The sequence below is a fragment of the Lissotriton vulgaris genome, chromosome 6 (genome assembly GCF_964263255.1).
Source record: "Lissotriton vulgaris chromosome 6, aLisVul1.2, whole genome shotgun sequence".
Classification (NCBI taxonomy): domain Eukaryota; kingdom Metazoa; phylum Chordata; class Amphibia; order Caudata; family Salamandridae; genus Lissotriton; species Lissotriton vulgaris.
In genome coordinates this window covers 143,608,540-144,761,972 of record NC_141694.1, presented here as the reverse complement: position 1 = coordinate 144,761,972, position 1,153,433 = coordinate 143,608,540, and the positions used below count along the sequence as shown (strand labels likewise).

Here is a 1,153,433-nt window from a genome sequence, read left to right as displayed (position 1 = left end):
AAACAACCCTGATAGAACACACAATATCCACACCTCCCGGGAAAGTAGTCACATTAAGGCCCTATTGCATACCGGCCACCCGAAGAGAAGCCATAAAAAGAGAGGTAGATAACATGCTAGACATGGGAGTGATAAAACACTCCCGAAGTGAATGGTCTTTCCCGCATAGTCCTAGTACCAAAACAGGACTGGTCCGTCCGGTTTTGCATTGACTTTTGGGCCATTAACTCCATCTCTAAATTTGACTTCTATCTCCTACCACGAGTCGATGAGCTAATAGAGAAGCTCGGTGATGCACAGTATATCACCACTTTAGTGTCAAGGACCCAATGATTCCACGGGAGCGATGATGAAAGTCCCCACACACTTCGAGAAAACAATACTTGGAGGACAGGAGAAAACGTGCTCACAAGTGATTGTTTCACTAAAAATGTGGGGGAATAAATCATAGAGTGACCACCACTCTCCCCAGCTGATGTTGTGGAGTCAAACTGCACCGGACTGGTCGCAGAAGTCTGATACTGTGGGGGACAAAAAGAAACACCACAACATATATCATAAGCTCTAACTAGAGACACTCTAACGCCTTGATATATACCTTTAACAGCGCCTCACTCACCCCAAAGTCTTTGCGATGACACTCAAATGATACACCTCCTCTGGGCCAGCTGGAGAAATGGAGGCTTCAGCGAGTGAATGACAGGAGGCAAAGATAGCGAAGGACTACTCACTCACATCAAGAACTGCTGGAAAAGGACAGGCGTACCGTGAGGGATAAAGAAAAGGAAGGACTGGACTGGCCCGAACGCTGCCACCAAAGAATGCGCGACAAACTTTCAAATATCAGGAAAGTACAGAGAGTTGTCCTGCAGCAAAAAATGGGAAGCAGGAAGTATGACCGTCCGACTTCCAGGGACAAGAAAGCGGAACAGTACACTACTCCTGCAAAATATAAGGAACCCCGTTGTCCGGCCAAAGGGAGGAGGCGGAACAACCACGCGTTTAGAACTAAAACAATGGGAACGTTCGTGAGACACGTTGTCCGGCTCCAAGAGGGAATAGGAGCGGAACAACGACGCTCTCACGGAAGTGTTCCCTGATGGAGACCCGCCTAGGGGAAGACAGCTTCTGTGGCCCAAAACAAAGATCGCCACTCACGGTCTTTCATCAAAAATAATGCCAGGTAGGAGGCTTATACGATCATGTGGTCGGGTCAGGAACCAGTAAACCAAGCAATACGTCATTACTAAGGTGGGTCTTTCGTAGTCTCAGGGAGCGTCCTCAAAGGACTGCACTGGCTGACTAAGTATACAAGAGTGTTCATTAGGAAGTGTCTGCATGACTTTGAAAGGGGAGTGGAAACGCTATGCCGGCCAATCAAGGTTAGTCTTTGTGCCGCTTAACCCGATTCCTAATATTTAGATCTCACCAATGGGTATTGGCAGGTGCCTCTCAGAGCCCAAGACCAGGAGAAACCCACGTTTTCCACTCCGAAGGGTCTCTATGAGTTCCCGGTCTTACCTTTCGGCCTCCATGGGGCAAATGAGACCTTCCAACGGCTCATGAACAAGGTGCTCTCAGACCATCAGGGGTATTCGTCCACTTATTTGGATGACATTGTCATCTACAGTCCCACATGGGACCTACACTTACAGTACTGTCAACAGGTATTACAATCGCTACAACAGGCAGGCCTTCACATAAATGCAAAAAAATCCCGGGTTGGGTTCCATAAACTCAGGTACCTGGGCTATCTACTTGGGAATGGGATTATTAAACCCAACAAGAAAAGGTTAAAGAAATCCTAAACACCCCCTTTCCATCCACCAAGAAAGAAGTCAGGGCCTTTCTTGGGTTTCTAGGTTACTATAGAACAGGGGGCTCCAAACCGGTCCTGGGGGCCGGATCCATGCCAGATTTTTGGGATATCCCCATTGAGATACATGTAGTTATTTTAAAAATCTGGCAGGACCGGTTTGGAGACCCCTGCTATAGAAGGTTCATTCCCAACTACTCAGAAATAGCAAGCAGCCCAATTTTGAAAACCCCAGACATCTACAAGCCGTTTATTCTCCAGACTGACACCTCCGAGAATGGCTTAGAAGCCGTATTGTCCCAAATCTCAGACAGTGGTGTGGAACACCCTATACTGTTCATCAGCCGAAAGCTGTTTTCCCGAGAACAACGATATCCAGTGATAGAGAAAGAGTGTCTTGCTATAAAATGGGCGGTGGACAAGCTCCATTACTATCTGGAAGACTCCCATTTTGTCTTGTACATTGACCATGCTCCCTTGCTTTGGTTAGGCCGCAATAGGGTAACAACCAGGGGCGTAACTAACGCCCCCCGCAGGCCCCGCGGTGCGGGGGGCCTCCTCACCTCAGTTAATGAAGGGGGCCCCCGGCCCCCATCAGCTCTTCTGATAGCTGTGAGAGGCTTGCACTGAAGCAAGCCTCTTTCCCTCTGAAGCAGGTGCAGGCTGTCTGCAGCCTGCTCTGAGCCCCTCTCCCTCCCTCTGACTGAAGTGAAACAAAGTATCAACATTGTTTCTCTTCAGTCAGAGCCGCCTGGGACAAGGGTAGGGGCCCCAGAGACAGCAGTCTCCACTGCTCCTCTGAGGCAGCACAGAGCAGGGACACTGACAAAGAGGGGTGGTTGGGGGCCCAAGAGAGCAGGAGGCAGCACAGAGCAGGGACCCTGACAAGGAGAGGGGGAGGGGTGGAGGGGGGGCTGGGGGGCCCAGAGAGCAGGAGGCAGCACAGAGCAGGGTCCCTGACATGGAGAGAGAGGTGGGGGATGGGGGCCCCAGAGAGCAGGAGGCATCACAGATCAGGGACCCTGACAAGGAGAGAGAGGGGGGCTGGGGGCCCCAGAGAGCAGGAGGCAACACAGAGCCGGGACCATGAGAAGGAGAGGGAGGGGTGGGGGGCCCAGAGAGCAGGAGGCAGCACAGAGCAGGGACCATGAGAAGGAGAGGGAGGGGGCTGGGGTTCCCAGAGAGCAGGAGGCAGCATAGAGCACTGCTGGGGACCCTGACAAGGACGGGGGCTGGGGTCCCCAGAGAGAGAGGAGGCAGCACAGAGCACTGCTCGGGACCCTGACAAGGACGGGGGGCTGGGGGCCCCCAGAGAGAGCATTCTCCAGGGCAAAGCTCATATGAGAAGGGATGAGGCAGCAAAATGGTGCCCTCAGGTAAGCACTCTTGTTAGAAGCACCATGAGGGCGTCCGCGGGGGTGGGGAAGGGGGGCCGAGAAGGGTGCAGATGGGAGAAGGGTGCAAGGTAGAGAGGAGAAGGGTGCAAGGTAGAGAGGAGATGGGTGCAAGGCGGAGAGGAGATGGGTGCACGGCAGAGGGGAGAAGGGTGGAAGGCGGAGGGGAGAAGGGTGCAAGGCAGAGGGGAGAAGGGTGCAAGGCAGAGGGGAGAAGGGTGCAAGGCAGAGAGGAGCAGGGTGCAAGGCAGAGAGGAGAAGGGTGCAAGGCAGAGGGGAAAAGGGTGCAAGGCAGAGAGGAGAAGGGTGCAAGGCAGAGAGGAGAAGGGTGCAAGGCAGAGAGGAGAAGGGTGCAAGACAGAGGGGAGAAGGGTACAAAGCAGAGGGGAGAAGGGTGCAAGGTAGAGAGAAGGGTGAAAGGTAGAGAGAAGGGTGCAAGGCGGAGAGGGGATGGGTGCAAGGCAGAAAGGAGATGGATGCAAGGGGGAGGGGAGAAGGGTGCAAGGCAGAGGGCAGCAGGGTGCATGGCAGAAGGGAGAAGGGTGCAAGGCAGAGGGGAGAAGGGTGCAAGGCAGAGGGGAGAAGGGTGCAAGGAAGAGGGGAGAAGGGTACAAGGTAGAAAAGGGTGCAAGGCGGAAGGGGAGAAGGGTGGAAGGGGGAGTGGGAGAAGGGTGCAAGGGAGAGGGCGAGAAGGGTGCAAGGCAGAGGGGAGAAGAGTGCAAGGGGGATGGTGATGAAGTAAAAAATGTGCCCCCACCCTGGAAACATTTCTGCGGACGCCCATGGCAACGCACACTACTTTGTGAGAGAGTGGAGTGAGAGTGGAGTGAGAGAGAGTGCATCAAGAGAGAGAGTGGAGCAAGAGAGAGAGTGGAGAGAGAGACAGTGGAGAGACAGTGGAGAGAGAGTGGAGAACAAGAGTGGAGAACAAGAGTGGAGAGCGAGAGGGGAGAGCGAGAGTGGAGAGCGAGAGTGGAGAGAGACAGTGGAAAGAGACAGTGGAGAGAGACAGTGGAGAGAGAGAGCGAGAGAGTGGAGAATGAGAGTGGACAGAGAGTAGAGAGTAGAGAGAGACAGTGGAGAGAGACTGTGAAGAGAGGGAGAGTGGAGAGAGAGTGGAGAGAGAGTGGAGGAAGAGTGTAGAGAGAGTAGAGAGAGTAAAGAGAGTTGAGAGAGAGAGTTGAGACAGAGTGGAGAGAGCCAGTGGAGAGAGACAGTGGAGAGAGAGAGAGAGAGTGGAGAGAGAGTGGAGAGAGGGAGTGGAGAGAGAGTGGAGAAGGAGAGAATGGAGAGAGAGAGAGAGAGAATGGAGCGAGAGAGAGTGGAGAGAGAATGGACAGAGTGGAGAGAGAGTGGAGAGAGAGTGGAGAGAGAGTGGAGAGAATGGAGAGAGAGATTGGAGAGAGAGAGTGGAGAGAGAGAGTGAGAGTGGAGAGAGAGTGAGAGTGGAGAGAGAGAGTGGGGAGAGAGTAGAGACAGTGGAGAGAGAGACAGTGGAGACAGAGTGGAGAGTGGAGATAGAGTGCGCAGAGAGTGGAGAGAGAGAGAGGTCCATTCATTACAGGGTCCCTGCCATCGGTACGCCGGGGAAATTTGCCCAATTCTAGGTGGGTTTCCTGATGCAGACTACTGTCATGATATACAACATCGGGCCCACTCATCGTTCAGTTTTGACAAAAGAGCATCCACTGCTCCTTCTCGTTTCCATTTTAAAACATTAGACAATGTGACAATGCAGTATTTCAAAAACAGATGTAATTACAAAGAGCACATTTTGATAATACATTTTTATTAGTAGACAATAGCAATTTTAAGAGGCATTATATAGCTTCATGCTCACTTTGACCCCAATTCCATCACAGTCTCTCTCTCTCTCTCTCTCTCTCTCTGTCAATGAGTCAGTCTCTCTCTCTCAGTCTCTCTCTGTCAGTCATTCTCTCTCTCGGTCATTCAGTCTCTCTCAGTCAGTCAGTCTGTCAGTCTCTCTCTCTCTCTCTGTCAGTCAGTCAGTCATTCGGTCTCTCTCTCTCTCTGTCAGTCTCTCTATCTCCTCTCTCTGTCAGTTTCTCAGCTAGTCTGTCTCTCCGTCAGTCAGTATTCAGAATCTGAGTCAGCCAGTCTCCACCCTCTCTCCACTCTCTCTGCTCTCTCTACTGTCTCGACTCTCTCTCTCTCGCCACTCTCTTTCCACTCTCTCTCTCTCTCCACTCTCTCTCTCTCCTCTCTCTCCACTCTCTCTCTCTATCTCCACTCACTCTCTCCACTCACTCTCCATTCTCTCTCTCTCTCCACTCTCTCCCCACTTTCTCTCTACTCTCTCTCTCCACTCTCTCTCCACTCTCTCTCTCCACTCTCTCTCCACTGTCTCTTTCTCCACTGTCTCTCACTCTCTCTAATCTCTCTCCACTCTCTCTCCACTGTCTCCCTCCACTCTCCACTCTCCCTCCACTCCCTCTCCACTCTTTCTCTCCCTTCTCTCTCTCTACTCTCCCTTCTCTCTCTCTACATTCACTAAACTCTCTCTACTCTCTCCACTCTCTCTACTCTCTCCACTCTCTCTCCACTCTCTCTACTCTCTCTCTACTCTCTCTCTCCACTCTCTCTATCCACTCTCTCTCTCTCCACTCTCTCTCTCTCCCCCCACTCTCTCCCCACTGTCTCTCTCCACTGTCTCTCTCAACTGTCTCTCTCAACTGTCTCTCTCCACTGTCTCTACTCTCTCCCCTCTCTCTCTCTCTCTCCACTCTCTCTCCACTCTCTCTCCCCCTCTATCTCTCTCCACTCTCTCTCCACTGTCTCTCTTTCCACTGTCTCTCTCTCTCTACTGTCTCTCCACTGTCTCTACTCTCTCCCCACTCTCTCTCTCTCTCCACTCTCTCTCCACTCTCTCTCTCCGCTCTCTCTCTCCTAAGCCCAACCTTTAACTCCACCATCCAGTGTTACTTATAACGCCTGTATTGGTGACAGTGGCGTAACAATCGCCCCACATCCCCTGCAGTATGGTGGGTCGCTGGCGTGAGAGATTTAGACTGGCACGGAGGATGGGAGGGGGGCCCCCTCCATGTAGTTTGTATGGGGGCCCCCTCAAGTTTCGTTACGCCACTGGTAACAACCCCTGCGTCCTGCGGTGGTTCCTCTCGTTGCAATCCTTTTCTTTCGAGGTTCGGCATCGCAGGGGTACTCATAATGGGAGCGCAGACTTTCTTTCTCGTGTTCCCTTGTTCCCCAAGCGGGAACAATCTGGGGTGGGGGTATGTCAGGAAGATCCTACCTGTGACAGTTGGAGAGGCAAGGATGCAGAGCAATTTCCCTCTCAAATCTCCCCTTTACTCAGTTTCTAGTCAGCCTCTAATTACGCGTCGCTGCCGAAAGAACAATACCACTCAAATCTCCCCTCTACTCTGTTTCCAGTCAGCCTCTGGTTACGCATCACTGCAGAAGGAACAATGACCCTTTAAGACCGGTGACACCTGGGATCGCTCTCCGACCCATGTGAGATGGTCACATACACCACTCAGAGGCAGGTATACTGCCGAGAAGGAAGTGAAAAGAAGCCCGGTTGAAACACAAGACGCCAAAGAGCTCTGCAACAGGATCGAGACTGAGTCGGAGTGGTTTAATCCTCCACCGTCAGAAACGCCGAAAGAAGACGTCTTGCCACGACGAGGAGAGCTCCAAGAGACTCCCCCAGGTGGCCACGCCACCAAGGAAGGGGAGCCTGACCCCAGTCAGCATTGCGATCCAACCCGCCACGTTCCTGGGAGAACGTGGCTTCAAGAGGTACGTTCTTGTGTTCGTACCCTTTTGCAAAGGAGGACTCCCGTCAGGGATATCCTCCAGAAGTAAGCACGCCATAAGCAGTAAACAGAGCGATACTAGGGACGTGTGCGCTGTATAAACAACACTGGTGGAGGAAAAGTGGTCTATGTCCACCCACTCCCTTTCCTAAACGTTTAAATGCTTGTTTTTTGGGACCCTTCCTTATTTGTTTCTTTCTTTGTGTTTATTTTTTTATTCCTGAGTAAGTGATACTGTTCCGGGAACGTCGAGGATCCCAGAGGAGGTCCCGCCTGTCTATCCACAATCTACACGAATCATTGACTGAAATAGGACCACCAATATACTTATTATAATCCCTTATATGTGATTTCCCATATAATAAAAGAGAGAAGGAAGAAAACTCTAATTTTGTGTCCTTTGCGTATTGCCCCTTGTAACATAAACGTTACACTGTTGCATGTAATTTGTTGCATTCTTCAGTAAATACGTCCACCAGTATCATTGCTGTAGTATTGACACAGTAGAACTATTGCCAGCCTGAGCCAAACATAACCCTTAGTGAGCTACCCTGATAAAAACTAAACTAGCTCACTCTTTAGGTATGTGCCTTCACCCAGTCACAGGTATACAAACTATAGGAACATTTTCATTGGTGAGGCTGTAAGAGTATTTGGAAGAGAAACAATTAGGAGGCTTTTCATCTTTTAATGTTGTATTGCCACCATAAATCGATCATTGTCTTAGACTGACTGACAGCAGCCACATTAAAGGTTTGCACCACTGTATTTGCTGCTAAATCAGACCACAGTTGCCTCAGCTTTATGAGTCATGGTATATTGTACATGGAACAGAGATTTTTTATACCCATATTGGGTTAGAAGAGTCCCTATGCTGCCCATCCTATGTAGATGGTTTAATTTATCATCTGTGATGTAGATGTCGTTCAATGTATAATAACACCTCCAAATCTTTCTGTAAATATATTCATAATTTTTGTTGCAAAAAGCCCAGGGTTATTCTTATGCCCCCAAGGCAATCTCGTATAGCCGTACTGGAATCCACCAAATGAGAAAACAGATACTGTGATTCAAGTACTATATTTTGAATAAAAAAAGTTTGAGATATCCAAAATTGTTTTGTATTTTTTCCTGTAGTTTGTCATGAATCCAAAACTGTGACCAGAAAACCATGTAGTGCAAGATACATAAAGGCAGTATCTTCCTGATTTCTGTACAAAAGATACAGAAGCAATATATGGGTGGGAACTGATATGAAAAGTAAAGGAGTCAAAACAACTAATCTTGCCAGACATTAGGCTCTGGGGGGCCTATATATGAAAGTCATGCAGTGCAGTACAGGAAGCCACCTTACTGCGTTTCACTGCAGGGCAGGGAAAGGGCAAGAATGTGTCACATTAAGGGCAAAACAGTGAATTCCTGACTTTTCCTCTGTGCTGGCATCCTTATGGCAGTATAGCTCTAACGTAGGAACAATGCAAACCAGCTCATAAATAGGCCACTGGGTCTGCTAAACCGTTATAGGGCTATCCCTCATCTGACCTGGAAGTCCAATCCTGACTCTGAGAATACCTCTCTCCAAAATCCCACTTTTTCTCTTTCTCTTGGCCTTGTTTTGTTAGGAAACTTTTTGGGAATTCTCTTACAAATATCGGGGCACAGAAAAAAAGCCAGCTGGCTCCCAGGAATGATCAGATATGGCATAACTCTTCCAATGTACCAGGTACTATAGCTTCCCTCTATATATCTTAAGTGTTAGATCTCCTCCACTTTGTATTCTGATGTTTCATCAACTAACAAAGGGAGGGGTGACTTAAGTATAGGAGGAAGCCTTTTTGTCACTTGAAACATGAAATACAGAACAAGGCAATCTAATTTCTAATGTGGATTGCCCTACCAGTCTTTTTATGGGAAATAGTCCCTCATATTTTGAAGTGAACTTGGGATGTGACCCCACAATGGACAAATAATCGACTGATAACCAGACTTTGTCTCCCATCTTGAACGGTGACCCTGCACTGTGCCTCCTATTTGCAAATTTCTTTGCCTTCACTAGGTGGCCAAATGTGTTGTTGAAAACTCAGAGGAACAGAAGAAATGCATATACACCAAGTGAGGTGTTGTCGCAACTGAGATCAATTGCACCCACTGTTCATATTGAGTCTTCAAAAAACCATTTCAAATATTACTCAAGTGTCTGATTTTAGCTTTGCTTGGCCATCCATCTGAGGGTGGTAACTAGTTGGATAAAAATGTTTTTCGCCAAGCTATTTTAGTAAGTGTTCAGAAATTCTGCTATAAATTGGGACTCTTCATCTGTAATGATGACATCTAACAATTTCTTGAGGAAAACAAAGGTCAATGTAGGAGCATTTGAAATATTTTCTAAGGGTATAAAATGAGCAGTCTTCGTGAGGTAACCAATGACTACTAGTAGCACAATCTTTCCTTCTGTAGGTGGCAAATCATTTATAAAATATAATTACATTTGTGACAAGGGTTTGTAGTGGAATAGACAAAGGCTGCAAATATTCAACAGGTTTTTTTCAGGGAACTTTAGGTTGTGCACAGATGAAACATGATTGAAAACATTGTCCAATCTCTTCTCATTCAAGGCCCCCAAAACATAAAAAATAATTGCAACATTGTGACAGTGATTCATAAATTCTTTGCACTGAATAATGGAATCATTATTTAACCAACCCCTCACTTCTAGCACTTAACTAAGCTGTCATTCAACCACAAGTGCAGGTCCGAGTTTCTTGAGGAGGCCTCTAGTCCACATAACTTAGATGAACAACAAGCCTGTTGTAATGTTCATCGCAATGGTTGCTCACTGTCTTAGTTTTGGCGTTTTAAAGCTGAAATGGTCATAATGTCATCTCAGACCTTCTTTGACACCCGCTCCAGTGCTGACGGCTCCGGCACTGGCAAGGCCCTACTGTGGCACCATCCCCATCCTCATGCCTTACTCCAACACAGACCTGGATGGTTGTCACCTTTTTTTTTGACAGAGGCAAGATGGCGTTGGTGTGAGCAGTCGCTGAGCATCGCTCCGTGGGTCCCGACCTGTGTGCCAGACATATGCCTTGCATAGGCCTTCCCTACCCCGCTGGACATGAGAGGCTGAATTAAACAGAGGATCGGAGGATCAAGTAACCGGCATTCGGTGAATCAGTGATCAGCAGTCGGGAGGGCAGCGGCAGAGGAGAGAGGGTGAGATGCACGGTCAAGCGTGTGCTACAAGCTTAAAATCTTTCCAGAAACTGTCATAAAACCCTGCTGTGTCTAACACTAATTCTATCCAAGACTGTTACAAGACCATTTAGAATATTTAAGACTAATAAACTGCCTGCCCTGCCCTAATGTTATACAATAATCAAGAAGCGGATTAAGGTGGATTAAGGCTGGACAAAGACTGAAGAAGGTAGCGGGTGCGGTCGCGGTATAGTCACTCCTGTGAAAAGGCCGGGAGCTAATGTTGATACCGATACCAGCTCATCTATTCATACGTCCTTTCTAGCCATCTAATCATTTAATCAACAATTATTATCAATCTATACGAAACTTGTGCCGGGAATGTGTTATAGATCGTTACAGACTACAGACTACCACGCTTAGATCATATTTACTCTGTCATCTCCCTCGTCCTTTCCCTTTTCGTCTCCGACTGGGGCTGGCTGGCAGGGGGGGGGGGAGGGGGGGCAGTCACGAAGCAAAGCTAACAAGCAGATCCGGAATCTACGGGGCTCGGCGGTCGGCAATCTACAGTTAACATAGCCTGTCTCACTGTTGTGCACACACACACTGCCGTAACATCTTGCCAGGTAAATCCAAACCAGTAGCGGTCAACAGTTGCCAAAGGGGGTGAAACACGGAGCTGTTCTCCACATCGGCATCAGCACCCCATAGCTGCCCCGTAGCTGCCCTCTCTCACTAACCTGCTAACTCGCCTGCATCTGCATCTGCTGCGATCGTTTATATCTCTGCTAACGATCTTTCAAACTATTCCTCAGCCGCTCCGTCGTCCTCCACAACCACTGCAGCTCCGATCACACGATTCACGCTGTCGTCAAGGCAACCTAGAGATCTAGAGACCAGAGATCAGAACAGAAGCAGAATAGAGGCTGCAGGTGTGCACGCGGGGGGGAGCAGTTAGAGGCTGGAAGCTGGAAGTTGGAAGTTGGAAGCTGGGGGCACTGGTAAGGAGCCTGGCAATGAGCCTGTCAGGAGCAGCAGTAAAAGCAGCAGTGAAAACAGCAGTGAAAGTTCACGTGTGTCTCCAGGCTTCGATAGCCTGGGGAAGTGTTAATAAACAGCGCAATAAATACAGATTGAAATTATTTGTGTATAGTCTTCAGGGATACCGGGGGTCTCAAGATCAGGGGGAAGAATCCCTAAAACCTGTAACCCCAACATCAGTGGGTCCAGACCAACACGTGACAATAGGCCGTATGATGGAATCAGGGTTGGCGGAGTCATGTGAACAGAACTCCCAATAACCACCACAACCCCCACAAGAAGCATCACAAGAGGCGCCTGAATTTTTATGTTCATAGCCCATGATCATGTTGGACCCCTTCCACCCAGCCCCCACACTGGCTTTCCCCCAGAACCAAGGACACACGCCCATAGACACATATGGACGCAACACTTGCTTCCTTCACCTTTGCAGTTTCTTAGATTTTTTTCTTCCTTTTGCTGTTTCCTTTCTCCTCTTAGTTTTCATGGCCTTCCTGTCTTCCTTTCTTTTTGTTCTTTAATTTTACCCCCCCCCCCCCCCCCTCCTACCCCTTGTTGGCCAAGTTTCGGTGTCATGGCAGTTTTTGTACTTGACACGCGTGTTAAGATGTTTTGAATAGAGTATCGTAAACACATTGCCTTTTGACCCACAGCACCTATTTACGGGCCCACCTTAGATGACACACCTCATACTTGCTGTTAGACGAGGGCTAAGGGAATCACGCACATACAAGGTAAGGTCATATCATGTCACATCCATGGACCCCAGGTTACATTCATACCTGAACTACACGGCTGTACACTCTCTAGAGCCTTTCTACCATATATATTGCTCATACATGTTCAAGCAACGCCTCGGGGATCACTATGTTCTCCCATTGCTTGACATATTCTCCCTTCCCAATACAGATGTATTGCTTTATAGGGAGGAGGAGAATGTTGATTTACTTCTCTCTTTCCTCCCTTTGCCTTACAGGACGCGATGTATGACCAATGTCCCAAAGAACATTATTATTGCTTATGATCATCTTTGTAAATTTATGGGATGGTTTGTTGCATTTCCTGATTATTACCTTGGCATGTACTGTGACTTTGCTCTGAAAAACTAATAAAATATATTAAAAAAAAACAAGAGGCGCCTCAATTACAAGACGCACAAGAAATACAGAACACTACGAGCACAGGGAGCTCTCAAAAAACCAGGGGTGCTCATAGAAGACCTGAAACTAGGGGGGCCACAGCAAAGGAAAGTAAAGACCAAGACAAAGAAAGGGAAAAAGGAAAGGATAAAATAGACAAAGAAAAAGATAAAAACAAAGATAAGAAAGACAAAAAGAATGAGAAAACCAATGAAAAGGAGCAAGCGAAACAAGGGAAGCAAGGGAAAGAAAAGGGGAAAGGGAAGGATACAGAAGATAATGACAACGACAATCTGGAACTGATGGCTAAAAAGGCAAAACGACTACAAGCAATTAAGAACTTGAAAGCATCCGCCAAAATCACTGGGCAATCAGTTCAGTTTCAGTTCAGTTCAAAAGCTTTTATTCGATTTGTAAAACAAACCATACAAGCAGAACAAATTTACATATGTAATATAAATTCCTAAAATTTCATCAAAGTTGCTAGATCTAAAAACTATTTAAAAACCATCGTAAACATAATATGTAATATTCTAAAAACATTATTTGACCAGTAGAGTTAGGATTTGGACAATACACGGTCTGTTACCTGATACAAACTAAATTAATTTATAATACATACAGATATACAAACAAACCTACAGACAGGAAGCCAAAGTTAAAACAAAACACGATCAGATGAATCAAATGACTATGGCTTTCCTGGCAGCTGTACATTTTAGTTTATATGACACTACGAAAAAACAGATATCCAGATCCTTTAAAGAGCATAATAGCTGTAAAGCATTCTTCGTAGAACGAACATTATTTTTTTAAAAGATGGGTTTTAAATATAGTACCCTAAAATAATGATAACATTTGCAAAACAATAAAAAGTGGCAACAGCTCTGACGTGAAATGTTATCGCAAGGGCATACGGTATCAGATCTGGCTTTCATCACAGGGAATGCAACAAGATGGTGTACGATTCCCAACCTTAAGCGTGTTAAAACAAACCGGTGAGAATTACGAGTGACACCAGAAAGGTAAGGTTGGAAACCGGTATTTAAATTGCAATCCCGGTAGAACATCACGGATTGTAACGTTCCGTTACTGGGCAATCATTAGAGTCTCAACCAAGGATCACTAATATCTTTAGCCCTCCACCTAAGGAAGGGATAAGCCCTCTACCTAAGGAAGGGATAAGTGGTTCCCTCAAAGCTGAAAACAAAAGGTCTATACCAGACGACCAAGGCGTTCGAATTTGTGAGACCACAGGGTCGAATTGGGCAGACCTTGTAGTGACTGGGGCTGCATCTGGAGCCGAAAAGAACAGGGCAACAAGACCGGCGCCCGATCCAGGAATCCTACCACCAGACCCCGCTCAGGGAAAAGAAATGGCGAGCAAAACAAAAATTCTACCCGAGATAGGGGAGCACATGCCTAAGCACATGCCTAAGCCTCCAATCACAAAGCTAATATCCAATCACCCTTCACCCCCAACAAAAACTACAATACCACATTCTGAAACCCAAGCTATTACCGAAGAATCAGACTCAGATATTTATTAAACCGGCATCTCTACGTCTAGTGAAGCAAGTGACTCAAGTGATGAGCAAAGACTTGATCCATCAACTCCAGAGCTCTCAGAAGTATCAGATTCCCCTGATCCAAACATAAGGAAAGCGAACGAATCAAGACAACACCCCAAGTAAAAAGGAAAAAAAAAGAGAAATAGGCAAAAAAGACACAATAAAATAATATATGAAGAAACTACAGATTAAGGGAGCAACACAGAGTAAACCAACTACACAAGAAAAACACTTAACTCCTAAAACCACAACAGAATCAGACCAGCAGCAAACCACCTTGAATGGGACCAAAGGGAGGGGCCAAAAACTGTACGAACGTACAAGTCTCACTGGAAAACATGCAAACCCTCTCTGAGCGAAGTACAAAATTCAATCAAAAGCTTCCACGAAGATGTTAAAATTGACAACAGGAGGAATCACGCCGCCAAAAGCTACAAGGAGCAATCAAAAAAGTGGGTCAAACATGCTCAGAAATTTCAGATAGAATGGCCTCCGTAGAATCACGTACCGAAAATCTGGAAAAAGATGTTGTTAATCTCCAAAGACAAGAAAAAGAACAAGACAGAATTATAAAAGATCTGATGCTAAAGGTCGAAGACCAAGTAAACAGAGCCTGACGAAACAACCTGCGCCTCCTCGGAATCCCGGAAGGAGTAGAAGGAAAAGACCCAAGGGGCTTCATGATCACCCTCCTTAAAACAGCCTTCCCTGAACTACAGTCATGGGAAATGGAGAGGGAGGTACAGCGTGCCCATCGCTTCTCCCTAACTCTCCCGAAGCGAACTCACAATCCACCACAATATCCAAGAGCAGTACTGGTTCACTTCGGGAACTTTCTTCTATGTGAAGCTATATACGATCTCGCTCGGCCTAACAGCAAGAGGGAACACAAGGGGTTCATGTTTTTTGCTCGACCAGACTATGCTCATGCCACAGTGGAACGGAGGTGGAGGTTGAGGCAACTAATTACACCATTCGAGCAAATAGGCGCAACTGTCTTTCTGCAAAACCCAGCTCGACTAAAAATCATTATTAATGAACAACACGAAGCTTCCCAAGTGAAATTCGTGCTCAGGCTTCTCTTAAAGAAATTTCAGACTCAAGGAACCCTAAAACAGAGAGACAACAAAAAGCAGCAGGTAGACAAGATGGAGAAAGCAGGTAAAGGATTGGGCTCAATTCTTCTGAAGAAAAGGGGGAGTGAAAAGAAAAGACTGATAATCAAAAATATGATGTAATACATGGTTATCCACTAAGACATTGAGAAATTTTATTTAGATCACACTCCTAACCGTATTATATGTCTGGCACACGGGGTGCGGGAATTGGGGCAGGTTGGGGCACACTGATTAGACTGACGCCCACACCTGGATTCCCCAGGATTCAGGATGCCTCAAGGGGTGGTAAGGGGGGAGGGAAAGGCTGGGGGTGGGGGGGAAGAGAACACGAGCAAAACACAACACTGGTAATCATAGTCAGATCAGGATTTAAACTAAAAAAGAAAATGACACAATCATGCTATAAATTTACAAACAGAAATGAAAAACATAAGACAAAATTTGGTGTAAGGATGAACCAGCAAAAAATGGATAAGTTAAGGATTTTAACGATCAATATCTGTGGCCTTAATGACGTGCAAAAAAAGACAAAGGGTGGCAATCGGCCTCAAGGCAATGGGTCCTAATATTATATGCATGCAGGAGACCCACATGGAAGGGTCACAGCAACAACTGCTAAAAAACATGGGAGACAGACTGATCATATCAACAACGCAGGCGGCAAAGACAAGGAGGTTAGCCATCCTGGCAATCGGAGGGGGGCTTCAGTTCATCAGGTCTACAGCCGATAAATTAGGGCACTGGGCAATAACAGAATGCCAATATGGCCACGGAAAGAAAGCAACAATATGTTCCATATATGGGACACTAACAGATGACCCAGACTTATTGAAATTGGTCTTAAACGAACTAGCTCACTGGTCACCCCCAATTATCATGTGTGGTGATTTTAACTTGAATCTACCCTCGGACTGGCAATCAAGGCTAGACTTCACATATAAAGGAAGGAAACCCAGAGTATTTGGCATACTCCAAGATCTATGCACCACACATGGCCTAGGGGACTGCTGGCAAGCAAAACACCCTAGCGATCCAGGTTATACATTTTATTCCCACCCACATACTAAACTGGCCAGGTTAGATTATATATTTATCTCCCATACAATCTTATCAAAATGCATAATAGAGAAACTTCCCCGAGTGTTATCTGACCACAATCCACTGATGCTCACCATGGATGTCAAAAGGCCAGACCATAGGGAGAATTTATGGACCTTCAAGAGGCCTTACTTCTAAATGAAAAGTACTGTCAATGCTTAAAACAATGGATCCCAGAGTTCCTAGAGGATAACATGGGGAGCGCACCAATCAAAATAGTCTGGGATACTTTAAAAGCAGGAATTAGGGGAGAGACCTTAAGATTCTCCCTTAATCGTGCGGCAAAACAGGAAATGAAAACATTACAGGGAAGATTAGTAATTGCAGAGGAAGACCTTATGAGGGCAGTACAAGAGGGGCACAACATCGAAGAAACACTGGGCACTGTGTCCATCGCAAGAAACAATGTGGCAGATATATTTACTAAAAAGGCAGTCGATAAAGCTATAGTGAATAAAGAAAGAATATATGAACTTAGCGAACAAGTAGGGCATCACTTGGCGGCACGAACAAGACAAGAAAATATGGCCAATACAATAAAAGAAATTAACGACCCCAAAGATGGTCTTATACAAAACCCAATAGGGATAAGAAGGGCGTTTCAAGATTACTATCAATATCTATACAAGGAAACTGATAAAAATCAAAGAAAAATAGAAGAGTATATAGAGCAGTCTATTATACCCCGACTATTGAAGGAAGATCAGGAAAGTTTGGCGATAATTTCAGAATGGGGCGAAATTTTGCTATCAATTAATAGTCTAGCTCCCGGGAAAGCAGCCGGGCTGGACGGGATCCCAGTGGAATTTTATGCTAAATTTCATAAACCGTTGAAGGGGATTATAACAACATTAATGACACATATTTTCTTGGGGGGACAGCCACCAGGCTCATGGGCTAGGGCACAAATTGTAGTATTCCTGAAAATAAACAAAGATCCTACACAACTGGGATCTTATCGCCATATCACATCAATTAACTGTGATTCTAAAATCTATTCGAAATTACTGGCAACCAGATTGGCACAACATATACATAAAATGACTTCGCCACGCCAGCATGGTTTCATTCCAGGTCGTTCCCCACTGTCCATGTCCAAAGGGTCATCACACTTTTCGATATATCAGAAGTGGCAGGAGACCCTATGGCCTTGATACTTCTAGACGACGAGAAGGCCTTTGATAGGGTCTCCTGGCAGTATCTTTGGACAGCAATGTCGAAGAGTGGTATTGGTGACCGATTCATTAAAGCTACACGGATGTTATATACGAATCCAGAAGCGGTGGTCATGTTAAACGGGGAGATGTCAGGAAATATTTGAGTAACCAGAGGGACGAGACAGGGGTGTCCGTGCTCTCCTCTATTATTCACATTCTTTATTAACCCTTTTATTCTTAGACCAGAATCAAATCTGACAATACCACCAATAAAAACCATCAACGGTAATACTAAGAACCTAGCCTATGCGGACGACATAGCAATAGTCACAGGAGATCCCAGGGAAGCAGTGAAAGCGATGGAAGAAGAAGCCAGACAATTTGAGGAGGTCTCAGGATACAAGCTTAACCAGGGCAAAACCCAGATAGTTGTTCATAGCAAGATCACATATCAGGAAGACCGGGTAGTTACCAACGCCAGGTACCTAGGAGTGAACATAACATCAGACCTAGATAATCTGGTCAAAATTAATTTGGAACCTCTTATAAAACAAACAGGAAAAAACCTCTGGATGGTTGTCACCCGATACTGGATCAGGTGCCGACAGGGACTATGTTTTCCGGAGCGAAGCCAGTGCCTTTTTACTCTTGATAAGCCTGGAGATGGAGAAGAATGGGAGGGGTCTGAGAGCATCCCTTTAGATGAGGAGAACAACTGGTATGAGGAACTGGCAGAGGCCAGTAGGCTAGACACTTTGCCACACTGGCTTGGTCTCTCCTTCTATAGTGGGTACAGAGGAGGTAGCCTCTTTTGCTATGGTGGTGCATGGGGTGATTGAGTTCTTCAACCTTAACTGCCCTCAGTGATGGTCTTGACAGATGTGCTTCAGCCAGGAGTCACTCCTCCAAACCTTTACTCTCATTTAATAAAGCCCTTACTGATGTCCTACTTGGGGCCTGGTCCAAGCCCTGCATAGGGGCTCCTATGTAAAGGACAATTCCCCACCACCATCGCCCCACTCCTGGGGACCCATTTTCCTTACCCAGCCCCTCACTCCAGAGAACTTGGTGGTCCAAGCCTCCACTTCTAGGATGTTCCCTGCCACTTCATTGGATAAGGAATCCAAAATGCAGGATACCTTTGGGAAGAGGATGCTCTCTTCCACCAGTCTAACAATGCGGTTGGCATAAAAAGACAAGAAGTGCAGAGCTCACTGCGAACGCTCAGGTTGGTGGCAGCGCCTGGGGTTTGTTGGTGGGATTCAGTGACAGTGTGAGCGGATTTTCCATCTTTGAGCTCGCCATTTACAGCAACAAGCTTGTCAGGCGAATCAGTGTGCGCACGCATGATTTAGATGCGGGCGCCTAATTCATTTTAAAAAAACGTCACTTACCATGTTTGAGCACTATTTTTAAATCTCGTATTTCTCACTGCATTTGTTGCACATCTCAGTTCCCCCTGTGGCCTCCCTCGCCCCGGTCCACCGCAGCTGACTGTGCTGTTTGAGTGGAGGGCGAGGCGCCATTTTGGGCGGAGTGGTCCCTAAAGCCTGACCAGAGTTAGCGGTCTAGCGCTTTTCAGGAGGCAGGGCATAAAAAGCAAATGTGCTTCCGGGAGCGCAGCGGACAGGCGCAGCGGGCGCGACGATGGCGCACCAAAGGTAAGCCCGTCTGTGCCCGTCCGTGCCCCGGCAGTGCACAGGGCCAGAGGCACTGCTCGGTTAGGGCACTGCCAGGGACAATCCTCCATCAAATATAGTAGAGATCGACTTATATCCCTCAATAAAAACCTGTGCCGATATCACAGATCAAGGGAAGCTCACTATTACTTTGAGGGGTCATGCCCTGCATGTCATTTTCAATTAGGTACATCCATCTCCATCCCGATCCCGCCGGATAAAGGTGACAATGACTCTAGAATTCATGCTGCCCTCATTAATGCACGCTCCCTCGTTAAGCATACAGAGGAGGTCCGCGAGTTGATAATTGACAACTCGCTCGACCTCTTATTTGTCACAGAGACGTGGCTTTGCACCTTCTGTGCACCTACGATAGAGCTGGCGATACCTAGGGGCTATAAGATAAGTAGGCTAGATCGCAGCTCGGGCAAAGGTGGACGACTAGCGGTGATTTATAGGGATAAATGGTCACTGATCATGGAACATTCAGATGCTATAGAGGATGGAGAAGCATTCGAATTCTCGATTGCTCTGTCGGCACAGTTCACCTTGGGCGGCCTGCTGATCTATCGACCGCCGGGCCCCCTAGGCTCCTTCATTAAAACTCTGGAGGAGCTGGTAGTCCAGAGAGCGTTGAGATTCCCCAGGTTCTTGCTCTTAGGGGACTTTAATATCCATATGGATGTGGCCACAGCCCCGGGGACTAGAGACCTGGGTGAACTATGCGCTTTAGCGCATCTTAAAACACAGGATCGGGTCGCAACTCATAATGGAGGACATTGTCTTGATCTTGTCTACACTATTTTTAGTATTACATTTGACACCCCCGTCCAGTTATATGGTCAGACCATTATTTGGTAGGGTTCCCCTGGAAGATTGATAAAACTTGTACCTTAGCAAAAAAACAACAGGTCCCTTTTCCCCAGAAAATCAGCATCCCAGCATTAGCCGTATCCTTGACTCACACTCTTCCGGACAAGGCAAGTAATTTAGAAGAAGCAGTAGAGAATTTCTCCACTTGGATCAGGTCCTCGGTTAGCCTGCTTCCACAGCCAAAAGGGCCAATACGGCCGAGAACCGCTCCTGCCGCCCCTAGGTATACGGAAAATCTCAAATTTTTAAAAATAGGTTGTAAGGGGCAGGAACGAGTATGGAGGCAAGAGTATTGCCCACTTGCTAAGGCGAGACTCCGAGAGCTGCAAAGAGACTACTATGCTGCAATTAAGAAAGGGAAACTACTACGCAGACAGGATTCAAAAGGCCAAAAATAACAGTAGAGAAATTTTCTCGATTGTAAAAAGTTTTACATCTCCAGTGGCAGAAACTCAGATGGCCTCTTTATCTGAAGGTTGGTGTGAGAAACTGTCCACCTTTTTTATAGAAAAAATTGAGAAAATTCAAGAGAGCCTGAGGCCTACCGACTCTGGCTGCCCCATATTAAATCAGGGGACTTGAGTTCAGGATGACCCTCTTCAACTTTCTGCTTCACCAATTGGTAAAAAGCAGAAAGACACTTTGAACTCTTTTAAAATAGTCGAGGAGAAGGATATCCTGATCATCCTTAAAGCGCTGAAATCGGGGTCGCCTGCGGATCCCTGTCCCGCTAGAGTTTTGAGTGGGGTGGCGGAGGCCATTGCTTCCACAGTAACCGATTTGGTTAACAAGTCTTTACAGACTAGTATTGTACCGTCCCAGTGGAAGCAAGCTAAACTCCTCCCTCTGATCAAAAAACCTTTAGCAGACCCTCAGATTACCTCTAATTATAGGCCCATCTCCCTACCCCTGGCCCTAGCCAAGGTCTGTGAAAAGGCTGCTTTCCGTCAGTTGGATGAATTTGTGGAATCCACGGGGGCCTTACACCCTGCTCAGTCTGGATTCCGCTCCTCATTCAGCACGGAAACCGTGCTCGTGGAGGTCACCGAGGCCATAAGGGAGTGTCTGGACGGGGGCGGCAGAGCGGCTCTAATTTTATTGGACCTCTCTGCCGCGTTTGACACGGTTTCCCACGTCCAGCTCCTTTCTAGGCTAGAAGACATAGGCATCACGGGTGCGGCTCTTGACTGGCTCAAGTCCTTTCTCACAGGCAGGTCCCAGCAAATCTGGCTCCCCCCTTACTGCTCCTCGAACAGAAGGGTTGACACAGGAGTCCCACAAGGGTCGACTTTGAGCCCCTTACTTTTTAATGTTTATCTGACCCCCCTCGTCTACCTTGCAGAGAACTTGGGTGCTAAAACAATGGCTTATGGTAACGACACCCAACTTCTCTTCACTTGGGACAAGAACAACTCTAGTACAGAAGGAGTCCAACAGTGTCTGACTTCAGTGTTTGCCTGGTTGGCCAGGGCCTGTCTTAAGTGCAACGAGGATAAGACAGAGATCCTTTTGTACGGGCATTTTCCAGCATCCTTTAAGGAATCTATCTGGCCCAAGGGATTACCCTGCCCTTCGGAGAATAGTGGGGTTGCAAAGAACTTAGGGGTCTGGTTTGGAGCCGACCTTTGCTTTCGAGATAATATTTCTCGACTGGCCGTAACATGCTACGGGACCCTTACCACCCTCCGAAAGTTCTTCCCTCTTCTCCCCCAGGAGGCTAAAGAAACAGTGGCCAGGGCACTTATCCTGTCGCGGCTGGATTACGCCAATGCTCAGCAGAGGTCAGCAGCGAGTAAGCAGTGAGTGGCGAGCACTCACAGAGCAGAGCAGAGCAGCAGTGAGGAGAGAGCAGAGAAGTGCCTACGAGCCGCGAAAAGACGCCAGGTGAGCGCAGCCCTGCGGTGACGACAGAGAGCTTGGGCCCGGGTGAGGGAAGCGGGAAGCAGGAGCTCGGCTCCAGGCACCCGCGGCTTCCCTTCTGCACCTGAGCTCCATACTGCTAAAAAGAAAGCAGCCTTTCTGCGTTCACTGGAAGTCGACTGGAACTGCCTAGGAACTGCCTAGGATTGCCCGGACTCCGGCCCTTGTCCTGCCGTTCTCGTTCAGCCGGTGTGTGGGGGGGTCTGAGCTGGCAAAGTCTCCCCCTGGGCCGTAGTGAGCGGTGAGTCACGAGGCAAGACACACGGACACACAGTGGTTGGCGGGCAGACTGCTCACCTTGCACCTATCACTTGGAGATTGCAGAAAGGAGCTGAGAACCGGGAGGAGCACGGCATGGCAGTGCGGGATTTAAGGAACCAGAAGCACCAGGCGCCTTGAGGTGTTGGGAGTTGGGATTTGGGAGCTGCTGGGGACGAATAGGAGCCCAGAGCCCTTCAAAAATCGGACCATTAGAACTCCAGATCCACAGAAGACCCCTGCAGGAGAGAGGGACCTTAGGTGACAAGGTCCTTACAAAAATATTGGTACAGAGCTGTGGGGACACAGATGAACTGAAAGTCACTAAACAGCAATCACAGACTTCGACCACGTAACCTGGACCACGAAAAGAGGCAGTGAGCAGCGAGTGGAGCGGTGGGAGGAGCTGAGGAAACCTGAACCCTGAGCCTGCAGCCTGCACAGGAGTCCCGAGCCCCGAGCCTGAGCGAGGGGGCACCTGAACCTGAACCTGAGCCTGAGTGAGGTGAGGAGCAGCAAGTAACAAGGGAACAAGGGCACAAGTAACAAGGGAGCAGAGGCGGGCAGCAATAGCGGGGAGCCCGAGGACTTAGCCAGTCAGTGTCTGTGGCTCACCTGCCACACAGCCCCACCGGCAACGCTGCGGCCCCGCGAGAATATTAAAGGAGGCATTGTGTGGAGAGCTGTGCGAACGGTGTGAGACTTGCGATCTGTGGGCCTTGCGGACATTTCAGCTCCAGCTCTCCTCCCAGCGTTCTCCTGGTCTTCTCCTGATTACTGATTACCATCCCAGTGCAGTCTGGGACTTGTAGTTTTGTACTTGAATGTTCCCACAGTTGGAAGGGAGAGAGGAGAGTGAAGAGATAAAAGAGGCCGGCGAACAACAAAGCGAACAACAACGCGGGGTAGACGCTGACAGGGGCATAAGAGGGCATAAGAGGACCACTATGAGGTCAGGGAAAGTAAGAAAACCTCCAACAAGGCAACCAGTAAAACGGAAAAGGAACAACGCATCAATGAGCTTAGAGACAGTGGGAGAAAACAAGCGACCAGCTAGCAGCCACAAGGGCTCTAGCAACCCCTTGAGCACCTCCAACTCACTGGATAACAACCAAAAAGACAGCAATTGTGGCACAGAAGAGGGGATACTAACGAACTCAGCCCACATTCCCACTCCAATCTCAATTTCAACTTCAACATCAACTTCACCTCTAGATCAATCCACAAGTAATAAAAATAACAAAAGGAAACACTCTAAAGATCTAATCAACCTAGCAGATCAGCCAGCGAAAATGCAATACAATTACCAACCGAAAATTTATACAAAATTTGCCTTTCTAAAAAATCCAGGAAACGTGATCTACTCGTCAAATGGCTTGGTTACAGGCCTTCAAACCCCCTTGCCACCAGTTGATGCAAACAACCACTCGCCTACAACCTCAAATCTCACTGTAGCTGAAATACACACGCCATCAAACCCAAAAGAGACAACGGCAAACATCAAAAGCATAGCAGGGACAGGGGCAGGAGAACAATGGAGACAAGATTACATCCATCTCACGACGATACAAGAAAGCGCAGCCAGTTTCACCTAAAAAATAGAGGAATATAATCAGGCTACAAGCCAATCCAGTCCTCTGCTGGAGAAAGAAAAACTGAGCACTTCCACCCTAGAGTTAGTAGAGTTACAGGGACACCCCATTAACCACGAAGAAAGTGGTATGCCACCTTCAACACTCTCTCTTTCATCCATCCGGCCGCAAGGGGAAGAAGTAACACATGATCAAGAAACAGCATTGGTTCGAGGTAAAAAAAGCAGTCATCAAGCCGAACCAAAACTTCAAGATAAAATCATTGCCCATGGAACCCAAATAGAACCCGCAAACTCCTCCCCAATCAGGACCGACGAGACTTCACCCTCCCTAGAAAGGGACATGACCTTCTTGGAACATCAAGAATGGATCGAACTTGAGGCAGCATACAACACAAAGGACCCCGCAAACAACATCAGCAAAGAGAGTCTAACTTATCCTAATGCGGGGGCAAGGGACACCACTGACACCTTTTGGGCAACCTTACTCAACACGATCCAACTGTCCTCAACAGCACTCCAGTATCAATCTGACAAATTAGATCTACAATTAATTGTGCTGCAAAGGCTGGCAGAGGCCACAATGGGGATCGATAGAAAACTCGCAGATCTCAATGGCCTTATAAAAAGAGGACAAGAGTCAGTGAAACTATCCCAGATCGTAAGAACGGACTGTGTCTGCTCACCTATTGTCGACAAATTATCATCATTACCCACTATGTTGGGTAATCTTCTGGAGGACATAAAATTAAACACCACAAAGTTCCTCACAACAAAGGAAAAGTCTGCCACACCATTTCATAACAAAAGCCCACAAGGGACCGACAACAACCCAAACAAAGCCGGAATGCAATGGTGCCAACAACCAAAATCCAACACTTCAATAGAAGAGTCCCCCCATAATACCCCAACAAGTAAACACATCGAGCAAGCGGGCAGCTCAATGAATGCGCGCACTCGACGCAAACAAAAAAGAAAGGGCAGGAACAAGAAGCAAGTTGATGCTGCCTGTACAGTAGAGAATCGTCAGCTAATTACACTGGGAGGCCCTGATTCGCCAAAATCAAATCAGCACCACAGTACTGAAGAGAACCGCCAGCCAAGCACGCCGGGGGGGTGTGCACCGCTAGAAGCAAACAAGCGCCACTCCAGCGCTTCAACTCAACTTAAAAAATCCACTGACGCACAGACACAAGCCGGAGAGGGCATGCGAACCCCCTCCTCCCCAAAAGAGAAAATTCACAAACAGACAGAGGAACTCCCCTCTGGCCAAACAAAAAACTCAACACCCAACGACTCATCAGAACTGACACGCAAAGGCCAAAGTGACCGCCCAACAGTAACAAAGCAATGCACCTGGGCGGTTGGAAAACAGGCCCATGATGAGCCTGTTAAAGCTACAACAAAAGTCACAACCACCGACCCCCTACCCACCACTACTCACAAAAACATTAAGACCATCAGCAGTGAGACAAAGCTGGACCCCGAGATATCAAACATCACTAAAACAGAAAGCGGCCAGCCCAAAGACCAACTCTGGTGGGTAAACTTCAATCAAAACCTTACAATACCCACTAGTCAACATTCAAAAGGGCCAAGCGAACTGGCGAGACAGTCACAGCACACACTACAGCCCATAGAGGAACCCGACATAATTCTCTTCATTCCCGAATTTAAATCCAGAGGAAGAGTGGACACTTTAAACAGGGGTAACATACTGAAGCTGATCAACTCAATCGACAACCTAAAAAATATACAGACCACAGACCTGCTTGAACTCGAATTTCTTCCAGCTTCTCACACATGTGGTAATGAAACAACAAAGACCAGATGGGCAACACAAGAACTTGCAAATTCAATTATGGAGGAAACACTTAGATTCTCCCAGTGGGGAATTAAGTTAGAGGTGGAAATCAGGCCTGCTTACCCGACTTTGCTTCTTGAAGAAATTAAACAAGAACGCCCTAAAATGACTAAATCAATTCTGAAAGGTGCACGGAGCTACTCACCGGGGCCGGCTACACATCAGACACCCCTTCAACACCCAAGCATCTCCCAGCTAGAACCACATAGAGCACAACTATTTACACGTACCATACTCGGTGTAGACTCTAATTGACGAAAAACATCAGTCTTAACCGTCAACTCTACAGTCAGTCCCAAAATAAAAATATGTAACTGGAACATCAATGGCCTCCTAGACAAACTGGAGGACCTTGAGATCTCAAATTACTTAAGATCCTTCGATCTAATCCTCCTTCAGGAAACATGGGAAATAAATGACATTTCACTACAAGGTTTCACAACTCTAACGCACCCGGCAATCAGAAGCTCTCAATATGGTCACAGTTCAGGAGGCTTAGCAATCTTTGCCTCAACATCAACAATCGGGGCAACGGAAACGATAAAAGTAAGCCTCACTCCTCCAAACATGATACAGGCGCTATCAGTAACAATTACAAATAACCAGGCAACCGAACAGCTGTACATTATCAATGTATACATACACCCAAAGCATAGACATTTGGGCACCAGAGAACTTACCAAAGAACTGACAAGAATCATGGCAGACAGGGAAATGGAGAACACACTAGTGGCAGGAGATTTTAACCTTCACCTGTTTGAAATTAAACCAGTAGACGAAATGACCAAGGAAATGGATACCGTTTGGGCCATCCCAAGCCAAACAACCCCATTTCCCAACAAACACATAAAAACCTCAATCGAACTACTGAAAGACCTTGAGCAGCTAAACCTTAGAGTTCTTAATGGACGATTTAAAGACGACATCCCACCAGCACCAACACACTTCTCCACGAGTACGACTTCTCACCTCGACTACATGCTGATGACACTCCCGCTGTATGGAAAAATCACTTCGTTTAAGATCGGGGAAAGTGCTTCAAGCGATCACCAGCCTTTAGAAGCCACATTAGGCGTGTCTAGCGAGAATAAAATCATGGTAAACTGTAATATTGGTACAGAATACACTGCCAATTACAAACGAATAAGGTGTAAGACCACAGAGGTCGAGGAACTATCAAATAGTGCAAAAACAATCATGCAACAGGCATCTTGCTCAAACTTAAACCCGCTAGACGCCTGGGAAGGCTTTACAACAGAACTGGGAACCAAACACGCTACCGAGCTGAAAACCTACAAAGGGACCACCATTAGGTCTTCACATGGAAAAAGTACAACACCAGAGATAAAAAGCACAAAACGCGAAATAAAAAAGACATTGAAACAGCTCCGAAATGAGCCCAACAACGAATGCACTCAAAAGGAGCTTCGAACTCTTAAAAAACGACTAAAAAAGATGATCTGGGAATTAAAAAGACAACAAAGTGAAGATCAATGGATAAAAATCGTCCATAGCTCAAAACAGAAGAATAGCTCCAGCTTTTGGAAAATAATCCACTCCCTTCAACAGCCAGGCCATAAGGGCATTGACTCTAACATATCTGAATCTGAATGGGCCAATTATCTATTTGCACACTTTAACACAGCTGACTCAAAAACAAATAGCCCCAGAGGGGGAGACTGGTCAGATGACGCTGACCAGAACCTCAAATATCTCGGATTACCTGGAAAGGACGAGGCCTCAGCCTATAAAAGAAAATCTTCTCCGCCCTACAACTCAAGCACGTGCATAGACTCAAAATCAACCACTAACTTAACAGCAGACATAGAGTTTAACCCACACCTAGAAATAGCAGTTAGGATCAAGAAAAAAATCCTAAAAGGCAAACTCGAGGGGGCTCCTGGCCCAAATGGGATCCCGCCAATACTGTACAAAAATGATGCTGGCTTCTGGAGCAGCACCTTGGCACCGGTCTTTCTCAAAATAAGGGAAATATCAACGACACCAACATCCTGGAGAGGCTCGATAATAAGTCCGATTTATAAAAAGGGCCCCAAGAACGACCCAAGCAGCTATCGCCTCATTGCTTTGATGGACACAGAGGCAAAGTACTATGCGGGCCTCATCCTAGAAGATCTGACAGCTTGGGCAACCGCAAAGAACATCATCCCAGCAACCCAAACTGGATTTCGCAGTGGTCAGGGCACTACGACGAACATCATGGCGCTAACCCTCTTGGCAGATGCGGCAAAAGCCTGCAAGACTTCTCTGTGTCTGTGTTTCATCGATTATAGCGCTGCATTCGATCACGTAAACCGTAACAAACTCTGGCAGAAATTGAGCGTTTGGGGTATCCCAGGCCCACTCCTACAGCAGTTAATACTGCTATATAGTAACACCTGGGTCAGGATAAAACTGGGACCTGGGACGCACCTTTCAAGAGAAATTGGGACCAGCAAAGGACTGAAACAAGGCTGCGTTCTAGCCCCAATGTTGTTCAACCTATTCCTTGCAGATCTACCCGGGGAGCTAGATGCAGTTAAATCTCACGGTCCACGGCTGGGCAACATCACATTGTCAAATCTTCTTTATGCAGACGACTTAGTTCTCATTAGCCGGTCCCCTATAGGCCTTCAACACCTGCTGGACAAAACTAATACGTTTTCTAAAAATAACTCACTAACAATTAACCTAAACAAAACAAAAATAATGAGAATTAACCACCATAGAAAACGGAACTTTACATGGCAATTGAACGGACAGAAGTTAGAGCAGGTAACCTCTTACAAATACTTAGGCGTCATACTAGATAGCAATGGCTCATTTAAACAACAACTAGAGGCTATCCGGCGGAAGGGCACGACATTCCATCTGTCGATAAAGCCGTTGCAGAAAGCTCTTCCTGACCGGACACTGGGTCCCCTCTTACAGGTAATTAGAGCTCGCCTACAGCCAATGCTCACCTACGGCAGCGAATCCATGCGTGGTAAAGACGCAACGATACTAGATAACACCATCAGTCGAGCCTACAGAGCAATATTCCATCTGCCCACTTACACCTCACCTGCCCAAATCCGCCTTGAATTTGGGCTGCAGAAACAAACGGTGGAGAGAAGAGGCGCATACATCAAAAGCTGGCGGAAAATCAGAGACGCGGAGTATGGATCCCTAAACACCCACCTGTGGACTGAACTATCCATTAGAGAAAACTCACCAGCAAGAATATATCTAATGGAATCATTGGAGACCCTAGGACTAACAAACTTATGGGAGTCAGCAACTGATCCCAAGACTTTTAAAAAAATGGTATTGAAGGTTACCAAGATGGTCTCATCAATCGAGGACAAAGCAACTCTTGCTAAGAGAGCACATGGATGGGTGGTACTGGATGGCTACACAGCTCTCAAGCCACAGCAGTATTTAACAATGGGTCTTACACAGAAAACAAAAAATAAGTTTCTCAATATGCGTCTTGGCAACATACCGATAATGCCTCATTTAGCACCCTGGAAAAGAGAAAACGCAGCAACCTGCTGCAGACTCTGCTCTACTGGAAAAGAGGATTTGACGCACATAATCTGCATCTGCACAAAACTTCTGGACATAAGACGCTACCTGCTTCGGCCCCTATGGATTCAGAGGGGAATAACTAGCTGCAGGCAGGCTGTGATGCTTTGCTTTAACCCTGGTGAAACCCAGTTAAATTGTAGAACAACAAAATTCTTTGACATTGTGGCTAACAGACTAAAAGAATTAGCTGCTGGGCCAACTGGAATCACTGCCTAATACAAAAAACTGTTAGCATCCAGTCGCCACAATGGATAACAGCATACCAAAACGTGTTTTTAACTATCAAGGAGAACTCAGCTGTTATTTTAATTACAAACATTTTGGTTAGAGATTGTCTTACAAATTTGCTTGTTTCAATAATTGTGAGTTTTTATTAACTGTGCAATAAATCTTTATCTTATCTTATCTTATCTATATGTTGGCGCACCTGACTTTTTGCTTCATAAACTGCAGGTGGTCCAGAACGCGACAGTGCGCCTCCTGTTTAATATTCCCAAGAGTCTCAGTGTCCGCAAGCAACTCTCAGAGCTACATTGGCTTCCGGTGGCCCTTAGAGTTCGCTTTAAGATCCTGACACTGGCCTTTAAAGCCCTACATGGCCCCAGTCCATCCTACTTAAGAGACAGATTTGCGTTCTATTGCCCTGCCCGCCAATTAAGATCGGCCACTCTGCGACATTTAGTTACCCCCAGATTTAAGCGAACTCGCCTAGGAGGTAATTCCCTGGTGGTGAGGGTTGCCCAGCTGTGGAATAATCTTCCCGACCCCCTTAGACACACAACCAACCTTACATACTTCAAAAAAAATCTGAAAACTTACCTGTTCAGACAAACCTGGTAGACCATATGCTTCTATTCTCAGCTGTAATTCAGAATCCTTTCCCGCGCCAGGACAGTCTCGACTAGCAGTGCACGTTATAAATATTCTTATAACATAACATAACATAACCACCGCGTGTGTTTTGGGCTGATACTCCCATACAATCTAAGATTCGGTTGCACAAGTGCTGCCCATGGTCTCGGAGGAAGCCCAAGCCATACTTTCCCAAGCTAAATTGGGCCATTCTATGGCCCACGTCATCCCCAGTCGGCATTCATCCCCTTTTGTGGCCATGGAAGCAGACTCCAACTGCGTCCATACCCTCCCAGCAACCACGGCCAACAGGCTTCCTAGCCTTTTCTTAGTCTAGCACACAGGCCCTATAAACCATGTGGGCCAGGCAGCCAGAGGTCGGGCCAGTCCACCCCCGGCAGCCACAGCCTCCAAACCCCTTTAGTTTCCCTTTCGACCATCATGGGTATCCAGTGAGAGGCAGAATATGCATTAACTTGCACCACTGGCGGTCAGTAACATCGGACCTTTGAGTTTTACATATAGCCCAAACAGGCTACTCCCTCCCCTTAGTGACTACCCCTTCTCCCATGCCACCCACTTTATTTATTTATTTATTTTAGCGATTTCTAAAGCGCCTGGTGACCCAAGGGCATCCCCGCGCTATGTAACTTGAATCCTATTGAGAGGGAAGGTAGCCGAGGGGTATTATTTGGGGAACAGATGGGTACACTTATGACTGTGCTGTCTCTTTTGGCCAAGGGGGCCATCAAGAGAGTGCTGGCATCATAAGTAGGCCATGGTTGCTATTCCCGATACCCTCTGGTGCGCAAGAAGGATGGAGGCCTTCATCCTATCCAAGGCCTGCACCATCTCAATTTCTTCCTGAAAAAGAAGAAATTCAAGATCCTCACTCTTGCGCAAGTTCTGTCTTCCTGGGACTCTGGATAGTAGCATTGGATTTGCAGGGCACCTCTTTCCACATCCCCGTCCTGCCTGCCCAGAGACGTTGCTGAGATTCACGGTGGGCCAAGAGCACTTTCAATAGGCTGTGATCCCTTTTAGCCTTAACAGCGCCCCTCTGGTGCTCTCAAAAGTGATGGCTGTGGTTGCAGCTCATGTATGTGTGTATAGAGGTTGGGGGTTCTAGTCTTTCACTACCTCGATGATTAGCTGTTGAAGGTGGGCTCGCCCCAGGAAGTCATTTTCTACCTTCAGATTGCGGTTAACCTACTTCACTCGCTGGTTCACTATTAAAATGCCGAAGTCACACCTGACTTCCTCTCAGAAGCTTCCTTTCATCTGAGATGTTCTGAACACAGTGCAGTTTTGGGCTTATTCTCCCAAGTGGGACAGCAAGGATATTCAGGTTATGATACCAAGGTTTCAGCTTCTAGCCTGGATTTTGGTGAGAAACATTCTGATGTTATCTCAAGGCCTCCTGCATTCTGCTTGTGACTCATGCCAGTTGGCATATGCATCCATGAGGTGGGGAGCGCCATTAGGCCCCAGTCGCACAGCGATGTCCAAAATACTCCATTTTAATAATGTCGTCCATTTTTAAGCATTTTAATTACAATTTCATCCAATGTCATTTTTATTTTTTTTCTCCATCCACATGTAAGGTTTCATGCTTTTCCAATGCTTCTAATGCTATGGTTATGCCCATCCAGACCTTTTTCTACAGCATGCCTGGTAATGCATTATTCATCCTAGGCAGTATTTTTCATTACAACCCAATGCACTTCGGGTTCAGTAGCCCTTCTTCAGGGGTAACTGCAAATTTAAAAAACACCATTACTGCTTTTTTCTGCATTAGTCATGTAACATAGTTTATACTTTGATCATTTCATTATATTAAACCTCTATACCATACATTAAAGAACAGATCCCTTCACCTACCAGTGTTCTGATATTCTGAACCGACACCCATTTGACTTCTCACAATAAACCCAAAGTGTATCCGCTACTTGCCTTGCTATTCTATGTGCACCTGTCACTCCCTGACTAATTATCCCTCATCTGTGACCACACCGACAAACGAATGCAAATATTTAAATGTGCCTGAAAAAATCGATGTATCTCCACTAAGCTTTAAACCAACATCATCTAATAAATTTCAAAACCTTCACTCTACCCTCTGCTGCGTAACAACCCCATTTCGGACTCCCCAGATGTAACCACTCCCTCCTCCATACCTTCCAATCTCCCCGGGTAACCCCACTATGTACACTTTAATTCAACAAGCTCACATCCTGCTCCAAGTACCGCAACAAACACAGATTTTCCATAGTACCAGCAAAACCTTCATCCCACGCTCGACAACAAGCTCAGCAAGTTTCCAAGCCACCTCCGTGAAAATGTTTAACTACCTTCTCCCACGTGATATCCCCCAATTTAAACAACGAACCTAACCACTCCCTGCTGTGTGCATGCTCATTATCTACTTGACTCTGCCTGCCCTTCCCAAAGCTGCACGTGCTACACAAAATACAAATTCCATAACCCACTGCTTTTCTCCCCTACATGTGCTACTGCATAAAACTGACTCATTATTTACACAAACCTATTTACACAATTTCACGATTGTTGTTTTACAAATCATTAATCACATGCTAATAGAAGATGTTACCAATAAAAACACGAGATCTTAAAAACACAATGATGATTCTCGTTGAACTACATCCACTCCCTCTCATGAACATGATGTTCCACCTTACATGTGACATCACATTTTCTTTATCAATTTGAGTCTATGTTTTCGTGGGTGCAAACAATCAAAGGGGGCAATTATTACATTGACTATACCAAAGTGAGTGATAGAATGCACTCCTTTAAGCTTTTGTATCCCAGTTACTGTCCTTGTGAATGTTTAACTCACGCGTGTATACTCTGCACATGCCTTGCCCCAATGGCACGTTTATATAAATCCATGAGGTGGGGAGCGCCATTATGCCCCAGTCCCAGTAGTAAAGCAATGTCCAAAAGTACACAAAAATACTAAATTTTCCATGTCGTCCGTTTTTAAGCATTTTAATTACAATTTCGTCCAGTTGGCATATGCAGGCACTGCAGTGGGACCTGAAGTTCCAGTGGGTGCAGCATCATGGGAATATCTCTGACATTGTCCAGAACTCGGAGGGAAGTGCGAAAGATCTGCAGTGGTGGCAAACAAACCATGATTGGGTCAGTGACAGACCCCTCTCCCTCTCCCTTCCCCAACCAGAGCCGACGTTGGTGACAGATGCATCACTTCTCGGATGGGGAATCCATCTGGGAGAGATGGAGATCAGAGGTCCCTGCTCTCTGACTGAGTCCGGGCTTCACATCTACCTGTTGAAGCTTCAGGCAATCCATTTGGCATTGAAAGCCTTTCTTCCTTTGATCAAGGTTAGGCTGGTGCAGGTATTCACGGACAACACCACCACCATGTAGTACTGCAACTAACAGGGCGAGGTAGGGTTGTGGTGGACCCTTTGTCAAGAGGCTCTGCGTCTCTGGACATGGCTGGAATACCATGACATTTCCCTGGTGGTTCAAGACCTGCCACACTCTCTGAACACCAAACTCAGCCGAAGATGTCAAGCGGATCACAAAGAGCATCTCCATCCAGAGGTGGTGCAAGGACTCTTTCAGCAGTGAGGAAAGTCTTGGTTAGATCTGTTTGCCACCACCTTGTACACATTTGAGCAGTTTTGCACATGGAAGTTTCCATGGCGACTCTCACTCTGAGACTCTTTTCGTTCAGAGTGGCGCTCCGACCTCTTGTATGCCTTTCCTCCAACACCACTCCTGCCCAGAGTTCTCAAGAAGATCAGGAACAACCTGACCCAAGTTATTTGTGTGGCTCCTGATTGGGCACAGAGTGTTTGGTGTCCCAAGCTGTTGAGCATGCCAATCGGTCCTCTGATCAGGCTGCCCCTTCGAGAGGATCTTCTGTTGCAGCAGCAGCAGGAGTGGGTTCAGCACTCAGACCTGGCCCCTTTTACCTTCATGGATGGCGATTGAGCAGTGACAGTTGACAACTTTCAACTTTCCTCCCTAAGTATGTGACGTTATGTAATCTCTTATCTGCTGCTTCTCTCTGCTCTGGTTGGGGTTTGTGATGTCAGAGTGGCTCGCTGAACTCATAGATGGGTGGGTGGGAGGTCGGGGGCTGTCGCAGAAGTGATTCTTCATCTCCCCTGAACATTACCAAAAAAGTGCTTGCATTGGAGAATCTTTTTCAGCCCTGCCCATTGTCAGCCAATGGCCGGCATATGCACCAGGGAGCATGTGCGGGTCTTGGCCATTGGCCAACACCCACACAAAAAGGGTTAAGTCACCTGTTGTGGCTAGGTTTCCTTAAAGGCTTGCAGCACATTCATTATGCCCCAGTGGGATCTGGCTCCCACAGTCTTGATGTGTGCACCGTTTGAGCCTCTGCATAAATGCACTCTTAGGCTCTTTACAGTCAAAAATGTCCCTCTAGTAGCCATAACATCGAATAGGAGGGTCAGTGAATTACAAGCTCTTTCAGCACACCCTCCATACACTACCTTCTACCTGGACTAGTTGGTGTTACGGACACGTGCCTCTTTCCTTCTAAAAGTTGTGACTCCCTTCCTTGCAGGCCAAAACATCACTCTGTCTACCTTCTTTACTCCACCTCATCCCTCTAAAGAAGAGGAGAGACTCCACCGTTTAGATCCCAAAAGAGCTTTGTCGTTCTATCTAGACCGTACAAAATGATCCAGGTGGACAATCAACTCTTTGTGGGGTACGCAGGCACTAAGAAGGGGAAGACTGTGCAGAAATGGACCATCTCTACATGAATAGTGCTCTGCCTCAATATCTGCTATGTAAATGTAATGCATGTATGCATTGGCCAAGAAGCAACCCCCTGATGGTTTGCGTGCTCATGCCACTAGAGCTGAGGCTGCGACCACTGCATTAGCCTGCAGAGTTCCTGTTATAGATAAATTGTCAGGTTGTAACGTGGGCATCCTTGCACACGTTTATCAGAAACTACTGCTTGGACATACAGGTCTGTCGTGATGGGCAGTTCGTCCATTTGGTCCTACAGGATTGTTATATTCCCAAGTTAAGCCCATGTAGTGAAGCAGCTCAATTCTTACATTGTTCTCACAAATAAAATTTGCAGCTGTGACCTTTGGCACACTTTGCACGCACAACAATGTTGGATTTGTTTCTCCAAAACGAAACTTGTTTTTACATTTAGCTTCGCACAACATTATGACAACACTCTGAACATCATGTACAATGTCTCATTTCACACTAGGTACAAATGTCATCAGTATCTTCATCCACGGGTGAAATTGCTATGTATATGTCTATAACATCATTAATATATGCTGCATCGCAAGGCTGCTTCCGATTATAAAAGATAGGCATACTGATAGATTCGCAGAGGAGGTACTTCCGCTGACACTGAGGGTCCTTGCATATTGAGAAATCACCACGCAGCAACCTGACATCTCATGAGGGATGTCCAGTTCGTGACCCAGACGAGGTTCTTCACTCTATCCCATCAGGTAATGGAGTTGGATCATCCCTTGGGTGGATTCTTGCCTCAACACCTATACACAGTCTGGCTTGTCATGTTCACTGGCTTCCAGAAATCATTTGCTCCCTAGTAGATTATGGGGGCTTACGGTGGCACTGTGAGCGAGATGGTCTATAGGCCAACATATCCTGTGGGGTGTCCGGAATAAGTCTTGACACCAAGCCCTCAGTTTATGTTGTCTGACAAATGTGCAGGTCCTACAGACTGGTAGGACCTACATGACATGGTGCTGCCAACATTGGATAGGCATTTATTTAATGGTCAAATGTGAGTAGTTCAGTCATGCTTTCTCGGAGACCCCTACTCACATTTTAACCGGAGACGTCCGTAGTGGGAAGGGAAACAAATCTGCCTGTCGGTTAAAATCAAGCATGGAGGCTTAGTAGATCCCCATAGTGCATACCATATCGCTAATAGCCAAAATACAACTGCTTTAACAATGACCAAACATCTAGCTGATGACATTGAAGAACAGATAGTTGGCCTAAATATTTCAGAAAAGTGCAGACAGGTAGTTACCATGAAATTGTTACAACGTGGCCTCTCAGCAATGGGGGGAGATGTTACCTTCATGATTGACCAAGAAACAATGAAAGGGTTTGGCTAGAGCGCAGTAAGGCTGTGCCATGTATCATTTTCAACAAAACGAAATGCCAGTACTGCTATATGAGTTAATACGTTTTAAATGCGCAATGACTTTAAACAATTGTCGCATACACACAAACCAGAATGTGTCTGTCTTAATCTTTTTTAATTTTTTTGAAATTCACAAATATTTTTTATCATTTTGAACACGATCACCAAATTGATCAGGGCAAGGGGAGAGGAAAATACATTAACATTTATTCTCAAAATGGTGGTGTGTAAAAATCAGAGGACAAACCATAAACACCAGGAAGAGATTATATCAACAGAAAGAAATGGACCTCAATCGTACAACTCATTTGTCGTCCATCATTCATTCCGTGAAATTGTCATGCGCGAACTTCTTGCACTCAAGATCAGACAGACAAAAAAGAAATTAGAAACACAAAGAAAAAATGAAGAATTATGTGGGAAAAAAAGCGTGAGTAACCTCACCTAGATTCAACAGAACCTATCATTATTATGAGTGGTGGGGTACTAATATGATTATTTGAAAACATTTTTTATATTAAGAACAAATCCATCTTTTATCAGGCCATCAGAATTTTTTTAACCATCTAGATGTTTCACAAATAACATTATCATACGATTGGCCTTGTAATCAAAAAGGGTCGACGCGTTTCCAAGCCCCTTAGTATCGGGGATTCTCCTCAGGACCTTGGGGGGTTCAGTCCTTATCTTCTTAACATTCATTAAGGGCTCCTGTTTCCAAAGTTAAACATATTGAAGATCACAATTTCCTCTGGACTATGGCACCGGTCGTGTGCTTTTTGAGGGAATGTTTAATGCCAGTTTCGGCTCGCTGGTTTCCTTAGAACTCGGTTCCTTGTTTAAGAAACGGGTCTCCTACCATAGCGCGGCGTCTTTCAGTCTGCCGTCGCAGACTGAAAGACGCCGCTCTATGGAGAGGAGACCCGTTTCTTAAACAAGGAACCGGTTTCTAAGGAAACCAGCGAGCCGAAACTGGCATTAAACGTTGCCTCAAAAAGCACACGACCGGTGCCATAGTCCACAGGAAATTGTGATCTTCGATACGTTTAACCTTGGAAACAGGAGCCCTTAATGAATGTTAAGAAGATAAGGACTGAACCCCACAAGGTCCTGAGGAGAATCCCCACTACTAAGGGGCTTCGAAACGCGTCGACCCTTTTTGATTACGTGGCCAATCGTATGATAATGTTATTTGTGAAACATCTAGATTGTTAAAAAGATTCAGATGGCCTGATAAAAGATGGATTTGTTGTTAATATAATTTTTTTTTAAAATAATCATATTAGTACCCCACCACTCATAATAATAACAGGTTCTGTTGAATCTAGGTGAGGTTACTCACGCTTTTTTTCCCACATAATTCTTCATTTTTTCTTTGTGTTTCTAATTTCTTTTTTGTATGTCTGATCTTGAGTGCAAGAAGTTCACGCATGACAATTTCACGGAATGAATGATGGACGACAAATGAGTTGTACGATTGAGGTCCATTTCTTTCTGTTGATATAATCTCTTCCTGGTGTTTATGGTTTGTCCTCTGATTTTTACACACCACCATTTCAAGAATACATTTTAATGTATTTTCCTCACCCCTTGCCCTGATCAATTTGGTGATCGTGTTCAAAATGATAAAAAATATTTGTGAATTTCAAAAAAATGTCAAAAGATTAAGATAGACACATTCTGGTTTGTGTGTATGCGACAATTGTTTAAAGTCATTGCGCATTTAAAACGTATTAACTTATATAGCAAACCTTCATGATTGAGGCACACAAAGCATTCAGAATATAGGAATTCTATTCTTGGGTTTAATTCCTGCCGACGGATGCACACTAACGGTTATTTCATGAATATATTGAAGATGACCCTCCTGAGTATTTCCCATACGTGGACTTAGAAGTCTTGTTAACTTACCAAAAGCATGTTAATTGGTTTAAAGGTGCCTTACCCCATGCCACATAACTTGTGAGACTCGGTCTGCTCAGCAGAGGAGCAACTTGGCTGGATCTTATCTTCATATACACCGCATCCAGACGTTGCTGCCCTAACAACAGCAGGAATGCGCAAAATTTACAGAGATTTTGTAAAAAAAAATTGTAATGAGAACATTGACAGTCCAACCTGCAGGGGCTGCTCAGGCTACACAACCCCACATGGCTACCACAGGTAGTAGCCCACAAACGCTAAATGCCATCATGAAAAAGCTTCCCACCAGCCAGGAGCAAATCTTATTCTGGATAGCACAAAAACAGCACAACCTGAAGCAGTTTATCTCCATACAGGCCCACAGTAAAAACACAGAATACTGACAATTTGCTTGCCAATGGGGATGGCCCCCCAGTTAGAAGATTGTGCCACGTGGGGTACAATCTTCACTGCTGTATAAACCAGAACGCATGGTACACCTTCAATAGCAGTCATACCAGATGTACTGAAACAAATAGCTAACAAGTACCGGGCAGAGCCTGCCTTAGATCTAGGGATAAAACTGATGGGCAATTTTCCCCGGGTATCAGCCATTATGCTGAGTAGCACAAAAGGAGAGGCAGCATCGGTAGCTATATGCCAACACCTGAGGGAATACAATCCCGCACAGAAGGAGCATGAATTGCCTAAGATTATCGAAGAAACATATGCCTCTCGAGGCAGAAATAATCTCGGACCAAACCTGGGAAACCAATAGTTAAGAGTAGTTCTGAAAGAGATAACTCTAAGCAAGCATCCAATTCTTCAAAGAAGAAATTGGCTAATGAGAAAAAAAATAAACAAAACACAGTCACGGGGTGGGCCTCCTCAACCGGAACACACCGACCGAAAATACAATTTGTGAAACCATGAAAATATTAGAGAGCCTGACAAGTATCAAGATACTGATACATGTTCATCTAATTTCTTTCAAGAGAAACCTGAAAAACGTTTGGAGAGAGACGGAGGGTCAGAATACAGATTGGAAGAGCAAGTCAAGCCGAAAAGGGAGACACATCACACTTCGGACTACATCATTAAACAGGAAGACAAGCAAAGTCCTTCAAAGCTCAATTTAAAAAGGAGAAGGTAGCTAGAATTAAAATTAGAAATACCCAGGCTACTGAGTACTCTACTTCTGAATGGTGAATGGGCAGTGATGATGCTGGACAGCTCGGCAGAAGTTGCCATAGCTCGCAAGAACCTGATGGACTTTCTGGGAGTAGTAGCACTGAGTGAACAAATCAAGATGGAAACACCTGATACAATGGTAAGTGTCCCACATCGTTTATACGAAATAACACTCCAAATGGAGGAGGACTGTTGAGAACCTGCCCTATCGTTACGACATTCTTTTTGTAATGGATTGCCCAATGGGGAAGAAGTTATTTTACCTGCTTTCTTCGATCTCGTACCACAATCAGTTAAAAATTCATATGCGCAGGAGTGGGTGTTAGCGCCTGCACTTTACCACAATCATGTTGGGTGGGATGATGAGTCACCTAATCACAAAATCCCATTAAAATCAATTCCTTTACCACAGAGACAATACAAGATTAAATTAGGCAAATAAACAGGTCAGGGAGATCCTAGATCAATTTATATACCAAGGAGTGATAGAGAATTGCACCTCACCAATGAATAATTCCTTATTTCCACCCAATAATTCATATTGTCTAGGTTATAGACATTTAAAAGCATCCACAAGCACATATGCAGTGCAGAATGCACACAGTACCACACTAATGAATAACATTGTGCGGAAAAATTACAAAACAACACTGGACAGATATTTGACAGCATTCTCAGCGCTAGGCTCTTAGCACCAATTTTGTTGATTACCCCAGGGGTATAAGAATAGCCCTGGGTTGTTTTTAGCCAGGGCAACAGAGTAACCTCGACATTTTGATAAGTAGGCATTGTCCTATGTAGATGACATCTATCTGACCGACGATGAATTAATGTAACACTTGTCTAGGGTGTACCACATAATTCTTGGGTTCGCCCACTTGGGACAAATTTAATTTAAAAAAATCAAAAAGTGCCCACCTCAGTCTCCAATTTTTAGGATACAAATTGTCAAGTGAATGCAAGAGCCTAGCAGCACAATTTTTAGAAAAATTTGCATTTCTCCTATCTCCACCAACTCTGAACAGACTACAATCCATTTTAGGATTTTTTAATTTTGGCAGGACATACATTTTGGATTGCACAGAAAGAGTGAAACCTTTCTACGACTTAATTAGACCTGATTTTTCAGTGCATCATTGGATACAGGAACATACTGATATCCTACGTTCCGCACAAGCTGACATGATAGCTTCCAGACATTTACACACACGTGTCAGCGCAACTAATCTAGTGATCTGCATGGTACCTGGACCAACCGGGTGTACCTACATCACTATTAAAGGAAGGTGAAACAGTACCTGTTGCTTACAAATCACATTTGTACACAAACGCTGAAATGCATTTAGCACCAACAGAAAAAATACTCACAGCAGTACTGACTTCTGTAGTGGGAGAGAGAGAGAGAGAGAGAGAGAGAGAGAGAGAGAGAGAGAGAGAGAGAGAGAGAGCACAAGGGAACCCATAATTGCTGTGACCCCGGTACAGACCCTAGAGGCTGTTAAAAAGGCAAGGATCCCGAATGCTAAAACACTGCATCCACGATGGATTCAATAGGCTAACTCTCTCACTGCAACAGATGTAGAATACAGATTTGATTCCACATTACAAACAAAAGGTTTCCTGCAGTACGAATAAGAATATTCTCTGCCAAATAAAATAATGCTTCTAGATCGATATGAATGGATCATTTATATTAATGGCTTTGCCCAGCCAGCCGTAGGAACGAAAAAGCTATATTACGCAATATGCGCTATTGTAAAATGGACCATTCAGGATAGAAAATTTCTTCCTGGAAAAACACACACACAGTCTCTAGGAGACTTTGTGGCACAGCTGGATGAACTAAAAGCCCTTATACTGGCACTACAAAATACGGATCATGAATTCCAACACTCATAGTGTGTGATTCATTTTACTGTGTTCAGTCCTATAACGAATATTTACATTATTGGGGCCAGAATGGAGTTAGCGATTCCAAAGGTTGCATGGTAAAGCACAAAGTGCTCTTTGAACAAGTGGAAAAGCTGAAAGAAGGCTTGCCACTGGCTCATATTATTCATACACTGAGTCATCAACATATTGGCGTTCATGTCAAAGGGAAGTCAATGGCAGATGAAGTTGCCAAGGCAACAGTGCGTACTGCTGCAGTTGATGCAAAATCTCGCTTGACCACAAGGATAGGCAAAGCAGCTACGATAGCTGTAAGTGCCATACGCAACAGCTCAGCCCTCCCAAAAGGCTTTCCACTCAAGTACTTCTAAAAGTTAGATGCTCAAATTTCATTAGTAGGGGATAGGGTAATACCAAAAACTGATCGCAGATTGGGATTAATAGTAGCTCCACATGAAGGTTTTGGTTCAGCTTGGGCAGGGATTACTGCTACAGTTTTACTAGTAAAGCAGCGCTATTGGTGGGCAGGTCTTATGAAGCAGACCAAGGACTTTGTCCTCAAATGCGACATCGGCCAGCAGATGAAGGGCTCCACCGTAGCACGTCCACTGCAAACACCATTATTGATCTCAGACAAACCTCTTGCGTGTGACTATTTGGATTACTGCGGCCCCTTACACTCAGACAGGGCTTACAAGTACATCTTGGTGGCAATAGATTCCCGTGGGTTTTGCCCCAGCTTTCGACTGACACTCAAACTGTTATAAAGGATTTACGAGTCTTTATCGGCAAATACACAATTGGCACACTACATTCTAACCAGGGCCCGGCGTTTAGCCCTTGGGCTCAAAAAGAAGCCATGGGAAGTTTGGATGTGGCCTTGTGGTACTTCTCTCCCTATCACTCTAAGGGAAATTCGGAAGTCGAGAGGAAAAACCATGACTTAAAGCAATCCTTAACAGCAAGGGTATTAGGCTTTGGCAGCAGTTGTGTCAATCACCTATATGGGGTCCAGAAGGCACTTAACAACATGCCAATAAAATCCCTGGAGGGTTGTACACCTTATGAGCTTCTGTTTGGGGTACAAATGTGTAAACCTGGCCTCGATAGTGTCAGCATAGTGGCGGCTGAAACTTGATTTGACCTCAATGATCGTTTGGATATTTTACAGGACCCTAAAGAATACTGAGCTTTGCAAGCAACGGCCAAGTAAAACACACCGCCACTGCGGAAGTGAAAATGGTAATAGCAAGACCTGCCTGGTCCCGAAGATTGGGGACCTGCTCAGCTAGAAAATTGTGGACAAGAAAGAATATGGGCCATCTTACAGAACACCTATACCTGTCCTAGCTGTTGAAGGAATGAGAACTGTCCTTCTTCCGCCCCTAGCCAGCCGCAGAGACAAACGGTTTATCTTAATTGATCTGATCAAACCGCACTATGTAGCAGATTCTCAACGGTAGGCCACATGGGCTCCTGGGCAGCCGTCCCACTCCTCTCGCTACCGTACAGGAAGTTCAGATCAAAGCTTTAATAATGACTAAATACTCCACTTTCGAAAGAGAAGCTGTGACCGGCAATGAGATTAAGCGTCTCCCAGTTAAAACAACTACATCTGTACAGTTAATACGTACAGAAATTTCAATTCGAAAAATTGAAGATGTCTATGTTAACATGCCACAGATCAAGTCTTGTAGCAGTTCTACAATACCTGCTGAGCTGCTAAAAATAGACCAGATAGCGTCTGGCTACTTTGTGCATTATGACGATTTCTCATCAGATCCAAGTGACCCGGAGATGCCGACACCGCCTCTCCCTTGGAAGCTTCAAGTTTATAATTTCTATCTGTGGCTGAAAATTACTTATATCATTGTTCCCTGGATACATATATGCATTAAATTGGATTACTTTTCCAGTGCCATGAATTGGCATAGTAACTGTCTTTTTCCTACTTCTGAATGGACGCCTTCTCCCAGAAGGCTCTGTAGTACAACTTGTGAACTATGCGCTAGATGTATCAAGGCTTTCACCGGTCACAAACAGGCCAATTCACAGAATCGGCCTGTTTGAGAACTGTAAAAAGCCTTTTGGGATGTATCATACCAAAAGGTGTTCGCAAAATAGGTAATCGCTATTTTTGTGATTGCCTATTTGTGAATGCAATTAGGGAATCACAATTTCCCTAAATGTAATGCAAGAAGCATTCTCAGAATGCAACTTTGCATTAAGGAATCACAAATTACCACCAACTTCAAGTTGGTGGTAATTTTCAAATCCTTAGAAAAATACACAAATTAGCATTTTTCCAAGAGCCATGTGCCATGTGGCGCACACACATGCCCTTAGGGCAGAGGTCTTCAAACTTTTGTAGGTTGAGCTCCCCCAGCTGATTTTTTTTTAGATGTCGGGGGGCCCCCCCCCACCACCACCTGACATAAATTTATGGAATCTGGTACACTACATAATCAACAGCCACCCGTACATCCTAGGCCATATCCTGCAAATGATTTTCAATACAATAAGAGTGTTTTAGTAAACTGCAGGTTTGTGAGTGGGTGTAGTTAAATGACAGGCTTAATACACAGGTCAAAACTCAATTTTCTATCCCTGAGAGACTTCCAGTGATTTTTTTATTAGTTTAGCAACACTTGGACGTTCATATTCAGTCTCCTCAAGAGCATCTACTAAACATGGAAACTGCTCAAACAGGCCCTCTTCAACTAGTCTTCTCCATAATTCGAGCTTCTTCTTGAATGCAGTTATTCTTTTATTCATGGTAAAAGAAGTGATCTCAGCTCTTTGTAGGAACAAATTCCAGGAATTTAATTTTTCAAAAGTGTCATCAGGGTATGCTAAAAGCATAAGCCAGCAATGATTGCATAGTTCTTTTTGTGACGTTGTGGTGGTGATAGGGGCTTGTACATATTCCCCTCACTCCTTTGATCTGCATGGTACATGGTCTTTGTAGAAGGTCCATTAACTGTCTGCACTGTGTGGGTGGCAGGACCGCCCACCTGAGTGCACGATGAGTGATGCAACAGTGTGAGAGTAGGGTAAGAGGAGTGACTGCAGTGTGAGTGAGTTGACCATATGAATTTGAGTGCAGATGTAAGTGCAGAGTGGGACGAATGAATGTATGGTTAGTAATGGGTTTATTTGAGTGAGATTGCAAATTAAGCAGTGAGGGGGGACAGGTGAGTTAAGTGTCACATGAGTGTAGGATGAGTAGTGTTCCTGTGAGACTGCAGGCTGAGGTACAGGGTGAACAGTGCAAGTGCATTGTAAGTGCAGAGTGATCACTGTGCGGGTGAATGGTATGAGTGCATGGGGATCAGTGTGAGGGTATTGTGATTGCAGTAAATGCAGGGTGAGCATGAAAGTGAAGGGCGAGAATGAGGAGCGAGTTGTCTGAATAATTCATGCTCTCCGGGCACCTCACATACCTCGCTGGCTTGCCGTGTCAGTGTGTGCAGGCCTGCTCCTGTGAGCGGTTTCTTGTTTGCTGTTGCCATGGCGGCCGAGAGTGTGTGGCATGCAGCAGCCCTGGTGTCAGGTGGGTGAGGAGTGAGTTCTCACCCGTAACGTAATCATGATTAACGTGGAAACTTCCCACCAAGACTTCCATTGGCAAACGCCTACGTAGCACTTCATCAGTCACCTCATCATCAGTTCCGATGCACACGTGGTTTTATGTGAAGCTGTGGGGCGTATATGTATCGGTATGCCTGTGCCATGCGAGGGAAAAATAACAGCATTTCAGCTGTAGCAATTAACCAATTAACCCCTATTAGCTCTTGCAATGACAAAAAAAGCATGGGCACGTCGTGCCCCATCGATTCCCCTCCCTTCCCCCTCCAATCCTCTATTACCGCTGAACCCCCGCCAAATGCCTCCCCAATCCCTCCTCTCTCCCCACGCCTACCCCGCCCGGACTTTGAAAACTGGGCAGCACTACCTCTTGATGCAGAGTTCCACAAACTCCTTCACAGTGAGGCGACAGTAAACCGGGAAGGAAAGGCAGCACAGACTAGACTGCAGGATCTCTATGCATGCAAATTTCGCAGCACTTCCTGACATCTCTGCTTCTGTCCCCCTCATTGGTGGAACGTAGGTGGTGACGTTCCTACGTGTCCCAGACTTCTCCAATCATACATCCCCATTTAAAATGGGTGAAGATATGGGACAGTGAAAGACAAAGGAATGTAAGATTTTATGGTGCAGTGGCGCCCCCCCTGAGATGGTGTCGCGCCCCGGGGGGGCTCGCCCCACAGTTTGAAGAACTCTGACTTAGGGCATGTGTGCGCGCCACATGTGCACACATGTATTTTCTGGGGTGCATCAGGGTGGCCTTATGGCCCCCTATCCCACTTGAAATTGCTTTTGCAATTTGCGATTACCAATTTGGTAATCGCAAATTGCGAATGCCTTCCCATTAATTCCAATGGGCCTTTAGGCCCATATGAATGAATAGGAGAGCATGTCATAATAGTGAATTGCAATTTGCGATTCGCTATTAAGGAATATGTAGGAATCGTTATTTCATTTGCGAAACCTACATACATTGCATTTTGCGATTCTATAATAGCGAATCAGTAAAATTCGCTATTATAGAATCGCAAAATGCAATGTTGATACATCTGGCCCTTGTTTCTTAAACCACATGCATCATCACACCATGAAATAAGAGACTTGTCCCTGGTCAACATTTACAGCGGTTGCAGTTCCTGAAGGGATTGTATTGAGCAGTGTACCGTATGATGTATATGGTCCTACTGAACGTTTGAAAATTCCTTATTTGTTCAAAGTATCTTTAAATTACATCATCACCTCTATTACTTTCTCTGATGATTGGGACATTGAAACTGTCCAGAATTTACTTTTCAGTTTTAGAGCAATCAGCTACATTTTTAATGATGAATTTTATGATGGTACACGTAATTTTGGGGACATGTTCTGTTACTAGCATTATGGTCAACATTTTTAGGTCAAGCCTAGGCAGCGCTCATGCAAGACCTGGAGTAATCTCTACACGGAGTGTAATCCCGCCACCAGCTTGCCATTGGTTCATTCGTCCATTGCTGTTCTTTAGTGGATCTTTTTACGTTGGTGCGTCTGATACATCATTTCCGTTTTCACCGAGCAGCACCGACCAACTACAGTTTGCCTACACTGTAAATGTTTTTGTGGTCCTTTAGGGACTACTTTTTTTATTTCCTGCTGGCCATGGTGTGCGTTAGATGGGCCGCCATGCGCAGAACTTTAGCATGCACGGGCGACGCGCTTGAAGTTTTACCACAGCACCCATTTTCATGATTCTTGGAACGGGGGACGATGTGCATACGTTATACATGCTGTGCTTACATATAAAATGCAGAGCCAGCTTTCATCTGTGCAACATGGGGGCCGCTGCATTCGGCGAGTAGTTTCATTTGTGAAGCGAGCAATGCAGGTAGTCACACATTAATAACAGTATGGCTTAGCTGCTGTGTCAATGGCAGCGCACTGTAGCTCACACCGCGGGTGGTTTTCTATCCCTTGTCGTGACCCGCCCAACCCGTTACCGACCAGCTGAGCTCACTGAACCCCTAACCGTGTTGTCTGCCAGCCGCCGGAGCGGTTCCTCACCCAGCTGCAGCAGCCCAGAGGACACCCACGTCCTACACTACACTGCAGCTTAGCTGAGCCAAGCCCTCATCCTCAATAATAGCAGCTTTGCCGCCATGGGAGAATCAGAGTCCTTGCTTTAAGGCTGCCGGTACCAAATTGCCCCTCACAAAGTGAGTGCCTAGTGGAGCAGTGCTTACAATAGCGAGCAGTTGCAACACAAAAGGTCTCGCACTTCGAAGAGTTTCAGCCATTGCAAATGACAATGCCTTTTATTTAAGTATTTTAAAAACCTACAGGTGTTCAAAACGCATACATAAAAGTCACTATCATTTGCAATTCCAATAGCTCAAAGTCTCGGAAAGGCAAGATTTTTTGATTTGCAGATGCTTGTTTCTTTTTACTGCAACTAGGGAGATAACTTCCGATTTAATTTCTTCCAGAGCAAATGTTTCGTTTTCCAGCTTCCGGTCAGTCACTATAGACGAGCTTTCCCTACCGTCGGTGTTTAAAGTTGCTCAGCCCGCGAAGCGAGGAGAATCGCCCTCACTGAGCTTGTAAAGATCTTTAACTGTGAGACTAGGTAAGTGTCGCAAAATGTTACTGGGTCTGAAAGCTGCATGTGTTTTGTTGTGTAATACATGAGTAAGTGACACTCAATCACGCTCGTTTAAACACTGGTGAATTCACTTTATGTTAAAATAGTTAAGCGAAATGACAACCAAGTCAATTTGACTCGGATGACAAGCTCGGATTCTGAGAACCTGGGCATTACAAAATTTTGAGGGGTGTGCAATTATAAAATGGCATTACCAAACAGATCTGCATCGGGGGGTGATCCAGGAAAAATGGAAATAGCCTTTTTAGTTTTAAGTGTATTTGTAAGAAAAAAAACGGTGTAGTGAGCTAGTGTTTCATCCTTTCGGTATTGCATATACTCGGTGTGGTAATCACATATCCTATTTAGTGTTAATTACTCTCACACTTTTTTAACAAATGTATTCAACTAGGAATTGTAGGTGCATAGTTCATTATACATTGTATTGACTACTTGAAAAAAATGTGCAAGTCTGTTTGGGTTCGTGGTCATACCCGTCAGATTCAATTATATTGGGCCGACTTGGCATTGCCTATCATTGGTTTTGTCGCTGGCAGTGTAGCAGCATTTTGTAGGTGTAAGACATTTTGCAGACATGAGTCCGTTAGCATTACTGGAATACTTATCTGGGAGGCTTATTACTGTCAATAATGATGCATTACTAATGTGTGCAGAAATGAATCATTGTTTCGACTGCAGTTTTATCTTGTCTCTGCACAATTTTTTTTGTCTCCCTTCAAATAAGTATTCTTGCCATGAAATTAGAGCTTTGAAATAAAACGTCTGGCTTTTTTTGATGCAAAAGAAAGACACCTTTTTGCTGCGGAACAGATGTGGTTTTGGTAAGGTAGGTTTTCTAATTAGAGGGTACTTTTAAGTTGTTTAGGTAACTGCTGTGCAGAGAAGAGACAGTGATGTTCAGTGTGTGTGGAATTTTAGAACAACGGTTCTGCTGGTCTATTTTTTTTCCAGGACTTCTTTAGGTTTCTGCTTCCTTTCCTCCCTGCTCTTTGCCCCGACCCCTCTCTGGCACCAGTGGCAATTTGGGGCCCGGCGCATATTTTCCTCATCCTCAGAGTTTGACTCTCAGCAACAGAGAGACCAATCATTTGCAATGCAATAGGTCTCGCATTTATGCGAGTTTGAGCTATTGACCATGCAAAAGACTATGCCTTTTATTTATGTTTTAAAAACAAAAACAAAAATGAAAGACATTGTCATTTGCAATGTCAATAGCTCGAACTTGTGTAAATAAGAGACCTATTGCATTGCAAATGTTTGTTTACATAAAGCTAGTATCCCATGCACTGTTTATAATTCCACACAATGGGAACACTGCCCAACATCACCGAAAGGTAGTTCAAAGACTTTGGCACAAAAGTTTGCTTATTTTCAGGTTTTGAAACATCAGACCCAACCTCCTATTGCTATAGACTTGCACTTACACCGACAAAGAAAAATATGCTAACAAACACAAAGCTTCCTTTATTCTCCAACTGGCACTATAAGGTTTCGACTTTTGGAAAGACACAATAGACACAAAATCTATCTAAAGATTGGCAGGTTCAGGGCACGGAAGCCTTCTTTAGAGCATGCTTCATACCATATCTAATTATTTTCCTGAACAAGACAGTGCAACAAACTTCATGTCTGGGTATAGCGAAAACAAAAGATTTGAACACACCAGGTATTCCCACATTCTCACGTTTTGAGAAATGGCAGCACTTTACACACTTTAGTGAGGATACTCTGGACACCATGATACGTAATGGCTCTTTAAAATCATCAGACCCCAGTTAGAAGGGTTGGTTTGGCCTGTGGACACAAATGGGTGTCAGTCTAGATTCCTTGGTAACAAAGAAGGGTTTAGGATCAATACGCTTGATCAAGGATATGTACAACAGAATACTTAGGGGTAGTGACATATAGTGTTGGGAAGTTATGCCTAGATTGACTAAAAACCTCAACACTCTCACAGGTGAAACAAGACTTGTCCCTTCTTTCTGATGACATGGATCTCAGAGATTTTTTACTAGGTCCCCAGAACCCATGTCAAAAGCACTTTTTGAAGGGAATATACAATGAGCTGTGGAAGATTTATTAACAGGAAGCTCCTGAGAGATTGCACAAGAGTGATAGGGTTAATCTAGAGAAGGCTTTGGCTGTGGTTGACAATAGTATGCCCACTTTATCATCTAAAATGTATTCACTGAGCAACACAGTGTCTTCCGCATTTGACATAATACAACAAGACATGTCTATATTACAACATGGACAGTCACAATTTCGGTCAATAGTAATACTAAGCTGAAAGTTACAAACGTTGCATTCTGGCCACGTGACAAAGAATTAAATCAACAGTACAAATCTGTTTTCAGCATGCGATCTAACTGAAAGACAGATGACAATGGCATGTAGAGATGCAAAATATACCATGTTGCACATGGCTGGTGCCTCAGCCATGGTGTCTCACCATGGCTGAGACACCATCCACTGACTGGATAATCCATGGTTACATCACCCTACCGGTCACAACCTTTCAATTTCAATACTGTCTCAAATACCACAGGTAGGCATGTCATGTTCTTCAGGATAGCCCTATCATGTACATACTGATTACATACATTGTGTCCCATCCACACAACATAACGGTGCTAAACACAGGTGCAGTGGAGACCGGAGCTGCAGCGGAGACTCCCGGGGCTCCTACCACGGATCGGCGAGATCGCGCCCATCGCTGCTGAGGTGCAGACCGGCTCGGCTGCCCCCCACACCGGAGCGCCCAGCAGGCTGGGGCAAGGCACCCCCCTGCTCTACATGATGGGCCCCTTAGGCACAAATAAAATTACTGAATGGAGATGGGATCTGCCAGAATGACGATGCCTGGCCCTAAGATGGCCGCCGCCTAGGACCTTGAGTGATCGAGTTAAGATCACACTAGGCTGTTCCTGCTCAAGCGGCGGCGCGGCTCACCCTCCCTTGCCCCCCATATTAAGTACCTTGATCTACCCGAAAAGAGGATTTACAAAGAGCTGAAATCCCTCGCAGGATCGGCTAAAATGGCCGCCGCTTGGGACCTGAATGATCACCAGAGGCCACTTGAAGTTATCCTTGCCCCCTTATGATTCAGTGACTAAACCGTAGTTGAAAGCTGATGAAAGCTCCCCCCCGTGATCTGCCCAATAGAAAGCACAAAAATGAGCCTGTCCATGCTCCAGACTGGCATGGCCCGATGCCTGGACTGAAAATGGCCGACGCCAATCCACCTCGGCTATCAGAGAGTGGGATTTAATTCACCGCCAAGGTTTAAGACTTTACCCAGGACGGTAAGCTAAATGCCCATGCAATTTAAGGGCATACCCAGGACGCTAAGCCAAGCTCATCTGTCTTGAGGAGGAATCAGGCCAGCCTCCCGAAGCCTAGAGATTGCCAGACCCTCCGATGGCGACCAATAAGGTCTACCCTCCCCCTGCTCTAACGACGCTAGCGACTCTTGGCCCACTCTAAGGTACCAGACATGTAACATGTCGCTTGCACCCCCCTGCAGTAACCACTCCTACACCTCAGCCTACTCTTTACCTCCCACTTCCTGCTTCATGAAGCTGTCTCCCACCTCCAGCAACCACTCGTATACCTAAGTCTACTCTGCGCCCCCTCAATCACGGCTCTCATAGTAGGGTTGACCCCTTAGTCCCCACCAAACATTCGGCGTGTGTACTCGCCCACAGCCAATACTACCAGACCAAAGGAGGTCCGTCCCCCTATCAACAGCTCGTCCTGTCCCTCCTTCATAATTCGCAATAATGTCACCAGGCACGCCACTGTCCGTCGAACCTCCCATATCGATCCACATGAAACCACATTGCGCGAATGACTTCGCTATTAGCTTCCCCCTAACCTCTCTCCAAAAGCGAGAAGAAACCACAAACATAATTTAATCAGACAACACCCAGAAACGCTATTTGTAGACACGTACCACTGCTCCTCGAAAGGATAGGTTAAGATGGATCTCATCTTCCACACAGATAGACCTGAAAGCTGGAACACCACATTGAGAATGCAACTTCACATATCTAACACAACGACCACCTCACACAGCTGTAAACCTCCCTCCCCAACCAAGCAACTAGAAAAGGGAACACATCAGTGAACATTTACTCAAACGGCATAGTTTTGACACAGGCCAATAACGAGAACTTAGAGGCCTTTGAATCCCTGTTCCCTACTTTTTGCTCCGCACATCTTCACTCTCTTCGTCCCGCTCCACCCGAGCCCCCTTCGCTATCAACCGGCCCATCAGGAGATGCAAATATCCACTTCGTCTACCGGGATGAGATCCCCCAGCCTCCCCCTCAGAAACTCCTCCCACTCCTCCGTCCCGATGAACCGTAACCTTCAATCCTCCAAGGACGATCAGTCCCCTCAGCCCCCTCAATCCTATCCTCTCCAACATCATTCCATCATCCCAGGGTCTCAGTCCACTGACCCCGTCAATCTTTCGAAGAAGATGAATCCCCACCGCCCCCTCAATCTTATTGGCTTCAACAACATAACACCATCCCCAGGGCTTGGTCAATTGACCCCCTCATCACTCCAGCAGAATCACGGAGGAAGAGCCCACGACTAAATCCCCTACCGAGGGCTGCTAACAGAGACAGCCAGGCTGACCAACTCAGCATTAAACCTCACAATGCAACCTCACATGATGTCCCTACCCAAAACTGCGCGCCACCCGCCTGAAAAATATGGCGCACTGGCTGGCCTTACTAGAAAGTCAGTTACAAATTATATTCAGTGTCCTGGATGAAATCCTTTCTAACCTAGACAAGGCTCGAAAGCCCCAATATTGCTCAATTCAGGGCTTCCTATCCGACTAACTCTACTCCTCTTAAACCCCAATCCGGGACCTCACCCGCCCTCGAGAACTCGCTGCTAAGGCCCCCTAGAACCGAAGCGGTGATCCCACTTCAATCTCCCACAAGAATCAAAGCCCCCGCGTCTGGAGCTCAGACCCACACCAGTAAAGATGTGGAGATCCAAACACAAAGACCTTCAAGATCTATAGCAGCAATGTCCGATGAAGAAGCTATGGACCTAGCCTCTACCTATGTCTCCCCTCTTCCAGCTGCCACCAACTCCAAGATTCAACTGATCACAGGCTTCGGAAGAGACTTCCCTCCCGTGAAAACCACTAGACCCCCGCCCTCCCTCACCTCCATACTGAGGGCCCCTTCAGGAAAGCAGCCGAACACAAATAATCTATCTACTAACTGCATGCTCATTAACTGTAGATCAGCCCCCAAGCAAGCAACGGAATTAGCTGAAGCCATCCTCTCTCAGGAGTTAGACATTGCGTTCATCACGGAGACATGGCTAAATGAGATCTCCCCACCTTGTTTACACATGTTGGTACCCCCAGGTTTCAACATCATCAATAAACGCGGGGGAGGTGTAGCCATCATCCCTAAAGATGACATTGACATCACTGTAATGGACCCATGCGAATATAGCTCCTTTGAATGCCTATCTGTCACCATGAAGATTAAGGACAACAGCACTTTAGTTGGTCACCTTCTCTATCTCTATCAGTGTCTCCCCTTCCAATAAGTTGTTATAAAAGTTAAGCAAAAGGGCGTTGTCCTTGTTATTAAAAGAGAGGCTGAGGAGCTGATAGATTACGTCCAGCTCTAAAACTGTTGTTTTCAGACCCCCTAATGTGTTAGCAATAAAAATGGTCAAACATCCTTTAGCCCTACCCGATGGAACAGCTAGTGCGGGAGGAAAAATATGTTTTAAATCCTGCCAAATGGATTTCAGACATGGACCAAGTCTCTTGAAGACAAATCACATTGTGTTTATCAAGAAAATTCAAGGCACTCCCATCCCCCACCTGGGAGCGAAGGCCAGCTATGTTCCAGAAAAGGAATTTAATCGATGATAGATCGTTATCAATGTGACTGTCTAATACAGAGGTGGGAGGGACTACCTGCCCGGGGTAGGCCTTAGTAGATTCCACCTTGTTGTTGCTACTAATGAAAGGGGGGACGTACCCTGATAGCAATTGGTCATTATTAAGGAAAACCCTACTGTCTCTCCCAGTTCCTAAATCATAGGGCTCGGGCACTGGAAGATCGCTACCCGATAGAGTGGGTGGTATACATATCTTGGTCGATATTGGCGGTTCAATGATTATTGGCAAAGCGTCAGTGGGTGCATCCCCAGTTGCCTCTTCTTCAAGTCAGTTGACTCCTTCCAGGCCAGAAAGCATTGAGAAGTGGTTAAAAGTGGGGATAGTAAATCCGAAACCTTCTATAGTAGGCCTATGAGAAGCCATATGACTTTGATGATGTCTTGGCAGGTGAGGAAAACAGCGACTGGGAGTAGAAGTAACTTAAATTATGGGTGGAGATACCTTCACTACCTCCGGAGTTAAACCAATCGCCAATATGTCTCACGGCTCTAGGGTCCTTGAAGTTAATGATTATAACGTCTCCCACTCTATCCTTGGGCCGATTCCCCACCCAACCCAGCCGCCTTACCTTAAGGATTACTCCATTGATGTGTGCAGGCAAAGGTCTATTATTAGCCAACCAATATATTACTTTATTTTTCAATGCTCGGTGGTCCTCAGTATTTCTGAAATATCTGTAGGCGCAAAAATGACGTATTGCTGAAGTGTGTCACGAAAGTGACGCAACTCCATCAATGGGTCATTTCACATGGGCAAGTCCTATTTCAAATATGCCTGTGTCAGTCTTACGCCTGCTGTGAGGCAGGCATAACATATTGACGCTTTTGTGTCCTAGAAGTGACGCACTGAAATCACATCGATTTCACTGCGTCACTTCTAAGAGGCTGTAATGACCGACTTTTTCAGCCCTCTTTGGAGGGAGAATGATGGAAGATGACTCCAGCCTATTACCATTTTAGTACAGGGATTAGAACTATAAACAGCACCTATTCATAAGGCACAGCAGTGCATTTTTGTACCCTTTTCCTTAGATCAGGGTTTATAAACTTAAGTTAGGGGATAGATTCATTAGTATTAGTGATGACCCGTCCTCTTGCAAGAGTGTTAGTATACCTTCTATGGAGTTATGCTTATTTCGGGCCTTGTAGGCCTCAAACGGGAGAAACTCCATCTTGCTTTCTGCCCGGCAGCTTGAGAGGCTTTCTAGGTCAAGTGTAATGTTTTAGTTTCGCAGTGTTGTTCGCCTGGAGAGAACCGGCTCAGGCTGGCCCTTATCGAAAGGCTGTATTTTTCTCCACTCCGAAGACACAACTTCAGGCCGGCCGGCTGGGAACGTGTCCTTGGTACGGGGAGGTACAAGAATTTGGTGGGCGGCAGGTTACTGGCCGTAACTTTCCATGAAAGGACAAGCTTCCATATTAGCGAAAGTGTTAGGCAGTGAGTCAGTCAGTCCGTAGGCGGCAGCTAGCCGTTAGCATCTATGCCATTAATTATTTCTGGGCAGACAGTCGCCATTTTGAAGTCCAAGAAAGATCCTGAAACTGAGACTCTCTGAGAAAGACTGAAGGAGAAGGAGAAGTAGTGCAGATCGATCAGAGACAGAGAGAGACAGCAGCTAATAACGAGGGAGGTTCCAGTGACTTGGAAGGAAGCAGAGGAGATCGAGCATAGCGGTGCAGACGTGTACCCGTGACTGCTAAGGTGTGATTCCGAGACGAGCCAAGACACAGACGAGAAGGGAACCTAGATGACTGCCGAACCCCGACTTCACGTTAACCAGGTGACCTCCGCCCTTTCCCTTACTAAGTGCACATTCTAACCTTTTACTTTTCTTTGCAGAATATATGCTACCATATAGTATTGTGTTTATAATTGTTGTAATAAAAATACCCCAGTTCTTAGTGAACCGACCTGTGCCTTGTATTCTTGTTCAATCAGGGTAACCTGTTCTTTTAGTCAGACATTGTTTGCATGAACGGATGCGAATCCCGATCAGGTAAGAAGTGACTGAGTAAGGAGGGAGAGAGGGAACGTTTGATGCCAAGAGCAGAAGGTACATATCTTAATTTGGAAAGCCATACTAAATTCTATTATCGTAGTTTTATCCTGAGTAGACAATGAGAGATCTCCTCCATAGGTGTTCATAGGAAAGTGATCGTCGTTGGTACGCGGCGTTAATGAGAGCACCGGGAGGACACGGTGTGTAGATCCGCCGGATTGAGGATCGTATTGGAAGTAAATGAGAGCACCGGGAGGACACGGTGTGTAGATCCGCCGGATTGCGGATCGGATGAGAGAGAGAGCACTGGGACTGCAGGCCCGTGTGTAGACACGCCGGATTGCGTGTCGAGTGAGCACTGAGAGCGATCAGTGTGTAATGGTACATAATCAGACCTGCCCTAGGGTATATTAGTCTGGGCCTAAGTGGCCGCGAGACTAGTTGGTATGAATAGGATATTGTAGAAAAACCTATGCATGTTTATTGCTATTTTCCCCATCCTTAGGTACGAAATGTACATACATATATATATATACCCATGGTAAATACGTTCTAAGGAGGGAGGTGAGTACGTTCCGACCGGGTTAGAGGGGCTCCTAGGAGCTGATTCCATCTGGTCCGAAAATCTGGTCGTTACATCTGGCGTCACAAACTGTTTACGAAGCCTGTGTGCTCTGTATTGTTTTGATCTTGTTGGTTTGCGCTCGGCTCGTACGTATTTTCTTTGTTTATAATTGTGTATATATTTTTTGTGTATCAAAATGTTTTCGAAAAAAATCGAAATCTACTTTCAAATTGCCTGTTGAAATTCCCGGCTGGGAATCAACGCCTTACGAGGCCTTGGCTCGTGAGTGGGCCGATTCTACTGGTTTGAGTGAGAATTGGACTTCTTGTTTGGAGCAGGCGGAGCCTGCTGATGTGGTTTCTTGCTTGCAAAAAGCTCCAGTAGTGAAGGGTGATGAGCTTCCTATTTTAGGACGCAGAGGTTGGATTGTGCTAACTGCTTACAAAATGCTTCATGAGAAGTTTCTTAAATTGCAGAAGCGGTTTGTGGATATGGAAGAAAAATTTGTTGAAGTGCAGAATGCGCATACTCTTTTGCGATGTCAGAATAAATTGCTTGCCGACAAACTTGAGACTTATCAAAATTTAGCCGAAAGGGCTGCAGTGCGCATTGCGAAATATAAATACAGACACCGACGTGGTCGTGTGTCTACGCGGAAAGTGCGTCTGGTCGTTGCGAAAGCCGGACTGGATTGGAACCCCGACGAGTGGGATGGTAATATCTGGGATTCGAATGATTCTGGCTCCTCGGCTGAGGAGGGTGACAAGCGCGAGTCTTCTCGCTCCGGACGTGATTGTAAATCTGCTTCTTGTGACAAAGACGATATTTCTAGCGACCGTGGTCGCTCTTCCCGTTCTGATGACGTGTCTTGCCCCGATTGTTTTTCTAAATCTAAGGACCGGGCTTCTTCGGAGGCTCTTCCGGAGGTTTCTGCTCACCCTGTGTTTCGACGCAAATTACAACAGGCTCTTGGTATGCCGAATGGTATTCATTTGGATAGTATTGAAGATATTACTCAACAGGAGGTTAGTGACATTTTACAACGATTTCGACAACGGCCCGGTGAGACTTTGCTTACATGGATGGTGTGCCTTTATGAACTGGGTGCTGCTGGTATCATGCTTGATGCTGGTGATTGTTTGCGATTTTGCTCCTTGAGTTCCGATTCTACTGTACAAGATCATTTTCGGAATTATAATGGTGCTGGCCAAATTAGTTTGCTCCAGCTTGCGAATGATGGCTGTAATCATAAATACCCTACTGAATCTGATTGGCCTGTCAATGACAAGCCGTGGTACACTTTGCGCGATGCGTCGCAACGTTTGAAAGAGGAAGTGATGAAGACTGCGATTTTTCTCAGTACTTCTGACAGATTGTTGGATGGTCTTTTAACATCTTCTGTGTGCAATCGCATTATCCGTTCTTCCCCTGTTGCTTATAAGCAGGTTATGATGACTTTGTTGATTAATCAGACTGGCAATCCTTTATCTATGGTGCTTGAATCTGTTCGTCAGCTTGGTGAGTTAGGTGAATGGTTTAAACCTGAGAGACAGTCCAGACCCGAAGCTCGTACTCCTGGTGAATTCAAATTCTCTAGACGTGATATGTTTCTTGCACTTTTGGCTGATGGTGTGAAAAGGGAGGAAATTGACGGCGAACCTAATAATCGCTTATGGGAGATATTTCGTAAGCGTGGTTTGGATCGGAAGGAGGGTGCCCGGCGTGTGCGAAAGAATGATTGTGATCGTGGTTCTGATGACAGTGGTGATGAGAGGCGTCGTGTGGATGCTGACCGCCGTGATGACCGGCGTTATGACCATGATGTTTCCCCTCGTCGTGAGTACATAAGTGTGAGAGAGGGAGACAGAGATAGGGGGAGAGATGATCGTGTTTCCAACAGACACAGAGATGAAAGAGGTTATTCCCCTGAGTTGAGGAGAAGGGAGGATCGTCACAAGCTTTCTGATCGTAATTCACAATTGTTTGCAAATGACAAAAATCCGTTTCGTAATAGAGATGGATACGAGCAGAATATTCTGATTCCCAAGAAACCTGAGAGCATTTATCCTGATTTGTCTTGGTTGACAGACCACGGTAAAAATGACTAGGAAATAGGTCAAGCTCCGGTACGCAGGTGGGCTCACAGAGACAACAGACCCTATGTAGATATTGAAATTTTTTGGAAACATCGTAATATCCAAAGGGCCCGAGCATTGGTAGATACTGGAGCGGAGGCCACTTTAATTCATGGTAAATCAAAGAAATTCAAAGGCCAATTTTTCACAATTACTGGTTTAGGTGGAAAAGAGACCCCCACAGTGCAAACTACACTTGAGATGAAAATAGGCAGAATTCCCTGTAAATAATATTCTGTGTTGGTTGTACCGCTTTTGGAGTATATTATTGGAATTGACATTTTAAAAGGAATGACTTTGCATTTGGATGATGGTTGTTATCAATTTGGAACCCAGCATTACATTTCGTCCAGACCCGTACGGGTTGGCCGTTTGCGGATGCCCCCCATTCAAATTCCCCAAGCTACGAAAGTGGTTTCTCGGAAACAATACCGTATTCCAGGTGGTCATGAAGAGATTAGTGCCACAATTCAGGATTTGATTGACGCAGGTGTTATAACTCCGGTTACTTCTGCTTGGAATAATCCCGTTTGACCTGTGCGCAAGAGTGATAATTCTTGGCGCATGACAGTTGATTATCGAGAGCTGAACAAACACACGCCTCGTTTGGCTGTTGCAGTACCAGACATTGTTACCTTAATTCAGAGAATTCAAAAACATCCAGGTACATGGTATGCGTCCATTGATATTGCTAATGCTTTCTTTTCGATTCCGATTGCCCCCGAGTGTCAGGAACAATTCAGTTTTACCTGGAATGGACGTCAAATGACGTTTAGAAGTCTTCCTCAAGGTTATGTACATAGTCCTACGATCTGTCACCGGCTCGTGGCGGAGCATTTGTCTGAAGTGGCTGTACATCCACAAATTCAGGTGTGTCATTACATTGATGATATTTTGATTCAAGGTGAGACGCAAGATCAGGTCCAGTCCCATTTAGATCAGATCCTTGACTGTTTACGTGCTAAAGGTTGGGAAATTAATCCTGATAAGTTACAAGGTCCATCCCAAAATGTTAAATTTTTAGGCATTAATTGGCATGAAGGTCACAGAGAAGTGATCCCTCAAGTGAAACGGAAAATTTTAGACTTTGCGATTCCAAGGAATAGAAAAGAGGCTCAGAGTTTCATTGGCTTGTTTGGTTTTTGGCGTCAGCATATTCCCCATTTGAGTCAGATTTTGGCTCCCTTATATCGAGTCACTCGTAAAAAGAATGCGTTTGAATGGGGTGAACCACAACAGAATGCTTTTAATTTGGCAAAAGAAGCGATTCAGTACGCCTTGGATCTGTGGCCTGTGGGCGAGGGTGATGTGGATTTGAATGTGTCTGTGGATGGTCTGTATGCCAATTGGAGTTTATGGCAAAAGCAGGGCAGACAAAAAGTACCATTAGGTTTTTGGACTAAAAAGTTACCTGAAGCTGGTGAGCGTTATACACCTTTTGAGAAACAGTTGCTTGCATCTTATTGGGCTCTGGTGGATACCGAGCAATTGACCTTAGGTCATGCTGTGATTTTGAGACCTGAAATTCCTATCATGCAGTGGGTTTTGAGTTCGCCGTCATCCCATCGAATTGGACATGCTCAAGAGGCGAGCGTGATTAAATGGAAATGGTACATTCAGGACAGGACACGTGTGGGTCCGAAAGGTGTGGCAGTGTTGCATGAGCGAGTGGCGCAGGCGCCATCGATTGAGACTGAAAGTGATTGTTCTGTGCCTGTAGTGCAAGAATCTCCTGTCAAGTGGGGTAAGCCTTTTGATGATTTGTCCGCGGAGGACAGACAACATGTGTGGTTTACGGATGGTTCAGCGAGGTTCATTGGTGGGAAACGACATTGGAAGGCGGTGTCCTATTACCCTATCACGCAGAAATTACTGAGTACAACTGGTGACGGTAAAAGTAGTCAATATGCTGAATTGTACGCAGTTTACCAAGTTTTGAAACAGGAACTACCTGGCACATGTCATATTTTCACTGATTCCTGGTCCACTGCTAGTGGACTAGCGGTATGGTTACCAACTTGGCATTCTCATAATTGGGAATTGCATTCAAAAGAACTGTGGGGTAAAGAACTATGGCAAGAAATTTGGGAAATGCTCCCACAGAGTACTGTAACAATCTTTCATGTGGATGCTCACACCCCAATAGATTCCCTTGACAAATTCTTTCATAACATTGCAGATGAACAGTCTAAAATTGCTGAGGCAGTGGTGGACATGCAGGATTCTGATTTGGCGGGATTGGCGAAATGGGCCCACCAGAAGGCAGGACATTTTGGAGAGAGAGCCACTAGCAGGTGGGCTGCCGATCGAGGAATTCATATTCCTTTAAATTGCATTAAGGATGTCATTCTGCATTGTCCCATCTGTCAGCATTCTAGAAAGAGAAAAGTGCCTCATATTGTTAAAGGCCATTTACATCGAGGAAAATTGCCCGCTCAAATTTGGCAAATTGATTATATCGGCCCACTCCCTATGAGTAAAAATTGTCAGTATATTTGTACCGCTGTTGATACCTATAGTGGCCTTTTGGTTGCTTTTCCTTGTAAACAAGCTACCCAAATCAATACCAATAAAACATTGGAATTACACATTCTATATTATGGTGTTCCATTTCAAATTCAATCTGATAATGCATCCCATTTTCGTGGAAGATTGGTGCAGGAATTCTGTGTGGAAAATAACATTGAATGGGTGTTTCACATTCCATATTATCCGCAGGCCTCAGGTCTCATTGAGAGAATGAATGGTTTGCTGAAAGAACAACTACGAAAGTTAACTGACGAACATTACAAAAACTGGAGGGACTTTTTACTCCAGGCATTGCTGATTTTGAATAATCGTCCCTTGTTGCATGCTGAATCTCCTTTAATGCGTTTGTTTCCTCCAAATGTTGATGCAAAGCCCAACACCATTGGTAATACTGTGATGTATTGGGAAATTACACCCGGAGCTTTGGCCCCATGCAGAGCAACCCCAGGTTCCGCAGGCTTGGACCTGCATGCTATGAATGATGCTGTTCTAAAGGGCAGGGACCAAATTATTGTTGAATCAGGCGTTGGTGTCTGTATACCAGCTGGAAGTTTTGGACTGATTGCCCCTAGATCAGGCCTTGCCCTAAAAGGTGCTCAAGTTCTCGGAGGAGTGATTGACAGTGATTATCAGGGAGAGATTAAGGTTCTCCTGCTGAATAGCAGTGAGTGTGATTTATCAATTACTAAATCTGACCGTGTTGCTCAGTTGCTAATTATGCCTGTTTTCAGTGGTGAGATTAAGAAAGGCGTTGCTCCAACTTTGCTAACTGTACGATGCCAAAAAGGCTTCGGTTCCACGGACAATCCGGGAGCGAAAATATGGGTGCAATCGCCTAAACATCCCCCTGAACAGGCTGAAGTCATTGCGACCGGTCATGATAATACCATTTTGGTGATGAGACCAGGGAAAGATAGCTGGGAAGCTGTCCCGGCTGACAAATGTTATTTACGAGAATGAATAATGCCTGTATTTGATTTTCTTTCAGATCATTCTTTGGACTGCTGCTGCAGGATGTGCCAGCGTTGGACTCCTTTTGGTCTGCTACGCCGGGAGAGGAGAGGACCCACAGACTTCGGTTGCTTGGAGAACCCGAGTTCCGCGTTCCTTCGCTGCGTGGGATTCCTCGTCTAACTTTTGGATCACTCTTGCTAAAAGGGTTACTAACTCACCGCATTTTTGCCTCACTCCTATGAGGTCTGTGACTGACATTTTGGCGACCTGTTTGGTTGCCGTCCCTGCCTCTACTGAAACATTACGACACATTTTCAATATATCGAGTGCCCGAACCAATATTATTCTGGGCGATTTTGCGGCCCACGAATTCTGCCCTTTGTGTACTGCCCCCAAGCTTTGGAACTCTTTCCCCCTCCCTCTCAAAACCTCGAACTCTTTAACCCCCTTTCGTAAGTCTCTAAAAACCTGGCTCTTCCCCCAACCTGCCTAGTCTCTCTGCCCTCTGTACTCCCAACCAGCGCCAGGAAACCCATGGTGTCAGTGCGCTTTATAAGCTCCCCTTACGATACGATACGATACGATACTGTTCTTTCGGACCCCATTCCCCCGATTCATTCCCAAATTACTACCTACAATATCACGCAGGGTGATGTGTGCTTTATTTTGACCTGTGATCCCAAAGCAATTACTGAATGTGTTAAACTGAAGTTGAATGCTGCCACTTCCTTTTCAGCTCATCAACGTTTGCTATGCTTACAAAGACGCCCGTCTTCATGTATTTCTGTTAAAAATAATATGACATGCAAACGTATCTTAGTTGCTCCTAGCCATTACCGTATAATGTTGTTACCGTCTGGATGGTTGTTCTCATGTGGGAATTCTTCCTGGCCCTATATTCCTGCAAATATTTCAGGTGGTCCGTGTGCCATCACCAGACTGAGTTCATTAATGTTTTCTTCACATCCCAGTTCCCATTGACGTGTGATCCGTAATTCTATGATGTTACATGAGGACTGTGATTCTTCCCTTCATCTTTATTCTAAATCTGAATATCTTAGTTTAGCTATCTCCATTATTGGTGTCCCGGCGTTGGCAGTTTACAACGCCAAGTCCATTGGTAAAATGGCCTGTTGGATGGTTAAGTCGATTAACCAAACCTCTACCATTCTATCTGACATGTTATTTGATGCCCAGGGTGAACGCAGAGCGATTCTGCAGAACCGCGCAGCCATCGACTTTCTCTTGTTAAAACATGGACATGATTGTTCTGACTTTGAGGGTCTTTGTGGAGAAGTGTGGCTCACTGGTTAGAGCAGGCAGACCCTGAAGCAGAGGTCAGACCCGAGACCAGGGTTCAATTCCCGACGTGGCAGGGCCTTGAGCTCAAATGTCCATGGACTCGATAATTCTCGCTTCGGTGCCTGACCTAATCATGGGTTCACACTCTGTAACTCTGGGCATTAAGCTTGCTTAATCTCCACATCGGCCCCCCGCGGCGGGATGGCTGGCTTTCACCTTGGGGATGCCCTGTAGGGGCTATCTCACAGGGAAAAGCCAGGACGGGTTCCCAAGGCAAGCGCAGAGATACCCCTTCGGGGGTCGATTCTGGCGCTATATAAGAAACATAATAATTTGTTGTTTTAATCTGTCAGACCACTCCAAATCGATCCAAGCCCATATTGACAAACTTCACGACTTGACTGCAGAAATTAGACGACATATTGATCAGGGCTGGTTTGACTGGCTCTTTACTTGGTTACCTGACTTACATTCTCTACGACAGATTTTAGGAGGTATTATAATTTTTATCTGTATTTTAGTAGCAGTTTGCTGCTTTATTCAGTGTATTCCTTCTCTGCTCCATTTTTGTAGATTTGGCAAGAGAAATAGATCAGTTAATTTCGTTTCTTATTATTCTTCCACAGATGTTAGTTCCATATAGAACATGGTTAATAGACTGGAGTCAAGGGTGAAGTGTAATGACCGAATTTTTCAGCCCTCTTTGGAGGGAGAATGATGGAAGATGACTCCAGCCTATTACCCTTTTAGTACAGGGATTAGAACTATAAACAGGACCTATTCATAAGGCACAGCAGTGCATTTTCGTACCCTTTTCCTTAGATCAGGGTTTATAAACTTAAGTTAGGGGATAGATTCATTAGTATTAGTCATGACCCGTCCTCTTGCAAGAGTGTTAGTATACCTTCTATGGAGTTATGCTTATTTCGGGCCTTGTAGGCCTCAAACGGGAGAAACTCCATCTTGCTTTCTGCCCGGCAGCTTGAGAGGCTTTCTAGGTCAAGTGTAATGTTTTAGTTTCGAAGTGTTGTTCGCCTGGAGAGAACCGGCTCAGGCTGGCCCTTATCGAAAGACTGTATTTTTCTCCACTCCGAAGACACAACTTCAGGCCGGCCGGCTGGGAACGTGTCCTTGGTACGGGGAGGTACAAGAATTTGGTGGGCGGCAGATTACTGGCCGTAACTTTCCATGAAAGGACAAGCTTCCATATTAGCGAAAGTGTTAGGCAGTGAGTCAGTCAGTCCGTAGGCGGCAGCTAGCCGTTAGCATCTATGCCAATAATTATTTCCGGGCAGACAGTCGCCATTTTGAAGTCCAAGAAAGATCCTGAAACTGAGACTCTCTGAGAAAGACTGAAGGAGAAGGAGAAGTAGTGCAGATCGATCAGAGACAGAGAGAGACAGCAGCTAATAACGAGGGAGGTTCCAGTGACTTGGAGGGAAGCAGAGGAGATCGAGCATAGCGGTGCAGACGTGTACCCGTGACTGCTAAGGTGTGATTCCGAGACGAGCCAAGACACAGATGAGAAGGGAACCTAGATGACTGCCGAACCCCGACTTCACGTTAACCAGGTGACCTCCGCCCTTTCCCTTACTAAGTGCACATTCTAACCTTTTACTTTTCTTTGCAGAATATATGCTACCATATAGTATTGTGTTTATAATTGTTGTAATAAAAATACCCAGTTCTTAGTGAACCGACCTGTGCCTTGTATTCTTGTTCAATCAGGGTAACCTGTTCTTTTAGTCAGACATTGTTTGCATGAACGGATGCGAATCCCGATCAGGTAAGAAGTGACTGAGTAAGGAGGGAGAGAGGGAACGTTTGATGCCAAGAGCAGAAGGTACATATCATAATTTGGAAAGCCATACTAAATTCTATTATCGTAGTTTTATCCTGAGTAGACAATGAGAGATCTCCTCCATAGGTGTTCATAGGAAAGTGATCGTCGTTGGTACGCGGCGTTAATGAGAGCACCGGGAGGACACGGTGTGTAGATCCGCCGGATTGCGGATCGTATTGGAAGTAAATGAGAGCACCGGGAGGACACGGTGTGTAGATCCGCCGGATTGCGGATCGGATGAGAGAGAGAGCACTGGGACTGCAGGCCCGTGTGTAGACACGCCGGATTGCGTGTCGAGTGAGCACTGAGAGCGATCAGTGTGTAATGGTACATAATCAGACCTGCCCTAGGGTATATTAGTCTGGGCCTAAGTGGCCGCGAGACTAGTTGGTATGAATAGGATATTGTAGAAAAACCTATGCATGTTTATTGCTATTTTCCCCATCCTTAGGTACGAAATGTACATACATATATATATATACCCATGGTAAATACGTTCTAAGGAGGGAGGTGAGTACGTTCCGACCGGGTTAGAGGGGCTCCTAGGAGCTGATTCCATCTGGTCCGAAAATCTGGTCGTTACAGAGGCTTACTTGCATCAGAACGCCCTCCTTGCATGCATTATACCTGGCGCAGGTATACTGTGGCGCAGGGGTTTACAAAGTGATGCATCTACCTAGATGCATCATTTTGTAAATATGACGCAAAATGGCAAATTTGTTACCCTGCTGGTGTGTCACAAAAAGTGATGCACCGGTGGCGAAAAAGTGACGCAGAGGCTCATTAATAAGCCCCGAAAGGTGTGTGGTGTGACTTACATGAAGAGTAATCCTCGTGCAGGACATCAGAAGTGCAGCACGAGCAGAGAGGACAGATGCAGCCGCCTGGCATTGGTGAAAACGTTATTCCCCCTTTGCAGGGAATTCTTATATAGGTTAAGGCCCAAATTTACAAGTAACTTGTGTAGAGTTTGTGTTACTTATTTAACGCAGTCCTGACACAAAGTCTAGGTTGATATTTACAAAATAACACAAATCATGATTTTCGTTGGTTTGTAACCAAACAATGGAACACACTGCAATGTGCTGTGTTGTGTTACTTTGAGTCAAGGGGTTGTTCCATGGGTGGTGCACACGCTTTCCCATGCGACCACCCATGGGTTTTAACGCAAATCCCTATATACAAGGAGTTGTAGACAGGGTTTTGTACTAAAATCCTTCACTTACCTGAGGCAGGCATAACGAGGAGAAATACTATTTTTTTCTCTCAACAGAATTCAGCACACATGCAAAGAGGAAACCGTGTTAAAACTATGTTGACCACAACACAGACACCCTTACACTATAGCGCAAAAGTCTGTGCATTGGCGCATGGCCGCCAAAAGAGCACGAGTGCAGGAAGAGAGTAGAACTGCGCAACTTCTAGTAGATATGGCACAGTTCTGCTCTCACCTGTTCCCTTAACACAGTGGAGCAACCTTAGTTGCTGTCCTGCATGGCGTGAACTCTATGTAAATCTCGGCATAAAAGCTTAATAATACATTTGACTGCCACTGAGAACACAAAATCACAGGACGGACTAGAATGCAACTGTCCCATTCAGCAGTAACAAATGGTTAAGGTACAGATGTGTAATTGCAGCATAGAAGAACAGATATAACACACTTCCCAGGAGCCTTAAAGCAGGAGCCTCATTCTTTAATTTGTAAACAGAAACCCTTGATGATGGTGGCAGTTAGTTCCGGCGAGTCTCCGCTCCAACAGACCAGGTACTAACAAATCGTCCCTAACGTAAAGAATGCAAACCACCAGCAATGACAAGAACACTGCTGAAGAAATCTAGCGCAAGCTGAAGTCAAAGGACAGTAAGTGATAATACAATAAAATGATAAAGAAACAGAACAGACACCATACACCTCCCCTTAATGAATAAAACAGAGGGACCGATTCACAAAAGTAATCTGAGACAAAATCCTAACTTTACGACTTTCGGTATTCACAAAAGGTATTTAGTAGTAGTAAAGCTACGATTCCTAACAACTTGATTGTTCCGGGCAAGTGATTGCAGTGCCGCCTTTTCCGTTTTACTTATGTTGTACCTGGTGTATGATTTGTCACATAAAAGTTGTTGCACATCTCTCCAGACCACCGCCTCATAAGCTAAGATTTTGTGTGACATTGTGCTGGCATGTGGGACAAAAGTGGAAGGCATTCTCAAACCTGTTAGCGATGGATTAGGTTGAGGTCCCGAATTACGAAAAAAATATCTGAGCTGGATTTTCCGGAAGAATTTGAAGAGTTCGGTTAGAACAGTAAAATTATCCGGTTTGTTGGTTGGAACGTAAGATAACCCTTTGCTCAATACTTTGAGTTCATCGTTGCTCAGATTTTGTTGAGATATATTGACAACGGGACTGAGGGCCTCTGTTGTATCTACCACCCGTAGGTTTTGTTGCGGGTTACCCTCTCGCCATGCTGTCGTTCACAGACACCGCGAAGTGATCCTTTGTGCTAACTACAATCTCAGACCTTGTGCTATTCTACCTGCCAACTAAGGTAAACTGTGAAAAATGACAGCTACGCAAGTCATTTTAATTCCCTATTGGTTGATTGTAATAGGATCATTATCTTCTTTTAGATTCTGCCATAGTCACCGCCCCCGGGCCAGCTTACAGCTCCAACCGCTCTATATAACTACTCTAGTGCATGTGGATTATTTTTTCTGGTACTAGGACGCTTTTGTTAATTGAACAACACACTGGTTGGTTCGCCTTCTACGGGACCCACAGTCCCTACCAATCTCAGACATTTCTCTTTCCTCATATATGAATTACCATATGGAGACGTTAGTCCAGTCAAGTATTTGTAACACGAGCAATAACCTTAACGGTATACTTGCGTCTGTAGTTCTGTGTGCTCTAATTGTGCTTGACTAAACAATATGAGGCATATCCCATTATCAATTAATACAAATCACCTTTATTTTATATATATCAATCAGGTTGCCTGCCCCGCACTTTGTCCTGATGAAGACCCCACAGCAAGGGCACCACTAAATCCCTGCAAACTTTTGAGGGTCGAAACGTCGACAATAACCTGTTTGGTCGTCAACTTTCTCGCCAATATTTTTACATTTATTGTATTCTGTGAAGTATGATATGTTTTGATTTATGCATCGAACCAACGGTCTTATGTTTTGTATATAAGAATTAACTCGTCAATACAGTTTTGTCAATTGGCTGATTTTACTGTCACTAATTCCCTTCCATCACACCATCCTCACCAGATCACCTCCTCCTCCCCCCAGGGGCACTGTACAACCGATTATGATATTGATTAACTGTTGAGTATATTCAGTATACCTAGTCCCATGGGGGTAATTAGCAGCATGAAACTTTTGTTTTACCCCATAACCCTTCATTAGGTACTCTATTATCTGGCCAGTAAAGTGGGGGCCATTGTCACTCCATAGGACTCTACAAACCCCAAAACGGGGAAAGAACTCCTTTAACAGAATTTTAGCTGTTGTCAAGGCTGTGTTGTCTTTGGTTGGATAAGCTTCTACCCACTTACTAAAGAAACAAACCACTACTAATACATACTTCAAATTATTACAGCGCTCTAACTGAATATAATCAATTTGAAGTGCTTCGAAGGGACCCTGGATATAGTATACCTATATCTATATATACATATAGACCTATAAGTCACTCCTATGGCAGGCCTTAACAATCCAGGAGGCAGGGGAGGAGCTACGTCATAAACTAAGATGGCCGCTTAGGCGCCCGGCTCCGCCGACCTCCGTTTCCAGCCGGATGATCCTGCAACTTATCCTGAAATCATGCCCAACCTCCAGGGAGATGAAACCTTGCTGAATCGTTTGGTTCAATCCCCAGACCTTTGTCGCCAGAATTGACAAAGTTATGTCGTCTTCTGGATCCTGGCCTAACGCAGCTTGTAAGCCGGGTCCTCGAGTTTGAGCCCAGCCGGGACGTAGTTGAACAACATCGGCTGTGTGACTACGACAGGGTCCGGTCTCAGCAGTGGAAGTCTCCAGATCTGCTTTTGATGGCGATTGATGTAGTCTCCTTGATGTCGTCGGACAATTGACCTGAGCGTCTGTGGAGGTTCTGGGACTCCTGGCTCGGAGACCCGGTTAGACATCGCCGGGGCCCGCCGGAGTGGGGCCCTCGCCTGCTGCCCAGGGCCACTTTGTCTACAGGGCGCTCTCAGTTGTGACCCCGTCCGCTCTGTCATGGCCCCCCCAGGAGGACCGGGCTCCTCGGGCCTGCCACTATGTTTGTGATCGGAAGAGCTGAGGCGGATCTGACGAAGAAAGAGCCGACATTGGGGACCAGTTGGCCGCCGTCATGGAGCTACAAGCGCATATTGAATCTCGACTCAATAAAATGCTCGCCGATGGGCCTGACGTGGACTGTTTGGGACCGGGCTCTGATCTTCCACTACCTCTACCAATATCGACGCTTCCCGTGAGGTCTGGGAGGGCCAATGATGACCGCCCAGGGCAAAATGATCTGGTGCAGCCCTTGAGTTGTGTACCGACTAAGAGTAGCGAACTTGGTTCCCGGAGAGTTGGTCACACCCGCCATTGTTGTCTCCTGGGGTGGTTCCGCTAGGCCTCTTTATCCTGGAGTTTCCGGTCGGAGCCGACTGGATTGCCACAACATCTCTGCCTTCCCCGTCTGCTTTGCCGCTTCTGCGGAGGGAACATCACTTGAACTGGGTGCCGATGATAGAGGGCCAATTGATGATTGAGGCTGGTAATGACTTTGTTTTTCGGGCTCTCTGTGGATTATCCTCTTTGGTACTCCGCTTGTATCCTGGACCTACAATGACTGCGGTGCTGCTGCCGGATGGTGTTTGCTTGCAAGATCGGAAGGGCCAAGGATGAGACTGCTTCGATGGGTTTGACTTTGGGGCCTTGGCGGACATGGGACTTGGATTTGGTATTAGAGTGAGGTCGGGCGGGGTTTAGCGATTCCCCGGTATTTTCACTGTCATATCTCCTGGTATTATCTGTATCTAGATTCAGTAGACTTGTATTGTTTTTGGGCATTGGTACAGTAATGGTTCTGAGCATTCCTCAAGGATGTCCTCTCAGTTAAATGCTTCTTTTCCCATATTTATTATATTTTGCTGCTTGTGACCATGCGTATTACAATCATCTATAAATGTTGCCCCATGGTATGCTGTCATTCAATCCGTTCTGATCGGTGCCAAGTCTGTGTACCCAAGGTTGCTCTTTTTCAAAGAGAATCCTTTCTGCATTGTGATCTTTATTTTGCAATTTTTCCAAAACTATCCACTTTAGATCATTAACGGTAGTGGTTGGACATCTTGGTTGTCATCTTCTTGCACTTGACGTTGCTTCGATGTTCACACAGACGTTGCTTGATCTTTCTGCATGTCATCCCTATGTACATTTTCTTACATGGGCATGAGATCATATAGATCACATGGCTCGTGTTACAATTCGTGTGGTTAAGAAGTCTGCATTTGAAATCAGGCAGTAGTTGTATCTCTTTTGTAGCTTTTGTTAGAGGACATACCGAACATGACCCACATGGGTAATGGCCAGTAACCGGACTGGTGTCCCACAGTGAATTTGTGATCGCTAGTGGTTTTCTAGGAGGGGGTCTTGTGTGGACCAATATATCTTTAAGGGTGCAAGTTCTTTTATTTGCATACCTTGGTTTGGGCCATTGGATTTTGGCTGAAGTTAGGATCCTCCAGTTTTTGCTTACAATCTTCTTCAGTTTGTTACTTGCTGGGCCATACGTTGTTACACAGGTTGTTACATCCGGTTCTGGTTCCCTTAGTGTGGATTGAAGGAGACCATCCCTATGTTGATTGCGAGCTCTTTTTTTGCATTTGTCGATGATTCTTTTGGGGTAATACCTTTCTTCAAGTTTTCCACTCAGGTCGTTGGCTCGTTGTTTATATTCAGTTAGTTAGGCTGTAGCCAACTGCAGGGGTGCAGGGTGGGGGACTGGAGGGGGGGGGTTGTTTTGCCTTTATTTTGTTTCTATGGCCCTTTTTTTTCCTTTCTTTTTCTTCCTTTTATTAGTATAGTTGGCGAAACGTTCTGATTGGTATCGTGTATCCGTATCGGGTGCTCTTGCTTCTTTCATTATCCTGATCTTTGGGTGGGCGGGCTCTGAGGACTGGCGCTTGATGTAGACTGTGTATTGTATGGTTTTATATCCTGGATAGTATGCTTTAACGCCAGTGACTCAATTATAGCTGTTCCTGATCTGCATATCCTGTTGCTCTGCCTAGCCACCGTATTAGTATTTTCGATTGTGTGGCACCCGATACGTTTAATTAGTTACTCTATCTCATTCTGTGACTTAATTCTGCGTTCAATACGAACTTTATCCTGAATCGCTGCCGAACCTCAGGGATGTCGGCTGAAGAGCTGTGGCATACCGTTATATACTTGCTCCTATTTTTGATTAGCGGCCGGCCCCTGTGGTTGTAGGCCCATGCCTGTAAAGTTATTGAAATAAACAATAAAGGTTTTAAAAAAAAAAAAAATCCAGGAGTCAGAGTGCTTGGTTTTATGTGAGAGGGTGCCCTAGCATGAGCTGAGCCCCTCTGCAGCTTGCTAACTTTGGTTTGGCTTTATCAAAACATGTTGTGTAAGGTGTCAAACACTTTGGAATACTACTCCCCCCGCCAGTCCTGGTGGCGGGGGTAGCATTCCACCCTTCTAGAGGGAGAAGACATGTAAGTACTGGTTTACCCGGTTAAAGTTAAACAGCGCCTCGGCATCAGAAAATGGATGCTGCTTCCATAGACACGAGTCTGACCTCCTGTTGCTGGACGAAACTACGGCAGGGGAGGCCTGGACAATAGGTTTCCTGTCCAGGCAGGTGCCAGCACCTCCCCAGACAGGCTTTTGTGTATTGGGGCAGGGAGGGCTGCATTCAGTGAATGCTTTCCAGACACTGCCTGGGGCACACAAGGTGCTCCATGCATTTCCCAGTTCAAATCGGTTGCTGGGGCACTCTGGACAAAGGGAAAGGGGGGGAAAGGGGTGTCACCACCCCCTTCCCAGGTTCACCTGTAGGAGGGACCTTAAGGGTAGTCCAGCCCCTAAACTTAGTATAAGTATAGGAACCCAGTCCCTAGGACTTTAGATTACCCTGGACGAATCTTTGCAAGACATATCCTGGTCCTTCGACATTCCATTTCGACTGGAAGATATCTACCTTGTGGTCAAGGAGTGACCACCCTGTTCAAACAGGCACCAACAGCAACTTTGCTGGTCTGCATTTTCGAGGTTCCCGCCGGATCCCGAAGAATCTGCAACACAGGACACAGACTTCCAGACATCTCTGACCCCGACCCACACCCACAGCAAAGCTGAGACACGTGGCAGACACGAGAGACGTGGGACCGGAACTCCTGGACATCCTGCATTTTGCAAGCTGCACTCCTTCTACGAGGTATCTCAGAGTTGTGCATTGGGGTGCTTGAAGCCCCAGCCCCGAGCACCATTTGCAACAAAGCCCAGGCCCCCACACTCCGCGAGTGTCCTGTGGGCCCCGCTTTTGCTTTTGAGCTCGACGCGTCTACCCGGTTACTTGCCCATTGGCTAGTGAGCCCCCTGAAGACTTTTCTTTACACCAAACTTGCTTTCCTGGTTGCTCCAGGCTCACTTCAACTTTCCTGCAAAGTAGAAGCGCCACAGACCTTGCTGGTCTGCAACAGAATGTAAATAAACCAAAAGGGGGAGGGTAGAGGTAGTATGATAGAATCAACCTCCAATCTACATGTTCTACAATCAATGAGATTCTATCAAATTTTTTTTATTGTTATTTTTATTTTAAATATATATTGAGATGTAAATACAGTGACATAATACTTAGCTACCGAGTGAAGCAGGGATTAACATAGATCCTGATGAGTAAAGCAGGAGGGACTGCTTAACGAAACATGTCGACCAAGTAGTGCATAGCAAATAACCCTACCACAACCCCTTTTTAACATTTCCAGCTAGAGGAGTGAATACATGTTTTTTTTCTACTAGCCAGGGAATTTTTAACATCTCACTTTTATCTTTCCCATAATCCTTTCACCCCCTACCACTCACATTGTTTTCGAACCACACATAGCCTATCTTCATAACAACAAGTGCTCCCGCATAGTTTGTAGGTAGTAGCACGCCCCGCCCCGTAGAGGGACGGGAAGACCCCTATGATGAAGCATGACACTATGGGAATCATAGTGTGTGAGGGGTATTTTAAAAACACATAGTGATTTTCCTTGTCATCCACAAGGATCAGCCACACTCACTGTATTTACATCTCACTATATTTAAAATAAAAATAACAATAAAAAACAATTTGGTCTGCAACAGAGCCAAACTCGACATCCTGCGTGGGTTGTGGTTGCCAAGGCTTGTTGGGTCCAACCCGGATACCGACACAGCAGTCAACTAGATCCATGGTGGGACAGCTCAAATCCAGCTCCTGGTCATCGTCGATGCCTCCTGGACCTCGTGACTGAAGAGACAAACTGGACATCTTCACCTGAAATCAAACGACATCGCCTGGTTCCTTCCTGGTACCTTCCTGGTCACTGGCTAGTGACCTAGACTCTGTCCCTTCTGCTTTCAGGTTCTTCAGATCTTCGATCCACCCTTGGATCCACCCGGACACTTATCCTCTGGTCGCCTGCAGCACTTCTTTGCAGCTCTCCATTGAAAACGACGACGAAACTCGACACGAAAAGACATCTATGCACCTGGCTTTCCTGGGTGAGGTAACACGAGTACTCCGGTGCTCCCGTGGGTCTTGATTCTCGAAGTGTCCTATTTTAAAAGGGTTCCATCCTAGTCCATCCGGATGTGTCCTTAAATTGTATATTTGTAACTTTTACGTTTCCCATAGATGGTCAATGGTAACCCGCGCCTCTGTTTAGACACTGCATGCGTCTCCTGTGGGCCTCCTACTTCCTAACCTTTGGTTGTTTAGAGTAGCCCCAGCGATTCCACAGGCCCCAGGCCTGCTTTCTAATTCTCTTGTTGTTCTTATACCACAATTTTAGTATATGGTTTGTGAGGCCCCTAGGGCATAACATATACTGTGCAACTTATCGTATATTAACTCAGTGACTTGTATTGTATTTTTACCTCTGACCTCATAAAGAGTGTAGAGGGGTTGTGTTTAGAATAAATACATATATATTTGATATATACCTTGTGTGGTGTCCTTTCATTTGGTACTCAAGGGATTATAATTGGTAAAACAACTTGCTTAATATGATCTCTGAAGTCTTAGCCTGATGACTGCTGGTGCATGCTACCACTAGGATAACTTTCTATAAGGTTGACTTTACAACCACCATCAATAAGGGTCGATTAGACTGGTGCAAGGTGCCTACTAGAACTAGTGGACATCATATGCCAGGTGTGACGGGGAGAGTCGCCCGTCCGAGGGACAGAATCATATACCCGACTGATGGTCAGTCGTCCCCCTTTCACCTGCTTCTGTCCCCTCTCTACAGCACCCTGCACCATACTCCCAGGAGGATTGGCACGTAAAGGACACCGATCCCCTGTGGAATTGCGAGGAGTTTAAGAAGTATGGTCCCTTTAACTGGGAATATCGAGCCGATGAGACCCTTCCCAAGTTGAACGTCACCGCGCCGGCCCCGTCAAAAAGGGGAGGAACCCAGGAAGCGACGGACGACGTTTCCCAGGAGGACGAAGAACGAGAAGTTCAAAGAAAGTGGACGAGACCAAAGAGCGAGGAGGAAGAGGACAAGACGGACCCGACTCAGAAGACCAGAGGGGACCCTGAGAAGCCAGGAAGCCACAGTCTTCACGAGTCGCCCCGCCACGCTCCCGCGGGAGGAGCGTGGCTCCAACAGGTACAGGGCAAAGTAGCGGGTTGGGTGGGACGGCGAGTCCAACCTACGGACGACTAACCTGCGTGTAAATACTTGTAAAGCCCCTGTAAAGTCTCCAGAAACCCTCCCCTCCTCACGAGCACTTTTGAAGCACTCCTATCGTTTCTGTAAATATCACGTGACCACTTGGTTTCCCTCACTCCCGGTTCCTGTCTCCCCAGAGCCCAAACGATTATCTAACCCCCCTTCCTCTGTCTTTCATTTCTCTTTTGGCTGCCGAACAGGACAGAGGACCTACCTACCACCCCTGGCCCACCCTGGATCCTCTCAAAAAACCAGCCACGGACCCTGCAGCTTTTGCCCGAGAGAGGATAACAAGTCGGAGAAGGAGGTCTTACACAAAAATAAAGCCATCTCTTTAATCGCTATTCAAAGTCTCTGACTCAGTCACTACCTCCCCTTCCACCCTGTTACACCAGGCTAACTTCGCACATCGCACTGCGTGTTGCATCTGTATCCACTAAAAATCTCTGAGTCTGCCCTAGTATGGTGGCTGTTATATAGGGTCCTGACTGGTCTACGGGTATCTCAACTGGCCCTACTTGTCCTACGCTGTCCTAGGCAAAGTGCTTTCCCACAGTTTCTTCCTATTCCCAGTCCTCCATTGAATATTGATTATTTTGATGATCAAAATAATTTTTTGACCTATTTTTCCCTGGAGCTTGAGCTTGTTGTAGCTGCTGTTGGGGAACTGGAGTCCCCGACTACCATTCACGTGTCCCCTTCCCCTCCCACCAGCAGCTAAAACGGGAAACTCGGAATGTCAATGTCCTTTCTCCCTACAATAAGCACATTGATCCGGCCCTAGTGGAGGTTCTCTACGCGGTGGCCCTACTGGAGGTGCTTGTCTGAAATTCTGACCATAGGTTTGACTAGGACCTCAACCTTGGAGTCCATAGGCCTGGGAAATCCAAAAAATGTCCCACAGATTTTACCACTAGGTGGGTAAGAAATGGAATAGTAATACCTTATAATTTTTATATATAAGTTTTACGATGTTTAGCAATACCAATCACACACTTCTATAGAGTACCAAGGGTTAAATTACGGAACATAGGCCAGATATTGTACTCATTAGACCACCAAGAGTTGTAAATTTATAACAATAAAGCACACAATTCATCAAATGTAAAGAACAAATCAGAAAATAGTTTTTTGGAAAAATATATATATATATTTTTTGTCTATTTATTCAAATGAAAAAACATTATTGACACAGTTATAACAGATCATTAAAAAACATACATTTGGTATGTTAAACATTTCATAAAAAGCATTTAAAATCACATAAAGTAAACATCAGTAAAAAGGTTCAAAGGAACATGGGTCTACGCGGCGTTTCGGTTACAGGTAAACAATAGACAACCTTCTTCAGGACCAAGTTCTAAAAGGAAACACAAAATTACTTTTTTTGCAATCCCAATTTTTCATGCAAAGCCTTTTTCTAAAACAACATTATTACTAAGCTATATTATTTGGTGGTTGGTGCTGTTTTACAAAAAGGAGAGGTGGTTGGCACTATTGGTATTGCTAAAGTGCATCACGTATTATTACTAGTACCATTTAGTGGGTCACAGTATTGTCTATATTAGAAAGGATTCACTTATGTGGGTATATTTATTCGTTTTATCTCCACTATAAGGTTACCTAACGTTATTGGTATTGCTAAAAGTGCATCGCATATTATTACTTGCACCACTTAGCGAGTCCCAGTTTGTATATATGGGAAAGGTTTCACTTATGTGGGTATGTTTGTTCTTCTTGTATCCACTTTAAAATTACCTGTATTGTTTTAATGGCCTCCAGATAAATCCAGGAAAGCCCAGGGCCGGTTCTATAATCCGGTCACGAACTGTTATAAGTTCTCACTGTTGTCACATGTGCTGCAGTAGTATCTATAAGTGATGATAAGGTTTTAATTCAGTGATGTTTATGCTCTATTCATACTAAGCCGTGATATAATCATATATCAAAATAGCAAGTTACTACCTTGAGATTGTTTAAGAATGGAACTCGCTCTGGTAGTAGGAGCCACCGATATTACTCTTCTGTCTTGCTGTGAATAAATACACCTATTAGCATATTGTGAACAAAGGAGTGATTGCCAACTGTCTGATCAGTTTTTAATTAATTGTACTCACCCAGATTTGAATGACTGGCAGCTATGTATTATGCACGAGCTTTTCAATAGGCTTGTATATCAGCTTTTAGCGTTCATTTCATGGTGGGGGTTATCCTGCCACTGTGTCTTTGGGAGTTAAACAATAAAGAATATTTTATTAGGATCCCAGTTTCTCCTACAGCATGCTTAAGATTTATGTTAAACGGCCCTGTCATATAAGTCTTAATTATTGGGCTTGAAGTTTCTGCGAAGCAGATAATATAGCTGACTTTGTCAATATTGTCCCGCTTGTTTTTATACCCTTCAGTTCACTTTCTTTGTCTGAGGACGTGGACTACTCAGTGCGAGCATTAGCATCAATAACGTGCTTACACGATTAAGTTTGTGTGTCAAGGTAATTATGTCAATTGCGCTTGTGGACATTAAATAATATGCAAGCGCCGTGGAGATCCCTCTATTGTCTCCATTACATTTATGATTAAATTATTGTTAGGCATTTCTACTGCTCAATTAGGAGACCTATCGGTCTGGTTAGGTGAAGCTTTGCCTAGAGCGCAAATAAACCCCACGCAAAACATGCATTCTACCGGGCAGGTACAGTTTAGCACATGGACCGAAATACCGGTAATTTACCGGTGGTAGGTTCGAGCGTGATCTCCTTACCTGAGGCTTTCAATTCGGCCTCCCTGCTCCTACTACGATGACGGCGTGTCCTCCGGTATCATCAGGGTGAAGATATCAAAACAAGCATGGTTCTGCCTCTATTTGTAGTACGAGGCCGCTGATTGGGCGGTTAACCTCGTGCTTCCCAATTGGTTATCCTAATGTCACGTGATGTTGCCTGTTTGTTTATCAACATTCACAACTAGCGTGTGTAGTGCTGCGGTTATACTGCTTTTACTAAATAGTTGAAACTGAGCTATTTACTTTAAATGTACCAGCAGAGGATGCGCGTAGCTAATTATTAACTCGCCGGTATTCTTTATCCAGTATAAGGCGATGTTCATTACGCGGGACCGCTTCCTGAATTGGTTAACCTAATGTCACGTGATGTTGCCTGTATGTTTATCAACATTCACAAATAGCGTGTGTAGTACTGCGGTTAACTTGCTTTTACTAAAAAGTTGGAACTGAACTATTTATTTTAAATGTACCAGCAGAGGATGCGTATAACTAATTATTAACTCGCCGATATTATTTATCCAGAGAAAGGCGATGTTCATTACACCAGACCGGCAGCAAGAATGCCTATTAGCGGTTGGTTAACACATTGTCATTTGTCCTATTGTGCTAGTGTACGGACATATAACCCTAGTGTTTTGTCTAATTGGATGTTTGCATGTGATCAGATGAATGTAAAAAAATGTAAAAAAAAAATTTCCGAGTTTGTAAATAAATTTTATAAATAAATTTTAATACGGTTTACTTGGAAATCTGAGGGGTTTACATCTACTGACAAGATGGAACATTCGTGCAAGATGAATTATCTCCGAATTTACAACAGAGATTGCATGAACACTCAGTATTTCAACATGTTTGGTTTGAGCTGTTTTTTTATAAATTTTAAAACCCCCATCTTGCCGAAACCTTATATTTACACACATATGTGTAATACTTATTTGTAATAGGAAGAAAGCTATGGAATATAACATTTTAGCTCATGGAATATAAAATTATAACTCAGCGTGATACCTAAGGATAAGAGGGAATTTTGGGTGGTACAGCCTGGCTGTGTCTACGGGGGTTGATGAGTTTAATGTTATACTGGTCACTGGTCACTGGTCACATGGCATTGCTTGTTGCTAGATTATCCTTTCCCAGTCTTCTCTGCTGTTCAGACCAGCACGGACACTATTGCATCTAGACATAAAGAACTGCTCTCGTCTTTCTGCTCTCGAAGTTCACTTCTCACATAGACAATGACAGCTGTGAATTTCTCGATCTGATTATTAAGAACACCAATGGAACACTTAACGTAGAACTATTCACCAAACCCACTGATAGAAATACCATGCTCCACCATAAAAGTAATCATCCACCGAGTCAAGTTAACAACATACCGTTTGGGCAATTCTTGAGACTCAAGAGAAACTGTACAACACCCCAAGATTTTGAGAAACATGCTAGCATCCTTAAAACTAAATTTCTGGAACGTGGTTACCCTAAGCGCCTCATTAGACACTCATATAAACGTGCCAAATATTATAATCGGGAGAACTTATTCCAACCAAAAGAAAAGAGTGAGCAAACCAATCAGCCTATTATTTTTGTAACCAATTACAACTCCATTAGTAATAAACTCAAAAACATTATAAATAGGAATTGGCATCTAGTCACTGACAAACAACATAACAGATTGCCCAAACCTATGTTCTTCTACAGAAGGAACAGAACCATCAGAAACAGCTTGGTTCACACATATAGGGAACCCAACAGAGCAATTCAACCCTGCATTGAGAATGCACCGATGCCGACAGGCACTTTTCCCTGTTCGGGCTGCATTAATTGTAAAAATATCATCCGTGGAAACACTATCACCATCAAAGACACTGTACTAAAACCCACGAGCTTCATGAACTGTAGAACGAGCAGTGTTATTTACCTTATCAGTTGCCCCTGTAATTTAATCTATATAGGGGAAACTTCAAGAGAAGTACGGACTAGATTGAACGAACATAGATCCGCTCTCCGTACAAGTAAGATCGGTGCCCCTCTAACCGAACACTGGAAAACAGCGAAGCATGAGATTAAAGATCTCCGCTGGTGCTGTCTTGAACATGTCACTCTTGGCACCAGAGGGGGTAACCTGACTCAAAAGAGAAAAAGACGAGAGCAGTTCTTTATGTCTAGATGCAATAGTGTCCGTGCTGGTCTGAACAGCAGAGAAGACTGGGAAAGGATAATCTAGCAACAAGCAATGCCATGTGACCAGTATAACATTAAACTCATCAACCCCCGTAGACACAGCCAGGCTGTACCACCCAAAATTCCCTCTTATCCTTAGGTATCACGCTGAGTTATAATTTTATATTCCATGAGCTAAAATTTTATATTCCATAGCTTTCTTCCTATTACAAATAAGTATTACACATATGTGTGTAAATATAAGGTTTCGGCAAGATGGGGGTTTTAAAATTTATAAAAAAACAGCTCAAACCAAACATATCGAAATACTGAGTGTTCATGCAATCTCTGTTGTAAATTCGGAGATAATTCATCTTGCACGAATGTTCCATCTTGTCAGTAGATGTAAACCCCTCAGATTTCCAAGTAAACCGTATTAAAATGTATTTATAAAATTTATTTACAAACTCAGAAAAATATTTTTTTTACATTTTTTTACATTCATCTGATCACATGCAAGCATCCAATTAGACAAAACACTAGGGTTATATGTCCGTACACTAGCACAATAGGACAAATGACAATGTGTTAACCAACCGCTAATAGGCATTCTTGCTGCCGGTCTGGTGTAATGAACATCGCCTTTCTCTGGATAAATAATATCGGCGAGTTAATAATTAGTTATACGCATCCTCTGCTGGTACATTTAAAATAAATAGTTCAGTTCCAACTTTTTAGTAAAAGCAAGTTAACCGCAGTACTACACACGCTATTTGTGAATGTTGATAAACATACAGGCAACATCACGTGACATTAGGTTAACCAATTCAGGAAGCGGTCCCGCGTCATGAACATCGCCTTATACTGGATAAAGAATACCGGCGAGTTAATAATTAGCTACGCGCATCCTCTGCTGGTACATTTGAAGTAAATAGCTCAGTTTCAACTATTTAGTAAAAGCAGTATAACCGCAGCACTACACACGCTAGTTGTGAATGTTGATAAACAAACAGGCAACATCACGTGACATTAGGATAACCAATTGGGAAGCACGAGGTTAACCGCCCAATCAGCGGCCTCGTACTACAAATAGAGGCAGAACCATGCTTGTTTTGATATCTTCACCCTGATGATACCGGAGGACACGCCGTCGTCGTAGTAGGAGCAGGGAGGCCGAATTGAAAGCCTCAGGTAAGGAGATCACGCTCGAACCTACCACCGGTAAATTACCGGTATTTCGGTCCATGTGCTAAACTGTACCTGCCCGGTAGAATGCATGTTTTGCGTGGGGTTTATTTGCGCTCTAGGCAAAGCTTCACCTAACCAGACCGATAGGTCTCCTAATTGAGCAGTAGAAATGCCTAACAATAATTTAATCATAAATGTAATGGAGACAATAGAGGGATCTCCACGGCGCTTGCATATTATTTAATGTCCACAAGCGCAATTGACATAATTACCTTGACACACAAACTTAATCGTGTAAGCACGTTATTGATGCTAATGCTCGCACTGAGTAGTCCACGTCCTCAGACAAAGAAAGTGAACTGAAGGGTATAAAAACAAGCGGGACAATATTGACAAAGTCAGCTATATTATCTGCTTCGCAGAAACTTCAAGCCCAATAATTAAGACTTATATGACAGGGCCGTTTAACATAAATCTTAAGCATGCTGTAGGAGAAACTGGGATCCTAATAAAATATTCTTTATTGTTTAACTCCCAAAGACACAGTGGCAGGATAACCCCCACCATGAAATGAACGCTAAAAGCTGATATACAAGCCTATTGAAAAGCTCGTGCATAATACATAGCTGCCAGTCATTCAAATCTGGGTGAGTACAATTAATTAAAAACTGATCAGACAGTTGGCAATCACTCCTTTGTTCACAATATGCTAATAGGTGTATTTATTCACAGCAAGACAGAAGAGTAATATCGGTGGCTCCTACTACCAGAGCGAGTTCCATTCTTAAACAATCTCAAGGTAGTAACTTGCTATTTTGATATATGATTATATCACGGCTTAGTATGAATAGAGCATAAACATCACTGAATTAAAACCTTATCATCACTTATAGATACTACTGCAGCACATGTGACAACAGTGAGAACTTATAACAGTTCGTGACCGGATTATAGAACCGGCCCTGGGCTTTCCTGGATTTATCTGGAGGCCATTAAAACAATACAGGTAATTTTAAAGTGGATACAAGAAGAACAAACATACCCACATAAGTGAAACCTTTCCCATATATACAAACTGGGACTCGCTAAGTGGTGCAAGTAATAATATGCGATGCACTTTTAGCAATACCAATAACGTTAGGTAACCTTATAGTGGAGATAAGACGAATAAATATACCCACATAAGTGAATCCTTTCTAATATAGACAATACTGTGACCCACTAAATGGTACTAGTAATAATACGTGACGCACTTTAGCAATACCAATAGTGCCAACCACCTCTCCTTTTTGTAAAACAGCACCAACCACCAAATAATATAGCTTAGTAATAATGTTGTTTTGGAAAAATGCTTTGCATGAAAAATTGGGATTGCAAAAAAAGTAATTTTGTGTTTCCTTTTAGAACTTGGTCCTGAAGAAGGTTGTCTATTGTTTACCTGTAACCGAAACGCCGCGTCGACCCATGTTCCTTTGAACCTTTTTACTGATGTTTACTTTATGTGATTTTAAATGCTTTTTATGAAATGTTTAACATACCAAATGTATGTTTTTTAATGATCTGTTATAACTGTGTCAATAATGTTTTTTCATTTGAATAAATAGACAAAAAATATATATATTTTTTTTTCCAGAAAACTATTTTCTGATTTGTTCTTTACATTTGATGAATTGTGTGCTTTATTGTTATAAACTTACAACTCTTGGTGGTCTAATGAGTACAATATCTGGCCTATGTTCCGTAATTTAACCCTTGGTACTCTATAGAAGTGTGTGATTGGTATTGCTAAACATCGTAAAACTTATATATAAAAATTATAAGGTATTACTATTCCATTTCTTACCCACCTAGTGGTAAAATCTGTGGGACATTGTTTGGATTTCTAAGTTATCTCCCCTGTCCCAAAGTTGACAGGTAAGGGGGCCTCCTTTTTACTTTCTTTGATTTCTACCCAGCTAGTTAGCTGAGGAGGTACTGTTTCATGACATACACACCTACACATACCACCGTCTAGTAGCACTTGCACTTTTTTCTACACCATTCTCCTATATACATCCCGACACAGGTGCCCATGGAAGGCATTAAAGTACTTAGTTACACAGAGGATCACTTCAATAAAATTCTCAATGGCCCCTCGGTAAAAAATGTCTCTACAGTCCGGTTGGACAAATCGGGCGAAGAGCAGTGGCGTGCTCTTTGGAATTTAAAAAAGAAGGTAGTCAGGGCCGAACTGCACGCAGAATTCCTAGTAGAGTATTGTAAAAAAGGAGTGATTCCCAAGGGTCTACAGGTAGTTAATGAACCTGGGATTTTCATCAACAACAGAAAATTCATCGAGATTTGGACATTGATAGCAAATCGCTGCAGTCGCGATTGGATCATCCTCATTATAGAGACTGCCCAGGAAGTACTAATAGTGGAACGCAAAGAAATAGAGGAAATGGAAACGAAATTAAATACCACAGCACTTCAAGAAGCCAAACAGAAACTAGACGAAATAGAGAAAGACGTGTCCAGCTATAGTGACTATCTATCTAACAAAAAAAGTAATAAACTACGTAAAGACATCTCTAACTATAATCCAGAGTATGTATATCCGTATTTACAGAAAGATTTTTACGAGAGAAGTAGGGAAAATCAGCCACAACGAAGACCGTGGCAGAATCAACCTCGCAACTTCCAGAAAAAAGTAAGGTTTTTTGACACTTCATATACGAGCTCAGACTCGGAAGGCGAACAACAAAATGACAATGGCAATACAAAAGAGAGAGAAGCACCCAACACAGCTAGCACCAGCAGCCTTCCTTTTTTGGAACAGCGCCAACAGAACTTCGGTCCACCGAAAGGAAGGGGCCGAGGGCGAGGGAACTACAGTGCGAAACCCCAGTTCCAACGACGTCCCAACGCGCGGAGTCAGAAACATTGGGACTAACTAGTCACAATAAAGCACCTATAATAAATCTCTCCAAATACACACTCACTAACCAACAAATCACCTTATTAGAGAAGGGATTAGGATACGCAGTTACATCAAACATAGATAGGTATTCATTAGAGAGAGACCTCCAAAGTTTCTTTAGAAAAATTAGGCTAGCAATGTACTTTGAAGGAAAAGAGAAGCACCCCAGCAACAATAAATCAGGTCTTAAGAACAAATCAGTATGGACCCCCAGTATCACCATGATCCCGAAAGATATTGAAGCCTTCGAGCGTAGTATTGATAAGAGTGTGGATGACTTACTTAAACAGAAACACTGGATCCGCCATAATCTCAGTAAGGATGAGACTTTGGCACTACATGAATTACAAAACAACATTGATCTGACCATCAAACCGGCAGACAAGGGGGGTGGCATTGTTGTAATGGACACCCCCGACTATAACACCAGAATGTTGAACTTACTGGCTAACACAGAGCATTATAAACTAGCGCACATGGACGAATGGACATCTCTAAAGCTATCCATTTCCAACTTACTGAAACATGCAAGAGATGACAACGTTATTTGTGAAGAGGAATTTTCCTTCCTCCTTAACCAAGATCCTATTATCCCAGCCCTTTACGGACTCCCGAAAGTCCACAAGGACATTCAGAATCCCCCAATGAGGCCGATCGTCTCCAGTATCGGGTCCTTGACTGAACCACTCAGTAAGTACGCAGATGTCTTCTTACAACCTCTAGTCACATCTCAAAAAGCGTACACAAAGGATACCACAGACATTATTCAAAAAATAGAGGGCCTCGCCTTTGACCCCCATTCTCAATTTCTAGTCACACTAGATATTGAATCATTATATACCAATATTCCCCAAAATGCCACAATAGAAGTTGTCACGGCTATGCTCAATCAAGAAGATAGGGACCTCACTACCCATGAACAGTTCATCATCGATTGTATTTCTGTGGTACTAAAGAATAACCTTTTTTTATTTAATAAACAATTGTTCAGACAGACTAAGGGGACCAGCATGGGGGCCACTTGTGCCCCCAGTCTGGCATGTCTGTACGTCTCAAACTTTGAGGAACAACACATTTTCAATATAGTATCACCATTCTACGAAAATGTCTCAATGTGGTCCCGCTAAATAGACGATGTCTTTTTCATCTGGACGGGGCCCATTGAGACACTCAGAGAGTTCATTACATGGCTCAACCTGGGAGACAACAACCTGAAGTTCACTTCTCACATAGACAATGACAGCTGTGAATTTCTCGATCTGATTATTAAGAACACCAATGGAACACTTAACGTAGAACTATTCACCAAACCCACTGATAGAAATACCATGCTCCACCATAAAAGTAATCATCCACCGAGTCAAGTTAACAACATACCGTTTGGGCAATTCTTGAGACTCAAGAGAAACTGTACAACACCCCAAGATTTTGAGAAACATGCTAGCATCCTTAAAACTAAATTTCTGGAACGTGGTTACCCTAAGCGCCTCATTAGACACTCATATAAACGTGCCAAATATTATAATCGGGAGAACTTATTCCAACCAAAAGAAAAGAGTGAGCAAACCAATCAGCCTATTATTTTTGTAACCAATTACAACTCCATTAGTAATAAACTCAAAAACATTATAAATAGGAATTGGCATCGAGTCACTGACAAACAACATAACAGATTGCCCAAACCTATGTTCTCCTACAGAAGGAACAGAACCATCAGAAACAGCTTGGTTCACACATATAGGGAACCCAACAGAGCAATTCAACCCTGCATTGACAATGCACCGATGCCGACAGGCACTTTTCCCTGTTCGGGCTGCATTAATTGTAAAAATATCATCCGTGGAAACACTATCACCATCAAAGACACTGTACTAAAACCCACGAGCTTCATGAACTGTAGAACGAGCAGTGTTATTTACCTTATCAGTTGCCCCTGTAATTTAATCTATATAGGGGAAACTTCAAGAGAAGTACAGACTAGATTGAACGAACATAGATCCGCTCTCTGTACAAGTAAGATCGGTGCCCCTCTAACCGAACACTGGAAAACAGCGAAGCATGAGATTAAAGATCTCCGCTGGTGCTGTCTTGAACATGTCACTCTTGGCACCAGAGGGGGTAACCTGACTCAAAAGAGAAAAAGACGAGAGCAGTTCTTTATGTCTAGATGCAATAGTGTCCGTGCTGGTCTGAACAGCAGAGAAGACTGGGAAAGGATAATCTAGCAACAAGCAATGCCATGTGACCAGTATAACATTAAACTCATCAACCCCCGTAGACACAGCCAGGCTGTACCACCCAAAATTCCCTCTTATCCTTAGGTATCACGCTGAGTTATAATTTTATATTCCATGAGCTAAAATTTTATATTCCATAGCTTTCTTCCTATTACAAATAAGTATTACACATATGTGTGTAAATATAAGGTTTCGGCAAGATGGGGGTTTTAAAATTTATTAAAAAAACAGCTCAAACCAAACATGTCGAAATACTGAGTGTTCATGCAATCTCTGTTGTAAATTCGGAGATAATTCATCTTGCACGAATGTTCCATCTTGTCAGTAGATGTAAACCCCTCAGATTTCCAAGTAAACCGTATTAAAATGTATTTATAAAATTTATTTACAAACTCGGAAATTTTTTTTTTACATTTTTTTACATTCATCTGATCACATGCAAACATCCAATTAGACAAAACACTAGGGTTATATGTCCGTACACTAGCACAATAGGACAAATGACAATGTGTTAACCAACCGCTAATAGGCATTCTTGCTGCCGGTCTGGTGTAATGAACATCGCCTTTCTCTGGATAAATAATATCGGCGAGTTAATAATTAGTTATACGCATCCTCTGCTGGTACATTTAAAATAAATAGTTCAGTTCCAACTTTTTAGTAAAAGCAAGTTAACCGCAGTACTACACACGCTATTTGTGAATGTTGATAAACATACAGGCAACATCACGTGACATTAGGTTAACCAATTCAGGAAGCGGTCCCGCGTCATGAACATCGCCTTATACTGGATAAAGAATACCGGCGAGTTAATAATTAGCTACGCGCATCCTCTGCTGGTACATTTAAAGTAAATAGCTCAGTTTCAACTATTTAGTAAAAGCAGTATAACCGCAGCACTACACACGCTAGTTGTGAATGTTGATAAACAAACAGGCAACATCACGTGACATTAGGATAACCAATTGGGAAGCACGAGGTTAACCGCCCAATCAGCGGCCTCGTACTACAAATAGAGGCAGAACCATGCTTGTTTTGATATCTTCACCCTGATGATACCGGAGGACACGCCGTCGTCGTAGTAGGAGCAGGGAGGCCGAATTGAAAGCCTCAGGTAAGGAGATCACGCTCGAACCTACCACCGGTAAATTACCGGTATTTCGGTCCATATGCTAAACTGTACCTGCCCGGTAGAATGCATGTTTTGCGTGGGGTTTATTTGCGCTCTAGGCAAAGCTTCACCTAACCAGACCGATAGGTCTCCTAATTGAGCAGTAGAAATGCCTAACAATAATTTAATCATAAATGTAATGGAGACAATAGAGGGATCTCCACGGCGCTTGCATATTATTTAATGTCCACAAGCGCAATTGACATAATTACCTTGACACACAAACTTAATCGTGTAAGCACGTTATTGATGCTAATGCTCGCACTGAGTAGTCCACGTCCTCAGACAAAGAAAGTGAACTGAAGGGTATAAAAACAAGCGGGACAATATTGACAAAGTCAGCTATATTATCTGCTTCGCAGAAACTTCAAGCCCAATAATTAAGACTTATATGACAGGGCCGTTTAACATAAATCTTAAGCATGCTGTAGGAGAAACTGGGATCCTAATAAAATATTCTTTATTGTTTAACTCCCAAAGACACAGTGGCAGGATAACCCCCACCATGAAATGAACGCTAAAAGCTGATATACAAGCCTATTGAAAAGCTCGTGCATAATACATAGCTGCCAGTCATTCAAATCTGGGTGAGTACAATTAATTAAAAACTGATCAGACAGTTGGCAATCACTCCTTTGTTCACAATATGCTAATAGGTGTATTTATTCACAGCAAGACAGAAGAGTAATATCGGTGGCTCCTACTACCAGAGCGAGTTCCATTCTTAAACAATCTCAAGGTAGTAACTTGCTATTTTGATATATGATTATATCACGGCTTAGTATGAATAGAGCATAAACATCACTGAATTAAAACCTTATCATCACTTATAGATACTACTGCAGCACATGTGACAACAGTGAGAACTTATAACAGTTCGTGACCGGATTATAGAACCGGCCCTGGGCTTTCCTGGATTTATCTGGAGGCCATTAAAACAATACAGGTAATTTTAAAGTGGATACAAGAAGAACAAACATACCCACATAAGTGAAACCTTTCCCATATATACAAACTGGGACTCGCTAAGTGGTGCAAGTAATAATATGCGATGCACTTTTAGCAATACCAATAACGTTAGGTAACCTTATAGTGGAGATAAAACGAATAAATATACCCACATAAGTGAATCCTTTCTAATATAGACAATACTGTGACCCACTAAATGGTACTAGTAATAATACGTGATGCACTTTAGCAATACCAATAGTGCCAACCACCTCTCCTTTTTGTAAAACAGCACCAACCACCAAATAATATAGCTTAGTAATAATGTTGTTTTGGAAAAATGCTTTGCATGAAAAATTGGGATTGCAAAAAAAGTAATTTTGTGTTTCCTTTTAGAACTTGGTCCTGAAGAAGGTTGTCTATTGTTTACCTGTAACCGAAACGCCGCGTCGACCCATGTTCCTTTGAACCTTTTTACTGATGTTTACTTTATGTGATTTTAAATGCTTTTTATGAAATGTTTAACATACCAAATGTATGTTTTTTAATGATCTGTTATAACTGTGTCAATAATGTTTTTTCATTTGAATAAATAGACAAAAAATATATATATATATTTTTCCAAAAAACTATTTTCTGATTTGTTCTTTACATTTGATGAATTGTGTGCTTTATTGTTATAAACTTACAACTCTTGGTGGTCTAATGAGTACAATATCTGGCCTATGTTCCGTAATTTAACCCTTGGTACTCTATAGAAGTGTGTGATTGGTATTGCTAAACATCGTAAAACTTATATATAAAAATTATAAGGTATTACTATTCCATTTCTTACCCACCTAGTGGTAAAATCTGTGGGACATTTTTTGGATTTCTAAGTTATCTCCCCTGTCCCAAAGTTGACAGATAAGGGGGCCTCCTTTTTACTTTCTTTGGTCCATAGGCCTGGACCATCATTACTTTAGTTTTCAATTCTTTTAGTTTGCCTTCTTTCCGTTCTTGCTCAGTAGTCACCTGTTTCTGATAATACTAAGCCATATCTAATATAGCTTTCGGGGTTACCGAAGCCCATGTACTCTCAGATATCTCTGGAAGTAAATTTCCCACAAATCAATCTACAGATAAATGCACGCTCGTAGGTGTAGAAGTATCTTGCCCACTAAAATCGTGGAACACTTCTTCAAAGCAAGTAAAGAAATCAGGGACGGCCTCTCCCTGTTTATGTTTACAAGCAGTGAGAAGTGCCCAATCTATTTTCCTTGCCGGAACCATCGTTTATAAGTAAGTATGTTACCAGGAAGATCCAGTATGAGCTAACTAGGTTTCTGACCAGGTTTCTTATACCTGTCGGCACTTATGATGGCAGTCCAGTCTCCGCCTAAATCATCAGCATGATCCTGTTTCCGAGTAAGTTTCCGAGTAAGTCGCAGGATCATACCAAAAAACATATCAATATCAGCTAAGTCCATCATGACACAAGAATCAATTAACTGTCCCGATGCACTATATGCTTTAGATATTAGCTCTCCGGAGTTGCAGGGGTTAGTCCTTGCACTACACGCCTGGGAGGGAGGTGAGGGTGGGGGGAGGGAGGGGATTAGTTGAAGTTGGGGGCAGGGTTAGTTAAGAATACTCAGTGGAATAATGCCCACACATGAACTGCGTCATGACCGAAGGTTGGGAAATGTACAGAACAGAGGGCAGGACTTACTTACACAGGCAATCCTGCATAGTTGTTAATGTCAACGGGGAATGTGCCACGTGACTTTGACTGTTTGGCCCGTTACAGGGCGATGTATTTGAATATGACGTAAAACAATAAAAAATGTTTTAAAAAAATAAAAATCACGACACAGGAATCAATGGCTGCCTGTACATCATCATAAAATCCTCTAGGGTTTTTCCATATGTCTGGTAAGGAGGCTTTTAAAGAGAGTACATCTGTCCTTTTCCAGGGCGTATATATCCAATTGTACAAAAAATGAGCTCTAGCATCGGGACTATTAGCGTCATCATTATCTGCATTCCCTCTTCCAGGAATGAACTGTGGCGCGGCTTCCCTCATGGGTCTTATTCGAGGAGAGGAAGAAAGTTCATTACGATATCCAATTATTGTTGCTATGGCAGTTTTAACTCTACTTATAGGGAAGGCTCCTATTTAACACTGTTGATTCATAGCTCTAACTTCATCTGGACCATTCTGTCCTGTAGTCATCTCCCATTGGACTATAAGTTGATGAGAAAGCTTATTTACCAGACAAAGAAGCTTGCCCTCTGAAAAATCCTGTATCTGATCTACCATTTCTCCTACCTCCATGTCTAACTCACTTAGCCATTTTAATACTATCAACCTTGTTGAATCCTGACGCAGCTGAGGTACAGTAGAACGAAGAATTTGAGGGGTCGAGACAGATACAGAAAGTACAGGATCATCAGTCATTTCAGGTGCAGTGGCCTGGGATGGGGGCGCAGTGGCCAGGGATGTAGGGGCTAAGGGATGTACCCGTACTGGTTGGAAAGTAAGGAGTTGGACAACCGCGGGTAAAGGTGGTGGAACCGGAGGTATAGGGGAAACGACTTTTGGTGGTCTGAGGGCAGAGGTGTTAAAGGTACATATGGGGGGGATCGTTCAATCAATATTCCATCAATATCTGAATCCACATCTTCTTGGTGGATTTGTGCTGTTACTGTTGGTCTGACTATGAATCCCTTAGATACTAGTAATCTATGCTCTCGATCTAAACATTCCTTTTTCTCCTGAACTTCTTTATCCTTCAATTCCCTATACTTCTGATACTTTGTCTTCCTTTCTTGTTTCCTTTGTACCTTCTCTGCCTTGAGCTGCCACTCCTTTACTTCTTTCCTCCACATACGCAAACTGTCAAACATAGCTGGCCTGACTTTCTTTAAAAACAATTGTTTCTCTTAATACTCGAGTTTGTGAGGGTCCATTGTCCCCTCTAATGGCCATTGCAACTGGGGATCCCCTTTTGTATATTTGTTCCACAATGCATTATAAATGATGGGACAAATACCATATTTAATGTACATCTTAAATTTCGACGTACCTTCTGGTGGCTTGCTTCCAAAATGCTCTGCTTATCACAGCAGCAGCAACACAATTTCCAAAGTGTGGTAAATACAGGCATGTTATATAAGATATAAAAACTTATAAACAGAGAGAAATGAAGAAATATTCTCACACTACCTGTAAGAAAAAATGTTAATCAATATCAAATAGCAAGTTCCAAAGAAGGTTCAAAACAATTCCAAACAGATTCCAAACAAGTTCCAGACAAATTCTGTATAACCAAAAGAACCGGTTCAATACAAATCTACCTTATTTGTAGTCTTCAACTCCCACCTGTCGATCCTCCCTGATCCACACGAATGATCATCCGAGGGCTTCAGTCAAGGTTAGCGGCAGCCAGGAAGATCAGAGAGCTGAAAAATCACCTTGGACACGAGAACTAGTCTCTTCAGGTGGTGCGCTCCTCAGTGAAGTTCGCCTTACCGACAGAATCTCCTTCTCCGGTCCAACTACACTACATGTCTACACAGCTTACAGTGCTCCTATCTAGATTCTTTTACTTATGTTTATACAGCTGTGGTGTCAATGATAGAGCTGGGCTGGAAGTAGGGCAGGGGTGAATAATGGATGAGGCATAGCTTAATCAAAAAATGAGAGAATCGGTTTTTACATTTTAACAGGCCGGAACACGGCTTGGTCCACTCAAAGGCAACAACGCGGAGCAAAACCCATACCAGGCTTGATGGGGGCCGTGGGTGGTGAAATATCGCTGCAGTGCTGATGAAGTCCCCCCTAAGGTGGGGGTTGTTGGAGTGGGAGGTGTGGCCTACTCCCAACAAGTCGGTTGAAGACCGGTGCAGCGCTGTCATACAGGAGGTGTAGCGTCTGTCATATTCCTTCTACTAGAGGCTTGTCAGCTATCTCCTATGGTGACACTGCGCTCTACCTGAGGAATGCATGCAGGGTCATGATTTCCATGTCACGTGCCGGACCCGCTTGACTGTGCAGGGGTAGCAAGCAGTTAAACTTTGTATACCCCAGCCATGGTGCTGAGGGAGGTGAGAGTGAATGCCCCGCCCCAAGGCGGGGCCACCGTGGCCCGCAAGAAGACTGTTGGTCCTTATACAGTGGCTGGGGGAGGGAATTGCTCCCGCTCTGGCCTGGTCTGGTGCCTGGGTCTCTCTGCCTTCCTTCCTCTCACTCCTCCGCCCCCATGGGGGAACTAGCCCTTGGACCCTGCTCCAACTAGTTATTGTCGGCCATAGCAGTCCCTACCATACCTCAGGGACGTTGTTTCGGATCCTATACTACCTCGGAGAGGCCCTACTGTTTCGAGGTGCACCAGGTGGAATACCTGTGCTGGGGAGATGGCCAAGGATTAGGAACCCAAGCCCCCACACCAGGGGAGAATGGACTGTTACGGGAAAGTGGTAACACCTCTGCTGCAGGTTGCTCTGCAGCCTATGCCTGAGGTATCCCTTCTGCACCCAGGATCTCCGAAATGTGGGAGAAAGGGTCACCTCAGCAGTAACCAAGTTTTCCAAACTGGAAGATACGGTCCAGGGAATCCGCAAGGAGGTGACGGAGGCTTGGGCCACCACCAAGGATGTGGTGTGGAGACTGCAAGATGCTGAAACCCACACAAAGCAGGAAAACCTACGGTTTGAGGGGTTTCCTGAAGGGGTTGAGGTACTCGATATGGGGCCGTTTCTGGACAAATGGTTGCGGCGCACCCTGCCTCAGGGCCCCCCCCCCCAAGACCAGTGATAGCACACTCTTCTTAAATTTCCAAGATCAAGACATGATCCTCACTAAATTGTGCAAAATGGCGGAGGTGCACCAGGGAAATTCCAAAATCCTAATTTTAACAGACTACACTCAGGAGGTTCAATGGCAGTGACGTACCTTTGATTAGGTTAAAGCCAGAGTGAGGGAACTCCAACAGCAGTATATGCTTTTATTCCCAGCCTAGTTGAAGGTCTTTCTTCTTTCAGACACAGGAGAATGCTTAGACTTGGCAGGAGGAGTATCCCAGGCTATCAGCGCAAGGGGGCAGCAGACTGGCTCATGCCCGTACAATGGGAGGGTGCCCAGCTGAAGGACAGACAGTGGCTTAGTAGGAGAGGCCAGTGCCTGCAAAGGGGGGGGGAGTTGGACAGCATGGTGTGGAACACCACCCGAGGGTCTCCAAGATGTCTCCTCGGATTCGGAGGGTGAGCGGACAGTGGAAACCAAAAAGAGCAGGAAAAATGTGCTGGAGGGGGAATCGACCCATGAATACACAGGAGATGGCCAAAAGATTGGTTCGGAAACCCCTCACCCTCTGGCAGTTGTCATCTATGATGTAGAACATGAACCGGCGGTCGCACCATAGGACGCCACAGCTTTAGGACTGACTGCTGCAACATGGTGATTGGACTGGTGATGGTGTCTGGGGCCAGAGAGCGGTGAAATCAGTGCTTCCATGCCCCAACATGTACGTCTCGGAGGGTCCGAACAGAACGTTTTCCTCGTACACATAAACAGCCACTGTGTAGAGGGTCGGTGGGCCCAGCTGGTGTTTACAGACTTTGCAGGGCTAAATTAGTGGGTCGGGTGGTGGGCAACAGGTACCCTGGGCGTAGGACTATGCTACGCTCGCAGAGCGTGCATAGTTTGGCCTACTACGCACTACACAAATTGCATGTAGCACAGTGCTGAAATGCTTAGCGGCCATTGTTTGCTTGCTCGTGGTCCTCAATGTCAATTTGGACTGGTGATGGTATCTGGGGCCAGAGAGAGGTGAAACAGTTTTTCCATGTCCCAACATGGAAGACTCGGAGGGTCCGAACAGAAAGTTTTCCTAATACAAATAAAGAGCCAGCGTGTAGAGGGTCAGTGACCCCAGCTGGTGTTTACAGACTTTGCAGGGCTAAGTTAGTGGGTCAGGTGGTGGGCTACAGGTAACCCTGGGCTGGCTGGGCAATACTCTAAGCTCATGGAGCGTGCGCAGTTTGCGCTACTACGCTCTACGCAAATTGCATGTATCACAGTGCAAAAATGCATAGCGGGCATTTTTTGCTTGCTCGCGTTCCTCAATGTCAAGTGGGCGCCGCGAGCGTGCAGAATCTACATCCCGGCGAGACTTTTTCCTCGTTCGCGATCAGCAACATCAAGTTCGAGTACAAATCTACTCGAATGGCAGAAAACGACTGCTTGCACTGTGCAAGATGTGGTTGTCAATGATTGCACAGTGTGGACAAGCATCCAACACTGTGCAATCAGTGCAAACAGCATTTTCCCTACCGCACTACGCAGTTTATGTAGCTACGCGTAGCTTGGTTAGTGCAAAGTGCACTTTGCGTAGCTACGAGTAGTGCTACTAGGCAAACTACGCCCAGGGTTAGCTACAGGCCTCTCAGTCTACCCTGTTGAGTACTTCTAGTTGAGTTATAGGCTCCCACACTTGCAGGAGTTCTTGAGGGGTGAGGTGGGGAGAGGGGTGGAGTTCAGGGTTTCTTAGTTCTGGGGGAAAGGTACAGACACACCAGACGCTTAGTAGTCTTGTCAAGGATCACACGCATCAAATTACCCTGTTGTTAAGAGTCATGGCTGATAACCATTCCCTAATACACCACGCACCCACCTGCAGGGCAAAAGGCAGGTACTCAACCCTTACACACCAGGACTCTTACAGTCCTAGCCTGGAACGTTAATGGACTGGGTGACAAAGTTAAGAGGGGATTGGTGTCCCACTACATAAGGAGATTGCAGCCAGATGTGGTACCCTTCAAGAAACCCCATCTCCAGGTGACACAGTGCAAATTTCTGGGAAGAGGCGCCTACATCACACTGGCCCATGTGGTATATACATCGATCCAGAGGTATGGGTAAGAAAGAACCAGATCCCGCCCCCTTCTGAGTAGTGAAACAGTGAATAGATACTTCTGGCAGGGACGCGCTTGCAGGAGGGAACCCTGCTCTTACCTGCCGTGAGGGGAACGGCGCGAGTGCTTCTCTCTTCTTCCCCAGCCCGGACATTGCCGTGAGGGAAACGGCCAGCGATCCATCAATCCCGACGCCGTGAGGGGAATGGCCGGCAAGAGTTTAGGAACTACATCTGCCAGCATTCCCGGGCAGCGTGGAGAGGTGACGACAGCGCTTGCCCGGGATTTCCTACAATAGCTCACCTGCCCCACGCCACGGGGGGACGCGCTTGCAGGAGGGAACCATGCTCTTACCTGCCGTGAGGGGAACGGCGCAAGTGCTTCTCTCTTCTTTCCCAGCCCGGACATTGCCGTGAGGGAAACAGCCAGCGTTCCATCAATCCCGGTGCCGTGAGGGGAACGGCCAGCAAGAGGGCAGGAACTACATCTACCAGCATTCCCGGGCAGCACGGAGAGGTGACAACAGCGCTTGCCCGGGATTTCCTACAATAGCCCACCTGCCCCACGCCACGCGGGACGCGCGCGGGAGGCGACGGGCTAAGCCCGGGCAAAGGGCGGGCCCTCTGTGGCCCTTGGAGGCCGGAGGAGGCTGGGCCGGGCCACCCCTCTTACATCTGCGGTGGAAGCCAACGAAGACTAGGCAATCAACCTAAGGTACTGTTAATCAAGATATAAAGTACCCTGGCCCCATACGTTTTGAAACATCGGTCTAGATTCAAGTTTGAAGGAGTAAATACTGACCTGGTGGGGACTCTTCTCATATCCACTACTGAATTAGCAATCATCTGTAAAGAATGAGTAATGCGGGTAAAAGGTCAAAAATCGCTGCACCATGTCCAAATACCAAGTTGCAAGCGGCCACGCCACAGCCTTTACCTAGCTTAACAGCTATAGACAAGATGTTACAAAAAACAATAGGGGTTGTAGCAACGGCAATGGAAAACACTGAGAGAAGGCTATCACTCACTCCCACTATATGTATCCAAGACCTAGGAGGGGATTGCTCAGCTATTGTAACAGATGTCCCTGACTTAAGCTCCTATTTGACATCATCTTATGCAAAGCTTCCCTGTGCACAGGCACCCACAGAGACCCCCACAATGGTTGAGGATACCCCTATAGATCTGAATTCTCCCACCAGTCCGGAAATCCCCACAATAAGTAAATCATGCCCCAGAAGGAAAAAAGAAAGCTTACCAAAAAGGAAAATGGGCAAAAAAAATATAGCCAACCATAACCTGGTGACACCAACAATCAACATGCCGCAATTGATACCAGGTATACCCTGTTGGGTCACTAACATGGTGGGTGACCTACAGGCATGTCTGGAACAGAGTATAGTCACCCACATCAAACCCCTGGTGTCCAAGATCGACAGACTAGTCTCTATCTAAAATACTGGGGGGGCCGGGACTGCAAAGCCCGTAAATCCTTTAGGAAATCCAGCTCCGTCTGAGCAGGGTGGAATACCAAAAAACACATATAGGGATAAGGTAGCATCCTCAGCAAACCCCCTACACCGAATATAAATGTAGGAACACCTTTAACTACCACCAAGACTACCAGAGTTCCCCCACCCCCTCGCCCTACTACCACTACTCATGGCCAAATCCATCAGGGAGTTGGAAACTCTAACCCCAAAAATGATAAAAATTGGTCCCAAACCCAAGGAGGGCAAAAATGAAATTAAAAATAGTTTGCCTAAAATCAGATACGTACCAGTTAAAGCTGGTCCAGCCCGACTGCCGACCATTAACCTCCCCCCGGAAGCTCTGCCCTACGTTGTAGCACTTACAGGAGTCCCGCCCCTAGATGAAGGGAGAAATGAAAACTACTTTGATCTGTATGCAATGGCTAAATGTAAATAGACCATTACCCTCAAATATCTCAGGGGAAATACTTGCTGTCAGAAGAGTGGAGTGGATTGGAATGGGACCAAAAACTGTGGCAGGAGATATCATAGTAATAAACTTTAGGGACACCTTTGTCGTGGATCATAACTGTAATGCCCCTCTGGCTAGACCAAACACCCAAATATATCCTCTACACCTGTCATATTTTTATCCTACCCCACCCCAGAGACCAGTCTACCCTAACAGGGCTTTCCGCAGTAGGGGCCATTATGGCCCATCAAATAGAATGCAATATTGGCGAGCACCTGGGCAGGGCACATTCTGACTCGATTTTACAAACCCACTGCAAGCCCACTGAAATAGGTTCAGCGTACTGGAGGAGGTGGACTGACTCCCACTGGATGGAAATTCTCCACCTCAACCTGTAAAGGGAAAACTTATAAAAGAGCCCACACTGAAGGGAAATACACTATCCACTACCCCTGGAGAAAGCATGAGAGAGGAAATCAGCGAGAAGGGTGAATTAGAGCAACAATGGGGGACCCAGTTTATAGATTATGAGGCACCGAGGAGGAGCTCAGAGAAAATGGAGGGGACAAACTTAGATAATGTATTTGTCTCAAATGGTATAACGATAGCTGAGGGAGACAGGACAACCTACCCACTCAGGGTTGGGGAAAACATGCTAGATGGGTAGGATGGACTCAAAATCGTATCCTGGAATATAGCAGGATTTGCTGCCAAATATGAGGTCCAGGAATGGAGACAATATATCACCAGGTTTCACGTTATATGTTTACAGGAGACCTGGATGATTGATTCGAATAATTTCTCCATGGAGAGGTTTAAGTGCTTGCCAGTCCCTGCCCAAAGGTGTTCCTCAGGGAGAGCGGGGGGAGGGCTAATAATATATGTAGATCCCCGCATAGAAGGGGTATGGTCCAACTATAACTGGAAACCGCAGAATATGCAGGCAATAGGTCTTCGCTCTAAAGGAATAAACATCACACTGGTAAACTGGTATATTGCTGTAGGTGCAAATAGCAGGTGAAATGTAATAAAAGAATTAGACTCCCGCTTAAATGCCCAGCTGTCGGTGGCAAAGGCAGCAGCTGCCCCTCGTGTTGTCCTTGTAGGGGACTTCAACTGCCACCTCTGTTGGAATCTAAGACCACTAAACAAGGACTGGTCACGGTGCACAGTGGAGAAAGGGCCACACTTTCTACATTCTCCAGAAGGGTGGGAAATAGACAAGGTGATGAAAAGACATAATCTGGTCTATACGATGGACATGGTTGAGATGGGTAGCGGTGGGGAATTTAGCCCAACCTTTAAGGGTGGAGGATGTCACTCGTATATAGATTTCATTATGGTTTCCCCTACACTTAAAATATGGGTCAGTAGGGCGGCAATTGAAAACAGTATATTTAGCGACCATAATCCACTAATGGTGGAGCTAAAATGTTAAAAAGTTAAGAATGCACCACCTAGAGTAGATACAATAGAAAGGATAGCTGACCAAGGGAGGAGGCTCAGATGGTCCAAAATAGACGGGGATACGTTTTATAAAAGCTTAATAACCACAGGGTCAGATGCAATAAGTGTATGCCTCGACCTAAATAACGAGGGAGTGGCGGTAGTGACTGCATTCGGAGAGATGGCACATCTCATTGACGGACTTCTAAAGACCACCAAAACTAGGGCACTAGCCACCACACCCCGATGGTTTGACGAAGAATGCTCAAAGGCACATAAAGATCTTAAACACAGCCTAAAACAGCGTCCCAGGGATAATACTCGAATAGCCCAATGCAGATTGATATACAAAAAGACCCTAAAAACTCGCAAAGCTAGCCTTCAAAGACAAGATTTAAGGGAGGCGGCAGAAAGAAGAGATCTGTCTGAGTTTTGGAAAATCATAAATAAACCGTGTTTCCAGGACTCAAACACCCCACAAATCCTGAATACCATTCTACCAGAGCAATGGCAGGCCCATTTTCAGAACTTGTATAATCATACAGGCGAAACAAACCATGATGAAGGCCAGAGGCTAAAATTGACCACAAGGCTAGAGATTTCCTTGGTAGAAGTGGAAGGTGCAATTTTGGGGCTAACCAAAAATAAAGCGCCTGGCCCAGATGGCATACCCCCCGACCTTTACCGTAGCAAAGTGGAACTGTGGGCTCCCATCCTCACGAGGGTCTTGAATGCGGCAGTAGAGGCAGGCCTGCCGCGCTCTTGGTCCTCGGCAACGATCGTTCCAATATTTAAAAAAGGGAACCGGGATGACCCCCAATGCTACCGCCCAATATCCCTGATCGATGTCACAGCGAAGGTGTTTGGTTGTGTCATTCTAAAACGCCTGTCAGAATGGGTCGATAGTAACTAGCTAATAACAGACATCCAATATGGGTTTAGGGAGGGAAGGTCAACCACGGATCAGTGCCTGAACCTCTACCTTTTTGATCGCCAAGTACACCATAGCCAGCAAGGGGGCGGTCTATCTAGGGTTCATGGACCTCTCCTCGGCTTTTGATCACGTGAACAGGGAGCAATTATGGGCCTTAATGATAGGCCTGGGGTGGAACAAGATCTAGTTGACATCCTTAAGGCCCTACACTGGAATACATCTGCGTCTGTCCACTATAATCAAGATGTAAGTAAGACCTTACCATTCCCATGCACGAGTGGAGTGCGGCAGGGCTGTATGTTAGCTCCATTTTTGTTCTCACTGTACATCAACAACTTGGACAGGGAACTATGTAAACTCAGAGTGGATTCCCCCCAAATAGGTTCCCGCCCAATCCCCGTCCTGCTTTATGCAGACGACGCGATGCTGTTAGCCCGAACACCGCGGGGGCTGCAGAGGCTGATTGACGGATTCGTAAGTTTTATGGCCACACTTGATCTGTCAGCAAATCTGGACAAGTCATATGTCATGTTAGCGGGGGCAAGACCAAACAAGAAATTTGCTTACAAGATAGGCTCCCACAAAATAGGTCTGGTCCAGTCCTTTTCTTACCTAGGTGTACTATTCGACGGGCTTCTAAAGTTTAAATTCCTGGCGGACAAACACGCCGCAAAACTGGTGGCCTCGTCAGGGGCTATAATGGGCTATGGGAGAAGATTGGGCAGATGGTCCCCGGAGCAAGTGATGAATTTGTACAGATCAATATGATGCGCTAAAGCAGCCTATGGGTCGGAAGGTTGGGGTTTTGTAAACACATACCAGGTCCAGGCAGAAGAAAATAAGTTTTTTAGAAGGATCTTGAAAGTACCGCAAAGCACCCCATCCTACATCATACACAAGGAATTGGGAGAACCTTATATTGAAGATCAAATCAAGATCAGGCCGCTCTTGGCCTGGGTCAAAGTCTGGTCTAACCCCGAGGCTCGTTTGAGCAGACAAATTATCAAAGACTGCTTGAATCGTGAAAAAGGGAGCTCCATCCCCTGGATAAAATATGTAAAAGACACTTTAGAGGCTATTGGTTGCAAGAACTTCTATACCGTGCCCGAAGCCCTTATCGCCCAGAACAAAACAATGGTCAAGAAACTGTTTGGTGAATGGACAACTATGAGCAGGGCGACCATAGAAGAGCGTAAATCCACGGTTGTGTCTTATAGACCACTGAAAACGGAAAGTGGAAGGGAACCCTATTTATCAGTGACTCACAATGTACAAGACAGATTTTATATGATCCGTTTTAGGTTCAACATGTTGCACGATCTATTGTCTGTTTCCTCTGGTTTTACTTTAATGGTGGAGCAGAAGGGTACCTGCGGCTGCGACAATAGGTCTCCGCAGGATACTCTTCACTTCGTATTGTTATGCTCATTTTATTCATCTCCCAGGCGTAAGTTCCTTGTGGGAATCTTGAAACGAGCTAAATTCAAACACGCCAAGGTAGTGAGAGAGCGCAATTTGAATACAAAGTATATAGTAACCATATCTAGACGTATATGTTATAAACGTAGGAATGAAACGCATATTGTAATGTAAAGTTGGCGATTATAGCATAAAGGCCAATGAATGTGATAACATGGTATAGGAAATGTAAATGTATTCACACGTTAAAATGCATTAGATTTAGAAGACCCGTATACATGATGGATATATATAGAAATGTGTAGGAATGCTTAGGAAATATCGAACGTGCACAGTAGAATTCGTGTACGTGTGTAACTTTAAACGGAGAAACGTGGATAAATGTATAAGAGAACTCACATAAAGATGTAACCAAGGAAAATGCATAAGTTATATTCTATGCAGTCGTATTCTATGTATTTCATATATTTGATGTAGAATGTATTTAAGTATAACTAGGGCTTTTGCTGAAGTTCGAATATATAAATGTATGCCAAAGGTTATACTGTGTAGAAGGTTTCTGTAGGAATCCTGGAAGAGTTTAGGTCATTTGTGTTTGTAACCTAACTGGTCAAGAGTTCGAAGGAGCATAGTCAAATGTATGTAATTTAGAGGGCTTGTGAAGGTCGTAAATAGCTTGATGTGGACGTGAGAGCCGAGAAGTCTAGCACTTGTTAGATTTAAGGTGACAATGCCGGACGGAGCTTATTGCTCGAACGTGAGGAGAGACACTTTGAATTTAGACTATGTTTTGACAAGACCATTCACAGGACCTAGCAGGGTCAAGTTAAGAGACATAGAGTTAAGGCCTTGTCTAAATTCATATGTTACACGATCTGAAAGAATCAATAAAAGTCGACGATGAGATGATGGAGATGACATCTGAAGAAGAAGGGTCAACTTAACGAACGACGCAAGGAGTGGACCAATGGAAGAAGCAGGAAGTTGACATCATCGGGGAAAGTCCGTGGTGGGCGTCAAGGGGCGTTCCACCCACACTGTGATTGTGTATTTTAGGGACAGCACCCCGGGGAGGAGATAGCAATGAGCAATTGGCAATCAGGAGAGGGCAATCAGAGAAGGGCGAATTGCTCAGAGCAAAGGCAAGGGTAGATGCCTTGAGCAGATGCGCTGAGACATCAGAGCGCAAGGGAGCAGTAGGCCGAGGACCCTTAGAGAGCGGATGGGTAGGCAGATAGGGTACTGCTTCTGAAACTTAAGATTTCCTTTAGAGGCTAAAGAGAGTTTGAACTTCTTTGGAAGTCAAACTGCTGACACCTTTTTAGGGAAGAAACTTGCGAAGTAGGATTGTCACATAGCATAGAGTAGGGACAGATTAACTTGATGATATTTTATCTTACTGCAGATGACGCAGAAGGAACCACTTCACACCGAAGCTTAAGCGGCTGATATTGTAATTGATTTTGTATATTGTATTCTTTTGAGATTTTATCCTGAGTGGATTGTATCGCATTCAAATTCACTTGATATAAACTCTTAAAACTTTATCAGTTGTAAGTGGTTCTTCAGAGTGGCGTCAGTTAATGGGGTTTGTCTAACCAATGCGGGGGTGGTCCTTTCCTCAATGACAGATACAAGCGGTCCAAAACAGATGAATGGGATTCTTTATTAAATTTATCATAATCATAAATTGATATCAAAATCTCATTCCCCGCAGTTGGTAGCAGAGGATGGTTATCTTCTTGAGGAAGACGACCTAGGCCAGGTTAGTTTACCCCAAGGTCCCTAGTCATCGTCGACCAGAAGAAGAATTGCAGCCGAAGACGGTGCTGATGGTGCGTCGAGAGAAAAGCAGCAGAGTCGGTCGAGAGTGAGTATAAGGGTCATGCGTTGTAAGATTGCGGTGTTTTATGTTGTTCCTGTGTTGTAATGTCAAGCGGAGTTGAATGCCTGTAGTGTGATTGGGGGAAGGTTGTGAGCGCGCGCAACCGGATGAAATCTTATGTCCAGAGGACTTAAGTGGTTCAGGTGTATCGAACACCTAGAGTAATTTGTCTACCATTGAAAGGGGGTCATGAGGTACCATTGATTTCCCGACAGACCGATGATAGGGGGAGCGTATGTGTGAGTGAATGAGTAGCGGACGCTGGTCGTACGTTTACTGTGTGTAAGTAACCTATCAGTTAAGGCAAGTGTCCGACCGTAAGAGGAAAGACGCTGTGCCAGTTGAGGTAGCAATTACAGTTAGACTGTGGCCGTACAGTCAGAGAAAAGTGATCGCTTGGACGGAAGTAGTCATTTTTTTTCAGTGTATGAATGAAAACGCATATGAGATCGTGAGACGAGTTGAGAAACGAGAGAAGCTGCTGAAGAAGGGAGAAGTGACGTCAGCGTAGAGCCGCGCTGAGATTGGTCAGTCAGCATAGAACCGTGCTGGGATAGGCTGATTAGCGAGAGTCGTACAGGGATTGGTGGTTGTTATCAAGACGCAAATAAGTAAGAAATATCGTACGTTATCAAAATGAAGTGCTTTAAGGGTTTAGGAAAAATCTTTAAAAAGAAAAGGAGAAATTTATATGCCGGAGAAGAAGCTCCACCAGAAGGCACACCTGCATATCATATGGCAGTAAATGTAGGCCTACACTCGATATTATGGATTTCCGAGTGGCACAGGCTAACTGAAGGGCAAAAAGAACTAGCGTTTCCAAGATTTGGAACGTTTAAATTAGAAGTGTTGAACCAACTGAAGGCGACGATGCTTTCAATGAGACCTCTACCGAGGCCAACACAATTCGAAGCTCTTGGTGTGTGGTTTAGAACAGCACACGAAAGGGGCGTAAAGAGGCGCCAAGAAAGAGTGAGAAGATCGGTAAAAGCAGTGCAGGATGCTAAATGGGACGAGGAAGCTAAGAAATGGAGGGTACAAAAGATAGAAGCGGACAAACTGTTCACCATGATAGAGGCTACGGGAGAAAGGAAACCTCTAGAACAGGAAGATGAAGAAAGCGAGTCGGAGGAGGATCTAATAGAAAGGTTGTTAACAGATAGACCACCTCCATACAGCGGTGAACTTGCGAGTCCCATATTACCGCAAACGGACGGAGCTAGGTGGGGGGAGTATAAGTCGATCCCAGTAACAGAGTGGGACGCTAATAAGACTGAGGAAATACCCCAAACTAGTTCTGAACAGAGAGTAGTGGGAAGATTTGTGGTCCAGAAGGTGCCGGAGACGCAATGTGCCAGGTCATACCAAATGCCGGACGCCTTGCAGGTCCCGGTCACCATAGGCCCTATTGTGTCAATCTATAACCCAGAAGGGGTCCAGCAGGAGGAACAGGCACGATGGGACAATGAAAGAGCAGAAGAGGGGAATAGGAATGCCACAATGAATTCCCACAGGCAAATACGAGCACCAATAAGTCGGAGTACCCCATTAGATTCCGCAACGGGTCCCAGGGTAGAACAGGGAGGTCGAAGAGGACCGATGGATTTGAGGGGTCCTAAACCAAAAACCCATAAGGAATTAAGGGAATACCTGAGAGAATGGGACGCTGCCGAAGAGGCTCGGAATAAAAGTTTAGAAACGGGATCCGAGTGGAGAGAGCAGGATAACAGGATTCTCTCTCATTGTGGAGCTGGCGAAAGCAGTCCCGAGTGGGAGAGAGGAAGCCAAGAGAGCAGAAGAGATACTTATCCTACTGATAACAGCAATAGGCTAATGTGCGAAGACAGAAGTGCAGGGTGTGGCGAAGTGCCTCGCGTCACCTTCAGTGAAGGGGAACGTAGGACACAGGAGTACCAGAATACCTTTAGGTGCACACACCATGCCCCAGGTGAGAATGTGAGACATTGGAGTCACGGAAACATGGAGAGTCGCGAAGCGTCTCGACATGCATCCGGAGATAGTGGAAGGAGTCATGAGAATTTAGGGAGTCGCGAAACGTCTCGCCATGCATCCGGTGATCACGAAAGAGATCACGGGAACACGGAAGACCGGCGAGGGCCTTTCATTTTATTAAGTGACACCAGACAACAAGTAAGTTATAATGGGTTAGAACCGAACGGTGGATCCTATCTCACATCTGGAGAAACCGAGCCTAAAAATCGGAACACAGGGTTGGGGGACGGAGCATTATTCCACCATACCCCACGTGGAGATGGAAAGGCTTGGGATCTAGAAGGGTGGGAACGAAGAGATGGAAGGAAGACTCCTCATAACTCACCTGTGCTCAGGCGTAGGGCGCATAGTGGAGGTGAGAGGGATATGAGAGAAGAACATAGAACTGAAATGCTGAAAGCTGAAATAAAAGCAAAACGGCTTGACGTGATGAGTTTGAAGGCAGATCTGGATGAATTGGTTGATGGCACAGTGGCACTAGAGAGATTAGACTTGTATACACCAGATGAGATACTGTTCCTATCCAAAGATATTACTCGAAGAGCGAGGTCAGCTCATGAGAACTTATCTAATTTAGCAAACAGGTACATGGTAGACCTGTCACGAACTAAGGCTTTACAGAGTAACCATAGGCTAACTTGCACGGATCAGGATTTGGATGATCGCAGAACGATCGCGCTGAAAGTACACATAAGGGAATTGATCGTAAGTATCAGAATATGGAGAGATCTAGATAGATGGGAGGAAAGATGGTCCAGAAAGGGCTCTGTTAGACGGAGTGTACTTGAGGGCTCCCAGGACACGGGCTTGATGCGAATGGAAGCCTTCCCTTTGCGAGAAATCGCGAATGGAAGCTACGTTCATGTGCCCTGGAGTAGGGGGGATTTGGCGGCATTCACCAATTCCTTCCCCAAGCTTAGGGATAATCCTGTCGAGTGGTATAAGCAGGTAGAAAGATTTGTGAAGATCTCAAAGGTACTGTGGATCGATTTGAACACACTGTTCGATATCGTAGTACCCGGAGACTTGTGGACGGCGTGCAAGCTTAGTGTTGAATGGCCCACTTGTGAGCCATCAAGAGACGCCAGGACGAATGGTCCATCTGATAGAGTCATGGAAAAATACGAGAGAGTAATAACGTGGCTAAAAGAGAAAGTGCCGGTGCAAGACATAGACTGGGTAAAGATAGATCGAACTACTCAGGAGCCAAAAGAGACAGTGCATGAGTTTTACGAGAGATTGCTGAAAGCATTCAAGCAATACAGCGGGTTAGATGTGATGGATCCCAAGGACATAGGACAGTTTGTTTCAAAGTTTGTCTTAGGATTGAGACCAGAAATATGCCTAATGATCCAACAGCATCTGATCTGTTGGCAGAACAAACCTTTAGATGAAATTCTGAGGTATGCAAGGTACTGTAGTGACGAGATAGACTCTAAGGCAAAGAAGCTTAAAGAAAAGTTAATGCTAGTGCAAATGCAAGCTGCTGGAAAGGATAAACCGCGGCAGCAGGGAACAGGAACGCAGGCAAAGAAACAGAATAATCAGAGCAGAGACGAGGAAGAAAGACCGAGACCGAGAATGGATATCGCGACACTGAAAAAGACGACGAGATGCCATCAGTGTAATGAGGTGGGACACTGGCGACGCGAGTGTCCTTACAATGTTGAGTCAGGGGAATTAGAGCAGGAGGAGGAAGAGGTTCAGAACAACGTGGTTAAGGGAGCCACAGTCCCGAAGGGCAGGTTTGTCAAAGGGGGGACTCAGACTCCTCGAGCCCCGTTTCCTCAACCACCTCGCATCTCAAACGGAGGGAAAACCTACAGACAGATGCCATTGTTTGTAGGAGGAGAGGAATGCTACTACGTTGATCCTCTTACAGGGCAGCGGGCGAATAGGGAGGAAGATTGTACTCTAGGAGCCGCCTTGGAAGTAGATCAGAGAGGACCATACGTAGAGGCTGAAATAGCGGGATGTCCTACAACCTTTTTGGTGGATACAGGGGCCACTCGATCCACGTTAAGATCGGCGGTAGTCCCGGGTCTGCCAATATCAGGAGAAACGGTTCAGGTGGTAGGAGTCGCGAACAAAAGGATGACAAATCCCTTGACCGAACCAGTGTCAGTAAGGATAGGGAATTACAGTGACGAACATCAGTTTGTGATCTGCGATTCTAGTCCTGTGTGCTTATTAGGGAGAGATTTGCTGTGCAAACTGAATTGCACGATACATTGCACACCAGAAGGAGTAGAAGTGCAGACCAATGATGAGGACGCTGATTTTAAGGTTGTAAACTCAAGGGAATGTGTGGAACTTTATCCTACCTTAACAGTGGAGGAGCTTCCGCAAGACTTGAGAGAGAAAGTCTCAGCTGAGGTATGGGATTTTACTGGGGAAGAAATAGGATTGATCAAAGGAGTAGAACCGGTAAAAATCTTGGTAAGACCCCGTGCTGAGTATCCAAGAACACCACAGTATAAGCTAACGCCAGAGACGATTGCAGGGATCAAGCCTGTGATCGAATCCATGATTAAGCAGGGAATACTGAAGGAGATCGTGGGCAGTCCATGTAACTCCCCGATCATGGGTTTGCAGAAACCTAGTGGAAAATACAGAATAGTGCAGGATCTTCGAAAGATTAATAACATTGTTGTCTCATGTTGTCCAGTGGTACCGAATCCATCAGTGATATTGTTTCAGATACCGTTCCAAGCTGAATGGTTTACCGTGATAGATTTGTGCCAGGCTTTCTTTTCGATACCGTTAGACGAAGAGAGCCAGTATCTTTTCGCTTTCAAGCTGGAAGATCGCGTCTTAACATGGTGTCGTATCCCTCAGGGGTATACAGAAAGCCCATCGATCTTTAACCAGCTATTGAAGAAAAATCTTGAGAGTCTAGTACTGCCCAAGAGTTCAGTTCTGGTCCAGTACATAGACGACCTCCTAGTTGCGTCAGAAACTGAGGAAGCTTGCAAAGAAGACACCATCACTTTGTTAAATCACTTGGCCGAGAACGGACACAAGGTGTCTCCAAGTAAATTGCAATATTGTAAGACTGAAGTGCAATACTTGGGCCACAGGATTGAAAAGGGAAAGCGGAAGGTGTCTCCAGACAGAATAGAGGCGATTATGAAAATGAACGCGCCTACGACACAAAGAGAAGTCAGGATGTTTCTAGGCATGGTCGGGTATTGTCGACAGTGGATAGCAAACTTCTCACTGAAGGCAAAACCGCTATTACAACTGACGCACAAAGGAGTAAGTGATCCGGTACCATGGGACAATGATTGTTTGATGGCGTTCTTGCAGCTGAGGGAGGACTTATGTCGTGCCCCGGCTTTAGGAATGCCAGATTACACTAAACCTTTTTTGCTTTACTGCTGCGAGAGAGAGGGATGCGCGTTAGCGGTACTAGCACAGGTCCATGGAGATGCGCGCAGGCCAGTGGCGTACTTTTCGGCTACATTAGATCCAGTAGCCGCAGCGTTGCCCGGATGTCTCAAATCCGTAGCTGCAACGGGTGTCAGCATTGAACGATCTGAAAGCGTAGTTATGGGTCATCAGTTAGAAGTGTATGTACCACATTCTGTAGAACTGTTAATGACCAGGACTAAGACTCAGCATCTGACGAATAGCAGGCTCACACGCTACGAGCAGGTCATACTGGCTGCCGAGAATGTGACCCTAAAGAGATGCTCTGTCTTGAATCCTGCAACCTTGATGCCACTTCCGAATGAAGTGGAGGACGAAAATTGTACAGAACATGACTGCCTCGATGTGACTGAACTATGTACCAAACCGAGACCTGATATCGTAGATGAGCCATTGACAGACCCAGACGAAATTTTCTTCGTTGATGGTTCATGCGTAAGAAACGATGTCGGTCAGCTGAGAGCAGCTTATGCAGTATGCACGATTACCAGAGTTATAGAAGCCGCTTGCCTGGAAGGAGTACACTCCGCACAGGTAGCTGAAATCGTGGCTTTGACTCGTGCTTGCCTAGCAGGCGACAGACTTCGAGTCACCATATACACCGATAGCCAGTATGGTTTCGGCGTAGTTCATGATTACGGGCAGTTATGGTCTCAAAGAGGTTATATGACCTCCTCGGGTTCTCCTATTAGGAATGGAGAATTCGTGAAACTACTGTTAGAGGCTTTGCAAAAACCTATGGCCATAGCTGTGGTCAAATGTGTAGCACATACAAAAAATACGGACTTTGTATCACTAGGAAACAAATATGCAGATGAGGTAGCGCGTTACTGCGCAGAGCAGGGATATTCTCACACTGATGCAAAAGTGGGGGGAATCCAGGAAAGAACTGAATTGACCATGTTGTTAGACACGGTGGATACGTGGGATGAATTGAGGGCTGTACAGGAAAATGCACCCGATGATGAGAAAAAGAGCTGGGAAACAGCAGGGTGTGAAAAAAGTGAGATGCATTTCTGGGTTTCTGCCGATGGAAGGGCAGTATTACCAAATGAGCTTGTTAGTCCAATGGCAAGGAAATTGCATGGATCAGCACACATAGGAAGAGATGCTATGGTGAGAGTATTCAGACAAACGTGGTTTAATCCTAAATTTAGAGTAGCGGCAGAAGCAGTGTGTCAGCGATGTATGATCTGTCAGCAACTAAATGTGGGAAAGAGAACACCAGTTACCTTGAGTCACATAGGAAGGTCTGGGGGGCCTTTCAATAGGATGCAGATTGACTTCATAGAAATGCCTCCATGCAACAGACTCAGATACGTGCTAGTGATTGTTTGCATATTTTCTAGATGGGTTGAGGCTTACCCTACACGTAGGTGCGATACACTTACAGTAGCAAAATTGTTACTTAGAGAGTTGATACCGAGATTTGGGGTGCCATCCTCTTTGGAATCAGACAGAGGAACTCATTTTAATAGCGAAGTGGTGAAGATGCTATGTTCAGCTTTGAATATCGATCAGAAGTTACACTGCAGCTATCGACCAGAAGCTTCAGGGATCGTAGAGCAAATTAACAGTACTATCAAGTCCAGACTGGCTAAAGTTTGTTCATCGACATCCCTGAGTTGGCCAGACGCACTTCCAGTAGTTCTTATGAGCATACGTAGCACACCTGATAGAAGAACAGGCCTCTCTCCACATGAAGTGCTAATGGGGAGAGCTATGAGATTGCCATCGGTTCCGACTGCAGCGCTAGTGAACATCACAGACGATTTGATCTTGGACTACTGCAAGGGACTATCTGATGCCGTTAATTCTGTGTCCCTCCAGGTCCAGGCTGCAGAGGTTCCATCAGTACAAGATTTGTGCCACGACCTGAGTCCAGGAGACTGGGTCCTGGTGAAGAAACATGTCAGGAAGAACTGCTTAGACGTGCGTTGGAGAGGACCGTTTCAAGTCATACTTGTAACGAATACCGCAGTGAAGTGTGGAGGTCTGCCAAACTGGATACATGCCTCACACACCCGAAGAGTGCCAACACCTCCAGAAGACACAGCTCCTCTCTCGGATGAGAATCCGGCGGGAAGCGGAGAAGCCATAGAGGGGGAAAGCCAAGCTGTGGGGGTGATCGAAGAAGCTGAAACTGTGTTGGAACAGGACGACGAAGGTCAGGACACTAGTGGGACCGAAGTCGCCTCAGGAGAAGAAAGTAATTGGGAATCTGACACGGATATCGAGCAAACTGAGAGTGACCAAGAGACAGGTCCTGGAACAAGGAGCGGAAAGACAAAGAGTGAAGAAGTCAGTTGGCCGGAGAGAAGGAAAAGGCCAAGTTCGGAAAGGAAAAAGGAAAGAACTCTTGCCCCGATCGCTGAAGAATCGGATCAGGAGGAAGAGACGACAGATTCAGGAACTGAGAGTCCACGAAGATCAAGAAGGGTACGTGTGCCCTGCAGAAGGTACGCCACCCCAGAGTGGACTTATCTAGCAGATGTATTGGGGACAGAAATCTGGGAGAGTGAAGAGTGTGAAAGTAATCAATCTCGATCCATTTGTGGCAGTGGAGATATGGATGTTGGCGCCTGGACTCGAGACTGAGGGGTTACTGACTTTCACACTTCCCATACCCCCGCGTTTGAGTAAAATTCAAGATCTAGTGCTAAAAAGATTACAGTTTCCAACGGCTGGTCAGCAAATGACAGAAGAAGAAGAAAAAGTTATTCGCTTTGAACTGTTAATTATTGTTGTGAAAGCTGCAGGTCCGAAAATAATTGTTGATGCATAAAAGACTTTCGTACGTATGTTATAGAGAAGAAGATAACCTAGCGCCGAGTGGAAAGAAGAATAAAATTAGGGATTACATTTAGAGGACGGAGAAGGGCTAGGGTTGTCTGCTGCTAAGAAGAGAAAAAGACATTGTGGTGAAAAAATACCTGTTGATAAAAAGCACTTTAAAGACTGTGAAAGCAAACAAGCAACCAAAGACTGGAAAGAGAACTTTCGCTAGAGAACGAGGTACGCTGTTTTGATGACATGGAGAACGGCAACCCAAACCGAAAAGCTAGATGTATAGTAGGTACACTCATAGCAATAGTGATATTTCTCATAATCATAGTAGTAACGATATCTTACATGACAGGACATGAGAATGATAAAAGAATAGCAAATGTAAAAATTGTAACGACTTTGAAACCTGCTCTTGTAGGAAGGAAGGAAGAGAGCACTGTTACACGTGAAAAGGCGTTACTTACAGATGAAGCTCGTAGATTACACATAGATGAGTCTCAGGGAAACTTTAGGTCAAATGCATATGCCAAATTATTGTATGAATATATCGATGCCATGGAGGCCAAAGATTGCTACGTTTGTATGCAATTGCCGGCTTCTGTAGATGAGGGCATTAGATATCACCATCTCCCATTGACTTATGGGATAACATGTAGTTTACTGCTTAGTATATTCTATGGTAGAGAAGGATTTGAGTACTACTTTTCAAATTATGATTCGGTACTGCCCGAAGTTCCGAATTATAAGCAAATGAATAAGTGGGACTACTACAAAAAGGAAGATAGACTGGCTAAATTCTTTCTTCCTTGGGATACATTAGATACATCATATGCACGTAGAAATAATCTGACTTGCAAAGTATCAGAGGTAGAGAAAAGGTTTATAGCACAAGTAGATGACCGATGCAGACGGCAGAAGATTCTAAAAATGTCAGGACAATGGAACACAGATTGGACAGAAGAAGAGAAGGCACATAAAAAGAAAGGTAGTAATGGTCCAATAGCATTGGATAGAACGCAGAAAGGAAAGTTATGTTTAACTCGAAGCAAAACGTATTATGAGAGTGAATTTGTAGGTGAAGTTAGTTGCGAGCACTCTTTTAGACTAGAGTATTACACGAAAGATTTTATGAAAGGGATGCAAGCTATTCCGAATGTATATTTTGTATGTGGGAGAAATGCCTATGTAAAACTTCCAGACAATTGGTATGGTTCGTGTTACTTGGCAATTGTCTTCCCCAAAATATATCATGCAAAGGATTTAGCAATCATAGAAGGAAAGGCTTCGAGGAGAACGAAAAGGGAAGTAGGAGATGCAGAAGTAGTAGGAGATGTATTTGGAGCGATGTTTCCATTGTTAGGTTTGATTCTTAACGATGTTAAGATTAGAAGGTTAGCGACAGTCGTGGATAGATTGTCTGCCAGCACTGCAAGATCATTAATGTTAGTAGAGGGTGAGATGCAGTCGCTTAGAGCGATGGTTTTACAGAACAGACTTGCTTTAGATGTAATATTAGCAAAAGAAGGCGGAGTTTGTAAGGCTTTGAAAGTTCAGGAATGTTGTACTTATATTCCTGATAATTCAAAACCTCTTGAAAAAGTCATACAGAACATTACACAGATTCATCAAGAAATTGAAGATTTATCAAAAATAAATGTTTGGGAAAAAGTAGGAAATGGAGTGGGAAAGGTCGGAAGTTGGTTTGCTAATCTAGGCCAAAATATAGTTTGGTATATTTAAAGCCTGTATTAATAGTAGTAATTTGTATAATTACATTATTAGGATTAGTAAAATTGTATAAATGGTATAGGTCGAACCAGTTACAAAGATCGATGAGAGACCAAGAAAGGAGACTAGCTGTTCTACAAGATCAACAGTATAAAAGTCTGAGAACACTTGAATCGATAAAAAGAGGAACTGATGTAACTAGTTCGGTATAAGAGATGTATTCAAATTGCTTTTAGTGATGACTCCTAAAAGTCATCAAAGGGGGGAACTGAGAGAGCGCAATTTGAATACAAAGTATATAGTAACCATATCTAGACGTATATGTTATAAACGTAGGAATGAAACGCATATTGTAATGTAAAGTTGGCGATTATAGCATAAAGGCCAATGAATGTGATAACATGGTATAGGAAATGTAAATGTATTCACACGTTAAAATGCATTAGATTTAGAAGACCCGTATACATGATGGATATATATAGAAATGTGTAGGAATGCTTAGGAAATATCGAACGTGCACAGTAGAATTCGTGTACGTGTGTAACTTTAAACGGAGAAACGTGGATAAATGTATAAGAGAACTCACATAAAGATGTAACCAAGGAAAATGCATAAGTTATATTCTATGCAGTCGTATTCTATGTATTTCATATATTTGATGTAGAATGTATTTAAGTATAACTAGGGCTTTTGCTGAAGTTCGAATATATAAATGTATGCCAAAGGTTATACTGTGTAGAAGGTTTCTGTAGGAATCCTGGAAGAGTTTAGGTCATTTGTGTTTGTAACCTAACTGGTCAAGAGTTCGAAGGAGCATAGTCAAATGTATGTAATTTAGAGGGCTTGTGAAGGTCGTAAATAGCTTGATGTGGACGTGAGAGCCGAGAAGTCTAGCACTTGTTAGATTTAAGGTGACAATGCCGGACGGAGCTTATTGCTCGAACGTGAGGAGAGACACTTTGAATGTAGACTATGTTTTGACAAGACCATTCACAGGACCTAGCAGGGTCAAGTTAAGAGACATAGAGTTAAGGCCTTGTCTAAATTCATATGTTACACGATCTGAAAGAATCAATAAAAGTCGACGATGAGATGATGGAGATGACATCTGAAGAAGAAGGGTCAACTTAACGAACGACGCAAGGAGTGGACCAATGGAAGAAGCAGGAAGTTGACATCATCGGGGAAAGTCCGTGGTGGGCGTCAAGGGGCGTTCCACCCACACTGTGATTGTGTATTTTAGGGACAGCACCCCGGGGAGGAGATAGCAATGAGCAATTGGCAATCAGGAGAGGGCAATCAGAGAAGGGCGAATTGCTCAGAGCAAAGGCAAGGGTAGATGCCTTGAGCAGATGCGCTGAGACATCAGAGCGCAAGGGAGCAGTAGGCCGAGGACCCTTAGAGAGCGGATGGGTAGGCAGATAGGGTACTGCTTCTGAAACTTAAGATTTCCTTTAGAGGCTAAAGAGAGTTTGAACTTCTTTGGAAGTCAAACTGCTGACACCTTTTTAGGGAAGAAACTTGCGAAGTAGGATTGTCACATAGCATAGAGTAGGGACAGATTAACTTGATGATATTTTATCTTACTGCAGATGACGCAGAAGGAACCACTTCACACCGAAGCTTAAGCGGCTGATATTGTAATTGATTTTGTATATTGTATTCTTTTGAGATTTTATCCTGAGTGGATTGTATCGCATTCAAATTAACTTGATATAAACTCTTAAAACTTTATCAGTTGTAAGTGGTTCTTCAGAGTGGCGTCAGTTAATGGGGTTTGTCTAACCAATGCGGGGGTGGTCCTTTCCTCAATGACAGATACAAGCGGTCCAAAACAGATGAATGGGATTCTTTATTAAATTTATCATAATCATAAATTGATATCAAAATCTCATTCCCCGCAGTAGCCCTATTGTTTTTGCAAAAGACCACGGATGCTTACACACTGTCCTATATAACGAGTTTTATTAAGGTGGCAATGAGACTAAGGAACACGAGAGAAACTAGTGATTGTAATGCCCTGTAAATAGAGACAGGATAATAGGAAACCTTTGATATGAATGTAATGATTTTTTATCTTTTTAACATGGCTTTTAAATGTTTTTATGTACTTTTATGGTATCTTTTGAAGTGCCGAATAATGATATTTGAACTGAACTGAACTGCTTCTGGCAGGTATGTGGGGGTGAAAGGGCTCTGGGGATGAACCAATGTTACTTTAATTAGCGTATATGCATCTCCTAGGTTACAGGCCACCACAGTGGTGAAACTCTCTGAAATTGAACTGGAGGTAACCTCACTGTGCCACATTTTGGGAGGAAATTTTAACAATGGCAGTAGAGCTAGATAGTTAGAAAGAAAGAGGAGTTCTCCCAATTAATTGTAGGCCTAGAGGGGGGAGACAAGAGTGAACTAGGCATAAAGAGTACCTCTTAAAAGACCTATATTGCTTTTGTCAAAGGAATATATCCAGAAAACATTTACATATAAAAGGATGCTATAGATAGAAGCCAAGACTTGTAGATATTACAAAAACATTATTTTCTTTTCTTTTTCTTTTGTCTTTTTTGAATTTTACTTTTTTAGAGATTTATACATGTGTACATTTTATCACATAACAATACATACAGAAATTTATAAATATTCATTATACATTTTATAGGTTTCAAACAGTGCGGTTGAATAAAGTGCAATTGGAGAAAGTTGTGCCCCTAATAATGTTGTGTCTTACTCACATACACACTCTCACACATACCGGTCATACATCTACATTCATTATTCTTTATAAAAATACATAGAAACATGAAAACAAAGCTTAACAGAATGAAACGATAACCCAAAGGTGCATATGGTGGTTCACTAGGAAAACTCCTTTTTAAAACTCACCACTCCGAGGGCACTCACGAGCAGAACACCAGGCACGGGGAGCGGAACCTAACGCTACCGCGCTGCCTGACATTGTTCACTCCCCCTCGACGAGCACCGCGAGGACGCAGGCCACGCCCCCTTTTTAGGCCACGCCCCCTACTACCAGGATATATACACTGAATACAAGCGCCTGGCAGACACTCGACCATACTCCTGAGGCGGAAGCCGGGAGAGCACTCTGTTTTTAAAACTGTCTAAATTGTTTATTTTGCGCACTTGTACTAGGAAAACTCCTTTTTAAAACTCACCACTCCGAGGGCACTCACGAGCAGAACACCAGGCACTGGGAGCGGAGCCTAATGCTACCGCGCTGCCTGACATTGTTCACTCCCCCTCGACGAGCACCGCAAGGACGCAGGCCACGCAAACCGGGCCGAAGACGGCTGTAATGCCAGAAACCGGTCCCCGGGAGCTTGTTTCCTTCCCAGTGTAAGAATTGGCTTTTGTAGTTTGGTTTGCCCTGTTCCCATCATGCACTGGGACAGGAACAGACTAATTTGCATACAGCCAGGTTCTGAAACTGGGATGGTGCAGTGAGCTAAAAAACGGTGTTGGATCTAGCCCTGATCTCTTGACTGGGTGAGAGCTTTCTGCTTAATTCAGAGACTCTGTCCCTCACCAGCCCTTGTTGTAAACACGCCCCCTTTTTAGGCCACGCCCCTCACAGTTGCCACCAGCAAGCGCCTATAAAATGTGCCTTGGACGGAAGCGCAGCGGACGAGCGCAGCGGGAGCGCCTAAGGCAAGCCCGTCTGCGCCCGTCCGCGCCAGACCGCGCCCAGAGCCCAGAACCCCTGCTTCCCCCACTCAAACTATCATCAAATATTCTAACGACACCCTGCATAGATTAAGAAGCCTTCCAGCTCCCCTATGCAATGGCTTGATTTCCCCAGAGGAGGGACACTCCCGCTGCCCCAACTGCCCTTACAGGTTTTGTCCTCAGCCCCCCTTAAAACCAATTTGCCTCAACATGGGCCTGCTAAACTGCAGATCCCTCCCGAGGCATCAAATTGAAATTAATCTACTCCTAAAGGACTCGGACATAGAAGTACTCTTCCTTACGGAAACCTTGCTCACAGCCGGCTCAGAACCAGACATTATCCAATCTCTCCCACCGGAATACCTCATAAAATTCCACAACAGACCCGTAGGTATTGGTGGAGGAATAGCGGTCTTATATCGAGATTACCTCTCCTGCCAATTCAAAGAAAGCCCTATTTTAGACTGCGAAAATGTTTTTTTTCTCCGTCCACCGGCCACCCTCGACCACCCTCTCAGGGTTGCTAGTGTACCGCCCACCGGGACCGGTACGACGCTTTAATGATTCTCTTATTGACTCTATCTCCTCCCTCGCTTGACTTTCCTCGAATTTTACGCTCCTGGGAGATTTAAATCTCCACTTCGATGACTCCTCCAGCAAGCCAGCTGCGGACCTTAAAGCAGACTTGGGCACCCTTAGTCTCGAATTATTAAACAACCTACCCACTCATATCAAAGGACATCTGTTGGACCCCGTATTTTCCAACCTCCCGAGACTAACAACTCAATCCCCCATCCCCCTTCCCTCCTGGTCAGACAACTTCTTGGTCCCTTTCAAATTACATCTCTCGACTAAGGCCCCTGACAGACATCCGCCCCAACCCCCCTCTCGCCCATGGAATAAACTGGACATAAACTCCTGGGCCCAAGCCCTATCCTCCTCTATACCTGTACTCGACCAAGATCCTTCTAAAGCAGACGCCCAACTACAGGAGTGGATCAACCAATCCCTAGAAACAACCCTGCCACTCAAACACCTCCCCAGCATCAAGAAAACGGCTAAATCACCATGGTTCACTCAGGAACTACGAAACCAAAAAAAGATATGCAAAAAACTTGAACGCATATGGCGAAAAACTTGGACGACGGAATGCAAAAATGAGTACAGAGCCGCCATCAAGCTCTACAAGAATTCTATAAAAATAACACAGACTACCTTCTTTTAAGGAAAGATAGCAGCAGCAGCAAATTCTGCGAAGGAAACCTATCGCATTGTACGTCTCCTTACTAAAATCCAAGACCCCCTACCCCCTCTGGACCCAGAGGGCGTCAGATGCAATCAGATTGCCGAATTTTTCTCTGCGAAAATCGAGAAAATCCTGACCTCACTCCCGATCCCCACTTCCCCTCACTCTGCTATTTTACCACCCCTCCATCCAGAGGCTCCACACCTAAGAGCCTTTACTCAGATCACCACAGAGACTTTCTTAGCTACCCTGCAAACTGTGAAAAGTGGCTCTCCATCTGACCCAGCTCCCATCAGTAAGTTAAAACTGGTAGCCCCCACTGTAGCCCCACCCATCACCAACCTCATCAATGCCTCCTTTAAAGAGGGCATTGTTCCAGCCAACTGGAAGAAGGCTACCGTCAAAGCTCTCCTGAAAAAACCCCACCTAGATCCCACGGACCCCTCCAACTTCAGACCCATCTCGCTCCTCCCCGGGATCAGCAAAGTGGCCGAACGGATAGCAAACCAGCAACTTTCCAATTTTCTGGAGACAAATCATCTATTACGTGACTCTCAGACCGGTTTCAGACCGGGGCAAGGTACCGACACTGCCCTACTGGCAGTGGTCGAAGAGGCGAGAAGCATCATAGACGCAGGAGGATCAGTGGCAGTGATCCTCCTCGACCTGAGCGCTGCCTTCGACATGGTGGACCACGCTATCCTTGTCCACCGGTTAAGTCTAGTTGGAATCACAGACTCTGCCCTTGCCTGGATTAAATCCTTCCTGGAGGAAAGCTCCTTCCAGGTGTCAGATGGCACCTCCACGTCCAAGGCCCTGCCCATGCAGTGTGGGGTTCCTCAGGGCTCCTCCCTGAGCCCCACACTTTTTAACGTTTATATGTCCCCCCTTGAGGACATTATCACCCCCTTCAGCATCAAAACAGTAATGTACGTAGACGACACACAGCTGGTGGTTTCCATCAACCAATCAAACACCAGCCTAGAAAACCTTGCCAGGTGTCTAGAAAGAGTCTCCCAATGGATGTGTGACTCTCAACTTAAACTAAATGGAGACAAATCGGAAATCCCTCTCCTGGGTAATCGTAATAAACTCCCAACAAACCTCTCCTGGCCACCCTGCATGGGAACTCACCCAACCCCAAAAACCGAAGTCAAAAGTCTAGGCCTATGGCTCGACCAGGACCTTAATTTTAAAACCCAGGCCAGAAAAACCTCAGGGACCTGCTTTGGCCTTATCCGCATGTCCCGAAAGATCTTCCACCTGATCCCCTTCCATTCTAGGAAGCTTCTGATGCAGGGGCTGGTTAACTCCAGGTTAGACTATGGTAAAGTCTTGTACCTGGGAGCCCCGGCATCAGTCGTTCAGAGACTGCAGGTGGCTCAGAACGCGGCAGCCAGAATCCTAACGGGAACCAAAGCAAGATGCTCGGCGAAACCAGCTCTCAAAAGCCTTCACTGGCTTCCAGTGAAGGAGCGAATTACCTTCAAAACTCTGTGCATCTCCCACAAGATAATGCACGACAAAGGCCCCCCAATCCTCAGACCCCTGATGAAACCCCACCAGTCCATCAAAAACCTAAGATCTGACTCTCTCGCCCTTGCCAGCATCCCAAGAATAAAAAAGTTAAGATCCGGCGGCCGCTTGTTTGCCTACAACGCACCAAAACTATGGAACACCCTCCCAGTGGCCATGAGGAGAGAACACAACCTCCTCTCCTTTCGGAAACAATTAAAAACCTGGCTTTTCCCTTAAACCCCGTCTTCCTTACCGCCTCCCCTCCCCTCTGGAATACTAGGTTGTGTTAGCGCTGGGATGCCCGAGGGTAGCTTTGCGCTCTACAAATCCCTACTCAAACTCAAACTCAAACTGTTGGTACATGAAATTGAGAATTCCACCAGTTAGTCATTGATCTGTGTATTATTGACCAATCTTTGATGCATTGTCCAGATCTTATTGGGGTGTGCGGCCTACGTATGTTTCCGTGATAGTGTATGGTTGGATCACCTTCCTCAGGGCCGTAGCAGGGGGGTCCGAAGCGTGTCCTGCTACAGCGATTTTTACAACATTGAAGGTGGAGAGGACAAACCCCTCAATCAAATTCTGGCATCTGCACGTACAGAGCTATATGTCAAGAACCATATGAAGATATAATAAAAATGTACATCGTTTAACTCACGAATATACAGTGTCACCCAGTCTACAATCAACCCCTGGAACATTTAATAATATCGACCTATTTTGCTCAGCAGACTTTACTCCACCTGTAGCAGTAAGTCACTGTACATCTGTGACTTGAAATAGAAAGGAAAAAAAACGTACTGCCCCTTCTTTTTAACCTTTGTATATTGGTCCATTGTATAAGTCTTTTGTGTTTAATCATCCTGGCCCTGAGGAAGGGGATCCAACCATACACTATCACAGAAACGTACGTAGGCCGTACACCCCAATAAGATCTGGACAATGCATCAAGGATTGGTCAATAATACACAGATCAATGACTAACTGGTGGAATTCTCAATTTCATGTACCAACAGTGAACCACCATATGCACCTTTGGGTTATCGTTTCATTCTGTTAAGCTTTGTTTTCATGTTTCTATGTATTTTTATAAAGAATAATGAATGTAGATGTATGACCGGTATGTGTGAGAGTATGTATGTGAGTAAGACACAACATTATTAGGGGCACAACTTTCTCCAATTGCACTTTATTCAACCGCACTGTTTGAAACCTATAAAATGTATAATGAATATTTATAAATTTCTGTATGTATTGTTATGTGATAAAATGTACACATATATAAATCTCTAAAAAAGTAAAATTCAAAAAAGACAAAAGAAAAATAAAATAAAATAAAATAATGTTTTTGTAATATCTACAAGTCTTGCCTTCTATCTATAGCATCCTTTTATATGTAAATGTTTTCTGGAAATATTCCTTTGACAAAAGCAATATAGGTCTTTTAAGAGGTACCCTTTATGCCTAGTAGAGCTAGATAGGACTGGGACACCAGGCATGCCGACACCAAGTACCCCACTTTCACGCTTCATTAATACATTTGGACTCTTGGATCTGTGGCGACAGGTGCAACCCACTGATAGATGATGCTCATACTTCTCAGGGGACCACAGGGCGTTAGTTCGCTTGGAATATATCTTTACCACAGCTGGGAGGTGGCTACAATACAGCAGCCAGAGACTTGGCCCAGGGAATTTCTCACCACTGCCCCCTTAATGGTGAAATTTGGTAGACCGGGTCATGGAATAGAATAATAGAATACATTTATTGTACAGTTAATAAAAACTCACAATTTTTTTGTTAAAATACACAGCTTAAAAATAAGTATATATCAAAGATAAAAGTGATTTATCAAAGATTAAAATTTGTCGATCGCCATATTTTCGATAGTATACAAAGTTCATGTTTCCAATTTACTTTTTAATGTTGTTTGTATGAGTTGCAGTCCCAGAATTATGCTCTAATGCTCTGTCTGTCTGTTAGTCTGCTTCCTCATTTTGCTTTTTCTTGAGTCTTTCCGTCGCTGCACCAAAGAATTGTGAGAGACAGCAGGTTAATTGGGTCTCCTGCGGGTTAAAACATAATTTAACTGCCTGTCTGCAGGTTCTGGTACCCTTCTGAGTCCATATTGCACGTAGTAAAGATCTCCTTTTATCCAATAATCCTGAGCAAATACCTATTATATGGGTTAGATCTTCAGATCCAACTCCACAAAGACGGCAAGTCTGATCATCTTGGTTCCTGTTCCATGGTGCCAGATGAGGGAGGATTGGTAATATACCGAGCCGCAGCTTTAGACATTTTTCTTTTGTCTTCTGTTTGAATCCATGATCCAAAAAAACTTGAGGCTTAAGTGTTTTGTAGTCGTTTAGGACTGTCCATCCATGTGCCCTCTTTGCTAGAGCTTCCTTATCTTCTGTTAGCGATATTATTTGTGTTACTTTGGTTACTACCTTTTTGAAGCTCTTATGGTCTATTGGTGAGTCCCAGAGTTTGGTCAAGTCGAGTCTTTCCAATGATTCCATCAAATACTCTCTGGCAAGTGATTGTTCTCGTTGTTGCAGATCAATCCAAAGATGGGCATTTAGGGTACCTTGCTCTGCGTTTTTGATCTTATGTCAGCATTTTATGTAACTGCCCCACTGGCTTAACGAAAAGTGAGGGGGCCTCCCTGCACGGTACTTAGGGGGGCCCCCTCCAGGCTCAACCAGGAGCTCTTCCGGCCAGAGTTCAGTGCTGAAGGGGCCCCTTGGAGCTAGGGGCCCCCCCGCACCGCATGGGCTGCGGGGACCTGTGTTACGCCCCTGAACTGCCCCTTCTTTCCACTGTTTGCTTTTGAAGGCCGAATTCGAGGCGTATATGGGCTGGAGATACGTAGCTGGGTAGCTGAAAAATGGATCTGTAGGTTTTACTGATCACTTTATCGAGGATCGGCGCATCTTTTCCAAGAGTTGATTCACTCCCATATGTCAGCGTAGGTTGAAGACGAGCTCTTAATACTTGTAGAAGCGGATCGAGTGTACAATCAGGCAGTACTTTCTTCAGGGGCTTCATTGCAAGATAACTCATTGTGCCTTTCCGGTGCAGCGTCTCTAATTGAGGTTTAAACGAGCCTCTGCTATCTAATAGGACCCCAAGATACTTGTAGCTTGTTGCATGGTCCAGTTTCTGCCCATCCAAATACCAGCTGTTCTTCCTAGCCTTCTTGTAATTCACAGTCATAGTTCTTGTTTTTGTTAGATTGATAATTAGTCCATTGCGCTGTGAGAATGAGCTAGTAGTATTTAGAAGGTGCTGGAGACCAATTGGAGTCTGACTTATTAGGACCAGATCGTCAGCGTATAGGAGATTGGACAGCGTGATTTCGCCCAATCGAGGAGCATGCGATTTAATGCTGTCCAATTCCCCTGGTAAGTCTGCTACGAAAAGATTAAACAATGTAGGTGCTAGGACGCACCCTTATTTCAGGCCTTTAAAGGTGTTGATGCGCCTAGAGTGGTGCGTCCCATCTCCCAACTTAATCTTCACCCAGGTATTGGTGTGGAGTGAGATCAGCTGCTTCAGAAGGGGCTGTGGTATCCCCCATTTTTCCAACGTTTGCCATAGTTTGCCCCGGTCAACGTGGTCAAAAGCAGAGCTGTAGTCTCTGAAACATAGAAACAGCGAGTTCTTTCCTGCTTTGGCAGCGTCTGCCAGCAGAGTTAATGCCATGACATTGGTGGTGGTTCCCTGTCCTCTACAGAAACCTGTTTGGTTTACCGGGATTATTTGCTTTGATGCTGCCCAGGATGTCAATTCCTCCAGTAGAATGCCAGCATAGTACTTTGCCTCTATGTGTATTAGGGCAATCAACCGGTAGTTGCAAGGATTGCTCCTGTCACCTGGCTTGTAAATTGGGCTTATGATCGATCCTTTCCAGGATTCCGGGCTAGTTTCTAGCTCTTGTATGCCCGTGAAGAGTGGGACTAATGTGTTGCTCCAGAATTCCTTATCGTGTTTGAAAATTATTGGTGGTATCCCATTTGGGCCTGGCGCTCCTTCAGATTTACCCTTCTTTATTTGTGGTTTTATCCGAGCCGCTGTTATGTTAATTTTATTTTCATTGCTGCTTGATATTGTGCTAATGTTGCTTGATCCATTTTCCTTCTTTTGATTGTGTTTTCCCACTTTGCTTTTGGTGGCATTTCTGGACCCTTTTTTGATCTTTCCTGTGTCATTGTCCTTCTGATTGCTCTCTGTTGTCTGTAATTTCACTTCAATGAAGTTGCCCTCTTTGGTTACATTAAAGTGATTATGCAGATGATCTGCCCAAACTGCCTCTGATATATATGAGCTTATTCCATGATGCCTTGGCCGCTGCAGCCTGTGAATTGTTTGCCAAAATTTGGCGCTGTTTTTTAGTTTCGAGTCGTGCTTTATTTTTGCCCAGAATTCATTGTTCGCCTGTCTTTTTGTTACCCAGATTGCCTTTTTTAAGCTTGTTTTTAAGCCGCGTCAGGTTTCTTGCAGTGACTCTTTTTGAGGCTGTACGCGCAGTTGTTTCAGAGCTTGTTTTATTTTCCGTTTGAGTCTTTTTATCTCCAGTGTGCTTGTCTTTCCTGGTGTGGGCTTCTGAGATTTACCTTTAAGCGTCTTTGGTTTTGTTGCGTATTTGATCCCAAGGGCCTTCGTATACTCTTCCCAGGCATCTATTGGGTTCGTGACCAGCTTGCCCTGGTGAATTAGATCCTTCGAGTTTGTAGATAGTTCTTCAATCTTGTCTGGTTTGTATCTTATTCGTTTGAAATCTGATGTGTATTCGGACCCGACGCTTACCCTGGCTTCCATAGGACTCTCTCTGGTTATGCTTAGGACAATTTCTTGTGGCAGATGGTCACTTTAATCACTAGCACCCAGTTTAAATGTTTTGATGATATCAAATAGAGGGAGAGTTGCAAGTGCATAATCTAGGTGGGAGGAGATTTTTGTGGAGTGATAAGTTGACGCTGGAGGGATATCCTCTTTGAACCGGTCATTCAACCCCCTTAGATTTAATTGCTCTAATTCCTTTAGTAATTGATTTGAGCACTTGGATTGTTTAATTGGAAGTGCTTGTGCTTGGGTTGGAATACCCCAGGCTCTGTTAAGCTCCTGTGCTAGTTCGTCGTTCAATGTGGTTCCAAAGAGAAATAAATTGAAGTCTCCTGCCAGGATCAAGTTCTCAGCTTCCCCCTCTTCTATGATTCTTGCTGTTTCCTTGACCAGCTCTCTTGCGCCTTTCCATCTGTGCTTCAAATGTATATAAGAGTTCATTATAACGAGAGGGTGGTCCGACTTTCTGAATTTAATTGTTATAGCAATAGCCTGTAGAGCGTTTGGGGCTATGGTCTTAATCTTCATCTCCTTCATTGCTCCTATTGTGAGAATTGAGGCAAAAATCATCAGTCCGCCTGAGCTATGACCAAAGGTTGCGGTCCTAGTAGCTGGGACAATTTGCGTCATGTATCCTTCCTGGACTATCTCACGTTCTTCCCAGGTTTCTTGTAATATTATCAGGTCAAATGACCTTAAATATTTTAATGTTTCCTGATCATCCAGTTTATCAGTCAAGCCATTGATGTTCCAGATACATTCTCTGGGATTGTTCCGTGTAGTGTGTGATAAAGGCTGGGCAGGAATCCCTTGTCATTGTCCGGCCCTATTTGTTATTGTTCGCTGTAATTTGTCCAGATTAAGGGTTGGTGGTTTTGTTGTTACCGTTTTAGTGTATAAGAGCCTCCCTTGGGGGCCTGGTGACTGGCTAAAAGCTCCTTTTAACATTGATGTTGCTTTATGAAGGTGTTCTTTTTTCCTCTCCTCTAAAAATTGTGTTGGGTAGGCTGATCTCCTTCCTAGTTCCAGCTTTATTCCCCACTGAGAGAATTTATTAATTTCTCCTAGGATCCGATCAACCAGATCGTTAGATGTTCATGTTGTCTTTGTTGTTTCTGGTTTATACGGTTCACGTGTGGATTGGAATTCGATTTGAAGTAGGTCAGTTGAGGGGATGTCTTCCAGTCCCCTAATTGAGATGACTAATTTTATTATGTTTCCTCTATTTAGGGTGTCCATTCTGCCTCTAGATTTATACTCTGGGATAAATAGTAATATTTCTGTCTCATTAGATGGTATGGCTCTTGTTTCTTGGGCTGAGGTTGGTTTGTGGTGTGTGACCCAGTTGGGGAGATGGTCATTGTTATTTTTAAATATGGCAGGAGTTTCCCTTATTTTGGGATGTTCCAATTCCTCCTCTAGGACCGGCTGTTCATCATTTTGTGGCCTATCCCTCAGCTGGCTGGCCGTATTACTCCTTACTGAACTACGTGGGTCAATCTCTTGCTCAGGTCTTTCCCATTGTTTTAAGCGTTGTGCCTTTCTGTCCTCCTTTTGCTCAGGCTGTTCGATTACCATCTCTAATAATTCTTTTGACATTAGAGTTTTCAGTTTGTTAGGGATACTTGTAGTTTCCAGTTTCTTACCCAGGGAGAGAGTCTGCTCAACCTGGGGAGAAAGTACCGCTGTCTCTTCTTGTTCAGCTTGGTCCTGGGATTCCACAGACTGCCCCTCCTCTTTATGAACGACAGCTATCATTTTCCTGTTCCTGCCCTTCCTTTTTGTTTCCGTCGGATTCGTGAGTTTGTGGGTACCTCTGTACTAACTTTTTCGTGAGGTGAGGGGTTTAAGATGGAGTTTTCTTGGGATTGTCTGGAGTTGGGGGAACAGTTCTTCTCATTTTGAAGCAACTTATTTTCTGCTTCTTTTGTGATTCCGTTTGTTTGGGAGTCCCTAGTGGCATTTCCCTCGTTGACTATGTCTATCAGGTCAGATGCTGCTTTTGGTTTCAGATTCTCCAGAAGGTTCTCTAGCATTGTTGGTAGCGTTGATAGCTTATTTATTATTGGGGAACAATCGCATTCTGTTCTTGCTAACGCAGAGAGTTCTGCTGCTTCCTGTCCCCTTTTTATGAGGCCATTTAAGTCTCCTAGTTTCCTCTCAATCCCTGAAGTAAACTCAGCTAATGTTTGCAATACTGTTAGCTGCATGTCTAGTTTGTCAGATTGGTATTGTAAAGCTGTTGCTGATAGTTGTATTGTGTTTAATAAGTTTGTCCAGAAAGTAGTAAACGAGCGTTGGCTCTCTAGTCTGCACGAACTAGGGGAATTTTTCCATCTTGGGGGTTATGGTAGGTTTTAGGTTGTATGCGGCCACTAGGTCTTGCCACTCCTGTGCTGCAAGGAAGGTCATATCGCTGTCTATAGTGTATGAGTTTTCCAGTTGCTTGTTTTGAGGTAAATTCGGTCAGGGCATTTCTCTCTGCTCTTTAGAGGCCATTTGGGAGCCATCTTGTGTACTCTTTAGCAACGGTGAGAGACTACTGTTTGATTGAAGTCCTTCCATCTAATACACTCTGAGTTTTTTGCCGAGGGAATGGGGTTGATTGATCGCCCTAATCTTGTGGGTCCTGATGGTCTAAAACGATGGAAGCATCTAATGCTCGGTCTGATCTTAAGCCACTGTGAGATGTTTCCTTGCCTTGGGAGCTTTCCGTTTTGGTCTTCCTGGGAGGTGTCTTCTTGCCTTGAGGGCTTTTCTGTTGGATGTCAAGTGGGCTACTGATCTCCACTGGCCTTTCTATTGTTGTACATACTACTCCATCTTCTTCAGTTTTGGTGTTTTGCCTGCTTTCGGTTGACACCATGCGGTTATTGATGGCATGAATATCCGCTACTGTAACCTTTAAAGTTTTTTCAGTTTCCTGAGTTTTTTGTATTTGTGGTGGGGGGTATTCTATCTTCCCGGGCTCCAGTGGGGTTGGTAAACCTTCTGGATTCCCGTTTCTTGTGAAAATTGCCGTTCCAGGATCTTTTAAAAATGCAAATTTCGTGTAGATTTTTGGTTGATAGGAATTTGAAATTTTCCTAGCCGGCTCTCCTTCTATAGTTATCAGGTCTTCGATTCTACCTCTTTTCTCTCCTTTTAGTGTATTGTTTGGTTGTTTTTTGGTGTCTGGATCCTTTGTGGAGAGCTCAAGAGAACGACGACCCACCACCACCAGAAACAGGCCGCCCGCAGAAGCTGGAACAAGATCACAGCAGACCAGCTCGCCACCTCCCTGAGCCAGCACCCTCCTGCCAGCTCAGCGAACCCCAGCCAGGCCGCAGACAACCTCACGAAGTGGATCAACAACTGCGCGGACGAACTCGCCCCACTGAGGACCCCGCCTAGCAGACCCGGCAGCAAGAAGGCCCCATGGTTCACCGACGAACTCAAGAGCTCCAAGAAGAACTGCCGAGCCCTCGAGAAAGTCTGGAAAAGGGAACCGACACCGGACAACAGGACCTCCTTCAAACTTGCCACCCGGAAACACCACCAGCTGATCCGCGCCGCCAAGAAAACAGCTTTCAAGGACCGGTTGGACAACAACGCACACAACTGCAAGGAACTCTTCAACATCGTGAAAGAGCTTTCCAACCCCAGCGCAGGAAACAACGACATCACCCCATCGCAAGACCTCTGCAACTCCCTCGCTTCATACTTCCACAACAAGATCGCGGACATACACAACAGCTTCAACAACCAACCAACGCACACCATGACCGAACAACCACCCCCCACCACCACCCTCCACGCCTGGACCCCGATCAGCACCGAAGACACCATCCGCACGATGAACTCCATCCACTCCGGATCACCGACCGACCCCTGCCCTCACCACGTCTTCAACAAGGCCGACGCTGTCATCGCACCCCACCTGCGAGACATCATCAACACATCCTTCGACACCGCCACCTTCCCCGAGAGCTGGAAGCACGCCGAACTCAGCGCTCTTCTCAAAAAACCCACAGCGGACCCCACCGAACTCAAGAATTACCGCCCCATCTCGCTCCTCCCGTTTCCAGCCAAAGTCATCGAGAAGACCGTCAACAAGCAGATGGCCGCATTCCTCGAGACGAACGGATCCCTCGACCCCTCACAGTCCGGCTTCCGAGCCAACCACAGCACCGAGACCGCCCTCATCGCCGCCACCGATGACATCCGAGCCCTGATGGACAATGGAGAAACAGCGGCCCTCATCCTCCTAGACCTCTCCGCGGCATTCGACACGGTCTGCCACCGCACCCTAGTACGGCGCCTCAGCAACATCGGCATCCAGGACAAGGCGCTGGAATGGATCGTCTCCTTCCTCGACGGAAGAACACAGAGAGTCCGCCTACCACCGTACAAGTCAGAGGCCTCCAAAGTCATCTGCGGCGTCCCCCAAGGATCATCTCTGAGCCCCACCCTCTTCAACATCTACATGAGCCCCCTCGCGGCCATCGTACGCAAACACAACCTCAGCATAATCTCCTACGCCGACGACACCCAGCTGATCCTCTCCCTGACCAACGACCCCGCCGCCGCCAGAGCCAACCTGCACGAAGGGATGAAAGAGGTAGCCGAGTGGATGACGACCAGCCGCCTGAAACTGAACTCGGACAAGACGGAGGTCCTCATCCTGGGCTCCTCACCCTCCGCCTGGGACGACTCCTGGTGGCCTCCCGCCCTGGGCACCGCACCCAAACCGACAGACCATGCACGAAACCTGGGCGTCATCCTGGACTCCTCCCTCTCCATGACCAGGCAGGTCAACAACGTCTCCTCGGCGTGCTTCAACATCCTACGCATGCTAAGGAAGATCTTCTGGTGGATCCCCACCGAGACCAGAAAGACCGTCACCCAGGCCCTCGTCACCAGCCGACTGGACTACGGCAACGCCCTCTACGCCGGTACCACCGCCAAGCTCCAGAAGAGACTCCAGCGGATCCAGAACGCCTCAGCCAGACTCATCCTCGACATCCCACGAACCAGTCACATCTCCGAACATCTGAGAGACCTTCACTGGCTCCCCGTCAACAAAAGAATCACCTTCCGCCTCCTCACCCACGCACACAAAGCCCTACACGACCAAGGCCCGAGCTACCTCAACAGTCGAGTCAACTTCTACGCTCCCAAACGCCACCTCCGATCAGCCAACCACGCCCTCGCCGCCGTCCCCCGCATCCGAAGAGCGACTACAGGAGGAAGGTCCTTCTCCTACCTGGCCGCCAAGACCTGGAACTCCCTCCCGACCGACCTGCGCCTGACCCAAGACCACCTCTCCTTCAGGAAGAAGCTGAAGACCTGGCTGTTCGAGCAGTAGCGGCACCCCCCCCCCCCCCCCCCCCCCAGCACCTTGAGACCCTACGGGTATGTAGCGCGCTTTATAAGTGTCAATGATTGATTGATTGATTGATTGTGGTTACTAAATTGATGTCTTTAATGGCATCCGTGCCAATGCACCAAAGGGAGCCCATGTCTTTGCTGATTTTTTTGTCAATATTGGTGTCTTTAAAGTTGTCCATTTCCTTAATGATTAATATTTTGCTGCGGTCTTTATCTGAAGGTGATGTAGAAGCTCCGACATCTTTTATAGCCCCCTTTTTGCGTTTTGATATTGGTTTTGAAATAGACCTTCTCCCTCTTCCTGACCTCATGGCTTGCCAAGTAAAAGTGTTAGACTGATAGACTGGTAGCTAATAGTTGGTTATTGATTCTTGATAGACCACCTGGCGGTGCAAATAGGGTGAAAACTCCTGCGATAAGTTGGTATTGTTAAATGTTTTGGACGTCTGGTTTGTGCAAACTTTATCCAGGGGATTTTCCTAGTTTGATGGGAAGGCGGGTAGGGGCTGCCCTGATGCAGTGCACAAATCAATTAGGCCCCCACTAATCAGCCAGCAGCTCTCGGCACTCTGCCCTTCTTATGGACTGCTCTTGGCGCTCAGCTCCCTTTTACCCCTTCTGCTCTCCGTGCCTGTTTCACTGGGTTGCCCTCGGGTCCTCGGCTCCTTGTCTCCCCCCTCCAAGGCTCCTCAGCAGGGGCGGAGCAGGGCGAGGGAGGTCGGGGGGTCAGTAGGCACAACTCAGAGGCCCGCAGGACTTCACGGCGGGGGGCGGCGGGGGTCGGCAGAAACCGAGAGCCAACACCGAGCTGAGGCGGAGAGGGAGCCTCGCCTAGGCGCCTGAACAACAGTCTCTCCACTCCACTCCACTCACCTCTCCCCTCTCTCCCTTCAGTCCCTCTGTTTGCTTCTCACCGGGATAGCTCTGGGACAGCTCCGGTCAGCCGCAGACACAGATGCCGCAAATGCTCCGGTCTCCCAACTTTACCAAAGCTGCTGCGAGCTACTGGAGCCACTGGAGCCCGCGTCTCCTTGATCCTTGCTCTCTCGTCTGAGTGATCTGGTTCGCTCGCTCGTCGTCCGGCAGCCTGCAAGTCATGGACTCGACCGGGTCATGGGGGAGGTGAAGGCTGGATACTCAAAGCATGGAAATTGTGGGAATGGGACGTGGCCATTGGGTTACAGGTTGACTGTGAAAAAATGAAGGCTCAGTCACGTCCAAGGTGGTGCTATGAGAAGCATATAAGATGGTCCTCCAGGATAGTGCCCAGAACCTAATTGCCCAGAAAAAGAAGAAAGTGGTAGGGGCCCTAAAGCAGCATGAGAGCAACTTTTGGAGCAACTTTTGGAGCTTGAAGAATACCCAGGTCCAGAGCTAGACTCCCACAGGGTTGGGCAATTGGAACTTCTGAGAGCTGAATACCGAGATCTAGCACAAGAAGGGGCAAATAAACAAATGCTTGCTACACTCCATAGGTTGTATAACACTGACGATAAGGCCAGAAAACTCCTGGCATGGTTAGGTGTCAGGACTCCTACAGATCAAAGCCTCTCTGCCTGTGTAACAAGTCCACAACAGGCAATTCCATATATACCCAGGGTAAAGGCCATTACCTGGAAGGAAGCTTGGAGATTAAACAACTCCAAGATGGCCGCCAATACATGAAATGAACAGGTCTAGTCTTCTGCTGCATAATGAACTCTCCTTGGAGCGCTCGCAATGGAACGCTGATGCACTTCACCTGAGTTCTTAACGGAAGCGCACACACCCTTGTATCTCTCTTAGGTTTAGTCAGTTAGTTAGGGTAGCGTCGAGTTCGTCGGTTAGATTACCGTTGTGTTACGATAATTCCGAGTACGACTCTAAGTCTAGATTCGGTTCTGGGCACCACTTCGTCGAAGCGGTGTTTCTTCAGAACACATGCGCAGTTCATTCCTCGAAGGAATACAGCCTCCCGAGACCTGCGCAACAACCTGAATGTAGCACCTTCGTCAAGGGGATAGCGTTCGAGGCTTCGAGAGCGTGCGCTCGAAGCCTCGAATTCTATGTCAGGACAGGAGGCTCCGATTATGCTTTCTCATTTCTTTATTGAAATGCTCAGCAGCCAATAAAAAACAACCAAAAACTACATTTCCCATGAACACTAGGGAATGACCATAGAGACTATCATATAAAAGGTCCAAACATTAGTCCTTCTTCCTCTTTCTTTGCTGCTCCGCAGCCAGTTAAGTCTATTTATCTTACTTCTTATGCTCTTTGCTGAATTGTGCTTTGTTGTACTTTAATTGAGCTTGCCTTGCCTTTCGCCGCTTTGCTTTGCTAGCGCGCCATGTTTGTGTCTGTTTCGGGCACTTCGGCTCCGATATTGTTGCCGGTTGTTTTTCGCGTCCGTTCTGCGGCGTGTCCCGTGGGAGCATGTGTTCGCCTCCCTGCGCCTGGCCGCTGGTGCCCGGTTGCCTTTGTGGAGCGGGAGTAAGGGTTGCCGGCTCGCGACGGGAGCGCGAGCGCTCTCGAGCCGGAGTTTGCAGGCGGCGGTGTCGCGCATGCGCACTGCGTTTCTCCGGCTTTGGCTTTGTTTTCCTCACGCCGGTTGAGAGAAGGAGGGTTCCTTTGAGCACTCACGCCCACAGTCTGCGAACTTTCGACCCCGCTCGACGCCGGAGCACAGGAAAGTGATTTGGTTGTATTATCTATGCATAGGCTCTGCCTAGAGTGATTATTTGGTCGGCAGGCTTATCTCCCTCCACGCTTGATTTATTTTTTATTGAGTTTGGTTCATTCAACCACTATTTAGCCTGCTCTGGGGTGGTCACTCTCCCTTAATTGTATCTTTGATACTAAATATCTGTGCAAGTCATCTTGTGGGCTTTGAATAACTGCACTCCAGTGCCATGGTGGAATATTATGACGCAGATGATGACTGTTTCTATGAGGATGAGGATAATGATTCTCTTGAGTATAATCTGGTAGAGGAACTGGATAAAGGTGTACAGCTATCGGTCAATAAGGCGCTTGTTCGTGCTATAAACCCACTGAAGCGCCATTTGCACCAATATGCGAAGCAGCAAGGTTGGTTGCCTGCCTCACATAAGTCCACCAAGTCGCCCCTTAATCCTCATAAATCTGACTTCCAGAAGCTGGCAAAGACTTTGGCGACTGAGGCTTCAAAATCTTCTGCGTCACACTTTATGGAATAGTCAGATAATGCTCACACCTCTTCTGGTCAGGATTCTCCCCCTCCCAAGAAGCGTCTCCGCAAGGAGCATTTTGTTGACGCCCCTGAGCGTCCGTCCCTGCTGAATTTTGAGCCAGCGGATATTGTCCACCCGAACTCGTCTTCATGGTTACCCTCTCCGGCTGTGGCAGCTTATATCCAAGCGCACATTCGCCAGCCATTTGAGGCTTCAGTTCGGGCCAGGCTCCGTTCGGAGTGCCCAAGACCTGATCTTGCTGATCACCTGGCCGAAACTCCAGAGGTGGATCCGATGATGGTCACCTACTTAAAGAAGTATTCAAAGGTCCCTAAGAAGGGCCTGGACCATTCCTAGAGGTCGTGCCAGGATAAGTTGCTGGACATGCTTGGTCCCCTTTCCAAGATTCTTGATCTTGGCTTTCGGGCTAAAGAAGCTTCGGCTCTTGTGGACCCTGACGAGCTCATTGAGTGGGCGCAGAGGGCTATCTGCCAGTTGGGAAATGTTAATTGCGCCGTTTCTGCGGAAAGGCGTAGGTCCATCTTGCTCAAATTAGATTCGAAACTAGCGGAATTGGCAACTTCGGAGTCGGGTCCAGAGGCGCAGGGCCTATTGTTTGGTCAACCGTTTTTAAAAGAACTTACAAAGTTTCTATCCACCTTTAGTGGCATTGACAAAGCACAGGCGTCCTTACGCCGGGCCATGCGTCCGGTTTTTGCCAAGGCCGGACGACAACGGGGACGCTCGTTTGGCCGTGGGTCGCAGCAGCAGTCCCAGAGAGGAACATCACAGCAGCGTGGTGGAGGCTATGACTCTGGATACTCCACTCGAGCAAATTTCTATCCTTCCCGCAAAGGAAAGGGACAGTATGGCAAAGGTCGGTCAGGTGGACAGCAAGGCCATTAACAGGATTCCAGCGTTGCAGGTGAGCCTGATTCATGCTTGCGATGTGATGTTGGGGGGCAGAGTGCAATTTTTCCTAGAAAATTGGCGTATGATCTCCAGCGATGCATGGGTGCTAGAAACCGTTCAGGGTTTCAAGATAGAGTTCTATCACCCTCTGCATCAGACCCGTCCTCCCCCTCCTTTGCTTTTTTCCCTTCACGCACAAGCTTGTCTTTCAGAGGAAATCGAAGTTCTACTACAGAAGGGAGCGATTGTTCCCACCGCCCGTCATCCGAAGGGCTTTGTCAGCTCAGTCTTTCTGGTCGAGAAGGAAGGAGGCGGGTCTCGCCTAGTTCTCAACCTAAAAGACTTCAACGGCGGGGTTGTATACAGACACTTTAAGATGGAGGGCATCCATCTCTTGCGGGATCTCCTTCGGGAAGGAGACTGGATGGTCCGTCTGGACCTGAAGGACGCATATCTGTCGATCCTGATCTACAAGCCCCCTCGTCGGTTTCTCCAATTTCAGTGGCAGGGGCGTTGGTACGAGTATCAGGTCCTCCCGTTCGGCCTTTCGTCAGCACCATGGTGCTTCACGAAACTTCTGAGACCAGTTGTAGAACATCTACGGTCACGGGGGTCAGATTGATCATTTATCTGGACGACATTCTCCTTCTGGCGGATTGTCCTCTCAGGCTTCTGCAACATCTGGAGTGGTCCATAGAACTCTTGCAGTCTCTAGGTTTTCTGGTCAACATTCCGAAATCGGTTTTGGTCCCCACTCAATCTATAGATTTTCTGGGCTTTCAGATAGACTCGGTGGCTTGCCAGCTTCTCTTACCCGGCCAGAAGCTGCGTTACATCAAGAGGGAATTGACGTCTGTTATTTCCAGACAGACTGTGTCATTGAGGTCGTTGGCATGTGTAGTAGGTCTGTTGGCGTCTTCCATTCAGGCCATCTTTCCGGGCCCTCTACATTACAGGGCGATGCAACGTCTGAAAATTCAGCATCTCCGGAAAGGCCTCCGCTATTCGGATCAGATTCCTCTTTCAGAGGAAGTGAGGTGGGAGATGCAGTGGTGGCTGGACCACATGGAGGCCTGGAACGGTCGAGCCCTGTTCGGTGCGTTCCCGGAACTGGTGGTCGAATCCGATGCCAGTCGGTGGGGTTGGGAAGCCCGTTGCGGGACTGTCTCGACGGGGGGCCATTGGTCCCCTCAGGAGTTGTCTCTCCACATAAATTGTCTAGAACTCCTAGCGGGTTCGTTTGCGATCAAGTGTTTCGCTCCCCTTCAGACGAGTTGTTGCATTCTTCTCCGGATGGACAACGTGTCCGCAGTCCGCTATGTCAACAAGTTGGGCGGGACTCGGTCCAAGGTGTTGGCGGAGATAGCCAAGGATTTTTGGCATTTTTGTCTGCAACGGAAGATCACGGTTATTGCAGAATATCTTCCGGGTCGCAACAATCAAGTTGCGGATTGGCACTCCAGACATCTTCGGGATTTCAGCGACTGGAGGCTTCATCCTCGAGTATTCCGTGCCATTCTTCAGCAGTGGGGCCAGTGTCACTTGAATCTGTTTGCCTCTCGCCTCAACGCGCAACTTCCCCGGTTTTACAGTTGGAGACCGGATCCCTTGGCTCTGGCCACGGATGCTTTTCTTCAACAGTGGCCATCAACTCTCTGCTATGCGTTTCCCCCATTCATGATGCTCCCCAGAGTGCTGGCTTACACCAAGCGGTTTCGAGCGGAGCTGATTCTGATTGCTCCTCTGTGGAGGGCTCATGCGTGGTTCCCGGTTCTCCTAGAGATGTGTTGCGAATCGCCGCTCCTTCTTCCCCTGAAGTGGAATCTGTTACTGGATCCTCTCGGAGATCCACATCCCCTCATTCTGTCCGGCTCTCTCCAGTTGCTGGCGTGGCGAATCTCGGGGATCGTTGGACGATCCCGGGCATTTCTAGCGACGCTGCCAAATTCATTAGTGACGCCTGGTCTCCCAATACTCACAAATGATACAAAGGTGCTTGGAAGCGTTGGTGTGATTGGTGTGCTCAACGGGAAGTTGATCCCGTTTCAGCGGATGTCAGTTTAATCATTAACTTTTTGACATCCCTGGCCACCTCAGGTCTGGCCTATCGGACAGTCAATAGTTTTCGTTCCGCTATTTCAGCTGGTTACATCCAGATTGATTGCAAACCTTCTGGTGAGCACCCCTTCATTTCCAAATTGCTAAAGGGGATTCGTCTTGCGAAACCTCCCACTCCTAAGTATGTCTCTTTATGGGATGTTTCTATTGTTCTGCGGTTTTTGGAGGCTTGGCCTTCTAATCTCTTATTATCCCGTAAGCAGTTGTCTGCTAAATTGACCATGCTGTTGTGCCTGGTATCTTGCAAACGTGTTTCAGATGTCCGCGCTTTGGATCTTGCGGGCCGCAGTTTCACTCCTGAGGGTGTTACGTTAATTCTTTCTAGGAGGACTAAGTCTAATACTACTTCCATTACGTATCCCTCTTTTCCTGATCATCCCAATCTTTGTGTTGTCCAGTGTCTTAAGGATTATGAGGTGAGTACTGCTTCTTTGCGTACAGACATGCAAGGTCAATTGATGATTGCCTTACAAAAACCATTTCGCCCTGTCGCCCCAGCTACTCTGGCTCGCTGGGTGCGTTGGCTAATGTCCGAGGCGGGCATTGATGTGTCTGTGTTTGGTGCACATTCTGCGAGGGGGGCAATGGCCTCTAAGGCTTTTTCCATGGGTGTCACTCTATTTGATATTATGAAGGCCGCAGATTGGTCCTCAGACTCTGTTTTCAAGACGTTTTATTATAAACCTATAGTTAGTGTTGCTTCTGTTGTGGTGGATCAGCTTTAAAAAAGCATAATCGGAGCCTCCTGTCCTGACATAGAATTCAAAATTTGCAAACATTGGTGACAAGAATTTTCAATTCTATTAAGGACTAGGAGGCTAGAATTACCCCACCCTTTTATGATTCATTTGCATTGTTATGTACTGTATACTGTTTACCTACTGATGCAGGTCTATTTATCCTTGTTCTTTCCCCCCCTAGATTGCTTTGACTTTCTTCCATTATTTGGATGTTACGACTATGTATTGTAGGAGAGTAGGGTCTGCAATCCCATGATCACCCAGATTTTTTGCTTTTGTTTCACTGGTTTACGACTTTCTCTGGCTGTGGGCCTGCTAATCAGACCCACAGCCTGGCTGTTCTCTTTCTAAATTACGATATGTACCCTAGGTGCATTTACCAATTGGTACTGGGCCACCTTATCAGACCCCGTAACGCAGGGCATAGGTGTACCCAGGGCCGCCAGGGGCTGAAGCATGTATTATGCCACCCCTGGCTGGCCTCCTAAATTTGACACAACTGGCTGCACGACAGCTGGGGCGAAGCCGTGTAACCACCCTTCGCTTTAGGTATAGTAGCTCTATATCTAACCATACAATGGACACCCGAGTTCCTATCAGTCACTCCTATGGGAGGCCTTAACAATCCTGAAGGCAGAGTGCGTGGGCTCGTGTGAGCTAGGTTCAGGCCCGAGCCGAGCCCGGTTGCAGTTTGCGGAATCAAGACCCAATGGCTGTTCCATGATAACGCGTACCATAACGGTAACTCCGGTGTCGCGTTATCCAGGCATGTCGAGTAAGGTGTCATACGAATCGGGGTGCTGCCCTCTCACCAATTCTGGCGATGAGGTTAGCATCCCACCCCTCTAGAGGGACACGACATGCACGTAACTGTGAACCCCGGTTAAAGTTAACTGAAGCCTCAGCTCCACAAAATGGATGCTGCCACCACAGACACGAGTCTGACCTCCTGCTGCTGGGAGTCCTTCCAGCGAGGAGCACTTGGACAAAGGGTTTCCTGTCGAGGGCGCTGTTCGCACCGTCCCAGACAGGGTTTGTGTATTCTGGGTAGGTAGGGCTTTGGCGAGAAGGTGACTGCGAAGTGGCACCCCGGTGCTCACTACGCATCTGCCGGTTAGAACCAGTTCCAGGGGCGACAGCCCTGGCCTGGGGAAAGTCCGGCAGGGGAGAGGGGTGTAACTGCCCCCTTCCTGGTCCCACCCTTAGGGCAGGACCTAGTCATGTACCCACCCCTTTCTTTAGAATAAAGACCGGAGCGGGGACCCTTCCAAATTAGATCATCTTTGATTCAAGAACTACTTTCTACGAAAGGACATTCAAGACTCTTCTCAAGATTTCTCCCTTGTGACTAAGGAGTAGTCACCCTGCATCAGCGGGCACCAACTAAGAACTCTGCGGTTTGCTGTAAGTCCTTCCTCAAGGAATCCGACGGCCCAGCTCGACGAGAACCGGCTTCCCTGGCACCTCTGACCTCTACCCACGTCATCAGCTCAGCTGCGATCTGTGGGTGCGACGAGACCTCGAGGGACCGGCCATCATCAGAACCTGCACGCTCTTAAAAACCAGCACGACCATCGAGGTAACTCTCTGGTGAGTGCTCTGGGGTCCGAGAAGCCCCGACCCTGAGCCGCTCCAGCACCGAAGTGCAGTCTCCCAGCATCTCCACGATCTGCGTGGGGCCCTTCTGCTCGCTGCTCAGCACGTTGTCTGGTCACTAGCCGCTGGCTTGTGTCCTTCTGTGACGACATCCGAGAATCATCACTGCTGGTCTGGTTGCTCCAGACTGGCCCTTGCTTCCATCTTTGCGAGAAGCACCCCAGACCCTCCTGGTCCACTCAAGACGCCCTCTTAGGCCCACCACGTGGCCCTGAGAACTGCCAAGGCTTGTTGCCCCATCCTGGGCCCAGCGAAGCCGACAGCATCATACTTCGTGGGACAGCTCGCACCTCCGCCGTGGTCGCCGACAACGCCTCCTGGTCCGTGAGACTGCAGAGCCTAGCGTCGCCCACTCACCTGGTCGAGGTGACGGCCAACCGGTACCTTCCTGGTACCCTCTGACTACTGGCTAGTAGTACGAACTTGGTCCCCTCTGCTTTCAGGTTTCTTCAATCTCCGATCCAGGCTTGGATCTCTACGAACTATTCAGCACTGGTCGCCGGTCAGCAACTCCTTTCTTCCGGCTCCTGGCTCGTCAGCGAAGACCCCGACGCCTGTAAGACTTGTGCAGCCGCAGCCCTCGTGGCTAGGTAACTCGGCATTTCGGTGCCTGCATAGCCTCCTTACTCTAGGGTCCCGAGTCCCTCGCTTCCGACTTGCCTTATCGGGTCCGCCCGAGACCTTAATCTTTCCGTGTCCTCGGACACTTGTTTCTAATTGTCCACTTGAAGTATTTGCTAAAGAGATTTGGTTTGTGCTTAGTACCCTGTCCTCATAAAGAGTACAGGGCTGTTGTGATTCTTAATAAATATACTGTTTATTTTCATAACACTTGTGTGGTGTCCTTTCACTGGGTGTTCAAGGGGTACATGTGTGGTAAACAGCTGGCTTAACACGCCCTCTCGAGTCTTTAGCCTTAGACTGCTCGTATCCACGCTACTAGGATAGCTGGTCTATAGGTTGACTTACAACCAAACACAATAAGGGTCGTTGGAACGATACATAGCGGTCGCTAGAATAGCGAACGTTGCATATCGGGCCAACTTCTCACATTGGTGAGCAGCGGTTGGGATTTGAGCTTGCTGTTGTTTTACCACACGTATCCTAAGAATATCTTGTTGAAAGATCGCACAAAGTACTGTTAGTACATATAACTAAAAGCTTAGAATACTCTGAGTTCTACTGAACCAGCTGTTGTAGCTCCTCAAGGCTTAGCACACCTTGGCTACAACTCCTAGCAAGGGTACAGTAGGTAAACACGTAGTGTAGGTAGGTGCATCACTTACACCACACTAGAACCAGTATGTCGGACAAAGGAGGAAACTCTGGGTCTCCCCTTGTGTCAGTTGACCCTCCACAGGTCATCCCTTCAGGATATACTGTGCTGAGCTTCAAGGAGTTAAGACGACTGTGTCACTCCAGGAAGATTCAGCAGGGGTCTAACCCCACAACGTCCTTTCTGATTGGTCTCTTGGAGACTTATGATGCCAGGAGAGCTGAGAAACTTCGTAGCTCTTCTAATCCAGAAGGAGACATGCCTCCCCTCGAGGGAACCCGAGACGATCCTGACCTCATTCACCTCGCAACTGAGAACGAGGATGTGGAGGAGGATGAGGATGAGGATCTCTCTGGGGATGAGGCAGATAAGGGACAGGTAGAAGTCGTCAGACTAAGCAGGTCCAACTTAAGCAAACATGATAGCGGTACTGGGGGACCCCTGGGGCCACTATCAGGTCAGCTTAACATTGGGAATGGACGAGCCCGATCTCTGTCAAGAGACTCTGGCGGATCCCTTCGAACCAATGGCTCTCACAACTCTTCTCAGAGAGGGATGACGTCCCCTCATAGTAGAGTGTACGAAGCTAAGGAAAGGGCAGCTAATCTGAGGATCGAAAGGGAAGAACTTGCCCTGGCCAAAGAAAGGCTTGCCTTTGCTAGAGAGCAACAGTTAAGTGGGGTAGTCCCCACTGGTGGCAGCAATGTACCTAGTAATAGGGAAAAGAGTTTCGATACGAAACACCTTGGTAAGATAGTGCCCCCCTTTAAACAAGGGGACGACATCCACAAATGGATTACTGCTTTGGAGAGGGCCTGCACTGTGCAGGGTGTTCCCCAGAGTCAGTGGGCAGCTATCTTGTGGCTCTCCTTTGAAGGAAAAGGAAGAGACAAGCTCCTCACCACAAGGGTGGAGGATGCTAACAATTACCAAATCTTGAAAAATACACTCGTTGACGGGTTCGGCCTAACCACTGAGCAGTAAAGGGTGCTGTTCAGGGATACCCAGAAAACGCAGTCTCAAGATTGGTCTGATTTCGTCGATTGTGCCACTAAGGCTTTTGAGGGCTGGTTGCTGGGCAGTAAGGTTACTGATTATCAAGGATTGTATAATTTGATGATGAGAGAACAAATTTTAAACAATTGTCAGAACCAGTTGTTGCATCAGCATCTTGTCGACTCGGATCTGACCTCTCCCCAAGAATTGGAAAAGAAGGCAGACAGATGGGTTCGTACAAGAGTTAAGCAGAACCAGGGCCAGAATCAAGGTGGTCAGAAGAAAGCAGACCAGAAGGGTAAAGATTCTAAAGGGGAACAAAATGACCAGAAGTCTTCGACAGGTCCCCAACAACCCAAAGAGGGTGGGGGTCAGGCTCCCCAAAAGAAGAAAGAGGGCCAATCCAAAAGATGGTGCCAGTACTGTAAAAGTAAGTCTCACTGGTTTAGTGAGTGCACCAAGAAAGGAGGAGGGCAGACTCCTGCCACTGCAGCCCCTAAGGCACCTGTGCCCCCTAGTACAGTCAGCAGTGGTAGTGCACCTCCCAAGGGTTTAGTAGGGTTAACCCTGGGTTCTGAGGGGCGTGACAACTTAGTTGGCACACTCACTCAGGCTGTCCTTGTCAGTACAGGGGACGCAGACGTATCCCCTGACGTAAGCCCCAATACTTTGGGCAAATACCGACAGACGCCTTTCATAAATGGAAAGATGGCTCAGGCCTATAGGGACACTTGTGCCAGCGTCACCATGGTGACGCCTAACTTTGTGGACCCTGGACAGATCATGCCAGGTACAGAATTCCTGGTGACCAATGCAAGCAATGTCACTACCAATCACAGTATGGCAATTGTAGCTTTCTCCTGGGGAGGGGTAACTGGCCACAAGAAGGTTGTAGTTAGTCCAGACCTCCCAGTGGATTGTTTGTTGGGCAATGATTTGGAGTCGTCACAATGGTCAGAAGTGGAGCACCGGACTCACATGGAAATGTTAGGTTTGCCAGCACATGTGTTCGCTGTGACTAGGTCACAGGTCAGGAAATGCCCCACTGAACAGGTGCTGGATCCTGGAACAACGGACCAGACACCTCCCAAGAAAAAGAGCAGTAGGGTTAAGGCTGCGCCTTCCCCCTTGCCCCAGGTCGAGGATCAAGTCTCAGAGGAGGCTGACCTACAGGAATTGAGGGAAACTGAGCCTAGGGAATTCGAACTTGATCAAGTTGAATTCTTGGGTTCAGGGGGACCCTCAAGGGAAGACCTGGGGAAGGACCAGTTAGACTGCCCTTCTCTTGAACCCCTCCGACAGCAGGCTGCTGCTGAGGCTGCTGGGAACGCCACAGGTACCCACAAGGTATACTGGGAAGATGGACTCCTGTACACTGAGTCAAGAGACCCCAAGCCTGGCATGACCAGGAGGCTGGCTGTACCCTTGTCTCAGCGTGGTTTCCTACTTACCTTGGCCCACGAGATTCCCTTAGCAGGTCACTTAGGCCAGACAAAAACGTGGGACAGGCTTGTCTCACACTTTCACTGGCCTCACATGAACGAGGATACCAAGGAGTTTTGCCGCTCCTGTGTCACTTGCCAAGCCAGTGGTAAGTCAGGTGGCACGACAAAGGCCCCCCTTATACCAATGCCTGTGGTGGGGGTGCCCTTTGAACGGGTGGGGATCGACATCGTCGGTCCCATGGAACCACCTACAGCATCAGGGCACAAGTTTATACTGGTGGTAGTGGATCATGCCACCAGGTATCCTGAAGCTATTCCCCTTAGGACCACTACAGCACCTGTTGTGGCAAGAGCCCTAGTTGGAGTATTCTCCAGAGTGGGCTTCCCTAAGGAGGTCGTCTCCGACAGAGGTGCAAACTTCATGTCGAGCTACTTAACTGCTATGTGGAAGGAATGTGGTGTTAACTACAAGTTCACTACACCCTATCATCCACAATGCAATGGGCTTGTTGAGAGATTCAACAGGACCCTAAAAGGGATGATTCATGGACTACCGGAAAAGCTTCGGCGTAGATGGGACGTCCTGATCCCCTGCCTCTTGTTCGCCTACAGAGAAGTCCCACAGAAGGGGGTTGGCTACAGCCCTTTTGAACTTCTGTACGGGCATCCTGTAAGGGGACCCCTGTGTTTGGTGAAGGAAGGATGGGAGAGACCTCTCAAAAAGCCTGCAGCCAACATAGTGGACTATGTGCTTGGCCTCCGCTCGCGGATGGCTGAGTACATGGAAAAGGCATCTGAAAACCTTAAGGCCAGCCAAGAACTCCAAAAAGCTTGGCATGACCAAAAGGCTGTCTTGACTGTTTACCAGCCCGGACAGAAGGTGTGGGTGTTGGAGCCAGTGGCCCCAGCAGCACTCAAGGACAAATGGTCCGGGCCCTACACCATCCTGGAGAAAAAGGGAGAGGTCACCTACCTGGTCGACTTGGGAACTCCCCGGAGCCCCCACAGGGTGCTTCATGTCAACAGGCTAAAAGCATATGTCGACAGGAAGGACATGAGTTTGCTCATGGCCCTAGATGAGGGACAGGAAGAGGAGAGTGACCCTCTCCCCGACCTGCTCACTCAGAATCCTGACGATGGCTCGGTAGATGGTGTTGTCTTTTGTGGCAGCCTCTCCGAACATCAACAGAGCGACTGTAAACAGGTTCTTCAGTCGTTCAGGCATATGTTTTCTCTAACACCCAGTCAGACCGATTGGTGCACCCATGAGGTTGACACTGGTGACAGCTTGCCCGTCAAGAGTAAAATCTACAGGCAGCCTGATCACGTTAGAGACTGCATCAAGAGTGAAGTGCAGAAAATGTTGGAGCTGGGAGTCATTGAACCCTCGGATAGCCCTTGGGCTAGTCCCGTAGTTCTAGTGCCGAAACCTCACACCCAGGGTGGTAAGAGAGAGATGAGGTTTTGCGTAGACTACAGGGGTCTCAATGCAGTCACTAAGACTGACGCCCACCCAATACCAAGGGCAGACGAGCTTATCGATAGATTGGCTTCGGCCAACTACTTAAGTACGTTTGACCTGACAGCTGGGTATTGGCAAATCAGGTTAGCTGAGGACGCCAAGCCTAAAACTGCATTTTCAACCCCTGGTGGGCATTATCAGTTCGTGGTGATGCCCTTTGGTCTGAAAAATGCACCTGCCACCTTCCAACGGTTGGTGAATCAAGTCCTTACTGGGCTGGATGACTTCTGTGCGGCGTATCTTGACGATATTGCTGTCTTTAGCTCCACCTGGGAGGATCACCTGGTCCACCTGCGGAAGACGTTAGAGGCACTGCAAGCAGCAGGTCTCACTATCAAGGCCACCAAGTGCCAGATAGGGCAGACACAGGTTGTATACCTGGGCCACCTTGTAGGTGGAGGTCAGGTTCAGCCACTGGAGAGCAAGATACAGTCGATCAGGGACTGGGCTCCTCCAACCACCCAGACTCAGGTTCGAGCTTTCTTGGGCCTGACTGGTTACTATAGGAAGTTTGTCAGGAACTATGGTTCCATTGTGACACCATTAAACGAACTGACAAGTAAGAAAATGCCAAAAAAGGTTCAGTGGACAGCGAGCTGTCAAAAAGCATTCGATGACCTAAAGCAGGCCATGTGCACGGCGCCTATCCTCAAGAGTCCGGACTACTCCAAACCGTTCATTGTCCAAACAGATGCTTCTGAGTTGGGTGTGGGAGCTGTTCTTTCTCAACTGAATTTTGATGGTCAAGACCAGCCCATTGCTTTTATAAGCAGAAGGCTGACCCCTAGAGAGAAGAATTGGTCAGCTATTGAGAGGGAGGCCTTTGCTGTGGTTTGGGCCCTGAAGAAGCTGAGGCCATACTTGTTTGGTACTCACTTCAAGATTCAGACCGACCATAAGCCCCTCTTATGGCTAAATCAGATGAAGGGTGAAAACCCCAAACTGCTTAGGTGGTCCATTTCCCTACAGGGGATGGACTTTACAGTGGAACATAGACCTGGTACTGCTCATGGCAATGCCGATGGGCTCTCCAGATATTTCCACTTAGAACAAGAAGACTCACCTGGTCAAGGTTAGCTTATTGTTCCGACGTTTGGGGGGGGGTCATGTAGGAGAGTAGGGTCTGCAATCCCATGATCACCCAGATTTTTTGCTTTTGTTTCACTGGTTTACGACTTTCTCTGGCTGTGGGCCTGCTAATCAGACCCACAGCCTGGCTGTTCTCTTTCTAAATTACGATATGTACCCTAGGTGCATTTACCAATTGGTACTGGGCCACCTTATCAGACCCCGTAACGCAGGGCATAGGTGTACCCAGGGCCGCCAGGGGCTGAAGCATGTATTATGCCACCCCTGGCTGGCCTCCTAAATTTGACACAACTGGCTGCACGACAGCTGGGGCGAAGCCGTGTAACCACCCTTCGCTTTAGGTATAGTAGCTCTATATCTAACCATACAATGGACACCCGAGTTCCTATCAGTCACTCCTATGGCAGGCCTTAACAATCCTGAAGGCAGAGTGCGTGGGCTCGTGTGAGCTAGGTTCAGGCCCGAGCCGAGCCCGGTTGCAGTTTGCGGAATCAAGACCCAATGGCTGTTCCATGATAACGCGTACCATAACGGTAACTCCGGTGTCGGGTTATCCAGGCATGTCGAGTAAGGTGTCATACGAATCGGGGTGCTGCCCTCTCACCAATTCTGGCGATGAGGTTAGCATCCCACCCCTCTAGAGGGACACGACATGCACGTAACTGTGAACCCCGGTTAAAGTTAACTGAAGCCTCAGCTCCACAAAATGGATGCTGCCACCACAGACACGAGTCTGACCTCCTGCTGCTGGGAGTCCTTCCAGCGAGGAGCACTTGGACAAAGGGTTTCCTGTCGAGGGCGCTGTTCGCACCGTCCCAGACAGGGTTTGTGTATTCTGGGTAGGTAGGGCTTTGGCGAGAAGGTGACTGCGAAGTGGCACCCCGGTGCTCACTACGCATCTGCCGGTTAGAACCAGTTCCAGGGGCGACAGCCCTGGCCTGGGGAAAGTCCGGCAGGGGAGAGGGGTGTAACTGCCCCCTTCCTGGTCCCACCCTTAGGGCAGGACCTAGTCATGTACCCACCCCTTTCTTTAGAATAAAGACCGGAGCGGGGACCCTTCCAAATTAGATCATCTTTGATTCAAGAACTACTTTCTACGAAAGGACATTCAAGACTCTTCTCAAGATTTCTCCCTTGTGACTAAGGAGTAGTCACCCTGCATCAGCGGTCACCAACTAAGAACTCTGCGGTTTGCTGTAAGTCCTTCCTCAAGGAATCCGACGGCCCAGCTCGACGAGAACCGGCTTCCCTGGCACCTCTGACCTCTACCCACGTCATCAGCTCAGCTGTGATCTGTGGGTGCGACGAGACCTCGAGGGACCGGCCATCATCAGAACCTGCACGCTCTTAAAAACCAGCACGACCATCGAGGTAACTCTCTGGTGAGTGCTCTGGGGTCCGAGAAGCCCCGACCCTGAGCCGCTCCAGCACCGAAGTGCAGTCTCCCAGCATCTCCACGATCTGCGTGGGGCCCTTCTGCTCGCTGCTCAGCACGTTGTCTGGTCACTAGCCGCTGGCTTGTGTCCTTCTGTGACGACATCCGAGAATCATCACTGCTGGTCTGGTTGCTCCAGACTGGCCCTTGCTTCCATCTTTGCGAGAAGCACCCCGGACCCTCCTGGTCCACTCAAGACGCCCTCTTAGGCCCACCACGTGGCCCTGAGAACTGCCAAGGCTTGTTGCCCCATCCTGGGCCCAGCGAAGCCGACAGCATCATCCTTCGTGGGACAGCTTGCACCTCCGCCGTGGTCGCCGACAACGCCTCCTGGTCCGTGAGACTGCAGAGCCTAGCGTCGCCCACTCACCTGGTCGAGGTGACGGCCAACCGGTGCCTTCCTGGTACCCTCTGACTACTGGCTAGTAGTACGAACTTGGTCCCCTCTGCTTTCAGGTTTCTTCAATCTCCGATCCAGGCTTGGATCTCTACGAACTATTCAGCACTGGTCGCCGGCCAGCAACTCCTTTCTTCCGGCTCCTGGCTCGTCAGCGAAGACCCCGACGCCTGTAAGACTTGTGCAGCCGCAGCCCTCGTGGCTAGGTAACTCGGCATTTCGGTGCCTGCATAGCCTCCTTACTCTAGGGTCCCGAGTCCCTCGCTTCCGACTTGCCTTATCGGGTCCGCCCGAGACCTTAATCTTTCCGTGTCCTCGGACACTTGTTTCTAATTGTGCGCTTGAAGTATTTGCTAAAGAGATTTGGTTTGTGCTTAGTACCCTGTCCTCATAAAGAGTACAGGGCTGTTGTGATTCTTAATAAATATACTGTTTATTTTCATAACACTTGTGTGGTGTCCTTTCACTGGGTGTTCAAGGGGTACATGTGTGGTAAACAGCTGGCTTAACACGCCCTCTCGAGTCTTTAGCCTTAGACTGCTCGTATCCACGCTACTAGGATAGCTGGTCTATAGGTTGACTTACAACCAAACACAATAAGGGTCGTTGGAACGATACATAGCGGTCGCTAGAATAGCGAACGTTGCATATCGGGCCAACTTCTCACATGTATCTTTTTCAGGTTCAGACCCGAAATGATGTTGGCCATCTTCTTCAGGAGTTTCCTTCATCTCCTTGTTCACGGACCCAGTGTTCTTCGGTCCTCTGCTTCAAGATCCTTTGGATTTCTGCAGCGTGTTTGGAACTGTTTTTGTTGATTTACTTGGGATTGTTTTTTGATCTGGAACTGTTTCCACAAAGAAAGAGGAAGAAGGACTAATTTTTGGACCTTTTATATGATAGTCTCTATGGTCATTCCCTAGTGTTCATGGGAAATGTAGTTTTTGGTTGTTTTTTATTGGCTGCTGAGCATTTCAATAAAGAAATGAGAAAGCATAATCCTCGCCTCCTAGTCCTTAATAGAATTGAAAATTCTTGTCACGAATGTTTGCAAATTTTGAATTTTCAGTCAAGCAGTGTAAGAACACTGCTTAAATGAAAAAAAAGCGCATTAAGTCGAGTGAGTAGTGTTTGAACTCCGTGTGAAGAGACAGCTCTACGAAATCACAACAAGTCTACAGCGAAAGGACTGTATTGAGCTAAGTACTAGAGTAATGTATATAAGTTGCAATGCATATTGTTATCATCAATAAATGAAGCATTGAAGAAATATATATAGAAGAAGTTTAATACTTACCCTAACAATACCAAATGCCGTGCTGTTAACCTCTGAAAACAAACGAATAGAAAATCTATTAGAATAGAAAAATAGGTATGTATAAATTAGTTGAAGAAATAGCAATAGAGTAGGAGATGAGCAAGATCAATAAGTAAATGTTCCATTGATTTAATTGTAGTAATTCTTCGCGCAAGAAAGAACGAGTTAAGCTTGTAATTGCAGGAAGAATTGAAGGCAATCGAAGAGACGCAAAGGTCTGAGGTTACACTGGTATGTGAGTCAGAGAGAGAGAGCTAAATTAAGAATCAACGTAGACACATGTAATAAGTATTGTTGTCTTCAGTTTCCAGGGTCTACTGCCAGGAGCACAGCATAGTGTGGAGGCGAGACAAGAAGTTGGTAGCAGATAACAGCAGACAGTCTCTTTGTCTTCTTTATTATTTTATCCACTCCCCTTTGCCCCCTTGGGAGATTCTCCTTGGTGTTACTCAGTTGTACCAGAAGGTCTCCTGGGCGGGGAATTGGGAAAAGGCATCTCTGCTCCTACGCAAGTATTGGAAGCACGATCTGACATTAGGCAGGAAAGAGGTGGAGGCCAGATGGGTGCACCAGATCGTGGGACCAGGAGAAGACTGTTTTGCAATGGATGAAACTATCGATGGGGCCTTTGCCCACTATTAAAAGGAGTTCTACAGAGTTAGGGCACTACACGACGCACCACACATTGTCTAATGCCTGCTGATGGTAACCACTCCTGTGTTAGACGTGGAAGAGCAAGAGACCCTGGAATCTGAAATCACGTTGAGGGAGGTCCAAGCTCCCATGGCAAAGTTAAAATTCAAAAAGACGTCGGCCCCAACTGGATTCCTGCGTAATTTTTTACTTTACGCAATATGTAGGATTGCTTGGACCCCATATACTGAACATGGTTTTAGAGGCCTGCCAGCATTGCACTCTTCCATCAGACCTCAGGCGAGCTGGTATAGTACTGATATATGAGGACAGGAAGCCAAAAGAGCACTGTGACTCATACCACACGATTTCCCTACTTAATATCGAGGTCAAGATTTTGGCCGTAAAATTGACCTAGACAGGTTATCACATCCCTGATCCACAGGGATCAGTCAGGCTTTATGCCTGGCAGGTCAAGAAGGTATACCTTAAGGCAGGCGCATAACTAGATGAATGAAGTACACGCCCAGCCAGCGGGGCATCTCTTTCTTGTGCTGGACCCGGAGGAGGCGTTTGATGCTGTGCATTGGCCTTTCTTGAACAAACTCTGGTGAAGTCCGAGTTTGGTCCCCAATACAGGAAGTGGGTGAAATGACTTTATCAGGCCCAGGCAGCAGCTGTCAGAGTTCATGGAACGTTGTTCTCTGACTTCCCTATTTGTAGGGATACGAGGCAGGGTTGCCCCTTGTCACCCCTCCTGTTCGCTCTTACAATAGAATTACAGGCCTGTATAGTGCAAGATCCCCCAGGGTCCGCGGTTTCCACATCACGGGAGCGGATGATGACAAGGAGAATATTTTGCTTTACAATACGGAGCCACCCATGACCCCGCCTTTAATCTTTCACCTGTTTGAGGAGTATGAGAGTTACTCCGGCTATCGAATTAACTGGGAAAAGTCAATATTCTACCTTCAAAGGGGCGGGATAGATACCTCACCACTCCCCTGTCGCTTGACACGTGCGGATGATGGCTTTAAATATCTAGGTATTTTCATGACACTGGGGAGAGACCTCTGTTACGATCGGAACCTGGGGAGGGTGGCGAGAGATTGCCAGGGAGAAGTGGAGAGAGCTGCCCCTCCCTCTACTGAGGCGAGCAGCCATGTGTCAAATTATCTTGCTCCTAAAACTGCTGCATGTTTTACAAACACGTTCTATATGATTCCTCTCTGCAGTCCACCCTAGGCTGGCGGGTGACATGTGAACCTTGCTGTGGGACAGGAAACACTCCAGAATTGCCCTGAAAACTTTATAACTTACCCCATATAATGGGGGGTTTGCTCTACCCGACTTGGAAGCATGATACTTCTGATCAACTTCAACGGCTGGCTGTTTGTCTCACTTTCTGGCTTCAACTGGTGCAATGAGTGCAAAAGTCCTGCTTACACTACTTTTAAGGAGACAAAGGGGTGCAGCTTCTTCTCCTGGTCATCCAAGTAGCCTTGGCCGCCTGGGGAAAACCCATGAAGTGCCTGGGTCTACGGTAGCAGCCCAGGCACTTGGGGATGCAGAATTTGCAAGGCTTCGAGGTCTGGGATATTATTGGGATCACCAAGGTAGGGGATCTGCTAGAAAGAGGTGACATAATACAATTTTCCTCACTACAAAGTGAGTCTGGGATAAACGCCAATCAAATTCCGAAATATGCGCAAGTACGGCATGCCCCCGGGGAGGGCATCCCACAATTCGCCCCATTGGAAGGGCAGCGGCTAATAGAGAAACTAGAAAATGGTGCAATCTCCCTAACCTACAAAACCCTCAACAATAACATGCTCAACACTCTACTTAGGTTGCAAGCGAAATGGGTGGAGGATGTAGGAGACCTGGAGGATACAGCAGGAGGTGGCCCTGATGCACCCGAGAATGGTAGGAATAAAATCGAGGCTGTGTTTAATCACATTTAAAATCTTTCATAGGTTGTATTACAAAAGGCAGAGACTGCACGCCCTGGGGAGGGCACAAGATCCGCACAGTTATAGTGTCACGAATGGAACGGTTCCCTTTCGTACACTATTTGGGGATGCACATTAATGAAGTACTACTAGGTGGTAGTTATCAAGAAACTCTGTACAGTCCTTACAGAATCGATCCGACTGGATCCTAAATGTATCCTCCTTGGGATCCCCAACGACACTGACCAGCCAAGGGCCAAGCTGTTGCTCTGTGGCCTAGGACTTGTAGTGGCAAAGCGAGATCTTTTTTTTCTCAGTCTTATATAGCGCAAACTCGACCCAAAGGTATTGGAGTGCTTTACATGAGCTCCAGTTAGATTACACAAGAGCACATTCTTTTTTGGTAGGTATGGGTAGTTTAAGTGATTTGCCAGAATCATAAGATGTTGAGTGGACCCGAGGCTCAAAGTCGGTTCCCCAGCTCCAAAGTTGGCAGCTCTAGACATTAGGCCACATCCTCTCCCCTATAGGCCGGTACTGAGGGTCAGTGAGAGCCCAACATTGCAGGAGAGGAGGCGGGGCATGGATTTGCAAATGGGCAGAAAAAGTCTTATACGCCAGCAGGGGTTGCCCTCAAAAGTTTCGTAAGTTGTGGAGCAGATGGATGCAATATTAGTCCCTGGAGTTACTGGGAGAGGGTGGGAACAGGGCCAAGACCTGCCATAATGGGTGTAGATGCTATATGGCCCTGTGAAATGATGCAATTGACTGTATGTGCATTCCGGGTTCCCCACCTGCCCCCACAGCACTTGTAAATTCAAGGTATAACGCTCAGATGGCATGCAAGCACGGAAAGGTGATTCTTTGCCACAAATAATGAAACTAACACAGCTTCACAAATTTTAACCACAAATATGTTAGCAAAATGCTTTCCTTTACCTACAATTTTTACAAATCTTGTGAAAAGCAGGACAAGAGTCGCAGGCTGTGAATTTGCATTAGAACAGCATGTTTTACAATCTACACGCCCCTGACATTTAGCTTTAACACAACTACACAAACTCGTTTTCCTTTTTCAGCCACTTGTTCACTGTTCATCTTTTTATGGGTCTTTCTCCCCATTTCACTATTCAATCGGGTTATTTTTCTACCAGAGAAGGATGTTTACAGCACAGTAGTTTCTCGTTCATTTTTTTTGTGTGGCAATCCATTACAAGTGAATCCTATGTGTATTTGTCTGTAAGACCTTCTAATTCACAACTGGAGGATGAAATTCTCAGGGTGACTAAGGGGCAGATGTATCAACATCCTAATTTGCGAATCTAAAATAGCGATTTTTTCGAAATCTCTATTTGAGATTTTCAAATAGGGAAGTATGTAGAAAATCGCAATTTTTTTGGCGATTTCTTAAAATTCCTTAATTGCGATTAGCAAAATGCGAATCGCAATTAAGGAATAATTTCCCATTCATTTCTATGGGCCAGGAGGCCCATAGGAATGAATGGGAAGTTATTCTCAATTTGCGATTCGCAATTTGAGAATCGCAATTTGAGAATCATTTCAAGGGTGCAAGGGTGTCATAAGGACACCCTGATGCACCCCTGAAATGAACATGTCTGAGCATATGGCACACATAAATGCCCTAGGGGCATGTATATGCGCCATATGGCACCTTCACAAATGCCAAAAGGTTCAATCTCAGGGAGGTGACGGAAAATGTTCTGATTGGGTGTGGCTTGCCTAATACCAAGATCACTCTGAGAGAGAGCTTTGATGAATCAGGGTACATTTTGAATAATATCATGGCCAAAACAGACAAGTGCTGGGGTGAGTGAATCGAAATATGCCCGATTATCTCACTATACCTGTTTTTGTTTTTTCACAGATTTCACACCTCCTTACTGAAGCTTACCAACCAGCAGCGACTGGGACCCTGCCATGACCACTTTCGGCAGACGATGTGAAGTTCCCACAGAGGGACGAAGCAGGGCAACAGAAACACCAGAGAGGATTCACCATGCAAATTGCTACACTGTTCAGAAATCTTCACCTCACCATGGCGATGCTGGTGACTCGCTCCCAGAGACTTAGATCGGTTGTGTTACACGAACCATAGGGCCCCTCTGCCTGCTGCTCTGCAGTGCAGTCATTTTTTATGCCCCTCTATATAAACTCTTATGGCCCATCCACAGCAGGCCATGACAGCATCTTAACAAGCATTTGCAATGCAATAGGTATCGCATTATGAAAGTTTGAGCTATTGGTATTGTGCATTACCATTTTTTTATTTATGTGTTGGTTTTGAAAATAGTGTAATTAATAGCTTTGTCATTTACAATGCCAATAGTTATAACTTTTGCAAATGTGACACCTATAGCATTTGTAATGCAATATGTATTGTATTTACATGACTTAGATGTATTGATATTACAAATAACAATGGCTTGAAACTTTTTAAATAATTAATACGTAAAAAAGGTTATTGTAAATTATAATGGCAATAGCTTAAGCTTTTGTAAATAACTGTTGTGAAATTATGTTCCTTGTATTTTATTATGATGAAAATGCAAGGACAGAAGTGAAATATTAACATCTTTTTATGACATTTGTAATAAAGCTTGAAACATTGGGAGAACATATATGAACCAGTTGTTGTTGAATGGTTGCACAGATTGATGCTGTGGTGGCGCTGAGTGATGTTGTGGTGGCGACGAGTGATGTTGTGGCATTCAGTGATGGTGTGGTAGCGCATGGTGATGTTGTGGTGTCCCTGAGTGATGCTGTGGCGGTGCGATAGAAAGATAGAGTGAGTGCGATAGATATATAGAGGGATGGCGATAGATAGAGTGAGGGCGATACATAGATAGATAGAGTGAGGGCGATATATAGATAGATAGAGTGAGGGCGATAGATAGATAGAGTGAGGCCGATAGACAGGGTGAGGCCGATAGAGAGATAGAGTGAGGCCGATAGATAGAGTTAGGGCGATAGATAGATAGATAGATAGATAGATAGATAGATAGATAGATAGATAGATAGATAGATAGATAGATAGATAGATAGAGTGGTATTGTGTGGAGTGTATGTTGCTTTGAGTGCAGTGTAATTATGTTGCATATAACTATGTGTCACTGAGTGGTATTTGGAGTGTATGTTGCATTGAGTGCTGTGTAATTATGTGGCGTGTAATTATGTGGCACTGAGTGGGATTTGGAGTGTATGTTGCATTGAGTGCAGTGTAATTATGTGGTGTGTAATTATGTGGCACTGTGTGGTATTTCGAGTGTATGATGCATTGAGTGCAGTGTAATTATGTGGCGTGTAATTATGTGGCACTGTTGGTATTTGGAGTGTATGTTGCATCGAGTGCAGTGTAATTATGTGACACTGAGCGGTATTTGGAGTGTATGTTTCATTGAGTGCAGTGTAATTATGTGGCGTGTAATTATGTGGCACTGAGTGGTATTTGGAGTGTATGTTGCATCGAGTGCTGTGTAATTATGTGGTGTGTAATTAAGTGGCACTGAGTGGGTTTTGGAGTGTATGTTGCATCGAGTGCAGTGTAATTATGTGGCGCGTAACTATGTGGCACTGTGTGGTATTTGGAGTGTATGTTGCATTGAGTGCAGTGTAATTATGTGACACTTTGTTGTATTTGGAGTGTATGTTGCATTGAGTGCAGTGTAATTATGTGGCAGAGAGTGGTATTTGGAGTGTATGTTGCATCGAGTGTAGTGTAATTATGTGGCGTGTAATTATGTGGCACTGTGTGGTATTTGGAGTGTATGTTGCATTGAGTGCAGTGTAATTATGTGGCACTGAGTGGTATTTGGAGTGTATGTTCCATTGAGTGCAGTGTAATTATGTGGCGTGTAATTATGTGGCACTGTGTGGTATTTGGAGTGTATGTTGCATTGAGTGCAGTGTAATTATGTGGCACTGAGTGGTATTTGGAGTGTATGTTCCATTGAGTGCTGTGTAATTATGTGGCTTGTAATTATTTGGCACTGAGTGGGATTTGGAGTGTACATGTAGATTTTATTTTCATCATTACCATATGCACTCAAGAGTATTAAAACACTGTATCAACCTTGTCAGTAGGGATGGGTGCACAAATCATTGCAGCTGTTGTAGTTAGCCACTCAACACACTTATTTTCTTCAGCTCTTTCTTGCTGCTCTGACCAACAATGAGTTATGTTATACAGGGGCCGACAATGTCGCAGACCATCGCAATGAAACAATAACAATGAAAATAAATATTGCCAAAAAATACTCTATATGTGCTTTTATCCGAATTGCATCAGAGATAGGTTTCATGTGCACATGGAACAGAGAGGTTGGATCAAGAAATGCATGTGCATGTGGCTTAATGGCGAGAGCGGTCGACTTTGAAGCTGGCTCACTGGGTTCGAGTCTGGTGGGAGGCTCAAGCATCCTCTAATACTGGGCAAATCTCTCCAAGCATAAAAATGAATATGTACGTTTGTAAGGTAACTGGTACTCAAGTAAAGCGCTCTGATACCTTCGGGTCGAGTTAGCCCTATATAAAACTGAAAAGAATACATCAAATATCAAAAGGTTTAAAATAACAAGAGACACGGAAGTAGGACTACAAAATGGCAGCATTACCATAGCACATGGAAGTATTAGCACAGCGCTACAGTAATAACACTCACCAACGTAGGACAGAGGTAACAGCCACTCAACACACTTAATTTCTTCAGCTCTTTCTTGCTGCTCTGACCAACAATGAGTTATGTTATACAGGGGCCGACAATGTCGCAGACCATCGCGATGAAACAATAACAATGAAAATAAATATTGCCAAAAAATAAGCTATATATGCTTTTACCCGAATTGCATCAGAGATAGGTTTCATGTGCACATGGAACAGAGAGGTTGGATCAAGAAATGCACGTGCATGTGGCTTAATGGCGAGAGCGGTCGACTTTGAAGCTGGCTCATCGGGTTCGAGTCTGGTGGGAGGCTCAAGCATCCTCTAATACTGGGCAAATCTCTCCAAGCATAAAAATGAATATGTCCGTTTGTAACGTAACTGGTGCTCAAGTAAAGCGCTCTGATACCTTCGGGTCGAGTTAGCGCTATATAAAACTGAAAAGAATAAATCGAATATTAAAAGGTTTAAAATAACAAGAGACATGGAAGTAGGACTACAAAATGGCAGCATTACCATAGCGCATGGAAGTATTAGCACAGCGCTACAGTAATAACACTCACCAGGGTAGGACAGATGTAACAGCCACTGAACACACTTATTTTCTTCAGCTCTTTCTTGCTGCTCTGACCAACACTGAGTTATGTTATACAGGGGCCGACAATGTCGCAGACCATTGGGATGAAGCAATACCAATGAAAATAAATATTGCCAAAAAATACTCTATATGTGCTTTTATCCGAATTGCATCGGAGATAGGTTTCATGTGCACATGAAACAGAGAGGTTGGATCAAGAAATGCATGTGCATGTGGCTTAATGGCGAGAGCGGTCAACTTTGAAGCTGGCTCATCGGGTTCGAGTCTGGTGGGAGGCTCAAGCATCCTCTAATACTGGGCAATTCTCCCCGTGCATAAAAATGAATATGTCCGTTTGTAACGTAACTGGTGCTCAAGTAAGCGCTCTGATACCTTCGGGTCGAGTTAGCACTATATAAAACTGAAAAGAATAAATCGAATATCAAAAGGTTTAAAATAACAAGAGACTCGGAAGTAGGACTACAAAATGGCAGTATTACCATAGCGCATGGAAGTATTAGCACAGCATTACAGTAATAACACTCACCAACGTAGGACAGATGTAACACGCAGCTCCAGAGACATCGCTGTGTTCAATTAAATCTAAAAGCCAACAGATCCACCTGAAAAGTAATAAGCATTGAGCATTGTCCATGAAAGAGACACGGCCTCGCGGCCGTGAAAGTGAAAGCATGGCTGTGGGCAGCAACGGCAGGGGTGAATTAGGGGGGGGCGGGGAGCAGGGGAGCGGCGTTCCTGTGAAGTCGGTGGGAGGGAAGCGCCGGTGAAGCGTTGTGCTTCAAGAGCCAGTGGGGGGGTGCAGGGGAGCCAGCGAGTGGGAGGGAGGAAAGGAGAATATGGGGATGGGTGTGAGTGAGGGGGAGCACAAGCCTTTGATGGTGGTGTGCGAGGCCAAGCGCGCGCCTGGGGAAGCTTCATGCTCCAGTAAACAACATGCATTGTAGGAAATCTGGCTGGTTCAAGAGACTTTGGTTCAGATGTAATAGGTTTCGAGTAATTAAAATTACTCGACCTAAAAAGCAGTAGCATCACATGAAGGACGAATCTAAGAGCAGCTTCACAGTCCACACTACACTGCTCGGATTCATATGCCCTGCCAGCAGCTGCTGCCCACTGACACCATCGGACAGAGTGAAGAGAACACATGCTACAACACATTCCTCACTACACATGAGAAAAATAAGCAGAACTGTCATGAATCGCTTTCTTCTTTAACACGTTGGTCCTAGATTCTCTCATTAAGCATGGTTCTTCATGCCTCGAAAAACCTACTAGCCCACCCGTTATGGCCAGTCAGATTTTATCAGGGCAAGCTATATTTAGGAACTACTCACCCGTTCTAGTGAGGTGACTAAGAACTAGTGTTCTTTTCAGTCAGAGGGTGAAGGAGCAATAAATATGCCATTAAATCTTGTTTTAACTTGTCACATTTGCTCAGTATTCAGAGTCAGAGGTCAAGAGTCAGTTTACAATGACTTTTCCTTCTTTGACTGCAGAGTTCCAGGATTTTGTACAGTTATCTGTCTGACCTGCTGTAGGAAGTGTGAAAAGAAAGGCTGTAGGGTATCATGATTTTTTTTCTAACACACATTTAAATAGCTAATAAGTCAACTGTGCAAACATTTCAAAATATATTTCAGAAGTTGTGAAATCCCATTTTCTGTACTTCTGTGTGATGAAATAATATTTTAATAGGATGAAAAACAAATCAGAAGACTTTACCTGGTGATGAGGAAATGATAAATATGTTTTCTGAAACCCAATTTTCATAGATCATTGTTAATGCACTATAAAGTATTATCAGTAAAACTGCAAGATAGTGGGAACATTTTTGGCCATTTCCTGGAAATTTACTGTTTGTAAATGACAGTGCACAACCACATCATGCTTTAGCAATATATTTATTAAAAGTGAGTGTTCAAACATGAACTGAGAAACAATTATGCCCCTGCCCTGATGGCAATGCAATTAGTAAACTGAGAGACAAGCCAGAGATAATGTGTACCCAATATGTGGACTCGATTGTTATTACACATGGAGCAAACGTTTAGTTTATTTAATTAAACAAAAGAGGTTTATTTTGTATAGCAGAAATGATGAACATACATATTTGAAGGTGCATTTATATCTTAGAATGAAGAAAAGGCACTCTGTTAAATAAAATATTCAGCAATGATCACACAAATTGAGACCAGTGTACAGGTCAAGTACATTACAGTTAGGTTGAGTAGATTATTCAAGTTACCCAACCTGCAGGTATAGTAAAAATGTTATGATTTTTCGAGGCTTGCTCTGCTTTATTGAACTTGAACTACATTCGCTGACACCTTGCGGACAGGCAAACAGAGCACTCACATCTGTTCTTCACTCCTACACTAGACACCATCTTTAAATCAAGCAATGATTTGGGTTCCTCTTCTAAAACGGATGGCATGGATCCTTCCTCTGTCCCCCTCTCCTCTGAGGTCCTGCAACCCACGCCTGCCTCTTGCTCCTACCTTCTCATTTTTGAAGTTGAGTGGGTAGGTCTAGAGAAACAAGGTCTGCCTCCTCATACTACTGAAGTAGTACAGGAGATCTTCTACTATCTTTGATTATTCTAAGCTCAGGAAAACATTTGATTCTTGGTGTTCTGCACAAGGTCTTTTACTGTGGGCTGTTCTGTTTCTTTTATCCTCCAATTAGTCCTGAATGTCTTTTAGAAAGAACTATCTCTCTCAACTTTGAGCTCTCAGTGGTATGCCACTGAGGCATTCTGTGTCAACAGTGGTGTGTTTGAAGAAACAGTGTCTAAAACGCTTCAGAGTTTTTCTATTTCTAGACCCAGTGTTCATTATTCTGATCCTTATTGGGTTTTACGCCTGATTTTAAAAGCCTTGCAGGATCACCTCATTGAACCCTTATGCATTGTGAATCTCAAGTTCCTGTCTTTCAAGGTTCTATTCTTGGTTATTATTACTTCTGCTAGACAGTAAGAGCAACTTTCTGCTTTACTCTGTGATCTTCCTTTCTTGACGTTTCTGGATGATGCGGTGGTACTTAGACCTGATCCTTCCCTTCTCCCTAAAGTTAACTCTAAGGTCCACTCTTCTCAAGAGCTGATTCTTCTGCTTTCTATCCTTCCCCTTCCTCTGAAGAAGAGCAGAAACTGCATTTTAAGTGTGCTCTATCAATTTATCCTGATAGATCCAGTGCATTAAGGAAGTCTGATTCTTTGTTACTTTACACCTGGCGGGGAAGGGTATGAAGATGTCCAATACCACAGTAAATTGATAGATTAAGGACACTATTGGTCTTGCCTATTACAGTTCTGATCTCCCTCCACCTCAGGGATTAAAAAGTCGATCCTCGAGATGAGTGGCGACCTCTTGGGCGGAGTTGAAAGGTGTTGCTCTGGATCAAATTTGCAGAGCAGGAACTTGGGATTCAGGGAAATCCTATTTAAGACATTACAGATTGATTGCATGGGTTACTGAACGATCAAAAGAATTTTGGTTCAGGAGTACTGCAATCAGTATTTTCATGATTATTTTGGGTATTATGGAACAGGATGTTAACAAATAAGGCACTTTGGTCTCACATTACATATTGATCTTTGCTGTACTTTTTTTTCTTATCAAAGGCTATTCTCATATCTTTGGTATACCTCTTGAGTTAATAACTGGCTTGAGGACGAGGGATGTAGAGTTAATACCCTCATTACTTACTGGTAATCTTCATTACTGTTAGTCCTACTCATCCTCGATTCAGTCAGTTGATTCCGCCTGCCCTCCCTGGTATCTTTTCCAAGCCTTTGATAAGAGGCTTGGAAATACAGGAAGTGCTGGGGAGAATGCTACTCTATTGCAGTGACTAGCTGACGGTGGTAGGGTCAGCTAGCATTTCCTGTTTTATTTTTGTCCTGCGACTGGGTGACATTCCTCGTGAGCAGATGACTAGGTCGAGTTTAAGTATGACTAAGACTAATAAAGATTACCTGTAAGTAATCAAAACATTCCGCCACATGGACCGTTTCTCAGAAATCAACGGGTTGCTATGAACATCCCCTTGTATGGAAAATTCAAATACCCTGTAGTTTTAGATATACACACACACTCACAATTGTTCACTTTGGTGTTATGAGCTCAGTTTGTTGGAAACACAAGTGTCTGTACATAGTCTGATACACGGGAAATGATGTCATACATTTGCAATGCGCTCTGACCTATTGCTTGACAAAAGGATATAAAAATATTTGAAAAAGTTTAAAAATACCTTTGCAATTTATCTTTAAACCCTTCGATGCTCATGATGGAACCCAGCCGTCATGAGCCACGGATGACCTGTGCGCATGACGGCTGGGTTCCGTCACGACCACGCCCGCAATTGGAATGTCCAGCACTGGGCTGGAATTCCTGCAGCAGGCAAGGTGTTAAGAGATGGCTCAGTGACGTGTACCGTTTTTCACAGAAATATTTTATTGATAGTGGTAAGGGCATCTGTTCTTGTTACTAAGTGAGCTTATATCATGAAATAAGAGATGTGGGTGTGACACATTGGTCACCGGTTCTAATCAAAATGAGGTAGATAAGTGGGCTAATGTGTCGAGATGCACACCAGTTTCTCGTAGCCTTATTAAAAGATCGCTAACGGCTCTGACCAGGAGCAGTTTAGTACATATACAAACTTTGGTGCTCCCTGAATGAACCAGTCTCTATTTCTTGTGATCTCCAATCAATAACAAGAACAGTGACATTCTCTGTAAGAATGACAGAGATGGGTCAAAATTTTAGAGAGTTTATATTTATAAATAATTACTAAGCAAAATACATGACCATATATCATCAGTATAGTTGGCAGTATAGAATACAGATCATACGTACAAAGAACTTAGTAAAGTTCAATGGTAAATCCAGCATAGATGTGTCTTATAAGAGTGGGGAATGGTGGTCCTTATTACAGAGGAAACATGTCATTTTATAGGACTTTGGACAAAGGATTTCATACATTACTACACAGGTACATGATTCTCAGCATATGCACCAATGAGGAACAAACAAGAAGAAAATACATTTGAGGAGTCTCTCATAATACTATTGCATTGAATTCAGTTGCTCTCATAGTTTATTCATGCACTATGAATGATATGTAGTATAAATAATAGTCTGAGACAGTTGGGATGTTCTTGGTTAGGTACAACGTGTAAGAAGCCTTTGGAAAGCTCACCGTCTACTTGTAAAAAGTTTACAATTCTTTATTTAGAGCTTGGAAGCAACAACAACAATGATCACGTGGTATGCTGCGACATCAATTCATGATGGAGGAAAACATAAGCTCAGTTCATGTTAGCTCACGTGCAGTTTCTAATAGATTTAGCTAAAAGAGAAACAGATCTCACAGCAAAGGCCTACTATACGTCCGTTACAGGTTGCAATCCTCATAAAATAGCTCCCTCCTGCCAATGCCCTGACTGTGTGGTTCATTTTCTGACCTGACAAATTAAGATAACAGATTTTTCACATTCTGCGAATCTATTTCAATGTAAACAACTTAGAAATCAAACCAAACAGGTTTGTTATGTTTACAGCTCAGACCAAACATTTAAATGTAGTTATTAAAGGTGAAAGACAAACAAAATAGTTACAAACACTGACCCCACCCTGCATTGTTCCTGATAATCACAGTTATAATGTTATTAGTCTTCGTCCACAGCTCTCTGCTGCATATATTTTATGCTGCTTACATTTAAACCTTTCACATAAGCCACCTACTTCTTTACCACACCTCTTTCCTTCCTGTTAGGTTTTTACTTAATTTTCTATCCCATTATTACTTCCCTCAAAATTTATTTAGGCTAGAGGTTGTAGTGGACCGGATCGGAGGGGCACAATGTGTCCATATTTTTTTTATTTAGGAAAAAACGTTCCCCTAGTTTTTCTGAAAGACAACGGTTGCGGGACAGTTAATTCTGATAGGTTAAATGCTTCAGCTAAAGCTTCATTCAGGGAGACTCCCAAGCTGTAAAACTGAAAGCAGGCAGACAGCTAAACAAGCCATCTTGCCAGGGTTCCATGTTGCCTGAAGGAAATGCAAATGTGCGTATCTGGTTAATTTGAAAATGTAAAGGATGCTTGAAAGCTGGTACTGGTTTAATCAATGAAACTATTTGAGGCTTTGTGATGACAAAGATTTACTCTGTTTGAGTGGTAGTCCATGGGGAGTTACCAGCTGAGCTGTGAAGTGCTTACTTTTAAGGGACAGGTATATAAAACAATGTGTAATATGTACAGTCTGGGTATTACTACAATCTATATTTTGGAAGCACCATTTTATCTTAAACATTTTTGTGCATTTTGTAGCTATCTATCGTGTACTGTGTGTAATCAAGGCAGCTTTTGGCTCCCCCCATGACCTCCTTCTCGGATTCCTGCACTACCACATGGCAAAAGTGCCCCTCATCTCTTGATAGCCCTTCTCACATACATTTAATTTGTTTTAAGACACTGGTTAAGACTGGCTTTACTAATCCCCATAGCTATCAACATAAAATACAGATCTGTTCTTTGTAGCAGGCATATTCACCCTTTGCGCTAATTTATGGTAAATCAAAAATGCCACTAAACAAATCTCTGATCTGCCTCTCTAGCAGAAACATTAATCACAAGAGTTATCTTGATATTTTTATAGCTGCGTGTAAGCTCGTTGCACAAGGAACTCTGCTTCAGGTGGTTTTCAATTGTAAGTTATTGCTAAACACAGTGCCCCCACTGAGATCAGTGCCCCCCTCCAGGTCAAAACCTGTTGCGGCCACACCAGTAGCACAGCCCTGTGTTTAAAATAGGGAACTGAATATTCAAGAGTGCCCTCTGTCACAGCTTGGGACCTCGCAGAACAAGAAAAAAATACAAGTCACTGTTCTCCACTGCACCAATCAAGATTTAATTCTGTGGCTCTCTGATTACATCGAAACTTCGGTAGTGCGTTAACTAATAGAGGTTTCATAATATACTACAATAGATTTCCCACTGAGTAACATCATTTTTTTAATGAATAACTCATTTAAGCTGCATTTTATTTTATATGCAGCTTTTTAAGGCACATCTTTGATCCCACCCCCACTGACCCCGCTCCCATTGCATGCAATATCACAGTTACCATACTTTTTTAGGTTGAGTCTGAGTCAGCGCCCATGCGCTGCTCTGCGAGGCGGCTGTAGTAGGGTATGGAAGAGAAGCCCCGCCCACTCTCCACCCATATTTTTTATTGGCTTGTGTCTTTGTCCTTCGTGAATGCTGGCTTCTGATTCCTTATTAGGCTTGTTAGTCCCTCCTTAGTACCGCCTTGTCTTCATTTGTAACCTCCCATCACTACTGGCCCCTTTACTTCGGTTGCTACATGGTACGTGCTATTTAGTGTTGTAAGCACTATTTTCTTTATTGAGTTTCTCCAACTTCAGGCACGACGAAGTGCTTTGCTTACATTCAGCGTGCTGTACACGCTTTCACTTTCCAAGCAGTCAGCACAATTGCGACTGCTTGTTTGCAATGTCATAGGTCGCACATTTAAATGTGAGATCTATTGCATTGCAAATATTTTTTTGGTTTACTTTAATTTGTAATACTTATGTTTAATCTCCTTGTGACCTCTCTCCCCACCCACTCATTCCGCTCACAACAGTACGAGCACGCCCCCAACACCCCAACAAGATTGCAGCGATTCCTGCTTTTTTGTTTTCAATTATATTTCTAAACTTACATTAGCTGCAATCATTGCTTTTTTTGTATTATATTTGCGCATTTATATAGCACAGGCAGAGCGGACAATATGTATATTTTTTTATAATTCTTTTTTATTAAAGAAGCATCAGCAAATCACATTACAGAGGGTCTGTCATATCCGCTGAGCAAGCATCAGGGGTCAGAAGATAAATGTGAGTCACAATTACGGAGGAACTTCACGGGGAGGGGGGATCCTCAATAGCCACATTTAGGGGTGGAGTACAAATTACTCATCTGTATCTATTCCAGGGCCCCCACATCAACGACCACTTGCGAGGGCGTCCCCTCGCGAGATATACAGTCTTCTCTCTAAACATACACCAGTCTATATTATTTTCCCACACTTCCAGAGTGGGATGCTGTGGCGCTCCCCATCTTTGGGCTATGTTCCGTTTGGCAATCATAAATTCCAGGGTAGCCCATTGTATCTGTGAGGTGTTTAGGTGAGAAGCTTCCCAGATATTAAGGAAGCACCTTCTTGTCTCCGGCAGTAGGGAGATCCCCAGTACCCCATGCATAACATCATGTATACTGCGCCAATATGGAATGATGTACTCACACTCCAAGATAATATGGATAAAAATACCAACATGGCCACACTGACGTTTGCATAACCCCTTGTCTGAGAGCCCCATATGAACTAGTCGGGGTCCCATAACGTAAATCCTATGTAGTATTTTAAGCTTAACTAATCTCAGACGAGCAGGAATTGCCACTACTTTTGGGGAGGACAGTGCTACCTGCCAATCCTCCTCATCCAGCTCTATCCCATCTTGCATCCATTTGTCCATTAACGCCTCGAGTGGATCTGGACTGTGGTTATTCCGTTTTTTTATAAATTAGGGAGATAGTTTTATCAGGAATTCTATCTTCGAGAGGTGAGACCTCTGGATGCTCTGTTTCTACGGGTAGTGCTGAGAGAAGGGAGTGACCTACCTGCCCATAACAAAAGTATTCAGAATTTGCTAGTTTATATTCTGCTTGCATTTCCTCAAGCAATTTAATTTTCTATTTCCCCCAGATATCTTTAATCGAGGAAATTCAGGTCCCATTTATCAAAACCTTTTGTCACCCATAGTTTGCAGAGCTTCTCGGAGTCCCACAGTGGGGTGGCCATGGTCAGTTTATTCTTCCAGCCCAGTGAAGTTGTGGCATCGTACCAGATCTGAACAGAATGCTTGGTTGGCCCAGTTAACGCCAATCTATTTGGCCGAGAATACAAGGCTCTACTATATCTACCCCCTGGAAGAAGCCATTTATCCATCGCATATCCAGGGTCATCAGCTCGGCAATATGTGCCGTGGTTAATAGCCGCCAGCTGGGAGGCCCAATAGTATTTTTGATATCTGGGAGAGCAATACCTCCGTCATAGCAAGACAAAGTTAATTTGAGTAAAGCGATGCGGGCCTGCCCTCCCACAACAGGCTCCGCTGCATGCCTTCAATCTCACGGAAGTATTACTGTGGCACCACATCCAAGGTAATTTGCAGAGCGTAAAGGAAATGAGGAAGTGCCATCATTTTAAAAAGGGCTGCTCTACCTAACAAGGAAAGAGGCACTTTTAAGCCTCTGCAAAGGGGAGAGGAGATTCCGGGAATATCTGACTGAGGGATCTAAAGAAACAAAGATTCCCAAGTATTTGAAACCATCTGTGTTGAATTGTATAGGACAGTGTCTCGGAGGAACTGGAGGGTCTCCCTGCAATACAAACAAAACAGATTTCTTCCAGTTAATTGATAGTCCTGAATTTCTCTTGAAGGAGGCCAGGACATCGAAGATAACAGTGAGGGACTTACGGGGAGAGGTCAAATAGAGCAGTATGTCATCCGCATATAAGGATATGCGGTCCTCCCACTCAGGGGACCATTGTATACCTTTAAGCGATGGCTCCCAACGTATCCAAGCAGCGAGGGGCTCCAAAGCCAATGCGAAAAGAAAGGGGGACAGCTGGCAACCCTGACGGGTGCCCTGCCCCAACAAAAAGGGAGCAGATACTATGTTGTTTATGACTACTTGTGCAAGTGGTTCTGAGTACAGCAGTCGTATCCATCCGATGTACTCGGGGCCAAACCCAAACTCAGCCAGGACTGCCCATAGATAAGACCATTTGATCGTGTCAAAGGCAATTGTTGCGTCCAGTGATGCAATTATGGCTGGCTCCCGCAAAATATGAGCTCTGGCCAGTACCCCATGCAATCTACACAGATTTAAAGCCGTGTTTCTATGACGCATAAAGCCTGATTGGTCAGGGTGGACTAGTTCACTGATGACTTTTATCAGTCTGTTTGCCAGAAGCCTAGCCAGAATTTTCGGCTCTGCATTTAAAAGAGAGATAGGCCTGTACGAAGAACAGGTCGTTTTGATCATGCCCTCCTTATGAATCATCACTATCGTAGCAATCCTTTGATTTCTAGGGAGAACTCCCCTGTCTCGGATGTATGTCATTACTACGCATGCTTTTACAACGCATGCCTTTACCATGCAACTTTTACAACGCAAGTCGTTACAACGACTTGCGTTGGAGGGCGCTGGATAGTGAATAGTTTAATTTACTATCCCAACTCCAGTCCCAGTGGATAGTAGGGAAGGTTTTGGATAGTAAATTAAACCATTCCCTATCCTGCAGTGCCCCCCAGAGCAAGTCGTTGTAACGACTTGCGTTGTAAATGTTGCGTGGTAAAGGTAGTGCGTGGTAAAAGTTGCATTGTAAACGCTGTTCCCCCCTGTCTCTAGACTCCACATACATTTCCTTCAAATAAGTCGCTATCTTATCTGGTTTGAGTTTATAGAGTTCAATGGGGAGTCCGTTGGGAGCTAGCGCTTTTCCAGAGTTTAACGAACGGATGACCAAAGCAATTTAGTCAGATGTCCGTGATCTATCCATTAACTCTCGATCCTCGGGGGAAAGACATGGGAGTTGTATGTCGCGGAGTAGCAAGTGGGAGTCCGCTTCCGCATGAGGAGAGACCAATGCAAAGACTGCCCGGAAGTGGTTGGCGAATGTATCTACTATTTCTTGGGGTTCGGAGAGTTGTGTACCATCCTCCGTTAAGAGTTCCGGGACAAGACGAGAAGCCCAGTCCCTCCTATCAAGCCATGCGATAAGCTTCCCTGCCGTGTCCCCCAGGTCATAGAGCATGCCCTGCTGTTCCCTACCGAGAGCTTTAGCTCTCTCAGTGACCAATGCTTTATAATCATATTGTTTCAGGTTCAGATGATGAAGTCTAGCTTGATTTACCCCCGATTCCAATTCCCTTTCTAACCTACAAATGTCATCCTCCATCTCTACCACTTCTCTCTGCCTCTCCTTTTTTGAGCCTGCTATCAGAGATAGAGCCTGCCCACTGATAACTGTTTTGAAGGCTTCCCATAGGGATCCGGAAGAGGATACTGACCCCACATTGTTAGCAAAATAGTCCTCGAGCGCCCCGCTGTACCCCTCGTTACAACTATGTGGATCCACAATGGAGAATGGTCTGAAATGCCCCTTGCCAAGTGTAGTACCTCTGTGATGTAGGATGCCTGTGCAGCAGGGACCAGACAGTAATCCAGACGCTAGAGACTATTATGTGCCCCAGAGTGGAACGTGCACTGCTTTTGATCTGGGTGGAGCAACCTCTAAGTATCAACTAGGCCCATTGCGTCGATAAAGTCTGGCAGCCACCGCATTGCTCGTCCTGTTTTATGCGGGGGATGCCTGTCAATCATACCAGAGACTAATGCATTAAAGTCGTCCCCTAAGAGTAAAAGCCCATCAGGGAGTGAAAGTAGAACCGTCCCCAAATCCGCTAAAGTAGTGCCCTGTAATCCTAGGGGAACGTAGATGGAGAGGAAGGTTATATGTTGACCCTCCCATGTGCCCGTGATTCCAATATATCTGCCGCTCCCATCCTCCCATGTGGGAGTGATCGCCAATGGGAAAGTCTTACGCATCAGAATTCCTACCCCTCTAGAGCCCGAAGTGAACCCTGAATGTGCAATCAAAGTGTATCCCATTCTGTGTAGTGCTTTGTATGAGTTTCCAACAAGGTGTGTCTCTTGTATCAGGACCCCGTCTAGCGCCTGTCTTTCGAGAAACTGGAGAACTACACTCCGTTTAATTTTGTCCCCCAGCCCGTTGACGTTCCAACTTAGCACCTTTACCTCTCTACCCCCCATTGTCTACCCGGTAGAGCTGACAAACCTCGGCATTTCAACCATTGAGCCAGAATATTATGCTGATGCTACCAACAAACCACACAACAAAGCAACCAAACATTTCCCCCCCAACATCCCCCCACCCCGCTGCCCTGTCTACCGGGCTCAAAACTGACCACTGAAAAAACAGAGTGCCTGTCGCCCCAAAAAGTTCAAAAAAGAAAAAAAGGGGGAGAAAGTTCGGCCTCATCTCCCCCACCCCCGACCCAATAGAAACTACTAAATCCCTCCCGAGCACTTCAACCCACCACACAGCAAACCCTAGAAGAGTCCTGCGGCAGTTCGATGGCCTCACCACCATCACCAGCTGGCAAAACCAGGTCAAACCAGGGGGCCAAAAAATACTCTTACTCCTGCTCCTCTGTCGCCTGTTCCTCCGATCTGTCCAGCGTTCCTGGGCCCTCCTGAGGAAGAGTGTCTATCCAATCCATCACAGTATCTGGGTTGTCAAAGAACCAGGCTCGACCGTTGACTTCCACCCTCAAACGTGCTGGGAACATCATGGCATACTTCAGCCCCCTATCTCTCAGTTTCTTCTTGACGGCCAAAAAATTGTGACACTGCTTCTGGACCGCTCGTGTAAAATCCGGGAAAAAGGAGAGGGCAGCATTTTCATACTGGATGGGGCCCCCGGACCTCGCTGCTTGCAGAATTGTGTCTCTGTCCCTAAAATTCAGGACTCTGGCGATCATAGGGCGCGACGGAGCCCTCGGTTTCGGTCTCCTTCCCGTGACTCTCTGGGCCCGTTCAATAGTGAAAAAGTTACTCAGGCCTTTAGGTTGGAGATGCTTGAGGTGTCAGGAATTAGCCAGCCGCGCCTGTCTGGCCTCATAAAAACTACATTTGCCATGAGGCCATGGCGGGAGGTATTCTATGTATAGAGGGCGGGACTGAGCTGACGTTGTGCGTGATTCTGTTCGTGGTCCGTGTTCAGGACGGTGGCTGATTTCCCGTTCTTCCCTGGAGTTCGTAAGACATTTGGCGCCATTCATGATTGAGGTACTGTTGTTCCCTAGCGCTCCTTTCCCTTGTGGGCATTCTTGATTTTCAGACTGCAGACCCGCTGTTTGTTGCTGTGCGGACTGTAGCGCACGAGACACTTTGATGCGGTGAGTGGGGGCATAAGGTGGAGAGGCTTCTCCATTTTTGTATGTGGCGCCCGAGTTGCAAGGTACAGATTACATGGCAGAGCTGTATGGTCGTTGATACAGAGATAGAGCGGAATGCAGTGGATGTACCACGCATTACCGTTACGAAGAGAGGAAGAGTATTGTGTGGACCCCCCTGAGGATTATAAGTGCCAAAGCGGAAAGTGGTAGTGGCTTTAACTACACTTTGCCGTGTTTGGGGGACTGATCTGGAAATAGTTATAGAGCCCTGTAAATTACTTGCCAAAGCGGAAGACTGTGGGGCTTTCAACTACGTCTTGCCTTATTTGGACCTTACAACTTTGTGTACTCATTATCGGAACCCCTGTGGGTCAGTGTGGTAACGGAACCCCATCGATTCGAATAACTTTGTTTTGAGGTACTGGGAAGGATGTGTTCTAATTTGTTCTCCTTGTATACCAGATGAGATGTGATGCAGTACTCAGTCCTTGGTTGGAACTCTGCCTTACTCCGATGACAAGCCTCTAGTCAAGGAGAGTTCCCAGTTGTATTTTGGTTTACTAAAACAGAGAGTATGTGCATAGGCTGAGGGTATACACACATGATATATGAGGCTGGTGATATTAGCCAAGATCGTTAATGTATGTCTTATGTTGTTTAGGGAAGGAAGACTCTATGAGTTCAATGAAACCTCTGCAGAAGCAGGAATCATAGAGAGCATGATCCAGGTGAATAGCAAACTCTACTAGTGAGAATTTAATGTGTAGGTTGCTTATGTGAATGTAATAATCTGGTGTGCTTTCTTTTGCAGCATTTCTTTCCCTGCTGTTCCCTTCCTTCCCTTCCCTCGCCCGATCAATCGAACACCCTGTATAATTATTTATCTCAGTGTGTTGGTGAGGTCGGGAGGTGGAATATACTTGTTGCATCTGGATCCTGTGTAGTGTATCCAGACATGAGGACCAGGTTCTCCACCAATAGGTCCAAGGCGGGCCCTCCGACCTCTCGGGCACCCCCAAAATACGAACGTTATTTCTCCGGGCCCTACCTTCGTATTCGTCCAGCTAGCGCTCCGACAGTACATGCGAGGATTTAAGAACATGCATATCTTTTTGCAGCTGGGACACGTCGTCTATCAGATTGGCCGTCTTGGTGTCAAGTGACTTGACCTTCTCATTAACCCTGGTAAGGTCCGCTCTTATTAGATTTACTTCGATAGACACTGAGTCCAACTTGGAATTCAAAGCCACCATTTGCTGTCCCAGGGAGGACTTGGTGCCGTCTATGGCCTAAATGACGTCCTGCAGTGTGATTACCCCCCTGGAGAGACATCCGAGGACACCGAGCAAATGGTGAGCCCTTTGGCAAAGTATACTGATCCAACTTATTAGTGGAGTGGAGTGGTGTGGCTCACTGGTTAGAGGCGGCAGACCGGGAGCAGAACTCGGCCCGGGACCAGGGTTCAATTCCCAACGCGGCAGGGTCGTGGACCAGGGTCAGCGGACTCGATAATTCTCGCCTCGGTGCCTACTCTAACCAGGGGTCTCACTCGGCAACTCTGGGCATTAGCTTGCCTAATCTACACAATGGCCCCGTCAACGCCGGGGATGCCTGGCTCCACCTTGGGGATTCCCAGTAGGGACCATTCCACAGGGAAAGCCAGGACGGGTTCCCCAGCGGTATACAGCGCCAGGACGCCGACAGGCAACAGTGCGCTTTACAAGTAAAACATTATATTACATTACATTAGTCTGCACTGGCTTTGAGGTCCTTGGTCCCCCGGAAGAATGCCGCTCTCCATCTTGCTTGGACGCCATATTCCGTGGTGATCGCTTCACACTCCAGTTACAGGCCGACCACTCAGCTTCGGTAATTCCAACAACCCAAGTGTTCAGTCACATCCTTCGCCCCATCAGGGTTTCCAATCACGCCGCCAAACTAGTGGTGGACCCCTGCGCCATCACCATTCAGGCTGGTTGAGCATCACTGGCTATCTGATACCCCAACTGCCATCATTCCCCCTCCGGGCCACCGTAGTTTTTAATGCCGGGTGCAGCGTAGGACCTTTTGCCACTCCTCAGGGGGGCAGAGGCCGCCCCTCAGTCACTCGGCAGTATTAGTTCTGACCCCACTCAAGGACACGAAAGCAGATGTCCTAGTATGCACTGAGGCAGTCCCGCAAAGCAGCCAGGTCCCAGGCACGAGCAGTTCGGTGTCCGTGCACTGGAGAAGAGTCTAGAGGGGGGGGCACTATGAGACCCTGGCTCACACTCACCCCCCGCAACGGTCGAGGTGCACAGAGACTGCCCCCGCCGAGATTCTGAGTCCCGCCGATTCCCGGGCCCCCACCAGGGCCACAATTCAACATCTGGAGGGGGAGCGGGGGTCCCGCAGCACTGCTGGTGATGTCCGAGGCCACCGCCTTCTCGCGGGGACCCGACCGACGACTTCGGGTTTGGGTCCCCGTTGTTGTTCACCTAGGGAGCGGGCAACGAGCTCACTCCAGCTCCAGTGTCTGTACCAGGCCCTGAAGTAGGATGGAGTTTACTCCGGTTCTGGGGCAGCTCGGATCCCCGGGGTTGGCTCCAAGTGTTCCGCTTGGCCTCCAATCTCGGCTCCGAGGCTCGGGGGTCAGGATAGGAAACAGGATGGTAGGGCCGGCGGGCGGACTCAGCAGAGCCGAGAGCTCACGCGGCCATTTCCTTCAGGCTCGTAGCTCCTCCCCCAGCGGACAATAATTAATTTTAAAAATGTACAAATATTTACAAAATATTGAGCCGACACTGAGGCTCGAAAACCATCTACGGCTCCCGAGTCTGAAGCTTGCAGGGAGGTTACTGTGGCAAAGAGCTCACTGATTGGCTGTGCCCTCTCACCCCACCCCTTATCCCTCCCACAACCCACAAGGGTTGCTATGGAAACGCCCACGACAGCCACGCAGACTTCAGCACTGGGATGCCATTATCTACTGGCCCGGGCATGGTGACCAAGCCGGGTAGGCCAGGCCCGGGCTGTGGCACCACTTCTCGGCTTAATGTGTAACTGCTTCGGAGTCAGGCGTCGGCCACAGATTGGGAGCCGGCGACCCAGAACAAAGGTGACTTTTTTTTCTTTGCAGCAAAAATGTTAATTGTTGTCTGGTTTTCTGACTGCTGATGAAAACTTAATGCTGAACACATGGCCAGGGGAGCAGAGGCAGACTTTTATGTAAGGAAATATCTAGATTCTGTAACAGGGTGCCTCTGATGTGCTAGCAGGAATGGTTCTGAGTCAGTGACACGTTTTATGGGAGAGTGGCCGGCAGAGTAATCTAGTCATTTTGTGACATGGTTCCTCAGACAGGTTGGCATGGCAGGGTCAGTCACACAGTTAATGGGGGAATGGCCTGCAGGGTAATTAGTCATTATGTGGCATGTTGCCTCTGACAGGTTGGTATGGCTGGAGCAGGGTCAGTCACACGTTGGTAGACTAGTCTGGAGCGAAAGGTGGAGAATTTGCAAAAGGTTGATACAGAAGAAATGCTGGTTGGGCTGGGCTCGAGTCAGCCACCCAGCAGGGAGAGCTGTAGGCATGCAACTCTGAAAGGCTGACAGGCCTGAGTTAGAGCTGCTCCAGCCTTACAACCCTTCCGAGGTCTGGAGCGGGTCGCATAATCTCCAGATTTCCCTCCGGATCAGTCTGCCTTTGCTGTGGAGGGTCTGATAGCAGTTACAAGAGTCCAGAGAGAATGTTGCCTTTCTTGTTCAGGCAAAAGTCTATACCAGATATTTCTATTAAGATCCGTGGTCTTTGAAGTGTCGAAGCTCACTGTGAAACTGTGAAAATAAAAGATAAATGACAACACTGAAATAAACAATTCGCTCTCAGCACACAGATTTGCAAGGTTTATTGGGAGCCCAATCAGAATGCAAAATATACGTGCACACGGAGACCTCAGCAAAGCTTACTGAGTGCCCAATTGGTATGACAGTGCAGAGACATTTTATAGGTACAAGCCCTACAGGATGGGCATCATAGCATACGTAACCTAGATCAGACTATGTCCTGCTGGACCAATCAATGAAGGGCAATTGTGGTGTGATACCCTTTTAAGGCTCGAAATATGTCTATACCCTGGCGTTGCTGCCCACGTGCTATCTACAAGAGCAGATTTGGGCTTTCCCCTAAAGGTGAAATCTGTGCCTCTGGTATACGTGGACTTGGCACGGACGTGACCGGCCAGGTCATGTCGACATGATTACTGAAATGTGAGGTTTTGCAATAGCTAGCTGGAAGCTGGCGTGTTTGTTCTCGGAAAGCCTTGCGATGCTTTGCGCGTTGCAGCTGACTGACACACAAAATGGAGCGTGCGACCATTTTGTGAATTCCTACTGGTGTCAATTCTTTAGTAGCACAAAGAAGACTATAGACCCGGAACAAATTTATTTGGTATCATAGAAATATCCGCTTCATCATCCCCAAATCTGATACTAAATCATATGTTAGTCAGAAATCATCTATCCTCATCATCTCTTGTCCCTCATCCTCATCCTTATGGGTGTGGTGTGGCGAGCCGCCATTCCTGGATAGGCAGCGGGCACAGGAGCTGGAAATTACTGTACAACAAGCTGGGCATATTTTGATCAGGAGGCATAGCGTCAAAAAGGCTGCTACCACTATTATAATTGCCTTTAGTATCCAAGAACCCCAGTCTGTGAACCAGTTTATCATGTCTTCCCATAGGCCTCCTGTGTGTATACCGTGGGCCTCATCTCTAATGCCTTTGATCTTTCTTATTGCCTTATTTATATTCCCACTGTTATCAGGTATGAATACACAGCACTGGCCCTGGGCCAGGGAAGATACTTGATGAAGGATGGAACAGACTCCACCTTCCTTGGCCAGAATGATATCGAGAGCAATCCTGTTCTGGACCACGACCGCTCTCATGGAGGTGAGTTCTTCTGTTATATTCCCTAAGGCATCAGTGGTAGAGTCCGCTAAATCCTCAGTCATCCTGGATAACTGATGTATCCTAGCTGAGGAATAGACATTGCCTACTACTGGGATCATTGCCCCAAAACCTGTTAATATGTTGTCTACCCATTCGGGTGTTCTCTTGGCCCTAACTAGTGTCAACTCTTTCTTTTCTGCTGGCACTAATTTTGTGAAGTGGGTCATCTGTGGGATGATGGATGCTAGGTAGCAACTTCCATACCATCCTGGGGGCAGGTAGAAGTATGCCCATGGACCACAGACAAAGAAAAGGCCCTTGTAACCTACCAGACCCGGTGACGGCTCGTCACGACTCCTAACTCAAGTTAGTCTGGTGGTATGGTTACAGCTACTGGTCCCCATGTATATCTGGGGAACTGTCTTGGTGGGTAGTATGCCTTTTATCCTGTTTATCCTGTCTTAACAGTCAAACAAACCCTGCTCTCCTTGAGCAACTTCTTTGAAGGTGCATCCAAATGAAATGCATTCTTTCCAGTTGTCTCTGGACAGCAGTTCTGAAAAACTGCATGTTCTGGCAACTCCTTTTGGCAAAACCGGTATTTTTTTTGTGTTATTGTTGGACCCGGCCCTTTGGGCAGGTTCACCCCTAGACTTTTTGCTTTTTCCTAGCCTGTTTCTGGAACCTGGTGTTGGTGATTCTAGGCCTCTGCGCACTTTTTTCACTGTGGTACAGTGTAAAGTGCTTGAGCTCTCTGTATGAAGAGTGAGTGACCTGCCCTCCCATAGGAATGAATGGGGAATATGTATGCCCATGGTAGTTCCTGTTGTGTGGGGAGTGCAGGGGTCGAGTTTGATATGTGTGAACTCGTGAGAATGAATGCTGCAAAATGATGTATGCAGCATGACTGTGTCTAGTCTAGAAGTACCACTTTTGGAAGTTGGCATAATTGTGTAAGTTGGTGCTAGCGTGTGATTGGCTGGTGAGTCTGCCCAGGAGTGCCTGGACCTGCTGGTGGATGGACTGTCCAGTTTGAGTAGGACAGGGTCTGCAGGGTCTGCAAGGCCCCAGAGGAGGGGGTCTGAGTCAGCCGTGGATGAAAGGCCCCTCTGCTGTCAGGGATGGGAGGAAAGAGCGTCTGGTGGTGCCGGGCCGTGCCTGTCGCCCACCCTGCTAGCTCTCCTTCCTGACGGCCCACTGTCACCTCTGGCCCTGAAGCTGTCAGGAAGACGAAAACCAGAAACATTCCAGCACTCAGGGTCCCTTGCACGAAGTACTTCAAAGGCATTCCTGGGTATAAGAAGGAGCTGTGTCTCCCTCCAACTTGTTCTTGTTCTAGCTCTTGTGGCTGACTTGGATCTACCAGGGGTGGGCGCTGCCCAGCCCCTGGGTGCCTGGATTCCTGGACTCCTGGGGGACCCTTCTGCCCTGCCTGGGCTGAAGGGGGGACTTGGCTTTGCCCCTGGGGAAGCTCTGGGACCTTGGCAGCATGGAGAAGCTGCCTTTTTCTGGGGAGAGCGCTGGAGTTGATTTCTAGCGCCTGGAGGCGCTGTGCTTCCCCCTGAGCGCCTGGGAGCGCTCTGCCTGCTGTCTAGAGCTCTGGGGCGCTTCATTTCCCCCAAGCGCTTGAGAGCGCCTTATCTGGACTTTGTAGCGCTGAGGAGCGTTTTCCCTGCTCGTTTATAGCGCTGGACGCGCTGAAGATTCCTGCCTGCATGGATTTAATCAATTACGAGTGCCCACCTCGATCTGCCTTGTAGAAAAACAAACTACGAAGGGGCCGCGACGGGATTGGCCCGTGCGGCGCAGCGTCATCCGCATGGTGGGCCGTGATTGGCCGAAGTAGCGGAGCGTCATCGCCTGACTGTCCCGGGAGCCGCTCTGTCATTGGCTGACTCCCGGGTACTGAAGGGGCTCGACCGGAGGGCCGCGACGCGATTGGCTGGTCCGCCCCCGAGTCCGGGGCACGAGGAAGAAGGCACCGAGACGCATGGCGGCCGGGAAAGGGCTGTGCCCGCTTCCCCCTGCCTGGGGGAAGCTCTAGGTCGTCGTTGCCGGTCTCCCGTGTGCGGAGGGAGACCGGAGCTGCCCCGCCGCCAGCAGAAGTCCCGCCCCCGCAGCCCGGGTGCCGATAGAGGATCACCGCCGGGCCCGGGGCGAAGAGGAGGAGGAGCGCGAGGGTGGCCTGCCGAGAAGAGCCCCCGCCGAGAACAGCCCGGTGAGTCCAGAGGGCTGGGGGGGCTCTGTGAAGTTGCTGCTCCGCGAGGGAGCAGATGAGTTCTCGTGGTGCCGGTCGAGGCACCAAGGAAGGGCGGCCCCGAATGGCAGTGGGTCGCCCCACCGTGAGCGCAGAGCCCGCGAGCGGCTCTCGAGGGTCCGCATTTCTTCGTGTTGGTGCCGATTTAGAGGCACTGCTGCAGGGCGGCCCCGGATGGCAGCGGGCCGCCCCAACGGTGTGTAGAGCCCGTTTGGCTCCGGAGAAGGCCATAGTCGAGAGGGGGGGCTTCGGGGCATATTGTCGGTGCTCGTCCCTTCCTGTCCCCGAGCGCGAGGGCTAGAGTCCGGTGAGGCTCATGGGGGCACCATTGCTTTAAGAGCCTGTGTGGCTCCAACGGTTGGCATCATTGCTTTAGAGCCTCTGAGGCTCCAACGTCTGGGGCATGTGCTATGCCCAGAGCCTGTGTGGCTCCAGCAGTGGCGCAGTTGGCGCCTAAGGGCCAGTGAGGGCCCTGGCGCAGTTTTATTGTTCTCCAGGTGCCCAGCACTTAGTGGGCACCTGCTACGTTTAGGCTTTTTGGTATTTTGAGACTGGCGCTGCATGGCAGCGCACCCTGACACTGAGACTCAGGGCGTCTGAGCCCCAACAAGGCCGTTGGCCTAGGGACTGCCACAGGTGGTGGCTTATGTGAGTTTGTGCGCAATGGTATGGTTATTGCACCTCTGAATGTGATCTCTTGCATCATGTGTTATTCCTGCACCTCTGAAGGTTTTTAGGCCTCATGTGATATTTGCGCCGTGGTATTACTCTTGACACCTCTGGATGTTTTATGCATTATGTGTCTTTCTTTTCATGCGCTGCACCTCTGAATGTTTTAGTCATCATGTGTCTTCTTGCGCTGCACCCCTGAATGTATTTTGATTGCATCATGTGCTCTGTCCTTAACACCGCTGAATGTGTAGGTCTATACATCATGTGTTTTCTTTCTTTACTACTCCTCTGAATGTATATTCATGCATCATGGGTAATGTGTTCTGATTTATACCCCTAAGTGGATTTTATCCTTAGGTGGTTGTTCTTTCTAGTACAGGTGGTCCTAGTGAGGTCCTGGTTACCTGCGTGACATGCTCCTAAGGTGTTTAGGGTTGCGTAGGGTGTACTTACCTGTTCCCAGTAGTTACTGGATGTGATTCATAACTGTTACTTTGTTCTACAGTGATTTTATATTCTTTTATCCTAATTTCTGACAAGTATTTCTATTTCGGAAAGTGTTGATTATGACAGTGGCCTAGGTGGCCCTGTCTTGTAAATAATCCCTTATGAATGTTGCCGTGCCAATGGGCACAAGGTACATGTGTGATGTTTATCTGATATGTGTTTTTACAATACAAAAGTTATTTTTATAATAACCTTGTGTGGAGTCTCTTTTGTGGTGTACCTAGTATGTTGCTATTGTGCGCTGACGCAAATGCTTTACACATTGCCTCCGAGTTTAGCCTAGACTGCTCGTGCCAAGCTACCAAGGGGGTGAGCAGGGGTTATCTTGGCGTGTGACTTCCTTGCCCTGACTAGATTGGTGGTTTCTGCCTGGCTTTGGCGTCAGCCTTAGCCCACCAGAAATAGCCAGTTCTAACATTGGTGGGACAGCGGTGCGGATTTGGAACTTGTGTTTGCGCAGTGCCATAGCGATAACTGGCTACATTACAAAACTCTGCAATTTTTTTCAGATAGTCACATGTTTGGGATTATTGTTTTTGATTTTTTTTCCTCAAGAGTGTCATTTTCAAATGTGTTTCTGCGCTTTATGTTTAGCGGCAGATGAGAGAAAGTGACAGGGCAGGATGCCAGTAGAGGGGGAGGTTCCCATAGATTAGGAATCCCTTGCTGGGTCCCTTGTCCAATCCCAAATCCTGTACCTGTGTGGGTAGATGGAAGAGAGGGAGTGTGAGGAGAAATGACTAAGCTCAGGAGGGTGGTTGTTCCCTGAGTGTAGTGTGTGTGTCTGGATTCCCCAGTGTGGTAGGATCCAGTGGTGGCAGCTTTAATTTGTCCAGTGCGTGTGAAATCCCATTCCCCGCTCCCAGAGTTTGGTACCTGTGTCACGTGTGGTCAGGTTGAGTGATCAGGAGTGGTAAAAACTGCCTTACCAGTCCGAGGGGGGGGGAGTGTGCGCATGAGTTATGTGCTGAACTGGAGGAGTTGGTGTGAGTTTTCTTTTTGTTAAAGAGCTTGCATGAGAGGTGTACCTCTGGTGGTGTGCAGGAGGTCCTGCAGAGGAACTGGACAAGAAGGTGTATGTCTGGCGGTGTGCTAGATGTCTTGCAAAGGCATTAGGGAGTGATTCTAGAAGCAGTGGCTTGTGTATCTGATGATCCTGTGTAGGTGAAGAGGTTCATGTGTAGCCCAGCTAGATCCCATTAGGATGGTAGGGGTGTAGGGGCTCACGTCCTGTCTCAGTGGAGGCGGAGTGAGTGTGGGACGGTGTGTCCCACATTGGCCTGAAACCTTATCTCAGGGCCCGGAGGGTTCCCTAAGGGAGCGCCAGGTCAGGGGCCTAGGCTGTACATACAGGTCATTTGAGGAGGATCTTCCTGTGTCTAGAGGACGGGGAGTGTCTGTAACCAGAACTCCGGCGGTCCTAGTGTTGGGCAGTACCGCTCCTAAGTGGAGGGTGCAGAAGTCCTGGCTCGCTGAGCATTTGACCGGCTAGAGTGCTTGACCATTAGTGGGGCCTCTGGAGGTCGTTTCCCCGAGGAGGGGGGAAAGCCGGGTTGGGGTTGTGGCCTGACCTGGGAGGAGTACTGGAGGAAAGTGTGTCACTGATACGCCGCTGGCGTGTGCTCTGTCTAGCCTTGGACATACTGAGAATGACCCTGTGATAGGGAGTACTAAAGGAGTGTGTCACTGATACGCCGCTGGCGTGTGCTCTGTCTAGCCTGGGACATACTGAGAATCACCCTGTGATAGGGAGTACTGGAGGAGAGTGTGTCGCTGATACGCCGCTGGCGTGTGCTCTGTCTAGCCTGAGACATACTGGGCCTGTAGTCATGGAACTGGAAGGGGGTGCAGAGGGATGGTGTCCTTACTTCTGACCCCGGTGCAACCTGAGGGTTTAGATCTTAGGTTGGGAGATTAGGAAACTTCTAGGTCAAGAGGAATCTCTGCCCAAGTGGATCAGCTGAAGAGACTGAGGGGGCTGCCCTTGCTGTGTGTTCTGGGACTCACCTGCAGTTTGTTGTTTCCACTAAGGTAGAGGAAAGGGGACTTTGCTGTGGACTGTGTCCCCCCACCTGCTTGGAGAGGAACTGTGCTATGTGCTTTGTACCTCAGAAGTGAAATAGTTTCCAGGTGGTAGACCAGTGATGGAGTGAGGTCCTGATCTGGTAGGAGAATTGTGTTCTGGTGAGTGCTTCTCTGTGAGGGTGCGGAAACCCAGAAGTAGAGGTAGGGTGGGGCATTCTTACCCGAGACCTCTGGTCGGCTTGGGGGTGTGGACCCTAGGTTGTTGGATCAGTGGTAGTTGTAGCTACACTGAGAGAGGGAGTGGAGAATGGCTATTGTGTGCCAGGGGTTATTGCCCCCCGCTCTGTGGATTGGTTAGGACCTGTGATTTGGATGGTCTTGGCTGTGGATGACTAGTGAGTACCAGTGGGGCATCCTAGTTGTGTCAGAGAGTTATTGTTTAGAGGTAACCAGGTAGGTTCAGAGTGGCAAAAAAACGGAGGGTGTCCCTGCCGTGCAGGTCCGTGTCCGTGGTTTTTGTCGCCCAAAGCAGTGAAGCCCATCAGTGGAGTGATTGGTCTACCCTGCGTTTTGGCTGGAAGGGGGCTGTGTTGGACCCGGCCCTTTGGGCAGGTTTACCCCTAGACTTTTTGCTTTTTCCTAGCCTGTTTCTGGAACCTGGTGTTGGTGATTCTAGGCCTCTGCGCACTTTTTTCACTGTGGTACAGTGTAAAGTGCTTGAGCTCTCTGTATGAAGAGTGAGTGACCTGCCCTCCCATAGGAATGAATGGGGAATATGTATGCCCATGGTAGTTCCTGTTGTGTGGGGAGTGCAGGGGTCGAGTTTGATATGTGTGAACTCGTGAGAATGAATGCTGCAAAATGATGTATGCAGCATGACTGTGTCTAGTCTAGAAGTACCACTTTTGGAAGTTGGCATAATTGTGTAAGTTGGTGCTAGCGTGTGATTGGCTGGTGAGTCTGCGCAGGAGTGCCTGGACCTGCTGGTGGATGGACTGTCCGGTTTGAGTAAAACAGGGTCTGCAAGGCCCCAGAGGAGGGGGTCTGAGTCAGCCGTGGATGAAAGGCCCCTCTGCTGTCAGGGATGGGAGGAAAGAGCGTCTGGTGGTGCCGGGCCGTGCCTGTCGCCCACCCTGCTAGCTCTCCTTCCTGACGGCCCACTGTCACCTCTGGCCCTGAAGCTGTCAGGAAGACGAAAACCAGAAACATTCCAGCACTCAGGGTCCCTTGCACGAAGTACTTCAAAGGCATTCCTGGGTATAAGAAGGAGCTGTGTCTCCCTCCAACTTGTTCTTGTTCTAGCTCTTGTGGCTGACTTGGATCTACCAGGGGTGGGCGCTGCCCAGCCCCTGGGTGCCTGGATTCCTGGACTCCTGGGGGACCCTTCTGCCCTGCCTGGGCTGAAGGGGGGACTTGGCTTTGCCCCTGGGGAAGCTCTGGGACCTTGGCAGCATGGAGAAGCTGCCTTTTTCTGGGGAGAGCGCTGGAGTTGATTTCTAGCGCCTGGAGGCGCTGTGCTTCCCCCTGAGCGCCTGGGAGCGCTCTGCCTGCTGTCTAGAGCTCTGGGGCGCTTCATTTCCCCCAAGCGCTTGAGAGCGCCTTATCTGGACTTTGTAGCGCTGAGGAGCGTTTTCCCTGCTCGTTTATAGCGCTGGACGCGCTGAAGATTCCTGCCTGCATGGATTTAATCAATTACGAGTGCCCACCTCGATCTGCCTTGTAGAAAAACAAACTATGAAGGGGCTGCGACGGGATTGGCCCGTGCGGCGCAGCGTCATCCGCATGGTGGGCCGTGATTGGCCGAAGTAGCGGAGCGTCATCGCCTGACTGTCCCGGGAGCCGCTCTGTCATTGGCTGACTCCCGGGTACTGAAGGGGCTCGACCGGAGGGCCGCGACGCGATTGGCTGGTCCGCCCCCGAGTCCGGGGCACGAGGAAGAAGGCGCCGAGACGCATGGTGGCCGGGAAAGGGCTGTGCCCGCTTCCCCCTGCCTGGGGGAAGCTCTAGGTCGTCGTTGCCGGTCTCCCGTGTGCGGAGGGAGACCGGAGCTGCCCCGCCGCCAGCAGAAGTCCCGCCCCCGCAGCCCGGGTGCCGATAGAGGATCACCGCCGGGCCCGGGGCGAAGAGGAGGAGGAGCGCGAGGGCGGCCTGCCGAGAAGAGCCCCCGCCGAGAACAGCCCGGTGAGTCCAGAGGGCTGGGGGGGCTCTGTGAAGTTGCTGCTCCGCGAGGGAGCAGATGAGTTCTCGTGGTGCCGGTCGAGGCACCAAGGAAGGGCGGCCCCGAATGGCAGTGGGTCGCCCCACCGTGAGCGCAGAGCCCGCGAGGGGCTCTCGAGGGTCCGCATTTCTTCGTGTTGGTGCCGATTTAGAGGCACTGCTGCAGGGCGGCCCCGGATGGCAGCGGGCCGCCCCAACGGTGTGTAGAGCCCGTTTGGCTCCGGAGAAGGCCATAGTCGAGAGGGGGGGCTTCGGGGCATATTGTCGGTGCTCGTCCCTTCCTGTCCCCGAGCGCGAGGGCTAGAGTCCGGTGAGGCTCATGGGGGCACCATTGCTTTAAGAGCCTGTGTGGCTCCAACGGTTGGCATCATTGCTTTAGAGCCTCTGAGGCTCCAACGTCTGGGGCATGTGCTATGCCCAGAGCCTGTGTGGCTCCAGCAGTGGCGCAGTTGGCGCCTAAGGGCCAGTGAGGGCCCTGGCGCAGTTTTATTGTTCTCCAGGTGCCCAGCACTTAGTGGGCACCTGCTACGTTTAGGCTTTTTGGTATTTTGAGACTGGCGCTGCATGGCAGCGCACCCTGACACTGAGACTCAGGGCGTCTGAGCCCCAACAAGGCCGTTGGCCTAGGGACTGCCACAGGTGGTGGCTTATGTGAGTTTGTGCGCAATGGTATGGTTATTGCACCTCTGAATGTGATCTCTTGCATCATGTGTTATTCCTGCACCTCTGAAGGTTTTTAGGCCTCATGTGATATTTGCGCCGTGGTATTACTCTTGACACCTCTGGATGTTTTATGCATTATGTGTCTTTCTTTTCATGCGCTGCACCTCTGAATGTTTTAGTCATCATGTGTCTTCTTGCGCTGCACCCCTGAATGTATTTTGATTGAATCATGTGCTCTGTCCTTAACACCGCTGAATGTGTAGGTCTATACATCATGTGTTTTCTTTCTTTACTACTCCTCTGAATGTATATTCATGCATCATGGGTAATGTGTTCTGATTTATACCCCTAAGTGGATTTTATCCTTAGGTGGTTGTTCTTTCTAGTACAGGTGGTCCTAGTGAGGTCCTGGTTACCTGCGTGACATGCTCCTAAGGTGTTTAGGGTTGCGTAGGGTGTACTTACCTGTTCCCAGTAGTTACTGGATGTGATTCATAACTGTTACTTTGTGCTACAGTGATTTTATATTCTTTTATCCTAATTTCTGACAAGTATTTCTATTTCGGAAAGTGTTGATTATGACAGTGGCCTAGGTGGCCCTGTCTTGTAAATAATCCCTTATGAATGTTGCCGTGCCAATGGGCACAAGGTACATGTGTGATGTTTATCTGATATGTGTTTTTACAATACAAAAGTTATTTTTATAATAACCTTGTGTGGAGTCTCTTTTGTGGTGTACCTAGTATGTTGTTGCTATTGTGCGCTGACGCAAATGCTTTACACATTGCCTCCGAGTTTAGCCTAGACTGCTCGTGCCAAGCTACCAAGGGGGTGAGCAGGGGTTATCTTGGCGTGTGACTTCCTTGCCCTGACTAGATTGGTGGTTTCTGCCTGGCTTTGGCGTCAGCCTTAGCCCACCAGAAATAGCCAGTTCTAACAGTTATCTTTTCATCCCTAATGATACAGGAAGGGGCTGAAACTTCCCCTACTCTGAACCTTGGCACTTTCATGTTGCCTGTCTGCCTTGCACCTATGTCATCCCAGCTTGCCCGGCCTCTCCAATCCTCATTCCTAGAAGCCCTGTCAAATCCCTTTAACATCTCTAGGTCTGCCTTAGTTGGCTGTGCATTCATGCAAGGGACTTTCTTGGGTCTGAGAGGAGGGGCTGTTGGCTTTCTGCTATAGCTATAGCCAGTGCTAACGCTGGAATCAGCAGCCAGTACTTCAGATGAAGTTACACCTTTTGATACCGACACAGACATGCTGTGTTCACTTAGTAACATGTCACGCATCAGAACACAACCTACATATTTAGATACCGGCAGCACATTGTACTTCAAACTATGTGTGGCATCTGTGGGCAGGTGTGTGCAAACATAGCAGTCTGATATATTCAAAATTGTCACATATAGTTTCAGCATTTCTATATATTGGTTTCCTTCGTATGTATCCCACAATCTTCCTTGGTCTCCTTTATTCACATCCACCCCCATTTCAGTAATATTCATGGTCATATTCTGTTCATAGTCTTTTGGGGATTTTGTTGGCTCAGCTCCATCACTCCCATCCCCCACTCTTCCATTAAGATGCGGTATTTCAAGGTCTGCAGAATATACTATTATCATCGTTGTTACTAGTATTGCTGGTGCCGGTAACAATATTGCAAGGACCACTGCTTTCCAGTTACATATGTGTCTTTCAGTGGACTGCATGAATCTGAACAAACCTGACCCTTCCCTATGCTATGCAATCTTCTTGTGAATAGACCCTAAGTTTATTCTTGGTCCAATCGGGCTTGTGAATAGGCCCTAATTTTACTCTTCTTCCTCTTGCCGCTATGCTAACTGACCCTTAGAGCCAAGTATTTAACCACTGTTTTTCTCTTCTATTTAATGTCTCGAATAAGTCTAGGACCAGTGACCTCTGTTGCAAAAACGGCACAATGGAGAATGTTCAAGGTTTTGAATAATGCTAGAACCAGTACTTTCTATCGCAAAAATGGCACCATTGAGAATGTCAAAACGTAGATCTGTTAATTCTTGCTCAGGGACTTGCTCTGGGCCGGTGGGAAAGGCAATCTCATTAAAAAATAATCTTATTAACTCACTGAGCATTAGTGGCCTTGGGATAAATAATGTTAAAGTTGCACTTATGTCTCTCCCTGGGCACAAAATGGTTAATTGTATCCTGGACTGTTGTCCGCAGGCTTGTATTGACACAGATCAAAGTCTATCAGTCTTGAGCCCTTGCATTTAGGCAGCAGTCCATTAATTATTAATCGACCTCTTCAGCTTTCTGTTTGTTGGAGCGAAGGTTATATTCTCGGCGAAGCCCTGCTGTTGGTATCAGCGTTGGTGGGATCCGTTCCTCGTTCTCGGGGGTCGCTTTTTTCGTGTGTGTCGCGTGAATCCACGAAGTTAGACCATTACACTTCACTGCTGTAGCCGTTGTGAGAATGACCTGCTTGGGCCCCCTCCATCTGGGCTGCAAGCAATTCCTCCGTGTGTGGGCCTTTACCCAAATCCAATCCCCTGGTAGTAGATCGTGGGCTGGTGGAGTTGCGGCCTCTGGAAGGGACTTCAGCACCTGACAATGGAGGTAACGTAAAATGTCCGTTAACTTCTTACAGAAACACAATAATAAGTTGTCAGTTACTGACAGTGGGGCTGTGGACATGTGTCCTGGAATGTGCATGGGTCTGCCAAATACAATGTTGTGTGGACTCAGCTTCGTTACTCTGTCTGGTGTACATCTCATTGCTAGTAATGCTAAGGGCAGCGCATCTACCCAGGAGAGATCTGTTGACGCACAAATTTTAGCTATCTTGTTTTTCAACACCCCATTTTTCCTCTCTAAAGCGCTTGCTGCTGGTGGATGATAAGCACAATGCAATTTCTGTGTTATTGCAAGCCACTTACATAGTCCCTTTATGACATTGGAAATGAATGCAGGCCCATTGTCGGACGACACGAGGGAGGGTACCCCAAACCTTGGCAGTAGTTCCTTCAGTAGGCATTTGGCAACGCTCTGTGCATCACAATGTTTGGTGGGGTAGGCCTCTCTCCATTTGCTAAACATACAGACAACGACCAAAACATAGCGGTATGTCTGAGTGGGGGGCATGTCTATAAAATCAAGCTGAAGGCTTTCAAATGGCCCGTGAGGAGGTGGGAAGTGGCCAGGCGCAGTTGGTGTACCTTTTCCTGTGTTGTATTGGGCACAGACAGAACATTGCTTGCAAAGCCTTTCTGCTGTCTGGCGAAATTTTGAGTTATACCAACACTGGGAAAACAATCTGATCATACCATCACGTCCCACATGTGAGGGCCCATGGAACAGTATGCTCATTGAAGAGAGCATGGTGGAAGGCAGGCATATCCTGCCATTAGGCCCTACCCATAGCCCCTCCTTTGTTTGTGTGCAACCCTGTTGCGCCCACTCTTCCTTTCCCTGGTTGGCCGCACTCATCTGAATATGTATTGGGTCAAAATGCAATGAACCACTTTCCCCTCTGGTTTCTGTTCTGCTGCCTACTAATTGTACCATTGTTCGCTGGCAGCCTGTAAGTGCTATTCTCTTCGCTTCTTGGTCAATGAAAGCATTGCCTCTGGAAATGGGGTCTTTTGATGAGGTGTGGGCAGCACATTTTATGATAGCCACTTTGAAAGGTAGTAGCAGAGCTTGGAGAAGGTCACAAATCAATTGTGCATGCTGTATCTGCTGGCCTGCTGATGTAAGTAACCCCCTCATTGCCCATAGCTGGCCAAAGTCATGGACCACCCCAAAGGCATACTGGCTGTCCGTGTATATATTCACTTTCTTCCCTTCAGCCCACGCACATGCCCTTTTAAGTGCCACGAGGTCGGCTGCCTGTGCACTCTTTGCTGCTGTCAGCCTTCCCCCTTCCAATAATCTAGTAGATGTGCCAACCGCATAAGATGCTTGTAATACTCCTGTGTCATCCCTTAGGCATGACCCATCTACAAAAAAATCTCCTTGAACATCTGGGAGTGGTGTATCTTTAAGGTCTGGGCGTATCTTAGTATGCCTATCCATGGCCAAGGCACAATCATGAAAGGAATCATCTGAATCAAAATCCTCCAGCTCATGTTCAGTTGGTAGTAAGCATGCGGGGTTCAGAGTGGTACATCTCTTGATGATAATGTGTGGTGTCAAGAGTACCAACTCATACCTGGTGAGACGTGCATTGGTGAGGTGCTGTGTCTTAGTGGATGTGAGAAGTGTGTCCACTGTATATGGAACGTGTAGGACTAGTGTGTGTCCTAACACTAAGTTGTCTGACTGTTCCACGGTAAGTGCTGCAGCTGCCACTGCTTTCAGACACGGTGGGAGCCCTGAGGCCACTGAGTCTAGCGTGGCAGAGTAATATGCTACTGGGTGGTAGAAAGCTCCATGTTTCTGAGCCAAGACCCCCATTGAGCACCCTCCCTTCTCGTGGCAAAACATGTGAAAATCTTTGCTATAGTCAGGTATGCCTAGTGCTGGTGCTTCCCTCAATCCTCTTTTCAGCTCATTGAAGGCTGTCTCACATTCTTGTGACCAGGGTACAGTGTCAGGTATGTCTTTGTGTGTGAGTGCCTGTAAGGGTTTTGCAATGAGAGAGAAATTCGGTATCCAGTGACGACAGTACCCTGCAACCCCTAAGAATGCCCTAACCTCCTTCTGAGTGCGGGGTCTGGGAAAATGGGTGATTGTCGAAATTCTGTCTGGCAGCGGTTTTCTTGTTCCTTCTGTTACCTCATGGCCCAGGTACTTCACAGAGGTGAGGCAAAACTGTAACTTATTTGGGGAGACTGTGTATCCCTTTAGTGCTAAGTGGCACAGGACAGCGATGGTGTCCTTTACGCAAGCTTCCCTCGAAGGTGAGGCTAATAGTAAATCGTCAATATACTGGATAAGCGTGGATCCCTTCTTTAGTACCAGGGAGTCTAAATCTGTTTTTAAGGCATGTGTGAAAATGGAAGGTGACTCTTTATAGCCCTGCACGAGCCTTGTCCAACGAAATCTCTTCTGTCTAAAGCTAAAGGAGAAAAAATGTTGGCTGTCCGGTTGCAAGGGGATGGTAAAGAAGGCGGAGCTAAGATCCATCACTGTGAAGGTGGTGGCTGTCACTGGTATGTTAGATAATATTGTTGCTGGGTTTGGGACCACTGGGAAAGATGGCAACACTATTTTGTTCAATTCTCTCAGGTCTTGTGTGAATCTGTAGACAAGGGCCCCGTTCGGGCCCTTGGTGGCCTTCTTCACCGGGAGTATCGGTGTGTTACATTGGCTGTATTGAATTTCTCTTAAAATTCCTTGCTTCAGGAGGTCCTGTATGACTGGTGCGATGCCTTCCTCCCCCTCTTTGGAGATTTTGTATTGTGGCACTCTTGGGAGAATTGCCCCTGGCTTTAGTTTTATCTGTATCGGTGAGTAGTTCAATACCCGCCCTACATCATTTGCACTTGTTGCCCAGACTTCAGGCGGCACACAATGGCGTAGTTCTGGTGGTATTGTGGGGTCTGTGCATGTCATGAAGGCTTGTACCATTAGGCCATTTGCCTTGCTCTCTAGAAAGACGCCTGTTGGTGAGCAGTGTATGGTGCATTGCAATTTGCATAACAAATCTCTCCCCAGCAAATTCACGGGGCAAAATCTGCTAAGAATAAACTGGTGGTGCACTGTTATTGTGCCTACTACGAACTGTAGTGGCTCAGTATGGTATTCTGTAATAGGTTGGCCAGTCATGCCTACTGCGGTTACCGTAGTTCTGGAAAGTGGATCCTCGGGCATTGTTAGTGCCTTCAGCATTGATCTTTGAGTCCCTGTGTAAATTAGAAATGGAACAACCCTGCCCAATATCTCTCCCTCTACATATGGTCCGGATTGATCTACTGCTATTGCTGGTGCTATTACGCAGTTTCCCACTTTCAGGCATCCCTAGAATGATGTTGGGGGCGGTGGTGGAGGCCAGTCATTTGTTACTGGTGTCCAACCTTCCCCCCCTGTCCATTGCTGCTGGGACTCATTTTCCTGTTGCGGATTGTCTCGGTACTCTGTGTGACGAGTGTAGTTGGTGTGCTGGTGTCTGCCCTCTTGCCCACTGTTCTGTTTGTACCTACTGTCCTCATTTCTTTTCTTTAATATTGGGTAACCTGCATTCCAATGATTGGGGTACTTTCAATAGAAGCACGCTGTTCCTTGTGGTGGCAGGGAGGCTGATCTGCGGGGTAAGGAAGGTGTCCTACCGGTCTGTTGTTTTCCTGCGCCACGTGCCCCTCCTCTGCTCCTTTCCCTTCCCCTTCTATTACTGTAAAACCGTTCTTGTGCCACCATTAGCCTCACTTTTTCTTTCTTTAATTTTTGTGTCTCCATCGCCTGCGCACTAGACTGGAAATCTGAGCAGTATTTGGCCGCTGACAGCACTTTTTCTATAGGCTTCTGCTGCCAGCAGACAAAAGAAGTTTGCAAGTGTGTTCTGATAGGTGGTGTGAGACCTTGTACAAATGTAGTTACCTGGGCGGGCATTGCATCCCCCATGGGATTTTTCAATCCACTGTTCTGCCTATACACTTGGAGGAGGCGGTCAAAGTATGTGTTCACACTTTCATCCTTCTCCTGTTTAGTACTCGTAATTTTGCTCCAATCAACCCTATCTTCAGGTACCTTCTCCTTTAAGTGTTCTACCACCTTCTTGTATAACTCATCTACTTCTGGACCTGGCATTTCTCCCTTGGCCCTCTTTGGCACCACATCTGGCCACCCGACCTTCCCTTTACAATCTACCCAAAGGTCCTTTGGGATAATGATATTGAACAACGTGTCAAGGTCTCTCCATAGTAACCCTCCTAACGATGCCATTCTATTAAGCTCTTCATACCATTTTCGTGGTTCGTCTCTTAGTCTGGGGAAGTCTTTAGAAAAATAATTAATGTCCTGCCTGGACCATGGTACATAAACATATGCTAAATCATTTGGCGCACTGCCAGGTGGTGGCGGTATCTCCCGTAGGGGCATGATAAGAGATGGGACTTCTGTTGTGGAGGAGCCTGTTGTGTTGGCTGTGGTGATGGAGTTGGCAAGAGAGTGGACTACGTCAATTACTGCACATGTGTGTATTATCTGCTTCCATTGTTGTAATTTGTCTATAGCATAGCTAAGCGTATCCTGCAACTTAGACTCCTCCCATGTTATGAAATCTGAGTCTGTGAATCCGAACTTCCCTACTTCCCAATCATATTGTGCTGGTAGTTGGGCATGACTACCTGTGGTTGTCCGGGTGTCGGCTTGTTTAGCATATGCCAAATGGGCCTGGGGTCCTTTGTTCATTAACTCTGCTCGTGCTAGGGACAGTGTTTTCTCTAAGTACCTCCTACTCTGTGATTGTATAAAGGAGTCCATTGTTAGTGAGCCCTCTACGAGCCGCTGTAGTAGTGCTTGACAATTTAAAGAATCACTCTTTAGCATCAATTTTGGTGAGTTTGGATTGGACGCAGAAGCTCCTCCCACCATTCCCCCCAAGCTGCCTCGACTTTTGCTCTCTGGAGTCGACTCTGTTTCTGCCAAACATTGTCCTAAGATCGAAATGTTGTGTTCTGTGTGGTGGACGTACGTAAATTCATCCCATATTAGCGAATGCCATTGTGACTGTCTAAATGAATCATCCTGTGATTGATCCTCAAATAATTGCTGCCACGGTCTGTCTATTAATTTAGGAATTTTAACCTGTTTTTTAACACATTCTTTGAGAATGCTATGTTTCTTATCGTTGTAGTCTGAAGCGGCTTGGACCGCTGTTTCTCTCATTAGTTTCAGAGTACCCAGGTCTTGGACAGCGTCCAATTCCGGTCTCGCAAACTAATCTTTCAATGCTCTGCGTACAAAGGTTATGCCTGCCTCTCATTCCCCGGGAGTTAGTTCAGTGTGTTCTGGCTCAGGTGCATGCAGCGGTGAATCACCACCCAGGCATCCCAAGAGAATATCTTCTAGGAGTTGGTCCTCCACCCCTGCCCCACCTTCTACCTTCTCTTCTTCTTTAACTTGGACGCATGGGAATGCGCCTACTACGTCTAGCTGATGTTTTCTCCATCTGCCCTCCAGTTTTGCCTGTAATACTTTCTTTTTAATTTCCATAAGTTCACTGTGGACCTTTGATTTGACTGCGCTGGTTGAACGCATCTCACTTAACTCACAGTCTCAACTATGGTAAGCCTCCCATTCCAGACTTCTAACCTTCTTTCCCTTTAAATTCAACATCTGGCGCAAATATGATAGTTTTGCCATGTCATATGTGCCATTACATGGGAACTGTAGATCCGGGTTTTTAGATGTGAGATCGTGCCACTTGCGTGTGTACATAATTGAGCTTAAGCCTCTTTTTATATCCACTATATATGCAGGTGAGTTCTTGGGTGGGGCTGGCTGAGCCATAACTAAATTCTTTTCAATATTACTGTTTCCCATGGTTGAGTTGTGTTTAGCAGATAGTCCTAAACGCCTTACAAATAACTGTTCAAGTATACCAGACAGATGGGTTGCAGGGTGGACTTCAACACAGTAACACGTGACACAATACTTCATATATATTTCAGCCACACAGTTTTTGCAAGAGGGCAACAAGAAAGCCATACATCAATCACCCCAACAGGTCATGTAGTGCCAATTCACCAAAGCTGTTTCACAAGGAAGAAAGAAGCCAGATGCCAGTTGTTTTGTTGAGCCTTGATGGCCTGTGAAAATAAATGATAGGAAAGAGACCCTGTCTGTGGTTGTTCCACAGGGTCCCAACCCGCAAATAGTAGAGCAAGAGTGGTGAATTGCTTCGTGCAGTTCAGACAATCACATAAAACATCTAGGACAAATTCTGGGGATCCTACGCGGCAGAGCTGTAGAAAAAACCCTCTGTGCAGAGAATGTGTGTGGGTCTGCTGTACTTAACCCCCAAAGGAGTGAGGGGAATAACAGAAATTCTTTTAAGTTTTGGAAATTTAGAGAGGTCCACATTAATCAGTCTTTCCAGCCAGTCCCTTCCCGAGGCCAGAGAGTATTATAGACGGGAGTACCTATTTGGCAACGTTGGTAAATGGGTGTGTGAGGTGAAGGTCTTTTATCAGATCTCTGTCAAGTAACGTTCTAATACCCAGATTGAATGAATAAGCTGGCAAAGGAAACCTAGAGCCTAGCACCAAGCGAAAACATTCCATATGCCTAGCAGTATTTGGCCACTAAATAAGCCAAGCACATCACAAGGACACAATAAAAGAATGCAATGAAACCTTTAATGATTGAGAAAAGAAACACTGGTGTACCAAGCGTCACACCCCCCTCTTCGTGCCGAGGAGAATCCCGAGGCACAAACCTAGAACCACTCTGGCGCCTAGATGGACGTCTCCAGGTCGAGGGTGGAGGCGGAACCCAAGCAGGGCGACGGGCGTCAGCCAAAGAGCCAGGAGTGCCCGGGGTGTTCCTCATAAATGTCCAAATATTAGGCCAGCGGCGTGTGGGCGATAGTGCTGGACCCAGATCAGAGCTCATGAGAACAACCAAAAGTACAATTGACAAACAGACAGCAGACAATAAAACCTGACCGCTAATCCGGCCACCCGTATCACGATACCTAACAGGCACACACACTAGGTGCCAATCTGGGGAGCAAAACTGCCACGTCCTAAACAGCGTGCTACCTGATACCACCCACAGGGGACCAGAAACTGCCACAGCTCAACAACGAGGGGCCAACTGCAACAACCCAATGCCGGAGGATGAAAATACCCCCCCCCCAAGTGTACTCACCGGGCTCCGTCCAGTCTGTTAGAGCATACCGACGTCCGCTGCAACCAATGGGAATGGTCTGGTGAGGGTATCCCGCAGTCCCAGTGGCAGGTGACTCTCTGCGGCGGGGGAGGAGTGCAGAACTTCGCCCTCAATGGCAGGCCAAGGGCCTTCTGAAACCGAAATCACCAAAGAGTTACTGCCAGCCAGGAATCCTGCAGAAGTTTGCCGTCACCAGCCAGGGAATGCAGGAGACCAAGGCCAGACCCTATAGGACAAAAAAATGTACGTGAGAAAAGGCAGCGGACTTCAGGTAGCAATGACAGAGGCGAACACACGCCTGTGGCACGGAAACGAAGAAAGGTAAATAGCGCAGAGAGCGAAAAAGAGAGGGCTAGACAGGAGTTACCTCCTGGGTAGCGTGATGACAAAAACAAAAATAAACCATCAGAGCCAATAACAGCAGAATGAAGAAAGCGATCAGAAAAGGGATCACGAAAGACATGGAGTCTGGACAGGCAGTGTAAATATCCCCAGGACACAAGCACACTGGTCCAGACATAGAGAGCCAAGAACAAGAAGAGTCAGAAGAGGCAGAAACAACACAAGCGTGCTGAGAGTGAAAAGAGCAGTATTACACCAAAGACAACAGAGAGGCAACTAACAGACCATCCACCGGATCCGACCCTTCCAGCAACCAGAGACTGGGGAGAGATAAACAAACAGAACGTTATCACCTCAAATCCCCGCCCTCAGAAGGGTGCCAAAGGGTCCGATCACCAGTGTCCGCTCCGTCAATGTAGCCAGTCAGTTGTAATGGGCCCGCATTCTCCACCAAATGTCGAAGCTCACTGTGAAACTGTGAAAATAAAAGATAAATGACAACACTGAAATAAACAATTCGCTCTCAGCACACAGGTTTGCAAGGTTTATTGGGAACCCAATCAGAATGCAAAATATACGTGCACACGGAGACCTCAGCAAAGCTTACTCAGTGCCCAAATGGTATGACAGTGCAGAGACATTTTATAGGTACAAGCCCTACAGGATGGGCATCATAGCATACGTAACCTAGATCAGACTATGTCTTGCTGGACCTTTCAATGAAGGGAAATTGTGGTGTGATACCCTTTTAAGGCTCGAAATATGTCTATACCCGGGCGTTGCTGCCTACGTGCTATCTACAAGAGCAGATTTGGGCTTTCCCCTAAAGGTGAAATCTGTGCCTCTGGTATACGTGGACTTGGCAAGGAAGTAACCGGCCAGGTCATGTCGACATCATTACTGAAATGTGAGGTTTTGCAATAGCTAGCTGGAAGCTGGCGTGTTTGTTCTCGGAAAGCCTTGCGTTGCTTTGCACGTTGCAGCTGACTGACACACAAAATGGAGCGTGCGACCATTTTGTGAATTCCTACTGGTGTCAATTCTTTAGTAGCTCAAAGAAGACTATAGGCCTGGAAACAAATGTATTTGGTATCATAGAAATATCCGCTTCATCAGAAGTTTATTAGCAAATTTAGGAACTGACTGATAACGTTTTGGACCCACTGCAGAAATTGTATTCTGATCTGTATCATGATGTCAGAAATACCCATAGTATTAGAAGCGTGCAAAACGCCCAGCAGTTCTTTACCTGGTTTTATTTTTTATTTCACTTTTTTATTAAAAGTAAACTTAGCCATTTTATTATTAGAAATGATGAGCGATATATATGTTGAGCATTCTCAGACACATGTGCAGCTGAGGCCTGCATTATAAACAAGCATTTGCAATGCAACAGGTCTCGCATTAGGAAAGTTTGAGCTATTGGTATTGTAAATGACAATTTTTTTATTTATGTGTTCGTTTTGAAATTAGCGAAATTAATAGCTTTGTCATTTACAATGCCAATAGTTATAACTTTCGCAAATGTGACACCTATAGCATTTGTAATGCAATATGTGTTGTATTTACGTGACTTAGATGTATTGATATTACAAATAACAATGGCTTTAATTTTTTTAAATAATTAATACTTAAATAAGAGTTATTGTAATTTATAATGTCAATAGCTTAACCTTTTGTAAATAACTTTTGTGAATATTATGTTCAGTGTATTTTATTGTGACGAAAATCCAAGAACAGAAGTGAAATATTAACATCTTTTTGTGACATTTGTAATAAAGCTTGAAACATTGATAGAACATATTTGAACCAGTTGCACAGATTGAGGCTGTGGTAGCGCATAGTGATGCTGTGGTACCCCTGAGTGATGCTGTGGTGGTGCTGAGGGATGCTGTGGTGATGCAATAGAAAGAGTGAGTGAGATAAATAGAGTGAGAGCATAGATAGATAGAGGGCGGGCGATAGATAGAGGGAGGGCGATAGAGTGAGGGCGGGCGAAAGATAGAGGGAGGGCGATAGATAGAGTGAGGGCGATAGATAGATAGATATAGTGAGGGCAATAGATAGAGTGAGGACGATAGATAGATAGTCAGATAGATAGAGTGAGGGCGATCGATAGATAGAGTGAGGGCGATAGATAGATAGATAGAGGGCGATAGATAGAGTGAGGGCGATAGAGTGAGTGCGATAGATAGACAGAGTGAGGGCGATAGATAGAGTGAGGGCGATAGATAGATAGAGGGCGATAGATAGAGTGAGGGCGATAGAGTGAGGGGGATAGATAGATTAATAGAGTGAGGGGCGATATATAGATTGATAGAGTGAGGGTATAGATAGAGAGAGGGCGATAGATAGAGTGAGGGCGATAGATAGAGTGAGGGCAATAGATAGATAGATAGATGGATAGAATAATTATGTGGCGTGTAATTATGTGGCACTGAGTGGTATTTGGAGTGTATGTTGCGTTGAGCACAGTGTAAATATGTAGCATATAATTATGTGCCACTGAGTGGTATTTGGAGTGTATGTTGCATTGAGTGCAGTGTAATTATGTGGCATGTAATTATGTGGCACTGAGTGGTATTTGGCGTGTATGTTGCATTGAGCGCAGTGTAATTATGTATCATATAATTATGTGGCACTGAGGGGTAATATGAGGAGTGTATGTTGTATTCTGTAGAGTGTAATTATGTGGTGTGTAATTATGTGGCACAGAGTGGTATTTGGAGTGTATGTTGCATCGTAATTATGAAGCATATAATTATGTGGCACTGAGTGGTATTGTGTGGAGTGTGTGTTGCATTCAGTAGAGTGTAAGTATGTGGTGTGTAATTTTGTGGCCCTGAGTGGTATTTGGAGTGTATGTTGCGTTGAGCGCAGTGTAATTATGTAGCATATAATTATGTGGCACTGAGTGGTATTGTGTGCAGTGTGTGTTGCATTCAGTAGAGTGTAATTATGTGGCGTGTAATTATGTGGTACTGAGTGGTATTTGGAGTGTATATTGCATTGAGTGCAGTGTAATTATGTGGCATGTAACTATGTGGCACTGAGTGGTATTTGGAGTGTATGTTGCATTGAGTGCAGTGTAATTATGTGGCGTGTAATTATGTGGCACTGGGTGTTATTTGGAGTGTATGTTGCATTGAGGGTGCAGAGTGTGTGAGGGTGCAGAGTGTGTGAGGGTGCAATGTGTGTGGCCTAAAGTAGTGTTTGGGCGCAGTGTGTGTGGCCTAAAGTAGTGTGTGTGTGCAGTGTACATGGCCTAAAGTAGTGGGTGGGCGCAGTGTGCCTGGCCTAAAGTAGTGTGTGGGTGCAGTGTGCGTGGCCTAAAGTAGTGTGTGGGTGCAGTGTGTGGGCTCAGTGTGTGTGGCCTAAAGTAGTGTGTGGGCGCAGTGTGTGTGGCCTAGTAGTGTGTGGGCGCAGTGTGTGTGACCTAAAGTAGTGTGTGGACGCAGTGTACTAAAGTAGTGTGTCGCCTCATTTGTCAGCAGCGAGCGCAGATGCTCTTCGAGGGTGGCGGCGGAGACTTAAAATAAAATAGGGAAAGCGTCTCCATGGACATCGATGTTTTACTTACAGATTGTATTCCCAGCCTAACATCATTTTTTTTAAACATCGTTATGTCACTTCCATACACGAGTGCAAAAAGCGAGCCCCAGCGCCTTGACAACTGTAGGTGGAATGGGCGCTACACAAACATCTGATAACATAGTAGCCAGGTCGTAGCCTGAGGTTGAGCTACAAACAGCAGAAAAGAGAGGATGATGGAGAGATGAAAGAGAGCTAGAGACTGCCCGAACAGAGAGTCTGCAGGGGAGAGGCTTGGAGGAGAGAGGGAGAATAAGAAAGGGGGAAAGAAGAGTAAAGAATCATTGAGAAAGCAAGGGGTTAAGGCACGGAGAAGGACTTATAAGAGGACAGAGATTTAGGAATGACGGGACAATAGACTAGAGAGGCGGGGGGAATCCCCACTCCCCAGAGAGCTGGCAGGACAGTCGGGCGATAACGGGTTGGGTGCAAAGCGGAGAGCTAGAGAGACAACAGCGAGATAAAGAGAGGAAGAGAAACTGGGACCGATAGAGGTCGAGATTCGGGGCTTCTGCAGAGCAATAGCAATGAGTGACTGGAGCAGAGAGTGACAGACAGACGCGGACAGAGCAAACCAGGGAGGGACAGTGCAGAGAGATAACAATGGACTGCGCGGATTTTCAATGAGGCCGGGGGAGCGAGAGGGCAAAAACAGACATCAAGAGAGAGGCGAAAAGAAATGAGAGAGATGGGTCTTGGCAGTCAGAACACAATGCAAGAGAGACAGCTAGAGAGGGAGAGAGAGGAGGACAGCTGGAGCGATGGAGAGAAAAGAGCGGCAAAGAAGGGCAACAGCGAGAGAGAGGCGGTAAAAGAGACCGAACAAGGCACAAATACATCTTTACACTAACGCACCAAATAAATGGCAGACATACACGTGCAGTCTGAAGGTCGAAGGTTCAAACCCGAGTGCGCCTCCCAGCCTCTCATCCTTGTGAGGTCGGTAAACTTTGCACCATTCAGCTGAGTGATAAAACTCCAAGCTCGCTTTTGAATAGCAATAAATACTATTAAGTGAAACAAGCAGTGGCAGAAAGTAGCAATGGCAAAGAAGCTGAAGAAATGCTTCTTTAAGAGCACATGCTCAGAATAGTAAAGAGGATCAAAAAAATAAAAGTACACTGGGAGGGGGGAGGACGTTGAAAGAGACACGGCCTGGCTGCCGTGAAAGTGAAATTACGGCCGTGGGCAGCAACAGCAGGGGTGAATAATTAGGGGGAGGAGAAATGTCTGATGCCGAGCACACGCTGGGGGAAGCTTCAGATGCCTGTGGGAGAGAGGCTGATGGCTTTGATGTGGACGCGCTTTCCGCACGAGTGCACCACACGAACTGTATGAAATCTGCGATGGGTTAAGACCTTGGTTTGCCCACTATACTCTTGTCTATTATCCCTAGTGGGATTAATAGGCGAGACCTAAAAAAGGGTACTGTTCCTCCCTGAATGTGACTTCATAACTGCTGTTAGAGCCTCTTGCTTCCATAGCAGGATGTCCTTCTGCACAGCCTCTCAGACGCCATAGGGCATCATACAAGCAGAAGCACACCTCTTCAAGGACCTGAAGAATTATGGCCATATCAATCCCAATCTGATGGAACTCCTCTGGCTCCCCCTGCTGCCCGCACCATCTTGCATCTTCAAAACCAGCAGCATCATCAACAAAGCCATCACACTGGCACATCTGCCAATTTAGCTGACAAACTCGGCACCTCTGGTGGTTTTAGGCACAACGACAACCATGTCGCCATCAGAGTGGAGTTGAAGAAGTGCACAACGGAAAAAATAAGGCAGCCATCTCTATTTACACACCCAGAATCTGGAACAACAGCCTTTTAGCAGAACTTCTCCAACCTGACTCCACTGTAGGAAAGAGTTGAAGATGTACTTTGTTAAAAACGCTACATCAACTCGAAGTAATAATGACTTCTTGACTGCACCTGTGATTCTGTCCAGATCTCTGCTTCTTTATCATTAGGCTTGTACAATATAAATATCACATAAAACATATGCAGAGTGTCAAAATCTGAAGCCAATTCAAAAAACCCATGCTGAATGAGACTGTATCTCCCTTCCCACCTACCTACGACGGACCCAGGACCATCTCTCCTTCAGGAAACAGCTCAAGACATGGCTCTTCGAGCAGTAGGGACATTCCCCTCCCAGCGCCTTGGGACCCTACGGATGAGTAGCGCGCTTTACACATTTCCAGATAGATAGATAGATATTGGCTTCTAACTGTGTGCAGAGGGTTTCCCTGTCCCTAGTGAGGGAACTGATCTTATTTGTCCTCTATTTCTCATCTTGCCCGCTAGCTTTGGTGGGTCCCATAGCAAAACTTGAATGCCTTCCACTTCTGTCTTATGCATCAATCATTTATTTGAATTTAAATGAGCACTTTTATCCAACGGGCTGATGTAAAAATAGTAAACAAATGTGAGAACAAATGAGAAAACTATGAACGTGGCAAAAGAAGGAAACTCAAAATCAGGCAAGGATCAGAACTGGGCAAAAGATGTGTCCTGCAGACAATGTTCCTCTGGCAGGTTGATAGATGTGGAAGAAGCCATTGAGATATGAAGGAGCAAGATCCCATGTATTATTAAAAACAATACATTACTAATAAAAATGAAAGTGAAAGAGCCAACCAACGCTGACTTGTCAGATCATGAAAATGCATCAGACCAAGTAATGTGCAAACAAAAGAGAGTAATACAGACCGAAATGGAAGGAGAGAATACTATGGAAGGAGAGGATGCAGTGAGTCAGCACTCTGACCCCCACCTTAATCAAAGCACTTGATAAGGAAGAACAGCCATTCTAAAAAAAACAATCAGAAGGGCACACCCTTCATGATAAGTCCTATGCTTAGCAGGAAGTTGCAGGTTCTGGGAGCTCGAACAGGCTGAAGCCAGGTGGCAGTATGCTTCAAATACGGTACATGTCGGTCAGTTGGTGGCAGAGTGAAAAGCTTCTGGACTCTAGCGACTCTGGAGGACAGGACTGACATACATTTCCATGTCAAGCCCAAAAGGCTCAGTGCGCACTAGAAGAGGCCAGTCTTCAACTCTGGGGAAGTGAGATGCCAACCTAGGCTTAGACTCTCCCTTGTCATCCAGCACCCACATGCTCCTGCTGACGTCTTCACACAATGTGCAATACTAACCCTGATACTGGTACCCAGGCAGTAAAACAAGACTTAAGTTACTGACAGTCTGGGCAGGTGTGTGCCATCCCCAAAATATTTACTGTAGAGAAAAATATTAATCCATCAGATACCTTTCATAATTTAAGTTCAGGGCACCCAACCATCAAAAGAGAACAGTACCAAGATACCCTAATGTCAAGCCATAGATGTCATAAGCGTGCATGCGAGGTCATAGATGCCATGTGCCTGCATATGAAGCCATCAATGTCATGTGCCTGCATATCAATCCATAGATGTCATGTGCCTGCATATCAAACCATGAATGTCATGTGCCTGTATATCAAGTCATGGATGCCATGTGTCTGCATATCAAGTCATAGATGTAGTGTGCATGCATGTTAGACCATAGATGTCATGTACCTACATATCAAACCATGAATGTCATGTGCCTGTATATCAAGCCATGGATGCCATGTGTCTGCATATCAAGTCATAGATGTCATGTGCATGCATGTTAGACCACAAATGGCATATGCATACATGTAAGGCCATAGAAGGTGGATGTGTACAAGCCACCGATATCATAAGCCTGCCTGTAAGCCAAAGATGCTGGGTGTCTGTATGTCAGCCATAGATGTCATGTGAATGCATGTCATGCCCTGGGTGCAGTGCCCCTCTGAGTCTGTCCATAGACTGTGTGTACCTAGACAATAGGTCATGGCTCTTGCCTGAAATCTACACAGATCTTTAGCCCAATGGATAGCGGTACCCAGCTCTTAAATTTGTGTAATGTTAACAGGAAGTGGACTCTGTACTACGACCCCCTGCGGCTGCCGCCCCACCCCGGTCTGCAGGTATCTCGCAGTGAACTCTGCTTTGAATTGATATTTTAATAGCTCTTGGATATCGTGCCAACCCAGCCCCAAAGGGCATCAAAGCCCTGTACACGAGAATTGGCAAGTCGACGTATAATTTACATATACCCGGAAATGATATACGAAAAGTCTATGAGTTCTGCAGGGCCAGGAGTAAAATAAGCACAGATACCTGAGAGGATGAAAGGTTAGAGATTTCCGCACGCAGTTAGCACCAAACAGGAGCGTGTGTTTCCTTTTCCTAACAGAAAGATCCATGCCTATAATGTGTTCGCCTGACAGTCTCTGAACCCGAGACTAACACCCCGGAGTAAGACATGGGGCATCCTGGCTAACCACGGAAGCAGCAGCACCAGGGCCATGGGCCTGTGAGGAGACAACAGTACCAAACACCGGTACTGCCTAGGCGTCACATCCGGCCAAGGACCAGAGAAAGGGACCAACAGCATAGTGAATGTGATGTGAACGTGCACAATAAACCTTTTCCTAAAAATCGGTGTCTTGTGAACTGGCGCATCTTTACCTTGTGGTCCCGAGAGAACACGGAGTGTGTGATGAGGGTGCACGCAGGGTGCAAACTAGGTTATGTTGCAGGAGGGAGTGGGGTGGGAGGGTCGGGTAGGCGCAGTGAACGGGCAATACAGCAAGAGACGAGGAACTCCAGAGAATGTGTTAACAATGAGACAAAACCACCTCTACTAGCAGTGGTTTAAAGCCCAGTAGGATAGAAATTATAAAGCTAATGTAAGGTGCGGAGGAGGGATTCCTGGCCGTTAAGGGAGCCATCGATGGCGCAGCGAAATACAAATACAGTATACAAAATACGTGGTTTCATGACAAATCCAGCAACTACTTGGAAAGTAAGTGAGGGCGTAATTCAGGAGCAAGGGCGCGAGAAGGCATGAACTCCTCTCACAGTGAAGGTTGGTGGAGGATGGTCGGTGAGGCTGGTTCTCGCCGGGACAGTATTTACTTCACACTGATTTACAAATAAAGTGAACGGGGACAGGGCAGAGAGGAGTCTGAGGGAAGGGTCATTAGAAGGGGTAGGCAAAGGCTACCCATGGCAGGGGCGCACCCGGAGGGGGGTACTTATACCAAACAAGTCTAACACTGGGAGGGGGGAGGATGTTGAAAGAGACACGGCCTGGCGGCCGTGAAAGTGAAAGTACGGCCGTGGGCAGCAACAGCAGGGGTGAATAATTAGGGGGGAGGAGAAATGCCTGAGGCCGAGCGCACGCTAGGGGAAGCTTCAGATGCCTGTGGGCGGGAGGCTGATGACTTTGATGTGGACGCGCTTTCCGCACGAGTGCACCACACGAACTGTCCGAAATCCACGATGGTTTCAGACCTTGGTTTGCCCTCTATACTCTCGTCTATTATCCCTTGCGGGATTAATAGGCAAGACCTAAAAAGCCTAAACTTTGATTTCCATTCTAAATTCAAATACTAATCCAGCTGCAATAATGATAGATGTGTCTTCCCAAGCCTTTATCGTGCATTGGAAAACCTGTGGTGGCACTGTTAGATGTCATTGGGTGTTCTAATTACTACTACTGCGTTATTTTGCATCTTGCCATGTTGAAAATGGGGTTGTCAAATAAATGAAACATGACTTGTATTCTTTGTGTTGCTGCAGTAGCTTTATGTGATGTTTGCTTCATAAAATGTATAATTGTTTTTGAGCTTTGATGCCACAATCATAGTGACCATGGAACTTGAGTATATAACAATAAATAAAACAAATTAGGTTACATTTAAAATAATTTGGCATTTTTTTCCTTCTAAAATATTGGAAACATGCGTCTCCTTTGGAGAGATCCTTAAAGACACTGCCACCACTACACCAAAGTTGTTATAAGCAATGGTTAATTTGTAAAAATAAGTGCCAGGGCTCTCGGCAGGAAGCAGCTCGACCAGCCCATTTCTCCACAGAACCATCAAACCCTAAAAGTAGGGAGAGAATGTTGCATAATGGCCTGAGCTGGTGCCCTCGGCGCTAGCGAACCGAGTTCGAGTCTTGGCGTCAGCCCAACATACTGTGATTCTGGGTGAATCACTTAATCGACCCCTGCCCAGCCAAAACACATGTCCCCATAACTGGTACTTAAGCGCCGGTGTTAATGATTAAGTGCCAGTGCTCAACATCGGAAACCACAGGCTAAAATTAAGCACGGCTTATAAGGTTCAACAGGCGAGACCGATTGCAAATGCTTGTTTAATGCACTTCGACCGCTGATTTAGACGAGGCTTAATTTCTCTCATTCATTTCATTTCCTTTCCTTCACTTTTCCAGGTGCAGAAGCTCGAGCGCCTCAGAATACCCACGAGCCATACCTTCTGCGCAGGCGTGAATTAGGTAAATGGAAAGCACGCGCTTGAGCTTTTCAGTGATATAACACTCGAGAGAAACATTAGTAGTGCAGGTGGAGCTCACCAAAGCACATGCGCAGTTTAGGCGGTAGCCAGGTCTAACGGGGGACCTAAACGTACTCAATTGGGTACAGGCATGCCAAGGGCTTCTATTTCCGGCTCTGAAGCCTCTACCTTTCCAAGATGGCGATGCTGGCAGAGCGTGAGTGCCTTTAAATTAGGGGGATTCTCGGACTTGTATTATCAAGCAGCAGTTCATTGTACAGTTATTAAGGGGCGCCTACCACTGAGGGAGCTATGAACTATTAGCAGTGTGTCTACTGTGCGAATCACATAGATGCGGAGCCGGTAATGCTAGGAAGGAACGCACAAACCCAGTTTCTAGTTGGTGGATGCCCACATACATTGGCGCATTCCACGATGCGGGTACAAAATTGTATATTGTGATTAAATTATACAGCTGTATAATATGAGTTATGAGCACATACCTGGTCGTGTCTTACATTAATTTCCTTTGCTAGGTCAAAATTTGCGGATAAAAGTTGCTCAAGTTACCTGCGAAATGTGCTTCTCATATGTATAAGTTCGTGAAAATTCAGTCTATTTCGCCAAAAATATTGTCCATTTAGTGCCCAATGCACTGCTGTATCCCTCTTACCAGCCTTCACTCACACGCACGCACTCGATCTCTCTCTCTCGTGGTTTAAACCATTATTTTTGCTTCAGAACACTAATCTCCTGACTTTGCCTGTCTAATACTGAGAAAGCAGGTACTGAAACAAACTATGTTTTCATTGCGCCTCCTAGGGCATCTGTGTTTGTGTTAAACATATGTATCTTATTTTGGCAAAAAAAGGTTTGTTTTGGTAATCACCGAGGGCAGCATTTTTATTAAAGTAAATCGCCACCCAATTTCAGGATATAGGATGGCGTATGCTATAAGAAAAAAAGTAATTCTATGAATTAGTTTTTGCCAAATGATAAATGCCATTCATCTTGAAAAGTTTATGACTTTGTCCAGAGGAGGGAGGGAATCATATTGGGCAGATTCACAAAGCTACCTTCCATAAGTAGTTGGGACATTTCCCTGGAAATTCAGGAGTCCTCCAGAGTAGGTGGCACCCACTTTGAAAAAAATGTGTGTGAATGGGATCCATGGTGAGGAGGGTACGTAACCTCCCAGGACTGCGAGAAACATATGCCCATCCTCCGTTCTTTTAAGAGATAGGGATCCAGTAAACCTTTAGAGGTCAGTGTTGCAAACTAAATTTGTAGGCTACTTATTGTTTGGATGACACTCTACTGCTATGTATTTGATAATGTCTTGTGCTTTGTCTGTGTATATCCCTTCGCTCAACTCTGGTAATTTGTTGTCAACTTGGGTCTGTGTGCTCGGAATGCATGTCCCATCGCACTTCCTGGCTTGGTTTAGGGTGTACACTAAGTGTGTCATTTCATTTTGACTCTAGCTGTAATCTGTTTTTAGGCTGAACATGTGTTGCAACACACTTCCCATTTCTAATTTTTCTCTTGTTTCAAAAAAATGTGTGCTTACCCCATTTGTAATGTGGCAGAGTATGGAAACATTTTGCCCAGTTGTCCTCAGCAAGTCGATATAACAGTTGCAAACAAACTAGCAACAGCTACAGGGGGATAATATCAGCATCACAGGCTTTGCAATTGTAACTTTCTAATAAGGTGTTGAAGACTAGTGTGTTAAATGTTCTCAATAGAAATTTCCTCAGGGCTGTACATTTTGGTTTGCACCTGTGTCCATTTGAAGGAGAGTTGGCAAACGGGAAACCCTTAGGTTTCACTTTGTTTATTTCGAGTTGAGCCATCTTGCCAAACTGTTCAACCATTACAATGTTAGGGCTGGCCACTAGCAAACAAGTCTTTCCAAGTCGTCCGTATAGCGTGCTAGTTGATGCAGTCCCAAAATGCCTGAACTAGCAAATGGTAGTAGTTTGAAAGTTCAAACTCAGCCCAGGTGCTCTGTAAGACCACCTTTTTTTTTTCCTGAAAATGAAATGGTTTAAAAAACAAGCATGTACACCACTTGGAGTCGCCATGTCTTGTTAAAGTTCTAAGGAACTATCCTGCCCAAACTCATACATAAGGCGGAATATCTCACCTTTATCTGGGATAATCATTCCCCATATGTGACCCAACTATTAATGTGAACCCCAGACACAGATCATATATATATATATATATATATATATATATATATATATATATATATATATTCTCCAACACAAGTTCCAGAAATGATGGCACTCCACTCGGGGAATATTTCAAAGGGGTTTATTTAACAACTGTGATCGCCTACGCGTTTCGAACGTAGCGTTCTTGATCACGGCAAATTATCAGACAATGAGTCCCTTTTCCCTTTTGCATTTCTGGAACTTGTGTTGGATATATATATATATATATATATATATATATATGATTCACAGTCCTGCTCCGCTACATCTGCACATGTAAAGAACTCCAATCTGCATAGACGAAACCCACAGGTACAGACCACTCCACAGCGCGAAGAGTATATTCACAGAGGTTTATTTACACGCAATCGCCCGCATGACGCGTTTCGGTCACTACACGGTGACCTTGATCACATGCCAAACAAAACCAATGAAATTGCTTATAAAGGGTGACCAATTAACACAAAAAGCGGGGCAAACAGATTAATGGAAACTGAAGAAATACTGAATTGTAGTTCATCCAAAGTGCAAGAAAACTGATCGATATTTACAACGGTTTAAAAATTAAGTATATACAATTAGAAATGGGTCTAAATGTACACATACCGAAATATCTGAATATATACATAATATCAATGTTTTTTACAAATATTTATACAATATTTACAAATGGCAAATCTGTTATTCTCACAGTCGTTCAGATATATGTATGCATGATGTTGATTCAAATTTTCGAATCTTTAGTTCACAGGATGATAGTGTAAAAAATTCATTGTTCGCCACTGTAAGTTGCCCGCTAAAGTGCTAGTGTTAAAAAAGATATTCCCACATTAGCAAAACCCTAGTGCAAAAAAAAAAAATATAAAGTGCCCAAGTGCAGATAAAGCCAACTTAGGAGTCAGGTCCCTGACCCCTAATACCTCATAAACGGCTGGCCAAAATATTGAGAAGTGAATAAGGAAATTGGTAAAAAGAAACTCAAGTTGGACCATGTTACACCCTATTAAGAGGTTTACATGTTTATCACCACTTATTAAAGACTACCCAGGAACCCCATCTGAACACCGTGGCTGCCATGAACAGGAGCCTAGTGTCTTTCAATTATAATGTATATTTCACATAACGTGGGAAACTCATATTAGGACATAGTGCCTTAGCAATACCCCACAAAGATACTATGTGTTTACAGGAGGTAACGGCTCAGAATGGATCAAACTAGTTCTCTTAGATAGAGATATTAATATCATAATCCACAGTCAAAACGTTGTTATTCTTATGAGGGGGGGAGAGAAAAGTGAAACATAGACAGTGAACACAAGTATTCCCAACTGCCCATCTAGTGGGCTGGACCATTCAGATGGCAGATCAAATTCACTTACTCGATGTTACAAAAAACAGTGAAGGTCCTCCCCCGTGTTTAATCCATTAGGGATCCTTGAATCTAAAAGCAGAATGTACTTGCTCTCTAACTGTCTGAGGCATTTCTCTCGGTTGCCCCCTCTGATGTTTTTAGGGACTCCGTCAATTATGAAATAGCTTAGATGGTTTACATTTTTCTGATGGACCAAGCTGAAATGCCGGGCTACCGGGTATTTTTCATCAGAGTTGACTATCGCTCTGAGGTGCTGGAGTATGCGGTTAAAGGCTTGCAGCTTGGTGCTCCCAACGTACTTGAGCCCGCAAGTACACTGGAGCACATAAACTACAAAGTCAGATCGACAAGTGAAATGCCCTTTAATCGCAATAGGAGATAGGTCAAATGCAGATTTGTATTCCCTGGTGGAAACCCCAAATTTGCAGGCCCTGCACGAGACACACTTGAAAAAACCTGACTTCTCAAATAACCCCTCTTTTTTGGGCATGACCTCTGGACTAGATCTTACCAGGGCATCTCGCATCGAGGGAGCCCTTCTGAAAGTTATCGTGGGTTCCTCTGGAAGTAACGGGGCTACACTGATATCAGTTTTTAATAAGGGCCAGTGTTTTCTCAAAATGCCTCTAACTTTTCTTTCCTCGCTGTTATAGGTCGTGATCATATTCAATCTCTCAGGGACCTCAGAAAGTGATTCCTGTCTAGTTCTGATGGCTGTGGTAGAGTTTAAATATTCATCCCGGTTCAGCTCATTAGCTTTCTTGAGGGCCTCTTTGAGAGCAGCGGCTTCATAGCCCCTAGCAATGAATCTCTTGAATGCCTCAGTTTGACATTTCACCAGGTCAACCTCCGAGCTGCAAATCCTGCGGATACGCAAGAATTCCCCGTAGGGGATGCTTTTCACGAGGTGACCGGGGTGCGCACTCCCAGCGTGTAATATAGAATTGCCCGCTGTGGGCTTTCTATGGAGTCTAGTCTCGAGTTTCCCATTCTGGACATAGATCTCAACGTCCAAGAATTGGATCATTTCTTTACTGATCTGTGACGTGAACTTAAGATTTAAAAGATTATCATTGATGGCATTCACAAACTCAGTAGCTGATTCCACAGACCCTCTCCACACCAAACAGATATCATCTATAAATCGCCAGAAGTGAGAGATTTTGTTGGGAAACTTGCTTGCGAGTGACCCCATGAGGACATGCTCCTCCCACCACCCCACATGGAGACATGCGTAGGTGGGGGAAAAACATGCCCCCATGGCCACTCCTCTTAGCTGCTGGTAAACTTCCTTATTGTAGAGGAAATAATTGTTATTTAAACAAAGATCCAACATTTTTAAAAGCATATTGCTATGTTGACTGTAGGCAATATCACGCTTACTCAAAAAGTATTTGACCGCATTCAGTCCATCCTTATGGGCTATGCTAGTATAAAGAGAATCTATATCTAGCGCTATCAGAATCGACTCATTGTCCCAAACAACATCATTGATTTTGGAAAGAAAATGTCCCGTATCCTTAATATATGAGGGTAATGATTCAACAAACTCATGCAGGAAATGATCCACATACCGTGAAACAGATTCTAGCAAACTGCCCTGGGCCGAAATGATAGGTCGGCCGGGCACTGGAGAGATTTGTTTATGAATCTTAGGAATTAGATAAAAGAAAGGGGTGATGGGAAAGTCATTCTTTAGGAATGCAAGCTCTTGTTTGCTCAAAAGGCCCTCACGTCTCCAAGCCTGAAGATCCTTGTGCACTTTTTCTTTGAGGCGTAAGATGTCAATAAAACTGCCCTTCCTGTAGCAAGATTCATTGCTCAAATGTCTTTCCGCTTCTGCCATATATTGGTCCCGAGGCCAGATGACCGTGTTGCCTCCTTTGTCCGCTTTATTGATTATCAGGTTCGAATCACTTCTCAACTTTTTCATGAGCTTGTTATATTGTTTTTCCATAAATCTCATGCGTTTCTGTTTGCGAGAGGTGTTATGTTGCAGTTTCTTGAGTTCTTCCACCACCATATCTCCGAAGGCGTCAATGTTGTCCTTTGGCATTATCGGATAAAATGTTGACAGTGGTTTAAACTTTGTAGTGCAAGGAAGGTTGGTGGCTATGCCAGCGCTGTTCAAATTCTCTTGAGTCATCCCAGAGACAAATTCCTCTTCCAATGCCAATTCTTGTGCGACTAACAAAGCTTTTGTGTCAGCAATAGAGAACACTCTGGATGGTTGGGTCTCATTGACAATAACAGAGGCTTTAGATTGCGCATTAGTTAATTTGAAGTGCTTCTTGAGTTTTAGCTTTCTTATAAATTTGAACACACCCACCCGGGTTTGTACATAATTAAATGAGTTTTTTGGACAATATGACAACCCCAGGGATAAGAGTTGCAGTTCAGCTTTATCTAGCACTACATCAGACAAGTTGATAACAGTGTTGCACTCAAGATTTTCCGTTGTCTGTTCTTCGCTGTTTGGATTGCACAATCTCTCATTATTCAAGTTAGTTGTGGGTAATAGGTTAACTGCAGAGGAGAGAGGGTCTACCATTTCTTTCCTTTTCCTCTCCCTCTCTTTGGCTTCCCTTTGGCGCCTACATTTTCTCCTTGCGCTGCGTTTTTTGTTTGCTGCTGCTCGTTTAACTTCCTTTGCTGCCGGGTTTGAGGTCGCAATGTTTTGAATCTGTCCTCGACCATAAAACCCAATTCTTCTGAAGGAGTGTATTTAGTGGGCACTGGGCCCTGATTAGGCCCCCCTGCTGCAATTTCCTCTGTGTCACTTCCACTAGTGACAGAGCTCATCTCAGGTTCAGATAAATCCACAAACTGATTAGTGCTTGAGGTTTGTGCATTAGTTTTGGGCGCCATTGTCTGTCTTTTAACATTGTCAAATTTTCGCGCAAATGTAAAAATTCTGCCAGTCTCATAGTCATGTTTGTCACGTGCAAACTTGTATTGTTTCCTCGTGCTGATGGTTTCCTGGTGTTTAGCGAGTCTGACATCAATTTCTTCTCTCGTTTTTTTAATGAGCTCCTGATCTTTTTCCAATTCCAGTTCTTTATTGAGTGTCTCTAGTTCCTGCAAGATTTCATTGCGGTCAATTTCAGCATACTTGATTAGCAAGCTGACCATATTCATTGAAGCATCCAAGTTGCCGGTTGCCCATTCTTTTAACATTAGGGGGTTGGGATTCTCAAATGATGGTGCAATCAGGATCCTTAACCCCCTCGGGACACGACCCACTTCCTGATATTTTTGTAAGGACCGTTTTTCCCACCATTTAGTGGTTTCCGTTCTGAGCAACTTCTCCAGTTTTTTTTAATTTACTTTTTAGATCCGTGCTGTCGTTTTTCACTGCCACTGGTTCATTAGGTTTATGAGGGGTGGGTAGATTTTCGAACATGGCATCAACTAGAGCCTCCCGGTTTCGTAAGGCTTCTGCCGGCGTAGTCATTGTGCGTGTTAATAAACCAATACTGTAGAACTCCGGCTAAAGAAAATATGACTCCTGCCAGAAAACGTTCTGAAATGCGCGTATCCTTTCCCCCGTTTATCGGCGAACTGCTGTTAGAATCAGCAAGTAAACGCCAGTCCGCTGGCTATATATATATATATATAAAATGTGTGTGTTAATCAAAAAATACATGAATAATTATATATAGTTGTTTTTCAACACAACAATCAATGGTCAAAGAAAAGAAAAAAATAGAATAAATATATATCTCACAAACAGTCAAAAAGATCCTCATTAAAATCTCTACAGTCAGTCCACTCCTACACATACCTCTATCAGACAACATACCAAAATTAATATACACAAGGACTATAGCAACAAGAAACAAAAGGTAGCTCCTAGAATTTAAGCATCTAATAGTTCAAATACCAGAGTACGCATATTCTGTAATCAGAAAAGCAAGTTTTTCTCATATATGTATAAAATAGGTCACCTCGCATTCAATGCAATAGATAGTGTAAAGCTACTAAATATCTGTCAACATATCTTGCTTTCCACCATTATATATCTTAAGAGGATTAAAAAAAAAAGATAATCTAATCATAATCTCCTAGTGTTCCTGTTGTAGTCAGCGTTGACGCTTGTTTCGGTTACACCTTCAGGGCGCTAAAATCTGATATTCTCCACTTCAACAGGGCTTGCAATGGGGGAGGGGAAGGAAAATAGCACACTGATCGCGCATCTCTGTCCGAAAGGGTTAAACATCAAATGGGAATTCAGGGAGGCACCTGCTCAAGCAAAGGCCAATAAATCCTCAAAATATAATCACACTAGGTCCAATGTATAGAGACTTCTCGGCACTCACTAGGGTTCGAAATCCAGCCAGTGTCTTGTGTCACAGTTTAAATGGCATAGTGTTGTTAAATGAGTCCACTTGAGTTCCAACGTATATGTAACACTCCATAAAGACGTAACATATTTCATCAAGGTCAAAGATGTTTAACTCCACTGTTCTAATGAGCCGTTCAGTTGGTTTGCACTCACTGTGTCTCACAAGCTGGACTAGTGTCTGTCCGAGGGCTCTTGTGTAGCCTCTAGTATTCTGTGCCGGATATTTAACCCTCCTGAAAGTTGCATGCTCCAGAATTCTCAATGTGTCCTCGTCTTTCTAGGATGGATGTCTGTTTTCTGAATAATATTTTTTTCTGGTGTCATAAATGTGGTTTGTGTCAATCCAACTTATAACATTTTCTCTTACCATGGATACATGTTTGCTTTAGCACACACCATAAATGTTACCCTTTCTATCTTTACCTTACACTGAAGTTTCATTGTCCTCAAAGAATTCCCTGAGTCCAGTACAATTCATCTAGAGATGGTTCTCCGTTTTGTGACTATTTGTAACTGTAGTTGTGCAGTCAATATGACCATATTAAATATGTCTGACTTAAAAAGTAAGTTTAGTGTAGCTATCTCCATCTGGTCCGTGCAGTAAGATGACACTATAGCCTTATAAGAATCTTAGTTCAGGTAGCGCTTGTTCTAGCACTATTTTGTGCTGTAGGCACCACCAGGACAGTGCTAGCGAATGCACATTGGACTGAATAAATAGATGTTGCTTCTTGCCTAGATGAAGGCATCTTCAAACACTTGTCGGTCTACAAAAGCCCTTGCATTCTTTCATGCCTGTTGTTGACTGTGATGACTTTAATGCTAGTATTTGACTTTGAGAACAGTATTTATATCTTACTAGCCAATCCAAACATTGACCACCATGTCATTACGTTTTAAATGTGTTAATAAAAAAGTGAGTGGCTGCATTGGGGTTGTTTTCTGAAAAGCTAGAGATCCATGTACTTACGTTATTTCCCTGTGATCAAAAGATGGATTCATGTTTATTATGTTGTATGTTTTAGAGAATTAAGAGTTATGTACAGCCAATGGCTTTGTCTTGTCCCGCGTTAATGTTTTTACCCAAATCAGATATATACTTAAACTTTCCTTTGCTTATTGATGTTACTCAAATCATAACTTCTTGGGATAGATGTTTGTTTCCTCTGTCTGGTTGTAGTGTTTCTTCAGACAGTTTTTAGTGCAACCAAATCAATAAAATGTGCCTTCGGTGCCGTAACCATATTCAGCTTGGCTTTACAAAGCATTACATATTTTATCTGCTCGGCTTGCATTGCTGGCTTACCTTGTTGAAACACCTTTGATGCCGTCTGTGCAGCCTGGGTGACATATGGGTGTGCTGTCACCCTAACATTCATCTACAACATCCAAACCAAGCAAGATGGGCCCATGAGTTAAGTACTTCCTGCTAACATCTGTATGTGAGCTGCTGGTCAGCACTTTGGCTTCCTATGGCTAATTGAACCTTTGATGCTTTTGAAGGTAAATACATTGAGTATCTTTGCATTGGAGGTTAATTCCAACCATTACAGTATCTAGAGACTGCGCATCTGCTGGAATTAAGCACTATAAAATGACACATTATCTTAATGCAGCCTTTCGCGCTTACTGGATTGAATCGAAGTTAAAAAGCTTAAAGGACTCAAGATTTTTGCAGTTTTCTCATCAATTTAAATGCATTGATATTCTCAATGATGTCATGGAAGATGTCATGAGTGATGTAATCTGTGGGGTAATAAGCCGTGTATGGCAAAGGCAAAAGTTATAGTTCCAATAGGGCACGAGTTATAGTTACTTGAGCTGATTTTGTTAATTTGAAACATTAACATTGTCACTGAAACTGTCACCTAACTATAACATAGCTTTAACATTTGGGTTTTTTTCTATTGAATTTCAAAGTTTTTTTTTAAATGCAATGTAAGATATAATTATCATACTTAACTATAGCACCACTTTAACTGTCACCTCTCTATGGCATAATGGGTGTGCATAGCAGGGTATTGAGAGAGACTGACCTCTCTGTTGACAGCTATCCTCAGGGTGATAGGTGTACGTAGTATGGTATTTAGAAGGAAGTACCTCTCCGCTTAGACTGCTCTCTTGGATAACTGGTGTGCATAGTAGGATGTAGAAAGGGGCTGGCCTCTCTGCTGAGACCACTCTCTTGGATGATGGGTGTGCTTAGAAGAGTATGGGGAGCGTTTGGCCTCTCCACTGAGACTTCTGCCTTGGATAACACGTGTGTGTAGTATGGTGTGGAAAGAAACTAGCCTCTCCGCTAAGACCGCTTCCTCTTGTATTTTGTGTTCTTATTAGTGTGGAGGGCACTGACCTCTCTATTGACAGCTAGTAGTAGGGTGTAATGATGAACTACTCTGTAGTGAGGCTCCTCCCTAGGGCTACGGATGTCCATTGTATAGTCTACCCCTTACTACTTTTTACGATCCTGCAACTCTGCGGGATCACAACTTTAAAGGGAAAAAAAGAAATTTACACTTTCTTACATAACAATACTTATGCCTTACAGGCCTATTCTCAATTACTATGGGGACATGATGCATTGATCCCACCCCCTATACACCCTTTATTCTTCATTCTTACAACACCAGCAATTCTTCATAATAAGTAGTAATGTTGGGCATTTCATTTCGAAACCTCCAAGCCAATAAGACCAGCAGGGAGATACCTTATGGGAAAAACAGTCCTCTAAACCAATCACTGGTGCCATTTTTGAATTCGAGCCCTAGCAGGGCTCTTTCGAATCCAACAGTCCAGATATACAAATATTTTTTAACCTTAATTTCCCAAAAACTACTGAATGGATTTACACAATATCACACAAAGCACAATCTAAAGACCTAGTTCCTGCCAAATTTGGTGTAATTCTGTTCAGAAGTATTTGCGGTAGTGCTTTTTAAAGAAGTCTATGGATAATGCATGGGGATTTTGTGTTTTGGGACCCCCACTTTTTTCTCAGTCCCCTCTTGATGTATCACCCCAAAACTTTCGATGCACAAACTAGGCAAAAAGAGACACTTTATGGAAAGTTTTGTGGAGATTTGTCAAACGCCACCAAAGTTAATGGCAAACCAAAAAAGGCAATTTTTTATGGAAAGGATGCCTTAATTATAACTACCCAGTGGCGACCACCACTGGGTGATATATTTATGTGGACTTTGAGCTGCTTGTGGTAAATTTATCTCCAAATTCTCAAGAATAATGACACACTGTGGGATGATAATCATTTCATTGTCATCTAAAGGAAGTAAGGCTCAGCAGCATTGTCAAAAATTACACCTATCAACTGTAGTTGGCAGCATTGAGTTGTGTCACAAAAACATTTAGGCAGATCTACTGTAACAACCGGATTCTCAGGACAGGCAGCTCACCAACCGTGGCTAACCCAGTCGTCACGTAACGACACTCTTCTCAGGCCACTATTTACAAGATATCTAAAATACTCACCTGAGCAAGTGAAAAGAAGCTATTTACAAGCCTGTACAATCAAAGATACCACTAACATCTAATGGATTCCATATCTTATCCTATAGTTACCTCACTTTACGCTATATTTATAGTCCCGTAAGACTTTATCTTTATGGTCACCCGACTTTTATCTTTATAGTCACCCGACTTTTATATCTTTAACGTCACCCGACAATATCTTTATAGTCTCACGACTGTCTATGCTATGTGGGGTAGCTCTATCAACAATTTGGGTATTCCTGCTTAGGAGCCGATTTCCCTTCACCAGGGAGAAATCGCCCATCTCTCTGTCAGCAAAAAGGGGCCCGACCTTCCTCCACAGAAGCTAAGGGCCAATTATATGTTCTGTCTTGCAACCATCCTTGATCCTGAGTAGTGTACCTAGTTATCAACAGTTACCCGCAAGTGGGGTTGTCTCCCAGCCCTCTATACATCAGCATCTGGTTAAAAAGGAACCCTTTACTCTCCCTGAGACAATAAACAAACGGAATTTGACTGGGGCTCTTTATTACAATGACAAGGATCTAAATGACTAATGCTCTATATAGCGCAATGATTGAATTCAATCATCAACACATACATTTATATAAAGAACTGAAAAGTAAAGATGGTTAATCATGGCATACAAATAGATAGCTGAAAGAAAAGTGATTAATTGTGAACAGATATAATAAAAACATTTTAAGAACACCTCACCCTATTAAGAATGGTCCAACTCTCTGTCCCTCTCTGGTGGAATTAGGACTCTCTCCATCATCATGGCACCACCACCAACGGACCAACTTCTGCTGTCTGTTCCTCTCTCTCTGGTGGAATCAGTACTCTCTCTCTCTCCTGCACCATCACCAACATGCTAACTTCACTCCACTGGTTCAACTGCTCCAAAAGCTCCAACTGGCAGCTCCAACTCTTCCATCTGACTGGCAACTGCTTCTTCATTGACTGACAGCTTCACCTACTCAAATCCATCTAACCTCTCTCTTCAGTTCCATCTGATCTCTCCACTGCTGTAAACCATCTGACCACTCTCTTAAGATCCAAACCCCATCTGACCACTCTGCTCTTCTGCTCTCTGATAATATGGGAGGCTCTCTGTTCATGGAAATTTCCAGCAAGCACCCGGCCTCCCACCGAATTCCTGTGCCAAGCCCCGCGCCCCCTGCGCTCCCACAGTGGTCGGCTGTGGTTGCGTCTAGAGCCCGGGAAAATAAGCACATTCCTTCGATAAGGGCCGGTCCTCGCCGGTTTCTAACTAGTGATAAACAACTTAACTCTAAACATCACCTTTACCCTGCAAGCGCCTCAGTCAGCAGAGGCAAGACAAAGATGGCTGCTCTCTAGTTTAGGCCTCTAGGCCCGAAAAGAGGCAAAGAAGGCACAGAATCATGCCAAAGCCAATAGGCTTTGCCTACAAATAGGCTAAAATAAAGGATTCATAGCAATATATTGAGATGGCATGCCAAAGCCAATAGGCAAACCCTACAAATGGGCTGAAATAAAGGACTCATAGCAATATACTGAGATGGCAGTGGACTACTAGTCATCACTAATCCAAATAGGGCAAATTATCCTGTCGCTACATTCCTCCCTGACTAATAGTCCAATAACATCGAAGGATATAAGGAAATTATACCAAATAAACAAAAACAATTCTGGGACAAAACATATCCAAAATATCTAGCTTACAAAGAAAACAACAACATAACTAAAAGATATACCACCCGAGATAAATCAAAGCATCAGGTAACCACCCTAGGAACTAATCCCACTGACCTCTATCAAGAGTACATTGATCAAAACAAAAATTGAATAATAGGAAAACAAAAACAACCCCATTTCTACAAAATAGCGGGTGTAGCACTATGCATATCAAGCAAGAAAATCAAAGAAAGTTATCTAAACGTGGTGCATATATGCTTCTACAAGATAAGCCAGACATAAATCGTCTGTCCAGAAATCCCTATAGCTAAAATAGCTAAATCAATAGATTCGGACTTGGAAAACAAAGTAATAGTAGACCACGCCAAAGGCAGTAGGCCGAGGTCATGATTCATCTAACTCAAGAAACAGTTTGCACCTAATCCCTCAGTATCTATCTATGGAGCACATATGTGCACCATCATTCACAACACTGCCTTCTATTCTTTGGCAAAACTGTTATACAGAAAACAGCAAAACTATAAAATAGGTGAGAGATAGATAAGTGCAATATCAATCATAGAATAGCGTAGCATACTAAAATCAAAACATCATGATGGCAATTGATGTATGTCACAGGGCATCAGATTCCAAAAGCAGCTCACTAATTATACTGCACCCCATGACTCTCAAACATTAATACAAAAATTGGTGAACCAAAGGCTCAACCATCAAAAAGGCACTGCATCTTCTAATGTGCAACTGGAATCATAATGAAATAACAGGGCAGGAAAAAGAAAACTATCATTGGGGCCCTGTATCTGTTGACTGCAAGAATCAAAATATAATAATCATCATCTGAATAGAGTCCAAATGTCCATTGAACATTCACTGAAAGGCAAAATTATGGGAAAAATTGGGCACAAGATTGCAGGCCATACTGAAAACCATATTAATAAGGGAAGATTCATTCCACAGACTACTTATGTGATGAAATGCAAAACATAGTAAATATGAACACCATTAAATGACGGTTCATTTCAGGGCTTCACTACATGAATGGGGAAAATTATCATTATGAAACAAATCAAATATGTATTACCAAAAAGAGTTAGGAAATCTTGATATCTATATCATAGAATCTCTAATCATGAACTCGCAAATTTAACTGCCAAGGCAGCCAACTGTAGATTAAAGTTCAGTCTGTAACCTAAAAAGTATTTTATTCTAAATGTAAGAAAAGTGTCTCTATATATAAAAAAAAATATCTCCTCCATCTTCACTTTTAGGCAAGCAGTTCTCCTGTGTGAAAAACGCACGGCTCAGTAGCTCACTTTGTTTGAATCCATCTTCATCTGTATTCCTTTGCCAAGGAAGAATCCCATCCGATCTCGTCATTCATGGAACATCAGCACCCGTCTGCCATCAGCCGTCTGCTCTGGCTCCAGGCTTGGGGGGCGGGGGGGGTTCCATTCTTCAAAAATAACAAAATAAAAATAAAAAAGACAAACAAACAGGGCGGGCAGGGAAAGGCATCCTCGCACCCCCAACAGCAAATCCCAGCAACCTGAAACGATAGACACGCATCACTCATCTTACAAAAGAAAAACTTCAATTCAAAAACACTTTTTTTTATGTCCCTCTAAGAACCCTATGGTTTATAAAATCCTACTCTAAGTTTGGGAAAAGTTTAATAAAACTATTTGCATTATATTCTCTAAATTTGTTTGGGCAAAAACAAATTTTTTCTTACACAGCCAGAAGGGCTGGGCAGCTAACTTCACTACTTTCTCACTCCTTGCTAGCATACCCCTCCCTTCAGAGATGTCCGCGTCCCAGGGCTAGCTTAGTTTCAACCATAACAAGCAGGAGACGGGCTGCTCTCTGCGATCTAAAATTTAGTTGCTGCCAATGCTGATCTCATTGCAGAAGCGAAGCTCCTGCCAATTATTCTGTTTACATTACTGAAAGGAAAACTATTCATCTGCAAGCGTCCCATATCTCTAATCAGGGAAGCTTTCTGGGCAGACTGTATTTATCCTACTCCAAGGGCCAAGCCTCTGCCAATTTTTCTATTTACATTACTGAGAGGAAAACTATTCATCTGCAAGCGTCCCATATCTCTAGTCAGGGAAGCTTTCTGGGCTGACTGTGAGGAAGAGCGATTTGACCCCTCCCTCATATCAACATTTCTCCACAGAAAGAATTGAGTCATAGCCAATAATAACAAACTGAGGTGTTTTTGCTCTCATAAGCCACCCCTCCCTCAGAAAAATCCGCGGAGAAGAGAGAAGGCTTTGTGGAATGCATGCTTATCTCCTCAAGGTCAAAACCTAGCTGTTCACAGCCTGTGAAGCTTCTCGTTCCTAAATAAAACCTCATACTGTCATCTTTAGACAAGAAACGGACCTAACCTCTTTTGATCTTCAGCCAAACCCTGCACTTCATGTTTAAACACTCCACAGTTATTTCTAACTAATTTAAGTAAGTTGTGAACTATCATTTGTCTACAGCCTTATGAAAAAAGAACTTAACAGGCTAAGCACTCTAACCTTCTTAACAGCTAAAGGGCAAAACATTTAGTAACAAACTAAATACTCTAATCATTGTTAGCGCTGAAAAGCAAAATGTTTAGCAACATTGAAAATCCCATAGCAGCAAAAGGAACATCATTTTCACATTGGCGCAAGCATTTTATTTTTGTGATTAAAGGTACAACATTTATTTCTGTTCAATTCTACTCTTTGCAGACAGCTTTCCCTGTCTGAATGGGAACATTTTATCACATTTTTCTCTCCCACGCTGTTCTGCCTCATATCAGCGCAAAAATACAGAATCATTTGCATTTGAACTTTAAACAAAAGGGGCAGCTTGCTTCTAGGGGAAGAATCACAGTTATAGTTTTGAATCTAGAAACCAATCATGCACAACCCACTTACTGTGCACTCTCAAAATGACATGGTTGCATTTTCATTTTTGAAGCGCATGTTACCTTGCGCTGTTGGGTCTGATTTATTTCCACACGTTAATTCTCAAACACTGGTTTGCTTATCTTTCAGAATACTTATTTAAAACCACCCGTGTATACCTCGCAGTCTGACTGGTTGATTTATAACACTTTGACCTCTGAATCAGACACATTTAATCCTGTCACTACACTAAGATGGTAGTGTATCATAGTCACCACTAGTCAAAATAGAACAATTTATCCTGTCACTAATGTCCACCCTTGACTATGAGCACTAACATCAAAATGAAAGAAAAGGGAGAACTTAAACAAGACGTACTAATGGCTAGGAAAAAACTCCACCTAACACTCGGCATAGGAAATAGAAATCTGGCAACTAATTAAAAAGCCAATCAAACCACCCTTAATCCAAACATTCACTGACTTTTAGTGTCAGCTCTTGTAACCATGCATATTAAACAGCATATTGAAATAAACACTGCCATCCCAATTCAAGATATTAACCTTTAGGCAGCTCAAACACAATTATTCCCCGATGGGGAATCCAAGAACTTATCTCTCACGTTTTCACATAACACTTGAGCTCAATTTTTTTTAAAGACATGTCTCTGAACAGTTGGAAAGGATCCAGCCCTTCCTTGCTCAATGGAACAAGACATTCACAAGCCATATTTACAAGGCGCTATTCACAAGGAACTCAACAAGTCATATTACGCTGAATACATTTCACACTAAATAATGCATAAGCCAAGCAGCAAGCTATGTACAAGCCTTTTCATACAGAATACATTTTATAATACAAATAATCCTTTCCCATGCAGGACTTTCACAGACATCTCTCTCTAGAATACAGTCCACCTTTCCAGCCTTACAACTGTCACATTGCCAAGATGTATACCATTTTTCTGTGCACTTTTCCTAGTCATGATGACTCCCCCTGCACTGTATTCGAAACGGTTTGTGACGCCATATGTAAATGGTGATTAGGGCACTCCCCTGCAACTTATTCGAACTGTTCTGTGACGCCATATGTAACTGGCGATTAGGGCACTCCCCTGCAACTTATTCGAACTGTTCTGTGACGCCATATGTAACTGGCGATTAGGGCACTCCCCTGCAACTTATTCGAACTGTTCTGTGACGCCATATGTAACTGGCGATTAGGGCACTCCCCTGCAACTTATTCGAACTGTTCTGTGACGCCATATGTAACTGGCGATTAGGGCACTCCCCTGCAACTTATTCGAACTGTTCTGTGACGCCATATGTAACGACCGGATTCTCAAGACAGGCAGCTCACCAACCTTGGCTAACCCAGTCGTCACGTAATGACACTATTCTCAGGCCACTATTTACAAGATTTCTAAAATACTCACCTGAGAAAGTGAAAGGAAGCTATTTACAAGCCTGTACAATCAAAGATACCACTAACATCTAATGAATTCCATATCTTATCCTATAGTTACCTCACTTTACGCTATATTTATAGTCCCGTAAGACTTTATCTTTATAGTCACCCGACTTTTATATCTTTAGCGTCACCCGACAATATCTTTATAGTCTCACGACTGTCTATGCTATGTGGGGTAGCTCTATCAACAATTTGGGTATTCCTGCTTAGGAGCCGATTTCCCTTCACCAGGGAGGAATCGCCCATCTCTCTGTCAGCAAAAAGGGGCCCGACCTTCCTCCACAGAAACTAAGGGCCAATTATATGTTCTGTCTTGCAACCATCCTTGATCCTGAGTAGTGTACCTAGTTATCAACAGTTACCCGCAAGTGGGGTTGTCTCCCAGCCCTCTATACATCAGCATCTGATTAAAAAGGAACCCGTTACTCTCTCTGAGACAATAAACAAACAGAATTTGACTGGGGTCTCTTTATTACAATGACAAGGATCTAAATGACTAATGCTCTATATAGCGCAATGATTGAATTCAATCATCAACACATACATTTATATAAAGAACTGAAAAGTAAAGATGGTTAATCATGGCATACAAATAGATAGCTGAAAGAAAAGTGATTAATTGTGAACAGATATAATAAAAACATTTTAAGAACACCTCACCCTATTAAGAAGGGTCCAACTCTCTGTCCCTCTCTGGTGGAATTAGGACTCTCTCCATCATCATGGCACCACCACCAACGGACCAACTTCTGCTGTCTGTTCCTCTCTCTCTGGTGGAATCAGTACTCTCTCTCTCTCCTGCACCATCACCAACATGCTAACTTCACTCCACTGGTTCAACTGCTCCAAAAGCTCCAACTGGCAGCTCCAACTCTTCCATCTGACTGGCAACTGCTTCTTCATTGACTGACAGCTTCACCTACTCAAATCCATCTAACCTCTCTCTTCTGTTCCATCTGATCTCTCCACTGCTGTAAACCATCTGACCATTCTCTTAAGATCCAAACCCCATCTGACCACTCTGCTCTTCTGCTCTCTGATAATATGGGAGGCTCTCTGTTCATGGAAATTTCCAGCAAGCACCCGGCCTCCCACCGAATTCCTGTGCCAAGCCCCGCGCCCCCTGCGCTCCCACAGTGGCCGGCTGTGGTTGCGTCTAGAGCCCGGGAAAATAAGCACATTCCTTCGATAAGGGCCGGTCCTCGCCGGTTTCTAACTAGTGATAAACAACTTAACTCTAAACATCACCTTTACCCTGCAAGCGCCTCAGTCAGCAGAGGCAAGACAAAGATGGCTGCTCTCTAGTTTAGGCCTCTAGGCCCGAAAAGAGGCAAAGAAGGCACAGAATCATGCCAAAGCCAATAGGCTTTGCCTACAAATAGGCTAAAATAAAGGATTCATAGCAATATATTGAGATGGCATGCCAAAGCCAATAGGCAAACCCTACAAATGGGCTGAAATAAAGGACTCATAGCAATATACTGAGATGGCAGTGGACTACTAGTCGTCACTAATCCAAATAGGGCAAATTATCCTGTCGCTACATCTCCGCTTACAGAGTAGTTTAATGTTTTTTTTTTAATTTAGAAAACTCTGCCTCACAGGAATTGAAGCAACTCACTGAAGTATCATTTTCTTTTTAAAACAAATTTTTATTGATTTTCCATTAAACAGTCGAGTTGGCTAGCCATGTAATAGGAATCAGTCACATTAGGCAGTGTTACATACCATGGTGTTCAGCATTAAAATGCATTTTACATTGCATTATAGTATATCAGTACTAATATCTTTGTCATGAATCAGCCAAGAATTGTATGTTTCTTAATTAACCTTATAGTAGAAAAACAAAATGAGGAACATGGTTATTTGCTAACTTATCCATCCCCCACCCCCTCCTGATCTTGTTACTGCTTTACCATCATTTATATGCATATTACTGTGACCTACTCTATGGTTGTGTGCTCTATAACTTTATAGTGTGCATCCATTAACTGAATCTGTCTGTCACTGGATCTCACACTTCTTGCAAATATGCTGCGGGTTGTTACAAGTTTGGGGTGCTATCTCCAGGTTTTAAATCCGTTCCTTTAAGGACGACCAGCTTAGCATCCCATTCTATAGTTATCAGATTTTTCCACAGACCCGTAGCTTCCTCCCGCCGTATCGCGGCGCTCTCAGCTCCATCACAGCGGAGCATTTTTTATTATGCCAAATGTGCACGGTAGGGGGGTTAAATGGACTACGATCGCATAGTGATAGCCCTTTGTAGGTCTCGTCTGAGCCAGCGCATGCGCTGCTCGGAGAGACATTTAGTATACGGGTTTCCAAAGTGCTACCAGACCTCGCTTGCGTAACGCGTTCACGGGAGCGTGCACACGCACAGCCGTCATCTGCCTCCCTTTCAGCGCGATCACTGCTGCACGCACACCACTCGCTTGCTTACCACACAGCGCGTCCCGTCATCGCGATTACTTTCGCTTTGATCGCCATCACTTTCGCTTTCACTGCCGAGCGGCCAATGCCTGTTTCCTCCTGTCCCTGCTGTGTAGTATGAAAAGCAGTCTATGTGCCCTCCTGGTCGTCAGCCCACAATCAACTTCTCTTTCTAGGAGGCCCATATAACTCCACCCACTTCATTAACCTTCTTTTTTACTCCAATCTACAGTCTAGGAAACAAAAATCTGCGCTAGTACTCCATTCAGACTGTCTCTCAAAGAAGCACTTGTAGAGCAGTTCCTCAGTTGTTACTGAACTGCCTGATGTGCCGCGCTGTACTACATGGCACACAGCGCAAAGTCATTTTGTTTTGATGGGGTTGGAAGGCGTGACAAATACTCCACATATATGTGGCACTGGAGCACTGTACACCGAGCACCAGTTACAGGCGAGGAGGGATTGACTTGCCCAGAATCACATGACGTTGAGCTCACAGCGGAAATCAAACCTGCTTTCCAGTTCCCTGTTGACAGCTCTGGCTGTAATTCCACATCTCTCTCAGATTAACAGCCTTCAATCATGGAAATGCACATCAAAGGCAAACTGATAACTTGGCACCCTAAATTCGCTGAATACGATTTCTATGGAAAAAAATAAAATACTGTGAATGAGGGGCAGGTTCTCAATCAGACTGACTGTTGACACTTAAAATGACGTTGCACTCTCTTTGTTTATACTTGTCGTTCTCAACATTCTCAATGAACCATACAGCATGGCTGCCCTCGGCGGCACATGTACTTCCGATGCTCTATGGCCACTTATTATGTTAACTGGAATCCCGAGGCAAAACATGGTCGCCGAGTGTGCAATCCGTACAACATGTCAGCCGCCTGCGAGGCTCCGGTCATAAAGCGCTGCTGTTTCTCTAGCTTTACGGTTTGTTGGCGCAGTTGTCGTAAGCTGGTGAGTCTGACTGTACTCCCGGGCCGCCTCTGTTGCGCAGGTGATCGGTCTCTTGGTCTTTTAGTTGTAATCTGTCAGAGGTCACATGTCAGGAAGATTCCTGTCACCATGGACCCGAACCGGATCATCCAGGCTCTTAAGGGTACCATAGACCCCAAGTTACAGATAACCGCAGCGAATTAACTTAACCAGGTAGCGAACTGAGCGGAGAAAGCGGCAAACGCACAGGAACTAGCTTGGGGAAGAGAGGTCTGGGATTGTGTGTTGCTATCCGTCTCATAGCCCATCACCATTTTAGCTCCTGCGCACACCCTCATTCCCCATCTCGTATAATGGCCCATTCTCTTGATTTTACGCTGAGACAACCCCCCATTCCCTCCCTTTTGTCCTCCAATCCTCGCTTCATGTCCTATTGTCGCTCATCCATCCATGTGTATCATTGATCATTTTAAAGCACAGGATATACTTTATCAACTGCAACCAGGTTAACAGTTCTCGGCATACGAAAGTGCCCTTGGTAGCATATTGGCACTGCATAACTCACTGGTACCATTAATGAGTCGCCTCTTACTATTGTTCCTCCCCTCTTCCCCTGATAGCGAGCTCCCTGTTGTGGAGCGATTATAGCACTTGCAATGCAAATAGTAGAACGTGAAGTGTCAGTGTAAATTGTAACAGCAGGCTCTGAGTGTCATGTCTGGAATATGATGAAGCTTAGGTCATTGAGGGTCAATACCACGTCTTGGCTGGTCGAAACATCAGTGCTTACACATCCACTTTTTAATTTTCATTTTAACTTACAGTTTGGGAATGTAAAGCATCCGCATTTATTTTTAATTTCTCTAGTTCTGCGGCGGACCATAGGACCAGACTTTGGAACAATGACAAGTGTAATAAGACAGAACCTTTTAAATTAAAATGCTAGGGACCCGTAAAAAAGTGCAAGGCTGTATGGTCATAAGAGATGTCCTCATATCCCTCTTCCGCAGTTATTTCTCACTCTGGCACTCTGAGTTACTTTGAGAGGATAGCGGGCAGTGGTTGCTCATATTGGTGAGGGGGTGTAGTTTAAAGTAATAGTTAAACATTATTTAATTTACAAATAGCAGTAAAATGAGTTTGTGTACACTTACGGGCCTCATGGAACACAGGCAATGTCTGCTGAGTAAGGACCCTTACCTTTCTGATTATGAATAGTTTTGCCAGTGATCCACTGAAAATAGGCGGTGACCCTCAACTGCCACCTCCCTGACACCCTCGACCCTCCTGGTACTCAAACTTCCCATCCCTGGCACTCACCCTTCACCTCCATGGCACTAGCCCTTCATCACCCTGGCCTGGCAGCTACCCTTCGCCTCTTGCACTCACCCATCCCCTCCCTGGCATTCACCCGTGACCCTCCTGACTCTTACGTCTCACCTCCCTGGCACTCACCCTTCATCCCCCTGACCTGGCACTCAACCTTCACCTCCCTGGAACTAGCCCATAACCCCCCTGGCCTGGCAGCTACCCCTCACCCCTGGCACTCATACTACCCCCTTCTCGGTACTCACCCTTCCCCTCCCTGGCACTCACCCTTGACCCTCCTGACTCTTACGTCTCATCTCCCTGACACACACTCCTCACCTCTCTGACACTCACCCTTCACCCCCCCCCCCCTGGCCTGACAGTCACCCATGTCCCAACTGGCATTCACTCATCACCTCCTGGGACTCGCCCTTGACCCTCCTGGCACTAGCCCTGTTTCCCCCAAGAACAAAAAATAACAAGCATTGGCATAGCCAATAGGTTTCGCCCTTGGGACCTTATACGTTTTTAGCCACGCAACAGTTGATGTTGTTACACCAAGGGTATTGTGCTGCATAACTAAATACTTAGAAGGTCCCAAAAGCGAGACCTATTGGCTATGCCAATGCTTGTTGTTGTTAGGGCGAGGTCCATGAATATAAGCTGCACCTTTTGTTTGGTCGAGCGCATATTTAGGCCTAGGATACATTGCTCAACTGTGTTGCCCACATTTCGCTGTGTGACTGTGATTATGTGAAGTCTGACTCCCAGAAACTTCGTAAGCGAGGGCATGCCCATATCATGTCAACTAATTCGGCCTCATCCAGATGACCTTGAGGACATTGGTGTTGTGTTTGTGGGAACATCCGTAGTAGCCTACGCGGTGTAAGGTAAGCTGTATGGAGTAGCATAGTTTGTATACATTTAAACGTAGCATTTCTGGACACTCATTTGGGGTATTCTAAAAGACCACCCCATTCCTTGTATGAGAGCTCCCGCCCTATATCCTCCACCAATTTATCACGTAGTTCTGTGAGCTCTATCACGGCGTGTGCCCGTATACCCACATATAGCCATTTTATAAGATGTCTCCCTCTTCCCATGTAATATAGGGTCTTAACCAATTTGTGGGTTGTGGGTTGGGGGTTCTTGTCTCTGAGGGGCCCAATGTTTTCTGATGTATTGCAGAAGTGCAGCATGTATTAGGTATAAATGATCTGGTTTCTCTCACAAAGTTCTCGTGGTCCATCAGTATCCCATTATTGAATCAGTCATCCACTCTGCTTACTCCTTCATCCAACCAGGCTCCAATCCTGCGCTTTGTGCTCACTGAAGTATCACTACAGTATCATAATGTGAGAAAAAAAAACTATAGTTTTGAGTTGAGCTAATCCCTGTGGTGCTTAGATTAGCTCAGTTAAAGAGCATATTAATAGGGCGATCATAAGTTGCTGTTATGTCTGGAAGACCCTCTGTAGTGCAAAAGAGTACCTGACAATGTTTTCACATCTTTCAATCTTATTACGAATTGTATATTCATATGATTTTTTAGGTCTCGCAGAGAGACCTATTGTGGCTAAACCAGCGGATTTCCGACAGTTCACGACGCGAGTCCACATCAAAGCTATTAGCCTCCCTCCCACAGGCAACAAGAGGCTAGTTCACGATGCGCGTCCACATCACAGCCATCAGCCTCCTTCCCACGGGCAGCTTGGCCTCAGACATTCACCCCAGCGCAACTTTTCCTCCCCCCTAATTACATCCCTGCTGTTTACTTCTTTCACGGCCGCGAGGCGTGCTTCAAAGGGATCCGCCGCCTGTTTTAATTACATTAGCTTAGTTTTGGTGATTTTGGTTAATATTGGGTCTAAAGTTACTTTTTTTTATTGCTGCGCTTCGCCAATGCTTCTTTTTTTAAGTTTCTCTCGGATTCTTTTCTCGAGTCTGGCCTTTACTTGTCTTGGCATACGATCCACTGCCCTCATCATTATCACTTCCTCTGGCGTCCTGTCCTTTTGATTCGACTTACCGCATCTCTTTTCGTAGCCCCCTTCATTTCTAATTCTGTCTCATCCGTTTACGTAGTCTATTTCCTGGTCTCACCTGTCATATCATATGACTTCTTTCTTTTCTCTGGACCTTCCCCCAAGTCTTGTACTTTTCCAGACACATTTTAAACTTTTTATCCCGACTTAAGCCTTTCTCTCTGACCTATTATCTCTTCTCACCCTCCTTCCCTTTGCATACCTCTTGACCACCCACCATACCATGCTGCTCTCAGCTTCCCCCGTTCCTGTACACCCCTTGTTTGAGCCACCGTCATTTTGTGTATTGAATCATGCCATTCCCAGCTAGCTCTGCCCTGCATCCTCTTACAGCTCATCGTTTGCACTCGTAGGAGGCGTTTACTGCGGGGTCTCCTTTCCTTCATTCTTTCATCATCGCTTTCATGGTACAATGTGAGATTTCCTGCTTGCACCCAAGAGCGAGAATGTCAGCGAATGCAAATATGTGCAGAGTAGAAAGACTCCTCTGCTGGAAACAGCTGCTGGCTCAGCTGGTCGCCTCACTTTGGTGACTCCTCGGTGCCAAGGAGAAGGGTTAGCGGGTCGGTGCTGCTGTATGTATTTATTTATTTTATTTATTTAGTGCATTTTTATATAGCGCGGACTTTACCCAAAGGTGTCAGAGCGCTTCACAACAGAACCAAGAATGTTACATGAGGAGAATAGTCTATATTTTACACGTTACAGAAACATGTACTGTTACGTTCAGGAGCCTTGTCCTTGCAACAGCTATTAATAGGCTGAGGTTTGGACTCAGCACTTCGGAGGCTTCTAGAGCACAAAGTATGCCAAATAAATGTAGCTGCTCGCTCACCGCTCAGGTCGTCGCCTTTCAGTGATAATCGCCCTCAGTGGAGTCTCAGTGACGCCATCCTCCTTTGCTCAAGCACCACAGTGCTGGCAAGTGGCCCCGTGTCATGTTTATTCAGCCGTCCCTGCCGCTTTAGCCAGCATCACTTTTAGAGCCCGTGGCTTTGACTTGGATTACCGCTCTATTAGCAGAAATATGTACGTTCTTTTATAGAACGTAATCTCATCATAAAGTACTTATCAACTATATACAGAAAGACATAGTATTTACAAAAATATTGCAAAGCACAGGCACGCGCTTGGCCTCGCACACCACCATCATTTGTCTTCAAAGGCTTGAAAGCTTGAAGGCTATCTGCTTCCCCGCCCCTTCCCTGGTGTTTATGGCTTATCTCGCTCGCTAATGCGTTTTTCCCCTCCAACCCTTCCTTTGATGTCCCGTGGCATCTGCCTGTCCTTCACAGCCCCTCTCTGTCATGGAATCTCAAATTTGGGAACTACATCTTCAAAACAAGCCTGTTCATGTTGTCACTTGCAATTAGAATCCTTTCTTTCTTTCCTTTCATTCTTTTCTTTACTTCCTTTCCTTCCTTCCTTTCCATCCTTTCTTGCCTTCCTTTTCTTTCTTCCTTTCCTTTCTTTCTTTCCTCCCTTCTTCTTTCTTTCTTTCTTTCGTTCTTTCTTCCCTTCCCTTCCACAGCACCACTCAGCACCACCACAGCATCACTCAGCGCCACCCCAGCATCACTCAGCGCCACTCCGGCATCACTCAGCACCACCACATCATCACTCAGCGCTACCCCAGCATCACTCAGCACCACCAATGCACCACTCATCACCACCCCATTATCACTCAGCACCACCACATTATCACTCAGCACCACCACATTATCACTCAGCACCACCACATTATCACTCAGCATCACCACAGCACCACTCCGCACCACCACAGCACCACTCAGCACCACCACATCATCACTTAGCACCACCACATCATCACTCAGCACCACCACATCATCACTCAACACCACCACATCATCACTCAGCACCACCACATCATCACTCAGCACCACCACAGCATCACTCGGCATCACCACAGCATCACTCGGCACCACTACAGCATCACTCTGCACCACCACAGCATCACTCTGCACCACCACAGCATCACTCGGCACCACCGCAGCATCACTCAGCATCACTTAGCACCACCACAGCACCACTCAGCACCACTCAGCACCACCACATCATCACTCAGCACCACCACATCATCACTCAGCACCACTCAGCATCACCACAGCATCACCACATCATCACTCAGCATCACCACAGCACCACTCAGCACCACTCAGCATCACCACAGCATCACCACAGCATCACTCAGCACGACCACAGCACCACTCAGTGCCGCCACAGCACCACTCAGCGCCGTCACAGCACCACTCAGCGCTACCACAGCACCACTCAGCGCCACCACAGCACCACTCAGCGCCACCACAGCACCACTCTGCGCCACCACAGCACCACTCTGCGCCACCACAGCACCACTCTGCGCCACCACAGCACCACTCTGCGCCACCACAGCACCACTCTGCGCCACCACAGCATCACTCTGCGCCACCACAGCATCACTCTGCGCCACCACAGCATCACTCAGCACCACTTAGCAGCACCACTCGGCACCACCACATTATCACTCGGCACCACCAGCACCACTCGGTACCACCACAGCACCACTCGGCAGCACCACTCGGCAACACCAAAGCACCACTCGGCAACACCATAGCACCACTCGGCACCACCACAGCATCACTCGGCACCACCACACCACCACCACAGCAGCACTTGGCACCACCACAGCACCACCACAGCACCACCACAGCATCACTCGGCACCACCACAGCATCACTCGGCACCACCACAGCGGCACTCGGCACCACCACAGCGGCACTCGGCACCACCACAGCATCACTCGGCACCACCACAGCATCACTCGGCACCACCACAGCATCACTCGGCACCACCACAGCATCACTCGGCACCACCACAGCATCACTCGGCACCACCACAGCATCACTCGGCACCACCACAGCATCACTCAGCACCACCACAGCATCACTCAGCACCACCACAGCATCACTCAGCAGCAACACAGCATCACTCAGCGCAACCCCAGGTTATAGGTGTCACATTTGCGAAAGTTATAGCTATTGGCATTGTAAATGACAAAGATATTAATTTAGCTATTTTCAAAACCAACACATAAATAAAAAAATTGTTATTTACAAGACCAATAGCTGAAACTTTCCTAATGCGAGACCTATTGCATTGCAAATGCTTGTTTTCTTTCCTGTTAGGTATGAGCAGGTGATCTATGCTGCTCACTAATGCCCAGGTGAATGTTTAACCCCTTGCATGCTGATGACGGAGCGGTTCCGTCATCAGCTACGGGTGAGCTGTGCTGATGACGGAACCGTTCCGTCATGACTCCGCCCGCGCAAGGCGGAGTCAGCATGGGCGGGGAATTCCCGCCGCACGCAAGGGGTTAACATAATAAATAACAAATGAACCAATGTTGCCCCAGGGTACATACTTGATTGAAATGCACAGCTTACATCTGTAGATGTCCGATAAGCTACCGAGATAATTATTCCATAAAATTACACCATTTGCCTGATTTACCCGGATCAGGCGGGATTTATGCCACAGCGGGCCACCCGCCATAACATTAGACGGGCTCAGGTTGCGGTATCGGCTTGGAGAGGATTGGGGGAGCCGGCCGCGTTGTTCCTGGCGGATATGGGCAGGGCATTTGATTCCCTCAGCTGGACATACCTCTTTGCCCTGCTGAGCCGCCTGATTCTCGGCCCACGCTTACTGGCGTATGTCCAATTGCTATATACTGGTCTTAACGCATCGGTGCGTGTCGGAGGCGCGATATCTCGCTCGTTGCCGGTCCGGAGGGGGGCGCGGCAGGGCTTTCCCCTCTCCCCGTATTTATTCGCACTCGCCATGGAGCCCCTCGCGGCGTGGGTGCGCATTGATGCTCAACTCAGGGAATTCCGATGGGCGACTCGCCTTTCCGACCGAATAGGGTTATACGCTGACGACGTCCTGTTCTTTCTCATTGCCCTGGACCGTTCCGGGCCGCGGTTGTTGCGCATTCTGCATATCTTTGGTGAGACCTCGGGCCTATACATGAATCCAGGCAAATCCACGTTGTGGCTGCTGGGTGACCAGCGGACAGTGGGAGACTGGGCATCGGGCCTCCGGGTGGTGACAGACGGGGTGAAATAGCTGGGAGTCTTCTTATCTGAAGACGCGGCTGTATCCCGGGAACGCAACATCACTCCGGTGTGGGACCGGGTGCGCGAGGACATGAAGGTTTGGGCGCGGATGCCGTTATCTATTCACGGCCGGTCTGCACTTTTCAAAATGGTAGCGCTCCCACGCCTAGTGTATCAACTACAGAATCATCCATTTGTAATTCCCCCCGCTGGTTTCGGCAGCTCAACTCGGCACTGAGCGGTTTTCTGTGGGAGGGAGGAGTGGCTTGGGTGGCCCTACGGACGTGCTTTCTTTCAACTTATCGGATGTGCTATCATACTACCAAGCGGCGCACCTCCTGGTACTGAATGACTGGTGGTTTGGCGACCGGGGGGACCCGGCCTACGCCATCGAGAGACACTTAATGGGCTCGGCGTCCTTGCACACGCTGTTGTATGCGGCCCCCCTTCGGAGGTCCCTCCCATCAGTCACACAGGTGGTCTTTCTGGTGTGGAGGCAGGCACTGAGGCGGACTGGTTGGTGGAAAAGTGGAGAAGTGTGGCTCACTGGTTAGAGCAGGTAGACCCTGAAGCAGAGGTCAGACCCGGGACCAGGGTTCAATTCCCGACGCGGCAGGGTCTTGAGCTCAAATGTCCATGGACTCGATAATTCTCGCTTCGGTGCCTGACCTAATCATGGGTTCACACTCTGCAACTCTGGGCATTAAGCTTGCTTAATCTCCACAACGGCCCCCTGCGGCGGGATGCCTGGCTTTCACCTTGGGGATGCCCTGTAGGGGCTATCTCACAGGGAAAAGCCAGGACGGGTTTCCAAGGCAAGCGCGGAGATACCCCTTCGGGGGTCGATTCTGGCGCTATATAAGAAACATAATAATGTCCTTACGTAGGAGACCCCCCTCTGGCGCAATGAAAGGCTCCCGCTATTAGATGCCTTGACGGGCTTCAGGGGCTGGGACGCCATAGGCATCTCGACCCTGGGCGACGTTCTGTCTGGAGATACCCTTAAATCCTTCATGGACCTGCAGGAGGACTTCGGGATGCCCCGCACCCAGTTCTATCAATACCTCCAATTTCGCTATGCCCTGGCACCCTCCCTAGTCGGTCTGGAACAAATCCCCGAATTCAGTCCCATTGAAGCAAAAATGTTCATGGGAGAGCTGCCAGACAAGAAGCTATCACGTATTTATCAGATGCTGGTGCGACATTGCTCCTCGGACTTGAGTGGCCTTAAAGCCCACTGGGAGCGGGAGCTGGATGACGAAGACTGGGTTGAGGCCCTCGAGAGTCCCAGGGCGGCAGCCATATCCACGCGCCTGCGACTAATTCAGTTCCGCTGCTTGCATCGCACCTACTACACCAGACAGCGGCTGTGGAAGGCAGGACTAGTAGCGTCCCCCGACTGCCTCCGTTGCGGGATGGAGGTGGGCACACTGATACACACGGTTTGGGACTGTGCATCGCTGCGAAGGTTTTGGGATGGGGTTCATCGTTACCTGGCTGAGGTTTTGGCCTGGGAGGTACGGAGGGACCCTAAACTTGCGTTGCGTTATGGCTGGGGTTGGAGGAAACGGGTATAAGCGCCATTTAATGCTGTTAGGATTTACTCTGGCGAAACGAGATATAGCGAAAGCATGGAAAGCCCCCCAGGCCCCGTCACTCGCGGCGTGGAAGAATGGCATGGACTTTTGTATGGGCATAGAACGATCTGTGTTTCTAGCAAGGGGCTGTCACCGGAAGCATTTCAAAATTTGGAAACGATGGGCGGACTACCGGGGCCTGGACCTAGACCCGCCACCAGAGGAGGTTACCCTCCCGACGATATGAGGACACGATCTATGAACAATGGCAGCTGGTTTGAAATGTACGTGGCGTAGTACTACACTTTTATCTTATGTTAATGTTAATATTAATTTATTAAGCGCTCGTACGCCCTGGGGCTTCATGGCGCTATAGGAAGGAACACAGCGCACCGGTTAAAAGCAGAGATGAAGCAACTCAGCAGTAAGCCTGGGAGAATAGCCAGGTTTTGAGGGGGTGTCTAAAACTCAAAATGTTACCGCTCAGTTTCAATTGAAGAGGAAGGGAGTTCCAGAAGGTGGCTGCAAGGTGATCAAAGCAGCAACCGCCTAGACGCTTCCTCTTATAAGAGGGGACGTTCAAGAGGGATTTGTGAGCGGACCGGAGATTGCGGGAAGGATCGTATCTGATGAACAGATCTCTGATGAACTTGGGGCCAGAATCATGTAGGGATTTAAATAAAATGCACCCCGTTTTGAAAGCAACTCGCTGCTCAACAGGCAGCCAATGTAACTGTTTCAACCCTGATCTGACAGACTGCCTTTTAGAGAGGTTCAGAATAAGTCTGGCAGCCTGGTTTTGAACCAGCTGGAGGCGTTTTAACTCTCCAATTTGGAGCCCGAGGTAAAGGCTGTTGGAGAAGTCTAGTCGTGACAGGACCAAGGCAATAACAATCTGGGTAAGGGCAGCCGGAGAAAAGAAGCAAGCAATTTTCTTGATTTTCTTCAGTTGAAAGAAGCTGGATGACACCACTGCGCCTACCTGTCTTTTCAGGGACAGATCCTCACTGATAAGTACTCCCAGACTTTTAACTGAAGATGACTTGGAGGGAGGAGCCCCCATGCTTGATGACCAAAAGCTTGGGTTCCAGCTTAGTACACTCTGCCCAGGCAAGACCAGTTCGGTCTTGCCTGGGTTGAGCTTCAAATGATTGCAGCTCATCCAACTCTGGATGTGAGACATGGTATTTTGAAATTCCTCCACTGAGTCCTTGGTGTTCAAAGGAAAGATGAGCTGCAAATCATCAGCATAATTGAAGATGGTAACTTTCGCTTTGCTTAGAGAGTACAATAGGGGGCGTAGGTATAGATTAAAGAGTAAAGGTGACAATGATGAGCCCTGAGGTACTCCACAGGTGGTGGATATAGTGGGAGCTGTGAAAGAGCCCAATCTTACAGATTGAGTGCGGCCGGTGATAAATGAACGGATCCAACTCAGCGCAGGGCCCCTGAGACCTGCTTGTTCGACACGGTTGACCAGGATGGTATAGTCAACCGTGTCGAACGCAGCCGAGAGGTCCAGTAGCACCAGGGCCTGGTGGATCCCGTTATCCGCGTTCCGCCTCAGGGTATTTTGTACCGACAGGATATCTGCCTCAGTCGAATGACATGGGCGGAAACCAGCTTGGTTAGGTGCGAGGTATTCTGTTTCTTCAACAAATTTGGACATGTTGTCACAGACATGAGCCTCCAAGAGTTTGGCACAGTATGGCAACAGTGATATAGGCCTGTAATTGAGCGGGTCTAGCGGGTTAGCTCCGACCTTCTTTAACAGGGGAATGAGTAGGGCTTTTTTGAGGTTGTTGGGGACTTTACCCTGTGAAAGAGATCCGTTCAGCATAGAAAGCATGCCCTCAGGGATAGCAGTTCCCACCTCTCTCAAGATGTGCGGAGGGCAGATGTCATCAGGTGAGCCTGATTTGACCCTGGCGAAAAGCTTAGATAGAGTAACGCCATCAATGAGGGGAAATGATTCCAGAGTTGAAGAATTATAATACGTATCAACCAAAGGGGAGGAGAACAGAGTAGTGGAGATGGTTTGTTTTATAGTGCAGATTTTATCAAAGAAAAAAGAATTCAGTGAATTACAAAGGTCCTGAGTGGGGGCCACAGGTTGAGAAGTTCTATCACTGCCACTAAGACTTTCAACGATATTGAACAATTCTTTTGATTTGTTACGGGAATTGAGGATTTTTTCCGAGAAGTAATCAGTTTTGTGTTTCTGGACAAGTTTCTGATAGTCCTTTCGAGCCCTGCAGTAGTTGGCTTTATCTAGTGCTGAGTACGCTATTCGCCACTTCCGCTCTTTTTGACGAACTTATGCGTTAGGTGGGGAGCAGGCACGCAGGGAGGGCACGGGAGGGGGGAGTGGGGAGGGAAGAAGGTTTACATATTGACTACATTCTGTGTTCGACATTTTTCCTGGAAGGGATTCAATTGTTTCTTATGTTTTAAATGTACTTGAAGATCTTTGCCGATACAATGATGGTGGCATTAGCCTCTGGGTGACGGAGCCATGCATATGTGACTTCAATAAAATCTGTTTAAAAATAAAAAATTACACCATTTGCCTCAATTCTGGAAAAAAAAAGTTTTTACTTGTTTGAGATGAAGAGAAAAACTTGCATTAGGAGCTATTTATATTAACTCCAATGATTTGTATATTAGTCGTTCGCCTGTTTTATTTGTAAAAGATTTGACTCTATTTTGTTGGGCCTCGGGCATTATAAATTGTAGTTGCCACATGTACGCCGATGACACCCAACTTTATCTCAAATTACAATCACCCAAAGACATAATGCTCCTGAATTCAACGATCAGAAGCACCCAATCATGGCTGGCCGCTAATCATCTCAAACTCAATGCTCTTAAAACAGAGTTCCTCTTGATCTCACCTCCCGCGAAGATCACTACCGCTCAAATTTGGCTTAAACACCTAACGGCACTCAATGTTCATCCCACCATCGTGGACTCAGCAAAATCTTTAGGCATAACACTTGACACCAATCTCAACATGCAGGAACACATCAACAAAGCAACTAAGGGTGCGAACTACCAGATCAATACCTTAAGGAAACTCAAACCCTTCCTTCCAGCCAAAGATTCCAATTGTTATTTACTCACATGTCGTACCCTTCGTCTGTAAAGCGCTCTGATATCTGCAAAGATCTTGTTCGCGCTATATAAAACTTTCAAAATAAATAAATAAATAAATAGCAATAATTCCTTGCACTCTTCAAAATGCTGCGAAAATGCCCATTTCATGCAACGAAAAATTGGAAGGAGTGTATTGCTCTTAATTAACAGTAGCCTCTTACAAGTTAAGGAGCTCTGTTGTTCAGTGTCAGAGCTTTGCAATTGCACTTAAATTTGTTGATGATAGCAAGAAAGGTTAAGAAGGGTGTCTGGTGGCTGAACCGGTTTCCCAATAAGAGAGATGTGAAAATATAGCTATAATGAATGCTGCATTACTCTGACTCAGTAAACTGAAAGACAGCAGTTGAGCCATAATTCTCTTCTTGTGTTCGTTTCTGTGAAGTGAGGTCTGGGAAAAAATGTAGCCTTCATTTATGTCCTGCTTTCATTTCTATATGAAATAGAAACAAAAGCAGGACTTCAATAAAGGTTAAATTGCCTTGCAGATACAAATGATAAAATAAATAATTGGACCATGAGGCACCGCAAAAAATACGTCAGAGTGAAATAAATTACCAAGCCCTGGTAGTGTAAAATCTGACAGGAATCTTAAAATTATCTAAGCCCCATGAGTAGCAAAGAGAGGCTACTAGGACCTGAAAAAAATTACCATGTTAGGTTGCTATGGAATGACCATCCTGGGGTCAGACAATCACAATGTGTAAAGAAAATACATTAGGATGCCATGCTAGTTTCAGGCTCACACTTGAGCCTGTCAAATACATTACATTAATGAAACAAAGGCCTTCAGCAGTAAAAAAAAAAATACAGAGAGAATTATTTTTTATATAGAATGAATTGATGAGATTACGTATTGAATGTGACAAAAAGTGATGATTGATGGAACTATTAAGATGCATGATAAGTCACTCTGTCTAGTGTTCAAAGCTTTGCATGGGTCTGGACCTGTTTCTATGCGGAGAAAGTTTGAATGATATGTTCCAGCAAGAAGCCTCCGCTCTTCATCGGTGAGACTGGTGAAAATACAGAGAGTCAGGAGAGCAACATCAGGTGGCAGAACTTTTGGCGTAGCAGCTGCCAGACTTTGGAATGAACTTCCACTGGAATTGAGACAAGTCGGCGATCTCCTTTCTTTTAGAAAGAGTCTAAAAACCTGGTTGTTCCCCAAAGTTTAACTTGGTTGTCAGCCGTTGGGCACACTTACAAACTGTAATCTGAGAATGCTAGCGCCTGGATGCCTGCTTAGTGACAGAGCGCTTTATAAATAAAATAAATAAATTATAAATAAAGAAATGATAGTACCTCATGTATTGCAATGGAAGCACTCCATTGGCGGCGGATTGTTATACCGATCAACCAATAAGACAGGTGGAGAGAATGAGATGCCTACTTTATAATCAAGCATAATTCAAGCCCAATGTCATTTCATGTATTACTGAAAGTAAATAGACCCAAGATTGCAAAATCTGCGGGGCGTTTTTCATGGTAAATACAAAGATTAAGTTAAGTTAATTTAGAAAGGTGTACATGGAAATATTAGAATTTTGAAATAGTATTTATTATGCTTCTTTTGAATTTGATTACATGGTTTCATTATCAGCCGTAAGCTTATTCTCTTAGCTTCTTTTTAGGGTTCTTTTGACAAGCAGTTACCCTTGTTTGTATATTCTTACCTAGAAGCACTAACTACAAGTGTTTCAATAAGACTCTATAAATGGCTGAACTGCGACCTTATGGAAATATTTCTGTTTGCCGTATAGCACAGTGCAGTTGAAGCATAATGAATCCCTTACAAATGAGTGATGATGTGTTATTAATATACTTCTTTAAAAAAAATGGAACCTGGTGAAAACCATGGAAAAGACATGCACTAATTCATACATTCTATTAATAAACAGTAAAGCTTACAAAATCAGGTGGGGTATGTGTGCAACCTCATAGTCTTTTAAAAAACTCTGCTCTTCTCTCACTCAGATCCGATGTCTTTCAAGAGTAAATGAAGACTAATATAATAGTTCCTCATGTTATTTTTTGCAGCCCGAAGAAAACAGAAGTGGTCTGTGGATCCCCGTAACACTGCCTGGAGTAAAGATGAATCGAAATTTGGACAGAAGATGTTGGAAAAAATGGGGTGGTCTAAGGGAAAGGTAATTATATTGGACAGGATGTTTTTAATAGTTCTAGACAAATCAGTCCCAGTATCCAATATTGTCTCTCTTGCATCCAGTCTGTACAGGAATTATTTGATATTTTTCACTGAAACCTTATCGCCTCCTTAATAAGCTTTTTCCTAAGCTCTATTTGCAGGGTGTGTGAATGGACCTGTCAATGCCATGCCAATTCACTTCTCACCCTAACTTTTGTATATTTTTAGGTCGAGGGACCGTCGCACTGCGAAGCAGTGGGCGGAGTCCCAAAGATTTTATGTTTTGGAGTTAGGGGGGCTTGAACCCGCCAGTGATCCAGCGTCACTATAGAAATTCTGTCTCTCTATAAACACCAATCTCTACCTGATACTCACCATACTAATCAAACTAAGGCCCATTGAACAGAGACAGAAAAGTGAATAACTGAATCATATGGCCTAATTAATCACACTATCAAAACTATATGTACATTATATACAACTGCAGTATAACATTTTATTTATAGAAAATCAAAGAAATCATTTAATTAGACCACTTTGGTCAATGAATCAGCTAATGGTAACGACTAAAATAATCAAGACCAGCTTGACGTTTTAAGTCTTTTATTTTTAAAGTTTCAAAGTTTCGGTTTCAAAATCTTTATTAGCTCATTTATTAATTTCAAACATTTTTATTAAATCAGTATTATCCATTAGTTTATTGGCACAAAGGTCTGGCACTTCAAAATTGCACAAAATTTATGAATTAAAATCAACATCAACCCTAATTCCCTATGTTAAGCTTTCTGACCTGAAAGGAAAAACATTTAATATGCAATCAGTATCTTAAGTGTCCAAGGGAAAATCGGACAGCACTTCGCCCTCAGGAACACTCAGCCCCGCTCCCCTCAATGGGCTAAGTTTTTATACTTTTTCTAACTCACTAATCTAACTAAACAATATATTTTTATTTGTTTTCAGCACCCTGATTGGTTGCTGACTGTCAGACCACCAAAAGGCCACCGCTTCCAAGTTTCAAAAACGTCACGGTTATTGTCAATTGACATGAAGCGACACCGGCTTCCGAAAGAATGATACAGTATCCAAAGTCTTTTACTGTTTCCTCCATAGCTCAGCCAAACCATCCCTTGTCACTTCCTTGGCCTTGGAGAAATAACGTCCAGAGCACACTTCGCACAAGTCTCTTTGTTTAGGCTTCAGTTTATTTCCAAAGAATAGTTTTTGTGAAAAAGCTTCAACATAGCTTTGCTTGGCTCTGTTCTCAGTCAGGCTAACCATCATTTTCAAAACTAGGCCTCAAGCCTTTCTCTCGGGCTAGTATGCAAACAAACACAAAAGAATAATTAATACAAGAAAAGAAAGTCGTTATGTTATCCAATCTCTATTACTAATATCATCCCATTAGTACAAATCACCTAGCAGAAGCACATTTAAAAGCAGCACATTTATAATTTACCTTTCTTCATAATCCAGCATAAATCTGAAACGATAAAAAGAAATACAAACACAACATAGATAACAAGTCAACATAGACAATAGCACATAAAAATTAAGCACATGCCATCAATAAATCAGCCGCATTAATGTTGACAAAGACAATAGGTCAAACAAAACAACATTAGTAATGTATTATTTATCGCACCAGCAAATGCAACAAGAGCGCATTTATCATTAAACCCACGTGTAATGCAATGATGATCTTTTAATCTAATTTGATTAAATACAACAAACATGCAGTAATTAATTAATATATTAGTTCATGTTACAAGGGATTAACTTCACGAGCCAGAATAAAATTATTTCTGAAACTCGCTCCATCAACTCCCTCACCTGATGATTTCAAAATCACCAAACACCCAAAATTTAGAAAAATTTGAACCCAATTTAGAGACGTCACATTTTGATTTCTTTCAGTAGTAGTCTCCCTAAACCCCTGGTTCTGCTGTTTGCTCAACACTTTCAAACTGAGCCCTTCGCATCTCCTCGAACTCATATTCCTTCTCTTGTTACTTTCTGAGTTTGTAAATCCTCCTCTTTTCTTTCTGGTGCTTATTTCTCTTGTGGATCATGCAACTAATGTTTAGCAGCAATATCACCATAATGATGACAATTACTGGATAGAGCACTTTGCCGATGATTGAGCCACCAATTTCTGAAAACCATTCTTTTATTGCCTCAATCCTTTTGCCTATTCGTTCAGTGAAGTTTTCTTCCTCCAGGGGTTCTATCTCCTCATGAAACTCTGTTATATTTTTAATAAGCGACTCTATATTCCGACTCTTGTCAGGAATATATGTACAACAATGCTGGACATGTAAAACCCCACAGACTCCTCCCTCTTTTGCAAGCAGAATGTCTAATGCAAGACGATTCTGCATAACCATGCTCCTGGTAGCAAAAAGTTCTGTGTTGACCAATTGAAAACCACTTGCTGTATCTGTAGACAATCTGTCTACAATTGTTGAAACTTTTCTTATTTTTATTGAATTCATGGTGATTCCTACCATAGGAATGACAGCACCAAAGATGTCTCCCAAGACTTCTGTAAAACTTTCTCTTTTGTACCTATTCAGGTGTTCACCAAATTCAAAGGTACCTTTTTCATTTCTGTCAACATGAAAATTTTTTGGAAAAACTAATCCAAGATAGCACGTCCCATACCAATGGTCTGGGAGGCTAAAATATGCCTTATTACCACAAATAAAATAAATTCCAGGAAAAATTGGATCCTTACCACCTTTAAATCCCCATCTCCCTATGATACGATAAGTATCTTCACATTGACTAGCACCAACAAAAAAAGTTATCATATAATGTGTTATCTCTTCTAATGCAAAATTTACCACTAACTGGTTCATCTATATGAATCGCTGCATTTGTGTTAACACCATTAAGCTTAGCATCCTCCATTTGCCAGTACTTAGACTTGGCATGTTTAAGCATCTATTTTCTTTTGTAAACAGCCCTTCTCTCCTCAACCATATCCAGGAAAGTCTTTTCTTCTGCTCTCATTTTGCATGTTAAATTATTTCTATAAGCATACTCATAATTAAGTTCATTAGTTACTAAAAAGAATTTCCTCATCTGTTTCGCAGGCTTAACTTTATTTAAGCTATTTACAACTTTGAGATTTGCAAAAACCTCATCAAAGTCTGAGTAATAATACTCCAGACGACCAGTTTGATAAAACAGACTAGCAATTACACTGCAAGTGATGCCATAGGTGAGAGGTAACATATTATAAGTAACCCCCTCTGAGACAGAAGCAGGCAGCTTCACACAGACCTAGCAATCCTTTACATTCATTACTTTAACATATTCAGACAGAAGCCTAGAAAATGAATTGCTAGAAAAATCTCCAACAGATCTATCTTGATGGATCTCTGGATTATGCTCAATAACTCTGCTAGACTTGCCAGCATGTTTTTCTTGTTTAGTCTCTGCCTTACTTGTTATATTAGTCTTTAGTTTCTGTTTATCAACACCAAATGGGTATACTACAGCTAAAATTAACCAAACCAGAATTAAAAGAACCACACAAATTGAAGACATTTTGCAACATCTTTTCAAAATAGAGCACCTTGAAGTATCAGAGCTAGGCATTTTAAAATTAATAAACAAAACAAAAATTTTAAAATAAGTAATAAACTATAAAACTAAAAACGAAATATCCCCCTTTTTAATTTTTTTTTTAAGAACCCTAAAACAGCTTTTCTTCGACCTTGCGTCACATGAACATGTGTTTTTCAGCTAAACACAATTTCTTCGACCTAAAGTCACCTAACACATTTTCTTCAGCCTTATGCCAGGAATCAAAACCCTTATCCAAAACTAAACAGCTTCAATCATTGTCACTAGCTTCTTCCAAATCTTCTTGACTACTGCTTCCTACCTCAACAATTGGCGGAATAATGATGTACGTCCACTCTGGGGACTTATACTTTTGATTTGGCTTTAGCACTCTTTTTGTCTTACGAGTGATTACTTCAATTTTCTTATTCTTTTCGTCTTTCTTATCAGAGTCACCTCCCTGACTAGAAATTTGGTTAATCTGCTCTTTTGATCTCTTCACCAGTTTAAATTTCAGGTTATCTTCTGGCCAAATATCTCCTTTTCTCAAGATTTTCTTTTTTGGCACGTTTTTGTTACTTTCAGCTTTCCAAGCTCTTTTTCTGAATTTTCTTATTTCAGACTCTTCATCACTCCCATCTGTGTCTGTTTCTGAGACTTCAAATCTGTATTTAGGAACTTCTTTACTCGGCAGCTTCACTCCATTAGGAACATCATCCTTACAGCTGGTACTTGGTAATTCTTCTTCTTCTTCAGGAATCACCTTCAACTTCCCAATTTCAGAATTCTTGCTCCTGCACACAGAGCTACTCTTTTGCCTTTCAATACTCTCCTTATTCAGATTGTTATCCTGCTCAGTCTTTTTCTTCTGAATCTTCTTTTTCTTTTTGAGATTCTCTTTCTTTCAAATTTTCTTCAACATCTTGATCTCCAGTCACAATATCCAGATCTTTTTCACTCAAGGCCTGATCTGCGTCTAGATTCTCCAGATGTTGATCTTCCTGCTGATCATCAGATTCTTGATCTTCAGGGTCTCCTTCTGAATCTGAATCAGTTGTTGTCTCACTTTCGTCATCAAGATTATCAGGAGGTGGTACACAAATGGTATGGCTTGCATGCACCCACCTTTTCAAACCTCTACACTTAATGGCATTTGTTGTGACAAGAATTACTTGTCTAGCCTTTTGCCATCTAGGTACTAAGCAGTTTCTCCTTCGATGCGCTTTGGTCCTCACCCAATCTCCAGGCAACAGATCATGAGCTTGTTCTTTCTCCTTAGTTATTACATCTGTTCCCACCTGATGAAATACAGAAATAACTACATCAGAAAGGTTCTGACAGTATTCAATGATTGCACTATCATTAATACTCAAGAGTTTGCCAACTGGAACAAATACATGCCTCATTACTCTGCCCATTAAAATATCATGGGGACTAAGGCCTGTCTTTTTCTCTGGAGTACTTCTAAAAGACATTAGAACAAGTGGAAGAGCATCTGTCCACTTTACTCCTGTGGCTAGACACATTTTTTAAATCCTGTTTTTAATTGTTCCATTGATCTGCTCTACAACACCTGATGCTTCTGGTCTGTAAGCACAATGCAGCTTTTGTTCAATGTTTAAAGCTTCACAAATCAGTTTTAGCAATCTGTTTTCAAAATGCGTTCCGCGATCACTTTCAATAGTTACCGGAAAGCCATATCTAGGTATGATCTCCCTCAAAAGCAATTTTGCCACAGTGACTGAGTCATTATGACGTGTTGGGAAAGCTTCCACCCATCTTGAAAACAGACAAACAAATACAAGCACATATTTCAGCTTGTTGTGCTTTGGCATATCAATGAAATCCATCTGTAATCTGGTAAAAGGACCACCCACCCGTCCTATGGTTCCCAAACTTACAACAGTTTTTCTGTTTGGATTCATTTGTTGACAGGTCAAACATCTTTGGCAAAGTGACTCTGCTATGATTCTGAATTTTGGACTGAACCATGTTTCTCTGAATAGTCTGATCATTGAATCTCTTCCTAAATGCCCTGGACCATGGTACATCCGTGCCATGTCGGCAATCATGCAATTTGGCATTACAGGCCTTCCATCTTTGTAGACCTAAACTCCATCTTCCTCTCGCTGTCTGCACTCTGCTTATAACCACATGTTTTTCTCTTCTTCATCTGCCTCATCTTGTAATTCTTTTGCTCCCTGCTATGTTTCAACTACAGATATTAGCATGAGAGAGTTCAACATGTGACTTTTGTCTTTCTCCCGATTGATTGAAAAATGATTCTTTGCGCAGTACCTTGCGATTTCATCTGCGAACGCGTTACCTTTAGTAATGTAATCCTCACCTTTTTTATGAGCTGCACATTTTACAACAGCAATTTGTTCTGGTAATTGAATGCCATCAATCAATCTTTTGATCAATTTTGCATTTCTGATTGGTGTTCCTGCAGAGGTCAAATAACCCCTTTGAGACCAAAGCTGACCGTAGTCATGAACTACGCCATACCCATACTGACTATCAGTCACAATGGTCACCTTTTTACCAGCTGCTCTTTCACAAGCTCGAATTAAACCAATTAACTCTGCAATTTGGGCAGAACGAATTCCATCAAGAGGTGAACCCTCTACAACTGTACATACTGAGTATGCTGCTCTCAGAATCCCTTCGTCTGATCTTAGACAGGAACCATCAACAAAATAAACCAGATCTGATTCAGGTAAAGGAACATCTTTTATGTCCTGACGAGGTTTGGTGCAGTAATCTACAACATCCAGACACTCATGATCCATGTCATTCTCATTGTTAACTTCAGTAACAACACCATCTTGCAATAATGTGGAAGGATTTAAATTCACACATCTTGCAATAGAAACATTATCTGATCCCAGAATTGTTTTCTCATATTTTGTCAATCTGTTACTGGTTAGATGCTGAGTTTTGCTTCTGATAAGAAGAATTTCAACTGAATGAGGTACATATACTTTTACAGGAAATCCCATAATGATACCCTCACTTTGTTCAAGACTTACACTTGTTGCAGCCACTGCTTTTAAGCAACCTGGCAAAGCTTTTGCAACAGGATCCAAAACAGCTGAGAAATAAGCAATTGGTTTTCTCAGTTTTCCATGTCTCTGGATCAGGACTGACAATACACAACCTTCCCTTTCACTGCAGTACAATTCAAATTCATTTTCATAGTCTGGCATTCCCAAAGCTGGAGCTTCACATAAGCTTCTTTTTAATTGTTCAAAAGCTTCCAGTTCAATTTTTGACAGTTTAATTGGATCTTGTATGTCTGCTTTTGTCAGTCTTTGTAGTGGCTTTGCAATTACCGAAAATCCACTAATCCATTGTCGACAGTATCCAACCATTCCCAGAAACATTCTGACTTGTCTTTGTGTTGTCGTAGGCTGTATTGCTCGATTCACTTTAATTCTTTCAATAGTCACTTGTCTGGTTCCTTTTGCAATTCTGTGACCAAGATATTTTATTTCATGTTTACAAAACTGCAATTTCGCAGGTGACACTATGTCCCTCATCTGCCAATCGATTTAAAAGTGTAATGGTGTCAGTTACACAATTCTCTCGCGTCTTTGCTGCCACTAGTAAGTCATCAATATACTGAACCAATGTAGAATTTCCAGGCAATATCAGATCTTCCAGGGACTTCTTTAATAACTGATTAAAGATAGATGGACTCTCAGTATATCCCTGTGGGATACGACACCATGCTAAAATGCGATTCTGGAACCTAAATGCAAAAATTTGCTGGCTCTCTGGATGCAGTGGAACTGTAAAGAAGGCATTACACAGGTCAATGACCGTGTACCATTCTGCGTCATGCGGAATCTTATAAAGAATTACCGCAGGGTTTGGAACAATCGGGAAACATGGAACAACAATCTGGTTAATTTTTCTTAAATCCTGAACAATTCTATATGTTCCATTTGGCTTTTTAATACCCATAATCGGTGAATTACATGGGCTACTCTCAATCTCTTTTAGTACACCTTTACTTATAAACTTCTCAATCACTGGAATGACACCTTCAATTGTCTCAGCTTTCATTTTGTATTGTGGAACATTCGGAAAATCTATTCCCTGTTTTACAGTAATTTTTACTGGATCTATCATTTCCAGTTAGGTCCCAAATTTCTGGTTTGACTCGCTTTTTGAGCTCTTCTGGCAAATCATTTTTGTCAAAGACGGGAAATAATAATTTCTTTTCTTCTTCAACCATCAACATTGTCAATTTGTAAAGACCATCTACTTCTGATGTTTGTAACTCAATGCCATCTGGTGAGCAATATATCTTGCAATTCATTTTGCACAATATATCACGACCCAACAGATTTACTGGACTACTGTCACAAACCAGAAACCTGTGTTTCTTTGTAATTTCCAATCTCAACCTTTACAGGCTCTGTCAGACTTGTTTTAATTTGCTGATTTGCTACACCTACAACTTGGATGGACTCACCAGAGAGAGGAAGGTTTTCTATTTCTGTTGATCTAACAGTAGGACGGGTAGCACCTGTGTCCACAAGAAAAGTGATATCTACATCATTCACTTTACCATTAACAAATGGACCAGACTGATCTACCTCAAGAGTGGGTCCAAGCACACACTCTTCTTCCTCTCTCAGGCACCGTCATGACTAATCTTCTGATGATTCACTCTCTTCCTTATTTTTCAGCCAAAACTGTTGGGAAGCATTTGACATATTCACTCTTAGCACATTATTTACCTGATTACCTCCACAGAAACCTGTTTCAGGTGGAAACCTGTGAGCATTTACACAGTTAGGAAATGGTGCTTGTGGAATTTGGCTCTGCTGAATTTGGCTCTGCTGTATCTGGTTCTGCTGAATCTGGCTCTGCTGATTCGCTACCAGTCGCTGTAGCTGTCGCTGCTGACTTAACTCGTTTAACTGCTGCTGTAGCTGTTGCTGTTGCTGCTGATTTAACTCACTCTGCATCTGTGGATTCAATGAATTATTTTAAAAATTTCTGGGCGGATTTTTACACTCGCGCTTCCAGTGTCCAATTTCGCCGCAATTAAAACATGGGAGCTTCTGTTTCAGCTCTTCAACATTCACATTAAATTTAGGCTTATTATTAAAATTATTCTTAAATTTGCCTTGATTCTGTTGCACATTTTTATTATCTAAAGCCATTTGCTGTTGCTCAGCTACTTTCATTTGTGCCCACATTGCTTTTTCCTTAAGGTTCTTTTGTTTGGCGTCTATTTCGTCACTGCAATATTTTGCCTTTCTCAGGATGTCATCAACTGAAAGTGATCGCCAGCACACAATTCCATTTTTAATCATCTCACCAATTTCAGGTCTCAGGCCATAGACAAATCTATAAATAAAGTGTCTCATGTCTTTTTCACTTAATTTTTCATAGCCACTGTATTGTTTAAATACTAACAGCAATCTTTCATAAAAAGAATGTACTGATTCTTTTGGCTCTTGATTTGTTCTGTCAATTTTAACCCAATCGACTTCTTTTGAGAGAATTTTCCCTTTCAGCCAATAAATTACTTTATTATACATATCCATAACATCTTTTGATGGGGCACCTGTAATTGTGTCTCGAGCAGGTTCTTCTTTTGGCCAATCCACAGAAATTTTTTGCATTCTGTCCAAAGATCTGATGGGACAACTATGTCAAAGAAACCATCTAGATCAATCCACAGAACTTTTGACACTTTAATAAATCTGTCTACCTGTCGATACCATTCAACGGGTTTTTCTCTCAGCCGTGGGAAATCGTTGGTAAACAACAGAATATCCTGTCTGGACCAAGGGACATGAACATACCCTCCTCCTGCTATTTCCCTCATTGGAAATTCTGAGACTACTTCACTTCTGACCCTTTTGTCCTGTTCTTTATTCTTTGACCATTTTATTCTCCATTTGCCTATCTCGCCTAATTTTCTGAGAAAAGCTATTAATTCTTTTATATGGGTCATCCTTCCAGCAATATTGAGATTATCAATATCCTTTTCAGAAAAATCCACTCTGTAGTGTTTCTGCAAATGTTTGTTTGCTCAAATCAATTTCTAATTCAGCAGCCATTTCTTCCAGTTGTTCATACCTGTTTTTCGTTTTCCACTGTATACTTTTACAAATGAAAAGCAATTCATCATCCTGATACAACTTTAAACTATCAGTACCAATTGTGCCAATAATTAATTCCTCTAGATCAGCCTTTAATTTTGCAACATCAAGCTTTTTAAATTCAGGTGCTTCTGGTGACAATGCATTTTGTGTTAAATCTATTCTGTTTAAGCTTCTTTCTGAAGGACCTGGATCTGATTCTGCAATTGATGGAGTTTCAGAACCTGTTAAACTTCGATTTAAAGTTACATTTGGCATCATAGATTTTTCTCTGTGAATCTCTGAAAGTTCCGAATAAAATTTCTCAGCCACTTTTTGAATTTCTGCATTCAGTGGAACTGTCAAGGCAGAATGTCTATTTTCTCCCTGATCAAAAACTGGTACAACAGGACCAATTGTTACTGGTACTGTCACTGCTTCCATGCTTTTTGTTAATTGTTGAATTGAATCTTCCTTTGCTCTATTATAACTGGAAATTTCTGGCATATCTGCAAGAACTCTTTCTTGATTTCTTGGAAAATTATCTCTCTGATCCAAAATTCTAATTTCTCTAGGTGTACAAGTATTATTTATTGACCCTACTCTTTCAGGTAATTTTAAAAATCTGGGCGAACCTTCATCCGCTTCCCTAGGAGGTGCACTAGGAGAAGTTCCTGTAGAAACTCTCGGGGTAGATTGTGAATCTACTTGATAAGGTGGCGGTTTGCGTTTAGTAGAGTAAATATCCTCTAAAATTGCATCATCTAATTCCTCATCAAGTCTATTTGTCTTTCAAATTTTCTTTTTACCTGGCTCTTCAGTAATCATTATTCTCACAGGATACAGACCATCATACATGTCTGCTTTTCTCCAGCGTCTCACTTTGTCCTCATGTGTTTCTCTGTTTAGAATCTGCTTTGAATTTCTAGGTATTAAACATTTACTTTCACGTTCAAGCTCCATCATCTCAACCTCCCATTCAACTAAAGCCTCAAATTGTGTAGGTCTAGGCTTTGGCACAAGATCCATCGATTTTTCTCTCAGGTTTCTCAAAACTTTCATATTAAATGACCCATCCTCCGGCCATGCTAATACGCCATCACCTTTTGTGTAATGCATCCAATTATCAAACCAAATCACCGTATGATAACCATATTCACCTTCCATATAGGCTGCGGGTGTTTTATACTTATGAAGTAATTTACCACCACGCGTTTCAATCTTCTTGTCAGATTTAAATACATTTTTCACTTTCTGAAACCATTAAGTCTTTTTCTCACTATCGTTCCAATGACATGTTTTAAAATCAAAATCGCTTATTCCGAAAGCTTCGAAATGTTCTCTTGGTGTTCCGCTATTCTAGCCAATCCGTGCGCGAAAGACACCAACAAGCCAATCAGGTTAAGCTACGTCACTACTTTGCTCAACCAATAGAAATACAGTATTCAGAACTGACCAATCTAGTCTCAGCTCGTCACTGTCACGTGAACCAATCAGTGCGCTTGCTGTGACGTATGTTAGCCAATCACAGCGCGAACCAAAATGACGTACACTGCCGCTGCAGCTTCACTGTGTTACTCCGTAAACTCACCCCTCCTTTACAAAAATTTTTCACAGCGCCATTTTAAACAATACTTTTCCAATGAATTTCAATTAGTAACCACAAATAAACAAACCACTTGTCTGTTTCGCTAACAAAGTGGTAGTTTTACAAACATTCAGAATTCTTTTTGCAGAAAATAGACGACGCTATTATCACGAAATCGCTCACACATTCAAACGGAAAACCCTAATCACGCGCACACGAAAACTTTGGCAGGACTTTAACCAACCACAGAGATCGTCAAACGTTTATAAGAATAGACGACGCTATCTTACCCTTCACTCAAGCTTGGATAAATCCTATTACTCTTTTCACAAAGTTTTAAAACAGGCTCACCAGGTCCCTATGCTTAATGCTACGATTTTATAGACAATCCTCACTATTACATTCAACCAGTGACATCTAAGGTCCCTAAACTTGTGCTGTATGTCCACAACACTTTGCGATATATTCTATACCACAATTTTGAAACAGAACAAATGCACTGTGTAACTCTTCTAGCCACACTACTCTTTTGCCGGCAAACAACCAGGAATTTTTTTTCACACTGCTGTAAAAAATCTTTTCGACTACATACAACAAATGAACAAACCTAACAACATATTTTAAACATGTATCCTATGTAATTACCATGTAACATGTATGTTACCATAGCAACCGAACTCTGCTACCAAATGATTTGATCCAGCGTCACTATAGAAATTCTGTCTCTCTATAAACACCAATCTCTACCTGATACTCACCATACTAATCAAACTAAGGCCCATTGAACAGAGACAGAAAAGTGAATAACTGAATCATATGGCCTAATTAATCACACTATCAAAACTATATGTACATTATATACAACTGCAGTATAACATTTTATTTATAGAAAATCAAAGAAATCATTTAATTAGACCACTTTGGTCAATGAATCAGCTAATGTTAACGATTAAAATAATCAAGACCAGCTTGACGTTTTAAGTCTTTTATTTTTAAAGTTTCGGTTTCAAAATCTTTATTAGCTCATTTATTCATTTCAAACATTTTTATTAAATCAGTATTATCCATTAGTTTATTGGCACAAAGGTCTGGCACTTCAAAATTGCACAAAATTAATGAATTAAAATCAACATCAACCCTAATTCCCTATGTTAAGCTTTCTGACCTGAAAGGAAAAACATTTAATATGCAATCAGTATCTTACGTGTCCAAGGGAAAATCGGACAGCACTTCGCCCTCAGGAACAGTCAGCCCCGCTCCCCTCAATGGGCTAAGTTTTTATACTTTTTCTAACTCACTAATCTAACTAAACAATATATTTTTATTTGTTTTCAGCACCCTGATTGGTTGCTGACTGTCAGACCACCAAAAGGCCACCGCTTCCAAGTTTCAAAAACGTCATGGTTATTGTCCATTGACATGAAGCGACACCTGCTTCCGAAAGAATGATACAGTATCCAAAGTCTTTTACTGTTTCCTCCATAGCTCGGCCAAACCATCCCTTGTCACTTCCTTGGCCTTGGAGAAATAACGTCCAGAGCACACTTCGCACAAGTCTCTTTGTTTAGGCGTCAGTTTATTTACAAAGAATAGTTTTTGTGAAAAAGCTTCAACATAGCTGTGCTTGGCTCTGTTCTCAGTCAGGCTAACCATCATTTTCAAAACTAGGCCTCAAGCCTTTCTCTCGGGCTAGTATGCAAAAACACAAAAGAATAATTAATACAAGAAAAGAAAGTCGTTATGTTATCCAACCTCTATTACTAATATCATCCCATTAGTACAAATTACCTAGCAGAAGCACATTTAAAAGCAGCACATTTATAATTTACCTTTCTTCATAATCCAGCATAAATCTGAAACGATAAAAAGAAATACAAACACAACATAGATAACAAGTCAACGTAGACAATAGCACATAAAAATTAAGCGCATGCCATCAATAAATCAGCCGCATTAATGTTGACAAAGACAATAGGTCAAACAAAACAACATTAGTAATGTATTATTAAACGCACCAGCAAATGCAACAAGAGCACATTTATCATTAAACCCACGTGTAATGCAATGATGATCTTTTAATCTAAATTGATTAAATACAACAAACATGCAGTAATTCATTAATATATTAGTTCATGTTACAAGGGATTAACTTCACGAGCCAGAATAAAATTATTTCTGAAACTCGTTCCATCACCAGCCATTGGATGAGAGGGGCATCACTCAGTTCAAGCCCCGTCTCTTTTGGATTCGGGCGTGTTTTTTTGCGTTCTTTCGACTGTGACGTCATCCGTCACTCAGAACGCCAAAACACGCCCCCTAATCCGAAAATGGCCGTGTGTTTCTCCGAGGCATTTCTTCTTCGCCTCGGAGAAAGATGGTTGGCCCGGCTGGTGCTGCTGCCTCCTTAAGTGCTGCGGTGTGGGGCGCTTGTTCTTTTTTTTTTTTTTATAGCAAATGGAGACTACGAAGCAGAATCGGTCGAAAGAGAACTGTGGAGGCTCTGACACCTACGCCATTATACATGTATGGATTGACTTAGTAGAGCCGGAGGTGAAACCTCACGAAGTGGTTTTTTTTCTGAAGTAAGAAGCTTTCGCTGGGTGTTTCGCTGTTCTGCGCGTTAGTTTGTGTGATTTAGACAAAAAGAACATGTTCTTACGCCTGAGCAGAGTTCTGTGGTGGTTCTGTTGTTTGCGCCTAGCGCAGAGCGCAGACCCAGCAAGTACAGGCGCTAGTGTGAGGCGAGAAGAAGATGGACACACAGAGTAGGACTTACCCGAGCTCAGCGGCATCTGCGGGGGCGCCTCCTCTGCCCATTGTCGGCTGTTCCGGAGGCTCCTCTTCTAGGCGCTATTTGGTGGCAGGTGAAGAGCCAGGCCTCCAGAGGCGGGGAAGGAAGGAGAGGTTTCAGGGGATGGCAGGGAAAGACCTGCAAGCCCCCTCGGACAGTGAGTGTGCCGTGAGGGAGCCCCCTCTTCTCCAGGGACCTTCGGAGCCTCAGCCAGGTGCACCGCTGCTGGAGTGCATGTGATCAGAGGAGCCCCTGCTCCGCTCTCACCCCTCTGCAGCCTCTTACTAGAGAATGATGACGTCTTGGGGCAAGAAGGCTCTGATCCAGCGGCCCATCTGTTAAAACAGGGGGACTCTAGCTCCCTGAAGCAGGCGGCTGGGGTCTCTGGGACCGCTTCTGTCGCCTCTGGTCCTGGCCCCTACAGATGTTGTAAAAAGGTACCAAATATAACATTATCAGGGAGAAAACGACAATTATAAAGCACAACAATCAATTAAAAAATACAAAATTTTGTTTATTAGTAAGTATATATACTCAGGATAAAAACATAAAAGTGGCGGACAGTTGTAGTCCTCTTCTCAGAGAAGAGGACTTCAACTGTCCGCCACTGCTTTATGAATTAATAATTAATGGTGTCATTTATGTATTATATTGATTGTTTGTAGAATAGGTCATATGTCTCATTTTATTATGTGTCAGAAATTTTATGTTTTTATCCTGAGTGTATATATACTTACTAATAAACAAAATTTTGTATTTTTTAATTGATTGTTGTGCTTTATAATTGTCGTTTTCTCCCTGATAATGTTATATTTGGTACCTCTTTTTACATTGTTTAGCTTTCCCTGTCAGACATTTCTAGTTGCTTAAACAGGGGGTCCTTGTTATTCACACCAACCCTACAGATGTTGTGTCACTCTGCACGCTTCCCTATCGGGGGACGACCTTGCGGCCTGCCGCCCCTAGGAGGCGCGTTTTCAAGCGTCTGTCTCTATAGCGCCTTGAGGCCAACGGAATGCACGGTGGCCCTGCCTCCGCCCCCACCGAGCCTCGTGCGCACTGGTTTCATGATGGAAAGGTCCCCCCCCCCCCCCCCTGCGCCCACCCGTCACGCCCCTCCCCTCACGGCCATGGGTCCCTCCTCCCTGGAAGAGAGGATGCTCGTGTGTAAAGCTATGATTCAGAAGGGGGGTCCCTCACCACCCCTTGTTGTAAATATTTTTGTCCACCCTAAGCGTGGAAGGGTATTCTCAGATGTGAGACCCTTGCTCATTGCACCATCAGGATTCAAGCAAACCGGGCCGAAGACGGCTGTAATGCCAGAAACCGGTCCCCGGGAGCTTGTTTCCTTCCCAGTGTAAGAATTGGCTTTTGTAGTTTGGTTTGCCCTGTTCCCATCATGCACTGGGACAGGAACAGACTAATTTGCATACAGCCAGGTTCTGAAACTGGGATGGTGCAGTGAGCTAAAAAACGGTGTTGGATCTAGCCCTGATCTCTTGACTGGGTGAGAGCTTTCTGCTTAATTCAGAGACTCTGTCCCTCACCACCCCTTGTTGTAAATATATACGTGTGTAAAGCTGGCCAGGGCTGATAAGCACGGACTGACTCCTTGCCTGGGCCGATAAGGACGCGCCCGCCGTTCGAGCCAGGAGGGCAGAGACCTGGAAAAGACAAAAGGAAGCGGTGTCGCAAATGCAATCATAAGAGGCGCGTGCGCGGAGCAGCACTATGCAGCAGCGTGCGCGGCCTGCCAGGGGACGAACGAGGGGACTCACTGCACGGGGATAGGAGCAGGGGCGGCATACACAACTCTCCTACTCGCTTCCCTACCACAGATAGCGCCAAAAAGGACCACTCCCAGCTCCCCTTACTGACTACAACCAGAGCACCAGCACCATCAGCATCACTGCAAGCTTCCCTGACACACTGCAGGAACACCATCAGCATCACTGCAGGCTTCCTGACACACTGCAGGAACACCATCAGCATCACTCACTGCAGGAACACCATCAGAATCACTGCAAGCTTCCCTCACACACTGCAGGTGAAGTAAAAGCAGCATAACCACAAGCTTCTCTCACTCACGCACTACTGTAGCAGCACAAGCAGCATCACCGCAAGCTTCACTCACAAACTTCTGGAACAGACGAGCAGCATCATTGCAAACTTAACCTACACACTAATCGAACAGCTCGAGCAGCATCACCACAAGCTTCTCTCACACACTACTGGAACAGCACAAGCAGCATCACCGCAAGCTTCACTCACAAACTACTGGAACAGCACAAGCAGCATCACTGCAATCTTCACTCACACACTGCTGTAAATAACAATGCCTTTTATTTATCTGTTTTGATAATTAACACATAAATAAAACGCATTGTCATTTACAATGCTAGTAGCTCAGGCTCTTGTAAATGCGAGGCCGATTTAATTTCAAGGAAGCGGCTGCCATTGTCCCAGGCTGCTTGGAAAGTGAAAGCGCGCAAGATGTGCTGAATGTTGCAGGAAAGCACGTCGTGCCTGCAGTAGTAGAAACTCACTAAAGAAAATTGTGCTTACAGAATAAATAATACACGCTGTGTAACAACAGAAGTAAAAGGGCCAGTCCTCATTAGAGTTTACAATTGAAGACAAGGCGGTACTAAGTAGGGACTAAGGAGGGACTAACAAGCCTATTAACGAATCAAACGCCAGCATTTCCAAAGGACAATGACACAAGCCAATGAAAAATATGGGTGGAGAGTAAGCGGAGCTTCAAGTCCATACTCGAAACAGCATGCCTCGCAGAGCAGCCCATGCGCTGCCCAGTCCCAACCTAAAAATATATGCTAGGACCTACATAGAAAGTGGGGCCCAAGTTTTGCTCCCCCATTAGTAGTCTTTATACAAAGAAGATAATATGAAGAAGAAAGTCTGCCAGACTATCAAATATTCCTGAGGACTTGTATTTTATATTCTTACTATATGAAACACATAAACCTAGTGTTTTTGTCACGGCTAGGCAGAAGACATCAATATACATACAAAACATGCAGGATTTCAGAGTGTAGTATAGTGTTGTAAACAATGTACCACATTACATCTAGTGTATAACATAATTTTATTTATCTTTATTTATTAAGTTTTATAGAGCGCGAACAAGACCAATTCTGGTATCAAAGTGCTGTACAGTGGGAAAATACCAGAGAATGTACACAAACGGAATACATTGTATCACAGAGTGAAATCATCAAGATCAGTTTGGGTAACTAAGCGTTATAATGCAATATACATGTAGCTGGTTATGAGAGCGACAGGGAAAAATAGTAAAAACCACAACAAAGAAGGAGTGTGAGAAATTACAACTTAAATGTAACTGTTTTCTATTTCTTATTGTCATTAAACAGGCAGTTCACAACAATTCCAAAAAGTAGTCTTTCAAGCGAGAGCGTTGAAGTTCGTTTTCTTTATTCTAAAGCATATGTTGACGTCAGTCAGCTTCCAGAAGAAACATCATCATTTCCTATACAATAGTTAACAGCCAACAGCCAAGTAAGGAAAAACATATAACATCACCATGAAATCATATCACATTTGATTCAATTTTTTTTCTATAACTGACAACATTCATCAAGTTAACATATTATTTTCAAAATAAAAATGTTCAAAAATGTGCATAGCACAGATACCACCCTGCCTATTGAACAATCTAGAAATCCTATTATGGTCAAAACTTATATTCCTTAAGAATTGTCATCCTGACTCTGACATGGAGGCCATCAATGTTTTAATCAGAAAATATTCAAGTCATGGCATATCGAATGCTATTTGAATTGTAACATAAGAAAAAAACAAAGTAATAATTTATAATGACCCTATCATCAACATGATCCTATGAACTTCTAGCACCTTATGTAAACATGAAGAGTATTTGAACCCACGGTTATGTAGTTAGACTACGCCTGATTCCTAAGCTCACCTTCATAAATATTGATGTCACCATAATCAAAATTAATTCTCATGTACATCCAGCACGGATTTAGTTTTTTCGGGACCTTCAATGATTTCTGTTCCATCCACTTCAATCACAATTTGAAACTGTAAAAAACATATTGTGCATGTTTTTAAACGATCCACCTACCAGCCTTATCCTAGTGTCTGTCCCCAATTCCCCACATAATAGAATTTACAATTATCTTACCAATGACAATCCTGAATCCACACGTATTCATCACCAATTCCTTGGAAGTATCCTTTCAAAACTACCAACACAGCAATATTACTTAATACGAAGTCCAAATATTCCTAATTCTATGTGGCATCACCCTGTAACCTTGCAAAATATAAACCAGAAAAAAGGGGGGGGAGTGGAGGAATGTTTAAAAGTTCTTGCTCTGGTCCTCCAAACTTAATCACAAGTCACCCCTCACTACGCTCGTTGAACTTACCGATTCCGTACATCAAAAAACCTCAACACGCTCCTGGCCCGATAAATCCGGAATGCAAAGGTCTATCCTATGACCCTTCTATTTAAACAATACACTCACCAATCCTGTTACTGGTTTACATAAAACCACTCATGCAATTTAAATAACTCTATATGCTTCCCATCCCGTCCGCCAATCTGCTCTCTTCAGGTTGGTATACGTAACTTCCTAAATATAAAATTCAAGCGGCGGTGATCACATTAACAATAACGACTTTCCATTGGTCTATAGCACTCAACCAATCACCTAGGCAAATCCTCCGTTGCCAGTCAAGTCAGCTGTCCGTAATCCTATCCAGTCCGTCTATAAGGATTCACGTACATTAAAAACACGACCGCAGTTCCCTCTCTGGTCCGCATCTCGTATTTCCTGTAATCCCATCTGGCATCTTGCTGTATACCTATTCGTGTACAATAACCTAGCCAACTCCTATTCTTCATTCCTAGTACAGCACCACACCACTCAAATATCTATACGTTTCATTGAGATGAAATTATTTCTCGCCAAGTTGGATTCACTCGTAAACTGCACCTAAAACATAAACATCTAAACGAGTGACATAGATCCGATTGGCTCTAATTCCACCAATCTTCATTCGCCAGTCCCTCCGGCCAAAACATAAGCAAAACCGATCCATTTATTCTTTAGGTTTTATGTGCATACTGCCTGAATTTGCTAAAAAAAAAACAGTTCCAACCACATTATTATATCAGATCATTACAGAATTGAAACAAGATGTCTCTCAATAATCCAACCAAATTTCCACAGATAGGACCAAATTCAGTCAGGAATTATTTATGACTACCAAATTACTTAATCCTAAGTCTAGGTGCGTGCTCAAATATCCAGTCTTCTCAAAATATATTACCTACATCAATGTGCGTCTTATCTCCATAACCACTGCCAATTTAAGCCAACTAGCTGAAAAACATTTGTCTATTAACGGCTAATATGATTCTACTCAAATACTATGCCCACGAACGTGATCCTTACAACCAACTCACATCAATATACATCAGTGAGTGTATTGCATGGCTTTTCTAAAACTATAAAAAGGTAACCCCATGTCAAGACACCTCATTCTGTCACTACTGCCAACCGCAGAAATGGGACAGTCTTACCACAACCACTTCACCTCTTAAGTCCAAGCAATATCCAAGCAATATCCAAATAAACGATCACCCCATGAAATATTACATATTTCTTGACTGGAGTATCTCATCCATGACATTATACTAAGAAATAATGCAATTCTGAATCTGTATTAAGACCTCATTCTGTCACTACTGCCAACCGCAAAAAAGGGACATTCTTCCCACGACCACATCACCTCTTAAGTCCAAGCAATATCCAAATAATTTATCACCCCTTGAAATATGACATATTTCTTAACTGGAGCGTCTCATCCATAACATTATACTAAGAAATAATGCAAGAAGTCAGAACAAGAACAGGAATTAGATCAGGAACCAGTGTTAAGATGAGAATTAGAGGTTATCAATCTCTCTAATAGAACTCTCAATGCATATGAACTTTCTGTGTTGAAGAAGGGTCTATCATTTTGTCCAACTAATGTGTGTGATTATACTGGTTTGGAAATTGATCTGTTTAAATGTTCCAGAAATCTTAAACTGAAGAGGTTTTTTTTCCATGATGGATACAAATGTACATAAAAAACTACAGAATAAAAGTTCAGAAATTACGATTGCTGACTTGCATAATGTTCATTTATTACTATCATTGCCTGAAGGATCTGAGTTGGATATTGAAGTTGCAGATCTATGGAATGTAACCACTGATTATACATGTACTAGTGGATCGAGGAATAAATCAAAATGTATTTCACAAGGAACTCAATTTGCAGCAATAGATATATTTGTTAAAAAAACGATGGAAGAATTCCACCGTCTAGAGGACAAAGGTTCAAAGAATCTACATTGTAAGGATAATTTGTCACGGGGTGAACGGTTAGCTTTACGTGATTTGAGAAATATTAGCACAATAGTAATTCGTGAAGCAGACAAGGGGGTAACATTGTGGTTATGGATATTGGGCCCGTACCTCCTCATTCTTTTTAATTCCATCGCGGGAGGTATGGAGATCCCCTGTACTTGGCTGGGGGCGGAGATAGTGCCAATTTTCAAAAAGGGTTCTCCTCTTCTCCCAGCCAATTACAGGCCGATCAGCCTCATAGATGTCCCTCAAAAACTATTTTCTCGCCTTCTCTTGGATCACCTTCTAGACTGGATGGAGGAAAATGAAATTCTGAGTCCCCTCCAGGCTGGCTTCAGGAAAAACACGTCCACCATGGATCAGATTTTCCGCCTTGTTCTCCTTTATTGGAAAACTGTGAGGATCGAGGGGGGGGAGGCTGTACATGGTGTTCGTGGACCTGAGGTCAGCCTTTGACCTGGTCCCCCGCAAGAAATTGTGGGAGGTACTAAATGAGCTGGGTGTTCCTATCCATCTATTACATGCCTTAGTCAGGCTCCACGCCAACAATTTTGCACAGGTTAGGTGTGGGAGGGATGGAGCGTTGTCATCTAGGTTCCCAGTTCTCAGAGGGGTAAGACAGGGTTGTGTCTTGGCGCCAACTCTGTTTTGCCTCTTTGTTAACAGTGTCATATCCCATCTCGACAATGTTAGGGACAATGACGCTCCTCTTTTGGCAGGCAGGAGGGTACCGGCTATCATGTTCGCCGATGATGCCCTCCTGCTTTCCAAATCCCCGATGGGGATCCAACGGATTCTAGACGAATTTGGCCTTTTCTGTAGACAACACGGTCTAGAGAATATAAAGGGGGTGGGAGAGCCGCGAACATGTCCTTGCCGGATTACCCCATTGCCTCATGGTCATTGTAGTTCAGTTTTCATCATTTTAGTTCAAGGTTCTCAAAAATGTAAAAATGTTCAAAAAGTTCATGGCCAGTGCCCGTATATTCTCAAATCATATCCCTAGACACGTGTTTCTGGTTAAATACCTTCATCAGTAGGGAAAAATATATTCAGAGGTTGCTTGAAATGCCACCGTCGTCTTCTCAGGACTATTACCACTCCCGGTGTGCACGGACGTTCTCCCAGAGCTAGTCAGCTCGTGGCTCACGGGAGTGGTATTAGTCCTGAGAAGACGACGGTGGCTTGTCAAGCAACCTCTGAATATATTTTTCCCTACTGATGAAGGTATTTAACCAGAAACACGTGTCTAGGGATATGATTTGAGAATATACAGGCACTGGCACTGGCCATGAACTTTTTGAACATTTTTACATTTTTGAGAACCTTGAACTAAAACGATGACAACTGAACTACAATGACCATGAGGCAATGGGGTAATCCGGCAAGGACATGTTTGCGGCTCTCCCACCCCCTTTGTATTATGTAAAATGGCTCCTGTGAGCCACCAGCTGACGAGCTCTGGGAGAACGTCCGTGCACACCGGGAGTGGTAATGGTCCTGAGAAGACGACGGTGGCATGTCAAGCAACCTCTGAATATATTTTTCCCTACTGATGAAGGTATTTACCCAGAAACACGTGTCTAGGGATATGATTTGAGAATATACGGGCACTGGCCATGAACTTTTTGAACATTTTTACATTTTTGAGAACCTTGAACTAAAATGATGGAAACTGAACTACAATGACCATGAGGCAATGGGGTAATCCGGCAAGGACATGTTTGCGGCTCTCCCACCCCCTTTGTAACACGGTCTAGAGATCAATTTATTTATTTTATTTATTTAAGCTTATATCGCGCACAGCTACCCACAATGGGTTTCCCGGCGCCAGGGATAGACTATAGAAGAAAGGCGGGTGTATCACCTGACTTGAGGCCACAGCTGACTATTGGCCACGCTTAGTAAAAAGCAGAGTCTTCAGAGCCTTACGGAAGCGGAGTAGGTTGGTCTCTGATTTTAGTGCCAGTGGGAGGGAGTTCCAATATTTAGGGCCCAAAGTAGAAAAAGAGCGGCCTCCCATTTTTGTCAACTTCCATCTTGTCACTGTGAAGTTACCAGTGTCCGATGACCTTAGTGAGCGCAGGGGTCTGTAGGGTTTTACCAGCCCTTGAATATAGGCTGGGGCGCTGCCCTGCTTGGCCTTGAACATGTAACAGAGTGCCTTGAATTTAACACGTTCAGGGATGCTCAGCCAGTGAAGGTTACGCAAGGCGGCAGTGGCTGAAGTGCGTCTAGGGACGTTCTTCAGCAGGCGCGCAGCCGCATTTTGCACAACCTGCAGCACATGTGTGGTGGCTTTATCTGCGCCCAAGTAGAGAATGTTGCCATAGTCCAGGCGTGATGTTACAAGTGCCTGGACTACGGTTCTGCGGGAGGAGAGGGGGAGCATCCAATCAATACAGAAAAGACCAAATTCATGATATTCAACCCCTCCCCTAAAACTAGACCCAACCCATCATTGGGTTCAGCAAGACTGGAAAGGGTTAAAACTTTCCAGTATTTGGGTGTAACCCTACATGAGAACTTATCTTGGGAACCCCAAATAGCAAGATCCAGGCTAAAGCTGTCCCAACTGTCGGGGGCAATTTTGAAGGTCGCAAACACTTCTACTTTTAAACCCATTAGCCCGGCTATAGAAATGTATAAAACCCAAGCTAAAGCGGCTGCTTCTTATGGTTGTGAGGTATGGGGGTATAAAGAATGGTCAGAACTTGTTAGTATAGAAAATAATTTCCTCAGACGCCTCCTAGCCCTCCCCCGTGGCACACCACTGCTCCCTCTGAGACTAGATGTAGGTCTCCCCTCCATAGCTGAGGATCTGGATTTAAAGCCACTAAGATTCTGGCACAGGCTCTGGACCACAAGCGAGCTCGCACACTATAGGCAAGACCTCATTCATGTAATGAACTTGAACCAGCGTGACCGAATCCCCAGGTTGGCCTTTATAAAGAAAGAACTGTATCGCTTGAGAATCCCCGAGTTATGGGAGGTTCCTGAACAAGGCTGCCAAAGGGTCTCCCGTAAAAGACTTGTGGAAATATACAAGGAGAAAAGTTGAATTACTCTGGTATCTGCACCCAATAATGGCATTTTAACCGACCGATTCTTGGATTCCAAAAATTCCTATCAATTTGAAGGTTTTATGGACATTATTTTTCCCGTTTTAGCACGAAAATTGTTTATCCAATGGAGGTTAGATACCCTGCCTATTAAAACCTTTACCTGTAGATGGACAAAGAGGGATGATAAAATCTGTCCAGGGTGCAGTAATCATGACGAGGAGGAAATTCATGTTCTGTTCTTCTGCCCAGCTTACAATAGACCAAGGAAATATTGGCTTGCGCCACTATGTAGGAGCTTGGGCATAAGGAGCCACCAGTACTCGTACAGAATATTGAAAACAAGTACTCTGCCCCACATAGTCTTTGCAGTTTCCAAATTCATAATGGCCATGTGGCAGATAAGGAATAAACTATTAAAAGACTGAACATTCATATGAACTGTAATGTTACTCCCACTCATGAATAGACTCTTAAGAAAATGAATCTTTATGAAATGTTTTTATACAAGTGAATGTCTTTTAATGTTGTATGTTTTAATTGCATCTTTTATGGTCTAAATGACTGAAATAAAGAATTTTTGGATTAGATTGGTTATGGATAAGTCTAAATATGTTCAAGAAATTCAAAGATAGTTGAATGACTCCAATTTCTATGTGAAAAAATTGGGGAATCCCAAAAAGGAAGTAACTAGACTGATTACTGAGAGGCTTTATAGCTGGAAAGAGGAGGGTTTGATTGATGAATCTGAGTACAAATATTTGAATGTGATCTGTCAGACCTCCCCTTTTATATACACATTACCCAAAATACAGAAGTCGAAATCAGACCCCCCTGGAAGACCTATTATTTCAAGTATTGGTAGTCCTACAGAACATCTGTCGGAATTCGTGGACCGTTTTTTGAAACCACTAGTGGTGAATCTTCCGTCTTATATTCGCGATACAATGGATGTCCTGAATAAACTTCAGGACTTCAAATGGGAAGATAGGATGGTAATGGTGACGTTAATGTGATTGGATTATATACTTGCATCAATAATAACAGGGGTGAAGAGGCATTGAGACATTTTTTTAAGCAGCCGTAGTGCTAGTTTGAGAGAGAGCACTCGAACTTGTTAGTGGAAATGAGCAATTTGATTTTGACCAATAATTATTTTTTATTTGAGGATGAATGGTACCACCAGTTGAGGGGCACAGCGATGGGCTCCAGGTTTGCTCCCTCTTACGCCAACCTCTTTATGGGGTGGTTCGAGAGGGAGCATGCCTGGAGCCGGGGGGCCTCAAATTGGACGGATTTGGTCCTCTTTTGGGCGAGATTTATCTATACTACTATAATAAAGGAAGAACTTTCAGCCTTTGAGGCGGGTAAACTCGGGAACCACTGCTTCAATCCACACACCTGATACACCGTTGGAATCGTCAGGGTGTGTAGATGGTTATAGGCTATATAAAAAAAAACGTTATTTAAAAAATTACAGTAAAAAAAAAAGTAGTCCCTCCGAAGTAGCGCTGGCCGCGACGTGCGTGCTCACGTCAGGAGCGCGGGGAGGAGCGGCATCCAGGAGCGCGACTAGAAGCAGCGGACATGGCGCGGGGGAGGAGCGGTGACGTGATGAGCAGCGGACAGGCCACGGCGGTGCAAGCAGCGGACAGGCTGGAGGAGCGGCGGCTGAGGTAAGGGAGCGGCGGACATGGCGCGGGGGAGGAGCGGTGACGTGAGGAGCAGCGGACAGGCCAGCGGCGGGGCGAGCAGCGGACAGGCGGGAGGAGCGGCGGCTGAGGTAAGGGGACCCATGTCGGGGCAGGCGGGGGATGGGCCCGGGCTGGGGCCCGGGCTGCTGGACAATGTCGGGGCGGGCGGGGGGCGGGGAAGCCTGTTGCTCCCATACAAGGTCGGGACGGGCTGCTAGTTGATGATATTTTAATGATTTGCAGAGGTTCTGTGGGAGAACTACAGGATTACTTTAACTATTTGAACGTAAATGATTGTAATGTAAAATTCCCTTTGAATTACAGTGTTGAACAAATTAAATATTTGGATATAGTGTTAATGGCTGAGGGTGATAGGATCTCCAGTAAATTATTCAGGAAGACCACGGCCACCAATTCTATATTACGGGCTGACAGTTTTCACCACTTGTCTGTGATTTCAGGAATCCCATACGGGTAGATGGTACGGGTGCGGAGAAACTGCAGCCTTGATCGTGATTTCAGGAATGAATTGGATAATTTACAGGATAGATTGAACAGGAGGGGGTACGAGACCAAAAGTTTGGTGAAAGCTAAGGATAGGGTTTTGAAAATTGAAAGAGAAGCGACTTTAGTTCAGAGGACTAGATCAGAAACAGGAAGAAGACTGACATTTGTAACTACTTATTGTGCCCAGAAGGATCGGATTATTAGGGCACTAGGCAAAAACAGGAATTTACTGAAGGGAGTACCAGGCTTATTGGAGCTAGTGGGCGACAAACCGGTGATGACTTACAAAAGGGGGACCACTATTAAAGATAAAGTGTCTAGGAATTATGTTCACCCATACAGATTGGCAACTTTGAATTGGTTACCACCACCACCCCCTCAAGGCTTCTATATTTGTGGATCCTGCAACATGTGTAGTATAGGAATGAACAGGACACAACATTTCAAATATAATATCAGCAAACGGTATTGGATTAAGGAATTTATCAATTGCAATAGCACAGGAGTTATTTATGCCATTGTTTGTGGATGTGGTAAAGTGTATATTGGCAGTACTAAAAGGAATTTGAAAACCAGAATTCAGGAACATAAACAAGCAGTAAATAATCAGGATATCAGGTCACCACTATATGTTCACATGGAGACACAACATAGTGGGAACAAGGAGTTTAGATTCCACGGTATACAGAAGGTGGATCAAGGCATCGGAGGTGGGTACTGGGATCTTAAGGTCAGACAAACAGAAGCAAGGTGGATCAGCAAAATGCAGGACCGTAACTAAGGGTCTTAATACAGATTCAGAATTACATTATTTCTTAGTATAATGTCATGGATGAGATACTCCAGTTAAGAAATATGTAATATTTCATGGGGTGATAGATTTTTTGGATATTGCTTGGACATAAGAGGTGAAGTGGTCGTGGGAAGACTGTCCCTTTTTTGCGGTTGGCAGTAGTGACAGAATGAGGTGTCTTGACATGTGGTTACCTTTTTATAGTTTTAGAAAAGCCATGCAATACACTCACTGAGGATGACTATTCAATGTATATTGATGTGAGTTGGTTACAAGGATCACGTTCGTGGGCATAGTATTTGAGTAGAATCATATTAGCCGTTAATAGACATAAAATGTTTTTCAGCTAGTTGGCTCAAATTGGCAGTGGTTATCGAGATAAGACGCACATTGATGTAGGTATTATATTTTGAGAAGACTGGATATTTGAGCACGCACCTAGATTTAGGATTAAGTAATTTGGTAGTCCTGGCTGAATTTGGTCCTATCTGTGGAAATTTGGTTGGATTAATGAGACATCTTGTTTCAATTCTGTAATGATCTGATATCGGAAACTATATAATAATGTGGTTGGAAGTGTTTTTTTTTGGTGCAAATGTAGGCAGTATGCACATAAAACCTAAAGATTAATGGATCGGTTTTGCTTATGTTTTGGCTGGAGGGACTGGCGAGTGATATTGGTGGAATTGGAGCCAATCGGATCTATGTCACTCGTTTAGACGTGTATGTTTTAGGTGCCGTTTCCGAGTTAATCCAACTTGGCGAGAAATAATTTCATCTCAATGAAACGTGTAGATATTTGAGTGGTGCAGTGCTATACTAGGAATGAAGAATAGGAGTTGGCTAGGTTATTGTACACAAATAGGTATACAGCAAGATGCCAGATGGGTAACAGGAAATACGAGATGTGGACCAGAGAGGGAACCGCCGTCGTGTTTTTAATATACGTGAATCCTTATAGCCGGACCGGATGTGATTACGGACGGCTGATTTCACTGGCAAGAGAGGATTTGCCTCGGTGATTGGTTGAGTTATATAGACCAATGGAAAAGCGTTATTGTTAATTTAACCGCCGCCGCCTGAATTTTAAATTTAGGAAGTTACGTATACCAACCGGAAGAGAGCAGATTGGCGGACGGGATGAGAAGCATATAGTGTTATTTAAATTGCATGAGTGGTTTTATGTTTCCAGTAACAGGATTGGTGAGTGTGTTGTTTAAATAGAAGGGTCATAGGATAGACCTTTGCATTTCGGATTTATCGGGCCGGGAGCCAGGAGCGTGTCGAGGTTTTTTGATGTTCGGAATCGGTAAGTTGAACGAGCGTAGTGAGGGGTGACTTGTGATTAAGTTTGGAGGACCAGAGCAAGAACTTTTAAATATTCCCCCCCTCCCCCCCTTTTTTTCTGGTTTATATTTTGCAAAGTTACAGGGTGATGCCATATAGAATTAGGAGTATTTGGACTTCGTATGAAGTAATATTGCTGTGTTGGCAGTTTTGAAAGGATACTTCCAAGGAATTGGTGATGAGTACGTGTGGATTCAGGACTGTGATTGGTAAGATAATTCTAAATTCTATTATGTGGGGAATTGGGGACCGACACTAGGTTAAGGCTGGTAGGTGGATCATTTAAGCACATGCACAATATGTTTTTTACAGTTTCAAATTTGGATTGAAGTGGATGGAACAGAAATCATTGAAGATCCCGAAAAAAACTAAATCCGTGCTGGATGTACATGAGAATTAATTTTGATTATGGTGACATCAATATTTATGAAGGTGAGCTTAGGAATTAGGCGTAGTCTAACTACATAACCGTGGGTTCAAATACTCTTCATGTTTACATAAGGTGCTAGAAGTTCATAGGATCATGTTGATGATAGGGTCATTATAAATTATGACTTTGTTTTTTAGGTCTCGCCTGTCGATGCGCATGCGCATCGAGCAAGCGAGACTATTGCGACTTATCCACTCTTTATCTACACTGCAAGGAATCGTGGCGATTCCTTGCAGTGCCCGTGACTTTTAAGGTCAATGCGCATGCGCATTGAGCTTATGCGCATGCGCATTAACCTTAAAAGCGCGTGCGCGTGCACGTCCGTCTTTGTTTACCCGCTCCGCCCCCTCCCGCCGTGTCGCATTTCTCCTCCCCCTCCCCTCTCTTCCTTCCGCGTAACACCGCCGCAACGGTCACATCCTGCCGTGTCGCACCTCTCCCCTCTCCGCCCCCTCCCCTGCCCGCCCCCTCCCCTGCCCGCCGTGTTACGGTGAAAGGCTTGTTTTTGGTTTGTATATTTTAACCCGCTCCTCCCCCCTCCCCTCTCTTCCGTCCGTCCGTCTTGTTTTCTTTCTCTCCTGCCTCTCCTCGCCAATGTCTTTCTACTTGTAACCCCATTCCATCACTCGCCTCACTCTTCCCTTGTCACCCCACTCTCTCCCTTGTTATCCTGTTTGTGCGAGTACATTTGTGGAATTCCTCGGTCAGGCACGTAGTTTGGCATTGCCTGCTTGGGCTGTGGGTGGAACACTCAAAGCTGCTCTGTTTTCGACTGTCAATTTATGTAGACTTTGAATATTGGTTTTAAATTTAAAATGCTGCCGTTGACCATGTTGTGGCCATTCTGTGTATGACCGTTGGGAAGTCTTCTTGTAACTCTTTAGGTTCACCAGAGAGAATTTCCGTTACAAGAAATCCTTATTTAAAACCCCTATTGTCAGCCACAACTTGAATCCATCTTGCTTATTTCGCTGTATACTATAAAGCAATTAATTGTATGAACTGGGCGGTCCTTATGAAACAATACTTTTTGGTTAGGGGCTCCCTTTGATAATGCCGTGCTTTCCGCCGTCAGCACCACGCGCGGTAGTGGTTTTATTCTGTAAAATCCACTGGAATCTGCTCCCTTCTTCTGAAGTCTGGCAGTCTGCACTTCTGTCATGCTCTTTTGTGTTTCCTCCATGAAACTTGCATCTGTGTTGACTTTGAGGGCCAGATGTGTGAACTTGCGGTTTTACAATGCGATAAGAGGCTTCGAACACGTTACCACCCAGCTGACTGCCCCCATGAGCCCCTTGCACACACATTCTGTGTCTCCAGTTGTCATGGGCGCGGCTCCACGAAGCTGGTGTCGAACATGTGTGGGTCTCGGGAAGCCGTGTGTGCTGGCAAGTTCATTAATGCCAGGGTGGACTGCAGCTTGTTCGGGAAGCCCGCTGCTGCTTTTCATTCGGTGGAATTTTTTGTGGACGTTTTTTTCCGAAGGTGAAATGAGGGCTTTGTCGCAAGGTCGCCACTGTTTGGAAAAAAAGCCTTTAGAGAATGCGTGTCACATTCCTTTACAGAACCAGTTGCAGAAGTCGTTTTGTCGCCTGCAACCTCTTCCTGCTCTGAGAATCTAACCAGGGAAACTCAGTTCCTTAAATTGCGATCATATTTTTCCTTATAAGGAAGTCTCTGCCTGTTCGTAAGATTTTGAAACCCTGCTTGTTGACTGTCAAGCGGGCTGTATAGGCTCTCTGAAAGAGTCAAGTGGCTGGAGGTCATCGGTATAGACATGCTGGATTAGCCCCTAGTCCTTGCTCAAATTAGTGTTTTCAGAATACAGCGGGGAACACTAAACCTTTATGACCATACATGATGGCTTGGGTTCTAAATATTAGCAGTGATGGAATTTGATTGCGATCAGGAGGCTGCCTGTAGATACTCGGTAGCGCTCTCCTTTATGTACTGTTCACAATCACAAGCAGGCTCTGTTCTGCAAGATGCCGGGGGACCTTCCTGCAGCCCACGCGTTTCTAAAATGTCAGTTCCGTAGGTGTTTCCGACAGCCCTCCCCGCGGCTCACAGCACGTAACTTTCCTTAAGGGATGTTGTTTATCTCGTGTTTTTGTTTTCTTTTTATAGGGATATGTTTTTATGCATTTATGACAAGGTCTCGTGGCGGTGTCACCTCGCATCCCAAAATACCTACCCCCTCACCCTCAACCCCTCACCCTCACTCACCCTCACCCTCACTCACCCTCAACCCCTCACTCACCCTCAACCCCTCACCCTCACCCTCACTCACCCTCACCCTCACCCACACTCACCCTCACCCACACTCACCCTCACCCACACTCACCCTCACTCACCCTCACCCTCACTCACCCTCAACCCCTCACTCACCCTCACTCACCCTCAACCCCTCACCTACCCTCACCCTCACTCACCCTCAACCCCTCATCCTCACCCTCACTCACCCTCACACTCACTCACCCTCAACACCTCACTCACCCTCAACCCCTCACCCTCACTCACCCTCAACCCCTCACCCTCAACCCCTCACTCACCCTCACTCTCACTCATCCTCATCCTCACTCACCCTCAACCCCTCACCCTCACTCACCCTCACTCACCCTCAACCCCTCACCCTCACTCACCCTCACCCTCACCTTCACTCACCCTCAACCCCTCACCCTCACTCACCCTCAACGCCTCACCCTCAATCACCCTCAACCCCTCACCCTCACCCACCTTCACTCACCCTCACCCTCACTCACCCTCACTCACCCTCACTCACCCTCACTCACACTCACCCTCACCCACCCTCAACCCCTCACCCACCCTCAACCCCTCACCCTCAACCCCTCACCCTCAACCCCTCACCCTCAACCCCTCACCCTCAATCCCTCACCCACACTCACCCACACTCACCCACACTCACCCACACTCACCCACACTCACCCACACTCACCCACACTCACCCACACTCACCCTCACTCACCCTCACTCACCTTCACCCTCACTCACCTTCAACCCCTCACCCTCACTCACCCCCACTCACCCTCAACCCCTCACCCTCCCTCACCCTCATTCACCCTCAACCCCTCACCCTCACTCACCCTCAACCCCTCACCCTCACTCACCCTCAACCCCTCACCCTCAACCCCTCACCCTCAACCCCTCACCCTCAATCCCTCACCCTCAATCCCTCACCCACACTCACCCACACTCACCCACACTCACACTCACCCCCACTCACCCTCACTCACACTCACACTTACCCACCCTCACTCACCCTCACCCTCACTCACCCTCACTCACCCTCACGCTAAAGATTTACAAAAAAACCCATTAACAATTCTAAAAGCACTAACTCTAATGCTGCGAGACCTATTGCATTTCTAATGCTTGTTTCTTATGTTACAATTCAAATAGCATTCGATATGCCATGACCTGAATATTTTCTGATTAAAACATTGATGGCCTCCATGTCAGTCAGGATGACAATTCTTAAGGAATATAGGTTGTTGGCCATATTAGGATTTCTAGATTGTTCAATAGGCAGGGTGGTATCTGTGCTATGCACATTTTTGAAAATTATTATTTTAAAAAAATATATGTTAACTTGATGAATGTTCTCTGTTATAACATTCGTTTTAAATCCAATGTGATATGATTTCATGGTGAGGTTATATGTTTTTCCTTACTTACAGCCCTGATGATGTCCCGGATGGGGACGAAACACGTTGGCTGTTAGCTGTTAACTATTGTATAGGAAATAATGAGGTTTCTTCTGGAAGCTGACTGACATCAACATATGCTTCAGAATAAAGAAAACAAACTTCAACACTCTCGCTTGAAAGACTACTTTTTGGAATGGTTGTGAACTGCTTGTTTAATGACATTAAGAAATAGAAAACAGTTTACCACATGGATGCTGCCCCGATTTCCCACCCGTGCTGGACATACTTTAACTGGGTGTGGTTGTGACGGAACCATTCCGTCATCAGCACAGCTCAACCGTGACTGATGGCGGAATCGTTCCGTCACAAGCATCGAAGGGGTTAAATTGAAGTTGTAATTTCTCACGCTTCTCTTTGTTGTTGTTTTTACTAAGTTTACCATGGGGTTTTGAGGGTGTGCCCCTTGAGAGGTTGAGCATGTCCCCAAATATTTAATTTATGAGTATGTTATTTTGATAGAATAGCCTTTTGGTGCACACAGCATTAGACCCTACATCGTCTAGGTTGAGAGTAATTGACAGGGTAAAATAGTTGACTTTAGAAGACTTTATTTCAGCTTTTTGTCGGTTTATTGAAAGGGGTGTGGAGGAGATTAAAGAGTTCCAAAATGTGGGTTCACAAATCTAGAATGATTGTTTGTGTACTTTTTGTTGAATGTGCGGATCTTGAGGAGTTATGTTAGGCTCATTTATTATGCGCAGTGCAAGAGTGTTGTTGAAGCTGTGCAATTTCCCAAGATCCCCCCCCCTGAATTCTTCAGGTTGATGTGATTGCAGTGGCCACTCCCATAATGAGTTGGGTTGAATCATGGAGGTTCTTCTTTATCATGTGAATTTTAGGATTACCTGGAAGAATAACATTTCACGTTCAACTCGATTACCCCCCTCTTCACCAATCCCTCTCAATTCTATGTTAGGACCATGAGGTGAGGATTATGCTATTCTCAGCAACAAAATCACCACCATTTACAATAACTTTAGACCGCAACTGGACCCGACTGACCTTATTCAAAGAACCAATACTAACCATATGACTTGTCATTGCCCCACCACTGCCACCATGAAGTTCATCCACTCTGGAGCCCCATCAGACTCCGGCTGCCAAAACGCCTTCTCCAGAGAACTGGAACCCATCAGCGCCATACTCGCACCTAATCTGAATGTCCCCACCTTTTCTGCAACCTCCTAGAAGCTTGAAAACATGCGGCTGTCCCTTTGCTGAATTCCCTCTGCTGTCTCTTTAACGTTCACTAACTGCAGACATCGTAATCCAAGGACATGCTTTTCAATGGATCTGCTCCTTCTTGAATGGGAGGAACGAGTCAGCCTGGCACAGTACACCTTGAACACCCATGATCTCATTTGTGGAGTTCCGCATTCATGATCCATATAGCAAGCATTATCGACTATCACAACATCAAAGTCCTCTCCTACGGGGACAATAAACCGTTCATACACACCTAATGGACAGGTTCAATGCATGCATGACTAAAATCGCCCACTGGATGAAGATCAGCTGTCTGAAGCTGAACGCCGACTTGACAGAAATCATGATCTTCATGAAAAACCCTTCACTGTGCAACTCCACCTGTTGGGCAACAGTGCTAGGATTAACACCCACCCCCACCACCCATGCCAAGAACCTCAGGATTCACATAGATATCAACCACAACATGACCACCCAAGTCCATGCCGTCACTGCCTTGTGCTTCCACACCTTGAACATGTTGAGAAAGATTTTCAAAAGACTTCAAGTCAGCACCCAGAAAACCGTTACGCCTGCCCTCATCACAATCAAGATGATCTACGGGAACACCCTCTATATCAAGATCAACAGAAAATTTACCGAATGGAGCAGACCATTCAAACCTCGGCAGCTAAATTTACGCTCAACCTATTAAACTGCACTTTCATCAAACCACATCTGATGGAGCTCCAATGACTCCCCATACACAAATGAGCGCAATTCATATTCCACCCACAAATTCAAGGCACTACATAACACTGGTCTGGCGCACCTCAACAATCGCATCTGCTTTCACAAACCTTCCAGACATCTCCACTAATCCAGACTCCTACTTGCACCCACATCCTACGCATACGGAAAACCTGATCTGGCAGGTGAGCCGTTTGCTACATCGCTCCTAAAGTGTGAAACAACTTGCTGCTACACATAAGAGACTCCTCCTTACTTTTTCAATACCTCAAGAAGCAGAAGACCTGGCGTTTCTAGTAGTCCCACGAGACCAGAGGTTTTCGCTAGACCCACACCTGCTCCACCTCATGATTCGCTGCGGGTGATTGTATACTCTACAAATCTGTATAAGACAACACATCTCCAATATGATCCTTTTTAAGGCCATGTGCATGACATTCAATGCTTACCACTCTCTGGGCCCTGTCTATTTAAGGCATAGATTTATTCATTATTCTCCTCCTCAGCAGCTCCTGCCTTTTAGCTGTCATTATGGCTGGAGGAGCGCGCTTTCTCAGTTGTATCCACTCAAAATTGGAATCAACTCTCTCAATATAAGAGCTTCTGATCAGTTTGTTCTTCCCAAGCTAGTGGCCAACTATAGTCTTTTACCTCTCTGTAGTATTCAGTTGTGTTTAGTGCCCGGACACTTTTTAAGTATTTGCCTGCTTCATAAAAGTTTAAATCTAATTAGAAGAAAATATTATGGGAGGACATCATGAAACCAAATTGAGTGTCCTCAGCAAATTCGTGATGTGATGAATCAAAGCCTGAAATTGTTTTCCTTTGAATCGAGATTCAGGTGGGCTCAGTAGACCTTTGGGGCAATGCCTGGGGATATAGGCCTAGATTATAGAGAATGCGCCACCTACCGGGATTTGTTGTAGAATTCAATAGTATAGAAAGTACACGGGTCATCATCGATGATTTGGAAGAAGGCTATTCTGTGCTATGTCCTACTCTGAAATCGGATTAGAAATCGCCCAATTGATTATTTTCATTGACAAACTGTTTCAGGTAATTTGAATTTAAAAATTTGAATTTAAAAACACTTATAAAGCACGCTTTTACCTAGCGGTTTCTTGGCGCAATGGTGTAATAGTTTCTACAATGCTAAAGGACTTTAGCTGAGAAGTGGAGGCCAGAGATTGGAATGAATTAATAGAGCTCATCTGGGTGAGTAGAATTATTAATATTATTTTTTTATTTAAGTAGGGGGACTTGTCCCACTTTTAGCCATTTAACTCCAGAGTATAGACTAACAGCTGTGCTTTCATTCATACGCATTACCCAAAACCCTTAATTAGTGGCATCCTAGGAATCTATTCAGTCTGAGTATGGAGATGTCTCGCATCAGTAATAAACCCATAACCATTTCCTCTAAAATCCCCTTCATGGGGCTTCTCCTGAACACCTGTGTTAGAACTGGGGTCACCAATTCCACCACGGTAGCTTGGCGTGAGGCAGGTAGGCACCCGAAGGCTAGGTGTGAAGCAGAAGTGCAGCACACACTCACACTGAGGCAGGGTGGCACACACAATTGAAGACACCACACCAGATAGTTGTTTAAAACAAGACTCTTTTATCTAGACTTCAATGCAGGTAAGTAACTTTTCCTATCTACTAGGCATCAATTCAGGTACTCAACAGTTGTCATTCATCAGGCAAATGGGGGCAACATCTTCAAAGACTACTTCAAGCAAACCTCATTTCTCATAAGCAGATTCATTAAATGCAACATCTCATAGGTCGGGCTTCAACATTAAAACACTTCTTGTGCATGGGGATCATTGGAATGATTACACATCTGCATAAATGGCACATCAGAAACATGAACCAGGTTTCCTGCACCTGGGCATGCTGAAAAGAACACTCCCCTAGCCAGGGGTTAACTTAGGCACAGTATATTAATAATTATGGGAGTCTGGTACCCAGTTCTGTAGGCCTTTACTCAATTTTCTCCTCACTCTAGGCCTCTATGGAGTTAATCCGGGCCAACGGGGCCCAACTACAGTCTCAGGAGGGGAAGGGCGAATGCGGGGCTGCCTCACTAATTCCACAGGCTTCTCTGCAGCCCCGCCACCTCCACAGCCTCTCACCCTCCCCCGGGGGCTGTTATCTTAGTTTACGTCCATTCGAGGGGCTGATTTCAATATGGCCATGTCTGAACTGGGGTGGTGTGGAGTCCAAAAAAACAATGGATTTAGGCCCAGATCTCTGTACTGGGGTGAATGTATGACATTGTTCTTCATTCTGTCCATCAACTGTTGTTTTTGCATTTGTCACCCCGAGTGGGACGGATATGCTCAGACGCGAGTCCCGTGCTCTCCACACCACTGGAGTCAAGCTATCCTGGCTGATGACGGCTGATAGCCAGAAACCGGTCCTAGGATGCTTGATTCCGGTCCAGGGAAGACCTGGCTTGGCAGTTCTGGCTGGACTGTTCCCATGAGGCACAGGGTCAAGGCTGATTTGCTCATGGCCATGTCTGAACTGGGGTGGTGTGGAGTGCAAAAAACGATGGACTTAGGCCCAGATCTCTGTACTGGGGTGAATGTATGACATTGTTCTGCATTCTGTCCATCATCTGTTGTTAGGTCTCGCCTGCCGATGCGCGTGCGCATTCGAGCTGGCGAGAGATATAGGGGCTTATCCAGAGTTTAACCAAAGTGGCGGTTTGATGCACGCATCAAAGCCATCTGCTTCCGTCCCACAGCTTCCCCCAGCGTGCGCTCTGCCCTCAGGCATTTCTCCTTCCCTAATTATTCACGGCGGCCGGCCGTACTTTCACTTTCACGGCCGCCAGGCCGTGTCTCGCGTTTCTCCCCCCCCCCCCTCCCAGTGTACTTTTATTTTTTTTAACTTGTCATTCTAGGAGCATATCAGAGCTCATCCTTTCTTCATTTGACAACGCAGTACGGTAATACTTTCTTATAAATCAATGTGTTTCTCAAGTTTAAATAATGGTCTGGAGACACAGGCTAAATGCGCGCCAGCATTTTTGCTTGATCACGCTGTTACGCGTTCGACTCACTGGCACTTTTTCACCCGATGCTAAATGCGCACCAGTTTTCCCTTTAAACCACATGCTTTAAGCAGTGCTCTGCACTGGTTAAGTGGACTGGTTCTTTTAATGGATGTTAATTGGCAGTGAGAATCCGTGTTAAATGCGCGCCAGAATTTCTTCTTGAACACGCTGTTACTCGTTTCTATCCGGCGTGTTGCTAGACTCACTGGCACCTTTCACCCCATGTAAAATGCGCGCCAGGGTTCTCTTTCAACCACACGCTTTAAGCAGCGATCTGCACTGGTTAAGCAGGTTTGTGGGTACTACCACTACTGTTAGGCTCACCAGCTTTCTCGTAATCCTTGGATGCCTGGCATACCTCATGAGCTTAACATGTTTATTGCTTAGTTTAACAAGTGAAGCCTCACTGCATTCGGTGTTGGCATGCACATTAGACACAGGTACTCTATCCAGGGGTCTAAGTGCCGTTCTCCAGATGCTGTTAATATCTTTTTAAAGAAGCCGAACAAAGATTAATCGCAGCGTTAAAGAAGTGAAGAGTTTTTAGAGGAAGGATGTTTTTCCCGTGCATGATCTCCCCCCGATGAAACTCTCTTTACCTGTGATGTTTGTGTGTTGTTCTAACTCTGTTCTCTTGTTGTATTGAAAGGTGGAATCGCGCCAAATGTTGTTGCCTCTCTATTTAACTGCCGGAGTGAGTTACTATCTTCGATGCAACATTAAATATTACATTTATTGCATCTCTATTCAAGCATTTTCTGGTACTTGTAGAAAGAAGGCATGCACATATATATTTTAGTAATGGGACAATCAATTTACTTGACGTTCACCAGCAATCCTGTGAGATTCTCTGTTTGAGGGTGCTTCATTAGAAAGTAAATGAGCCGCTGGCTATCACACCCCCTCACCCTCACATCCCCACACCCTCCCACCCCCTCACCCTCACACCCCCTCACCCTCACACCCCCTTCACCCTCACACCCCCTTCACACCCCCTCACCCCCTCACCATCACCCTCACACCCCCTCACATCCCTTCACCCTCACATCCCTTCACCCTCACATCCCTTCACCCTCACACCCCTTCACCCTCACACCCCTTCACTCTCACACCCCTCACACCCCTTCACCCTCACACCCCCTCACCCCCTCACCCTCACACCCCCTCATCCTCACACACCCTCACTCACCCTCACACACCCTCACCCTCACACGCTCTCACCCTCTCACCCCCTCACACCCCCTCACCCCCTCACACCCCCTCACACACCTTCACACACCTTCACACACCCACACACACCCTCACTCACCCTCACACCCCCTCACAACCCTCCTACCCACCCTAACTCTCACACCCCAACTCTCACACACCCCAACTCTCACACACCCCAACTCTCACACACCCCAACTCTCACACACCCCAACTCTCACACACCCTCACTCTCACACACCCTCACACACCCTCACACACCCTCACTCTCACACACCCTCACCCTCACTCACCCTCTCTCACTCACTCACCCTCACTCACCCTCTCTCACTCACCCTCACCCTCCCTCTCACTCACCCTCCCTCTCACTCACCCTCACTCTCACTTACCCTCACTCTCACTCTCTCACCCTCACTCACCCTCACCCTCCCTCACCCTCACCCTCCCTCTCACTCACCCTCCCTCTCACTCACCCTCCCTCTCACTCACCCTCACCCTCCCTCTCACTCACCCTCACTCTCACTCTCTCTCACTCACCCTCACTCATCCTCACCCTCACTCACCCTCACTCTCACTTACCCTCACTCTCACTTACCCTCACTCCCACTCACCCTCACTCACCCTCACACACCCTCACCAGCATAGCATAACAAAACAAAGCATAGATTAACAATACACAGCATAGCAACAAAAAAAGCATAGGATAGCAAAACATAGTATAACAAAACAAAGCATAGGATAGCAAAACAAAACCTAGCATAACAAAACACAACATAGCATAGCAAAACACAACATAGCATAGCAAAACACAACATAGCATAGCAAAACACAACACAACATAGCATAGCATAACAAAACACAACAAAACATAGCATAACGTAACAAAACATAGCATAACAAAACATAGCATAACATAACAAAACATAGCATAGCATAACATAACAAAACATAGCATAACAAAACATAGCATAACAAAACATAACAAAACATAGCATAACAAAACATAGCATAACATAACAAAACATAGCATAACATAACAAAACATAGCATAGCATAGCATAACATAACAAAACATAGCATAGCATAACATAACAAAACATAGCATAGCATAGCATAACATAACATAACAAAACATAGCCTAGCATAACAAAACAAAACATAGCCTAGCATAACAAAACAAAACATAGCCTAGCATAACAAAACAAAACATAGCCTAGCATAACATAACAAAACATAGCATAGCATAACATAACAAAACATAGCATAACAAAGCATAGCATAACATAACAAAACATAGCATAACATAACAAAACATAGCATAACATAACAAAACATAGCATAACATAACAAAACATAGCATAGCATAACATAACAAAACATAGCATAACAAAACAAAACATAGCAAGGCATAACATAACAAAACATAGCATAACATAACAAAGCATAGCATAACATAACAAAACATAGCATAGCATAACATAGCATAACAAAACATAGCATAACAAAACATAGCATAACAAAACATAGCATAACAAAACATAGCATAACAAAACATAGCATAACAAAACAAAACATAGCAAGGCATAACATAACAAAGCATAACATAGCATAGCATAACAAAACATAGCATAGCATAACATAACAAAACATAGCATAGCATAACATAACATAGCATAGTATAACAAAACATAGCATAGCTTAACAAAACATAGCATAACAAAACACAACAAAGCATAGCATAGCATAACACAACAAAACATAGCGTAGCATAACAAATCAAAGCATAGGATAGCAAAACTTAACATAGCCTAGCATAACAAAACATGGCATAGCATAACAAAACATAGCATAACAAAACACAACACAGCATAACAAAACATAGCAAAATACAACACAACAAAACATAGCATAGCAAAACCTATAATAGCAAAGCATAGCATACCAAACACAACAAAGCATAGCATAGCATAGCAAAGCATAGAATAGCATAACACAGCATAGCATAACAAATCAAAAGCATAGGATAGCAAAACATAGTATAGCATAACAAAACAAAACATAGGAAAGCGAAACAAAACATAGCATAGCATACAGCATCACTCAGCACCACCACAGCATCACTCAGGGGCACCACAACATCACTATGGGCTACCACAGCATCACTGAACGCCACAGCATCACTCGTTCGCCATCACAACATCACTCAGCGCCACCACAGCATCAATCTGTGCAACCATTCAACAACAACTGGTTCAAATATGTTCTCTCAATGTTTCAAGCTTTACTACAAATGTAACAAAAAGATGTTACTATTTCACTTCTGTTCTTGGATTTTCCTCACAATAAAATACACTGAACATAATCTTCACAAAAGTTATTTACAAAAGTTTAAGCTATTGCCATTAGAAATTACAATAACTTTTATAGTATTAATTATTTAAAAAAATTAAAAGCCATTGTTATTTGTAATATCAATACATGTACGTCACGTAAATACAACACATATTGCATTACAAATGCTATCAGTGTCACATTTGCGAAAGATATAACTATTGGCATTGTAAATGACAAAGCTATTAATTTAGCTATTTTCAAAACCAACACAAATAAAAAAATTGCCATTTACAAGACAATTTACTCAAACTTTCCTAATGCGAGACCTATTGCATTTCCAATGCTTGTTTTGCATTATTCACAGGATATGGGCACAGTTCTGGTGGCACAGTTCTGGGCAGGGCAGCGCTTGGAGATCACAGCGCTTGGGGGCAGAGCCAGGTCTAGGCTTGAGGCACTCAGCAGCAGCCTTCAACTGTTCAGAGCTGTAAGAGCACAGCACAGGGGGATTGCAGCAACTGCAGCACAGTTTTGTCAGGGAAGCGCTTAGATGGGGCAGCGCTGTTACCTGGTTGATCCCCCAGCAGTCCTCACAGCCGGTAGGTGCCTCCTGTTAGCGCTGAGTGGTCACAGCGCCTTTCCTGGGGTGATGGATGGTAGATACTTGTGTCGGTTCTTGGCGGGGGGGAGAAGGGGGGGTTAGTTGGTGGCTTCAGAGGCAGGATGGTTCCCCTTGGCACTCTGGGCTGTTGGCAGGATGGTTCCCAAACGCTGGGCTAGATCAGCAGGCTGGCAGAGTCCCTCATCTAACTTGGGAAAGCAGTGCCTAGGCCCAGTCAGTCCCAGTAGTGTAGGTTCCTCCCCTAGGCCCAACCGCCTAAACTCCTGCAGTTGTTCCCCCAGGTCCAGTGGTGCCCCAACTGACAGGCAGGTTTCCCTCCTTGACTCTTATACCCCTAGGCCCGGTGACCCTCCTCTAAAGGCGGCAAAGCATAACCCCTCCCCAGGTCTGGAAGGTTCCAGGAGCTTCTACATTCTAGGCTATGGAACACAAAGGCGGGATGGTAGAGATACTGTATCATGATGGCCCAGCCTGCTCCTGACTACTAGTGCCTGTCTACAAAGGCCACACAGTAGCAGGGGCCTGTGGCAACCAAGTTGGGAGAGAGCACCTGCACCTCAGCACTGTTTGGCAGTGTAAGGCGCCCAGAGACCTAGGTTAAACAAAAAGATGGTAGAATAAACAAGGCGAAAGGGCAAACAAAACTGGGTAAGACCACCCTAGGGCTGACGGGTCTAACAACCTGCAACCTCTGATTGAATAAATTAAGAATCTTTTACATACTTGAATGTGAAAGGGCTCATGTAAGTCTCCTTTTAACATTGCATATGAGTTTTAAAGAACTTAAGTGTGCTTCAGAAGAAAGGACCACTCTAACTATGCCACCATAGTCTCTCCCGCAAGCCAACCAAAACCTTCTACTGCTGACTAGTTGTGAAAGTGTCAACAGGAGAGAGTGAATCAGCTGCACAGTAGTACTCAGTGGTCTGTGCCTTGTGAGAAGAACTACCGCCTGTCCGTACAGGACAGTAGTATATGGAGAGTTTGAGCTGGCACTTTGAAGGAGATGGAAGTTGGGGAGCAGATCTTTTAAACAGTCCCCATTGGGAGAGATTGCAGCAATAAAGAGAAGTTTTAAACTATTCATCCATGAATGAAAAATCAGCTTGCTGTGCTGCTCAGTCTACTAATGGTGGAGGCTGAAGTATTTGAGACTCATCCACCTGTGTTTTCTGTGAGTTTAGTATTAGGTGCAGGAACAGCTTCTTTAGGTTTTTTTCTTGATAGTAGCATAAATGGTCTCACATGGGAGCTGGAATGTGTTGGTGAAGTTAACTTACCTATAGAATTCCATACACTAAAGAATGCATACCATCTATTTGGTGCCTGCTCAGAGTTCATGGCGCCTCCTTTAGGGGTTTTAGGATTGTCCCTTTGCTTGGTGCAAAGTACATAGGATTTATCAAGCTGCATTGTGCTTTGCTATGTGGAATCACTGCATCCATAGCAAGCTTTGGAACTTGCCCTGTACCTGTGAAGAGTAAGGTTGCCGCTGAACCTTAGTTGAATTGAAATTTCGTATGGTCTCACCTGGCGTTGGAGCGGAGGTCTCTGGACAGTTAGTTGATGGAAGTTCAGGCGGTGCTTGATGTATGCTGGCCCTAGGTCATGGTGGGCTTTTTAGGCGAGTGCCAATATCTTGAATTGGCATATTTTGTGAACGGGCAGCCAGTGGAGATTTCTAAGGTGTATGGTGATGTGGGTCTGTTGGGCAGGTTGAGGATGTGTCTGGCCACTGAGTTCTGTATTGTCTGTAATCTCTTCATTTTTTTTTTTAAATATCTTTTATTGAATTCACAGGAGAAAAGAAAACGTGAATGTTACATCATACATATTTCCACATCTCAGAGATGTCTGCCATGTTCGCGGGGCGTATCGCACAATACAGTAGTTCACCGCTTCATACATCATGACAATGATTCATCACAAATGTTCCAACCGTGTTGGCGCAACGAAGGAGATGACATTACAAGATAAACAATGAAGGAAAAAAAGGAAAAGGAAAAGGGGGTTATGGTCATCTAATTTGGAAATGTGGTGTGTGTGTCGAGTTGAGGGTGTATCGATGCATTGAGGGCTCATGGGTGCTATTGAATAGTGACTATGGGCGTGAGTCCTGCGTTGGGGAGGGCAATGGGTCGGCGGCGGTAGGTGCTTGGCGTGTGGAGAGCGTTGGGTGGGGTATCACCATGGCGGTCAGTGTGGGATGCCGTCAATAGGCGCACCGATGGCATTGTCCGGGTGGTCGTGTATTTCCCTGTCGGTGGTACTAGGGTTTTGGCTTATATCCTCTGCTCCGTTCAGTGCCTCCTGGTCTCTCCTAGAGGTGGAATCATTTGAGGGGTTCCTTACTATTTGGCATTCTTTATGAAAGGAGCTTAGCGTCTCATCCCATAATGTCGCGATTGGGAACTGTCTCAGTCCTGCCGTTTCCTCATTACAGAGGGTGGTGCTTTCTGCTCTCGCCCATTTGTCTAGGGAGGTGCGCCAGTGTTCCGTCAGGGGTGGGGTAGCTCGCTTCCAGTGTTTTGTGATCAGCCTTTTGGCCGTGAGGAGGCCAAGGTCCCAGAAACGAGAGGGTACTTTATTATGTTTGGTCCGCTTGTATAAGCCTAGTAGGCATGCCTCCCATGTGTGTGGTATCGGCATGGCCGTGCATCGTTCTAGTATCGGTAGCACAGTCCGCCAGTATGTCTGAATTTGTGGGCATTGCCACAACATATGTAGCAAGTCTGCTCCCTCCAGTACACATCTCGGGCAGCTAGCTGCGGTGCCCGAGAAGTACTGGTTAATTTTGTCAGGTGAGAGGTACGCCCGATGCAGTATATTGAACTGGATCAGTTTGAAGCGTGCGTTGCGGGGGAATGTTCTTGGGGCCCGTTAGTACCATTGTCCACTCCTTATCCGTCCAGTCCCTTCCCCTGTCAATTGCCCATTTGTCACGTAGTGGTTGTAAAGTGTGTTGCGTGTGCGACAATAGTGCCTGAGTCAGCCAATGCACCACATGTGTACCGTTCCCCATGACATGTAGGCTCTGTATCAATTGATGTGTAGGTAGTTCCTCAGTGATGTTACCCCACCGTTGTGTGTATGCCATAACTATGGAGGCGTGTTGTAAGAACTGTCCCGCTGGGAGACCCGTGTCATTAGCCAGTGCCACGAAAGGTATCAGGGTACCATCGGCGTACAAGTCCGCCATGGTGTCCACTCCTGTGCGTGTCCAGTGTTCCAGTGCCGCTTCCGTGACAACGGATGTGGTCTTGGGGGTGCCTACGAGCGGGAGTGCTGGGGCATATGGTTTGGTGTGTTTTGTGAGTCTTAAGCTCCTGGCGTAGCATCTTACCGCCACATCGACATGTAGTTGTGATGTTTTCCTCGGGTGTGCCAGGGGGTGGAATAAAGCATGTATCTGTGTGGAGGACAGCACATCTGTTGCCGTGTCCTCCAGGTTTTTTCCAGCGAGCCAGGCAGCTACCCACTGTAGTTGCGCAGCTAGATAGTAAAGTTCTAGGTTCGGCACTGCGAGGCCACCATCACTGACTGGCGTATACAGTTTTTGCAGAGCCACTCTGGGTCTCCCAGTGTTCCATATCAGGTCTCTGATCATGGTTGCTAAGTCTTTGAAGGTGCGGACCTGTACGTATACCGGGATGTTAGCAAAGTAGTATAGGAGTCTGGGTAGAACAATCATTTTCGTTAACGTCACTCTGCTCGGAACATTGAGTGGTAGAGTCTTCCAAAAGGCAATTTGGGACCTTATGGACGTTGTGGCGCGTGTTATGTTGCCGTCCAGGATATCCGGGGGTGTTCTGTAAATATATATTCCCAGATACTTGAACGTGGTATGATGCCACGGCAATTGTTCGCCATTAATCCTAATTTCAGGATCTGGGATGTCGGGATTGAATAAATACGCCCCTGATTTGGCCCAGTTTACTTTAAGGCCTGACATGGTCTCGAAGGACCGGAAGATTTCTGAGAGTTCCGGTGGTAATTGGGTGAGGTCCCTGACATACAAGAGTAGGTCGTCCGCATATAGCGAGACTATGTGTACGCCGTCTGCCAGTGGGATGCCCCAGTGCGTGCCCTTGTTGCGCAATACCTCAGCGAGGGGTTCTATTGCCAGCAAAAAGAGCAGTGGGGACAGTGGACAGCCTTGTCTGGTGCCGCGTCGCACCCTAATGGCGTCGGACATCAGCTTACCCGTGCGGACTCGCACCACGGGGTGTCTGTACAGCAATCCGACCAGTTCAATATAGTCATCCCCTAGCTCGAACTTGCGCAACACTGACAGCAGGTAGGGCCATTCGACCGAATCTAATGCCTTCTCTAGGTCCAGAACTAGGCAACCTGATCATGGCCAATCCTGTACTGCGTATGTCTGCACTCGGAACAGCCTCCGTATGTTTTGGGAGGTGCATCTAGTGGGCACAAATCCATTCTGGTCACTGTGTATCAAGGTGGGTACCAGGGTTGCCAGGCGTCTGGCTAGGGTCGACGCCAGTATCTTATAATCTGTGTTCAGCAGCGCTAGCGGTCTATACGAACCTAGGAGTGTGCCATCTCGACCCGGTTAAAGAAGAGACACCAGTGTCGCCTCATTCATCGACTGGGGCAAAGCCGAGTCTTCCAGTGCAGCTGCGTACACCTTGAGGAGCTCCGGGATCAGGATATCGGAGAAGGCTTTATAATATTCCGCTGGCAGCCCATCTGGGCCGGGGGCTTTGCCATTCGAGAGGGCAAAGATGGCTTCACGTAGCTCGTCTGCTACCAACGGCGACCCTAGGTCGTCCCGTTGGTCATCCGTTAGGGCAGGCAGCGCAAAGTCGTCTAGATACGCATTTATGGTGGGTTGTGTTGTTAGTAGAAGGGACACATATAGCGCACTATAGTGCGCCACAAAGGCCTCGTGGATTTTCGCCTGGGTGTACACCATTGGGCCAGCAACTGGATTTATCGCTGTTACGGGCGTTGTGCGCTCCTCACGTTGTATCAGCCAAACCAACAGCTTACCAGGTTTGTCCCCAGTGTGATGTGTGTGGGCTGAGTGGGCCGTGTAATTAACATGTTTCAACCTGTCAATCAGCCTGTCATGTTCCGCCCGCGCCTCTAATAAGTCAGTGTTCGCCCCTGTAGCTGCTGCCTGTTCCGCTTGCAGCAAGTCCGACTCTAAGCGTCTGAGATCTGCTTCTAATTGTCGTCGGGAATGGGCCTGGGTGCCTAGACATTGTCCCCTGAGGACCACTTTAAAAGCGTCCCATTCAATCTGCGGTGTCGATGCCGTGCCAGAGTTGTCCTCGAAATATTGTGCCGTTTGTGTGCATATGGAGCCTCGAAATGGGCCGTCTAGTAGTAGGTCAGGCTGTAACCTCCATGTGGGTATCGGGGGCCGTGGTTGCTCCCATGTCAGATCCAATAGATGTGGGTTGTGATCAGAGTGTGTGCGGCCCATGTAGCAGGTGTCCGTGACATGTGGTAGGATCTCACTGGTTACCATGTACCTATCAAGGCGTACAATAATATGAGTAGACTCTGGAGTGTGGGTTACGATTGCGCCACGCATCATGTAGATCCCATTGTGTGGACCATGCCTGAAGTGTGTTCGCGGTATTTTGTGCCTGTGAGTTGGGTGGTGGAGGGTGGGAGTGGTCCAGGGCTAGATCTAATGAGCTGTTGTAGTCCCCGCCCAGCACCCAGGGGATACCATGCCAGGGGGCCAACGTGTGCGACAATTGGGCAAGGAAATCCGCCAGCCCTGCGTTGGGCGCGTACACTGAGGCCAGTACCAGTGGGTTCCCATCCAGCCTGCCGTGGACTACTACGTACCTACCTCTGGGATCTATGTGTACGTCCAATGTGGTCCACGGAGTGCCCGGCCTGACCCACACCAGTGTCCCCTTAGCATAAGACGAGAAACCCGTAGCATATAATTGTCCACGCCATCTGCGACGTAGTGTGGGAGTTTCCGTGGCGCTAAGGTGTGTTTCTTGTAGGAGGGCGATTTGTATGTGGTGGCGTTTGAGGTACGAGTAGATTTGGTAACGCCGGGACGGTGTATGTATACCCCTCACATTCCACATACATATCTTAATGGCTGACATTACATCTTTTTAATAATGTCCCCCTCCCAGACCGCCCACCACTTCCCCGTGCATCCCACGCCCGCCATCGAGCAAACGTTCCCTGCAATCGAGAAGACACTTAAGTTGGCATACCACTTCACTGAGACCAGAGGAGGGGAAAGAAACATGGCTAACGGAGCAATGAGCCAATGAACATTATGAACATTCAAAATACCAAAAGGTCGGATGCGAAACGTGCTCCCGTCCATACTCTCTAGGAGAGCAACAAAGTTTAAGTCTAAGGGGGTGGTTGTGCTATGCGCACTTGATCAGTGGTTTCGAGTCAGTAAAGTCGTTACATGAAGGCCCACTGCCTTCCAGAGAGGAATGTGCCAGTCTAAACCGCCCTTGCATACAGGGAACCCCATTTGTACATGCATTAAACACTATACTTTACGTGTCCCAATCGATCTGCTGCCAGGCGAAGCGTCTCTGTATCTGCACCCCGGCCAAGTACGGGCACCCAGTGTCGATTCTTGGTCTTTTGCCCACTGAGGAGGCTCCTGGTGTGTGTTTGCCTCATGCTTGACTCTCAGGGTCGAGGGTGCAGTTCGCTGCTGTGTGTGTTCCCTGCCGCCGCAGCGTCGCGGTCTTGTTGGTGTGTTTCGTCAGATCCGCTGCGGTAGTTTTTGGCAAATGTCTCTAAAGATTGCTGAACTCGCTGTGCAGTTAGCTGATGTAGTCCGCCGTTTGGGGAGTGACATCCGGTCGTTCTTCTGATGCTTGGGAGTCCGGTACACCATAAATGGCTTCGTCGTCGCTGGGGAATTCCTGCGCGCTGCCGCCCGCCACATCGCTCTGCGCAGGGGATCTGCTGAGTTCCATCACTAGGCGGAGGGCATCTTGTTTCTCCTGCCTCGCGGCGTCCGCTGGGGGGGGAAGTTCTTGTCGCTTTTTGTGCCCCGGTCTGTGACCTCTGGTGGGGTCTACCCCTTCTTCTGTTGCCTCCGGATTGTCGCCGGGGCGCAGGTCCTGCAGTCGTTCTGGGGTCCGTATCTACACCGCTGTCCAGCCATGATTCCACATCTGTGGGGTCTGTGAAGAAATGAGTTCGCTCCCCGGCCACTACTCTCAATTTCGCAGGAAACAGCAGAGAGTATTGCAGGCCCAACTGCCTCAGGCGTTTTTTCACCGCCATGAAGGAATGTCTTTGCCGCTGTACCTGTACGGTGTAGTCCGGAAAGAACATTACTGACGCATTTTCAATCCCGATCTATTGGAGTTTGTGTGTTTCGCGCAGTATGGAGTCTCTGTCTCTGTAGTTCATTATGCGGAGCAGCATGGGCCTCGGGTTCGAGCCTGTTGTTAGAGGTTTGGTGGGGACTCTGTGAGCACGTTCTATTATGAAGTGCGGGGACAGCGATCCCTCCGGTAGTATGTCCTTCAGCCACTGTTCCATGTGCTCCTCTGGGGTCCTCCCTTCCCATTTCTCCGGGACCCCGACCAATCGCACGTTGTTCCTGCGTGTCCTACCTTCCGCATCCTCGGCTCTGTCCTCCAGGAATTCCACCCTGTTCAATAAATCCTGTATTTGCTTGTGCGACTGGTCGGCTTGAGGTTGAAGCACCTGTACATTGCTTTCCAGAGTCATGGTGCGTTCCGCCAGTTTTTTATGGTCCGCCCTCAGGTGTGTCAGGTCTATGACCACGCTATCAATTTTGGTGGCCAGGGAGGTGCGGGTCAGTTGTATGGATTCTTCTAGCCTCTCCATTGCTGCCAGTATGGTGTCTAGCTTCGCTGCTGTTTGTTCTGGATCGTTGCTCTTCCAGGGCTTGTCCATCTTGCCCTTTGAGTTCGCGCCGCCGGTCCCGGTTTGTGTTCTAGCTCCGTTAGACATCTGTACCGCGGTGCTGCTCCCGCTTCAGCAGCGTGATCCACCCCCAGAGGGCCAGCCTGTGCGTGTGTTTGTCGTGTGGCGGGGTAATGGACTATCTCCCAGTGCTCGCGGCCTGTACGTGGGCAGGCGCCTGTGTCCGTGTCCTCGTGTCGGCGGCTCACGGCGCCCGGCGTCAGCTAGGCCGCCGCGTCCTTGCTTGCATATGGGGTGGAGCCGGCGTGTGTTTCCCTGTGGTTAGTCGGGTATGGCGGTTGGTCGTGCGGGCCACTGCGCCGCTCACGTGGTGCAGGTAGTGGTGTAGGCGCCGTGTTCCCCCAGCCGCGGGCGCCCGTGCGTTCCCACCGCTCTTTGCCGATGTGCGGGTGGCCTGCCTCCCGGTGGACGCACCTCAGGTTGCTTAGCAGTTGCGCCGTCGGGTCCGGCCGTTTCCGCCGTCTAGTCCCGCGCTACTCACCACTCGTGGCCGTGCAGCACCATTTCTGCAAGTCGTCTGGTGGAGGGGCAAGGTCTCGGGCCCTACCAGCGGGCAGTGGCAGGCCTCCGCAACCGGTGGATCAGCTCCCCCGTTCCTACCTCCGGCTCGTGGCGGTCAGGTCGGCTCCACCCAGCTACACATAGCCACCCATCCGGCCAGGTGTCGAGGCAGTCAGCACTCAGCGTGCGGGACCCCCGGTTAGGTCAGGCCGGGTCCCGGGCGTCGTCTCTGCACCACAGCTCCGTGCGTCCGCCTTGTGTGCAGGCCGCAATTTCGGGCGCGCCCGCCGAAGCCTCGGTCTGTCCTGAGCGCCCTCCGAGGTCGGGGGCGACGTGTGCGGTCTCAGCGCCGCGGAATCCTCGGTGCGTCTTGGGTGCACCGATCTCCTTCAAAGTTGGCGGGGTGCTTAAGGACTGTGTCCCTCAGCAGCACCTGCGGTTTTCGGCCGGCTGAAATCAGTGTTTCCCCGGATAAATGCGCCGGGAAGGGGAGCTCAGAGCGGAGCTCTAGCCCAAGGCGGCCATTCCCGTTGCGCGCTTAGCCACGCCCCCGTCTGTAATCACTTCATGAGTTCAGTGATGGTTTCTGTGTACATTGTGTTGCCACTGGCCAGCCAGCTGGTGACAAAAGCTTGAGTGATGGTTTTCCTTGTGTTGATGGGGAGGGATTTGAAGATTCATCGGAGCATGCAGAGGGCGCAGAAGCAGGTGGAGGAGACTGGATTGATCTGTTGCTTCATGGTGAGCTTGCTGCCCAGGATGATGCCGTGGTTACAGGCATGGCCTTTCGGTGTGGTAGTGGGTCAGAGTTTTGGCGGGCCACCAGGTGTCGTTCTAAGGGGAGGCGTTGTTACCAAAGATAAGCATTTCTGCCTTGTCAGTGCCAGTTGGGCTTCATCCAGTTGGCGACGTTCTGCATGCAGTTGTGGAAGTTGGTCTTCGTGGTGGTGGGGTCTGCTGAGAGGATGAGCTAGGTATTGTCAGCGTAGGATATGATCAAGTTATGGGTTATGGGTTCTGACGATGTCAGCTAGAGGTGTCATGTAGGTGTTAAAGAGGGTGTGGACCGGAAACAAGCATCCACTGGATTCAAGCAAGCCTGGCTGAAGACGGCTGGAATGCCAGAAACCGGTCCTAGGAAGCTTGTTTCCGGTCCAGGGAAGGCATGGCTTGGCAGTTCGGGCTGAACTGTTCCCATGAGGCACAGGGTCAGACTGATTTGCATATGGCCATGTCTGAACTGGGGTGGCAGAGTGGGCTAAAGAATGGTGATTGATTAAACCCAGATTTGTTGACTGGGTGTCGGTGTTTGATTGGTTCAGAAACTCCGTCCATCACCACCCCCTTTTGTACCGCAAAGTTATAAGCATGTCAAAAAGGCTTTTCCTATGGAAACTGGCTCCTAACTAAAACTACCTACTGGTGGAGGTAGGCAGGCAGGCAGCTCTAGTTGGCTGTGGTTTGCACCCTGTCCAAGTGGGGGAGTCAAAAAGCTAAGTTAACCCTTGCTCACCTCCTTGGTAGGTTGGCATGATAGTCAGGCTTATCTCAGAAGCAATGTGTAAAGCATTTGTACACACACACTCACACACCCACTCACACTCACACACACTCCAGTTTTGAAAAATAGCCAATATATATCTGAATAAAACGAGACCAAAATGACAAAAATCCTACATACACAAGAAATTTTGCAGACCTTACAAAACCACACAAATAAATTCCTTGTGAGATACCTGGCGGGGTATCGATGAAGTAGATAGAGAAACCCAACTAGGGTTGGTTATATGCTATCAGGTACTACACATAGTATGTGTTAGGTTGGTTAAAAAGAGTAGATCACACCATACAACCACCCAAGTGTAGATAGATTTGATTTTATCAGGTCCTGACGAATCTCCACCAGATTGTTTAACTACCAGGCGAGAAACATGTTGACCGCACAATAGAGCGCCCTACCTGAGACATAATGTCAGACATGCACCTTTGTATCTTTTAATCAGGGTGGGAGACCCGTTGATTAAAATAGTCTTTGCTAGTCTCCCATACCTATTTTAAAACATTTTTCAGGTTATACACCTCCATACTTTTATCTACAGTAATTAGGCCCCACACCCCCACGGCACCAAACAGCATTTGGAATAAAAGATCTCCGCTAAAGAGCCCCTCATAGGGAGCCGTCCGGTATTACAGCATCAATCTGACGAGGAGCAGCCCATATGATGAAGCATGACACCTTGCCTTGTCTCGATATTAGGATCAGCATACCTTGTGTATCTTTATTATTGTTAGGACATGTATACGGGACCTGTCTAAAAAGCCCTAAGTCCCTCCTTTGTGATTAGTGAAACACTCCTCCCACCACTCTAGCTCAAGAAGGTCCATCAGCCTGGTGATGGGCCATCAGGATATGCAAGGCACACCTCAACTTCCTTTGTGTGCCAGTCTAGAGTGAATGCGCAAGAGCCTAAATGTCAGCCAGCCCAGACATGGATTCTACAGACAGGCAGAGGCCCAGAATGGATCAGCAAGAAAATATCCACTAAAAGAGGCATTGTCAAACACGCAATTTAAGAACTAACATCATCAAAAGATAATTTTTAAATTGTAAGTTGAAAGACTCCAAATCTCTATCTGCTCCCAATGGGAAATTACACTTAAAAGATATTTCAAGGCATTCCCTATGTTACCCTATGGGAGAGATAGTCCTTGCAATAGAGAAACACGAAATTAGCAATATTTCGCTATTAGAACATGTAAAACACCACAGGACCTGTTCTAACTTTTAAATACACTGCACCCTGTCCATGGGGCTTCTTGGGGACTACCTTAGGGGTGACTTGCATGTTGTAAAAGGGAAGGTTTGGGCCGGGCAAGTGGGTTCGCTTTCCAGGTCAAAATGGCATTTTAAAACTGCAACCGCAGACACTGCAATGGTAAGTCTGAAACATGTTTGCAGGACTGCTTATGTGGGTGGTACTATCAGTGCTGCAGCCAAGTAGTAGCATTTGATTTACAGTCCCTGTGCACACTTGGTGCACTTTACTAGGAACTTGCAAGTAAATCAAATATGCCAATCATGGATAACCCAATCGCCAATACAATTTACACAGGGAGCACTTCTACTTTAGCACTGGTCAGCAGTGGTAAAGTGCCAAGAGTCCTAAAACCAGCAAAATGGAGTTGGAAAAATACTAGAGGAAGGCAAAAGGTTTTGAGATAAATCTGCACAAAGGGCAAGGTCCAACATGTAGAAATAGATATTAAAAACATTTGTATTGGTGCTGTGGGTATGTGGTGAGAACTGTGCTGGGTGCTGTCCTGCAAATGATACATACGTGTGACAATGCTTGTGTATTAAACAAGAACAGCACTGACCATTTGTTTCTTCTTATATATACAATCACTTTTTTTCCTATTTATATATACAGTCATATTGGGTCCGTAAAGGTAGTCAACAGCGTTTCAGTTCTCTAGACAGATGAAATAAAAGGAAATGAAATGAATGAAATGAAAAGTGAATTTATAGAGCGCGATTGCTGCTCAGGGGCGTCCAGCTGCTAGAGTAGGCTAGTAGTAACAGAACACTTAAAAGGAATCAGCCGAAAGAATTAACAGGGGGTGGTGAACAGGAAGGTTTTTAATTGTTTCCGGAATGACAGCAGATTGGGATTGGACCGAAGTTGAAGAGGGAGAGAGTGCCACAACTTGGCAGCGTTTAGTGCAAACATCCTGCCACCAGCTCTTGCTCTTTTTACTTTGAGTATTGAGGCTAGAAAGGCTTGGGTGGAGCGGAGATTTCTGGTCGGGTGATAGTGAGCTATTAGATTGCGGCTAATTGCTGGTCCCGTTTGCCAGAAAGCCTGATGAGAGATGCACATTGCCTTGAAGGCAACTCTCTGTCGAACCGGTAGCCAATGCAGCTTGCTAAGTCCAGGTTTGACTGATTGTCTGCGAGGCAGCTGCAGCAGGGTGCGAGCTGCGCAGTTCTGGACCACCTGGAGCTTTCGCAGTGTGAATTCCGGGGCACCAAGGTAGAGGACATTACTAAAGTCCAACCGGGACTGGATCAAACCCTGGACTGCAACCTGCTTGGCCTACATCGGTTGAAGCGGGAGAACTTTCCTCAACATTCTGAGGAGGCCATAACAGGTCGTAGACAGTTTGATGGCCTGGGTGTTGAAAGAAAGGGTCTTATCAAGCCATACCCCTAAGCTCTTTGTTATCTTTAGGTGTTGGCGGAGTGCCCAGGCATGGGGGCCAGAGGGAACTGAATGGTACTGGAGATGTTGGTCCTAGGAGCATCAGCTCTGTTTTATCCCCATTGAGCTTTAGGGAGGACGTTGTCATCCATTCCTTAATTTCCTCCAGGCATTTCATGAGACCTGATGAAGGAGGTCTGTTGCCTTCCTGCGCCAAGGAAACCACTAGCTGAGTGTCGTCAGCGTATGATAGGAGGATCATCATCGACTCTTAACAATAAATAAGCCAGCGAAAAACAAAGGACTTGAAAGAGAACCCAGAAAATCTGAAGATAGAATACAAAGTGGTCAAAATGTGAGTTTCCATCTTGTGAATTTAAAAATACTCAATGGGCACTGATCAAGCTTTGCTGAAGGAACAAGTGGGCTTGAGAGCTACACCTAAAAACTGACAGTGCACAAATCGGCAGGCTTATTGGCGGGAACATCAGTGGAAAGGATTGCAGAAACATTCTGGATGAAAAATATTAAGATTCCCTGTAAAGGAAAAGAACGTTCAAATAAAACAAGCATTTGCAATGCAATAGGTCTCGCATTAATTAAGTTTGAGCTATTGGCATTGCTAAATATTGCAACACCAATTATAACAAGTCTATAAATTGTAGGCCAAAAAAAGTGTATTTATTTTTGTAGCAATGGTGGCATGCTGCGCTTTAGATGAATGTGTTTAAAAGTAAAGTACGCCATACTGCGATTGCTACAATAGTTAATTGTGTATGCGTTAACAATTGATGTGTGCACTGATGGCAGGTGGTGTGTGTGTGCCTGGTGAAAGCATGCACTGACAGCTGGTGGTGTGTGCCTGGTGAAAGCGTGCACTGACGGCTGGTGGTGTGTGTGTGTGTGCCTGGTGAAAGCATGCACTGACGGCTGGTGGTGTGTGTGTGCCTGGTGAAAGCGTGCTGTGACGGCTGGTGGTGTGTGTGTGCCTGGTGAAAGCATGCAGTGACGGCTGGTGGTGTGTGTGTGCCTGGTGAAAGCGTGCACTGATGTCTGGTGGTGTGTGTCTGGTGGAAGTGTGCACAGACGGCTGGTGGTGTTTGTGTCCGGTGAAAGCGTGCACTGGTGGCTGATGGTGTTTGTGCCCAGCGAAAGCATGCACTGACAACTGATGGTGTCTGTGCCTGTTGAAAATGTGCGCTGGCTGTGTGTGTGTGGCTGTGTGTGTGTGTGGTTGTGTGTGTGTGTGTGGTTGTGGTTTGGATGTGTGGGTGTGTGTGTGTGTGTGTGTGTGTGGTTGGTTGTGTGTGTGGTTGGTTGTGTGTGTGGTTGGTTGTGTGTTTGTGGTTGTATGTGTGTGGTTGTGTGTGTGATTGTGTGTGTGCTGGTGGTTGTGCTGGTCGTTGTGTGTGTGGTTGTGTGTGTGGTTTCTGTGTGTGGCTGTGTGTGGTTGTATGTGTGTGTGGCTGTGTGTGTGCTGGTGGTTGTGTGTTGTGGTTGTGTGTGTTGCGGTTTTGTGTGTGTGTATGTGGTAGTGTGTTAGTGGTTGATGTTAGCACCGATTGGCTGAGCGTGCTGTGCAACAGAAATCGGTTTGTTTGACAAAATTACAAGGAAAAAACAGCGGCGCCCGGTTAAATGTGAGGAATTAAATTACTTTGGCACTGAACTTGACCAGACACACACTCGCAACAACACGAGTGATCAAATTCAGAAACAAACTGAATCAGAAGTTATATGCCAAGCGTGTATGATCACAGAATCAAGTCAAGGACTAATGACTTGTGAAAGAGATCGCAAAAGGATAAACACTGCTCAACATAGGAGGAATGTGACGGCATGAGCCAACCGTCACCGGGTGAAGAAAACAAGGCAGCGGCGTCTGAGGACAACGTTGAAATCCGTGAATATGGGTAAAACCTCACTTTGAAAAGGCATCGGCAAGCCAGTGCGAAGGGTAATTAAAGTAATTGACAGTTACGTTCTGAAATCAGCGGTGCGTAGCTCTGAATGTGAACTATTCTATTTCGGGGCTTACAGTCTAAGTCGCCAGTACTTAAGGAGGAAAAATAAATAAAACTCAACCAGTGCCTTGGGAATAGTTTGAATTTCGCCTGTTACACGCAAGCGTAGATACAAATTGACATGACTAATGGTCAACTCTGAGCATAATAAATGCTTAGCCCAAAATGATCGTATTTAAGGTTGAAAAAAAAGGTAAAACAAAGTGTTCGCATAAGTGGTAAAAGTGAATAAAAGTGAATAGAGTTATTAAAGTAATTTGAGAATGGCATGTAAGCACTATATACACTACTAGCAGCTCGTCCCGACGTTGTCTGGGTATGAATTGCTGCAGGCCAGTAGTATATTGTTTTGTAGGATTTCGTTTTGATAACATTTCTTATCTGTGACAGGCCTGTGAAACGCTCTGATTCACAGTGCACTGCTGATGCCCTTAAGAGTGCGCGTTCAGTAGTGTGTGAACTCGAGTTTCCCTACTTTATTTTTCCTTGCAATATTATATAGCACAAACTCGACAACATGGCATGAGCACAATTTACATTACAGAAGAACACATTCATTTGTGGTAGGCACGGGGAGACAAAGCGATTTGGCTGGAATCACAGGATGTTGAGCTGATGCCGAGATTCGAACGTAGCTCCCCAGCTCTAAAGTTCGCTATTCCAGAACTTGTGGCGGGAGGTGTGTCTAAAAGTGTATGTCGGTGCTGGCCATCAATGAGAGTGACCTGTGCATTTTTCAAATAGGTGGTGAAAAAATATGAGTATGTTGCTGGAGATGTTAGCTGCCGTGTCACCAATGGGTAAAAACCCATTATTCCGCAACTTTCTTTCCGCATACCATCACTCCGAATACTTTCATTACGAAAGTACCATGACTCCGCAATGCCATTATAACGCATGGCATTACATTTTATATGCTTTTACCACGCATACATTTACAACGAAATTCGTTGTAGATGCATGAATGGTAAAAGCATGTTTTTTTTAATACGTAAGTATGGGTATAGGGGTATATGTTTTGGGGTACTGAGGTATATGTTTTGGGGTGTTTGGGTATTTTAAGGGTTCAGATATAGTTTTGGGTTATGGGGTACAGGGGTAGTTTTAGGGATAGGTATGAGTTTTGGGGTACAGGGGTATTTTTAGGGTTCAGGGCTAGGTGTGGGTTTTGGGATATAGGTGTATTTTTAGGGTTCAGGGCTATGTTTGGGTTTTGGGGTACAGGGGTATTTTTAGAGTTGAGGGCTAGGTTTGGGTTTTTGGGTTACAGGGGTAGTTTAGGGTTCACGGGTAGGCTTGGGTTTTGGGGTACATTTTTTATCTTTAGGGTTCAGGGGTAGATTTGGGTTTTGGGGTACAGGAGGTATTTTTAGGGTTATGGGGTAGGTTTGGGTTTTGGGGTACAGTGGTATTTTAAGGGTTCAGGGGTAGGTTTGGGTTTTGGGGTACAGGGGTAGGTTTGGGTTTTGGGGTACAGTGGTATTTTTAGGGTTCAGGGCTAGGTTTGGGTTTTAGGGTACAGGGGTATTTTTAGGGTTCAGGTGTAGGTTTGGGTTTTGAGGTACCGGGGTATTTATAGGGTTCAGGGCTAGGTTTGAGTTTTGGGGTACAGGGGTATTTTTAGGGTTTAGGGATAGGTTTGGATTTTGGGGTACAGGGTATATTTATAGGGTTAAGATGGGTAAGTGTTTAAGGGTGTTGGGGTATTTTAAGGAGTACGGGTGGGTTATGATTATGAGGTGCAGGTGTATTTAAAGGAAGCAGGGTGGGATTCGTTTTTAGGGAGTAAAGGGTAATAAAATAATAAATAAAAATAATATAAATAATGCAATTTAAAAGAATAAATGTTTTAATTAAATTAAAAAATGTGTGTGTATATCTATATATATATATATATATATATATATATATATATATATATATATATATATATATATATATATATATATATATATATATATATATATATATATATATATATACATATACATATACATATACATATACATATACATATACATATACATATACATATACATATACACACACAAATTGCAACTCCGGTCTCCCAGGAACAGAAAGCCAGCACGAATCCAAATATAAGGCAAGATGTTATTTATTCAGGTAAAAAGCAGCAAACGAAACTGACGCGTTTCGGGCAGTTGCCCTTGTTCACAGTTTTTTATATATATATCATATATTTGATGGTTTTTTTTCTGTAATCCCGCGCAACGCCCACGTCCCCAGCACACGCCCAAAGCACACGATATGAGACATGGCATGAAGAGCGGAACGTACCACACGCCCCCAGCGTTTGCCACGCCCCCAGCACAGCCCACAGCACAACGCAGACACGCCCACAAGGGACTACTATGCTGGCACGGTTCTTTTACCTTTTAAATGTATATGGTGGGTGTCTGCATAGCCTATGTCCTGCGGCAACTGCCCTTTCCAACGCTGTATTGGGTGTTGTGATTGGTGCTGTGGTTCCTGAGATTACCCACCTCAAAGGTTTGGGCTCTCTCTTTTTAGGTCTCGCCTGTCGATGCGCATGCGCATCGAGCAAGCGAGACTATTGCGAGTTATCCACTCTTTATCCACACTGCAAGGAATCGTGGCGATTCCTTGCAGTGCCCGTGACTTTTAAGGTCAATGCGCATGCGCATTGAGCTTATGCGCATGCGCATTGACCTTAAAAGCGCGTGCGCGTGCACGTCCGTCTCCTAACAACACACACACACCCTCTCCCCCGCTCCGCCCCCTCCCCGCCATGTCTGCCCCCTTCCCGCCGTCTCGCATTTCTCCTCCCCCCCTCCCCTCTCTTCCCTCCGTCTTCCTGCCGTGTCGCACCTCTCCCCTCTCCGCCCCCTCCCCTGCCCGCCGTGTCAAAGCAGGAATAAGGCATTTGTCCCGATGCTCAGTCTTAGTAAGTAGCTCAATGCTCACCTCTTCACACAATTCCTAGAAGAAACCTATAAATGATTACTGGTCCGTACAGCAAATGTGCATTTGTTATGTAATGCTGCAAAATTGTTCAATTTTCGTCCAATCTCGATGTAGTTCTATAATCAGCATTATTTTAGTTGCAAAATGGCAATCCCGGGCCATAATTTCAGACTGATTTGTTTGTAAACTCACCAACAATGCATAGTTCATGTTGGATGGGGTGTGTTTTCGTCTTTCTCTCCTCTCTAAGCCTTTTTGGGTTTCAATATCACCAGGATGTTTTGGCAGGGAGCCATCTGGTGCCAGGACGTTTTTTTTCTGCTTTTGCAGTAGCAGACTCATCCGGATTCAACACACACACACCCTCTCCCCCGCTCCGCCCCCTCCCCGCCATGTCTGCCCCCTTCCCGCCGTCTCGCATTTCTCCTCCCCCCTCCCCTCTCTTCCCTCCGTCTTCCTGCCGTTTCGCACCTCTCCCCTCTCCGCCCCCTCCCCTGCCCGCCCCCTCCCCTGCCCGCCGTGTCAAAGCAGGAATAAGGCATTTGTCCCGATGCTCAGTCTTAGTAAGTAGCTCAATGCTCACCTCTTCACACAATTCCTAGAAGAAACCTATAAATGATTACTGGTCCGTACAGCAAATGTGCATTTGTTATGTAATGCTGCAAAATTGTTCAATTTTCGTCCAATCTCGATGTAGTTCTATAATCAGCATTATTTTAGTTGCAAAATGGCAATCCCGGGCCATAATTTCAGACTGATTTGTTTGTAAACTCACCAACAATGCATAGTTCATGTTGGATGGGGTGTGTTTTCGTCTTTCTCTCCTCTCTAAGCCTTTTTGGGTTTCAATATCACCAGGATGTTTTGGCAGGGAGCCATCTGGTGCCAGGACGTTTTTTTTCTGCTTTTGCAGTAGCAGACTCATCCGGATTCAACACACACACACCCTCTCCCCCGCTCCGCCCCCTCCCCGCCATGTCTGCCCCCTTCCCGCCGTCTCGCATTTCTCCTCCCCCCTCCCCTCTCTTCCCTCCGTCTTCCTGCCGTGTCGCACCTCTCCCCTCTCCGCCCCCTCCCCTGCCCGCCGTGTCAAAGCAGGAATAAAAATGGTTATAATTTGAGATAACCGTCGTTTGAAATTTCAAAAGCATGCTTCTCTGGTGCAGCCAATGCAGCCTGAAACTCTTTACCTCCTAATATGAGGCATTTGTCCCGATGCTCAGTCTTAGTAAGTAGCTCAATGCTCACCTCTTCACACAATTCCTAGAAGAAACCTATAAATGATTACTGGTCCGTACAGCAAATGTGCATTTGTTATGTAATGCTGCAAAATTGTTCAATTTTCGTCCAATCTCGATGTAGTTCTATAATCAGCATTATTTTAGTTGCATCGATCTGCACAGATTTGCCTCAACCCTCAACCCCTCACCCTCAACCCCTCACCCTCAACCCCTCACCCTCAACCCCTCACCCTCAACACCTCACCCTCAACCCCTCACTCACCCTCACTCTCCCTCACTCACCCTCACTCACCCTCACTCACCCTCACTCACCCTCACCCCCTCACTCACCCTCACTCATCCTCACTCATCCTCACTCACCCTCAACACCTCACCCTCACCCACCCTCAACCCCTCACGCTAACTCACATTCACCCTCACTCACCCTCACCCTCACTCACCCTCACTCTCACTCACCCTCAACCCCTCACTCACCCTCAACCCCTCACTCACCCTCAACCCCTCACCCTCACCCTCCCTCAACACCTCACCCTCACTCACCCTCAACACCTCACCCTCACTCACCCTCAACACCTCACCCTCACTCACCCTCAACCCCTCACCCTCACTCACCCTCAACCCCTCACCCTCAACCCCTCACTCACCCTCACCCTCACTCACCCTCAACCCCTCACCCACCCTCACTCACCCTCAACCCCTCACCCTCACTCACCCTCAACCCCTCACCCTCACTCACCCTCAACGCCTCACCCTCAATCACCCTCAACCCCTCACCCTCACCCACCTTCACTCACCCTCACCCTCACTCACCCTCACCCTCACTCACCCTCACTCACACTCACCCTCACTCACCCTCACCCACCCTCAACCCCTCATCCTCACTCACCCTCAACCCCTCATCCTCACTCACCCTCAACCCCTCACCCTCACTCACCCTCAACCCCTCACCCTCACTCACCCCCACTCACCCTCAACCCCTCACCCTCAACCCCTCACCCTCACTCACCCTCAACCCCTCACCCACCCTCAACCCCTCACCCTCACTCACCCTCAACCCCTCACCCTCAACCCCTCACTCACCCTCACCCTCAACCCCTCAGCCTCACCCTCTACCCCTCACCCTCACTCACCCTCAACCTCATGCTAAAGATTTACAAAAAAACCCATAAACAATTCTAAAAGCACTAGCTCTAATGCTGCGAGACCTATTGCATTTCTAATGCTTGTTTATATTAGTATAGATATAGATTTAAAAAAAAGTGAAGAGAACAAACAGTGTCCGATGGATCCCTAAATTCCCCGGGAAAAGGAGTTAACATGCAAAGAATACCTGTACATCACAGGAACATGTTGGAAAGATTTTGAGCGTGAATCTGGGCAAAAACGCGCTTTGAGAAGGTGTCAGCAAGTCAGAGCAAAGGGTAATTAAAGTAATTGACAGCAACTTACAGACAACAGCGGCGATAAGCTGTGGAAGTGAACTATTCTATTTCAGGGCTCACAGCTTAAGTCGCAAGTATGTGAGGAGGAAATGTAAACAAATGGAAGCTGTCCACTGTTTTGGAAATAAATCGAATTTCAAATGTTACAAGAAAGTACAAATTTAAATTGTCAGAAACGCATGGTCAACTCAGCACAAGAAATGCTTAGCCCAAAACGATCGCACAAGTTTAAGAAAACGGAATAAAGAAACCGTTTGCAAAATTAGGGAGAGTGAACAGAAGTGAATAGGAGTGAGGAAAGCAATTTAAAGAACGCCATGAAAGAATTACAAACACTCTCCGACAAACAAAGACAAGCAGGAAGTGGGATAAGGGAGGGGGTGGCAAATGGTGAGCACTTTCGCGGCCACTTTTGATGTTCTCCGTGTCCGCGCGGCTCACTGAGAACATCAAAGTGGCCGCGAAAGTCCTCCCAAAAGCTGCAGGCGGACAAATGGTGCCCGTGCCCGGCGCACATGCACTGTGCCCTATCTGCCTACAGACTTTGGGAGCATTTTTAAGAGCCCCTACTTCACTCTTGCAGAGCAATGCATGCAGATTGGCTCAGCGAGACCCAAAAATGACTGGTAGTGCTGAGGCAGACAAGTTCATGAAATGATCTAGGGAATTAAGAGACACTAATGTAACATGTCGGATAAATTGAATATGGAGTAGAGGGATTACCACAACTATTACACATACCAGGCAATGTGAGGCAAGAACTGGGAATGTCTTGCTTTTGTCCAGTTCTCCATAGGAGTATTGTGAATATCCCTTATGTCAGCAGAAACTGCAGCTGGGAGAACGAAGGGAGAACGGTGGGCGCTTTGGATAGCATATTGTGGGCTTGCATCGAGCAACGAAACTAAAAAAGGGAAACGTGTGTAGAGCATTGCCCAGGATGCAATGGCTTCTCTGGAGTAATCGGAATATAGAAAGGTCTCCCTAGAGATCTAGGAGATGGCAGCTGCCATCTTAACTGATGAATGAGGTTTGAAGGATGATGGAGGCAGATAAGGAAAGTGCAGATAAATATAGTGTTGAAATGAGTAAATCAAGTGAAGAGTAAATCAACTAGGACAAAATAGATTGCGATATATAGTACACACATACAAATATATAATGAACATTCACAAAAAGAGGCAAAAGCAGGCTAATTATAACATGTCTTGCATTAGAGTTTTCTCTGGACTGCCTTTTTGAAGAGACAATTGTATGCAGTCATAGAAAAAAGTCACTAGTCTGAAAAGTGCTCGGTAAACAAGAGTCTCTGTACTGAACAGCATGTTCTCTTTGTATCCATCTTTAGAATCCATTTAAGCTTTTGGTTTTAAAGCAGTTGATCTATATTACCTCCACTTGCTGATAATCTGAGGACCCTAACCCTAAGAAATCCCTTCAGGAATGAGGGTGGAAACTGGAATACTCCAATAAGGTGTTTTTCTCTGATGAGTTGTAATACAGCATCAAATATAGTGTGTTGTTTTCCACTTTAACAATTGAAGCTAGGAAAGGGATTTAGTTTTTATCACTTATCATAGTTCGGGTTAAAACATTAAAATGTTGGTGTAACCCTTTCTGGAATAGTGTCAGACTCTTACGGGGACCTTGTGAGAGCAAAGCATATCATCAATTCACCCGATTGCGCAGTACGATATGGTGCCTGAAGGGGTTGGAAGTACTGAGTAGAACTGTGGACTCCAAACTGTCCATAGATGGAATAGCAAAATCTGGAGCAAAAAAAAACATCCCCCATTGACGTGCCTTTTATTTGAATGAGGAAATTGTCCAATTTGGAGAAAGAAATATGTTAGTGCGAAGGTGAGTGGGGAGTAGGTCTGTTATAAAAACAGCTGGGACCTGATGTGGCCTATGGTCTGAGTCTACAATTGAGTTGGTCATGAATGACCCTGCTTCCTTCCGACTGAGGTATGTCTGTGCACAAGGACTCCATGTTTATCGTGGCAAATAGGCATTCAGTTTGAAAGAATTACTTATCCTCAATGAGATTTATTAGAGTCCATGGTGTCACGTATGTAACATGTCAATGGGGTAAAGGGTTTAGTGAAGAAATCTACATACTTCCCTATGGGTTCCAATACGGACCCACATCCTGACACTGTGGGCCTCCCGGAGGATTGGATATGTTCGTAATGCACTTTAGGCAATGTGTAAATCATTGCAGGACGGGGAATTTTTTATATTCAAATAGAGTAATTCATTTTGGCTAGGGATCCCTTCTTCTCTAGCTGCTGTAGTCCATTTTAAGATCTCTTTTTGTATATTGCTTGTGGGGTCCTTTTAGTTTTATGTACTATTTTGTATTTGCTAGTTGGGGATATCCCTCTGGTCTGTAGTTACCTTTGCCTGGCAACACCATGCACCTCTCCTTATCTGTCGGCCTTATCAGCTGGTTTACCATCTTTCCTCCACCATGTGATCCCAAAACTTCTGTTGTGTGGAGCGCTCTAGTTTTCATCATGATGCGTGGGTTTATTCTTCTTTTTTTGTCCTTGTGTGCTCCAGCTACTTTTACCCATCACATTATTAATGCTTTGTGTCCTCCTTAACCGTGTTCTGCTGCTAGTTTAACCGTGTCCTCCTCCATACAATTCAAAAACTTTGCCTGTGTTTCTTTTTCATTTTTACTGCACTCTGTGATAATTAAATATCAGTCTTCCTCACGTGGTTTCCTATGTTTTCTGTTTAATCTTTAACTTTATGAATAGTAGCTTAATGAATATATTAATAACATTATACAGAATTGTGTACACATATAAAAACTGCTTTTGCTCATTACCTTCGATACTTTACAAAAGCCGCATCTGTTTTTAAAAGAAATATCAAATATTTACATTGCTAATAAATTGTTGCTTTGTACATAAAACCTATTATTTTCTTTTTAAAATATGAATTACTAAGTTTGTTTACTCACATCTACAATATAAAAAGGTTTACACTTAACATATTGGCAAATATTATTTCAATTACAATGAACTTCAGTACTTACAAAAGAATTGTATATGAACCTTTAAAATGCGCATATGCATTTAGTTACCCATTCTTTCCATACATCCTAAGAATACACATAATATTTAAATTTTAAATCATCTAACATTTAATCACATTAATAGATTACACATAAAATAAACCTGAGCATATTTAATGTGACTATCTATTGCCTTTGTCAATGCATTTTAACAATGCCTTACTAGCCAGCGTTGACAAAGCAAGTAGCTTAGCACACTCATTATAAAAGTGAGAGCTACTGGCTTTGTCAACGCTTGTTCCCTCGAGGAACCTTCTTCAGGTTACTGACTCCCCCTGCCCCCCCCCCCCCCACACCCTCCCATTGCAATATGTGTTCTCTGTAGACAAGGTTAATGTTTGTGCATATGCTCCTTTCTGTAATATGTATCTTGTCCAGTATTTTGATTGTGCACCATCTCAGGGAAAGCGTTATAAGATTCAATCTTAAATGCTCGCTGGTATGTGTAGTTGTGTATATTTAAGGTTAGAGCTTTTAAACTGCAGAATTTATAAGATGTTGCATGAAATATGAATGTACAGGTCTCTGTTGTCTTCTATTGGAATCTGTTCTAATCTTACATGCTCACTGTTCGACAGGGCCTTGGGGCAAAGGAACAAGGATCCACGGAAAATATAAAAGTCCAGCTCAAAAACAACACCCTTGGTCTCGGTGCAGCAGTAAATCATGAGGTGAGAAATCCTACTCCGTCTGTCTCACTCTTTTATGTCTCCATTTTGTCACCCACTTTTGCTTACCATCAGCTAAAGGAATGGTGGGAGTAGTTTAGCATTCAGGCAGGCGAGGATCATGTTTCCGTTTTTCCAGTCTTTTTCTAAGAAGTGGGGTCATTGTTTCTCCTGCATCCAGTGCAGCGTGTCCACTACGAAGATCACACTTCAATTAGTTCTGTCTGTTTCAAAGAAATTTTGGCTCTAAAAATAAAAATAAAAATTTAAAACAAGAGTTAAAGCTTCTCTGAGGCTAGTGAAGGATCAGAATATAAACTTGGTACAAATAAGTTTATCAAACCAATACTAGGAAAATTAGGAGCTACACTACTCTTTGAGGAATGGACAGAGCACAGGCCTAGATGAGTGATGTTTGCATGAAGGATAGTCTTGATCCAGCGCTCCTATAGAAAAACTGACTTGCACCATCTATCACCTCAGTACTCCCCATATATTTCTAAACACATAAATACAGGCCCATAACACCAATGAGACAATTTAGAGTGACTTATTCAGGTGGTTTGATTTAAAGATCTATTCACAAATATTTACATACTGCAGTTTAAATCAAGCCACATAAGATGGATGGATCAACTAATAGTAACTAGACCATGAATAAACAAGACCAGCTTGTCACTTCAAATCTAATTTTTATTAACTTTATTTTCAAAGGAAAGACATTTGGAATGATTTAAATTTTTATTTCATAAGTAAAAAGGAAAGCAGCATTAGAACTGACATTCAGAAAAAAGCTCAGAAATATGAATTATTAATAAAAGATCGTTTCCATTTCCTTCAATCTATTTCCCTGTCTAACTCAAACTTCACCTAAAAGGGAAGAATAATCAGTCTGCGGTCCTTACGTGCGCCAAAAGTCCAACAGCATGTCAGCGTCTCCGGAATCGGAAAGCAAGAGTTTTTTCCACAAACGCAACGTCAGACTTTATACCTTTTTTACTAACTTATCTTTCTATATTTTGTATTTCTTTTCGAAATGCTCAATCCTCATTGGCTGATTCAGGTCAGTCCCCATTAGCTCATACGGCTCATGACCACGTTCAAGCTTTTACATAAGCGCCATTGTCTTTTCCTTCAATGGCATTCGGCTTCCTTCAAAATGTTACTTTAATACGAGCACTGTTCTTTTCGCTTCCTAACCTTGGCAGACATACACAGATCCTGTCCTTGGGGACTTGTTTCCGTGATCACATTTCATTCAGGCAAAGTCTTTTTATTCAGCAAATATTTCCATTACACAACGCAAGGCTCCTTTCTGGGCATGGTTTCTTTCACGTCTGCATCTCGGTAGGCCATATTTTTCAAAAGTCAACTTAGGCCTCACTTCGAAAACTGTTTATTAAACAAACACAAGACATCAATTAATTAAAGAATTGAGACCCATTCTGTTACCCTCCCCCTTTGCTAATTAACATGGTTAATTATGTTACCTAGCTTGGCACACAAAGCAGCATCATATTTAGGGCTCCCGGTTTTCCGTTTTTACGGATATTTACATATAAATACAGACGGAAATCTATATTTCCTTTGTCTGTATTTATATTTAGAAACGGCAAAACACTGGCAAATGTTGCCACGCTGCCGCTGAATGCTGTTTCCTTTGCACGCCACTGGGAATTCATTTTAATCCCTTCCAATCACTGTCTATGAGCGCCCTCATGTGGACCTATTGGTACAGGGATGGCCGTTCCCCTGACCCAATCCTCGTCGGAATCCAGCTGTGTGTGTGAGCGTGCCAACACATCCAGCCTCGCCCTCATAACTTTTTACCTTTACTTGGGGGCTCACCTGGCTGAATTTCTTCTTTCCCTGCCCGGTTTGAAGACGCCTTCCTGCCACCATCAGCTTGTGTACATGCACCGGCCCTTCTCTTTACGTTCGGCATCTCGGGGCCACTCAAGCTCTGCACCAGCCCGCCGTCGTTTCTCCTGGCAACATAAGAGGATTACCCCTCACCCTCCCTCCCCCATGCCCCGACAGCAGCAGAGGATCGTATTCCCCTTTGTTAAGTGGGTGAGGGGGGAGGTGGGGGTTGTTGTCCTTGATTTTCTTAATTGCCGTGTGTGTCGAATGCCACAGGCCCTAGTAAGCCATCTCAGACGGTTGAACACCTATAGCAGCAGTTTTGCTGAGGCCATGTTACATAGTATATTTATCTCCACTGCAAATCAGCATAGTACCATGAGCTATGTGTTTTCTCTCTGGCAGCTGAGAGCTAAACGCTGGAACACATTGATGTTGCCTCTAAATTAATCATCGCATTTCTTTAGTTGAAAAGTTCAGCAAAACTCACCGCCATTCTTAGGACATGGGTTCATCTGAACTGTAAGGGGCAAAATATATTTGAAAAGAAATCAGACCTATTTTACTAACCCCGCCATATCGCCCTTAAATTTGAACCCGCGACCTACAAATTACACTGAAAAGTTCGCGGCAGGCTCTAAACTCTTGTCTGGAGGAGATCAATACAGACATGCTTGATCACGGTCCCAAGAGTGTACCTCATGCACTGAAACAGTGGCTCTGAGTGTCTCACCACGCTGATGCCCCAGCTTCATATGGGTGTCTTGTCAAAGTCAGTCTAAAACTCTAAAGCAGACACTCCCAGGGAGCATACTCATCTTTCTGGCAGGAACAGGTATCTTACGCACTGAGCTATCTCTCAGAGGTTGAAACCAGCGACCTGAATGTCAAAGGCAGATCGCTGCTACAGGCGCATTATCCAGCTGTGCTTTGCTGTCGTACTGGTTTACTCCTCCACTAGCTGGCCATGAATACTTCTCTTTCCTACGAAGTTTGGCCGCAGCGCCCTGTTCTATGCCCCCCTTGTGCCCTCTCCGATGCTGCATAAGATGAATACCTGCGAAAACAAAACAGAACAGAAAAGCTTATAGCGGGGGTGGAGGGAAAGGGCCTGCCGTTGCGCGATTACATGATAGATTGCCTACTTAGCATGAGGTTAACAACTGGGGGGGGAGCGTGATAGGGGTCACACTAAGTTTAAGTGCTCCCAGGTTGAATGCTAAGGCTATGAATTCTGCTACAATCCGGTGCTTGTCACTTCCGCCCGAAAACCTTTCTGACCCCCTCCCTACCGCACCCTCTTTATTTTAAGGGGCATCACACGTTCCTTTAGTGAGAGATCGGAGCATTGTAGGACGAAAATACCCAGCTACAAGTAGCGCCCAAAAGCTCCATGGTGAGTCTTTGAAACCAGGAAGACCCTTAGCCCCGCACCTCCCTCCCCCAACTCATTTTCACCCCGATATCTGCAAGCACAGACTCAGTTTACAGGCCTGATGGAATCGCACCCATGACCCGCAGATCACTGCATGCATTCAACTCACTGTGCCATCCTGAGATATTGCATTCAGTGAATGTAATGGGAACTCATTTACATAGTCAGCGGCTGTCCTGGACACATCTGATCCGGGTCCGGCTCTCCTGGGCCTGCGTTGGGCATCCTTCTTGCACCGCCAGATATAAAAGATCCGACGTCCCACTGCACTGCTCTCACCAGCACGTAACATGGAAGGGTTAAACGGTTTCCATAAATGCACTCTACTCTACTTGCAAATTAACAAGTGCCCCCCCCCCCCCCCCCAACACACACACACACGACAGCTCTCCAAGGCTGACAAAGTCTCTACAGATCTGAAGGCCCAAGAATGTGTCCTACTCATACTAAAGAACCCGAAGACTGGGGTGCCAAGTGAGCGCTAGCGCGGCCAGCGGACCTTCCAGACATCATACCTACGTTTTATTAAAAAAAATTAATTGTGTCAGCAAACGCCGAGACTCGGAGAGACTCTGCTCTGTGGGGGCAGGGGGGGGTGGGGGGGGGGGGCTGGTTGTCAGAGTAGAGATGCAGGGGCGCTAAGAGGTGAAATGTGAAATTCCAACAAAGCTTAATTAACGTGTAAATGTAAATGGTCTTTTAAGACCTGTGAAGTGCTCGGGTGCTTGGGAAGCTGTCTCAGCCCGCCCCAGACCCTATGCATCAGTATCGTATCAGGGTAGGGATTATTGCTCAGGTCGGGTTTCCTTTGCCACTGCTGCTCGGTCCATCTCCCCAGTATTCCCGTTGTGCATATTGTTAATATGGCCTCAGCCCTAGGCTGTGCTAGTCTTATTTGCGCCATTACATCTCATTCCAGATCTCTAAATAACACACACGGTGTGGCTCACATGTGCACATACATTCTTAAGCTGACGCCCTACCCATTTCAAGTATTGAAATTGTTTTTTTTTATCTTACACCTCAAGAAGTGGTGTAGTTACCGTATTTTATTTTTTAGGAGTCATTAGCTAAGATATTTATGGAGTTAGGCACGAGGGAGATTTCCTGACTGGAGAGTAGCTCAAGTGTCTCATCACCTCTCTTAGGATAAATGCAGGCACAGGGTGAGGCACTGCACAGGGTGGGGTCCATACGCCCAAACTCCTCTAGATACCCCTCTGTTCTGCACATCTCTTCCCAACACTGGCTCTTAGGAGAGTGCCTTGGTTCTAGATCAGCCACACATCGCCAAAGCAAATGTGACCAGGCCACAGAAGAACCCCAATTGCCATCTATATGTGCAAGTTACCAGAAAAAAACGGAAGGTCTCCGAAATGGTTACGTATCGAATTTTCCAAGTTGCCCTCACAGGATGTTAACTGAAAGGCAGCATATCCTTGATCACTTGCACAAGCTTTCACAGGCCAGTCTTCATGTAAAAGGGCCACTGGTGGTGTATCATGCTTTTTTTCACACAGGGTGTTCAGTTCGTGGCAGCAGGCATCCACTGGCACACCACACCTTTAACATGGTTTTAACAAAGTATGAATGGACAAGGACAGATGCATCCTCCTGGAACAAGCAATGCCCAGTACAGACAGGGAGGCAGACAGAGAGAGGGAGAAACAAGAATGACCAACACTGTGTAATCTTTCTTTGAATCTCTTGGCAATTCCAGTCTCATCAGCAAAAATTGAACGGGTTTTCAGTGGTCTTCATTTCATTAACAAACCTGAAAGAGCCTCAATGTCTGCAAAGTCTCTTGAAATGCACATATGCTTGTACTACAATGGCAAAGTTTTCAGGTGAATGTATTGTGTTGTCCAATAACAAGCAGGCGCTGGTGTGCATTGTCAATTTAAATAAATGCGGATAAATACTAGCTGTATCGGCATCTATTGCTTGTGGCAAAAATAAATGCGGATAAATACAGAAAAAATGCCCAAAAAATAAATATGGATAAATACAGACGGAAATGGCAAAAAAATAAATACCATAAAACCGGGAGCCCTAATCATATTTACGTATCCTAACGATTCTGGAACTCTTTGAGCATTTTATCACAAAAGACAAAAACATAAGCAACATGAAATAAGCACATGCTGTTATCATAAAAATGCTGCATTTAATACTGACAAAGACAATGGACAAAATTAGTTTTATTATTTCTCTTTTGCAGTGGCAACACAAAGCATGTTATTCCCACGTGTAAACCCATGATGAATGCATCTTGAACTAAGTTGGTTAATGATCACACCACAAACTTATTAATAATATTACGTTTATTAAGAGAGGTTAACTTTGCTAGTCAGAACAACATTTTGTTCTTCATCTTGCTCCATCAACTCCCTCATCTGGTGATTTAAAAATCCCCAAACTATACCCAAAAATGTATGATTCTATAAATTTTCAATCAAAGAACATGTTTTGCACTTTCTTAGTATTAGTATTTCTAAATTTTAGATTCAGCTGTTTTTCTGCAACTATCATATTGGGCACTACGAAACTCTTCTAATTCTATTTCTTTTTCTCTTTCCTCCCTTAACTTGTAAATTCTCTTATTTTCTGTGACATGCTTTCTTCTTCTGTGTAACATACAACTGATTTTTAACTAAAGTATCACTAAAGCTATACTTATCAAAGGAAAAGCTATTTTACCTATAATTGAACTACCTATCTCTTGAAAGCAGTGCTTAATTGCTGTAAATATTTTGCCAAGACGTTCTGAAAAACTCATCTTCTAGAGGTTCTACCTCTTGGTGCAACTCAGTGATGTTTCTTATATACATTTCTATATTCTTACTTTTGTCAGGGATGTACGTACAGCAGTGTTGGACATGTAAAATTCCACAAACTCCTCCTTCTTTAGCTAGCAGGATGTCAAGTGCAAGACGACCTTGCATTACCGTAGTCCTCATGGCTATAAGTTCAGTATTCACTAATTGAAATCCACTTGCAGTGTCAATTGACAGTCTGTCTACAATTGTTGAAATTTTTCTGATTCTAATTGCATTCAGGGTTATTCCCACCATAGGTATTATTGCACCAAATATGTCTCCCAGAGTTTCTGGAAAACGTTCTCTTTTGTATCTTTTTACATGCTTGCTAATTTCAAATGAACTTTCAGCATTTCTATACACATGAACATTTTTGGGTAAAACTAAACCAACATAACAGATTCCGTACCAGTGGTCCGGAAGGCTGTAATATGCTTTATCCCCACAAACAAAATAAATTCCAGGAAAAATTGGATCTTTGCCTCCTTTAAATCCCCATCCCCCTACAATTTGATAAGTATCTTCACATTGACCTGCTCCTACAAAATAATTGTCGTACAGGGTATTATCTCTTCCAATACAAAATTTCCCACTAACAGGTTTATCTATATGGATTGCAATATTTACATTTCTACCATTGAGCTTCTCATCCTCGATTTGCCAAAACTTTGATTTAGCAGTTTTATCTATATGGATTGCAATATTTACATTTCTACCATTAGGCTTCTCATCCTCGATTTGCCAAAACTTTGATTTAGCAGTTTTCATTGACTCATTTCGTTTGTAAATTGCCCTTCTCTCTTCCACCACACTCAAGAAAGTTTTCTCCTCTGCTCTTAATTTGCATGTTAAATTATTTCTATAAGCGTATTCATAGGTGAGTTCATTAATTACTAAGAAAAATTCCCTCATCTGTTTAGCAGGTCTTACTTTATTCAGATAATTTTCAACCTTTAAATTTGCAAAAATCTCATCAAAGTCAGAATAATAAAATTCTAAACGACCAGCTTTATAAAATAAACTAGCTATTACACTACACGTCACACCATATGTAAGAGGGAGTATTCCCTCAGAAACAGAAGCAGGTAGTTTTACACAAACATAACAATCTTTAGCATCCATTACTTTAACATATTCAGATAAAAGTCTAGAAAAGGTATTACTAGAAAAATCTCCAACAGATCTATCTTGATGTATCTCTGGTTTATGATCTATACTTTTATCAACACTATCAGACTTAACTTCAGCTTTACTTGTCATGTTAGCTTTGTACATTTCTTTATCAACACCTAACGGAAAAAATGGCTGCTAAAATTAACCAGACTAGAATAATTAGTACCACACATATTGAAGACATTTTGCAACACCTCTTGAGAATAAAGCATCTCAAATTTTTACTAGTATATGAGTAAGCCATTTCTTCTAAAATAAAAAATTGAAAAATAAAAATTGAAAATTCTATATGCACCCTCCTTATTTTTTTTTATTTTTTTTTTAATTCAAATCAGATAAATCTATTTCCTAACGGCTTTTCATTGACCTTATGTCATACAACAAATGTATTTTTCAGCTAACACAATTTCTTCGACCGTGTGTCTCCTAACATAGTTTCTTCAACCTTGTGTCAATTAATCAAGTTTTATTCTCTCAATCATTGTCACTGTCATCTGCTAAATCCTCTTTGCTACTGCTATCAACCTCTGCAATTGGTGGTATTATAATATAAGCCCACTCTGGTGACTTATATTTTTGATTATGTCTGATTATTCTCTTTGCTCTGGTACTTATAACTTCTATTTTCTTCTCTGCTTGTTTTTTCTTATCTAAATTTTCTTCTTTTTGACTTGAGATTTCATTCACCTGTTCTTTAGCTCTGTTTACTAATTTGAATTTTATGCCTTCAATTTCTTTTGGCCAATTATCTCCTTTTCTTGTCAGCTTCTTTTTCCATTCTCTCAAATTGTATTCCAGTCTCCAAGCTCTTTTTCTTGTTTTCTTCAAATTTGATTCATCTTCACTGTCATCTGTTTCAGTTGCTGATTCATCAATAATCAATTTTTCTGAGTCAGATTCTTCATCAGATTCAGGTATTACTTCTTTACTCTGCAGCTTCACTTTGTTAGGAACAGCATCCTTGTAGCTGGTACTTGGAATTACTTCTTCTTCTTCAATTACTTCCAATCCGCCAGTTTCAGAATCTTCGTTCCTTCTTCCAAAGTTTCCAGACTGCTTTTCAATACTCTCCTGATCTTGATCTTGAATCACCTCTTGATCAGTTTCTTTTTCTGCTTTTTTATTCAACTGATCTTCGGCATTTTCTTCTTCAGAGATTTGTATCACAATTCCATCATTTTCTTCATTCAATGCTTCATTCGCATTTGAATCTTCCAGATGTCGACTATCTTGTCGATCTTGAGGATCTGGATTTTCTTCAGACTCTTCTTCTGAATCTGAATCAGCTGTTGCATCACCTTCTTTGTCAGGATTTTCAGGTGGTGGTACTCTTATTGTATGTCAAGTCAAGTAAATAAATTTATATAGTGCGCTACATACCCAGAGGGTCTCAAGGCGCTTGAAGAAGGGTGGGGAATTACTTGTCAAATATCCACGTTTTAAGTTGCTTTCTGAATGCTAGGTGGTTCTGAGTAAGGCGAAGGTGAGTGAGAAGTGAGTTCCAGGTTTTCGCTGCCAGGTAGGAGAAGGATCTGCCTCCCATGGTGGTTTTGTTGATGCGAGGTACAGTGGCAAGGGCTTGGTTGGAGGATCGTAGCTGGCGGGAGGGGGTGTAGAAGCACAGTCGTGTGTTGAGGCATTCGGGTCCGATTTCGTAGAGTGCTTTGTGTGCGTGGGTTAGGAGCCGGAAAGTAATCCTCTTATTGACGGGGAGCCAGTGGAGGTTTTTCAGGTGACCAGAGATGTGTTCTTTACGCGGGATGTCTAATATGAGCCTGGCTGAAGCGTTCTGGATGCGTTGGAGTTTTTTCTGGAGTTTTGCGGTGGTACCGGCGTAGAGGGTGTTTCCGTAGTCCAGTCGGCTCGTGACCAGAGCGTGGGTGACCGTTTTCCTAGTTTCGGTGGGGATCCAGCGAAATGTTTTTTTGAGCATGTGAAGAATGTTGAAGCAAGATGAAGAAACGGCGTTGACTTGTCTGTTCATCGAGAGTGAGGAATCCAGGATGATGCCCAGGTTCCGTGCGTGGTCCGTCGGGATGGGTGCTTTTCCAAGGGCCTCTGGCCACCAAGAGTCATCCCAGGCGGTGGGGGAGGTGCCTAGGATGAGGACTTCTGTTTTGTCTGAGTTCAGTTTCAGGCGGCTGTGTTTCATATGGTCGGCTACTTCTTTCATTCCTTCATGCAGGTTGGTTTTGGCAGTGTTCGGGTCTCTGGTGAGAGATAGGATCAGTTGAGTGTCATCGGCGTAGGAGATGATGTTGAGGTTGTGTTGGCGTGCGATGACCGCGAGGGGGCTCATGTATACGTTGAAGAGGGTGGGGCTGAGTGAAGATCCTTGTGGTACGCCGCAAATGACTTCAGTGGCCTCTGACTTGAATGGTGGAAGGCGGACTCTCTGGGTTCTTCCGGTGAGGAACGAGGTGATCCATTCCAGTGCTTTTCCTTGGATTCCTACGTTTCTGAGGCGCTGTAGAAGGGTGCTATGGCAGACTGTGTCGAAGGCAGCGGAGAGGTCGAGGAGGATGAGGGCGACGGTGTCTCCATTGTCCAGTAGAGTTCGAATGTCGTCTGTTGCTGCGATGAGGGCGGTTTCAGTGCTGTGCTTGGCTCGGAAGCCGGATTGTGAGGAGTCGAGTGATTTGTTGGTTTCGAGGAAGGCGAAGAGCTGGTTGTTGAGCGCTTTCTCGATGACTTTGGCCGGGAATGGAAGGAGTGAGATGGGGCGGTAGTTTTTGAGTTCGGTGGGGTCAGCTGTGGGTTTCTTCAGGAGGGCGCTGAGTTCGGCATGTTTCCAGCTTTCCGGGAAGGTTGCGGAGTTGAGGGAGCAGTTGATGACGTCTCGGAGATGCGGTGCTATAATGGAGTTTGCTTTGTTAAAGATGTGGTGAGGGCATGGGTCTGTGGGGGATCCTGAGTGGATAGAGTTCATCAGACGGATGGTGTCCTCAGTGGAGATTGGCTTCCAGTCATTGAGGGTGTTCAAGGGGGGTGGGGGTCCTGCAGGGGGTTGGGTGGGTTGGTCTTCGGGTCGGTTGTCGAAGCTGTTGTGGATGTCTGCAATTTTGTTGTGGAAGAATGAGGCTAGGGAGTCACAGAGGGCTTGAGAGGGGGTGATGTCGTTGGAGTTGGCTGAGGGGTTGGTAAATTCCTTGACGATGTTGAATAATTCCTTGCTGTTGTGGGCGTTGTTATCTAGTCGGTCCTTGAAAGCGGCTTTCTTGGCATTCCGGATCAGTTGGTGGTGTATGCGGGTGGCGTTTTTGAAGGCGTCCTTGGTGCTGGTGGTTGGGTCTTTTTTCCAGGCCTTCTCAAAGGAGCGACAGAGTTTCTTGGATTTCTTAAGATCATCGTTGAACCAGGAGGCCTTCTTGCTGCCTAGTTTGATTTGTCGTTTTTTCAGTGGTGCTAGGATGTCGGCGCTGTTGGATATCCATTGGGTGAGGTTGGTGGCGGCTTGGTCGGAGTTTGAGGAGTGGGCTGGGGGGTTTAGAAGAAGCGATGAGGAGATCTGGTCGATTGTGATTTTGTTCCAGTTTCTTTGCAGAGTTGGTTGGGGGTGGTTGTTGGATGTGGACTTGTTGTAGGTAAAGTGAACGCAGCTGTGGTCAGTCCAAAGGAGAGCTGTGGTGTGGCTGAAGGAGATATGTTTGCTGGAGGTGAAGATAGGGTCGAGTGTGTGACCTGCGATGTGGGTGGGGATAGTGACAAGTTGTTTAAGTCCGAGGTTGGCGAGGTTGTCCAAAAGGGTGGTGGTGTTGCGGTCGTTGTTCTTTTCAAGGTGAAAGTTGAGGTCTCCCAAAAGGATGTAATCTTCGGAGGGGAGCGCATGTGGAGTGATGAAGTCCGTGATGTCTTCACTGAATTGTGCGCGGGGTCCTGGAGGCCTGTAAAGTATAAGTATAAGTATAAATCATTTTGTAACGCGCTCTGTTACTGGGGAGTATCCTGGCGCGGGGAGGGAAACAGAAAGGCAGGAAGCAAAACATTGAGGGACCCTCCTAGACTGCACTCTTGAATAAGTGAGTTTTCAGATGTTTTTTGAAAGCAGCCACTGTCGGCGTGGAGCGCAGATGGAGAGGGAGTGCATTCCAGGCCCGAGCCACCACCACAGATAGCGACTGACCACCAAGTCTGGCCCGTTTAAAACGGGGAAGGGACAGTTTACACAAAGTGGCAGATCTCAGGGTACGTGCCGGGGTGTACTTTGTGAATCTCTTTCTCAGGTACAAGGGGCCTTGGTCATGAATTGCACGAAACGCCAACACCAAAGATTTAAACAAAATGCGTTGTGCTACAGGAAGCCAGTGAAGCGAGCGCAGCTCAACGCGAACGCTCTTCCATCTGGGGATGTTAAATAGTAGACGTACTGCCGCATTCTGAATAATTTGGAGGGGTTTGACCAGGTATGCCGGGATGCCAATGAACAGAGCATTCGCGTAGTCGAGGCGAGCCAATATGAGCGCCCTGGCAACCGACTCCCTGGCCTCCCTAGGGAGCAAGGGGAAGAATTTACGGAGCATTTTCAGAGTGGCAAAACAAGTGCCTGTAAAGGAGGGTGCCTCTGAGTGTGGTCTTGGGGTCGATGTGGATCTGGAAGTGAAGGTGTTCAGTGTTTGCGAGATTGACGTCTGAGCTGGTTAAGATGCGGATGGATTTCTTATGGACGATAGCGATGCCTCCTCCTGTATGTCCGGTACGGTCCTTGCGAATGATCTTATAGCTTTCCGGGATGGCAATGGTGATGTCTGGGGCTGACGTGGCGTTCATCCAAGTTTCTGTTAGGAAGGCGACGTCAGGAGAGATGATGTCTAGTAGATTCCAGAGGTCGATGGCGTGCCTGTGGACAGAGCGGGTGTTGAGCAGGATGCATTGTAGGTGGTTGGGGTCGGATATGTGTTGTGTGTTCGTAGATGAGGAGTTGTTCTTGGTGCCGTCGAACTTGCAGGAGTTGCAGGAGAAGGGTCCATGGGTGTGTCCAGGAGCGGCTTGGGCGCAGTAGGGGGAGCGGCCGGGGTTAAAGGCTAGGAGGGTGGTGGTACCGTAAGAAATGCGGGAGGGGTGGGCATTACGAGGGCCAGGGGGTCTGGCGCTGGGCGCGGTCCAGGCGCCGACGGGCGTAGACGGGCTTACCTTTGGCGCGGATTGAGCGCGGTCGCTGCGCGCAAATGCATCTGACATATGTGGATGGTGGAAGGGGAGGGGCGAGGGAGGGTCTGCAGGGAGGCGGGGTGGAGATCAGGGGAAGGAGTCAACAACAAACAAAATGGCAGCAGCAAGCAGGCAATCTCAAAACAACACAGGGGCACAATGGAGGCGAGCGCGATGCAAATCACAGCACAAATGCAGGTAATAATGTATTTTCAGGAAGCACGTTACTGACTAGTCGCTTCTCTTAAAAATGCTATTTGTCTAAGTAAATGCTCGGCGGTCTAGCGCTACTAATGCTACTTGTCTAAGTAAATGCTCGGCGGTCTAGCGCTATTAATGTTACTTATCTAAATGAATGCTCGGCGGTCTAGCGCTAATCCCAGACTAGGCGCTTCTTTTCAAGAATATAGGCTCAGGCAAGGAGTGAGACCGGGTCTCCAGGAGGCAAGGAGCAGTGAGTGGAGCGGCCGCTTCTGCTGAAAGCATGCATGACTTGCATGTATCCACCTTTTCAGACCCTTACACTTAACTGCATTTGTAGTGACTAAAATTACCTGTCTTGCTTTTTGCCACCTTGATACTAGACAATTTCTTCTTCGATGAACTTTTGTCCTGACCCAATCTCTAGGTAACAGATAATGAGCTTGTTATTTCCCTTTTCAGAGAACTTCAGTTCCTACATGATGGAACACAGAAGTCACCACGTCAGAAAGATTCTTGCAATAGTCCATAATGATACTATCATTAATGGTTAGTAGCTTTTCAACTGGAACAAATGCTTGCCTCATGACCCTGCCCATTAATATCTCATGAGGGCTCAAACCTGTTTTTCTAACTGGAATGCTTCTTAAAGTCATCAAAATAAGTGGGAGTGCATCTGTCCACTTCATTCCAGTTGCTAAACACATTTTACTTACCGTATTTTCCGGCGTATAAGACGACCCGGCGTATAAGACGACCCCCTACTTTTCATAAAAAAGTTAGGTTTTGTGCTATATTCGCCGTATAAGACTACCCGTGATTTTAGCCCTCCTCCGTGACATGAAGTGTAAAGACTGTCCATCCGATCCTAAAAAGAACGCAGTGTCTTGGTGATTTAACAGGAATGTACTGTTAGTAACTGCAGCAAAACATGACGTTGCTGTATTGCCGGCGGGAAAATATCAGTCCCCTTTCTATGGCCATTAACTGACGCTCCTCTGCTTCCGATGACCGCGAGATTTCTGGCCACATCGGAAGGAGAGAGACGCCAGATCAGGACATGCTGCTGCATCCCCCCACCCTCCCACGAGCAGGGCGCCCGAATTCCTCCCCACTGGAGCTGCTGCGCTGCCATCACTACGTAAATGCACCGACGCGGAGGCTCGAGGCATGCTCACAGGCTCGGTGCCCTGTATATCTTCTGTATTCCGTATTTTCCGGCGACCTGGGTCGTGAAGGCGGAGCGGCACGACTACAATAGCCGGTAAGGACTACAGCAGGCAGGCATAGGCAAGGTTGGTGGAGCGGTAAAATTTGGTTACCGGCGTATAAGACGACCCCCGACTTTCGAGCACATTTTAAAGGGTTAAAAAGTCGTCTTATACGCCGGAAAATACGGTATTCTATTTTTTATTGTGCCATTTACCTGCTCAACAACACCTGATGCCTCTGGTCTGTATGTTATAAAAAATAGGGTTGACCCATATAGTCAGTGGGACCTGGGTGAACAGTCGGTATAGGTATACAGGGGTCCCAGACCAAAAATATAATTATTGGTTCATAATCACACACTTTATATTGAATTAATCCAAAAACAATTGAAGGTGCAAAGTGTTTTTATTCTCACTGCACCATTAGCCATTCAATGATGGAAGAATCAGTTATAATATATACAAAATTAAATGCGCCCACAGGGAAAAGGGGAAAAGTGCAAGGGAAAAACACACTTCTGATAGTTACATATCACTTTTCAGATTCCATATGCATAAATCCACAGGTCAAATCATAGTTATCATTGATCCACATACACGAGGTCAAATACAATATGCACATATCAACAAAAATTTATAGTGAAAAGAAACTCCTAGGTTGCTGAAAAAATCAAGCTAATATCAGGAGTTCTTGGTTTATTTTTATTTATTTTATTTTTAGAGTTTTCTATAGCGCGAACTTGAACCGATTAGGTTATCAGAGCGCTTTACATAGCACCAGTTCCGTTACATGTTATCACAGCAGTTTACATAGAATCAGTTACGTTGCACATTTCAGGATCTTGAACTGATTAGGTTATCAGAGCGCTTTACATAAGACAGGTTGTAGATAGATGTCTACGTTTCGACCCAAAGAGTGTAGGACAGTATTCCCTTACTGCGCGGGTCTTCGTCAGGACGTGAGGGGAAAGGGGGGGGGGGGGGTTGGGCTGATTCCTAAACATAGTGAGAGAAAAAGAACTAATTACTTAAACTGGTCTAAAAAGTCCCAGAGCAATCAATAAACGGAAAAGTCCGTCACATAAAGGATTAAGAGATTAGATAAAGTTAAAGGTCGAGCGTTATACTGAGGCATATCGGGCATAGTCCAAGTTACCTGTTTAGGAAGACACAAGTTGACCTGACAAAGCGTGGTCCATGATAAGGCTGAAGTTTTTTAATTGCTGGGGTCTCTGTTCATATCTAAAGAACATTAAATTAAGCGCCCATTACTCATTTGCTCCGGACATCGTTGGGGCCGTATACAGTTTATATAGAGTGATAAAACCTACCTCACCGCCGTGGGATGATAGAATCAAGGTATGGGTAAGTGTCGCTCCTTTCCCGAAAAGTGGATGATAATCAGAAAGTCCGTAAAGTGAAATCCCTCTGTGAATCTGCAGGGGCAAGGGGGCAGGGTAAATACACTTAGAGGGGCCCGTTATGGAGGCCGATTCCAAAGACGGCAGATATCGCCAGTAGAAAAAAACTCACCCGAAAGGGATTTCTCAGTTCGCGGAGCGTGCGAGCCAAGTTCAAGGAAGGGTTGCCGAGGTTACTTAACTAGCCTCGGTGCAGACAGTCCGTAAAGTGAAAATCCTTCGGTAAATCTGCAAGTACAAGGGGTCGGGATAAGTAAACTTAGAGATGCCCCGTAACGAAAGCCGATTACAGAGACGGCAGATGTCGCCAGGAGGGTAAAAAACTCACCCGAAGCGATTGCTCTCTTCACGAAGCGTGCGAGCCAGCGTCTCGCCGCGTTATGCTGCAACCAGGAAGTGTTGCCAAGGTTACTAGGTAACTTAACTAGCCTCGGTGAAGACAGACTCCCGTTGTTATGGTAACCGGGAGGGCTGAAAAAAGCTGCATTCCATGTCACTTGTTAAATGAAAAAAGACTCCTTAGGTAGCATAGAATAATTGGAAGGGGCGGAATTGGACCTGCCAAGGGTGAAAGCTTCTATCATGGATCGGGCAGACCTGCCGTGTTCGTAACAGTGAATATGCACTGTGGGACCTACACAATCAAAAATGCATCAGATAAAACAGATAAAACATGATGAGGGATCAGTCTGACGGCGCGGACCTACCAAAAAAGGTGGTCGGGCGTAGTTGGTAAAATTCAAAGGTGCATCAAAATAATCACATGATGAAAGATCATTCTAACGGCGCGGACCTACCAAGCATGGTGGTCAGGCGCAGTTAGTGTGTAATAAAATACATGAATTGAAATAAGAACGTCAGAAACCAGAATTTCATCAAAACACACAATACATTGCAATATATATTTCAGAGGCGTGAACCTGCCAGATGTGGTGGTCAGGCGCTAGTCATATCCGAAAGATTCAATGTGACATGTTAGAAGGAATACATGCTATGGCATTTTTATAATAAAAAGGCACGGACCTGCCGAGTATGGTGGCCAGGTGCCCGTCATCATCAGGAAACATGGTCTGTATGCACAATGAAATTTTTGTTTAATGCCTAATGCTTCACAAATTAGTTTCAGAAAAGGGGGTGGTGATGAACAGAGTGTCTGAATTAAGCAGACCACATGGTGCAGTGAGCTAAAAAACGGTGATGGATCAAGCCCTGATCTTTGGACTGGGTAAGAGTGGTCTGCTTAATTCAGACAACTCTGTTCATCACCACCCCCTTTTCTGAATCATTTTTGTCCACCATAAGCGTGGAAGGGTATACTCAGATGTGAGTCCCTAGCTCATTGCACCATCAGGATTCAAGCAAGCCGGGCCGAAGACGGCTGAAATGCCAGAAACCGGTCCCCGGTAGCTTGTTTCCTTCCCAGTATAAGAATTGGCTTGGTAGTTTGGTCTGCCCTGTTCCCATGATGCACTGGGCCAGGGTCAGACTAATTTGCATATAGCCAAGTTCTGAGCTAGGATGGTGCAGTGAGCTAAAAAACGGTGAGGGATCAAGCCCTGATCTTTGGACTGGGTAAGAGTGGTCTGCTTAATTCAGACACTCTGTTCATCACCACCCCCTTTTCTGAATCACAAATTAGTTTCAGCAGTCTGTTTTCAAAATGCGTGCCACGATCTGTTTCCACAGTTACTGGAAAACCGTATCTTGGTATAAACTCTCTTAATAGCAATTTTGCCACAGTGATTGAATCATTGTGACGAGTTTGAAATGCTTCCACCCATCTCGAAAACAGACAGACAATGACCAAAACATATCTCAGTCCATTGTGACGTGGCATGTCAATGAAATCAATCTGAATTCTGGTAAAAGGTCCACCCTCCCGTCCTATGGTTCCCACGCTTACATAGGTTTTTCTGTTTGGACTGATCTGTTGACAGATCAAACATCTCTGACAAAATGATTCTGAATTTTGGGTTGTATCATGTTTGTCTAAACAACCTAATCATGGAATCTCTGCCTATGTGTCCTGGACAATGATACATTCTTGCCATGTTTGAAATCATGCTGTCTGGCATCACTATTCTGTCATCTTTGTAAACCCAGATTTCATCCTCTTCTCTCTGTCTGCATCCTGCTTTTAACCAAGTGTCTTTTTCCTCTTCACTTGCCTCATCTTGTAACTGTTTTACTCCCTGCCAAGTTTCAACTACAGATATTTGCATAAGTGAGTTCAAAACATGTTCATTTTCTTTTCCCCGATTAACTGCTGCATTGTGCTTTGCACAAAACTTTGCTATTTCATCAGCATATGAATTTCCTTTTGTTACACAATCATTTCCCTTTTTGTGAGCTGTGCACTTTACCTCAGCAATTTGTTCTGGTAATTGGATGCCATCAATCAGTCTTTTGATTAGTTTAGCATTCCTGATTGGTGATCCCGCAGAAGTTAAATAACCTCTTTGAGATCAAAGCTGGCCATAGTCATGAACTACGCCATAGCCATACTGACTATCAGTCACTATGTTAATCTTTTTTCCTTTACCCCATTCACATGCTCTAATCAGAGCAATCAATTCCGCTACTTGAGCTGAACAAATTCCTCTGAGACTAGAAGCTTCAGTCACATTTGACACTGTACAAAAAGAATATGCTGCACACAGAAAACCCTCGTCTGTTCTCAGGCATGATCCATCAACAAACAAAACATAGTCTGACACAGGTAATGGAACATCCTTAATGTCCTGCCTTGGTTTTGTACAGTACTCTAATACATCCAGGCATTCATGATCAATAATTTCATCCCTGATTTCTGTTTCAGGAGTATCAGGTAACAATGTAGAAGGATTTAAATTTACACATCTTGCTATAGAAACGTTATCTGATCCAAGAATAATTTTCTCATATTTGGTCAACCTATTACTTGTCAAATGTTGAGTCTTGCTTCTGGTAAGCAGAATTTCAACTGAATGGGGCACGTATACCTTTACTGGAAATCCCATTATTATTCCTTCACTTTGTTCCAAACTTACACTGGTTGCAGCGACTGCTTTTAAGCAACCTGGGAATGCTTTTGCAACAGGGTCAAGAACTGCTGAGAAATAAGCAATTGGTTTTCTCATTCTTCCATGCCTTTGAATCAAAACTAACAATGCACAACCTTCTCTTTCACTGCAATACAGTTCAAATTCCTTCTCATAGTCAGGCATACCCAATGCTGGAGCTTCACACAAACTTCTTTTTAATTGCTCAAAAGCTTCAAATTCAGTTTTTGTCAATACAATTGGGTCTTTTATATCTGCTTTTGTTAGTCTCTGCAATGGTTTTGCAATTACTGAAAAACCACTAATCCATTGGCGACAATAACCAACCATTCCTAGAAACATTCTAACCTGTTTGTGTTTTTGGGGGTTGAATTGCTTGGATCATTTTTATTCTTTCTGTTGTTACTTGTCTTGATCCTTTTGCAATTCTGTGACCAAGATATTTTACTTCTTGTTTGCAAAACTGCAATTTTGCAGGAGAAACTTTGTGACCCTCATCTGCCAAGTGATTTAAAAGAGTAATGGTATCTGTTACACAATTATCTCTCGTTTTTGCAGCAACACGGAGATCGTCAATATATTGCACTAATGTTGATTTTCCAGGCAAATCTAGATTCTCTAAAGATTTCTTTAACAACTGATTAAAAATAGATGGACTTTCGGTGTACCCTTGAGGGATTCTACACCATGGTAGAATACGGTCTTGGAATCTGAACGCATACATTTGTTGGCTTTCTGGATGCAATGGAACGGTAAAGAATGCATTGCACAAATCAATAACTGTATACCATTCTGCATCATGCGGATTCGGTTATAAAGTTACCGCTGGGTTTGGAACAACTGGGCAACATGGGACAACAATTTTGTTAACTTTTCTCAGGTCCTGAACTATTCTGTAAGTTCCATTTGGCTTTTTAATTCCCATAATCTGTGAATTACACGGGCTACTCTCAATTTCTTTTAGAATACCTTGCCTAATAAACTTTTCAATTAAAGGAATAACTCCTAAAATCACATCCGCTTTCATTTTATACTGTGGAATGTTTGGGTATTCTGCTCCTTGTTTTACTGTAATTTGTACTGGATCTACATTTTTCATCAAACCCATTTCATCACCAGTGAAATCCCAAATTTTAATATTAAATTTCTCTTTTAATTCTTCAGGCAAGTTATTTTTATCAAACACAGGAAACAATCGTTTTTCTTCTGCCGCAACCATTGACATTGTTAATTTGTAAAGACCATCTTCTTCTGGAGTTTGCAGCTCAATGCCATCCAGTAAGCAATATATTGCACAATTCATTTTGCACAATATATCCCTACCTAATAGATTTACTGGACTGCTATCACAAACTACAAATCTATGCATGTCTTTAAATTTGCCAATTTCAACTTCAACTGGTTCAGTTAAATCTGTTCTGATATGCTGATTAGCTACACCTACTACTTGGATAGTGTCCCCAGAGAGAGGAAGATTTTCTATTTCCACTGATCTAACAGTAGAACGGGTAGCACCTGTGTCCACTAGGAAAGTGATTTCTACATCATTCACTTTACCATTTACAAATGGACCAGACTGATCTACCTCAAGAGTGGCTCCAATAACACACTCTTCTTCCTCTCTCAGGCACCGTCATAAGTAATCATCAGATTCACTTCCATCATTCAGGCAGAATTGTTGAGAAACATTCGACACATTCACTCTTTGTGATCTGTTTACTTGCTCACCTCCGCTGAATCCTGATTCTGTATTGTATCTCTGCAAATTTACACAGTTTGGAATTGGCGGCTATGGTATCTGTTGTGGTAACTGACTTTGCTGAATCACAACCTGTCGCTGTAGCTGTTGCTGCTGATTTATCTCATTTAACTGTCGCTGCCAATTTATCTCATTCTGCATCTGTGGATTTAATGATTGATTTTTAACAAAATTTCTTGGCGGATTCTTACATTCACGCTTCCAGTGTCCAATTTGGCCGCAATTAAAACATGGGAGTTTCTGTTTTAACTCTTCTATATTTCCTGTCAACTTTGGCTTATTATAATTACCTTTAAATTTCCCTTGATTCTGATCAACATTTTTATTTCCCAAAGTTGCTATCTGCTGCTCAGCCACTTTCACTTGAGCCCACATTGCTTTTTGTCTTTTAATTTTTTTTGTTTAGCTTCTATCTCATCACTACAGTATTTTGCCTTTCTCAGGATATCATCAACTGTATTTGATCGCCAACCAACTATTCCAGTTCTTATCATTTCACTAATTTCAGGTCTCAAGCCATATACAAATCTGTATATAAAATGGCTCATATCTTTCTCACTCAGATGCTCATAACCACTGTATTGTTTAAATACCAGCAGTAACCTTTCATAAAATGAATGTACTGACTCTTTTGTCTCTTGGATTGTTCTGTCAATTTTAACCCAATCTACTTCTTTTGGGGGAATCTTGTTTTTCAGGCATGCATTTTCATTATATCTGGTGAAGGAGCACCTGTTACCTTGTCTCTTTGAGGCGCCTCTCTAGGCCAATCTATAGAGATTTTACATTTTGTCCAAAGATCTGATGGAACAATTATGTCAAATAATCCATCTAAATCTATCCACAGAACTTTTGAGACGTTCACAAATCTCTCTACCTGTCTATACCATTCTACAGGTTTCTCTCTCAACCGAGGAAAATCATTTGTAAACAAGAGAATATCCTGTCTTGTCCAAGGAACATGCACAAAACCTCCACCTGCTATTTCCCTCATTCGAAATTCATTTGTTGCCTTTTCTTTTTCTTTTACCAAATAATTTAAGCTTACACTGTCTTCATCGCTTTTCTTTGTCCATTTTGCTCTCCATTTACTTAGATCACCCCATTTTCTTAAAACTGCAATTAAATCTTTTATGTGCGTAATTCTTCCTGATTTATTCAAATTTTCAATGTCTTTATCAGAGAAATCCACCCTGTAATGTTTCCGCTAATTATTTTGTATATTTAAATCTACATCAAGTTCAAGAGCAATTTCTTCTAACTTTTCATATCTGGTTTTTGTTTTCCAAGTTATGCTTTTACAAATAAATAACAATTCATCATCCTGATATGCCCCCAGACTGTCAGTTCCAATTGTACCAATTATTAATTCCTCCAGGTCGGTTTTTTATTTACTAACATCAAGTATTTTACAATCTGGAGAACTCTTTTCTGGAGTTCCAGGATCAGATTCTGCACCAACTGGAGTTTTACATGCCAGGCTTTGATTAAAAGTTAAGTCAGGCATCATTTTTAGGTCTCGCCTGTCAATGCGCATGCGCATTGAGCTTGCGAGACTATGGGGGCTTAAACAGACTTTAACCAACTTGCAAGGAATCGTGGCGATTCCTTGCAGTGCCCGTGAAATTCAAGCTCAATGCGCATGCGCATTGACATTAAAAGCGCGTGCACATGAAAGCGACAAGGCTCCCTCCCACGGCAATCCCCAACCCCATCCGCAGCACCTCCCATCTCTCTCGCACCCACCCCCAGCCGCCAGCACCTCCCCTCTCTCTCCCCGCACACAGACAGGGTCGCATTCCTCCACAGACAGGCTGCCATTTCTCATCCCCCTCCCCAGCCACCAGCTCCTCTGTCTCGTCTCCCTTAACCATGCACAACTCACACACTGAAACACACTATTTTTCAAACAAAATTCGCCAGCCTTCGACATCTGTTCCCCAGCCCCCAGCCGCCAGAACCTCCCCTCTCTCTCCCTGGACACAGCCAGGATCGCAATTCTCCTCCCCCTCCCCCTCTCTCTACCCGGACACCGCCAGGCTCGCAATTCTCCTCCCCCTCAAGGCTCCCTCCCACGGCAATCTCCAACCCCATCCGCCAGCACCTCCCCTCTCTCTCGCACCCACCCCCAGCCGCCAGCACCTCCTCTCTCTCTCCCCGCACACAGACAGGGTTGCATTCCTCCACAGACAGGCTGCCATTTCTCATCCCCCTCCCCAGCCACCAGCTCCTCTGTCTCGTCTCCCTTAACCATGCACAACTCACACACTGAAACACACTATTTTTAAAACAAAATTCGCCAGCCTTCGACATCTGTTCCCCAGCCGCCAGAACCTCCCCTCTCTCTCCCCGGACACAGCCAGGCTCGCAATTCTCCTCCCCCCCCCCCCCCCCCTCTCTCTCCCCGGACACAGCCACGCTCGCAATTCTTCCCCCCCTTACCAGACGCCAGCACCTCCCCTCTCTCTCCCTGGACACAGCCAGCCTCGCATTCTCCTCCCCCTCCCCATCCGCCAGCACCTCCCCTCTCTCTCCCTGCAGTATCACGAACGTGTCTCGTTTTAAACACGCATTTCACAGCTTCGCATTGAGTACTAAAACATGTACATGTGTGGGAGTGAACGGCAGCGTTCAAATGCTGGTTGCAAGTTGCAGCCCGTTCCTTTCTGCTGATACTTACTTTTTATCGAGTGCCGAGCCTTCATACTTAAAACCAGGGCTTCAAACTGAGCCAGCAAAGGGAAGCCGCATTGAAAGCCCCCTCAGCCACCCACCCCATCAACCCACACGAAACAGATAGAGGGCTGCCATTGTTTTTGATTTGGGTGGGCTCAACAGCATTTGAACGCTGGCTATTGGCATTGTAATTTATTGTTCATTATCAGACTCGCTAGAAATGGTGCTCGTTTAGCAACGGATCCTTTCGTACAACACACACTCCGTTCACACCACTTCGCCACACCACAACAAAATTTTCATACACACATACCCGTATCAAGGGGACTTTCACACACACCCTCTATTACGTCTCCTTGGGTTACATTTATACGCACACACAACACACAACACATACTACATTACATGCACAATTTATGGATTGCTAACACAGCTTATGCTTACTTAACACTACCAACCTGCTAGACAGTGGCCACAGCTTCTAATTACACTTGGGACACAAATCTGGCACACAATCTCTGATTCATATGCATAGTAACAGACATCCCTATATACCAGGCGTACCTCCTCACCCACTCGGCATCTATCACCCACTCTGCATCTATCACCTCTGCAGCTTTCACGCACTCTGAAGCTTGCACCCACTCTTCAGCTTGCACCCACTCTTCAGCTTGCACCCACTCTGCAGCTTGCACCCACTCTGCAGCTTGCACCCACTCTGCAGCTTGCACCCACTCTGCAGCTTGCACCCACTCTGCAGCTTGCACCCACTCTGCAGCTTGCACCCACTCTGCAGCTTGCACCCACTCTGCAGCTTGCACCCACTCTGCAGCTTGCACCCACTCTGCAGCTTGCACCCACTCTGCAGCTTGCACCCACTCTGCAGCTTGCACCCACTCTGCAGCTTGCACCCACTCTGCAGCTTGCACCCACTCTGCAGCTTGCACCCACTCTGCAGCTTGCACCCACTCTGCAGCTTGCACCCACTCTGCAGCTTGCACCCACTCTGCAGCTTGCACCCACTCTGCAGCTTGCACCCACTCTGCAGCTTGCACCCACTCTGCAGCTTGCACCCACTCTGCAGCTTGCACCCACTCTGCAGCTTGCACCCACTCTGCAGCTTGCACCCACTCTGCAGCTTGCACCCACTCTGCAGCTTGCACCCACTCTGCAGCTTGCACCCACTCTGCAGCTTGCACCCACTCTGCAGCTTGCACCCACTCTGCAGCTTGCACCCACTCTGCAGCTTGCACCCACTCTGCAGCTTGCACCCACTCTGCAGCTTGCACCCACTCTGCAGCTTGCACCCACTCTGCAGCTTGCACCCACTCTGCAGCTTGCACCCACTCTGCAGCTTGCACCCACTCTGCAGCTTGCACCCACTCTGCAGCTTGCACCCACTCTGCAGCTTGCACCCACTCTGCAGCTTGCACCCACTCTGCAGCTTGCACCCACTCTGCAGCTTGCACCCACTCTGCAGCTTGCACCCACTCTGCAGCTTGCACCCACTCTGCAGCTTGCACCCACTCTGCAGCTTGCACCCACTCTGCAGCTTGCACCCACTCTGCAGCTTGCACCCACTCTGCAGCTTGCACCCACTCTGCAGCTTGCACCCACTCTGCAGCTTGCACCCACTCTGCAGCTTGCACCCACTCTGCAGCTTCCAACCACTGTGCAGCTTGCACCCACTCTGCAGCTTGCAACCACTCTGAAGCTTACGCACAGGAAATCACAACTCACAGACAATACTTTACTGCTAATCACTATACATCCAGACTCGCTACTAATGTTGCTCGTTTACCAACGGATCCTTTATTACAACACACACTCCGTTCAGACCACTTCGCCACACCACAACAAAGTTTTCATACACACATTCCCAAGTTCCAGCCCGTTCCTTTCTGCTGATACTTAGTTTGTATCTAGTGCCGAGCCTGCATACTTAAGACCATGCCTTCAAACTGAGCTGCAAAGGGAAGCCGCATTGAAAGCACCCTCAGCCACCCACCCCATCAAGCCACACGAAACACATACAGGGCTGCCATTGTTTTTTTTTTATTTGGGTGGGCTCACCAGCATTTGAACGCAGGCTATTGGCATTGTAATTTATTGTTCATTATCAGACTCGCTAGAAATGTTGCTAGTTTAGCAACGGATCCTTTCGTACAACACACACTCCGTTCAGACCACTTCGCCACACCACAAGCTACAAAACACGTTTGGGGAAGAAAATAGACTGCATACAGTACTACAAATTTACACATACTGTGGCAAACTCCAAAAGGCTCACATGCACTCACCCTCACACCGTCAAAGTCCAGCCTCCAACTACACCCTATAACTACAATACAACTCTACAACTCTACACTCCAATTACAACTCCAGCCTCCAACTGTACACATAAATATCGTTAAGCAACTATTTGAATTATACGTAAAAAAAGGATTACACACTTGCAGCTAGTCCAAAATGCAAACTTAAAGCAACGCAAGGAGGGTGCAGCTATTAATACACAAATATGCAAACAGGGATTGGAAAATAAAACAATTCTTTCACAAAACGTATAAAATACACACATTACATCACTGTACATCCTCTTAATACATTGCTAGGGAAAATAAATTCAGCAAATACACAAAGTTTCCTTTAATACATCGAGTACCTCAATAACATATAATCCGGCTACTTCAGCATCACAGGAAAAAAACAATGCAAACACAACATACATAAATATATTATAAACTAAATAGCACTTCAAAGTTCAAATAACAGCTCTTGTACGTCAAATAACAAACACCAGCAAAAAATACATTGCATTACAGTTTTAGAAAACATATGCATTACATATCGACAATTGAAAACAAGACTTTAATTTATATTACATTACAAACATTTACAACACTCAGCCTCACTCACGCTCAAACTATCACCTTCACTCACCCACACCTATCATCACACACTATCACATCCCATTACCCTCACACACCCTCACACCATCACCCTCACACCCACACTCATACTCACACCGTCACCCTCACTCACCCTCACACAACATCACACACCCCCTAAAAATCACATCCAATCACCCTCACACCGTCCAAGTCCACCCTCACAACCCTCAAACCCTCACTCATACTCACATCGTCACCCTCACTCACCCTCACTCACCCTCACACACCCTCACACACACTCACACCCATTGACCCTCACATCCACTCACCCTCACACTCACACCGTCAAAGACAACACTCCAACTACACCATAAAAGTACAATACCACACTACAACTCTACACTCCAACTACAACTCCACCTTCAAACTCCACACAAAAATAACATTAGTCAACATTTACACTCACCCCCTCATCCTCACACACACACTCACAACACTCACACCCTCACTCGTACTAAAACAGTCACCCTCAATCACTCTCACACACCATCACGCACCCTCAAACACCCAAAGACTCGCATCCACTCACCCTCACACTCACACAGTCCAAGTCCACCCTCCAACTACACCCTATACCTACAATACCACCCTACAACTCTACTCTCCAAATCCACACATAAATAACGTAAGGCAACATTTATTTTAATACGTAAAATTCGGATTACACACTTGTAGCTATTAAAACATTAAAACTTAATGCAACGCAAGGACAGTGCAGCAATTGATACACAAAAATAAATAAAGGGATTGTAAAATAAAACAGTTCTTTCACAAAGATCATAAATGCACACAAAATAGACAAACATATGAATACACAGCAAAAAATACAACAATTTTTAAGTGGACAAAGTGAGCTAAAGGAAAAAAATTCACAACAGAAAGCACTTACTAAAGTAAGGGAAAATAAACAAGTAAACAATGCCAGAAATAATCAAAAACACAAACAAAATGCGTCATCACAAAAGCACAAGACTCTGGTGTTGCTCCGACTGATGCTGCTGTTGCACGAAGTGTTTTGGTGGTGCTAAGTGCACAACCACAGGAACACCGTACACCAAAACAGCATCAAACAACATCAAAAGAGCACTACTCAACAACACAACAGCCAACGCCCCTTGCCCACGCAGCTGTTCACAAAAAATTAGGGAAGTACAGAAAATACAAAAACATCCTAAGACGTCTATCCTTATGCCCATAAATTAAAAGCAACACCCTTATTCTCACTGTTGCATACATCAAAGATAGTTCACATACACATTCAGATCTAACACATACTAAGCTACAAAACACGTTTGGGGAAGAAAATAGACTGCATACAGTACTACAAATTTACACATACTGTGGCAAACTCCAAAAAGCTCACATGCACTCACCCTCACACTCACACCGTCAAAGTCCAGCCTCCAACTACACCCTATAACTACAATACAACTCTACACTCCAAATACAACTCCAGCCTCCAACTGTACACATAAATATCGTTAAGCAACTATTTGAATTCTACGTAAAAAGAGGATTACACACTTGCAGCTAGTCCAAAATGCAAACTTAAAGCAACGCAAGGAGGGTGCAGCTATTAATACACAAATATGCAAACAGGGATTGGAAAATAAAACAATTCTTTCACAAAACGCATAAAATACACACATTACATCACTGTACATCCTCTTAATACATTGCTAGGGAAAATAAATTCAGCAAATACACAAAGTTTCCTTTAATACATCGAGTACCTCAATAACATATAATCCGGCTACTTCAGCATCACAGGAAAAAAACAATGCAAACACAACATACATAAATATATTATAAACTAAATAGCACTTCAATGTTCAAATAACAGCTCTTGTACGTCAAATCACAAACACCAGCAAAAAATACATTACATTACAGTTTTAGAAAACATATGCATTACATATCGACAATTGAAAACAAGACTTTAATTTACATTACAAACATTTACAAATATTACGATCGGAAACAAAATTTGTCAACAGTTATAAAAACACACTCCTATTCAGTCGTTAACTTAAAGATAGTATAGATACTACATTACATTACATAAAAAAACACTTTGGAATACATTCTTACCTGTCAAACGACGCAGCAACAGCACAGGAACAAGAACACGCCTTCCGCGCACCAACATTCTCGATCTTCTGGGGAATTCCACCGTTGACGTAAGCAAATCGGAACGCAACGTCAAAAACGTCGCGCTCCGATTGGCTAGAAATAAACGTCAAGGAAACGTAAACACTCACAACACAAAAATAAACTAGAACGCTAACGTAGGGAACGTCAAGGTGACGCATTGCGTCGGCCATTTTTAAAATAATAAATTAATAAAATTTTTCATTTAATACGGGACTCCACAGACACCTAAAACACACATAACACCACACAGTAATTAAAAAACATACACAGTTCTATTACATACAAAAATACACATAAGGCAGGACAATTACAAAGGGAAGATCCATCACGTTTTTTTTTACACGACACATATTAAATAATTAATATTAACATACACACACTCATAACATTACCCTCACACACCAAAACTCTCACACTCCTTCACACACCCTCAATCACCCTGACACAACATCACCCTCACATACCATCACACACCTTCAGCCTCACACCCACTCACTCACACTCACCCTCACACACACTCACACCCCCTCACACTCACACACACTCACACACCCTCACTCCCCTCAAAAAATAACACCCCTCACAACAAGCTCACACTCACTACACCGGACAGCCGCACCCACTCACACCCCTCACACTCTCTCACCATCAACACCCCTCAGCCTCACACAGCCTTACCCTCATCCCCTCACCCTCACACACCCTCAATCACCCTCACACCATCACCCTCACACACCCTAAATCTCACCCTCAACAACTCACACACACTCACACTCCCTCGCTCACCCTCACCCTCACACACACACCCCCTCACCCTCAAACACCTTACACTCACACACACACGCTCCCCTAAAACCCATCACAACACTCTCACACTTACTACACCTCACACACTCTCAGCCACAAACAACCTCACTCATCCTCACCCTCACACACACTCACACCCCCTCACCCTCACACCCCATCACACTCACACACGCTCACTCCCCTCACCCTCACAACACCACCCTCACACCCCCTCACTCACACTCACTCACACTCACTCACAATGACTCACACTCACCCTCAATGACTCACACTCACCCTCACACACCCTCGCCCTCACACACCGTCACACACCCTCTGCGTAACAACACCTCTCACACCCTCACTCACCCTCACACTCACGCACCGTCACACACCCGAAGCTTCGCACCCCCTCACTCACCCTCACTTTCACACACACAACCCCTCACCCTCAAACACATGACATTCACACACACACACCCTCCCCTGACACCCGTCACAACACTCTCACACTCACTACACCTCGCACACTCACAATCAAACACCCTCCCACACACTCACCCACGCTCAGCCTTGCAACTTGTCACAATAAACACGCCTCACACTCACACACCCTTACCATCATCCCCTCAGCCTCATTCACATTCAATCAACATCACAACACCTAACTCTCAGACTCACCCACTCACACAATCACACTCCCTAACTCACCCTCACACACCCCCAGCCTCACACCGTCACACACCCTCACTAAACATCAAACACCCTCACTCACCCTCACACACCCTCACCAACACACACCGTCACATACACTCAGCCTCACAAACACTCACTCAACTTCACCATCACACACACTCACACCCCCTCACACTCACACTCCCAACACTCATGCTCACACCCCTCACACTCACATTCCTCACTCTCACACCCCTCACCCTCACACCACTCAAGCCACAGATGGGTGTGCGATGGGAGGACGCTCAGCTTGCAGGGCTGTGCTTCTATCCCCTGCTGCACTCTCCTGCTCTCTAGAAATGTGGCATAACAACATAAGCTGCCATCAATGTCACGTCAATACAAATCATGTGCCATTCCAAATGCTATAGGTGTCACATTCAAAGAAATTAAAACTATTGGCATTGTAAATGACTAATCTATCAATGTAGCTATTTGGAAAAACTACACACAAAAAAAAAAATTTACAATACCTATAGCTCCCACTTTTCTAATGCGAGACCTATTGCATTTCCAATGCTTGTTTCGCGATGCAACTCTGTTCAATCTGAATAACATTTTCAGTCACTCTCTGTATTTCAGTATTCAATGGGACTGTTAAAACTGAATGTCTAATTTCTTTTTGATCAAAAACTGGAAGGACGGGTCCAATAGTTACTGGCACTGTAACTGCTTTCATACTTTTAGTTAACTGTTGTATTAATTTATTTGCAGAACAGATATATTCAAAGCATTTGTTAACTGCAAATCCTCACCCCTTTCTGTTCTGAATCCATTTATCAGGATTTCGTTTCTTCAAAGAGGAGTTTCAGAAAAATTACTATTTACTGGAAATACACTTGAGTTTTGTTCTATTTCAACTCTTTCAGGAGATTTGCTTCTTTCAGGAGTTTTAACTTGATTTATTTCAGGTGATTCAATTATTTCTCTGGGTGGGGCACTTGGAGAAGTTGGGATCGTTGGAGAAATCGGGGCAATTGGAGATATCGGGGCTGTTGGAGAAGTCGGAACAGTTTGGGCAGTTGGGGTAGTCCATGTACAAGCTGGACGATAAGGTGATGGTTTCTTAGTATAAATATCTTCTAAAAGCACATCTTCTGAATCGCTTTCTTCTCTAGTATTATTTTTCTTTTGGGAATGCTTTTTTCCAGAAGCCTCTTCAATTTGTCTCATTGGGTACAAGCCATTACATATATCTGCATTTCGCCAACTACGCATTCTATCGTGATGTGTTTCTAAATTTATTCTTTTCGGAATTCCCCTATTCTCTCGTTCTAATTCATGCATCTCATCTTCCCACTCAACCAAAGCTTCAAATTGAGTTGGTCTAGGATTTGGTACTAGATCCATCATTCTTTCTCTCAAGTTTTTCAAAACTGCCGTATTAAATGAACCATCTTCTGGCCATGCTAATACACCATCATCTTTTGTATATTCCATCCAATTTTCCATCCAAAGACAAGTATGATAGCCATATTCACCTAACATATAGGCTGCAGGTGTTTTGTACTTATGAATCAATTTTCCGCGACGCGGTTCAATTTTCTTGTCAGATTTAAATTTATTTTTCAGTTTCTGAAACCATGTAGGCTTCTCTTCCTTTCTCATATAATAATATTCCATGTTTCTAAACATTTTCTTTTACTTCCGAAAAGATCGTAACAAGGAAGTTGTATTTCCGCAACACCAACCAATCCGTGCGCGAAACTCACCAACAAGCCAATCAGGTTAAGCTACGTCAGTGCTTTGCTCAACCAATAGAATTTATTGTTTTTCTTGAAGAGCCTATCCGCTACGAGCTTGTTTAATCACGTGAGCCAATTACAGCGCGGCACTGATGACGTATGCTACCGCTGCAGACTTCTCTGCTCCGTCTCTCACTCCTTACTCTGACCCCTCCTTTACAAAAACATTTCATAACTCCATATTTACAAAACTTTCGATGTAATTCGATTAATAACTTCACAAATAACAAACCATTTGTCTGTTTCGCTAAAATACAGTGATAGTTTTTACAAACACACAGATTTTCTTGTGAAATAGATGACGCTATTCTTCACAGAATATTTTTATTCACCGATAAATTAAGTAACTTACCCTACCCTTCTAACAGGTAATATCGAATTTGTTTCCTTCCAAATGCACATACAGAGATTTTTACACCTCCTCAGAGACAACTTAGAGTTTCACTCGATCGAGTATTACAAACTCATTTACGCACTTTCATACAGAATCCCTAACCATGCATACATAAATCTTTTAGCAGGACTCTAACCTACCAGAAGAAATCCTTATTCGCCAGTAAGATAGACAACATTTCCTTACCCTTCACTCAAGCTTGGATGAAATTCTACTACTCACTCACAGTGAGTTTTAGAACAGAACAAAAGTAGTTCCTATACTCGAAAGCTACAATTTCATAGACCACCCTCACTACACATTCTACCTTTCACACCTAAATTTCCTAAACTTGTGCTGTATGACCAGAACACTAGTGATATACAAGAATATCACTATTTTGAAACAGAACAAATGCACTGTGTAACTTCACCCTGTCACACTATTCTCATGCCGGCACAACTAGGAGTTTTCACACTGCTGGAAAAAACCTTTCGACTACATATAACAACAAAACTAACTTAACATGTTTTAGACATGTGATTCTATGCAACTACCATGTAGCATGTCAGTTACCATAGAAACCGTAACTCTGCTACCAAGGAATTGATCCAGCGCTCCTATAGAAAAACTCGCACTTGCACCATCTATCACCTCAGTACTCACCATATATTTCTAAACACATAAATCCAGGCCCATAACACCAATGAGACAATTTAGAGCGACTAAATCAGGTGGTTTGATTTAAAGATCTATTCACAAATATTTACATTAATATTTACATACTGCAGTTTAAATCAAGCCACATAAGGTGGATGGATCAACTAATAGTAACTAGACCATGAATAAACAAGACCAGCTTGTCACTTCAAATCTAATTTTTATTAACTTTATTTTCAAAGGAAAGACATTTGGAATGATTTAAATTCATAAGGAAAAAGGAAAGCAGCATTAGAACTGACATTCAGAAAAAAGCTCAGAAATATGAATTATTAATAAAAGATCGTTTCCATTTCCTTCAATCTATTTCCCTGTCTAACTCAAACTTCACCTAAAAGGGAAGAATAATCAGTCTGCGGTCCTTACGTGCGCCAAAAGTCCAACAGCATGTCTGCGTCTCAGGAATCGGAAAGCAAGAGTTTTTTCCACAAACACAACGTCAGACTTTATACCTTTTTTACTAACTTATCTTTCTATATTTTGTATTTCTTTTCGAAATGCTCAACCCTCATTGGCTGATCCAGGTCAGTCCCCATTAGCTCATACGGCTCATGACCACGTTCAAGCTTTTACATAAGCTCCATTGTCTTTTCCTTCAATGACATTCGGCTTCCTTCAAAATGTTACTTTAGTACGAGCACTGTTCTTTTCGCTTCCTAACCTTGGCAGACATACACAGATCCTGTCCTTGGGGCCTTGTTTCCGGCACATTTCATTCAGGCAAAGTCTTTTTATTCAGCAAATATTTCCATTACACAACGCAAGGCTCCTTTCTGGGCATGGTTTCTTTCACATCTGCATCTCGGTCGGCCATATTTTTCAAAAGTCAACTTAGGCCTCACTTCGAAAACTGTTTATTAAACAAACACAAGACATCAATTAATTAAAGAATTGAGACCCATTCTGTTACCCTCCCCCTTTGCTAATTAACATGGTTAATTATGTTACCTAGCTCAGCACACAAAGCAGCATCATATTTACGTATCCTAACGATTCTGGAACTCTTTGAGCATTTTATCACAAAAGACAAGAACATAAGCAACATGAAATAAGCACATGCTGTTATCATAAAAATGCCGCATTTAATGCTGACCAAGACAATGGACAAAATTAGTTTTATTATTTCTCTTTTGCAGTGGCAACACAAAGCATGTTATTCCCACGTGTAAACCCACGATGAATGCATCTTAAACTAAGTTGGTTAATGATCACACCACAAACTTATTAATAATATTAAGTTTATTAAGAGAGGTTAACTTTGCAAGTCAGAACAAAATGTTGTTCTTCATCTTGCTCCATCAGTCTCAAACAGAAGAGCCGCAAGGATTTGCAGCCCATCTTACATGGACTGAACCCAAAGCAAGATTATGCACTTCACGATAGGGCGAAATTGTGCAAAGCAGCAAAGGAACTGCACTTGCTGGTCAGTCTGTACTGCTCCCTTGACTTGATGACCCTTAGAGCATTTTAACCAGCTCTTGAGCGTGTGACCCAATTGTGGGCAGGAAGTATGACCTTTTGAGGCCATTGCATCCCCAGCTGCTTTTGTGAGGTATCCGCATTCTGTTGCCAGAACACTAGTGGAGTGCTAGCTTCCCTTTTACACTTGAAACCATGGGGTGCCTGATACTCGTTGTGTTGCACTGTAAACCATTGGAACCAGCTATCTCTTGGTGACTTGCAATTCTTGAGTTATTGTGGGTGCGTGTGTAAAAGTTTAACGCTGAACTATTCAAACCTACTACCAGTGCTTGCCTCTGATGCAGCTAATCTTGGCACCGAATATCCATCAACCTGAATTGGGCCATTTAAGTTCCTTGCAGCCATGGGTGTAACTCCTTTGGACCATTTCATCTTCTGGTACCTCTGCATACTGGCCTTGTATTGGAATCAGTCTTTACTGGTTTTCTAACTTGTCTGGTAAAGGCATCTCTCTTACCCAGTCTCCAGATAATGGGAAATTATAGACTAGCCTGATGCTTGTGCATCATGGAGTAGACTTGGTTCACTTTCTTGTGCCAACCTATAACCCTTAACCTCCTTCCTTGGTGATTAGATTCCAATTAAACTTTTGTGTGGCCTGATTTTATCATGGGTGCTACAGTTTTGAATATGAAGAAATTGGTACAAAACAAACATGCATCTCAGCATAAACATTCATTGGAGCAGCATGTCTGGCACTCTAACGTAAATGAAAATAGGTTAGTAAAGGAAATCTGTAGTACAATGAAAGAGATGTTGAGGAATCTGACCCATCTTGTCTACACCCCTTCCATCCCCATTAGGATAATGTTATCCATTGTGAGACCTGACAGCCTTAGGGTGATCTTTCCTCAAACCTTTTGCCTTCTGCCCTCCTGTTTTGTGTGAAATCTTTTTTGTTGTCTTTAGAACTCTGTGCCTTTTACCACTTCTAACCAGCGCTAAAGTGCTTGTGCTCACTCCTTTAACATGGTAAAATGTATATACGCCCAATTGGCACAATTAATATACTTATAAGTCCCAAGTAAAGTCATTTTACATGTATCCAGGGCACTTTAATTAGCCCTTTTAAAACCTCTCAGGCCAGCTATTGCAGCTATTGTGCAGGTTTAAACTGCCATATCAACCTGGAAAAATAAATATTTTGCCAGGCCTAAGCATTCCTTTTTAGGGCTTGCGTAGCGAGAGAGCCCTTTTGTAGGGGGTTTCAAAATGTACCTAGAAATTGCACATGCAAGTGCATGTGCTTTTTCTTTTGTGTTGTGTTTTGTGCGTGTGTGTATTTCATAAACAGAGCACGCAATAGGCCAAAGGCGGGCCATTGCTCCGCCCATGGCCTTTTGATGTCTGTTACGAGCACCCGCCATCATGTGATTTCAATTGTCGTGATCAGACACTGGTGAGATAATTGAAGCCACATGTCTCGCTGTGGAGCGCTCGTGCGCACCACTCCAGGGCTGCTTCTTTTTCGGATCCATTTCAAGGGGAAGCAAGTAAATGAAAGAACCACTGACATCTTGGTAAACTTCCTGGTTTTTCTTTATTTTTAGTTTTTTGTGCCAAGTGGGCGCTGGTAGAATAGCATTAAAACGTGGATCCTTCACATCTTATTTAAAATACAACTTTTCTCAAAATACGTAGCCGCCCGTATTGCGCACATCGCTGGGCCCCCCTAGCCAATCACTGTTGCGCCTCTGTCTGCGAACAGGCGTGGGGGGCGGAGAATTATAGAATAAATCCCCAAAATAGGGCAATCCCATCTGACTGTTTAACATGAATTCCTGTGGCTGGGTTTTAAGGCGTGCTTGCCGAGCTCAACTTTGAATGATAAATATCCAGGCAGCGGATACCAACTTCTATACTGGAAGCAACTCTTAACGACCCTCTTGCTAACTGCCAGCCTGAGCCATATGTCTCTACTTTATTTTAAATAAATGAAAAGTGCCACTCAATGCGGGATCTTGATTGTTATCGTCCGAGTTCATTAATAACCTGTAGTGTACAGAAGCATTTCTTAACCCTCTCTCACAGGTTACATGAACTCGTGGCTCCTGCAAGCGGCGTGACCAACCAGAAAGTGGTCTGTGGAGGGAGTGAATCCTGAAGTGCTCAAGGAATGCCAGTCAGCCTTCATCTCAACGTTGGGCCTGCGTAGCTGGTATTCTAGCTGAATAGGGCAATGCACCGACTGTGGCAGTCTTTGTGAAAGTAGCCTGGAAGCTGCTGTGCCCAGTGACGCGATGTAACTTAATGTGCTACGGAATTCACATGACGTGTACCATTCCTTTAAGGCTGGGAATGGCAACAGCTTTTAATACCGCAGAGAGGCCCCTTCTGTTTATAGCGGTTATTATGTGGTTTATATGTTGTTGTGACTTTATTTAGTGCATTTGTTCACAGAACCCAGGGCAAGAATACCTTATTAGAATGTCTTCCTATGTGCACTTTCCTAGTCACTCACTAGAAGCTCATGTCAGAAGAGATCCATGAAGTACTTGTGATATCACATTACAAATCTCAATGACTGGTGTTGCCTCTAGTAATAGCATGAGACCAGGGCAGGAAGATGGGAAATGTTTTGGGGAAAGGTTGGGGCTTGAATGAATGAATGAACAAAGAAGTAAAAGAAAGGGGCGAACCATGCCTTTGTTTAGTACAGCACTCTGAAACACCCCAACATTTCTGTGTTGAACACAAAACCCAGAGCACTCTGTTGAAGTGTCTTTTTTTCTCGACTTTTATATTATTCCCCCTAAAAATTCTCCTTTTACAACGTCGTTTCCCTCTGGTTTATGGATCGCTGAGAGCACCCGAATGCCACTGTCTTAATTGTCCCCACCCCAATCAAGATAAGACTGCCTGATCGGCGATCCCTGAATACCTTCCTCCTTTCCTCTCCAGGAAGTAATTTAAACGGTAAACTATGCAAGGCGGACTATCTGTTGGCAGTTTGAATATTAATCCTCATACAGCAATTCTTTTTGTTTCGAAGCTTACCAGACAGATACTAAAGATGTCCTGGGGACATTTAGAAAGCTAACCTAGGAATGCACTCCGCCTGTTGCTTACCATTGGCTATGTGGTTTGTAACTCACATTTTCTGGTTTTCTATTTACAGGTATTTTAACTTTAGTATATCTAGCTTGTGCTCATGGCCCCCCACCTACAGTGCCTCAACTTTGTTTACTGTATTCTTCCACAAACTTCTTTCTGTAAACAGGCCTTTAAATCTTCTTCTTATATGGTCACATTTGCTGCTCTTTCAAAGTCTAATGTCCAGCTCTCTCTTTCGAGGGAGCTTGGTATTTACTTTTCTTTCTCTGATTTCAAAGTGGGAGAATTTATGTGACAATCCTGCTGGGTATATATATATATGTGGAAGAAGAGAGGCTGTAGGATATTGTTTTTCTATCAGACAAAACAAAAGAACTGGGATGATATTTCAGAATATGTCAGAATTAGTACAAAAGAATCCCGTTTTTTTGTAATTCTGATGTGTGGTGGAAACATTTTTGAATATGATCAAAACACATCTATATACTTGGTGATGAAAGTTGCACACATTATCATTTGTGTGCAGTGAAATAATTATTTTGGTGCAAAATGTAATGGTAATTTCAATTGAAAATGTGGTGTCTGTAATGGCAGTGCGTCACCACACCATGTATACTCCACACTACGCAACTCCACTCAATGTCACTCCACTCCATTGTACGACTTGCCAATCCACTCTACGCCCCTCCACTCTACTCCAGTCTATACCACTCATGCCACATCAAACCACTCCCATTTACTCCACACCAGTTACCCCAATTCACTTTACCCCATTCCAGCCTATTCCACTCACAACTATCCTTCTCCACTGTATCCCATTCTACCCCACTACACTTCGCTACAATCTACCCCAATCTGCTCCACTCTAATCTACCCCACTACAATCCACCCCACTCCAATCTACCCCACTACACTACAATCCACTCCACTATAATATGCTCCATTCCACCTCACTTCACTTTACCCCACTCAATCTAACCCACTCAACCCTACCCCACTCTACTCCACACCAATCTACCGCACTCCACTCAAATCTACCCCACTTTGTTCCAATCCACCCCACTCCAATGTACCCAAATCCAATATACCTGAATCCACTTGTCTACCCTGCTCCACTCAAATCCACTTCACTTAATTATACCCTAGTCTAATTTATCCCACTCCATTCCAATTTCCCCACTTCACTCAAAACTCCACTGCAATCTATCCAACTCCTCTCCACTCTAATCTATCCCACTCCGTTCTAGCCAACTCTAATCTATCCCACTCCAGTCTATCACACTCCACTGAAATATACCGCACTCCAGTCTTACCCACTGCACCCACGCCACTCCAATCTACCCCACCCACCGCATTCTACCCTAATCCAATCTAACCCTCCCAATCTACCCCTATCTACTCTAGTCTGTTCTACCCCAATCTACCCCACCCCACTTCATTCCACCCCAACCTATTCCCCCAACCCTTTCTCCCCACCCAACTCTACCTCATACCAGTCAAGCCCATTACAATATAATGTACCCCACTCCATTCCAGTCTACCCTTCCCCAATCTACCCCACTCCAACCAAGTCCACCCGACTGCAATCATCTATTCTCTAGTCTATCCCACTTCACTCCAGTCTATCTCACTCCAGCCCACTCCACTCCAGTCTAGCCCACTCCACTCCAGCCTAGCCCACTCCAATCTACTCAACTCCAGTCTCCCCACCTCCAATCTACCCCACTCCATTCCAGTGTACCCTACTCTAATCTACCCCACTCCACTCTACCCCACATCACTCTACCCCCACTTAATTCTCGACTCCAATCTATCCCACTCCACTCTACTCCAGTCCATCTAATCTACTCCACTCTACCCCAATCTACCACACTCCATTCCACTCTACCTAATCTATCCCACTCCACTTCACTCAAGTCTACTGCATGCCACTCAGATCTATCCACTCCAGTCCAAAGTAACCCACGCCACCCCAGTCCACTCCACTCCACTCCAATCGACCCGATACCACTGCACCCCAAACTACCCTATTCTAATCTACCCCACTCCATCCCAATCCACCCCACACCACTCTACCCCACACCACTCTACCTCACTCCAAAATATCTTACTCCTATCCATCTCACTCCAGTCTACCCCTGTCCACTTCAGTCTACCCCACTTCACTCCATTCTCCACAACCATAATCCACCCAATCTATCCCACTCCAATATACCCCAATCCACTTTACTTCAATCTGTACTGCACTCCATTCTCCCCCAATTTACCCCACTCCACCGCAATCCACTCCACCCCAATCCAACCCAGTTCAATCTACCCTAACATTCTACACTCCAGTCTATCATACTCAACCCAATCTACCCCCACTCATTCCATTCTACCATACTGTAATATACTCGATCTACCCCACTCTGTTCTGCCCTACCCAAAACCAATCTACCCGTCTCCAGTCCAGTCTACTCCACTCCACCCCAATATATCCCAGTCCACTCTACCTGAATCTACCCCACTCTAATCTACCCAGTCTACCCCACTGTTGGGGATCCCCTAATAGAGGGCCAACGTTCCACAGAAGCGAAGATGAAAATCCCCCACACGTCCTAAAAGCAGTGACAGGAGTGGGGTAATATACACACTCTAAGCCAACTGCTTCCAAAAAGTGTGGGGGGAATAATCCAAGGAGTGTGCCACCACTCTTCCCCCAGCTGGATGAAGCTGCTGCAGACTCGGAGACAAGGGTAAGGCTGCAAAAAATACACTGTGCTTCTAAGGTACCATAAAACAAAACAAAGAGACTATATACATGTGTTCAACATGGAGTTCCACTTACCCCACAATTGTGAGAGTCAGACCTTGAAGTAGTACCAGGAAACTCCAATTGGGAGAAACGCCAAGGAGGATAGATACCCCGACAGCAGAAAAGGATTAACAAAGACAAGAGGTAACAAAAAAAAGACGCAGGTAGGATAGGAGTTTCACCCAGCCTCAAACAGAACTGAAGCGGAGCAAACACTCACTATCAGTGGTATTCCTCCCGGCTCATAACCTTAAGACAGAGCGGGAAAGAAACACACTACACACAGGATGAGAAAACCTCGTCCGGCTCATAAGCTAAAGACAGAGCGGAACGAGCTTCCAACTAACACAAAAAATAAAGGCAATCCCCGTCCAAATCTAAACTAAAGACGAAGTGGAATGGGTTCACAAGAGACAGAGGGTTACGGACTCACACAATACAGAATGTGAAATGAAAGCGCTGTCCAGCTCTTAACCAGAAGACGGAGCGGAACAAGCGCCTCCAACAAAACAAACACACGATGGGACAACTCTCACACAACTCCATGAAATACCGGGTGAAGTTAGGATGAGGCGTCACCCGGAAGAGTAAGGTAGCGGTCCAGGCACGGAAAACCGTCACCCCTCGCAAGAGGGAGGGCACGAGAAACGAAGAAACAATCCAGGCAGAAGAGAGGGTGGGATCAGGGAAATGCGAGAAATCGGGAATAGGAAATAGGGCAGGAAGTTCTCTGTAGTACGACTAACAGGAATCAGGAACTGGAGCAGGAAAGAAATTCGGGATGCAAGGCTCCCGTTGCTTCACGAGCCACGAAGAGCAAACACTAGGTAAAGGGGGGCGTGGTCACGTCAAAGTCAGTAAGCCAAGCGTGGGTTCACGTAAGAGACGTCCTTTTCAATGTATGTCAGGGATCATCTCAAAAGTGCTCGTCAGGGAGCGTCTCAAAAGTGCACGTCAGGGCTAAAGAGGAACACAATGCTGAATACACGCTACAGAGGGTTTATGCAATTTTATATTTATTTATGCAATTTTATATAGCGCAAACTTTACCCGAAGGTGTCAGAGCGCTTTACATAGGATCCAGTTGAAAACATAAGGACTGACGGTTACATGCGTGAAATGATTGCAAATTTTTGCATTACATAAGGACCAGTTGAAAGCATACAGACTTAGGATTACATGTGTTACAAAAAAGGTACAAACAAAAAAAATTGCAAATGTACAAGAGATAGAATCACACAAGGAGGAGATACAAATGGATATACTCTAGGCCTATACTAGTAATATCTCTATCAACAAAGGGAGGGGATACACATGGATATACTCTAAAAGTCACCTAGGAGACCAGTTGTTAGAGTTATCTCTATATACATAGGGAAGGGATACACATGGATATACTCTAAGAGTCACATAGGAATGGTGGAGAGCACAACGGTCTACAGCATATACTAGTGATTAGAGCTATCTCTATATACATAGGGAAGGTAAAGGACTGGATATACTCTAAAGGTCACAGAGAAGGCAGGCACGTGAGATAACGAACTTTACCCGAAGGTGTCAGAGCGCTTTACATAGGATCCAGTTGAAAACATAGTGACTGACGGTTACATGCGTAAAATGATTGCAAATTTTTGCATTAAATAGAGCCAGTTGAAAGCATACGGACTAAGGATTACAAGCATTACAAAAAGGTATACAAATGGATATACTCTGGCCTATACTAGTAATATCTCTATCAACATAGGGAGGGGATACACATGGATATACTCTAACAATCACATAGGAGACTAGTCGCTAGAGTTATCTCTATATACATAGGGAAGGGATATGACTGGATATACTCTAAGAGTAGACAAACACACACAAAATGAGTATTTTACTCTAAGACCAGCATGCCGTCATTCCGGCGGGAAAGGTAAAGTTATAGAATTTTCAAAACCAATTTCTAAAAGCGTGTTCCACCTCGGGATGCGGGTTCTGTGTCTTAGTAATCCTGTATATCTACAAATACCAAGTCTTTAGTGATTCTTTGCTTTTTAATTCGTTTTTATAAAATGTATAATCATGTTTTTTAAAAATTTGCATATCTTATTATGATCAATTTTGTTTTGAAATGCAATAAATGTATTACAGAGGTTTACGAAACTTGTGGTGTGGATAACATCTCTTGAAATTGTTTTTAAATTGTGTTAAAGTGTTTTACTGGTGTCTTTTCGGTCTTATCTAGTTCATTGCTTAATTGGGAATTAAAATAGGCCTTTCACTAAAGACTTGGTATTTGTAGATATACAGGATTACTAAGACACAGAACCCGCATCCCCAGGTGGAACACGCTTTTAGAAATTGGTTTTAAAAATTCTGTAACTTTACCTTTCCCGCCGGAATGACGGCATGCTGGTCTTAGAGTAAAATACTCATTTTGTGTGTGTTTGTGTATGTGGGGACGCCCTTGTCCTTTTTTAGATCTAGTATCCCCCCAGTCCCCCATTAGCCTGTGCGGGGTCCTCCTTTAATTTCATAACTATACTCTAAGAGTCACATAGGAATGGTGGAGAGCACTACGGCCTATAGCATATACTAGGGATTAGAGCAATCTCTATATACATAGGGAAGGGAAAGGACTGGATATACTCTAGGAGTCACAGAGAAGGCAGGCACGTGAGATAACCGAGAGAGGGAAGAAGATAGTGGTGAATAAGACAGTGAGGAGTGTGTCAGAGGCAACAAGAGAGACAATAGGAAAGTCAAAAGGAATGTGAGAGATCACTAAAATGGCGCAAGAAAAAGTTAGAAAAAGAGGCAAGTCATACAGAGAAAATGGGGAGGAGCACGAAGGTCCAAGTCCGAAAATTCAGAAAGAGGGCTGGCATAGCCAGCAGGTCCAGGGGGAGAAAGGCAGTCCGCAGCAAAGTCGCAGCCTCATCGTTCAAGAGGAGCTGGGGCAGAGGAGATCAACCAGGAGACCAGAGGAGGGTAAGGGGAGAAAGACCACAGGCGCCCAGGCAGAGATGGAAGGCAGCAAAGTTTGAAGCAAAGGTTTGTAGGAAAGGAGGGGCCTCTCACCAGAGCCCAATTAAGCACAATGTGGGTAGTGGCGTTGAACGTGTGGGGGGGAAGACCGTGTTCAATCAATCAATCAATGACACTTATAGAGCGCGCTACATACCCGTAGGGTCTCAAGGCGCTAGAGGGGGGGGGGGGGGGTGCCGCTACTGCTTGAACAGCCAGGTCTTCAGCTTCTTCCTGAAGGAGAGGTGGTCTTGGGTCAGGCGCAGGTCGGACGGGAGGGAGTTCCAGGTCTTGGCGGCCAAGTAGGAGAAGGACCTTCCTCCTGAAGTCGCTCTTCGGATGCGGGGGAGGGCGTGGTTGGCTGATCGGAGGTGGCGTTTGGGAGCGTAGAAGTTGATCCGGCTGTTGAGGTAGCTCGGGCCTTGGTCGTGTAGAGCTTTGTGTGCGTGGGTGAGGAGGCGGAAGGTGTTGACGCTATGGATGCGGTTGCGCTGGTTCCCTGAGAGTTGCGAGTGGGTTCCTCCGCCCTGGCATGCGTTCGTGTCCCTGGAGCCTGTGTCCGCCGGTCGTAGGAAGCGTGTCCCCAAGGGCGCCATCTTGTAGTCAGGCACCGTTGGCGCGAAGCAGCGCGGTCAGCAAGGGGGGGGGGCACATCTCTGCCCTCGGGCCCAGGCCCGTCTGTTGCGGAGAACGGAGTATGGCCCCCGGAGCAGGTAAGTGAGGATGGTCTCGAGGCGGCGCCGTCGTCAGCAGAGGGCGCCGCCGTCAATCACCGGCCCTTTTCTGGTGTGCCCCTGGAATGACCGCAGAGTCTCGGCGGGTGGCAGCGGGGGACGCGGTAAGAGCCCTACATACCGCTCGGGTGACCAGCGCCTGTCAGACTCGCCCCCGGCAGGACGCCATAGGCTCCGCTCCTCGTCTTTGTTGTTGAGCCCGGGCTGGTAACGGGCGGCCGCCATGTTGGGTCCAAGGCAGGGATCGGGAGCAATCAACCAACGCCGCTCCGCAGGCACCAGCCGCGATCGGGGCAGCCCTGCAGGTGCCCCACACCTTCCGCTTCAGTTAGGAAGCGTGCGCATCGCGGAGGACTTCCTAAGGACGCTGGGCTCCAGGCCGGAGCAGCGCGTGGACCGGGAGCCGAGACGGTCCACGTTCGTCCGTCATTAATTCTGTAATTCCGACCACCCCTAACACCCCAAACACCCACTTCACCCCAATTCAATCTACCCCTCTCTAATCTACCTCTAACCAACTCCCCCGCCCCTCTCGACTCCCGCACCGCAGGCGACCAGGTAGCATATTCTGTTGGTAACAGTTTACCCATCAGGCCATTGGTTTGGCTAAGAACCTTAAAGCTGCAAAAGTGGAAATCCGTTATTCAAGCCACAAACTTTATAGAGGACGGGAGGCGTTTGCATATTTTTGCTTTTGGGGTTGGGCTGCTGCCCTCATTATGATGTGCGTTGGTACTGCTCAGCGCATGGCAATTTGATATGGTCATCTGTTAGATAATTCTGTTCAGTAGGTTAGTCACGCACACATACAGAACACAAAATATACATCTGCAGCTAAGCGAATAAGATGTAGGCATCCGAGTCCATGACCGTAGTACATTATTCGCTAAATTAGACTAGAATGTGTAAATGTAACCCCGGAATTCTTTTTAAAAGTATCTGGGCTCTATAAAGTGCATACCAATGGCAAAACGTGCTGTACATAACATCGATTTGATAACATAAGTGAGTATGGTAAACGAAGTGGGACCAGATTTCTCGCTCTCCTCTGCCTACCCAGAGGTCAAAGCAGCTGGTAAGGTGTTTTCATTGCCTGGATTTTGTAAAGGTTACTTTCACAGTAGTTTCTTCAGTTTTATGGTGTGACTATTCTTTCCACTTCAAGGAATGACCTTTGTTAATGTACATTGTTTCACTTGCCTGCCTTTTCAAATTTAGGATCAATTTGGTGCAAAGAGTAGTTTGGGGCAGTTCTTTGACACAAGCTCCTGCAAAGTCAGTGGGTTTTGGTTTAATGTGCTAACACTTTTAGAGTTGAATACTTCACAGAGCTGAGCCAAGAAGGGATTGACAAAGTCTCAAGCCAATAGTAAAAGAGGCATGTTGGTTTTGTTTACATTTTCCCTCCCTTTTGGTGTAAGTCACCCTCTGCTTGATTTCTGGTTGGGTGTAAGTCACCCGTTGCTTACTTATGATTGCTTTCTGTTTGGGTGTTAGTCACCCCGTGCTTACTTTCTGGTTGGGGGTATTTCACCCTTTGCTATCTTTCTGGTTGGGGGTATTCTCATCCTGTTGGGTGTAATTCACCCCTTGCTTGCTTTCTGTTGGGTGCTAGTCACCCGCTGCGAAATTTTGGTTGGTTGTAGTCTTTGTCCTCTCTACTTTTTAGGTCTTGTGCCTAGCGTTGCAGTGCGCAGCACTGCTCGTGCAGCGCGAGACCTCTTGTAAGGGGGTTTTGAAAGCTGACCACACGCTTGTGCGTGTGAACAGGCTTTCGCCACCACCATTGGTTTTGATTCGCGCGTACCACTGGTTTCGATTCTCGCGTTTGGCTCCTCTGTCGTGCACGCGCACCACCGGTTTCTATTCCGTGTTTGTTAATACTGCAATATTTACATTTGAATTGTGTTCAGTTTTTAATTATGTGCCTTTTCAAGAGTTCCACAAACGCAGATTTGAAGAAAGATCCCCCCTTTTATTGCTATGTCCATGAAAGGAAAGAAAACGTGAAATGCATGCAGCGTCTCCTGCCCGTAAGGCAGTGGAGAGTGCTTGGTGCAGCTTTCACTCTCTGTCCTCCTGTGCTTGGCCGGCACTGCTCTGCTCGGGCTGCTGTTTGTGTTAGATTTAGAAATGGCACCAGTGCTGATCAGGGGGGAGAACTTGTCTTTCTTTCCACACAGCTTCATTGAAAGCTTCAGCTGGAAGGCGAGGTGCCAGAGGAGGTGAGAAGTGCGCTTTGCTTTCAATTAATGTTTCTTGAATACATATTTGGGTGGGTTCCCAAACACTTTGCGCCATTCATAACTAGCATCTTGTGTGGCTGCCAGCAGTCATGTTTGCCATCAGTGGGTGTAAGCTCGGCAGCCCTTCCAGGGGGAAGGTTCCTCGCTCGCTGGGCTGTCCTTAGTGTGCCTGGAGACTGACAGCCACACACGGGCCTCAGTGCGCAGAACGGATCCGATTGTGCTCGCTGGCCCCACGCTCACCTCTCTGATAGGCCCTCAGGAAGCCTGTCCCAAGACCCGGTTCCTGGATGACTTGGAACTAGAGCAGCCTTGGCATGGAACAGGAACTCAATGAATTGCTTTTGTGAAACGATTTGTTCCTTGATCTAAGAAGGGAATCATTTTGATGAAACCGATCTGGGCCTATGCAGTTAAAATTGTTTTTTACTTCAGGATGCCAAAATAAAAGACATTATTGCATGATTATTTTTCCTTGTAGCTTGTGACATCCTTTTACAGGTCAACATCAGTCAATAGCATCAGGACTAAAACACCAAATAGCCAGTTCTACTGGGGTCATTCAGAAATCTGTGTGTTGAATATTATTACCCGTTAGACCAACCCACCTCAGGTTTTCAGCACTTTGGCCCAGTGTTTTGATTGCACGAGCATTCAGTTAGCATATCAAGCCTCTTTCGCAGCACCCTGTCTAGCTAGCTGCTTGTAACATAATGCTCTCAATTTTAGCATGCATATACTATTCAGGCAGTTCTTCCATATGTGCTCGTCCGATGTTCTCCTGTAGTGTTATAATTGCATATATCTCAAACTATCACTCCAGTGCAAACAAGAAATATCATTTAAAAAGTGTCATTTACAGTGCCAAAAGCTCAAACTTTTCATAATGCGAGACGTATTGCATTGCAAATGCTTGTTTAGAATACATATAGGTCACCCTTTGTGCAGGCCTTAAGCAGCAATAGGGCAAGGTGCAGTGTAATTAAAAAGTAGAAAGTTAGTTTTTCCCTATTGGAAGGCATTGGGTTACTGTATTGCATTTAATAAGTGATAGCTTTTTTGATTGGAGGCAGATAGAAAAGTCATGCTTACATTCAAATTAATTACAAATGTTATCACCCTTTTTAATCATAAAGTTGGATTTGAAGTCATATTTCCAAAACAATGTCACAAAGGGGGATTGGATTTTGGCAGGATAGGCCACCTTGACATGATGGGTGGGGGGAGCTGTCACCTCCTACACTTGTACTACAATAAGGGCTGCCTCTTGTGCTCACATAGAACTTTGCATTAGCATTTTGTCAGCTCAGACATGCTGGGGCCAGGGGGGAAATTCTAGAGGAGGGCGACCACCCCACACCCACTCCAGTACAATCCGGGATCAGTGGACTCTACAGAAGAACGACTGGCCTGTTGCTTTGGGCATGTCCTCATCTCTGAGAAGCTAGACTAGAACTGCTTCCTACATCCCAACCTACCCGAGTGACTCCAAGGGTCAGCTAACTGCCCTGTTCTGAGCTGCCAGGACACAATCTTGAAGAGGTGTCTCCCCAGGTCCTAAAACCTTGGCTGGAATTAGAGCAACTCCTCCTGACCTGACTGAAGGTCCCATCAAATCCTGTGCAAAGCAACGCGAAGCTCTGCAAAACTTCACCGCACAACTTCATTGGGACCAAACTGAGCGATACCAAGTCCAGCAAACCCCCGCCACACAGCTGCACGTTTCATTGAAATAGACGCTGAGCTCTGTAAAGCTCTGCAAAGCATCTCCACACAGCTTCATTGGAAACGCACTTGGAAAAGCAAAGCCTCACAAAGCAACGCGGAGCAGACCGCACACCAATAACATAAGTTATAATCCTCAGCGACCCAAACCTGGTTCTGTGCCTGGCCTGCAGCTCCACTGTGGTTGGCCTAAACTTGTGACTTTGTCACAGCCCAGCACAACCAGATACCCTCAATTGGCGCTTTGCCATTTTTGGGCTACTTTTATCTAAACCTTTACAATTCTATATCTCCAGTTCTACTGATTAGATTTTTTACATTTTGGTCTCAGATTATTTATTAAATAACAATCTATTTTTCAAAACTGGTTTGGGATTTTATTTGCGTTCTATTTTCTCTTTATTACGGCTTCTGTCTTTCGTAAATAATTTACACTTTGCCTCTAAACTAAGCATGCTTTTATACCAAACCACCAGGGGATTAACCACACGTTGATTCAGAGTCTTGTATGGTTCACCTTGATGATGATTGTGGTTGTTGCTTGAGAAGTGTTTCACTTCACTCAAATAATAACCTAATTTGTCACTCTTATTATTTAATAAAGAACTGAATATAGCATGTAAAGTAATGTCTAATGTTATAGCTGACCCACTACAGGCAGTAGGTGTGCCTGATTTAATTGTAAGTGTCCTACGTTAAGTGCCATATGCTTTCCTATGGTATAAACTAAAGCATCTGCTAGTAATGAGGAATGTAATGCTTGATAGACTTGTAGAGTGCACTAATCGCCCATGAGGGTAGCCAGGCGCTTGAGCAGGTGAGTGGGCGTATGATCCCAGTAGAGATATTTGAAGAGCAAGGTCTTCATCTTCTTTCTTGCAGAACTCAGGAAGTGAGTAAGAGGCCCTAATGTGCTAGGGGAGGTTGTTCCATGTTCTGGGTGCGATGTTGGTGAAAGTTTGAGGTTAAGGTATGTTGGTCCGATGTTGTGTAGGGCTTTGTAAGCGTGAGTGAGTAGCTTTATTTGGTTGCATTTGTCAATGGGGAGCAATCGGAGTTCCTTGAAGTCTTGTGCGATGTAGTTGCAGGATGGGAGCTCTCGTATGATTCATTCAGCGGTGTTCTCGATGATCTGGAGTCTTCGTAGAAGTTGCTTGGAGATTCCAGCATTGAGTGCATTGCCGTAGTCTAGCATGCTTTTAGTGAGTGCTTGGGTTATGGTCCTTCTGGTGTTCTGTAGCATCCATTTGTAGATCTTATGCGGCAAGCGTAGGATGTGGAAGCAGAAGGTGCTGCAATGGCCACCAGGAGTCCCAGGGGGAGGTCTTATTACCGAAGATTAGAACTTCCGTCTTATCGTAATTAAGCTTCAGGCAGCTTGCTCTCATCCAGTCTGCTTCCATTGTCATGCAGTTTGTGAAGTTTGTTCAGGATGTTATGGTCTAGTTCGTCAGGGAGAGGATGAGTTTAGTGTCGTCTGCATATGAGATAATGGAGATGCCATGAGATAAGATGATGTTGGCTAGCGAGGTCATGTAAATGTAGAACACGGTGGGGCTGAGGGAACATTCCTGGGGGACTCCGCAGATCAGTTTCTTGGCTTCTGATCCAGCGGACTGTGGGTCATTGGATTCCTATGTTGTGGAGTATTCTGATCAGAGTGTAGTGGGAGATGGTGTTGAAGGCTGCCAAAAGGTTGAGTCAAATGAGGGTTGCTGTTTCTCCGTTGTCCAAAATGGTCATCATGTTGGTGGCTGCAATGAGTGCTGTTTCACTTCTGTGGTACTTTCTGAAGCCAGATAGGATGTTGTCCGCTAGGTAGTGGCTTGAGAGCCGTTTATTGGTGACCTTCTCCATCACTTTGGCTGGGGACAGAAGCAGGGATATAGGACGGAAGTTGGAATGTAGCGATTTAGAGTAAGCCTATGTTACTATGTTTTAGGAAGAAAGCACATACGCTGAAGCACTGGTGAGTAGTGGTAACGTGTGCAGAGTCCTTAGGCAAGCAAAACAATAAGATTCAAGGCAAAAAGTTGCGGGGAAACCACACCAATGGTGGTAGGTCCAACAGTGACAGAATTAAAACATATTGAATATGAATTTGAAATGGATTCATCTGTGCAACTCCGCGTTACACTAGAATTATCTACATGAGCAGAGACTTCCTTATTATATTTGAAGAGTTGCTTGCAGGTGTTGGAAGATAATGTAGCCAACTTTTGAGAGGCAAAAGAAAAAGACTACAATAAAGAAACATAGACTAGTATTGGGTCCACCCACACCAGGGACAAGGTGGAGGAATTTGAGGCGTTTTACTCCTCCCTATACTGTAGAGCGTACCACTCATCCTCTAGATAACAAAGATGCATTTAGAGGGCCAACCTCCCAAGAGCCATGACTCACCAGAAGTAAGAACTGGAGGTAGTCTTTATACAAGAACAAGTGAAGGCTGCTGTGAAAGCAGTAAAGAGCAATAAGGCCCCAGGACCTGAGGGCTTAATTGGGATTTTTTCCTGAATTTAGGCTTCAAAATGACCATCAATTGCCATCTAATTGGCAACCCTTTTCAATTATTCTGCCTATATAGGAAAGGGCTCACTAATATGGGCGAAGCTACAACTGCGGTCCTCCCTAAACCAGGCAGAGATGGGAAACTATGTGCCTCATATAGGCCAGTGTTTTGGCTCAAGATAGATGCAAAATTCTATTGTAAAATTCTGCCCGTACCACTGAGAAAAATCGAACCGGGAATAGCGCAAGCTAAAAAAAAAAAAGTAGATTTGTGGCAGGCAGATATCTACATGAAAAAATACCTGGTTAAACAGGTTTACAAGAAACGTGCACTAGTGGTGCTGAACTGATTAGATTCAATCAGTATATGAGAAGGGTCTGCACACACGTCTGTGGCCTCTTCTGGAACACCACAGTGCCACCAAAAGCAGACACCCATTTTACCCCCATAGTGCTCGAGGATTTGTTGCAAAGAAGGACCAAATTTATGCTCCGCAACTTCTTCAATCCTCGAATGACCGCCAACAGCATCAAAGATGACATTGGACCGAAAACCTTGGTGTAGGTCATGTCAGACTGACTCGTGGGTGGGAGGGGCATGGAGAATACTCTAACTAAATTCTGTCCAAAATGAAACCATAAGTTTCCGCAGTCAGACCAACATAGTGTCTGTAACCTTTGTCTACCAAGGGACCACAAGGAATCAAACGGCTCAACCTGTCCGATCGTAAAGTGTAAAAGGACAGGCAATAAGAGTAGGTGGGGGGTGCATTAGAGAATGCAGCGCCATGGTTCTCCTTTGTCATCCACCGCACCCTTGCGTTGAAGACCTAGGAAAACCCATTCCGGTGCTGCAGTTGATGGGAGCAGAGTCCTGGTAATGTATCCTCAGATTATTCTGACTTCGGTGAATAATTGTCTCTAGCGGCTTCAAAGTAACCCATGCCTAGGCAACAACTGTATCATGCTTTGAGGAACATCCTCTGGGGTACGACATCGAAAGGAACTTCAGCTCCACAGCAGGCAATTACCTCGTGAGAGAGCCTTGCCTTCAATCCAGAATAGCACACCACCAGTAAATAATTACCGATAGATCATTTATGGAAGACCTTAAGAGTAATCTCTTTCTACTGCACTACCAGTCCTTTTGTGGGACCCTAATATTCTTCTTAGTTCAAGGGGCCTTTATTTGAGTGGTTAAACACTCTGGAATGTGACTTTTCTTATTGCAGTCACTTCCTTTGTAGAGTCAGTGCAAGCTTTGACACTCGAGTATCCACTTATTCAGGTGCACAAAGACAGACACGTCCTTACAAGATACCCTTCTTTTTATTTGCTAAGATTGTCTCCCTGTTCCATGTTAATCGAAACACACAAGCATAGACCTATCAATTGTTGTCCTTCAACGGTTTCTCAAAAGGCTTTGAACAAACTTGACATGAACGAGCCCTCATGTATTACATTGATAGAACCAATGCTTTTAGAAACAGCAATTTTTTTATAGCTGTCATTAAGCCTCACTTAGGCAACCCAATTTTCTAGTCCGGCATTCCTAGATGGATAGTTAGGTGTGTCCATTTGCTATCCAAAGCAAAAGGTACTGTGCCCTGGGTACTTTCCTCTCACAAAAAGAGAGGCACTACGGATTTCCCTAACAGCATTCCGATTGCTGACATTTGTCCAGAAATGGTCCAACGTTCACACTTTACCAAGCACTGTTGTGCAGACATTTATTCCGGCCAAGAAACACAAGTCGAACAAACTGTTCTGAAATCTTTATTTCAAACGTCTTTCACAATAGCTCGCAAGCCACCACTTTTAGAAAGGCACTGTTTTTCAGTCTGTGCAAAGCATGTAATCTACAGCCCCACACTCTACACACTGAATACGTTACTTAACTGTAAAAATCAGTTTTCAGCTTGTAGTGCTGTAGATTCACAAGCTCCTTTCCAGGTGATAGTTCACAATATGACAATTTAAACATTATACAGATACTGTAGTGTACATAGACTGTTCTGCTTTGCATCACTACACTTACAATCATCCATATGGGAAAACACAATCTAAAGCGGAGTCTATGTCCTGGTGTATTGTGGGTTTCAGGGGTTTATACAGCGCACGGTTACTCGGAAGTGTCCCGGCGCTTGCTTCAGTAAAAGAAAAATGCACACAAATCGGAGACTAAAAAAGCAGTGTTTTTAGTTGTTTCTTAAACAATAGTGGATCCTGGGTACCCCGAAGAGCCAAGGGCAGCATGTTCCAGGCCAGACCGGTTTTGCGCACAAAGGAATTCCCACCAAGTCTTTGGCGCTTGAAACTAGGGGTCTGAATCAACAGCTGAGCAGACGAGCGCAGCTGTCTCCCTGGTATGTAGAAGGCAAACCTCTTCTGTAAATAAATAGGGCCAAGGCCGTAAAGGCCCCGATGTGCGATAGACAGCATTTTGAATTTCAGACGAGATTCAACTGGGAGCCAATGCAAGGAGCGCAGGTGGGTGTGAACACTAAGCCTTGATGACAGACCCAAAAATAGTCTTGCCGCCGAGTTTTGAACAAGTTGCAATTTCTTGGCAAGAAAACCCGGGCAACCAACCAGGAGGGCGTTGGCGTAGTCCAGGCGGGACAAAATCAGGGCACGGACCACAGTTTCTTTGGCACTACCTGTCAGAAGGGGAAGAAACTTCCTCAGGGTTTTCATTAGTGCCAAAGCAGGTACCGGCCAACTTCTTCACTTGTGTCGAAAAATTCAGATTTTCATCAAACCAGACGCCAAGGTGTTTTGCGGTGCCTTTGCCCGCAGTTGGTCATGGAAAACCGGGAGGCCAGAGCCTTTTTCTGAAATCCGTTGTGGAAGAGCAATACAGAAGCACTTTGCATTTCAGCTGTGCATTAGTCAGCCAATGAAAAACCGAAGATAAACAATGTTGCGCCGCCACAACAGAGTCATCCTCCTTGCTCCAGGAAAACAAGAGCTGGGTATCGTCCACATAAGCCATCACTTTAGCCCCCAATGACTCCGCAAGATAAACCAATGGATTCACATAGATGTTAAAGAGCAGGGGGCTAAGTGATGACCCCTGCGGCACACCAGTAGTCACCTGCATAGGCACGGAGGCACACGGAGGAAGCCAGACCTGCTGCGACCGCCCTTCCAAGAAAGACCTGATCCACCGTAGAGCCGAGCCAGAAATACCTATTTCTGATAGACGGGCAAGGAGCAGGGAGTGGGGCACAGTGTTGAATGCCGCCGCAAGATCCAGCATAACCGAAACTGCTCTCCCCCCGGCATCCAAACACTCCCAGATCGCCTCTGTCCCCTCAAGCAGTGCTGTTCCAAGTAAACTTTAAGTTGTTTAAAATGTAGTCAGTAATCCTAGAAACTGACATGACTCTATACTTTTCACTATTTCTGCAACAATATTTAGGAGAAATTTATTTTTATTACCGCTCTCCCAGTCCAACTGCTAAAGTATTCTTTAATTCACCATTGTTTGCAATAGTTGACTCTTCCCTTCTTCTGTTTGTATGTTACAGGACAGTTGGCTTGCTCATCAAGATGACTTCAACCAGATTTTGGCCCAGCTGAATAATTGCCATGGACAGAATGAAGCTGGTACGGTACTCAATCTCTCGGTCTACATATGTATAACTTTAAAAGAAAAACCTCATTCAGTTTAGTACTATCAGTAGTTTGTTATTCAGCTGATCGTTGGGCTTCTTCATTCTAATTTCACTGATTTGGACCCTCCTGTGCTGGATGGTAGAGGAATAGTGCTGAAGTCTCCATTGGCAGTGGTGATATTTGCATTGGTGGTGGATAAAAGGAACGTGAAGAATTTGGACATCAGATATTTTATATAGCCAGGTGCTCTATGGCGGTGGTGAGGGTTCGATGGAGGAGGTTGAGAGTATTGCACAGAATTGACCATTCGTTTGTAATTGCACTTCAAAAGTGGGTCACAGAGCTGAATGCTGCCTTTTTGGGGCTGAGTCATGGGCCAAAAACAAGAGTTATGCATCGAGGAAGGCTATCAGAGAAGGTTACCAAGTGGAAACTGGCCAGTGGAGTGATGTTATTTATGAAGTCCTGTGTATCTTGTTTCTCTCGTAGGTGGGGAACCCTTGGGTGTTGAAAATGGTCACAGGGATCAGGATGTTGTTTCTGTTGTGTTTGAAGCTTTCTTGCCCTGCCATACGTCAGACATTTGGCCCATGTCAGCCAGAGGACCAATCAGAAGAATTAATAGAAAATGAGCAGCCACATTTTATGTAATTTGCAATTGGGAAATGCACTGCTATGGAAGTCTAACACATGCTTCAGTCCAGTAATCCAGGCAAACAAAGCCTATAACTACACTCTGCACCCCAGATAGTTGAGGACAATTTCAATATTTGCAGTAACTGCTCCATTTACAAACTGGCTAGGATAGTCTTTCTTCCCCACTATAAACAAAACTGTGCAGCTCCTTTCTACTGTAGGAACCACCAAGCTTTACAAAGAAGTTTAAATAAAATGTGTGACACACTGGTAGACACGTTCCAGCACATGATTGGAGGCAGAGTACTGTACTCCAGTACATTGTGTTTGGCCTGGCTAATTGTGTAGGTATCCCTGAGTCCAGGTATGGTTCAAGGACTACTGGGGATGTTGTTCCTCTCTTAACTCTGGTTCCTTTTGAAGCCTGTACCGAGGCATCCCTTTTGCTTTCTTCCTCTCTAGTTTCATTTCTAACTTCTCGATCCAAAAATGAAACTTCCTTTTCTCGAGCGAAAAGGCATTTTACATTGAAACTGCTCAATCGTGCACCCATGGAAGCTTTAAAGACACAGTATTTAAGATCCTCACCGATCATTGACTTCTTTGAATGAGGGGAGTCCGAGCTCGAGAGTTTGTGCTGTCTGAAATGACAATTTTGGCTATGTATCATACTTTTAATAAACTATGTTGAAACCTGTGTGTGTGTAAATAACAATCCTAAGATAAAGCATCACAATTGATTGTGTCGAGACACTTCCTAGATTGAATGAATGTTCAGGCGTATCAGAGTTCAATCAATCAATCAGAGTACTTGTAAAGCGCGCTACTGACCCGTGAGGGACTCAAGGCACTGAGGGGAAGGGGTGTCGGTACCGCTCGAAGAGCCAGGTCTTGAGGAGTCTTCTGAAGGCGAGTAGGTCTTGGGTCTGCCGTAGGTGGATAGGGAGGGTGTTCCAGGTCTTGATGGTGAGGTAGGAGAAGGATCTGCTGCCGGAGGTTGTTCGTTGGATGCGGGGGACAGCGGCGAGGGCGAGGCTGGCGGAGGGCAGCTGGCGGGTGGGGGTGTAGAAGCGGAGTCTGCTGTTCAGGTAGGCTGGTCCGGCGATGTGGAGTGCTTTGTGTGCGTGGATGAGGAGCTTGAAGGTGATCCTCTTGTCGACGGGGAGCCAGTGTAGGTCTCTCAGGTGGAGGGTGATGTGGCTGCGCCGGGGGAGGTTGACGACCAGTCGGGCGGAGGCGTTTTGGATGCGTTGTAGTAGTTGTAGGTATTTGGCTCGGATTCTTGCATAGAGTGCGTTGCCTTAGTCCAGTCTGCTGCTTACGAGGGCCTGTGTCACCGTTCTTCTTGTTTCGGTCGGGATCCACTTGTAGATCTTGCGGAGCATGCAGAGGGTATTGTTAAGGAGGAGGAGACTGCGTTGACCTGTTTAGACATGGAGAGGGAGGAGTCTAGGATGAATCCTAGTTTAAGTGGATGGTCGGTGCGTGTCGGTGCTGTTGCCAGTATGGTCAGCCATCAGGAGTCGTTCCAGGCTGAGTGGGTGGGTCCGAGGATGAGTACCTCCGTCTGGTCCGAGTTCAGCTTCAGACGGCTGTTCTTCATCCAGTCGGCGACGGCCTTCATTCCCTCGTGGAGGTTGGTTTTGGCAGTGTGCGGGTCCTTGGTGAGGGAGAGGATGAGCTGGGTGTCGTCGGCGTAGGAGATGATGTTTAGGTCGTGTTGGCGGGCCACTTGTGCGAGGGGGGGCATGTTGACGTTGAACAGCTTCGGGCTGAGCCCTGGGGGACGCCGCAGATGATGTCGGTGGCCTCGGATCGGAAGGGCGGGAGGCGGACGCTCTGGGTTCTGCCGGAGAGGAAGGTCGTGGTCCAGTCAAGGGCCTTCTCTTGTATTCCGGCTCTAGGAGACGTGTGTTTAGAGTGCGATGGCAGACCGTGTCGAAGGCGGCTGACAGGTCCAGGAGGATGAGGGCTGATGTTTCGCCGTTGTCTACTTGGCGCCTGATGTCGTCTGTGACGGCGATGAGGGCTATCTCGGTGCTGTGGTTTCGTCTGAACCCGGACTGGGACGGGTCCAAGATGTTGTTGTCTTCCAGGTGGTGGGCCGGTTGCATGTTGACGATTATCTCGATGACCTTCGCCGGGAACGGGAGCAGGGAGATGGGCCCGAAGTTCTTGAGGTCCCTGGGGGCCGCCTTGGGTTTCTTGAGGAGGGCGTTGATTTCGGAGTGTTTCCAGCTTTCCGGGAATGTTGCTGTTTTGAAGGAGATGTTGATGACCTTCCGTAGTTGGGGTGCGATGGCAGTGTCTGCTTTGTTAAATACGTGGTGTGGGCACAGGTCTGACGGAGATCCTGAGTGGATGGAGTTCATGACCTTGCGTGTCTCATCGCCGTTGACGTTGGACCAGGAGGTTAGGCGGTTGGCGCTGGTGGTGTTCACAGGGGAGGTGGGGTTTGGCGTAGTCGGGGCGGTCATGGTGTTGAAGCTGCCATGGATGTCAGCTATCTTGCGGTGGAAGAAGATGGCTTGTGAGGGCGGTATGTCATTGGCGTTGGCGCTGGGGTTAGAGAGTTCCTTTACGATGCTGAAGAGCTCTTTGCTGTCTTGTGCGTTGTTATCCAGGCGGTCTTTGAAGGAGGATCTCTTGGCTATTCTGATGAGGTGGTGATGTCTGCGAGTGGCGTCCTTGTGGGCTGCGTGGTTGTCCGGAGTGCGTTCGTGGAGCAATATCTTCTCCATTTTCCGGCAGATGCGTTTGGAGGTCTGCAGCTCGTCATTGAACCAGGTGGCTCTCTTGCTGGTGTGGTTGATGGAGGGTTTCTTAGAGTGGGGCGAGGGTGTTGGCGTAGTCGTCGATCCACTGTCTGAGGTTGCGGGCTGTGGCATCTGGGTTGGTGGGGTCGGTGGGTGGGTTCTGGGCGAGGGTGGTGATCAGCTGGTCTTCGGTGACTTTGCTCCAGCAGTGGCGAAGCAGCTGTTGGGTGCGGTGGTGCGTGGTTAGTTTGTTGAAGGTGAAATGGATGCAGCGGTGGTCGTCCAGTGGAGTTCGGTGGTGTGGTCGAAGGCGATGTGGGTGCCTGTGGAGAAGATAGGGTCCAGTGTGTGGCCAGCGGCGTGGGTGGGTGCGGTGGCGAGTTGTCTGGGGCGGAGGTTGGCGAGGTTGTCGGTCAGGGTGGCGGAGTTGGCGTAGTTGTTGTTCTCGAGGTGGAAGTTCAGGTCCCCAAGGAGGATGTAGTCCGTGGAGGCGAGTGCGTGGGTGCTGGCGAGGTCGGTGATGGAGTCGCTGAATTGAGCTCAGGGTCCGGGTGGTCTGTAGATGAGTGTTCCTCTTAGGGTGGTGTTGGGGTCGGTGTGGATCCGGAAGTGCAGGTGTTCGGTGGTGTTGAGGGTATCGTCTGCATGGGTGGCGACCTTGAGCGTGGACTTGTGGACGATGGCTATTCCGTTGGCGAGATCCCTGCGGGTGATCTTGTAGCCGTCCGGGATGGCTATGGCGATGTCGGGCGCCAAGGAGTCGTTCCACCAGGTCTCGGTCAGGAAGGCCACGTCTGGGGCGGAGGTGTCGAGCAGATCCCAGAGCTCGACTGCGTGTTTGCGTGCGGAGCGGGTGTTGAGGAGTATTCAGCGGAGGTGGTTGGGTCCAGTCCTTGGGGTTTGGTGGTTCTGTCGCAGGTGAAGCTCCAGGTGTGGCAGGAGAAAGGTCCGTGAGTCCGTTTCGGGGCGGCTTGGAAGCAGGTGTAGTTTTGGCCGGCGTTGAAGTGTGGAGAGTGTGCTGGCATCGTAGCGGAGTCTGGTGATGTGGCGTTTGCAGGGTCCAGGGGTTCTGGCACTCGGCGGGGTCCAGGCACGGACGGGCACAGACTGGCTTGCCTTTGGCACGCCAGCAGCGCAGCCTCCCTAAGAGGGGAGGGGAGGGAGGGAGGGAGGAGCAGCTGGGTAGCCAATGGGGATCAGGGGGGCGGGCCGCAGGGACGCAGCGGCGGGAAGGACGGAGTGGGAGACGGCGGCAGGCAGCAGGAGGAAACGAGGCAGCTGGCGGCTGTGTGGTGGCGTAGGGAGTGACCTGCCTGCGATCAATACCTATCTTTAGTGCCAGCACCTAAGCTGCAGTCCTTTTGTGTTGGGCGTTGGGAAATGAATGCTTTAAAAGTTTTAACCATTTCTTTAAAAATGTTTTGTTATTTTTTTTACTTGGAGAAAATGGTTTAAAAAGCTGATCTTCCGACGCATCTTTGTGTGTGGAACTACATAATCATTTACCCACCCACATCCTGAGTTTGTAGTAGTCCTTTCTGCATTCACAGTCAGAGAGCATCTGAGAAAAGGTTTAATCTGCAGCAACAAATAAAAAACTGGATTATGGTTTCTAACCTTTATCATTTGTGTTCCTGGTTTCAAGATCTACCAGCCACAGAGGAGAAAAAAAGTTTCAGCCTTGAAGAGAAATCCAAGACCTCAAAAAAAAGAGTGCATTATATGAAGTTTGCTAAAGGTAAGAAGCCATCTGTTAATCTTGTTTATCAGCAGTACTTGGTGTGGAAACTTGCTAGCTGCATGGAAAGCAGGGTGTGCCATATATCTTTATAATTGTAGCCCTGATGAAGTCTGCTGCTGTCTAATCTGCCAATATAGAAAACAATTGTCCTAGACTATCCCTATCTATACTCAATTCTATGTCAGTAATAATACTTCTGTAGACAATTCATAGAGGCTATAGGCACATGTATAAAGACAAAGAAATCATCAAATCATAAATTGCAGGCCACTTCCAATTAGTTAGCTTGCATCTCTGAATTTAATTGCAAATTCAGAGACGCCAACGAATGCGGCACGTCTCGGCTAATGACAGGATTTAGGACTCTAAGAATTGAACTCCCAAACTAATATAAGCCCGGAAGGTCTCTTGCCGCTCCTATACAGTGGCACTGTGAGATTGTTCTCCGTCCCTGATGAATCAACAGGATTTGAACAAAGTCAACCATGAAGTAGTCACTTGGCGACTCCGGGTAAAATTATGGAATAATATAATGTTGGGGATGTGATGTGTCCTAGGTGCAGTACAGTGGGAGCAGATTTAAAACATATGTTGTGGGGGTGCCCAAATTTAGGGAGCTATTGGGGGGAAGTGGGGGACCTACTAAACCTAGTTACGGAGCGTCAGTTGACCTTTGATATGGCTACATGCATATTACACTGGTTCCCTCACACCTCCAGGACGAAGGTAACAAGTTTATAGACATGGGCCTAGTACTGGTGAAAAGGGAAATTACGATGCGCTGGAAGGCGAAGGAAGGTCCCAGCAGTAAAAGGTGGAGAGCTGAGTGGCTTAAGTGGACTAGTGAGGAGGGGGCCATTCGTTTCCAACAAGCGTGACGCCTGAATAATGAAAAGGCGCTAGACACGGCAAGGGCATGGGAAGAACTGGTTCAGACGCTGATAAACCAATCGACTGAGGACAACAGGGACTAGTGAGTTGTGGCGAGGTGGGGTGATGGAAAGCCTATTACAATAACGTGCATCCTGACGGTCTGTCACCACAAGCTCTATATACTGAATTGTTGCGAATAGTTGGAACACACCGGTGGGAGGGAGGGGGGCTAGGGAGTTAGGGGGGGGATTCTTAGGGGTTTGTTTAATAAGATGTAATGGGCTATAAATGACGGTTGTTTGCCATATACGTTGGTAAAGGTAATGACAGGATTCCTAATTGAAACATGGGGAGCATAAGGTATGAAAATGATTTGACAATAGTGTGGGGATATACCCGAGTCTGCAGATACCAATTTGATGGGGGAGAGGGATGTTTGATTATTGTGATGGTGAATATCTGATTGCTGCAATGAAAAATCAATAACATATGTTTACAAAAAAAAAATGAAGTAGTCTCTTGGTTTCTCACCGCGATTTTCGCCTTGGTTCCCCCTCCTCTGTCCTGAGGAAGACCAGCAGCAGAGGAATCCACTTAACCACATGGCTGCTGGGCGTTTCCCCCCCCCAGTGCTGGAAAATGCCATTTTAGTGGCACTATGACGAGCTCAGCTCGTCATCAGCACACGACACCCGTGGGTGATGACGAGCTGAGCTCGTCATCAGCATCGAAAGGGTTAACCTTTTGCATTAGGGTCGAAACTTCGACATCTCCTGAATGGGCCTACACCCAACATTTATCCCCCTCATACCCCAACCACAGATGAAGTTGCACTGTGACAAGAATTTTTGAACAATTTACTGAAATTGAAATTGTGTGTAGGGGTAGACCCTATACTGAAGGGATACCGGTTCTGTCAGGATTTCTTGCTGGATTCCGTTTGCTTTAAACATATTTAAATTGTCTTCCGATGCCTCTTGATCATTTTCATCTCCATTTTCTATTCTTCACTTGAGCACTTACTTTCACACTCTCCCTTCTCCCCTTGACAATAACCGTGTGAATATCATATGTTGCATATTTTGCCTCTGCATATATGATTCATTGGTAATTTAATCAACTGGGAGGGATGAGGAATTTACAGTGTCCGTTTCTTTCCCCAAAAATATTCAGTTTATAATCAACAAAATTGGACACTTGTTACACTGTTAGACTGTTGGTTCAGTGTAAGTAAGGAAACCCTCATAGAAGTCAGTGTATATGTAAGGTAAGCGGTATATTGGCTTCATCCGCCCCACACTGACATTCATGCAGTTATCATCGGGTTTTTCCTCTTGGTGTGTACTGCTTGCCTCATCCAGAGGCACCTCCAGTCTCAAGTGCAGTGTCCAGAGACAAAAAGGATTTTCCAAAAGGATCAAATAAAAATGAAAAGGATTACCCTAAAATTTTTTAATGTTGGGTAAACTTCCCATTATTAAAAATTGTGAATACTCTTGCAAAGTCAAGTTACGGGACTATGTGGTATTACTGAGGTGGTATCGTCGACATGTTTCAGCTCTATTGGGCCAGGCGGTCTGTAGAGCTTTCGTCAGGACTAACAGGGGGTTGGTACAAAACAAACAAATAAAAGCTACTCACACGAATTGTGCGGTAATCCCACTACTCAGTACATTGAATAGAGTAATGTTATCTTCAGGATCTATGGAAGAATGTATACAAAAAGCTATGTTAAGCTGTGAGCAGTGATTCTTTGGGGAGTGCAGTAACATGAATAGTGATAAATAGTGGCACTAGTGTAATTCATGAAATATTTCTCATGGAGGCGAGCGTATTTAAAAAATTTTGTGAAATGAGTTTTATCCACTGAAAATCGCTCGTGAACTCAAGGAACGGAAAAGTGGTTGTCGCTACTGATGCATACAAGTTTGTAAGTACAGGTGTTGTGACTCAAACAGAGATTCATAATTAAAAGGTGTTTTCTCACATTAAATATCAAGGTGTCGATCATTCACATGTAGCAGGGTTGCCCTTTTATACAGTTGTGGTCTATGTATAAAACGAAACAAGAGTTGTTATTAAAAGCTCTTGCTAAAGAACAAGGCTCTCGCTAAAGGAAAACTACACCAAGGCTAGTATATACGAGAGAACCCAAACCGGCGGATGCGGTATACTGAAAGGTCTTACCTGTCGTGATCACGACTTCTACTTCCTACAGGGGTGCCTTTAAACGCCACAGAGCTGAAGCGGAGACAGGGACCACTGTCAGGACAAATTAGCTGTATATGCTTACCCACAAGAAGAAAACCGAAGACTCGTTACTTCGCCATTACCCGCATGGAGTCCTTCCTCCTGCCTTGTGCTGACTCTGCCCCCGGAGTGATGGGAGCCGGATTGTAGTTTCTTTTTAAAGGAAATAGGCCCTACCTCTTGCCTTGTGATGACGGAGAGGCAGAACTTGGATTGTAGTTTAGTTTTTACAGGAAATAGGCACTTCAAAGGTATTCCTTGGATAAACGCTACTAATGCGCTTCAGGAGAATTGTAGTTTTTTGCGCATTTAGTGGACTGGAGAACACAATCATCACAGGATGTGATTCCATAATTTCAGGGCGGTCATAGATGCTAGGATGTAATTCATTATTTTACTTAGCAAAATGGTGCCAGGCCACATTATCATTCAGCCCAGAGTCATAGGTACGTAGGCGGTCCACCCACCTTTGCTCCTTCTCATAAAGGATCTTTTCAGCATTGCCTGCTCTGTTGGTCAGCATTTCTATTACTGTCCATTGCATTTCTTCATGTGTGTGGTTACTTTCAGTGAAGTGGGCACATAGCTTAGTGGTGTTCTTTTTTTAACTTGATGTTACTCCTGTGTTCCCCTATCCTGAGTTTCACCTTACGACATGTCATCCCGATGTATCTCTTTTTACATGGGCACTGGATCATATATATGACATGTGATGAGTTACAGTTTGTAAACTGTTTCTGTGTCCATACAAAGTTCTCTCCCAGTTGTAGGCTTTTTGTAGCTGTTGTCGTTTTGCAGGCTGTGCATGTCCCACATGGGAAGTGTCCTGAGATTGGTGTCATGTTTACACTGTTAGTTACAGATGTTATAGCCCCCGACTTGGGGCGTGTATGCACAAGGGTGTCTCTCAGATTTTTCGTCCTTCTGTTAGCGAATCTTGGTCTTGGCCAGTCGAACTTGCCCGTGTTTACTATGTGCCAGTTCTTCTTAATCAGTTTTTGAACAGCATGTGTTGCTGGATTATAAGTGGTCACACACGTTGTAAGGTCTTTCACTGGTTCTTTAGGATAGGTTTGTAGGAGACAATCACGGGGTTGATTATCGGCCCTTTTCTTGCATTTTTTGATAACTTTTTCAGTGTAATCTCTCATTTGCAATTTTTTACTTAATTCCAAAGCCTGTGATTTGATAGTCGCTATTTTTACTGCAATTCCGTTTCAAGCGAAGGAATTGGCTAAAAGGCAAATTGTCTCTTAAGGGTTTGGGATGGTGGCTCTTGTGGGACAACAGGCTATTTTTCGCAGTTGGTTTTGTGAAGGTTTTAGTTTGTAACATGTTGTTCTCATTGAAGATTGTTAGGTCCAAAAAATCAAGATGGCTATTGCTAGAGGTGTATGTGAATTTTAACCAGGGATCCAGTGAGTTGAGCCATGTCATGAATTCTGGTAGGTCTTGGTTGATATTCCATATTAGGAAAATGTCATCAATATATCTCTTCCAGTATATAATACTGGAAGAGAAATTGTTGGTGTCATTGAAAACCAACTCAGTTTCAAAATGGCTGACGTAAAGTCCTGCCACCGACGGCGCGAAGGCACTGCCCATGGATGTCCCGTGGCATTGGAGGTACAGTTGGTCGTTGTACCTAAAGAAATTTTCTTTAAGTGCCAATTTGCAGCACTCCAGAATGAAATGCCTGAGTGTGTTGTAATGCCACGTTGTTGAGTATAGAACATCCTCTAGCATCTGGAGAGTGGTATCTTGGGGCAGGCTGGTAAAAAGGGACTCCACGTCCAAGCCTACTAGAAGCATTGTGTCTGAGTTGAAGGGCATGTTTGCAATTTGTACCAATAGATCCTTGGTGTCTTTAAGGTATGAGCTTGTTTTCTGGACAAGGGGTTTCAGGAATTCATCTGCGAATTTTGACAGGGGCTCTAACACGGACCCAATACCGGACACTATTGGGCGTCCCGGGGGCGGTGTTCTGTTCTTGTGGGTTTTTGGGAGCGAGTAGAAGTAGGGGGTGACTGGTTCCCTAACCGTTAGAAATTCTGCTTCTTTTTTAGAGACCCATCCTTTGGTTTCGGCCTCGTATACCATGATAGATATGGTGTTCTGCAGTCTCTCAGTTGGATCTATTAAGATTCGCTGGTAGAATCTAGTGTCTGAGAGGAGGGCAAGGCATTGTTGGTGGTATCCAGTTTTTGTGAGGATTACTATTCCTCCCCCCTTATCCGCTGGTTTTATCACCAGATCTTCATTTTTGCCGAGATTTTCCATTGCTAGGCGTTCTGTCTTAGTCAGGTTTTGGAAGGTTTTGATGCCTGTTTTGTCCAAATTGTCTATGCCTTTGAGGAGTGCTTGCTCAAAAGCTAGTAGTTCCGGCGGTACGCAGGAAGCGGGGGGATTGAAAGTTGATTTCCTGCGAAGAGTTGTATCTCCCTCTAGTTGTTTTGTGGTGGAGTTGGAGAAAAAAGCCTTAAGTTTCAAAGTTCTACAAAATTCAGCCAGCTCACTTTTGATTCTGAAAGTGTCCATTTTTGGAGTAGGGACGAATCCCAGTCCCTTGTTCAAGACTGATATCTGGTCATTGGTAAGTTCTACCTCCGATAGGTTCACTATTAGTGAATGTTCTTGCTGGTTGATGGTTGCGCAGCTGCCATGCTCCTGGTTTGCACGTTCCTTTGCTTGTCTTGCCAGGTCAGGGACTTTCTTTTTCCTCGGGGCTGTGGGCGGCCTCTGGATAAAAAAGGCTGTTGTTCCTGTGCTTGTTGATTGTGCTGACCCGACATTTGTTGGTTCATCAATTGGGGCATTTGTTGCATCCCTTGCATTCCTTGATGGAAGGGATCCATCCACCCTCCGTAGTGTGGAACAAAAGGTTGGTAATACGGTATATTGTAGGATGGATGGTAGGGACGTTGCCACCTGTTCCCTCTTCTCGGCCGTTGATACCGGAAGTTATTACGACCCCTGTTCGGGTTTTGGTCCTCTGAACTGCTGAAGGAATTGTTCGATGAATTTTTCCCAGTCGATTCATTATCAGAATTTGTATCCATGAAGACAAAGTCCTCTTTAATATAGGGGTGCATTTTTTCTTGGCTGAATTTTTTGATGTCCTTTGTGAGTTTCTGTAGCTTATTCTGCATCAGGAACTGTTGGGTTTCCTCCATCTCTTTTGTTATTTCATCAAGTCTTTTCTTGTAGACTTGCGGGTTGATACCCTTTTTCAGCTCGCTTTCACATGCTTCTATTTCTTTTAATAATGCATCCGATAGGCATTTCGCAGTCTTGATGATTAAGACTAAGTAATCCAAAGTACACTTCCGTGAGATGGAAGACCAGTCCTTTCGGAAGGCCAAATCATGGAGGAAAATGCGTGGAGCATTCCCGACCCAGAGGCCTCTGGGTGCTATTTTAGATCTTAGGTACTCGGTCATAATGATCCCGTGGATCGCAGTTCTAATTTGATTCCTCTTTTTCTCGGTTAAGATGTCCCAGTCATCGGTCTGGCTTAGGGCTTCGGTTAGGTCTGTGTTGCTGATCAGTGGTTGCCCTGCTAGTAGTTCATCTATGTCGTTTGCATCAAAGCTCAGTCCCACAATTCCTTCCATACTTGAGATTTAAATATAAAGCTTTTTTGACAAGCTTCTTTGTTATCCCGCAGCTGTCCGCTGCTTATATAGGTAATTTAATCAACTGGGAGGGATGAGGAATTTACAGTGTCCGTTTCTTTCCCCAAAAATATTCAGTTTATAATCAACAAAATTGGACACTTGTTACACTGTTAGACTGTTGGTTCAGTGTAAGTAAGGAAACCCTCATAGAAGTCAGTGTATATGTAAGGTAAGCGGTATATTGGCTTCATCCGCCCCACACTGACATTCATGCAGTTATCATCGGGTTTTTCCTCTTGGTGTGTACTGCTTGCCTCATCCAGAGGCACCTCCAGTCTCAAGTGCAGTGTCCAGAGACAAAAAGGATTTTCCAAAAGGATCAAATAAAAATGAAAAGGATTACCCTAAAAATTTTTAATGTTGGGTAAACTTCCCATTATTAAAAATTGTGAATACTCTTGCAAAGTCAAGTTACGGGACTATGTGGTATTACTGAGGTGGTATCGTCGACATGTTTCAGCTCTATTGGGCCAGGCGGTCTGTAGAGCTTTCGTCAGGACTAACAGGGGGTTGGTACAAAACAAACAAATAAAAGCTACTCACACGAATTGTGCGGTAATCCCACTACTCAGTACATTGAATAGAGTAATGTTATCTTCAGGATCTATGGAAGAATGTATACAAAAAGCTATGTTAAGCTGTGAGCAGTGATTCTTTGGGGAGTGCAGTAACATGAATAGTGATAAATAGTGGCACTAGTGTAATTCATGAAATATTTCTCATGGAGGCGAGCGTATTTAAAAAATTTCGTGAAATGAGTTTTATCCACTGAAAATCGCTCGTGAACTCAAGGAACGGAAAAGTGGTTGTCGCTACTGATGCATACAAGTTTGTAAGTACAGGTACTTTGCAAGAGTATTCACAATTTTTAATAATGGGAAGTTTACCCAACATTAAAAATTTTTAGGGTAATCCTTTTCATTTTTATTTGATCCTTTTGGAAAATCCTTTTTGTCTCTGGACACTGCACTTGAGACTGGAGGTGCCTCTGGATGAGGCAAGCAGTACACACCAAGAGGAAAAACCCGATGATAACTGCATGAATGTCAGTGTGGGGCGGATGAAGCCAATATACCGCTTACCTTACATATACACTGACTTCTATGAGGGTTTCCTTACTTACACTGAACCAACAGTCTAACAGTGTAACAAGTGTCCAATTTTGTTGATTATAAACTGAATATTTTTGGGGAAAGAAACGGACACTGTAAATTCCTCATCCCTCCCAGTTGATTAAATTACCTATATAAGCAGCGGACAGCTGCGGGATAACAAAGAAGCTTGTCAAAAAAGCTTTATATTTAAATCTCAAGTATGGAAGGAATTGTGGGACTGAGCTTTGATGCAAACGACATAGATGAACTACTAGCAGGGCAACCACTGATCAGCAACACAGACCTAACCGAAGCCCTAAGCCAGACCGATGACTGGGACATCTTAACCGAGAAAAAGAGGAATCAAATTAGAACTGCGATCCACGGGATCATTATGACCGAGTACCTAAGATCTAAAATAGCACCCAGAGGCCTCTGGGTCGGGAATGCTCCACGCATTTTCCTCCATGATTTGGCCTTCCGAAAGGACTGGTCTTCCATCTCATGGAAGTGTACTTTGGATTACTTAGTCTTAATCATCAAGACTGCGAAACGCCTATCGGATGCATTATTAAAAGAAATAGAAGCATGTGAAAGCGAGCTGAAAAAGGGTATCAACCCGCAAGTCTACAAGAAAAGACTTGATGAAATAACAAAAGAGATGGAGGAAACCCAACAGTTCCTGATGCAGAATAAGCTACATAAACTCACAAAGGACATCAAAAAATTCAGCCAAGAAAAAATGCACCCCTATATTAAAGAGGACTTTGTCTTCATGGATACAAATTCTGATAATGAATCGACTGGGAAAAATTCATCGAACAATTCCTTCAGCAGTTCAGAGGACCAAAACCCGAACAGGGGTCGTAATAACTTCCGGTATCAACGGCCGAGAAGAGGGAACAGGTGGCAACGTCCCTACCATCCATCCTACAATATACCGTATTACCAACCTTTTGTTCCACACTACGGAGGGTGGATGGATCCCTTCCATCAAGGAATGCAAGGGATGCAACAAATGCCCCAATTGATGAACCAACAAATGTCGGGTCAGCACAATCAACAAGCACAGGAACAACAGCCTTTTTTATCCAGAGGCCGCCCACAGCCCCGAGGAAAAAGAAAGTCCCTGACCTGGCAAGACCAGCAAAGGAACGTGCAAACCAGGAGCATGGCAGCTGCGCAACCATCAACCAGCAAGAACATTCACTAATAGTGAACCTATCGGAGGTAGAACTTACCAATGACCAGATATCAGTCTTGAACAAGGGACTGGGATTCGTCCCTACTCCAAAAATGGACACTTTCAGAATCAAAAGTGAGCTGGCTGAATTTTGTAGAACTTTGAAACTTAAGGCTTTTTTCTCCAACTCCACCACAACCCAACTAGAGGGAGATACAACTCTTCGCAGGAAATCAACTTTCAATCCCCCCGCTTCCTGCGTACCGCCGGAACTACTAGCTTTTGAGCAAGCACTCCTCAAAGGCATAGACAATTTGGACAAAACAGGCATCAAAACCTTCCAAAACCTGACTAAGACAGAACGCCTAGCAATGGAAAATCTCGGCAAAAATGAAGATCTGGTGATAAAACCAGCGGATAAGGGGGGAGGAATAGTAATCCTCACAAAAACTGGATACCACCAACAATGCCTTGCCCTCCTCTCCGACACTAGATTCTACCAGCGAATCTTAATAGATCCAACTGAGAGACTGCAGAACACCATATCTATCATGGTATACGAGGCCGAAACCAAAGGATGGGTCTCTAAAAAAGAAGCGGAATTTCTAACGGTTAGGGAACCAGTCACCCCCTACTTCTACTCGCTCCCAAAAACCCACAAGAACAGAACACCGCCCCCGGGACGCCCAATAGTGTCCGGTATTGGGTCCGTGTTAGAGCCCCTGTCAAAATTCGCAGATGAATTCCTGAAACCCCTTGTCCAGAAAACAAGCTCATACCTTAAAGACACCAAGGATCTATTGGTACAAATTGCAAACATGCCCTTCAACTCAGACACAATGCTTCTAGTAGGCTTGGACGTGGAGTCCCTTTTTACCAGCCTGCCCCAAGATACCACTCTCCAGATGCTAGAGGATGTTCTATACTCAACAACGTGGCATTACAACACACCCAGGCATTTCATTCTGGAGTGCTGCAAATTGGCACTTAAAGAATTTTTTTTTAGGTACAACGACCAACTGTACCTCCAATGCCACGGGACATCCATGGGCAGTGCCTTCGCGCCGTCGGTGGCAGGACTTTACGTCAGCCATTTTGAAACTGAGTTGGTTTTCAATGACACCAACAATTTCTCTTCCAGTATTATATACTGGAAGAGATATATTGATGACATTTTCCTAATATGGAATATCAACCAAGACCTACCAGAATTCATGACATGGCTTAACTCACTGGATCCCTGGTTAAAATTCACATACACCTCTAGCAATAGCCATCTTGATTTTTTGGACCTAACAATCTTCAATGAGAACAACATGTTACAAACTAAAACCTTCACAAAACCAACTGCGAAAAATAGCCTGTTGTCCCACAAGAGCCACCATCCCAAACCCTTAAGAGACAATTTGCCTTTTAGCCAATTCCTTCGCTTGAAACGGAATTGCAGTAAAAATAGCGACTATCAATCACAGGCTTTGGAATTAAGTAAAAAATTGCAAATGAGAGATTACACTGAAAAAGTTATCAAAAAATGCAAGAAAAGGGCCGATAATCAACCCCGTGATTGTCTCCTACAAACCTATCCTAAAGAACCAGTGAAAGACCTTACAACGTGTGTGACCACTTATAATCCAGCAACACATGCTGTTCAAAAACTGATTAAGAAGAACTGGCACATAGTAAACACGGGCAAGTTCGACTGGCCAAGACCAAGATTCGCTAACAGAAGGACGAAAAATCTGAGAGACACCCTTGTGCATACACGCCCCAAGTCGGGGGCTATAACATCTGTAACTAACAGTGTAAACATGACACCAATCTCAGGACACTTTCCATGTGGGACATGCACAGCCTGCAAAACGACAACAGCTACAAAAAGCCTACAACTGGGAGAGAACTTTGTATGGACACAGAAACAGTTTACAAACTGTAACTCATCACATGTCATATATATGATCCAGTGCCCATGTAAAAAGAGATACATCGGGATGACATGTCGTAAGGTGAAACTCAGGATAGGGGAACACAGGAGTAACATCAAGTTAAAAAAGAACACCACTAAGCTATGTGCCCACTTCACTGAAAGTAACCACACACATGAAGAAATGCAATGGACAGTAATAGAAATGCTGACCAACAGAGCAGGCAATGCTGAAAAGATCCTTTATGAGAAGGAGCAAAGGTGGGTGGACCGCCTACGTACCTATGACTCTGGGCTGAATGATAATGTGGCCTGGCACCATTTTGCTAAGTAAAATAATGAATTACATCCTAGCATCTATGACCGCCCTGAAATTATGGAATCACATCCTGTGATGATTGTGTTCTCCAGTCCACTAAATGCGCAAAAAACTACAATTCTCCTGAAGCGCATTAGTAGCGTTTATCCAAGGAATACCTTTGAAGTGCCTATTTCCTGTAAAAACTAAACTACAATCCAAGTTCTGCCTCTCCGTCATCACAAGGCAAGAGGTAGGGCCTATTTCCTTTAAAAAGAAACTACAATCCGGCTCCCATCACTCCGGGGGCAGAGTCAGCACAAGGCAGGAGGAAGGACTCCATGCGGGTAATGGCGAAGTAACGAGTCTTCGGTTTTCTTCTTGTGGGTAAGCATATACAGCTAATTTGTCCTGACAGTGGTCCCTGTCTCCGCTTCAGCTCTGTGGCGTTTAAAGGCACCCCTGTAGGAAGTAGAAGTCGTGATCACGACAGGTAAGACCTTTCAGTATACCGCATCCGCCGGTTTGGGTTCTCTCGTATATACTAGCCTTGGTGTAGTTTTCCTTTAGCGAGAGCCTTGTTCTTTAGCAAGAGCTTTTAATAACAACTCTTGTTTCGTTTTATACATAGACCACAACTGTATAAAAGGGCAACCCTGCTACATGTGAATGATCGACACCTTGCTATTTAATGTGAGAAAACACCTTTTAATTATGAATCTCTGTTTGAGTCACAACACCTGTACTTACAAACTTGTATGCATCAGTAGCGACAACCACTTTTCCGTTCCTTGAGTTCACGAGCGATTTTCAGTGGATAAAACTCATTTCACAAAATTTTTTAAATACGCTCGCCTCCATGAGAAATATTTCATGAATTACACTAGTGCCACTATTTATCACTATTCATGTTACTGCACTCCCCAAAGAATCACTGCTCACAGCTTAACATAGCTTTTTGTATACATTCTTCCATAGATCCTGAAGATAACATTACTCTATTCAATGTACTGAGTAGTGGGATTACCGCACAATTCGTGTGAGTAGCTTTTATTTGTTTGTTTTGTACCAACCCCCTGTTAGTCCTGACGAAAGCTCTACAGACCGCCTGGCCCAATAGAGCTGAAACATGTCGACGATACCACCTCAGTAATACCACATAGTCCCGTAACTTGACTTTGCAAGAGTATTCACAATTTTTAATAATGGGAAGTTTACCCAACATTAAAAATTTTTAGGGTAATCCTTTTCATTTTTATTTGATCCTTTTGGAAAATCCTTTTTGTCTCTGGACACTGCACTTGAGACTGGAGGTGCCTCTGGATGAGGCAAGCAGTACACACCAAGAGGAAAAACCCGATGATAACTGCATGAATATCAGTGTGGGGCGGATGAAGCCAATATACCGCTTACCTTACATATACACTGACTTCTATGAGGGTTTCCTTACTTACACTGAACCAACAGTCTAACAGTGTAACAAGTGTCCAATTTTGTTGATTATAAACTGTATGATTCATTGTTCATGAATACTCAGCGCAAATGAATAAATTGAAGTTTGCCAAGTTAACTAATTGGAAGTGGCCTGCAATTTATGATTTAATGATTTCTTTGTCTTTATGCATGTGCCTATAGCCTCTATGAATTGTCTACAGAAGTATACTCTATTACTGACATAGAATTGAGTATAGATAGGGATAGTATAGGACCACTGTTTTCTATATTGATCGATACCCAGGTCCTTCGACTTAACTGGGTTACCCCATTTGTTAAAATGGGCTGTCAAATCTGCAGCAAAGATAAAACACGTATTGGCAGAGAATCGAAAGACGCTTTTGAGAGGAATAAAGGCTGTTGGTGAAAACACTACGGAATTCAACGTGGATTTATTTTGAGTGCTTGGACTTTTTTCTTTTATGACTTGGCCTTGATCCAACAGAAGAATAAATGGTGGCTCTCCTCCTTTCTTGAGTACCTATCACTGGATGTTGTGTAGATTGGGACATTTGGAACTGTGTCGATATTTAAGTGTGTGCGTTCTTCCTCCCAAGCCACCTATCTCGGTTTTGAGCAGGGTAATTGGGATGTTTTTTTGTACATACCTTGTTTGTTGAATCCTGTTATTACAAATGCTCCACTTGCTTTTGGCCAGCCTCCCTTGTGTACTGTATCTAACTAATTTACGGAGTGTAGTCCACAGAGCCTGGAAAAATGTGTCTTTATAGTGGCAAATATTTACCTGCAATCTCTTCGCCTTAAAATGCGAATCACGTGAAGGATTCAAGTGGGTAATCCCGTTAAGGTGAATTGAAAATTGTTCACACTAGTAGTGTGTAGAGTTATGTCAAGGCCAAAATCCTATTGGGCTGTGTCAAGAACGATTGTATGATGACATCAGTTATGTAATTTAACATGCCATGAGTGGTGTAAACTTTAAGGTCATAAGGGGTGCAAGTGTAGCTGGTGAATTTCAAGTTTTGTTTTTTTTAAACAATAGTTTCTATATTATTACAAGGCCTAAGTATAATGTTACTTTTAGCCTTTTAGTTTTTCCATGATTTTCTAGGGATTTCCCTCTGGGAGGCCACCATAAGTCCCAAGAGGTCAGGCTACCCCTACCCAGCCCCCTTGCGGCTTGGTGGTTGTGTTCAGTGGCACCTGCGAAGCCATATTCTTTGGCATTATTATGGCCCTCTTCTGCAGTGTATTGGTGGCCATGTTCTGCTATACAAATGGCAACGTTATTCCACAGCACAGTGACTAATTTGTCACAGCTTGTTCTGTGGCACAAATTCTTCATTGTTCTGCATCACATTGATGCCTCCATTTGCAGAACTAAATTATACAAAAAAGTGACGGATGGAATGCTTGAATTAATCTTAGCCACTAATAATTACTCTGGGCCACATCCCAGTCCATTGTTATTTTGCACACCATACCACCTCAGTTTGGAGCCAGCTCAGTCTTTGCTTGGCTCCAACTGGAACAGTCCACTCCACACCACTCTACTCTGTAACTCTGCACTCTACGCCAATGCACTCTACTCTGTACAATTCCACGGCAGTGCACTCTACACCAATCCACTCCGTGCTCCTCTAATCTACTCTGCACTTAATGCCACTCTACTCTACTGCACTCTAGCTTGCATCTCTCCACTCTGTCGTACACCACTTCACTCTATGCCACTTCACTCTACTCTACTCTGAAACACTCCACTCTGCACCACTTCACAGCACTTCTCTCCACTCTACACCACTAAAATCTATGCTGCACCACTCCACTGTGTGCCACTCTACCACTCTATTGTACGCTACTGCACTGTCCTGTAACAATGGCACACGATGCCAATGGACTCTACACCACTTAACTCAAAACCAATGCACTCTAAGCCACTGCGCTCTAACCCAATCTGCTCTGCTCCGATCCACTGTACTCTACACCACTGCACTGTACAACAGTGTACTCCCCAACACTGCACTCTCTGCTACGTAACTCTACAGGACTCTACGCCACTGTACTCTACACCACTCCGCCACTCTATGCAACTACAATCTATGCAACTACAGTCTACGCCGCTCCACTCTGCACCACTCCACACCTCTCTACTCTGCAACACTGCACTCTGCCACTGAACTCTACTTTGCACCACTCTTCTCTGACATTCTACTCCAAAGCACTGTACGCCACTACACTGTACTCTACTGTAATTTGCATCGCTCCACTCTGTGCTACTGTTCTCTACACCAATGCATTCTATGCCACTCTACTCTACACCACTTAACTGTACGACTCTCTACTCTGCAACACTGCACTCTCCACCACTGAACAGTATGCCACTCTATTCTGCGCCACTCTACTCTGCAACACTGCACTCTATGGCACTGCACCAATCGATTCTACGTCTCTCTACACTGCACTCTACGGCACTCTAATCTACTGTGTTCTACTCCACTCTGACACGGCACTCTACGCTATTTAACTTTAAACCTCTCTACTCTGCACCACTCCATGCCAATGCACTCTACTCATCTCTTTGCCACTGCACTCTACACCACTCCAGTCTAGGGCCTCTCAACTCTACACTAGTGCACACAATGCCACTACTCTATGCCACTCTACTCTTCACCACTCCACTCTTCACCACTCCACTCTACTCCACTTCACTCTACTCTGAAACAGTCTACTCTATGCCACTGCACGCTAGGTCATACCTCTCTATGCCACACCACTCAAACACTGCACGCTATGCCAATGTACTCTACACCACTTTACTCAAAAGTAATGCAGTCCACACCACTGCACGCTATGCTACACCATTGCACTCTACGTCGGTATGCAACCGTTACCACGCAACTTTTACCACGCATACTGTTACAACGCACACCATTACAACGCAGGATCCTTTACAACGCATACCTTTACAACGCATGCTATTACATCGCAGATACTATTACAACGCATGCCATTACAACGTAAGTATAGGTAAGTATATCATTTTATTTAACCTTTTTTAAATTACCAAAATATAAAAAATAAATTAAATTAATTAATTAAAGTAATTTTATATATAGTTTGGGTTTTGGGCTACAGGGGTATTTTTAGGATTCAGGGCTGGGTTTTGGGGTACAGGGGTATTTTTAGGGTTCAGGGCTGGGTTTGGGTTTTGGGGTACAGGGGTATTTTTAGGGTTCAGGGTTGGGTTTGGGTTTTGGGGTACAGGGGTATTTTTAGGGTTCAGGGCTGGGTTTGGGTTTTGGGGTACAGGGGTATTTTTAGGGTTCAGGGTTGGGTTTGGGTTTTGGGGTACAGGGGTATTTTTAGGGTTGGGTTTGGGTTTTGGGGTACAGGGGTATTTTTAGTGTTTAGGGTTCAGGGCTGGGTTTGGGTTTTGGGGTACAGGGGTATTTTTAGGGTTCAGGGCTGGGTTTGGGTTTTGGGGTACAGGGGTATTTTTAGGGTTCAGGGTTGGGTTTGGGTTTTGGGGTAATGGGGTATTTTTAGGGTTCAGGGCTGGTTTTGGGGTACAGTGGTATTTTTAGGGTTCAGGGTTGGGTTTGGGTTTTGGGGTACAGGGGTATTTTTAGGGTTCAGGGTTGGGTTTGGGTTTTGGGGTACAGGGGTATTTTTAGGATTCAGGCTGAGTTTGGGTTTTGGGGTTCAGGGGTATTTTTAGGGTTCAGGGCTGGGTTTGATTTTTGGGGTACAGGGGTATTTTTAGGGTTCAGGGCTGGGTTTGGGTTTTGGGGTACAGGGGTATTTTAAGGGTTCAGTTTTATAAAAATACTTAAATTAAATAAATGTATTTAAGTAATTTTAATATTTATTAAAAAAGTGTGTGTGTATATATATATATATATATATATATATATATATATATATATATATATATATAATTTAAAAAATACAATGACATTAATTTAAAATGTATTTAAGAAATAAAATAAATTAAATAATTATAAATTAAATTTTTAATAATAATAATATAATAAAATAATATACTTACCTATACTTACGTTGTAATGGCATGCGTTGTAATAGTATCTGCAATGTAATGTCATGCGTTGTAAAGGTATTCGTTGTAAAAGATCCTGCGTTGTAAATATTGCATTGTAATGGTATGCGTGCTAAAAGTATGCGTTTTAACGTCATACATCCCTCTACGTCACTACACTCTGCGCCACTTTATTCTACTCTGAACCACTGTACTTCACTGATCTCTACTTTGCAACACACTACTTTGCAACACACTAAAACACTGCTCTGCAAGAGTGCACTCTCTGCTACTGAACTCCATGCTACTCTACTCTGCATCACCCCACCTTCTACACTCTAATCTGCTCTGTACCACTAAACTCCAAACCACTCTACACCACTGCCCTCTACTCTGCACCACTCAGCGGCTCCACTCAACTGCACTCTATGCCAATGTACTTTATGCCACTCTAATCTACTCTGCACCACCTCCATGCCACTGAATCCCACGCCAATACACTCTATGCCTTTTCACTCTATTCTGCACCACTCCACTCTACACCACTTCACTCTGAACAATCTACGCTGCTGCACTCTACGCCACTCTACTCCATTACACCATGTGCCACTTCACTGCACGCCATTGCACTCTACGCTGCACCACTCCACTCTGCACCAATCTACGTTATTGCGCTCTAGGCCAATGCATTACTCCAAACAAATGCCACCTTGCCACTGCACGCTTCCGGACTACTCTGCGCCACTGTACTTTACACCACTTCACTCTAGGCTACTCTGATACTCCACTCTGTGAAGATGTACTCCATTAAACTCTACTCCAATCTGGCAATCTACTCCACTCCACAACATTCTACTCCACTCTATGCCTCTCTGACACTACATCACTCAACAACGCTCAATGCAGCTCCCTCTACTCCATGGCACTTTACTCGCTCTATTCTATGACACACTAATCCACTTTACTCCACTCCATTAATCCATTCTATGCCACTGTACACCACTCTATGCCACACTCCATGTCACTCTGTGCCACTCCACTCTGCGCCACTCCACAACACTCTACTCTGCTATTCCACTCTACTACACTACTCCACTTTATGCCACTCCGCTCTTCTACAATCTGCTCCACTGTAGTCAACTCTACTTTTCAACACTCCACTCTATGCAACACCATCTTCGCCACTCCGCACCATTCCACAACACTCTGTCACTCCACTCTGACACGTTACACCACTCAACTCTGTCACTCTACGATACTCTAATCCCTCCACAACAATGTACGGCATTCCATAACACTCCAGATCACTCCACTCAACTCTCCTCTACACCACTCCACGACTCTCTACGCTGTTCTATAACACTCTGCTCTACTACACAACACTCAACTTTATGACACTCCAAGCCACTCTCCTATACACCACTAACTTTTAGTCGTGCTGAACAGCAGCCACGCTGGTGTGCAACATGGCTTAAACATATTGGCAAAGCCAATAGCTCTTGCATAGATGACACTGATTAGTTTTGCAAGTGCTTGTCTTCTCTTCAGGATGGTTCCTTCTTTCCTGCCCAAGTATCTGATTCCTTGTCATACTGATTCAGATTAGCTGCTACCTCCTCCTCCATCGAAATGTTCATATTCTCCACCATCGTACCAGCATCAATGACAGTTAATGTTGTCCTCTCTATGCTAGTGAGTTGCAGCGTTCTTGTAGGAAAGTGCCCATTTTTTTTACATGATTCCCCCCACTTTTTGCACGGTATTTGATGTGATTTCGCTGGGAAGTGCACTGGGTCACTGCTAACCAGGTCCCCGGTGCCAGATATCTTACCCAAAACTGTACAATTGTTCCCCGAATTGGCAATACATTTAGCCTTCTCTGTAAATCCCTAGAAAAAGATATCCCTGGTGCCTAGGGCCTGAAGTACTAAAGAGGGTCCCTAAGGGCTGCATCTCGAATTGTGCCACCCTAAGGGTCCCCTCACTAAACACATGCAAGACTTCCATTGTAGGCTGCATGTTTTGGTGCAGACAAACGTAAAAACACGACATGACACACATCCCTGTGCCATGTCCCCTAACACTGCATGTAGTATTTGTAAGTCACCTCTAAGTCGCCTTTTTGCCCTAAGGCAGGGTGCTTGATATTCCCCAGTGCTGGTCATTTCCATTACTGCTAGTGCAAGTGAACAGGGAAGCCATTTTAAAACGTGTGCTATACACTGGTGAAAATGAGTTCCCCAGCTACATGATGGCTTCACTGAAGGCAGGGATGTTTGGTATTAAGCATCCCGTATTTATAAAGCCACACTGATTTCAGTGTTGGATTTATTAATACATGCACCCAGAGGGCACCTTAGAGGTCCCCCCCCCGAAAACCTACCAGCACCTGAGTGTGTTGGTGGACTGAGTTTTGCCAGCCTGCCACCAGAGACGAGTGTCTGGCCCCGAAGAGTGGGAGCCTTTGCTCTCTGGAGGTTAGAAACAAAGCCTGCACAAGAAGAGAGTGATAGCAACCCCTCTCACTGGATGACCTGCTGATTAGCTTTCCAAAAGGAAAAACAAGGAGACCCTACTCGCAACGGAACCAGGGTGTTTGAGTATTTTAACGAAGAACAATGGTTCCTGTGTAAAAGATACTTGATAGTGATTTATAGCAAGACGTAAGATACGTATATTTGAAACAGGAGTTAGGTGAGATGTCAAAGAGAGAGAACTTCCAATACACCAAAATAAGCTTTCAATCAGTTGTATTGAAAAACATTTTGAATTATATTGAATACTTTCATACATAAAGCAAAATTATTTACAGTTATGTAATGTGTCCCAAGTGAAAAATATGAACCAAAGCATTAGAGTAACATAAGTGAAAAAAATACATGTGCAAGGTTTCAAGTTTCTTCTTTTACAAAAGCGACTACTGTCTTTCATACAATTACATAACATCTATACAGTCATAGAATTCTATTTCTCAAAAGGTTCGCTTTTCTCAATAGTTGACGGCGTTTCGACCCTAATATGGTTGTAGGGTCTCTTCAGGACCTACGATGTGGGACCTCTGTCTTTCAGGAGCGCTAGATTAATGGTGGTGTGTGTGCAAACCGTGTAAGGGTGAAATAAAAGTACTCACTGGGCAACCCAGCCAGGTTCCCCTTGTGAGGATGTGTGTCTAGCGGTTCCGATTGGACGCACAATGGCTTTCCTCTCTCTTACAGAAGCTGTATTCCGATGTGCTTCTTATGGCAGATAGTGATTTGGTTTGGGGGTGCTCGTGGGCAGTGACCGCGTTTCAGGATGATTCTTTTCCGATGATGGCAGGAGCAGGACTGCTTCCGTCAGTCCTTGCGACGGTACAGTGACTTTCCAAGGCAGAGGAGCTTCAAAGAAGCTACAGCCTTTGAAAGACGAGTCTGGCTCCCCTAACAGGAGAGGAAGTTGACTGCCTTTGTCCAGAACCCTCTGGCACATGGACAGGTGGGAAAATTAGCTAGTCAGGTAGGCATGCCACCCCTAGCTAGTACCACCCCTAGGCTAGTACCACCCCTAAGGTGGCCTAATCTTAGGTGGGCACAACTTTTCAGAAGTGGCCAGCTTTATGATGGCAAACGTAGGAACTCTGGGACAGGGTTATTCCCGCTGCCCACAGGAAGTGATCCCCTAGTGCTGAGTAGTGACTCCAAAGGTCAGTAGCTGTAGGAAGTTGGCTCTGTATATACCACACCAAAATGAGGTATAGTGTGCACAGAGTACAGTGGAACCCCAAAGGTAGGCAGAGGCAAAAGTAGATAGCACCTTACTCTCTCTTCGTGGTATTGTGGGCTATCAGTAAGGCTTTATCAGAGGATAGTCTTAAGCATTTGTTGTACACACTCACTCTGCAAATGATGTCTCACACTCAAAGACTGACCTCAGACCAATTTGATTTTTACAAAAATATTATTTAGTTATATTTATTTTCTAGAACCAAGCAAGCCTGGTGCAGGTTAGTGTAACTGGTACTTTTCAAGGCAGGTTAAACTACAAACAAGCTGAATGAAAATTCCTTTGTTACTGGTTTGTAAATCCTTTCTATACAGTGGAAATTACTGTCAGATTACTGTTGATTACTTTACAGATTACTTTATGGATTACTTTTTCTACTCAGTGTGACATGCCTAGATATCACACTGGAACATTTCCTAGAGAAATGGTAAGTAAAGCAGTTTGTAGGTATTTGCAGTTTTTCAAGCTCTCATACAAAACCAACTCCACACATAAAACAACTTTAGAGGAAAAACAGTCAATGTATTACTGTGAAGAAAATGTGATTATCGGTTGACAGGTAAGTACTTGGTTATCGGAGTTGGTATTCTGGGTTTAGAACCAGGGTTCCCCCAGGATCAAGGATGCACTCTCAAACCACCCTCAACAGCAATAGGTCTTCCGGGTGCAGATTGCTGAGGCCCAATGTTATCCAATAGGAAATAGGGGGCCTCCGGTTGGTGGCTGCTCACGAGCAGGACACAAAGTTGTGGGAGCAAAGCTCCTGGTGTTAGGCTCAGGGCAATGGGGTATCCGGGTTAGCACCCAAAGTACACCCGCAGCGGCGGTTCGGTGCAGGGTGCTGTTTTGGCATTGGGTGCCCTGTTTTCAATGGGGATTTTTGTTTTTGTTTTTTAGCTGCAGGCTCGGTCCAGGAAATCTTCCTGGAGGAACCAACAGCTGGGCGGGTAAGTTGGAGGGCTCAGGGATGTAGGTGCACCTCAGGTTATTTTCTCCAGGGCACAGGGCGGCTGGATGCAGGGGTATCTTTTGAGGTCGGATTTCACCTTACGGGCTCCTTGCGGTTGGGGGAGGGGTCTCTGTGCAGAGGCTGCAGGCGATGTCTGGGAGTCCTGGAGGGGTCAACCCACTGTGAGCTCAGACTCTAGAGTGCTGAGAGACCTCGCTGGGACTGGTGGGTCACCCAGATTCGGCTGTAGGCGTCTGATTCAGTGGTGGTTCCAGGTGTCTGGTTTCTTTGTCCTCTACAGGCTCTGAGCCTTTCTGCGCTATTTCTTATGAACAGAACTACTGTTCACAGGAGATCCGGTCTTTGTTGAAGATAGTCAGTACTCCAAAGGGCTCGGGAACTACTCTTCACAAGAGATTCGGTCTTTCTTGAAGACAGTCAGTTCTCCAAAGGGTTCGGGAGGTCCCTGACTGCAGGACAAGATGACGTTTGCTGCAGGACCTCTGGAAACTGCAGACGGGCTGGTCGGGCTAGGGCCAAGTCAGTTCTTCTCTGCAGTCTACTCTGTTGGGTGTCTTCTTTTGTCCTTCTTCTTAGGCTGCGGGAATCTGTCTTCTTGGTTCAGGGCGGCCCCCTAAATACTATATTAAGGGGTTGTTTTAGGGGTCTCAAGGTCAGTGGCCGATGGGCTGCTGACTTTAGGGTGACTACACCCTTGGTGTCCTCACCACACGTGGGGGAGTGGTCGCAATCCCTAATCCTTATTGGAGAGTGGCAGCCATGTGCAAGATGCCCTCTGAGTGCATTTTTCATTAAGTCCCACACTGGCATCAGTGTGGGTTTAATTTCCTGAGATGTTTGATGCCAAACTTCCCAGTTTTCAGTAAAAACATTATGGTGCTGTAGAGTTCGTAATGACTCCCAGCACCCTATACTCTTAATGGTATTACTGCACTTAAAATGTCTAAGAATTGGTCTAGACACTGTAGGGTTACAGGGCTCATGCACCTGTACCCTCGCCACTGGTAAAGTGCACCCAGCTAGAAGGGTGGCTGACCTATGCCAGGGCAGTGGGTTGTAGGAATGGCACACAGGGATGTGTGCTATGTCAATTCTTCACTTTGTTCTGCACCAAATCATGCAGCCTGCAATGGCAGTGTGTGTGTGTTTTGTGTGTGAAAAAAGGTACAGGGCCTCTAAGGGTGACACAATAGGTGCTGCAGCCGTTAGAAGCCTTACCTGGCCACAGTGGCTTTGGTACTCATGGTACCTTTTACAAGGGACCTACATGTGGCCAGAGAGGTGCCAATTGGGGGTATGAGGTACAGTTTTGGGAAAGAACACAGGCCCTGGGAACTTCATTTGCAGGGACACAGGGCACATCAAGTCAAGGTGTGTCCGTAGTCAGGCAAAAAGTAGGGGGGAGGGGTGTTACTGCAACAGAAACCCAGCTTCCTACAGTAGCCCATTGACTACTACCCTACACTCCCCTAACACCCTTAAATTCAGTATTTAGGGGAGCCCCTGCCAACCTGAAAGAAGACTGACGTAAAGAGTTGCAACAAGAAGACCCAGCAATTGACTTTACCCCAACCCTGCCGGCCTGCCTGCTGACTTCGACAATTGCACCAAAAGATGATTTGTCCTGCAGCTGCTGTGTCCCCAAAGTCTGGGAGACCTGCCACCACTTCACCCAGAAACCAAGACTCCTGTGAAGTAGCAGATCTGCATCCTGCAGGCACCCCAAGACACCTTAGAGGACTTTGTGACCTCAAAAACCCAATTCCTAAGGACACCGCTGGACCCGTCACTCCAAGCCCGAGTTGAGGTAGGCCAACAGTGCCATAATGGTCCCCCAGCCCTCCAGAGACTGAGTCCTCTGTGGTTTCCCCCTGGTGAACTCCCAGATGTCATCTGCTGCCTCTGCATGCAGGCCTCCTCTACCGCGACTGCTCCGGGTAAGAATTACTCGATGCTAAGGACACCTCTGCACCCGTCGCCCCTGGGCCGTGGAGAAGAGCACCAAGGGTGTCCCTACGTCCCCAAGCTTCATGAGGCCTGAGCCTCCCTGTTGGTTCAGCTCGACTGGCCCCCCAGTCCAAGCCTTCAGCCTCTTTACACAGCGATCGATCCCCATAGAGTAACATTGGGCAGCCGGCGCTGTTTTGCACCCTTGCACCCGGCCGCTCTAGTGCCTCTGGTGGTGTTCTGCGGGTGCTGCCTTGGACCTTGCCCACCCCTCGCCTTAACTCCTGGAGACTGGTCCCATAAGTCGCTGCACTGTACCCGAATGCCACACTTGCTTTCCCTCCCATAGATTAAAATTGCAGTTTCTGAATATTGCAGTGTCTACTTTTTAAATAAAAAAGTATTTCTTTTCAAAAACCTACTTATCTGAATGAATTGCTTCTGGTGCCTAGATATATATAAAGATGCTTATTATTTTTATAAATTGGTGTGGATCTCCTTATTGAGTTGTGTGTCTCACTTATTGACTTGTGTGCATTTGTGACTGTCTAACACTCCCCTCTGAAAAGCCGAAGGCTGCTCGACCACACTACCCTCTAAAGAGCCCCTTGGGATTGGGAGAGTAAGCCCCTATCCATTAATTATAAGGGAACCCCTGGACTCTTTGCACGAAATATCTTTTTTTGATGCATCATATAAAGAGCCAGTTTGCCACAGTTCTTGTAAGTACCGTTATTGGCAGAAACTGGTGTCCAACCACTAGTACCTGTTCTTGTGGCAGTCTTGTCCTTTTCGGTGTGAAACTCCAAGCACTGTGTTTGTCGTTCAAGTTTTGAACTTTGTAAAAGTTACTTATCTTGAATCCCTAAAAGCTTGTAGGCCGTAAATAGCAAATATTGTTATCATCTATTTCAAGGCACGACTCCAGTCTGTGACTCAGGCTATGCCTCAGCAGTCATGAGACACCATTCTGTGGGTCTGTTATGAGTCCTCTACTCGTGCTTGCTTGAAACAGATGGGAAGCATGTTTGTTTTTGTACATGAGGCGGTCTTTAATTGGCTAGCAGTTTGTTTTCACTATTCAGCTGAGAAAGCGTGACTTGAAAGATATAGAATGAGAACATATGTGTTGCTTCAGCTGCCGCTCATGTAGCATTCAAACACAAGTGAGCCTTTGGGGGGTCATTGTTGATGTATAGTGGCTATAGATTGGTATACGGTCCCCAAAATAATAGTTCTAAATAACATGTCTGGGTAGTTGTGGACTAGTCTTCAGCGTTCCAAAAGACACATTTTTCTATATAAACTCTAACCATAGAAAGAGTTACTGTGTCATTCGTATAATTCCTGTGAACATAATTTACCTAATGCCACCATCTGCCAGCACATTTGTCATTAATTAGGTCATAACAACTTTAGAAATGCAACTTTAAGCTAGGCATTTAAATATAATTGGTTTTCTGTGAACAAGTCTGCGGTCAGCAGTACCCATCCATCGCCAGGAGACCAACCTATACAGTAATTTGAGATCAAATTGTTGGCAGCAGTTTTGTGTAAATGCTTTCTAAACACAGTTTAGCATGCTGGATTTACCTCTCACAATAAGAGTGAAGACATTTAGCCAATTAGATATTGAGACTCATGCTCTTACTGTACACTGTGTATACCTGTTTGAACAAGAATTCTCAGAATTTATTCACAATGAATAATTTGTTCTGCTTAATATGTTAATGAAATTTTTGAGCGCGCGAATACCCGGGGGTGTCGTGGCGCTATGAACGCAGTAAGCCCAGCCAGGTGTCTAATTCTATATGAAAAACATTTTCTGGGTACTTGTCCATTCAGTGGTTACAGGCCAGTATGTGTGATAGTGTTGTGTACCAGGTATGTCCCAAAACATTAAGTAATTACTGCACTTGAGTACAATTAAATAAGGTCACTTTATACACCTGACTTTCAGCATAATGTGAATGAGTTGTCATAGCTTACTCTTGCAGGTTGGAACATGCAGCATAAGCACATTAAAGAAAACGAAAGTAGGTCTCTATTTATCACTGTAATGTGAGGTGGATTTTTAGAACTCTGCTTATCACCCGTCAGGGTATCCAGGCGCTGAGTAGGTGAATGTAAGCATGTGGTGAGGCGGGGTCGGAGCCAGCTCACCGCCAAGATGGCTGCTTGAGCCAAGAGCTCCCCCATCTTCGTAAAAATCCATTCAATATCCTGCGTGCCACTGCGCTCTTGGTGAACTTGACCGATCTATCTGTGACCTGGGATCGGCTCGGACTGCGGACGGAGTGTACCCGATCCCTAGCCCCCCTGCTGCATTGGAGACGATCTGTGCGGCCCTGTCTGGCTGGACGTGACTGTGAGGGGGTGCTCCCCGGGTAGGAAGGAGGCGCGTACCAGGCTGCTGTTTCAGCGGCCTCGTCGTGTTTGGAATTGCCCCGGAGGTCGCTGGGGAGATCAATTCGCTCTAGCTGTCTCGCGCGGGGCTGCGGCCCTACGGTGGAGCGACTGGAGAGGAACCGGGCGTGACTGAGGCCTCGCGCGAGACGGAGACCCCGGACTGGAGGGAGCGCTGTTGCGGCCCACAGTAAGGCCTGAAATGAAGTCCCCACAGTGGCCGTGGTGCCGGGCGATACTTTGAGGGGAGGACCTTCGCTGAGAGCATTGCGGGGGTGGCGTGTTGGCCTTTGCCGCTTCCACTCCCCCCCCCACACCTCCCCCTCCCTGCTGCTGCTGGAGGCTACGAGGCGGACCTTGGGGGGTGCTTCCCTGCAGCTCTGAGAGGATCTTCTTGTCGCGGCTGGGCCCGGGGGCCCTAAACACGCTGTTGCGGCGGCTGAGGCAGAGAGCGTGACTCCTCCGGTGTGTGCTGAAGCCTGCGTACGGTAAGTTGGAGTGCAAAGGGAGGCTGCCTGGGAGTGAAGGTATGGCGGAAGAGGCCTTGTTCTGGCGACGTTGGGACGGTGGCAGCAAGGGGCTGCCCCCTCTGTGCCTGGCTGGGCCTACTACCGCCCTACAAATGACTTTGTGGGACTGTGAATAGGAGGCTCTCTGGGTGGAGAGTCTGGTTGTCTGGCCCTGTGCTGGCTGGGACGCCTGGGGACCCTGTACTCCTGCATACTGGTGGCATCGGCAACGGGGTTGAATTGAGGCGCTGGACTGGGGGCTGCATAGGGGATACTGTGTGCTGGACATTTGCCTGAGCAGACAACTTGCCTGGTGTCCCCTGAGGAGACGGGTCGCGCCTGAGCCCTTTTTGCAGGGAACGGGCCTGGCCCTCATGGGTGCCTCTGCCGGGAGTGGGGAGCTGAGTCGTTGACTACGGTGGCACACTGTGTCCCTGCCCATACCCACGGCGGCTGAGGGATATATAGCCACTTGCCAGTACGATGGGGCGTACGGATAGGAATCCGCCTGAGATATCCTTTGACCCCAAGAAGCCTAAACCTGGTGGCCCCCCGTTGGGGGATGAACAAGTGGAGACAGAGCCCACAGAGGAACCAACGCCGCAGGATATCCGTAGCCTTCTCCTTGCCATGGAAAAGGACCTCCAGGGGGGGATTGCTTCTCTGGGATCCAAGATGGACGCACTCACCTACAGGATGGACCGCATGGCGGAGAGGCTAGACAAACAGGCGGAACAGATAGACATGTCCGAACGCCGTCTCATGGAGGTGGAGGAGGCTCAAACTTCCCTGTATTCGGAGCATAAGCAGTTGGGTAGAGTGATGCAGATACTGCAAGATAAGACGGAGGACTTAGAGGCCCGTTCTCGGAGATGCAACCTCCGTATTACTGGTCTCCCTGAAAACACTCAGACCGGGAATATGGAGATGTTTGTGGAAAATTTTCTAAAGAAACTCCTCGGGACACTGCTTTTTCTGGAAGGTTTGTGGTTGAGAGAGCTCATCGATTTTTGGGCCCGAGACCGAAACCAGTGGCGCCCCCAAGACCCATAATCGCTAAACTGCTTAATTACAGGGACCGCGACACGGCGTTGAAGTTAACCAGAGAGAAACAGCCATTACACGACGAAGGGTTGGTGCTCTCATTATTCCCAGATTGTACTGCGAAAGTGCAGGAAGCGCGGAGACTGTTTGTGCCAATGAAACGTCAACTTCGAGAAATGGGCACCGACTACGCGATGCTGTACCCCGCGAAGCTCCGGTTCAACAGACCAGGAAAGTCTATGATCTTCACTAACCCTAGGGCACTTCAGAAGGCTCTCAAAGAATGGCGCAGGGAAACACGGTCCTCACCGGACAGAACGCAACGCACCGAGGCGATGGAGGGCTCCCTGGACGATCAGGATTAACTGCTCCGCTTGATACGGAGACGCTCAGCATGAGTTACGACAATGGAGAGGATTGAGCAGAAGGCCTTTGGAAATGGGAGATATGATGTATCCTTTGGTGGCCTTATGGGGCGGGGGGGGTTTGCAGATATTGTGCTGGGCGAGTTCTGGGTTGCGTGGCGTGGGCGGGGGGACTCAATGGGAGTGATCTCTGACACATGATACCAGCTGGGATGCGATCCGGTAGTCCCTGTTACCATGATTGAGACTTCTTGCTCAGCTGCACACTGAGACTTATGTTGTGGCTAATACTGCTCTCTATGTGATCACCTGGAGGTCTGTTTAACGACACCAGGACAGAAGGTTTACTGAATGCGAGTTGTGGTTACACGCATGATTTCTTTGCACGAGGATGGGGGGGGTGGCTATATAACATTGTTTGACATACCGTTTTTTTTGCTGGTTACCTACGGCCCAGCGTGCATTCCACTTCCCTAAAGAAGGGTTTTGTTTTGTTGCTTCAGGTTTTGGGGGACGGGGATGGAAGTTATCGGGGCTCTGCAGGGGTGGGGGGGGAGATCGCGGCCTAGTTGGGGTTGGGCAGGCCTGGGAGGGTGATGAGTGGGGGGGGTGGGGGCGATACCGCGTTACGCTGCTTGGGCTTTGGGGGTATAGGTTACAGTTTTTAGGCGGGGTTAGTGGGTTTTTTTGCACAGAGGAGACAAGGCATGATGGGATGATTAACGCGCAGGCCACAATGTTTAGTTCTATGCTCCACCTACTGAATACCAGATGACACTGCCTGGGGACCCTTCAGACTCATTGACACTGTTGACCTGGAATGTCCGGGGTCTTAAGGACCACCGAAAGGTGAGAAAAGTCCTTCAATACCTCACTAGACACCGAGTCGACATAGCGCTATTACAAGAGACGCACCTTCGCCCAGATAGGCATACTTTATGGTATAGGGGATTTTGGGTAATGTACTCGCTGCGGGATTTACATTGCATGCTTGGCGGGTTCTCACGTGGGTCATCCCTAAGACACAGCTGAAGTTCTCCCCCATAGAGACGGACAGGGAGGGACGATACACGATCACAAAATGCTGTGCGAAGGGCATGGAGTTTTGTATAGTTAATACTTATGGACCTAACTACAACCACCCTGCCTTTTATCCAGAACTAGCGGTCAAGGTTCTGGAGCACTCTGAGAGTTATGTCCTCTGGGGAGGAGATCTTAATCTGACGAGACACCCTAACATAGACAGGTCAGACGGTCCTGACCGTCACCCTTCTGCCTCTGGCAGAGCGTTTGGCACAGTAATGACTCGCCTGGACTTGCAGGACGTATGGAGACACCGACACCCGACTCAGGTGGGCTATACGCACTGTTCGGCACCACATAACATACACACGAGGATTGACTACAAGGCTGACCACTTCTCATCTCCTTCACAAAGTACAGGCCTGCTCGGTACTCCTGCGCACATATTCGGACCATTAACCTTGCTACTAACTGTCACTGCGCCTGCGAAGCGCATTGCGTCATTTGCTTGGCGTTTCCCCCCATATTCCCTACTGGACGACTCCTTTAAGGAGGAACTGGCTGCATCTATTGAGATGTTTATCGACACTAATGTAGGGACGGTTGAATCGTTTCAGACTGCCTGGGAGGCCTTTAAGGCGTATATTAGGGGAGTCACCATTTCTAAGCATGCGGGGGTGCTCAAATCTATCCGAGGTAGGCTGGCGACCCTGGAGACCAAACTCAAGGATCTGGAGGCTCTCTGCCTCTGAGACGATAGTGAGGCCCTCAAGCGGGAACTTGCTCAAACACTGCGGGAATACCACGAGGAGGCCGACTCCGAAGTGAAGCACTTGGGAAAGTATGCCACTGCTAGATCCTATGGGGAGGGAGAGCGCCCTGGATCAGTCCTGGCACAGTTGGCTAAACAACGAAGGTGCAGAGTCTCATTACCCGATATGAGGTCTACCCAGTCGGACGACCCGCTACCTGAGGAGCAGGTTGCTGACCGATTTCGTGAGTATTACACATCCCTCTACTCCTCCCGCGGCCCTGTCCCATAGGAACGCATACTAGGCTATCTTACCCACATTAAACTACCCTAGCTATCTGCTTTACAGCACGAATTCCTGGCGCGGCCGTTTGAGCGGGAGGAAATTGTCTGGGCTTTATCTGCTATGAGAGCCGGGAGCGCGCCGGGTAGTGACGGTCTCACTGTGGCCTTTTGTAAGGCATTTGCTGATCTCTTGATACCACGGCTCCTTACGCTCTTTGAGGACATGGCTGAAACCGGCACAATGCCGCCCACTATGCGTGAGGTGCTCTTGATTGCGATTTTTAAACCGGGGAAACCCCCGGGGGACTGTCCCTCGTTGACGCGAAGATATTCGCTAAAATGATTGCAAATCGCCTCAGTTCCATGGTTGCCCCGGAGCAGGGGGGATTCGTGCCCAGTTGTAATCTCACAATCTACGAACGGTTTTTGCAGTGTTTCAACATACTCGCCCGGAGGTTTCTGCTGTTGAGGTCTTTCTGGACATGGAAAAGGCCTTAAACTCTGTCAAGTGGCCTTTTCTGAGACATGTTCTGAGTTGTATGGGTGCGCTGTTTATTCAGCTGCTGGCTACACTGTATTCTTCTCCCATGGCCCGCATTCATATTGGCTCGCTAACCACGGACCCTATACATATAAGCAGAGGTACGAGGCAGGGATGCCCCCTGTCCCCTATTCTTTATGCACTTGTGGCCGAGCCTCTTGCATGCGCTCTACTCGAATACCATGGACACAGGGGTATACGTTTCCCCACATAACAATTGATTGTGTCTACATACGCGGATGACACCCTCTTATATGTCTGGGACCCGGAGGTGCACCTGCCGGCAGTAGTACGCAAGATGATCCTGTTTAGTTCCCTTTCGGGCATTCACATGAATTGGGACAAATCGCTTATGTTTTCACTCACGCCGGCCATGAGGAGGTTTAACCCGGAATACCCGATTCAATGGACCACCGATGCGGTGCAATATTTGGGGTTACGTCTGCATACTGACTCGGACGTACTTCTTTGTGAGAACTATGGCGTAGCTGTCTACAAACTGGAGGATGACATTGCTAGGTGGATTGGACTTCCTCTGTCACTGATGGGATGAATCTCCCTTATGAAAATGATTGCCCTACCTCGCTTTCTCTTTCTGTTCAGTAATATCCCTATGGTACTATCGAACGCATTCTTCCAGCAATTACACTCGCTAATGATTCGTTTAGCGCTGGCCGGAAAACAGCCCAGGGTGGCGTGGAAAATTCTTACTCGACCGTATGCAGAGGGTGACCTGAACGCCCCGGAATTAGAACTTTATTATTGGGCGGCGCAAAGCGCGCATGCCTACCACTGGATACATGGCCCAGTGGACATCCCCCCACATTCGCATCGGGATCGCAGGACGGGTATCCTAGATTCGCTGAATACTGTCACACATGCCTGGCACCACATGATGAATGCACAGGCCTGCAACCTGCTGTATGCCCCGAAGGCCCCTCTGGCCTGGTGTTCATGGCTAACTCCCTGTTGAGACAGAGGGATGCTGGCGGCGCTAAGTGCATTGAATATACGCCATATGGGAGACCTGTTTTTAAACGGCGCTGCACGCATCTGGGATGAGATAAAGACGACGGAAGTCTCTTATTCCCTCCTTTCGCGCTTTCAATTTCACAGGGTGAGGCACGCGCTTAAAGATTTACTAGGGGATGACATGGCGGAACCCCTGGTACCTCTGCTTTTTGGTGCGAAGTATATGAAGAGGTGAATAGGATAGCGGAACTAACACTACTTCCGAATCCCTTATTAGCTATTTTGGGCTACTCTAAGCCACTAAAGAATAAACATAGAAGTCCAGTAGATATTGCTTTTCTAATAGCCAAGAGATGTGTAGCGCTCTCTTGGATGCGTGGCCCAGTGCCGACACTCTTCCAATGGACTAATGAGATGATTTATTGCAGTGCACAAACGGAATTATATAATGACTTATTGCCCCCACATAACAGACCGAAGAACTTTTAGGCCAGGTTTTTAGAGAAGAGGCCCACACAAGATACTTCAGATGAGGAAGATATAGGACCACATTCATGGGCGGAGGGCTTGGATGGGGACACTTGGGGTAATTGACTGTGTAGCCGTCCCCGACACGTCCCGCATGATAGACGGACGGTAGATTAACATACAGAGCCAACTGCATAAACCCTGGACTGGGATTGATATCTGGGATGTGAAGCTTCTGGCGGATCTTCTGTGACCCTGCGATGCGTGCCTGTATTTTCACTGTGTACATTTATAAATTACTATTGTAGATTTACTGTCTTTATCACAGACTGATGTATGTACATCCCAATGTCGTGAACTACTGCCTTTGTCCTTTGTGCCTGTTTCTTTCTGAAATGCCAATTAACATATTTTTTTTAAAAAGCGTGTGGTGAGGCTGGGCCTGAGTACAGGCGATCTCGATGATCTGGCAAGAAGACTAATTGAAAAGCCAGGCCTTCAACTTTGTGCCAAATTCAAGAAGTGAAGAGGAGGCCATAATGTATTGGGGGAGGTTGTGCCAGGCTTTGGCTGCTTGGTAGGAGATTGATCATCCTCCCTTTCTGGATGCAGGGGTGTGTGCAAGTGAGTGATGCTGAGCAAAGTTGTCTGGTGGGTTTGTGGAAGTGATGCCGGTGATTGAAGTATACAGGACCAGTGTTGTGTAGTAACTTGAATGCGTGTGTGAGTAGTTTGAACTGGCAGTGCTTCTGTTTCACAAAGTCTCTGCATCTGTGAGCAGATGCAGCCGACATATCACCGAAAATCCTGAAGTTATTCACCCCGTCTGCATTAAAAGTTCTTTTAGAAAATGCGGTATTTAGGATTTTTTCTTTTACCCTAAAATCTGCAAAGTTGAGGAGGATTGTACGGGGGAATTTTGAATTAATGGGTTTATGTGCAGGGACTCTGTGCGCCCTTGTTATAGTCAAGTCACCTTGTAGCTCGGGGATAGCTTTTTTAAATAATGAATCTGACCAGCTAACTACATCCTTGTCTTCAAGGCCCTCTGGTATTCCTACTAATCGTAGATTCGATCTCCTATTGTAATTCTCAAGGTCCTGGAGTTTTTCCTCTAGATGGGTTTTCTCTCTGTTGGCCTCCGTAAGATTTTTCTGAATTGTAGTCAATGAGTCCTCTAGAGATGATATTCGCACTTCGGCTTCAGAGACCCTCAGAGGAATGTTCCCAAGGCACTCTTCCATCTTCGTAAGCCTGCTGTGCAAAAGTGAGATTTCCTGAGCCTGAGATAATTTGAAATCTCTTAGTTCCTGGAGAATCGTAACTAAGATATCTTCCATCCTATTTGCTTTTGTAGCACTCGGGAGAATGAGCAAGGCGTCATCCAGGGAGGTCAAGGCATTCTCGGAACTTAAGGCTTGATTCGGAGCTGTCGTAGTTTTCTTACTGCCTGGGGCTGGACTTGAGTTTGCACTTATAGTCGGCGACGACAGAGGGTGCAAGAGAGGGGCCGCGTCTGAGGCGGAAACCGTTGGTGTGGGCAACGCTGCTGCTCCTTCCAGCCTTGCTACCCCTGCGACGTTTGGCACCGGAGTCTTCTGTGGCGACTTTTGCGTTGTGGGGTTGCCTACTTTCCCTACCGTGTTGGAGGGCACCCGATCTGAAGTGACACTTGTGCTCCCTTTTTCTCTTTCCCCTCGTGAAGGAGTGCTTGAAAGTTGACCCTGCTGCAATAGGGGTTTTGAGAAGAGAGGGTATTGTTTCGGGGTAGATCGACTCTCAGGACACAAGGAAGGGGACGGGGACGTATTAGTGGCCTTAACCGGTTGGTCCACGTTGACAACATTTCCCCCCCCCCTGGTCCGTTTTTGTACCCTTAACTCTCCCATCCTCCTCCCCCTTGTTCCCCTTAGCGTGTAAGCTCAGTTCCGCTGACAGCTCAGACAGAGTCAGGCTCTCTGCCTCTTCATCCTCTTCGCCCTCTTCTCGTTCATTGTCCTCGTTGATACCATTATCTTCCTCCATCTGTTTCCTTAGTACATTATACTTATTTTTTCTATTTTGATCATTAAGTTCCATTACTTTCTGTTTTAGAGCTTCTTTTTGTTGCTTTTTCCTTCTGTTTTTTCTCTCCCCCCTTATATATGATGGAGAGCTGATCGGAGTAGGGAGTTTCACTTCCTTTCCCAGCTCTGGCTTGAGCTGTTTGCCCCTCGCTCTTGCCGCCATCAGGATTCGTAGTTCGGAACGTGTGGTTTATTTATTTATTTATTTATTTATTTATTTTTTTTTTAAGGCGCACCTGACTTTTGCTCTGGGAAATTTGAAATTTTGAACAAGAGGATTTTTCTTAGCAATGAGTCAGTGATCAGCTCCCCTCAAAGCAGATTTAAAGGTGTAACAAAATCACAGTGGTACAGAAGCCAGCTCCTTTACTGTCCTTTACACCATCAAAAATATCAAAAACAGCAGCGCGCAGGTTGATGACAGATTGCAGGGGGGGGGCGCGGTACAAGCAGAGCGAGTGCGAGCTGGGAAGAGCCCTGCCCAGCGCGCCTTACCTCGCAGAACAGATCAGACCAGCAATCTCCCCCGACTCCCGGTACCTCGCCGCTCACTTTGCAGGACCCCAGCGTTGTTTTACGGCTGCTCTGGCTCACTTCCAATTGCCTCCAAAATGCTGAGCAAGTTATTTTGGGCCAGGTCACTGGGCGGCATTCTTTCCTGCCATAGCGCCTAGAAGCTCTTGCTGCAACTACTGCACCCCTCTCCTCAGGGGCTCAGGGGCCGGGGGTGGTACCTCGACCTGTGTACTCCGCCCTCCGTGATTTCCGAGTCTAATTAGCAGCTGCGGTAGGGGAAGCAGGGGAAGCCCGTGCACCGCTCTGTGCGGAGCCCAAGATGATGACAAGATCAGCGCTGTTGTTGCTGCACGCGCTGAAACAGCCCGGTGTGCCTCGCACTGAAACAACCCGATGCGCCTCGCGGGAAACGTGTAACAGTTAGCTAGCAAGGCAGCTAGCTAGCGAGGACATCGGGAGCATCGGGAGCTTCAGGAGAGGTAGAGGCAGCGGCAGCGTTTTGCGGCGGGCATGGGCGTGTCCAATCGAACAGGAAACAGGAAGCACAGCGGCGGCGCGGTGGGTCCGCGTCAGCCGTTCATCCTGGATGGGGAGCCAGTGGAGCGAAGGAGTGGTGTGGGTTCGGCGTGGGAGGTTGAGGACGTGCCTGGCAGCTGCGTTTTGGATGGTTTGAAGTCTGTGAAGAAGATAGGTTGCGATACTGGTTAGATTGCGTTGCCATAGTCCAATCTTCTTGTGATTAGTGCCTGCGTGATGGTACATCTGGTGTCCAGCGGGAGCCACTTGAAGACTTACTTGACATGCGGAGGAAACTTGGAAGCATGAGAAGGTGATTACATTGACCTGGGACTGCATGTTGAGGTTGGTGTCCAGGGTGAGGCTTAGGTTCCTAGTTTGGTCGACTGAGGTGGATCTGGGTCCAAGTTTGGCAGGCCACCAGGTGGAGTCTCAAGGTAAGCTCTTTGTCCCGAAGATCAGCACTTCAGTTTTGTCGGTGTTGAGATTGAGGCAGTCTTTATTTCATTCAGTTGGCTACGCTTGTCATGCATTGATTGAAGTTTGTCTTAGTGAGGACAGTGTTGTCTGAGAGGGAAACATTGAGCTGGGTTTTGTTACCTTAGATGATGTTGATTCCGTGGGATCTGATGTTAGCCAGGGGAGTCATGTACATGTGAAAATTGTGGGGCTGAGTGATATTACCTGTTGGACTCCACAGATGAGATCCTTGGGTTCTAATGTGAGTTTGTTGAGTTCTTCCCGAGAGGAAGGAGGCTGCGTTTTAGAGCTGCTTCTTGTATTCCCACTGTGTGAAGTCTGGCTGTGAGTGTGTGGTGGGAGACAGTAGCGAAGGCAGGGAAGAGGTAGAGGCGTATGAGGGCAGTGGTCTGTCCACGTTCGAGGATGGTGTGTAGGTCATCTATGGTAGTGATGAGGGCTGTTTCGGTGTTGTGGTTGTTCGGATTCCTGTTTGGGAGTCGTGCAGGAGTTTGTGGTGTTATAGGTGGTCAGAGAAAGCATTCCTGGTTTACTGTCTATGTAAAATAAGGGTCCGATTGCAAGGAAGATATTGTTAGTCCTTTGGTGTGTGTGTAAGCCATTTGCTATTCTTAGAGAGCCAAGAGTTGTTAGGTGAAAAAGAATTCTTGTAAAATTGCTGTGACTCTTTTGTAATATGACAGTAATAGTAATCATCACTCTGTAGTTATGTTTGTTTCAAAAGGGGAAAATTACAGGATTTCATTGCACTTCCCACCTAATAACAAGCATTGGCATAGCCAATAGGTCTCGCCTTAGGGGCCTTATAAGTATTTAGTTATGCAGCATAATATCCTTCCTGCAACAACATCAACTGCTGCATGGCTAAACACTTATAAGGTCCCAAAGGCGAGACCTATTGGCTATGCCAATGCTTGTTATTACTTGACCAAATAACATTAAACCCACACAGGGAAGACAAGGGAGTAACAACGTCTGGTGTTAATCAACCCTAAAAGAACAAAAGCTACAGTTATTTCTTGCACCTACCGTCATAACCTCAGCTTGAGCTGCAAATCATGTCTTTGAATAAGCAGTTTCCTGTTTCCATTTCTGGGTGGAGGCATTGCTCGAGTGCGAGAGCAGCGCCTGGAGCAGGACAAATCGAGCCGGTAATTCAAAGAATATCCGTAGTCCTATGAGGGGCTTCTGCGTGGACATCAGCTAAGAGTGGCCGGCTGGCCCTGGAGCATTTGGCAGGTGGAGATGCTTGAGGCCATCAGCGGCGACTCTCCATTGACCCGACTGTGTGCAGCCAGAGGTCAGCAGTCACAGGGTGTGCCCCGGGGGTTCCAGCGGAAGCGGCCTGGGTTGGCCAGGTGCAGCTTGCAGACAACCCGGCGCGTCATGCTAACACCAGCACCCTGCAGGAGCAGCGTGCATTAGCAGCTTGAATCTGCCATGGAAGCAGACCATCAGCCCTCAGTGCGCTGGCTTACCTGCCCAACCCTCAGCGTCTCAAGTGCCCCCAAGTCTTTCTAACGCTCCCCAAGCATACATCCACATCAGTGAGAGGGCAAAGGTGGGGGCTCTATGCTGCGACCAGCAAGACTTCGCAGAAGAAGGCGCTGCACGTCAGGTCCATGACAGGTAGGCCTTTAGTGCAATCATTTACATCACCGCATACTGTGGAACCGTAGGACTGGAATTGATGTACCTTGATCTAGTAGACAATAATTGTTCCAACCTCGATATCATAACATTTATTGGAATCTCAGATCGCCAACGCTTCCATTATCGACTACAACCCAGCAGATCTGGTACAGCGGTATCGGCCGTTTTCAGCTTTTCCTACGTAATACCTCCTTTTTGTTACTAGCGTGCGCCGGTCCATCCCCTTAAGCTGTAAGCACCGGCGATACCAGAGGGATGAACAGTCGTAAAGGACCCAGCATCACTGCAGTGGTCTGACCATAAACCCAAGTGGCAACACAAAAGAAGTCAGCTGAGGGTTGCGCCGCGGTCCCCTCTATGTGTAGGCGGAAGTAGGCGGCGTCAGATGGACGCGGCTTGCCTCAATGGTGAAGTCCCTTCCATAGGAAACAAGCACAAGCTCGCGCGGCAGCAGGGGTAGGGGAGTGAGGAGGGGGCCTGCGCGATTCCCTTGCGGGAGCGAGCAGCAAGGCACGATAATTTATAACATATGGCGCCAGCTGCTTGCTCCCGCAAGGGAATCGCCAAACGTGCATGTGTTGCCATTGAAGGCAATGGAACGTTTGCACTTTTTTGGGCGAAAAAAGGAACCGATGGCTAAAGGTTCTTTCTTATCCAGCGTGTGCGCTTTGCGTTGGCGAGACCTAAAAATGGCTAGTTGCAGCTGGAAGAGCATGGGGGACACATAAGGGAAAGATGCAAGAGTGAGCAGAAGGAACAAGAGTGGATGACAGGCAAAAGAAAACAAGATTCATGGGAATGAGAGAGGCATAAAGGAGAGATGTAGGCATTAGGAACAACGCACCCACAGCAGAGAGGATGGGGCAGAATTAAAGAATGAGAGAGAGTGGCATGCAGGAGGAATAACAAGCAATGCACAATGAAAGAGTGAGGGGTGTGGGAGCCAGCAAGAACAGACTCAAGTGGTGAAAGTGAAAAATTAGGAACTAGTACAGAGGAGCCGCTATGGAGGAATGTTATTATTAAATAGCCCCTGAAGCCAAGCACTCCATTGGAGACAGCCTGTAGTAGCATGCAATCTAAATCATATGTATTTGTTTAGATCGAGCCTAAGCTGCGCATGCGCTGTCTGGAAGACATGTTGTAATCACCATAGGACTGCAATCTCGCCTAATGCTTGCCATTGTTTCACTCCTGCGTCTCTCTTCTTTTCTGCCTCCCCATTGGCTGCTGCTCCTGATACATCACTTCCGTTTGACTCTCCGCAACACAGACCAACTACAGTGTTTGTGTTCCTTTGGGAACTTCTTATTTTGTTTGCCTTGGCTCGTGTTTATTGCCGACAGCTTTTCACATATGGGAAAACATTGTTATGAGTAGCTAAGTGCGTACATGCTGCCTGGCGTCTACAGCTAGAGGGAGCAGCGGGATCAGTGCCGGGCGGGAGTCGCATTCACCCTGAGCGAAGTGTCTGCTACAGAGCCTAAGTAAGAACATTTGGGGCCCCATCATGTGTGTTGTCATGTCAACAAGGAGGGATAGGGACGACCTGCAGGCTTGCTGCTTGTTTGGGCAGCATAGGGACGCCATGGCGTGCGTAGAACACCATTTCATCCTGCCTGCATTCTCCAAACCAGACTGTTGACCCACAGCAAACCACGCAACATACGTGGGAGCGAGGTACAACAGGGGCTGCAGGAATTTTCCAAAAGGGTATTGTAGGTTTCCTCCTGTAGGCTGTGCATAGGTTTGAAAAAATTTGCCTGTGCTTACAATTGGCTGCTACTAAGCGTAAATCTCCCCATAGTCTGGCATGATGTGGCAGAGCCACCTTCTTCTGAAGTGAAGTGTTCACTTTGGGTGTGTCCTCTGCTGGTGAAGGCCTCAGTGCCTTTAAATGCCTTTCAGGTAGTATGGGAGAACAAGAGTGCCCTGATATGTGAACCTGGGGTTGGCATGTGTTTAGGAAAAACAGTGGTTCAATGTTGGCCACAGTGGGTCCGGAGCAAAAAGTGTGATCCCCACGAGGGACACCGGAATTCAAGTTTAAACAGGGCGATTAATCATACTGGGAACACAAAACGTAGGGGAACATGTTGTGTAAAATAGACAATTTATTTTACACAAGTTTTTCTTAGTACTCTAAATAGTATCCAGGTGCTCACACTAAGTGAAAGTGGGTGTGATGTGATAAGGTGATAGTGGATTAAAAACATAACATCGCATTGACAACAAGTATTGGAACTCCACGTGAGTGTATACAATGGAGGGAGTTCCTGTTGTAAGGTCGATGGCGTTTCGATCTAAGAAATTAAGATCATCTTCAGGACTTGTAGTGAGCAGACTGAAACTAAAGGGGAAAACAATGTATTGTTACGATATGAACCCTACGATTGGACTATTAGTTGTGAAATGGTGCTCCCAGTGTTGGTAACAATTTATTCAATTAAAGTAAAAACCTCCTAGACTGCGCGAGGTTCGAAGAAAACAATCAATGTGAACGACCATTGTGGGGCGGGGCGGTGCGCCAAGTAGTTGTAAGGGAGGTCACAATAACGGGCGAAATCAGAGTCATGCGCAAAGACTCGTACTAGCAGACTTACTCTCAAAGTGTTGTGAGTACGGCACTGGTCAAGAAGGGGTCGCAATTTTGGTCTCAGCAGGAATTAAGGAGATGCTGCTTGCGAGGATGAGGCAGTACCAATCTGAAAAGAGCCAGAAGGTCAGAGGAGGCCAGTGCGGAAAGGTGGCCAGTAATTGGTACGCGGAGTGACTACTCCCTGACGGAGCCTGAGTCAGGGCGCAGATAGAGGACTACTTCTGGCGGGAAGTAGTGCACGGGTGTGTCAGTCCAGGCTTAATCTGGGATTTAAGCAGAGACGCTTGCGGGGTCGGGGCTGTAAGAATGAGGGAGAGTCAAGAAGGTCAGAGGGGGCAAGCGCAGAATGGAGGCCAGTGGGAGTGAGGGGAATAACCGCTTACTTGAGGGGGACATAATTAGGACGTGGAAGGGCGACTGTAGGAGCACAGTTCTGATGGGACGGGCTCGGGTCCACATGTGGCTATGTCCGTTGGATGGCTATTCTGTCGGAGGCCAAACAACAATACGCGCATTTCGAAAATACTGGAAGATGGGAAGGTTAATTAACCTCGCCAAGGTACTTTCGCATTATAACTTAATCCATAGCGGGGAAGTATTGAGCCAGAAGTGTAATTATGTGCAGCCTATGGGAAAGGAAAATGTATCAATTAGAGAGGTGCTGCTGGCAGAGATTAAACACTGGGCTAGTCTGATACTCCCATTGTAAAGAAGGGGGTAATCTGCTGTGTCTGAATTCTAAAAGGAACCAAAGCAGGCAATAAGTGACGGGATCTACTTGTCTCATGGCGGGTGGGGGGAGCGAAGGCATCGCAACTTACTAATTCAAGGTCCCGGGGAGGAATGAAGCACCTTCCTGCTGGACGCGCACCAAATGACTGGACTGGAGCCACTGAACTTGGCTTGGCTTTAGTAACAGGCCCTGGGTGATGACGTCACCTAATCAGCTGGGCAGGGAGCGCGCATGTGCTGTCAATAAGCCCTGGAGCGAACCAAGGGGGTCAGAGGACATGATGATTGCAGCAAATGAGCAGTTCCAATCAGCGCGAGCGCGTCTAAGTGGCAAGAGGTGCCTGACCCACAAGGAATGGGTGACAGGTGTACATTTCTGTCATGGAGGATTAAATTGAACCTAACCGAGTGGTCTCTTTAAATGCCTTTCAGCAATCATGTAGACCTCCACTGGTCTCGGATTGTTGTGTCCAACATATGACAGGTCAGGAAGAGTTGACCAGGGAGAGGTGTGTTAGAAATGGGGTTTCTAGTTTGCTAGAATGTGCACCGTAGCCAGGCAGAACCCACCACTCTAGTCTGGGCAAGTCAGTTACCCACCAAAGATAACCTGTGCTGACCCTCTGGTAGCTTGGTGCAGAGCAGGCAGGTTTATAATCAGGGGCAATGTGTAAAGCGTTTGTGCAACACACACTAACCGTAATACAATGAATACACCACAAAAAGAGACTCCACAAAGAGGTATATAAAAATAGGTTTGTGTATTGTACATAACACAAGACAAAAAACGACTTAATTCATAAATAATTCAATTATTCAGATGGATCACAACTGGGCCAAATACAACATATATCATAAATACTTCGCTGGTAATGCTGACTTGTTCAGAGATAAACACATAAAGCAGGACATATAACCATAAAAACATAGGGCACAGCACACCTGCGCTTATATTAAGCTGGTTCTGGTAAGGTCTATGAGCTTTGCTAAAAATAGTGCATTCATGAACCAAAATGTAGGGCAAAGGGGCTCCTGCATACCTGCTACACGTAATATTGTATAATGCTCGAGTCCTCAAAAGGTTCTGCCTCAGAATACAGCCCTGCGCCGTTCTCGGGGTCCTCTCTCCAGAGGTTTCCCTAAATCCTGAGAATAGAAAAAATGCACCCCCCACGCTGCATCCCCAAAGGGGAAGGGAGAGGCACAAACTGCATAACCATGCAGGAAGACCTTGTTTTGCAGCGTGAATCTTTCTGGATTCACTATGCTGTGCATATTCCGCAATCTGGTGGTTGGGTCCGGAATCGGTCTTTTTTTTTTCTCAATTTTTTTTTTTTTTTCGTAGCCCAGGTGGGCATCGACGTCCCACCTTTTGGTGTACCTTCAGTGACGTCGGCATGCTTCCGGCGGAAGCTACCAACCTTGGGCGCCATCTTCAGATTCTTTTTTCCGACGTTGGGTCTGGATCGTCTCGTGAGCTCCAGAAGTTTTGGAGGAAAAAAGGAGGAAATACAACTACTATTCGACGGTAAAGACCGGAAAAGATTGGGAGAAGAAGACCATCAGAGAGGAGACGACGAAGAAAGAGAAGAACATCGAGATCTTCGCCGTCCTTGGAGGAATGCGCACACAGGGGGCCCCCTGAGCGTAGGGATGTACAAGACTCCATTTAAATTCTACAAAAACTGCCACCACAAGTTCGCGCAGAAGGACCAGCACCCGGTCTGCAACCTCTGCCTGCCTATCGACCACGAGAGCGGAGACTGCAACGCCTGCTCCTTCTTCAAGCCGAAGACACTCCTAGTTCGAGAGAAGCAGAGGATAGCTCACCACACGATGCAGGGCAAGTGCCAGGCCCCGACGCTTTACGAACTGGGCCTCTCCACTGACGACGAGGACAACATCGCCGAAGGTCCTGATGACTTCACGGTCGCAGAGACCGATAAGAAAACGCCTGACAAGGTAGGAGAGTCTACGACCCTGAAAACTCCCAGAGGGCCTCAAAAGCCAGAGGCAGACTCTCGAAAGGCAGAGTCCAAAGCCTCGAAAGGAGCACCGGTGCCGAAAAGTTCGACGGCCGAAGCTGCATCCTCCGAATAAGAACCCAGCGGATCCTTCGAGAAGGACTCCCGGAGGCCGAAGACCGGCGAAAAGCAAAGGTCGTCGAAGCAAGCCTCCGAAAAAGGGTCTTCGACTTCGAAGGAAAAGGAGCTGAAGAAAGCTTCGACGTCGACGACGCCGCCGAAGAGAGCAGCCGAAACGCTCGACGACGACCAGGCCGCGGAGATGCTGAGAAAGAAAAGAAGGCTCGTGGCCGAAATGGAGAACATCCTCCAGAGAAAGAAAGACTTCAACGAAAGAATGAGAAGTTACAAGATCCCCTCGAGGGCGGCAACGTCCATCGCTGAGGTGCAAGAGCATGAGGAGTTCGACATCGAAGAGCCGCCGAAAACTCCGGAACTCTCGGAGCACGAAGAAGAGGACCTCTATTATACAGAAGGTGATTACCGGGATCAGCAGTCAAGCTACGGCTCAGGTTCCTCGACGGCCCAAGACCTGGTTTGGCAGAACATCGAGGCCGAAAACCCAGAGGAGGCTGTGGAGACATACCCTTCGAGGCCTTCGCCACCGGATGACATCGGGGCATACAACGAGGTCATCAGGAAGGCAGCAGCAGCTTATGGGGTTAAGCTAGAGGAGGAGAAGCCAAAAGCAGATATCCTGCTGGAAACATTGCTCCCCACACAGACAAGAAGCCAATTCCTGCCCATGCTGAAAAGTATCACAGACCTGGGGAAGGAAGCCTTCAAGGACCCGGCTACATGCAGATCAGTAACGCCGAGGACGGAAAAGAAATACAAATTCTCCTCCCAGGACCCGGCTTACATCAAGGGGTCTGTCACAGCAGATTCAATAATCGCTGCGACGGCCAGAAGAAGGGCCAACGTCCCAACAACATCTGGGCCTCCACCTGACAAGGAAAGCAGGAGGATGGACCTAATGGGCAGGAAAATAGAGAGAAACGCCACAACGCACTGGCGGATGGCGAACTCAAACGCCCTCCTGAACAGACATCAATACCAACATTGGGATGAGATGGAGCAATTGCTCAAGCACCTCCTGGAACAATACCGTGAGAGGGCATCACACCTTGTGGAAGAAGGGAAAAGCATTGCTAACTCGTGCCTGAAGACAGCCTTGGATGCGGCTGAAACATCCTGCAGACTGATGGCTATAGGCATCACAGAGAGAAGGCAAGCCTGGCTCAGGATCTGAGGCTTCAAAGCTGAGGTTCAGAACAACATCCTGAACACACCCTTCAATGGTGAAACACTGTTCGGAGCCGCAGTTGATGAGAAGCTCACACAACTGAAGAAGGACAACGAGACGGCAAAGTCCATGGGGGCCCTGCAATTCAGGGGGATGAGAAGGGGCACTCCTACGCGGAGGCCGAACGGCAGAGGTGGAAACCAGCGAGGAGAATCACACCAGGCGTTCCACCAGGGACAACAGAGTGACAACCAAGGTCACCAGGGCCAGCAGAGGCAAAACTGGAACTACCAGAACAGGGGACAGTCCTTTCGATCAAGAGGAAACGGACGAGGACAGAGAAGGAGAGGCGGTGAACAACCCCCCTGTAAGTGACTGCACACGAGAAAAGGTGCTCACCCACTCGAGCCCTCCGGGGGTAGAGCACGGAAAAACAAGGAGGTGAGGGCTACACGGACAAGACACAAAAGAACATGTAACACCAGTAGGAGGCAGGCTAAGATTTTTTCTCCAGGAGTGGAGAAAAATCACCACAGACAAGTGGATACTGAACATCATGCAGTTCGGATACTGCATAGAGCTGATAAAGAATCCACCAAACAGAAAGCCAAAGAGAAGAGAGCACTCGGGAACAGAGCTGCGATTGCTCCAAAAGGAAGCTCAAGAACTACTCCTCAAAGAGGCCATCGAAACGGTCCCATTCAAAGAACGGAACAGGGGAGTGTACTCAAACTACTTCCTGGTACCAAAAGTGGACGAAAGCCTAAGACCCATCATGGACCTACGGTTCCTAAACAAATATGTAAAGACCCAAAAATTCAAGATGACGTCCCTACAAGAGGTCATCCCACAGATAAAGGCCGGGGACTTCTTGTCCACCATAGACCTCAAGGATGCGTACCTGCACATCCCCATGAGCAGGCAGCACAAGCACATGCTAAGATTCACAGTGAACAACGATCACTACCAATTCACAACCCTGGCTTTCGGTCTAAAATCCGCACCAAGGGTGCTCACTAAATGCCTTGCGGCAGTGGCCGCGCATCTGCGAAGGGAGGAAATACACGTGTACCCCTACCTCGATGACTGGCTCGTAAAGGCAAGCTCTTGCAGGACATGCAAAGATCGCGCACAGCAGGTCACGAGAACGCTAACAGGCCTGGGATTCTCCATACACTGGGGAAAATGCTCAATGGAACCGGAGCAGGTGAAGATCTTCTTGGGTGCTCATATCGACACCGTCCAATGCAGGGTGTCACCCAGCGAAAAGAGAACACTCAGCCTACTGAGGGAGAAACGTCACTACCAGAAGGGGCGAGCTCTGACAGTGAGGACAGTGAGCAAGATCTTGGGGATGATGATGCTTTCATCATACACCTGGTCCCCAATGTACGCCTACAGATGAGACCGCTCCAAGAGTGGCTACAACAGCAATGGTCACAAGCTACAGGAAGTTGGGAGGATCTACTGGTTGTAATGCACAGGGTGCAGGAAGAAATAAGGTGGTGGACCAAGGAAAGGATAACAGTAGGGAAACCTTTAACACCACCGGACCCAACAGTGACCATCACCACAGACGCATCCCAGAAGGGATGGGGCGCACACATGAACAAGCTCAGAGTGAGGGGCCTGTGGAGCCCTACAGATGCGGTCAGACACATCAATTACCTGGAGCTGAAAACAGTGTTGCTAGCACTCAAGGCCTTCCAGAAACACCTGTACAGCCAGAAGGTGCTGATACAAACAGACAACACCACAACGATGTTTTACATAAACAAACAAGGGGGAACTCAATCATTCCCTCTGTCAAGCTTGGCACAGGAAATCTGGAGATGGGCAACACCACTCAAAATAGACGTGCTAGCCATACACCTGCCAGGGAAGGACAATGTAGAAGCGGATTGGCTCAGCAGGCCGACTTCAGCATCCCACGAGTGGGAACTCAATATGCAGGAGACAGAGAAACTATTCAGGAGGTGGGGCACTCCGACAATGGACCTATTTGCAACACGCCGGAATGCAAAATGCCAATACTTTGCATCCAGGCAACCAGAGGCACTATCACAGGGGAATGCCCTATGGATAAACCAGTCAAAAACATTTGCCTACGCTTTTCCCCCGATACCACTGATCCCCAGGGTTCTCAAGAAATGCATGACGCTGATCCTGGTGGCACCACAATGGGCCAGGCAGACCTTGTACTCTCAGATAATGGAGATGGCGCAGGTGCCCCCCCACAAGTTCTCAAAAAGAAGAGACCTACTCTCCATGGAAAACTGAGAAGTTCTACACCCAGAGCCGGAGAGCCTCAACCTCTCAGCCTGGCTCCTGAGGACTTAAGAGTTCGCACATCTAAAACTACCAGAGAGCACCCTGCGGGTGCTGCGAGGGGCAAGAAGGCCCAGCACACACAAATGCCATGGGGAAAAATGGAAAAGATTCACTCAGTGGTGTTGCAAGAAAAAACTACACAGAAAACTGACCAGGGAATCTACGGTGCTAAGGTACCTCACGCACCTAATAAAGGCCAAACTAAGCTCATCCTCGCTAAGGGTACACCTGGCAGCGATTGTGGCATACACAAGAGGAGAAACAGGGAGAAGCTTCTTCACATCTCAAGTCGTAAAAAAAGTTCTTGGAAGGGGCTAAAAGAATAGCGCCACCAAAAAGAATGCCGCCGCCGGCTTGGAACCTGAATGTAGTACTGACAGAGCTCAAGAAAGCACCTTTCGAACCTATCCACAAAGCATCACTGCACATGCTGACTATGAAAACGGCTTTTCTGGTAGCAATCACATCGCTACGGAGAGTGAGCGAACTGCAGGCTCTAACACTACAGGAACCCTACATCCAGATACATAGTGACAGGGTCGTAATGAGAACGGACCCGCACTTCATGCCGAAGGTGGTGTCAAGGTTCCACATGAATCAAAGTATTCAGATCCCTAGCTTCTTCCAAAACCCCACTACAAGCGCTGAGAGAGCACTCCACACTCTAGACGCAAGAAGGGCAGTGATGCACCACATTGAAAGGACGAAAGGACACAGGAAGACAAAACAGTTCTTCGTATCCTTCGCAAACAGTTACATGGGTAAACCAGTGACAAACACCATAGCTCGATGGATCACACAGATAATACAATTCTGCCACAAGCAAGCGGGCCAGGAGCTAACAGGAGGGGCACAGGCCCACTCGACCAGGAAGAAAGGAGCGCCAATTGCCTTTCTGGCCAACACACCAATTCAGGACATATGCCTGGCGGCAACATGGGCTTCAGTGCACACGTTCACTAAGCACTATTGCGTGGATGTACAAATGAACAAGGAAGCACAAGTAGGACAAAAGGTGCTTCAACACATTTTCAACAACCAACGCTCATCTTCCACCCAACCGCCACAAAAGTAACAAAAGCCGCTACAAAATCTATGCACAGCATAGTGAATCCAGAAAGATTCACACTGCAAAACGAATCGTTTCTTACCTGTCGGTGTAGTTTTGCAGCTTGTAGATCTTTCTGGATTTACTAGCGAACCCACCCGCCTCCGCCAGAAAGATGAAGCTGGAAAAGAAGGTGGAAACGCATAGAAAAGGAAAGAAAGTTGAAACTTACAAGATACGTAAAAAAAAATTTGTTTAAAAAAAGATTAAAAAACATAGCCATGGATTCACTACAAACCCAAAAGAGAAAAAGAGACAGAAAAAAGAATCCGAAGATAGCGCCCAAGGTTGGTAGCTTCAGCCGGAAGCATGCAGACGTCACCGAAGGTACACCAAAAGGTGGGACGTCGACTCCCACCTGGGCTACGAAAAAAAAAAAAAGAGAAAAAAAGACTACGATTCCGGACCCAACCACCAGATTGCGGAATATGCACAGCATAGTGAATCCAGAAAGATCTTCAAGCTGCAAAACTACACCGACAGGTAAGAAACTATTCGTTCAGTCCCCCGCAGTCAAAATACCAAATGCAGCTGCTCACAAGCGTGCGGTGCAGCTGCCAAAACAAAGCACATCTCCTGTGCACCTGTGAGGTTGCTTCTGACCCGGGTGTCGGCCTTTAAAGGGGGCTTCTCGGTCAGGCAACTCCTCTGAAAAAGAATTTGCCTCTACCACTTGACCCAACACGAACCAAAATGTAGGTATTTAATGACAATGGAACTTACTGTGGTTACAAATGAGAGGCTAATGTTTAAGTTCAGAGTTTTAATTCACTGTTCTATATTACCTATCACAGAACCAACCAAGTCACACTCCTGAGGAGAACCCCTTTTATTGCAGAGGGTTTGAAACGCTTAGGCCTGGCCTCTGGGGGAAGAATATTCGCAACAAACTAACATTGTTTGGGAGATATTGGCAGAATGCCTATTCCTCTAGTATAAACATTGAGTTAGCAACCCCCGGTAGCCTACACCGGCAGGACTCATTGTGTCAAAAGCATAAATTGATAATTCCACCAGGTGTTATGTCTAAATGAAGGACTGGTCTAAGAAAGGTCAATTTCACTATTTTTTTTTCCAATGTAATGAAAAAAACGTTATTGTGATATGTTTTTGTTTGTTTTTGTATCGCTGTACTGTCAAATGTGTTTGAAATGTATATTTGAATCCTTTTTCTGGAAAAAACGTTTGCCCTTCAAAAAGACAAGTGAAAAGATGTACGAAAATTTCGGAGTGAATATAGAAGAAAAGTAAAATAAATCTCAAGGGCTAATGAAAATCAGATTGTTGGTCCTTTGTGTTTGAGTCAGTGCAACAAAATGTGCCATCCAGTTACTTTTTGTTTACACAGGTCCACCAGTACCATTAAATTTACAGGCCCTTGGTATATGGTATACAACTTTACAAGGAACTCGCAAGTAAATTAAATATGCCAAACGGGTGTAAATCAATCCTACTGTGTTTAGGGGGAGAGCACATGCACTTTAGCAGTGGTAAAGTTAGTGCCTAGAGTCTTAATGCCAACAAAAAGGTCAGAAAATGAGAGAAGGAAGGCAAAAGCTTTGGGTATAACCTTGTAGAAAGGGCCATGTCCAACATTGTGGCAAAGCTTTTGTTGCCATGCAAGGATTTTCACCACCACTTAATCAGAAATATTACAATTGGAAAAAAGGTTGACGGTGCTACCAGTCACATTGGGCAGTTGAATATATAGCAGGTTGTGTTTTGGGGATTTAACACTATCAAAATAATCCTGTCCAACACTCCAGTGGAAAAGTAGAAGTCACTTCAGTACCGCCAGGTATTGATTCGGCCTTCAGTGCTCCCATCTCTGTGATGATTACTCTGGGATTATTCTTCACCCTGTGGGTATTTCTAGGAGGTGTAAAATGGGCTGCTTCTGAGAACGCATAATCTGAAGCTGAATGACGGGGGACTTTGTTTGACATGCGCATGCGCCGGTAGGATCAGCGAAGGCTCCCTGTCCTGTGAATATCTATGGGACTGCAGTGAGACAAAGGGGGCACTATACCCAGTAAATAATTTCCCCTGCCATTAACATTTAACAGCCTTACCAGTAAACCGTGAAGATAGAGTTCATAAAACTTCTTCACGTTGGAAGGCAGTGCTCTGCTCTGAACCAGGCCAGGTGGTTGGCACACTTGTCCTTTCTTCTCTATCCTCAGGCTCTCCCAGTTCAGCAATGCATTATTGACATTATATGCTGGTGTGCAAGTGTAGCCAAAGCTTTCTAAGTTCAGTCCCACAAGTGCATCTTTGGGTTTCTGATGGTGTCAGAGGTGGGCTTGCTTGTTTGCCAGATTCATACTTAATGAGACTATTGTTGTATGAAGGTCCCAGTCTTTGCGCCCTTGAGGTTGTCATTGCCTCGAGGACACCACAGGCGTCATTGCCCTACAGGAGTACTGGTTTGATAATCCCATCCTGTAGTTTAATCCCGAGTTTTAGGAGGTTATTCTTTGGGGCTTAGCTGTACATGGTGTAGAACTCTTGTCACACTTTCTCTTGTGGCATCCCATTGTTTGTATGAAGTTTCCAGATCTACTAAATGCTATTCTTGTTAAACTTAGTTGGTTGACGGTTGTTCCCTGGGCTCCCTTCTTTATCAAAAACTAGTGTTACTAAAATATCATGGCTGAGTTTTGTGTCTATTTAAGGCACCAGGTAGTAGTACTTTTACAACCCTCTGAGGCTTTCTTTCAGTTTAGGCCTAGTTCTGTAGTGAACAGTGGGGTGGTGGGCAGATCACTTGTATAAAACCGACAGTTTATATATATATATATATATTTGTATCTTCTAATAGTAATTTTGGCATTGGTGATGATGAATCTTGGGTTCATATAAGTGTTGAACTGTGCTATGGTAGGAGGCCTATCTCATCCCTTGTTCTTCTTTCAAACTATCTGACTTTGAGTTGCAACTTGCATTATATTTGAGTGTATGGCTTAATTATATTGTAGAACTTTCTACCGGCATTTTGGCTGAGTGAAATGCATTTTGGAAACTACACAGCGTGAGAAAAAATCTTCTTTCTGATGATGGGGGTGGGTGTTAGTTTATTAGGGCATGTTAAGAGTGTGCTTTTCCTGTGATTGGTTAGGAAACACATTTGGCTCCTGTGTATGCCCCTCCCCCACCTGCCTCTTACCCCATGCTCCTCTTCAGCCAGTGTACCAATCCCCACCCCTCCAAACCACTTTGCCCACACGAAGTTGGTGTCGCCTTAGGGGTGCACGATATAGTTAGACAAATGTGGTTTCAAGCAGGAAATCTGTGGCTCCGCATTTTTTGTTTGCCCCGTGGGCACAGCAAACCTTTAGGGCATGTGCTACCTACCATGACTGCTGTGTGGATTTAAGTATGTGTATACTTTATTGCATTTGTGCACTAGGTGGTGCCATAATACTACTCTGTATAAAATGTGTAAAAAGGTTGATCTAGTTTGCTGGATTGACCTCTAGAAGTATTGCTGTGTTTTCAGCATACTTCTCCATACGTCGGTGATTTGCTGATCTGAAGGAGTGAGATTGAGGGAGAAGGAAAGGGAAGGATTAGAAGTGTCTAGAAGTATGTGCGTTCACAAATGAAAGCTATGATTGCCAAAGCCTGGGGAAACCGCTGCAGAGCTTAGATCTCCTCTTGGTTCATGACTGGGGTAAGGGGCTGAATTGAATACATGAATAGCAGGTTGGGGAAGCAGCTTCGATAATTAGTAGTTCTTGTTATGGATACTTCTAACCGCAGATTCCGAACATTGTGAATAAATAGTACAGCCGACCTTCCAAGGTCGTGTGTCTGTGGAATGGCTCAGACCAAAAACTTCTAATGGATCGAATGGGTGAAGAGTCCCTCCCGACGGAGCTTGGTATCAAAGAAGTAGTGCTTTGTGAATGCATGAACTGATGCCCACGGTGCAGCCTGACGGATGTCGAAGATTAACACTGGATGTGACAACGTAGAGGCAGCAGCCTTGGTTGAATGAACGCCAAGCCCCTCAGGGCTGCTTCTTAGCAATGCGTAGCAGATTCTGGTGCAGAGGACGATCCACCTTGAAAGGGTTCTTTTCTGCACTGATTTAACCTTTTGCTCCTGCAAGCCCCACATAAACCTCATCCTCCGGGAGTTGAAGCAACACTTACTTATCTTCGGTAACGGTGTTTCTGGTGTATACTCTACGTGCAGACAGTGGTCAAAGTGGGGACAAAAAAGTAGGGGAACTGTGGGCGGAGACTCAGGGGGCGGGAATAAGCAGAGGATTGGATTAGTGGGCGGAGTCGGAGGTGTGGCTAAAGATAGCAAAACATACCAATTTTGAGTGCCTTTGGCATTTCACTGACCAGTTACAGCTTATAACGTTATTTAATTCAAACAATCGATAAACATGTTCATTTGAGGTTTAATATACAAGTTGTTTATATTTAATTCATTTGCAATGTGGGACATGTTTCCAATCACAGAATATTTCAAATACGCTTATAAGTGGAATCATAAGCCATTTGTCTCCGAGCCATGCAGTTTCTTTCTTTGGCACTTCCTGCATTACAAATCCCTGGTGAGTTTGCAATGCAAAATGGAGGCACCAATGGGTGAGGTGGACTGGCTTCAAGGGTCCTGTGTATCATCCCCAGATTGAGCCTCCCCTTCCCACCGTCAATCTGGCATCGATCAATACCCTGCTTTATACATACCCATGTTCTGTCCTCTCTTTGCCACCATTACTTCCTGGCATCGCTCATTTCCGTACTTCTGGCGGGTTGAGCCCCCCTCTTACCAACCTACATCTTGGCCTCACTCTTAACCCTGATTCCAGCAAACCCAGATCTAGCCTTCCCCAATTTTAATTCCTGCCATCGCTCATTACTCTGCTTCTAACATACCCAGATCCAGCTTTGCTTTCGCCCACTCCCTGGCATTGAACAAAATCCTGCTTCTGGCATAGCCAGGTTCAGCCCTACCCTTGCACCCTTAGCCCCTGGCATAGTCGTTAGTATGCTTCTACCATACTTCGATCCAACCCTCATCTCGTCACCCTTAGGTTCTGGCTTCGCTAACTACCCAACTCCTTGCATACAGGGTATATCCTTCCTGTCACCTTACTTCCTGGCATTGTCCTTTACCCTACTTCTAGCACCCCAGGATCAAACCGTTCTGTTGCCACCCCTATTTAAGGCAACACTAATTACTTTACCTTTAGGATGTCAGGAGCCAGCTCTCCTCTCACCATCCTCACTTTCTAGCACTGCTCATTACCATGCATCTAGCATACCCAAATACAGCCCTCCCATTACCACCCTTACTTCCTGGCACTCATTACCTTTCTTCTAGCATACCCAGCTTCACCTCTTCCCTTACCGCCTTTACTTCATGTTATAGTTTATTGCCATGCTTCTACCAAACTTAGATCTAGCCTTCATGTCGTCCTGCTTAGTTTCTAAAGTCACTCACTACAAAACTTGGAGGATACCCAGGTACAGCCTTCCTCTGACCACCCTTACTTCCTGGCATTGCTCTTTACCTTAGTTCTAGGAGTGATTCAGCCCTTCCGGTGCCATCGCTACTTCCTGGCATTGCTAGTTACCTTGCTTATAGCATTACTAGAGTTAAACGCTATTTGCTAACCTTACTTCAAGGTATCTCAAATTACCTTACTTCTAGCATACCCAGATCCAACCATCCCATCGCTACCCTTACTTTTTAGACATCATTACCCTGCTTCTAGCATAGACAGGTTCAGCCCTTCTCTCGTCCTCTACCTCCTTGCACCGCTTATTATTGCCCTACTCTAGAATACCCAGGTCCCACCCTCCTCTCGCCACCCTTACTGCCCGGAATCGGTTATTACCCTAAGTCTAGGCATAGTTGGATCTCGCCCTCCCTTCGGAAGCCCAACTTTCTAGAATCATTCATTCCCCCAGCTTCTAGCTTACATGGTTCATTTCTGCTCTTTCCACCCTTACTTCCTAGCACCACTCATTTCCATGCTTCTTCATACCCAGATTCAGCTCTTTCTTCACCCCTCTGTATCCTGGCATCCCTCATTACCCAACTTCTAGCATACCCAGATCCTGCAATCCCCCTCATCCTTACCTCCCTCACATCGCTCATTACCCTGCTTCTAGCGTCCCCACATCAAACCCTTCCTCACCACCCATGCTCTCTGGAATTACCCTGCTTCTAGCATACCTACACCCAGCACTCCCCTCGCTACCCCTCACTTCCTAGCATATCATTACCCTGCTTCTGGCATACCCAGACCCAGCCCTTCCTCACTTCCTGGCAATGCTCATTACCCTGTTTCTAGCATACCCACATCCTGGCCTCCCCTCGCTCCCCCTCACTTCCTGGCAACACTCATTAAACTTGTTCTAACATATCCACATCCCGGCCTTCCATCGCTCCCCCTCACTTCCTGGTATCACCCATTACCTTGCTTCTAGCATACCCACTTGTTCACCCTTACTTCTTCGCATCGCTTATTACCCTGCTTCTAGCATACCCACTTTGAACCCTCCCTCGCCACCAATGCTCTTTGGAATTATCCTGCTTCTAGCATACCTACATCAAGCACTCCCCTCGCTCCCCCTCACTTCCTGGCATATCATTACCCTGCTTCTAGTATACTCGGGCCCAGCCCTCCCTCGCCACCTTAATTTCCTAGCAACGCTCATTTCCCTGTTTCTAGCATACCCACATCCTGGCCTCCCCTCTCTCCCCCTCACTTCCTGGCATCACTCATTACCCTGCTTCTAACATACCCACATCCTTGCCTCCCCTCGCTCCCCCTCACTTCCTGGCATCACTCATTACCCTGCTTCTAGCATACCCACATCCTGCCCTCCCCTAGCTCCCCCTCACTTCCTGGTATTTATCATTACCCTGCTTCTAGCATACCCAGACCCAGCCCTCCCTCGCCACCCTCACTTCCTGGCAACGCTCATTACCCTGCTTCTAGCATACCCACATCCTGGCCTCCCCTAGCTCCCCCTCACTTCCTGGTATTTCTCATTACCCTGCTTCTAGCATACCCAGACCAAGCCCTCCCTTGCCACCCTCACTTCGTGGCAACGCTCATTACCCTATTTCTAGCATACCCACATCCTGGCTTCCCCTCGCTCCCCCTCACTTCCTGGCAACACTCATTAAACTTGTTCTAACATATCCACATCCTGGCCTTCCCTCGCTCCCCCTCACTTCCTGGCATCACTCACTACCCTACTTCTAGTATACCTGGATCCAGCCCTCCCTCTCCACCCAAACTTCCTGTTATCACCCATTATCTTGCTTCTAGCATACCCACTTGTTCACCCTTACTTCCTCGCATCGCTTATTACCCTGCTTCTTGCTTACTCACATCAAACCCTCCCTCGCCACCCATGCTCTCTGGAATTATCCTGCTTCTAGCATACCTACATCCAGCACTCCCCTCGCTCCCCCTCACTTCCTGGCATATCATTAGCCTGCTTCTAGTATACTCGGGCCCAGCCCTCCCTCGCCACCCTCATTTCCTGGCAACGCTCATTACCCTGTTTCTAGCATACCCACATCCTGGCCTCCCCTCGCTCCCCCTCACTTACTGGCATCACTCATTACCCTGCTTCTAGCATACCCACATCCTGGCCTCCCCTCGCTCCCCCTCACTTCCTGGCATCACTCATTACCCTGCTTCTAGCATACCCACATCCTGGCCTCCACTCGCTCCCCCTCACTTCCTGGCATCACTCATTACCCTGCTTCTAGCATACCCACATCCTGGCCTCCCCTCGCTCCCCCTCACTTCCTGGCATCACTCATTACCTTGCTTCTTGCATACCCACATCCTGGCCTCCACTCGCTCCCCCTCACTTCCTGGCATCACTCATTACCTTGCTTCTTGCATACCCACATCCTGGCCTCCCGTCGCTCCCCCTCATTTCCTGGCATCACTCATTACCCTGCTTCTAGCATACCCACATCCTGCCCTCCCCTAGCTCTCCCTCACTTCCTGGTATTTCTCATTACCCTGCTTCTAGTATACCCAGATCCAGCCCTCCCTCACCACCCTCACTTCCTGGCATTTCATCCATAGACTGCAAACTGCCCAGGGGGCACATAGGGCGAGGGCATAAAAAACACTTGAAGGGCATCAGCAGAGCCTCGGTACTGTAATTGCAGGTTAAGCTGCACGTCTGGATTGAGATAGGCAGGGACAGCAGTGTCGGGCCCCTACCAGCAGCACAGAGAGCAGTGGCAGATCGGGATAGATGCCCTTCGGTGGAGCAAAATGCCAACATTTTAGAAGAGTAAAGAGGGAGATTTGTTTAAAATAAACGGAAGAATGAATTTTCCCCATTGACTTCTGCAAAAGCAGAGGCCGCAATCTGCAGAAATAAAGCTGGTTTTGGCTTTAAAGGTTGGGCGTTTCCTGCCCAAATCAGGCCTTTTGACATGAATGAATTTTAAATGCCCGCAGTGAGCCTGGCATGGGTGGTGCCGCCAACTGCACTGAATTCTGTGCAGGGCACTATACATTGAAGAAAAATTACATAAAAAACCAGCAGATAAGAAAATTTACATTTTCTGTTTATTAAACAAAATGCAGGAGGTATTTTATTCCCCCCACACTTGATGTTTGTGGAGTTCAGCTTCAGAGGCAGTCCAGGCTCCTCGTGCAGGCCCCAGTTCAGAGAAAAGGGCAGAGCTGTAAAGGAGGGGTGGGGACCTCTGGGCAGGCACGGAGAGGAGTTTCCAGGAGAGGCTGGTGGGGCTGGGTCATCTTTTCAGTGAATGGCTGGAGAGCAGATTAATTTATAGCAAGGCACAAAGTCCCCCAGGTGGCGTCCATCAGTCTAGTTGACACCAAAGAATCCTGATGTGACCATTGTCACAGGTCACAGTGGGGGCGGGCAGGCAGCGTCCTCGCAAATGAGGTGTGAATCACGGGCTCACGGCAGCCAGGGCCATCAGAGGTAGCCGCTTTCGCGCTATGCAACACTGATGGCACTTTCAGTCTCACTTTGCAGGCCCCTAGACAGAGCAGGGAAGGGGAGGAGGTCGGGCGTCCTGCAGAGGTCTTCGTCAATATTCACGTAGAGTGAAAAAAAAAGTGTAATTTTAAAGTATGCCTATTCCTACAGTCCGGGTACGCTCTTTCAAAAACAAGAAGTAGGGGAACGGACTAGCACAATTTTTAGAAGTAGGGGCACGCCGTGCCCTTCCGTCCCCGCACACTTCTAACACTGCGTGCAGATCCATCACCGACCTTTGCACCTCCTTGTCCTGTGGAATGGACTCTTTTCTCCAAATTTAGATAGTCCCAATTTAGAGATCTGCACACTGTCCAATCTGATCATCCAATGGCTGTGTCCGACTGCGAGGCCGCGTCCAGGAAGAAACTGACATCAGCGACCATGGTCGATAATATATGGCTCTGACATCACTACTGGGCGGGATGGAGTTGACACAATTTACTAGGGAATTGCTGAAAAATTGTCGGTCCAGTGTGGCTTCTAGGGGTGTTGACTGGTGTCAGAAGTATGCACATGAAAAGTGTGTTGTGTAAGGTAAGTAACTTTGTCTTAAATGCATGTTTTTCTCCAGTGGATTATTTTTGCTCTCCCCACGTATTACTAGTAATATATTGTATTACGTTCTGATCGGGTGTCCAGAAGCAATTTGTTTTATGGTGTGTGCCTTTATAGATAGATGTGCTTTCAACGAAGAATGGTACGACTTTTAAGTTTTGTTTGCTGGGAAGTCTCGTCTTTGCCGCGATACTACATAAGAGTTGAGCTCCGATGTTTTTCTTACTTTGTACAGTAGGTGGTGCTCTAATACTACACACTATAAAATACGTTTAAAAGGTTGAGCTTGTTTGTCGGATTGACCTTTCAAGCCGCGTGTGGTTTCTCAGCATAGTTTCCGTGTGTCGGTGAACAGGTGCGGTGCAGGAGGGAAGGATTAGAAGCGTCTAGAAGGCCGGGCGTTGCGTAGGCGGAAGTAAACAGGTGTGGGCTGAGACGGCCTCCTGGTTCATGGCAGGGTTAAGGGCAGGCCCATGATGGAGCACATACATGTATACAGTCTGGAGCGGAGCGGCAGGGTCCTGAATTAGTGTTGATTCATGTCTTGCTGAAAAATGTGTCCGAAGGCAGTCCGGCGTCCATGGCGTAGGGAGTAATCTCTTTTAAAGTGAGAAATAATTAAATATCTTGACAACCTCGCCTTACATCCGCGCGATCCAAGAGGCAACTGGAGGCATATGAAAAGATTACATGCGACGCGCGGGATCTGCGTCTTTCTAATTATTTATATATTTAAGGCGTTTATAGCCACAAAGTCAGCATAGCGCACTACTTTCATTAACAGTGACGTCACATAGGAAGCAGAGGGAAATCTGCACATAACGTGTACAAAGCTCGTGGGACGTGTACAAAGGGTCTGTTTCTTGCTCGAAACCACAGCAGCTAGCACCGGACAGTAGATTCCGTGGACTTGGGGCCTGTCAGGAGTCGGCTCAGTTCACAGGCTGGCTTTTATCTGTATTTTTTTAACCGACATGTTTCTTTCTCTTCCTGTATTTTGGAGTTTGTTTTTAGGTAGATGGGAGGGGCCGCCTTTAAAAATATAATTCTGCATTCTAAGGGAGCCAGCGAAGTTCTGTTAGTTTGTTGTCTTGACACCCGCACTGCTTTTACTAGGTGTCCATGCTGTGTGCGCAGCATTGTCAGATGCTTCAGTTGCTGCGTCAGTAATCATAGAAGCCGAACCAGTGCGTGCAGAGACAGGCCGCAGCGTATGGCATGGTTTGAAGGGACTGGGGCAGAATTGGGAAAGTGCGCAAGTGTCTCGTCGCCAGTGTGTATATGTGATGACGAGGCTGCGGGCAGGGTGGGATTTTCAGGCTAGTCCATTGTGAGAAAGCCTTACTTTGTGGTACCCAACTCGCTCATATGGGCTGGCGCTCTATAGTGTTCGGGTGCATCGTTATTTTGAAGAAAGTCGTGCCTCTTCACCTGATACATCTGTCATAGAGTCGATCTGTAACCAATTCAGTTTATTACATTGTTTTTTGAAGTTGATTTGTTTAAGTAGATGACTTACCAACCCAAAATAAAACCTACATTCGATAAGAACCGTAAAAAAACATCTAAAATCACCCCTCCAAATTCCTTATCTACAAAGCGATAGATTTTAATACAATTTGAAGAGTCCTTTATTGGCCTAGTGCTTGTGGCCTGGCTGTCATTTTAATGTATACTGTTGCGCCTCCATTCGCGGATAGACGCCGCCCCCGTGAGCTTTGGTGGTGGTGTTTGTTTTACTCGTGGATGAAGTGATAGCGCGTAACTCAGCGCTGCCGCTGGTGACCTGGCGTCGCTGCTTCCCCAACAGTGCCCACTTGCCTACTTCTTGCCGAATCGGATGTTTGTGCGCAAAGCTCTCCAGTTATCCCATCTGTGTGCACTAGGTGGGGCTTTCGTCACGTTAACAGAAGGTCTCTTTTTACTGCAGCTTCTCTTGAGTCCAGTTGCCGGGAAGTGGACTGTGCAGGCCTCAGGTTAGAAGGTGTTCCGACTCCGATATAGATTGTTTCACTCTCTGTTCATTGCACGATTCCTGAAGTCCTCTTCCCGTTGCAAACCCCGCCATTAAATACAGATAACAAGCAAGCATTGGCAAAGCCACTAGGTCTAGTTTTAATTTCTTATGCATGCAAACACAGCATCGGCACATTAAAGAAAGGCAAATTAACAATAAAGCCAGACCTTCATCTATGCACCCACTCTAATCTATACGTGCAGCAGGAGACCAAAACAAGCACCGGTGATGGCGGGACGTGTTTGGTCACCTGGGCAAAAAAAGATGTGCTGCTGAGGGAACCTCTAAGAGAAATGAGGGGGTGGGAGGGCATGAAATCAATCAATCAATCAATCAATCAATCAATCAAAGTACTTGTAAAGCGCGCTACTTACCCGTGCGGATCCCAAGGCGCTGAGGGGAGGGGGTGCTGCTACTGCTCGAAGAACCAGGTCTTGAGGATTCTTCTGAAGGCGAGCAGGTCCTGGGTCTGCCGTAGGTGGGTAGGGAGGGTGTTCCAGGTCTTGGCGGCGAGGTAGGAGAAGGATCTGCCGCCGGACGTTGTTCGTTGGATGCGGGGGTCAGCGGCGAGGGCGAGGCTGGCGGAATGGAGTTGGCGGGTGGGGGTGTAGAAGCTGAGTCTGCTGTTAAGGTAGGCTGGTCCGGCGTTGTGGAGATCTTTGTGTGCGTGGGTGAGGAGCTTGAAGGTGATCCTCTTGTCGACGGGGAGCCAGTGTAGGTCTCTCAGGTGGGGGGTGATGTGGCTGCGGCGGGGGACGCTGACGATCAGTCGGGCGGAGGCGTTTTGGATGCGTTGTAGTCGTTGTAGGTGTTTGGCTGGGATTCCTGTGTAGAGTGCGTTGCCGTAGTCCAGACTGCTGCTGACAAGGGCCTGTGTCACCGTTCTTGTTTCGGTCAGGATCCACTAGTAGATCCTGCAGAGCATTCGGGGAGGGTGTTGTAGCAGGAGGAGGAGACGGCGCCGACCTGTTTAGACATGGAGAGGGAGGAGTCGAGGATGAATCCCAGGTTGCGTGCATGGTAGGTGGGTGTCAGTGCTGTTCCCAGTGTGGTCGGCCACCAGTAGTCGTCCCAGGCTGGGGTGGGTCCGAGGATGAGTACCTCCGTCTTGTCCGAGTTCAGCTTCAGGCGGCTGTTCCTCATCCAGTCAGCGACGTCCTTCATTCCCTCGTGGAGGTTGGTTTTGGCGGTGCGGGTCCTTGGTGAGGGAGAGGATGAACTGGGTGTCGTCGGCGTAGGAGATGATGTTGAGGTTGTGCTGTTGGGCCACCTGTGCGAGGGGGGCCATGTAGACGTTGAACAGTGTCGGGCTGAGGGATGAGCCCTGGGGGACACCCAGATGATGTCGGTGGCCTCGGATCAGAAGGGCGGGAGGCGGACGCTCTGTGTTCTGTCGGAGAGGAAGGACGTGGTCCAGTCAAGGGCCTTCTTTTGGATTCCGGCTTCTCGGAAGCGTGTCTTTAGAGTGCGATGGCAGACCGTGACGCAGGCAGCTGACAGGTCCAGGAGGATGAGGGCTGATGTTTTGCCATTATCTAGATGGCACCTGATGTCGTCTGTGGCGGCGATGAGGGCTGTCTCGGTGCTGTGGTTGCGTCTGAATTCGGGCTGGGACAGGTCTAAGATGTTGTCTTCCAGGTGGTGGGCCAGTTGCATGTTGACGTTTTTCTCGATCACCTTCACCGGAAACGGGAGCAGGGAGATGGGCCGTGAAGTTCTCGAGGTCCTTGGGGTCCGCCTTGGGCTTCTTGAGGAGGGCGTTGATTTCGGCGTGTTTCCAGCTTTCCTGGAATGCCGCTGTTTCGAAGGAGATGTTGATGACCTTCCGTAGTTTGGGTGTGATGGCAGCGTCTGCTTTGTTGAATATGTGGTGTTGGCATGGGTCTGACGGAGATCCTGAGTGGATGGAGTTCATGACCTTGCGTGTCATGTCGTCGTTGATGTTTGACCAGGAGGTCAGGCGGTTGGTGCTGGTGGTGTTCACAGGGGAGGTGGGGTCTGGCGTAGTCGGGACGGCCATGGTGTTGAAGCTGTCATGGATGTCAGCGATACTGCGGTGGAAGAAGATGGCTAGTGAGTCGCACAGATCTTGTGAGGGCGGTATGTCGTTGGCGTTGGCGCTGGGGTTGGAGAGTTCCTTTACGATGCTGAAGAGCTCTTTGCTGTCATGTGCGTTGTTGTCCAAGCGGTCTTTGAAGGAGGATCTCTTGGCTAATCTGATGAGGTGGTGATGTCTGCAGATGGCGTCCTTGTGGGCTGCGTGGTTGTCCGGAGTGCGTTCGTGGAGCCATATCTTCTCCAGTTTCCAGCATGCACATTTGGAGGCATGCAGCACGTCGGTAAACCAGGTGGCTCTCTTGCTGGCGTGGTTGTTGGAGGGTTTCTTGAGTGGGGCGAGGGTGTTGGCGCAGTTGTCGATCCACTGTCTGAGGTTGCGGGCCGCGATGTCTGGGTTGGTAGGGTCGGTGGGTGGGTTTTGGGCGAGGGTGGTGATCAGCTGGTCTTTGGTGACATTGCTCCAGCAGCGGCGAAGTAGCTGTTGGGTGCGGTGGTGCGTTGTTGGTTTGTTGAAGGTGAAATGGATGCAGTGGTGGTCGGTCCAGTGGAGTTCGGTGGTGTGGTCGAAGGTGACGTGGGAGCCTGTGGAGAAGATGGGGTCCAGTGTGTGGCCGGCAGCGTGGGTGGGTGCGGTGACTAGTAGTCTGAGGCCGAGGTTGGCGATCAGGGTGGTGGAGTTGGCGTCATTTTTATTCTCGAGGTGGAAATTCAGGTCCCCAAAGAGGATGTAGTCTGTGGAGGCGAGTGCATGGGTGCTGGCGAGGTCGGCGATGGAGTCGCTGAATTGAGCTCGGGGTTCGGGTGGTCTGTAGATGGAGTGTTCCTCTGAGGGTGGTGTTGGGGTCGGTGTGGATCCGGAAGTGCAGGTGTTCGGCTGTGTTGAGGGGGTCGTCTGCGTGGGTGGCGACCTTGAGGGTGGACTTGTGGACAATGGCTATTCCTCCTCCGATTCCGTTGGCGCGATCCCTGCGGGTGATCTTGTAGCCGTCCGGGATGGCTACGGCGATGTCGGGCGCCGAGGAGTTGTTCCACCAGGTCTCGGTCAGGAATGCCACGTCGTGGGCGGATGTGTCGAGCAGATCCCAGAGCTCAACGCCGTGTTTGCGTGCGGAGCGGGTGTTGAGGAGTATGCAGTGGAGGTGGTTGGGTCCAGTCTTTGGGGGTTTGGTGGTTCTGTCGTAGGTGAAGCTGCAGGTGAGGCAGGAGAAAGGTCAGTGAGTCCATTTCGGGGAGGCTTGGAAGCAGGTGTAGTTTTGGCCGGCGTTGAGTACGTATAGGGTGCTGGCGTCGTAGCGGAGTCTGGTGTTCTGGCGTTTGCGGGGTCCAGGGGTTCTGGCGTTGGGCGCGGACGGGCGCAGACGGGCTTTCCTTTGGCGCGCCTGCGGCGCGGCCGCTGCGTGGCCTCCATAAGAGGGGGGATAGGGAGGGAGGAGCAGCTGGGAGGCGGGAGCGGGGTGGCCAAGGGGAAACAGGGGGGCGGGGCCTCAGGGACGCAGCGGCGGGAAAGGATCGGAAAACGGCGGGATCCAGCGGACGGCAGGAAGCTGGCATCCGTGTCGTGGGGAGCGACCTGCCTGCGAGCAGGGTCAAAGAAGCATCTGTGTGACTTGGTGAGTTGGGGAAGGCTGAAAAAACACAAGGTACATAGGGGACAACAGCCAGGGGCAAGATGAAGGGATAAGACTGCTGAAATACCTATTGTGCTGTCTTCGGTAGAGTGTTGTGGCTGTGTCGCATCACAGAATCCTTTTGCGTAAGGATAGAATCCGTGAGCTAGAGGTCATTTGTAGGTAGTGAGTGGATTTGGTGTCTTATGTGGCAAGGTTGAGCACATGACTCCTGTATATGACATTTTTTCATTATTAACGCCTTAACTGCGGCGGCAATTCCGCCGCGATGCGGGGCATTCCATTGTGTGGGCGGGGCCGCGTCGGCCAACGGACTTGTACAGCACTACAGAGGTAGTGTTCGCGACGGCTGTTGGCCGATGGGTGCTAGGAAATGGTTAAAGACGACAACACTGTCCTTACCTCGTGCTTTGATTTAATACCCTAAGGGGTCAAGAGTATGCCCAGACGTCCTCTGCTTGGGCTGCTGGTGTTCCAGTTCAGGCTAGACTGTTCCTAATTGGAGCTGGCGCGAGCCTGATTTGCATATGGTTGATTCAAACTGAGGTGGCGTGGCAGGCAAAAGAACAATGAGGTGGAATGCCACCCCAAGTGATTTTCAGTGGCTAGACTTATTACTTCAAGCATTCCTCCCATTGCTTTTTATGTGTTTGAGAAGATGTAATTGTAAACACAGAGCAGATCCTGCTGCAGAAAATCCCTGTTCGTGTCCATAAGTGCAACCGCCACCTCGGAATGGGCATTGTTAGATGCACAGGGTGCAGGGTATATTGTCTACGGTCTTTGAATGTTCCAGTGTAAATATAAATGCGCTTGTAGTAGCCGCTGAATCTGTGTGATAATGGAAATCTGTCCTATTTCAAAATAGCTGTCATCTTTGTTGAGACTGTTGTGAAACCTCCCATGCCCAGCATATACCCAGCAGTTAAAAGAAAATGAACACTTCCAATGAAAGACATTGTGTAACTCTTCTATCAGAAAATGTTAGGCAAAGGGAAAAGAGAGAGGGGTGGTAGGCAGAGGTACAAGAGAGGGTGGCAGGGGGGGAAGGGGATAGGTTTGAGTGTCGGTGGCACTCTGAGAGGAAAGGAGGAACAGTTGTAAGAGAAAGAGGGAATTGAATGAGGAACAACGTGGACGTTGCAATGTAGCCCCTCATAAATTGTTAGTAAAAGATCTGTTTGGCTGTTGCCCTGCCAAAACCGAGACCTATACAGGAAAAAAATGAACCTATGTGTTAGGCACCCTCTTTTGAGAGATGTCTTCATCTCTGTATAGGACAATCTTCTGCTATTTCACACAGAAGCTATTTTCTGATCTTTTGTTGAACCGTTGATTCATTCGGGAATGTGTTACCAAAGAGAAGGGCAATATTTTATTAATATCAACGAGGGCCTTTACCACGAATGCCTTTACAACAACCGCAACTTTACAACGAAAGTACAATGACTTTATTTTACAACAAGTATGCCTTTACCACAAAAATGTAAGTATTTTACAGAGAAGTGCAAACTCTGTTTTCACATGTGTTTGTAATGGGTTTATGCTTACTTATAAGATACTTACATTTCCGTTGTAAAAGCATGCATGGTAAAGGCGTATGCAATTTAGTTTTTTTATTAACACCATTAAATGTCATGCTATTACCACCCAAAACACATTCCCACCCTAAAAAACTAACCTTAACACTCAAAAACCCATACCCACCTTAAGATCACCCATGCCACCCACAAACGCACACCTACCCTAAAATATACCCCTCCCACCCAATACTCCACACTCACCCTAAATCCTAAAATTACCCTTTCCACCTAAAAAACCATACCCACCCTAAGTATGCCTTTGCCACCCCAAAACACATAACCACCATAAACCCTAAAATAACGCTTACTACCCAAATACCCCCACCTACCCTAAACCCTTAAATTACCCTTGCCCTCCCAAAGCCTATATCAACCCTAAAATTACCCTTGCCACCCATAAACCTATATCCACCCATATCCAACCTAAACCCTAAAATTACCCTTGTCACCCAAAAACCCATACCCACCATAAAACCTAAAATTACCCTTGCCCTCCCAAAAAACGATACCCACCCTAAAATGACCCTTACCACCAAAAACCCACACCTACACAAACCCTTAAAATACCCTTACCACCCAAAACACTATACCGACCCCATAACCCAAAAACAAACCCTACCATCGAAAAACCCACACCTACCCTAAAATTACCCTTGCCATCCCAAAACCTTTATCCACCCTAAACCCTAAAAATACCCTTGCTACCCAAAAACTCATACCCACCCTAAAAGTACCTTTCCACCAAACATCCATACCCAACCTAAACCATAAAATTACCCTTGCCATCCCAAAAACCCATACCCACCATAAACCCTAAAATTACCTTTGCTACCCAAAAACCTATACCCATCCTCAATCCTAACATTCTCCTTCCCACTAAAAACCCACACCTACTCTAAAAATACCCTTGCCATCACAAAATCAATACCCCCTAAACATTAAAAGTACCCTTTTCACTCTAAAACGCATATCCACTGTAAACCCTAAAATTACCCTTTCTACCCAAAAACCATACCTTCCCTAAAATACCCTTGCACCCAAGTTCCTAAAAATACCCTTGCCACCCTAAAAGCCATACCCACTATAAACCCTAAAATTTCCCTTACCATCCAAAAACCCACACCTACCCCAAACCCTAAAATTACCATTGCCATTCAAAAACCTATGTCCACCCTAAGCCCTAAAAATACCCTCGTTACCCAAACCCATGCCCACCCTAAAACCTAAAGGAAACATTTTCACCAAAAATACATACCCACCCTAAACCCTTAAATTACCCTTGCCACCCAAAAATCCAAATCTTCCATAAAAATACCCTTGCCACCGAGGACCATAAAAATATCATTACTACCCGAAACCCATACCCAACCTATACCCTCTACCCCTGGGCGTAGTTTGCGTAGTGAAATGAAATGAAATGGGGTTTTGTAAAGCGCGTTTCTACCAGGAGGCCTCGTAGCGGTAGTGGCGCTACGCGATGCTGATTGAATGAATGCCTGTTGATGTGGAGTATAATGCGACAGAAGCATAGATCTTTAAAGTTGGATCTTTTGGCTGAAGAGTAGGGAGGAAGAACAATAGTTACTTACCTGTAATCTGTGGTTCTCCAGTATTGGTGTCTTTCATAGATTCACATGCCTGAATCATTCTCCGTCGTCGGAGTGGGAGTCCCACGGTACATAAAATAGCAATAATATGCCATAATTATACAGTAAATACCATTAGAATAAACCAGGAAGTAAAGTAGCCAAGCTACAGTAGGAAAAAAACTTCCACATCTATGACTATCATAGTCATTTTGTATAGTCCAAACTACAGCCAATCAGGCGCCAGCACCCACCAGAATGTTCTCCCCAGAGGCTTAGGCTCTCAGATTTTCTCGCAAGGAGTGAAGGTAATCCAAAATAGCCTAAAAGAGCCTCTGAGGGGAGGTGGGCGGGTTGCATGTGAATCTATGAAAGACACCAATACTGGAGAACCACAGATTACAGGTAAGTAACTATTGTTCTTCTCCAGTATTAGGGGTGTCTTTCATAGATTCACATGCCTGAATCAGAGTAGTTAGCAGTACATCCTTGTCAGGCAGATGAGCATGTTTGTCCAGCTTGCCAGTGAATAGTACATAAAACAGTATAACTGAATATACACATATTGTTTACGTATAGTAGAATATAGTTCTGCAAGCAAATGTAACAAACATAGCATAAACAGGGCCTGACAGTAAAAAAGGAGGTGGGAAACAGAGGCTCACCTTATTTGAAAAGGTTCCGCAGGACTGCTCGACCCACAGACGTATCTGCTTCGCTGGCTGTCTCCAGACAGTAATGCTTGGTAAATGTATGGCGACTAGCCCAAGTAGCCGCTCCGCAAATTTGCTGAATTGGAACTCCAGCAAACAAAGCCGTTGATGAAGATATTGCCCTTGTGGAATGAGCTCTAGGAGCTGTTTGCAGCGGTCGTCCCGCTTGCGTATGACAAAAGGCAATGGCAGACGAAATCCATCTTGCAATTGTCTGTTTAGAGACTGCCTGCCCCTTACGAATAGTCCCGTAAGTGATGAACAGCTGATTGGAAGAGCGCAAGGCGGATGTTCTCTGCAGATAGAATTTAAGACATCTCTTGACATCCAAGGTATGCAATGCTTTTTCCGCTTGTGATTGCGGATTAGGAAAGTATGTTTTCAGAATTATAGGTTCATTGAGGTGGAATTCCAAGGGTACCTTGGGAATGTACTTTGGATTAGTGCGGAGCACTACAGAGTCGCTTGTAAATTGCAGAAAAGGCTGTTGAATTGTAAAGGCCTGGAGGTCACTGACTCTTCTGGCGGATGTCAATGCCAGTAACAATGCCACTTTCCGCGAGAGATATTTGAGGTCAGCCTTGTGAATGGGTTCGAAAGGATGACGCATAAGTTGTGCCAAGACCACATTGAGATGCCACATCGGTGGAGGTCGACGTATTGGAGGGAACATCCTAAAGAGTCCCTTGAAGAATTGTTGTACAATCCTAGCCGAGTACAAGGAAGTAGTACCGTCTTGCCGATATCTGGATATCGCTGCCAGGAACACCTTTAAAGTTGCGTGAGAGAGACCTAATTTTGCCAAATGTAGGAAGAACGGTAGAATCTCTTCCGGTGTTGCTGAAAACGGATGAATTCCGTTTGCCTGACACCAAATGCAGAAACGTCTCCATTTTAGACTGTAAGTCCTTATTGTGGACGGTGCCCTCGCCTTGGCCAGTACCTCTTTGCATTCTTCTGGGATGTTCAAGTGGGCGAACTCACGGTATTCAGGCGCCAGGCTGCTAATTTCAGAGATGCTGGGTCTGGGTGACAGACCTGACTGTCCTGCATACTGAGTAGGTTCGGGACTGGATCTAATTGAATTGGTTTGCACTCTGATAGTAGGAGGAGTTCCGTGAACCAATATTGACGCGGCCATCTGGGTGCAATCAGGATTAGTCTGCACGGTTCCTTCTTCACTTTCCGCAGGACTCTGGGTACAAGAGGGATTGGTGGAAATGCGTACGCATAACTTAGGGACCAGTCCAGAGAAAACGCATTCCCCTGAGAGTCCTTTTGGGGATGCCAGCTTGCAAAGAGCTTGCATTTGCTGTTGGTCTTTGTAGCAAACAGATCTATGTCTGGGCGACCCCATAGTCGAAAGATGCGCTCCACCGTCTGTTGATGAAGCTCCCACTCGTGAGTGGAGACCTTCGTCCTGCTGAGTGTGTCTGCCAAGACATTCTCTATACCTGGAACGTGCACCGCTTGAAGATGTACATCGTGTTCCAAAGCCCACGTCCACAACTCCTGGGCTTCCTGGGAGAGGAGGAGAGATCGAGTTCCCCCTTGTTTGTTGACGTAGTGCATGCTTGTTGTGTTGTCCGTCTTTATCAACACATTTGAACCTTGAATGACTGCATGAAACGCCTTGAGCGCCAGGAAAATGGCTCTCAGCTCCAAGCGGTTTATGTGCCAACGCTGTTGCAGGGCAGTCCACTTGCCACTGATAGTGAGGCCTTGAAGGTGCGCTCCCCAGCCCTCGAGAGACGCATCTGTCGTGATGGTGAGGCTTGGTGGCTCTTGGAGAAACGCACACCCCTTTTGAAGATGTCGTTTTTGCATCCACCATCTTAAAGAGTTTTGCATTGTCGGTGTGATCCTGATCATATCCTCGAACGTTCCTGAGACCTGTAGCCACTGCTGGGTCAGTTCTTCCTGTAGGGGCCTCATTCTGAGGCGACAGTTCGGTAGCAATGGGATGCAAGAAGAGACCATCCCCAGAAAGGATTTGAATATCCGAACAGAAACTGACTTTTTTGACAACAGTTTCTGTGCCATGTCCTTTATCCTGAGTTGCCTTTCCTCCGAGACAAAGGCCCGAAGTCTCTGAGTGTCCAAAGTTGCTCCCAAGAAAGCTTGTCTTTGTGACGGTTCCAGTTTGGATTTTTCGTGGTTGATGGAGAGGCCCAGGGATTTGAACAGGTGTAGACACTGTTGCAGATGCGAATGAACGACTGCTCGAGAACTGGCCTTTATAAGGCAGTCGTCTAAGTATGGGAATATTTGGATTCCCTGTAGCCGGAGATGCGCCGCTACCGGAGCCAGAACCTTGGTGAAAACTCTCGGCGCCGATCGTAGTCCAAAAGGAAGAACCTTGAATTGGTAATCCCTGCCAGCCACCCTGAAGCGCAGGAACTTTCTGTGACGAGGTAGAATTGGAATATGGAAATACGCATCTTGGAGATCTAATGTGACCATGTGATCCCCTGCTGCCAAAAGATGCAATATTTCCTGGAGCGATAACATTCTGAATGTCAATTTTCTCAAGTACTTGTTCAGAGCGCGAAGATCTAGAATCGGGCGCCACTCTCCATTCTTTTTCTTTATTAGAAAGAATCTGGAGTAAAACCCCATTCCTCTCATCTTTTGAGGCACGCTCTCGATCGCTCCCTTCTGCATCATTATTCTGATTTGAGCAAATAATTCCTTCAGGTGAGCTGGGGGGGGTCCTTTTGGAGAAACGTTTGGAGGAAATTTCTCGAATTCTAGGGCATGACCCCTGGACACTATGTCTAGGACCCATTTGTCTGATGTTATTGACTGCCAACTTGAGTAAAATTTGGATATTCGCCCTCCAATTCTTTCTTTTGAATAGGGCAGCGGTGGCGGCAGGTGAAAAATGTCATTGTCTTTTATCCTTTCCACGGTAATTTGCTCTACCTTTGTTTTGGGGATAGGAAGGCTTTCTTTGGTTGTAAGACTGATAGCGTTGAGTCTGGTATCTTTGATTATTTTGCCTGTAAGAGGTTTGCTGGCTATATCCACCTCTGGTAGAGGACATTCCCCGTCCTCTCGCTCCTCGAAAGAGCGGCTTTCGAAATTGAAGAGACACTAAGGATTTCGCAGTTTCAGAATCCTTCTTTATAGTTTGTAAGGCTTCCTCTACCTGAGGTCCAAACAGAAATTCACCATCATATGGTAAATCCAGCACTTTATGTTGGACTTCTTGCCTAAAAGAAGTAGATCGCAGCCAACCCTGCCGGCGAAGAACCGCAGCTCCTGCCAGCTGCCGAAAACCTGTTGAGGCCACATCCACAGCTGAATCAATAATCTCCTCCGAGATTCTTTGGCCTTCATGAAGTATCTTGAGCGCCTCAGTCTTTGAAGGTTCAGGTAGAAGATCAAGATATGGTGCGATATCAGACCACATTTGCCGGTCATATCTTCCTAATATGGCCAATGAATTTGCAGCTCGAACTGTCGTAGCCGCCATTGTAGATACGCGTTTTCCTATAGAATCCAAGCGTTTGCCATCCCTGTCAGGAGGGGCCGTCAGCTGGGACGAGGGATTTCTAGCCCTCTTCTGTGCCGCTTGAATTATTACAGAGTCCAGTTTAGGCTGTCCTATAAGGCATGCTGGAGATTTGTCTGGTGCCCTGTACTTCTTTTCCAAACGTGGTAGGACTGGAGGAATGGATGCTGGTGTTGCCATGACCTTAATCCCCTCCTGCCAGATGAAATCAATAATGGGAATTGACTTAATCTGTCTCTTTGGTTGGTCTTTAAAGTCATAAAGAAAAAATCTTGCTCCTTATGCTCCATATCTATATGAAAACGTTTAGTGGCGCGTTCCATCAAGAGATGGAAGCCAACCACGTCCACCGGCGGAGAAATCGAAACTGCTTGGCGCGAAGGGGAAGGTGTTTGCTCCTGATATTCATCCCACTCCGACTCATCTTGAACCTCACCTTCCTCCCTTTGTTCCTCCTCCTCAGAAGACAAAGGGTCGGCTCCTTCCGCCTGTACCTGTGAAGCAGGCGATGTAGGAAGTACTGGCTGCAAATTTGGTGTCGGAACCTCAGTATTAGGAGTAGTTGGCTCTGAGCACGCTGGTTCTGAAGGTGGAAACCTCCTGTAGTAATCGTCCAACATGTATTGGAGATTGGACAGTAAAGCCATAGGCACTTGTGTGAGTGGCAAGGAATCCACCTGGGACGGCATCTGCACCGATGGATGATCCTCCTCCTGTTCATCCTCCTTTAACTGGATATTCAATTCAGAAGGACTTGTAGCCGCTCCAAACATCTGATCTGTTTCTTCCTCACTATCCGAGTCCAAAAGACGGTCAGGAACTTGCATCGTCGGTTTTGGTGTAAAGAAAACCGTAGACGGAGACCATACTTGCAACGCGGTACAGGATGAAAATTGCGGCGTCGAAGGCGCGTTTTCCGATGTGTCAGTGGCCGATATTATAGATTCCTTTGAAACTGTCGTCGATAGGATGGATTTCGTCGACGGTAAGTCCTTCGACGACGGTACGCCCTTCGTGGACGGTACGTCTTTCGTCGACGGTACACCCTTCGTCGACGGTACGTCCATCGTCGACGGTACACCCTTCGTCGACGGTACGTCCATCGTCGACGGTACACCCTTCGTCGACGGTGCGCCCTTCGTCGACGGGACGCCCTTCGTCGACGGTACGCCCTTCGTCGACGGTTTCGTCTCCGTCGACGGCACGCTCCTCGTCGACGGTATGCTCTTCGTCGACGGTATGCTCTTCGTCGACGGTATGTTCTTCGTCGACGGTATGATCGTCGACGACTGGATGGCCGTCGTCGACGGATTGGTCTTCGTCAACGGGATTTTAATCGTCGACGTGGAGGTCTTCGTCGACGGGACGCTAGTCGTCGCCGGAATGACCTTCGTCGGTGGCAGCGCCGTCGACGATATTGTCGCTGCCGATCTTCTCGATGACGGCAAGGCTTTCAGACTCGATGTCGACGAGGAATCGCCGACGGCCGTCGTCGACGAGATAGGCCTTACCGTAACATAGACCATAGTTGGGGAAGACGCCGCCGTCGTCATAATCATTGACGATTTAGGAGATGAGAAGGTCATCGTCGACGTGGATGAAGCATCGGCGGAGGTCTTCGTCGACGAGCTGACAGTGGAAGGCGTCTTAAAAGACGAGTCCTGAGAAGAACTCTGAACAGTTTTCTGAGGCAAATTCTTGGCGGGCTTTTTATGAGAAGAACTCTCCAAGCCTTTGCCTGAAGAGGCAGCCTTTGAACATGAAGGTTTGTCAGAACCCTTTGTAGGTTGATTTTTCTTAGCAACCTTAGCCTCAGAAGATGGTTGATTTTCAGACGCAGGCCTCTTTCTAGACACTGAAGTGGAACCCGAGGCAATACTGCCAACTTCAGACACAGCCTTATCAGAATCCTTTAGCCTTTGTAGCCACAAAAGCAATCAACCCTCTCTGTCTCTGAGGGTCTTTTGAGGAAATTTCCTGCAGATCTTACAGTCTTTGACTAGATGATCTGGGTAGAGACAATATATACATTTCTCATGAGGATCCTCTTTAAAAAGCCGGAGCTTACCACAGGATTCGCAGGCTCTGAACAGAGACTTCCTTGAAGACATTTTAAACCAGAAAGTAGAGATATTCCAAAAGAAACTGAGCAGAGCTCAGGGAGACTCCCTTCACACGACGTGCGGTAGAAAATCTGAGAGCCTAAGCCTCTGGGGAGAACATTCTGGTGGGTGCTGGCGCCTGATTGGCTGTAGTTTGGACTATACAAAATGACTATGATAGTCATAGATGTGGAAGTTTTTTTCCTACTGTAGCTTGGCTACTTTACTTCCTGGTTTATTCTAATGGTATTTACTGTATAATTATGGCATATTATTGCTATTTTATGTACCGTGGGACTCCCACTCCGACGACGGGGAATGATTCAGGCATGTGAATCTATGAAAGACACCCCTAATACTGGAGAAGCCAAAGAAACAGCTTCACTGAAGTCTTTCGTATCAGTGGTAAACTAAATACAAATAATTACATTAATCCAGTCTAGATTTTATGCTAGATTGGACAATTGTTTTTATAAAAGAGTCGAAAGGAAGTAGTAGGATGTGTTTGCAAAGCATCTTTAGATGGTATTAAGAAGAAGAGAAGACTGTGTTGACTTGTGTCTCGAAAGATAACTGGTGTTTCTAGACCACATTATGATTTTAGAAGCTGGAGAGGGTACAGCAGTAGTCCCTGGTTCGGAAAACCACCAACCATCTGACGAGATTGAGGAGGGATGTCCGTCATAAGAGTGTGTGGAGCACTTTGAGAAAAATTATTAGCTGTAACACAGATGTGGAAATGATCAGTACAGGCTACTGCAAAGGAAGTGGCGACCATAAGGGATTCGGAGAAAAAAGGATCAAAAATAGAATCCACTATATGCGTGGAATGAGAACATTTTGAGAGAGGCCTTAAATGGACAGCGAGGTGACCACTGCATTAGTATTTGATCTGTTGGGATCGTCTATCCATATGTTGTTATCCTAGATCCTCGAAGGTGGCAAATATTAGAACAAAATGGATGATGAATTCAGCCAGAACAATAGCAAAGGAGCTCGACGGGATAGACGAGCATGGATCAGACTGTTGAAGCCTCTGGGGTGTTCTCATCCTGCCGATGAACCTCTTTTGGACTGCAATAAGGCCCACTTTAGTGTTGAAATCACACTTTTTTTTCTCCATTACTAACAATTGAATGGTATTCCTGTGCATTTTTTCCTATCGTAAGAGCTCTTATGCTGTTGCTTCTGGGGCTACAGTTGGTGTGAGTGGGTGTGTTTTGTTGTTCCCTAGAGCAGGGGCTACACTTAAGAGTGGACACTGCGAGATATATTTCTTACTCGCCCTCCATCATCCTGGGGAGAGCCGGCTTCTCCTCACTGCCATTGAAGCCCTTCAACCATCTGTTGAGAGTTTGGTTCATTGCCAGCTATGTGTGTTGCTTCCATCACCTCTGCACTTCACACCTCCACTCCACCACTGGTCCAAGTTACACTATGCCCGACCACATGTCATCTACCTGCTCTTTTCCCTTGACATTTCTTATAACCTGCTGTGGGGTGGAAGTGCCTTCTTGTAACATGCCACAGGTTTTGATTTTGCGACAGCATGGCAATGACAAAGGAAGGTGACGTGACCGCACAGCTGGGCCAGTCTTGTCTAAGCCCAGCCCCCTACTGCTTATTGCACCTCCCTCACTACCTTTACTTTCTAGCTCACACACCTAACTTAACAAACCTCCTGGACCGTGCCTCTTTCTCCAGAGCAAAGCCATTTTAGGGAGTCCACATCCCTCCCCATTGCCATTCATTTGATGCCTCTGAAGTTCTTAATTTATAGAATATGTACGAGCATAGAACAGACAGATTGAAGTAACCATAACAAAATATTTTTCTGAGTAGTTTTCTATCCCCTGAATTTTCCGAGAAACTCTTATTGTCATGAATGGAGAGATGTCCAAAACAGAATGTCTCCACAAGTCAGTTTCTTTCTGAATCTGTGTAAGCTTAGCCATTTTTTCTTAAAGTTGGTAAAGTCAGAGAGGCCATTGAGACAAAAAAAGTTTCTCCACAGAATGGCCCATTACATTTCCCTGAGTCTTTCTCTTGGTATCCCTCTAACGAATTGACTACTCTCGAAGTTTGATTTTCAGATCTTTTGCCTTCCGCAAGATGTTTGCCATCTGACGATCTATACCCTCTAAATATTATGGCCAATGCCATTGGCCTTGTTTTCAAGCTTATAGTACACTCTTTGCTAGCTAGTGGTATCATTCTGTATTAGAGGAAACTTCGATGTAATCCCCGTGTTGAAGATGTCCACCCAAGTCCTCCTAACTCTCAAGTTTCTGCCTATCTTCTGTTTTCCTCTAAAAGAGTAAACCCATTAAACATGCAGTTACAGCGCAACTCCAACATTATTCTAAACAGCATTACATTTTAACACCTTGGCTGCTTTGAGTTTTCCCCTCCTATGCTGAGCTTTGAGTTTCCCCATTGTTCATGACGAGCTCAGCTCGTCATAAGCACTGCTCAACCGTGCCTCATGACGAGCTGCGAAGGGGTTAAACACATTCAAGTTGCCTTTCAGCAAGGCAGGAGTGCAGAGAGCAACAGGTGGTGGGGATACAGGGTGCAGCAGGGAATGGATGGACTCCTTTCTTGCAAAGTACCAGCAGTTTCATTAAAATCCTTGTCTAGACCTGCCAAGGAAGGTGTGCCCGTCTCCGAGTCTGCCATCTCGCCCCTCTCTGCCAACTTTTGGTTACAGCCTGTAGTCCCCGTGTGCTCCAAATCTTGACGAGCGTTAAAAATAAGATTTGTATGTAATACCCAGAACTTTGGTGAAGGTTGACCTTTTTCCATCTTATTCTCAACAGTGTGTGTCTTCTCTACCTCGTCACGAGACGTCCCTGATATACTCTTCCCTAAAAAAGGAATTAAAGACCTGATCGTTAGAAAATAGATCATTAACTCCACATATTGCGCACTATTGTTTTAACGTAAGGATTACACATGCTTTAAGCTTTACCATCAGAAATACTGTTCTCAAATCACGATTTGTTGCATGAACTAGTTCATCCCAATATCACTAGTTCCCTTTGACTTGGAATTGGTGGCTGCTTTCTCAAATAATTCTACACAGACTGATGTTTTAGTGCAGAATAGATTTAGTTTCTCTTGCAGAGGGTGAGTAAAAGTGTTGGGCCTATGGAAGCCTCGGCAAAACTGTATTTTTGTCGGCTATCTGCCCGGCTATCTGCTATCTGACTCTTTACACCCCACTATGGTGTGAATCCATGGACATATATTTGGGATTATTTCTTTTCTGCACACTTCCTTTTCAGCCCTTTTACATATTTTAATACACAATACAAATAATAAATTATATTTTACAAGATCTCTAAGATTGGGTTTGTCTCATATGTTCGCAGCATTGAACTGTTAAATGTTTAACCCTTTCGGGCTCATGACGAGTCCAGCTCGTCATGCTGCAAGGTGGTTGTGTGCTCATGACGAGCTGAACTAGTCATGCTGCCGCGGCACCTCCCACGCGAGCCGAATTCCCTGCCTGTGCGGGCGTTCTAAAGGAGTCGGCGGAGTCATGACTAATCCATCTTGTCATGAGCACAGCTCCACAGTGCAGCATGATGAGCTGGACTTGTCATGACTACCGTGGCGTCGCGCGCCGCTCCCCCCCACCCCTCCCCGCAATTCGCCCCGCGTGTAAGGGGTAAAGAATGGAGGTGGGGGAGCAGCAGTAGCTATGGGGTTGGCTATTTCTTTTCTTTAAAAATATATTTTTATTGATAACCAAAACAGTAGGGTTCACAAATCCTTCTGCAGTGATATAATGAAGTTAAAGCGCATGTATATGCGCCTTGGAGTCACCCACCCCCTATATTAGATAGTCCCGACTTACGGTATAGGTGCTTTTATGGCCATTCAATTTATATAGTACACCTTGTTTTCTTTTACCATACGAGTAGCCGTTTGTAGGTTGGCTATTTCTGGGTCTCTTAAGTAATCTTTACAAACATTCATTTGCAGACTTATTTGATCACACATATGTTGAATCTCTGGTGTATACCTGCTCGCCAAGCCATAACTTGATGTGGTATGTTGAGGAGGGGTTCAGAAAGCACTGTCTGTTTGTTATACATGGTCTGGTTGTACTTAAAGAAATGCCAATAAAAAGATTGATTTGGGGAAAGAAAAGAAAAGTGCTTCAACAATCTCTCCATATACTCGCCAAAGGTGTGCACCTTGTACAGCTTTTGAGACTCTGAAAACAGCAGAACAGGGAAATATTTAGATTGATATTTTCCAATGGATAGCGAATGGTTGCCAGGTATGTATATTTAACATGAGGCTAAAGCTTATTTTTAATTTAGATCCCTTACGTTGTAGGTTAGAAATTACTTTCTAAAGCAGAAAATTCAACTCTTTTTAGATTTTTGGGGACGTATTATCAACAGCTTCCTTAGGGCGCAATTGGTGTGTGTTTGCCCACTTTTTTGTGTCCCTGGGGCACTTAGGGTTTACAGAAATAGCCTAAAATATTTGTGCAGATTTTTTGCAACACAGATTGGGCCACAATACTACGTTGTGAATTCCCTCATTTGCGTGGGGGCATGCCCACATACATGAGCATACATTTCCCTTCTGTAAAGGCATAGATATTGGCATGGAGGCCATAGAGCCATCTGGGTGTACTGACTGTGCGACACATAGAGTTGGCACACAATCCGGGTGACCTTTGAGAGGGTGTGAAAGGGATCCTATAGACCCTGCCCTCTGACTCCCTCTTTGAGGCAGGTGCAGTCACTCACTACACCCACCTGCAGGGGGATTACCCCCAACCCCCTGGAATTGCAATACAGGTTGCTGCCTGCAATTTGAAAGACAGACTGCTTCAAACGGCCGATCTGCCTGTCACTAATGCACTGCCCGCGGGGCTAGCACATGTTCATGGCTGTGCTGCGAAGAGCCCAATAACTGTAATAGGGGGCTTTGCCGCAGTCTGCCCCATACAACGGTGCACACTGTTTGTAATATGGGCCCCAGTAACAAACTGGTCAAACGAAAAGCTGCACAACTGGTAAGCATGCCCATTAAAGAAATATTTCATCATCTGCAGACTGCTAATCCTGTTAGCAATAAATCTCTCTGTCGTAGAAAAGTGGTTCCAGGTATAAATGAATCCAGCGTTAGCTTACTCATCACTGAAGAAGCATTATTTGAAGACTCTACCTGTAAAACTGCTGCCTGTTCTCTACTGAACCGTTTCTGAGAAAACGTAAGGGCATCGGGTTGCCCATCTTTTTAAAAGACGGAAGATTGATCCAGTGTGATAGAATAAACCTACCAAGGTGGAGGAAGGAGTGATTTAGAAACCTTAGGAGAAGGACTTGGTGTGGATATATGATTGCCGACACTAAATACCATACTTTCAAGGCCTCCACACGATACATTTCGATACCATTAATGTAACTAGTACTCATTTACATGGTCAGTGGTCATTCTGAAAGTCTGCCACATGATGGCCTCCAGGCCCATATTGTCCACCCATGCTATAAGGGGGGATACATGAGTTTGTGAATGTATTCCACCTCAATCTTCCTTAGTGAGCAGTACCTGTTTACCTGAAGTAAGCGGTGGTCTATTATGTTTTGAAAAACAACTGCTGACCTCCTGGTCCTAGCCAACTTGCATTCTGTTTTACACCTTCGGTATCCCAAAGAAGTATGATGAATGGAACTGATCTTACAACTTGAAGACTACGTTGAACATCTCAAAAGCTCATGGCACTATGACTAGGCTGGGTGTAGGCAGGCTCATGGTGCAGCACCACTCCAGGCAGCATGGTGTTTCTGCTGCCTGATAGACGGCATCCTAGCCCTGCCTACCAGCTCTGATGTCACATACTAATTGGTCATCATACCCAGAAGGCTTTGTGCTGGGGCCATTAAGATCGCTTGTGTGCATTACTGTTTGGGGTGCGCACCCTACCTGAGCACCAGCTGTGCACCCCAACTGTAGACCCAAGTGGTAGGAGAGCCCAGTGGTGCAGCACAACTCTGGGCAGTGTGCTATTACTGCCACTCCTAACTATGTCTAACATCAGTGATTGGTGCTGATTGGTCAGCACACCCAGAAGATTTTGTGAGTTTTTATTACCATTGTGTACTTCAAGGCATATTTTTACTCGCTGAGCAAAGGATAGGTCAACTGCTAGATGTGCTTACCGATCTCCGGCCATTTGGCACGCCAGTGAGCGTTCTGCTCTGCCACCACGATTGGGGCAATTCCCCCCCATACTTGGTCATTTTTTTCCTGAATGTATACTATATACCAATGTGAGTACAGAGTACAGAGTACAGTACTAATCACATAAACTTGCTTCCGACCTTCTCACCAGTAGTTTAGGTCACTGATCTTGATGAAATGCCATGATCATTCTGACAGTAATGGGGCATAAAACATGTTGATCTTCTTTTAAACATCGCTTTGCGCTCGATTGGATCATCATATCCATTTCTAGCCAGTTCACATGTTTTTAACCATGACAAAATAACCCAGTTATTAAAGAGTACTTTGGGTTCGCTTAGTTATTTTTACTTCACATTTTTGACCAATCTATTCACTTTTCACATGCCACCACACCTTTCTCTTCATGTCGGCTAAAACAAAAGAACTCCGGTAAAGAGCCCCACTGCAGGGCCCGTTGAACATTGCAGCGCGGGCCCACGAGGAGCTACCAGATGATGAAGCATGACACTCTTACGTGTGTGTGTGAGGGCACTTGCTCCTAAGGGACCAGATCCCCTGATCTGCCTCCTTGGCAGCCTTGGACCTTCCTCCACCGATAGGAATAACATACCTTCCCTACACAGTCATTTCGGTGAGCGTATATGCTAGACCTTTATCTGCCCTGGTCCCTCTTCTTCTTTGCTATTCATCAAAGGGTGCCATCAAAGGAAGAAATCATTATTTGATTTTGTATGAGTTTGTTTGAGCTGACTTGAGCCACCCCCTTGTTATTTTGTGTTACTTTCTTATTGAAATTGTCTGTAGAAAGGAAGTTCTTCCTTAGACCAAGATAGAGATAGCAATGAAGGCATTTTTAAACACTGAACCGGCAGTCAAAAATTCAATGCACTTAGCACATTTATTAGGTGACACCAATGGTCAATCAACGGCAGTAACATCATCTGATTGCTGAGGATTATTAGGTAGTTTAAATGATGTACTACTTGCTTCATATCAGGCCATTTGTAGCAATCGTCAGGGTGAGAAGGAAGCAAAATAGCTACTTAGTAATCAGACCGCTTTCAGTGCAGTCAACTGAAGCATGATACCTGCCTTATTAGTCTAAACCCAGACCGGGGTAGTAGTTTTTAGGTAAAGTGTATCGTACACCGCAAGAAAATGCGGAATATTTTTATGAATTTTAAAACGTTTGCTCTTATGGGAGACTAGAAAATTGATAGGCAAAGCCCTTTAGCTAAAAACATTTGTCTATTATCCTAAACAACATTACATTCTAAACACATTCAAGTTGCCTTTTAAAAAGACAAGAGTACAGAGAGCAACAGAGGTAAGGATCCAGAGTGAAGTAGATGGACTCCTTTCTTGCGAAGTACCAGCAGTGGGAGGCTCTAGTTTCATTAACCCGTTTGCCGCAGCAGCGATTTCGCGGCAATGCGGCACTTCCGCAAAACGGGCGGGCCGCGTCGGCCGTTGGACTTGCGCAGCACTACCAAAGTAGTGCTCGCGATGTCCTACGGCCGACGGCAGCACTTAAGGGGTTAAAATCCATGCCTAGACCCGTCAAGAAAGGCTACTCTGGGTTTGCCTAACATACTGAGTGCCCTACCCTTGACTCATGACTTCCAAGCGTGCATTTAGAGATACTACTAGAGTCTAGAGTAACATAACTATTCTTAACCTTTAGTGGATTGCATTGTTATTTCTGGTTTACTGCTTTCCTATTTTCAGTTTCTCTGTTAGTTGTATTTCAGTGCATCGTAAGAGTATTTTGTTTCTAAACACTTAGTAACCGAAATGAATAGATGTATTTTCTCTTGTTCAATATTGAGTGGCTGTCCGACCTGACACGCTTTTGGTAGTGTTTCCCTAAACTTTTTTGTTTTTTTCTCATGGGTTTTGCTAATTCTCTTTTAGTGGCCTTAGGGCTCTGGACACTTGCACACTGTAAATACAGTGTGAAAGTGCGTACACACGTTCGGAAGCGGTGCTTACCTGATGTTTTGAAATATTTCTGAAGCCTGCCATTGCAGACCTGTGGTTGTGCCCTTGCACTTATGCTCAGGTTCGCCTTTCTAAACCACTGGCTAATCCTGAGGGGACCTTTCACTACCACTTGGGCTCCCCTGGGGTAAGTATTAAGGGGTGAAGCAAGTGGTAGGTGAAAGGCAGGGCAGGTACACGTGTGTTCCCTGCCCAGGTAATAAAGAATACCCATGTGTGTTTTTATTACCTATGAGGTTTGCTCTTCCCATAGATTAACATGGGGGAATGGTTCAAATTATTTTAAGCTGCAATAGTGGCTTAGAGTGGAGCAGCCTCATAATGTTTCCTATCATTGGATTCACAATGACAAACACTCTCCTGTGGAAAAGAGGGTTTTGTCATTAATAGCTTAGAAATGCCACTTCTAGAAAGTGCAAACAAAACAGGTGATGGATTTGGGCCCAGATCTTTGGACTGGGGTGAGTGTGTGACATTGATCCACATTCGGTCCATCACCTGTTGTGTTTGCATATTCCGCCCTAAGTGCACTGGGGATGCCCAGACGTGGGTCCCAGGCACTCCACACCACTGGAGTCAAGCTAGCCGGGCTGATGAGAGGTGTTACCTCGAAACCGGTCCGGTCCTCGGATGCTTGATTCCGTTCTGGGAAGGACATGGCTTTTGTAGTTCGGACTGGACTGTTTCCATGGGGCACAGGGTCAGAGCAGATTTGCATATCGCCATTGTCTAACCCAGGGTGATGTGGAGTGCAAAAAAACGATGGATTTGGGCCCAGATCTTTGGACTGGGGTGAGTGTGTGACATTGATCCACATTCGGTCCATCACCTGTTGTGTTTGCATATTCCGCCCTAAGTGCGCTGGGGATGCCCAGACGTGGGTCCCAGGCACTCCACACCACTGGAGTCAAGCTAGCCGGGCTGATGAGAGGTGTTACCTCGAATCCGGTCCTCGGATGCTTGATTCCGTTCTGGGAAGGACATGGCTTTTGTAGTTCGGACTGGACTGTTCCCATGGGGCACAGGGTCAGAGCTGATTTGCATATCGCCATTGTCTAACCCAGGGTGGTGTGGAGTGCAAAAAAACGATGGATTTGGGCCCAGATCTTTGGACTGGGGTGAGTGTGTGACATTGATCCACATTCGGTCCATCACCTGTTGTGTTTGCATATTCCGCCCTAAGTGCGCTGGGGATGCCCAGACGTGGGTCCCAGGCACTCCACACCACTGGAGTCAAGCTAGCCGGGCTGATGAGAGGTGTTACCTCGAAACCGGTCCGGTCCTCGGATGCTTGATTCCGTTCTGGGAAGGACATGGCTTTTGTAGTTCGGACTGGACTGTTCCCATGGGGCACAGGGTCAGAGCTGATTTGCATATCGCCATTGTCTAACCCAGGGTGGTGTGGAGTGCAAAAAAACGATGGATTTGGGCCCAGATCTTTGGACTGGGGTGAGTGTGTGACATTGATCCACATTCGGTCCATCACCTGTTGTGTTTGCACTTCTAGAAAGTGGGCATGGGCATTTCTCTGCTCCTAAACTCTTTGTGCGCCTTTTAGTTTGACTCTAGTCCGCACTGGAGGCTGGGGGAGTACATCTGTGCATTCCCCAAAGACAGCTATAAACACTGGACAGGCAATTGGAACAACAGACCTCTGCCGTTTGAGAGACTGGCTGGATAGATTGGAGGCAGAGGTTTTGACACTTTGCCTCTTTAGGTCTGGAGGCCAGATCATGGTCCGCTAAAGACTAAGATCTGAATTCCACGCCCCCATGACAGACAGGACTGAAATTTAGGGGAGACATATGTGGTTTAAAGGAAACCCTTTCAACCACCCCCAACTACAGAGGCGCACTACAGTATACCTAATGGTGCTATTTCTCAGCACTTTAGAGATACACTTGTTGGGATGTGTGACCGGAGATCCTGGAACTGCGTTGTGCACACTGCCAGAGGAATCAGTTGTGCACAAGGAGGATTACTGCCACTGGAAGGGACCGTGCACCCTTCCTGAATTGTGGCTGACCTAACTATCTCCTGCTGTGTGGCACCCTGAAGTGTGCTCTCCAAGGGCTTGTTGGCTTCCCCCTGTTCTCTTGTGGCGGTCTCAGGGCCATCAAAGACCTCCTGCAAGGGACCCACATCGTCTGCTCGTGACACCTGGAGAGCGGTGCCCTCTTAAGTGCCCGCACGTCGTCTGCTGGATCCCAACTGGTAGTGTGATGTGAGTGTGGAACTAAGTATATTGCCCCTGCATCATAGGCCCTTAACATGAGTGAAACGTCCTGTTGGTGGTGAGTGGATTCACTGGTCGTGGGACCGTGCCTGGTCCACTTCCATCTTGCAAAAACCACAGTTGATGGACAGAATGTAGAGCAATGTCTTCCATTCACCCCTGTACAAAGATCTGGGCCTAAATCCATCATTTTTTGCACCCCACACCACCCTAGGTCAGACAATGGCCATATGCAAATCAGCCTAGACCCTGTGCCTCATGGGAACAGTCCAGCCCGAGCTACCAAGCCATGTCTTTCCCAGACCGGAATCAAGCATCCAAGGACCGGTTTCTGGCTATCAGCCTTCTTCAGCCTGGATAGCTTGACTCCAGTGATGTGGAGAGCCTGGGACTCACGTCTGAGCATACCCAGCCCACTCGGGGTGAAAATTGCAAAAACCACAGTTGATGGACAGAATGTAGAACAATGTCTTACATTCACCCCAGTACAAAGATCTGGGCCTAAATCCATCATTTCTTTGCACTCCACACCACCCTAGGTCAGACAATGGCCATATGCAAATCAGCCTAGACCCTGTGCCTCATGGGAACAGTCCAGCCCGAACTACCAAACCATGTCTTTACCAGACCAGAATCAAGCATCCAAGGGCCGGTTTCTGGCTATCAGCCTTCTTCAGCCTGGATAGCTTGATTCCAGTGATGTGGAGAACCTGGGACTCACGTCTGAGCATACCCAGCCCACTCGGGGTGAATGTATGACATTGTTCTACATTCTGTCCAACTGTGTTTTTTGCAATTTCCATTTCCATCTTGCTGCATCTGTCTCTTGCAACACACCGACTGCATGCTCATTACAATTTGTGTATGGTTTTACAGGTTGCGACCCTTGGAGGTGAGAGTTTACCCGTAGTAGTGTCTCATTCTAACTCGTGGCACTGCTGGTCTTGCGCCTATGTGTGACCGGAATTGTCTGGTGTGGCCTGTGTCATTGCGCACAAGACATTGTGCCTCATTTCCAGGAAGGTTCTGAGTCTGCGACTCTTCATTGGGTGAGACTCAGATCAACGCACACCAGACGTTGTGCCTCATTTCCAGGAGAGGTGCAGAGGAGCAGATTCGTGTTCCAGGGTGCCCAGATTGCCTGGGTGCTATTTTTATCAATGTGTTTTACGGGTTGCCTCCGTCTTCTGAGAGGCTCCCCTGTTTCATCCCCCCTTCTTTGACTGTTCATTTTGTGCCCTCAGTATGGCTGAACAACTGCCCTCTCCTTACTTCGTGTTGCCAGGTTGTATTGCCTGGACCTGGCCAAGGTGGTGAAATTATTTGACTGGGCTATGGACCGCTACTTAGAGTGATCGGAAGCGGGTCAAGAGACTGCGTGACCTACCCACGTGCTTCGCAGAACTGGGCTGGTGCCGGAAGGGACAGTGTGGAATCCTTTGAGTCAACGACTATCGCCCTCAGCCCGCTTCTACTCTGCATATCATGGGTGAACTTCTTGAGTATTGGACAAACCGCCATTTGTCAACTGCTGCCTAATTGTCCCTGTTACCACCCCAGCCTTCTTCCCTGGGCCGCTGACTAAGTATGACTCCAGCCGCGATCGGCCTAGAATCAGGGGGGGGGAGGTTTTTTTTTATCTCCATCCCATGGGTGTAGGGTAGTCGGGGTGAGCTGAAAGGTGGAGGGGGGCTTGGGCCACGGCATCTGCATAGGCTTTATCAACTGACCTGCTGGATATCAGTTGCACAACATTACGGTGCTGTGTATGCGCAAGTGCGCTCCATATGTACCTGCCTGATATCCGTGGCACAGCGTATCAGTGCCAAGTGAGTGTTTGGGAGTGACTGCCTGTGATTAATTGCACCACATGGTGGTGTTGAGTTACACATTGATTCCTTGCCAAAAGAATACTACGTGTGACATTGGTTTTTACACATGCGGCCTTGTGATCCAGGGTGCACCCTATAACTGTGTGGTATTGAATGACAATAATTGCAAGGATGGGCCTCGTTCTGGCAACGTTTCGCACCCCATAAGGGTGAGGGGGGTAAAATAAGATCTTTCCCATGTGTGCATATTACTGATGTAATTTTAACACGGTTAGGCCAAGGACTGCTAGTGATCTCCAAATGTGATTTATGCCCAGAAATGCATGATGTTCTTATTGTGTTAGTTAATGTGTGTGTTGAATACAAACTTTATTTACATACACCACGTGCATAGTCTTTTTTGTGGTTCTCAGTGTATGTGTTGTGTGAGAGTGCTGTACCAATGCTTTACACATTGCCTCTGTGATAAGGCTGACTGCTCAGTGCCAAGCTACCCCAGGGTGAGGCAGGTTATACAGTGAGGGTAATCACCCGCCCCTGACAGGAGTGATAGGTTCGGCCTGGCTAGGATCTTACCTCAGCCAACCAAAACGTGCCTGTTCCAACGGGGCCATGTGATTCTGTTTACTTCCCCATTGACCAGGTCAATTCATTGCCCTGCCATTCAGCATATATGGGTAAGATGGTAAGTGAATGCATGGATGGCAACCATCATGGTGGCAGGAGGCTGTTCTTCTCCCCCTCAGGCTCTGATCTGTCATCCATGCACTTACCCATTCATTCAAAAGGGGATGATGGACGGAGCGTTTGAGCAAATCAAACACTCACCCCCAGTCAACTGATCTGGGTTCAATCCATCACCATTCATTAGCTCACTCCGCCACCCCAGTTCAGACATGGCCATATGCAAATCAGTCTGACCCTGTGCCTCATGAGAACAGTCCAGCCCGAACTGCCAAGCCATATCTTCCCTGGACCGGAAACAAGCATCCTGGGACCGGTTTCTGATTCATAATCCTCATCAGCCAGGCTAACTTGAATCCAGTGGCAAAGTGAGCAAGGGATTCACGTCTGAGCATACCCTGCCACACTGAGGGCGACCCGAAGGTATCGGAGCGCTTTACATACACAAGGACACGTTAATTTTTGTTTGGCACGGGGTGATTAAGTGATTTGCCCAGAATCACAGGATGTTGATTGTCACTGCAGAGACTTGAACCGGGTTCTCCGGCTTCAAGGTCAGCCACTCTAGCCATTAAGTCACATCCTATCCCCAGTTAAGTGTCAATTATGCTTTGTTATCGTTACACTGCTTTAAAAAAAAAAAGGCCTATACTCACATTTGCGGTAAACCATAGGTCTATTTCAATATCTTAAAGTTTTAGCAAAAAGAACCGAAATGGTTGTGAGAAAGCAGCTGGGAAATTACATTTGACGACCAAGTTTCTGGCTCCAGCTAGTTACTGAGTCTGGTACTGTAGACTTTCGGGAACAGATGCTTATGTTACGTGATAAGGGTCACTCTGCAGCATTGATCCTCCTAAATCTCTCTGCAACATTTGACACTGCAGGCTCTGTATTGTTGTTTCGGAGATTAGAGTCTGAGGTGTGAGTAGAGGCAGAGTTCTTGTTTGGATTTGTTCATTTTTAATCATTGGGGTGCAGCGTGTCCAGTTTGTACAGTTTAGATCTGTGGCTTGTGCTTTGACCTGCAACTTTTCCCCGGGCTTCGCTCTCTCTCCCCTCTTCTTAATATCTACATGATCCAGCTCATGGTCTGCTGTTTCGGCTAAACACGGATGTCATGTGAATGTTCTGGGATCCAGATGCAGACCTAGACACTAGTACACATGTGGCTGTGTTTCTGCAGTATATCGGAGAGTGGGGATCCATTAACTTTCCTCGTCTTAATGCCATAAAAACAAGGTTCGGTTATCAGGGAAACTTCATTCAAATCCCAGCCAAATGTGAGCCACCTGTACAGTAGTAAGGAATCTTTGAGTTCTGTTGGACGCACCATTATAATTTGAGCCGTAGATTGCAGTGGTCAACATTGCACTTGGTCTTAAAGACATCTCATCTTGTAAACATTTGGGCAATGGTCTTCTCAACACTGCTCTACTGCTCTGCTGTATGTCTGAACATGACCCAATTAGTTACAAGCAAGTTAAAATCGTGCAGTTAGGACTGTGGTAGGGTCAAGAAAATTTGTCCAGTATGTCAAATTCTTGAAAATCTGTTGTTTGGCTTCCCATTAAGCCAGAGAGACAATTTAAAGTTTTGAATTTGACCTGTAAGGCATTCGTGTAATCAGTCCCATTCTATATGAAAGCTTGGTTTCAACCTAAGAAATGTACACCGGATTTTTCCTTCGTTAGTGACTTACAATTAATTGCCCCAAGATGGAAGTGCTTTAGATATGGTGGCAAATTGCTATGCATTACTTGCAGCAGGTTTTCCTCTGCCTACAAACTTGTGCCTCATTTTTTTAGGGCTCGCGTGCGAATGCAGCGAGCCCTAAAAAAGTTTGGGAGCTCTATTGCTGCCGCTTTGGTGCGCGAAGTGAGACAGGAGTTGGCACACGCGGATAGGCGATGTGCACGTGTACGGAGTGCACATCTCCTGTCCGCGCGTGACACCTCCTCCCTTCACGCACCGATGCCACAGCACATCTCCTGTCAGCGCGCATTCACTTTCCCTTCCCCGCCCGTCTGTTCCAGTACATCTCTCAAATACCCCCCCCCTCCCAGAGGAGCAAACGCACAAGGAAAGTGAAAGTCACAAAATGCGTTCGGGAACATGGATTTCCCATCTGAATTCCTTTTTTTAATTAAATAAAAAATGGTGTTGGCGACCTTCGTGAATGAAGCCTTGAAGATTCTCAAACATCCCATCTCTGATCAGGATGATAAGGATTTGCCAGATGACTCGAGTGACTCACGACTCTTATCTGTCTGTGATTAGCACGCACAGAAAAAGCACGTTAGGGGAAAAACACAACTCATGTGCAGAGGAGGCGGAAGAAACTGAAGCTGGCTGAAAATTCCCCGATAATTACATGCATACTTTGTGATTTATCACACAGATTGTAAATTAGTTTGGATATCATTTAGCCATAGAGGCGCTCTTACTATTAGAAGAGACTCAAGCTTTTGTTGAAGTATTTATTTCTGAGCTGTCTGCCTGCTTGCGGGAGAAGAATTGGGTACCGGGGTTTACTTGGGGAAAGGTGCGTCTTGTGTCTTTGCCGTTATAAAATGCTGGCTTCTGATTCGTTAATAGGCTTGTTAGTCCCTCCTTAGTGCCGCCTTGTTTTCATTTGTAGCCTCCCATGAGGACTGTCTGGCCCTTTTATGTATGAAGTTACATGGTATGTCTTATTTAATCAGTAAACACTATTTTCTTTAAAGAGTTTCTCCTATGTGCTTTCCTGCAACATTTAGCACGCCAAGCGCACTTTCACTTTCCAAGCAGCCCAGGACAATGGCGGCCACTTCTTTGAAATGAAATAAGTCTTGCGTTTGCGAAAGTTTGCGCTATTGGTATTGTAGATTACAAGGCCTTTTATTTGTGTGTTAATTATCAAAACAGATAAATAAAGGGCATTGTCATTTACGGTGCCAATGGCATAGACTCTCGCAAATGCGAGACCTGTTGCGTTGCAAATGCTTGTTTAGATTTAGGCTGAAAGAAAACCTTTGGCATGTGGTACACTGATTTGTATTGAATAGCTTTTCAATTGGAGTTTTTGCTGTAATATTATCTTTATTCATCTTCATATCATAGTGTTCGTTTGTGTTCACCTTGAATCTCAATTTGCAGGGCATAATGTGCATGTTTTAAATTAATATGTATAAAATATACCATGAATCAGGACCTCACGCAGCACACCCACCTAGCTTTTTCCACATAGGATATAAAGCCATGCGACCTTGCAACCAAACATAAAAGTTCATCTACATTGCATCTAAACCATTTGAGCGCTGTAATGTCAGATGCGGTCTAACAGTCGGGTAACTGTAGACTCGTGTCAGTTGTGTGTGCTTCAAATACCCAGTAACATAGCTATTACCTTCATGGCTGCCATTTAGGCTTCAGGCCTGTGGGAGGAACCAAAACTGCACCAGCATCAGAGAGGTCATGCAGGGGTGGTGGCACTAGACCAGTCTGCATCTTACAGAGTGGTACACAGTGCAATCCTCCTTAAATGACAGCCAGGATGGTTGAACCACTCGTATATTCCCTCAGCTTTCTTAACAAGCCACAGGCAATTGATCACAGTTGTGTCATGCAACCACTATAGGCTAAGATTAAGGAGTGACATTTCCTTTGGCTGTTTATGTTGAGCATTTGTACACCCCAACGACCAGCTGCTTGGTAAGACCCTACCATTGCTACAAAGATACTACCAACAGAGCTGAAAAGATCCCCTGGTCTTGGAGGCCTTGGCTTCTCCACTGTAATTCTATACCAGCCTACCTATACAACTGGTAGGCGGGCTGCAACACGTATGAACTCAGAGGGCGAGATTGGCATGACTAGTAACAGGCCACCAAATGTACCTTAAAAGAACTCTTGGCTCCCTCTGAACTCTAGCTTTAAATTCAGAGTCCTCCGTCACTGGGTGCTGGATACTTGCAGTGATTTCCATTCACTATTATGCACCGTCCAAGATCCGCAAATTGAATACGACAAGGTCATCTGCTAATTGGTATTTAAGAGTTAGAGGCACAGAGGGATGTCCTTCTGATATAGCAACAATGCTTTAAATCCTTTCTTTTGAGCACAAACAAACTAAACATCTTTGGAGGTTTGTTCCAACAATATGACAGCCTGTGGCCTTTGCGTATGGGCGGATTGGAATTCCAATTCTATTTTCAAACTTTATTCAGCAAAAATGCCATAAAAGTCCAGTAACATTTAAAAACATCTTAAAATTTCATTTTTTTTTTAAATGATACAAAGAAATGTATACACATGTAAACTGATTTGTTCAAACAATACGACAGCCTCTGGCATTTGAGTATGGCCAGAATGGAATTCCATTGTTATGACTTCATAGTTGGACCTCAAAGGACCTTGCTCACTCTTCCCACCCCCCACACACCTGCTACCTTTCTAATATATATTCTCAAAGTCAATGTAAATGTATTAGTCCAATTAAGTACAGCAAAGTGGCAGTATGGTGGCACGTTTCAATTTATAGGAAGTCATTGCAATAAATGTTTGGCAGCCAGCTGCGATCTGTGCAGTGATTTATTACAATGTTAAAACATAAGTAAACTGTAATTGAAATGGTAAATTTTAAAAATAAGGTGTGTATGAAACTCACATCTGTCAAGGTTTTCATGTGATGTCTTCGAAGGATTGATTTATTTCTCCACCTCTGAACATTTTTCTTTAGAAAATCAGACCTGTTTATGGACTGCCACCTCTGAATATTTGCATTGCATGTTTATTTATGGGTGACTGCAGCTGTTACTTTTTACAGGGATAGCTAGCCAATAATAGTAATACCAGTTTCTGAGCACACACACTGATTTATGACAAGTGAAATAACCTGTAAAATCCCATCCCTTTTTTCAGTCCCTGCTTAGCCTCTTTCAAATCCTTTCTCTCAATCTGTACAATTTCCTCGGGAAACAATACGTTTTAATAAATGCGATTTGACTACATTTTGAGATAAACTTTACTTCCATTGTCACCCAAGGACAACTCACCAGTTACCAGCATGAAAAACTGTTGCATTAAGTGTCGACTAGATGGCTCCAAGTCGCCGTAACACCTTGTCTCCTGGCCTGGGCTTTAAGATACAAATCATTGCTGCCTGAAAGGCGTAAGATTGGTTAGTTTCCATTAGATTCACTGGATCACTGCTACTGGTGACGTTGTGTGGAATGAAGCGGCACGCGGAAGAGTGGTGGCTCAGTGACTTGGAACTGTTGCATTAAGTGTCGACTAGATGGCTCCAAGTCGCCGTAACACCTTGTCTCCTGGCCTGGGCTTTAAGATACAAATCATTGCTGCCTGAAAGGCGTAAGATTGGTTAGTTTCCATTAGATTCACTGGATCACTGCTACTGGTGACGTTGTGTGGAATGAAGCGGCACGCGGAAGAGTGGTGGCTCAGTGACTTGGAACTGTTGCATTAAGTGTCGACTAGATGGCTCCAAGTCGCCGTAACACCTTGTCTCCTGGCCTGGGCTTTAAGATACAAATCATTGCTGCCTGAAAGGCGTAAGATTGGTTAATTTCCATTAGATTCACTGGATCACTGCTACTGGTGACGTTGTGTGGAACGAAGCGGCACGCGGAAGAGTGGTGGCTCAGTGACTTGGAACCCTCTGGTGACTTGCACAGTTCATCTTTTGAGAGGCATCAAGCTTGCACTGATACTTATGGTGACGCTTATTTTATTTATCTCACGTGCAAAAAACTTGGGCGCTAAAAATGTGAGTAGAGTTTACTCTCCGTGGCACGATGGCTACAAAAAGGAACATTGGTGGTGGGTTTGGATGTCCCAGAAGCACATCCCTCTCTTCGGCGGCCATCTCGAGTGTTGTCCTTTCAGATGCAGGCTTCATCCAGTGTGATCCACAGATGCCTCAAAGCAATGCCACTTGACAGGACGTAGTTTATTTCAGAAATTGATTATGTGTGGCGGGTGGACAATTCGTACGGGTGACACAGAACAGCATTCCTTAAAAACACCTTTTTCTTATTCATGTTATTAGAAAAAGCAACTTTATGCATGTTGCACTATATGGAAATTCAATGTGAGTGTCACAGTCCGTGGTGGTTAAGTGAGCCTTGCAACCACGAGTCCTTCCACTGTTGCCACCGTTGCTGTAATGTAGTGCACATGGTCTGTTCCTCAGATGGTGTGAATGTCCTGGGTACCACATTCGACTCTTGTTGCATAGGGTGGTTCAAAGTCATTACTCAGACTGCAGGCACAGTTTACGGTCTGTGTAATATCAGCTGAGGCAATGGTGCTAAATTAAAATTGCTGTAAAAGCAGGATTACTGTGTGTATTTTTTTTTTCTCAAAGAGCCGCCCCTCATCCCCACCTCACCCCTTGATTGTGGCACAGACTTTAGCGCCTGAATTGGAAATGGAAGTCTGGTATTAATTGCACACCATGAGGGGTGCTTTTACCTGGTGCAAATCATGCGGCTACCCTTGTTGAAATCCAAGTTTGCACAACTCGCAGCAAGAGGAAATATGCTCATTTAGCAGATTATCCCTACTTTCAGGGTGAGAATGGTGTGCATCTTGCTCACCACGTAAACACCATCCCCTCCTCGTGTGCATTATTTACATCTGCATTTGCTCGGTCCTCAGAATTGTGGGTCTCGGTCCCTATTAGTACATTGTGGATCCCAAGGCAGCCATGTCAAGTTGTACTCATTCCCTCTGTCAGGAGCAGTGCAGAATCGAGAGTGTGGTGTTACAGGCCTTGCTCTGTGTGAAGGAACTCAGCCTGGTGGAGTCTAGCTGGAGCGCGATGAAGCCGGGCCACCCTAGGTGCTCCATTTCACAGGTGTGAACTTCTGACCTGACAGGAAGAAGAACAGCGAGCACCTGTAATGACTTCATTTGAACAACTTGTTCCCACCCGCTTACATTTAGTTGGGCAATCGTAGAGGGCGTGGGGCTCAGGGAGGAAGCCACAGCCTACCTGCCAGGCGAAGGCATGAGCACAGCCAAGTGCTTCAATTACACCTCTTGTCTTTCACATAATTATCCTACTGTCTCCACTTAACTTAACAGTTCTTGGTATTGTTTTATTTTCTTCTCCAATTGATCCATTTAACTGGAGGTATAGTGAGTGTTCATGGGCAAAGTGTCACCCCCTCTGTTCGTTTTTGTGTAAAACAAGAATAAATTAAAATCTAATGTAAGCACGACAAGCCCCAATTACTCGTTTATGTTTGTTTTTTGGCAATCTTTTTTTCGTGTGGGCAATGGAAGCATTAAGTTACTTCCTAGCCCAAATAGCTCCAATGAGGCTGAGTCTCTTCCTGGTTGAAAACTCTTTAAGGTTTCAGAGCCAAAGGTACCCTCCTCTAATGCCCATCCCTGGTTGGTTTGAGGCAAGGGGCTGGGGTAAGGTTTGCCTGTGTCGATAAGGATTGTTCTTCCACCTCCTCTGGCCATGCACTCTCCATTGCCAGAAGACCACTGGTGATGCTGCTAGCGGCAGTGTGCAGAAATGCTCCAGTGGTTGGGTGATAAACCTCTGCATCTCTTTAGGCCTCCTGTGTTTGTGTGTTCATCTGCTTCTTGTAACCACTAGAGCCGCCAGGTACACCAGAGTTGTGCCTTGCCCAGAAAGGACAGTTTAATTAAAAGCAAGTAAATTGTTGGGTTCACTTGTCAGATTTGCCTTTTGCAGTGTCTGTAAGGTTCCACACACCACAAAATCTAAATAAAACTATTCAATAGAAAGCTGTTTAAAAGTAAAAGCTATCTTTTAATCTAACCTCTTTCGCGAAGTGTCTGATTGCCTGCAGTCCTAGGCAGAAGCGGTCACAGTCGCCTTCTTCCTAAATTGTAATGTGCATCACTGTTGCACAAGTTGTAGCTAGTACCTCCTGGTGCTTGAGAGAAAATCTATGGATGTATGTCAGTACAACGCGATCTAAAAGATCGCGGTACTTGACAACGCGGGCATTACAACGCAAGTCGTTACAGCAGCTTGCGTTGGAGGGCGCGGATTTGGGAATATTATTATGTTATATTCCAACACAAGTCCACGTAACAGTAGGGAAGGTGTTGGAATATAAAATTACAAAATTCCTTGCCCAACAGCGCCATCCAGCGCAAGTCGTAGTAACAGGATTGTTGTAAAGGCACTGCGGTGTAAACACCGTGTTGTAAACGATGTTTACCAAATCTATAAGTCAGTCTAGTAGAGGGAGAGAATATTACTGTGTAGAAGGCAGTGCTTCTCTAGAAAAAAGTACATTTATTTTATGTTAGTATCTCTGGTTATTCCAGCAACCAGATCATTCGTAAAAATAAATAGGAGTAATCTCTTTGATTGACTTTTTATTTTTGGGTAACTTTCTATAAATCTATTATTTATTTGTTTTGCCAAATTCACAATAAACTAGTTTATGTGAGTAAACATGTAGTCTTGTCAATGCATTCACATATTTTTGCCTGCTTAGGTTCTAATTAGACACAGAACAATACGTATATTTCCTAGATTGCACCTCCTGATCGTCAGAATCCGTAGTGTGGTTTTCAAATGTGCCTTTCTCTCATCATCTTACTCTTCGTGTCTTTGGCTTCCAGCTTTAAGGGACAATTTCTTCCTCCCCTCGCTAGTATAATACCTCAGTCTTTGTTCATTGTTTGCCTCAGTGTCTTTGCTGTCACTCTGCCCCTGTCTCAGTATGAGCCTTCATATGCCTTATATCTCCCATGTGTTTATTGATTTTGTTCTCCTGAGTATTACAGCAAAAATATACTTAATAGAGAAATGGTGCTAATGTAGGGCGAATCAGTGCACAATAGTATTTGGTTGAAGTTACTAAGAGTACATTTGCTCACTCATGAGGATCACAGAGTTCTCCAGGTAACATCTGTCCTAGGTCTTTCCTTAATAAAGAAACATTTCACATCATATTCTCAGTATAGCATAAATCTGCTCAGAGGGAGGATGCTTCTCAGAGACGACAACATTTGATTACGAGCTGTAATTATATAGTACGAGGCAGTGACACAACCTGGGTCGAATCCGCATGGTGACAGGTGAGAAAATTCCGGAAGCAAATAATAGCTGGATGACAATGAATTCTTGCTTCAACCTGCTCATTACCAGCAGTGTGAGCCTCTAGTTCACATGGCATTTGTAAAGTTCACCTGCAGTTCAGATGCTTTCTGGAACCTGATTTCTACAGGCCCATCGTTGTGTCATTCTGAATCCTCTCTCAGTGAAGACTACACAATTTGTAGTTATTAAAAGATCTTCCATGATTAAGGAGGAAAAAGGTAAGAGACTTTCATTCCTGGAAGTGCCTTTGAAAGAGGTGGCTTCTTCCTGGACTCCAAATTTTCAAGCCGATCTCTACTCAATAGTGAAGTGGTGCCTAGATAAGTACCCTGGTGCCTGAAGAGTCTGAAAGGTCTTTGAAACACTAGGAGACCATATTTATTTTATTTATTTTATTTATTTATTTTATTTTAACATTTAGTATAGCGCGAACGAATGCCCGGAGGCGTCTCGGCGCTGTAAACTGCAGGCTCTCCCAACTTTGGCTTCTGGACTCTAGAGGTTAAACAGCCATGTTTTCAGCTGCTTCCTGAATATAAACAAATTAGGGTTGGATCTTATAGTTTGCGGGAGTGTGTTCCACAATTTCGGGGCAGCCACCAAGAAGCGTCTGTCTCCCCAGTTAACCAATCTAGTGCGTGGTACTACCAGATCGTTCATCTTTGCGGACCGAAGTGGCCGAGAAGGCTGATATGGGATAAGATGATCTCTCAGAAATTGTGGGGGCTTTTGGTGTAGTGTTTTATATACAATGCACAAGGTTTTAAATTTTATTCGATTTTTTACAGGCAGCCAGTGAAGATCTCTCAGGGTGTTCGTTATTGGCTTAAATCTGGGAACACCTGAGAGTAACCTGGCCGCCGCATTCTGTACAAGTTGCATTTTTTTAATAACTCTAATTTGAGCGTTGGCAAACAAGCCATTACAATAGTCTAGTGCCGACAATACAAGGGCACTTATCAGGGTTCTACCCACAGTGTCAGGGAGAAATGGTAGGATCTTTCTTACCAGGCGTAGTTTATAAAAAGCTGCAGAGGTCGTCTGGTTGGCATGGGTCATAAAATTCAAGTTATCGTCGAAGGTGACACCTAGGTTTCTCACTTTCGCAGTTGGTTTAGGCACGGCTCCAAAAGATGGTGGCCACCATGCCGGGGACCAGCTAGGACTAAGTCGACCAAACACAACCACCTCTGTTTTTTCAGAGTTCAGCTTTAGGCGGCTTCCGGACATCCATCGTCCGATAGCCAGCAGTCCTGCCTTAAAGCTTTCTGCCACTGCTTCCCCATCATCCCTGACCGTCAGGATCAACTGGGTGTCGTCAGCATATGAGGTAAGGTTCATCCCATGCGCTTTGATGATGTTTGCGAGGTCCGACACATAGATATTGAAGAGTGTCGGACTCAGGGATGAACCTTGGGGTACCCCACATGGGAGGGACAACTCCGTTGACTCGTATTTATTAGCCATATCTTTAAACTGATCCCATGCTTCTTTGGGTGGTAAAGTAAGCTCATAAACAACGCAGTTGTGTTCTCTTATAGAGACATAGTAATGTTTTTACTTGTATTCTCTCTACGTTTTCCGGGTATAAATGGAGAAATTCTCGAATTATTTTTTCAAGGGTAAGGGCAAAATTATAAACCATAGTTATTTTCAATTAGATTTATTGTACACAATTAGGAGCTCCCACAGGAACAGGGCAGTTAAAAACACCAGTAGATACAACAGCGACCAATTGTGGGGTTCTTGATTCAAATTAAGAGCCAACAAGAGTGAGAAATAATAGCAAAAGAACATTTCAAATGATCTCTAAGGGAGGAAGTACCAAGGTCTAAAAGTAAAATCCTCATTGATGCCCTCTGAGGGCATTGCCCACTTCGGGACAAATCATATGATAGCAGATGGTGGTCAACCAGGGCATGATCTTTTATGACCCTACATTTCCAAGACTGCCAGTAGAATCTGGAACTCACTACTGTTAGCCAGCCACACCACTACCTCTTTTGTAAAGTTTAATAAGAAGTTGACATTTCTCATTTTCAAAAGATGCTTCGAATATGGTCCCAATTAATCTTGTATTTTCTTATCTAGCGCAGTCCCAGTCCCCTATGCCTAGCTGTGATGCAAGGTGTCTGATGATCTCTTCTCGCACCCTGGCTGCGCTACTGTGCCTTTACTACCCTCTCATTTTTAGGTCTCACCTCTCAATGCACATGCGCATTGAGCGGAGCGAGACTATACGAGCTTAAACAGACCTTACCTAGACTTGCAATTTGATGCTGTGCCCGTGCGCTTTTAGGTCAATGCGCAAGCGCATTGACCTAAAATGCGCATGCACATCATCAAATCGCCAGCCATCTGTTGCTCAGCTTGGTGCCGCTCCACCCCCTGCAGCATCAAAGGCTTTCTCAGCCGGCCGTGCTTTCAGTTTCACGGCCGGCCGGCCGTGTCTCCTTATTTAACTTGTGCCGCCAGCTAGTCAGCCTCTCTGCCCCTGTTGTGCCGCCCGATTTTTCTTCTTCCTTGTCTGTATCTTGTATTCAATGCCTCGATGCTAAAGGCACTGTCAGTAAAGATAGTAACATGGCAATCAGTTTGCTTTTCTCATGGGAAGTACGGCCAGTCCGCTTCGATGTAAGATTAATACTATACAGGCCGCCACCCAAAAATTCGCTCTTATAATCGCACTTCATCTGTGCCGTAAACGGGGATTTTCTTTGAATTTAAAAACTATGCAACGTAATGATGAGATTGTTCTTCGTAAAATCACAAATTTTAACGAAACATTTATTTTTTAATTTGACACAGGGGTAATATATTATTTCCCTTTCTTGCCTTGAAACATTTTGCTCCCAAGCATTCCTTCTTTGCAACCTGTCGTTCCGGTCCAGCAGCAAACCATTTTAGGGCTTTCATCAGCAAATCTGCCTCCTGCACGTGATTGCTCAACTGTCCGCGCAAGCTGTTTCTACTGTGTCGATCAATCACACAGTATAAATAGTCCCTCTTTGCCTCCCATGGAGGCCATCTCAGAAAATGAATATACACATACTTTGAGAAATATTTTTAAAAAGCGAAGATTTAATGGCAAACCAGAAGAAAAAAGAAAATCTTCTAAAAGTGCAAGAAGCCCATTAAAAGCAGCCAGTATTGCCAAACAATTGTGGTGGTTTCACAATTTTTTGTAAGGGAATGTGGCCTAGGCCTCCGTCTTCTGCTCCTGGGTAAAGTAATATGATGTGAGGTTTCCTGTTATTTTATTCACATTATGGCACCTTTTACATCTAAGTCACGTAAATAAAAAACATGTTGCATTACAAATGCTATAGGTGTCACATTTGCGAAAGTTATAACTATTTGCATTGTAAATGACAAAGCTATTAATTTAGCTATTTTAACAAACACATAAATAAAAAAAATGTCATTTATAAGACCAACAGCTCAAACTTTCCTAATGTGAGACCTATTGCATTTCCAATGCTTGTTCTTAAAGACTTTATGCGCCTTCAATGACCAATAGACTCGCTCCACTTTCGTTTCTTCACTACTTCCCATCTTTCCACTCCCCTTTACACATGCCTTCCCCTTGAACGCTGCCTTTATTCCCTTTTTTGTCAACATTGTGATTTATTTTCCCCACGTCTGACATTTTTGCCTCGAAGTAGATCACTTTATTTGTTGAGACAAATGCATGTTTAATGTTTATTTCACTTTGTGTGGCAGATTTACATCTAAGTCAAGGGTCAGTCCCCTTTATAGAGGGATCTGGATCTCCTTAGGGGAAGAGTAGTAATCCAGACCACCAAGAACCTCATTAAACGCAACTTCAGGGAGAGGTTTTAAAACAAAAAAAAGCAGAGCAGGGTAGAGGGTGGAAGGCAGAGAGAGGAAAAAGTGCAGAGTAGGGGTAGGTTGGAGTGATTTATGCAGTGGGAGAGGATGGAAGTCAGAAGAAGGAATTATAAGTCCATATTCTAAACAGGTTGGTTTTAATATTTTGCAGAATGTATGACGCCCTCTGTTTGGCTGAGGTCTTCATGTAGAGAGTTCGAAATAGATGGTGGGGCTAAACCGGAGAGTGATTAGGTGGCAGCTACGTATGGTGTGTTATCCTGCGGACTATATTGTCTGCCACTGACCTGTATATTCCCATCTGTGGGTGGATAACTGTTTACTTGCTCATTTGGCTTGTTCTGTGATTTCTTTTGCTGACACACTCTATTCAACCATGGACAACTGGCCATAGCGGGCATTGGGCATTTCCTCGGGAGGCTGGAAAGGTGGGGGCTAATTTTGTAGCAGTGGGGGCTGGTTTTTTAGTAGTGCTGCTACATCGGCCCCCAGTAACGAAAGCAGCAAGGGGGCTGGTCTGTCAAAATTGCCAGGGCCAGTTTGTGTTCTCAGTCTGGCCCTGTATGAAATCATGTGTCTTGTATGTTCCACTGTAAAGCACTCTAACTCTCTGGTTAGGTTCTATTTAAAACCACATAAATAAAAAACACTTAAGTACATCTAAGAGAGAAGAGGCAGACTTGCCCCGTTTCCTACCAGTGTTTGCAGAATTACTGACGAGGAAAGTCACACTCATCACTCAAATCATTCTTCTTAATAAAAGCACATAGGTGTGTACAGCAAATGAAGCCTCAATCGACATAACGCATGGGGAGCTTGTCTGATGGGTCTCCTTAGAGTCTCTAGCCAATCTGTGGGAGTCTTCACTATTTTCTCAAGTTGCGGCATCCGGGAAAAGTCAACTTACCGCTGGAGATTAATAAAACGCAGCAGATATTAAGGGGAGTGCTTCATTACATTTCTAAATATAATTTGTGTCTGTGACTTTCCACCACATAAATTGACGAGGTGAAAGATCTCACATATAACGAATTTAATAGGTAACTCATAGGTTTATGATCCCATTTACTACAGGAAATATGATTCTGCAAACATTGGAGGCCACAATGTGCTGTACTCTGTAAGGTAAAAGGTGTGCATGACATTCCATGAATCCACAACTCCAATTACAGCACATGACTGTCATCAGGCTTGCAATGGGTAAGATTCTGCATATGTAGGAATTTGTTCTCTGATCTGCAGCATTCTACACATGGGGCCATTGTCAGTTTGTTGAAATTAGGCTAAAGGTTTCATACTCTGGAGAGGATGTCTGTTGCTCAGTCCACTGATAATGTAAGTATGAAACTCCAATCGAAGCACAGGAATAACGTAACCATGGATATTTTAGTTTATTTTGATGTACCCGGGCTTTCAGATCAGCTAGTTATGCCTTGTACGGAGTCCTTTTATTGTCTCATCTGGGGATATGTTTTGCTAGGACCTGTAAGAAGCATTTTTATAGCTAACCTAGTATTTTGTTAGTGGGGTTTAAGAGTTCTGAATGGAATGTCTGTCGCAACCACTATTTCTGTTAAAGATCTCTCCAACTAAGTGACCCTTTTCCAGAGCAGGATTTGTTATCAAAGTTCCTGCCGACACCTCCCTATGTGGGATAAATAAAATGTCCTCAGAGACACATTCCAGAAGGTTGAAAATCAACCTCGGCAGAAAATTGTGTGAAAATCAGCTCTCTTGAAACCCCTACAAAATTGGTGTCTTTTCACTCTCACCTTCTCTGCGCCCTATGGTACTGGCCTTTGTGGTGGTATCTTCAGCTTCAAGGCCATTATTGACGCTATACCAAGAATGCCTGTCGTCCCACCATCTGCGAGCCTGATGATGGTGAACCTCCCTTCACGGTCATTGGCCAAACCAGCAATGGCATCAACACCATCAGTTCCAGGCACCTTCCAAATCAGGGTAATGCCTCAAATGTTTCATAGAGTTACATGAAATTTGATATACGTGATGTGACTGAGTTTCAGGATGAACATTTTGTGGAAGAGGGAGTCTATGTAGAGTTTGAAAACCAGCCAACTGCAAATTATTCACCATCTTAAATTCCTTGACTATTGGTAGTTTGGTCAGCCCTGTTCCCATGATGCACTGGGCCAGGGACAGACTAATTTGCATATAGCCAGGTTCTGAGCTGGGATGGTGCAGTGAGCTAAAAAACGGTGATGGATCAAGCCCTGATCTGTTGACTGGGTATGAGTGTTCTGTTTAATTCAGATACTCTGTCCATCACCACCCCCTTTTCTGAATCGTTTTGTCCACCATAAGCGTGGAAGGGTATACTCAGATGTGAGCCCCTTGCTCATTGCACCATCAGGATTCAAGCAAGCCGGGCCGAAGACGGCTGTAATGCCAGAAACCGGTCCCCGGAAGCTTGTTTCCTTCCCAGTATAAGAATTGGCTTGGTAGTTTGTTCTGCCCTGTTCCCATGATGCACTGGGCCAGGGACAGACTAATCTACATATAGCCAGTTTCTGAGCTGGGAAGGTGCAGTGAGCTAAAAAACGGTGATGGATCAAGCCCTGATCTGTTGACTGGGTAGGAGTGTTCTGTTTAATTCAGATACTCTGTCCATCACCACCCCCTTTTCTGAATCGTTTTGTCCACCATAAGCGTGGAAGGGTATACTCAGATGTGAGTCCCTTGCTCATTGCACCATCAGGATTCAAGCAAGCCGGGCCGAAGACGGCTGTAATGCCAGAAACCGGTCCCCGGAAGCTTGTTTCCTTCCCAGTATAAGAATTGGCTTGGTAGTTTGGTCTGCCCTGTTCCCATGATGCACTGGGCCAGGGACAGACTAATTTGCATATAGCCAGGTTCTGAGCTGGGATGGTGCAGTGAGCTAAAAAATGGTGATGGATCAAGCCCTGATCTGTTGACTGGGTATGAGTGTTCTGTTTAATTCAGATACTCTGTCCATCACCACCCCCTTTTCTGAATCGTTTTGTTCCTCTAGAAGGCAACTTCTACAGTGATAGTCTAAAATAGGCCTGTAAATATGCTTTTCCTTGCATCCGTTCTTGAATCCAGTCTAATACCATTGATGAAGTCAAACAGTCTTCCTGTGTCCCTATAACAGGAGGGAGTGTCTTACTTCTGGTACTTGGTATGAATACCGTGAGAAATAACTTTTTTATTAAAAAAAAAAATATATATATATATATATATATATATTCACTGAAAAAACCATAGGTTTCACACCAGTTATAGTTAGCTGTTATAGTTAGCTGGAACTTTTACTGACATAAAACCATTGAAATTCCCACGTTATAGTTAGTTAGACTCACTATAACTTGCATGCCTGCAATGCACATATTACATCACTCATGACCTGGTCAGTGACATCACTCATGACACCATCCTTGTGACAGAGTGACAGACCTCCTTTCAGTGTAATGTAACCCTTGAAACACATATTCAAAAATAGATGGCGTACCGGGGCGCGCTTATAGATCTATCTTTTTTTAACCTAAATTACTCAAAATCGACTGGAGCACATATCTTGAGACATAGCAAAGGCACATCGGGCTACCAGTCCCTACAATTTTGCCAAGTTTGGTGGAAATCCATTCAGCCGTTCGGGCTAAAAGTGAGTCCAACCGCCCTATGGAAATTAACATGGGGAAAACACGTTTTGGGACCCCCCTTTTATCTCGGCCGCTGCTTGTCGAATCCCCTCCAAACTTTCAGGGAAGGAGCGGAGCGCAGCGAGGCAAATGTAAGGAAAATTACAGGCAGATCCGTAAATCGGCGCCAAAGTTATTCCCAATAGAATGTTGCGGATTTCGTATGGAAAACAATCCTAACTATATATATATATATATATATATATATATAACCTACTGGCGGTCGCCAGTAGGTATATATAGTTAGGATTTTTTCTCTATGGGATTTTTGAAAATTCTATGTCTAATAACTTTGGCGTTTGTGGACAGAATTGGCTGAAATTTTCAGGAAAATGGAACATTTTGTTTCTGAGCAGCCCCTGACAATTTGGGGGGGTTTCATCAAGGGGGGGCCGAGAAAAAAGGGGGGTCCCAAAACGCATTTTTCCCATGTTAATTTCCATAGGGCGGTTGGCCTCACTTTTAGCTCGAACGGCTGAATGGATTTGCACGAAACTTGGCAAAATTGTAGGGACTGTTAGCCCGATGTGCCTTTGCTAGGTCTCAATATATGTGCTCCAGTGGATTTTGAGTAATTTAGGTTCAAAAAAAGATATATATCTGGGCGGAGCCTAACCACACATCTGATCTGATTGGCTGTCAGCACTTCATCCAAGAAGTGTTGGCAGCCATCTTGGGACCAATATACATGATAGCACCTCATTAAAAAGCATTGTAGTTAATAAAGGGTTTTAGGACTTTAGTTAATTATAAATCATTTGTTGATGGTACCATACTCGTTTTAGGAATTGTGGTGGGTTCTAAGGTGATTTTACCATGTGAAAAAACCTTCTGCTGTGATATCATGAATATTGTTTGAAAGAAAACTAATATCTCATGATTTTCCCACAGTGGTTTGGAAGGGGATCTATAAGCTAAACTGAAAGCATATTTTCTGTAAATTCACATTATCTTTCTCAGTCATGTGAAAATGAAGTCTGACATTCTCAGTAAAACATGTACATCCAACAAGGACAGAGACTGTCAGTTGATTCCTTTGTGTTCTACTGCAGCCTCCTAGAGTGTTCTAAAGAACAACTAGAGCGCTAACAGTCCTACTTATTACAAAGGTATGGCACACCTGAAGCCATCTTGATTGGAATAAAGTTGTAACTCTTAAAACATTTAATTTAAAAAGAAACAACATGAGGGGGTATATTTTGCCATAGAAAGTATGATTAGTGCTGCAGAATGAAAAATTAGGGCACATTTTGAGTGACTTCTCAAATCCTTTTCTATTTCATTAAAACATTCTGACATGCAGTCTCCCAAAATGGCCACCAGAGACAAAAGAGCCCAAATGTAGCCCAAATATCACCCAGATGTAGCCCAAGTATAGCCCAATGACAGAATGTCCCAGAGTGTTCTAAAGAACAACTAGAGCGCTAACAGTCCTACTTATTACAAAGGTATGGCACACCTGAAGCCATCTTGATTGGAATAAAGTGGTAACTCTTAAAACATTTAATTTAAAAAGAAACAACATGAGGGGGTATATTTTGCCATAGAAAGTATGATTAGTGCTGCAGAATGAAAAATTAGGGCACATTTTGAGTGACTTCTCAAATCCTTTTCTATTTCATTAAAACATTCTGACATGCAGTCTCCCAAAATGGCCACCAGAGACAAAAGAGCCCAAATGTAGCCCAAATATCACCCAGATGTAGCCCAAGTATAGCCCAATGACAGAATGTCCCAGAGTGTTCTAAAGAACAACTAGAGCGCTAACAGTCCTACTTATTACAAAGGTATAGCACACCTGGAGCCATCGTGATGGGAATAAAGTGGTAACTCTTAAAACATTTATTTTAAAAAGGAACAAAATGAGGGGGTATATTATGCAATGGAAGGTATTATTAGTGCTTCAGAAAGAAAAATTAGGGATCATTTTGAGTGACTTCTCAAATCCTCTTCTATTTCATTAAAAAAATTCTGACATGCAGACTGAAACATGCACTTTGAATACCAGCAGCAGACGTCCCTGGTGAGCAGTAGCTTTACTACAGTGATCTAATGTGCAACTAGAGTGCTAACATTCAGAATTTATGGCAAATGTGTGACACATCTGAATGCCTTCTTGATGGAACCAAAGTAAACAAACATTGAAAATGCAATAGATCTCGCCCTCGTTTAAGTTAAAGCCATTCTGTTTGTAATGAGGTGGCTTTTTAGCTTTGCTTTTATTAGTGTTTTTTCAACTTTCATGTAAATAACATGCATCTGTATGCATATAAGTATATGTATGCATGCATTTATGTTTGTATTTATATAGATATACAGATGATATATGTTTATATATGTATGTATATATATATATATTCACTGAAAAAACCATAGGCTATAGACCATATATAGTTAGGAATTAGCATTTACAAAACCTTGAAAATTCACTGAAAAAAACATAGGTTATAGACCATATATAGTTAGGAATTAGCATTTACAAAACCTTGAAAATTCACTGAAAAAACCGGAGGTTATAGACCATATATAGTTAGGAATTCGCATTTACAAAACCTTATTTTACTCACACAAAACCATTGAAATTCCATATATAGTTAGTTGCACTAACTATATATCGTGCACCTGCAATCCACTGCTGATGATGTCACATATTACATCATTCATGACATGGTCAGTGACATCACTGATGACATCACTGATGACATCTCAAATGACATCACTGATGACATCACTGATGACAACATCCAGTGACTGTATGTTTCTGTAAAGTTAAAATATGTCTTAAATATTGAAGAATGAGTGGATGTATAAGTGTCTGGATGAAGGATTTAGTAGGTGCATGACTGACTGTATGAGTGAGTGATTAAATGTGTCTCACTGAGTGCATGGGTTAGTGACTAAACTGTCTTAATTTGTGCATCATTATGTCTGTTGTTCTGTAAACTGTTGCATGTGTTGATAAGTAGCTATATGAGTAATTATATGGGTTATTGATTGGTTGCCCAAGTATTTGTATGGGAGACTGAGTGTGTGTGTGGGTGGCTGGGAGGTGTATGACTCTGTGCATAGATGTGTGAGCAGTTGATTCACTAGATGTATGGTTTCAAAAGTGCATGTGGAAACAGCTGTATGGGCGGTTGACTGTGTGCATGAGTGTATTGGTGAATGAATGGATATCTCAGTGCTACATGTCAAAGTAAGTACATATGTAAAACACAGTACATGTGAGAGTTGACATATATAAATAACTGTGCATAAGAGCCAGTGAATGTGTGAGTGGCTGTATGGATCATTGTGAACTTGTATCAGGGATTGTATAAGAGAGTAAATATGTGTTAGTATATGTTTGAATAAGTAAAGTTTGTATAACTGTATAGTTGAGGAAATGGAGGTGTGATTGATTCTTTGCATGACTGACTAGGTGTGTGAGTAACTCCATGGATGAGTGACAGTCTGTGAGTGTCTGTTTACACTGATTGTATCTAAGGTTATATTAGAGTCTGAAGAGGTTCATCGTATTATCACATGAATGATATCATCAGTGATGTGATCAGTAATGTCAAATGAGATGTCATTAGTGATGTCATCAGTGATGTCATTTGAGATATATATATATATATATTATTTGTGCCGAAAACATTAAGGAAACCTCCGGGCAGGCCCATTGTAGCAAGCTGTGGCTCAGTATATGAGAATCTTTCAATCTACGTGGACTACTTTCTGGCACCTATTGTCCCTACACTAACATCATACATAAAGGACACAGGAGACTTCTTACGGAATTTGATGAACATCGCATGGGTTGACAGATACAAACTTGCCACCATCGATGTAGTGTCTCTATACACTTCTATAACACATAAAATGGGCCTTACAGCTGTGGATTTCTTCCTGAAACAAAAACCTTTGGAAGAACTACAACACTGGCGGATGATCAAGGAAATGACAGAGCTATGCCTAAACAATAACCTCTTTCTTTTCAATAAAACATACTATGCCCAACGATGCGGAACCGCTATGGGAGTTGCATTTTCACCGAGCTACGCCAACCTAGCAATGGGTTGGTGGGAAAGAACAATAGCCTGGAGGGAAGAGAATGACCACCATATCTCAAAAATCATACTTTGGCTCCGCTTCATCGATGACTTGTTCCTTATTTGGAACGGAACAGACATCGAATTCACCCAGTATCTAAATGAACTGAACAACAACAAAATAGGGCTGAGATTTACATCAGCAACAAGGAAATAGTCTTTTTAGATACCAAGGTATATGTGGAAAATGGACAACTAGAAACTACAGTCCACCGGAAGAGCACTGCCACTAACCGTATTCTACATGGAGACAGTTTCCATCCCACAAACCTGAAGAAAAGTATTCCTTATGGGGAATTCATTTGTATGAAAAGAAACTGCTCCAACACAAAAGAGATGAACCGGTAGTACAAAGGTACTACCAACAGATTCCTCAAAAGAGGATACAAATACAATGATGTAAAAAAAGCTGAACTCAAGGCAAGAGAATTAAGTAGAACACAAACCTTGATCAACAAAAAGGAAGTAAATGAGACACAAATACAACCTGAACCAATCAGGATGATTATAACATATGGCAAAGAAAGCCAAAATGTGAGAAGAATTCTCAATAAATATTGGAACATCATCAAAAAGGATCCCGATATCGGAGGACAATTAGGCGAACACCCTCTTGTGACATTCAGTAAACCACCCTCACTACAAGACAAATTAGTGAGGAGCCACTTTAAGCTGAAAAAGAAAAATGATTGGCTTACATCAAGGCAGAAAGGCTTTAATAAATGCCACCAATGTAAGGCCTGTACCATAGGGGAATCCCTTAAATCTTTGAAAGACCCCCAAGGAAAGACCTTCAATATAGAAGAAACCATCACATGCAAAACCACGCATGTGGTATACATTTTAACATGCGCATGTGGTAAGAACTATATTGGTATGACCACCTGCCCATTACACAAAAGGATTCTGGAACACATCAGAGCCATTCAAAATGGGGACATGTCCTATGCCATAGCAAAACACATGTCACAGCATAAAGGAAAGACATGGAAGGATGTACGCTATAGTGGAATAGCAACCGTGCTTCCGAATGAGAGAGGTGGAAATAGAAAATTGCAATTAAGAAGACTGGAGTCACGCCTAATTATAAGATTTCAAACGAAGATACCGAGAGGATTGAATATGGACGAAGAAATGTACGTCCACCTGTGAACTTATTATGTAAGGGAATTGATATGAACTAATATTGATTGCTTGAAAACCATGGATGCTAAGACATTGCACAGATCACATCTATAGACCTTATGGGCACTTAGCCCTGCAACATAGACAATTACAAACCGGTCAGTTCACTAACGAAGTCACTAAGGCACTGAGCCTATACTTAACAAACATTAATATCGACAGCATACACGTCTCAACTATAAGATGGTCTGCTTGTTCATTGTTTGTCGGTCTAAACCTGTACTAAGGTTCGATAGGAAGTTCCTATCGATTTAACCGACTCATATGGACTTCAAAGGACACTGTCCAAACCGTTTGTCAGTCTCGAATTGGACTTTGTGTGATCCATAGAATTGTAAAATGTTTCAAAATTATTGTTTTACAAACCATTCAGTTTCCAATTGTTATTAAAAACTACCTCTCCCAGAATGCACCATTACATGCTGATGGGCGGTAAGATATATAAATTAAAAATAGAGAATGGACTAGTGGCAACACTGTGAACAAGACCTGCGGTCAAAACGCGTAGGTGAAGGGGGCTGTATGTGAGTCTCTGGTTTAATAAACCCAAACTAACGTACTGAGCAAGTGCTTACATTATTTTAATTCCGGGCACTCATCCTCTGTTCCAATTAACGTAACAGGAGGCCTGGACTCTAACAATATACATGCCGGTAAATCCTTGGACCTTCGGAAAGACAACAACACTCACCGCCGTGACGGGAACGGCTTGTCCAGCGCCCAGCTCCCTTCCCCGCTCCAGCACGCCGTGAGGTAAACGGCCAGCGAAGACCACAACTCCCAGGTGCCCCAGTGGCAGAGGCGCACCTGGGACGTCATACACAGCGCCCGGAGGCGCCAACAAAGTGCTGAGCGCTGAGCGCTCTGTGGGGGCAACAACAACACTCACCGCCGTGACAGGAACGGCTTGTCCAGCGCCCAGCTCCCTTCCCCGCTCCAGCACGCCATGAGGTAAACGGCCAGCGAAGACCACAACTCCCAGGTGCCCCAGTGGCAGAGGCGCACCTGGGACGTCATACACAGCGCCCGGAGGCGCCAACAAAGAGCGGAGCGCCGAGCGCTCTGTGGGGGCAACAACAACACTCACCGCCGTGACGGCAACGGCTTGTCCAGCGCCCAGCTCCCTTCCCCGCTCCAGCACGCCGTGAGGTAAACGGCCAGCGAAGACCACAACTCCCAGGTGCCCCAGTGGCAGAGGCGCACCTGGGACGTCATACACAGCGCCCGGAGGCGCCAACAAAGAGCGGAACGCCTCCCGTTCCGCGGGACGCGCGCGGGCGGCGCCGGGCTGTGGCCGTCCGAGGGAGGAGGCAGGGCAGGGCAGGGCCACGCCACTTACATCATCACCATCATCCCCCCATTATCTAAGGTACTCTGCTTTTACGATCATTCATAATGGGGAAGAGGAAATCAATGGAGGGTGTCATAGATGTGCCAAGCTCCCGGGTAAAAAGGAGAAAGTCTAAGAAAGCTACTAAAGTCCCAAAAGCACCTAAACATGCGGGAGAGAACTGTGTAATGACACGCGTCGAAGAGTTGATTGAAGATTGTAGTCTCTTTCTCACAGCCAAGCCACCATCAGAGAACATCTTAATAGATATGGAAGGGGATGATGTAATTGACTCAACGCAGAAGAAAGGCAAACGGGGTGTGACTGTTGTTCCTGGGATGTTTTTGAAGAAAAAATCTAATCCTGATATTGATGAGCACAGAGGGGACACCCCAAATGATGGCCCAACCATAATAGACACTGAGGTTGAAAATTGTTCCCATAGCTCGCTTAATCCACTTGTATTGTGCTCAAACAGGTACTTACCTCTTACAGACATTGACTGTTCTGATAAAGAGAATGGTGTTCCTTTGACCCAACAAACACCATCAGATGCCTACCATGGCCAGAGATTGGAAGTTAACCAGCATAACCAGCTTATATCCACTCTAGAAACTGGGAATGATATTTCTGAACTCTATAGCCTAGTGAACCGTTTATGTAGCTTTATACATTGCATGCAAGATAAAGTTGACATTTTAACTTCTAAAGTTCACAAGGTAATCTCTAATGCGAACACTTGCCCCACTTGTAATTCTGTTATAAAACAGTTGAGCACTGGTACTGTTGAGAAGCAAAAGGCAACACCCCAGTGTCCAGTATCAAAGCAGTATAGGGATAGTACCCAGACTAAAGCACATATCTTGCCTACTAAACAAGGTAAAGCCACAGAGGTGTTAGCAAAGCCCCCACCAGTTAAAACATCTAAACCTAAATCCCCTGAAAGAGCTAAAAATAATGGGCACGCTAAGCTCACTGATAGGCCTTCTAATACCCCCATTACTAATAGAAATGCCCCAAAAATTACTCCTGGGAGATGTCCTTCCCTGTTCCGACCTATATCTCCTGACTTATCCAAAGTATATATGGTGAACGTCCCAAAGCTAAGTGTAGGCAAGAACCTGGAAACCAAAGTTTCACTGACAAACAAGGCTATCCACTGGATTAGGCATACCAGAGGATGCCGATCAGTGATAAAGGAAGACATCACCAGGGCTTCCAGGCTCTCGCATCCAGGACATGGGACTGATTGTATAGAACTCACATTTAAAAATGCAAATATTGCACAAAATCTAATAACGCTGGAGTTCTGGTCTTGCTCCCCCGATCATTCAACCATCCAAATTAGATCTTCACCCCCCCAACAGTGGCTGAAAGAAATGGGAACTCAATCACAGGGGGCAGGAGTGGGTGGGTCATCCTTGGATTTAAATGACTGACTAACCCCTGATGACATTAATGTTAAACATTATGACGATCTATCTCTATCCACCCTAACTGCACCACAGAGATCCCACATAGGAGCACTTTGTGCTTTTCAAGAAATAGTAGAGCATAATAGGGAAGACATTCCATCAAACTCGAATTCCGATGTATCTGTATTCCAGGACTTCCACCCGAGAAATCCTTGTCACTTATTAGATACAGGGCTCTACAAAGGGGGAGCTAGTATATCAAACCCGAACCCTGATGCAAGTCGATTTGGTTCAATTTTGTTATGGAATATTGCAGGGTTGAGTACCAAGGTGCAAAGCCCTGAATGGGCCTTGTTTGTCAGCCAGTTCACCATCTGTATATTCCAAGAAACGTGGCTCCTTGACCCATTATATCTCCCAGGGTTTTTGAACTTTAGTATTGCCGCTGTAAAAGGAGACAAGGGACGACCCTCGGGGGGACTAACTATTTGGGTGAAACAAGATTCGGGGATCACCGTAAAGGAGCTCACCTCTAATCATAAGGATATACAGATTCTCTCCCTTACGCTTAATCGAGCTAAACCTTTATGCATTTATAATGTGTACGCTAGGAGCACAGGGGGGTGGAAGTCAGACACTTTTGTTGTCCTCGAAGGCCTTATTGAAAAATGTTCCCAAAACTCACGGTTGATTATTGCTGGAGATTTTAATGTAAACTTTGAACCATTATCGGGTGGCGATTCTCACTTTGTAGATGACCAAGATAGCCAGTGGGGGGTTCCCAAACTAGAACAGGATCCAGTGAAAAGATGGACCGATCTGGTGATCCAAATTAATTCAATGTGTCTGAACCAAGGATTAAGGGCAGTCAATGGAAGGACCCCGAAAGACCGTAAGGGTGCTGTCACTTTCAAGAGCGGCAGCCGAGAAAGTAGAATTGATTACATACTAGTCCACCTTGAGGTATGGCACCATCTGGTAGATATGATGGTTGTTGACCGCCTAGAGAGTGACCACAACCCCCTATGCATGATCTTCTCTTACTGGGAAGCTCCAGTGACACCAGAGGAGACCAGTAACGGAAGCTCTCAACCCGTTGTATTGGCAAATGATATGCACCACCTGAAGTGGGCCAAAGTTGCCCAAAATCAGTCAAACATTGACTTTGTGTATACTGACTTGACTGCGTCGGTGAGGGTGGCTGGAGCGGTATCTGCCCCCTTTCCTATAGGACGTGGCACCAGACAGGGCTGCCCCCTATCGCCCTACTTATTTGCCCTGGCCATGGAGCCGTTGGCAGCATGGGTGAGAATTGACGCTCAGATGCGGGGTGTCGAGTGGCAGGCAGGTCCCACCGATAGAATTGCTCTATATACGGACGATGTCCTCTTCTTCCTTACGGACCTGAACAGATCGGGGCCGCGAGTCCTAGACATAATGCGGATATTTGGTGAGGTGTCGGGCCTCCATTTGAACCAACGGAAATCTGTGTTGTGGGTGTTGGGGGAGCGCGGTGGTCTAGGACCCTGGGCAAAGACACTACAGGCAGCGGCGGGTGGCCTTCGGTATCTGGGTGTGTTTCTGACTGATCTGGGCGGTGTCTCCTGGTCGCGTAATGTTGTGCCCGTGTGGGAACGTGTACGCTCGGACATGCTCACCTGGTCCCGCATGCCTCTTAATGTATATGGCCGCTCAGCCATATTCAAGATGGTGGCCCTCCCGCGCCTGTTATACCAGCTACAAAACCACCCATATCCCGTTTCCCCGCAGTGGTTCAGACAGGTCAACTCGACGCTTAGTCAGTTTCTATGGTCCGGGGGAGTGGCGAGAGTGGCGCTGCGCACATGTTTTCTCTCCACATACTGTGGCGGTCTGGCGACGTCGGATATCCAGTCCTACTACCAAGCCTCCCACCTACTGATCTTAAATGAGTGGTGGTATGGGGACCGGAGCGATCCGGCCTATGCCTTGGAGAGGCATCTGATGGACCCAGACACGTTACATACCATACTCTACTCAGCGCCTCGGCGACGAAACCTCCCAATGGTCACACAGACGGTATATCGTATTTGGCGTGACGCCCTTCGCCGTATGGGGTGGTGGAACAAACTCACAAGGGAGACTCCTCTTTGGCGAAATGGGCTCTTGCCCTCATTGGCATCCCTCCCGGGGTTTAGGGATTGGGATGCAATTGGAATATCGGCCCTGGGGCACGTCGTCAGAGGCACTGCCCTGAAGTCATTCCAGGAACTGCGTGAAGAATATAATATGCCCCAGACCCAGTTTTTTAGATATCTGCAACCTAGGCACGCCATCACACCCACCCTGAGAGGCTTGTACTCCTTGCCGGAGTTCAGCCTCCTGGAGGCCAAGGTATTCATGGGGGAGCTAGACAGTAAAAAAAATATCCACTATATATCAGACACTGGTGACGCATTGCTCGACCTCCCTCGATAGCTTACGTGATAAATGGGAAAGGGATGTTGGTCCTCTGGAGGAGGAAGACTGGAGGGAAGCACTGGAGGCCCCGAGAGGAGCAGCCATAGCGGTACGATTGCGGTTCATTCAGTTTAAGTACCTCCACAGGGCTTACTACACGAGGGAAAGATTGTGGAAGGCGGGCCTGATCGGATCCCCGGATTGCTTGAGATGTGGCAATGAAGTAGGCACCTTCCTTCATACTGTATGGGCGTGTGCTGGATTGCAGAGGTTTTGGTCTGGTGTGTGGGACTGCCTGTCTGAGGTTCTAGGTTGGGAGCTCCCCCGCTCGTCCCCACTGGGTCTTCTTCATGTTATGGAACAGATAGGGGGAAACATTTATAAAAGGCATCTGCTATTACTGGGTCTTATTGTGGCCAAGAGAGACATTGCCCGTGCCTGGAAGGACCCTAGGGCCCCTCTGGTAGGAGTGTGGAAAAGGGGGCTAGACTTCTACATGGGCCTGGAACGCCCGATCTTCGCAGCTAGGGGCTGTCCCAGGAAACATTATAAAATCTGGAAGCGATGGGCGGATTATTGTGGACTGTGGCTGGAGCCGCCGCCGCCGCCTGATCGGCCTGTGGAGGAACTCTTGGATGCTGGGCCCGGGCCATATGGCACACACACTAAACGCTTCTTCTTGCCATTGTACATGAATGTTGTTTCGACGCTGTGCCAGGGGAGGGGGGTTGGGTTCTGGGCTGGGGTCGTGGGAGGGCGGAGGACGGGGGGGGAGTTGGTTGCATTTCTTTATGTTGAACTGTTGACCGTATTGCTTTCCTGTGATTGCCATTATGATGCTCACAGCTCCTCCGATATCCGGGGTGCTGTGCTTGTTATGCAATTTGTCAACACCAAAATAAAAATCTGTTCTGAAAAAAAAAACATTGACTTTGTTTTAAAAATTTAGAGAAAGCTATTATGGAATTGAGCGCCTGTTCCAACGCCGAACTTTTTACCCCTGAGAGAGAAAGCGCAAGTAAGGTCCACAAAACCCTCTTTTTACAAATAAAAGGTTTATTTGTTAAACCAAATAATCCGAACAAAAATAGGACCGATAAATCTCCAAGATGGTACAATAAAGAATGTAGGAAAGCGCGGCTGGAACTAGGTCAAGCCATTAAAAATGGGTTCAGTGCTAATGTTCGCACTGCCAGGAGCGCGTATAAAATTATTATTCATAAATCCAAGCGCGCCTGGGATGAAAAAAGATGGGAGGAGCTTAAGGAGGCAAGTTCCCACAAAAATTGTAAACAATTCTGGGACCTTTTGAAATGGGGCTGTGAAGGAAGCCCCGAAAAACCCCAAAATTGGGTAGCCCAGGATGATTGGGTAACTCATTTTAGGCCTCAATATGCTAAAGGGCCGGAACTACCGGTAGAATTGAGAGAAGGGATCGTATGTACCCCCTGTATGGAAGATGCATTTACTATCATGGACATCCAACGTGCACTAGATTCTATCACTCCTGGAAGGTCGCCAGGTATAGATGGTGTCCCAGCTGACATCTTCCTCAATAATAGAGAACCCTGGGGGAAGTACATACTATTACTGGCTAACATGGTAGCCAGTGGATCCCCAATACCCGAATCCTGGAACGGGGCGGAAATAATCCCCGTCTTCAACAAGGGCGATAAATCGCTCCCAGGCAATTATCGCCCGATCAGTCTAATTGATACCATCCAGAAGATCTTTGGCAGACTGGTATTAAATAAGGTCCAAGAGTGGGAGCGGGAGATGGACGTCTTAACCCACCTCCAAGTAGGATTTAGAACCTCCATAAGCACAGTCGATCAAGTCTTAAATTTTGCAATGCTCTATTGGAAGGTCGTTAAAATTGGGGGAGGAAGCCTATATGCTGCCTTCATAGATTTGAAGGCAGCTTTTGACCTTGTACCACGATCCAACCTTTGGCTTGTCTTGAATGCTATGGGCATGCCCCCCACCCTTCTTTCTATGATTATAAAATTACACTAGCATAATTACGCCCAGATAAGATGGGGTTCCCCAGGAGATGTTACTAATCAGTTCCCGGTAGAGAGAGGAGCGCGCCAAGGCTGCCTGCTGGTGCCTACCCTCTTCTCCCTCTACATTAATAATGTCGCAAAGACCCTGTTGGAGGCAAATGTTGACGCACCAATTCTAGCAGGCGCTAAGATACCAATCTTAATGTTTGCCGACGACTGTCTCATTATTTCTAAGACCCCAAGTGGACTGCAAAAAGCACTTGGGATCTTTGAAACCTATTGTACTGAACATGGCCTGGAAATTAACGTCTCAAAATCCAAATTTGTCTTTTAATCAACACAAGTCATTCAGAGGAAAAGTCTTGATGAATAACCTACCCCTAGAGCAAGTAAAATCGTTTTCATATCTAGGTGTTACCATCCAACATGACCTACGATGGAATGAACAGATTGACCTGGCCACCCTCTAGCACAGACAAATCACAGGGGCATTGACCCGCGAACACGCAAAATCCCTGACAAAACCGATGGCACCTGCAGTTAAAGTTTATAATGCAAAGGCCGTGAGTGCAGCACTTTATGGGGTTGAGATGTTGGGACATGGGATCCTAAGTAAGCTAACGGCCTCCGAAAATAGGTTCCTACGAAATCTTGTTATGCTCCCACACAGTACCCCCATGGGCCCGGTTTTACAGGATTTAGGCATAAAACCAATTGAGATCATTGCAAATCTCCGTCCTGTATTGTACTGGCGACGAATATGGGTAACCCCGTAGTTGAAAATATTTGCCATGGGAATCCTGGACATCATTAAATGTGATGTCTTCCACCAGATAAAATGGCTCTCTGGAATTAGAGCGGTTCTCAGAGAGCTGGGTCTGGTGGAAACATGGGAAGACCCAATCAATGCTGTATTTCCATCAAAAAAGGTCATCAAGGGCTTGTACTGGGAGATATCTTCGAAACTTTTTAGGAACGTTCCCCCACTTTCACTAACAGGGGTGTTTATGGAGTTCAAGGATGAAACTCGTTTCGAGACATTCTGGGACGAAATAACGAAGCCATTGGATAGAAAACTTTATTTTCAACTGAGAATTGGTAGTATACCTATCAGATCTTTCACATCCGGATGGTCAAACAGTGGAAGTAGCCCTTGTCCATTTCGCCCAGATCTCAAAGAAACAGTTAGCCACTTACTTATTGTGTGCCCGGCCTACTCTGCCGTGCGCAGAGTCTGGCTGCGACCTATGGTTAAACTATTGGGCACTCAGAGCGGAACTAGAATTATCTGTACAAACCCAAGCCCTGTAATATATATAGCTGTGGCGAAATATCTAGGATGGGCCTGGATTATCAGAAGCAAAAAATGTAAAGGGGTCGGTTTTTGAAAATGCACTTTATACATGAATACTTGATGTATCTTAAATTGGTCAATTTTATTATAATGAATTATATGTTTTAAACTCTGTATACATTTTAATTCCATTTTTATATAAATGTTTGTATGTAATGCTTTTATGACTATGTTGAATAAAGCTTGTTTGACTGACTGACTAATTTCTTTTGATGATCAATTAAATAGTAGGGGGGCGTTCATCCCTACTGTCCGGCACCAACCGTGCAAAGTGTGCACGTCCCGGTGAACGAATTGGTGGATAAAAATATATATATATTCACTTGCCTCGCCACTGTTTACTTGTACACCTTTGAGCACCAAGTGCATATCTGGTTGTCAGATGATTTGTCTAATACAGTGCTGCTTTAACTGTATGAGTTTGACCCTGTTTAACAAATTCTTCTCAAATATAATATGAATATCAACACAAGACCAATTGAATAACAGTCTCCTTTATTTTCGTTCTTGTAATGCTTTCAGCATACATACGTAATTGTCTACCAAGTATTACCTGTTGGGATATTCTTCTTTATTTTACCTTCCGACCCTGATCCCGACTAGGTTTATAGGTCACACTCCTGTACCTCTTTACAAGCATATATGTGGGCTTGCTTCTGATTACAGCTGGAGCAACGTGTTATAAAATCAAACACGAGACAGGTTTTCGTTCAGCGCACATTGTGAACAATTTGAAGGTCCTCATATGTGACAATGCAATGTAAACGTAGATGGTTTTTAATTGGTAGCGGCTAGACTGTTGCTAGTGCTCTGTTGTGACTTTCTCATGTAGTCATCTACGTTACGGGGTTCCCCAGGGCTCTTGCAGCCTACCATGCCAAAATGGTTCACACACATTTTATCAAAACCGCTGTAATGATTATTCACAGGAAACACACTGGCTGAGGCAGTGTGAGAGACTTGCTAGCACGTTGTGCACCTATGATATCTGCATTATCGGTTCTAGACAGGGAAACCGCATTAGTGCAGCAGCTAGAGTGGCACAGTGTACCTGGTGCGTTGGTGTGTAAACAGCCCTCTGCCCAGAAGCATGACAATCTTTCATTTGCAAACCATATGATGTGATTCATTTTCCTGCTTGCATTGGGGCCCATGGATTGGCCTCTGGTTTGACCTCCTTGCAGGTGGATTAACTAAAACAATGTTTTTTTTTAGCTTTATTTAAATTTTAAATCAACTGTACAGCGAATGATGACTTGGAATTCACTGGCATGACATACAGCAAGCAAATACAATGAGTGTAGATTTACGACAGCCTAAAAGTCAGGGCTACAAGAATGCGAACAAGGAATACTAGAGCATCAACTGCACATGCATTCTCCAATTACATTGTCCGTTGTGATATTACTCCCCAAAGGTGAGTAGGGACACTGTTTCCGACCCCAGCAGAATACTGCAACAGACAAGGTCACACATATTGAGCACTACATGAGATCACACGGGTCATAAAGCACTCACTCGCTGAGCAAGTATAACAGTCTTCCCTGCCTGCCAAGAATCTACTCATAAAGTAGCATTATCTTCCTCTTCCATTCCATTGTTTCACCCCTTCTAAGCGCCCCTCCAGCTCCACTCTGCCTATTCCTTAAAGATTCAGCCCCCCCCCCCAAAATGTTTCCTTCGCCCCTCTTCCCAACCCCCCTACCCCTCGAAATGTGGCTCTAGTTGCGCCTCTGCTCCCTAATGACCCCTCATAAACCTTTTCCCTGCATTCCTTCAGTTCAATTACATGGGTACTTTTGTAAAAATCGCGGACTTTTTCAAAAGTGCCTATTTCGCAGGCACTTTTGTAAAAATCGCTCCATTTTTTACAAAAGTGCAGATTTCGCGGTTTGCCGTGAAATCCTGGAGGGTCTGATTATATGTAAAAGTTTCTCCTTCAATGATCATATCAAATGATTTACACGAGGAACATTTCATAGTTCCCTTGATAGGCACATTGGCGTCAATTGACTTCTAAATAAAAACTGAGTTACCTGGCTTATTCTCAAACCGAGAATGAACAATGCGATCTTTAATGTTTCTATTCCGCCGATGGGCGAATAGAGGTTTTGGTAATTTCTGTCCTTGTGTGGGATTACTATTTAAAATGTCCCAATTTGCATTAATGACCTGTTTTATTTTGGCATCTAGGGTAGAGTGTTTGGTGATACATACAAGTTGTGTGTTCTCTTTCACAGTTTTAGATTTTAAAAGATGGTCCCGATCAAAAAACCTCGCTCTTTTATAGTAGTCCCTCACCAGCCGGTGGGGATATCCTCTATCCAGAAATTTCTTTCTCATTGTTGTTGCTTGTCTGTCCAAAATCTTTTAAGTTTGTACAATTCCTTCTTACTCTCAAAAATTGAGAGAAGGGAATACTCAGTTTCTGGTTGCGAGGATGGAAACTTTGGAAATGCAACAAGGTATTCCTCGCTGTTGGTTTAATAAAAAGGTCTACTTCTTACTGCCTTGATCCTTGATCATGTCTAATCACAATGTCAAGAATTTCCACTTTATCTATACTTTTATGGGCTGTAAATCTAAGATTTTGATCCGTCAAATTAAGCCAACTTGAAAATTCAGATAGGGTACATACACCAATTCCACCGCCGCAAAGGGACTAATTGCAATTTGAGAGATTCTGCCAGATCATGGTCCTCCCATTTGAGTTGACATAGAAATCCAGGGTCTTCACCAAAGTGATGGCAGCACTTCTGCACAGGTTGAGGTTCTTCTTATTCCTATAACACAAGGTTTGGCTGCTCAAGGAAGGCTCATCGGACCCTCTGAGCTCCACAGCATCTTTCTTGTTTGACTTGGGGTTTTCCATCAGCCTTCAAAATACGCATCTGTAGCCCGCAGAGGGCCTTCTGTTCATAGAAGCAGTCCTGGACACATCTCTCAGAGCCTTTCCACACTCCCAGAGGATCCTGTACATTCAATATACAATTCTAATGTTTTGGGAGGGGACATGGATTCCAGTCCTGATTTTCCTCCGCGTGATGGCACTACTGCCGCTTGTGCATAAGCTGGCATACAAGGGTTTGCCACTGGCGCCTCTGTCAACAGTTGTTCCAGCATGGGGGTGACCTAACTGCCATCATCAGAGCTCCCTGGACACCACAGTAGCTCTTCGGTGGTGGTCGGCATAAGAGAAATGGAATGCAGAAAGTAAATTTTCCTACCACCAGGAGTAGTCAAGGTGGTGATGGATGGCTCAATTTTAGTGAGGGGAATGGGGTTCCCATCTGGTGGAACAGGAAGGCCTCTGGTGTTTATACGAGCTAGGGCTGCACATCAACTTTTTTGAACTGGCTGCGACGTTCCTGGCTTTCAAAGCCTTCCTGCCCTCACTTTGCAGTCAATATGTCCGGATCCTGACAGACAACATGACCGCACTGTTATATGAGAACAAGCACGAAAACTTGGGGTCTCATCTCCTCTGCTAGGTAGTAGGTAGCTATGAGACTGTGAATCTGAGATCAGGCGCACATTATCTTGCTGGTCACCTACCCTCTGGCAGGCTACCTAATACTAGAACTGACAGCCTGACTTTACACCATCTTGCTGACCACAAGAGGTGTCTACACCTGAAGTCCAAGCCTCTGACCAACTTGGAGAAGTGTGAGGAAGGTCTGTTGGACACCTTGTTTGGACAGACTCCTTTTGAGATGTAATCATAGTGTAGAGGGCCCACAGATCACTGGCACCTAAATCCAGACCTGGTCTAACTAACAGACCAATAATAGCATGCTTGCTCAATTATAGGGACAGACTCCATTTTAGGCTTAAGTAAGACAAACCCTCATCTTCAGTATAACTGCCCCCACGACCCCCCCCCCTCCCATTGCATTCTATCTCAACTTAATTCCACTGGTGCGTTCGACAAGGTGCTTGATTCTGGAAATTAAAACACTATTGCAGAAGGAGTCCATTAGATTATTAGTGATGTAGCTGGCAAAATTCTGAATTGAGCCTAATGGAAATGTGCATTTCTTCACTTAGCCGGGCGCAGTGCAGAAATTCATAGACTTGTATCTGAAGCTCAAGGGACAGTCGAGGTCCAGCGTCCTGGGCTCCAACCAGAGGGAATGAAGAGAAACCCATACTGATCTGTATGATAATGCTGAAGGAGTAGCATTAATGGATGATGCATAGTCTTCCCTGTTGCGATTAGTCAAATGCATAATACTTGCAGCTAGATATAAGTGGTCTACAGTTTAAAATTATGAGAGGAAGATGCTTGGACATGGTTGTTTGTGAACGGAAATGATTATTCTAATTGTTGGCCTGCATGTACCAAATGCTTCGATACATATACTTAAGTTAATCTGTCAAGCAAAAGTATGAGTGGGATCATTTGCACTAGAGTATTGGGCGAATCTGATCGCCATGGGCCGAGGCGTGCCCTTGGACACCTCCATAGTTAGAGAACAACTGCAGTGATGATGTTTGTCGCTGCAATCGTTAACTTTCTTTGTGTAGTTTTGGGAGGTATGTTCGCTGACTACTATTGTTGGTATGAGGGGAGGGCGGGAGCTGGGAGGTGGCGGGCAGGGGTGTCTTCTATCTCGCTTGAGTTCATAGTTGAAAGGCACCAGGAGTACAGACAGATGCACGTACTTACATTACCTTACTGTTCTCATTTAGGCACACTGCTATGTGGAGCCTTTCTGTTTTTGATCATCAAGTTGAGGGTGATTAGCTTGAATACACATGGGATTAATAACCCTTACAAAACCTTTCACCTTTTGGTCTATCTTAATCATCATAAAATAGATGTAGCTATGCTTCAGTAGATTCGCATATCGCCATATGTACAGTCTACATTTGCCTCTACATGGGGCTGACACAGTTTTTTTTTTCTCCTTATTCTCAAAGTTGGTAACCCTCATTTAGTTCATTCAGTTTTGGCACAAGGAGAACATTAGGCTATTCGACGTAAGAAAAGAGAACTAGCAACAGTATATTCATGTACTGGTATTGAGTAAATAGAGCAGTGGCTTGTGGGAATTAGGAAAGGAGGATGTTCTGTTAAGCTACAGGAGTGTTCTAGGGACTCACAGGGTGGGTGGTGTTAGTGATGTCACATCTTGGCTCGATGCCAATCGTACTGGTGAATTTATATGGTCATAATGTAGATACACCGGAATGTTTTGACGTTATGCGTAAATGCCGTAAGCATGTTGATGAACCGATGGAGACAATGTGGTACTTGCTCCGCAGCAAGCTCAAACCTCTAAAGCTCAGAGGCAGTCTTTGAGAGGGAGAGTGGTGCGGTGGCTCATGTTCTGCAATTGTAAGATCATTTAGTGTCCTGCATCCTAGCAATGTGTGTTGTTCCCGTTGGTTTATGATGATATGAGCTCTCCCATCACCCTGGGGTTGGCATTGCCGTCTCTGGAACATGGGCATTCACAGTAGAACACTGTTGGGTCATTGCCCTGTGATGTGGACTCTGGATTGTCCCCCCCTACTCCAACACTTATATGCTGGAGATGAAAGGTAACTAGGCTATTGGATGCTGTGTCTCTTATCTGAGGAGAGGGCTGGCATTACGGAATATATAGGACCAGTGTCTTATCTGAGGAGAGTGCTGGTATTCTGGAATATATAGGATGCTGTGTCTTATCTGAGGTAAGGGATGGGACTATGGAATATATAAAACGCTGTGTCTCTTATGTCTGGTAAAGGCTGGGATTATGGAATATATAGGACGCTGTAGCTCTTATCTGAGGGAAGGACTGGGATTATGGAATATATAGGACGCTGCGTCTCTTATCTAAGGAGAGGGCTGGGATTACAGAATATATAGGACTCCGTGTCTCTTATCTGAGGCTCGCTTTATGGAACATATAGGATAGCTGTGTCTCTTATCTGAGGAGAGGGCTGGGTAATGGAATATATAGGATGCTGTATTTTTTATGTTATCACAGGGCTGGCATAATGGAATATATTGGACGTTGTTTATTTTATCTGAGGAAAGGGCTGGGATTATGGAATACATAGGACTCTGTCTCTTATCTGAGGCTGGCATTATGGAATATATAGAACACTGTGTCTCTTATCTGAGGAGAGGGCTAGCATTATGAAATATATAGGAAGCGGTGTCTATCTGAGGTAAGGGCTGGCATTAGGGAATATATAGGACGACGCGCCTCTTATCTGAGGAAAAGGCTGGGATTAGTTCAGGAAAAACAGTTTTTAGTTTATTTGATTTGCGAACGTTATATAGCGCTAACTAGACCCTGGGGGTATCAGAGCACATAACCAGGGGAACGTTGCATTAGAAGGTACATCAAAAGGATTATAGAGTGCTGGCTAGACCCGTAGGTATCAGAGCGCTATAACAGAGGAACATTGCGTTACAAATTACATCAGTTACAATAGTGTAGTAAGGTACAGTAAACAAACAACGAGGTTGAGAGAATTTATAGGAAAGGAGGGGAGGAAGGAGCCATAGCAGGGAGACAAGGAAGAACTGTGTCCACCGTGAGCAGTGCAGCACTACCCAGTATCTTGTGCTACATATTTTGAAAAAAGGCAGGATCATCTGTGTTAGGCCCATATGCGTTTGCTATGACCACCGGCTGATTGTAGAGCAATAACATCAAGTATTAGGTACCGACCTTCTGTGTCACTTACTGTTGTGTGTGTCTGCCAGGGCACGCCCTTCCTGATCAGTATAGCCACCCCGCGGGAGTAGCTTGAGTAGCTAGAGGTATGCATTTCTCCACCGCATCTGTTATTAGACAGTCTCTTCGTAACGTTATTTCTCAGGAGGGTCTCTTGTAGGAGACGTTTGTCTGATTTAAGCCTGGAGAGATAAGTCTGCGCCAACCTCACCTTGCGTTGGTCGTTAAGACTGCGAACGTTCCAGGTAACGCAGTTTAGTTTGGACAGTTAGTGTCAGCGCACCTCAGTGCCATGCTTAGCTCAGGACCCCACTTATTGGGTATCCACGCGCTAGATCTCGCTCTTTTCCTGGAATGTGATGTTTTCTTGTGAAATGCCTCATTTTGTTTCCACAGTCGCATCATGCCACTCACCTCAACTATTTTAAACAACAGCGCACAAAAAGGAGGTAGGTAGTAGTGTTCCCTAACAGGGAAATGTCTGCACATTTGGTAACAAATTGTAGTGATAATACAGTAGAAGCGTGCAATATAAGTATCCTACTCAGAATATTGGGTACGGGTGCTAAGTTAGCCCTAAACACCTACTGTCTAACGGTGTTGTCAGCACACCTGGATGTGCATCAATACAAGAGAACATATCGGGCTTTAACAGCTCACCAAATATCAGGTACTAGGTCATACACATGTGTGTCACGTCCATGGGTATAGATAACCCCATTAATTCAACTATAGGGACATTTTCAACAATATTATTCCAAAATAGAAAATCCAGGACAGGTAGTTATCCTGCTGTTAGTTAGACTTTATTCCAAAATCAGTTTCTCCATAAAAAACTCCCAGCACCCAACTTGCCGACATGGGTTTCGTTATACAAAAATACTTTTTCAATGCATAAGAATAGTACGTATAAGGCACCAGAGAATGCGTCCAAAGCTAGCAGAGATGCAGCTGTGCTACAGCACTACACTATACTACACCATAGCGCTCACGCTATTCCAGCGTGACCGCTATACCTGGAGCGCTGCTTTTGGCAGTTCCTTGTTTTTAATACCCGTTTTTTGTCTTTTATTTATCTTGTTTCTAATCACTTACCCCCTGTTCTTAATTAGCCTGGCCTCGCATACCCCCACCTCTGTCACCATACTTGCACTATAATAGTGGAAATCACCGCTCTTTGTGGGTCCTCTGCCCCTGACTCGTGGCGGCCATCTTAGGTGAGTGGGTCCTAGCGCGTGTTGAAGTCCTCTCTCCACCTGGCTAGGAGAGTACTTAGGTAGCCATGTTGACGCGCAGCAGCCACGCCGGAGTGACGCCGGAGTAATGCCAGAGTTCAGCCCGTCTGTGCCCGTCCGGGCCCAGACGGGCTCAGGGCTGGTCCCCCTGCCTGTCTCACAGGAGCCACCCCCTACATGTATCAGGTATAGGAGGGATGAACTTTTGTCTTGGCGGTCCCCTATCGTATCTACTTGTAGCTATGCTCACGCGGACGGATACCCATTCCTCCCCTGTGGGGCCTGCTATCTGGATCTGGATAACTCTGTGTTATCACTAGCTTTGTTGAACTGTCGCTCTCTACCCAACCACGCGACTGAAATTAACTCTCTCATTCTTGACCATAAATTGGATGTCTTGTTCCTAACGGAAACCTGGATTTCCTCATGCTCCGGCCCGGACATGGTTAGAGCACTTCCACCAGGCTTTCCCATATCTCATCTAGACAGACCTGTGGGGCGGGGTGGAGGAATTGCCATCCTTTACAGGTATACGTTAGTGTGTAAGGTGCAAGATGGAGGGTTGAGCGACTGCGAGAGCTGTCAGTTCTCCCTACTTCTGTCGCCTACGGGGTCCCTGGCTGGCCCCCCTGGGACTATGGGCAATTTTATCAACTCCTTTCTCGAAACGGTCGCGCTCCTTGCCTCCTCTACTGCAAACTTTGTGGCATTGGGTGATTTCAACATTCACTTTGACGACCCCTCTTGCTCTCTGGGTGCAGATCTTCAGTTCGATCTCAAGGCGTTTGAGATCAGCCTGGCCAACTCGGGTGCAAAGCATGTGAAGGGACACCTGCTTGATCCTATATTCTCAAACTCGGATCGCCTCAAAGCATTGCCCGCGCTGGCTCTGCCCTGGACAGACCATTTTATGGTCCCGGCCCGATGGCAGCTTGATGTCTCAGTGGCATCAACCCCCAGGGTATTTACGGTTGAAAGAGCCTGGTCTAGGCTTCCAGTGGACATCTGGGCAACACACTTGGAGTCGTCCTGGCCCCTCTTCGGGTCTGATCCGCTGGTAGCCGATGTGAACCTTAGCACCTGGCTGACCAATTCGCTTGATGCCATTCTCCCGAAGAAAAGATAACTTACCAGGGGTAGAAGAGTGGGATCAGCCCCCTGGTATACACCAGAGCTGAGAACACTCAGGAAGGGCTGCAAGAGGATGGAGCGGATTTGGAGGAAGGACTGGAGTGAAAACAGCCGGACAGAATATCGGGTGGCTCTCGGTACCTATAAATCTGCCATCAAGGCAGCGAAAGCTGTGTTTTTCGAGGAGAGAATAGGTCTCTCTTCTAACTCCTCGAAGGAATCCTTCAGGGTTATCAGAGAACTCCTGCAAACTCCTGAACCCCCGGTTACTCACGACAACCCACGTGAGAAATGTTCCGAACTTGCTTCTTTTTACAAGACCAAAGTCGAAAACATCTTGGCATCTCTTCCTCGGCTAGCCCAGGAGACACATTCGGGTGGCAGCCCAGGGCCTCGACCCGGGCTGTGGTCAGTGGAGCTGGATTCCTTAGGTCTAGTCACTGTGGAGGAAGCTCTCGGGGTTCTGGCGACTGTGAAGAGTGGGTCCCTGAGAGACCCTGTACCGATGAAATACCTGAAGCAGGTCGCCTCTACCATCGGCGGCCCTGTGACTGACCTTATAAATCTTTCTTTTTCCAAAGGAGTGGTGCCCCCCAGCTGCAAGGGAGCGGTTATCAAGGCCCTCTTGAAGAAGCCTAGCCTGGACCCCGCCGACCTTGCTAATTTTAGGCCCATCTCTCTGCTCCCCGGCATTAGCAAGGTGGCGGAGAAACTCGTGAACAGGCGCCTATCGGGTTTTTTGGAATCCAATTCCCTCCTGGGTGACTCCCAAACGGGTTTTCGCCCTGGTCAGGGGACGGATACTGCCCTGCTCGCAGTCGTGGAGAATGCCAGGAGCATTTTGGATTCAGGGGGATAATTCCGACCTGTGGCTGAACGGGAGGGGGACCAGCAGACTCCCGGGGCACTCTCACACCCTCTGGAGCACACACCCCACCGAGCGCCGTGAGGGATCGGCAACCAAGACCAAGACCCAGACTACAATTCCCAGGAGCCCCGGTGGCAGAGGCGCACCTGGGACGTGACTGCCTGCGCCAGGAGGCGCCTACAAACAGCGGAACACCTCCTGTCCCCGCGGGACGCGCGCGGGACTGCCGGGCTAAGCCCGGGCAAAGGGCGGGCCCTCTGTGGCCCTCAGAGGACCTGAGGAGGACAGGGCGGGCCACCCCACTCGGTCCTAACATAAGAGGTACAGAGACATTATACCTTATACATATCCATGTTCTATTGTCCAGTGTCGTAATCTGGCCCTACGTAGTCCTCCCATGATGTCTATTTGGGAAGAGCTTAATGCTGTGTGCGGCACAAACTATGTCCCTGATATATTAACCCCCCCCCAGAGTGGGGAAAGACACTGATCTCATAAACTGTACCACCCAGGCTGTACCTGTATCCCCTGATTTAATCCTGTTTAACAACGAGGAAACTCCATTAAATGTTGATCTAATGTGTTGTAGCTCCTCATCCTTCCCTGCCAATCCAATTGTATTAACGCCATATAAAGCAGGGACTACATTAAATAATCCTGTTCCCCCCCCTTCAATCGACCCTATTGGCCCAATTTGAGCGATTGTTGAATGCTGCTCTGTTACCCCTGGTCACTAAAATTAAGGAGTTGGGAGACAGGTTGACCAGTGTTGAACAAATAGTAAAAAGGAGTTACCCACCTACTGTAAATTCTGCTGTTTCCCCACGTTCCACGCTCTCTACAAACCCTGACAAGCCTATTTCCACTGAACACAGGAAAGCACGAACAATTGACTCTGCCCTGCGCATATCCTTCCCAAGGGGCCGTAATAACACTCCTAAGCCTACTAGTGCCCCTTTTAAAGCCTCTAGATATCCTCAGGTAAGAAGGCATCGAATTAACTTACCCCCTGAAGTTGCCCCCTACGTGTCTGTTCTTTCCGGGGTGCCTGAACTTGGTCAGGGCAATCACGAAACAAGCGAGGATCTGCTAAATAAGACCATCTTTTGGCTTAACAACAACAGACCGCTGCCGCCCGCCTTAGATGGCGGAATTATGAGCGTCAGGAGGGTGGGGTGGTTAGGCAGATTGCCTAAAAACATTTCAGGAGACCTGATATTAATTAGATTTAAACACAGGAACATTGTCCCCTATTTAAGACTTTCTCAACCAAAACCTGGAGATGGCCCTATTTCTACTTGGGACTTGTTTGATTTTTACCCGGGCCCCAGAGTAATGAACAATAACACTTGATGCAAATTTAGGAAATCCCTAGAAGGATATGGGTGATAACAACTGTCGTTTTTAAATGCTGCTTTTAAATGCTGTTTTTAATTGCTTCCTTAAACAGTGTGTTTTTACCAATTCCTAAGTAATTGATGAATTTTAAATTGAAATTCTATGTTTTTTTTTTTCTTTTTATCATCTTGTTTTTAAAATACCGTATAATAATGTACGCTTATATGATATTTCTTTGCTGAATATCGAATAAAGCTTATTTTGAACCTTTGATTCAGGGGGATCAGTGGCAGTGATCCTCCTGGACCTTAGTGCGGCATTTGACACCGTAGACCACCAGGTGTTACTCCAACGGCTGGCGGGGGTCTCCGGGATGGCCCTGAAATGGTTCGCGTCATTTCTGGAAGGCCGGACGTTTGAGGTTTGGGAAGGCCAGGAGAAATCAACATCTGTCCCTCTCCAGTGTGGTGTGCCACAGGGCTCATCGTTGAGCCCTACATTGTTCAACATTTATATGGCCCCACTGGAGAGTGTGGTGCTGCCACTGGGTATCAAGATCATCAGCTATGCTGATGATACCCAGCTGGTGGTAGGGCTCCCCCAGTCGGCAAACCAACCCGACCGGCTGCACACCTGTTTATCTCAGATCTTTACGTGGATGTGCAGCTCAGCACTCAAACTTAACGGTTCGAAAACCAAATTGATGATGCTGGGGAACTCCCCTCCCTTCCTCTCACCTAGCAGCTGGCCCAGCTGCCTGGGAGTGGCACCCACCCCCAAACAAGAGATTAAGAGCTTGGGGGTGTGGCTGGAGCAGGACCTTTCTTTTAGGACACACGCTAAAAAGACAGCAGGCGTGTGCTTTGGTCTGCTCCGGTCTGCCCGAAAGATCTTACCTCTTCTCCCGATGGCTTCGAGGAGGCTGCTAATCCAGGGACTCATCATCTCACGGCTGGATTTCAGCAACGCGCTGTTTCTGGGGGCCCCAGAAACAACCCTAAACAAACTGCAGCAAGTACAAAATGCTGCTGCTAGGCTCTTGACTGATCTTCCCAGGCGTCAATCTGCCCGCTTGGCGCTTAAGGCGCTTCACTGGCTTCCTATCAGAGAGAGGGTGAATTTTAAAGCTCTCTGCATGGCCCACAAAATCCTGCAGGGGAAAGGGCCACCTATCCTACGGGAGATGGTTCAACCCTATAAGGCCCCTCGTACCTTGCGCTCGGTTCACCAACATCTGCTGCAAGTTGCGAGAGTAAGGAAGGCCAGGACTGGCGGCAGAAGATTTTCCATAAACGTTGCAACTTTGTGGAACTCCCTTCCGTTATTCCTACGCTCTGAAACGAGTACTTTACGTTTCCGTAAACTTTTAAAGACCCACCTGTTCCCTGCCTAATGTCTCTGTCTTTTGTTATGGTGCCTCTCTCTGGAAGAGCGCGGGGATGCCCAAGGGTAACCAGGCGCGATATAAAACTCAGTAATAATAATAATAATAATAACTACACACTGCGTGGCAGTACATCTGCGTGAAAATGCTCCGGCCAGGGCATAACCCTAGTGCCCACTGTTTGCCAATAATATCCCTTAAAATCAGCGCAGTGGGTGTCTTTTGTGGCCATTTAACCAGCTTTTCTCAGCCCCCCAAAATGAACCTATCCAAGGCAGATTCAGGCATTTAAAGGATGCACTGGTTTGTAGTCCGATGTGCCTTGTACAACAAGACCTGGAAATTTAAAATCACAACTATTTTAATGATATGCGGCTTGATTAAATGTACTCCGATAACCATTGCGTCCCGTAAAAATGCGTCTTCGGCGGATACAGCAGTTATCGTCTATTCTGACATTTGGGAGGATTTGATGCGGATTCGGTGCTTACCATACCAAATTCCTCGTGTTCAGGTTAATAGCGGGCTTTTCCTACTTTTTCCATCTTTGATAGGGTTGACCTGCTGGAAATGAAGGCAGGGTGCGATCTTTGTCGCCCCTGGTAATTACCGGCTGCAATAAACGTTGCCTCACTTGTTACTTGCGTCAACCTGCGTGCGCATGGATCGCAGCTTAACAGGCTACTTGTAATAAGGCCCTTGCTTTTACCCAGTAAGTCCAATGAAAGGCTTGTCCACTTTTAAGATGTGAGCACGTTCTTTCAGTAATGAACAGGAGTTATTCTCTGATGCAAGCGCTAGTTTAGATTTCAGGTTAATGTCTAGTTTCACAACTCCGAGCTTCAGAATAGAGTTACTGCAAATCACATGCTTGCTTAGGGTTCTCATCTGGGTTCAGTCAACTTCCAGACCGTTTCCCATGCTCGGTTGATAATCAGTTTCACCGGTGGATTTGATGCAAATACGGGGATATCATTCACAAAAGTTGATGCGTTAAATCCACGTCCGCTGCCCTATTTGGAGCCAAATCCGAGTCCATTTCAACCTTTGCATAAATGGTTCAGAGGTCATAATGGGTACCTCGGACACCCCTAGGGAGTCCCCCTCATTTAGAAAAGCTTTTAGACATTTTTATTGGCACGGAGAAATGTTCAATGCTTTCATAACCCATCTTGCTCTGTCAGAAGCCAGGGACTGGGTGGTAGGGGAGGGTTCATAATAATGTGCCCTTTCCTGCAGTGCTCTTGTGACATTAGTTTGGGTAGATATTTCTCGAGCCTGAATAATGACGTGGCGCTGTCACTCACTGGCACATTGCTGGCTTACCTGAATCATTTCCTTTTCTAAAATAAATGTCAGGATATAGACTTCACGTGGTCCCTGGTTTGACCTCAGACCAGGGATCAAGCAAAGTCTATATGGTTTCACACGATCCCTGGTTTGATCCATTCCTGTCGCAGGCTCTAGGCCCATCCACACAGCTGGGGTACTGTTTTTATCGGGAGAGGTGCTGGAATGCTCAGTGGTAGGAATGTTATGAATCTCTGTTGATTCTGCAACTTTTCCTCACAGAAATGTGAGTTAAGTGTGTGATTTTTAGCCAAAGTTTGAGGTTTGAGGGCCAATTTAGGTTATAAAACGTGGTGGGATCCTGGCAGGTCACACCACCCTGAACTCCCCTGGGTGTCTGGTATTCAGAAATGGTTCGGTATAGTAGGTTTCCCAGGGTGGCGACTGAGCCCAGGCCAGAAGTTCACAGCGCCAAAATGGAATGTTTTTCATGGCAAAAACTTGATGTCTCAAGATCAAATTTTGGGGCCTTTCATTTTGTGGGTGATAGCCCCCCCCCCGCTTCCCTCCCCTTTCCCCACACACAAGCGGGGTACCATTTATATTGGGACAAGGGTGGGAATACAGAACAGTTGAACATTTGTTATACTAATTGGATTATCCTCCAATTCTGGATTTCTAATGAAAGCTAGAGTACCACTTTAAGAAAGTGCGGTTTCAAACTTTATCGGGAATTTACGCTGCTTGGAGCCAGATTCGTAAACATTTAGGGCTAGGCCGATTTTCGTATTGCACAACTTTTATAACTAATCAAAATCTCCCAGAGATTTTCTCGGATTCATGTATGACACGGTGGATTAGACTTGGTATAGTACAAGTCGGCTGTCTTTATGAGCCAGCTGGCTTTGTCATTTGAATCTCTAAAAAATAAATATGGCCTGGAACACAGGGACTTTTTTAAATATCTACAGGTGAGGGATTTTATCATGAAAAAGGGGGGAGGAGGTATGGCTATGCTTGAGAATGATTTAATAGAAATAGTTGTACAATGTAGTAATGTTAAAATTGGGGTACTATATAATAATCTAATGACTGGCGTTCTAGATGATATGGATAAAAATATACTAAAATGGCAGGGTAAACTTGGGCTATCAAGTTTAGCTATACAGAATTCATTTCAAATGTCCCAATCGCTATTAATGTCCTCAAAGTTATATGCCCAATTTTATAAAACCTTTTTTTCATTATATCATACTCCTTATCAACTAGCTAAATGGAGCACCGGTAAAGGGACCTTCTGCCCCAGATGTTTGATGCCAGACGTAGACTTAATCCATATGTTTGCCACTTGTGGGGCATTATGCGCTATTAGAAGAGAGATGTTTATCTTTCTCTCTGAAGTAATGGAGACTAAAATAGAAATTACAACTGCAGAAATAATTCTGGGGCTAGATAACGAGAACCATCCGGATAACATAAAGGGTTTTTTGTTTGTTTCTATGGCCGTGTTTCGAATTTGCCTAACATGTGGGTGGTTAGATGAGGTTCCACCATCCTTTCAACAGTGGCGGGCTCGACTACTCTAGACTTATAGTCTGGAGAAAGCAATTTATGGCAGGAAAGGTTTTTTTAAAAAAAAAGAGGGGTTTAAAAATGTGGTACCCATTAACTCATTGGATGGATGGTCTATGATAGACGGCTTAAATTGTTTATCTAATGTATTACTGTGATTATTAATTGTCTTGTTTATCTGGTCCCAAATAATTACTCGCTATGTTCAGTTTAAGAAGGGAAGGGAAAGAAAAAAGGGGGAAATTTATATATATATATATATATATATATATATATATATATATATATATATATATATATATATATATATGTTACATGTTCAAAATATGCGTATATCGGACTGTGCATATATTTATAAAACTATTTGCCTGTATTGGAGGGTGGGGGGGGGGGGGGCGGTGGGGGGATAAAATGTTAAAATCTCAATAAAGAACTGTTTAAAAAAAAAAAGAAAGCTAGAGTACCATCTGAATTACATGATCGTATTGGCAACTCCAAATTCAGAGCTGTAAAAATACCCACTATGCTCAGTATCTAATGCACATTAAAAACACACACAATAAATCACATATGTTTTCTTCATATGCTGCACTGTCGGTATAAAATGAAAAATCATTACAAGCTGCAGCTTAGACTCTGGGTAGTGTATTTTTTTGTTCAAGCAACAAATCCTATATATCCCTGCAACCAGAAGAGTCTAATGGCCATTACAGAATGTTACTTTTGTAAATCGGCCATCATGGCAAAAAAAATTGAGATTTAAGTGCCACCAAGAGCTAATTTTATTTCATTTTAAAGATTAGTTTCTTTGGGAAATGAGTGATCCACACGAATTACCCCTTGCTGAATTCAGAATTTTGTCTAATTTTCAGAAATGTTCATCTGTCAGGGTTAACCCATAGGGTTCACACTTCTGTCCACCACAAGCTCCTGCAAGTTATGGTTTAAATCACAAAAATAGGAAACATGGACTATCAGGTACACAAATGTAGAAACTGTGGTGAATGTTTTTCTTTTACAACTTTGATTGTTCCTGAAAACTGGGAAGATGGTGATTGCAGTACTACAGCCTTTTGTTGAAGCCATCTTTTTCTTGTGTGGCAGTTTATCCCTATTTTTCAATAAAAAACAAAATGTTACTATGTTTTGGATATTTTCTCCCTTCCTCCAGAGGAATCCACTATCTATGTATTCCTTTAAAATCGCGAAGATGTAGGGTAAAATGACACAACTTTGGTCTGGATACCTTTTTGGGAAAAATGTGTAGAAGGCCTAAGCATGACCGTTTGCCTTTGAAGAAGCCGGCATTTTCCCGCACGACGGACTGGACCCGCATATCCTTGGCCCTTTAATTCAGATCCATTATCTGCCGCTCTTGAAGGACCCTGGACTCTGTCAATTATTAGTGCTTACCGGCGGTTGGCTATATTATTCCCAGAAACTCACTCTTTGGCTCTGAGTGGACTCAGCCTTAGACTGACACCGCTAATTCTCGAGGATATTTGTTGAAATAACATCTCATGTTGCAAGGGGTTTACTGCAGCATATAAATTGATTCCACCTGGGAGGTTCCAGTTTCCCTCATTGGCTGGGGTCTGTCCGGCCCCTGGATTAGTGCCCCCCCCCCCCCCCCCCCCCCCACCGGACCTGTTGTTTGGATTTATTGTCCCATACTCCGTTGTACATCATCGCCCTGATGAAGGTGTAGCCCCGGCTGGGACCTTACACTGAAACGCGCATCGGCGCTGTTCGTGTGGGCAGCAGGATTTTCTTCCATCTTCAATTCATATTCCCCTCTCTGCCCTCACCCCTCTGCTTGATGGTTTATTTCTATCTGATCATCGTTCCATCTTGTGGCGCATATGTACTATTGTGATTATCTGTATATTTGTGAGTTTGAAGTATGATATTTGGCTAAGGATGCAGTGTATGTTGGTATGATTGAGAGATTTGAACGGTGTATGTGGGACTTTATTTGTTGAAAATTGTTTTTGTTTTAATGTAAATAAGTATATCATGGCTTTATATCAATTTTGTATGTCCATGAATTAAATTCTGAATTTTGAAAAAATAATAAAAACAATAAATGTATAGATTGGTCTGATTGTTCGACTCCCTTGATGGTGGCTCCCATGCTTGTATCTTAGGATCCTTTTATAGGACCTTATTTAAATATTTCTGGCAGGTTTCTCCTCTGTACTTAGTGATTGCTTGTTTTCCCCTGTTGACCTGCCCATATATCCGTTCAGGGGACCCCCTTCTGTTTAGTAAGGCCTAAGCATGAAGTGCCTCAAACATAAAAAAAGGGCTTCGCACTGGGGGTGGAGATCCTCAGCAGGAAGATGCGACGAAAATACTGACCCTTTGTCAAAATTGACTGTGCAATATTTTGCAGTGTATGCCTTTTCCTGTTCAGCTCTTAAAATGCAAACTTAATCTTTTTGACTCCCTTTCATAACACTGTTATTAAAGGGTACAGCTTTAACTAAAGATTCACAAAAGAGGTGCTACTCCTAGCCTCCTGTTGTTGATACCCAAAATAATGCTGCATTATGGGATTGTCTTTATAGGACAGGCGACCGCAACCCAAAGAACGTTGCCCAAGTATTACCAAACACCTCACTAACAAAATAAAAAAATCTATTAACTTTTCCAGTGCTTGTTTATTGAGTAAAATCCTCCTTTACCTACAGCTTTCATTTGTTATCCTCTCTTAAAACCTTCAAGCAGTGAGTCAAAATATACATTTTAATATATTTGCGGTGAGACACCTCTCTCTACAGACATTAAATAAAATGTACAGATGTTAAACTCCACGCGGTGCGTGGAGTTTAACATCTGTACTACACGTTACACACGTTAATGACAGAAACATCCTTATTTCGCCGTGCTTTTTTTCTTTCTGCTCTTCAGTATTGCGGGCGGTAACTCGGGTTATTGGGTTCACAATTAATTAACTCTAATTACATCCCAAGAAAATCATAGGTGAGATAATTTCATAATGTTCAGTGTTTCTGAATATGCTGATGGGAAATAACATGTGTGAACCTGATGAACCCTGAGGTCAACCTGGTCGCGTACCAGGAAAGTGCCTACATCGGAGCTCGCGATTGAGTCATGTTTGTGTAACATGACTGCTGCATGCTTTACTAGAGTTTTAATAATGGGAACTTGTTTTCTAAATACAGACCTAAGCCCGTGTGTGCCTTTCCCTTCCGCTTTGCTGTTAAATTTGTCCTACATTTAATGTTCGTAGCTACTGCTTGCTTGAGATACTTTGGTCGGCTGCAACTGTGCATACTCAAGTCATACCTCCCTATAGCAAGGTCTACCTTCAACATGAAGGTTTGAAATCCAATGGAAGATAAGATTCCGTCTTCTGGTGAGGCATCACGGTTCCTTTCTCCTGATATTTTGGGTCGCAGTGTTGAGAGGCGCAGTGGGAAGTAGTAGTTACAGTGTCTTGGCAGGTGCTTTTTGGAGTCTGCCAGCCCTTCCCTGAGAAGCCACCATGACCAATAAGAACTCCTGGAAAAGTGCACACTACTGTAGTATTTTGTGGAGATGCAGGTCACAGGAGCGGCTCGTGTAAGAAGCACAGCGTTCACGTGGAGTGCTCGCCCAAGCAGTGAAAATGAGGGTGCTTACATCACAAAAACCTGAGGTGGCAAAGCTTTCATTGCCATAGAACTTGGATAATTAGTAGCTTGAGCTGTAGGATATGAAGTGGTCAGAGTAGCCCACGAATAAAACCAACAGCAGGAAATAAAAACTAGTAGAAATTACATTAAGAAGTAGTGACTCTGGTCAAAACATGCGTTCATGGAGATGGGTGAAAAAAAACGTTCTTGAAGGGCTTTAGAGTGAAACTACAGGAGGGTAGTTGACAGAGGCAGCTGCTAAACTCAGTGCCCAAGTCAAAGATGCTACAGAGGGGCAAAGGGGCCAAGTCCAGAGCTGCAAGAGTGCAAAAAAGTAAGAATAGGGCAGTGACAAAGACTAAAAGGGATGGGAAATATTAAATCTGGAACATGAGACAAACGTATCCTCTTTCCTGAAACCTAGTGCATGAGGATATCAAACTACTTAGAGACCAGGACCCACTCAGATCAAATGGAGATAAACAAACCTGTTCTATTCCTTCACAACTTGGTATTCTTAATTAAACTGTAAGCTCTTCCTAAACAGTGTTCTGTGAGATGTCTGAGTGAAATGTTCTAGATGTCCTGAATCATCTTTGGGGACTGCTTTATCCTTTTCATGTAGAAACACTGTAACACATTATTTCCTCTATCCTTTTTTTTGTGTAGTTCTTGTATGGGAAACCGTTTATTTGTATTAACACCTTGGCTGCTGTGGGTATTTTTCCCCTGTGCTGAAAAATTCAGGATGTCATATATTCATGACGAGCTCAGCTCGTCATCAGCACACGACCACCGTGGCTGATGACGAGCTGAGCTCGTCATCAGCATCGAAGGGGTTAACAAGAATTATCAAGAAAGGCATGCCCTTGTCATCATAGGAGCTAAAAAGTCTCCTTTAGAAGTATGAAAGGGAGTTTCTAAATGTATTCCTGTCAACATTTAGGGTTTTGTATATGGTTGATATGTCTTTATGTATGATTTATGTCAATTTGATATCTCTGTTGAAAAGATAATCTATAGCACAGGAATTACAGAATAAGTTGCACAGGGCTAGATCTGTGCTAGGTTTCCAGGATATTGTCAGAATGTTAATTTACACATATGTTTAATTTAGGTTGAAGTTCAAATATGGCATGGATACAACCATACTGGGCCTATGTTGGATGATTGTTCTTTTCCAAAAAAAAACAGTTGAAACATTATATGATGCTTGTTCTTCCGTTCCATAAAAACAGTTGAAGTATTGCATTTTCCCTCTAAATTAGTATAACACAACTGTTGATTCTGTTATTACAAGCCTGCAACCACTGATGACCTAACTCTGGAATAAAATAGGCTAATTCTAATCTAAGTAGAATCTTTTCAACTGAACCTCTAAATGGTCTTGAATAAGAAAAAGAAGCCAACTTTGGCTGCAAAGTGGCTATAATGATGGCAATGAAAATACAGCCACACATACACATGGATAACTATAAGATCGCTTTAAAAAAATGTAATATACCTAAGTTAAAAGAAATTAATTACACTTTTTAAAAATTGAAAATAGTCACGTTTTCAAATTAATCAAATGTATAGATTTTAACAAAGTTTACTAATTATTAAATAAAATGTTGGAGAAGTTTAATATGTTTTTACATTAATGTTTAAAATTAATATGCCCTAATTAAATATTTTAAAAATAATTTAACATGTAATACACATTTAATTAAATTAAGTAGTGTACTGTAAAATATTATTATGACCAGGTCAACAAATGTAATTATTTAAAATGTATATTATTTATTTTCAAGTGATGCTCTGTCTTTCAGTATTGAACACATTTAGTGTTGTATTTTATTACTGTGCTTTGGCCCTCTTTTGTGGGGTGTAGTGGTAAGCTGCCCAGGTGGGCTCCGCTCTCCATACTGCAAATATGAGATGTAGAGAGTTGCCTTTTACGGTCCAGGATTATATCTCAAGTTGACTTGGATGGAGGAGTTGACGCACAGGTGGCCTGCAAAACGCAACTTTAGAAATCCATTCACATCTTTAGAGAAAAAGGAGGAATGTGAACACTAGCAATGGAGTGGCCCTGAAGCAGCCAGGAACCAGCCCCAAATCCTTCATAAGCCAATGGACCTGTTTAAAATGGGAAGAAATCTAATTCTGCATACTCTGGAATATGAAAAAAGAGGGAGTTACCATACATCAGACAGTAGTTGATCCGCAAATGTTCAACTGGTTTTCTAATTTACAGGGAAGAGGAAGGGTTTTTCTCAGTGTGTGTAACAAACCGAAACAAGAGCCTGAGAGTAGGCCAATGTGTTTAGAGAAGGAGCAGTAATTGTCAAACCAGATGTCCATTTTTTGTACTGCTGGGGATCCTAGGTCATGAGGCCACGAAGCATGAGATCAAAAGATATCACTTTAATAAAAATAAAGGAACTCCTTCTTTTCATGTTAAGTTTAAGGCCAGGACCGTGCATCCAGAGGGCAGTACTTGCATACGTGACCAGAAATTGGCCTGACTAGAGCTGTAGTTTTTGGAAAAGGAGGTGATGATTTATGTGTCATCAGCATAAGAGAGCGTGTCAAAACCAAAAGAGTGGATCAAGGCAGCAAGATGGTAAACATAGATGTTCAAAAGTGTAGGACTAAGCGGAGACCCCTGAAGAGCACAAAAGTTTCTAGAGGTAGCAGTTGATTGAAAAGGAGGAAAGGTGATTGTTTGAATGTAGCCAAGGAGAATAGAGCCTATCCAGTGGAGAGCCTGTTTACAAACACGAACAATAAGTAAGTTTAAAGGTGTATGGAATGGGAGACAATGTTGAATGCGAATGACAGATCCAGTAAGGAACATGGCCACATTTTGATCTCTGTCCAAAAGCATCCTGATTGTATTGATGACAGCCAGTACAGTTGATTCAGAGTTGATGAGGGCTCAAGTGGCGAACTTGGATGGATCAAGAAGGTCATTAAATTTCAGGAATGGGACAGTTGGAGATTTATGGCCTTTTCCAAGATTTTAGTTGGAAAAGGCAATAGAGATATCGAACAGTAGAGATATCGGACATCCCTTACAAAAAGTGTAAAGGATGGCTGAAGGTTATTTTAACACAGGAGCTTCTAAAGTATGTTTCCAAGTGTCTGGTACTGTGGCTGACCAGATAGAGGTGTTGCAGAGGTGGGTCAGGACCAAATAATAGCGATAGGGGGGCAAGGTTTATGATCTGGAAAGGGCTGGGGTCACCAGAAGAGCCTAATTTAAGTCCAGATAAGAGTCTATGCCGAGATCCATGAAATGACAATGATATCCAGTCAAAACGTTTTGCGACTTTGTAATTTAATTTGAATTAATACAAAATGTTTTGCGTGTTGTGTAATCTCTTTAATTACCCATTTGTCTGCAAACTGTACTTAACAATTTGTTTCTGTTATAAGGATATTTGTAAGCTTTTTTTATTGATATATACTATACTTCATCCACCCATTTACTGTAAATAATGACAATTTCAAATGATCCCGACCTCCTACTCCCTGTTCTCTTGGTTGGAGGGGATGCATTTACATTTTTAGATCCTTTAAATGCGATTAGGTGTGACAGGCAGTATGATTGGAATGAGCATACATGCATACTTAGCGGTTTGAGGCTAATTCCGTAATCTAAAAGCACTGGTGAACATATAATTCCACATGGACAAAACACTAAGGGCAAGATGTACGACCTGACAAATGGCGCCTTGCAAATTGCCTTGCATTTGCTAGGTGCTACTTGCCATGTACATCAGTGTGGTTAACACTGTTTTAACGCAGTGGCCCCTTCAACTAACCCACTGTGATGAGATACATTAGGTGTTATTTCATTCAATAAATAAGGGATCGTTTTATTTTAATGGTTATCTATTTTTGTTGATTCTGTGAAGCAGCAAAACTGTGGTTCAAAATTTGAATAATGTGTGAAATATTTCTCCGCCTCTTGAGCTAAGGGTGTGCTCACCAAGAATTATGATGTCAAGGCGCATGTGATTAAGCACTGCAAAACAATGGAACTTAAACATGTCAGAAACCCCGTTAATTACAGGAATGATAAATATTGAATCTTGTTATAGGCATACCGGAAAAATATCCACCGTTAACAGGTTAAGAGAACAATGGCAAGAAATTGGGAAACCGAGGAGCCGGCATCAATCTAAAGATTGTCGTAAAGAGGGTAGAGGGTGCTGTCTGGGGTTAACTAACCCATCGCAGTCTCGGAGAGTGCCCTTCACTGCTTTAGAAATGGGACTGGTTTCTGCATTCAGCAAGTGCTCTATGTCTTGGTTTTAAAAGCTAGAAAGAATGCCGTGTGAAACGAATGAAAAAAGCGGTTTCTATTTTAAAAAAGCATGAGTGAAAGATTGCTGCTATCTTTAATACTCACGTAAGATCCCGTTGTATTTACAATTACCCAAGTTATATAGTCCTACAAGCTAGCATCTAAAAATGTGTCCTATTCCAATGGATGTCCCTGCGTTTAGCAGGGGTTCTATTTTGTGTAAACCCATTTTAAACAATCATGCGAACTAAGTGCTTTATTTGCTATATCTGCTCATTACCTTATGAAGAACAAATACACGTAAATGCCACACCTGTAAGTGCTTGCTAATAAAAAAGCTCTTCTATGAACAGTAAATTAATTCTATAATTTCAGGAAAGGATTTGTCGTGTCGCAGCGACACCGATATGGCTTGTATATTTGGAAAACGGCCGAACAGTAGAAAGCCGACTGAGGTGAGTCTTCTGTTTTTATTTATTTTTTTATTTATATGTAGATCAGTTAAAAGTAGTTTGTAGTCCTCCACACGTAACAAACTGTAAGAGGCTGAAGGAAGCTTTGTAACATTTCAGTGTAACTTTGTCATAATTGTGAAAAGTGCTTATTATCAGTAGCAAAATCTAATATTCTACAACTGTATAATGAGTGCGTGGATAGATACCCTTTGAAGCAGCATAGGCACATCTGTCATCACTATGAACTACTAGCATTATTCAGCTGGATGGGACTCCGCATGTGGGGTGGCCGCATCTCACATATGACAGCAGCTGTATTCCTGTGCCCTAAGGAGGTACTGCTAGGGAATGTCACTTCTTTTGTTTGCATTGTGTTGTGTTGAGCTTTGTTTTTGTTTCTTCGACGACTTCGTTATTTGTGTCGTTTTTTTAAATCTCATTTTGGCGTTTTAATGTGAATTTTTTGTTTGTTTCACTCCTTCTTTCTAATCCCTCAATGAGCCCCTGCGGTGCAGGAGGGAGAATGGGGGGGTGGGCGGGGGGGGGAGTTCAGAGGGCCTCCAGTGAACCCAAGGCTAATGAATATCCGTGAGATAGGAGACTCGGGCCTCTCATCACATTCTGCATGAGCCCCATCGCAGAAGAGACAAAGAATTAATATGCAGTCTTGGGGAAAAGAGGTACTCGCAAAAGACTGTATCTTAGAGGCTCAAAAATGAACAAAGTGGTATCCTTTTACAAATACATTTGGCAGTTTGACCTACAGTGTCAATACCCAATAAATCATCATGTGCTAAAAACTGCTGTGGGAACCAGAATGCAGAGACAACATAAGTGGTAAACTTTTGTATTTCCCCTTTTAATAAGAATATTCCTTACTATGGGTTTTAACTTCTACCCTGTAGCAAAACCCTTTTTATTTTGTAAGTCATTTCCAGACTGCACAAATGCAGTGTTGCCCAAACTGTTGCAGCAGTTCATGGCTTAACCTGTTTCACACTTTGGGTGGAATTGTGCCTTTTGCTTACATTTTTTTGACTCTTCTGGGAAAGGATTGGATCTCCTGTCAGATCTTGGATTGCCTTCTATGTTATCATCCAACTGATTTCTCGCTGCTGCTTTCCACAACAGACTTCTCGCTGTTCCCAAGCTCGCCATTCATGAGGTATTATTTGTGCTTTGTGAAATTTCTGCTCCTCGAGCAGTTTCCAGAGCCGTGTTTTAAGGAAAGGACCATAATATGAATATATAGCACTAGAAGTGTCTCTGTTTCTGCTTTCTTTGTCTTCAGCTTGTTTTCTGTTCTAAAGACTTTATAATGGATGGATGAGGCTGTTATGTCTCCTCTAAGCCTCTTTTTATTAAATATCTACACTAATGTCCCTAATGACAAGTGTGACGGCCTGTTTGTCGATTGATCTCTGGTTGTCTTTGAGAGTTTGCCTCACATTCTTTATTCTTACTCCTCTCATAGCTAAGAGTAAAAGGAATGAGGAGTATGCTTTCCAGAACAGCCTGTCTATGATGTCCTCAACCAGAGCAGTCTGTCCTTAGCAGACATCTTCCGTGTTTGATAATCATTCATTTAGTCCATCATCTGTCCCATATTCCTTTGAAGCCATTGATTCTTTTTTGACCCTGACAGTTTGAATGGAGCTGCGTTACTCCGAGAGTTGCATGCAGAATACAACCAGCGAACAACATGAACGAGCGAGTCCCATAAAACAGGAGCATTTAGCAAATCCATGTTCCTTTTCAATGTCAAGAAACATTAAGCCCTGTGACCCCCAGTAACTTTAATCGATATTTATTCAATCAGTAGACCTTGCCCAGAACTTCCAACTCACACCATGCAGGATTTGCAGACTGAATGAACTGCATTCAGTCTATCTACATTCTTTTAGAGATTTTAAGGTTATTTGTATTTTATTTGTGTAGTACAGCATGTTGCCTTCTGGCAGACTGTCTGATGGATCTAGGGATTGATTTGTCTGACTGTTTGTGTGGGACTGTATTTTAGGACTGGGGGTTGAACTGTGTATGTCTGGGGGATGTGTGCTACATGGACTGGATTAAGTTAGCTGATCTGTTCTAGATAAATTTAGATGTTGTTGTGTGATGGGGTCTTGTTTGGTGGGGTCTAGAATTTTAGACTGGTTGATGTATCTTATGATATGGTTTCTGCCTAGGAGGATTATATTGGCTTCCCTCCAAAATGATTAGTATGGTATGGTGTGATGTGCTATGGTTTAATGGCATTTCTTACTTCATGGGTGGTGTTTTATCTTCAGATATGAGAAGTATATGAGAAAAAGAACGAGGAGCATAGTTTAATGGTTAGAGATGTGCCTTATGGTCTATTGTTATGAAATATGGGGTCTTGTATAAGAAAGTAGTGGTGACTAGGTCATTAATGTCTCTTTCCCCCACGTCATCTGATGATGCAGGCATGAAAAGTTGTGCTGCGGTCTGTTGTATAGTGTGGTGTATTTTGCTAGTGGTAAACTGTCCGCTAGGGTGAGGAGTAGTGGGCTCTAGCATTGAAGGTGGGTAAAACCAGCCAGTAAATTAAAAGTGCTGAACTCTAATACAAGGTGGGAATGTGTAGTGATGTCCGCTCTATGACTCTGGTTTAGAGTGATTTTCTGTCATAGGTTCATTGAAGAATGGATATTGTTAGTTTTTATATTATGTTGTGGAGAATGTTCTGGGTTGAGGGGTGGCTCAGCAGGTGTGAGTGCATCTGTGAAGAGGGGAGAGTAATAGGAATGGGATGACATGGAGAGCAGACCTGGGTTGGAAGGGAAGGAGGAGAGAAGCAATAATAGTACTGGTACCCACGATGAGGGGGGTTGGAAGAGAAGAGCTATGAGATAAAAGGTGTTAGGCAGAGGAGGTAAGGGAAGGTTAGAGGCTACCTCGAAGGTTAGGGCAACAGTGAAAAGCCTACAAAAGGAGGTGTTGAAAATCGGAATTCTGGTGGTAAAAGATGGTTTTGAGAAAGAATAGAGGAGTGAGAAGAAGGTCAGGATGTGTAAGGTGCATGATGAGGTGGAGTAGGACATGTAAGGTGAGGATCAACTTGAAGAGAGAATTGAAAGTAAAGGTAAAGTTAGAAGTTAAGGTGGAATGTGGCTGAAGAGAAGGAGGAAACAAAATCTAAGGTACAAGTTGAATGAGATGGTGGAGAGGTGGGTTGGTATGTGACGTTGAGATGGTGAGGTTCACAGCAGGTGAGCATGTGAGTGATGACAAAGGACCCAAGTGTGCATCATTGTGGGATTTAATGTTGTGAGCTTGGTGATGGGCATCTATATGGCATATTAGTCATTGTAGGTCGGATGTTCTGCCTAATGAGTTCTCATGGTGATAGTCCACCACATGGCACATCTATGCTGTGGTAGATTCATCCAAGTTGTTCCATTTAATACCAGGAGGGTGGAATCCTAAAATATAGCTGCTTTCTAAGGAACAAGATGGTTCAACAAATGTATTAGTCAGATAAAAGGATATAAACGTGTTCCATTTAGTGCTATGCCGTGAGGTGGCAAATTATGGCTACATGCTCATTAAATCAGAGCTTCTTTGATATTGCTCATATTAATCAGGATCGTAGTAATTCAAAGTTTGGTTTCTGATTAGGCTTTGGTTATACCACCTTTCTAATTGAGCAGGATTCAGAACACGGCAGCACTCTATTTGTATATTTTGAATATTCTCATGGTCTGCATATGTGGAGGCTCTGTCTATGAATGCATTTATTTAGGCCAGCTGTCTGATCACAGTAGGTCTGTAAATATTCCAGCACTTACATTATGCTTACATTCTGATTATAACGCAGGTCAGCATACATCATTTTCTAACTATACCATTGTTGCTTTTTTCTTTCGTTTCTGATGGATACTTCTAAACGCAGATTCCTCACCTTAAAATAGTCCCAGGCACCAGACTGGAACCAGATAACTTTCCTCTAGCAATTCTCCTAAGTGACATTGTGTGGCTCTACGTTGAATCTGTGTCGTCCTGGAAATGACAGAGTGGAGCAGCATATCAGCGCCACCTCTCTGTGCTGACATTCGTTACTTTCTGTGCTGACATTCGTTACTTTCTGCGCCTACCCATCCGGGGCCAGAGCTCTGCTCCCAATTTTGTGAACCTTCTGACAACTCCTGAAAAGCAAGCGCAATCCGGTATGCTACGGCACGAGCTCTCATCCTAAGGCTGCATGTTTTAAACCACTCTTCAACTGCCTGCAGAAAACGGATGTTGGTCACAGACCAGCACAAGGTGTTTCTCTTGTGCTTGGGCTCAGGACACATCTCAGCCATGCAACAAGTGTGCTCTCATGTACCCAAAGGTGATCCAGGACCAAGAGGTGAGCTACACGTTGCTGAACACAAGAAATAGGTGCAGGCCTCTTATTTGTTCCTCTCCGACTCCAAGTCTTGGTTGCAGACTTGCGCCAGCTCTCATGGCTACTCCTGTGAAACGTCTGCTTCGCAGTTGAAGTCCTTTAGTAACCAAGCAAAAGAAAGCACATCTGGACTTGGCCCTACATTGCCATTCTTTATTAAAAGAAAAGACACAAGGGCGTCGCAGTGTTCATTGGTTTTTCTCCTGATCTCTGGTCACAGAGCTAATTCTACAATTGATTCCTCTGCACCCAAAATTTCCCAGGCCATCAGAGACCGCGCAGCAAATAGACACCTTTAGGTAGGTCATGCTAGAGATACTTGCTGTTCTTCTGGCTCCCTGTGGCGCACCTCTGGGCCCAATGATCCCCGGGGGCCTCCAGTTTGATTACTGCCAGCGAAATTGTCCTTAAAGGGCTTTTGGTCAAAGCGCTACATTTGCCCACTGGTGATACCACAGTCTGGCAGATGCTGATACTAATTTTCTCATTCTCACTAAACATCCTACTCCAGAGAGTCTGGTTGGTCAGGAGTTGCCCAGGAAGGTGTACCACAATTCATTCTCACGCCACATCCGTATAGGGAGTCCAAGGGGACTGAGGTGTTTGGAAAACAAATGTTCTCCTAGGCTAGCCTAGCATTGAAATCAATCAAAACAGGCTGTTTATTGGCCCGATAAACGCATGCCTCTGGGACTTGACCAACACGATATTGCCTGTGATTCCGGGAGATGTTAGAGCCTCACTTGCTCAAACAATGGTCAGATGCGGCCAAATATGTGATTTGTTCTCCCTTGATGCTACTGATTTTCTGAGAACAGTGGTTGGCACCAGTGTGGTGCTCCACTGCTATGCATGGATGTGCTTAACAGGATTTTCTCTACGCCTTTCTTATGGATATGCCTTTTCGATGGTTCGTGCCTCTTCGGTGAGAAAGCCGATTTGGCCTTGAGCATTTCAAAGAAAGTAGAAGCACAGTATGCTGTCTGGTATGTTGACCACTGCTAAACCGTTCCATCACTAGCTAATGAAATTATGGGACTACTCTAGGGGTTGCATATAGAAAGCGTCGGTCTCCCCAGCCCCTGCTGCATTCATCCCAATCCTTTGAAGGCTGATGACATGGATCTGCAAGGCAACATGCAGGCCAACAAGGGCACAAGTCCTCCCAGTCTCCTCCATCTTGGTAAACCACCAAGCTGCTTTAGCTTCCCATAGGTTGTGGAACCCACCACATGGGAGGCAGGATGCAACATTTTCGCCCAGTATGGCAATCCATAGCATCTGACAAACTGTTTTCAAATAATTCCGCATGGCTATGCCCTATCCTTTTTTTCTGCTCTGCTAAATCTCCCCTCTCATCAGAGTGTATCTCAAAGGAACACCTGCCCATTCTATTGCAAGAGGTGCACGTATTAGTTTTCAAAGGAACTATCGAGAGAGTCCAGGCCTTGTAAATAGGGATGAGTTTGCTTACACTCTTGTCTCATGCCAAAGAAAAATGGGGCCTGGGGCAGGTTCTCCCGACCAACACCAGTGCCATGTTTTATTGTAACAAACTGGCCCTGGGCCCTGAACTAGGAGACTTTGCACTACCGAATGTGGTTGGAGAGTTAGGGTATCTTCCTGATTGTGAACCACCTGGCAGGGTCCTGAAATGCCTAAGTAGACAAGTTCAACAGACTGCGTTTGGCAGACCATGAATGTAGACTACATCCCGATGTGGCGCAAGGCATCTGCAGCAGTGGGGAAAACGCTGGGTAGATCTTCGTGCCAACATCAAGAATGCACAGTGTCAAAAGTTGGGCTTGTTCTATTGAAAATTCACTGGGAGATGCGCTCCTGCTAGAATGAAACTTGGGACTCGTGTAAGCCTTCCTACCTCTGCTTATCTTGCAGAGTTCTGAAACAAGTCAAGAACGACTGGACACAAATCTTTGTAGTGGCTCAGGATTGGGCCAGGAGAGTGCAATACCCAGAGCTTCTGGTCATGAGCACCTGTTCTCTGATCAGTCTTCTGCTTCAGGAAGATCTTCTGTCTCATTAACAGAGCAGGTTCCTCCACCCAAATCTACCCAATCTACTCTTCCATGTATGTAGATTCAGCAGTGGCAGTTGATTACGTTTGATCTGCCACCTGAAGTGGAGGGTGTCCTACTCTCTGCTACACAACCTTCAGTGAAGGTCTTTTATGCCAGGCGATGGGACAGTTTTGTGGCTTGGGTTGGTAACCACAACATTGACCCTTTACAATCTAAGCTTTTGGATGTTCTTTTGTTAATCTTGTCTTTGGCCCAAGGCCTTGCAATGGGCTCTATTAAAGGTTATTTGCTGTCCCTTTTATGTTGCTGAACCAGCTGTCCTTGTTTAAATCACCTGTTGTAATAGGGTTTATAAAAGGTTTACCACATTTCCTCCTAAACCTTTTATGGTGCCACCATAGGACCTTAATGTGGTGTAAACATTTCTCATGTGCACGCCCTTTGAGCCTATTCATAGCTGCGTGCTGCGTCTCTTCACTTGGAAGACAACCTTCTTCATTGTGCTTACTTCAGCTCGTCGCATGAGTGAGTTCCAGCCACTGTCATTGCCCTACACCTTTTTTTTCAAGACAAACTGGTGTTGAGTACTCAGGGGGCCTTCTTGCCTAAAATTGTAACTTCTTTCCTCGTTGGGCATTTTTTGCCCCTCTTCACCCCTTGAAACAGAAGAGGCTTCAACTGATGGACCTCAAAAGGGCTGTATGACTTTATATTGATTGTACCTAGGAACACCGAATAGATGATCTGATTTTTGTGGCGTTCCCTGGGCCAAAGAAAGGGAACCCCATGCCGAAGATTACCCTGTTGAAGAGGATAGTACTATGCTTTAAGATCTGCTTTGCAATGGTCAAGAGGCAGCCACTGGAAGGTCTGAAAGCCCATTCCTCCAGGGCTAAGGCTGTGACTACTGCGTTGGGGCACTGCCAGTTCTTAACAATTGCCAGGCTGCAACTTGGGTGCCAGTACAAAAGTTCACAAAGCACTACTGCCTTGACAGCCAGGTCCTCACCACAGTCCTGCCACTTGGGAAAATACTTTTTTGCTATTTATTCTGAGTGGAGGAATTTGCTGTTAGAAGTATCCCTCAGAAGAACAAGTTACTTGCCTTCAGTAATTCTCTTTCTGGTGGATCTTTTTTTCAGTTTTAATGAATGTTTTTATTGCCATTTTAACATTAGATAGCTGAATTCATGGACTCAGTTGTACTAAGTCATTGTGCTATACAGAGCTCTGTCATCCGCTACAGTAAGAAATCCTATAATTCATTGCATAAGTTACTCCTTACCTTCATGTTACATGTCCAATACATTATGAGATCCATTAACATATAACTAATTCCGGGCCCAAAGGAAGTGATAGAGCTCAACACAGGATGTTATTGACATATACCTTATTTACTGTTAATGAACACAGTGTTACAACACTCTTCTCAATGTCACGGACAAGTGAAAGGACCAAGGCGTAGGTCAGGGCACATTCCCCTCACTCCCTCCCCGTTCTTCGTATGTAGACATCAACTGAGCCACACACAAGGCCTCTGTATATGCAGATAAGTCACTTACTACCTATGGGGTTATATCATCAGTTTGACTTGCAGTACCAGCAGAACAGTGTTTTACCCCATAACACCTGTTCCAATAAAGCTCCTACCATTTATTGATTTATTTATTTGAAAGTTTTATATAGCGCGAACATGACCCGTCAGGATATCAGAGCGATGTATAGAGAAGCAAAGTAAAGGTTTAAATAGTGAACATTGTGCATATAAGAGGATAAAAATACAAAAATGTGTTAAAGTACTGCTGGCAGCATGGTGTTATAAAGTAACCAAAATGAAAATTCGAATGGGAGACCCGGATAGTAAACAACATCACTGCAATTTCAGCCCTAGTCCTTTTCTGGTCATCTAGCAGCAACAATTTCACAGTAGGTGCCTGTCTTGCCTTCCACACCATGACTATATGGAGTTTGGCAAGTACCAGTGCTAAACGTAAAAATCTAAGTATGCATTTGGCGTGCTTTGGTCTCGGTAGTATCTCAGATATGCAGTATGTTAAGTCTCAGGAGACCTGTCTAGCCAGCAGTTCGGTTAGGGTTGCCAATATCTTAGCTCAGAAATGCCCACAATCCAACTATGCTCAACTATACCACCCCTCCAGTGCACTGGGTGCGCAACCATACCACCCCTCAATGCACTGTGTGCTCCACCCTACCACCCCTCCAGTGCAGTGTGCTCCACGATGCCACCCCTCCAGTGCAATGTGTACTCAGCCATACCACCCCTCCAGTGCACTGTGTGCTCCACCCTACCACCCCTCCAGTGCAGTGTGCTCCACCATGCCACCCCTCCAGTGAACTGTGTGCTCCACCCTACCACCCCTCCAGTACACCGAGTGCTTCACCATACCACCCCTCCAGTGCACTTTGTGCTCTGCAGTGCCACCCCTCCAGTGCATTGTGTGCTCCACCATACCATCCCTCCAATGCACTGTGTGCTCCACAGTACCACCCCTCCAGTTCACTGTGTGCTCAGCCCTGTCACCCCTCCAGTGGATTTTGTGTTCAACCATACCACCTCTCCAGTGCACTGTGTTCTCAGCCATACCACCCCTCCAGTGCACGGTGTGCTCAGCCATACCACCCCTCCAGTGCACGGTGTGCTCAGCCATATCACCCCTCCAGTGCACGGTGTGCTCAGCCATGCCACCCCTCCAGTGCACGGTGTGCTCAGCCATGCCACCCCTCCAGTGCACGGTGTGCTCAGCCATGCCACCCCTCCAGTGCACGGTGTGCTCAGCCATGCCACCCCTCCAGTGCACTGTTTTTGCTCAGCCATGCCACCCCTTCAGTGCACTGTGTGCTCAGCCGTGCCACCCCTCCAGTACATTGTGTGCTCCACCATACCATCCCTCCAATGCACTGTGTGCTCCACCGTACCACCCCTCCAGTGCACTGTGTACTTCACCGTACCACCCCTCCAGTGCACTGTGTGCTCCACCATACCATCCCTCCAATGCACTGTGTGCTCAGCCGTGCCACCCCTCCAGTGCACTGTGTGCTCAGCCGTGCCACCCCTCCAGTGCACTGTGTGCTCAGCCGTGCCACCCCTCCAGTGCACTGTCTGCTCAGCCGTGCCACCCCTCCAGTGCACTGTGTGCTCAGCCGTACCACCCTTCCAGTGCAGTGTGTGCTCAACCATACCACCCCTCCAGTGCACTGTGCTCAGCCGAACCACCCCTCCAGTGCACTGTGTGCTCAGCCGTGCCACCCCTCCAGTGCACTGTGTGCTCAGCCGTGCCACCCCTCCAGTGCACTGTGTGCTCAGCCGTGCCACCCCTCCAGTGCACTGTGTGCTCAGCTGTGCCACCCCTCCAGTACATTGTGTGCTCCACGTACCACCCCTCCAGTGCACTGTGTGCTCAGCAGTGCCACTCCTCCAGTGCATTGTGTGTTCAACCATACCACCCCTCCAGTGCATTGTGTGTGCTCAGCCGTGCCACCCCTCCAGTGCACGGTGTGCTCAGCCATGCCACCCCTCCAGTGCACTGTGTGCTCAGCAGTGCCACTCCTCCAGTGCATTGTGTGCTCCACCATACCACCCCTCCAGTGCACTGTGTGCTCAGCCGTGCCACCCCTCCAGTGGATTTTGTGCTCAACCATGCCACCCCTCCAGTGCACTATGTGCTTAGCCGTGCCACCCCTCCAGTGCACTGTGTGCTCAGCCATGCCACCCCTCCAGTGCACTGTGTGCTCAGCTGTGCCACTCCTCCAGTACATTGTGTGCTCCACCGTACCACCCCTCCAGTGCACTGTGTGCTCAGCAGTGCCACTCCTCCAGTGCATTGTGTGCTCAACCATACCACCCCTCCAGTGCATTGTGTGCTCCACCATACCACCCCTCCAGTGCACTGTGTGCTTAGCCGTGCCACCCCTCCAGTGCACTGTGTGCTCAGCCATGCCACCCCTCCAGTGCACTGTGTGCTCAGCCATGCCACCCTTCCAGTGCACTGTGTGCTCAGCCATGCCACCCTTCCAGTGCACTGTGTGCTCAGCCATGCCACCCTTCCAGTGCACTGTGTGCTCAGCCATGCCACCCTTCCAGTGCACTGTGTGCTCAGCCGTGCCACTCTTCCAGTGCACAGTGTGCTCAGCCATGCCACCCTTCCATGGCACTGTATGCTCAGCCATGCCACCTTCCAGTGGACTGTGTGCTCCACCATTCTTCCCCTCCAGTGCACTGTGTGCTCAGCCATGCCACCATGCCACCCCTCCAGTGCACTGTGTGCTTAGCCGTGCCGCCCCTCCAGTGTACTGTGTGCTCAGCCGTGCCGCCGCTCCAGTGTACTGTGTGCTTAGCCGTGCCGCCCCAACAGTGTACTTTGTGCTCAGCTGTGCCACCCCTCCAGTGCACTGTGTGCTCTGCCATGCCACCCCTCTAGTGCACCGTGTGCTCAGCCGTGCCTCCCCTCCAGTGTGCTGTTTGCTCAGCCGTGCCGACCTACAGTGTACTGTGTGCTCAGCCGTGCCACCCCTCCAGTGTACTGCATGCTCCGCCACGCCACCTCTCCAGTGTACTGTGTGCTCAGCCGTGCCAACCCTCTAGTGCACTGTGTGTTCACCCGTGCCACCCCTCCAGTGCACTGTGCTCAGCCATACCACTCCTCCAGTTCACTGTGTCCTCAGCCATGCCACCCCTCCAATGCACTGTGTGCTCAGCCGTGCCACCCCTCCAGTGCACTGTGCTCAGCCATGCCACCCCTCCAGTGCACTCTGTGCTCAGCCGTGCCGCCCCTCCAGTGTACTGTGTGCTCAGCCATACCACCCCTCCAGTGCACTGCGTGCTCAGCCGTGCCACCCCTCCAGTGCACTGTGTGCTCAGCCGTGCCACCTTACCAGTGCACTATGTGCTCAGCCGTGCCACCCCTCCAGTGCACTGTTTGCTCAGCCATACCACTCCTCCAGTGCACTGTGTGCTCCACCATACCACCCCTCCAGTGCACTGTGTGCTCAGCCATACCACTCCTCCAGTGCACTGCGTGCTCAGCCGTGCCACCCCTCCAGTGCACTGTGTGCTCAGCCATGCCACCCCTCCAGTGCACTGTGTGCTCAGCCATGCCACCCCTCCAGTGCACTGTGTGCTCAGCCATGCCACCCCTCCAGTGCACTGTGCTCAGCCATGCCACCCCTCCAGTGCACTGCCTGCTTCGCCGTGCCGCCCCTCCAGTGCACTGCGTGGTCCGCCGTGCCACCCCTCCAATGCACTGTGTGCTCAGCTGTGCCACCCCTCCAGTGCACTGTGTGCTCAGCCATACCACTCCTCCAGTGCACTGTGTGCTCAGCCGTGCCACCCCTCCAATGCACTGTGTGCTCAGCCGTGCCACCCCTCCAGTGCACTTTGTGCTCAGCTGTGCCACCCCTCCAGTGCACTGTGTGCTCAGCTGTGCCACCCCTCCAGTGCACTGTGTGCTCAGCTGTGCCACCCCTCCAGTGCACTGTGTGCTCAGCCATACCACTCCTCCAGTGCACTGCGTGCTCAGCCGTGCCACCCCTCCAGTGCACTGCGTGCTCAGCCGTGCCACCCCTCCAGTGTACTGCGTGCTCAGCCTTGCCACCGCTCCAGTGTACCGCGTGCTCAGCCATGCCACCCCTCCAGTGTACCGCGTACTCAGCCGTGCCACCCCTCCAGTGTTACAAACTCCTTAGCACACGTTTGATAACTCAAGTAGTATACATGTGTTTCCACCATACAGCAATCCTACATTCATAAATGATTAAATCCTTTTTAGTCAAGGTTGTCTTTGGTGTTGTTTAATTTCTGGAGACGTCACAGCCAACACGTGTTTCGTCGTTAGGGGAATGTAACCCACGACTTTCTCAAGGCTATTCTTCTTTTTGTTGTTCTTTAGTTGTTTTGGCGATAATTCCAACCCTCAAGGGGTTCTGTTTGGGGACCTTGTTCGTGGCTTGTGTTTCTTTGAGCTGTAACCAGTGTGTTGGTTTTCTGATGGGCAGGTTTCGCTGTCGTTCTCGTTCTTTAGTCTCCGTCCCCTCTGCTTCACACATACAGTCGTGGGTTACACTCCCCTAACGACGAAACACGTGTTGGCTGTGACGTCTCCAGAAATTAAACAACACCAAAGACATCCTTGACTAAAAAGGATTTAATCATTTATGAATGTATGATTGCTGTATGGTGGAAACACATGTATACTACTTGAATTATCAAACGTGTGCTAAGGAGTTTGTAGCTTTGTGTGCCTCTAGCTTAATCTAGAATAGGGAGTGTGGTTCTCTTCTCCTTGTAGCACCGTCTTAAGAAATATCCATTTAGAATAACGTAGGTGGATTTTCCTCTGTGGCGCCTAAACCTAGAATAAATACCACCAACCGAGACCAAGAAACACCCCTCCAGTGCACTGTGTGCTCAGCTGTGCCACCCCTCCAGTGCACTGTGTGCTCAGCCATACCACTCCTCCAGTGCACTGTGCTCAGCCGTGCCACCCCTCCAGTGCACTGTGTGCTCAGCCGTGCCACCCCTCCAGTGCACTGCGTGCTCAGCCGTGCCACCCCTCCAGTGCACTGTGTGCTCAGCTGTGCCACCCCTCCAGTGCACTGCTTGCTCAGCCGTGCCACCCATCCAGTGCACTGCGTGCTCAGCCGTGCCACCCCTCCAGTGCACTGCTTGCTCAGCCGTGCCACCCCTCCAGTGCACTGTGTGCTCGGCTGTGCCACCCCTCCAGTGCACTGTGTGCTCAGCCATACCACTCCTCCAGTGCACTGTGCTCAGCCGTGCCACCCCTCCAGTGCACTGCGTGCTCAGCCGTGCCACCCCTCCAGTGCACTGCTTGCTCAGCCGTGCCACCCATCCAGTGCACTGTGTGCTCAGCCGTGCCACCCCTCCAGTGCACTGCGTGCTCAGCCGTGCCACCCCTCCAGTGCACTGTGTGCTCAGCCGTGCCACCCCTCCAGTGCACTGCTTGCTCAGCCGTGCCACCCATCCAGTGCACTGCGTGCTCAGCCGTGCCACCCCTCCAGTGCACTGCTTGCTCAGCCGTGCCACCCCTCCAGTGCACTGTGTGCTCAGCCGTGCCACCCCTCCAGTGCACTGTGTGCTCAGCCGTGCCACCCCTCCAGTGCACAGACCTGTGCAGCTCATTCCCTTGTACCATATCCAGCCAGCATGTGCTCGTCAGCCGCCTCTCACTGTATTTTATGTCTCACATTCTGTTCGGAGCCCTGACAACCGTTCCTAAAATGAGGTGAAACATGTCTGCATGCTCCTTATAAATGCCAGTCCTCCTTAGACGAATTACTACCCACAAACAAAGCAAACGTCTGCTTATTCTTACGCATACACCTTCATGCACTCTTCCCCCTCACTCTGCACCCCCGCCCCCGTGTTTAGTTTGCGAACAATGGCTGGAGGGCACCTAAATTGGAAACCTCTGCAGATTTTCATGGAAACAATGAAGCGATCAAGAATATTGAATTAAATCTGACGCCACTCTCCCGGGGGCTCCCGCATGGGGACCCACTGCGGCCAAAGCAGGACAGTATTTTGTCCTATATTCTAGCTTGCTTTTTTCCTTGACTGCATGCTAGAGGGAGAGAAAAACACATTCCACTAGTTCCTATCTGCTTGAACTTCCTGGAACGCCCCCTCAGTTTTTTCCTTTTTTTTTGCCCCTTCCTCGGAATTTCCTTCCTCCATCCAGCTGTGTTTCCTGAAGCAGCCTTATCACTGGAGAAAATGCCCGTCACCAGACTGAGGGCTCGGGGAGAAGCTGGCTGACTGGCAGGCCTGCCTGCTGAGGCACAGCCTCTGGCACCATGAATGCCACGCAAAGACCCCCACCGTGGCCTGCCCACCCTTCTGCAGCTGTGAAGAGGCCTGGAATTCCAGTGGCACAACTAGTAGGCGCCAGGGCACTGTGTGCGGCTGTCTAGAGCATGAGTACTCACAAACATTTACCCAGAGCCGGCCACAAAGTATGGTCTGTGGTGTGCCCGAGGGCCGCACTGATGCCAGCAGGGTGGCGGTAGGAGGTCTGGATTATTCAGGGACTGTGTAAGGAGGTTTAAAGTTACGTTGTGCAGGACACCCCCGTAGTTCCTTCATACCTTCATTTAACCTTGCCCGTTTATTTAACATGTTTTTCTGAATATTAATGCTCAGCAAGTAAACAGCAGCTTGTGCTGCTGTTCCCCAGCGGGCCGCTTGTAAAGGTCAAGAGGGCAGCAAGCGGCCCGGCGTACTCTGAGTATCACTGGTCTAGAGCAAGGTGTGTCCAAATGTGTAAGTGAAGATTGTCAGTTGTTTCCACTTACTGCAGTGCTTTAAATGGAAATACAGAAGTGCAGGTACTCAGTCTTTAGAGTAACTGTTTGCTCCTGAGAAGTGCTGGTTCTCTCCAACTAAATGTTGCTGCGGTGCTGAGAAGTGCAGGCACTCTCTCTTTCAAATTAAAGAAGTGCAGGTACTCAGTACTGGACAGCACCAGCCCATTTAAAGCACTGCTGCTAAGTAACCTTGGCCTGTGCACTGTGCACATGTGGAAATAGAAGTGGGAGGGTCCTGAAGTGGAGCACAGCTCCCGTGGCAGCACATAGTCTGCTAGTCTGCTAATTCACCTGAATAGGTGTGTGTTGTTCAGAAAAAGGCATACGGAACTGCAAATCTGAAACTGCAACTCTGAAACGTCTAATCCTTTAGCTGGCATAACCTTGTTGGAAGTTCTTGGGTTTGCTTCAGGGCCGGACTGGCCATAGCGGGCACCGGGCCATCCCCCGGTGCGCCGCATGGGTGGGGGCCGCTTTTGGGCCCCTGGGGGCTGTTTTTGTTACAGAACCGTTTTTGCATCAAAATCGGCCCTAAAACGGCCTCTGCATAGAGCTCGACGGCATGAAAAAAGTGCATGCATCAGAGAATCTCACTTTTCCTTCTCTGACTTGATAATACTAGTTTGTGCCTCACATCAAAGGTTAATTCTTTGACTTTCATTCCTGGTGTATAAGGTTAGTGTGCGGGGCACGGGCAGAAGCCACGTTTGTTGGCAGTTCTCATTATGCAAACCTGGTCACAAGAGCATATTACAACAGACCCAGGCAATGTTTTTTCGGCCTACAGAGATGAAGTGATTCAAATTGTTTTATAGCCGAGGCTGGGATTTGAAAGTGGTTCCCCATTTGCCATGGTCGGCAGCGATTGCCTCTAGACTACACTTCCTCCTGAGCAAGCTTGGCTCGTTTTGGGTTCAAGGTTCCAAGAGCACCTCGAGCCGAGCCAGAGCCAGGCATCTCGCGCTAACTACAGTTGGCTCGTCCACCTTTGCCAATAGAGCGCACAGTGTATTAGCTGCTCCGTTTAACCAAGTAAGCCTGCTTTCTAAGCCCTGCACTTCCACTAAGCACTCTAATGTTGTTCATTTACAATGAGCAAGTTAGCCTACAATAAGGCCCGTTGTGTATGGGTCTGCTGGCTTAGTGGACTACTGCATCCGCTGCAGGGCCCTGTGTTCGACATCATGGTCACAGGTTCAAATCCCGGCGGGTCCACTCAGCTTTTCATCCATCTGAGGTTGATAAAATGAATGCCATTGAGTTGGGTAACAACCGACATCTGTTATCCAGCGCCTTGAGACACATGGGTGATAAGTGCGCTTTACATATACATGTTACGTTATCTTGTGTAGGTAACATTAACGCATTTCCATAGAACAGTTGCTACACTCTTTTATGCGTTCTATGGACCCTCCTGCCCTTCATGTTCTTCCGTCGTCTTTGCCTGCCTTCCATTTTGGGTTTATCCATATGAACTTGTAATTGCAAATTCCTTTCCATTCCAATTTCCCCTCCTCTCGCCTCCATTTTCCTTCTGCTCTGTCACTCTACCCCGTTGTGCTCTTTAGTGCGCCTGCACCTTGCGCTAGTTACATCTAGCCCAGTACCCTGCTCTGTTTCAAAAGACCACTATTAAAGAAATAGTAAACAGACTATTTGAGCATGGATGCTTCTAAAAATGCCAACTGTCATTGATTTCTTACGTTTCCTTTTTTCTTTCATTTTAAAATGTTCATTTACATTCATCTCCGTCATTTAAGAAACTATAATTACTTTTAAAAAGTAATCTATATCCTGGATTTGATATGATACAATTTGTTTTCTGTTCGTTTATCAACATTTTTGTTAGGTTGGTATTTTGGCTATCTGCATATGTGAGTTTATCCTAGTCTGTTTCATAGAGTTATCATAACTACTCCTTGAACACCGTTTCTGTTTCGGCCCTTAGTGTGCAGTTTGGGGTACACACTGCTTTGTGTGAAGGCTGCAGGTGAACTAGACAACAAATTAACGGAGAGTGCCGGGCCAGAGCCGAACCAGGGGTATCTCGCTTGGTTAATTTGTGTAAAAGAAAAAAAAGTGCTGGGGTTCTTGTCAGGAGTATGTTTGCACCATCCCATTTGTCCTGCTAGTGCCACCTAAAACAGAACCAGTTGCTAGCACGAAATGTGGGATAGGATGTGGCGTAATGGCCAGAGCTGCCGACTTCAGTGCTTGGGAACCAGCTTAGAGTCTCGGCGTCGGCTCAACATCCTGTGATTTTGGACAAATCACTTAATCCCCCCTTAGGCAAAAGTGTCTTTAACTGGAGCTCTTGTAAAGGGCGTGTGTTGATGATTAAGTGCCTGTGTTGAGAACTAGAAACCACAAGCTCAAATTAAGCTCTGATTAGAGCCCGTGCATGAGCAGTGCCCTGAAAGTGTGTTATGTAAATCATACAACAAGTCATGTAAAATTTGATTGTCTCTTCAAAGTTTAAAAAAGTGTATTTCTTTAAAATGTGGGAGCTTTGACATTATTAGGGTACATTATCGAACTACAGTGAGATGTACTTATTAAAAGTGATCGTTCTGTACAACTGATAGTCTGAACTCACGTATTCGAAAGTGGTTTCATACGCGATAATGAAGAAAAATAGTTTTGGTGGAATAGAATATTTGCCTAAGATCACACTATTTAAGCAGGGAAGCTGGGACATATTCAGATTTTCTGGTTTGACTCTGTACAATCTATAAAAGTGTGTATCCGTTTTTTAGGTCGACCTCTGCCAATGCGCTTGCGCACTGCAGATGTCTATCTATAGTAGCTGAAACAAATTCTTAAAACCAAGCGCGGATTACATGCAGTTCATGTGCCTGTGCACACGCTTCAGACCCGCCACAGTAATGCCGAGAGAGCTTCACACATCAAAGGTTCCCTCCCACCCTTCCTTTGATGTCCGCCGCGCGTGGCCTCTGCCTGTTGCCTCTCCGTCCTTATTTATTTATTTATTTTAAAAATTTATAAAGCGCAGCGTATACCCGTGGGTGTCTTGGCGCTATTTAAGCAGGGAAGCTGGGACATATTCAGATTTTCTGGTTTGACTCTGTACAATCTATAAAAGTGTGTATCCATTTTTTAGGTCGACCTCTGCCAATGCGCTTGCGCATTGCAGATGTCTATCTATAGTAGCTGAAACAAATTCTTAAAACCAAGCGCGGATTACATGCAGTTCATGTGCCTGTGCACACGCTTCAGACCCGCCACAGTAATGCCGAGAGAGCTTCACACATCAAAGGTTCCCTCCCACCCTTCCTTTGATGTCTGCCGCGCGTGGCCTCTGCCTGTTGCCTCTCCGTCCTTCACAGCCCCTCTCTGTCGTGAATCTTAGGTAAGTAAAGAGGTCTCTGGGTCCTAGCACGCTCATCTCGTCTGTCCCCACACCCCTGTCCGCTACGTATTTTCATTTGTGTAAACAGGCATTTGCCTCCACCAGTGCATCCCTAGAGTCCACCCCCCTACCAGTCATTTGCATCAAACCATTCCTCCGTAGCTGCGAAGGCCGCACTAGACCTTTCCCCACTTGCTGCTGAGGAGGCCGCACTAGACCTTTCCCCACTTGCTGCTGAGGAGGCCGCACTAGACTTTCCCCGGGTTGTCGCTTCTGTCCATCACTGTCTTCCAACCAGCATCACTGGTCCCTGCAATATCTTTTCAAGGTTGACGAGCCTCACTGGACTCTCCCGAGTCCACATCCTCTGTTCTGTCCTGGGTTGAAAGGCCTGAATGCCTGCCGGGAAGTGCTAAACTCCCAGACGAAACTTCTTTGTCCGTTGGCACGCATATCCACCTCCTACTAGCTCCCTCCAAAACACCCCAGTGTCCGAATTACCGGTAGCCACTGCCCTGCTCCTGCACTGCTGTGGTGCACTCCCCATTATCTTCCTGTTGAATACCTTCGTAGGCTTCTTCTCTCGACTCATACCTGCAGTGACCTCTCCCCCCATACTGCGTCCTGACATATTCTCCTTCTGATCTTCCCTCCATTGGCCCTGCTATAACGTTCACATGCCCTTTCCCGTGATGGGAGCCTTAAGCCCCACCCCTGCATCACTAATGCATCGATTGCCGTGGCCCTGCTGACCTGCAAAGCTGCTGGGCACCCCGCCTCCTCAGCGCCTCTCTCGTGCACCACAGTAGCACTCATCGCACGCTTCCCATGCCACACGCATCCCTCCTGACTTAAATGTACCGCTGCTGCCATGACAGCCTGCAGATGCTGGCGATCACCCATGGCACCAGGTAAGGAAACTGATCCACTCAGCACCACCACAGCATCACTCAGCGCCACCCCAGCATCACTTAGCACCACCACAGCACCACTCAACACCACCACAGCATCACTCAGCACCACTCAGCGTCACCAAATTATCACTCAGCACCACTCAGCGTCACCCCAGCATCACTCCGCGCCACCCCAGCATCACTCCGCGCCACCCCAGCATCACTCCGCGCCACCTCAGCATCACTCCGCGCCACCCCAGCATCCCTCAGCAACTCTCAGCATCACCCCAGCATCACTCAGCGCTACCCCAGCATCACTCAGCACATCTCAGCACCACCACATTATCACTCCGCACCACCACATTATCACTCCGCACCACTCAGCAGCACCCCAGCATCACTCTGCGCCACCCCAGCATCACTCTGCGCCACCCCAGCATCACTCTGCGCCACCCCAGCATCACTCTGCGCCACCCCAGCATCACTCTGCGCCACCCCATCATCACTCTGCGCCACCCCATCATCACTCTGCGCCACCCCAGCATCACTCTGCGCCACTCCAGCATCACTCTGCGCCACCCCATCATCACTCAGCACCACCCCAGCATCACTCAGCACCACCACAGCATCACTCAGCACCACCACAGCACCACTCAGCACCACCACAACACCACTCTGGAACACTACAACACCACTCTGGAACACTACAACATCACTCTGGAACACCACAGCATCACTATGCGCTACCACAGCATTATTATGCGCCACCACAGCATCAGCCAGGGCCTCCACAGCATCAGCCAGGGCCTCCACATCATCAGTCAGGGCCTCCACATCATCAGTCAGGGCCTCCACATCATCAGTCAGGGCCTCCACATCATCAGTCAGGGCCTCCACATCATCAGTCAGGGCCTCCACATCATCAGTCGGGTCCTCCACAGCATCAGTCGGGGCCTCCACAGCATCAGTCGGGGCCTCCACAGCATCAGTCGGGGCCTCCACAGCATCAGTCGGGGCCTCCACAGCATCAGTCGGGGCCTCCACAGCATCAGTCGGGGCCTCCACAGCATCAGTCGGGGCCTCCACAGCATCAGTCAGGGCCTCCACAGCATCAGTCAGGGCCTCCACAGCATCAGTCAGGGCCTCCACAGCATCAGTCAGGGCCTCCACAGCATCCGTCAGGGCCTCCACAGCATCCGTCAGGGCCTCCACAGCATCCGTCAGGGCCTCCTCAGCATCAGTCAGGGCCTCCTCAGCATCAGTCAGGGCCTCCACAGCATCAGTCAGGGCCTCCACAGCATCAGTCAGGGCCTCCACAGCATCAGTCAGGGCCTCCACAGCATCAGTCAGGGCCTCCACAGCATCAGTCAGGGCCTCCACAGCATCAGTCAGGGCCTCCACAGCATCAGTCAGGGCCTCCACAGCATCAGTCAGGGCCTCCACAGCATCAGTCAGGGCCTCCACAGCATCCGTCAGGGCCTCCACAGCATCCCTCAGGGCCTCCACAGCATCCCTCAGGGTCTCCACAGCATCCCTCAGGGCCACCACAGCATCCCTCAGGGCCACCACAGCATCCCTCAGGGCCACCACAGCATCCCTCAGGGCCACCACAGCGTCCCTCAGGGCCACCACAGCGTCCCTCAGGGCCACCACAGCGTCCCTCAGGGCCACCACAGCGTCCCTCAGGGCCACCACAGCGTCCCTCAGGGCCACCACAGCGTCCCTCAGGGCCACCACAGCGTCCCTCAGGGCCACCACAGCGTCCCTCAGGGCCACCACAGCGTCCCTCAGGGCCACCACAGCGTCCCTCAGGGCCACCACAGCGTCCCTCAGGGCCACCACAGCGTCCCTCAGGGCCACCACAGCGTCCCTCAGGGCCACCACAGCGTCCCTCAGGGCCACCAAGCGTCCCTCAGGGCCACCACAGCGTCCCTCAGGGCCACCACAGCGTCCCTCAGGGCCACCACAGCGTCCCTCAGGGCCACCACAGCGTCCCTCAGGGCCACCACAGCGTCACTATGCGCTACCACATTGTCACTCAGCACTATCACAGCACCACTATGCGCTACCACAGCATCACTGAACGCCACAGCATCACTCGTCGCCAACACAACATTACTCGTCGCCAAGACAACATTACTCGTCGCCAAGACAACATTACTCGTCGCCAAGACAACATTACTCGTCGCCAAGACAACATCACTTGTCGCCATCACAGCATCGATCTGTGCAACCATTCAACAACTGGTTCAAATATGTTCTCTCAATGTTTCAAGCGTTATTACAAATGTCACAAAAAGATGTTAATATTTCACTTCTGTTCTTGCATTTTTGTCACAATAAAATACACTGAACATAATCTTCACAAAAGTTATTTACAAAAGTTTAAGCTATTGCCATTATAAATTACAATAACTTTTATTTAAGTATTAATTATTTTAAAAATTAAAAGCCATTGTTATTTGTAATATCAATACATCTAAGTCACGTCAATACAAAACATGTTGCATTACAAATGCTATAGGTGTCACATTTGCAAAAGTTATAACTATTGGCATTGTAAATGACAAAGCTATTAATTTAGCTATTTTCAAAACCAGCACATCAATAAAAAAATTGTCATTTACAAGACCAATAGCTCAAACTTTCATAATGCGAGACCTATTGCATTGCAAATGCTTGTCTTCCCTTATGTTAAAGCTTTGTTTTCACCTTGCAGTGCATTCTTCTGTAGTTTTAAAAATATGCCGCAATCTCGACCCAAAGGGATTGTAACGCTTTACATGAGCATCATTAAATTAGACAAGGTCACATGCATTGTTTAAAGGCATGAGGAGATCATGTGATTTGCCCAGAATCACATGATGTTGAGGCAACACTGAGACTCGAACCTGGTTCCCGAGTTCCATAGTCGGCAGCTCTGGCCGTAACTCCACATTCCCGGCAGAAGCCGCGTGAAAGCAGGGCTTATTGTGGATTCAAGTTCCAACAGGACCTCGCGCTGATCTAGAGCCAGAATTCAGGCTCGAGCCTGGCTCGAGCTTTCAGTGGCCCGCCCACCTCTGGTGATGTCATCAATAAAGTGTTCAGGGTCAAGAATGCAACTCAACACTTGTTTCATGGCGTCGGTTATTTAAGGTGAGAACTTTGAGATTATTGGAGTTTAGCTTTTTGTGCATCTATACATTGCATCCCACTCTAGAACGCGTTCGAGAAAACAGCCAAACGCAGATGAAGTTTTGTTGCAATGAAACAAATTGCCATCAGTTTTTTCTGTGTAGCCTTGTGCCACTGCGGGGCTGTTGATGAAGGAAAGTAGTAGTAAATATCGACTCTTTGTTACCAGTCCCACAGCGCCCTGGTCATCAAGCGAGTAGAACTATCTTCTCGGTGCGAGGAAGTTTGGGCCTCCTGCCCTTCCGTCGCCTGCCTGTAGCTGTTTGCTCCTTGGGGCTTTGTTAGGCCTGGAGTGGAGCCGAGGGCAGCGCTGTTGATTTATCTCTGCTCCTTTCCCTCTGGTCACTTCAGCGGACCAAAAGAGCCGACTTGGCTTTAATGTGCCGCCATCGGAGACCGAGCATTAGCAGGAATAAACCCCGCTGCCTGCCGGTGAAAAATGTCCTCTGATTGGTTAATTAATCAGTCAAAGGGGAATGACATGGCCTCGGCTTCTGGGACTCGGCCGCGCTGGTAAACACCGGCCTTGATGAATGGTTGTCCAAGGAATTCATATATCACGAAAACATACTCATTTTTTAACTCCTCGCGCCTGAAAGCTTTGCAGCCTTTCTGGATCTTGAAAATGGTTTTAGCTTCTCCTTCTCGAATGTTTTCATTTAATCTAGGGATATCTTGTCTGTCTGCTTACTGTGATACGCAGTAGTGTTCTGTATTCTAATTATTCAATCCGACCTTTAAAACGTGCATTCATTTTACTTCGAATTGTAATGTAAAAGTATGGTAGACATGTTTGAATAATCCTAGAAGAATAGCACCCCCGGCAGCAAGTCAGGGTTAAGTATGTAAATAAAATAAAACAAAAAACATGCAGAATAGCTTGTTCACACAAATGGTTGCTTTGTGTGACTGGACTATTTTTGTCACTAAGTATCCAAGGGAATGGTCACCTGCTTCCATACTGGATGTCGGATGGAAATGCGACACTGTTTATTTATTTACCAAATTTTCAGGTCGAGCCTACCAGACAGCACAGCCACCTTGTTGAGAAAGACATATTGTAGGTTTACCAAGAACATACAGGGGCTTAAAGCATGTCCATTGCTTACTGTTGGTTAGCTTTACTGTCACTCTCATTTGCATCCTTTCTATTCGATGGCTTTCCTTATCCCAGCTTGTCCATCTTGTGTTTGACCCTCCCCTGGAGCATGGACTCTTTACCAGCTCACTGATTGGCTGGTATGCTTCCTCTGCATGCTTCTAGGAAACTATTCTTTTTTAAATCTCCAAACACTCCATGAGAGTGCAACTGTGTTGCAGCATCTTCCTCATGCTTTTCTGCCTCGTGTTCCCCACTCTTACTCATGTGGCAAACCTCACGCTCCACATTCCTTTTGCATCTGTGTGCCTCCATTCCCACCTGCGTGTTCTATCTCTTGCCTCTCCTGATTTGCAACTTCATCCTAAACCCTGCCCAAACCACGCCAGCAACCTGTTCATCAATTTTTTTTGTCACAAAATGGTCCTTTTGTTACTTTTTACAATTTACCAGTCCATCTCTGATAAATAAAAAATAAGAAAAGCCAATATCCCGATGAGGTGCATGCACGTGTGTTTAAACATGCCCTTGCCTACAAAAATGTCTCTGCATCATCTCTCCTTTTTTACATTTGTATTTGTGAGCCATGCTGCACAGCATCTGCAATGTTCTACAGCAAAACCCAATAGGACTTTGCTAATGCTAGTTTGTACGTACGTTTTGTCAAAATTGTCTTCAAACTTCCAGACTTTTGTTCACCTTATCAGCTATACCTTGTGACTGAGTCCTTTCCTCAGTGCCACATTACAAGTGGAATGCTCGTGACTCTCAAGGCAAAGCAAGGGTTGAATTGTAGTAGGTTAGGAACTGCGACACAGGATGGGTCATCACATGCAATAAACTCAATGCCCCGTGAGAGCTACATATTTAAAAAGTACTGCTTTATTGCCGTAATTCATATGTAGAATAATTAAAGTGATAAACAACTAAGCAAGCCAAAAAACACTAGCAGCCTTTTGGGCCGAAACAAAAAAAATCTAACTTTCGTATAACTCACACAATAAATCTCACAACATTTGGTCCTAGACATTGTTAACATACTAGGAAAGGATTGTGAGCTTTTGGTGGTAGTCCGAAATACATCGGTTCCCACCCTATATTTTGATTTTCTTTGCAGTCCCCTGTTAAAAGAACTAAGTGTCCAACCGAGGCTTAGAGGGTATTAAGTAAGCCATGATCTACCTGTGCTCGTAGTTTATCAGTTGCTCTTAGTGCAAGGGAACACCATTTCTTGGATTTGCACCTTTGCATCCCCGAATCAGCCAAAAAGTTACAAATTACAACAAGCATTGAAAATGCAATAGGTCTCACCCTCGTTTAAGTTAAAGCAATTCTCTTTGTAATTGGTGGCTTTTTAGCTTTGCTTTTATTAGTGTTTTTCAAACTTTCATGTACATAACATGCCTATGTATGCATAAGTATGCATATATGTATATGTATGCATACATTTATATTTGTATTTATATAGATATGCAGATGTGTATATATATATATTTATATATGTGTATATATACATATACATATATGCACATACATATATAAATGCATATATATATCCATATGTGTGCGCGTAGAGAGTAGTAGAATGAGTAGTAGAGAGTATTAGAGAGTGAGGAGTAGAGTAGTAGTGAGTAGTAGAGAGTGAGTAGTAGTGAGTAGGAGAGTGAGTAGTAGAGAGTGAGTAGTAGAGTAGAGAATTGAGTGAGTAGTAGAGTAGAGAGAGTAGTAAAGGAGTAGAGTGAGGAGTAGAGAGTGAGTAGACGAGAGTGAGTAGTAGAGTAGAGAGTGAGTAGTAGAGAGTGAGTAGTAGAGAGTGAGTAGTAGAGAGTGAGTAGTAGAGAGTGAGTAGTAGAGAGTGAGTAGTAGAGAGTGAGTAGTAGAGAGTGAGTAGTAGAGAGTGAGTAGTAGAGAGTGAGTAGTAGAGAGTGAGTAGTCGAAAGTAGTAGAGAGAGAGTAGTAGAGAGAGAGTAGTAGAAGAGTAGAGTGAGAAGTAGAGTGAGTAGTAGAGAGTGAGTAGTAGAGGATTAAAGAGTAGTAGAAGAGGAGTAGAGAGTAGTAGAGAGTGAGTAGTAGATTAGAGAATGAGTAGTAGAGTAGAGAGTGAGTAGTAGAGTAGAGAGTGAGTAGTAGAGTAGAGAGTGAGTAGTAGAGTAGAGAGTGAGTAGTAGAGTAGAGAGTGAGTAGTAGAGTAGAGAGTGAGTAGTAGAGAGTGAGGAGTAGAGAGTGAGGAGTAGAGAGTGAGGAGTAGAGAGTGAGGAGTAGAGAGTGAGGAGTAGAGAGTGAGGAGTAGAGAGTGAGGAGTAGAGAGTGAGGAGTAGAGAGTGAGGAGTAGAGAGTGTGGAGTAGAGAGTGTGGAGTAGAGAGTGTGGAGTAGAGAGTGTGGAGTAGAGAGTGTGGAGTAGAGAGTGTGGAGTAGAGAGTGTGGAGTAGAGAGTGTGGAGTAGAGAGTGTGGAGTAGAGAGTGTGGAGTAGAGAGTGTGGAGTAGAGAGTGTGGAGTAGAGAGTGTGGAGTAGAGAGTGTGGAGTAGAGAGTGTGGAGTAGAGAGTGTGGAGTAGAGAGTGTGGAGTAGAGAGTGTGGAGTAGAGAGTGTGGAGTAGAGAGTGTGGAGTAGAGAGTGTGGAGTAGAGAGTGTGGAGTAGAGAGTGTGGAGTAGAGAGTGTGGAGTAGAGAGTGTGGAGTAGAGAGTGTGGAGTAGAGAGTGTGGAGTAGAGAGTGTGGAGTAGAGAGTGTGGAGTAGAGAGTGTGGAGTAGAGAGTGAGTAGTAGCGAGACAGGCTCTGAAGATTAAACCACACCTCTATCTCCGAGGGGTATCTGGGTCGCTGCCCCAGGGCAGCAACTGTAAAAGAAAAGAGCTCCCACAGTGCCACTTCTCTCCAGTGATGTTCTAAAGCAGCCAGGAGGACCCTGGCTTGACATTCTGAGTCCACGCAGGATGCACAATGCCCAGCTGATAGACGTCCAAGCGCTAGGAAGAGAGTGGGGAGCTTCACTGTCCCGCGTGCCAGCACCCCACATCTGCTTGCTGGCACGAGGTGCAAAGTTGTTTGGGTCAAAGTCTGCTCAGAGCGCTTAGGAGGAGTAAATGAGGTGTGGAGTTGCGCAGGAATTTTACCACCATCGGTGAAGTGACATTTCAAACACCCATCGTTTAACAAACGGGTACATGTGATGGTTTTAGATACAATCTGCCACCCTTGAAAAAGGCTCCCTAGGCAGCTGGCTAGAATGACCTTTTTATAGTACCAGCCCAATGCAGTGGTCTGTCACGTTCTGGCAGTTTTACCTGCTTCTAAGCGCCCCTAGTTCATAGTGGTAAGTGAAGAGAAACTCAGGCTGCTGGCTGCCCCACCAACTCTGTAGAGCGACCGGACTGCACCAACTGGAGAGATCTTTTTTTATCAGTCATGTATGCTAACACTTTAAAGGAGACATTGCAGCATTAAATACATGGAAACAGCTGTGAGATGAAATAATCTAGTCTTTATATACAAACTCTACGACCAGGTAAGGTTAGTTTTGAAAACAACAGTAATGCCTAATAATCATCAGTCCTCCACACACTATGACCTGATCCTTGGCAAAGCTACCACGGTCCTTTACTGAGAACCCTTTCCAAGACATGCTATTGACTTTTTTTATGTAGATCTTACCCATTAAAACATCACAGCTCTGAAAAATGAAAGTTGGACTGGTGCTGCCTCTCAGTATTTTCACTTGACTTTCAGATTACACAGGGTTGCAGCACACGCGCACATGTTGGCGTGCTTTCACTTTAAACTGTGTTTAAAGTGAAAGTACGCTGTGTTTAAAGTGTGCATGCGCATGGCGGCGTGCTTTCACTTCAGTTTAAAGTGAAAGCACAACATGTTTAAAGGCGCGCGCACGTTTGTGCGACGGGTAGACCCGAGCTATAACAAAATGGCGTGGGACTGTCCCCTATCCCACGGACACGCGCATGCTCCCTGCATTGGACAGATGGCGAGAGAAGCCATCTTTGTCCATGCAGACGCGTGCATGAGCCCACCATGAGAATTGATTCCAAAAGGCCCTTTCTGACGAGAGCGGCGCATGCGCTGCTTTCGCCAGGCGAGACCTAAAAACAATTTAAACACACAAAACCCACCTTCTGAAAGTGAACTGAGTTTTCCCCGCACAGTTTTCAGATGGAAAAGAACTGGTCTGAAGTCAATGCTACAGTGCCATGCCAGTGGGAATACCAGACTCTGATAGTCATTGACAAGGGTTGCACTGGTACTAGGGCTGATAGGGTCACTTACAGGTTTACAAACTCATTCAAACACGGGGACCGCAAGCGTAGATCCGTTCAGTTCATAACTTGGTTTATTTAGACAATAGTCTGTTGAAGATTTCCAATCAACAAATCCAACCCAAAGTGATAAAATTTAGCATAATGTAATTTAAAATCATGAATAAGTATAATACAAAATGTTCTATTCTTTTTATACACTTTTGAAAACTTTCCTAGAGCAAGTTACATCTACAAAAAATATTGGGGATTGTGTACGAGATTTGATACCACACTTGACTTAGTGCAGTTCAAAAAGCAACTCCTTATGTCCCAGTACATTTGGATTGATTAGTTTGGAGCATTTTCCTCCTAAACCGTAGCAGCAATTCCCATATTTTTCTTTTAATGGCCTTGGAATCTCTGGAGATGTATAGAGAGCATTTAAACAAATCCTACATTTTAAAATGTCTCGCCTCATCTCATGATTAGGCAGGTGGGAAATATAAGCTGTAACTTCTTGCAATGATGACCTAATTATTGCTGAATTCTTCGTAGTCAGATCATTCTGATCATCTTCCCTTAATTCCAGTTTGATCAGCCTGCATCGTTCCAGCTTAAATATAGTGGGAAGTTATATTTAATGCTTTTGGAAACAAAGAATACCCATGGCTCTGAGCTGTGTTCTTCCTGAACCCACGTTAATTCACTGGACAAAATTACTAGCAATCAGAGCGTTGTGATTTTTAGAATGGGGAGATAAGTCAAGCTTATTCCACAACTGTAGGGTTTAGAGCATTGCTGTGTATCACCACGATGTTAAAATTGTTTCTACTCTTATGGCTTGATCCATTGATGACCTTGGAACAGATAACTGATAGCGTATGATCCCAAGGATGATTATAATGTATCCATTATTTTACTCCTAGCCGAACTCTGATATGCTTATGATATGCTTATGTCCATGATCTGTAGGCTTCATTATCCAAAGTATCATTTAACCATGAAGCTCTCTGTTTTAAGTTTTGTAATTGACTCTTTGCAGTTTGTCACTGAATATCAAACCACTCTACCTCATTTAGAGCACTTCATTTTCTGATATTTCCTACATTGATCATTTCCTCGTTTTCACACTTAACTACTCCCTTTATAACTGTTTCATATCAACAGATTATACCACTGTCAGCCGATGCCAGATTGGCTTGCACTATATTTTTTTAGGAAATGAAAAAGTATTTCTGAATCTTCTCTTATGCGTTTTTGTTTCAGAGGCAGCATTTGTTTTTGTGTTTAGGATATCTTCAGTGCATAGAGGCACTTGTTGGGCGATGGTCACTTCCTCCGAGTTGGATTTGGTGAAAGTCCATAATCAATCAAAAACATGCTTTTATAAAAATATAGTCTATTGGACATCTATGATGACCATTGAAAAATGTTTGGGCTGCAGGAATGTCAGTGCAGAAATATCCATTAGCCAACCATACCCAGTGTTGATGAAGATCAGATCCACTTTTACTGGACTAAGTCGACAATTGAAATCTCCAACTATGGCAATTAAACTGTGGGATATGTATTCAATATGCCATATAATGCTTCTTTAAAATTCTCTTCTTGTTTTTTATTGTATATTTTATCTGCCAAAACTATTTACACATTTACTACTAAAACAACATTATTACATACAGAGTTTGGGTGTAGATTGATTAATCTCCAGTCACACTTCATTATAACTTGGCGTACATTCCAACCACTCATTCCTTGTAGAAATTAGGCTTATATAACCATCTGAAGCCCGCCCAAGATTGTTCAGTTATGCATATATAATATTTTGATCTAACACTTCTGTCATTTGTACTACTTCGCACAGCCAGGTCTCTTGGGAAAAAATTCTATCATAATTACTTAGCAGATTTTTTCCTGCACTCTGTCTTATCAATTTATACAAAACATCAACACTCCAAGAGAGAAGAGCAAGGTTGTGTAAAGATCCTTTTCCCGAATCCACATTAGATAACTACAAGACATCTGCCTCAATTTCCTAATCTAAGCTCAGACAAGAAAAACAGTTTACTAACTTTGGGTAGGTTTTTTAGTTTCAACTCTAACCTTGGCATGATCATTTTTAAATGTCCCCTATCCTGGCTCACACATGTTTTTTTGGTTAGCCTAGATACTTTTCCCATAAGGCGTAAGCAGATGGGATTAAAGCTTAGACCTGCACGATTGTTTAAAAATTAGTTGGCTTTAGGATTCACAATTTTTAACTCTTGTTCTAGCACTAATTTAATTCCTCATGAGTCAAATTGATGATCAGCTTTCATTGCCCCTTCGAACTGGGAATACAGAAAGAGGTTTGTGACTTCCACTTCTCACAAATCAAACCTATTTTAAATCATTTAAGGAGTGGTAATGATGAAATATTTGCAATGTAGTTGAAAAATTCAATGGTCTAAATTACCTAGCGGATGCGTATTTCCACTTACCTTTCTCTCCATTCTGGCTAAATCTACAGTTCTCCGTTTGGTCATTGATCCATATTTTTCTCGGGGAATACCTGTAAATCGCTAATTTTACCGCTTCTTCATTTTAATGGTTATTCAGTATCTGAGTGATTCTTAATTGAGCTTAACTAGATATATTTATTTATATTTATTTTAGAAGCTTATATAGTGCAGGAATCACCCCCAGAGGAGGTATCTCCGTTTTGCCAAAGTGCAATGCCAGGGCTTCAGACATTTAAACCACTAAGACTTCAGTTTTCAGGAGTTTCCTGAAGCGCAAGTAATCATCACAGCTTCGCAGAGTATGGGGTAATGAGTTGCAAAGTCACGGGGCCCTATAAGAGAAGGCTTTGCCTCCTGACCGTGATTTTTTTTACACGGGGAATAGCAAGAAAATCGTTCATACCCGACCATAATACTCTGCTCGGCTGGTAGGTATGAATGAATGAATGAAAGAATATTTCTATAGCGCCTAACTAACCGGAGGCCTCGTAGCGCTCACAGGAAAGAAAGCAAAGTTGAGTTTCTGAGCTAAGTAGCTAGGTCCTTTGCCATTTAAGGCTTTATGGACAATAGAGCACACTTTGAATATAATTCTCTGGCGGATGGGCAGCCAGTGGAGGAGTTGTAGGAGGGGAAGGGAAGACGTCTGGGAGGCATATTAATGACCAAGCATGCACCATATTCTGTCCAACCTGTAAGCTATTCAGCAGAGATTAGTTGGCTGCGATGCACACATATGCATGGTACCATTTCTGCCTACTTTTAATACCTCCACATCTTCTTTTTATGAAACTTTTTCTCATGGTATGTTCTGCCTTTTCTGTCTGTTTTATGGTAATTGGATCTACCTCCTTTTTTGAAGTGGGAGTGCCGTTTTCCTAATTCCCATTTACTCCAGCTCCTTCTTTTGGCCCAGTTGCATACAATGTTTCTATCCCTCTTAGCTTCACTATTGTTCCCTTTCATCTTTTATTATCCCTTTGATATCTGTTGAATCTGTTGGATACTGAGTAATGACATCTATGGGATATACAAATCTCAATTGCTTTGTATTAACTTTGGTCTATGTTATATGTAAACAAACAGGCTTTGAGTTGAATTTACATCTGAATCCTAAGAGTATTGCAGTGTTATTTAATACTAACGCCGCGAAAATCCCATGCATGGTTTCTGCAGTAAAAGTAATACATCCATCAAAGATGAAGATACAGAGACTGTTGAAACAAAATTAGAAAATGTTGACAGATACCCATTTCTTTCATCCCTGGGACTATAAGCTTCTTTTCTCCAGCCAAGTCAGAGAGCATGCTCTATCGCATTAAATATATCAACAAAGAAAGGGGTCAAAGCTTAAAAATCCAGCACGAAACGTCACTACTTGTAATGGCCTATTAATTCTTCACTATATCTCGGTGCATCGGGTCTAGGTTGTGACCCACATACATCCCAAAAGGGTGGTATAAAACCACCACTATCAAAAACACAAGATTGACCCTGCACCCGAGAAGAACAAGGGCTTTATGTTTGAATATAATAGCGCATCATATTTAAACATCAGAACAACATATAGGTAAATAGCTTCCCAAATGAAAACAACAGTCAGTCGTATTTCATGAATGTAGTAAATATTATCATTTTATTCAAACACTTCATTCCTTAAAATGCACAACAAAATTGCTTGCCAACGCGTTTCATCCCTCATGGGACTTCTTCAGGGCTCAATGGAAGTCTGTATCGGCAGACAATATATATAAAAGTTCAAACCGATATTAAAAACAGCGAAGGAGACAGTGTATAGATAATCGCGTTCATGAAGCCAGACACTTGGGGGGCAGAGAGCAGATTGGTGTATCAGGTGTTTAGCCAATTTCGGTCATGACCGCATAAATAAAGAGGGATTCACATATTCCCAAATCACTATACTGAAATACCGGTTTATACTGAAATACCAGCTTACACAACACCTTGTTGATTCCTCAGGCACATACAGATGTAATAACGACATCATGAACGCGATTATCTATACACTGCGTCTCCGCTGTTTTTAATATCGGTTTGAATCTCTATTGCATTACGGTTGATTCAAGTCCTTTAAAGGCACCCCAAATATATTATCAGCCATGACCTCCAGGGTCAGTCGACGTGGCCACGATAAATGTGGATAATAAATTCCACAACAAAAATCTTCCAATATCTGGGTAAATGAAATACTCATCAAATTGGGCAAATTCATGGCAGGGTTCTCCCTCTCATTATCAATCAGAGGCGATTGAGATTGAAACTGAGATTGCAGCAAGGATTTTAATTGAGTCTCTCAAGTTTTTTATTTTTTAAATATTATTATTACCCCTAAATTGTTTTCCAGCTCACAAACTCACAATCTGGAAGTCTAACAGATACTGTGGTATCAGTACAGTGATTCTAACGGGCTGGACAGGATAAAACCAAAATGTCACCCTGCAAATATCCAACATATACTCCTCTAAAAATCACCATAAACTGCTCAACTCGCCACACTCCGAAATTAAATCTGTGAATCCTTCTGGTCGGTCTGTTATTTGTTTAGTGCGTTTACCTCAAGTCTCGAAGATCTTCTGGTGAGAAGCCTCAGTGGACTAATTCTTGCAACATGCCTTAACATCCACCTAAATAAAACTTCTCTGCTTTACAGCCTTGCAAGATTCCATCAAATAGGCCAGACGCCTGATACACCAATCTGCTCTATGCTCCCCAAGTGTCTGACTTCTCCTTCATGAGGAAGATGTTTGTACTGGCTTGTGCTGGCCAAATGCAGCTCTTATGTCACTGCATCCACTCGACTTATTGAGCAAAAATTACTGGCAAACTGGGCTGCTCCACTGCCAGTGGTACTGCAGTCAATGGACTGCTGCCCAAACGCCGTAAACCAAAGTCAACAACTTTCCGGGCTCAAAGTCAACACCCATGCTCAGCCTGCCCAAAAGTTCAGGGTGCATTCCAGCACAATCTCTGTTACTCAGTCTCTATGCCTCTGTCAACGGAAATGGCTCTGCCTACACCTCGGAGTGAGAAGGTCTGGAAAGAGATCCTTAAGGGACAAAAGCCAGCTCCTGATGCTTGTTGCTGAGAATTGTACAAAAAAAATGATCAGAGGGAGCTAAAAGCACCAGTGATCATGGTAAGGGTTGGAGTCACTTTTGCTAGTGCTGAAACTGGGCGCGCACCTACAGCGCCCCCAGGAACCAAATATTAGGGGCTCTTATCTGGTGAATAGATAAGCTTTTTGGAATTTTTGAATTGCTGTTGAGGCTCTCATTGGACATTGGCTATCAAATGGAATTTTTGGTTCGCAATAATTATTATTTAAAATTTTATATAGCGCGCAGTTAGCGTTGGGCATCCCAGCGCTTTTCCAGACATCAACAGATAGTAAAAACGGCTAGCTTAAAGCACTCAAGCGGGAAACAAAAAGGTTTTAAGACCTTTGCGAAAACGCAGTGTGCAGGTCTCGGCGCGTAATTTTAAAGGGAGCGCATTCCACAGCTTGGCCGTGTTGAATGAAAATCTTCTCCCGACCGTGCAGGCCTTTTTAATTTAATTAAATTTTAATTTAATTAGGGAAGGAAGCTTAAGTATTCAGTCCAGTTGTGTCTTTGAACTATAATCTCTATAGAACCTACCTCCAGCAACAAGGGTCGACTCTTAGGTGCATAAGCGATGACACAGAGTCACTCAGAGAATTGTATTGGGTGGGTCTGTCCAATGTAGACTGCCCATACTATAATTGTGGGATGTATGTATTTCCTCAGCCAGCTCTTGCAAAGCATATGTCTTCAGTTTGGCCCTGCCAGTTGGGGTTTATAAGTGCTAGTAACTTCTCGGTAGTTCACTTCTTCAAATCTCCCTCCTTGTATGCATTAGTTAACTTGGCCTTAGTCCTTGTTCTGGTTATGGGTCAGTTCCCATTTACGCACTGGACAGTACTACTACAGTGCCCTATGTTTCCAGGTTTGTTCCGAATTACAGGGCCTCCTAGAGAACACCAGGAGCTTGTTCCCAGCACTGTGGGAAAAATAGCAACTCTGAGACTTGTTCCAGGTCCGACATCCCTTTGTATAGATACAGAAGAGCTTCTCCAGAAATCCAGACAAATTCAACCTACTTTCTCGAGGGGGATATTTGTTTAAGAAACTAGAGGCATTGACAGGTTAAACAATCATAACCCCTATTAACCAAAGTAGTCTGCATCCTCTGCAAGCTATCCTCCCGGTCTTTCTTCAAGATACGAAAGCAAAAGGTCAAGCAATTGCAGTCTTAACACCTCGGGTGCTAAGCAGATCCCCCTCCTGTGCTGAAATTTACAGAATCCCCTTTTCCATGACGAGCTGAGCTCGTCATGAGCATCAAAGGGGTTAAGGAGACGAGACAGACTCCTGAGTGGCCATCCTCAGCAGTGCATAAAGAGGATAATCACTGACAGCAATAGAATGTGCACTGGGTCAGGAGATGGGCTAGTCTCTGGACAGATCCACATGCATATCTGCCAAGTGGCGATACCAGCTTTGATCAGTCTTTTGACGCAGATCTCTGATAAACAGACATTGCAGCCAGAAACTAACCAATGAGGAAACTGCTCTTTGGTGGCACAGTCCCATGTGCTGTTCCATGAATGGGGAAGCTAGAACGCGCTTACCATGTCCAAGGAACCACCATGCATCCCTTATGTCTACACTGCACCCATTAGTGATGCCACATTCAGGCCCCATGCACGCGACTCCTTCTCACCAGTAGTGGTTAGCAGTCTAATGACCTGTGTCCTTGAGCCGCTGTTCCCACTCTGTATCATGAGTGAGGTCCACCTTTGCTGAATGACCAGGTACTGGTGCTGTACTGAGAATGTTGAAAGAAATCAGTGAATGCCCTCTGTGTATTGGTAAATGGTTGTGATCTCTAAGGCAGGAAATACTGGGCTACTCAGAAAAAGTACAAGATGGCACCGCGCTGTCAGCACAGTGCAGATGCCTTCATCTATACAATGGCTGAAACGTCTGAGTTTTAACTCTTTTCCTGGAGATCTCTTTCTTATAATGTGGGAACCGAAATAGCGGTTGCAAATGAATGTCTCTGTCCCGTTTCCGAGCACATTAGTTTTGTAAAGCAAAGCATTTGCTTTGAGGTGACCAGCAATGAAATGAATGTCTTTGGAACTTAAAAGCTAGGCTAAGTCTGTGCTTTATTTTATGAGCTAGTTTCTGAGGTGGGGTATTTCATTTTCCTTTCTTTTTAGGATTAACAAATACTTGTCTTTGAAACCATAGCACAGCCATTCTCCACCTTCAAACGTGCCTCCTGGTGCCCTGCAGACTACTCGAAAAAGAATTTCATTCTGTCATGTAATTGCCCTGGGACCATTTTTTTAATTTTGCTTTTTTTTGTGTCACGTTTGATGGGTTATTGGACCTGTTCTAAGTTGTTAAGAGATTATTCAAGGATATGGAGGTTTCATGTCATATGTAACAGATTAAGTAAAATGATCTAACATAAGGAAACTCTACATTTGAAAAACACTGCAGTAATTTACTCCGTAAGCCCTTTGCACAACAAAGTGATCGCTGTCCTTTTGTCGATATCTCGTCAAGTGCTTAATTTGAGACAGTGGTGTCCGATGCTTGCCACTCTCACTTAAAATTGTCAACACTGGCGCTGATGACAGTCGGCCACAAGATGGCACTGTCTGATTTACAGATTAGCACAACAACAGTTGTTTATTGATTCAATATACATTAAAATGACTTAAAACTGCCACCCAAGCCATTCTTATAATGTTGGGGCCCTGGAATAGTCTGAATTGTCACACTTACATGGGTGTGATGGTTAGTACCTATTTATTTATTTAAAAGGTTTTATATAGTGCTGGCTAGACCCAGGGGTGTCAGTGTGTTTTGCTGGAGTATGAGGAGGTACAGTAATCGATACATTTGGTCAAAAGCATTGCAATAGGAGCCAATATAAGGAAGGCAGATAAATATGAATGTTATTTACAAAGGACAAATAATAAGCTCACGTGGTTAGCGAGTAGTTAGGTCGTGGGGGTGAGCAGGGTGAAGATAAAGTAGGTGGAAAGGAGAGTAGGGGATTAGGGGGGTGGGAGATTAGGGGAGTGGGGGGATGGGAGATCAGACAGAGGCCGTTGGTAGGTGAGATGTCATAGGTAAGGTTGGGGGCTAGGAGGGGTTGCTAGGGGGAGGGGAAGGGAGTAGGATGAGGGAGGGGAGTTAGGAGAGAGAGTGAGGGGGTGAGAGAGTTGGATGCCAAGGGGAACCAGGTGGGACGCAGAGTATGATACGGTGTCTGGAAAGCATTATTGACTCCAGTATTTGTTGAGGAGAAACAATTTGAGGTCTTTTTTGAAGTTGATGTAGGAGGCGTTGCAGCGTAGAACTTTAGACAGAGTGTTCCATATGGACGGAGCAAGCTTGTGTGCATTTTTTAGTTGGCAGAGGTGGGATAAGAATGAGGGCGTTGGTGCTCCTTGTTGGTCGAGTGCAGCCTGCTTTGTGGAGCTTGTTTGAGAGGTAACTTGGGGCGTTTTGGTGAAGGACTTTGTGTGTGATACAATCTTATAGGTGGATCTCCCTTCAATGGGAAGCCATTTGAGGGTTTTAAGTGCAGGGGAGATGTGGTTGAAACGTTTATAGTCAGAGATGAGTCTAGCAGCTAGGTTGAGTACAGCTCTGAGTGGTGCAAGATGGACTTCGGGAGTTCCAGCGAGGATAGCGTTACCATAGTCTATTCTCAACAGGATCAGCAATTGGACAACAGTTTTGAAGTCATCTATCGGGATGAAGGTTTTGATTTTTTTGAGTTGACAAAGCGTGAAGGGTGCTCCTTTGGCTGAGGTTTTTATGTGGGCGGTGAGGGCAAGATTATTGTCAATGGTGAAGCCTAGCGATTTAACTGAATTGGAGGTGGTGTGAAAGCAGTTGAGGGCATTAAGGTCAGATATCCAGTTTTGTATGGGGAGTGGGTTGTTTTTAGGGGAGAGGAGAATGATTTCTGTTGTTTTAGGGTTGAGTTTGAGATAATTTTGGTGGAACGAAGATTGGATCTTTCTTAGGGTGTCATTGAGGTGTAGCATAGTACTTGTGTTGTTACTCTCATTGGAAGTGCTTGCAGGGGCAATCAGTGGTGCAAGCCGCAGTGGCCTCTTGATGAGGGCCCTGGCACTTATTATTTATTTGCAAATTAAGCACTGACCCCTTCTATAAAAAGACGATGACCATAACATTGATTTTTAATGGTAAAAAAGCAGCAGGTAGTATCCAAGATCTGCGCACAGATTATGGTACGAAGAACCACGTCATTACCTTAAACACAAATGGTAGGAGCAAAAACCGAGAATATTTGCCTCCCTTTTTACTGTCAACTGAACCCTGGAATCTCAAACAGTTTGTAGCCTACCCCACTCACAACTAAGGGAACCACTCTGGATCTTGTTGTAGCTAACAGGCAAGTTGTTAAAAATATATTTTTATTGATGATCTCCGAACTACTTTTTTGCAAATGAATAAAGGGATACTTAAGCACAACTGACATATTTCCATTCAACAATATGGTATGGAGAGATCGTACGACAGTCCGGTTAACTTGAAAACCCATTAATGGTTGGGTGGTCAAATCCCATCGATATTCCATTTGAAGCCCAGTTTCCCCCCTCTTCCATTAATGGGCAACCCATATGTCTCCTTAAGTGTAGATGTTTGGCTTTCTTCAGTAAGTCCTGGAGAAACTCTTAAGACATTAATGTTTTGCAGCCTATTAGTTAGGCTACATTAGCCAATTTCTTCAGACTGCATTTAATAAAGGTTAATACATGTATTTATATAAATTTCCGGCAAATGAACTGGATAAGTGTTATTTGACTGCTTAAAATCTCTTAAACCCTTTTTAAAAGGAGAAAGATGAAGGAAGAGAGGACAGTGTAACCTATGACATAACATTACGTAAATGTGAAAAGAGCATCTGCACCTTTAAGTGTCTAGAGTCCACCAGTATCACAGCATGCCCAGCAGGTACCAGTTGCTCCAATTCTTTTATCCAGTTCCTGGTGACCAGATTTTGGAGCACCTAGCTCTGCCTTTTTGGCTTTATTTTCCTCAAAAATCGCACTAGAAAACCTTTGACAACTGTTTGACTTGACGGATTTCATCTATTACAGTATTTTTCTGTCATTTTCTGACAGAATATTTTTTCCTTAGTCAAATACAATACCATCTTTATTTGACAAGTGTCCTCCCTGTAGAAGAAAGAAGGCCAAGTTAGACCCTCATGATGTCTGCATCATCTGCCTTCCTGAAAGTCACATTCCTGACAGATGTTCACACTGCAAGAAGTTTTCCAGACACACCCTGAGGGAAAGGGAGAAGATTTACTTTCATTGAACAGAGGAGCGACGCAGGCAGCAACTGGCACAATCAGAAGGTGGGACGTCAATAGAGCGAGGAGAGGGTCAGTATTCTACCAGATCTTTTCCACCTTCCACTGAGGACTCCAGGCATGGGAGATCCAAAAAGATAAGTTAACATAAAAAACGACGTCACTCCAGGTTAACGTTGAGGGCACTGTCGTAGAGAAAGCGTACAGGCCCTACAAGTTCGCCGTCAAGGGCTGAGTCCGAATCAAAGAGAAGACGGCATTAGACATCAGGTACAGGGGGTCGTGTCATATACCACAACGTTCAGGCGCAGGATTAGTTCAACGTCCTGGAGTCTGTCGACATCAAGACATAGGAGAAAATCGATGTCCAGACAATCTAGACCTGTGAAAAATTTCAGAAGCCTATATATATATATATAATGCAATTTGAAGATATTGGCCAATGTAACCTTACTTATAGACTGCAAAATAATAATGTAGTAAGTGTTTCTGCAGGCCTTTCTGAACATAGCCGAACATCTACAATTAAGAAGACATATTGTAAAGGAGTGCATTGAAACTGCAACCCTATCCATCATAGATAAAATATTGAAGTTACTATGCCAAGGAGAATACTGCCTTCTAGTTCCCCCAGACCTCACATCAGCCTTTGGCACAGTTGTCTACTTTATGTACTGCACATTCTCCAGGACAGGATGGGGACGAGAGTAACAGTTGCCGTATGGTTTGGTTGGGATCCTTCTGAGATCATTCTCCATCTACTTGTGTTTGTACCATAAAGCTCTACTCTAGCTCATTCACTCTTTCACATTTTATGTTGACCCACTCAATGAGGCAGTCAGAGAAAGTGCCCTTGGCATACAACCATGCACTGACAACACTCTGCTATACCTTAAAATGAACGCTGAACAAGAGGCTCATGAAGAAAGGACTTGAAATCATTCAGACTTGGCTCTTCTAACGCTTACTAAAGCTCAGTGCAGACAAAACTGAACTTCTCCTAATTTTACCTAACGGCTAATTGACACCTGCCCAAGAATGGATCTAAACTCAATCAAAACTCAACTTGGGGAGAGGATATAGCCTTACGGCTAGAGGGTTCGACCTTAAAGCTGGGGAACAGGGTTCGAGTCTCAGCAACGAAGCTCAGCATCCTGTGATTCTGGGCAAATCAATTAATCTCCCCGTGCCCAACAAAACTGAATGTGTCCTTGTGTAACAAAACGGGTGCTCATGTAAAGCGCTCTGATAACCGATATCTTCGGTTCTAGTTCACGCTATATAAAACTCAGAAAAAAAAATAATAATAATCCATTTGAAGAACAGACCAATGATTATAAATAAATCAAGTCTTTGAGTTTTTAAGTGCTGGATTCTACAACAGACCCTCGTTAACTGATCATGGTAGCAACATTGCTTAAAATGCGGTTGCGAACACTCTCCAGCATAAAAAATATGCTCCCTGAACAGGATTTACAAATACTAGCCCATTCCCTAGTTATCTCCACACTGGACGGGAGACACCCTTACTCACTGGCATAGCTAAATCTAGATTGCTGGCCCTAAAAATTGAACGAAACTCTGCAGCGAGGTAAATCACAATCTGAAGACATGAACTCTTTTCTTAGTTGTACATTGAATTCGTGCAGCCCTGTTTTCAACATATCCTCTTTGATAAGTTCTATATGTACTACTGTCATTGAACACTACAGTCTCTTTCTACAATTCTGCTTATGTATGTGTGTTCGAGCGGTAGGAGCTCTCAAGCCCTCTTCACTTGCTGTTGCTTCCAGTCTGCCATTCCCCTGACCCCTAGCAGCAGATCTGGGACAGTTGAATGTCATTGGGTCATTGGGGTCAAAGGGTGAGTGAAGTATTCCTGCTATGACTGGTGTTTTGCTGAATGGATGCCCATGCACCATTGAATACTTTTATTGTGTGTGTGTGTCTCAACAACTTATTTGTCTCTCACATTCTTGTCGGCTGCAGCGTTCCTATAATTTGCATCAGGAGGTAAAGTCAAACATTTGTTGAACCCAATAAACCTTGGAAAATAATTGGTGACAAAAAAATTCCCCCGAAGCTGATTTCCAGATTGGAAGTCTTCCCTACAGCACCACCACTTCCCATGAGGACAGGCAGTGAAGGCGGATGGCAGTGGTACCGGAGCCCACTGTAGCCAACTTATGACCCAACATGAGACGGCCCCTCTTGCTTGGTTGCGTTGGGGACCATGGTGCCCTTGCGACGCCATCAGTGGGTGCGTGGCTTCTACACGCGTGTGGCTAATAACGCCTGCATACCAAACTAAACTAAAGCGATGCTACACAAGGCCTCTAAAATGTTGCTTTACTTCTGTTGCTCGGTTGGCCTAGCATGAGGCTGAGCGGGCCATCATCACCAGGTAACCTGTCAAACAGCCCAGAGTGTGCAGATATAATCGCTCCGTGTGGAGTGTGCACCGGTTCATCTCCCGCTCGTTTTGGAGCCATTAGCAGCAATGGGGTTTTTAGAACCAGTTTTACTGGTTGGAGACACCTGCAGGCCTCCCCGGAGCCCCCTGCTGCTAAGACGCCTGAACCGGTGCACGACTGCATTCCACAAGGGCGCTCAGGGATGGAACTGAGGCCTTACCTGTCAACGTGAAGGTGTCGAGGACATTTCTGTCTCCTTATAAACAAAGCCGTCCCTCCTTGAAAAACCACTGCCTGCTGGGAGGAATGTTTGTTTAACATGCTCAAAAGATTCCCCCCAAATAAACAATATATTGAGACTGACGGCTGTGGAAGGCAGTATAAGGGACAGTAAGTTATTAACGGATTTCAGTGAGGGACTGTTAGGGAAAAAAATGGAATTTGCACCTGCATTAATGTGTGGGCTGCAGCACAGCAGCCACAAAACTACAAATATAGGAAGGAGCGATCAGATCTATTCTCTTTTGTTTTCTCTTTTGCCTGGTAATAAAATAAGACTGACTCGGTCATGGAGAAGGTTTTATAATGGAGCCGACCGTGCTGTCTAATGTAAATCACTGAAAGTCTGACCGGGCCCTTGTGCTGGTTCAACATATTGCTGGGTGTGAAACCAGGCAGAGCAGTGTGCCAAGAGATGGCTAGCACCAAGAATAGGGCAAGTTCCAGAGGAGTGTCTTAGCAGTGCATTCCACCAAGCACTGCTAGAGCCAAATCTAACGGGCTGCACGATGTTTTTAATGATATGAAAGTCAGAGAGGTATGCAAAGGCTTCTGTGGGAATTTACAACTTAAGATGCGACTCCAGGCCTTAGATTAAAAAAAATCAAACCTTGGCGTTCTAAAAACGCAATGCGGTGGAAAGAAATCTGGTAAATCAAGTCAATGCAATACTCTTTATTTCAGTGTTGCGCCATAAACGACAATCAAGATGTAAGTTTATAACATAATACAATACAGAACGATAAAAAAACTATATTCATTACAGAAAAATCATTAAAAAAGGAATGTGAAAAACGGCTTTGGACCCATTAACAAACGTTTTACAATTTAAAAATACGTCTGTGCCATCCATAGTCATGCACTAAAATAGCACAACATGGCATGCTTAATCAGTATGTTGTATTTCATTAGCATAGTGCAAAACATGTTATTTTATTAGCATAGTACACACCACATAACTATAGGATGTTATCCATAGCAGGCAGCGAAACGTGTTTGCGCCTGATGCACCACATTGCAAATAAGTACTTTGAGACTGCAAATACAATATTTTGACTGGTGTCTGTTTTGAGAAGTCTAGACACCTCTTCCCTCTGGACGGTCCACAGACACCTGCAAATACGGATTAACCGTTTTGCCCTTGCCAGCCTATACTCTGGGCAGAAGAAGAGGGCATGCACCATAGTTTCATCTGCCAGACTCCAGGACGGGCAGTCCTGCTCTGCTGCTTTATCTGTGCAAGCCCATCTGTGGGTGTCTGTGCCCATGTCTAAACTGGACATAGAGCTTTCTGACCAAGCTTGGGTCTGTTTCATTAGGAAACACTTCGGCTTTGAACTAATCCCTGGGTTGTATAAAGTCATTGGTCTATACACCAGAGGTGGGCTCCTTAAGAGAGTGCCTAGTTTATAGTTCTTGTAGCTCGCTATGAGTTCTGAATTAGACATTTGGCTACAGGTCTCCTCAGGAGTAACACAGATTCTGTCTTAACCCAAACATCGCAGAATATCTCTGACATGCTTGATCCAAGGTAGATCCCATGCCCCCTGTATGCCAAGTATCTCTTCCAGCCCACGGCAATAGGACAGCTCTGGGGTAACCCAGACTCTTCTCCTGTACAATAAGGGCATAATGGCAATCCCTTCTGAAACTGGTCTGACGCCACGTGAAGAGGGCATCGCCGGAGCTGCGGTTTCACCTTCACAAATGTGTGACTACTGGGAGACGCTTTCGCTCCCACACCATTTCGAGGGCACACGACTATGAAACTCGATACGACTGAAGTGTGATTGAATTACCACTTAATCGAAGGGAATTACACCAAACAAACCTACACAATCAAGGTAGGATAGCAGGGGTTTACCTGGGATCAGAGGTCCTGAAGAAAGCTGTATAGACCCTTTTGAAGGCAAACATAGCCGGCTGAAACATGGTGACGAGTTTGCAGTAAGGAGGGGTGAAGGTCTACTAATATTCCCACTCACTACCATCCTATCTTTTATTTCATCCATGCCCGGGTAGTCTTGGAATAAAGCGTAACAGCTGATATAGCTGAGCTAGTTTTAAGTCCTCATATTTCATTTTTGATCCCTTTATTTTTAGGTGTGTATTGTCTTCCCATACCTTTTGCTCTACCCCAGGCGTGGACTTGCGCGGGGTTGTCAGTTAGCAAGCCCTATGATGAAGCATGCCACAGTTTGTGGGTGAGGGCAGTTTTTCGACACCTAGCACATTCCACTCTAACCAAATAAAAAGTTAGATTTACATTCCTACCTCTTTTGTGTGGATGATGCCTGCTTATGGAGGTTGGGGTACAAAGGTGTCCTCTTCCCCTGTGTTTGTGTGCGTTTGGTTCAACAGCTGTCTCAGAAGTTGGTTCTCTACAAGAACCAAGACGTTAGCAGGCTTCTGGCCTCCGAGCTTCGCACAGTAGAGTATGGAACCCAGCGCTTTGAGCATGTTAATCTGCATTACCAGGGAGACAGGTCTGTAAAAGAACCCTTGTAAAACCTTCAGCAACCCACCAATATTTTGGTCCATTTTACCTCTTTGATTGGAAATATGTACTGTCCAATCCATCCATTCAGTAAGGGTAAGCCCCAAGTACTCAGAAGTATGGACCCCTTTAAGGTTGTATTAGGTCGTGTGGAGCAGCATGGATTAAATACCATATACTTTCTTTTGTCCATATTTAATTCCAACCCTCTCCGTGCACAGAAATGACAACATTCTTCTAAGATCTTCTGGATGCCCATGGGCGACTTGGAAAGAGGGAGAGTGTCGTCTGCGAACATTAGAGCTGGCACCTTCATGTTATCTTGCTTGGGACATCATTGTCACATAGATTCAAGTGGGCGATGAGGTCCTTTATAAACAGCATGAAGACCGTTTGTGTAAGGACGCAGCCTTGCCATACACCTTTATTGACTGAGAATGGTTGGGTTACTTCCCAAAACCTACCACAATGAACCTGAGCGACATTTCGCTCATGGAGTCTTTTGATAATAGAGCGTAGATAGGGTGGAAAACCCAGCACAGCCTCAGTGTATGAATTTCTTACACCACGTGAAGCACCATCTTGGATATTCAGAGTTAAAATACCCAGTGCTTCTTGTGTCTCGTAAAAGTTTTATTCTGATAAACCTAGATTGCAGGGATACAAGAATATGATGCTTTCTAGTTATACAGAAGTGTTCTCTGAAAGTGGGAGGCAGTGTTCAAGAGAAGCAGTAGCATTACTCTGGGAACTAATGGGATCACTGGCTCAAGAAAGCTAGATCGTCTTTAGACTTCTGCTGGGTGCGGTCACAGAACTCCACTGTGCAGGCAGCCAAGGGTAAGCATAGCTTGCTGTCCTTTCAAGTTTTTTATGGCAGGCACTTGTATGGAACATCGCTGCTCATACTAGCTTCCCAACTGGTAAAATATAGCAATGGGGAAATGGGTGCTATAGTAAAATAAGTTAGAAAACTATCTGCAAAGAATTAGGGCGATTGCTCATACTGGACTTTTCGCTGGAAATTCCTCATCAGATCATCAACATGAAATGTGAATAAATAATATTTGGAAAATGTCGTTCTATTCAAGCAATAAGCAAGAGAAGATGCCTTGGGCTCAACTTTTAAAAAACATTTTATTTGATTATATCGGTCACTTCCCCAAAATACCTGTGCAGTGATCACAAAACGTCTGGCAAGATTCGGGGCCATGTATAACCTCTGCTAAATAATTGATTAGGGCACATTCAAGGTACATCAGAAGTATTACAACTATTACCCCACAATGCCAATTATGCTTGTTATTTCCTACCTCAGTTACAATACTATCATTGAGCAATCTTGTTCACCTGTTGGAACTGCATACACCGGTGTTTGTTTTTGTAGGAATTTCATTAGGTCCTTTTCAGGAGTAGTCCCCTTTTGATAGCACCGTCTCACCTCTCAAAGAGCATCAGCATCTTGTGGAATGCCTAGACCAGTACATTCGTACTCTAGCTAGAGACTGGAAGGATGCGGTCACCGTCTACACTCGGACAACAGCTTCTCTTAGCTAGTGGGTATCTGGAAATGGATTGAGAACAGAAGACTATGCTGGCAGTTGTATATAACTCATAATAGTGAAGCTACAGGTTTGAATACAATGTTTCCGACTGTAGCCTATTGTCATTTTGTAGACCTTAACGTTCTTTATGTAGATATACCTATCCCTATTGTATCATGCCTGTTGCAGAACTAGAACCTGGTCATCCAGTCTTCATAACAGGTCATGGTCTTGTTGGTGAAACAATATTGCAGACTTTTTTACTTAGGAGTTATCATTCACATTTCTACCAGTGATTGTCGCCCTGAATTTATACAAGAAAGAAGACATGTCAAAACTGATAAAGAATATGAAAAGGAAAAAAATGGAGCAATGTTTGTTCTAACTATGTTTGGATATTTGAATGCTTCTTGATATTTGAATTTGTCATATAGCTTTTGGTTTCAACATCACTGGAAACAGTCTCTGCCAAGTTGAGCAAATATGCTTAACAAACTGACTACATTACAATATATTTTTGTGAAAAGGAGTAGTTTGAGGTGTGCATGATTATAACCAACATTTTTCTAGATTGTCATTGGTAGTTTCAATGTTTCTCAGTGTTGCTGCTTGCTGTTCTACCTGGTGGTCATTCCTACAGAATACTTCATAGGAGATCTTACATATACTGTCATGAACCATATTTTGATCTCTCTTTAATCTGTATTGGCTACCAGCACTCTAAAAACAATCCACACAGATTTTTGGAGTCGGGTCCACACTATATAGAATCCCTGATATAATGTTTATCGTCCGATATCTAGAGTCAATATAATCTTATTTGCCTATGTGGGATAGCCGAAGATTCATGGATGGCTGCAGTATGATGTGTCATGATAGAATAATAAGTATCCGACGTGTGCTTCCGGAACCTTGCATACCCACAGTATATCTGAGGAAGAATCGGCTGGGCGTGCCAAAGAACAGTTTTTACTGGGTTTACTAATCTGTTCTCACAGTTCTTATAAAAAGCCAGGAGTGCTCTTCAGTGGATAAGGAAGTTCTAATGGGAGTATCAACACGACATGAATGCGGACACTGGCCCTCATATCTTCTGTAGATTTGCTCCATTCTCATTTAAAGCTTAGCTTCTCCTCTCTGAGGTCCTCTTCTAGGCGAGAATGTTTCCGGGCAGTGATTTGACCCTGACTCCTGGATTCTGAATGCCTTCCAACTCGTTGAACCTCGATCACTTTAGATCCGTCAGATGTCAAATCACTTTGTGAGATTTCCAACAAGCTTGATGGCTTAAAGGCGTTTCAGCCTTCTGCCAAACCAATTAAAACAGCAGTGAAGATTAATGGGTTTGCTTTCAACAAGTTCCAGCATGCTGTTTACTCGAATGTTGCACGTAGCACAAGTTCAGGTAGTGGTTGTCACTCATCAGCCGGTTGGAATGACCTCTGTTGTTTGAAGCACACCTGAAGTAATGCTACTAAACTGCCCTCAAGATATATTTGGTGCTTCTGCTTGTCACGAGGTTTGTGACCTAGCACGTAAAATAGGTTGCTTCACCTGACATATCAATAATGTGACTTTTATCATTTTTGTCTTTGTTGAAGAATACCTTATATAGATCATATGTTCTCGAGTAGCATATAGCTACACGCTTTATCACCCTAACTACCCTGGCCCTACCTGCCGTTAATCAGACTAGCCCCTCAGTGACATCTCAGTCTAGGCTGTGAAGGGAAGCAGTAGCGTCTGACCATAGGGACTCCAGCCCCCGCCAAACACCATTGCCCTAGGCATCCTGGGAGGCCCTGCTGGGGGACTATGGTAATGCACCGTGCATTTTCATGATATTAGCCGACTGGGCTTCGATCTGCTTTTATAGGGAGGGATGTAAGGGGAGACCCAGATGTGTTTTTAAATATTTTGATTGTTGGTAATGTAAATTATGTTTTTCTTATGTTTATGGTTTCTATTAACAAACTGTTTTTTACTCCTATATGTTCTTGAGTAGCATGTTTTGTAGGTTTTAAACATGCAAATCTCCCCTGGAATACAAACCCTAACTTAATAAAGAAGTTTTATTTTGGAGATGTTGAGGTTCTATATCAATAATGTGCATCTTATCCTATTCTGAGCGCAATAGACGGTTGACGTTGTGGCAGGCACCGGAACTGGTTGAACCTTGAGGACAGAGGATACCGGAGACATTTGAAAGCAAACTATAATAAATGATGTACTTTGAGATAGCTAGGGGCAACTTTCCCTGTAGGAACCCTGTGGATAGGGATGGGTGGACAGAATTTATTTTCTTTCCATTCAAGGTCGGATGCTCTTGTTCATTGAGTGCAGGTAGAAACCGGTTGGATCTGGAGGGCATCAGTTATTATGGCGTGGAAAAAGGACTGAAGTGCCTCCTCTGGCAGCGAGAGTGGATCTTTTCATGTCCTTGAACCTCACTCAAGACATCAGCCATATTATTTTGTCAGATTTCCACTGGTAATCGGGTTTCTACAAGCTTAGACCTTCTACTCTTTTTTTTTTTCATTTAGACCGTTGGATGCCTAACATTTAAGCATAATATTTGCTGCCAAGTCCAGGAGATTTGGCTTTAGTTCTGTCTGTGTTGTGGAAGAGGGTCTGATCACAGAATCTCAAGAGTGATAGGATGCTGTTCTGTGAAGTCTTACTGGCTGAGAACCTTTTCTTGAGAGCGAAGCACAGCAGGGGAAGCCTCCGTTGCATCTCCTACAGTGACAAAGTGGTTGAGGGTAGAACACCGCTTTCTACCAAAGCTGCTCAGATAAGTTTGGAAAACAGGATTATAAATAAATGCACACAACCCTTTTTGTGGACACAAATGTTTGCAAAATGCCGGAGCAGAAAGAAAATGAGCTTCTCTTACAATAGAAGCTGTTTTGAGTTGAGGAGAGACACTCCGAGTCCAGCACAGAGTATGTGCTGTGACCAAGAATGTGGGGTAGGATGGGCTGGGCCAGGAGAAATGGCTGCCGCTGCAGTCCAGTTAGGAGCAGAGGAGGGCCTGTTAGTAAGATATTTTAAATATGTATATATCTCTTTTTACACACACACACACTCACTCACTCTACAGGTTGTAAATCAATTGGTTAGAAACTGAAGCGAAATAATTCAGAGTAAAGAAGGCATCCTCAATGTGGGATTTGTAAGTGAGGTTATAAAGTTGAAGGCACGGACGGGCAGGAAAGGCTTGAGAAATGGGAGAAAAGTGGAAAAAAGAAAAACAACCTGAAAACCTCGACGTTTAAGCCATCTTTTCACGGTTAGTAACTTTGTGTCTTAGTTTCAGTGCTGAAAAATATGTGCTTGGAAGTGTCAATGGGAAGCAAACAGCACATAATAATGTAAGTGTCAAATTTAATGAAGAGCAGTGAGGTTGCAGGAATAAATCATTTGTTTTACGTGGATCGATTGGCACAAGCTTTCCTGGGACGGACCCTGTCACTGTAAAGCTGCTCTCCCACCTGGCAGTGTGGACCTGTACATTGAACAGTGAAGCCTGCCTCAAACATTGCGCCACACCCGCCTGTCAGGTCTACTAGCTCCCCCCATACGGTTTCAATTGTTTTGCCTTGTTGGTTCTTTGTGCTTCTTCCGGCCTATTCCAAGTATTTACAAGCTCCCTTTTGGCACTATATTGGATTGATGTACAATGAACCGCAGTCTTTTCTCTGATGCATCTATAATTTAGCATTTAAAGCCTGGCTGCTGGTGATCAATAGCAGTAAACAAAAGTAGAGTAGGTGACGTCATTAATATCAGTGACAATTAACACATCCTTTTTTGTCAAGACTGTTGTCTTTCTGCGACCTCTAGACACTGCTCAAATATTCACACCCTTATGAAGGTTGCCTAGACTCTGCTGCAGTTACTGACCAAGCCCTCGGTGCCTAACCTTAACTTAGGTCCTCTTAGTCAAGCTTTGCTTTTAATTACAAAGCCTTGTGACAATATAGCGAAGCTGGCCACAACCAAAGTTAGTGAATCTGGTTAGCTGTCTCGGCACCAGTGTTTGGCACATATTTCGCAGGAAACCTTAGAACACCACCTATCCTCTTTACTAAGTAGCACATTGTCGCTGGTAAGGCAGGAGTTCCAGTCAAGGCTTCAGTGGCCCCTCAGGCACCAGTGGCCCCACCATCAAGTATGGGGGTGTAGGACCTGCCTCATGTGCTCTTGTAGGAGTGCAGTGTGTGAAACTGAATCTTCATTTAGACAAATCTCGCAGTGCTGTGTTTGTGAATGGTGTCTGTGTGCATGCTTGTTGCTCACTTTGGGAGGATCGACTTGCAAGATGAGTTCATTTGCCCCCAGTGAGTGCCAGCAGTATTCCCCCTTATTGGGAGGGACCTTTCTCCTGCTCTTCAAAGTGTTCACACAGTAGGTTACTGTATTGAATTCTACTAAGGCTGTTTTTCCACGTTCAGGATAACTTCCTTTATGATGTGAAACATTTATATAGCAGTTGAAGCATTTAGTTGCAGGTTTTGCAATGGATGTCCCCTGAGCTATTGCTTTGCTTAAATCTTCATTTCCCAATATGCTATGATCCATTGTTCACAGCGCTGAAGGCTGAAAGCTGAGGTCAGAGCTCTGATTCTCCTTTAGACTGAAGGATTTAACTATTTGTTGCAGCAGCAAGCTTCCTAGAGATGTAATGTTGAAAGTAATGGACAGAACATTGACCAGAAGAGCTCCAACAGAGCTGTTCTCTCCTGCCAAAGCTGGTCTCTTCGGCAGAATTGGCTTCCGTTGGGCACACATATTGTAGGGCATCTTCCGCTCTGTAGGCAATATCCTCTCTGTATGACCTTTCCCTCTCTGCTCAGGTGGGGACATCTTCCCTTTGTCTGGAATACTGTAAACACATTTTTCCAGGCCTGTTACAGGGTGTTATTTAAACATCTGATTTTCCTCTTATCGTTCTAAAATAAAACATCTGCTTCAAACACGACAGTCGTACGAATAAGTGGGCACAGAAGTTTCACGTATTTGAATTTCCCCATGCTGAATTTGTTTGAGTTCTGATGTATACCATGGTCCTGATATATCCATCTTTGTAACATTCCACTTGCAGGCGACGGGACATTCTTAAGATACACATCCCGAGGGAGTGTTCCCCTCCAGTAAAGTTGCAATCCTGCTGTTCCCCTACAGCATAAGGTATAAACCAAGGAAAAGAGCATCAGCCTCTTCTACAAGAGCCCACGAGCCCTTCATCTAGACAGTGACAGGAATGCTCTGCCTCCCTTCCACTTTCCATACATGTCTTTGAGCCTCTACCTGGCGGAAAGACGAAAGTTATATTCTAATCTACATCCACAAGATCGGAATGCGTTTAAAGAATGTGTGTGTGGGCACTACTGTACCCTTCCATCATCCATACTGTCAAACACGATGACCAGCTCAGCTCTGACAGTCTCAAGGCGATGCCAGTGCACTTCTTAGATCTATCCTGAGTGTTCAATTTTTTATATATATGTCTTTTGTCATGCATTATTAAATTTAAGTTGTGTGAAAAGTGATTGAATTTTGCCATACCTATTGACCATATTTATGGTATTATATTTAATTTGAAAGGTTGTTAAACTGTAAATTTAACACGGTGTAAACAGTTCAGGTCATACATGCCATGGTATTCCAGGAACCTCCTCAACATATTTATAAAAAATGTGCTCCTTGTTATGCAGTCTCGGTAAATATCGCCCCCCCCTGCTTTCTGCAGAGATTTCATAAAGATACCTACAATCTTTAGGCAGCTTTGTATATATTTTTTTAATTCGTTATTTCCAGACAAATCATGACATTCATTGTTGCATAAATTGAAATACGTGTTTAAAGTGATCGTTGATGTTGGATCAGCTTAATGCTGGATAGGATTCAAGTTTTTAGTTCCTAAACCGAGGTGCTATCAATGTGCCACTTATAATCATCACTGTGAACCCTGGTTAAATCAATAGTCTCATGTGTAGGCGTAAGGTGTGTTCTCCTCCCACCAGCCCCTTTTGAAACCTGAAGCCTGTAATGGGCGAGGCTGAAAGTAACGCTGGACCACATTTAGTTTAACTGAAAAATGGTTCAGCTGCCCAGAACCTCTACTATATGCTACATCGGGGAGGCGGAGAGGCGTGCAGTGTAGGTGTACACACGGGAGCTGTCCTTAAAATCGGCATAGTGTAACCACAGGGACCTCCTAATCCCCCCTCCCATGGGGCAAGTCGTCCTCCTTTAAGGGTCCATGGACCCAGCCAGTGGAGAGTGTTAGTGACTACTCCCACAGAGTGGTACTGCCAAAACGTTTGGTAAGATTGGAGCCCCTCCTATATCTGGTCCTGACAAATGCCATGTACCCCTAAGGACAACTGGCAGAAACATGTTGACCTTTTTTCAAAAAAGCTACACAGCGGTGAAGGGAAGATTTGATCCTCATTCACCGCGCCCTCTATTTTAATCCCACACAGTCTCCCTTTTGAATAAAGGATTTATGGGTGATAGTTTTTTAATAATCATTTTTCTCTCTGGGCCACCACTCACTTAAAAGTGCATCCCTGTCTCCAGGTGCATGCCCGTCCTCCACCAAACGCGGTTTCTGGAGGGCGACGACTGGCAGATGATGAAGCATGACACCTGGTGGTGTGTGATGCCAGTCTATCGCTTTTTGTGAGATGCCCCACAATCATTAGGCACCTCACCTTTCTTTGATTTAGTTTCAAGCTGGGAAAGGTCTCTATTGTGTTTACTACCTCTACTATATTTGTCATACTTTTTTCCTCATTTTTTATGTTTTGAATGGAGAAAGGTGGTTGCAGTTTGGATGGACTGTGTGAACAATTTTAAAAACACCTTCTGATCCCTGGATGTGTTTCTGTGAGACCGTCTTTAAATCGCTACAGTTGAATCTACAGCCCCCACCGGTGGCATAGCACTTTAATATTTCTTTACAAAATGGTGCAAATCAAAATATCACTATTTGCGCGCTGACCCTATTTTCACTTTTACGCTTCCTAATCAGATCTTGGTTACACATTTCATGAAACCACTCAAATGTGGAGTTTTATTAGAATGTATTAAATTATTGTTGTGCTTCAGCTTAATTTGTACCATTCATTGAATTATATTTTAAAGTTTGTAAATAAAATAATACGAAGGTTCTATTGGAGTGCTCTAGGAGACCTGTCTTCATCAGTTTTGACTTCCTGTTTCTCTTTGAATGATTGAGCCATTTCCGCTTTTCCAGACTACCACATTCTCACTTACTATGTACACTCAACAACACGGTCTTCCAGGACCACACTTATCGTCCAGTGACCTGTGAATTGTGCCTTCTGTGTGGAATTAATTCAAAGGATCGTGCTGTCCTCCTCACTAGTGTCCACTACAACAGCTTCAATGTCCCCTCTGCCGTAGCAGACCAATCACTACCTTGATGCATTTCAGTATGCAAACCTTTTAATTTATTCATGTTGAAAGCAGTCGCAAAGCATGTTATTTGACTTCCGCATAATGCCCATCTGCTCCCGCATGCTCTCCACTGTGATGATGATGATAGTTCCACATTACAGGTATTTTGGGAAGTTCTAGTCTGGGACACGGACCTCCAGGACTGTGACTTTGTTGTCAAAAGTTTAGATTTTTTTGATTTTTAAATATTTTGATCTCTTTTGATTAAGTATGCCATTGTTTCCCTTTAAGGTCATAGCAACTGCTATAAAACTTCATTGTATCGTGCAGACCTTTGGTTCTTGCTCTGGCTTACAAGAGAGGCTTCTCCTTTCCATTATCTTCAGGCCCTGTCTTCTGATGTCTGAAGAAAGTCTCCTCCAATCCAACACGGTGTTTGGTGTTCCCATGTTGGGAGTACTAACTTGCAGCTCAGTGCGGTTCCAGCCGCAGCGCTGTGACGTGTAATACTAGTCACCTTGCTTAGGTTAGGTATAGCTGATAACCTTTGTCCCCTGTGTCTGGGTTACTCTTCTCCAGGTGTCTGAGACAATATCTTCTTGGTAGTCCTCTACATGTGCAATGTGTTGAGACCTCTAGCGTGCAGAGTGAGTTTGTGGCAGAGCACGCTTTGAACATCCCATCACGTTTCTCTATGCTACTCCACAGCAGAAATGCAAAGAAGGTATTGGTGTTGTGCAGCTGCCCATCTGTCCTCGTCCTGCTCCACCAGTCGATATTCCCAGAGGCACGGCCAGCCGCGGTTCCAGCACACGCACAATGTGATGACCAGTCCTTACATTTGTCCACCTCGTACGTCAGGTGAAGACGGGCAGCACCCAGCTTAGTCAACGGTGCCATGTCTTACTTGAAAACTACCTGGTTCATCTTTCTGCACATCACAAGCTCACCAGCCGCTTCACGAAGTTGCGCCTGTAGCCTCGTCGCCACAATAAGCAAAGGTTGTACTACACCAGCCATCAGTTGGGAAATGCTGTAGGAGTCTGGAGTTTCGGATCTTCTGTCAGTCTCTCTTTTTTAATGTTAAAGCAACCCCTTCCGCGAGAATTCAGATGCAAAAACTCTAAGCTTATTGAGGGGATGACCGTCTACCCTTTCTGTAGTACTACAGAAACACAGTTCTCGAAACCAGCCTTTGCTGTTACTAAAGAGTAGTTTTGTACTTTACGTTCTCCCTTGAGTTTTTTTGTCATTGGGTGTCTATAGTTTTTTTTTATATGTTTATTAGCATTTAAAGGTATTGCTAAATACATTAAAGTTGTAACTTATATTCCATTGTTGGGTGTCTATAGTTATTAGGGATGCAGCTCATTTGATCGAGGTGAGGAAAAGTGCCAGATAGGCAAATGCACCCCTCCTGATCGATAGGGCACCCCATCATGAGTTTAGGTTGCATTTTGTTTGCCAACAGTATGACTAAATATATTCCCTGTTTCATTTGCCGTTGTAGAGATTTGACATTGCACGGATCTGGCATTTCATAGAGCATATTCGTGTTATATGAGGAGCTCTGCCAACATGCTATGTTGTACATTAAATAATATGGTGTGGGTTATAGGAACCAGAGTTTGCTAGCGAGAGGGGAGTCAAAGTGTAAATGGGGCAGCTAAGGACAGAAGACTAAATAAAGTTTGATTATTAAAGATATTGAAACATTTGTACATTGCGCTGCACTTCCAATTTCAGTCCAGGAGCGATGACCTGATTTGCATATTATCTAAATTGTTGTAGTCTAAAGCAAAAGCAGGAATTTGAATCCATGTCTTGGGGTTCCAAGGCTACTGACTTAGTCATTAGACTATAACTGGATGGCCAAATCGGTTCTGCAGTAAAGATTAATATTTCTCAAAAAATACTCGGAATATTACAGGAGTAGAACCAGTGGCCCTGAGGGCAACAGGGGAGCCTAAGATGAAATCTTGGATGCAGACATTGACTGTGAAATAAAGAATCGTTTGTGGATACCAGTTCTTCACGCGGAGGCACAGTGAGAAGTACTAGGAGGCTGCTGGATAGTAGTGTGGTGAAGCCATCAGACAAGGGCAGAGCAGGCCTGTCTTGTGCTGTCTTGCGCTCCTTGATCATCGCAAGCATCATCCGGTAATTTAACAATTTACCGTGGGTTTTTTTCCTTTTCACTGCAAGGACCTTTTAGAGACTGTTTTGTTCCTCGCCCTATTCTGGGCAAGTGGTGGCTTGTTTTCGAGACCCAGAAACGAGGAGTCTTCATTCCAGGAACACTTCGTTCGTTGACGTCCTGTAGCCAAGCCAGGTTTTCAGGTTTTGATGTTATCAGTGATTCATTTACTAGGGCCAGCTTGCTCGTTCCAAGGCGAGATCTTTTCATTGTGTGGCTTTCAGGTGTTCTGCGAGTTTCCCTACTCTTCCTCAAACGTTGCCTGCTTATTCTTCCTCGTAGTGCCTGCTTTGAGATTGTTTTGCATTTATACTTTTTAGAAGGGAGATTGGCGCGAAAAAATAGGGTGTTGTCCAGTGACTTTCATTGGAGTCTGGGGATAAGTAAACTAAGAGCACATAATATCTCTGAACAATGTTCTGTCCACACATAGTGAGCTTTCCGCCAAAATATGGATTTCTAGGAAATGTGCTTATTGACCATAAGTTAACTCCACTTTGAGGTATTTGTAGTGAAGCTTTCAATGCTAGAAATGTGAGTGTATGTTTCTAAGCACTGAAGCCCTATCATTAAAGATGATTCACGTCAGCGTGTGTATTGTATGAAAAGTGTATCGTACGATATTTTTCTACATTATATTTCTGCTTTGTCCCCCAAAATTTAGAACGCCTACCCCTATGATGCCTCTACATACAAACCCAAAAGTGGTTTAGGAAACAATTAACGGCTACCTTAATTTGTAGGCAGTTGTGTTCCTTATAACTGAGCATGCCAGTGGACCAGATTTCTGATAATAGCACACTTTTTAGCTGCTTGCTAAACTGCCGGTGTCGCGCATAGTGCTTATGGCCTGTATGCCTACTCCTTCTTCATTTCCCTATACGTGTTCATGTCTGATCTCTTTACCATACCAAGTATATGGATTTGGACATCAGAATCTTCTGCTTCTACTAATGTAGACCAAAGACCTCTTCGATCTTTCAGTCTTTCCATTTTTTTCTCCCGGCTCTTCTTTCTTCAGCTGGGTTATCTCATGCTACAGTGCTCTGCTTTTAAACAGTGTACTTCGTGTCACAGGTTTTTTCAGCAGCTGAACAGCATGACATCTGAGAGCCAGGTGATGAGTACATGGTATCATTGAGCGCCCTATCTACCAGTGAGGTAACCAGGCACCCTTCCCAGAGACACATCTATGAGATCATCATCACAAACCTTAAGCCAGTGACATCAGTAACCACAGAGAAGATGAAACAAACTGATCAGAAGACCTTTTTCCTCCATACCAGACAACTTGTTTCTGGCAGATCCAGCTGGTGCAGGGACGGAGCTGCAAGTGGGCAGAAACAAATACCCTTTGGGGATTAGACATTCTTCTGGTCTGGAGAGACTATATGCTTTTGATTAAGATCCAGCTCCTGGTCTCCCCACAGGCGTGGGACTCTAAACAATATTCCATCAAAGGATTGGGCAGATGTGTATGCCCATTGCACTGCTTGAGTAATTCCTTTCTTGGGTAAGAACCACTCCAATCTCTGTTAAGAACCACACTTGCATTTGAAAGATAAGCTCCGCTGCGCTGTGGCAGTCTTTATCGCAATCCCAGCTCCGGACTCATCCACCCTGTGTTGTAGCCCTGGACCCACTCTGTGTGTGACAGCTGAGAGGAATGGCACCGCCAGGTCAGAGAGTAGAGAATCGTGCCTCAAGAAAAAGCGTAGGATACCTGCCACACCCAGTTATTGACCATGTCATAGAGCTCATCTGAAACGCAGAAGGCACATGAAAAAGCAGACAACAGCTTTTGCGAGCTAGCTTTTCAAGACATAAACTGCAGCAGCCGTACTGAAGTTGCCACGACACTGGAGGTGCACCATACCCATGAGTGCAGGACCACACCTATGTCCCTCTTTCAAATTCTGGAATGGAGCCACAGGGCTGTATCTCAGGTTTAGCGGTTCACCTTCTCTGGGATCAGTCTCCCCTAGATTCCCCTTGTCTCTTCCTTCTCTGCCCTGTGAAAGTGTACTCCATGGCAGAGAGATGCAGACTTGTTTGATCATCGAAACAAGAGCAATTGGAAGACCCCCCATATTTTAATCATAGCCATCTCAAAAGGTATCTCTTTCTTCTGTTGCACAAAACATTTGCTCGTTTTTTGCAAAACTCCTCTTCTTTGGTGAGTCTATTTAATTTGTAAAACTGCCTTTTTAGGAACAAAGTTCTGAACTGCATTTCAGTCTCAGCGTTAGCCTAACATATGGTGATCTTGGGTAATTTACACTGTTTGTAGCCCATTCACTGTCAAGCACAGGATATGATCTTTGCAGAAGAAAGAGCCAGCCACATTGTAACACAATTTAGCAATGCTTGATTTTCACTTTTATGTGTAAAGCATATACTTTATTTACGTATGACATCTGTGGCAACCCGTTTTGGGGAGTTTGATAAGCTTGAAGGCACTTTTTATGATGGCTTTTGTGTTTCTTAAGCTACACATTATTATATATTCAGCCTGCAACTGTGGCTTTTTCATAACACATATAATTTCCTCATTTGTCCCTGCAGCCACTAGGGTCAGAATTAGAATGGTGCAGCAGCTGCAGTGGCACAGGGGCGAAAATCTCTAGGAAACCCAGTGAATACTGATTGTTGCTGTATGTTACTACTAAACAAGCAGCCACAAGCGCAGTTACCTTGGAGTCACTAGGGCCACGATTTGAACGGTGCAGCGGGTGCAGCTGCACCGGGGTCTAACGGTCTAGGAAACACAGTAAACACCGATTATTGCTATATTTGACTTCTAGACAAGCAGACAGGAGTGCTTTTTTGGTTCTTTTTTAACCATCACCCCAAAGTATCACAAAGCCTAAACCATCACTGTAATAAAAGCTGTAATTTTTTGGACTCTTCTGTCTACCTACAACTTATGTTACTTACAGCACATTCTTGTACAGTGGCGGATCATCCACTAAGGCGGAGGAGCGTCACCCCACTGCTCAAAACGAAATATAAAAGGATAATAATGTATCGTCATCATTTTATTTTTCCTGTTGAAGTCAGTGGCTCTCTGGGCTGGCTGGGGCTGGCCAGAGCAGGGAGAGGAGTGGTTTGCACTCCTTAATCGTGCATCACTGCTTGGCTGGCCTTCTGGGGCCGGCCGAACAGTCCTGCGCACTTTGCATCATCCCCACCAGGCTTGCTTTACACGGCCTGGTGAGGAACATGCAAAGCCTCCCAGTCCCCATCTGAGCGCCGTGGTTTGGCGCTCAGACCAATCACACACTGAAGTGCAGCGTTGTAATTGGCTATGGGGAGCCTTGGAGCCCGGGTGCTTCCTTTTGCCGGCAGAGACAGAAAGAAAAGGAGGAAGGAGAGGTGGCGATTGGCCGGCCCAGGTAAGTGTTCTTTTTTTTATATTGTTGTATTCCTTCCCGTCCTTCTCTGTGGGTGGATCAACTCTGTGGTACAAATCTCTGCTTTTAGCTGCTTAGGCTCTTCTGTTCTCATCAACTGTTAATAATGTATGCACCTTGGTATATCATTGTTTAGTTTGTACAATGTTAGGACGTAATAATCTTTTTCTGAACATTGCATTCTTTGAAAGGATTTGAAATGTCTTTCATCACCTCCTGCGTGGTCTACATCGAACTCGGCCAGGTTCCACAGGGGTACTTCAGGGATACTTGGGTCATATTGGTCTTTCAATAGCTGTTTCCATTTATGGTGTGAGCTCAGGTATAGGTATGCTAAGTCATCCCCACCACCACCCACCACCTCCATGGCCAGTGACTTTGTCACAGCTTTCAGCATCAAACATTTGGAGTAGAGGAGGCCCTGGAAATGTCAAGGGGCTGTGCATTGTCTGCATGCTTAGTTGAAGCCGGCTCTGGAAACAAGTGAGAGGAGTCCTTCTTAGCCAGTTGTTGCATCTTTCACTTTCCGCATTTTTTTCTTGCAAGTGGTAGTTTCTCAGGAGATCTAGTGCCCTCATTTGTGATATGCGGAGCATCTTGTAAAACTGGAGAGAATTCCACTCCCTCTTGACCTAGGTTACATTTCAGCAAACCTCAACTAAGAGACAAAGGAGGAAATACCACACTATTTTAATTGAAGTGCAGCCTGTTATTCATCCTCTCTAATGGGTCTTGCCTATTTCACTAAAAGCATTCCTTCTCGGTGATTTCCTCTGCCTATATTATTTTATTGCGTTTTATTTCTTCATATCAACTGGTGATCATACCTCACCTGACACGTGTGTCGCTCCTTAGCACTTCTCCAGGGTTGCTATCCGTCTTACATCCCTTTGCATGTTCATAGCAGAGTTCGGCAGTTGCTGCTTATGGAGGTGGGTGGCCATTCTTGCTCGGTCACTGGATGAAAATAAGTTTAATTGTGCATCAATCACAGGAAGCTGTGTTTTACACTACATTTATGATTAGTGTTATCAGTTCAAAATAATATGCATGAATTTTACGATTGCAAATTATGGTTAATTTTCACCATCATACTTGTAGTTTTAGGTGTCAAACGTGCCTTTCAGTGGGGCGTGGCCACGGCGGCGACCAAGATGGCCGCAACCGAGTGAAGCTCCGCCGGCCGGACATTTTAATTTCCTATTTGCCCTATGTAGGAGCAAACAAACGTCAGCAGACATCCTCCTATGGGTCCCTAAAAATTTGGAACCCGCATCGGTGCTGGATGCGGTCGGCGAGGACTCCCGGGGCCGGCAATTCAGAAGACCTGCGCATTGAATCGGTGCGGTCCGATGGCCTACCCTGACAGAAGATCCGGTCTTGGCGGGTGCGGTGAGTGACTGCCTCGGCGGGTTTCTGGCACTGCCCTGTGCTCCCTCCCGTGCTCCGCGCTGCGGGTCCTTTTCCCCCTGCTGCGGCTTGCTCCGGGTCCCGTTCGTGGTGCGGTGCTCCTGAGGCTCGATAGGCCTCGGGGGCGTGTCCGCACCGGGGCCTAGATTTTTGCTCTCGGCGGGGGTTTGGCGGGCTAGCGAGGAGGCCCCGGCTTGCCTCCCTGGAGCTGTGGGGGCAATGGTTCCCGTCGGGTGCGCTGTCTGCCCCCGCCCCGCTCCTGTGTTTGGCGGCCCACCCTGCCATGTTAGCTGAGATGCGGGCAGGTTTTAACGCGCTTGATAGCCGCTTCGATGACTTAGACAAGAAACTGGCTGACATGGGTACCAAGATCCAGGCGCATGACCGACGGCTAGATGTCGTTGAGGCGAGGGTATCAGACATTGAGGACGGCACATCATCCTCCCTGAAAAGGCTAGACGGAGTGGAAAAAATACTTAAGGAAGTAGCTATCAAAAATGAAGATTTAGAAGCCCGAAGCCGCCGGAATAACATCCGAATCTTTGGCGTGCCTGAGACGACGGCCACTGGGCGTATGGACACTTTTGTGGAAAAGCTGCTTACTGATCTGTTTGGCAGGGAGACCTTCACGCAGGGCTTCGTAGTTGAGCGTGCTCACAGGTCACTGGGACCTCGACCAGGCCTCCCCCGAGACCCAATATTGGTAGGCTTATGAACTTTAGTGACAGAGATGCTGCTCTGCGGTTGGCCCATGACCTAGGGGACGTCCAGTGGCAAGGCAGCAAACTAGCTTTCTTCCCTGACTTTACCATAATGGTTCAGGAGGCGAGGCGTAAGTATCAGGGTGTCAAGGCCACCGTGAAAAATGTGGGTCTCCGGTATGGCATGCTATACCCAGCCAGATTGTGAGTTGATTTTTGACGGTAGGCCTCGCATATTTTTTCCATGACACACTACTCAGGGTTTTATAACACATGGAGCAGGATAGATTATTGGCTGGTGTCTCCCGGGATTGTGGGCTGGCTGGACGACTTACTCACCCTTTCCCGCACACTTTGAGATCATTCTCCTGTCGTTCTCCGACTTAACGTCCCTGGACCGGGTGGCTACGAGCGTCAATGGCGCTTCCCTGGGCATGCGCTGTTGGATCAAGTATTTTATGAAGAGGTTTGACTTGCGATTGAAGAATATTTTGAACTTAATACTGGGACGGTCGACACCTGGGCAGTCCTTTGGGAGGGATTTAAGGCCTACATCCGAGGAGTCTGTATTGCTAAACACGCTGGAGTCCTGCGGGATCTCCGCTCGACGTTAGATCATATTGAGAGGGACATTGCTGCCTTGGACCCGGGAACTCCTACTTCCGCCTCGTGTGAGGCCAAACGCTTGGCCCTGCTGCTGGAATTTAGGGAAGCGGCTGAGTGTGAGCTGCTGTTCCTCAAAAGGCAGTGTTCTGCAAGACGTTATGGTGAAGGTGAGAGACCGGGTAGGTTACTTGCACAAACGTTATGCCCTCCACGTGACTCTGCCTACATTACGGCGGTGGCTGGGCCACATGACGATTTACTCCACTCTACCCCTGAAATCTATGAGCATTTTCTGACCTACTATAAAACGTTATAATCCTCCAATGTCACTGGCAATATGCAGAAACAAAGGGGAGTATTTATCCGAAATTGCTTTAGTATACTTAGAAAGATACATGCAGGACTTTCTATCTGTCCCTATTTCTCAGGATAGCATCATTGAAGCCATTGATGCCCTTTGGGGCTCCTCTGTGTCTGGACTGGACGGTTTCTCGGACGATTTCTATAAGGCGTACAAGGATATTTTAGTCCCGAAACTTGTCGAGGTTTACTCAGAATCGCTTGAGACGGGTATACTCCACCCGACGTTTAGAGAAGCGGTCATTATTCTTCTTTCCAAACCAGGAAGAGACCCACTACTATGCAGCTCCTATAGGCCATTATCATTGTTAAACACAGATTACAAAATTCTAGCCACGGTCATTGTAATACGACTGCCATTACTAATGGAATACATCATTGTTCCGGCACAATCTGGTTTTGTTCCCCATAGATCCACCTCCCTTAATCTCTGCACTCTATTCACTGTATTGCATAGAATTGACCCTGTCACACCAGCTGCTGCGGTTCTTTTGGATGCTGAAAAAACATTTGGCTCCCTTGAATGGCCTTTCTTCTTGTCCGTGATGCGACGCAAGGGTATGCCAGATGGCTTTGTCTCCACGGTTACGCTTTTATACACCAGAACTACCGCCAGGTTGCGCCTCAATGGTACTCTCTCTGGGCCCTTCGCCTTATCTCTGGGTACTTGACAGAGGTGCCCTCTGTCCCCATTATTATTCATTCTGGCGATGCATCCCTTAATCCGCCATTTTCAAGAAAAGCACTTACATCGAGGTCTCCAGTTTCGTACAGGTCCCCTCCTTGTTTCGCTTTATGCGGATTATACTATTTTGTATGTCAGAATGCCTTATTTGAACTTGGAACCCTTGGTCTTGGAAATTGCACGGTTTGGTAAATTCTCCGGGCTCTGCATTAATTGGCATAAATCGGTCAATTTTCTGCTTACGGCTAGCATGACTGCCTGACCCTGTGAGTTCCTGCTTGAATGGTGTAATGACGCAAGTAAATAGGGGTATATGTTCATCTTGATACCGCTACCATCATCAGTCTGAATTACGAGAAGGGCTATTGGATCCCTGAAGTCGCAAATTGTACAGTGGCTGCGCCTGCCCCTATCGATGGCAGGTAGATTCGCCATAATCAAGATGGTCGTCCTCCCCCATTTTTTGTATCTTTTTAACAATATCCCCATACCTCTCACTAAAACCTTTTTCACACAATTGCGTACACTGTTATTGCGCCTAGACTGGGCAGATAAAACAGCTCGAGTTTGTTGGCAGACCTTGACTTTACCATATGAAAAGGGGGGTTTTGGAGTTTCCGATTTCTATTTATATTATCTCGTGGCACAATGCTGTTATGCACATGTTTGGTTTCACCCTGATGCTCGCATCCCATATTCTAAGCCGGAAGCCGACTTGGTGCACCCACGCCTCTTGTCTAATATCCTACCCACGGGGTTCAAACAAGACCCCCGGGACATCCAAACAGTCTCCACCACGTGGTGGGCGTGGGTTAAGTTGCGGTGGTTGCTCGGGCTCGACATGCTCTATTCCCCTGCACTGCCCCTGCCCAACCCTTCTTTGTTTCCAATTACTGGCGAAGTCCTGGTCCTGCGAACACTGGAAAAGTTTCACATCCGTACAGTGGGCGATCTGTTCCCTGTCGGACATGTTTTTTTCTGTGTCTGAAGACGCCCGATTTTCAGACCGTTCCTATATGGACACTTTTGTAATGAGACGGGTGTATTCCATGCTTCGTGTTACTTTTCCCTCGTTCCCTGCAGGCCCTGACCCTGCTCCACCGCTGACACTATTAATACAGAGCCCCACTGGTGCACACTTGGTCTCCAAACTTTACAAGCAGTGCGGGACAAATAGGCCTGTATCTGATGTTAAGGTTCGAGCTGCTTGGGAGGAGGATTTGGGGAGGCCAATCACTGACGATCAATGGGAATGGTGTTGCAGGGCTACCGAGGAGATCTCGGTATACAGTAGGCACAAGTTGCTTCATTTTAAATTCGTTCGCAGGATATATCACACTCCTGCCCGATCCCATCGAATTGATCCCAATAGGCCTCATCACTGCCTGAAATGCTTGTCTCCATTTGCCGACTTCGCCCACCTCGCCTGGACTTGTCCAAAAATACACTAGTATTGGGTACTGATACACGACACTCTGAGTGAAATCCTGCCTATGCTACTGCCCACCCCGGAGATCTCACTGTTAGGCTATGTAGCAAACTGCTGTCTATCACTATTGTCTAGATTGCTTTATAAATGCTATGTGTAAATTGCTGCGATTCTTGTTTCCTTTTATTACTGAGCTCTTCTGATTCACGAGTTGAATGACCACCCCTGACTGATGCTTTTAAAAAAAAAAAATTATTTTATTGTACGTATCTACTGCTGTCAATGTAACAGGCTGCACTGCAATGTTTAATTTCCTTTATCATACAAAACCTGAAAATAAAGTTAAAAAAATAAAAAAACACTGCCCCACAGTCCATGCGAATGCAAGGAAAAAGTATCTCTAGATGAAAAAAATTGCTTTCCCAGGGCTGTATTTTGGAAACTGCCCTAGGGGATGCAACGGCAATGTGCACCCGCTTTCGCGCCCCAAGGGCACTTCGGTATTCCGGAAAAGGCGGCAGACGCTTGTGCGACCTTTTCTGTAATGCAAATAGCGATGGCACTATCACCAGAGGGTGTTCCCTCACATGCAATGAGGATCCCTTTGCCTCTGCGCCCGAGCCGTATTATAGACATGTGCGCAGAGGCAAAGAAGCTATCAGGAGGTGAACTAAAAGGTGCTACACTGTTAGTGCGCCCCCTGATGGCAGCCCTCTATAGGAATGGGGGGGAAGGCGGCCCTATGGATCCCCCAGATATTCACTTGCCGGCGGGTGCAGTCACTCACCGCACCCGCCTGCAAGGGGATCCGCCTGCAGTATGCTAGCTGCACTATGCAGCATGGAGCAGCTGCTTTAAAAGCCGCTCTATTTTTCACTTGAATGCGCTGCCCTGCAGACAGCGCAAGTTCGGGGCTGCCTTGGGGGCAGCAAATTCAATGTAATAGTGTGCACTTTCCCTGTTTGCGCCGGGCACAAACTGGGAAAGTGCGCCCTATGTATAATAGGGCCCAAGTGGAGAAAATAAAATGCAAAAACTATTTATTTTTAACAATTCATATTTTCACCATTTGTCATCAAAGTAGAATTTCCACCTCGTGGGAAATCCTCTTGAGTATACAAGACGAGTAGACGTGCACATGAAATCTATGGTTTATAAAGCCCACCTTGTGTTCTCTTACTAGTTACTTTGAATCCCTGACAATTCAGAAATATACACACTTCCTAGATGTAAATCTACAATGTGTGCATTTCAGAATTATCAAGGAAGCTTCTGTGAATCTGGCAATTTTTACGACGATGAAAGTCTCCTATAAAGTGAACCTCATACAATGTAAACCGAGAATTCTTTTGCATTTGGAAATCTTTTTAGAGCAGAATGCAAAGCCTATACGATGCCTGTCCACTTCAGATTGGCTAGGTTTGGAATTTCTAGATTTTCTTAAGTTGTTTATGCGCCCTTGGATTAATTTTGCCTCATGCACTCAGTGGTTGCAGGTGATGGGCTCAATAAAAATGGAAGAAATGGTAGCAGAAAAGAGGAAGATCGGAATACAGTGACAATGGGAGAAAGAGATGAAAAAGGAACCTAAAGAAATAGTTGAAAAGGCAGGAAGTGAAGGGTGGGGGAAGAAAGAGGCGTGAGACTATCAAGACTGGGCAGCAGTGGTTGCACCTCTGTTATGGTGGAGGAGCTTTGCCCCGCCTGCTGCGAGCACAGCAGGTGCACACAGTATTAAAATGGTAATAAATACCATTTAAAAAAAAATATTTTGTAGGCCCTTGCTGTTACAGCGCTGAGGCTGGGCTTATTTGTGCAATTGCACGATTACTTCAGCCTCTGCCAGCTACCATGTCAAATTGGCCAGCTATCTAGAGCTGGTCAATCTCACATGGGCACTTCAGAGCTAGCAATCTCAGGGCTGAGAAACAACCAGGGGATGGGAGCAACAGGCCCCAACCTCAAGATGAGCGTTAGGTTAACCTGCTCCAACCAATCCTGGAGCTGCAGGTTGGGTTCATAGTGCCCTATGGATAGAGTACTTCCCTTTCCTGCTGGAGTCGTCACCGAGGAGAGCACCAGGATGAAGTGAGGACGCAGCCAGAGCCTGTGTACGGTGAGATTTTTTGGACATCGCATGTCGCAATTTTTTGAATGTGCTGCCAGGCCGCGTTGCTATGAGTGAACACCAGCAAAAAAAGGAACGGCTTCAGTGACCGTCCTTCCATTATGTAGACTTTTTTCTGTATCGGGGCCTATAGCAAAGGAAACAGCTCCCAACTCGAGAGTTGCAACGGTTGCAGTGCACCCGAAGAGGGTATCGGAGGCATTGGCATTTTTTATCACCATTCTATGCAAAAACACTTATTTAAGGTGCAAAGTGAGGAATTATCTAAATTTAACAAATTGTCTGCCCCTTTCCACGCTCCAGGAAGTCCCTTACCTCGCGTCCCCAGTGTCGCTGCCGCTAGGTGCAAAGTGAGGAATTATCTAAATTTAACAAATTGTCTGCTCCTTTCTGCGCTCCAGGAAGTCCCTTACCTCGCATCCCCACTGTCGCCGCCGCTGTCTTCCGTGCTCCTCCCGCCGAACGCCGCATTAGTTTTCCTCCCCGCGGCTCCGCACATTTCAGTGAACCGGATGTCGGTTCCGCGCCTTCTTTACTTTTCCTCCCCACGTCTGTACTCCTCGCGCTCCTGATGATGTCAGCACATTCGCACACATGGCCGGCGCTACTTCCAAGGGACTACTTTTTTTTGTAAGGTATATTTTTTAAAGAACGTAAATTTTTGGGGGGTATATAGCCTATGTCACTCTGCAGACCCTGCCAATTCCAATGATGTATTGGGTGTTTGGATAGGCGCTGTGGTTCCAGAGTTTACCCGCCTCGAAGGTTCCCAGTTCTTACTTTATAATAGTAGTATAGATGTAACCAAGACCCTCATGTGTGGTTGAAAGGCATAATATTTTTCAAGCCATATTAAATCAATACCTTGTTACAGCAACCGGAGCGGTTCATGATTTTCTATCGGAAGGGTGACATTCCTGCATTCTCAAATATATGTATACATATGTGATCAAGACTACAGGCTGGTAGTCGAAACGCGTCATCCTGACATGCTAAAGCAATAAACCAGTTCATTATATCTTCAACTGGAGTCTGTGCCCTTGCTTGGCCTGCTGTAGTCGTTCTTTGGGATCCTGGTTTTATATATATATCACAGCTCACTTGTTGCACCAAGTACGAGATCACTCCTGGACGGGTGCACGGATGTGGTGGTGCCTGCCACAATATCTCTGCTCTAATCCTCTTTCTAAAAGAAGAACCGACACTCATGAGAGAAGTTTTCAGTATTGCTTTACTTCAATCCAAACAGACGTGTTTCGGCTATGCCTTCCTTGGTGTTTCGGCAAGGAAGGAATCGCCGAAACGTGTCTGTTTGGATTGAAGTAAAGCAATACTGGAAACTTCTCTCGCGAGTGCCAGTTCTTCTTTTAGAAAGAGGATTGGAGCGGAGATATACATATATTTATATATATATATATTTTTCCAAAGCGTGGCCCCTTGTTCCGGTCTCCGGGCGCTCCCTGGCAGTGCGTAAGGGATACGGCAGGGCCTCGCCATTAATTATTCTCCAGCAATCCTTGTCACAGGACACATTCCCTCGCACACGCAGTACCAATAAACGCTTGCTCCAAATTTACTGCAAGCCTCTTGATCACGGGGATCAAACAAACATCCCCGTTATCAAGAGGCTTGCAGCCTCGAAACGCGTAGGGGTAGCTGGCATACTGAGAATAAACCAATGGTTTAAGTAAATTTGAAGCAAGCGTTTATTGGTACTGCGTGAGGGAATGTGTCCTGTGACAAGGATTGTTGGAGAATATATATATATATATATATATATATATATATATGTGTGTATATATATATATAAAATTAAACAAAGGTTTGCTATATTCAATTGTTCATGCATAATATCTGACAGTTTGCAAAAGTGTACGAAAATTGGTTAGTAGGAAGGGGTGAAAATTACCAGTGACTCAATAAAAACCAAAGTTAGGCATAAATGTGCAGTTCCACACCCATGTTTCACTTTTTGAGCTACACGGTGTGGCCAGTTCGGTTCCTGTAAGCCAAGCACTGGGGTCCTCAATTATAATTGAACTTTCTGCAAACCCTGCTGCTTGACTGGTTAAGCAAGACTGCAGTAGCTTTTCAGAAGAACTTCACCTTGTACAGCAGTAGGAGAACATGTTTGTGTAAAACTGATCTCTGAGGCAGACAGTTACACCTGCTGGGTTGTTGTTGACCTTGAAAACGGAGCTCTGACTTGAAGCGGAGAGCCTGCCTGCCTGGAGGAATGTTTGTTTAATCTGTGGCTCCTGGTAAAATGCAGGTAGCTGCCCCAGTTCTGCCTCTGACAGTTAGTACTTAATGCATCACTTGGGCCGCTGCTCTTCTGACATGTATTCATTACCACGGACCTCCTCTGACTGCGTTGGCAGGGCGGAGTGACTTTCTTTCGCTTGTTGTTTCTTGGTTACCAAATTTGAAAGGAATGCAGGAGTCGGTAATCGAGGTGGATGGGATCCAGGTCTAGAAACAGGACGTGGCCACCTTCATTGGGAGGGGATTGATGCTACTGAGCAAGGAGAACTGGGTGTTGTCGCGGGCTTGTAGCAGACTGAGCGAGCTCCTCTGCTCTTACACCCACAGTATTCAATCATGCACTTCTAGATGAAGGCACTCAAACGCATCTGGAAAAACACTATGCAATTGGACCCTCATTGTGATGCACTTTTTTATTTTATGTTTCTAAGTCTGTTTAAAAAGCTTAAGCAGGAGAGGATGTGAACTAGTAGCGATATACTTTGCAAGGTTTGCTAGACAGTGGATATATTTGTTTGGACACAACCGATAAACCAATAGTGTTTTGCACTGTGTGCAGTTATCCAAAGAGGTATCCAAGATTTGAGAGGATAAGAAGAAGCTATTGTTGAAAATGGCGCACAGGTTTCTGGCCGTGGATACTGCGGATGGGGCTGACCAAACGATGGATGCCTAGCTATGGAAAAAGATGGTACTACAATGCTTGCCAAGTTGAAATAAATATATGCTAGAAAAGTAGAATCTCTGCTTTGGAGCCATTAAAGCAAAGCAAACACAAGTAGATGACGGACTGAATGCTTAAACTTTTCAAAAACTCCCCCCCCATCACAGATCTTGGTTGATTCCATCATCATTCTTTAGCTCACTTTTCCACCCCAGTTCAGACACAGCTATATGCAAATCAGTCTTGACCATGTGCCTCATGGGAACAGTCCAGCCCAAACTGCCAAGCCATGTCTTCCCTGGACCGGAAACAAGCATCCTGGGACCTGTTTTGGGCTAACAGCCCTCATCACCCAGGCTAGCTTGAATTCAGTGGCAAAGTGAGCGAGGGACCCACGTCTGGGCATACACTGCCAATTTAGGGTGAACAAAGCAAACACAAGGAGATGATGGACGGAGTGCTGAAACTTTTCAAACACTCACCCCCAGTCACAGATCTGGGTTGATTCCATCATCATTCTTTAGCTCACTTTGCCACCCCAGTTCAGACACAGCTATATGCAAATCAGTCTTGACCATGTGCCTCATGGGAACAGTCCAGCCCAAACTGCCAAGCCATGTCTTCCCTGGACCGGAAACAAGCATCCTGGGGCCGGTTTCGGGACTGAGCCATGTGTTATCGTCGACGTTTCAACCCTGATAATGCATTAGTGTGGTGTCATAGTGGGTCTTCTTCAGGACTAAAGACAGCCCAACAACTTGGAGATATCCCTTGGCATCCTTCGCAGAGTGGAGGCTGCCAGAAAGATCTGCACTTGTCAGGATGACTCAGGTAAGTAGTATCTCTGAGATAAGGTTAAGTGAATAATTCACTTTAAAACAACACAGCAAACTTGTGCCCTATAAAGAGTTTGAAATGAATCAGGAATTAGTTCGAAGTAAATCCAGGCAAAAAGTCAGTAGATGTGTAGGCTTCTCTTCCAGCAGTCCTCTGGTTATAGGGCACAAGTTTGTTGTGTTGTTTTAAATTTAATTATTCACGTAACCTTATCTTCCAGATGCTGGGCTGTCTTTAGTCCTGAAGAAGACCCGCTATGACACCACACTAACGCATTATCAGGGTTGAAACGTCGAAGATAACACATGGCTCAGTCTTAACAAATCTCTTGGTGAATATTATTGAGCGACCCTGCCACAACAGGAAATATTGTGTTCGTCGTTGTTCTGACCATTCTTCAACTTGTACATATTTGTATATAGCTTCACTCTTTTATATATATATGCACTGCACTACCAGCACTGAGCACCCATTGTCAATTTGAAACACTGTTCACTTTACAATTGTGCCTCACCTTGACAGCCCTTGAAAAATGTAATAATTTTTTAAAAATGTTTTGTGAAAAACTCAAAAAATAAATAATAAAAATAATTTTTTTGCAAGTAAATTGTACTTTCCGCTAGTACTTTTGTGTTCCAATATACTAATAATTAAGCGTTGCGTGCTGTGACTTAGCCCACTTTTACTCTCCAGCATAGTGGTCAAGCTGAGAGTCATATATATATTAGTTATTGTTCGAAGGCGAAACGCGTCATGGCGGCAGCGCTGACTTCACTAAAATAAACCACCTTACACCAGCACTTTACGGGTCGACTCTTTGTCATTGAGAACTAGGCAGTTTTTCGCTGCCGATGGTGTGACAAGCCTCGTGAATTAGTTATATATACTAAATATTCGTAACACGATTTGTTATTTGTTTGCAATGTAATTGCTGTCTCCCCGACAGAACCATTGTAACTTCACCTACGCACAGATAACAGGATCAAGATTAACAAATATGCAGATTCACAAGTCTACTTAACAGTTTTGCAGCGATAATCTTTCTGGATTCACTATGCAGTGCATTATTCCGCTGTCTAGTGGTTGGGTCCGGAATCGTAGTCTTTTCTTTCTTTTAGCCTAGGTGGGCATCTATGTCCCACCTTCTGGTGTACTTCCTGTGACGTCGGCACGCTTCCTGCGGAAGCTCCCCACTTTGGGCGCCATCTTCAGATTCTTTTTTCCGCCGTTGGGTCTGGATCGTCACCGAGGGGCTCCAGAGCTTTTGGAGGAAAGAAGAGGAAAAAGACAAAATTTACACTGAAAAAATTGGAGAAGATACCGAGAAACAAGATCACCAAGCCGGGAGGACGAAGAAGGAGGAGAACTTCGAGATCTTAAACGTCCAACGGAGAATGCGCACACAGGGGGCCCCCTGAGTGCAGGAATGGACAAAACATCTTTTAAATTCTGCTGTATCTGCCACCACAAATACGCGCAGAAGGACCAGCACCTGATCTGCAACCTCTGCCTGCCGGTCAACCACGAGAGCAAGGATTGCAGGGCCTGCTCCGCCTTCACCCCGAGGGCACTCTGGGTTAGAGAGAGACAAAGAAGAGCCAACCACACCATGCAAGGAAACAAACCAACCTTGTCGCTTCGGGCCTGGGCCTCTCCAGCGACGAAGAGGACAACATCGCCGAGGGACCAGATGACTACACGGTCGTAGAGACCGATAAGAAAACATCTAAAGAGGTAGGAGAGACGTTGACCCCAAAACCCCTGACAGACTCTCGAAAGCCTGAGTCAGACCCCCGAAAAACCGAGTCTAAGTCCTCGAACGGAGCACCGGAGCCGAAAACCCGGAAGAGGCCATGGGGACGTACCCTTCGAGGCCTTCGCCCCAAGATGACATTGGGGCCTATAACATGGTCATCAAGAACGCGGCAGCAGCTTATGGAGTCAAACTGGAGGAGGAAAAACCAAAGGCATGCTTCCTTTTAGAGACCCTGATCCCCACTCACACAAGGAGTCAATTCCTCCCCATGCTTCAGAGTGTCATGGACCAAGGGAGGGAGGCGTTCAAAGGACCTGCGACATGCAGGTCTGTCAGGCCTAGGACGGAGAAGAAATACAAGCACTCCTTTAAGGACCCTTCCTACATCCAGGGATCCGTCACGGGGGACTCATTATTGCAGCAACAGCCAGGAAAAGGTCAAACGTCCCAACAACATCAGGCCCACCACCAGACAAAGAAAGTAGGAGGATGGAACAAACTGGGGGGAAAATAGAGAGGAATGCAGCGGTTCACTGGCGCATGGCGAACTCCAATGCCCTACTGAACAGACACCAGTACCAGCTTCGGCACGAGGCCGGACAGCTGCTCAAGCACCTCCCCGAGCAATACCAACAAAGAGCGTCACACCTGTTGGAGAAAGAAAAAATATAGCAAATTCTTGCATGAAAACAGCTTTGGATAGGGCTGACACATCCAGCAGGCTTATGATGATGGGAATCACAGAAAGAAGGCATGCCTGGCTCAAGATCTCAGGCTTCAAGCCGGAAGTACAGAACAACATTCTGAGCACCCCTTTCAATGGAGAAACACTGTTCGGAGCACCGGTGGATGAAAAACTCACCCAGCTCAAGAAAGAAAATGAAACTAGCAAGGTGGTGGCAGCTCCTTGTGTGTTTTACTGAAGAGCTCGTGCAGATTGCAAGGGGATCCTCCTCTGCATGCTGTTGAAGCCCAGTGTAAAACGCTTTATTTGTAAAAATCGCCCCATATACAAAACGCACTTTATTAGCTGATGCAATTGATGTAATAATTGTATTTTTTAAAAAACGATTTTAACTCGTTTGTATTGCTGTCCTTTTCTGCACCCTTAGCCCCGTTCCACCGCGCCTTCGTGCCGTTTGTGTGGAGGGCAGGGTAAGCTCCATTGTGCCTCAGGGCCGGCTCCCCGACCTGAACGGAGTTAGCGTTCCAGCTGGGGGCGGGGCTTAGGCCATAAGAAGAAGCAGGATTGGGGGCTCGGGCGACTAGCAAGGTGGTGGCAGCTCCTTGTGTATTTTGCTGAAGAGCTCATGCATATTGCGAGGGGATCCTCCTCTGCATGCTGTTGAAGCCCAGTGTAAAACGCTTTATTTGTAAAAATCGCCCCATATACAAAACGCACTTTATTAGCTGATGCAATTGATGTAATAATTGTATTTTTTTAAAAACGATTTTAACTCGTTAGTATTGCTGTCATTTTCTGCACCCTTAGCCCCGTTCCACCGCAGCTTCGTGACGTTTGTGTGGAGGGCAGGGTAAGCTCCATTGTGCCTCAGGGCCGGCTCCCCGACCAGAACGGAGTTAGCGTTCCAGCTGGGGGCGGGGCTTAGGCCATAAAATGGCCACCCGGAAGCGCAGCGGTCGAGCGCAGCGGGAGCGCAGTCACCGCGCCAAAGCCGTGCCAAAGGGGTGCCAGTCTGCGCTGGGACCGCGCTGTGAGCCACATCCCCTGGCCCCCACAGATCCCATCATACAACGAAGGTAACCACTTATTCCAGAGCACAGCTTCTGAGTATTGGAAACACAGTAAATGATAAGAATTGCATTCATTTTGATTTGAACTCCTTTTGTAATTTACCTTCCAATGTGTGTCCGAACTGTGCATTCACGATTACGTCACCCTACTCTCAACAAGTTTCCCTCTTGGGTTCCGGAAATGAAGAAAAATATATAAACTGCGTCCTTATAAATGCACGCTCTCTTATAAAACATAGGGATGATGTGGCTGAACTTATAGTCAACCAAAACATAGACGTTATGTTTATAACTGAGACCTGGGCAGATCCAGCATCTGGCCCAGATTTCAGTATCGCAACTCCAGATGGCTATCATGAGATTAGACTAGACAGATCTTCTGGTAAAAGGGGGGGTGGTCTAGCTATTATACACCGAGCCAAGCTAGCCATAAAAACGGAACCACTAGACTATGACTTTGCAGAAGCTCTAGGTTTTACTATTACTCTCTCTCCTATACAAACTTTTAAGGGAACTCTGCTGTATCGACCACCTATCATACGAACACCCTTTTTGAAATCCCTTAATTTCCTATTAGAACCAGTAGCTGCCAACTCGGACTACACAATATTGGGAGATTTAAATTTTCACTTAGAAAACCTCGCAGATAAAGACTCGTACACTCTGATCTCTGACTTCTCGGCCGCTGGCTTAGAACAGCGGGTCTCCTTAGCCACTCATCAAGCAGGTCACACCCTGGATGGTTTATTCACTAATAATTCCTATATCACTCACCCTACAGTGTTTCCGCTTATATGGACGGATCATTCAGCAGTTAAATTCACTATTTTAGTTAAGAACCATAAAAATTCTTCTCCTAGCATACGCCCTCAGATTAAATGTCGCAACTGGAAAAACATTGATTCCATTGCCTTATATAATATTCTGGAATTTACGATATGAGAAGACATATCTGACCCACATGAAGCATCCAATAATTACGGACATTGGCTGCACAATGCCTTTGACCACTTAGTACCCCCCAAAAAAATGCAGCCAAACCGCACTAAACCCTCTGCGGCTTGGTTCTCGGAACCACTAAGGCTCGAGAGACAACTATGACAAAATCTGGAGAGGCGCTGGCGTAGGAATTTCGATAATAATGACAGAGAAACTTACAAGAAAGCTTTGTCGAGCTATAGAAAGCTCATTATTGCAGAAAAATGTAATTTTTATAGCACACAAATAGTTAGCTCAAAATTTGAGCAAACAGCTATATCAGGTGGTCAAAAAATTAGCCAATCCACCGGCTCCTTCCACCACAGAACCATCCCAAATCTTTTGCAATGAGGTAGCGGAATTCTTCAAGGCAAAGGTCAAAGACATTTTTAACAATTTTACTAAAAAAACTATCACGGATTCTGCCCGTTTGGAGATCCCTCTCATGTCACCAAAACCAATCTTTGAGGTCTTCTCCCCACTATCCCAGTCGTCTATGGAAGAGCTTTTGAATACTGTTAAGTCAGAATCACCGTTGGATCCATGTCCTCCACTTATTCTTAAACCAGTATCCAATCTGATAGCCCCGGTGCTCACTAACATCTGCAACACCATGTTTCGGACAGGTGACTACCCCTCAACTTGGAAAAAGGCCATTGTAAAACCTCTTTTAAAAAAACCAACCCTAAATCCATTAGAGCCTAAAAGCTATCGCCCTATTGCCTCGCTCCCTTATCCATCAAAATTTTTTGAAAAGGCAATGAACCTACAGCTGTCGAATTATATTGACCAGAACGAGCTGCTGGATGACACCCAGTTTGGGTTCAGGAAGGGCCACGGGACCGAGACTGCTCTGATAAAGGCAGCAGAGGAGGTCAGGATAATCATGGACCAGGGTGGTGCAAAGGTCCTAATACTCTTGGATCTGTCTGCAGCTTTCGACACGGTCGATCATACCATCTTGATCGACCGTGTCGCTGCCATTGGCATTCAGGGCAAAGCCAGAGCACTCCTGGCATCCTTCCTAGCCGAGAGAGTGCAGTCTGTGAAGATGGGGTGTTACTGCTCTCCTGATTTCACCCTGCCTTGCGGAGTTCCCCAGGGCTCCTCGCTAAGTCCGACACTTTTTAACATCTACGTGTCGGACTTGGCGAGGGTAATCAAGTCATTTGGTATTGGATTAACCTCATATGCCGATGACACCCAATTGGTCCTGGCGATTCACAAAAATGGAGAAGCAGTGGCCGCGAACTTCCAGGAGGGCATGAGAGCCATCAGTACCTGGATGGATCAGAATTGTTTAAAGCTAAATTCTGACAAGACGGAGGTTATGTTATTTGGTGAACTGACCCCGTCTTGGTCCCCAGTCTGGTGGCCTTCGGAGCTAGGAACCCCTCCACCACCAGTATCTAAAGTTAGAAATTTAGGAGTTCTTTTCGACAACAAGCTAGCTTTTGTCAGCCATGCAGCCACGCAGTGGAATGGTAAAGAAATTGCTTCCATTTCTTCCCCCAAATGCAGGCAAGACCCTAATGTCCACTCTGGTATTATCTAAGGTGGACTACTGCAATGGCCTACTGCTGAACGCGCAAGAGCAAGTTCTGAACAAATTACAGCTTGTTCAAAATGCTGACGCAAGGATTCCTAACCGGCACACCTAAATACTCATCCATCTCTCCCATCATTCGTCAACTACATTGGTTGCCGGTTAGAAGCAGTACAAAGTTTAAGGCCTTGTGTATTACTTCTAAGGCTTTGAACAATACAGGACCAGAATTCCTTAAAAAGGCAATTAGTGTTTATAAACCTAGTCGAACATTACGTTCATCTTCAGCCCAACAGCTCCAAATTCCACGCACAAAAAAAGCAACATGGGGAGACAAACGCTTTGTGGTTGCTGCTTCAAAATTGTGGAACCTGCTCCCTTCCTATATCAAACTTAGTCCATCACTATTAACATTCCGAAAACACCTTAAAACCTGGCTTTTTAATCAGTAAACTGTCAATGGAAACCCTCTGCAATCTGTGAACTCCAGCGCCGAGACACCGGAAGGTATTTGTGCGCTATAGAAATTTTATAAATAAATAAATAAATAAAATAAAACAGCTAGGTCCATGGGGGCCTTACAATTCAGAGGAATGAGAAGGGGTACCCCGACCCGGAGACCAAACGGAAGGGGAGGAAACCGGCCAGGAACGTCACACCAGACATTCCAGCAGTCCCACCAGGGCGACAATCAAGCACAGCAAAAACAAACCTGGCAGTACCAGCCCCGGGGCCAGTCCTTTCGCGGGAGGGCGAATGGACGAGGGCAAACAAGAAGAGGGGACCGGCAACCCACCCGCACGACCCCTCGGAGGGTAGAGCACAACAAGGTCAACAAGAGATGGTTATACGGATCAAACATCAATGAACACGTAACACCAGTAGGAGGCAGGCTAAGATAATTTCTTCCAGGAGTGGAAGAAGATAACTACAGACAAATGGATACTCAACATCATACAATTTGGATACTGAATAGAACTGGAAAAGAAACCATCAAACAGAAAACAAAAAAAGAAGGTGCATTCAGGAAAAGAACTAGTGCTACTCTTAGAGGAAGCACAAGAACTCCTCCAAAAGGAGGCCATTGAACCAGTTCCATTCAGAGAAAGGAACAAGGGAGTGTACTCAAACTATTTCCTAGTACCAAAAGTTTCCGAAACGCTAAGACCCATCCTGGATCTAAGGGTCCCAACAAATACATAAAGACACAAAAATTCAAAATGACATCCCTGCAATAGGTCATTCCTCAGATAAGGGACGAAGACTTCATGTCCACCATAGACCTCAAACACACCTACCTGCAAATTCCCATGAACAGGCAGCACACACATCTACTAAGATTTACCATCAACAAAGAACACTGCCAGTTCACAGCCCTAACCTTCGGACTAAAATCCGCACCAAGGGTCTTCGCCAAATGTCTCGCGGCCGTGGCAGCGTACCTGCGGAGGGAAGGGATTAATGTATACCTTTACCTCAACGACTGTCTTATGAAAGCAAGTTCCCACAGGGCAAGCAAGGAACATGCACAGCGAGTCACAGAAACGCTGACAGACCTGAGATTCTCCATACACTGGGGGAAATCCTCAATGGAACCAGGGCAAGTGAAGATCTTCTTGGGTGCACAGATCAACACCATACAGAGCAAGGTGTTCCCCAGCGACAAGAGAACACTAGCACTGCCGAAGGAGGCACGCCACTACCAGAAGGGGCGAGCTCTGACAGTGAGGACAGCGAGCAAGATCATGGGAATGATGGCGTCCTGCATCCCAGAAAGCTGGAAACATGCAGAACTCAGTGCCCTCCTGAAGAAACCTACAGCAGACCCCACTGAATTTAAGAACTACCGCCCCATCTCGCTCCTCCCATTCCCTGCCAAAGTCATAGAGAAGACCGTCAATAGTCAACTCGCTGCCTTCCTCGAGTCTAACGGCTCCCTCGACCCCTCACAGTCCGGCTTCCGAGCCAAACACAGCACCGAGACCGCCCTCATTGCAGCCGCAGACGACATCCGAACACTACTCGACAACGGGGAAACAGCTGCCCTCATCCTCCTGGACCTCTCCGCAGCGTTTGACACAGTCTGTCATAGCACCCTTGTACAACGCCTTAGAAACGTCGGGATACAAGAAAAAGCATTGGATTGGATCATCTCGTTCCTTGCCGGAAGAACCCAGAGAGTCCGCCTCCCCCCCTTCAGATCAGAGGCTACCGAAGTCATCTGCGGCGTACCACAAGGATCATCGCTCAGCTCCACCCTCTTCAACGTCTACATAAGCCCCCTCGCATCCATCGCAGGCCAGCACAACCTCAACATCATCTCCTACGCTGACGACTCACAGCTGATCCTCTCCCTCACCAAAGACCCAAACACCGCCAAAACCAAACTACACGAAGGAATGAAAGACGTAGCCGAGTGGATAAAGAACAGCCGCTTAAAACTAAATTCTGACAAGACAGAAGTCCTCATCCTAGGATCATCTCCCTCTACATGGTGGCCACCGGCCCTAGGCAGCGCACCATAGCCAACGGACCATGCTCGTAACCTGGGATTCATTCTAGACTCCTCCGTTTCGATGACCAGACAAGTCAACGCCGTCTCATCATCATGCTTTAACACCTTACGCATGCTCCGAAAGATCTTCTGATGGATCCCCACCGAAACAAGAAAGTCGGTCACCCATGCACTTGTCACAAGCCGACTGGACTACGGAAACACCCTCTACGCCGGAACCACATCCAAATTACAGAAAAAACTCCAACGCATTCAGAACGCCTCCGCCCGACTCATCCTAGACATACCCCGCCACAATCACATATCCGGTCACCTGAGAGACCTTCACTGGCTCCCATCAACAAGAGAATAACGCTCCGCCTTCTCACCCACACAAGGCCCTCTACGACCTAGGACCCAGATACCTCAACACGCGCCTGACCTTTTACACCCCCACCCACCAACTACGTTCGTCCAATCAAGCCCTTGCCGCTATTCCACGCATCCGAAGAACCACCATGGGAGGGAGATCATTCTCCTACTTAGCGGCCAAAACCTGGAATTCTCTCCCCACCCACCTCCGCCTTACACAGAACCACCTTTCCTTCAGAAAACAACTCAAAACTTGGCTATTTGATAAGTAGCGATCCCCCCTCCCTCAAGCGCCTTGAGACCCTCTGGGTGAGTAGTGCGCTATACAAATGTTGACTTGATTTGTTCTAACACACGCAGTGCAGGAGGAGATAACGTGGTGGAACAGGGAAAACATAACAGAAGGAAAGCCTTTAACACCACCAACCCCAATGTGACCATCACCACAGACGCATCCCAGATGGGATGGGGAGCACACATGAACAAGCTCAAAGGGAGGGGTCTGTGGACTCCAGCAGATGCGGTCAGACACATCAACTGACTGGAACTGAAGACCTTGTTCCTTGCCCTGAAGGCCTTCCAGAAACAACTGTACAACCAGAGAGTGTTGATACAAACAGACAACACAACAGCAATGTTCTACATCAACAAACCGGGAGGAACACAATCAGTCCCACTATCCAACCTAGCGCAGGAAATATGGAGATGGGCCATCCCACTCAAAATAGACCTGCTAGCCATACACCTACCAGGGAAGGACAATGTGGAAGCCGACTGGCTCAGCAGACAGACATCAGCATCGAACGAGTGGGAACTCAATGCACAGGAAACGCAAAGGCTATTCAGGAGGTGGGGAACACCGACGATAGACCTTTTTGCAACACACCAGAATGCAAAATGCCGATACTTCGCATCCAGGCAACCAGGGGAACGATCCCAGAGGAATGCCCCATGGATAATCTTTGCCTACGCTTTTCCCCCGATACCACTGATAAACAGGGTACTCAACAAGTGCAGAACCAGCAACATGACACTGATCGTGGTAGCACCACAGTGGGCATGGCAGATCTGGTACTCACAAATAGTGGAAATGGCACAGGGACCACCCCACAAGTTAGGGAAAAGAAAAGACTTACTCTCCATGCAAAACGGAAAAGTACTACACCCAGAGGCAGAGAGCCTTGCACACCTAAGGCTACCGGAGAGCACCCTGCGGGTGCTACGAGAGGCAAGGAGACCTACCACAAGAAGTTGAAATGTGGCAAAATGGAAGACGTTCACACAATGGTGCAGCAGGAAAAAACTACACAATAAGATGACTAAGGAATCAACGGTGCTAAGATATCTCACACACCTGCTGAAAGCAAAACTAAGTTCATCCTCGCTAAGAGTACACCTAGCAGCGATAGCAGCCAACACAAGAGGAGAGACAGGAAAGAGCTTCTTTAAATCGCAAGTCGTAAAGAGATTCCTGAAAGGGGCAAAAAGGATTGCACCACCTAAGAAGATGCCTCCACAGGCATGGAACCTTAATTTAGTCCTAACAGAACTTATGAAAGCGCCCTTTGAACCCATCAATAAAGCCACACTACAAATGCTAACAATGAAGACAGCCTTTCTGGTGGCAATCACCTCGCTGCGCAGGGTAAGCGAGCTGCAAGCACTAACGCTGCAAGAACTCTACATCCAAATACACAATGACAGGGTGGTAGTGAGAACGGACCCACACTTCATGCCAAAGGAGGTGTAAAGGTTCCACATGAACCAAACAATACAGATACCGAGCTTCTTTCAGAAACCATCCACAAGCGCAGAGAGGGCACTGCAACTCTGGACGCTAGAAGGGCAGTAATGCATTTTTTTTTTTAAATCTGTTTATTAGCATAGTTTCGTGAGCAGTAATAGCATACAACGTCATGCATACAGTCTCAGTGTAATTTCCGCAGGTACATGTATGCGGTTGCTCCAAGCATATATAGAAACATAGTGAATTCGATTTTTCATTTTGTCGATGTATTAGAACAAACTAACAAAACCCCTTCACAACCGGTCCCACCCTCCACCCCTACGAAATCCCACCCGACACTCTCTTAGTAGGCACATAATTGAAACATCGACATGTGGGTCACACTCAATGTAATGATACAAAGCGCAAGGCTAACACACAGGTAAGATGGGGTAGTGTGAGCGATGGGTCGGGGCCGCCCGTCCCCATCGCAGTGCACCGTAGGCAGTGGTGGTCGTGGTCGTGCATGGGAGAGTGAGTCGGGGCACGGTAATACCCCAGATAGCTATTCACTAGCATCCTCATCACCGTCGTCATCGCCAGCCTCAAAGACCCCCAATGTTGCAAACCATTCCAGTGAGATTGGCGTTTTCCGGAGGCCCCTATGCTCCTCTCTCTGTAGTGCTACGCCCTCAGCTTTCCCCCAGCGCACTACCTCTGCCCGCCACATATCAGGGTTGGGTGGTCTTGGTGATTTCCATCTCATCGTGATGGCACGCTTCGCCAGCAACAAGGCCAGATCAGAGAAGCGCGCCGCCACGGTTCTGGTGCGGGTCGACGGTCCCAGCCCTAGAAGTGTAGTTTCCAGCGTAGGTATTCGGGGCAGTGTACCCGCTTTCGTGAGTGAGTCATGGACAGTGCTCCAGAAATACCCTAGTTTGGGGCACTGCCACAGCATATGTACTAGTGATGCGTCGTCCGCATCGCATCGGGGGCAGTTATGCCTGGTCGCAGGGAACATCACATGTAGTCGGTGTGGTGTCAGGTAGGCTCTATGTAATATCATCAGTTGGATGAACTTGTACTTGGGGTTCCTAGCTACCTTCTTGGGGAACTGAAGTATGCGCTCCCATTCCTTGTCTCGCAGCGGTCTTCCAATTTCTACCTCCCATGTCGCTCGTAATGGTGATAGTGTGAGTGCCCTCCCCGACTTAATGCTAGATGTGAGCCACTTGGTCAGGTGGCCGCCCGTTCCCATGAGGTAGAGCATTGTAATAAGAGGGTTCGTAGTAGGCTCCCGCCCGTCAGGCGACCATTTGCATGAAATGTAGTGCCGGAGTCCGGCGTGCAGGAGAAAGGAGCCGCCGGGGACGCCCTGTGAAGTCCTGAAGTCTTCGAAAGACAGTAGGTGTCCCTCTGCAAATAGGTCACCCACGTGTGTCACGCCTGCGTCATGCCAGGGATCCAGTAGGGTCGCCGTGAGTGTGCCCGAACCCAGTGGTATGCCCAATAGTGGAATCGTGGGGGCATATGGAGTCCCGAGGGACGTGTACTTCAGTGCCTTCCGCCAGTACGTGATTGCCAGCTTGAGAAGTGGCGGGCGGTTCTGGGAAGGTCCGAGCCAGGAAGGAGCAAGGTGTGCACTCTCCCTTTAGTACGGTCATCCTCTGTTAAATTAATCTCGTGAAGATTACGGCCCGCCACCCAGTAAGCTAGCCATTGCAGCTGACATGCATAATTATATGCCCTGAAGTCCGGTAAGCCCATGCCTCCAGAGTCGGAGGGGAGTTGCATCTTGGCCAGACCTATGCGCCTGCGGCCATGTCCCCACACAAGTTCGGTTAGCAGCGAGTCGAGGGTCTTAAATGTCGCCGCTGGGATCAGGAACGGCAAGTTGGTGAAGTAGTAGATAAGCCGGGGGAGCATCACCATCTTGGAGATTGCCACCCTCCCGGGTATTGAGAGCGGCAATGTAAGCCAAAACTGAATCTGTGATTTCAGCGCCCGAATAGCCTTCCCTAGGTTGCCGTCTATCATCATGCTCGCCTCTCTGTATATCTGGATCCCCAGGTATCGGAAGGTAGTGTCAGCCATCTGGAATGCATGAGGGGCAAAAGGCAGGGGAGCCGACCCCTCTGCGGCTGCAAAGGTGAACTCGTAGGACTTAGACTCGCTTATGGTGAGGCCTGAGATCTCTCTGAAATCCTCGAAAACCCGAGAAATCGGGCTTAAATCGCCTCTTAGGTTACGGAGATACAATATGATATCATCCGCGTAGGCAGATACAACATGGTCCGTGCCATGGCGTCGTATGCCATAGTGGGGGGCCATCAACCTGAGCCTACAGAGCAAGGGTTCAAGGGCAAGGACAAAGAGGAGAGGGGAGAGCGGGCAGCCCTGCCTGGTGCCTCTGGCAATGGCCATAGGACCCGAGATTTGATTGGAGGTGCGCACTCTGGCCGTGGGGCTGGTGTATAGTAATCTGATCCAAGCGAGGAATTCGGGTGGTATCCCGAATTTTAACAGGGTGGCGAACATATAGTCCCACCTCAGGGAATCAAAAGCTTGTTTTAAGTCTAAAGAAATGCACCCTTCGGGGCCTGCTTCCATATTGTCTCCGAGCATGAGTTGGGCCAAGCGCCTAAGATTCATGGCCGTGTTGCGGCCCGTTACAAAACCGCATTGGTCCGGGTGGACCAGCTGGGGCACGTATTGCACGAGCCTTGACGCCAGTACCTTGCTCAGTATTTTAGAATCAGTATTGAGAAGGGACAGGGGCCTGTAGTCGGCCAGCTGCAGTCCATCCTTGGCCGGTTTCAAGAGGGATGTGATCAGGGCCTGCATGGATGACTGCGGTAGGGAGGTTGTGCGTAAGGCTGCCAGATAAACAGTATGTAACCGTGGGGCCAGAAGGTCTACATACGTGGCGTAGAATTCCGTTGGCAGGCCATCCGTTCCAGGGGCCTTGCCCTTCGGAAGGGCTCTTATCGCCTGTCTTATTTCCGCCACTGAAATAGTGCGCTTCAAGTCTTTATTCTGAGCGGCAGTAAGTTGTGGAAGGGCCAGACCCTCCATGAAGGCCGCAATTGCGGGCTCTGCTAGGGGCTGTGGGGGACTATACAATGCGGTGTAGTAGTCCTTAAACGCCGTGTTGATCCCTATTTGGGTGGTAGCTGAGCGGCCATATTGGTCGAACACCCTCAGAATGGGTTGGCTAATCGGGGAATCCCGCAGGAGGCGGGCGAGTAGGGGTCCGGCTCGGTCAGCCTGCGTATGCTGCCTGTTCGTGTATTCCCGGTAGTCTATAGTTCGCAATTCTTCCAGGAGCTCCGCATGTCTAATATGTGCCTCTTGCAGTGGCGTGAAGGGAACATTGGTGCCCGCTGCCTCATTCTCCAGGGATGCAAGTGAGCCTTCCACCTCCTTCAGTTCACTGATCACCTCCCGTCTCCTTCCCACCCTAAGAGCCATTGCAGCCCCCCTAAGACAGACCTTGAAAGCGTCCCACTCTACCTGCCGGGAGCTGGCCGTGTGTGCATTCGTGGAGAAGTAGGTATCTATAGTGTCGGACAGGGAGGATCGGAAGACAGAGTCCTCGAGGAGATCAGGAGACAGCCGCCAAGTCGGAATGGGAGCCAGTGTTCTACCCCACTGCCATGTAATCTCCACGGGGTTGTGGTCTGACAGCGTTTTCCCCATGTGCTGGGCCTGGACAATCTGTGTTGTGAGGGAACGGGAGCAGAAGACATGATCAATTCTGGTGTGAAGCCGGTGGGGAGGGGAGAAAAAGGTGTATTCCCTATCTAGAGGGTGTATGCTGCGCCACACATCTGCCATATCCCAGCCCTCGGCCCAACTTGCAAGCGCATCAGCCTGTTTTCTGCTCTCGGTTGTCTGTAAGGGGGGGTGTGATCTATCCAACATAACATCAAGCACAGCATTGAAATCACCCCCGATGATCCATTGATGGTCAGCCCAATCTGCAAGCACCCCGTTTACATTGGACAAAAATTCCGATTGATTCGTGTTAGGTGAGTACACACAGCCAATGACTACCGCCTCCCCATCCAACAGACCCCGTATGAACACATAGCGACCCTCTTGATCAATACGTTGCTCTAGCAGCTGAAAGGGAATAGAGCCACGAAGCCAAATTGCCGCCCCTCTAGAGAATGCAGAGTATGAGGTCGCAAAGAGCTGCCCTCTCCATTTCTTGCGCAGCTTCACCGCTTCGGCAGCGTTCAAATGTGTCTCTTGCAGGCAAGCAATCTGTGTCCCCCTTCTGTTGAGCTGCGCAAGGATTCTATGCCGTTTATGCACAGATCCCATGCCACGCACATTCCAGGTGCACAATTGATAGTTATTAAGGGGTCCCATCTCCAACTGTGCGGCTCAACAATGTGATACAACTGGGTGACCCCACATGTCCTGCTGTGCTAAAAGGTGAGAGTGTCTCGCAAACAAGTAACCCCTGAACAAAAAGGTCCCTGAGCCAACGTACCCAGGAGCCAAACCATGGTGCCCAACGTGGGCACAAGTCAGTCAAGTTCTTGTGCATACCGGGGGTGGTAGGCCTCCGTCAATCGGCCCTGAACTGTCTAAGTGGGCACGGTAGCCCAGAATACAATGGGCCCCTGTACATACAACCCACCATGTGTGAATGAGGGGATTAGTTATACGTTACCACCCGGAGGGGATCAATCGTATCGTGTTTCAGAACTCCTCTGCCATCTGGGCTGTGATCTTCGGGAAGAGCTGCAAGCTGGTGACCGAACCAGACACCTCAGTGTGGGTGTCGGTGGTGATGGAGATTCTGTCTCCGGCTACTTCCGCGTCGTGGGCGGCCAACGCCTCCTCAGTTAGGCGATGATGCGGGGATGATGACGTTTGGCCTGTCGCCTGGCGTCCAGAGGGGTGCGTCGTCGCCGGAGCTCCGTGTGGTGAGTGACGTCTGGGGCTGTGAGTGTCGCTCCGTCGGTTTGGCGAGCCTCTGCGGGTGTCACTGTGGTGGTCCGCGAACGGGTCCTGCGACTCCGGTGGGGTCAGGGTGATCTCCATCCATTCTGCCGCTTCCTCGGGTGAGTCGAAAAAATGGGACCTGTTGTCATGTAGGATTTTAAGCCGGGCAGGGAATAAAAGTGCATATTTCATGTTTCTGTCCCGCAGTTTGCGTTTCACCCCCATGAAGTTGGACCTGGCCCGCTGCACAGCGGGCGTGAAATCGGGGTAGACCGATATAGTCTTGTCCTCAAAGCGTATTGGCGCTTCCTCCCTTGCTGCCCGCAGGACAGTGTCACGGTCCCTGAAGTGGAGGAGACGAGCGATCAGGGGGCGAGGGGGCGCCCCAGTCTGCGGGGGCCGCGATGGCATCCTATGGGCCCTTTCCACACTGTAGAGGGCGGTGAGGTCTCTCCGGCCCACCAGCTTCCTTAGCCAATCCTCGACAAATTGCGTGGGATCCTTCCCCTCGCTCCGCTCCGGAATACCAAGGATGCGGACGTTGTTGCGGCGGGCCCGTCCTTCCGCGTCGTCCACCCTGTCCCACAGTTGTTTCAGTTGCTTCTCCACGTTTTCTAATTTCGTGGAATGTTCCGTCTGCTGCGGTATCAGGTCGTCCAGCGCTATTTTCTGCTCTGCCACTCGATTCGCCAACTTGTTGTGGTCAGCCTTAAGTAGGGATAGGCCAGTTGCCATAGAGTCTATGCGCGATTCTAGTGCTTCGCGCGTCGCGCGTATTTCATTCAAAATCAGATCCAGTTTGGCGTCCTGTGACCCCTTGCCAGTCGGCGGGATGATATCCACGTTGGAGGAGGTTAGCGGGTCTTCGGAGCACGTGGACTGTACATCCGTTCGGGCGCCCTGGTCCTGAGGCTTGCCCCTGTTTCTGCCCATTGTTCTTGTTAGCAGGGTGGCGCTGCAGTGGATGCAGCAGGCCGCCTAAGAGTCTGGCAGAGGGTGCGTGAGGTCCACTACGCGCTAGTTAGAGGTGGACGTAGCGAGGGCCCCAGGGTTGCCGGGGGCAGTGCAGTCTATCCCAGCTAGGTGTCAGCGGGGGGGTGAGTCGGTGCACTGCCGACGATTCCGCACGCAGGTGTGAGCCTGGTTCCGCAGAGGTGGTGAGGGAAAAAAGGTGAAGGGTCCAGACCACAGGAGAGTACGCTTGTAGTGGCTTGCGGAAGCGCGGTGAAGGACAGGGCTACAGCGCCGTGGAATGTAGTCAAAGCGTGTGGCGCACTTTCCCACCTCAGGTCTACGCACTCGTGGCCGCGATACGTGCCACTCCGCGTTGTGTGGCCGCTCCCTGTCCTCAGGCTGGTGGTTCTGGGGTATGTGGAGCGGGTCTGCCAGGGTCCAAGGGTCTCCACCAGGCCCCTATCTGGGGGCAAAATGGCGCCAGGAAGCTCCGACGTCTGTTCGATCCGCAATATGCAGTAATGCAGGCAGCCGGTCCCTCACCATGGTTCTCGCCGTTGTGACGGGAAGGCGGAGATCCGCCGGTGTCGTGGGCGGGCGGGGGGAAGGCCCGGAGGTGTTCCTGCGCCACAGAGGGGCCGTGCAGCCACGCGGCTGGTCCGCAATGAGGTGGTCAAGTGGAGAGGGGATAGCGGAGCCGCAGCGGGGGTAAGCACCGTACCGCACTCCGGGTTCCGGCCGGTAGCTCGGCAGAGGTCCAAGTCCGGGTCCCGACTGGACCGCGAAGGAGGCTGTAGGCAGGCCGGCCAGGCCAATCACTCTAGGCCGGTGCTTCGCTTCAGTGTGCAGGCCGCATCTGGGTCCGTCGGGGAGCTCAGCAGAGAAGACGTCTCAGCGGGGCTACGCTTCACCGCCACACTCCGCTCGCCTCCGGAGACAACCTGTGTCCAAATCAGATGGGTCGCAGGCAGGGGCACGCAGGATATTCAGCTTATGTATAGGGCATAGGACGGAGCTGGCAAGCTACACGTCCACCATTGACGGCTCCAGGCCACGCCCCCCCAGAAGGGCAGTAATGCATTACATAGAAATAACGATGGAGCACAGGAAAACAAAGCAGTTCTTTGTGTCCTTCGCAACCAGTTTCCTGGGTAGACCAGTAACAAAAGATACCATTGGGCGATGGATCGCACTAACTATACAATTCTGTCACAAACAGGCAGGACAAGAACTATCAGAGGGGGCACAGGTCCATTCTACCAGAAAAAAGGGAGCAACAGTAGCCTTCCTGGCTAACACACCCATTCAGGACATATGCCTGGCAGCAACATGGGCTTCAGTGCACACGTTCACTAAGCACTACTGCGTGGATATACAAATGAACAAAAAAGCACAAGTAGGACTGAAAGTGCTTTAACATATATTCAACAACCAACGCTCATCTTCCACCCAGCTGGCACAAACATAACAAACCGCTACAAAGTCTATGCACAGCATAGTTAATCCAGAAAGATTCACGCTGCAAAGCGAATAGTTTCTTACCTATCGGTGTAGTTTTGCAGCTTGAAGATCTTTCTGGATTCCCTAGTGAACCCACCCACCCCTGCCAGAAAGATGAGGCAGAAGAAGAAGGTGGAAATATAAAGAATTAAATACAAAGTACACGTTAAGGGTCAAAGTGAAAAATCATTTACTTAAGGAAGAACTGGAAAGCATTGCCAAGGATTCACAGACAGAACACAAAAACAAGATAAAAAAAGAATCCGAAGATGGTGCCCAAAGGTGGGAGCTTCCGCAGGAAGCATGCCGACGTCACAGGAAGTGCACCAGAAGGTGGGACGTCGACGCCCATCTGGGCTACGAAAAAAAAAGAAAGAATGAAAAGACTAAGATTCCGGACCCAACCACTAGACTGCAGAATAATGCACAACATAGTGAATCCAGAAAGATCTTCAAGTTGCAAAACTACACCGACAGGTAAGAAAGTATTCGTTCCTCTGCTTCAGCCATCTAACACTTCAAACACAGCTTGCACATCATCCTGACTTGGATGTGCAGCACCTACCTGAAGCTCAACCCAACCAAGACAGAATTCCTCTCTATTATTTGCCAAGAACAATAAACCAGATGCTGTGCAAACTTGGCTCAGTGAAATGGACCTTCACGGCTTCGAACCCCAACTCTCACCAAATGCTAATTCACTTGTTTTTACCTTGGACTCCAACCTTTCCAATAAGGAGCTTATTGCCAACACAAATAATGATAACCTGGTACCAGATTCTCTTTCTTAAGAAAGGCAAACCCTACCTCCCAGAAAGCTACTTCAGAACTCCTGTTCAAGCCATTGTATTCTCGCCTCTGGGTGGTGGTAATGCCGTAATCCATGGCCTCCTAGACGCCTCACGGGCACCTCTTCTGGACAACTTATATGCTGCAGCCGGTCTTACCTGGGGTCTGAAGAAATGTAATCACATCAGCCCCATCCTGATGGAACCCCATTGGTTACCTTTGCTTGCCCGCACCATCTTCAAAACCAGCTGCAGCATTTCCAAAGTCACCACAACCAGCATCCCTGCTTATCTTGCAGAAAAACTCACCATCTTTGGTGGAACAAAGCATACCCACAGCCTGGACACTATCAGGCTACAGATTAAAAAAGAAAAAAAGACCATAGGCCTTTTCTATTTATGCACTTAGAGTCTGGAACAACATCTCCATATGCATCATGACTTCCCCAACGCTGGTCCAGTTTAGAAAACAGTTGAAGATTTGCCTCCTTAAAGAACACTACACCACAACACATTAACCTCCACAACCCAGCTTCCACTCCTGTAACCTGCTTACCTCTGACCATGTACAATTCTCCACTGCCTTTTGTTAAGGTTTGCAGTATAGAAATAACATATACATAACATACCTTTATGACTTTTAATAACTCTCTATATGAACCCCTCTTTGAGCACTGCATACGTATAAAATTGTCAAGCCTCTTTTTGTAAAACCCTAGATTTAACCCGGACTACACAATTGTAATAGCAGATCTCCAGTTTATCATGATTTTACCAGAGATGCAACCTCTGGAACTGGATACAGTACTCTGAATCATTGATATACAATACTTTGTGTGAGTCCTTTCTGATCTTATGTGGAGTATTTTTGTTTATAGATGGGTTGCAGTGTTGGTTGGTAGTGTAACAATTGCTATTGGGAACATGCTTGTCGGATGCTTTGTAAAGGTAACCAAACTGAGGACAAGCCCTCTGTTACTTTTAGAAGTTCAGAAAGAACAAACCACTCAAGCTCCAGAACTGATCTTTAGAAAAACTTTTATTTGGAGATATGTCCGGTTTGTCAGTTGCAATGCTATTTCCTGCTGTAAGTCATTTGTGTAATGTACTGTTACCTCGATCATAGTAGTTGGAAAGAATGCCCAGTTGGCTCAGAATGCTGCGTTGGTATCTAGTTCTTAGTGGGAGAGGACACATCTCTCTCTTCGGACATTTCATTTACTCAAATTACAACCAAACTAAATGATGCAAATAGAATTTGAGGTCGCCATACCCTAAGAGCCCTACCTTCATTGCTCACTGGCTCTTTACTCTCGGTCCATGTGTGGTGTCTAAATGTATCCTTGGTTACTCTGTTGTCTTATTGCCCTCTCTATAAAAACACAGAACAGAACAGCAAATACGGACATATGCCATACTCTGAACTCAGATAGGTTTGTTGTTCCTTGCTCCAGACCAATAAGGAGATATTTGGCTTGAAAGAGTTCTGTGTGTCTTAGGACATTTTTTTTATTTCCACATTTTAACATCCCTTAACACGATACCTTTCACCACTGTGGATCATTGTAAATCCCATAGATAAAAGGGTGTAGCCGGTCTAGTTGAGTGGATAATTGCTGGGCATGGCGTTGATCTGGCCTTATAGTTTGATTGGGTGCATCAGAAGTCGCCCCCAAGTTCATAGCCATCAATACCTGTATTCACAAAAAATGATTGATCAGGTAAAGAAAATATGCCAGAGAGCAGCTTTGAAGTTTGCAAAGTGTGGACTCTTAACTTGTCCTTCTTGTTGATCAATGAAGTTTTTTTTTTCTCTTACTGGTTTCTAGCGGTAGCGTTCTAAAGCTGACTGTTTTTAGGATCCTGACCTCGCATGATATTTACTGTGTTTTGGGCTGTGTGCTACATTGGCTCTGTGGGAAGCCTTTTATTTCTAGATGATTGTTTGGAACTTTGCTCTGAAGTCTTCAACTGGTTGCCATTCAGATGTATAATTGACTATAGATTGCATAGGTAGGCTTACATTTTTATTTAAAATTGTCAGGGTGAAAGAAATGAGAGCAAGCATTGGCAAATAAGTGACAAGTGTGGGGCCTCCTGACTTTGGCACTACTTTTTGCAGATGCTGTCATGCAGCATAAGCAAAAAAAAGTAAAAATGTGTCACGATGCAATGCATGTACAGCGAGTACCCATCATGCATTACTGACACCTACATCATCATCATCATTACGCATGCACTGAATGATGAGGACTCAATTTTATGCATTTGATTTTTATTTGCTGATTCAAAAAGGCAGAAACAACTTGGCTCAGTAAATAAAAATAAAATACATTTGGAAATAAAAAAGGAGGAGAGGGCAATGCATTGAGAGGTGGGCACACAGCGGAGCGGAGAGTAGATATAGGAGGGGTAAAACAACACATGGAGTGAGCAAGACCGAGCGTGGAGAGCTGGTGGGGAAGTAAAGCGCACAAGGGAGAGAGAAACATGTCACACAGGCAGGTATTTGGTATGGGGGAGAGCTGGAAAGCACACAAACTCTCATGAAGTGCCTAATTTTTTGGGGGAAAAGTTGTTCTCTCAAAGTGAGCAGTGGAAGGATACAAGTCAGCCAATCAAAAAGGTGACAAAGAGGCTGTGTTGTGGGGTGTAGGTAGAGGGACAAACATAAGAGGCAGGAAACCCATTCAATAAGAAGCTAGCAAATGAGTGACAATAAAACCAAATGATGGAAGAATTGGGCAGGCTCTAAGCCAAGTATAAGTTCTTGGTATAACCCACAAAAGACCTTTAGCAACCAGACAGCTAAAACTGTCTGGGCAAAAACTAAAAGTGAGTCACATAGCAATGTGTTCCACAGTAAAGAAAATAGCTCTCGCCAGTCACATCACAAAACACGATCCTTTTAAGTTACTTACTCCATAACCAACAGTAAGGCAATATCAAACCCTCCAGTAGGAAAATATGGAGGTGAGTGAAACGGGAGCATGGAAATAAGGGAAGAAAATGAGGGTGGCGAGAGGGGGCAAAAAGGGAGTTAGGAAAGAAAGAAGAGAAGGAGACTTCAGGAAGCAGCAAGGAGGGAGAACACTTGTGGTTTTGAACTCCCTGTGAGACGGAGTCCCTGAAGTACCCTATTATGCTTCCCATTTGGCTTCGAAGCCCATTGGAGGGATGAGGCTGTGTTGGTTTCTGTTGCGTTACACCTTGTCCAGCAACCACCAACTCAGCGTCAGTTTGGGCAAAGTTCATCTGTACTTGTCTATGTCTAGGAATGTGTACGCTGACTCAGTGTGGATAAAGATTAAGGTATTGCCTGCCAAGAACAACTTTAAATGAGCAGTGACCCCAACTTATGACGTTTCTGATTCGATTCTGTTCGTTTTTCCTCTTTCCTTGTGGCCCTGTTCTTAAGTCAGAAAAGAAGAGATGTCTGTCTATCTCCAGTATGCAGAGCTTCCTGTAAACATGTCATCTTCTTTAAGATAGGGTCCTTGAGATCCTGATCAGCAAGGTTGATAATAATTGTCCCACCCCCATTAGTGTCCTTACGTTCCAGAGTTCTTCAGTGTGAGCTAAACACCTTCTTAACAAAGCATCTTCCTTTGTGGCTGGCAGAGAGAGTTGATCCATGAAGAGTCTGTGTTGCGTCAACATGGTTTGGTCTGGAGGTAAGCTGGGCTCCAGCCTCTGTATCTGGACCACTTGTCTATGGTTCTCCGGAGCCTCCTCTCTGCTGTCCAGCAATAGTGGAAGTTGGCTTGAATTTGCAAGTCAGCCACCACACGCTCCATTCTGCCCGCCACGTGTCTAACTATGGATCCCCACTTTTTTAACATAGTCTCTATTCTTGCCATTGTTTGTTTCAGTAGAACCCAGACGGAACCCTCAGTCACTGTTGCTTGCTCCTCCAGGTCTAATTTCCGTAATATTTTGTCCACTGCGACATTACTACTTTAGAGTTCTTCTTCTAGTTCCCCAGAATTTGTTGCAGAGCCCAGATCATCTTCATTCAATTTGTATTCCTAGTTGCTGGCTGTCGAATTGTTTTCTTCTCTTTTCTAATTTCACTTTGTCATGAGGTCTTTAGTCTGCGCCACTCGCTGCCTTCAAACTGCAACTCAACGTCATTTGGGTCTGTTACCTCCAGCCGATCTCCATGGGGCATGCTCCTCTTCTCATCCCCGCCCCCACCGTGCAGACTGGCTTGACTCTCGATCATGCACCAGCCCTGGGTGAGCCAATGCTGGCAGCTAGGGTCCCAATTGGAGCCGTATGGCTGCATCCCTCTGACCAGTTGGCCCCGGGCTCAGATCCCATGCATTGCCAGTCATCACCATCCTGCGCAACGCTAGGTGCCAGAGGAAGCGCCAGCCCACCTTTGATGCTGCTTCAATGTCAGGTCAGCCGCCTCTGCAGCGCCACCACCATCCAGAGGACAAATGCTGCTCATGTTACCCTCCTCAGCTGCTGACCCATGGCAAATGGAGCCTCATGGTCCTGCTCTGAAGCCTAAAAGGTGAGGGCAGCACTCAGAGTGGAAAGTGGCAACCACTTTCGCCGTCCGGGTCCATCCCCCATGAGGCATACATTTAGAGGAAGCTTTTCATTACCCTTGAGGTAAGAAACTGTTTCCATTTTGGCTCTTATAAAGTGCAGTATACACCAGTGTAAACAAGGTGTCCTAGTCTGTTTTCTGCACATTAAGTCTTCCCCGTTACAGCAGGAGCCTTGTTTCTTGGAAGCATAAGCCACTCTCTCTTCAGCACTACTCTTCGAGCCATGCTTACCACTGTTGCTCACCTCTGATATGGACAGTCACTATTGGCTAAATGAAGCTTATTCCTGTGGCACTAAAAGGGGCTCAGTGTCCCTTGAGCACTCTTAGATTATCTGAGAATACATTGGTTGCTAGCTACCTTTTGGGTGGTTTACAGCTGCTCCTTGTAGTGGTGCTAGTTAGCATAGTTCAGAAAGCTTGCCCTGTTTCTACTTGTTTTGTGTCTGCCCTCTGTCTGTAAGGGAATGTGTCAGTATTGCTGCTCCAATACTTGTGTAGCTGTGAAGAAATGCTGCACTGCTGCTGTGCGGGATGTACCTGTCTGTGGCTTCTGCTAAAGATGGGACAACCACTTGACTATGCAACCTGTTGGCTTCATTGATGTTTGTTTTTATATGATGCCATGAAGCTTTGGTCAATTGCATTAGAGCTCTTTTGTAATATTGTGTATGAAGATATTCGTGTATCAGTTCTTGATAGTGTCATCGATGCTTTTCCGGTACCAGGCATCTGTCATTCCTCGCTGATGATCTTCTGCAAGCCGCCCGAGTCCACTGTGTCCTAATGTTCATCAACACCAGCTCTTGTATCCTCGAATCCAGGGGCTCATGATCGATTTAATCAAGACAGGAGAGCCAGCAGGCATGGCTTTTGTTCATCTTGCCCCACGTGATTGCAGTTTAGAATACAATGTTAATTGGGTCTATGAGGGACTATTGTCTGTTCTGTTGTGGTTATGATCTATAAACCTGTTCCTGCTGTAAAATGTATTTTCCTGTCAGATGAGTATGGTCAGGGGGACAATATTATCAATGAAAGAAATATTGGATGCATCGTATTGGCAGAAGAATAGAATAGGAGAAACAACTAATTGGCTTGCCGACTAATGATGATGTCTGCTGATCCATAGTGAAGGCTGCAGCTCAACAGAGGCCTATCCCGTACCTAAGTTGCCAAGGTGTTTTGGTCAATGATCCCAACACTAATGGTTCTGCATCACATTATACATCCAACCACTGCCAGCTTGGAATACCGTAATGAAGAATAAGTCAGCTGCCTCAAGCATGTAGTGGCCATTTCATCCATTTGCTGCAGCTCCAAGTATGTTCACATGTTCTACACATCATGGATGCAGCCCTCGATACAATTGTGGGTGCATGTTTCATCTATAATCTAGAAAACAGGCTTACCAACACTTCTTTCAAGGATCAGTTCCAGAGATCTTCTCGATCACCCTGTATTTGGCTGAATTAAAGGACCTGTTAAAGCAATAATAAGAATCACCAGATTAGCTCTGCATACCTCACTAATGGAGATTTTCCCAAAAGAGGAGTGTCCCCTGCCTCCAAAAATACAGTAGTGTTGCTGAAAGGTTTTTCTGTGTTAATGGGGGACCACAGGTGCATTTTTGTGGGTTTTTTGTGGATCTGCAACATTTTTAATTCCATCAATACAGCTTTCTCTCCCTCAGGTAACAGTGCGTTGACCAGAGTGTAATGCCTTTCCAGTATTGTCCACCCAGTTTTTTACCCCGATCAAAGGTAGATCCATGCTTGGTTCATAAAGAAGCTAAGAGTACTATCAAATTCTGTTTTTCTGCAAAACAGTGGTACCGAAAAGTGAAAGTAAATCAGAAGAGCAAAGAAGAACTTTTACCAAATTATCCCTGTTGTTCCTGTCTGTGAGATGCTCCCTCTGTTGCTCCTGTCTGTGTGAGAAGCATCCTCTGTTCCTGTCTGTGTGAGATGCGCCCTCTGTTGTACCTGTCAAGTGTGGGAATGAGTGAGAGAGAAAAGAGAGCAAGAGGAAAAAGAATAAAGGTGAGAGAGAGTGAATGAAGGGGAGTCAAAGAGAGAGAGAGAGAGAGAATAAGGGGAGATAGAGTACATGAAGGGAGGGAAGCGAAAGAGAGTTATGGGAGGGAGAGAGAGAGAGAAAGAAAGAAAGAGAAAGAGAGAGAAGGGAGAGAGAGAGAGAGAGTTATGGGAGGGAGGGAGAGAGAGAGAGAGAGATAGAGAACAAGTGATACAAAAAAAAAGTGAGCCATGCACGAGTGATTAACGAATGCTGATATTTTTAAGCCTAGTTTCTGAATTGAACCTGGCAGTTGTACGATGGAGCCCTTACTGAACCGGTTTTAAGCCGAAGAATAGGAGACAGTGCGGCGTAATCTGGATACGGCTGTATCTTGGTGGAAGAATTTACAGCAGTTTGGTCGCGATTCTGCGACGCGCAAACAAAGATCGGCCAGCGTGCTTGATACCTGAGACCGTGAGAGAAAACGTTGTTTCTCCAGGTGAAATAAGGAGCTACAGGATATCTGAATTAGAGAGGGACAGGGAGAGACACTTGCTACTGTCCGAGATAACAAGGTCCCGCCACGAGTATTGGTGCTAACAGATCCCCGAGACAAGGTCTTCGGAGTCACTGTCAGAACTACATTGATTGAGCCCTGATGAGAGTCCGTCAACTTTGCTCACGGACTCGAAACGCGTCCGCATCATTGAAAGAATATATGAAGGATACAGAATTCACTCCTGAGTCTTACTGATTAATTTGTTTATATTCTCCAATTTTTTCCTTGAACGTGTCTCTTTCATTGAGTTGAAATACTGATTATGGTTTATTGAGTGTTGTTCCAATATGTGCAGAGATTTATCGTTTGCTATCACTCAAAATCCGAAAGGTGTATTATATAATTGTGTGTTTGTAATTTATCTTGTGATTTATATTCCCTTGTTGTATTGTTGTATAGTAGTTGTTACATGTTGAGTGTCTTTCTCAGGCAATCCGTCTGTTCTTATATGTCAAAATTTCTAAAGTAAAAGGTAAAAATAAATATACCGAACAAATCTGAAATGTAAGTTTGATTTGTTTGCTCGCAGTAGAGAGCATTTGAAAAGTGGTGGGGTTGGCACTTGTTTTTTCTAAAAAATTGTGTATGGTCCAGCCGACCCTACGTCCCGGGACCTATCTCCTTTACTACACAAAGATATTTTTAAGCCCACAGCAAATGTTACTTTGCCCACTGGGAGAATATAAAAAATTGTTTCTAAAAAATTTACAGATTTCACAAACCACAGAGTTAATGGCCAATAAAAATAAATCCAAGAGCGAGCCGTGCACGAGTGAATAAGTACTGCTGATATTTTTAAGCACACATCTAATGGTACTTTGCCCAGTGGTAGAATAAAAAACAAATTGACAGAGTGTGCAAACCACAGTGTCAATGGGCGATAAGAAACCAAGAGCAAAACTCCGAACTGTACTCTATTACCTGTCAGCCACATAAACACGATGTTTTGTGCGCAAAGGATTCTGGAGGTATGTATGGTAATTAGCATTTCCTGTTCACGGCTGGAGCAAAAATTCCTTTAGATGATCGATTCTTGCTCTACACATTTTCTTCTCATTTAATACCTTAAAAAAAAAGAGAGAGAAGTCCACTCTGTCGTAGCCCATCACCCCCCAAAAAATGAAAAGCAAACAATAACTACCAGATGGGAGAATTATCACAGCTGTTAATTTGAAAAATCCAGGCACTAATAAAGTAACCAAACGTAACATTTGTCCCAACTACACAACCTCAAACGCAGTAGCTAATGTAGTGTAGTTTGTCGAATGTTTGGTACCGTCCTGCGAATTTGAGCACAATCAGCTCTTAAAGTGCCCTGATACTGAGTCCACTGTACTGTATCACTATACAAAAAAGCCACTGTGCACAGACACTCGCTCTCACGTAAATGACATAACTTGCTATTAATAATATTCAACTGATTGTGTGGAACTGGACAGACCGGGATTACTTGTACGTCAATAGGTCAACATAGAACTGCATAAAAGCGATTTGTAAATTAAAATCGCTGCAATCATACATGAACTCTTAAACCCACAGACAGTTAACAGCGCACAAAGTAGGCAGCCTTTTGTGAAGAGGCATTTGTCGAACTGCGGCCTGCTTCTGTGCAACTGGACAGCTGACTTTGCACACAATCAGAATAGTTCCTTTTTTGGGGTTTCCATGCGCAGGGACGCTCTTTAGTGTGCAGACCACGTGCCAGCAGATATCTCAGTGCCCCTTGGATTTGTCGTCGCTGCCCTCCTGGGGCCAAGGAGGCTCCCCAGCTGTCGCAGGTCCCATTGTGCAGACACCAAAAAGAGCATGCCTACGTGCGCTGGCGAAGAACAAAGGCCACGACTCATTGTAGTCCACTGTGGCTGCTGGACGCACTACACGCTTGTTTTGTTTAGGCGCTAGGCGACCATTTAATTTACAGAGACCTATATGACTGGCCAAAATAAAAAGAATACCAGTTTTAGAAAGGGGTGGGGCTGCATAAGAACGGTAAGCAGACTGACTCCTTAAATTGAAGCCATCTACTCAAGCAGGCCCACTCAGACAGGAGAGTTCCCATTAGCAGGCTCCACGCGAGCTGATATTTTTTTAATAATAACTGGACGGTAAAGCGCCGACATGGTGCAAATCATGACTGAAAGCACAGTAGCAATAATGAATGTTTATAAAGCGGCTGGAGCGGGGGTCTGCGTGCCGCTATGCACACCGGGGCCCCTTTTAGAAAGGTAATTCCAGGAATATTTGTATCACACAACAAAGTGCCTTTTGTGCAAGCGCTTTGAACTGAAAGAGCACGGCAGGCACCTGCGTTAAAGCTGCAGCTTACACCCGACAAATGTCTGCATTGTGCTAGCCTATTAAAGCAGCTCTGCTCCTGAGTAGAGCGGTGCCGCACAATTGTGACCGGTGCCGCACAGTTAAAACCCACGTCTAGGAATTGCCGTCACTTTCAGTAAACCCTATAGAGATAGTCGGTGCTGGGTGCACAAGTTATATGGATGGATCTAAAACTCAGACGATTCACACAAGTATCAAAACGTGCCCAGCCCTGGAGCAGTTTGCTGTGGCGCCTGGATCAAATCTGGTCAAAATTGGGGGTCGCAGTCCCACTCATCGCTTCGCAGCACAAATGTACACAGTGGGATTCATATACAGGATTCTAATATAGTGAAATAAACTCCTTTCAAATCAGGGCACCTCTGTTTCACTCAATTGTGTGATCCTCGGCAAACATCCTTGTTCTCGTTCCCAATCCCCAGTATACTCCGCAGACCAACAGTAAAAGATCTGATAGCGCAAGTACACCCAGTGAAAGAAATATATAGAAACACTGACCTCGAGGACTAGACCCCGCCCATCGCTTCAATGTAGGCTTCCAGTCCCCCTTAACAAAAGATGCAGATAGCGGTCAGCAAAAGATCTGACCTGGAGGCTGGAGCTATTCACAGCGACACATACATAGAAACGCCCAACATAGTGCAAAAACAAAATCAGCATTCGAAAGTGCTAGGATATACTTACCAGAAATGCGTTACACAAAGACTAGAAACGTTATCACGATGAGGGAAGGCAGAGAAGGGGAAGGGGAGGGGGCCGAGCGGGGAGAGCGACCTTATCACGATGAGGGAAGGCAGAGAAGGGGAGGAGAAATGCGACACGGCGGGCAGGGGAGGGGGCCGAGCGGGGAGAGCGGCGATGAGGGCATTCGAAAGTGCTAGGATATACTTACCAGAAATGCGTTACACAAAGACTAGAAACGTTATCACGATGAGGGAAGGCAGAGAAGGGGAGGGGAGGAGAAATGCGACACGGCGGGCAGGGGAGGGGGCCGAGCGACCTTATCACGATGAGGGAAGGCAGAGAAGGGGAGGGGGAGGAGAAATGCGACACGGCGGGCAGGGGAGGGGGCCGAGCGGGGAGAGCGACCTTATCACGATGAGGGAAGGCAGAGAAGGGGAGGGGGGAGGAGAAATGCGACACGCCGGGCAGGGGAGGGGGCCGAGCGGCGAGAGCGGCGATGAGGGCATTCGAAAGAGCTAGGATATACTTACCAGAAATGCGTTTTACAAAGACTAGAAACGTTATCACGATGAGGGAAGGCAGAGAAGGGGAGGGGGAGGAGAAATGCGTCACGGCGGGCAGGGGAGGGGGCCGAGCGGGGAGAGCGGCGATGAGGGTGTTAAGCAGCAGGGGCCTTTGAAGTGAAGCTAAGCTTCACTTCAAAGGTGTGGGAGGAGTGCTGCTGGGGAACAGATGGCGATTTGATGATGTGCACACGCATTTTAGGTCAATGCGCTTGCGCATTGACCTAAAAGCGCACGGGCACAGCACCAAATCGCCAGTTGGGATACTAGTTGGGTAAAGTCTGTTTAAGTCGCTTTAGTCTCGCTCTGCTCAATGCGCAAGCGCATTGAGAGGCGAGACCTAAAAAGGAGAGTGATGAAAGAGGAGAGGGGGCAGAGAGGGAAAACTTAAATGCCTGTGGGAACCATGCATCCAAGAAAGTTGGGAGGCAACGTGGTTCTACCTCCGATGCTTATTATGCCACCCTGAAAGTATCATTCTCTGTGATTCTGACCTTTCGATTGGCCTTGGTGGATTTTGTCAAACGTTGAAGTATCTGGAGTTATTTGTGTGGCTTCTTCTTTATTTCCTCATACATGACTGACTTTTCCTGCACAGGCACCTGTATTTCTTATGCGTCTCTGGTTTGCTTCTAATCAAGCATATCATGCTGTTTTATGAGATGTGTGTAATTAATGGGTGTTGCATTCCCTGTTGCATTAGAAAGTTTCTAAACGGGTAACAAAAACTGTAATGCGTATGTTTTTCAACCGCCTGCATTATCCGGGCAGCTCAAACCTGCAGATTCGCACTAAGAAGGCCTATTTCAGAAAAGTGGTTTTGGAAACCTTGAAACAAGAAAGGCAATCGACTGTGAGGTACGATGGAGTAATGGATGAGGAGCAATTATAGGCCCAGTGTGTTTCTCAGATTCCGTGCCCAGGTGCCAATTAGAAGGGCATGTTACTCTGCCCGCGTCAAGCTGCCGGTGAGGCGAGAGGTGCATTCATTTGAAGATCTGCAGGAGCTGCTTTATCATTGTCAATCATGTGCATTCCCTTCTTGGGCTAAAAGGGGGTGGATTTGCCCTGAATAACTGCATTAGATAAATGGTCTTTCTGTTCCTCAAAGGAATTTGGACCATTTCTCAAGCTGTTGTACGAGCTTTAGAAAAGGGCATGCCTAGTTTAAAAGCTTCCTACAGCCAGAAAGCCTCCAAGAGGCTCACAGTAGCCAGGTCATGCTAGGAATGTGGTCCTTTTCGTTAACCCGGGAGTGATATCTGCAGAGGTTAGACGTGCACCCCAGATATTTATCCTCCCTCTGTAGCGCACAGTCACCAGCAGGAAAATGATTTACTAATTTGTGCTTGTTTGTTGAAGCAGTCCCTTGCACCATCTGGGTCTGCTGCCCTGTGTTTACTGCCACTGTCTTCCATGCTTTCTGCCTTTAGACTCTACTGGATGAATGAATGAATGATGACATTTATAAAGCACTGGCTTTCACTCTAATGGAGCATCGTGGCACTGAGAATGAGAAGCCTGAGTGTCAGGTGGTCTCTAATGTCGCCATGATCAGATGAGAGATAGGGCCAGACTATGTCTCTGGGGTGTGCTCATGGCCCAGACCTCCAAGCCCTTAAGGTTTGTGGCCTTATATTGATCCTCATTTCTCGATTTCCTTAGACATAACTGTTTTTCACTACACCTCACGGTTCCCAATAGGAATGGAGTTTTCAGATACTCGTTGGTGGCTGTATTTCCACTTTACCCTCACTGGCACGCTAGTACCATGGAGTAAAGGCTGGTAGAAGTTAATGAGCAGAAACATAATGAGAGTATTGAGCGTTTTCATTTTTTATTTTCTGGGGTATTAGTAAGACCTCAATTGTGAATCCACCTCACTCCTCCTTAACTCAGTTGTCCTCAAATAAATGTAAGTGCTGTCCACAGGTCTTCTTTCTCACCCTCACAAAATGTTTTCTAGGGCTTTGTATCCCGTAGGTTGTGAGTGTTGTACTGGGCCGTATTATTGTGACTGTTACCAGTGCTGCACTGCCACACAAAGATTCCGAGAGCTGCCAAAGGCCCTGCCTGCTCACAGATTGCACTGAAGTTCATCACCTCTCATTGACTGAGACTGTTAACACTGGTCCTATTGACCCAACATAATGTATGCATTCTATAGTACTTAAGTGTATGATTATTTGCCATGGGATCTACTATCCAATGAGAACTTTTAACACACTCTCTCTCTTATATTGCAAGTGTTGCCTATGGCTCTTGTAACACCGAAACACAGTGAGTGTGGCCCAAGACTCCGTTACTGGCTACAGATTGTGAGTGTTGCCCACAATTCCGTTACAAACCTCAGATCATGAGTGTTGGGCATAGCGCCCTCACCGCTCAGATTAAATGTTTCCAATTACTCTAATACCTCCCAGAGACTGAGAGTCCTCCTGTGGTTCCTGAACAGCTCAGCTTGTGAGCACTGGCTGTAAATCCTTTACAGACCGCCATCTCACATGGTGCCACTGTGCGGCTCTTCACCTAGCCTCCAGTGAAGAGCCATTATCACATGGTGTGCACACGGTCAGCTGGACACTCCTGCAGAGAGCGGGTTTCCAGCTCGTGTTTGGATGCTCTGGGCAGCCGACGTCCACCAGTGGACTTACAACCTTCCTAGGACACTGGCGGCAGCCTTTGTTGTTTGGTTTTGGGGAAAGGTCCACTCGGGCGGTGCTGTAAGCCCCCTCCATTGTTGGCAAGGCGGTAATGAGCTTCAACGCTCTTCCTCCCACTCCACATCACGCCTCTCGCATTATAAAAATATTTTCAAGGTTGGCAGGTCTGTCTTTACCAGCCACAGACTGAAAGCTCCCCGTGAATCTTTTGCCTCCACAGATCGGTCAGGAATGTGTTACCTTTCTTATCTACTGTGAAGGTCTAACTGCTTCAGCACGTCAATCACAGTGGGTCTCTCAGCAGTGCTCACGCACGGTAGTACAATTGTTGAGTTATGGAATAAAGATGGATTGTGTAGCGGTATAAACATCTGATTAATGTGGTGAGCGTGCTTGCAGATGTCTGTAAAAAATAAAGATTGCAACAACATGGAAAGGGTGAGTCAACCCAGGGACAAAACTCCTTAAATGGCTCATTTCCTCGGTGAGGTCATGTTTGATCCGCCTGTGTTGGAATCCTGGCGGGAGGGCTTTCCTGGAAGAGTCCTGTCCCCTTATAAGCAGGAAGTTGTCACCCTGTACGCGGCCAGTAAGTGTGTTGTGCAGGGAAATCGGCCAAAGTTTCCAATTCTTTACACGGGAAAAGTTACACGCAGGAGCAGTTTACCCATAGCAGCGTTCTGCAATGTCCTAGTTCCCAAGTATTTGGATTCAGTGTGCCCCTGTGAAGGTCAGTCGTGTGCCTGCCTGACAGGTCTTGGCGATAAAAGGACCCGGGGATGAAGGAATCGGCCCTTCTGGTAAGGGCTCGGCTTTCCTCTTCCTCCGGCTGGCACATCAGACTCCCGTGCCCCCGAGCTCAGCATCCCTTCCAGAGTAGGTGGCTCAGAAAGCGCTCGCATTCTGCACGCATCACAATTAAGATTGGTAAAATAAGAAACATGCAGCACTGAGAGAGAGAGAATTCACTGAAAGTAGCGTTGTCAGAGGAGAAATATGGCTATGTAGAGGACAAAAAAACTAATTCATAATGTTGTTTGTATGGGGACCATTTGTCATCCTTGCTATTACATGGCAGTGTATGTTTAATTTCTTTTTTCAGTATTCCATTACATGGCAGTGTATGTTTAATTTCTTTTTTCAGTATTCCATTACATGGCAGTGTATGTTTAATTTCTTTTTTCAGTATTCCATTACATGGCAGTGTATGTTTAATTTCTTTTTTCAGTATTCCATTACATGGCAGTGTATGTTTAATTTCTTTTTTCAGTATTCCATTACATGGCAGTGTATGTTTTTTTCAGTATTGTATGGTGGTTTTCCACTTTGGACCCGTTATCGTTTTCCATCTTTGTTTAAATAGTAGTGGGGTCATTCGTGATTATAAATATTCACAGTGGCTGCTTTGCAGCCTTCAAATATATTTGCTAGGCATTGCTAAAAGCTAGTTTGCATCTTACAACTTATTAAATGTAACCAAAGAGCAATGGTCTGTAGTGAAAGAGGTGCTAAGGTTATCCCCTTCATTGTGCATGTTTTGCACAATGTACATCAATGCCTTATTCCTCTCTCTCTCTCGTGCCAGTATATAGTTTTTGCCCAATTTCTCCCACCCAGAGAAGAATTTAAAAAAGTTATTTTATTTTTTAAAGTTTATGCCCAGTAGGTAATCTTGAAAAGATGCGAAATGATTGTGTGATACACAGTGTGTTTTCGAAAGTAACACTGTTGAGGTTGCAGCTATGGAGTGCATTTTATATAAATCTGTTTTGTTCATAAAGCTAATTGGCGTACCACCTAGATATGTACAGTATGTCTTTGAAGATGATGTGCTAAAACCAACTCTCCCGGGTACTGCTCTGAATGAAGGCTTGTCGATGCTCGTAAGCAGCCTTACCATAGGCAAAGATTGTAATCAATTAAATCCAGGAGTATGGACCTTCGGTCTAAATATCCACCATTGGGTACACCCTGCACCGAGGCCACTCTCAGAAATTCCAGAATAGGCCCTTAGAGCTCCATCACTTTCCCCTATTCCAGCAGTAGGTTTAACTGTGATCGTTGTATTCTTAGTCAGTTTGGTAGAACAATAGTGATTTCTATTTTTGTAACATTTTCACCTTCAATCTAGAGCCTGCTGAAATGAAAATTGCCATTCCAAGAGATGCTGTGTTTTGTTATAGGTTACTATTATTTGTGGTGATATCTATGACCACATGTGAGGTCATGCTTTACGCCGTTGGGCGAAATATGCAGTGCTAGTCAAAATTGGTGAATTTTAATGGGCTTTGTAACATAACATCCCTTTAACTGAAGCAATGTAAAAGGATTTTTATGAATTTTCGTAACATTTTTTCTTCCAAGTTCTTAGCCATGACTTTCCTGTAATAAAAAAATTCCGATGTTTTTTTTTTTAGAAATGTAGTAATATACATTATCTCCTTGACTGTATAAAGCCACTGCGTAAGAACTCCATATGTATTCTGCCAGGGTTGGCTTGGCATAAGGACAGAACTTTACGCACACAGCCATTTTCAGGTCTGGGATGACAGCTTAGTTGTCAAACAAACATTTTGCACAATATTCTTAAAGATGGCCCTATGTCCACTCCTTTCAAACATTGACTTTATTTTAGCTATTTGGCTTCAAACTTTATCAATCAGCTCTCGGCTCAGACCAGGTGACTTTTTCTCTCTCTCCTAATGCTCTTGATTGTTAGTGTATATCTTTATACCTTCAATACAATGCTTGTATTGAATTTCATGAAGGACTATTTCCCAGCCTTTTTACACCCCTGCTGGCCTATTCTATCCTCTTGCGTGTCTACTACTTTTTTTCCTCTGTATTTCTGCTATTTGTTCACCACCCCATCTGCATCCCTGCTCCTCCATCTCACTCCTTGTTCTCTCCTTGCCCCCCCCACCACCTTCCCCTCTCATTGCTCCCTTTTGCTCTTTCCTTCCAGCCCTGTGTGCTCCATGCTCCTCTCCCACCACCCCATCATGTTCCCTTGCCCACCACCCCTTCCATCAGGTTCTCATAAGTGCTGAAAGGACTGAGAATTGTCCTTTTTTTTCTTTACTGTTTTCAAAAGAAAGCTGGTCCACACTGCATTCAGTATTATCCTCTTTTTGTTTCTGTGGCAAAAGAAGCGCGGGTGTCAGGAAGCATTCATAACAACGCCTTTCTATGTCAAAAACTAAAGGGAGCGTGCAGCTGTAAATTCCATAAATGTTATCCTAGGGTTATTAATGTATCTTCCATTTATTTATTTTTTAAACGCATTTTATGAGGTTTTGGTGTGAACGTCACTGAATGCCCCAAACCGGCTATTTGTTGCCTAAACACAGTAGGCTCCAACTTTGTTCGTTCAACATACGCCATGTCTGCAGTTGCTAACAGGGTCTGACTTACTCTGTCTACCATTGCCTGGCATTCATTGGCCTAATGTTCTCGTCACACCCCAGTCATACAACTCTCCTCCCCTACCAAACTCCCACTGGTTCCCCTTCTAGATGCACTTTCGCACAGAATCGGTGAAGGTCCTAGGATAGGGTCGGCGAGCCCTAGCAGTGTCCACCGTGTTAATGTATTCTCCATAATGGTATTTAAAGTAACATAGTTTGCACCTGACCATAAAAGACATATTTTGTGTAAGCTTATTGACACAAGTCTAGCTCCGCTTATGTGTGGTTATATAATGGCCCAGTCTAAAACTAATTCTGTACTTCCAATAAAAGCTGGTCATCTTCTGGCATGCAGTGAGCATGTGAAGCAGAGCTGGTGATAACTGAAGGGGATAGTAAAACTCTTCCTTGGCACACAGTTGTACTGCAGGGAAAGGACTGATGGGTTATGACCCTGCACTGTTCCAGTCCCTCCACTAGCACTGCTCGGGGCCATTGCTTTCTCCCCATAAAGCAAGGAACGGTTACCTTGAGAGTCCAATTAAACATGGAGGTCTTGATTTGGTTTGGTATAGTTTACCCTTTCATATTGTACTATTTGTTTCATGTCTGCCTGTCGTCCAGTTCTGTGTTTTGTTCAAGTCTAAAAATGGATCGGTTTAACCTATAACAGGAATGAATATAAGCACCTGTGTTAAATAAACCACCACGGCGATACCAAATAAGTAAGGTGTATGTTCTGTAGTTGACGTGTTTGTTCCTACCTTCTTCATGGGATCATATTTGTTCAGAGTTTTTAGATGCTCGTTAATGAGAGGACATTGCTTTGCTAAAATCTTAAAATGATCTGTATAGTGTGCCATGTGTTCGTACTTTTTACTTATGGTAATGTTTCAAACAATGACTCTGTAAAGATATTGTCTTTCATTGAAAATAGTTCTATTGGCAAAGTTTGTGTTTTGTATCTTGGTCATACAAATGTTTTGTCAATTCTAATGAATATAGGCTCGTGACTTGTGAATATAAAGTCGGCCCTGGAAAAACCAGTTACATTCCGTCATTACAGATTAACGAAATATTCTTTCCGTGTCTTGTTCAAGCTTGTTTAACATTGGCCCGGCGACAGTAATGCAACCCATCAGACAGGCTATTTTGAGCACGGGAGATTTTCATAAGCCTCTTTGCAAAACTTAAGAAACTATATTGTCAAGCTTGATCCGTGAGAACCTGTCTGTTTATAGATGTCTCAAATACATTTCCTAAGAGGACTTTCTTCAAAACTTAATTAAATCGGTCTTCCATTGCGCGTCTTTTTTAAACCATTTTCAGTAAGTCTTGCACAGTTACATTCTTTGATTATTCCCAGAAAGTGAAATTGCTTTACTATATTTCAAGACCACTGGCTGGGGGACCAGGATGCCAAGTGAGTTATTGAGGGATGGTGTAATCTATCCTTCTTTTTGGCTCTTGGTGTCAAGTGATGGCATGAAATTGAGTTTGAAATTGAATTCATTTGAAAGTGATTGAGAGATGGTTTACATGTGTACAGTCACCTTGAAGTATTGTATGGATAAAAATGGTTTTGTCACTTGGAACCCAGTTTAAAACACGCAATGGCAAAGCAAATAGGCCTGGGCTTGGCACTCAGATTTTTCTTTGGCTTTGCCTGTGCTGGTTTTGTTTCATTGCAAAATGTCATTGTTAGTGAAGCTGCTAAGCCCTTGGAAAAATAAATAAAAATGCATAGAAGAAAAATATATTTTTTGGGTCTTAAACGCGCATTTCCATAGTATTAAGGAAACAACATTGTTTTCATATGATCTCGTTGTGAAAGTAGAATCCGGTCAGCCTCTGTGAAGTTAGCCGATGGCTGATGTGGGCTTACCGATTGAGCCATACAGTGTTCTCTAGTGGGTTGAATTAAAATGCAATGACACAGCAGTAGGCAGAGCCCTCAGAATATTGTGCCATGGATTAACAAATGCTGTGGCACAAATAGGGGAATTTTGAGACAATTTAGCGGCACATGGAAGTTTACACCAAAGTATTGTGTACAGTATTTATGCTGCCAGATTTATCTACCGTATGTATCATGTCCTAAATTAAAGCATCGCTCCCATGGGCCCTCTGGATACTCCGTGGGCAGCAGACCCTCGCCATGTTAAAAAATGCATGCCCTCTGGGACCTCCAGGAGCCCCTGTGGGAGGTGTGTCCAGGGGGCATTTATCTTTGTAAATGATTAGGACCTGCCGACCTTGGGTCACGTGGGGCCCAGTGGGCATATCTTTTTTTTTATCAATTTTCAGGGAACTTGATAAAATAAATGCCTCCTGCCCAGTGTGCGACGGCCAGCAGGTTTAGGGTGTAGAACTTAACGGGATCACGGAAAACTTCTTCTGCCAGTCTGTATTGATGGATAGACCTCTGGAACCTCTTTGGTGGGGTGTCTTTTACTAAATGGAATAAACAGTAAAACATATTAAATAATAGTTGGATACAATAATAAAGTTCAAATTTGTTGGGGTCCCCAAATACATCTTCCATATGTGCTTGTTTTTTTAATTTTTTTTAATTACATTTATTAAGAAAACAATCATGGTAGTGATACAGAGCAGCAAAATAGCATACATTATGTGGATCACAAGAACAAAGTACCGCAGTCTATAAATAGCATTACAAAAAATGATTCAGGACGTTGACATCTTAACTTAGTAATATCCTTACATGGCTGAAGTAGGTCACACTGAGGCACTGTCATAGTCTTCGAGGTTAGGAGGTTCACAAATATTACCACAAAACTGATTCCATATTTTCTCCCATTTCTTAGGGCACCCTCGATGAATGAACACTGACTTTTCTGCCACCATTAGTTCGTCCATACCCCTGCACCATTTGCAGAGGGTAGGTAACACATCGGAGCCCCACAATAGAGCAATATTGCGTTTTGCCACCATCAGACCTAGCATCACCCAATCTTGTTGTCTGTGGTTTAAGTCGGTTGGCTCCCAGACATTTAGTAAACAGCGCCGGGGTTCTGTCGTTAGGGAAATCTTTGTAGATTGGGATATCGCGCGCATAACTGCCTCCTGCCATTCGGAGTCATTAAAGTCGCCCACCTCTCTGGACCCTTTCTGTCGCAGCGTGGACGTCACGTCAGGGAGATTGTTTATCAATTTCCGATAGGTCAATGAAGTGGCCCTGTCTGGCATGTGTTCTGTTAGAAGTCTGTCTTCTAAAGGGGAGGACTCCTGTAAATCAGTACCTGGAGGTATGACAGATTGAAGTGCGTGTTTAATTTGAAGGTATCTAAACTTTTCCTTTTGCGCCATGTCATATTGTGTTTGGAGGTGGGAGAAATCTACCACTTTTCCCTTTTTCCAAAGGTCACCCACTACTGAAATGCCGATGGCATCCCAGCCCTGGAATCCTTTACTGTTGCGGAGGAGGCCTAATTTGTAGGAATCCCACAGTGGAGTAATCAGCGTAATCGTCCCAGTGGATTTCAGACGACGATTCGCTTTATACCAAAGATGCACCGTGTGTTGCGTGGGTCCGATTAGGTCCGCGGGCATTCGACGGCAATATAGATTGCCAAGTAGGCCTCGGCTCTCCAAGTTTAGTCTATCGGCGAGATATGCCGGCTCCGTCTGCGGAGCGTGCAACCAGTAGTTTATCTGCTTAAGATGGGCTGCCCAGTAATAGAATTCTACGTTCGGAAGCGCTATGCCTCCATCGTACCAACCCATTATTAACTTGTCTTGTTTAATACGTGGTGGCTTCCCATCCCACAAAAGAGTGGTAAAGGTTGCAGCTACAGCTCGAAAATAAGAGTCATGGACCAGGAACGGTGTATTTTCGAGGACGTATAAAAACCGTGGGAGCGCCATCATTTTGTACAATGCCGCCTTACCCAAGAGCGTGAGAGGAAGCGTTCGCCAGATCTTAACGTCCCTTCTAAACCGCTCTAGGTGGGGATTGAGATTCAGGTCAAAAAATTTGTCAGGGTCGGACGTGATGTAAATACCGAGGTATTTGAATGCTTTCACAGTAGGCCACAAGGGGCAACTCTAAGTCAAGACGGGGGGGGGGGAATGGTCAACACATGGTGGACGGACTTAGACCAATTGATATTGTAACCTGATACCCTGCCAAACTTTTAACATACGTTCAGGAGTTCTAGGATGGATTTCTTGGGGGAGGTGAGGTATAGTAAAATGTCATCCGCATATAGGGAAATGCGGTCCTCCCACGTGTCGGTCCAAGAAAGTCCCTTAATAGAGGTTTCCCATCTGATCCATATTGCGAGTGGCTCAAGGATCAGCGCGAAGAGCAGCGGGGATAAAGGGCATCCCTGTCTTGTGCCGCATCCAAGCGGGAAATCTCGAGAGGTGCGTCCGTTGGCCGAGACATGGGCCAGTGGCTTGTTGTATAGGAGGCGTATCCATGCACAATATTTCGGGCCGAAGCCCATATGACGGAGCACCGCGAAGAGGTAAGGCCACTCCACAGTATCGAACGCCATGTTGGCGTCCAGGGGGAGTATACTGGAAGGCTCCCGGATATATGACTTGTGGGCCAGAACTGCATGGAGTCTGCGCAAGTTGAGGGCAGTGCTACGGTGCGGCATAAATCCAGACTGATCAGGATGTACTATGGAGGCAATATTGGGGGGGTAAGGCGCAACGCCAGCAGCTTGGCTAGAATCTTAGGTTCTGCGTTGATCGAAGAAATTGGGCGGTAGGACGCACAATCTCTCTCTGGTCTGCCGGGCTTGTGAATCGCGACTATTGTGGCAAGGCGCTGGTCTCTCAGTAACTCTCCCACCTCTAGGCTAGCAAGAAACATCTCACGTAGAAAGGGTGCAATTGACTGTGCCGTCCGTTTGTACAGTTCAACTGGGAGACCATTAGGCCCAAGCGCCCTACCTGATGCTAGAGAATAGGTTGCAGTTTCTAGTTCTTCTAAGGTGATATCTGCCTCCAACAGGAGTGCAGCTTCATGGGAGAGTTGGGGGATTGTCAGGTCTTTTATGTAGTCATACGCCTCTTCCGACGTATATGTCGCCCGGGGACCATATAGTTGTTCGTAATGATCGGCTAAAACGTCCACTATTTCGTCCTGCTTATTGACCACTGCGCCCGTGGGGGACAACAGCTGTGCTATGACCCTATTTCCTCTTTCTTTCCTATCGAGCCAGGCTAGCATCTTCCCAGCCTTGTCACCTAGTTTGTACACCCTATGTCTAGTTGCTGGAAGGCCTTGTATCGGACTCTCCCGCTGGTACGCCACATACGCGGTTTGCTTAAGCTTAACCTCAAGGGTGGTGCTAAGCGAAGGCGCATAGCCTGTTCAGTCAGTGCAGTGTTGAGCTCCTCCTCCAGATTATCTAATTCAGCCCGTTGTGATGGTTTGTGACCTGTAATGGAGGCCAGCGCTTGTCCACGCAGGACCACCTTATAGGCCTCCCATAGCGTGCAAGAGGAGTCCACAGATCCAGCGGTTTCCTGGAAGAAGTGACTAGTGGTGGCCGTGAGGTGCTTCATGATAGGGGCAACATGCAAGAAACCAGCATGAAGCGGAAACATACGCCTCCTAGAGGTCTGGTGATGTGTGTATTTCAACAGCAGATGGGAATGGTCAGATATGCCCCTAGGACGGATTATTACTTCCTCTATTCCAGGCAGGCCGTCTGCGGAAATTAGGAAGTGGTCAATGCGTGTATGGCAGTCGTGGACTGCAGAGTAAAAGGTGTACTGCCGCTCGTTAGGGTGTGTGTGTCTCCAGCTATCTGTGAGCCCCAAAGCGTCCAAGAGACCAAGGAGGCGTCACCTGCCCTGCACCCCCGGTCTAGTGGGAAATCTGTCTGGAGAACTGTCAATTATATCATTGAAGTCGCCCCCTATAAGCAGTGTTGCAGTGGGTAGCGATAGTAGAAAGTTTGTCAGAGCGGAATGTGCCTGTGTGTGGAGGGCCGGTGGGACATACACAAAGACTAAATTGAACAGTTGACCCTCCCATTGACCTGTAAGCACCGCGAATCGACCCTGGTCATCAACTCGTGTTTGCTGTACCACCAGAGGGAACTTCTTCCTGATGAGTATTCCCGTACCCCTAGAACCCGAAGAGAATTTTGCGTGAGCGACCATCTGATACCCCCATCTATCAATGGCCTTAACAGTCGAGCCCGTTAGATGTGTTTCCTTCAGTAGGACAACCGCGGGGCCACAGCGTTTTAGATATTGTAAAACCAGACCTCTCTTCACCTTATCTCCAAGGCCACGGACATTCCAAGATAATATCGCCTGAGCTCTTTGGGGAGCTCTGGGCTCCTGCAAATTACAATCAGCCATAAGTCAAGGTAACAATCGACCACATTTCAAAGCTATCTTTGTCCCATTCAGATCCCGCATTAAAAGGGAACAGTACCCCAATAACATTGCATACTGCCAATACAAGAGCGTCATAAGTACATTGGTTGAACATACGGATTTGTCTCAATACCACTGGCAAACTGTACCTGTCTTCTTGTCGCGTCTTAACCAGTGAGCATTCAACAAAACAAGAAAGAATAGTCAACAAATTTGAACGCTTCAGTTACCTTCCCTTCCCAAGTACCACCCACCCACCCACCCTGCCTCCCTGCTCGGCGAACCTATAACTGCCCGCCACCCCAACTTAGCAGAGTGCTTTAATTTCCCTCCCTGTGCTGCAATACTTGTGTTTCGGGGGGTGAGTCTTACGAGGCAGCCGCCTTTTAGAGTCCTGTAGGCCCCCCCTTGTCCATGTTTTTTTTGTTCAGTACATTGTTAAACATCTCCAGTGCCGCATCAGCAACTATAGAGGATAGTTCATTCTATGTCCAACCTTATTCTTCTTGAGGAGATACGTCGTGGTGTGGTTCTTGACTGCCAGAGCCAATACGACTGATACGACCGATGCTTGCCTGGAGAGGTCTGCTGTCGGGGGAACCCCTTGACGGACTTTTTTGAGATGGATAAATGATCGGATTTAATTTTTAAGGTCGGTACTGCTCCGGAGCTCCGGATCTAGGCGGCCATTTTCCTCGGCCGTTAGCCACGCCCCCCCCCCCCCCCCCATATGTGCTTGCTTTAATATTTCTTTTTCCAACATAAAGAGAATCCGTTCTTCTGACTCATGTTCTCCTAAATCTAAAGAATCCAGTTTATTATTTTAATTTGGAGTATGCATATCATCCAAATTGGTACAATCACTCTGGAAAGCTTTTAACCACCAAGCATTTCTTGCTGATCTAATATCATAACTAGTAGTTTGCTCTGCACATTCATTACACTATTTAGCTAAAGCGATGCAACTCATATAGCAAGTGCTTCCATCATCTAACTCCACAGTATTGTTGGTAACTCTAACAACTTTCCTAGGAGAACTAAATTTACTCTTAACATTGGCAACTTTTGTGACCGATTGAACTCTGACCAGTTGTCCAACTTTAAGATCTACCTCGTGTACACCATGTTTGGCATCAAAATATATCTTATTACTTTGGAAAGCTAATATGCGATATCTTACTTTTTCTGTATCCCAACTCACCAATTTACCTCTATTCATCCATCAAGGATTAACTTTAGAATGTGGAATCCGTCCCTTCATTAAAACAAATGGACTTTCATCAATGGAGTCATGTGGAGTTACTCTGTAATCCAAAAGCATTCTCTTCAACTCCATATCGCAGTTTTTCATACCATTATTTGCCAATTTTACAATACCTTTAATCACTCTGTTTACTCTCTCAACCACACCATTACCACTTGGATGCTAACCACACCATTACCACTGGGATGATAAAGTGCAGTGAACCTTTGTTCAATACCAGCACATTTCAAGAACTTTTTCATCTCATCCAACTTGAATTGAACACCATTGTCCATTAAAGATGGATGCGTCATTCAGTGTTGACTAAATTGCTCCTTTATTCAGAACTACCTCTGTTCACAGCATGTCTAATCAACTGCTCCTGGATACCCCAGCACTACAGCTGCCCGAAACATTCAAATGAATTCACAGAAAGCTTCAGAATAGAGAACTTTAACCATTCTATTTAACACGTTCTACTTACATAATACTACACCTATGTCGGAGCAGCTTCTTACATAAATGTGTTCATGCTGTTGCTCCCTTATGTCTCAGGAAGTACCATCCAGATTCTATCAGCTAATACCACCATTTTCCATTGTATCCACTGAATGGATGGCGTGGATTTGTGGGTCCTATTTTGGAAGGTGATTCATCATTGTCAGTGGACTCAACACCAGCATTTTCTCTGTAGCGCTCACCTAGCAGGCTCCCTGAATGTGATGTTGGATGTGCTGTCGCCTCTCACTATAGGACCACGAGTGAGAACTACACCCCGAAGTGATGGAGGTGATCCTCTCCAAGTTCAAGTTTCTAATTGTGGATCTCTTCACCACCGCACAGAACCGGAAGTGTACTCTGTTATGTCCCTTAAACGCCCCTCAGAATAGTTCCCTGGGGATGCCTTCTGGTTTAACTGGTCTCAGGGGACCTGTATGTATTTCAGACCATCCTGCTTCTGCCAAAAGTGCTGCAGAAGGTGTGGGAGGATCGAGAACAGCTGATTGTAATCTGGACATGGAGTATCTGCTACATGATCGGTTGGACCTCAATACTCTGCAGCCCCTTCCTCTCATCTGCTGAGCAGACCTGCTGTCATAGCAACATGGCCAGGACCGTCTTCACAGTAGTGGAATGCTGCGGCTGCACACCTGGAATTTGAGCTGTGCCAGCAAGAATGTTTGTTCTTTCCTGATAAAGTAGTGCATGTCATTTTGGTGGCCAGAAAGTCTAGCTCCAACTACAATGACGGATTGAAGGCCGTCGCCGACTGGATGAGAAGCAGCCATCTGAAGCTGAACTCAGACAAAACCAAGGTCCTCCTCCTCTGACCCACCCCCTCAGCCTGGGACGACTTCTGGTGGCCGACCTCACTGGAAGCAGCACCAACACCCACCGACACGCACGCAACCTAGGATTCGTCCTCGACTCTTCCCTCTCCATGTCGAAGCAGGTCAGCGCCGTCTCCTCCTCCTGCTAGAACACCCTCCGCATGCTCCACAGGATCTACAAGTGGTTCTCTTCCAGGGGATCCTCATCAATAGTCATAAGCATTATAATATTCCCGCCCAGGCGCGGGACCCCGGAAACACTATATGTGCCCCACATATATATACTCATATATATATATACATATATATATAAAAATATGCAATAGCAGCCAAATAATATCGGAGATGAAATATGCTGTGAAGAATTTCCACCATACATGAATAATATGCATTAGAAACATGAGAAACAACACCAAAGATGGTTTAGAAACTGTTTTAATGCTCAGATAGCAGTAGAAATTCTTATAACTTCCTGAAAGCATAGAAAGCTCCCGGCTGCATTGCAAACACACAGTCTAAAAAGACTGAAAAGCTAACCTGTAGCTGTATGTAATACAAAAAACTGATACCGTGCCTTTAAGGCACTCATGACCCCCTGTATCCCATCATGCCTCATGGGTGACAGGTCAGTTGTTCTTTCCGGCTCCTTCAGGAAGGATCCTGGTTACACAGCTCCACTAATTTCTGTTTTCTGACAGAAAATTACTTCATTTTAAACAACTTTTTTACTTACTTTAACATTTTACATCTAGTCAAGTAAGAAACTGTCTTTTTAAGTCGGTTTAGTGAACATTTTCAGCTGAGAATGCCTTCACTTTTTGACAAATGTCCTTCTTGTGGCAACAAGAAGGCAAAATCAGACAACTATGACGGTTGTATCCTGGGTCTGCCTGAGGAACATGATCCAGGCACCTGTCCTCACTGCGAGCACCTGTCAGGAAGAACTCTCAAGGACAGGGAGAGGATTCGCATTTATTGCCTGGCTCACAGGTCATCCAGAGGAAGGTCTTCGGTGAAGAAGGGCTCCAAGAAGGCTTGAACATCTTCAAAAGAGAAGTCTTCACACCCTTCAGCTTCAGCGTCGGGCTTGACGCTGAGGAAAGAATCCCCGGTGGGTCATTTATCTTCAAAACTACCGTCGACGGTGGGCTCGCCGTCGAAAAGAAGACCAGGTACGTCGACGACGTTGAAGAATCCAGCTCCGTCGTCGAAATCCCCTCCGCCGTCGTCAACCCGGCAACGATCGGCGTCGAGGGAGGTCACTCCTCCGCCGTCGTCAACCGGGCGACGTTCGGCATCGAGAAATGTGACTCCGCCACCGTCAACCAGGCGACGGTCGGCGTCGAGATCCAAGGCCCCTCCGCCGTCGTCAACCCGGCGACTATCGGCGTCGAGGGAGGTCACTCCGCCGTCGTCATCCAGGCGACGGCCGGCGTCGAGAAGTGTGAACCCTCCGCCGTCGTCTAAGAAACGACGTTCGGCGTTGAGGACCAAGACTCCTCCGACATCGACAACCAAACATCGATTGGCGTCGAGGAGGCAGTCTCCGTCGACGTCTTGTCGACGCTCGGCATCGAGAGTGGCCAATACCCCTCTGCCGTCGTCGCACAGACATTCGACGTCGAGAGAGAGGGCTCCGTCGACGACTGGTCATCGCCGTTCGGTGTCGAGGGAGGCTCCGCCGTCGGCTGCTCATCGCCGTTCGGCGTCGAGAGACCGTAGATCCTCGCATCGATCGCCGTCGAGACATTCGACGTAGAGATTGATGGTCCTGCCGACTCCCCAGAGGCATTCGACGCCGAGAGAAAGGCATTCAACGCCAAAACGCTCAACGTCGAGCCATTCAGAAAGAGCTCGATCGTCGTCGAGGAACTCTGTGATCATGGTTACGGAGTCAGCTTCTCGTCATTCCACGCCACAGTCTTCTGGCTCCTCAACAACATCCTCAAGATCCAGAAGTCCTGTCCACAGATCTCCTGTGCGTCAGCCAGATCCTTCGGCTGCGGAGGTCAGACTGTCACCTAGATGGTACAAGTCATTGGAGCAGTGGCGAGAGTCAGGGGATGCCAAACGTATGAGCGAGTATGTCAGTCCTCAGCACAGATCTCCTCTCCAGAGGCTGGTGGAGGAAGTGGACAGACGCAGTCCTCCCAGGCACCAAGCAAGCAAATCGCCTGTGAGAAGGCCAACCAGATCCCGCTCTCCCAGAAGGGTATATAACAGTTAGATCTCGTTCACCCAGAAGAGAGGATGCGGTCAGATCTTGTTCACCCAGAAGAGAAAATCCGGTCAGATCTCGTTCTCCTAGAAGGGAAGAACACCCAAGAAGATCACGGGTGAGGAGGCACGGGGCTCACCGTAGATGTCGAAGAACTCCGTCTACTTCATCTACTTCTTCTACCAGGTCTTCCAAGAGGGATTACTCTCCCACGCTGATGGATAGTCCTGTTTCTAGATCCTCTCCAGTGGATTACATTGGCATTTATCTAGATGTCCTAAAAAGGGGAGCTCAGAAGCTGAGGATTGAAATGTCTGTCCCCCAGGTGGCTACGACAGTAATTTTTGAAACTTTGCACAAAAAATCTGTCTCTCGCCCGCTGCTGCCTTTAGTCCTGGGGATTATAGATCCTGTCAAGGACGTTTTTCTAACTCCATCAACCATCAAAGCGGTGCCGGCCCACATACAGAAGAAGTACAAACCAGCTTCCTCCAACCCAGTTTTTGTAAAATCTGACCCTCCAGCAGACTCTGTGATAGTGGCAGCTGCAAGGAAGACGCATGCAGTTGTTGCTTCCTCTTCAGTACCACCAGATAAGGACAGCAAGTCACAGGACTCGTGGGGTCGCAAGGTTTGCAATTCAGCTGCCTCCCCGCTGAAGGTCTCCAGTGCGGCCGCGCTGTTGGGTAAATACGATAGAGCCTTATGGGACTCCATGGAAAGGTTCAAGTCCAAGCTACCAAAAGAGGACCAGAAGGACTTCGAAGAAACGAGGACGGAAGGATGTCTGGTGGCGAACCAGTTGATAAACACAGCAGCAGACGGTGCAGTGCTTGCGGCACATTCCTACTCACGTGGAGTTTGTACCAGGAGGTCAGCTTGGTTGCGCCTCACAGGGCTGAAGCCGGATGCTCAACAACGCATCCTAAATCTTCCTTTTTCGGGGTCCTCTCTCTTCGGAGAAAAAGACAGAGCTGGATACGGTAAAAGCGGTGGGTTCGGAGAAGAAAAAAGAGTTCAAACGCCGTTTTAAGACCAGCAAGGGAAAAGGGGCTCAACAGAGGGTTCAAACCCCTCAGTGGTCCCAAAATAAGAACCAGGGAAATCCCAGTTTCGAGGCAAATCCAACAGAGGTAGAGGAGGTCACCAGCAGTCCTCTACCACCACGAGAGGAGGAAAGGCCTGAGCAGTGGATTCCTCTGGCGCCGTTGCCCACTCCAGTGGGAGGAAGCGCTTCACAACACCTGGCAGAGTGGGTCAGCATCACAAGGGATCGGTGGGAGCTGAATATACTGTGCAATGGATACATGCTACTTTTCCGTGCGCTTCCAAAGAACATTCCTCCAAAGAACTCTTGCCCTCACCAGCTAAGATTGCTCAGGAGAGAGGTGAAAATCCTGCTACAAAAAAGAGCTATAGAGGAAGTTCCCACCTCTCAAAGGGTAAAGGGAGTTTACTCCAGATACTTTGTTGTCCCCAAAAAAGATCAGGAGGGCAAGTTTAGACCCATAATCGATCTTCGTCTCCTAAACAAAGTCATTGTCAAAGAAAAGTTCCGCATGTTAGCTCTTCACCAAATATGCCCACATCTTCAAGCCGGAGATTGGATGTGTTCGGTGGATCTGCAAGATTCATACTTTCAAATTCCGATTGCAATACGGCATCGCAAGTACTTGAGGTTTGTCCTAGGAAACAAACACTACCAGTACAAAGTGCTACCCTTCGGACTCAAGTCCGCACCACGAGTCTTCACCAAATGCATGGCAGTGGTGGCGGCTTTTCTTCACAAAAAGGGACTCTTCATCTATCCGTACCTGGACTACTGGCTCCTAAAGGGCCCATCTCCGGTACGGGTAGCACACGATCTGCAACTTTGCCTGCACCAGTTGCACAGGCTCGGTCTCCATGTAAATCTGGAGAAGTCAGTCCAGTGGCCGACACAGTCCATCCACTAACTAGGCTCCGTTCTGGACACAAAATTGGGAAAAGCGTTTCCTTCGGAGGAGAGACTTTTTTCCGTGAGACAGAAATGTGGGATTCTACTAGAGTCTCGGTTTCCAACAGTCCGACAGGTAGCATCCCTGCTGGGTTCCATGGCATCCTGCATTTTTCTCATCCCGAACGCCGGGCTGAGAATGCGGCCTCTGCAACAGGCTCTCGAAGACCAGTGGGACCAAGCGACAGGGCGTTGGGAAGATTGTATCACTCTTTCCCAAGCAGCGAAGGATGCCATCAAATGGTGGACTCGGACGAGGAATGTGCTGGTGGGAGTGCCTTTTCACCAACCTCTACCGTCCCAGTCTATAGTGACAGATGCCTCTCTGCAAGGCTGGGAAGCGCACATGGGTCCCCTTCAGATTCAGGGTCAGTGGTCTGCGCAGGAGATCATCAACATTCTGGAACTCAGAGCGGTGTTTCTAGCTCTCAAAGCTTTTCTTCCAGCAATCGAGTCCAACTCAGTCCTAGTTCAGACGGACAATACAACCACCATGTTCTATCTGAACAAGCAAGGAGGCACGCGGTCACACCCACTCTCCCGCAAGGCTCAAACCATCTGGTACTGGCTTCTCTCTCCAGGCCTCTCAGTAGTGGCGGTGCACCTTCCAGGCGAATTGAACGTCAAAGAAGACACACTCAGCAGGCACTTCGAAGATCAGCCAGACTGGGTGCTAAACGACGAATTGGTAGAGCTTTTTCGTTGTTGGGGTCGTCCAGCCATAGATTTGTTTGCAGACAAAGAAAACGCAAAATGCCACGCCTTTGCGTCCAGATTCCACCGGCCAGGGATGCAGGGGAATGCTCTCCTGGTGGATTGGTCGGGAACATTTACTTACGCGTTTCCTCCCCTGGCTCTGATTCCGAAGGTAGTCTCCAAGCTCCTCAGGTCAGACATGGAGATGATCTTGGTAGCTCCGGATTGGCCACGGCAGTGGTGGTACCCGGACCTTCTGCATCTGTCACAGACGACTTCCTTGCAGGCCGGACCTGTTGAGCAAGATGAACGGGAGAATACTGCATCCCAACCTCCCATCACTGAACCCAACAGCATGGCACCTGAGGTCCTGCAATATGGGCATCTGAACGTGCCTCCCGAATGTATGCACATTTTAAAGGAGGCTAAGAGACCTTCCACGAGAGCGTCCTATGCGTTCAAGTGGAAAAGGTTTTACATATGGTGTAGGGATCATCACCTAGATCCTACTAAGGGGCAGGAGGAGGTAATTCTGCCATACCTCCTTTCCTTGGCAACTTCTGGATTGAAATATGCTTCCATTAGAGTGCATCTGTCAACCATAGTAGCGTACAGGAAATCACCTAATCAGATTTCTTTCTTTCAGGTTCCGGTGGTTAAGGACTTCCTCCAGGGGTTGAAAAAAGTCTATCCCCCTGTGCGAAATCCTTCTCCTCCTTGGGAATTGAACCTGGTTCTATCCAGGTTAATGTCACCTCCTTTCGAACCCATCCACAAGGCCTCTTTGCAACATCTCTCTTGGAAAGCAGCCTTTTTAGTGGCGATTACGTCAGCGCGCAGAGTAAGCGAGATACAAGCGCTCTGTGCGAAGGAACCATATACTGTTTTCCATCACAATAGAGTAGTCCTGAGGGCTCATCCATCCTTCTTGCCTAAAGTGGTTTCTGATTTTCATATAAATCAGTCCATTTCCCTCCCTTTATTTTTTCCAAATCCAGCGACCCCGGCAGAGCGGTCATTGCACTCCTTGGATTTAAAGAGCGTGCTCAAGTTCTATTTGGAAAAAACCAAGGGAATCAGGAAGGCGGATCAACTGTTTGTAAACTATGGTTCAATGAGAACGGGCTTTGCAGCGGCCAAGAGGTCCATCTCCAGATGGATTGTCTCCTGCATTAAATTGGCCTATCAGCTTGCAGGCAAGCCTTTATTGGTATCACCCAAAGCGCATTCTACCAGAGGGAAGCGGCCACCGTGGCTTTCTTGCATGACATTCCAATGTCAGAAATATGCAAGGCTGCAACCTGGAAATCAGTTCATACCTTTACGAGGCATTACTGTCTAGAATCGGATTCCAGGGCCGATACTCAAGTAGGGCAAGCCTCCTTGAGAAATCTGTTTGGGTAGCCTATGGCCTGCTCAGGCTTGTTTATGAGATTACTGTCTTGTTATTTCTTTGCCCGCAGGGATGAGGAGAGGCTTGCTATTCTATTCTAATGCTTATGACTATTGATGAGGATCCCCTGGAAGAGAAGGATTAGTTACTTACCTGTAATCCTAGTTCTCTTCCAGGGGTATCCTCATAAGCAACCCTCCCGCCTCCCCGGGCAAAGGACATTCTTTAATAAGGAGATATTTGTTAACCTATTTGTTACTTGGTTTTTTCAGTCTCCGAAAAGAACAACTAACCTAACTGTCACCCCTGAGGCATGATGGGATACAGGGGGTAATGAGTGCCTTAAAGGCACGGTGTCAGTTTTTTGTATTACATACAGCTACAGGTTAGCTTTTCAGTCTTTTTAGACTGTGTGTTTGCAATGCAGCCTGGGAGCTTTCTATGCTTTCAGGGAGTTATAAGAATTTCTACTGCTATCTGAGCATTAAAACAGTTTTTAAACAATCTTTGGTGGTGTTTCTCATGTTTCTAATGCATATTATTCATGTATGGTGGAAATTCTTCACAGCATATTTCAGCTCTGATGTTATTTGGCTGCTATTGCATATTTTTATATATGTATATATATATATGAGTATATATATGTGGGGCACATATAATATAGTGTTTCCGGGGTCCCGCGCATGGGCGGGAATATTCTAATGCTTATGACTTTGATGAGGATACCCCTGGAAGAGAACTAGGATTACAGGTAAGTAACTAATCCATCCCAACCGAAACAAGAAGAACGGTGACACAGGCCCTCGTCCGCAGCAGACTGGACTACGGCAAAGCACTCTACGCAGGAATCCCAGCCAAGCACCTGTGCCGACTACAAGGCATTCAAAACGCCTCCGCCTGACTGATCCTCAACATCCCCCGCCACAGCCACATCTCCCCCCACCTGAGAGACCTACACTGGCTCCCCGTCAAGAAGAGGATCGCCTTCAAGCTCCTCACCCACGCACACAAGGCACTCCACGATGCTGGACCAGCCTACCTGAACAACAGACTCAACTTCTACACACCAAACCCGCCAGCTCCGTTCCGCCACCCTCTCCCTCGCCACTGTCCCCCGCATCCAACGAACAACTTCCGGCGGCAGATCCTTCTCCTTCCTCGCCGCCAAGACCTGGAACGCCCTTCCTACCCACCTTCGGCAAACCCAGGACCTACTCGCCTTCAGAAGACCCCTCAAGACCTGGCTCGGTCCCCCGTCCCCCCCCATCGCCTTGAGACCCTCGCGGGTAAGTAGTGCGCTCTATAAATTTCCTGACTGATTGATTAACATTGTAATTGTATTTACATAGCGCTCACTACCTCTGGTGAGGCGTTGACGCGCTTTTCCCCAAGGAGCACGCTATTCCGGAACCCAAAAGGATTAGTGGTGGATTAGTATAGAGAAATAGGAGTTAATTTTTAGCAGTAGACATGTGTCTGTTAGTTTGATTGAACAGAATAAAAAGGCATCGGGAAGAGAGGGGGCAAAAAAACAGCAAAGAGAACAAATAACAACAGATAAAGGATCGGGTAAAGGCTGCGGTTAGTGGGTTAAGTTTGTTGACAGGAGCAAGTCAGAAAGCATCAAAATCTTAAATCTTGACTTTCAAACATCTTGTGATTTCTGCTCCACAGCAGAGTCTAACAGTGTGCATATTCAGGTCCATGGCCTAGTGGTGACTGGAGTTAAGGACTAAAGGGTGAAAACGTTGTCTTCGAGTTTTGGTCTCAACGTACTATCTGAAAGTGACTGATGGCCAACTGGGGGAACCTCGAAACCTCTCTGTAAGCAGACTGCTTTAAGGACCATTCAGCTGAGGGGCAGCTTGCAGAGTCTGAAGGCCAGGCCCAATCCTAAATATATGACTCTTCAAATTGTAGCAGGTTTGACAAATGGTTTGTGTCTACCTGTATGCCGACAATTGCCCTTTGCTGCTCTGGGACATACGCACCAGTTTTCCGTCCATCCACTTGCAGAACAGCACGAGTATATTTTATATAATGTTGAACTCCACTTCCACTCCGGCAAGGCTGACTACCACACTGAGGCAAGGCATTTGAACGCGTTATTGAGGTGGACCCTAGATGCAGATATGTGGAGAGGAGCGTGATAAGGCTTCTACACATAAGGACATCTATTTGCACCATGCTGTCTTTATGGTTAGTCAAAATAATGTATCTAAGTGTTGTGTGTTTGAATTACTAACTTATATCAAGCATTGGCAAAGTCAAATGGTCTCACCGTTTGGCTTTAGGTTTTTTGCTGATGCGGACAAGGGCAAAAACCACAGTTGATGGACAGAATGCAGAACAATGTCATACATTCACCCCAGTACAGAGATCTGGGCCCAAATGCATCGTTTTTTTGTACTCCACACCACCCCAGTTCATACATGGCCATATGCAAATCAGTCTGACCCTGTGCCTCATGGGAACAGTCCAGCCCGAACTGCCAAGCCATGCCTTCCCTGGACCGGAAACAAGCTTCCGAGGACCGGTTTCTGGCATTGCAGCCGTCTTCAGCCCGGCTTGCTTGAATCCAGTGGTGTGGAGAGCATGGGACTCATGTCTGAGCATACCCATTCCACTCGGGTGACAAATGTAAAAACCACAGTTGATGCAAATCAGTTTGACCCTGTGCCTCATGGGAACAGTCTCTGTACTGGGGTGCATGTATGACATTGTTCTGCATGCTGTCCATCAACTGTTGTTTTTGCATTTGTCACCCAGAGTGGGACAGGTATGCTCAGACGTGAGTCCCGTGCTCTCCACACCACTGGAGTCAAGCTATCCTGGCTGATGACGGCTGATAGCCAGAAACCGGTCCTAGGATGCTTGATTCCGGTCCAGGGAAGACATGTCTTGGAGGTTCGGGCTGGACTGTTACTATGAGGCACAGGGTCAAGGCTGATTTGCAAATGGCCATGTCTGAACTGGGGTGGTGTGGAGTGCAAAAAAAACGATGGATTTAGGCCCAGATCTCTGTACTGGGGTGAATGTATGACATTGTTCTGCATGCTGTCCATCAACTGTTGTTTTTGCAGATGCGGACAAGCGTCACCAAAAAGAAAATAAATGGCTATTGCCATTGTTTAACAGTATCTGCATAAAAAACAGGCTGAAGATGTGTAGGTGCCCGAGTCATCATGCACACGCATGTATGCATCATAATGCACCAGAGACCCGAGCTATGGTGACGTACTCCCGCATGGACCGCCAGGCATGTGTACATATGTTACAACTGACATTTGTTCCCCCTTTTTTTAATGCACCGTTCCAAGATGGCGTTCGGTCATCTTGGACCGCTAAAGTAAAACATAATATGAAAAGCTGCTGAGAGGAGCAGCAAATTGCAGCTGCTGGGACGTCCGAAATATAATCAAATAGGGAGGGCGAGCGTAGAGGAACGGTAAATAGAGAGGGATGGGGGAGCAGAGGAGATATGAGTGGAAAAGAGTGTACCCAGACAGGGTGGAAGCAACGTGTGAGCTGAGCAAGAGTGGGTGCAACAGGGAACGTGCATGGCGAGGAGAGGAATCAGCAAGGAAAAGTAGAAGGAAACAAAATAAAGCCCTGGACGTAAGTCATCAAATCAAAAGGATGGTAAGGGGGCAGAAACACAAGTGGAAGAAAGAAAGCTATTGGATAAGAAGCCAGCCAATGAGATCAGCAAGAGAGCCAAGCAATGATACTGTGCTGACGCTGTAACCAGTAGTGGCTCTTTGTGGGCGAGATATGAAAACATAATTTCTTATCTTAAACCTTAGTTTTTTTGTTGTGGGTAGGAGCAGTGTTGTTCTGTCATTTCATACAAAATTACTTTTGTGGGATGGAAAAAATAGATTGTTCGCCCGAGTCGAGTACTGTGCTGCTGCAGACTTCACGCTTGTGGGCGTGGCTGTCTGTGCCTGGGTTTCTCCTGGTACAACCGCTGTGTGTACGGGTGCACCTGGGCATATTTTACGTCGAAGGGGGCAATTCATGCGTTGGCATCTAACAATTCGTTGAATAATACAAACGAAAGCGGCCCTTGCTCTGCAGAAGGAATAGTCCCAGTGTCACCTTGTGGAGTGGCGTTATGGGCGCGGTGGGTGTTTCGGGGTGTCCATGGAATAGGGGTCCGCGGCGGCGGCCTCGGGGTGCTCCTTGCGGCTGCTCCGCCTCGGAGGAGGCCCTGGACTCTGCCACCGAGGCCAGGTCTGCCCAGCGCCGAGGCAGGAAGGCCTGATAAGGCTGGAGCACTGAAAGCCGTGTCTTATCTCGGGCCGCACATGGTCCGAGAGTGCATCCTTTTCCTGTGCTGGGACGGGAGACGTAAACTGGCCGTCTCCTGACAGCCGGGGGCCTCGGGCGCCGCCCCCGCTCTGCGCAGGCCGGAGGGGCCAGGGCTCACCGAAGGAATGGCAAGTCAATAGGAATGTAAGCCTAAACGTAGCCTAGATTCTTATAGATGGAGCAACCTTACGGTATGTTAATTCAAATATAAAAGGTGCTTGTGCAGCGCACATCATGAACTAATAAAGAAAACAAGCAATTACAATGCAATGGTCTCGGCATCATTAAAGGTAGAGCTATTGGCATTGCTCATGACATTTCTTTTTTTTTTTTTTTAAATCATCAATGGCATTGTCATTCACATTGCCAATAGCTTAATCGTTAAATAAATGGCATTGTCATTTACAATGCCAATAGCTACACCCTACACAGAGCCACCCTCACACAGACGCACTCAACAGCACTCTGCACTCAACAGCACACAGCACTCAACAGCACTCTGCACTTTGCACTCAACAGCACACAGCACTCTGCACTCAATAGCACACAGCACTCAACAGCAAACAGCACACAGCACTCAACAGCACACAGCACTCTGCAGCACACAGCACTCTGCACACAGCACTCAACAGCACACAGCACTCTGCAGCACACAGCACTCTGCACACAGCACTCAACAGCACACAGCACTCAACAGCACACAGCACTCTGCAGCACACAGCACTCTGCAGCACACAGCACTCTGCAGCACACAGCACTCTGCAGCACACAGCACTCTGCAGCACACTGCACTCTGCAGCACACTGCACTCTGCAGCACACAGCACTCTACAGCACACTGAATCACAAAGCACTCTACAGCACCCAGCACGTTGGTATCTTGGTTGTTTGTTACATTTTTTTGTCCTTCCCTCAGTCCATTACCACTAACACAGCACATGAAGTCACATTTGCATGCAAAGTATGGTTCCAGGAGATATTCTACAATACTACACCCGGAATTTTTCCTGACTTACAACTGTATACCCCAAAAACTAGAGGGTTATGTTTGTTAAGATGGAACCAGTGCTGACTAAGGTTCTGTATTTTAAGTTCAGGGATGGCATTTTACATTTCAAATGTTTTACTTTTAAGCAGGGTGCTTTGTCTAGTCACAGAAATATGAGTACAGTTGCCCAAACTGGGTTGAAAACGAGACACACCTCTTGTCCTTTTGTCCAATTCATGCCTTCCAGTTGTCAAAATGGCTCCGACAACTGTGGAGAGCCCTAGGCATCCAGAACCTGAGGTTGGGACTGGATGTAGAAAAAAACATACATTTTAAAAACTTTGGTGTTCGCCATGTCAAATTATCTGATATCTCCCAGCACAATCAGATGCTGTTTTATTGATCAATGACAAATATGTTTTTATAAAGTGAGTACAAATTTTGTTCAGATCGTGTTTTATTGTTTTATTTAAAATTTTCTGGGTTATAACCTATACCGACTTACCACATTTGGTGTTAAAGGCATGTGTCGGTGTGTACAGAATGCAATGATTAACCTTGACACACGAATAAGCAGTTGTAAGAAATGAGAAATGGTGAATGAAGCATGCTGGTGGCCAATGTTCCCTCTAATTTTTTTCCTCTGTGTGCGGCAGTGGAGGGTCTCTGTGCGCTGCAACCATGGCTATGTGCGCCAGGAACCAAACCGCGCGTGTCTGCGGCGCCAAATGGCACTCCAACATTTTTCTTTAAAAAGTGAAAAGATAGTGCATTTTCACACATACAGCGCCACAATAAGGGTCTTAAGGGCAGTTTGCAATATTGGATAAGCACGCCATGACATGAACTGGTTACACTGGCAAGTACACTTCAAGTTTAGAAAAGCACAAGACTTCAATGGTGGTACCATCATTAGATTTCAATAAATATTCTTAACTGGCAGCATGCCCTCCATCTTGTTACTCTCCCCTCTCCCCTATAACAACTATCTTCTCTCATCCCACCTCACCAGTATGCACTCTCACCACTCTTCCCTCTCACCATCACTCTCCCCTCCCTTCTCTTCCTCCCCTCACTCCTCCTCACTCTCCCATCACTTACCCCTCCCCCTCTACCCTCCCTCTCACCACTCTCCCCTCTCACAACTCTACTCTCTCCTGTCTCCTCTCTCTCTCCCCCCTCTCCCCTCCACCATCTCCCACCACACTCTTCCTTCTCTCTCCTCTACCCTCTCTCCTCTCTCACCACACTCTCTTCCCTTTCTCCCCTCTTTCCTCACTCTCCCTTCTTTCCCCTCCCCTCTCCCCTCAAGGTACACACGATTGTCAATGAGCACTAACACAGCATCATTTATACCATTTCAGCATTAGTCAACACCACTAGTTTTTCCCTGTTGCTCTCATCTTCATCTGCCCCATGGTTACTCCTTTCCAGGTCTATCTCCATTGCTCTGCCTTCCACCTCTCATGCCTCTCTCCCAAACTCATCTTCTCCCTTTCTATGTTCAACTCTCTCCCTTTCTATAATCTCAGACTCCCTCTCCTGCTTCTCTCTCTTGCTTCGCTCTTGGGCTCCCTGTCCGTTCTTCTCGCCTCTGATACACTCGGTCTCCCTCTCCATGCTTCTGTCCCCTGCTGCACTCTCAGGCTCCCTGTCCGTGCATCTCACCCTTGCTTCACTCTTGGGCTCCCTCTCCGTGCTTCCCTTCCTTGCTGCACTCTCTGTGCTTCTCTCCCCCGCTGCACTCTCGTGCTCTCTAGAGATGTGGCCTAACGACCAGAGCTGCCATCTAAGCCACGTAAATACAAAACATGTTTCATTCCAAATGCTATAGGTGTCACATTCGCGAAAGTTATAACTATTGGCATTGGAAATGACAAAGCTATCCATTTAGCTATTTTAAAAACCAACACATAAATAAAATATTTGTCATTTACACGACCAATAGCTCCAACTTTTCTAATGCGAGACCTATTGCATTTCCAATGCTTGTTGTGCCTTTCTGTCCTGTGTCCAACTCGTTTTTGGTGCCCTCCTGGCCTACGCGTTTTTTGTGCCTTTTTGTCCAGTGCCCCACTCGTTTTTTTGTGCCTTTATGCCCTGTATCTCACTCGTTTTTTGTGCCCTTCTGTCCTGTGTCTCACTCGTTTTTTGTGACTTCCTGACCTGTGCCTCACTCGTTTTTTGTGCCTTTCTGACCTGTGCATCACTCGTTTTTTGGGCGCCTCACTCGTTTTTTGTGCCTTTCTGACCTGTGCATCACTCGTTTTTTGTGCCTATTAAACATGTAGAATTGTGATGGAAGCCTGCCTCGAACAGAAGGACCTTTAAATAGCAAAAAAGGATAGAAAAGCCTGCATCCCAAAAGACAACCCTAACGCCGTGGATTTGATTCTGAAGTGACTTTCCCGCTCATTCCGAAGGTCTCTGAAGCAGAGAAAGAGGAGACGATTCTTCCCGCCCACGTCTCCCGCCCAGGCTGTTTAGTAAGGCGCTGAAGGGCGAGAGCGTCAAGGCTCTTAAAGATGGCTAATACTCAAACCCTGGCACGGGGATGGGAAAAGGTACTAGTTGGTACGGAGCCATCGGCGCTTGGCATAAAAGCGGGCAGGCGAGGAATCGTAAACCGCAACAAAGAACTACCGCATCCCTAGTATAGTACACTCACTGTGCGCCAATTCTCCAGCTCCCACACTGCCATAATCCCGCCTCCCGCCCCTTACCTGTAACTCCTCTCGCCCGCACCGCCGCCACCACAGGAAAAGTGCTGCATGTCATGTTCGCGCCCGCTCGCTTTTTAAAAGCGGCGGGCGGCGCGAATCTCTTGCGATGGGCCCTGTGTGCGCGCTCCACGCTAGGTGGTGCGCGCTGACGTCAGGGAAGGTGCGCGCGCGCGGCCTAGAGGGAACAGTGCTGGTGGCTGCATATCTTAGAAACACCAAGTCAGCAAACCAGCTTACAAATCTTTGCGTTCTCAAATATGTAATCAATGTATGGAAAAGTGTATAGTATAAAGTAAACTGTATTGGTTTCTTCAGGCTAGACAAACGAGTGTACCACGAGGACTGAAAGTTTTACTGTGTACGAAGACAGACATAACATTTGGCCTGAGTATGATTTAAGTGTTTGCATTGAGACTGTGAAGAATCTTTATGACAGCACTCAGCCGATAAAAGACTTTAGGTCGTCTGGCCCAAAGAGAAGTGTTTTGCCAAGTTATCAAATGACTCCCTTTCACCTTCTCCAGTACGATCTTTTACTAGCCACCGATTCCACGTCTTGAGTACTAGTAAACATACATTCCTCTAACACCAAACACACTACTGAGCCTGCCAATGACAAATGAATGCATAACCCCCCCACAATTTCGTGCTCTTTGTGTAGAAAGTAGTCCCCCCTCCCCCCTCCCAAGCGCCCTAGCAAACCCCGACAGGGGTCTTCAACCTTTACTATAATTGTCATTTATGAACAGGAAGTGAAGACAGAAAAGCAACTGGCAGGCCGGTCCACTTTTCTACCTGCTGTAACCTATAAACCGCCTATAAACACCAATTTCGTCACCCTCCCCCAAAGAGAGGGGGAAAAGGACCCCCCAACAAACCCCACAGTTTACTTGACTTTAATGGTGCCTAGCACTGCATCCTGCTCCTGTAGGACAGACCCAGACACGTACCTATGGAAACAAATTCGGCACCACAAGCCCACTCAGGCCCAAATTAGGGGGGGGACGTTGAAAGGAAGTAAAGGTTTTACAGAGTGACACTAACTGGACACCTAAAAGCAAAAACCTCATTTAAATCTGTGGAGTGTTGAAATCTCACCCCACAAAGGTACCGTGCAGGCACAGTAAAACGGGCACGAGCCCACTGTGTTGTACAAACTCCACAGGGCCTCCGACTTTATCCCTGCCGACTCCGCATTTACCACCCGTATCTCTCCCAGCATCACTCACTCGCGACTCGTACCCTGGTTTCTCTTCACGTGCGCACGTCATAGTCTCAGGGTTTCCCTTTGCCCACTCATGGGAATCCAGAAAGCAATACATTTACATTTTTCTGCGGTTGTAGAGGGCAGAGAGTACTAAAGTAAGTTCTTTTATGTGGATGTGTTTACATGTAGTCCGTCTATCTGTGTTCAGCTATCGGCAGAGAATAGGACAGAAGTCGAAAGTGGTAATTGAAAAAGCGCAGAATCACTCAGCGCCAAAGTAGGGCAGCCGTGATTGGCGGGCAGCCTCGGCTAGTGTCTGTGTTCTGGTGCCAGCAAAGGTCCGTGGGGTCACTAGCCCCGGCAACCGTAACTGGCATCCCCGTATAGGTTAAACCATTTTAATGGTAAAACGAAACAAACCACAAGGAGATGGGCAAAGCGGGGGAGTTGGGCCAAGGTGATAATGAAGATCCGCGAGGGTCCGACAGTGGAAGACCAAGGCTGCGACAGCTGAAGCGGGTTCACTGGACTGCGGCTGCTCCAGGTGCGGGATGCAAGAGTCTACACACAATGGTTACAAGTCACCCCCCGCACACACCACGGTAGGTTTAGCGCCCCTTATCGGCTCAAAACGTGGATGAGTGCCAGGATTAACGATGCTAATTACAGGCTAGGGGTTCTACCTGGAATCGAGTAAGCAAACCACTCAGTCAATCAATAAAAACACAATTATCGCCCGCTCACACTATCAGCAACGCCAAGTAGCGGACTCAGACTGTAGACGTTTAAAGTTGCGGGCATTCGTACAGGGTCGCAATGCGACCCACGGAAGCAATCAGGAACGGGGGGGTGGAGAACCGGCCTCGCCCATAGGCACAATTTATTGCGCTCAAGTCACAAATGACCCCCACAGTGCACCAGCAGATGGGTCCCACACTACTGCAGAGGTGACGCCGCGTGACATCTCGCACGTCCCCCCTCTGGCTGCCTGTATCAGGGCTGCCAGCCGTCCCATGCCTCAGCAACCCGAGGCACAACTCTGCGTCCTACCACGGCCGCTCAGCGGACATCGGGAGGGGGGCGGGAAACATACACGGGCAGCGGGGCGGGAGGGGGGGCGGGAAACATACACGGACAGCGGGGCGGGAGGGGGCGGGAAACATACACGGACAGCGGGGCGGGAGGGGGGCGGGATGGCGGGAAACATACACGGACAGCGGGGCGGGAGGGGGGCGGGATGGCGGGAAACATACACGGACAGCGGGGCGGGAGAGGGGCGGGAAACATACACGGACAGCGGCGAAAAGCCAACCGCTGTTTTACTTAACAACGGCCAAACCTTTCGACTTCTGGCAAGGCTAGCTTGGCAATTGTGTCACGATGCCAGCTAAATAAACAAAAGTATGACTCGGTCTGCGGGCGGAGGGAGGGAACCCGGACAGAGGAGAGCTGCGGGCGGAGGGAGGGGGAAGCGGGACGGAGGAGAGCTGCGGGCAAGAGGACAAAGAAACAAAATGGCGCGAGGCTCACCTTCATTGAATGGCGGCCGGCAAGCTCTGTCTTTTTGGATTTGGGGGCGTGTTCAGTGGGCGTGGCCAAAAAGTGGAAAGAAGAACACCGAACACACCTCCAAATTCGAAAAAGACGGAGCCTATTTGGAGTGAAGACTCTCTCCTCCAATGGCTGGCCTCCATTTAGGAAGCCAGCCAATAGGAGAGAGCCAAAATGAGAGGCGGGATGAAGAAGCCCTACTAAGAGACATAAGATCTCGCTACTTCCGGTTCTGACGAACCGGATAGTACCGAGACCTAAAAAAGAGGCAGTGTGAAATAAAATATGTTTATTTAAGTTATTTAAGGTATTTATAGAGCGCGTAATCACCCGTGAGTATCTCAGCGCTATACCTAGTAGTCGGGCAGGGACACAGGACAGGAAATTAAGAGGGTTTGGGGAAAAGGAGGGTTTTGAGTGATTTTCTGAAACGGAGATGATTGGATTCCGTTCTGAGTTCCCGGGGCAGCGCATTCCATTGCTTGGCCGTATGCACCGAGAATCGGCGGCCTCCTGCCCGGGCTTTCTTCACTCTCGGTACCACTAAGAGGTTTTCGTGGTCCGATCTCAGTGCTCTGGCCGGTCTGTAGGGGGTGATGCAGTTTTTAAGGATTGGGGGGCCTTTTTCGTGCAGCGTTTTGTGGGCCAGGCAGAGTGCCTTGAACACCACTCTTTCCCTGACCGGGAGCCAGTGGAGCTTCGTCAAGGCGGGTTTCGCAGATGTTCTGGCCGGTGTGCCCGTGAGCATCCGGGCAGCAGCGTTCTGAATTTTCTGAAGAGTGTGAAAAGTTGCTTCTGGGGCTCCCAAGTAAATGGCATTACTATAGTCCAGCCTGGACACAATCAGGCCCTGGATCAGTAGTTTCCGAGAGTTAAAAGGCAGCAGGGGGAGAACTTTCCTGCATGCCCTGAGAAGGCCGAAGCAGACGCCAGCCGTCTTCTTAGCCTGTGTCTTAAAAGTGAGATCTTTCTCCAGCCATACTCCTAGGCTCTTCACCTCAGTTTTGGGGGAAGGTGGTTCACCGAGGCAAGCCGGCCAGATGTTAGGGGGGAGGGAAAGATCTCTGTGCCCCAGGAGTAGGATCTCCGTTTTAGACCCATTGAGTTTGAGGGCTGAGTCATTCGTCCACTGATGAATTTTGGTGAGACAGCCGTGAAGGTCCGAGGGGTCTTGCTTCGGGTGGGAAAGCGTAACCACCAGCTGTGTGTCGTCAGCATAGCTGATGGTGGTTACTCCAAATGGGGTAACCACTTCCTCCAGTGTGGCCATATACACGTTGAATAACGTGGGGCTAAGTGACGAGCCCTGGGGCACGCCACATTGGAGGGGGATGGTAGGGGAGCGGCTGTCACTTTCCCAGACTTGGAAGGAACGTTGGTCGAGAAATGACGTCAACCACTCGAGAGCTTTGTCCCTCACTCCGACCTTCCCCAGGCGTTGGATGAGGACCTGGTGGCTGACAGTGTCGAAGGCCGCACTGAGGTCTAGGAGGACCACTGCCACTGATCCTCCCGAGTCCAGAATGTCTCTGGCCTTTTCCACTGCCGCCAGCAGTGCGGTGTCCGTACCTTGGCCCGGTCTGAAGCCGGTTTGAGAGCTCTTGAGCAGATGGTTGGTTTCCAAGAACTCCGACAGTTTTTTGTTGACCAGCTTCTCCGCGACCTTACCCACCCAGGGGAGGAGGGAAATGGGTCGGTAATTGGATAAATCTGTCGGGTCAAGGGAAGGTTTCTTAAGGAGACCTTTAACGACCGCCGCTTTCCAGCTCGGCGGGACTTCTCCTAGAAGTAAGGAGGTGTTGATTAGTGCGGTCAGTGGGGGCAATATGGTCTGGATGATTTTTTTCAGGAACCGTATGGGCACCGGGTCGCTAGGGGCGCCGCTCTTGACCGATGCAAATGTGGAGGCTACTTCCTCGGTGGTAACCGGTCCAAATAAAGACAGGACCGGGGAAGAGGATTTCCGGGAGTACGGGGGGGGGGGAGTGGCGTTATCTCCTTCATTGATAGCGGCAGTGGTCGCGGGGAGGGAGGCAAGAATCTTTTTTATTTTGTCATCAAAGAATGAGGCCAAATTAATACATTTGTCCTCCGCTTCTTTAGGGCTCAGATGTTTCTCTGGGGGGTCAGGGACCTGGAGGAGCTCCTTAAGAATAAGGAAGGTTTCCCTAGCAGAGCAGGAGGCATTTTTTATTTTTTCATCATAGAAGACGCTTTTGGCTCTGCGGAGTGCCATTTTGTAATTTTTCATGGCTGTCTGGAATACCTCTTTTTTATTCACAGACCTATCCTTCCTCCATGCCCTTTCTGATTTTTTGCATTCCTTTCGTAGGATATTTAATGCAGGGGTGTACCAGGGGGAGGGGTTGATCCTCTTAGTATGTTTGAGCGTGCTGGTGAGGGGGATGAGCTCATCTAGAGAATGAGTCAGCCACTCGTTAAATTCCCTGTCCGCAGTTTTGGGATCTAAGGAGGGGGAGGGGGTGGATTCTCTCAGCTTCGTTTCCCATATCTCGGGTGCCAGTTTGTGCCATCGCCGAGCAAGGGTCCTGGCTTTGGGGGTTTGCGTCGGAGTAGTTTTAAAACACCAGTGCATGGGGATCAAAAAGTGATCAGTCCATGGGTAAGAGATGGGTGCATCAGTATTAAAATTATTAAGATTCGTGAAAATCGGGTCCAGCAGCTGGCCTTTTTCATGTGTGGCTTGTGCATTCATAAGATGTAGGTCGACTGAGGAGAGGTCTGTCAGAAGGTTGGCTGCCGGGTGGTCCGTGGGGTCGAGGAAGTGAAGATTAAGATCCCCAAGGAGGAGAAGATTAGAGGCAGTGGATGCCTTTAACATCACATGCTCCATCAGGGAGCTGGAGAATTCCCCAAGTGGGCCTGGCGGTCGGTAGACTAGCAGTCCGGGAAGGGAGATTGTAGGCGAGATCTGTAGGGTGAAGTCGCAACTTTCACAGTCTTTGATATTACCAACATCAATCCTACAAGTGAGATGGTCCTTATAAAGGATGGCTAGGCCTCCGCCTCTGCCGACCGGTCTATTTGCGAGACGTATTTGGTATCCGGGGGGGACGGCATTGACTATATCGCAGTCGCTGTGCGGCGTTAGCCATGTTTCTGTAAGAAACAGTATATCCAGCAGAAGGTTTTGGGCAAGTAGGTTTATCTCATGGGCGTGTCTAACTAGGGACCTGCAGTTAAGAAGTCCGAGTCGGAGGGTCTGTTGGTGCGCCAGATCCTCCGGTGGGTTGCATAGGGTGCAGCCTCGAAATGGATTGTCATCCCTGAGGATGTATGAGCAATTTGGGTGTTTGTTCGGGTTCAAGGCACGGAGCGTGTCCTGCGAGTAGGATATGTGGACTTGGGAGTCGGGTATAATGACTGGGCCTAAGGCCGTCTGGGCCCGGACGGGCCCAGACGGGCTTGCCTTTGGCGCGCCTTCGGCGCGCTGACGGCGCGCCCGCTGCGCCCGTCCGCTGCGCGTCCGGTGGAGGCACATGAGTTTATGGGGATGTCGGAGGGAGTGGCTTCAGCGAGGGAGGCGTGTCCTGCACCGGGAATCCCTCTCCCGCGTCAGCGCTGACCTCGGCTGGGCGGGGGGGTCAAGTCTGAAAGCGTGCCTAAGTGTAGCAGCGTTTTTGTCAAGAGGCAGTAGTAAAAACACAGTATACACAAGTAAAAACAGACAATTCTACAATTTAAAAAATCTCCCGGCTGTGCCTCAGGAGTCTACCAGGTATAGTGGCGCGGCTCGTGATCAGCGCGTTTAAATCCTGGAAGGGGGCGTGGCTTAGCTCAAGGGGCGTGGCTCCACGGCGGGCGGGAGCTGTGCCTGCACCGGGAATCCCTCTCCCGCGTCAGCGCTGACCTCGGCTGGGCGGGGGGGTCAAGTCTGAAAGCGTGCCTAAGTGTAGCAGCGTTTTTGTCAAGAGGCAGTAGTAAAAACACAGTATACACAAGTAAAAACAGACAATTCTACAATTTAAAAAATCTCCCGGCTGTGCCTCAGGAGTCTACCAGGTATAGTGGCGCGGCTCGTGATCAGCGCGTTTAAATCCTGGAAGGGGGCGTGGCTTAGCTCAAGGGGCGTGGCTCCACGGCGGGCGGGAGCTGTGCCTGCACCGGGAATCCCTCTCCCGCGTCAGCGCTGACCTCGGCTGGGCGGGGGGGTCAAGTCTGAAAGCGTGCCTAAGTGTAGCAGCGTTTTTGTCAAGAGGCAGTAGTAAAAACACAGTATACACAAGTAAAAACAGACAATTCTACAATTTAAAAAATCTCCCGGCTGTGCCTCAGGAGTCTACCAGGTATAGTGGCGCGGCTCGTGATCAGCGCGTTTAAATCCTGGAAGGGGGCGTGGCTTAGCTCAAGGGGCGTGGCTCCACGGCGGGCGGGAGCTGTGCCTGCACCGGGAATCCCTCTCCCGCGTCAGCGCTGACCTCGGCTGGGCGGGGGGGTCAAGTCTGAAAGCGTGCCTAAGTGTAGCAGCGTTTTTGTCAAGAGGCAGTAGTAAAAACACAGTATACACAAGTAAAAACAGACAATTCTACAATTTAAAAAATCTCCCGGCTGTGCCTCAGGAGTCTACCAGGTATGTTCCTAGGATTACACAATTTAAACAAGCATGGAAGCTGGTGTAGGTTACAAGTTACCTTGTTTCACGTTTTGAAACTCATCCACTAGATGTGTATCTCTGTCTCTCACAAATTCTCCCCTTAACATCTACGGTCACAGTTTTGTCTTTCTTGGTTTATGACCAGAAAAACCACACAAGATTGCACCCTACTCCGGCCCTCAAGATCCAACTACAAAATGAAGAATGCATATATTCTGGGGGTATTCCATCCCAAACAACCGCTTCCCCGAAAGTACGTGACAGCTTATACCCCAAATTGATGCGGAATGTACATTTTATGCAAAAAGAACAATTGATGGACAGAATGCAGAACAATGTCATACATTCACCCCAGTACAGAGATCTGGGCCTAAATCCATCGTTTTTTCCTCACCATGCCATTCCAGTTTGGACCAGCCATATGCAACTCAGTCTTGACTCTGCGCCCAATGCAAACAGTCCAATACGAACTGCCAGGCCCTCCCTGGACTGGAAACAAGCATCCTAGGACCGGTTTCGGGCTTTCAGCCCTCTTTAGCCAGGATAGCTTGACTCCAGTGGCATGGAAAGCACGGGACCCACGTCTGGGCATACCCGTCCCACTCGGGGTGACAAAATGCAAAAAGAACAATTAATGGACAGAATGCAAAACAATGTCATACATTCACCCCAGTATAGAAATCTGTGCCTAAATCTATCGTTTTTTTGCTCACCATGCCATTCCAGTTTGTACCCAGCCATATGCAAATCAGTCTTGACCCTGCGCCCAATGGGAACAGTCCAGCTCAAAATGCTAGGCCAGGTCCTCCCTGGACTGGAGAACCGGTTTCAGGTCAAGAGTGATTTCCATATGGCTGGGTCTAAACTGGGGTGGTGTGGTGAGCAAAAGAATGATCGATTAAACCCAAATCCTTGTGACTGGGGGTGAATGTTTGCATTGTCCAGCATTCCGCCCATCAATTGTTTCTTTTGAATGTACAGTTTAATCACATTGTCACTGTTTCACGAGAGGTTCTCGAGATCTAGTGAAATCTTAGAATGCTGCATGGTATGCTGTCTAATCTTGCCTATTGCCAGAGATTTTCAAAGGGGTTATGAAACAATCATACTGAAACAAAATGCAGCCAAATGGATGCATGTACAGCATTTCAGGCGTACAAGCCTAAGATTTTAGTAGCAGCTCTGAAAACCCGGGAAATAACTTCACAACTCGTGCTCTATCTCAACTCTAAGCACAATGAAGCTGTCCCTTCATGGTTTGTAGAACTTAAAGACCTTGATTTGTCTTATGGTTTTTTAGACGTCTGTTTTGTCAAATTATCTTTCTTTGCTGTTCACCGTTTTTTTGCTCCAATACCCTTTCGCAACTCCATATTTGGATTTAACTCTCTGCTCCTTAGTGGTGTAGAAGAGGCCAGTTTCAGACATATTCCATTGATCCCTGCCCGATGCATAGCTCATGAACTGGGCCTTCTGGGGAGCGTGTGCTTCGGGCTGACAGCTGCTGTAATTTTGCCCCAGCAGGAGTGGCATCCTGTAGATGCAGAAGAGAAGAAGACGGAGCCTGTTGGGAGGGCCCTGAGCTAAAACTCTACAGGCCAGCCTTCTACATGGTCAACTTCAGGCCCAGAGTACTTCCAGGAACCATCCTATCCCCCTTTCCTTCCTTTATCCGGATCTTGTCATCTTCCTGTCAACAGGATAGTTTCTGGGGATTTCGGGAAAAGCATTAATAATGTAGCTGCAAGAAATGAGGTAGGGGTGTTAGTCACTCTGTTTACACCACACCCGAGTTAACATTTGTTCCACCCAGCGGGAGCAATTACTGACGGTGATGTTTTATAGTTTTTTACGTTATAAATCAATTTTTTGCTATAATAACCAGATTTTTCAGAGGAGGAATACTTTCTTTATACTGCAACTATATGAAATGTTTATATTCGGAATTAAGCATTCATCCCCCTTACATATTATCTTTACCATCTACAAGTCTGTTTTTTCCATAAATGACCTGCATTAAAGTTTTCAGTTTATATATGCGAAGATGAGCTCTTGTGTCATCTGGATAACTTGATGATGGGCTTCACCCATCGTCTCTCCACCAACTTCTGTAACCCACTTACTTAGGAGGACTGGTCTGCCATGCACTTAAACTATGTAGACGAGAGCAATAAAAACAGAAAAACACAAACATTGAAACTGTGGACAAGACCACCAAAACACAGCTTAAAATCCCAAGGCTGTTACATTTATGCGGCAATAGCTCACTACTTCGGCCATAAATGGTATTCATACCTATACTACACAGAAGGTTGGTTATACAGAAGAGAGGTGAGGTAAACACACTGCTGTGCATCAGAAGCAGTAGATCTGTGATGGAAGACCAACTTAATGTCTACTGGAGACAGATCGAAGCTGTAGTAAAGGTGGACTTGGCGCATCTTTAACCAGAAAAACAGCACTCGGCAGCAGAGCTGAAGCCAGACATGGTAACCATACTAGCAATGGAGAACCCAGCCACTGTTATCCCTCATCTCAATGAAACAGCACCTCAACCTGACCACAATTCTGGTCATTTAGCCATAACGCGATCCTTACTTCCTGCTAAAGTGGTCTTCAGTTGTCCTTGAAATGTGCTTGATTAGAATCCTCATTCTTCCTTTTATCATCCAATAATCTATTTAATCAAATCATTAGTGTATTCTGAATCATTCCCTTTTAGATCAGAATCTAAGGTTTCTCCTGATTGTATGCTCAAAGTAATGTGAAGAACTGGTGCATCACAGAAGCTGTCTCAAAAAGCTGTCGTTGACTGGTCTGTACTGCTATTTTAACTGGCGACAGAAAATAAACAATCAAAATAACTTATTTTTATATCCCTTCAGATTTCCCCAATTTTCTTCGACCTGCTGCTAATTTGCCACAAAACACTACATATATGAAAGTGTACGGCCCATCTCAGTTGTCAGAACGCCACATTTGGACGGCAGGTTCCCATTTTTTTTTTTGACAGTAGGTTTGGTGTTGCTAGGCCTAAACTCGCAGGGTTTTCTTCATAAACCACAAAAGACTGACTCCTGCAGAAGAATTGAAGACAATTCAGCGCATTACGTTTCCACGGGCTGGCTGACTATTCGTCAGCCAAGTAGAGCTTTCCTGGAGTTTGAAGAACGTTTTATTGATTGTACAAGCCTATAACATTTGGCCTGAGTATGATTTAAGTGTTTGCATTGAGACTGTGAAGAATCTTTATGACAGCACTCAGCCGATAAAAGACTTTAGGTCGTCTGGCCCAAAGATAAGTGTTTTGCCAAGTTATCAAATGACTCCCTTTCACCTTCTCCAGTACGATCTTTTACTAGCCACCGATTCCACGTCTTGAGTACTAGTAAACATACATTCCTCTAACACCAAACACACTACTGAGCCTGCCAATGACAAATGAATGCATAACCCCCCCACAATTTCGTGCTCTTTGTGTAGAAAGTAGTCCCCCCTCCCCCCTCCCAAGCGCCCTAGCAAACCCCGACAGGGGTCTTCAACCTTTACTATAATTGTCATTTATGAACAGGAAGTGAAGACAGAAAAGCAACTGGCAGGCCGGTCCACTTTTCTACCTGCTGTAACCTATAAACCGCCTATAAACACCAATTTCGTCACCCTCCCCCAAAGAGAGGGGGAAAAGGACCCCCCAACAAACCCCACAGTTTACTTGACTTTAATGGTGCCTAGCACTGCATCCTGCTCCTGTAGGACAGACCCAGACACGTACCTATGGAAACAAATTCGGCACCACAAGCCCACTCAGGCCCAAATTAGGGGGGGGACGTTGAAAGGAAGTAAAGGTTTTACAGAGTGACACTAACTGGACACCTAAAAGCAAAAACCTCGTTTAAATCTGTGGAGTGTTGAAATCTCACCCCACAAAGGTACCGTGCAGGCACAGTAAAACGGGCACGAGCCCACTGTGTTGTACAAACTCCACAGGGCCTCCGACTTTATCCCTGCCGACTCCGCATTTACCACCCGTATCTCTCCCAGCATCACTCACTCGCGACTCGTACCCTGGTTTCTCTTCACGTGCGCACGTCATAGTCTCAGGGTTTCCCTTTGCCCACTCATGGGAATCCAGAAAGCAATACATTTACATTTTTCTGCGGTTGTAGAGGGCAGAGAGTACTAAAGTAAGTTCTTTTATGTGGATGTGTTTACATGTAGTCCGTCTATCTGTGTTCAGCTATCGGCAGAGAATAGGACAGAAGTCGAAAGTGGTAATTGAAAAAGCGCAGAATCACTCAGCGCCAAAGTAGGGCAGCCGTGATTGGCGGGCAGCCTCGGCTAGTGTCTGTGTTCTGGTGCCAGCAAAGGTCCGTGGGGTCACTAGCCCCGGCAACCGTAACTGGCATCCCCGTATAGGTTAAACCATTTTAATGGTAAAACGAAACAAACCACAAGGAGATGGGCAAAGCGGGGGAGTTGGGCCAAGGTGATAATGAAGATCCGCGAGGGTCCGACAGTGGAAGACCAAGGCTGCGACAGCTGAAGCGGGTTCACTGGACTGCGGCTGCTCCAGGTGCGGGATGCAAGAGTCTACACACAATGGTTACAAGTCACCCCCCGCACACACCACGGTAGGTTTAGCGCCCCTTATCGGCTCAAAACGTGGATGAGTGCCAGGATTAACGATGCTAATTACAGGCTAGGGGTTCTACCTGGAATCGAGTAAGCAAACCACTCAGTCAATCAATAAAAACACAATTATCGCCCGCTCACACTATCAGCAACGCCAAGTAGCGGACTCAGACTGTAGACGTTTAAAGTTGCGGGCATTCGTACGGGGTCGCAATGCGACCCACGGAAGCAATCAGGAACGGGGGGGTGGAGAACCGGCCTCGCCCATAGGCACAATTTATTGCGCTCAAGTCACAAATGACCCCCACAGTGCACCAGCAGATGGGTCCCACACTACTGCAGAGGTGACGCCGCGTGACATCTCGCACGTCCCCCCTCTGGCTGCCTGTATCAGGGCTGCCAGCCGTCCCATGCCTCAGCAACCCGAGGCACAACTCTGCGTCCTACCACGGCCGCTCAGCGGACATCGGGAGGGGGGCGGGAAACATACACGGGCAGCGGGGCGGGAGGGGGGGCGGGAAACATACACGGACAGCGGGGCGGGAGGGGGCGGGAAACATACACGGACAGCGGGGCGGGAGGGGGGCGGGATGGCGGGAAACATACACGGACAGCGGGGCGGGAGGGGGCGGGAAACATACACGGACAGCGGGGCGGGAGAGGGGCGGGAAACATACACGGACAGCGGCGAAAAGCCAACCGCTGTTTTACTTAACAACGGCCAAACCTTTCGACTTCTGGCAAGGCTAGCTTGGCAATTGTGTCACGATGCCAGCTAAATAAACAAAAGTATGACTCGGTCTGCGGGCGGAGGGAGGGAACCCGGACAGAGGAGAGCTGCGGGCGGAGGGAGGGGGAAGCGGGACGGAGGAGAGCTGCGGGCAAGAGGACAAAGAAACAAAATGGCGCGAGGCTCACCTTCATTGAATGGCGGCCGGCAAGCTCTGTCTTTTTGGATTTGGGGGCGTGTTCAGTGGGCGTGGCCAAAAAGTGGAAAGAAGAACACCGAACACACCTCCAAATTCGAAAAAGACGGAGCCTATTTGGAGTGAAGACTCTCTCCTCCAATGGCTGGCCTCCATTTAGGAAGCCAGCCAATAGGAGAGAGCCAAAATGAGAGGCGGGATGAAGAAGCCCTACTAAGAGACATAAGATCTCGCTACTTCCGGTTCTGACGAACCGGATAGTACCGAGACCTAAAAAAGAGGCAGTGTGAAATAAAATATGTTCCTAGGATTACACAATTTAAACAAGCATGGAAGCTGGTGTAGGTTACAAGTTACCTTGTTTCACGTTTTGAAACTCATCCACTAGATGTGTATCTCTGTCTCTCACAAATTCTCCCCTTAACATCTACGGTCACAGTTTCGTCTTTCTTGGTTTATGACCAGAAAAACCACACAAGATTGCACCCTACTCCGGCCCTCAAGATCCAACTACAAAATGAAGAATGCATATATTCTGGGGGTATTCCATCCCAAACAACCGCTTCCCCGAAAGTACGTGACAGCTTATACCCCAAATTGATGCGGAATGTACATTTTATGCAAAAAGAACAATTGATGGACAGAATGCAGAACAATGTCATACATTCACCCCAGTACAGAGATCTGGGCCTAAATCCATCGTTTTTTCCTCACCATGCCATTCCAGTTTGGACCAGCCATATGCAACTCAGTCTTGACTCTGCGCCCAATGCAAACAGTCCAATACGAACTGCCAGGCCCTCCCTGGACTGGAAACAAGCATCCTAGGACCGGTTTCGGGCTTTCAGCCCTCTTTAGCCAGGATAGCTTGACTCCAGTGGCATGGAAAGCACGGGACCCACGTCTGGGCATACCCGTCCCACTCGGGGTGACAAAATGCAAAAAGAACAATTAATGGACAGAATGCAAAACAATGTCATACATTCACCCCAGTATAGAAATCTGTGCCTAAATCTATCGTTTTTTTGCTCACCATGCCATTCCAGTTTGTACCCAGCCATATGCAAATCAGTCTTGACCCTGCGCCCAATGGGAACAGTCCAGCTCAAAATGCTAGGCCAGGTCCTCCCTGGACTGGAGAACCGGTTTCAGGTCAAGAGTGATTTCCATATGGCTGGGTCTAAACTGGGGTGGTGTGGTGAGCAAAAGAATGATCGATTAAACCCAAATCCTTGTGACTGGGGGTGAATGTTTGCATTGTCCAGCATTCCGCCCATCAATTGTTTCTTTTGAATGTACAGTTTAATCACATTGTCACTGTTTCACGAGAGGTTCTCGAGATCTAGTGAAATCTTAGAATGCTGCATGGTATGCTGTGTAATCTTGCCTATTGCCAGAGATTTTCAAAGGGGTTATGAAACAATCATACTGAAACAAAATGCAGCCAAATGGATGCATGTACAGCATTTCAGGCGTACAAGCCTAAGATTTTAGTAGCAGCTCTGAAAACCCGGGAAATAACTTCACAACTCGTGCTCTATCTCAACTCTAAGCACAATGAAGCTGTCCCTTCATGGTTTGTAGAACTTAAAGACCTTGATTTGTCTTATGGTTTTTTAGACGTCTGTTTTGTCAAATTATCTTTCTTTGCTGTTCACCGTTTTTTTGCTCCAATACCCTTTCGCAACTCCATATTTGGATTTAACTCTCTGCTCCTTAGTGGTGTAGAAGAGGCCAGTTTCAGACATATTCCATTGATCCCTGCCCGATGCATAGCTCATGAACTGGGCCTTCTGGGGAGCGTGTGCTTCGGGCTGACAGCTGCTGTAATTTTGCCCCAGCAGGAGTGGCATCCTGTAGATGCAGAAGAGAAGAAGACGGAGCCTGTTGGGAGGGCCCTGAGCTAAAACTCTACAGGCCAGCCTTCTACATGGTCAACTTCAGGCCCAGAGTACTTCCAGGAACCATCCTATCCCCCTTTCCTTCCTTTATCCGGATCTTGTCATCTTCCTGTCAACAGGATAGTTTCTGGGGATTTCGGGAAAAGCATTAATAATGTAGCTGCAAGAAATGAGGTAGGGGTGTTAGTCACTCTGTTTACACCACACCCGAGTTAACATTTGTTCCACCCAGCGGGAGCAATTACTGACGGTGATGTTTTATAGTTTTTTTCGTTATAAATCAATTTTTTGCTATAATAACCAGATTTTTCAGAGGAGGAATACTTTCTTTATACTGCAACTATATGAAATGTTTATATTCGGAATTAAGCATTCATCCCCCTTACATATTATCTTTACCATCTACAAGTCTGTTTTTTCCATAAATGACCTGCATTAAAGTTTTCAGTTTATATATGCGAAGATGAGCTCTTGTGTCATCTGGATAACTTGATGATGGGCTTCACCCATCGTCTCTCCACCAATTTCTGTAACCCACTTACTTAGGAGGACTGGTCTGCCATGCACTTAAACTATGTAGACGAGAGCAATAAAAACAGAAAAACACAAACATTGAAACTGTGGACAAGACCACCAAAACACAGCTTAAAATCCCAAGGCTGTTACATTTATGCGGCAATAGCTCACTACTTCGGCCATAAATGGTATTCATACCTATACTACACAGAAGGTTGGTTATACAGAAGAGAGGTGAGGTAAACACACTGCTGTGCATCAGAAGCAGTAGATCTGTGATGGAAGACCAACTTAATGTCTACTGGAGACAGATCGAAGCTGTAGTAAAGGTGGACTTGGCGCATCTTTAACCAGAAAAACAGCACTCTGCAGCAGAGCTGAAGCCAGACATGGTCACCATACTAGCAATGGAGAACCCAGCCACTGTTATCCCTCATCTCAATGAAACAGCACCTCAACCTGACCACAATTCTGGTCATTTAGCCATAACGCGATCCTTACTTCCTGCTAAAGTGGTCTTCAGTTGTCCTTGAAATGTGCTTGATTAGAATCCTCATTCTTCCTTTTATCATCCAATAATCTATTTAATCAAATCATTAGTGTATTCTGAATCATTCCCTTTTAGATCAGAATCTAAGGTTTCTCCTGATTGTATGCTCAAAGTAATGTGAAGAACTGGTGCATCACAGAAGCTGTCTCAAAAAGCTGTCGTTGACTGGTCTGTACTGCTATTTTAACTGGCGACAGAAAATAAACAATCAAAATAACTTATTTTTATATCCCTTCAGATTTCCCCAATTTTCTTCGACCTGCTGCTAATTTGCCACAAAACACTACATATATGAAAGTGTACGGCCCATCTCAGTTGTCAGAACGCCACATTTGGACGGCAGGTTCCCATTTTTTTTTTTGACAGTAGGTTTGGTGTTGCTAGGCCTAAACTCGCAGGGTTTTCTTCATAAACCACAAAAGACTGACTCCTGCAGAAGAATTGAAGACAATTCAGCGCATTACGTTTCCACGGGCTGGCTGACTATTCGTCAGCCAAGTAGAGCTTTCCTTGAGTTTGAAGAACGTTTTATTGATTGTACAAGCGTTACAACAGTCTACATCTAAATGGACAGAAGGGAGCCCCCTTGAGCCACATAGTGGAAAGAAGACCTTTTTGGGCCATATAAGTGGAATGAAGGAAGCCCCTTTGGGTCACATTGGGGATCCAAAGTCTTTTTGGACCGCATAAGTGGATAGGACAAAGTCCCTTTAGGCCACATACGCGGATAGAAGGAAGTCTTCATGGACCACGTAAGTGAATATAGAAGTAATTCCTTTGGGCCCCATACATAAGTGCAGAGAAGAAAATCCTTTAAGCATGTAAGTGAATAGGAGGACATTCTTTTGGGCCAAATAAGTTGATAGAAGAAAGATTTTTTGTGTGCCATAGAATGATAGAAGGAAACTAGTTTGAGCCACATAAGGGAATGTAAATATGCTTTGGGTCACGTAAGTGGATAGAAGGAAGTCCCTTAGGGCAGATGAGTAGATAGAAAGAAGTGCCTTTAGGCCGGAGAAGTGGATAGAAGGAAGTCACTAAGAGCTGGAGAAGTGGATAGAAGGAGTCCCTTCGAGCTGGAGAAGAAGTGGACAGAAGGAAGTCAGAAAAAACCAAAGTGAGAGCAAGGACTGTTAAGTGGGACCGTCCCTGTCCCTACGTATATATATATATCAAAACCAACTTAGACGGACCCAGAACTGGTGGCTCCGTAATGGTTTCATGCCAGTCACCACTAGGGTTTGTTAGAAGAACCCTCCCCCACCAACCTAGTTGGTGGCATGCTTCCTCATCGGGTTCCCAGCTGAGTAGCCGAATGCTACCCAGCTGTGTTTCAACGCCTGATTACAGCGGAGCACAGTGCTTTAAATGAGCCAGTACTCACAGGTACTGAATACCGGCACTTCTTAATTTCATCACTCAGAGTACCAGCACTTCTCGGCTCCCCAGGAGAGTACCGGTACTCATAAACGGCAGGCACATTGGCTGCTAGTGACCTGTATGACAGCCAGGCACTTCTGTAGCAGTGACTGGTGAGCTGAGCCCCTGCTGAACTATTCAGCCTGGGCTCATTTGCATAACGTCCGTGTTCACCATCCTGCTGTGTTGCAAACACAGGAATCCAGGTAGCCCCGTGATGCCGCAATTAAGAAAGCCAAAGAAGGTAACGAGGTTAAAATGGATTTAATCTTACCTTATTATTTTGCCTGAGTGTCTGCTTAGGTGTGTCTGTGTGTGTGTTGGCAGTTTTATGTGAGGAAAAAAGTGAGAGAAGGGTGGGGGGCGGGGGAGAAGAGAATCGAGACACTCTTCGGAGGTGTATTAGGGAAATGTGTGGAACGCTTTTTGTGCACGTCTGCTTGTTTCTTTCTGTGTGTGTGTACACTCGAGAATATATACTATTGTGCCAACCAACAGCATATAACAATGTGGAAACTGTAAATATCATAAAACAAAGAAATGTTCAAACATCATCGCGTTTAGCTTTCCTTTTGTGAAACGAGTTAACCCGTTTTGTTTATAGAAACGCATTTTTCATCAGTTTTGTTATGTGCTGCCACTAGTACTGAAGTTAATAAGTATAAGAATGTCTTGCTCTTAGCCTCGCCCCTTGCCCCGCCCATTCGCCGCATTTAAATTGGTACCTGTACTATTTTATTCCTGTTTAAAGCACTGGCGGAGCAGGGTTTTTGGTGTATGTGATGAAGTGGTGTGAATTAAAAATACCTCTGGGAATTCGTACTGATTGATTATTTATTCCCAGCGACCCAGGGTATACTGAAAACAAAGATGTGGATAATCTATTAAGACTGATAATTGGTCTTTATTATCCTGTTGGTCAACATGTTTCAGCCTTGTTAAAATAATTATAAGGCTTTCTTCAGGACCACATTAAAGTGAAAGGGTAATAAAAAAGTGAAAGTGGTAAAAATTATGCCACGTGTTTTTGATTTTTCAGCACACGCCCTAAGGTTTGCTGTGCATGCTGTGGTGCGACCGTACTTACGGGTCCACTGCTAGAAATTACTTGAGCTACAAGAATTGAGCAGCTATTCTGGTCCCGGTAGGGGCGCCTCCCTGTAGTCAAACATTCTTCAAGGGAGAGCGCCCGCGAATCCACCTACTCCAGTCTCCTCGGGATCAGGATAGAAGGAAGTCCCTTCCTGCCGGAGAAGTGGATCGAAGGAAGTCCCTTTGGTCCGCATAAGTGGATAGAAGTAAGTGTCTTTGGGAAGGAGAAGTGGATAGAAGGAAGTTCCTTTGAGCTGGAGAAGTGGATAGAAGGAAGTCCCTTTGAGCTGGAGAAGTGGACAGAAGGAAGTCCCTTTGGGCCACATAAGTGGATAGAAGGAAGTGCCTTTGGGCCGGAGAAGTGGATAGAAGGAAGTGCCTTTGAGCTAGAGAAGTGGATAGAAGGAAGTCCCTTTGGGCCGCATGAGTGGATTGAAGGAAGTCCCTTTGGGGGGGGCGCATAAGTAGATAGAAGGAAGTCCCTTTGGGCCAGAGAAGTAGATAGAAGGAAGTCCCTTTGGGCCGCATAATTAGATAGAAGGAAGTGGCTTTGGGAGTAGAAGTGGATAGAAGAAAGTCTCTTGGAGGTGGAGAAGTGGATAGAAGGAAGTTTATTTGGGCCGGAGAAGTGGATAGAAGGAAGCCCATTAGGCATATATGCAGATGTAAATTAATTGAAGAAAGTTCTGTTGGCAACGTGAATGGATGGAAAGAAGTTCCATTGGGCCACGTAATTGAAGAGATAGAAATCTTTTTTGTAACTTAAAAAGATAGACAAAAGTGTCTTAGGCAACATCATCGTTGTGTAAGGAGTGGCAGCAAACATTACTATTAGTACTTTTTGGGTGTTCGTCCAGTCCAAAGCATTCTTATTCGCCTTCTTTAGTTAAAATTCAGCCATTTTGACGACAATGCGAGAGTGCCCCTGGAGTGTTATGTTTGATTGACTCAAAGAATAGTACGCACGTGCTGCACAACATACACTTACTCCACCGCACTGAGCAGTCCTACTTGATGTCTGCTGCCCCTCCCCCGCCGCGGTGAGCTGTCAATCACACTGGTGAGAGGCTGCTGCTGCTTTTCAAGTGTTGCTGGCTGCGGGGGGGGGGGGGGCGCTGCCCCGGGCCATGGCGGGAAGTGGAGCCGGCCTGCGTGACTCGTGCCGCTAATTCTTGGTTACCCAGAAGCCGTTGCCATAGAAAAGGCCCCTTTCGGCGTGTTTGCATTCTGATCTGTGCTGACTGGGCAGAAGGCAGGCATTTGGAGTGCTTCTGGGGTACTTGAGTGTTCACTGGAAGAGTTCACTTCCTCTCAGTGGATGGACGAAAACATTTACCTGAGGGCTTCTCCCCGCACTCTACACCACGTGTTCTTTTTGGTAAAACTCTCACCATTGGGTTTTGTAAAGATTTCGCCCCCCCCCCCCCCCCCGCCAATCAACGCTTTTATTGCACATGCCGAGTCGTGCGTTTCTCGCGGTTTGCGCTGTGTTTCTGTTGCACCGACCTGTCGGACAGGAAAGGTGACTTCCAGCAGTGGGCCCGAGTTCAGCTTGGCTACCCTTCGTTTCCTCGGGGAAAACCATGTGCTTTCTCTCACACTGCGCCGAGACGGCTTCCTGCTTTCTAAAATGCACATTTAGAAGTGACTGGGATGAGAGTTTATATTTCTTTTTAGGTTGTAGGGCCTTATGTTTGAAACGCTCAGCTTAAAATACAACAGGAAACAATCAAGTCCCGTGCAGAAAAAAACAACCCTGCTTTACAAATAATTGCCTCTTATTTTCCTCCCTTATGAATGTTCATCACTAAATGTGCAGCAGTGTTTCGCTTTGCTCAAGACACTTTGCCATCATGACTGTCCTCATTTGATGTTTAATTGACCACGTATTCATTCATTTAAACTGCATATTTGATAATGTAAGTATGCCATCCTTGGCACAGTCTTCAATCATGGCTATTAAAATATATGTTGAGCAATCTCACATATCCTACAATTCCGATCCCCCCCTTTTCCAGCCAATACTGTGAGCTTATTCTATCCTGTTGTCAGTGGTTTTTAAACATCTTTGTCTTCTTTACTTCAAGTTTTGGAGTGCTAGTTAAACGGTTGTGTTCTCTTGTAGTTCTAAGACTATATTTTGGGTATAAGGTGCAGTGTCACCTCCTCCCCACCAATCACTGGGGTTCTAAAGAGAGACTGCAACACTAAAATGAAAAACGCACAAACCAAATCAACTCTCGCTTAAGTAAGGCGTGAGAGTTGTTCACATATATTTAAGAAACAGACACACCTAAGCACTGCCACACCACACCTCCTTCAAGAATGTCACTTTAGTGGCACAAGGCACATCTCCTGTCAGCACAACTGAATAGTTTGGTGACTGTCTGCAAGAACGAATCCATCTGAAATTCATCTTCATGTTCCTCTCTTGTCTTGGAGTGGAATCAGCCATCAAGCCTGACCTAAACAGGGGCTGGTGGTAGAAAGGAAAGCAAACGCCCTACCTGTGAATCCTATGGCGAGAACCCTGAACTAGAAGTTAATACGTACAGCAGATTGGAAGCACACTGAGACAGAGAGCAGAAACGCACAACTTCCCAACACGTTTGGTGGAGAAGGAGCATGAGGCATAGTAAGAAAACAATGTCAGGAGACATAATGCAATCTAAGGGTAGAAACAAATGCAAACAGGCTCATGCTTTACAAGACTTTAACCTCAACAGATGCACCCTCCATTATGGGCAGCACCTGGTCTAACTGATATGAAAGTAATAAAGGTGCACTTACTTTTTCAAACAAGACTATTGGACGTTGGCTGTTTTTGGTTTAGTAAATGATTGTAAAGTGAAATTTGTGTGAGTTGTCACATGAGTCTAGAATTATGTGCTGTTAGGGCTTCGTGAGGAGTAGATGAACGTTAGCTAGTCCTGTGTAAAACCATAGAATCTTGAGTGTGTGTGCTTTCTTTTTCACTTCACTCAAGATGAGTTGGCCGTGCTAGGATTGAAACCCATGGCATGTGGGTCACTGCAGATGTCTACAACAGGCGTTTAACTTGCTGAGCGTTGTTTCTGCCCATCATTGTAGTGTTTATTGCACGTCTCCTAAAGGTGTTCAGACAATAAGTGGACATCTTGTATAAACTTAATCTCAAGTTTAAGAATACTTATGCAATTTTTAACAAAAAATATTTTGTTTGACAGACAGTGCGTTGCCGCAGCTCCCGCACATCCTATCAGGGCTGTCAGCTTATTCTCTGGTCTTAAGCTTTATTCATTGTTCCGCTTTCCTTGTAAAATGACTTGATGTATTTTACTTGTTGGCCATGTCTATTCAATGACAGTTCTCATAGCTTGAAAAACAGGAAACTCATGTACCATAATTATTCCCCAGAGCTAATAAATTCATTCTACATTCATCCCAAACATTTCAGCTACATTTCCTGTGCAGCCATGACCATTCCAGTCTATTGGTGTCCCCTCCACTGTGATGAAAGAGTACTGTTGGGTTCTTGACACCAAGCATAGTTTTATCCTTCGCTTCCGTAAGATCGCTTTGTGCAAGGATTAGATTGTGCTCCCAACGCCTTAGCTCTGTAACTCTAATTCCACTGTGCTTTGCTGGCAGACGCTTGAAGCCACTGGACAAACACAACAGGATTCGGTGTATACCTAATCCGTATCTGATTTTCTGCCCAAGCGCGCTTGTTAAAAGCGTGTCTGCTTGTTCTTGCAGTACCCTGAATATATTTCTTATTTCCCCATGTTTTACAAACCGATGAGCCACCTCTAATTTGGAAGTCACTCCTGCCTAACGGATGCTCTTATTGTCTACTTACATTTTAACGAGAACTATAAAAGTAGCCATTCCTGTAGCATTAGTGCCTGTCAGAAATATGAATATCCCTTGCTCACAAGTATTCCAGAACCGGCTTCCCCAGATTTGGCATTTAGCATAAGAAAGCCCAGAGATGAGGGTAACCTCCCAGTTGGCCGAACATCATATACCCCTCTCCCACTAAGGACATGGAACACTGTATATTTGCAAATGCTTTGTCCTGATGAAATGTCTAAAATTGACCCCAGTAGCATCTTCCTTGACAAAACAGCCTCCAGTGTTCCAGCAGGTCAGTGGCCGCCTACCAGGTCCCAACCCAAACAGAGAACTTCTGCTCTCAATTTATTGGTTTTGAAGATGATGGTCTTTGAGAAAGAAATGTTTAGCCTAAATATTTTTACCAGCAAAACTATTTGGCATTCGTCTGTGCTAACAAACAGCCCTATCTCTACAAGTGTAGAATAAACACGTGTGACAGCTGCTTGGGATCCATGTCAGAGAAAAAAAGGACTTTTACAGAAAGGGACACTTTCGCCTTGTGTTGTATTTATATAATGGATGAATATGAAAAGGGGAATGTTCAACGTGGTGAATTTGGCAATGTGGCACATCTGTCACAAATCTACTTGAATAACAAACAAATGAATAAAATAAAGGATATATTTGCACTACAATTCATTAAATATTTTTTTTCTCCATTTCTTCTTAGCACTCTCATTACCAGTACCACATTTCATTGTTAATGTTTCCTTGGCCTATGGCTACTTGTGATTGTCCCGTACACAACCCGTAGAATGAGGTTTGGCATTCAATTCAGTTCATCCGTGGATGGATTGCAACTAAAGTACTACTAATTAACTGTAGCGAAATAGCATGCTTTTAGTCATTCTCTTTACAGCCTTGTATTAGGAATACATTGAAGGAACATCCAAAGATTGAGATAGAGCAGTGGAAGACACACAGACTACATCTCTTAAAGGTTTACAGTGGTAAACCAACGCTTTGTTTATGTTGGGTGTGATGGAGGTCACAGCGATTCTATCTCTTGCTTTGGATGTGACGTGGGGCTAATGTAAGGCCCGAGACTTTATCTTGTATGTGTTTACAGTGGTAATTCAACGCTCTGTTGATGTTAGGTGCAATGGAGGTCACTGCGACTCCAGGTCTTGCTTGGGATGTGATGTGCTGCTGGTGGAAGGCACCAAGACTACATCTCTTAAGAGTGGCAACTCAATGCTCTGTAATGTTAGGTTTGGTGGAGGTCACAGCGACTCCAGCTCGTGCTTGGGATGTGGTGCGGTGCTAGTGTAAGGCTCTTATGGGTTTGCACTGGTAAGCTAACGGTTTGTTGATGTTAGGTGCAATGGAGGTCATGGCAACTCCAGGTCTTGCTTGGGATGGGATTTGCTGGTGATGGAAGGCACCAAGACTACATCTCCTAAGGGTTTACAGTGGAAAGCCAACGCTCTGTGATGTTACGTGTGGTGTGATCACGGCGACTCCAGATTGTGCTTGGGATGTGACGTGTGCTGGTAGAAAACACAGAGACTACATCTCTTAACGGTTTACAGTGGTAAGCCAACGCTCTGTTGAGGTCACAGTGATTCCATCTTGTTCTTGGGATGTGACATGCTGGTGGTGGAAGGCACAAAGGCTAAATCTCTTAAGAGTTCACAGTGGTAAGTGAACGCTCTGTAATGTTAGGTGTAGGTCACAGGCACTCCAGCTCGTGCTTGGGAGGTGGTGTGGTGCTTGTGTAAGGCCAAGACATCATCTCTTATTGGTTTGCAGTGGTAAGCCAAAGCTTTGTTGATGTTGGGTGCAATGGAAGTCACAGCAACTGGTGAGGCAAGATGGCCGCTGTGAGGTTGTGGTGAGAAGTCTCTCATGAACTCTCTCCCTAGCTCACCCTGACGGACATGAAAAAAGAATAAATTACCCCCCCATGGAAGTAAAGATTTGGATATATTCAGGTTGGCACAGGGCTTGTTCAAGATACCCTGCAACTAAAACGCAAATCAGCCGGATTCTATTTAAGCTAGCAGAGTGGAGAACAGAGCTCTGGACACAATTGGTGAAAATGCCGACACGTCTAACCAAAACAGAAAAAGAAAAAGAAAAGGATAAGGAAAAGGAGAGAATGAAAACGCAGCAGGAAAATCCAGTAAGCATGCAAGGGGCAAGCGGAAGAAATGCCCAGACAAGTGCAAAGAAAAGCAGCAATGACGTTTCCTCGGGACTGCCACAGAGGGGCCCAGGTGCTATACGAAAAACAACACTACCCCCGCCTTAAAAGGGGAAAAGAATAGAGAAAATTGAAAAGATGGAGAAAGCGGGAAGATCTGAGAAAAGCGAGAAGCCATATACAAAATCAGACACCGCGCCAGCAGCAGGGGAAAGTAATCACCGCCGACCCCGGCTAGATCGGGATCACCCCATTGAGGACGCCGCCTCAAGCGCAAAACAAGGCTCTAACAAGGGAAAAGAAGCGGCACTGCGGCAGCCTACCCTGATGGAATCGTTCACCTCCAGGAGAGGATCACAGCCGGACACAGAGCTGACGGCGAGTAGGAACGTCCTTGAGGACGCATCAACAGACGCACCCGGCACGGAGGCAGCGGTTGCCAGGCAACTTCTATCCACGGCAGAAACTTTCACTAGCTGCAGTGGCGGCGGCGGCGAAGGCAAAGGCAGAGGTAATGCTGAATCTAGCAGCGTAACAGACAAGGTAAAACAGAATACTGGCAGCGGACTGAAGGAGGTTAAAGGGGGAATCAATAATTCACTAAATTCAGTTGCAGCCGAGGGGCCACATAGACTTGAAGCGGGAAATGCAGACATGATGGAAGCGCTAATTCAGCTAGAAGCTGAGTTAAACAGCAGTAAAAAAGCTAAAGAAATGAATAGCGAATCCACCAAATCAAATACAGCAGGAAAGAGCGCCTCACCAAGAGCTGATAGAGATAGAGACTGGGGTCTGGGGGAAGAAAAAGAAACTGGCTCACTAGAGGGGGATTGTTTCTTCTCAGTAAATGAAGGAACTGATACTACCCAGTCGGGTGATGTCACGTCAGATGAGGGAGAGATAGAAGGTGAAACAAGCTCTGAATCAAGCTCATCAGCGGAAAAGTCTACACAGAAAAAGAGAAGAGTGAAGGCCAGAAGGCATGGTGGAACACTTGATTCACCCTCTGTAGGAGGTAAAAAGCTAGACTGGGACTATTCCGCAACATCTCAGACCTACCTAGAGGTGGATAACTTGCAGACTCCAGATAATACCCCCATGTCAGAACAGTTTCAGGCCCCCTTCGGTATGATATGCTCCATGCTTAAACAGATGCAAGGAGAAGCGAGGACTGAAAGCCGAAGAGCTAGACAAGCCGCGAAAAAGATCCAGAATACCCTCAGGAAGGTGAATAAGCTGTATGAAGGCGTCGTTGAGAGAGTGACCGAGGTAGAGGAGAGAACTGGGAAACTAGAGGACGACATCAGGGGGTGGCAAGACTTTAAAGAGGAACAAGAAAAATTGTCAAGTGACCTCATATGGAAGCTCGAGGATTTTGAGAACCGCCAGAGGCGGAACAATGTACGCATTCTGGGAGTGGCGGAAGGAGCAGAGGGGGACGACATTATGCACTTTGGGCCATATGTAGGTAAATGGCATTTACCGAATCGTAAATACCGAATTTTACCGATTCGGTATTTACAATTCGGTAAATGCCATGTAGGTAATTATTCTGTAAATATTACCGAATCGGTAATATGCGGTAATTACCGAATCGGTATTTACCGATTCGGTAATTGCCATTGATTCCTATGGGCCTTGAGGCCCATAGGAATCAATGGCAATTACGGAATCAGTAAATACCGATTCGGTAATTTTACCGATTTGTCAAGGGGGACAGGGTGTCACTTTGACACCCTGTAGCACCCCTGATTTTGGCTTGTGTGCAATGTGACACACATACATGCCCTTAGGGCATGTATGCATGCCACATGGCACAGGTGTACATGCACAGATGTGCATGTACACAGAAATTCGTTATTTACCATGCCATTGTATTTCATGGTAAATAACGAATTTCTAAGGGCCTGTGGCACTGTTTCCAGTGCCACCTACATCCCAAAATTCCGATTCTGTACATTTACCGAATCGGTACTTTACCGATTCGGTAAAATTACCGATTCGGTAAATATACAGAATCGGTAATTTTCATGCCCCCTACATCTGGAATTACGAATACCAGTCGGTAACGGCCGAAATCGGCCGTTACCGACAGGTATTTTCCCACCTACATATGGCCCATAGTCGTTAATCTGTTGAGAGGCGCATTTCCCGAGTCGCAGTGGGAGTGGGAAAGAGAGATACAACGGGCGCACAGATTTCCCTTTACCATCAAAAAAGGTCGTGGAGATCAGGGCCAGGCAGCTCAGCATGTTTTGCCTAGAGCCATTCTGATTTATGTCGGAAACTACCTACTTAGGGAGGAGATAATGGACAAGGCTAGACCAGACAAGAAAAGATCCTTTCAAGGAGTCACCTTCTTCGCCAGGCCAGACTTCTGCCACACAACGGTGGAAAGAAGATGGAGACTCAGGCAGCTTATCAAACCATTCCAGGCCTTGGGATCTGAGGCGTTTTTGCTATTCCCAGCAAGATTAAAAGTGGTTACAAGAGGCAAAACAATTATATTTTTGTCTGAGATAAAGGCCGAACAGTTCTTGGCAGAAATTAAGTCACAGAAAGGGGGTTAAAAAGCTCAAAGAGTCAGATGCTAGGCTCTGATCCATCGGCATTTGTAAGGATGGTTAAGGCTAAAGGGCAGTGAATGCAAATAAAGAGCAATACAAAGAGGACACACAGAGGGGGGTATACACCATTCAGGAGTTCGGGTGAAGGGTGAGGGGGGGGAGTGGAGCGATCCCCACAGATCTCTGCGGTTACACATAGGTCTCATGGACGTTTTTGCCTGTAAGAGGGGGGTGGGGGGTGGGAGCCAGAAGGGGGGCAGGGTGGGAGCAGGGGGTGAGGAGGGTAAAGAGAGGGTTAAAAAAACAAAAAAAAGGTTGAAAATATGTAAACAGCACAAGAAAGCACAACTCAAAACACAGGGAATGTATACTTATTGGTATGTACTAGCTAGAAGGTTGAGGATATACGATGCACATGAGGCTTGTTTTGAGAGTATAGCGATAGATCAGAGATGGTACACAGAGTTGGATAACACCTATGACACGTTTTAATGGCTTGCAGGATAGCTACTATTAATATTTGTGGTCTTAATGATACAGGTAAAAGATTAAGAGTGGCAGCATTGTTTAGGACACTTAAGTTGGACTTGATTTGCCTCCAAGAAACGCACGTTGAAGCTTCTAAGAGCTACATCATGGATCATCTAGGGTTTTCGGTTTTGGCAAATACTAAGCAAGAGACGAAGCATAGAGGAGTGGCAATACTAGGAAGAACCTCTGATGTAGAAGTATTAAGGAAAGCAGAAGATAAATGGGGAAGGTGGGTAATAATGGAAATGAAATTTAAGGGTGAAAAATGTACCTTAGCCTCTGTGTATGGTTCGACAGAAGATGAACCAGACCTTTTCCAATATTTAGATACGGAACTGGCATTGTGGCCTGAGCCAATTGTGCTATGTGGAGACTTTAACATCCATGATGCTACCAGCTCATTTGCACAAACGGGGAGTATATATACAGGGAGGAAAAAGAGAACCCATAGGGCATTGTCAAGTATGGTAGCAAATAATTCTTTAGTGGATCCATGGGTTAAACTGCAACCAGGTGTAGATGGTAGTACATTCTATTCGGCCCCACATAAAGTACTTGTCAGACTGGACTATTTTTTGATTTCATCTCTCTTGCTACCAGAGGCACAAATAGATAAACAACCCCGAATCGTTTCCGATCACAGTCCTCTGATTCTAACTATTAGGCTGGGGCAGGCGCAACGGAAAGATACGCAATGGACCTTTGATAGAGCCCTGTTGAAGGATGAAGGGTATAGGTCTCATATGGCAGAATGGATCAGAGCCTTTTGGGAAATTAATAGAGGTACGGCCCCAGCTGGTGTGGTCTGGGATGCCTTTAAGGCAGGAGCACGAGGAGAGACAATGAGTTATGTGTTTTCTGCACAGAAAAAGACAAGACTCAAAATAAATAAAGTTTTTCAAAAATTGATAAGAGTGGAGGAGGAATTGGCACAGGATTTAAGAGATAGGGAACCAATAGAAGAGCATTTGTTAAAAATAGTGGCTCTTAGGGTGGAAGCGACGGAAAACAGCTCTAAAAAAGCAGTTGAGAACTATTTAACTAAGAGGGAAGCTGCTTACGAGCTAAGTGAGAAGGTAGGCCATTTATTAGCAGTACGTACTAGACAGAGGCTAGCAGCATCAGACATTGTCGAGATTACGAATGAGAATGGAATATTGGTCACTGAAGTAGATGGAGTGAGAGAAGTGTTCAGGCAGTTCTACGAAAAACTATATACTAGAGATAGTGCAGGAATAGGGAGCGAGGTGGGAAGTTATCTAAGTGACATTAATGCACCAGGAGTAACAGAAGAAGAAAAAGATAGATTGGACTCCCCTTTTACTTTAGAGGAATTTATTATGGCATCAAGTGCGCTTCCTCCAGGTAAAGCTGCCGGACCAGACCAGCTCCCAGTAGAGTTTTACAAGGTATTTTATCAAACTGTGGGAATTGAAATGTTCAAGGTTATGTTGGAGGCACAGAAGGGGGATAAAATACCTGAGTCATGGGGGGAAGCAGACATTATTGTTATTTTAAAAAAAGGGAAAAACCCGACACTCCCAGGCTCATATAGGCCTATTACATTAATGAACGCAGACACTAAGGTGTACTCCAAGGTTTTAGCAACAAGGTTAGCAGAGGTAATAGAGGGATTGGTAACCCATACCCAGCATGGTTTTATTCCTGGAAAAGGCACCACACAACACATCAGGGAGGTAATTACAACATTCGACGCAGCAAATGTCTTGGGGGACTCTATCGCGGCATTATTTTTGGATGCCGAAAAAGCATTCGATAGAGTCTCCTGGGAATACCTATGGCAAACATTAAAATGGAATGGTTTAGGGAACAATTTTATAACAGCAATGCAGGCTCTCTATAAAAACCCGTCAGGAAGGATAAGAGTAAATAGAGGTAAATCGGCAGCAGTTAGGATCGAGAGAGGGACCAGGCAGGGCTGTCCATCTTCCCCATTGCTTTTCGCTCTCTATCTGGACCCATTAATAAGGAAACTTGAAACCAATGGAAGGATTCCGCCAGTAAGGCTGAATGGATGTGAGATAAAGACACTCGCCTACGCTGACGATATTGCTATTTTAACATCTAATCCCAGCATGGCTATAGTGGAAATTGAAGCCGCAGCACAAAGTTTTGGGCAAATATCTGGGTATAGCCTAAACAGTTCCAAAACCCAAATAGTATGCAACCAACATATGGTGTTCAATGATCACAGAGTCGTGGGCTCAGCTGTTTACTTGGGGGTTGCAATCACAGCTGACCTAGACGCGCTGTTACAGAATAATCTAGCACCACTGATGTCAAAGGTTAAGTGCGACCTGGACCGTATGAATAATCTGCATTTGTCACTAGTAGGTTGCACCAATGTCATTAAAATGATAATACTGCCAAAATGTTTGTACTTCTATAGGACAATACCGTTGTTGATTGAAACAAAATGGTTTAATGACTTGGAAAAAATTCTGAATAGATTTATTTGGGCCCATGGTAAGACCCGTAGGGCATATCGCTTTGTCATTGCCTAGAGAGAAGGGTGGTTGGGGGGTGCCTGACTTTAGATTATACTATTGGGCATCGGCACTCCAATATATGCGGGGCCTGATAGGTGGTGGTGGTATAGACGCTGGTACAACGAATGATTCATCTAGAATATATTCCATCGTTTTAGGACCAGAGGTAGAGAATTCCTTCCTCAAATGTATTGACTTTGCATACTTTAAAAGAACTAGATTCAAGACGGTCCAGGCTGCAATTAAGATTTGGAATGCGGTGATGAAGAGAATTGGTATGGGTCGATATAACCGGTATACAAGGTTGTATAGAAATATGTCCCTTCCAATCCAGATTTTTGGTGACAGTATAATGGCGGGCTGGTTGGAGAAGGGAGTAGTACAGCTGGGGGATGTGAGGAATACGGAGGGGGTGTTCCAGTTCACAGATTTAATGACTAAATTTGGACTAGATAGGAGGGATCTTTTCAAATATTTTCAGCTAAGAAGTTTTCTGGGGAACAAACAGGGTGGAAGTGCAGGGTTTGAGAAGGTAGAAATATTGGAGAAAATAAGATTGGGGGGAGATTGCTCTATACGTTGTTTCTACGCAAGTTTGTTGGCAGGGAAACTAGACGACATAGACAAGCACAGCGAAAAGTGGGCAGATAAGTTGGAAGGGGAGACCTGGTGGTTTAAAGAGTCACTGGACTTAGGACAGTCTCTTCTGTGCTCTGCACCACTGCAATCGCAGCAGTATAAAACCCTTTATTCACTATACTTCACCCCTGCAAAAATAGCAAAATGGGGGGTTAGCACTGGTATCACATGCCCAAGATGTAGCTCACTTGATGCGGATTTAATACATTTATTTGCAGTATGCCCGCAGATACAAACAGTGATAAGAGATATAGAGAGGTTTTTGGACGCCACTTTGAATATCCAGATCACTTTAAAAGCCCCAGAAATACTGCTTGGGATAGTCACAGATACTAATGTTATACAAAAAGAATTTATTTTTGTTGCAATGGCAGTTTTCAGGCTTTGTATAGCCAGGGGTTGGTTGGACAAAAACCCCCCAGCAATGCAAGTCCGGTTGGCTAATCTCTTATCAACCTATAATTTGGAAAAAAATATCTATGCCCGGAAAGGTAGGAAAGGGAGGAGACTGGGGTTAAAGATATGGGATCCCATTATAAGATGGAAGGAGGGGTTGGGATTGTGAGGTTAGGTTAGGATATGTTACATTGGTTGTATCAATTTAAATTGATGTTTATATGATGCTTCGATGAATTTGTACTATTGGTGTATGATGCAATATATCAAAAGGATTTAATGTACAGTTGGTGAATATGCATTGAAGTGTGCGAATTGTGCAATGGTGTAAATAAAAATATATTTATAACAGTGAAAAAAAAAAAATGAAATGTTGGAGAATAAATAAATGAAAAGAGGAAGTCACAGCAACTCCAGGTCTTGCTTGGGATGTGATTTGCTGCTAGTGGAAGGCACCAAGACTACATCTCTCAAGGTAAGCCAACGCTCTGTAATGTTTGGCACAATAGAGGTCACAGTGATTCCAGCTCGTACTTGGGATGGGATGTGGTGCTGATGGAAGGCATCAACACTTCCTCTCTTAAGGGTTTACAGTGGTAAGCCAACGCTTTTTTGATGATAGATGTGATGGAGGTCACTGTGATTCTATCTCTTGCTTGGGATGTGACGTGGGGCAAGTGTAAGGCCTGAGACTTTATCTCGTAAAGGTTTATAGTGGTAAGCCAAAGCTTTGTTGATGTTAGGTGTGATGGAGATCACAGTGACTCCAGCTCATGGTTGGTATGTGACATGGTGCTAGTGGAAGGTACAAAGTCTTCATCTCTTAAGGGTTTACAGTGGTAAGCCAACGCTCTGTAATGTTAGGTGCAATGGAGGTCACATCGACTCCATCTCTTGCTTGGGATGTGGCGTGCTGCTGGTAGAAAGCACCAAGACTACATCTTTGAAGGGTTTACCGGTAATGCTCTGGTGATGTTAGGTGTGATGGAGGTCACAACAATTCTATCTCTTGCTTTGGATGTGATGTTGTGCTAGTGTAAGGCCCGAGACTTTATCTCTTAAGGGTTTACAGTGGTAAGCCAAAGCTCTGTTGATGTTAGGTGTGATGGAGGTCACAGCAAATCCAGCCTGTGCTTGGGATGTGATGTTGTGCTGGTGGAAAGTACCAAGACTTAATTTCTAAAGGGTTTACAGTGGTAAGCCAACGCTCTGTTGATGTTAGGTGTAATGGTGGTCATGGCGACTCAAGCTCGTGCTTGGGATGTGACGTGGTGCTGGTGTAAGCCACTGAGTCTTCATCTCTTATGTGTTTACAGAGGTACGCAAACGCTCTGTTGATGTTAGAATCGCTGTGACCTCCATCACGCCTAACAACAACAGAGCATTGGCTTACCACTGTAAACCCTTGAGATGAAGTCTCAGTGACTTACACCAGCACCACGTCACATTCCAAGCACGAGCTGGAGTTGCTGTGACCTCTATCACACCTATATCTTGCTTTGGATGTGATGTTGTGCTAGTGTAAGGCCCGAGACTTTATCTCTTAAGGGTTTACAGTGGTAAGCCAAAGCTCTGTTGATGTTAGGTGCAATGACGGTCACAGGGACACCAGCTCGTGGTTAGGATGTGACGTGGGCTGGTGGAAGGCACAGAGACTACATCTCTTAAGGGTTTACAGTGGTAAGCCAACGCTCTGTTGATGTTAGGTGCAATGAAGGTCACAGCGACACCAGCTCGTGGTTAGGATGTGACGTGGGCTGGTGGAAGGCACAGAGACTACATCTCTTAAGGGTTTACAGTGGTAAGCCAACGCTCTGTTGATGTTAGGTGCATTGAAGGTCACAGCGACACCAGCTCGTGGTTAGGATGTGACGTGGGCTGGTGGAAGGCACTGAGACTACATCTCTTAAGGGTTTACAGTGGTAAGCCAACGCTCTGTTGATGTTAGGTGCAATGAAGGTCACAGCGACACCAGCTCGTGGTTAGGATGTGACGGGGGCTGGTGGAAGGCACAGAGACTACATCTCTTAAGGGTTTACAGTGGTAAGTCAACGCTCTGTTGATGTTAGGTGCAATGAAGGTCACAGCGACACCAGCTCGTGGTTAGGATGTGACGTGGGCTGGTGGAAGGCACAGAGACTACATCTCTTAAGGGTTTACAGTGGTAAGCCAACGCTCTGTTGATGTTAGGTGCAATGAAGGTCACAGGGACACCAGCTCGTGGTTAGGATGTGAGGTGGGCTGGTGGAAGGCACAGAGACTACATCTCAAGGGTTTACAGTGGTAAGCCAACGCTCTGTTGATGTTAGGTGCAATGAAGGTCACAGCGACACCAGCTCGTGGTTAGGATGTGACGTGGGCTGGTGGAAGGCACAGAGACTACATCTCTTAAGGGTTTACAGTGGTAAGCCAATGCTCTGTTGATGTTAGGTGCAATGAAGGTCACAGCGACACCAGCTCGTGGTTAGGATGTGACGTGGGCTGGTGGAAGGCACAGAGACTACATCTCTTAAGGGTTTACAGTGGTAAGCCAACGCTCTGTTGATGTTAGGTGCAATGAAGGTCACAGCGACACCAGCTCGTGGTTAGGATGTGACGTGGGCTGGTGGAAGGCACAGAGACTACATCTCTTAAGGGTTTACAGTGGTAAGCCAACGCTCTGTTGATGTTAGGTGCAATGAAGGTCACAGCGACACCAGCTCGTGGTTAGGATGTGAGGTGGGCTGGTGGAAGGCACAGAGACTACATCTCAAGGGTTTACAGTGGTAAGCCAACGCTCTGTTGATGTTAGGTGCAATGAAGGTCACAGCGACACCAGCTCGTGGTTAGGATGTGACGTGGGCTGGTGGAAGGCACAGAGACTACATCTCTTAAGGGTTTACAGTGGTAAGCCAACGCTCTGTTGATGTTAGGTGCAATGAAGGTCACAGCGACACCAGCTCGTGGTTAGGATGTGACGTGGGCTGGTGGAAGGCACAGAGACTACATCTCTTAAGGGTTTACAGTGGTAAGCCAACGCTCTGTTGATGTTAGGTGCAATGAAGGTCACAGCGACACCAGCTAGTGGTTAGGATGTGACGTGGGCTGGTGGAAGGCACAGAGACTACATCTCTTAAGGGTTTACAGTGGTAAGCCAACGCTCTGTTGATGTTAGGTGCAATGAAGGTCACAGCGACACCAGCTTGTGGTTAGGATGTGACGTGGGCTGGTGGCAGGCACAGAGACTACATCTCTTAAGGGTTTACAGTGGTAAGCCAACGCTCTGTTGATGTTAGGTGCAATGAAGGTCACAGCGACACCAGCTCGTGGTTAGGATGTGACGTGGGCTGGTGGAAGGCACAGAGACTACATCTCTTAAGGGTTTACAGTGGTAAGCCAACGCTCTGTTGATGTTAGGTGCAATGGAGGTCACAGCGACTCCAGCTCATGGTTGGGATGTGACTGAGACTTCATCTCTTCCAACTTGAATGATTAGATTCTTGTACAAACACTCTCGGCAGAGAGCGGGATTATGCCAGCTTCCGAGCTCCCCACGGCGACTGCTTGGCAACGACGAGGTCTGCCCCACCGTGCAGGCTCTGGTGTCGGAGAGGAGTCGTAGAGCAGGTTTGTCTGAATGTCACCGCTTCAGCCATAAAACAAAGTGACAGCCCGGACACGGCGCATCTCCGATCTTAATGCTACAGGTTTCAGCACGTGTCACGTGAGTGGCAGCTGCACGTGTGGAAAGGGCATGTGTGCGCAGGTGAAAGGGTCAGTCGCCTAAAATGGCATCATGACGTGCCTTAAGGTAGAAAGGTATAGAAACCCTTGTACCTAGCACGAACACGAAATGTGATGAGAATTTCTACACTGATTGGCAAGAAAATTAGTAAACAGAGACTTACTGCGATAAAGTGAACACAGTAACTTAAATTGATCAAAATGATTTCATAAATGTATTGTTTCTCTTGATTCGTTGTTTCCCTTAAAATATTTCTCTTCTGCCCCCCTTGCTGAATTAGCTTACTCCACATCTGTGTACTTTACAGAACTGTCCCATAAAATGAACGTGTGCTGTCCCCTGTCCTAATATGGAAACCATGTGTTCATTTGTCCAGTCTCATGTGACTAAAAAGGGATTTAGGAACTTTTTTTAATGGCACCCCAATAGTCAATGCTCCTCTAGCTCAAACCGTGGAACCCCCCTCGCAGACACATTGGCAATGGGCAGATGGCTATATGTACACGTTTGGGGGTTTCATCTAAAGAAGCATTGTGAATGTGCATATTTACCTAAAACAACTCGTGGCTTTCCAGCAATTTGGGAAATATTTTAGAATAGCAAAGGGAAGAGAAGTTTACTGTAGATGTGAGCCAGGCCTTTCGTTCTAGGATGCACACTACTAAAAACCATCCTGGCATCTAAAAGTGAACTCTTCATTTGAAGAGTTTGTTAATCCAGAATTGTTCAACAGAAAAGCCTACGTTGTTTACCCATGTTCAAAATGTCCATGGTCTTCAAATGGAGCAAAGTCATTTTTAAGTCTCGCCAGAGTCAGCGCAGGTGCTTGCACTTGTGAAAAACACATTGTATACAACAAGGGGCTTGCAGCCCGTCCAATAAAAAAAACAAAAGCAATATGGCGTTGCCAGTGCTGGCCGAGTCAGAACTTTTTTTTGTTGCCCTTTCTCTCCTGCCCTCCCTATCGTTGTCAGTGTTGACCATTCCTTGTCACCCTCCATCCCATTGTCCATGCTGTCCACCCTCCTTAAGAAAAGAAAAACACTGGCTGTGTCACTGTGCTCTTAAAAAAAACAAAAAACCTTTAGCCATGCTCCACAGTAGTTACGCCGCTCACCAACATTGCTAAAAGACATTGACAAAGCCAGGAGCTCTTACTAGATGAGATATTTGGTCTTTGCCAATGCTTGTTCTGCTGATAGTACCACAAATAATGTTTTTTTTTCATTTCTTTTAGGCTTTAGACCCCATATTGCTCTCTGCACCTTGGTCATGCAACATCTTTTTGTGCATATGTGGTTGGCTTCTCAGTGATCTTCTAAAAATTTAAATAGTTAGCCAGTCCATGAGGAATACTTTGAATTTGAAGATTGTGTTTCTTTGATTAGGGTTGCGCTGGCCCAGGACTATGTTGTAGTCTGATCTAATGACTTTCTTTATTTCGTTCTTGGCATCAGTGACAGACCCAATTTAGGATCTCTCCCCAACTACTGCATTATTGATTCTTGTTTTTTAGATGTATTTCTACAGTTGTGGCGGGAACACATGCATCCTAGAAAGAGAAATACTGGTTCTGATGATTGCTGTTTTGGAAGTACCCTGAGCTTTGGAGTCGGGATGCAACAGCCTCCATCAAAACTTTTCATGATGATTGTAGTCAGATGTGCAGACCTAATGGGACAATGCGCACCACAGGATTAAAACATTTGGAGACAATGATGTGCCATTTTCCCAAAATGTATCAAATGGTAACAGTGTGGACGTCACACTCTCATTCTGCTCTGCTATACGTTGTGGATAACGCTGATATTTTACACCTAAAAGTTTGAAAAACATGCCAGCGCACATCTTTTGTAGGCCTATCAGAATTGCAATTCCAGTATCGATTACTAATTGCTGCTGAATTCCAGAAGGTTAAGAAAGCTTTTTAACTTCACCATGGCCAAAGTAAAGTTAAATCTGCGATGCTTATAAAGCTGTGGCTGTGTTGGATTGTATGTGCCTTGAGATTATGTTAGTCCTGTAACAGTCGACAAACAAAAAGAGCCTGTCTGTCACCCATGGACTTGCCTTCCACTTTTACATGAAAAACAGAATGTTTTCTTTAATTAACCGTCACCCACCAGGGTTTCCCCTTGGCGGCATGCTTCAACATTGGGGAAGGTATTTTGCAGCCAGTTTTTTACAGAAGTGTTATAAGGGAGTAGATATCCTTGGTCCTGATGAAAAGCCTTGGAGTAGGGCTTGAAACATGTCAACCGTGTGAAACTCAGGAACATTATTCCATTGAGTTTTCATTTCTTCCTCCTTTTTAATCATACCGACTAGAAGTACGAATAAAAAAAATGTTTTCCTTCTAAAAAGGTATTTTTAATTCTCCTAAACCTTCACATCCCCCACTCCTAGTCTGTACATCTTTATTCATTGAGTATACATCAATAAGTGCTTCCACGTAACTTGCAGGTCACAGCGCATGCCGTTCCGCAGCAGAGTGGGAAGGACCCAATGATGAAGCATGCCACCAAGGGTCACATGCGTAACAAAACTTGAGGAGGCCCCCCTGCATGGTACATGGGGGGCTCCGCTCCGGATTTAATCCAGAATACTGTGTTAAGGCCCGCCCCCCCCCTCCCGCAGCTCGGGGGGCTCCGCTCATTGCAAAGCCTGTTACGCCACTGCCAAGGGGAAACCCTGGTGGGTGAGGGTTATTTTAAAAAAATATTCTGTTTTCCAACTAAAAGTGGAAGGCAAATCCATGAGTGACGGATGGGCTCTTTTTGTCTGTTGACTTTATCTGATAGGAGGACGAATCCCTGTGTCTTTTTCCTCTTCCTCTCCCCTTTATTTTGATATACTTTTGTGACAGTGAAATGAAGATGTGGAAAGCAAAAGAAGAAAGTGACGAGTGATTGTGGCCTTTTCCCATGACCGTGCAATACCCTAGCAAATGCTTGCTACCAGGTCTGTGGTAAATGGCCACCATAGACGTCACTGTGGGGTACTGGCGTGGCCAATGGAAGGGGTCTTGTCCCTGTAGATGAAGACATCTGTGCTCCCTGTTGTGTATCCGAGCACAGGTAATTCACTCTTCTAGCTGGCTTTCGCCACTCATCTACGCGGCACTGTGTGGTGGAGTCTCACCCGCGGGAGGAAGAACGCTGGCACCAAGTGTGCCCTCTGGGTGATTGATGGCTTTGCATTAGCTTTCCTTGAACTGTGTAGGTTTGGAAGGTTGGCACCACCTCGCCTGTCTCCATGCCCTGCTAGTTCCATGTGCAGTGGCCCATGCTTATTAAAATTCTTATCAATATAGGAGTTTGCTACCAGGCTTCTTGTTTCTGGCGTCATCCAACTAGCCAAACAAGAGTTTATGCCCAGCAACATGGCATTTAAAAGCACTTTAGAATATTTGCAGTTAGTAAGAGTAATTACACTGTCAGACAAGGAATTTATATAAAAAATTACAAGAGAGAGACGTTTTTTCCTGTAACCTGTGTGAGGCAAGTTGTAGGAATTGGAATGCTCTTTCTTCCTTAATGGGAGAAACGGTGTGCTTTGTAACTTGCTGCTCACAGATCAAGGAGCTGGATGGGTCAGAGGTTTTGCAGAGTATAGTCGAGCTTTCATCTTGAGGTCAGGCATTCGATTGAATCGCAGGCCAGCTGGGGCTGCCATGAACCGGTGGCCGCAGCACTTGCTAAAGGGTGCTCGTTGAGGACGTTGCCGTTTTGTGCATTTCCTGAATTACCTTGCAGTTTCTCGACTGGGGTAAAATGTGAGTTGCTAAGTGGCAGTGTGATGCCCTGAAAAACGTGCTGCAGGAAGACTAATCTGTTGAAGTATAACAGGTTCCAGCAGACTTCTAATTTTTATTCAGTATCATATTTCATGTAAGACTATTCCGCATGCAGAATTTATTTTCGCATTTTCACTTGTAACGCCATCGACTGTGCTGCCTGCAAATTGCTTTCCATTTCTGAAAAAAAGTAATACAATACAACAGTGAAGATTCGGTATGACATTAGATTCATTCTGTATTAGACACACTCGTGTTCTGCTTCATGTGTCAAAGATAAAAATGCTTAGCACTGTGGGCTATCAAGAAATGGAGAATTAGGTGGTCAATTAGGTGGACTTATTTTGTGACCGAAGTTAGTACTAAAAGTAGCACTCGAGACCATATTAAAGTGTCTCTAAATATTAGAAAACGGCAAACTAAAGCGCAGTTGCAATCTGCTCTGGATTCCAAAGGAAGTGGTTCGCGAAACAGCAGATTCACTGGTCACATCTGTTCCAGATCGCTGCATGGTCTTTCCTGCTTTGTTTCAAAGGGTTCTTTCATGAATATGTTTGAAGTAGGACTCGTATGTGCTTTTGCTTGGCACCAATAAACTGGTTCAGTTAGTCTTGTGATACACAATATTTGCTGCAAACTCGTTTCTTGATCAGTCAGTCAGTCAAATTAACTTTATTCGATTTGTTAAAATCATACAAAGTACATAAAAACAGTATTATTTACAATTTAAAAAGGAATTAAACAATTTCATTTATGAGCAAGTTAATGAGACGAAAAATCAGTACGTTAAAATATTTTAAGAAACACATTATGTACATCAGATTTCCAAATTCATGCCCCTTCTGGCTCTGGTTGCTGCCACAAGGAAATTGGCCATGGCGAAAGTGATACAGATGTTACCCAGTGATTTTAAATATAACATGGCTGGTCTCACCTGGGAGAAGCCCGCTTCTCTTAAGACTGGTAGCAGGTATTTTTTCCTTTGGTCGGAGAAGAAATCGCAAAACATAACAAAATGTAAACTGTCCTGAACAGAAAAATTGTCACAAGTGCAGGGGGGAGCTAACTCAGGTTTCATCCAGGTATTAAAATGGCCCAAATAAAAATGAATAGTGTTAAATCTGAATTTTGTTAGCAAAAATCTATGGAACGGATTAGTGACAAAACATAAATAGGGTTCAATTGCAGGTGACTGAAGTGACAAATAATGCATTCGAACAGATGGTTTTGATAATTCGACTTCTTCTCGCAACATGTATGCCCTAGACAAAAACTGTTTTTTTATAAGACTCACATCCTGCTTTGTGATACACGAGGGGGAGGTGAATAAATCTGGACGTCCTAGTTCATTAAAAGATTTGTGCAAGTACGCCATCCATGGTATCTTGTGACTGTACTCTAAACTCATCACGTCCCTCATGATCGTGTGATTTAACAGTAGTTCAGGGTTTAACCAGGTCTTAAGCCAGTATATTAATGGGGCCAATCTCAGTTTGTCCTGGATGTAATCCAAACCAAGTTCTGTGTGAATGGAGAAAACCGGGGAGGATTGGGGGAGGGAGAGGACTGAACGTAAAAAACTATTTTCGGCTACCTGGATTTCTTCTAGTCGTGCGTAACCCCATAGGGACGCACCATACAGAGCCACGGGAAGGGATTTACTGTTGTAAACCTGGATGATTGCCTTCATGGGTCTATGTCCCAGCCTTTTAGCAAAACTTAAGATGGCCCTAGATGTTCTTGTAACCGCTAGGCTTTTTGCACGTATCTGTGGGCCCCAGGTACCCCTGCTATCGAAAAGCACTCCCAGGTATGGAAACACGGGAACTCCAGAAACAATCTCCCCTTTACAAAAGAAGGTTTTAGTTCCTCTCTTGCCACTTTTCCCTTGTGTCCCTACGACCATGGTGTGCGATTTGGATGCATTAACCTTCAGGTCCAACCGGTCCATAAAAGTCCCAAAAGCATCCAACAATTTTTGGAGACATACCCCTGTACGTGCAATGAGTACAGCATCGTCCGCGTATAGGAGAGCAGGGATCTTAACTTCTCCTACACACGGTACGTCACATGCTGCCTCAAGTAAATGCTTGCCTAGGTCATTTATATAGATAGTAAACAACAGGGGGGCCAATATGCATCCCTGCCTAACGCCCCGTAGAGATCTAAAACTTGACGTGCATCTTCCCTCTTTGGTTACTCTTACAGCAGCGAATAAATCCTGATGCAAAGAAGCTATAAAAGCCACCAAGTCGGCGTCAATTCCCATATTAGTTAGGATTTCCCAAAGTTTCGATCTGTTGACCAAGTCGAAGGCCGAGGAGAGGTCCATAAATGCTAAATACAAGGTCCCCTCCTTGGCCACCGTATACTTGGAAATCAGAAGGTGCAGGTTTGAGCACTGCTCTAGCGTGCCCCTTTTTTCCCTAAAACCATACTGTATGTCAGCCAGGCCACCGCAATCCTCCAGGCTATCTCTTAATCTCACTAAAAGGACTCTGCCCAGGATCTTAATAGCAGAGTCCAGGAGAGAAATGGGCCGGTAGCACCCTGGGTCATCCCTTCTGCCCTTTTTAAATATAGGCACTATGGTGGACGTAGCCCATGTATTTGGGGGGGGCGTGGTGTTTGCGGCTGTGAACACTTTAGCCAGGATACCAGCCCAGAATTTGGGGGAGTGTAAATAAAAGTCAGCTGGTACCCCGTCTGGGCCGGGGGCTTTATTCTTTGATGTGGCACAGATTGCTTTTTCCACTTCCCCGCTGTTGAATTGTATAGGTGTGGCCACAGAACCTGCACCCTTTTGTGGCAGCGAACAGGCACCAGACTCACCATAAACAGAGCTGAAGTGGGCCAGCCACTTCTCATCGGGTATTACACAATCGGTATCTAGATTTGGAGAATCTGAAAAATAAGGGTGATTTACTACAGCCCAGAATTGCCTGCTGTCTCTCAAGATGTTAATGTCGTTTAGTTGGTCCCATGCCTCCTGCTTGATGCTATCCCTTCTGGACTTAGTGGCGGCCCTATACTCTTTTCTCAATACTGAAACCAAAGCCCTGTCCCTCGGTTGTGCTTTAAGGGCCATTTTTAAGTCTCTAAGGGCCCTGGTGCAAGCAGAATCAAACCATTTATGCAGCTTTTGTTCACCCCTACCCCTTGATACCGTAAGATTCTCAGCCACTATATGACATATTGATTGAAAGGCGGCCATGGTGTCATTACCTGGCACAGTCGGATCTTGGCAGATTTTGATGTGCTCTTCAATCTTTTGGCCGATATTAGTGTAAAACTCATCTGCTACCACATTCCCCCATTTCAAGCGCCTGCCTTGGTCTGTTGTGCGAAGGGTGAAGCCCTGTTTAGGATGCCCTGGCATGGGACCCAAAGCACCCCCCCAACGGATGAACAGGAAAACAGGATTATGATCACTAAAAGGCGAAAACACAGTACAATAGGAAATAATACAATTAAAAATGGCAGAGGTCACAAAAATATAGTCAATAATAGAACCCATGGGGGAGCCCTTGAACGTTGATGCTCTAGGTGCCCCCTCTCCTGCTGTAAATTCAAGGAGGTTAAATTTGGCCAGAAAATCCTCCAGATCCTCACCACGCCTGGTATGTTCGAAGTGTGGGCCCTCCTGTTCCCAAGCCTCCGTGACTCCTAGAATGGTGCAACCCAGATTACAGGGGTGAATATTAAAATCTCCCATTAACACCAGTTCATGACTGGAGGGGGAATTTTGGATAAAAGCAGTTAAAAATGCGTCCAGTTGGGTAATGTTATTGCCCCCAAATTCCTTATTGACAGAGTTGTAGAAATTGATGAACAGAATGCTTTTTAATGGGCAGATTTGCCTTTCCACAATTAGACAATTTGGGGAATCATAATCAATTTTTTTCAGCGTGCCAGAGAGGTCTAGAGAAAAAAAGGTCGAGAGACCTCCCCTCGCTCTGCCTGCAGCACTGGGGCGGGCCGCGACTGAAAAGCCTACAAAACCGTCCAACCATTGATTAGAAGACAAGTCCCAAGTTTCTTGTAGGGCGATGACGTCGTGACTTGCGACGAAGGAGACCCACTCGTTGTCGCTCCTTTTTGTACTAATTCCGGCGATGTTCCAGCTTATAATTTTACAGCCTGTTTCTTCCTTCGAAATAAGTGTCATAGGAGAACAGGGGTTTGTAGTGGGCTTATGTGACGCCCTGCCCCCATTGGCCTGATTAATGGTAATTGCATTTGATGGACCTGGAGGATCATTGAGCGGATACCCCTGGGTACAGCCTGTTGTAAAATTACTGATTGCGTCAGGAGTTCTTTTGTCAGCACAGGGCAAGGGGATGGGGTTACCGTTTCTTAATCATTGTTTGATGTTCATTAATTACTCCTGTGGGAAAAAATGATGGACAGAATGCTGAACAAATTAAACACTAACCCCCAGTCAAAAGATCTGGTTTAAATTCATAGTCCTTTTGCTCACCATACCAGCCGTAACTGCCAAGCCGGGTCCTCCCTGAACCGGAAACATTAATCATGGGACCAGTTTCGGGGTTTACCCCTCATCAGCCAGGCTAGATTGAATCTAGTGGAAAGGCGAGGAAGGGACACACGTCTGGGCATACCTATCCCACTTAGGGTGAAAATTGCTATGCAAACCAATGATGGACAGAATGCTGAACAAATCAAACATTCACTCCAGTCAAGAGATCTGGGTTAAATCCATCGTTCTTTTGCTCACCTTGCTACCCCAGTTTAGACCCAGCAATATGCAAATCAGTCTTGACCCTGTTCCTCATGGGAACAGTCCAGCCAGAACTGCCAAGCCAGGTCCTCCAGTTGGTTGTGTTGTTGTCTATGCCAGTGTAGAATGAGGCGTGCTTCCGGAAAGCCTCGCGTCTGTGGATGCAGATCAAAGGTTGGTGTGGGGACCATTACAGTACTCAAAGCCATACATGATTATTTTTCTGTGCATTGGGGAGGATGAGGAACATTCTTGGGACTGCTTTCAGTTATCCAAAGAGGTGTCCAAGACTTGAGAGCATAAAGAGAAGCTATTTTTGAAAGTGGTGAACAAGGTTTCTGGACTAGTATAGTCGCTCCAAGTGGGAAGGGTATGCCCAGACGTGGGTCCCATACTCATTATGCCATTGGATTCAAGCTAGCCTGGCTGATAAGGGGTGATACCCCAAAACTGGTTCCAGGATACTTGTTTCTGGTCCATGGAGGACACAGCCTTGCAGTTCAGGCTGGACTGTTACCATGGTGAGCAGGGTCAAGACTGATTTGCCGATGGCTGGGTCTCAACTGGAATGACACAGCAAGCACAAAACCAATGGATTTAATCCATATCTGTGAGCTGGGGTGAATGTTTGATTAGTTCCTCATTCCATCCATCATCTATTCTTTATGTATTCATTAGTTACTAGCAAAGGTTTGCACTGTGAGTACACTCCATGTTGTTCAACGCATGACACAGACTAGAACTTTATAAAATTGTCCATATTTTCTTGCATTGCTCAGCGCTTGCAACAAAAAATGTATGCTCCCACTCTTCAATCTTTCTTCATGATACTCCATCGATTTGGACATTCTTATGATTCAGTGCCCTCTAAGCCATCTCGCATATTTGCTACGTGCTCCACTCTAAACTCCTTTAGGAATTAACAAGTCACAGGATCAAAGTGGTAATGGAAACCAGGTTTGTAGTGAGGGAAAAGAACATATTTTGAACAATATCCTGTCTCAACTGATGGAAAAGTCAGGCGCCAGAGTCCATGTATGCAAGTTAACCACATCTGGAAATGTAAAACAAATTCATATATTCTAATGGGTTCAAGAAAGGTATTGGTTGGAAACAATTGACAGCCTTCGTTACGTTATTGAAGGCTTACGTTTAATAGAATAGGGACATATTTTTGTCAGACTACAATTCTCGCACCAACACTAGGTCCAGAGCGATAGTTTGCTCTTACACTATGTTTTATATGTATTAAAATATCATCTTCCAGTTAGTTTATTCACTTTGGTATGTGAGTTTTAATGCTGGCTCTTCCGCTTAGTTTTTTTTAAATTTTATTATTTCTTTTCTTGAAATATAGTATTTCATTGTTTTAAATATACCATTGCAAAGCATTAATAGTAAAAGGAATTCGCATCATGTCAGTCTGATATGAAAAGTCCATTGAAAGAGGAGACAAATTTGGATTTTAAGTGATCTCAAGATTATGGCTTCTAAACAGTTCGGTATATGTCAGCCTTGGAGATGTGTTCGGTATATTAATCATCCATTGTTAAAAGAGAGTTCCAGTAACGGTTATAGTTTGTGTGCTTGTCTCCGGTAACCTACTTCTGCTTAAAGTAAAAATGCACATTACATAATGTGGAGACAAATTATATATATATATATATATATATATATATATATATATATATATATATATATATATATATTATATTTAATTTTATTGAGCGCACAGCTACCCGGAGGTTTCCCGGCGCTAAACCAATGAGGAGAGTGTACAGTAGCAGAACTAAAGATCAAAAAGCCATGTTTTGACATCCCTTCTGAATTTTAGATAGTTGGATTCCATCCGAATGGATAAAGGAAGAGAATTCCACAGGGATGGGGCCAGAAAAGCAAAAGATCGACCTCCCATTCTGGCTCTCTTCGTCCTGGGGATCAGGAGTTTATGTTGGCTAGATGAACGAAGAGTGCGTGAAGGAAGGTACGGATGAATAAGAGATTTCAAATACTGGGGGGCTTTGCCAGTGTTAATTTTGTGTACAAGACAAAGAGCCTTGAATTTACATCGATTGTCAATGTTTAGCCAATGAAGACTACGACGGTGCAAGGAAGTGGAAGATTTATAAGGGAGTTTGCATAGGAGACGGACTGCCATGTTCTGAACCGTTTGTAATTTCCGAATGACCGCTTTGCCCGCACCCAGAAAGAGAACATTGCCATAGTCCAGGCGAGATGTTATTAACGCCTGGACTACGGTTTTCTGGGTTTCAAGAGGAAGCATCCAGGTGATTTTCCTCAACCATTTGAGGATGGTTGTACAAATGGAGGAGACTTTCACGGCATGTTGTCTCATGGACAGCTGATCATCGAATATTATTCCCAGGTTACGAGCAGTTTTCGAAGGGTTGGGAGGAGTGCCCATTTGAACAGGCCAGTGGGAGGGTCCCCATAAGGCAGGATTGTTGCCAAATAGGAGGAGTTCCGTTTTCCCTCCGTTCAGTTTTAACTTATTATTGTACATCCAAGAGGCAATATTGTTTAGTCCATGACAGAGGGATGATGTAGTGGAAAGATGACTGGTGGAGAGAGAAAAAATAATCTGTGTGTCATCTGCATATGAAAATATAGAGAGCCCTGCCTGCTCTGCAATGTCCGCTAAGGGTCGAACATATAAATTAACAAGCATTGGAAATGCAATAGGTCTCGCACCATTAGAGTTAGTGCTTTTAGAATTGTTTATGGGTTTTTTTTGTAAATGTTTAGCATTTTTGTTTCCTGTAGCCAATGCTAAAGAATTACAAAAAAAAAAGCCATAAACATTTCTTAAAGCTCTAACTGAAATGGTCTGAGACCTATTGCACTGTGTGAGGGTGAGGGGTTGAGGGTGAGTGAGGGTGAGGGTGGGTGAGGGTGAGTGAGGGTGAGGGGTTGAGGGTGAGTGAGGGGTTGAGGGTGGGTGGGTGAGTGAGGGTGAGGGGTTGAGGGTGAGGGGTTGAGGGTGAGGGTGAGTGAGGGTGAGGGTGAGTGAGGGTGAGGGGTTGAGGTTGAGGGTGAGGTGTTGAGGTTGAGGGTGAGTGAGGTGTTGAGGGTGAGGGTGAGTTAGGGTGAGGGGTTGAGGGTGATTGAGAGTAGTTGAGGCTGAGTGAGGCCCATTTCTATTTCACCAACATTGCTAAGCAACCAGATTCTGCAGCTGCAGGGAGGGAGCGTTTCCGCAATCCCAAAGCTGAGCACAGTCCTGGTGGGGGTGCGCCCCCCCCTGAGGAGTACCGTACCCTCAAACCAGAGTTGAGTTTTCCTCTTGAAAATTAATTTTAACACTACAGATCTATTTGTGTACGAGATCGAGCTGTTTTCATGTATTTGACGTCATTGTTCGCTTCAGGTGAAACTGGCACAGCAGGCATGTTTTCTTTGCTGAGTGTGCAGTTGCATGCAGACTGTGCATCAAACGTACAAGTCGAGTGCGCAGAGAGATATTACACACAAAATACTCAAAGTTCTCAAATTAACTCCAAACTCGAGAAAAATACATGCTCTCAAAAGAGTAATTGAAATGCCAGTGCGCCGAGAAGAGCAGAGAGAGTTTAAGCGTTTGCTTGCAAGGTCAGGTGCCCTTGGTGAGCCCGCACCGCGGCCGCCCCGTGAACTGCATCCTACGTTAAAATCAGCCACGGCCCCGTTCAGCAGATATAAATGTTAACTGGGATTTAAAGGACATTAAAGTCGTCGTGACTGTGCACGGAGGCAGGAGCCTGGTAGCAGAGTTTTGATGGTACTTCGCGTGCAGGAATTTCTTGCACGCTGCGTACGTTAGCAGACGCTTCCGGTGGCGGCTGATGGAACTGCACTGACATTTTACATTTAAACAACGTGGCTGGCATTGCAATTTTGACACGATTCGTAGGAAATACTGAGTGTTGCCCTGTTGGGCTTCTCAAGATAGCATCTCTCTTATAAAGCAGACACACCACCTTTTGTGCGTGTGGGAAACGGAAGTTAATGGATCTGAAAACCACAGGCGGAGTCGGAAACTTACAACTAAAACTACAGGTGGTGATTTATATATTTGCCTGAAAGTAACTTTTTTTTTTAATTCACAAACATTCTCATACTTGCTTCTGGAAACCTCGTGGCTATCCACAGAGTCTGCTATTTCCCTGCCGTGGAGGAGTTTTCCATGGCGGCTTGAGGAGGTGAGGGAAGGGCTAAAGGCAACAATGTCACCGGGTGAAAAAAAAGCGAAAGAGAAAGCAGGGTAACCTGACCCAGGAGGGGGGAGGAGGGAGGAGAAATGCGTCTCGGCCGGAGCAGGGGGCGGAGCAGGGAGAGCGGGCTTTGAAATGTAATTCACACGGCCGGCCGGTCGTGAAACTTAAAGCATGGCCGGCCGGCCGTGAAAGCCTTTGATGCGGCAGGGGGTGGAGCGGCACCAGCTGGGAGAGTAGGCAAGGCAGGCGGCTGGGGGCATGTGCACGCGCTTTTAAGCTCAATGCGCATGCGCATTGAGCTTAAATTTCTCGTGCACTGCAAGGAATCGCCACGATTCCTTGCAAGTTGGATAAAGAGTGGATAAGCCACCATAGTCTCGCTTGCTCGATGCGCATGCGCATCGACAGGCGAGACCTAAAAAGAAGGGGGCTTAGGATGGAGCCTTGTGGGACACCATATGCAGATGTATGAATTTTTGACATCGAGGTGGCCGAAAAGACTTGAAATGTCCGATTGGACAGAAAACTAATGAGCCATTCAAGGGCAGAATGAGTGATGCCAGATGTTTTTAGAGTGTTAATCAGGATGGGATGGGAGACCGTAGCAAATGCGGCACTTAAATCTAATAAAATAAGTGCCACGGTCTCCCCTCTGTCTACCAGATGGCGAATGGTTTCAGAGACTCCCAGCAAAGTGGATTCTGTGGAAAAACCAGAACGAAAACCAGATTGTGAGGGATGTAAAATGTTGTGAGATTCAATATGGCTAGTAAGTTGCTTGTTTATATGTTTTTCCAGAATCTTGGAATAGACTGGAAGCAGGGAAATTGGTCAGAAGTTGGCAGAAATACTAGGATCAGCATTGGCCTTTTTGAGCAATGGTACAACCATCGCTCAATATATATATATATAATGTGTGTGTATATATATATATATATATATGTATATATAATGTGTGTGTGTGTATATATATATATATATGTATATATGTATGTATATATATATATATATATATATATCTCCACACGTTAGTTCACCGGAACCACGCCATTAATAATCATCACACTTTTCCCTTGGTTAGAAAGGATGTCGGGCGCACTCCCTTTGGTTTTCCACAAATTGATTTATTTTAAACTATTTCAGCAATGAAAGCAGTCGTACAACGCGTTTCGATGCTGCAAGCATCTTGGTCACGATCAATTTCCTGCGTTTTTTTCACAACATTTAAGGCATTCTTTTGAAACTTACATCATTTCCTGTGCTCAATAGCTAAGCATTGTGGTTATTGTAGTTTAGCATAAAACCAGTCTTTAGGTAAATTATATTGCTAGTTAGTTCGTTGGAAAATAATAGCACCTTATTTTCAACTAATTGTCTTGTAAGGGTTTCAAAGTCATTTTCCCATCTCTTTAGTCTTTTACAAGTCATTTCCGTATATTTTACGTCAATTATACTTTAGTTCTCATTTAAATCCCTCCAGTGGGATTTGTTATTGGTGCAGTTCTGATTTAATTCCCTCCAGTGGGCTTTGTTGTTCATTTGTTCGGTAGGATATTTGTCATCCTCTTTGTTATATTTGTGTTTTTTTCTTTTTTTTGGTTTTTACTATTTTCATTTTCCAATGTAACTTAATATTCCTACTTTTTCCTCTTTAAATTGTTTTTATTTCTTTAAAATTTGTCCATCATGTTGTTCTTCAGAGATGAATATATAACTCCTCTGATTGGTTAAGGCCGTACGGACTTAGAGTTCTGAAGTTTATTATGTGGCGTGACTCCTTTTGCCTTAAAGATTTTTCTCGGTCACCTCCTTGTATATGTTTTGGTATCTTTTCTATGCCAAAGAATCTCAATGGGAAAATGACTTTGAAACCCTTACAAGACAATTAGTTGAAAATAAGGTGCTATTATTTTCCAACGAACTAACTAGCAATATAATTTACCTAAAGACTGTCATCAGTGATGTCATTTGAGATGTCATCAGTGATGTCACTGACCATGTCATGAATGATATAATATGTGACCTCATCAGCAGTGGATTGCGGGTGCGTGAAATATAGTAGTACAACTAACTATATAGGAGCAATTTCAGTGGTTTTGTATGAGTGAAATGTCCAGCTAACTAGAACACCCCTAAAACTTATAGTTTTTTGAGTGAATTTTAAAGGTTTTTGAAATGCTAATTCCTAACTATATAAGGCCTGAAACCTATGGCTTTTTCAGTGAATATATATATATATATATATATATATATATATATATATATATATATATATATATAATATATTAATTACCTACTGGCGGTCGCCAGTAGGTATATATAGTTAGGATTTTTTTCTCTATGGGATTTTTGAAAATTCTATGTCTAATAACTTTGGCGTTTGTGGACGGAGTTGGCTGAAATTTTCAGGAAAATGGAACAGTTTGTTTCTGAGCAGCCCCTGACAATTTGGGGGGGTTTCATCAAGGGGGGGCTGAGAAAAAAAGGGGGTCCCAAAACGCGTTTTTCCCATGTTAATTTCCATAGGGCGGTTGGCCTCACTTTTAGCTCGAACGGTTGAATGGATTTGCACGAAACTTGGCAAAATTGTAGGGACTGTTAGCCCGATGTGCCTTTGCTAGGTCTCAATATATGTGCTCCAGTGGATTTTGAGTAATTTAGGTTCAAAAAAAGATATATATCTGGGCGGAGCCTAACCACACATCTGATCTGATTGGCTGTCAGCACTTCATCCAAGAAGTGTTGGCAGCCATCTTGGGTCCAATATACATGATAGCACCTCATTAAAAAGCATTGTAGTTAATAGAGGGTTTTAGGACTTTAGTTACATTATAAATCATTTGTTGATGGTACCATACTCGTTTTAGGGATTGTGGTGGGTTCTAAGGTGATTTTACCATGTGAAAAAACCTTCTGCTGTGATATCATGAATATTGTTTGAAAGAAAACTAATATCTCATGATTTTCCCACAGTGGTTTGGAAGGGGATCTATAAGCTAAACTGAAAGCATATTTTCTGTAAATTCACATTATCTTTCTCAGTCATGTGAAAATGAAGTCTGACATTCTCAGTAAAACATGTACATCCAACAAGGACAGAGACTGTCAGTTGATTCCTTTGTGTTCTACTGCAGCCTCCTAGAGTGTTCCAAAGAACAACTAGAACGCTAACAGTCCTACTTATTACAAAGGTATGGCACACCTGAAGCCATCTTGATTGGAATAAAGTGGTAACTCTTAAAACATTTAATTTAAAAAGAAACAACATGAGGGGGTATATTTTGCCATAGAAAGTGTGATTAGTGCTGCAGAATGAAAAATTAGGGCACATTTTGAGTGACTTCTCAAATCCTTTTCTATTTCATTAAAACATTCTGACATGCAGTCTCCCAAAATGGCCACCAGAGACAAAAGAGCCCAAATGTAGCCCAAATATCACCCAGATGTAGCCCAAGTATAGCCCAATGACAGAATGTCCCAGAGTGTTCTAAAGAACAACTAGAGCGCTAACAGTCCTACTTATTACAAAGGTATGGCACACCTGAAGCCATCTTGATTGGAATAAAGTGGTAACTCTTAAAACATTTAATTTAAAAAGAAACAACATGAGGGGGTATATTTTGCCATAGAAAGTATGATTAGTGCTGCAGAATGAAAAATTAGGGCACATTTTGAGTGACTTCTCAAATCCTTTTCTATTTCATTAAAACATTCTGACATGCAGTCTCCCAAAATGGCCACCAGAGACAAAAGAGCCCAAATGTAGCCCAAATATCACCCAGATGTAGCCCAAGTATAGCCCAATGACAGAATGTCCCAGAGTGTTCTAAAGAACAACTAGAGCGCTAACAGTCCTACTTATTACAAAGGTATAGCACACCTGGAGCCATCGTGATGGGAATAAAGTGGTAACTCTTAAAACATTTAATTTAAAAAGGAACAAAATGAGGGGGTATATTATGCAATAGAAGGTATTATTAGTGCTGCAGAAAGAAAAATTAGGGCACATTTTGAGTGACTTTTCAAATCCTCTTCTATTTCATTAAAAAATTCTGACATGCAGTCTCCCAAAATGGCCACCAGAGACAAAAGAGCCCAAATGTAGCCCAAATATCACCCAGATGTAGCCCAAGTATATCCCAATGACAGAATGTCCCAGAGTGTTCTAAAGAACAACTAGAGCGCTAACAGTCCTACTTATTACAAAGGTATGGCACACCTGAAGCCATCTTGATTGGAATAAAGTGGTAACTCTTAAAACATTTAATTTAAAAAGGAACAAACTGAGGGGGTATATTTTGCCATATGAATTATGATTAGTGCTGCAGAAAGAAAAATTAGGGCACCTTTTGAGTGACTTCTCAAACCCTCTTCAATTTCATTAAAAAATTCTGACATACAGTCTCCCAAGATGGCCACCAGAGACAAAAGAGCCTAAATGTAGCCCAAATATCACCCAGATGTACCCCCAGTATAGCCCAATGACCGAATGTCCCAGAGTGTTCTAAAGAACAACTAGAGCGCTAACAGTCTTACTTATGACAAAAGTATGGCACACCAGAAGCCATCTTGATTGGAATGAAGTGGTAAGTCTGAAAACACTCAATTTAAAAAGGAACAACATGAGGGGGTTAATTTTGCCATAGAAAGTATGATTAGTGCTTCAGAAAGAAAAAATAGGGATCATTTTGAGTGATTTCTCAAATCCTCTTCTATTTCATTAAATAAATTCTGACATGCAGACTGAAACATGCACTTTGAATACCAGCAGCAGACGTCCCTGGTGAGCAGTAGCTTTACTACAGTGATCTAATGTGCAACTAGAGTGCTAACATTCAGAATTTATGGCAAATGTGTGACACATCTGAATGCCTTCTTGATGGAACCAAAGTAAACAAGCATTGAAAATGCAATAGATCTCGCCCTTGTTTAAGTTAAAGCCATTCTGTTTGTAATGAGGTGGCTTTTTAGCTTTGCTTTTATTAGTGTTTTTTCAACTTTCATGTAAATAACATGCATCTGTATGCATATAAGTATATGTATGCATGCATTTATGTTTGTATTTATATAGATATACAGATGATATATGTTTATATATGTATGTATATATATATATATTCACTGAAAAAACCATAGGCTATAGACCATATATAGTTAGGAATTAGCATTTACAAAACCTTGAAAATTCACTGAAAAAACCATAGGTTATAGACCATATATAGTTAGGAATTAGCATTTACAAAACCTTGAAAATTCACTGAAAAAACCATAGGTTATAGACCATATATAGTTAGGAATTCGCATTTACAAAACCTTATTTTACTCACACAAAACCATTGAAATTCCATATATAGTTAGTTGCACTAACTATATATCGCGCACCTGCAATCCACTGCTGATGTCACATATTACATCATTCATGACATGGTCAGTGACATCACTGATGACATCACTGATGACATCTCAAATGACATCACTGATGACATCACTGATGACATCACTGATGACAACATCCAGTGACTGTATGTTTCTGTAAAGTTAAAATATGTCTTACATATTGAAGAATGAGTGGATGTATTAGTGTCTGGATGAAGGATTTAGTAGGTGCATGACTGCCTGTATGAGTGAGTGATTAAATGTGTCTCACTGAGTGCATGGGTTAGTGACTAAACTGTCTTAATTTGTGCATCATTATGTCTGTTGTTCTGTAAACTGTTGCATGTGTTGATAAATAGCTATATGAGTAACTATATGGGTTATTGATTGGTTGCCCAAGTATTTGTATGGGAGACTGAGTGTGTGTGTGGGTGGCTGGGAGGTGTATGACTCTGTGCATAGATGTGTGAGCAGTTGATTCACTAGATGTATGGTTTCAAAAGTGCATGTGGAAACAGCTGTATGGGCGGTTGACTGTGTGCATGAGTGTATTGGTGAGTGAATGGATATCTCAGTGCTACATGTCAAAGTAAGTACATATGTAAAACACAGTACATGTGAGAGTTGACATATATAAATAACTGTGCATAAGAGCCAGTGAATGTGTGAGTGGCTGTATGGATCATTGTGAACTTGTATAAGAGAGTAAATATGTGTTAGTATATGTTTGAATAAGTAAAGTTTGTATAACTGTATAGTTGAGGAAATGGAGGTGTGATTGATTCTTTGCATGACTGACTAGGTGTGTGAGTAACTCCATGGATGAGTGACAGTCTGTGAGTGTCTGTTTACACTGATTGTATCTAGGGTTATATTGGAGTCTGAAGAGGTTCATCGTATTATCACATGAATGATATCATCAGTGATGTGATCAGTAATGTCAAATGAGATGTCATCAGTGATGTCATCAGTGATGTCATTTGAGATGTCATCAGTGATGTCATTTGAGATGTCATCAGTGATGTCATCAGTGATGTCACTGACCATGTCATGAATGATGTAATATGTGACATCCTCAGCAGTGGATTGCGGGTGCGCGATATATAGTTAGTGCAACTAACTATATATGGAATTTCAATGGTTTTGTGTGAGTAAAATAAGGTTTTGTAAATGCGAATTCCTAACTATATATGGTCTATAACCTATGGTTTTTTCAGTGTATATATATATATATATAGCTGCACGTTTCTGTTGTCCATGAAGGTCTCAGAAAAAGAAGGCTGGCACACTGGTATCCAGGTTCAACGATTTAATACACCAAAGTCCCCCCTTCACCCCTTACATTACAGACGCGTTTCGCCTTTGCAGGCTTCGTCAGTGTAACGTTAGTGCAAACATCCGATCGCCATTTTAAAGCCATTGGCCCACATTGTATGTCTTAAACATAAAAGACGGACATTTCTGATAAACAATCTGGCGGCCATCTTGTAATGTACATATTACATTGAAGTCTTAGGCTTAAAAACAGCGAAATAGTATAGAAAGTGCATAGTGCTCATTAAAAACAATAACGTTATGTTATGAAACTATATCTTCTGTATCAATACATTTACACAGCAAGAATTCATATATTAAGCAATTGAAATGTGTACCTCTATTACTCTTATCAATATGCTTAGTGTTTTGTTATTCAGCCCTGAATGGGCAAATTTTATCATCAGTGCAGCAGTGCTTTTTCGGCATGACAATTTGTTGGAAAAGATAGAGATGTTTTTACATTTCAGCTCTTTATCAACTATCTTAACCAAACATTTCAGGCGATTTACAGATTATAAATGAACCCAAAGTTCTTCATTATTGTTTAAACCCCACGGAGTCGTGGTTTTTAAATTAATGATATGTTTGGACTCCAGAATACGTAAGGCCTTGTCCCTGTCCCCCCCTCGTTCTAGTTTAGGGGCCTGATCTATACAGTAGAAACTAAGTTTATCCCACTTGCTTTGATGGTACTCAGCAAAGTGTCGGGCAACAGGATACGATCTATCTTGATTTGTGATTGCCCGCATGTGTTCAAGAATTCTTAGTTTCGCTGGCTTTATTGTGCTGCCGATGTATCGCAGCTTGCAGGGACAGGTGAGACAATATACTGTGTACTCTGAGTTGCAATTAAGCAACTGTCTGATTTTGATGTTGGGTTTGATGTCGCCTGTACGGTTGGGATATTCAGATATTTTCCTACTGTGTTTGCATGCCTTACATTTAAGACAGGGGAAAAAACCAGTCGTTTTAGAGATTTTGATGGGTTGAGCCAAGGATCTAAAATGGCTGTGGACCAGATGATCTGCCAGAGAAGGACATCTTCTGTATGTGATTAAGGGCCTCTTAGGCAGATTTTTCTTTAAGACCCTGTCAGCAGTAAGTATATGCCAGTGTCTCTGGAAAATGTTCACTATTTCACCTGATTTGGTGTTGAATTCCGTGATCATACGGACTTCATCAGGTGTGTCAGTTTTTTGTTTAGGAACAATGAGATCCTTCCTATTTATTCCTGAGGCTTTTATACTGGCTTGTTTCAAGATATTGCTGTTATATCCCCTGCTCTCAAATCTTCCCTGAGCTTCAGTTACTGCCTGGTTATAGTCTTGTTCCAGAGAACAGTTTCTCTTTAGGCGTAAATATTCGCCATATGGTACATTTTTAACAAGACTTTTTGGATGGTATGACCTGGCATGCAGGACCGCATTCCCCGCCGTGGGTTTTCTGTACAGGCGGGTTTGCAAGATGTTATTATATACAAAGATTTCAAGGTCCAGGTAATTGATGCTACAGGTACTGATTGTGCTGGTAAATCTCAGATTGAGAGTATTGTTGTTTAAAATGGAGATATATTCTTCTGCTGACTGGCGATCCCCATGCCAAATTATGAACAGGTCGTCTATATACCTAGTCCACATCAGGATTTTCTCTGTCCATTCATGGTTGGAATCACTCCATGCCTCGTGCTTCTCCCACCAGCCTACGAACAAGTTCGCATAACTGGGGGAGAAGCACGAACCCAAAAAAATATATATATATATATATATATATATATATATATATATATATATATATATATATATATATATATATATATATATATATATATATATATATACACACATACATACATATACACCAAGGAAAAACTCGTCTCCAACCTCCAACGCTGCCAAGTTTCACGCAGCCATGGACAAACGAAGAGAGGAACCCAGGAAATGGTGCCAAACAAGTGCGTTTATTTTTGCTCAGTCTCGCCCAGCATGCCCGCCATTACGCGTTTCGACAGTATCCACTGTCTTGATCACATGATGTGATCGCAAAGTTACATGGGAATTTATTTTCATTTTCATTGACACAAAAGGTGGACTACATAACGGCCACCATGTTCAAAAAAGAGCTTTCAAAAGGGTACATTGAAACAGATAAAGGGCTAAACCAACAGTCTCTTTTAGCCCTCCCTGTATAGAAAATATAACCCATAGTGGGTGAAAAAACAGAAGTATATACATATATATGCAAAATTGCAAATAAATAAGTATGTACAAAAAACTTCATGACTATATACATATAAATATATAAATACGTAGATCATAAAATTCAGATGTTAAATCCTCAAAATTAATTTGAATTTCTATTTTCTGACCCTTCTAAAATCACAATTTAGAAAATATATACCAAGTGGGATTTTTCAATAAAGTGTCAAGTGCTATATGTAAACATAATCTCATGTAAACATTGGCAATTTATATCAATAGATTCCCATAATGTAACAAGGAGCAGCCATCATTGCTAAAGTGCAAGAGAAGAATATTTGAAGTGAAAAGTGCAAACAAAAATATATATACATACATATACATACACACATAAAGTCCAGTAACAACAAATATCATATATAGAGAGAGAGAATATATATATGAGAGAGAGAGAGAAATGGGCAAACTATGTATGTATGTCCCCAGAGCTGATTGCACAGAAAGTAAAGCAGCTCTACTGGGAGGCAGTTTTGACGCGAACATGGAAAGTTTATCAGGACAGTAGTTTAACTGGCCTGTTTTTGAACCATAAGTGTGCACCAAGATTTGAGTCCTATATGGACAGAATGAATCCATTCCAGTCCAAACGTCTATACATTCAATTTAGATGTGGACTACTTCCTTTGAGAGCTCACACCTCGACATAGATTAATGAATCTTTTAATTCTAAATTCTGTCCAAGCTGTCCTAATATTGAGGAATCAGAGGAGCATTTTATGTTTTTATATCCCCTAGATAGGAATGCGCACTAGAAAGGGTTGAAATGTATTGGATTAAGAGCCAAGTTTAATCTCAATGGTGTAATAGGCGAGCTTGGGGGAAGTTTTAAAAGGGCCTTAATAAACTTGTTTTCAATTTTAGTTAGTGTCTCTGTTGTAACATAGCCCCACATCTCAGCTCCATATATCGCTGATGTTACCGCTGAGGTTCTGTATACAGTAATAACTGGGGACACAGCTCCTCCTGAGGCAGCCCTATATTTCCTCCCTATTGCAGAGGCTTTCTGTTGAAGGATGGCTTTGTTTTTTTTCCAACTGGGGACCCCATGTTTGATTATCACTTAGCCTCACTTCAAGGTAATCAAAATATGAAACTTTTTCAAGCGGGACCTCCTCTATAGTCACATTCCCTCTATATTTGCTATGAGGATTTATGGTCATGATTTTAAATTTAGTTGGAATTTATTCTAGTTCCCTTTCCTCGAAAAATGTAACAAAGGCTTTCATTTCCGATTGTAGCCCCATAGGTGTTGTCGAAATTAGCAGATTATCGTCCGCATACATCAGGATTGGAGTAGGCACTCCCGCTAGTTTTGGGGCATTGTGTTTGCATTCCTTCAATTTCCTCACTGCTCCATTAATGTATAGGCTAAAGAGTGTTGGGGCAAGGACACACCCTTGTCTAACCCCTTGCTTGATCTCAATCCATCCGTCAGGACCCCTGCACTATTCCATTTCACCTTTGCATATGTGTTTGCGTGCAGAACTTTCAATATTCTTAATAGATCTAAAGGGATACTATACCCATCAAAAACTTCCCATAATGTTTCCCTTGGGACCAGGTTGAATGCTTCTCTCAGATCGATGAAATCAACATATAGATGGTCAGGCTTCAAGGTGACATATTTCCAGGTTATCACCTTGACGAGGAGGACCTGGTCCAGTGTACTGATCTTAATTCTAAACCCTGCTTGCGCCTATTCTAGAATGTTGTTCTGTCCTATCCATTCATTAAGCTTAAACAGCACCTGCATGCAGAAGATTTGTTTTGTGTGTTATCTAACAAGCTTATAGGTCTATAGTTAGAGGGGTTAGTTATTTTCACCTTTTTTATAGATTGGTATGATAACAACTCCATGCCATGTTGGAGGAATTTGGTTACTTTTTAAAATGCTATTGAATATTGCGTCCAAATATGGGGAACAAATATCTGGTTGGGAGATAAAGAGATCACCTGGTATGCGATCCATTCCTGGAGCGTTTTCTTTGTTTGTTGTACTGCTTTTTTTTTTTATTATTGAATAGAGCAACAGGTAAACCAGAGGTACAAAACATGTTATACTTTAGAATTCAATAATCACACATTTCCAATACATTTCCAATAAATTTCTCAAATAACAAACAAGAGATAAAAAGTTAAAAAGTTAAAAACGATATACAAAGATAAAAGGAAGGTTCATCGAGATAGAAAAAGTCAGCCTACTACAGCGTTAACATTTTCCAGGACATTATGTACAAAATATGCGATTTATAAGGTGCATCAGCAAAAACGTGCAAAACTGCAATAAAGTGCTAGTGCAAAAGTGCCAAAAGTACAAAAAAAGTACTATCTTAAAAAGTGCAAAGTGCAATCTGATATAGGAAAAGGTGCTAGTAAGTGTAGATGTCCTGGAAAACAGATAAAAGGCTATAAAAGAAGAATCATCTCCTCACAATTTTCTTCACGAATCATCCTCCCTTAATTACTTCTAGAGTCTCAAAATATTTCCAGTTCCTCTCAAATCTCCCAACAGCTCCCACTCTACCAGCATAAGCCTTTTCAAAAAAACATGTTCTCCTCATTTTGTTGAACCATTTTAAGTGTGATGGGATCTCACTGGACTTCAAGTTTTGAAGAATTAAGGAACGAGCGACTGCACAAGATATAAATATAAATACCTCTTCTACTTTATTAAACCTGCTCCTATCTTTGTATATACCGTACAGGGCTACTTCTGCTGTTGGTAGAAGAGATTTCCCAATAGCCTGTTCGATATCGGCAAATATTCCCTTCCAGAAAGTTTCTAACTGGTGGCAAGAAAAAAAATGTGATGCCATCCTCCCTGGTTACTAGCCAAACATCTGAAACATTTATTCTCCGCTCCGGGAAACATCCTTTCCAAAGCCTCCGGTGTATAATATGCTAACCAACGAGACAGAAAGCACATCCTTTTATAGTTGGCAGCTCGCAATGATCTATTCCCCAACTGACAAATGGCCTCCCAATCCTTTGTGGTAAAGTTACATTGAGTAGCGAGATTTATTTTCTCAAGATGACTGTCTACTAAAACATTTTGATTTGAGCAATGAAGCATCTTATACCAGTATCCTATCTTATATATCCAGTATCTTATACAAGCAGCCTGCTTGTCAGTTACACTCCCTCCCGTGCTCTCCGCTCCGGCCAAAAGAACTTGTTAGTGGTGCCCCGGATCAGGAAACAACGCCAGGGAGGAGGATCCTTCCACTTCCTAGCTTCCTCCCTGTGGAACTCCTTGCCACTGCCGCTAAAGCTCCACGAAGATCTGTTAGCCTTTAGACAGGCTTTTAAAACTTGGCTCTTTAAGCAAGCTTATCCTTAGTTAATTTTTCTTTCTGTCACATGTTATGTTTTGCCAGTCTTCCACAGCGCCATGAAGCCTACGGGCGTACGTGCGCTTAATAAATTTAATTTAACATAACATAACATATTCGATACCTTTACTCATTCCATCGTACAGGGCTGTTAGTATAATATTAGGGGGATTAAACAGGCCACTTATCTCTTTTCTAATAAAATAAAAGATCTGCATATATTCAAAAAGAGTCGGGTGTGATGAACCATTTATTCTAGCGGCTACCTCCTACCAGCTAATTACCCTGTTTTGGATTACAAAATGTCTTAACTCTCGGAAGCCACAAAGTTCCCAAGATTTAATACGATTCAGGCTTAGTGGGAGGCCTATTTGAGTACATTCTTTTAAACTTAGATAATGAGAACCATCAGTACCATGTTTTCTGAAAAGGAGCGACATTCTTGAGGCATATTCTCTTAATGTTTTATATCTTGACCTCTTTGGGAGTCTTGCGATTTTTAAAAAAAACTGGAATTTGGGAACCTACCTCTTGTAGCATTCTTGTAAGAAAAAAATGATCTTTTGTTTGATTATTCCTCAATAATCCTGCCAATATATCGAACAATGCGGCTTCATAGTAGGTCCTTAAATGGGGTAGGGCTAAGCCTCCTTGTTCAGCTGGAAGTTGTAATACTGGAAGTTTAACTCTTAAAGCTTTGTTGCCCCATATAAAGCCTCTCAGTATTGTTTCGAGTTCTTTAAAAAATGTTAAATTAATTTTAATGGGCCCGTTAATGAACAAAAATATGAGCAAAGGCAGCACCGACATCTTGATCAACGAGACCCTACCTATAATTGATAATGGAAGAAGAAGCCAGTGATCTAAAAGGTTCCGAAATTTGTTCTTCATTCTTATATAATTCATAGAATAGAGCATATCATATTCGGTGGTCACATATATGCCCAGATATCTTATTGGGTCGCTTCTGGCAGCTTGGGCCTGCAGATCGGCAGGGAGAAAATGAGGATCAGTGTTTAATGCAAGGACCTCAGTTTTTTTGGATTTACTTTATAACCCGCTATCTTTTCATAATTATTGAACTCTCATGAAATTTTCAATATTTTCTTTTATGGGTGATAAATATAAAATAATATAGTCGGCAAACAGCTTAAATTTAGACTTACCGACTATAGGGGGCTGAATAGCCACGTTGTCCCTAATCCTAATTACTAAAGGTTCAATAAAGAAAGTAAAAAGCAACAGGGACAACGGGCAGCCCTGCCTTGTGCCCCTGTTTACCTTGATCTTACCAGCCTGTTTCATATTGATTATTACTTGGGCCGATGCTCCCTCGTAGATGTTATAAAGCATCTTAATAATTGAGGCTGGGAAACCGAATTGACTGAGAGAGTAAAATAATGCAGCCCAATTCACTAAGTCAAACGCTTTTTCCGCGTCCATCATCAATATACAGGCTGGGGTCAAATTAATATTAAAATAGTCCAATGCCTGGATTAGGAACTCAGTGTCTGCTGCCATATAACGACCTGCAATAAACCCAGACTGGTCTTGATGAATGACCTCCTGGGCAGCGAAGACAAATCTCTCAGCCCATATTTTCATAAGGATTTTGTAATCCGAATTTAGTAGGCTAATCGGCCTATATGAATTAACATCATACTGATTTTTATCTTTTTTAAGAAAACATATGATTGTAGATTCCTTAAACTCAGCAGGGACGTACCCGCCTAGCCTAACATGATTATATAACTTTTTCAAAGGAATTGCTAATTCTTTAACAAAGACCTTATAAAATTAAATTGGGAATCCGTCCTGGCCGGACGCTTTTCCCCCTGAGGTTGCCTTTATACAGTTTTGTATTTCAGGGGTATTTATTTCCAGACTAATTTGATTTACCCGAATTTCGGAAATTTCGGGGATTTGTATGTCTGCAAAGTAGTCCTGGATCATTACATCCTCTACCTGATATTCCGTTGAGTACATTTTTTCAAAATGATCCAGGAAGATTTTTGAGATCTTGTCTCTATCCTCCTCCTCCAGCCCACTCTGAGGATCGCGAATTTTCACTATCAGTGATGACTCCTGCTTTTTTCTGGTAGAGTTAGCTAGTAATTTCCCCACCAACTGGCTGTCTTCATAGACCTTTTGTTGGAAGGCTTTCGAACTGTTAATCTCTTCCGCTACAAAATAATCCCGAAGAAGAGTTTTAGCCTGCTCTAGTTTGCTTGAATGATGTTGGAGCTGCAATGCATATTCCCTCTCTACGTCTGATTGAAGCTTAGCTATTTTTGACTTTCTTTCGTTTGCCTTAGCGCTAGTATATGCAATAATCTGGGCGCGTGCTGATGCTTTGAATCCGCCCCAGACAGAGAAGGGTTCAGCTGTATTATCGTTTATTACAAAGTATTGTGTAATCCAATCTCTGAATTGTGAAACCCATTCCTGATTTTGTAGGAGGGTGCGATCCAGCTGCCACCTGGGGCGCATCTCATCCACTCCTCCCAGTTCTAATTCTAATTCAATTCTAGCATGGTCCGAAAACGAATTGCATCCAATCACAGCTCTTAAGATCAAAAAAGATCTAGATATTTAAAAAAATCTATTCTGGATGCAGTCTGAAACCGGTGGGAATAGCATGTAAAATATTCAATTTCAGCATTTCTATAACGCCATTGGATCCCTTAATTGATATTCATGTAAGAGTGCTTCAAAAAAACATTTTGTTTTGGGCTTTAGCTGTTTCTTTTTCTTGTTAGAAGTATCTCTTGACAAGTCTTGAATAAAATTAAAATCTCCTCCTAGTATTATCTGTCCTGGGACGCCCCTCAAAGATTCATAAATTTCGGACAGACCGGAAATATCGTCGTGGATGGGGCTATAATAGTAGTTTGTTTTACTGATTGATAAGTTTCGGATAGGGTAAAGCTAAGATGGGCTACAGTTGTGACAAATTCACTGTTCCCACATGGCCACAATTTCCATCTGAAAGAGGGGACTTTGTAATTTATTTTGACACTGTTCATCATCATACTGACCACTAAAATAGGTGACCCATGTATTAGGTTTTATTACTGGGTCTATATGGTTGGCATTAGAGGGATTAACAGCTAGTAATTCCCAAAAACATTTGTGGTATCTCTTTTCTAAAGTTTCAGCGATTAACAGCATTGGTCCTCTTCCCATTCCCTTCTAGCTCTAAATAATACAGTTTTATAACGACTCCTAGCCTTTATGATTTAGGGTCTTGAACCCTTTTTAATAGCTCTCAGTAAGTGGGGTTTTTCTAATCAGCAAGTTTTAGTATACCAGGAGGAATTTTTGGGGTGGGAAGCACCTCTTCTCTATTCCCTCACAAAACATGGCCTTAGTGCATCAATGAGTTTGCAATGCGTAGAAATAAAGTTAATATTGAGAATATTTGTGAAGTCTACCTGGGAAAGTTTATGCACAAAAAGATTGTATAAGAATGTCATTTTCTTTACATCCATCATCGGAGCTGGCCATTTAACGTTTCTTAAATTATTTGTTGAGACTATTGAGGATGTAGTTATGACGGTTTCCAATTTTACATCTCTAAAAGGGGCCATAGAGAAAGTTGCACTTAGTGCCTGACGATCACTATCCGGTCTAGGGGCAGACTACATATCATGTAGGTCTGGCCATAGGTCATTATCCAGTAAAATCAATTCTGGATGTGCTTAAGCCTCTTTCAAAAATAGGGTATGGCAAACACTCAGATTTTGTTCCGTTTGTAATTTTCAAGCCATAATTGATAAGTTCTATAATTTGGGCACCTACTTTTGACATTTTTGTTCTTTTTTTTTTACAGTCATGTGTGGATGTCGTTTCCAAAAGGTTACACCTGGCAGTTGGTGGAATACTAGTGTTGATATGTCCCACTATCATTTTTAAAGCTTTCTGATTGAACTGTACCATTAGGGCATCTATATTGTTTCCAGTAGTGGATTATATTTGTAGGGACTGATCTAATATATATATTCACCTGGCTATATATCTTGGACCTGTTCGTGTTGTAATTTTAATTTGGAGGGCAAGTAAATCTATAGAGTTGGTAAGGACCATTCTTACTACTGGGAACAAGTCCACACTTAATCAGATCAGGAGTCCTCCTGATGGGCGCCCTGCGGAGGGGGAACCACATTTTCGCTAAAGGTCAGGATACCTATGCCGAGTATTGGATTAATAGCCCATGTTTCTTGGAGAAATATAATATAATGAGAGTTAACCAACATTCCCCACTCTGGATCTTGGAGTTTGGGCTTGATTCCTGCAACGTTTCACGATTAAAATTTTAAGCAATCAACCTCTATAAGCCTTGAAGCCTAAGGGTGGAACGAGTGAGTTCTCCCTTTGGTGTCAAGTGTTCTTCTGTATCATTACAGGTATCACTCCGTTGCTGCAACTTCAGGAAACAAACGCATATAATCTTGAGCTACCATTTGAATGAGGCAGGTTGAAGGACATTATTGGAGAAACTCATTAGAACTCCTAAACAGCACTAGATGGGGCAGTATGATTACATTCCCAGCCCCAGGAGGTCATAATAAAGAGTCCAAATAACACCTGTGGTATGTCCTGAGGACCTTGGTGGCATCGCAAAGACTTATTCGGCCCAAGCTGCACTTAGATTTCAGGTGGACCGACGTGAGCAGTGATCCAAAGTCATGCAGTTCAGTATACACTGGACTAGACTAGACCCACATCTAATAATAATAATAATAATAATAATAATAATAATATATCTGAATCTCAAGCAAATCAAGGAACTTCCCAAATACTAATGCAGTGTATGGAACTGCCATGGGCCTTGTGAAGTAACACCAGTGCTGAGAGGGCAGTGGTGATACACAGCCACTCTGCTGTGCCAAGCAGAGCAGCAACAGACCATTAATGTCTTACACGGACTGCAGTGTTCAAGAATCTATCTGCTTATGAAGGTGGGTACGGTGGACTTCAGTTCCAGCACCACCCCTGCTTTCTTCCACAACCTAGTACTGCCTCTGTATGATGCCCAGATATACAAGCCCACTTGGGGCTGAGCCGCCTCCCCAGCTGTCCTAAGGATTGGAAATGGCTGTAGCACCGGTAGACATTTTCACTACTTTTATCTCAAGTCTTCTTAAAATGATCCTAATCGCCCCACTTCCTAGCATCTCGGGTGATTTGTATTCTGTATAATTTCACGTTCCTTTGCTTTCATGCAGGGAACTGACTACCCGAGTGGATGAAAAGCAGAATCCGTGATTGTGCAGGCCCTCTGCGAACTGCATGTTCTTGTTGTCTTGCTGATCTGATCAATCCTGTGCTCTGGGATTCACAGATATGTCATCAGTCCTGCTGTCTCAACAGGATTTCCTTCAGCAGACCCTACCCCCACCTGGAGTGGCTCTGACGCCCTGCTCTGCAGATGGGAAGTCATCAAGCATTGGCCGGTCCGGGGGCTGCTTGCTCCTACATATCCTGTCCCTTGAAGCCTGCTGCCACCTCTAGCCGCCGGTGGCTCACTGGGGTCAGCTGTCCAGCTGCTGCTGGATGTCTTCTAGTGTGCTGGGCCTGTCTGTGTCTACCATACGGCATAGGCCGCAGATCTAAAATCGCCCATCACTATTTTAACATATCTGATTGCCTCCATGAATGCAGAGCCTTCTGCTCACAGCTTCCTTTCCATGGCCGTATTTTGAAAAAAAGCCTGTACATTTCCACCGCTATCCTCCTTCCACGGGGACTCGCGCTTCCTGGCGGCCATCTGAGCCTCTGGTTATTTTTTCCTGCCACCTTGCACTCTTGCAGCCTCCTGGCTTTTGCTTAAAGTCCAGGCAGGAAGAGCAGCTCGCTGGAATATTTGCTCAACTTTTGGAAGAGTGGCACAAGTTAAAAAAAAAAAAATAACACCCAGGGCTTTAAGTGGGATGAAAACACGGGGGGGGGGGGTCTCTCAAAGGGGCATGACCAGTAGAAAAGCGGGGCTTAAAAGCACATAAACTGATAACCTGAACATCTGTGCTTAGCATAGTGTGCCACCTGACTGGTATTTTGCTGCTTTAGTCATTGCTTCCAGATATATAATACAACAAGTAACATTATTCCTACAGCAAGCCAGGACTATTGGCTTTGTCAATGGTTGTTAGTTGCATAAGATAAACAAGCAACAGCTACGTCTTCTTTGTATATAAGATCGAAAATGCTTCCGTTCTGAAATGATGAGACTGTGAAAGAAGTCTAAAGAGTGCCTTTGAAGTTACCTCAAAGGCAGTGAAGGGTGGTACTGCTGCAGAGGTTAGATTTATTTTTTCACCGAGGGTGATCGCAAAAATAAAGAGCCCGCTAGGGATCCGTCTCAGCACTTACTTTGTAGAACTGCCGCATGACCCGGGCCACTTAAAGCACACAGTGATGGCGCTGGAGTGGAGATTACCATTTGATGATACTGCCGTAAGTGGCTCCCTAACAGCCATGTTATTGGTAGCAGCTGATGGATGGCGCTGTCAGTCTTTGGGTGTAAAATTACCCAATTTATTTTTTTTCTTTTTAATGTATATTAGCGTTATTATTATTATAGTTTTTAATGTAATAGAAATACATTTTTTAATTAACGCCGGTAACAGTTACAATTCGCAGCCATCATGCATTTCTTCCTGGTCTGTGGTCCTCACCTCTGTCAGACATGTTTATTTATGCTTTTTCTCTGGTCTGTGTATTCTGCTTGGTTGGGCAGAAACCTTCCCATCATTTCAGACTTCTGAAAAGAAGATACTTCTAAGTTGCATCGAACAATTTGCACCAAATAGCTCAGTAGCACAGTTCAAGGGGCGCTGATGTGTGCATGCAAGAAAGGACTGTACGAGAGGCTACTGGTGAAAACAAGCATTGGCAAAGCCAGTAGGTCTCGCCTATGCAAGACCTGTTGGCTTAGCCAATATGGTTACCCATGTTGTACATTAGCTTGGCAGCTGTTCATCATGGCTAAAAATGAGTGGCCTAAAAGAGAGTGGCGTGGAGTGCAGTGTCGTAAAGTGCTGTGGAGAAGAGTGGGGTGTTATGGTGTGCCGTAGAGTCAAGGGGTGGTGTAGAGTGGAGTGTCATGGGAGGATATAGAGTGTCGTGGCATACAGTGTTTTTTAAAAAAATTTTTTATTTTTATATCCTCATTTGCCGTCTTGCCGCCCATTCTTCTCTCTAATCCACCATTGGGCTGTTGTTATCTCTTATGCTGGATTTAGAGTGATGGGGCATAGACAACACATATTTTTGGGCCTGGCCTTCCTCTAACTTATCCTTCTTCCCCTCCTGACCCAAGATGTATGTCCTCCACCATCTTTCTTTACCGTCCTGGGATAGCTCAAATACCAGCGAGACAGGCACGGGCTTAATCATTGGACTTAACATAAACTTAACTTTAACCAAAATTTAGCAGGAAGGGTATCCAAAATCCTCTATTTCTTTTAGATCGGTCTAATAAATCAAGCTTAGCCATATACCTCATGGCTAAAACCCAGTCTAATAAAGTGGGGCTAAGTGGTGAGACCCACAGTTTACAAATCTCTCGACGTGCCAACAACATAGCATAAAAAATAAGTCTAACATTATCATTCAGAATTCTATTTCGTAAATCCAATCTCCCAGTAATAATTAATTCAGGGCTTACCTCAATGGGTTGATTCAAAGATTTGGAGAGAGAATTACTCACGTCAAACCAGAATTTCTTGATAATTGGGCAAGACACAAACATGTGTAGATCATCAACATTTGGAGCTTTACATTTTGGACATCCAACAATCCCTCCATCTTTAAATTTAGAAAGCCTGTATGGAGACCAATATGCCCTGTGGATAGTAAACAAAAGATTTCGCCTTAGGTTTGCCGGTTTAATAATTCTATATAGCATGCACATAGTTACTTGCCATTGGTCTTCTGTCGCGATCCTTGGCAAGCTCTCCTTCCACAAGGTCTCTGGTAAATCAAATGTTCCATCCTCCATATCTAGTATTTGCCAATACCAGAATGCTACTTCCTTCTCGAATGCCCCTTTCTCCAGCTTTGACTCCAAGTCGTTTTCCAGCCCAATCTCCACTTCCAGATGACTTGCCCAACTCTGAATCTGAATGTATTTATATTTTGAAAAAACTGAGCCCCATTTTTGCTGGCAAATACCCCAAGGAATTAAATTGCCATCTTGAAACAAGTCCTTCCACCTTTGCAGGTCAGGTTCCTTTTTCAAATTTAAAGCCAGCGCATCTCTTGACCAAGAGGGGGCTCCAGGAGAATCCCATATTGGGGCACTATGGCTGAAATACGAAAGTTTAGATACTTTCCTGATCCTGTACCATATCTCAGCCAAATCTCTCAACGTCTTAAGTTTCACCTTTTTAAAGAACTTAGGGTCTCCAAACTTATACAAAAAACCAAACTCATGATACCCTGACCGCCTCAGCATTATCGCGAAAAGGCCTCCGATCTGAGAGCTAGCAGGGGTACCCAACAGCATCCTGCAGTTTTTTAAATAAAACGCCCATGCATATATTCGTATGTCTGAAGCCGCCAATCCTCCTTTTTCTGCTTTCCTCCTTATTTTCTTCCATGATATTCGAGAGGTTTTTGACGCCCAGATAAATGATATTATCATGCTTTGTAACTTCGCCAGCCATTCCTTTTTAAAGCCCAGCGGAATAGTGTCGAACAAAAAGGTAATCTTAGGTACAATCACCATCTTTACAAGATTGGATCTTCCATATATTGACAGGGGTAAATTCATCCAGCCTTTTAATGTGTCACCAACCTCTTTCTTCACCCTATCAAAGTTAGTTTTAGCCAGATCTTCAATCTTCTGAGTAATCCTGACTCCCAAGTACCTCATTTCTTTTGTTGTTTTGACCCCTTCAGTATTGAGATTCCAAGCCATTATCTCAGTTTTATCTTGATTTAACTTATATCCAGATATCTTTCCAAACTCCTTTGTCGTGTTCACTAAGTTGTCCAGAGTTCCAGCTAAATTAGTAGAATAAACAATAATATCGTCCGCGTATAGTCCAAGTTTCTTGGACCAATCCATCACAACAAAGGGGGGTATCTCTACTGAAGCTCTAATTTTACATGCAAGAGGCTCTATATAAATATTAAAGAGCAGCGGTGATAAGGGGCATCCTTGTCGAGTGCCCCGCATTACTCTGATAGGAAGCGTAAGGGTTCCATTAACCAGAACTCTTGATGTCGGTGCACAGTACAAAGAAAAAATAGATTGTGTAAACTTATCTCCTAAATTAAGATGGTGCAAAAGAGTTTTTAAATATACAAAATTGACTCGATCAAAAGCCTTAGCGGCATCTAACGCAATAACTGCCAAGGGGTAATCATATTTAGTGGCTAAGTCTATCATACCTATCAATGAAAAAGTGAGATCTTTTAAGTATCTCTTCTTGATGAAGCCTCTTTGATCTTCTTGAATCAGCTTATGAATGATTTTACCAAGCCTGTCCGCTAGGATTTTAGAAAAGAATTTATAGTCACAATTTAAAAGTGAAATCGGCCTGTATGCATCCATGTTTTTTGGAGATTTCCCTGGTTTAAGTATTAACACGATAGTAGCTTCATTCCAAGAGCTTGGGATTGCCACTTCTCCTCTAAAAATTTTATTATACAACTGACACAGAGTGGGGACGACCGTCTTTCCTAAGGCTTTGTATACTTCTACGGGTAGACCGTCTGGTCCAGGTGCTTTCCCTCTTTTGCCTTCGTTGATAACTTTCATCAACTCTTCCTGAGTTATTTCCTTATTTAATTCCAACATATCCTCATCTGCAAGTGGTTGTATTAGAGGCAGCCAGGACTCAATCTGAGCCTTTTCTGGAGAGAGGTCTTCTGTATACACATCTGCAAAGTATTGCTGAAACGCTTCTACAATCTGTTTATTATCTGTAATGACTTGATCTGTCCCTAATTTCTTAATCTCCTTAATTTGATTCCGTGTAACATCTTTCTTGGCTTTCCATGCTAGTAGCTTACCACATCCCTCTCCATATGAAAAGTGTGCCAACTGACTGGCTTCCCATCTCTCTTTAACTCTTTGGGTAAGTGTTGCAGTAAGTTGAACCTTTAAATCTAAAAGTTTTTTCTCACATGGGCCGTCTGAGATGGGAGATCCCTGAGAGATTCGGATAGAGTCAAACTCTCGGATCTCTTTTTCTAGGTTAGAGACTTGACTGTAGTATAATCTACGTTTTTTTGCACCTAGAGCTCCCATTCTGCCTCTCATAAATGCTTTGCATGTTTCCCAGACTGTGTCTTCCCTAGCTGAACCCAGATTTATATCCAAAAAAAAGTGTACCTCTTCTTTAAGACTTTCTAAGGCTTCTACATCGGCTAAAATTGTGCGATCTAATCTCCAAACCGGAGTCGTCTCTTCTAGCTCCAAACTTAAGTTTAACCAGACGGCAGAATGATCTGATAAATGTGCCCCTATATGATCTACCTTGATAACTCGCTCTTTCAGCCTACTATCTATAAGAAAAAAATCTATCCTTGAATTATGTTTGTATTTTTTATTATAAAACGTATATCCTAGCTGCTTCGAAGCTTTAAAGCGCCAAATATCGCACAACCCTAGCTGAGCCATCATTGACTTCACTTTAGCAGTCATTTTACTATTCACTATTGCCCTGGGATTGCCAGTTCTATCCAGCTTACCATCTAGTACTGTGTTGAAATCTCCTGCCATGACAATTTTACCTGAGAAATCCAAAAGTTCCACTTCAATTTTCTCTAAAATTGTAGGATCATCGGTATTTGGACCATAGTAACCAACTACTACTATCGTTTCACCCGGCAGTCGTAACTTACAAATCACCCATCTTCCTCTGCTATCTACTAGACTATTTTCGACTACTATGTTTGATCCTCTTCTGATCAGAATAGCTACTCCTTTTGTAACCAAATCCTGAGATGTGTAGATAGCATTACCAATCCATTTTTGAGTAGTAAATATATCCTTACATTCCTTTTGTGTTAAGTGTGTTTCTTGCAAAATAATAACCTGTGCTGGCGAGTCGTCTAAATATTTCAAAATTAATAGTCTTCTTGATTTAACTCGGAGCCCGTTAACATTCCAAGTAAGGAACCTTAGCTCCCTTTTATTATTATCCCTGCTCATCATATTTATCCTGTAGTACCCAGATTTCCCTTCTGATTAGGACATTGCAAGATAGCTCATGAGGAATATTTTTTTTTTTTTTCTCCCTAAGCCCCCTCCCTCCCCGCACTCTCAATTCCCTCCCCGGAAAACCCCTCCATTACTCCCATGGCCCAGGCCAGTGGACGTCTCAGTGGTGATGTCACTTATTAAATTAACATATATCTTGGTCAGTTATCTATTTCTATGCTACTTACTATGCTACACGGATAACATCCAAGAAGGCATCTACTTCCTCAACTGTGCGAAATGTATACATTTTGTTATGCCACATAACTTTTAGGAAGGCGGGAAATTTTAACTGAGCCGTGGCTCCTAGTTCCCTTAAGGGTGACAGCCGTTTTCCCATCTCCCATTGCCTATTTGCTGTAGCCGGAGACAGGTCCGACCTAATGTCGACTGATACACCATCTATCAATATCGTCTTTTTCTTTAAAGCAAGTTGCAAAATTTTCTCCTTCAGTGAGTATGTTGCAAAGTTAATTAGAATTTTTCTTGGCTTTACTCTATCAGGATTTAGCCTAAAGGGGTCGCGATGCGCTCGTTGAATGTCTCGGGCCAACATCTCCTCAGTTTCCTCTAGTGTCAGCTCTTTTTTCAGCATTTGCACAACAAAAGTCTTTATATCCGCTCCCTCTTTCCCTTCTGGAAGTTTAAGAATTTTGAGGTTGTTGCGCCTTTGCATGTTTTCCAATCTTTCTATCCTTTCGTCTAATTCCCTATCCTGAGAGTATAATGTCTCGATCTCCTTACGGTTGTCCAAAACTCTTCCCTGCACCAGTATCATCTCCGATTCCATCTGTCCTGTACGTATAGTTAGCTTATCGATCTTGTCCTCTAACAATGTGCATGTAGCACTTATACGCTCTTGATTCTTTTTAGAGGCTTCAAAACCTAAATGAATATCTTTCTCGAGCTTCCTTAAGAGTTCCATAACTGACAAATCTGCTGAAGCATGAATCTCGTGCTGGGCAGGACTAGTTTCTTCTGAAGAAATCTTTTTCCCATTAGCTAAGGTTTCCTGACTCCTTGTAAATATATCCACATCTGCATTCTCTTGCAAATCAGTGGAAGCCCCAACTGGACTTCCCACTAATGGACTTCCCCCTAATGACTCCAATGATTCTGATGTGTTGGATTGGAATATCTGATTAGTAGATGGTTCTGCTAGAACTGTATCGAGGCTAACCACCTTTTCTACCTCCATTTCCGTATTCAACACCTGGAAGGGGTTAGGAGTTAGGAGGTTTGACCAGTCCTGATCGGTAGCCTCTGCTACCTCTTCAGCCCTAAGATGGGGCTGGAGCTGGGAAGTGGAACCAGGTTTCAAAACCAAAACTTTAGGGACAGGTTTAAAGTATGAACTGAGTGAAGGGTTTATTGAGGTTTTAAGTCCAGCCTTTTCTTTTTTTTGCTTTTTTTTCCTCTCCTTTTTTGAGGGTGAAAAAGTCAATTTCGGAAAGGTTTCTCTTTTTATCCCCTCGTATCTGTCACCCTTATTACAGTCTACTGAAGTAGAGGATGGACCCCCTTGTACAGTGTCAGGATTATTCTCTTCCAGCAGACAAGCCTGTCCCGCTGGTCTATTACTCCTAAGCTGATATCTGTTTTTTTTACTGCCCTCTTTCGCTTCTTTTACCCCCTTGCTTACTTGCTCCTTGCCGAGATCTGTGCCTTCAATACAGGTGCTACTACAATCCTGTGAAGGGCTGGACGCAAGGGACTCCACTCCTCGACCCCTGCCACCACTAGCCGGTGTCCCGATCTTTGCCAACACTCTTCTGCCTCTGCTCACTCCCAGCGCTGCTCTCCCCCAGCTCCCGGACGGTGAATGGTGTAACTCCGCCCCCTCACTCTCGGCGGATTGCAGAGCTGAGCTCTCCGCCATCCGCTGTGGGTTGTCTGAATCCAGCCGGCAGACGGCTTCCAAGATTCGCAGGTATCCCGCCGTGATGCCCGCTGTGTCTCCGCTGCGTCTCTAATCTCTGATCTCCGCTCAAGTAAGTGTATTTGAAAGACAGCTGACTGCTGCGCTGCTGCACGCGAGCCGAGATGCCGCGGCGTCTGCTATCTCCGATCTCCTAAACAGCTGACTGCTGCAGTCGAGCTGAGACGCCGCGTCTCCGAACTCCGCTTCGGTAAATATATTTTTTGAAAACAGTCAGCGTCTCTGCTCTGCGCTTCTCCTCGATGTGCAGACCCTGGAAATCAGCAACCGACCATCAGTCCCGAGCCGACATCACCACTTCTCCACGGACGTCCGCGACCCGCTACCTAGCCGGCCGCCGTGTTTTCCCTCCCTCCACTTCAACAATCCGTGGCATACAGTGTTGTGGAGTGGCATAGAGTGGAGTAGAGGATGTTGAGTGTTGTAGAGTGGAGCAGCATGGAGAGGAGTAGTGTAGTAGAGTAGAATGGCGTGTAGTGGAGTGGCATATAGTGGAGTGGCATAAAATGGAATAGTAGAGTGGAGTAATGTGTAATAGAATGGAGTAAAGTGGCAAGAAGTGTTGTAGAGGGAGTTCAAGAGTCGTGGAGTAGATTCGAGTAGCGTAGAATGTAGCAGCATAGAGTGCATTGGCGTAGAGATGAATGGTGCAAAGTAGAGTGCAGTGGCATAGCAATGGTGCAGAGTAGCGTAGAGTTCAGTGGCGGAGAGTGCAATCTTGCAGAGTGTCTTAGAGTGCAGTGGTGTAGAGTGCCTTGCCGTAGAGTTGCAGAGAGCAGTGGCATACAGTACAGTGGTGCAGAGTAGAATAGCACCCGTAAGGGTATTTGCGCGCTTTAAAAATCGCATAAAATAAAAATAAATAAATAAATAGTGCGGTGTAGAGCGCAAGAGTGGCATAGTGTGCAGTGGCATAGAGTATTGTAGAGTATAGTGGTGTAGAGTTCAGTAATGCAGAGTAGTCTACACTCCCCCAAGTTCTTGAAGGACCTCAAGCCCAGGCTCTTCGACGAAACTCCGGAATCATCCAGGAGCTGCGCGCCCCTCTCTCCCCCCTGCCCCCACCCCTTATCCCCACCCCCTCAGCGCCTTGAGACGCATTCAGGTGAGTAGTTGCCCTTTACCAACCCATGATTGATTGATTGGCGTTGGGTGCATTAGTTTTGAGTAAAGTGGTGTACAGGATATTGGGTAGAGTGCAGTGGTTTGGAGCACGGTGACGCAGAGTGCAGTGGCTTAGAGTGGCGCAGCACAAAGTAGAGTGGCATAAAGTGCAGCGGTGTAGAGTAGATTGTTTCTGAGTAGAGTGAATTGGCATAGAGTGGAGTGGAGTGGTGCAGAATGTAGTGGAGTCTGCTAATCCGGAGTGGTGTAGAGTGCAGTGGTGCTTAGTAAAGTAGAGTGCATTGGCATAGAGTAGTGCAGTGTAAAGTACAGAAGTGTAGCGTGCATTGGAGTAGAGTGGCACAGAGTTCAGTGGCTGAGAGTGCAGAGTTGCAGAGTATAGTAGCTTACAGTGCAGTGACATAGAATGCTGTGGTGCAGAGTAGAATAGTGACTTGTGCAGTGGCATAGAGTAGAGTGTTGCAGAGTAGTATATGGTGGCGTGCAGTGTAGTGGCGTAGAGTTATTGGTTTCTTGTAAAGTGGCGTATTGAAGAGTGGTGTAGAGAGGAATACTGTGGCATAGAATACAGCGGTGGCTTAGAGTGCAGTAGCGTAGAGTGTTGCGGAGTAGTGCATAGTGGCGTACAGTGCAGTGGCATAGTGTATAGGTTTTGAGTGCAGTGGCAAAAATGTGTGTAATACAGTGGAGTAGAGTGCAGTGGCATAGAGTTGATTGTTTCAGAGTAGAGTGAAGCAGGGTAGAGTGGAGTTGCACAGATTAGAGTGCAGAGTAGATTAGAGTAAAGTGGCGTCGAGTGGAGTGATGCAAAGTAGAGTGGCGTAAAGAGTGGTGCAGAGTAGACTGCAGTGGCATATAGAGTACAGTGGCAGAGAGTGCAGTGTTGCATAGTAGACTGTCATAGAGTGCACTGGTGTATAGTAGAGGGGCGTAGAGTACAGCGGTGCAGAGCCTTAAACAAAGTCAGCTAATAGAAAGCCAGAAATGTGAGTTACAAACCACAAAGCCAGTGGTAAGCAATGGGCAGAATTCATTCCTGGGTCAAAGTTCTCAATGTCCTCAATATCTCTTTAGCAAACCAGACAGCTGCCCTGCCTGGTAGGTTGTGGCCTAAAAATGTCCGGGAGCGTGAATGGAATCTGGAGAGTCGGGGTATTTTTGTTCCGCTTGAGAGGTTGTTTGTCATCTTTGCGGGCGCACCGGGAAAGTGCCAAGTCACTATGGCCTAGCACTGGACTCCCTTTGAGGTTACAGGAGACAATTTGTACCCAAGCTACGAGTTAGAAGTGCATGGACGTGTGTGTTGCTTTAATAATAAAAAGGTGAAGTCTGGGTAGGGTGAGGAGACTGTAAAAGGCAGTCAAATAATCTGTGTGACGCTGTGTACGGCAACAAAGAAAACATCATTGAAATCGGATTCAGTTTTATTAACAAACGGAAACAATTGTTTCAGGTTGAAATGTTTATATTGTTTTAACTCCGGTTTGAAGAAGCTGCCTCCTTGCAGATGTGCACGAACAGCCTGGGAGGTCCTTGTAGCGTGCAGTGCACACCAGGCGCGCAACACCCATTGGAATCAAAGGGCTTCAGCCCCTCCCCCGTCATGTGTGGCAGCCCGGGCTATGACGGCTCCCGGGCACGCACACAGCCGCACCTGAGCACTTCACAGGTCTTTAAAAGACCATGTGCATGTGAATGAGGCTTTGTTGTTGTTTTACCCCTTCCAAGAGCCCCTGCCACTCCACTCAGCCTATTGCTTAAAGTCTTAGCCCCCCCCCTTCGTGAGTGGCAGCCCGGGCTCAGACGGCTCCCGGGCACGCACACAGCCGCACCCGAACACTTCACAGGTCTTTAAAAGACCATGTGCATGTGAATGAGGCTTTGTTGTTGTTTTACCCCTTCCAAGAGCCCCTGCCACTCCACTCAGCCTATTGCTTAAAGTCTTAGCCACACCCCCCCCTGAAATTTTTTCTTAGCGCCCCTCCAAAATGTCGCTCTAGTTTCGCCTCTGGTGCACACAGCTCATGGATCCGTCATCTGTAGGTTTGAGAAAAAGCCTGCGCCCCTGCTGTAGCAGGGCTTTAACTGGGTCGGGTCTCACGCCGGTTAGTAATTAAAAATTCTCATTGAAACGATTCCGTATCAGGACCTATATTCATGTCCTTAACTTTACTGGCAAAAACACTGATTGATTTCTGAGCAACGAATGTAAAAACTGTTAAGGTAATCCATAACAGTAATTTAGTTTCTGATTATATTTCGCATGTTTAAAATTCGGAGGGAATGAAAGATTAAGTAAGCTTTTTCCAGGATGCTGTGATGTTATAATTTTTAGTGTAGCCTATTACTCTTGTATAGTGCATGCTTTGAACTCGGTCGCCTCCAGTTGTTTATAATGGGCTAAGATTGAGCTCGAAGTTGAAGTTAGTGCGAATTCATCACAATACCTGTCAGTGGGTCAAAAAAGGTGTTAAGAATATATGGTCATTCAATCCTTGGCCTCTCTGCAGAGCGCCCAGTGCAATGGTCAGATATTACAGTTGTAATTTTGATTTTGTGCAAATGTGTTCATTGCTGTCAAAATATTGACAAGACAAAAGTAAAAGAAACCACGGTGCTTACAGACGAGTGGGTGTGTTGTGTGTTTGGGGGTGGTGAAGGTAAGGAGATGCTGGGAAGTGCATTAAGGAGAGAGTGAAAATAGGGTGATGAAGAGATAAGAGAAGCAGTGTAAGATAGCAGATGGAGGAGACGTGGTGCGAAAAAGGGTTTCTTGCAAATGACGTGAGTGATTAAAACACTGAAGACCACTACCCCTCCCTCCCCCCACAGGGTTCAGTAATATATCATTCAGTCTGAATTTCAGAATTGAATTTTTTTAAATATTATTTGCAACAAAATCATTGTTACTTACGTGTCTTAATCAGCTAACATACACTGACAATACCAATAGCCCTGGTTGGTTTTACCACTTGTATTAATATATCTGGATCTAATTACAGAAAGCTCGGGGAGCCAAGGCACCAAAACACCAGTCAGGTGGCACACTATGGGAATCACAGAAATCGTTTGTGTTTAAGCCATGTCCTTAACCCCTTTTAGAAAGCCCCCCCCCCCCCACACACTTTTTTCGTCCCACTTAAATTTCTTTGCTGTAGTGAATGTTGTGAGCAGCACGGATGACAATGGAAGGAGAGAACCATGTATGTATTTGCTGACAGTACATGGATCGCTGCTTCTTCTTTTTCCCTCTAGCCCATTTCTATTATTTCCTCTGGGGCTTGTCGCCTTCCTTGCCTCACTTTACCCTCGCCAGTGGCATGAAGCGCTACATAAATGCTACACTGCAATGCAATGCTAATAGCATTATAACCCTGCTGCCTCGAGCTGGTCGTTTAAAGGCCCTTTCTTTCTAGGAGGAGGTATTTTCCAACCTCTCTAGTCCTTTTAAGAGAGCTGTTATGAGGTCCCACCTATTATGTGGCACAAGACGACCAAGTCTTGTGGCAGGGTTTACTGAATTATGTGACAAGAAAAGGCAAGGTATGAGGACCTTTTCTGGTCTGATTGAGGCAAGATGGCCGCTACAGCACTGTAGAATGAAGTCGCATCTCACTCTCTCTCCTGCCTAGAGATTATGGTGCTGGTGTCTGAATGCAGGGATGCGAATGCTCGATGGACTGATTTACTGTATTACAGCTGGTAAAGTCGGCGTGGGACGGCTTAAACAAACAACTCTAGCAGCGTTCCAGAATTGGAGGAGATTCTGGAGAAGTATATTCAGAGCTCTCAATATACCCAGCGAGATGTCGCAGCGCAACAAACAGGATAAAGAAAAGCCACTGATCGCAACCGGAACGAATAAAGGTTCAGCAGTTCGCGATGACCCACGCTTAGAAGCAACACCAAAAGTACTTATTGGATCTAAAAAGCAGACTCCGGCTATTAGCCTGTCCACAAAGGCTCAGCAACAAAGAAAAGGTGATAGAGCTGACAAGAAACCAGAGACGAGGCTCACCACGGCCGGTAACAGCAAAACACAGAAAGAAACCCCGCAGGACGCCGAGGCAAGCAGAGCGCATCGTGTGCAACCCTCCTCGCAAAAAGATGTAGCCATGAGGCAGCCTACCTTGTCAGTCCTTTGCCACAAAAGTGCCCCCAGCTCCCCGGACTGCAGACGGCGGCTGTCATCGCCCAGCCGCGTCAAACGCGGAAGTCGAGAATGCCGTCCTCGAGGACGCAAGCGGTAGCGTTACAGTTGCCGAGCAACCGGCAGACACAACTGGAGAAAGCACGCATCTCGCGGGGAGCGCCAGCCTCGAAGGAAACGGGAGGTCTGCACCAAAGGTGAGCGGGGAAACAACGGGGAGAATTGAGGAGTCTCTGGGGGCTCTGGAAAAAATCGAAAGGCATAATAATACACAGATGTTAGATGCCCTACTGACAGTTGAAGCGGGGCTTAATATTCATATTTCTCCAAAAACTAAATGGGGAAGCCTGCTAAGTATAGACACACAGCAAGAGCAGGAACAGGGGCAAGAGAGCCGGGAGCAAAGGCAATAGAGGAGGATCCCCAGAGTTCTTTTCTGTCAATGAAGGGACTGACTCCACCGATATTAGTGAACATGAACATGAGGGGGAAAGTTCTACTGATGTTACTACTGGTTCAGACTCAAGTAGGGGCTCCAGGGACATAAGTACGCAAAAGAGAAAGAAAGTGAGAGAAAGAAAAAATAGAGGAGGGTCTATTAGCAGTATGAACAAAAAGCTGTCATGGGATTATTCAGCCACTTCAGGAACTTATCAAGAAAGTGGTCAAGGTGAAGGGGCTACCGGCGGACCGCCACCTAGGTCTACTCCCCAGAATGTAACAATGGAGATGATGTTTGGCACGCTTAAACAGATGCAATCCGAGGCCAGGGTGGAAAGCCGGAGAGCAAGACGCGACACGAAAAAGATTCAGGCATCACTCAGAAAACTAAATAGAAAATACGAAGAGGTGGAGGAGAGGGTTACGCAGGTGGAAGAGCGGACGGGGAGGATGGAAGACGAGGTAACGGATTGGCAGGTCTTCAAGAACGAGCAAGGGAAGATAGTGGAAGATCTTCAATGGAAGATCGAAGATTTTGAAAACCGCCAAAGACGGAACAATGTGAGGCTCCTGGGACTTGAAGAAGGGTTGGAGGGGCAGGATCCGAGAGGGTATGTCATTAAACTCTTGAAGGGGGCCTTCCCGGTGTCCCAGTGGCAGTGGGAGACGGAAGTCCAAAGAGCACATAGATATCCTCTAACAATAAAGAAAAATCGAGGGGGCCAACAGAATACATTACCTAGGGCAATGCTTGTGTTCCTAGGAAATTTCCTTGCAAGACAAGATATCATGGATAGGGCCAGGCCAGAGTCTAGGAAAACTTATGATGGTGTTACATTCTTTGCTAGGCCTGACTTCTGTCACGTCACAGTTGAGAGAAGGTGGAAGCTAAGGCAACTGATCTCACCCTTTCAGAAACAAGGCGCGGAAGCATATCTGATATACCCAGCAAGATTAAAGGTCATCAACAAGGGGCATACCAGGATGTTTTTTTGGGAAATTAAAGCAGGGGAATTTCTTGCAGAGCTTACTGAGCAGCATAGGGGGAGGGACAACAGAGGAAGAAGCCCACCTAAAACACCATAGGTTAATAAACATATATAGATAGGCTACCAATGTAAGTTGAATGGATAAGATAGTAGGTAAGGGTAGGAGAGAGAGGCGACACTACAGTCTATAGAGGCTACACATAGGTCATAATTGACCTATTTGCCTGTAATTGGGGGGGGGGGAGAAGGGAGGGAGGATAGGGGGGTTAGGGGGGTAGGGGGGACGGGGGGAGGATACATGTATGGTAAATACAGCACATGGAAAGGAAGGATACGAACACAGGGTTTTTTGGGAGGGAGCACTGTTTGCAGGTGGCAATGCTAAGAATGTTGAAATTAGACATAGTATGCCTCCAAGAGACGCACATAGAGGGAAATAACAAATATATGTTAGATCAGATGGGTTTTGAGGTATTAGCCTTTACTAGACAAGAAACTAAGACGAGGGGGGTGGCCATATTAGCAAAGAAAAGGGGTCTTATAACAAAGAGGAAAAAAGATCAGTGGGGGAGATGGGTTATGATTGAGGGAGAATCAAAGGCAGGATGTTACACTATTGTTTCGGTATATGGATCCAATGATGACGACCCGGAGGTTTTTGAATTTTTATATCAGGAACTACCCCTCTGGCCTGAAACGATTATTTGCTGTGGAGATTTTAATGTTAATGGTTTAATGGGATTGGGTATGACGGGTGGAGGGATGTACGGGGGGAGGAAAAAGAAAGTTTGTAAAGCGGTTTGTAATCTTGCTCGTCACAATGCATTAGTCGACGGTCCCAAAAACACCCACACGGGACGGGGAGCACATAGTATTCGGCACCACATAGATTGGTGGCTAGACTAGACTATTTCTGGATTTCTAATTCTTTGATAGGCGATAGCCAATTGGAGAGGCTTCCGAGGATATTATCGGACCACAACCCTCTTGTTCTAACTCTTCAGTTGGCTGCCGGGGGGAAAGAAAGTCCTACAATTGGACCTTCGAAAGAGGGCTACTAAAAGATGAAAACTATGTGAAAAGAATGAGAATTTGGATTAGTCAATTTTGGGAGATTAACAGAGGTTCAACCTCGGCTGGCATGGTCTGGGATGCCTTTAAGGCTGGCGTCAGGGGGGAAACCCTCTGCTACACTCTACAAAGGACTAAAAACGAGAAAGAGGAAATGGCTAAATAACTAAGGGACTTAACGGACTTGGAAGAACATCTAATACTAGCCATTTCTAAACAAGATCCTCTGGAAGATATACTCCTAAATATAGAGTTGAATAAAGCAGATGCAAGCGAAAGTATAGTTAGGAGAACTGCAGCTAACTATTTAGCTAAAAGGGAGAAAAGCTATGAGTATAATGAGAGAATTGGACACCTTCTTGCAATCCGGACTAGGCAGAACTTGGCTGCAGGGCAAATAAAGGAAATAAAGAACGAGGCAGGTGTGGTAGTAAATAAAGTTGCAGATATACAGGAGGTTTTTAAGAACTTCTACACTAAACTATACGAACAGACATTAAATAATACAGAAGATGAGATCATGGTATATTTGAAAGATATAGATCATGAAGAGCTATAAAATGAGGAGAAGGGGAAATTAGAGACCAAATTTACAGTACAAGAGGTACAGGGAGCGGTGCACAACCTTCCCGCCGGAAAAGCTACAGGCCCAGATCAAATACCAGCAGAGTTCTATAAAATCTTTTGGGATGTATTAGGAAAGGACATGCATGAAACTCTTATTCAGGGACAGTCAGGGAAATCAATTCCACCTTCATGGGGAGGGGCTGATATTATTGTGATATTAAAGAAAAATACCCCCCCCCCCCCCTAGAACCTGGATTCTATCGCCCGATAACCCTAATGAACGCAGATGCCAACATTTATTCTAAAACACTTGCACAAAGATTAAGTAAGATTATAGAGCACTTGGTGAGTACAACACAGCAGGGGTTTATCCCAGGGAAGGGGACCACACAGCATACGAGGCAGATGATCACTATTCTAGACGCCATGGGAGTTGCAGGAGACCCTGTCGCGGCCGTATTTCTGGATGTAGAGAAGGCCTTCGACAGGGTCTCCTGGAAATACTTATGGGAAGTAATGAATTGGTTTGGGCTGGGAAGTGGATATATTACGGCAATCCAGGCACTGTATACAGAACCTAATGCTAGAATAAGAATCAATAAAGGATATACTGACCCAGTACAGATTAAACGTGGCACAAGGCAGGGATGCCCTGCATCTCTGCTGCTTTTTGCACTTTAAATCGATCCTATTTTGCGCAGACTAGAAAATAACTGTATGATCTCCCCAGTCAGGCTACATGATATTAGTTATAAAGTATTCGCCTATGCGGATGATGTGGCCATAATTACAAACAATCCAGATATTGCTCTTCCTGAGATAGAGAGGGAAGCAGCAGGCTTCGGAGTAAATGTAAATGTAATGTAAATGTATGAAGCTTATTTAGCGCATGACTTACCCTGGGGCATCTCCGCGCTTGCTTAGGGAACACGTCCTGGTATTCCCCTGTGAGATAACCCAGGCAGGGTATCCACAAGGTGAAAGCCAGGCATCCCACCGCGAGGGGCCGATGTGGAGATTAAGCAAGCTATTGCCCAGAGTCGCAGAGTGTGAACCCGTGAGTCGAGAAGGCACCGGAGCGAGAATTATCGAGTCCGTGGAATTATTGAGCCCAAGACCCGCCGAGGCGGGGAATTGAACCCTGGTCCAGGCCACACTTCTCTGGATACTAAATTAATAATGAGAAAACTCAAATAGTACAGAATAGCTACATGAACTATCAAGACAACAGAGTTGTTGATATAGCAACATACCTAGGAATAAAAGTCACTGCAGATCTAGACAATCTGGTAGAGATAAATATGAGACCATTAGTAAACAAAGTCAAGGAGAATACAGAAAGGATCCTCAAACTACATCTGACGTTGTTTGGTCGTATAAATGTGATCAAAATGACTACCTTTCCCAAATTCTTGTACTTATTTAGAGCGATACCACTCTCTTTGACCATCTTTGGTTTAATAAAATAGAAGCAATTCTAAACAAATTTATTTGAGCACATGGTAAAACCAGGAGAGCATATCGACATCTAACGCTACCAAGAGAAAAGGGGGGTGGGGAGTACCTGATTTTCGGTTCTATTACTGGGCCACAGCTATACAATATTTCCAGGGACTAATTGGGGGTGGGGGTGCAGAGCTAGGAGAAAAGCCACAGGGATTCACCAATGTTTATACTGCATTACTAGGAGGAGGGGCTGAAAACGGATTTTTGAATACAATTGATTCTAGTTATTTCAAACATACCAGGTTTAAAACTTTAAAAGCTGCTTATAGCATCTGGAAGATGATACAAAAGAAAATAGGCTTAGGAAGACATAATAATTATATACGGATGTACGCGAATAAATCTTTACCTGGAGATATTTGTAGGGATATGGTGATGAGGGATTGGGACAACAAAGGGATCAGGAAGATAGGGAACCTTATGAACCAACAGGGGGAAATCCTACAATTTAACGAGATCCAAAGTAAATTTAAGGTAACAAACAATAGATTCTTTAAATATTTACAGATTAGAAGCTATCTGTCAAATAAGCAGGGAGGAACGTTGGGTTTTGGGACTTGTCGCATAATGGACTATATAGAGGGCAACTCTCATTGCACAATTCGATATTTATACGCAGAAGTATGTACATATAAATCCGATGACAGGGAGAAATATGCCAGGAAGTGGGTGGAAAAAGTGGGTTTACAACCAGAAGATTTTCAGCTGTCCCTTGATTTGGGCAGAATGGTTCTATGTTCTGCCTCCTTACAGTCGCAGCACTACAAGACCGTGTACTCGCTCTATCATACCCCAGCCAGAATTGCACAATGGGGGGGTAACACAGGAACAACAAGCCCACGTTGTGATTCGGAAAGTGCAGACATCATCCACATGTTTTCCCAATGTCCACAATTGTATACTCTTAAAAAAGAAATGGAGAAATTTACTGATGTATCGCTGGGGTTTAAAATCAAGCTTACAGATGATTTATTACTGCTAGGGGTCGCAGTAGGAATTGAGGATGCTCCTTTGGAGTTTATGTTTATGATGGCTTCAGTTTTTCGTATTTGCATAGCAATATCATGGCTCGACAGAGTTCCACCTACCTTTCAGATGTGGATTGCTCGGTTATTATCGACCTATAACTTAGAAAAGGCAATATATGATAGAAAGGGAAAAAGAGGTAGATCTCTGGGAAGGAAGATTTGGCATCCAGTGGCAAACTGGAAATACGGTTTGATAAATCGGGAAGAGATGCCTGCTGATGGGGCTTATATAGCTGAGGATACGGGTTGAAAAGTATGCAAACTGCTGTCTTTATTATATTTATTTGATTTATTCATTTCTTATTTTTTCCCCTGTGAACATCAAAATGTAGTTATAATTACCTGCAAATAACGGTACAAGAATTGTAAAAACTTTGATTTTGAAATGTAGAAGTGTGCTGTAACATGTATTGGTTTATTATTTGGAAATATAAAAAAATTTTAATAAAAAAAAAAGAAAGAAAAGGCAATTTATGTGGCAAAGTGTGGCACATTTTGTGATGGCATTACTTCGTTATTTTTGCATTTTTGCATGTTAACACTATCTAGGCAAATGTTTCACCTCATTTTACTGGTCTGATGCCAAAATACAGAAATAAGCAACACAAAGATGAGCAATCTTTGCGAAGGGCATTCCACTGTGCAGCACCACGTGTTGCTGCATTTTTTGTAACTTTTGATCTATTATGTACATATATTATTAAAAGTCTACGGATCCGTTCCTTTCAGGTTTGAAAGATTGGTGCTATGTTCTGTGATGCCAGAATCATTATGGAGAGCACTTTTTTAATATAAAAAAACAGTAACAGAAGTATAATTGAATACAAAAATGGGTAACTTAAGTTTCTCAAGTTAAGCAAAACATTAATACTGTAACACAAATATTTAAAAACCTTAAACTTACCATGTGTGTTTTAAAGGATGAAGTATTTGATGCCATTTTTCACTGCCCAAATTCAATATTTTAACAATTCTTCCTCAGGTGGATACACGTGCTGATTCTCCGGATGATGATGAAAAGCAAAATGGCAGTCCACTCAATGACAAAGTCCCAGAAGCCATTGTGAACACCGTGACCAGCACACTGTCCGTGGCCGAGTACTTCGCCAAGCGTATGGCACAGCTGAAGAAGTCACAGATGAAAGCAGGGGCCGAGCCAGCAGGGGAACCAGACAACACCACAGGGGCACTGCCCTTTGATGAACCCTCTTCGAAATCCAAAAAGAAACGAAAAAGGAATAAAGAGGTGAGTTCTTACTGCAAAGAACAACCGGAGGATGACAATAATGTAGAACAGCCCAGTTATGAAGACCATACACAGAAAAAGAAAAAGAAACAAAAAAGGACTGAAGAGAAGAGTTCTTACAGCAAAGAAGAGCCAGAGAATAATAATAATGTAGAACAGCTGAGTTATGAAGACCAAACACAGAATAAGAAACGACAAAGAAATGAAGAGCAGAGTTCTTACTGCAAAGAAGAACTGGAGGTTGACAATAATGTAGAACTGCCCAATAATGAAGTCCACACACAGAAAAAGAAAAAGAAACAAAAAAGGGCTGAAGAGCAGAGTTCTTACTGCAAAGAAGAGCCAGAGAATAATAATAATGTAGAACAGCTCAGTTATGAAGACCACACACAGAAAAAGAAAAAGAAACGAAAAAGGAATAAAGAGCAGAGTTCTGACTGCAAGGAAGAACCGGAGAATGACAATGTAGAACTGCCCAATACTGAAGATCACAAACAGAAAAAGAAACGAAAAAGGAATAAAGAGCAGAGTTCTGACTGCAAAGAAGAACCGGAGGATGACAATGTAGAACTGCCCAGTTATGAAGACCACACACAGAAAAAGAAAAAGAAACGAAAAGAGAAACACTTGAGAAGAGAAGCTGGGCTCAAGGCCCCTGAAAACTTGGCATCTGATGAAATGGCTGTTGAAGAATATGATTTTACAGAAACACGACCAGAGCAAAAGAAGAAGAAAGCAAAAAAGTCTAAAAACTAAGGAACAATCGGTATCAAGGAAAGATCCACAGGGCGCTTTCTTGGGGAATGTGAAACCCTTAAAAAGACATAATGAATTGGCCATCATCAGTCATTCCATTGTCCTGTATAATTCGCACATATGACTAGTTGGACACAAGCTTCATTTCAGTAGGACCCAAAAGTTTGTTTAACGGAGGCAGTGGCACCTATCGTGTGAATGGTACCTTCAAGCCCCACATTTACCATGAAGCTTGGTCATCTTACAAGATTTGATTTGTTTAAAGCTGGTGGGAGGTGGAAATACTGCACAACACATCCCAACCACTGGGCCCTGGCCTTAAATTGAAATTCCTTACTATTTTTAGCCCATTCTCTCCTTTTATATTATTACCATTTTATGTGGTACCAAAGTCTTATGTATGGTTAGGAAGCTAAACACACTAACCTCATATCGTCCAAAGTTTCAATTGACCTGTTGTATTTTGGAAACTGACTTCCTTACACTGTTTCACTTCACATTTGTTAAAGTAAATTCTCTGTCAACAACATGTGTTTTATACAAGAGCAGTTGAACAATAAAACAGGTTATGTCTCTTTCATATTGTAGTGTTTGCTGTTCAAATATTTTCTACTAAGTGTCAGTTCATCTCTGCAGTGTTCTGACCTCCAGGTACAACTTTAATGTGGGGTTTTAAAATGATGTAGCTAAAGTAGTTTTGTAGTGTAGTTCCTATAGTACCTCTGCAGGACCTGCACTTTTGGATAACATACACTGTGGGCCTGGTGGCAGGCTGACTCTGAGCACCCCCAACACGTATGTTAGCCTTGTTTGCATTAGCTAGCTCACAGTGCCACCAGAATCTCCTTTTTATCAGAGAGATTCGTATTTGGCAACCTCAGAACACAACAACCCTGATTCCTCACTCGTGGAAACAATGTACTACTTTTCACCCAGTCACTCGTGCTTGCTCATTTGGTCTCCGATAGTTACACAGAAGAAACAGTTGAGCGTGTTTACAATAAGAATTTATTGTACAGTTCTTCTAGTGTGCAATATATGTGCTGCGACAACCGTTAAACATTAGCAAAGATATCTGATCAGCAGTACAGTGAATAAAAAGGAATAGTACAGTTCTACCCTTTTGCAATAGCCATGAACATATACGTGAATATGAAATGCATTTATAAAATGAAGCGCATACTCCTACGATACCTGTCTAGATTACGTAAGTGTACCTAGCACGTGATTGAGTGCTAAAGAGCCAAAAATCCCGCTAAGATTTAGTCAAACCCCATTACCTGAATGATGAGAGTGTGGGAACTCATCCTGCTCTCGAGTTGGACACCCCGTAAGGGATGGTTAGACCACTGTCAGCTGGAGCGACTGCATGCAGTAGCCTAGCGTCTCTGGTCAGTGTGTCAGCCTGGAAGTCTTGGTTCCCTCCTACTGATAGCAAGAGGTGCTGTATTTATACAGAAAAGTATAGAGTCCCACTGTGTTTTGTGTTAACCATTGTTGGGTATGAAGATGACGTATGGAATGAACCGTTTACGTAGATGTTTCTGCAGGTGGATTCTAGCCCCTGCCTGGTTTCCTAGAACTCTTATGAATATTTAATCATACTGGATGAGCACATCAAAGCTGGTACAGGAGGCCATTGTCCGGGAAAAATCCTCCTTCTGTACACAAACCACAGTCTAGATAAGGTTTAGCCCTCAGCGCCCGTTATAATGAAGAATAGGGAACTAATGTAGGTGAAAGATTATGCCTATATTAGGGCATCTTAAACCATGCTTTTATTAGGGCATCTATATAACACATAACACTTGATCTGAATTCATATTTGTTATATAAAGACATCATATTCGTGAGCTTCTCAAAGCATTAAACAAAATAAATGCTACAGTTTCAGTAATTCAAGAAGTAAATTTGGGATAACCATGACTGTCATACCTCAGATCCATGATTTCTGGAAAATCTTATGTGTTGGCGAGACAATGAAATGGAAAATGTAGGCGAGCTTGTTGTGGCCTTATTCCGCTGCCGGTATCAACCAATGATGCAAACAAAGAAATATGAAGTAGGCAGCAGTTTCGTGGCAGGAATTGAATGCAAATTGGCTGGTAGATAAAAAATATCCAAGACCTAATCGGAGGTAAAATTTGATGTAATGAACTGCGACTTAGTCAAAGATGTTGATACATTGCGTACGTATGGTAAGCCTCCAATGCAATGAAATAAAGGTATATAGCCAAACCCTTTCTAATATCAATAAGTGCATGGGCAGGTGACTTAAAAAAACCAGGGTTTCCACAGGACAGAGGTGCTGTGGAACTAAATGGGATATTTGAAGTTGCACAACATCAGTATCATCTCAAAATATCATCGGACACAAATATTGGCAAAGAAATATCAGGGTGGCAAGAATCACGTAATACAGAATATTTCAGGTAAGGATATTATTTTTATAAGTGTTTAATACCGTTTTTCTTAAATAAAGTTGTATATACTATAGATTTTTTATCATTTGGTAATGTTTTATGATTTTGTGTTTTAAATTACTGTATTGTTATGCAACATTTATACAGAGCCCGCTTACCCACATTTGGGGGTGCTAAAACATTTGCCCGCTTAGGTAGCCCCCTAAACTGTACAGGGTGTGTCGTTGGAATTGTGCTGTCTTTGTTTTGATCCTGTGTGGAAATTGTTTCTATTTCATGTGGTATGACCACCGAGGTGCGGTTAGTGTGTTATGAGACACAGCGCTTACCAGTTTGCTAGATGAAGAAGTGTGACAGACTGGAGCACAGTGCATGGCATTCCAAAATTGGCTGCTTTGAACAGTTCTGCAGGTCCCTTTATACTATTTTCTTATGTTCATAATCCACTTAGCTGGTTAGTTCTCTGGGCTGGTTCATTCTGAGATATTTTATTTAAAGGTTATAGTTCTGAGTATGCATATGTTAAAAGGAGAAATGGTAGAGCGACCTGCTGAGATGGGTTTTATTAATTTCATTCCAAATTTGATTGTCATTGTGAGGTATCAAGAATCGGTTGTAGTATGTAGCTTGTTTGGGACCTACAGTGATGAACTAAATTAAAATCCTCTGTTGGCCAATGACATGTGGCACATCTCTTAAATTAATCCATGCTTGTTCAGTTGGTGATGGATGTTTTATTTGCTGTGAACTAGTACAGTACTAGATGATGTCAGGACCAAAGTCTTCGGATTATGCTTGGTCAAAGCTTACCGACACCAACAGAGACAAACATCTACAATTGGGTTGTGATGGAGTATTTTAAAAGTAGAGTCTGAAGACTGTCACCATTAAATCTTCTAAGCGGGAAACCAACGCAAAAGATTTGAATGCCATAACTCCCCTCAGAGAAAGCGTTCCAAAAAATGAAGTACCAATGACAGCCTTGGACAGCAACCGTTTAGCCCACCAGGCCAGGGTGGCTGTTTTTACTGGACAGAAAGGAGTCCATAAAGAGATAAGCAAGTGACCCCCAGGGATTTAGCGAAATTTCCTAGTGCAATCATTATGAGCCTTAAGACACCGTAGCAGGCAAAGTTTGATTGTCTGGAAAAGCAGGTTAGCTCACACATTGAGAAAGTGTCTTAGTTCAATTAGATGTGCGAAACAACACACCAGCAGAGGAAAATACTCTACCTGTCAAATCCAAAGCATGCATGTCTCACACCCTTCTACAGGAGATAAGACCTAGAAGAACAGTACATTTTGTTGACAACTGCTTTCTAGAGAGATCTTCGTTGGCTGACCATGCTAGAAGAAAGCGAAGTATCACATCATAATCCCATAATTCAGAATACTTTTTTAGGAGGTTGAGTCAATCTAATACCCCTCCACAACTTACGGTTCAGCTACCGGTCTACCTTCCAAAGGATGGTGATCCACTGAGATAGCTGACCAAAAGTTAATAATCGATCTGCAGGCCAGACCCTGATCCGCTAATGAAGAGAGGATGTTAACTATCGAAGGTAAATATGCAACCATAGGATCCACACTCTTCTCATCGCATCCCCCAAACCCATCTCCTCCATGCCGAGGAATATCGTTTGTGGGTGCCAGGTGCCCACGATTGTTTGAGGTAGACAGAAAATTGTTCCAAAAGGCCTGGCATTTGTCAGTGTCTCCTTAAACCCTCCAAGCCAGCAACACCAACTGGCCCGATGAGATCAACACCAGATGGCCTGATGAGATCAGAGAATGCGTACGACCTAATGGGTCTGATTGAAGATCCCATGAGGTTGGAATTTGAATCTGACATAACATTTCCAGCAACAAAGGGAACCAGGGCTGAGCTTTCCATACTGGCATCACCAGAACGAGGTCTGCCTTCTGCTGCCTCATCTGAGATATGACTCTCAGGATCCTAAGAAAAGGAGGAAATGCATAGTGGAGATTCCCCTGCCAATTCTGCAAGAAAGCATCCAAACTCGCTGCCTAAGGGTCAGGCCTCCAACTGAAGAATACCGAAATCAGTGCATTTAGGCATGACACAAACAGTCGAGGTGGTGAAAAATGTCTGGGTGAAGTCTCCAATCACTGGAGTCCTTCAGGAATCGAGAGTGCTAGTCTGCAATCAGATTCACCCTGTCTGTGCGGTACACAGCAATTACTGGAATCTTGTTCAGGAGACAGTAATGCCAAATATCCTTGGCAATCTCTGCCAAGGAATGAGATCTCTGGCTTGTTGATGTACCTCACCAGGGATATATATTGTACAGCCTCAAAAGAATACAACACTGGGCTTTGCAAGGAGATAAAGTGTCTGATTTAGATATCGGCGGATGGGTTACTCCTTCACAATGGTTAGGAATATCCCAAGAATAGAATGGGATTTATATTTCGGTGGGCGGGATATCCATAACTGTTGTGACGGAGTAACCCTTCTACTGATATCTAAATCAGGCCCCATGTCTTGATCACAAAGAAGACTGCTGGCAGACAGTTGATATGTCGCTGAAGCTCCGACGAGGACCAATGACCTCTGGTGCAGATCGGACCACATATCGCTCCCTGGCCCCATCTGCTGGCGTCTGATGATGTTGCCCAAAATGGCTCTGCCTTTCCATCCCTCCGTGTGTTCCAGGCAACATGAAATCTCCACTCTGGCGGTCTGGGACAAGGCTATTTGTTCCACATAGGACACCCCTTTCAAAGATCTTAAGGTTTTGAAAGGGACCGGTAATGGAGAGGACCTGGAAAGATTGACTGAATGGAAGAGGCCAACAGCCCTACCAGTCTGGCAAGGGAACTCAAAGAGACCATTGAAGATGATAGCGCACGTCACAATTCTTTCTTGATTGAACCAACCTTCTGAGATGGGATATAACTGTGCTGGAATCAAGTCTACATGAAAACACAGAAACTCTGTAATTTGAGAAGGAACCAGACCCAACTTTGGGACGTTTATTCTAAAACCCAAATCCTGCATCAATTGCAGTGTCTAGTGAAGGTGCAAAAGAACCTAGTCTCAACTATGCACCATAATAATCAGGTTGTCCAGGTAGATAAGACGAACCCCCTTGAATCTAAGCGTCTCCAGTACCAGTTTCATTAACTTGGTGAGTCACCAACGGACTGAAGACAGGCTGAAGGGAAGGGTGGCAAATTCATTTCACTGATAGCCCCACTGAAATTGTAGAAAACGTCTGTGTGTGGGAAACATAGGGACGGTGAGGTATGCATCCTTTCAGTCCAGTTAAACTAGCTAGTCATTCACCTAGAGAAGATCCCTGAGCATGTGAATGCCCTCCTTCTTAAAGTGGCGGAAAATTGCCCAGGAGCGGAACTCAACTCTTAGAGATTGAGGAGCAGCCGGGGCCCACCCCCTTTCTTTTGTACCAAAAACGCGTGCTGATGAAACACCTGGGATGAGGTGGTGTCAGCACATTTGCCTCTTTCCGCAAAAGTTCCAAAATCCCTGTCAATGAAGTTTGCTTTTTGTTGGGAAAAAGACTGGGGCACTGTCTATAAAACTCAAGGGTCACTTGTAATCTGACGCCAATTGGCAATAAAGGGCTGAATCCAGCACCCAAGATAACTTGTAAAGGAGGAATCCATGTTACCTGTGGAATCTGCTGATCTTGACGCTCAACCATGATAGTCGGATCATCTATATCCCCCTTAACCTTGTTGACTCCTGGCGGGATAGAAGGTCCCTTGGTTAGAGGTGAAGATCCAACCTCCTCTTCCTCTGGCTTGATACCCTTTGTGGGAAGCCTGCTAGTACCCACGGCCTGATGCTTGGCCTCTGAAGAGTCCAGAGCTGCCAAAAAAGAAACCAGTGAAAAACCTTCTTGAGGGGGGATTGGGCTTGTAGCCAAAAACTTGCCAAGATCTTTAACAAATGTATGCTGAATAATTGGCCATTGGTCAAAGGATCTGCTTCGGCTGTAGCTAGCTCAGCTTGCTTGGGGTTAATGGCCCTAATCGGTCAAGCACCTTGTCCTAACACCCTGGCCAGGCACAGTAATTGCCCTTCTTAAGGTCCTTGGAGTACTTCCGCATGTAGTCTGCCATGCTCTAGTCCATCTAGGGCTTTCAGCTACTTTATCAGATAGGGAAGGGAAGAGGCCATTTATTTCAGAGTTTTGCCCTGACTTTTTTTTTGAAGTTTTTACGTAACTGGGATTGGACATACTCCACTACCTCGGAAGTGTGCTACTTCTCCGATGATCTCAGTTGTATTATATCATTGTGATTTGAAACCAATGAGTCTCTCTTGCTGGTTCTGGGGTTCGAGGAAGTACGACTTCCGTTTACGCTTTGTAGACATGGGGATATGTCTTCAGGAGAGCTATCAGATGAGTACAGGAAAGAGGCGTTGTCCGATGCCTGATCAGGGGCCGTCGCAGTTGAAGATGTCCCCGGGGGCTCAACAACCGCATATGCGTGGTCAATACGCACAACCTCCCACTGATTTTCTAACCCTCTATTTTCCTACTCTCCCTGTCTCTCTCTCATCCCGTCTCTCACACCCTCTCCCACTTACCCCAAACATAGTTTAAACCTCCCAAGTTAACCAATTTGGATTTCTCTTGTAAATAACATTCTTATTTTTCTGCTTTCTTGGCTATATGGACTCTTTTGTAATGTTTATTATTAAGTGTTCTTGTATACTGTATCTCCTCACATTCCTGTAAAGCGCTCTGATACCTCTGGGTCTAGCCAGCGCTATAGAAAACCTTTAAAATAAATAAATGAATTGTCTTTTTGTTTGGCCGGGGTTGGTCCACCAGGGGAGGTGTCATGATAGAATGGGCAGGTCCTGTATCCTGAAAACCTTGTCCCATTTCTAGAAGGGCCTAGTGCTTCATTGGGCGCCTAAAGGGTTGCAATGCAACTGCCAAGGCTTTGTTGACCGACTCTTGGACAGCTATCAATGGCCTCCAACAATTTTTCCTCAACCTGTTACTCAGCTGGGTCTTCATAATCATAGTAGCCCTCAAATTCTTCCTGTGAATACCTTGCCATGCTATAAGTTTTGAAAAATGCTGTTGAACAAGGTTTTTGGGGAAAAAGGGCTTCAAACAGGTTCAAGTCAGTAGAGGTGAACAGGGGGGTATCCCCACTCAGGCAAAAGTGGCAGTGAGCTTTCAGAACAAGCCTGTCCACAATATAAATGGCAAAATTCTCTTGGAGTGTGTTGGAGGGGTCTTCCTGACCCATGGTGCAAAGCTCTTATCTGTTTATTGTAGCCCCTTGGTGGCTTAAAGGAGCACAAACTTAAAAGTGTGGGTCTCTGAGAGCTCTTTTTAGCTGATCATTCTAAAAAAAAAAACGCACTTCCACCTCGCCGGCTCCTCTCGCATGAGCTATTGGCTACCTGCTTATAAAAAGAGGAGTGCGCATAGAATAACTAGCACTGGTACTTTCTCCTCTCTCAACTCCAGCTGGCCGTTTGTGAAGGCCACGGCTGTGAACACTAAATTTGAGGAAACTACAATCTGAGTGTAACTTCCCCACAATGCGGCACAACAAACAGTATCAGATCATTATACCCTTATCAGGGATGATCCCCGCGATCGCTCTGACTGAATGAAAGTAGGTTAATCAAGCCACGATTCATGGGTCAGCAACAAGCACAGGTGCAGCGCGATAGAAGGCGCCCATAATCATGTAAATTTTATAGTTTATTGACAATAAATGAAAGTACACTTAGCTTATGGCTTCTGAGCAGCAAAGAGAGTCAGCAGGTAATATAGACATGATTGGTGGAAGAGGATTGATGTGGACTGCTCATGGGAAATTTAGTTGTTTGCTTGACTTTTGAAATGTTACGATTTTATCGGCTGCTGTGGTTTCACAGTAAGGAACAGAGAAGCATAATCCGAAGCCTCTGGTCTTGACATAGAATTGTAGAGATTAATGCAGACATGCTTGTGAGTTACAGTAGGTCTTTGTCAGAGAGAGGTGGTATGCAGATGGTGGAAAAGGAAGGGAGAATCAACAACTGGAAGTTTTCAATGCAGGACTTTAGGAATATTGTGGAGACATTTTGAAATTGCTTGCAAAACTGTAGGAAGAAATCACCTCATTTATATGTGGTGCAATATCACTGTAGGCAGCGCGTGCACGCACCATCACCCACAGGTTACCTTCAATTATAGGACAGAGGACTGAAGACTGAGGTTAGACTAGGCTCAGTTGGGACCCCTTTGCTCTGTAGACTTGCGCTTGCCTCTGCAGGTCAATACCCCCGCTTCTGCTTGCCTTGTTCCTTTTCTATCTCTCCTCTCCTTCGCCTTTTTTCACCCCCTGCCTGATTTTCTCTTCTCTGCCATCCTCCCCGGACTCACGGATTCTCACACCCCTCTCACCAAGTTTCTCATTTTCCTCCTGCCCTACACCAGCTTGGTCACCTGTTGCTGACCACCCTGTGCGGTGGTGACGTAGCTGCGTGGGTGCACCTTGGATGTGTCCATATTGCGCCCATGTGTACACTGGTCCCGTTGGGCTGCCACATGTCTTGTACTTCTTGATACACTAGCTTTGTACTGCTGGATGAACCATGTCCCCACCCTTGCCCCTTTCATTTATTTCCATTTTGTACCAAAACCTTAAGAAAGAAAGGTGAAATAGATTAACTTCAATTATAATAAATAAGGTTTCATGTTCCCCTAAAATCTGATGACCGGGAAATGCAGAACAGAAATGGTGTGATTAAAATTTTTGGTCTAAAGATGCTACTCCCCCCTGATGATCAGGATGGGATGGGATGAAGGAGAACAGAGTCTGTTCGGTCATGTTTTAGCAGTTGTTTTAGTAATATTTTTAGCATCTTGTTTTTTAGTTTATTTGAATTATTTCCAAAAACTGGCAGATTGTTTGGTTTGTAGGAGAGAAAAGGTGAGAAGATATTTAAATATATTAATTTTTCATATATTGTTTACAATGTGTTAATTGTTAAATGAGTAATAATTATGTAAATGTGTTAAATGTTTTCATATTAAAAATTGTTGTTTCGGAGGAGGAGCCGAACGTGCGCCCAAGATCGATGCGTAGGACCGTAGCTCCGCCGAACCCGGTCCCCCCGCCCTTGTATCCTGATACCATCCTGTGACGCCGATGTAATGTTGGTTAATAACTACTCGAGGCAAGTAGTGAGGTTGCAACTCTTGTTTATTCGGCCGCCTGCGTCACGTCAACGTGACGTGAAAACAACTAGACCGCTACATATCTCCCCCTTTTACCAAACCCAGGCTAAGTCACTCACAGTTCGCAGTTTAGCTCAAAGTCTCGGAATCTGGCAGGCCTTACGACTTGTCTTCCACTCCTGGTCACCTTACCAATATTCTCTCGAGCCCCTTGACTCTGCGTTTCTTCTTCTTCTGTTCCTCCGCTCATCGCTCCCTCACTGTTCATATTCCCTCTCGGCCTGTCCATCTCTGCTGCTGGAGTCTCACACCCTTCTTCACCTTCTTGCACCTCCCTTGCACCTGCTTCGTCCCTTTTTTCACTTTCACCAATCCTATTCTCTTCATTCATGTCGTCCATGTCTTCACCTTCCGAGTACCACTGTCCCCATCTCAATATCTTGTTGCACCGGGCCATGCGGTCCTGCGACCACACGTTCCCATCACTGAGCAGAGCCGCTCGATCGTAAACTTCCTTAACCTGCATCGGCTTGCTATATTTGCTGTCTCCCTTTCTTTGTAGGGTGGGCAGCTTTACTCTCACCCACTCTCCTCTTTCTAGATGAGTGTCCTTCACATTCCTCCGTTTATTGTAGTTGTTGGTGTAGATGGCTTGTGCTCTTTCCAGATTGGCCCTTACTACAGCCGGAGACCACTCACTGGTTACCACCTTCTCCTTCCAGATCCTGTTGTCATGCGTGAAGGGTTCACGTCCTCTCAATATTTGAAACGGGCTGTACCCCGTGCCTGTGGGAGTTATTCTGTAGGCCCACACCATGTTCTCCAACGCTTTCTTCCAGTCTTTATTGCTGGCGATGGCCGCTTGTATGGCCCCCATCACTACTCTGTTAAATCGCTCAACTAGACCGTTGCCCGCTGGATGGTAAATGGCCGTGTGCTTTGTGGAGATGCCATTTCTTTCCATGAATTGTTTCCATCTTTCCGACGTGAACTGTGGTCCGTTGTCACTTAAGATGGACTTGGGAATTCCTTCACGGGTGAACGTTTCGGATAGAAACTCCAGGATGTTCTCAGTGTCCATGGATTCGCTCACTTTTATCTCTGGCCATTTGGAGTAACGGTCTATGAGGACACACACATATTTCTGTATGCTCTGGTCATCCAGCACCGGTCCTAAAATGTCTATTGACAACTCTTCCCATGGGTTTACAGGATTGTCGAACTTTCCAAGAGCTGGACGTAGTGGCCTCAATGTTTTGTCGGCCCCTTGACATTGGGGACACTCTCTGACATGCCTCTCTGCTCTTACGTCCATACCTGGCCACCAGTAATTCTGTTTCGATCTGGCCTTGAGCTTCCCTATGCCGAGATGGCCTTCATGTAATAAGTCCAGCAGCTTGTTGATGAGATTCCTTGGGGGGATTACCTTGTCTCCCCGGTAGATGAATATGCCCTTGTATCCTACTGACAGTTCCTCCTTCACTTCATAAAATGGTTTGAGGTTGGTTTTCACTTTTTTCTTATCTGGCCAACCTTGTATGATGTGCGCCCTTACTTCTTTGAGGTCGGTGTCTTCTTCATACGCTTCAGTCCATTCTTGTATGCTAATTATCTTCTCTTGGTCCTCTATGAGAGCCACCATCTCTCCTCTGTCAGCCGGGTCTTCTTCTCCAGGCTCCATGGCCGCTGCTCGACTCAAGTAGTCCGCCACTCGATTCTTGTTTCCAGGGATGTACTCTACATCATATCTGAATTCCAATAACTTTAAGGACATTTTCGATATCCTGGGTGTGGCGCTGGCATGTCCGCACGATGTTAGTACCTTCACTAACGGCTTGTGGTCCGTCTTGAGCAGGAATCGGGTACCCCATAAGAACTGCCGGAACCTCGTCGTGGCCCACACTACCGCTAGCATCTCCTTTTCGATGACGCTGTACTTGCCTTCAGTCTCCGTCAATGCTCTGGAGGCGAAGCTGATTGTCTCCATGTCCCCTCTTCCTCGGTCTTGCATCAGTACTGCGCCTAGCCCTTTGTCGCTGGCGTCGGTGATGAGCACGGTGGTGCCTTGTGGGTCGTACCCTTTGAGTGGTATGGCTCCCGAGATTTCCTTTTTGATGACTTCAAATTCTGCTTGGGCTTCCGGTGTCCACTGAAATGTCGTGCTCCCTCTGGTCAGCAACCTCATGTTGTAGGTCTTGGACGCGAAATGTACCACGAACTTGCTATAGTACTCCGCCATTCCCAGGAACGACCTGACTTCTTCCTTGTTCTTGGGGGGCGGTGCTTCAGCGATGGCCTTCACGTTCTCCGTCTTGGGGGTGATCCCCTGTTGTCCAATTTCATGGCCTAAGTATGTTACCGATTGCAGTCCTAACCGACATTTCGACCATTCTGCCGTGAGACCTTTGGCTTCCAGTGTTTGTAGTACTTTCTCTAGTTTCCGGTCATGATCTCTCCTATCTCTCCCCATCACTAGAATATCATCCTGGAAGTACTGTACGTCTTCGCAGTCTCTGAATAGTTGGTGCATCATCTTCTGAAAGACTGCTGCCGCCGAGGCTAGTCCGAACGGCATGCGACAAAATCTGTAGCACCCAAACGGGGTAATGAACGACGTTAGGCTTTTGCTGTCCGGGTGCAGTGCTATCTGGTGGTAGGCTGAGGTAAGGTCAATGGTGGAGTACCACTGAACCCCTCTGGTTTTGGCCAACATCTCCTCTATCCTGGGAAGGGGAAATTTCTCCACCACTATGTTTTTATTTAGCTCTCTCAGGTCCACACAGAGCCTGACCTTTCCGTTGGGTTTCATTACGACCACCAAGGGCGCCAGCCATTCGGCGCATGTGATTGGTTCTATGATGCCCTTCCTCTCCAGATCTTGGAGTTCCGCCTGGACCGCTTCCCTCACTGCAATGGGCACATTTCTCACCTTATGTGCCACTGGAATGGCTCCTTCCTTAAGCACTATCTTATGTTGAAATGTTTCCATTTTTCCTACTGTACCCCCAAACACCTTCGGGTAGTTCTTCTTCCATCTGTTCTTGTCCGGCCATTCCTCCTGTTCTGTGAGAAGAATTTGTTCCTTCCCTCCTGGGTCGAGTTTTATACCTAGATCGCCCTGGTCAAGCCATCCTAGGACGGAGGGTCCTTTCTCAGCAACATATAGTTTGCACCACGCTGATCGGCCCCTGAACTCAAACAGTAGGTGTCGGAAACCTAACATGGGAATGCGATCCCCGTTGTAGGTGACTGGCCGTATGTCTAGTTTCTCCAGATCTGGGCCCAACTTGGGTTGGAACTCTTCTTCCCACACTGCTCTCTGTACGATGGTAAATGGAGATCCGGTGTCCGCCACTACCGTGATGGTGATGCCGCCCATGGACATCTCTAGGACTGGTTTGGTTGATCTCTTGCCGTCTACGCTCAGCACCTGATCGTATATGCATAAGACGGTGACCACTTCTTCCTCCGTGGCTTCCTCAAGGTCTTCTTCGCTTTGGTCAACGTATTTCACCATTCCCTTCTGCTGTTTCTTCCGACATACCTTCTCGTAGTGACCTACAATTCCGCAGTGCAGGCATTTGGCTCGGAATGCTGGACAACGTCTGTCGTGGGCTTCATGGGACCAACTTCCACACCTGTAGCACGTTTTCTTGTTCTCACTGCTCGCCTGTTTCCCTTGCCATCTGTTGGTCCCTTTGGTTATGGGTTGTTTGTTTCTTTGGTCCTTGCGGTGATCCTCTTCCTGTATCCTGTTCACCATGGTTGGGGTGACCACCTCTTTCTTGGTTGCATTAGCGCACCTCTTTGCGAGTTCCGCCCTCTTCACTATGACCAGTACTTCTTTGAGTGTGGTGTCACCGCTTGCCCACAGCTTGTCTTGTACATTTGCGCTCGTGGTGTGCATGACCACCTGGTCCTTTATGAATTCATCTTCCCACAGCGCGTACTTGCACGGGGCTGCCAGCTTTCGCAATGCTGCTACATACTCTTCGATGGTTTCTCCCGCCTTTTGTTTCCTTTGCTGGAAGTTATATCTATCCACTGAAACACAGATGGTGGGGCGATATCGTTCATCTAGGTCCTCCACTGCATGCGCATACACATCGTCATCTGTGTCTTCTCTCTTCTTCGGTACAAGACTCTTGTATATTCTCAGTCCTTCTGGTCCTAGATTTAGTAGCAGGATGCGTTTTTTCCTCTGAGGAGTAAATTTTTCTTCATTTTCGTCTTCCAGGACCCCTATGAAATTGTCTATATATTCCTTCCAGTCCTCCCACTTCATCAGTGGGTCTCCGGGTTTCGGTAGGAATTGCACAGGTGCAATCGCATACCCCGCCGGGGTACTCATCTTCACTTCCTTGGCGCCTGTACCGTCGGTGGCTTTACCCGGGGGGCTGCCTGGGGTGTTGTTATTGTTTCCTGTGTGCTTGATTCTCTGGGGGCTCTTGTTACTAGACCCCCTTTCCTCCTCTTTGGTAGCCAGCGCAGCGCTCCCTATGCGTGGATATGTGGGAAGGTGGCACGTGTGCTCTTGGCTGTCTTGTGGATCGCGCTGTCTATGTGGCCTATTTGCAGCTCATGTGCTGTGCTGTGGCACTGCCACGCTCCTCGGGTTGCTCAGTACCTCAGATCGTCCACTTAAGGTTGACTGGGACGTTTCCACGACCCCTCCGCTCCAGGCAGGCCTTTCTGATGTCCAGGTGGGCCAGGTGAACTTGTGTGCGTGTCTTTTTTTGCCTCGTGGGGGGCCACGTGGAGTGCTGCTCCTTTCTGTGCTCCCAGCGTCGGTCTGGTCGCCTCTCCCGACCTCGTCGCCACTGTAATGTTGGTTAATAACTACTCGAGGCAAGTAGTGAGGTTGCAACTCTTGTTTATTCGGCAATTAAGGTAATCAGTCCGAGGAGCGCCGGCCGGCGCTCTGCTCCGTGGTTTGCTCAGCGCGCTAATGGTGCGCGCGCACTCGGCGCCAACATGGCCGCCTGCGTCACGTCAACGTGACGTGAAAACAACTAGACCGCTACAGCCGACACCACCCGTGATCGACGGAAACCTAGCAGTGCCCTCTGACGTCACTCCAGTTCCGCTGCGAGGTCGGGGACCGGAGCTGTCCATGCTGGCGATCTGGGCCTCCAGCAGCTGCGGCGCCTGGGGCTTGAGTGCGGAGAGTGGCCGGCCGCAGATTGAACAACACCCGCGGCCGGCACCGGAAGTTGCCGATCAACTGCGAAAGTTCCCTAACCAAGGGTGGGCGTAGAAGGTTGATCCTATTGGGATACCTGAGGACCCGACTGGGGGTGCCCCCTTGCTGCGGGGGCGGTGGCGGAGCGCCTCATTCTGCCGGGGTTGCTGCGGAGGCGTCTGTCCTGCCCGGGGTGCTGAGGAGACAGCCGGGAGGCTATCCATTGCGGAGTGGCTCGTCTTCGGCCCCTTTCTGTGCGTGGCCCGCCCCGTGGGCACCGGACTGCCTGGAGGGCGCGCTGGGACATACCAGCTGCTGGAGGGTCTACTGAGACTTTGGGGGCCTCACTGTCAGTCTGCCTGCCCCGGTACCGGGGCAGAGGTCCTTTTCTGCTGGTGCTGGTGGTGGTGTGGCTCTGGTCCCGTGTTTTCTTTGGAGACCGGAGCAGTGAGTGGCGGTGACTGCGGCCCCTTTGTCGGTTGTGACCTGGAGCTTAAGTGGATATGCGCGGCCGAGGAAGAAATCGTGCCCGCGGCCGCGACAGACAGTCGCTGACGGTGCCAGGCTACCACCATACTGGGCCCGCGCTGGTGAGACTCGGACTCCCTTCCCCCCTCCCCTCCTGCCAGAGAGAACCGCAAATGTATCAAGGGTTGTGCCCTTCCGAGGGGCGAGAGCAGAGAGATATCCTGAGCATTGGGTGCTGCCGGGAGGTGACGTGCCTGGTGGGGGTAGCGGGGAGACTGCTTGGCGACCCGGAGCGCGAATTGCAGCTGGCAGATCCATCATCGCAGGGAGCGCCCCCCCTTGTCTATGGGGGTTGGTGTTGAGCCCTCGGAGGGTGCAGCTTGAGCGCAACTGGAGCGAGGAGCGGTGCTGGAGCCTGCGAGGGGCGATGTGGCCCTTGGAAAGGGGCGGCGGACATATTCAGTAAGGTGCTGGACACTAGAGGTTTGGTCTACAGAGGGCGGTCGGGCCGGGTGTGTGGTTTTCACGCTGGACGTCGATACTGTCCTTCAGGCGACGTGGGTCTCCATCTCGCATCCGTGACTCCGGTACTGCTGCTTGAGGACGAGCCGGTCCTGGGGTTCCACACTGTGATCTGAACAACCTATGGCGCCCACCTGACCAGGCTGCCAGGCAGTTCGCAGAGGAAAGGCTGTCGTCGCAGGGGAGGAGCAGGTATGTTGGGCTTTGTGGTCTCCAGGGAGTGTTTTTGGGCAGCCTATAGTGGCGCATTCACTGACCTTTGGTAGGTGACACCTCCCCCCCTCAAATCCTTATTCCAGATGGCGGCGCGACCAGAGGGAGAAAAACCGCAATCTAGGTCGACTAAGGGGTCGCGCTCCATCCAATCCAACAAACTGGATCGTTATACACAGCCCAGGGGCTCGCCTTCCGGGCCGTGGCAGATGTTGGGAGGAAGTAAAGACTCTACTGCATTGACGGGAGAACCCACGCTGCAAGACGCATCGCAGGCGTTAAGGCCTCTCTGGGGCAACAAATGGTGTGACTAGATCATAAGCTAAACACTGTGTCGATTGAAGTCAACCTGCTCCGTGCTAATCTCACCAAAACTAGCGAGAAGTTCAAATCGATTGACATCAAGTCTATAAGCTTGAGTGATTATGTGTCGGAGTTGCAGCGGGAGGTCCTGTGGCTGGGGTAGCGTGGATTGATGAAAGAATGTTAAACTTGTTTGTTAGTTAATTCTGATGAGTCGTTTCCTTCCGCGGGAGGGTGGCTTTAGGCATCAGATCTGTTTCCTTGGGCGGGACGGGGTAGCGGGGCTTGGGCTTCCTCCTCTGATCTATATTTAGATAGTTATTAGTTCATGTATGGTGCGACAGGCACACTGCGAGTTGGGGATAGGCAAATGGCGTGAGCAGGGGTGCAGGGTTGGGGGAGGTGGGATGAATGGGGTTTTTTGTAATTGTTGTTTTTTTGTTTTTTCCTTCCCCTTTTCTCAGGTGTCATCGATGTAGCGAGACGTGTTGCATGTGAGTTGAATGGGGCAGAGTAGTCGAGATTCAGGGATGAGAGTGCTGAGCTGGAACGTGAATGGTTTGATCAAGAGAGGGATGGTCAGACAATTTATCAGGCGACACTCCCCTGATGTGGCATTGCTACAGGAGACTCACATAGTTGATAATAGATGCATGGCCCTCCACAAAGGGGGGTATAAGCTGATGGTACATGCTGGGTTTAAAACCGGCTTTCGGGGAACCGGTGTATTGGTCAGGAACTCCTTCCCACTGTCGGTGCCGGCTACATGGGTGGATCAAAGGGCCAGATATGCTGGAGTCTCGGGCAGGTTGGGGGTAAGACGGTCACTTTCTTGTCTATATATGTGCCACCGTGCCTTCAGACGGAGACCTTCCGAGATTTGGCGGCGGTTTTTCTCACGTTGCCTCTTGGTGGTCTAGTCTTGGGTGGCGACTTCCATGTGGTCTTAGACGGAGAGATGGACCGCAGCCCCCCGCGTGCGCTTATGCCTGCGCAGAAGTGGCTCCCAGAGTTTATAGACATGTTGGGGCTGGTTGATAGCTGGCGATTGCGCAATTCGGCATCTGCACACTACACTCGCGTATCAGCAGCGCAAGGCAGCCTATCTAGGATTGATTATATTTTGTTACCTGCGGCAATGGCGACTATGATCCAAGAGGTGAAATTTCTTGGGAGATGAATTTCTGACCACTCTCCGCTTTGGGTGCGGCTGGCCTTGGATTTGCCAGCAGTGGGGAAGATAGCTCCCATTAGTGCCTGGCAGTTGAAGGACCCAGCTATTAAGAAAGAGGTGCAGCAGATCTCAGACCGTTATTTCCTGGAAAATGTGGGGTCTGTTGACTTGGCGCAATCCCTCTGGGAAGCTTATAAAACGGTGGCGAGAGGCGAGGTATTGTCCTTAGTGTCCGGCAAGAAGAAAATAAGCATTTGCAATGCAATGGGTCTCGCATTAATTAAGTTTGAGCTATTGGCATTGCTAAATATTGCAACACCAATTGCAACAAAAGTATAAATTGTAGGCCAACAAAATGTGTCTTTTTTTTGTAGCAATGGTGTCGTGCTGCGTTTGAGATGAATATGTTTAAAAGTAAAGTGGGCCATACTGCGATTGCTACAATAGTTAATTGTGGATGCGTTAACAATTGATGTGTGCACTGATGGCTGGTGGTGTGGGTGCCTGTAGAAATTGTGCACTGATGGCTGGTGGTGTGTGCCTGTTGGAAGCGTGCACTGACGGCTGGTGGTGTGTGTGCCTGGTGAAAGCGTACACTGACGACTGATGGTGTGTGCCTTGTGAAAGCATGCACTGACTGCTGGTGGTGTGTGGGTGCCTGGTGAAAGCGTGCACTGATGGCTGGTGGTGTGTATGTGCCTGGTGAAAGCTTGCATTGATGGCTAGAGGTGTGTGCCTGGTGGAAGCATTTACTGACGGCTGGTGGTGTTTGTGCCTGGTGAAAGCGTGCACTGATGACTGATGGTGTCTGTGCCTGGTGAAAGTGTGCACTGACGGCTGGGGGTGTGTATGTGCCTGGTGAAAGTATGCACTGACGGCTGGTGGTGTGTGTGTGTGTGCCTGGTGAAAGCGTGCACTGATGGCTGGTGGTGTGTGTGTGTGCCTGGTGAAAGCGTGCACTGAAGTCTCGTGGTGTGGTTGTGTGTGCCTGGTGAACGTGTGCACTGACGGCTGGTGGTGTGTGTGTGTGTGTGCCTGGTGAAAGTGTGCACTGACAGCTAATGGTGTGTGCCTGGTGAAAGCGTGCACTGACGGTTGGTGATGTGTGTGTGCCTGGTGAAAGCATGCACTGACGACTGGTGGTGTGTGTGTGCCTGGTGAAAGGGTGCACTGAGGGCTGGTGGTGTGTGTGTGCCGGGTGAAAGCGTGCACGGACAGCTGGTGGTGTGTGCCTGGTGGAAGCGTGCAGTGACGGCTGGTGTTGTTAGTGCCTGGTGAAAGCGTGCAGTGACGGCTGGTGTTGTTAGTGCCTGGTGAAAGCGTGCACTGACCGCTGGTGGTGTTTGTGCCCGGTGAAAGCGTGCACTGACGACTGATGGTGTCTGTGCCTGGTGAAAGTGTGCATTGACGGTGTGGTTGTGTGTGTAGTTGTATGTGTTGTTGTGGTTGTGACATTAATCCACTGTAATGCTTAAATACGGTGAACGCATGCACTGATGGCTGGTAGTGTACTGCTGGGTACATCACCCGCAGTGTTATCCCTGTTTCATTCAATAATGCAGTTGTTGTTAAAGAAAAGAATATGCTTCAAATAAACAAGGCGACGAAGAGGGAGGATAAAGTGTGAAGGGTGAAATATCAATATAACTAAACGGTGCGTTCTCACATTTACACCCTGGAGTGATTAAAGAAATCATGCGTTTTGGGTATTTTAAACATCTAACAAGTGGCTGCAAAATAAACCATTACAGTGGTGATGCTATAATAATAGAAATAGTGCTTTGACACCCCAAGTGCTCAGTGTTGCTCCCTTCTCACTACACCTCCAGCTCATCCGTTGCTTTCTCCACTTGTTCTCAGCCTAATGTTTCCCCCTTCCCATATGGTCTGTGTTGCTCTCAGCGCTCCCACACTACGTACATCTTATGCATTTAGGTTTAAACTGACTTTTTGTCAATCAAAAATGCTGATGTGGTAGGAAGAAAACTTGCCCTGCAGCAACCTTGATTTCCGATCAGAGCTGTCCATCTCTGTTTGAGAGCAAGCATTTTAATGAAAATAACACATACAAATAAGTCATATATACGGGATATAAGGAGTTGAGTTGACCAGCATTACATCGCGGCGCCATGAAAGTGAAACTGATTGCTGCGCCGTGAAAGTGAAAGCAATCGCGTACATATTTAAAACAAGACCTGTGCTGAAAGCATATGCTAAATGAAAATTGATGCAGCGTACCACATTCGAGTTGTCACTGTGTTAAGTACAGTTTAGTCCCTGTATAATACTGGGAGTGCAAGTGCCAAGGTTTTATAAAAATGTGTTCTGGAACTTCTGATCGGATTCAATTTCACTGTTAGCGTAACAGAACGAGCTAAAGCAGCACTTCATGTTCCTGTTTTTAACACCCCGGAAACAATTTCGCTATAAAGTATAGTATTGTAGGTTTGCATCCGTATTGTAATATTCGAAGTTGAGTTCAAGCCGTACTCTAACCCATGTCTGCTGCAGCGTTTGTAGGCTAACGGACAGCACTACGTTTATGTGGTCTGCTTTAAACAGAAGTTAGCGGAAATTGTTTTTAGAATGACCAACATTGTGTATTTATTATTATCGTGGTGAAAACAAAAATAATTAATGAATTGCGTACGGAAGATCTTGTGTCTAAGTTGGTGCCCGAGTTGTGTGTTAATGATATAAGTGACACTGGAATCCAAACAGAGTTGGGTTAGTACGGCTGCGGGGAGCATCTGTACTGGAGAGGAAAAGAGGAGCCGAGCTTCTCATTTGCAATGATTACCGAGTATCTGAAAGTGCAAGATGGGTGCAACAGGGATTAGGAGATGAAATGTCATCTGCATACTGCCAAACTCTCCTTGGCTTGTGCTGGAGAAACACGGCTGGGCAGGCGAGCATATTTTACACCGGAGAGTCAGAGGTGAACAGTGTGAAGAGACAGTGTAATTAAGACTACGAGAGAGGCATAAACGGTCTAGGAAAGGGATCGCGTGAGAGAAAGTGGAAGGCAGAGCAAGGGGAAGAGTGCGAGAGTGCAGGTGTGTGTGCATGTTTGTGTGAAAGAGAGAGAAATAAGCAATGATGTGACATATCAAGAAAGAGGAACAAAGAAAGGATTACCATGGGAAATAGTGAGAGAGAGGGTGAAACGGAGAGGACGAAACAAAGAAAAAGTGCGTGTTAGAGTGCCTTCATGATTGTCTGAGCAGGAGTGTGCGTGAAAGTATGTGCACATGTGTGAATGAGCGCCTCAGAGGGCGTGTGTAAGAAAGAGAGAGTGTCGAGCAGCTTGCTTGCAAAAGTTGTCAACAAACAGCTCCTGGAATTGCTGTGTAGGGGCGGGGCGGGAGTGCATTGGCGGGGGAGCAGCAGCCTTTGATGTGCGAGCGAGTGGGAGGGAACACCATATGGGATGTGATTGAGAAGTGAGGCCAAGCGCGAGCTGGGGAAGCGTCGCGGTTGAGTACCTCACATGCATTGGGACAATCCTCGCTGGTTTCAAGAGTTTGTTTTGCCCACAATACTCTCGCAGAACAATGCATGCGCGTTGGTTCTACGAGACCTTAAAAGGCAAGCTGATGTGGCCCAGAAAGAGACAGAGGTTATTCTTTTGGAAGAGAGGGTGACTAAGTCACCGACTCCTAAAGGGCTCCACCTGCTAAGTCTCCGACAGGAGAAATATAAGGATCTCGTTAGAGATAGAGCTGTTGCCCATGATAATGCTGTCTAGAGCCATATTTACGAACACTGTGATAAAGCCGGTAAACTGATTCAGTGGCTAGAGTGCGGTGAGAGGGCATCTAGGCTGGTACCCGAATTGGAAGGGCGGAAGTCAGGTATGATTACAGATCCCCAAGCGGTGGCGGATGAGTTTTCGGATTATTATAAGAAAGTATGCGCGACTGGTAATGCATTTACAGAAACTGACAACGACGAAGTAGCGCAAGCGATCAGGCAGATAAAATCCAGAAAAGCGACAGGCCGTAACGGGATACCGATAGAATTGTACAAACTGAATGCTGGTAGACTTGCCCGCACCTTAGAGCCATGTTTTTGGAAAGTAAGGAGAAAGGGGGGGAGCTCCCGTATCATCAACGAGTGGCCAATATTGTGCTCATACTCAAGGCCGGTAAATCTAAGACGCAGTGCTCCTACTACAGGCCCATATCGCTTCTCAATGCAGAACCCCAAATTCTTGCAAAAATCCTATCCACTAGGCTGGTCAAGGTGATCACGTATTTCTGGTAGATACTCCGGATTGGCTATAAACTGGGAGAAGTCGGTGCTGTTTGTTCTGGTAGGCGACCCTTTGGTGGTCCCGCAGACATGCCCTATCCATATTGAGACCGTGGGATCCAAATACTTGGGTATGTTTATCACGCTCAGTCCACAGTTACAGTATGCTAATAATCTAGCCTCCCCATTGAGTAGGTGTAAGAGACGTGGAGCGCTAGAAAACCCTTCCGCTCTCTTTGCTTGGAAGAGCCACGCTCTTCAAGATGATTGCTTTACCTCGGTTTTTGTATGTCTTACAGAACTCGATGGACCCTGTCCCGGTGGCGTATTTCAGGGAAATAGAATCTCTTCAGAGGCAGCTCCTGTGGGACAGTAGGGCTCGTATAGCTTTCAGTAAATTGACACTCGCGTGGTATGACGGAGGGATTGGGATGCCTGATCTGCGAAAGTACTACTGGGCCTCACAGCTGGCCGCGGTGAATCACATTGTTTATGGACTCCCCGGTGATCCGGGTTATGCTATGGACAGGGGTCAGGCCCCGGGGGGTGTGATAGAGAGAGCCCTGTACTCCAGGCCCAGGAGGTTTCCATTGACCGGCCCAACCGCGCATGCGATTTAGGTGTGGCACGCAGCTACTAAAGGTCTGGGGTGGGCAGGCAAACTAACACTGTCCACTCCCCTGCTCAATTCGGAGAAGCTGGGCAGTCTGTGGAAATCAAAGGGGTTCGATAGGTGGGATCTTATCGGAATTGCCCAAATAAAGGATGTGTGGGGGAAAGACACGGTGCACACCTTTTGAGTCCCTTAAAAAAATAATATAGTTTACACGATAACTAATACTATCGTTATCGACAAGTGAGACATGCCCTCGTCACTCACATTCCTAAAAGCACGGTGCTCCCTGAGGCGTCGCCCTTGGAGGATCGAGTACTAGATGGATTCATACCCCAAAAAACCATCTCCCTGATATACAGGAAACTGATCAATAACCTGGAGAATCCGCTGATGCGGATTAGAGTTCAAGGGAGTGCTGACGGGTTTGAACTGGATGATGAGGATTGGCTTCCTCCCCGAAGGTTGTTGCCATCCAGTTGCGGCTTCGGCTGGTGCAACTGAAGATAATTCATAGGTCCTATATATCAGGACCCCGTTTGTTGCGAATGGGGCGAGCTGAGAGCGGAGAGTGCAAGAGTAAGTGTGGAGAAATTGGCACTCTAATGCATACTCTCTGGCATTGTGTTGAGATACAGTTGTATTGGAAGAAGATCCACGAAGAGCTGGGAGGAGCTATGGGTGTGGTGATGCGACCGGAGGCCCGGAGGTGTTTGTTGAATGTGTGGGAGCCCTCAGACTTGAATGTGTACCAGAAGCAGTGGGTGACTCTGGCGTATATGGTGGCTAAACGAAATATAGCTCAGCTCTGGGGAGCTAGTCAGCCGCCCGAGTCACCAAATGGGCGGAGGACCTTGACTGGTGCATGATTAGAGAAAAAGCAGTCTATGTGGCCAGGGGCTGCCCTGGGAAGTGGGGTAAAATTTGGAACACATGGAATAGTTAGAGGGGAGAGATCTGTGAACCACCTATGCAGGGACCGATCCCGGAGACACAGGACTCTCTATGATCCCTGTATTATATGTTGTCATATTTAATTGTGAATTTTGCCACGATTCCTCATGTCTGAAATGCAATGTGCTTACCTGAGATTTAATTTTTCCTTTCTGTAATGTCTTCCTTTGTTTTCAATAAAAAGAGTTTTAAAAAAAAATGTTTTCTTTTTTCAGTTGGTTGAATTAGAGTATTAGTTAATGTAGTTATTTTTTTAACATTAATTGTTTATTTCAACTGAATAATAAGGTTATTATATTTGTAATTCATTTAGGGCCATATGTATCAAATAACCATTTTACGATTCTGAAATTGCGATTTTTACAGAATCGCAATTTCTGAATCGCAAAATGGAATGTATGAAAGAAATCACAAATAAATAGCGATTCAGAGAGATCCCCAAATGCGATTCCTTAAGCAAAGAAATCGCAATTTTGCGATTCCTTAACGGAAAAAATCGAAAAAATTGCGAATTTTTCGAATCTGCCAATCGGAAACTCAGGTGGAGCTTGATGACATCACAACCAGGAAGTGCGACTACCCATGCTTCACCTGAGTTGCTGATTCGCAGTCAGAGAGAGGAGTGTTGGAGAGCGAATACAGCAGTTGTGAGAACAGAATGGCAGAAAGTGGAGACATGGCCAGCCAGGAAACACAGCAGCAACAGCAGGCTGAAATGCAGAGGAAGAGGAAGCAGAAATTCTCTGAGGCAGAGTTGGAGGTTTTAATACAGGAAATGGTGGTCAGCCATGAACTGCTATTCGGGAAAAATTCCCTCAAGGTGCCTGAAACACGCAAGCGCCGAATCTTGGCTGGCATTCAGCAGAAAGTAAATGCTGTTGGGGTGACACACAGGAGTGCTGACGGTCTAAGGAAGCAATGGTATGATCTGCGCCAGCGCTCCAAGGAGGAGGTGGCTGCCAGCCTGGAGCAGTCCAGGACGACCGGTGGAGGAACCTCCACAGCCACTGACAGCACACCTCTGGAGGAACTGGTGAAGGGGACCCTGCTACCTGAAGGTGTAATGGGTGTGGCTGACCTAGACGGCTCCGAGCACCAGGAACCAGGACCAGGTAAGAAGCATGCCATCACACACCTGACAACCCCCCAAACCCCCCCAGCAGCGAGCCAGGGGCAGGACAAAGTCCAGGGAAGGTACCCAAGCACACACAGCAATGCATTATGGGAGATGTAGTCACATGTACATAACAGTGGTGCATGTACACCCAGCCAGCCCCCAATAGAATGTGCACCTCAGGAAAGGCAAATACAAGATACATGTAATACAAAACAGTGACATTTAATAATTGTCAAGTGTAAGTCAGAACAGTTAATAAATGTGTGCTTTTACATCCACAGCACCATCTGGAACACAGCCTACAGGCAGTGGGAGACAGGCATGTTCCCCAAACATTGAAGCAGCAGGGCAAGAGAAGGACACAGAGGAGGAAGACAGCCCAGTCAACCCTCCAAAACAACACAGGAGACATGTTGTCCGACCACTACCCCCATTGGAGGACGAGGGCCAGGACAGCGATGACGATGTGCCCCCTGAGGCAACACAGCCACAGCGACAAGAAGTTGCACGTGCTGACACAATACCACAAGTACAAAGCAGGCGCAGGTCACGCACATCCAGCAGTGGTGCAGATCCTGGGGAGGAAGCAGTATTTGCGGGCCTGTTGCAGGTACAGCGCCTGCTAGCAAAAAACATTAAAGCATTACAGAGGGAAGTGAGGGCAGGCTACAGAGGCATGACAGGTGCCCTGGAGGCACTCTGTGAAGAAATGAGGGCTGACCGTGCTGCTAGGCGCAGAGAGGTGCAGCGCCTGGACCTATACACACGTGCGGTTACCCGCTTGTCCTCTGCCACCAATGTCCTATCCAGGCACAGCATCCCTTGCCAAACTCCCCACTTGTGAGTCTACGGTGTATCCCACTGTGACGGAAGATGAAAGCATTGTGCGTTCTGCCTGGGTATTTTGCAACAATGTCTGTGATGATGTGTTTGGCATCACACACCACCTGTATGTTCAGGGAATGGTAGCTTTCGCGATTCCTGAACACGTACTCAGTCTGGGAGGGAGGGGAGATTGCAACATGTGTCCCATCTATGCATCCTATGACGTGGGGGAATTGGGCAATCTGATAGAAGTCCTGCTTGGTCTGGGCTAATGCATGTGGTGTGCTTGGGAAGGGAATGTTATGATGCAACCTCTGTACCATGGCATCAAGGAATGCGTGGAAAAAGCGTGAAAGTGCATTTTGTGACACCCCTCCTGCTGAGGCGATCACCCCTTGGAAACTACCTGATGCCAAGAGGTGCAGCGTGCACAGGACCTGGATGTGGGTGGGGATGGATTGTGTCCTGCGTGTGGGGTGTTCAAGGAATGGTTGGAGTTCCTCAATTAAATCAAGGATACTCTCTTCCTCCAGTCTGTAGTGTGTGTGGATGTCCTCCTCTGTGCACTGGAAGATGGAAATGCGCACACGGAATATCCTTTCCTGGCGTCTCCTCCTCTGTGCAGCAGCTCTGAGTCGCAACCTCCTGGCTATCACGTACAGCCCAGCCATTGTGGAGAGAAGTCTGTTGCATTCTGGGACTCCTTAAATAGTTTGCACCTGGTTACCACCTGCTCCTACTTGGTGGTAATTGCGATTCTCTAAATTGCGATTCTCCTGAATTCGCTATTTGCGATTTTTTTCATACATACCATTGCGATTCCTTACTTTGCGATTTCCCGTTTGCGAATTTCGCGAACTGAGAAATCGCTAAATAAGGAATCGCAAGGTAATTCGCAGATTTCTGGCTCTTGCAATGTAAGGAATCGCAAATTTTGCGATTTCTCATTTTGCAAGGCTCTTAGGCTTCATACATTGGGAATAGCGAATTTTCATTCGCAAACGCTGTTTTTTGCAATTTGCAGCATTTGCGAATGGAAATTGACTTGATACATATGGCCCTATGTCAATGAAGTTTTTTAAGAATTACTGTTTTTTATGATACTCATTATTTTCTATCATTTCACATTTTTGTGGATTGTTTGGATTGTAGGTGAATCAGGGCTTTTTTCACTGCATATGTTTAGTGTTTTTAATTGACAAATGTTAGATTGATAATTTTTTTATTAAGTACATGATTTAGACTATTTCTTTAAAGTAATTGTTTAGAATGTTTGGCTGTTTATAGAAATTTTGTTTTATGCAACCTTTGAGTTTTAAAATATTTTTATATTATTTTATATATATATTTTCCAACACGTCTCTACTGTTGCCTACGGTGGAGTGGGAATAGTAAGACTGACCTCCACACCCTCAATTCTTTATATTGTTATTGTGATTTCATATTTTTATTTTATTTTTTAATGTTTTGTGCAATAATAATTATAATGTTTAAAAAAAACGTTATATGGTAGTTATTTTGCATATTATTTTTAAACTTGTATTATAGATGTATATAATACATTTAATTTTTATTTTCCTTAGTATTTAATTTTTCTTAAATTCTAGTTAGTATCTATTATACTTGTATTTCTTCATTTAAATATAAGTATTATATGTGTATGTGTGTATATATATATATATATATATATATATATATTTTATTTTTTTACCATTACCTGTATAAACTTGATATTTAGTTTTAAATATTTTGTAGACAATATTTATGTAGTTTACTTTGAAATTATGTAAACTTAATATTTAACTCCACAATTGTTTGCTGCAATATGTTTGGATCATAACAGTTTTGATACATATATTATGTCATAAAAGCCATTTAAGAGCTGTTGCGTGCATTTTGGTACTAACATCAAAATGCAGCAATTCCATTTTGCACAATGTCCCCTGCTTCTATAATGGAATGAGCAAGTGTTGCACAGAGACCATATTATTGAACTATTTTCTGCTGATTATAAGAAAGTGAGCACCATTGTTTTTGCCTCACTCATAGGTTCATATTAAGCATTTTTAAAAAGTGAAGTACAACCTGCTTGTTTTGCTTTCTGTTACACAAGCAATGCAAAAAAAAATTCTTCATTTATATTAGTAACGGTGCAAAACATTTTAATATGGTTGTGTATATGTAACCGCTCAGCTGCTAATCATTTCCCAACTCTTCCTTCTAAATCAATGCCTTTCCGGAGCTAATCAAGTTGACCCTTCAACTGCCTCAACATACATATTTGCTCCTTTGCTGGAATATTAATCATAATTGATAGTGAAAAACACCCTCTAAAATAAGCTTATTGTTGAAAGCTTGATGTTCAAAATATCTGATCCAACGGCTCCAAACCGTTCAGAACGCAGCGGCGAGGCTGATAACGCACATCCCGTTTAAACAGCATGTCTCGCCGCATCTGCACAGGCTACATTGGCTACCGGTAGCAAGTAGGATTTAAGTCAAGGCTCTGACGCTGGCCTTCAGAGCCCTGCATGGAACGTGCCCTCTTTACTTAAAAACTCGACTCCCGAGATACACTCAGGTGAGACTCCTTCGCTCTAATTCCCTGCTTCAACTTTGCATCCCACGAGTCAGACGGGCTCGTTTGGGGGCAGGACCTTTTCGGTCAGCACAACAAAGCTGTGGATTACGCTGCCACTGGCCTTGCAGTGGGCACCTACCGAAGCAATCTTTAGGAGGTTGTTAAAAACCTGGCTTTTCCAGGGATAAGCACCTTTCCTTTCCTCATTTTCGCTACCTCTCCGCTGCTCACTCAGCTCCGGGACGCCTCTGGTTGAGGTAACTGCACGCGCTTTACAAAATTCTGTATTATTATTATTATTATTATTCCAGATCTTGAGGTTGAAGTATATTCCAAGCAGTTTCAAAGGTGCGACTTTATCCGTGTCCTACTGATTAGATGCTAGTACTTGGTCTAGGATATAAAGTTTAGGCTGCAAAACCTTCTTCCCTTTCTTGGTTAAGCAGTCAAAACCTAGTACATGGTAGGTGATGTGAAAGGTCAGGCAGATGCGGAATAGCCTCTTGATATACTTCTGTAAAATAAATTATCAAGAGATTTTACATTTTTGATTTGTGTTTTGTATCATTAGATAAGTAATTTAGCTTGGATAGACATTACTGATCGGGGCCAAATTTTTCTGGACATTTTTTAAAATGGCGCATGTCTTGCAGTGACGCTGTAATATTCCAGGAACCATGAGACCTATACTTCATTTTGGTGCCAAAACTTAGGTTTTGGGGGTCAAGTAGTTTTATAGAGACAGAAAATACCTCTTCAGAGCAACATTTCCGCCATTTTCCAAAATGGTGGTTCTATAATGATGTGTTTTAGCCATCATATTGGTAATTTATTTCAATATTGTTTTTGTTTCAGGTTTTCTGCAGTTTCAAATTTGTAACGTTATCAAAGCAGGTGGTAGCAGGGGATCTTTACCTCCTGACTGAGTGATGCTAACTACAAAATCTGAGAACTTCATCAACAAAGAAAAAAGTGTCATATGCCAAACTAATCCGAAAAAAAAGCTGACCTCCACTGCGGCTGGACAGAAGAGAGTTTGAGATGCTATAGAAATACGGCAAGACGAAGTTTACAAAAGATTGAAATTGATGGGTGAAGAGGATCAAATATTTTATCATTGTAACAAGGGTTACAAGTCACATACAATGGAAAAAAAGACTGGAAAAAATTAGTCAAAATATAGCAGAAACCACTAAATCACAACAAAAGGCTGAGCTTTCTGAGAAAGCGACCACAACCAAGCCCAGTGCCCATTCACTTATAAGATCGATGGCTATCCCTTGTTCACCTCCAACAACTGATCAAAAAGCAAATAATCTTCAATGTGTTAACTATAGTTAAGCCAGAACAAGGGCCACATTGATGGATGACAAAAAAGTATGTGAGTCTCAAAGGATAAACATGATTTTGTTTACAGTTAGTTTCTTCCAGGATGAAGTGTTCAGCCGAGTAGCTGATCTGAATAGTGAGGTGTATGTATTTGCAGCGGATCTGCATGCCCAACTAAACTGCATGCGAGTATACATTGGAAAATATAATTGTACAATGAGTTCCCAACAGCACCGTAATTGCCAGCCTTCAGTTAAGTTTTCACTCTTTGAAAAAGCAAATGAAGTTTTAAAGCCACTCTTTAGTGCTGGTTACGAGTTCACACTCATTGAGATCAGGGAAATAATGGTCAACATTGATGAAACTATTGATTTATAATAATGAAATTAAGTTTTTTTCGTGAGAATGTACAATGACAGATTTCGTTTTTGTCAGTTAAAAAAAACCAATGAGCCACTTATGGTGTTCATAGCTGATTTGAATCATGAAGTGCTTGCTGTCGAAATAAGATCACAGAATGCAGTAAAATCAGCAGGAAACATTTTAAGAAACGTCCTGAAAGATTTAGATTTTGGACATAATGACAAATTTTGTGATGCCCCAGACCTCCGCAAATCATAGGAGTAAACAAGAATGCCTGATATTGTCTTAAAATGTTTTATATCATTGTTTAATATCAGCAAAGCAAAAGTTATAAACTAGTTCTTGAGTTCGTAACAGAAGCCAACAACAATGATTATAGCTTTGAAGATATAAGCTAAGAAGTGGAAGACTAGCCCATGAACTGACAGGTTTATGCTGTGCTAATGTACTGTATTTTCCAAATCATGTTTTATGAATTGCATCACAGCAAAAAGAAAAAAAAAACTGCTTCACATGATGACTGCCCACGCAATCTACGGCAAGTGCAAAAGTAGAGAGCTAATCACTCCAATGGTTACGATTGGTGTATCAACAAATTATAATGACATAGTACATAGTAGGATCTTGTTAGAAGTTCATGCTGTAAAGTTATGTGAATCAGAAAGCTCAACACTTCCAAGTCACTTTACCAGGAGAGGATTTACAATTGCAGCTCTTGATAATTATGATTTTGAAGACAGCTCTTCTTTGTCTGGAACATCCAGCATTCATGATACTGCCATGGTGCTTTTTCAAGACTGTACCAATGAAGTTGCTTTTGAAAAAAAGCTGTGTGAGCTATAGTCATAAACAAACAAAGCTACAAACTTATAACCCAACTGCCCTGCCAAAATGTTCAAAATCACTCCAAGCCATAAACACATTCCAGTCTACCAGAAAGTTTCAAAATGGCTTAGCACATGGATCTTCTTCTACCTGATGCTGTGGTCCGCAAAGCTGATTTAACTGAATTAATCATATCGCTTATTCGGTGCGGACTGAACGATGAAGAAAAGCCAGTTTCTCCGTGGGCTGGAATTCATGCTCTGATCTTCCAGAATATCGTACCGCTGAAGAAGGCTGGGATTTTACTAATACCATCTCCACTCACAAACTACGAAGCAGTATGCACAGCTCTAACAAAGATTCCAAAATGTGTGTGCTCAGCATGAAGACCAGCCTATCCTGTCCGTTTTCTGCGATGAAGGTGTTTTCTGAATCGTAGCTGACATTTTTATGAGCAATTCAGTAGAATTTGATGCTCTTTATCCAATGATGGACTTTTTCTTCATGGCAAAGTTTGCATTGCTGTGTGCGGGAAGTTCTCAGTGGATGTAGCATAGACAATGCACTTATTGAGGCTGAAATCTTTGGAAGCAAAACTGTCCAGTCAGTATTGAGCGGAGCTCATTATGTTTATTTGTTACAAGGTATGCTCATCATATCGGAGGCTATATAAACATTGCGTTAGAATGCTTTCTGGAACAAGAATGACAAATTAGGTTTTGCATATCTTATCTCAGAAGAGAAAAGACATAATGCAAAGCCAGGCAATGTTCAATACACTCAGTTCAAAATCAGAAAACCTAATAAAAAGTTTGTAGAGTTTGTCAAAGAATGTGACAAAAAATCAGAACTCTGCGAGTACAGGGGAAATGTTTTACACATGATAGCACTCGTGAAATACTTGGTACATGCTGATCGTGAAGGTAACTGGGAGATGCATGTGAAGACTGTGGAGTCACTGATTACTGTGTTTTGCAAATTCAGTTGCATAAACTACCTGAGATATGGGTCCTGGTATTTGCAAAGAGCGAAGAAGCTAGAGGTGGAAAAACCATACCACTACAGAAAATTATTCCAAATACTTTTTGTGGCGAAAGACAGAGAGGGAAGGTTCAATGCTGTTTCTCAAGATATGAAACTGGAACAGACGATCCTGAGATCACAGAAAAGCTCCAGGAGAATTGTTGGTCAGACACGTAAAAGTGAATGAGTTGCTCAATGGCAGCTAGTTTACCATGAACTACTTTCTATTTGCAATGTTTTCAGTAGTGATGAAAAATTCCAAATTGGCCTATCGTGAAACTGTTTCCCATCACAAACTTGTGGAAAAGAGAAAAACGTTTTCAGTAAACATGTTGACATCCTTCTTTATTTCATGCAGCAGCAAGGTAACCCCTTTGAAATGACTGAGCCTGTGCGACTATACAATTTTGTGACTAAACAATATGTTGATAACGATATAAAGAAACATCTACTTGATGTCCTTGAACATGGTTCGAAACTATGCATAACTTAAGCAGGAGAGATTCATATTGAAAGAGAAAAAGCTGTTTGACATAATCATTAAAGCTAAACTTCCCCGCTTTAATTGCTGTAGTAAGAGTTTTGTGCAATCAGCCACTACATAACAGGTTACAAAAAAAACAACTTTAACAAGCACATAGAAAGATGGATGTAGCAAATAAAAGTGGTGAATTTATCAAGGCCATTCTGTTGCATGATCTTTTTCCAACAAACTATTCGCCAAAGAATGTGAAAGAATCAGACAAATTTCTACAAGTGGAACAGTTGACCTTTCCTGCATCAAAAATTTGACACCTATACCAGTGCAACTTGATAAATTCTGGTTTTCCGCATCAAACATCATGAACCAGGAGATGTTAACTCGCCAAAACATTGCTGATGCTTCAGTAAACATTGAATTCCCAATTATTGCAAGTGGAATGATTGACAATGAGGAGTTGGTGCCTATAGAGATATATTCAAAAGGAACAGGCCATATTGTTCAAGAACTTAACAGCAAATTGGAGGAGGCTGCTGTTCGTATTGTGCAACATGATGAGTGGGCTGTTAGACATGGTTCAAATTGAGTAATTGTACTGTCAAATGTATTATTGTGCTACTCAGATTGGTTGCAATATTCATAAGTCAAGGATTGTCAGAGATATGGGTACGCTTTGGAACAGGCAAGAAAGGACAATCTCATAGAGACTACTAACCGCAGATTCCTTAACGTAGAATTATCCCCAGGTGTGAGACTGGATCCGGAAAAAAAATTCCACAGCATCTTTGCACGCAGGGGGCGGCACCACGTGACTCCGCACTGATGCCGTCTGCGGACATGAAGGCAGCGAGGTCACATACATCCCACACTGGCGCGCCGACGCCAGTTTCCTTCTTTTCTGTGTGCAACGCGAATCCGGAGTGAGTTCCCTTGACCTGTTTTCAAGCTTCTTTTAACTCCTTTGCGTTGGGAGCAGTGTGCAATGCCTTCGGGTATCAAGACGTGTGCTTCTTGTATGCGTCTGATGTCGGTGACAGACCCTCCCCCAATTTGTATGTGGTGTTTGGGCGAGCACCATGATTTCACGGACTGCAACGCTTGTCAACATCTCAAGCTGAAGTCCCGGCGGGAGTGCCAAATGAAATTGTTTTCGGCCAGCTTGTCCAGATCGGTCTCGTTACAGCGTCCGTCCCCTACCTCAGAAGGGTCCAGAAGCAGTTGATTCCGGCTGCGGCATCGTCCTTAACAGAGGCCCCACGGGCGTCGCTCGCCCGCCAGTGAGTCCTGCAGCTTGCCACCGAGGCCCTGTCCTCATTCTGCAGAGGTCACGGGTTCCTCTTTGGACGTGCGCCCTCGCCAGTCACCACCTTATGCGCTGTTTCCTGGCCTAGGGCCCAAATGAAGGCCTACGCTACGGCTCTGCAGGCTGTTTGGGCCCCCCTCCTTTTCCTGAGACGTCCGCGGCCCCCTCCCCATGGGTGGAGCCTTCCGCGGACTCCCGGATGTTTCGTCCCCGGCACAGACGAGTTTGGCTTCAGGTTTTGGAGGTGTGGTGTCATCGAGGTGCGGCCCCCACTGGGTTTCCCTCTTTGACCCACCGTGTCCCGGCCTCGCAGCAAAACCCTGTGGGATTCCCTGTGGTGTCGCAGGAGGTCGCCGCGACTCCCGACTCACCCCCGAGGACACCTCGCTCCTCTGGGCAGGTGGCTGTCTTACAGGAGGCCGAGTCGACGTCTTTCTGGTGCCGACAGCTTTCCTACCTGGCCCTGGCGACGCCGCAAGTGGAGGTCGGGACCCGGGCCGCCTCCCCGAGTCCCTCTCGGTCCTCGGTGCAGGCGGCTGCCTCGCCGGAGGTCGAGCCAGCACCTTTTCAGCGCTGTTCATTGGCCGCTTCGGCTCCGACCCCGCCCCTTTTTCCTATGAGACACGTGGTGGTGGAGGTCGACTCCGCATCTGTGGCAGAGTCACCGACGCCATCCAGACCTCAGATCGTCGACTATTCGCCGGATGTTCCTTCCTCTCCGGAGGATTGTCGTCTCCTTGTCTCCTCTTCACCAGGGACTGGATGCCGGGTTGTTGCCTTTTCTCCGGCGGCTTCCAAGGCGGGTTCTACGCGTCTCCACGTCCACAGCCCCCGAACCCGCTCTTCCGCTCCTTGCAGTTGATTGCCCCGCAGGCTTCTCTGCCTTCTCCTGAGTCCCCTCAGGTCCCTCACTCATCCACGGGTCTTCCATCCTATAGGGGCTGGCCGTTTCTTCCTCCAGCAGGGCACGGGCGGCATAAGTTGCAGCCTTCGTCCACAAAAGAATTGCTCTCCTCCCCATGACGCCCTACAGAAGAGAGTGTAGCCTTTGTCCGGGCCATTTCCACAGCCACCAGCATTTTGCAAATGGGCAAACCGGTAGCTCCGCTCTCAATGGACCACTTGTTGGAGGTTCTCCACCAGGGCTCTCGTGGAGGGGAGCCGCTTCTTCCATTTGAAGCTTCGCTCTACAACTCTTTTTTTGGGGGCCTTGGGGCGGCCTGCTACGGGGGATTCGGTGCCTCAGCCACTTCTCCACCGCCACCGTCCTGCCCCGCACGATCCAGCCTGCCTTTTTTCCCACCCGTGTCCCCGGGACCCTTTCCTGCAGACTGCTTTTCCTTCCTTCCCTTCAATTTGCTCCCTCTGTCATGGGAGACCCGGTGGTTTGACTCCTGGGGACGTAGCATTTTCGCATCCACTAGTGCTGCTCTGCGCGCGCTCAACACACTTTGTGTGTTGGCTAGGGCTACCTCTGACCTATGGGATTCCACGGAGTCCCTTCTGTCTCGCACCCCCCACGGCACTGTCCGCGCTGATCTGCGGCACCATGTGCTGGATGGTTGGGAGTTAGCTGCATTTATTCTCCGTTCGGCCTTAGATGTCTCTGATTCTCTCGCCCGCGCTATGGCGAATCCAGTGGCCCTCGGCAGTGAGGTTCTCTCGCAGACCCTCCTCGCCTCTGAGTAGGCTAGGGTATCTATTCTGCGTTAAGGAATCTGCAGCTAGTAGTCTCTATCAGATGTATGAGTTACTTACCTTCAGTAACAATGTATCTGGTAGAGACTATTCTAGCCACAGATTCCTTCATGGCCCGCCCTTCCTCCCCGTTCTGCTAGGACCTTCAGTTTGGTTTCTGCACTTGCCTCCCTCCGGGTGACTGTGTCCTCTGTCAGTGCCCTCTTGCACTTCCACCCTGGCAGGATGCTTAGTTCTGTTTATTTGTTCCACTCCTTCCTTTCAGCTAATTGGATGGTAGGTTCATGTGTACTTCTGCATCCCTACACCCTGGTTATTCCACTGTGGGGCCGCTCATACTTTTCTCCCTCTTTCATTGCTTGGGGTTTCTAACTCCTCTGCAGTCCTCTGGGTTGGGGTCTCTTGGCTGTGCCTTAGCTCTTTACAGGGTAAATGACACTCCTTTACTTGATGATGTTCTCTAGGGGTGATTTATCGTTACTCATCTGTTCCGGACTTGTTGCCCTTCACTGTTGAAGATTGTGGTTGCAGACTTTCTGTCATCTGCTATGACATTTTCACATGGTTTTCTGTCTCCAGGGAGGATACCGCTTTCGCTTTACAAGGTTGCTTCTCAGAGCGGTGCTCTGCTCTTTTCCTTCCATGACTTTCAGTAACACAGTGCCTGGCACTGTCCCTTATGGTGCTGTTCCTCCCCATTAGCTCCTTCCCTTTCTGTTTTACTGATTTTTTCACACACTGTTCCCATACTCTCACAGTTTTGTTTGTGAAGGCTCCACGTTGTGGCGCAGTAAAGTTCTCCGAAGAAAAGTGACGGCGCGTCGGGTGAGACTTGTGACCTCACTGACGTCACGTACGAGGAAGGCGTCTGGGCGGAGTCACGTGGTGCCGCCCCCGGTGCAAAGATGCTGTGGCAAAAATTTGCCAGATCCAATCTCACGCCTGGGGATAATTCTACGTTAAGGAATCTGCGGCTAGAATCGTCTCTACCAGATACATTGTTACCAAAGGTAAGTAACTCGTACTTTAATCCCTCTTCATATTCTGTACAAGAAACTTGACCCAGAGATGCCCAGTTTTTTAATCAAGGCAAATATTTTTATGGGTGATGATACTATGAGCAAAATTGTAACAAAGCTTGGAGGTTTAACTGCTGGACCTGTGAAGATTCTAAAAGGATTTGCTGAGACAGAAGATGAATGTGACTTTAAAGACGCGAAAAAATACCTTATGCGTGTGTGGAAAACGAGGTCCGACTTTCACACATTTGACGATCTTAGGTACAGTGAGTTCAAGAGATCAGTCCTGCTGAGTGACCTTCCACTGACGTCATATTCTGTGCGTGGACAAATTAAAAGCAGGTTCTACTTGATCAGAAGATGTGCAAATGTTTTGGATCATGTTATGTAGAGAAAGATCTGCGTGAATTTGGTTGGAAAGATATTGATCGGGCGCTAAAACATACGACATTTTTAAAGCCTCTACCCACAGAACGTAAATGTACTTGCAAAACCTTTGCTATAATCCAGATGACCCTGTCGATGTGCTCTTCTCAAATGTTCAACATTCTGCAAATGTTCCCCGAACAATGCCTGAACAAAAAAATAAAGTGAACTATGAAAATGTGTCTAAAACAGGAGTGATGGACGTGGTGGTGATGGACGTGGTGGTGATGGACGTGGTGGTGATGGACGTGGTGGTGATGGACGTGGTGGTGATGGACGTGGTGGTGATGGACGTGGTGGTGATGGACGTGGTGGTGATGGACGTGGTGGTGATGGACGTGGTGGTGATGGACGTGGTGGTGATGGACGTGGTGGTGATGGACGTGGTGGTGGTGGTGGACGTGGTGGTGGTGGTGGACGTGGTGGTGGTGGACTTGGTGGTGGATGTGGTGGTGGTGGTGGACGTGGTGGTGGACGTGGTGGTGGATGTGGTGGTGGACGTGGTAGTGGACGTGGTGGATTTGGTGGTGGTGGATGTGGTGGACATGGTGGTGGACATGGTGGTGGTGGTGGATGTGGTAGTGGTGGACACGGTGGTGGTGGTGGTGGACATGGTGTTGGTGGACATGGTGGTGGTGGTGGTGGTGGACGTGGTGGTGGTGGAAGTGGTGGTGGGCGTGGTGATGGACGTGGTGGTGGTGGACATGGTGGTGGTGGTGGTTGTGGACGACTATTGGGTAAGAGGGTGCTGGCAGAATGTGGAAGGGGAGGAGGATCTCGAAGGGGGCACATGGGAGAGCAGAAAGAAGCCGAATATTAGAAACCAAAAACGGTGAGTAGCTAGAACACGAAACAGATTTAACGGGGTGGTCCCTTCTTATAGCGCACATGAATGTTCCTTAGCACTCCGTTTTTAGTGAAGTGGGGGACCATGGGGAGATTAATTGATTAATCACACACAATGATCGCTCTGTACAGCCCAGTAATGCATTTAAAATTTAAAGCGCATGAAAGCACAATACTCCGTTAATTAAAAAAAAAACACATCATGCCTGCAGTGAGAGTGGCTCATGTAAAGTAACTGGGTGTCTTGTAAAGGTCTCTCCTACTCTTGAGTTTAGTTTGCGCTGTATAAATTTGCTAAACAAACAGCCAGCAGACCTTGTAGAGCAAGAGCCTATTATATCCGTTCATGTAGCGCACGCATAGCAAGGAGGGTTCTGTGCAGCCCAGTACTGCACACTACACCACAAACAAATATCTGTTAATGTAGGGCACGCACAGCAATGAGGGCTCTGTACAGCCCAGTCCTGCATTTAAAATTTAAAGTGCATTAAAGTGCAATGCTTCGTTAATAAAAAAAAATTAAAGCACAATGCTCTGTTAATAAAAAATAAAAAGCATGTCGTGCCTGCAGTAAGAGTGGCTCACAAAGAAAAGAAATACGTGCTCAGCGGCTAATTAAGAGACACTGTCTCCCGCCGCAAGTAAAAGATCCAATCCTGGTGGACGGTGCCAAAAGTGGATAGGGTGGTAACCAGGAGGGTCTAAAAAGCCTCCTGGACAACCGTAACACCCGGTTGTGCATAATTGGTGACGCAAAATGCCGCGCACCAATGCAAAACACGGGCGGAGCAGAAAGCGAGCTTCTGGAATTTTATCGATTTCAAGAAGCCCTTGCATGGCCAGAGTAGCGCATGCGTGCTGCTAACGCCAGGCGAGACCTAAAAACTAGGCAAAAGTTGGAGAAAGCACTCAGTAAAATGGGGAGGAAGCACAGTGGTGCACGTGGAGAGCTGGTGCTGGGACCTGCTCAATGGGGTTGCACTCCGTACTAATAAAACTTTCACAAAAAAAACAGAAAACTATAAACAACTCACTGTGTTGAATTAGAACTCCACTAACTGTGGCTATACCAAACAGTAAATACAACTGTTGAAATGTAGCAATCTGGAAAGAAACTATCAATAGAAGCCACACAATGAACTTTCAGATACTGAGAACTCTTACTTGCCGCAGACAGCTATGCGGTGGATCAACTGCACCTACTCTGCACTGACACAGCAAGCATCAAAGGAAAAACAAAAAAAACCACTCAAAGACAAGGCATTATAGATCTTTCGCACATACATTGGAAAGACAATAAAACGTAAGTTAAATATGCTAAAATTATTACAACCGTGAAACAAAAAACCATTAAGCAGGGTAATGATATACATTTGAAGTAAACATAACAAAAAAGGAAGTTTCTTACCTGCACTCCTAGTTATCTCTCAGGGTGATCTCTATTGAAATCATAAACACGGAGTAGCCATGCCTATGTGCGGGAACCCCGGAGCAGTTCTTTCAAAGTCGCATCTACTTTAAGTTTAATTTCAAGTTCAAAAATTTGTATAGCGCACTACTCACCCAGAGGGTCTCAAGGCGCTTGAGGGAGGGAGGTGCTTTACTTATCGAATATCCAAGTTTTTAGTTGCTTTCTGAAGGAGAGGTGGTTCTGTGTGAGGCGGAGGTGGGTGGGGAGAGAATTCCAGGTTTTGGCCGCTAAGTAGGAGAAAGATCTTCCCCCCCCCCATGGTGGATCTGTGGATGCGCGGGATTGCGGCGAGGGCTTGATTGGACGATCGCAGTTGGCGGGAGGGGGTGTAGAAGGATAGTCGCGTGTTGAGGCATTCGGGTCCTAGGTCGTAGAGGGCTTTGTGTGCGTGGGTGAGGAGACGGAACGTTATTCTCTTGTTGATAGGGAGCCAATGGAGGTCGTTCAGGTGGCCGGAAATGTGAGCTTGCTGAGGGATGTCCAATATGAGTCTGGCTGAGGCGTTTTGGATGCGTTGGAGTTTTTTCTGTAGTTTTTCTGTGGTTCCGGCGTAAAGGGTGTTTCCGTAATCCAGTCGGCTTGTGACTAGTGCGTTGGTGACCGTCTTTCTTGTTTCGGTGGGGATCCAACTGAAGATTTTTTTGAGCATGCGTAGGATGTTGAAGCATGATGATGAGACGGCGTTGACTTGTCTGGTCATCGAGAGGGTGGATTACAGGATGAAGCCCAGGTTGCGTGCGTGGTCCGTAGGTATGGGTGCGGTTCCCCGGGCCGGTAGCCACCATGAGTCGTCCCAGGCAGAGAGGGATGACCCTAAGATGAGGACTTCCGTTTTGTCCGAGTTTAGCTTTAAACGGCTGTTCTTCATCCACTCGGCTACTTCTTTCATTCCTTCGTGTAAGTTGGTTTTGGCGGTGTTTGGGTCTTTGGTGAGGGAGAGGATCAGCTGAGTGTCGTCTGCGTAGGAGATGATGTTGAGGTTGTGTTGGCGTGCGATGGATGCGAGGGGACTCATTATACGTTGAAGAGGGTGGGACTGAGTGATGATCCTTGTGGTACGCCGCAGATGACTTCGGTGGCCTCTGATTTGAAAGGGGGAAGGCGGACTCTCTGGGTTCTTCCGGCGAGAAACGAGATGATCCATTCCAATGCTTTTCCTTGTATTCCGACGTTGCTGAGGCGTTGTATGAGGGTGCTATGACAGACTGTGTCGAAGGCTGCGGAGAGGTCAAGTAAGATGAGGGCAACTGTTTCTCCGTTGTCCAGTAGTGTTCGGATGTCGTCTGTTGCTGCGATGAGGCTGGTTTTGGTGCTGTGTTTAGCCGGATTGCGAAGGGTCGAGGGATTTGTTGGGTTCGAGGAAGGCGGCGAGCTGACTGTTGACGGCTTTCTCAATGACTTTGGCAGGGAATGGGAGGAGCGAGATGGGGCGGTAGTTCTTCAGCTCGGTGGGGTCTGCTGTGGGTTTCTTCAGAAGGGCGCTGAGTTCGGCATGTTTCCAGTTTTCCGGGAAGGTAGCGGAGTTGAAGGAACAGTTGATGACATCGCGGAGATGGGGTGCTATGATGGAGTCTGCTTTGTTGAAAATGTGGTCGGGACATGGGTCGGTTGCCGATCCTGAGTGGATGGAGTTCATCAGGCGGATGGTGTCTTCGGTGGTGATTGGGTTCCAGGCGCAAAGGTTGTTAGAGTGTGGTTTTGGTTCGGAGGTGGGTGGAGTGGACTGGTCTTCGGACTGGTTTTCAAAGATGTTATGTATTTCGGCAATTTTGTTGTGGAAGAATGAGGATAGAGAGTCGCAGAGGTCTTGGGAGGGAGTGATGTCGTTGGTGCCGGCGGTGGGGGTTAGTAAATTCTTTGACGATGTTGAATAGTTTCTTGCTGTTTTGGGCATTGTTGTCAAGTCGATTCTTGAGTGCTGATTTCTTGGTGGATCGGATCAGTTGGTGGTGTTTGCGGGTGGCGTTCTTGAAGGTGGCTAGGTTGTCAGTGGTTGGGTTTTTTCTCCAGGTTTACTCGAGAGTACGACAGAACTTCTTGGATTTCTTAAGGTCATCGTTGAACCAGGGGGCTTTTTTTCTACCTTGCTTGATTCGATGGTTTTTCAAGGGTGCTAGTTCGTCGGTGCTGTGGGTGATCCATTGAGTGAGGTTAGTGGCTGCTTGGTTTGGGTCCGATGATTTGGCAGGGGGGTTTTGGTGAAGCGATGTGAAGAGCTGGTCGGTGGTGATTTTGTTCCAATTCCTTCGAGGAATAGGTTGTGGGGGTTTGTGGGTCGTGGACTTTTTGTAGTTGAAGTGAACGCAGCTGTGGTCCGTCCAATGGAGCGCTGTGGTGTGATCGAAGGAGATGTGCTTGCTGGAGGTGACGATAGGGTCGAGCGTGTGTCCGGCAAAGTGGGTGGGGGTGTCAACAAGTTGTTTGAGTCCGAGATTGGCCAGGTTGTCCAGAAGGGTGGTGGTGTTGCTGTCGTTTTTCTTTTCCAGGTGGAAGTTGAGGTCTCCCAGTAGAATGTAGTTCTCAGAAGGGAGGGCATGTGGGCTGATGAAGTTAGTGATGTCTTCGCTGAATTGTGTGCGGGGTCCTGGTGGTCTGTAAATGAGGGTGCCTCTGAGTGTGGTTTTGGGGTCGGTGTGAATCTGGAAGTGAAGGTGTTCGGCGGTAGTGAGGTTGTCGTCGGAACTGGTCGTGATGCGGATGGTGTTCTTATGGACGATGGCGATGCCTCCTCCAGTTTGGTTGGTGCGATCTTTTCGGATGATCTTGTAGGCGTCCGGGATGGCTATGGCGATGTCGGGCGCTGATGAGGCGTTCATCCATGTTTCTGTAAGAAAGGCGACGTCCGGCGATGTAGTGTCGAGTAGGTTCCAGAGTTCAATGGAGTGTCTGTGTGCTGAGCGGCTGTTGAGCAGGATGCACTTTAGTTGGTTAGTGTCGGAGCTCTGTTTGGAGTTTGTGTATTTCGTGTGGGTCCTGATGCAGTCGAATTTGCAGGAGTGGCAGGTGAAGGGTCCATGTGTGTGTCCTGGAGCGGCTTGGTAGCAGTCTGGGAGAAGCCCGGAGTTGAGTGCAGAGAGGGTAGCGGAATCGTACATTATGCGGGAGGAGTGGACTTTGCGGGGGCCAGGGGGTCTGGCGCTGGGCGCGGTCCAGGCGCGGACGGGCGTAAACGGGCTTACCTTTGGAGCACCTTCGGCACGCATGGGGCGCGACAGCTGCGCGTGAACGCTGCGCGCAAAGGTTTTGTCATATGTAGATAGTGGAGGGGGGAGGGGCGAGGGAGGAGCAGCTGGGAGGTGGGAGCGGGGTGGAGGGCCGGGCAGGGAGGCACAACAACAAACAACAAAATGGCTGCAAGCCAAAAGCAAAACAGGATTGGGGCACAAAGTAAATAAACGCAATGAAAACGCCAGTGGCACCGGCACAGTCGGGCACAAATGATTGATTTAGGCAAAGGAAATATCAATGACAATGGAAATATCGTCAAAGCGCACTTACGCAATATAGCGCTAATATGCAAATATGCTAAGCGATCAGGCACTTAGAATAGTGGGAGCAATGCGAGCAAGCACACAGCAATTTGGCAGTATAGCGCTACGATACCACGAGCACCGAGCAGACCAGGGAGCAGAGAGGAGCGACCGCTTCTGAAGGAATCAGGCCGGGCACAGCGCTACAGTTGGAGAGCGGAGCCTCAACTATCAGTGGGAGGGAGGAGCAGCTGGGAGGCGGGAGCGGGTGGAGGGCTGGGCAGGGAGGCACAACAACAAAATGACTGCAAGCCAAAAGAGAAACAGGATTGGGGCACAAAGTAAATAAACGCAATGAAAACGCCAGTGGCACCGGCACAGTCAGGCACAAATGATTGATTTAGGCAAAGGAAATATCAATGACAATGAAAATATCGTCAAAGCGCACTTACGCAATATAGCGCTAATATGCAAATATGCTAAGCGATCAGGCACTTAGAATAGTGGGAGCAATGCGAGCAAGCACACAGCAATTTGGCAGTATAGCGCTACGATACCACGAGCGCCGAGCAGACCAGGGAGCAGAGAGGAGCGACCGCTTCTGAAGGAATCAGGACGGGCACAGCGCTACAGTTGGAGAGCGGAGCCTCAACTATCAGTGGGAGGGAGGAGCAGCTGGGAGGCGGGAGCGGGTGGAGGGCTGGGCAGGGAGGCACAACAACAAAATGACTGCAAGCCAAAAGAGAAACAGGATTGGGGCACAAAGTAAATAAACGCAATGAAAACGCCAGTGGCACCGGCACAGTCAGGCACAAATGATTGATTTAGGCAAAGGAAATATCAATGACAATGGAAATATCGTCAAAGCGCACTTACGCAATATAGCGCTAATATGCAAATATGCTAAGCGATCAGGCACTTAGAATAGTGTGAGCAATACGAGCAAGCACACAGCGATTTGGCAGTGTAGCACTACGATACCACGAGCGCCGAGCAGACCAGGGAGCAGAGAGGAGCGACCGCTTCTGAAGGAATCAGGACGGTCACAGCGCTACAGTTGGAGAGCGGAGCCTCAACTATCAGTGGGAGGGAGGAGCAGCTGGGAGGCGGTAGCGGGGTGGAGGGCCGGGCAGGGAGGCACAACAACAAACAACAAAATGGCTGCAAGCCAAAAGCGAAACAGGATTGGGGCACAAAGTAAATAAACGCAATGAAAACGCCGGTGGCACCAGCACAGTCAGGCACAAATGATTGATTTAGGCAAAGGAAATATCAATGACAATGGAAATATCGTCAAAGCGCACCTACGCAATATAGCGCTAATATGCAAATATGCTAAGCGATCAGGCACTTAGAATAGGGGGGACAATGCGAGCAAGCACACAGCAATTTGGCAGTATAGCGATTACTTTAAAATTTAGAAGGAAAAAAGGGTCATACCCTTAAAAGTCACTTAAGCAAACTAAAAGTGACCTTTTAAAAATGTCCTTCACAAACGCTTTGTATTTCTTTTTGAAGTAATATAAGGAGTAATACGTACCAAAGTAGCATGTATATTCTGCAACATTGAAAAAATGCAAATAGGACACTGCACCTTTAAGGACCTTCTGTCCTTCAGTGTCCCATCATGCCCTTTAGGTAGCAGTTTAGCATTATAGAGTTATACATTTATTATCCGTCAGGGCGGAGAGAGGGTTGCTTATAATTTCAAAGGAAATTCCCCTGAGAGAGGAACCATTCATTCTCTTTCAGGGGATCTCCATTGATAATCATAAGCACTGAATAGATCAACTAGCTTATTTCTCTAAAATCCTGCAAAGGAAGAGATCTAAAAGGAGAATAGAATAATTAGGCAAACAAATTCTTTAGAGATGCTTGTTCCACTTGGGCAACAGCCTTAGCATCTGAATCAAGACCATAGCGTCTTGTACAGGAACTGATCTCAAAGTTGCAGCTTTGCAAATCTCGGCTATTGGGATCTTCCTAAGAAAAGCAGCAGTAGCTGATCTACCTTTGGTGGAGTGGCCCCAAGAGTTTTTTTTTTTTAATAATAAAGGATTATTCAGGAGACTATCTAAATAGGGATTGTTTGAAAGTAGCATATCTGGTACATAGAGGACCATAGTTGACAAAGACGTGTCTTGATTTTTATTTTTTAAGATTTTGTCCTAGGTATATAAAACTTCAAATCACTTTTAACATCGAGAGTGTGGAGATACTTCTCTGCAGGAGAAGAAGGATTCTGAAATAATATAGGTAAAGTAATAGTCAGGTTGCCATGGTAATCCAAAACTACCTTAGGGAGGAATTTAGGATGGGTCCTCATCAATATCCTATTGCCATGGAATAATGTGTAAGGGTAATGTGAACAGAGTCTGTCTCTCGCTAACTCTGCAAGCTGAAGAAATGACTACCAAGAAGGAAGCCTTCCAAGATAGATGTTGGGCAGAAGCCTTATGAATGGGCTCGAAGGGGGGACCCATAAGGCAAAAAAGCACAATGGTTAACTCCTGTGGATGAGGTGGTTTCCTGAGGGGATAATATAGATTCTTAATGCATTCTGAAAAAAAGGACAATTTTGAAGGACATTTTTTTGTAAGCTATGATTTATGGGAGTTGTACTCTAATTGGGGAGTATTGCAATTTTGCTTTAATGAGATGGGGAAGGTATGAAAGAACAGCCTCTTTCTGACAAGTAAGAGGGTTGAATTGTTCTGAGAACGCCAGATGCAGAATTTTAAGGAATTGGAAGTCGGAGTGGATGTTCTCTCAACACATCCGTACATTCCTGAGGACGGTTTATGTGGCCATATTGTATAAGTTCAGGAGCCATGCAGCCAAGTTCAGAGAGCGAAAGTGAGGATACTGAATCTGGCCTCTGAACTTCAGTAGAAAACCCGATCTGCACTGTAGCTTCCTGTGTGGATACTCTGAGAGATGGAGATCAATGTACCACCACTGTTGAGGCCACTCCAGAACAATGAGAATCATTCTGGCTGTCAAGTGGGAGAACTTGATGATCATTGCTCAGGCCGCATGAAGAGATGTGAATGCGAAACCAGAAAGATGCATGACTCCATTGAACCCAAGAGGGAGGAGACTTGTCTGATTGTTGGATGGGATGTTTTCTTAAATAGCGATATTTCTGAAGGATAGATAATCGTCTCTCCCACGAAGGAAACACTTTTTAATGCAATGATTGAACAGGTGTTGAGATAGACTTGTCATGATTCACTTGTGGACCTAGTCAATTGAAAGTCATTACAGTTAGATGATAACGAGGCAAATGTCCAGATATGGATAGATGCAGATTCTCATTTTTTTGTGGTGGGCTGCTAAAACCACCATACATTTGGAAAATGTTTTCAGTGCAGATTTGGAAAATAGCTTGTATTGACAGTGGTCTTTTTTGCCATGAACCTCACAAATGTGTGATTTTTTTTTACTATTGGGATATGAAAATGGGCATCGAGCATAACCAGTCCCCTTGATGGAGTGGAGGATAGATCTGATGAACAGCCAATATCCTTAATTTTTCTTTTCAAACCTATTTGTTTGCTTTCTTGAGGTCCAAAATTGGTCTGTATTTGTTTTTGGGTCCTTTCTTCTTCATCAGAAAATAACAGGAATTCATTTCCATTCCTCGCAGCTGAGAAGGTACCTTGTCCATCCCGTGTTTCTGCAAGAGGATGGATACTTCTTGTTGCAACCTTTCCCGTTGTTAAAGGAAAGTTTTCTGCGGTGGAATATATATGGTGGTGGACAAGGGAATCTGAGACAGTATCCCAGCTCTACAATTTTCAGTACCCATTTGTCGGTGGTTATCCTGTGCCACTTTTGCAGGAAAGTTATGTGTCTTCTACTGGAGTGGATAACGGAAGAGGGGAAAGAGCTCACTGTTTTCCAGCGCTGGTTTGTTTGCTAGTTTAGGCAAATGGTTGCAGACTTCCTCTGCCTCTCGACTGACATCTGTGTTGTCGGGTTCTGTGCGGCTGTTGTTGACATCGTCCCTGAAGCCTATGCGGGATTTGGACACCCTTATGGTGGTACCAGCAGTCATGTGGTCTATAGGATCTTCTGTAATCCTTTCTTCTCTCCAGACATTTTATTATCACCATGAGATCCAAATAATGTATTCCTTGAAAAAGGGTGATTTAGGATACGTTGCTGTGCTTCTGGCTTTAACCCATTAAGTCTGAGCCACAATGAGTGGTGGAGGGCACATCAATGTCCATGTGTGCACGAGCAGAAGTATCAGCTGCAACACTGATGATTTGATTAGACCCCATCATGCCTTCATTGATAATCTCCTGAAAATCTGTGCGCCGGTCTCTTGGGAGATCCTCCATGAATTGTTGGACGGAATCCTAAAGAGATCTGCCATAACACCCCTAAGTCCAGAAGTGCTGGCCGCATTCATTGTGACAGCAGAAGTTCCACATGCCTTTCTTTCCACAGAGTCCAACTTTTTACTCACCTTGCCGGGAGGAACAGTGGATGAAGGAGCTGTAGCATGCAACGTATTTGCCAAAAAGACTATAACTGAAGCTGGAATAAGGGTTGCACATAGGAAAGAAGGTTCTTGATCCAGAGGTTTGAATTTCTTCTGAAGGTGAGACTTTGCAGCGTTTACAGAAACTGGTGTCAGGAACCAATCCATAGCAGGGTACACCAATACGGGTACCAGTAGTAGTACAGGTCTAGAAGCGGACTGTTGGAGGAGCGTCTCAAAGATTACTGATGTCCAAGTGATAGTTGGTAAGTCAATATTTAGAATATTGGTTTCTCTGATGAGAACCATCTGGAACGTAAGAATGTCCTATATGTGAGATATTCTCGGTGAGGGAGAACCTATCAAAGTAGGTGAATATAGACCAAAAGACAAAGTAGTATGATGGGACTGTGAAGATCTCAATGTGGAGGAAGAAAGTCTTTTTCGGCGTTTGATCATCTGGAGTGACGATTCTGGTGGCCAGATTTTGATCTTGAGCGTGACTTGGACCTATATGTGAGTGGTCTGATGTGACAGAACGCGATCTAGAGCCCAGCGGATATGTCAATTGTGTAGCTGGAGGTGGACACATGGTAGTTGGCTATGGCCGAGGTACAATGGCTGGTTGTGGAGGAGGAGTCTGAGGCGGAGGAGTTGAATTAGATGATCCTGACTGAGCCCGAGGAGGTTTTGGCGATTCCGGTATGGTAACTGGAGATATTGGCCTTGATGGTGAATATGCTCGGAAATAGTCAGACTCTGATGGAAGCCTGCGCACTTTCATTTGTAAAAGCAACTCCACAATGTTATTTAAGGAAGATGAATGATGTCTTTACGTAGAACCATGTCTCGCTGTCTAAGTCCTTGACGTTTTATGGTGTTTTGACATCAAAATTCCTTTGAACCCAGCCCCTTGATGGCGAGCAAGTAGGTGCAGTACCTCTTCTTGATGTTTACGTCCTCCACTTTGAACGGGACTGTTGTCTTTCTCCATATCTTCTCTTTTTGGATATCCCTAAGCGTGAGTCCTGAGAACTTGATTTAGGGGCACAGGTAGAGGGTATAGTCTTTCCTCGCCCTTCAGAAGTCAGAGCAATACAATAGGTAGTCCAAAAGCCATACGCCTAGACTAATTCGAATTCCTCAGTATGACAGTATGAACGCCGTTTTGAGACCCGTGCTGTGGATTGCTGATTTCCGTGATCATTGGTCTTAACTCGGTGTACTTTGCCGGAGTCTCGGACATGTCTACTTATGTTCCAATATAAGGACAGATGACAGCCTGTGATACTGAGGAATTCGAATTAGTCTAGCCGTATTGCTTATGGACTATCTATGGTATTGCTCTATTACATCCACATAATACACATATCTTTTCCATGATGAAGTCTGTTGGCGTAGAAGCCTGACGAAACACGTGTTGGCAAGATTTTTTGGCTTTTCATTGGCTGAGAATCTTTCTATTTCTGGACTGTTACAAGAATCTCTATGTTGGTTACCCTATGGCTGAAAAAGATTCAGAATTGATTCAATTTGAAGAAAACATGAAATGGCAACAATAAAAGAGAAGAAAAGAAATCTTACCCCTCCAAGAGAGTGTTGTTATTGATATGCATATTTACTTTTGCCAGTGTTGCTCGGGTTTTGAAATTGTATTTGAATTGTACGCTGTAGTTCTGTGTAAATAAATGTGAGCTCCTAAGCTTCTTTATGGTTAATTCCACACCGCCTGTCCTGCTTGCATCTTTCCCAGGCTGGGCACAGGCAACTAGTTTGGACTATGAATGGATGTGTGTTCAAGCCTCTGGTTGAAACTAATAAATGTTATAGGCAGTTCTTTCTCTTGAAGGACAGCTCAGTAGTCTTATTACTGAACATGCGATAGGGACCTACCAGGGGTCAAATTCACTATTCTTGTTTTCTACAAGAAGGTGTCAATTACTCTTGACTTATTCATGAGTTTACTGGAGTATGTCAGATGTACTCAAACCTTGGTGGGACCGCATTTTTCTCTTACTACAAATGGGAAAAAAAGGATGAAGGAGGCTGGAGCAATGGTTGCAAGACGTTTGAGTGCTGGGTCTTCATCCAAGAGTCTGGATCTACCTCGAGTAGAAGGTAAGTTCTTTGTTTAATGTTATGCCCTTAGGTTACAGCACCAGCAGGTATTTCCCGTCAAGCTCCATTCTCCCTCCAGCTTTCCCCCTAGATTCAACTGTAGGCCACACACCAATCTTCAATTACATCATTCATTCTTGGCATTCCTGACACCAAGACAGCCATAAAGGAAATTGGAACCCCATATACTAAACATATTGCTTTCTGACAAACAAGAAAACAAAGATCAGCCATTACCTTGCATATAAAGCGCAGGTGCAGTCCTTCACAATTACTCAATCTCTAACATGTCTAGCTTGCACATTCATTGAAAACAATCTGCTAAACTCTCCAAGATCCATGCAGACACATAAAGACAGTAAATAAACCTAGTCACAGAAACTCTGCAACGGATCAAGACATGAGGCTTCCCATATATCATGTAAAAAAAGCAAACAGCAAGACAACACCCAAGTTGTGACTACCATTACAGAATGGTCCAATACGTATACGTCTTGCACCCTTTTCGAACATGAGGCCCTACCACATATGTGTGCACACTCACCATGGCACCATACAATATTTATGAATGTAGGACATAGTCACGGACACTCAGTCACGCAACGGCCAGGAATTTGGAACCCACCAGCTTCCTTTGACAAACTGTTTCTCCATCATCCCCAAGTCTATATATTCAAGGCACAAACAAAACAAAAATGGAAAGTTTAACTATACATCCCCTTACCTCAAAACTCCCTTGACACGACTCAAGCACAAGCCAGTCATCACAATTACACTTAACACATTGTCCCAAGACATCCACCTTACATTATATACTATGCAGGTGACCCATACAGAATTCCCACACTTTCTCTATCTTCCACAAGCAACACACACAAACTCAGGACAACACATACCACTATCTGCACACCTAGTCACACTAGCAGGCGAAACCAAAATGGCCAAGTCCAGGCTGAAGAAATCACTTAATTTACACCCAGTACAACATCCTATCGAAACTGCACCAGAAAAAGTATGAATGTCTTTCGAACACATTGATGAAAGCCTCCAATAGGTGCATACCGAAAAATTGACAGCACAACAATCACACACTAGAGCACTAGAGCAAGGGAAGAGGTGTAGCGCAGCAGCCAGGGCGACTGACGCTGGACGCTGGGGATCACGGTTCGATCCCCGGCTCTGGTGGCAGGGGTCTGCCCAGCACCATGTGACTCTGGGCAATAGCTCGCTTAATCTTCCCGACGGCCCCCAGCGCCTTGACACCTTCGAGTAATTGTTCGCGCTTTACAAATACTGGACATTTACATTCATGCCATCTCTAACATCATTAACACTGCACAACGTTTGTAGGTAAGCAATACTCACATTCAAAACACTTAACTACATTAAACTCTACCATTCAAACACAACACTACTCCATTGTGCCCAAACTGAATAAAGTGCACCACAAAATAATTACAAATGTACTCGACCTTCTGTTCAATACATTTGTCAAACCTTCCATTCGTACATCACACAAGTGTACTACACTCTTATTTATTGTGTCAGGGTACTGCTCTTCACCACCTCCACGATACTAGGACACACACAACCAGTATGTATAAACAACACATAGATAGATACATTTTCCTCTTTCCAAAATTGCTAACTAGACTCTATATGGAGTTGGAAAACAAATGCCCACCCAGCACTCCCAAAACAACCTACAGGTGCATAATTTAAACGTCTCAAACCGGCCATGCAGTACTAAGCGTTCAGTACACCCCAACCATGAACATAAACTGCAGTTTCCAAACAGAAGTCAATTTACAGAGAAACGTATTAACTTGATACATGCATTATCAATACTATTTACATAACACATGTTAATACGCAAGAATTACATACCAAATTGATGCTCACCATAATGAACATCACAGTTAGTGGAAAACAAAGCACGTTGTTTAAGAATGTAAACTAATATGAGCTCCTTAATTGCCAAATAACCCTGCTGGTTAGTTAACTGGATGTCATATTTTAACATCACAACTGGACAAATGCCAGACAGGCTAAGTTTCCCGCAAGTCTTACCAACAGTCTCATTTCTAGCTCCTTGTCCCTGGAGATGATCCAGCTTCTCTTTCTAAATTAATCAGGAGGCCTTTGTTTTATGCCTTCAGACCTGTCCTAACCAAACATCAGCTTTCTACCCTTCTTCATGAGGTTAAAATGTATATAGTCATTAGCTCCACCCTGACAGCCAGGTTTGGAATCGAAGGCATTGTCAAGGCTTCTCACAAGCAAGTTGCAGTGCTATTGCCCCAAACACCACACCATCTTCTAGCACTGTCTGACTCATGCTGGAAAGGAAAGTCCCCATTTACCTGGTGGTGTGCAATATCACAAAACCTCTGTCCATTGTCTTGACCGTAGTGCTAGCAGAAGCTGCGCCATCCCCTCTGGTCACTGTGTACTGGGTGCTATAATATAAGTGGAATGCCTCCAGCCAGCACTCTTATACAGCATAGGCTGCCCTCCTCAAACTTGGTCAGGTCTCATGTGTTCGCTTGAGTTCTTGACCCTCACGTGGCACACATTGTGCTTGCGAATGTATTAGAGAACATTTTAAGTATACTCCCATTATCTTGTTTTTGGTTAAAAAAGAAAAGGAATCCAACCTATTTTTAACATGGCGGTTTTGAGACAATCGGAAGAGTATTCCGTTAACTTCTGGGTCTGACACCACGGTCGCTGATATGGTCGGCCAAGAGCTCACTATGAAAAGGATAAACAAGATGGCGGCTCATATTTATGAAACCTTGTAATTAATCACGGACAAGGACTGGTATTTGATGCGGAAGATCAAAATATGGAGCAATAATTTTGGTCAAACTGAAATAGAAAGCAATAACTTAATAGCATTCTTTTAAATTAATCGAAATGAACGAAAATGGTTTTCTTTCTATTCTTTATGTAATATGCATATAATATTTTTCCTTATATACTTTATGCAATATTATGGTTGAGTGAAACGCGTAGCAAAAAAAACTTGCAGATAATAAAAGATTACATTCCAGTGTGGTTCACATTACTCTTGAAGAGTTTGACAAATAACTTGCATTGATAATTTAAGCCCATTTAAATTTATCAGATAATTCAGTTATTGGAATTTATTTCCAGATACCTTGAATTGAGGGTTCAGTGATTTAATTTCCACAGATAGAAAAGATCCAAGAAACCTATTTGTATCTTCATCGATGTTGTCCTGTGAATGTCAAATGAACTAATCGATAAGGAAGGGTATAATTTGCCCCAAAGTGAGGGATTTTCTCGATAGAACACTAGACCAGAGGAATTGTGCTATTGAGTAGGATATGGGATAATTATCAAAAATCCATATTCCAGATAAACCTAAATGTACAGAAATAATTGGGGGCCACATAATACATTTGACGATGCTATATCTGAACTCGAATGAACTATGGAGTTATCTGCATGGTTTTAATGAATAATTTGAATTGTTTTGAAAATCATTCAAGAACAGAATAAACTTTTTAGATTACCATGTCAAGGACTGTTGAAATATGAAGAAATGTGTTTTATATTGAGCCATGATGGGTTTAAAAGATAGATCATAAGTTATGTTTGGGGCCACAATTGTATGAATAGCTGTTGCCTGGTACCAGGAGCAATTTAATCACTGAAAACATGAGATCAAAATGTTATTTTTGAATTGAATGAAGCCTATGACAAGCAGGAAATGCACAATGTACATAGTATTTATATGTGTTATGTGTATATGTGTTGAATATGCTAGTATACCCTGTGTGCATGTATATAAAATGTGTGTCTGTTAGGTGGTTATGATATCATTGTGCACATGTATATATTTTGTCAGTTAACAGCCCTAAACATAGTTGCAAAACATGTTGGCTGTTTAAGTATTGCCTGTGGCGAAAATGTGTGAAGTGATTACCAAAATGAAAATCAAGATAAAAAAAAATACAGCCACCAGATGAATAAAAAGGACTTTTAATTTAAGAAAGGAAGAATAAGACTTAGTAATATGCACCTCTCAACGAACTATTGATGAGTTGGTTAATTTACTTCTATGTAAACTGGAAGGTAACTTGTGCTTTTGGGAGGATTTGTGCCGGGCAATAATCCTGTGTACCTGTTGTGTATATATGTTCCATCATATGGATATTAGGAGGCCCAGCTAATTTGCAGTGAGAGGTATGATATGAGAATTCATATCAGCCAGAGAAAGTCTAGTGTGAAAACTGCATACGTATTAACAGCCTAAATTTAAAATCAAACCTTCAAAAGGGTATTTTGAAGGTGTAAATAAAGATTCACTGTACATTGACTCATTCACTAAAGCTTTTTCTCCCCGCAGTGCAAGAGTGTATAGCACCATTTCCCACATGACAATAATATTACCTTTTGAGAAGCTCTGAATCCTGGATAGGTATGGGAGGTCGTTCTTTCTCATAACCGGCTGCTAAACAATGGAATTATCTTCCAAAACAACAATTTTCAGTTACAAAAGTCATTAAAACGGACTCTTTTCTTTTTTTTCTGTTTGCGGGAGGCAAGATGGCCGCCGAAGCTCTGTAGGAGAAAGTCGCATTTCTACCCCTCTCCGACCCAAGACTAGTCCCAGGCACTAGATGGACTCTTAAAAGCAGTATGCAATTTATCTTATGTTGGACAAAGGGCCAGCAAGGAGGAGACAATAGATCGAGTTTGAAGAAGCGCGACGGTGTACTTTGCAGTCTCGCACGCATTTGGGGTAAAGCGAAGATACTGTCTGTCTCTTTCTTCAAAGCATTCCGGGGAGAGATGGCGTTCCGAGGAAAAGACAAACAGCAACAGCCCCTGCCCAGCGGCTTAAATAAAGAGACATGCCAGAAAGAAGCCGGGAGATCGGGCACCATCCCGAAAACTAAAATGCCACCTCCTGCTAAACGCTCAACTCCCACTGTATCAACAGCAATCAAAGCCCAGCAGCGCAAGCTGGAGAGAGCCAGTGAGAAGGAGAAAGAGCTCAAGCAGAGCAAAGACACACGAAGCAGCAGCAGTAATCAAGTGACTCGGGACCTTTCAGAGAAGAGGAAGAGTGAGAAAGACCCTACTTACAGGCAGCCTTCCGTCTCAGAAGTCTTCAGTGTGAAAACAGCTCCGGGTACGTCAGGATCTGTCATGGTAAATCCGCCGAACACGGCAAGCCTGCCGTCTGATGGAACAAGCAGCAACATCCTCGAGGACGCAAGCGGAAGTGTCGCCAGGCAACCAGTGTACACAGAACTGACGCTTCCCGCGGAGCTCCCGATAGCAAGTATGACGGACGGCGCTGGGCAAGAACTGGAGCAGGGGAGCCAAGACGAGTGGAGCGACGCCGAGAGAAAGGGGAGAGAGGCTGCTGGCGGGGCAGAGGTATTGAATACTCGACAAGTGTTAGACGCCCTCAGAGAGGTGGAGGCAGAGATGCTCGAGGAGCAAGCCCAACTGCAAGGAGATAATGGTACAAAGAGGGGGGATGCAGCGAGACCCAGACCACAGAAAGAACAGGCAGAGGCGGATTTCACGGAGGGGGCCGAGGGGGACAGGTTCTTCTCGGTCCCTGAAGAGTCTGAATCAACCATAGCAAGCAGCGACGAAGAGAGAGACACCTCAGACTTAAGCTTGAGTTCTGGAGACAGTGGCGGCTCTAGCGGAAGAGGTACTCAAAAAAGGCGCAAGATGGCATCTAGAAGGGCAGGCTCCCCCCTGAGCACATATAAGAGCACACATAAGAAACTGATATATGACTACTCTGCTACCTCTAATATGTATAAAGAGGATGGTCAAGAAGTTCAAAGCGATGGAGGAAAATTGGATATAATGTTTGCCACATTAAAGCAGATGCAAACAGAAGCCAGAGCTGAAAGTCGGAGAGCTAGGCATGATACCAAAAAAATCCAAGCATCAATCAGGAAATTAAATAAAAAATTTGATGAAGTTGAGGAGAGAGTCATAGGAGTCGAAGAGAGAACTGGTAGACTAGAGGATGAAGTTACAGACTGGCAGACATCTAGAGAGGAGCAGACAAAGATTGTGGAGGATTTACAATGGAAGGTGGAAGATTTGGAAAACCGCCAGAGGCGTAACAACGCCAGACTCCTTGGTATTGAGGAAGGTGTGGAGGGGCAAGACCCCAGAGGCTTTATCAAGCTGCTAAAAGGGGCTTTCCCGGAGGTGAACACAGTGATGACAGAATCCTCGCACTCGTTTTTTATAATATGTTTTTCTTTGAAATTCAAGTCTTTTGTAACAATGTGTGTTGGTGCTGGATGAGATCTCCCTTCTGGGTCCTGGGAGTATGGAAAACAATTAATGGTAGCGTTGCTCCAGCAGGGAGCAACGTCCTCACGAAGCACTCAAGAAAAAAAGTTCCTTAGGACTGTGTTAGTGTCTTTTCAATAACGTTTTATTCAAATAACTTGTATCAGTGGTTAAATCATATGTTTTTTCATAGTTGTCATCATTTTTATAAATCAAAGTCAAGCGCCCAATGCATTTCGGGCTTTTAGCCCTTCTTCGGGGGCATGGTATTCTGTTGAGGAAAAACACACTTGTAGTGTAATCGTGTAAGCAAAATAATAACGTACAAGCACATAATTTTCAACAAAGTCTCTTACATAAAAAGTTCCTTATATCCCTTCAAAACGTGATGTTTGAGACTCTCTGTGAACCCATCACTTGAGCAAAACATTAGAACCGGTGTAACATGGAAAGCGTGCTAAACAGTAATCCAATTGTGTGACTTAGTCATGCTGCATACGCTGTAGTGTGTGATTTTTGTCACCAGTCTGTTTATTAAAATTACCTTCATCGTCACGTGAAAGTGCCTAATTTTCGTTAGGTAGGGTACCGGAAAAGTGTAGAAAACCTGTAGAGTACACGTAAGCACACTTTAGAGCCACGTTACTCGAAACTAAAAGAGTCTGAGGAAGTCAATTAAACAGACTTACATACCGGATGTCGGTATCCACGTTTAGGCTTGCAGAATGCTATTGAATGCCTTTTCTTACGGTTCGTACGAAACTTTTCCTAAAATGCAAAGTGTGCAGATAATTACGGGTCGGAATGGCAACATAAGCTTGTGGCCATGATATCCTCTACTCATAACGAAGCTTACCGGAAAGGTGACGCGGTTACTGGAAAACAGGAGTCGTCGGTGACGGTATCCGTGCACAGCTTACGTGACACTGCTGTATTTAACCCGGAAGATCCTGGGAACAGGCCGGGCCTGGTAAAGCATAGACATCAACGTAGGACTAAGGTCACGTTAAGGGATTCCCTCATCGAATATGGCGGAACTAAGCGATATTATCAGATTGTGTCTATTATGAAGTGATAGGTTGGTTTCAGAAAGAAATATAGAGGATAAATGTAAGTGTGCAGTTCTACTACCCAGGAAAACAGTTACAAAAACATCAATAGTCAAACAATTGAATAGTGTGTGACAATCATCCAGTTTGTAAAGATGGTGTTATCACAAATATTTAACATCATACATTAGTAGTTCTAAACATTATTATTCTTAAATGAAACAATTTAGGTCCATACGGTCGTTGAGACCTTTAGGTTGGCAAGTGTTCAAATAGGATATCCAGAATACTTCTCTGCGCAAAAGGTGTTGTGAGTTGTCTCTACCTGGTAGAATGGGAACAGATTCCAAAATCAAAAAGCGTAGTTGGCTCGGGGTATGATTGTTATTGTTGAAGTGGCTTGCCAGAGGCGATTTGAGATTCTTGGTTCTGATACTGCTCTTGTGTTCAATTATGCGCGTTTTGATTTTTCTCTCAGTCTTTCCAACATATGCCAAGCCACACGGGCATTTGATGAGATAAATAACGTTTTTGCTGTCGCATGTAGCAGTTACTCGTAGAGGAATGGTGGTGCCCTTACTTGGGTGTTTCATCTCCTTACCCTTAATTATGGCATTGCAGTTTCCACAATTTGAGCAGGGGATAGTTCCTTTAAATGAATCTGGTGTTTCCAAGGTTTTTTTGTTTAGCACTTCTTTTATGTTTCTTGATCTTTGGTATGCAAACCTAGGCGGTGTTGAAAAATATTATTGAAATCATCCTCTGTTGATAGTAAAGGCCAATTTTTCAATATTATTCGTTTTATTCTGAAACTTTCAGTTGAGTATTTGGAGACAAAGACCATTCTATCTTTTGTGGGTGATTTAGGTTTAGGTTGCAGCAAAGTCTGGCGGTCAAGTTTGTTCATTTTTAGTGATGCTTCTTCAAGAATTTCTCGGGGGTATCCTCGTTCACTGAATTTCTCAATGCAGATTTTGGTGTTTTTTTGTAATGAATCCTCCATGTTACACCGGTTCTAATGTTTTGCTCAAGTGATGGGTTCACAGAGACTCTCAAACATCACGTTTTGAAGGGATATAAGGAACTTTTTATGTAAGAGACTTTGTTGAAAATTATGTGCTTGTACGTTATTATTTTGCTTACACGATCACACTACAAGTGTGTTTTTCCTCAACAGAATACCATGCCCCCGAAGAAGGGCTAAAAGCCCGAAATGCATTGGGCGCTTGACTTTGATTTATAAAAATGATGACAACTATGAAAAAACATATGATTTAACCACTGATACAAGTGATCCCATGATGCACTGGGCCAGGGACAGACTGATTTGCATATAGCCAGGTTCTGAGCTGGGATGGTGCAGTGAGATAAATAACGGTGATGGATCAAGCCCTGATCTTTGGACTGGGTAAGAGTGGTCTGCTTAATTCAGACACTCTGTTCATCACCACCCCCTTTTCTGAATCGTTTTTGGCCACTATAGGTGTGGCAGGGTATACTCAGACATGAGTCCCTTTCTCACTGCACCATCAGGGTTCAAGCAAGCCGGGCCGAAGACGGCTGAAATGCCAGAAACCGGTCCCCGGTAGCTTGTCTCCTTTCTGGTGAAGAATTGGCTTGGCAGTTTAGTCTGCCCTGTTCCCATGATGCACTGGGCCAGGGACCGACTGATTTGCATATAGCCAGGTTCTGAGCTGGGATGGTGCAGTGAGATAAATAACGGTGATGGATCAAGCCCTGATCTTTGCACTGGGTAAGAGTGGTCTGCTTAATTCAGACACTCTGTTCATCACCACCCCTTTTCTGAATCGTTTTTGGCCACTATAGGTGTGGCAGGGTATACTCAGACATGAGTCCCTTTCTCACTGCACCATCAGGATTCAAGCAAGCCGGGCCGAAGACGGCTGAAATGCCAGAAACCGGTCCCCGGTAGCTTGTCTCCTTTCTGGTGAAGAATTGGCTTGGCAGTTTAGTCTGCCCTGTTCCCATGATGCACTGGGCCAGGGACAGACTGATTTGCATATAGCCAGGTTCTGAGCTGGGATGGTGCAGTGAGATAAATAACGGTGATGGATCAAGACCTGATCTTTGGACTGGGTAAGAGTGGTCTGCTTAATTCAGACACTCTGTTCATCACCACCCCCTTTTCTGAATCGGATATGGAAACTATGGCTGGAAGATTCACACTTACTTCAGTGTATGGGTCAACTGAGGATGAACCTGAGTTAATTGAGTTTGTGGATGGAGAATTAGCGTTGTGGCCAGAACCTGTGATATGCTGTGGGGATTTTAACATCAATAGCTTGGAGGGCCTAACTGATAGGGGTGGGGGTAGATACCGAGGGAGGAAGAAAAAGACATATAAAGCTGTACAAAATCTTGTCCGACATAATGCGCTGGTGGACATGTGGGTGGAAAAAAACCCAATAGGTACAGGAAGTACTTTCTATTCAGCCCCACATAAAACAATTGCCAGGCTGGATTACTTCTTTATATCTAGTTCACTTGTAGGTGGAGCCACAATAGAAAGACTTCCCAGAATAGTGTCAGACCATAATCCGCTGGTTCTAAGTATGTCAGTGCCTAAAAATAAGGATAGGTCAACGACCACATGGACATTTGAACGGGGGTTGCTGAAGGAGAAGGAATACATTACAAGAATGCAAGAATGGATAACACAATTCTGGGACATAAATAGGTACTCTGCTTCAGCGGATATGGTATGGGATAGTTTTAAAGCGGGAGTGAGGGGAGAGACACTAAGTTACACATTGTTAAGAAGTAAGAAGGAAAAGGAGAAGATGGTAGAGGAGATCAGAGCTCTGGTGGACCTAGAAGAGGGCCTAGTGGCTTCAATAGGTAGGCAAGAACCTATTGACCAGATCCTGCTGGCTTTGGAAGTACAGAAGGCAGATGCAGGCACTGCATTGGCGCAGAAAACAGCAGGGAATTATCTAGCAAAAAAGGAAAAATGCTACGAATTTAATGAGAGGGTGGGACACCTCCTGGCAATTAGGACCAGATAAACACTAGCAGCAGGGGAGATAAAAGAAATTAAGGATAGTACAGGGACAATTGTTAATAAGGTAGAGGAGGTACAGGAGGTGTTTAGAAGGTTTTACGAAGGTTTATACGAACAAGACACAAACAACGTAAATCTAGAGACAGAGACTATGGAATATTTGTCACAAGTACCACAGGTAGGGCTAAGCACAGAGGAGAGGGATAAGCTAGTTGTGCAGCTAACAGTCCAGGAGGTAAGGGACGCTGCATTCAGTCTCCCCTCTGGCAAAGCAACAGGACAAGACCAGATACCTGCAGAGTTTTACAAGACCTTTTGGGATGTGTTAGCTAAGGACATGTGGGCAATCTGCTGTATGGCACAGGGGGTTAGAATAGTCCCGCAATCTTGGGCCGGTGCGGATATCATAGTGATACTTAAAAAAGACAAATCTCCAACGGAACCAGGCACTTATAGGCCAATAACGTTACTAAATGCGGATGCAAAGATATTTTCTAAATCACTGGCTAATAGGTTGAGCAAGGTTATAGAGGGGGTGGTATCTCCAGCGCAACATGGCTTCATACCAGGTAAAGGGACTACCCAACATACTAGGCAGATGATCACCATCCTAGATGCAGCGGAGGCTGCAGGAGACCCTGTCGCGGCTATTTTTGGGATGCCGAGAAGGCTTTTGACAGGGTCTCCTGGGGTTATCTATGGAAAGCCATGGAATGGGCAGGTATAGGCAATGGATATATAACAGCAATCCAGGCACTCTATAAACAACCCGTAGCCAGGATAAGAATAAATAAATCCTATACGAAGGCGGTAGAGATTAGACGAGGGACTAGGCAGGGCTGTCCAGCCTCGCCTTTACTATTTGCCATATATCTGGACCCGTTTCTAAGAAGGCTCACACATAACAATAGGATCCCCTCAGTCATACTGCACGAGAAGGATTACAAATTATTTGCCTACGCGGATGACGTGGCTATTACAACACCAGCACCGGAGGGGGCACTGACTGAAATAGAACAGGAGGCAAAGAATTTCGGTGCGGTCTCAGGGTATCTAATAAATAGAGGAAAGACACAAGTAGTACAGAATAGATATACAACATTTGAAGACACAAGAGTAGTCTCAGAAGCAATGTACTTGGGAGTCAGGGTGACTGCGGACTTAGAGAAACTAATAGAGATTAACATGGAACCACTGTTAGGGAAGGTTAAAAGAAATATGGAGAGAGTCAATAATCTACATCTGACACGAATGGGCCGTATTAATTTTATTAAAATGGTTACTTTCCCAAAATTTTTATATATTTTTAGAGCAATTCCCTTATATTTTGATGGCACATGGTTTAATAGAATAGAATAAACAGTGAATAGATTAATTTGGGCACAGGGGAAGACACGTCGTGCATATCGATTTTTGACACTACCAAGAGAGAAGGAAGGTTGGGGGGCACCGGACTTTAGATTTTATTATTGGGCGGCAGTTCTCCAATATTCTAAAGGGTTATTAGGAGGAAGCGACTAGCAGGGTGAGAGAGCATGTCAAACGAACGTCTACGAAGCAATTTTGGGAAAGGCGGCAGAGAATGCCTTAGTAACGACAGTGGATTTTGCCTATTTTAAACAGACGAGGTTCAAGACTCTGAGCGCCGTATATAAAATTTGGAGGGCAATTAAGAAAAAGTTAGGATTGGGAAGGTATGATAGATACCTGAGGCTGTATACGAATAACGAGCTCCCTGCAGAGATTTTTAGGGACGCAGTCATGAAAGAGTGGGATGGCAGGGGGATTAAGAAATTAGGAGATTTGTTGGATGCAAAAGGAGGGTTCTTACTGTTCCAAGATATCCAATACAAATTTAAAATATCTGGGAATAATTTCTTTAAATATTTACAAGTGAGGAGCTACTTTCAGATAAAACGGGGGGAGCAGCAGGACTGACAAATTGTAGGATAATGGATTACTTGGGGAGCAGTCTACAGTGCACGATTAGACAATTGTACGCAGAATTACAGGAATATAAAACAGACGATAGAGAAAAATATGGCAATAAATGGGTGGAACAAGTAGGGGCTCATCCTGAAGCTCTTCAAGCCTCATTAGACTTAGGCCGAACTGTCTTGTGCTCAGCAACGCTACAAACTCAACACTATAAGACAGTTTACTCGTTATACCATACACCTGCTAGAATTGCCCAGTGGGGGGGAAGCACTGGAATAATCTGTCCACGTTGCAACTCAACAAGCGCCAATATTACCCATATGTTTTCACAATGTCCACAACTTTACACTTTAAAATTGGCAATAGAGGAATTTCTGGAGAGATCTCTGGGGCTAAAGACTAAATTAACGGATGAGTTGATAATATTAGGTATTAGTGTAGGAGATAATAATATATATCCAGAATTTATGTTTATGGTTACAGCAGTTTTTAGGATCATTATTGCAAAAGCCTGGATTGATAAATGGGAACCGACATTTCAGACATGGATAGCAAGGCTACTTTCCACATATAATCTGGAGAAAGCTATCTATGATAGGAAAGGCAGAAGGGCAAGGGCATTGGGGGGTAGGATCTGGTTACCCATTGGGCAATGGAAAAATAGGAAGAATTAAAAGTACATGATGTGTCTTTTGCTTTCTGCTCCCCCTGGGATACCTTGTTCTTTGTTTTCTTCCCTCTTTACCCTTTTCTTCTTTTGTTCTGGATGAAGACTGTCGAATTTTATATGTATAATTATGTAAAATCAAATCTGTACTGTAAAATTGTATTGGACTTATCAGAAAAATTGTGGGGGGGGGAAACTGAATAAAAATATTTTTAAAAAACGGACTCTTTTCTAATGAATCTATCTTTATCTGATCATGTTTTTCCACCTTTTTGACTCCTAGTCTTGCCATTAGAACTTAGGACCTGGATGCCCTTCTGGGTCATTGCACACTTCACATGTATTGGAGTGGTATAAATTGCAGCTGTACATTCTGGGGGTGTACAGCTCGGCAGAAGACCACACAGTGGGCGGTGATGAACTCCGTTACATGTTGTCCCATTCTACAATGATGCTACTTCCACAATGGACAAGGTAGTAGCATTTGCTTTTGAATGACTTTTCATTAAATGAAAACAAGAGAAACTTGGGCATTGTGACCCAAGATCGTTGCCCTGAGGCATTAGAGAGGTACTGGGATGTCGCGGGTCTTATAAGCATCGCAAAGACTATATTGAGTGCTCACATGATTTTTCAAGTCTTTATTTAGAGGGGAGGAGTTTAATCTGAAAACGACTACAGCAACAACTAGCAACGTGATTGATAAATTCTTTACATGGGCTGTGCTTCCCAATGAAATCCTAATGGATACAGACCGACTACTCCTTTATAAGCTGGTGGATCACATTTCTACGACCCTTTGCAAAAAGGATATTAGAATCCCTTGATTTTTGTATTCTATTTCATCAGTGTATTCAATTTTTAAGCATGCTAATATGAGGGAGGTCCCCCTTGCTCTTTTGCCCCTGGCGCTGGGATGAAGAGACGGGAAGAATCACATAGTATGTGCTAGGTTTGAAGAAACAGAAAAGGATTGGAGTTTTGTGGAGAAACAGTACAGAACAACACGGCCATCTTGGCAAGCTTTATGAATCTTTGATCACTAGTATTCTGTCTGAAACTGATTTTCTGGGCACTTTGCTGTCAACAGTCTTCAGGCCTGGACATTGCTCTTGTTGGCTCTTTCACCTCCTGTGATCACTGCGCTTGTGTCTCCCTCCCTGCTACTGATTTTGTGCTTGTTCGTTGCTGGAGTTCTCTGCTGAAGTTCTGTCGGCATTGACGGTCACGCATGGCATACCTGGTATATAGTGTGTCCTCGGTGTGCAGCAACTCTGTGGCGTGGTCGCTGCTCTTAACGGACATTTTCTATCCGCCCCCCAACCCCAAGTGCCTTGAGACCCTCACGGGTGAGTAGCGCGCTTTATAAACCCTTGATTGATTAATTGAGTTGTTAATGCTGATGCTGCAGGTTCATAAGTATTGTGGCTAAATTCCCCCCACTTTCATACCATACTTTTAACTTCTGCTGCCGATAGTAGCTGACTAATGTGGTGATTTTAGGCCAAACTTAGTTAGGACTTGAATTGTCCTTGTGAAATGCAAGTCCTTAAATGGTATTTACAAACCCATGCAAAAGGTTATTTGAGCCACCTTGCGTTTTTTAAAAGTAAGTAACAATACAATGGCATTAGTTTATTGTGTTTAGAATTCATGTGTGGAGCATGGGCGTTCCCATGCACCCCCCACCCCCTTGGAATTTGACCCAGTCTCAGATTTACTAAAGGTAGTAAACTGGGATTGCGCCCAAATTGCGAGCTTGCCACAGAGAGGTGTAACGTTATTTCCTCTTCCTAATTGTGCTGATACTATAGGACACTTAGAAAGAGGAAATCGCCTCTGAGGATTGTTTGTACAAGAGTGTAGGTCTTCCAAGCACCTTTGGAGCATGGTGCAAGGGTACCTGCGCTGGGGCTAGGCAGCACCCTGTGCCCGCGCTAGGAGGGAGCAGAAGTGCACCATATCTTAGTAGATTTGGCGCATTTCTGTTCTCTCCATTTCACACAGCACAGCAACTTTGCCTGCTGCCCTGCATTGATTTAAACATGAGTACATAAGCCCTTTAGAATTTAAAGCACCATTTGTGTAGGAGTGCTATCTCTGAAGGATTATTCCAGCCTGTTCCAACCCGTTTTAGAGTTATATCGGTCGGAAAGACTCTCGAAAAAGAGGAGGTAAATCAACAAAAGTAGTAGGTCCACAGTGGCGAGGTTTTCACCACTGTGCTTTTCCGCTCTGAGGGGAGGGGGGGAGGGATAAGAAGCAGGTGCCATGGTGTAATTGGAGAGCCCACGTAACCTCCTTCTGTATGGCGGTCTCAAAAAAAGATAGAGTTCGATTATATCAGAAACTAATGTGATATTCTAAGCCATATAACACCACAGGTTTATTTAGCTGGAAAAGTATTTTGGGATTAGATTGCATGGCTTTTACGTTTATTATCTTTACCACCTATTCCGTGGAGCAAGCAATCCAGTTGCAAATAAAATTAGCTCATAGCATTATGAGACTGTGTAAAAGTTTTGGCAGAAACTATCTTTGTCATCCCAAATTAAAATACCAATGTATTGCTTGAAGAACATTTTCACTAATGGATTAAAATTGGCTGTGGATACAATGAAGCAGATTGCCATTGTAAGGAGGTTCTTTTCTCACGATTCCATTAATCTAGCAACTCCATTAAATCTGCCTAAATCGGAATTGACAGTAGCTGTTAGTCAATTGTCAAAATAAAATGATATGATATATTTAGATCAACGGACCAAATATCATCCCCTTGGGTGGATGATAGGTTTTAAACCTATCACAAATGTCCTCTAAATCATATTAGACAGGAATTTGAAAATGGACAATAGGTTTGAATCTTTACTATTTAATTCCAGCTGCAACAAAGATTCCACAACAAAATAATGGGCATTGGTGGTGCGTTATTGGAGGTAAATGTTAAGTGCTCATATCCTTTTATATTGTCATAATGCATAGTTTTTAAGATGTCGTTTTCTTAAACCTGTCTTTTTAAAATATGATAATAGTTGCTGTGAAGCTTCAAAAAACTTTCTGACATATTTATTTAGACCTTGCATTGACTCGAAATGTAATAGGGATAAAGAAAAACTGTCATTTTTAGCAAGGTATTTTAATGTTCTATAGTGCTACTTATTGAGATTTGTAGGAAACAAAAATCTTTATATGTTTATAAACTACGGTCTGAATAAATGTATTTTTGAATCTGGAAAAGGCCTCTGAAGAAAACACTTCGTGCCCATCCCACAAATGGTTTTGTGACAGATATACCAGAGTTTGTGTCATCCTCTGACTGATGTTTGTTAGAACATTATAACCAACCCATGAATAACATCTCGATGGGGCAAGGTGACTCTGAACTGAGCAAGATAGATGCTGTGGGGGAGGTGAAGAGAAGATGCTGGTGTGAACGTGGTGAGTGCAGCAGAAACTACTTGTGCGATCACTCACCGTATATGGACTGTACCATTGAATTCTGTGCTGAGGAAAGGAATGTTTAGAGTTCTTTACAGCCCTCCCATTGCCTTTTTCTTGGTCCCTTCAATTATCCTTAAAAAATACTTACTTGCTATTGGTTAATCCTTCCTCTCTGTCCCCCCCCCCCTCTTTATGTTTTGTTCAGCCCCGCATCGCGTTTGTCATGGCAGCCTATGCTTGGTTTTGTCGAGGTAGCTTAAAGGCAACCAGCCGCTACCACGCCCCCTCATCCCTGCAGCACTCACTCCAGGCTTTCTCCGTAAATGGCTATAATTATTGTTCTTATTGCCTCAAATAGAATATTTTTTAAAAATCGGCCTAGATTGATGCGAGTGTGCATGTTATGGTGTTACTAGCTATTATAGAACTATCTTTGACTGGTTTGGTACATGCGAGGCCAAGTTCTAAAAAAGAAAACAACTAGGAAATTTAACTGCAGGTCGCCCCTGCACTGCTTGCTGCAAACTCGCCTCATAATGCTTTGCGGGCCTCGCCTTTACAATTCCTTTTCCTCCAAATCTCAGCCGGTGGTGATCCCAGGGATACAGGACTACCACCGCCAAATTGTTCAGTACAACGTGGCCTTTTTTTTCTTGTCAACTTCCGGGACACTGTCTTCTCATCCAGCAAGGACATCGACTTCAGCCACGCCACAGAGCTTCAATGGACGGACCACAGCTGCGTCCACTTCACCTTCAAGAAAACAACGACCCACCACCACCAGCAACAGGCCGCCCGCAGAAGCTGGAACAAGATCACAGCAGACCAGCTCGCCACCTCCCTGAGCCAGCACCCTCCTGCCAGCTCAGCGAACCCCAGCCAGGCCGCCGACAACCTCACGAAGTGGATCAGCAACTGCGCGGACGAACTCGCCCCACTGAGGACCCCGCCCAGCAGACCCGGCAGCAAGAAAGCCCCATGGTTCACCGACGAACTCAAGAGCTCCAAGAAGAACTGCCGAGCCCTCGAGAAAGTCTGGAGAAGGGAACCGACACCGGACAACAGGACCTCCTTCAAACTTGCCACCCGGAAACACCACCAGCTGATCCGCGCCGCCAAGAAAACAGCATTCAAGGACCGGTTGGACAACAACGCACACAACTGCAAGGAACTCTTCAACATCGTCAAAGAGCTTTCCAACCCCAGCGCAGGAAACAACGACATCACCCCATCGCAAGACCTCTGCAACTCCCTGGCTTCATACTTCCACAACAAGATCGCGGACATACACAACAGCTTCAACAACCAACCAACGCACACCATGACCGAACAACCACCCCCCACCACCACCCTCCACGCCTGGACCCCGATCAGCACCGAAGACACCATCCGCACGATGAACTCCATCCACTCCGGATCACCGACCGACCCCTGCCCTCACCACGTCTTCAACAAGGCCGACGCTGTCATCGCACCCCACCTGCGAGACATCATCAACACATCCTTCGACACCACCATCTTCCCCGAGGGCTGGAAACACGCCGAACTCAGCGCTCTACTCAAGAAACCAACAGCGGACCCCACCGACCTCAAGAATTACCGCCCCATCTCGCTCCTCCCGTTTCCAGCCAAAGTCATCGAGAAGACCGTCAACAAGCAGATGGCCGCCTTCCTCGAGACGAACGGATCCCTCGACCCCTCACAGTCCGGCTTCCGAGCCAACCACAGCACCGAGACCGCCCTCATCGCCGCCACCGATGACATCCGAGCCCTGATGGACAACGGAGAAACAGCGGCCCTCATCCTCCTAGACCTCTCCGCGGCATTCGACACGGTCTGCCACCGCACCCTAGTACGGCGCCTCAGCAACGTCGGAATCCAGGACAAGGCGCTGGAATGGATCATCTCCTTCCTCGACGGGAGAACACAGAGAGTCCGCCTACCACCGTACAAGTCAGAGGCCACCGAAGTCATCTGCGGCGTCCCCCAAGGATCATCTCTGAGCCCCACCCTCTTCAACGTCTACATGAGCCCCCTCGCGGCCATTGTACGCAAACACAACCTCAGCATAATCTCCTACGCCGACGACACCCAGCTGATCCTCTCCCTGACCAACGACCCCGCCGCCGCCAGAGCCAACCTGCACGAAGGGATGAAAGAGGTAGCCGAGTGGATGACGACCAGCCGCCTGAAACTGAACTCGGACAAGACGGAGGTCCTCATCCTGGGCTCCTCTCCCTCCGCCTGGGACGACTCCTGGTGGCCTCCCGCCCTGGGCACCGCACCCAAACCGACAGACCATGCACGCAACCTGGGCTTCATCCTGGACTCCTCCCTCTCCATGACCAGGCAAGTCAACAACGTCTCCTCGGCATGCTTCAACATCCTACGCATGCTACGGAAGATCTTCTGGTGGATCCCCACCGAGACCAGGAAGACCGTCACCCAGGCCCTCGTCACCAGCCGACTGGACTACGGCAACGCCCTCTACGCCGGTACCACCGCCAAGCTCCAGAAGAGACTCCAGCGGATCCAGAACGCCTCAGCCAGACTCATCCTCGACATCCCACGAACCAGCCACATCTCCGGACATCTGAGAGACCTTCACTGGCTCCCCGTCAACAAAAGAATCACCTTCCGCCTCCTCACCCACGCACACAAAGCCCTACACGACCAAGGCCCGAGCTACCTCAACAGCCGAGTCAACTTCTACGCTCCCAAACGCCACCTCCGATCAGCCAACCACGCCCTCGCCGCCGTCCCCCGCATCCGAAGAGCGACTACAGGAGGAAGGTCCTTCTCCTACCTGGCCGCCAAGACCTGGAACTTCCTCCCGACCGACCTGCGCCTGACCCAAGACCACCTCTCCTTCAGGAAGAAGCTGAAGATCTGGCTGTTCGAGCAGTAGCGGCTCCCCCCCCCCCCCCCCCCCCCCCCAGCGTCTTGAGACCCTACGGGTATGTAGCGCGCTTTATAAGTGTCACTGATTGACTTCACCCTAAGTTGGGGGCGATGCTCAAAATCATCACCTTCCCAGCCTTCCAATGCACTTACAAGCTCTCTGGAGCTTTTGCTCTATAGTCAGGAGTAGTTTGATCTCTAGAGGCCTTGTGCTCATAACAACATTGTATATGGCCTGGAAGGCTGAAAATGCATAATGCACTGTTCGTTAGGTTATGCCCTCAAGGGATTGACTGTATGGATGTAATTCAATTCTCTTTCATAATGTTGTTTTACTGTGATGTCTGCCTCCCTTGACCTCTCTTAATTGTGTTTGATCCTATCTTTACTTATTCACTCCCAGAAATTAAAGAAGCTGAGCTGTCTGCTATATGCAGATGACGCCATAATAATGGATTTAACCCTAATCAGACTACAAAGGCGACTTGCCGAGTTGATCAGGTATACAGAACAGTGTTATTTAAAAATAAATATTTAAAAAAGTAAAAGTCATGATTTTTAGTTATCAAGGATGCAAGGTAAGAAAAAACTTGCATTGGTTTTTGGGAAAAGAGAAACTAGAAGTAGTAAAGTTTTACCCATATCTAGGAAAAATATTGACAAACAGGTGCTCCGCTACAATCATATGGACCATTGTAAAGGCAAAGCAATTTCACAAGCCTTTGCAATTAACCATTTGAACACACACTGCGGGAAAAGACACTTCTCGCATATCATATCAGTCTATAAAATAAAGATACCATCCACACTGAACTATGCCAGCGAAACAATAGACGCACAAGAGTGGGATAAATTTGAGAAAGTGGAAGGGCGGAGCTCGCGTCAAATATGTAATGTGAACCGTGCTGCCCCAATTGCAGCGCTTATGCTTGAATTTGGTTTACTCTCCACTTACGTGCTATCGATGGCTGCCTGCTTATGATGGAGCAATGCATTATTAAATAGCTCCGAGAATCTGCTACGGGTAGCACTACATAGAGAAATTTTTGCCAATATGAAAGAAAAGAGCGCTCTTTTTAGGAACCACCTAAAAGCATCAACCATGTTTGGCTTAGATAAGGATGGAGCGGCGGACCTCTGTAAAAGGGCCTTGAAATCAGAATTAAGAAAACAATCTATGGGGTTTCTCGTGAAAGAGACATTAAAATGTGTGCAGAGAATAGCAAAAATGACTGTATTGTGGGGAGTAGTATTTGCAAAAAAAAAACAACCTACGTTTTATGGAATCTTAAACCTGGAGTACGTAGGGTGATTCTGTTGCTTTTACTGAATTTACTTCAACTAAGAATTGTAACAGGAGCTTGGGAGGGTATCGCTAGACATGAAAGACTTTGTCATTTGTGTAATTCCTGTATACAAGACCTAAATCATGTCCTATTTGTTTGTCCTACATTACAAACAGTACGTCACAGATACCTAAGGAATTGTTTCTTAAAGTATAATATTGCCACAGCAGAAGAGGACCGGAACTGTCTGCTGGCACCCCCATCTGAACTGATGTGTTTTAACATTTTTTGCTTTTTTAAAACAATTTTTAAATATATATTAGAGCAGTGCTAATCGATTTAGTATGTATGCTCTGAGCACTTGCACTTTTTCGACTTTTCATTCCTAAGGTTAAGGAACAAAAGAGGCGGATTTATTATGTACGCAATGGAGCACATGCACTTTTTCAACCTTTTTTGCTGCTAGTTTACGAGTCCTGTATGCGGAAGCACTATGTACGCATTGAACATTTGCACCTTACCAATCCTTTTTTTATATTTACCGTACGTTTCATGCCGAAAATGGATTTGTAAAGGTTTTAATCACTCTTGCACTGCTATTATGCTGCTGGTTATATTGTACTGAATAGTGAATAGATAAATTACAGTTTTCCACTATATAATTATGCCACTCGTTATCTAGTACTGTCTAGCGAATAGCCTATTCTTGCATTTTATAATAAGGTTTTAATTTTGCAAACTTTATGATAGTATCAGATTACAAACTTCGTATGAGTCCACAAGTATCCATATATGGTAATCCGATTTTTTTATGGTTCACTCCTCTTGGCATTTGAAAGTTTATAGAATGGCTTCTACTAATGTTTTCATTTGTGTCTTAATACGATATGTTATGATGAATTTAGTACTTTGCTGTCGATTTTTATGGAGTGTAATGTTGATCTTAAGATGTATTTTTATGTGGAACTCTTTGGAATTCCAAATCCTAATAAATACATTGAATTAAAGATGCAGTACAGTTATTTCTGCAGAACACAATGCCTATGCTGTGCTGGAAAAGATAGTTATTTGTGTTACAGACCCTTGATATAGTCAGATCTGTTTTTTTTGTAATAAACATACATGCCTTCACCCACATTATTTTCATTCTGCTACCTTTCCAGATGAGAGAAATACATGTTTCACTAATATCACATTAAGCTTACCATATTATTTTCAGAGCTCCAGCTTGAAAAGTTTGTTTTCAGGGAAGCTCATGAATCTTACCTTTTTACTGTGAATCACTCTGTGTGTTGGCGTCATCATGTTCCATTGCTCAAAAGCCAGCATCACCCTGTCTTGTTCCTTTCAGTGGAAGCAGAGTGGGCTTACGTTATGTCATGAGATACAAGCTTAGCACATGTACTCTTAATGTTTTTTTTTCTTTTGCCCATGCTACACAGTATCTTGTTATGTTAATGTTTTTTTTTACATCACCCTCCAGTGGTCACTCTTTGTAGCTGAAGCAACTGAACATGTCAGAAATCATGAAAGGAAAGCCTTGCTGCTGGCACGTCTTTTCCCAAGCAGAGAACCAGTTCTTTAGTGTGTATTCAGGAACTGCTTTGTGAAATATTGCTGAGGTTTGAGTGCTAGTGCCCTACTGAAGTTGGCATGTAAATGATATAGTAGATATCAAGTAAAGATATAATAGTCCTTTTAATGAAAAAAGGTTATTTGTTCAGTGATATTAGTAATAGTTTTTAAAGAGGAACTTTTCCCCACAAACAGTCAGCTGGTGACACTGCGCAAACCAAGAGATGTTAGTTTGTCATGTGTTCTGTGTTTAGGGCAAATATTTTCCCTATTTGTGGAGCAACATTTATTACCTATGAAACCATGCACATTAGTTATTTTTATATAGCTCACATCCTGAACTAAATTCTGTCCAAGGGCCTCAGTAAAAGTAAGGCAAAATGAAGTAAGGATGCTGTACACCGGGTCATTCAAATTGGTCAAGTTGGGAAACTGGAATTTGAATCCAGTTTTCCTGGTCTTGCTCACTTTTGCCACCCAAGATTCATGGTTTATGTTCAATTGACTACTACAATATGGCCGCTACCATAATCAGAACTTTAACTAAAGACTTGACACCTTTTCCCTTTTGCATACCCTATGTCACTTTGCATTCATGCGCATAGGCATGGCGGCGACCAGATGGAGCTCTCGTCCTCAGTACGATGTTGAGACGTGAAGTATTAACAGCATCTCTTCCCCCTGCATGCATGTTTTTTAAGATCTGTTTTTTTTATTGTTGCCCCATTTGTAATATGTTGTCATGCGTGACGCACATCATATTACATACCTTGTATATGCAAGCCCAAGGTTACTGCTGCCAATGACATGGACATCTGGGGATTTTAGGGTGCACACGCTCTTAGGTGCTTCATGAGATAGCAATACTCTGTTCCATATTCTGACCTCCATCCCATGTGAGTACGTCTTTCGTTTCTTTTATGTGCTGCATTTCCTTGTTCTGGGTTGCCTTTTCTTCCACCTCCCCAGCTTATAATTAAATGTGCACGCATGCACAACAGGCTCTTAGGTGCTTCACGAGATAGCAATACTCTGTTCCATATTCTGACCTCCATCCCATGTGAGTACGTCTTTCGTTTCTTTTATGTGCTGCATTTCCTTGTTCTGGGTTGCCTTTTCTTTCACCTCCCCAGCTTATAATTAAATGTGCACGCATGCACAACATTGCACTTTTACTTTCTTCTGCTGATGCTGAACAATATCGGCAAAAAACTACTAGTAGGTCTGCATTCACGTCCCAAAAGGCGATCTGTATTTGCAATGCCAATGCTTGTTTATAACTACCATACTAGCGCAGATTCAAAGAAAGCAATGAGATTCCTGGCTGGCAGAGATCTTACAACACAGCACGCAGTCTTCTTCCTATATAACCTCCACTGCTCTAGTGAGCGACCTGCCTAGGTTTAAGTGATCCGCGAGTCTTTAGAGCCGGCGTCTGAGGTAGAGCAGCTCAAAAGAATGAAGGCTACACTGATGAGAGAATGTGGCACGGGGTGCTGGCACCACGTGTGGCCGTCAAGGGGCACCACCTGCAGCCCGTGCTGCACTTGTTCTGAGAAATTTGCTCTTCTCTGAAGTTGTGCTGATGCAATCTGGAAAGCACACAACAGCCTCAGAGAATGCCACATTGCTTGCTCTTAGGATCATTTCTAGTGCCAGAAACACTACAATTAATCCCTTTGTTTCCTCTCCCTCTGCCAATTAACTTTTCCAATTGACTGGGGCGGGAGTAAAGGACTGATGGAGACTTTGATATGGCACCATTGAGACTTTAGAGGCTAATGGAAATACATTCACTCCATTTCCATCAATGTCTTCTAGGTCAAGTTTGTTCCTGTCTCCAGGGGAGCAGCAGAGGATTGAGGTTCACTGGAGCAGTGCAGCAAAGCCAAAGTCTGGGTATGTGATGGCTCACTTGGGTTGCCGCCTTTCCCAAATTAAAATATCATCCATTTGTTCTCGTTTTAACTTTCTGTAAAGGCCCAGACATGATACTAAAATAGAACGTTAAAAAAATTGTCTGTTTACATTTTTAACAGGGTACCTCTTTATGTACTTTAACCCATTGCGTGCTTGTAACGGAACCGCTCCATCACGAGCCTCGGGTGGGCTGTGCTCGTGACGGAACGGTTCCATCACGGCCCGCTCACTACGCCGGCGCGGCGCTGATTTCGCACCTTAGCGGCGCGTTCTTTTAAGCGGGCGGGCCGTGACAGAACCGTTCCGTCACAAGCACAGCCCACCCGAGGCTCGTGACGGAGCAGTTCCGTCACGAGCACGGGAGCGCCACGTGTCTCCCCCTCCCCCTTAGCACTGCGGTGGAATAGCCGCCGCAGCTAAGGGGTTAATTATCGGTCAGGGGTCATTAAGGCAGTTCTAGAACACATTTTAAAGTGCATTCTTGTTTTAATTACTGTTTTAAGTATGTACAGACAAGGTGAAACATATCACCTAAAATACTAGTGATACCTTTGAAAAACAGCCACTTAACAAATTTATGTAACCTCACCCAAGGATTTTCATGTGTGTTCTGCCCCCTCTGGTATTTTGTGTGCTGGGGCTCCGAAACAGCAGGTTTGGAGGGGGGGAGGAATATGCTGAGGCGGTGGTGTTTCGGAATACCCTGCGGAGACCTTTGTAAGCCCTGCCTTTTTTCAGTGGATCACAATAACAGCAACATGGGTCTGGTGGTTAATGCAAGTGATGGAGATATGTGATTTGTCTAGTTCGAGTTTTGGTTAATGCAAGTGATGGAGATATGTGATTTGTCTAGTTCGAGTTTTGGTTAATGCAAGTGATGGAGATATGTGATTTGTCTAGTTCGAGTTTTGGTTAATGCAAGTGATGGAGATATGTGATTTGTCTAGTTCGAGTTTTGGTTAATGCAAGTGATGGAGATATGTGATTTGTCTAGTTTAATGTTCCTGCAGCAAAGCACCAAATGTAACATGCAGATCACGCATTAGTGTTGTATGGAGATAGCCCAGAGGTTACTTCTCCTGTCACTGAGATCCTTTTTCTCTAACTTTCAATTCATAAATTGCAATCCTTCCAGTACAGCAAAGAGAACAATGAGCCAGCACCACAGAGCTGCCTGCAAATCGCATGGCATAGGTTTAGAACCTTGTTACTTTTTCACAATGTTTTATTACTCTAAGGTTAAAAAAAAGAGGTCCTTTGGGTAATAATACATTCTTATTAATATAGACAGCCCCAAACACTGTGTTGGATTTTAAATATTGAATTTGTTAGGCAGATTTACTAACACTTTGTGCTGAGTTTACATCCTGGCACAAACTGTTTTGGGATTTACTTTTTAGCGCAAATCCTGCTTTGAATTGGAAAATCATGTTATGCACTACTTTGCATCAAGGAGACATACAAAGGGTGACACATAGGCATTCCCAGCAACCATCAATGGATTTTTTTCCTCAATAATCCCCATCTACAAAAATTGGTGTAAAGGAATTTGCATAAAAAATTCTGGCACCTCAAGGTAGGCGCAACATTGGGGATAAAATATTTTCACCAAACGTTTCTGACTTTGGGTGTGCTGCACTGTACAGATACGTCAGTATTTCTGACATATCTCTAGGCGCAAAAATGAAGCATTGCTGGAGTGTGTCACCAAAGTGACGCAACTCCAGCAATGGGTCATTACACGTGGGCAAGTCCCATGTGAAATGTGCCTGCGTCACACTTACGCCTGCCATGAGGCAGGCGTAAGATATTGATGCATTTGTGTCCTAAAAGGGGCGCAGTGAAATTTCACAGATTTCACTGTGTCACTTCTACGATCCTTTCTTGCGTCAGTTCGCCCCCGCATACATTATACCTGGCGCAGGTATAATGTGGCGCAGGGGTTTACAAAGTGACGCATCTAGGTAGATGCGTCACTTTGTAACTATGGTGCAACAAAGGCTCATTTGTTACGCTGCTAGTGCGTCACAAAGAGTGACGCACAGGCGGCGCAAAAGTGATGCAAGGGCTCATAAATAAGTCCCTTAAAGTTTCTCAAAGCATACTATTTTGTACTGGAGTATACCCTTCTAATACAAAACCAATGCGTGACAACACACACACCTTTTTACTATGGTGTAAGGGTGTGTGGTTTGGTGCAGGTTCTACCTAAAGTTTAAATCACACAATCAACTTCTTGGGTCTATCAGGACTTGGAAACATTGAAAGTTTGGGATGAAGTACAACCGTATCTTAATCAAGAAACCTAATTGGGAAGCAATCCCTTTTAGGACGAATGCCCTCACTCACCAAAGGTGACATGCTTCATCATTTGGGCTTTCTCCTCCCAGTGGGAAAACCTAGTCCCACTAAGGGCTACGACCACCCCTCTGAGAGTTGGGAGCTCAGGGATGTTTTTGTTATTCACTAAGCAGATGGGAATAGCTAGAAACCCAAATGCGAGCAAACTAGTGGAGTGAAGGTGCAGTGCAAAAAGTGAAAGATAAAAAGTGAATCTAAAACTGCCTAGTGCAGATGAAAAGAAACTTTATTGACTTGTCTGGGCTGACAGGATTAAAACGCAGTGCTACGCAGTGTATGATTAGACTGCTGGATTGGAAAGAAAGGTCGACATGTTTCAGGCATAAGTCAGCTAACACGTATGTTTGGCTTTCTTCAGGACCATATACAAGCTGCTGCAAATGTGAAAAAGGAAAAAGTGTCTAATACAAAACCAGTAATCCTAGATAGGCACATGGTATCACTGGAATCATCCAAATCTGTAGGACAAGTGAGTCCACCTCAACCTGGTCACAACTCGGGGAAGGGAGCCCTGCTCTCTCCGTCGGTACTCCGTTGTAGTACTGGGGGTCTACCTAAAATATACCAGCACTGAGGAGAGAGAAAGCAACAACGCCCTATCTTAATAGATTTGGTGCTCTTATGCTCTCTACCTTTCACGCAATGCAGTTTAGCCACTTTGATTACTGCATTTCATGACAACTTACTAAATATGCACCTTTGTTTCTATAGACTAAACGCTCAACATATAATGGCTACCCAGATGGCTAACATGTGACACCTACATATTGTAGTCCTCATGGGTGGGACTCTATAATGAGATACCATGGAGTGAGCTGCAACTACCAAGGAAACATGTTATTCGCAAACAAATTAACTATTAACTATGACAACATCTTTCTATGTATGACCACAGATTGGGGCCAGGTATCCAATCAATATATCATATGGCTGCCCCATCACAGTGAGTTAACTTGCACTGTTCAGATAAAGTCACCCAATAAGATTCCTGTCAAACTAGTACACCACACATGAGAATATACTTCAGTAATTATCCTCTTGAATTATAAACCAGTAGGTTATAAGCATTCTCTCATATGTAGCATGCACTTATAAGAGGAATCTGTAACTAACATGCAGTGCTGCTTGTTTGAGCACATGAACTAGGTAATAATTCTTGTTACTTCCTTGATTATCAAATATATGAATACTATTATGAGTATATGCATCTTCTTAGATCACAACTGATTCAATAAGATATACATTTCAAAATGGCAGCCATGGGATGTACCATGAATGATATAAAATGCTTACAACATTTGACACTGTTCTTCAAAATCATGAAGCGTCTGCTCGTGCCCATAACACGAATAGTTCAAAAAACACTCAGAATTAACTTATTCAAACAATGCACTCTGTTATATTAGACAATTTAAAGGAAAGATTCACTAAGATGTGCAGGGTCAGCATTATGCTAGTTCGAATTCTGATTGTTGCCATTATAAACAAGTTGCAGAACTCGTACCTTGCGCTAGCAAATTCAATGAAGTGCGCAACGGCTGCATTCTCCTTCTTTTAACACCTTGAGACCTTGTCTGCTTTCATGGAAGACAATCGCTCTTGCTCTACTATTCTTGAAAATATTCTGAAATCCCTTGGAATACCAGTTGTGCCACCAAAACAAAAGTGTCTGACACTGGGTGGTCTTTTAAAGCCGAGGCTGTTAATGCTGGGGCAGCCAATATTAAGAGACTTTGAGGCTGCTCTGAAAGAGATCGAAGACACTAGAATCAGCAGTAAAACATACATTCAAGCAACAAGTTTGTTGCAAACGCTGCACTAGTTTTATTTTTTACTCCGGCTGTCCATCCTGAGGCCTCTCCTTAATTCCATTAATGCAGTGAGTAAGCACTTACAGATGGTTATGGCACTTTGATTAACAACTTCGGAAAGCAATGTGAAGAAGCAGGAATCATGATACCAGATACAAGGAACTGTAAGTGAGTGACAGGAATGATAGTAACCTGACCAATGACCATTCCTTTTCAAATGTAGGAGAACATTTGAAGAAGGAGTTTTAGGAAGAACTTGACAATACTTTATTGGCTCTCGGTGACAGGGTCACGAAGAGCACTGTCTCTCTTGTACAAGCATTTACAAATATTCTTCTCAAGCAGTCTGCTTCAACAGAGGAAATACAGCTGGCTGCAAGGTTCTGTGATGTTTCTCATGATGAGCTAGCTACAGAGATGGTGTTAATGAATATTGATATTTTTTTCCATGAGGGAGACCTAAATTCAATTGAGGAAGCTATTGTGTGCTTAAACAAACCTTCTTTTGCAGCATACAGCATAATGAGAACAGCGAAGGCGGTGTATCTAACACTGCCTAGTGTTAGAAGTGCAAGTGTGGAAAGATCATTTTCCAAACCAATGCAAGTTTTGAAAGATCATTTTCCAAACCAGTCCAAGTTTTGAAAGATCATTTTCCAAACCAGTGCAAGTTTTGAAAGATCAGTTTCCAAACCAGTGCAAGTTTTGAAAGATCCTTTTCCAAACCAATGCAAGTTTTGAAAGATCATTTTCCAAACCAGTGCAAGTTTTGAAAGATCATTTTCCAAACCAATGCAAGTTTTGAAAGATCATTTTCCAAACCAATGCAAGTTTTGAAAGATCATTTTCCAAACCAGTCCAAGTTTTGAAAGATCATTTTCCAAACCAGTGCAAGTTTTGAAAGATCAGTTTCCAAACCAGTGCAAGTTTTGAAAGATCATTTTCCAAACCAATGCAAGTTTTGAAAGATCATTTTCCAAACCAGTGCAAGTTTTGAAAGATCATTTTCCAAACCAGTGCAAGTTTTGAAAGATCGTGTTCCAAACCAATGCAAGGTTTGAAAGATCATTTTCCAAACCAGTGCAAGTTTTGAAAGATCATTTTCCAAACCAGTGCAAGTTTTGAAAGATCATTTTCCAAACCAGTGCAAGTTTTGAAAGATCATTTTCCAAACCAGTGCAAGTTTTGAAAGATCATTTTCCAAACCAATGCAAGTTTTGAAAGATCATTTTCCAAACCAGTGCAAGTTTTGAAAGATCATTTTCCAAACTTGAATTAGTGAAAACTTAGCTGCGTTCCACAAAGAAGCAATTCTGGTTAGAGGCCCTACTACTTATGTTGCTTTTTGAGCAAACCTTGTGCAGGTCTGTGGACTTAAATCAATGCAAGGACGTTTTCAAGATTAAACATGACCGCTATGTGGATATTTCATTTTGTGTAGCATACTGAATGCTTCATTGGGCGGGAGCTGAAAGCGCGGCTCTGCGTAGAGGAGGCCCGTGGTCTAAGGAAACATCCAATCTCCTTGGACTGGGATACAATGGTGGAAGCATATAGAAACATAAACCTGGATGCTGCTTCAGACGTCCCAAACACTCAATAGTAACTGCGAACACAGAATGAGGCACGTATCAGCTCCCGTAGGCAATAGGCGAAGCAGTGGGATCAGACGTTAGATACAGGAAAATCCACCTACCTGGAGATGCTTAAAAGATTTACACACTACATAGTTAGAGCCAGAGCTGGGAAGGGGGGCGGGTGCTAGCAGGGAGGTGGGCGGGTTTATTGGGTACGGATTTGTTAGGTATATTCTGTTGATTGTGCTGTACATCCTGGAGGGAGAGTTTAATGCACAGAACTAAATGTTGGCTGGAATCCCTTAAGTTGATAATGTTGATGGCTACATAACATACTGAATGCATGCCTTACACAGCACAGAATTCATGTGATGTACATGAAGACATGCGCAATATACTTGTCTTATTGTATGGTAAACCACGAAAAGAAAACCCAAGAAAGTTTGTTTAAAAAAAATATGGATATTTCATTGTGAAAAAAGTGCAAAACTAAGTTTAGGGTTCGCTTTAGAAAATGCTGAAATGTGTGTTGATTCTTTAGTTTCTCTTGCATTTGACATGCTGCTTGTAGTGCTACAAACCTGTAACCTTGAAAGGTTTTTGCGCATGCGTGCATCGGTCCAACTCTGGGCTTGGTACTGCACCTGTTCAAAATGTTGAGATCCACCAGTCACTGGCATCATAACCCAAGAAAACCATATACTAGGGGCCAATCAGCATTCTGAGAGTTTCATCTGAAGTTCAGGGAGTGGATCTGAAATCTATTCTAGAAGGGTACACAGAGGAGCAGTTTGCTGTCACTTAGATTCTCGGCTTCGCCGCTCAGTCTGACTGTCCCATCAATGGTCACCGACAGAACCACTAATTCGAAACACTTATTTACATCACAGACAGAGGGAGCCAGCGTCAAAGGACACAAACACAGACCAGGGATTGTTCCTTTTTCTGTGTTTGCGCAAGTACCAGATACAACAAATACACAATGAAATAATTCTAAACGTTTTCCTGGAACACACGATCCAGGTCAAAGTGACCTGCCTTCCAAAAATGAATCACTTAACATCATCTAGGAAACCCAAATACAATACTGTTCTGTACTACATTTCCACACTCAGCAACTCCGCTTCCTATAAATCTTTAATGTGCAAAATACAAGTATAATTTATGATCCCAGGGTGTAAACAAGATTTCCTGTGCCACTGAATACATTTTGTTAGTGTCGTGACCCGTGAGGCAATCCCTATAGGTCTTGAGTCCCGACGCTGGATGCAGGGCAGTATTGTTGCAAGTCCCTGAGGGAGGAAATTGAAATACAAGTTGTGAATAGGCTCGGGTCTACAGGAAGGTGTGCGCCAAGAAGGGAAGAAGAAAGGCCTGCATCCAGCTTGTTTGGATCTTCAGAGACTTTTGGAACAGTAAATTCATGTAGTTAGCGCCGAGGATTCCATGTCAGTTCATAAGTTCTTATATATTCGGCTTCAAGTTCAAGACCTAAAAAAGCCAAGGCAGAGGTGGGTTATGATATATGAAACACTGGGAGCCACCCACAGGGATGAAGCAAGAAACTATTGATGCTTACGTCCGCATCTGCAGCAGTGTAGTGAAAGCTTGAGAATCGGGACATCAAGTGCTAAGGAGACAAACAAGATGTACCAGGTGGAGTAACAGCTTTAAAACAGACCTTCTATCGGCTCCTTAGGGGGAGATTAAGAGTGTGCCTCAAAGAAGGGAAACATGCATATTTATATATATTCACTGAGAAAACCAAAGGAGTTAGGTGTGATAAAAAGATCTGTTTTTTTTAAACAAAAAAACCTTAGAAATTCACTGAAAAAAACAAATGGTATAGTTAGGTGACTGTCAGTGACAACATTTATATTTTGAACTAAAAAAACAGACATTCATTCATAAGTTATAGTTAGAACAGCTAATTATAACTTGCACCTCCGCTGTGCACTGTTTGACCTCCTATATTACATCACTCATGACATGTTCTATGACATAATTTTATTTACTTCGTTTAAAAGTGGGGAGGCAGCTGCCTGAGCCTTCTCAGTTCCCAGGGAACCCATCCCCCGGGACCGTCTTTTTTAATGGGTAGAGGGGCCACACTGCCCCCCTCGCCAAGCCTATTTGTGACCTGGGGACCCCATCTCCCTGGGCCTCCTTTTTAAATAGGTGGGTGCCCCGGTTCCCACCCAGGGCACCCACCATGCACATGTTGAGAGATAGGGGGAGCCCCAGGGCCCCACAGCACCAGCCAGCTCCACGCATGCAGTGGGAGCCGGTACTGCTCCTGCTTGCAAGGAGCAGCTATTTATTTACTCCGTCCAGGCAGGAACAATCTGTTGATCTGTTTCCCTGCACGTACTGGTGTGGGAAGAGAAACATCTCAAATCCCAGTCAGAAGGAGCATTTTTAAAGCTCCCACCCACCGAGAGCAGACTTTGATTGCTCCTGTTTGGCAAGAGTTTTAAAAGTGCTCCCACCAGGCGGGAGAAAGCACAAGTTTGCCTACCCAAACTCCTGCAGGCTGAAAAACTGATTTGTCTTGGTAGTAGGCTCCTGGGACACAGCAAGTGAGATGGCCCCAGGGAAGAGGTTCCTCAGGTATTAAAGGCTCAGGGAGGGGGCAGCGGCAGGACCCTCCTCCCTTTTTGTAAAAGGGATGGCCCTGGGGGATGGATACCCCAGGGCCATTTACAGGCTGAGAGAGGGGAGCCATGGGGCTCCCCTCCCCTTAATCAATACTTTGGGATTCAGGGGATGGGGTCCACGGGGCCCAATACAGCTCAGAGGGGTGGCGGGGCATGCGCCCCTCCCCATATTAATAATTTAATTAAAATAATGTTTGCCCCAGTGGATGGGGTCCCCTGGGCCGAATGTAGCTTGGGGAGGGGGCTTGCTCGCTCCCACCTCCAATTAATTAAATAGGGCCCTGGGAGATGGGATCCCGGGATGATAAATGGCTAGGGGAGGGTGGGTGCGCGCCTGCTCCCCTTAATTAAAAAATGAGGCCCTGAGGCACCATATTTTTTTTGTGCTTTTTTCCAGAGGAATCGCAGCAAAAATTACAGTTTTTTATGGGGCCAACATTGTAGGGTTTCCTTACTCTGCCACCTTATATCATTTTTTCAAAAACAGGTTCAGGGCAGGGGACTAAGTCTCCGAGTCCTGTAATGGCTGCAAGCAACATTTTTCTCATGCTGGCAGCCAGTCAGAGTGCTTGATAGATAATCCAAGAGAAAAAAAGCTACCTGGGCAAATTAGAAATCTCTATTGTTTAAAATCGAGTTTGAGGAACGCTCGCAAGAACCCCTCGAACCCAGCCGTCCAGATATACAAATATTTGTAACCTGAATTTATCAAACACTACTGAATGGATCGACACCAAATCACAAAAAGCACAATCTGTGGACTGAGACATTCTTCCTGCCAAATTTGGTGTAATTCTGTTCAGTGATTGTTTTCTGTATCTAGCCTAAAGAAGTGCATGGAAAATGTATGGGAATTTTATGTTATGGGACCCTTCTTTTTTTTCAGCCCCGCTTGACAGATTGCATTGAAACTTTCCATGCACATACTAGTAACAAGCATTTGCAATGCAATAGGTCTCGCATTAGGAAATTTTGAGCTATTGGTATTGTAAATGACAATTTTTTTATTTCTGTGTTGGTTTTGAAAATAGCTAAATTAATAGTTTTTTCATTGACAATTGCTATAGTTATACTTTCGCAAATGTGACACATATATGGCATTTGTAATGCAATATGTGTTGTATTTACGTGACTTAGATGTATTGCTATTACAAATAACAATGGCTTTTAATTTCTTTAAATAATTAATACTTAAATAAAAAGTTATAGTAATTTATAATAGCAATAGCTTAAACTTTTGTAAATAAATTTTGTGAAAATTGTGTAAAGCGTATTTTATTGTGACGAAAATCCAAGAACAGAAGTGAAATATTAACATCTTTTTGTGACATTTGTAATAAAGCTTGAAACATTGAGAGAACATATTTGAACCAGTTGTTGTTGAATGGTTGCACAGATTGATGCTGTGGTGCCCTTGAGTGGTGGTGCTGAGTGAGTGCGATAGATAGATAGAGTGAGGGCGATAGATAAATAGAGTGAGGGCGATAGATAGAGTGAGGGCGATAGATAGAGTGAGGGCAATAGATAGATAGATAGATAGAATGTGCCTATAAATAAACCCATCAAAAACATAAACACCTAATAAACAAAAATGCCTGATTATTGAAAAGGAATAGACCAAGATATTAGATTTGTGCAAATACAATAAACAGAAGCAAGACAGTGAAGGGGCAGAAGAGAGTGAGACGGAAATAGAGGAAGAGTGGAGAGGCAAAGACAGAGAAGGGGCAGGAGAGAGTGAGACAGAAATAGAGGAAGAGTGGAGAGGCCAAGACAGTGAAGGGGCAGGAGAGAGTGAGACGGAAATAGAGGAAGAGTGGAGAGGCCAAGACAGTGAAGGGGCAGGAGAGAGTGAGACGGAAACTGAGGAAGAGTGGAGAGGCCAAGACAATGAAGGGGCAGAAGAGAGTGAGACAGAAATAGGGGAATAGTGGAGAGGCCAAGACAGTGAAGGGGCAGGAGAGAGTGAGACGGAAATAGAGGAAGAGTGGAGAGACCAAGACATTGAAGGGGCAGGAGAGAGTGAGACAGAAATAGAGAAAGAGTGGAGAGGTCAAGACAGTTAAGGGGCAGGAGAGAGTGGGACGGAAACTGAGGAAGAGTGGAGAAGCCAAGACAGTGAAGGGGCAGGAGAGAGTGAGACCGAAATAGAGGAAGAGTGGAGAGGCCAAGATAGGGAAGGGGCAGGAGAGAGTGTTACAGAAATAGAGGAAGAGTGGAGAGGCCAAGACAGTGAAGTGGCAGGAGAGAGTGAGGCAGAAACGGAGGAAGAGTGGAGAGGCTAAGACAATGAAGGGGCAGGAGAGAGTGAAACAGAAATAGAGGAAGAGTGGAGAGGCCAAGACAGTGAAGGGGCAGGAGAGGGTGAGACGAAAACAGAGGAAGAGTGGAGAGGCCAAGACAGGGAAGGGGCAGGAGAGAGTGAGATAGAAATAGAAGAAGAGTTGAGAGGCCAAGACAGTGAAGGGGCAGGAGAGAGTGAGACTGAAACAGAGGAAGAGTTGAGAGGCCAAGACAGTGAAGGGGCAGGAGAGAGTGAGACTGAAACAGAGGAAGAGTGGAGAGGCCAAGACAGGGAAGGGGCAGGAGAGAGTGAGACAGAAATAGAGGAAGAGTGGAGAGGGCAAGACAGTGAAGGGGCAGGAGAGAGTGAGGCGGAAACTGAGGAAGAGTGGAGAGGCCAAGACAGTGAAGGGGCAGGAGAGAGTGAGGCAGAAACTGGGGAAGAGTGGAGAGGCCAAGACAGTGAATGGGCAGGAGAGAGTGAAACAGAAATAGAGGAAGAGTGGAGAGGCCAAGACAGTAAAGGGGCAGGAGAGATTGAGATGGAAACAGAGGAAGAGTGGAGAGGCCAAGACAGGGAAGGGGCAGGAGAGAGTGAGGCAGAAACTGGGGAAGAGTGGAGAGGCCAAGACAGGGAAGGGGCAGGAGAGAGTGAGACAGAAATAGAGGAAGAGTGGAGAGGCCAAGACAGTGAAGGGGCAGGAGAGAGTGAGACAGAAATAGAGGAAGAGGGGAGAGGCCTAGACAGGGAAGGGGCAGGAGAGAGTGAGACAGAAATAGAGGAAGAGTGGAGAGGCCAAGACAATGAAGGGGCAGGAGAGAGTGAGACAGAAATAGAGGAAGAGTGGAGAAGCCAAGACAGTGAAGGGGCAGGAGAGAGTGAGACAGAAATAGAGAAAGAGTGGAGAGGTCAAGACAGTGAAGGGGCAGGAGAGTGTGAGACAGAAATAGAGGACGAGTGGAGAGGCCAAGACAGTGAAGGGGCAGGAGAGAGTGAGACAGAAATCGAGGAAGAGTAGAGAGGCCAAGACAGTGAAGGGGTAGGAGATTGAGACCGAAATGAAAGGCACATGGCGAATTGCGAACAAATGTGAACATTAACAATGAAAAAATACAACAAAGCAAGGCGAAGTTGTGGTGTGCATGGATCTAAGAACAAACTGCAGGAATCAGCTGCCTCAGCCATGTCTGGAGGATGTAAGAAGGGCTCGACAGAAGGCCATTCCTGGCGAGGCAGCCATTGTTCCAATGTCGTCCCCTTTACCTGGTCAGTAGGAGCAAGTGGGAGGAGGGAGTGGGAGAGGGGTGTGAGATAGATCAAAGCCTTTACTGTGATCAGTGGCCGCAGGCTGCCAGTGGGAGGGAACGAGCATATGGTGAGCGGCGGGGGAGTCTGGTGCTAGGTGTGGGGGGTGGGGGAGGGGGAGCAGGCATATGGGGTGTGAGTGAGGCCAAGCGCGCGCCTGGGGAAGCTTTTACGCTCCAGTACACAACATGCATTGTAGGAAATCCGGCTTGTTCAAGAGAGTTTGGTCACATGTAATAGGTTTTGAGCAATAAATTGCTCGACCTAAAAAAGTTAGTGTATACAACAGTGGTTCTGTCGGGAAGAAAAAATTACTTCATTTGTCCTAAGGACAGATTAATCTCATATGACATTTGTAATATTATTTTGAAAATACAAATATCCAGTTAAAAATTGAGCAAACACACCATTTTTGGATTAAAAAATGGTGTGTTTGCTCAATTTTTAACTGGATATTTGTGTGTTTGCTCAATTTTTAACTGGATATTTGTATTTTCAAAATAATATTACAAATGTCATATGAGATTAATCTGTCCTTAGGACAAATGAAGTAATGTTTTCTTCCCGACAAAACCACTGTTGTATACACTAACTTAGAACCCTAGTTCTGAGGGTCGAAGGGCCACCCCATTATTACTAAGGCGACCTAAAAAAGTAGCACCTATTTCGAAAGTTTTATGGAGATTCGGGGCAAACAGGGCTAAAGTTATCAGAAAAATAAGCAAGCATTTGCAATGCAATAGGTCTCGCATTATAAAGGTTTGAGCAGTTGGCATTGCTAATAATAATGCAACACTATCACCTGACTGCCTCAAACTAACTTCACAACATAAAACAGACCACAGTTCTTGAAATCAGCCACAATACCTGAAACTGATCACAGTACGTAAAACCAACTACAGTACGATATCTTAAACTGACCACAACCTTTAAAACAAGCATATGTGGTACTAGGTGGTATTATGTTGAGTGTAGTTATGTTGTATTGAGTTGAGTGTAAATATGTGTTGTAAATATGTGTTGTGTAATTATGTGGTATTGAGTGTTATGATGTGGAGATTATTTATGTTGCATTGATTAGTGTGTAAATATGTGGTTTGTAATTGTATTGTACTGAGTGGAATGAGGGGTGTATTTTTTTTAACTGGGCTCGTGCCAGGAGGGTTAAGGGTGAGTGGCAGGGAGGTGAGAAGTGAATGCCAGGAGGGACAAGGGTGACTGTCAGGCCATGGGGGTGAATGGTGAGTGCTAGAGAGGTGAGGAGTGAGTGCCAGGGAGATGAGACGTAAGAGTTAGGAGGGTAAAGGGTGAGTTCCAGGGGGGAGAAGGGTGAGTGCAGAGAGGGGAAGATTTATGTGTGTCAGGGGTGAGGGGTAGCTGCCAGGCCATGGGGGTGAAGGGATAGTGCCACGGAGGTGAAGGTTGAGTGCCAGGTCAGGTGGATGAAGGGTGAGTACCAGGGAGATGAAGGTTGGGTGCCATAGAGGTGAGACATAAGAGTCAGGAGGGTCAATTGTGAGTGCCAGGGAGGGGAAGGGTGAGTGCAAGGGGTGAAGGGTAGCTGCCAGGCCAGGGGCATGAATGGCTAGTGGCATGGAGGTGAACGGTGAGTGCCAAGGGGGTGAATGGTGAATGCTAGGAGGGACATGGGTGATTTTCTGGGAGGTGAAGATATGTGCCGGGGAGGGGAAGATTGAGTACCTGGAGGGTTGAGGGTGAGTGTTAGGGAGGTGACGGTTGAGTGTTACTGTCATGATCGCGGTAGTACGGGACTACAGTTCCCGGCATTCCATGGGCCAGAACTACAGTTCCCATGATCCTTCGCGACGGAGCGTGATCTCACGAGAGATCACTTAAGGAAGTCGGCGGCAGGGGTCCGGTGTCGGGAATTCCTCTAGAGTACTGGCTTGCTGTGTTTGGGTTTTGGATCTACGACGGTGCGGTAAGGGTGGTTCGCACCACTGTGCTTTTCAGCGGGATCGCTGATTACAGGAAGACTGTGTGATTTGGCTACTCGGTAACGGTTGTTACATCGGTATTGGTTTCTTGACTATTTGGAGAGTTGGATTTGGCTCGGTCGGCATTTTCGGCCGACGGAGGAAAACACTGCTACTGGCCTGTGGTGTTTTAGTGTGCAACATTAACGCTAGTGGTTGTACTTTGCAAATACTAAGGTTTCTACCCTATACCCATCTAAGAGGCATTATATGGGTCTTTGAATGAACTAAGAGTTCCAGGGGGCTTCAAATGTTTGTTTTCGTTGAATTGGATTTCACATCCTACTGTGGCAGCGTGCATTGATTTGATTGTGTACTAATCAACAAACCGATCCAGAGGACGTTATTATAACAGTTACAGAGAGTTAATGCTGAGTGCCAGAGAGGGAGAAGGGTGAGTGCCAGGTGCGCAGAGTGACTGCCAGGCCTGATGTGTGAATGGTGAGTGCCAGGGATGTGAGGGGTGAGTGACAGACTGCAAACAGTAGTGATTTGGGGTCTAGAAAGAGATGCGGAGATCATCACCTGGTTTGTACCTGGATGGGACGCTCCAGTGCCATGCCCGATTTGGCTGGATGCAAGAACCTCTGAAAGGCGGTTGCCAGGTTACTTATAACCTTAGTACAGGCGTGGGGTGCGCAGGAGAGAGTAACATCTTCAAACAAGAAACTAATAAAAATCCTGAAAACTCTCATTTATGGTCTTGCAACCTTACGTTGAAATTAATTAGCAGATGAATAGGCTTCCGTTGCAGAGTTGCAAGTTGTTACAGCAACTTTTTGAGATAAAGTTTGCATTGAAAAGAATCCAAAGCTAACACAATTTTAATTAGTAATGGTAAGATTCGCACTGAACTAGACACAAGTTAAAATAGCACCTCAGTATTGAACTGAGGATACAGCATAATTAAATATGGGCAATATTTGTCTATTTTTCACATCTGACAGTGAAAAAAATGGTTGTGTGTGTTGTGTGTGTGGTTGTGTGCATGTGTGGTTGTGTGTGTGTGGTTGTGTGTGGTTGTGTGTGATTGTGTGTGTGTTGAGCTTGTGTGTGTGGTTGTGTGTCTGTGTGGTTGTGTGTGTGTTTGTGGCTGTGTGTGTGTGTGTGGTTGTGTGTTCTATGGGTGTGGTTGTGTGTGTGTGGTTGTGTGTGTTTGGTTGTATGTGTCTGTGTTTTTGTGTGTGTGTGGTTGTTTGTGGTTGTATGTGTTAGAGGTTGTGGTGTTGTGTGCTGTTGTGTGTGTGCTGTTGTGTGTGTTGTTGTGGTTCTGTATGTAGCTGGTTGTGTGTGTGTGGTTGTGTGTGATTGTGGTTGGTTGTGTGCGTGGTTGTGTGTGGTTGTGTGCATGTGTGGGGTTGTGTGTGTGTTTGTGGCTGTGTGTGTGTGGTTGTGTGAGTTTGTGTCTGTATGTTTGTGGTTGTGTGTGTTTGTGTCTCTGTTTGTGGTTGTGTGTGTTAGTGGTTGTGTGTGTTAGTGGTTGTGGTTTTGTGTGCTGTTGTGTGTGTGTGGTTGTGGTTTTGTGTGTAGTTGGTTTTGTGTGTGTGGTTGTGTGTGGTTGTGTGTTGTGTGTGGTTGTGTGTCTCAGTTATTGTGTGTGTGTGTGTGATTGTGTGGTTGTGTGTGTGTGGTTGTGTGTGTGTGGTTGTGGTTGTGTGAGTGTTTGTGTGTGTTGTGATGACATTCTCCAGTGAGTGTTAGGGCTTCATAATAGCTTCTGAGACTTAAAGATATATACTAAGCTACTACATTAGTAAAATACTATTCTTCATATATTACTAAAGAATTGTACCATTTCTAACATATGTCATCTGAGCTATAATCCCGTTCTTAAAGCTGGTGTACTATACATCAGTGAACTAGCCTCTACACTGACACATGTCCCCTGCTGATGTATGTGTATTGTAGTACTTTGCAACAGTCTAAGCTGTTCATTGAGAATTCACTCCAAATGATGGCTGAGAATAGTTCTGTTTTACGACATACTGACCAGTTTCCTTAGACCTCTCTCCTTTGTGATGGATGACTTTGTAGTTGTAGATTGCAATACATTCATCTTTTACTAAGACCTTTCTCTAGGGTGATGGCTCAGTGTAGTAGACATTTACAATCGACTGAACTCTCTGCTCACACCTTTCTCCAGAATGAAGAATAATTTTACTAGTGGTGTGAGACACAATGCAATGTCCGCTAAGACCTCTACTGGTTGTATGTTGTAGAGGTTTGTGTTAATCTGACTGATTGCACTAAAACCTCTTTCCAGATTCACAAATGGTGTTGTGGTTTGCAACAGACTAGTCTGTATGGTTAGACATTTTACTTTGGTGATTAGAGTAGTGGTTTATTAGATACAGGAATATCGGCTGGGAACTGTCTCTTAAGTGATAAGTGAGTGTAGTAGTTGAAAAGATTACAGTGAGCTCTATGCTGTATGTATCTTAACTGTATCTACTTATTTTTACAAAAATTAAATGGTATTTTATTAAGTATATTGAAGTTTACTTTGTTGGATGATGTCATGAGTGATGTCACTGACCATGTCATGAGTGATGTAATATGTGAGGTCAGAAGCAGTGAATTGCAGGGGCATTAGTTATAGTTACCTCAGGCAACTATAACGACTAAATTTCTATGGTTTTGTGTGTGTATAATATGAGCCTAACTATAACACCCCTGTAACCTTTGGTTTTTCAGCGAATTTCTACTTTTTTAATGCTATTTACTAACTATAACATCCCTGCAACCTTTGGTTTTTTGGTGAATGTCACTGTTTTTTTTTATATAAAGTGTACTATAATGTTACCTATAAATTCAATTTAGTAATATACATTTTTATAAATACATTTTATTCACACATTTATTCTTATTATACATTTTAAAAGTAACAATTAACCAATCAAGGTAAGGTAACATATGTAGTCTTTCTATAAATGCAATACACCAAGTTTTTCTCTTTTGATTTATTCATTGTCTGAATCCACAGCAAATTTGAGGAGGCAGTCCGTACGAGTACTCTATGGTTACTAGTTCTTGTGATGAATTCGCAGTAGCTCCATGGGTTCAATAAAATGTTAAAAAATATATAAATATATCGGGCCCTCAAATGTTAACATTTACATCAGAGACACCATATCCATACATTAATAATTGGAAGCCTATCTGTGGTCCACTAAATACTTATTTATTTTATGAGTTTGTTAAATTGCGGATCTGCCGCGATGCCACCGCGGATCCACTGCGATTCTAGTAACACACCCAAACCTGAACTTCTCATTGGATACAGTAAGTCTCCACCCATGCAGATAGCAAACCACACCCTAAAATCAGTTATTTGGGTTTTACATCTCGATGTCTTCTGCTGAAGATAGAAGAGAAGGGCGAAGAAGAAGACTTTCCACCTCCAAAGAAGTCCTCAGACATTTGGAAATATTTCGTCCAATCCGACAGAAGAAAAGAAAGTTTATAAATGGGTATGATTGGCTGCATGTGTGGGTGACTGGATGTGTGAGTAGGTGAGTTTATCAGTGTCTCTGCGGGTGTGTCACTGGATGTGTAAGTAGCTGTGTGACTGGGTGTGTTAGTGACTGTATGGGTGTCTAAATGGGTATGTAAGTGGCTGTATCGATTGGTAACTGGTTGTGTTAGAGGGTGTTTGAGTGTGTAACTGTGTGTGCAAGTGGCTCTGTTAGTGGTGGATACATAAGTGCTGTATGTGAATAAATGTGTAAGTGCCTCTTTCGATGTATAAGTGGCTAACCATATTTTTTGTTAATGTTCATATCTAACCTCCTTTCAAGCTTGCCCTATCCTGTAATTTCTAGAAGCTACAAATTTTCTTTCAGCTTTTATACACACATAGTTATTTTTAATATGTTTTTATTGTTCAACCTAATTAACATACCTGTATAATCTCTATGAAGGTTGTCCAACTTTCATTTTAATATCTGTTAATATCTGTTTTCCACTTCAAATCTCAAGTCAGAAATATGGCAATTCTCCTCCATTCTCAGTACAAAAGTGCTAATAATGTCTACCCTTCCCACTATGCTCTCACTCATACTTCTGTTCTTGGCAAATCACAGACCGCTTTTGATCTTTTATTTTTGCTTTGCCACTTCTAAATGGTCACTATTTTTGAACCATGTCCATGTTTCCTGTGAAGAAGTCTAATTTGGTGGTGGAGGGTGTTTCTCAACAATTTAACAGACTGCATCCTGTTCTATGTATATTTATCATCTACACATCATAAACATAACGGCTCTTTTCAGAGCCAACCCTTTTCCTAAACACTAGTTCTCTTTGTTTTGCAAATCCTTTTTTTAAATAATTTGATACTCGAATCCAAGGATCCACCAATGATCCTTGGCCCAAAAAAGAGTCTCCTGCCTATGTTTCTGGCTGATCTATGGCAGATCTGTGAATCCGGTCCCAACCAAAAGCACACATTCAATACAAAACAACAACACATTTAATACAATCATGTCCTATTACAATTTATATAACTATAATATTGCATTTGTGTGAGTAAGTGTGTAAGTAACTGTGTGGGTGTTTGAGGGGCTATATATGGGTGTGTGAGTGGGTGTGTTAGTGTCTGTGTGGATGTTGAACTTGGTGTGAGATTGACTTTGGGTGTGTGAGTAGCTTTCTACTGCCTGTGTAGATGGTTTTATGGATCTGTGAGTGGGTGTGTAAGTAGCTGTATGGGGTGTGAGTAGTTGTGTGGGTGTTTAAGTGGTTCTGTGAATGGTTTTGTGACTGGCTATGGGGGTCTGTAAGTGACTGTGTAAGTGGGTGTATGAGTGGGTGTCTGAGTGGTTGTATGAGTGTGTAACTGGGTGTGTGGAGGGTGTGTTAGTGCTTGTGTGGGTCTGGGAATCAGTTTGTGAGTGGTTGTATGGGTGTCTGAGTAGTTTCCTGGGTCTCTAAATGGGTGTGTGAGTGGTTGTGTATTGAGGTGTGTGTGTGAGTGGGTGTGTAAGAGGTTGTGTGGGTCTGTGAGTCAGTGTGTGACTGACTGTATAGGTGTATGAGTGGGTGTGTGAGTCTGTGTGGGTCTGAGAGTGAATGTGTGAGTGGTTCTCTGGGTCTGTAAGTGGGTGTTTGAGTGGCAGTATGGGCGTGCAAGTGATTTTCTGGGTCTCTGAAAGGGTGTGTGACTAACTTTATGGGATTCAGTGAGTGTGTGTGCGAGTATAAGTATGGGATGGTTGTGAGTGGATATGTAAGTGGCTGTGTGGGTCTGTGTGCGGGTGGGTCATGTAGCTGTGTGTGTGTATACATGGGTGTGTGAGTGTCTTAATGGGTGTGTGAGTGCCTGTGTGGGTCTGTGGGTAGATGTATGAGTGGTTCTCTGGCCCCGTAAGTGGGTGTGTGAGTGGCAGTTTTACTGTATACATGGGTGTGTGAGTAGTTTTCTGGATTTCTGACTGGGTGTGTGAGTGGCTCTATGTGTGTGTGAGTGGATGTGTGAGTGCCTGTGAGTGTCTGTGAGTTGGTGTGTGATTGGTTCTGTGGGTCTCCGAGTGGATGTATCCATGACAGTTTGGGTGTGTGTGAGTGATTGGGTGTGTGAATCAGTGCATATAGTCATATGAGTGGGTATTTGAGTAGGTGTAGGTGTTTTTTAATTGGGGTCTTGATCCGCAGATCCACAGGGGACGTGCTGATCACCATGGTGGATCCGCAGATCCTCGCACATCCAGAGAAATAATTTTTGGACAATTTTATGCCCATGAGGGGTCCCTCACAGACCCCTCTATCAGTCTTATGGGGTCTGGATACCTCCATCCTGACCCCTTATATCCTAATTCTATTTGATCCCCCACCCCTGGGAAATGTGTCCCGATTAACAAAATGGCAGCCGCAACTTTTTTGTCAAGTTGTGGCCAGCCAATCACAGCATTGCTGTTGGAGCATGGCTTCGTGTCTCGAGATATACATACATCTTTTTTCTTTAATAACTCCAAAACTACACCAAATTACAACAAGCACTCTTTCTGGACCAAGATCTAGCTTTCCGCCAAATTCTGTGTAATTCCATTCAGCGGTTCGGGCTGTAGTCATGTCTAAAATCCTGTTGGGATATAGCAAGGGGAAAACATGTTTAGTGAATCCACCTGCTTTTTATCAGCTCCCGCTTCATGAATCACCCAGACACTTACCAGACAGCATCTGAAGTGACAGGTGCTGGTTGTGAAGATTCGTCAAAAGGCACCAAAGTTACTGGCAAAACAAACCATGCTTTTCTATGGATATTAGGTCCTAACCATGCCTACCTACTGGCAGTATATGTATATACTGACCGGAGCTGCACAGGGATCCGTGGTGGATTGTCAACAGCTGCCCCCTACATCCCGTGAAGAATCATCAAGGAACAACAACCGTTGCTAGCTAGGCGAGTATCTAGGTCGGCTGAATTGTGGGAAAGCGATGTATGCTGGTGAGTTGATTAAAGACGGGAGTTGTGTACGAGAGGAGAAGTAGTTTACGGCGGCAGTGCAGTGTATGAAAGGAGCGTGAAGCTTGTCTGCACGATATCTGCATATATCAAAGCGACCCGTGAAATGTCTGTCGCAGAAATGAGGGAGAGCGAGCTGGCGGCTGAAGAACTGTTTGACAGCCGACCGGGAACCTCTAAAAGTACAGAACACACTAGTGTAGGAATCAGCAAGGAGTCTGACTCCATTGCCCTACTAAACAAATTGGAAAAGAAACGGAAACTGGAAATAACTAAGTGGTGGGAGCATTGTTCACTCTCCAAGTATGCCGAAGTCGGTAGGGTGCCGAGGGGGCTGCGTATCCTCCTGGCGCCACGCTTTGATAAGCCCAACCCCAACATGTTACACGAGTGGGGAGAAAGTAATTTAGCGGCTTCAATGAACCTGGTCAAAATACTGATTAAGTATGCGAATATCGACCGACTAGAAATCTTGAAAGAAATAGAAGCCATCATAGAGCAAATTGAAAAGCTAACACCAACTGATCAAACTACAAAATTTAAAGCTGAAATGCAAGAACGCGTGAAAAAACATGAAGAAAAAATTAAAATAAGGAAGGCAAGTAAATTCAAACGTGATCTGGAAGATTACGAAAACGGCAAGATATTTACTTTTTCGCGCAAGTTTGATCCTATCAAGAGACAACAATATAATGACAAAACTAAGAATAAAGAAGCAATTAATGAGTCCGATGCAAATGAAGAGTCAGTAAGCCTTGATACGATATCACTAACAAGTGGGTCGAGTGCTGAATCTGTGCCCATTGTACGGAGAAAGACCATTCTCAATGTAGGACAAGAATTGGATTTTTTAGTAGAGGTCAGACTGCAACCCCTTCGGCCTCGGCAGAGACAAGCAACAAGTGTCGGCGAACAAAAAGGTGACGTGAACAGCGCAAAAGAGGCAAACAAATATACGAAAAAGAAAACTCCTTGGCAACAGAGAAAGCGGCGATAAGGGACAATAGTGTGGTGAATCGATCAACCTTCACACTCACTAAGGCAGAAGAACAACTGCTTGCCTTAGGTCTCAACTACTGCCCAGGTGATAGTTTCAATTATGCACGAACTAGGATAGACGTGTATTGTTATGTAAGGAAATTGAAACTTAAAAAGTAATTTGCGCTTAAATCATTCAAAGACTCGGTGATGCTAATGACGCTCAGGATGAAGGAAATATACCAGGTCTTGCTGCTTCTGAAATTCCAAATTTACTGTTGGTTCACGACTTAATTGATGAAGGCGATGAATTTTCTAGTCTGGACACAAATGTCGATGTGGCGACACAGGAAAGATTAAGGAAAATTAATCACATCCAAGAGCCCAAATCTTGTTTTGTTCCCCTCATGCCCTAGGACAGTATAGACGTGTTAGATGACATGGGAATTAATGATTTAAAAAGATTAATGTGCATAAAAACAGAAAGGATAGAAATCTTTTTTTTCTGGGTCTCTGAAAGGGTGTGTGACTAACTTTATGGGATTCAGTGAGTGTGTGTGCGAGTATAAGTATGGGATGGTTGTGAGTGGGTATGTAAGTGGCTGTGTGGGTCTGTGAGCGGGTGGGTCATGTAGCTGTGTGTGTGTATACATGGGTGTGTGAGTGTCTTAATGGGTGTGTGAGTGCCTGTGTGGGTCTGTGGGTAGATGTATGAGTGGTTCTCTGGCCCCGTAAGTGGGTGTGTGAGTGGCAGTTTTACTGTATACATGGGTGTGTGAGTAGTTTTCTGGATTTCTGACTGGGTGTGTGAGTGGCTCTATGTGTGTGTGAGTGGATGTGTGAGTGCCTGTGAGTCTCTGTGAGTTGGTGTGTGATTGGTTCTGTGGGTCTCCGAGTGGATGTATCCATGACAGTTTGGGTGTGTGTGAGTGATTGGGTGTGTGAATCAGTGCATATAGTCATATGAGTGGGTATTTGAGTAGGTGTAGGTGTTTTTTAATTGGGGTCTTGATCCGCAGATCCACAGGGGACGCGCTGATCACCATGGTGGATCCGCAGATCCTCGCACATCCAGAGAAATAATTTTTGGACAATTTTATGCCCATGAGGGGTCCCTCACAGACCCCTCTATCAGTCTTATGGGGTCTGGATACCTCCATCCTGACCCCTTATATCCTAATTCTATTTGATCCCCCACCCCTGGGAAATGTGTCCCGATTAACAAAATGGCAGCCGCAACTTTTTTGTCAAGTTGTGGCCAGCCAATCACAGCATTGCTGTTGGAGCATGGCTTCGTGTCTCGAGATATACATACATCTTTTTTCTTTAATAACTCCAAAACTACACCAAATTACAACAAGCACTCTTTCTGGACCAAGATCTAGCTTTCCGCCAAATTCTGTGTAATTCCATTCAGCGGTTCGGGCTGTAGTCATGTCTAAAATCCTGTTGGGATATAGCAAGGGGAAAACATGTTTAGTGAATCCACCTGCTTTTTATCAGCTCCCGCTTCATGAATCACCCAGACACTTACCAGACAGCATCTGAAGTGACAGGTGCTGGTTGTGAAGATTTGTCAAAAGGCACCAAAGTTACTGGCAAAACAAACCATGCTTTTCTATGGATATTAGGTCCTAACCATGCCTACCTACTGGCAGTATATGTATATACTGACCGGAGCTGCACAGGGATCCGTGGTGGATTGTCAACAGCTGCCCCCTACATCCCGTGAAGAATCATCAAGGAACAACAACCGTTGCTAGCTAGGCGAGTATCTAGGTCGGCTGATCTGTGGGAAAGCGATGTATGCCGGTGAGTTGATTAAAGACGGGAGTTGTGTACGAGAGGAGAAGTAGTTTACGGCGGCAGTGCAGTGTATGAAAGGAGCGTGAAGCTTGTCTGCACGATATCTGCATATATCAAAGCGACCCGTGAAATGTCTGTCGCAGAAATGAGGGAGAGCGAGCTGGCGGCTGAAGAACTGTTTGACAGCCGACCGGGAACCTCTAAAAGTACGGAACACACTAGTGTAGGAATCAGCAAGGAGTCTGACTCCATTGCCCTACTAAACAAATTGGAAAAGAAACGGAAACTGGAAATAACTAAGTGGTGGGAGCATTGTTCACTCTCCAAGTATGCCGAAGTCGGTAGGGTGCCGAGGGGGCTGCGTATCCTCCTGGCGCCGCGCTTTGATAAGCCCAACCCCAACATGTTACACGAGTGGGGAGAAAGTAATTTAGCGGCTTCAATGAACCTGGTCAAAATACTGATTAAGTATGCGAATATCGACCGACTAGAAATCTTGAAAGAAATAGAAGCCATCATAGAGCAAATTGAAAAGCTAACACCAACTGATCAAACTACAAAATTTAAAGCTGAAATGCAAGAACGCGTGAAAAAACATGAAGAAAAAATTAAAATAAGGAAGGCAAGTAAATTCAAACGTGATCTGGAAGATTACGAAAACGGCAAGATATTTACTTTTTCGCGCAAGTTTGATCCTATCAAGAGACAACAATATAATGACAAAACTAAGAATAAAGAAGCAATTAATGAGTCAGATGCAAATGAAGAGTCAGTAAGCCTTGATACGATATCACTAACAAGTGGGTCGAGTGCTGAATCTGTGCCCATTGTACGGAGAAAGACCATTCTCAATGTAGGACAAGAATTGGATTTTTTAGTAGAGGTCAGACTGCAAACCCTTCGGCCTCGGAAGAGACAAGCAACAAGTGTCGGCGAACAAAAAGGCGACGTGAACAGCGCAAAAGAGGCAAACAAATATACGAAAAAGAAAACTCCTTGGCAACAGAGAAAGCGGCGATAATGGACAATAGTGTGGTGAATCGATCAACCTTCACACTCACTAAGGCAGAAGAACAACTGCTTGCCTTAGGTCTCAACTACTGCCCAGGTGATAGTTTCAATTATGCACGAACTAGGATAGACGTGTATTGTTATGTAAGGAAATTGAAACTTAAAAAGTAATTTGCGCTTAAATCATTCAAAGACTCGGTGATGCTAATGACGCTCAGGATGAAGGAAATATACCAGGTCTTGCTGCTTCTGAAATTCCAAATTTACTGTTGGTTCACGACTTAATTGATGAAGGCGATGAATTTTCTAGTCTGGACACAAATGTCGATGTGGCGACACAGGAAAGATTAAGGAAAATTAATCACATCCAAGAGCCCAAATCTTGTTTTGTTCCCCTCATGCCCAAGGACAGTATAGACGTGTTAGATGACATGGGAATTAATGATTTAAAAAGATTAATGTGCATAAAAACAGAAAGGATAGAAATCTTTTTTTTTAAATCGGGCATACTGCGATTTGGTGGCGAAACTTGAGAAAAATCAGGATATGGTTATTAAGAAATCCGATAAGGGGGGAAATCTTGTTTTGTGGCCTAGAAAGGATTACATAGCAGAAGCCCAAAGGCAGTTAGGTGATGTGAATTGTTATGTAAAATCTAATGTTAAAGAGTATGAAAAAGCGAGAAATGTATTGTATAAACAGCTGGCATCTTGGAAAAGACAGGGTCTTATCTCTATGGAGGAACACAAATTCATGTGTAATGAGTTCCCGGTACTACCGATTTGTTACCTTATACCTAAAATTCATAAAAATGCTTCCCCCATACCGGAGAGACCGATTATTTCAGCCATTAACAGCCTAGGAGAACACGTAGGGCAGTATATAGATCTTTTCCTACAGAGCTTGGTAAGGGAGCTGCCAAGCTATATTAAGGACACTGACGATTCCCTACAGAAACTAGAAAAGCTTGAATGGTCTAATGAATGTATCTTAATCACACTCGATATAGAAGCTTTATATAAGAGTATAGATCACCAGCAAGGCATTAATTCGGTCAAACATTTTTTGAAAACCAGACCCAGTACGTTGTATGAACACAACAAAGTGGTCATTAGAACTCATTCATTGGTGCCTGTATAATAAATACTTCCTGTTCGATAAAGATATGTACAGACAGGTGAAAGGGGTGAGGATGGGGGCCTGCTTCTCCCCCAGTTACGCATACTTGCATGTGGGCTGTGGGAGGAGCGGGTCCTCAAAACCACCTATCGGGCAGAGTTTGAGGCACATATCACAACATACCTGAGATACATTGATGATGTGTTCATCGTGTGGAGAGGGAGTGAAGAGGAGGCATTGAGCTTCAAAAGTAAGATTAATCACAACATTACTATAGCTGCTAAGCCCATAGAATTTTCCGCAGCACTTATTAATGCACGTTCCCTGGTAAAGCACCGGCAGGAAGTATCTGACCTCATCCTGGATAACAACTTAGACTGTCTCTTTCTAACAGAGACGTGGACGGATGAGGCATCTGATCCAGACATGGCAGTTGCGACCCCCCCCAGCCTATAAAGCCTACCGCTTAGATAGAGTAGGGAAGCGTGGAGGAGGACTAGCCATCATTGCTCGCGACCACGTAAGTGTGAGAATATCACATATCCCTTCCACCTCTTGTGAAGCCCTCCAATTTGATCTTAAACTCACTCCGTCGTTCCATTTCAAAGGAATGCTCTTATATCGACCCCCAGGTGCACGTACCAGCTTTCTAGCCAACCTAGGCTCAATACTAGAAGCTCTGGCGATGGAAGACTCATTCACAGTCATGGGTGATATGAACTTCCATCTTGAGAACTCCTCCGACAGTGATACCCGTATCTTGATATCAGATATGGACACCTTGAGTCTTCGGCAACTGGTCACCACCCCCACCCACAAGGCCGGCCATACTCTAGATGGCATCTTTTCCAATATGGAAGGCATAAAAATAACAGATACCTTACCAATGCCTTGGACTGATCACCATGCCATTTTAATAAGAATATCAGTCAAAATTAATAGAACTAGACGAGAACCCGTATGGAAACCAGAAGCTTTCAAGGTGTGGAATGACATTGATCAGACGGAGCTAACTGCTCTACTCGATAGGACCCGGCCCTGTCTGTCCACTGACCCTAACACTGCCACACGTCAATTTCAGGAGTGGCTAGGCACTGCTACTGACTCCCTAGCCCCAACTAAAAAGCCTTCGAGAAATAGAACAACGCCATCGGCCCCGTGCTTCACAGAGGAACTACGCAAAAAGAAACAACTTTGCAGAAATAGGGAAAGGCATTGGCGCAGATCCTACAGCGTAGAAAGTAAGGCTAGCTATAAGGAAGCACTTGGGCAGTATAAAGCCCTCATTGTCGAAAACCAAGAAAAAGTTTTTCACAGAACAGATCGATACCGCTAAAAACTCCAGTAAAAAACTGTACGAGATCACCAAGATCCTAGCGGGAAACACGCCGGACTTAGATCCGCCACAATCCCAAGTCTTCTGTGACTCATTGGCCAATTTCTTTTTCACCAAGGTGAACGATATATACCAAGCATTCTCCGCTAAAATGGTAATCAACTCACCCATGTCCGACAGCTGGACTCAAGATACCGAACTGCTCCAGTTTACAGACCTTGGAGAAACACAAATCAATGACATCACTGCTACCATTAAATCAGGATCAGCATTAGACCCCTGTCCTCTCAAGGTCATCCGTCCGGTCATGGACTGTCTAGCTCTTGACATAGCCTCAATCTGTAATGCAATGTTCAGAACAGGGATATAAGAAAACTCTGGTTAAACCCCTTCTGAAGAAAGCCAACTTGGACAAGGAGCAACTAAAAAACTACCGCCCCATAGCTAGCCTACCTTTTCTAGCCAAGGTAGTTGAGAAGGCTATGAATACACAACTCTCTGAGTTTATAGAGAAGCACCAATTATTGGACAACACCCAATTTGGCTTCCGCAAGTACCATGGTACGGAGACTGCCCTAATCAAAGCTACAGAGGGTATAAGAGTGATCCGGGACCAGGGAGGAACAGCGATACTGGTATTGCTTGATCTATCCGCAGCCTTCGACACGGTCGACCACAAGATCCTGGTCGACCGTGTCGGAAAGATGGGCATTCGCCACATGGCAAAAAACTTGCTGTCCTCCTTCTTGGCCGGGAGAACACAGGTGGTCACATTGGGGCATTTTCAATCAGACAAGCTCTCACTGCCGTGTGGGGTACCCCAAGGCTCATCCCTCAGTCCGACACTATTTAATATCTATGTGTCGGACCTGGCCTCTGTCATCAAGGCTCATGGGATGTGCCTTACCTCATACGCAGATGATACGCAGCTTGTGTTGGCCATTAATGGGGATGGAGAAAAGGTAGCAGAAAATTTTCAAGGGGGCATGCGGGCGATTGGAGAGTGGATGGCCTCCAACTGCCTAAAACTAAACTCCGAAAAAACGGAGGTCATCATCTTCGGACATCTCTCACCCAGTTGGTCAACTACCTGGTGGCCTCCTACGTATGGACCCCCCCTAAACCAGTCCCTACTGTCAGAAATCTTGGTGTGACTTTTGACGAGAACCTGAATTTTATGGCCCATGCAAACAAAATAGCAGCCACTGCCCACCATAAACTCAGGCTGATTAAGAAAATTATGCCGTTCTTACCAATTGCAGCAGGTAAGACACTGGTAAGCTCCCTAGTGTTGTCCTCCCTCGACTATTGTAATGGCTTATTTATTAATGCCCAAGCCAGAGTGACCAACAAAATGCAGACAATCCAGAATGCTGCAGCCCGTCTTCTGTCTGGAACCCCGAAGTTTTTGCCAATCTCCGAGACCATAAGGGACCTCCATTGGCTTAAGATCCGGAATAGGATTAAGTTCAAAACCCTTTGCATAGTCTATAAAGCACTGCACAACTATGATCCGCATTTCCTGAAATCCCACCTTAGGTTCCATTCATCCACAAGATCGCTTCGATCCAATAACCTCAAACTTTTGCTGATACCACGAACTAAAACAGTCACTTGGGGCGATAGACGCTTCTTAGTGGCCGCTCCTAGATTGTGGAACTCTCTACCAGCAGCCATCAGAGAAAGCCCGTCCTTGATGCAATTTCGCAGAAAAATAAAGACCCGGCTGTTTGGTCAAGAATAGCTACCGACTCAGTCTCCGGGAACCTCATGCACAGTATCTAGCGCCGAGACGCCTACGGGCATTTGTTCGCGCTGTATAAATTGCAAAAATAAATAAATAAATAAATAAACATCTTTAATTTAAAGTTCACTTCCTATATCCATAAGAGCGAAATAGAGTTTTTAGATGTACGGCTGTATGTCAATAACAACAAAATTAAAAGTACTCTGTATAGAAAACCTACTTCTGGCAATATCACCCTACACGCCACCAGCTCCCATCCTAAACATCTCATTGCTAGCATCCCCTACGGAGAAATTCTTAGGTTGAAACGTATATGCAGCAATGAAGATGAATTTAAGGCTTGTCAAGATGAACTAATGGACAGCTAGGGGGTATACAGATAGGATTCTGGAAGAGGCAATGGACAAAGCCGCAACCAGATCTAGAGTGAGTCTTTTTGAATCCGAAATTGATATACCAAGGTTCCCTGACACTATTGCTGCCTACAAAGTCATTAATACTAACAGACTTATAACGACCTGTAATAGGGAGGAGCGGCAAGTGAGGGTCATAATTAACAAACATTGGCCAATTGTGCTTTCAGATAATGTCCTCCAAGATAGGGTAGTGAACAAACCTATCATTACCTTTAGGAGAAGTAGCACTATGGCTCAGTTTTAGATAGATTCAGAAAAGGGGGTGGTGATGAACAGAGTGTCTGAATTAAGCAGACCACTTTTACCCAGTCCAAAGATCAGGGCTTGATACATCACCGTTTTTTAGCTCACTGCACCATCCCAGCTCAGGACTTGGCTATATGCAAATTAGTCTGACCCTGGCCCAGTGCATCATGGGAACAGGGCAGACCAAACTACCCAGCCAATTCTTATACTGGGAAGGAAACAAGCTACCGGGGACCGGTTTCTGGCATTTCAGCCGTCTTCGGCCCGGCTTGCTTGAATCCTGATGGTGCAATGAGCTAGGGACTCACATCTGAGTATACCCTTCCACGCTTATGGTGGACAAAAATGATTCAGAAAAGGGGGTGGTGATGAACAGAGTGTCTGAATTAAGCAGACCACTTTTACCCAGTCCAAAGATCAGGGCTTGATCCATCACCGTTTTTTAGCTCACTGCACCATCCCAGCTCAGAACTTGGCTATATGCAAATTAGTCTGACCCTGGCCCAGTGCATCATGGGAACAGGGCAGACCAAACTACCCAGCCAATTCTTATACTGGGAAGGAAACAAGCTACCGGGGACCGGTTTCTGGCATTTCAGCCGTCTTCGGCCCGGCTTGCTTGAATCCTGATGGTGCAATGAGCTAGGGACTCACATCTGAGTATAGCCTTCCACGCTTATGGTGGACAAAAATGATTCAGAAAAGGGGGTGGTGATGAACAGAGTGTCTGAATTAAGCAGACCACTTTTACCCAGTCCAAAGATCAGGGCTTGATCCATCACCGTTTTTTAGCTCACTACACCATCCCAACTCAGAACTTGGCTATATGCAAATTAGTCTGACCCTGGCCTAGTGCATCATGGGAACAGGGCAGACCAAACTACCCAGCCAATTCTTATACTGGGAAGGAAACAAGCTACCGGGGACCGGTTTCTGGCATTTCAGCCGTCTTCGGCCCGGCTTGCTTGAATCCTGATGGTGCAATGAGCTAGGGACTCACATCTGAGTATACCCTTCCACGCTTATGGTGGACAAAAATGATTCAGAAAAGGGGGTGGTGATGAACAGAGTGTCTGAATTAAGCAGACCACTTTTACCCAGTCCAAAGATCAGGGCTTGATCCATCACCGTTTTTTAGCTCACTGCACCATCCCAGCTCAGAACTTGGCTATATGCAAATTAGTCTGACCCTGGCCTAGTGCATCATGGGAACAGGGCAGACCAAACTACCCAGCCAATTCTTATACTGGGAAGGAAACAAGCTACCGAGGACCGGTTTCTGGCATTTCAGCCGTCTTCGGCCCGGCTTGCTTGAATCCTGATGGTGCAATGAGCTAGGGACTCACATCGGAGTATACCCTTCCACGCTTATGGTGGACAAAAATGATTCAGAAAAGGGGGTGGTGATGAACAGAGTGTCTGAATTAAGCAGACCACTTTCACCCAGTCCAAAGATCAGGGCTTGATCCATCACCGTTTTTTAGCTCACTGCACCATCCCAGCTCAGAACTTGGCTATATGCAAATTAGTCTGACCCTGGCCCAGTGCATCATGGGAACAGGGCAGACCAAACTACCCAGCCAATTCTTATACTGGGAAGGAAACAAGCTACCGGGGACCGGTTTCTGGCATTTCAGCCGTCTTCGGCCCGGCTTGCTTGAATCCTGATGGTGCAATGAGCTAGGGACTCACATCTGAGTATACCCTTCCACGCTTATGGTGGACAAAAATGATTCAGAAAAGGGGGTGGTGATGAACAGAGTGTCTGAATTAAGCAGACCACTTTTACCCAGTCCAAAGATCAGGGCTTGATCCATCACCGTTTTTTAGCTCACTGCACCATCCCAGCTCAGAACTTGGCTATATGCAAATTAGTCTGACCCTGGCCCAGTGCATCATGGGAACAGGGCAGACCAAACTACCCAGCCAATTCTTATACTGGGAAGGAAACAAGCTACCGGGGACCGGTTTCTGGCATTTCAGCCGTCTTCGGCCCGGCTTGCTTGAATCCTGATGGTGCAATGAGCTAGGGACTCACATCTGAGTATACCCTTCCACGCTTATGGTGGACAAAAATGATTCAGAAAAGGGGGTGGTGATGAACAGAGTGTCTGAATTAAGCAGACCACTTTTACCCAGTCCAAAGATCAGGGCTCGATCCATCACCGTTTTTTAGCTCACTGCACCATCCCAGCTCAGAACTTGGCTATATGCAAATTAGTCTGACCCTGGCCCAGTGCATCATGGGAACAGGGCAGACCAAACTACCCAGCCAATTCTTATACTGGGAAGGAAACAAGCTACCGGGGACCGGTTTCTGGCATTTCAGCCGTCTTCGGCCCGGCTTGCTTGAATCCTGATGGTGCAATGAGCTAGGGACTCACATCTGAGTATACCCTTCCACGCTTATGGTGGACAAAAATGATTCAGAAAAGGGGGTGGTGATGAACAGAGTGTCTGAATTAAGCAGACCACTTTTACCCAGTCCAAAGATCAGGGCTTGATCCATCACCGTTTTTTAGCTCACTGCACCATCCCAGCTCAGAACTTGGCTATATGCAAATTAGTCTGACCCTGGCCCAGTGCATCATGGGAACAGGGCAGGCCAAACTACCCAGCCAATTCTTATACTGGGAAGGAAACAAGCTACCGGGGACCGGTTTCTGGCATTTCAGCCGTCTTCGGCCCGGCTTGCTTGAATCCTGATGGTGCAATGAGCTAGGGACTCACATCTGAGTATACCCTTCCACGCTTATGGTGGACAAAAATGATTCAGAAAAGGGGGTGGTGATGAACAGAGTGTCTGAATTAAGCAGACCACTTTTACCCAGTCCAAAGATCAGGGCTTGATCCATCACCGTTTTTTAGCTCACTGCACCATCCCAGCTCAGAACTTGGCTATATGCAAATTAGTCTGACCCTGGCCCAGTGCATCATGGGAACAGGGCAGGCCAAACTACCCAGCCAATTCTTATACTGGGAAGGAAACAAGCTACCGGGGACCGGTTTCTGGCATTTCAGCCGTCTTCGGCCCGGCTTGCTTGAATCCTGATGGTGCAATGAGCTAGGGACTCACATCTGAGTATACCCTTCCACGCTTATGGTGGACAAAAATGATTCAGAAAAGGGGGTGGTGATGAACAGAGTGTCTGAATTAAGCAGACCACTTTTACCCAGTCCAAAGATCAGGGCTTGATCCATTACCGTTTTTTAGCTCACTGCACCATCCCAGCTCAGAACTTGGCTATATGCAAATTAGTCTGACCCTGGCCCAGTGCATCATGGGAACAGGGCAGACCAAACTACCCAGCCAATTCTTATACTGGGAAGGAAACAAGCTACCTTTGCACCATCAGGATTCAAGCAAACCGGGCCGAAGACGGCTGTAATGCCAGAAACCGGTCCCCGGGAGCTTGTTTCCTTCCCAGTGTAAGAATTGGCTTTTGTAGTTTGGTTTGCCCTGTTCCCATCATGCACTGGGACAGGAACAGACTAATTTGCATACAGCCAGGTTCTGAAACTGGGATGGTGCAGTGAGCTAAAAAACGGTGTTGGATCTAGCCCTGATCTCTTGACTGGGTGAGAGTTTTCTGCTTCATTCAGAGACTCTGTCCCTCACCACCCCTTGTTGTAAATATTTTTGTCCACCCTAAGCGTGGAAGGGTGTACTCAGACATGAGTCCCTTGCTCATTGCACCATCAGGATTCAAGCAAACCGGGCCGAAGACGGCTGTAATGCCAGAAACTGGTCCCCGGGAGCTTGTTTCCTTCCCAGTGTAAGAATTGGCTTTTGCAGTTTGGTTTGCCCTGTTCCCATCATGCACTGGGACAGGAACAGACTAATTTGCATACAGCCAGGTTCAGAAACTGGGATGGTGCAGTGAGCTAAAAAACGGTGTTGGATCTAGCCCTGATCTCTTGACTGGGTGAGAGTTTTCTGCTTCATTCAGAGACTCTGTCCCTCACCACCCCTTGTTGTAAATATTTTTGTCCACCCTAAGCGTGGAAGGGTATACTCAGACATGAGTCCCTTGCTCATTGCACCATCAGGATTCAAGCAAACCGGGCCGAAGATGGCTGTAATGCCAGAAACCGGTCCCCGGGAGCTTGTTTCCTTCCCAGTGTAAGAATTGGCTTTTGTAGTTTGGTTTGCCCTGTTCCCATCATGCACTGGGACAGGAACAGACTAATTTGCATACAGCCAGGTTCTGAAACTGGGATGGTGCAGTGAGCTAAAAAACGGTGTTGGATCTAGCCCTGATCTCTTGACTGGGTGAGAGTTTTCTGCTTCATTCAGAGACTCTGTCCCTCACCACCCCTTGTTGTAAATATTTTTGTCCACCCTAAGCGTGGAAGGGTATACTCAGACATGAGTCCCTTGCTCATTGCACCATCAGGATTCAAGCAAACCGGGCCGAAGACGGCTGTAATGCCAGAAACCGGTCCCCGGGAGCTTGTTTCCTTCCCAGTGTAAGAATTGGCTTTTGCAGTTTGGTTTGCCCTGTTCCCATCATGCACTGGGACAGGAACAGACTAATTTGCATACAGCCAGGTTCAGAAACTGGGATGGTGCAGTGAGCTAAAAAACGGTGTTGGACCTAGCCCTGATCTCTTGACTGGGTGAGAGTTTCTGCTTCATTCAGAGACTCTGTCCCTCACCACCCCTTGTTGTAAATATTTTTGTCCACCCTAAGCGTGGAAGGGTATACTCAGACATGAGTCCCTTGCTCATTGCACCATCAGGATTCAAGCAAACCGGGCCGAAGACGGCTGTAATGCCAGAAACCGGTCCCCGGGAGCTTGTTTCCTTCCCAGTGTAAGAATTGGCTTTTGTAGTTTGGTTTGCCCTGTTCCCATCATGCACTGGGACACGAACAGACTAATTTGCATACAGCCAGGTTCTGAAACTGGGATGGTGCAGTGAGCTAAAAAACGGTGTTGGATCTAGCCCTGATCTCTTGACTGGGTGAGAGTTTTCTGCTTCATTCAGAGACTCTGTCCCTCACCACCCCTTGTTGTAAATATTTTTGTCCACCCTAAGCGGCGGTTTTACCATTGGGGCGGTGGGGCGTTGCCCCACTAATAATTATCGGGCAATTTATTCGAGCGGCGCGTTAATAGAACTTTTATAAATTAACGCGCCGCTCGAATAAATTACCCGATAATTATTGCCCTGAGCCTGCGGCCGTGGTTCGTGTCAAGCTGAAGCTTTGATGTGACATGCACTGTCTGACAGTGACACTGGGTGGCGCTGGAGTGCCGGCACAGTGCGCACAGCGCATGTAGTGTTTGCCCGACTGCCTCTGTGCAGCGAGCAAACTAAATGGTTTCAAAAAAGCAAGCACTGCAGAGTACGGGGTGCGCACATGCAACATACCCCAGTGCTTAAAAAAAGAGCGCCGTTTTTTTCGTGCTCAGTCGAATCCTGATGCTGCTCTCTTTAGAGAGCAGTTCTCCTCTAAAGAGAGCAGCGTCAGGATTGGCTGGCTACTACTGTACTGTACTACTGTAGTGTCCTGTAACAGTACAGTAGTACATGTTCACGGTCTAGTGTCTCACCGCGGGGGTGGGAGCATCTAAAGCAATGCCCAATCACTGTAGTGGCTTGGTGTTAAGCCATTCAGTGATTGGGCATTTCTAGTTGCTGGGCAAATCGACCCTACACCTTCCCTTCCTCCTTGTGGTCTCCACTCTCCTCGTGGTCGACTCGTGCGCATGAGGGACAGTCTAGAGGATGTCTGGTCTGAGCTTCACCTAGTCTCGCAGTCGCCGTCGAGCGTGTGGAGTGTCAACTCAGGTCAGTGAAATTCTAATCCTTCCGTTCCGGACCTGTGTGCAAGTATGGACGTGGACCTGAAAAATATTATATAAAAGTTAAACTTTTATATATTTAAGTTGACATCTCATCTACCCACACTATGACGAGCACCTCTCTGGTCTTGGTGACGTGAACCGATCACCTTGAGATGCATCACAGCCAGGCTCATTGTGCCTATTGAGGCCTACAAGGTGTTATGTGTATAAGTCCTTGCTAATATGGCCCTGCGTTTTTATGCAATTGCAAATATTTTCTCAGCCCATTTCCACCCTCGAAACTATTGGAGAGTTACTACTGTTTGTTGAATGTTAAGAGTCCATCCTTATTCAGGATGGGAATGGAGAGGGGGCATCTAAAAAACACGTTGAGTGAGTGGGTGCAGGGGCGTAGGCCGCGTAGCTACCAATTGTGCAGCAGGTTTAGTGGCACTGGGGCCCGGGAATGTGAGGGCCCCCTGATCTCCAAATTAATTATAGCAGTCCTTTCCTACCCAACCAGGGCATTACCCGTAATTGCATTTGGGGATATTGGCGCTCTTACTTCGCCACAGAGGCGGGGCTGGATTGCTCCATAGGCAAAAGAAAGAAAAAAGTGAGCAAGCGCACGTACACGGTTGGGAAGCATTTACACATGTGTAACTGTCACCATGTACATGTCATTGTCGCATGTGCCAACACACTTATGCATGTGAGCAATGCTGGTGCTGGAATTTTTGGAGAATTAAAAAATTTCGTAGATATTCTCCAAACGCAGGTGTGAATTTAAAGCAGTACGTTCAGTTTTGTGTGATTTACTTATTCGTTACAACTGTTTATTATTTAAAAAAAAAAAAGCGGGAGTGATGCATACATTTTAAAAAGACCATTAACACTTTTTTGGGCGTTGTTCCACAAAAACTAACAAAAACGGGTGTTTCAACCAATCGCTGTATTGACTACAAATTTTTGGTTAAATTCTAGAGGCAGTTAATATTCATGCCACAAATTCTCTCAAAGCAGTGGTATTTTCAAGTGAGCTGTCAGAATTAAAACGATTTCAACTGGTTCACACCGTTTCATTATCAGGGACTTGTTCAATTTTAAAGGTGCTTTTATTGAAACGCTCAAATTAAACATTTAACTGACACTGTTCTGCAGGGTTCTTTCCTTTGAAAATAGAGAGCATAAAGTAAACTATACTGTGTCCCACACAAGAGATATTTTTAAAACATAACTCCCAGTGTAAGCTAAAATTGGTACGCGGTTTATTACTACATTTGAGTGTAAGTATTTTAGGAGAATATTTCTGGACCGTTGTGGGTCACGGACAGGTACAAACTGGAGAACTACACAATAACACCGCCTGATTTCTGTCAGTTATGCTTCGCACTACCGGATTTTTTTTGTCTCTGTGGGCAAGGCAGTAATTAGCAGTGCCTCTTTGTATGTATTATTATAAACATCGTCATCGATTTTACCAACACCTTTGTGAGCACGAAGTCTCATTAGCCACATGCTGGCTCGCGCTACCTATATCTCAATGATATTATGCACAACAGCAGGCTTGTGTCAATTGCCAAAGCAAAATAAAGTTCGAAGTGACCTTTGGGGTCCATCTGTGTTTCTGCTTTCTTGCTTCTCAAAGAATTGACTGGGTAGGTGTCCCGCCGCCTCAACCAGCATGCATAAAACATTCACGATCAAACCTGCTTACATTGCTGGAATGTTTTGTGGGCCAGTGTGTGTATTTTAAGTTACCTATTGGATATCTTCCTACGTATTAATGGATTGAACCTTAACTAAAACGATATTATTGACAACTCTTGTGTGTGTCTCACCCCAAATATTTAAACTGTTTATCGAAAGGAACAGCCTCATAGATGCTCTGATTTGCCCACAGCTGTCCCTCCATGGGGACCTTTAACTCTCCAGAGTGTGCAGAAACCTATGATGAATCATCGCACGCCATATTTTTCCTGGAAGCGCACACCTCCGTAGCACGCGCCATTAAGTCTCCCTTGGTGGATGAAAAGGGCTGAGCCCCATCCCCCAGGAGCGCTTAATAATTAGCTTCTAATAGCTTTCTTTATGGCCTTTAAAAACGCTAGACCTGGGGTTAAGCGCTCCTCCCTGCCGACACATGCTGGGGTCCAGAAAGGGCCAACTTAGTCTGGCATTCTTCTGAGGTCAATAACTGTATCATTAAATTAATTAATAGTAAACCCTCAAATAGTAGCACTTGGAAATAGTAAAACGGTCACATTAAGAACTGTATTAAACCATTCTGCTCTAAACTCCTCTGCTGTGCGCCTTGGTTGCTTGCTTTTTCCTGCCTCTCTCTGCCGATTTCATCAGGTTCTGTTATCCAGTAGGTAAGATGTATTAGGATGTGCATCTCAATTATGCTTCTCCTCTAGGCGCTCATTTTAATGGATATTTGCCCCCCCAAGACCTATTGAAACGGAGTCTTCCTGTGCCATACTTTCTCCTTCTGCCCTACCATCACTCCATACCTCCACCACTCCTCCCCTGCGTCCAAATATGGTGTGGTGCCTGGAGGGGCCCAAACCGTGTTCTTCTATACTGGAGTGCTTAATTTATTCATAAATTGAGCGCGAGGACCATCCTTTTCTCAGGAGCCCACTGCTGGCAGGGCCCCATGCCCTACTCACCAACGCAGCCTAGTCCTGATTCCTCTTCACGCCTCTTTCCCCGCCACCCAACTCTTGTCTCTTTATCTCTTTTGCAGATTATGTTTAGTTCCTGATTCCTCCCTTCCTCTGTGTTTTCCCTGTCTTTACCTTCCTGCTTCGTTCTCCCTTTTCTTTCTTTCTCTGTGGGTCAGATTAAGAAGAAGATAAAGAAGTCCTGGTCATCAAAGGTTAGAGAGTCGGTGCCACCAGCTGCTCGCACCGGTACAAGTTAACCCCTGTTGTCACATTACTCTGTTCATGTGCCCGCCGCCATTTTACACCCAAATTCGTGCTTCCCTTGACTTTGCACCTGTCCCGTCCTTGTGTATTGCTTTCTTACTTATGAAAATGGCGAGTCTGTGCTTTCTGAAACTGAATATAACCAGTGTGTCAGGCGCATGTCCTGCACCACAGAGGATAAGTTATAGATGCTCAGATTCTCTGTCTCATTGAGAAAGTGTGGATGGATGAATGCGACTGCAAGGAAAATAAAGAGGGCACGGTTTATTTACAAGTTCAAATTGCACGTGCAAATGTCATTTTTTTCCAAGTGTAGTGCCTCGTTTGTGATCCACACAGTGTACTTTGACGCTTTTAAGTACTCACACATACTTTTTATTTTTATTTGAATAAATCTGTGGCAGGCGGAATAGTCGGCCCATTTCAGGGAGGGAATGCGTTCGAAAGTTTGTTGACTGCCCCAGACGCACTTGTTGGTCGGTGCTGACAAACATTTCAGTGATTTCACGACTTCTTCCCACCCTGGTGAAAAGGAGAATGGAACAAAAGTGATAGGTGTGTAGGTAATGTTTGTGTCCTTGGAGAAATTAACTTCAAAGAGCAAAAGGGCAGTTGCACATATGTGATTATAATTTCACATGCATAAATAAATACACAGTACACTTACTGCATACCCGTGAATAGGAATTTGCAAACATTTCCTTGAGTATGCCTGCAAATGTCACAGCTTTCCAGACGTGCACCTAAATGAAATGTCAAAATATCTGAGATTTACACCAAACCTAAGAGCATTGTGGAAGCTTTTTCATTGTTATATACAAGCCACAGTTGCTGCTTATTTTTCTTTTGCAACTAACAACCATCGACAAAGCCAGTAGTCCTGACTTGTAAGTATGATGTTACTTGTTGTATCATATATCTGGATGCAATGACAAAAACAACAACATACCAGTTTTCAGTCTTCCTTTGAATTTGTATTTCTTGCATATTTTCCATAGTGCATGTATTGTTTCAAAGGTAGATTAATTTTCACTGGAGAAGATTGTACCTCTATAGTTTATAGATCAACCGCTAACTAAGTGCTACAGGGGGGGCTCATTTTGCGTTGCACCACTGTACATGCCTGCCCATATTTTACAGTTTGAATGCTTTTGTTAAAAGTCTGTGTGTTTGGTTGACACAACTACATTTTGTTGTATTTGCTTTTCAGCATTTGGTAAAGCCTCAGGCTGCCGAACTAATTTTTGGGGCAAATCAAGCAAAGAAGAAGAGACGCCAACCTCCTTTTCCGCTACAACACAGCCAACAACCCCAGTGTTTAAGGTAAGGAACCTGCTGCTATATTTTACATTCTAGTAGTCAAGGGCTATGTGAGTTGTGTACATGGTGGGTGGCGTCAAATACCAGTGTTCAGTCTTCTTTTGTATTTCTTTTTCTTGCATATTTTCCATAGTGCATGTATTGTTTCAAAGGTAGATTAATTTTCACTGGAGAAGATTTTACCTCTATAGTTTATAGATCAACCGCTAACTACGTGCTACAGGGGGGGCTCATTTTGCGTTTGTCCTCCTGGTTCCAGTGTCCGTTTTCCTAATGGCATGTCTGCCAGCTTGCCCACGTGAACCTTCTAAAAGTCCACATGGCCTACAAAAGCAATGCTAAGGCAGGCGTAACCACTTTCCAGGAGTGTGATCTGAGTCCCTTAATAATTCAGATGATCGTCGTCTGCATATAGACTACACATAGGAACCAAAAGTGTGCCCCTAGACTGTACTGGTCAATGGAAGGAATTGCATTAGCCCACTTAGTAAAATTCAAGTGTATTGTTATAAGAAGGTGAAACCTGATGTATAACCCAAATGTAATGTGCAGTGTACAGGGTCAAGTCTTTGTGGATCACTTAAGCCAAGGGTCTCCAACTTTTTCTGTAATAAGAGGCACTTATGATCAAAGAAATGCATCGTGATGTGATCACTAAGGGGTGCTTCAGCACATTCTGCAAGGGAAGAGGCTCATTTTGCGTTACACCACTGTACATGCCTGCCCATATTTTACAGTTTGAATGCTTTTGTTAAAAGTCGGTGTGTTTGGTTGACACAACTACATTTTGTTGTATTTGCTTTTCAGCATTTGGTAAAGCCTCCGGCTGCCGAACTAATTTTTGGGCAAATCAAGCAAAGAAGAAGAGACGCCAACCTCCTTTTCTGCTACAACGCAGCCAACAACCCCAGTGTTTAAGGTAAGGAAACTGCTGCTATATTTGACATTCTAGTAGTCCAGGGCTATGTAAGTTGTGTACATGGTGGGTGGCATCTAAATACATGCACCAAACCTCATACGTTGTACTTTGATTATTGACAGGTAACACTAACATTGGCAACACCATGAATACAGTAGAGCATCTACTTGCAAAGCCGTTCCTTGGACTGAAACGTGAAGACAAACTAATTGTAAAACAATTAGGACCTCACCGGCCAACCCTAAACCTACAACAAAGTTCCCTAGACAGAGGGAAGCTTTACACACGTTCTTTCACAAACACCTGGTACACAAAAGTTGATTGGCTTACAGGATGTTCTTCAACAAATACTCTGTTCTGCTTCCCCTGCCTGCTGTTTGGTGGTGAAACTCCTTGGACCAAAAAAGGAGTTAAAGACTTGAAGCATTTGTCAGATAAAGTAAAGAAGCATGCACACACGAAAACACATATGGAAAATCTGACAAGACTGGGAATGTTGGGAGATAAACCGATTGAAGCCCACTTAAGCGAGGCCTACCAAACAAATATACGGAAGCACAATGAAGCAGTTGATAGGAATAGACACGTGCTGTCAAAAATCATTGACTGCATTCGTTTCTGTGGTGATTTTGAACTGGCTTTACGAGGGCATGATGAATCGGAAGGCTCTGCAAATCCTGGTATATTCTTAGGGCTTGTGGACCTAATAGCAAGCATAGACCATGTATTCGAAGCACATCTATCAACTGCTACAGTCTTCAAGGGCACCTCGAAAATCATACAAAATGAACTGCTTGAGTGCATGCTAGAGATTGTAAAAAGCACTATCGTACAACAGCTGAAAAACACAGACTTTGTGGCTATTCAGGCTGATGACACCACTGATGTGGCCACAAATACACAGTCAGTATTGGTCTTTCGGTACCTAGACAGTGACAACAAAGTTGTGGAACGCTTCTATGGATTCACCCATTTAAAAGACGCTTGTGCAGAAAGCATTTCTTCAGTTATTCTACAGGAACTAAACTTCATTTTTCCAGAGCAGACTCAAAAAGAAAAACTGATTGCACAAAGCTATGATGGTGCTGCAGTAATGAGTGGAACCTCCGGTGGAGTACAAAAAAAAATTAAAGATGTCTACCCTAATGCCCATTACGTGCACTGTTATGCCCACCAACTAAATCTGATTATGCAACAATCAGTAGGAAAGATCTCTGAGGCAAAGATATTCTTCCTGGATGTAGGCGGAATGGCAGCATTCTTCTCACGCTCCCCCAAAAGAACGGAGTTACTTCATACCATTGTTAACAGAAGGATTCCAAAGGGAGGCCCAACTCGTTGGAATTTTCACATCCGTACAATCCGCCTAATATACCTATATAGGGTTGATCTTGAGAAATGTTTTGACACCATAGAAGCAAATCAAGACTTTGACTACAAAAGCCGGAATGAGGCCCGTGGCTTTGCTAGAACACTGCAAGACAGGGAGTTTCAGTTTTTGCTGTTTTTGTTTTTTCAAATAATGCTAAAAGTTGAAGCACTGTATGAAACGTTGCAAAAACGTGAAATAGATACTATCCATGTGGAAACATCTATCAACAGCTTTGTCACAAGCATAACGGAAATCAGAGAAGACGTTGACAATTTAGACAGCACACTGCCAAATGATTCTACTTTCTCTAACCGCAGAAAAGACATCAGCAGTCTAGTCCGAATTTCCAAAGAGATATGTGACACTATAATTATGCAGGCAAAGGAACGCTTTTCTTTTAAAAAGCATTTGGTGAGTGCCACATTACTAAAAAGTGATCTGTTTGCTAAACATGATATTTCCTTCCCTGAGCAAGCACTGAATACCGCTGTTGATGCTTACCCTATGCTCAACAAAGAGGATCTGAGAACAGAACTAACTGTACTGTATGGAATGCATGTATACCGGCAGGCCACTAATGCAATTAATTTGCTTGCTTTAATTCTGAACCTTAACATGCAAAACACACTAACAGAAACAGTGACTTTATTAAAAATACTCATCACCACACCGATGACAACAGCAGAGTCGGAACGTTCATTTTCCGCTTTGAACAGAATAAAAACATTCCTAAGAAACACCATGATACAGGACAGGCTGAATGCCTTAGCAATGCTTTCCATCGAGAGTGAGTTAGTTAAACGAATACCAGACTTCAATGGTCAAGTCATTGAGAAGTTTGCTTCCATGAAAAACAGACGTGCGGATTTTCATTACAAAAAGTGAACACTATTTAAATGCTGCTAGTTGGCGTCCTGTTTATTTGTTTGTTATTAAAATACATCTGTGAGGTACTCAGCAATGCATTGTGTTTCAAAGTCTGTTATGAAGCTCTGTGGTTATGATGAATAAGCAGCTACCTATGTTATATGACACCACTTTATTAATGTAATAACTGCACTTTCACAATTGCTTTATTAACCTTCCTGCTTTCACAAATTTGCATGAAAATGCACCATTTGTCCACTCTTTTTTCAAAATTTTCTCGGGGGGAATTCCCCCCGAACCCTCCTTAAGGGGTTCGGGCTCGCTCGCTACGCTCGCTCGCTACGGTGCAGTACGACTTTCATTTTACGCCCCACCACTTTCAAATGTCACCAGCCGCCACTGTGGAAGGGTATACTCAGACATGAGTCCCTTGCTCATTGCACCATCAGGATTCAAGCAAACCGGGCCGAAGACGGCTGTAATGCCAGAAACCGGTCCCCGGGAGCTTGTTTCCTTCCCAGTGTAAGAATTGGCTTTTGTAGTTTGGTTTGCCCTGTTCCCATCATGCACTGGGACAGGAACAGACTAATTTGCATACAGCCAGGTTCTGAAACTGGGATGGTGCAGTGAGCTAAAAAACGGTGTTGGATCTAGCCCTGATCTCTTGACTGGGTGAGAGTTTTCTGCTTCATTCAGAGACTCTGTCCCTCACCACCCCTTGTTGTAAATATTTTTGTCCACCCTAAGCGTGGAAGGGTATACTCAGACATGAGTCCCTTGCTCATTGCACCATCAGGATTCAAGCAAACCGGGCCGAAGACGGCTGTAATGCCAGAAACCGGTCCCCGGGATCTTGTTTCCTTCCCAGTGTAAGAATTGGCTTTTGTAGTTTGGTTTGCCCTGTTCCCATCATGCACTGGGACAGGAACAGACTAATTTGCATACAGCCAGGTTCTGAAACTGGGATGGTGCAGTGAGCTAAAAAACGGTGTTGGATCTAGCCCTGATCTCTTGACTGGGTGAGAGTTTTCTGCTTCATTCAGAGACTCTGTCCCTCACCACCCCTTGTTGTAAATATTTTTGTCCACCCTAAGCGTGGAAGGGTATACTCAGACATGAGTCCCTTGCTCATTGCACCATCAGGATTCAAGCAAACCGGGCCGAAGACGGCTGTAATGCCAGAAACCGGTCCCCGGGAGCTTGTTTCCTTCCCAGTGTAAGAATTGGCTTTTGTAGTTTGGTTTGCCCTGTTCCCATCATGCACTGGGACAGGAACAGACTAATTTGCATACAGCCAGGTTCTGAAACTGGGATGGTGCAGTGAGCTAAAAAACGGTGTTGGATCTAGCCCTGATCTCTTGACTGGGTGAGAGCTTTCTGCTTCATTCAGAGACTCTGTCCCTCACCACCCCTTGTTGTAAATATCAGTTTTAGATAGGGTTTCGCCAGAAATAAAGAAGGTCACCACCTGGCTACAACCTATGAATGGATTCAAAAAGTGTTCCACCTGTCGAGCTTGTAAATTTGGTCGCAATATGTCCACATACTCGACTCCATTCAGCACCACTCCTAAAAAAATCACAGGAACGTTTAATTGTAAGACTGAATGTGCTGTATATGTCCTGACGTGCACCTGTGGACTTAACTACGTTGGTAGTACAAAGCTACAGGTGCACGTCAGGATCTTGCGGCACATAAGGGCCATTCTCCACAGTGATGTGACATATCCTGTGGCCAGACATTTCATAAAAACTCATGCTAACGATATCAACTGCCTTTCATAATATGTTGTAGACTCTGTGGCCAAACAAAGAAGGGGTGGCAACAGAGAACGTCTACTCCGGCAGTTAGAAAAGAAATATATCTTGGAGTTTGATTGCAAATGGCCCAATGGTTTGAATACGACTGAAGATATGCGCCATTTTTTATAAGAACAAGTAGTATGATTTGGCGCAGGGTTCCTATGATTTTTCACGTATTCTGTATTATGACTTATTTATGTAGAGATGTAGATAGGCTTGGATTATTTGTATGATTTCCGCCTAGCAGAAATTTAGGCAGTTCTCTTTTCCCTCTTTTGATCTGATTTTAATTGGTTTTTGTGGTTTTTAGTAGAGTCATGAATTTCCTCTTTTTGATACTGGTAGTCCGAATAATTAGAGAGTCAGTTTTGGACCTTCGGAATGAGGAGGGGGCACCAGTACTTGGAGAATAACAATGACAGATCTCGATCTTTTTATATATCATCTATCTTTGGCACTTTATATTTATATATGCACTATATTGCACAGTACGCACTATGGGGCCGATCAGGATCGCGGACGGACTTGCGTCCGTCCGCGACCCCAGAGCAGGAGGGAACCTCCGCATGGCATGCGGAGTTCCCTCCTGTGCAATTAGGATGTGACCGCCACCCTGGCGGTCACATCCTCTATTTTTAACATTGCGGCGGGTGCAGCTTCAAGCTGCACCCGCGGCAATGTTAAAAATGCACGCATTGCTTTTGCATGCAGAAAGAGGCAGGCACCGTGCGGTGCCTGCCGCTTTCTGCATGCAAATGCAGGGGGGTACCATAGGTACCCCCCATGTGCACCCCCCACCCCCCCTTCACCTAGGGGGCCCGCAACGGGCCCCCGCAGTGAAGTTCCGTATGCTTTTCCACGGCGGGAAACGCGCCGCGGAAAAGCATAATTCACTGCCCATCCTAATATGGTGAACGGTGTCTGAGAGACACCGTCACCATATTAGAGCTTTTCCGCCGCGGTTGTAAGCCAACCGCGGCGGAAAAGCTGCGGACGGAAACCAGGACCCACCAGCCATCCTAATGTGGCGGTGGGTCCTTGGTCAGTCCGCTGCGGTTTTTCCGCATCCTCGGGGCCGGCGGTGGCTTCCGCCGGCCCCGAGGATGCGGAAAAACCGCTATCCTGATCGGCCCCTTAGTTTGCACTTTCTATAAAAACAGAAATATATATGTAAAAATTGTTTTTTGCACAAAAATAATAGGTATATAGGATGTCTCGTTCAGCACATGTTGGCAAAATGGATTTATCCAGTTATTTTTTCATTACAGACTGCATGATCTAGAAATTGCAGGGGGCAATTGGATTTATCCAATAAGATGTGATTTCTACTAAAAATCCAATCAATGTATAAGATGTGGTATATTTAAAGAAATCCCTTTTTTTATGAAATGGCCAAAAAAGTGTTTTTAAAAAATACGATATATTTTTGTATAGATTTTATATTTATAACATATATAATATCTAGCACTGACTTGTTTTATGATATATAGATGTTATAAAACTGTGCTATTTTTTCACCCCCAAATGCTATGTGGTATGTTATACAATTGAGTCTGTTTTCCATATATACCATCATGTGACCTGTGATGTCCTGCAATGGGTGTGGTTGCTTGCATTTTAAAATGGTAGATGGCGTTTTCACTGGGATACACGTGATCAAGGGCTTCAGTGCTCGAAACGCGTTGTGTGTGGGTCTCTTTGAATAAAGAAAGAACATTGCCCAGAAAACTACGAGGTCTGCGTCTTTCCTTGCCGAAGCCGCCGTGTGTGCGGCAGTTGGAAGTGGTTTGAGTGCTCAGGATAGAAACGTACTCGACACTCCAAAATTGCTGGTGCACGTAGAAATGTAATGGCAGGAAACAACGCGTTTCACCTCTCGGCTTGATCACGTTTCAGCCGTGAAAACCCAACAGTGTCCTTTAAATTTGTTTGTAAACAGAGAAATAGGACTATCCCATTGTGACAAAAACAAACAGTGCAGAATAGTGGCGGCCATTACTGACTGGTGTAACATATCCTTTCTCAGTCGTGTGATACACTGTGAGAGTGTGGATGCAAAGTCTAGATTATATATGTATCTTTAACATACAATAACACTAATGTTTTTAAATCAACATTGTAAATGGACCTTGTAAATGGGTTATCGAATGTCACGCTGTTGCATCTAAAAACGCTGTCAATTGGTGGAAAAATACACATAATAGCAATTACGTCTTAGTTGACAATAGATGATTGTTAATAAAAGTTCATCTATTCACATTGTTAGAGTCCCGCCCTAGTGGGCATGTTGACAAATTGATAAAATTTCGTATGTCAACAACATACATTCGACATTTCAACCTGTGCTAGAGTCCCGCCCAAGTGGGCATGTACCCCGATCTCCAAACATTTCACAGCACATGTCCATAGTATATCGTTCCAACCCAATCTTTGCAGGTTAATCCACAAGGTATTTTTCAAGTTAATGGTCCAACCAAATCATTCAGAAAGCCTATGAAAAGTTAAAAATATAAAATCAGACACCAGGAAGGCACACTTTAGATAAACGTCAATTCAGTACATCAATATTTTTTACATCAATATTTTCTCATGCAAGATGAACAGCCAGTTCTTCATTGAAGTGTAACCCATTCGGGGTCATACATTCAAAGTCTATTATGTATCTCGACTCAAGTTTACGTAGGGCCAGTTTCCTGTCGCCTCCACGCATTCCCATATCAATCATATCTATTACGACCATTCTCAGTTTATTTACATTCTGGAAGTGATGCTCATAGAAATGTCGTGCCACAGGGTACTGTTCGTTGTGATGTTTAATTGCCCTTAGATGTTCCACAACTTTCTTTTTTAGCTGTGTGTATTGTACTGCCTACGTACCATTTGTTGCACGGGCAGACAAGTACATAGACACAATACATGGTGTTGCATGAGAGTGATTTGCGAATAGCAAATTCTCTGCCAGAAGTGGCTATAGTTAAAGTTACACAATCCTTACTGTTTCTACATGCCTTACATTTTCTACAGCATCTGAAACCTGGCTTACCCTTTGTCGGATTTTTGCTCTTACTTTCTCGTCCTCAGTTGTTACACGATTAGGATTCAGCAATTCATTTCTAACAGTTGCATCTGCCCTCACACATGCCTGCCTGATGGTTTTGTTCTTATACCCACGTTCCCTGAAGCGTACACACATTTTCTCCTTTTCAGCTTCATATGCTTCATTGGTGTTACAGTTTCTTTTTGTCCGGAGAAGTTCCCCGTAAGGTATACTGTCCACTAAATTACGCGGATGAGAACTTCTTGCACTCAAAAGACTATTGCCCGCGGTCTCCTTACGAAACAGACTGGTATGTATAGTTTCTCCATGAACTTCCACTAATACATCCAAAAACTCAATCCGAGTTTTATGTATGTGTTCTGTTAGTATTATGTTCAATTTGTTGTTATGCTTCAGGGAACGTGGGTATAAGAACAAAGCCATCAGGCAGGCATGTGTGAGGGCAGATGCAACTGTTAGAAATGAATTGCTGAATCCTAATCATGTAACAACTGAGGACGAGAAAGTAAGATTCATCACGACTTTCTCAGGTCAAGCCAATGAAATTAAAAAGATTTTAAAAAAACATTGGCATGTCCTCCTAACGGATAACCATCTCAAAATGCATCTAAATACGAATCCCCAGATTACATTTCGAAAGTGTAGATCTCTAAAGGATGAAATGAGCCACAATTCTGTCACCAGCAAAAATCCGACAAATGGTAAGCCAGGTTTCAGATGCTGTAGAAAATGTAAGGCATGTAGAAACAGTAAGGATTGTGTAACTTTAACTATCCCCACTTCTGGCAGAGAATTTGCTATTCACAAATCACTCTCATGCAACACCATGTACTGTGTCTATGTACTTGTCTGCCCGTGCAACAAATGGTACGTAGGCAGTACAATACACACAGCTAAAAAGAGAGTTATGGAACATCTAAGGGCAATTAAAAATCACAACGAACAGTACCCTGTGGCACGACATTTCTATGAGCATCACTTCCAGAATGTAAATAAACTGAGAATGGTCGTAATAGATATGATTGATATGGGAATGCGTGGAGGCGACAGGAAACTGGCCCTACGTAAACTTGAGTCGAGATACATAATAGACTTTGAATGTATGACCCCGAATGGGTTAAACTTCAATGAAGAACTGGCTGTTCATCTTGCATGAGAAAATATTGATGTAAAAAATATTGATGTACTGAATTGACGTTTATCTAAAGTGTGCCTTCCTGGTGTCTGATTTTATATTTTTAACTTTTCATAGGCTTTCTGAATGATTTGGTTGGACCATTAACTTGAAAAATACCTTGTGGATTAACCTGCAAAGATTGGGTTGGAACGATATACTATGGACATGTGCTGTGAAATGTTTGGAGATCGGGGTACATGCCCACTTGGGCGGGACCCTAGCACAGGTTGAAATGTCGAATGTATGTTGTTGACATACGAAATTTTATCAATTTGTCAACATGCCCACTAGGGCGGGACTCTAACAATGTGAATAGATGAACTTTTATTAACAATCATCTATTGTCAACTAAGACGTAATTGCTATTATGTGTATTTTTCCACCAATTGACAGCGTTTTTAGATGCAACAGCGTGACATTCGATAACCCATTTACAAGGTCCATTTACAATGTTGATTTAAAAACATCAGTGTTATTGTATGTTAAAGATACATATATAATCTGGACTTTGCATCCACACTCTCACAGTGTATCACATGACTGAGAAAGGATATGTTACACCAGTCAGTAATGGCCGCCACTATTCTGCACTGTTTGTTTTTGTCACAATGGGATAGTCCTATTTCTCTGTTTACAAACAAATTTAAAGGACACTGTTGGGTTTTCACGGCTGAAACGTGATCAAGCCGAGAGGTGAAACGCGTTGTTTCCTGGCATTAAATTTCTACGTGCGCCAGCAATTTTGGAGTGTCGAGTACGTTTCTTTTTACAAGTATGGGAACTTGTTTTGAATATATAGGGTGACCGGGAGCCCTACCTCGACCCACCCGTGAGCGGAACTGGCAAGTTACCGGAACTGTTTGTTTGTATATATATATATATATATATTAGATATATTATGCACTGGTGATCGCCAGTTAGTAGTCACAGATAGGACATAGTTTCCATAGGAAAAGCGTTTATTGACTTCCCATATCTTTGGCATTGTTTGACGAATCTCCACGAAATTTTCAAAAAAAGTGTCATATAAGTCTTGTGCATGGGAAGTTTGGGTGATCTGTTAAGTGGGGGCCGAGTAAAAGCGCGCTGAAAAAAGTGTTTTTTCCCAAAGGACAGGTAGTCAAACCTACAGCCCGAACCGCTAGACAGAATTACACCAAATTTGGCAGAAAGGTAGCTGTTGTTACCCAGAGGGTGTTTTTTGATTTGGTGCAAATCCGTTCAGTAGGCCCTGAGTAATTTAGGTTAAAAAATATAGTGATATCTGTGGCCGGGTATATTTTGCTGCAGTTTCGCATATAATAGTGAATGCACACACCAACAGGAATGCTGTGATTGGCTAGACGCAACCTGAACAGAAAGTTGCGGCTCCCATTTTATCGATTGGGAACGGTTCCAGGGGAGGAAACTTTCTGTTAAAGCTAATATAAGGGGTCAGAGTGGAAGTACTGGGACCCCATGTTTGAGAAATGGGGGTGTGACACAAGTTACGTGTCCAAAATAGATTTTTTTTTATCACAGGCAATATTCACAATCTAGCTGCACAGATTGCGTAGGGGGTAGCCTAGGTATTATCAGGGAATTAAAAAAAAAAGATTCAGTGTCTAATGCAAGATGTGTTTCAGCTATGCAAAGGTATTAATAGTATTTCTGAAACTCCGCCACAATTGCTATCGGGGGGATGATCAGATGAACCTCTGAGTTTCAGATGGCGGGCATCATTTGCCTTGCTGGCGGAGCTGATAAGCCAAAGGCCTACCGTCTTATCACCCCTTTTGTAGTGTCTCTGCCGTATATGGAAGAGACATTTTTCCGCCTCTGTAGTACAGTGTGTATTCAGTTGATATTTAACTCTTTGACGTTGCTGGAGAAGGGATGATTTTGGACATGAGTTATAGTCAATAGTCAGGGACACGACCCGTGCTTACAGTTCTCGCTTAGTCTGTAAGCCTTTTTTAAACATTAAGAGTCCCTCATCAGCAAGCCACAAAGAAAACCCGTTCCGACTCCTACACTGTCTGTGCCAAGGTTGCTTAGCACTTATTGTCCTCCAAATACCTTTCTATGTTTTCGGTGAGGCAACGTTTTCCCTCAAGGTCTTTATAATGGGAAGCATTTAGGTGCCAAGGTCCTCATGGAGGTATATGCAAACTCAAGTCTATGTCTAAATCTATAAGCTGAGATTCCGCAAGGAAAAATGTTTGTGTCTACTAAGTGTGAGGTCACAAAGGGGGTCCAAAGGAAGTAGCCAACACGAGTACAAATGTTGTAGGAGCAAGAGGTAAAAGTATAATCTCTTCCTCATGGATTCAGGCAACTCCAAGGGTCCCACAGAGCATGATTCTGCATTCAATCACAAGGAGCACAACAATCCCCCTCATTGTATATGTCTGGCCTACCTGTTCTGTCCAGAAAAGAATCAAGAGCTACATTCCAGTCTCCTTCCGTGATGATTCTAGAGGTGTCAAATGATGTTAGTACCTACTGATTTGAGAAAGAAACCAAGAATTATCCCCTTCCGTGCTCGCGTCGGGCAACAGGCGATGTGAGCACTACCTGCTGGGTGCTGCGCACGACTGTTGGCCAACGCAGCTCCGCCCACTCTGTCGAACGCCCGCACTGCTGCGGAATTGCCGCTGTGGTAAATGGGTAAAAGGTCTGTGGCAGGTACACTGAGCCCTCGATAACTGTTGTTCCCACTTTAGAGAGTTTGGCATACGCATAGCTGCCATCTTTATCGAACTAAATTTGGAGAATTCTATATGAGAGGTGCTTATGAAGAAGTATGGCAACGCCTCGTTGCCTAAGTGAACCGCCTGTGTCATCTTGACCCTGCAATGTGAGAGAGATGGTAGCATGAAGGTCCCCAGCCCACCCACTCTCTCTGTAACTTGTTCACTCTGCTGAAGATCGGTGGGTTTCTTGAAGGAGGGTGATCTCAGGTTTTTGATGACCTAAAAACATAAGAATTTTTTTCTGTTTAATATCCGTGCACGTTTAGGAAGATAAGCTTCAATGACTTTTGCTGCAGGATGTATGTCGTGATTAATATGTGCGATAGGGTCGTGAAGCAAGTTACATGGGGTAAGATCAACAGGCAAACAGGAAGAGGGAATTGGGAAAAAGGGGCAGGTGCACAGAATGGGAGAGGCGGATAGCAATTAATGCTACCAAAATGCTCAGTGAGAGTGGAAAAGCTAGCGTCAATAATGGGACAAGATCCCAGAGCCGTGAAGGGACTCCAATAGATGTTTAAAAATCCAACCTGTAAACGGGCTACGAAAATACCAATGCTGTAGGGATGGGTACACCTGCCAGATGAGAAAATCTCATTTGGCCAAAACAAACAATGTGCTAGAAAGGTGTTGAGACTGCACTGCAGAGAGAAGTGGCTGCTTCAAAGGTCCAACATCGGAGTATATCACAGCAGGATCCAAGCGTTGCAATAAAATTCATCACAATAGTACCTTCTCTGAATCCTTAAACTCCCACCACAGACAAAAACATGAACTTAGAACTTTAAACAGTTAACAGTATACCAGGTGATCTACAAATCCCTAATCATGAAACGTCTGGCACACAGGGGAAAAAGGGTTGTTTAATCATGCATTCTAGACCCGTCTCAGATACACTTTACTGAACAAATAATGCCAGCTGTTGCCAATGATACGGAGTCCCTCAAGAGGAGACCTCAATTTATCTCTTGGGTGGAAACACTTTGACGATCATGGTCTTGGAAATTGTGACCATTTCTGTGGGATCAAGTCTAAGTGTTTAAGCTCATTCTTAGAGGAGGCAGCATCCCCAAGGGATACATTTTTTCGGGGCAAAGACGAAAAAGTTGAGGGTGTGACAGAAGGAGCATCCTCCGTGTTAGTGTTGCCAGGGTCATCCAGGAAGAACTCCTGGGCCCATACTATCAAGTATGGCGATAACATTATCGCCGCTTTAGCGGGAGGAAACTGCAGCTAAAGCGGCAATAGGGGGCTTGATAATATGCCCTAGAGAATTCCAATAGAAGCCCAGGTTTGTGGTCCTTCACACCAGAACCTGGGTTTCTATTGGAATTCTCTAGGGCATGGGTACTCACAAACTTTCTCTTGGACGACAAATTTACAGTGTGGTTTGTGGCTGAGGGCCGCCCCGGTGGGGGTGGGGTCAGTGGGGGAGGGGAGCGTGGCTAGAGCAAAAACAAATGTGACCATGAGGTTGAACACAGGCACCTGCAGCGGATGCTTTCATCCAGTGAGCCACCAGACCCGTCATACACACAGTTTTCTCTCTCTCTCTCTCTCTCTCTCTCTCTCTCTCTCTCTATCTCTACCTCCCTCTCTATGTCTCCCTCCCTCCCGCCCTCTCTCTCTATCTCCTTTCGCTCTCTCTCTCTCTTTGTCCCCCTCCCTCTCTTTGTCTCCCTCTCTCTCCCTCCCTCTGTCTGTCTCCCTCTGTCTGTCTACCTCCCTCTGTCTCCCTCCCTCTATCTGTCTGTCTCCCTCTGTCGTCCTCCTTCTGTCGCCCTCCTCCCTCTATCTGTCGCCCTATGTCTCCCTCTCTCTCTGTCTGCCTCCCTCTGTCCCCCTGTCTCCCTCTCTCTGTCGCCCTCTGTCTCCCTCTCTCTGTGTCCCTCTAAATATTCCCCCCTGTCTCCCTCCCTCTGGTGCCCTCTCTCTCCCTCTCTCCCTCCGTCTGTCTCCCTCATCTGTCTCCCTCTCTCTGTCTCCCTCGCTCTGTCTCCCTCTGTCTCCACCCCTCTGTCTCCCTCCGTCTGGTGCCCTCTGTCTCCCTCTCTCTCTGTCTCCCTCTGTCTGTCTCCCTCCGTCTCCCTCCCTTCCTGACGTCCTCTCTCTCTGTCTCCCTCTGCCTCTCTCCCTGTCCCCCTCTCTCCCTCTCTCTCTGTCTCCCTCAGTCTCTCTCCCTCCGTCTGTTGCCCTCCCTCTGTTGCCCTCCCTCTGTTGCCCTCCCTCTGTCTCCCCCCTCTGTCTCCCCCCTCTGTCTCCCCCCTCTGTCTCCCCCTCTGCCTCCCTCTCTCTGCCTCCCTCTCTCTGCCTCCCTCTCTCTGCCTCCCTCTCTCTGCCTCCCTCTCTCTGCCTCCCTCTCTTTGCTTCCGTCTCTCTGCCTCCCTCTCTCTGCCTCCCCCCGTCACCCTCTGTCTGTCTCCCTCCGTCTCCCTCTCTCTCTGTCTCCCTCTCTCTCTGTCTCCCTCCCTCTCTGTCTCCCTCCCTCTCTGTCTCCGTCTGTCTACCTCCCTCTGTCGCCCTCTATCTGTCTCCCTCCCTCTGTCTCCCTCTATCTGTCTCCTTCCCTCTATCGCCCACCTCTCTATGTCTGTCTCCCTCTATACGTCTCCCTCTGTCTGTCTCCCTCTCCCTCTATCTCCCTCTCTCTAAATCTTCCTCTCTCGCCGTCTCCCTCTCTCTCTCTGTCTCCCTCTCTTTCTGTCTCCCTCCCTCTGTCTCCCGCCCTCCCTCTGTCTCTGTCCCTCTGTCTCCCTCTCTCTGTCTTCCCCTGACTCCTTCCCATTGGCTCCCCCTGACTCCCTCCCACTGTCTCCCTCTGACTCCCTCTCTCTCTCTCCCTCCCTCTGTCTCCCACCATCTCTCTCCCTCCATCTCTCTCCCTCGGTCTCTCTCCCTCCCTCTCTCTTCCTCCCTCTCTCTCCCCCGTCTCCCTCCTTCTGTCTCCCTCCGTCTGTCTCCCTCTCCCTCCCTTGGTCTCCCGCAGACTCCCTCCCTCTGTCTCCCCATGACTCCCTCCCTCTGTCTCCCCCGACTCCCTCTGTCTCCCTCGCTCTGTCTCAATCTCTCTGTCTCCTTCCGTCTCCCTCTCCCTCTGTCTCCCTCCCTCTACCCCCCTCTGTCTCCGTCTATCTTCCCCCCTCTGTCTCCCTCTCCTGTCACCCTCCTCCCTCTGTCTGTCTCCCTCTGTAGTGTAGTTCCTATATTCCCAATAGGCTCTGCGCCTTGGAATAATATATACTATAGTTTAGACGTAAGACTGAGGTCGACTAGGTCTCTATCGAATATATTAGACTTAATTGTGAGTACCAGTTAGCTCAGAGGTCACTAGAAACTTTCTCGAATTCACAAGAAGGGATTAGTTTCTGAAAACCGCATAAGCATGACAACTTTGTTTCCCCAGGATAAGAAACGTATCTCTAGAGTCGCGGAAGCAATAGACAACTATTTCACTCAGTCAGTCATGCTTCATTTCAACAGAGGTGCAGAGAAATAGAGAGACGGGTGTTTTCAATAAAAAGTATTTATTGAACAATCTTCTTTCTCAGGCAGAGGAAATTAACTGCTACAATCGAAATACTGTTTGCAAAGTATAATGCATACAGTACGAAGAGTATTATAAAATAATACTGTAAAAGCATGGTATGGTTTCTAAGCCATATAAAATAACATAGAATGTAAATGTAAATGTATAGGTACTTGTTAAGTGCGACTGTCACCCAAGGGGTATCCTGGCGCTGAGACCATATCATTCCATCGGATAAAATACACTACATTGCTCTTGGAAAGAGGTAGGTCTTGAGATCCCTCTTGAAAGAAGTCAGATCTTGCCTGCTCCTCAGTGCCAGAGGTAGGGTGTTCCATAACGTGGCGGCCGTGAAACTGAAGACACGACCGCCCATCCTCACTCTATTAATCCTGGGAACCATCACCAGGAACGCTGAGGAGGATCTCAAAGGTCTGGCAGCTTGATACCAGGAGAAGAGATTTTGTAGCAGCATTGGTCCCAGTCCGCGCAGAGCCCTAAAAACAAGGCATAAGGCCTTAAAGGCAATCCGCTGCTGGACAGGTAGCCAGTGGAGATCAGCTAGTGCTGCAGATGAAGATGCAGAACGTGGGCGAGATAAAGCCAGTTTGGCTGCCATATTTTGAATCCTCTGCAGCTTAAGAATCAGAGTCTTAGGAGCTCCCAGAAGCAGTGCGTTGCAGTAGTCTAACCTACTGAGAAAGGAACTACGCACCACTTCTGCTCTGGCTCCCTATGGGAAGTTAAAGCAAGATTTTTCGTAGGGCTCGAAGCAAGCCCATACAAGTCGCCGTGGTCCTGTTAACAGAGGCGTCGAGCTGCAGATTAGGCTCAAACAGAACCCCTAAGTTGCGAGCCGATTCTGCGGCAGTCACCGTGCCCAAGGTGGAGGTTGGCCAGAAATCATCTGGCAGCGGGCGGTGGAGTCGATCTAGGGAGCAGTGGAGAACCTCCGTTTTTGACCCGTTAAATTGAAGCGAGTTAACTCGCAGCCATTCTGCTGTTGCCGACATGCAACGGTGGAAGGTGTCCCTCGACACTGTCTCTTTACCCTCAAATGAAAAAATCAGTTGAGTGTCATCGGCATAATTGATGACTGATATGCCGAATGACTTTATCAGACTTACTAGGGGTTGAAGATATAAATTAAAAAGGATCGGACTGATCGCTGACCCCTGGGGGACACCCTGATTCACCTGACGTGTGGCTGATCGAAATGGTGGTATTGTATTGTATTGTATTGTATTGTATATTGGATTTATATAGCGCTTATCACCCAGGGGTCTCTAAGCGCTTGCCTTGGGAACCCGTCCTGGATTTTCCCTGTGAGAAAGCCCCTACAGGGGATCCCCAAGGTGAAAGCCAGGCATCCCGCGCGGGGGGGCGTTGTGGAGATTAAGCAAGTTATTGCCCAGAGATGCAGAGTGTGAACCCATGATTAGGTCAGGCACCGAAGCGAGAATTGTCGAGTCCGTGGACATTTGAGCTCAAGACCCTGCCGCGTCGGTAATCGAACCCTGGTCCCGGGTCTGACCTCTGCTTCAGGGTCTGCCTGCTCTAACCAGTGAGCCACAGCTTGCTGTCTATTGCAGAGATAAGATGTTAACCAGCTTAAAGCCAGGCCAGTTACTCCCGCACTCCGAAGGCGGCCCAGTAGGACCGCATGGTCCACCGTGTAGAACGCGGCCGACATGTCGAGCAGCACTAGAAATGCTGACTTACCCCTGTCTGCCCTGTTCCCATGATGCACTGGGCCAGGGACAGACTAATTTGCATATAGCCAGGTTCTGAGCTGTGATGGTGCAGTGAGCTAAATAACGGTGATGGATCAAGCCCTGATCTTTGGACTGGGTAAGAGTGGTCTGCTTAATTCAGACACTCTGTTCATCACCACCCCCTTTTCTGAATCGTTTTTGGCCACTATAGGTGTGGCAGGGTATACTCAGACATGAGTCCCTTGCTCACTGCACCATCAGGATTCCAGCAAGCCGGGCCGACGACGGCTGAAATGCCAGAAACTGGTCCCCGGTAGCTTGTCTCCTTTCTGGTGAAGAATTGGCTTGGTAGTTTAGTCTGCCCTGTTCCCATGATGCACTGGGCCAGGGACAGACTGATTTGCATATAGCCAGGTTCTGAGCTGGGATGGTGCAGTGAGCTAAATAACGGTGATGGATCAAGCCCTGATCTTTGGACTGGGTAAGAGTGGTCTGCTTAATTCAGACACTCTGTTCATCAACACCCCCTTTTCTGAATCGACTTACCCCTGTCGACACGCGTTCGTAGATCATCCAATACGGTGACCAAAGTGGTCTCGGTGCCATGGGCCGGCCTAAATCCAAATTGGGCTACATCCAGACAAGAGTTGGTTTCCAGGAAGTTGGATAAGACTCTTGTGACCAACTTCTCTATGATTTTTATTGCGAATGGTAAAAGCGAAATGGGCGTATAATTGGCTGGGCATAGGGGGTCCAGGGAAGCCTTTTTTAGCAAAGGTGTTACTATTGCCAGCTTCCAACTGTCTGGGACTGACGCTGTAGCCAACGACTGACAGCAGATGGTGTGGAGCGGGGGAAACAGCTCGGCTTGGAATGACTTCCAGATCTTATGTGGCATTGGATCAAGTGGTGAACCTGAGGAGACGCCATTGGCCAGGGCGCAAAATTCCTCCAAGGAGGGGATAGGAAAACAGGACAGCTGAGGAAGCTCTTCCTTGTCGTCGTCCCACTCAGAGCCCAGATGATGGGGGAGTTCTGAGGGGCAAGGCAATGTCGACACAGACTGACCAAGAACCAGGAGTCCATTCAAAATTGTCCTGATTTTCTCCTCAAACGCGGAGGCCAGGGAATCACACAGTTCCTGAGAGGCCGGGGTAGCTGGTACTGCACAGGTCGGGTTAGCTAGATTATTAACTAGCTTAAAAAGGGTCTGCGACTCATTGGAAGCCTTAGCCAAGGTGTCTTCCAGAAACTGTGCTTTGGCCCTCCTTAACTGGGCTTTGTATTCCTGCAAGGCCTCTTTATACGCTGCCCTATCCGACTCCCTGTATCCTCTCCTCCAGACATACATTAATAAATAAAGACTAAAAGTACTCAACTGGTGCTTCTAAAATACGCCTAACCCGGTGTACCTAACCTAGGTCTATTACGAGGGAAGAAGTAAGTGAGGTGTAGCTTAAGTTTAGTATTCTTTGACAAGAATCTTTTCCAAGAATTCTCTAAGGGTCTAATCAACTCCGTACCTTGGTTTAGAATGAAGGAGGTTTTGTATCTCTCTCTCAGGACTCGATTTCCCAGCAACCCACAAGGGGAGCCTGGCAACACTGGAGCTGGATTTCTCAGCAAGTGAAAAGACAGCGTCTCCCTCAGTGCATCTGCTGGAGGGTCGGCTTCCTTCGGCACTTGCTGTAGCAGTGCGTCGGGCAAGTAGATAGTCGAACTGCTCCAAACCACTGTGTGTTTGCCTGGGCAAATGTGGGCATATTTATACCTTGAAGATGCCGAGTTTGACGTAAGGTTGGACATAATAACGTCATCAAAGACTCAGTTCTTTGAAAACTCCTTGAGTTCTTGGATAAATCAATATTCAAGCAAGGGGAAGTCCCTGACTGCTGAAGGCGGGTTTTCCCAAGAAATCGTTGTGGATTCTCGGAAGTAGTGGAAGTAGCCATGCCATATTTGGACTGCATAGGCTAAGTCTAAATATGGTTATGATTTCTATGCCTATATAAGGATAGGGTGATTTATACCCATATATGGGCATGAATTGGGAAAATTACACTAGGATCCTAGATTCATATACAACACCTACTCCACTTTGATATGTTCAACATTACTAAATTATTCGGTCTCGCTTTGGGAGGCCTTTAAGACAGTTATACGGGGCCAGACTCTATCATTGATAGCGGGAGCAAAGAAAGATAGGGAAGAAGAAATAGTAAAAGTAGAATCTGAGATAACTCGCATTAAGTCAGAACTGGAGCAGGAGGTGACTCGTGCCAAATTGCATGTCCTGAATCTCAAGCAGCTTGAGTTTAGATCGTTGGCCACTGATAGAGCCAGAGCTCTGAGTAGGGAGCAGCAGGGTCCGTTATATGATGTCGGAGATAAGGCCGGGAAACTTATCGCCTGGTTGGATAAGAAGGACAGGGCGGACCGTGTTGTCCCAGAACTTGTGACGGCGGAGGGAATTCAGATAACAGATCCCCAAGGTATAGTTGACAGTTTTGCTGATTATTTTCAAGCAGTGTAAACCTCGGTCTCGGAGCGGCCGGAGGATGACTCCCACTTGTTACTGTGAGATATTCAACTCCTGTGCTTGACTAAGGAAGACCGTAATTTCACGGACAGTACCCTCACCGCAGATGAAGTGGTCCTGGCAGTGCGTTCTTTGAATGCGGGTAAGGCATTGGGCCCTAACGGGCTCCCAATCGAGTTGTATTAGCTCAGACCCGATAAGGTTGCCCCCTACCTTAGGGGTATGTTTGTAGAGGCCCGGGGAAAAGGGAATACTACCCTATGATCAAAGAGTGGCTTCAATCGTTGTTAATCATAAGGAAGGGAAGCTAAAATCTAACTGTGCTTCGTATAGGCCTATCTTGTTATTGAATGCGGAGCCTAAGATTCTTGCAAAACTTCTGTCTAATAGGCTTATCAAGGTGATTAGCGGACTGATACATCCTGATCAATCGGGCTTTATTCCCCATAGAAATACGGCCCTAAACCTACGCAGGTTGCATAGAGTGTGGGCCAGAGCTCATACCCTGAAGTAACTGACTATAATCGCGTCGCTAGACGCGACAATGGCCTTTGACACGGTAGAATGGCTGTATTTGTGGGCAGTCCTGGTTAAATGTGGCTTTGCACCCAAATTCATCCGTTGGGTGCGTCTGTTGTATACTGAACCTCTCGCTCAGGTGGTGGTAAATAACCGTGTCTCTGTGCCATTTTGTCTTGGGTGGGGCACTTGACAGGGCTGTCCGCTTTCTCCCCTTCTGTTCTCACTGGCTCTCGAGCCTTTGGCGGCCTGGATCCGCAGGGAACCCTCAATTCGGGGTATTCGATGGTCCCCACAATTGGGGGATCGGATCTCTCTGTAAGCGGACGATATTCTGCTATATTTGACCTCGCCTAGAAAGTCCCTAATTGTCGTCTGTGATGTTTTGGCCTCCTATGGTAGGAATTCGGGGCTGTCTATAAACTGGGAGAAATCCTTTTTATTCGTTCTTAGTGGTGATGCTCCGATTCCCCCACGAAATTGTCCAATTCAGATCGTCACGGTCAGGTTTAAATATCTGGGGATTTTTATCTCATTGGACCCCCCGGTCCGTTATGAGAGGAATCTCCTTCCCCCTTTGGTTAGGTTAAGGAGCGATGCGGCCAGCTGAAAGAAGCTTCCTCTCTCCCAGCTGGGGCGAGCAGCCCTTTTCAAGATGATGTCCCTGCCTCGTTTTCTCTATGCCCTCCATAATACCTTAGATATAGTGCCAGCTAGTTATTTTCGAGAGGTGGAGGAGGTGCAGCGTAGTCTGTTATGGGAGGGTAGACCCTGTATTGCTTTAGCCAAACTGACGCTTTCATGGTATGATGATGGTATAGCCCTCCCTGACATCAAGAGGTACTATTGGGCTTCTCAGCTGGCAGCCATAAACCAGGGTACTTATGGGCCCGTCACGGACCCTGGATATGCAATGGATAAGTGGCTTCTCCCTGGAGGCAATTATAATAGAGCTTTATACACCAAGTCAGCAGGGGGGCGTTTGACGGGACCAACTAGGCATGCTGTGCGGATATGGCACAACGCTACTAGCTCTTTGGGATGGAGAGATCGATTTACCCTGGCTACCCCACTGTTCGGCTCGGATAAACTAGGCAAGCTTTGGAACTCAAAAGGTTTCGATAAGTGGGACTTGATAGGGATTGCAAATATTGGTGACATTATGGTCAAGGAAAGGATTAAGACGTTTGAGGAATTGCAAACCGAATTTAAGTTGAATAGAACAGAGTATTTCCATTATGCGCAAGGTAGACATGTGCTGAAAACGGCGTTGCCGGCAGAAGCAGACATAACCGAGGCCTCACCCCTAGAGGATAGAAGTTTGGATGGTCACTTGCCAGAGAGGACTATTTCTCTGATTTATAAGAAATTGATTCATCATAGAGCAGACCTCCTGGTAGAACTGAGAGATAAATGGACGCGGGACGGTATTGAATTCGATGACGAGGACTGGCAATCGACTGTGTCCTCTCCGAAGGAAGTTGCGATCCCAGCACGGTTAAGACTTGTTCAGTTGAAAATATTACACAGGGTATATGTCACTGGTCCCCATCTAGTTAGGATGGGACTATCTGAAGAAGGTCTGTGCAAGCTAGGGTGTGGTCAGGTGGGTACGTTCCTCCATATCCTCTGAGAATGTCATTACATGGTTGAGTATTGGAGTAAGATACACAATGTTATGCGAGTGGTCCTGGGGGAGAAGATGCCTTCTTAATATCTTGGAGCCCACAGATCTCAATATAGCGCAAACCAGGTGGGCAACTCTGGGGGCAATGATAGCGAAACGCTCAACAGTGGGGATCCGAGAGGCAGACCACGCTGGAGAGATGGAAAGAGAGCATGGACTGTGTCCGGGAAAAGACTGTTTACCTGGCGAGAGGCCGACCTCGTAAATGGGCATCTGTATTGGGGTTGTGGAATCGATACAGGGGGGATATTTGTGTACCACCTGTGGACTCTGTTTTTGATATTCCTGTGTCCCCGTGACCCTTAAATGGATAAGCATCTTGCTTCTTGTGATGTGATGTGTGATGTGATATGCATTTATATAGCGCACTACCACTCCATGGAGCATCTTGGCGCATTAAATCATGCAGCTGAACAGATGGTCACAGCTTCCTTGTCCTCACTCAACTGGCAGGGGGGTGAGACTAGTATTTTTCATGCGGAGTCTGAAAGGCTGTAGATCCATGTCTTAAGCAGTTTTCGAAACTTTTCTTCGGTGGTGATCATGCGTAGATGATAGGGCAGTTTATTCCATGCCTTTGCGCCTATAACCGCCAGGGATTTTCCTCCCTTCGTTGTCAGACTAAATTTCGGGACCATTATCCGGTTCGCTGTCGCGGATCCGAGGTCTCAGGTAGGATGGTATCGCCTGAAGTTTTTGTAGAGATACTGTGGGCCATGTTTATGAAAGGCCCTAAGGGCAATCGTCAGGACTTTGAATAGGATACGCTTCTGGATAGAAAGCCAATGAAGGGCATCTAGCGCAGCGGAGGCAGAAGATTTTCTTGGCCATCTAAGAACCAATCTCGCTGCTGCGTGTTGAACCATCTGCAATCTGTGCAGGGTCGACTTATTTGCTCCTGCATACAAGCTGTTGCAATAATCCAATCTGGATGTGATCAATGCTACTGCAACAGTGCGTCTGGCTGATAAAGGAAGGAGATCAAAAAATTTCCTTAGGCCCTTTATAATGTTGAAACAAGAGCCGGCAACTTCCCGCGCCTGCTGTTTGAACGAAAGGGTCTTATCGAATTTAATCCCTAGATTGCGTGCATCTGTAATAGTATTGGGCGGGGCTTCGGACTCCTCAGGCCAGCACGTCTGGGGGAAAAGAGGTTATTTTGTCCAAACGGCAAAATTTCTGTTTTAGCGCAGTTACTTTTGAGATGATTATTAGACATCCAGGCAAAGGTCGCAGTTAGACACTCTTTCAGGGTCTGTTCGGCATTGGCCAGGTCCTCATCCAAGACTAGAACTAATTGCGTATCATCAGCATACGCTACTGTGATGATGTTAAACGAGGAGATTAGTTCAATCAGGGAGACCATATACAGATTGAAAAGAGTGGGGCTCAGACTGGAGCCCTGTGGTACCCCTGATTGCACCACCTTCTTTTCAGAGCAGAACTGTCCCAGCATAGTAACCTGCCGCCTGTGCGTCAGGAAATTTTTGAGCCACTTTAACTTGTTTCCCCCCACACTTTTTTCGATATGATGTAATGTTATGTGGGAGGGTTTGTCCTCTGTACTATGCACTCTTTTTGATGCCTTGTTTAATAAAAAGAAATATAAAAAAATTACTAAATTATAAGCATCTGAACATATCTAAAAGCATGTGTTTACAATCCCAACCAAAATGCATGAAAAATCCATTCGAAATGGCTGTACATGAAAAATAAGTATGTCTATAGTACGCATTTAAAGGAATTGATGTCATTTTTAAGCATCAAGTATGATATTGGTAATGCAAACTGAATGAATCATGAAATTACATTCATGAAATGGCTCTGAAGTACAGAAAAAAGGTCGATACCATTCCATAGCGGAATATCTAAAACTGTTTAGGTTTTGAGGGCAAGGCCAAATATTGTCTCTAGGAAGTATTCAAATGAGTTCCTGTTCTCTAAGAATAGTTCTACTTAAAGCAGATAACTGTGTCATAAATATTTCCAATTTGGAAAAAGTTCAAATTGAATCGTAGAAAAATAGAGTTCCCAATTTAGAATATTTGTTTTGAAAAAGCGAAGGTCGGATTTCAGAGTTCATGGAACGTTGTGTTCAAGATTCAAAAGTTATTCTCGGTGTCAGGAGAAAACATCAGATCGTCTAGGCTAGCAAAGAAACCGTCTACCATAGTAGGCGAGAGTGGAACTACTTCATCAAGTAAATCAAATGTGCACAGATGAGAAACATTGCCATCAGCTCCAGTTGCCGCGTTAGCAATGTTCATATCAGATGGTACTTGTGTGCCTGTTGTTCCTCCTATCTCACCATCAGTTAGACTTGCTGGTGAGACCTCAATATATGCCGTCATCAGGATTGGTAGCTGTTGGGGGCAACACGATGCATGAGTCGTTACTGGACCTAGCAAGGCGTCAACATCCGATGGCAGTACTGATGGAAGTGTAAGGCAGATGTCCAACACGCATTCTTCTCCTCAAAGCAGGCATCGCAGGTAAGATGCAATCTTGTCAGATTGGTCTGTGTTAGACCTGACATCATTGGCTTGAGTCTCTCCTCCATTTTTTCTGTTTGCCTCCACTGTTTTTCGATGTTTTGCTGGTATATGCTTTGGGCGCCGTGCCGCTGCTGATCAGTGCCACAGCGCAAGTGCTCCCGATGTTAAATTGATGTATCGATCGTATCCATGTTTGGCTTATTTGGTTTACTGTCAGTCCCTAGTCTAGTGCACCAGGAGTGCCGGGGCTTGTAAATACAAATGCCCCTCGTGGGCTTGCAGCACGTGTTGTGCCACCCACAAGAGCGGCCTCGTAAAAGAATGTCTACGGGTCGGTCATTGCGAGACCCACGTGCAGCCTAGTGCTGTCACGCAGGCTGCGCAAGTATACCTACTTGCCAGCCCCTCGAACCTTCCCTTGACTTCATGTTAGTCACCCCTATGGTAGGCCTACGGGCAGGGTGCATTGTAAGTATAAGGTAGGACACGCCTGACCAAGTTGGCATGTCCTAATAGTGAATTACAGCCATCTTCGTTCTTCACTATTGCGAGGTAGCCTGCTCTCCATCCGTTAGAATGGGCCGCCGGGACTATTAGTGCTATGATCCTAGCTGGCTCGGGGAGCATGGTGCAATGTCGAGTTTGGTATCCCTGAACTCGGGGTTTAATTACGCATCCGTTGGTGTGGATGGTTTTTGGACTCTGGGTTTGAAAATAGCACTTTTAGAAAGTGTCTATTTTCTTGTCTAACCATTCCTGGTTTCTGCTGGTCTTGCGTGTGTGTGACAGGAGCTGGGTGGCTCCAGAGGTCTGAGTGAGTCGGTGTGGGATGAGTGGGACATTTGCGTTGAGAGTAGGGGGAGAGTAGTTGCTGATAGCCTGCCCTGCCTGATACAATGGTGGCTCCACCTCCTGTCAAGCGGCTGATGGCTCTGTGCCTGCCATGGACGATCCTAGCCCCACCTCCTGCCAGGAGGCCGATAGCTCTGCTCCTGCCAGTGTCAATGCTGGCTCCACCTCCTGCTGGGCGTCTGAGGACCCAGCCCTGCTCAGTGAATCAGCCAGGTGCTTCTGCCTGGCTCCACCCACAACAGACCCAGGATTTTGGGAAAGTCCCCGGCATGGACAAAGGGATCAAAGCCGAAAAGGGGTATAAGAGAAGGACCCCTGAACTAAGAAATCAGATCACTTCTGACAAGGAACCCTGTAACCAAGGACAAGAGGCCTGCTGATCTGAGGACTTGCCTTCCCCTTCTGCCAGTGTGCTGTTTGCTGGGGGGAATCCTGCAGTGCTTCTTTATTTTTGCCAAGGAACCAGGAGAGAGGAACTGTATGTGTACTCTCACGCTTGCTAAGAAAATCTCCAAGGACTGGAAGAGTGCCAGTCTCCTGCTGAAGTCACAGGGCTAAAAGACTTCATCTGCTTAAAGTGCTATTTTCTGGAACCTGTGAATCCAGCACCTCTGAAAGAACCAGCAATCTCGACACCGACGGACGTCGCCGAATCCAGCTCGACATAGTGGGTAACGGCCCCAGTGTCCCGCTTCCTCGACGACCGGCCGCCGGGCCCGATCGACGCCAGCAGCAACGCCAGTGAGTAGTGAGTTCGGCTCCAGCTCCAAGGGACCTCGTGTCTGCACCGCTGCTGATCGCATCGCCCTCGTGCCCTCTCGACGCCGTGAGTGCTGCTCACACTTTGCAACCGCATCATCGACAACGACGCCTGCTGAGGCCTGATCGACACCGAAGGCGTGACGCCGGATTGCTCGACGCCGCTGATCATCGTGTGCTTCCTTCTCCAAGGTACTGTGTTGTTGGGGGTCCGTGTGACTCCGGGCTCGACGTAGCGCTCCTCGCGGTCGACGCCGAACCTTTGGATTACCTTTGCCTCGACGTCGTGTAGCTCCCGTGTGAGTTACCCGGTTGCTAAGAACTGTGTTTCCAAGAAGAATATTTGCTTTGATACTAAAGACTTTGTGCTAAAGAAGAAACTACCTTTGAACTATTTTTCCCTTCCCAGAGTATTTATTCAGATTGTGTACCTTTTTGTCGTTATCTGGTCTTGTGCTAAGCCTTATATAAAAATACTTATTTTTATAATACTACCGTGTCGTGTCCATTTGTAGTGCATTCACTTTATTACTGTATGTGGTCATAAATGCTTAACGCACAGCCTCCGAGATAAGCCTATCTGCTCTGCCAAGCTACCGAGGGGGTGAGCAGGGGTTATCAAAGGGTGTGATCCCCTTGCCCTGACTAGAAAAGGTGTGTCCCTATTTGTCAGAAGTGTATACCTCTGCCAACTAGAGACAGCCGGTTCTAACATTGGTGGGTCAGCGGTGAGGATTTGAACTTTGCATTTATGACCCATGTGCAGTGATTAGTGTGCCCTACATAGTGAAAGCAGACCATAGCGCAGTCACAATCTAATTTGGAAGGATCCTATTTTTGGTTCTCCGCTTTTCTGAAACTTGATTTTTTGAACACTGCCAGTTTTGACCATGAGTGACACCGGAGTCACTACCCCTGTTGTTGTCGTGGAGGAGTTCGACAGAGCAAAGATAAACGTCTACAGATTGGAGGAGTTGAAATTCTTTTGCAAGAAATTTAAAGTTCCTACCAAAGGCCTCAAGGCTAAGGAAACATATCTCAAAGCATTGCAGGCCTGGTTGGAGGCCAGAGATCCCACTGATCCGGTGGTGGTACCGCCAGTGGAAGGGGAAGAGGAGGCGCCAGCGAATGGGCCCGAGTCCTCTCCCGGAAGCAGTGTTTCCTCCAAAGGTCTTTCCCCTGAAGAACGAGAAGAAAAGGCGAAGGAGCGTGCATACAACATGGAAATGGCAAGGCTAAAGATAAATGGGCAGTTGGAGTTAGAAAATGCAAGAGGTAGAAGAGAAGCTGATTTGGAGACCAAAAGGTTAGATTTTGAAAGAGAGAAGTTAGCTTTGGAGCGTGATACCAAGTTGAGGGAGTTGGACATCCAAGCTAAGAAGTTGGAGTTAAATCCCTCTGGTGGCAGCATCCCATCTGGGCCTGCAGAAAGTAAGTTTTACTTTCCCAAAGATGTGATAAAAGATTATCATAGGAACGAAGATATTGGTCAGTGGTTTAAAGCATATGAGCTAGCATTGTTGGCCCACCAGGTCCCTGAGAAGAATTGGGGAGCGGGGTTGTGGGGTTGCTTTGTGAATGAGGGGAGAGATACCCTGTTAGACATGCCTGTTGAGGATAGGATGTCGTATGCTCATATGAAAGATGCTTTAATGTTGCGGTATGGCCTAACCCCCGAGAAGTACAGACAAACTTTTAGAGAATGTAAGAAGTTGCCTGGTACGACGTGGGTTGAATATGTGTCTTATTTTTGCAGAGCCATGGATGGTTGGGTGAAGGGCAGCAAAGTGGAAAGTTATGAAGCTCTTTATGATTTGTTTGCTTGGGAGCATTTGTCTAATAACTGTTTTCCAGAGCTGCGCCAGCACCTTATTGATAGCAAGATATCTAACCCTAGAAAACTTGCTGAGGAGGCGGACGCTGGCTCAGTACCAGGGTCCACAAGGGTCCAGTGGGAGACACGGCCAAAGGTGGGCAGGGTCCTCAGCAGAAGAGTGGGGGGGACAAGGGTAAACAGAAGGAGTCTCAGAAAGGGCCCCAAAGTAATCCCCAAGGGAACCAAGGGAAAGGTTCCCTGCCTCCCCCTGAGAAGAAGCCAGGGGCCCCGCCGGGTAAACCTGTTCATAGGGGCCCCCTAACCTGCTACGGTTGTGGGCAGGTGGGACACCGGTTTTATGACCCCCAGTGTCCCAAAAAGGATTCGAATGCACCGCCGCGTGCACCCCCCGTCAGTTGGCGAGTGTAGCCCTGGGAGGGGAGGAGATAATTGTCCATGGTGGGAGGGGTCCCGCAGAAATGTCCCTGGTCTCGCTAGGAGACATGCAAATGGTCCCTCCACCCCCTCTGCCTAGTAAAACTAGTAAATATAGGCAGTGGGTGACCATTAATGGCCATAGAGTGGAAGCTCTCAGAGACACCGGAGCGAGTGTGACAGCTGTCAAGTGTCACTTAGTGTCCAGAGAGCAGGTGGTTCCCCACGCATTCTACCCTGTGATAGCTGCTGACAACTCCCAGAAAGAGTGTGAGGTAGCTCAGGTTTCCTTTGAATGGGGGGGAGTTTCAGGTACTCTTCAGGTTGCTGGTAGGCCCGCCATGCCTGTCGATTGTCTCCTGGGCAATGATTTAGAAGACTCCCCTTGGGCTAAGGTGGAGAGAGAGGCGCACTTGAAAATGTTGGGTGTGCCAGAGTGGGTGTGTGCAACCACTCGATCGATGACAGCGAGTAAAGGTGTTGATGGGGTCCCGGAGCCTGAAAGTATGGCCCAGGACCCAGCTGTGAAGAGAAGAGGCAGGGGGCGCGGGAAACCGTCCCCCATAGTTCCCGTGGTCCAGGAGGAGGTAGCCCTGAGGGGGATGCCCTGGAGCCCACAGGGGAACAAATTGCCGAACTGGGAGACCTGCCCGAGCTGACCCATTGGCAGCAGGATGGTGGTCCCTCCAGGGAGGAATTCTGTGCGGAACAGAAAGTCTGCCCTTCTCTTGTGGGCATGAGGCAGCAGGCCTCAGCCCAATCCTCAGGTGATCAGTCAGGGTCACATTTTGTGTACTGGGAGAACGACCTCCTGTATAGCGAGCCTAAGGCTGCTGAGCCTGGGTCAGCCCGTGTGCTGGTGGTACCCCAGCGCTTCAGAGCCTTCCTACTGGGTTTGGCTCATGACGTTCCGTTAGCTGGACATCTGGGGCAGGACAAGACCTGTGACAGGCTTGTCACCCATTTTTATTGGCCTCAGATGCGTAGGGATGTAGACATCCATTGCAAGACTTGTCACACTTGCCAGGCAAGTGGGAAAAGCGGAAGGAAGCAGAAGGCTCCCCTCCAACCTTTTCCAGTGGTCAGTACCCCCTTTGACCGGGTGGGTATTGACATTGTTGGGCCCCTGGACCCCAAGACAGCCCTGGGCAACAGGTTTATCCTGGTCTTGGTGGACCATGCCACGCGGTACCCGGAAGCCATCCCTCTCCGAACAGTGACGGCCCCCGTGGTGGGACGGGCACTGATGGGTGTTTTCTCCTGGATGGGGTTCCCCAGAGAGGTGGTGTCGGACCGAGACACCAACTTCATTTCGAACTATATGAAGTCTCTGTGGAAGGAGTGTGGGGTAACCTACAAGTTCACCACTCCTTATCACCCTCAAGGAAATGGGCTGGTTGAGAGATTCAACCGGACCCTTAAAGGCATGATTATGGGTCTTGAAGAACCAATGAGGCGGAAATAGGACGTCCTCTTGCCATGCCTGTTGTTTGCTTACCGTGAGGTGCCGCAAAAGTCTCTAGGGTTCAGCCCCTTTGAGCTCTTATACGGTCACCCGGTAAGAGGGCCTTTGAGTCTGGTCAAGGAAGGCTGGGAGCAATCTCCCAGGAAACCTCCCCAGGATGTATACAGCTACATGCTGGCCTTTCGGAACCAGACTCAGCGCTTCAGAGAACTTGCTCAGGCAAATCTGGAGGCCAGCCAGGAGGAGATGAAGCGATGGTACGACTGGAACGCCACTCTGGTAGAGCTTCAGCCTGGTCAGGAAGTGTGGGTCATGTCCCCGGTGGAACCTTGTGCGCTCAAGGACAGGTGGACTGGACCATTTAAGGTTGTGTAGAAGAAGAGCGATGTCACCTACTTGGTGGACTTGAAATCTCCCAGGAACCCCTTGCGGGTCCTGCATGTCAACCGTTTGAAGCCCCACTTAGAAAGGTCCGAAGTGGGCATGCTCCTAGCTACAGATGCTGGAATGGAGGAGGAGAGTGAGCCTCTTCCTGACCTCCTGTGTGCTAAAGAGCAAGACGGGTCAGTGGATGGTGTGGTCCTCTCTGACACACTGACCCTTGAGCAGAAACAGGATTGTCGCCAACTGTTGGGACAATTCCCGGATCTGTTTTCCTTGGTTCCAGGTGTCACTCATTGGTGTGTCCATGATGTTGACACCGGAGACAGCCCTCTTGTGAAGCACAAGGCTTACAGGGTGACTGACAAGGTCTGAGCATACATTAAGGAGGAGGTCTCCAAAATGTTTGCGTTAGGGGTGGTTGAGTCCTCTAGTAGTCCTTGGGCCAGCCCAGTGGTCTTGGTCCTGAAAGCTGCAGCGTCTGGTGCTTCACCGGAACTCCGGTTCTGCGTGGATTACCGAGGACTCAATTCGGTCACGAAGACTGACGCGCACCCCATCCCCAGAGCTGATGAGCTTGTCGATCGGTTGGGGGCCGCCCGGTACCTTAGTACATTTGATTTGACGTCTGGGTACTGGCAGATCGCCTTAACCGATGGGGCAAAGGAGAGGTCAGCATTCTCCACACCAGATGGGCTATACCAGTTCCGGGTGATGCCCTTTGGGATGAAGAATGCCCCTGCCACCTTCCAGAGGTTGGTCAACCAGGTCTTGGCTGGACTGGAGGATTTCAGTGCCGCCTACCTGGACGACATCGCAGTGTTCAGCGCCAGCTGGGAGGAACACTTGCGCCACCTCCAGGAAGTGTTGTTGGCCCTGCGCAGAGCAGGCCTCACAATCAAAGCCAGTAAGTGCCAGATTGGGCAGGGTTCTGTGGTGTACTTGGGGCACCAAGTAGGGAGCGGCAAGGTTGCCCCCCTGCAACCCAAGATTGATACCATCCTGGCTTGGAGGCCGCCCAAAACCCAAACTCAGGTGAGAGCCTTCTTAGGACTCACGGGTTATTACAGGAGGTTCGTCAAGGATTACGGTAACATTGTGCACCCCTTGACTGCGCTGACTTCCAGGAAGCAGCCACGAAACGTGATCTGGACTGATGCCTATCAAACGGCCTTCGACACCCTGAAAACTGCAATGTGCACAGCACCTACACTCCAGGCATCCGACTTTTCGAAAGAATTTATTGTCCAGACGGACGCTTCAGAGCATGGCGTGGGGGCTGTTCTAGCTCAGGTGAATGAAGAGGGCCGAGACTTGCCTGTAGCCTTCATCAGTCGGAGGTTACTTCCCAGGGAAACGAGGTGGAGTGCGATAGAGAGAGAAGCATTTGCTGTGGTCTGGGCGCTGAAGAAGCTAAGACCCTACCTGTTTGGGACTCACTTCCGGGTTCAGACAGACCACAGGCCCCTCAGATGGTTGATGCAAATGAGGGGTGAGAATCCGAAACTGTTGAGGTGGTCCATTTCTCTACAGGGGATGGACTTTACGGTGGAACACCGCCCTGGTACAGATCACGCCAATGCTGATGGTCTGTCCAGATTTTTCCGCCTTAGTGATGAGGGCTCCCTAGGTCAAGGGTAGTTCTCCCCACATTTCAGCTGGAGGGGACACGTGTTAGACCTGACATCATTGGCTTGAGTCTCTCCTCCATTTTTTCTGTTTGCCTCCACTGTTTTTCGATGTTTTGCTGGTATATGCTTTGGGCGCCGTGCCGCTGCTGATCAGTGCCACAGCGCAAGTGCTCCCGATGTTAAATTGATGTATCGATCGTATCCATGTTTGGCTTATTTGGTTTACTGTCAGTCCCTAGTCTAGTGCACCAGGAGTGCCGGGGCTTGTAAATACAAATGCCGCTCGTGGGCTTGCAGCACGTGTTGTGCCACCCACAAGAGCGGCCTCGTAAAATAATGTCTACGGGTCGGTCATTGCGAGACCCACGTGCAGCCTAGTGCTGTCACGCAGGCTGCGCAAGTATACCTACTTGCCAGCCCCTCGAACCTTCCCTTGACTTCATGTTAGTCACCCCTATGGTAGGCCTACGGGCAGGGTGCATTGTAAGTATAAGGTAGGACACGCCTGACCAAGTTGGCATGTCCTAATAGTGAATTACAGCCATCTTCGTTCTTCACTATTGCGAGGTAGCCTGCTCTCCATCCGTTAGAATGGGCCGCCGGGACTATTAGTGCTATGATCCTAGCTGGCTCGGGGAGCATGGTGCAATGTCGAGTTTGGTATCCCTGAACTCGGGGTTTAATTTCGCAATCGTTGGTGTGGATGGTTTTTGGACTCTGGGTTTGAAAATAGCACTTTTAGAAAGTGTCTATTTTCTTGTCTAACCATTTCTGGTTTCTGCTGGTCTTGCGTGTGTGTGACAGGAGCTGGGTGGCTCCAGAGGTCTGAGTGAGTCAGTATGGGATGAGTGGGACATTTGCGTTGAGAGTAGGGGGAGAGTAGTTGCTGATAGCCTGCCCTGCCTGATACAATGCTGGCTCCACCTCCTGCCAAGCGGCTGATGGCTCTGTGCCTGCCATGGACGATCCTAGCCCCACCTCCTGCCAGGAGGCCGATAGCTCTGCTCCTGCCAGTGTCAATGCTGGCTCCACCTCCTGCTGGGCGTCTGAGGACCCAGCCCTGCTCAGTGAATCAGCCAGGTGCTTCTGCCTGGCTCCACCCACAACAGACCCAGGATGTTGGGAAAGTCCCCGGCATGGACAAAGGGATCAAAGCCGAAAAGGGGTATAAGAGAAGGACCCCTGAACTAAGAAATCAGATCACTTCTGCCAAGGAACCCTGTAACCAAGGACAAGAGGCCTGCTGATCTGAGGACTTGCCTACCCCTTCTGCCAGTGTGCTGTTTGCTGGGGGGAATCCTGCAGTGCTTCTTTATTTTTGCCAAGGAACCAGGAGAGAGGAACTGTGTGTGTACTCTCACGCTTGCTAAGAAAATCTCCAAGGACTGGAAGAGTGCCAGTCTCCTGCTGAAGTCACAGGGCTAAAATACTTCATCTGCTTAAAGTGCTATTTGCTGGAACCTGTGAATCCAGCACCTCTGAAAGAACCAGCAATCTCTACGCCGACGGACGTCGCCGAATCCAGCTCGACATAGTGGGTAACGGCCCCAGTGTCCCGCTTCCTCGACGACCGGCCGCCGGGCCCGATCGACGCCAGCAGCAACGCCAGTGAGTAGTGAGTTCGGCTCCAGCTCCAAGGGACCTCGTGTCTGCACCGCTGCTGATCGCATCGCCCTCGTGCCCTCTCGACGCCGTGAGCGCTGCTCACACTTTGCAACCGCATCATCGACAACGACGCCTGCTGAGGCCTGATCGACACCGAAGGCGCGACGCCGGATTGCTCGACGCCACTGATCATCGTGTGCTTCCTTTTCCAAGGTACTGTGTTGTTGGGGGTCCGTGTGACTCCGGGCTCGACGTAGCGCTCCTCGCGGTCGACGCCGAACCTTTGTATTACCTTTGCCTCGACATCGTGTAGCTCCCGTGTGAGTTACCCGGTTGCTAAGAACTGTGTTTCCAAGAAGAAGATTTGCTTTGATACTAAAGACTTTGTGCTAAAGAAGAAACTACCTTTGAACTATTTTTCCCTTCCCAGAGTATTTATTCAGATTGTGTACCTTTTTGTCGTTATCTGGTCTTGTGCTAAGCCTTATATAAAAATACCTATTTTTATAATACTACCGTGTCGTGTCCATTTGTAGTGCATTCACTTTATTACTGTATGTGGTCATAAATGCTTAACGCACAGCCTCCGAGATAAGCCTATTTGCTCTGCCAAGCTACCGAGGGGGTGAGCAGGGGTTATCAAAGGGTGTGATCCCCTTGCCCTGACTAGAAAAGGTGTGTCCCTATTTGTCAGAAGTGTATACCTCTGCCAACTAGAGACAGCCGGTTCTAACAGTCTGAATGAAAGGAACCAAGTGGTATTCAAATCTCTTAAACGAGCCAAGCCAAGAATCTGTGTAATCATTTCACGATACCTCATGGCTCGGAGGGCTTGTTCCATGGTAGCCTGGGTATCGTTGGTGACTGCACTTGCCATATCGGAGCAGAAGGAATAAAAATAGAATTCCTGCTACGAGTCCCAAAATGAGAGGCAGGCCGCCGAACACAGAGTGCACGAAATTTGGAAAAATGCCGAGGACTGCTTCAAACGGTGCTAACAGTCCTGAAAAAATCATCGTCTTAAATACATTTGCGATGCCGCTGGTATCAGACATGTTTAAGATTTGACCTAGCATTTCTGCGAAATGTACTGGGCAGTTTGTTGGTAATAATCCATTTATCTCTGCAGAAGTCTTTGCAACTTGCAGAGCATACGTTTCTCTAGACGAGGTCAGTGGCACAGTTTTTTGCAAAAGAATAGCTTTCATTCTGCTTAAAGTATCAATTCGTATAGAAGAGATATTCAGTGAAGGCCATAACGCCGACTCCCTGTCTGTCTTTCTTTTTGGATACAATACTTGCATACAACAAGTGACCCTGGCTGACACACTAACTAGATGCGCTTTTCCTGGCAACATGCCACAACAGCTGTGATCATTGAGCATAACGTAGCTTCCATTGGAGAGCTGCCTGAAAATTGGTTCTATCACTGCTGCTGGTGAGCTGTGCAGGTGGCAAGAAAGGTTATTTGAAGAACCTTCGCAGGCTCCTTGTAAATTAATACCTTGACACAAAAATGTACCGCTTAATGGGTTTTTACAATTTTTACCACTAAGAAATAACTCCTTTCCTCCACTCCAACATTTCTGTGTGTATGGTAAATTCAAAGTAGACTTGATGTATTCTTTACCCAAACTTTCATACAGGCCCGCTGGTATGTGTTTTAAGCAATACCGAAACTGGAAAATCGTCACTGGTATCATGGCTCCCACTCTGTGACTCTGGGCAATAGCTTGCTTAATCTCCACAATGGCCCCAGCAGCGCTTGGATGCCTGGCTTCACCTTGGGGTTGCCCAGGAGTGGACATTTCAGATGGAAAAGCCAGGAAGGGTTCCACAGCGGTATGAGTGCAGCGCCGGGACGCCCCGTCGCGTGGGCAGCCGTGCGCTTTACAAATACAACATATTTACATTTACATGATGGTGCCATGTATTATCCATTCTACGACTGATTTCTCAGAAACAGTTAATGGTAATCTTTCCAGTTTTTCAGTGCTCAGCACCGTATAGTCTGCTCCTCTTCGTGCCAAAGATATTTGTTTATCTGTAAGGTTAACTACAGCAAACAATGACGTGGTGTTGATTAGACGCCATGGCACGTAGCCTGAACGTAGATTTTGTAACGTCCAGCCTAGCAGTATTATAGAACGTAATTGAGACTGGCCATGTTGTAACATTAGCCAGTCCTGCTCTATTATGTCAATGGCAGATGATACAATGCTGTCCAAAGAATAAATTCTGGAGGACAGCATTGTTAACCCATTGTCCACTACAGAGAGAGCTTTCTCCAAATTAATACGATCAATTTCTCGTATTCTTTCTGCAGTTTCCATTTGCGTGACTTTCCATGCTTCATTGTCAGCAGAGTATATACCAGCGTATATGAAAAGTTTTTTACGTGGTTTACGAGGTCCAAGTAAGAAATCTCGCAAATCAATGCCTTCTTTAAGTAAAGTTAAGTGTTGTTTTATTTCTTGGAGTGTGGATTTCTCTAGCCACTCAAGGCATAGTTTTCCTACACTATATGTTGTTACTATCCCTGGATGTTGTCTCTGGGAGTATCTTGGATCTGGCTTATTTACTGTGAACCCTTGTGTTTTGTTCAGAATGTATCTTGACAGTTATTCGTGTCTGTGGGCCAGATTAACCATTTTTTCCAATCAGGATTAGTTCTGTTCTGTTGTAAAATCTGTTTTACGTCTACCTCCTCAACTGTAGTGCTATTACTGTCAGGTGTGGGCTTAGGTATGGACGGTTTGTTTAAATCTTTTATCTTAGCCATGCCAAGACAAGATGTTTGTTGAACAGTGTCATTTAAAAACATTATTTGTTCTGGGATAATGCAGGCTCTGAATAAGGCTTCTAAACCTTGTACCTGCCAGTCTTTTGTGCCCCAGACAGTTTTTGTCTCAATGTTGTCTTTCCAAAAGTAAAAACCTTATGTAGACAGCTGAGCATAAAAGTTCGCTGAATACATTTGTTTAGTATTAGTCAACATGTTTTTCATTCCTGTCTTATTTACATTTTTAAAATAACACATTTCTGGATTTGTGACATTAAACCCTTAGAAATATGGAAACTTTTCATAAAATGTTTTTGAGCTGCCTTTTGGCGGTGTTGGACAATGTTCCCATTGATTATAAGTAAAAACATTTCTAGGTTTTGCAGATTCGTGCAAATAATGGTTACCATAATGATTAAAACAATACATTTGTTCATAATCTGATGAACCTTCTAAGTATTGAGATGATTTGTGAGGTTTCAGGAGCAAGTTGATGTTCGTACTTGCCGTGTCCATTGTACTGTATTTTCCATCTATCATCTTTCCCAAACTTAAAAGAAGAATGAGCCAGAGCAGGAAAAAAAAGTACACCTAACACAATCCAAAATTCAACCCATGGTGAAACCAGATATGTATTTTCAAGTTGATGAAAGAGTTCTGTTATTTTTTCTTTGAAAGTTTTATTTACTGGCGTAGTTTCAGGTTCACTGGGATCCTCAGAAAATGTATCAAAGTTGATGAAATAGCCAGAGGCAGTTCTGTCAATTGTTGGAATAGCATCAGGATTGTTTGTAATCACTGGGGCTTTTTCTTCCTTTGTCATATCAGTATAGTCTGAGGCTATATCATTGTAGACAGGTGCTTCTTGACGAACGGTTATTTGGGTTTCAAGAGGTATGAGTTCCATGGCTTCTTTTCTCACTGCAGGTTCATCATAGGTGATAAGTCTTTCAGTTTGAACCTCTTGGATTGTAGCAAGATTCGGTTGTCTGCTACATCTTGGGAGTCCACTGGGTCTACTACTTATTATCGGCCACATGATGTGGTTTAACCAGGTCAATGGACACAACTCTGTTCTCCCTTTTACCAGCAAGGGGCGGTAGTAACACTGATCTTGTTCCGTGGATTGCTAAGACAGGTACTGCTTGTCTGTAAGAAGGCCCAAATTCCTTCTATACCGCAATCTTTTCCCTGACTAGATCCCCAATCTTTGGAATCCAGACAGGTCTTGCTGGGACAAGTGGTTTTTCTTCAGTGGTTGTTGGCTTTTGTGTTGTGTTGCTCAGACTTCTTCTTGTTTCATTTAAGTCCTGTAAAACAGCCAAACAATCTTTGATATCAAAGGGTTTTTGTTCCACCACTGAAGTTTGACGATCAAGGTCTTCAATAATCATTCTAGTACCAAATAGTAATTCATATGGAATGATTCCACCCAGAGAATTTCTTGGCAGATTTTTAAGACTACGTTGGACACTTATTAGATGTTTGACCCACTGATCACCCGAACCTAATACCCTAGCTGGTATAGATTGCTTTATGTCACGTTTTTTTCTTTCCACTACCACATTTCCCTCAGGATGGAATCGACTGGAGTACCGCAACGCAACGCCCAAGCTGGCCATGGCCTCCTTGTAAGACCAAAAGCTAAACGCAGGACCCTGGTCAGAATGTAGTGTGCAGAATGCGTATGTGGCGATAAAGACTTGCAAATCTTTTATAACAGTTCGAGCGCCAGCCGAGCGCTGGGGCCACATCCAAATGAATCTTGTCCTGATAGTTCTGGGACCGCATCCGTCCATGGTGACGTCTGCGTGTAGATAGTCTAATGCTATCTAACAATGGTGTCTGAACCGGGCTGGCTACACTGTAGTCAGGTATATGGTGGTTTTCAAAGCTATAATCTCTGTAACAGACATCGCAATTAATTCCAAATTCATAAACCTGGGCGTTCATTCCTGGCCACCAGTACATCTCTTCTAATTCTATTAGAGATTTTAAGATCCCTTGATGTGTCAGAACCGCTCCCATATGTGCTTCGTGAACCAAAGCACCTCTCCGGTTCCTGTTTGGAATTACTCTGTCCCCCACTCCAGGGATTCGAGCAAAAGGAACGGAGTTTGCATCAATTATGCATGTATACGTGAGTGGATAGTTTAGTGGTAATTCTGCATAGTTGCCTTTCATTGAGGCATTAACTGCTAGCATTGTTTCGCAGTCTATCGTTGTTTTAGAACGATTGATTGTAGCTACGGAAGCCGTTTGCACAGCTGCCTTTGAGGCTTTATCAGCCAATGAATTCCCTGAAACGTGAACGCCGTCACGCTGTTGACTCAGTGTATGAATCACATGAGTCTTTTGTAGCTCTTTTTGTAATAGAACTACTTGTTCCCAAAGCTTTTTATGCTTTATTGTGCCACCTTTCGCATCTTTGAAACCGTTTTGAACCCAGTTCTGCAGATATTCATTTATTTTATTTATTTATTTATTTTGGAGATTTATAGAGCGCATGGCTGCCCGAAAGCGTCCCAGCGCTATCTGAAATCCACTATGATCTCCAGAGGAGGGGACCGGCGGGTAAAGAAGGGATCAGGGGAACAGCCATGTCTTCAGGGATTTGCGGAATGCTAGGAGATTAGGTTGGGCCCGAAGGTCTGGTGGAAGAGTATTCCACATCTTGGACGCCTGAAATGAGAATTGCCGACCTCCAAAACGTGTTTTTTTGATCTTAGGTATTTTGGTCAGGTGGGCATTGGTAGAGCGTAGGGTTCTGTTTGTCGTATGGGGAGTCACGAGATCTTTCAGGACCGGGGGGGCTTTACCATGCAAGATTTTGTGGGTTAGGCACATGGCCTTGAAATGCACCCTTTGTTCCACAGGGAGCCAATGAAGTTCTTTGAGTGCAGGTTTGGCAGAGCAGCGTTTTTTGGTGCCAGTGAGAATTCTGGCGGCTGCATTTTGCACCACCTGCAGCCTAGAGATGACTTTTTTTGGGGAACCAAGATATAAGGCGTTGCCGTAGTCAAGTCTGGACAGTATGAGGCCCTGAATAACCAATTTCCTTGACTGGAATGGTAGGAGTTGGAGAATCTTACGGATGGAGCGGAGCAGGCCAAAGCATGTTCCTGCAGTTTTCTTGGCCTGCGTGTTGAGAGTGAGTTTATCATCCAGCCAAATCCCCAGGCTTTTGATATCAGTTTTGGGGATTGGTGGTGGGCCCATAATGGGAGGCCATAGAGACTCCGGGCGGAAGTGGGACTGGTTGCCTAGTACCATTAGCTCGTTTTTTTCCCCGTTGAGCTTTAAATGGGAATCGCTCATCCAGCTGACTATATTCTCCAGGCAGGAATATAGATCGATGGTGGGGGGTTCTGACTGGCTGAGGGAGACGACCAGCTGTGTGTCGTCCGCGTAGGTCAGGATTTTAATGCCATAGGGGACGACGATTTGTTCAAGAGGTGCCATATATACGTTGAAGAGTGTAGGGCTCAATGAAGAGCCCTGGGGCACTCCGCAACGTATCGGGGTTTCCCTAGAGATGCAGTCTCCCTCCGCCACCTGAAAGGAGCGGTTGAGGAGGAAGGATTTTAGCCATTTGAGGGCCGTCCCAGTGATGGCGAGGTTTTCCAGGCGTTGGGCAAGGATGCTATGGTTGACGGTGTCGAATGCTGTGCTGAGGTCCAGGAGGATCACCGCCACTGATCCTCCTGCATCGATGACTTTCCTGGTTTCTTCGACTACCGCCACCATTGCTGTTTCTGTCCCTTGGCCCGGGCGGAAACCGGTTTGAGAGGTTTTTAGCAGCTCGTTGGACTCCAGATAATGTGAAAGCTGGGAGTTTATGTATTTTTCCGCCAGTTTACTAATACCTGGGAGGAGAGATATTGGTCTGAAGTTGGCCAGGTTGTCCGGGTCAAGGTTTGGTTTTTTTATAAGTGCCTTCACCACCGCTTTTTTCCAGCTTATGGGCACTGTTCCAGATTCAAAGGAGGTGTTTAGTAAGTTGGTCATAAGTGGTAGGATGCTCGGGGCCACCTGCTTCAGATGTCTCATCGGGCTGGGTCATGAGGCGATCCGCTTTTGAGGCCTTGTAGTATAAAACCAAGAGTTTCCGCGTTGATGGGTTGGAACTTGCTTAGCTCAATGTCTCTGTTCTGATGTTGGGAGGAGGGATGGGGGGAGGGGTCTGAGGGGGAAAGAGGCGGAAGTTGTTTGAGTATTGTTTGAATTTTTGAGTCAAAGAAGTTGGCTAACTCGTTACAGTGTTCGGTTGAAGGGTCTCGCACAGCTGGGGGGGTGGGAGGTTTTAGAAGCTTTTTCAAGGTGAGAAACGTCTCCCTCGACGAATTTGCTGCTTTGCTAATTTTCTCACTGTAAAAGGAGATTTGTGCGTTTTTAAGAGCTTTTTTATAATTGAGAATCATCAGTCTGTAGTTGTTTTTGCTGATGGGATTAAAGTCTTTTCTCCAGACTCTTTCTGCTCTCTTGCAGGTTTTCTTTAAAAGGCGTATTTCTTGGGTAAACCATGGAGAGGTTGCTTTTGTCCTTGGTTTACGATGAGGTTTTTTTGGGAGAGCTAGGTCTAGAGAATTGGTAATCCAGGATGAGAATTCCCTATCAGCGAGGTCGATGGTTGAGCTAAGGGTAGGGACTGTGTCCTCGAGGGCTTGTTTCCATTTATCATAGTCTAATTTCGCCCAGGGTCGAGATGGTCTGCCGGGGGCTTGGGTTTGCGGCGGTTTGGGGTCGGTGTGCCAACTGAAAGGAATAAGTAGGTGGTCGGACCATGGCACGGGAGTGGGGGGCCTGATCACAAGGTCCTGGAAATTACAGAATATGGGGTCGAGCAAATGCCCACGGTTATGAGTAGGGAGGGAATTCTGTAGGTGCAGTTGGTGGGCAGCCAAGTCTTGGATCAGTTCTGAGGCCGTGTTGTCTTTGCTGTCTTCAAAATGGACATTAAAGTCCCCTAGAATGAGGAAGTTGGTTCGAGCGCTAGATCTAGCCAAGGAGCATTCTAGGAGGGAGTTAAGAAATTTTCCCATGGAACCAGGGGGACGGTAGATAAGGAGTCCGGAAAGAGAGGAGCAAGGGAAGATTTGCAAGGTAAAGTGGACGTTTTCACAGTCTAGCAGAGGACTGTCAAGGAAACGGCATGGTATTGAATCCTTGGAGATGACAGCAATGCCACCACCTCTGCCTTTGGGACGGTTAAGATGTTGGATACTGAATCCTGGGGGAAGGGCTTGGACTATGTCGGCGTCTGAGTTAGGTGTCAGCCACGTTTCTGTAAGGAACAGTATTTCAAGGTTAAGGTCTTCAATGAGCATATTTATTTCAAGGGCCTGTTTGGGTAGTGATCTGCAATTGATCATTGCCATGTTTATAGTCGTCTGGGTGGGGACGTTGATGATAGAGGGGGTGTATTTGAAGGAGCAACGTGGGCAGTGGGTAAGGCGAGAGTCTCCTTTCAGTACTTGGGAGCATGGTGATGGAACGGGCCTGTTGAGATAGCGTAGAGCATCCCCTGAATAGGTAGACCTTACCTCTGGCCTCTTGCCTGGCTCCTGGCGTGAACTGGCGCGGACGGGCGCAGACGGGCTTGCCTTAGGCGCGCCTTCGGCGTGCAAACGGCGCTCCCGCTGCGCTCGTCCGCTGCGCTTGCGTGGAAGGCACATTTGTAGGCGGGAGGGGTGGGCGTGGCCTGTCCGGTGTGCGTGGCCTCGCGACTGGCGATGGCGGCCGTCCAAAACAACTTCACGAAGCAGCGCTAAATCCGCTGCTTGTGAGAAAGCGATTGTCAGAATCCCAGCAAGAGCTCAGGGTAGGTAAATAAGTTTTAAAACAATGTCAAAAACAGAAATAAACAGTTTTAAAATAGCGTTTTACAATTCCTCCGGCTTCCGCCTCAGAGGTAGTGTTTTCCAAAGGGCGCACTATTGTTCAGTGTTTCATTGTAAGACTGGACGCAGTAATACGAATCGCACACTATTAGTGTGGGAAATTCGCGATCGGTATTTTCAAGCGCCATCTTGAAAGCCTGTAGTTCAGCTCGCTGAGCGGTACAGTCTCCGAGTGATTGAGTTTTAGTGACCATAGGTCTGAATTTACCTTCGTGCCAGCGACCTTTAACCCCTTCGATGCTGATGACGAGCTCAGCTCGTCATCAGCCACGGGGGGCGTGTGCGGATGACGAGCTGAGCTCGTCATCTAACGCGGCTTTTTAAAAAAAGCAGCGTAGGGGAAAAATCACCGCAGCAGCGATGCGGTTAACAATCGCGCACGCAGCACTATAGGCTTGTTTACCCCCAATTGCGGGCTGTGCTGATCCGTCTGTATAGATTATACATCCGTAATGTTCTAGAGGCAGAATCTCGGATGGCAGAGGACATTCGTGTTCGTATTGTAGAAATTCTTGTGTTTTCAAGTAGGGGTCAAAAACGTATTCAACGTCTGTTGCAGCAAGAGAATTAGCCCATTGTATCCATCTCGGATGTAGAGCTTTAGCATTTGGAATGCTCACTTTTGTCACTGCCTCCAGGGCAGGTACAGGTGTAACGATCATTATGCGTTTATCCTGCGCTAGAGCTCTCTCTTTTGCTACTGCAGTTTGAACCACCGTCAGAATTTTTTCTGTAGACGTAAAATTCATTTTAGCTTATGTGTACAAGTGTGATTTGTAAGCTATTGGTACCTTTTCACCTTCATTAAAGGTTAGGTATGTGAATCCGCATCTCCCTGGGATGATTCGGATCACAAGATTGTGCACGTTGTCGCGTATCTGTAATTGTGTTTTTGCTAACATGTCTGTTTGCACTGAACGCAAAATTTCTGTATTTTTGACTCCAATTAATTGGTTTGAAATCAGGTTTAATTAGTTTGTAGAGAGGTTTAACCCTTTCTGCGTAATTTAGAACATAAGTTCTACCAAAATTCAGGAAACCTAGAATTGACTAAGTTTTTCAGCGTCTTTTTGGAGGTTGGAGCAGCGCACATTTCTCTAGAAAGTTAGCTGCCAGGCTTTTGCCTTCACTTGATAACTCGTAGCCTAGAAATAGGACGTTGAGGTGGGCAATTCGTGATTTCTTAAAATTGAATTTATACCCTTCAGAAGGGAACCCAAGTATTATGGTGTTCACTCTTTTCAAGTGCACGTCCAAATCATCGTCTGTAAGGTAGATGTTGTAGAAAGGTGGATATCTGACAATATGGTTACCCCAACTTTTTGTTTAGCTGGTTTTTGACTTACTTGGCCTGGGATCCTGCTATTCAGGCCCCAGGCTATCTGCTTTCTCTGTAAAATGGACTCCATGTACATTAGGTACATTCCTAATTGGGGAGTGGGTCACCTTGTGAGCACCTGTATAGTGTACCATAGGTACCCAGGGCATAGGTGCATCCAAGGCCTACCAGGGGCTGCTGCGTGAATTATCCCACCCCTGGCTGGCCATCCAAACTGACACCACAGGCTGATCACTCAGCCTGGGCAAGGTGGTGTAATCCACCTTTGTTTAGATATAGTATTCCTATATCTACCCTTATATATAGACACATATATGCCTATAAGTCACTCCTAAGGCAGGCCTTGACAATCCTGAAGGCAGAGTGCTTGGTTTTATATGATATGGTGCTCTAGCATGAGCTAAGCCCGTCTGCAGCTTTCAGAACCATGTCTTTATAGCTGTTCTATGAAATAGCCATACCATATGTTCTTAAGTGCATTAAAATCCTCGCGGTTAATGCTAACTTTGGTTTGTCTTTTTTTAAAACTTGTCGTGTAAGGTGGGGGTAGCATTCCACCCTTCTAGAGGGAGAAGACATGTAGTTACTGCTTTACCCGGTTAAAGTTAAACAGAGCCTCAGCATCACAAAATGGATGCTGCTGCCACAGACACGAGTCTGACGTCCTGCTGCTGGACGAAACTCCAGCAGGGGAGGCCTGGACAATAGGTTTCCTGTCCAGGGAGGTGCTAGCACCTCCCCAGGCAGCCTGTAGTGAATTGGGGCAGGGTGGGTTCAATGGAAAGATGCTTTTCCAGACACTGCCTGGGGCACACAAGGTGCTCCATGCATAGCCCGGTTCAAACCAGTTGCTGGGGTACTCCAGCCCCAGCTCTTGCGTGAAACTGGACAGAGGGAAAGGGGTGTAACCACCCCCTTCCCAGGTTTCACCCATAGGAGGGACCTAGCAGGTAATCCAGCCCCTTAGTTTAGTATAAAGATGGGAGCTGTGTCTAGAGACATTAGATTATCCTGGAAAGAAACTCTGAAACTAAACTCTTGGACCTTCGACGTTCCATATCGACTGGAAGACTGAAGACATCTCCCTTGTGGTCAAGGAGTGACCACCCTGTGCAAACAGGCACCACCAGTAACTTGACGGTTTGCTTTGTCGACGCTCCCGCCGAAACCCGAAGACTCAGCAACTCAGGAACTGGACTTCCAGACTTCTCCGACTCCGATCCACAGCAAAAAGCTGAGACCCGTGGCGGACACGAGAGACGTGGGACCGGACATCCTGGACTACCTGCTTTTTGCTACCTGTGCAGCTTCTGAGGTACCCTCGGAATTGTGCATTGGGGTTCGAGAAGCCACAGACCCGAGCAGCATTTGCACCGAAGCTCATCCCTCCACACTCCACGAGTGCCGCGTGGGGCCTGCGCCTGCATTTCAGCTCAATGCGTCTTCCCGGTTGCTAGTCCGTTGGCGAGTAAGCCCTACGAAGATGAACCTTCGAATCTACAACACTTTCCTGGTTGCTCCAGTCTTGCTCCAGCTTCCCTGTGAAGGAGAAGCGCCCCAGACCTTGCTGGTCTGAACAGAAGCCCGTTTTCACTTCCTGCGTGGGTTGCGGTTACCAAGGCTTGTTGGATCCAATCCGGATACCGACAACGCAGTCACCTAGATCCTTTGTGGGACATCTCGTATCCAGCGCCTGGTCGTCGACGCCTCCTGGTCCACGTGGCTGCAGAGACAAGCTTCACCTCTTCACCTGATTGCATCTCGACATCGCCTGGCTCCTTCCTGGTTACTGGTTAGTGACCCAAACTCAGTCCCCTCTGCTTTCAGGTTCTTCTCGACTCCGATCCACCCTTGGATCAACCCGGACACTTTTCTCCTGGTCGCCTGCAGCACTTTCTTGCAGCTCTCCATAGGAAACAGCGACGAAACCCGTCACGAAAGAACACCTATGCACCCGGCTTTCCTGGGTGAGGTAACTCGAGTACTCCGGTGCTCCCGGAGGTATTAACTATCGAAGTGTCCTAGTTTAACAAGGGTTCTCCCATAGTCCATCCGGAAGTGTCCGAAATCTACTACTTTGTAACTTTTACGTTCCCATTATAACTCTATGGTAACTCGCTTGTGTGTTTCGACACTGCACACGCCTCCTGTGGGCCTCCTACTTCCAAACCCTTGATTGTTCAGTGTAGCTCCAGCGATTCTCTAGGCCCTAGGCCTATTCACCTTTCCTGAAGTGGTTCTTATACCACTTACTTAGTGGTAAGTAAGGCACCTAGGGCAGCATTGTATCTGTGCAACTTATAATATGCTTAATGAGTAACTTGTAACGTATCTCGAACTCTGACCTCATAAAGAGTGCAGAGGGGTGGTGTTAGTAATAAATACATATATATTTGATAAATACCTTGTGTGGTGCCCTTTCATTTGATATTCAAGGGATTATTATTGGTAAAACAGCTGGTTTCACATGCTCTCTGAAGTTTTAGCCTAAGACTACTTTGACCATGCAACCACTAGGATAGCTGGTGTATAAGGTTGACTTTACAACCATCACCATAATGGTTGTTTGGACTGGTGCAGGGTGCCCACTAGAATAGTGGACATCATATACCAGGCCTACTTCTCACAGATGTCACCGACATAAGATAATGCCTCATCATCATACGTTGGTAGTAAATCTGAAAATAACCCTGGACTATTCTTGAATCCCTGGGGGAGACGGCAAAATTGTTGCTGTGTCCCCATAATTGATACAGCGGTCAAGTAACTGCTTTCCGGTGCAATATTTTGACAGAAAAACCCATGTGAAATATCTAATGTGGTTTTATATTTTTTACGCACTATGTTATTCATCAGTGCTGCACTGTGAGCATTTTGTAATGCAAAAGTTTTGCAACAAGAGTTTAAGTGTCTGTAGTCCAAAACTAGACAATATGTATTGTCTGGCTTGGAGACAGGAATCAAAGGATTGTTCATAGATGAGGTGCATGTTTCAATTCCCCTTGGTATTCAAGTTGATTTAAAATCTCTCTGACCTGTTTTTTTGTTTAACAGGATATTGCCTTTGCATTGTAGGTTGAGTTTTTAACTGGATTTTATGGTGAGGGGAGTCCTCATCCCATCCTACATGATTTTTATATAATGCTGGAGCCTGTGCTACTGCCCATTTTCTGGCATATGTGTATTTTTTATGAATTGGAATGTGATTTGAGAAGGCTGGCATAATTATCTCTTCGCCATGTGGGCACTCCCTGACAAATTCAGGTTGCCAGTCTTGTTCAGCTAGAAGAACGTCATAACCCTTAGAAAGCTTCTCCCAAAAGAGTGCTTTTATTTTTCTAGGTATTTCCCCTTCCATCCGGAGTGTTACTTCATATAACTTATGGGGTACACTAACCATGGTGTCTGCAGTTTCAACTTGAATGCATTCATTCAAGTCCACTGTCTCCAGATGATCCTTCAGGATCTTGCGAGCTATGGTGACTTCTGCTGCGCTGTCTAGCATTGTCTGGGCCCACTCCCCGTTCTTGAGTTATGTCCTCAAGATCCTCGGCATGTCTGATCTTTACACTTGCTACCTTCTTGTTGGTGAATTGGGTTTTCTTATTTTTTAGAACCTGTTGTTCGTCTTTGGACTTCACGCGTTCTTCCTTTTGTTCTGATCGTCCTCTTTTTTCGGATTTCTGCTAGGAAGTCTGAAAGGTACGAGAGGAACGTGTATCAATATCTTGATATCTATCAGGTTTTCTCAAATTATCCCTAATTCTGAGGTTATATCTCTTTTCAGAGGGCTCCTGTTGAGGAGACATTCCTCTGGACTGAGAACGCTTCTCGTTATGAAGTGTCTGTTTAGTGCTCTCCCACTTCTTTTTAGGAGTGGTGAGATTATTTAAAAAGAAAACTTTTTCAGGATATTCAGTTAGCTGGGGTTTTACTGGTTTCCCACCCAAACTATCTCTACTTAGTTCTTCATATGATTTTTCAATAATTCTTGCAAGTTCATATGGTTGTTCTGTTATATCTGTTTCTTTTAGCTTTTGGCAGATTGCCACGGATGCTGCTTCACCTTTAATGTTGGCTAATAGTATAGCCGAAACCTGTTTGAAATCTTTTAGTTATTTCATACCAAGATTTAAGGCCGGTTCTGGAACGTATTCATTTTGAATTTGTCTTAGAACGTCTGGTATTACCGCCATAAACGGAACACCATGTGTTTTTGTGTAGAGTGAAGCAAAGACTGTACCCCAAGTGTCAAAGTCCTCCACGTGTGGTGCAATCCCCATTGGTAGACAGATTGTCAGAATTCTGTGTTTCTCATGAGGTGTACTATCAGGAAATACCGCCTCTATCTGAGTAATTTTTTGGGCTAACCAAAACGGAATTTGTTCCCTTTTTGCGGGTAATTTACCAATGACTGATTGTACAGTCTGTGGTGTGATTTTGTTTGTGTTCCCCTGGTGAGGGGTATGCTGTGGAATCCTTACAGTAGGTTGGACTGTTAAGGTCCGCATGACATATTGAACAAATTGTCTGTGTTTTTCAATTAACTGTTTTAGCTGTGCTAACAGTTCTGGACCTGTCATGTTTTCTATTCCAGGATGTGGTGTATAGCTGGCTGGTACCGGCCATGTTGCTCCTGGTCTACCTAGTGGACCGAGCCTGGTAATGTAATTTTGATGTTGTAGGGCGCCTTTAAACCAGAGCTGAAGCTCTTGGTAAGTTAATGGAATTTCAATGTCCTTGAAAGGAACGTATTCCGCTGTAGGTTCCTCTACTTTGTAGTAGTGGAACTCGTGTGTTACTGGATTTGCTGTAGGAAACAGAATCCATGAATAGAATACCTCTGTCTGCCGATATTCATGTGCCTCTATTACAAAGATTACTTTACCACCTCTTGATGATACTCCATTGTCTATAAGTTTTATAGTGATTGTTTTCCTTATATTTACCGGGATGATTATAGAATCCGGGTCATTTTGTTGGAGATTTGTCTTGTCCAAAACTACCCGAGCTGCTGCTGCAGCTCTCTCCCTTTCGTCGTCACTATCAGTCATTCTGTTGACCGAACGTTTGCAGAGCAAGTTTCAAGGAAACAAAGATTAGGTGCACAATATTTTGGAACACTGTATCCTTCAACGTTGAACAAACCAAAAACTAATACATAGCAGTTTTCGTCCTACTTAGTTTTTGGCTGATATTTTCCTTTCACCCACTCCAGACGTCTATTGGAGTATTTTACGGGAAAAAGGGGTCTGTGTGAAAAGCACGACTGAGTTACTCTAGTATCTAGCGTTAAATTATCGCCTTACGAAACGTTAGGCGCCATGTAGAGTAGTTCCTATATTCCCAATAGGCTCTGCGCATTGGAATAATGCACACTATAGTTTAGACGTAGGACTGAGGTCGACTAAGTCTCTATCTAATATATTCGACTTAATTGTGAGTGCCAGCTATCTCAGAGGTCACTAGAAACTTTCTCGAATTCACAAGAAGGGATTAGTTTCTGACAACCGCATAAACATGACAACTGTGTTTCCCCAGGATAAGAAACGTATCTCTAGAGTCGCGGAAACAATAGACAACTATTTCACTCTGTCAATCGTGCATGCTTTGTTTCACCAGAGGTGCAGAGAAATAGAGAGACAGGCGTTTTCAATAAAAAGTATTTATTGAACAGTCTTCTTTCTCAGGCAGAGGAAATGAACTGCTACAATCGTAATACTAGTTGCAAAGTATAATGCGTACAGTACGAAGAGTATTATAAAATAATACTCTAAAAGCATGGTATGGTTTCTAAGCCATATAAAATAACATAGAATACATACATTAATAAATAAAGACTAAAAGTACTCAACTGGTGCTTCTAAAATACGCTTACCCCGGTGTACCTAACCTAGGTCTAGTACCGGGGAAGAAGTAAGTGAGATGTAGCTTAAGTTTAGTATTCTTTGCCAAGAATCTCTTCCAAGAATTCTCTAAGGGTCTAATCAACTCCGTACCTTGGTTTAGAATGAAGGAGGTCTTGTATCTCTCTCTCAGGACTCGATTTTCCAGAAAACCGGAAGGGTAGCCTGGAAACACTGGAGCTGGATTTCTCTGCAAGAGAAAAGACAGCATCTCTCTCAGTGCGTCTGCTGAAGGGTCGGCTTCCTTTTGCACTTGTAGCAGGGCATCGGGCAAGTAGATAGTCGAACTGCTCCAAACCACTGTGTGTTTGCTTGGGCAAATGTGGGCATATTTATACCTTGAAGGTGCCGAGTTTGGCGTATGGTTGGACATAATAACGTCATCAAAGACTCAGTTCTTTTAAAACTCCTTGAGTTCTTGGATAAATCAATATTCAAGCAAGGGAACAGTCCCTGACTTCTGAAGGCGGGTTTTTCCAAGAAATCGTTGTGTATCCACGGAACTAGTGGAAGTAGCCATGCCGTATTTGGACTGCATAGGCTAAGTCTAAATATGGTTATGATTTCTATGCCTATATAAGGATAGGGTGATTTATACCTCTATATGGGCATGAATCGGGAAAATTACACTAGGATCCTAGATTCATATACAACACCTCTCTCTGTCTGTCTGTCTCCCTCTGTCTTCCTCTCTGCCTCTGTCCCTCTGTCTCAGTCCCTCTGTCTCTCTCCCTCTCTCTCTCCCTCCCTCTCTCTCCCACTGTCTGTCTCACTCTGTCTCTGTTTCCCTCTCTCTCTGTCTGTCTCTGTCTCCCCCCCCTCTGTCTTCCTCTCAGCCTCCACCCCTCTGTCTCAGTCCCTCTGTCTCTCTCCCTCTCTCTGTCCCTCCCTCTCTCTCCCTCCCTCTCTCTCCCTCTGTCTGTCTCCCTCTGTCTGTCTCACTCTGTATCTGTTTCCCTCTCTCTCTGTCTGTCTCTGTCTCCCTCCCTCTCTCTGTCTTCCTCTGTCACCTCACCCTATGTGTGTGGCAGCCTGGGCTGAGAGAGCTTCCCGGGCACACACACAGCGGCACCAGAGTACTTCACAGGTCTTTAAAAGTTCTTGTTAATGAGGCATTGTTGTATTTGACCTCTTCTTAGCGCCACTGCATCTCCACTCTGACTATCACTGGAATCGCCCGGCCCCCATAGAACAGAGTGTCTCGGAGTCCGCGCTGCTGAGGCGTGTTTGCTGACACTCTTTAAAAAAAATGTTTTTAAATCACGGTACAATGTCTGCAATGTCCGCGGGCAGCCAAGAAAGGCTTGCCGGGCCGCTGGCGGCCCGTGGGCTGTACTATGAGTACCCGTGCTCTAGGGCATATTATCAAGCCCCTTATTGACGCTTTAGCTGCAGTTTCCTGCCGCTAAAGCAGAGATAGCCATTCTTGATAATATGGCCCCAGGTCTTTTGGATCGTGGTATTAAGATGTTCTGCCCTGAAACGTGATTAGCATAGTAGCAGGTTCCAGAAGCCCATATTTGATGTATTTCTTCTTAAGTGGGGTGCGGAAAGCTAAGAATTGTTTCAGTTTGGCATTGGTTTGAGCAGAGAAATCTGCTACAAACAGATATTGATCTTTCTCATGTTGGTAAGGACCCTATTTTTTGGCTTCCTGGAGAATCTGTCTGGCATGTTGATGCCGTACACAACATGCCGGTACCAGGGGTGGCTCCCCCATGGGGGTGAGGAGCCTCGCCCCACTGCTTTCTCGCAGTGCGAGAAGCAGAAACATAAAATGGTAAAACTACCGTTTTATGTTTCTACTTCCCGCACTGCGAGAAAGCAGAAGGGTTTAGTTGGGGCCGGACGGGTCTGCTGGAGTCCATGGGAGGAGTGGCTTGCCCACTCTGAGGGCGCTGACTTTTTGTCGGCCCCAGGGCCGACCAAACCAGTCATACGCATTCTGCATTTTCCAGCCTACAAGGAGAAAATGGCCTCCCCATAGAGGCCTGTGTGGTTGGCGTCCCAGCCAATCACAACGCTGCTATTGCAGCATTGTGATTGGCTTAGGGGAGGAGAGGGAGGCTGCCTGCTCTGCTTGGCTAATGAAGGGTGTTACCCAGAAACCAGTCCCAGGATGCTTGTTTCCGGTTCAGGGAAGACCTGGCTTGGCAGCTCGGGCTGGACTGTTCCCATGAGGCACAAAGTCAAGACTGATTTGCATACAGCTGGATGTTAACTGAGGTGGCAAAGTACGCTAAAGAACGATGATGGATGCAACCCAGATCTGTGGCTGTGGGTGAGTGTCTGAAAAGTTTCAGCAATAAGTCCATCATCTCTTTGTGTTTGCTTTGTTCGCCCAAATTTGGCACGGTATGCCCAGACCTGGGCCCCTTGCTCACTTTACCACTGGATTCAAGATAGCCTTGCTGAAGAGGGGTGTTACCTCTAAACTAGTTCTGTGATGCTTGTTTGCGGTTCAGGGAAGGCCAGGCTTCGCAGTTCGGGCTGGACTGTTCCCATGAGGCACAGGGTCAAGGCTGATAGCTGGGTCTGAACTGAGGTGGCGAAGAGAGCTAAAGAACGAAAATTCAACCCACATCTGTGACTGGGGGTGAGTGTCTGAAAAGCTTCAGCACTCCGTCCACCATCTCTTTGTGTTTGCTTTGTTCGCCCAAAGTTGCCAGGGTATGCCCAGACGTGGGCCCCTTGCTCACTTTGCCACTGGATTCAAGCTAGCCTTGTTACCTCGATACTGGTTCCATGATGCTTGTTTCCGGTTCAGGGAAGACCTGGCTTGGCAGTTCAGGATGGACTGTTCCCATGAGGCACAGGGTCAAGACTGATAGCTGGATCTGAACTGAGGTGGCGAAGTGAGCTAAAGAACAATGATGGATTCAACCCAGATCTGTGACTGGGGTGAGTGTCTGAATAGTTTCAGCACTCCTTCCATCATCTTTTTGTGTTTGCACTATTGAATTGGCCAGGTGCCCCATCCAGCACATACGATTTCCCCACAGTATGCTTTCTGTTTTAGTTTTTTTGCTGAATGTCTGGTGAGGTAGGTCATTACAAAATAATAAAAGCGGCCTTTTATGTTCTTGCCCGCAGCAGCCAAACTGCATGAGGAGGGGGCCCGACTCGCTGTTGCAACAGTTAAAATATACACCTTGGCCCTCTAGTGCTTACAGGTCCTGGGTAACGACCTGCCCAGTTGTGGAGCTGGGAGGAGGGTCTGTGGTGAGAGAGGCATCATATTTCCAGTATTTTGGTTCGCCACACAACAGGGTGTCACCAAAAGGCTTAGGGGCGGAGCAACGGTCACGTCTCGTCTGGGCCTAGTCCTCGCTAATCATGTATCCACCACCATGGGAAAACCTACCTCCATTCTTTTGGGGGGAAAAGTGTTAAAATAACACTAAACTTCAAACTTCAAGGATTTAACATGTCTAGTGAGAGAAACTGTGATTACTACACAAGGTAAATAGAAGTTAGGTATCATTCCAAACATGTGGTTTTTAATTTGACATTATTGTGTATGTTTGGGGAAGATGTCACCCCTTAAAAACAAAAAAGCCTGGGATCTTCTAGTAAGTCATGAATGGAGCATGTTAAATCTGGAGTGACCTACCATTCAATCAGTCAAAAGTATGTTTATTTAGTCATTTAAACGGATTGCAATTGCAAACAAAAATACGATTAAAACTGAACCAAATCTAAAAGGACAAAATAGTAAAAGGGGTAGTAATCCATTTACATGATAAACTTGACATTAAAACACTAAACATCAGTCAATGAATACGCTGTGAGTCTTCGTGCAAGGCCTGTAAAAAATCTCCCAAGACCACGTCACATCTAAAAACCTTATATTTATAAAAAATGTAACTGCTGCAGCCTGAATAAAATTACTTATTTTGTAAATATTGGCCATAAAAATACTTTGCGTGCACATAAAAACCATAAACAAACTAACAAATATGTGCAGCATTACATTTAAAATAACAGAGGCTGAGGGGGTGGAGGGGAGAGATGATTTGTCCCTTAGCAATGTGTACCAATTAAAAATAAATCCCGACCATGAAAGAGCAACCTGCATTCAAAAAGAACCTAGAAAGGAGGTGGGTAGATTTGCATGTTAGTAAAATGCAGGGATATATATATATATATATATATATATTCACTGAAAAAACCACAGGTTATAGACCATATATAGTTAGGGATTAGCATTTACAAAACCTTATTTTACTCGCACAAAACCATTGAAATTCGATATATAGTTAGTTGCACTAACTATATATCGCGCACCCGCAATCCACTGCTGATGATGTCACATATTACATCATTCATGACATGGTCAGTGACATCACTGATGACATCACTGATGACATTATCCAGTGACTGTATGTTTCTGTAAAGTTAAAATATGTCTTACATATTAAAGAATGAGTGGATGTATAAGTGTCTGGATGAAGCATTTAGTAGGTGCATGACTGACTGTATGAGAGAGTGATTAAATGAGTCTCACTGAGTGCATGGGTTAGTGACTAAACTGTCTTAATTTGTGCATCATTATATCTGTTGTTCTGTAAACTGCTGCATGTGTTGATCAGTAGCTATATGAGTAACTATATGGGTTATTGATTGGTTGCCCAAGTATTTGTATGGGAGAGAGAGTGTGTGTGTGTGGGTGGCTAGGAGGTGTGTGACTCTGTGCATAGATGTGTCAACAGTTGATTCACTAGATGTATGGATTCAAAACTGCATGTGGAAACAACTGTATGGGTTGTTGACTGTGTGCATGGGTGTATTGGTGAGTGAATGTATATCTCAGTGCTACATGTCAAAGTAAGTACATATGTAAAACACAGTACATGTGAGAGTTGTCATATATAAATTACTGTGCATAAGAGCCAGTGAATGTGTGAGTGGCTGTATGGATCATTGTAAACTTGTATCAGGGATTGTATAAGAGAGTAAATATGTGTTAGAATATGTTTGAATAAGTAAGGTGTGTATAACTGTATAGTTGAGGAAATGGAGGTGTGATTGATTTTCTGCATGAGTGACTAGGTGTGTGAGTAACTCCATGGATGAGTGACAGTCTGTGAGTGTCTGTTTACACTGATTGTATCTAAGGTTATATCAGAATCTGAAGAGGTTCATCGTATTATCACATGAATTATATCATCAGTGATGTGATGAGTAATGTCAAATGAGATGTCATCAGTGATGTCACTGACCATGTCATGAATGATGTAATATGTGACATCATCAGGAGTGGATTGCGGGTGTGCGATATATAGTTAGTGCAACTAACTATATATGCTAATTTCAATGGTTTTGTGCGAGTAAAATAAGGTTTTGTAAATGCTAATCCCCAACTATATATGGTCTATAATTTATGGTTTTTTCAGTGAATTTTCAAGGTTTTGTAAAAGCTAATTCCTAACTATATATGGTCTATAACCTATGGTTTTTTTCAGTGAATTTCAATGGTTTTTTAATAGCAAATATCAAAAGATGTAAAATGTATTCTTTTTTTTTCTTCACTAAAGTACGCTCCCCGGTTAGCTTACCGGTGCGCGTACCGAGCGCTCCCCCCGCGAAATTTTTACATTTTTTTTTCTTAATTTTTGCATGTATCAGCATCCTAATCCTCCCTCCGAAAACCTAGAGGGTCACAAAGTGTCTACCATGCCCCCTTCTACCCATTCCGTACATTGTTTGTCCTCCATCTTATGTCTTAATTCTACCAATACACAAAATGGAGGACTCCCGTAACGCTGCCGGTTCGCGTACCGGGGAGCGCACCGGTAAGCGCTCGATAAAAAAAGGTGGGAAAGTAATTTACAGAAAAACCACTACAGACACTTTCATCAAATATAGAATAGTCCCTACTACATAGCAGTCCCTACCATTTCCCCAAATTTGATGGAATTTCATTGTGAAAATTATGCTGTAAGCCTGATTAAATATACTGAGGTAAATTACCTAACCAAAACACTTATGAAGTGTTAGAATTGACAACCAATCAAAATGCTACTTTCAATATCTTCTATTATTTCATGACATTTGATTGGTTATGTACCTGAATATATATAAAGAGAGAGAAACACAGCCATTTTGACTACTACTTCTTAAAGTACATATCAAGTACATTTCAACTGATAAATTGAAGTTCTATTTGAAAGGTAAGATGTTATTTTAAAAACTGAAGTATGTTCTGTACTGTAAGCTAAATAGGAAAACATTTTCTGATAGTTAAATACTATCCCTCTGTAATACTTATAGAATAAAATAGACTTCTCTGTTTTAGTTATGGATGGAGTTAGACTTGTCTTGTATAATTAAGAATTGACTTAGAGTTTATTTCATAAATTTTTTCATATTTCTACTTCCAGTTTGATACCATACACTGCCCAACGAAAAAATCACTGTTTAAAAACCAAACTACCTGTCTGTACTTAAACCCAACAGTGCCCTATCTGTACTGATATATTTTTTTTTAATTCATTTTACAGCATAGAAATGGAAGGAGAGTAGAAAAATAACGTGGAAATTGCAGAATGCAACCAAGACAAAGAAAATGATTCAGAATTCTTTGATCAATCAATGGACATAGAACTTCTGCAATGTGTTGAAGCTGTGGATTTGTTAATTGAAAATGAGTCAAAATCTGACCAAGAATTATTAGAAGTTCTTTTTAATTTTGAAAATAAATCAGAATAATAAATTTATATATAATAATTCAAAAATTGTTTGAGACATTATTCATTTTTCTATGTATTTTTTAAACTAGTAGCAAATTGATTTTAATGTAAAATCAGACTTTAAATATACTGTGCAACTTTAAGTTTGCTCATAGTTACTTCCTTTCTTCCACTATATCATCTCCAATGTGTATTTAACATCTCTTTATCATCTCCTGCCTCCATGGTGTTTCTGCTTTCCTGACAGACTACGCTATGAATTCCATATACCTCAATAACTTCTGAAACAACCTGCAAGATATCTACAAAGGAAACAATGTATTTTTATTTTTAGACTCTGCATTGGTACCTACATGTTGGTACTTAAATAAAATAAATTTAAAAAAAACAAAAATAACAATCAATAAACATACAATATTTGAACATTCTTTCATCCTATTTTCCCAATATTACGCTTCCCGGACCGCTTCCCGGTGCGCGTACCGCGCGCTCCCCCCGCAAAAAAAAACGATATAAAAATTATTATTTTTTAACCCCGCGAGGCCCTTTTGAAGCCCCCTCATCAAACCTAGGGGGTCAGGGAGGATGTACTCTGCCCCCTTATGCTCATTTCCCACTTTGTTTTGGCCACCTCTTGTGTCTCGATCCTACCGAGACACAAGATGGCGGCCGCTCCGGACTGTTTAGAATGTTTACAGACACCCGAGAGCCAATCAGCTTCGCTTCGCGAAGTTCCGTTACGCATCAGGTACGCGAACCGGAGCGCTAACCGGAGCGCTGTCACAGATATATCTGTTTTTTAAAACGTTAATTTCTCAAAATCCACTGGAGCACATATATTGAGACATAGCAAAGGCACGTCGGGCAAACCATATCTACAATTTTGCCAAGTTTCGTGTAAATCCATTCAGCCGTTCGAGCTAAAAGTGAGTCCAACCGCCCTATGGAAAACTCAATGTTAAAAACGCGTTTTGGGACCCCCCTTTTTTCTCGGCCCCCCCTTGATGAAACCCCCCCAAATTTTCAGGGGCTGCTCAGAAACAAAATGTGCCATTTTCCTGAAAATTTCAGCCAATTCGTCCACAAACGCCAAAGTTATTCGACATAGAATTTTCAAAAATCCCATAGGAAAAAAATCCTAACTATATATACCTACTGGCGACCGCCAGTAGGTAATATATATATATATATATATATATATATATATCTCAATGCTCGAAGGTGTCCACCTTTGAGTAGCACGCGAACTGCAGCTTGGTTTATGTATAGGTGAGGGCGAGGATCCACTCATAGACGCCGCTCCGTACGGGATCTGCCCGACGTGTTTCGAAGCTCCATTTGCTTCTCTTCAGGGGCTTTAACGGAAGCTGTGTGCGCAACCGCCGACCCACTTCCCCATTTAATATATAACACACCCACCTATGGGAGGATCAAATGAGACTGTGCATTCTGGGAAGCACACAATCAAGTCCTGTATGGACTCCACAAGTGGGCCCGTCCTCGATTCCAGGTACGACTGCTGCTTCACTGTAGTGACCCCCAGGGTACCGGGGTGGTGCATACTCCGCGGCTGGACGGCCGCGTATAAATCAATGCTCGAAGGTGTCCACCTTTGAGTAGCACGCGAACGGCAGCTTAGTTTATGTATAGGTGAGGGCGGAGATCCACTCGCAGACGCCGCTCCGTACGGGATCTGCCTGACACGTTTCGAAGCTCCATTTGCTTCTCTTCAGGGGCTTTAACGGAAGCGGTGTGCGCAACCGCCGACCCACTTCCCCATTTAATATATAACACACCCACCGATGGGAGGCTCAAATGAGACTGTGCATTCTGGGAAGTGTGGTCCGGGAAGCACACAATCAAGTCCTGTATGGACTCCACAAGTGGGCCCGTCCTCAATTCCAAGTACGACTGCTGCTTCACTGTAGTGACCCCCAGGGTACCGGGGTGGTGCATACTCCGCGGCTGGACGGCCGCGTATAAATCAATGCTCGAAGGTGTCCACCTTTGAGTAGCACGCGAACGGCAGCTTGGTTTATGTATAGGTGAGGGCGGGGATCCACTCATAGACGCCGCTCCGTACGAGATCTGCCCGACGCGTTTCGAAGCTCGATTTGCTTCTCTTCAGGGGCTTTAACGGAAGCGTTTTGCGCAACCGCCGACCCACTTCCTCATTTTATGTATAACACACCCACCGATGGGAGGCTCAAATGAGACTGTGCATTCTGGGAAGTGTGGTCCGGGAAGACACAATCAAGTCCTGTATGGACTCCACAAGTGGGCCCGTCCTCGATTCCAAGTACGACTGCTGCTTCACATTAGTGACCCCCAGGGTACCGGGGTGGTGCATACTCCGCGGCTGGACGGCCGCATATAAATCAATGCTGGAAGGTGTCCACCTTTGAGTAGCACGCGAACGGCAGCTTCGTTTATGTATAGGTGAGGGCGGGGATCCACTCGTAGACGCCGCTCCGTACGGGATCTGCCCGACGCGTTTCGAAGCTCCATTTGCTTCTCTTCAGGGGCTTTAACTGAAGCGGTGTGCGCAACCGCCGACCCACTTCCCCTGCTGCTGTTCGCGTGCTACTCAAAGGTGGACACCTTCGAGCATTGATTTATACGCGGCCGTCCAGCCGCGGAGTATGCACCACCCCGGTACCCTGGGGGTCACTAATGTGAAGCAGCAGTCGTACTTGGAATCGAGGACGGGCCCACTTGTGGAGTCCATACAGGACTTGATTGTGTCTTCCCAGACCACACTTCCCAGAATGCACAGTCTCATTTGAGCCTCCCATCGGTGGGTGTGTTATACATAAAATGAGGAAGTGGGTCGGCGGTTGCGCAAACCGCTTCCGTTAAAGCCCCTGAAGAGAAGCAAATGGAGCTTCGAAACGCGTCGGGCAGATCCCGTACGGAGCGGCGTCTACGAGTGGATCCCCGTCCTCACCTATACATAAACCAAGCTGCTGTTCACGTGCTACTCAAAGGTGGACACCTTCGAGCATTGATTTATACGCGGCCGTCCAGCCGCGGAGTATGCACCACCCCGGTACCCTGGGGGTCACTAATGTGAAGCAGCAGTCGTACTTGGAATCGAGGACGGGCCCACTTGTGGAGTCCATACAGGACTTGATTGTGTGCTTCCCGGACCACACTTCCCAGAATGCACAGTCTCATTTGAGCCTCCCATCGGTGGGTGTGTTATACATAAAATGAGGAAGTGGGTCGGCGGTTGCGCACACCGCTTCCGTTAAAGCCCCTGAAGAGAAGCAGATGGAGCTTCGAAACGCGTCGGGCAGATCCCGTACGGAGCGGCATCTACGAGTGCATCCCCATTCTCACCTATACATAAACCAAGCTGCTGTTCGCGTGCTACTCAAAGCTGGACACCTTTGAGCATTGATATATATATATATATATATATATATATATATATATATATATATATATATATATATTTGCAGCTCAAAAGAGCATTTATTGATGACACACACTTCATTTGATAGAGTTGACAGAGATAGGCTCTGACAGAAGCTTCATAGCTGAGGTATTCTGGCAACACTGCTAGGAGCTATCATGAATCTAAATGAAAAAGACTTGTGTGAAAGTTAAAGTTTCTGCCAGAAGAGTGACATCAAAAAAGATCTGGACAAACCAGGGTTAAGGCAGGGGTGCATTCTAGCGCCCCTGCTATTGAATTTGTTGCTATTGAATTGATCTGTGCATGAGTATAGCATAGGTTTTGTACAGGAAGGGTACCCTTCTTGTACAAAGTACAATGCCTAGACACCTTGGAAAGCTTTTACCACTTTGTATGCATACAAAGTCGGAAAAGCACGGGGAACTGAATGCATTTCTTCTGTTAGTGCCTCTTTTGAAGGGGTGTTAACTTTTGGCGCAAAACCATGTCTAAAATTCTGGAGGGTGGAGCTAGCCGAGGCACGAGTTGGCCGCGCACTGAGCGAGCTCCTCCGGGTGGCCACATAAATGATCCTCATCCTGCACTTAATCTGTGAATTTCATCAAAATAAACTGCTGGCAGCGACCTAAAACAGCGGTGCCCACAATCGGTGAAAGTCTCATGAAGATACCCCCTTGGGAAATCATAAATCTACTCGTGTGAGGTGCAGAGGCCTGCGGGCAACCCCAACGGACAGCACACCGACCTGGAGTGCTTTCTCAGGCCGTGACGCACAGCATGCAAACCGGCCTGCAGAGGTCCATGCCCCCGCGCAGAGACCGGAGGCCGCGCAACTGCAATAACGGAAGCCCTGAAAGAAACCGCGACTCCGGCCTTTGCCCTACCCTACCCAGGTACAATTGCTAACAGTATATGACGGGGACAAGGCGGATGATCATTACAGGGAGGGACGAATCCAAGTGGGGACCCGTGACGCAGTGATGTGGGGAGGTTAAGCATCGTTGAACATCGTGGTGCGCCCAGAATCCCAGGAGGGAAGACGAGTGGGACGCCTGGTAGCTCCCTGGTGCCAGTAGGACACGACTAGAGGCACTGCTGGACTCGGGAGAGCCAGAAGCCTTGATCTGACCGCAACAACCACAATAGCGGCCCGTCAACCAAAGGAGACCGGCAGACCGCAACTACCAACATGAGAGAGTGACATATAGGCGGCAGACAGTGATTAACCTGGGGACATACGATCGGTCAGCCAATGCCCAAATCACTCCCCCCACCTAGTCGAGAGACTTCAACTATACGAGTGCTGGGCACAAACTATGGAGCCTCAGTCGTGGCCCTGGGGCACGCGTGCGGCAGTGCACCGGAGCGGCAACCAGGCCTCATAGAATCTCCGAGACACCTTGAGGACAATTGGTGCTACAGAGCACTGTAGACATACTGACGGCTCGGGCCCCACAACTGCTGTGGGGTACGTGGGCTACATTAAAGGCAGATGCTGAGGAGATCAGTACAGACGCCACTAGGCCTGATCGTCAGCCACTGAAGGATCGCAAACAGACGCTATTCAACAACCGCTGGGGCCTACGACTATAAGGCGACCTTGGGTGCAGCAGGCACGAAACTCTTCTGCATTGTGCACGACCTCCGCTTCTCAGCTGTGGAGTGTCAAGTTCCCCTTCGAAGACACCATGGGCAAACTAGATAAGAATCAACCTAAACTAAACTTTGACCAATCTGGAATCTGGAACAATCTGGAGCGGACCAACAAGTTCTCCCACCTGCGGAGACGCATACAGGGGTGCTTCCGACCGACAGCATTCAGTCAATGTTTATCACGATACAAACTGCGCTACCCAACATAGATGGGAAGATTGACTCCCTCACGCACAGAGTGGACCGAATGTCTGAACGCCTGGACCGCCATAAAGAAAGAATTGACATGGCCGAACGCAGAATATCAGATGTAGAAGACACCAACAATCAGATTACCGCAAAACAGTCAGGGATTGACAAACAACTGGCCGTGCTCGCTGCTAAAGCTGAAGATTCGGAAGCCAGATCTAGAAGAAGTAATATCCGCCTAATGGGTATTGCAGAAACTACCAACACAGGCCCAATGGAGAAATACGTCGAACAACTCTTGATCTCACTGATGGGCAAAGACACCTTCTCCGACGTGTTCCTCATCGAAAGGGCACACAGAACCCTAGCTCCAAAACCGCCGCTGGGCACCCGACCAAGACCCATTATAACTAAACTACTCAACTACCGCGACAGGGATGCAGCATTGCGGAAAGCTAGAGAAATGGGTGCCCTACGCCATGAGGGCATGGACATAGCCATATACCTCAGATTTTACGCAATCTGTACAAGAAGCGAGGAAGAAATATGGGCCGGCAAAAACTCTGAGACCTGCAGATCCCATATGCCATGCTGTATCCTGCTCAGCTAAAGATCACTCTCGACGGCTCGACGAAATTCTTCAGCGAACCTAAAGACATTCTGAAATGCCTGCAACTGGGAAAACCAAAAGGGGAACGGAGACGATCACCGCGTGATAGACTTACAGACCGAGAGGCTATGTGAGACGTGGAATGATGTATCTCAGCTATGTGGAGGACCCAGTACGTAGAACCAAATGAGGTCTGCCCTGTGTCTGCTGTGCTGTGGTATGATGCTGTTGATTCACACTACCAATGTAATGCCGAAGTTGGACACCTGCGGCGGCAAAGTTCACTAAACCTGTGGAGCGGCAGGGACTAACTATTGCACAGCGAGAATGATGGTGAAAGGCTGCTCAGATAAGTTACCACTGGGAAATGCACCGCTGTAAAATATTGGGCTGATAGGATGTCTGTGCATTATAATATATCAGTATTCTCTAAGCTATGTTTATCTATGTTACACTACATAATGGAACAGTTGTTGGGTTCGTGGATGTAGTGAGTTACTATGCTATTGGATGGCCCCCCTTCGCCCGATCTAGCGAGGGGAAGTGACTCGGCAGCTCCCGCCCACTTGTGTACACCACACTTGTTCTTTGTTGGGTTTTTTTTTTTTTTGGTAATATATGCTTGGGGAGGTGGGATAGGACAAATGAGTATTGTGCGGGGATTGTCTTCGTTGCAGGGAGTACGACGGAGTGGGAGGGGGCGGGAACGGGGAGGTAAACATGAAAATCACCAGGCGGCTGTGGCAGACAACATACTTCCATTTCTTGATATACATGTTCCTGAGTCTAATGCGATATTTCAAGTTTGTTTTTCCTGCGTATACGACAAATGACGACTGATTTGAGACAGGTTAGGACACTGACTTTTATGTCATGGAACGTGCGGGGGCTTCAAGATCCGAGGAAAATTAGAAAGGTCCTTGCATATCTGGACAGACACAAAGTTGATGTAGCCTGTCTTCAGGAAACTCATATAACGCCCCAGCGAGAGTGCAGAATAGGCTATAGATGGGCACAGTTTAGAGTGGTGTCCTCTTACTCATATTAAGCATGAGGAGTATTGATACTGGTTAAACGTAATATCCCCTTTACACACACTAATATGATTACTGACGATGAGGGCAGATATGTTATTTTGCGGGGAAATTACGGGGGCACAGATATTACACTAGTTTCATGATATGGGCCTAATGTAGACGACTCACAATTCTATGAGGGCATCTGGGCCAAACTAGAGCATCTCAACCGACTGCTATAGTGTGGGGAGGGTGATTTTAATGCATGTTTAGATCCTCTGCTGGACAGATCATTGGGCACTGACACACATGGTAGGCGTTCGGCCAGAGAGTTACTAGATGGCATGGATGAATGGTCTATGATAGATGTGTGGCGACTGAGACACCCGGGACGCACAGAGGGTACATGCACTTCATTAACAGATAACACTTGGTCTATACTAGACTACTGGCTGACCACACAAGAGGTTAGCACTTGGATAACGGAAGTAGAACATTTGCCAAAAACGCTGTCTGATCATTCCCCGATACGCCTAGAGCTAGCAGTCCCTACTCATACCCCGAAACAATTTACATGGCGCCTTAGACAATCTGCATTGAAAGACCAAGTATTCCGCAGCGAACTCCACCAAGCCATTCTAGACTTCTTTCAGACTAATGTTGGCTCGGTGGACAGTTGTAGGTCACTATGGGAGGCGTTCAAGGTTACCATACGGGGCCACTGTATCAGTAAGCATGCAGGGATACTTAAAGACATCAGACAACAACTAGACATGGTAGAAAAAGACATTCATAAGCTAGAGGCCGACTACACTGACACACTACAAGACTCCCTCCTGGCAGACATACGTAGTAAAGTGGACACATATCACAAATTCGCAGACACGGAAATAAAATATTTATCAAAGCAATACAAGGCCAGGGCGAACGGAGAGGGAGGCAGACCAGGTAGAGTGCTGTCACACAAGATTAAATCCATGCAGGGAAGTGCGATTATAACACACATCATGACTGAACACGGTGAGCCAGTCTACGACACCCCTTCCATCTTGGACAATTTCCTGTCATATTATTCTAAGTTATACACAACTCAGATATCAAAAACACGACAGGACATACATGACTACCTCAATGATATAAGTTTAGCCTGGCTCTCCGATACGCACAGGGAATACCTCAGCCATCATGTGACCGAGGATGAATTTAGAGAGGCGATTAACTCCTTGCCAAATAACAAGGCCCCAGGTCTGGATGGCCTGCCAGAAGAATTTTAAGGAATTTAAAGATATTTTGATACCCCATTTAGCCCAGATGTATGAGGAGGCATATGAGGAAGGAGTCCTGCCGTTGTCATTGCGTGAGGCGCTACTGATAGCTCTTCCAAAGCCTGGCAAAGACCTCAGGCAGTGCGAGTCATACCGCCCCCTCTCCCTAATAAACATAGATGCAAAAATCCTGGCCAAGATATTGGCAAATAGAATACAACCATTGCTAGGATCCCTGGTTCTGCCAGACCAGGCGGGCTTTATCCCCACTAGATCCACAACACAAAATATACGCACCATCTTTACCATGTACCATAGCCTAAATGCCGAGCTGCCGGCAGAGGCTGCACTGTTAGTCGCGGCGAAAGCTTTTGATTCGGTGGAGTGGGAGTTCATGTTCACTGTCCTGTCCATAATGGGATTTCCACCATGCTTACTGAAATGGATCGCCCTACTGTATATTGAACACAAAACTTGGGTATGCATAAACGGCAATACCTCGCACCATGTAGAGATCAGTCGCGGAACACGACAGGGCTCGCCACTATCCCCTATCTTATTTGCGCTCACGTTAGAACCCTTAGCTTGCAAAATTAGACAAAAGCATCCGAAAACGGCATTACAATTTGATCTTCGCCCCATAGGACTCTCACTATATGCAGATGATATGGTTCTCTATACTAGATATCCAGATACGAATATCAACCCACTGATCAGAGAATACATTAGGTACGAACAATGCTTCTGGCCTTAGTATAAATTGGAATAAATCGGTAGTGATACCCGTAATGGTGGAGACCCCACAGCTTACGTTGTACTACCCACTAAAATGGGAAACTGACCCAGTGAAATATCTAGGAATCTGGATACACCGTGACCCGGAGATAGTACTTAAAGAAAATTATGGTGTAGCTATTAATAAATTGGAAGAACAAATAGAGAAGTGGATTAAACTACCACTATCAATAGCGGATAGGATTGCCCTCCAGAAAATGATAGTATTACCCCGATATTTATTCTGGAATATCCCAATTTGGCTCACGCAAGCATTTTTTACCTGGTTACCAGGCTACTCACGGCGTTACAGAGACTCACATGGGCAGGGAAGCAACCCAGGGTATGCTGGAAGATACTCACGAAACCTTACCATCAGGGAGGCTTTGCAGCCCCGGATTTACAATTATATTATTACTGTGCGCAGGCACAGCATGCGCATTACTGGACACAACCACACGCCCATATTCCACATATAGCGGTGGAGGCAGACATCCACGACGACTAACACATTTCATATCAGATCCTATCCGGTGCTATCCGAATGACGAGATACAACCCGCACATCCAGAGCATGGCATACCCTAGCGCTGCGAGCACGGAAGCTACCACTGTACGCCCCGGTGCTTCCATTAGCAAATTACCCCAAATTATCGGTCACGCAGGAGCAGAACATGAGACAGTTGTTAGCGGATATGGATTTTTCCACAATGGGCACGTTGTTTCCACACCATAGATTCATCCTCTTTCAGAGTCCATCCTTATGTGCACACCAAACGCCATTGAAAATGTTTGCATACTTTCGACTACGGGCAGGGCTTAAAGACTCGTATGACTCATTCCCCGCAGAACCCACACCCCTGCAGGCCCTACAGATATTGCTAACAGCGCCAACGCGCACAAAACTAGTCACTAGGTTATACACAGCCTCCCAAAACGAACAGAGTTTAGAATCTAATAGATCGCTCAGGCGATGGGAACAATTGACGGGGGAGACTATCTCGGAAGACGAATGGAGTTACAGCTGTGCACAATTACATTTATTGACATCAAATTGTAATTTGCGTATTATCCACTTCAAATTCCTCCATCAGACATAATATACACAGGTCAAACTGCACCTCTACGGCCTTAGAGCAGATGATAAATGTCAGCGCTGCTCCGCACCCAAGGCTGACTTCTTACACATGGCGTGGGCCTGCCCTGGCCTACAAAAATATTGGCAGGAGGTGTCACAGGCAATCACACACATGATGGCTGAGCAAATCCTGAGCACACCCTTGGTATGCCTATTGGGTATTTACAGACTCAAACTGATTAGACAAAGGAAATTGCTGGCAGTGGCGCTTCTGCTTGCAAAACGGCGCATAGCCATCAAATGGGGTAGCAAACGTCCACCTAGATTTAAGTACTGGTTGAATGACATGCTATATTGTAAAGAAACACTAGGGGGCAGATTTATGAAGGCCTTGCGCCGCCGGTGCGTCATTTTTAACATGGGAAAAAGTGACGCACCGGCGGCGCAAGTCCTTCATAAATCTGCCCCTAAGTGCTTATGAGGAGGAACTGCCTCAGGCCTCCAGACCTAGGGCCTCATTTATGAGCCCTTGCGTCAGTTTTGCGCTGCGGATGCGTCACTTTTTGTGACGCATCGGCAGCGTAAAACATGCGCCTTGTTGCGCCATATTTAAAAAGTGACGCATCTAGGTAGATGCGTCACTTTTTAAACCCCTGCGCCACATTATACCTGCGTCAGGTATAATGTATGCAGAGGGGGCGTTCCCCCGCAAAAAGCCTCGTAATAGTGACGCAGTGAAATCTATGAGATTTCACTGCGCCACTTTTAGGATGCGGTTGCGTCAAAATCTTGCGCCTGCCTCACAGCAGGCATAAGACTGACGCAAGCCCTTTCACATGGGGCTTTCCCCATGTGAAAGGACGCATTGCTGGAGTTGCGTCACTTTTGTGACACACTCCAGCAATGCGTCACTTTTGCGCTTACAGATGCGTCAGAAATACTGACGTATCTGTAACTCCTTGCGACATGATGCGTCATACATTAAATATGACGCATCATTGGTGTCGCAAGGAGTGCGCAGTGAAAAGTGACGCATCGCTGTTTTCACGCAGCGATGCGTCACTTTTCATAAATGAGGCCCCTAGAGACTTCTGGCAACCACTGATGGATTATTTAAAGCAACAACAAGACGATTCCTGGTTATATAATTGAGTGCAGACGTGCAGTAATAGAGAGTCTCTACACGCCCGGAAGTTGATTTATGAATTGAATTGAATACTAACACATATATGACTGACATTATAGGTTATTGTTACAATCTCAATGTTATGATGTAAGATAGTATTGATTGCCCATATCTTGATGTAGCTGATGCGTATTCTGCCGTTGTTAACAAAAATGTGCCTGTAACATGTAACACTTATCTTTTGGACGTAAGGAGAAACGTGTAGAAATGGAATGGTACAAAATGTGTATATATATATACTTCAAACTGACTGTCTTTTAAAGCTGCTTGGTGAGATAAAAAATACAATTAAAAATTAAAAAACCATGTCTAAAATTCTTTGCAAATATGGTTTTGCGTCAAAAGGTATGGGTGGCTGCATGGGAACGCCCATGTTCCAGCCATGTAACGCCCCCTCACGCTAAGTAACGCACAGCAGTGCTTTGCACTACTTTGAGGGTGCTTTCCAGCAAACAATAGCAACAAAAAACATTTCAGGCTTTTCTGATCAATAGGGGAATTGATATGGTTAAGCATGCAGGATAAAATGTTCAAATGGGAGCCCTATGTGAAATATTCAATTGATTTCTTTGGTTCTCAGGATATCTGGGACCTAAACCTGCACCCAAAGCTTTGTGCCAAAATTCTCGTAAAAAATGCAAAAGCAATATCTGTCGAGGATGACTGGCACGAGTTGGAACTGAAGACCCATTTCGGATGTGTATACCACCTTTTACTAATCCATTGAGAAGGCTCCATATCTATCCAGCCATATGAACCTCGGTCAGAAAAAAGACCCGCTCAGCATGAGATGTGAACTAATACCTTGGAAAGCATATGTACGGGCGTCGGCTGTCCCTATCGGCAGCCTGTGTGGTTAGAAGCAAGAATCATTGTTGCACCTAGTGTGCCTTTGAAGTGGTCTGAAGGGCTAGAGGCGCTCTTGGCTAAGACCAGTAGTTCTTCATTTAGGAATAAGGAAATCTAAGACAGTGATAAAAACGGGTTTGAGTTGGGAACATGTACAGTTAACATCTAGGTTTTTAAAGTTCCTGAGTAAAGTCGTAATATCTCGTTTTCACAGTTTTTTAAGCATAGTATTTAATGCACATTGGGGCTTTTTTACAAGCCTCTTGCGCCACCGGTGCGTCACTTTTTCCCATGTTAAAAGTGACGCACCGGAGGCGCCGGGGGCTTGTAAATCTGCCCCATGGTACTTTACCAAGTTGGCTCTAATAGACGTTGTCTGTTGATCAGGTTCTTAGCAATACTTGCTCTTTATTCATATTTTGGTGAACAGCACTAGAGCCACTGCAAGCCCTTACTAATCGGACTCTATACGGCCATGATTGAGTTTTAATGGATTAGCAAACTATTGATTCGAGAAAGTAATGTAGGAAATCATTTATCTTAGACGGATTGATTTATTGTAAATATATGGTCCATTTTTGTGAGATAATCCAAAGCTACAAAACAATGCTTCTTTTATGATGAAACTATTCGCATTTTACGATGAAATCCTACTCTGTCTTCAGGGACGGCCTTAGGCATGTGCGAGCTGTGCACTTGCACAGGGCCACCAAACCCCCGGGGCCACCACACCAATATATATCCTTAATATAATAATCCTCTGAGGATGGATACATATTTGCGTGGCGGCCCCTGGCAGGGATTTGACGGCCTCCGGCTCTGTTCCACTTCCAAACACCCTGACCCCCCCTCTTCACTGACCTCTGCTCTCTGCTTGCCAGACCCCCTCTTCCGGGGCACCCTACCTACGCTCCCTGCCCAGGGCCACCATGAGCCTAGAGCCACCCCTGCTGTCTTTATGTGTTTTGGCAAACTGTTATCGTTTTAAATAACTGAAAACAATAATAAACTGCTTACTTACTGCAGCTCAAAGCCAACTCAGATTTACCATTAGCATTTTAGAAGGAAGAGGTGCACATTGTTTACTTTACTAATTGAAAACAAGCGCTTTTCAATGAACCATCCAGCCTTCCCCCTTTTACTTCAACATCTTGTGACAGTGGAGAGGTAAATAAAGTGGGCTGCTGAGCGGCTGCAGATATCGGGCCTAAAGCAAGGTCCCATCCATTGGTGAGCTCAGCTGAAGTGAAACTAGTGAGGCTTTCGGCAGATGGTTTTCACTGCAAGGGGTTCAGCTTGGGAGAAGAGAAATATCCTACCAACACCTACCTGAATGACAAAACTGGAAGCTCTCTGTGAAAGAGGGCAGATTGTGAAATTGCTAGAAGTGGGCCGCAAATTAACAGTTTCCTAGTAAACATGAAGGAAAGTTTCAATTCTATTAACCCCTTCCATGCTGGTGACGAACCCCAGCCGTTATGCACTACGGTGCTCGTGTGCTGATGACGGCTGGGGTTCGTCATGGCCCGCCCGTGTTCGTCGGGCGGCCGCACACGGGGGAAATCGCGGCCGCACGGAAGGGGTTAAGGACACGGAGGGGAGTATTTTCTTTATTTCTACTTCCAGCAGTCTTCAACACAATAAAAAACAATCTTTCCCAGGATGCACAGGACCAGCCATCCGACCACAACCAATCAACATCAGGGCAGTAACGTATACGTATTCATGTCCATAGCCTCTTCCTCTTTCTTGACAGCGACAGAAAACTTGCTTTCATTGTCCTTTATTCGACTTTAGAACCATTCGCAGCTGAAAGTAGCGAGACCCATGAATCCAAACCTTTACCGATTGTAATCACAAAGCAAAAGAAACATAACAGCCGAACAACCCAGCGAGATTGAAAACAAAACCCTGGAGAAGCAACAGTCCACATTAAACAAATATTCTCATTACAAGGAGAAAGCACCACAATTACTTCTACTTCACGATAACAGGGCATCTTACTGCCAGTCAACCTTCAAACTTCTGAGTCCAAATGGGATAGAAATAAGAATTTTCAGGAAACCTTGGGTGGGAATAATCCTTGGTTCTGTCCTTAATAGAATTGAAACTTTCCTTCATTTTTACTGGGAAATTTTCCATTCTGTGTCGGGACAGGAGTTTTATTTATTTTTTTATTATTATTTTTTTTATAGCGCGTTATAACCCAGGGGTCTCTAAGCGCTTTGTCAGGATCGAACATCGAGTACAGTGGAGAACAGCTAGTCATAAAATTACAGACCACCCCACACTTGCTGAAAGAGCACTGTTTTTAATTTCTTTCGGACGGACAACAAATTGTTTTCCTTCCGCAGTTCCATTGGCAGCTCGTTCCAAGCTGCTGGGAGTATATAGGAAAAGGCACGACCACCCACCGTGGCCCATCTACAACGTGGTTGAGTGAGAAGGGTGGCATCTGCAGATCGAAGCACCCTAGCTGGGCTATAGGGGGTTAGGCGGGATTTCATGTAGATTGGCGCCTTACCATAAAGGCCTTTGTGTACAATGCACAGCCCTTTGAACATCACCCTTTGCTTGACTGGCAGCCAGTGCAGTTCTCGCATAAGGGGAGATGCATGGGTGTTCCTTGACTTTTTAAAAATAAGTCTAGCAGCGTCATTCATGACAAACTGCATCTTATTCAGGAATTTTTGCGGCAGCCCTATGTATAGCGAGTTGCCATAGTCCAGCCTGGCTAGGATCGTGGCGGAGACCGCACACCTTAGGGTGGAAAAGGACAACAGCGGGGAAACTTTCCTAAGTTGTCGAAGGAGGCTGACACAGGTCCCCACGACAGCCATAACTTGTTTCTGCATGGACAGCTTGCCATCCACCTGGATGCCCAAGCTTTTAACCACGGCTGCAGGTTCCGGAGGTGACCCTAGTTCTCTTGGCCAGAATTGATCGTTCCATGGGTTGCCCGCGATGGTAATGGGCAATACCTCGGTCTTATCCGGGTTGATCTTTAGTGAGTTCCTGGACATCCAATTGGCTGTGTACTTCAAGATGTGTTGCAATCTTGCGAAAGCACCCGGACCATCGTCTAATTGGATCACGATCTGGGTGTCATCCGCATAATTGTACACCTGGCAGTCCATCTGATTGAGCAGTCTAATCAGAGGCTGTAAGTAGATATTAAAAAGGAGGGGCGACAGGGCAGACCCTTGTGGCACTCCGTAGGTGATCGATGTAGTGGTGGAAAGAAGGTCACCAAGCTGCACTCTCTTGTAGGAGAGTAGGGTCTGCAATCCTATGATCACCCAGATTTTTTGCTTTTGTTTCACTGGTTTACGACTTTCTCTGGCTGTGGGCCTGCCAATCAGACCCACAGCCTGGCTGTTCTCTCTCTAAATTACGATATGTGCCCTAGGTGCATTTACCAATTGGTACTGGGCCACCTTATCAGACCCTGTAACCCAGGGCGTAGGTGTACCCAGGGCCGCCAGGGGCTGCAGCATGTATTATGCCACCCCTGGCTGGCCTCCTAAATCTGACACAACTGGCTGCATGACAGCTGGGGCGAAGTCGTGTAATCACCCTTTGCTTTAGGTATAGTAGCTCTATATCTAACTATACAATGGACACCCGAGTTCCTATCAGTCACTCCTATGGCAGGCCTTAACAATCCTGAAGGCAGAGTGCGTGGGCTCGTGTGAGCTAGGTTCAGGCCCGAGCCGAGCCCGGTTGCAGCTTGCGGAATCAAGACCCAATGGCTGTTCCATGATAACGCGTACCATATCGGTAACTCCGGTGTCGCGTTATCAAGGCATGTCGAGTAAGGTGTCATACGAATCGGGGTGCTGCCCTCTCACCAATCCTGGCGATGAGGTTAGCATTCCACCCTTCTAGAGGGACACGACATGTACGTAACTGTGAACCCCGGTTAAAGTTAACTGAAGCCTCAGCTCCACAAAATGGATGCTGCCACCACAGACACGAGTCTGACCTCCTGCTGCTGGGAGTCCTTCCAGCGAGGAGCGCTTGGACAAAGGGTTTCCTGTCGAGGGTGGTGTTCGCACCGTCCCAGACAGGGTTTGTGTATTCTGGGTAGGTAGGGCTTTGGCGAGAAGGTGACTGCGGAGTGGCACCCCGGTGCTCACTACGCATCTGCCGGTTAGAACCAGTTCCAGGGGCGACAGCCCTGGCCTGGGGAAAGCCCGGCAGGGGGAGAGGGGTGTAACTACCCCCCTTCCTGGTCCCACCCTTAGGGCAGGACCTAGTCATGTACCCACCCCTTTCTTTAGGATAAAGGCCGGAGCGGGGACCCTTCCAAATTAGATCATCTTTGAATCAAGAACTACTTTCTACGAAAGGACCTTCAAGACTCTTCTCAAGATTTCTCCCTTGTGGCTAAGGAGTAGTCACCCTGCATCAGCGGGCACCATCTAAGAACTCTGCGGTTTGCTGTAAGTCCTTCCTCAAGGAATCCGACGGCCCAGCTCGACGAGAACTGGCTTCCCTGGCACCTCTGACCTCTACCCCCGTCATCAGCTCAGCTGTGATCTGTGGGTGCGACGAGACCTCGAGGGACCGGCCATCATCAGAACCTGCACGCTCTTAAAAACCAGCACGACCATCGAGGTAACTCTCTGGTGAGTGCTCTGGGGTCCGAGAAGCCCCGACCCTGAGCCGCTCCAGCACCGAAGTGCAGTCTCCCAGCATCTCCACGATCTGCGTGGGGCCCTTCTGCTCGCTGCTCAGCACGTTGTCTGGTCACTAGCCGCTGGCTCGTGTCCTTCTGTGACGACATCCGAGAATCAACACTGCCGGTCTGGTTGCTCCAGACTGGCCCTTGCTTCCATCTTTTTGAGAAGCACCCCGGACCCTCCTGGTCCACACAAGACGCCGACAGCGACATCCGTCGTGGGACAGCTCGCACCTCCACCGTGGTCGCCGACAACGCCTCCTGGTCCGAGAGACTGCAGAGCCTAGCGTCGCCCACTCACCTGGTCGAGGTGACGGCCAACCGGTGCCTTCCTGGTACCCTCTGACTACTGGCTAGTAGTACGAACTTGGTCCCCTCTGCTTTCAGGTTTCATCAATCTCCGATCCAGGCTTGGATCTCTACGAACTATTCAGCACTGGTCGCCGGCCAGCAACTTCTTTTCTTCCGGCTCCTGGCTCGTCAGCGAAGACCCCGACGCCTGTAAGACTTGTGCAGCCGCAGCCCTCGTGGCTAGGTAACTCGGCATTTCGGTGCCTGCATAGCCTCCTTACTCTAGGGTCCCGAGTCCCTCGCTTCCGACTTGCCTTAACCTTTCCGTGTCCCCGGACACTTGTTTTAAACTGTGCACTTGAAGTATTTTACTAAAGAGATTTGGTTTTTGCTTAGTACCCTGTCCTCATAAAGAGTGCAGGGCTGTTGTGATTCTTAATAAATATACTGTTTATTTTCATAACACTTGTGTGGTGTCCTTTCACTGGGTGTTCAAGGGGTACATGTGTGGTAAACAGCTGGCTTAACACGCCCTCTCGAGTCTTTAGCCTTAGACTGCTCGTATCCACGCTACTAGGATAGCTGGTCTATAGGTTGACTTACAACCAAACACCATAAGGGTCGTTGGAACGATACATAGCGGTCGCTAGAATAGCGAACGTTGCATATCGGGCCAACTTCTCACATTGGTGAGCAGCGGTTGGGATTTGAGCTTGCTGTTGTTTTACCACACGTATCCTAAGAATATCTTGTTGAAAGATCGCACAAGTACTGTTAGTACATATAACTAAAGCTTAGAATACTCTGAGTTCTACTGAACCAGCTGTTGTAGCTCCTCAAGGCTTAGCACACCTTGGCTACAGCTCTTAGCAAGGGAAAAGTAGGTAAACACATAGTGTAGGTAGGTGCATCACTTACACCACACTAGAACCAGTATGTCGGACAAAGGTGGAAACTCGGAGTCTCCCCTTGTGTCAGTTGACCCTCCACAGGTCATCCCGTCAAGATATACTGCGCTTAACTTCCATGAGTTACGACAAGTATGTACCTCTAGGAAGATTAAGCAAGGGGCTAACCCCACCACCTCCTTTCTGATTGGTCTCCTAGAGACTTATGATGCCAGAAAGGCTGAGAAGCTTCTTAGCCCTTCTAATCCAGAAGGAGACATGCCTCCCCTCGAGGGAACCCGGGACGATCCTGACCTCATTCACCTCGCAACTGAGAACGAAGATGACGAGGAGGATGAGGATGAGGATCTCTCTGGGGACGAGGCAGATAAGGGACAGGTAGAAGTCGTCAGACTGACACGGTCCAACTTAAGCAGACATGATAGTGGTACTGGGGGACCCCCGGCGCTACTGTCAGGTGCGCTTAACATTGGGAATGGACGAGTTAGGTCTCTATCAAGAGGCTCTAACAGATCCCTTCGAACCAATGGCTCTCGCAACTCTTCTCAAAGAGGGATGACGTCCCCTCAGAGGAGAGTGTACGAAGCTAAGGAAAGGGCAGCTAATCTGAGGATCGAAAGGGAAGAACTTGCCCTGGCCAAAGAAAAGCTTGCTTTTGCTAGAGAGCAACAGTTAAGTGGGGCAGTCCCCACTGGTGGCAGCAATGTACCTAGTAATAGGGAAAAGAGTTTCGATACGAAACACCTTGGGAAGATAGTGCCCCCCTTTAAACAAGGGGACGACATCCACAAATGGATTACTGCTTTGGAGAGGGCCTGCACTGTGCAAGGCGTTCCCCAGAGTCAGTGGGCAGCTATCTTGTGGCTCTCCTTTGAAGGTAAAGGAAGAGACAAGCTCCTCACCACAAGGGTAGAGGACGCTAACAATTACCAAGTCTTGAAGAATACACTCGTTGAAGGGTTCGGCCTAACCACTGAGCAGTACAGGGTGCTGTTCAGGGATACCCAGAAAACGCAGGCTCAAGACTGGTCTGATTTTGTCGATTGTGCCACTAAGGCTTTTGAGGGCTGGTTGCTGGGCAGTAAGGTTACTGATTACAAAGGATTGTACAATTTGATGATGAGAGAACAAATTTTAAACAATTGTCAGAACCAGTTGTTGCATCAGCATCTTGTCGACTCGGATCTGACCTCTCCTCAAGAATTGGGGCAGAAGGCAGACAAATGGGTTCGTACGAGAGTTAAACAGAACCAGGGCCAGAATCAAGGTGGTCAGAAGAAAGCAGACCAGAAGGGTAAAGATTCTAAAGGGGAACAAAATGACCAGAAGTCTTCGACAGGTCCCCAACAACCCAAAGAGGGTGGGGGTCAGGCTCCCCAAAAGAAGAAAGAAGGCCAATCCAAACGATGGTGCCAGTACTGTAAAAGTAAATCTCACTGGTTTAGTGAGTGCACCAAGAAAGGAGGAGGGCAGACTCCTGCCACTGCAGCCCCTAAGGCACCTGTGCCCCCTAGTACAGACAGCAGTGGTAGTGCGCCTCCCAAGGGTTTAGTAGGGTTAACCCTGGGTTCTGAGGGGCGTGACAACCTAGTTGGCACGCTCACTCAGGCTGTCCTTGTCAGTACAGGGGACGTGGACGTGTCCCCTGACGTAAGCCCCAATACCTTGGGCAAATACAGACAGACGCCTTTCATAAATGGAAAGATGGCTCAGGCCTATAGGGACACTTGTGCCAGCGTCACCATGGTGACGCCTAACTTTGTGGACCCTGGACAGATCATGCCAGGTACAGAATTCCTGGTGACCAATGCAAGCAATGTCACTACCAATCACAGTATGGCAATTGTAGCTTTCTCCTGGGGAGGGGTAACTGGCCAAAAGAAGGTTGTAGTTAGTCCAGACCTCCCAGTGGATTGTTTGTTGGGCAATGATTTGGAGTCGTCACAATGGTCAGAAGTGGAGCACCGGACTCACATGGAAATGTTAGGTTTGCCAGCACATGTGTTCGCTGTGACTAGGTCACAGGTCAGGAGATGCCCCACTGAACAGGTGCTGGATCCTGGAACAACGGACCAGACACCTCCCAAGAAAAAGAGCAGTAGGGTTAAGGCTGCGCCTTCCCCCTTGCCCCAGGTCGAGGATCAAGTCTCAGAGGAGGCTGACCTACAGGAATTGAGGGAAACTGAGCCGAGAGAGTTCGAACTTGATCAAGTTGATTTCTTGGGCTCAGGGGGACCCTCAAGGGAAGATCTGGGGAAGGACCAGTTAGACTGCCCTTCTCTTGAACCCCTCAGACAGCAGGCTGCTGCTGAGGCTGCTGGGAACGCCACAGGTACCCACAAGGTATACTGGGAAGATGGACTCCTGTACACTGAGTCAAGAGACCCCAAGCCTGGCATGACCAGGAGGCTGGTCGTCCCCTTGTCTCAGCGTGGTTTCCTACTTACCTTGGCCCACGAGATTCCCTTAGCAGGTCACTTAGGCCAGACGAAAACGTGGGACAGGCTTGTCTCGCACTTTCACTGGCCTCACATGAACGAAGATACCAAGGAGTTTTGCCGCTCCTGTGTCACTTGCCAAGCCAGTGGTAAGTCAGGTGGCACGACAAAGGCCCCCCTTATACCAATGCCTGTGGTGGGGGTGCCCTTTGAACGGGTGGGGATCGACATCGTCGGTCCCATGGAACCACCGACAGCATCAGGGCACAAGTTTATACTGGTGGTAGTGGATCATGCCACCAGGTATCCTGAAGCTATTCCCCTTAGGACCACTACAGCACCTGTTGTGGCAAGAGCCCTAGTTGGAGTGTTCTCCAGAGTGGGCTTCCCTAAGGAGGTCGTCTCCGACAGAGGTGCAAACTTTATGTCGAGCTACTTAACTGCTATGTGGAAGGAATGTGGTGTCAACTACAAGTTCACTACACCCTATCATCCACAATGCAATGGGCTTGTTGAGAGATTCAACAGGACCCTAAAAGGGATGATTCATGGACTACCGGAAAAGCTTCGGCGAAGATGGGACGTCCTGATCCCCTGCCTCTTGTTCGCCTACAGAGAAGTCCCACAGAAGGGGGTTGGCTACAGCCCTTTTGAACTTTTGTACGGGCATCCTGTAAGAGGACCCCTGTGTTTGGTGAAGGAAGGATGGGAGAGACCTCTCAAAAAGCCTGCAACCAACATAGTGGACTATGTGCTCGGCCTCCGCTCGCGGATGGCTGAATACATGGAGAAGGCATCCGAAAACCTTAAGGCCAGCCAAGAACTCCAAAAATCTTGGCATGACCAAAAGGCTGTCTTGACTGTTTACCAGCCCGGACAGAAGGTGTGGGTGTTGGAGCCGGTGGCCCCAGCAGCACTCAAGGACAAATGGTCCGGGCCCCACACCATCCTGGAGAAAAAGGGAGAGGTCACCTACCTGGTCGACCTGGGAACTCCCCGGAGCCCCCACAGGGTGCTTCATGTCAACAGGCTAAAAGCATATGTCGACAGGAAGGACATGAGTTTGCTCATGGCCCTAGATGAGGGACAGGAAGAGGAGAGTGACCCTCTCCCCGACCTGCTCTCTCAGAATCCTGACGATGGCTCGGTAGATGGTGTTGTCTTTTGTGGCAGCCTCTCCGAACATCAACAGAGCGACTGTAAACAGGTTCTTCAGTCGTTCCGACATCTGTTCTCTCTGACACCCAGTCAGACCGATTGGTGCACCCATGAGGTCGACACTGGTGACAGCTTGCCCGTAAAGAGTAAAATCTACAGGCAGCCTGATCACGTTAGAGACTGCATCAAAAGTGAAGTGCAGAAAATGTTGGAGCTGGGAGTCATTGAACCCTCGGATAGCCCTTGGGCTAGTCCCGTAGTTCTAGTGCCGAAACCTCACACCCAGGGTGGTAAGAGAGAGATGAGGTTCTGCGTAGACTACAGGGGTCTCAATGCAGTCACTAAGACTGACGCCCACCCAATACCAAGGGCAGACGAGCTTATTGATAGGCTGGCCTCGGCCAACTACTTAAGTACGTTTGACCTGACAGCTGGGTATTGGCAAATCAGGTTAGCTGAGGACGCCAAGCCTAAAACCGCATTTTCAACCCCTGGTGGGCATTATCAGTTCGTGGTGATGCCCTTTGGTCTGAAAAATGCACCTGCCACCTTCCAACGGTTGGTGAATCACGTCCTTACTGGGCTGGATGACTTCTGTGCGGCGTATCTTGACGATATTGCTGTCTTTAGCTCCACCTGGGAGGATCACCTGGTCCACCTGCGGAAGACATTGGAGGCGCTGCAAGCAGCAGGCCTCACTATCAAGGCCACCAAGTGCCAGATAGGGCAGACACAGGTTGTATACCTGGGCCACCTTGTAGGTGGAGGTCAGGTTCAGCCACTGGAGAGCAAGATACAGTCAATCAGGGACTGGGCTCCTCCAACCACCCAGACTCAGGTTCGAGCTTTCTTGGGCCTGACTGGTTACTACAGGAAGTTTGTCAGGAACTATGGTTCCATCGTGACACCATTAAATGAACTGACAAGTAAGAAAATGCCAAAAAAGGTTCAGTGGACAGCGAGCTGTCAAAAAGCATTCGATGACCTAAAGCAGGCCATGTGCACGGCGCCTATCCTCAAGAGTCCGGACTACTCCAAACCATTCATTGTCCAAACAGATGCTTCTGAGTTGGGTGTGGGAGCTGTTCTTTCTCAACTGAATTTTGATGGTCAAGACCAGCCCATTGCTTTTATAAGCAGACGGCTGACCCCTAGAGAGAAAAATTGGTCAGCTATTGAGAGGGAGGCCTTTGCTGTGGTTTGGGCCCTGAAGAAGCTGAGGCCATACTTGTTTGGCACTCACTTCAAGATTCAGACCGACCATAAGCCCCTCTTGTGGCTAAATCAGATGAAGGGTGAAAACCCCAAACTGCTTAGGTGGTCCATTTCCCTACAGGGGATGGACTTCACAGTGGAACACAGACCTGGTACTGATCATGGCAATGCCGATGGGCTCTCCAGATATTTCCACTTAGAACAAGAAGACTCACCTGGTCAAGGTTAGCTAGTTGTTCCGACGTTTGGGGGGGGGGTCATGTAGGAGAGTAGGGTCTGCAATCCTATGATCACCCAGATTTTTTGCTTTTGTTTCACTGGTTTACGACTTTCTCTGGCTGTGGGCCTGCCAATCAGACCCACAGCCTGGCTGTTCTCTCTCTAAATTACGATATGTGCCCTAGGTGCATTTACCAATTGGTACTGGGCCACCTTATCAGACCCTGTAACCCAGGGCGTAGGTGTACCCAGGGCCGCCAGGGGCTGCAGCATGTATTATGCCACCCCTGGCTGGCCTCCTAAATCTGACACAACTGGCTGCATGACAGCTGGGGCGAAGTCGTGTAATCACCCTTTGCTTTAGGTATAGTAGCTCTATATCTAACTATACAATGGACACCCGAGTTCCTATCAGTCACTCCTATGGCAGGCCTTAACAATCCTGAAGGCAGAGTGCGTGGGCTCGTGTGAGCTAGGTTCAGGCCCGAGCCGAGCCCGGTTGCAGCTTGCGGAATCAAGACCCAATGGCTGTTCCATGATAACGCGTACCATATCGGTAACTCCGGTGTAGCGTTATCAAGGCATGTCGAGTAAGGTGTCATACGAATCGGGGTGCTGCCCTCTCACCAATCCTGGCGATGAGGTTAGCATTCCACCCTTCTAGAGGGACACGACATGTACGTAACTGTGAACCCCGGTTAAAGTTAACTGAAGCCTCAGCTCCACAAAATGGATGCTGCCACCACAGACACGAGTCTGACCTCCTGCTGCTGGGAGTCCTTCCAGCGAGGAGCGCTTGGACAAAGGGTTTCCTGTCGAGGGCGGTGTTCGCACCGTCCCAGACAGGGTTTGTGTATTCTGGGTAGGTAGGGCTTTGGCGAGAAGGTGACTGCGGAGTGGCACCCCGGTGCTCACTACGCATCTGCCGGTTAGAACCAGTTCCAGGGGCGACAGCCCTGGCCTGGGGAAAGCCCGGCAGGGGGAGAGGGGTGTAACTACCCCCCTTCCTGGTCCCACCCTTAGGGCAGGACCTAGTCATGTACCCACCCCTTTCTTTAGGATAAAGGCCGGAGCGGGGACCCTTCCAAATTAGATCATCTTTGAATCAAGAACTACTTTCTACGAAAGGACCTTCAAGACTCTTCTCAAGATTTCTCCCTTGTGGCTAAGGAGTAGTCACCCTGCATCAGCGGGCACCATCTAAGAACTCTGCGGTTTGCTGTAAGTCCTTCCTCAAGGAATCCGACGGCCCAGCTCGACGAGAACCGGCTTCCCTGGCACCTCTGACCTCTACCCCCGTCATCAGCTCAGCTGGTCACCAAGCTGCACTCTCTGTAACCTCCCTTGGAGGAAGGAGGAGAGCCAGGCATGTGCCGTGCCCTGAATGCCGAAGTCCATCAGCTGCGACAATAGTTGTTTATGACAAACGGTGTCAAATGCCGCGGAGAGGTCTAACAGCACCAGGGCACCTGGAGTTTTCTTATCGGCCCTGTTCCTCAATTCGTCCAAAATAGACGAGGAGTTGAGGATTATATCCATGACAAGCTTGAACATAGAGTCAGATGACCAGTCTACAGCATTAATAATGTCTTCCAGACTAAGGCTTTTGAGGCCATTGCCCCTCTTGCAGAATGGGCTCCAAAGTGTGTGATATCTATACCCGCTTCTAGTATGACCCAGAAGATCCAGCGAGCAATGGTGGTTGGAGCTACTGCCTAGAAGGGTTTTCTGAGGAATATCAGTAATGGCCGCTCGCCAGGAGGACACAGTTCTTCCGTCATACTCTTGTACTCCTTGAAGCATTGTACCACACACAACTTAGGACTTTTGTCAAAAGCCGGATAATAGATCACAGTAGAATTTGACTTGGTGCAGCAAGACATATGGAAGGTAACCCCTTGGGGGAGTGAAGATCCCTCCCCAAGATATCCAAGGCTCTCACATCTGACACACACTGACAAGACACCAGACATAAAAGCATGGCGAGCTTCACAGACAACTCCTTCCGCAAGATACTTGTTCGGCTGCCAGGATTTGAAGAGATGTAAAATCTTATTAACATACCCAAAAGAGGAGCATCAAGGTTCCGGAGGAACGGCCAGACGGATGCCTCTCTGGAGCTTACACACCAACTGGTGTTCTCCCACTGGAGCTCCCTAGATAGGAAAGTGGCCCTCAGAAATTGCTGACCTGCAGATATTGATTGCGCAATATGCCAACCCTTGGGCAGCCAGAAACGACAAGAAATTCAGTACAGGGACCACTTCACGCCCCATTGGATTGTGGTGATTCCTAAGGCACCAAAGGACCCATTTGGCCTATGCAGATCTATATTGTTTGTTTGTTTCATCTGCCCAGGCCGCCTCGAGCATTCGTTCTGCCTCTCTCAAACGGCCAGGGACTCACCAACATTGAAAGAAACCCCCCACTGCCACTGCTAGAGATACGGCTTCCAGCTGTAATACTCATGAATTTGGTGGTCCAGCCTGGAGGGAAACAGGTCTACTGAAAAATGGCCCCAAAGGGAGTCCAGCCTCTGGGATACAGCTGGGTTCAACTGCCACAGACTCATGTCCGACCAGCCTCTGGAGAACTGGTCTGCTATCACATTGGACACTCATGGGAGATACTCCGCCGTCGGGGACATGTTGTAACAAAGGAAGAATGTCCAGAAGTCCTTGCCGAGATCTGCTAGGGCTTTTTGCCTTGGTACCCCCCAAGAGGTCGATGTACCTCACTGCGGACACATTGTCTATTTTGAGGAGAACACAGCAGTCAACCCTTCCCTTGGTCCAGCATCTGATGGCGAAGGACCCAGCTTTCAGCTCCAAGCAGTTGTTGTGGAGATGACGCTCATCTGTCGAGGAGTCCCCACAGCAGGTTCCACAGCCAGACTTGCTGGCCTCTGACTCTATCACAAGGTCCTGATCTGAGCCGAACATGACCCAACCATTCCACGCCTCCATATGATCAAGCCACCACCTCATCTCCTCTCGAACTTCCTCTGTGAGTGGGATCTGCTCTGAATACTGCAGGCCCTTGAGGCACTGTAGGGCTCTGTAGTGGCCGAGGACCCGGGAATATGACCTGAATAGATGAGGAAAGAAGCCCCACTATCCAGGTTACTTGACGGAGGGAGGTCGTGGTCCTGGACAATGTCTTTTGCAACTCCTGGTGAATCTTTGCTATTTTCGGAGCCGGAAGGCTTAAGGTCCTTTCCATGCAACCTATGACGAAGCCAACAAACGTCACCTGTCTAGAGGGGGTAAGGAGGGACTTCTGCTCATTGTCCATAAATCCCAAGCTCTACATAAGTCCACTTCCATCTGCAACTGCCTCAGCTGGGACAGACACTGATCCAGGAAGGGAAGATCATCTAAATAAATGATTAGACGTAGCCCGTGAGCTCTGAGGAATTCTACCACCGGTTTGGGCACCTAGGTGAAACACCAGGAGGCAGACGACAGTCCCAAGGGGAGCGTGGTAAACTTGCATACTCGACCCTGCCACTGGAATTGAAGGAAACTGCGATGAGGGGGGTAAATGGGGACCATCAGGTATGCATCCTTGAGGTCTAACCACACCATCCAGTCATCTTGGTGCAGAAGGTTGAGAAGAAAATGGATACCTTCCATCTTGAAATGGCGGAAAACCAACAAGTCATCCCTGCGGTTTATCACTGAGCACTGTTCGCCATCGGTCTTGTCGACTAAGAAGATTGTTGTGAATGTATCTAGGACCCTAATTAAATATTCCTGATTCATGCCCTTATGCGGTTATGATAAATCATGTCCTAATGAAGGCATACGAATCTTACCCATATTCAGCCATAGCCCACGCAGCCCAAATACGGCAAGGCTACTTCCTTAGATTCCTAGAGAGCACAACAAGTTCTTTCGACACACCAAACCTTCAGTAACCTGGGAATTCCCCATGTCTTTGTTTTGATTTGTCATTGAACTCCTGCGAGCACTAAAGGAACAGTCAGTTCTTAGTGACATCTTTTATTGACGTCTTATGTCCAACCTTACGTCAAACACGGCACCTTCCAGGTATAAATATACCAACACTTGCCTTAAGCAAACACACGGTGGTGTGGAGCAGAGCGGCTATCTACTTATCCGAAGCCCAGCTGATGTGAGAGCCGAAGGAAGACGCCCCTCCCCTTTGACACATTGGAGAAGCTGCCTTTTCTCACGCCGAGAAATCCAGCTCCGGTGTTTCCAGTCACCCTCGCGGGTTGCTGGAAGATCGAGTCCTGAGAAACGAGATACAAGACCTCCTTTATTCTATAACCAAGGTACGGAGCTGACTCAAACCTTAGAGAGAATTCTTTATTCAGATTCTTGGCAAAAAACCCAACTTAACTTAAAACTGCAACTTACTTACTCCTTCCCACGTATTAGGCTTAGGTCAGGTACACCGGGGTAGGCGCATCTTAGAAGCACCAGTTGAGTTCGTTAGTCAATGTTTTTATGTATGTAAATATTTTATCCGTTTTAAAGTATCATATGGCTAAGAAACCATATCAGTGCTTTTACAGTATTATTTTATAATACTCCTTTTATTGTATGCACTTTACTTCATGATAAGTATTGCAATTGTGGCAATTCATTTCTCTTGCATGAGAAAGAAGACTGCTCAATAAAATAAGACCTTTTATTAAAAATGCCCGTCTTTCTATTTCTCTGCACTCTGGTGGAACTAAGCATGCACGATTGACTGGGTGGAATAGCTGTCTATTGTTTTCACACGACTCTGGAGATACACTCCTTATTCTGGGGAGCAAAGTTGTCATGTTATATGGTTGTCAGAAGCTAATCCCTTCTTGTCTAAATCAGGGAAGTTAACCCCTCCCTATTCATTCGAGAAAGTTTCTAGTGACCTCTGAGCTAGCTAGCAAAAACTAATTAAGTCTAACATAGTCAATAGAGACCTAGATGACCTCAGTCCTACGTCTACACTGCTGTTTATGTTATTCCAATGCGCAGAGCCTATTGGGAATATAGGAACCACACTACAAGATGTTGCTGAGGAACCCCCGAAGATGAAGGGAAGTCTTGGAAATCTATCCTTTCCGTAGTAAATCCGCAACCTCCTGGTCCATCAAGGTTGCCTGATCTCCCATGAAAACCAACGCACTTGGATGGGACTCTTGAACCAGGGAACCATAGAACTCGATATTAAACCCCTGGATAGTCTGAAGTACCCAAGCTTCTGAAGTGAGTTGCTCCTAATTCTGACCAAAGAGAGATAAATCGACCACCCACTTTTAACTGAGAAGAGAAACTCTCACCTGTATGGTATTGTTGCCCTCTGAAAGCACCTCTGGAACCATGACCGCTGTGACTTCTACATGACTGGAAGAATTCTCCTTGATTGGATTGGTCTTGGGACCGCTTGAATTCTCTTGCTGGGCCTAAAGTGTAGAAGCGACCGGCCACACGACCCCTACCACGATCGACCCCAACAATAATGCGCAGGCTGAAGATAATCTTTGTCCAAGGAGGCTAAGGTTGCCATAAACTTGCCAAGTTATTTAATGAATGGCTCCCCAAAAAACCCATCCTGCACCACCTTACCAGCCTCAGTGAAAAACAAAATCCCCCAATTTGGGGTCAATCTTCAGCAGGAGGGAGCAGTGTTGCTCTGTTGATAGGGCATAGTTAGCATTTTATAAGAACATGACGGCACATTGCACCCAACCAGATAAACATTCGAGCGAGACTGGGGTTTCAGAAGTCTTGGCCTCCTCAACCATATCCAAACTCTTTGTGAGGGGCCCACATATGTCTAACAACTTGTCCTGGCAGGTTCTGACTATACCCTTCTTGGTGTCCCTAATATATTTCGGGAGAAAAATGACCATGCAGGGGTCTAACTTTGTTCATCAATGCCACTTTGCCAGGAAGGGAGGGGCATGGACATTCCGCCATAAGTCAAACTCTGACCTCTTCATCCAATGGCTTCCTAGGCCAACTTGCCACATATGTGTAGACCTACTCTAAAGGGTACCCACTCTGTTGAGCAGGGCTGCACCAGATCTTCAGGATCTAACATATACGAGGGGCCCTGGTCTCGCGGTGCCACAGGGGGTGAGTTCAGTGACAGGCAACAGGGCTGAGAGGGCCTGGCCTCATCGGCACTATCCCCTTGGTTATCCTCCTCCCCATCCAGGGCAGAGGAAAGACCTCCCGCCAAGGGCGCATGCAGATAAGAAAGACCTTTTTAAGGAGTTCAAAAGTGCTCAGGTCCATACCTAAATCAGATTTGCGTTTAGGCGCTCTTCGTAATGGGGCCCCATGGGATGAACATCATCCGGGTCAGGCTGGGGGAAGACAAAGGGAAATGCCAACCTACTGATGCGCCTCTCAAAGGGCCTGTTGCAAGGATCCTGCTCATACACAGAACTGTGCACAGAGACCTAGGATATCCGTGAATTGTGGTGTACCAGAAACTCATCTCAGTACCTAGGAAGACCCCAACCAGCTAGCATCAGTGTCACATTAGCTCTTCGTCCTATAGCAAAGTAACCAATAAATAGGCAACCTAGAACATGTTTCTTAGTACAAACTCAGGAATGGTGGTAAGTGAGAACACTCTTTCGTTATACTCTCATACCAGTCCACAACAGGAGTAAAGTAGAGACACGGGTCAGTTTAAAATATTTATTTATTTTAACAATGTGATCTCAAATACAGTATCTTAGCCAACATAAGCAGACATATGATTAGAAATAATATGGTCAGCATTGTTACAATTCCATAAAGTACAAAAGGAGAAATCATATTACAATGATGGTAAAAACAGGTCTTATAACGCCAGGTTTTTACATCCTCCCTATATAGGAACTATGTATTACAAACTAAAAAGGTCTCTTCGGCTTGTTTGGGGGACCCCATTACCTTTCCACTCAGTAAGAGTAAAACACATCAGGATCAGCTAAAACTCTCTACATCCCTGGAAACGGAAAATCTTCAAAGTGTGTGAAATCATGGCAACTGTGCAATAATAAGGGCGCCAGAATCTCAGTTGGCTCACAGCTGCCAAATTGTTGTGTCTAAAAAGCGTTATTTGATCATGTCGAACAACAGCTACTATGTTATGATAACCTTTACGGCTTCAGCACTCACTGTGCAGACTAGGGGCACGATGTAAGTCTAGAGATGTCAAAAACAAACCTTTTCTCATGTGTAGACCTTCACAAAGCCTAACTTACAAAAACAGCTATGCAGTGTTGTGTGCAAAAGCGGCAAAAGTTAAAAATGGTGTTTAAACTTCTAATAAGCCATGCTAACCTAACATGCTTGCTAAGCAGGCCTTAAGCCACACTGCAGGCCCCATGGCTGCTGCCCCCGCTTGGTGGATGGAGGCGTCCACAGCCTCACAAAATTCATCGTCCAGGACGAGAAGAAGAGTGCCTCTTCTTCAGTGTACACCTCCATGACCCTAAGGAAACACAGTGTCAAGACCTCTAATCCACTGGGAGGGAACAGACAAACAGTGCCTGAAACAGTGCTCAAACTCCCAACTTCCTGGGCGGGACTCCACTAGCAGGGCTTGTTGTATGATTGCCCATCTCACGTTGAGTGTGTGACAAATGTCAGTCAGCACAGCCTAAGGCTGTTTGAGGCGACTGGGGACCAGTCTGAATAATGCAACGCAAAGCACAAACAGAAGGCTCTTGCCAGGGGCAGGCTCACCCTGACATTCCGAGAGTCTCAAATAAACTCCTGGGCCCTGACCCAGAACAGCCGATATCATGTAACATGAGCAATTACTGACCCGTGTGGTTCTCAGCAGCACTGTCATCAAGCTGCTCATTAATTGTATTACAGACACATTCACAACAGGCGCCTGGGCTCCCACCCCACCGGAAGGAGCCATCACCTGCACCCATTGTCACTTCACCTGCACCACCGCATTCGTAAGACCAACCAAAAACATATGGACTGCACCCAACCCCACACCTACCAACAAACACACTTGCACCCCCATACACTAATAGAATGCCTGCTCCTCAACACTCGCTCACTCAGCAAGCACACCTAGGAGATCTGGGACCTGCTTGAAGACGCTGCCCTGGACATCCTCTTCCTCACGCAAACATGGCTGACCACAGCTTCAACACCAGACATTGCCACTGCCATCCTTGCTGAATACAACATCTCCAGGCAAGACTGCCAGTACAGGCCCAGAGGAAGAATCGCCATTGTCTACAAAGACACCTTCCTCTGCACCGCCTCTGCTGAAGCAGGAACAAAATGCACCGAAACTTACAGAAAATTTCACCCTGGTTTGGACCTAAGTCCCCGAGCCAACTTTGCAAACAACATCACAGACTTCATCGACCTCTTAGTCTTCTATGCCAGCGCTCTTATCCTCCTAGAAGACACCAGTTTCTATCTTGAAGACCAGACTGACCCTAACCCAGCTGCCCTTCTTGACAACCTCGGGAACCTAGGACTAACCCAATATGTTACCGTGCCAACCCACGCCGCCAGACACAGTCTAGACCCTGTCTTCACATCTTTCAACAACATTTTGATCATCATCCCAAGACTCGTCACCTGGACAGACCACGCCATAGTAAGTTTCACAATCGAAATCCATCAACCCGGAAGAGCCCCCACAGCGGGTGCAGCAAGTCAACACTATAACAACCCAACAGAGACAGATTGGATGACTGCCCTACTCGAGAACAAATCAGAATCCATAGGCATCTTGGCACCCAACACTGAGAACTTCAACAACTGGCTCACCACCTGCGCCAATACTCCGGCTCCCATGAAACAAAGACATAAAGCAAAAACCAGAATACAAGCCAGCTGGTACACAGAAGACCTCAAAATGACCAAGTGGCATTGCAAACATCTGGAACAGAAATTGAGAACCAGCAAAGGGGAAATGGAAAAAGAAATCTTCCATGCTGCCCAGAGGAGGTACCATCAGCTCATCCGAGAAACCAAGAGGAGGGCCCTAGCCGAATGAATAAATGCCAGATCCAACGTCAGTAAAGAAATCTTCCCAATCATCAAAGACTTCACTACAACCACTGCTGTAACCAGAAACAACAACCCATCACACCATCTGTGCAACAACCTCTGGAACGTCTTCTGTAGCAAAATTGCAATCATTTAAAGCAATTTCCCCCTGCAACTGGACCCACTGGCTCTCTCTAGAAGTCTCCCAGTAATTAAGGAAGCCAACACAACCACCACATGGGAAACCATTAGCACAGAGGAAACCACAACAATCATGAAGACCATTCACTCTGTGGCCCCCGCAGACCTCTACCTACACCCACCTTCGATAATGTAGCAATCCCAATCAGTGAAGCCCTCACCCCTATTCTCAGCACCTCCATCAATACAGCCACCTTCCTGGACCCATGGAAGCAAGCAGCCGTCAATGACCTCCTGAAGAAACCTTCCGCTGACCCGACCAAACTTGGAATTATTGACCAATATCCCTCATTCACTTCCCTGCCAAAGTCCTGGAAAAAGCCACCAACATGGGCCTCTATGTGCACCTCGCCAAACACCAGCTTCTTGACGCCACACAATCAGGATTCAGACCTATCATGACACAAAAACCACTCTTATAGATTACATTCCGATGATCCTCTACAGGTGGGAAAAAGCAGTCCTCATCATTCAATCAATCAATCAGGATTTGTAGAGTGCCGCTGCTTCACCCTGGAAGATCTTGAGGTGCTGTCAGATCATGCTGCCTGTTCTTCTTTTGGCTGAACATCCAGGTCTTGAGGTTCCTGAATTGCTGGAGTGATGGTGAGGCTCTGAGGTGTAGGGGAGGTTGTTCCAGGTCTTGACCACCACATGGGAGAAGGAACGGCCTCTGTTATAAGTGTGGGCTGAAAATCCATTCAGCTCGTGGAATTTGCGAATTTTGGGAAATTTCGCAGTCCACGAATCGTGCGAAATTGTCAAGAATTCACAATTCACGAGTTGACAGATTTTTTTGCTTGGTCGCGCTTCAAAAATACAATCTTGCGCGCGCTGCGTTGACTTAACGTGATTCTGAGTTTGCCGAGTTGTTTACCTCCTGGTTTGCATGCGCTGAGCCATTTTCGATCTTGCTGCGTGATAGCGCAAGACTTTTTGACCGCAAGTACGTTATGGCGTGATCACGCAAGACTATTCGACCGCGAGTACATCATAGCGTCCCGCCATCCTGCACTGGGAGACTTTCAGAAAGTGAATACGTCATAAGGGCCCGCGATCACGCATCGCGAGAGTAAACAATTGTGAACACGTAGATGCGCTGCACAGCTGACATCCGGCGGCAGATTTGAACAGCTCGCTTTCCCGAAAAAGCAAAAATTGCAATTCTGCACAAGAAATCTATCGCTGGCAGCATAGACCTTCTGAAATTGATGATTTGGATCAGAATAACTCCTCAGATTGACATTAGGCTGCATTTTCTTTTGTGCAAGGAGTCCATTTTTGGGGGGGGGTGGGAGGGAGGAAGTGCCCCACAGTCTCCAACTTCCTGTTCCTGTTCAGCAGGCTCCTCCCAGTGCTTCGCCCATGTCCTGGTCACTTTTCATTTGGATCTGGAGCTAGAAGGATTACTCTTTGTGGCTGCTGCTGGATATTTGTATTTGAGGACTTTTTGGGGGATCACTTTTGGATTTGAGATTTTACAAGTAAGTTGGTGTTGTTTGTTTGGGGTATTGCAGTTGCTGCAACTACAATTTATAAACTTTTTCACAACTTTACAAAATATATATTGTGGGTACCCACAGTATCTAGTAGGCCCAGGGTTAGTCATGGGTGCATGATAAACTGTTTTTGTGCGTTTTGTTGAACTTAAATATCATTAATGGTGTGTTATTGAGTAGCTCACTGTTATATGTGGAAGTTTTTTTTAATTTTGGGAGTGTGTGTTAAAGCCACACTAACCAGTAGGCCCAGGGGTAGTCAGTGGTGCATGGGCCAAGTCTTTCTGTGGGGTCTTTTGTTTTTAAACATCATTTAGGGCATGGATGCCATTGGATTGGGGTGATTTTTGTGTGTATTTCGCTTTTTTGGGTGTTGTTGGGGCCTGGTCCAGGACCTGGCCATGTGGGTGGGGGCCATTTTGAGGCCTGGTCCAGGGCCTGGCCATGTGGGTGGGGTCTAGGGGCCATTTTGAAGCCAGGCAGTGTTCTTTGTTGTGCCATAGGCCTGCACCCTGTCTGCCTTGCTTTCATCCGTTATGCCCAGGGGAAGACAGTGTTGCATGTGCCAAGTCTTTCTGTGTGTTCTTTTGATTTTAAACAGCATTTAGGGCATGGATGCCATTGGATTGGGTGATTTTTGTGTGTATTTTGATTTTTTAGGTGTTGTTGGGGCCTGGTCCAGAGCCTGGCCATGTGGGTGGGGGCCATTTTGAGGCCTGGTCCAGGGCCTGGTCATGTGGGTGGGGGTCTAGGGGCCACTTTGAAGCTAGGCAGTGTGCTTTGTTGCGCCATAGCCCTGAACCCAGTCTGCCTTGCTTTCGTCCATTATGCCCAGGGGCAGCCAGTGGTGCATTTGCCAAGTCTTCCTGTGTGTTCTCTTGAATTTACTATAGTTGTGTATGCGGAGCCCCGCAGATACATCCCCTGGTGAGGCACACCAATTTGGATCACACACAAGTGCTTCGTTTTCTATTATATTCTTAGAAAACGAAGCACTTGTGTGTGATCCAAATTGGTGTGCCTCACCAGGGGATGTATCTGCGGGGCTCCGCATACACAACTATAGTAATAGTTCAAAGTGTTTTAGACGGATAACACTACCCTATGAGTGCACCCAGAACTTATAAACTTCTATCGACCAACCGACCTACCTTTTCGTTGTGCACCCCTCCTCTTCCACTATTTGTTCTCTTGAATTTAAACATCATTTAGGACATGGATTCCATTGGATTGGGGTGATTTTTGTGTGTATTTCGATTTTTTGGGTGTTTTTGGGTCCTGGTCCAGGGCCTGGCTATGTGGGCCATTTTGAGGCCTGGTCCAGGGCCTGGTCATGTGGGTGGGGGTCTAAGGGCCATTTTGAAGCCAGGCAGTGTGCTTTGTTGTGCCAGAGGCCTGCACCCAGTCTGCCTTGGTTTCATCCATTATACCCAGGGGCAGCCAGTGGTGCATGTGCCAAGTCTTTCTGTGTGTTCTCTTGATTTTAAACATCATTTACGGCATGGGTGCCATTGGATTGGGGTGATTTTTGTGTGTATTTTGATTTTTTGGGTGTTGTTGGGGCCTGGTACAGGGCCTGGCCATGTGGGTGGGGCCATTTTGAGGCCTGGTCCAGGGCCTGGCCATGTGGGTGGGGGTCTAGGGCCATTTTGAAGCCAGGCAGTGTGCTTTGTTGTGCCATAGGCCTGCACCCAGTCTGCCTTGCTTTCATCCATTACGCCCAGGTGCAGCCAGTGGTGCATGTGCCAATTCTTTCTGTGTGTTCTCTGGATTTTAAACATAATTTAGGGCATGGATGCCATTGGATTGGGGTGATTTTTGTGTGTATTTCGATTTTTTGGGTGTTGTTGGGGCCTGGTCCAGGGCCTGGCCATGTGGGTGGGGGTTATTTTGAGGCCTGGTCCAGGGCCTGGCCATGTGGGTGGGGGTCTAGGGGCCATTTTGAAGCCAGGCAGTGTGCTTTGTTGTGCCAAAGGCCTGCATCCAGTCTGCCTTGCTTTCATCCATTATGGCCAGGGGTACTCAGAGGTGCATGAAACAACTCTCTGTGTGGTCTCTCTTATATTAATTTAAACATCCATTTTGGATTAGAATTGCAATTTCTATTTAGTGTCTTTCCGTTGTTGGGTGTGTTGTGTTATAATAAATGCCTAGTTGCAAATATTAATTGAAGCACGACATATGCAACATTTATTTAACTGATGTTCCTCTGGCTTCCTTTGCTTTAGGTGCACAAAGACTGACAACCAGGAATCATCCTCATCATCATCACGTGTTGTAGTGCCAGGAAGAAGTCCTGCTGCGGTGTGTGCACAACGTCACGTGATGTCACGTGTGGTGGCCACAGACAACTCTGCAACTCGTGCAACTGCGTCCTGCTGTTCTGACATCTGAAGAAGATGGGCCCAAAGAAAGGAGGCCGTAGCACCTCTACCAAGAAAGTTGCCAGTGCCACTGCCAGTAAGAAGGAGCAGAAGAAGCAAGTGGCGCCACTTACCAAGGAGACTGGTGTGCCGACAGACACTTTTTTTGGGGGAAAAAAACTACGCCTGCAGCAGCGGTGTCCGCCGGAGGGGACCAAGCGGGGAGCAGCACCTCCGCTTCATTGGTCTCATTGCCACCACGCCAAGTTAGGCCCAAGTCCTGAGTGCTGCAGAGGCAGCCTCTTTAATTGCTCTTTCACCATCGACCAGTGATGTTGGCGTTGACTCATCGCAAAGTAGCATCCAATCAACGCAGGGTGTAACTCATCTGATGAGTGTTCAACCACAGCCGCAACGACAGCCACAGGTGCAACAAGGAGAGGCGCAAGGAGAGGCGCAAGGGGAGGCGCAAGGGGTGGCAATAGGAGAGGTGCAAGGAGTGGCACTAGGAGTGGCACTAGGGGAGGCGCAAGGAGTGGCACAAGGAATGGCGCAAGGAGTGGCGCAAGGAGTGGCGAAAGGAGTGGCACAAGTAGAGGCGCAAGTAGAGGCGCATGGAGAGGCACAACTGCCCACAATGCTTGTTCCTCCAGAAGTAGGGGCACATCAGGAAATCGAGATTCTAGTTGAGGTATCATCCGAGCAAGCCACTCCTCCTGATGATCCATTGTCTGACAGATCCCCAGCAAGAAAAAGGTCAAGGAGGGCTAGTACAATTTCTTCTTCAAGCCCCCTTCCTTCTGATGATCTAGATCTTGATTGGCACCCACCAATGCAGTCTGAGAGGGAGGCATGCCATGAGCCGACAAAGTTAGCTAAAAGGAAGGTTCCCGCAAGACTTTCACTTATGGGTGATGATGAAGAAGAAGTAGAAGTGGTGTATTCTGCTGCTGATGAACAGTCTGACAATGACGACTCAGTCATCACAGTGGTCACTCCAGCCCCAGCGGGCACGCAGGAGACAGACATTTTTATCCTATCCAAAAATGCTGCTGTGCTGGATGTGTGGGGTGTGGCACCACTGGTGGTACCACCACCAACACAGGTAACTACTAAACCAACACGACCTACAGCTTCCATATTTTCTCGTCAGAAGGGCCGGCAGGGACCTCCATCCAGCTCGACCTCCATTACCTCAAGTAGTGGTGCTGTAAGTGCACAACAGAGTCAAATTCAGCCACGCCCATCCTCCATTTCATCTGGCATTGAAAGTAGCACCTCCACCACCACCAGAAATCTCCAGTCCCCAGTTTGGGACTTCTTTAGTATTAGCAAAAAGGTGGAAAACCTAGTCATTTGTTCGATTTGTAAACAAGTAGTTAGTCGGGGTGAGCTTGGTACCAACTATGGTACCGGAGGCCAGAGAGGTCATCTCAAAAAACATCACATTATCCAGTGGGAGGAGCACCTAAGTAACCGGTAAGCCAATAAAACAAATACAAATGTAGAATTTGATATTGCATCTGATGATGAGGAGGCGCTGATCGTGCAGGGGGGAGGTGAACAACCGAGAGACATTTTTTCTGGTACACACAGTATCCCTGGCAGCAGCACTGCAGTGGTAGCGTCCACACCCTCCTCTACTCCAGCAACATCAAGGAGGCACAGTAGTCTGGTAGAGACACCAATGCAAAAAAGTACATCAATGAACCTAACTGGGTTAAAGAGGTCTGCATCCTCATCACATATGAAAACGGTCCAGACCACCACTAAAAGCATGTTTTGGTCGGAGGCGCCATTGGAACGCAACCACCCAACGGCACATCTTTATAATGCAATGCTGGCTGGACCTTCTCTATTTTTCTTTCGTGGAAGGGGTGGGTTTTCTAGAATTTGTGGCAACAGTCTGCCCTACATGGAACGTTCCTAGCCGGTCCTATTTTGCCAGAGTTGCGGTTGCGGTTCCAGCACTACATCAAGATGTGCTGGAGGTGATTGGGGCAGCTTTGCAGAAGAGTGCTGTTCACACTATCCATCTGACAACAGGCATGTGGACCAGTTGCCAAGCTGTTGATTACATGTGCATCACTGCACACTGGGTCTCTTTTGTGGGGGTTAGAGACCAGATAGCTGCAGGTGGTCACAGTGCCACAATTTTTCAAGCTACTCGGAAACATGCAACAGTAGCCATGTTTGCCATGGAGAAATCTCATTCTGCAGTAAACATTTTGGAGGAGTTTAACAGTAAGATCTTTGAATGGCTGCATCCAAGAAAGCGCATGATTGGTTATGTTTCCACGGATAATGGCAGTAATATAGTTAGGGCCATGTCTGATGGTGGCTATTTCAGAGTGCAGTGTTTGGCGCACAGTATTAACATTGTTGTTCAAGATTTCTTGAAAAAAGAAAACACAGTCAGCAAGTTACTGACCACCTGCCGAAGAATCTGCACACATTTCAGCCATTCTTTTAAGGCCCGGAAGCAGCTGAGGATCATTCAGCGTGTCCGTAGAGTGCCAATCAGAGGACTCATCCAGGATGGGGCATCACGTTGGAACTCAAACTTCTACATGCTTGAGCGTCTGTTTGAGCAGTGCTTGGTAATCAATGAGTATGTCTTTAACGAACGGGGGGCTTCTATGAAAGACATGAGGCTAGAGGTGGAGGAATGGGACCTAGTTAAAAGCCTGACAAACATGCTTCGTCCTTTTGAGGTCTTCACGCGTGAAGTCAGCAAGAAGGACTGTACTTTGGGCAAAGCTATCCCATTGTTGCGAATGCTAGAGCACCAACTGAAGGCGGTGTCTTTCAACGTTCCAAGATGATGCTGATAAGCAAAATGCATATCAGTTGGCGGAGAGCTTATTAACCCGCCTACTTGACAATGCAAGGCTTAAAGGAATACATTGTTAACAACATTACATTTGTGCCACTATTCTAGATCCACGGTACAAAAAGGCACTGGCCAGCAATACATTAATTCCTTTTAATGAAGCAGATGTTTCAAAGTACAAACATTGGTTAGCTCTGTCAGCCACTCGGTCTGATAAAGAGCGGCAGGAAATTGAAGGAACCGCCACAAGTACTACTGAATCAGCAGGCCTTCCGGCGTCAAGGACCACTTCTGTGGCCGAATACAGTCACTTTCCCTCAGAGCCGTTACCAACACCAGCAACCGTATCATCATCATCACCTGCTCCAGGCCCAGCCATAATATTGTCGGAAGCGGATTGGATAACTCTTCAAGGGTTTGCTTGTTCCAGTGTTGATGCAAAGGCCACAGATGGTACGCAAAGTGGAGCACCCCTGCATGACCTTGAGTGGATGGTGCAGGCCTATCTGGATGACCCAACAGATGTCTTCATTGATCATAACCCATTGCTGTATTGGTATGGGGAAAGGGGTCAATGGCCACTGATCACCAAGCTGGCTCTAAATTATTTGTCTTGCCCACTCGCAAGCGTGTCTTCTGAACGTGTTTTCAGTGCTGCTGGTGCCATTGTAACTTCAAAAAGGGCCCGCCTCTCGCCCAAAAATGTGGAGAGGTTAACAATGATCAAGATGAATCAGTACTTCATACCACCAGATTACAAAATACGTGAATCCATGAAGGAAGAAGAGGACACCGACTTAAGTGACGGAAGTTCTTCTCTGTTAGCTGACATACTCCCGTTTCAATTCAGAGTTTGAGGACGAGCTCTACTTCCCTGACACCTAGGCCTGAAATACTGACTTTCTTTTTTCTCATCTTTTATTCACTTTTATTCATGTGTGTATTTCTTTGTTTTGCAACTTTTACCACAACAAAACTCTAATCCCAAAAAATCCATCAACAGCATTGTCTTCGTCTTATTTCCTTACTGAAGGTGCCACTGCCTGCATTCCTGAAGTTCACAAGTTCACACAATTCAGTCATGCTCCTCTATCCTCCTCCTCCAGACTCCCCCTATCCATTTCCCTCAAGGCAGATGGCTGGATTACGTAGAATCAAGAAACTGTTGATTCGTAGACGAGTCCCATCAAAAGAAGTGGGACTGGAATTACTGACTATGCTGGCTGTTACTTCTGAAATTGACACACGAGAGGCTGCCCTGTGGCCCTTCAGATGCTGACAAAAAGTGGAACAGGTAATGTATGAATGAATGGTGAGATGGCATGCACTGGACAACACTGGCTGTCTGGCTCTGATGAAAGCAATTGCTGTTTGTTTATTGTGCATGAAATGAATCCTATGTGTTCTGTTATTATTTAATCTTTTACACACTAAATATAACTCAAGTCTACTCTATTTTTACCTTGTTTAATGCAAATTGTACTTCTACTGCAGAGGCAACTACGTTGTACTTTTTTAATATGGAAAATGTCCTTGGACTAACTGTGTGTAGACTGTGACTGAATGAACAACATTGAGTTTGCCAATACCATGATGATGATGATGGGTCTTGATGATCAAAGTTACATAATAGCTTTACAGTCACTCACTGGGATGGATGGATCATCATCGTCGGTTTACGGAAGAACTATGGCCATTTCGTGAGTGGCAAACAAGTGAACAAGTCAACAACAACCACAGCAGAACTACATGTCTGTCTAGTCTGTGTCAAAAGGTATGCTGCATGGAGGTTGGTTCACTCAGTGGTGCCTGCCTTGACAGTCTGCATGGCCCTGGCCTGCTGTGTGCTAATTCATATCTTGGAAACAGAGACTCAGAGTAGGCACTATAGAAATGATGCATGTATGTAATAATGTCGCCTCTGAAAGTGAAAGTGTTATTTTGTAACTACACACCGTACCTTAGATTTTTCTTCCGGGTGTCTTAATATCCCTTCCCTTTCTGTTTTTCCATCGACAATTAAAGTCCGGCACTTACCCTGTGCGATGGGAAACACATTACTTACCATAGCAATCCGCAATTCCGCATCCGCCAGGCAGACAGTGGACAGTGTGGTCAGCAAGATTGATCGACAGAGCGCCCGATGGAATGAAGGAGTACCGCGAATAAGAGGAATAGCTGGATGCATGCAACTTCCCAATTTTTCCAGGACAACTACAACATACAGTTACAGTATCCACTTCACTTGTCCTTATCTTTTAAATAATGTTATTGTTGCTTGTGAATGTCTATGAGTGTGTGACTCGGTGTGTTTGCTCTCTGCTTCAAATTCATCCCTACAGCTATTTGATAAGTTTCTTTGCTATTTTTAAAAATAGTGTAATGTACTACTAAGTGTTTATTCTCTCTGAGGACAGATATGCAAGTGAAATTGTGTAATTATTGCAGCCCTCTACTGTCTAATTGTTTATTACTAGTTAGTAAGTTGTAGTATAAGTAGTACTACTTTTCATTAACCTAACCGTCCACTTAGCAAGCAACTTCATGCATGCACTTCCTTTAAGTCCCTTAAAAGATTTGGATATGGTCGTATCGTAGATTTGTTTTTCTTCATTTGTTGTTTCTCCATGCTGTTTTCTTTTTCTCTCTCCAAAAAACTTTCCCAAAAACCCCCATTCCCATCCATTTTTCAAACCCTAACCCTCTTACCCGGGCTGTGTGGTTTTCATTGAGGTGTGTGAGTTAATGACAGCAATAATTCCACACGCTTGCTGGGGAGGATAAGGTCACAGCAACAGAAAATCAATTTAAAGGCAGGTGAAGGAATCTGAGGATATATTCCTATTCTGCTTGACACACACCCATGAATATTTGCAAATTATTTCAGAATTTCATGTCCGCCATTGAGTGGATTCATCAACAACAACCTCCTCCTACATGTGGCGAAAGTTCACACTGCTGTGTCCTTCAGTACTAGTTCTTGTAGTAGCCATAATCCACGCAACTACTAGTTAACTATACTTTTGATTGAATACTTTAGCATTGCTTAGGCTACAATTTAATATATGGCACTGTTCTTGTGTACTGTACTATCGTACCGTTCTAACGCTCCTCTCAGGCCACTCAATATCTCATTTCCTTTTTTTTCATATGATGCTCCTGCCAGTGTGTACCACTACTACTACCACCACAACGATGCCATTTCATCCGTCCAGGATTCCATTGCCAACCTTAATCGGCATTTGCCATGCAGCCAGCCCTGTGCCTAGCCCTATTCTCAAACACTAATGACAGGTAAGATAAGCATTTTGTGGGAGGAAGAATAATGGAGTAGGAGGAGAGGAGAGACTGACGGTAGTACTAGTAAAGTAGTATGACAATTGAATTCACTAACTCTGTCAGTGGCACTTTTGTGGAAATGTGGGCGATTACTTAGACAATTAGAATCAAGCAGCCAGTTAAGTTTCAGGAAAACAAATGTACAGTTGAGTTAACCCCACCCTGCCTCCCCCACAAAACATAAAACGCGTATGCTATGTTTAAGTAGAAAATAATTAATTATTTTGTCCCTAACAAAAATAAACTATCCCACAAGACCCAACCCACCCCCCTCCCTAACCCCAACTAATGTCCATGAAATCAAAAGTCCAAAAACCCGAACGCCAAATTCCCACCCCCCCAAAAGTCTTTAAAAAAGGGGTAAGGGACAGTCTCTCTCCATGATCTACTTCCGCCGGCGATGTCCTGTGGCCAGGTGGTCAACGAGCTCTCGACGGAGGGCCTTGAGCAGGGTTTTCTGCCTCGACAGTTGGGCCACCTGCTGCTCAAGGTAGGCCACTCGCAGGGACAAACAGTGCATCCCTGCCTTGCAGGCACTGTGGGGGACAGCTGTTGTTGTCGCTGCTCAGCGGCGGCGGGTGGCTGCCAGACCACAGCGCCTTACCGCTGGAAGATTGGGCTGACCGTATGACCCAGGGGCAGCGGAGGAGGATGCAGCTGTTGTCGATGTCGCCTGCGATTCCTCCTCCTCCTGGGCCACCACCCTCCGATATTCGGCGACAATTGCCTCCAGCTTCCGGGGCCTGATCGGATAGCCAACTCTTTCCGAGATAGTTTAGAAGAAGGAGTATCTAGATGAAGAAAAAGAAAAATACTGTAACCAAGTCCAATGCTCTTTAAGATTAACACAAAATAATTCAACAGAAAGTTGTGTCACAGTAGCACTAGCAACTTGCAAGCACAGTACATAACATTTGTGTGGCATGTATCTATCGAACCTCCAACTTCATCTGCCTCTGCTCTAACATTAGTGGGAGTTTCAGGAATTCTACTAGCACTATATGGACTCACTACATTAGACTCAGACAGTACACCAGTCTTCTTCTCTCTTGTTTAGCGAAATTAGCACGTAAACTTGTGAAAGTCTGCATAATGCCAGTGCAGTCAGCTTGCACCCAAGAAAAACAGACGCAAGCCATGATGACGCAGACTTGCAATACTGTTACCAGTAGAGTACATGCAGGTGGTGAAGCTCTTACTTTTCTATTACGGGTGGCACTGGCCATACTCTGTTACAAGGGCTACTGCGCAATTAATTTAACTTTCACCCTGCCCTGCCCCTGACTACTACAAATGGAAAATGAAGAAGATAATATGATCATCTATCCCTTAACAGGATATTTGCTTATATAAGGGATGACTTTACGTGCTTTGTTTTTATTGATTGAGTGAACACCGATAGGCCACACATGAATGACAGAGTTGACAAAAAATTATTAACATAGGTAGTGAGTGGTCTCCGTAATCGGCGGAGGAAGGCACTGAGTTGTGACTTGACTTGATAATGTGAACTATACAATAGATACACAATATATGCTGTGATTGAAAACTACTGTTAGTCAAGGGAGTATTCTGAAGAATTACAACTTCTACTTTCCTCGGATTTGCTACTCTGGCACGGACGTGCAGTGTTACATGCTCTTCAAAGTAACACTCTTAGTCTTCATCCAGTGACCGTCTACTCTGTCTACTCTACATACACCTATGCTATCTATGAGGAAGATACCATCCAGGCATCCATCCATTCAAAGTAAATGTCAATCATTCTTCTTAATGGACAACTCTTACTTTTTCTCACCAAAAACACCCTTTTTATTTATTTTTTGAAAGCCGCCAGCCATGCATCTGTGCTTGACTTGCATTTGAATTTGCACCAAAGGATATATTGCGCACACATACATTTTCTGTTTCACCAACCCAGGCAGTCCTCTTTTCTTTTTCCTTCCACCCATCCTTGCTTCAGCCTTCAACCGGCCATGCATCAGATTCCCAGCCAACTGTCCCTGCATTCAAAAACACAAATCATTCTTTGCCAGTCATTAATTTAACTCGCTCGTCCTTCCTTACACCCTTCTTTCCCTTTTCGTTCATCCCATCCATCAAGTTCATCTCTGATCTCACTTGGCTTCTCGATAAAACTTTCACAGCTGAGTTGAAGTCAAATTTAGAGGAGGCCATTGGTTACTCGTCAACTTCTGCCACTAATGCTATTGCTAATGCGAAGTCAAGGGTGACTGTCTTCAGTTCTAAGTTCTACCTGGTTGACAAACACTTAGTTCTAAATTTGTAAGTCTTCTTAACAGTAAAGTGTACTTACTTGTACTGTACACAACATATACACCCCTGCAGAGAGCCTACTCTGTAATCTCAATAAGGAAGGAATATAATAGCTTAAGCTTACCACTGCCCGCCACCACCGTGGCATCCCCCACAGCAGTTCCTGCTGGCACCGCATCCGCCTCTGGAGTGATCCGCCTCCGCACTGGTGATTGGCTGTGCCGATGGTGTTACGCCTAAAAAATACATGTGAAATGTTTAGATGCCATACACCACTCCCTATTTTGTCTAGGAATGAAAAAAGATGTTACTTACTACATAAACAAATTTAATTATTTGTGACTCTCTAGTCTAAACTAAAAATTCCCCCTTCGGAAGGGGAAGGTGTTTTTTTATGCTTAGCCATGATAAGAAGCTACACTTTTTGGCACAACTGATGAATGGATGCTTGCTTTTTTACACGCACCATTTTTCTCATTACAGAGAGAAGCTTCCCTTCTATGAACAACAGCTAAATGTTATGTTAATCATCATGACCACCACCAGTACTTTACGTTCCAACCAGGTGAGGGGTCTCCCACAATTAATGTGTAAAATCAGCCACTGTTCAGTTTGAAAGACTTCACCGTTTACCTTATATGAATGAATTTGATTGTAATACATGTTTTTATATAATGCACAATTGAAACGTAATGTACTGACTACTGAGTACACACAGAGCTAGTTGTTTTACTTTCAATAAAGCTTTAAAACTTACATAGACTGTGGTTTTTTGGTCATGAGTGAGTGAGCGAAAGGGTTTGCAATTTGCAAGCATGAATCCGTGACTCTGAGAGGTCGGGAGTGGACTCTGTCTCCGTAATCTTATGTTCTGGGTTGTATAATCTACGGGGATCATCGTTGCATTCGGGAGCTAAATAATGACTCTGACACACTAGCTAGTCTCAGTATAAGAAGATTGGGGGTTCAACTTCTGTTATGACTGAGGTATGTGGAAACTGGAAAGTCTAACTGTGCCTTTTATCACCAATGCCCTATTTCTTGTCCATAGTTCTGTATGTGCAGAATAGTCCCTGTAACAGTAGTAGTATGTCCTCAAATCAAATCAAAAAGTAAACTAGTATCTTATTCTTCGTGGCCACTGACATTTTATTGTTGGGAATTGTCAAAGCATAAAGATTAAGAAGACTTCAGTAGACATTATGGACAACCCAGAGGACAGCACTCAGTGCCTAGAGCTATTGCTGAATGGGAGTTTTGTTTAACACCTTTTGCCAACTGTGCAAGTTTAGCTAGCTACACAGACAGACTAATAATAAATCTAGTAGTAGCACAGAGAGTCATAGTAGAGGCAGGATAAGACTTTAGAAACAGTCTACAAGAAGATCAAAGACGATTTGGGAAAAAATAGAATTATGAGGAACGTTTGGAATAAATAGGTTCTGTAAAAGATAGGGAAGTATAATTATTAGTATTAACAGGAAAACTAACTGGGGCCAGCAGAGGAGCCCTCGGCGGACCGATCTTGGCCTTCCTGCTCCACCGGCGCCGCTACCTCCACCTCTGTCCTCTTGTCCCTGGGGGAAGCTGTTGGAAACATGAAAGAATACACAAACATGGATGATTGTTGTCAGCCAAATCAAACATTTAAAAAAAACAATATCAAATTATTTCGGGGAAATAGACAACAATTGCACTAAATTTATTGACCTATCTGATGTGGTCTACTAAGATATTAGTATTGCTGGATTCGCGGACCGTCTACTTGGAAAGTTATGTAACTCACTAAACCAACTACAAAAAGGTTCTACTAGGACTGGCAGGCAGCACTGCGCAGCACGCGAAGTGACAGACCCAGTCCGTCATGATTGCAGACCAGTAAAAAGTTTCCTACTAAATAACCAGTCATAATATACTCAAACTATCAATCCACCACCACTATCTCTTCTTAGTGGCAGCAGGAGTACAAAGGAAGGACTGGACTTGAGCCTCTAGTGTCTAGCATTACGCAGTTCTGTAAAGTACACTCATACATAATCACCCAGGCCAAATGAGCAAAAAAATGAAAACAAGTAAGCATAGTAGCACCGTCAGTGTGCAGGCGAGCACCTGCAATCACAGAAGCTTTTGAAACATAATTTACCTGCAATGTAATCGGCAGCATTCTTGCTCTTCGGAAAAAACAAATATTTGCAACATCATAACACAGAGCAGGAGAAAACAAAGTAGTGATTAAATAGCTACTAGTACTCACCAAGCCCAGGGATCTCGACGCCAAGCAGGTCGAGCAGGTCATGTTCCCTGTTCCTGGTCCAGGATGTCAGACCACCGGTGCGTCGCCTGGTTGTAGGTGCGCCGGACCCCAGACTCCCGATACAAGGCCCAGGACACCAGCCCCCATAGCTGGTGACGCTCCCGGAGCCCGTACCCGGTACCGGGTCTGCCGCCTGCCGCGACGGTCTTGGGGAGGTGTCGCTGGACAAAGAAAACCAGTGCGGCCACCTCTACCGCGCTGAAGATCTCCCGGGCAGTTACTGCCTTCCCCCTTAAGCGCCCGCAAGGGAGCCGGCTACGTGGTGCAGGACCCTTCCCCTTAAGGTTTTTGCCGTGGTCCTGGACAGTTAAAGGAAAATAAAATAGGAAAGAATAGGGAAATTAAGTAAAAGAAAAGAGAGTTTAAAAAAGTAGTTTTAAAGTAACCAAAAGTAGAAAACAACACAAAATATAGATGTAGAAAAATAAAGAGATGAGTAAAAAAGATCAAAAAAAAGTTCAAACAAACAAAGGATTACAAAAATTAAAGGAGGATTGAAAAAGCATGCCAGAAACATAGCAATGAGTGAAAAACAAGATGGCCGCGCCCATTGCGACCACGTGGGTAAGCTTGCGTGATATTTCCCCAGAGAGCATGCAAAAACGGACGCGAACACGCAATTGCGCCCCACACATAGGAAATGCACAACGCGAGCATGCAACTAGTGCCCGGAAACGGAAAAACGCAACGCGAACACTGAAAACAAGATGGCCGCGCCCATGTACGACTGCATAGGTAACTTCGCGGTAGCCGCGCTGAAAAAGAACCGCGAACATGCAAACATTTTAAAATCCGCAAGTTCGCACAAATTCGTGAATTTTGCGGACCGCAAATTCGCAAATTTCACCCATACTTACTCTGCTATTTGCCCAGCAGATGCGATGGGTTGCAGCTAGGGCAAGGGATTTGGATTTGAGCTTCCTGGTGGGCTGGTGAAAGTTAATGCGCTGGTTGAGATACACTGGCCCTTTGTTGTGTAGTGCCTTGTATGAGTGTGTAAGTAGCTTGTACTGGTATCTCTTCATGACTGGTAGCCAGTGACATTTCCTGAGGTGAGGGGTGACATGCGTCCATCTGGGGAGGTCGCGGATGAGCCTGGTCGCTGTGTTCTGGATCATATGAAGTTTCTTCATGAGTTGGGCTGTTATTCCTTATAGAGACGTTTGCCGTAGCCAAGTCTGCCAATGACAAGACCCTGCATGACAGTTCGTCTGGTATTGGCTGGGAGCCACCTGAAAACCTTCCTGAGCATTCAGAGTGTGAGGAAGCAGGTGGTGAAGACAGAGCAGATTTGCTTCTTCATGGATAGTTTGCTGTCAAGGATGATCGCGAGGTTGGGGACATGTCCAAACATGTCATCAGCCTTCAACATCATCTCCCTCCCCACCCCATTGCAATCCAATGACTCCACGAAGCAGGCATTCTGGGAATCACCCCTGAATGGATATGATCCTCCCTCACCGGAAGAACCCAAACAGTCAACATGGCCCCGTACACCTCTGAAGCATGAAATTTTATTCGTGAGGTCACACAGATCTCCTCACTCAGCCCAATGCTCTTCAACATCTGCAAGACTGCGCTGGCCAACATCATATGAGCTCACACATCAACATATTCGCTTATGCCGACGATACACAACTGATACTGTCCCTCTCAGACAAAACACCCAACACCAGGAACACGTTCACCACATGCATAACAGAAGTAGCCACCTGGATGAAATTCAATTGCATCAAATTGAACTCGTTAAGAATAAGGGGTCCCAGTGAACAAAACCATGTAATTACATTAAGTATTTAAAATAAAGCTAGTAAACAAAGAAGTAGTCCCTCTATAATGTTTTAATCACATTATAGGAAAAAGTGCATTATTGTACATTCGAAAGGCATACACAATTGTAGCGGTATTGGTGCCCCTGGGGGTTGAGGGGGAGTGATAAAGTGAAGGTAAGGTGGGGGGAAGGGATTGGTGACAATAAAAAACACGATATTGATCAGGTAATAACAATGAGATTTCAAATACTCAATAGTAGACAAGATAAACGGTTACTCGATGTCATAATTTCAAAAAACACATGCCCCAATGTCCAATTAATGCAAAGATTGGTGGGTTGAGTAGGGCTGTTGGAGGGTAGGGATGGATGTCAAAAACACATGCCCCAATGTCCAATTAATGCAAAGATTGGTGGGTTGAGTAGGGCTGTTGGAGGGTAGGGATGGATGTCGACGTTTCGACCCTGGGAAGCAGGATTAGTTCAATTCCCTTGCACACGGGTCTTCTTCAGGACGGGCAGTAAAATTAAGGGGCAGCCAACCTGAGTACATCCGATTGGGGATGGAGTTATTCCAAAAGAAAAGTCCATGACATTATTTCACAACCTAATAAGGTAGAGTCCGGGTTCCTTACAGGGTTAAAATACTGGACGAAGAACCACTCGAACCATCGAACCCCGCGAGGAACCTGAGTCAGACGCCGAGCGCATTGCCGACCGATTCCGCACCTGATCCAATCAGCTATCCTGCTTCAATTACATTATATACCAGCGGACTTTCAAACCATTCGATGGTTCGAGTGGTTCTTCGTCCAGTATTTTAACCCTGTAAGGAACCCGGACTCTACCTTATAAGGTTGTGAAATAATGTCATGGACTTTTCTTTTGGAATAACTCCATCCCCAATCGGATGTACTCAGGTTGGCTGCCCCTTAATTTTACTGCCCGTCCTGAAGAAGACCCGTGTGCAAGGGAATTGAACTAATCCTGCTTCCCAGGGTCGAAACGTCGACATCCATCCCTACCCTCCAACAGCCCTACTCAACCCACCAATCTTTGCATTAATTGGACATTGGGGCATGTGTTTTTGACATCCATCCCTACCCTCCAACAGCCCTACTCAACCCACCAATCTTTGCATTAATTGGACATTGGGGCATGTGTTTTTTGAAATTATGACATCGAGTAACCGTTTATCTTGTCTACTATTGAGTATTTGAAATCTCATTGTTATTACCTGATCAATATCGTGTTTTTTTATTGTCACCAATCCCTTCCCCCCACCTTACCTTCACTTTATCACTCCCCCTCAACCCCCAGGGGCACCAATACCGCTACAATTGTGTATGCCTTTCGAATGTACAATAATGCACTTTTTCCTATAATGTGATTAAAACATTATAGAGGGACTACTTCTTTGTTTACTAGCTTTATTTTAAATACTTAATGTAATTACATGGTTTTGTTCACTGGGACCCCTTATTCTTAACGTTAGCTACCCAGGTCCCAGCGACTTTTTGGGTTAACCCTGTCCTTACTTAACTCAAATTGAACTCAGCCAAGACCGAGGTGGTAGTCTTCGGGAAGAATGATGCCTCGCTATGGTGGCCCACAGACTTTAGATCAACTTCAAGCACCGGGACACCCACGTTGGGGGTAGCTGTGCGCTACACAAGCTCCGAAATAATAATAATAACTCCCTGCTTTCAAGCTAGAAGCCTCAGAATCATCATAGACAACAACTGGACAAGCCCGCCTAGGTCAACACAGTAGTCCCAGACTGCTACAACATACTAAGGATACAGAAGAAAATCTTCAAGTGGCTCCCAAACAAACCCAGGATACTGATCACCTGAGGACTAGACAATTGAAACACCCTGCATGCAGGGATAACCAACCGGCTCACAAGAAGACTGAAGACTGTCCAAAACACAGCAGCCACACTAGTTCTCAACATTCCATGCTGAACCCACATCACACCACACCATAAAGTACTCCACTGGTTTCCAATACACAAGTGTGTTCATTTTAAACTCCCCATCCACAACTACAAAGCTTTTCACAACACTGCCCCTGCCTCCTGAATAGCTACATTCACTTCCATCAACCTCTCAGAAACCTCTGCCCTGCAGGAGACTCACTAGCATAGACCCCAAGCATACACAAAAGCAGAGAACAGACCTGCGCCTTCTCATACCTAAACCCTATAGCCAGGAACAACCTCCCACAACAAATCAGAGTCCCCTCCTCAATTTCTGAATTTCGAAAGAAGCTAAACACCTGGCTTTTCGAGTAAGCCCTACTCAAAACATTACGGTCTGGAGGTTCAGAAGAAACCTTGTAGCACCTGGAGAGTGAAGAGATCCTCTAGCCAAGGATGAAGGATACGTCCTCCCTGTATAAATAGACCATTGGTGCACAAGTATCCCCTTTGGACCTGAAGGGCCTACCCAAGGGAAGCTGTGTTAAGTGCCACACCTATCCACTACTCCTTCTGGAGTGGGGAAAGAAACCCTTTTTTTATAACCCTCATCCACTCTAATACTGTCATGCTTCATCATCGGGTACACCCTGACTTCTAAAGGTCAGGGTGGGCTCGGCCATATTCTTATGAAGATTGTTAAATAGGAGCTGTAACTTTAAAGATAAACATTCCTCATCAACCTCTGAGGTATCCCTTTATTAGTGGGGTGGATGGGAAAGAAAAAATATATAGTACAAGAAGGGTTTTAGGATGCAATGGTCCTATGACCCTAAATAACCAAATCGCCAACATCTTTCAGCCCTCTAATAACAGCCTAAGGAGGCCCTGGGCTTTTGTCAGGGTTGGTTCATAATCATATCACTCCCCCAGTGACATATTTTATGTGCTCTGATGCTGCATGCAACTACACTCAAAGCATGCACAGGTAGTGTAATACTTGCCACTCTGGGTTGTACATGTAAATATAAAAGTATGTGGCATGAGGAGGATTGCCAGCATGTGGTTTTTCATTCATGACACACACATTTCCCCTCCCTGTGTGCCTACTCACATGCTATACAATGTGCGCATTTGTATGTCACTCATTGGTATTTGATTTTACTCATAAATATGCATCTCAAACTGCTGATTTCCAAAACGAGGCTTATGCGGCTAATGTCACACTTATCACCCCTGGTGGACTTGTTTTCAATACAAATAAGTGGTAAGGTCAGCCCCTAATACTTCCGATCAGGAACAAAAACTCCATATGGTAATTTCAGAAAGATGATCAGCACCCATATGTCATGTGGGATATAGGTGCATCACAATGGGTTTAGATTACAAAGTGCACAAACTCCATTGAAGTTTTTATTAAAATGTTTTCTTTATACAAATCTTCTGGTTCGTTTAAAAAAACAAACTTTTATTCCTTAATTTTCAATGCGTTTTGGCTTTAAACAGAGACTTCTTCAGGTCATTGGAGTATAGTGGCACTTATGCTGGCCCAAGATAGAGATAGACTCCACTGTCCCAGCATAATAATCATGCCAAAGTATCGGACTTGTCGTTTGACATATGCCTACTGATGGCTGCAGTATGGCATCTCATCTTCATTTTTATTAGTCCCACGATTCAATAGATAGTGTCATTGTCAGTGTGCTATATTCAGACCAGTGTGTAGTGTAGTTCCTATATTCCCAATAGGCTCTGCGCATTGGAATAATATATACCATAAATTAGACGTAGAACTGAGGTCGACTAGGTTTCTATCGAATATTTTAGACTTAATTGTGAGTACCAGCTAGCTCAGAGGTCACTAGAAACGTTCTCGAATAAACAAGAAGGGATTCGTTTCTGACAACCGCATAAACATTACAACTTTGTTTCCCAAGAATAAGAAATGTATCTCTAGATTCGCGGAAACAATAGATAGTTATTACACTCAGTCAATCGTGCATGCTTCGTTTCACCAGAGGTGCAGAGAAATAGAGAGAGGGGGGTTTTCAGTAAAAGTATTTATTGAACAGTCTTCTTTCTCATGCAGGAGAAATGAACTGCTACAATCGTAATACTAGTTGCAGAGTACAATGCGTACAGTACGAAGAGTATTATAAAATAACTAGCAGCCCGTCCCGACGTTGTCCGGGTATGAATTGCTGCCGGCCAGTCGTATATTGTTTTGTAGGATTTCGTTTTGATAGCATTTCTTATCTGTGACAGGCCTGGGAAACGCTCTGATTCACAGTGCACTGCTGACGCACTTAAGAGTGCGCGTTCAGTAGTGTGTGAACTCAAGTTTCCCTACTTTGTTTTTCCTTGCAATATTATATAGCGTGAACTCGACAACATGGCATGAGCACAATTTACATTACAGAAGAACACATTCATTTGTGGTAGGCACGGGAGACAAAGCGATTTGGCTGGAATCACAGGTGATGCAGAGATTCGAACGTAGCTCCCCAGCACTAAAGTTCGCAATTTTAGAACTTGTGGCAGGAGATGTGTCTAAAAGTGTATGTCGGTGCTGGCCATCAATGAGAGAGACCTGTGCATTTTTCAAATGGGTGGTGAAAAAATATGAGTATGTTGCTGGAGATGTGGGCCACCGTGTCACCATTGTACTTACCGGGGGAGGGTAAACACCCATTATTCGCAACTTTCTTTCCGCATACCATCACTCCGCATACTTTCATTACGAAAGTACCATGACTCCGCAATGCCATTATAACGCATGGCATTACATTTTATATGCTTTTACCACGCATACATTTACAACGAAATTCGTTGTAAATGCATGAATGGTAAAAGCATGTTTTATGTTTGGATAAGGTAAGTATGGGTATAGGGGTATATGTTTTGGGGGTACTGAGGTATATGTTTTGGGGTGTTTGGGTATTTTAAGGGTTCAGATATAATTGTGGGTTATGGGGTACAGGGGTAGTTTTAGGGTTTAGGGATAGGTATGGGTTTTGGGGTACAGGGGTATTTTTAGGGTTCAGGGCTAGGTTTGGGTTTTGGGGTACAGGGGTATTTTAGGGTTCAGGGCTAGGTTTTAGTTTTGGGGTACAGGGGTAATTTTAGGGTTCAGGGCTAGGTTTGGGTTTTGGGGTACAGGGGTATTTTCAGGGGTAGGTTTGGGTTTTGGGGCACAGTGGTATTTTAAGGGTTCAGGGCTAGGTTTGGGTTTTGGGGTACAGGGGTATTTTAGGGTTCAGGGTTGGTTTGGGTTTTGGGGTACAGTGGTATTTTTAGGGTTCAGGGCTAGGTTTGGGTTTTGGGGTACAGGGGTATTTTTAGGGTTCAGGGGTAGGTTTGGGTTTTGAGGTACAGGGGTATTTATAGGGTTCAGGGCTAGATTTGGGTTTTGGGGTACTGTTTTTTTTAGGGTTTATGGATAGGTTTGGGTTTTGGGGTACAGGGTATATTTATAGGGTTAAGATGGGTTAGTGTTTAAGGGTGTTGGGGTATTTTAAGGAGTACGGGTGGGTTATGATTATGGGGTGTAGGTGTATTTAAAAGGAGCAGGGTGTGATTAGTTTTTAGGTTGTAAAGGGTAATAACAAAATAATAAATACAAATAATATAAATAATGCAATTTAAAAGAATAAATGTTTTAATTAAAGAAAATTTAAAAAATGTGTGTATATATATATATATTCACTGAAAAAAACATAGGTTTTAGGCCTTATATAGTTAGGAATTTGCATTTAAAAAACCTTGAAAAGTCACTGAAAAAACCATAGGTTTCAGGCCTTATATAGTTAAGAATTAACATATAAAAAACCATTGAAATTCCTCCTATATAGTTAGTTGGACTAACTGTATATGGCGCACCCGCAATCCACTGCTGATGATGTCACATATTACATCATTCATGACATGGTCAGTGACATCACTGATGACATCACTGATGACACCTCAAATGACATCACTGATGACATCATCCGGTGACTGTGTTTCTGTAAAGTTTAAATATGTTTTACATATTGAAGAATGAGTGGATGTATAAGTGTTTGGATGAAGGATTTAGTAGGTGCTTGACTGACTGTATGAGTGAGTGATTAAATGTGTCTTACTGAATGCATAGGTTAGTGACTAAACTGTGAATGTGTGCATCAGTATGTCTGTTGTTGTGTAAGCTGCTGCATGCGTTGATCAGTAGCTATATGAGTGGCTATATGGGTTATTGATTGGTTGCCCAAATATTTGTATGGGAGACTGAGTGTGTGTGTGGCTGGCTGGGAGGTGTGTGAGTGTGCAGATCAATGTGTACTTGTATCAGTGATTGTATAAGAGAGTAAGTATGTGTTAGTATATGTTTGAATAAGTAAGGTGTTGTGTGTATAACTATATAGATGAGGAAATGGAAGTGTGATTGATTCTTTCATGACTGACTAGGTATGTGAGTAACTCCATGGATGAGTGGCAGTGTGTGAGTGTCTGCAAAGGTGTATGACTGCATATGATAGTGTTGCATTGATGAGTGACTTTATGTATGAGTGATTGTATGGGTGAATGAGTGGATGTGTGAGTAGGCCTAGGAATCAGTGAGTGCCTATGTAGTAACTGGTATTGGTGTGTCAATAGTTGCAAGAATGGTAGTCTGTATTTATTACTGGGTGTATCAAAGGTTATATTAGAGTGTGAGGAGGTGCATCGTATTATCACATGAATGATGTACTCAGTGATGTCATCAGTGATGTCAAATGAGATGTCATTAGTGATGTCATCAGTGATGCCAATTGAGATGTCATCAGTGATGTCATCAGTGATATCACTGACCACTGACCATGTATTCTTCTGAGGAGTTGTGTGCCCTCAATACCTACAGCTGCGATGCCGCCAAATCTTGGGAGGTGCTAGAGACTATGCATCGCCGATGCCCGGCTTGTGGGTTCTGCTTTGCTAGCCGTCACTCTCCGGCCGTTGCGTCCCGGACCAATCTAGATACTATTAAAGCCGGCCTGATCAATGCTAGATCAATGGTCAGACACGCGACTGATATCTTTGAGCTGCTTGATGAGAAGGAGCTTGATCTCCTCTTCGTCACTGAAACTTGGCTTTCTGAGTCCTGCATGCCGGTGGTTGAATTTGCTATACTACGCGGCTTTAGGATCACCAGGATGGATCGACCGTCGGGTAGGGGCGGCGGTTTGGCAGTAATTTACCGAGACCACTGGACAGTGGTGAGCGAACCGCCCGAACTACTTGGCGAGACCGAATTGCTACACTTCGTTGTGGTCCTCTCCCCTCATTTCACCCTGGGAGGTACTCTGCTTTACCGCCCCCCTAGCTATGCGGGTTGTTTTGCTGGTAATATTGAGGAGGTTATTGTTCCCCGCGCCCTTAAATTCTCCCGATATCTTCTTCTGGGGGATTTTAATATTCATATGGACGCGGTGGACTTACCGGAAACGATCGGCTTGGCAGAAGTCCTTTCGTTGGCGCATCTTACACAATGGGTGAACTTCCCCACCCATGCGGCTGGCCATTGGTTAGACCTGGTCTGTTCTAACTTTGAGATTACTATGTTACCCCCTAGGCGGGTCATCTGGTCGGACCATGCCTTAATTCTGTTCACCTGGCCCATAAATTCAAAAGGGCCGAAGGAATTTTCTGCCTCTCAAGTTCATGCCCAGCGAATAAATCTGTCTACCTTTTCGGACTCTCTTATGTCTAACCGGCCGACTCTGCCGCTAAATCTTGATTCTGCAGTGGAATCATTCAACGCCTGGGTTGAACAAAGCGCCGTTCTACACACCAATAAGAGTGGTAGCAGGCGGACGAGGTCGTCTCCCTCCAAACCCTGGTTCACCCATGCTCTTAGAGAACTCAAACTAGGGTGCAAAAAGCTAGAACGAGCCTGGCGCCTAGAGTTCTGCCCTGAACTTAAGATCAAGCTGCGGAGGGCGCAGAAGGTATATTATGCTGAAATCAAGGCTGCTAAAAGTAGCTACTTCTCTGGAAGGATTGAGAAGGCAGACAACAATGGCAGAGAAGTCTTTGCCATTGTTCAGAGCTTCCTCTCTCCATGTGCTGCCTCCCCTGCTCTCCCGGCTTCTGATCTGTGGTGTGAGGAACTGTCATGTTTCTTTGATAATAAGATCAAAAAAATTCAGGAGGAGCTCTTAAACTCCGGTGTTCCCTTTCTGCTTTCACCACCTATCATTGATACGGATGCGAAGCAACATGGTAGCCAATTTTCCACCTTTGAGCCAGCTCAGCAAGCTGATGTGCTGGCCATTTTGGAGTCGCTAAAGTCTGGTTCACCCTCTGACCCGTGCCCTGCTAGGGTTTTGGGGGGAGTGGCTGGCCTGGTGTATCAGGAGGTCACCCAGGTTGTTAATATGTCTTTGGCTTCCGCCTCCGTTCCTCTCTGTTGGAAACAGGCGAAGCTTCTTCCGTTGCTGAAGAAGCCTAACCTGGACCCCCAGGCTACCTCCAGCTATCGTCCGATATCATTGCTCCCGGCACTAGCGAAAGTGACTGAAAAAGTCGTTTTTAGGCAACTGAATAGTTTCATTGAGTCTTCTCAGGCCCTGCACCCGGCTCAATCGGGGTTCAGGGCTGCGTTTAGCACTGAAACGGCTCTGGTGGAAGTTTCAGAGGCCATTAGGGAGTGTCTCGACGGAGGCGGCAGAGCGGTCCTGGTTTTGCTGGACTTATCTGCCGCCTTCGACACGGTACCCCATGCCCAGCTGTTGTCTAGGCTGGCAGAGGTGGGATTGTCGGGCGCGGTTCTGGCCTGGCTGTCTTCGTTTCTGTCCGAACGGACGCAGCAAGTTTGGCTACCCCCATTTGCCTCATCACCTAAGAAGCTCACTACCGGGGTACCACAGGGCTCAACGCTAAGCTCACTGCTGTTCAACGTTTATATGACCCCGCTGATCTATCTGGCTGAGCAGTGGGGAGCCAAAATAATGTCATACGCTGATGACACGCAGCTGTTGTTCACCTGGCCTAAAGACTGCTTAGACGCTCAGGCTGTCTGTTCCTGTTTGACCCATGTTTTCCGATGGCTTGTCTCAGCCCAGCTTAAATGCAATGAGGACAAGTCAGAGCTCCTATTTTATGGCAATTTTCCTGCCAATTTTAGAGAGCTTATTTGGCCGACCGATTCTGCATGTCCTAGCTATCACGGAGGCCCGGCCAAAAATTTGGGGGTCTGGTTTGGACAGGATCTTAAGTTTGAAGCTCATCTAAAAAAACTTACTGCGACCTGTTTCGCGACCCTCAAGTCACTCAAGAGATTCCTTCCCCTTCTCCACAGGGAGGCTAAGGAGACTGTTCTGCGTGCTTTGATCCTATCAAGGCTCGATTATGCAAATGCTCTCTACAGTGGTCTCCCTAAATACCTTATAAAGCGGCTGCAGATTATTCAGAACGCGGCCGTGCGACTTCTGTTCCATCTTCCACGAAGAACTAGTGCACATGCCCATCTTCGAGAGCTCCACTGGCTCCCTGTGGCACATCGCATTATGTTCAAATCATTGGTTCTGGCCTTTCGGGCCGTGCATCAGCAAGGTCCACAATACTTGCACAAAAGGTTTTCCTTGTACACCCCTCTTCGTGCTCTTCGATCGGCCAATCTCCGTCTGATGTCTATGCCTAAAGTCAGATATGCGAGACTGGGTGGTCAGTCAATTTCTGTCCAAACAGCACGGGCCTGGAATGCCTTGCCGTTCTTTCTGAGATCTTCAACTACATTGGCAGGATTTAAGAAAGGCTTAAAAACCCATCTTTTTAATCTCAGTGTTTAGTTCCCTGTTTCTTTCTGTTCTTGGACTGGGTTAGTTTAGTGCTCACATATCGCGCCAGGATACTTTGTAGTAGCAGAGCGCGCAATAAAATGCTTTATAACATAACATAACATAACATCAGCAGTGGATTGCGGGTGCGCCATATACAGTTAGTCCAACTAACTATATAGGAGGAATTTCAATGGTTTTTTATATGTTAATTCCTAACTATATAAGGCCTGAAACCTATGGTTTTTTCAGTGAATTTTCAAGGTTTTATAAATGCAAATTCCTAACTATATAAGGCCTAAGACCTATGGTTTTTTCAGTGAATTTCAAAGGTTTTTTAAATGCTAATTCCTAACTATATAAGGCCTGAAACCTATGTTTTTTTCAGTGAATTTGCATGTTTTTTTAAATGCTAATTGCTAACTAAATAACGCCTGAAACCTATGGTTTTTTCATTGAATTTGCAAGGTTTTTAAAATGCTAATTCTATTAGCGGATAACGTTTAAATATGTTAATATCCTTGTGGGACCACCTGAGCAGCCCTCGGGATCCAATTTTTGGACCGGCCCAGCCCTAGGGCACTCTGTAGTGGGTACAGAGGAGAAGGTGTGGGGTAGTAAGGGGGGGGGGCCTGGCCGGGTGTGCGGAGGAACAAGTGAAGGAAATGACGCAATAAGAGAGTGTGCAGTACTAAGAAATGTAAGGAGGGGGGGAGCAGCAAGTTAGATACTCCCCGCAATATCAACAAGCAAAGGACGGGGCAAGTGGGCTTCGGTTGAGTGGGGGGCCGCTGGGGTCCGTGGTGCAGGCTTTAATGGCACGGGACAGTGGGGTCAGGCTCCGGCACAGAGGAGGGCGCGGCGGTGTCTGGTGGTACTATGTAACTTAACGTTTGCTTTTGTAATTGGTTTGCGTGTAATGTTCTCATCTGGTATCATTTATGTTCCTGTTGTGCAGCGCTTTGACACCTTCGGCAAAGGGGGGGGGAGGGGGGTGAGGCCGAGCATGAGGAGTTTAGGTGCCAAGGCTTGGGGGAGGCGGACCTGTTTTTGTCCGGCAGAAAGAACTTTAGTGGCAGAACAATGTGGAGGAATAAGATAAGTTTAAGGCTTAAGTTACACACGTACAGTGCAAAAAGTAACTCACATCCATGTCGTTCATAGGCTGTCAACTGGCCCATAGCCAACTCGCTCTTTGATCTTATCGGGCGGACAGACTAAGTCGCAGTACATATATTAGCTTTAGCTTACAGCGCTTAGAAATCTGCTATGAGGAGCGCTACATTGTGGCCACAGGAAGCGCCACCGCACGCAGTTTGCAGCCCTTGTCCCATCGCATGGATGGAGGTGGCAGTCATAAAGATCGAATAGACGGGTTTAAATAATTTTTCGCACACGCAGAACAGTAGAGAAGATTGAATACATTTCAAATATACTGGTTGGTTGGTCAGATTGCGAGTAAAGGAGGGAAGGACCTGGCTGGGGGGAGATTGTCCAGGAGAAGATGGGGGAGGGACTGTTGCACGGCAAGAAGGCAAGGGGTGTGAAAGGAAGGGCGTCAACGGGAGTGGGGGGGGGCCAACGCGTACTGCCAAGGAAGACAGGGAAAGGGGGTTAGGGACGAGAAAAAGGGGCCATCAGAGGAAAGGAATTTGTGGAGGAGGAGGCCGGCGTGGGCAGTCGAGGGTAGGGGATGGCTAATTGGGTTGGTAGGGGTGGGGGGCACGAGGTAGGCGGGCGAAGGGAGGAGTAAGTATGGAGAAGGGGGGCGGTAGGGGGGACGAGCACTACTGTTATCTACCCCCCCCTAATTTAAATATGGAGGCAGTGACTGGAGCAGGGGCCTCAGCACGTGTGGCACAGGCCAAGGCTCCGGGCGGCTACGGAGGCGGGATGGAGCAGGGCTGCCAGAGGGGTGTAAGAGGGGCTGGCTGGCGTGGGATGGCGGGATCGGACAGGGGCGGGCGGGGAGTCTCTGTCTTCTGGGGCGACCTAGGTGCAAGAGGGGGTGGGAGGCATGATGATAATACGGAAAGTTCGGGGCGTCGAAGAAGGGGGAATGTAACAGGACGTTTCACCAGCAGAGTTGGTCTGACTTTTTGCCAAATAGAGCATACCATGTTAAAGTCTATTCAGGTTGCATGACAAAATTCTGAGCAGGCACGTTGTCAGCGACATGTTCACTACTGTTTTTCAGACCTATTATCGAAATAATTGGTTAATTTAGTCGTTGCTACTGTTTCGCAAAGAAAGATAGGCACAGCACTTCACTATGATTCACAAAGAATGACTGCGGTGGTGTGTGTTAACGCGACCCTGAATAAAGAGTGCGTATTGTAATGAAGTAACGCAATTATTGTGTCAGTGACTTCACTGGAAAGCATCTTAGAATTTGGTAATGTGGGCTTGGAGTAATCAGCTATGCTCCCGTCTTTGCCTGGATGCATGAGGGGAGGCAGGCGCACAATGAAGGGTAGCAAAGGTTGCGTACGATGGGTGCGGGTCGAGGCTGCATCTGGCAGGACAGGGGGCGCGTGGCAGGGGTGCCACAGTGCAACAGTGATCGCAGCAGAGGGGAGGGGGGCGACAACAAGGAGAGCCGGTGGGAGAGGGTAGGGGGCTACAGATTGTTGGGGGGGCTCAGCGGAAGGTTTGGGGGTGGGATGGGGCCGGTATAGGGGGCAGGTTTCAGTGTGAAGGGGCCGGCAGCCTAAGGTGGGGCTTGGCAGGGCTGGAGAGGGGGGGTCTTCCACGGGTGGATGGGTGGCGCTCGGTGCACCTGAAGGACCCGGCGGCAGCAGGCATGGGGGGCGGGGCAAAGGATTAACGCAAGTGAGCTAGGATACGGAGTGGGCTTCTATGTGTTTTAAATTGCGCGGACTTTTGGAGGGTGAAGGAGTACGAGATCAGGCACTCTCTCCAAATGAGGGCGGGTCAGAAGGAATGGGTTTTGCCGCCAAACTACATCGCCCCAACAGCTCAGGTGTTGTGCTGACACTGCACCCCATCTCTGTCAAATTACCTATAATAAAGGTGGCACGGACGGAGGATGCGATATAAACACGATTCCTTCGTGCAGATTTTGACCCCTGGGATTCAGTAGACACAGGCGCAGGCCAAGTGTAAGTGTCGTAATTAACATTTGCTGGCTAGCAACGTCCCCCAGGGTCGATGCAGTGCACTTTGAGGGTGTGAAGATGTTGCTTGAATACTGCCATGGTTGTGCTGCTTAGCTTGGTGGTGACGCGGTGTCTTTTTCCAACAACGCAGGCGTCTTACCACAGCCCGTGACTCCACTACGACACCTTGCACCTTTACATTTCTAAGAGAAGCCTGGGAGTCCATAGAGACACTGTCTCACCGCCGTACCCTCATGCGAGGATTATAGTTGTTGCTGTGCGTGTAATGTTCTTGCAGCACAGACTGGCCACCCATGGCTCGTGGAAGCAGGCATGTCCTGTCCTGCTTATGCACTCAAGGGGCACTGAACACGCTTGCCCGCCGAGTGCTGTAAACACGCTATTTGAATGGCACTTTCTGTGCATTACTTGAAAGCTGCGTGCCCTTGCCATGTTATTAGTTCTCTTGTGTGACTTACTTTCTTCATGCATCACTGTCCCGCCCGTCACTGCTACGCAATAGGGGGCCCGCTGACGGTGTCTCCTCTTTTCCCGGGGCACACGGGAGCCCCGCACCAGCCCACACTTCTTCGTCTGGCCAGCATCACTCGGCACAGGAGACCAAACATCGAAGGCTTCCCCCAGGCAGGGGGAAGCGGAAAGCAGTACTCCCGGCCCCGCCCACAACCAGGCGGCGGCCATCTTGAGGCGGCTCGGGCCGCGGCGGTGATCTTCGGGGCAAAACGAGGGGTGGGCACCCTCGAGATTGAAATAAAATAGATGAAATAAAATAGAGAAGCCCCCAAGGCCCCCTCCCCCCAATTTTTTTTTCCCGAAAAATCGTGGGGTGCGTGCACAGTGCGCGCTTACAGATATATAATTTATTTCTCTTTCAATTTTCTCAGGAACCACTGGAGGGATTTACACTATTTAAACAAAAGCGTGATCTGCGTACCAGACACTACCATTTTGACAAGTTTGGTGTAATTCCCTTCAGCGGTTCAAGCGGTAGCCGTGTCTAAAGGTCCTATGGAAATTAACATGGGGAAAACACGTTTTGGGACCCCCTTTTTTCTCAGCCCCCACTGGACTAATCCCCCCCCAAACTTTCAGGGAAGGAGAGGACCGGAGTGAGCCATCTTCTTTGAGAAATTTGCAAAGATTCATCAACCGGCGCCAAAGTTATTCCCAATAGAATGTTGGGGATTTCCTATGGAAACTAGCTCCTAACTATATATACCTACTGGCTACCGCCAGTAGGTAATATATATATATATATATGTATATATATATATATATCACCTACTGGCAGTCGCCAGTAGGTATATATAGTTAGGACCTAGTTACCATAGGAAATCCCCAACATTCTATTGGGAATAACTTTGGCACCGATTGAGGAATCTGCGTGTAATTTTCATTAAATTTGCTCATCTACGCTCCACTCCTTCCCTGAAAGTTTCGGGGGGATTCGTCAAGCGGTGGCTGAGAAAAAAGGGGGGTCCCAAAACGTGTTTTCCCCATGTTAATTTCGATAGAGACCTTTAGACACGGCTACAGCCCGAACGGCTGAATGGAATTACACCAAATTTGGCAAAATGGTAGGGCCTTGTATGCAGATGTGCCTTTGTTATGTTTGGTGAAAATCCCTCCAGTAGTTCTTGAGAACATTGAATTTGAAAATTTTCAAAGGGCATTTTCTATGGGACCTTTAGACACGGCTACAGCCCGAACGGCTGAACGGAATTACACCAAACTTGGCAAAATGGTAGGGACAGGTATGCAGTAGTGCCTTTTGTATATTTGGTGAATATCCCTCCAGTAGTTGTTGAGAAAATTGAATTTGAGCAAATTATATATCTATATGCGTTCACCGTACGCGCACTGTACGCGTATGGTACGCGTACGTGCGCGTACCCTTACGTGCGCGAGCAAGTTTCTGATTGGCTGGCAGTCGACTGTCAACATTCCAAACTGTCCAAACCAGGAAGTGTTGGCCACCATCTTGTTTTTCAGGAGAACTGAGGCACAAGAGAGCCCAAAACAAGAGTGGAAAACACGAAAAGGGGGCAGGGTAGAGACCCCCCAACCCTCTAGCCCTTCTCAGGTGGTCCCAGAAGGACCCCCAAGGGCAAAAAATAAATAAAATCGAACAAATCGAGGGGTACGCACACCGTACGCGTACGGTACGCGTACCGTGCGCGTACCCCGCGATTTAAAAAAAATATATATATATTTTTTTTGCACTTGGTGGCCCTTTTGGGACCCCCTGAGAAGGGCTAGGGGGTCAGGGGGTCTCTACCCTGCCCCCTGTTTGCGTTTTCCACTTTTGTTTTGTGCTCTCTTGTGCCTCACTTCTCCTGAGAAACAATATGGCTGCTCAGGTGGTCCCAGAAGGATAATAACATATATAAACGTTATCTGCTAATAGAATTAGCATTTACAAAACCTTTGAAATTTATTGAAAAAAAATATAGGTTTCACGCCTGATATAGTTTGGAATTAGCATTTAAAAAACCTTGCTAATTCACTGAAAAAACCATAGGTTGCAGGCCTTATATAGTATTATAGTTAGGAATTAGCATTTAAAAAACCTTGCAAATTCACTTAAAAAACCATAGGTTTCAGGCCTTATATAGTTAGGAATTAGCATTTTAAAAACCCTGCAAATTCACTTAAAAAACCATAGGCTTCAGGCCTTATATAGTTAGGTAAGAATTAGCATTTAAAAAACCATTGAAATTGCTCCTATATAGTTAGTTTTACGAACTATATTTCGCGTACCCGCAATCCACTGCTGATGATGTCACATATTACATCATTCATGACATGGTCAGTGACATCACTAATGACATCACTGATGACATCTCAAATGACATCACTGATGACATCTCATTTGACATCACTGATCACATCACTGATGACATCATCCAGTGACTGTGTGTTTCTGTAAAGTTTAAATATGTTTTATATATTGAAGAATGAGTGGATGTATAAGTGTCTGGATGAAGGATTTAGTAGGTGCGTGACTGACTGGGTACAGTGGTATTTTTAGGGTTCAGGGCTAGATTTGGGTTTTGGGGTACTGAGATATTTTAGGGTTCAGGGGTAGGTTTGGGTTTTGGGGTACAGGGTTATTTTTAGGGTTCAGGGCTAGGTTTGGTTTTGGGGTACAGGGGTATTTTTCAGGGGTAGGTTTGGGTTTTGGGGTACAGTGGTATTTTGAGGGTTCAGGGCTAGGTTTGGGTTTTGGGGTACAGGGGTATTTTAGGGTTCAGGGGTAGGTTTGGGTTTTGGGGTACAGTGGCATTTTTAGGGTTCAGGGCTAGGTTTGGGTTTTGGGGTACAGGGGTATTTTTAGGGTTCAGGGGTATGTTTGGGTTTTGAGGTACAGGGGTATTTATAGGGTTCAGGGCTAGGTTTGGGTTTTGGGGTACAGGGGTATTTTTAGGGTTTAGGGATAGGTTTGGGTTTTGGGGTACAGGGTATATTTATAGGGTTAAGATGGGTTAGTGTTTAAGGGTGTTGGGGTATTTTAAGGAGTAAAGGTGGGTTATGATTATGGGGTGCAAGGGTATTTAAAGGGAGCAGGGTGGGATTCGTTTTTAGGATGTAAAGGGTAATATAAATAAATAAAAATAATATAAATAATGCAATTTAAAAGATACATTTTTTATTAAATTAAAAGAAATTGTATATATATATATATATCTTCTACTCCTCTTTACTTCAGAAGAAAAACTGCCGCCTTCCAGAACAGCGGGCGTCTCGTCAGCAAAGGGACCTCTGAAGTCAGGTCCCGACAACACTCCACCTCTCGAGTAGACAAGTGAGCAAGCCTGCTGGTCAGGCGAAACGCGTCCGAGGGCGACATGAAATAAAAATTTTGGTCAGCACAGACTCTCGTCACTGGTAGTTTGTCTACTCGAGAGGTGGAATATATATATATATATATATATATATATATATATATATATATATATATATACAACAAAGTTATCCAATACACAAAGGAAGCCACCTACTGGAGGTCTATTTATTTATTTATTTATTTATTATAGAGTTTTGTATAGCGCGAACAAGACCCGTGGGTATCAGAGCGCTTAACATGAAATAAGAAAAGGAAACAAGGTTAACATATGTATAAGCAGTTAGCAAGCAATCGCAGTGAGGTAGATGACATATATATACGTAGCACATGTGACGTTAGCCTAAGTAAATATGCTATGATTAAATAATAACAAAACATGTATATATAACAAATATGAGGTGCACGGTATAGGTTCATGTATGAGGTAGCACGGTATAAGTTCATGAAAGATGCTGTTCTCCTGTTCAAAATCAAATCTCCATTCCTATTGGCCATTGGATTGTTCCCGTATCATAGGATACGTATTCCATTATAGAATTGTCTGTGCCTCCCATTTTGGTGGCGTACCAGATCTGTACTAAGTCAGAATTATAGCAAATCCATGTTTAGTGATCTTCGCTAAGTAATGATGGCGTGCCTGATCTGTACTAAGGCAGAATTATAGCAAATCCATGTTTAGTGATCTTTGCTAAGTAATGAATCTATTCATCAGCAGGCTCTTCACTTCCCGTTTGAATGTTACCAGATTCTGGATCTTCCTGATGTTTGGAGGGAGTGAGTTCCATATTCTGGGGGCCGCTCCTGAGAACGCTCTGTCATAGGTTTTTTTCTTTCGGAAGAAGGCTGGTCGTAGTAGCAGCTCCCCAGCACTCCTAGATGGTCGGTTGCTACTGGACAGCTGGATTTTCTTTGCTAGATATCTTGGGGTGTTGTCGTGTAATGCTTTATGTGTGATACATGCTATCTTTATTTGGATTCTTGCTTCATATGGTAGCCAGTTTAATGCTTTCAGGTGCGGGATATATGGTCATATTTCCTAGTTCCGGTGATAAGTCTTGCTGCAGCGTTAAGGCAGGCTTTCAGTGGTGCTGTGGACATTTTTGGTAATCCAGCCAAGGTGGTGCACCCATATTCAATCCTCGAGATAACTAAGGATTGGATTGCCAATTTGAGGTCTGACTCTGTGAGGAATGGTTTCAATTTTCTTAGGTAGTTCAAGTGAAAGCGGGCACTTTTCGCCATTGAGTTAATGTGGGCTTTCATGTCTAGATTCTCATCTAAGATGATTCCTAGAGATTTGGCTGAGTTGACAAGGGTTGGGGTGCAGTTTAGCGCAGTCACGACTTTCATCCATTCCATTATTTCTGTATTTCTCTTTGGTGGAGAGATTAGTAGGAACTCTGTTTTATGTGCATTCAACTTCAGGTGGTTTGCCGTTAACCATTGAAGTGTCATTTTTAGTGTCTCATTCATTAATTCCAATTCTTTTATGGATCCGATCTTTACGTAAATTTGCGTGTCGTCAGCATACATGTGATAGGATATTTGAGATTTTTGGAGAATTTCTGTGAGTGGCTCGACGTATAGGTTAAACAGATCTGGGGATAATGTCGATCCTTGGGGGACTCCAATTGTGGTAGGGCAAGGAAGGGAGATTGATTGGTTAACCAGGAAGCGCTGTGTTCTGTTCTGTAAAAAGGACTCGAACCATTTCAGCACTATTCCCGAAATTCCCATCCTGTCCCGTAGCCTGGTCAGTAATGCTTCATGATTTACCGTATCAAATGCCGATGACAAGTCAAGGAGAATCAGTAGGCATGCTTGATTTTGGTCAAGGGCCTGTAGTGCGTCATCGGTAATGTGGAGAATCGCTGTTTCAGTGCTGTGCCCTGCTCTGAATCCTGATTGGCATTCATCTAGCAAGGAGAATTTGTTGATGTGTTGGCTCAATTGGTTCTGCACACATTTCTCGGTCAACTTGGCCAGTAGAGGGATGTTGGTCACTGGGCGAAAGTTATTTGGATCTGAAGTATCTGCTGTGGGTTTTTTGATTATGGGAACGACTTGACCAGTTTTTAGGCAGTCGGGAAGGATCCCTTGTGACAGTGACGCATTTATTATTTCGGTCCATATTGGAATCAGGATGTGATTGATTTCTTTTACGCATTTTGCAGGCAGAGGGTCTTGGTGGTGGTTGTTAGGTTTGATTCCTGAGAGCGTCTTGGCAATCGTGTGTTGGTCGTACAGTTCGAATGTTTCCCAGCTCGCCTTGTTTTTTGCCATAGTGCAATCCGCTGTAGAGTTGGCATCGTTAGTAGACCAGGGTTCGTTGGGAAGGTTCAACGCCGAGTTTTTAAGCTCTATTTCGAGTGCTTTGGCCTTTTCGGTGAAAAATGTGGAGAAATCATCACAGCTTAGGGATGTTTTTGAATTTTCTTGCACTGTTTTGGCTAGTTTGTTTGATTGCTCCTTTAGGATTTCAAATAGTTTTCGTGGCCTGTTTTTGGCATTATCCAGTTCTGCTCTTATAAATTCCTTTTTTGAGTTGATGATCTTTTTATTATATTGTTTCCTTGTTTTTCTGAGGGCTTCCAGTTCAGGAGATGATGGGTGTTGCCTCCATTTTCTTTCGGCCATTCTCAGTTTGCGTCTATCTTCATTTAGTGCTTCGTTAAACCACGGGTTTTTGGTCTTTTCTGAGATTCGTTTCAATTTTAATGGCATGGTGTTATTAACGATATTTTCGACAGTTGTTATGTAGTGTTCCGTCAGCTCGTTGACTTTTTCCAGGTTGTTGGGTGGCTTTAAGTCTCTTTCACAGCTTTCGACCAGTAGTTCCATATTTGCTTCTTTTGTGTCTCGAGTCCATTTTTTGGTCTTGACAGGTTGCCTGGTCCTACCTTTTCTCGTTGCGGGTATCATGAAATTTATAGCGTGATGATCAGACCAGTCACATGGTGTTATGGAGTGGATTGTTGCAACTTTGTTTCTTGAGATTATCCAGTCTAACGTCCCTCCTTTAGAATGTGTGGGCAGTGTGCATGCTTGAGTGAGGTTTAGTTCCGTGAGGAAACCTTTAAGCATGTTGACCTGTTTGTCATTGCAGTTCTCCCAATGCAGGTTGCAGGTCTGGTTCATTGCTTTTATTGGGGAAAGCTGCAGCGTAGCAAGAGAAACCTTTCTCCCATCGTTTTTGTGCCCGACGCGTTTCGTGCAAAGACAAGCACTTAATCATGGGCCAACATTGTCTTTAGGCAGTTACACCACTAATCACGCACCTGTTAATCTTCACGAGGCCCGCCTCAGTGGGTGTGAACAGGCGCACCGCCTGCTGGTCTCTGTAGTGCGTGTCCGTATTTCTGCAGTGAGTCGTGGTGCGCTGCCCCATCACAGACTGTAAAATACCCCAGTGGGTTGGCAGAGGGTCTATTGTCCAGGCTGCACTGTATGACTCCCCCAGCGTCACTCCTGTCCCTTCGGCACTGCGCCTATTTACTCGGCGCCAGCATGGGTCCGCTGAATCACGGCGGGGCTTCCTCACGGCTGGATGGGCCGTAGTAAATCCAACAAAGTTATCCAATACACAAAGGAAGCCACCTACTGGAGGTCTGGTTCATTGCTTTTATTGTGGAAAGCTGCAGCGTAGCAAGAGAAACCTTTCTCCCATCGTTTTCGTGCCCGACGCGTTTCGTGCAAAGACAAGCACTTAATCATGGGCCAACATTGTCTTTAGGCAATTACACCACTAATCACGCACCTGTTAATCTTCACGAGGCCCGCCTCAGTGGGTGTGAACAGGCGCACCGCCTGCTGGTCTCTGTAGTGCGTGTCCGTATTTCTGCAGTGAGTCGTGGTGCGCTGCCCCATCACAGACTGTAAAATACCCCAGTGGGTTGGCAGAGGGTCTATTGTCCAGGCTGCACTGTATGACTCCCCCAGCGTCACTCCTGTCCCTTCGGCACTGCGCCTATTTACTCGGCGCCAGCATGGGTCCGCTGAATCACGGCGGGGCTTCCTCACGGCTGGATGGGCCGTAGTAAATCCAACAAAGTTATCCAATACACAAAGGAAGCCACCTACTGGAGGTCTGGTTCATTGCTTTTATTGTGGAAAGCTGCAGCGTAGCAAGAGAAACCTTTCTCCCATCGTTTTCGTGCCTGGACGCGTTTCGTGCAAAGACAAGCACTTAATCATGGGCCAACATTGTCTTTAGGCAGTTACACCACTAATCACGCACCTGTTAATCTTCAGGAGGCCCGCCTCAGTACAAGCACTTAATCATGGGCTAACATTGTCTTTAGGCAATTACACCACTAATCACGCACCTGTTAATCTTCACGAGGCCCGCCTCAGTGGGCGTGAACAGGTGCACCGCCTGCTGGTCTCTGTAGTGCGTGTCCGTATTTCTGCAGTGAGTCGTGGTGCGCTGCCCCATCACAGACTGTAAAATACCCCAGTGGGTTGGCAGAGGGTCTATTGTCCAGGCTGCACTGTATGACTCCCCCAGTGTCACTCCTGTCCCTTCGGCACTGCGCCTATTTACACGGCCACAGCACAACGCAGACACGCCCACAAGGGACTAATTTGCTGGCATGGATCTTTTACCTTTTAAATGTATATGGTGGGCGTCTGCATAGCCTATGTCCTTCTGCTGCAACTGCCCTTTCCAACGCTGTATTGGGTGTTGTGATTGGTGCTGTGGTTCCTGAGATTACCCGCCTCAAAGGTTTGGGCTCTCTCTTTATTATATTAGTATAGATACTGTAAAAGCATGGTATGGTTTCTAAGCCATATAAAATAACATACATAAATAACAAAGACTAAAAAGTACTCAACTGGTGCTTCTAAAATACGCCTACCCCGGTGTACCTAACCTAGGTCTAGTACGAGGGAAGAAGTAAGTGAGATGTAGCTTAATTTCAGTATTCTTTGCCAAGAATCTAATCCAAGAATTCTCTAAGGGTCTAATCAGCTCCGTACCTTGGTTCAGAATGTAGGAGGTCTGGTATCTCTCTCTCAGGACTCGATTTCCCCACAACCCGCAAGTGCATCTGCTGGAGGGTCGGCTTCCTTCGGCACATGCTTCGGCGAGCTGTGTCGTGTAGGTCGATAGTCGAACTGCTCCAAACCACTGTGTGTTTGCCTGGGCAAGTGTGAGCATATTTATACCTTGAAGGTGCCGAGTTTGACAGAAGGTTGGACATAATAACGTCATCAAAGACTCAGTTCTTTGAAAACTCCATGAGTTCTTGGACAAATCAATATTCAAGCAAGGGGAAGTCCCTGACTGCTGAGGCAGGTTTTTCTAAGAAATCGTTGTGGATTTTCGGAACTAGTGGAAGTAGCCATGCCGTATTTGGACTGCATAGGCTAAGTCTAAATATGGTTATGATTTTTATGCCTATATAAGGATAGGGCGTTTTATACCTATGTATCGGCATGAATCGGGAATTTCACACTAGGGTTCTAAAATGCTCTACAACACCCACTCCACTTTATTATGTTTACCATTACCAAAAATCCTTAAGCATAAAACATATCTAAAGCATGTGTTTACAATCCCACCCAAAATACACAAAATGCATTTGAAAAAAGGATTGTACAGGAAAAAAATGAGCATTTGAACTGTACGCATTTGAGAATAGTGTTTACATACGAAGTATATAGCATGAAAGCATTAATACTAACTAAATAAATAACAAAATGTATAATTATGAAATGGCTCTTAATTACAGAAAGAAAGTCAAGACCATCCCATAGCAGAAATAATATGCTGTTTTGCTTTTGAGGACAAGGTCAAATATTGTCTCTAGGAAGTATTCAAATACTTCTTGTTCTCTATGAATAGTTCTACTTTAAGCAGATTACTTTATGCCAAAAAAAATTACGTTTGGAAAAAGTCAAAATATATCGTAGAATAAAAATGAAGTTCCAAAAGTTTTTAGAATGATTGTTATCAAAAGTGAAGGCCATATTCAGAGTTCCTGGAACGCTGTGTGCAGATTTCAAAAGTTACTCTTGGTGTCAGGAGAAAACATCATATCGTCTAGGCTGGCAAAGAAATCGTCTACCACAGTAGGTGAAAGTGGAATTACTTCATTAAGTAGATCAATTGTGCACAGATGAGAAGCATCGCCCTCAGCGTCATTCGCATTAGTAATGTTCGCAGTAGATGATACCTGTGTGCCTGTTGTTCCACGTACCTCACCATTAGCTGTAGTTGCTGGTGAGATCTGTACGAATGCCGTCAACAGGATTGGCAGCCGTTGGGGGCAACACGATGCATGAGCCGTTATCAGACCTAGCAATGCGTCAACATCCGTTGGCAGTGCTGATGGAAGTGTAAGACAAAAGCCCAACACGGATTCCTCTCCGCAAAGCAGGCATCATAGAACAGGTAAGATGCAATCTTGCCAGATTGGTCTGAACGAAAGAAACCAAGTGGTATTCAGATCTCTTACACGAGCCATGCCAAGAATCTGTGTAATTCTGTCACGTTACCGCATGGCTAGGAGAGCGTTCTCCATGGTAGTCTGGGTATCGTTGGTGACTGCACTTGCCATATCGGAGCAGTCGAAACAAAAATAGAATTCCTGCTACGAGTCCCAAAATGAGAGGCAGGCCGCCAAACACAGAGTGCATGGAATTTGGAAAAATGCCTAGGACTGCTTGAAAGGGTGCTAACAGTCCCGAAAAAACTGTCTTAAATACATGTACAATACCACTCGTATCAGACATGTTTAAGATACGACCTAACATTTCTGCGAAATGTATTGGACGATTCATTGATAATAGGGCATGTATCTCCGCAGAAGTCCTTGCGACTTGAAGATCATACATTTCTCTGGGCGAGGTCAGTGGCACAGTTTTTTGCAAACGAACGGCTTTCATTCTGCTTAAAGTATCAATTTGTATAGAAGAGATGTTCAGTGAAGGCCATAGCGGCGACTCCCCGTCTGTCTTGCTTTTTGGAAACAATACTTGCATACAGCAAGTGACCCTGGCTGACATATGTTTATGTTTACAGATTTATAGAGCGCATGGCTGCCCGTAAGCGTCCAGCGCTAGTGACATACTAACTAGGTAAGCTATACCTGGCATCATTCCACAACAGCTGTGATCATTCAACATTATGTAGCTACCATTGGATAGCTGCCTAAAAACTGGATCTATCACTGCTGCTGGAGACCCGTGCAGGTGGCAATAAAGGTTATTTGAAGAACCCTCGCAGGCTCCGTGTAAATTAATACCTTGACACAAAAGTGTACCACTTAGTGAGTTCTTACAATTTTTTCCACTAAGAAATACCTCCTTTCCCCCACTCCAACATTTGTGTGTGTATCGAAAATTCCAGGTCGACTTAATGTACTATTTACTCAACCTTACATACAGGCCCGCTGGTATGTGTCTGAAACTGGAAAATCGTCACTGGTATCGTGATGGTGCCATGTATTATCCATTCCACAACTGATTTCTCAGAAACAGTTAATGGTAATCTTTCCAGTTTTTCTATGCTCAGCACCGTATAGTCTGCACCTCTTCGTGCCAAAGAGATTTGTTTATCTGTAAGGTTAAATACAGTAAACAATGACGTGCTGTTGATTAGGCGCCAAGGCACGTAGCCTGAACTGAGATTTTGTAACGTCCAGCCTAGCAGCATTATAGAACGTAACTGAGACTGGCCATGTTGTAACATTAGCAAGTCCTGTTCTGTTATGTCAATGGCAGATGATACAATGCTGTCCAAAGAATAAATTCTGGAGGACAGAGTCGTTAACTCATTGTCCACTACAGAGAGAGCTTTCTCTAAATTAATAAGATCAATTTCTCGTATTCTTTCTGCAGTTCGATTTTCGTGACTTTCCATGCTTCATTGTAAGCAGAGTATATACCGGCATGTATGAAACGTTTATGACGTGGTTTACGAGGTCTAAGTAGGAAGTCTCTCAAATCAACGCCATCTTTAAGTAAAGTTACGTGTTGTTTAATTTCTGGAAGTGTGGATTTCTGTAGCCACTCAAGGCATAGTTTCCCTACACTGTAAATTGTTATTATCCCTGGATGTTTTCTCTGGGAATATCTTGGATCTGGCCTATTCACTGTGAACCCTTGTGTCTTGTTCAGGAGTCTATCTTGACAGTTATTTGTGTCTGTGGGCCAGATTAACCATTTTTTCCAATTAGGATTAGTTCTGTTCTGTTGTAAAATATGTGTTACGTCTACCTCCTCATCTGCAGTGTCATTTCTGTCAGATGTGGGTTTAGGTAGTGACGGTTTATTTAATTCTTTTATCTTAGCTAAGCCAAGACAAGATGTTTGTTGAACAGTATCATTTAAAAACATAATTTGCTCTGGGATAATGCAGGCTCTGAATAAAGCTTCTAAACCTTGCACCTGCCATTCTTTTGTGCCCCAAACAGTTTTTGTCTCAATGTTGTTTTTCCAAAAGTTAAAACCTAATGCAGACAGTTGAGCATAAAAGGCCACAGAGTAAATTTGTTTAGTATTAGTCAACATGTTTTTCATTCCTGTCTTATTCACATTTCTGAAATAAAAAGTTTCTGGATTTATGACATTAAAACCTGAGAAGTACGGAAACTTTTCATAAAATGTTTTTGAGCTGGCCTTTGGCAGCGTCAGACAATGTTCCCATTGATTATAAGTAAAAACATCTCTAGGGTTTGCAGATTTGGGCAAATAATGATGACCATAATGATTAAAACAATATATTTGTTCATAATCTGATGAACCTTCTAAGTATTCATGGACATGGAATTTAGCTGACATTTCTAAATCTGTCATCATGTTATTAACAGTCTCAAAGTCCCAATCATCAGAAAATGTGCTGGGTGTAACAAAGTTACTCAGAGAAACCTTACATTGGTGTGGAATTTTCAACAGTTTCACCGGGCCATAAATGTCAGTTGTGTCCCATGCTATACCACTAGGTATAGGAACGGCTGTGATGTTCACTGATGACAGGTCTCTTCGCCCACGATGAGATGATTTGTGAGGTTTCAGAAGCAAGTTGATATTATTACTTGCTGTGTTCATTGTACTGTATTTTCCATCTATCATTTTTCCTAAACTTAAAACAAGAATGAGCCAAAGCAAGAGAAAAAGTACACCTAACACAATCCAAAATTCAAACCAAGGTGAAACCAGATATGTATTTTCAAGTTGATGAAAGAGTTCTGTAATTTTCTCTTTGAAAGTTTTATTAGCTGGCGTGGGTTCAGGTTCACTGGGATCCTCAGAGAATGTATCAAAGTTGATAAAATAGCCAGAGGCAGTTCTGTCTATTGTTGGAATTGCATCAGGATTGTTTTGAATCGCTGGAGCTGTTTCTTACTTTGTCATATTAGTATAGTCAGATGCTATATCATTGTAGACAGGTGTTTCTTGATGAACTGTTATTTCGGTCTCAAGAGGTACAAGTTCCATGGCTTTGTTGCATAGTCCTTCTTTTCTCACTGTAGGTTTATCAAAGGTGATAAGTCTTTCAGTTTGAAACTCTTGTATTGTAGCAAGATTTGGTCATCTGCTACATCTTGGGAGTCTACTGGGCCTACTACTTATTATTGGCCACATGATGTGGTTTGACCAGGTCGATGGACACGATTCTGTTCTCCCTTTTTCCAGCAAGGGGCAGTGGTAACAATGATCTTGTTCCGTGGATTGCTAAGACAGGTACTGGTTTTCTGTCGGAAGGCCTAAATTCCTTCTTCACTGCGATCTTTTCCCTGACTAGATCCCCAATCTTTGGAATCCAGTCAGGTCTTGCTGGGACAGGTGGTTTTTCTTCAGTGGTAATTGTCTTCTTTAATGTGTTACTCAGACTTCTTCTTGTTTCATCTAAGTCCTGCAAAACAGCCAAACGGTCTTTGATATCAAAAGGTTTTTGTTCCACCACTGAAGTGTGACGATCAAGATCCTGGATGAGCATTCTAGTACCAAATAGTATTTCATATGGAGTGATTTAACCCAGAGAATTTCTTGGCAAATTATTAAGACTACGTTGGACACTTATTAGATGTTTGACCCACCTGTCACCCGAGCCTAATACCCTAGCTGTTATGGATTGCTTTATGTCACGGTTGTTTCTTTCCACTACTGCATTTCCCTCAGGATAGAATGGACTTGAGTACCGCAATGCAACGCCCAAGCCCGCCATGGCCTCCTTGTAAGCTGGAGAGCTAAACGCAGGACCCTGGTCAGAATGTAGCGAGGCGATTGCGTATGTGCAGATAAAGGCTCGCAAATCTTTTATAACAGTTTGGGCATCACCCGAGCGCTGAGGCCACATCCAAATGAATCGTGAGCAGGAATCCACTGCGACCATGATATATTTATAGTTGCCATCCCTCTGTAAGGGACTACAGTTGTCCAGGTAAACGCACGCTAGTGGTTTATCTGAGATTAGAAGGGCGTCTGCGCAGGACGTTTCACTGTAGAAACTTTCATTTTCTGGCAGATTTCACATTCTAGAACATAGTTTCTAGTTTGTTTCCTCATGCGCGGCCACCAATATCTCTGTTTTAATAATGACACTGTGGCGGAAACTCCTGCGTGTGCCAATGCTAGTCCTTCATGTGCTGCTAATATTAGTCCTAACCTATGTTCCATGTTTGGAATTGCCCTATCCCCCACTCCAGGGATTTGAGCAAAAGGAACATTATTTGCATCAGTTACATATGAGTATTTTACTGGAAAGCCTTTCAAGAGTGTTTTACCACTGTCTTTTACTGAAGCGGTGACAGCTTGCATTATTTCACTGTCTATTTTGGTTTTTGAACGAGTGATTGCAGCTACCGAAGCCGTTTGCACAGCTGCCTTCGCGGCTTCATCAGCCAATGAATTTCCTGCAACGTGAACGCCATCATGTTGATGACTCAGTGTATGGATCACATGAGTCTTTTGTAGTTCTTTTTGTAATAGAACTACTTGTTCCCAAAGCATTTTATGCTTAATTGTGCCACCTTTCGCGTCTTTAAAACCGTTTTGAACCCAGCTCTGCAAATATTCATTGTAAGACTGGACGCAGTAATACGAATTGCACACTATGAGTGTGGGGAATTCGCGATCTGTATTTTGAAGCGCCATCTTGAAAGCCTGTAGTTCAGCTCGTTGAGCTGTACAGTCCCCGAGTAATTGAGTTTTAGTGACCATAGGTCGAAATTTACCTTTGCGCCAGCGACCTTTAACAATCGCGCACGCAGCACCATATGCTTGTTTACCCCCAATTGCGGACTGTGCTGATCTGTCTGTATAAATTATACATCCGTAATGTTCTAGAGGCAGAATCTCATTTGGCAGAGGACATTCGTGTTCGTATTGTAGAAATTCTTGTGTTTTCAAGAAGGGGTCAAAAACGTATTCAACGTCTGTTGCAGCAAGAGAATTCACCCATTGTATCCATCTCGGATGTAAAGCCTTAGCATTTGAAATGCTCGCTTTTGTTACTGCCTCTAAAGCAGGTACAGGTGTAACGATCATTATGCGTTTACCCTGCGCTAGAGCTCTCTCTTTTGCTACTGCAGTTTGAACCGCTGTCAGAATCTTTTCTGTTGAAGTGAATTTCATCTCAGACTGTGTGCACAAGTGTGATTTGTAAGCTATTGGTACCTTTTCACCTTCATTAAAGGTTAGGTATGTGAATCCGCATCTCCCTGGGATGATTCGAATCACAAGGTTGCGCACGTTGTCGCGTGTCTGTAACTGTGCTTTTGATAACATATCTGTTTGTACTGTACGCAAAATTTCTGTGTGTTTTGGAGTCCAATTAGTTGGTCTAAAATCAGGTTTGATTAGTTCGTAGAGAGGTTTAACCCTTTCTGCGTAATTTAGAACGTAAGTTCTTCCAAAAATTTAGGAAACCTAGAATTGACAGTAAGTTTTTCAGCGTTTTTGGAGGTTGGAGCAGCGCACATTTCTCTAAAAAGTTTGCTGCCAGGCTTTTACCTTCACTCGAAAGCTCGTATCCTAAGAATAGGACGGTGTGGTGGGCAATTCGTGATTTCTTAAAATTGAATTTGTACCCTTCAGAAGCAAACCCAAGTATTATGGTGTTCACTCTTTTCAAGTGGACGTCCAAATCATCGTCTGTAAGATAGATGTCATCGACATAAGATAATGCCTCATCATCGTTTGTAGTAACTCTGTTACTCTGGCTGAAAATAACCCTGGACTGTTATTGAATCCCTGGGGGAGACGGCAAAATTGTCGCTGTGTCCCCATAATTGAGAAAGCGGTCAAATCCTGCTTTCTGGTGCAATGTTTTGACAGAAGAAACCATTTGAAATATCTAATGTGGTTTTATATTTTTCCGCACAATGTTATTTATCAGTGCTGCACTGTGTGCATTTTGTACTGTAAAAGTTTTGCAACAAGAGTTTAAATGTCTGTAATCCAAAACTAGACGATATGTATTGTCTTGTTTGGAGACAGGAAACAAAGGATTGTTCATAGATGAGGTGCATGTTTCAATCACCCCATGGTATTCAAGTTGATTTAAAATCTCCCTGACCTGTTTTTTAGCTTCCTGTTTAACAGGATATTGCCTTTGCATTGTTGGTTGCGTTTTTAACTGGATTTATCATACCATCCTACGTGATTTTTATATAATGCTGGAGCATGGGTTACTGCCCATTTTTTGGCATAGGTGTCTTTTTTATGAATTGGAATGTGATTTGAGAAGGCTGGCATAATTATCTCTTTGCCATGTGGGCACTCCCTGACAAATTCAGGTGGCCAGTCTTGTTCAGCTAGAAGAATGTCATAACCCTTAGATAGCTTCTCCCAAAAGAGTGCCTTTATTTTCCTTGTTATGTCCCCCTCCATCCGGAGTGTTAGTTCATATAACTTATGTGGTACACTAACCCTGGTGTCGGCAGTTTCAACTTGAAAGCATTCACTCAAGTCCACTGTCTCCAGATGATCCTTCAGGATTTTACAAGCTATGGTGACTTCTGCTGCGCTGTCTAGCATTGTCTGGGCCCACTCCCAGTTCTTGAGTTGTATCCTCAAGATCCTCGGCATGTCTGATTTTTACACTTGCTACGTTCTTCTTGGTGAATTGAGTTTTCTTATTTTTTGGAACGTGCTGTTCGTCTTTGGACTTCACGCATTCTTCTTTTTGTTCTGATCGTCCTCTTCTTTTGGATTTCTGTGAGGAAGTTTGAAAGGTACGAGAGGAACGTGTATCAGTATCTTGATATCTATCAGGTTTTCTCAAATTATCCCTATTTCTGAAGTTATAACTCTTTTCAGAGGGCTCCTGTTGAGGAGACCTACCTCTGGACTGAGAACGCTTCTCTTTAGAAAGTGTCTGTTTAGTGTTTTCCCACTTCTTTTTTAGGAGTAATGAGATTATTTTTTGATAAAAACTTTTTCAGGATTTCCAGTTAGTTGGGGTTTTACTGGTTTCCCACCCAAACTATCTCTACCTAGTTCTTCATATGATTTTTCAATAATTCTTGCAAGTTCATATGGTTGCTCTGTTATATCTGTTTCTTTTCGTTTTTGGCGGATTGCCACGGATGCTGCTTCACCTTTGATGTTAGCTAATAGTATAGGCGAGACCTGTTTGAAATCTTTTAGTAACTTCATACCAAGATTTAAGGAAGGTTCTGGTCCGTATTCATTTTGAATCTGTCTTAGGACATCTGGTATTACCGCCATAGACGGAACACCACATGTTTTTGTGTAGATTGAAGCAAAGACTGTGCCCCAAGTGTCACAGTCCCCCACGTGTGGTGCGATCCCCATTGGTTAACAGATTGTCAGAATTCTGTGTTTTTCATGAGGTGTACTATCAGGAAATACTGCCTCTATTTGAGTAATTTTTTTAGCTAACCAGAACGGAATTTGTTCCCATTTTCCTGGTAATTTACCAAAGACTGATTGTATAGTCTGTGGAGTGATTTTGTTTGTGTTCCCCTGGTGAGGGTTGTGTTGTGGAATTCTAATAGCAGGTTGGACCGTTAAAGTCCGCATGACATATTGAACCAACTGTCCATGTATTTTAGTTAGCTGTTTCAGCTGAGCTAATAGTTCTACATCTGTCATTCTCTCAATGTCAGGATGTGGTGTATAGCTGGCTAGTACCGGTCTACCTAGTGGACTGAGCCTGGTCATGTGATTTTGATGTTGTAGGGCACCTTTAAACCAGAGCTGATGCTCTTGGTAAGTTAGTGGAATTTCAACGTCATCGAAAGGAACGTATTCCGCTGGAGGTTCCTCTATTTTGTAGTAGTGGAACTCATGTGTCACTGGATTTGCTGTAGGAAACAGAATCCATGAATCCATGAATAGAATACCTCTGTCTGCTGATATTCACGTGCCTCTATAACAAATATTACTCTACCACCTCTCGATGATACGCCATTTGTTATAAGCTTTATAGTGATGGTTTTCCTTATATTTACCGGGATGAGTATAGCATTCGGGTCATCCTGTTGGAGACGTGTGTCGTCTAAAACTGCCTGAGCTGCTGCTGCAGCTCTCTCCCTTTCGTCGTCACTCTCCGTCATTTTGTTGACCGAAAATTTGCAGAGCAAGTTTCAAGGAAACAAATATAAGGTGCACAATATTTTGGAACACTGTATCCTTCAACGTTGAACTTTACCAAAAACTAATACATAGGATTTTCGTCCTACTCAGTTATGGCGGATAATATCCTTTCACCCACTCCGGACGTCTATTGGAGTTTTTACGGGAAAAAGGGGTCTGTGTGAAAAGCACGACTGAGTTACTCTAGTATCTAGCGTTAAATTAGTGCCTTACCAAACGTTGGGCGCCATGTAGTGTAGTTCCTATATTCCCAATAGGCTCTGCGCATTGGAATAATATATACTATAGATTAGACGTAGGACTGAGGTCGACTAGGTCTCTATCGAATATATTAGACTTAATTGTGAGTGCCAGCTAGCTCAGAGGACACTAGAAACTTTCTCGAAAAAACAAGAAGGGATTAGTTTCTGACAACCGCATAAACATGACAACTTTTTTTCCCAAGAATAAGAAATGTATCTCTAGAGTCACGGAAATAATAGATAGTTATTTCACTCAGTCAATCTTGCATGCTTCGTTTCATCAGAGGTGCAGAGAAATAGAGAGACTGGCGTTTTCAATAAAAGTATTTATTGAACAGTCTTCTTTCTCATGCAGAAGAAATGAACTGCTACAATCTTAATACTAGTTGCAGAGTGCAATGCGTACAGCAGGAAGAGTATTATAAAATAATACTGTAAAATAACATACATAAATAACAACAAGCATTGGAAATGCAATAGGTCTCGCATTAGGAAAGTATGAGCTATTGGTCTTATAAATTTCATTTTTTATTTATTTATCTGTTTGTTAAAATAGCTAAATTAATAGCTCTGGCATTTACAATGCCAATAGTTATAACTTTCGCAAATGTGACACCTATAGCATTTGTAATGCAACATGTTTTTTTTTACGTGACTTAGATGTATTAATATTACAAATAACAATGGCTTTTATTTTTTTTTGTTAAATTAATTGTTAAACTATTTATTTAAGTTGTAATGGCAATAGCTTAAACTTTTGTAAATAACTTTTGTGAAGATTATATTCAGTGTTTTTTATTGTGACGAAAATCCAAGAACAGAAGTGAAATATTAACATCTTTTTTGTGATTTGTAATAAAGCTTGAAAGTTTGAAAACAGCTTGAAACAGTGTCGTGAATTGAGGGCTGTAACTCACTGTGTAATGCACTATGTAAAGGCGACCACAAAATACAGAAACTGTGAATTGAACTTTACAGGAAATGGGAGCCGAACAATGGGGAGAGGGAGGGTGGGTGATTTATGCTTCCAGATTATGAGGTGGAAGTGCTCTGGTGAATACACCGCCCCCCTCCCCACAGTTGCAAGTCAAACTTGAGCGAAAAGAAGAACATGCAGTGTTGCAGATCCTGAGCTAACTTCTGTTTACCTTTGTCAGTGGCAGTGTAATCCCTGTCATAAAGATTACATGTTGTTTTTTTATTTATTATTTACTTTGTGTTTCAGCCTGCCGCTAGTTGTGCTAGTTGTGTGCCTGAGTGGGAGTATTCATGTGAGTGTGAGTGCATGTGTGTGTGTGTGTGTGTCAGAGTGTGCGTGTGGGTGTGTGTATGTGAGTGCATGCATGTGAGTCTGTTTGCAAGTGCATGCGTGTGTGTCGCTCAATGCACATGCTGGGGGTGGGGGGCGAGTCTGCGGGCTGCCACTGAGCGTGCTCACCTGGAGGGGCAGGGGGGCAGGGGGGGCAGATGCTTCCGGGTTGCAGTGAGCGTGTACACCACTAGGAGGAGGGGTGCAGAGGGCTGCGGGCTGCAGTGAGCATGCACACCGCTGGGGTGCGGGCAGAGGACTGCCGGCTGCCGCTGGGCATGCACATCGCTGGGGGCAGAGGGCTGCAGGGGGGTTCTACCTCTGAGAGCATGCCACACTGGATTCCGAGGTAAAGTGGGGGGTGGTAGTGGGAAGGGTCAGGTGGGGGTGCAAACGGTATAACATCAGATCTGACCGAGTCGACAAGTTAAAAGAGCCAGAGCCGAGCCTTGAATAGCCGGGTTTGCCTCAGAGAGTCTGTGCACGATACGAGCCTTGAATATATTTGGCATGCAAATCAGACCTAGAAGTTACTGGGCTAAATGCCAGCCTGAGGCCAACGAAAAAGTAGTGGAACATGATTGAAAGGGGAGTGAATTGGTGAAACCAGAATACAAATCAGATGCCTCTCAGATCAACAGCAGCACAGTTAAAAGAAGTGCAAGAGTTTTAACAACAAAAATGAATTGAACAATGAAAGTGACTACAAAGAAGTAGCGCAAGTATTTTCAGTAAAAGGGGGGGGGCTTGGTTCCTGCTTGTTGGCACAGACTTTCAGCTAGGAGACCGTGGGGAGAAGTGCTACACACCTTCAGACTTAAGCTTTTTCCCATGGCTGATCTGGACTCTACGACGTATTGGGGGGGGGGGACGGGGGATTTTGGGAAGGAAAAAAAACTTGCTTTTGCCACAGAGGTATTGTATGGTAAAAGAGCACAGAAACGCGCAGCTGGGTCCATGAATGACTGCCACCCCCAGAATGTTCTGGATCTGAGAACTAACAGAAACGTGTCTGCATCCGATGGGCGGTGACCGGAGGCAAAGCATGTGGTCTATCTCCTCGAACTGTAGAGGGATGGCACAAAATAACTATATATGCCTTACAGACCACCCTGGAACCACCGAGAAGCTCCAGAATGGGCAGAGAAGCACTAAGCTGCGAAGGGACTGAGGGTTGAGTTGTTATTGCTATCAGTACAAGAACGCTTTTCGCATAATGAAAAAAATACAATAATTACAGGAAATATCAACTTAATTGTTCATGCACGCTCAAAATCGATCAACACTTTACTGATAAACAGAGTGGGGGACATAGCTAATATTTTAACGGCACAAAATAAGTTTCCAGCTTTATTCACATATATTTTTTTTAAAGGTTACCTTTATGTTTAAATATTAATTAATAGCTTTTTATGTTTGTCCGTTTAGGGCGTCGCTCGCAGGTAAAATTGAAATCTAGTTTGTTTCGGAAAGCAGCAGATGTGTCGCTGCATTGCTTGATGCTTAGGAGCGGAAGCGATCTTATGAACTAGCAGTCTGAGGGCTTCCTACCACCACCCACACTCGCCCATCATCCCCCACAAAAAAAAACAACAAAGGCGGGGGTGCAGGCAGGGAAGGGTGAAGAAATTGCAGTTGCCGACGTTGTGATCCCGGGTCTTCAGTTTGCTTTAGAAACGGTGCACAACCGTCCAGTATGTATGTGCAACTCACTTAATCCTGTTATTTCGCCACCGCATTCAGGCCCTGTAGTCAAAGAGAAAAGGAATCTCCAGGTACCACAAAGTTATGATTTCATGTAAAAAAACAAAACAGCGAGCCAAGACGGAGGGCATTGCTGTGGGGAGTGGGGGAGGAGAAATGCGACACGGCAGGCAGGGGAGGGGGGGAGCGGGGGTGTGGGAGGAGGGAGAGCGGATTAAGGAGAGCGGGAGGAGGCAGCAAGTAGTTTAGCGAGCCAAAACGGAGGGCATTGCTGTGGGGAGGGGGGAGGAGAAATGCGACACAGCAGGCAGGGGAGGGGGCGGAGCGGGGGTGTGGGAGGAGTGCGGCTGAGGGAACAGACGGCGATTTGGTGCTGTGCACGCACATTTTAGGTCGATGCGCAAGCGCATCGACCTAAAAGCGCACGGCACAGCACCAAATCGCCAGTTAGTTAAACTCTGTTTAAAGCCCTATAGTCTCGCTTCTCTCAATGCGCATGCGCATTGATAGGTCACAAGACCTAAAAACTAAAAAGTACTCAACTGGTGCTTCTAAAATATGCCTACCCCGGTGTACCTAACCTAGGTCTAGTACGAGGGAAGAAGTGAGGTGTAGCTTAGTTTCAGTATTCTATGCCAAGAATCTAATCCAAGAATTCTCTAAGAGTATAATCAGCTCCGTACCTAGGTTCAGAATGTAGGAGGTCTGGTATCTCTCTCTCAGGGCTTGATTTCCCAACAACCCGCAGTGCACACTGGAGCTGGATTTCTCGGCAAAAGAAAAGACAGCGTCTCTCTCAGTGTGTCTGCTGGAGGGTCGGCTTCCTTCGACACTTGCTTCAGCGGGCTGTGTTGTGTAGGTAGATAGTCGAACTGCTCCAAGCCACCGTGTGTTTGCCTGGGCAAGTGTGGGCATATTTATACCTTGAAGGTGCCGAGTTTGACATAAGGTTGGACATAATAACGTCATCAAAGACTCAGTTCTTTGAAAACTCCATGAGTTCTTGGACAAATCAATATTCAAGCAAGGGGAAGTCCCTGACTGCTGAAGGTGGGTTTTTCCAATAAATCGTTGTGGATTTTCGGAACTAGTGGAAGTAGCCATGCCGTATTTGGACTGTATAGGCTAAGTCTAAATATGGTTATGATTTCTATGCCTATATAAGGATAGAGTGTTTTATACTTATATATGGGCATGAATCGGGAATTTCACACTAGGGTTCTAAAATGCTCTACAACAAGTGTTGGTAATGGAACCCATAAATGTGGTATTTAAAAAAAATCACGTAGTGTGCCTAAAACAAGATTCGGCGTGTACAGATGAGCGCGCCGGCCCTGGAATCATTGGAGATATAGTTTGCCTTCGCCCACAGGTAAAGCAAGCTCTGTGGTGATTGAAGGGGATGTAGCCCTTTACTTCAGTGGATGTTTTTTTTTATGTATCAATAAACAGAATCAATGAGAAATGAACAGGATATCCATAGTTAATCCCCTGTACCCTAGCTCCTCCATCAGTGGGCCTGTGTGTAGGTATGCTCCTACTTACTAGAGGCTGAGAAATTATCTCTAATTTGTGTCAAAGGATGGGTGTTGATAGAGTGCATTTGGTAGTGTGTGTACTGGTTTAATATACATCATAAACCCTTATATGAATTTCAAGGCACTGGTGGATTTGGGCCATCTACTTATGTGGTCATTAGGTAAATGCCTTATAGTATTCAAATGATTGTAAATAAGATTTTACCAGGATGGGGTCTTAATTACTTGTGTGAAACGACTCACACATTTCTATTTCTTGTGGAGAGGAGGACCCACTATATTAGTATAAAATGTGTCTCACAGAGGATGCTGAATGTAATCACAAAGTGTCATGGGACTAATGGGTGTAGAGTTGGTTCAGTGGTATTTTATCGTTAAGTCCCACTTTGTGTGTTTTAAATTTGTAGACCCATCTTTGCTCCTTTACCAGGAGCTTATAGTTGATCCCATTATCAACAGCTCCTCTGTCCCTCCCCCCCTGGCAATTTATTCCTGTCGGGCGAGTCCCGCCCTAGCTCTTGGAACTGCTCAGAACTCCTGAGGCTTCGCCGGGAGCAACAACGCTGCCGAGGCGCGGCGCAACTTTGTTTTAATAGTGCCTAGACACTTTTTACAGACCTTGCCTCACTGGTTCAGGGGCTGCGCTGTGGTCATCGCGCACCCCTTGTCTTCTTCGGACCCCCTTGCCTGCCGCCGCCAGAGCGCCTCACGCTGAGCGTTCCCTCCCCCTCTGACGGGCAGGTCACGAGGGCGGGGACGGGCGTGGCTACCACCTCGGGCTGCTCTCTGGTTGGCGGGGCAGCTCCTCTGTCCCTCCCCCCCTGGCAATTTATTCCTGTCGGGCGAGTCCCGCCCTAGCTCTTGGAACTGCTCAGAACTCCCGAGGCTTCGCCGGGAGCAACAACGCTGCCGAGGCGCGGCGCAACTTTGTTTTAATAGTGCCTAGACACTTTTTACAGACCTTGCCTCACTGGTTCAGGGGCTGCGCTGTGGTCATCGCGCACCCCTTGTTTTCTTCGGACCCCCTTGCCTGCCGCCGCCAGAGCGCCCCACGCTGAGCGTTCCCTCCCCCTCTGACGGGCGGGTCACGAGGGCGGGGACGGGCATGGCTACCACCTCGGGCTGCTCTCTGGTTGGCGGGGCAGCTCCTCTGTCCCTCCACCCCCTGCCACGCCCCTACCACTCCCGGTCGCCTACTTATGGCACTTCTATCCCGGCCGCGCAGCGGACGAGCGCAGCGGGCGCGACGAAGGCGCGACGAAGTTGCGCCTAAGTTAAGCCCGTCTGCGCCCGTCCGCGACAGGCCGGGACCAGGGGCCATACCCCCTGCCTCCTCTTTGGCATATACACCTGCACAACTTATCTCCTGCACTGCTGTTGTGCCCCTTTCCCATTCTCTCATACAGCACCTCGTTGCACTTGGCATCTATGTCCCCCAGTCAGACTGTGTCATTCCTTCACGCTCTACGCCTCCCCTGCCCACTCAGAACATTAGACTTCCCTCCACTACACCCTCTCCACCACCTCACATTGCCTCTGCCTACCTCCTTAACACTCGCTCGGCAGGCAAGCATCAACTAGAATTGTTCAACCTTCTTACCACAGACTCCCCCGATATTCTGCTCTTGACGGAGACATGGTTCTCTGAGGCCTCTCTCCCTGACATTCTAGCCATCCTCCCCGATTCTTATTATGCCCTCCGGGCTGACCGCCCCGGCGGCAAGACCGGGGGGGGGGTTGCCATGATTGCCCGATCCACTCTCCAATTCCAGCTTCTCTCCCAACCGCCTATACTTGGGGTGGACTTTCTGGTCGCCCGCTCTACTAATCTCTCTGCGCCTCTTACTGTCGTCCTTGTCTATCGCCCCCCTGAGCATGCCTTTGTTTGTGGCCTCCCTACAGGAACTCCTCGCTACGCTCGTAGTTAACAACTCTTCTGTTCTCCTGTTAGGTGATTTTAATTACTGGCCTGGTGACCCCAGGGAGGACTTAGCGTCCAAAGACTTCACGGCTACTCTCTTATGTCTCAACTTCAAGTCCCATGTATCGATCCCTACTCACAATCTTGGACATATTCTGGACCAAGTCTGGTCATCCCAGGACATAGTTTCCCCTCTTAACATTCTCCCTTGTACCTGGCCCGACCATTCTCTCATTTCCTTCACCATCAACATTGGTCCCCCTCACAAATCCCCTTGCCCCAAGAATGTTTTCTCACGTAGTTGGAATCGCGCTGACTTGCTTTCCCTTTCTCATTCCCTTGCCTCTTCCCCTCCCGATCTTAATGGCATTTCCCTTGACTCAGAGGCCGCTGCAGTTGGCAACTGGTTATCTTCCGCTTGCGACCTAGTAGCCCCTCTCAAGCTAGTTAAGTCCATTCGTCCACACGAGGCTCACCGCTGGTTTAACCCTGAGCTTAAGGTCCTTAAATTGGAACTTAGACGCTCTGAGCGCCTTTGGCGCCGTAGCTACTGCCCCGACCTTAAGGTTAAATATAAATCTCTTCTTAAAGAGTACAAGAAAGCCATTTTGGTGACTAAGACCAAGTACTTCTCCGAACAAGTAATTCTCTCGGCCAACAAATCTAAAGAGATTTTCTCCTTGGTCAACAATTTGGCCACCTCTGATCGTGCTTGTCCTAACTTTATTCCCTCCCAGGCCCTCTGCTCTTCTCAAAACGACTTCTTCATCGAGAAGATCGTTAAAATTAAATCCAACATTTCTATCACTCCTTTTATTCCACTTCATTCTGTCCCCTCCGTGTCTAATTCTTTCTTTTCCTCTTTTCCGCCCCTCTCCCTGGATTCTTTCTTAGTTCTGCTCACAAAAATCAAGTCTGGTTCTCCCACCGATTGTGCCCCTGCTCGCATCCTTAAGACTCTCTTCTCTTCTTGTCCCGCTACCCCTCTCTCTCTCCTTAATGCTTCTCTTTCTACTGGATTGGTCCCTTCTTCATTTAAATCTGCCATTGTTTCCCCCATTCTTAAAAAACCTGGTCTTGACTCCTCTCTCCCTTCTAACTTCAGGCCCATTTCTCTTCTTCCCTATCTTGCCAAAATCTTGGAATCTTACGTCACTTCTTGTCTCTCCACTTATGTCGAACAGAACCACCTTCTTGCTTCTCATCAAGCAGGTTTCCGCTCGGGTCATTTGACCGAATCTGTGGTGCTCGCCGTCCTCGACGAGCTGAAAGCCAAGGCTGACACCAACTCTCCCCAAGCTTTGGTTCTCCTCGACCTGTCCGCTGCGTTTGACTTGGTCGACCATAACATTCTTTTGGACCGTGTCAGCGCAGCGGGCATACGAGGCCCTGCCCTTTCCTGGATCACGTCCTTTCTTACAGGACGTTCACAAGCTGTCCACCTCCCCGGCTTTTCTGCTCTTCCCCTCCCGGTGCCCTGTGGGGTCCCCCAAGGTTCTTCCCTCTCTCCTCTTCTTTTCAACCTTTACATTCATCCTCTTATTTCTTCTCTTCTTGAGCTGGGGGTCTCAGTGTACAACTACGCAGACGACCTCCAGCTCGTCTTTGATCTTTCTTCTTCTTCTCACTCCCTATCTTTTTTCCGTTCTACCATGGTCTTTATTTCTGGGTGGATGAGCGCCAATCACCTCAAGCTCAATCCAGATAAGACTGAGCTTGTCCTGACTGGCGGCTCATCCAGCCCTTGGTCCTCTGCTTTTTGGCCCCCGACTCTTGGCCCCCCTCCCACCCCGGTTCCCTCCGTTAAAACATTGGGCATTAAGGTCAGCCATGACCTGTCCATGCATGGCCAGGTCAGTGCTGTGGTGTCCTCCTGCTTTCTCTCCCTTCGGCTGATCCGAAAAATTTCTCGCTTCTTTTCTCTTGACTCTCTCAAGATCATCATTTCTGCCCTCATCACTTCCCGCCTTGATTATGGCAATAGCTTGTTCGTGGGTATCCCTGCCTACGAAATCTGCCGTCTTCAAGCTATCCAAAACCAGGCTGCCCGTCTCATCTTTCACTTGCCCAAAACTCATCACATCACCCCTGTCCTCAAATCCCTTCACTGGTTACCCATCTTGCAGAGATCTTTGTTCAAATTAGGCTGCCTTGTCTATCGGGCTCTTGATCGTTCTGCACCGGCGTTCATTAACTCTTTGATTTCCGTCTACACCCCTACCCGCACTCTCCGTTCATCTTCCTCTGCCCTCCTCACTGTCCCCCGTTTCCACAAAACTCGCACCGGTGGAACTAGATTCTCTGTTCTTGCACCCCGGTTTTGGAACTCCCTTCCTCTTTCTATGCGTTCTATTCCCATCTTCTCACACTTCCGTAAAGCGCTCAAAACTTTCCTGTTTGCCCTGGCCTACCCCCGCTAACCTCCTTGGCCCTGTCTGTTCTGTTCCCTAGAGCTCTCAGCGCCAGGAAGCCGTTCGGCCATCGTGCGCTCTATAAATAATTTCATTCATTCATTCATTCATTCATTCATTCATTCTTTCATTCTTTCATTCATTCATTCATTCATTCATTATGAGGGGTGAGTTTCTCAATAAATGACCAGCATAAGTCTGTTGTTGTGGTTTTTCTCAAGAAAGTGTGCTGTCAGTCTCGTTGATGCCTTTCAGCATCTGATAGTGCTTCTATGCTCACTTATGTGAATTTACATTTTCTGGTCTTTTATATGTAGGAAGGCCACATGGACAGCTAATGACATAAATCATATTTTTACTGTTGCAGTTTGTAAGTACCCTCTACTCCCACTGGGGAAGTAGGCCGACATCAATTGTTTTAGATTGTATTATTGGAGGGCATATTGAATAGTTGCTGAAAGGGAAATGTCCTGTAACCGGACGAAGATCCCATAGTGTAGTTTGGCATTCAGCATTTTTCTGCCACGTATTGCTATGTACCAGTCTGTCTCTTATTCTTCTATTACTTTTGAATGGGAAGAGTGGTTTGTTGAAAATCAGCTGGTTGGAAGTGAGGATATGCCAATGTTTATTCACACTCCTTTTGATCATATTGGAAGAGAAGTTCTAGGTACTCACAAAAATGAGGGAATTGCTTTATGTTGCTTTCCATAGAAGGGCATCTCTAGGGACATGTTGTGCTCTCTTCTGTGACCTAGCAATAATCCTTTCTGGATATTCTCTTTCCTTCAGTTTCCTGGTGAGCTTCTTGGCTTTGTTCTTGTAATCCTGAATATCGAAACAGTTTTGTCCAGTCCAAAAAAACTGCACACCTGTAAATTGTCTCTAAGGGCATGGGGTTGAGCACTGTTGAAATGTATCAGACTGTGGCAGTCAGTTGGCTTGGTGTACAAAGAGCTACTAAGCTTCTGTCTTTTGCCATGATATTAACATCTAGAAAGAGCACCCAGGTTCTAATGGCTGTCATTTTGAAGCTCAGGAATGGGTTTCTTTCATTCAGTCACGCACTAAAAGGTTCAATGGTGGGTGTCATCTCCATGCCACATGACCAGGATGTTGTTGATGTATTCAGCCACAGCCGGATTTGGTCAGTATTGGGTTGTTGGTCCAGATGTTCTCTTCTTTGAACCGGAGCAAATACAGGCAGGCAATGCTTGGAGCAGAGGTACTCGCCATGGAAGTTCCATGTCGTTGCAAACAGATTCAACCTTCATAGGCGTAGAAATTCTCAGTCAATACCAATTCTGCCAGTTTATTATCCATTGTATTGGGGCAGCCCATGTCCATTCCTGTTCTAGCAGCAGGTTGGTAATCACTCGCAGGCTCTCACCCTGCAGGATACTCGTAAGGAGCGCATCAACGTCAAGACATGCAAGGGTTTATGTTGAAGGGTTGTATTCCTCTTCTTTTAGTAGGTTCAGCAGATGTTTGGTGTCCTTGATGTAGGACCATGTGTGTGTTACGAGGGGTCTAAAGAACCAATCTGTGCAGTGCGACCCTGGCTCAAGCACAGAACCTATGCCAGACACTAAAAGTCTGCCTAGAGGGGGCATCCTGCCCTTGTGAATCTTAAGATTAGTATAGAACTTAGGCATCCTGGGCTCAGCAGTGATAAAAAAGTCCTGAGAAGGAAGCGAACCCTGCAAGTTAGAATCTAGGTAGGTCGGTGATCTAGCATGTGCCAGGGGGCCCAGAGAGGACCTTTTGTCGAAGGATGTATCCAAGGATAGTCTTTTTTTAGTGAGTTCTATGTCCTTGGCAAGTGCAGTTGATACCCTTATAAGGAAATTGTCAAGAGTCCCTAATAGTGTACCACCAGTAGATTTCCTACAGCTAGGATCACCATCTTGTAAGGTAGCCATCCTTTTGTGATACTCAATACAATATTAAGAGAGTCCCAATATGGCACTAACCTTGTTTGTAGTGTGGCAGGTGTTAGAGGAGTGGCCCGTCCCGTCCTTTGCCGGCCTTGAATGGCCTTAAACGGGCCCGCCGTTGGCCCGGGCTTCGCCCGGTGTCCCGCTCGCGTCCCGCGAAGCTGGGCTTTGCTCTGTTTATGTGCGCCTCCTAGTGCTGTTGCGGTGTCAGCAGGGCGCGCCGCCGCTGAGGCAGCCGGGAATTGTAGTCCCGGGGCAGCGGCGCGTTTTCACAGGGTGTTGGTGACTCTTGGCGATGGCGGCATCCTCCCGGGTAAGTGGTTGCTTTCCTGCTCTCTCCCCCACTCCAACGGGCTTTGCTCTGTTTATGTGCGCTTCCTCCCTCAGGAGTGGTAACTTCTTCCCCATCGCAATCAGCGATTATGTTCATAAGTGACAACTCTCCAAAAGAAGGAGTGCCCAGCAGCGACATAGTTAGAGAATCCTCTCCCAAAATTAAGACTCGATCTGCTGGCCAAGTGAAAGCTATCACGGTCCAACCAAAGGGGAGGGAGCAAACAAAAAGGAAACGCCCTGGTCCTCAAATCAATGCTGGTGGGAAAAAAGCGTAGATCTTGTAAAAGTAATGTTCCACCTGATGACCCACCTGATGACCCAGTAGCGACGTCACAAACCAACCCCGTAATACTGGATGGGGTTGACAGAAGTGGGCAGGGAACCCGTTTGGACAATAGGGAGGAGGATCCACACTGGAGTTGGGTCCTTCCTTCTGGAAAAGACTGGAGGCCACCTTCAAGAAAATGTGTCATCCATTGCATAATCGGCTGGACTCCATTGAAAACAGACTGGTGTGCCTTGAACTTTCATTGGCATCAGCTCAGAAACAGGCAGGTCCAAGCCGTAGCACCCATACTCCTACTCCAAAATCTACTGTAGCCAATGGTCCATCTAGTTCTAATAGTGCAACTGGGTCAGGTCAGACTGCAAGGCCTGTTTTGGCTGTTGATAAGGGTCAATTGTTAATCTACAACCAGTCACCCAAAAAGGAGTGGGAAACACACATCAACTAGTGCGATACCACAAACCACCTTGTCAGGAGTAGTTTCTTCCCCGGTACCTAACCTCGCAGGGGCGGGTGCAAAGTCATTGAATAAAGAGAGAACTGCGGGCGATGGAGCTAAGTTGCAGGACAAACAGCCAAATTTACCTACCTTAAGCAGAGCGCATAGCGAGTCTCCCCTACCTTATATTAACCTCCCTCCTCAATCAGCCCCTTTTGTGGTAGTTCTGGTAGGGGTCCCCCCACTAGCTCGTGGGAAACGAGAATCATACCAAGACCTAAAGCACAAATGTATTTTCTGGCTAAATAAAAACCGCCCATTGCCAATGAACATGCTTGCTGAAAATATGGGTGTCAGGAGAGTTAACTGGATAGGCAGGGGATGTAAGACTGTTGCAGGAGATTGTATCGTTATTAATTTTAGAGACCAGATATGTGTCAACTTCATCTGTAACTGGTCTCATAATGATATGACTAATGGGATACAAGTACTACCGCTAGCCTATTTCTATGGCCCCCCTACCCAAGTTTCCTTTGAGAGGGATATATTTTCTCAGGTGTCTGTACCTAATTTCTGCCCCTTAGGGAACATCAGGTTGTTCAACAGATTCCAGACCCTGTCGGGGCTAGGGGACTGTGATTGACAGTACGAACAAGAAAAACCCATTTTGGTTAGTAGGGGAGGGGATGGAAGAGAAGGGTTGGAGACTGGGAAAGGGAATGTGCAGGCCCAGTGTAGTAAAGGTGAAGGGCTGGTTGAGGTTGGGCAAGGTACCACATGTGACATCATCCCTAAGGCTCCAGAGGTAGATCAGTCCTCGAACTGACACCATAATATACATTCTGGTCTAGGGGGACAACCCGTTCGGGGCAAACTGGCCACATTATCAGATGGGCCACTAAGCTGGACATCGCTGGTTTCCTGGAACGTGGCAGGGCTGGGGTCAAAACTTAACTCGCAGGCTTGGGCAGGCTTCATTGACCACTTTGACATCTGTTTGTTTCAAGAAGTCTGGGCGGTTGAACCAATGTTCAGAGTTGGCTTTTTGAACTTTTTTGTCCCTGCTGTAAAAAAATCTTAAGGGCGACCTATGGGGGGGGCTGGTCATATGGGTTAAGCAGTTCTTAAAATGTAAAACCCAGTTGCTCCCCACTGTATGCAATGACATTCTTGGTGTTAGATTTAGCTTCCATGCAAATTTAGAAATTGACATCTTTAATGTTTATGCTAGGGGGCTCCAAGTGGTAAGAAATCGGAAGTTATAGCTAAACTGGATACATTACTACAGGCTTCCCCAAATAACATAATGACATTGATTGCTGGGGACTTTAACACCACTTTTGAACCCCTTGGCTTGGACGATATCCATTTGACAGAGGAGGAGTTCGCTAGGTGGGGAGTTCCCCAGCTAAGCACTAAACCTATAAAAAAGTGGACCGAGGCTGCTATCCGGCTAAAGGGTTTCTGTTTGAAAACGAGCTGAGGGCTGCCAACGGGCGTACACTTTCAGACAAAATGGGGAAGGAAACTTTTGACAATGGTGCCAGGGCAAGCAACATTGATTACCTACTTGTCTCTCTCAATATGTGGTCAACTCTCCTTGACATGGAGGTTGTGTCACGTATTGAAAGCGACCATAACCCCCTGTGCGCAAAGTTAAATTTGGGCATTCATACTGGGGATGACGCTCATCAAGGGCATTGTTACCAGGATTTAGTTATGGCAAACGATGAGCGACAACTTAAATGGTGCCAAGTCGCTGGGCATCAGGAAATAATTCGTTTCATTGAGGGAGACCTGGAAGGGGCCTTAGAGGCTATGGAGGACGTCATATTGAAAGGTTCTCCCCCCAATCTTTTATTAGAGGCACACAACAGGCTGTTTACTAAACTGAAATCATACTTCTATAAACCCAGTTTAGGGAAAAAAAGAGCTACAGTTAAAAAACCAGAGAGCTAGTATAATAGCTCCTGTCGCCAAGCTAGGAGGGACTTAGGTCTAGCCCTAAAGTCTAAAGATATGGGTGCAGTAAGACTGGCTAGGGTGAACTACAGGCGTAAGCAATTGGCTGCTAAAAAGGACTGGGAAGAGGGCCTGTGGCAGGATTTGAAAGTGGCGTGCTCTGCAAAAAATCCCAAACTTTTTTGGGAAATCTTTAAGTGGGACGGGGGAGGACATCGAGAGAGCCCTCACAATAACGTTGACCGTAATTCTTGGGTCGACTATTTTAAGCCCTAATATGCTGCTAGTGCCAATGGTAAAAGCGTCGGAGCCTACTCCCATACTGCGTACAAGGAACCTATCTTTTCCTTGAATGAGGTGGACAGGGTGCTGGACCAAGTCACTGAGGGGCGTGCTACCGGCATGGATTGTGTCCCCGCAGATTTATTTCTGAACAACAGAAGGCGCTGGCGATTTTATATCTTGTATGTGGCAAAAGCTATAGCTCAAGGGATGGAAGTGCCCATCTCATGGAAAAGGGCAGAAATCGTGCCGGTGTATAAAAAGGGTGACAAGTCACTTGCAGCCAATTATAGACCAATAAGTCTAATTGACTGCTTACAAAAAATCATGGGTAGGCTGGTTTTGGGCAGAATTCAGTCCTGGATGGATAATAACAATATTTTAAGTCACCTCCAGGCTGGGTTCCGCCCAAAAACAAGTACCATTGACCAGGTCTTCCGGTTCATTATGTTATACTGGCGTACCGTGGTCTTGGAAAAGGGCACTTTGTATGCCGTTTTTGTCGACTTAAAAGCGGCTTTTGACCTGGTCCCTCGTAATATACTATGGAAAGTTCTAGCGGACCTGGGGATGGCACCTGAATTGCTGAGTTTGATTGTCCGCCTGCATGAGGATACCTTCGCTCGGGTACGGTGGGGATCCCAGGGGGAGGTTACCGAGCCCTTTCCGGTGGAGCGTGGAGTAAGGCAGGGTTGCGTCATGGCGCCCACCTTATTCTCGCTCTTCGTGAACGGGGTTGCGGATTTCCTCTCATTGGTGCCGACCGATGCCCCTGCGATGTCCGGTGAGCGGGTCCCGATCCTCATGTTCGCGGACGACACTCTCATCATTTCAAAGACTCCGAGTGGACTTCAGCAAGCACTGAAGCGATTTGAAGATTTTTTTTTGAACAGGGGACTAGAAATAAATACTACAAAAACTAAGTATATGGTTCTGACTGGTCGTAAAACGTGCGGGACAAATAGACCTTTTAGAGGGGTGATCAATATGAATGGTTCCCCGCTGGAGCGGGTAGATGCTTTTACCTACCTAGGGATCACCCTTCAAAAAGACCTGGGGTGGTCCAGTCAACTAGACATTGCGGTCCTAAAACTCCGCCAGCAGGCAGGTATCCTTCTAGAAAATGTTTCCTCCTCAACAACTAAGCCCATTAGCCCCTTATTGGAAGAATACGGGATGAAGGTCCTCGGTTCGGCCCTATATGGAGCCGAACTCTGGGGTTTTGAAGACCTTAGAAAATTAACGCTAGCTGAAAATGAATTTCTTCGAAAAGCTACTAGCGTCCCCATAAGTACCCCCTTATTACCCCTAATGTGGGACCTTGGAAAAAAGGCGGTCCAGGATCTAGCCTTTTTGCGTCCAGTTCTTTACTGGCGCCGTTTATGGACAACAGAAGAACTACAGCATTATGCCCATGGTCTAAAAGAGATAATGGTTAAGGACATGTCCCAAAGAATTCATTGGCTCAAGAACATCAAGTCGATACTTTCCAAATTAGGATTGACTGATTTATGGAAGGACCCGGAAAAACGCTAATTTTCCCTCTAAAAAACTACTAATAGAAAAATATTGGGAGATGGTGATCTCCGATGCAAGGTCAGAGGGTCTCTCTGCTCATCTAACTAGTCATTTCATGGACATTAAAGCCCTACCGAAACTGGAACAATATTGGGATATTATTGGCAAACAACAGGATCGCAAGCTCTATTTCCAGCTTAGGGTAGGATCACTCCCAGTAAGATCTTTTACGGTTAAATGGGCAGATAAAAGTGGAATCGACAGATGCCCCAATTGCGGGGAGGAACAAGAGTCAATAAGCCACTTTTTATTTTTTTGTCCCCTGTACAATGCCCCCAGATCGATGTGGATCAAGCCTTTATGTAAACTGATAGGGTTATACAGACATGCTGAGGCTCTGAGAATTTTAACTACAGAACTGACGCCTACAATTGCTGTTGCCGTGGCTAAATTCTTGAAATGGGCGTGGGTAATCCGCACAAAATACATAGCAGTAAAAACGTGAAGATTAAGCTGTATTTGTCCTTGCATTTATGGGTTAACCCTTGTGATTCTTTGTGCAATATTCCCCTGGAATAAAGTATGTTTATGAAATTGTTTTTATCCCCCTCTTAAATTGTAATTCGACATAGTCTACTCTAGTTTAATACTTTAAAAAAATATTTATTGTATGGATGTTAACGTCTTTTTAATCTACATTCGTGTAATATATGTATGTATACTTTTATGACTTAATTGTCGAATAAAGTTTGTGAAAATGATAAGAAAGTCTTGATTGTGTTCTGTAGATGACTCATCACATCAGCCTGAAAGATCACATAGTTCCTTTCATCACTCAGGAGGATAAGGCATGCCTCTCTGTATTCTTCTTTTCTTTGTATAACAATGGCACCCCCCCATGTTTGCCGATTTAATAGCCAGATGGTTATGCTTGCTGAAGGTGTCTCAAACCATGTTCTCCTTTTTGGTCAAATTATAAAAAGTGTCTCTTCTAGGGTTTAGTTCCTCAACCTCCTTTGTGATCGCTTTTTCAAAAGCCCACACTTCAGAAGATATTTTGGAAGGCGGAAGATTGAATTTAGACTTCATTCTTAGATCGATGTGTTCATAATGTGTTTCCATGAATGGACTTTTCTGAAAGAAAATCTCAACTTGTATCTTTCTGAAGAATTCAGCCAAGTCACATTGAATTGTGAACTTATCAATGTCATTGTAGGGACAAAACTGAGTCCTTTGTTGAGTACAAATAGCTCATTTGTCGAAAGGTTCTCCTCAGTGAGATTGACTACCATTTGCATAGGCCGCTCGGGCTTCGTTGTTGGTCCTGTGTCCGGCTCTGAGTGTTCACACCATCTGTCTCCTTGTTGTCCCAGTGGACCTTCCTTCCTCCTCGTCTTCCTCTCCTACTGCCCCTCCATTAAAAACACTAGTTCTGCTGGAATAATGACACGTGTTGTGGCTGTGGTGGTACTGCCTGTGGTATTTGGGTAGGGCGTATTGGTTGTGGCTGCATTGGTGATGTGGGGTGTTGAGGGTTGTTTGGTATTAATCATATTCTTGGTTTTAGTGGTATTGGTGATGTCTTGGTCATGTTGATATTGGTGATGGTGGTAGTGAGGGACCGGTGAATGTGTTGCATTGGAGATAGTGTTATGATAGTGATGTTGGCATTAGCAGTGATAGTAATATTAGTAGTACTGGAGGCGATTTCGTTAGTAGTGGTATTTGAATATTTGGTGATGGTATCGGTAATGGTGATGGCACTGGCGGTGATACTTGTGATGGTATGGTATTGGTGGGGCTCTTAATGGTACTGGTCATTATGCATCATACAGTTGGTGATATTGTTAGTGCTGTTGTCGTGGTTATCACATAAATGGCAGTGGTAATGGTGTTATTATTAGGGGTATTAATGCAGGTATAGTGGTGGTATTCTTGATGGTATTTGCAATGTTTTGGTGGTGGTATTGGGGGATGCTGGTATTGGTTGTGTTTGTATAGCTTTTGTTTGTATTTGTGTTGTATGGTATTGGTGGTGCTGTGGTATTGTTGGTGGTCTTGATAGTGATAGTATTGGTATTGGTGATGGTGTGTTCTTCGTAGTATTGGTGACAGTGGTCATCGCTCTGGGCATGATGATGTGGTAATGATAATATGATCCACATAAAGCTATAATAAGACCATGTTAGGGTCAAGACTGCCCTTGAGTGGGAACACAAATATTCAGAAAATGCCTGCTGCAGTTTTAAAAATGATTGATTTCTGTATACCATGCATATATGAGATAAAGAATGATATTTTGACTAAAGATGTGATGGTTGATTGTGCTTATTAGATGAAAAAATTGTTACTCTTTAATTGGAAAGCAAACATTCCATGTGAAGTTAAATGATTGACAAAACAGCCAATAGCATGATGGGAGAGAAAAGTACTCTCTGAGCTGATCTAACTTGATTGAGCATGCTCAAATGCAATTTGCTAGAAAAAGGTGCTCCAAGCAAACAATGGTTCAATGGGGCTAGCCCAAGGCCGACTTTATGCATATTGTATTGGTCTACAGACAGCTGTGCCGTCAACCTAAACCTAAAAAGGGCCCAAAATTTGTACCAAAATCATAGGCTGATTGTAGTTTTGAGCCCCAGGGAGAAACTATTTGCCCAGGTGGGTTTAGAACATCAGCAGGAATCAGCACTAAAGTTGGATTTACTACCCATAATTCCGACCAGAAACAGGCACATTACATAATGGTGAAATCCATAGCAGTATGTCAAGAAGAATCCCCACTGGGAGAGGCAGTGGCGCTCCACTTTACTTTGGTTTGGTGGATCAAATCCGGCTAGTTAGACACATGGGAAATTCTGCCCGCCAGCTAAAGTTGGGAAATCCACAACCTGACAAATGAGCCTGTGACAGGATACCTATTGTCCTGCCTTCCCCTGCTCGTTCATCGCTTGGCAGGAAGAGGGCAGAATCGTGTCTCTGGTCGGCAGCAGCAATGTTGTGCTCTCCAGGCCTAGAAGACTGTTACCGGGAGCACTAAGGGCCTCCCGGAGGAGCTTTAGTATGCATGGAATCATACAGCCCACACCGTTTTTTGTGTGTGGTGGGGTATGATTCTAACATATTTGATACCAAACACAACAGGGTTAGTTACAGCCAGTTTAGAGATGGTCATCACGTAATTATGCATGTCCACTCTATGTATCATAATGGCTGATGCACTTACAACCCGGGAGAATGGACTCCAAAGGTTGTAGGTGTGTTCTGCTCATACAGAGGCACCCTCACACTTTGAACCAAGCACCCTGCCTTCAGGATTGAAAGACCTGCCTTAGGGGTGACTTATAGGTTTTAAGTGCAGTGACCTCAGATATAGGGAAACCTATATTTGTCGTAACTGGTGCTAGCACCAGCTTACACAGGCTGCATTGGCAGGCCCGTAGTCACAATTTGAGTGGTCTCTCATGGGTGGCATAAAACATGCTGCAGCCTATGGGAGACCCCTGGTGTACCTATGCCCTGGGTATCTCAGTACTATGTACTAGGGACTTATAAGGGTACACCAATAGCCAATCTGGGATGTACCCAAGTACTCACCATTGCCAATTTAAGGGAGAAAGCACATAGACTGGGGTCCTGATTAGCAGGATCCCAGTCAGACTAGTCCGAAACCATAAAAGCACCAGGGAAAAGTGGGGGTAGGCATCCAGAAGGATCCTACCTTCCTATAGTTCTAAATACCGTTTTCTACAACATCCATAAAAAAGTTTTTTTTAGATCAAAACAGGACCTCCGGTATGAGAAATGGGAGGGTGTCACAGAGATTATTTGCAGTAATGTTAGTGAGCCGCTGCTGTTCTATTTCAAAACTGAAAACATATGTCACTATACCAGGATATTAGATGTAATTACAATTAGAATTTGGACAAGTGTGCGTTCTGTGACCTGGCCATAGATGCCATGAATGAGCTGAAATTGGATCATAAATCCAAAGTTGTTCCGAACAGGGACCCCCAAAATATGTTTGGTCCAGGGTCCCCAAAATCCTTAAGCTGTCTTTAGATAGTACTATGGAAGAGATTGCGGATCAGGTTGCCCAATGGCTGCTTTCCATCTTTGACCACCTGGCCATGGCTCCCCCACTTCAGAGGAGCCACACCCATGGCAGCCGCGGTGGGTAGCACACTGAGGGTAGGAGGATTGGCAGTGCTGTGCGCTGCTGCCCTGCAACATTGAGGGCAGAGATTGGCTACAGGGGGTGGGGGGCAAGTTGTTGGTTTTGGCTTCTGGGGCACGCGTCCACTAGAATTGCAAAGCCCCGCTCATAAATGGGGGCGCGAGGCGAAGTCGGGTCCTTACGCCCAATTGCCGACCTTAGAGAACGCTGGCCTCTCCTGATCCCTCTCCTGATCCCACCGCAGTCCAGTCAGCGGCGACTTTTGTTTCTTGTTTTCTCTCTCCCCCTCCAAGTTCAGCACACAACCGCTCTTAGCATTACTCTGCATTTCGGCCATAACAACAGCAGCACAGCTGTCCCCAGTACGGGGGTGTGCGGGTTAGAGCTTTTCAACAGGCATTTTACACTCAGTGGCGGCCCTCGCTGTTTCTGCAGGTGAGGAGGGCTGAAGTTGTGGGGGGCTTTGTGGGGAGCGTTGTGAGGTGTGTCCATCTAGAACGAAACTGGTGCTCATGTAAGGTGCTATGATACCTGATACCTTCTGGTTTAGTTTGCGCTATATAAACCTCTAAAAAAAAAAAAATCTTTTAGTTGTTTTGGTTTGGGCACTGCAGGGCCCTGCAGGAGGGTGTCTGGTGTCCCAGGCTGTGGCAATTTTGAGGAGAGCTGGTTAAAGGGGCAATTTGAGGTGTTTTCTGAGCTGTGTTCATTAACTCTGAGCTGCTTGCCTCTGGCTTTTTGGGTTGCGCTGGCCTGGCACGGCAATTGGCCAGTGTGTTCTGGTGCTTGTTGGGCCTTTCTTTGTAGGCAGCTTTGTTGTGGTACCCTGGTGGGGATATTTAGGTGTTGAGCGTCTGACTGGTAGTCATACTTTGTGGGGAGTAATATTCAGAACGGTGCAGAGACAGAATATTGAATCAAAAATATTGATTTACACTAATATCGAGTAAAAACATTGTGGGTCAGAAATATCGACAGATACATTCTCGTGCTCAAGAATATTGCATTTAGGTAAGTAATATCGATGTTTAAAATATCAAAGTGTAAAGTATCCTTTGCAAAAATATAGTTAAAAATATTGATTTTTAATTATTGTTATGTATTTTAGTATATATTTTAAATGTATATGATGTATTTTTTTGTATGAGATTCGTTTGTATTTTTACTATATGTGTTACATTTTTTGTAGTTATTTTTTATTTGATTTTTGCTTTTTTTAGTTCCGTAGCTGGTTGTGGGTTTATAGGAGAATAGGGTGGGAAGTAATTTAATCATATAAAATTAATTGATTATTTTTAGTAATTAATAATATTTTTTATTTGGATTTTGCCTTTTTAGTTCTGTAGCGACTTGTGGGTTTATAGGGGAATAGGGTGGGAAGTAATTTAATTATATTAAATTAATTAAATATGTTTTATTTATCATTATTTGTTTAATTGAGATGTTATAGTGTTAAATGGGTAAAAATAATTCATTATTAATAATTAATCATTGGTTGTTAATTAATTTATTTAGTTAATTGGTAATTAATTATGGTAATTGTGTAATTCATTTGAGGTGTATGCCGTGGTGTTTATAGGTGTAAAGGGTGGGAAGTAATTTATTTTTAATTGATTAATTAATAATTTGGTTATTAATTTTAAATAATTAATTAGTAATTAATTATGGTAATCGTGTAATCAGTTTTAGGTGTGTGTTGTGTTTATATGAGTAAAGGGTGATAAGTATTTTGTCTTTAATTATGATATTATTGTTAGTTATTGTTATTATTTGAAATTTATTTTGTGTAATTGTTTGTGGTGGGTATTAAATACTTTTTAATATTTAATTATTTCTTATTAATAGTAATAGTTTTCTTTTAAAAATACTATTTAATTGCGTTTTATTATTGTATAGTTTAATTTAGGTGTGTGTTGTGGATATTATAGTGTTAAAGCATGTGTACTCATTGAATGTTTATTTTTATTAATAAGATTTTTTATTGATTGTTAATTATGTTAATTATGGAAATAAACGTTTTTCAAAATGTTGAAATGATTTGTTATTAGTGTGGTGCTGGTAGGAAATAAAGTTAAATACATTTATGTTTAAAATAATTTTTTTGTTTGTTAATATTTACTACTTTTAAATCATTATTGTTTAAAATATTGTTTATTTTTATGATTTGAAATTTTGTAATACTTTTTGGGTTTTTTCAATTGTTTAAGTGTTATTAGTCATTTTTGTTTCCCCGCTATCCAACACTTTCCCTAATGTTGCAATCACTGAAGTGGGGATAGTCATTTTTACATCTCCGCTGTCCAGCAATTTACCTACTGTTGCATTGAGTGGAAATAGTAATTTTTACCCCTCCACAATCCAGCACTTTCCCTACTGCTGCACTCACTGGAGTGGGGATAGCAATTTTTACTCCTCCGCTATCCAACACTTTCCCTACTGTTGCTATCACTGGAGTGGGAACAGTGCTTTCACCCCTCCGCTATCCAACGCTTTCCCTACTGTTGCACTCACTGGAGTTGGAATAGTAAATTTAATTATGCTTCTATCCAACACTTTCCTCCTGTTGCACTTATTGTATTGGGAAATGCAAGTTTATATTTTTTAATAGTTTAATGTTTTAATTTATTATAGAATGCTTTCCTTTATTTTAAATTATTGATATACATATATGTTTTATTTTTATATAATTTTAAAGTTTAAAAATTAAATAAAGATAATACTTAAATAATTTTTAGTAAATATATCTATACGTGTATATTTTTATGTTTGTGTGTTGATATTCTTTTTAATTGAGTTTTATTTGTTATATTTAGTTCTAAATGTACATTACATTTAATGTATTTTGTTAAATATAATATTAATATTTAATATATTTACTATATATTATTTCATATATATTTTTACACTGATATTTTCTACATCTATATTTTTTACCTCAATATTTTTGATTTGATATTTTTGTACTTACCTGTTAACATATAGGAGTCAATATTTTTGCGGCCGATATTTTTTTTTTATGTTCAGTGCATTAATGTTTGTTACATTGATATTCTATCATTGAACCATTCAGAACCTGGGACTATCTTTTGATTGGGCAGCAGTTATGTCGGGAGCATGGAAAGGTGCGAAGAGCTCAAGGACGGAGGTGCTTGGAGGCCTTGATCCATGAGGTGGACACTTTGGATGGTGAGGTTGCTGCATTGAGGGCTCAACCTTCCAGGGTTGAGGAGCAGTTGGAGAGACCTCGGAGGGCAGGAGTGCCTCCTAAGGAGACATTTCCTTCGGTGCCAAAGAGGGTCAGAGCACAGTGTAAAACAAGGGTGCAGGGCGCGTTCAGCCAGTGACTGCCACTAAGTTGTTGAGTGCTCCAGACCTCAATGTGATAGGAGGTACCTTGGGGGGTGACCCTAGAGCCCAGTGGGACTGGCCAAAATACAGTGCAAGGATGAGTCACTGCAGCAATAGGCCAGACTGGGGTAGGTTGCCCAGCAGTGGTGGCCATGCCTGTTGCGGAACAGGAGCAGTCGGATTTGGTGAATAATTTGGCTAGAGTGTTGCCTTGGCTCTTTAGTGTTGGGATGTTGTTGGCCTCTTTGGTGGGAGGGGCCCTAGCGTGCACTGATGATGTGTGTGATCTGAAAAAGGCCAGGCGCATGGTAGCTCACTTGGGTGGGGAGATTCAAGTGACTCATGGGCCTGCCGCAGCCGCTGGGGCATAGCTGGAGGCAGAAGCACGGCAGCAGTGGCCCCTTCCGTGGGGACTCAAGAAGCCACAAGTGCAGTTTTGGGGGGCAGCATGCCTGGCGTTTCTACAGCGATTGTGACAATTCCCCCAGCAATGGGACATTAAGGTACTGGCCCCCATTTACCGCCCATCAGTTTGATTGAAGTGCAGTCGGAGTGCGAGCAGTTAGGCAGACATGTCTCAATGGAGGTCAAAGAAAAAATTTGGAAGGGGGTCTATGTGGGTATCTTTGATTTGTTGGTAGACAAATGGACAAGGAAAAGGGGAAGCAGTGCAAGCAGTGCTCACACTATAGGGATTGTAATCAGTGACCGCACACGAAGAAGGTGGAAGAGTCATTGGTGAATTGGATTAGAGGTTTTTCGACTTATCAGGCCATATTGGTGGAGCGGTTTGGTACCTTGGGCTCCCAACTCACTTTTTACCAGAATAGGATAGTGTGTACACATGACGAATATGGTGGGGTGGGCTAATAGGTGTATGTCAAGGAGTTTAGGAGGGCTAAGGCTTCCAACCCAGAGTTGACATGAGAACAGATTGAACTGATCCTGTATAAATCAACAGTTGCTCGGAGCTAACCCAGAGGTGGCCTGGCATAAAGTCCTAAAAGAGGTGGGTCTTGGCAGGGTGGTGGGTCTATTCGAGGTGACCCCCTTGGAGGGTCTTGTGTGGTCCCTGCTTGGGGTTGTTCCAAAGAAAGAGCTGCAAGAGTACAGACTTATCCATGACCTGTCAGCACCGGGAGGGCAGTCAATAAATGAAGCTATTGATGGGACTCTATGCTTGCTCAAATACCCCTTCCTTGAGCAGGCGATACAAATGCTGCAAGATCTGGAACCTGGGACTTTGCTAGCTAAGTCGGACATTGAATCTGCCTTTTGTTTGCTGTCTGTGAATTTACAGGGTTTTCACCTGCTAGGGATCCAATTTGAGGATTCATTCTATTTTGACAAATGTATGCCAATGGGCTGCTCCTGTTTCTTGTTCTTACTTTGAAAAGTTCTGCACCTTTCTGGAATCAGTCTTCCGGCACACGTTGGGCCATAGTTCGGTACTACATTACCTGGATGATTTCCTCTTCTTGGGGCCGCCTGGGTCAGGGCACTGTGCAGAAGCACTGCATATTTTCCAGGATCTGGTGCACCGGGTAAGACAGTGGGACCTACCACCACTATTGAGTTTCTAGGAATAGAGTTGGATTCAGTGGAAGCGGTCTCTAGGCTTCCTGTGGAGAATGTCAACACGTTCTCCCAAGCCTTTACGAGCATGTTTGTGGGCTAAGGAAGTCACTTTGCATTGGTTGCAGGTCTTAGTAGTGCAGCTGAACTTTGCCCTCCGGATTATACCCATGGGCTGCCCCTCTTCACACTCCATCAAGTCAAGTCAAGTCAAGTCAAGTCAGAAAATTTATATAGCGCACTACATACCCAGAGGGTCTCAAGGCGCTAAGGAGGGGGGGGAGGATTACTTGTCAAATATCCACGTTTTAAGTTGCTTTCTGAAAGCTAGGTGGTTCTGGGTAAGGCGAAGGTAAGTGGGGAGTGAGTTCCATGTTTTAGCAGCCAGGTAAGAGAAGGATCTGCCTCCCATGGTGGTCTTGTTGATGCGAGGTACAGTGGCGAGGGCTTGGCTGGAGGAGCGTAGTTGGCGGGAGGGGGTGTAGAAGGACAGTCTTGAGTTGAGGCATTCCGGTCCGATGTCGTAGAGTGATTTGTGTGCGTGGGTTAGCAGTCGGAAAGTGATTCTCTTATTGACGGGTAGCCAGTGGAGGTCTTTCAGGTGACCAGAGATGTGTTCGTTGCGTGGGATGTCTAATATGATTCTGGCTGAGGCGTTTTGGATTCGTTGGAGTTTCTTTTGGAGTTTAGCGGTAGTGCCTGCGTAGAGGGTGTTTCCGTAGTCCAGTCGGCTCGTGACCAGAGCGTGGGTGACCGTTTTCCTGGTTTCGGTGGGGATCCATCGAAATGTTTTTTTGAGCATGCGAAGAATGTTGAAGCAGGATGAGGATACGGCGCTGACTTGTCTGTTCATTGAAAGTGAAGAATCCAGGATAACGCCTAGGTTCTGTGCGTGGTCTGTCGGGATGGGTGCTTTTCCAAGGGCTTCCGGCCACCAAGAGTCGTCCCATGCGGAAAGGGGATGTGCCTAGGATGAGGACTTCTGTTTTATCTGAGTTCAGTTTCAGACGGCTGTGTTTCATCCATTCTGCAACTTCTTTCATTCCTTCGTGTAGGTTAGTTTTGGCGGTGCTGGGGTCCTTGGTGAGAGAAAGGATCAGTTGAGTGTCATCTGCGTAAGAGATGATGTTGAGGTTGTGTTGGCGGGCGATGGTCGCGAGGGGGCTCATGTATACGTTGAAGAGGGTGGGGCTGAGAGAGGATCCTTGTGGTACGCCACAGATGACTTCGGTGGCCTCGGACTTGAATGGTGGAAGGCGGACTCTCTGGGTTCTTCCGGTGAGGAACGAGGTGATCCATTCAAGTGCTTTTCCATGTATTCCGATGTTGCTGAGGCGTTGTAAAAGGGTGCTGTGGCAGACTGTGTCGAATGCTGCAGAGAGGTCGAGGAGGATGAGGGCGACTGTGTCTCCATTGTCCAGTAGAGTTCGAATGTCGTCTGTTGCTGCGATGAGGGCGGTCTCAGTGCTGTGTTTAGCTCGGAAGCCAGATTGTGAGGAGTCGAGGGATTTGTTGGCTTCGAGGAAAGCGGCGAGCTGGTTGTTGACAGCTTTCTCGATTACTTTGGCCGGGAATGGAAGGAGCGAGATGGGGCGGTAATTTTTGAGTTCGGTGGGGTCCGCTGTGGGTTTTTTCAGAAGGGCGGTGAGTTCAGCGTGTTTCCAGTTTTCCGGAAAGGTGGCGGAGTTGATGGAGCAGTTGATGACGTCTCAGAGGTGCGGTGCTATGACGGAGTCTGCTTTGTTGAAGATGTGGTGAGGGCATGGGTCTGTGGGGGATCCTGAGTGGATGGAGTTCATCAGGCGGATGGTGTCCTCAGTGGAGATTGGGTTCCAGTCGTTAAGGGTGTTCACGGGGGAAGAGTGTTCAGCATGTGGTTGGGTGGGTTGGGCTCCGGGTTGGTTGTCGAAGCTGTTGTGGATGTCTGCAATCTTGTTGTGGAAGAATGAGGCTAGGGAGTCGCAGAGGGCTTGAGAAGGGGTGATGTCGTTGGAGTTGGCCGAGGGATTGGAAAACTCCTTGACGATGTTGAAAAGTTCCTTGCTGTTGTGGGCGTTGTTGTCAAGTCGATCCTTGAATGCTGTTTTCTTGGCCTTTCGGATTAGTTGGTGGTGAGTGCGGGTGGCGATTTTGAAGGCGTCCTTGGTGCTGGTGGTTGGGTCTTTTTTCCAAGCTTTTTCCAGGGTGCGGCAGAGTTTCTTGGACTTCTTAAGATCATCGTTGAACCATGAGGCCTTCTTGTTGCCAGGTTTGCTTTGACGTTTTTTCAGTGGTGCTAAGGTGTCGGCGGTGTTGGATAAGCATAGGGTGAAGTTGGCGGCGGCTAGGTTTGGGTCCGAGGAGTGGGCTGGGGTGTTTAGAAGGAGCGATGAGGAGATCTGGTCGGTGGTGATTTTGTTCCAGTTTCTTTGCAGAGTTGGTTGGAGGTGGTTGGTGGGTTTGGGCTTGTTGTAGGTGAAGTGAACGCAGCTGTGGTCAGTCCAGAGGAGATCCGTAGTGTGGCTGAAGGAGACATGATTGCTGGAGGTGAAGATGGGGTCGAGTGTGTGACCTGCGATGTGGGTGGGGGAAGTGACCAGTTGTTTAAGTCCGAGGTTGGCGAGGTTGTCCAGGAGGGTGGTGGTGTTGTGGTCGTTGTTCTTTTCAAGGTGAAAGTTGAGGTCTCCCAGAAGGATGTATTCTTTGGAGGGGAGCGCGTGTGGAGTGATGAAGTCCGTGATGTCTTCACTGAATTTTGCGCGGGGTCCTGGTGGTCTGTAGAGGAGGGTGCCTCTGAGTGTGGTTTTGGGGTCGATGTGGATCTGGAAGTGAAGGTGTTCGGAGTTGGCGAGGTTGGCGTCCGAGCTGGTCGAGATGCGGATTGATTTCTTATGGACGATAGCGATTCCTCCTCCTGTGTGGCTGGTACGGTCTTTGCGAGTAATCTTATAGTCTTCAGGGATGGCAATGGTGATGTCTGGTGCGGAGGAAGCATTCATCCATGTTTCCGTTAGGAAGGCGATGTCTGGAGAAATGGTGTCTAATAGATTCCATAGGTCAATGGTGTGCCTGTGGACCGAACGGGTGTTGAGAAGGATGCATTGTAGGTGGTTGGGGTCGGGAGTCAGTGGTGTGGTCGTAGCGGAGGTGTTGTCGGTGCCGCTGAATTTGCAGGAGTAGCAGGAGAAAGGTCCATGGGTTTGTCCAGGGGTGGCTTGGATGCAGGTGGGGGCGCGACCGGGGTTAAGGGCTAGGAGGGTGGCGGCAGCGTAGGTAATGCGGGTGGGCTGGGAAGCGCGAGGGGCAGGGGGTCTGGCGCTGGGCGCGGTCCAGGCGCGGACGGGCGTAGACGGGCTTACCTTTGGCGCACCTTCGGCGCGCATAGGGCGTAAACGCTGCGCGCGGGAACTACTGTCATAAATGGATAGTGGAGGGGGAGGGGCGAGGGCGCTTCAGCTGGGAGGCGGGGCGGGCTCAGTAAGCACAACAACAACAACAGGGACAAAATGGAGGGGGGAGGAGGGCAGGGCGCCGGGGGTATATCGCGCTAAAATGCACTTACAATGCTGAAATGATACAGGCAGGCGAGGCAAGCACAAATTCAATAGCAGGCGACAAAATAAACAATGGCAGAGTAACAGCGCTAGTCAGCACAGCTTCTACGATACCGTGTCTCGGCAGCCTCGGCAGTGAGACAGGGGAGCGAACCACTCAGGGCAGAGGCGATGAGGGGTCACAGCGCTGCGAGGATCGAGGGCGCCGTAAATAGGTAGTGGGAGGGCGCTTCAGCTGGGAGGCGGGGCGGGCTCAGTAAGCACAACAACAACAACAGGGACAAAATGGAGGGGGGAGCAGGGCAGGGCGCCGGGGGTATATCGCGCTAAAATGCACTTACAATGCTGAAATGATACAGGCAGGCGAGGCAAGCACAAATTCAATAGCAGGCGACAAAATAAACAATGGCAGAGTAACAGCGTTAGTCAGCACAGCTTCTACAATACCGTGTCTCGGCAGCCTCTGCAGTGAGACAGGGGAGCGAACCACTCAGGGCAGAGGCGATGAGGGGTCACAGCGCTGCGAGGATCGAGGGCTCCGTGAATAGGTAGTGGGAGGGCGCTTCAGCTGGGAGGCGGGGCGGGCTCAGTAAGCACAACAACAACAACAGGGACAAAATGGAGGGGGGAGCAGGGCAGGGCGCCGGGGGTATATCGCGCTAAAATGCACTTACAATGCTGAAATGATACAGGCAGGCGAGGCAAGCACAAATTCAATAGCAGGCGACAAAATAAACAATGGCAGAGTAACAGCGCTAGTCAGCACAGCTTCTACGATACCGTGTCTCGGCAGCCTCGGCAGTGAGACAGGGGAGCGAACCACTCAGGGCAGAGGCGATGAGGGGTCACAGCGCTGCGAGGATCGAGGGCGCCGTAAATAGGTAGTGGGAGGGCGCTTCAGCTGGGAGGCGGGGCGGGCTCAGTAAGCACAACAACAACAACAGGGACAAAATGGAGGGGGGAGCAGGGCAGGGCGCCGGGGGTATATCGCGTTAAAATGCACTTACAATGCTGAAATGATACAGGCAGGCGAGGCAAGCACAAATTCAATAGCAGGCGACAAAATAAACAATGGCAGAGTAACAGCGCTAGTCAGCACAGCTTCTACGATACCGTGTCTCGGCAGCCTCGGCAGTGAGACAGGGGAGCGAACCACTCAGGGCAGAGGCGATGAGGGGTCATCACCCAAGCTATGTCTAGCCTGATGGTTAAGCATCATCATACCAGGCTGTCTAGTGAGGTCAGTCAGTATATGAGAATCTGGGCGTCATTTCTGCAAGACTTTAATGGGTCAGTGGTGTGTCCTGGGAGTCTCATCAGCAGTGAAGAGCTAGGTCAGTTCACGGATGCGGCAGGAAGGGAGGGTTTTGGAGCCATCTTAGGGTCAGCTTGGGGTGTGCAGCTGTGGCTCCAAGATGGGATGCAGGCAGGACTGGTTAGAAATACAGACTCCCTGGCGTTGTTCTCTATTTGGGTAGCCCTTTGGGTAGCCCTCTCTATTTGGCTGGATCAATTCCACAACCATTCAGTTGTGTTCTGGGCTGACAATATGTCTGTGGTGGAGTGCATTAATAAACAATCTCCAAAGTGCAAGAGGATTCTGCAGCTTCTGAAGGAGATTGTGTTGGCATGCCTGAGGCTGTATGTGTTATTTAGGGCCATGCATGTGCCAGGCGTCTTGAACAATGCTGCTGATGCATTGTCTTGTTTCATGCAGGCTTTCAGGTTCCATCGCCCTTCCCGGACCATCTGTTATGTTATGTTATGTTATGTTATTATTCATTTATAAAGCGCTATATCACCCCGAGGTATCTAAGCGCTCACAATGGACACATAACACTGGCAAGAACACGCAACCTCCCACTACGATGAACCCCAAGCTTCCAAGAAGAGCAGCGTCTGCAGATGCTTTCTAAAAATGAGGAGATTAGTTTCTTTCCTCAATCTGACTGGGAGCGAATTCCATACTCGGGGGGCCATGCTGAAATAGGCTCTGCCACCCTTGGATACTAAACTGAACTTCGGGCATGTCAAATTACATGCGTCAGCAGACCGAAGGGTCCTATTTGGCACATATTTAGTCAGTCGATCCTTGATATAGATGGGGGCTGAGCCATGGACCGCTTTGTGAGCGATGCATAGACTCTTGAATTTCACTCTCTGAGCTATTGGCAGCCAGTGTACATCCTGAAGTAAAGGCGTTGCCCTTGTGTGCCGAGGCTTATTAAAAATCAGCCTGGCCGCATCGTTCATCACTACTTGGAGTCTGGCTAAAAGATTGTTAGGCAGGCCCAGATACAAGGAGTTACCGTAATCCAGCCGTGCCAAAATTAAGGCAGAAACAGCCAGCCTAAGGGTGGGGACGGACAGCAATAAGGAGAATTTCCGAAGCTGGCGCAGTAGACCGACACAAGTGCCCACCACTGCCGACACCTGCTGTGTCAAGGTCAGCAGAGCATCAATTTTGATTCCCAGACTTTTTACTGCTACCGCAGGTTCTGGACATGGCCCCAATTCAACTGGCCAGAACCGATCATTCCATGGATCGGTAGCTGTATTGACTGCCAAGACTTCGGTTTTGTCTGGGTTAATTTTCAACCAATTATCCGACATCCAGTTAATCGTAAATTTGAGAATGTCTTGCATTCTCAAATAGGCGTTCGAAGAGTGTTCAGTCTGGATCAGAATTTGTGTGTCATCCGCGTAATTATAAACCCTACAGTTCAACTTATTTAGGGCTGCAATCAGTGGCTGTAGGTATATATTAAAAAGCAGGGGTGATAGAGCTGAACCCTGAGGCACCCCACATGTCAATTTGGCTGGACTTGACACGAGGTCAGATAGTTGGACTCGCTGTGAGCGATTTTCTAGAAAAGAAGTCAGCCAGGCCAGGGCCGTACCCTGGATCCCACAGTCCTCAACCCGCGACAATAGTTGACAATGGTTTACGGTATCAAATGCCGCGGATAAGTCCAGAAGGACCAGGGCACATGGATTTCTTTTGTCAGCCTTCAATCTCAAATCATCCAACACCGAAAGCATCACCAATTCGGTGCTGTGATGAGCTCTGAACCCTGCCTGATTGGGCTCCAGAAGAAGGTTGCTTTCTACGAAATGAGTGAGGGAGTGCAGGACATGTTGCTCTAAAATTTTAGAGAGAAAGGGTAGCTGCGAGATTGGCCTAAAGTTCTTAAAAACTTTTGGGTCGGCACCAGGTTTCTTTAGAAGGGGGATCACCCGTGCTTCCTTAAAGTTGTGGGGAACCCGTCCCTCTGCCAAGGAGCGATTCAGCAGGTTGAGAATTTTATCCTCCATGCCAGGCCAGCCCAGTTTAAAAATTTTGGGCGGGCAAGGGTCGGCTGGGGATCCTGATTTCACCCGATTCATTATGGTGAATAGCGACTCCGTTGTGAGAGCTGGAAGGTCTGTTAACGTACCCAGTGTTGATCTTGGGGATATGAGGGGAGGCTCAATAGAACAGGGAAAATGGGAGGTTTGGCTAATCTCTACCATCAGATCCTTTATTTTATTCAGAAAAAAGGCCTGAAAATCTTGACAATCCTTCAAATTGAAGGTCGGGGTTGGGCCTTTCACTGTCCGCAGATCATTCAGGACTTTAAATATTTCTTTCTGCGGATTAGCCGCCTCTGAAATAGCCGTTTCGTAGAAATCGGCTTTCCTCAGGCGGATAGCCTTTTTATAATCTGCGAACTGTGTAGTATAGGCATCGCGGGCAGCAGGCAAACGGGATTTGCGCCAAGCTCTCTCTCTCTCCATCTGTTGGAGATTGGGGCTCCAGCTTACCAGGCAGGCTTACGAAGGGGAGTTCTGTGCCACTTCTCATGGCATGGGGGAATAGGTCTTGGTTTAACTCAGCGTCAATTATGGGTTTCTTGAGGGCCCTGCAGGGAGGGGCATTCGGTGGCCGGTCGCAAGGCGTCACATAGCGGCGATTTCCTTTTTTTGCAGGGGTACCCCGACGGGACCTGGTCCTTCCTAGTTTGGAGGGCGGTTAAAGGAAGGGGGCACCAGGAAGGTTTTAAAGTAGACACAATATTGTCCTACTGACGGGGGCAAACTAGCAGCAATACTGGAGTCATTGGGGGCAGTCTGAGGGACCTTAGTCTGGTAAAGGTGGAATGTAACCTCAATTTTTATGGTGCTTTCCGGGTGGGTGAACTGGTGGCGGGGGTTGCTGCTTGTGGATGTCCATTGGTTGGATGGGTATGGATCCTTGGCGATTAATATTCCCAGGTCCAAGACTGACCAAGATGGGAGGGGCGAACAAATCTTGCCAAAAAAGAGCCCCGGGTAATGCATGATGCCCAGTTGAGAATCTGCAGGTGTCGAAGTAAGGGTGTGGGTGGGGGCACTTACTTGTCCATGCTGATGGGACCCAGCTGACCAGGTACCAATTGTGCAGAACCCTTAACAGTACCCTGTGGGTGGTGGGCTGCGATCCCTCGGAGTTTGGGTCTCACTCCTATAGGATTGGGGCGGCCACAGCGGCGGCAGAAATGGGGCTCCCTGGCGCAGCAGTGCAGAGGATTTGTAGATTTTCTTCAGATTGCTACAAGTGTTATGTGAGGCTGCATATGTTACGACTGTGGTGCCATATTCCTGATCCCTCTTTCCTTCTGTCCCACATGTTCAGGTGGTGGTTGTGGCGAGTGGAACAAGCAGCTGGAGGTTTCGGCGACGGACGTACTAAGGAGAATTTTCTTGCAGATGGTTTTGAAAAGAGCGCGGTAAGCAGGTTACTGCCTTCAATTTCATGGCCGAGAGTATTGCAGCTGGCCTGGCTGAGGACTACATTGGACACCTTTGTACCTAAGGGGGTCATGCCCCCCAGGGTCATCATACAGCATTTGGGTAGAAACGACTTGGGGCATATTGGCCCTCCGAAGCTGTTGGAGATGTTGATAACTGAATTGGGTTGGCTGGCTCAACATTTTCTGCAGGCAAAAGTTCTGGCATGGTCTCACATTATCCCAAGAAAGGAGTGGAGGGGTGGTAAATCAATCTGGGCCCTGAACCATTCGGTAAAGCGAGTGAATAACAAAGCTGGCAAACTATTCAGGTCACCTAGGTTGGCGTCTATGCCTCATGGACTCATTAAAGGGGAGCGTTTTTCCTGCAGAATGATGTGTACCTTTCTAAGATTAAAATGGAATGTTCATTGATAATGTTTTGACATGGCTCGTGCATCGCCCTCGGTAGAGTGGTCCACTTTGGGGGGAGGCCAGTTAGTATGGGAACTATGCTGGTGGGTGAGGTCATAATTGGGGGGTCATTTAAGCACTAGCTTTCCTTACATTGTACGACAGCAGGATTGCAGGCCCACCCAATGGCTGCTGGCAGGAGGACATTGAATGGATCCAGGGGCTTGGGGGTTGCGAGCGACCACTGGCATCTGGCCCTTATGGCCAACCATCCGCGCATGCTTAACACTGGCCCTTGGGGGGAGGAGAAGTGATGGGTGTAAAGATTGCCCGAGGTAGGTATCCTAGCGGGCATACAGGCTCCTTGCACAGGGCACACCCCCATAGAGGGATGTGATGGGGTCCTCCCCTAAGGAGGGACCCACCACAGGACATTGGGCGGAGTGGCTGGGCCTAGGTGTCAAGGAAGCAAATCATGATCTTCCTCAAGGCATAAGTTGGGATAAGCAGGAACATGTCTAGATAGTGCTAGCAAGCTGCCGTCTAGCTTCTCTGTTAAGGTTAGGCATGCATCACCTGGAGTAAATAATGATATAAATATGAAATGTTACTAACAGTAGCGGTCGTTGGTGGGAGTAGCGGCCGGGCTGTGACGTGGGGAGGGGGAGGGGCATGGTGGGGGGTAGTAGTATATGGATTACGGCGGGTTACAGGTAAGTAAACATATAAATAAATAAAACAAATTTTATTGCGTGCACTGCATCGCATTTAGGGATGCAGTGCGCACAACAAAATTCATTTTATTTATTTATGTATATGTTTACTTACCTGTAATCCTCCGTTATCCATAGATTTCTAACCTCCACCCTGCCCCTCCCCCTCCCCACGTTACCACCCGGCAGCTACTCCCACCACCGACCGCTACTGGTTACTAAATATGCAAATGGAAAAATGAACTATGATTTTGAATTTCAATAATGTTTGAGTTTATGTGGGTGGTAGGAGGAGATGAGCGGATGTGGCTGGTCAAGGTTGTGCACCAGAAGGCCTTGTGGTGTGCGGCCATGTGGACCCAGTCAAACTGTCTCACTCTCCAAGGTGAAAACACCCAGCTCTCTGGTTTTCTCTGCATCTTCTGGGGAAAAGAGTGTTGAAAAGTCCTTGAAAGAAAAATTGGAATGGGCTATGACATTAAAGCTAAGGAGGCTTACTCAGCGGCATTGAAATCCTAAAGATGAGCCATCAACGTTATGGAATAAACAAACAATTTGTTTGAGGGAGGGTTCATTATTTGTAGCAGCTGCTGGGCCCATGTGATTAACTCCATTTTGTGTGCCCCAAACTTCAATTGTGGATCTTTTCCTAGCAATGGCAAGTTGAGTGGAAACGAGGCTGGACCACACGGCTAAGCTGGATTTGAAGGCTTGTGTTTTCCTCATTATGGTCACTGTTACGACCATATGTTAAAGTGGAGATTGTTCACCTATCAGAGTGGAGCCTTTGGGCCCTTCTGCTTCTTGGAATTATCCAGGTCTATTTTTTCAGTTGGATCACTTTGGCATCCAGGTCGCTTCTTCACCTTCTTAGTCCTGATGAAGACCCATGTATGAGGTATTTAGTGGCCCCTTTCTCTCCCCAGGTGTAGGGTCAAAACACTGACGCTCTTTAATTAAGCTTTGTATCGTTTGGATATCTGTGCAGATTGGCAATATTAACTTAACAACTGGGCCACTTCTAGGTGCAATACATGTTATTATAAATTGTATCCCAGACAGGCTTCCATGTGTACAATAACATGATTTGGGAAAACGGACTTAAGGACCCCCCCTCTTTTTTTCCCTTTTCCTTTTTCTACTCCTTATCCACACAAGCACCTTCTGAAGAACCAGGTTTTTAGAACCCAGCGACGCCAGGGGCACGCCCAAAGTCTTCGGGTTCACCTGTCTTAGAATACAGAGACACGGGATACTTCTCGGTGACGTCAAAGATCAAATTTATTGGTTGAAACCAGGAACAGAAGTCTACGAAGTACGACACAAGTAGGTTCGTCAGAGACTGCTCAATCTTCGTATAGCGAGACATTGCCTTTTATGCCAAAAATCACTTTCCGGACAAACATCCACTATTTACAATTTGTCCAATCATAGGCATCATTGCAAGAGGTTTCATATGACGACAAACCCACTTTTCAGTTGTCCAGCCCACCATCAATTACACGGGAAAGCCCAACATTCTTTCTAGAACAGGCCGGACACACCCATAATAAAGGACCACAACCCATATCATAAATAAGCCATAAAAGAAGGATCAGAAACAGATGAGAAGTAGGATAAGGGGTGTATGCATGCATACCAAACCTTACAATCTCCTGTGCTCTGATCCTTAATCTTGATCAGCTACCGGACAAGGAACTGGCTTAGCAAGGTCAGCTTCAGGCAACGAGGCCAGTTCACTCGGGTTATCTAAGAGTCAGCACAAACTCAAGCTAACGTGTACGTGTAGTAAAGACTCGTTCGGCCGTAGTCATCGGCCTATGTGAGGGCAACCACAAAATGGCTGCCATGCACAAAATGGAACCCGAGGGTTCAGAACGAAATCCCTAAATACGTAGTGAATCCATCGGTCTAACATGATGAAAACACTCGTACTTGCCGCACTCACTAGTTACGGTTCGCTACTATCAAATTCGTAACGAAACTATGACCTTTATGAAACGGGTTCAGAATTCACAGAACCTCAGACCCTCCTTTTGCCCTTACATAGGCAATAACCTAAACTCACGTCAATCTGAATCCAGGTCTATATTCATCAGATCAGGGCCGGCTCTAGGCTCATGGTGGCCCTGGGCAGGGAGCATAGGTAGGGGCCCCGGAAGAGGGGGTCCGGGCGGGGCAGAGCGCAGAGGCCAGTAAAGAGGGGAGGGGGTCAGGGAGTTTAGAAGTGGAACAGAGCCGGAGGCCGCCAAATCCCAGGGGCCACCATGCAAATATGTATCCATCCTCAGAGGATTAATATATTAAGGATATATATTGGCGTGGTGGCCCCTGGAGTTTGGTGGCCCTGTGCAGGTGCACAGCTTGCACATGCCTAGAGCCGGCCCTGATCAGATCATCAAGATGCTGCTGGAGCATAATCCTATTACTTAGTACCTCTCTCGAGACAGGTCTCCTTGCACACATAGTAGCACAAAGGCCACATATAGCAGGAGCACACTGTACATAAAGACAGAACAGAAAAAGTATCGCTAAAACCATCCCAATGATCATCAGAATCTTCCATCCCAAAGTGGATAACAAGCCCCAAAACCATCCCATCAACGACCAATCTCCTTCGTCCACATGTACAGACTCAGAGATCTTATGTAGCTTGGAAATGGCCTGGTACACTGTAGGAGCATTGTCTGGAATGAAAACGCAGAAGCTTGATTGGATCAATTTGCATACCCCTCCTCTATCTGCAAGTATGACATCTAACGCAACACGATTCTGCAACGTCATAAGACGATCCGATTGGAGCTCAGCAGTCAAATTACTAAGGGCACCGAGAGTCTCAACTATGGTGGACTCAACCACTCTCGTCAATTGCCGTATGTTCCTACTATTAGCCATAGGTCCCCAAAATGGTAGGAAACCCTTGAGAAAATCTCCCACTTCTTGTCCTGCAGTATCTTCCTCACTGAAGACACCTCTAACTACTCTCGTTCTATGGTAATCTGCGGCTGCAGTATTCGTAGGGGGCAACAGATACGAAACATAACATGTTCCCGAAAAATCAGGGGGAAACCATGTATATGCTCTATCATGGCAAACAAAATATGTACCCTTAGCTGCCAAAAACAGTGGGTAAGTCTGGGACGTAAAAACATACGTCTCAGTACAAACACTCTTCCCTAACTGAGCTCTTGGATTCTTGCCACTACCTTGCAGACAAAAATGACCACGATGGGGTATGATCCAAATCGGAGATGACCTTTTCCTTTGCTGCTTTTCACTCAGACTAACACCATATCCAGTCACGTTCCATCCAATATAAACTAGTGTCTTCTCTTTAGGAATAGTCTCATAGGAATCGATACCTCTAATCATATTCACTATTCACTTCACTAGAGCACTATTACTCGGATTATCTTTCATAGAACGCAGGGGATAGACTTGATGGGCATAAATAAACATCTTCCTATATGCCCCTACAGACCCAATATAGCTGAATGGCAGAACCAAATAAGGAGTACCCTTATCCGTAGTATGAGGCATAAGTCCACACACCCAACAATTTGTGGTGTTCACTACCAACTGATGCTAATGCAGGAGTTGCATAAAGGAATTATTAACAAATTCTAATCTTCTAATAGATTCATGTTCAGGTAAAGGATGAAAAGAATGCGAAGAAGTAGTAGTAGGAAAAGACATAGGTTGTGTGGTGGGTGTAAACATCACTTGAAAGGAAAAGACAATCCAACCCACCATAAACATCGTCATGCTAAGTAGCATTAAAAGACACGTTATCAAAAAACATTTGCTACTCATTAGTTTACACAGTCTTGTCTTAAAGTTCATTTCTACAACAGCTCTCTCGATTTAAAAAAACTCCATCCTCTAACCGTGCTGTTCGCGTCAGTTGGTTCCCTTCGCTCAGGTGTACGTCTGTAAGTCCAGGGAACGCTCTAGAACAAACCAGAACCGTCGACCTTGTGTCTACACGGCTTGACACTCCAAGGCTTGATACCGCGACCCTACAGCTGAACCCGGATGGCGGTTCGAAAAAGAAAAATAGGTCAAAACAGCTTTTTGGATGGGAGAGCGTAGTTCTTAAAAGCAAAAAGGAATTAATGTTTTAATCGTCCATTGTTTCTCGGTCGTAAATTATAGCTGCCTTTACCAGGCAATGTCTGATCACGAAACAACAACTCAGGCTCAGTGGTGTCCAATCGCAAAGATGGAGACACAGCTTCTTGCAAAATATCTTCGTCCTCACACTCAGAGCTTGCCCCAACCAAACGTTCATCGCTGAATGAAACGAATCTTGGCACAGTCTCAGTCTCTGAATCACCAACACCTTCACGGATCCACTGGTCGTACGGCAGAGGTAAAGATACCCTCTTACAATGTACGCCGTGGGTCCAATTCTTTTTGCCGTGGACTCTCACTGCAGTACGCATTGACAGAAGCACCTGGTAAGGACCCGTCCAGCGGGGCTGATCATTCTTTGTCCGCTGGAAGTTACGAACAAACACCCACGAACCAGGGTCAATGGCGTGTCCTGGATCTTCAGATGCTTGTGGAAGTGTATCATGAACCTGTTGGTGTAAAACACGCAATTTAGCCGTCAAATCATACAAATAGTCAATCAGCACAGGATATTCAATATCTTTAAATTTTGTCAGCCTCGGCACTCCCCACACATTAGCCGGGCGACGATCACAATCTCATAAGGGCTAAAGCCCACTCGAGAATGCACTGTAGTTCTAGTTGACAAAAGTGCCAAGGGCAAGGCATCGGGCCATTGGAGACCAGAACTCGCCTGAATCTTGGCTAACTTCAGCTTCAGAGTGCCATTGTAGCATTCGACTAGGCCAGCTGATTGGGGATGATTTGCAGCATGAAATTTCTGCCTAATGCCCAAACCTTCACACACTCTCTTCATAACTTGACCCACAAATTCACTCCCGTTATCACTCCACACCATCCTTGGCAATCCAAATCTAGGGAAAAATTCCTTGAGTAGGGCTTTGGCTGTGGACAAGGCAGTATTATCTTTCAGGGGGTAAGCCTCTACCCATCTCGAAAAGGCACAAACAACCACAAGGACGTACTTTAAATTTTTGCATCTCTCCATATGGATAAAATCCAATTGCAATACCTCGAACGGATAAGTTGGAGGCGCAAAGTGACCAGCTGGATTTGGGGTTCCCTTGCCAGGATTATACATCAGACAAACCAGGCAATTCTTAACCAGATTCTCCGCACTCTTAGGAATGCCAGCATTCTGCCACACTGGAGCCAACAACTTACAAATCCCTTTCACACTAATGTGAGCCATTCCATGTGCCATCGTAACCACGGCAAACACATACGCATCAGGTAACAACCATCGACGATGCTCTGACAACTCAACCCAACAACCAGTCGCATCCAACATTCCTGTACTATCTCTCCATACACTCAATTCTTTCTCAGTAGCTTCAGCCTGAATTGACTTCTCACTCTCTATTGTATCCTCACACATTCCTCTATCCGAAACCCATCTCGCTGGACCCACAACATACATTCGACTCATCACATCTTTCGCCGTCTCTTTTGCAACTTCATCTGCAAACGCATTACCACGACCAACATCATTGGTAACCTTCTTATGTGCACTGCATTTCACGATCGCAACTTGCGTCAGCAACGTAAGTGACTCAAGAAGTTCATTCACCAACTGTCCATGCTGAATCTTTGTACCATGAGACGTTAGGAATCCACGCTCCTTCCACAAACGCCCAAAACTATGGGCAACACCAAACGCATACTGGCTATCGGTATACACAGTCACTCTCTTTCCTTTCGACAACACACACTCTCTCGTCAGTGTAATCAACTCTGCTGCTTGAGCTGAATTCTGTGGGACACGTGCAGCTTCAACAATCATATGTAAAGTCGTAACCGCATACGCTGCAGTCGTATCACCATTCGGAAGCTTAAAGCATGAACCATCCACCCATAAGGTACCATCAGACTTCAAAATAGGAGTGTCTTTCAAATCAATTCTACCCCTTCGTTTCTTCCTCTGTCATGAGGAAGCAATCATGCTGTTCTTGAACATCTGTCTCTACAGAAATCGGCAACAACGTAGCTGGATTCAACATTTTGCATCGCTTTATATGCACATGACTCGCCAAAAGTGTGAACTCGTAACCTGACAACTGAGCACTAGTCAAGTGCTTGGTCTTCGTCCTGTTTAATAAAGTATCCACTGCATGTGGAACCATCACAACCAACGTATTATCCATAACCAAACCAGCAGACTGTCAGATAGAAACAGCCGCTGCTGCGGTAGCTCTCAAACAACTCGGCAACGCTCTAGCTACCGGATCCAAAGTCGACGAGAAATACACACACGGACGCTGTTTATGGCCGAACTGTTGAGTCAAAACTGACAATGCACAACCCTCATTCTCGTGAACATAGAGTGTAAAAGGCTTACTGTAGTTGAGGGTACCCAACACAGGAGCAGAACACAATGCGTTACGCACTTCAGAAAAACTTTTCTGGCATTCGTCAGACCAAGGAAGAGGATTTGGAGTATCCTTAAGAGTAAGTGCTAACAACGGTTTCGCAAGTAATGAAAAAATCGGAATCCATTGTCTACAGTACGAGGTAATACCCAAGAAAGCTCGCACTTCTCTCTGAGTGGTTGGTACAGTCATTTGCGTAATCGCTTGAATTCGTTCTGGGGTCAACCTTCTTCCCTCCTTCGACAAGAGATGACCTAAGTAGGTCACTTCTTGGCGACAATATTGAAAATTCGAAAGTGACACTTTATGATGAAGGTCAGACAAATGTCGCAACAAAGAAATAGTAGCTTCTTTACAAATCTCTTCATCGTCAGCAGTAACTAACAAATCATCCACATACTGAATAAGAGCAGCACCATCAGGCAAAACAATTGCATCAAGCTGTATTTTCAAAGCTTGACTATAGATGGAGGGACTTTCACAATACCCTTGAGGAGCGCGCTTAAACCGGGAAGCTTCGGCCTCCTAAAGAGAAGCCAAAAATATCTCTGCTCTCTTCGGCAATCGGGATACTGAAGAAAGAATTCTTCAGATCTATCACCGAAAACCAGGTAGCTGAAGCAGGAATCATAGTCAGTAAAGCAGTAATATCTGGAACAACAGGAAACTGTGGCACAACAATCTTATTCACTTCTCGAAGATCGATCACAAACCTATACACAGGCAGGTGAGAAGAGTCAGTACGCTTCAAAACAGGCAAAACAGGACTATTACACATGTTACCTCTCGTTTCTTCAATCACACCTTTCTCAATCAGATCATAAATGATCGCCAAAAGCGCTCTTTCACCATCGCTAGAGATCCTATATTGAAGAATACGTGGCAATCTAGCATTCGCTTTAAGCGTCACAACATAAGGTGGAATCTCCAAAAGACCCACATCATTAGGACCAGTAGCCCAAAGAATATCAGGGAGAGAACGCAATTCCAGTGGAAGCCGATCTTTAGACAGATACATCGGAGAGATCACTTTCTTACCCAACGTGAGCTGTACTCCCGAAGGAGAACAATGCAATGTCGCATACAATCTTTTCAACAAATCCAACCCCAACAAATTCTCACCACAACCTGTCGTTAGAATGAGGGGTGCTTCCAATTCACAAGGCCCTATAGAAAAAGACAAAGGACTAGAAACCGGATTACGAACTGGGGCGCCAGAGAATCCTACCAAAACATTAGTTAAACCAGACAAAGGTGCGCCAGGGAGTTTAGAGTGCATGATAGAACTCTTCGCTGCACCAGTATCCAAAAGAAAAGGCTCTATCACACCCGATGTAACTACTGCAACATAAGGTCTACTCTGGTCTACTGGAACCGACACTACTCCCTCTCTTTGTCCATGGCTGTCCTAACAATCATTACTGTCAGCTTTCTCACCCTCAACATAATAGTCATCAGCATAGTACTGAGTCGACTGACCAGTTGCACCTTTCTGTTAATCGAAACAATTCATAGAATTCTGTGGAGGAAAAGAACGTGCATTCTGGGGGTACACACCACATTCCCTACCTCTCGAAGCTTGCTGAACACCTCGACCTCTCACACCAGACGCACCATTCGTACGTTGCAACAGAACCGGACAACTATACTTAAAATGCCCTTCTTCTTTACAATACGCACATTGATTAGGGCCCACTGGAATTCGTTGCTGAAAAGACTCGGACTTCTGCGCTACTGCTGAGGCTGCTGAGACTCACGCTAATTATAACGAAGCGGATACGCCTGTTGCAAAAGAACCTTCGTCTTTAAATCTTTAGTCTTTTTCTCTGCTTTATCTTTCTCATCTTTATCCCTATTCTCGTAGTACTGTGTAGTAGCCAATATCTGGGCCGACGAAGAAACAGCCCATGAACTCTCAGAATCCTTCAACTTTTTACACAACTCGGGAAGCAAATTATGAACAAACTTATCTACGAACAACCTTTGGCCACCTTCCGTACTCATATCCTGACCACTATGATCGTTGAAAGGCTCTTCGAACCTAGTGAAGAAATCAGACACACTTTCATCTTTCTTCTGCTTACACGCTGCTAACTTATACCAATTCACTCGCATAGCAGGCATCAAAGTCTTCATAAAATTAATAATCCTACCAGGGAGTTCCACAACTAAAGCCTTAGGTTTAGCTCCACCACCCTGTCGACCATCCGCGGCAACAATATTCACCCATGTATCACCGAACTCTTGCACATGATTCTCGTGACGAATCTTCGCCCACAAAGGCTGAGGAACCACATTACCAAACATGTCTATATTGGCTAAATTCATGATGCACGCATCAGCTGTCTGAGATAACTCTTTGTAGTACCCTGCAGGATTTTTACGAGGATCAGGTAGAGTCTGTTTAAGAGCCAGAACTTCAGCTCTCTTCCACGGAACATGTACCCAAACACGCTGAAAATGAGCCGGTACAGCTTGAATAGCATTAGCGACATCAGCCTAAACTGCCTCCTTCCATACCTGAGGAACTTCTCTCATTGGATACTGTCTCGCTTTTCTCCTAACCGAAGGATCAGGCTCAAACAGTGGCTGAGAAGGACACTCGCTCCTAAGCGCAAGTAACGTCGCAACTGCTTTCTGAACACCGGGACCCACTATCGTCCCTTTTGCGAACTCGGACTGTACATTAAGTAACTCCGGGGGGATCTGACCCAACTCACTATCTTCCAATTCTTCACGGAGGAAAGCACACATGACATCAAAAACATATCTTTGCTTAGGTGGTTCCCACTGTAGGAAAACATCCATAACTGTCTCTAAATCCTACTCAAAACATTCGAAACCCATCTACGAGCCAAAAGATCTAACACCGTCCGTTCTTCAGGACTAGGAAGCTGGCTACGTAATTGTTTACGCGCAGAAACAGGGGTCACACTCAATGACCCAAAGAAAGGAGACAAAAGACCAGTAACAGTATCAGTCATTCTCTGTCGAACAGAAGGAGAAGCTGTCATAAGGACAGGAGACAAAGCATTATGAGATTAAGCAAATGGAGAAGCAGTAGCAGAAGGAGTTGCAAGTACAGGAGAAAAAGGCAAAGGAGTTTGAGGCGGAGCTGATAGCAAAGTCGCGGCCCCAGAGAAGGCTGCGCCGTAGGAGAAGGAACCAGCTGAAGAGGAGCTGGCGGCTGAGCAGCAACTAGAGGCTGAACAGCTGGAGGTTGAGGAGGTGCCGTAGCACTCTGCACATAAGGGGGTGGCAATCTCAACATATGTGACATCAAAGGTTCCTTTTCAGGGTCCTTTGTTGCACCTTGTAGAAGAGGTGACAAAACCGGATAACATTTATCGACGGCCATATTATGTTGCCTATGCATCTTCTCAATCGCTTGATCTTCTTCATTATCTTTAAACTGCCTAGCAGCTTGCATTATCGACATACCCTTTTCTCTCTTATCTCTTTTCGCTTGTTTAATTTCTCTCTGTTTGGCTTCCTTACGCCAAAGGGCTTTCTTCCTAAATAATACAGCTTCCAAATTATTTAAAATCTCAGTGTCATAGCTACCATGTTTGGGCCATCGTAAGACACCATCTTTCCTAGTGTAGCGGACCCACAGTTCATTATACGTAATGGGGCCCACGCCATGTTTAGAATAGAGCTCATAAGTCGGAGTTCCAACCGGAGGTATCGGACACGAGTCCTTCAATCGGGAATCCCTATTACAACCACAACAAAATATCTTTCTAATTTTGCTAAGACCAGGCATCTTCGCTCACTAATCTAGCTTCAAACTTCAAGGGATTACCAAAAAACGATAGTCTCGCAAATATACGAGTCCCTCGGCTTTGGCGCTTGCAAGTACCAAATCAAAGATCCAAGGAAAACCCAAAACTAAGGACTGGGAGCGACCCACTTATACTTAACTGAGGTATCAATCACGTCACCAGAAGAACCGTCTATCGTCTCGCTCTACAAATCGTCACAAGGGGGGTCCAAGACAGGGCGACAGTCAGGGCAGCAAACCTTCGTAGCCGTCAGGAAAGCGGGAAGCCTCGCAGCAAAAACCTTAAGTCCACATTCGACATGCCGGGGTCGATGGAGTGGGGGCCCTCTTCCAGAATTTTCTCACGAAGCTCCTCACGATCTTCAGGCTTGGACCGGTACCACTGAAGTCGCCCTACGTTGGGCGCCAACTGAAGAACTGGGTTTTTAGAACCCAGCGGCGCCAGGGGCACGCCCAAATTCTTCGGGTTCACCTGTCTTAGAACACAGAGACACAGGATACTTCTCGGTGACGTCAAAGATCAAATTTATTGGTTGCAACCAGGAACAGAAGTCTACGAAGTACGACACGAGTAGGTTGGTCAGAGACTGCTCAATCTTCGTATAGCGAGACATTGTCTTTTATGCCAAAAATCACATTCCGGACAAACACCCACTATTTACAATTTGTCCAATCATAGGCATCATTACAAGAGGTTTCACATGAAGACAAACCTACTTTTCAGTTGTGCAGCCCACCATCAATTACACGGGAAAGCCCAACATTCTTTCTCGAACAGGCTGGACAAACCCATAATAAAGGACCACAACCCATATCATAAATAAGCCATAAAAGAAGGAACAGAAACAGATGAGAAGTAGGATAAAGGGTGTATGCGTGCATACCAAACTTTACAATCTCCTGTGATCTGATCCTTAATCTTGATCAGCTACCGGACAAGGAACTGGCTTAGCAAGGTCAGCTTCAGGCAACGAGGTCAGTTCACTCGGGTCATCTAAGAGTCAGCACAAACTCAAGCTAACGTGTACGTGTACTAAAGACTCGTTCGGCCGTAGTCATCGGCCTATGTGAGGGCAACCACAAAATGGCTGCCATGCACAAAATGGAACCCGAGGGTTCAGAACGAAATCCCTAAATACGTAGTGAATCCATTGGTCTAACATGACGAAAACACTCGTACTTGCCGCACTCACTAGTTACGGTTCGCTACTATCAAATTTGTAACGAAACCATGACCTTTATGAAACGGGTTCAGAATTCACGGAACCTCACTTCTCTAAGCACTCATCTTTATCACTTTATCCATTTGTGTTTCTGATATAATTTGTAAATTAGAATGTTGTTTGAGACTGACTTATATGAATCTAAACTTTCAGAAATACAATTATGTGTATGTGTCTTAATCTTCTGTTGAAATCTTGTCTGCTGCCCTAACCTCGTAACTGTGGATTGAATATTCAAGACTGTTTTTCTTCTTTTCCATATAGTGGTAGGAGATCTTTTGATATATTCAGTTCTCCTTTGCCTCCTGATCAGACCATTGTTTGTCTGTATTATAAGTTATAGATAAACAACAATAAGGGAGTTGAACCTTATGAGTAAGTCCCAGCCTCCGTAGAGGGAAGGAAGGTAAGTTTGTTAACCACAAATCAGGAGGACGTCCTTTGTCCTTGAGAAGAACCCTCACTCACCAACCTAGTTGGTGACATGCTTCATCATCGGGGTCCCACCCGGATAGCCAAATGCCATCCAGGTGTGCTGCGACACCTGATTACAGTGGAGCTGGTTTGATTCTTTTATATGTGCAAAGAGGGAAAAGAAGTGCATTAAAAAGTATCCTATACTACCCACTCACGGAGTTTATTCTGGAGTGTCTCGGGTACTATTAAAATAAGAGGCACCTGTTGCCCTGTTAGGTGGGCTGTCGGTGTAAAAACTAAAGGGGTGTGAGTTTAAAAAGATCTACATGTTTCAACCTATGTGTAGATTTACAGGTTTTCGTCAGGACCAAGTGGAGTACCTGCGGGACGGTGTGCGCACGCTAAGGCGCACCCTATCCTCGTTGGTGACAAATGTAGAGTCTCAAAATGAGTCTCCAATAAAAAACGTAGGTTTCTTCCTGTGATTCCTGGAAAAAACTGGGAGCGCTAATATTTACGGCTCCATGAGCAACCCCGGACTGGTAAAATCCTTGCTACGATTTGTGGCGGGAAAGACGGGCGCCGTTGGTGCCTATACCGTCCTGGCGGGTGCTCCGTGGTGTTACCCTGTATTATAAGTTACCGAGGTCCTTCGGGTAATATTGGGTTACCCTATTGTTTTGTGACCACATCAAAGTTATGGAGGCAGAGTATTACACCCAAAAAAATGAAGGATGCATGCAATACTTCAAGAGACCTTCTTTAAATTGTAAAATCTTTCTTCCGTCCTGATGCCTGCAGTGTATAGACCATTCCTTCTGCTACCCTATTAGAAAATGTCTCTTTTCTTTTTGGAGAATAAAATGAATAAAATTCAGGGTTTCACGCTGGGCCCAATTAATTCAGATACACAATGGGACTTGCCAGCTAATTCTACCTAATTTCACAAGATTAATCTATGCAGGTGACACTTGGCTGCAAACCTGGGTCTCTGGGTGACCATTCCCACCTTGAGTGCTTGCTAAAACCCAGTGGTGGCTGCTACGTGGAAGCAGCTGTGGGGCGGTAGGGAGGGGAGGGAAGGCGCTAGTGGGAGGTTAAGGGATTGGGCTAAAAAAATCATCACTAACCTCCCAGCCAGCTGGCCGACTGCCGCCGCATCTCCTGCGTCCTCTTTCTGGCTTCTTGGGGGAAGCAGGAAGCATTAGGGCTCCTACGCTCCCCGCAGCCAATCACAACGCTGAAATGCAGCATTGTGATTGCTCTGAGCGCCGTGACACTGCGCTCAGCCAGGGGCTGGAGGGGTGGACATGTTTTCCACGCAGGCTGTAATATAGAATGCATGGAGAACATGCTATGTATGCATGACTGTTTAGCTGGCCCGAGAGGCCAGCAGATCACTCATGCTCACATAAAGAGTGCAAACCACTCCTGCCCCTGCTCTGAGCGCAGCCCCATCCCACAAAGACGCCACAACAAGAGAATTTAAAATGATAATAACCTAAAGTTATTATCATCCTATTTTTCCTTTTTTACACTGCACAAAGCAGTGGGGCAACACTCCTCTGCCTTAGTTGAGGAGCCGCCACTGGTAAAGCCATTGTATCATTAATACAGTATTTAATTAGGTCTTCAAAACCTCTCTAGGAAAAACGACAGTTCCCCGCAGTGGGAACAGGCCAATCTAATACCTCTTCTGAAGAAACCTATGGAGGACTCCTCAGTTCTCTGCAACTACAGGCCTATTCCTACATTACCAGCTGTCTCTAAGATGCTGGAGAAACTGATTAATAACCAATTGTCGGATTATCTCGAATGCTTTGAGTTATTACTGCCCTCTCGGTCTGGCTGGGTTCCAGCCAAGGCAGAGCACAGAAATAGCGCCGATTGAGGTTTCAGAATTGATCGTATCATATCTAGATCCAGGTCAGAGCGCCCCCTTCATATTGTTAGATCTTTTGTCCGCCTTTGACACAGTATCTCCTCTGGCATTGGTTCAGAGGTTAGCTGACGTTGGCATGTGTGGGCCAGCCATTCAGAGGCTCAAATCTTTCCTCGTTAACAGGAGTCCATGGGCATCACTTGCCAATTGCCATTCTAGCAATAAAGCTCTTAGATATGGGGTTCCAAAGGGGTCTTAAATGGGCGCTAGGAAATCTAATGTTTATATGGGCCCAGTGGTGCCATTCAGGTCTGATGACACTTAACTTATCCTATCTGTGGGGGGAAATGCAAACATCACACAACAGGCTTTCAAAGACTGCCTCCACCAGGTAGTGTTTGGATGAAGAACATCAGATTGAAAAGTACCTCTGAGAAGGTCGAGTTCCCGTTGTTTGACCCAGTTCAAGAGGATTGATCCAACAACTGCTAGCCGAAAGAGCAAGTGCTGGGCTCAGTGACCAGGAGTTGTCCCGGAACCCGCCAAAGTAGTTCCCTCTGTCAGAAGAGGCCATACTAAAGTATTTACAATCACCTATATGCTCCTATCTCTCTTCTTGCCGTTTGCTTATGTAATTATTCTCTTCTTGACCTGTACCATGTTTATTTACAGTGCCTACCAGTTGCATCTCACCTACTTGTGTTACTCCTGTAAAGAGCTCTGCCGTCCCAAAGGGAGTTCTTTTCGCTTTATAAATCTCTAAAAATAAAATAAATAAAGTAATGGTGGGGAAGAGTAAATGTTGGGGGAAGTAAATGTCATGTTTAAGTGTTTGTGTGGTGAAGTAAATGTGTCAAAGTAATGTGGGGAAGAAAAGGGGACACTGCTGTTACAGATGTGCCCATAGCACTTCCTGTCCTCTTCTGATGTAATTTCCTGGTTCAAAGTTTAAAAGCAGCTCATGAAAAGGAGAGCAAGTTAAGCAAGATTAATGCAGACATAAAAGTTACAAGTTAGGCCAACTTAAAAGTATTTTATCAATGAATGTTTGCAGTACCAGCATATTTGGTTTCTGCAAAAAAAAACTGACTGTTTTGTTGTTTGGAATTGTGCTAGAATTTGAAAACTAAGGTTACATTGGCTGCAAAGGCTAAAATACTACCAAAAATATGCAGCGCAACAACCATCTGCTGTTGTCTCAGGCTACGTGCAAGTAACTGACCCAGCTCTGCCCTTTTATTTTCGTTCTGGTACTTGCAGGCACGTACTTGTAAGGGAAGTTCAGAGTTATCTGCTGTTGATGTTTTTTATGCAGAAATATCGTAAACCATATCTATCCATGTTTGCATGTATTTATAAAAGCTGAAAAATACTGGACTGTCTTATTGTTGTGATACGCTTGAAGGCCGGCCGATAGCTGTGCATATGGGAGATTAAAAAAAGATTTCCTAACGAAGCTTACATGGCTGTACATGTGGGGATTTGCTAATACTGCTATGCTAATATTTTCAGGTCAATATATGGTTTATTGTACAGACATATGGGTGATGACTTTCCGAGTTCTGATTTGGCGCTCTTTTTTTAATGGCATGTCACTATTCCTTATTTATCTGTTTCAGTAGTGCTCCAAGGAAGGAGGAGTCAGCCCGCCTCCTAACGTCAAGACCAATTTGATCCTTCTAAATAGTATAAATCAAGTCTCGCACGCACACTCCAAGTTCAATTATATACAAAATACACAATGTCTTTAGAATTCTCCGTTTTTTGTTCTTTCTTTTCTTTTCTCTTTAGTGCCCAGCCATCGTGTGTTTCGTCGTATCCATAAAAATATTTTTGGGGTTGTAGTGTGTGAACATACACACCACATACCAATATTCATGCTAGTAATGGAAACCAGAGACGATTCTCCCAAGCCTATGGCTGTGCTGTAGAGAGTGGTGTCATTGTGTATACTTTCACTTTACACCAACTGCATTTGGGTGTATAACATCACCCCAAATATAAAGTGAATACATATGTCTACATCAGTTTCATACGTCTCTATTCGAATATTTCATCCTAAAAGACAACCTTAAACACAACCATCATCCTAAAACACATCTTACCCAGATTCAAAGTTAAAAGCCATTCTGTCATTACATTAGATACTTGAGCATATAACGGGATGATTACATAGCAATTCATATCACTCTAAAACCACAGAAAAATACAACAAATAAAATGGGTGTAGTTTTGGTGGCAGACAAGAGCATATCTAACATCGGAATTAATAACTAATATTAAACCTCTATCTATGTCATTAGCTCTAATAATCCATGACCAGCCCAGAAACTTTGCTACTACGATTACCACAGGTTCCGTTGTATCAACCCTCACAATCCGCAGAGCCTCCAGCCCCACCCGCGGTCCCATATTTTTGCAAATTGGTTTAAGCCATTTATTCCGGGGGGCAGAGTGTGCTGGGAATACAAAGAATATGTCTACATAGATTAACTCTTAATATTCAGAGTACATGCATATAATGATGTGAGACACGGTGCAATTCATAACCCACATTTAGTGGTAGAAATTATGAGGACAATGCACCTATTGCTGATGTAGATATAAGAATCGCAAATTCGGGCTGTGGACACAGTATTTGCCCTAAGGCGCATACGTTGTGTCCACAGGCAAATGTGTATTCCAGCCCTGAGGGAGTCCTGGGAAATACCCGATACGACAAAAAACGTGTTGTTTGGGCACTAAAGACAAATGAAAAGGAAGAACAAAAAACGGAGAATTCGAAAGACATTGTGTGTTTTGTATATAATTGAATTTGGAGTGTTTGCTCGAGGCTTGATGTATAATATTTGTATATGGCTTATTGTATATGCCGCCTTAGCACACTAAGACACCACGGTGCGAATATACGTTTAACACTTAAATAAAAGGGAAAATATACTAGTTCCAACTTAATTTCTTCACCACTCAAAAATCTGGATAAGTGCCAACAGGAGAAAAATAAATGCGGCCGAATCCAGTCTGAAATGTCACAGCTGTATCCCCACTTATAACGAGAAAAGGAACACTGCAAACGCCAGGGTGTAAATGAAAGCGCCCGTGTCCGTGTGTCGTGGCCCTTGCATCGTCTTCCTCTCGCCTGTCTGTTTCCGAGCTGTGCGGGTTGGGGGCTCAGGCGATGCACGGGCCGCCCGCCCGCCCGCCCGCCTCTGTGGGAAGCCGAGCTCAGGGGCAGCTGGTCGGTACTCCCTGCGTCTGACTCGGGGATGGACAGTCATCGGCGTGATGGCGAAGGATCCCGCCCCCTCCTCCCCACCCAATGCGACGAAGGGCCTCAAGTCTCCCATATCGCACACATATGTATTGGCCTGCCATAATTAAAAAATCTCGAAAAAGTGACACCCCGGCGGCGGAGAGACTTGTAAATACGTCTTGGGCCGCGGAGTGGGGGACCCTCTGAAGGTCAGGGTTGGGCGGGGCACCCTGCACAGCAGGGGCGCAGGGCCTGTGTTATACGTCAGGCCTGGACCCACTTTGAGGAAAGGGCCCGGAGAGGGTGCAAATCTGATGACCTTTTCATCCTTCAGAATCCTTGTAGGGGACCGCAACTAATTCCAAGTCTATCAACAGGAAGTGGTTAAATAAAAATGATTTTGTATTTCCCAACTACAATTACTGTTTTCAAACGCTTTGAATGATGGAAGTTATAATATAAGGTGTACTTGTAAAGAGCACATTCACCCGTGGACATCTGGGCACCAAATAACAGATGTTTATTTTTACCCGTTTTAGTGACCTCGTAAGGATAAACGTCTGCGTGCCCCCGCTGGTATTGAGACGTGTGCCCTTGGGTGTGGCAGTGGAGTCCTGAGTCAACCGGCTCCCTGATCTTGGTGGTATAAAGCGCCCTGCCCAAGATCAGACAGTGACAGCCTCCGGTAGCCATGACTTCACTGCAGCTGTGTGCTGGCGTCGAGCCGGTCACACGGGTCTCTCTAATCCCGACAGCATGGACGCGGCCTCCCGCAGTATTCGCTCACGATCACACGGTATGCTCAAGTGTGGGAGCCGGTTTCAGAAACACATCATCTCCTGCCCCACGGCTGAGAGAGGGGGGCAGGTTATTCCTCGAGGGTCTCAGCCTCTAGCCTTTGGGCCTAGGGGCAGTCAGTCTGTCCCCACTGACCCCCACCTGAGCAGCTTGTCAGTAAGCGCCCATCCCCCCCCCCCCCCCCCCCCCCCCCCCCCGGGCGGATCGGAGCGCATTCCTCCTCCTGGGGGGCGAGGCCGCAGGGTTCCTGCGGGTGCTCGGCGCGGCTGGAATGAGGAAAAGGCGGCGGGCAGAGGTGCCTGCCTGTGACCCTGTGTGCAGGCATCCCTGCCTGCGAGGACGCAGGCACCCAGCGGCCTCGGGGCTAACGGGTTATACGAGTGACTGCGCCATTTCCTGAGAGAAAACTGAAGGAAGAACTTTGGAAAATATAGATGTTTTGAGTGGCTCTAAGTCCAGCACAACCGGTTCTTCATACCTGTGCTCTGGGAGCTATATATACGTTTCAGTCGCAGAGCGCAAGTGTAGGGCTGCAGGTCAGAGAATTCATTTGAGAGGCCCATTGCCAGGTGTTACAGGCCCCTTTAGGACAACAAGTCCCACAATGCATTGAGCTAGGTGAGTCGTGACAGCCTGCAAGAGGCGCCACGAGGCCCGTCACTCTGTCCATCTGGCCTGCTTTTAATATTACTGCTGCTCTGTGTGACCCCGTTCGCCTCATCTACCTCGGATCAAGAAAGAATGACATCTAAAATCAGGGTTACATCCCCGTTTGTATTCAGATTTTCCATATTTCATTATTTTTGCTGCGAAAAACGGATTAAAAAATCTCGAAAAAGTGACGCATCCGCGGCGGTAGGGGCTTGTATTCCCCCCCCCCCCCCCCCTCCCCTCTGTGATCTCAGAATCAGTATCTGATCTTTTTGGCGCTTCGCGCGTTCAGTGGCCCCGTGCGCGCGCTCTGCTGGCACCTACTCTTTATTTCGTTTACCTTCAGGGTTTCAGTAAGACACATACACACTCCTCGTGTACACAAATAAATATACATTCAGATACCGAGAGGGAGAAATACACAAAGTCACGCATGTAAACAGATACACACAAACATTAAGATACAGAGGGGGAGGAAGGCACACAGTCACACGTGTAAACTAACAAACACATTCACATACAGAGAGAGAAAAACAAACACAGTCACACATGTAAACAGAAACATTCAGATACCGAGAGGGAGAAAAACACACAGTCACACATGTAAACAGACACACAGACAGAAACATTAAGATACAGAGGGAGAGGAAGGCACACAGTCAGATGTGTAAACAAACAAACACACAAACATTCACACACAGAAAGATAAAAACAAACACAGTTACACATGTAAACAGAAACATTCAGATACCGAGATGGAGAAAAACACACAGTCACACATGCAAACAGAAACATTCAGATGCAAGGTTAAGGCATGCACACCGTAACACGTGTAAACACACATACACAAATATTTAAAGACACAGAGAGAAAAATAAACAGTCACGTGTGAACTAACAAACATTCAGAGAGAGCAAAACGAACGCAGTCGCGCATGTAAACGAACAAACACACAAACGTTCAGATACAGATAGAGAAAAATGCACACAGGCACTCATGCAAACTCAGAGAGAGAGAAACGCAGTCACACATGTAAACAAACGCAGAAAACAATCAGATACAGAAAGAGAACCGCACACACACAAACATTCAGATGCAGAACAGAAACGCAAGCAGGTAGGCACACGCACAAACATTCAGATGCAGAACAGAAACGCACACAGGCACACGTGGGAACACACAGACCCAACGCACGCTCGGACAGTGAGGGGGTTGCTGGTGTGGGGGTTGTCGCGTTGTCCTATGAAAGGGTCCCGGGTCCGAGCCCGGAGCCGGGCTCGTGGGTGAGACCGCGGGGTGCGCCGGTGCGGGAGAAGGCGACTCTCTTCCCTCGCCGCTCTTCTCGCTGCTCCTAATTAATCACAATATTGATTTAAAGTTAGGTAAACACTGCGCACACCTTCCTTGCAGAGAGTGTCTGGCAGCCCTGAGCCGAGAGGAGCGAGGAGGAAGTGAGAACGGGGTGAGGCGGGGCGGGGCGGGGAGCCCCAGCCACCCAGACGGTGAGACAGCTCAGCGGCGGATGCGCCTGCGGCCAGACCCGCGCGTCTCTCTCACTGGTGGCAGGAATCAGTGCTCCAATTACATAGCGCTTCCCGAGGCACTTCGGCGTTTTTATGCGCTGTTTAAGCACTAAAGATTAACTTTAGAATGGGGTTTCATTTACCGACCATGGAATGTTGAAAGGCTGGCTCTGCCTTGCTATGTTCTCAGACCTCACAATGTGATTCGCGTTTTACTCACAAGCTTCTGCTGGGGGCGTAGGAAATGAAATAGAAGAATGCGAACACAGCTTGGTTGTGGCAGAACGAAACGAGAAAAGGCAGAATAAAAGCGTAGTGCTTAGTTCTCCTGTTTTTCACAATCAAACTAATAGTGCAGCAGTCAGCTCCGAGAAGGACTCGTTCCTTGGCGCTTTAACAATCATTTTTATCACAGCGCTATGGCTCTCCTTTGTCTGGGGCCGCTGAAGGATAGGAGGCAGGGCCAACCTTATCGAGGTTTGAAACAGGTTCCCACGCTGCCCCTACTGTAGGTGCAAGAAGTCGGGAGGAGGGGTGGTGTAGACCCCAAAATACCCATATTGGATCTGAATATGGGTGGATGAGCAGCAAAGATGACTTTCATTTGTCACATCTGCTGTGCCTCGAAAGACCAAGGTCAAAGGTCAATCTAGTCTGTTGACAAATTGCGGCTTATTTTAACATGGCACTGGTCTCTGTTTCCAAATTGTGAGTATTAGTAAAGTGAAATATGTGACAATCTTACTGGGAGTTTAAAAGGAAAGGCTACAGGATGTCGTTGTTTCTAACACACATTTATGTCCATAAAATGAACTACACACATTTTTCAAATTACATCAGGTGTTGGGAACGCCCCAATGGAACTCCTTTTTTTGTAATTCCGAAGTTCAACGAAACAAGAATCAGATACAAAGATTTTATTTGAATTAAGACAAGACACCTGGTGATGTGCAAAAGATAACTATTCACTGAAAATTCATTTACTCACCTTAGCTTTTGTGCCTATTTAACAAGTTTAGCAGTAAACCCGGAAGGTCCTGATTGATATATACTTGCACACAGGTGTGCGTTTACCATGTCTTTGGTATTCACAAATGATGAGTTTACATTTATTAATAGTAATGGTACCACTTGTAGACTGGGCACTCCTGCCAGACACCCGAGCATTTAAAGATAGGCCTGTCCTGGCTTTTTATGTGAGCAGTTCTATGTAGCGACTATAGAGTCTACCAGGCTTAAAAGGACTATTAGTAAAATGAAACTGGTAGTTTGTGAATCCCAAAGGCAGAGTAACCACACACAAAGCTCTGTGACCCAGGTCCAGGTCTGTGAATGACAGGTCGCTACCACCCCTTCCTTGTTTTAGTGACATATGTGTGACCTTTGGTTCCAACATGCAACATTGGCTCCATCTTAGACCTCTCAGGGGTCCGGCTGAACGGGCGTGGCTCAGTTCCTGCACCGGCTCGTTGTGTGATGCTTGCATTTGTCTGCACCCCTCTGTGCTCAGTGCAGTATTATTGGTGGCAGCGCCAAGGTGACCTGGTGGGATATTTGACTGGCAATACAAAGGAATAATAAGGGACACAAATTCGAGGTTATGCGAAAAAGAAGGAAACTAGGAAGAAATGAAATCGATGCACCCCGAAGCCGGGTGGGAAAACGTGCAAATAAACAGAGTTACGAGGAGAAACCAAACAGAATGGAATAAGAGTTGGTGCCAAAAGTAGAGGTGGGCATACGAAACACGCGGAAAGAAGGAATCCGTGAAGGGGGAAAGGCCAAGGTGTCTCTGTGTCGGGGAGGGGCCCGGGGGAGGTAGTAAAGCCACCCTGCCCGGCGCTGCTGGGCTTGGCAGGGAGAGAGAGCCACCTTTGGGGGTGGGAGGAGATGCAGTGATGCAGGTGTCTGTTAAGTGGCACCCCTACCAGGCGCTGCTGGGAGTAGAGTCTATGGCCCGAGGCTTGGCAGGGAGAGCCACCCTCAAGGGAGGTGGAGAGAGGTGGCAGTGAGGTGACCCTGTAAAGTGGCTGCTCCTGGGGCTTGGCAGGGACAGAGCCACCCTGGGTGGGTGGAGAGAGGTGGCAGTGAGGTGACCCTGTGAAGTGGCTGCTCCTGGAGCTTGGCTGGGACAGAGCCACCCTGGGTGGGTGGAGAGAGGTGGCAGTGAGGTGACCCTATAAAGTGGCTGCTCCTGGGGCTTGGCAGGGACAGAGCCACCCTGGGTGGGTGGAGAGAGGTGGCAGTGAGGTGACCCTGTGAAGTGGCTGCTCCTGGAGCTTGGCTGGGACAGAGCCACCCTTAGGGGAGGTGGAGAGAGGTGGCAGTGAGGTGACCCTGTGAAGTGGCTGCTCCTGGAGCTTGGCTGGGACAGAGCCACCCTGGGTGGGTGGAGAGAGGTGGCAGTGAGGTGACCCTATAAAGTGGCTGCTCCTGGGGCTTGGCAGGGACAGAGCCACCCTGGGTGGGTGGAGAGAGGTGGCAGTGAGTTGACCCTATAAAGTGGCTGCTCCTGGGGCTTGGCAGGGACAGAGCCACCGTGGGTGGGTGGAGAGAGGTGGCAGTGAGTTGACCCTGTAAAGTGGCTGCTCCTGGGGCTTGGCAGGGAGAGAGACACCCTTAGGGGAGGTGGAGAGAGGTGGCAGTGAGGTGACCCTATAAAGTGGCCGCGCTCGGGGCTTGGCAGGGAGAGAGACACCCTTAGGGGAGGTGGAGAGAGGTGGCAGTGAGTTGACCCTGTAAAGTGGCTGCTCCTGGAGCTTGGCTGGGACAGAGCCACCCTGGGTGGGTGGAGAGAGGTGGCAGTGAGTTGACCCTGTAAAGTGGCTGCTCCTGGGGCTTGGCAGGGAGAGAGACACCCTTAGGGGAGGTGGAGAGAGGTGGCAGTGAGGTGACCCTATAAAGTGGCCGCGCTCGGGGCTTGGCAGGGAGAGAGACACCCTTAGGGGAGGTGGAGAGAGGTGGCAGTGAGTTGACCCTGTAAAGTGGCTGCTCCTGGAGCTTGGCTGGGACAGAGCCACCCTGGGTGGGTGGAGAGAGGTGGCAGTGAGGTGACCCTGTGAAGTGGCTGCTCCTGGAGCTTGGCTGGGACAGAGCCACCATGGGTGGGTGGAGAGAGGTGGCAGTGAGGTGACCCTATAAAGTGGCTGCTCCTGGGGCTTGGCAGGGAGAGAGCCACCCTGGGTGGGTGGAGAGAGGTGGCAGTGAGGTGACCCTATAAAGTGGCCGCGCTCGGGGCTTGGCAGGGAGAGAGACACCCTTAGGGGAGGTGGAGAGAGTTGGCAGCGAGGTGACCCTGTAAAGTGGCTGCTCCTGGGGCTTGGCAGGGACAGAGCCACGCTGGGTGGGTGGAGAGAGGTGGCAGTGAGTTGACCCTGTAAAGTGGCTGCTCCTGGGGCTTGGCAGGGAGAGAGACACCCTTAGGGGAGGTGGAGAGAGGTGGCAGTGAGGTGACCCTATAAAGTGGCCGCGCTCGGGGCTTGGCAGGGAGAGAGACACCCTTAGGGGAGGTGGAGAGAGTTGGCAGCGAGGTGACCCTGTAAAGTGGCTGCTCCTGGGGCTTGGCAGGGACAGAGCCACCCTGGGTGGGTGGAGAGAGGTGGCAGTGAGTTGACCCTGTAAAGTGGCTGCTCCTGGGGCTTGGCAGGGAGAGAGACACCCTTAGGGGAGGTGGAGAGAGGTGGCAGTGAGGTGACCCTATAAAGTGGCCGCGCTCGGGGCTTGGCAGGGACAGAGCCACCCTGGGTGGGTGGAGAGAGGTGGCAGTGAGTTGACCCTGTAAAGTGGCTGCTCCTGGGGCTTGGCAGGGAGAGAGACACCCTTAGGGGAGGTGGAGAGAGGTGGCAGTGAGGTGACCCTATAAAGTGGCCGCGCTCGGGGCTTGGCAGGGACAGAGCCACCCTGGGTGGGTGGAGAGAGGTGGCAGTGAGGTGACCCTATAAAGTGGCCGCGCTCGGGGCTTGGCAGGGAGAGAGACACCCTTAGGGGAGGTGGAGAGAGGTGGCAGTGAGGTGACCCTGTAAAGTGGCTGCTCCTGGGGCTTGGCAGGGACAGAGCCACCCTGGGTGGGTGGAGAGAGTTGGCAGTGAGGTGACCCTGTAAAGTGGCTGCTCCTGGGGCTTGGCAGGGAGAGAGACACCCTCAGGAAGCGGTGGAGACGTGACTCTATTAAGTGGCCCGGCAGCGGCTGTTTGACGAGCCAGCTAGCCCCGGGGCTTGGCATAGGGCGAGCTACCCTGGGTGGGTGGAGAGAGGGGACATTGAGGTGACCCTGTAAAGTGGCTGCGCCCGGGGCTTGGCATGGTGAGGTGACTGTACAGTGGCACCCCTGCCCGGCGCTGCCGGCTGACGAGTCTGGGTCCCGATGCCTCCTGGGACGAGCCCTCGAGCCTTGGCACGGCACCCTTTCCAGTTACGAACTAGGAGGAGCCGCGGAGCCCAGGCACCTCGGGTGTCATTGGAGGATCCGCTCCCGCGGAAATGATAAATAGGGAGGGAAACAGGAACTGCCAGGCAGAGCGGCCGAGGAGCTCCTGCTGCAAGGGAGTGAGGAGGGCGAGAGGGAAGAGTGAGCAGTGGAGAAGAGAAGACGAGCACACAGCACAGGGCAGGGCCTCTCAGACAGCCTGCTAGCCGCCCACATGGCCTCTCTCCTGGCCTCCTACCCCTGGGCCCCCGAGGGCCTGGACTGTTCCTCCATGGACGGCGAGCTGTCGGACGGCCTCTCACCTCACCGGTCCCCCGCCCCAGGGGGGGATCACAAGGCGGCGGAGACCCGGATCCGAAGACCCATGAACGCGTTCATGGTGTGGGCCAAGGATGAGCGGAAGCGGCTGGCCGTGCAGAACCCGGACCTGCACAACGCCGAGCTCAGCAAGATGCTGGGTAAGGACCAGGGCCACTCTAGCAGGTTACTGCCTTCTCCAATCGGAGTGGGCTTAGGGGATCCAGCACCAGCACAGCACCAGGCAAGAGGCTTGGTAAAGTGATCAGGGCACTTACCGGTGATTAATGCCTACTGAAGGGAGAAGACCTCTATACAGAGGCCAGCAAGAGGCTGGGTACAGTGATCAGGGCACTTACCGGTGATTAATGCCCACTGGAGGGAGTACACTTCTACACAGGGGCCAGCAAGAGGCTGGGTACAGTGATCAGGGCACTTACCGGTGGTTAATGCCTACTGGAGGGAGAAGAGACCTCTACAGAGAGGCCAGCAATATGTCATTAGGGCAGTTATCGCTGGTTAATGCCTTCTGCGTGAGGGGTAGTGTGCGGGTGCAGCAAACTGACAGAATTCACCTCCCAAGATGCTGGGTGGGTAAGAGCACGGTCATTATCACTCGTTAATGCATTTGGCAGTCAGTGGGTGAGATTTCAGGTTTCACTGCAGGAGTTTGTTGTCTTCAGTCAGCCGTGCAGGTTTACTCGCCCCTCATAGGTACTTCCCTGTTTTCTGTCATCTTTTATTCTGTACTTTGTGATCCTCTGGGATGACCTAGTGGGTTTCTGCACCTGCTGCAAATGCATTGCTTCGGTTTAAGAAACTGTGTGTGGTATTAGCATCGGCTGTAAATCACAGCGCGGCGAAGCCACACAACAGTAGCGCTGTTTAAAACAATATCATCATGTTTATTATTTAATTTCCTCTAACGAGTTAAACAAACAGCACCCACCAAGATAAGTAAATCGCAGTTTCCGAAGCCGCGTGGTTGGTTCCACGAATTCGTAGTTTCTGCTTATTTTAGTAAAATTCTTCAATTGCACCTGTTTTGAAAAAACCGTTAGATGTCAACTCTCGGAGGTGCTATGACCCTTCTATGATTGTTTCGACAGCATTGCAGTGCTAGTGCCTCCTTCAGATCACTAGCGCCGAGATCACCATTACTAGTGATAGCGCCAGGGCCGCCATTGTTATCACTGTTGCTATTAATGACCGCAGCGCTTTTATCGGTGTTATCATTTTTCACGCACCCATAATATCCCTCCCTTTTGCTGGTGTTCTCGAGACTGCTTCCAGAAGTGCCAGACCCGTGTTTCACTGTTCTCGAGTGCCAGACCCGTGTTTTACTGCTGTTCTCGTGACTGCTTCCAATAGCGCCCACCTCCTATTCACTGGCGTTCCCCTGACGGCTTGCAATAGCGCCCACCTCTTATTTCACTGGTGTTCTCGCGTCTGCTTCCAATAGCGCCCACCTCTTATTTCACTGGTGTTCTCACGTCTGCTTCCAATAGCGCCCACCTCCTATTTCACTGGTGTTCTCGCGTCTGCTTCCAATAGCGCCCACCACTTATTTCACTGGTGTTCTCGCGTCTGCTTCCAATAGCGCCCACCTCTTATTTCACTGGTGTTCTCGCGTCTGCTTCCAATAGCGCCCACCACTTATTTCACTGGTGTTCTCGTGTCTGCTTCCAATAGCGCCCACCTCTTATTTCACTGGTGTTCTCGAGACTGCTTCCAATAGCGCCCACCTCTTATTTCACTGCTGTTCTAGATACTGCTTCCAATAGCGCCTGCCTCTTATTTCACTGGTGTTCTCGAGTCTGCTTCCAATAGCGCCCACCTCTTATTTCACTGGTGTTCTCCTGACTGCTTCCAATAGCGCCCACCTCTTATTTCACTGGTGTTCTCCTGACTGCTTCCAATAGCGCCCACCTCTTATTTCACTGCTGTTCTAGATACTGCTTCCAATAGCGCCCACCTCTTATTTCACTGCTGTTCTAGATACTGCTTCCAATAGTGCCCACCTCTTATTTCACTGGTGTACTCCTGACTGCTTCCAATAGCGCCCACCTCTTATTTCACTGGTGTTCTCCTAACTGCTTCCAATAGCGCCCACCTCTTATTTCACGGGTGTTCTCGAGACTGCTTCCAATAGTGCCCACCACTTATTTCACTGGCGTTCTCCTGACGGCTTCCAATAGCGCCCACCTCTTATTTCACTGGTGTTTTCCTGACTGCTTCCAATAGTGCCCACCTCTTATTAATTTTTTCTGTGTTTGTTTTTTGTTTTTTATCCTTATCTTGCGGATATATAGATAAGGAGGCTTTGGGAGTCTGATGGTTATTTGTTCTGAGCCTTCACTGCCCCGTTGTTATCGGTTGCCCTTGGGGAGTATATTATTATGACCAATCAGTTTACTCCTATCACCCTTTATCGTGGTCAATAATTCCGGTGTTTGGGAGAGGAGCTAGCCTGGTAGGCTACTCGGCAGTAATCATTCCTGCCTGGAATTATTGTCTCCGCTTTAATCATTGGATTTTGTTTTTCAGTGACATAAAGGAGTTAATGGTTTGTCTGGTAGTGTTGTTCCCAAATTTCCCAGAAACTTATTTTCTTGGAGTTTTTCCCTTTCCTATCAAGTTTGTTAGTTTTTATTACAGAATTTAGCCAGCTATCATATGTAGGCGGTGCCGGTTTAACCCAATTGATGCAGATCTCTCTTCGTGCCAACAAAATCAACATGAACATCAGACTTTCTTGCTTGTTACTTAGCTTACCTATATCAGATTCTATGTTGTTATGTATCCCAAAAATAATGAGAGGTGTACTTACAGTTATGTGGGTTCCCATTACCATGTTTAGCGTCTTACCAATCTCAAGCCAGTAGGGGGAGAGTGCGGGGCAGTTCTGGAACATGTGGACGTCATCTGCTTTTGCCTCTCCGCACTTAGGGCATGACTTTATGTTTGTGCCTTTAAATTTAGACAGTCTTTTTGGGGACCAATATGCTCTGTGTAATGAAAACAAGTGATTCCTTTTTAATGAGGCTGGGTTTACACAGGACCAACATTTTTCCAACAATTTCTTCCAAATAGACTGTAGGTCTATGTTTTGATCCGGAATATCTTTTCTCCATATTATTTCCGGGACTAAGAAATCTTCTTCCAATAGCGCCCACCTCTTATTTCACTGGTGTTCTAGAGACTGCTTCCAGTATCGCCCACCTATTATTTTAGTGGTGTTCTCCTGACTGTTTCCAATAGCGCCCACCTCTAATTTTACTGGTGTTCTCCTGACTGCTACCAATAGCGCCCACCTCTTATTTCACTGCTGTTCTCGAGACTGCTTCCAATAGCGCTCACCTCTTATTTCACTGCTGTTCTTATGACTGCTTCCAGAAGTGCCAGACCCTTGTTTTGCTGGTGTTATAATGACTACTGTCAATAACACCCTCCCCTTGTGCTACTTGTATTAACATGACTGCTCCCACTTATTTCAGACCCATGTTTTACTGGTGTTATCGTGAATGCTCCCAACAGCTCCAGACCCGAGTTTTACTGATGTTATCGTGATTGCTCCCAACAGCTCCAGACCCGTGTTTTACTGGTGTTATCGTGATTGCTCCCAACAGCTCCAGACCAGAGTTTTACTGATATTATCGTGAATGCTCCCAACAGCTCCAGACCCATGTTTTACTGATGTTATCGTGATTGCTCCCAACAGCTCCAGACCCGTGTTTTACTGGTGTTATTGGGATTGCTTCCAGTAGTTCCAGGCCTGTGTTTTACTGGTGTTATTGTGAATGCTCCCACAAGCTCCAGACCCGTGTGTTACTGATGTTATCGTGATTGCTCCCAATACTTCCAGACCCGTGTTTTACTGGTGTTATCGTGATTGCTCCCAACAGCTCCAGACCCGAGTTTTACTGATGTTATCGTGATTGCTCCCAATAGTTCCAGACCCGTGTTTTACTGATGTTATCGTGATTGCTCCCAATACTTCCAGACCCATGTTTTACTGGTGTTATTGTGATTGCTTCCAGTAGTTCCAGACCTGTCTTTTACTGGTGTATTGTGATTACTCCCACCAGCTCCAGACCTGTGTTTTACTGGTGTTATCATGACTGCTCCTAACAGCTCCAGACCCTAGTTTTACTGGTGTAATTGTGATTGCTTCCAGTAGTTCCAGGCCTGTGTTTTACTGGTGTTATCGTGATTGCTCCCAATAGTTCCAGACCCGTGTTTTACTGATGTTATCGTGATTGCTCCCAATACTTCCAGACCCATGTTTTACTGGTGTTATTGGGATTGCTCCCAGTAGTTCCAGACCTGTCTTTTACTGGTGTATTGTGATTACTCCCACCAGCTCCAGACCCGTGTTTTACTGGTGTTATCATGACTGCTCCTAACAGCTCCAGACCCTAGTTTTACTGGTGTTATTGGGATTGCTTCCAGTAGTTCCAGGCCTGTGTTTTACTGATGTTATCATGACTGCTCCTAACAGCTCCAGACCCTAGTTTTACTGGTGTTATTGGGATTGCTTCCAGTAGTTCCAGGTCTGTGTTTTACTGATGTTATTGTGAATGCTCCCAACAGCTCCAGACCCGTGTTTTACTGGTGTTATTGTGATTGCTCCCAATAGATCCAGGCCTGTGTTTTACTGGTGTTATTGTGATTGCTCCCAATAGATCCAGGCCTGTGTTTTACTGGTGTTATTGTGATTGCTCCCAATAGTTCCAGGCCTGTGTTTTACTGGTGTTATCGTGACTGCTCCTAACAGCTCCAGACCCGAGTTTTACTGATGTTATCGTGAATGCTCCCAACAACTCCAGACCTGTGTTTTACTGGTGTTATTGTGATTGCTCCCAACAGCTCCAGACCCGAGTTTTACTGATGTTATCGTGATTGCTCCCACAGCTCCAGACCCGAGTTTTACTGATGTTATCGTGATTGCTCCCAATAGTTCCAGACCCGTGTTTTACTGGTGTTATTGTGATTGCTCCCAACAGCTCCAGACCCGTGTTTTACTGGTGTTATTGTGATTGCTCCCAACAGCTCCAGACCCATGTTTTACTGGTGTTATTGTGATTGCTTCCAGTAGCTCCAGACCCGTGTTTTACTGGTGTTATCATGACTGCTCCTAACAGCTCCAGACCCTAGTTTTACTGGTGTTATTGTGATTGCTTCCAGTAGTTCCAGGCCTGTGTTTTACTAGTGTTATCGTGATTGCTCCCAACAGCTCCAGACCCATAGTTTTACTGGTGTTACGCCGCGGCTAGGGCGACTGACTTTGGAATCTGGGGATCACAGTTCGATCCCCGGCGGCAGATTAGCCCAGCACCATGTGACTCTGGGCAATAGCTTGCTTAATCTTCCGGACGGCCCCCAGCGCCTAGAGACTCCTGCGGGTGATTGTGCGCTTTACAAATGTGGATTATTATTATTAATATTATCATGATTGCTACCAGTAGCTCCAAGCCCGTGTTTCACTGCTGTTATCGTGATTGCTCCCAATAGTTCCAGGCCTGTGTTTTACTGGTGTTATTGTGAATGCTCCCACAAGCTCCAGACCCGTGTGTTACTGGTGTTATTGTGATTGCTTCCAGTAGTTCCAGACCCGTGTTTTACTGGTGTTATCGTGATTGCTCCCAATAGTTCCAGGCCTGTGTTTTACTGGTGTGTTGTGATTGCTTCCAGTAGTTTCAGACCCGTGTTTTACTAGTGTTATTGTGATTGCTCCCAACAGCTCCAGACCCGTGTTTTACTGGTGTATTGTGATTGCTTCCAGTAGCTACAGACCCTTTTTTACTGGTGTTATTGTGATTCCTCCCAATAGTTCCAGGCCTGTGTTTTACTGGTGTGTTGTGATTGCTTCCAGTAGTACCAGACCCATGTTTTACTAGTGTTATTGTGATTGCTCCCAACAGCTCCAGACCCGTGTTTTACTGGTGTATTGTGATTGCTTCCAGTAGCTACAGACCCTTTTTTACTGGTGTTATTGTGATTCCTCCCAGTAGTTCCAGGTCTGTGTTTTACTGGTGTTATTGTGATTGCTTCCAGTAGCTCCAGACCCGTGTTTTACTGGTGTTATTGTGATTGCTTCCAGTAGCTCCAGACCCCTGTTTTACTGGTGTTATTGTGATTGCTTCCAGAAGCTCCAGACCCATGTTTTACTGGTGTTAATGAGACTGCTCGCAATAGTTCCAGACCTGTGTTTTACTGGTGGTATCATAATTGTTCCCACTAGTTCCAGGCATTTGTTTTTCTGGTGCTATCTTGGTTGTTGCCAGTAGCTCCTGACCAGTGTTTTATTGGTGTTATCATGTTTGCTCCCAATAGTTCCACACCCATGTTTTACTGGTGTTATTGTGACTGCTCCCAATAAAACCAGACCTGTGTTTTACTGGTGTTATTGTGATTGCTTCCAGTAGCTACAGACCCTTTTTTACTGGTGTTATTGTGATTCCTCCCAGTAGTTCCAGGTCTGTGTTTTACTGGTGTTATTGTGATTGCTTCCAGTAGCTCCAGACCCGTGTTTTACTGGTGTTATTGTGATTGCTTCCAGAAGCTCCAGACCCGTGTTTTACTGGTGTTATTGTGATTGCTTCCAGTAGCTCCAGACCCGTGTTTTACTGGTGTTATTGTGATTGCTTCCAGAAGCTCCAGACCCGTGTTTTACTGGTGTTAATGAGACTGCTCGCAATAGTTCCAGACCTGTGTTTTACTGGTGGTATCATAATTGTTCCCACTAGTTCCAGGCATTTGTTTTTCTGGTGCTATCTTGGTTGTTGCCAGTAGCTCCTGACCAGTGTTTTAATGGTGTTATCATGACTGCTTCCAATAGCGCCCACCTCTTATTTCACTGGTGTTGGTGTTCTCCTGACTGCTTCCAATAGCGCCCACCTCTTATTTCACTGGTGTTGGTGTTCTCCTGACTGCTTCCAATAGCGCCCACCTCTTATTTCACTGGTGTTCTCCTGACTGCTTCCAATAGCGCCCACCTCTTATTTCACTGGTGTTGGTGTTCTCCTGACTGCTTCCAATAGCGCCCACCTCTTATTTCACTGGTGTTCTCCTGACTGCTTCCAATAGCGCCCACCTCTTATTTCACTGGTGTTCTCCTGACTGCTTCCAATAGCGCCCACCTCTTATTTCACTGGTGTTGGTGTTCTCCTGACTGCTTCCAATAGCGCCCACCTCTTATTTCACTGGTGTTCTCCTGACTGCTTCCAATAGCGCCCACCTCTTATTTCACTGGTGTTCTCGCGTCTGCTTCCAATAGCGCCCACCTCTTATTTCACTGGTGTTCTCCTGGCTGCTTCCAATAGCGCCCACCTCTTATTTCACTGGTGTTCTCCTGACTGCTTCCAATAGCGCCCACCACTTATTTCACTGCTATTCTCGTGACTGCTTCTAGAAGTGCCAGACCCCTGTTTTGCTGGTATTAATGTAACTGCTACCACAAAGACCAGACCCGTGTTTTACTGGTGTTCTCATGACTGCTCTCAATAAAACCAGACCCTTCTTTTGACTCGGCGTGGCCCCTAGTTGACCCCAGTCCTGTGATAATGTGGTATTTCCGCAGGTGTGGGAACTGCTACTCGAGGTGCCCTGGGCCATGTAGTCTTGAGTAGAGCGCAAATAGCAAGTTTAGGGCAAACTCCTGTGCCTCTTCACTGCATGGCTCTTATGCGCTGTAGCATGCTCGCCTTTACCCCTTTACTGCAGGGCTCTAAGGCGCTGTAACATGCTCGCCTTCACCCCTTTACTGCAGGGCTCTTATGCGCTGTAGCATGCTCGCCGTCACTCCTTTACTGCAGGGCTCTTATGCGCTGTAACATGCTCGCCTTTACTGCAGGGCTCTAAGGCGCTGTAACATGCTCGCCTTCACCCCTTTACTGCAGGGCTCTTATGCGCTGTAGCATGCTCGCCGTCACCCCTTTACTGCAGGGCTCTTATGCGCTGTACCATGCTTGCCTTTACCCCTTTACTGCAGGGCTCTTATGCGCTGTAGTATGCTCGCCTTCACCCCTTTACTGCAGGGCTCTTATGCTCTGTAGCATGCTCGCCGTCACCCCTTTACTGCAGGGCTCTTATGCGCTGTACCATGCTTGCCTTTACCCCTTTACTGCAGGGCTCTTATGCGCTGTAGCATGCTCGCCTTCAGCCCTTTACTGCAGGGCTCTTATGCGCTGTAACATGCTCGCCTTCACCCCTTCACTGCAGGGCTCTTATGCGCTTTAACATGCTCGCCTTCACCCCTTTACTGCAGGGCTCTTATGCGCTGTAGCATGCTCGCCTTCAGCCCTTTACTGCAGGGCTCTTATGCGCTGTAACATGCTCGCCTTCACCCCTTTACTGCAGGGCTCTTATGCGCTGTAACATGCTCGCCTTCACCCCTTTACTGCAGGGGTCTTAGGCGCTGTAACATGCTCGCCTTCACCACTTTACTGCATGGCTCTTATGCTCTGTAACATGCTCGCCTTTACTGCAGGGCTCTTATGCGCTGTAACATGCTCGCCTTCACCCCTTTACTGCATGGCTCTTATGCGCTGTAACATGCTCGCCTTCACCCCTTTACTGCAGGGCTCTTATGTGCTGTAACATGCTCGCCTTCACCCCTTTACTAAAGGGCTCTTATGCGCTGTAGCATGCTCGCCTTCACCCCATCACTGCAGGGCTCTTAGGCGCTGTAACATGCTTGCCTTCTCCCCTTTACTGCAGGGCTCTTATGCGCTGTAGCATGATTGCCGTCACCCCTTTACTGCAAGGCTCTTATGCGCTGTAACATGCTCGCCTTCACCACTTTACAGCAGGGCTCTTATGAGCTGTTACATGCTTGCCTTCACCCCTTTACTACAGGGCTCTTAGGCGCTGTAACATGCTCGCCTTCACCCCTTTACTGCATGGCTCTTATGCGCTGTGGCATGCTCACCTTCACCCCTTTACTGCAGGGCTCTTAGGCGCTGTAACATGCTCGCCTTCACCCCTTTACTGCAGGGCTCTTATGCGCTGTAACATGCTCGCCTTCAGCCCTTTACTGCCGGGCTCTTATGCGCTGTAACATGCTCGCCTTCACCCCTTTACTGCAGGGCTCTTATGCGCTGTAACATGCTCGCCTTCACCTCTTTATTGCAGGGCTCTTATGTGCTGTAACATGCTCCCCTTCACCCCTTTACTGCAGGGCTCTTAGGCGCTGTAACATGCTCGCCTTCACCCCTTTACTGCAGGGCTCTTATGCGCTGTAACATGCTCGCCTTCACCCTTCACTGCAGGGCTCTTAGGTGCTGTAACATGCTCGTATTTGCCTTTTCACTGTAGTGCTCCTAGTGCAGTAATACGCTCGCCTGCACCTCCTCACTGTAGGGCTCCGTGGCGCTGTAGCACACTCTCATTTTCACGGCAGGGCTCTTTGGCACTGTAACCAGCTCCTCTTTTCACTGCAGGGCTCTTTGGCACTGTAACCAGCTCCCCTTTTCACTGCAGGGTTCCTTGGCACTGCAACACACTCCCCTTTTCACTGCAGGGTTCCTTGGCACTGCAACACGCTCCCTGTTTCACTGCAGAGTTTCTTGGCACTGTTACCAGCTCTCCTTTTCACTGCAAGGCTCCATGGTGCTGTAGCACGCTCTCCTTTTCACAGCAAGGCTTTTTGGCACTGTAACAAGCTCTCCTTTTCACAGCAAGGCTCTTTGGCACTGTAACAAGCTCCCCTTTTCACTGCACGGCTCTTTGGTGCTGTAACACGCCACCTGCCCCTTTTCACTGCAGGGCTCTTTGGCGCTGTAACACGCCACCAGCACCTTTTCACTGCACTAATCGTTGGCGCTGTAACACGCTCGCCTGCGCCTTTTCACTGCAAGGCTCTTTGGCGCTGTAACACACCGCCAGCGCCTTTTCACTGCACGGCTCGTTGGCGCTGAAACACGCTCGCCTGCGCCTTTTCAGTGCACGGCTCTTTGGTGCAGTAACACGCCGCCTGCACCTTTTCACTGCACGGCTCTCTGGCGCTGTAACACGCCGCCTGCACCTTTTCACTGCACAGCTCTTTGGCTCTGTAACACACTGACTGCGCCTTTTCACTGCGTGTCTCTTTGGCGCTGTAACACGCCGCCTGCACATTTTCACTGCACGGCTCGTTAGCGCTGTAACACACTCGCCTGCGCCTTTTCACTGCATGGCTCTTAGGCGCTGTAACACGCCGCCTGAGCCTCTTCATTGCACGGCTCTTTGGTGCTGTAACACAATTGCCTGTACCTGCACGGCTCTTTGGAGCTGTAACACGCTCGCCTGCGCCTTTTCACTGCACGGCTCTTTGGCGCGGTAACACGCCGCCTGCGCCTCTTCACTGCACGGCTCTTTGGTGCTGTAACACGCTTGCCTGCACCTTCTCACTGCACGGCTCTTTGGCGCTGTAACATGCTTGCCTGCGCCATTTCCCTGCACGGCTCTTTGGCGCTGTAACACGCTGCCTGCACCTTTTCACTGCACGGGTCTTTGGTGCTGTAACACGCCGCCTGCGCATTTTCACTGCACAGCTCTTTGGTGCTGTAACATGCTGCCTGCGCCTTTTCACTGCACGGCCTCATGGCGCTGTAACACGCTGCCTGCACCTTTTCACTGCACGGGTCTTTGGTGCTGTAACACGCCGCCTGCGCATTTTCACTGCACAGCTCTTTGGTGCTGTAACATGCCGTCTGCGCCTTTTCACTGCACGGCTCTTTGGTGCTGTAACACGCTTGCCTGCACCTTTTCACTGCAGGGCTCTTTGGCGCTGTAACTTGCCACCTGCGCCTTTTCACTGCAGGGCTCTTTGGCGCTGTAACACCCTCACTTCTTCACTGCACGGCCTCATGGCGCTGTAACACGCCGTCTGCGCCTTTTCACTGCTTGGCTCTTTGGCACTGTAACACGCCGCCTGCGCCTTTTCACTGCTCGGCTCTTTGGCGCTGTAACACGCCGCCTGCACCGTTTCACTGCACGGCTCGTTAGCGCTGTAACACGCTCGCCTGCGCCTTTTCACTGCACGGCTCTTTGGCGCTGTAACACGCCGCCTGCGCCTCTTCACTGCACGGCTCTTTGGTGCTGTAACACGATTGCCTGTACCTGCACGGCTCTTTGGCGCTGTAACACGCTCGCCTGCGCCTTTTCACTGCACGGCTCTTTGGCGCTGTAACACGCCGCCTGCGCCTCTTCACTGCACGTCTCTTTGGTGCTGTAACACGCTTGCCTGCACCTTCTCACTGCACGGCTCTTTTGCGCTGTAACACGCTTGCCTGCGCTATTTCCCTGCACGGCTCTTTGGCGCTGTAACACGCTGCCGGCACCTTTTCACTGCACGGCTCTTTGGTGCTGTAACACGCCGCCTGCGCCTTTTCACTGCACGGCTCTTTGGTGCTGTAACATGCTGCCTGCGCCTTTTCACTGCACGGCCTCATGGCGCTGTAACACGCCGTCTGCACCTTTTCACTGCACGGCCTCATGGCACTGTACCATGCCGTCTGCGCCTTTTCCCTGCACGGCTCTTTAGCGCTGTAACACGCCGCCTGCGCCTTTTCACTGCAGGGCTCTTTTGCGCTGTAACACCCGCGCCTCTTCACTGCACGGCCTCATGGCGCTGTAACACGCCGCCTGCGCCTTTTCACTGCAGGGCTCTTTGGCTCTGTAACACCCTCGCCTCTTCACTGCACGGCCTCATGGCGCTGTAACACGCCGTCTGTGCCTTTTCACTGCACGGCTCTTTGGCGCTGTAACACGCCGCCTGTGGCTTTTCACTGCAGGGCTCTTTGGCGCTGTAACACCCTCGCCTCTTCACTGCACCGCCTCATGGCGCTGTAACACGGCGTCTGCGCCTTTTCACTGCACGGCTCTTTGGCGTTGTAACACGCCGCCTGTGCCTTTTCACTGCAGGGCTCTTTGGCGCTGTAACACCCTCGCCTCTTCACTGCACCGCCTCATGGCGCTGTAACACGGCGTCTGCGCCTTTTCACTGCACAGCTCTTTGGCGTTGTAACACGCCGCCTGTGCCTTTTCACTGCAGGGCTCTTTGGCGCTGTAACACCCTCGCCTCTTCACTGCACGGCCTCATGGCGCTGTAACACGCCGCCTGCGCCTTTTCACTGCACGGCTCTTTGGCGCTGTAACACACCGCCTGTGCCTTTTCACTGCAGGGCTCTTTGGCGCTCTAACACCCTCGCCTCTTCACTGCTGTCCTCATGGCGCTGTAACATGCTCGCACAGACAAAACAAAAGGGGGCAGATTTATGAAGGGCTTGCGCCACGTTTACGCCGCCGTTGCGTCACGCAACGGCGCGGAAACGTGGTGCATCCCTGCGCCCTATTTACAACGTGACGCATCTAGGAGATGCGTCACGTTGTACAGCACTGCGCCATGAGGAGGCGTTCCTGCGCAGGGGGGGGGCGTTCCTGCGCAGGAACGCCTCCTGAAAGTGGCTGAGTGAAATCTATGAGATTTCACTCAGTCACTTTCAGGGCAATGCTGCGTCAAAACCCTGCGCCTGCTTGAAGCAGGCGTAAGGCTTGAGGCAGCATTGAAAGAATAGGCCCCCCCAGAGCATTGCTGGAGCTGCGTCGCGCTTGCGACGCAACTCCAGCAATGCGTCACTTTTACGGCACAGATGCGTGACGCATCTGTGCCGTTTTTGCCCCATGGTGCCCCGCATCATAAATGCGGCGCACCATGGGTGGCGTAGCTGTGGCGCACTGTGGCGCATGTTAACTGGCGCATCCCTCGGGATGCGCCAGTTAACACAAATCTGCCCCAAGATATTTAAATTAAAAAACGGCTCTTTGATTTAATAATGACTTGGATGAATTGTGATAAATCTGGCGGCCGCTTGTAGAGCTCCGCTCCTTTGCTTTTGTGCTGTGCTCAATGAGAACAAGGCTGATTGGGTTGAGGTCAAAGTAGCATGGCGCATTTTAAATCTGGACGGGATCTTTGATGTGCGCTACAACGAAAAGCGCCGAAACTAAACCGAGCAGCACTTCATACACACGTTGGGCTCATATACAAGCCCCGTGCGCCGCCGGTGCGTCGCCTTTAATATGGGAAAGAGTGGCGCACGGGCGGCGCACGGGGCTTGTAAATACAGCTCTTTTGTATTTTTGCTGTTTGTGTAAAATCGGGTTCATGCTTTTGATCTGTGCTTCGGGGATTACTACACACAGATGCACACGTCCGCGTCACTGCGCATGCACATAACTGTACATTACAGTCCGAGTTATTAACAAACAGTAGCAAGAGTCATTTGTGCATATTGCAGTCCACTTTTTGTGAGATTAGGTATATTGTGCAATTCAATCTTTTTTTTATAAAGTAACTTGGTTTATGACGAGTTTGGTACTGCCTTAGGTTTACAAGTCACTTGGGTATGAAGTGTACACGGATGTCCGTCCGAGGATGCTGTATGCATTACACTTGTTTTATGAAGTACGTTTGGGTATGGAGTACAGGATTGAACCCCTTTTTTAAAAAGGCAGTCGGGTGTTCGGGTGTGATGCACACAGGCCAGTGTTACTTATACAAGGCAACGAGATATATTCAGAAACGCACGTAAGGAACTGGTGGAACTATGTTTAACAGTTTGCACTTAAAACAGCTAAATTGTGTAAATACAACAGCACAACAGGCGTAAAGCAGGTAGTTGTGTGATACGTGCAGTAGTATATAAAGTAGCGCTGCGATGCTGACGACACAATACATGGACGGTACTGTATTCCGCACTTGTGCCTTACATACGTTCAAGAACAATTTACACGGCGACACGTGTTTATTTTACACAACAGCTGTAAAACGACAATAAACACATCTTTCCTACATAACTAATAAACCTGGATATTGCTACATTACTGTAATGTCGTATGTGAGACCCCTGCTAACTCTGCAGGAGTAAGGCTGTAAGGTACACTCACTAGCCTCTGTTGTGTATTATTTCATATACCTCTTCCTTTATAGGAGTAAACTCGTTACCTTTGCTGACTTTCCACCAATGAAACGGAATGTGCACCTCACTGCTGCTGACTTGACCCAAGCGGCACTGCAGGGAACCAATCCCATCCCTGCTTACAGAAGTAGAACTTTAATGCACACACAAGGTCTGCTCTCTTCAGAGACGTAAGCATTGCTATACATCAAAGGATTGGATTCCCGCTTCCTTTACGGGAGCTGCACTATGTACACGCCTCTTCCCTAATTACAGTGCATAAGTAAAACTGTCAATTTAGACAATGTATCCGATCTTACTTTACATAAACAAAAATAGAAGCTACACTCACAGCCCCGTTTACACTAGTGACCCTGAAATGCACCCCTCCCCCCTTCGATTATTGTATTGTATTGTATTGTGGCATACTTGTATAGCGCAACCTGTCACCACAAAGGGCATCCTGGCGCTTTGACCCGTACTCAGTAAGAAGCAATAGCTCAGCCTATCCTATATTATAGGAGTACAGCTGCCTGCACACTCAATACACGTTACACTGTAATGTGCACATTTCATCCATGCTTTGTAATAGAAGTGAAGGGTAAGTAACCACCCGAATGCAGGCAGTAATACGACTGTAACCATTTCCCTGCATTCTGTACAGAGTGCAGCATGATCAGAGCGCCCTGCTCATTTTACAAAAGTACAACGGACAAATATAGATTATATTTCTGAAGAAAAAACGTTAGTTACACACTTAACAATAAATAAAACCGTACAGAGGACATCGCGTCTCTACCGACCTCAGACCAGTAAAGTACACACCCCCTGCATACTTTATAAAGTAAAGCTGCGTGGCGCACATCCGAGCCCTGCTTCCTTTATAAAGTAAAGCTGCGTGGCGCGCATCGGCATCGGAGCCCTGCTTCCTTGCTCGACGCGCATCGGAGCCCTGCTTCCTTTATAAAGTAAAGCTGCTCGGCTCGCATCGGAGCCCTGCTTCCTTTATAAAGTAAAGCTGCTCGGCGCGCATCGGAGCCCTGCTTACTTTACAAAAACAAAACTGTACAGGGGACATCACATTCTGCCGACCTCACACGTAAAGGTGTTAAAACCGCCTGCCTACTTTAAGAAGTAAAGCTTCGGATCCCTGCTTACTTTATAAAAGTACAACTCCAGACTGAAATGTATAATTTACCCAAGTCAAATGCAATATACGCACCCCCTGCTTCAAATCTGCAATGCACTCCTCGGGGCCTTGCCTCCTCTCTGAAAATAAAGCTGCAATGTACATGTCACACCCCTGCTTACCGCACACAAGTAAACCCTGCTGAACACACCCTGCCCCTGCTTACTCAGCAACAGTGAAACTGTAGGCTGCACCCCCACCCAGCTTTCTTTCACAGACCGCCTCTGCCCGCACCCCCTGCTCGCATCCTGCCCGTCTTCCTGTACAGGAATAACCCTGTAATGCACACGCCTTTTCCGTGCTTCCTCCGTGGAAGTAAGCCCATCCGCCCTGCCTCCCTTACACCTCCTTGGCTGCGGCTCCCACGATCCTTTGTGCGGTTCAAGAGATGCGCTTTGAGTAAACGGAACAGCTGCAAAGCAACAAGTCCTATTTTAAAGCTCTCTGTGGGGAAAAGTGAAACGGAATATAAAACTGCGGTCTAAACATGACAAGCAAACGGGAATTATCCGGCAGACTCCGGGCCCGTTCGGGTCGGCAGGGGAGGGTCGGGTCGGACACTTAGTTAGATCCTCACCAGTTGTGAGCGCAAACGGACAGTTAAAACAATGAAAGACAAAGTGTCAGAGGAGCGCCCACAGCCTTGATTTCGGAAGGATTCTAGGCGCTAAAATCTTTGTGCAGCGCTTCGGTTATCCATCCCACCCTCCATCCAGCGCTACAACACGGCCCCGTCTTGCTTTCTTTATCTTTATTATTGGCAGCTGCGAGGAATCTCCATAGCAGCAACACACAGAGGCGGCGAGTGCGCGTCGTTTGCTCATTTTTGTGGTTATACAGCTGAGTGCGTGTTGTGTTACATGCTGCACAACCCCTTCTATAAGGCTATACAGCTGGCACACACAAGAGTTTCGGCGGGATTTGTACGTGTGGCGTGCCCTTTGGCTGCGTGACATGCAAACCCGTATGTTAACATGTAATTTTAGAGAGCAGCAGCGTCTTGGTGCTGCACACACAGAAACAACAGACACAAGCACACAGAGTGGGCATGCACTCTATCAGAGGAAAGGTCACTCAGAGCAGGCGTGGGGACGGCAGCCCAAGAGAAGGGGGGACACAAGAAGAGCCGCGGGCAGGACGCGGAGCGAGAGGAGACGGAGCGCGCAGAGCGCACTTAACACACACAGCCAGGGACAGAGCCAGGGCAGAAAACCCTGCACACGACTACAACTGAGAAACGAAAGCCGGGGTGAGAAGCGGGCGGCGGAGCTGGAGCGTGGCCGTCCCGGCCCTACCGGCGAGGGTTACACATCAGTGCTGCGGGCTTTACTCAAACACGTAAACGAACACTGGCACCGCTCATGAAATGGGGTGTAAGTCCACCCCCTCCTTTACTAGCGAGGGTTACACGTCAGTGCTGCGGGCTTTACTCAAGCACGTAAACAAGCACTGGCACCGCTCATGAAATGTGGTGTAAGTCCACCCCCTCCTTTACTAGAGGGGTTACAAGTCAGTGCTGCGGGCATGAAACGCGTAAACAAGCACTGACCAATCATCTCCAAGGGATGGCTCTCCATTTAGACTCTAGATCACAGTGCGTTTCCCCTCCATCCTGTGCTTTCACACCAGCGTTTCCCCCTCTATCTGTCGTGACTATCAAGTGACATCGCCCCTCTCAGTGCGCCCGGAATGTTTAAATGTGGTTGGGGTTAAAGTCAGAAAAGGAAACATGCGACGTGGGTCTGTCCAGAGGCAGCAGGTCACAGCTTCCGTCCCGGGAGACTGAGCTCAGCATTTAACCCTTCCTGATGGATAAAAGGAGTGCCACGTGCTTGTTCTGTACCAACATTTGATTCAAGCGTCCCTTCAGTGTGTGGTGTGTGCTTGTAGTTTGGTATAATCCAAAAAACAGAAGAGGGACCCTGAAACCTAAACAGGATAAAGGGAAGGGGAACAACCCACCAGGGCAAATTAAGTACCAAGCAACATGAAAAGGGGAGTCCCCAATTATAAAAAGGACAGGAACGTATTCAGCTGTTCTGTGGGCGGTTTGACTCATATTTGGAACTTTCCTGTCCTTTTTATAATTGGGGACTCCCCTTTTCATGTTGTTTGGTGCTTGTAGTTTGGTGTCAGATGGGCTGTAACAGGGTCGGATTGGGATTGCAATTAGGCCCGGGCAGTCCCAAAAAGAAAACTTAATTTTCTTAGTCTCCTTGGACTCAGTTTTAGAGAAATGTTTAATAACCAAATAATTTTAAAACCTATGGAATCAGTAAGATTGGTGAAAACTAGAAGCATTGCATTTGGCCAGGTGGGCAAGGGGAAATAAAATGGCCCAAGGCCCACAATACCTGATTTGCCTAGAGTTGCCACCTGACGTTTTATTTATACCGACATGACCCCAGTACAATAATGCAGAAAAATGCGAAAGTCTCAATTTTTGTCCTCTGATCAGGTTGTAAACAGTCAACATAAGTTGAAAGCACTTTAGAATATGTTCTAATGCTGCTTTACTCAACCGTGACTAATAGTTACACTAAAAAAAAGACAGAAAAGACATGTTCATGTTAAAAATTAATATGGATGTTTGTATATAAAGAGTGCTCTCTAATGATCATGCTCTGGCCCTTGCAGAATCTTATAACATGAATAAATTGCCATTTTATTTTCTAATTGCTTGTTTACAGTTTTACATAAGGTGTACTCAGCGCTAGGGCATTGGAGCAATTGACATGAGCAACCGTTCTGCTACACAAGATCTAACTTATTTTAACTTTAGGCGTTGGGAGTTTAAGGGATTTGTCCAGAATCACAGGATGTTGAGCTGCTGCTGGTACTGGAACCTGGTCTCTGACTTCCAAAGTAGGCAGCTTTGGCCACTACGCCACTTCCTCTCTAGTTTAATAAAAGCCTAATACAGGTTACCTTACAGCGAGGCCTGTGCAAATACACACACCCTCCAGGAAGGCTTCTCTTAGTTCACTCCCTCCCCAGCCCCCCATAGCCTCAGGGTGATGGCCTTGCAGGGGAGGGGTCAAGAAAAATGACACAGCTAGGGCTGCTGCTCCAGTGGGTCCTCAGATGTAGATGGCCCATATTAAAAAATCCCGCTCCCCAGTAAGGCCCCTGTATACTCCCACCAGCCCCCACCCTCCATTGCCCGAATGTGAGGGTCTGGCAGGGGAGGGGATCAGTGGAAAGACACTGCTTCTCGGCCCCACTGGGTGGGGGGGGGGGGGGGGGGTGAGGTAAGAATGACCCATCGAATAGAGCAACACCTAACCACCATTAAGGCAGATTGTCACACTTAACACCTTCGACCCGCCCATCATAGCCTGAAGTGCGAGGGCCTGGGAGGGCAGGAATTAAGCAGAAGCCCTTTTAAAACTGTCCCACATGTCACCCTAAGGCAGCAACCCATCGGCCAATGCCTTCCCAACCCAACCCTGGGCATTAAGAGAGAGAGCTGGTGCCCGATACACTAAGCCATGCCCGGTGCACCAAGGCCTTCTCAGACCATCCATCAGTGAGATGCCAGACTGTCCTTTTGTCCTAGGGTGACATCATCCACTCGACTGCCACTGTGGGGTACATGGAGGGACCCCTTTATCTTCTCCCCGCATCATCAGCTAGAAATAAGGACCCTTGAATGCCTCTTTCTTTGATAATACATTGGTTTCATTGGGAGAGGATGTTGCACTATGGCCAGAGCTGCAGAATTTAAATTGGGGCACCAGGTTCCAGTCTTGACATCGGCTCAACATCCTGTGCAAATCACTTGATCTCTCTGTGCCCCCAAAATGAACCTGGCCTTGTAATGTAACTGGTGCTCATGTACAGCCTCGAGTACGGTCGAGCTCGCGCTACATAAAACTGCAAAAAATCACTTGGGCTGTGGGCGCTGCTTTACAGGGGGCACCCAGTGAAGGGGAAACTGGGCCTTTTTTTCTCGCTATCATGGGCCAGCAGCAACGCAGCTTACAAAAGCGTCTCTTTTTATGAACACTGGTTAGGTTTTTTGGAATGTATCGCTAGGTAAGCCCCTCCAAAGCCATTTTTAAGGGGCCACCAGTGAACAGTAGTACGGCTATTTCCACTCTCACATCACCAGCAATGAGGATTACAGAATGGCGCTGTTTCATGGCGCTTGTATGGGTTTTTAAACCTATTGTGGCATCATTCGTTAAATGGTTTCTAAATACTCGCGAGGCGTCACTTACTGGATGATACCAATTACATATAATAATTATAAGACCAATTATTACCCACTCCCGCATCACTAACTATAAGGAATCCACTAAGTCCATTCACCCGGCGACGTCTGATTATGTGTGAGACTTATTGTCTCTGCCAACTCCATCACCACCGACCGCCCACTGACAAGAACAAGTGCACCCTGTTCCTTTCTTGGACGATGTTCACCAGGGCTGTAAGTAGGGTGAAGAAAGGGGAGGTCCCTGAAAGGGTTGGAGCCTATATAACTAAGGGCATGTCTTAAACATATACACTAAAACTCCGATAGAGTGCCACCTAACCCGCACAGTTGCATACAAGCACACCTGCACCTGGCATATGTGACCACTGATCTGTACCTTTTGCAGAGAGGCCAAGGATTGGATGACCACCTATTCTATACACCTGTTTGCCCCACTGACACTGGGAAAAAAGTTGCACTGCCTTCAGGCACAGCTCAAGTGTGCCTCATTATAAATACGAGGATTCGATCAAATTCAAAATATGCGCCAGACAAGAGTAATATTCGGCCTGGGAAAAAAATGCCCCCAGCATCCTGGAGATAGCAAAAACTCGCACGGAATGCAAGGTTAAGTAAAGCATGTGAAATATAAGCAGGAACAACACCGATTACCTTAACATTTTTTACACTTATCGTTCGAAAGTCGATCCGTGTTTTTGCATGAAAAATAAGGACTAAATAGAAGGCCCTAAAGGGATCCATGTCAATCAGGGTGCAGAGGAGCGTCCCCACAGCTGGAAACAGCATGTACAATGAAATGTTAATAAAGCAGTTCATAAAACTGCTTTCTTATCCCTTGATTTTACTCCAGAGCCCCCCGACGAGTCTTGAAGGCGGGGCCATCAGGAGCAAGAGGAGTAGTAGGCCCAGGGCACTGCCAGTGCGCATGCAGGTTTAGCCAGTTGTCTCCAACATGCACACTTGGACATCTCCAGGCTGTTGCTTGCAGATATCGGCAGGGCTCAGGAGCTCAGGATCCCAGTCCCTGCTGGAGCATAGGAACCAATCCCTCTGCTTCTCCCATGCTGGATAATGCCATCATCAGAGTAGCGTCTCGATTGGCGCAGGGGACTCTGGGAGACTGTGCGAACATCGTCTGAAGAGGCGGTGGACGTTAAGCTATAGGTACGTTTTTATTTGTATTTATTCCCCTCCCCCGTTTGCCCCCAACTCCCATGCCCCACCACTGTCCCCAGCTAGCAGCTGCCACTGGTTTGAATGTCTATTTTAAATTACTACCGGGTCTGAGGCCCAGAGTGCCTTGGTCTACTTAAAGCCCTCATTGTTTAATTTGGTTTTGAGACCTACTGCGACACCAAGCCTTGGAATGCCGGGGCCACCATGTACTCGAAAGAAAACCAATTCTCTTTGCACTTGTACATCACAAGCAGTAAGGATTCCGGAAAGTCTTTTTGTTTGATGATGGTTCATTGATCTCCGAAGTGTCGGGTCACATTTTTTTACTGGGTTAAAGGGACAACCTAGTCAACAGAAACTCAGATCTCTTTCTATTACCTGCATCTTCAACAAAGAATAACAAAGCGCATGGGGTTGACACAGATCATTCAGTGAAACTCCACAATAAAGCCTTTATTAAAGGGCCATTCAGGCAGCTCTTGTATCATCAGCATGTACTAATAGAAATATTCCAGAATGTTCCTTTTTTTAGTGGTGTCAAATTGAGTTTGAGTCTGTTATTACATCTCTGAGAGATATGAAGGCTCTATGTAGTCAAAATGAACTGATTTCTCTTTTGCTGGTCTTCTGTCATCAGAATTCACCAACAGGCATATTTCAGAATGTTCCTTTGATCAACCAATTAGTATTAGTATGTGTCACCCCTAGGGATATCTGGGTGCTGTGGGTGAAAAGTCTCTGTCGAAAAGCCTGGTCGAGAGTTTCTTTCTGAAGTCCACCAGGGAAGGGCCTATTGGAAGATGGTAGGGGCAGGTCGTTCCAAGTCTTGGCAGCAATGTAGGAGGAGGAGCGGCCTAGCCTGCGAGTGATGCAGGGAGTATGCACGGCAAGTGAGGAGGAGTCCAGGTGTCTTGTGGGTAGATGCAGGGCTTTAAATGGGAAAGAAACTAGGGGTGTTCTAAAAGGTGCGGGGCAAACTTCTTAAAGGTGTGTGGCCTAATCAAGTAGGGGCATGGTCTAAATAAAGATATGTATGGATAGCGCCATACACCCTCCCCAGAGGCGCAAGTAGAGCCAAATTTCGAGGGGGGGGCTAAGAAAACATTTTTCGGGGGGGGGCTAATTCTTTAAGCAATAGACAGAGTAGAACTGCAGGGCTCTACAAAGGGGTGAAAAACAACAAAGCCTCATTAACAAGCAAATCGTCTTTTAACCCTTTCCATGCTGATGACGGAACCGCTCCGTCATCAGCCGCGGTGGCGCTGTGCTGATGACGGAGCGGTTCCGTCATGGCCCGTCCGACGCGCCTGCATGGCGCGGATTCCGCGCCTGCGCTGGGCGTTCCATTGAGTGAGCGGGGCCATGACGGAACCGCTCCGTCCTGAGCACAGCTCAGCCACGGCTGGTGAAGGAGCGGTTCCGTCACCACCATGTGCGCGCCGCGCGGCCCCCCGCCCCCTTAGCGCTGCGGCGGAATAGCCGCCGCAGCGACGTTGTTAAAGACCTGTGAAGTACTCGGTTGCAGCTGTGTGTGTTTGGAGGCTGGTTGCATGATCGCAATCTTACGCTTCCCAAAAATAAGACGCTAAATCTATGAAATTACAAGTTTTTTTGTTATCCTTAGTTCTAGGTCGAGTCAAAGTCAAATGATCTTTATTCGGAGTAGATACATCCATAAAAGTACAATATACATTAAAAATAATCATAGTTAAAACAGATACATCATATTAGTGCAATTAATAAAACCCGGTAATGGTTGGTACAAAAGTTATATAAAAGTTAAAAATATCATTTCATATAGAGGAGAGCCTCCACTTGTCCAATTGTTAACATACAGCCATCAAAATGTGCAAAAAAGAAATTGTGCAAAGAATGCAATTACACTGAATTCATCAAAGTGAATCCATAGTAGCACGGGAACGAACAGCAGCTTTAAGGAAGCTGCTTGCACAGAATGTCGCCTCATCCGAACTTAACATTCGAAAAGTTTTTAATGCCAGAATGAAGTCTCTAAGTTCATGTCTACGACAATACGGCATTAAGTATCGAGAGGTGTACAGCCTATAAAAACCACAAAAAAAGAAGAAATGTACCAGGCTTTGTTTACCACCCGCCATACAAGGGCAATCCAGCTTATCGAGATGCTTGTTACATCCCAGAGGAAAGTTTAACAGATTCACAATACTACCGTCCCGAAACCGGAACAGAAGGCTCCTGTTCCATCTACCTAATATAGTAAGCAGATATCTCTGTGGTGACACTGATGAGCCAACATTGGGGTCGAGATGGGTAGAGTACTTGATAACTGATGGCTTAAGATATTCAGATCTTGCCCGTTCCAGATCATAAAGGTTGTACAAGGCCCCATTAATTTTATTCTTATGGAAGTGGTCTATAGTGTTAGGAGAAGTAAATAAAGAGCCATACCCCACACTCGTCCAACTTTTCTCAACCGCATTCAACCATGGAATATGGTGGGACCTATCACTTTGTAGGCAGTCAGATAGTATACTGCGTGTTAGGGTGGCCGAAGGGTTCAGCCAGATTTTTAGCCAAAAAAGAGCTGGTCTTGAACGGATGAAGTCTTCTATGAAAGGGAAGTTAAGTTCTAGGTAATTTACCCAACAAACAAAGCTTTACTCAGAATGACTCGGAGATAGGTGCCTGAAAAGTCATTAATTAAAGAAAGAACTTTATGTCCTAAACTGTGATACTTCCTCACAGTCCCACATCATATGATAAAAATCTGCATGAAAGGATCTACAGCGTGCACAGAGGTCAGCGACCTCAGGATCTAGCCTGGCAATTCCAGCTAGAGCAAATAAGTTTGGTGCAAGAAAAAAAGAAAGAAAATGGACTACCTCTGCGAGGCCCGAAAATACAGCCCGATAGAGACCCGTTTCGAGGCCCCCTGAAAATAACTGCCGGTGCTCAGACCCGACCCACCTAAAGCCCTGGGTAGATGGAAGTGGTTGATGTAGGCCAGGCCTTGATCCTGCAGAGCTTTGTTGGCGTGTGTGAGAGCCTTGAACTGGCATCTCTTCTGGATGGGGAACCACTGGAGGTTTCTGAGGAGGGGTGGAGGGGGTGGAGGGGGGGGGGGGGTGATGTGGATCCATTTGAGGAGGTCCAGGATGATAATGTCGGGTTAGATTTGAGATCTGCAGTCTCATGGGCTTCACTGGGCTAACGGGGCCTAGTGGAAAGAATGCCAACTCTCTCTCTGGTGGCAGCATCGACAGTTTCCAAGAGTAAGGATTCCCCGAGGGCCTTGGGTTGGCGATGCTTGCGGTGGGTCTAAAGAGTGCTGTGACATCATTCACTGGATTCCCCCCTTAGAGCGTCTTCTGGCCAAAGCACATCGGCGCTTAGTAACCACCACGTCCCTTGCACTCCTGAGATGTAATCGTCCAATCTGTACCCCAGATCAAGCACAAGCCGGCAAGGGGCAGCCCCTTCCCATATGAGAGCTGGAACAGTCTGCCACCTGCCATGTGGAAGCAGACAACATGGCCGCCCGAGAGCTCCCTGTGCCCATAACTAGGTATGCCACGGGAACGGCCGCTCCCTATTAACACCGCATTTGGAACACACGGTGACCGGCCTTGGCTTTGACTCGCAATCAAAAACATCAGTTTTCAAACAAAGAAGGTTTTTATATGTTGCTGAGGGTCTTTTGCTTGGGTCTAGATGATAATAAAATGGCATGTATTTTATTTTCACTCATCTTCTCAAAACTCCCGTGTTTTTATTTTTATAACAACGCATGTTCTCGCGGGAGCAGCTTCTATGGGCTAAAGGAAAGCAGTTTCTACAGGCTGACCGTTTCCCATAAAGTAACAAGCCGCTTGCGATATGAAACTAAAGTTAGGCGTGCCAAGAACATGACTAGTGCCCTTACTTCCCAAACACATGCCGTAAGCTAGCTCACTCAGCTGAGCCCCAAAGATCACGTGCTGGCGGCTCAGACCCCACCAAGCCTGACTCACCATGGCATCCATCCTTCTGAGGTCGATAAATTGAGAGCTAGTTCGTGATGAAGCCAGAGAGGCAACTGCACTTTATAAATAGCACTTACGAGTGCTAGGAGGTATTCGGTATGCAGACGACTCCCAGATTCTGGTCTGACCGGATGGGCGCCTGCGCAGTGAACGGCACCCATCTTAAATTCGATGAAGTCCTGGAAACCTTGCCTTTGACACTGGGATTCCCCTTTAGAGCACAGCTCCCGGCCGAACCATCTGCGCGCTCTGTGAGGCAAAGATACCGCATGAGGTGGCTGCTTTGGAAGGGCCTGGGACGTATTCTTGCATTGCGAGGAAGTCGACTAGGCGTGGGGAACAGGAGAGACTCGAGCTTCATCATCAGCATGGGGGTGCAGAGCAGGTCTGAGGGCGGTGCGGGGGTACCCGACGGGCCAGCAGCTGCGCAGAATAGGTCTGAGGCTGGTGCGGGGTACCCCAAGAGGACCAGTAAGGTGCGCAGAGCAGGTCTGAGGCCGGTGCGGGGTACCCCAAGAGGACCAGTAAGGTGCGCAGAGCAGGTCTGAGGCCGGTGCGGGGTACCCCAGGAGGACCAGTAAGGTGCGCAGAGCAGGTCTGAGGCCGGTGCGGGGTACCCCAAGAGGACCAGTAAGGTGCGCAGAGCAGGTCTGAGGGCGGAAGCGGGGTACCCCAATAGGACCAGTAAGGTGCGCAGAGCAGGTCTGAGGCCGGTGCGGGGTACCCCAAGAGGACCAGTAAGGTGCGCAGAGCAGGTCTGAGGGCGGAAGCGGGGTACCCCAAGAGGACCAGTAAGGTGCGCAGAGCAGGTCTGAGGCCAGTGCGGGGTACCCCAAGAGGACCAGTAAGGTGCGCAGAGCAGGTCTGAGGGCGGAAGCGGGGTACCCCAAGAGGACCAGTAAGGTGCGCAGAGCAGGTCTGAGGGCGGAAGCGGGGTACCCCAAGAGGACCAGTAAGGTGCGCAGAGCAGTTCTGAGGCCGGTGCGGGGTACCCCAAGAGGACCAGTAAGGTGCGCAGAGCAGGTCTGAGGGCGGAAGCGGGGTACCCCAAGAGGACCAGTAAGGTGCGCAGAGCAGGTCTGAGGCCAGTGCGGGGTACCCCAAGAGGACCAGTAAGGTGCGCAGAGCAGGTCTGAGGGCGGAAGCGGGGTACCCCAAGAGGACCAGTAAGGTGCGCACAGCAGGTCTGAGGGCGGAAGCGGGGTACCCCAAGAGGACCAGTAAGGTGCGCACAGCAGGTCTGAGGCCAGTGCGGGGTACCCCAAGAGGACCAGTAAGCAGGTCTCACCCCACGCGTGTCAAGTAGCTTGCTTTCTAAGCATTAGGGAATGCTCGGCATGCATAAATGCAGAAAAAAGTAGTCTTGGGTTTTTCATTATATTGCAAAATATTAACGTAAAATGTGATTAATGACCAAGTATTTGTAAGGCTTGCCTCTCATAATTATGTTTTCTTTCGCAAATAAATCTGACAACGATTTTCACATATATGTATAATGTAGATTTGGGCTGCCTCTTCTGTTGGGCACCACTTCACTTCAACGAAGAATTTTACAGTCTGGCTGCTTCCAAAGTAATGTTTCCATCAGGAGTGTTGTACTAGTCTCTAACTCGGCACCAAAAACTGCTGTGTGGCGCACGCGCACTTCTGGAATTGAATTAACGGCTTACATATTTGTACAACAACATATAAGAAATACAGCGCTTAATTTGTTAAAAAAAACATGATAGTAATATAAAATAAAATAAAAGAAGGTCACCAAGCAAGTCTGCTCCTCGGACTCCACGCCCTGCCTCTTTGTTCCACGCTCTACACTTCCTATCTGCATCTCACTACTGCCCGCTCTCATTCATCCCCGCTTTCTCTTTTTCGCCCCATTTTCCTATCGTTTTCACCCTCCGTTCTCCTTTTCTTACTTTTTCTCTGGGTCAAAATGTCATCATGAAAATAATTGCAGGTCCCCAAAAAGTTCCTTTCATTACTGCACATATGCTATACAGCAACATACACTAAATGCATGCACACATACGTCCCTTAGTACACACGTACATTTATAAACGCGCGCCAGTAAAGTGCATTTATTATGTGAAGGTAATGGGTATCAGAGAAAATCCCAGCGCCCCTGTCCCAGAACAAGCTAATACATCTGATAGCCATCATAAAAAACATACGTACAAGATGGGGGGAGGGGGTGCTCAGACGCGTTATTTGTTTAACTCCATAATCATTCCCACGAATCAAGTTTCATCCTCCTCTTCTTTACTCTTTGTCAATTTCTAAATTGGGAGTTTTCTTGCACAAGCCCCTTCCTATGATGTATTCAGATATCACAGGTGCAGCCGCTCCTCGGGGTCACTGTTAAAGCCCTGATTCCCCTCAATGTCACCTCCATTCTATTCAACATGTCAGCGGGTTCGGTTATTCGATTCCCACGCCCTCTCCATTATTGTTCTGTGCAGCCTGAATCTCTTCTCGTTCAGTAAAGAGTTCATCTTTTTAGGTCTCGCCCTGGAATTCGCATCCGAAGGATGCGTCCAGGGTCGGAGACTTATAGCTGCCTGACACCGGGGAATGAGGGACACAAAACTGTGACGAGCGTGGATTGAGCTGCGTGCACGCGCGTCAACATTCACGCATGCGCACATCACAGCCGCGCACATCACAGTCACAGCCACACCTCCTCCCTCCCCCCCCCTTCGCCGCCGCCGCCGCACCTACACACACACACACAGAGCAGGCTGTTCACAACACATGCACACGCAGGCAGACACTAGCGCACACATACAGACACACACTACACCTCCCCAGGCGGCCCCCCCCCCCGCCCGCCGCCGCCGCCGCCCCCCAGCCGCCGCCGCCCCCGCCCCCCCAGCCGCCGCCGCCCACACACGAGAGTACACGCACAGACAATCCCCCCGCCCCGCCCCGCCTGCAAGCTCTCACTTACCGGCTCGGTGTGCAGGTTCCTGGGCCGTCTTTTGGCACGCCGCAGGGGTCTCCTCACCACTCGGGAGCCCCGTGTTGCCTCTGTTACCATGCAGTCTGCCCTCGCTCTTTCGCCCGGTCTCTCTGAAGCGCCCCGGGACTTCAGCGTGAAGCCTGCATGTTTCGGACGTCCTCCTCGGCAGTTACTTCCTGTTTCTTTGACGAGCCCCGCCCACGTCCAAACAAAGGCTGCCTGACTTCCAGAGTGCGCCCGCGATGAAGAGACGGCCATTTTGTCAGCACACAAGCACCTAGCACTGTGTTTATTTGCATACTGGACTGTCACTGTGCTTTCGGTAACGACGTACAGCTTCGGAGACTGCACACGTTGTAAGCATATTGTGGTGCACGTACAACAGACAGCTGAGTGCATAATCAATCTATGTGAGCAAAGAACATGTTTTCATAACCCTTGCTATCCTTTCCATTTAATTGTTTTGTTCCATTATTTGATTACATTTCCTGATATTTGACAAATGATTTCCGTGTACATGCAGAGGATTAAGCAATTGCAGTGAAAGGACACGCTTATGATGCTATCGCTAATTCTGTGGTTTTATGTATGTCCTGGTGAAATTTCTGTTACACAGTGTAATCTCAGTTAATTTCTGGCATTTGCTTTACATTTGTGATGAAATCATGGCAATTACGTGATTACACCGTGACCAGATCAAGTAAAGAAGCTTCTGTTCGGGTCAATATCCCATGGCATAAACACAGGAAACAAGGTTTGCAAAGAGAACGTGTGCAGATGCTGTTCGTGCACGCGTGATTTTGCGACTTTTTCTTAGTGCAAAATATGTCCTTGTATCCAAGAATGAATGCGAGGATGTACATGGCAAAACAGCTGCCAAATGCTGGACCGATGTTTTTTTGTTATTTCGTGTACTTATTGAAGAATTCCATGTATTTTTTGCAAAAGAATTTACGCAAATATCGCACACTCCTAATATTATATTACATTTCCTATTAATTATCACACACCATTTGCACACAATTGCTAAGGTTATTCTTTCTGAAGGATTTATCTTCATGTTGGGTTTTTTGTTTTCATTATGACGGAAATGAACCTCAACTACGCAGCTAGGGCATGTTTAAAAAAAAATTATTTCTGAATGCAGTGCACATTTTGTGCCTTGCTTCTCTTGGAGCGTGGGGACGCAGAGCCTACATGGAGTGGCTGTATAAAGGACATAGCACCACTTTTTATTGAATAGAAGGTCAATATTTTATTAAGCGTAACATGAGCATACGTGCATAGAGGATGGGCTGGTGGAAGGCTGGGAGAGAATTACAGGCAGTGATGCGGAGAATTTCCCCGTGTTCGTTGATTACAGTTTCCAAGCAGCTGTGAGCACCAAGAGATTACGGTGCGTCCGCTCTTGTTCCTTGAAGACTCTTACTCTAGCGCTCTCTAGTTTGCTGTCTTGCCTGTGGGCATTTGTCCCCAGCCAGATTGCATCTTTAATCTGTGTGGTTTCTGCATGTCGTAAACTCTATCCCAATATTAATAGCTTTTTCGTTTTTTTTTCCTTTCTAATTTACATGCGCTTAATTTATTTCATGCCAGCCTTTTAAATCAGAAACGCGCTCCGATTAAGGTCCATTGAGAGCTTTACATTACTGTTGCATGTGTGAGTGCAGAGTGCGTGCAGAGTGACAGTGAGTGCAGAGTGCGTGCAGAGTAACAGTGAGTGCAGAGTGAGTGCAGAGTGAGTGCAGAGTGACAGTGAGTGCGGAGTGACAGTGAGTGCGGAGTGACAGTGAGTGCAGAGTGACAGTGAGTGCAGAGTGACAGTGAGTGCAGAGTGACAGTGAGTGCAGAGTGCGTGCAGAAACAGTGAGTGCAGAGTGTGTGCAGAGTGCAGAGTGCGTGCAGAGTGACAGTGAGTGCAGAGTGACAGTGAGTGCAGAGTGACAGTGAGTGCAGAGTGACAGTGAGTGCAGAGTGACAGTGAGTGCAGAGTGCGTTCAGAAACAGTGAGTGCAGAGTGCGTGCAGAGTGACAGTGAGTGCAGAGTGCGTGCAGAGTGACAGTGAGTGCAGGGTGAGTGCAGAGTGCGTGCAGAGTGACAGTGAATGCAGAGTGAGTGCAGAGTGACAGTGAGTGCAGAGTGAGTGCAGTGACAGTGAGTGCAGAGTGACAGTGAGTGCAGAGTGACAGTGAGTGCAGAGTGACAGTGAGTGCAGAGTGACAGTGAGTGCAGAGTGCGTGCAGAAACAGTGAGTGCAGAGTGCGTGCAGAGTGACAGTGAGTGCAGGGTGCGTGCAGAGTGACAGTGAGTGCAGGGTGAGTGCAGAGTGACAGTGAGTGCAGAGTGACAGTGAGTGCAGAGTGACAGTGAGTGCAGAGTGACAGTGAGTGCAGAGTGCGTGCAGAAACAGTGAGTGCAGAGTGCGTGCAGAGTGACAGTGAGTGCAGAGTGCGTGCAGAGTGACAGTGAGTGCAGAGTGCGTGCAGAGTGACAGTGAGTGCAGAGTGCGTGCAGAGTGACAGTGAGTGCAGAGTGACAGTGAGTGCAGAGTGACAGTGCGTGCAGAGTGACAGTGAGTGCAGAGTGACAGTGAGTGCAGAGTGACAGTGAGTGCAGAGTGACAGTGAGTGCAGAGTGCGTGCAGAGTGACAGTGAGTGCAGAGTGCGTGCAGAGTGACAGTGAGTGCGGAGTGACAGTGCGTGCAGAGTGACAGTTAGTGCAGAGTGCGTGCAGAGTGACAGTGAGTGCGGAGTGACAGTGCGTGCAGAGTGACAGTGCGTGCAGAGTGACAGTGAGTGCAGAGTGACAGTGAGTGCAGAGTGCGTGCAGAGTGACAGTGAGTGCAGAGTGTGTGCAGAGTGACAGTGAGTGCAGAGTGCGTGCAGAGTGACAGTGAGTGCAGAGTGCGTGCAGAGTGACAGTGAGTGCAGAGTGAGTGCAGAGTGACAGTGAGTGCGGAGTGACAGTGAGTGCGGAGTGACAGTGAGTGCAGAGTGACAGTGAGTGCAGAGTGACAGTGAGTGCAGAGTGAGTGCAGAGTGAGTGCAGAGTGACAGTGAGTGCGGAGTGACAGTGAGTGCGGAGTGACAGTGAGTGCAGAGTGACAGTGAGTGCAGAGTGACAGTGAGTGCAGAGTGACAGTGAGTGCAGAGTGACAGTGAGTGCAGAGTGACAGTGAGTGCAGAGTGCGTGCATAAACAGTGAGTGCAGAGTGCGTGCAGAGTGCAGAGTGCGTGCAGAGTGACAGTGAGTGCAGAGTGACAGTGAGTGCAGAGTGCGTGCAGTGACAGTGAGTGCAGAGTGCGTGCAGAGTGACAGTGAGTGCAGAGTGCGTGCAGAGTGACAGTGAGTGCAGAGTGACAGTGAGTGCAGAGTGACAGTGAGTACAGTCACTCAGCACCACCACATTATCACTCAGAACCACCACAGCACCACTCAGAACCACCACAGCACCACTCAGCACCACCACAGCATCACTCAGCACCACCACAGCACCACCACAGCACCACCATAGCACCACTCAGCACCACCACAGCATCACTCAGCATCACCACAGCCCCATTCAGCACCACCACAGCCCCATTCAGCAGCACCACAGCATCACTCAGCACCACCACAGCACAAATATGTTCTCTCAATGTTTCAAGCTTTATTACAAATGTCACAAAAAGATGTTAATATTTCACTTCTGTTCTTGGATTTCGTTACAATAAAATACACTGAACATAATCTTCACAAAAGTTATTTACAAAAGTTTAAGCTATTGCCATTATAAATTACAATCACTTTTATTAAGTATTAAAAAAAATTAAAAGCCATTGTTATTTGTAATATCAATACATCTAAGTCACGTAAATACAAATGTTGCATTACAAATGCTATAGGTGTCACATTTGCGAAAGTTATAACTATTGGCATTGTAAATGACAAAGCTATTAATTTAGCTATTTTCAAAACCAACACATAAATGAACATTTGGTGAATTACCATTAAAATATTTGACTTTTTTACTAAGATATTATTGTACTCTTTTATGCAAACAAAATTTAGATACTGCATAAATAACTTTAATAAAACATATTTTATATATAGCTTTTTATGTAAAAAAATAACTATAGCACAAAGCAAAAAACAATTGCCATTTACAATGCTAATAGCTCAAACTTAAATAATGCGAGACCTATTGCATTGCAAATGCTTGTTTTTAAATACTCTTATCTTTGGTAGTCAAATCTCCTTTCGGGTGGTTCCTTTGAACCTTGAGGTGGTTGCATGGTGCAAAACGTAGTTAGGTGGTGCTTCACATCCCCATTCTCTGAGTGATTACTAATAATTCTCGGTCCATGAACCTCGAAACGAGTGCCTGCCATCACTAAACAGCGCAGGACCCAATGGGAGTTTACACTGATCAGAGACGGTTTAAGGCATGGGCAAAGTGGGCTTTGGCCGAGAGCCCAAGCCTTTGGGGGAGCCTGATAGAGCCGGCTTTGTAATACGGAGAGAGTCTTGCTCCGATGACCTTAAAAACATTCTTAAATAGACTGCTTTACATACCGTTTTCATACAACATCCATTAAAAAAGTTTTATTTAGACCAAAACAGGACCTCACCTATGAGGAATGGGAAGGTGTCACAGAGATTAATATTAGTGAGCAGCTGCTGTATTTCAAAATTGAAAACACACGTCACTATCCCAGGATATTAGATGTCAATTCATTTAGAATTTGGACGAGTTTGCCTGTGCACTGTCAGTGACCTGACCACAGAGCCCATCAAGGAGCTGAAACTGGATCATACATCCAAAGTTGTTCCGAACAGGGGCCACTAAAATCCGTATGACACAGGGCCCCCAAAATCCTTAAAATACCCCTGACACTAATCAATCCTACTCCTACAGAGAAAATGGTTCATCTGGGAAGAGGCGCGGGGCTTTGACCTTGAATGCGTCCTTGCCACCAGTAAAGCGCCCGCCCCTTTAGTCTCCACGCAGTAATGCCGCACGCTGATGCCAGATGAAACAATCACCCACATACATGTATGACCATGTGCTCAGCTCGTGTGTGAGGGGTGGCGTGGGCACGCTCGGAGGTGGTGTGTAAAGTAATCGGTGTTTTTTTTCTCTTCCAGGGAAGTCGTGGAAGGCGCTGTCCCCGCTCCAGAAGCGGCCTTATGTGGAGGAGGCGGAACGGCTCCGGGTGCAGCACATGCAAGATTACCCCAACTACAAGTACCGGCCCCGGCGGAAGAAGCAGGTCAAGCGCCTCTGCAAGCGGGTGGAGCCCGGCTTCGTGCTGGCCAGCATGCCTGCCTCCCACGACCAGAACCACCTGTCCGAGGGCCGGGGCTGCAGCAAGGACAAGCGGGGGGCCTTCGCCGCGCAGCGGGACTACCGAGACCCCCAGGCCGGAGGGAGCGCGGCCCTGGACTCCTATCCCTACGGGCTGCCCACCCCGCCCGAGCTGTCCCCGCTGGAGACGGAGCAGAGCTTCTACCAGTCCCAGTGCCAGGAGGAGCAGATGAGCGGGGCCTACACTCCCGAGTATGCCATGCACCGCGGGCACATGGGACACATGCCCCAGGCCTCGCTCCTGCCCCCGCCCTACTACAGCCAGGGCTTCCCTGGCATGCACCCCGGCATGCACGCCCCCCTGGGCCAGCTCTCGCCTCCCCCGGACCACCAGCACTACGAAGCCATGGAGCAGCTGAGCCACGCCGAGCTCCTGGAGATGGACAGGAACGAGTTTGACCAGTACCTGAACTCGGCTGGACACCAGCCCCACGAGCTGGAGCAGGCAGGGGCCGTGGCCATCGGTGCACACCACCACCACCAGCTCCAGCAGGACTCCAGGCCCCACGAGGCCAGTCTCATCTCTGTGCTAGCGGACGCCACTGCGGCCTACTACAACAGCTACAGCGTGTCATAGGCAGAGGCCAGCCACGCCCCCAGGGACAGGCACTCAGCAGTATTATGGGCACCTAGGACCATGCCCGGCCCTGTACACGGCTGGGAATGGGTCAGATGCAGCCCTCGCATCATGAGACATCTTTCTAGCAGACACGATGGCCACCTCCCCTGAGCCTGTCACTCCTCAGACAGCTGCTGCCTCGTCTTAACTCAGAGCAGACGGCGGCACACGGGACTCAAACAAACACAGAACTGAGCAACTTCTAGTAGCTGCAATTTAAGAACCAGGGCACACAACATATTTGGCCAGCTGTCAAGTGTTCCAAAAGGAGTGCCGTCTGCGGAGGGATATCCTGCTGAAGACTTGAGCAGGACTGTGTGTGGCAGGGAGACTGTCTCTTGTAATCATACATTGTACTCGGATACATGCACAAGTACAAGCATCCATGGGCTATCAGGCAAAAACAGGAAACACAAACATGCACAACAAAAGACACACAGGCACGAACAGAGCCACAGACAAACACACTAACCTCTTCAAACGCACAAACCCAACCACAGACACTCCAACACACACAACCACAAACACCCAAACACAGCATCCAACCACAGACACTCAAACACACACACCTAACCAGACACTCAAACACACACACACCCAACCACAGGCACTCAAACACATACACCTAACCACAAACACCCAAACACAGCACCCAACCACAGACACCAAAACACAGCACCCAACCACAGACACTTAAACACAGCAGGACACAAAGAAGGGGTAGAACGGACTGTTATTTAACCAGGTCCAGCATACATGTCCGGATTAACAATAGAACAAAACCAGTATGCAGTTCCTAACAGTGGGTGCAGGATTTTTTAAAAAGTGTTTGATGCGAATGCTCAAGGGGATCCGCAGAGTCAAAATGGTATGGAGAGGGCACCTCTCCGGAAAGAGACCCTCACACACCTAGCCAGATAGGTGTCTTGCTTCATCTTCGGGTCTGCTCCTTATCGGGTCAGCAGTGCAATACCCGATCAGGCACCCGTGATGGGGCCTACTTGGCAGAGATCTTTTTTTCCTTTATGCCGGTGGGTGAGGTGCGTTTGAGGGCCCTAGGAGAGTGTAGGTGTGAGTGGAGTGTGAGTGAGGTGTAGTAAAATAGGACAGGAGGTCCACTCAGAACAATTTTAATGGCTGTGGCCCTAATCCTAGTTAAAAATACAATAAGACGCGTATCTTCACCCTAAGGATGTGGAGTCTACGTGCTTGTGAAATGAGGTCAACATGTTTCTCGCCTTTCAACCTATTGGATGGCGATTCGTCAGGACCAGAAAAATCTACCTACACTTTTTGGTAGTGGTCAAATGGGAGTTTTAGAGTGTAAGTGACCTCAAATACAGCACCCTAAAAAGTGTTACCTAGTAGATCATATAAACACAACCCTCATGGGGTCAAAACTATACATCAACAGTACCGGCTCGTGTAGACACTCAATAGTAGAGTCCTGGTGCTGTGCTCAGCCCAGGGTGAGGATCCTACCCCCACGAAGTCGGTCCGGGTAGAGGGAGTGCGCTCCCGGTGCCTTCATTAAGTATCCAAACAACTCAAACATAGCACCCAACCACAGACACTCAAACAAACACACCTAACCAGACACACCCAACCACAGACACCTAACCAGACACTCACACACACCCACCCACAGACACTCAAACACACACACAACTAACCACAAACACCCAAACACAGCATCCAACCACAGACACTCAAACACACACCCAAACACACACTCAAAGACACGCACCCAACTACAGACAACTCAACATACCCACCCAAACACACAATCCAAACACAAACACTCGTTTACAGACACATATAAACCACAGTTCTATAAGCTCACTCAGTAAAACAAATAACTATTTCCTCAAAACGCATTCCTTTCTCAAAAGAAAACTACGCGTTCCGATATGCAAGCCAGCCCTTCCTTCACAGACCGCTATCAGGGCAGGTATTTACTGTGCACTGAGAATGAAAAATGAACTTCTGAAACTCTAGAACTACGGAGCCTCCAACCACTGACAGAGGCCGGCCACGGATCGGAACACCGAATTACTCAGTGTATTCCTTCCGGGTCAGTGTATGACCGCTTGTCACACAGTTGGACGAGTTTTCACTTTGTATTAATAAGGATGAAGCCTTATTTGATTCTCGGCCATGATTAGCCAGAGAGCTGTTGTGTCACCATCGGTAATGATTCGATCGGGACAGTAATCACTGGAAGCCTGAACAAGTATCATTCATGATAATAATAATGAGAAATACATCTTTAACAGTATCCTTTTCTTGCAGGTTTCTGGGGAAATCCCCCTACATTAAATCCTCTTACCCTTTTTGAGCATTTCGAAAGGCTGTAAATATGAGTTTGCATAAAATATTTAATTTAAATAAATATGTTTTTTAATAAGTTTGGCAGTTTGTGTTTCTTTGCAGACCCGAGGAAGCCCTTGAAATGTCAGGCCGCTCTGACTAAAATACCAACGGATGGCTCAGGGGCCTCCTGATCTCTCTGCCCCCCTGCAGAGTTTACCTATCAGCCAAAGAGCTGTGTACTCTATTTTTAAAAAACTCAAGTCCTTTTGTCCTGCAGGCCAGATCATTTGGTAACAAACTGTATTTCTATTAAGTGGAAAAGTTTGGGAATTTTCTGCTAATCTGCTCGTTATTACTGCTGAGACACACAGGGGCACATTTACAAGAAACTGGTGCGTGCGGTGTTCTGCCAAAATTGGCAACGCCACACTGGCGCTAAAAAAGCTGCCTAGCACCAGCGCAGGCACCGTAGCATCATTTTGCCATGGTGCCTGCGCTACAGGGGCAATTGTGTATGTGCAGGAAGGGACACCTTCCTGCACATAAACAATCTTTACAGGCGATTTGCTCTATCTATATGTGCTGCAGAATGCAGCACTCGTGGAAAGAGCAAAATACGAGGAGAAATAAAAGATTTCTCCTCGTATCGCCTGTTTAAGACCAGGTATTCCCTGGTGGTATTTTCAGCGCTTGTTAAGTTGTTAATATGGGGCAGCATCAAAAAGCAATAGGTGGTGCGGTGGAATGCCCAGTGCAACCCCCACTGAACGCCTCTTTCACACAAAATGCTGCGTGAGTAGGAGTATTATGTACAAGGCTGCGTTAGGCCATGCTAAGTAGCTTAACACTGCATTGTAAATAAGGCGAAGGTGTTACCACCAGAAATTTAGAAAAAGTAACGTTCTGGTGGAGTTAACTCCTTGTAAATATGGCCCGCATTTCATACCTCCCCCTTCTCCTCCATTCCATTCTCCCTACCTGCTCTCCCAGGCACAGGTTGTGGATCACAAAACTGAAAACACATCTCCTCCAGGAGCACTGATTTGCTGGGCACTTACTAGGCTGGGCCTGCAGTGGAGCCTAAGAGGCTGAGAAGGTCACATGACCTCACTGCCAGCCTTTACTAGCCCTCCTCCCAGAACGTCTCAGCCCGGCATTGAGACTAAGGGCAGAGGGGACAAAGACTGTTTTACCTGTTTGGCATGGTTCTAGAAATGCTGTCATTTTTCAATCTATATTTGCCAGGAAAAAATCCATATTAACAGCCATTCATACAAACTCACAACAAAGACACACCTTTCCCTCCCAGCAAAATAGTAAATCCACCCACTCACCAAACTCTATCAAGCTCTACAAAGCACTTGTACATACCCTTCCACCTCAACATCAACACTAGGGCCCCTTCACTCCTACACAAGCTACAACTCTCTGCTGAACTATAATATAAAAACATATATTGACAATACACCACTAACGCATACTCAACATATCCATAATCCCTTCAAACTCACACAACATCTCCTTTTTCTTCATAAATCCTTCTACTATACTTTGCCTATTCAATTGCCCATGCTAAACACTCTCAACCCATTATTCAACTCTCTGTCACACCATACCCCTCCTTTTCACCCTAAGCTAATGACAACACTCTTTCTACACTCTCCCAAACACGAAGACTAATTATTCCCCCTCCTCCTTTATCACCACTCATACTCCACAAAGACTCTCTCCTAACACCCAATGTCACCCCACCTCTTCTTCGACATGGACACCTTCCCAATCCTTAACATTCACATTCTATACGTCAAATCACTACATCAATATCAGATATTACTTCCCTACCAAAAGCAAACATCCCACAATCATCTTAAAAAATAATCACACAACTAAAAACTTTCATCCATCCTACAATACCAGTAAAAATCCAATTTGCTAATCATGCCAACTCAAATCACACCCATTTTAACCCAACCCTACCACAGTTTCCAAGCAATAGAGACCAATGGCCCACTCCACAAATACACAACTCTCACTCACCCGCCTATCATCCATTGCAGAATTCAGAGCCATAAAACTTGATCCCCATGCTCCACCACCACCACCACCCTCACCCATACACCTTCCACCATAAACATACATAGAAGAAAGACATTCGACATCATCCTTCATAACATTGCACCCCAATGTCTATTGACCAAAACGATTGTCAAAAACAACTCTAGAGCCCCTGATCTCAATTTCAACCAGTCTTTGTACCACCCACACGCACACAGACCGAACAAAATGCCTTTTGAGTTTTGTGGATTAGGATAACGACACCCACAAACAACACGCTAGGGGGCATATTTATAAGAGAAGTGGCAGAGTGAGGCGTTAGCCTTCCTGGCTTAATGCCTCGCTCAACCACTTCAGAAACGCAGGGCTGGACCATATTTACAAGAATATGGTGCCGCCTTGCGTTTCCCTATGCGCTGGCGCTACACTTAGCAGCCTAGCGCCAATGCAGGCACCCTTGCAGCAAAGTTTAAAGTTGTCTGTGTGCATTGGAAAATTGTTTATGTGCAGAGGGGCCCCCTTCCTGCAAATAAACAATCTTAAAATGCAGTTTTGTAACCTCTATGTGTGCATCACAAATAGAAGTGGCAAAATATAAGTTTGATAAAATGCTTGTTTATGTGCTGGTGAACCTTCCTGCACATAAACAATCATTGGCCTTTTGCTGTTTTCATGTGTGCTGCACCACGCAGCACACACAAAAACTGCAAAAACGAGGAGAAATCAAACAATTCTCCTTGTTGCTCCAAGGTAGGACCAGGTTTTCCCTGGTCCTTATTCTGTCTCTGCTTCCTATTCACACCTCCCTTGTCCATGGGGGTAGCGTCAGAATCAATGGGTGGTGTAGTGGAATGCCCACAGGAACACCCATTGCCCACCCCTTTCATGCTAAGCAAAGCGTGAAAGGGGGCCTTATTTACAAGGCAGTGTTAAGCCACATTAAGTGGCTTAATGCTCCCTTGTAAATAAGGCAAAGCCCTATCGGCACAGGAACGTCGTAAAAAGTGACATTGCTGTGGTGATAGGGGCTGGTATATGTGCCTCTTTCTGTTCTGCTACAGTTAATACTATCACTAACAGCACACCACCTACAACCTCAAAGGACAATACTCATGCAGCACAAATGCACACCACCTCTAAATGACATTCTTTAAAATGCCTACTCATAAAGACTCAGTCTATTTCCCCCAAAAAGTACCATGTGTTCGACTTATTGACAGATACAGAAGCTGAATTACTCTTCATAATTGAATCATGGCTGGAGGAAGGCATGGCATCAGTATAGCATGAAGCTGTTCTACTAGTCAATGAAACTGAGACACAAAATCTGATAGGCAAAAGAGGAGGTAGCTAAGCTATCATATTTAAGAAAACACAAAATCTCACCAAAGATGAGAATGTTTCCTTACAAGGTTGTGCAGCCCTTCTGGTCAGATGCAACCTTGCCCCAACCTTCTCCTGTAGCTTTCTCCTTCTTTCAGATCACCACCTAGCAAAGGGGCATTGCCAGAAAACTTTCTAGATATAGCTTCAAACTTTCTTACCTAATATTCAAACTTATGCATCTTTGGTGATCTGAACATGTGGTTTGGTAAACGTAATATTCCCACCCCAGAATGATCCTCACTGGCCTACTCAACCTACAACAGCTCACCCCTAATCCTATACACATTGCTGGGTACACTTCAGATGTAATTTTCAGAAACCCAGACCGTGACACTTTCCAAAGGATTACTCCAGTCACATGGTGATATCACCAACTGTTGGCCTTCCAACACAAGACACCAAAACTCACGGCAGCTAAACTCACCTTTCCTGCAACTACGTATAGCTGTTGGAAGAAACTGAATTTAGAGGACGTAAAAACCCACCTTATTTCCAGCACAGAGTTGGACACAATAATGCTGTTCGAAACTCTATGGATGACTGAATTTATTTATTTCTTTATTAGGAAGTTTTATATAGCGCTGGCGAGACCCGAGGGTATCGGAGCGCTTTACAACAGATTTAAGCAGAAATCACACAAGAAAGGCAGAGGCCAACATTAATGTTCAGAGGACCCAGTGTGCTGAGCGTCATTAAGGTGGGGAAGTCCTGAGATAGCCTAGATGAGTGCACAGTGTCTTGGGCTCAACTTCAGACCGGGTAGAGGGAATTGAGGATGGGGTCGGGCGGGTGGAAGAGGTAGGTAGAGGTGGAGTATTGTCAAGGGGCTTTAAAGTACCGGAAGAGGTAGATTGAGGTGGAGCATTATCAAATGGCTGCAGAGTGCAGGAAGAGGTAGGTTGTAGTGGAACATTGTCAAGGGGCTGCGGAGTGCAAGCTAGGTGCGTTTCATTAAGATATTGTTATCTTAACCAGCTGAAAACAACTAAGCATGACAAACAAAAACAAGCTCTTTGGATTAATGCAGAATTAAAAAAGATAAAACAACCAATTAATAAGCTTGAATGCACTTGTCTCAAAACAAACAACTTTCAACACAAAATACGCCTACACAGACATACCAGAATGTACAAGTCAACAATCCAAAAAGCTAAAAAAAAAAGCTACTCTTCTAACAGAATTCACAATGCTAAATGTGCCAAGAAAGAATGTTAGCGCAAGCCAAAATGCACAGAAGGAACCCATCGTATTTCTCAAGATTTTTGTCATAAACGTGCAAATAATTACACACCCAAAGCCGACATATTGGATTTTTACTTAATCCACAAAAAACTAACAGCAATAAAGCATTTCCAAAAACCTCTACAGGGTAGGCTAGCAGAGCCTTTACACTCCTTGAGAAAACTATCACCAACTGAATGTCTGGATATTATTATAGTAAGCTGGTCAGCCGGGTGCCCATCTGACCACTGTCTACCACAAAACTTCCCCCCGAAAATATTTTAACAATTTCAGCCGCCATCCCAGTAAGAACACTAATGGACAACTCATTAACAGTAATTACAGAGCTATGGAAAATGGACCATTCCTGCCCAAACTTATAGAAAGAACAGTCTTCGCCCAGATGTCACAACTCATTGAAAAAAACTCCCTACTTTCCAATTTCAAACTGTATTCCATCCAGGAAGAGCATAAAAGCAGCCTTTATCGCCATCCAAGACCACGTTAAAAACATAGTAGAGCATAAGGGAGTTCCTGTCCTACTTCTCTTGAACCTTTCCAGCTGCTTTTGACACAGTCGACCATTGCACACTAATCTAAAGGCTAAAGGCTCTCACTTGGATTACATCCTACCTACACAAAAGAACAAATGTCATCCAAACTCTTCATTTTCATCCAAAACCTATACTAGGGGTGGGCAGAACTCATGGGAAGGTCTGGAGACTTACATGAACTCTGTGAGATTCAGTGGAGCTCCGCAAACGGGCGTAATAGGCACGTAGCAAAGCTCACTCTGATCTTTAGCGCAGGGAGCTTGTTTAGCACTGCAAGATTAACACAAACGGAACCAACCAGCACACCATAAGGCACTGCTCCTCAAGTCCATTTTGCTGCCGCTTGAGTAGATTTTCTACTTAAGTGGTAGCTGTCTGACTGCAAACAGTTGCGACCGCCAATTTTGGGGAAATCTTGCTGTGTACCCTTCTAGCAACCGAAAATCGCACCAAGGGAATGCCAAATCTCGCTCGCCAACTTACTGTTGGAGCTGCATGCGAGTAAAACTCCACCACGTGGTGGTTGGCGGAATTTGGTCAGAACTCCGCCAAAACTCCACCAACTCTACTGACAGAGCGGAATTTATCACCCGTCACGACCCTATTCTATAAAAGCATGAACCTCTCAAGGCTCTATCCTCTCACCCATGCTTTGCAACATCTAAATGCAATCTTTACCAGAACTGATAAATGTTTTTTAGTTCACCTAATAGAAATATGCAAAAACCAGATAGATACTTCTTAAACTGGAAAGCACATTGGAAACGTCAAAATCTTCAGTTGCCTCCGGGTCGTTGATCAGATGATGATCATAACATCCCACTCCTGAGGCGGAAGCTGGGAGTTAGCTCGTCCTCTTAAAATCTTAAAATTCTGTTGCTACATGTAACAATGTTTTAATTTCTGTTGTCACGCTGCACAATTGAATTCATTATTGTACAGGCCTTGTTTTTAAACGGTATACACCTGTTACAACGCATTCGTTACTCCGCACTACCATCACAACGCGACTTTTACAACGCATACCATTACAACGCATTGCGCTGGGGGGCGCTCTAGGATAGGGAATAAGTATAATTTACTATCCAACACCTTCCCTAGGGTCCACGGGGACTGGAGTTAGAATAGTAAATTATACTTACCACTATCCAGCACCTCAAAGCGCTATGCGTTGTAATGGTATGCGTTGTAATGGTCGCGTTGTAACGGTAGGTAGTTGTAATAGTATGCGTTGTAACACGGTACATCCTTTTAAACTGCACGCATTTAGTTGATTTGCGCCGTATATTTGGAGAAGTGTGACCCCTCTCAGCCGACTAGGTAGCTGAGTGGTGTTGGGACGCAGAGGTGGCCATATTGGGTGGAGGCAGGTCAGCGCTCTAGGGTTGGGAAGGAGGTAGGCTGAAGCGCATAAATTGAGCCCTGTGTAACGATCTGGTTAGACCCTTTGCATAACATTCCCCTCCTGAGGCGGAAGCCGGGAGTTAGCTCGTCCTCTTAAAATCTTAAAATTCTGTTACTACATGTAACAATATTTTAATTTCTGTTGTCACGCTGCACAATTGAATTAAAAATTGTACAGTCCTTGTTTTTAAACTGCACGCATTTAGTTGATTTGCGCCGTATATTTGGACAAGTGTGACCCCTCTCAGCCGACTAGGTAGGTGAGTGGAGTTGGGACGCGGAGGCGGCCATATTGGATAGAGGCAGGTCAGCGTTTTAGGGTGGGGTAGGAGGTAGGCTGAAGCACATAAATTGAGGGCTGTGTGACGCTCTGGTTAGACCCTTTGCATAACATCCCACTCCTGAGGCGGAAGCCGGGAGTTAGCGCGTCCTCTTAAAATCTTAAAATTCTGTTGCTACATGTAACAATGTTTTAATTTCTGTTGTCACGCTGCACAATTGAATTAAAAATTGTACAGTCCTTGTTTTTAAACTGCAAGCATTTAGTTGATTTGCGCAGTATATTTGGACAAGTGTGATCTCTCTCAGCTGACTAGGTAGCTGGGTGGTGTTGGGACACGGAGGCGGCCATATTGGGTGGAGGCAGGTCAGCGCTCTAGGGTGGGGAAGGAGGTAGGCTGAAGCGCATAAATTTAGATGGCTACTCCTCTGCGCAGCGGACGCGAGCAGCGGGTGCGCCAGTCCCGCGCCGAAGGAGCGCCTAAGGAAAGTCCGTCTGTGCCCGTCCGTGACAGGACGGGACCAGGGGCTAGGGGGATAGACATCAGGAGAGGAGAGGATCAGCTATATGGTAGGGAACAACTGTTGGCCCTGAGGGATGTCAGGGGTCAGCCTTGCCCCCTTATAACTCCCCCAAGTGGGCCTCTGATTCCTTGTCCGCATTGTGGAGACAGGCAGGAGGGTCCCCTCCTTTTATCTACTGGTAATTTGAAAATATACTCCCTACTGCTTCTGAACTGTTGCTCGCTACCTAAACATAGCATCGAAATCCGCCTGCTGCTAGAGGAGAAGACTCCTGATGTTCTATTTCTTACTGAGACCTGGCTCTCAGAGGTCTCAGGCCCGGATATAGTTAAGGCCTTGCCCCTAGGTTATGTGATGAGCAGGCTCGATCGTCCAAATGGCCAGGGTGGAGGTATAGCAATCATTTGTAAGAATTCATTCAAGTGCCGTACTTTTGATAACCCGCTACCGGAATGTGAAAGTCTGGAATTTGCTATTTCCTTCTCCCCGACCTGCACATTTTCGCGTATTTTATTGTATCGTCCACCAGGATCCCACAATAGTTTCTGCAAAGCTCTCCTTAATAAAATTACTCATCTCAGTAGTACTTCCTCTAATTTTTCCATCATTGGGGATTTTAATATTCATATCGATGAACCTGAAGCTCTTGTCTCTCAAAATCTTTTGGATGGATTGGGGACCCTAGGGTTGAAACAAATTGTGGAGGGACCCACTCACTCTGCAGGCCATCTGATTGACCATTTTTATACCAATCTTGCGGACATGCAGTGGAAGGAGTCACAATTCATTCCGTGGTCAGATCATGTGTTACTCTCATTTGCATGGACGCCAGTTGATGTCATCCAGCCGACTATAACAACCAATAAGATGGGCCGGATCTTGTCAAAACTTCCGGTGGTAGAGTTGGCAACCTCCTTAAAGAATTCTCTTCCATCAATTAAGGAGGATAAACCGATTGAAGCTAATGGTGCTTTCAATAAGTGGCTAGAGTCCTCCCTTGATCTCACCCTTCCTAAACTAAAAGTAGTGCACCGTGTCGGTTCCAATAAAATGCCATGGTACACAGCAGAATTGAAAAGCCTCTAACGGAACTGTAAAAGGGTAGAGAGAAAATGGAGAAAGAATTTTGCCCTGGAAGATAAAATGGAATATAGAGCAACACTAAGGGTGTATAAGACTCAATTAAAATTGGCTCAAGCTGTATTCTATCAGCTGGAGATCTCAAAAGCTGCTAACTCCCCAAGGGAAATTTATAAGATCTTTAAGCCATTGGTTACCCCACCTAGTCCCCCAAATGAAGTGGTCGATCCCTTAAAACGGTGTGAAGAGCTAGCCAATTTCTTTAGCTTAAAGGTTGCTAGCATCTACTCCTCCTTCTGTGTGAAGGACGATGATAATGACTCCATGCACCCTACCGCGCTCATTCCTCGATTGGTCTCTTCACCAACTTTGGGTGCTCTGCTCCTGATGGATTTCCTCACAGTAGAAAAACTCTTGGATAATCTTAAGTCAGGCTCTCCATCGGACATGGCTCCGCCCTCCGTCCTGAAACAAGTTTCAGAGGTGGTGGTCCCAGTCATGAGGGATGTGATCAATTACTCCCTTTCCACCTGAGTGGTCCCCCTACTATGGAAACAGGCCAAAGTTAAGGCTCTTCTAAAAAAAGCTAATCTAGACCCGGAGTATTGGTCAAACTACCGCCCTATCTCCCTGTTGCCAGGGATGAGTAAACTTAAGGAGAAGTATGTAAACCTAGCCGTATCGGCCTTCATTGAAAATGAGGCAGTGCTTCACCCTACTCAAACAGGTTTCAGAATCAAACAGGGCACTGAGACTGCCCTGGTTGCTGTAGTGGAGGAAGCTAGGAAGATTGTAGATGCAGGAGGCTGCGCGGTGGTGGTCCTTTTAGACCTCAGCTCAGCCTTCGATACGGTAAATCACTCTTTGTTGATCTGCCGTCTACGGGAGGCCGGTATCTCCTGTGTGGCCCTTAAATGGCTACAATCCTTCCTGGCAGAAAGAACATTTTCTGTTTTCGAAGGGGATGTTACATCGAGACAGCTCCCCCTACATTACGGCGTTCCCCAGGGATCATCACTAAGTCCTACCTTATTTAATATCTATATGAGGCCTCTGGCTGAGGTGGTGCTTCCCTGGGGAATTGAATTGGTCACCTACACCGATGATACTCAGTTAGTGGTCTTGTTAACTAGATCTGAGGCTGGGACCTCTGGAACAAACAATCTGTCCCCCTGTCTCACAAGGGTTTGTGATTGGATGGAAGCCTCATTTCTAAATTTGAATGGAACAGAAACTGAGATCATGAGTATGGGGTACAAGGCCCCCAGGAACTTCGATCCATGGTGGCCGAGCTGTCTGGGTCCCCCCCTGCCCCCAAAAAACAAATCAAGAGTTTGGGAGTTTAGCTTGATCCCTCTCTCGGATTTCAGATGCAGGCAAGGAAGGTTGCCGCAACATGTTTCGGCCTGATCAAGGTACTAAGGAAGGTTTTGAACCTCCTCGCACCGGATGCCAGACGGCTCCTGGTCCAGTCCTTGATTCTTTCTCGACTGGACTACTCTAACGCACTCTATCTTGGAGCCCCGATAGGCACGATCAAAACTCTGCAGTCAGTCCAGAACTGTGCTGCCCGACTATTAGTCAAGGTACCTAGATACAGCTCGGCGAAGCCTGCTCTGCGTGCCCTACACTGGCTCCCGATGCAGGAGAGGATAAGATTCAAGGCCATGTGCATGGCCCACAAGTCTATCACAAATAACGGTCCTGCTATTTTGTGCCCACTCTTTTGCCCCTATCGACCCTCTAGAGCCCTTAGGTCGAGTGAACTTAATCTCTTGACAGTCCCAAGGATCAAAAGATCCCGAATGGGGGGACGGTTGTTTTCCCTTCAAGCGCCCAAACTCTGGAACAATCTACCAGAGAACATCCGACTTGAACCAAACCACCTCGTGTTTCGGAAACAACTTAAGACCTTCCTTTTCCGATGAGTGGCGGTGATTTGCCCTGGGTCAAAAGCGCTGGGATGCCTTAGGGTAGCAATGCGCTATCCCAAGTGTGTAATTCATTCATAATTCATTCATGACATGAAGCCACCTCAAACCGTATGAGACCAACACTGCAATGCTCACTTGTTTGGTACAAAAATATTTGTATATCTGGAAGTTTGGACTCTCACAAAAGTCCTGTAAGTTCAAGGTAAACAATGGAGTGTTCTGATTGGCCTTGGGGCTTTTATCTCCTCAGGGCACCTCTGTCCGGTGGGAGGAAACACTCTGATTGGCTGGTGGCAACATCCAAGAAAAAGTTGTGGCAGACATTACAGGACATCTAGGATTTGGTATCCTGACCTGAAGAGAAGTAAAAAAAAAATACAAGGGGCCCCCCTGGGGTCCCTTGTTTTTTTGAAAAGCACCGCAAAAAGTTTTGCAGATAACAAAATAAAAAATGACAGCCACCATATTTTAATATATTTAATATGGCCCATGGAGTGGACCAGGGCCTGGGGTCCAAAAATATAATTATTTGGGGCGGGGGCATGTGTGAGCCCCCCTCAGCGAGCTGTTTATAGTCCTGAGGAATCCATTTCTTGGGGCCCACCATTTTATACAAAGTTTAGGGGGCATACAGCCCCACTCCCCAAGCCTCTAGAGGCCACAGAGACTGCGTCCCCTAGGACTGAATGATTTTAAATAGGAGGGCGGTGCGCAGCCCCTGCACAAGCCAGTCAGTATAGGGTCCTGGGGACCCAATCTACTAGGGCGCGGGCCTTCACATTGTCCCGGAGAGCTTACCCGGGTACCCAGTGGGAGCAGTAAAAAAAACGCTGCTCCCACCTAGGCAGGAGCAAAGGAAAGGTGTGGGTTCCTGCCAGCACCCAGTATGTGCTGGCTAGTGGGCCAGAAGGCCCCTTTTGAGAGGAGAGCAGGAGCAAAGAACACTGGTAGAGTGATCAATTGCCCAACATGGAAGGAGATTTTAACCTTTGGCATAAAAAGTCGTCTGAGTTCTCAGCATCAGTTTGCCTGGAAGATGGTGGTGTTGCACTGAAAGTGCCTGCAGTTCACTCATATGACAAACTGATGTAATTTCAATGAGAAAGATTGTTTTCACAGTCAAGAGATGCAGCAAGCACGTATGCACAGGCACGAACGGTGTGCATTTGAGGAATGTCAAACCAAGATACGGTCCCACTGAGGCATCATAAATGGTTTAGGAGGAAACATGTGGGTCAGACCTGTAATAAACACCATCACAACTGGTGATAAATAAGGACGGTTTGTCCAGAAAACGTAGAAAGGCTGAATGTGCTGACAAATAACATTTTACAGTGCACAACGCAAAGCCTTGCTGGGCTATTGACAAAACAAACAAAAGGATGTCCGACAACTTCGCTTGAAAGGGATCAGTGGCACTGGGACCACACCAGGTTACAAACTTGTCCCAACACCCAGCATATATTGATTTTGTGGAAGAACATTTGGTAGCAAGGACAGCATCTTCCACCTCAGACAGCCAGCCAGCCAAACAGTATTTTGCTGCTACTCAATCTCTAAGCAATGAAGTGTAAGTTGTGGAGGTTTTGATCAAGGACCCTGTCCTGTTGCCAAGATAAGAGTTCATCCCAGATACTCATGCTCAAGAAGTCCAGGTACCACCCTCTCCTGGCCCAATCTGTGACAAATACGGTGAGTTGGGCCCGCTGATCTTCTTCAGAACCTGAGACAGGAAAGGGAATGGCAGGAAGGCATACAGGAGTCCATGTGTCCATTTTAGCTATAGTCCGACTCTTAATGAATACTCTTGTAGAAACTCCAATATGAAAATCTATTGATACTACACGTTCACAGCAATGGCGAATACATCTACCCAGGAATCTCTGCACTGATCGAAAACACCCACTGCCTCCTCAGCATGCAAATGCCACTCATGATATGCCAAGCAATGTTTGTTAAATTTTCTGCTCTGACATTCAGGGACCACACAGGTGGTTGGTAACTAGAAATATGTTCTGCTGTTCCAGTTGCCTCCAGAGACGCTATGGCTCTTGACCGAGGCCTCAGGACCCCACTCCACTTAGATTGTTGCAGAATCAGTTGTTGGTGGTGGGGTTGTCTGTGATAACTTGTTGCTGCCTCCCCTTGATGAAAAACAGGAAAGCCTTCATGACCAAACAATAAGCCTGAAACTCCAATGGTTGTACGGTGTCATCAGTATAGCGAGGAGTTGACAAGCAAACTCCCACACCATAATCATCAGCATCCTTGTCTGTAGTCAACGGCATCGTAGTAGAGGTACGGTGTTAGTCGGATTGCATAACAACCAGTTGTTCTTTTGTGATTTCCTAGTGCAACATCAGTCAACCTCGAGCCAACGTCGATTCATGGTCAAAAATAGATGTCAGCGCAAAGTTTGTAATTGTCACCCATGAAGTCAGTATCACTGTCAGGATGACTGCAACCAAAGTGGGCCTGCTTGGTAGTTTGTACTAGAATTGATGTGGATCCAATAATGGGTCCCATGAGGACAGATGGTGTTGATTAAGGGGCTGCCGGCATTAACCCAAATATGATTTGATGGGGTCTAAAGTTATACCAGAGCGAGCGGTGGCATACTAAGGATTTGCAGCATGGCCTCTATGAAGGCCTCCATTTAATGCTTAGTCAACGGTGGCTAGGGGAGCTCAGAACAGGTGAGGACCAGCTGAGGTATTGGTTCCGTGGCCGGTGACCTTCAAGTAATGTGTCTCAAATCTTGACACCCTTGCGCCTTCTCTATGGAACCAAAGTGGTGGGATGCAGTTGAGTTCTGCTTTGCTTTTCTGTGCCTGTGTTTGATCTTTGACTTCAACCTATGTGACGATTTTAAGCATGAAGTGGACTTGTCGCAGGAATGGCATAGTGACCAGAACCCGGTCCACAACTTGGAGAGGGACCAGTGTCTGCAAACCACAACTTCGCCTTATGCTCAGAGATGTTTAGTTTGCCTTTCAATTTAGTTTACCATGATCACATAACCCAAAGCCCAGGCACCATATGCAAGTCTGTTCCGACATCTACTTACTGAAGTCTTGTTGCAGATTGAATCCGGTCATTTTCATTAGGGATCATTCCCAGGGGCGGGTGGTGACATTTGAAATTGGTGGGGTATAAAATGATAATCATACTGCACAGTAGCGAGCTAGCGAGCCCGAACCCCTTAAGGAGGGTTCGGGGGGAATTCCCCCCGAGATCATTTTGAAAAAAGCATGGACAAATGGTGCATTTTCAAGCAAATTTGAGAAAGCAGGAAGGTTAATAAAGCAATTGTAAAAGTGCAGTTATTACATTAATAGATGTCATAACATAGGTAGCTGCTTATTCAGTATAACCATAGAGCTTCTTACTATTACGCTTCTGAATTCAGACCTCCATATATAGGCCAACACACATCCCTGGGACATAAAGCACACAGTGTTGCAAAGGAAAGCCTGCAGAAACTTTTCTGAAGAATGTACCCATACCAAGGACTTATTTCAACAAATATTTCTTTAAACTACTAAACAGATTTACCATGCCGTGCCGTGCCTGTTCTTCTTTGCTGTCTCAAGGTGACCATGCCTGCTGTGCCCCTTCTCCTGTGATGCCCATAGGTCAGCAGTAGTTGTCTAGTATCGAGCAGGGGTGTGGCTACCAATGTTGCAACAGGTGCAGTGGACTGGTCCCACTGCACAGAGGGGCCCATTGAATCGAATCTAGAAAAGTGCTATATTTTACTACCCTGTTCGTGGCGCAGCGTGCGCTTGCGGCGGCTTGCATTGCACTTTAAATAAAAGCAGGAGAGGTGAGGACGAGGCTGAGGCTCAGGCTGCCGCTGCCATATTTGAAGTGTAGCCATCTGCTGAGATGTGCAAGTCTTGTCTCATTTAAAAGAGATGCCATCGCTTTGACAGCGTTGCTAAAAAGTACTGATCCTGTCCCATTCAAGGAAGACCACCCTTCTAGAAGTTCCCACACTGTCCGAATCTGATTGTGTCGACCTTTCTAAGGAGTGCCCAAGAAGTGCTGGTTCTGTCCCATCCAATGTTTAGAAACGTCACAGTGAAGTGCACATTCGAGCCATGCTTAGAAGTGCTGGCACTGTCTGATAAAAGAGATAGAGGCGATGCTGGAAAGTGATGGTCTTGTCCAAGTCATATCAGTGTGCACACAGTCACATCATGACGTGGTGGCCATCTTCAGAAGAGGAGGCAGCTTATCTCTCTTACCAGTGCCCACAATTTGTCTTCCCCTCGAATAAAACTACAAGTTCTAGTACCTCTTCACATACACAGACTTACTATACTTCACGTACACAGTCTTTGAATACTTGGGATACTCAGCTCATCAAAGACTTTTATTCAAAAACAGATCCGTTCCCATAGTAGTGCTTCTCAAGGGGTGGGCCACCTGCTTGCATTATGATAATCTAAGAAATAGTGTGCACTGGAAAAAACAATACTAAACAATTTGTGCACAGTCCAAGACCAAGATGGAAACCAGCCCTGGCAAAAATGTTAAATCCAGACCCCCGTTAACCTGTGTGAGCGAGCATAATAATGGACTCCACCCCTCTCTATGAGGTTGATGCGGAGCTAACGGGTTCGAAATAGGGGGAAGGTTCTCCACCGAAAGGAAATGTTTTTGTTTTAAATGGGCTCCATGTGCATTCTGTGGCCCTATTTTTCAAATATTTTGGTTAAAGAGACTTTTGAAAGCATGGATGGCGCACTAATAAAACATTACATTGTGCCTGAATATTCAGGTTCAATATTACTCCAAAGCAGAAAGTCATGTATGTGCATATATATTCTGCGCATTGCACAAAAATAATAGACGTGCAATGTCTATCTAATGAAGTGTGCACCCGTGAGTAAATATCCTATGCAGAAAGAAAGAACTTCAGGTTTAAATTCGATCTCAAGGCTCCTGTGCCAGTTAACAGTCAAGCAGCACTTCTGGTGTGGTTGCCAGCCTGCCAGAGGTACCCCCGGGTATGCCACAGCACTTCTCAAAATACCAGCGGAACAAGGATGAGCAAGGATGCAACAAGGTCAGTATTGTTCCTTGTGAAAAAAGATAGCTCCCAGCGTCAGGCTAATGTTCAGATGTCACCAGCGGCCCAGTGGGGTCCTGAGTGGCCTTTCTGGAGGCATTATCTCCCTTTTATCAACAGGCAGAGGTGTCACTCCCTTTCTCTCGCTGGGCTGACCAATGAATGTGCGCATACTAAGTGGGGACAGGGGGCCTGAGCAGAAGTGGCCTCGCTTGTTTTCAGGTGTTTATAAAACATCGCCGAAGCAGTGTTTTGTGGAAAGGCAATATGCAAATGTGGGCCACTTTTTATTAACGTGCCAGGGCTGATTTCTAATCCCAATCCAACCCTGGCTTGGCCCTGAAGGGTTGGGCCACTCCTGCACCTGGTCTGGCTGCTTCAGGTCCTTGCACTGCTGGCTGCAAAGATGCAAATTCCCCCCGTCTCACTACCCGGCCACTGGTGCAGTATCCCTGGTGGCAAACTACATCAACTACCAACAGGGGGCACTGCATCACGTTTACCAGCCATACTGGGTATCAGAAGCCAGCAGAGAGGTTAGTGGGGGACAGTACGGCAGAGAGAGTCCGTGGCAGCTGAAGGCTCCTGATGGTTAGAGTGGTGGAGGCAGGGAGAAGGTGTTCCCTAGGAGGGCAGGGTGTGTTTAGAGTGCTGTGTATATCCTCAGACCTGTGGTGAAGTTGGCGCAGCAAACTACGAGGCAGGCACACCAATTGCTGGTATTGTAATAACTGTTGTGTGCTGGAACCCCAGCAGCTTAATGCGTCATACCCAGGACCAATCAAACGCTCCCCAATCCAGAGGTGAGGAGACCCTTAACCCTGCCCATGCATAGCTACCAAGTTTTCCACCGGCCCATATGTGACATTTCCTTATTTTTCGGTGTGCTTTTGTGTGACATTGGATGATGTTTGAGTGACAGTTTATCGCAAACTGAGCAAAGTATTTATGCCCTGAACCCTTCTCTTGCCCTCCATGTGTGTTGTGAGAGTTGTGATAGGGCTTCAGTGCCAGGTGTCCATTCCAGGTAAGTGGAGCAAGCACCCTTTCAAGGACATTGACTTGACCCAGCCTGCTGTGTGACTCAGTGCTGGTAAAATCGCCCCCGTTGCACTTGCTATGCTATAAAATTAGCGTTTTAAGCTCATGAATGATCAGCTGCAGCTGCAGTGCCTGCCTGCCCTCTGTTACTGAGAACTGCATTCACAAAGTCTACCTCCAGTTAGTGCCCTTCCATTTCTGGTGCTTTGCAGCAGTTTTAAGATCTTCTTAGAGTTTCTCATTACTCAAATGGGTGTAATTTCTGATATTTGTATGTTTCCCTGGTCTTCGTTGCTTGATTTTGCTTGTGAGAAAGTGTCACTCAAAGTCGTCGAAATGACACTCATAATCACACTGGAGTTATGAATATTTCACACTTAGCTATCTGAAACCTTGGCAGTTGTGCAACCTTTACCCAGAGAGGCCTGAACCCTGAATATCCCACCCCTTCATCTGTGGTGGATTGGAAACAAGAAAACACAATACAACTCAATTTCCCACCTCTTTAATGCTTGCTTGATAGTCTTGTGCTCTGAAGTGACCACAGGTGACATTTAGTGCTCAACATAACACGAACAGTAAATAAACAAATTATGAAAATGTTGTGAATGTTTAAGCAATAGCGAGGGCGATAGTATACTTATGGGGGGTTGGGTTTGAAGGGTAAGAACGTGCAAAAGGTATGATGGGAATATGTAAAAAGCCTTTATGTGGCTGCAAACTTGCAATTCACACAATCACAGGGTTTACGACTGCAATGTACAAGTGCCTTATTAAGTTGGCTTTTTTTCACAACTGAGGGCTTTTGCAACCCTATCTGATATGCAAATAGAATGAGTACGAAAGGTGGCTCACCCTCCTATTTGCGATTCAGCCAATTATGTATTGATGTCAACTCAACTGCCGCCGCAAATATTTATATTTATAAAGTGCTTAAAGCAATAGATATCTGGGAACCGAGTTTTCCTTCAGCAATCCTCGTTATTGCGTTTAAGCTCAATTTCTTTAGAGCACTGTGCTACATTTTACGATCATGTGGTACCCTACCTCACTGAGAGGCTGTGAGTGAGAGCCACGGATAGAATGTGCTAGGCAGGGAGCGACTGTAAAACCATGGAATGGAGTGCATTATCCAGGCCTGTCAACTTGAAGATTTACCTGCTCAGTTGAAAGAGAGGCTTGGAATTGTACTAGTACCATTCATAGTGTACCTTCTGCATAATGTCCGTGCTGACGTCACATTGCACTGACATAGCTCAAGGTAAATAAAGCTCCAATTTCCCTTTAAGTCGTCTGTACTAAATCAGTGTGCTTAATAAGGTGGGCGGGAAAACGGACTAACAACTGACTGAACCGAGCGTTTTATGCAGATATTCCATCGGGTGTTAGGAATGTGGATGAGTGTGCAAGTCAGGTGCAGTTTGCGTATTATAGAGGCGCAGGCATCAGACACAGACTTACCCACTGAATTCCTGGGGTCTTATTTATGAAGGCCTTGCGCCACCGGTGCGTCACTTTTAAAATGGGAAAAAGTGACGCACCGGCGGCACAAGGCCTTCATAAATAAGGCCCCTGGTTCTACTATCAAATCAGTGACTGCATTGCCTCTGAATGTAAATCCATACACTGCCATGGCAGTTCCTACATTACCTAAGTATCTAGAACACCACAGTAGCTCCGGAATCCACAATAGGTAAGTATGAGCAGCAAAATTGTCATTTCAGTAAACAGACTAAAACATTATGTAAAAACCCATCTCAATGCAAGTACCATTTCTAACATGCGACACCCATATCCTCATGTGCTTGATATAGCGAGGGCCTAGTCCAGCTGTAGCTTTGAAGATAAAACATAGGGCTTTAACTTGGATTTGTTTTTCAGTAATGAGCCAGTGTAGGTCACGTAGGACAGGCGAAGTCACCACAAATATCAAGAAAGAAATAGCTTCTTCTTTTTTTTCTGGCAGGGTGGGAATGTGTTTTTCAACTCTGGTCATGGCCGGAAACAGCATTCTTTGGAATATGACATTTTTACACCAGGGCAGTCATTTCTACATGAATCATCTGAGGCTGATTGAAAGTCCGAGCACGTCGAGAAAATGGAAGATAAAATATACATGAATTTCAATCACCACTGGCCCGCACCCCCTAGTGACGCCACTGGGGCAGAGGCGCCATAGATCTCCCACACATGATTGAATTAACTTACACACTTGACTTGAACACAACAGCGGCGCTGCGGCAGCCAGCACAAGCGCAGCATACGTTTTAAAATTCATACATTTTGCAATTTGCACACAACATCAGAGTCAACTTAGAGAAGAGCAGCACTGCACATACTTTATTCTTAAATAATCTTCAAAGTTGAAGTTCTCAATCACTGTGATTTCTGTCTGACTCAGTATCAAGACGACGACTCGAGTGAAGAAGTGTGAGTATCGGACATCTGCTGTGCACGTGGCGACTAGCGACGACTAGAGCCCCCGCCCCCCTACACTAGAAACTCAACTAACTAGTGAAACAAGCATTTACAATGCAATGGTTTTGCCTTTGTTAAAGTTAGAGCGATTGGCATTGCTCTTGACATTATTTTTATTTATGTTTTTTTTTAACATAAATAAATGGCATTGTCATTTACAATGCCACTAGCTTTATCTCTTGCAAATGACACACACCAACACCCACAGAGAGCCCCCCCAACACACACAAACCCCCCCCACACACACACACCCACACAGAGCCCCCCCACACACAGCCACACAAAGCCCCCCACACACACCCACACAGAGCCCCCCCACACACACACCCACACAGAGCCCCCCACACACTGCGAGCCCCACCCCACACACTGTGGGCTCGCTGCGAGCCCCCCCGCAGGCAACAGAGGCACGAAAACAGGGTCACAAGCAAGCAACAGGGTCACAAGCAAGCAACAGGGTCCCAAGCAAGCAACAGGGTCACAAGCAGGCAACAGAGGCACTAAAACAGGGTCCCAAGCAGGCAACAGAGGCACGAAAACAGGGTCCCAAGCAGGCAACAGTGGCACGAAAAGAGGGTCCCAAGCAGGCAACAGAGGCATTTACAATGCCACTAGCTTTATCTCTTGCAAATGACACACACCAACACCCACAGAGAGCCCCCCCAACACACACAAACCCCCCCCCACACACACACCCACACAGAGCCCCCCCACACACAGCCACACAAAGCCCCCCACACACACCCACACAGAGCCCCCCCACACACACACCCACACAGAGCCCCCCACACACTGCGAGCCCCACCCCACACACTGTGGGCTCGCTGCGAGCCCCCCCGCAGGCAACAGAGGCACGAAAACAGGGTCACAAGCAAGCAACAGGGTCACAAGCAAGCAACAGGGTCCCAAGCAAGCAACAGGGTCCCAAGCAAGCAACAGGGTCACAAGCAGGCAACAGAGGCACTAAAACAGGGTCCCAAGCAGGCAACAGAGGCACGAAAACAGGGTCCCAAGCAGGCAACAGTGGCACGAAAAGAGGGTCCCAAGCAGGCAACAGAGGCACGAAAACAGGGTCACAAGCAAGCAACAGGGTCACAAGCAAGCAACAGGGTCCCAAGCAAGCAACAGGGGCACGTAAAGAGGGCCACAAGCAGGCAACAGAGGCACGAAAACAGGGTCCCAAGCAGGCAACAGCGGCACGAAAACAGGGTCCCAAGCAGGCAACAGCGGCACAAAAACAGGGTCCCAAGCAGGCAACAGAGGCACGAAAACAGGGTCCCAAGCAGGCAACAGAGGCACGTAAAGAGGGCCACAAGCAGGCAACAGAGGCACGTAAACAGGGCCACAAGCAGGCAACAGAGGCACGTAAACAGGGTCACAAGCAGGCAACAGAGGCACGAAAACAGGGTCACAAGCAGGCAACAGAGGCACAAAAACAGGGTCACAAGCAGGCAACAGAGGCACAAAAACAGGGTCACAAGCAGGCAACAGAGGCACGAAAACAGGGTCACAAGCAAGCACTGCTCTCCCACTGCACCACAGTCTTAACTTGCACCCCAACCCCCAGCTGTTCCAGTGCCCGGCCCATGCACTGCTCTCTCACTGCACCACAGTCTTAACTTGCACCCCCACCCCAACCCCCAGCTGTTCCAGTGCCCCGGTCTATGCGCTGCTCTCCCACTGAACCACAGTCTTAACTTGCACCCCCCCCCCAACCCCCAGCTGTTCCAGTGCCCCGGCCCATGCACTGCTCTCTCGCTGCACCACAGTCTTAACTTGCACCCCCCCCCCCAACCCCCACCTGTTCCAGCTGTTCCAGCTCTGAGGCCCACACAAAGCTCTGCCAACCAAACCCTGCTCTGCCAGTGCGCCTCACTTCTGACGCACATCTCCCCTGCTGTTCCAACACTGAGTCCCAGGCGCTCAGTGACGCATCACACAATGACGGCCCCTCACGCGCACTGGGACGAGGGGCTGCAGTGTCTCACAGACGTGCATTGGGGACCGTTTGAAGTATTGGGGGCCCCATGAAGAGTCCCCCCTGCTGCGCAGGTATCTGCGTCACGCCCCCATCTTTCACCCATGCCGCACTGCTGTGGTTGCGGAAATGCCCCCACCCCCACGGCGCTCGGTCAGCGCACCTCACGCCTTACCTGGGACCCCCCTGTTGTCCCGGAATGGAAGCGGCCGCTGGTCTGAGCGGCGCGAGCGGCTCTTCCGGCGCTAGGCCGAGGGCGCCAGAAAGAAGAGTGCGGGAAAGGGGACCGGAAGCGTTGGCACTGCACCCCAAACCTCTCCTGCAGCACTCTTGCATGCCTGGACTGGGGCCCACACACAGCTCTGCCCAACCCCGACCCTCTGCGTCACTCAAGAGATGGCCCTCTGACAGCAAATGGGGCAGAGGGCTTCCCCGCGGGGTGGTCTCTCTCTGGCATTGTGGGGTCTCTGTCTGTGGCAGCTAGTAAAGTCTACCTGTGACTGTCTCTTGCTCGCGGGGAGTCTCTCGGGCAGGGTGGGGGGCAGACGGTCACCTGCGAGGCCTAGAGGGAGCAGAGAGCGGTGTCAGCCCAGACTCACAGCCCCCACCCCTCCCCCCCAGGGACACACATCAGAACTCAGATCCCTGAGGACCGCCACTGTTAGCCCTGGCTGGCATGCCCCCACATAGATTGGGCTCATGCAGGCTCTCTAAACCCACAGCTTTAACCACCCCTGAACCGGTGAGCACGTAATCCCGGGTAAAACTTACAGCCCGGTCGGCTACCGAATCCAGCCGGCGGAACGTAAATTTCTGGTACCCACAGACTCGTGGGTGAAACTTGGTTCGTTGCCCACGGTGCGCACCTTGGCGCCCTTAATGTTTAACGGACAGCGGGAGGGGGCGGGCAGGCTCACGGACAGCGGGAGGGAGGCGGGCGGGCACACGGGCAGTGGGAGGGGGGAGGAAACGGCAAGAAAGCCACTCACCTAGACGCCAACTTCTTCCCCCGGGCTGCGGGGGGCGGGCACTTCCGGCCGGCCGCGCTAGGATTGGCCGGCCGGCCAGTCACGGGGCGGGAAACGGGAAGAAGAGACGCAGTAGTGCCGGCAATGCCGGACCAGACACGGGGGCGTTCCCGGCGTCCCGTGACGTCGGCAAAAGCCAAAGAATGTCGGGAACGCCCCCGTGTCTGGTCCGGCATTGACGGACAGGCCCCTCGTCCAATGGCAAGGCTCCGTTTACGGAGCCAGCCAATCAAGGACGAGGGCCGAACCAAGCCACACTACAGTTAACATCAGGTTTTCGCCTGCGCCGAAAAGATGCGCAGAGCGCATCTTCGGCGAGGCAAAACCTAAAAAAGTCACGACACACGCGTCCCGAATCATGGCCAATCACTGCATGGCTTCACATGCTGAAGTTACACAGTGATTGGCCATGATATGCAGTGCTCAGCCAGTGTGCCACCACCCACTCGCGGCATCCAATAATGGATTGCCTGCCCTTCTGCGCGGCGGGCCAGCCAATCCTGGCGCTGCATGCAGAAGGGCAGAAGGGGAACTTGTCAGGTTAGTAACAAGCATGCTCGGCCAAGTTACAGGCCAAAAATCGTCATGCGCAGACAGTACTGCTGCTGGTGCTGGCCTGCTGCAGAAGACTGTCACTCAGACCAGCCAGCCCCACCCCCTGCGCACTCCTTATTCCATCAGGTGTGTCTCGAAGCGCTGCGCTGCGGCGGCAGCAGCGCTTTTTTATTTGTTGTGATGTCTGAATTATTTCAATTTGAATTGCTGCTCTTGTCACGGCGGTGCGTCCAGAGGCAGTGAGGGTATGCCCCTACGCCCCAATGGACGCACCGCGCCATTCATTCATTAGCACACTTTGAAAAATTGTTGGAGATGTTGGAAGACCGACAGTTGGGAACTAACTCAGATCAGCATTGAAATGCGCAGAAAGAAAGGGACAGGCATTGGTGCGCAGGGGTGGCACATACATGCGCCTCTGCTCCATCACTTCTGGGGCACTATGGAGACAGCACAGATCAGAGCATAATCAGTCAGTGACTGCAAGAACCCCTTTAAGAGGACAATGGGGCATGCAGGGATTACTGGGCCCAACCATGGAGGTTGAGGCTTTTCACTCATGATAACCTGGGGCATGACCTACTTTGGACCCTGAGCAAAATGGATGCTGCCACCACAGACACAAGTCTGACCTCCTGCTGCTGGGAGTCCTTCCAGCGAGGGAGGCCTGGACAAAGGGTTTCGTTCCTTGGGAGGTGCTAGCACCACCTCAGACAGGATTTTGTGTATTGAGGTAGGCCAGGCTGAAAGGAATGAGACACGCCTGGGGCACAAAAGGTGTCCCTGTGCATACCCCGGTTCAAACCAGTTGCTGGGGCATCCAGCCCCAGCTCTGGCGCGCAACCGGACAAAGGATAGGGGGTGTAACCACCCCCCTTCCTGGTCCCACCCATAGGAGGGACCTAGTCACAGTACAGCCCCCTTTAGAAGAATAAAGGTAGGAGCTGGTCCCATTCCAAATTATATTATCCTGAATTGAAACTACAAAGAAGAAACTCTGGACTTCGACGTTCTGCTCCACAGAAGACTGAAGAAAATCTCCCGTGTGGCCAAGGAGTGACCACCCTGCACAAGCAGGCGCCATCAAGCGTCCTAGCAGTTCACTTTGTCGTCCTTCCTGGTGGAACCAGACTTCAGAGCCCGACGAGACCCGGACTTCCAGACCTCTCCGATCTCTACCTACACCTGCAGCACAGCGGAGATCCGTGGGGGCGACGAGACACGTGGGACCGGCCATCTTGGAGAAACTGCACTTCGCTTCCAGCACGACTTCAGAGGCATCCTCGAGTAAGTGCTTTGGGGATTGAGAAGCCCCAGCCCCGAGAAGCTCCTGCACAGAAGACCAGCCCTCCAGCATCCACGAGATCTGCGTGTGGCCCTTTTGCTTGATTGCTGCTCAACGCGTTGTCTGGTCACTTGCCGGCTGGCTAGTGGCCTCCTAGACGACGACCCAAGAAATCTACACCGCTGGTCTGGTTGCTCCAGACTGGCCCTTGCTTCCTTCCAAAAGAGAAGCACCCGGACCCTCCTGGTCCGCACCAGACACCATCTTCACCGCGTGGGTTGCCTTTGCGAAGGCCTGTTGACTCCGAATCCAGATCAGACACCGCCGACAGCTAGAGCCTGCGTGGGACAGCTCGTGCCTCCATCCTGGTTGTCGAAGACACCTCCTGGTCCACGTGGCTGCAGAGTCAAGCGTCCACTTTTCACCTGTTTGCGACAACAGCATCTGGTTCCTTCCTGGTTCCACTCCGGTCACTGGCTAGTGACTTTGAACAGTGTCCCCTCTGCTTTCAGGTCTCCATCTTCCTTGATCCACCCTTGGATCACTCCGGACATCTTCCTCCTGGTCGCCTGCAGCATCTTTCTTCAAGGCTCCATAGACTTCGACGCCGAAACCCGACACACTTTTACACCTATGCACCCGCAGCCCATGGGTTAGGTAACGAGAGCATTTCGGTGCTCAAGGGTAGATTGACTCTCCTAGTGTCCAGGTATCCTGTCGTTTTAGTCGTAACTAGTCGTAACTGTCCGTACTCACCTTTTTCGTAACTTGTTGTGCCCATTGACTTTGTTCCGCATCTCGCGTGTGAGTTCACACTCTGCACACACGTTCCGTGGGCCTCCTGCTCCTTACCTAAGGTTAGGGTAGTATAGTCCCAGCGATCCTACAGCCTCTGGGCATCTTCATTTCTTCTATCGATCTCCTTATACCATTTACTTAGTATATGGTTTGTCGTGCCCCTAGGGCACCATTGTAATTTGTGCGACTTACTGTATTTTTCTTAAGAGTCTTGTCATGTGCTTAGCCCTCTGATCTCATAAAGAGTTCAGAGGTGTTTGTTAGTTAATAAATATCTTGTTTATTTTCATAACTACCTGTGTGGTGTCCTTTCATCTGGTATTCAAGGGGTTATTTTTGGTAAAACAGCTGGCTTCACATGCCGAAAGAGTTTAGCCTAAGACTGCTTTGTCCATGCTACCATTAGGATAGCTGGTCTATAAGGTTGACTTGCAACTAATCACCATAAGGGTTGTTTGGACTGATACAAGGTGATCACTAGTACTAGTGAGCATCATATATCAGGCCAACTTCTCACAATCGTTACTGTAGTAATTTGTGCATCTGAAAGAGACACGTTAGTGATAGATTCCTTACCTTAGAATAGATACCCCAGCAATACTAACCTCGGTGGTGGGTCTGCGAACCAATAATCACACCAGAAAGTCCTGAAGGACAGAACGGCCAAAGAAGCCATACCCCCGGACTTGGCTGTCCAGGCAATAGTGTCATGCAAACGTGTGCAGCGAGGCCCACGTAGCTGCCTGGCAAATGTCCTGCAAGGGCACTTCTCGGCCCAGGGCAGTGGTAGTCGCCGTGGCCCGAGTGGAATGAGCCCTTAGTTCAACAGGGGGTTCCTTCTTAGCCAAGGAGTAATACGCCTGGATACACAAGATGATCCAGCGCGAGATGGTCCGCTTGTGCACCGCCTTACCCTTCTTAGCGCCCACGTAAACAACGAAGAGTTGGTCATCCACCCAGAACTGGCGTGTGCGATCCAGATAGTAAGAGAGCGCACGTTTTGGGTCCAGACGGTGGATGCGGAGGCGGGAAGAAGGTGGGCGAGGTAATGGACTGCCCGATGTGGAAGGCTGTGAAAATCTTGAGCAGGAAAGAGGGTCTCGTCCGCAACACAACCTTGTCCGGATGAACAGAGAGGAAAGGAGATGTAGAAGAAAGAGCCTGGAGCTTACTCACTCTCCTGGCAGAGGTGATGGCATCCAGGAAAGCAGTCTTTAAGGTAAGAAGACAGAGAGGACAGTTATGGAGCGGCTCAAAGGGAGCACACATTAGGTAGGTAAGTACAAGATTCAAGTCCCACTGGGGCATCACGAAAGAAACAGGAGGAAACATGTGTGTGATGCCCTTCAAAAACCTATTTACAATCGGGGACTTGAACAAGGAAGGCTGATCAGGTAGCCTTAAGAAGGCGGAAAGGGCAGAAAGGTAGCCCTTGATAGTGCCCAGAGCAGAGTCCTGCTGGGCAAGAGAAAGAAGGAAGAGGAGAACCTCAGAAAGGGGTGCAGAGAGTGGATCCACAGTCTTTGCTGTGCACCATGCCACAAATCTGTTCCACCTGCAGGCGTATACCGACTTTGTGGAGGGACGCCTGGCTGCCAGAATGACATTACAGACTTCGGGAGGCAAGTCAAATGGCCTCAACTGTCGCCGCTCAATTTCCAAGCTTGTAGGTGGAGGCTGGACAGGTTCAGGTGGAGGACCGTCCCCTGCTGCTGCGACAGAAGGTCCTCCCGAAGAGGGAGACGAATCGGGGGATCCACTGACATGCTGAGCAGCTCGGGATACCAGTATCTCCGGGCCCAGTCCGTTGCCACAAGGATAACCTGGGCCCGATCGCGTCTGATCTGCTTCAGCGCCCTGGGCAGAAGTGGTATAGGCGGAAAGGCGTACAAGAGACCGCAACTCCACTCACGACGAAAAGCGTCTCCGAGCGAGTGCCGCCTTGGAAACTCCAACGCGCAGAACTGATGGCATTGCGTGTTCTCTTCTGTGGCGAATAGATCTAACCAAGGCTCTCCCCACTGCTGAAAAGAGTCCTTGCGCCACGTCCGAGTTCAGACGCCATTCGTGATCTATCATGCACCGACGGCTGAGTTTGTCCGCCCTGGCGTTCAGGGAACCTGCCAGGTGTTGAACCACCAGGGTCACGCCCTGATGTTCCAGCCACTGCCAGAGGCGCAGAGCCTTCTAGCATAGGGTCCACGACCCCACCCCGCCCTATTTGTTGCAGTACCACATGGCGGTGGTGTTGTCCGTGAACACCTGCACTACACTCCCCCGGACAGAGGGGAGGAATGCCTTCAGTGCAAGTCGGATAGCCCGCAGCTCCAGAAGGTTGATGTGGAGCTGGGACTCCACCAGAGACCAGAGGCCTGAACGAGACTCGGATAAAGCCTGTAAGATCAGAATCAGAGCCTGAATATCCCGAACCCGCTGTTCCAAGATAGGGCGTAGGACCCCTTTGCCCTTCTTGGGTACCAGAAAGTAGTGGGAGTAACAACCACACCCTACTTCCGGCCCAGAAACGCGCTCAATGGCCCCCTTGGCCAAGAGGGCCGTGACTTCCTCTTGCAGAAGTTGCAACTAATCCCCCGACACGCGGTGGAATTACGGTGGCATGGCTGAAGGGGTCGCCTCGAAGGGGAGGGAGTTGCCCCTTCGGACAATTTGCAGCACCCACCTGTCCGACGTGACAATGCGCCAGTGGAAGAGGTGATGGGGAACCCTGCCCCCCACTGGCATCACATGGGCCTGAAAGCACGGACTAGGAGGGTTTTGAGGCAGGTGCTGCGGGGGAAGGTGTGGACTTGCCTCGCCGTAGTCCCCGACCGCCGCTACGGCGGTTTCCACGGCCGCCACTGCGCTGTTGAACATTCTGCGGTGCGTGGCTGGCAGCACGTGTGGGAGTACCCCTTCCGTAGCCACGAAAGGAGCGAAAGGCACCCGTTTGCTGGAGTGGGGCCGAGAGGCCCAAGGACTTGGCCGTAGCGCTGGAGTCCTTAAAACGCTCAAGCGCATGATCTGCCTTGTCGCCAAAGAGACGACGGCCATCGAACGGCATGTTCAGAAGTGTGACCTGGACATCGGCCGAAAAGTTGGCGGACCTCAACCAGACGTGGCGTCGAACTGCCACCGTCGTTGCCATTGCCCTGCCCAGTGAGTCCGTGGTATCCAGCCCACACCAGATGGAATACCGCGCTGCATCTCGACCCTCCGCAAGGGCTTGGGCGAGTTTTGTCCGGGCCTCCTCCGGACATTGTGGCGGCACGTCTGCGACCGTGTCCCACAGGGTGTGGGTGTAGTGGCCCAAGAGGCATGCGGTATTGACTGACCGCAGTCCCAAACTCAGGGACGAGAACACCTTCTTCCCGAACTGTTCATACCTCTTGGATTCCCGATCGGGCGCAGCCGTTGGGAATGCAGTCTGGGAAGTAGAGGCCTGGATGACCAGGCTCTCGGGGGTGGGATGTGTGGACAAAAAGCAAGGGTCGCCCGGGGCCGGGCAGTAGCGTCTGGCCACGTTCCTATCCACAGGCGGACCTGTGGCGGGCTTGGACCAAGTGCCCACAAGAACGTCACACAAGGCCTCATCAAACGGCAGCAGAGGCTCATTGGAGCTTGTCTGCGGTTTAAGGACCTCATTGAGGAGGTTAGTCCTCACGGCCACGACAGGGAGCTCAAGGTTTAGGGCCTTGGCTACCCTCGTCAACACTACACTATAAGCAGCCCCCTCCTCCGTAGCCACGGTGGGAGGGGAGACAAATCCAGTGTCTGGCAAAGTGTTAAGTCCACTGGCCTCCCCAAGCTCATATGTCCAGTCCTGCTGAGACCGGCACTCCCGTGCCAGAGGGTCCTCAGACCCCTCCCAATCACCCTCGTCACCCATCTCCTGTAGTTCAGGGTCAACATATGGGGCCAGTTCATGGAAATATAAATCTCCAAAGGCTGTCGGTAGCGGCGCCCAGCGGCGCCACTCCGGCGCCGGAACTGGACCGAGGGTAGGATCAGGGACGGCGTCCATACCAGGCGCCGGGTGCGACACCCACTGGGCCGGCGCCGGTGAGGTCGTGAGATCGACCGGCGGCGACCCGGATCCGGAAGCGGCTCCAGGGAGGACCTGCGGCGCCGGAACCGAAGTCGCCGGCGGCGCCGGGGCCGAAGCACCCGGCGGCGTCGGAGCCGAAAAACCCGACCCGCTAGGCCCTCCAGCCGGGGCCGTTGGGCCCGGAGGCGCCACGGAACCCGGCTGAGGAGGGAGGGACTTCATGGCCATGAGGTTCCGCTCGATCTCCTCAGGCGTCGCGTCATGCCCAGGGACCCGAAGGCGTGGGGCAGGTGGCGACGTCCGCAACTCCGTCGAAGCGGCGTGGGTGGTGTCACCCAAACCCCCGGCCGCATCGCGCGAGTGTCGGGGTGAGTCGGAGGAACGATGATGTCTCTTCGACCTCTCATGCCTCTTACCTGAGGACTTGGATCCTGACGACCGATGTCCACTCCCGGAGCTGCGAGGGTTCCGACCCCGCGACCGGTCCCTCGACCTCCTGTGGGACCGGGACCCGGAGTTCCAGCAGCTTGCGGGACCGCTCCCGCCTAGCCTTAGACGTCAGGGCCCGGCAGTCGGAGCAGGTGTGGTCGTCGTGGTCGAGGCCTAAACACTTGAGGCACCGGCGATGGGGGTTGGTAACCGACATCAGTCGGTCGCACTTGGAACAGGGTTTAAACCCGGGCATCCCTACCGGCACCGTTGGAGTCGAAGACTCGAGTAGAGAAATTATCAAAAAGATCAAAAATTTTAGTAAAAAAAGACTACGGGGTAGAGCTTTTCCGGATCTGCGCTAGCGGGCGCATAAAAAAGAAGAACTGACGTCAGCGCTCATGGGCGGCGTCTAAGTACTCCGACGACGTCATTCCGGCACTAACGACGCCGACGACGGAGGCAGAGCCGCGGATGACGCCTGCCGGCACGCAGGGGTATTGCTACGCAAAATTTTCCGGATCCAGTCTGACGCCTGGAGATATTCTAAGGTAAGGAATCTATCACTAACGTGTCTCTTTCAGATATATACTTATTTTTATAATTAAAGCAGTATTTTATTTCTACTATTACGCATGCAAAGGAAGGTTACCACATTCATACCCAACAACACATTCCCCCTTGAAGTCAGGGCTCCAATTTTTCAATAGTAAATCCCTGTCCCATCCACTTCTTACAAGTAAATAAGGATTATTCCCCATTCCCTGGTGCACTCAATTAGGAAATGCTCACTAGCAGACCTTAACTCAATAGTCCACTTCATCTCTTAGCATTTCCCAACGTGTCTTGGCCCCGCATCACTCACAGGTCCAGTCCTGCTTGGTAATTCAGCTGCAAATTCGAGGCGTGGCAGCACTCAGGAGCCATAGGCTCTCCTCAGAGCCTACGTGGTAAGCTCGGGAAGTGGTCAGAGGTGTTTCTGCATGGTAAGTTTCCATGTTCTCCCGAAAAGGGGCGTGATGATTACAATGCTCCTGATCTCGATCCCAGTGATGAGGGATGCATCCATGACATCCTCACTCAGTGCCACAGGTCAGGTCAGTTCCAGTCCTGGTTGGTACTCATGATTCTCCGGTCACCACTGTTCACAGTTCTCTGGCCTCATCAGTGTTGTTAAGGAACGCAGGCAACACCAGGTGGATTAAGGTAAGTGGCTTTATTTTAGCAAAAACATAAACAAATTACAAGGCAAGAACTTAGAATACTTTAAAGCATTCCACAATTTGCAGCTTAAACCAGGTAGTAGCACCACTTCTAATAAGTATAATCCTTCAATATGCTGGAGGCATGCAATCCATTTCACTCCTCCCTCTGGTACTTCCCACCAACCTGTCTTCCAATAGCAAAGAAGGTATTGCTCTAATTGTTAATTAACTCTTTATTGATTGGTTTAGCAAACCATTTACAATTTAAAACATAACTAAATCGAACAATAAAATGACATTAATAAATGTAAAAAACGGTGGATTTCAAATCATTAAAAATTCGGTTGAGCATTATGGGCTAGTAATGTTCTGCTGGAAGACATCGCTCTGGCTTTTGATGTTCTGGACTCCGATTTGATTATTGAGTCTGTTCATTGAACCGCCATACTAAGATGAGGAGGGTTTCGCTGTGGGTATGGCTTCCAGTTGTAGATAAATTTTGTTAGCTCAATGTTTAGCTTGGTGTTGTCAGGGTTAAGGGCAGTCATTATTGCTTGGTGGCACAATCAAACTCCCAACTTGATAAATTGTCCTCGCAGCAATGACCGTCTGGGCATGAGCAATGCGGGGCATGCACAGACGATATGTTCCATTGTTTCAGAATGGTAACCACACAACCTGCATTCAGTACTGCAACCTGGCCAGTGCCATTCAGGGAGGTTCTTCAGAAAAGGCCAATCGCACATCCTCAGCGCTAAAAACTTGTTTTTCCAATAAAGTGCGTATGTACTTGAAAGATAGAGTGGCTGAGCACCCACTTTGAAATTGGAGATTACTGCCCAAGCGTGTTTCCTCATTAACAGTGTAGCCCTGTCTGAGTGAAAGGACCACAGTCTGACATTTTTTTTAAAAAGCAGTTGTTAACACCGGGAAGGAGGGGTTAAATTCCCAGAGATCTTTTACTCCTAGTAACTGTAAACTGCGGTCTGGGCGTTGCCGATGCTTATGGCTGGTCTGGGTTTTCTGTATATTCTGCCATATTCGGGCCTCCAAGGAACCCTCCCGGGCGCGGCGCAGTCTATTACTTACAGCCTGATTCATCAACGGGCCGTTTTGCGAGCCCCTAATAGCGAATCATAGCGATTCGCTATTAAGGACTCGCAAAACGGCATTCATGTAGGAATCGCATAATAAAATGCGATTCCTACTGATTCCTTATTTGCGATTAGCTAATTGCTAATCGCAAATAAGGAATAACTCGCCATTCATTCCTATGGGCCAAAAGGCCCATAGGAATGAATGGGGAGTATTCCTTATTTGCGATTAGCAATTAGCTAATCGCAAATAAGATTGCGATTTGAAGGGTGCCAGGGGTGTCCACAGGACACCCTGTAGCACCCCTCAAATGAAATTTCACACAGGTGTTGCACACACACATGTCCAAAGGACATGTGTGTGTGTAACATGCAACTCAGAAAAATGCATTTAAATGCATTTTTCTGAGTTTTCGCAATTTACCGCGAGGTCTGACCTCGCGGTAAATTGCGGCAAGAAATTGCGAATTCGCAATTTTAAATTGGATGTTGAATTGCATTTAAGGAATCTCTAATAGAGATTCCTCAAATGTAATTCCTCGCACATTTGCGACATCGCAATTAGCGATTTTTGCATGTGGGATGCTGAATCCCAAATGCAAAAATCGCGCTCGCAAAGGGCCGGATTCTCAGAATCCGGCCCCTTGCGAGCGCAATTTCGGTTCATGAATCGGGCGGCTAGTTTGATAAATGCGCCTTTCTCCACTCCATGGTGGTCTTGTAGTCCTCGTTCGAGTCTCACTTGGGCTGGTGAGGCAGATCTTGGTAACCGAAAAGCTCTTTTAAAAATGTTGGTTGTTAGTTTATTAAAACGATGGTTGTGCCCTTAGTGATCTTGTGCCCATACGTCAAGGAGTTGATTACCTTAGCCTTCATCACTTGCAGCATGGGAGTTAGGCTTGGGCCTAGTAACAGCTTTGCCAATTTTGCTGCGGCCGCTTCTAACGACAAGGCTTTAGTTTTCAATGTTTCTTTATGCTTGGTAAAAGTACCTCTTGGTTCGAAAAAGATGCCCAAGTATTTATAACTGGGGGTTGATTCAAGTTTTGTATCATTGAAGAACCATCTTTCAGTTGACTTTTTTTGCTTCCCGAAAGATATTGTTTTGGCTTTTGTCAGGTTCAATTCAAGGCAATTTCTTTTCGTGTAAGGTAGCAGTTCATTCAATAGCCTCTGGAGACCCACTTTTGTGTGGCTTAACAACACCAAGTCATCGGCATACAGCAGGTTGGTGATACGGGTCCCATCTAATTGAGGAGGATGGGAGTTTATGTTGCCGAGTACTGAGGAAAGGTCAGATATAAACAAATTAAAAAGAAGTGGGGCCAATACCCAACCTTGTTTGATGCCAGTTTCAGTACGGATCTTCGCCAGGATACTCTGTAGTAGCAGAGCGCGTAATCAAATATTTTATAACATAACATAACATAACATCTTCTTAGACACAAGAGAGCCATCACCCAGCTTGATTCTTATCCATGTTTTTGTATGGAGTTGAATTATTGCTTGAAGACGCGGGGGAATAAGCCCCATGATTTTAATTTCTGCCATAGCAGGTCCCTGGGCTCACGGTCGAAGGCCGCTTTGAAGTCTACAAAGCAGCAGTGCAGCTTGATCTGTTCGGCTGTTGCTTTCTCCATCAGGAGTGTTAGCGTTAACAAATTAGTGTAGTACCGGTGTTAGCCACGAAACCCGTCTGATTAAAAGGGAGGCGCGCTGTTGTTTCGGCCCAGGCCTGTAGCTCCTCCAATAGGATGTTTGCATAGTACTTAGATTCCACGTCAAGAGGTGCAACCATTCTATAGTTTTTTGCCTCTTTTCTCTTCCCACTTTTGTAATTTGGGTGAATGATTGCTCCTCACTGTGGAGACTGCAGTAAAGAAATAAAGGAGTTAGGTATTCAGACCATAGGGTGATGTCAGATTTGAACATGGCCTGGGGAAGGCTGTTCAGGCCTGGGGCTCCATCAGCTCTGGCTTTCGTTATGAGGCGTGAGATCTTGTTTTTTAAAACATCCGGAACCACCATTGGCTCTAGTAGTATATCGTTTGTTTTCGCTGGATCTTTATATAACGGATCTTCAGATGGAATTTTTGCGGGGCGAGATCGTCTCGGGCTCTCCATTTCCAGGTGGTAGAACCTTTTGTTGCCTGGGCTGGAGGAAATGGTTTGAGCATCATTTGAATGAATAGCCCCAAAGTGAAGAGATAAAAACGTGCTCCAAACAGCTTCGCTGATATTTGCACTGGCGTACCCACTTGTGCTTTGTGTGCTCCTATTTACTAGAGACCGAATTGCTTCAGATTAGGGTTTTTACTTTCGTAGAGGAGTTTCAGCCAGAATTGATCCGAGGCCTCCAGTTTTTCCTTTCGTGTCAAGGTCCTAAAAGCTAATTGGGCTTGCTTATAGTTATTAAACAGGGTTTAATTGCTGGGATTCTTTCTTGATAATTGTGCTCTGTTCCTCTCAGATCTTAATTTCCTTGTGGTTTTTGAGATGCAAAATTGAGAGATTTGGTTTCTCGGGCCCCTCCTGATTGGCAGTTCATTGAGGAGATGGTTTGTAAGGGACGACCAGCCACTAACAACATGAGTGTTTGAGTCTAGGGATTGATGTAATACGACTCTGCATTTTTCCCTCAAGGAAGGGGCCGCAAAATCCGACCACTTTATCCGCTTTAGGTCTTCTGTGTAACTGCCTGAGTGGGTATGGGCAAGTTCTTGATGGCATGGAGTTCTGGTGGATAGTGTTAAAATTTGTGCCCGGTGAACACTCTCTCCTTGCCTATGTTTCCTGTAAGAGGACAATGTCATGTTCCTTTAAAAGGGCCATGGTGGCGGCGGATTGTTTTTCCTGCCCAAAACCGTTGATGTTCCAGGAGCATATTGTTAGACCGTAATTAGTGAGGGTTCAATCGGTCCGATTTCTGGATAAAGCCCCGGGCAGCCATTGCCAATCTGCTCCATCAAAGTTTCGCTGATCGGTTGTGGGCTCTGGGATTACTGTTGGTGAGCTGCCTCTTGCGGACCTCAGTATTGAGAAGGGGGCTAAAGAGGAGCTGGAAGTGCGGGCCTGGTTGTTTTCCAATATTGAGGGGTAGCGAGTGGCACTTGGTATTGTTGTTGTAATGCCTCAGGATTTAAATTGGTCAATTTTCGTCAGGATCAGATCCCGGGTTGCCGGGGATGCCAGTGTTACTTGCGTAGATTTACCCGTGTTAGATCTGGTAGATGGAATGAATTCAATAACTGTTATATCTTTTTATTGTAGGTGGCTCAGGTCTGGTAAAGATTTAAATATTTGTAATATATTCCCTTGATGGAGGATGTCATGGGGGCCTCAGGAGGTATATTCTGGAGTGAGCAGCAGTTTGGTGCTTTGAGTGCTGCTTGAGAGCTCACAGAACTCATTGCACTTTGCCTGCTGTGTTTTCTGTGAATTTTCTTCGATGATTATTTTTGAGGTCGGTACAGTGAACGATAAAAGAGGGAGCACTGTTTGATGGGTGATTGGGGGGCTTTTATTTACGGCCTCCAACATACGACAGCTTACTGATTCCGTGAGGTTTTTACGACCAAGCTCTGTAGCTATCCTCTGTGTACGCGATTTGTTGTCCTCGTCGAAAAAAGGACGGGAGGAACAAGCTTTGTGGGCTGTCATCTGGGAAGTTGCGGGACTCTGTTGCACTACTTCCAGTGCTGGTTGGTTAATTGGTGGTTGTGAAGGGCCGGGTTTTGCTTGCATTGGTGGCTGCAGACAGTGCTCCCAAGCTTGTGGTTGCCCTGACTGCTGACTGGGCTGGGGCAGGGCTTCTGTCTGTGGGGGTAAATGATTCGGTTCTAATTGCAGGCACGACTGTTCTCCTTTCGACTGTGGTTTCAAGGGGGTGTTTCCTGGGAGCTCTATATCACTCGATAGGTGGTAACTCATACTTATTGTTGTGGTATAAGTTTTTTGGTTGTTCCGGCTTTTTCATTGTCTTTTATTTCCCCCTTTCGACTGCCGATGAGAATTATGAGTTTTAGGTGGGTCGCTAGGGGATGATTTGCCATCTGTTGTCCCCGTAGGGGATATGGGGATGGGACGGGTTGGGCTTTTAGTTGAGGTTTACCCCTGTGTCGGGCTCTGGTCCTGGAGTGGGGGGGGGGGTCTGATGACCCGGACGCGAAGGGCTTCTTTATTTCTGTTAAAACTGCTGAGAGAAATTGAGGCAGAGATAATAAGGAATCAATTATGGGAGAACAGCAGCACACTGATTGAACCAGTTGAGTTTGGTATTGAGCTTTTTTGATGAGGGCGTTGAGTGCCTCCAGTTTTTGGTTGATTCCAGCAGTGTAAACCCCAAGTGTATTTAGTAGGTGCACCCGCAGATCCATCTTATCGGAATGATATGTTAGTGCTGCTGACGTTGTTTGAAAGGTTTGTAATAATTGGGACCATAGATTGTTGAGGTTGTCCAATGGAGAGCTGTCCTGCGCTACTGACTTATTGTAATCAGTGGTGAAGAACGATAAGTCTAAAGAGTTGTGAATTATATTGTTGCTTGGCCCTTCTCGAATGACCATTGGGTCGGCTTGGGCCCCTTGGTCTACCTTGGCTAAAAATCTTTCCGGCCCCTGTTGGGCTGAATTGTTAAAAAAAAGCTTGCGGGTAGGCCATGACCTGTGGTATTAAAACTTTAGGGCTCTTTTGTTGCTTATTGGGTTTAGATTTGGTTGAAGAGTTAATCACTGATGGAGGAAACGGGCTTAGATTTAAAAATGGTTGAAAAGTTGACAGTTCGGCATCTTTGGGGGTAATTACATTGGAGGTAACTTGTTCTAGTTGAGCTGTGTGTTGAGGTGACGGTTGAAGGGAAGGCTGTTGTGATTGGCTGACGTCCAAGGCTTTTAAGGCGCCTTTGCATAAAGATTCTGTTGTTAATGAGGCGCTGATTTCCGTTGAACTATCGGGACCTCCTGTGACCCCATAGATAAGTGGGAGAACCGTAATTTGACGTGGTAATAGCTTGGTGGCTGCGGGGGGTAGTGCCTGTGGGGCGGATTCCAGCTGGTTATCCAATGTGCTGGTTGTTTTCTTCCGTGCAATCGCCTGCATTAGTGTCCTAAAATAGTCCTTTAATGAAGCTTTGTTTTTTGTAATTTTTTATATTCTAAAGTGCCCATTTTGGCTTCTCAGCAGTTGGATGGGCATGTTTAGGCCCAGAGGCTGTTCTTGAGTTTGCAAGTGTTTGGCGGGGCGAAGACGCCATTGGTGATTCTGCCAAACGGTCGCGACGGTCCATTTTATTTGTACCTTTTTTTGGAGGGTTTTGATGGTGCTTTCCTTACTTGTCCTGATCTCATCCCAGAGATTATTTATTATTTTGTTTTGTTTTGTTGTATTATTAAGGGGCTGCTCGGCTTCCTAGTAGTTCCTAACAGTGGGATAAGCAAATGATCCAGGCCGGTTGGTTGGTTGATGAGGTGTTAAAGTAAATAAGAAAGGTTGATTAATACACTAATTGAATTAGTTAATTAATTGATTGATTGGGTTGAAGAATCCTTGGTTTCGTTTTTTACTGTAGCTTTGCTGTAAATATTTTTGATTGTTTCCTTGTCTTGCAAATTCCGGTGATTTTGCTGGATTTTTTTCTCTCCAGTAGATTTGTTAGTTTGTTGATTGATTGGTTTAGTTTGAATTGTTTATTTTTTTTAATTTTATTTATTATTTTTGTTGTTTTTGTAAAGAGCCTGCCTGCCAATGCTTGGTAACTCTTGGATGACTCTTGGACAAATGTGGCGATTGCGAAGATGAAAGGGTTGAATTCCTGCTATGTGGTGAAAACGGGCATGTGGCAAAAAACTACGACTCCCAGACTGCCCTGGGGGAGTCTTGTGAGTACTAAGCCCCTCCTTGCTTGTCAATTGTTCCTGCAGTTCGAGTCGAGGGATGGGCGGATGGTGATCCCCGCCGGATTCCAGCGAGAAGAAAGTCAGCGCTTAGCAGAGGAATCGTGTTTGGAGACCGTGTGGAGAAGCGGAGATTCGCCAAGCGGTATTTTGTGATAACGAGAAGGAGCGCGGGCTCGCCTCCTTCCGATTTGTAGAATTGTATCCTGGACTCTGAGAAGAGTTGTGCAGTTCAGTGTAGCCGCGGAGTTATTCTAGTGCGCATTCAGCGCTACTGTGACTCGCGAGTAATCTAGCCTGGGTTGTCGTGCGCGCGTGTCTACATAACACGAGCCGGTAACAGGCTAAAAGTGCAAAGAGAACATTTAGAGATCCTGCGCGGCTGCGCTAGGGAAGCGTCTGTATTCAGCCTGTCAGAGAGAAAGTGAACTCGAGTTCCAAGACAGAAGATATATGTACTTTGAAATACTTTTGGGAAAATGGAGTCCATGTTGTGCTGTTAAACAACTTCAGGAGAGCAGAAGATTAGAAGTATCGTTTGTTTATGATTTGTGCTTGGTTGAGCAAACATATTATTGTGGAACTGCCGGTCCGAGACATTGGGGATAATCCTATGTATAAAAAGGACACTTTGATGAGGAAAGGAGTTATTGGAAACCTGCCATTAGAAGCCCTTTCAATAGGAGTTGTGATACCCGTGACGGTGTTACTGAGCTGTCCTTTAGAACCAGTCCATTTCTGAGACGAAGCGCAGAGAAGCACCTCCATCTCTACGTTTCCACATCTGCTTCTTCTCTCCTTTTTTCCCTTCTTTGCACAAAGTCAGACAGAGGTATATCTTTACTCTGTTGGGGGTTGTGCAAGCAGGGAGTCTGGGCTCTAGCATCTATCATCGTCTCTGCTGGGACAAGTAGTAAGGTTAGTGGCGTTTATGTTTCTTGTGCTGCTGCCAGTCCCGACAACAACCCTTGGATGACTCTTGGAGGATCAATTTTCTATACCGCCACGCAGTCTGGATGGTTGCGAGCTCCTAGAGGGACGGCCTGACTAGGCTTGGAGTGAGCGGCTACTAATTCACAATTGCTCTACTCATCCTTCTTTCTGCCAACGCAGTTCCAAATTCTCCATCTTTCATCAACATGTACCCTTTAAAATCCTTCAACTTCTTCGCCACACAATTTCCACCCTTCTGGTACAATACAACTCTGTGTCCATTCCATCGCTCACCATTCTCCAAGACAACATAATACTTGTATACCTACTCCACCTTATAAGGACCTTTAAACTTTTGCAAGCCTTTCATCACCCTTACAGTTCTGATCTCGACCCCCGTCACCCTTCTCCATTGCACACCTGGAATTTACATCTGTTTCCCTGGGCTTGTAGTCTTGCGCACCCCCTCTTGTTAAACACTCTTTCATCCACAAAGGTACCATTTTGGAACTTGGAATTCTCTCTCACATAAGTTCAAAGGGGGATTTGCCAATGACCTCTTGTTTAGTAGTGCGGTACGCCCAAACTAAGTCCTCCACAGCTCTTTTGATATTGTGTCCAGACACATCAGCCATTTGAATCACACCCTTTAGCATCTTGTTTGCTCTCTCCTCAATACCGTTTCTGTGTGATTTGTAAAAAGAAGTGGAGTGGTGCTTGATGACTTGGCTTAGGAGAGACACACCCTCATATTGTAAAAAACTAACTGCAAACCATTGTTTGTTATGAGATTAGATGGTACCCCTTCCTCTAAAAACATCTTCTTTAATGTAGTGATTGTAGGATCAATGATGATTTCTTTTATGAAGAACACACTCAACCAACTGGAAAACACACCCACAGCCACCAAAGCCAGCCTACAGTCCCTTCCATTGTTATGAACGCAGTGAGTGGTTTTGAATCTTCATGGAGCTTAATCTGATGATATGAGCTCCTCAAATCCAATTTTGAAAAATACTCCCCCCCCCAAATCCCCACCCCCACCGAGCATTAGGACCAACTAGTTTATATTAGGTAGGGGATAAGTATCAGCCACAAAGTTCTGAATCAACAATCTCAAGTCTACACAGAACCTTAAACGTCCATCAACTTTGAGTGTTATGACAACCGGAGACACCCAGCCGGAAGCCTCTACAAGTTCGATGTCTTCCTCTTGTAGCATCTCCCTTATCAGTTCTTTCACCCCTTCTCTGACAATAACTGGGACCCTCCTAAGCTTATGATGAACAGAAACAGCACCATTTTTAGAACTATTTTGTGTACATAACCCTTTAACATTCCCAGCTGGCTGTCAAACACTTTGCCCATTGAAATCAAAATATCAGATATCGATTCATCTTCAATCGCCATTACCTGGGAAGGTTCCCTGGGATTCACAATCATGGGTAAATCATATCTGTGTGGCCACCCTAAAATAGGGGGACCTTGTTCTGCTATGTAAATGTTACTCCATGTACTCTTTCCTCCAAATTCTATATCACCATTGATATAGACCACAATGTCAATAACTTCCCCCTGGTAATCCGCAGGTGAAATGTCTTTGGGTTGTAGAGATGTACCTCCACATAGTTGCTCAAACATGGCTTTTGGTACAATAGTCTACATTGAACCTGCGTCAGTCATACGTTGAACATCACGCTCATTTATTCTAAACATAGCTTTGCGCCTATTCCTCCCCTGGTTTTCGTCTAAAACCTCTGCTTCTCCCTCAACAATCAAGATTCTTTCATGGATCTCAGCTGATTCTGTAGATATGTCAGAGACACCGGTCACCTGTCCACGACCTACCCCTCTGCACATTCTTGCAAAGTAGCCAATGTGGCCACATCTTCTGCATTCTTTGTTATTTGCAAAGCAAAACTTAGAGTGAGAAACCTGACTCCCACACCTATAGCTGCCTTTGTTCCCTTGTCTGGATAGCGCGTAACTCCATCCTCTAGTATTGTTGGGTTTTACCTTGATAGAAGACTCACCTTCTGATCTAGCTACCGCTCCAATTTCCGAAACCACTTCACCCAGATTCTTTTTTCCAGTTTTTTCATGCATAAATCTGAGTGCTCTAGCACTTTGGCTATCCCTATGGCATAACTTAATGTGGGTTTTTTGGCCGGACATAAGCTCTCCTGTATTTTTCTGTTTTTACACTGCACAATAAGTTGGACTCTAATGAGCCTGTATGTCATGGGTCCAAACGGCACTTAGTAGACAACTTATGTAACCTAACTACAAACTCATCTATAGTCTCATCCACCTGTTGATGTTGCTTATAAAACCTATACCTAGTCATAACAAGATTCTCTTCTTTGGCTAATGAATTTCTATCCTGCGCCTGGCTTCTTTGAAGACCTCAGGGATGGGTTGACCACTCACTTCTCTAGCTAGGGTAAGTATCGAAAAACCTGTTGACTCTCTTTGCCTAGAACACTTAACAACAAAGCCTTTTTCCTTGTAGGTCGAAACCCTTCACCATCTAAAGCTTCTATGTAGTTGTCAAACATTAATACCCAATCCTCCCAAGACATGGGTGGAGATCCTGGCTGCAATAAAAAAACAAGAGGTTGAAGTGACAAAGATGTGTGCGGATGAGGTTACATGGGCAACTTCACTGTGACTGTTTTCAGAAGCTTCCATAATATCCAAGCTCAACCAAAACTTGAAAAACAAAACCTATGGTAAAACAGCTTGGAGCAGGCTTGAAACAAAAGCGTGTGTGTCACTGAGAAGTGCAGTGTAACTGAGTACATTGTGCTGAGAATAGTGTGCGTGCCACTGTTACCATCCTCATTACCAAATTTGTAGTGAAGGAACGCAAGCAACCTCAGGTGAATGAAGGTAATTGGCTTTATTTTAGCAACAATGGTTAACATCAGCCGCTCCCTTGCTGGCCAGTTTCCAACTGTTCACCACAGAATGCCTGCTACTTTGGAACACTAATGTGGAATTCTCTAGTGCCCGGATTCCCTAACAATGAAGGCACTAGCCATGACAAGGCCATACACCTAAGACATAAGCCATGAACAAAAACCTGCAGCACCTCCTAGCATACTGGTTTGCCACACCACTGCCACCCAAGGCGACGACCCTTCCTGCATGGCCATCTGCACAAAGGTGGCCCCTCCTGGCATACGAGGTTGCTGCTACAGTCCCACACAGACTTCGGCCCTCTTCAACAGGCAGTATCTTCCACAGCATCCCCTCCTGGCATATGTGGTCGCCGTAAATGTGTTTCACAGACTTCAACCTTACTGCAGGGCACTCTTACCACAGCTGTCTTCACTGAGACCTTCTCCTGGTACACAAGAGTTCCGACTTGAATCTACACATGGGCAACAATCTGATCGGTGGAGCAGCAGTTTCCTAATACTTCACAATGGGAGCCCTCCCAAGAGGTCTCCTCCTTGGACCTTGCTCCCTCCAACAAACTACTATTTCTCAAAGAGTACACTGGTCTTGGCAAACTGGCAGGTGTCTAAGCTCTAAACTCCAGAGCAGGCGGTCTTGGTTTTCTGGGTGATGTCCCCTCACCCAGCAGGGAGACTTGCAGGCAATAGTCCCCAGTCCTGGTCACAAGCAGAAGTCTTGCAGACCTTACCCTCCTCACACAGCCCGTCCAGCTGCAACCGGAGGACAATTTTTGCGGCCTCAACCTCCCCTACTTACAGTCTGTTTTCAGACACCAAATGTTATTGAGGGTCTGGGTGTTTTATGTTGGGTTTCTGTTTCTTTTGAAATACATACTTCTCCTTTCCTTTTCCACCTCAAACGCATTCTGACCAGCAAGGGAGACTCAACAGCAGAGAGTACCACCACCAGTAGAGGCTCACTTTCTTATCAAATGGCTGAGGGTCAGAGAGGGGTGAGGTGTGAGGGTAGGGGGAATATAATAAATACATTTTAAAACACTTATCTGCTGCTGCACTGCCGGCCGCCGGCTCAGGATTCTTCTCCTCTGTATCCCTGCACACTGTGCACGCTCGTAGATGTTAATCAAGTCGCTGCTCTCATGAGAGCAGCGCTGTGATTGACCTTAGCAGGCTTGTTTAACGATCGCTCAGGGACTAGAAGCCTGTGCCTCTACTCCACCCAGCTGTATAACACAGCTCGGGTGGAGAGAGATCAAAGTGCGCATAATGGTTTGGACAGCATTGAACAGCTAGACAAACCCTTATGCGCACTTTACAGTGTGCACTACTCCCCTTGAACTCATCATGACCCATCCCGCCCAGACTTGGCTGCCTGCAGCAGAAAGAAAATAAAAGGATAATAAAATGGTTTTATTATCATTTTATTTTTCCCATTTCTGTCTGCTGTCTGGCACTCATGGGGGTGGTGGGGATCGGTTAGGGTAGGTGGGTGACGCTCCACCACTGCTGCCCAGAACACAGCCCATGTGAGTGACTAGAGTTTACACCAAGCTATCAGCCACAATAATATATGCATCAAAAGGTTATTCCTGGGCTTCTAGCCCTACTCTTTATGATGCCCTTATCAGGCCCATCTCCTACCAGAGATGTGTCCAGGTCCCTTCCTTGTGATCTCTCACTGAATCAAAGACTATCCTTTGAAGTGTACATGGGGAGGCTCCCTCTGCCTTCTTCAGTGTGGCCCACCCAGCTCACAGGAATGCAGCAATACACAAATCTGTCTGGGGGATTCCTCTATCTCCTAATGTCTTTCCCAGAAAGGACCGGCATCCCAAAATGGAACCCAGGGTCCACCATGTAATGTACTATTACAGGTACACTTGCACTCAGTCTATCGACATCGCACACACACTGTCCAGCAATGTTACCTCCATGTATTGTACCACTCCAGGCAGGCACACACTCATACAGCGTGCACTGCTCAGTACTGAAGCCTTTCTGCATTGTGCCATTTCCAGACTTACATACAGCCAGCACACATATTCACCATATGCACATTGCAGAACACTACACCCTTCATGTATTGTACTAATCGCAGTCACACATGCACCCAGTGTATGCACTCACTTTGCAAGCACTGTCTAGCACTAGTCTCTCATGCACGGCCCTCCTCGCAGTTTTTGATTAATATATGACCTTTTACTGAACATTTTGTAAAGCTGAGTCAGGAATCATCATACTGAATGAGCAGCACCCTATAAAAGATGCGACCCTGTAGTAAACATTTTACAAAGAAAGAGGCACGAGGCGAGCTGCATGACAGTACCACCAGCTCATCGTAGGGCTCACGCGCACCGAAGAGAAGCACCGCGAGCGTAGCTGCAGAGCCAATTAATATTTATATTAAAAAATATTAACAACTGTACAGTGCGCCCATCACGTGACACATTCTCCTGCAGCTACAGAACGGGTCGGTGAGTGAACACGCCACTAAAAGACGCTAGTCTCTTTAAAGCGGGCGCTTCAAGAACCGTCTAAAATTATTATTACAGCAGTCAATTGCTGGAAAGGCCACTGCTGCAATAAAGTGTTAACTGTAAGAGCTCTGCTACGACCAGCTTCCGATGGGAGCAGTCTAACTCACAGCCCGTGCCCGAGAGGTCCTCCGGCAGCTATTTCTGAGTGGGGGAACCTGAGCGCGGTGGGGGGATCGTCACGAGGAGAGTTGCTTCGGTTTTACCGCTTTAATACAAGGCGGCAATCGAATCGCGAAGCAAAATAGCTGCTTGTTTAGGGTAAAATGTAATGCGTTTTACCACAATAATATTAGTCGTGCATTCATGTACGTCTTAGTATATGTTTGCATTGATTAGAGTCAACTGGGCCACGTGTAGGTACAATTCAATTATTGTAATAATACGTAATTAAATGATTCATGTACATTTGAGACAGCTTATAAAATGCTTCTATCGATTTGAAGAATAAATATTTATTGAAGCACTATATTTTAGAATACATCATCCTATTGTTAAAATAATTGTTATTCGCAATAAATTGTTAATATATTAGTTTGCCTTGATTGCACAAGCAGCGTATTTTATTGGAATTAAGTATGAATTTACGTTTGCTCAATAATTACGTTACTGTAAATTACAAGTATATTTGACTGGTATATTAATTAATCGTTTACATATATATTTTAACGAATTTAAAATGCGAACACGGGGCAGTTCCTTTGGCTTATTGTTGTACTACAATTAAAAAAAATACCATTATATAAAATGGCATCAGGAATTTAGGGGTGTATGTATTTAGAATTTTGAATTACTAAAGTTAAATTTAGTGACTGTATTATCATTAAAGTAGTAATGTGAATTTGCTGCTACTCAATTTCAAGACTGTCACACGTTGCTTTAAACGGTTCTATGAGCGAATTAATAATTGATTACCGCGTATTTAATAATTTTAACAAATAAAGATAATATTGCTGAAAGACATGACTTAGTATCGTTAAATTAACAAATATGAATACGGTTGCTTTGATCAAGACCGTGTCGACGTGGAACGCCGGGATAATTAGTTTGAAGAGCATATATATATGTATATATATATATATATATATATATATATATATATATATATATATACATATATATATATATATGTATATATATATATATATATATATATATATATATATATATATATATATAAAGACCTGCCCCCATCCACCCCCCAACCCGGCCGAAACTCATTATTTACTATCCGGCTGTTTGTGTGAAATGAGTGGGCGAGCCCAGGTCCATGGCACAACAAATGAATCACATTTGTCAATCCTGTTAGCAGTGTCAGCAGAGGGGACAAGGATTGACTGGCCCACACTCTTCACGCCCACACTTGCCACACGCTACAGAGGGCTAGTGTATTGTTTTTTTAAAGCTGTTTAAGAGCGAACTCGACCCGAAGGTATGTAGCTTTACGTGAGCACCAGTTACGTTACACAAGGACACATTCCTTTTTTTAGGTATGGGGAGATTGAGCAATTTGCCCCAAATCACATAATGTTTCGCCGAAGCCGAGATTCACATGTTCCACAGTTCCAAAGTCAGCAGCTCTGCTACACCCTCTTCCCCACACTGTGCAGTTTACAAACATCCACTTGCTCAACCCCCACCACCCAACCTCCCCACCGCCCCATTCATTCAGCCCTAGTTCATTGACGCTAAAGAACGGCGGCCGCCTTTCTTCCACTGTATTAACATTCTCAGCGGTTGGATTTTTAAGCCAGAAGTCAAGTGGTAATTAAATAAAATAAACACACTTTCTGGTGTCAATTTACAAAATAATATTCTTAATTATAGCCAAACGGCAGGCTCAAGGACATTCATATGTCCGACCGTTTTACCTATCCATGTATCCCTATTCCAGTTTTGTTAAAGTTTATTATAAGTTATTTTCAGTTGTACAAAACATATGCAGGCGCTAAGGACATGCCAAATAAACGACAGTAAGCGCTATACAGATGCATATAACATAACTTCACTCGTAGTAATAACTTCGCATGACCGGGTTGGAGTTAAAAGCAGTTCTGGAAAATATATTCATACAGTCCCGATAAATTAATAATGTGGATGGCACAATACGATACACGTTTCCATATAGATCGGCTAAAGGGTCGTAGGGGGTTACAGGCAGATCAGCCCCAAATCCTTGGACCTTCTCCAGTGCTCCAGGGACCAGCACAGTGTACAGAAGCACGGCGTCGGCGTATGTGCCTGCGGGAACCCGCGTCTGGCTCGTGCAGGGCAGCAGGCCCCAGCCCACTTACCCGAGCCCAAGGGGTTCTTCCGATGTCCCATAAGTCCACTCCCGTCCCGTTGAATACAACTACGAGAACCCCCTAGCTCTTAACACACTCACTGTAGCAGGGCCCATTCAAAAAAAGGCGGACCCCAAAGAGGGAGAGGGGTAGGTAGGCACTGACAGGGCTTTGAGTGTGATAAATAAAATCTAGGGGGGTCTCTCACAGGAAATGGAAATGGAAATGGATGTGAATTTATAGAGCGCAAATTGCTGCCCGGGGGCGTCCAAGCGCTAGAAAATAACAGAGGTGACCTCGTAGAGTGGCTAGCTAGGAATTAGTAGGGAAGGTTGAAAAGGAATGTTTTTAACTGCTTACGGAATGAAGAGAGGTTGGGGTTGGCTCTAAGATGTAGGGGGAGGGTATTCCAGGTTTTGGATGCATTGTAGGCGAACGTCCTGCCGCCAGACATAGTCTTTTTTATTCTTGGGGGTATAGCCATAAAGGTCTGGCTAGAGCGGAGATTTCTGCTGGGTTGGTAATGGGTGAATAAGTCACGGGTAATCATGTCCCAGAAGGCCTGATGGGCAGTGCACATGGCCTTGAAGAGGATTCTCTGGCGCACTGGCAGCCAATGAAGGCTGACCAGACCGGCCCTCACTGATTGTCTGCGAGGAAGCTCGAGCAGTGAGCGAGCCGCACAGTTCTGCACTGTCTGAAGTCTGCGTAAGGTGTAATCTGGAGCGCCGAGGTAGAGCACATTGTTAAAGTCTAGGCGAGACTGTATTAGACCCTGTATGGCTACCTGCTTGGCTTCCATGGGTAGAAGAGGAAGGATTTTCTTTAACATCCTAAGGAGTCCAAAACAGGTAGCTGAGAGTTTTGTGGCTTGAGTATTGAATGAGAGGGATCTATCCAGCCATACCCCAAGGCTCTTGATGTTGTCCTTTGGTGCTGGAGGAGGGCCTAGACAGGGGGGCCACAGAGAGTTGAAGAAGCAGGGGTCGGAGGGGCCCAGGAGCATCAGCTCTGTTTTATCCCCATTTAGTTTGAGGGATGATGAGGACATCCAGCTCTTTACTTCCTCTAGGCACTCTCTAAGTCCGCCTGACGCAGGCGTGTTGGCCTCCTGCGCCAGTGAGACCACCAGCTGCGTGTCGTCCGCGTAAGAAATAATCTTAACCCCAAATGGGCGGACGACCTCAGCCAGTGGCCTCATATAGATGTTGAAAAGTGCGGGGCTTAAAGAGGAGCCCTGATGGACTCCGCACCTTAGTGTTCTACTGGTGGACACAGACTCACCATCGAATACTCGAAAGGATCTGTCCTCCAGGAAGGATTTGAACCAGAGCTAGGCTTTGTCCTTGATTCCGGCGCTAGACAGACGGTACAGCAAGGTGTCGTGGCTGACCGTGTCGAATGCCGCGCTGAGGTCAATGAGGATCACTGCCACTGATCCTCCTTGATCCAGAATTTTTCTGGATTCCTCAGTGACCATAAGGAGGGCGGCCTCGGTCCCATGTTTGGGTCTGAAGCCCGTCTGGGTGGGGTCTAACAATTGGTGGTCTTCTAAGAAGTTTACCAGTTGGAGATTAAGGTATCTTTCCAGAATTTTACTCACCCACTGGAGCAGGGAGATGGGCCGGTAGTTGCTGAAATCTGACGGGTCCAGATTGGGTTTCTTTAACAATGATCGGACCATGGCCTGTTTCCAGACAGGAGGGACAGTGCCGGAGATGATAGATGCGTTCAAGGCATCCCTAATAGTTGGCAGTGTGATCTGGGATGCTGACATTATGATGTCTGGCGGGGCTGGATCATCAGGTGAAGGACTGGGTTTTCTTAAGACCCAACGGTGCCAGGGATAACACCTGAAACCTTCGTGGGTAACCTGTTCCGGCGTACAAATGACAGAGACACGGGACACTTCCTTCGGCGTCAAAGATTCGAGGTTTATTACTGCAGGGAACACAGAAGTCACAGGAAGTACAACATGTGTAGGTTCGAGGAGTCTGATTCGACTTGCCTCTGTGGGTCGCTCCTTTTATACAGTTTTCATGCATAGGATATCATAGTACACAAAGGTTTACAACTCGGTTCCCATCGTAAAGACCATAAGGGGTTGCTTTCATATATTCAAGGTCCGGAACATAAGTACAGAAACGTTTGGTAGTTCCCAACTGTAAAAGCCCATCTTCCCACCATTAGTACATTCCAATCAACAGTAAACAAATCGAGGAAGGGACAGAAACAGGTGCAGAGGAAGACAGAAACAGTGGGGAGATCGGAAAGGGTGTAAAAGGGGTGGTATCGGGAAACACGAGCTGCAGGCATCAAAGGGGACGTGCTTAATGAATGCACAGCTAAGTCAATAGACCGGCACGGCAAGATGAGCCTCGAGCGGGGCCATCTGCCTTACAGTGTCATCCCCCTCATCATAAAGACACTTTCAAAGGAAACGTGTCTTCCGCAAGAGTTTGGGAATCCCAGGGTCGCGAAGCGGACAGCGTCCGTTCGCTGGCTACTTGAGGGCAAGAGACAAAATGGATGCCGCATCTAAGATGGAACCCGTGGGCTCACGTAAAGAAACCCACGAAACAAACGAACGGTTTAGGCTAGCACAGCGAAAATGCGCACACCCACTAAACTCGTCATTTGCGGTTCATAGATACCAGACTCGACCATATTCGTGCGAGTCGAAAACACCACTTACGATCGTCACGGAACCTCAGACGCTCCTTTTGCCCTCATGTAGGCAAGCACTAGTCGGAATCATATTCGATATTCATCAGACCATCTAGATGTTGCTGTAACATAATTCTATCCATCAGAGTTCCTTTGGTAATAGGCGGCTGTCTTATACACGTCGTGGCACAGAGGCCACATAAGGCAGGACCACACTGCACACAAAGGCAACACGTGAACAGGAATGCTACAACAGCCCCGATGATCATCAGAATTTTCCAACCCCAAGTCGACATTAGGCCCCAAAACCACCCAGGTAGCGTCCAATCCCCTACGTCCACGTGTATGGACTCAGAGATCTTATGCAACTTTGAGATGGCTTGATAGACAGTCGGAGCGTTATCTGGAATGATAATACAGCAGCTCGAATGGATCACCTTACATACTCCACCTCGATCTGCTAAGACAACGTCTAAAACCATACGGTTTTGTAATGTCATAAGCCTATCCGCCTGAAGCTCTGCTGTGATATTACCAAGGGCACTGGCAGTGATATTAGCTGTCGATTCCACCACTCAAGTCAACTGTCTCAGGTTCCTACTATTGACCATAGGACCCCAAAACGGAAAGAAACCCTTGAAAAAGTCTCCTGCATCTTGACCGGCAGTGTCCTCTTCGCTAATCACGCCCCTCACAATTCGGGTCTTGTGGTAATCGGAGGCGACTGTAAAAGTCGGCGGCAACAAGTTTGCAATATAACATGTGCCCGCAAAGTCAAAGGGCAACCATGTATACGCACGATCATAACAAACAAAGTACGTACCCTTGGCAGTCAGAAACACAGGGGAAGAGAGCATTGGTAAGACATACGTCTCGGAGCAAGCACGCTCTCCAAGATGAGCTCTCGGGCTTCGGCCACGACCTTTTAGACAGAAATTACCAAGGTGGGGTACGATCCATATTGGAGACAAGCTTTTAAGCTGTCTTTCACCCACGAGCGCACTATACTCAGCCTCACTCAGATCCCTATAGGCTCGCACCTCCTCCTCTGGGATGAGCGACGGCTCATAGATATCCCTATCTAAATCAGCGATCGCTATGGCCAAAGGCTTGTGATACGGACCGGGACCAAAGTGCGGAGGACGTGGCTCTCGATTGGGGTAGGAATCTAGTGCACTTCGAAACATTGTTTGGAATGCTCGAGCTGAACCCTGGGAACTATAAGGAAGGACCAAGTACGGAATTCCCTTATCGGTGGTATGTGGCATTAACCCACACACCCAACAATTGGTAGTGTTAACCACCAACTGATGCTGATGAAGGAGCTGAACAAAGGAATTATTCATAAATTCCGCACGTCTGACCTGCTCGTGTTGGGGTAGGATGTGGAAGGAATGAGGAGAAACAGTGGATGTAGGTTTAGGTTCAGAAGAAGGGGTAGGTGAGGCAGAAGGCAAGAACAACTGTATCATGTAATACACCCCACCCACCAATAACGAAGAAACAGTTAAGAAAAGAAGGAACACCTGAAACATGAAGCATTTTGTACGAGTAATTTGCTGCAACTTGAATCTTTGGGCCTGAACTTTTTCCAAATCCACCAGCTTAGAGAATGGCATCCTCTAAAACCGTCCGCAGCGTTTTTGACGCACTTCGTTCTGTGTAGCAGTAGCCAATCCCCAGGAGTTCCCAGGAACCGACGGCCTTCGACCTAGTGTCAAGACCTACTAACCAGAAGGAAGTACCCGTGCGGCCCTACGGTCCACCCGGATGTAAGGTATTTTTTATTTACAAATATATACAAAATCTCCTAGCTGTGGAAGCAAAACACATATATGGAAACAAACTCACAATATTGCAAAAACCACAATTATACGAGTGTGTTCAGACTGAATGTTGTCAATGGGGTAATGTGGATGTCAAGGGAGAAAGCAAATGCTCTTTGGTATTAGATCGCAGAAAATAGCGGCTTCTCCCAGGACGTGTCTGTTCGTCAAACAACTGATCCGATGTTGGGACAAAGTTCTGCTGATCAGTCAATTGTTCAGAACACGGAGCGCGGTAGCTGAAACGACACACTCCATGCAAGTGTGGACGAACGCGGGTATTTCCTGACTGTGTACGGCAACAAGGAGACGGTGAAACGTATTTGGAGAATCGGTCCCTCATTCTTTCAAGACAACTCCGCGGTGGAGGTAGAATGGCACCCTCCCGTGAGAAGTGTTAAGGACTGTACCACGATACATTTATCCCGGCAGATTTTCATGCCGCTTTTCTAAATAGGTGAATTTTCCATATATGTCCTTCTAAGAAGTGGTGATACAAACAAGTCTAGTGCTTTATAGAAAATCTCCTGCTGCCTCTGCTGGTTACCCACCAATAATGGTGGGTGCCCGGAGAGTAATATCTCCTGCGCAATGTACACAGGATCCATCTAATCTAATCTTTAGAAATCTGTCGATAGTGGTTGAAAACCTTGACCCACCACCAAGAAATACTACATTTACCGACCGATACACTACCCTATAGAGGTCAACAGAGTTACCAACCATCAGCCTGGACTGAGAAAATCCATCCCTCGAGTCTACTCCTATCGCCCCTTGCGAAAGGAGGTTGCCCACCCACAACTATGCTCGTCCTGATGAAGACCCTTTCGTAAGGAAAAGATTCCTACTGATATTGGGTCGAAACGTAGACCACTACATAACCAACGACCAGCTCCGGTCCCCATTCAGACACTTACGGCTATAACGGAGTTAGGCCTTTTTTGTCATTTATAATTTTGGACTCCTTTGGAGCCTCTAACTGTGGCCCTGAAGTCAAGGGACCACATGTACATTGTCTTAGTAATCTGAATAAGACTTGTCACTGAATGAATCAGATCACATATATCCTACCCCCTACACCTTCCCTCACGTCACCCCCTCCCTGTTGTGAATGTGGGCGCGTACACTGTATACAAAACGAATGTATAATGAATACTATATCTATTGATTAGGATGTATGCAATCTTGAAGTAAAATCTTTTTTGCATCAAAAAGCGTAGTTTTTGAATTTATGAACACAAATGGTATGAATTTGTAATTTCTTTCTTTTGGTCTCGGGACCCCTTCCCTTCTTTCCATTTGCTACCCAGGTCCCTACTGACTGCATTGGGTATAACCCTGTTTTCTATAACGCAGTCAATTGTTCAGGTCTTGAGTTTTTCGATGGCAAGTGTTCAACAATGTCGTTCTGCTGCACTGAGGGCTCTCCAACAGGCTGAGCGTCGCTAAAAGGGACGAAGGTCTGCGCAGTTTCTGTTTCGGACGAAGCAATGCCCTTCCTCACCCACGAGTCTGCCAGTAAAGGTATAGGTACCTTTTTAGTATGGGTGGCGTGCACCCAGTTTTTCCGTCCTTCCAAACGAACAGCAGTCCTCATGGCAAGAAGTACTTGATAGGGTCCAGTAAAGCGGGGTTCAAGGTTGCGCTTTCGTCCGAAGTTCCGCGTTACCACCCAGTCTCCAGGCTGGAGCTGGTGGCCTGGACCCTCCGTCTGCGTCGGCAGTGCTTCAAAGACCTGTTGGTGAATTAACCTCAGTTTAGCAGTCAGATCATGCAGATAATCGATCAACATTGGGTACTCAAGATCAGAGAACACACTCGGTCTAGGGACCCCCCAAACATTTGCAGGGCGGCCGAACACAATCTCGTAGGGACTAAGCCCTACTCGGGAGTGTACAGTCGCCCTAGTGGACAGAAGGGCTAGAGGCAAAGCGTCAGGCCACGAGAGACCAGTCGTAGCTTGAATCTTCGCCAACTTCAATTTAAGGGTGCCATTATACCCTTCAACCAAACCTGCTGACTGGGGATGATTGGCGCTGTGGAACTTCTGTGTGATTCCAAGGCCCTTACACACACTCTTCATCACACTCCCCACAAACTCACTTCCGTTATCAGACCATACAATTCGTGGCATTCCATACCGAGGAAAGTATTCCTTCAGTAGGATTTTCGCAGTGGACAGAGCAGTGTTATCTTTGAGAGGGTAGGCTTCGATCCATCGGGAGAACGCGCAAACCACAACTAAAACGTACTTCAGGTTATTGCATCGCTCCGTATGGATGAAGTCTAACTGAATAACTTCAAAGGGACATGAAGGGGGAGCAAAATGGCGAGGAGGTGTAGGGGTTCCCTTTCCAGGATTGTACATCATACATATCATACAATTCTTAACCAATCTCTCAGCACACTTCGTGATACCATCATTCTTCCATACAAGGGACAACAACTTACAGATACCTTTCGCACTGATATGTGCCAAGCCGTGTGCCATCGTCACAACAGCTAGTACATACGCATCCGGCAACATCCACCTCTTATTCTCTGACAAATCAATCCAACAGCCATTCGCATCCAACTTTCCCGTACTCTCCTTCCACTTCGTCTTTCCAGACTCAGTGGCCTCATTCTGAATCGCTTTCACGCTCTCGATGGTGTCCTCACACATACCAGTCTCTGTAGGCCGCCTAACTGAACTTGTCACATACATTCTAGTACTGAGATTCCGAGCAGTCTCCTTAGCAATTTCATCAGCGAACGCATTGCCACGACCAACATCATCCGTCACCTTACGGTGTGCACTACATTTAATAATCGCCACCTGCTTGGGCAATGTAAGTGCATCCAAAAGATCATTCACGAGCTGTCCGTGCTGAATCTTCGTACCGTGCGATGTCATAAAACCTTTCTCTCTCCACAAACGTCCAAAGCTATGTGCCACGCCAAATGCGTATTGGCTGTCGGTAAACACATTCACCCGTTTCCCTTTCGACAACACACACGCTCTAGTCAAAGCAAACAGCTCTGCTGCCTGAGCAGAATTCTGATTCAATCTCGCAGTTTCCACAACAGTACTCAATGTCACCACAGCATACGCAGTCGTTACATCGCCATTCGGCAACTTAAAACACGACCCATCCACATACAAGGTCCCATCGGGATCTTCCAATGGAGTATTTTTCAGGTCCACACGACCTTTTGTTTCCTCCTCCGTTCGTAAGTAGCAGTCATGAGGTGCTACTTCATCTGATTCCATACTGATTGGCAACAAGGTCGCCGGGTTCAGGACGCTGCAACGTTTTATTTGAATGTGACTTGCCAAAAGCGTCAACTCATAACCAGACAACCTTGCACTCGTCAAGTGCTGAGTTTTCGTACGATTCAAGAGAGTGTCAACTGCATGCGGAACCATCACCGTAAGCATATTATCCATGACCAATCCTGCAGATTGTCGGATGGACACCGCAGCCGCCGCTGTTGCTCTCAAACAACTCGGCAATGCTCTAGCTACTGGGTCCAAGGACGAGGAAAAATATGCACATGGACGTTGCTTACCGCCGAATTGTTGCGTCAAAACACTCAACGCACAACCTTCTCTCTCGTGAACGTATAGTGTAAACGGCTTACTGTAGTCAGGAGTCCCTAACACGGGAGCCGAACACAACGCATCACGCAGTTCAGAAAATTTTTTCTGACATTCTTCCGTCCTTGGTAAAGGAGTTGGAACATCCTTGCACGTAAGAGCCACCAATGGTTTCGCTAGCAATGAAAAATTTGGAATCCATTGCCTGCAGTATGACGTGATACCTAAAAAGGCACGCACATCTCTCTGAGTTGTTGGCACAGTCATTCGAGCAATCACCGCAATTCTCTCTGGGGTCAACCTTCTTCCCTCCTTTGACAATAAGTGACCTAGATAGGTTACTTCTTGACAACAATATTGCAGTTTAGAAGGTGACACCTTGTGATGTAAGTCACAGAGATGCTGCAACAACGACACCGTTGCAAGTTTGCAAATGTCCTGAGTACCTGCAGCCACCAATAAGTCGTCGACATATTGGATCAAGGCCGCACCGGCCGGCAACACAAACGCATCAAGTTGGCCCTTCAAGGCTTGACTGTATATCGATGGACTCTCACAGTAGCCCTGGGGAGCGCGTTTAAACCGGAAGCTGCGGCCACCAAGAGAGAAACCGAAAAGGTCTCTACTTTCCTCAGCAATCGGAATGCTGAAGAAAGCATTCTTCAGATCGATCACTGAGAACCAAGATGCAGAGGCTGGAATCAGAGTTAGTAGAGCCGTAATGTCAGGCACCACAGGGAACTGAGGAATCACAATTTTATTCACCTCCCGTAAATCGATAACAAAACGATAAACAGGGGGTTTTGATGGATCAGTGCGCTTCAGAATAGGAAGTACAGGGCTATTGCACACGTTTCCCCGAGTCTCTTCGATAACATCTTTCTCAATCAAATCGTAGATAATTGCTAACAACGCTCGTTCACCATCAAGGGAGATACGATACTGGGAAATACGTGGCAGTCGCACATTAGATTTCAAGTGAACAACATAAGGGGAGATGTCAAGCAGGCCCACGTCATTTGGACCTGTTGCCCACAAAGATGCAGGAAGAGAACGCAATTCCGGTGGAAGCTTATCGAGGGATAAATACATAGGAGAGACAACTCTCTCACCCAACGTAAACTTTACTCCTGCAGGAGAACAATATAAAGTCGCATACAGACGTTTCAGCAAATCCAGGCCCAAAAGATTTTCACCACAACCAGTAGTCAAAATCAACGGAGCTTTCAGCTCACGAGGCCCAATTGTAAGAGGCAAAGGGCACGAAACCGGATTGCTAACGGGGGCGCCAGAGAATCCAACGGAAACATTTGTTAAGCCAGACAAAGGTGCGCCAGGGAGTTTCGAATGTATGATGGAACTTTTCGCTGCACCAGTGTCCAACAGAAAAGGCTCAACGACGCCCGAGGTAGCAACTGCGACGTAAGGCCCTCTCTGATCAACCGGAACTGATACTACTCTCTCTCCTTGTCTATGGCTGTCCTAGTAATTACCGTCGTCAGCATCCTGATCGACGTAATAATCGTCCACATTGTAGTGAGCAGATCGCCCTTGCGACGATCCGCGCTGATCGAAACAATTATTAGAGTCAGAAGTATTGTTGGAACGATCATTTTGAGCACCGCGACCTCTACCACGTGATGTCTGTTGAGGACCACTACGACCTCCTCTAGATGAATTACCACTATTGCGATCACGCAAAACTGGACAATCGAATTTCAAATGACCCTCACCCCTACAATAGGCACACTGATTGTACCCTAACGAAGATCTCTGCGAAGAGGAGTCATTTCGTGATTGTGACCTATTCGACTGAGACTGCGATCGATTCCGTTGTTGCGAATCATTCTGATTCGAACGTGGAGGATACTCTTGCTGCAACAACACTTTAGTTTTGAGCTCTTTGGTCTTTTTATCGGCACGATCATTCTCCTCTTTCTCCCTATTCTCATAATATTGGGCCGTGGCCAATATTTGAGCAGAAGTGGAAACAGCCCACGCACTTTCTGAATTTCGCAATTTGTTGCTCAAGTCAGGCAGCAAATTTGAAACAAACTTATCCACAAACAATCTCTGACCTCCCTCAGTACCCATATCCTGACCACTATGATCAATGAATGCCTCCTCAAATCTCGTAAAGAAATCAGAGACACTCTCATCCTTCTTTTGTTTGGAAGCGGACAGTTTGTCCCAATTCACCTTCATAGCTGGCATAAGCGTTTTCATTAGAGTGATAATTCTCTGGGGCAAAGCCGTAATTAGCTGATCGGGCTTGGCTTCACCAACTTGTAATGCATCAGCAGCCCTTAATGCATTCCAATCACCGCCTAATTCCGCCGCATGATCTTCCTGACGAATCCTTGCCCATACCGGTTGCCGAACCAGCGGACTCAAGAATAGGTCCAAGAGAATTAAAAAAGTTAGCAGCAACAGAAGGGGTACGACGTCGAACAGATGGGGAAGAAGAGTAACATAATGGGGTAACAAGAGAAGTATCAGAAACAGAAGAGACAGCAGGAGTAACCAGGACAGCAGGAGCAGCGGGAGCAGGAGTATGAGGAAGTACAAGCGGAGGAGCAGTAGGGACGGAAGTTGGTAGAGGAGCAGGAACGGGTTGAGGGACAGGTTGTGGAACAGGAGCAGGAGGAACAGGGGCAGGAGGAACCACAGGAGTTACAGTACCCTGTGCGTACAGAGGTGGCGACTTCAAAAGATAGGACAACAAGGGGTCCTCTACCGATTCCTCCTTCTTATCCGTACCCAACGGTAAAGCGGGGTAACACTTATCTACAGACATACGCTGCAATCTATCGGAAACTTCCTTTTCCTTTTCCTCCTTATCTCGCTGGAACTGCTCTGCGTTTCTTACCGTGGTAACAACTCCTTCTCTCTTATTACGTTTAATCTGTTTGATTTCTGTCTGTTTGGCTTCTTTACGCCACAACCGAAAGGAATCAAACATGGCCGGCCTTGATTTTCTCTGAAACAATTTGGCTTCAAGATTGTCTAAAATCGGGGTCTCAAAACTACCATGAGGTGGCCAACTAAGGACACCGTCTTTTTTAGTATAGCGAATCCAACACTCATTGAATGTAATTGGACCAAACCCGTGTTTACTGCACAGCTCATAAGTTGGAGTTCCAACCGGAGGTATCGGACACGAGTCCTCCAGTCGGGAATCCGCACCACAACGGCTAAAACAACTGAGCAAAGTACTACGGCCAGGCATCTTGCACACTAACCGAGTTTCACAAACGTCAAGGGTTATAGGATTAACAATGTCCCTGCAAAGAGCAAAAACCCTCGGTTTTTGGCGATTGCAGACATCAAATATTACAACAAAGAACCAAGTACTAAGAACCACAAATGCAATGGAACCATGCAACAACTAAGCACCCACAACTAAGGACTCTGGGAGCGACCCACAAATACTTAACTCAAAGATCGATGGCGTCACCAGGAAGGCCCGTCAATCGTCTCGCTGTACCAAGGTCTACGCCAGGCGCCAAAACAGGTCTACAGTCAGGGCAGCAGTCCGTCGCAGCCATCAGGAGGCGGGGATCTTCGCGGGAAAAGTCGTCGGGCCACTTGTTTCGACAACAGGATCGATGAAGCAGGGTGCACCTTCCCTCGGAGATTTCACACGAAGTTCCTTACGATCGTCGGGCTTGGACCGGTACCACTGATGCAGCCCTACGTTGGGCGCCAACTGAAGGACTGGGTTTTCTTAAGACCCAGCGGTGCCAGGGATAACACCTGAAACCTTCGTGGGTAACCTGTTCCGGCGTACAAATGACAGAGACACGGGACACTTCCTTCGGCGTCAAAGATTCGAGGTTTATTACTGCAGGGAGCACAGAAGTCACAGGAAGTACAACATGTGTAGGTTCGAGGAGTCTGATTCGACTTGCCTCTGTGGGTCGCTCCTTTTATACAGTTTTCATGCATAGGATATCATAGTACACAAAGGTTTACAACTCGGTTCCCATCGTAAAGACCATAAGGGGTTGCTTTCATATATTCAAGGTCCGGAACATAAGTACAGAAACGTTTGGTAGTTCCCAACTGTAAAAGCCCATCTTCCCACCATTAGTACATTCCAATCAACAGTAAACAAATCGAGGAAGGGACAGAAACAGGTGCAGAGGAAGACAGAAACAGTGGGGAGATCGGAAAGGGTGTAAAAGGGGTGGTATCGGGAAACACGAGCTGCAGGCATCAAAGGGGACGTGCTTAATGAATGCACAGCTAAGTCAATAGACCGGCACGGCAAGATGAGCCTCGAGCGGGGCCATCTGCCTTACAGTGTCATCCCCCTCATCATAAAGACACTTTCAAAGGAAACGTGTCTTCCGCAAGAGTTTGGGAATCCCAGGGTCGCGAAGCGGACAGCGTCCGTTCGCTGGCTACTTGAGGGCAAGAGACAAAATGGATGCCGCATCTAAGATGGAACCCGTGGGCTCACGTAAAGAAACCCACGTAACAAACGAACGGTTTAGGCTAGCACAGCGAAAATGCGCACACCCACTAAACTCGTCATTTGCGGTTCATAGATACCAGACTCGACCATATTCGTGCGAGTCGAAAACACCACTTACGATCGTCACGGAACCTCACAGGGGAACCGGATTTTACTTTCCGAGCTACAGATTCAAGGGTTGCAAGATCCAGGAAGGGGAAGTGAACCAGAGTAGGTTGAGGCTGAAGGGAGGGGGTTGCTATGACTTTATTGGTCTGGGCTGAGGAGGTGGTGCCTCTAGGGGGAAAAGCTGAGTAGATTTTGTTAACTTTTTGATGGAAGAACTCAGCTACGTTGTTGCAGTGAGTTGTAGATTTTGTATGGTGCAGGCTGGGTGGGGGTTTTGTTAATTTTTTCACAATTTGGAAAATTTCTTTAGGTTTTGATTTGGCTAGGAGAATTCTGTTCGAAAATTATGTAGCCTGGGCAGCTTTGACTTCTGCTTTGTATTCACTGATTGACTCTCGGTAACACATTTTATTTCCTGGAGAGTAATCTAAACGCCATCGTCTTTCGGTTTTTCTGCATTGGCGTTTCTCATCCCTGAGAGCCTCCGTGTACCAGGGGGCAGGGTTGTGGGAGCGTTTCAGCGTGATTTTATTTTTAGGGAGGGTGTCTTCAAGAGTTTGTGTGATCCAGTCAACGTAAGCCTGGTTGGCTAGACCAGGATCCTCATTGTAGAGGGGTTGGTTGCTGGCGAGCTTGATAGACCAGTCGTCGACTGAGAGGCGAGACCAGGCTCGAGTGAATCTTGTAGTGGGTCCAGTCGGCGGGGGCTTAAGTGTGGTCCAGATGAAGGGCACCAGTAAGTGGTCTGTCCAAGGGAGCGGAATTGGCGGTCCGGCTACTAGGTCTGGCCTACAAGGGGCGTGGCCGATGTAATAATTAGGGCGTGGCTTAAAAAGTAAGCAAAATCTGTTGTTAGCATAGTGTGCCGCTCGCCTGGTAATTTGCTGCTACTTTCAATAAATCCAGATATATAATACAACAAGTAAAATTACACCTATAAGAAGCCTGGACTATTGGCTTTGCAAATTGTTGTTAATTGCATATGATACATAAGCAGCAACTATGGCTTCCTTGTATAGAATACCGAAAATGCTTCAGTTCTGACACGAGACTGCAAGAAGAAAACAAGTAACTTACCTGTAACTTCAGTTATCCAGTATTGGTACCTTTCATAGATTCGCATGCCTGAATCATTCCCCGTCGCCGAGGCAGGAGTCCCACGCTAAATTACCAACGCAGTGCCATAGATAAATAATAATAGTAGTAGGCTTAAAGAAAAAGACCTGAGGCCTAAATCTTAGTAGCCTATCTACCTCATTATAGTTAAAAGAAGCAAAAGTCAATTCCAACCAATCAGCTACCAGCACCCTCTATAACACCAGTACTCTTAGTATGGCCCGCAGGCCACCAGGGGCCCGGCAAGCCTTCCTTGGCGGCCCACAGGTGTTTTTTAAATTTGTTTTGAAGTGTTCGCAAACACTGACGGTTGCAGCAGCGCTCTATGGGGGCCGGGTTATTCGAGCGAAGGTCAGAGTGGAGATGCAGGGGCCTAAGAAGAGCTGAAATACAAGAAATCCTCATTAACTAGTAAATGGTCTTTTAAAGACCTGTGAAGTACTCGGGTCTGGCTGGGAAGCTGTCTCAGCCTTGGCTGACACACATGCACGCCAGGTGAGGTGACAGAGGGAGGGAGAGGGAGGGAGACAAAGGGAGAGGGGGGGAGGAAGGGAGAGAGAGCCAGACAGATGGAGGGAGACAGAGGGTGACTGTTATAACTTACTTGTCTCTTCCCTACTGCTCAGCCAGAGTGAGTGCTGGTGTACTTGATGATGTTTGGAATGTTTGACGTGGGTGATGTCACGGGATGCTTGGAGTCTGGAGATGTGTGGAGTGGCAGTTGGTGGATGCAGGCTGAGCAGCGGGGATGCTGCTCCTGGTGGGGCTTTGTTATCTTTTACTTATCAACTTGAAACTTAACTTGAAACTAAGCTTTATTAAATCCAGCGTGTTTTATATACCTGGCTCAAGGACTTTTTAAGTACAACATTTTGGCTACAAGGATGGGATGGTATCTTTTTAATTACAACAGAAAGAGGGAGACAGAGAGAGGGAGACAATTAGGGAGGGAGATAGAGGGAGGGATACAGACAGAGGGAGGGAGGGGGAGACAGAGGGAGGGAAACAGCGGGACAGACAGAGGAGACAGAGGGAGACACAGGAGCAGAGAGAGGGAGGGAGACAGACAGAGGGAGGAGGGTGACAGAGGGAGGGAGGAGGGCGACCGAGGGAGGGAGACAGATAGAGGGAAGGAGACAGAGGGAGGGAGAGGGAGAGACACAGGGAGAGGGTGACAGAGGGAGGGAGGGAGGCAGAGAGAGAGGGAGACAGAGAGAGAGGGAGACAGAGAGGGAGAAAGACAGATGGAGGGAGACAGGCGGAGGGAGACAGAGGGAGAGGGAGACAGAGGGAGCGAGGCAGAGGGAGACAGGGAGGGAAACAGAGGGAGACAGAGGGAGGGAGACAGAGGGAGGGAGGGAGACCGAGAGAGAGGGAGACAGAGAGAGAGGGAGACAGAGGGAAGGAGGAAGACAGAGAGAGGGAGGGAGGGAGACAGAGGGAGGGAGACAGAAGGAGGGAGACAGAGGGAGAGGGAGATAGAGGGATGCAGAGGGAAGGGAGACAGAGGGAGAGAGGGAGACAGAGAGTGGGAGGGAGGGAGACATACTGAGACAGAGGGAGACAGAGGGAGACAGAGGGAGCGGGAGACAGAGGGAGAGGGAGACAGAGGGAGAGAGAGACAGAGGGCGGGAGACAAAGGGAAGGAGACAGAGGGAAGGAGAAAGAGGGAAGGAGACAGAGGGAAGGAGACAGAGAGACAGAGGGAGGTTGAAAGAGGGTGACAGACAGAGAGAGACAGAGGGAGACAGAGAGAGGGAGGGAGACAGACAGAGGGAGGAGGGAGAAAGGAGGAGGGAGACAGAGGGAGGGAGGCAGAGGGAGGGAGGCAGAGGGAAGGAGGGAGACAGAGGGAGAGAGGCAGAGGGAGACAGGGAGGGAAACAGAGGGAGACAGAGGGAGGGGGACAGAGGGAGGGAGGGAGACAGAGAGAGAGGGAGCCAGAGAGAGAGAGCCAGAGGGAGACAGGGAGGGAAACAGAGGGAGACAGAGGGAGGGAGACAGAGGGAGGGAGAGAGACAGAGAGAGGGGGAGACAGAGAGAGAGGGAGACAGAGGGAAGGAGGAAGACAGAGAGAGGGAGGGAGGGAGCCCGAGGGAGGGAGGGAGACAGAGGGAGGGAGACAGAGGGAGAGGGAGTTAGAGGGATGCAGAGGGAAGGGAGACAGAGGGAGAGAGGGAGACAGAGATTGGGAGGGAGGGAGACATACTGAGACAGAGGGAGAAGGAGAGGCAGACAGAGGGAGAGGGAGACAGAGGGAGAGGGAGACAGAGGGAGAGAGAGACAGAGGGAGGGAGACAAAGGGAAGGAGACAGAGGGAAGGAGAAAGAGGGAGACAGAGAGAGGGAGGGAGACAGACAGAGGGAGGAGGGAGAAAGAGGGAGGGAGGGAGACAGATGGAGACAGACAGAGGGAGGGAGACCGAGGAAGGGAGCAAGAGTGAGACAGAGAGAGGGAGACAGTCAGACTGAGCGTGACAGAGGGGGAGAGAGAGGGAGAGAGAGAGGGAGTGAGACAGAGAGAGAGAGAGAGAGAGAGGGAGACAGTCAGAGTGAGAGTGACAGAGGGTGAGAGAGGGTGTGAGAGGGTGTGTGAGAGAGAGAGGTGTGTGTGTGTGTGTGTGTGTGTGTGTGTGGGAGGTCTGGAGGCTCAGTGGACGAAGGCGTTCGCGGCAGGGACCTGTATTCAACCTCATGGTCACAGTTTTTTGTTGTTGCTCTAGACCCGCCCCCCTACCCCACTGACCCCGCCCCTACCGGTGCAGCCCTCGGCCACAAACCACACTGTAATTTTGGCCCCTGAGAGAAAGCTTGTGAGTACCCATTGTGCGAAGTTGGCCTGGTATATGATGTTCACTATTCTAGTGAACACCTTGCACCAGTCCAAACAACCCTTATGGTGATGGTAGTAAAGTCAACCTTATAGACCAGCTATCCTAGAGGTAGCGTGGACAGAACAGTCTTAGGCTAAAAGACTCTTGAGGGCGTGTAAAGCCAGCTGTTTTACCATATGTAACCCCTTGAATATCAAACGAAAGGACACCATGCAGGATATATATAAAATATATATGTATTTATTCACTAACACACTCCTCTGAACTCTTTATGAGATCAGAGGCAAAAGCATATAACAAGTTACACTTAGTAATACTTTAAATAGCACAATTTACAGTTAGGCCCTAGGGGTGCGTAAAACCATATACTAAGTAAGTGTTGTAAGAACCACGACTTGGGAAAGGAAGAGGCCTAGGGCCTAGGGAATTGCTGGGGCTACACTATCTGACCCTTAGATTAGGAGTAGGAGGCCCACAGGTGGCGCGTGCAGTGTCAGTACACTCACGCGAGAGTCAATAGAAAATCAATGGGAACTTAGAAGGTAAGTAAATGAAGATTTAGGACACTTCCGGTCTAGCTAGAAGGAAACAACTAAAAACCTAGACACTTGGATAGTCAATACCCTTGAGAGCACCGCGGTACTCGCATTACCTCACCCACAGGAAGCGGGTGCATAGGTGTGAAGATGTGTCGAGTTTCGGCGTTGAAGTCTATGGAGCCTGTGAAGAAAGATGCTGCAGGCTACCAGGAGGAAGATGTCCGGGTGGATTGGAATTGAAGAAGATCTGAAAGCAGAGGGGACAGAGTCTAAGTCACTAGCCAGTGACCGGATGGAACCAGGAAGTAACCAGACGTCGTCGAGGAGCAATCAGGTGCTGGGGTGAAGCTTGTCGTTGCAGCCACGCGAACCAGGAGGCGTCGAGGATGACCAGGTGCTGGAGATGAGCTGTCCCACGAAGGTTCTCGCAGATTGAGGGGTCGGCTTCAAGATTGGAGCCAACAAGCTTAAGCAAAGGCAACCCACGCAGAATACACAAAGAGCTTCTGATGCAGACCAGGAGGGTCTGAGGTACTTCACCTTTTCAGGGAAGCAAGTGCCAGTCTCGAGCAACCAGACCAGCGGTAAATTCTCAAAAGGTTCGTCGTCAGAGGGCTACTAGCCAACAGGCCAGCAACCGGACAACGCGTCGAGCATAACACAAGCAGAAGGGCCCCACACAGATCTCGTGGAGTGTGGAGGGCTGGTCTTCGGTGCAGGTGGAGCTCGGTGTCGGGGTGTCTTAGTCCCCAGTGCACAGCTTCGAGGAGACCTCAGGAGCTGTGCTGTTAGCAAGTTGAAGACTTCCCAAGTTACCTGCTTCCACGGGTCCCGATGCCTTCCACGGGGCTCAGCTGTGCCGGAGTCGTGCAGTGGGGTCACAGGGATCCGGGAGTCGAGGTCTTGTTAGGCTCTGTGCTTGGGTTCCAGCGGGAACGGGGACAAAGCAAGCCGTCGAGTTGCTGGATGGTGCCTGGTTGCCCAGGGTGTTCACTCCTTGGCCACAAGGGAGATTTCTTCAGGCTTCAGTTCAGGTGAATGTCGAAGGGTCTAGAGTTTCGTCTTCAATCGATTCCAGGATTGATCTAAAGTCTCCTGGGTCAGCTCCTACCTTCATACAACTAAAGGGGGCCGGTTTGGTCACTAGGTCCCTCCTATGGTGGACCAGGAAGGGGGGTGGTTACACCCCCTTACCTTTGTGCAGTTTGGCGCCAGAGCTGGGGCTGGAGTGCCCCAGCAACCGGTTTGAACTGGGATATGCATGGAGCACCTAGAGTGCTCCAGGCAGTGTCTGATTCTATTCAGCCCTCCCTGTCCCAAAACGCATCCTGCTGTCTGGGGTGGTGCTCACACCTCCCCAAGCAGGAAACCTATTGTCCAAACCTCCGTGACTGGAAGGACTCACAGCAGCAGGAGGTCAGACTTGTGTCTGTGGCAGCAGCATCCATTTTGTGATGCTGGGGCTCTGGTTAACTTTAACCAGGATAGTCAGAACTAACTTGTCTTCTCCCTCTAGAAGGGTGGAATGCTACCCCCGTCACCAGAATTGGCGAGGGGGTAGTATTCCAAAGTGTATAACACCTTACTCGACATGTTTTGATAAAGCCAAACCAAAGTTAGCATTAACCGCGAGGATTATAATGCACTTAAGAGTATATGGTATGGCAATATCATAGAACAGCTATAAGGACATGGTTCCGAAAGCTGCAGACAGGCTCAGCTCATGCTAGAGCACCACCTCACACATAACCAAGCACTCTGCCTTCAGGATTGTTAAGGCCTGCCATAGGAGTGACTTATAGGTTACTATGTGTCTATATGCAAGTAGTTATAGGAGTACTACACCTAAGCAAGGGGTGATTACACGACCTTGCTCCAGCTGAGTGATCAGCCAGTTGTGTCTATTTGAGTGGCCAGCCAGGGGTGACATAATACATGCTGCAGCCCCTGGTAGGCCTTGGGTGCCCCTATGCCCTGGGTACTTATGGTACACTATACAGGGACTCACAAGGGTGACCCAATATCCAATTTGGTATGTACCTACAGTACATGGAGTCCATTTTACAGAGAGAGCAGATAGCCTGGGGTCCTGAATAGCAGGATCCCAGGCCAACTAAGTCGAAAACCAGCTAAACACTAGGCAAAAAGTTGGGGGCAACCATAGTCAGGTATCCACCTTCCTACACCCATGCTCTAGAACACTCTCAGCAGAGGCAGTTCTCCTCAGATTTTCTTAGCACAAGTGGGAAGTAAGTATCCCAAATTATAGAGAACTGACTCGCCGGGGAGGTGGGTGGGTGCATGTGAATCTATGAAACATACCAATACTGGATAACTGAAGTTACAGGTAAGTAACTTGTTTTCGTATCCAGTATTGGGGTATCTTTCATAGATTCATATGCCTGAATCAGAGTAGCAAGCCGCATACCAAACATACTGTCGTTTGCGGATGGTGGAAGACCAGTGTTCATAAACTCCCAAACTGCATCCATAATCGTTGAGAAACATTTAAAAAAACCAAACCTTTAAGAAATCAAAAGCAATGTTGGAATACATTATCGCATCAACATGAAGACATAATATCAGTGTATGGATATATATATACTTTTGAAGTTTGTGGCTCACTCAGAGCTAAGAATGGAACACAATTGAAAACGCATGCATGAATTTACTCAAAGTAATTAACTTACCTGCACAGAAGACTGCATGCCCAAAAATGCATCCGGGGAGAGAGTAATATCCACACGCCCTTGGAGGGCGGGCATGCCTAATTAAACACCGGAAATGAAATGTGAAGGTCTCAGGTGTGTTGTTTGTTTGCCCAGGAAGAAGGGGCTTGAGGCCCCGAAACTCGTAGGCAGTGAAAAGAAACACGCATTTCAAAGGCTGGCTGCATTTTTCAGGCTGGATGGCAGAACATCGTGTGTGCTCCTCTAAAGCTACAGGCGATTTGTTGGGAATCTATACACGGCTGCCTGCGCCATGGGAGGAAGCACCATCATCGGCTGGGGCTCAATGTCTCTCCCAGTTGTATGAGGCCGCAATTCTGAACTTATCAGGACATGAAACGGTACGATGCTCAAATAAGCAAATATAGCTGACTTTTGAAGTTTGTGGCTCACTCAGAGCTAAGAATGGAACACAATTGAAAACGCATGCATGAACTTACTCAAAGTAATTAACTTACCTGCACAGAGGACTGCATGCCCCAAAATGCATCCGGGGAGAGAGTAATATCCACACGCCCTTGGAGGGCGGGCATGCCTAATTAAACACCGGAAATGAAATGTGAAGGTCTCAGGTGTGTTGTTTGTTTGCCCAGGAAGAAGGGGCTTGAGGCCCCGAAACGCGTAGGCAGTGAAAAGAAACACGCATTTCAAAGGCTGGCAGCATTTTTCAGGCTGGATGGCAGGACATCGTGTGTGCTCCTCTAAAGCTACAGGCGATTTGTTGGGAATATATATATATATATATATATATATATATATATATATATATATATATATTTCTTTAGACATATAAATATATGTACGTAGTATAAATATTGAAAGCAAAAGAACAGCATAAAAAGAGAAAGGCACCTGAATCTGAGCTAAATAAAAAAGAAGGCGTAGGACAGCCTGACCAACCGCTGTATCATCCTGTGGTGCGGATTGCAGGCAGTAATGCTTCGTGAACGTGTGGACATTTTTCCATGGCGCAGCACGACAGATGTTCTCCAAAGTCACTCCAGCAAACAATGCAGTAGAAGCTGCCACAGTCCTGGTAGAATGAGCTTTGACCTTTCTTAGTAAAGGTTTGTTGGCCTTGTCATGGCAGAAATGAATCGTAGAAGCCAAACATTTGGCTATTGTTGTTTTTGTCCCAGCAGTCCCAAGTGCCGCTTGACCATAGGCCACAAACAATTGGTTAGAATGCCTGATGCCTTTAGTCTTCTGTAAGTAGAATTTTAAAAAACGCTTAACATCAAGAGAGTGCAATGTTCTTTCAGCTGGAGTGGATGGATCCGGAAAGAAAACTCTTAACTTTACTGGTTCATTCAAGTGAAATTGAGACAGTACTTTAGGGATGAATCTAGAATTTATTCGAAGAGTTAAGTAATCTTTAGTAACCTGTAAAAAGGGTTCTGTGATACTGAAAGTTTGGATTTTACTAACTTTTCGTGCAGATGTAAGAGCCAGAAGAATGGCAATCTTCCAAGTGAGGAATTTGAGATCAGCTTTGCGGGTAGGCTCAAAAGGACCTCTCATTAATTGCGCCAGTACGGTATTGAGTTCCCACTCTGGAGGGGGTGCGGGCACTGGAGGGAAGGTTTGGAAAAGACCCTTCAGACATTGCTTGACAAGCGAAGATGAACAGAGAGAAGGTAGTTTGGTACCATCTATGAACCTGGAGAGAGCAGCGAGATGAACCTTGATCGATGAAAAGGCAAGCCCAAATTTGGCCAGAAACGGCAAATAAGGAAGAATTTGTTCCGCAGGAGCTTGAAGAGGGTGGATGTTTTTCGCCTCGCACCAATAACAGAATCGCTTTACTTTAACCGATAAGTCTTGATTGTACTCTGAGCACGAGATTTGGCTAAAATTTCACGACAGTCCGGAAAGATGTTAAGGTCCTTAAACTCTAAGAAATCAGGAGCCATGCGTGCAAGTGTAGCGACTGTGGATCCTGATGAACCACTTGACCCCTGTCCCTTGACAACATTGTGAGTGTCGGAGTCAGGCGGATAGGCTTGTCCTGAGATAGTAGAAGTAGCTCCTGGAACCAGTACTGTCTTGGCCAACGGGGTTCAATCAGAATGAGACGGCAGCCCTCCATCTTTATCTTGTGAAGCACTTTCGGGATCAATGGTATTTGGGGAAAAGCTTATGCACAAATCCCCGACCATCGCATGGACATGGCATTCCCCCTTGATCCCTATTGAGGGAATCTTCTGACATAATACCGGCATTTCTTGTTCTCCCTCGTTGCGAATATATCTAGTGCTGGTTTGCCCCAAGTTTGGAAGACTCTGTTCACTTGCTTCTGCTCCAGTTCCCACTTGTGACAGCCCGATAGAGACCTGCTCCGCGTGTCTGCCAGAGTATTGTGGAGACCCTTGACGTGTTCTGCCCTCAAGGTTATTTTGTGGAATGTGACCCACTCCCACAATTTCGGGGCTTCCTACGAAAGCGTCAGCGATTTCGTTCCTCCTTGTTTGTTGATGTAATACATGCTGGTCATATTGTCAGTACGGACCAGCACTGAGGAACCTGCAATCCTTGGGAGGAATGTTTGCAGAAAAAGAAAGATGGCGCAGAGCTCCAACCTGTTGATATGCTGTTGCTGGTGTCTTTGGGACCATTGTTCTTGAATCTGCAGATCTTGCAGATGACCTTCCAATCCCCCCATGGAAGCGTTGGTTGTTAAAATGAAGTCTAGAATGGCTGGTAGGAAAGTGAGGCCTGGAGTCAAATTCGCTGTTTGGGACCACCAATGTAGAGAATCTATCATGCGCAACGTGACCCTGATGGAATCGTCGAACGATCAGACGGCTTGTTGTCATTGAAGATGTAATTCCTCCTGAAGAGGTCTCATTTTGAGCCGTGCCAAGGGTACAAGGTTTATCGCAGATGAACACATCCCTAGAAGAGAAGCAAACATCCGGACATAAACTGATATTCTTTTTGAGATTGAGATTGCTAATCTTTGAAGACGTAACTGGCGGTTTTGTGATAAGAATTCTTTGCACTGTACCGTGTCTAGCATCGCCCGAGAAAAAGAATGACTTGCAGAGTGTGTAACTGTGATTTGCTCTCGTTGAGAGTGAGACCCAGAGACGAGAAGAGATGCAGACATGTTGTTGTAGCATCTTCGGTCGTTTGCTCCGAAGGACCTTTGAGCAGCCAATCGTCGAGATAAGGGAACACCTGTATTCCTCGAGATCTCAGTGTCGCTGCCACTGGTGCCAAACACTTTGTGAAGATTCCTGGTGCCGATTTCAGTCCAAACGGGAGCACCTTGAACTGATAGTGGACGCCAGCCACTGTGAAGTGAAGATACTTGCAATGTTTGGGGTGTATAGGGATGTGGAAGTACGTATCTTCCAAGTCCAGAAAAGCCATAAAATTCCCTTCGTTTAGACAGCTTAAGACCTCGGAAAGTGTGATCATCTGAAAACGTTGCTTTTTGAGGAATTTGTTGAGCTTGCGAAGGTCCAGGATCGGGCACCATTCTCCTGACTTCTTCTTGATGAGGAAAAACCGCGAATAGAAACCGGTTCCTCTTTGAGACGATGGAACCTTCTCTATTGCATTCTTGAGGAGCTTCTTTAAGGCTTCTTTGACAGTAAGAGAAGACGAGGGTGATGGGGACCCCTGGGCGGAGTAGTAGGTGGCTGTTTGATGAATTCCAGGGTGTGACCATTGTTTACTAGCTTGAGAACCCATCGGTCCGAAGTAATTTGTTGCCACTCGGTAACAAAAGCTGAAATTTTCACACCCACGGGAAGGGGGTCTATGGTTGGCGCCCTGCGTAAATCATTGCTTCCTGTTGGTATCGCGACCTTGATAGTTCGATCGCTTTTGACCACCCTGACAGGAGAAACTAGTCGAAGAAGATTGGCGGTATGACAATATGATACTGCCTATTCTGTTGGTTTTGATATCCTCCTCTTGAAGCAAAGCCATGCCATCGCACCTCTGAATGATCCGTGCCTGTATTGTAGGGCGCCTAACAATTTAGCAGTATCAGTATTCGTTTTAATAGCCAGGAGGGCCTTGTCAATGTGTTTTCTGAACAAGGACTCTCTATCATTGGCCATGTCTAAGATCTTTGTTTGTACTTCTGGTCTAAAAGATGTGGCTATAAACCATCCCTGTGTCTAAGCACAGCAGCGCCGTCAAGTTGACGAAAGTTAGTGTTTGCAATGTCCAGAGCGCAATCTATGATCTCAGATGCAGCTCGTTCTCCCTCCAAAAGTATCTTCCTTGCACCTTGTCTACGGTCCTCAGGGATGAGGTCAATAAATTCCTCCAAATCTGACCACATCTGGCGGTCATAACGGCCGATTATTGCCAAAGAATTTGCCGCTTTAATAGAGGCTGCTTCCAGAATTTTTTACCTATAAGGTCCAGCCTCCGTCCTTCTTTATCAGGCGGTGTTGTTATGGGCGTCACCAGATTTTTGGATCTTTGTTGGGCGGCATGAGAAATCACTGAATCTGGTCGTGAATGACCAATCGAACAAGATGGAGTATTAGCAGGAGCTCTGTACTTTTTCTCAATGTGAGGTAGTACAGCCGGAACGGACGCAGGCATTTTCATGATTTTAATTCCTTCATCCCAGATATAATCAATGATAGGAACAGCTTGTGTGACCTTTCTAGACTCTTCTTTAAAATCATGCAAAAAGTAATCCGTTTGCTCTCCTGTAACAGGTAATTGAAATCTAAATGCTGCTCACTGCATCAAGTTATGAAAACCCCTGATGTCCTCAGGGGGAGAATCCGAAGGCTGAGGAATGGGTGGTGATAGGCATTGGTATGACATAATTATCCCAAGGATCCGTGGTAATAGTCCTGTCAGGTAACTCGCCCTCTTCAACCTCCTCTGAGGAGGAGGTAGTGTCATGGTGCACTTGTTCAGATGGACCTGAAGGATGCGGCGGTGAAGCAGGAACTTCAGACTGAGGTAATGCAGCAGGGATTTCCGCTGGTGGAGGTGGATTTTCTGGGACAGCCTGTTGTGGGGGAAACCTTTGACATCATGCAAAAAGTAATCAGTTTGCTCTCCTGTAACAGGTAATTGAAATCTAAATGCTGCTCGCTGCATCAAGTTATGAAAACCCCTGATGTCCTCAGGGGGAGAATCCGAAGGCTGAGGAATGGGTGGTGATAGGCATTGGTATGACATAATTATCCCAAGGATCCGTGGTAATAGTCCTGTCAGGTAACTCGCCCTCTTCAACCTCCTCTGAGGAGGAGGTAGTGTCATGGTGCACTTGTTCAGATGGACCTGAAGGATGCGGCGGTGAAGCAGGAACTTCAGACTGAGGTAATGCAGCAGGGATTTCCGCTGGTGGAGGTGGATTTTCTGGGACAGCCTGTTGTGGGGGAAACCTTTGACAGTAATCCCCCAGCATGGCTTGTAGATCCTGAATGAGCTTTGGAGGAAGATGGCTCATTTCTCTGTGATACAACTCTCTTCTAGGAAACCTATGATATGGAGTCATATGTTCCTCTTGATAATAGTGTTCCTGGTATTCTTCGTCATCCTCTTCTTGACACTTAGGGGGTCATTAGGATTGCGGTTTTTCCGCATCCTCTGGGCCGGCGGAAGCCACCGCCGGCCCCGAGGATGCGGAAAAACCGCAGCGGACTGACCAAGGACCCACCGCCACATTAGGATGGCTGGTGGGTCCTGGTTTCCGTCCGCAGCTTTTTCCCCGCGGCTGGCTTACAACCGCGGCGGAAAAGCTCTGATATGGTGACGGTGTCTCTCAGACACCGTCCGCCATATCAGGATGGGATTTTAAAAGTGCTTTTCCGCGGCGGGTTTTCCGCCGTGGAAAAGCATACGGATCTTCATCTAGGGGGCCCGTTGCGGGCCCCCTAGGTGAAGGGGGGGTGGGGGGTGCACATGGGGGGTACCTATGGTACCCCCCTGCATTTGCATGCAGAAAGCGGCAGGCACCGCGCGGTGCCTGCCTCTTTCTGCATGCAAATGCAATGCGTGCATTTTTAACATTGCCGCGGGTGCAGCTTGAAGCTGCACCCGCGGCAATGTTAAAAATAGAGGGTGTGACCGCCAGGGTGGCGGTCACATCCTAATCGCACAGGAGGGGACTCCGCAGCCCATGCGGACGTCCCCTCCTCCTCAATGATCGCGGACGGACGCAAGTCCGTCCGCGATCATAATCGGCCCCTTAATGTTAAGCTCCGAAGGATGGCGAGCTATGCCAAATGGTCCCTCCTCCTCTTCAGCATCATCAACATGTTTCCAAGAGGTGAGATGGCAAGAGTGGAGATATCATACTGTAATCCTGCCTTTGATAAGTTTTCAATTGAAAAGGTGCAGATGAAATGGGCGTTGAGTGTGAAGGTAAAAGTACCACTGCTGATGGCTGAGAAACTGGCAAAATTGTCATCGACGGGCTCTTGGTCGTTAACGGGATTATCGTCGATGGGCTCCTCGTCGACGGGCTCTTAGTAGACGGGATCATTGTGGACGGGCTCGTTGTCGACGAGGCCATCGTCGGCGGGCTCCTCGTCGACGGACTTGTCGTCGACGGGATCTTCACTGATGTAGTCGTCGACGGGACAGTCATCGACGACATTGTCGACGCAGCAGACGTCGATGAAGTAGATTTTATTGATAACAGTACCTTCGTCGACAGTGGAGGGTTTGCCGATGGAACCTTCGTCGATGAGCTCGACGTCGACACAGTCGTCAATGGGGACTTTTTCGAATAACTCCTCGGCGACGAGTCTTTAAGAACAGGTTTCTTAGACGTGACAGAGATCTTATTAGATAAAATAGGTGAAGTAATGGCCGTTGTTGAGATAGTAACCATAGAAGAGGGGGCAGAAGAAGTCACAGAAACCGTCGATGAAGGGAGTCAACCTGAGAGTTTTAACCTGGATTTTACTCATGGTTTTTGAAGCCGATAGTCTCTTGGATTCCTTAGAAGGCGAAGACAGTATTGACCCAGAGGAAAGTTTAGGTGACCTCTGTGGATGGTCAGAAACATCATGGGAAGCCTTATGATGTTTTCTTCCCCCACTAGAAGAGCTGTCTTGTGACCTACCCCTTTTACTTGAAGTTGAGGCTTTGTCATCCTCCTCAGCCGAGGAAGATTTGAGCCATAAGAGTGGTCTTGCCTCTCTATCCCTAAGAGTCTTAGTAGGGAAAGTACGGCAGATTCTATAATCCTTAGCAACATGCTTTGGGTAAAGACAGTAGATGCAGTTTTTATGCTGGTCATCCACATGGACTAATTTCTTCTCACGGGTCCTGCAGGGCCTAAATAGAGCCTTCTTATCAGACATCCTGAAGAAATGAAGTGAAGAACCGAGTAGGCACTCAGGAAGACGGCCTTCCACACGACGTGCAGTGAAAATCTAAGGAGAACTGCCTCTGCTGAGAATGTTCTAGAAGGTGCTGGTAGCTGATTTGTTGGAGCTGACTTTTGGTTCTTTTTACTATATATAATGAGGTAGCCTTTTTAGGTCGAGCTGGAGTTGCATCCGATAGGATGCTCCAGTTCGACAACTTTAGTGAGCCGTCTCGGGGGAATTAGGGACAGGAGGGTGTTACGCATCTCTGTTGCCGATTTGGCTGGATTTGGGTGCGTGAACGCGCACGCTTTCGCGTTTGTGAACAGGCACGCACGCAGGCACACACATGCGCGCACATGCACACACACACACACACACACGCGCGCAGGCAGGCACACACACACACACACGCAGGCACACAGACACACACATACAGGCAAACTCACCCGCCCCCCCCCCCCCCTCCATTACCAGGCTCGCACCACTGTGGCCAGCGTGTCCAGGTCTTCCAGCGGGTACTGCGGCGGCTCCTCTGGAAGCGGCGGAGGTGGCTCCTGCAGAGAGGTAGGTGGGCACCAGGCTGCCTCCTCTCCTTGCTGTTTGCCAGTGCAAGGCATGTGGATCTCGCCGGGGGACAGAAGCTCCAAACGGAGACAGCGCACCTACAGCCGGCAGCGGTGCCCAGCTACACACAGAGCGGCGCCGAACACACAGCCCCGCCCACTCAACAACTAGTAGCCAATACCAAACGCCCTAGGTCTCAGTACAGGCTCCATTGGCTGCGGCACGTTCCCACTCCTCCCAGCCCGGATACCACACTCACCTTTTTTTTTATTTTCATTCGCGGCCGCCAATGCTTGTTTAACATTGTGATAACACGTTTTCCCTTGTTCTGAACTGCAAAACTTGTTTTAATTTGTTATGAATGTTCACAAATTCTTCAGTCACGAAGTGCGTATGCCAGTCCACTCCTTTGATACCTGTATCCGGACAATATGGCATTCAAATGCTGTGAATGTTAAAGACCCCTTTTAACGAAGGGAGCAGGCTCGCTCTTGGGTTCTTTTCCTAAAGCCGCACATTAATTGTATTACCCCTTACGTCATGCACACGTGCCCTTCCTTTGTCATAATTCCCCGTGCATTGCGGTCGCCTCACTAAGTGGTATCCTGTCACCCCTGCCCATCTAGACTTTCCGCTATCAGCACATGCTTATTGCAGGACACAGACACTTTATTGTATAGTCAACCGCAAAAAGGCGGCTTTTACAGTAGCACGACACGAAGGAGGTTAAAGTAGGCATTTCCTCGCAGCCTTTTCTTGTGTGACTTAAGCTCGGGGTCATTTCTGTTTTCTAAACAGAAGAGGTTGTTTTTCACCAAAAATATGCGTTTATTTCTGCAGCACACAACTTGCTTATATGTCGCCTCTCTGTTTTACTTGTAGCTATTTTATATTAGTTAGTGCTGTTCAGGTACCCTCGCAATCTGTTAACTTGATCATACCATTCAACTACTGTTATTTTGCAACTTTCTTAAATATTTTGTAAAGCATGATCTGTGTTTACCATCATCTCAATTAAAGAAGTGAGACGCGAGTGATCTATATTTTTATATAACTCTTTGATCCCGTGTAATCACTTCCGGGTGCATGGGCCCCTGTTCACATTACACGAGCAACGTCATCTGAATCGGTGTAGGAATTTATACAGGCAAGTGCTTTTACATCTGAGAAGACTCACAGTATTTGCATGGATCGGGGACAAATATGCAGGGCTCTTAGTGCTACAAATTTGGAAAATTGGGTAGTTCTGGTGGGGGCGGAGGCGGCAAAACAGAAGGGGGAGTTTGAGAGATACCGTCAGTACCAGTCAGCCTATAGGAACGCTAGAACATATGCATTAATTTAGTAAACTGTCCAAAAAGAAAGTGAAAACAAGGATGAATTTGTGAGCAACGCTGTCCCGTCTTACTGAATTGCCACATTCTACGATACCTACAAGTGATAAGGCACCTACTGCAGAGATCTACAAGTACCTAGTAGCAACTCGTGGGCTAAAATAGGTACAATAAGTCAGCTGGTTAACGTGTTTCCTACACAGATCTGCATGTAATCTGCTGTTCTCAAATGTGTTTTCCATAAAATAACCTATGGGGTTAATGCGCCATCTGCAGAGTACTGCCAGTAACCTGCAAGTCTCATTCTCTTTTTTGCTATAAGATAGCTCAGTGCGTTGTTGTTGCAGAGATCCTTGTCTAACCTGCAAGGCTTTAGTTCCAACACTGTTAAAATAAATCAGTAGTTTAGGCAGCCACAGCTGAATGTAACCTGCTAGGCTGAAATTTGATTTCTTACAAGCTTTATCTCAATCTTTCACTTTTGTAAGGTTGATAAAATGTGTGCCATTTGAGTTGGATAGTAATATATAAATATCTATTACCTTGTAAAATAATTAAGTTAGCCTTTTGCCCTTCATTAATGTTGAATATTAATTTGATTACCGACATTTATAACAAAACATCGCATACATAGGTCAGTAGTAGATATGTGTTCAAATATAAAGGTTGAGATAGTATATGCTTAAATATCTCAGTTTTGTATTGCATGTGTGACAGCGCTATCAGCCAGCACTGTTTTGTTTGTGCCTAAATTAGGTTGCAATCTGCGATATAGTGGTTATGCTTTGTTACAAAATGTAGTCATCTTGTTTTTCTGTCTACATAAAATATTGTTGTCTTTCCCACAAAATCACGCTGTTTTATTGTAACCAAACTTGCTCGCATGTCTTCCTTCTCTAGTGGTAATAATGCAGGGCTTTTTATTTCATCAGAAACAGTATTCACAGGAGTCATTGACAAGTTCAAAAGTATTCAATGTGTTGTCGTGATTACCGTCATATGGGAATGTCATTGTGCTAAAAATATATGGGAGCTAAGCTATGTTGCAGTAATGTGCGATAATGTGCTGCATCGCCAAATACTTTTAAGGTCCTAAAGGCAAGACCGATTGCATTGCAAATGCTTTTTTTCCTTTTAATTCTGCATGTTGGCAACACAAAGCGTTCACAACCTGTATGTAACAAGCAGAATCACTTCACAAATAAAGACACGTTTTCAACAGTAAAAAATTAAAGGATTTTTTTCACGTATTATTCTTCATGTGACATACATAGTTTTTGTATTGAACCCGTTAGGGAGTTTCAGCAAACGAAAAACAAACACAGAGGTGGAGTGGAGGTCGAAGACAAAATTTACAACTTTATTATAAACAAAAGCTCACTCTATCTATCTATCACATCACCACCGCATCACTCAGCACCACCACAGCATCACTCAGGGGCACCACAACATCACTAAGCCCTACCACAACATCACTATGTCGCCACCACAACATAACTCAGTGCCACCACTGCATCAATCTGTGGAACCATTCAACAACAACTGGTTCAAATATGTTCTATCAATGTTTCAAGCTTTATTACAAATGTCACAAAAAGATGTTAATATTTCACTTCTGTTCTTGGATTTTCGTCACAATAAAATACACTGAACATAATCTTCACAAAAGTTATTTACAAAACTTTAAGCTATTGTCATTATAAATTACAATAACTTTTATTAAAGTATTAATTATTAAAAAAAAAATTAAAAGCCATTGTTATTTGTAATATCAATACATCTAAGTCACGTAAATACAACACATATTGCATTACAAATGCTATAGGTGTCATATTTGCAAAGTTATAACTATTGGCATTGTAAATGACAAAGCTATTAATGTCACTATTTTCAAAACCAACGCATAAATAAAAATTATGTCATTTACAATACCAATAGCTCAAACTTTTCTAATGCGAGACCTATTGCATTGCAAATGCTTGTTCTTTTAGCCTATTACTATTATTTTTTACCTATGGCACTGCTTTTGTAATTTACAGTGGGACTCCCGCCTCGGCGACGGGGAATGATTCAGGCATGTGAATCTATGAAAGATACCCCAATTCTGGATAAATATACAGTGTATTTGAAGTTACATCAACGGCAGTGAAGGGTGGGTCCGCTACAGAGTTAAGATTTATTTTTCACCCCGAGGGTGAGGACAAAAACGAAGAGCCCGAGAAAGACCCGTCTCACCACCTGCTTTTTAGAACCCGGCCCACTTAAAGCTCTGGGTACTGGCGTATTTCGGGGAGTGTTCTCTCAGAGGCTTGTCAGCTGACGTACTTTAGTGCCTATTGGGGCGCAAGGATTTCAGTGGGGGTTCGCCTCCCTCATTTGTTGTGCTAGCCCGAGAGTGCAAAGGCGTAGCCAGGGTCACAACTAGATCTGAAATATGGGGGCGGGGGTGGGGGGGTCTAACAATCCCAACCAGGGCTGACCCTAGCACTGATTGCACACGGTGCAACAGTCTTTTTTGGTGCACTCTCACCCATTTCCTCCTTCTCCAAGAATTCTCTCACTACCACTCACCAACCATGAACCTCATCTCTCTACAGCACATTTCCTAAAAAAAATGTTTTTTTTATAGCGCTACTCATAGTTTACCCACACTCAGTTTTGCGATCTGCATGGTACACGTTCTTTGCAGCAGGCACATTAACCCTCTGTGCTGTTTGAGTGGCAGGTGTGCCCATGTAAGTGCACGGTGAGCAATGCAAAAGTGTGCGAGTAGGGTAAAGGGAGTGACTGCAGGGTGAGTGAGGTGACCATATAAATTTGGGTGCGGATGTAAGCGGAGTGGGACAAATTAATGCATGGTTAGAGAAGGGCTTGTTTGAGTGAGATTGCAGATTGAGCAGTGAGGGGGACAGGTGAGCGAAGTGTCATACGAGTGCAGGGTGAGTAGTGTGCTTGTGTGGCTGCAGGGTGAGGTACAGGGTGAACAGCACAAGTGCATTGCGAGTGCAGAGTGATCAGTGTGAGTGCAGGGTGAGCGGGTGAATGGTGTGAGTGCATGGTGATCAGTGTGAGTGCATTGTGATCATTGTGAGTGCAGGGTGAGCGTGAAAGTGAAGGGCGAGAATGAGGAGTGAGTTGTCTAAATGCAGGGTGCATTCCCAGACACTTGAAGTAACTCAGCATGTTACTGATGGCAGCGTAGGTTTCAGATATAAGTTATAATAATGCTATTATGCCATTAATCAGGGATCGAGGGTGGACAAAATAAATAATGTGCTGACCCTTCAAAAAACTTTCACTGTTATATGATTAGGGTTGCCAGCTCATTATTTTGATATCCCAGACGGTACAAAAATAAATAGTCACCTGAAGTCGTATTTTCAGCACTTATCGGTGCATACTTTGAACAGCAAAAATACATAGAAAGCACTTTTAATTGTGTTCTAGGGCTGCCTTAATGATCGATGACTGATAATTAAAGGGAACAAAGACAGAAAAGTCACATTACAATGAATACACACTTTTTTTCTATTTATAACCCAATTTAGTGTCAAGACGAGGTCTTTGCAAGGTCTTTGAACAACAAATGGCTGGCATTTTTACTATTGGCAACCCTACTTTATATTCCTTCTCATGAAATGCATTCTCACACAATGGCAGTAAATGTAAAATACAAATGTAAGGAATAGGAAGAGTGGGGGCCCAGGGGGTATTGGGGGTACTGGAACCGGAAAAAAGAACGAAGCCTCAGTAACCAGTTTACAAAGGTATGTAAATATGCAAATGTTCTTTAAAGACCTGTGAAAAACTCGGGTGCTGGAAATAAGCCTCCATACACAGCCCAGTGCACAACAGCTCAAGCTGCTGCAGCCCGGGCTGAGACACACAATGGGGGGGCTGAATAAAGCTGCTTTCACCCTATGGGTGTTGCGCGCCTGGCGCAGCCCGTTAAGAGTCTACAGAAGTGAGGTGCAGTTGGCCGGTCTCAGACATGTGAGGACTTTGGCGACTTGCAAAAGAGTTTCATGCTGTGTGCTAGGGGTTTAATCCTCAGTAGCTCGGCGCAATCAAGGCTGTGAATTAGTAACTCAGCTTGGACAGCACAGAGCCTTACTGTGGCCCTCAGCTGGTCTGCTCTATGTTGTGGAAGCATGCTGCTAATTGGACATTTCCACCCCCACAAGAAGGGGCACCCTGATGAAGCAGCTTGTAAATAATGCTGTGGTTCTAGTTTTGCTCATGTTCTTCCATAGCTACCCAAGCTGGGGAGTTAGCTTCCGGACATTGGGGCAACACGCCCAACACTACCATGGTCTAAGGCAGTGGTCATACAATGTTTTAAGCCGTGCCCGCCCAATGGAAAAATAATAATCAAGGCCCTCTCAGAAATTCTGACAATTAGTCTATTAAATTGGCAATGTTTAATCTATACTACTATTACAAAGAGAGAACACAAACCTTTGAGCCAGGTAAACTCGAAAAGTACACCACCAATCAAAGCACCCAAGACATCTTTGAAAACCTCAGGGCAAGCAGAAGGACATAGGCTATTAAAAATAAAAAATATAAGTTGTTTAAAAAATGTCGAAATAAAAATAAAGTAGTCCCTTGCAAGTAGCACCGGCGGCGACGTCTGCGTGATGACATCATTTGCGTTTGCGCTGCCTGGTAACACTTCCGGAAATGGCGCCGAAGATCGCGACCTGCTGGGAGGACTGCCACGGCCCTGCTTGCTGCTGGGCGAAGTGGCGGCCTGTGCGGGCGGGGCGCCTGGAGAGTGGCGGCCTGTGCGGGCGGGGCGCCTGGAGAGTGGCGGCCTGTGCGGGCGGGGCGCCTGGAGAGTGGCGGCCTGTGCAGGCGGGGCGCCTGGAGCGGGACCGGCGGTTGAGGTAAGGATCAGGCGGGAGGGGGGGCCGGGACGGGCCGGGGGCAGAAGTGCACGCAAGCCTGAAATGCTGCCCCCAGCCTCTTTCTGCTCCAGGCAACGCTGGGGCGGGCTGCTAGTTATGTATAAACGTATTTAAACATTGCAGTTAAGTTCTGTTCCCGTTTACAAAAATGCAATAATATACATGATTGTCAAACATGTTATTTTGGTCAGGCAGGCCTTACTAACATGTAAACATATCCACATTATGATTATTAGTGTGATGGGGGTTTTAAAGAATATTGAGCGTACCTTCCCATTTGCCACATACTTTCAACTAGGGTATGAATTACAAGAGATGTTAGAGGTGGCCCATCATAGAGAGCTTATTGCAGCTCATTTTTTGTCTGCTTAAAACAAAGCACTGTTAACAGAATAATGTTTTTTTTGGCCAGAGATTGTCACCCCCCCCTGGCATCACTTGAGGCTCCCCTGCATCACTTGAGGCTCCCCTGCATCTCTTGAAGCTCCCCCTATGAAGGCCTGACGGCCGGCCCACAGTTTGAAGACCCATGGTCTAGGGTGTTGAGGGACACAACGCACCTCACAATTGTGAGGTTATTAGCCTCCACCAGGTGGGGGTGATGGCTGGGTAAAGCACCCGGGCGACCACCCCGAGGCAGGACCCTTGCCAAACCCAGGAGTCAAGCCAGTTCTAGGAGACTACAGTGGCAGAAGGCCTTGCTCTTCTGTCTTCTTCATTGGCAACCCCTCTCAACAATAGAATCCGGAAAAAGAAAGGCAAGGATAATCCCGTGGCTGATTCGGCCCTTCCCAGTTCAATTGGGGTAGCATTTATCAGAGGAGAATAGGCTAATAAATATGCAAACAGGCTTCTGTTGTTGATTTAACACTAAAGAATGCAGGTACAAGCAGCATAAACCAAGGTTTAGGAAACATTAGTTGAGTAAAAGTTCCATTGTGTTCAAGAAGAGGCCATCCTGGGAGTGTGGGCACGGGGAACCTTGAAAGATTTGCAACAGAAAACTTTGCCGCAGCAGAACGCCTACGGGTTTATGAAACGGAGATGGTGTTAAACCTCAATTTCATGAGGCAATGTGTCCCTAAGTTAAGGCACTTCCCAACACAACAAAAATACAGTATATTGAACAAGGGCCAGACTCAAAAAAATTGAGTACTAGTGGAATAAATTGAAAGGTTTATTTTTAAAAATGAAAAATCAAACAATGCACTACAGAGTTGGCATTAAGTCATCACCATTAAGGCTCTTAGCAAATAGAGAATACTGAATATAGAGCAAAAATGAAAATAATTATAAGTCGCAAAGGAGCAGCAAAATCAAGAAAGAAAAGGACAACCTCTAAGAGCATAAGACAGTCTCCATGAAAGTTCTGGCTCACTCCTCAAAATCACGGGTTTATATGCACTATTTTTGCTTACTAAGTCATTAAAACTGCAAAATCATTATGGTATGATCAAAAGTGTTACATTTTCAGCAAATCAGAGCACAGTTTTATTAAATGTTATATTGCGTTAGTGCCTAAGCACTACCCAACTACATTAATATTGATTTTGCCCACTTTATGGACTTCAGAAGAATTATTAGTTATGTTTTGTACATAAGCATTAATAACTCTGTTATTGAATATGAAGGTACAACACTCTCTAATCTTCAAAACCATGCAAACAAAGCCTTCCTTCGCGAGAAGGATATCTAGCGCTAAGTGGTTTTGCATACTGGTTGCACGGATAGCTATTAGTCCATAAATAAGCTGGTTTAAGGCCCTTTATGTATTAGAAGCAAGCTTTTCCACAAGGGTAGATATTCTTTTAATTTTCATATCATTCATAGCCGCACCTATAGATGAAATCATAGCTCCTAATATACCTATTACTATCAGCTGAAAACCACGTTCCACTTTCTTCAAACCAAAATCATCATTAATTTAACTCTCATAATAACCTCTTGGGAATACAAAAGTGCAGTAGCAAGAACCCACCAAATTATGAAGCAGGTTGAAATAGGTAGTCTTGCCACACACACAATAAATCGCTCTTAAAATTGATTCTTCACAAACCTGGAAATCACAACTAACTATATAACTTCTCACTGTCACCCACAAATCAGCCTATCTCCTGTAGGTTCACGATGCACCATACACAACCACAACTCACACTTTCTCTCATGCTCCACTCTCAATATTGGATGCAAAATCGAAAGTTAAATTCTTCTTCAGCCTTAATCGGCTCTCTTCTCTTCTGTTCATATTTCCAATTACTTACATTTTCATTCTTCTCTCATTATGCACACTTTTCTTTACTCAAACTACACAAATACTTCTGTTTAATCTTTTTAGTATTAGGGGTAGTTTATGCAACTGCGTTCAGAAATTTGCCATATTTTACCACAGCAGGCACCAACCGGGGGTGGCGCGGTAGGTGCGAGGTGGGGGGATGTGAAAAATAAATAACTTACCTTATCACCGACGTGTCTCTCCTTTGAGTCAGGACTCGGCCAAACAAGAACCAGGAAGCACCCAGGCTCCCCTGAGCATCACAGTTCTGCAATGCAGCATTGTTATTGGTCTGGGGGGCTGGGCATGTTCTCCACACTGACTGTAATGCAGCCTGTATGGAGAACATGCATAGTGCGCATTACTTTTTTGCTGGCCCCAGAGGGTCATTGTGCATTTGGAGTGGGCAAAGCCCTGCCCTACTTTGAGAGCACAACATTCCCACCCACACCGCAAAGCTGCACAGAAAAATAAAATGATAGTAACTTTGAGTTATTATCATTTTATGTTTACTTTATTTACACTGCTTAAAAGCAATGGGGTGACGCTCCTTCACCTTAGCTGAGGAGCTGCCACTGTATTAGGCCCCATTTTTAGTACCTTTGGGAACAGAAAGATTCTCTAGTGAAATGATGATCCTACAGATATGGCAATAGAAACTCGTGGTTATTAAATATACTAGCAAACACATTACATGAAAGACCATAAGACATCAGCAACTGTAAATTGGTAGCATTTTCAACTGCAGAAGGAAGGAGAAAACTATATACAAAGCAATTTGTAAGCCCCATTAAGTCTGTATAGTCACCCAACATTTTAACTAAACATTCCTTATGTGTCATAATATTAGATCCCTCTCCATTATGTACTATAGTTAATGCAACCTCAGTGGAGTAATATCACACTGGAGAAATAAGTCACAACAATAAACCAACTAAGACTATTAGTATAATTATCAAGGAACTCAAGCAGACAATTTTACAACATCTGCTGTAAGCCATTTCTATTAAGATCAAAAACGAAAAAGAAACAAGTCATTTGTTAGGTTCATAAAGTTCACATTCTCAAACGTTTTCTTCATCTAGAGTCTTTCAGAATATTTCAAACGAATTCCACCACCATCAGATTTTTAAAGTTCAAGGTTCAAGGTGGCTCTAATTCTAGCTCATTTAAAAAAAAATTAATTGCCTACTGTTTATTGGACTGCAGATCTCTGTATATGACTCTTCTTCAATCAATCAATCAATCAGTGACACTTATTTAGCGCGCTAACTACCCGTAGGGTCTCAAGGTGCTGGGGGGGGGGGGGGGTGCTGCTACTGCTCGAACAGCCAGGTCTTCAGCTTCTTCCTGAAGGCGAGGTGGTCTTGGGTCAGGCGCAGGTCGGGAGGGAGGGAGTTCCAGGTCTTGGCGGCCAGGTAGGAGAAGGACCTTCCTCCCGTAGTCGCTCTTCGGATGCGGGGGACGGCGGCGAGGGCGTGGTTGGCTGATCGGAGGTGGCGATTGGGAGCGTAGAAGTTGATTCGGCTGTTGAGGTAGCTCGGACCCTGGTCGTGTAGGGCTTTGTGTGCGTGGGTGAGGAGGCGGAAGGTGATTCTTTTGTTGACGGGGAGCCAGTGGAGGTCTCTCAGATGTCCGGTGATGTGGCTGGTTCGTGGGATGTCGAGGATGAGTCTGGCTGAGGCGTTCTGGATCCGCTGGAGTCTCTTCTGGAGCTTGGCGGTGGTACCGGCGTAGAGGGCGTTGCCGTAGTCCAGTCGGCTGGTGACGAGGGCCTGGGTGACGGTCTTCCTGGTCTCGGAGGGGATCCACCAGAAGATCTTTCGTAGCATGCGTAGGATGTTGAAGCACGCCGAGGAGACGTTGTTGACTTGCCTGGTCATGGAGAGGGAGGAGTCCAGGATGAAGCCCAGGTTGCGTGCATGGTCTGTCGGTTTGGGTGCGGTGCCCAGGGCGGGAGGCCACCAGGAGTCGTCCCAGGCGGAGGGTGAAGAGCCCAGGATGAGGACCTCCGTCTTGTCAGAGTTCAGTTTCAGGCGGCTGGTCGTCATCCACTCGGCTACCTCTTTCATCCCTTCGTGCAGGTTGGCTCTGGCGGAGGCGGGGTCGTTGGTCAGGGAGAGGATCAGCTGGGTGTCGTCGGCGTAGGAGATTATGCTGAGGTTGTGTTTGCGTACGATGGCCGCGAGGGGGCTCATGTAGACGTTGAAGAGGGTGGGGCTCAGAGATGACCCTTGAGGGACGCCGCAGATGACTTCGGAGGCCTCTGACTTGTACGGTGGTAGGCGGACTCTCTGTGTTCTTCCGTCGAGGAAGGAGATGATCCATTCCAGCGCCTTGTCCTGGATTCCGACGTTGCTGAGGCGCTGTACTAGGGTGCGGTGGCAGACAGTGTTGAATGCCGCGGAGAGGTCTAGGAGGATGAGGGCCGCTGTTTCTCCATTGTCCATCAGGGCTCGGATGTCATCGGTGGCGGCGATGAGGGCGGTCTCGGTGCTGTGATTGGCTCGGAAGCCTGACTGTGAGGGGTCGAGGGATCCGTTCGTCTCGAGGAAGGCGGCCATCTGCTTGTTGACGGTCTTCTCGATGACTTTGGCTGGAAACGGGAGGAGCGAGATGGGGCGGTAGTTCTTGAGTTCAGTGGGGTCCGCTGTTGGTTTCTTGAGGAGAGCGCTGAGTTCGGCGCGTTTCCAGCTCTCAGGGAAGGTGGCGGTGTCGAAGGAGGTGTTGATGATGTCCCGCAGGTGGGGTGCGATGACAGCGTCGGCCTTGTTGAAGACGTGGTGAGGGCAGGGGTCGGTCGGTGATCCGGAGTGGATGGAGTTCATAGTGCGTATGGTGTCTTCGGTGCTGATCGGGGTCCAGGCGTGGAGGGTGGTGGTGGGGGGTGGTTGTTCGGTCATGGTGTGCGTTGGTTGGTTGTTGAAGCTGTTGTGTATGTCCGCGATCTTGTTGTGGAAGTATGAAGCGAGGGAGTTGCAGAGGTCTTGCGATGGGGTGATGTCGTTGTTTCCTGCGCTGGGGTTGGAGAGCTCTTTCACGATGTTGAAGAGCTCCTTGCAGTTGTGTGCGTTGTTGTCCAACCGGTCCTTGAATGCTGTTTTCTTGGCGGCGCGGATCAGCTGGTGGTGCTTCCGGGTGGCAAGCTTGAGGGAGGTCCTGTTGTCCGGTGTAGGTTCCCTTCTCCAGACTTTCTCGAGGGCTCGGCAGTTCTTCTTGGAGCTCTTGAGTTCGTCGGTGAACCACGGGGCTTTCTTGCTGCTGGGCGGGGTCCTCAGCGGGGCGAGCTCGTCCGCGCAGTTGCGGATCCACTTCGTGAGGTTGTCGGCGGCCTGGCTGGGGTTCGCTGAGCTGGCAGGAGGGTGCTGGCTCAGGGAGGTGGCGAGCTGGTCTGCTGTGATCTTGTTCCAGCTTCTGCGGGCGGCCTGTTGCTGGTGGCGGTGGGTCGTCGTTCTCTTGAAGGTGAAGTGGACGCAGCTGTGGTCCGTCCATTGAAGCTCTGTGGCGTGGCTGAAGTCGATGTCTGGGCTGGAGGAGAAGACTGCGTCCAGTGTGTGTCCGGCGAGGTGGGTGGGGGTGGACACCAGTTGCTTGAGTCCAAGATTGGCGAGGTTGTCGAGCAGAGTGCTGGTGTTGCGGTCGTTGTTGTTCTCCAGATGGAAGTTGAGGTCGCCTAGGAGGATGTAGTCAGCGGACGGGAGGGCATGCGGGCTGACGAAGTCGGCGATGTCCTCGCTGAATTGTGTGCGTGGTCCCGGGGGTCGGTAGATCAGGGTGCCTCTGAGGGTGGTGTTCGGGCTGGTGTGGATCTGGAAATGCAGGTGTTCGGTGGTGTTCAGGGTGTTGTCGGTGCTGGTCGTGAGACGGATGGTGTTCCTGTGGATGATGGCGATGCCTCCTCCCATCTGGTTGGCGTTGCGGTCCCTCCGGACGATCTTGTAGCCCTCTGGGATAGCGATGGCGATGTCGGGAGCTGAAGAGGCGACAGCCACAGAAGCAAGATATGCCCATTGAGGTGAAGCATACTTCGTATTTGGAATTCTGTTTATTGCTGGCCTTTTATCGAATGTCCAAGTTGAATTATGTCTAAAGATATCAGAAATATTGACTTTACAAAACCACTATGCAAAGAGGTGTGAATGGCTCCAGGGAAAGGAAACAAAAAGGTCATGGGTGGGAGGAGATCTAACCTCATCCTGACAGGATGGCCTGGGCGATGTGCCCACCAACTGCAGAAACTTCAATTGGGCATCCCCTGTCACAGACAAGTGTAACTCACATATAGGTTTGCCATTTCTATCTTCCAGGTAGTCAGCATGGCACCGATCCCATTGGAGGGAAATCATGTTTCATAATTGGTTTGCAGGGGAAGTTCCTCATTTCCTTAGACACACCTCAGGTGTGCCTAGCGCTCTGCCCAGGAGAAGAAGGAAGAAAGGCTCTATCATGTTGGATCTTGGCAGGTAGGTGCACTGTTAGATTGTTTGGGATTAACTCCCAGGAAGTGATGTCAAAGTGGGTAGGGTTGTGCTTCGGAAATTCTTCGCTATTGGTCAGGGAGTCTCTCATACCCACAGCTAGTGGCAGGCATGAATGTGGCACCCCAGGGTATCTTCCTCCGAACAAATCTGGACTTGTGGAAGACAAAAGAAGAAGGACTGCACCTGCTGCTGAGCTTGTGGAGAGAAACCTGACGGGTTGGACCTGCTCCCACTTGAACCCATGACATAAAATTAGTTTTCAAGGGTGAGTTGGCTGACCCAGTGTTATGCTACATTGCCTCAAAAGCTACACGAAAGCTACTATTTCCAAGAGCTCAGCTCCAGCAAGATTTGTCCTAAACCCTGCTGGTGACTTCTGGGGGAGTGAGTCATTATCACCCATCCAGTGCCCATCTATGTTCATTTTAGGCAAGCCAACTTTACACCCTATACAATAAAGTGGATTGGCAGACTTTTTTACGTGCCCACTGCAATTGTTAGGTAATATGTTGGTTGGGCCAGGTTGGTGACATTTCTGTATTCACTCATTTAATTGTAAAGTCGGGCTTAAGGGAACTGGAGAGACAACTGAGAAATCTAGCACACATACGCAAACTCATTTATTTGGACATATTCAATTACAATTACTAGGTAGTTTAACTCCTTGAAAATACTTGCAAATGTACTCCTATTAAGGGCAGAAGTGAGGAAATGAGAGGAAACATCATCAAAATTAATTGGGATGTATGGGGATACAGGTGACACTTTCTTCGTGGGAAATCATATTTTCACATGGAAGAACCCAAATACAACTTGAATGTGGAAATGCACCTCTCATTTATAGTTCTTAAAGTGTATCTGGTATATTTCTGCATATGTAAATGTTAGATGTGAGCACTCTTAAAAAACTAAGACGGACTCGTGAGATTTTTTTTCAGAAGTCTAAAAAAGTTTGAAAACTGCTCCAAACATAGGAATAGCCCTATGGGAGAAAATGTTCCTTCTATGAATCTGGTCCTTGTTTATAGAAACCAATTAAAATGAATCAGAACATATTACTTAGACATAGCAAGCTCTCAAGAATTCGCCCCATGGTCAGCTACAGCATTAGCTAAGGTTGTCTCAAGCAGTCGTGGCAGTCTTAGTTATTTGAGTACAATGAAACATGCTAATGGCTTTATTACACAACTGGCAACGGATTCTGACGAGCCCTTGACAGCTCATATTTCCCTAATGATATGTTTTTGATATTTTTATAGGACACGGCTACCATTAATGTGGCTCACAATCTGTTGTCACCACGCCCCCGGAAGACATGCAGATGCACATACAGACTGGAAGGGTGCTGGTTCGCTCCACAGAGAATGGGGCGAACAGTGCTGGTTTGAGGGAAATCTAGAGGAGGGCCTGGTCGTGTCTCTAAAGGCTTGAAGGAGCATACCACTGATCATGGCTGTGAAGGAAATAGTATTACATTATATTAGGTTAGGGCTTTGGACTCTCTAACCTTCAAACTTTTTCATGCCCTCCCCCACGGAAAAAAAATATCGGGCCCCCCCTCCAAATGTTTCACAATTATTCTATTGAACTGGCAATGTTTAAATAAGTCTAGACTCATTCAAACATTGCAGTTAAGCTCTCCTACCATTTAAAAATTCAATCAAATACATGTTTGCCAAACATACTATTCTGGTCAGGCAGGCCTTAGTAACATGTAAAAGTATCCACTGTGTGATTATTAGACATAGGGGTGGGAGTTCTAGAAGAATATTTGGAGTCCCTTCCCCTTCGACACCTTCTCCCAGCCAGGACATACATGTCAAAATATGTTAGTGATGGCCCATTACAGAGCCCTTTACTGAACTGTTATCAGCATAATACTTCTTTTGGCTAGAGGGTCTTTGTGGAAAGAGGGAAGGGGGGCAGTGCAGAGGAAGGTCACAGAGGTAAGGAGGTGGAGTGATTTGTATGTTGGGGCCGTGTAGGAGGGTGAGGCCTGGAACATCCCACGGTAGGTTTGTAGTCACGCTGTAGACAAGTTGTTTCTGCAAAGGTTTGATGTGACAGTCAGGACAGTATGCGACAACTTTACGGAAGGCCAGCATGCCTTAAGCTGCAACTCCAGCGTGCGTAGTTGGACTGGTCAGATTTGCAAAAGCACAACGTTCATCACTTAGGGAAGTCTCAATTACATGCAGCTTTATTGGAAAGATTTTCATAGCCCCTGTCTGGTGTCATTTTGTGGCTTTGTTTTGCTTACGCCCTAAGACAGCTGCCTATATTGGTCTTTAGGCAGCACCAGCCATGATTTCAGCAATCCAGTGCCTTGAATAGAACCAGCCCAATTTAAGAGGGATACAGAAGCAACACCATCAGTTTTATCAAATCAATGTAACATCCCATCTTAGATAGGATTAACATCTTGAGCTTTATCATGGGATCCCATGAAAACAATCTATTAAACCCTGAAAATAATGGTATTTGTCGACAACTTCACGTTTATTATCTCTAAAAAACCAACCAATAGGATAGTAACTGCACTCAAATGGCATCACCTGGTATTTCACCATCTTGATTCACAAACAATTCTTCAGGCAGAAGACCTTCACTTTCACCTTCGGTATCACTATAGTGATTCCAAAGTGATTCTTCATGGAGTGGAGCTTCACCATTTCAACAAATTGATTCACAGTCGGATCTTCATGGGGTACAGCTTCATGTTCGATTTCACCATATTGATTCTTGTTAGACCCCGTACCTTACACGACAACCAGGAGCTACTGGGCCGCAACCATGTCAGTTAGATTCGTTTGTTTATGATGATCCTACTATGGCTCTGCAATCTTGGTACAGCCCCATAAGCACCTGAGTCTCAGTAGTGGCGATGGAAAACGGTCAAGGCTTCTCGGGAGGTAGTGTGGGGATGCTCAGCCGCAGAAGTCAACAATCACACAGCAGCGCAATAACTGAATGTCCAACCAAGTGCTATACTTTTAAAAAGAAACATTCTTTAACATCACCAAAACTAAATGAGACAAGTGCAATAATGGTCAGGTAAAATTTAGTGAACTGAGTATGGGGCTGGTCTACCCTATTCCCCTCTTTGCAGGAATAGTAATAATAGCACGCAATTAAGCTCAGGTGCATAGTACTGTCTTGTACTGTCAATATGCTCAGTCTTTCCCAATACACAGTCTTTAATTTATTATGGTAAGCCCTGAAGGTCTTCAGCTATTAACAACCCACATCACCTCTCCCTCTACTTGGAGAACGTGCACTCCGCTTATTCCAATGCAGTTCCCTCTTGCTACAATGAGGCCGCAGATAAAGAGTGACGGTTGAGGCAGATGAAGGAAATGCCTCAGAGTCAGCAAAACAAGTAGCCTGGAGTTGTAGTGGCCTACTGTGGGCAGATCTCTTCATGGCTACACTGATTAGCTTCCAGGTGCTCGGCTTCACGCAGTCCTCACTTCAGGGTATTAGGCTCCTGATCGAAAGTGGCTTGGCTACATGTAGGTCTCTTCGATGCCAACAGCACATGGGCAACACCTCTTTCTTTAGATGAGGACTAGCAGTGTATGACAGTCGCAAAAGTTCACAGTGGCACAGGATAATCTGTGGTAACTGTTCTTTGGGTCACAGGAGCACAAAACCAGTCAGTTACAGCTCTTGGAGTTACAGTAGCACAGTAACAGTTCTTTGGATTACAGTGGCACCGGATCAACCACTCTCACAATCCTTATCAGAGTGGCACCGGGCAGATGTGATTCTGCAGTTCTTATCTGGAACAACTAAAAGAAGAGTCTGTTGCCTGCCAACACACGGTGCACACAGATCACTCTCAGCCATCCTGCTTCCTCTGACAGATCCCACCAACACTGGGGTCTCACTGCACTTGACTCCTCCTTGACAATCACTCTTCCTGCAGGTTTTTATTATGCCCTCATCATTTTCAGTCAATAAAAATAACATACTTGACAACTGTAGCATCTTTCATTAGCATCAGTTTCTCAAATATAATTTTTCATTACATTCACTTTTTCTTTATTTCCCTTGTATACATTCTTTGTACTCTGTGGACCTCATACTGCTTTCCAAAGATATATATTTTCATTTGTCATTCTCATCCATTTCTCTTCTTACTTACCTGAATCTTTTACAATGCTTCATCTGATGATTCTGCCACTGACTGCTTAATTTCAGCCCTACAGTTATATCTTGTGTTGCTCTGTCATCTCTTCTGACCATTGTAGTTGGGATTCTTCGCCTAATGCCTGCTATATCTAATTTCCCTTTTTTAAGTTGGTCCCTGTATCCGGCCCATGTTCTGCATGGTCAGCCTGAACTACTGACTTCCCCCGGTCTAGCACGACCACATGACGATCACACGAGTGGAGGTCTGCCTTGAGGGGAGACGGAGCAGAGGTTACAATGCGAGGTAAAGAATGTAAAGAAGGTCTGTGTACCACACCCTTCGTGACCAATAAGGGGCTATTAAAATGACTTGGGCCTAGTCTTGGCGAATCTTCCTCAGAACTCGAGGAATCAAGGGTATGGGGGAAACAAGTAAAGAAGCTTCAAGCTCCAATCTAACTGAAACGCGTCCCCCAGCTCTCCCTGCATCGGATACTGGTGACTGTAGAATGATGGGCAGTGCATGTTCTCGAGAGTGGCAAACAGATCTGACTGAGCAATTCCCCACATCCCGAAAATGTGAAGTGCCACTTACAGATGGAGACGCCACTTGTGATCGGCCAAAGATTGCCAACTGAGACTGTTCATCATTTGGAACTCCAATTACACAAATCTGTCCCAGGACCAACGTCACAGAGCTTCTCTGCAAAAAATATATGACCCTACCCCTCCCTGTTTGTTGATATACCACAGTGCGTTAGTGTTGTCTGTCAAGACCTGAACTGACTGACCGCAAAGAGAAGGGAGGAAGGCCTTGAGAGCCAGACGTATCACCCGTAATTCCAATAGATTGATGTGAAACAATCTTTCCTCTGGAGACCTTTGACGTTTGACCATCCAGATCTCCCAGATAAGTTTCCCACCCTAAAGAGGAGGCATCCATTACCACTCCCCCATTGCAGATCTGCTGCAGTGTCTCTGGAAATTCTGAACAATTCCTCAATATCTCGATTGTGTTGAAACTACTGCCTGCAGAGGGACCACTGAAGCCCTCCTATGCTAGCGTGCATGTTTGACAAACAAAATGCAGGAAGCAAACAGACCAAACAGGTGTAAGACCTAGAGGACTGGAACAAATGTTCCCTTCTGAAACAGTGGAGTCATAGCCTGGATGTCTTGAATCCTCTGAGGGGGTGGAAGGCATGACTCACTGTAGCTTCCAGTACTGCCCCTATGAATAGGTTGCGCTGAGAGGGCTCCAGGTGAGATTTGGGTAGATTTATCAAAAAAACTGTAGTATGGCCTAGGGCCTGCTTTGCCTGCATGTTATGTTAGCATGGCTTATTAGAAGTTTAAACGCCATTTTGCCTTTTGCTGCTTTTGCACACAACACTGCTTAGCTGTTTTTGTAAGTTAGCCTTCACGAAGGTCTATACATGAGAAAAGGTTTGTTTTTTCGACATCTCTAGACTTACATCATGCCACAGTCTGCACAGTTAGTGCTGAAGCCGTCAAGGTTATCAAAACATGTTCGTTGTTTTTCGAGATGTTCAGGTAACGTTTTCTAGACACAACAGCAGCTGTGAGCCAAGTAAGATTCTGGCGTCCTTATTATCATACACTAGCCATGATTTCAGACACTTGGAAGATTTCCTTTTCCAGGGATGCAGAGAGTCTATGCTGATCCAGATGTAATTTACTCTTACTGAGTGGAAAGGTAATGGGGTCCCCCAAAACAAGCCTAAGAGACCTTCTATAGTTTATAATACATAGTTCCTATATAAGGAGGGATTTAAAACTAGGCACTATAGGACCTGTTTTCACCATCATTGTAATATGATTTCTCCTTTTGTATTTTATGGAATTGTAACCATGCTGACCATTTTATTTTTAATCATATGTCTGCGTATGTTGGCTAAGATACTGCACATGAGATCACGTCGTTAAAATAAATATTTTAACCTTACTGTGTCTCTTATTTACTCCTGTTGTGGACTGTATGAGAGTATAACAAAAGAGTGTTCTCACTTCCCACCATTCCTGAGATGGTCCTAAGTTGCATGTTCTAGGTTGTCTAATCATTGGTTACTTTGCTATAGGACGAAGAGCTAATGTGACACTGATGCTAGCTGGTTGGGGTTTTTCTAGGTACTGAGGTGAGTTGCTGGTACACCACAATTTACTGATGTCCTAGGTCTCTGTGCACAGTTCTGTGTATGAGCAGGATCCTTGCAACAAGGCACAGCCAACGAGTGTGGTCTTATTGTGAGACACTTGAGTAGTGCTTATATCAGTCTACGACCACCTCACTATTGTTTCCGGTTGACAGTAGTGATGAATAAAACCTACCTATAGTTACAAAAGTCTTTTCAGGCTTGATATTTTAAAACGTTTTTTTATTGCATTACTCCCAGGTGTGCCTTTTTCTATTGCATTGTACTTATCTATCACTGTCTCAATATGGCTGTTGATATCCCAGCACACAGTCGCTTGACTGTGCAGAATCACTTGCAGGATTACCTAATTTCTTTGGAGGGACAGGCAGTAGTTTTTGTTGTATCAGCTGACGCAGTGTACCCGTTTGAGTTGTTTTACTCATGGGACACGTTTCCTGCGGTAGATGCTGTGTCTGGTGTATTCCACATTTACACCCCTGCTGATGTACCTGCAGTGTACGCTCCATATAGGACAGTAGAAATTTCGATTTCGGCTTGGCAGCATGCCATTTGGTGTACTGGCGCCCTCCCACACATTATAACGGCGGTCAGACAAGGGCCGTTGTGAATCCCAGGCGCTACTTGGCCTGTTTTAGCTGCTTACACCCCGCATCCTCAGGTGAAGGCAGTTAACAGCTCTGCAACTAAGACCCCTTTATGCCTCTGCAGTGCCAGTGATAAGGGGTCTGGTTCATTACATTACCTGCAACCTCCCAGGTGGGGCCCCGGGTGGTGCAGCGCATCCAGTCGGTGGGGGCGGGCTGAAGCTTACAGCCAGATTCCTGAAGCTTAATTGCGCTCGCAAAGGGCCAGATTCTGAGAATCAGGCCCTTTCCGAGCGCAATTTTTTCTTTTGGGATTCATCATCCCAAATGCAAAAATCGGTAAATGCGATTTCGCTAAATTGCGAGGAATTACATTTAAGGAATCTCTATTTGAGATTCCTTAAATGCAATTCATTAACCATTTATAAATTGCGAATTCGCAATTTCGGGTCGCTATTTACCGCGAGGTCAAACCTCGTGGTAAATAGCGAAAAATGCTTTTAAATGCATTTCTCTAAGTTGCATGTTGCACACACACATGTCCTTTGGACATGTGTGTGTGCAACACCAATGTAGATTACATTTCAGGGGTGCTACAGGGTGTCCTTTGGACACCCCTAGCACCCTTGAAATCGCATCCTTATTTGCGATTAGCAAATTGCTAATCGCAAATAAAAAATAACTCCCCATTCATTCCTATGGGCCAAAAGGCCCATAGGAATGAATGGGAAGTTATTCCTTATTTGCGATTAGCAATTTGCTAATCGCAAATAAGAATGTGTAGGAATTGCATTTTATTTTGCGATTCCTACATGAATCCCCTTTTGCGAGTCTGTAATAGCGATTCCTTATGAATCACTATTAAAGACTCGCAAAACGGGTCTTTGATGAATCTGGCAGTTAGTCCCGTCATGGTTAATGTGGTCATGGGCAAGCGTCCATAGGATAAGGATGAGATGCCTTTTTGGCTTGCCGAGAAATTCGAAACAACTGGAAGCAGTATTCCCGAATACTACTCCTGTGGAAAAACACAGGATCCTTACCATAAGTTTGCAGACAGACTTAGTGCCAGACGTAAATGACTGTACAACTTGGGGTGTGATTTTTGCTGCAGTCTATACTAGGTGCTTCGGCACCCCGTCGATGGCTTTCCTACCCTCCGTAATTAAGCGTGTTCAGGATGAACACAGGCAGTAGGCGGCTGTGGAGTTGGGAATGCGACTCGTGGGAGCGTTTGACGTGGTACGCGATCTCCTCCTTGCAAATGTCAAGGGGGATGCGGTAAGATTCCAGGTGTCTAATGCTTTAATAGTTTGGGTGTTAAGCCTTTTGCTAAAAAAAAACACAGCAGCAAACTCAATAAGCGTCATCTGATAAGGATGACCGCCCAAAAGTTCAGAAATAAAATTGGAGTAAGAACAAAAAACAGGGGAAACAGCAACAGAAAGTGGGGTCCCATCCTGCTTCTCCTACACCTGCCTCTACTGAGTGTACATATGAGTTGCGCGACCGCAGTACTATTAAGTCACCTGATAGATTTCAGGCTCCTGAACTACGTTCTCCACGCTCTTTGCAGGAAACATCGGTCTCAACCACCGGTGGAGACAGAGGTCGAGGTGACCAACAGAGCCGTGAACAGCCTTGCAAGGCTGATGGAAAAGGCAAGTAAGACGAGTTTCAGCAACAAAGACCCCAGTTTCAAAAGAAGAAAGTTGCTGCTGTTACACCGAGATGTGCCACAGATAGTGAGAACCAGCTTCGGAATCTGACATGGCCCTGATGCTGTTGGACAGCGCGGCGGAGATTACCACTACTGAAGGTGACAGCGGCTGACACCTTTGTTGTAATTGAGACAGCAGACACTAGAGTGCTCCCCCTGACAGGCTTTATGAAATTGTCCTTGTAATTGAAGGTGACATAGAACGTACCGTAAAAGGGGTATTTTGGGAAAATCTAACTACTACCTATGATATTTTGTTAGCGGAGGTCGACTGGCCCCCTCCTTTTGTCTTAGCTGCTCCCAAAGGGGAGGAGGTAATGCTCCCTAATTTCGCACACACAGTGCCGAAAGAGCAGGCGTTGCATTTTGCAGAAGATTGGGCTAAGGCGCTTGCGCTGGCTTTGTACCGTACTCACTGTGGGTGGGACAAATTTTCCCCTCAACATGAGATTCCTTTGCAGACAATGCCACAGCCTCAACCACAATACCCCATGCGGCATGAAGCAAAGGGTTCCATTGCGGAAATCCTTGAACAATTGGAATATCAAGGTATGAGTGAAACGTCTGTGTCTCCGATGCATAACCCCCTTTTTACTGTGACCAAACCAGATGGTTCGTACCATTTGGTATTGGATTACCGCCACTTAAACTCACATTGTTGTATGTGCGCGGTGCAGAATACTCACAGTTCTGCTCTTGTGGATAGTCTTGTGCGTAAACGGCTCAAAACCACACTTGACATTTCCAATGTTTTTTTTGCCCACAATCTGTCCCCACTTAGTAGTCAATGGACAGCTTTTACCAGTGGTGGCAAACAGCACCAATTTCGCCATTTGGCTATGGGCTATAAGAACAATCCAGGTGTATTTGCCGCTCAAGTTGTCTTTCTCTTGGAGAGGATCGACACAGATGCATGTTCGTATGTGGATGTCATTTATCTCACAGAAGAATTATGGCAGCATTTGTGCCGAGTGGACTGCATAATTTGCAATTTTGCGGATTTTGGCTACAAATGTAACTTTGCGAAATCTCACATTGCAGAGTACAGTGTTGTTCCTGGGAAACAAGCTAAACAATGAAGGTAGAGGTTTAACTCCTCACTTCCTGGAGAAATGCCCACTTTTGCGAGCTCCCACAACACTGAAAAAACTACAATCCTTACTGGCCTTTTTGAATTTCGGGCGTACCTACATTCCTGAATATGCCCAGCGTATCAAGCCTCTTTACGTATTGATACAACCTTCTTTTTCCAAATCGTGCTGACTGCCTGAGCATTCAGCCATCTTGCAATCTTTGAAGGCTGATCTGCTTGAATCTAAATTCTAGCTGACCCGTGATAACCACACCAACCTGGTAATAAGAATCGTTCCAGGGGCAGTGGGTTTCACGCACCTCACTTTTAACGAGGGTGACACAGTCCCTATCGCTTACAAGTCACACTTGTACACTTCGGCTGAGTTGCGGTTTCCACTGTGGAAAATGTTTTGACAGCAGTGCAAATGGTGACTCTTAAGGAATGTGCACTGTCGCAGGGAAAACACATTTTGG

The 1,153,433-nt window shown here is 45.9% G+C and overlaps 3 protein-coding genes across 3 annotated transcripts; all 3 read left to right on the top strand.

The window, feature by feature from the left end:
• The first annotated feature begins 201,776 nt into the window (after positions 1 to 201,776).
• PINX1 (PIN2 (TERF1) interacting telomerase inhibitor 1) lies at positions 201,777 to 714,442 on the top strand. The gene is made up of 7 exons (XM_086926181.1): positions 201,777 to 201,804; positions 236,667 to 236,776; positions 301,939 to 302,031; positions 355,331 to 355,409; positions 360,456 to 360,548; positions 499,667 to 499,746; positions 712,843 to 714,442. Exons 1-7 carry the CDS (start codon positions 201,786 to 201,788, stop codon positions 713,860 to 713,862), a joined length of 1,494 nt encoding a protein of 497 aa, XP_086782307.1. The 5' UTR covers positions 201,777 to 201,785; the 3' UTR covers positions 713,863 to 714,442.
• Positions 714,443 to 825,518: 111,076 nt separating this feature from the next.
• Positions 825,519 to 829,051, top strand: LOC147706927 (zinc finger MYM-type protein 1-like). Its single transcript, XM_086925143.1, has 3 exons — positions 825,519 to 825,810; positions 826,615 to 826,726; positions 826,849 to 829,051. Exon 3 carries the CDS (start codon positions 826,872 to 826,874, stop codon positions 828,981 to 828,983), a length of 2,112 nt encoding a protein of 703 aa, XP_086781269.1. The 5' UTR covers positions 825,519 to 825,810; positions 826,615 to 826,726; positions 826,849 to 826,871; the 3' UTR covers positions 828,984 to 829,051.
• Positions 829,052 to 1,020,545: 191,494 nt separating this feature from the next.
• SOX7 (SRY-box transcription factor 7) lies at positions 1,020,546 to 1,056,555 on the top strand. Its single transcript, XM_086926180.1, has 2 exons — positions 1,020,546 to 1,020,899; positions 1,053,355 to 1,056,555. Exons 1-2 carry the CDS (start codon positions 1,020,656 to 1,020,658, stop codon positions 1,054,149 to 1,054,151), a joined length of 1,041 nt encoding a protein of 346 aa, XP_086782306.1. The 5' UTR covers positions 1,020,546 to 1,020,655; the 3' UTR covers positions 1,054,152 to 1,056,555.
• Positions 1,056,556 to 1,153,433: the final 96,878 nt, after the last annotated feature.

Coding starts and splice junctions, on each gene's coding strand:
- PINX1 (XM_086926181.1), top strand. Junction 360,549..499,666: donor TTATATGAAGTTTGCTAAAG/GTAAGAAGCCAT, acceptor CTATAATTTCAG/GAAAGGATTTGTCGTGTCGC. Junction 499,747..712,842: donor ACAGTAGAAAGCCGACTGAG/GTGAGTCTTCTG, acceptor ATTCTTCCTCAG/GTGGATACACGTGCTGATTC.
- LOC147706927 (XM_086925143.1), top strand. CDS start 826,872: ATGAATACAGTAGAGCATCTACTTGCAAAGCCGTTCCTTGGACTGAAA.
- SOX7 (XM_086926180.1), top strand. CDS start 1,020,656: ATGGCCTCTCTCCTGGCCTCCTACCCCTGGGCCCCCGAGGGCCTGGAC. Junction 1,020,900..1,053,354: donor CGAGCTCAGCAAGATGCTGG/GTAAGGACCAGG, acceptor TTTCTCTTCCAG/GGAAGTCGTGGAAGGCGCTG.